Source organism: Ranitomeya variabilis, chromosome 2 (assembly GCF_051348905.1).
Source record: "Ranitomeya variabilis isolate aRanVar5 chromosome 2, aRanVar5.hap1, whole genome shotgun sequence".
Classification (NCBI taxonomy): Eukaryota; Metazoa; Chordata; class Amphibia; order Anura; family Dendrobatidae; genus Ranitomeya; species Ranitomeya variabilis.
Genome location: NC_135233.1, coordinates 459,147,465 through 460,232,464, shown reverse-complemented (window position 1 = coordinate 460,232,464; position 1,085,000 = coordinate 459,147,465). Strand labels below are relative to the sequence as shown.

General features: G+C 45.8%; 15 protein-coding genes, 3 long non-coding RNA genes, 14 other non-coding genes and 1 pseudogene across 58 annotated transcripts in view; 15 read left to right on the top strand and 18 right to left on the bottom strand.

Annotated features, from left to right (window-relative positions):
• The window catches only part of LOC143809591 (uncharacterized), a 28,003-nt gene extending 24,898 nt beyond the window's left edge, over positions 1–3,105 (top strand). Inside the window, exon 3 of the long non-coding RNA XR_013222350.1 lies at positions 3,036–3,105. This is a non-coding gene — a long non-coding RNA (uncharacterized LOC143809591). The remainder of the gene's footprint in view (positions 1–3,035) is intronic.
• Positions 3,106–62,869: 59,764 nt separating this feature from the next.
• Positions 62,870–79,835, bottom strand: LOC143806664 (uncharacterized). 2 transcript variants are annotated; one of them, XM_077287459.1, is made up of 12 exons: positions 79,722–79,835; positions 75,783–75,957; positions 73,948–74,103; positions 73,726–73,862; positions 69,848–69,987; positions 66,551–66,739; positions 66,374–66,463; positions 65,952–66,041; positions 65,700–65,822; positions 64,816–64,947; positions 63,198–63,314; positions 62,870–63,096 (listed from the first exon to the last, which is right to left on the bottom strand). In XM_077287459.1, the coding sequence occupies exons 2-12, from the start codon at positions 75,941–75,943 to the stop codon at positions 62,971–62,973; spliced, it is 1,461 nt and encodes a 486-aa protein (XP_077143574.1). In that variant the 5' UTR covers positions 75,944–75,957; positions 79,722–79,835; the 3' UTR covers positions 62,870–62,970. The 2 variants fall into 2 exon arrangements, with proteins under 2 accessions (XP_077143574.1, XP_077143573.1); XM_077287458.1 differs by having other exon boundaries at positions 79,391–79,761.
• A 17,898-nt stretch (positions 79,836–97,733) lies between these two features.
• Positions 97,734–118,089, bottom strand: RIN1 (Ras and Rab interactor 1). 3 transcript variants are annotated; one of them, XM_077287456.1, is made up of 11 exons: positions 118,019–118,089; positions 117,678–117,755; positions 114,028–114,205; positions 110,549–110,663; positions 105,260–105,332; positions 104,658–104,749; positions 103,548–104,561; positions 101,527–101,832; positions 100,709–100,840; positions 100,248–100,384; positions 97,734–99,101 (listed from the first exon to the last, which is right to left on the bottom strand). In XM_077287456.1, exons 2-11 carry the CDS (start codon positions 117,707–117,709, stop codon positions 98,751–98,753), a joined length of 2,430 nt encoding a protein of 809 aa, XP_077143571.1. In that variant the 5' UTR covers positions 117,710–117,755; positions 118,019–118,089; the 3' UTR covers positions 97,734–98,750. The 3 variants fall into 3 exon arrangements, with proteins under 3 accessions (XP_077143571.1, XP_077143572.1, XP_077143570.1); XM_077287455.1 differs by lacking the exon at positions 118,019–118,089 and having other exon boundaries at positions 97,736–99,101; positions 117,678–118,010; XM_077287457.1 differs by lacking the exons at positions 105,260–105,332; positions 114,028–114,205; positions 117,678–117,755; positions 118,019–118,089 and having other exon boundaries at positions 97,735–99,101; positions 110,549–110,664.
• Positions 118,090–124,713: 6,624 nt separating this feature from the next.
• Positions 124,714–188,189, top strand: LOC143806661 (uncharacterized). The gene is made up of 3 exons (XR_013221528.1): positions 124,714–124,869; positions 125,053–125,153; positions 187,399–188,189. It is a non-coding gene; the product is annotated as an uncharacterized LOC143806661 (long non-coding RNA).
• Positions 133,112–187,473, bottom strand: BRMS1 (BRMS1 transcriptional repressor and anoikis regulator). Of its 6 annotated transcripts, none has more exons than XM_077287453.1 (11): positions 187,335–187,464; positions 184,025–184,154; positions 179,159–179,249; positions 178,650–178,777; positions 178,470–178,549; positions 165,883–165,979; positions 164,237–164,329; positions 163,902–163,966; positions 140,822–140,861; positions 138,541–138,664; positions 133,112–133,589 (listed from the first exon to the last, which is right to left on the bottom strand). In XM_077287453.1, the coding sequence occupies exons 2-11, from the start codon at positions 184,128–184,130 to the stop codon at positions 133,466–133,468; spliced, it is 948 nt and encodes a 315-aa protein (XP_077143568.1). In that variant the 5' UTR covers positions 184,131–184,154; positions 187,335–187,464; the 3' UTR covers positions 133,112–133,465. The 6 variants fall into 6 exon arrangements, with proteins under 6 accessions (XP_077143568.1, XP_077143569.1, XP_077143564.1 ...); XM_077287454.1 differs by having other exon boundaries at positions 184,025–184,153; positions 187,328–187,441; XM_077287449.1 differs by lacking the exons at positions 133,112–133,589; positions 138,541–138,664; positions 140,822–140,861 and adding an exon at positions 147,508–148,110 and having other exon boundaries at positions 187,335–187,473.
• Positions 188,190–190,113: 1,924 nt separating the features above from the next.
• Positions 190,114–195,053, bottom strand: B4GAT1 (beta-1,4-glucuronyltransferase 1). Of its 2 annotated transcripts, none has more exons than XM_077287448.1 (2): positions 193,655–195,044; positions 190,114–191,823 (listed from the first exon to the last, which is right to left on the bottom strand). In XM_077287448.1, the coding sequence occupies exons 1-2, from the start codon at positions 194,729–194,731 to the stop codon at positions 191,632–191,634; spliced, it is 1,269 nt and encodes a 422-aa protein (XP_077143563.1). In that variant the 5' UTR covers positions 194,732–195,044; the 3' UTR covers positions 190,114–191,631. The 2 variants fall into 2 exon arrangements, 1 of the variants encoding a protein (XP_077143563.1); XR_013221527.1 differs by lacking the exon at positions 190,114–191,823 and adding an exon at positions 191,839–193,009 and having other exon boundaries at positions 193,260–195,053.
• Positions 195,054–195,316: 263 nt separating this feature from the next.
• On the top strand, positions 195,317–195,398 carry TRNAS-GCU (transfer RNA serine (anticodon GCU)). The gene has a single exon. It is a non-coding gene; the product is annotated as a tRNA-Ser (tRNA).
• A 6,192-nt stretch (positions 195,399–201,590) lies between these two features.
• On the bottom strand, positions 201,591–511,132 carry SLC29A2 (solute carrier family 29 member 2). 5 transcript variants are annotated; one of them, XM_077287442.1, is made up of 13 exons: positions 511,018–511,132; positions 239,142–239,228; positions 238,480–238,561; positions 236,943–237,130; positions 234,268–234,407; positions 231,825–231,959; positions 220,802–220,899; positions 220,027–220,114; positions 219,832–219,950; positions 214,528–214,633; positions 214,339–214,424; positions 206,392–206,591; positions 201,591–204,371 (listed from the first exon to the last, which is right to left on the bottom strand). In XM_077287442.1, exons 1-13 carry the CDS (start codon positions 511,068–511,070, stop codon positions 204,260–204,262), a joined length of 1,494 nt encoding a protein of 497 aa, XP_077143557.1. In that variant the 5' UTR covers positions 511,071–511,132; the 3' UTR covers positions 201,591–204,259. The 5 variants fall into 5 exon arrangements, with proteins under 5 accessions (XP_077143557.1, XP_077143558.1, XP_077143559.1 ...); XM_077287443.1 differs by lacking the exon at positions 511,018–511,132 and adding an exon at positions 264,645–264,796; XM_077287444.1 differs by lacking the exon at positions 511,018–511,132 and adding an exon at positions 264,445–264,572.
• Positions 511,133–511,618: 486 nt separating this feature from the next.
• NPAS4 (neuronal PAS domain protein 4) lies at positions 511,619–517,050 on the top strand. 2 transcript variants are annotated; one of them, XM_077287440.1, is made up of 8 exons: positions 511,619–511,947; positions 512,386–512,537; positions 512,630–512,732; positions 512,866–513,115; positions 513,211–513,320; positions 513,608–513,743; positions 513,856–515,075; positions 515,297–517,050. In XM_077287440.1, the coding sequence occupies exons 1-8, from the start codon at positions 511,773–511,775 to the stop codon at positions 515,320–515,322; spliced, it is 2,172 nt and encodes a 723-aa protein (XP_077143555.1). In that variant the 5' UTR covers positions 511,619–511,772; the 3' UTR covers positions 515,323–517,050. The 2 variants fall into 2 exon arrangements, with proteins under 2 accessions (XP_077143555.1, XP_077143554.1); XM_077287439.1 differs by lacking the exon at positions 515,297–517,050 and having other exon boundaries at positions 513,856–515,287.
• Positions 517,051–520,471: 3,421 nt separating this feature from the next.
• MRPL11 (mitochondrial ribosomal protein L11) lies at positions 520,472–540,469 on the bottom strand. Of its 2 annotated transcripts, XR_013221526.1 has the most exons (7): positions 540,339–540,469; positions 539,022–539,146; positions 537,384–537,479; positions 533,957–534,050; positions 522,710–522,869; positions 521,256–521,639; positions 520,472–520,983 (listed from the first exon to the last, which is right to left on the bottom strand). XR_013221526.1 is itself a non-coding variant. In XM_077287441.1 (6 exons), the coding sequence occupies exons 2-6, from the start codon at positions 539,142–539,144 to the stop codon at positions 521,534–521,536; spliced, it is 579 nt and encodes a 192-aa protein (XP_077143556.1). In that variant the 5' UTR covers positions 539,145–539,146; positions 540,339–540,469; the 3' UTR covers positions 520,472–521,533. The 2 variants fall into 2 exon arrangements, 1 of the variants encoding a protein (XP_077143556.1); XM_077287441.1 differs by having other exon boundaries at positions 520,472–521,639.
• Positions 540,470–551,950: 11,481 nt separating this feature from the next.
• Positions 551,951–580,457, top strand: DPP3 (dipeptidyl peptidase 3). Of its 4 annotated transcripts, none has more exons than XM_077287436.1 (18): positions 551,951–552,064; positions 556,117–556,408; positions 557,739–557,828; positions 557,900–558,037; positions 558,750–558,824; positions 558,903–558,996; positions 559,085–559,218; positions 561,538–561,668; positions 561,746–561,804; positions 563,507–563,701; positions 567,120–567,232; positions 568,178–568,270; positions 568,366–568,428; positions 568,916–569,040; positions 569,892–570,012; positions 572,948–573,127; positions 573,294–573,453; positions 580,051–580,457. In XM_077287436.1, exons 2-18 carry the CDS (start codon positions 556,136–556,138, stop codon positions 580,206–580,208), a joined length of 2,202 nt encoding a protein of 733 aa, XP_077143551.1. In that variant the 5' UTR covers positions 551,951–552,064; positions 556,117–556,135; the 3' UTR covers positions 580,209–580,457. The 4 variants fall into 4 exon arrangements, with proteins under 4 accessions (XP_077143551.1, XP_077143549.1, XP_077143552.1 ...); XM_077287434.1 differs by having other exon boundaries at positions 559,064–559,218; XM_077287437.1 differs by having other exon boundaries at positions 552,054–552,190.
• A 1,383-nt stretch (positions 580,458–581,840) lies between these two features.
• TRNAL-CAA (transfer RNA leucine (anticodon CAA)) lies at positions 581,841–581,948 on the top strand. The gene is made up of 2 exons: positions 581,841–581,878; positions 581,903–581,948. It is a non-coding gene; the product is annotated as a tRNA-Leu (tRNA).
• Positions 581,949–584,846: 2,898 nt separating this feature from the next.
• Positions 584,847–630,807, top strand: BBS1 (Bardet-Biedl syndrome 1). The gene is made up of 18 exons (XM_077287433.1): positions 584,847–585,003; positions 586,244–586,314; positions 588,349–588,383; positions 588,465–588,737; positions 590,850–590,896; positions 591,755–591,793; positions 591,888–591,960; positions 606,145–606,276; positions 607,505–607,611; positions 611,256–611,376; positions 611,648–611,806; positions 612,166–612,235; positions 612,601–612,759; positions 612,933–613,066; positions 615,381–615,515; positions 616,915–617,001; positions 629,134–629,439; positions 629,731–630,807. The coding sequence occupies exons 1-17, from the start codon at positions 584,975–584,977 to the stop codon at positions 629,218–629,220; spliced, it is 1,758 nt and encodes a 585-aa protein (XP_077143548.1). The 5' UTR covers positions 584,847–584,974; the 3' UTR covers positions 629,221–629,439; positions 629,731–630,807.
• Positions 603,176–603,247, bottom strand: TRNAQ-CUG (transfer RNA glutamine (anticodon CUG)). Its single transcript has one exon. It is a non-coding gene; the product is annotated as a tRNA-Gln (tRNA).
• On the top strand, positions 604,499–604,570 carry TRNAQ-CUG (transfer RNA glutamine (anticodon CUG)). Its single transcript has one exon. It is a non-coding gene; the product is annotated as a tRNA-Gln (tRNA).
• Positions 630,808–671,673: 40,866 nt separating the features above from the next.
• Positions 671,674–671,781, bottom strand: TRNAL-CAA (transfer RNA leucine (anticodon CAA)). Its single transcript has 2 exons — positions 671,744–671,781; positions 671,674–671,719 (listed from the first exon to the last, which is right to left on the bottom strand). It is a non-coding gene; the product is annotated as a tRNA-Leu (tRNA).
• A 3,327-nt stretch (positions 671,782–675,108) lies between these two features.
• TRNAL-CAA (transfer RNA leucine (anticodon CAA)) lies at positions 675,109–675,216 on the bottom strand. Its single transcript has 2 exons — positions 675,179–675,216; positions 675,109–675,154 (listed from the first exon to the last, which is right to left on the bottom strand). It is a non-coding gene; the product is annotated as a tRNA-Leu (tRNA).
• A 9,659-nt stretch (positions 675,217–684,875) lies between these two features.
• Positions 684,876–684,986, bottom strand: TRNAL-CAA (transfer RNA leucine (anticodon CAA)). Its single transcript has 2 exons — positions 684,949–684,986; positions 684,876–684,921 (listed from the first exon to the last, which is right to left on the bottom strand). It is a non-coding gene; the product is annotated as a tRNA-Leu (tRNA).
• A 36,694-nt stretch (positions 684,987–721,680) lies between these two features.
• LOC143803839 (uncharacterized) lies at positions 721,681–724,881 on the bottom strand. The gene is made up of 4 exons (XM_077281605.1): positions 724,831–724,881; positions 722,757–722,898; positions 722,501–722,651; positions 721,681–722,420 (listed from the first exon to the last, which is right to left on the bottom strand). The coding sequence occupies exons 1-4, from the start codon at positions 724,879–724,881 to the stop codon at positions 721,757–721,759; spliced, it is 1,008 nt and encodes a 335-aa protein (XP_077137720.1). The 3' UTR covers positions 721,681–721,756.
• A 6,432-nt stretch (positions 724,882–731,313) lies between these two features.
• Positions 731,314–749,744, bottom strand: LOC143803838 (CD63 antigen-like; annotated as a pseudogene).
• Positions 732,312–732,383, bottom strand: TRNAQ-CUG (transfer RNA glutamine (anticodon CUG)). Its single transcript has one exon. It is a non-coding gene; the product is annotated as a tRNA-Gln (tRNA).
• Positions 742,172–742,279, bottom strand: TRNAL-CAA (transfer RNA leucine (anticodon CAA)). Its single transcript has 2 exons — positions 742,242–742,279; positions 742,172–742,217 (listed from the first exon to the last, which is right to left on the bottom strand). It is a non-coding gene; the product is annotated as a tRNA-Leu (tRNA).
• A 151,958-nt stretch (positions 749,745–901,702) lies between the features above and the next one.
• On the top strand, positions 901,703–901,784 carry TRNAS-UGA (transfer RNA serine (anticodon UGA)). Its single transcript has one exon. It is a non-coding gene; the product is annotated as a tRNA-Ser (tRNA).
• Positions 901,785–939,210: 37,426 nt separating this feature from the next.
• TRNAQ-UUG (transfer RNA glutamine (anticodon UUG)) lies at positions 939,211–939,282 on the top strand. Its single transcript has one exon. It is a non-coding gene; the product is annotated as a tRNA-Gln (tRNA).
• An 859-nt stretch (positions 939,283–940,141) lies between these two features.
• On the top strand, positions 940,142–940,224 carry TRNAL-CAG (transfer RNA leucine (anticodon CAG)). Its single transcript has one exon. It is a non-coding gene; the product is annotated as a tRNA-Leu (tRNA).
• Positions 940,225–940,831: 607 nt separating this feature from the next.
• On the bottom strand, positions 940,832–940,942 carry TRNAL-CAA (transfer RNA leucine (anticodon CAA)). Its single transcript has 2 exons — positions 940,905–940,942; positions 940,832–940,877 (listed from the first exon to the last, which is right to left on the bottom strand). It is a non-coding gene; the product is annotated as a tRNA-Leu (tRNA).
• A 537-nt stretch (positions 940,943–941,479) lies between these two features.
• On the top strand, positions 941,480–941,562 carry TRNAL-CAG (transfer RNA leucine (anticodon CAG)). The gene has a single exon. It is a non-coding gene; the product is annotated as a tRNA-Leu (tRNA).
• An 88-nt stretch (positions 941,563–941,650) lies between these two features.
• RNASEH2C (ribonuclease H2 subunit C) lies at positions 941,651–950,809 on the top strand. 2 transcript variants are annotated; one of them, XM_077287431.1, is made up of 4 exons: positions 941,651–941,829; positions 948,831–948,943; positions 949,865–949,984; positions 950,615–950,809. In XM_077287431.1, exons 1-4 carry the CDS (start codon positions 941,655–941,657, stop codon positions 950,633–950,635), a joined length of 429 nt encoding a protein of 142 aa, XP_077143546.1. In that variant the 5' UTR covers positions 941,651–941,654; the 3' UTR covers positions 950,636–950,809. The 2 variants fall into 2 exon arrangements, with proteins under 2 accessions (XP_077143546.1, XP_077143547.1); XM_077287432.1 differs by having other exon boundaries at positions 941,718–941,950.
• Positions 950,810–957,288: 6,479 nt separating this feature from the next.
• On the bottom strand, positions 957,289–986,945 carry KAT5 (lysine acetyltransferase 5). Of its 3 annotated transcripts, none has more exons than XM_077287428.1 (15): positions 986,841–986,945; positions 986,163–986,229; positions 985,092–985,160; positions 984,589–984,725; positions 982,974–983,045; positions 982,060–982,131; positions 981,849–981,932; positions 981,382–981,462; positions 981,030–981,278; positions 980,839–980,928; positions 972,771–972,911; positions 961,388–961,481; positions 960,464–960,623; positions 959,130–959,211; positions 957,289–958,180 (listed from the first exon to the last, which is right to left on the bottom strand). In XM_077287428.1, exons 1-15 carry the CDS (start codon positions 986,847–986,849, stop codon positions 958,046–958,048), a joined length of 1,542 nt encoding a protein of 513 aa, XP_077143543.1. In that variant the 5' UTR covers positions 986,850–986,945; the 3' UTR covers positions 957,289–958,045. The 3 variants fall into 3 exon arrangements, with proteins under 3 accessions (XP_077143543.1, XP_077143544.1, XP_077143545.1); XM_077287429.1 differs by having other exon boundaries at positions 981,849–981,929; positions 986,841–986,944; XM_077287430.1 differs by lacking the exon at positions 982,060–982,131 and having other exon boundaries at positions 981,849–981,929.
• Positions 986,946–998,109: 11,164 nt separating this feature from the next.
• Positions 998,110–1,007,356, bottom strand: LOC143806650 (uncharacterized). Its single transcript, XR_013221525.1, has 3 exons — positions 1,007,216–1,007,356; positions 1,005,564–1,005,668; positions 998,110–998,324 (listed from the first exon to the last, which is right to left on the bottom strand). It is a non-coding gene; the product is annotated as an uncharacterized LOC143806650 (long non-coding RNA).
• A 94-nt stretch (positions 1,007,357–1,007,450) lies between these two features.
• Positions 1,007,451–1,024,411, top strand: OVOL1 (ovo like transcriptional repressor 1). Its single transcript, XM_077287426.1, has 4 exons — positions 1,007,451–1,008,043; positions 1,013,172–1,013,344; positions 1,013,777–1,013,954; positions 1,021,132–1,024,411. Exons 1-4 carry the CDS (start codon positions 1,007,944–1,007,946, stop codon positions 1,021,449–1,021,451), a joined length of 771 nt encoding a protein of 256 aa, XP_077143541.1. The 5' UTR covers positions 1,007,451–1,007,943; the 3' UTR covers positions 1,021,452–1,024,411.
• Positions 1,024,412–1,031,728: 7,317 nt separating this feature from the next.
• On the bottom strand, positions 1,031,729–1,042,941 carry CFL1 (cofilin 1). Its single transcript, XM_077287425.1, has 4 exons — positions 1,042,776–1,042,941; positions 1,037,289–1,037,596; positions 1,032,970–1,033,046; positions 1,031,729–1,032,866 (listed from the first exon to the last, which is right to left on the bottom strand). Exons 1-4 carry the CDS (start codon positions 1,042,776–1,042,778, stop codon positions 1,032,754–1,032,756), a joined length of 501 nt encoding a protein of 166 aa, XP_077143540.1. The 5' UTR covers positions 1,042,779–1,042,941; the 3' UTR covers positions 1,031,729–1,032,753.
• Positions 1,042,410–1,085,000, top strand: part of MUS81 (MUS81 structure-specific endonuclease subunit) — a 104,091-nt gene continuing 61,500 nt past the window's right edge. Inside the window, exons 1-3 of one of the 6 annotated variants that reach the window (XM_077287420.1) lie at positions 1,042,410–1,042,518; positions 1,071,059–1,071,145; positions 1,071,263–1,071,321. The gene's annotated coding sequence lies outside the window, so the exon portion shown is untranslated. Of the gene's footprint in view, positions 1,042,519–1,065,920; positions 1,065,945–1,066,453; positions 1,066,740–1,071,058; positions 1,071,146–1,071,262; positions 1,071,322–1,076,107; positions 1,076,275–1,085,000 lie in introns of those variants that run through there. The other 5 variants (XM_077287421.1, XM_077287417.1, XM_077287419.1 and 2 more) reach the window with 5 other exon arrangements.

Below are 1,085,000 nucleotides of genomic sequence, written 5' to 3'. Positions count from 1 at the left end.
TTTCAGGATAAGCTAAGTGCTGATTTTCAGTTGTTTGGTTTTTGGTCCAGCTTGCTTAGAATGTCTCTATGCTAGCTGGTTGCTCTAGTGGACTGAGGTTCTCCCCATGTGCCATGAGTTGGCACATGGGTTCTTGTAATCTCAGGATGGTTTTTTTGATTAGGGTTTTTTGCTGACCGCTCAGTCCCCTTTTGTATCATTCTGCTTTCTAGTTTTCAGCGGGCCTCTATTTGCTAAAGCTATATACATCATCTCTATGTGTGTGCCTTCCTCTCATTTCACCGTCAATACATGTGGGGGGCAACTATACCTTTTGGGGTTAATTCCTCTGGAGGCAAGTGAGGTCTTTGTTTTCTCTGCAGTACTAGTTAGCTCTTAGGCTGGTGCGTGGCGTCTAGAACCAACGTAGGCACGCTCCCTGGCTATCTCTAGTTGCGTTTGTCAGGCGTAGGGCAGCGGTCAGCCCAGGTTCCATCACCCTAGAGCTCGTCCGATATTTGTTATACTTTGCTTGTCCTGTGCTATCCCTAGCCATTGGGGATTCATGACAGTGCCTGTGTGGACTCACCTATGTAACAACCATGGAAGTGAGGGCCCGTATCAGCAAGCATAAGAGCACGGTGAGAACAGGGCTTACAGAGTTACCAGTCCCTAAACACTTTATTGAGAGTAGACACTCAGTAAATCAATTGAGATTTAGGGTTATTGATAGTGTTCCAGCACTTAGGAGGGGTGGTAACAGGGTACAAATTCTTAAAAGGAAGGAATTACGGTGGATCTATACACTAGGGTCTTTGCAACCTAAAGGTTTGAATATTGATTTTAATCTGCATACCTGTGCCGCTTAATTTTGGGTGGGCATCATGGTGGGTATATGTTTCTTTTAATGCTCCCTTCCGCTATGTGAATATATTCATATTACATTCTCTTTCTCTTCCCTTTGTCTCCCCTCTTCCCTCTTGTTATATTTTAGGACAATATTGCTACAGTCGATTGTCAAAAGGATTGGGGTATATTGGAATCAACGGACAGGTCGTGACAGTCTGGATGTCTTTTTATATCAGCTCCCCTCCTTGTGCTTCTCGACTGTCGCTCGTATATGATGTGATGTGGGCATGCTATCACTTACTTGGCAATCATTGATAATATGGTGGTATATGTTTTAACATTATGTATGTTTTGTTTTTCCTTCTGGATTAGTGGTGCCATTGATCCTTGTGCGTCTTGGTCGCCTAGGTGACGCTCCTGGCTGACTGGACGCAGTGTTGTGGATGGACGGGTGGGCGTGCACGGCCGATGATAGGTCCGCCTCGCGGTCATGTGGTGCGGATACTTCCGGTTGGCGGTGCGCTTATGTGTCCCGTCCACCGCTGCACTGTGGTCCAGGTGGTGAGCCGTACCTCTGGTGATGACGTCGGGCTATGACATCCTGAGCTCTGGGGTATGTTACGGGTCGTGTGATAGGCTGAACGGTATGAAGTTTCCTGGCGCCGTTTGAAGATGGAATCTTATTGGCTCCGCTCTGTTTACAATTCCCACATGGCTTCGTAAGGATTGGTGGAGGTTTCCGTGACGACCCCAATGCTGGAGACTGATTGCTTGAGATACCAACAGTAGATTATGTCATATATTAGATGATAAGGGGATTATGTGGGTGACTCATGGGGGAGGTGTGGGCGGTTGGTGAAGCGCATTTTAAACATGTCAGATGTCTGTTTTTTGTACTGTATTGTATTTTTTATTGGGTGGTGTGCGGCTGAATGGTGATTGGTGCCCTGTGTGGCACACACACTATTTAAAGCTGGTCATGAGCACTCTATGTTATGCTTGACAAAGGCCCTTTTGGGCCGAAACGTTGCTGTTATATGGCAGAATAAACTTCTACTTTTATACTACACACCTGGATGGAGCGCTGTTCCTTTATCGCTTGAATCTTCTATGGTCCTGGATAGTTCCCTGGACTTGGACGGGCGCCCCAGTTAGTGAGTGCTGTCAGCCTTCTGTTTGCTTCTTGAACTCTAGCTCCATGTCCTCTGGTACTTGTAGTTCTGTCTGTACTGGGAGATCAGGAGTTAACTGCTGCTCTCTAACTTCCTCCAAATAAATATGATTCGCCCAAAGGCGGGGAGACTGCAGTGAATGCTGATTGACAGCAGGGGTTGCGTAACACAATGTCACAGGATCACTGGGAGAGGCAGTGTCGACACTGTATAGTATAAGTGCTATTATTTGACAAGTGGGATTGAGAAAAGGTTGTCCGAGTAGTGGAAAACTCCTTTAACCATATTTGAGAAGCTGTATTAGACTTACTTCACATCATGTTTGTGGTGTAGTGCAAATGTACAGTATATGTTGGGAATATCTGGTGATGTGCCTTTAATACCATGTGCGGAAGTTACCACTCAGCCATGGCAGTGACAAAAAGAAAAGAAAGTTTGTGACATCAGAGTGCACTTAATTAACCTTTGCTTTCTGGCAGTGTGGTGTAATGTGGTGCACTCCAAATAGTCCAGCAAAAATTGAGACTAGAGGGGCAGTTGATAACATTTATGTGTTGTAAGTAGTGATGAGTGAATATACTCGTTACTCGAGATTTCTCGAGCACACTCGGGTGTCCTCTGAGTATTTTTTAGTGCTCGGAAATTTAGTTTTTCTTGCCGCAGCTGAATGATTTACAGCTACTAGCCAGCATAAGTACATGTGGGGGTTGCCTGGTTGCTAGGGAATCCCCACATGTAATCACGCTGGCTAACAGATGTAAATCATTCAGCTGTGGCAAGAAAAACTAAATCTCCGAGCACTAAAAAATACTCGGAAGACCCCCGAGCATGCTCGAGAAATCTCGAGTAACGAGTATATTTGCTCATCGCTAGTTGTAAGCATTCACAGGTACATCCAGATTAATGATGCTTGAACGCAGACTCAATTCCTATGCAGCTAGGCGCCACATGTGACTGCAATTTTAATGATTCCTTGCTGTGATTACAGCCCCGTCTTTTATTATATTGACTCCCACATTGTATTTTAACCTACAGCTCTCCCTCCTTAAACATGCCCCCTGAGGGAGCAGGGTGACACGTGCATCGGGGTTCCAGACATCACAAGGTATGCCTTTTCCTTGTAGGTGTGCATAGATTACACAGGTCAACAAAAAAAACATTTTTTTCTGGTGTCCAAAATATTTTAATGAATTTAGGGTATTTTTGGGGTGCTGATTCTGAATATGTCATCAGTTTTGCCAGATTGGCTCAAGTTTTTGAGATTTTTGGTATCTTATTTATAGCACTTGTTGGTAAATGCGACGCATCATCTCATTAATTTCTTTGGATTAGTACTTGAACTGAGCAGTTCTCAATATAGTTTTGTGTTAATTAGTGTTCTAAAAGATTGTTCATAGCTTGATTTTTGCACTAACTTTATGTTGTTGTCTGTTTTCCAGTGAAAAGCATGAACTCATCAAGAAGAAGTTGTCTTAACGATCCAGACTCATTCTGTTACATTTGTGGTGAATACACACTGCTAAAACATAGAAGAAACATAACAGACTTTGTAAAAAAAAGTGTATTTTGCCTATTTTGGGGTTATGCTTGGGGACCAAGACAAGTTTTGGGCACCACACATAGTGTGCAAAGCATGTATCGAATTATTACGAAAATGGAGCAAAGGACAAAGAAAAAGCTTCAAATTTGGTGTTCCAATGGTGTGGAGAGAGCCAAAAAATCATCATGATGACTGTTATTTATGGTAAACACAGGTACAGGCACATCTTCACAATGAGGGACAGGCCTTCTTGCAGATTCCATGTTACTCCCATTTTCGTTTCTTATGCTTATTGAATCCTTGCACTTGCACTGCACAGAAATAACAGTCATCATGATGATTTTTTGGCTCTCTCCACACCATTGGAACACCAAATTTGAAGCTTTTTCTTTGTCCTTTGCTCCATTTTCGTAATAATTCGATACATGCTTTGCACACTATGTGTGGTGCCCAAAACTTGTCTTGGTCCCCAAGCATAACCCCAAAATAGGCAAAATACACTTTTTTTACGAAGTCTGTTATGTTTCTTCTATGTTTTGGCAGTGTGTATTCACCACAAATGTAACAGAATGAGTCTGGATCGTTAAGACAACGTCTTCTTGATGAGTTCATGCTTTTCACTGGAAAACAGACAACAACATAAAGTTAGTGCAAAAATCAAGCTATGAACAAACTTTCAGAACACTAATTAACACAAAACTATATTGAGAACTGCTCAGTTCAAGTACTAATCCAAAGAAATTAATGAGATGATGCGTCGCATTTACCAACAAGTGCTATAAATAAGATACCAAAAATCTCAAAAACTTGAGCCAATCTGGCAAAACTGATGACATATTCAGAATCAGCACCCCAAAAATACCCTAAATTCGATGAAATATCTTTGGCACCAAAAATGCTGTTGACCAGTGTTATTTATTGTTTCTTCTGCCGCATATACAACTTTGCAGTGGAACTAATGATCTAGGAATCTGTATGGACTATCCAGTGTTCTAGTGACACGTATTTCCAATTGTTTCATTCATGTTATCCATACACCCATTCCCTCCTAACTGCTACCATGACCTAAAAAAAAACCCTTTGGCTATGTAACTATACTTTGCTTTACCTAGACACCGATTTGTACACCGAGGGATCTTATACTTTTGTTTTAGGCTGGTTTGCTTCTATACATGGACATATACTGAGTCTGACTATTTGATTACTGCTTGTTTTATTATATATAGAAGGTATAATGGTATCTACTGTGACTCTAGAACATATTACACGTGGGGACAATGTATTAGCTGTACTCTGAAGTTGTTTTGTATATATTTAGAAATGCAGTAGTAGAAGCAACCTAATTGCTATATATTAGTCAAAGAAATTGCTACCTGCACATTATATAGAAGGACACCTTTAACTTACAGTTTTTTCTACTAAAATGTTGTTCTATTTAATTATTAAAAGGCCTCTATCTACTGTAGTCCTTGAGGCAACTATGGAAAATATGGAACCTTGTCAGTGGTTTTCTTTAGTTAATACAATTGTACTAAGTTTCAGTCTGTGACCTTCATTTCATTAATTTTAAGCCCCCCTGATATTCCATTAGTAACCTAAACCTATTTTCATATTTTTCTCTTGCGGGAGCATCCCTCCCAATAATATAGATTGTAAGTGAGGTCTGCGTGAATCCAGGGTAGTTTTTTCAATAACTCATATATTAGCACTTAATTCTTCTGGATGTGCTTTCCTCCTTTTCTACAGTCTGTTTTCTCTGCCCTCCATGTGACTGTAGATACTTTGCCATATCGCAATGTGCAAATCTGTGTACAAACCACCTTACCTTCTGCTATCTCTAACCCCGTGAGAAGTGGGAGGAAGCAGAGAGCTGTTAGAAACCGAAGCAGGAGCTCTGACGGATTTCTAACATTTATGAAAATCCCTCAGCTAGATAAAGCACTACCAAGCTGCAGAATGGTAGACAACTTTTAATGAAGATTATTTAGAAAGTTGCTTCACTTTGCATTTAGGAAACAAATGAACAATAAAATACAGATGTGTGTGTGTAGCCTTTTATTCCTATCGGTTATCAACAGCTTGTAAGGGAAATTTGCAACACATTTATTTGCTCTTCTGTAATCTCAGGACAATTTTGCTAATGATGATATCTCAGAGAAATAAGTATTGTACTTTCTATGAGAATTTTATGGTTTGATGCTTATCAGCATATTACCGCATGCGTGTGGGATAGACTAGAAAAGCATTTTTGAAATGTTACCGAATAGGTTGAAATGGCATGCACACACAATGTATACGGCTGCTATGAAAGCTGAAGCCTCAGCAGTTCCGAAAAAAATAAAATAAACACGCTCTACCGGGGACGGTCTTGTTATATGATCACAGCCGGCTTATAATCAGGCAGCAGTCAGGAAGTAATTAAACAAGAATGTTTAATGGAAATCTATCATAAAAAAAAAAGAAAGAAATTAGAAACTCGTTATTCCTGATCACGGTAATTAGATGTTTTTGAAGTCATGAAGTATTGAATATAACATACCAGACAGTAACATACAATTAGATGTAAAATGTGAAGAAAGTGGAATATGACAATTTCATAGAGGTGCTGAAAATATGACTGATAAATGATAACAAGAATAAGCACAAAGAATTAGGGACTAGGCATTGAAATCTGAACGTCCCTCCTGCAGACTTCAGCAGCCGACAGTCTGATGTGTATGGGGTCTTCCTGACTGTCCCCTGACAGATGATATTGGGGGAGATAAGGATCAGGCAAGTTGAACTCAAATGCCAAATCATTGGATTTCCAGGATGATAAGTCAGTGACAGAGGAGTCTGGCAGCGGCTTACTTTGCTCTCCTCATGAAGAGCAAATTGACGCTTGGCCAAGCTCAGCATTCAAATATATGGGAAAATTAGGAGAACCCATTCTGTCAAGAGCTTAATCAGAAGTATGGTCACCCAAGGGCATCTGTTCACACGTTGCAGTTTTTTTGCGTTTTTTTTTCTGCACAGGTTTGTCACAAACTTGATGAATTTCCTAGTACCCAAGCTAAGTCAATGAGATTTCTGAAGTCTCATGCACACATTCCTTTTTTTTTTCTTGCAGATTGTCAATTCTTTCAGCATTTTTGCTGCAGATTTTACCCATACTAACGAGTGAGGAAAAATTTGTACCAAAAACGCAAAAAAAATTAGCCTATTTTAAGCAGAGTTTTTTTTCCTACTCATCTTTAGGTCATAAGTGATGTCCAAAGCTTCAAGTCATTGGCATAACTTGAAGCTTGTGGGCCCAAATGCAAAATTTCCAATAGGCCCCCAACTATCACAGGTCTTTAACAGTATTGATCTTTGGGCACCCATAGGTTCCACTGCAAACTCTATCGTTTCACCCCTGCTGCAAGCATACCTCACTGGTTTCCTTGCTCGAACACTACATGTCCTCCTGAGTTATGAATCCACCTAATCGTAGCTTTGTCAATGCCATACTTGGTTATTTTTTAATAAGGATGGAATGACATAGTTTATCAAATGCTTTGCTGAAGTTGAGATATACTATATCTACCGCATTTCCCTGATCCACCCAGTCAGTGATTCCATAATAGAAGGAAATTAGATTAATCTGGCATGACTTGTTTGCTACAAACCCATACTGGCTCTGGTTAAGTTTACTATTCTTATCCAAGTATTTACATACATGTTGTATATAATTTGTTCAAAGCTCTTTCCTGGTATAGAAGTAAGGCTCACTGGCCTGTAATTTCAAGGATCCATCTTCTTTCCTTTTTTGAAGATAGGGACAACATTTTCCCTTCTCCAATCTTTTGAAACTTCTCCTGTTCTCCAGGATTTTTCAAAGATTATGGCTAGTGGTTCTGCAATTTCCTCTGCTAACCCTTTCAGTACCGGAGGATGTAATTCATCTGGACCAGGAGATTTAAATTCATGAATATTCCTTTATACCAATAACATGATATGCAAATAGTGCTGCTGTTATTTTCTACAACAAAGTCAACACATGATCCCCTAAAGAATAGGAGTCCGGGTAGTTACTCTAGCTCTTCATTCTCAATAATCACTGAGACTGAGACACAAAAGATAGAAACAGTGCTTCTGTGTTACTCACCTGTCCTGACTCCAGCGACCGATTTTGTGTCTTCCTCCTGCCTCAGCTGGCTAACATTCCCCTTCTGTGAGTAATGTTATCATGGCAACCTGCCAGGCTCCTGTGAAGCAACGTTCTCAGGTCTTATAAGTCAACTCATATGCCAGGACTCTGTGACAAACCCAGCTCTGCTACGCCACTGACTAATTCTGCCAGGACTCCGCAACAAGTCCAGTAAGCAAATCTAATGCACCATTGATAAAATTTGTGCTTACTCGCTTCGGCCTCCCACAAGGTAAAAAAAAAAGTACAGTTCCAAAGAGTCCGAGCAACCAAACAGTTATTCTTATGTGGAAAACTTAACTTTTATTCAATCTTTTTAAATAGCATAGCAACAGTAAAAGACAAGGCAACGTTTTGGCCATATTTGCCCTTTTCAAGCCAGAATTACTATAACAAAATTAAGCTGGACTCTGTGACAAATCCTACCGTGTTACATCACTGGGCAAATTGGATACACCACTGCCAATTCTACCTGGATTCTGTCACAAACCCAGCTCTTCCATATTGTTGGGTAACCCTGCCTAAGCGCTGTAGGTAGCAGCGCTGCCTTGGGACTTATGACAAAATCAGCTCTGCTACTTCACTGGGCTAGATTTGCCTTAAAACCTCTGGCATCACTCATCTTTGCTTGCTTTTCACAACATTATTAGTGGTTATGCCAGTTGCCATGACTTTTACTCTGCTTCATCTCTTATGGATCCACACCTGCTTCTTCAGTTGCCTTCCTGGTCGTGACAGATCTGCCTCCACTGTTCCAGTTGGATAATCCTGCTGCACCGGCCACATGAGTCCGTGCTGCATTAGAACTGTGAGCCAAAACATTTTGTGCATTCAATTAATTTCAATCTGAGGTCTGTTCGCTAAGGAAACAAGGATACAGAGTCTGTCTAGATCATTTAAAAGGAAAATGTACGTCGCAGACTTGCAATTTCCCATGTTTGTAATTTGCAAATGATAACAGGCTCGATTTCTTTAATTTTATTTTATAGACAGGCTATTCAGTGGATAGAGACAGTTAGTTAATTGGCGCCCAATACATTTGTTATTAGCATCCACTAAGCAGAAAACCGTTGCCTATCCAAAGATTAATTGTAAGAATTAAGTAAAATAAGTTCTAACTTTCATTAAAGTCAGGCAATCTAGTATTAAATAGGACGCTGAGTCAATGATGTCAGTGACACCCTTACTAAACCCACAGAAAAGCAATTACATATTTATCACAAGCAATGATGACAATGTTTAGTAGTAACCGACTTGGAGCCAGTGTTGCTAACTGGAATAAATAGCGTGAAATAGAAAACGGCACGGAAAAGTCACAACCCATGATCTAAAGAGTAAATGTAGCCAGCGGGGTCTGCACTATTCCCTATCGGCACAGACTAGGGGTCTACATCTGACTGCATATTTTACCTTGCACACTGTTATTAGAAGTTGTCACATATTTTTCTCCATCTGTTTTCCTATGATGAACCTCTAATATAGTGATATATTTGCAGGATCGGCATCTCATAACATATTATGTCACTGTGGCTCAAGCTTTTTTTTTCTATCTCACATGTGTTCCTTTATGTTCTGCCCCATCGTGACAACAAATGTTATTTCTCCTCTAAAGTGCTGCTTTCCAGATTATTAGTAACTGATTCAGATGTTATATTATCTCACTATCCAAACATACAGACTGTCCTGCCATCCTTACATGACTTAAGAGACAAAATAATGCTTCGCCATAATATAATATAAGAGCAAATTACATATCTATCGTGTAAATTGCCTGTACATCAAGGATATGATGTGACTGTTCACCTATGTAATCGCGTTCCTTGTTGCCTCTATTGTTATGATCTTTATGTAATTTATTGTATAAACGTTAACAGTGTCTTACACATTCTCGCCTCCAGATGTTTCTTTTGTAGCAGGAATTAGAAGGTTATAAAAAGAGGCTGCTAGCAGGAGGCAGTGCGTGGCCAAAGCCGGCTGGTAGAGAGTAGCCCCCTACAACTTAGGAGGGAAAAAAGAACAAGACTGGGGGTAAGAGGCAGCTCTCAAGGAAAACAGCGAACAAACAGGGAGCCTCAGAGGTGTGCTGTAGAATTCTGGACTTGTGATGGAAGTGGGAAGGATGTCATGGGTATGTCACTGTGGGATCAGGTTGGCTGGCGTTGTAATGATGCTGCCTTGAAGTTGTTGGCTGTGTTCGTGTCATGTATATATATTGTATTGTTCTCTTAAGTATTGTGCTCCTTGTGTATACCCATAGGCCACATTGCTTAGCAGAGCCACCAAGCGCTTTCTGCAGTAGTAGGTCCCAGAATCGCTTAAGGCTTCGGAATGTTAGGCTCACTAGGTGAGGTGGATCTTAAAGTCCAAGGTCTGGGTGGGCACACGAGCCACAGGTGTCGGTTCAGCAGGCAGTTGAGACATGAGGGAAACAAGTAGTAGAGGTCCTGGAGACCGCAGACAGGTAGCAGAGGTCTTGGAGACCACAGACAGGTAGCAGAGATCCTGGAGACCACAGACAGGTAGCAGAGGCATACCTCCCAACCATCCCGGATCCAGCGGGAGTGTCCCGATTTTGACAGTCAGCCCCGCGATCCCGGGTGGGACATTAGTTGTCCCGCACTGGTTGGGAGGTGTGTATATCACCCGGTCAGCTCCCTGAGCCCCTGCACCCGCAGAGCAGCATATTGGCTGCTCTGTGCACACAGGACCTGTGATGAAGTCACAGGATGGGAGGAGTCAGGGGCGCTGGAGGAAGGTAAGCGTATGTGTGAGGTCAGGAGGTGTTTACAGTGTGGATGTAGCATAGCCGTGTGTGTACGAGGTGTATGGATCGGAGCAGCGTGTGAAAGGTGTATGGAGCAGAGTCGTGTGTGTAAGACGTGTACGGAGCAGAGCCACGTGTGTACGAGGTGTACAGAGCAGAGCCACGTGTGTATGAGGGGTGCGGAGCAGAGCCATGTGTGTACAAGGTATACGGAGTGGAGCAGCGTGTGCAATGTGTATGGAGCGGAGCAGTGTGTTTACAAGGTGTATGGAGCGGAGCTGTGTGTGTACGAGATGTATGGAGAGGAGCCGTGTGTGTATGAGGTGTACGGAGCGGAGCCGTGTGTGTATAAGATGTATGGAGCGGAGCCGTGTGTGTACGAGGTGTGCGGAGCAGAGCCATGTGTGTACAAGGTATACGGAGTGGAGCAGCGTGTGCAATGTGTATGGAGCAGAGCAGTGTGTGTACGAGGTGTATGGAGCAGAGCCATGTGTATGAGGTGTATGGAGCGGAGCCGTGTGTGTACGAAGTGTACGGAGTGGAGCCGTGTGTGTACGAGGTGTATTGGGAGGAGCCGTGTGTGTATGAGGTGTACGGAGCGGAGCCGTGTGTGTGCAAGGTATACGGAGCGGAGCAGCATTTGCAATGTGTATGGAGCGGAGCTGTGTGTGTACGAGGTGTACGGAGTGGAGCCATGTGTGTATGAGGTGTATGGAGCGGAGCAGTGTGTGTACGAAGTGTACGAGGTGTACAGAGCAGAGCCACATGTGTACGAGGTGTGCGGAGCAGAGCCATGTGTGTACAAGGTATACGGAGTGGAGCAGCATGTGCAATGTGTATGGAGCGGAGCAGTGTGTGTACGAGGTGTATGGAGCAGAGCCGTGTGTGTATGAGGTGTATGGAGCGGAGCCGTGTGTACGAAGTGTACGGAGTGGAGCCGTGTGTGTACGAGGTGTATGGGGAGGAGCCGTGTGTGTATGAGGTGTACGGAGCGGAGCCGTGTGTGTGTAAGGTATACGGAGCAAAGCAGCATCTGCAATGTGTATGGAGCGGAGCTGTGTGTGTACGAGGTGTACGGAGTGGAGCCGTGTGTGTATGAGGTGTATGGAGCAGAGCCGTGTGTACGAGGTGTACGGAGTGGTGCTGTGTGTGTACGAGATGTATGGAGAGGAGCCGTATGTGTATGAGGTGTACGGAGCGGAGCCGTGTGTGTGCAAGGTATACTGAGCGGAGCAATGTGTATGGAGCGGAGCCGTGAGTGTACGAGGTGTACGAGATGTATGGAGCGGAGCCATGTGTGTATGAGGTGTATGGAGCGAAGCCATGTGTGCAAGGTATACGGAGCGGAGCAGCGTGTGCAATGTGTACGGAGCGGAGCCGTGTGTGTACGAGGTGTACGGAGTGGAGCCGTGTGTGTGAGGTGTATGGAGTGGAGCCATGTGTGTGAGGTGTACGGAGTGGAGCCGTGTGTGTATGAGCTGTACGGAGTGGAGCCGTGTGTGTATGAGGTGTGTGGAGCGGAGCTATGTGTGTACGAGGTGTACTGAGCGGAGCCGCATGTGCAAGGTTGTCATGATCTCTGCAGGCAGAGATCATAGCAAGCCTATAGAGGGACAAGCTCTCGGAAGATGGAACTATACTGACCATGAACTAAGCCTGCCGCGCAACTAGAAATAGCCAGGTAGCATTTCCTATTAATCGCTAGATGCCCAGCTCTGGCTTAAGACCTAAATAGCTAGCAGAGGGAAATATAAGACCTGGCTCACCTCTAGAGAAATATTCCAAAGAAGACAGTAGCCCCCCACATATAATGACGGTGAGTTCAGATGAAACAACAAACGCAGCAGGAAAATAGTCTTAGCAAATTTGAGGTCCGCTTACTAGATAGCAGAAGACAGATAGTATACTTTCATGGTCAGCAGAAAAATACTAACAAAACACCATCCAGAGATTACCTTAAACTCTGGCATTAACTCATAACGCCAGAGTAGCAATCCCTGATCGACGAGAGCTTTCCAGACACAGTAACAAAACTTCAGCTGCGAACTGGAACAAATAGGCAAAACAAAACATGGACAAAAGTCCAACTTATCAGTAGTTGTCTAGAAGCAGGAACAAGCACTGAGAGGCATCAGATAACATTGTTGACCGGCAAGAAACCACCAGAGAAATGAGCTTAAATAGCGACACCCACTACTGATGGAATCAGGTGAAACAGGAAAGAGGATGACAAGTCCAATTCCACAAGCGGCCACCGGGGGAGCCCAGAATCCAAATTCACAACAGTACCCCCCCCTCAAGGAGGGGGCACCGAACCCTCACCAGATCCACCAGGGCGACCAGGATGAGCCCTATGGAAGGCACGAACAAGATCAGAAGCATGAACATCAGATGCATTGACCCAAGAATTATCCTCCTGGCCGTAACCCTTCCAGTTGACCAGATACTGGAGTTTCCGTCTGGAAACACGAGAGTCCAAAATTTTCTCCACAACGTACTCCAACTCACCCTCAACCAACACCGGAGCAGGAGGCTCAACAGAAGGTACAACAGGTACCTCATACCTGCGCAATAACGACCGATGAAAAACGTTATGAATGGAAAAGGACGCAGGGAGGTCCAAACGGAAAGAAACAGGATTAAGAATCTCCAATATTCTATAAGGGCCGATGAACCGAGGTTTAAACTTAGGAGAAGAGACCCTCATAGGGACAAAACGAGAAGACAGCCACACTAAATCTCCAACACAAAGCCGAGAACCAACACGACGATGACGGTTGGCAAAACGCTGAGTCTTCTCCTGTGACAACTTCAAATTGTCCATAACCTGCCCCCAGATGTGATGCAATCTCTCCACCACCGCATCCACTCCAGGACAATCCGAGGATTCCACCTGACCGGAGGAAAATCGAGGGTGAAACCCCGAATTACAGAAAAACGGGGACACCAAGGTGGAAGAACTGGCCCGATTATTGAGGGCGAACTCTGCCAATGGCAAAAAAGCAACCCAATCATCCTGGTCAGCAGAGACAAAACACCTCAGATATGTCTCAAGGGTCTGATTAGTCCGCTCGGTCTGGCCATTAGTCTGAGGGTGAAAAGCAGATGAAAAAGACAAATCTATGCCCATCCTAGCACAGAATGCCCGCCAAAATCTAGACACAAATTGGGTACCTCTGTCAGAAACAATATTCTCAGGAATACCGTGCAATCGGACAACATTCTGAAAAAACAGAGGAACCAACTCAGAAGAAGAAGGCAACTTGGGCAGAGGAACCAAATGGACCATTTTAGAGAAACGGTCACAGACCACCCAGATGACAGACATCTTCTGGGAAACAGGCAGATCTGAAATAAAATCCATCGAGATGTGTGTCCAAGGCCTCTTAGGAACAGGCAAGGGCAACAGCAGTCCGCTAGCCCGAGAACTACAAGACTTGGCCCGAGCACAAACGTCACATGACTGCACAAAGACTCGCACATCTCGTGACAGAGAAGGCCACCAGAAGGATCTTGCCACCAAATCCCTGGTACCAAAAATTCCGGGATGACCTGCCAATGCAGAAGAATGTACCTCAGAGATGACTCTGCTGGTCCAATCATCCGGAACAAACAGTCTATCAGGCGGACAACGATCCGGTCTATCCGCCTGAAACTCTTGCAAGGACCGCCGCAGATCAGGAGAAACGGCCGACAAAATTACTCCCTCCCTAAGGATACCTGTGGGTTCAGAATTACCAGGAGAGTCCGGGTCAAAACTCCTAGAAAGGGCATCTGCCTTAACATTCTTAGAACCCGGTAGGTATGACACCACAAAATTAAAGCGAGAAAAAAATAAAGACCAGCGCGCCTGTCTAGGATTCAGGCGTCTGGCAGTCTCAAGATAAATCAAATTTTTGTGGTCAGTCAATACCACCACCTGATGCCTAGCCCCCTCGAGCCAATGGCGCCACTCCTCAAACGCCCACTTCATGGCCAAAAGCTCCCGATTCCCAACATCATAATTCCGCTCTGCGGGCGAAAATTTGCGAGAAAAGAAGGCACAAGGCCTAATGACGGAGCAGTCGGAACCTTTCTGCGACAACACTGCCCCAGCACCGATCTCCGAAGCGTCAACCTCAACCTGAAAAGGCAGATTCACATCAGGCTGACGCAACACAGGGGCAGAGGCAAAACGGCGCTTAAGCTCCTGAAAGGCCTCTACAGCATGAGGGGACCAATTAGCAACATCAGCGCCTTGTCTGGTCAAATCAGTCAGTGGTTTAACGACATCCGAAAAACCAACAATAAATCGGCGGTAAAAGTTGGCAAAGCCCAAAAATCTCTGAAGACCCTTAAGAGAGGAGGGCTGAGTCCAGTCACAAATAGCTTGCACCTTGACGGGATCCATCTCAATGGAAGAGGGAGAAAAAATATACCCCAAAAAGGAAATTTTCTGGACCCCAAAAACGCACTTAGACCCCTTCACACATAAAGAATTAGACCGCAGAACCTGAAAAACTCTCCTGACCTGCTGGACATGAGAGTCCCAGTCATCAGAAAAAATCAGAATATCATCCAGATATATTATCATAAATTTATCCAGAAAATCGCGGAAAATATCATGCATAAAAGACTGGAAAACTGAAGGGGCATTAGAAAGACCAAAAGGCATGACCAAATACTCAAAGTGGCCCTCGGGCGTATTAAATGCGGTCTTCCACTCATCCCCCTGCCTGATCCGCACCAAATTATACGCCCCACGAAGATCAATTTTAGAGAACCACTTAGCACCCTCTATACGAGCAAACAAATCAGTAAGCAATGGCAATGGGTATTGATACTTAACAGTGATCTTATTCAGAAGCCGATAATCAATACATGGTCTCAAAGAGCCGTCTTTTTTTGAGACAAAGAAAAACCCAGCTCCCAAGGGAGAAGAAGATGGACGAATATGTCCCCTTTCCAAAGACTCCTTTATATATTCCCGCATAGCAGCATGTTCCGGCACAGACAAATTAAACAAACGACCCTTTGGATATTTACAACCCGGTATCAAATCTATGGCACAATCGCACTCACGGTGCGGAGGTAACGACCCAAGCTTGGGTTCGTCAAAGACGTCTTGATAATCAGAGAGGAACTCAGGGACTTCAGAGGGAATGGACGACGAAATAGAAACCAAAGGTACGTCCCCATGAATACCCTTACATCCCCAGCTCAACACAGAAATAGCTCTCCAGTCCAAGACTGGGTTGTGAGACTGCAACCATGGCAATCCCAGTACCAAATCGTCATGTAAATTATACAGCACCAGGAAACGAATAATCTCCTGGTGATCCGGATTGATACGCATGGTTACTTGTGTCCAGTATTGTGGTTTATTATTAGCCAATGGGGTGGAGTCAATCCCCTTCAGAGGAATAAGAGTCTCCAAAGGCTCTAAATCAAAACCACAACGATTGGCAAAGGACCAATCCATAAGACTCAGAGCGGCGCCAGAGTCAACATAGGCGTCCGTGGCAATGGATGACAAAGAGCAAATCAGGGTTACAGACAAAATAAACTTAGACTGAATGGTGCCAATGGAAACAGACTTATCAAGCTTCTTTGTACGCCTAGAGCATGCCGATATAACATGAGTAGAATCCCCACAATAGAAACACAATCCATTCTTCCGTCTAAAATTCTGTCGCTCGCTCCTGGACAGAATTCTATCACACTGCATACTTTCTGGCGTCTTTTCCATAGACACCGCCAGATGGTGCATCGGTTTGCGCTCCCGCAGACGCCTATCAATCTGAATAGCCATTGTCATGGACTCATTCAGACCTGCAGGCAAAGGGAACCCCACCATAACATCCTTAACGGCATCAGAGAGACCTTCTCTGAAAGTTGCCGCCAAGGCGCACTCATTCCACTGAGTAAGCACAGACCATTTACGGAATTTTTGGCAGAAAACTTCAGCTTCGTCTTGCCCCTGAGATAGTGCCATCAAAGTTTTTTCTGCCTGAAGTTCCAAATGAGGTTCCTCATAAAGCAAGCCCAAGGCCAGAAAAAACGCATCCACATCGCGTAACGCAGGATCCCCTGCTGGCAATGAGAAGGCCCAATCTTGAGGGTCACCCCTGAGCAAGGAAATCACAATCCTAACCTGCTGAGCAGGGTCTCCAGCTGAACGAGACTTCAGGGACAAATAAAGCTTACAATTATTTCGGAAATTCTGGAAGCTAGCTCTATTCCCTGTGAAGAACTCCGGCAAAGGAATTCTCGGCTCAGATACCGGAGCATGTACTACAAAATCTTGTAAATTTTGTACTTTCGTGATGAGATTATTCAAACCCGCAGTTACACTCTGGAGATCCATTATTGTCAGGTGCACACAGAGCATACAGAGATTAGGAGGAGAGAGAGAAAAAAGACTGCAGCAAGGCAGACTGGAGGAAAAAAAAAAAAAAAAAAAAAAAAAAAATTCCAGCAGACTTCTTATAACTCTCCTTTCTCAACCTGGGTCTTTAACACTTTATTGGCCGGTCAAACTGTCATGATCTCTGCAGGCAGAGATCATAGCAAGCCTATAGAGGGACAAGCTCTCGGAAGATGGAACTATACTGACCATGAACTAAGCCTGCCGCGCAACTAGAAATAGCCAGGTAGCATTTCCTATTAATCGCTAGATGCCCAGCTCTGGCTTAAGACCTAAATAGCTAGCAGAGGGAAATATAAGACCTGGCTCACCTCTAGAGAAATATTCCAAAGAAGACAGTAGCCCCCCACATATAATGACGGTGAGTTCAGATGAAACAACAAACGCAGCAGGAAAATAGTCTTAGCAAATTTGAGGTCCGCTTACTAGATAGCAGAAGACAGATAGTATACTTTCATGGTCAGCAGAAAAATACTAACAAAACACCATCCAGAGATTACCTTAAACTCTGGCATTAACTCATAACGCCAGAGTAGCAATCCCTGATCGACGAGAGCTTTCCAGACACAGTAACAAAACTTCAGCTGCGAACTGGAACAAATAGGCAAAACAAAACATGGACAAAAGTCCAACTTATCAGTAGTTGTCTAGAAGCAGGAACAAGCACTGAGAGGCATCAGATAACATTGTTGACCGGCAAGAAACCACCAGAGAAATGAGCTTAAATAGCGACACCCACTACTGATGGAATCAGGTGAAACAGGAAAGAGGATGACAAGTCCAATTCCACAAGCGGCCACCGGGGGAGCCCAGAATCCAAATTCACAACACAAGGTGTATGGAGCGCAGTCATGTGTGTACGAGGTGTATGGAGTGGAGCCATGTGTGTATGAGGTGTACGGAGTGGAGCCGTGTGTGTACGAGATGTATGGAGAGGAGCCGTGTATGTAATGAGGTGTATGGAGCGGAGCCATGTGTGTACGAAGTGGAGCCGTGTGTGTATGAGGTGTATGGGGAGGAGCCGTGTGTGTATGAGGTGTACGGAGCAGAGCCGTGTGTGTACGAAGTGTATGGAGTGGAGCCGTGTGTGTAGGAGGTGTATGGGGAGGAGCCGTGTGTGTACGAGGTGTATGGAGCGGAGTCGCATGTGTATGAGGTGTACGGAGCGGACGCTGGCTGTGTCGGATCGGAGCAGATATTGCTCCTCGCTCTGACACTGACTGGCACAGGAGACACAGGAGGTCTTTATCAGTGGCGTATCACAGCTGCAGCAACGTGAGCAGTCAGCGGCGCAGCTGGATGACACCATTCAGCGCCATGGGAGTGGAAGCTGCCGGCTGCTGCGAGGGAGCGCGGTGAAAGGTGTGTTTGTGTAGTGATAGAGAAGGCAATGATGGGGGTGGGGTAACCATGTGTGGCCATTATACTGCACCCAGCATTGTGTGGGGCCATTATACTGTATGGAGCATCGTGAGAGGCCATTATACTGGACCCAGCATTATGTGTGGCCATTATACTGTACCCAGCATCGTGTGGGGCCATTATACTGTACAAAGCATCATGTGGGGCCATTATACAGTATGGAGCATAATGTGGCCATTATACAGTATGGAGCATTATGTGTGACAATTATACAGTATGGGGCACTGTGTGGCCATTATACAGTATGGAGCATCATGTAGAGCCATTATACAGTAAGGAGCATCATGTGTGGCCATTATACAGTATGGAGCATCATGTGTGGCCATTATACAGTACGCAGCATCATGTGTGGCCATTATACAGTATGAAGCATCATGTGGGGCTATTATACAGTATGAAGCATAATGTGGCCAATGGCCATTATACAGTATGGAGCATCATGTGTGGCCATTATACAGTATGGAGCATCATGTGGCCATTATACAGTATGGAGCATCATGTGGCCATTATACAGTATGGGGCATCATGTGTGGCCTTATACCGTATGGAGCATCATGTGTGGCCATTATACAGCATGGAGTATCATGTGTGGCCATTATACAGTATGGAGCATTGTGTGGCCATTATACAGTATGGAGCACTGTTTGGCCAATATACAGTATGGAGCATCATGTGAAGCCATTATACAGTATGGAGCATCATGTGTGGCCATTATACAGTATGGAGCACTGTGTGGCCAATATACAGTGTGGAGCATCATGTGGAGCCATTATACAGTATGGAGCATCATGTGTGGCCATTATACAGTATGGGGCATCATGTGGAGCCATTATACAGTATGGAGCATCATGTGTGGCCATTATACAGTATGGAGCATAATGTGGCCATTATACAGTATGGGGCATCATGTGTAGCCATTATACAGTATGGAGCATCATGTGGCCATTATACAGTATGGAGCATCATGTGTGGCCATTATACAGTATGGAGCATCCTGTGTGGCCATTATACAGTATGGAGCACTGTGTGGCCATTATACAGTATTGAGCATCATGTGGAGCCATTATACAGTATGGAGCATCATGTGTGGCCATTATACAGTATGCAGCATCATGTGAGCCCATTATACTGTATGGAGCATCACATGGGGCCAGTACACTGTACGCAGCATCATTTGGGGCCATTATACAGTATGGAGCGTCATGTGTGGCCATTATACAGTATGGAGCGTCATGTGTGGCCATTATACAGTATGGAGCGTCATGTGTGGCCATATTTTTTTTGTTTATAATTATTGTTTACGAAACATTGTGATCAGAAGTGCTAAATGGGTGTGGTTGGGGCGTGACTAGTTGTGAAATGGGTGTGGTCAGAGGTGTGGCATAAAATTTGCCACGGCGCGCAGCGCGCGCCGCTGACTTTGCCCCTCTTTCCCTTCCTCGAAAGTTGGGAGGTATGGCAGAGGTCCTGGAGACCGCAGACAGGTAGCAGAGGTCCTGGAGACAACAGACAAGTAGCAGAGGTCCTGCAGACCGCAGACAGGTAGCAGAGATCCTGGAGACCATAGACAGGTAGCAGAGATCCTGGAGACCACAGACAGGTAGCAGAAGTCCTGGAGACCACAGACTACATTTCTAATTGGAGGTATTTGCTAATATTATTATTACATCTACTACATATTAGGATAGGATCCTGGAGACGGGAATACCCCTTTAGTATCAGAAAAATTGACCATAGAATGTCTAATAATATTGTAATTTGTATTATAAACAAAAGACATAAACATCGTAATGTTTAGTATTCCTGATGGAACCCAGATATATTATAGAAAATAAAAAGAGACAAATAATAAAACGTGAAAAAAACAATAGATTCATCATATGTGGAATATTAGTCTTATTATTATTATTATTATTATTATTATTATTAATAATAATAATAATAAGGTTTTATTATTAAGGCTATGTTCTCACAGTTTTTTTCCTGTGGATTTTGATGCCCACTTGCTCCAAAATCCACATTAAAAACCATTCCAAATACACTTCTTATTGATTTAAGTTTGAAATCCAAAGTGATGTGTTTTTTTTCTGTTGAGGTCTTGAAAACCTCTTCACCAAAAAAAAAGTTTTATTTAGATTCCTTGTGAAATTTATAATTAACTTGACACTGTTAAGTTAAAAGGTTGTAAAAAAAATGCACGAAAAGAAGTTTCAAAAGCCATGTCCAAACAGATTTAAAAAACGGCATCAGATCTGAAAACCTGGTTAAAAACTATCTGTTCTTATCCTAATGTAGACATTGATCTACTACATGTTTGAGAGGTCACTATGGGTCATAGCACCTTCTAGTGACCTTGGGGATCACTATACTCCCCAAACACTGTCTGGCAATTCCATAAATGTTTGCAAAATGCTTTTTTTGGTCAAAGCAACTGTTTTACTACATCAGCTGAGAAAGAGAAACATAGAAAAACAGTGCACTGAGGATGTGTCAATGCCTCATTTTGACCATGGAGAAGAAATTATTTTAGTGCGTGGAATTCTCATTTCATAAGTCAGCGCTGGCTTTGGTTTTCCTTCAGTAACCGCTGCGTACACTGACACCGTGTGGTCGATGAGAATTAGTTCATATAGGAAACCACGTAGTCTCAGCATTCATATATTAATGGATAAACCTATTTTACCCAATGTTTTAAGTTGAGGAACATTTCACTGGCGATGAAGAAATGGCTTGTACATAGTATGGGTCTTTTCTGCAGTAATGTACGGATGCGAAACCTGGACGGTAAAGAAACAAGACGGAAGAATCGACGCCTTCGAAATGTAGTGCTGGAGAAGGATGTTATCAATACCATGGATGGCAAGAAGAACAAACAAATCAATTTTGGAACAAATCCAGCCAGACACGTCACCGGAAGCAAGGATCGCCAAGTTTCTACTTACCACCTTTGGACACATCATACAAGGGTTTGCTTTTTTTTGTGGGAAGAGTTGCGTTTTTGGATTTCAGAATTTAATGTACCAGATAATGCACTCAAAAATGAAGGAAAAATTCCAAGGGCAGAGAAATTATTTTGAGGGGGTGGGGATGGTTATTTTGACAGACTGTTGTGATACTAAATATGTTTAATATTTTTTTATTTATTTTTTTATTTCTATATTTGTGATTGGGGAAAGGGTGATGATGGTTCATCATTTGAGTTTGTTTGTTTGTACTTTTTTGTAATCTCCCTAGGGCTTTGAACCTGCGATCTCCTATGATGTTCTGACTGGGCTTCATAGATGGTAACCATATGGGCCTTCAGCAGGTTCATGGCCGCCATAGCACACCATCATCATCTGCCAAAACAGTGCGTCGGCCTTATCATGCCACTTAAATTCCCCTGTCAGCTATTAAAGGGGATAAGCAGCAATTGAAGCTAGCTCTGGTTCCTGCTGTTAAAGGCAGATGCCGGCTATGCAACACAGCCGACATCTGCTGCATATGGAGGGGCTCAGCTCCTAAACCTATCCTGTGCCCCCGAACCCATCATACATAACATATGTGTTCTGCAGTCTGGAGACAACATAGAGAATAATAAAGAAGAAAGGAATAACTTTGATGCAAATCTAATTTTGTAGACAAATTCAAAATTTGACTAATTTTCCAGTTTCTCAGTATAAGTGTGCGTAGAAAAACAGCTGTCAATCACTAATTAGGACCGATCACTGGACGCCAAACACCAGAATGGGCAAGTATTTCCATGAATAAAATGAATAAAACACAAGCTACATTGAATGTTTGGCTATACACGTTTATTTCCTTTATGTGTATGGGAAAAACACAACAATAACAGAGAAAAAAAGACAAATTGAACATACCGGTAATTTCACATAAAACCCCAAAAATGGGCAGGACAAAATTGTTGTCACCTTTCCAAAATTGTGGGTAAACTTTGTTTTAAGCATGTGATGCTCGTTCAAACTCACCTGTGGCAAGTAACATATGTGGGCAATATGAAAATCACACCTGAAACCAGATAAATAGGGGCAAAGTTGACTCCGTCATTGCATTGTGTGTCTGTGTGTGTCACACTAAGCATGGAGAACACAAAGAGAAGAGAACTGTCTGAGGACTTGAGTTCTCAAGAGGCCAGCAATGAGTCTGGATCTAAATCCCATTGGACAACTGTGGAGAGATCTTAACATTTCTGATGGGAGAAGGCGCCTTCAAATATGAGACCTGGAGCAGTTTTCAAAAGAAGAGTGGTCCAAAATTCCAGATGAGAGGTGTAAGAAGCTTGTTGATGGTTATAGGAAATGATTGATTGCAGTTATTTATTCCAAGAGGTGTGCAGCCAAATATTAAATTGAGGGTGCCAACAATTTTGCCTGGACCATTTGGGGGGTATTATGTGAAATTATGACCAATTTACATTTTTTTGTGTTGTTCAAATACCCACAAGGGAAATAACAAAACGTGTAATTGTAATAATTTTCTGGGAGCAATACTTTATTTTACGGGACAATTTCAAGGGTGCCAACACTTTTGGCCATGACTGTACTGTATATGTACTATTTACTTACTGCAGAGTATTAGTTTTTTCCGTTTTATCCTAGGATATATCTGTGTCCTTGTTTGTGCTCATATTGTATAATCTATGTGGATGGATGAATACATGTATCAGGGTTTCTTATTTTTTCCATCTGTTTTCAATTGATGTTATTGGACAATATACTTGGGAAACTTCATGTTTTGTGTTATTTCTGGGGGGTTTCTGTGGCATTTCGTTCATCAGTTGTGCAATGTGTTGGACCTGTTAGAACCTTCAACTTCCTGGAATTTTTTTAAACAGTCATTTCTAATACTTTTCAGCGAGGCGGTGCAACAAAGACCTCAGTATTAGCTAATATTACCAACTTTTATTATCCCGCTAGTAAAGCTCATTCAGATACAGGGTTTATAAGCTGTGACTCTACATGTGGTTTATTTATTGGTCTGTAACTATGGAGCGGTACACAACCCATGCACTTCTCTGGGGGGTCTTTACAAGCTCTTTTACCGCAAGGCTTAGAAAGTTAATCCCATGTTTTCCCAACAACAGATACTGTTACCATGTTTAGCGCATCGAGACTGGCACAGGACGGGCAAATTCTCAGTTCTCTATTCATCTCTTTTCAACAGTAAACTTAGATTCTTGTCGTCTTTTCTTCAGTCTTCGTTCTAAAATAACCCTCAGAGCATAGGGTGACTAAGATATAAAAATATGTTTATGAAACAGCAAGAGAATTCTCAGTCACTTACATTACTATTTATATAGGTTTTTTTTGAGTGACTATTTATATAGGGTTTTTTTTGGGTGGGGTTAGTAATTTTCATATCTACAATTAACGACCATGAAAACAAAATAAGTCATTTCCAGACATGGGTTACTATAGGGTCACATACTGAGACTCCCAAAATATAGACAAGCCTTAAATAAACTTTCTGCCAGCAGTTGATATATGAAATGAAATACCCTAGGTTTGTGAGCTGAGTACATTCCTCTTATTAAAATGTCCCAGGGGTCGTCATTGACTTTCAATGATTTTTTTTCCGCATTTACGACAATTATATCCAGTTTGGCAAACTAGTTCCCACTGTAAAAAAAGTCATTTTGGCAAATTTAGAATTTTCCATTACCTTAATTTGTTTTTGTTGTTGTCTCTTCTATAATTTCCAAAAACTGCATGAAATTGTGGGAAAGATCAGCCTGAAGTATTATGGTTGTGTCTTGGGAAACCATTTTTGTTCCTTTAGGCCATGTGCACACGTTCAGTATTTTTCGCGTTTTTTTCGCGTTTTTTCGCTATAAAAACGTGATAAAAACGCGAAAAAAACTCTAACATATGCCTCCCATTATTTTCAGTGTATTCCGCATTTTTTGTGCAAATGTAGCCTTTTTTTCCACGAAAAAATCGCATTGCAGAAAAAAAAGCAACATGTTCATTAAAATGCGGAATTGCAGGGGGTTCAGCACACCTAGGAGTGCATTGATCTGCTTACTTCCCGCACGGGGCTATGCCCACCATGCGGGAAGTAAGCAGATTATGTGCGGTTGGTACCCAGGGTGGAGGAGAGGAGACTCTCCTCCACGGACTGGGCACCATATAATTGGTAAAAAAAAAGAATTAAAATAAAAAATAGTCATATACTCACCTTCGATGGCCTCCGGAGTCTTCCCGCCTCTCGGCTGCATGCTGCCGCTTCGGTTTTTAAAGCTGGTGTGCGGTGAAGGACCTGCGATGATGTCACTGTCTTGTGATTGGTCGAGACCGGTCATGTGACCGCTCACGTGACCGCGACGTCATGGAAGGTCCTGAACCACAACGGCATCTATAGGAACGGACGCCTGCAGGTGAGTATAACCATTTTTTTTATTTTTTTTATTATTTTTAAACATTCTATCTTTTACTATAGATGCTGCATAGGCTGCATCTATAGTAAAAAGATGGTCACACTTGTCAAACACTATGTTTGACAAGTGTGACCAAGCTGTCAGTCAGTTTTCCAAGTGATGCTACAGATCACTTGGAAAACTTTAGCATTCTGCAAGCTAATTACGCTTGCAGAATGCTAAAAAAAGTGAAAAAACGGAAAAAAACGCAAAAACAAAAAATGCGGATTTCTTGCAGAAAATTTCCGGTTTTCTTCAGGAAATTTCTGCAAGAAATTCGGACGTGTGCACATACCCTTAAAGAGGTATTATCAAGTTTGAAAGTTACACCCAATACACAGGATAGGGAATAGCTTTCCAATCGCTAGGGGTCCAACCACTGGGACCCCTAGCAATCTCGAAACTGGGGCCCCAGCTGAATGGATCTGAGATCGATCATGAACACTGCATCTCCATTTTTTATAATTGGGATGCCGAGGATATCCAATTGCTGCGCTTGTCTATCTCCGGCAGTACGCATGATCAACCACCGCTCCATTCACACGGGACTCTTAAAACCCCGGTTTTGGAGTATTGCTAGAGGTGCCAGCATTTGGACCCCCAACGACTGGACAGTTTTGTAAACGTCAAGATTTGAAATACCCCTTTAAGGTAGACATTTTTCTTGAGTGGAAGAGATTAAGTAACTGATGCATATAAATAACAGAACATGTAACCACCAATATGTTCAAAGAATGTAGGCAATTTTTGTTTTTCATTCTTTATTTTTTAACCTTCATCTTGTAAGAACCACAGTTGATTTTATTTTCCCATCAACATAGTGTATGAGGGCTTTCTTTTTTTTGAGGGGGTAGGTAAGTTATCTGTCACGATCCATGTTTGGATCTGTGGCAGATTTGGTTTCCCTCAGATTAAAACCTTTTTTCCTTTCAGGTCATAGGGGGTTAATACAGTTTTTCCCCCAGTGGCCGCTGGTGTAATTGCATTGCTGCTTGTTCTGCTGATGTGGGTGGTGACCACTCGCACCTTCCTTTAAAAGGTCACCTGGTGCATCAGCTGACTGTTGGTTATACAGGTCCTTTGGATACCAACCTTGCTGGAATAGGAGCTTGCTGAGTGCTGAGGTTCTACAGCTGAATACTCATTCCAGGTGCCTTACTCTGTTCTGCTGTGCGGTGCATTGCAGCAGAGAAAGCTAAGTGTGCTGTTATTGTTTCTTTGTCCCTTTGTTGTGTAACTTTCCCGGTGTTGTATTAGTGCAGCAGGGGGACCAGTGCTCTCACCTGCCAGTTCCCTACGTAGGGATTAGAGCAGGGCAAGTGAGGGACTAGGTATCCTGGTCGGCGACGGGTTGAAAGAACCCATATAGGGACGGTAGCAAGATCAGGGCACAGCCTCAGGTGAGTGCAGGAGGTGCCCATACCCCGTTCCCTACTGACAGGGCCCACTGTTGTTAAAGTGTCCCTGGTGTACCCTTGTGTGTTTTGCCGTTTTGTGACCATCCCGCCAGGTCGTGTCACACCAGGACAGTCACAGCGTGACATTATCATTTTGAACGTCACTGTTTACTTCTTCATGTATGAAAATTTATTTAAAGAACTAAAGCTTAGAGTTCATAGAGGGAGCCAATGGGACCTTCAGGATGTCAAGAGTGTTTGTGTGGAAGAATGGGCCAAAATTCCACCTGAGCAATGCCTGTGACTAGTTTCTCCAAACAGTAGGTGTCTTGAAGCTGTCATCATCAAGAAAAGGTTTTGTACAAAGTATTAAATACATTACAGTAAGGGTGTTCAATACTTTTTCCCTGTGTCATTTCCCACTATTACACATAACTTCATTTATGGACACCTATGGTTTGATTTATTTGCCTGTGTGGATTGGATGGGTTCTTACCGACATCTGATGAGAATTTCATGTCAATAGCACCTTTAGAAATATATTTATTTAGAAAATTGGTAACATGTTAAATACTAATTTCACGGGCATTAAATATTAGAAAATGGGGGAAAAAATACCAAGTAATGTAAAATAGTGAAAACATTTCAATTCCATCATTGGATTTCTGGGTTTCGATTTTTCGTAATTTACTTTGCAGTGAAAATGATCTGGCAATATGATTCTCCAGCTCTGTACGATTACAGTTATATCAAGCTGTTAAAGTTTTTTTTTTAATTATTTTAGTGTCCAAAAAAATCTGACATTTTGTAAAAAAAAAAAAAAAATAATAATTGGGTTTGTGTCGCCATATTTCTTCTTCTCCATGTGCCCCAGAGCAGATGTCCGGTATGCTTCTACTTGGTAATCCTGGTGTGCATTGCTAAAATTTCTGGAAACCAGGTTTTCCATGAAGTCTAAAGTTTGCCCTTTTTTTATGATCACTTGGTGGCTTCTTCTTTTTTTTTTCCCCTCCACTGTCTCTTTTTCTGCTTTGCGATCATATTTTGATATCATTGCAATAAAACATAGCCAATAAATAAAGAAAAACACTATTGTGATGTCATCACAAATGAACAAAGCCTAAGAATGAAGATAGATATTACAGTGACGCCATCACAATAGGACACTGTCCATGATGAAAGAAGAATGAAGAACCCCATTGTGACAACATTCTCATGGAGGAAGTCTAGGAATATAGACAATGACTATTGTGATACCCTCAGAATACAGCCAATAATTATTAATAATAATAATAATAATATCTATAATAATAAAATATTATTGTGAAATCATGGCAATGGAGCACAGCCTAGGAATGAAGATAGCATGTTAGCTGTGCAGCATCACAACTGAGCTGTTCCAGCCAAAGCTACTGGAAAATGATTGTCCTTGGTTAGATTTGAATAGAGTTGAGCGACTTTTACTTTTTTCGGATCGAGTAGGGTTTCGCGAAACCCGACTTTGTCAAAAGTCGGGTCGGGTGAAATCGGCCGATTATTGCGAAAAGTCGGGGGCCAACTGAAACACGAAACCCAATGCAAGTCAATGGGGAATCAAAGTCGGCAGTGAGTGGAGGACAGGAAAACACCTACATTGCCCATTTAAATGCCAAAAACATCAATTCTTATTACTGAAACTTGTCAATCTTAATTTACTTTACAATAATAGTTAGGCATTGAAAACTGGGCGTCATTTGGCTAAAGTTGTGGGGGGGTAGGGCTGGCTCAAGATTTTCGTGGGCCCAGGAAACGCGGAATATGTCACAGTGGTGGAGCAAGGAGAGGTAAGTATTTCAACTTTGCAAGTGCTGTGATCCTTTGCAAGCAGGGGGGGCCCACTCGTTGACATTGGCACTGGCACAGGGCCCCTCATAGTACGGCGGTGTGTTTGATGGCGGGTGGCGCCTCCCACCGGCAGAGACACTTTTGCGTACTATGAGGGGCCCTGTGCCAGTGACGTCGCCAACGAGTATGCCCCCCCACTTGATGAAGGAACCTGCACTTTCATCTGCACCTTCCTCTTTGTCCCCGTGTAAGGTGGTATAGAATGCGGGAAGGGGAACCTGACTTTCAGCATGGTCAGATTCTGGCTGTGTAGAGTGCAAGGGGAATGTAGTGGTCTGGGTCAATGTACCAGCAGACTCATCTAGCAGTGGCTGGGCAATGGGCAGGATGAGGAGGAAACAGATATAGGCCCAAAGAATAAAGTAGGCTAAATGCAGTTCAAATGTGGTAACTGGACTAAACAGGCAGCATTGCTTTGTTCAGTGGAGGAAAACTGTAATGAGAGACAGACACAGTTAGTAGGCCCAAATAATAAAGTAGGCTAAATGCAGTTCAAAATTGGTAACAGGACTAAACAGGCGGCATTGCTTTGTTCAGTGGATGACAACTGTAATGAGTGGCAGACACAGTTAGTAGGCCCAAATAATAAAGTAGGCTAAATGCAGTTGCAGCGCCCCAGAGTCCTGGTCGTTGCAGTACTGTGGCTCCGCCACTAAGGGGAGCCATGGTACGTTCGATGGCACCGAAGGAGTTCCTCCAATCAGGTATCACAGACACCAATATGTTTCACAGCTGGGCCTCCGGGGGGAGCTAAGGGTGCTATTCATTAGGCCACTCCCCACCATAGTGGGTAAACTGGGGGTCAGGCAGGAAGTTAGAGAGAACGCTGACGGGATTGAACGGAGCAACACCCTGTGGCAGGGGGTGTTGTGAAGGGAGAGACTGTAGGGTCTCTGCCAGGGGTGGGATCCTGGCAGAGGCTTGGCATTGAAAGAACGTAACGGGTCCGCGCAGGCTCCTGGAAGCGGCGGGACTCAAGAAAGGACTAGAAGCGAGATAGATTGTGCTGAGTGAGAAACAAGATCAAGCAGAGGAGAATACCAGCAGGGGTTTTGTTGAAAGAGGCAGCACCTTGCTGAGGCGCAATACCGGTGGCCGGAACGCCGAGGGAGTGGATTAGAATACAGCTTCAAGCCATACTCCAAACAGCGGCAGGACAGTCGGTCTCAGGCGGGCTGTCTACCACATATCACCTATGAAGTCTTGGGGGGCAATTGCGGGAGAGGGGCGACTCTAGGGTCCCGGAAGAACTCCAGGCCTACCTGACAAACGGGTGCCATTCCAACCTGAATACAGGGAAGGGGTGGATTACAGAAGAACATCAAATCGAGTTGTGAGGGAACTTAAGAAACAGACACAACCGTTGTGGGGTTACTTTCCGTGAGCACAGCAGGGAAGGACTACAACACATAGCGCTAGAAGGAAGGCACAGATTTCCACCTGAGAGGAGAACTCTGGAGGTGCCATTGGACCGGCCGGACTTGCGCAGCCTGGTGAACCGTGTTCTGGACTGAGGACTCAGAGATCTCCAGTAAAGAGGTAAAGAGACTGCAACCTGGTGTCCTCGTTATTTACCGCGACTTACACCCCACAACTGCACCGCTACATCGCTACCATTACTACCACCTATTTCACCGGACGTCCCCCACTGACGGACAGGGCCACGGACCGGGTCTAGCCACCGTGACAACCCCAGGACTGAGACCTAGAGGCCCGGCTCCGGGTACCCCTCGGCCCTGCGGCGGTGTGGGGGCGCTCCAAACTTGGCGTCACGAACAGGATCTACTTAAGCCTGAAGAATCAGGTCATGTGTGCCTAGAGACTGTGATTTACTGTGCTTGGACTGTACTTTATTGTAAGACTGTGCTGCGCCATTAGCCGCCAAAAGTTCCCGCCAAAAGGCGCCGCCATTGCTACACCCAAGGAGAAGGAGGGCGTGTTATGGGCGGAGACTCCCAGTGTGGCGCGAGAAATGGCTACCGCCCCCTGCACTTCTGGCTGCAAAGAAATGACCTGCCCCAAAACAGAAGACAACCTCCTGAGATGCAACGGCGGGAAGCTGGTGACGGAGAAGCCCGACCTCAGAGAAATGGCGGAGTTAGGTGCATGCACTGCCAGCGACTATCAGGCGGCAATGATGAACGGCGAGTGCCTGAGCGAGGAAGAAGCGGTTCAGGCCTGCCCTTCTTCACCGGAGATGGACCGGAAGGCCGCGGACCCGACAGCGGAGCTACGTCCACCAATCTCGACCTCGGAGTTAGAGGAGGAGGAACCACAGCCAGCGGAGCCGAATCCGAGCACCCCATTGGAGGAGCCCCAGTCCGGGCTGCAGCAGACTCCAGCGTCCTCGTTAACGGACCGGAGCGACACCGGTGGAACCACATCAGGCGCAGGTATGGGCGGCGCCCCTACTCCCCTGGACGGTTCTGCTCTCCTGACCGATCCTCCCCACAACAGTAACCCCGCGTTTACAATCGACCGGGCGGTTCTCACCCCCGGCGCGTTGGGGAAGTTGTTACCACCATTGCCAACCAGGTGGGGAGAGCCCATAGAAATGGACCCAGGAGGGGTGATGTTCCGATGGGATGTTCCCTGGGTCGAGCAGGATGGGATTCCAATGGAGGGTCTCACTATTGCGATACTTACCTGGGACCAATACAAACAATGCGTGCTCCAGCATTGGGGGCAGCGCACTGAAGTTGAAAAACGGGAACTGCAGAGCAAAAAAATGATCTACGATGGGACGGATGCTGTCAGGCGAGGGACGGTGGCGGCATTCCACCCAAAGAAGGGGTGGGGTTCCATTTGGGAGTCGGGTCTACCTACTGGCATCTTCGTTGCCGGTTACGACGTGGAGACTCCCTGCTGTGATCGAGAAGGTGAACCACTCCGGGAGGGGGATCAGGTGACGTATACCCGTCACTGGAACACACAAGGATGGCGTGCCCGGAAAGTTCAGCGATACGAGTCTGAGAGAATGGCACCTGTGGCCCCAACTGTGGTCAATCCAGGGCTGCCAGACCTTGTTACTGTTTCTACTGTACGCTTTGTAGCAGCTCCTGAACTTGCCGACAGAGTTAGGCTTCAAATTCAGACAACAGGCGACCAGGTGGTCCCTGCGGAGCTTACCGCTGGTGTCCGCGCTACAGTGGCCGGGGTTCAGGAACCGAAGCCACCGGAAGAAGAATAAACCTCGATACCATGAAAATGTAAATAGTTTTCCTTTAACTGTTTGTTCTTTTGTTCCTGTTGCTGCTAGAACCCGTCCAGGGTTAACGGATCCCTCTGTTGACCCGGGATCCCCTTTGTTTGTTTTCCTTTTCCTGAAGTTTTTGCACAAAGTTATACAAACTGCAGAAATCATGGACTGTGCATGATTCGAACTTTCTTTTGTAAATAGTTTGCACCTTCTTAAAGGTGCTCCCTACTGGTTTTAGCCAAAGACACTTTGCGAAGATATTTGCCCTATTGGTTTGAGCCAAAGACACTTTGTGAAGATACCTTTCCTACCGGTTCTAGTTAAAGACACTTTGCGAAGATACCATACCGGAACCTTTGCGTGGGCTGGTAGGCTGAGAAGACGAGCTACCTCGGAAAGACTTGGTCCCCTCTTAAAGGGGATGTGAGAAACTGAACTTGAAAGAGATACTGTTGCAGAACAGTAATGTGATAATGAAGCTTGAAAAAGAAATGTAACTGTTTTACATGCTAAGTTATATGTGTTGAATTTGTTGAAATGTGAAATCTAAATAATGTTTTGCAGAAAGAAAAGATGCAGAGAGCCCGTAGGGGTAGATGTAGAGATCTGCATAGCTGAAAGTAAGGAAGTAATGATGAAGGTGAGGATAGAAGGTCAACCCTGCGTCCCCATAGAAAGTTACTTTGTTACTAAGGACAGAAAGCGAACCCGTAGGGGTTAGAGAGTGAGTCCTTAAAGGAGCCGAGTAGAGCGGGCTCAGAGTTCTTTAAATGAAAGGAATGTTATGTCTATACTATGTATAGTAGCGAAAGGCAGTAGGCCCTGGCTGAACGGGGCGGTCCTGTAAAAGAAAGGAGAGGCAGTAGGTCTGGTGCCATAGGGACAGGCGGTCCTGCAGGTTCAAAGTAGGAGAATGTGAAGTTACCCTGCCCTGTAATGTGATTATAGGAAGGCCTTTGGTGAACTAAGAGTGTACGTTTCTTAAAGGCAATGTTAACTTATTGTTCCAGAATTTGCACTAAGTAGAATACCCGGTTGGGTAACAGGAGTTATGTATAGCCTGTAATTTATAATGTTGACTATGTTTGTAACGTTAAAAGTGTCCTCACCTCCCATAAAGGGAAGCCTGTTCAAGTATACTTATTGTTTTGCACTCAACAAAAATTGTATGTCTGTTTACTAATCTGTATTGTTGTTTTTCTTCCCAGTCCCGGAGTACTGTGTTTAACCAGGGGGGAGTGCAGCGCCCCAGAGTCCTGGTCGTTGCAGTACTGTGGCTCCGCCACTAAGGGGAGCCATGGTACGTTCGATGGCACCGAAGGAGTTCCTCCAATCAGGTATCACAGACACCAATATGTTTCACAGCTGGGCCTCCGGGGGGAGCTAAGGGTGCTATTCATTAGGCCACTCCCCACCATAGTGGGTAAACTGGGGGTCAGGCAGGAAGTTAGAGAGAACGCTGACGGGATTGAACGGAGCAACACCCTGTGGCAGGGGGTGTTGTGAAGGGAGAGACTGTAGGGTCTCTGCCAGGGGTGGGATCCTGGCAGAGGCTTGGCATTGAAAGAACGTAACGGGTCCGCGCAGGCTCCTGGAAGCGGCGGGACTCAAGAAAGGACTAGAAGCGAGATAGATTGTGCTGAGTGAGAAACGAGATCAAGCAGAGGAGAATACCAGCAGGGGTTTTGTTGAAAGAGGCAGCACCTTGCTGAGGCGCAATACCGGTGGCCGGAACGCCGAGGGAGTGGATTAGAATACAGCTTCAAGCCATACTCCAAACAGCGGCAGGACAGTCGGTCTCAGGCGGGCTGTCTACCACATATCACCTATGAAGTCTTGGGGGGCAATTGCGGGAGAGGGGCGACTCTAGGGTCCCGGAAGAACTCCAGGCCTACCTGACAAACGGGTGCCATTCCAACCTGAATACAGAGAAGGGGTGGATTACAGAAGAACATCAAATCGAGTTGTGAGGGAACTTAAGAAACAGACACAACCGTTGTGGGGTTACTTTCCGTGAGCACAGCAGGGAAGGACTACAACACATAGCGCTAGAAGGAAGGCACAGATTTCCACCTGAGAGGAGAACTCTGGAGGTGCCATTGGACCGGCCGGACTTGCGCAGCCTGGTGAACCGTGTTCTGGACTGAGGACTCAGAGATCTCCAGTAAAGAGGTAAAGAGACTGCAACCTGGTGTCCTCGTTATTTACCGCGACTTACACCCCACAACTGCACCGCTACATCGCTACCATTACTACCACCTATTTCACCGGACGTCCCCCACTGACGGACAGGGCCACGGACCGGGTCTAGCCACCGTGACAACCCCAGGACTGAGACCTAGAGGCCCGGCTCCGGGTACCCCTCGGCCCTGCGGCGGTGTGGGGGCGCTCCACAGTTCAAATGTGGTAACAGGACTAAACAGGCGGCATTGCTTTGTTCAGTGGAGGACAACTGTAATGAGTGGCAGACACAGTTAGTAGGCCCAAATAATAAAGTGGGCTAAATGTCTGCCAAAAAATTGTTCATAAATAAACAGGTGGCATAGCTAGGTACAGGGGTGGGCTCCTCTGCTGAGTAGCAGACAGTAGTAGTAGGCGCAAAGTATTAACTGGTCTAAATGGAGGCCAGGGCCCCTGTATATTTTAACTATCATCTATCATTTCAACAAAGTATTGAACCAGCAGCACTGAAGACTCTTTCTGATAGCACACTAGCAGCAGGGCAAGCGAGCTCCTGTAATGCATATTCTGCCAATTCAGGCCAGGTGTCTATTTTGGATGCCCAGTAATCAAAGGGGAATGACCTGTGAGAGAGAACATTGATAAGGGAGGAAAAGTAGTTCGTAACCATACTGGACAAATGCTGTCTCCTGTCACTTTGAATCGATGCAGCAGTACCTGTCGTGTCAGCGGTCATTGCGAAATCACTCCACAACCTGGTCATAAAACCCCTCTGTCCAACGCCACTTCGGATTTGTGCACCTCTAACACCTCTGCCATGTTGCCCCCTACGGCTCGTGTGAGAACAATCACCGCCGCTGTGTGCTGGGAATGCCTGAACCAAACGGTCTACAAGAGTTTCTTGTTTGGTAGCCAATATTTGCTCAAGGTTCTCATGGGGCATGATATTTTGCAATTTGCCTTTATATCGTGGATCCAGGAGGCAGGCCAACCAGTAATCGTCATCGGTCATCATTTTGATAATGCGGGGGTCCCTTTTTAGGATACGCAAGGCATACTCAGCCATGTGGGCCAATGTTCCAGGTATTAATTCACTGCTTGTGCTGGGTTGAGGAGCACTTTCTTGCAAATCAACATCACTTGTGTCCTGCAAAAACCCTGTACCTGACCGTGCAACGCCACCAGTTTCTATTGCCCCCTGAGAAGCATCCTCCTCCCATAAATATTCATCCCCATCATCCTCCTCCTCCTCTTCATCTGCCACCTCGTCCAGGAGAGTTCCCTGAGCAGACAATGGCTGACTGTCATCAAGGCTTCCCTGCTATGATCCTTAGTGGTTGAGGATCACAAATTACTCCAGCTAAGTAACAAACATAGGACAAGCTCTAGGGAGGTGGCAAACTGGACTGACCGCAAATCTGAACCTATCCAAACACACTAGAAGTAGCCGGTGAACGTGCCTAAAAATCCTAGACGTCCCGAGCCAGCCTGAGGAACTAACTACCCCTAGAGAGAAAGAAAAGACCTCTCTTGCCTCCAGAGAAATAATCCCCAAAGATATAGAAGCCCCCAACAGATAATAACGGTGAGGTAAGAGGAAGGCACATACACAGGGGTGAAAGCAGATTCAGCAAATGAGGCCCACTAATACTAGATAGCAGAAAATAGAAAAGGGAATCTATGCGGTCAGTAAAAAACCCTTACAAAATATCCACTCTGAGATTTCAACAACCCCCACACCAACTAACGGTGTGGGGGGAGAAACTCAGTCCCCTAGAGCAACCAGCAAGCGAGGAAATCACATTTTAGCGAGCTGGACTAAAAACATAATGAACACTGATAATCAAAAAATGATCAAACAAAAACTTAGCTTGTCTTGGAGAGACTGGGAGCAAGGTAGACACAAGGAATCTGAAGAGCACTGAATACATTGATAGCAGGCAAGGAACTGAGTCTCCAGGTGAGCTAAATAGGAAACCAACCAAGGATAACGAACCAGCTGATGCAGCCAACCTGCAGAAAAACAACACTACACAGTACCGCTTGTGACCACTAGAGGGAGCCCAAAAATAGAATTCACAACAGTACCCCCCCCTTGAGGAGAGGTCACCGAACCCTCATCAAGACCCCCAGGGCGATCAGGATGAGCCGCGTGGAAGGCACGAACCAAATCGGCCGCATGAACATCAGAGGCGACAACCCAGGAATTATCCTCCTGACCATAGCCCTTCCACTTAACCAAATACTGAAGCCTCCGTCTAGAGATACGAGAATCCAAAATCTTCTCCACCACGTACTCCAATTCGCCCTCGACCAGCACCGGAGCAGGAGGCTCAACAGAAGGAACCACAGGTACCACATACCTCCGCAACAAAAACCTATGGAACACATTATGAATGGCAAACGATGCTGGGAGATCCAAACGAAAAGACACCGGGTTAAGGATTTCCAAGATCTTATAAGGACCGATGAAGCGAGGCTTGAATTTAGGAGAGGAGACTTTCATAGGAACATACCGAGAAGACAGCCATACCAAATCCCCAACACGAAGTCGGGGACCCACACCGCGGCAGCGGTTGGCAAAGCGCTGAGCCTTCTCCTGTGACAACCTCAAATTGTCCACCACATGGTTCCAAATCTGCTGCAACCTATCCACCACAGAATCCACCCCAGGACAGTCAGAAGGCTCAACCTGACTCGAGGAAAAACGAGGATGGAAACCAGAATTGCAGAAAAAAGGCGAAACCAAAGTAGCAGAACTAGCCCGATTATTAAGGGCAAACTCGGCCAATGGCAAAAAAGTCACCCAATCATCCTGATCAGCAGAAACAAAACATCTCAAATAAGTTTCCAACGTCTGATTAGTTCGCTCGGTTTGGCCATTAGTCTGAGGATGGAAGGCCGACGAAAAAGACAAATCAATGCCCATCTTAGCACAAAAAGTCCGCCAAAACCTGGACACAAACTGGGATCCTCTATCAGACACAATATTCTCAGGAATGCCGTGCAAGCGAACCACATTCTGAAAAAATAGAGGAACCAAATCGGAGGAAGAAGGCAACTTAGGCAAGGGCACCAAATGGACCATCTTGGAAAAACGATCACACACCACCCAGATGACCGACATTCTCTGAGAGACTGGAAGATCCGAAATAAAATCCATGGAAATGTGCGTCCAAGGCCTTTTCGGAACAGGCAAAGGCAAAAGCAAACCGCTGGCACGAGAACAGCAAGGCTTAGCCCGAGCACAAATCCCACAAGACTGCACAAAGGAACGCACATCCCGCGACAAGGAAGGTCACCAGAAGGACCTAGCCACCAAATCTCTGGTACCAAAAATCCCAGGATGACCCGCCAACACCGAAGAATGAACCTTGGAAATAACTCTGCTGGTCCATCTATCCGGGACAAACAGTCTCTCTGGTTGACAACGGTCAGGTCTGTCCGCCTGAAATTTCTGCAGCACTCGTCGCAAATCTGGGGAAATGGCAGACAAAATCACTCCCTCTCTGAGAATACCAGCCGGCTCAGAAACTCCCGGAGAGTCAGGCACAAAGCTCCTAGAAAGTGCATCAGCTTTCACGTTCTTCGAACCAGGCAGGTATGAGACCACGAAGTTGAAACGGGAGAAAAACAACGACCAACGAGCCTGTCTAGGATTCAGGCGCTTGGCAGATTCAAGGTAAATCAGATTTTTGTGATCAGTCAAGACCACCACACGATGTTTAGCTCCTTCGAGCCAATGTCGCCACTCCTCAAATGCCCACTTCATAGCCAACAACTCCCGATTACCAACATCATAATTCCGCTCGGCAGGCGAAAACTTTCTTGAAAAGAAAGCACATGGCTTCATCACAGAGCCATCAGAGCTTCTCTGCGACAAAACAGCCCCTGCTCCAATCTCAGAAGCATCAACCTCGACCTGGAAGGGGAGAGAGACATCTGGCTGACATAAGACTGGAGCTGAAGAAAACCGGTGCTTCAGCTCCCGAAAGGCCTCCACGGCCGCAGGAGACCAATTAGTCACATCAGAACCCTTCTTGGTCAAATCCGTCAAAGGTTTAACCACGCTAGAAAAATTAGCGATGAAACGACGGTAAAAATTAGCAAAACCCAAGAACTTCTGAAGACTCTTAACAGACGTGGGCTGAGTCCAGTCATGAATAGCCTGGACCTTGACTGGGTCCATCTCCACAGTAGAAGGAGAAAAAATAAAACCCAAAAAGGAGACCTTCTGTACTCCGAAGAGGCATTTTGAGCCCTTCACAAATAAAGCATTAGCACGCAGGACCTGAAACACCATCCTGACCTGCTTCACATGGGACTCCCAATCATCAGAAAAGACCAAAATGTCATCCAGATAAACAATCATAAATTTATCCAGATATTCTTGGAAGATGTCATGCATGAAGGACTGAAACACAGAAGGAGCATTAGAGAGTCCAAAAGGCATCACTAAGTACTCAAAATGGCCTTCGGGCGTATTAAATGCTGTTTTCCATTCATCTCCCTGCTTAATGCGCACAAGGTTATACGCACCACGGAGATCTATCTTGGTGAACCAACTGGCACCCTTAATCCGAGCAAACAAATCAGACAATAGTGGCAAAGGATACTGAAATTTGACTGTGATTTTATTCAGAAGGCGATAATCTATACAAGGTCTCAAAGAACCGTCCTTCTTGGCCACAAAAAAAAAACCTGCACCAAGAGGGGAAGAGGATAGGCGAATATGTCCCTTCTCCAGAGACTCCTTTATATAACTCCGCATCGCGACATGCTCTGGTATAGACAAATTAAAAAGTCGTCCCTTAGGGAATTTACTACCAGGAATTACATTTACAGCACAGTCACAATCCCTATGAGGAGGCAGGGCACAGGACCTGGGCTCATCAAATACATCCTGGTAGTCAGACAAAAACTCAGGGACCTCAGAAGGAGTGGAAGAAGCAATAGACACCAACGGAGTATCGCCATGAATTCCCTGACAACCCCAACTTGACACAGACATAGCTTTCCAATCTAAAACTGGATTATGAGCTTGCAGCCATGGCAGACCCAAAACGACAACATCATGCAAATTATGCAGAACAAGAAAGCGAATCACCTCCTGATGTACGGGAGTCATGCACATGGTCATTTGCGTCCAATACTGAGGCTTATTCTCAGCCAATGGAGTAGCATCAATTCCCCTCAGAGGAATAGGAAATTCCAAAGGCTCCAGGACAAAACCACAGCGCCTGGCAAACGACAAATCCATCAGATTCAGGGCAGCACCTGAATCCACAAAAGCCATAACCGGGTAGGACGACAAAGAACAAATCAAAGTAACAGACAAAATAAATTTAGGCTGTATAGTACCAATGGTGACAGGTTTAGATTTCTTTTTTAAGCGTTTAGAGCATGCTGAGATAACATGAGTAGAATCACCACAGTAAAAGCACAACCCATTTTGACGTCTATGACTTTGTCGCTCAATTCTGGTCAGAGTTCGGTCACATTGCATAGACTCAGGTCTCTGTTCGGAAAATACCGCCAAAGGATGAGCAGATTTGCGCTCCCGCAAACGCCGATCAACCTGAATGGCTAAAGCCATAGAATCACTCAGACTTGCAGGGGTGGGAAACCCCACCATAACATTCTTAACGGCCTCAGAAAGACCTTCTCTGAAATTTGCAGCCAGGGCACACTCATTCCATTGAGTAAGCACCGACCATTTCCGAAATTTTTGACAATACACCTCTGCTTCATCCTGACCCTGAGAGATAGCCAGCAACGCTTTTTCTGCCTGATTCTCAAGATTAGGCTCCTCATAAAGCAGTCCAAGAGCCAGAAAAAATGCATCCACATTAAGCAATACAGGATCTCCTGGCGCCAGAGAGAAAGCCCAATCTTTAGGGTCGCCGCGCAACAAGGAGATAACAATTTTAACTTGCTGAGCGGAATCACCAGAGGAATGAGGTCTCAGAGACAGAAATAACTTACAATTATTCTTAAAATTTAGAAACCTAGATCTATCTCCAGAAAACAACTCAGGAATGGGTATCTTTGGTTCTGACATAGGGCTATGAATAACAAAATCCTGAATACTTTGCACCCGTGCAGTAAGATGATCCACACTAGAAGTCAGAGTCTGAACATTCATGTCTGCAGCTGAGCTCAAAACCACCCAGAGTTCAAGGGGATGAAAGAAGCTAAACAGACTGCAGCAAAGGAAAAGCGGGAGGAAAAAAAAAAAATAATGTACTCCGGTCTTCTTTTTATCCCACTTCTGCGATGCATTAAACACTTTTTGGCCTGCTATACTGTTATGATCCTTAGTGGTTGAGGATCACAAATTACTGCAGCTAAGTAACAAACATAGGACAAGCTCTAGGGAGGTGGCAAACTGGACTGACCGCAAATCTGAACCTATCCAAACACACTAGAAGTAGCCGGTGAACGTGCCTAAAAATCCTAGACGTCCCGAGCCAGCCTGAGGAACTAACTACCCCTAGAGAGAAAGAAAAGACCTCTCTTGCCTCCAGAGAAATAATCCCCAAAGATATAGAAGCCCCCAACAGATAATAACGGTGAGGTAAGAGGAAGGCACATACACAGGGGTGAAAGCAGATTCAGCAAATGAGGCCCACTAATACTAGATAGCAGAAAATAGAAAAGGGAATCTATGCGGTCAGTAAAAAACCCTTACAAAATATCCACTCTGAGATTTCAACAACCCCCACACCAACTAACGGTGTGGGGGGAGAAACTCAGTCCCCTAGAGCAACCAGCAAGCGAGGAAATCACATTTTAGCGAGCTGGACTAAAAACATAATGAACGCTGATAATCAAAAAACGATCAAACAAAAACTTAGCTTGTCTTGGAGAGACTGGGAGCAAGGTAGACACAAGGAATCTGAAGAGCACTGAATACATTGATAGCAGGCAAGGAACTGAGTCTCCAGGTGAGCTAAATAGGAAACCAACCAAGGATAACGAACCAGCTGATGCAGCCAACCTGCAGAAAGACAACACTACACAGTACCGCTTGTGACCACTAGAGGGAGCCCAAAAATAGAATTCACAACACTTCCCTCCTCCTTGGCTGCAGACGACTGCTCCTTAATGTGCGTAAAACTTTGCATCAGCAGACGCATTAGTGGGATGCTCATGCTTATGATGGCGTCGTCTGCACTTACGAGCTGTGTGCATTCCTCAAAACACTGAAGGACTTGACAGAGGTCTTGTAGCTTCGACCACTGCACACCAGACAACTCCATGTCTGCCATCCAAGTGCCTGCCCGTGTATGTGTATCCTCCCACAAATTAATTACAGCACGCCTCTGTTCGCACAGCCTCTGAACCATGTGCAGTGTGGAGTTCCACCTTGTTGCAACGTCGATTATTAGGCGGTGCTGGGGAAGATTCAGCGATCGCTGATGGTTCAGCATACGGCTGGAGTGTACGGGCGATGTTGTGAATTCCGTTCTCGGGCTCCCTCCTGTGGTCGTGAATGGTACTTTGGTGAGTTCTGTCCTTGGGCACCCTCTGGTGGCTTTGAGTGGAACTGCTGATCTTTGAGGTTGGCTTTCTCAGCTGCCCTCGTTTATTGCTGCTGCTGGCTTCCCTATTTAACTCTGCCCAGGTCGTTAGTTCATGCCAGCTGTCAATGTCTCAGTACTGGTTCAGATCTCTCTTGGATTTCTCAGATGACCTGTCTACTCCAGCAGAAGCTAAGTCCTTGCTAGTCATTTGCTGTTCATCGGTTTTTGAATATATTTTTCAGTACATGCTATGTTTCAGTCCAGCCTGCTATTATGATATTTCCTTGCTAGCTGGAAGCTCTGGGGGTGCAGAGCTGCACCTCCACACCGTGAGTCGGTGTGGAGGTCTTTTTGCACACTCTGCGTGGTTTTTGTAGTTTTTAATACTGACTGCATAGTTCCCTTTCCTATCCTCTGTCTATCTAGTGAAGATTCGGCCTCCTTTGCTAAAATCTGTTTCATTCCTGTGTTTGTCACTTCCCTCTTAACTCACAGTTAATATTTGTGGGGGGCTACCTTTATTTTGGGGAATTTCTCTGAGGCAAGGTAGGTTGCTATTTCTATCTTTAGGGGTAGTTAGCTCTTAGGCTGTGAAGAGGCGTCTAGGGAGAGTTAGGTACGCTCCACAGCTATTTCTAGTGTGTGTGATAGGATTAGGGATTGCGGACAGTAGAGTTACCACCTCCTCAGAGCTTGTCCCAGGTTTTCTGTTTTAACCATCAGGTCACTTCGGGTGCTCCTAACCACCAGGTCCATAACAGTACAGCTGGCCAGCAAAGTGTTGATGCATCTCAAAAGAGGGATAAGAGAAGTTCTGAGTCAATTTTTTTTTCTTTGCAGCTTGTTTTGTCTTTCTTTTCCCCTTAACCTCTGGGTGGTTCAGGACTCAGGTGTAGATATGGATATTCAAGGTTTGTCCTCTTGTGTGGATCAATTCACTGCTAGGGTACAGAGTATTCAAGATTATGTAGTTCAGAATCCGATGTTAGAGCCTAGAATTCCAATTCCTGATTTGTTTTCTGGGGATAGATCTAAATTTTTGAATTTCAAAAATAATTGCAGACTGTTTCTTGCTCTGAAACCCCGCTCCTCTGGTGATCCCATTCAGCAAGTAAAGATTATTATTTCTTTGTTGCGTGGTGACCCGCAAGACTGGGCATTCTCCCTTGAGCCAGGAAATCCTGCATTGCTTAATGTGGATGCATTTTTTCTAGCGCTTGGATTGCTTTATGACGAACCTAATTCTGTGGATCAGGCAGAAAAGATCTTGCTGACTCTATGTCAGGGTCAGGATGAGGCAGAAGTATATTGCCAGAAGTTTAGAAAGTGGTCTGTGCTTACTCAATGGAATGAGTGTGCCCTGGCAGCAATTTTCAGAAAGGGTCTTTCTGAAGCCCTTAAGGATGTTATGGTGGGGTTCCCCACACCTGCTGGTCTGAATGAGTCAATGTCTTTGGCCATTCAGATTGATCGGCGTTTGCGCGAGCGCAAAGTTGTGCACCATTTGGCGGTGTCCTCTGAGCGGAGGCCTGAGCCTATGCAATGTGATAGGACTTTGACCAGAGCTGAACGGCAAGAACACAGACGTCAGAATGGGCTGTGTTTTTACTGTGGTGACTCCTCTCATGCTATCTCTGATTGTCCTAAGCGCACTAAGAGGTTCGCTAGGTCTGTCACCATTAGTACTTTGCAGCCTAAATTTCTCTTATCTGTTACTCTGATTTGCTCACTGTCGTCCTACTCTGTTATGGCATTTGTGGATTCGGGCGCTGCCCTGAACTTGATGGACTTGGAGTTTGCCAGGCGCTGTGGTTTTTCCTTGGAGCCTTTGCAGAGTCCTATTCCCTTAAGGGGAATTGATGCTACGCCATTGGCCAAGAATAAACCTCAGTACTGGACTCAGCTGACCATGTACATGGCTCCCGCACATCAGGAAAATATTCGCTTTTTGGTGTTGCATAATTTGCATGATGTTGTCGTGTTGGGTTTGCCATAGTTACAGGTTCATAATCCAGTACTGGATTGGAAATCAATGTCAGTGTCTAGTTGGGGTTGTCAAGGGATACATGGTGATGTTCCTTTGATGTCAATTTCTTCTTCCACTCCTTCTGAAGTCCCTGAGTTTTTGTCGGATTACCAGGATGTATTTGATGAGCCCAAGTCCAGTGCCCTACCTCCTCATAGGGACTGTGATTGCGCTATTAATTTGATTCCTGGTAGTAAGTTCCCTAAGGGCCGACTGTTCAATTTATCTGTGCCAGAACATGCCGCTATGCGGAGTTATGTAAAGGAGTCCTTGGAGAAAGGGCATATTCGCCCGTCTTCGTCGCCGTTGGGAGCAGGGTTCTTTTTTGTGGCCAAGAAGGATGGCTCTCTGAGACCCTGTATAGATTATCGCCTTCTCAATAAAATCACGGTCAAATTTCAGTACCCTTTGCCTCTGTTGTCTGATTTGTTTGCTCGGATTAAGGGGGCTAGTTGGTTTACCAAGATTGACCTTCGAGGGGCATATAATCTTGTGCCATTTTGAGTACCTGGTGATGCCATTCGGGCTTTCTAATGCTCCATCTGTGTTTCAGTCCTTTATGCACGACATCTTCCGGAAGTATCTGGATAGGTTCATGATCGTATATTTGGATGATATTTTGGTCTTTTCGGATGATTGGGAGTCTCATGTAAGGCAGGTCAGGATGGTGTTCCAGGTCCTTCGTGCTAATGCATTGTTTGTGAAGGGCTCTAAATGCCTCTTTGGAGTTCAGAAGGTTTCCTTTTTGGGCTTCATTTTTTCCCCTTCTACTATCGAGATGGATCCTGTTAAAGTTCAGGCCATTTATGATTGGACTCAACCTACATCTGTGAAGAGTCTTCAGAAGTTCCTGGGCTTTGCTAATTTTTACCGTCGCTTCATCGCTAATTTTTCTAGTGTGGTTAAGCCTTTGACTGATTTGACGAAGAAAGGCGCTGATGTGGTGAATTGGTCCCCTGCGGCCGTTGAGGCCTTTCAGGAGCTTAAACGTCATTTTACTTCGGCCCCTGTGTTGCGTCAGCCAGATGTTTTGCTCCCTTTTCAGGTCGAGGTTGATGCTTCTGAGATTGGGGCAGGGGCTGTTTTGTCTAAGAGAAGTTCTGATGGCTCCTTGATGAAGCCATGTGCTTTCTTTTCTAGAAAGTTTTCGCCTGCCGAGCGTAATTATGATGTCAGCAATCGGGAGTTGTTGGCTATGAAGTGGGCATTTGAGGAGTGGCGACATTGGCTTGAGGGAGCCAAACATCGCGTGGTGGTCCTGACTGATCATAAGAATCTGACTTACCTCGAGTCCGCCAAGCGGTTGAACCCTAGACAGGCTTGATGGTCACTGTTTTTCTCCCGTTTCAATTTTGTGGTCTCATACCTTCCGGGATCTAAGAATGTGAAGGCTGATGCCCTTTCTAGGAGTTTTTTGCCTGATTCTCCGGGAGTTCCTGAGCCGGCTGGTATTCTTAAAGAGGGGGTGATTCTGTCTGCCATCTCCCCTGATTTGCGGCGGGTGCTGCAGGAGTTTCAGGCTGATAGACCTGACCGCTGCCCAGTGGAGAAACTGTTTGTCCCTGATAGATGGACTAGTATGGTTATTTCTGAGGTTCATTGTTCGGTGTTGGCTGGTCATCCTGGGATTTTTGGTACCAGAGATTTGGTTGCCAGGTCCTTTTGGTGGCCTTCCTTGTCACGGGATGTGCGTTCTTTTGTGCAGTCCTGTGGGACTTGTGCTCGGGCCAAACCTTGCTGTTCTCGTGCCAGTGGGTTGCTTTTGCCTTTGCCTGTCCCGAAGAGGCCCTGGACACATATTTCCATGGATTTTATTTCTGATCTTCCTGTCTCTCAAAGGATGTCTGTTATCTGGGTGGTTTGTGATCGGTTTTCTAAGATGGTCCATTTGGTACCCTTGCCTAAATTGCCTTCCTCCTCTGATTTGGTTCCATTATTTTTTCAGCATGTGGTTCGTTTGCATGGCATTCCGGAGAACATTGTGTCGGACAGAGGTTCTCAGTTTGTTTCTAGGTTTTGGCGGTCCTTTTGTGCTAAGATGGGCATTGATTTGTCTTTTTCTTCAGCGTTCCATCCTCAGACAAATGGCCAAACCGAACGAACCAATCAGACCTTGGAAACCTATCTGAGATGCTTTGTTTCTGCTGATCAGGATGATTGGGTGACCTTCTTGCCATTGGCCGAGTTCGCCCTTAATAATCGGGCTAGTTCTGCTACTTTGGTTTCGCCTTTTTTTTGTAATTCTGGTTTTCATCCTCGTTTTTCTTCAGGGCAGGTTGAGCCTTCTGACTGTCCTGGTGTGGATTCTGTGGTGGACAGGTTGCAACAAATTTGGACTCACGTGGTGGACAATTTGACGTTGTCTCAGGAGAAGGCGCAACTTTTTGCTAACCGCCGTCGCTGTGTTGGTCCCCGACTTCGTGTTGGGGATTTGGTTTGGTTGTCTTCTCGTTATGTTCCTATGAAGGTTTCTTCTCCTAAGTTCAAGCCTCGTTTCATTGGTCCTTATAAGATTTCTGAAATTATCAATCCTGTGTCATTTCGTTTGGCCCTTCCAGCTTCTTTTGCCATCCATAATGTGTTCCATAGGTCGTTGTTGCGGAGATATGTGGCGCCTATGGTTCCTTCCGTTGATCCTCCTGCTCCGGTGTTGGTTGAGGGGGAGTTGGAGTATGTGGTGGAGAAGATTTTAGATTCTCGTATTTCGAGACGGAAGCTTCAGTACCTGGTTAAGTGGAAGAGCTATGGTCAGGAGGATAATTCCTGGGTCGTTGCCTCCGATGTCCATGCTGCCGATTTGGTTTGTGCCTTTCATTTGGCTCGTCCTGATCGGCCTGGGGGCTCTGGTGAGGGTTCGGTGACCCCTCCTCAAGGGGGGGGTACTGTTGTGAATTCCGTTCTCGGGCTCCCTCCTGTGGTCGTGAATGGTACTTTGGTGAGTTCTGTCCTTGGGCACCCTCTGGTGGCTTTGAGTGGAACTGCTGATCTTTGAGGTTGGCTTTCTCAGCTGCCCTCGTTTATTGCTGCTGCTGGCTTCCCTATTTAACTCTGCCCAGGTCGTTAGTTCATGCCAGCTGTCAATGTCTCAGTACTGGTTCAGATCTCTCTTGGATTTCTCAGATGACCTGTCTACTCCAGCAGAAGCTAAGTCCTTGCTAGTCATTTGCTGTTCATCGGTTTTTGAATATATTTTTCAGTACATGCTATGTTTCAGTCCAGCCTGCTATTATGATATTTCCTTGCTAGCTGGAAGCTCTGGGGGTGCAGAGCTGCACCTCCACACCGTGAGTTGGTGTGGAGGTCTTTTTGCACACTCTGCGTGGTTTTTGTAGTTTTTAATACTGACCGCATAGTTCCCTTTCCTATCCTCTGTCTATCTAGTGAAGATTCGGCCTCCTTTGCTAAAATCTGTTTCATTCATGTGTTTGTCACTTCCCTCTTAACTCACAGTTAATATTTGTGGGGGGCTACCTTTATTTTGGGGAATTTCTCTGAGGCAAGGTAGGCTGCTATTTCTTTCTTTAGGGGTAGTTAGCTCTTAGGCTGTGAAGAGGCGTCTAGGGAGAGTTAGGTACGCTCCACGGCTATTTCTAGTGTGTGTGATAGGATTAGGGATTGCGGTCAGTAGAGTTACCACCTCCTCAGAGCTTGTCCAAGGTTTCCTGTTTTAACCATCAGGTCACTTCGGGTGCTCCTAACCACCAGGTCCATAACAGGGCGACCGGCGGATGTGCGAGCAAAGTCTTCGCACCTTCAGGAGCAGGGCTGGTAACCCCGGATAATTTTTCAGGAAGCACTGCACCACCAGGATCAAGGTGTGAGCCAGGCAAGGTATGTGTTTCAGTTCTGAAAGGGCTATGGCAGCCATAAAATTCCTTCCGTTATCACTGACTACCATGCCTGCCTCAAGATGTACACTGCCCAGCCATGACTGAGTTTGTTGCTGCAAGTACTCGGCCAGTACTTCTGCGGTGTATCTGTTGTCGCCCAAACACTTCATTTGTCATGGAATCAATGGTGCTTTATAAATAAATAATAATAATAATAATAATTTGTAACACAGCCTACTGACGCTTACCACTAACTGTTCGATAATGGGACACCTCGTGTGCAACACTGGCAGCTGTGGATGGAGTGGTCGTGCGACTGCGTTCTGTGGACGAGCTTTCGCTTCTGGAGGAGGAGGAGGGGTGGCGAACGCCTACAGCCAACTGTTTCCTAGACTGTGGGCTAGGCAGAACTGTCCCACTGTGGCTGTCCCCTGTGGACCCTGCATCCACCACATTAACCCAGTGCGCCGTGATGGACACATAATGTCCCTGGCCATGCTTACTGGTCCATGCATCTGTTGTGAGGTGCACCTTTCCACTGACTGATTGCTTCAGTGCATGGACAATGCGGTCTTTGACATGCTGGTGGAGGGCTGGGATGGCTTTTCTCGCAAAGAAGTGCCGACTGGGTAGGTCATAGTGTGGTACTGCGTAGGCCATCAGGTCTTTGAAAGCTTCGCTTTCAACCAATCGGTAGGGCATCATCTCTAACGAGATAAGTATAGCAATGTGGGCGTTCAAACCCTGTGTATGCGGACGAGAGGATGAGTACTTTCTTTTCCTAATGAGAGTCTCTTGTAGGGTGAGCTGGACTGGAGAGCTGCATATGGTGGAACTAGCGGTGGTGGTGGTGGACATGGCGGATTGAGAGAGGGTTGGTGATGGTATTCTTGATGTTGGCCTACATACAGTGTTTCCTAACAATAACCTTGTGATTCCCTGACTGCTTTGGCCTTGCGATGATATCTCCACATTTGCTGCTGGTGGTGTCCTAACCGGTGGGCTTACAGTGAGGGAAGCAATGTAGCGTTGCTGACTACGTTCATTCTGAGCAGGTGCACCAATGGTACGGGACGTTTGGTAGTTAGTCCAGACTTGCAAGTGCAAGCTGGTTAAATGTCTAAGCATGCACGTTGTATTTAAATTTTGAAGATTCTTCCCTCTGCTAAAGGTCTTTGAGCATTTCTTACAGATAACTTAGCACTGATCATTCGGATCTTGGTTAAAAAATTGCCACACTACACTCTTCCTACTATGGAATACCTTTTCAGGCATTGCACACTGTGCTATTTTCACCGGATGGTCACGCTGTCCTAAAACTGTTTTTGTTTTTGACAAATGCTTTTGGCCTGATACGGGCCTGCCAGATGACAGCTGTTGCGATGTAGATGGCTGCTGCGGATTATCCTCCTCCGCTTCTGAGCTACTGGCAGCGGCACCCTCTTCCCCCAATGACTGCCAATCTGGGTCAACAATTGGGTCATCTATCACCTCCTCTTCAATGTCAGGTGCACTTTCCTCTATGTCACCGTGTAAGGTGCTATAGCGTTCGGTACAGGGCACCATAGTCTCATCAGAGTCAGATTCTGGCTCAGTACACTGCAAGGGCAATGTAGTGATCTGAGTCAATGGAACAGCATAATAATCTAGCTGTGGCTGTGCATCAGTGCACTCCATGTCCGATTCATCTTGTAATGGGCAGTTAACAATTTCCCTTTCTAACCCAGGCACAGTATGTGTAAAGAGCTCCATGGAGTAACCTGTAGTGTTGCCTGACGCATCCTTCACTTTTGGTTTGGGTGAAGGACACAAGGAAACGTCTTGTTCCTGACCGGGAGCATCCACTGACGACTCGCTGCTTTTATATTTGGAACTTTCTGAAGAGGAGGCGAAAGAGCTAGAGGCTGAGTCAGCAAGGAAAGCCAAAACTTTTTCCTGCTGCTCCGGCTTTATAAGCTGTTTTCCTTCTCCCAGATAAGGGAGCCTTCGAGGCCTTGTGTAGCCAGACGATGACGCTGGCTCAACACCTCCAGCCTTAGGTGCTATTGTGCTTTTCCCACTACCACCAGATGCACCACCACCACCACCATCAGTACCAGCTGGCACTGACCGCCCACGGGCTCTTCCACCAGACTTCCTCATTTTTTGGAAAATCTTACCAAAATAACAACCGTTATATGGTACTGTAAAACAAGGTAGAAGGTGTATATTAACTTGTTGAGAATTTAAATCTCCCTTTTTTGGGGGGAGACTGAACCAAAACTCAGGCCCTGTGCATAAAACAACACAATGTAAGTGGCAGAAAGTGGCTGGCTGATATACGACAAACTATCAGGACTGAAGTATATCCACTTTGTGAGAATTTGAATCTCACTTTTTTGGGGGAGACTGAACCAAAACTCAGGTCCAGTGTATAAAACAACACAATGTAAGTGGCAGAAAGTGGCTGGCTGATATACGACAAACTAACAGGACAGAAGTATATCCACTTTGTGAGAATTTAAATCTCACTTTTTTTTAGGAGACTGAACCAAAACTCAGGCCCAGTGTATAAAACAACACAATGTAAGTGCCAGAAAGTGGCTGGCTGATGTACGACAAACTAAAAGGACAGAAGTATATCCACATTGTGAGAATTTGAATCTCACTTTTTTTTTGGGGGGGAGACTGAACCAAAACTGAGGCCCAGTGTATAAAACAACACAATGTAAGTGGCAGAAAGTGGCTGGCTGATATACGACAAACTAACAGGACAGAAGTATATCCACTTTGTGAGAATTTGAATCTCACTTTTTTTTGGGGAGACTGAACCAAAACTCAGGCCCAGTGTATAAAACAACACAATGTAAGTGGCAGAAAGTGGCTGGCTGCTATATGACAAACTAACAGGACAGAAGTATATCCACTTTGTGAGAATTTGAATCTCACTTTTTTTGGGGGGAGACTGAACCAAAACTCAGGCCCAGTGTATAAAACAACACAATGTAAGTGGCAGAAAGTGGCTGGCTGATATACCACAAACTAACAGGACTGAAGTTTATCCACTTTGTGAGAATGTGAATCTCACTTTTTTTGGGGGGGGAGACTGAACCAAAACTCAGGCCCAGTGTATATAACAATGCAATCTAAGTGGCAGAAAGTGGCTGGCTGACATACAACAAACTAACAGGACTGAAGTATATCCACTTTGTGAGAATTTGAATCTCACTTTTTTGGGGGGGAGACTGAACCAAAACTCAGGCCCAGTGTATAAAACAACACAATGTAAGTGGCAGAAAGTGGCTGGAAGATATATGAAAAAATACAAGGACTGTAGTACAATTTCAATCTCCCTACAATGATCTCAGGACAAGTATGGCAGCAATAAAAAGGACTGCTGCACAAAAAAGTGTGGACAAATAAACAAGATAACTGCAGAAAGGAGCAACAGGATTTTTGCTTTTCAAAAAGCAGTTGGTTTGCACAGCGGCGTGCAAACAGCAATGCAGCTATCAGGGAGCCTTATAAGGCAGCCTAATAAGCTACAGAGCTGATGCACAAAAATCTAGCCTCCACTGTACCTGCAAAAAAAAGGTGGTGTTGGACAGTGGAAATCGCTACAGCACAAGCAGTTTGGGGGTTAATCTTCCCTCAATAACTATATCCCTTCTTCTGATGAAGCTGCAGCAACCTCTCCCTATGCTAAGATTGGCAGCAGTAAGATGGCGGTCGGCATGCACGCCCGTTTATAGCCCCTGTGACGCTGCAAAAAGCAAGCCAATCACTGTCATGCCCTTCTCTAAGATGGTGGGGACCGAGACCTATGTCATCACGCTGCCCACACTCTGCGTCCTCCTTCATTGGCTGAGAAATGGCGCTGAACGCGTCATATGAAACGCGACTTTGGCGCGCAGATCGCCGACCTCATGGCCGATCCCACACTAGGATCGGGTTGGGTTTCAGGAAACCCGACTTTGCCAAAAGTCGGGATTTTTGAATTTGTCCGATCCGTTTCGCTCAACCCTAGATTTGAACCAATAAACCGAGCAATGGAAACCTACAGTGCTAACCTGTCGGAATAATGTTTATTATTGCATATATTACAACTATTGTGTACCACTGTTTATTGGTACATTAGTCTCTGTCTCCAACAATAGTGTTTGTAAGAGTCATGTCGGTCTGGTAGTTGGGGGCAGGTATATCTCGCCTAGATATCTGTCCTATGTGAGTTAGGCTGCTCTGTGTCTTCAGCATACTCATGGGTTAATAAGTGCAGGTTTAAAAGATGACCAGCTGGAGGAATCAGGCGTCAGCCTGGGGCACACAGAATGCCTGTCTGTGTGAGACAAACGTGAGTAAGAGCTATGCTTATGATCTATGTAATGTTAGCTGGGTGGGAGAAGCCCCCCCAGTTGTTAGTTAGGAACGTATCTGTATAGTTAGCGCCGGACAGGCAAGGATTTCTTTTTATGATTTGTTTTCTGTATTTGCTTTCACTTTAATAAACCTGACCTGAGGTCAGTCTACTTGGAAACCTGCTGTCGCCTCAGAGTTTAATGCACAAACCACGTGACCTTTGACCCCAGCAAAGGCGATCCCGGAGTGTTTTGTTACATTGTGGTGGAGAACGCGGGCACTCCGTGGCACAGGCGACAGTATGGAAGACGTGGTGAAAGCATTAGTGCAGTCCACTGCCATACAGAAGCAGGCCACTGCCGCACAGCAGGAAGCTAACCGCTTGATGGCCGCACAGCTGAGGGAGTTACTGGACGTGACGACTGCAGACCGCCAGCTTCTCCAACAGGTGGCGCAGCGCTTGGCGAGCATGCCTGAGGCTAACCCGGAAGCAGAGTCCAGGAGAATCCATGTGAGTCGGTACTGGCAAAAGCTGACCGCAGAAGATGACGTCGAGGCGTACCTGACGACGTTTGAGCGGACAACGTTGAGAGAGAAGTGGCCGAAGGAACGATGGGCCGATCTAATTGCTCCGTTTCTCTCCGGTGAGGCCCAAAAAGCTTACCATGACTTGGACCCGGAAGTCGCTCAGGACTTTGAGAGGCTGAAAGCTGAGGTCCTGGCCCGGCTGGGTGTGACGACGGCTGTCCGTGCACAGAGGGTACATCAGTGGACCTATCAGCCAGATAAACCGCCGCGATCGCAGATGTTCGACCTGATCTACTTAATAAAGAAATGGCTGCAACCCGAGGTACTGACAGCTCCGGAGATAATCCAGCGGATCGTTCTGGACAAGTACCTGAGAGTACTACCACCGGCGCTGAAAAAGTGGGTGAGCCAAGGAAATCCCGCTACAGCGGATCAATTGGTGGACTTGGTGGAGCGTTATTCCGTGGCGGAAGGACTTCCTGATGATACCGCTACTACCCGGTCTGTGCCTCCTCCTCGTGGAACCGGTAAGACTGTTCCAGGAACTGCAGGTGAAGGAAAATTACCTAAAACTGTGGGGGAGGTACCCGGGACTGCTCGCTCTCCGAGACCGAGAGTGTCGGACTATGGTCTCAATAGGGGGCCTGTTAGGTGTTTCCGCTGCCATGAGAAGGGCCATGTTTCTGTGAACTGTCCTGTTACCGCTGAACCCATGCAATGCGATGTTACAGACTCTAAAAAACGCATGTCTTTGGTTACACGGCTAATGAGTGTGAATGCGGGTCAAAATGATGCAGCGAAACATCTGTGTGAATTATCTGTTGATGGGAAAAATGTTGTGGCATTGCTAGACTCTGGAAGTGTGGTGACTCTAGTGAAAGCCAGTCTGGTGGCACTCCCGTCTGGCCCGTCTGACAAGTTTTCTGTAACATGTGTGCATGGTGACACCTGCTCGTATCCTACAGCGGTCATATGTATTTCCACTCCATATGGGTCTGTGCAACACAAAGTGGGACTCATTCCCGCGTTGTTACACGATATAATCCTGGGTAGGGATTTTCCCCATTTCTGGCAGTTATGGGAGAATCAGTTGCTCCTTCACGGTAGCTGTGAACCTTCCCCCATGCCATCTGGAGGTCCCGAGTTCCTAGACGAGACCCCACAGGAAGATGCTGCTGGGGAGGTTATTGAATCTAACCTTCATTTCCCATTCTCAGTTATGGCGGAGGAAACTGAGGAAACTCAGCGAGAGGCGGAGGCAGACAGTCATCCAGCACCCTGCCTACCCGATTTGGGAGTCCAGTTGGATGACTTCCACAGCGAACAAATGAAAGATCCTACCCTGACTCAGGCTAGGAAAAATGTAAAAATGATAGATGGGGTACCCGTAGAACCTGTCACTAGGCTAGCGTACCCGTACATGGTTCTTGAGAATGATTTACTCTACCAGGTAGAGAAAAAAGGGGAAGACACTGTGCAACAGTTAGTGGTACCCAAACCTTATCGGCGGAAGGTACTGGACCTGGCCCACGGACATACAATGGGGGGACATCTGGGGGTACAAAAAACCACAGAAAGGATATTGCATTGTTTTGTGTGGCCTGGAATACACAATGATGTGCGTAACTATTGTGAGTCCTGTCCAGAGTGCCAAATCTCGGCACCTAAACCTCGGTTCTGTAGCCCTTTGGTACCCCTCCCTATTATTGGGGTCCCATTTGAGAGAATTGGGATGGATTTGGTTGGGCCCCTTCCCCGGTCCGCACGTGGGCATCAACATATCCTCGTCATCATGGACTATGCCACTCGTTACCCCGAAGCCATCCCTTTGCGTAACACTGCTACCAAAACGATCGCCAAAGAGTTGGTACAAGTGTTTAGTCGGGTGGGAATTCCTAAACAGATACTCACCGACCAGGGGACTCCCTTTATGTCAAGGGTGATGAAGGAGCTCTGCAGGCTCTTACAAATAGACCAGTTGCGTACGTCTGTCTATCACCCTCAAACAGACGGTCTGGTTGAGCGGTTTAATAAAACCTTAAAACAGATGCTCCGGAAGGCGATAGACAAAGATGGGAAGAACTGGGATTACTTGTTACCCTATTTGCTGTTTGCCATTAGGGAAGTTCCCCAGTCTTCCACAGGATTCTCGCCTTTCGAGCTGTTATATGCCCGTCGTCCCCGTGGACTGTTGGACGTCGCAAAAGAAACCTGGGAAGGTCAAGTCACTCCCTTTAAAACGGTGATAGATCATGTAACGCAAATGCAGGACCGTATTGCTGCTGTCATGCCCCTTGTGAGGGAACATATGTTACAGGCCCAGGGAGCCCAGAGGCAAAGTTATGATAGAGGCGCCAAGGTCCGTACGTTTGCACCCGGGGATAGGGTGTTGATCCTAATCCCTACGGTGGATAGTAAATTTCTGGCAAAATGGCAGGGCCCCTTTGAGGTCATGGAACGAGTTGGAGAGGTGAACTATAAAGTGCACCAGCCTGGTAAGAGAAAACCAGAACAGATTTATCAGGTGAATCTGATAAAACCCTGGAAAGACCGCGCTGCCCTAACAGCGGATCTGCCCCGTCCGGTTTGTTCACCTACCATACCGGAGGTGCAGATTGCCGAGACTCTCTCTGAACGACAAAAATCTGAGGTTAAGCAGTTTTTGGTACAGAACCAACAGTTTTTCTCGGAAAAACCTGGCCAGACTAGACTAGTGAAACATGAGATTGTCACAGAGCCTGGTGTCACAGTTCATGTGAAGCCATACCGGATTCCGGAAGCACGCCGTGAAGCCGTCTCCCGGGAGGTGAAGGCAATGTTGGACTTAGGAGTCATTGAAGAATCGCACAGCGCCTGGTCCAGTCCAATCGTATTGATACCTAAGCCGGATGGCTCTATACGGTTTTGCAATGATTTTAGGAAACTGAATGCGGTTTCTAAATTTGATGCCTACCCTATGCCCCGGGTCGATGAGTTGATCGATCGGCTGGGTAAAGCCCGATATATTACGACGCTGGATCTAACAAAGGGGTACTGGCAGATCCCTCTGGCCGAAGCGGCCAGAGAGAAGACGGCATTTGCTACACCGGAAGGGCTGTTCCAGTATATCTACATGCCGTTTGGACTTCACGGAGCCCCAGCAACGTTCCAGAGACTGATGGATCGAGTCTTGAGGCCCCACAGGCAGTACGCTTCTGCCTACCTCGATGACATCGTAATTTACAGCATGGACTGGGGGACTCACCTCCAGAAAGTACAAGCGGTGATTGATGACCTGAGAGACGCAGGCTTAACGGCGAATCCCAAGAAATGTCACATCGGCCTTGAAGAAGCCCGATACTTGGGCTACGTGATTGGCAGAGGAGTGGTTAAACCCCAGTTCGACAAAATACAGGCAATTCAGCGCTGGCCGCAACCAGTGAACAAGAAACAAGTTCAAGCGTTCCTGGGGATTGCCGGCTATTATCGCCGGTTCATACCCAACTTTGCAGCCATTGCCACCCCCTTGACGGATCTTACCAAAGGGAAGGATTCCGTCATGGTAAAGTGGTCTTCAGCGGCCGAAGAGGCCTTCCACAGCCTAAAACGGGCTTTGTGCTCTCAGCCCGTACTAGTGACTCCCGATTTCAGCAACGAGTTCGTGGTGCAAACTGATGCCTCTGATACTGGTATCGGAGCTGTACTTTCCCAGGTGAAGGACGGAGTGGAACACCCGGTCCTCTACCTCAGTCGGAAATTAAATGTACATGAGCAGAGGTATGCCGTGGTTGAAAAAGAGTGTCTAGCCATTAAATGGGCTCTCGACTCTCTCAAGTATTACCTGGCAGGTAGGAAGTTTAAGATGGTCACGGACCATGCCCCTCTCAAGTGGATGCACCTCCACAAGGACCGTAATAGTAGGGTAACTCGCTGGTTCCTTGCCCTGCAGGCTTACTCTTTCACAGTAGAGCATCGCCCAGGGGCGCAGATGGGAAACGCCGATGCCCTATCCCGAGTGCACTGTTTCGGGGGTGTCCTTGCTCGACCGGAGTGGTCTGAGCAGGAGGGGGGGATATGTAAGAGTCATGTCGGTCTGGTAGTTGGGGGCAGGTATATCTCGCCTAGATATCTGTCCTATGTGAGTTAGGCTGCTCTGTGTCTTCAGCATACTCATGGGTTAATAAGTGCAGGTTTAAAAGATGACCAGCTGGAGGAATCAGGCGTCAGCCTGGGGCACACAGAATGCCTGTCTGTGTGAGACAAACGTGAGTAAGAGCTATGCTCATGATCTATGTAATGTTAGCTGGGTGGGAGAAGCCCCCCCAGTTGTTAGTTAGGAACGTATCTGTATAGTTAGCGCCGGACAGGCAAGGATTTCTTTTTATGATTTGTTTTCTGTATTTGCTTTCACTTTAATAAACCTGACCTGAGGTCAGTCTACTTGGAAACCTGCTGTCGCCTCAGAGTTTAATGCACAAACCACGTGACCTTTGACCCCAGCAAAGGCGATCCCGGAGTGTTTTGTTACATGTTATATTGTCAAAAATACATTGTCTTAAAAAAAATGACTACCAGAACGTTCCCACTCACTGTTCACACTGTGTGTAGCTGGAGCACATTCTGCTTTCACTTTACAAGCTGGCAGACGAGATGCTAAGATCCCGAGCTGTAAGAAATACCAGTTGTAAGCTGAGTTTTCTTTGTTCACGAATAAATATATCTTCACTGTTGAACAGCTGGACTGTACACAGGTTAATCCACTGCCAACATAACCACCCAGCCACTGTGCTGTCCAAGAGCTGCTTACTGGCTAAGTCATGAAAATAACCTCCAACACCTATGAGAAGATTGTGAAAAGAGAAACTAGGTCCCATTGCAGCCACTCACTTCAATTTTTAAATTGTGCCTGAGAGGTGGAATCTCAGCGTGCTCTGTCCGAGTTGAACCCATGACTTCAATGACATTACTAACCACTGAGCCACCATGCTGCCCAGGAGATTATTTATAGGTATGTTATCAATATGACTACCAGCAGCAATGGCAAGATCATGAAAGAGAAAGCTAGATGCCCAAGGCATCAAATCAGTTAATTGATTTTAATTTCTGAACTGTACCTAAGAGGTGAAATCTCATTATTGTTGGTTAGAGTTGAACCAAACACTCCAGTGCTAACCACTGAGCCACTGTACTAGCTGGCAACAGCCACTATATTACCCGGTAATTGCCACTATGCTACACTATAAGCATCACCAAGCCACCACCATGCATCACTTTAGGAATCAATAAGCTCCCACTATGCTTCTCTGTAGACATCCCCAAGTCCCCCACCATGCTTCACTGGAGGCAGGGTGTTCCTTTCAGTGTATGCTTCATTTTCCCCCCTCCAAACAGTACATAATGACACTGATACTTGGGTTACAGCATAATGACACTAACACTTTGGGTACAGGGTAATGACACTGATACCTTGAATAGGGAGTAATGATGCTGACAATTACGGAACAGAATAATTACACACTGATTCTTGGGCTATGTGATAATGACACTGAAACTTGGGGTTCTCCTCTTTCTGGCTGGATGTTCATATAGTTCTCATCATCCATTAGTGACAATAACCCTGAGTGAAGAATGAAGCTACATTGTATCTCGTTGTTTGTACCCCCCCATACTGGTTTAAGCATGGTGAATCTTCTGATTTTTCTTCTATGTAGTTTATGCTCATCCTGGAGCCGGTCATGCAGATGATGTGATCATCTCCTCTTTGCACAATGATAACAATTATCCAAAATCTAAATGTAGACAATTTTTTTTTTTGGTGTGATATTTATATGAGGTCGAGATCTATACTGTCCTGCAGTCCAGAAAATTATCTACTATAACAATATGTGGTATATAACCACATGCAAAACCTGTACTGGAAAATAAAGATATGGGATCGGCCGGACATGCTGGTAAACCGTCCACTGACCCAGTGCGAGGATAAGGCGGTGTCACAATCCATTTTTGTTTCCACTTTGATTTAAATGGAGCTTTTTTCCTTTCAGGACCAACGGGGGTTAATGTCAGTTTCATTTGCTGGAAGCCTACTGCAACTGTAGAGTGGCTAGGTCAGCTGATGTGCGTGGTGACCACTCCCACAATCCTTTAAATAGTCACCTGATACATCAGCTGACTGTCAGTGATAGAGCATTCTATATTGACCAAGCCTGGAGGAAGGAGCTCTCTGGCTGCTGTGGTGTTTCAGCTGGTTTTGTGATCTGGGTGCCTTTCTTCTGCAGTGCGGCTAAGGAGGACCTGACTGTCGTATCTCGGGGCCCGTTTTGTCCCTCTTTCTCTCACATTTACACCAGTTTCTCTTTTCACCTCTGGGCATGATGGAGATGATCTTGCAGAAGCTGCTTCACACCTCTTTCCTATTTATCACATGTGCTGTGTTGTGAACACGCTGCCGCTGGCAATAAGAGATAGTCTGCAATTTTTTCTGTGAATTTCTCTGAAAAATTTATAAGCTCTGGTCCTTTGAGGTTTTGTGTATCGATCATGCTATTTTAAATGTGAAATTGTATATATTGATTGCACTAGGTATGTTACAGGTATTTTGGGAATTGTAAGGGAGTGAGGTGGAGGAGAGAGGAAAACAAAATGGGGGAGGACCCTAGGGTATTTGTTCTGCCTCACTTATCAGTACTAACAGGACCTGTAGAAGCGCAAGAGAGCGCAAAACGGCCATCGTCCGATTTATTTTTTTTTTCTTCCTGTTATACACCCCCCTGCTGAAGATGCTTTAAATCGTCACAATAAAGATTGGATTTTGGAAACTGTGAGTGCCGCCCTTTTTTCTCTTCAGTATAATGATTAAAAGCCTGATGTTACCATTTTACTACAGTAAATTTATCACTTAAACATGAGCCATGTATGAAGGAGTCGGAGTCATGGAAATTGAGGAGTCTGAGTTTTGGCTAACGACTCCACAGCCCTGATTTTGTGTGACTGTGTGGGTTTCCTCCCATGTTCTGAAGACAGGTCTGTAGGAGATATGACCCCTGATGGGTGCAGTGATGTCTGTAAAGTGCTGTACAATCAATATGATCATTTATTCTGCTTCATAAAAACGGTTTCACTTTGCAGACATTATTGCCCCGTCAGGACTTTCATCCTATCAGTAAGTCTTTGGAAGTGGAGCTGCTCATACTCTGCTCCATTCATTGTTTATGGGACTGTCTTGAGAACGCAGAGCTCCGTTATTTCCAGACAGTCCCGTACACATTGAATACAATGGAGGATAAGCCTGCGCACCTCTGCTCCATTCATTGTTTATGGGACCATCTGGGAAAGCAGAGCACAATTATTTCCAGACAGTCCCATAGACAATGAATGCAGTGGAGGATAAGCCTGCACACCTCTGCTCCATTCAAGAATGGGATGGATCTAGGACACTTGTGCACTGAGCTCTGGAGACCGTGTCATGGAGAATATTACGTGATGTTTTCTAGTACATGGACATGTCAGAAATGTCCCACAGTGAACGGCCGCCCTCTCTGGTCTCCTGTCTGAGAACACAGAAATTAAAAGCCTTTTGTTCCCATCTCATAGATTGGTGCACAGCCTGCTGTTGCTGGTGGTTAAGCATCCAAGGGGCAGCATGGTAACACTGTTGCTTTCTTTTTCTTGTTGCTTTGACCAAGAACAATGAGATTTCTCCACTCAGAAAATGAAATCGGTGACCACAAGGGAACCTGCTCTTCCGTTTCATGACCTCGTGGTGGGTTCTGATAGGCATATTGATGACCTAGCCATCAGGTAATTCTCAGGCAGCACGGTGGCTCAGTGGTTAGCTCGATTACCTTTCAATGCTTAGTTCAATTCTGGCTAAGGTCAGAGTTATTCTACCTCTCTGTTGTACTTTAGAAACTGCAAATGGACCTGCTCTAGTTTTTCCTGATCTTCCCATTGGTGCTGCGAGTCATATCAATGACATTGCCAAAGGTTATCTTCCTAGCAGCACGGTGTCTCAGTGGAAAGCACTGGTGCTTTGCTACATGGGAGTCCAGGGTTCAAATCCCACCATGGATGACATCTGCAAGGAGTTTGTATGTTCTCCCTGTGCTCAGGTGGGCTGTCACCCGTGCTCCAAAGACATACAGGTAGGGGCCAGTGATGGAAGTGCTGTGCTAAATGATGGTGTTACCTGTGCAGCATCCAGGAGGGCTGCTTGCCTGTCTGCTTCATCGGGCAAGTATCTTGATTGGATGAATGTTCTGACACAAGTAGCAAGAAATTGAGAGAAACATAATCAGCTCAGTTGCGTCTGAGCTGTGAAAAGTCCTTTTTGGACTTAGCAAAATTTTTCACACGTTTAGACCTCTCAGTTCCCTAAATCCAAATGTTCATCCAACCCTCAGAAACACAGGATGGGAGCTGATTACCTCCTTGATACAGGTGATGTAACACCCCAGGGTCCTGGTTGGAAGCGAGCGAAGATCTTCTTTATCAGGTAAACACAAGAATACAACATGTTCACACTCCAGGCCAGAAGGGGGAGCTCTGATCCAGCTTGTGGGTGGCTTCCCTATATATATATTCTGGTCTGGAGGGAAAGTTAGTTAGTTCCTGTCAGAGAGACAGAGGGGAAGGAAGCAGAGGGGCCGTGTAGCCACGAGATAGTGCTGCAGCTCCTGGACAGAGATAACACAGAAAGAAGAACAGATTGTAGTCAGCATGCAGGAGAGTGAAGGACAGGACAGTGACAACTGGAAAGGACAGCTGCAATTGGGCTACCTCCCTGCAAAGCGCAGACACCGGTAGCTGGAAGACCGAGGTTGTGAGGGACTCCAAGACTTGCAGCAGAAACCAGCAGGACAGCTGGACTTCACATCACCTGTCTGCCCTAATACCCGGAAGACACAGTGGCACATAGAGCCCAGGTCGTGATAGAGACTATGTAAAAAGCCTCGAGCCACCTGTCATACGGGTTAGTATCCTACCTTTAAGGAGGACAGAGATAACAGTGAGGACACTGACAGAAGCCACAGGCAGCAAGGTACTACACCACAGTGCTAGTAGGAAGGCTTTTAACTCCACCTGGTAAGGGGAACTCTGAACTTGCTTCCAAGCCGGCCGGACCCTGCCTGTACCTGTAATCCAGGACCCTGCACTGTGGCTGCCTGAAGTCTTCAGTAAACCAGGTAAAGAGACTGCAAACCTGTGTCCTCCATTTCTTTCTACAACACCCACCATCTCCATCTACACACCGGGAGCTCTGGGGACCCAACTTCACCTGCGGGAAGTTTTACCATCTTAGCTGCCATAACATCACCCCAGAGGACCCCTTTAAGCAGCATCGGTCCCCACTGACCGAACACCACAGGTGGCATCACGAACATAAACTTTATTCACCAAACCCCTTTAAAGACTTTGTCTTTAACATGGGTGGCCAGGGCCACGGACCGGGTCGCCGCCACCGTGACATCCCCCTTAAGTACCGGACCCGGTACCGAGTACCCCACGGCTCTGGTGGGCGTTCCAGTAACATCATCATTTAGCACAGCACTGAATTTCGATAAAGTTTAAAAAAAAGTTATGAATTTCTTATAAAAAAAAAGAAAACTATACAAGTTTGGTATGAAGACCACAAACCAACCCCCCCTCCAAAAACAAAAAACGATGGTGAGTTTCTTTTTATTCCACTACATATTGGATTTTTTTTCCTGTTTTTCAATAAATTAAATGGAGAAAATGATGGTTTCATTCAAAACTATATAAATCCTCCTCTGTCAAAAAAGGCCTTCACATGTATCTACATTTTTTTGACAGAGGAGGATTTATATAGTTTTGAATGAAACCATCATTTTCTCCATATATTTATTGAAAAACAGGAAAACAAAAATCCAAATGTAGCGGAATAAAAATAAATTCACCATCGTTTTTGGGGGGTTTAGTTTATGGTGTTCATACCAAACTTGTATAGTTTTCTTTATTACAAGAAATTCATAGCTTTTTAAAAAAACTTTATTAAGATTCATAACTTTAAAAAAATGTTTGGTTTGTGTCGCCATTTTCTGAAATGTGAAACTTTTTTCTATTGAAGGAGTTGGATGAGGGCTTTTTTTTTTCCATGACAAGCTTCTGATTTTATCTATACTATTTTGATCACTTTTTATTACGTTTTTTGGAGTCGCGTGAAGACCAAAAATGGCAAATTTGAAGTTTAATTTTTTTGTCTTTACAGTGTTTACCATAAGGGTAAATTAATATTTTCAAGGATCAAACTTTTAGGCTAGTTTCACACTAGCGTTAACTGCAATACGTCGCAAATGCGTCGTTTTTGCGAAACGCCGCATCCAGCAAAAGTTTTTGCTGGATACGTTGTTTCGTCATAGAGTAACATTAGCGGCGCATTTGCGACGCATTTGCGACGCATTTCCAAACGGTGAATGCGTTTGGCGGCGTTTGGGCGTATGGTAGCGGTCCGTCGGGAGAAAAAAACGTTACATGTAACGTTTTTTGCTCCCGACGGTCCGCTTTTTCCGACCGCGCATGCGCAGTCGGAACTCCGCCCCCACCTCCCCGCACTTCCCCGCACATCACAATGGGGCAGCGGATGCGTGGGAAATATGCATCCGCTGCCCCCGTTGTGCGGCGGAGACCACACTAGCGTCGGGAACGTCGGCCCGACGCGCAGCGACGGGTTGTTCCCGACGCTAGTGTGAAAGTAGCCTTACAGACTGGATGATAACAAACATGTTTTATTTCTCTTAACTGGGAATATAAATATTGAGATTCTTTTTTCTTTATTTTTACATCCTGTAGATAACTTGAATTTGTGATCCTGTTATTGGTAAAACATTGCAGCATTTTGAAGAAATGATCTCCTATGGAGCCCAGACTGTGTGTGGGGTTCACAGTGGGGTACAGAGATGGTTGCGGTGGGGGTGTAGCGCAGGGGTGTGCTAGAACGGTCACATGAAGCGAGCGATCTAATTAAATGGCGCTGTCAGAGATTGAAAGTGGTATTTAAGTGGTTTAAGCGCAGCGATTGGAGCCAGCTCTGGTCTTTGCTTTTAGAGTCAGGTACCGGCTGTATGACACAGCTGGCACCTGTCGTTAATGAAGCAGGCTCAGCTCCTGAGCCAGCTTCATATACAGGCATGTCACAAGTCAGGAAGTGGTTATGTTTTTTATGTAAGTAATGATTTATCATCCCTTGAACCATAAAGTTTTAAGGTTTGTGCAATTAGCACTACACTCTACCAGACTCTACAGGTGTATGTTCTGTTTTAAAATTTTAGAAATGTAAAGGTCAAAAATAAAATGCAAACATTCTGGTACAAATTTTCAGGGCTCCGGTTGGAGCCGATAGACGGGCAGCAGTTATGATATGAGATCCAGTGGTTTCTCCGCCAGGAACAAGCCCCAGCGCTGATCGCCCAGACTGCAACGATGAAGCTTTTCCTTCCAGCCTTCAATAATGTAGTTGTAATCCTCTTCGGAAAAGCTCTACATGGAGGAGAGGAAGACATAGCGTAAGTGATCGTACATCCCTACAGCTCACGTAAGACTTATATATATATATATATATATATATACAGCTCCATTACCTCCAGGAAGTCCTGCTTTATCTCCTGTGTACGCGCCAGCTCCTTGTTCAGAACTTGTACAAACTGTTCTGTCCGATCCAAAGCCTGAACTTTGACAAAACCGACTTTCTCCAAGAACTACGGAGGGATACGAAGGGTTACAAGGAGACTCCACAGCGGGGCACATTCACTATCGTGAGTGCTACTCGTGTTAGGATACGTGTCCACGATCAGGATGGCCGGCGGTATCGCCGGAGCGGCGAAGCCGCTCGGCGCTAAGCCCCGCCCCCCTTCTGGGACGCGAGGATGCCGGATGTGTTAACTGTACACATCCAGGATCATCGCACCCTCGCATAGCGCCCTGTGATATTACTTGCGGCGACGCAGCGTCGCCGCAGGTAGCACAGACATGCTGCGATCTGAAAAGACGCGTAGCATGTCCGGAGTCGCAGGGAAGTCGGATGCGTGTTTCCACGCATAGTGGACACGGGATTTCATAAAATCCCCTCCACTATGCTGGAACATCTGGACGCTGCGTGTTTGACGCTGCAGCTCTGCGCAGCGTCAAACAAGCAGCGTTTACTGACCGTGGACACATAGCCTAAGAGCGTTTTGCTGCAATTTTTCAGAGTTTTTGACCTAGTATTTATTTAAAGCCCCATTTGCGCCTCACTAGAAAAAAATGGAATTTCCATACAGTGATGGGGTTTGGCTAAGCTGGAATCGGATGTGATTTCATAGGGGAAAGTTACCCGGCTAAATGCGGCAGAATCCTGGAGCAATTTGATGTACTTTAAAAAAAAAACAACAACATGTATCACAAGTAGAGATGAGTTGATCTGTTGAAAGTTAATTGAATTTCCCTTGAAATTTTACAAAAAAAATCAGATTCTTTTGAATCCAGTTTTTTTGCAATTTTCTCTGTGCATTTTCAGAAAAATAGCAGTCAACTGACCATCATTTTGCTGAATTGTAGAGGGCTGGAAATTAAAAAAAAAACTAAATAAATAATACTAACCACACCTCTCATAAATCCTGCTATAGCCTGATGTCTGGTCTTTTGTTTCCGTCGTTCCCCAGTGCATGAATTCCTCATCCAATTCCGTAAAGGCTTTTGATGTCACGTCAAAATTTGTGCACCACCCAAGGTGCTTGACTAGGTGTTGGGCGACACATGTTGTGATAATGTGCGTTGTGACGTCAGAGGCCTATTCGGAATAAGGGGGCATCGGAAAGAAGAGGCCACATGTCGCGGATGGTGATAGGGCAGATGAGTCATGCAGTGAGTATTCATTTTTTTATTTATTTACTTTAAACTCTATGTTTAATAGGCTAAAAGGTCTATAAAGACCCCAAAGAGTAATAAAGAACATTATATTCACATTGCTCGAATTTGGCATATATTCAATCTGGCAAACTGGGAACTTGACAGATTTGCTGATCCCTATTCATAATATTTCCCATTGAATTGAACAGGCGCCATGTTATACCACATCCCACCTGTAGTGGCCGCCTGCTGCTTTCCCCAGTGATGCCTATTGTCCAGATGAGAAAAGTTTTTTTTTTACTTTAAAATACCGGTATTAATATTATAACTACTATATTCTGTAACAGATGTACCCACAACCATCTGACTTACCTGGCCATACTCCTTGGGTGTGTACAGAACATATCCTCTCTGCTTCACATACTCCTCAAACACTGGAGACCAAGGCCGATCACCGCAGCAGTAATCTGTAATTAAGAGCTTCCCTCCGGGTTTCAGCCAAGACTATAAGAAAAACAAACACAATAATGGAAAAGTAAAATCTACAATTCTTATTGAGTATTTTTCATTTATTTTAATACTTTTGTCCATAGTGGAAAGTTATGAAAATTTGGAAATCATTTTATTAGGGGGATTTTTCATCATTCCTGTAAACAAAAATTGCATGTAAGTGGCTCTCACCCCTAACTTTTCCCCAGTCTATTTGCCTTTAAATGCAATGATATTTGGGGTACAGATGATGGCAGTGATTGGTCAGCTCAGCATTTGTGCAGCTGCAGGAGCTGAGCCATCACTGCCAGCATCTGTACTCCAAATGCGTATGCTATAATATCGATGCAGCCGAAGGAAGGCAAATAGACTGGGGAAAATCCGGGTTTGTAGGCCAATAACATGCAATATTTTTTTAGAGGAATGAAGTCAAATCCCCTAACAAAGTGTTTTGGAAAGATTCCTAACTTTCCATACTGGACCAAATTATTAAAAAAATTAAAGTTTAGTTACTTACTCTTTAAGGAATATAGATTGACTTTTGGGGTAAGGGAAAGAAAATTGCACATATAGCAATTCCCCAATTATCATATCTGATAATAATATATAACAGCTGGAAAGGAATGATTGAAGTTTCTGCAGTGAGCTTCCCCTGATACCCCAATAACAGGTTTTAGGACAAACAGGGGGTCTAAAGCTCCAAAGGCGACAAACAGGAGATTGTAAATCTGCATTTCAAAGTCACTCAAGTTTTTATTGGCTCTTACAAAAAATTTCCTGAAAAGTGCTCCCTTGTCGTTGATGTGCAGGATGGTGTCCCGGCTGTACACCACGTCAAATGACGCGTCGGTGAAGATCCTTCTTGTAGCATCTCCTATTTCAAACTGCACCTGTGGGAATGAGAAGAGGCATTTATCCATCTTAATAATAATCAGATTACGGATATCAGGTTGCATCATCTTCCAGGCGCTGATATTATCCAACCTATCCAACCCAACGGAATCAGTCTCATGACTCACCTTTGGAGTCTTCTCCATGATAGCTCTCTCCATGGCAATCTCCACCATGTTAGACGACAGGTCCATCCCGAGGATGTCAACTCCATACGTCTGTCGAGAGTAAAAAAAAATAAATAAATAAAAACCTTCAAAAAACATAAAAGTATCCAAAACGTTGGCTATGTTTAGAAGTTTTACTCCAAAATTAGCACAAATCAAATAAATGTATATAAACAATAAAATGTTTTATTGAGGTACAAAACTAGGCAATAAAACATAAAAAATAATTAAAATCAAGAAACAATGAAAGCAAGAGGAGGCCGATGAGAGACATAAAATAATGAAGATAAGAAGACACACAAAGGGTGGCAAAATACTGCCAAAGAATGATGATGACATGGATGTATAAGGACACATGAATGAATGTAACGATGTGGCTCTACCTTGGCCATATAGAAGTCTCCTCCGCCGATGCCACAGCCTACATCAATGACCCGCTGCCCAGGGACCAGATTAAGCATGGCAATAAACTCCTGCAAGTGAAGAAAACAGATGATTTCCTGCATCTTAGGGACAGTATCACCCAAGCCCCTAATATTCTTCTTCTGCACTGGCCTTACCTTGGTGGTTTCCAGTCCTCCAGTGCTCACAAAGCCGTCCCCGAATATCTTCTCATATCGGAGTATTCCTCTCCGAGAATACTGCTGGTTATCAAGGAACTGCTGAAACGTCGTATAACCCTGGTGCCCATCGGCGTCTCGTGGGACTTTCTGCAGCATCCAGCAGACTTGGTTCTGGTTCTTCTTAATCTGTAGAGCATAGATAATACACAACGTAGAAGAGAATTCGTATGATGGCAGTGATGCAAGATATGAGTATAGTAAGTAAATGCATAAATAAAAGAAAAAAACACATGGAAAAGTGGAATAGATTCACTCCAGACAGAAACAGTTTATTGTGGATCTGGCCTCAAATCTCAAGGTGAATCTGCAGCAACATCTACACTTTACATGTGAATTTTGTGGCAGACGTGCTACAAATTTAATTAAATGTAAATTATGAAATCCGCAAATAAAAAAGAAGCATTGATATAAAATCCACCTCTTAGCAATTTTTTTTGTGTTTTTTTGCAGCTGTCAGCTTCCCTTTAAATACATTAATCACCTAACCACAGCATAAAAGATCAATGTACAATTGCTGGGGTACAATCAATGGACCACCGGCCCATCCGGAGAATGGGGGGGTAACAAAGTTTGTAGCAATGTATGCTTTATAGGAGATAGTTTGTGATCGTATATATTAAGAAATTAAGGATTCTTATCACCAAATTGCAAGACGTTATTAAATAGATCTTACGCCTGATGGGGCTAGTGTACTTGCTTTGAAAACCCAGGGTAGAATTTCTTTATAGTCATTTTTGAAACTTTTCATGACGAAAACTAAAATCAACATTCTACCTAATCACTTCCAACAGGTGGCGCTATAGAGTTAAGTCCTCGTTTTCTCAGAAGAGGCAATTTGCATATTTAATTTCCCAGAGGAGCATTGCACGGCGAATAAGCCTCCTTACCTTGACAAGCCAGAGATGGTATGTCACTCTCCATAAGGATAAACAATACCCCTTAGACCCCAGTCCAGAGCCTCTCACCTAGCCAAATTAGTTCTCATGCTTCGCACTGACGAAGGCCAACAGCCCGAAACACCGTGTCTGCGAATTGAGATACTGATTTGGCTTTTATCCTAAGTCATATTACACGACTCGTTAAAGGGTTGATTGTGACTTGTAGGATCGCTACTTCCAACAGGTGGCGCTATAGAGTTAAGTCCTCTTTTTCTCAGAAGAGGCAATTTGCATACCTAATCACATAAAATGCCCATTCTAAGATCAAAATTATACAACCAATTTGATGTGGAAATTCAAAGTCGGTACACCAGCCTCATCAGGTCTAAAAGATCTTTTTCAGTATATCATGCAGTCTGTATTGTGAAGTCTGGTGACAGATCTCCTTTAAAAGGTTTGTCCCACATTCTCAATCAAAAGCACACTACATCCTGGTCTCCTGCTTTCCGGAGAACAATGCACTCCTGATTGATTGACAGTTTGTGTTGTTGCACCGCTGGTCCGAACTGTGCGCTCCTCCATGCTGCAAACAGAGCCAAATCTGCAGCAATCTGGCCATGATCAGAGCAGCACTTACAAGGTCTATTGGAAAGAGCTGGTTAGCACTGAGCACCTAGGAGACTGGCCACCACTGCAGAGGTGGCTGGTAAAGTAAGCAGAAAGCTGTACATAATAACATTAAAATGTTCTATTTTCTCCGAAAACCAAGAGGATTTTTAATGACAAGTAAATTGCAAAGTTGTTATTTTTACAAGAACTTTTGCAATTTTACACATTTAGGCTAAGTTCACACTAGGTGTCTTTGCAGTGATTTTTATGCTTTTTTGTATGCAAATTTTCAGCTGTGTTTCAAAGTACCAGCAAAGCCTACCAGATTTCAGAAACCTCATGCACACACTGTTTTTTGTCATCCGTATTTTGTGCTTTGCATGTTTTTTTGGACAATGGAGCATGTCACTTCTTTCAGTGTTTTTTTCAGCGTTTTTCACCAACTGAAATGAATGGGTGGTGAAAAACCGGTGAAAAAACACAGGTATCAGGTTTTGCTGCGTTTTTTGTGCCAAAACTCGATTCTATAGAACAGGACTTTTTTTTCAACACTAAACTTTATCGGCATGCACGAGAGACAAATCTAGCATGCCAAAAGCACCGCAAAAAAAACTCAAGAAAAAACAACTTCTTTCCTGCCAGGAGATCAGGTTTTGCTACAGAAAAAAAAACACTTAAACGCCTAGTGTGAACTTACCCTTAGGCCGGTTTCACACGTCAGTGGCTCCAGTACGTGAGGTGTCAGTTTTCTCACGTACCGGAGACACTGACACACGTAGACACATTAAAATCAATGTGTCTCTGCAGATGTCATTGATTTTTTGCGGCCCGTGTGTCCGTGTGCAAAACACGGAGACATGTCAGTGTTCGTGGGAGCGCACGGATCACACGGACCCATTAAAGTCAATGGGTCCGTGTAAAACACGTACCGCACACGGATGCTGTCCGTGTGCCGTGCAGGAGACAGCGCTACAGTAAGCGCTGTCCCCCCAGCTTGTGGTGCTGAAGGCACCATTCATTTCTTCTCTCCAGCAGCGTTCGCTGGAGAGAAGAAATGAAAAATCTTTTTTTTTTTGTTGTTGTTAAAATAATGTTCCCGGTAACCACCTCCCATATGGGGGGGAGTGACATATTCATCTCTGTAATGAGCGGCACCACGTGACCGCTCATACAGGACGAGTTGCGACGCTGAGAGGACGCATCGAGGGAGCTGGGTGAGTATTTTCTTTCCAGCGGGCGGGCGCACAGGGGGTGGGAGGGGGTTGGTTACTGGGAACATTATTTCAACAACAAGAAAAAAAAAAAAAAAAAAGATTTTTAATTTCTTCACTCCAGCGAACGCTGCTGGAGAGAAGAAATGAATGGCGGCTTCAGCACCCAAAGCAGGAGACAGCGCTTAACTCTAGCGCTGTCTCCTGCATGGTCCGTGTGGTACCCAGTCAGCACACGGGCGGCACACGGCTGCCACACGGCTGCCGCACGTGTGCCACACTGATGTGCCACGTGAGCACACGGACACGGATAACTCCGGTACCGATTTTTCCGGTACCGGAATTATCTGGACGTGTGGGACAGGCCTTATGGTGATAAGAATAACTCATTTAAATTCTCACGGCCCATCCATTTTACCCCATGTGCTGTCTATTTGTAAAGCGCTACGACACGTGGCACTTTGTACATGGACAGATACTATTGGCTGTGTGACCCCCACAATAGCAAGAAATATAAGTAGATGCTGCCGTCTCACCTTTATATAGGTCTGCACAGACTTAGACATTACAATCTCAAAACCGTTGTCTCCAGACTTTGAGGTGACAGATGTGAGGAGGTGATTATACTGAGCGGGAGTACGGTACACCGTAGGGTTAAATGTCCGTTCACAGTCCCCTAAAAGCAAAAAATATTATCCATTAATGTCTGCACAAAAAAAAGCATCAAAAAATGCAGCGTGTGCACAGATCCTGATTCTTTTCAAGGGGTATTCCCATCTCCAGGATCCTATCCCAACATGTAGTAGATGTTATAGTAAAAAAATTAGTAAATGTCGTATAGTTTTTCTGATTCGCTCTGTCTCTTTCTTTATGTGCAGGCATTGCAGGACCTTAGGTATCCATGGTTACGACCACTAGACCCAGCTAACTGTCACTATGTCAGTGGTCGTAACCATGGACTTGAAGATGCAATCGTCCAATCGCTGTATAAAGCAGAAATCATGGTCTCCTTTGAAGTCCAGCCACAGGCAAGGTTTTAAAGGAGGTCAATAATGACGGGCACAGAGTTCATCAGCAGACCCCCAGGGGAGCTGTCATGACAAAACCCTCCGGCGAACCGCAATCACATCATGGACACAACAAAGGCGGAGGGAATGACATGCATGCACGTCTGCGCGTGTTAAATGCCGCCATCAGAGATTGACAACGGCATTTAACAGGCTAACATTCGTGGGCTGAGCACCGCTCTACCTGCGATTGTTAGCGGCAGATCCTGGAAGTAATACACTACCATCACCTGCCACATATGGGGTGGGCTCACCGCATGAGCCCGCTCCATACACAGCTTCCTACCTGCGCCGTACATGTGCAACACATATCGTAAAGGAATTATTATCTGATCTATAAAATTATTCAGTCCCTACGATAAATGCCACAAAGACAAAAAACATAATGAAATGCCAAAATTTCAGCTTTGTATTGTATTTGGATTTTTTTTTCCCCATTTTTCAGTACAATGGATGGTAAAAGGAATTGTGTCATTCACAACTACAACTTGTCCCTAAAAAAAAGTCAGTGGAAAAATAAATAAAAAGAAGGTAAATAGTTAATACACTGCCAATTTTGCAAGTTTTCCAACCTACAAAGAATGGAGAGGTCTGTAATTGTTATCATATGTACACTTGAAAAAAATCCAGAAAATCACATTGTATGATTTTTACATAATTAGTTTTCATTTTATTGCATGAACTAAGTATTTGATACAATAGAAAAACAGAACTTAATATTTGGTCCAGAAACATTTGTTTGCAATTACAGAGGTCAGACATTTCCTGTAGTCCTTGACCAAGTTTGCACACACTGCAGCAGGGATTTTGCCCCCCCTCCTCCATATCCAGGTATCGGGGTTGTTGTTGGGCAACATTGAATTTCAGCTCCCTCCAAAAACCTTCTATTGGGTTCAGGGCTGGAGACTGGCTAGGCCACTCCAGGACCTTGAAATGCTTCTTACGGAGCCACTCCTTAGTGGCCCTGGCTGTGTGTTTTGGGTCATTGCCATGCTGGATGACCCACCAACGACCCATCTTCAATGCTCTTACTGAGGGACAGAGGTTGTTGGCCAGAATTTCTCGATGCATGACCCCATCCATGATGTTTCCCCCACCATGTTTCACAGTTGGGACGGTGTCCTTGGGGTTGTACTCATCCTTCTTCCTCCAAACACGGAGAGTGAAGATGATACCAAAAATTTCTATTTTGGTCTCATCTGACCACATCACCTTCTCCCATGCCTCCTCTGGATCTTCCAGATAGTCATTGGTGACCTTTAATTGGGCCTGGACATGTTCTGGCAGGAGAGGTGGAACCTTGTGTGTCCTGCAGGGTTTTAATGCATGATGGCGTAGTGTGTTACTAACAGTAATGTTTGAGACTGTGGTCCTAGCTCTCTTCAGGTCATTGACCAGGTCCTTCCATGTAGTTCTGGGCTGATTTCTGACCTTTCTAGGAATCATCCTATAAAAGGCGAGATCTTGCATGGAGTACCACACTGAGGAACACTTACAGTCATCTTGTGCTTCTTCCATTTTCTAATAATTGTGCCATCAGTTGTTGTCTTCTTACCAAGCTGCTTGCCTATTGTTCTGTAGCTCATCCAGCCGTGTGCAGGTCTACAATTTTGTCCCTGGTGTTCTTAGACAGGTCTTTGGTCCTGGCCATGGTGGAGGGGTTTAAGTGTGATTGAGTGTGTGGAGAGTCCTTTATACAGGTAACAAGTTCAAACAGGTGTAACTAATACAGGTAATGAGAGCAGGAGGGCTTCTTAAAGAAAAACTAACAAGTCTATGAGAGACAGAATTCTTGCTGGTTGGTAGGTGATAAAATACTTATTTTATGAAATAAAATGCAATTGAATTATTTAAAAATCATACAATGTGATTTTCTGTTTGTTTTTTTTTATGTTTAGATTGTGTCTATCACAGGTGAAGTGTACCTACGATAAAAATTACAGACCTCTCCAATCTTTGTAGGTGGGAAAACTTGTAAAATCAGCAGTGTATGAAATACTTATTTTCCCTTTGGAAGATGAGAAAAAAAGCAAAAGAAACTAAAAATCGCCAAATCATGAAGTGGTTAATTATCCATGTTGTGTGACATCACTGTGTATTGCCCTTGTGTTATGATGTTATGGTTCTCGCTGTGACATCATCGTGTTCATCATTGCTATATGTTTACTATGACATCCGTTCCTGCTTTACGACATCACTGTGTGCATTATTGCTCTCTTTGTACAAGTTTTAGATCAGTGGACTAGAAACTTCAAGTTGTGTCATGTGAGAATTCGGATGTGCAATCAAGTCGCCAATGATAAAATCGTCTAATATATGACTGTTAAGGTACCGTCACACTAGGCGATATCGCCAGCAATCCGTGACGTTGCAGCGACCTGGATAGCGATATCGCTGTATTTGACACGCAGCAGCGATCTGGATCCCGCTGTGAAATTGCTGGTCGCTGCTAGAAGGTCTGCACTTTATTTGGTCGCTAGGTCGCCGTGTATCGCTGTGTTTGACAGCAAAAGCAAGGATACCAGCGATATTTTACACTGGTAACCAGGGTAAACATCGGGTTACTAAGCGCAGGGCCGCGCTTAGTAACCCGATGTTTACCCTGGTTACCAGCGTAAAAGTTAAAAAAAACAAACAGCACATACTCACCAGCGCGTCCCCCAGCCTCTGCTTCCTGACACTGACTGAGCCCGGCCCTAAACTGAAAGTGAAAGCACAGCGGTGACGTCACCGCTCTGCTGTTAGGGCCGGAGCTCAGTCAGTGTCAGGAAGCAGAGGCCGGGGGACGCGCAGGTGAGCATGTACTGTTTGTTTTTTTAACTTTTACGCTGGTAACCAGGGTAAACATCGGGTTACTAAGCGCGGCCCTGCGCTTAGCAACCCGATGCTTACCCTGGTTACCCGGGGACCTCGGCATCGTTGGTCGCTGGAGAACGGTCTGTGTGACAGCTCTCCAGCGACCAAACAGCGAGGCTGCAGCGATCGGGATCGCTGTCGCTATCGCTGCAGCGTCGCTTAATGTGACGGTACCTTTAGTCTGTGTGAAATGATGGATAGGACCCGGTCTATCGACCATATCTGTAAGCAGTTGGAGAGGGAAGGCATCCCTGAGAACCGCTTCCTTACTGACGGCATCCATGGCTCTTGTTTTGATTAGCTGGCCTTGCGCGATGTCGCATGTGCGTCATACTGCAATGATGACATCTTCCCAGGCCGGCTAATCAAAGGAAGAGTCACTGATGGAGTCAAGAAGGAGGCGGTTCTCAGATCTCCCATCCGGCGGCCACAGATTACTGATGCAGCCGATGGGCCGGGTCCTCGCTCTGACTCTAATGCTCTGTACTCACCTGACTGAAAAAAGCAGGACTCTCTAAAGAAGAGATAGCCACCCGGTCTGAGCCATCCCAACATCTTCTCAATCAAGACCACCAACTCTTCATCCGTCAGGTACATGAAGAGCCAGTTTGAGAAGACGAAGTCGAAACTGAGGAGAAGAAAGGCGGCATGAAAATCTGCACGTTCCTTGGACGTCCATCATGGTGTCGTATTGATCTGACGTCACAACTCACGTGTTGTTAGGAAAGTCCAGCAGAGTGACATCAGCTTGTAGAAAGGTAATGTTCCCACGGTAACCGTTGTCTTCACGATTCTTGTCGATAAAGTTCTGCATGAAGTCCACCGCGGTCACATTGCTTGCCAACTTGGCCAAGTGTCCTGTATAACGACTGGAGAAAATGTTTGGGGTGAATAAAAAAGCTTAATAAGAGAAAATGTAAGTCCCTTAGGGTATGTTTCCACCTTTAGGAAGGCCGGCGGTTTGGACGGAGTGGCAAACCCCGCCCCCTTCTGTGATGCGATGATGCCGGATGTGTTCATTGCACACATCCGGCATCATCACACCCCACACATAGGGCCCTGTGATATACCTTGCGGCGGCGCAGCGTCGCCGCAAGGTATACGGACATGCTGCAATCTTAAAAGACGCGCAGCATGTCTGGAATCGCAGGGCCGCCGGGTGCGTGTTACCACGCATAGTGGAGACGGGATTTCATAAAATCCCCTCCACTATGCTGTAACATCTGGACGCTGCGTGTTGGACGCTGCGGCTCTGCGCAGCGTCAAACACGCAGCGTTTCCTGCACGTGGAAACATACCCTTAAGAAGAATGTATCTTCACAAAATGACCTAATTATTATTTTCAAAATTGCCAATGTTTTTTCTTTCCTTCATATCATGAACTTTATTTATAAACAAAATTAGCAATCTTCCAATTTTCATATTGACCACTGGGCCTTTTTTAGACTCCTACTTCCTGTTCTTTTAGGAACAGTTTTCAGAAGGCTCCTTATCATCAGAGACAGGTACAATGACAGATAACTTGTCTACGGACAGCAGATAACACAGGATTCGTCAATCACAATGAGAGGCGCTTTCACAACTCCTCTTCCCTTCACAATGACATTGGAACATGCTCATGAGGCGCTTCAATAAGGTCAGAGTCTGTTCATTGCAGCTAATGTACATATGCATTTCCTGAAACAACAGGACGTTATAGAGTCTAAAAAAACCCTAGTTGCCAATGTGAAAATTGCAAGAATTATATTTATTATTTTTTAATACATATTGTGATATACTGTAGAAAAAAAACACTGCCAAAAATGACTAAAAAATAAATTTAACACAAAAAACCTGATTTAAACAATAGGTCATTTTCTAATTAAACATTCCTTCTACAAGGGTTGTTCAGTCTCCAAAAAACCTTACTTCTGCATTGGATTGGTGGTAATTTTTAGACCCAATGCAAGTCAATGGATCTGTGAAAAAAAAACCCGATAGCAACAGTTGTCATTCATGCACGGTTTTATTTTACTGTTTAATGGATAGGAGAAGATGCAATTTTTTATACGTGAAAAACGGATGCAACAAGGATTGTAAAAACTTGACACCCTGACCAAAAACGCATCTGACACACTGAATAAAATTGGATCGTTTTTCATGCATAAGAAAAATAAGAGGATGTGTGAAACTGGCCAAAAGGGAACATGAGACTGGTCTGTCCAGTCAACTCATCCTGCCACGGTCGTGATCCAAGAAAAAAACATGGATATAAGTCCATGGTTCTGACAATCAATGGGGGACTAAGAAGTGGGATTCACACTAATCTAAAAATTATCAACTATCCAATGTAGAGGTTAAAAAAAACAACTTTGTAAACTGGAAACCCTCCTTTAAGGGTTTGTGTTTACTCCTGCAATCTGATCCTGCAAAAGGCAATATTCAGCAGAGGACATCAACAGTAGTCCAACCATTTTTATTCTATACATTACAAATCTAATGATCGGGCAGATTTTGCAAAGGCAGAGATTGACTCGTCGTACACCAAAGAACAGATTGCTCCTCTTACCCTATCCCAGCCCCGAGCTCCAGAACATTCAATCCATCTAAGCACGGCAGCAGCGAGATGATCTCCGGCTTCTCCTCTTGCGATAAGAGTGCAGCACTTGAGTCGAGCATCATCTCTTCTACTGTAGCATCCCGGGAATGCTCTTCCCAAAACTGAGTCATTGTTTGTCTCACTTCTGCAAGGAAAAAATAAAAAATAAATGTAAAATGTTAAAGGGACAGATTTCCTCTTAAAATTTACCTAAATGACCAGAGCCCAATGCCCCATTACCCAAACTTCAGACAATTTTTCATCTTATGTGTATGGGGACCTTTAGACATGAAAGGGTTTCCCTAGGCTTAGGATAATAAAATATGCCATCTATAACCACCAGGATTTGTTGTTATGAGCGCCGATGGCTGCTAAATGGGTATGCTGAACAGATCGGCACTGCACAGCGCCATTCAATGTGGGGTGGCCAATGCTGAAAACTGCACCTCAGCCGAGTCTAGTCAAAAGGGTATCCAGTGTCAGACACTCACCGAACTGATATTGATGACCAGTGATGTCAATAGAGTCCTATAGGCCCCGGTTCAGGATTTGGACCAGGGGGTGCCCCTCATCCTGATATATATTTATGTCGTCTATCCTGGTATATATCTCCTTCTTCCTGATTATATATATATATATATATATATACCATCCATCCTGGTATATGTCCCTACGTAAAGGCCCCATCCTGTTATATATATGTCCTCCATTCTGGTATATATGTTCCCCTTCCTGGCCCCATCCTGGTACATATATCCCCCATCCTGGTTTGCATGTTCCCCATCCTGGTATGTATGTCCCTCATCCTGGTATGTTTAGCCCCCGTCCAGGTATGTATAGCCCCCATCCTGGTATGTATATCTCCCATCCTGGTATGTACACTGCACAAAAAAATAAACACTTAAACAACAAAATATAACTTCAAGTAAATCAAACTTCTGTGAAATCAAACTGTCCACTTAGGAGGCAACACTGATTGACAATCAAATTCACATGCTGTTGTGCCAATGGACTAGACAACAGATAGAAATTATTGGCAATTATCAAGACACCCTCAATAAAGGAGTGGTTCTGCAGGTGGGGACCACAGACCACATCTCAGTACCAATGCTTTCTGGCTAATGTTTTGGTCACTTTTGAATGTTGGTTGTGCTTTCACACTCGTGGTAGCATGAGACGGACTCTATAACCCATACAAGTGGCTCAGGTAGTGCAGCTCATCCAGGATGGCACATCAAGAAAGCTGTGGCAAGAAGGTTTGCTGTGTCTGTCAGCGTAGTGTCCAGAGGCTGGAGGTGCTACCAGGAGACAGGCCAGTACACCAGGAGACATGGAGGGGGCCATAGGAGGGCAACAACCCAGCAGCAGGACCGCTACCTCAGTCTTTGTGCAAGGAGGAACAGGAGGAGCACTGCCAGAGCCCTGCAAAATTACCTCCAGTAGGCCACAAATGTGCATGTGTCTGCACAAACGGTTAGAAACCGACTCCATGAGGATGGTCTGAGTGCCCGACATCCACAGATGGGTGTTCTGCTCACAGCCCAACACCGTGCAGGATGCTTGCCATTTGCCAGAACACCAGGATTGGCAAATTCGCCACTGGCGCCCTGTGCTCTTCACAGATGAAAGCAGGTTCACACTGAGCACATGTGACAGACGTGGCAGAGTCTGGAGACGCCGTGGAGAGCGATCTGCTGCCTGCAACATCCTTCAGGATGACCGTTTTGGCAGTGGGTCAGTAATGGTGTGGGGTGGCATTTCTTTGGAGGGCCGCACAGCCTCCATGTGCTCGCCAGAGGTAGCCTGACTGCCATTAGGTACCGAGATGAGATCCTCAGACCCCTTGTGAGACCATATGCTGGTGCGGTTGGCCCTGGGTTCCTCCTAATGCAGGACAATGCCAGAACTCATGTGGCTGGAGTGTGTCAGCAGTTCCTGCAAGATGAAGGCATTGAAGCTATGGACTGGCCCGCCCGTTCCCCAGACCTGAATCCGATTGAACACATCTGGGACATCATGTCTCGCTCCATCCACCAACGTCACGTTGCACCACAGACTGTCCAGGAGTTGGCGGATGCTTTAGTCCAGGTCTGGGAGGAGATCTCTCAGGAGACCATCCGCCGCCTCATCAGGAGCATGCCCAGGCATTGTAGGGAGATCATACAGGTACGTGGATGCCACACACACTACTGAGCATCATTTCCTTGTCTTGAAGCATTTCCACTGAAGTTGGATCAGCCTGTAACTTCATTTTCCACTTTGATTTTGAGCATCATTCCAACTCCAGACCTCCACGGGATATTAGTTGTGATTTACATTGATCATGTTTAGGTTTTATTGTTCTCAACACATTCCACTATGTAATGAATAAAGATTTACAACTGGAATATTTCATTCAGTGATATCTAGGATGTGGGAATTTAGTGTTCCCTTTATTTTTTTGAGCAGTATATATCTCCCATCCTGGTATATATACCCCCCATCCTGATTGAAGACATTGCTGGCATTGGTGGGCCCCCGCAAGGGCCCGGTTGCGTCCTTTACGACTGTGGTCGTTATGCCCCTGTAGATAACTTATCCTATAATTAGGTCATCAATATCAGATGCCCTGAGACCCCTTTACTTAATAAGGAGTGAAAATGTCAAAATAAATGATACTAGCCAGTGATCTCCTTACAACAATTAAATTCTGGATGAACCTCTGCTCTAAAGTTGTTTACAATATTTTCCTAGATTTTGAGGTCTCAGGACCCCACAGCAGAGGCGGACACGTGTAAAATGTGCCCCTTCATATTAAGCTCAGCACAATATAGACCTGTAGGATGGATCAGTGGTCAGAACAAAGCTGCCGGGAAAGTGAGCCCCAGCTGCTCGGCCTCCTGCCAACATTCCAGGAACTCAGGAGAGCGTAAGATACCAGCCTGAGACAACCAGAGACTGCACACCAAGGACTTCTGTTAGTTTCTCTGCCAAGGCAGAAAATGGGGGCTCTGACCCCCCCCCCCCCCCCCCCCCCCCAGACCTCAGGTGGCGCTGCCAGGACCCAACCTGGCACCAGCTGTAGGGTAACGTGACAAGAACGCTGCGCATTATAAAACCTGTATGCACATCAGATGTTTGCAATCTACTGGACAAATTCCCATATGCCCTTGCAAGGAATGCTGGGACTTGTAGTTCAAAACCATTCAAACTATGTATACACCACATTGAATGGTATATAAAGCTCTAAAACCACAAAAAAAAAAATACTTTAATGAACTCCCTGAACTGGAGAATGGAATGGGCGTCAATCACGGACATTCTCAATATATATATATATATATATACTCTGACTGTTCTACATAAAAGATCAGAAAAATAAAGATCGATTTTTTTCCCCAGAAATAAATGTTCCTTTACTGCTAATGACAACAAAGAAAAAACTTTTCCAGCACAACTTTAACTTGGCAGAAAGTTTTTCCCGGCCATGAGAACAGGGCTCAGATGTAGTAATAAGGTTATAAATCCAATCAGGTGATGAAACGTTACCCCTGATGACATCACCCACCAGTCACCCCGCCCCCAGCCCCGTCACTCACCATTTGCCATGTTTGCTGCTGCAGTATGACGTCACAGGAGCAGAAGGTATAACTATATAATCGTCTACAGTGTTATGCAGCACAATCTATAATATATATATATATGCTCTACCTATAAATCTATATTATATCTAGCACAGTGGATAAGTGAACGCTGAATTAATAGGAGTGCAGCTCCTGACTATCACTGTATGTATGGCTACTCTAGTTCTGCTGAAGCTCCTGCTGTATCTATTATACCTCCTGCCCCGAGGCCTCATTCGCACGACTATTCGTGGAAATGAGGGAAGAAAAGCAATATTCGCTATTTATAAGGAAAAGTCTGCGCCACCTCTAGAATGACAGCGACTTCCGTGACGTCACGGGAGCACACGGGCACCGCACACTGCTGATCGGCCGGCCACGCTCATCTGCGCGCTGATTGGTGGACAGGCGCTCAGGCGGTGAGAAGCCAATGAGATGATCGGTGGGAGGGGCCATTATGGTGTTGAGGCTGCTGCTAAGCAGAGGTCGTTCAGTTCAATGTGGAGGATGCGACCGAGCGGTTGTGTAGTGAGGGGCCGTGTTCTGAGGAGACGGGCGCACTGGTGGAGGGGCCGTGCTCTGACAGGAAGAGTGTTCATGTCTAGGGGCCGTGCTCTGAGGGGACGGGTGTACTGGTGGCTGCAGTGACGGCAGTGTACACCTGTCCTGGACGTGTCATTTACCTCATGCCATGTTCTGGTCCCCCCTCACTGAGGTGTATAAGGGCAATTCCAAGGATTCACAAAGCACTTCGTTTTTTTCCTGTCTTCTAAGAACATTTTTTTTTTCTTTTTTGCTCATGCTGTTTTTGTTTTGCCCTTTTTATTATTACCATTTTGGGGTCTTTTATTTATAATTTTTTTTTACCAAAACCAATTTTACCATTTATATGTTTTGTGTTTTTTTGCCGTTCACCATATGGGATAAATATTTAATTAGTTCAGAGACTTGCGCACGGGGCAATATCAAATATGTCACATTCTGGGAAAAGCAGGTCAATTTAAACTTTTATAATTTTTTTTACCTTTTTTTTATTATTTACTATTGGTGATTTGAATCTGTGATCTAGTGTCGTAACTTAACCCTTTCATAACACCCACCGTACATGTAAGGGGCATGCCGGAAGTGGCTGTATGGAGCGGCCACCCGCAGCAATCTCGCCCCATACCCAGCAGGTGACGACCATCTGCGTGCCCGTGACGTGATCGCGGATGGTTTGTGAGGACAGCTGTCGTTACAGAGTTCCTTTGTGACCCTGCCTTTCACCGGCTTCAAATTGTCACATCGTTGTATACAGCTCAAGGGATTGGACGATCGCATCTTCAATTCCCTTAAGGGGGCTAATAATAACAGTAAAGGAAAAAAAAAAAGTTTTAAGAAGTATGAAACAAAAAAGTTCAAATCAACCCCCTTTATCCCATTGAAAATAATATTAAAAAATACACAATGTGGTATCGCTGCGTTCAGAAACATCTAAAATATAAAAACAACCCGCCAAACAGAAAAAAATTCAAGAACGCCAAAATTATGTTTTTGGTTACCGCAATTCCACAAAAGAGGCTGTAACAAGCAATCAAAAAGTCACCGCTATCCCAAAATGGTGCTGATAAAAATGTCATCTCGTCCTGAAAAAAAATAAGGCTGGGGTCACACTTGGCGTAAGACAATACGCCACGTATTATACGTCCGTACTACGGCCGTAATACGGAAAAATGTTCCCAAAATATTGATCCGTAGGCAGGGTGTGTCAGCGTATTTTGCGCATGGCATCCTCCGTATGTAATCCGTATGGCATCCGTACTGCGAGATTTTCGCGCAGACTTGCAAAACTGACATCTAATGGATTTATGTGCTCAAATGTTCGGGAAAACATATATACAGTATATATATATATATATATATATATATATATATATAAGGTATATATATATATGTAATTGAGACACATATATATATATATTCTGTATTTAGATTTCATTCAGCGCGATATCTGTAAAAAGCCGGTAATTCAATTGCCGGCTTTTCATTTCTCCTGCACAAACCCGACAGGATATGAGACATGGTTTTCATACAGTAAACCATCTCATATCCCCTTTTTTTTTGCATATTCCACACTACTAATGTTAGTAGTGTGTATGTGCAAAATTTCAGCGCTGTAGCTGCTAAAATAAAGGGTTAAATGGCGGAAAAAATTGGCGTGGGCTCCCGCGCAATTTTCTCCGCCAGAATGGTAAAGCCAGTGACTAAGGGCAGATATTAATAGCCAGGAGAGGGTCCATGGTTATTGGCCCCCCTGGCTACAAACATCTGCCCCCAGCCACCCCAGAAAAAGCACATCTGGAAGATGCGCCTATTCTGGCACTTGGCCACTCTCTTCCCACTCCCTGTAGAGGTGGGATATGGGGTAATGAAGGGTTAATGCCACCTTGCTATTGTAAGGTGACATTAAGCCAGATTAATAATGGAGAGGCGTCAATTATGACACCTATCCATTATTAATCCAATTGTTTGAAAGGGTTAAAAAACACACACACACACATGATTTAAAAGTATTTTCATGAAATAAACACAGCGGTTGTTTTAATAATTTATTGCTCTCTCAATCCATTTCCAGGCCCTCGCTTGGCAAAATAATAAACGCACAAGATACATACCTTCTGATGTCCGATCACGTCCAACGAGGTAATCCATCTGAAGGGGTTAACTAATATTACAGGCAGGAGCTGCGATAAACCACTCGCTCGTGCCTGTAATCCCCGGGTGCTGAAAGGAAAGCTGGGTGATCTGTACTTACATTGAGTCGCGGTGATGCGCCCCTGCTGGATGTTCTCAGGAATTGCAGCCTGGGAACTTTTTCCCACGCTCCAGGTCAGATGAGGACATCCACCAGGGGGCGCATCACCGCGACTGAATGAAATGTAGGTCAATGACCTACATTTCATTCATTCGCCGGGGAATTACAAGCAGGAGCACAGCTGCATTAGCAGGGCTCCTGCTTGTAAATTATTTTAACCCCTTCAGATGGATTACTTCGTGGGACGTGACGGTTCAGCTGAGGGTATGTATATTGTGCGTTTATTATTTTGCCAAGCGAGGGCCTGGAAATGGATTGAGAGAGCAATAAATTATTAAAACAACCGCTGTGTTTATTTCATTAAAATACTTTTAAATCATGTGTGTGTGTGTTTTTTAACCCTTTCAAACAATTGGATTAATAATGGATAGGTGTCATAATTGACACCTCTCCATTATTAATCTGGCTTAATGTCACCTTACAATAGCAAGGTGGCATTAACCCTTCATTACCCCATATCCCACCGCTACAGGGAGTGGGAAGAGAGTGGCCAAGTGCCAGAATAGGCGCATCTTCCAGATGTGCCTTTTCTGGGGTGGCTGGGGGCAGATGTTTGTAGCCAGGGGGGCCAATAACCATGGACCCTCTCCTGGCTATTAATATCTGCCCTTAGTCACTGGCTTTACCATTCTGGCGGAGAAAATTGCGCGGGAGCCCACGCCAATTTTTTCCGCCATTTAACCCTTTATTTTAGCAGCTACAGCGCTGAAATTTTGCACATACACACTACTAACATTAGTAGTGTGGAATATGCAAAAAAAAAGGGGATATGAGATGGTTTACTGTATGAAAACCATGTCTCATATCCTGTCGGGTTTGTGCAGGAGAAATGAAAAGCTGGCAATTGAATTACCGACTTTTCACTAACACCGCTGCGTATTTCTCGCAAGTCACACTGCTGGTCCGTGTGGAATCCGTATTTTTCTCGCCCCCATAGACTTTCATTGGCGATTTTTTTGCGCAATACGCTGACAAACGCAGCATGCTGCGATTTTGTACGGCCGTAGAAAGCCGTATATTACGGATCCGTAATATACGGCTGATAGGAGCAGCCCCATTGAGAATAATTGTGCCGTATGTTATGCGAGTTTTACGGACGTAGTTTCTGCGCTCTTACGTCCGTAAAACACGCATGTGTGACCCCGGCCTAAGTCATCACACAGCTCCATTGGCCAAAAAATAAAAATGATTCGGGTATTGGAAAATGACGACAACCCCAATTTTTTTTTTTTTGCAAACTTATAATCATATTGCTGAGGAGAGTCATACCGCAAGATCATTGAATGTACACAGTAAAAACAGTTCCCAAACAACAATGTAAGAATTGAAAAAAAAACACTCCCAATATTTCTGTGTAGAAAGCATAAGGCTATGTTCACACATTGTGTTTTCCTGTGTTTTTTTATGCAAATTAAAAGCTGATTTTTAACAGCACCAGCAAAAGCTATGAGAGTTCAGAAATCTCTTGCACACACATTGTTTTCCTGACTAAGGCTACATTGCGTTTTTTTTTTTTCTGCAGGCAAAACCTGCTCAAAGAAGCTCCTACAAAATGCAGCATGCCAATTATTTCAGCAATGAGTAAGTGTAAAAAAGCAGCAAGAACGCAGCAAAAAATGTTTACATCAGTTTTTCCTGCGTTTTCAGTGAAAAAGCAGATACAACAGGATGTGAAACCCATTTATTACCTGAACAATTCAATGGCCGACCAATGTGTAAAAGTAAACCATGTCTGACCAATGTGTGACATTGAACAATACTTGTCAACTCAATGGCCCGACCAATGTGTGAAAGTAAACAGTGTCTAACAAATGCATTGCCAATGTCTTAGGTAAACTATTCACTTTTTTTGTTCAGAATAGTGACTAATATTGCAGCCGTAAAAATATTTTTGCAATAAATAATTTGATAAATTTTCCCTGTGTTCAAAAAATGTTTTATGGTTTCACATACATCTTGCATCGGTGGCTTGACACCATGCTTGAATGGTGGAAACAAAGCTGAACTTTAGAATCTTTAGAAGCTTTTTTACTGCCAAGAGATCAAGTATTGGCTGCAGCAAAATAGCAACTTGTGAACATAGCCTACGGATCTATACACTTGTAGAGGTGCTGTATTACGACTTAAAACTCTCACCAGTAACAGAACTAGCCATCTGGCAACAAGCACAGAATATATTTTGCTCACATATAATTGTCTCACAAGAAGGAGCATTGTGACAATAAAGCCGTATCTGTCCCTGCATATCGCAGTTGATGTCTGCTAATGGGCCGAGAAGTGTAACATCTGGCTTCCCTCCCGCTTTTCTGCTCTCTTAGGGTATGTCTCCACGGTACGGATGGGCGGCGGTATCGCCGCAGCGGCGAAGCCCCGCCCCCTTAATGGGACGCGATCATGCCGGATGTGTTAACTCTTCACATCCGGGATGATCGCTCTCTCCCATAGGGCCCTGTGATATGCCTTGCGGGGACGCTGCGTCCCCGCAAGGTGTACGGACATGCTGCGATCTGAAAAGACGCGCAGCATGTCCGTAGTCGCAGGGCCGCCGCGTGCGGGTTTCCACGCATAGTGGAGACAGGATTTCATCAAATCCCCTCCACTATGCAGGAACATCTGGACGCTGCTTGTTTGACGCTGCAGCGCTGCGCAGCGTCAAACAAGCAGCGTTTCCTGAACGTGGAAACATACCCTTAATGGAATCGTTCCCAGACAGTGAATCTGATACACTATGGGTATGTGTCCACGTTCAGGTTTGCTTCAGGCTTTGGTCAGGATTTTATGCAAGTAAAATCCTGACCAAAAATGCACCTGAGGTCACTGGCAGGTCACCTGCGGTGTTCCTGCATGTTTTGCTCATTGTAGCAACATGCTGCGTTCTTAAAAAACGCACCGCATGTGAGTTTTCGCGGGAAAAACGCATGCGTTTTTTCCTGCACAGTGGAGACGGGATTTCATTAAATCCCCTCCACTATGCTGTAACATCTGGACGCTGCGTTTTTGACGCTGCGGCTCAGCGCTGCGTCAAAAACGCAGCGTTTCCTGAACGTGGACACATACCCTAAGGCTGCGTGTCCACGTTCAGGATGGCCGGCGGTATCGCCAGAGCGGCGAAGCCCCGCCCCCTTCTGGGACTCGATGATGCCGGATGTGTTAACTGTACACATCCGGGATCATCGCCCCCCTCCCATAGGGCCCTGTGTTATGCCTTGCGGGAACGCTGCGTCCCCGCAAGGTGTACGGACATGCTGCGATCTGAAAAGACGCGCAGCATGTCCGGAGTCGCAGGCCCGCCGCGTGCGGGTTTCCACGCATAGTGGACACGGGATTTCAAAAAATCCCCTCCACTATGCTGGAACATCTGGACGCTGCGTGTTTGACGCTGCAGCTCTGCGCAGCGTCAAACAAGCAGCGTTTACTGACCGTGGACACATACCCTTAGGCCGGTTTCACACGTCAGTGGCTCCGGTACGTGAGGTGACAGTTTCCTCACGTACCGGAGACACTGACACACGTAGACCCATAAAAATCAATGCATCTGTGCAGATGTCATTGATTTTTTGCGGACCGTGTCTTCGTGTGCCAAACACGGAGACATGTCAGTGTTCGTGGGAGCGCACGTATTACACGGACCCATTAAAGTCAATGGGTCCGTGTAAAACACGGACCGCACACGGACGTTGTCCGTCTGCAGTCCGTGTGCGTGCAGGAGACAGCGCTACAGTAAGCGCTGTCCCCCCCACATGGTGCTGAAGCCGCGATTCATATGTTCCCTGCAGCAGCGTTTGCTGCAGAGAAAATATGAATAATAGTGTTTAAAATAAAGATCTATGTGTCCGCCGCCCTCCCACCCCCTGTGCGCCCCCCCGCTGTTCAGAAAATACTCACCCACTCCCACGTTGGCTGTCACTCCTTCCTCTCTGCCCCGTGCCTCCTACTGTATGCGGTCACGTGGGGCCGCTCATTTACAATCATGAATAGTCGGCTCCGCCCCTATGGGAGGTGGAGCCACATATTCATGACTGTAAATGATCGGCCCCACGTGACCGCATACAGGAGAAGATGGGGCCAGACCAGGAAGGAGCGACAGCCAACGAGGGAGTGGGTGAGTATTTTCTGAACAGCGCGGGGGGGGGGGGGGTGCACAGGGGGTGGGGGGGCGGCGGACACATAGATCTTTATTTTAAACACTATTATTCATATTTTCTCTGCAGCAAACGCTGCTGCAGGAAACATATGAATCGCGGCTTCAGCACGATGCAGGGTACCACACACGTGGGTACCACACGCTCCGTGTGGTACCCACTCGCCATACGGGCGGCACACGTGTGCCGCACGTATGGCCTACGTGAGTTCACAGGCACACGGACACGGATAACTCCGGTACCGATTCATTCCGGTACCGGAATTATCTGGACGTGTGGGACAGCTAAAAGTCTTTACTTTCCTGATATACACAGACTCAATAAAACCATTAATTTGAGGATTTCTGTAGGAAAAGATGTCGCTGGGACATGTAGTTCCTCAGCTGGAGCGTCATTGCTTTGCTGCCTTCATTTGACCTGCCTGAAGTATATACATAGACAAGAGCAGACAAAGACGACTTGTGGAAAATCACAGCGACTCCCCCTCCCTCCTAATATTTGTCTTTTGTTAACTTTGCAAACTGCAACGAAGTGGAACGATTACATCAGAAAATGCCAGATCAGAGTGACTCGCTGAACACGAGTGCCGCTCTGCTTCATATTACAAGACACTTGTAGGTAGAACAGTTTTTTTTACTTATAACATTATAATAATGAATATTGTGTTAGATTTTGGCAGGTTTCAGACGGTTGTATTGAAAAACGGGACAGTCATGACGGCCGGGAAATTGAAGATGTTACTGGCCCCGCGTACTCGTCTGCATTGCACACAAGTGCAAGAGCTGCCTTTCATTGCATGCATTATTCTGGTCCATGCTGGGGCTGTGATAGTTTCCCATAGAGACCATATGGAAATTCATGTATGTTCCTAGGCCCATTGGCTATAATGGGTCCCTGTGCTCTCTAGTTATGGTCCATGGCATGCACAAACCAATTTTATGCTCATCTGTTCAAACCCTGGTGACTAGTCCAACATTTCATGGTCTGAATTTGGACTGTGAAGTCTGGACCGGCCGCTGGCGTACTGACCCAAACTCAGGACTGGCTATAGTGGGTCTGTGTGCTTTATTTATGGTCCATGGGAGACATGGGCCAATTATACGCTCATGTGTTCGAACCACTAGTCCAACATTTCATGGTCTGACTTTGGACTGTGAAGTCTGGATTGCCCATGGGTGTCCTGACCAAAACTGAGGTCTAGTTATAATTGGGCCATGTGCTCTGTTTATGGTCCATGGGAGACACAGACCAATTATACGCTCATCTGTTCAAACCCCTAATCCAACATTTCAAGGTTTGACTTTGGACCATGAAGTCTTGACTGCCCGCGTGTCTCCTGACCCGTACTCAACAGTCTCCTATATGCCTACGAGGCTGTTGAGTTTGGATCATGTAACCTGTGGTTGATATGGATATCGCAGTGAATACTGGGACTATGAATGTCGGATTTGTGAAACCGGTCTTAGACTGAATTCACATCTACACTGATATTTCTGTTTTTTTGATCCATCATAGAAACAAAAAGCCCGGCCGGAAATAAAGGAAGCAATGGTCCAGTTGAATAAGTCACACAGATTTCATCATATTACTGAAAAAATAACCCTGCACGCTGCACTATTATTCCGTACCCCTTTTTTTATGCAATTTAGACTTTGCCCAATTTACACAACTTAAGCGTTTTAGTTCTTCTGTTCCCAGTCATGTTTCATACGTGGTTCAGACCTATACCCCTGTGAGGTTAACACTCTCTCCACCTCATCACGGTACTGGGCAAAGTTCATAACTTCCTGGAACTCATAACTGTAATCTGTTAATGGACTAATGAGTGTTCTCATAATGTCACCATAATCTGGTTGTCTAATCCTAAAGATTCCCTTATGTCTGACTTTGACATAATTTCTCATATCTATTTTTCTGTTTCCCAACCACTATAGGGAAGCAAGTAAGAAGACGTGCTGTTACCCGTGTGTTATGTGCACAGGTTTATTTTTAGCAAAGCAGTGTTTGTAAGACCTATCAATCTGGCCTCTACCAATCGGGAGAATGGGACAATAGCAATATGACCGCACGCATCTGGAGCGCCCCACTGCCGCAGGGCCGAGGGGTACCCGGTACCGGGCCTCTGAGTCTCTGTTCTGGGGTTGTCACGGTGGCTAGACCCGGTCCGTGACCCTGCTGAGGGGCGTCCAATGAAAGGTGTGGATGGTGATGATGTTGTGGTGGTGCGGTGCAGGTCGCAGTAAATAACGAGGACACCAGGTTGCAGTCTCTTTACCTCTTTACTGAAGGCTTCAGGATCCTCAGTCCGGAATACGGTTAACCGGGCTGCGCAAGTCCGGCCGGTCCGATGGCACCTCCAGAGTTCCCTTTGCAGGTGGAAATCTGTGCCTACCTTCTAGCGCTTGTGTGTTGTGGTCCTCCCCTGCTGTGCTTACGGGATAGTCCCCACAACTGTTGTGTCTGTTTCTGAAGTTCCCTCACAACTCGATTATGATGTTCTGCTTCGTCCCCCAGATGATATGGCTAGGACGCACCCGTATGACGGGTAGGCTTGGAGGTCTTCCGGGACCCTAGAGTCGCCCCTCTCCAAATGTTGCCCCCTAAGTCTTCTTAGGTGATTTGAGTGAGACAGCCCGCCTATAACTGACTGTCTTGCCGTAGGTTTGAAGTAAGGCCTGGAGCTTAATACTTCCTCGGCGTTCCGGCCACCGGCTGCGCGCCTCAGTAGGATGTTGCCTCGACTTACAGCACGACTCCTACTGGTGTTTCTCCTTGTTGCGTTGATCTCGTTTCTCACTCGGCACAATAAACCTCACTTCTTGTCCTTTCTTGGGGTACCGCCGCGATGAAGTGCAGGCGCGGTCCCGTAACGTTCTTTCTGTTCGCTAGGCCTCTGTCAGGATCCCACCCCTGACAGGGACCCCCCTGAATCTTCCCCTGCAACACCCTCTGCCACAGGATGTTGCCTGGTTCCAACCCAGTCAGCTTCTGACTAACTTCCTATCTAACCCCCAGTTTTACCAGATTGTGAGGAGTGGCCTAATACATAGCACCCTTAGCTCCCACTGGAGGCCAGACTGTGAAGTGTATTGGTGTCTGTGATACCTGGTCAGGTGAACTCCTTCAGTGCCATCAGACGTACCATAGCCCCCCTTAGCGGCAGAGCATCAGTACTGCAACGACCAGGACTCTGGGGCGCTGCACTCCCCCCCCGGTTAAATCCAGTACTCCTGGACTGGGAAGAAAACAACAATACATGTCAGCAAAAAGACATACAATTTTGAAATGCAATAACAATAAGCAAATTTGAACAGAGCTTCCCTTTATGGGAGATGAGGACACTTGAACGTTACAAACATGGTTAAATACTTTAAATAACATACTATAAATAACTTTTCTTACCCAACCGGGTATTCTACTAAGTGCAATTTTTTGAACAATAATTTAACGTTGCCTTTAAGGACGTACACACTGAATCCACTAAAGACCTTCTTATAAAACACTATAAGGCTAATCAACTTTTCTTCATTTTCCATCTTTACATCTGCAGGACCGCCTGTCTATCTGCCCCAGGCCTACTGCCTCTCGTTCTGTTGCAGGACCGCCCCTTTCTGCCCGGGCCTACTGCCTTTCTGCTACTATACACAGTATAGAACTTATCAACCTTCTCTCAGTTCAAGATCACTGAGCCATCTCTGTATGGCTCCTAGGAGGACTCACCGACTAACCCCATACGGGTTCACGTCCTGTCCTCATTTTTCTAGCAACACCATTAAACATTTCTCACAATTAACTAGCTCACTACATATAACTTTTATATGTAAGCATTATTAGTACTTCCTTTTAAAACATCATCATTCTTTAAGTGCTATTGATGAACGTTCCCTTTAAGAGAGAACCAAGTCTCTTGGAGGTTGTGCAGCTTCCCAAGCTGCAAGTTCGTGTAAGGCAGGGACTCCTGTACTGTTTCCAGGAACAGTTTCTTCGCAAAGAGTCCTTTTCCTTTTAAAACCAGTAGGGGGCACCTTTAATAAGGTGCAAACTATTTACAAAACAGTTTGTGAATCATTCATCGTCCATGATTCGGTAGTCTTTGTATCATTGTGGAACAAAAGCAAAAATGAAAATAAAAGCAAAAATAAAAAGCGATAGGGATCCCGGGTAAACGAAGGGATCCCTTTAAGAATAACCCTAGTCGGGTATTAGCAGCAAAACAGCAGGAAACAAACAGTTAACTATTTACAATCTTCGGTTCTCCGAGGTTTAGTTGGACGGCTTCCAGGGCTGCACCTGGCACTTAACCCTTCTTGGCCTGGGAAAAGTGAGGTCCAGGGTTACACCCAGTGCTGGACACATGCCGTTAATCCGTCTTTCATGTACGGTTAAATCATGCGCAGCGATAGCGGCTGCTGCAAGATCAGTCACTGGAATGGGGTCAGCAGCTGTGGCACTAGCAGTCACTGGAGTGGTGTCGGTCGTCAGGGCAGGGTCGTCCTTCATACCTGCTTCAGACGTGGTCCCTCCGGTGCCGGTCTGCTCCGTCTCCGCTGGGGTTTGGAATGCTGGTTGCAGGGCCTTGTGCTGTGACGTCGTCATCTCTGCTTGCAGCATCCCGCTTTCCGGCAGGGCCTTGCTTTCCAGCTTCGGAGCGCTGGACCTTCTTTCCTGCTCCGGACCAAACGAGGCTGCCGACAGGCATCTGGCGAGGCTCCCGATGAAGATCTTCTTCCACCCGGCCTCAGTGCTCAGCTGTGTCCGCAGGAGTTGGTCGCGGAGCTCTTCCACGCCAGCCTGCAGGAAGATCAGCATCAGCAGTGGAGGCCTGGTTGCGGTGCCCCTCCGGGTAGCTGGGGGAGTCCTCTGCTCCTACCCCACGCTCCGGCTCCGGGTGGCTGGCCATGGCGTCCTCCATGTCGCTGACTTCTTCTTCCTGGTCCTTTTCCTGCTCTCTCCTTCGTGGGCGGTTTCGCTTTCTTTGTCTCTGCCCACCATTGAGGATCAGGAGGCGGATCTCGGCTGCTGACGGACACGTCCTCAAAGGGCCGAAATATTTAGACTGGGTGGCCATTGTCTTTCGCGCTCTTCAGCTTGTCTACGCCCACTCCACGCCCTTCTTCTTCTCCTGCGCTCTCCTTAGCGCTGTAATGGCGGCGGTTTTGGCGGGAACTTCTGGCGGCAAGTGGCAATACACAGTCTTTGCAATAAGTCACAGTCCAAGCACAATAAATCACAGTTCCAAGGCACACATGACCTGATTCTTCAGGCTTAAGTAGATCCTGTTCGTGACACCAAGTTGGAGCGCCCCCACTGCCGCAGGGCCGAGGGGTACCCGGTACCGGGCCTCTGAGTCTCTGTTCTGGGGTTGTCACGGTGGCTAGACCCGGTCCGTGACCCTGCTGAGGGGCGTCCAATGAAAGGTGTGGATGGTGATGATGTTGTGGTGGTGCGGTGCAGGTCGCAGTAAATAACGAGGACACCAGGTTGCAGTCTCTTTACCTCTTTACTGAAGGCTTCAGGATCCTCAGTCCGGAATACGGTTAACCGGGCTGCGCAAGTCCGGCTGGTCCGATGGCACCTCCAGAGTTCCCTTTGCAGGTGGAAATCTGTGCCTACCTTCTAGCGCTTGTGTGTTGTGGTCCTCCCCTGCTGTGCTTATGGGATAGTCCCCACAACTGTTGTGTCTGTTTCTGAAGTTCCCTCACAACTCGATTATGATGTTCTGCTTCGTCCCCCAGATGATATGGCTAGGACACGCCCGTATGACGGGTAGGCTCGGAGGTCTTCCGGGACCCTAGAGTCGCCCCTCTCCAATTGTTGCCCCCTATGTCTTCTTAGGTGATTTGAGTGAGACAGCCCGCCTATAACTGACTGTCCTGCCGTAGGTTTGAAGTAAGGCCTGGAGCTTAATACTTCCTCGGCGTTCCGGCCACCGGCTACGCGCCTCAGTAGTATGTTGCCTCGACTTACAGCACGACTCCTACTGGTGTTTCTCCTTGTTGCGTTGATCTCGTTTCTCACTCAGCACAATAAACCTCGCTTCTTGTCCTTTCTTGGGGTACCGCCGCGATGAAGTGCAGGCGCGGTCCCGTAACGTTCTTTCTGTTCGCTAGGCCTCTGTCAGGATCCCACCCCTGACAGGGACCCCCCTGAATCTTCCCCTGCAACACCCTCTGCCACAGGATGTTGCCTGGTTCCAACCCAGTCAGCTTCTGACTAACTTCCTATCTAACCCCCAGTTTTACCAGATTGTGAGGAGTGGCCTAATACATAGCACCCTTAGCTCCCCCTGGAGGCCAGACTGTGAAGTGTATTGGTGTCTGTGATACCTGGTCAGGTGTACTCCTTCAGTGCCATCAGACGTACCATAGCCCCCCTTAGCGGCGGAGCATCAGTACTGCAACGACCAGGACTCTGGGGCGCTGCACTTCGATCAGAGTCCATCAAAATAACAGGGACTTATAGAAGCAATCGGTGGATAGGTGGGAAAGCATGCAAGGCCTCTGTGCTGAAATGAGTGGGAATTACAAAACTTTTCTTATACTCACCTCTTCATTCTCCTGCTGCTACTTTATGTTTTTGTCTGCATAATTTCCAACCTATCATTGCAGCCTGTTGGCTCAGTATACATTTGGCAATTACCTGCCTTATTTTTTTCTCAAATTAAAACAAAACCGTAAAAAAATAAAAAATCAAAGTACGGATCATCCAATAGGTAAAGTCTTAAAGGTTTTTTTTACCAAGAAGACAACTCCTTTATAACTAGAAGTTGGCCCAATGGCCATCATATGTCCATACATTTCACTGATCGGAAAATAGGGCACGTAGACATGGCTTGTGGGAATTTTTTGGGATGTGGAGTATGCCCGGAGCTTTTCTACGTACTGACAGTATCAAGGGGAAGAGCGCCCTGTCAGAAGTAGCCAAGCTAAATGGTGAGCAGTGGGAGAGGTTGCCATATAGCTGCGAAGTCGAGCTCCTGAAGGACACAACTCTGGGAAAAGACTACCAAGATTGCTCTGGCGACGACCCACCTGGACGAGAGAGGACTTGACTCTGCTGAGTCGAGCAGTGCTGACAGTACGTATTGTCAGTTTAATTTCTGCATGAAAATCGGATAATTTTTTATTTGCTTGTCTGAACCTGATCTTAGAATATGAAATATATCTAAGAGTTCATCCTGATAAACCAGACTGTAAGCAAACAGTAAGGTTCTTCACAGGGTATAGACACCACCACTAGCAGCTCATGTACCGAATACTGCGTTACCACACATACTGTACGTACACATTCGGATGTGTAACCAATATGCATGTTTACTTCTGCATTGTGTGCCATCTGTTGAGGACTGTTTTTGTGAACTGCATTTACGCTATACAGACAAGTATTAGGACCCACGTCTAAACTAAATTCAGGTTTTTTATTCAGTTCCATTGCCCCCGGTGTATAACAATCAGCCCCTCGCCATGCTGTCTGCCTAAACTAACATTTATGATAGAATGACTCTTACTAAATTGCTCACTAAATTCCACCATTGTAAAAAGTCAGTTTAATGAAATTCCTTCCTATCTGCACGTGATGTGATTGAAGCATTTAGGAAAAACAAAAACACCGCAAAGTGAAGATCACATACCATTACAGAGTGGGGTCGCCAAGTGCTGAAGAGCAGAGGGTGAAAAAGTCACCAACGCTCTGCTGACTCCATAACTGCAGAGTCCTAACCTCCTCTGGTATTAATATTATCAAAAAGAATAACTCTGCTCCGGAAGCTTTATAGATTGTGTTTCCAGGGATGAGCAGCCTATGCAAGCACTGGGCCGGTTTTAGATAAAGTGGGGCCACAAATGCTCACATATTGCACGATCACACAAACATTTCGGTTGTATTTACATCTGGGGTAGTGGGGGCCCTAGGCAGCTGCTTAGTCTGCCTGCCCCAAAACGCCGACCCTGCCTGTGCCACGCTGTAATAGTAGTTGTGGTCACTAGCAATTTTCTGTATTCAGCACAGATGACTATGACTACTGAACACGAAATAGAAAGATGCTGTCCTGTCATTGCACAAACTGAGAGGGCAGATGGTGAAGATGTGAAATTCTTATACATCTTAATAAAAAGCTGCAAAAAATGGGTTGTCTCAGCTTCTTAAATGGTTAAAATTGCAACGTGCTTGTTAAGACAAGCAAGTTTGCAATTTACCTCTTATTAAAAATCTTCTTGTTTCTCAATAACAGAAGTATCTTTTTATTGTACAGTTTATTACTCAGGTTACTCATCAACGCTGCAGTCTATTAGAAGTATCCAGTTTCTAGGCACGGAGCACGCACTTGCAGGCTCTTTGTTATAGAGCTCGTAAGTGCTGCTCTGAAACTATCCGGATCAAGCTTCATACAGCCAGCTTCAGTCACCTTACGCTTATCCGAAGCTACAGATGCGGAGCTGGCTTTGCTTGCAACATGGAGAAATCACAAGTCAGACCAGCAATGACTGTCAATCTACAGGAGCACAGTGCTACCCAGGCAAGCAGGAAGCAGAGAGGCAGAGGGAGGGGTGCGCTCCAGAAGAAAGTTTAGAACAACTCTTTAGTGACGACACACAAACTGTGGCCACTATTAATACATCTCCATGAACCCAGCTACTACTGCACAGGAAAAAAATCATTTCACATTCTTAAAAGTGTCTATTTATTGTTATATCAAAGAGCAAAAACTTACATAAAATATATTAATTTATCTATACAAAGGTTTAATAGGCTTCCTGTTCTGTAACCTTTATCTATTGTTAAGGAACTGTAGTAATTTTGGGGTAAATTTAGACATCACTGGAATAATTCATTTTGCAAAAAAGTAGCTACCATGCAACTTTGTCATTTTTGCTAGATTTTTAAGATTTTTTTCTAGAACTTCTTATATGGCCAACAGCAATAATGTACATCATATAAACACTGCAAATGGATTCAATGGTAATACTGGGAAATCCTTTCGCCAGTAAAAATGTTCAGTTTTGTGGATAAATGCTGTCTTTACATGGTCACTGCATGTAATTTTATTACACCTTTTGCCATTTATTTAGTGCCAAGAAAGGGATCAGAGTCTGTCAAAGTTTACTGAGACTATTCTTTCAAGGGCAACTATAATACATGGACTCACCAAGTCCAACAGAGTGGGCAATAACTCTTTACAGAAAAAATAATAATTCTGGCTAATAAAAATAATTCTATGCGCCATGCCCCACATGACCGGGCAGGGAGCTGCAGCAACATGATAGGTGATGGGCAAACCTAGGACAAGGAATTATGATCTTTTATTATTTTTAATCCCTTTCTCTGTCATCTAAGAATTTGTTTTATGTTGGGGAGAGAGCAAAAGCATAAAAAATTATTTTTCGGGGAAGATTCAATTCTGACTGAATTTTATTGTAACCTAATAGAATCTAGCAGCCGATTCAATCAAATGTGCCGGAAACAAGTTTTCGGTAGATTCACTCATCTCTAAAAAATCAGAGACCCTTTTCTAAGAGATTCATAAGTTCTGAAAGGACATATTAGTAAAGGTCCAAGTTTATGGGGAACCTGTCATACTGAACATGCAGTCTGATCTACATGATGCATACTATAGAGAAGGCAGCAACCCAAAATAAAGCGGAATACTAAGTTCACAAATGTATAAAAAGGTATAAGTTTAATTAGATACATAAGAAGTACAAAAACATTATATAAAAAAATCAACACAATGTACAACACAATGTACAAAGTAAGTCAAAGCGACACAAATAGCAAAGGATCAGATAGATAATGGCTACTGTGTCCTGGCTGAAATGGACAAGGGCATAATATAAAGTGCTAGTGCCTATAAATCAATCATGGGACCTCACCTTGATAAAGCTAATGCGAAACGCGCGTCGGTGGCGGAGTGGCGCGTTTTCCTGCCTGAACGGTAGCATGGGTAAGCACTTTTGGGAGATGGGATAGTACCTGGGTTTATGGATTACATGTGGACTAAAATCATGATTTGTTTAACATATTTATATCCATTACCTTAACTCCCATGATCGATTTATAGGCACTAGCACTTTATATTACACCCTTGCCCGTTTCAGCCAGGACACAGTAGCCATTATCTACCTGATCCTTTGCTATTTGTGTCTCTTTGACTTATTTTGTATATTGTGTTGATTTTTTGATATAATGTTTTGTACTTATTATGTATCTAATTAAACTTATACCTTTTTATGCATTTGTGGACTTAGTACTCCGCTTTATTTTGGGTTGTTGGCAGTATTGAGGAGCGTCCTAATTTTTGTACTGTTTAGCCGATCCACTTGATGATTGCTCTATCTGGTACCTTTTACAAATGGTTCCTATTATGGTTTATATTTATACTATAGAGAAGGGTAAGATACACAGATAAGGCGACTTTTTAATAAGGAATGTTAGAAAATGACTATGCCTAATTATCGGGCCGTTATTCAGTGAATGATACTAGTGCTTAGTAATTGCAATTTGGTATCAATAAATGGGAATCAATTGTATGTCAACCATAAAGGGAATGTGTCATCAGAATCACTATATTAAAAAGCAGAAATTTTGCAGTTTTAACACTGACACATATTATTCTTACACTTCATGTTCTGTACAGAAGACTTTTCCGTAATCTCATTATCACCACAGACAAGATTACAATGAATAGTAATTCCTCTACAATACATAACACAGGATCCTTCATTCACAATAGGTGATATGACAGCTCACCTCCTCCTCCTCCTGTACAATGACTGATAACACCTCTCTATACAGTAGAGAACACAGAATCCACTATTCACAATAGGTGATGTCACAGCTCACCTCCTCCTCCTCCTGTACAATGACTGATAACACCTCTATATACAGTAGATAACACAAGATCCACCATTTACAATAGGTGATATCACAGCTCACCTCCTCCTCCTGTACAATGACTGATAACACCTCTATACACAGTAGATAACACAAGATCCACCATTCACAATAGGTGACGTCACAGCTCACCTTCTGTACAATGCCTGATAACACCTCTATATACAGGAGATAACACAGGATCCACCATTCACAATAGGTGATGTCACAGCTCACCTCCTCCTCCTGTACAATGACTGATAACACCTCTATACACAGTAGATAACACAAGATCCACCATTCACAATAGGTGACGTCACAGCTCACCTTCTGTACAATGCCTGATAACACCTCTATATACAGGAGATAACACAGGATCCACCATTCACAATAGGTGATGTCACAGCTCACCTCCTCCTGTACAATGACTGATAACACCTCTATATACAGTAGATAACACAGGATCCACCATTCACAATAGATGATGTCACAGCTCACCTCCTCCTCCTGTATAATGACTGATAACACCTCTATATACAGTAGATAACACAGGATCCACCATTCACAATAGGTGATGTCACAGCTCACCTCCTCCTCCTGTACAATGACTGATAACACCTCTATATACAGAAGATAACACAGGATCCACCATTCACAATAGGTGATGTCACAGCTCACCTCCTCCTCCTGTACAATGAATGAGAACACCTCTATATACAGTAGATAACACAGGATTGATAACACCTGTATACATTATATCGGAGATAACACAGGATCCACCATTGACAATGGGTGATGTCACAGCTCACCACCTCCCTTTACAATAGCCCTTGCCCAGAAAAGAGCTTACTCAGATCAGAAGCCCAGAAAGGGTCTATATAACGGACAGGACCTGAGTCAGTCTACTGCTGCTAATGTCCATGTGCCAAACAGGCAGTAGGAATTTTAAATTAGTCACCGTGAACATAGCAAGACTTTTTTGTATGTGAATTGTGATGTAAAACTGTAAATAAAAGCATTTAACATAATTTCTGATTACACATTTCCTTTAATTATACTTTAGGAAACTTATCGTTGACGAGTGGCCATATGTAAAATCAAATATGTGCAAAACTGCATATATTCCATAAGTCCAAAGTGCTGATCATGCGAGATAGCATCCTGCAGAGAAGTTATTTTTTTTCTTTACCAATGCCAGGTTATAAAATGAAATGAGTAACAGTCAGTGTAAAGAAGGCCTAGATTATTGAGACGTTGATTGTGGTGATGTTTCTTATTTTTATATATCCGGTAAGAATCTGTGTGACATAAACAATGATGATATCACCATAATATGCGATAAAATTGGATATAGCCACCAATGGAAACATTCATCGTTATCGTTCCAATCTTGGACTTTCTCACAACATTGTAACCTGAAGGCACATGGTAAATGACCACATCTCTAAGGCACCTTCTTCCCCAGTAAAATTTACATAGGAGTCTTTGATAAATCGGTAGCACTGCAAGGATCGCCCAACAAATCTTGTGCTAGAGAGTTCTTTGCACCGTCCCTTTCGTCCAGCCGCTGATAACAGAAGAAGAAACTGGAGGCCGATTCCTTAAGCTTTGCTTTTATTTCTTGAGGCAATGCGTCCGGTGGAAGCGCTTTTTCTTCATCACCACCGCAATGCAGGAAAATGGAGAACTCTTCTGGGTTAGAAGGCTTAAACTTGAGGGCACAGAGGCGCGTGAGGTCAGCCACAGTCTGTGATGGCTTCAATAAGATAGTCTTTGTAGTGCAGCCATTAACTGGATCTTGGTGAGCAACTCGTAAAAAGTTCTGGAAATATGAAATGAGATTGAGAAGAAGATTACATCATTTTTTGGACCTTTTTTTTGTTTCAATTTGTAAAAATAAAAATCTTAAATTTACACTTTCTTAGACGTCAAATAATATTAAACATGTAAGTATTATACCCTACAAGACAAGAATATGTAGCAAGAAAGGATTGGAGCAGAAGCAAAGTAACAGCCCAGGAGATATCAAGAACACTTCTTACTTTATAGCTCCTTTTGTCTAATTTTTTGCTTATTCTTTCTATTAAAATATATACGGTATACTAACTTGTATCTGAATTATAAGGGCAAACAAAGTTTTTTTCTGAACAGACAAATGTTCTACTAATGACAAGTTACTCCACATTTTTCTTAAATAATGTGCAAATTGTGCTGCGTTTTCTGAAGTGTAAACATATACGCATTAGAAATATGGTCATACATAATGGCCTCCTGCTTCCATGAAAACCAGCTGACTGATAAACTACTTTTATTGGCATACCCTTTAACATTTATCATATAGATAGTACTTAAAGGGGATGTGTTACATGCAATAAATATATATATATATATTTTTACTTGGTGTAAATGCCGCTTTTCTTCTGAATCCAGGATGTTTTGTTTCTTTTTTTCCCTGTACCTCTTCATTCCTGAGATATTGCCCTCTTTTCCCATTATATAAATCAATTTTTTTTCCATTCGGGCATTGCCTTGACTCTTCCTTTATAGGAGTCATCTAGAGGACTACCCACTTAGATAATAAGACTAGATTTACATAAAAGGAAGAGGGGGCATATCTCCAGAACAGTGAGGTGCAGGAACAAAATAAAAACATTGGATTCAGGAGAACAGCAGCATTTACAGCAGCTCAAAACAATTACTTGTTTATGACAAGTGTGTGTTCTTTTTAATATTTTGATGAAATTCCACTGCAACAGTTTTTCATCACTGTGATCAGTTTATTGGTTGTCCTTCTTTGGACACCTATTAGAAGGTAATAACCCCATCATACTGGGCACACCACACAAGAGCTGCTGTATTGGAGATGCCCATCACCAGTCTGGCCATCACAATTTGGCTGTTGTCAAAATTGAGCAAATTGTTATATATATGAGACTATAGTATAGTTCTTGTAGCATAAATAAAATACCTGCAGATCATTGAGAGATGGAAGCCCTTGCCTTCTTCGATGCCACTCACTTAACGATAGTCCAGCATCCTGGGGATGAGTGTGTAGCGAGGACAGGACAGAAAGAGCGGCAGAAACACTGGTAAGGTAGTATCCTCCTATTAAACACAGAAAGATAGTAGAAATTTATAAGCAGTTAATTAAATGGTGAAGTTAGGCTTTTTTAAGACAAGAGTGGGCCCTGTCTTTATATCCCCAAAAAAGTATTGAGGTCCCAAAATCATTACTTTAGCTCTCAGTTTAGAAAATGTATTCACCAATTGTGGACGATGCTTTCCAGACTGATAGGCGGTCTCCTAGCCTGCATATATGAGGCTGTGGAGTTCAGGTTGGTAGATCCAGGGTAAGTTCTGAAATCGTGGTCAGTACTTAGATGTTGATATATGGTATTGCTACTAGATAGTAGTAACAGGGATTCCTACCTTCTCCTATGAGAGCTTCACCAGGCAGAAGTTCTGTGGTGTAGTGTATGTCTACCAGAAGGTAAGGCACGTCACATAGAGCCAAGACATAGCACAAGGCAGGGAGGAACTCATCGGCACCGCACGCATCATCTGCAGAAGACAAGAGTATAAATACATTGCACCACTTTTTCAAGGATTTTCAGCAGTCAATGAAGAATAAACTCATGACGGGTCAACATCTCTTTGTCACGTATCTCTAATGTAACTTTCAGATCAGACATTGGGTGTGGAAAGATCCGTACAATGCTAGCCTCGAGTAGTTTTTTTTACCCCACCCCGACTATATATATATATTGTAAGAGTCATGTCGGTCTGGTAGTCGGGGGCAGGTATATCTCGCCCAGGTATTTGTCCTATGTGAATTAGGCCGCTCAGTATCTTCAGGATACCGAGGGGTTAATAAGTGCAGGAATAAAGGCTGACCAGCTGGAGGTTTCAGGTGTCAGCCTGGGGCACACAGAATGCCTGTCTGTGTGAGACAAACGTGAGTGTGAGCTGTGCTCATGATCTGTGTAATGTTAGCTGGGAGGGAGAAGCCCCCCCCAGTTGTTAGATAGGAACGTATTTGTTTAGTTAGCGCCGGACAGGCTAGGATTTATTTTTATGTTTTGTTTTCTGTATTTGCTTTCACTTTAATAAACCTGAGTTGAGGTCAGTCAACTTGGAAACCTGCTGTCGCCTCAGAGTTCAATGCACAAACCACGTGACCTTTGACCCCAGCAAAGGCGATCCCGGAGTGTTTTGTCACAATATATATATATATATATATATCTTACCTTGCTGTGTGTCCATGCTCCTATAAACGCCCCGACATGCCTGTAGCAACACACAAACTTTATCAACAGGTGAATATTTTTCCTGCATTCTAAGCAATTTTTGACGAATTTTCTCCAGATCTTGAACCACAGGAGCTTTCAGCTTCACTCCGAGCAGAGTTGGCCCATCCCTCTTGACTGCTTGCATATTCCTCCCAAGTTTTTCCAGCTCTTCACTCTCCTCCATTCCTCTCTGAATTTCAGACACTAGAGAAGTCCTCAGAGGCTTTAAGATAAGACGATGCAGTGATTTTTCTAAGACACGTTCTGAAATATAACGTAGAATTGAGATTGTCTTGTAACATTGTGTGACTTACTGTAGATACACAAAATAAAACATTTGAAAGTTAAGTTACACAAAATCCTGGCTCTTTGCTGCGTCCTCTGCATCCTCTACATGTATCGCCATTGTTTCTTTTCTAGGTTGATCATAATCCAAAACGTATTCAAGCCAACTGTCCTGATTATGCCTGGAACAGTCCCCGCAAATTTTGCGGTGTCCTTGGCCAGGAAGGGACAGAGTTTAAACCCAACTCATAAATTGGATGTTTCCAGGCATGATTGGGGCAGTCCATACATTGCCATCTTTCTATAAGAAAGGAACATAATGTGTTATGGTAATGTACAGTCATGTAAAGTGTTAATGTACCATGTGAATAGTATATAATGCAAGGTAAGCATAGGATTAACTTTAGGGTAGCATAAGTACGGTTTATATAGTAAGTGGTTAAGCAATAGCATAGGACATAGGATAAGAACAAAAGATTTAGTCTGTAGAATAGGAAATGGTTAATGACACAACAAGCCCAGTGTGTGGGAATTAGTGTTAATAAAAGGCGGGCACTTCCTGCTAGTGAGTGGTTAGAGAAGTGAAGTGTCAAGATCAAGTTCAGGTGCAGGTGCAAAGGGCTGCTAGGGACAGCATGGGCCAATCGCTCAGGTCAGCAGGAGGCCTTTCTGAGATCCTTGATGCACATTCCTGTAACATCTGGAGCCTAGGGCTTGGGCCAGGTACCATGGAGCAGGCCTGGTCTTCTGACATCTCTTGGTCGATAGACGTGGAATTAGTTGGAGGGCAGTTGGCCAGTCCCGGGTGCACTGCCGAAGAGGACAGGAAATCCCTGAGGCTGATGAGGTCAGTGGGCTTAGGGGTAATCCAGGACGAACAAGTGGCAGAGCTGAAGAGGTACTGTACTAAGGGAGGAACAATCGTAAAATGCTGTGCCCTATCCCACATGTCACCATCTGATGAACTTGAACTGACTAGTAAACATTTGCCTATTGTAAAAAACTTGGTGTCCCCTGAATTGTGTGTGGCGGCTCCTGAGGAAGAAAGCCTGGAGGCAGCGGAGGTCTGCGGCCTACAAGTGGGTGTGATGCACCCCAGACTTGACAGCACATTGGGACTGGGACACCGTTTGTCTGTAAAGTACCAGACCGTGACCGGACAGCAACTCGGTTATAACAACCGCTCTCTCGCACCTTACACAGTCATTACAGTAGTTAGACTTTTACATCGATATGTCAATGGCATTCTTACTTTTGGCTTAGAATCAACTAAATCAAAGAGTTGACGACCCCCGATTCATCAAGCAGTGGTTTCATTTAAAAAAATTGCAACTTTTGATAGCTTTACGTCCACCAACTTTTCGAACAGGAGAGGGCATGGCCGAGCTCTGTCAACAGTCATCATAATTTGCAACAAAAAAGTTGTGTAAAGTAAAAAATTTTACACGACAATGAAACTCTGGATGAGATGTGAAAAGAGCTTAAGAGCGGCAGAAAAATGTGTGGATGAACAGTAGTAACCAAACATGGATTAATGTAAAGTGTTGTGCCTGCAACTAGAAACCACAGCGAGTGCAATCGCAGAATGACAATTAATAAGTATTCCATATGTGGTCACTCACACTTGGTCACAAAAGTGTAATACCATCGTATTAGATAGGTCCAAATCTATAGCTATTTTTCACTGTTCTCACCTTGTTCATCAGATGTTAGTGCTTCCAGGTGGGTTTCTGCACTTTCTCTCAGCATATTCTTCATTTTATCCATGAAAGCTCTGACTTCCCTTAATACGCTCTGGTAATGTTTTCCTTCCTCTTGTTTTTTATCTTTACTGGGATTGATATCCACTTTTTGAAGAAAACCCTGCAGTTCCTTCCCAAATTCAGTGGTAACATCTTTGCCCATTTCTTCGATTAATATAATCATCTTGCGTTCTGGAGATAAAAGGGACAGGAAGGCTCCACTGACTGCTCGAAAGGAGGAACGTCCACTTTTATTTTTTTTCCTTCTTGTAAGTTGAGGAGAAAACTTTCCTCCGTCCTCTGATGTCGCATCTTCTGCGCTGCTAATGGAACCACTATCCTGCTCTTCTACAGAATTCCCTCCATTTATGTGGTTCTCTTTTCCATCCTTGATTTCTTGTGTCCTTGGAGCTGCAGTAGGAACGTTGTAGTCTCCTACGTCTTTGGAACGCATCGGTGACAGTTTAAGTCCAAGGTCACGGCTGCCTTTGCTCAGACTCTTCCTCAGACGATATCTAAGAGATGAGCGAGGTTTTCTATACTCTTGGTCTTCTGATACCTCCTGGGCTTGCACTTCCCCATTGACCTCTGAAACTTTGACTGATGTCTCTTCGTCTTCCTCTTTCACAGACTCTTCACATGGTACCGGTGGAGGTGGATTTAGTGGAGGAGAGAGAGAACCAGAATTTTCAGTAGATACTCTGACTTTAATGCTTTTCTGGAAGTGAGAACGCTTGAGTGCCCCGGAGTCTTTGGATTTGAAGAGGGGGTTTACAAAGAAGAGGGCCCCTTCTTTTCCTTCTACGGAAACTTCTTTGGGGCTACGAGTTTTCAGTGATGGGATAATAGTTGGACTAATTGTGTCTGGCAGGTCTGGTGATAGAAGATTCAGGGACAGTGAAGGAGAGGAAGTAGCTGTTGGGGCCGAAGAGTAATTTCGAGCATTAAGGGAGGAATTCCAAAATTCTGAAAAAGTTGAAAAATACAGAAATATGAACAATGATATCATAATATATTAATAACAATAATGCATGTTTTTCTATAACAAAATAAAATATTTACCATGTCCTAAATGGGAAATGGCCTCTAACTGTTTTCGTGAAGTTACTTTTTCTATAGCTGCGGGAAGTCTAAGCATATAAGGTAGGACATCCCTGAAAAAGACAAGCAATACATATTTCTAAATATAAAAAAACAGTAAAGATGTCAGGCGGTTGTTTTTATGTGTCTTCACTGAATGCAGATTTTACCTGTGAATTGAGAATGAAAGATCAGTCCAGGAGGAGAAAGAAGCATATTTCTCTGATAAGATACCGTATATTACATCGTTGCTTATTATCATGTGTACTATTGATTTATTAGATAAAAATTAAACCAATTCGTTAACATAAAAGAAGACTGCTAGATACAATACAAGCATTTTTTTACCTTTTGTATCATCCCTGCTTCCTCATAGATTGTAAGCTCTTGCAAGGAGGATCCTCTCTCCCCTATTGTTACTCTGTAATGTCTGATATTGTTTATACATGTCCCCAATTAATTGTAAAGTGCTTGCACTACGTAAATAAAAATCAATATTCTTTTTATTTTTAGTCTAAGGGGAAGATATGTTAAGTCAGAGTAAATAATGGTAAGAAAGAAAGACAGTGGACAACGAAAATCACCTTTCAGTACTGTAATACGACACAAGCTTTATAAGATCTGAAAAGGTAAGTGGAGAATTTTCCAGGCAAAGACCTGTTTGGAGACAAAAAGCAAAGTAATTTTTAGGTTCTAAAAAAAAGCGAAAACTTTAGGTTCTGTTCACAATTTTTTTGGTAGATGTGTTCGCGTACTATAATAAGTAACTTATTAAGTCTTTTATGCTCTACTGAAAATCATATTCTGCTATTTTAAATAGCTGGGGTTTTTTTGGAGGGGGGGGTGGGGGGTATTTTTATTACAAATGATTTCATTTTTTTTACACCTCATAGAAGAGTTTTCTAACTAGATCATGCTATGTTTTGAAAAAAAAAAAGACCCCAAAAATACAACGGTAAAAGCACTACAAAAAAAAAAGATCGTACTGCATTTTATATTTCTCCCATGACTAAGAGGCCCTATTCCTTTTTATAAATATGTAAAAAAAAAAATCTTACTTGGTGTAAATTCCGCTCTTCTCCAGAATCCATAGAAAATAATTACCGTACATATTCATGCCCAATGTGATGTCCTTACTAAAGAAAGCGCCACCAGGAATTATGTAACAAAAAATGCAGAGTTTTCTAATATTTTTGGAGGGGCTACCTAACTGTTTTTTTTTGTGCTCATTTTTGATTCTGAACTGAAAAACTAACGCCAGTTTATCAGAATGTAAGGAAATTGAAAGTCTATGTTCTCCACGGCATCCGTACTCCGATCTGTGTGGCGCTCAGGCAGTAGCTGTGAGTTTCTCTCTCCTACGTCTTTGGAACACATCGGTGACATTTTTCGAGTCATATGGGGGTTTCAGTACCCGGACCCCCACTAATTCTGCTTTAAGATAAACTTTCAAACTTTTAGTTACTTTTTTAAATGCATCTGGCTACATATGTGGCAGCACGGAAGAGGTAGTAGAGATGCGGCAGGACGGAAGAGGTAGTAAAGATGTGGCAGGATGGAAGAGGTAGAAGAGATGCGGCAGGACAGAAGAGGTAGAAGAGATGTGGCAGGACGGAAGAGGTAGAAGAGATGTGGCAGGACGGAAGAGGTAGAAGAGATGCGGCAGGACAGAAGAGGTAGAAGAGATGTGGCAGGACGGAAGAGGTAGAAGAGATGCGGCAGGACGGAAGAGGTAGAAGAGATGCGGCAGGACGGAAGAGGTAGAAGAGATATGTGGCAGGATGGAAAAGGTATACTTTATTACTGTAATCATAAAGCACAAATAATTCCAATAATGGTGAGCAGGTAATCCTGACTCTCCCAAAGCACCCCAAGGATGCCCACCTTGGACTACTCCAAAATACAATCAGCACTAAAAAACGGAGCAAGAATGTCCACATCAACATATTTATAAAAATATTCAAATATGTTTATTAAAGTCACCTTATTATATAAATCACAAAAATACAGAAATACAAAGTACAAAAATGTACGTGCTGTCAGCACAGACATAAAGCAGGAGGCACTACAAGGAGGACATGACAGTAGCCAAGTTTAGAGGGGGGAATACAGAGATGTACCCCTCAGGTTGCAGCATTGATCCTTATTTAGTACATGGCCATATCTATACATAACACTAGGTCCAATACTATCCATATAGCGGCCACCACATGAAAAGAGTCACACAATTAGATACAATAGCTGCTTACCCATTGGTAGTCAGGGTTCGTACCCCCACCTCACTTGGCACCCCGGACGCGTGTTTCGCGTGGCTTTTTCAACAGGATACCCTGTTGAAAAAGCCACGCGAAACGCGCGTCCGGGGTGCCAAGTGAGGTGGGGGTACGAACCCTGACTACCAATGGGTAAGCAGCTATTGTATCTACGGTAATTGTGTGACTCTTTTCATGTGGTGGCCGCTATATGGATAGTATTGGACCTAGTGTTATGTATAGATATGGCCATGTACTAAATAAGGATCAATGCTGCAACCTGAGGGGTACATCTCTGTATTCCCCCCTCTAAACTTGGCTACTGTCATGTCCTCCTTGTAGTGCCTCCTGCTTTATGTCTGTGCTGACAGCACGTACATTTTTGTACTTTGTATTTCTGTATTTTTGTGATTTATATAATAAGGTGACTTTAATAAACATATTTGAATATTTTTATAAATATGTTGATGTGGACATTCTTGCTCCGTTTTTTAGTGCTGAGAGGATGGAAAAGGTAGTAGAGATGAGGCAGGACGGAAGAGGTAGTAGAGGTAGAGAGGAGATGTAGAGCCCAACTCTATTGAAAAAACATTGAGTGGACAGTCTTAGGCACATGATTATGTTCCTATCTGATTATTCAAGGATCTAAAAATGTCAAGAGTTGAAGACGACATTGAACTTTAACCACCAGTGTCAGCACAAGCCGCAGATACATATAGGATATAGTTCCTTTTTTAGATAAGTAGTAGGGTTAGTACAATCGCGGAGTGCACTCACTGATAGGGAGGGACATAATGGCACTGAACTCAAATTACCTATTGAATTTTTACCTGTATATTACCCTTTTATTCCCCTACTTTGGCTAATAAATGAGGGGCCAAGGCAGAGGAACCGGTCTATGATGTCCATATGCTTTAAAGGGATTTGTCCGGGACTTACATATTGATCACCTGTCCGTACAATAGGTCACCAATATCAGATCATTGGCGGTCCGATACTTGGCTCCCCTACCAATCAGCAGTTATCTGCTCTGGGGGTGGCCGATATAAGCAATGTATGAGGCAGAACACAGCAGATCCCTACTTTATTTAGTGGCTTCTTCACATTATCTCCTACTCCGGTGAATAGCACATACTGTACGGCATGCACAGTTCACAGCATAAGTAAAGTTGTATGAGGAGCGAGCGCCATGTTTCTGTAGTCAAACATGACTCCACACACGAGGGTGGTCCTTGGTTCAAGTGCGGCGCACTCCCCAAAGGACCACCCAGGTAACCATCCATCCACCTATCATAGGTCTATATGGATGTTATTCTCATGTATATGCACCTATACCACTGCACCATATTGAAAAAAATTGCAAATAAAAACAGAATCATTGACTAACATCATTAGTCAGAGTGCAATGCGATTTTTTTTTATCAGATAGCACTTGCCCATTTTAAATGTAGATGAGTTTGAGCCCTTAAAGGAGGTTCTCTGGAGAAGACATGGATAGATGTTATTATATTGATCGGTGGGGGTCCAACCTCCGAAACCTGCACCAATCAGCAGAACAGGGCTCTTTTATCCTCGAATATTATTTATTATAATTATAATAATTATTATTAATTTTACCATATTTAGCAAAATGCTATTTTTTCAAGCTGTCATTATTGCTGTGACATAAAATAATTGTTTCATGAAAGAAGTAAAAATACCATACAGTGTTTGAGTATATACTGGAAAAATATATATATTTGTACTGTGTTAGCCAGTAGATAGAAAAATATTAAAATGTTAGAGTACTCAGTGGTTGATACCTTTTAATGGCTAACTGAAAAATGGTAACAAATTGCAAGCTGGCCAGGCTACTTGCCTGATGAAGAGACCTGAGTAGTCTCGAAAGCTTGCAATTCGTTACCATCTTTTCAGTTCACCATTAAAAGGCATCAACCACTGAGGACTCTTGAATTTGAGTATATACTGTACTCTTATATACATATATTTAATTTATTTTTTATATTGTGAAAAATGCCGTTTTCTCTGGCAGTGATTATTGCTATGACACATGATAGCTGTGTTACAAAAGAAAGGACTAGGACTGGGAATGTCCAATAGCACCACCTTGTGGCCTGCTAATATATATGTGTAAGTAATAGGTGGCCTGCCAATATGTATTCATAAATAATAGCACCACCTTGTGGCCTGCCAGGGTATATGATTAAATAATAGCACCACCTTGTGGCCTGCCAGGGTATATGAGTAAATAATAGCACCACCTTGTGGCCTGCCAGGGTATATGAGTAAATAATAGCACCACCTTGTGGCCTGCCAATGTATATGAGTAAATAATAGCACCACCTTGTGGCCTGCCAGTGTATATGAGTAAATAATAGCACCACCTTGTGGCCTGCCAATGTGTATGCATAAATAATAGCACCACCTTGTGGCCTGCCAGTGTTTATGAGTAAATAATAGCACCACCTTGTGGCCTGCCAATGTGTATGCATAAATAATAGCACCACCTTGTGGCCTGCCAATGTGTATGCGTAAATAATAGCACCACCTTGTGGCATGCCAATGTGTATGCATAAATAATAGCACCACCTTGTGGCCTGCCAATGTGTATGCGTAAATAATAGCACCACCTTGTGGCCTGCCAATGTGTATGCGTAAATAATAGCACCACCTTGTGGCCTGCCAATGTGTATGCATAAATAATAGCACCACCTTGTGGCCTGCCAATGTGTATGCATAAATAATAGCACCACCTTGTGGCCTGCCAATGTGTATGCGTAAATAATAGCACCACCTTGTGGCCTGCCAATGTGTATGCGTAAATAATAGCACCACCTTGTGGCCTGCCAATGTGTATGCATAAATAATAGCACCACCTTGTGGCCTGCCAAAGTTGGGGTGCATATTTTTTTCATACTGTGGTTTTTAGTGCTCAGTGCCATTGATTAAGATCTGTGTTGTATGCAAAGCTTGCTGTGGGCCGTACTGTCCTCCCAGTTTTTTATACCTCCATAGTTTACCTTATTATGGAAGAATTTTATTCCGAGAGATAAATATGGAGTGGGTTGTGTTTTTTTGAACACACAGGGAGATATACAATAGATGCTTTTGCAAATTGCAACATTTCATTGCATAAATGCCTAAGTCAAATTTATAACTGTTCTATTTCATGTATCACACCAGTTTTTAAGAAGTAAAACTTAGTAATGGTGAGTAAAGGAAGTATGGTTTACATTTTGGTGTCAAGTATGACATGATTACATTTCTGCAAAAAAGTTGCAAAAAAAGTTGCATATTCTAAGAGGTATAGAACAAATACATTAATCTGCTCATTCATCGAGAGATTGGATCTGATTTATGCCAGAACAGAAATCCTTGTTCTCAGCAGCACATCGCCGGTGTAGACGTTAGATGTGCTGCTGATACATGTTATGTATGTGGACAGATTGATCTACTAGTGATCATTCTGTCCCCATCATTGTTCCTTAGCCGGTGTAAAGAGGCCGGGAAACAAGCGTGAAATGTTCATCAGAAATGTTCAGCGTGGCTTTATGGACAGTGCCGCTCGGCTAAGATTTTTGGGCGCACCCCAATATTTTTTAAATCCGTTCATTAGCTTACCCGAGGGTCCTTCATGTATATAGGACTGATGAATGAAACTTGGCACACAATCGTCTGATAACCGCACGCACAGGACCAGCTGCTGACGAGTGTTTGATCTTCTTACAAGAAACGTCTGTAAGTTAAAATTTTCAGTCAGTTCCTTTATACATGAATACTGCAAACAAGGAAACACTTATAATCAGAAATTATGTAAAAAAAACACTTAGGCTCTAGCCTGTTACTTAAAGAGAACAGGTAACCTTGGGAAAATGCTCTTTACTTGCAGATATTGGGTTAATCTGCAGAGCAATAGTGTTACAATGCTGCCTAGCCGACTTTTTAAGAGTGCAGCTACCGGGAGAAAATAAACTTATTTCCTCCCAGGAACTCCTGGCTTTCAGTCAAGGGGATGCACACGGAACGTCTACAGACAGCACCACTCATATTGCAAGCAACGACTGTAAGCCCCCTTGACTGAAAGCTAACGGCTTCCGGGAAGAAATAAGTTAATTTTCTCCCAGTAGCCGCACTTTTCGTGAGGCGGATGGGCACCAATGTAATACTATTGGCATCCTAAGGCTAAGTGCACATGTTGCAGAATTGCCACGGAAATTTCCGCGGCAATTCTGCAACTCCTGCCGCGGGTAAAACGCATGCGGAATTGGCATGCGTTTTCCCGCTAAACACTAGCGTTTTGCAAGAGTAATTAGCTTGCAGAATGCTAGCGTTTTCCAAGAGATCTGTAGCATCGCTTGGAAAACTGATTGGCAAGTTGGTCACACTTGTCAAACATAGTGTTTGACAAGTGTGACCAACTTTTTACTATTGATGCTGCCTATGCAGGATCAATAGTAAAAGATAGTGTTAAAAATAATCAAAACAAAAAAAAATCATGATATTCTCACCTTCCGGCGTCCACCGCAGCTTTCCCGCTCCTTGCGACGCTCCGGTCCCAGTAATGCCTCGCGGCAATGACCCCACGATCTCGCGAGACCGTCACAGGTCATTTTCGCAATGCATTACTTGGACCTGAGCTTCGCAAGGAGCGGGAACGCTGCGGGGGATGCCAGAAGGTGAGAATATTATAATTTTTTACTTTAATTATTTTTTTTTTAACAATTATATGGTTCCCAGGGCCTGGAGGAGAGTCTCCTCTCCTCCACCCTGGGTACCAACCGCACATGATCCGCTTACTTCCCGCATGGTGGGCATAGCCACATGTGGAAAGTAAGTGGATCAATGCATTCCTATGTGTGCGGAATCCCCGCGATTCTGCACAAAGAATGAAGATGCTACATTTTTTTCCGGAATGTGATTCCGCTGCGGAAAAAAAACACAATATGTGCCCAAAAAATGTGGAATGCATTCTAAAAATGGGATGCTTAATGTGAGCGTTTTTTTTCGCGTTTTTAAAGCGAAAAAACGTGAAAAAAACATGAACTTGTGCACATAGCCAAAGAGCATCTGCAGGTAAATGGTGCCTAACATACTCTATTGACTGTATTTGGGTCCATTAGGCTTCTGAATCTACGATTCATATAACTTTAGACTAGTGGTAATTATTCAACCACGGACACCATAAATCCCCCTCTACATGTACGTTGGGGATCATGCACATGGGCCTGGACTTGACTTGGGGGTCATGCACATGGGCTTGGACTTGTCTTGGGGTCATGGACATGGGCTTGGACTTGACTTGGGGGTCATGCACATGCGCTCAGACTCGACTTGGGTCATGCACATGGGCTCAGACTCGACTTGGGGGTCATGCACATGGGCTCGCACTCGACTTGGGGATCATGCACATGGGCTCAGACTTGACTTGGGGGTCATGCACATGGGCTCGGACATGACTTCTATAGTACAGAACAGTACAGTATAGCCTTCGTGCACCAACATAAAACTTCCCCCGACTCCATATCTACAAAAATACTCTCAGTTTTTTATTCTGTCGGATTTATAGGAATCTTTTTGCTTCCGCATGACATTGAGGGGGTGCAAAGGGCACAGTATTGGGCTCCAGTACATCTATGACAGCCCTGTTTTGGCTCCATACAAAACAAAGCTGTAATATATTATGTGCATGAGCCATTAGGCTTACAAGTCATGGATGCTAAGGCCTGGGGACGTTAGAGTGGTTCCTGCTTGCCTGACTCCTCTACCATCACTGATGGAGTGAAATGGTTGAGATATCACAGATGTTGGATTCTTCAGAAATTATGCAAAATTCTAACAGTTGCAGCAACTTTTAGCAATTTTTGGGAGGGACATCTATAGAGAAATGTGCGCCATTTCAGGTTGGTTGGACCTTAGGAGAGGGATAGTATCAAGAAGTAGCTGATCTTTCTTTTGTCATGGACATTATGTCTAGCAATCACAGGAGGCGCTCCAGATGCTGGCCATCGAATGCCGGCCGAGGTCCGGATGCAACAAGTGCCAATTCAGGGTCTATCCAAAACTTTTTGCTCAACTATAGTGCCTGGCTTAGGTATTATCCCTGGTCATGTTCCAAAGGGTCATTGAATTATAGTAGGGGGGCTACCTTCGCTAGGCGGCTCTTGCAAGACAGAATTTGGGATAGAGTTTGTACACTTTTTTCCATGGATATTTGCCAAGAACACTTCATACTGAGCACCTAAGAATTCCTTAGGAAGAGCCATTCCTCCTTCCCTCCTAGTGCATCAGTGTGAATTGAATCGTTTATAAAGAGTAAATCCAAGAGGCAGGTACTGTACTTAGAACCCACAGAGGGGTAAAAATGAAGCACTTACCAGATGGTTAAAGTGCCAAAGGACTTGGGCTGCGGGCGTTGGGTGGAGCGTTGAAGAAGTGGAGACAGTTGCTCCTCCGTATGTCCCAGGTGAGGGGGTCCGGACGGTAGCGTGAGGTGGCAAGCCCGGGGGGAGCGTCCTCCCTATGGGCGCCAAGCTGCCGCACACACGCCGGAAATGTCTCTATTGCCTGTTCGGCATCCGTCTCCTGCTCCATTTTCTTGTAGCCCCGGGTGACGTCACCCAGACCACGCCCCCCCTATTCCCCGCTGCAGAGCAACGCTGTCCCTGGCCAGGACGCCGCCTGCTCACATTTCCGGCGTGTGTGCGGCAGCTTGGCGCCCATAGTGAGGACGCTCCCCCCGGGCTTGCCACCTCACGCTACCGTCCGGACCCCCTCACCTGGGACATACGGAGGAGCAACTGTCTCCACTTCTTCAACGCTCCACCCAACGCCCGCAGCCCAAGTCCTTTGGCACTTTAACCATCTGGTAAGTGCTTCATTTTTACCCCTCTGTGGGTACTTTGCAGTCTTTTACAGATACATATATCACCTAGGAGGTAGGTAGCGCGGTGACCTAATTTCTAGTCTTACTCTTTTCTGCATATACGACAGGCTGGGCGCAGTAGCCGTCTAGGCACCAGCAGCTTCCCCCACTCCTATATCTAACAACATTTGGAGCGCCGGTGTACCTATTATTTTATTTATTCAGGTACTGTACTTACCCCGGGGGGCTCCCTCTGCAGAATGTGCAATGCAGTGGCCGAATTTACACTGAGATGAAGCCAGACGCTCTGCGTGAGAAGAAGCCTCTCGGAGACACTCAGAGATGTCGGGGAGCCTCGGGGAGATGGGGAACGGGAGTTTTTTTGGTGTGGATAATCATATACAGGTTCACATATACTGCAAAGAGAGAGTGGTTCTAAGTCAGCAAATATTACTAAGTATGGTGGCTGTGTGGTCTGCATTTTACCTTGCAGCTCGAGGTTCCTACCATAAATTCTACCGATCTACGACATGTGCATGGACTTTATCTCTTTCTTATATATTAAGCTACTTTCATATGGGACTGAGAACTGGATATCTAGATATTTTCAGCAGGGAACAAGAAACATTTTTCCCAGAACATTTTCCCATAAATAAAAAAACAGTAAATGCGTCCATTATTCTTCATCTGTCAAGTTAGGCTACTTTCACACTAGCGTCGTGCACTGCACGTCGCAATGCGACGTTGCAGCGCACCGACGCAAACTGTGAAAGCGCCGCACAACGGTGGCAGCGGATGCAGTTTTACAACGCATCCGCTGCCCCATTGTGATGTGCGGGGAGGCGGGGGCGGAGTTCCGGCTGCGCATGCGCGGTCGGAAAAGACGGTCACGACGCACAAAAAAAGTTACATGTAACTTTTTTTGTGGCGACGGTCCAACGCAACACGACGCAACTGTCGCACGACGGTTGCGACGTGTGGCAATGCGTCGCACTGCGTCGCTAATGCAAGTCTATGGAGAAAAGACGCATCCTGCAAGCAATTTTGCAGGATGCGTTTTTTCTACAAAATGACGCATAGCGACGTGCAGTGCACGACGCTAGTGTGAAAGTAGCCTTAGTAAAATGTTATTTAACTATTTCTTCATTAGACCTGGTTTGGGAATTTCTAAATATAAAATCATGGCTGAAAGTGTTGGAAGCGATTGATTACAGTTATTTATTACAAAGAGTGTGCAACCAAATATTAAGTTGAGGGCGCCAACAATTTTGTCCTGCCCATTTTGGGGATTTTGTGTGAAATTATGTCCATTTTGCCTTTTTTCCCTGTTTTTTTGTGTTATTCCAATACACACAAAGGAAATAAACATGTGTATAACAAAACGTGTAATTGCAGTAATTTTCTGGGAGAAATACTTCATTTTCTGGAACAATTTCAAGGGTGACAACACTTTTGGCCATGACTGTATGTGACAAGGAGGAAAATTATAAACTAAAAAGTTATTCATATCTGGGGGGGTAAGATCCAAGCTTGTGATTTTCAATCCTTGTAGCATCCTGCCCTGAAGATGAAGAAGAGACTAAACAATTTTTAAAAAGTTGTAATAGTTTTTTTCTATCAATTCATTTTTTAGAACTTTTTATTTTTTATTTTTGAAGGCTTAAACTTTTACAAGTTGAAGATGGTAACCCTATAAAGGAGGTGTTTAATGAGGCCAACACCTGTCCGCATGCCCTAATGGGGCGTATGAATGGCATAGAGGGGGCCCTCACTTAGGTACCCTCTCTATGAGTTTGAGTTCAGGTGTGCTTGAGCGCTTCATTTAGTGCGTAGACTGTGTTAGCGTGAGATTTTTTACTTAATTTCCAACTTTAGTTTTAATTTTGAGAAGCTAAAAATATAATCCGTCCATACGTTGTACCTAAATTATGTGTAGGTGATACAATTTATACAGTCCATTTTGGAAATCAGTGGTTTCTTGGTTTCTCAGAAAACACAGACTTCACCCAATTTATTTTTTTCTTTTTTATGTACAGATGACATCAAATCAGTTTGATTATTCCTTTAACCTCTTAAAGGAGTTTTCCAGTAATAAGGTATACGTTTTTCTTTATCCACATTGACTTCCGCTACAGTAAAGTAATAAATTCAGGTCCAGTGCTGCCTCTCCACCATTGCCCTGGTCAATGTTGACAGACCGCAGCGGTAACATCATGACATCAGCACATGTGACCACCGCAGCTAATCACTGGGCTCATTATTGAGTTCACAATTTTAACCTAGCAGAGGCCAAAAATGTTTTTTTCTGGGATTAATGAACATTTCCAATAAAATAATTAAATAAACATTACTTAATGTATTTCTAGTTAGTTCATCACCGCTGTCTGTGATTACTTCTATACAACTAATCAATGTCCTAATTGGTGATGCCAAAGGAAATGGCACAAGAATACAGAGGCCAGTGATTGGCTGCAGTGGTCACATGTAGACAACACGTGGCTGCTCGGAAGTAAACAGAGACCAATGTGGAGTAGTAGGGCAACGGAACTGGAAAAACATTAGAATAATCAGAAAAGTAATGTTTGTTTGATTTTTTTTTTATGTCATTTATAGTCATTAGGCAAATTTCTGTTGATCCTCTAGAAACCCGTTAAAGATTAGTTTATATTAGGCTATTTTTTGTGTTTTCATTAATGCTTTACAAAACATTGTGTGGACATTGTTAATAAGGACCTGTATTTTGTAGGACCAGTTGTTGCTTTATTAGTGCCATTTTGGGGTACATATAATTTCTTGATTGAATTTGGTTACGTTTTGTGAGTGGATGGAATTAATGCAATTCTGTCACTGTCTATTTGCTTTGTTTTTAATTATTACAGATATATCAACTCCCGCTTTTCTGGGAAGGATTGCGATGAGATTTTGGAGTGAGAATGTAGGGATTTTTATACAGAAGGCCATTTGTGAGGTCAGACCCTGATGTTGGGGTGAGGCCGTGATCACAATTTCGCGTCTAGTTCATACCAAAGGTTTTGGATGGGGTTGAGGTCCAGGCTCTGAGTGGCCAGTCATGTACTTCACCAGACTCCTCCAACCATGGCCTTTATGGACCTTGTGCACTGGGCCCAGCCATGGGGAAAAGAAAAGGGCCTTCCCCAAACTGTTCCCATCATAGTGGAATATTAATTTTCCACAATGTCTTGTGCTGGGGCATTAAGATTTCCCATCACAGGAACTAAGCTGCCAAGGCCCACCCTTAAAAAAGAAGTCCATAGCGTTATCCTCCTCCACCAAACTGTACAGCGGGCACAATGTAGTCAGGCGGGTAATGTTCTCCTGGCATTCATCAAACCCAGATTCGTCCATCAGTTGCTAGAGAGAGAAGTGTGATCAGTCATCGCACAGAACACATTTCCTCCAGAGTCCAGTGGTGGCTTTACAGCCTTACACCACTCCATCTGACTCTTGGCATTGAGCTTGGTGATGTAAGGCTGCATGCAGCTTCTTGGCCATGTGCCACAAACTTTGAGATCTCCAATATACTGCAATTCGGAGAACCACTTTTGCTGACAGTATGAGAGAAAGGAAGCTATACCTGGTGATTGAGTGTTTTCTATATTCTGCATCTCATGTATAAATTATAGATTAACTCTACGAGTTCCTGACAGAAACTCAGGGCAGCTATTTACTGAGCAGAAATATATTAAAGAATTGCTGTGTATAGAATTAGCCTGAAAATAGGCAGTGATCTCCAAAACAAAGTAGATTAATATATTGATAATAAAAATCGTGATAGAATTCTAGTCGTCCCCCCGCTATGCCGCAGCAGTGATGTGAGCGTGGATGATCGTACAACCCAACTACGAACACATTAATATGATACCGTACCTTGTAGCACTGGGTTCGGATGTGCTGTCCATGCCGGTAATTCCAGCCTGACCCCCTCCTATGTACACGATGCTTGTTCTGAATTTAGAGACAGGATTAGAGAGTCACGTTACAATGAAAGCAGAAAGATTAATACTTCCAAGTTGAACTTTGGTAAAACCTCAGGAATATTGTGCGGTGAGTAAACTCCTTATTACTCAGCAGTGGAATATCGGAACTGCGGGATAATCATTACGTCTGTACATTGTTACGAAGTAACGACTCTTCCGTTATCGTCTGGCCACTATAGAGGACAGCACATGTTAGAAGTAACGAACAACAACGGAATATGTCCCACTTACCTTCTGCCTTCCTTCGGGACACAGAGTCCTGAATCTTTCTCGCCCTGTTTTTCCCACCCCTATGGGCGTTCCCAGAGTGACTAACCCTCAGGGTGTTGCAAGGTGTATACGCAGCTCCTCCACTCAATCTTTCCACTTCTCCTCCCCTCCTCGTCTTTCTCAGTATCTCACGCTGCCACTTCTCTCCACATGCCTGCTCTGCAGAGACTTGTGAAACAAGTCAAGCTTTTGGGATTCCAGAAAGAAACGTTCGGTGGTTATGACAGATCCCTTCACATTGGGCTTTGTATCGCAAACCACTAACGGATTATAGATTGTGCATTTATGCAGAATGAGGTTTTCCCTGTAAAAAGCAAAGTAAAGGAGATGGATACATTTCAGCCTATTGTATAGATTGCCTAGTTCAGCGTTAAGTCATTCAAGTCGGATCTTAGCCATGGCAAAACTAGATACTTCTGGGGCCCCAATGCAAATTCTCGAACACCCAACTATCACTGGTCTTAATAGTATTAATCCTCTCGGCCACATAGGACCTTAATGGCCTTCGCTGGTGTGATGAACGTCAAGGATCCACACCTCGCAACCCCACCTGATGTCAATATTACGTCAGAGGGATTATATGGTCAGGCCTCCCGACTTGTACCAACGTGACGTTCCGCACCCCCTGGGGACACGTAAGGTCAGCTTGGCACAGTTTTACACAGACACCCCCCTGTCATCCAACACTGCCTGAAATCTCTGACTAGACGTGGCCAGAATAGACAAGACTACCACATCTTGGATCAGCTCCCCGGGACTTGTCTCCTGGCTTCCATCTGACCCAACAGCCACTTGGTCAGAAGGGGAGAAGCCGTCGGACCCCCGGCGCTACCACTGCGCATGACAGCAGCAACAGTCGCTGCAACCGCGGGTAGTGCCCACTTCTCCTCTGCTTCCGACCAAGTTGCTGGTCCAGACTGACTAACCTGGCCCTCTGACATGCTGGTTGTGGAGGAACCCTGCAATGAGGCCTACCTCTCCTTGGACCGCCCCACCCTCCATTGCATGCTCCCCCTCCGCAGCTGTCTGCCCCGTCTGTCCCCTCTGTCACAACCTCACAGGACAAACTGTTCCAGTCAGCCTCCTGGCCATACTCGGAGGCATTATCACAGCTGGCTTGATTAATCTCATCCCCCAAGGGGAGTGGGACACAGTACATCACCCACCCCCAAATCCCCATCAGTAGGCACATTATTCAAATTGACACCAACAGGGATAGACATTACGTTTTGGTCTGGAGGATCAGGCGTTGGGTTTTCAGTGGCCACATAGTGGGACACTAGCTACCCCAATACAAGTACACCTTGGTGACGGGCAGCGCCGGTTCAATGCCTCCAATCCTGGAAACGACAAGGGTTTTCCTTGGTACCAAATTCTGTAGGGACACCAGCTCAGGCCGCACAAGAGTCATCTCAGGGCCGTTGTCTCACAGTCCCATGGCCATGTCCTGGCCTATTGTGATGGGCTGAAGGTTGTCAAGGGACCTCCCACCACCCCCACCCACACATAAAACAGTGGACAGTTTCTTGGATGGGTCCTTCTGGACCTGGGGACACATGGCTTTGAAGTGTCCTGACTGTCTGCAGAGGTGAAACAGTCGAAGTTCCCCATTGACGTGGAGAGGGAAGCATGGGCAGTTGCCCCCTGGTATCTTGGGAGCAGGGACAGCAGGCACCGCGTTCATCTTACTCTCTCTCCAGCCGGCAAGTTTCTTGGCCTCTGGAGTCCTGTTATTGGAGTACTGGTCGGCAAGTGTCGCTGTTGCAGAGGCCCCCTTTGGCTTCCGGTCACGGAGGTACTGCTGGAGGTCCTCCGGGCAGTTCCACAAAAGCTGCTCAGTTGCCATGAGCTCCTTCAGCTGCTGGACACTGGTGAGCTCCAGTCCTGTGGTCCATTGGTCAGCATTAAGGCTCGCATGTGATCGGCCCAGCTGTCTGCAGGACCCCGCTGCATATACCAAAGCTTCTTCCTGTACGTCTCAGGGGTCAAGTTGTACTGCCGGACCAGAGCCTGCTTGATGCCCTCGCTGGGCAAGGCAAAGATTTCCAGGGCCTTACGCCTGAGGCGAGAGGTTAAGAACCGGACCCACTGGTCCTCAGGCAGATGGTACTGATGGCAAGTTTTCTCAAATGCCAGCAAAAAAGTGTCCAAGTCCCCTCCTTGGTCCAGTAGATGGAAGTACTCCACATGTAGCTTCAGGATCTGGATCTCAGGGGACTCGCGACAGGCTGGAGTCTGCAGCTTGAGTTGGAGCTGAAGCGTTTGTTGCTTGTGCTCGTGCACTCACTGATGTTCTGCATCTTCCACTGCCTCGCGACGTTCTGCCGCTGCTATGAGGGTCTCGTAGGTGGCTTTGTCTCCAGCCCGGAGACTGGCCAGGGCAGCTTGCAGGAGGTCATCTGAGACTGCCTGGCTGGGGGGATGAGCAGATGGAGAGCAGCCCACTAGTGGACTGACGGCGCCTGCGCACTGCAGTACTTTGCTCTACCCTCAACAGGGCAGACAAAGTACGCCTGCGCCGGAGCCGTGGCATGAAGACAAGAGGACGTCATCGAATGACGAAAGGAGGCGCTGGACCCGGATCGCGACGCCCATCGGACCGGACCGCAGAGGGACCGCCCCTGGGTGAGTATAATCTAACCTTTATTTCTCATCTTTCAGGTTACATCAGGGGCTTATCTACAGCATTACAGAATGCTGTAGATAAGCCCCTGATGCCCGTGGGCTTAGCTCAGATACGATTTTTAGGTGACAGAGTCTCTTTAAGAACCCAGTGGCAGAAAGCTACTACTGGTAGTCTTTAGTGTCTTGGGAGTATGGGTCACACACACTATTATCTTGATTCCACCGCTCTGCCACCACTTTTGATGAACATGAAGCATCCACACCTCGCTACCCCACCTGACATCAATATTACATCAGCGGGATCACAGGTAAGGCCTCCCCACTTGTACCAACATGTCGTTCCTCACCCCCTGGGGACACGTAAGGTCAGCTTGGCACAGACACCCCCTGTCCACATGGGCCCAGGGAGGCACGGGGAGTGAGAAAAGGTGGCACACTCACCCACAACCCTGAAAGGCTGAGAGTCCCTTTTCACTAGCACCAGTGAAACAGAACCTTATCAGCCCGGTAGGACTGTCATCAGTTCCTCAATCGATATACGCCAGGTCCGTTAACAGGGTTACATCGGGCCAGAAACCTGCCCCCAGTAGCATGTGAGATTAGACCGAGTATCGGACGTGTGGATTCGTGGATCGAGAAGAGGGACAGCCCAAGATTAAATTATATATATATATATATATATATATATATATATATATATATATATATATATATATATATATATATATATATATATATAAATAAATACGATGGCTACACATATACAATGGTCAGATATGCAAATACAATAGTGGTAGGACAAAAGATGTAAGCAGAACAGATGGTCATTTACCAGTTAGTTGAAAAGCGTGGCTGGCGGGGGAGGGGCTGCCACATGGGAGGCTTGTGGTCCCCTTTGTGTGTGACTTCTCACACAATGTGTCCTCAAGACCTCCCAGAGAAAAAGCAAGAGGATATGCTTCACACAAGCATTTCACCTTCTGGGTCACTCCCCTCCTGCCCTCTGGGCTGAACCTAAACCTAATCTTGATTACAAAATTTCCATCAATTTGCTGCTGCAAGATGTAAGACTTTTATCTAAATTTTTAAAAATGTTACGTATCATTCAGAGCACCTGGTGAGTTGCTCTCCAACCCTTCTCTCAGTGTTAAAGAAAGCAGCAAGAAGGGAGAGGGGTTTTTAGACAGATTTCTACAATATGGACAGGGTAGAAAACTTGTAGTGTCTCATGGAGAGCAGATAAAACTGGCTATAGACAAAAATGAAAGCACATGAAGGAGTAATAAGTGCAGAATAAGAGTTGTGCTGACATATATGAGCTAATGAAGTAGCTGTACTCTGGACACACAGAGTTCACAATCCAGCCGATATTACTGGGAGTCAAAGTGGGCAATACTTTAAAAATATTTGTGTCCTTTTGAAAATGGGGCAAGGAGAGAGGCTCCTATTGCAGGGGGACATGGCTGAGCTGCTAAGACAGAGAGAATTTTTTAGATGTTACTTGTATTAACAATATGAGAGACTATTAGAACATTAAAGGGGTTATCAGGTTTCAATCAAAATGTGGCCAATCTAAACTTGCTTCAATATAACAAAATTAGCAGTAGTTACTAGTGATGAGCGAGTGTAGTCGTTGCTCGGGTGACCTCCGAGTATTTATGACTGCTCGGAGATTTAGTTTTCATCACGGCAGCTGAATGATTTACAGCTACTAGACAGCTTGATTACATGTGGGGATTCCCTAGCAACCAGGCAACCCCCACATGTACTCAGCCTGGCTAATAGCTGTAAATCATTCAGCTGCCACGATGAAAACAATCTCCGAGCTCTAAAAAATACTCGGAGGTCACCCAAGCAACGATTACACTCGCTCATCACTAGTAGTTTAACCTTGCCATTTTAGTGCCACCCCTACACTGCTCCCTATCAGTATTTGTTGACAGGGCCTCAATTTTGATGTCCTGTCTACACACGTGACCACTGCAGCCAATCCCTCAGCTTAGCCGTAATGTGCTAGTTCATCATCTTTGAGCCCAGTGATTGGCTGTCGTAGTTATGTGCTGTAGATAGGAAATCATCGCTGCAACCTTTTAAAAACACCAGTAAGTCTAAGTGAAATTTCCGCGGCAATTCTACAACTCCTGCCGCGGGTATATCACATGCAGAATTGGCATGCGTTTTCCCGCTAAACACTAGCGTTTTACAAGCGTAATTAACTTGCAGAATGCTAGCGTTTTCCAAGCGATCTGTAGCATCGCTTGGAAAACTGATTGACAGGTTGGTCACCTTTGTCTAACATAGGTTTTGACACATGTGACCAACTTTTTACTATTGATGCTGCCTATGCAGCCTCAATAGTAAAAAGATCTAATGTTAAAAATAATACAAAATAGTTATTCTCACCTTCCAAAGTCCCCCGGCAGCCTTCCCGCTCCTCGTGATGCTTCCGTTCCCAGTAATGCCTCGCGGCAATGACCTGTGATGACGTAGCATCACGCGAGACCGCTAGGTCATCACAGGTCATTGCCGCGAGGCATTACTGGGAACGGGGAAGGCTGCAGGGGCCACCGGAAGGTGAGAAAATCACGATTTTTTATTTATTTATTTTTGTCTTTTACAATTATATGGTGCCCAGTCCGTGGAGGAGAGCCTCCTCTCCTCCACCCTGGGTACCAACCGCACATGATCCGCTTACTTCCCGCATGGTGGGCATAGCCACATGCGGGAAGTAAGCGGATCAATGCATTCCTATGTGTGCGGAATCCCCGCGATTCCGCACAAAAATGAACATGCTGTTTTTGTCCGGAATGCGATTCTGCCCTGGAAAAAAATGCAGCATGTGCACAAAAACTGCGGATTGCATTCTAATAATAGGATGCTTAATGGATGCGTTTTTTTTTTTTTCACGGTTTTATAGCGAAAAACCACACAAAAAAATGCAAAAAATCCGGAACGTGTGCACACAGCCTAAATAGTAGCAAAGAGGCAGCACTGGAGAGGCAAGGACAGCAGTAGGTTATGCTCATTTTATTATGTTAAAGCAAAAGCATCTTTGGCCGTAATTTGTTCATGAAACTGGACTATGGGTTTTGTATCCACTTCACAAAATCCAGCAGACGAGTTCATTATGCTGTATTGAGGAGACGCATTATACATTGTACTGGGGATATAGTAGGGGCTTCATACTATGTTGGAGACACGGCATTTTTGGGGGCATCCTACTGTATAAGGGCCATTAAAGTGGTATCGTATAAGTGAAAACAAAGAGGAGCTTCAGTGGGTCACTATTTCTAATGCACATGCCCATCTCACTGTGATTGTACCTATGTCTCGTGACCCTCACCACATTATTTATATATAATTGGTGGGGGTCAAGTTGGACTATAGCTTTGGGGCCCCATTATTCTTATATAGCCACTTAAAGAGCCGAGTCCTTAGGTTCCAGTAAAGTTTATAAATCAGCCTTCTGTTCCTTAAATTCATGAAGCCTCAGGTTGAGCTCTAGTTTGGATCTTCGGTGGAATGTCGTACCCGCTAAACGTTAAACTCTGTGGGAAATCCTGGCAGCGTCCGAGCTTCATTTTGGGAGTATAAAATATCAGTTCTATAAAATCGGTAGATTAGTCTCCCCGCCTGTACTCCTCAGCCTTATAGGATGTCACATTCCTTTCTTATAGCGACTGAATAAACAAACCCATTGACGTTCAACATGTGAGTCACGCACCATCACACGCCCAGACACATCGAATTTAGCCTGAAGGGTAACAAAAAGGATTTTTATTGTGGTCAGCATTTTATGGAAGATTTACAGTACAGATTTGTAATACACAATATGGGGGACTCCGAGTGATGCAATCTACGACTTTCCATTTTTCATTTGTGTAATAAGACTACGTTCCCATGATGAATATTTCATGAGTTTTTGATGTTACAGATTTTATGCACTTATTTCGAAAATTATTTTACTTGCATATTTGACGCTTGTGTTTTTTTGTCTATATTGTTATGTCATGTTTTAAATAAAGCTGCTTTGTTTTTTGTTTTTAATAGTTCCTGGGTTTTGGCTCTGACAAAACTTTATTGACAAAGTCATATTTGGATTACGTGCATTTTTGCCTGCTGATTTTCCGCATCTAATGCAATTCTATAGGGAATATCTGCACATAAAACGCAGATTGACAAGAAAGGTTGGTACATTATTTATCTACCGGTAATTATTTCTGAGGCTTCTAACCCATTACATAAAAGGTCTTTAGGGAGTAGTTATTTAAAAGGGTTATTCAGCCATGAAAATAAAAAAAACACCAAGTTTGAACAAGCATGGCACTGCTGCAGCCAATCACTGCTTGATGCATTGCCTTTGATCACAGCTACAGTTAACGATTGGCTGCAGTGGTCAAGTCCACTGAGATGCTGCAGAAAGGTTGAAGGCATGCCTGGGACCCTATAGCATTGGAGCAGGATCAGTAAGGTGACTTTTATATTCAACAGCATTATAGATTTATTTTTTAAAGTAGATCTCTTATTAATTAGATTCAACAATAGAAACTGCATACATTGGTAAATAAGTCTATTAGACCCAATGAGGCTGGTGTACTTTGAAAATATATGTAAATATTATAATAAATAGCTGTATACTTCTTTGTGACAGTTTCCCTACCTAATATTATAATAAGCATATTATGGGTCCAGCCCTGTCTGCTTATGTGTATTTTAGGATTGCATGACTATATCGGACATGGGTTTTCAAAGAAAGTATCCCAGCATCGTCAGGTTCAACAATGTATGTAGTGGTTATTGTGAAATTTGGTGGCAGATCCACTTTAAATATAATTCAGAGCTACACAATCCCTTCATATGTAAAAGACCTTGGTAGTGTCAAGTATGATTACGTATGGTTGTCTCTGAGCATGTATGTAACAAAATCTCCACTCAAGTACAGCGGGTTTTTCTTTAGTATGCTCTTATCTAGGTTATTGGACACTTCTGCAGTCTAGCAGCGGTAGCCGAACACGTGCAGTGCTTCCAAGCGCTGTTCTAAAGCTGGCCAGTCTCGATGGACCACACAATTCGGCCAGCTTCTGTCCCTCTGCACTCCGCCAATGCAGCCATTGCTTGGAGCATGGAAAAGTGCACAGTCGGAGCCAGCAGTGCTGTTTGAACTGTCAATCTTCAGTGAGATTTAATAGAACAACCCTTGAAGCAAAACAAAGGAGAAAAACACTTTTACTTCATGCCTAGAGCAGACCATAACTCGTTTTATTTTCTTAAATGCTATTCGATTCTCTCCGCCATCCACTGGCCCCTCAGGCTCTACAGCAGGTATTCTTATCAGAAATTTCTGTACAGCTTATACTAAAAGGGTATTCAACGTTCAGCACAAACGTGTGCAATCCTCCTGTAATTGCAGTTTATGAGTTGTGAAAAAAAAATGGTGTTTATTAACACTGTATATAATAGACTAGATGGTGGCCCAATTCTAACGCATCGGGTATTCTAGAATATGTATGTATGTATGTATGTATGTATGTATGTATGTATGTATGTATGTATGTATGTATGTATGTATGTATGTATGTATGTATGTATGTATGTATGTATGTATGTATGTAGCAGCCAGATAGTATATAGCACAGGCCACGTAGTATATAGGAGCCATGTAGTATATAGCAGACAAATACTACGTGGCCTGTGCTATATACTATGTGGCCTGTGCTATATACATACATATTGTAGAATACCCGATGCGTTATATATTGCGTGGCCTGTATTAACAGTGGCCACGTAGTAAATAAAACCACAGCCAAAATAGTATATAACAGCCCACGCAGTATATAGCAGCCACGCAGTATATAACACAGGCCACGTTATAGCACAGGCCACGCGGTACATAGCGCAGCCCACGCGGTACATAGCGCAGCCCACGCGGTACATAGCGCAGCCCACGCGGTACATAGCGCAGCCCACGCGGTACATAGCGCAGCCCACGCGGTACATAGCGCAGCCCACGCGGTACATAGCGCAGCCCACGCGGTACATAACACTGGCCACATAGTATATAGCAGCCACGCGTTATATAACACTGCCCAAGTAGTATATAACACTGCCCACGCGGTATATAACACTGCCCACGCGGTATATAACACTGCCCACGCGGTATATAACACTGCCCACGCGGTATATAACACTGCCCACGCGGTATATAGCAGGCACGCTGTATATAACGCAGCCCACGTGCTATATAACACTGCCCACGTAGTATATAGCAGTGTGTGCACATATCCGTGTTAAAAAAAGATAATTAAAACAAAAAAATAGTTATATACTCACCCCCTGGGATCCAGCGAAGCTGTCCCTATGCGCGCAGCCGCCGCCATCTTCCGTTGCCAGGATGCTTTGCGAAATTACCCAGAAGACTTAGCGGTCTCGCGAGACCGCTAAGTCTTCTGGGTAATTTCGCAAAGCATCTCTGGTAACGGAAGATGGCGGCAGCCGCGAGCGCATCGTCGTATAGCAGGTTTTTTGTTTTTTTATTATTTTTAACATTAGATTTTTTTTTACTATTGACGCTGAATAGGCAGCATCAATAGTAAAAAGTTGGGGACACAGGGTTAATAGCAGCGGCATAGCGCGGTCCGTTACCGCTGGCATTAACCCTGCGTGAGCGGAGGGGATTATGGAGCGGGCGCCGGGCACTGACTGCGGGGAGTATGGAGCGGGCGCCGGGCACTGACTGCGGGGAGTATGGAGCGGGCGCCGAGCACTGACTGTAGGGAGTATGGAGCGGGCGCTGGGCACTGACTTCAGGGGAGTAGGGAGGGACTAATTGGACTATGCCCGTCGCTGATTGGTCGCGGCAGCCATGACAGGCAGCTGGCGAGACCAATCAGTGACGCGGGATTTCCGTGACGGAAGTTGCAGACAGAAAGACGGAAGTACCCCTTAGACCAATATATATATATATATATATATATATATATACACTAGATTGTGGCCCGATTCTAACGCATCGGGTATTCTAGAATATGCATGTCCCCGTAGTATATGGACAATGATGATTCCAGAATTCGCGGCAGACTGTGCCCGTCGCTGATTGGTCAAGGCAACCTTTATGACATCGTCGCCATGGCAACCATTATGACATCTACGTCGATACTGTGCCCGTCGCTGATTGGTCGAGGCGAATTCGCGGCAGACTGTGCCCGTCGCTGATTGGTCGAGGCAACCTTTATGACATCATAGTCGCCATGCTGTGCCAGTCGCTGCTTGGTCGAGGCCGCCAGGCCTCGACCAATCAGAGACGCGGGATTTCCATTATGACATAGTCGCCATGCTGTGCCCGTCGCTGATTGGTCGAGGCCCAGGCGGCCTCGACCAATCAGCGAATGAATAAACGGGACAGACAGACAGACAGACGGAAAAACCCTTAGACAATTATATATATAGATGGGGGCAGCACGGTGGTCTTGCAGCACTTAAATTCAAATCCCACTAAGAACAACATCTGCAAGGAGTTTGGGTTTTCGCAGGGTTCCGATTTCCTCCCTCTCCAAAGATAAAGTGTTAGGGAATATAGATTGTGAGCCCCAATGGGGACAGCAATAAGATTTTTGTGTACTCACCGTAAAATCCTTTTCTCCGAGCCAATCATTGGGGGACACAGGACCATGGGTGTTATGCTGCTGCCACTAGGAGGACACTAAGTAAACACAGAAAGAATAGCTCCTCCCCTGCAGTATACACCCTCCTGCTGGCTCTCAGTGAACCAGTTCGGTAAAAAAGCAGTAGGAGCTTAATATTTAACAAGAATGAACTATGCCAAACCCAAGTTAACTAAAAAAAAACAAAGCCAATAGGCTACCAGGGTGGGTGCTGTGTCCCCCAATGATTGGCTCGGCGAAAAGGATTTTACGGTGAGTACACAAAAATCTCCTTTTCTCCTACGCCTCACTGGGGGACACAGGACCATGGGACGTCCTAAAGCAGTCCCTGGGTGGGAAACAACTGCAATTGCTGCTTGTACCCACAAGTTACAGATGCGGCACAGCCGCCTGCAAAATTCATCTGCCGACGGTCGCATCTGCCGAGGCCTGAGAGTGAATATGGTAATATTTTGTAAAGTTATGCAGGCTGGACCAAGTCACAGCCTTACAAACTTGTGCTGCCGAAGCTTGGTGCCGGATGGCCCAAGACGCACCCACTGACCGAGTGGAGTGAGCCTTAATCCCTGCTGGGACAGGAAGACCTCTGACTCGGTAGGACTCTTGAATAGCCGAACGATCCATTTGGCTATTGTCGCCTTGGAAGCGGGAAACCCTTTCCTCGGTCCTTCCGGGAGCACGAATAGGGCATCTGACCTGCGGAAAGACGCTGTCCGTGAGATGTATCTCCTAAGAGCTCTCACTAAATCCAGTATGTGAAGGGCCTTCTCGATGCGATGGACTGGTGCCGGACTGAGTGACGGTAAGACAATTGAGATGAAAAGAGAATACAACTTTCGGTAGAAAAGACGGGCATGTCCTCAACACCACCTTATCCTGATGAAAATTCAGGAACGGAACTTGAGAGGACAGCCGCCAGCTCGGAGACTCGTCTAATAGAGGTGACCGCAACTAGAAAAGCAGCTTTCGATGAAAGCAGAGACAGGGAAACGTCTTGTAGAGGTTCGAAAGGAGCCTGTTGCAAAACTCCGAGGACCAGATTAAGATCCCATGGTTCCAACGGCATCCTATAGGGGGGCGCCCGATGGGAAACTCCCTGAATAAACCTGTAATCTGTTAGCAATCCTGCGTTGGAAGAGAACAGACAGGGCTGAGATCTGCCCCTTGAGAGAACTAAGGGCGAGACCCAAGTCCAAACCCGTTTGTAAGAACTCGAGAATGGAAGGGATGGAAAAATGTAGAGAACGTCCTCGGTCGCTACACCAAGAAAAGAAAAAGTCTTCCAAGTGCGATGATAGATATGCATAGACATAGGCTTTCTAGCGCTGATCATGGTAGCTATGACTTCTGGAGAGAAACCTGCCTGGGTTAGGACCCAGGACTCAACGGCCATGCCGTCAAACACAGGGCCTCTGAGTTCTGGTGGTAAAAGGGGCCTTGAGATAGCAGATCTGCGCGATTTGGTAATCGCCAGGGAACGTCGCCAACTAGTTGAACTAGTTACGCATACCACGCCCGGCGCGGCCAATCTGGCACAATCAGGATTACCGGTACCCTCTCCGCTCTGATTTTCTTGATGACTCTCGGCAGGAGAGGAAGCGGGGGAAATATGTACGGAAGCCGAAAATGATGCCACGGGAGTACAAAAGCATCTGCCCCGATGGCTGCCGGATCGTGGGACCGTGCCATGAAGTCGAGAACCTTGGAGTTCAGCCGTGAGGCCATCAGATCCACGTCCGGGGTTCCCCAACGACAGATCATCTGGTGGTAGATCTCTGGATGGAGAGACCACTCCCCGGAGTCGAGGCATTGACGACTGAGGAAGTCTGCCTCCCAATTGTCCACTCCTGGGATGTGAACCACAGAGATCATTGAGCGGTTTTCCTTCGGCCCATCGGAGAATGTGGCCTACCTGTCATGGCCGCCCTGCTGCGGGTTTCCCCTTGGCAGTTGATGTATGCCACTGCAGTGGCGTTGTCGGACTGAATCCTGATTGGGCAACCTGCTAGGAAGGGATGGAACTGGAGAAGTGCCAGCCTGATCGCCCGGATTTCCAAGATGTTGAATGGAAGGCGTGATTCCTGGGGGGACCAGCGGCCCTGAGCAGTGTGATGAAGGAACACCGCTCCCCGGCCTAGAAGACTGGCGCCTGTCATCACAACCAGCCAGTGTACTGGAAGAAAAGACTTTCCTTGATTCAGGGAGGATTTCAATGTCCACCACCTGAGAGCGCTTACTAGCAGGGGAAGGGTTAAACTATGCTTCTTTAGCTTACCCAGGTCCTGTGTCTTGAGTCCCCAGGGCAGGTCCGCAGTGTAGGCAGAGAAAAACGCTAGTCCTGAGGGCTGTGATAGGAAACGCTGGAGCAGTGCTGCAGCATCAGGGCTGTGGGTGTCCCAAGATGGCCGCCGAGACCAGGAAGTGGGAGCTCATCACAGGGAACGAGAAGCGCCAGGAAAAGTGGGTGGGGCTAACTGCAGGTGGGCGTGGCCAAAACTCCGGCCTGTATTGAGGGAATTTTTTTTTACTTCTCTGCTGTTGCGGCCTGCAGCACCGTGACCGCTATTAGCGCCATCATTAGCTGCACTCCTTCGTGGGGTTGCCGCACTACAGACCACCCACGGACACAGGCTTAAGGTGCGGACCTCCCATACCCCAGCGACCAGGAACCCCAGCGCCTCGGCCCCCGCAGTGTACTCACGATAGATGCGGTGGGCCGGTGCTCAATCCACTGTCGCCATAGTCAGGGAGGGGGTGGAGAGCTTCTGCCGCCATGCGTCATCCGCTATATCATTGGTGATGCAGAGGGGGGGCTGCATGGACTCCATATATATCATGTCCAGCTATGCACCTGGCTCCAGGAGAGGTAGATGGAGGGCTACTCCATGTGGTCACCAGCTATTGGGGGGGGGGGGGGGGGGGGAGATCGGAACGCGAAGGAACCGTCGCCCGTAAGGTGAGCTCAGGGCTGGCATCCAACGTTGCATGAAAGGATACGGGAGGGACGCTCCACGTACTTGCCTGTTGATGGTTCGGGGGAGATCGGAACCTAGAAAGGATCCGTCGCCCCCATTCGCTCTGTTAAGGAAAAATAGAATAAAAAGTAAAAAGCTAAAATAAAAACGGTGGGGTCTGAAAGCAAACCCAAGTGCTTCCTACAGACACTAAGCAAGAACTGGTTCACTGAGCCAGCAGGAGGGTGTATACTGCAGGGGAGGAGCTATTCTTTCTCTGTTTACTTAGTGTCCTCCTAGTGGCAGCAGCATAACACCCATGGTCCTGTGTCCCCCAATGAGGCGTAGGCGAAAATATATTTGTATATTACTTGGGCCTGTGACTGATCAAACTAATTGCAGCTTAATATAACTACTTCTTAAGGAGAAAAATAACAGTACAGTATCTTCAGGACAGGGAATGTCAGGGGCAGTAACAGTATCTTACCGCCCCTGAGCTTCCCTGGCCAGCAGCTACTGTTACCGCCCCTGAGCTTCCCTGGCCAGCAGCTACTGTTACCGCCCCCGAGCTTCCCTGGCCAGCAGCTACTGTTACCGCCCCCGAGCTTCCCTGGCCAGCAGCTACTGTTACCGCCTCCAAGCTTCCCTGGCCATTGAACATGGGGTATAATGCAGTGTGAGAGGAACTCAATAGGCATGTGAACGGAAGGTGGGATAACCGTGTGATCAGAGTACAGAATGTCACACAAGTTTGAGAGAGACACCAGGGGAGGATCGGATGCGAGCCATGACAAGAGCCACTGAACGGGTGCCTAAACGCAATGTGATAGCACCCTTAGGCTATGTTCCCACAATGAGCATTTGATGTTGGAGAGTTACAGCACCCATTGAGATAGGTTACTTGTATTTTTTTGCAGCTCAGTTCCTGTTCCTATGCGTCGGGTGTATGGCAACACCGGCCTTTAACTGATGCACTTAGAGCTACATAAAGTTGTAAAAACTGGGCTTCAGAAAACGTATGACGTATGGAAGATATAAATGCACTGGGAGATTTTAATTTTCATTACCGACTGGCATATAAGTGGTCAGACAAAATCAATAGGCACCTTCCCCTCCTTGTCATTCCATTAGCTTATCATGGCTGCCCTTATCCCCATCCTCGCCCATCTCTGGCATCAAGCTGCTGTTACCTTGAATGAATATGCTGATTTATTAGGGTGTGTTCAGAGTTTTCTTTCTGCTGAGTTTTTGGAGTAGAAACACTAGAAAACTTTTCAGAAAGAAAAAAAACCCTCAGTGCAAATACCCCCTTAAGGCTATGTGCAAACGATGTGGATTTGCTGCGGATCCGCAGCGGATTTTTCCACGCAGAAGCGCTGCAGATCCGCACTGTGATGTACAGTACAATGTTATTCAATGGGATAAAAAAAAAAAAAACTGTGCAGATGGTGCAGAAAAATCAGTGCGGAATTGCTGCGGATTTCAAAGAAGTGCATGTCACTTCTTTTGTGCGGATCTGCAGCGTTTCTGCACCCCTTCATGATAAAAATCCACAGTGGCAAAAACCGCAGAAAATCCGCATCAATTCCGCATAAAAACCGCACAAAATCCGCATACATAAAAACCGCAGCAAATCCGCAGCTGCAGATTCTGCCAGAAGATGCGAATTTTGTGCAGAAAATTCTGCACCTCTTTTCCTACGTGTGCACATAGCCTAAAACTTTTGTAAAATTAACGAACTTACTGGTTAATATCTTCTTCCCTCAATCTCAGCATGGAGAAAGTAAAGGAAAAGCAAATGCCCAAAACAGGTAATCTCTCAAAACGACTTTATTGTCTACTAAATTAACGGATATAAAAAAATACATTTATTTTGTGCAAAAAAAAAAAAAAAGTAAATATAGGAAAATATTTATATACTATATCTGAAAAACTGTTCTGTTCATTCACCACTGTCCAGCCACACCGAGTGTCCTGGTTAAAGCTCTATAGGTTCCATTAGCACACAATTCACACACCATTCACTCCATACACGCACCTCAAGAACAATGCGAGATCACCCAACATGACATACACAGCGTTCTAATTCTGCACATTACACTCCATGGTGATCGCCACGTTGTAGAGGATCTCCCGTCCACCGAGCCGCAGTCCGGGTGAGGCCGCGCTCACTTCCCTGCTCTTCTCACTGAGTATTTGCCTTTCTGCAGTTGTGAAACATAGATCTTTGTTTTGCTGCTGTCTCCTCGCCTCAGCCAGACTTCTCCTGTGCTGACTGCTGTGATCACCGCCCTGCAGACATGACACATTGGGATCAAAAAGAGAAATGCAAAAAGACCACAACAAACCTGGGGGTGTAGCAACACTTTACCGTGTAAAAAAAAAATAAAATAAAATAATTATATATATTGATATCATGAGACTGCTGAAAAAACATCTGTACAGAACAGGAAGTGTCTAAACTTTTATTTAATTTCTATATTAATCTAGATATTCTTTAAAAATATAATTTTTAAACAGAAAAATCTGTTTAACCCCTTCATGACCCAGCCTATTTTGGCCTTAATGACCTTGCCGTTTTTTGCAATTCTGACCAGTGTCCCTTTATGAGGTAATAACTCAGGAACGGATCCTAGCGATTCTGAGATTGTTTTTTCGTGACATATTGGGCTTCATGTTAGTGGTAAATTTAGGTCGATAATTTCTGAATTTATTTGTGAAAAAAACTGAAATTTGGCGAAAATTTTGAAAATTTCGCAATTTTCACATTTTGAATTTTTATTCTGTTAAACCAGAGAGTTATGTGACACAAAATAGTTAATAAATAACATTTCCCACATGTCTACTTTACATCAGCACAATTTTGGAAACAAATTTTTTTTTTGCTAGGAAGTTATAAGGGTTAAAATTTGACCAGTGATTTCTCATTTTTACAACAAAATTTACAAAACCATTTTTTTTAGGGACCACCTCACATTTGAAGTCAGTTTGAGGGTTCTATATGGCTGAAAATACCCAAAAGTGACACCATTCTAAAAACTGCACCCCTCAAGGTGCTCAAAACCACATTCAAGAAGTTTATTAACCCTTCAGGTGTTTCACAGCAGCAGAAGCAACATGGAAGTAAAAAATGAACATTTAACTTTTTAGTCACAAAAATGATCTTTTAGCAACAATTTTTTTATTTTCCCAAGGGTAAAAGGAGAAACTAGACCACGAACGTTGTTGTCCAATTTGTCCTGAGTACGCTGATACCTCATGTGGGGGTAAACCACTGTTTGGGTGCACGGCAGGGCTCAGAAGGGAAGGAGCGCCATTTGACTTTTTGAATGAAAAATTATCTCCATCGCTAGCGGACACCATGTCACGTTTGGAGAGCCCCTGTGTGCCTAAACATTGGAGCTCCCCCACAAGTGACCCCATTTTGGAAACTAGACCCCCCAAGGAACTTCTCTAGAAGCATAGTGAGCACTTTAAACCCTCAGGTGCTTCACAAATTGATCCGTAAAAATGAAAAAGTACTTTTTTTTCACACAAAATTTCTTTTAGCCTCAATTTTTTCATTTTCACATGGGCAACAGGATAAAATGGATCCTAAAATTTGTTGGGCAATTTCTCCTGAGTACGCCGATACCTCATATGTGGGGGTAAACCACGGTTTGGGTGCACGGCAAGGCTCGGAAGGGGAGGCGTGCCATTTGACTTTTTGAATGGAAAATTAGCTCCAATCGTTAGCGGACACCATGTCGCGTTTGGAGAGCCCCTGTGTGCCTAAACATTGGAGCTCCCCTACAAGTGACCCCATTTTGGAAACTAGACCCCCAAGGGAACTTATCTAGATGTGTGGTGAGCACTTTGAACCCCCAAGTGCTTCACAGAAGTTTATAACGCAGAGCCGTGAAAATAATAAATGTGTTTCCTTTCCTCAAAAATATTTTTTTAGCCCAGAATTTTTTATTTTTGCAAGGGTAACAGGAGAAATTTGACCCCAAAAGTTGTTGTCCAGTTTCTCCTGAGTACGCCGATACCCCATATGTGGGGGTAAACCACTGTTTTGGCACACGTCGGGGTTCGGAAGGGAAGTAGTGACGTTTTGAAATGCAGACTTTGATGGAATGGTCTGCGGGCATCATGTTACGTTTGCAGAGCCCCTGATATGCCTAAACAGTAGAAACCCCCCACAAGTGACCCCATTTTGGAAACTAGACCCCCCAAGGAACTTATCTAGATGTGTGGTGAGCACGTTCAACCCAAGTACATGCTAGGTGCAAAAAGAAAAAAAGAAAAAAAAAGAGCATGAACCGCACATCCCAAAATCATACGTTGATCTAAAGCCGCTAGGCAAAAATTTAATTACTGAACATGAGGTTTTCAGTTTAACATTCTGATCAGACTGTATGAAGCCCACTGCCCCTTCACGGCAAACCTCGTAGTGGGTCCTAACGCCCTAACGGAGCGGAGCCGTGCGGCGACCACCGCCGCAGCGGCCATGCACCAGCAGGGCGGACGGCCTGTTGCCCCACAGCACCCATGCTGCGAGACTGAGTCCCCAAGACTCCAGACCGCGCCGCCCCACCAGCACAAAGCCACAGCAACAATGGCCGCCACACAGCACCAGCACCAAAATGAAGGGAGCATTTAAACTCAACTTCCTCCAGCTCTTCAGTGAGAGCCAAAATGGGCTAGACCCCTTACTTTGCAGTCTCCTGCTAATTAAAATCACCTGAGCCAAATGGGAGGAGTGCTGGTCCAAAAAAAGAGACAAGTACATGCTAGGTGCAAAAAGAAAAAAAAGAGCATGAACCGCACATCCCAAAATCATACGTTGATCTAAAGCCGCTAGGCAAAAATTTAACCCAAGTGCTTCACAGAAGTTTACAACGCAGAGCCGTGAAAATAAAAAATCATTTTTCTTTCCTGAAAAAAAAGATGTTTTAGCAAGCAATTTTTTTTTTTCACAAGGGTAACAGGAGAAATTGGACCCCAATATTTGTTGCCCAGTATGTTGTGAGTACGCCGATACCCCATATGTGGGGGTAAACCACTGTTTGGGCACACGTCAGGGCTCGGAAGGGAAGTAGTGACATTTGAAATGCAGACTTTGATGGAATGGTCTGCGGGCGTCACATTGCATTTGCAGAGCCCCTGATGTGCCTAAACAGTAGAAACACCCCACAAGTGACCCCATTTTGGAAACTAGACCCCCCAAGGAACTTATCTAGATGTGTGGTGAGCACTTTCAACCCCCAAGTGCTTCACAGAAGTTTATAATGCAGAGCCGTGAAAATAAAAAAATAATTCTTTCCTCAAAAATTATGTTTTAGCAAGTAATTTTTTATTTTTGCAAGGGTAACAGGAGAAATTGGACCCCAACAGTTGTTGCCTAGTTTGTCCTGAGTACGCTGGTACCCCATATGTGGGGGTAAACCACTGTTTGGGCGCACTTGGTGGCTTGGATGGGAGGGAGCACCATTTGACTTTTTGAACGCAAGATTGGCTGGAATCAATGGTGGCGCCATGTTGCGTTTGGAGACCCCTGATGTGCCTAAACAGTGGAAACCCCTCAATTCTAACTTCAACACTAACCCCAACACACCCCTAATCCTAATCCCAACTGTAGCCATAACCCTAATCACAACCCTAACCCCAACACGCCCCTAACCACAACCCTAACCCCAACACACCCGTAACCCTAATTCTAACCCTAATCCCAACCCTAACCCCAACTGTAACCCCAACACACCCCTAACTCTATCCGTAACCCTAACCACAAGCCTAATCTTAACCCTATTTCCAACCCTAGCCCTAATTCCAACCCTAACCCTAAGGCTATGTGCCCACGTTGCGGATTCGTGTGAGATTTTTCCGCACGATTTTTTAAAAATCTGCAGGTAAAAGGCACTGCGTTTAACCTGCGGATTTACAGCGGATTTCCAGTGTTTTTTTGTGCGGATTTCACCTGCGGATTCCTATTGAGGAACAGGTGTAAAACGCTGCGGAATCCGCACAAAGAATTGACATGCTGCGGAAAATACAACGCAGCGTTTCTGCACGGAATTTTCCGCACCATGGGCACAGCGGATTTGGTTTTCCATAGGTGTACATGGTACTGTAAACCTGATGGAAAACTGCTACGAATTCGCAGCGGCCAATCCGCTGCGGATCCGCGGCCAATCCGCTGCGGATCCGCGGCCAATCCGCTGCGGATCCGCAGCCAAATCCGCACTGTGTGCACATGCCATAACCCTAACCCTAACCCTATCCCTAACCCTAACCCTACCCCTAGTTCTAACCCTAGTGGAAAAAGAAAAAAAAATATTTTCTTTATTTTATTATTGTCCCTACCTATGGGGGTGATAAAGGGGGGGGGGTGTTTATTTATTATCTTTTAATTTTGATCGCGGTGATAGAACCTATCACAGCGATCGAAATGTACTTGTAACGAATCTGCCGGCCGATTCGGCGGGTGCACTGCGCATGCGCCCGCCATTTTGGAAGATGGCGGTGCCCATGGAGAAGACGGAAAGACACCGGGAGCCTCGGTAAGTATAAGGGGGTGGAGATCGGGGCACGGGGGGGGGGGGGGGGGGGGGTGTGCTGCGTCGGAGCACGGGGGGTGTGGCACAGGAGCACGGGGGGAGCGGACAGGAGGACGGGGGAGCGGAGCACAAGACGGAGGGGAGCGGAGCACAGATCGATGGCTTGGGGGGGGGGGGGGGGCGATCGGTGGTGGTGGTGGTGGGGGGTCACATAAGTGTTTCTAGCCATGGCCGATGATATTGCAGCATCGGCCATGGCTGGATTGTAATATTTCACCAGTTTTTTAGGTGAAATATTACAAATCGCTCTGATTGGCTGTTTCACTTTCAACAGCCAATCAGAGCGATCGTAGCCACGGGGGGGGGGGTGAAGCCACCCCCCCTGGGCTGAAGTACCACTCCCCCTGTCCCTGCAGATCGGGTGAAATTGGAGTTAACCCTTTCACCCGATCTGCAGGGACGCGATCATTCCATGACGCCACATAGGCGTCACAGGTCGGATTGGCACCGACTTTCATGGCGTCAAAGGTCGGGAAGGGGTTAAAAGAAAATGACCTATTATGGTGGCAGGTTCTTTTAACTGCCCGTTGCTGTCTTGTGCTTTATGGAGCCTTTAATTTCTCACAAACTGTTAAAGACTTTCTATTAGGCGTGAACGTAAAACAAAAACAAAAACCGCCTGCATCAAGAAACCGCTTCCTTACTGTGAAGGTGGTTCATCTTTCATGTCAAGAATAATGGCTTCTCCCTTGGTAAAGCTCTCTCCTTCATAATAGAGGCAGCCGTCTTCACAACGAGCACTAAAATGTTGTTTTTCGACTTTTCCTCCTAAAATGACCAAGAAAAAAAAAAAAAACTTTAATAGAAGCAAAATACATAAAAAGTAACAACTGCTTAAAAGCAGTAAAGAGGGATCACCTTATATTCTAAAATGTTGGGATTCTCTGGCCCCATCACAACAGTGAAGGCGACATTTATACATTGTCCCCACTATGTTTTATTGTGTTGTAGCGAAATCGTCAAGTTCTACTATAGTTCTCAAAGTACAACATTGGCTTTCTGTGCCACAAATACAGGGAATTTACTAAGGCTTCCTCTGCCAGCCAACACAATACATATGGGAAGGGAGTATACACAGGGGGTCAGCGAGGCTCCTGTCCATATCCACCCCACACAGAGACCATCAGTCATTCACAAACTCTTGGTACTCTCAGGGTTAATGAACACGGTGCACATTTGTTGCGGAAAATTCTTGGAATTGTATTTTCATCACAAAACTCCCCATTCAGATAAAAAAAACAAAAAAAAAAACGAACCAGTCGTAGAAATTTCTGCAACACACAAACTTGGGAGATCACCTGTAGGTTTGCACCTTGATTGTCCCTAAATTTTATATTATATCCACTTTTTTCTCAGGTGCCGTTGAAAAAAATAAATAAATTAAAAAAAATCATTACCTCCTTTGCAAAGCAAGATTTAGGCTGCGTTTCCACAATGAGTTTTTGACAACAGGCATTTTTTAAATAATGCAAGTAACCCGTCTGACTTAATGTACGTACATGTACGTACATGTACGTACATGTACGTACATGTACGTACCTGTACGTACATGTACGTACCTGTACGTACATGTACGTACCTGTACGTACATGTACGTACCTGTACGTACATGTACGTACCTGTACGTACATGTACGTACCTGTACGTACATGTACGTACCTGTACGTACCTGTACGTACCTGTACGTACATGTACGTACCTGTACGTACATGTACGTACCTGTACGTACATGTACGTTCCTGTACGTACATGTACGTTCCTGTACGTACATGTACGTTCCTGTACGTACATGTACGTACATGTACCTGTACGTACATGTACCTGTACGTACATGTACCTGTACGTACATGTACCTGTACGTACATGTACCTGTACGTACATGTACCTGTACGTACATGTACCTGTACGTACATGTACCTGTATGTACATGTACCTGTATGTACATGTACCTGTATGTACATGTACCTGTATGTACATATATATAATATATATATATATATATATATATATATATATATATATACTGTATATATAATTTTTTTTTCCAATTGTAAAAGGCAATCAATCACTAAGTTTAAAGGGAATCTGTCAGCCAGTTTTTGCTCTCCCATCTCAGAGCAGCATAATGTAGAGGACCTAATTCCAGTGATGTGCCACTTAGGCTACGTTCACACTAGCGTTGTGCGCCGCTGCGTCGGCGACGCAACGCACAACGCACGCAAAAACGCTGCAAAACGCACGCAAAAACGCTGCGTTTTGCGACGCATGCGTCGGTTTTTGCCGAAAATCGGACGCAAGAAAAATGCAACTTGTTGCGTTTTCTTGGTCCGACGCTTGCGGCAAAAAAGACGCATGTGTGGCACAACGCAACAAAAAAAAACGCATGCGTCCCCCATGTTAAGTATAGGGGGCGCATGACGCATGCGTCGCCGCTGCGTCGCCGACGCAAACCCGACGCACATTAGCTTAACGCTAATGTGAACGTAGCCTTACTGGCCTGCAGTATGGGTAAGAAAAAAAAAAAAAGACGCTTTTTCTCTGTTGTAGATCTAGCAGAGCTCTGAATGCTGAACTCTGTATAACCCCACCCACATCACTGATTGGTAGCTTTCTGTGTACACTGCATAGACAGAAAGCTGCCAATCAATGGTGGGGGTGGGGTTATACACAGCTCACATCCAGTCCTCTAGTGATAATCTCCTGCTGATTAAAACAGTGAATTTATCTAGACTGCAGCAAGCAGCCCAGTAAGTGACACATCGCTGGAATCAGGGTCTCTTGCCCCTACATCATGCTGCTCTCAGATGGGGGAGCAAAAGCCTGTGGACAGATTCCCCTTAACAGATTTGTGACTTTCCAACTACTCAATGTTTAGAAATGAAGACCGAGTTCAGGTCGGTTGTGCCATGTCACACGTTTCCTTACCATCAGATTTTCGCTTTTGTGGAGAAACGGATGCTTTGGCCTGAGCAGAAAGCAAAAAGAACAGACAGAAGGTGAATCCAAACGAACCTGTACATGCATAATAATGGGAAAACACATGAAGAAAAATGGAGGCGTTAATGAAGTCTATGACCCCTCAGCCTGTCATAGCCACGGTGATCAACTTTTACATGTACAAAGAATACGGGGATCTTATTTATATAATGTGGCTTGTTGACCAAAGTAATAGACCGTGTTCAGGTATACCGCTTTAGTGTGCGACAACGATTTTCCTACAAATCATACAGGAGGTCCTTCCTTATATCACCAAGATCACAAATATCAGGACCAACTGTCCGTTAAGTCCATTGCAGCCAATAAGAGTTTAGTTTTTTCACACCGGCTACAAGGATGTGTTTATTTTTATTTTTTTTAAACTTACACTTCCCATCCTTTCAGGAAGAGTTTTTAGCAGGCTCATTATCATCAGCCGCAGGATTACAATGACAGGTAACACCTCTACACAGCACCCCCCGATCACAATAGGTGATGTCACCGCTGACCTCTTCCCCCTTCCTAATGACCTTTGCACACGCTCATTAAATGCTTCAATAAAAAGGATAGGGATGGGGCCCATTGTGGCTATGTACAAGTGTTATTTCCTTATTTCCCGAGAAAATATAATACAAATACTAATATATATCTCTCTCTCTCTATATATATATCTATATCTATCATATAACGGTGGGAGCGTCACTCTGTCCGAAGCCTTATAGACTGCGCAAGCGCGACGCACCGCACCTGCGCAGTCTGGACCAGAGTGACGCAGCCGAACTTATCCCCCCCCGATATACCGGCCATGGGGGCTCCACACACACACACACCTGTATCCCCCCCTAATATACCGGCCATGGGGGCTCCGTGCTCTGCAGCTCCAGTCAGGGTAGCTGTAGAGCCCAGCGGAGATCCAGGACCTTCGATGATGTCACCACCAGCATGTGACGCGAGTGGGCAAAGTCAGCCCTCGCTGTGCTGGCTGCAGGGGTGCTGTATCCATTATAGCCAGTGCCGCACTCAGGCACTCAGCACAGCCGCCCGCACTCAGCACAGCCGCCCGCACTCAGCACAGCCGCCCGCACTCAGCACAGCCGCCCGCACTCAGCACAGCCGCCCGCACTCAGCACAGCCGCCCGCACTCAGCACAGCCGCCCGCACTCAGCACAGCCGCCCGCACTCAGCACAGCCGCCCGCACTCAGCACAGCCGCCCGCACTCAGCACAGCCGCCCGCACTCAGCACAGCCGCCCGCACTCAGCACAGCCGCCCGCACTCAGCACAGCCGCCCGCACTCAGCACAGCCGCACTCGGGCAGTAGAGCAGGAGAGAGAAAGATGGGAGCAACATATGGCAGAATGGAAACAGGAACAGGCAGAATGGGAGCGGCACATGACAGAATGGGGGCGCACACATGACAGGATGGGGGCGCAGGATGGGAGCACATGACAGGATGGGGACGCAGGATGGAGTAGCACATGACAGAATGGGGGTGCAGGATGGGAGCAGCACATGACAGGATGGGGGCGCAGGATGGGGACGCAGGATGGAGCAGCACGATAGGATGGGGGCGCAGGATGGAACAGCACATGACATGATGGGGGCACAGGATGGAGCAGCAACATGACAGGATGGGAGAGCAAGATGGGAGCAGCACATACCAGGATGGAGGCCATATACCAATATAAATGCTCGCCACCCGGGCGTAGAACGGGTTTAATAGCGATAGAGATATATATATCTATATATCTATATATCTATATATCTATATATCTATATATCTATATATATATATATATATCTCTCTCTCTCTCTCTATCTATCTCTATATATATATATATATATATCTCTCTCTCTCTCTCTCTATATATATATCTATATATATATATATATATATATATATATATATATATATATATATATATATATATATATATATATATATCTCTATATATATATCTATCTCTATCTATATATCTCTATATCTCTATATATATATCTCTATATATATATCTATCTATCTATCTATCTATATATACACATATATATACACACACACACACATACATACACCCAAATAAGCTAGTGTGAAAAGAGTGCTAAATTTCTATATACATTCCACACAAAAACCTAAATTTTAAACAATAGATCATTTTCTGATCCATTTAAGGCAGGGATGGGCAATTCATTTTTCATTTTCCCAAGGGGCCACATGAGAGACCGTGACTGTTGTGGAGGGCCGAACCAATATGCCAAAATTAATTCTGCTCAATATTTATATCGATATATTATAATCATATTATTGAAAATGTTAATATTAATTGTATCACTTAATATTGAATATTGAGCAGAATTAAATATGCTGACATCCCCCTATATATTGTATAAGCCCCCCAACAGCCCTTTATATGTGCAGCATGTGGCCCCCATATGCAGCAACATGTCACCTTCCCCCCCCCTCCATATGTGAACACGTCTCCACGTGCTGATTCATGGATCTGCTCCATTTAACTTCTGGGTCTCCAAATTTGACACATGGCCTGAGCTTGCCCTTTCTGCCTTGAAGGTTCTGGCCTGCCCTGCGGCAAGTGTACTGTCAGCACGAGTGTTTAGCACGGCACAGGGTGTGATCACAGACGGGCACATCCACCTGTCCACTGCCAACGTGGGCAAGCACACATTCATTAAAGGGAATCTGTTGCCCCATTTTTCGCCTATAAGCTGCAGCCAACGGCATCAGGGGCTTATCTACAGCATTCTGTAATGCTGTAGATAAGCCCCCCGATGTATCCTGAAAGATGAGAAAAACGAGTTAGATTATACTCACCTGGGCGGTACTGGTACGATGGGCGTCGCAGTCCGGGTCCGGCGCCTCCCATCTTCTTACGATGACGTCCTCTCTGCTTTCTGTCGTGGCTCCTGCGCAGGCGTAATGCTCTGCCCTTTTGAGAGCAACGTAAAGTACTGCAGTGCGCAGGCACCGGGAAAGGTCAGAGAGGCCCAGCACCTGCACACTGCAGTACTTTGCTCTGCCCTCAACAGGGCAGAGAATTACGCCTGCGCCGGAGCCGCAACAGGAAGCAAAGAGGACGTCATTGCATGAAGATGGGAGGCGCCAGACCCAGACCGCAGTGGGACCGCCCCTGGGTGAGTACAATCTAACCTCTTTTTCTCATCTTTCAGGATGCATCGGGGGCTTATCTACAGCATTACAGAATGCTGTAGATAAGCCCCTGATGCCGGTGGCCGCAGCTTTTAGGTGAAAAATGGGGCCACAGATTCCCTTTATAATGAACCAGGATTCCACAGGACTTGTCTGTACCTTTGGCTGAATACAGAGTTATGTGTTAGAACAAACTGCAGTGGAATGCATTTGCCATTCCCAATGTTTTGGGGCCTCTCCAAGTTTAAAAAAAGAAAAAAAAAAAAAATATTGATTAACCCCTTTACCCCCAAGGGTGGTTTGCACGTTAATGACCGGGCCAATTTTTACAATTCTGATCACTGTCCCTTTATGAGTTTATAACTCTGGAACGCTTCAACGGATCTTGGCGATTCTGACATTGTTTTCTCGTGACATATTGTACTTCATGATAGTGGTAAAATTTCTTCGATATAACTTGCGTTTATTTGTGAAAAAAACGGAAATGTGGCGAAAATTTTGCAATTTTCCAACTTTGAATTTTTATGCCCTTAAATCACAGAGATATGTCACACAAAATACTTAATAGGTAACATTTGCCACATGTCTACTTTACATCAGCACAATTTAGGAACCAACATTTTTTTTGTTAGGGAGTTATAAGGGTTAAAAGTTGACCAGCAATTTCTCATTTTTACAACACCATTTTTTTTTTTAGGGACCACATCTCATTTGAAGTCATTTTGAGGGGTCTAGATGATAGAAAATACCCAAGTGTGACACCATTCTAAAAACTGCACCCCTCAAGGTACTCAAAACCACATTCAAGAAATTTATTAACCCTTCAGGTGTTTCACAGGAATTTTTGGAATGTTTAAATAAAAATTAACAGTTAAAGGTTTTTTTTTTTTTTTTTTTTGCACAAAATTTATTTTAGCTCCAATTTGTTTTATTTTACCAAGGGTAACAGGAGAAAATGGACCCCAAAAGTTGTTGTACAATTTGTCCTGAGTACGCCGATACCCCATATGTGGGGGTAAACCCACTGTTTGGGCGCACCGCAGAGCTCGGAAGGGAAGGAGCGCCATTTGACTTTTCAATGCAAAATTGACTGGAATTGAGATGGGACGCCATGTTGCGTTTGGAGAGCCCCTGATGTGCCTAAACATTGAAACCCCCCACAAGTGACACCATTTTGGAAAGTAGACCCCTTAAGGAACTTATCTAGATGTGTGGTGAGCACTTTGACCCAACAAGTGCTTCACAGAAGTTTATAATGCAGAGCCGTAAAAATAAAAAATCATATTTTTTCACAAAAATGATCTTTTCGCCCCCAATTTTTTATTTTCCCAAGGGCAAGAGAAGAAATTAGACCACAAAAGTTGTTGTGCAATTTGTCCTGAGTATGCCGATACCCCATATGTGGGGGTAAACGACTGTTTGGGCGCATGGCAGAGCTCGGAAGGGAAGGAGCGCCATTTGACTTTTCAATGCAAAATTGACTGGAATTAAGATGGGACGCCATGTCGCGTTTGGAGAGCCCCTGATGTGCCTAAACATTAAACCCCCAAACAAGTGACACCATTTTGGAAAGTAGACCCCCTAAGGAACTTATCTAGATGTGTTTTGAGAGCTTTGATCCCTCAAGTGTTTCACTACAGGTTATAACGCAGAGCCGTGAAAATAAAAATACTTTTTTATTTTTTCCACAAAAATGATTTTTTAGCCCCCAGTTTTGTATTTTCACAAGGGTAACAGGATAAATTGGACCCCAAAAGTTGTTGTCCAATTTGTCCTGAGTACGCAGATACCCCATATGTGGGGGGGAACCACTGTTTGGGCGCATGGCAGAGCTCGGGAGGGAAGGAGTGCCATTTGGAATGCAGACTTAGATGGATTGGTTTGCAGGCGTCACGTTGCATTTGCAGAGCCCCTGATGTACCCAAACAGTAGAAACCCCCCACAAGTGGAAACTAGACCTCCCAAGGAACTGATCTAGATGTGTTGTGAGAACTTTGAACCCCCAGGTGTTTCACTACAGTTTACAACGCAGAGCCGTGAAAATAAACAAACAATCTTTTTCCCCACAAAAATGATTTTTAGCCCCCCAAATTTTTATTTTCCCAAGGGTAACAAGAGAACTTGGACCACAAAAGTTGTTGTCCAATTTGTCCCGAGTACGCTGATGCCCCATATGTTGGGGTAAACCCCTGTTTGGGCGCATGGTAAAGCTCGGAAGGGAAGAAGCACTGTTTTACTTTTTCAATGCAGAATTGGCTGGAATTGAGATCGGACGCCATGTCGCGTTTGGAGAGCCCCTGATGTGCCTAAACAGTGGAAACTCCCCAATTCTAACTGAAACCCTAATCCAAACACACCCCTAACCACACCCCTAACCCTGACACACCCCTAACTCTAATCCCAACTGTAAATGTAATCCAAACCCTAACCCTAACTTTAGCCCCAACCCTAACCCTAACTTTAGCTCCAACCCTAGCCCCAACCCTAACCCCAGCCCTAACCCTAGCCCTAACCCTAATGGGAAAATGGAAATACATTTTTTTAATTTTATTATTTTTCCCTAACTAAGGGGGTGATGAAGGGGGGTTTGATTTACTTTTATAGCATTTTTTATAGCGGATTTTTATGATTGGCAGCCGTTGCACACTAAAAGATGCTTTTTATAGCAAAAAAGTTTTTGCGTCTCCACATTTTGAGACCTATAATTTTTCCATATTTTAGTCCACAGAGTCATGTGAGGTCTTGTTTTTTGCGGGACGAGTTGATGTTTTTATTGGTAACATTTTCGGACACGTGACAGTTTTTGATCGCTTTTTATTCCGATTTTTGTGAGGCAGAATGACCAAAAACCAGCTATTCATGAATTCCTTTTGGGGGAGGCGTTTATACCGTTCCACGTTTGGTAAAATTGATAAAGCAGTTTTATTCTTCGGGTCAGTACGATTACAGTGATACCTCATTTATATCATTTTTTTTAGGTTTTGGCGCTTTTATACGATAAAAACTTTTATAGAATAAATAATTATTTTAGCATTGCTTTAATCTGAGGACTATAACTTTATTTTTTCTTTGATGACGCTGTGTGGCGGCTCGTTTTTTGCGGGACAAGATGACGTTTTCAGCGGTACCATGGTTATTTATATCCGTCTTTTTGATCGCGTGTTATTCCACTTTTTGTTCGGCGGTATGATAATAAAGCGTTTTTTGCCTCTTTCCTACGGTGTTCACTGCAGGGGTTAACTAGTTATGTAGTTTTATAGGTGGGGTCGTTACGGACGCGGCGATACTAAATGTGTACTTTTATTGTTTTATTTTTTTAATTAAATAAAGAAGTGTATTTATGGGAATAGTATTTTTTTTTTTTCTTTATTTAGGAATTTTTTTTTTTTTTTTACTTATGTAGAAATTTTATTTTAACTTTTTTACTTTGTCCCAGGGGGGGACATCACAGATCGGCGATCTGACAGTTTGCACAGCACTCTGTCAGATCACCGATCTGACTTACAGCGCTCCTGGCTTACCAGCGCCTGCACTGAGCAGGCACTCTGTAAGCCACCTCCCTCCCTGCAGGACCCGGATGCCGCGGCCATCTTGGATCCGGGCACCTGCAGCGAGGAGGAGGTAAGAGACCCTCGCAGCAACGCGATCACATCGCGTTGCTCCGGGGGTCTCAGGGAAGCACGCAGGGAGCCCCCTCCCTGCGCGATGCTTCCCTGTACCGCCGGCACACCGCGATCATGTTTGATCGCGGTGTGCCAGGGGTTAATGTGCCGGGGGCGGTCCGTGACTGCTCCTGGCACATAGTGCCGGATGTCAGCTGTGATAATCAGCTGACACCCGGCCGCGCTCCCCCCGTGAGCGCCGCCGATCGCGCTGGACGTACTATCCCGTCGGTGGTCATACGGGCCCACCCCACCTCGACGGGATAGTATGTCCAATGTCAGAAAGGGGTTAAAATTAACTTTGTACATGGGAAAAGGAGATTTTTGTGTACTCACCGTAAAATCTTTTTCTCCGAGCCAATCATTGGGGGACACAGGACCATGGGTGTTATGCTGCTTGCCACTAGGAGGACACTAAGTAAAACACAAAGAATTAACTCCTCCTCTGCAGTATACACCCCTTGACTGGCCAGTAACGACCCAGTTCGGTAGTAAAGCAGTAGGAGTATAAGAAAAACCAGATAAGTAAACTGTCAAAAACTGAGGAACAAACCACAATAACAACCAGCCAATAGGCTAACAGGGTGGGTGCTGTGTCCCCCAATGATTGGCTCGGAGAAAAAGATTTTACGGTGAGCACACAAAAATCTCCTTTTCTCCTACGCCTCATTGGGGGACACAGGACCATGAGACGTCCTAAAGCAGTCCCTGGGTGGGGAGCAATTGCACTGCTAAACCCCATGTACCACTGGCTTACTGAGGTACCGCTGTCTGCAGAATGCGCCTGCCAAGGGCAGCGTCTGCCGAAGCCTGGGTATGAACGTGATGGTCCAGTCTGCATACTTTCACGAAGCACTAAGTCGCAGCTTTACAAAGCTGTTGTGCTGAAGCCTGGTGCCGAATGGCCCAAGAAGCACCGACCGAGTCAAATGCGCCTTAATTGCTGCTGGGACAGAGGTGTTCCTGACGCGGTAGGATTCCTGAATAGTGGAGCGAATCCACTTTGCTAGAGTGGCCTTTGAGGCGGGTAGACCTTTCCTATGTCCCTCCAGAAGCACGAACAGGACATCCGACTTACGGAAGGAAGCCGTGCGAGATATGTACCGCCTAAGAGCTGTAACCACATCGAGAGTATGGAGAGCCTTCTCGATACGATGGGTTGGCGCTGGACAGAATGACGGCAAGACAATGTCCTCATTTAGATGAAAGGGAGGAGACGACTTTCGGTAGGAAAGAGGGAGAGGTTCTCAAAACTACCTTGTCTGGGTGAAAAATCAGAAAAGGGGGTCGGCACGAGAGGGCCACCAACTCAAACTCTCCTGATTGACGTAATCGCCACGAGAAAGACCACCTTCCATGAAAGGAGGGTGAGAGATGTCCTGCAATCGTTCGAAAGGGGCCTCCTGAAGAACTCCGAGAACCAAGTTAAGATCCCATGACGCCAAAGGCATTCTATAGGGAGGGACCACCCGGGAGACTCCTTGGATGAACGTCTTAACCGGCTTTCTGGAAGCGATCTTTCGTTGAAATAGAACAGACAATGCGGACACTTGTCCCTTGAGCGAGCTTAGGGCAAGGCCTGACTCTAAAACTGATTGGAGAAACTCCAGAATGGACGGAATGGAAAACACCAGAGGAGAACGTCCATGGGCTTTGCACCATGAAAAGAAGATGCGCCAGGTGCGATGATAAATGCGCATGGATACGGGTTTCCTAGCGCGAATCATGGTAGAAGAAACCCCTGGAGAGAATCCGGCTTGGGCTAAAATCCAGGATTCAACGGCCACACCGTCAAAGACAGGGCCCCGGAGTTCTGGTGGAAAATCGGGCCCTGTGAAAGGAGATCCCTGCGATCTGGAAGCCGTCAGGGAACATCGGCGACCATTTGGACAAGTTCCGCGTACCATGCTCGGCGCGGCCAGTCCGGCGCGACAAGGATTACCAGTCTCCCCTCTGCCCTGATCTTCTTGATGACTCTCGGGAGCTGAGGAAGAGGCGGAAATATGTATGGCAGCTGGAACCGATGCAACGACAGGACCAGAGCATCTGCCCCGATGGCGCAAGGATCGAGCAATGAACTGGGGAACATGGTTGTTGAGCCTCGAGGATCCACATCAGGCGTCCCCCAGCGAAGACAAATGTGCTGGAAGACTTCCGGATGGAGGGACCACTCGCCCGAGGCAAGACCTTGGCGACTGAGGAAGTCCGCTTCCCAATTCTCCACACCCGGTATGTGGATCACCGAGATGAGCGAGTGATTGGTCTCGGTCCAGCGCAGGATGTGTGAGACTTCGAGCATGGCTGCCCTGCTGCGGGTTCCCCCTTGCCGGTTGATATACGTCACGGATGTGGTGTTGTCTGATTGAATTCTGATGGGATGGCCTGTGAGAAGATGGTGAAAGTTGCGTAAGGCAAGTGTGATCGCTCGAATCTCCAAGATATTGATTGGAAGACACGACTCTCTCGTGGACCAACTACCTTGTGCCGTGTGGCGATTTGGGCTGGGGCGCAGTTTTCAAAGGCTGGCATCGGTGGGGTCACCACTAACCAGCGCACTGGGAGAAAGGACTTCCCTTGGTTCAGGGAAGACTGAAGCGTCTACCACCTGAGGGTCTGCCTGACCAGTGGGGACAGACGAAAACGTTGGTCGAGGGAAAACGGACTCCTGTCCCAGGCTAACAGCAGCGCCTGTTGCAGGGGACGGAGATGGAACTGCGCAAACGGAACGGCTTCCATCGCCGTAACCATTTTCCCGAGGATGCGTATCGCAAAGCGAATGGAGTGAAGGACTGGGTGAGAGCCTGCGCGCTCCCTGTTGTAAGGACAAGACCTTTTCTGGAAGGAGAATGACTAACCCACGGGAAGAGTCCAAAATCATGCCCAGGAAGCAGATTTGCTGAGTAGGCACTGGAGATGATCTCTCGAAGTTGATTTTCCAACCCAGGCGAGAAAGAATCCACGGTGATACTGAGACTCCTCGCAGGCAGAATGGGACGGACCCTTGATTAAAAAGGTCGTCCAGATACGGAAGGACTACCACTCCCCGAGCGTGAAGAATGGCCATGACAGCAGCCATGACCTTCGTGAAGACTCTGGGCACAGTGGCGAGTCCGAAGGGCAAAGCCACAAATTGGAAGTGTTCTTCTTGGACTGCGAAGCGCAGGAACTGCTGATGAGAGGGAAAAATTGGAATATGTAGATAAGCATCCCTGATGTCTATGGATGCGAGGAACTCTCCTTTTTCCAGGGACGCGACAACGGAATAGAGCGAGTCCATCCTGAAGTGTCGGACCCGTACGAACTTGTTGTTTAGCAATTTGAGGTCCAGTATGGGCCGTAGGGTCCCGTCCTTCTTTGGGACCACGAATAGGTTGGAGTAAAACCCCTTGAACCTTTGGTCTCGAAGGACCGGAACGATGACGCCGTCCCTTTGAAGCGTCTGTATGGCCTGAAGAAGATGTGACGTCGTTGCTTTGGGGGGAGAAGACTGGAAGAAGCGCGGGGGGGGGGGGGAGAATGGAAGAAAACTCGATTTTGTATCCGGAAGACATGAGCTCTCTGACCCACTCGTCGTGAACGACCGAGAGACAATTTTGACGGAACGAAAGAAGGCGTCCGCCTACTTTGTCGGTGTCCGCGGGACACGTCAACGAGTCATTGTGTAAAAGGTTTATGGGATGCGGATGCCTTAGGGCCAGAAGGTCTCGGTTTCCAGGAACGGTTTGGTCTGCATAAGACCTGGGGATTTCGGTTTTCCCACCGTCCCGAACCAGGGGAGGAGGACCAACTGGAGGAGTTGTTCCGAAAGGACCGGAATCTAAACTGCTGTTGATTCCGAAAAGGCCGGGCTAGTTTTTGCTGGGGAAGAAATTTACTCTTCCCTCTGGTAGGGTCAAATTATTGGGTCTAGTTTCTCCCCAAATAAACGACCCGCTTGGTAAGGTAAAGAAGTCAGCGACTTTTTAGAAGCAGAATCTGCTCCCAATCACGGAGCCATAAGGCCCTCCTGATGGAGATTGCATTTGCAGCCGCTTGCGCAGCGCAATTAGCCGCATCTATGGAAGTGTTAACTACGAAATCTCCAGCCTGAGCTATCTGGTTAGCTAGTCTGGCCGCCTCTGGGGGAAGATTACTGTCGTGGACGGTAGAGGTTAACACCTCTGCCCACGCAACCATTGCCTTAGCCACCCAGGTAGTGGCAAAGGATGGAAGGAGAGCTGCTCCTGAGGCCTCAAAGACTGAGCGAGCTAGGTAGTCAATTTGACGGTCAGAAGGATTTTTGACTGATGAGCCGTCCGACAGAGATAAGACTGTTTTGGATGCGAGTCGCAATACGGCAGGATCCACAGAAGGAGAGAGAAGCAACTCCTTCATCAGATCCTTGGAGAAAAGATATTTAGCTTCCGTGGCTTTTTGGGCCATAAATCGCTTCTCCGGGTGTTCCCTGTGCTTTTGGACAATGTCCTGAAACTCAGGGTGATTAGCAAATATCTTTTGAACGCGTTTAGTCTTTTTAAAAGACAATGTGTTCTTGAGTGGATACCGATTCCTCATCCACCATTAGTGTTTTATTGACTACCTCAATAAGGGAGTCAAGTGTCTCCTGACCGATAGAGGAGTCTTGGGTTAAAGATTCCTCCAACTCGTATTCTGAGTCATGTACGCTGCGATCCTCGGGGAGCGAGAAGATGAGCTCACAGATACTGAAGCTCGAGCATGGACGGGAGATGAGTGAAGGGTTCTTTTCCTGGCACCCCGAGATTCCCGTAGTATGGTACGCCCCCTGTGGTCAGACGGCCCTGCACCGGCGCCAGATTCCGTCGCAACCGACGGAGGCGAGTTCTGGCTTAAGGAGGACCCTCCTTGACCAAGGAATCCATAGAGCGTGACAAGGACGCGGCTCACTCAGGAGGGTTAGGCTCGACGGGGGTCGGTGGAGACACTGGAGGTGGAGGCAGAAGGCGGCTGCGCACAGGCTGGGTCACAGTTCTGGCACAGAAGGGTATTGTGGGCACGTGGCAACGCAGAATTGCAAGTGGCACATGAAGTAAAAAACAGTGTGCTTTTTATTGCCCCTTTTTGCCTCCTTAGATAGAGACATAGGGTATGTCTATTCTCCAGTAAGCTGCTAATAGCAGGGCTATGGGTGCACAGAAGGGGTTAAGCTTTTCCCTATGGAGTGGAGCAGCTTACCCACGGTCCTGTGCTGGTGTCCCCAGGGAGGAAGAGAGGGAAGTAGCGTTTTCGCTGTATTTCCCTGCAGCAGTGGAGTCCCAAGATGGCGCCCGAGATTTGTAGAGCTCTTCTCGTTCAGAGTGAGAAGCGCCTGAGCAGTGGGCGGGGCTCCGGTGGTGGGCGGGATTTTTGAATTGCGGCCAGGTCCGGCTGAAGAAGCCAGGGACTAAATTAGTGAAGCCGGCCGGCGGAGCGCGCCGGCGGCCGCCGCTGACATCTAGCCAGCGGTACCTCTCCCCAGGGACCCGGACCGCATCTTCCCATGTCGGCAGCATGAGGAAGAGTAGTACTCACCGAGGAGGGAGCCACCTCCAGCTCAATTGTTCCTCCCTATGCCGGGGGATGGAGAGCGTCTCGATATGTGCTTGCCCCAGGTGACTTACAGCTGTGCCTGCCACAGGGAGGGCTTGAGTGCGGTGGAGCCCGGGAGATGCACATAAGGAGTTATACTCTATGTGCTCGCCATCTTACAGGGAGGAGATCGGGACCGTATAGGAACCGTCGCCCTAGCATAGATTAGGCGTGCCCCAGTCGTCGCAGGAAAGGTACGGGTAGGTATACTCGCCGTGCTCGCCTGTTGATGGTTCGGGGGGAGAGCGGACCCTGAAAGGAATCCGTCGCCCCCTTCACTCCGTTAATTAAAAAATAAAAGTTTACAGAAAAAAGATTTTTGTGTACTCACCGTAAAATCTTTCTCTTAGCCTCTAATTGGGGGACACAGGACCATGGGTGTTATGCTGCTGTCCACTAGGAGGCGACACTATGCATAATCTGAAAAAGATTACCGTGGCTCCTCCTCTGCAGTATACACCCCTGGACGGCGTCAGCCTTCTCCAGTTTTGTGCAAAAGCAGTAGGAGGAATGTAACATGAATAACAGACATGCCTATAAGAAGGCCACTATGTACGAGCTCAAAGAACAATATGAGATCTCAACAGTAACAACGGCCCAAAAAGGGCAACAGGGTGGGAGCTGTGTCCCCCAATTAGAGGCTAAGAGAAAGATTTTACGGTGAGTACACAAAAATCTCCTTTACTCTGTCGCCTCATTGGGGGACACAGGACCATGGGACGTCCCAAAGCAGTCCCTGGGTGGGAAGCAATGGACGAATATTGTGCAGACAGGCCCCTATACTTGGGGCACCGCCGCCTGCAGAACACATCTACCCAGGCTCGCTTCCGCTGAGGACTGGGTATGAACCCTGTAGTGTTTAGTAAACTAGTGTGGGCTAGTCCAAGTGGCTGCCTTACACACTTGTTGTGCCGAAGCCTGGAGCCGAATGGCCCAGGAGGCCCCTACCGCCCGTGTAGAGTGTGCCGTAATACCGGCTGGAAGAGGAGAATTCTTAAGGCGGTAGGCCTCTTGTATGGTGGATATGAGCTTCCTGGCAAGGGTAGCTTTGGAAGCTGGCAGACCCTTGCGGCCGCCTTCCGGAAGAAGGAAAGGGAATCAGACCTCCGGAAGGACGCAGTCCTAGACACATACAGTGGGGCAAAAAAGTATTTAGTCAGTCAGCAATAGTGCAAGTTCCACCACTTAAAAAGATGAGAGGCGTCTGTAATTTACATCATAGGTAGACCTCAACTAAGGGAGACAAACTGAGACAAAAAAAAAATACAGAAAATCACATTGTCTGTTTTTTTTTCATTTTATTTGCATATTCTGGTGGAAAATAAGTATTTGGTCAGAAACAAAATTTCATCTCAATACTTTGTAATACATCCTTTGCTGGCAATGACAGAGGTCAAACGTTTTCTGTAAGTCTTCACAAGGTTGCCACACACTGTTGTTGGTATGTTGGCCCATTCCTCCATGCAGATCTCCTCTAGAGCAGTGATGTTTTGGGCTTTTCGCTTGGCAACACGGACTTTCAACTCCCTCCAAAGGTTTTCTATAGGGTTGAGATCTGGAGACTGGCTAGGCCACTCCAGGACCTTGAAATGCTTCTTACGAAGCCACTCCTTCGTTGCCCTGGCGGTGTGCTTTGGATCATTGTCATGTTGAAAGACCCAGCCACGTTTCATCTTCAATGCCCTTGCTGATGGAAGGAGGTTTGCACTCAAAATCTCACGATACATGGCCCCATTCATTCTTTCATGTACCCGGATCAGTCGTCCTGGCCCCTTTGCAGAGAAACAGCCCCAAAGCATGATGTTTCCACCACCATGCTTTACAGTAGGTATGGTGTTTGATGGATGCAACTCAGTATTCTTTTTCCTCCAAACACGACAAGTTGTGTTTCTACCAAACAGTTCCAGTTTGGTTTCATCAGACCATAGGACATTCTCCCAAAACTCCTCTGGATCATCCAAATGCTCTCTAGCAAACTTCAGACGGGCCCGGACATCTACTGGCTTAAGCAGTGGGACACGTCTGGCACTGCAGGATCTGAGTCCATGGTGGCGTAGTGTGTTACTTATGGTAGGCCTTGTTACATTGGTCCCAGCTCTCTGCAGTTCATTCACTAGGTCCCCCCGCGTGGTTCTGGGATTTTTGCTCACCGTTCTTGTGATCATTCTGACCCCACGGGGTGGGATTTTGCGTGGAGCCCCAGATCGAGGGAGATTATCAGTGGTCTTGAATGTCTTCCATTTTCTAATTATTGCTCCCACTGTTGATTTCTTCACTCCAAGCTGGTTGGCTATTGCAGATTCAGTCTTCCCAGCCTGGTGCAGGGCTACAATTTTGTTTCTGGTGTCCTTTGACAGCTCTTTGGTCTTCACCATAGTGGAGTTTGGAGTCAGACTGTTTGAGGGTGTGCACAGGTGTCTTTTTATACTGATAACAAGTTTAAACAGGTGCCATTACTACACGTAATGAGTGGAGGAAAGAGGAGACTCTTAAAGAAGAAGTTACAGGTCTGTGAGAGCCAGAAATCTTGATTGATTGTTTCTGACCAAATACTTATTTTCCACCAGAATATGCAAATAAAATGATAAAAAAAACAGACAATGTGATTTTCTGTATTTTTTTTTTCTCAGTTTGTCTCCCATAGTTGAGGTCTACCTATGATGTAAATTACAGACGCCTCATCTTTTTAAGTGGTGGAACTTGCACTATTGCTGACTGACTAAATACTTTTTTGCCCCACTGTATATACGCAATGCCCTGACAAGGTCAAGCGCATGCCGAGCCTTCTCCACTCTATGAACCGGGACCGAACAAAGGGAAGGCCGAGAAATTTCCTCATTGAGGTGGAACTTGGACACAACCTTCTGAAGGAGGTACAGAGAACTACCTTGTCCTGGTGAAAAACCAGGAAGGGCTGTCTGCAGGAGAGTGCTGTCAGTTCAGACACCCTGCGTATCGAGGTGATTGCCACCAGGAAAAAAAACACCTTCTGGGAGAGAAGGCGGAGCGGGACCTCCTTAAGGGGTTCGAAGGATGGTTCCTGCAATGCTGTCAGGACCAGGTTGAGGTCCCACGTTTCTAGTGGTCGTCTGTAGGGGGGAACCAATCGGGAAACCCCCTGAAGAAAAGTCCTTACTCGCAGCTTGGTAGCAATGCCCCTTTGAAAAAAAAGCACTGAGAGGGCTGACACCTGGCTCTTAGGCGAGCCCAGGGACAGCCTGGCCTCCAGACCCGATTAGAGAAAAGGAGATTTTTGTTTACTTACCGTAAAATCTTTTTCTCCGAGCCATTCATTGGGGGACACAGACCATGGGTGTTATGCTGCTTGCCACTAGGAGGACACTAAGTGATACAAAGAAAGTTAGCTCCTCCCCTGCAGTATACACCCTCCTGCTGGCCCTCAGCTAACCAGTTCGGTGCAAAAAGCAGTAGGAGATCAGTAACAACATATTAGCTCACAGCATGTCATATTATATATGAGAGTATAGCATATCGGACTATAAAAACAAGCGTAAGCCAATACTAGGGTGGGAGCTGTGTCCCCCAATGAATGGCTCGGAGAAAAAGATTTTACGGTAAGTAAACAAAAATCTCCTTTTCTCCTACGCCTCATTGGGGGACACAGACCGTGGGACGTACCAAAGCAGTCCCTGGGTGGGGACAACGTCCAATCAGGCTCTGTGTAACTGCTACTTACAAGTGCGCCACCGTGGCCTGCAGAGTCCGCCTGCCCAGAGTCACATCTGTGGAAGTCTGGGAATTATAATGCTTCAAGAATGCATGCGGACTCGACGAATCCGCAAGCTTGCAGGCGTGTCTTGTTGACGCCTGGTGCCTGGAACCCACGATAGACGGGAAGATAGGCTGTCATCTAACACGGAAGGACTCCTGGATGGTGAAATATTACACCAGGCTAAATGGCCGATGGAGACGGTCAAACCCTTCCTGTAAAAGTCAGGAAGCCTTCCTCTTACCGGTAGGAAACCCAAGATACAGTGTCCAACCTTCGGAAGGACGCTGTCCTCAAGACATACCTACTCAGAGCACTTGCTCTGTCCGGAATATGGGAACCTCATTCCATTTTGTGGAGTGGTGCCAAAAGAGATGAGGGAAGAACTATGCCCTCATGACAGTAGTAATACAATACCACCTTGCTAACTAGGGACAGGGAAGGCTTGAGGACAACCTTGCCTTGAAGGAATAAGAGAAAAAAAAAAAAAAAAAAGTCTGAAAAGACCCGTTAACACCGAAGACTCGTCAGGATGAGGATATCGCCGAGAGAAAAGGGGGCAACCTTCCCTAACAGAATAGATCCCAATGATCTAACGGTACGCAATAGGGAAGAAGTACATGTGAAAAACATCCTGCGAGGTGGTCCCCACTTGCAGTTTTGTTGCAGAAAGACAGAAAGCTACCAGCTCCGCAAGCGAACTGACGTGGTCAGTGCGGATTTCCGAGGATCACCGGGGCCCTTTCTGCTTCTGAAAAGCTTTCGGAAGTGGAAACTGGTACCACGGAATAACCGGAGCATGCAGTGCGAAGGCCCCTGGATCTCGAGAGCGAACAACAAACTCCAGTACACAGGCGATCAGTCAGGACGTCATCCGAGCTACAACTGTAGAGCTCCAGTGAAGGCGGGTCTGATGGAATACTTCCGGTGAAGTTCCCACTCACTTGAGGTGAAACCCTGACGGCTAAATATGTTCTCAGCCCAGAGTTCTACTCCTGGGATATGTATTGCCAAGATCACCGAGTGATAGATCTCGGCCCATGTGAGGTACTTTGGCCATGGTGCTTGAACGTGGTACTCGCTAGATGATTGACGTATGACACAGCCGTAGCGTTGTCCAATTGAATTCGGATGGGTTGACCCGCCATAAGGAGTGGACCTACTATAGGACTACCCTTGAGATCTCCAGAGCAATGATCGGGAGAAGAGGACTGGCATTGGAAGTTACTAGTAACCATGGAACCGGGAGAAAAAAACTCCGGATGAAGAAGGAGCTCAGAGACTATCGTCTGAAAAGCTGCTTGACTTGCTGAAAACTAACGGAGCAAAGGAAACTGCTTCCATTGTCGTCTCCGCTTTTTTTTTTTTTTTTTGGAACCCTCCCAGCAAATCGAATGAAATGAGGGGATGAGTGAGCAAGAGCGCGAGCTCCCTGTTGAAAAACCATGACCTTGTCTGGAGGGAGATTTACCACCCTTCTGGAAGAATACTGGATCATCCTCAAAAAGGATATCTGCTGGGCTGGAAATGAGGAGTTGTCTAAGTCAGCCACCAGCCCAGGTGAGATGGTATCGCAAGTGATATAGACGACTTAGCGTAGTCCTGCAAGGGTGGGTAAACAGTTGGTCAAGTAGGACGACCACGCCTCTAGGTGCAAGACGACAGCCGCCATGACCCTTGCGAACACCCTGGGTGCGGTAGCAAGGCCGAAGGACAAGGTCGTGACTTAAATGCTGTTCACGAATGGAAAAGCAAAGGAATTTTTGAAGAGGTTAGGCATCCCGAATGTCGATGGATGCCAGAAACTGCACCTTTCTTGTCGAAGTAATGGCTGAGCGGATGAGACTTCATTAGAAGAAGAAGAAGAACCTTGTGAAAAGATTATTAGAAGTTTGAGGTCCGGGATCGGTCCTACTTCTCGTTCCCCTTTTAGGAACGAAGATCCCTTAGATCTAGACCGTCCTGGACAACCCTTTCACTGTTGGTCGGGGCTGCGGGAACGTACGATTCTTCGTAGTCTCCCGCTCAAAAATATGATTGACCAGCTGAACTGGGAAAGGGATACTGGTGTGAATCAAAGTAGTTAAGGACTCCAAGCAGGAGACCGTTGCTCTAGCAATCCATGCGGCGGATAGGGAGGTTAAAGGGCTGGACCCGTAGCTGCCAAACGGAACAAACCAGATTTGCTATTTGACAGATCGTGGCATTTTTAATTGAGGACATATCGGGCAGGGATACTGGTAGGTAAACCACAGGAGATTGTACCCGGTTAATCTGCCGAGTGGCAGAATGCACTGCTGCTTCCAGCAGGTCATTGCAGAGTTAAAAATTAGGAGCCTCGATCCACCATCCTCTTAACAAAGAAGTGGAGAGGGAAATTCGCCTACTTGCATCTTCTGTTAAATAGTAGGTGATGCAGAGGGGGTGCTCAGACGCCCGAAAAAAAGATGCCTCTGTACATCCACAGAGTGCAGGTCTCCGGGTGGACAGGACAGGTTGTCTGGCGTTAGGCCTGGACCTTCGAGTGCCCGTGTGTTGATGATGTGGGGAGACCGGCGCCCTTTAAAGTGCCTGTCGCCCTTAAAAATCAGACCAGGCATAGCGTCCCACGTAGAGGCTTCTGTCCAGTGAATCGCATATCCGGACTGGATGGCAAAAGCTCTACGAGGGAGTTTAGGCTGAGGGAACTAGTGACACTGGGATAAACTGGGATCAGCGGCAGAGGGCTCCTTATTTATGACCAGTTTCGGATTGGTCATGGTGCCCTCAAGACCAGGGAATACTGGTCGTGTGCCTTTAAGACCAGGGAAAACTGGTCGTGTGCCTTTAAGACCAGGGGAATACTGGTCGTGTGCCTTTAAGACCAGGGAATACTGGTCGTGTGCCTTTAAGACCAGGGAATACTGGTCGTGTGCCTTTAAGACCAGGGAATACTGGTCGTGCGCCTTTAAGACCAGGGAATACTGGTCGTGCGCCTTTAAGCCCAGGGAATACTGGACGTGTGCCTTTAAGACCAGGGAATGCTGGACGTGTGCGTTTAAGACCCGGGGATACTTACTGGTCCCGTGTCTTTAATACCCGGGAATTCTGGTCACGCGCCCTTAAGACCAGGGAATACTGGTCACGCGCCCTTAAGACCAGGGAATACTGGTCACGTGCCTTTAAGACCAGGGGATACTGGTCACGTGCCTTTAAGACCAGGAAATACTGGTCACGTGCCTTTAAGACCAGGGAATACTGGTCACGTGCCTTTAAGACCAGGGAATACTGGTCACGTGCCTTTAAGACCAGAGAATACTGGTCGTGTGACTTTAAGACCAGGAATACTGGTCATGCGGGTTTAGGTAAAATCTCGCAGCGAGCGAGAAGCGCCAATTCAGGGGACGGAGCTACAGGCACGACGTGGGCGGAGCCTCGAAACTTCCATGAATAGGCCCCAGCTGGGGCGTAAATTTCTGCAGCCGGCGTCAGCGTAGAAGTAAGGGGTGGTCACCCGTTGCTCGAGAAAATTGAGCGCTTCCGCGTCAGGCGCTACGCGCCAGGAAAAAAGGCTAAGCCGCCTTGAGGCGACACAGTGCGCTTCTGGGACTACACATCGGCCGAAGCCGGGAGCTAAATTTGTTAGCCGGCTGGAGCGTTACCTCAGTGAGGTGGCCACAGGGAAGTCTGAGACTGCCTGTTAATATCCCGCTGCAGAAGCCCATTGCTGGCAGGATCCACTTACCAACGGTGCGCGTCCCGGCATGGAGCCGCCGCGGATGTCGGGTATTGCAGCCTGGACGGTGCAGGGATAGAGAGATAAACCTCAATCCATCATCCCTTTGTTAGGGAGGTGGAGAGGAACCGTCCGCCTCCTTGTGCCATCCGCTTTCACAGTGGTGGGATAGTGGGGGCTGCCCGGACCATGGAGGGGGGCTTCTGAACATCCATGAAGTTCAGCCCATCGGGACCATGAAGGCACCTTCGCCCCTGAAGGTGGATTTCAACTGCGGCCTAGTCCGGCTGAAAAAACCGGGAACTAAAGTTATGGAGCCTGCCGGTGGAGCGCGTCGGCGCGCCGCGCGCCGAATGATTGCCGCTGGCGTACCGGCCCGTGGCACCCCCAGGACCGCATCTTCCACGCAGTCAGCGTGAGGAAGAATGGCCCCCGAGATCTGCAGGGCGCCTCTCGTCTCCGACGAGAAGCGCCGATATAGGGGGCGGGGTTACGGCCGTGGGAGGGATCTGCCCACTGCGGCCTACTCCAGCTGAAGCCGGGGACTAAATTTTCGGCCTGCCTGGCGATGCGCGGCGGCCACAACGGAGCGACGCTAACCACCGCAGTTTCCCGACCGCCGGCATCTCTCTCCAGGGGCTCTGCCGCAAGTATCGCCGGCGCCTGCCCCTAGAGGCCACTGCGGCCTACTCCGGCTGAAAAGCCGGGGACTAAATTTCCGGCCTGCCCGGCGGTGTGCGGCGGCGCGGCCGCAAAGCGATCTGGAGCGCAGGAGGGGAACTCCTGATATACTCACGGTCCTGTAATGCAGGTCCCCCTGTACCTGCGCGCTCCTTTTGGGCTCTGCCGCAAGTATGCAACGCCATGTAATGTGGGCCTTGTATGTCGGGCCCCCGGAGAGGGACATGAGAGCCAGGCTCTATGTGCTCGCCGTCTTGCAGGGGGAAGGGAAATCGGGACCAAAGATGGAAACCCGTTGCCCCAGTAAAAATTGGCGTGCTCCAACGTCGCAGGAGAGGGACGGGGAGGTATACTCGCCGTGCTCGCCTGTTGCTGGTTCGGGGGAGAGCGGGTCCCATAAAAAAGGATCCGTCGCCCCCTTCACTCCGTTGAATAAAAAATAAAAATGTACAGAAAAATAAAAATTAAAATTAAAATAAGAAAGTTGGGGTCTGAAAACAGACCCAAGTGCCTCCTACAGACACTAAGCAAGAACTGGTTAGCTGAGGGCCAGCAGGAGGGTGTATACTGCAGGGGAGGAGCTAACTTTCTTTGTATCACTTAGTGTCCTCCTAGTGGCAAGCAGCATAACACCCACGGTCTGTGTCCCCCAATGAGGCGTAGGAGAAAAACCAGGTAGTTTAGGGAGGGAAGAAGTGAATGGGGTCTGGCCGCGATATTCGCACTAGGTAAAGAGAACTTTCCAGGTACGGTCATACATCTTGGCAGAGGCTGGCTTCCGTGCCCTGATCATGGTCCTAATGACGTCCATCGAGAGCCCTGCCTGGGTTAGAACCCAGGTCTCAAGGGCCACGCCGTCAAATTGAGAGCCCCTGAGTTCTGGTGGTAGAACGGGCCTTGTGATAGAAGATCAGGGAGGGAGGCGCCAGGGGGCGTCTGCTGAAAGTTGTACGACGTCGGCGTACCACGTACGTCTGGGCCAGACCGGTGCGATTAAGATGGTTGGAACTCCATCTTGCTTGATCTTCCTCACCACTCTGGATAACAGGGGGAGAGGTGGAAAAATGTACAGAAGCTGGAACTGGGTCCAGTCCTGAACCAGAGCGTCCGCGGATCGTGTGCTCTGGCCATGAAGTTGGAGACCTTGGCATTGAAGTGGGATGCCATTAGGTCCACATCTGGGGTCCCCCAGCAATGGCAGATCTGGCGAAAAATTTCGGGATGGAGAGACCACTCTCCCGAATCTATTCCTTGCCGTCTGAGGAAGTCTGCTTCCCAGTTGTCCACACCCGGAATGTGGACCGCCGAGAGAACCGAGCCTGTGTCCTCCACCCAGAGGAGGATGTGTGACACTTCTCGCATCGCCTGGGTACTGCAGGTCTCCCCTTGGTGATTCACATATGCCACAGTTGTGGCATTGTCCGATTGTATTCTGATGTGAGAGGCTGCCAGCTAAGTGATGGAAGGCCCTCAATGCCAGGAGGATGGCACGAATTTCCAGGATGTTGATGGGCATGGTCGCTTCCACTGGGGACCACTTGCCCTGTGGTGTTGGTGCACTGCACCCCAACCCGTCAGGCTCGCATTGGTGGTCAGAACCTTCCATTGACCTGTGAGAAAGGATTTCCCCTTTGCTAGCGAGGTTGGCTTGAGCAACCAGTGCAGGGACCTCCTGGTTGATGCCATTAGCTGGAATTCCCTGTCGAGAGGAAAAATGATTCCTGTCCCAGGACTTTGAAATGGCTAGTTGGAGAGGCCTGAGGTGAAACTGGGCCAAATGGGACCGCTTCTATTGCTGCCCCCATCCTGCCGAGGACTCTCATGGCAAACCGGAGAGATCGAGGGGGTTTGCAGAGGAGGTTAATCTTTTTCAGATTATGCATAGTGTCGCCTCCTAGTGGACAGCAGCATAACACCCATGGTCCTGTGTCCCCCAATGAGGCGACAGAGTAATAAAAATAAAATAAAAAACGTTGGGGTCTGAGAACAGACCCAAGTGCCTCCTACAGACACTAAGCAAGAACTGGGTCGTTACTGGCCAGTCAAGGGGTGTATACTGCAGAGGAGGAGTTAACTCTTTGTGTTTACTTAGTGTCCTCCTAGTGGCAAGCAGCATAATACCCATGGTCCTGTGTCCCCCAATGAGGCGTAGGAGAAAACCCCCTTTTAAGGTAATTTCCCTATCCACATCTGTTTGCAGGGCAATTGTCCTGCTATTACCCCCATTTTGCAGCCCCCTAGCTCTAACTATAACCATTTGACCGCCATTTTAAAAGCACCAAAGTTTGGGTTCAGATCCGGGGTCAAGTTCTGGTACCCAAAACAAACTTTGTACTCAAGTTTGGCCTAACCTGACCTTCCATGGATCCACTTAGTTCCCAGCAAAATATATGAGCAGTTCTATAATACAAAGGGTTCTCGCATTTGCACAGATGAGTGTTCTGTGCAGCGATATTCCCTGCACCTATACAGATTACAGAACAGAGCAGTTACCTTCTTGATCGCCGTCCAGTCCTCCAGGATATCCAAATCCCGCAGCATGTATACAATATAAGGACCTAGTGTAGTAGTCAAGGAGAACTTCATCTTTACATTGAGATCAGAAATAACAGTGACGATAGCAGAGCTTTTATACAAGTCCTAATAAATGGAAATAGAAATATCTGTAACTTTAACAGCTGCAGCCAATCACTGGAACCAGGAGTCTTCTACCAACTATACCGGCTTCACTGCTGAAAGCAGTGATCAGGCACAGAAGGAATGATCTGTCGATATGGATATATGTCCTTCTTCAACTTCCAACATACAGAATATTAAATAAAGGATACCAGAAACCAATGGGACCTTCCTCTTCTTCTCCGACCGAAACGGATCCCATTTTCTGCGGCTTCGTTTTGACCTCAACTCTTCATCCCACCACTCTAATAAACGAAAAACATGCTAGGCAGGCTGCTGTTTATTCAGGGTAAAGGCTATGGGACCCGTGTGCCACCCCGTAGTGTGGGAACCCCTTTAGCTCATTTCCTGATACAATTTTCTCCCAGTTTTTCTTACTGTTCAACTATTGAAACGCTAAGGCCATGTGCACACGTTCAGTATTTTTCGCGTTTTTTCGCTATAAAAACGTGATAAATACGCGAAAAAACACGCTTACATATGCCTCCCATTATGTTCAGTGTATTCCGCATTTCTTGTGCAAATGTTGCATTTTTTTCCGCGAAAAAAATCGCATCGCGGAAAAAAAAGCAACATGTTCATTAAATTCGCGGAATTGCGGGGATTCCGCACAACTAGGAATGCATTGATCTGCTTACTTTCTGCATGTGGCTATGCCCACCATGCGGGAAGTAAGCAGATCATGTGCGGTTGGTACCCAGGGTGGAGGAGAGGAGACTCTCCTCCACGGACTGGGCACCATATAATTGGTATAAAAAAAAAAAAAAGAATTAAAATAAAAAATAGTCATACTCACCTTCGATGGCCCCCGGAGTCTTCCCGCCTCTCAGCGGTGCATGCTGCCGCTTCCGTTCCTGTAGATGGTGTGTGTGAAGGACCTGCGATGACGTCGCGGTCACGTGACCGCGACGTCATCGAAGGTCCTGCACACACACACCATCTATAGGAACGGAAGCCGCTGAGGAGATCGGCTGTCTGCAGGTGAGTATAACCATTTTTTTAATTTTTTTAAAATATTTTTAAACATTCTTTTACTATTGATGCTACATAGGCTGCATCTATAGTAAAAAGTTGGTCACACTTGTCAAACACTGTTTGACAAGTGTGACCAACCTGTCAATCAGTTTTCCAAGCGATGCTACAGATCGCTTGGAAAACTTTAGCATTCTGCAAGCTAATTACGCTTGCAAAATGCTAAAAAAAACCCGAGAAAAAACGGGGAAAAAAACGCAAAAAATAAATAAATGCGGATTTCTTGCAGAAAATTTCCGGTTTTCTTCAGGAAATTTCTGCAAGAAATCCTGACGAGTGCACATACCCTAACAGTCAGCATATATCAATGGAAAAATCTTCTGGCACAAGCAGGCATTCTCCATGCAAAAGAGCATTATATCTAGAGATTGCCGAATGTCTGTGAGTAGGTGTTATCTGAGCATGCTCGGGTGCTAACCCAGTGTTTTCGGCGTGCTCGAATAATACGTTTGAGTCCCTGCAGCTGCGTGTCTCGGCTGTTCGAGAGCCGCAACACATGCAGGGATTACCTAATAAACAGGTATGTGTTGCCTGTCGAACAGCCAGGAGACGTGCAAATATTTTTCGAGAACACTGATGACACTTAGCACCCAAGCATGCTCAGATAACACCTTATCCCAGCACGTTCGCGCGCATCACTAATTATAATACATTCCCTTCCCGATTCCTCCAGAGTGGGAACTGTATAAGTAAGCACTAGTGTATCTAAAAATCAGTGTAGAATATAAGGCAGCATTCAACAATATACTCCGATGCGATTTCATACCGGATGAAATGTCGATGCTCTGCCGATCTTCCTCCAGCCTCTGGATCCGCTCAAGAAGCTCGCACTGCATGTTATCGAACAGGAGAATCTTCTCACTCTGCAAACACAATATAATACACGTGTAAATGAACGATCTAACAAGAGCGAATATGATATTCTAGTAATAAAAGGTTTTAATATCTAATTAATTGCAATATTCTAGCAGGTCCTAGAAGGGTTTCCCAAGTCATCTACTGGCCTAACCCATCAGCGTCAGTGATCTTCTGCATTTATAGCTTAGCAGGTGCTTTCTTTACAAGGAATGCGGTTAGCCGATTCATACCGCCCAACCACTGGCTTCAAAACTCAAGACTGGCTCTGTTACTGCAGCCACATCGAGAGAAAATATACATTTGTAAACGGAGGTGTGGATGATGTGATTAGGATTACTTGTCCAAGAGGAAGATCCCCAACTGCTTCTCACCCCATGAGACTCGCCCCATGTACAGGCTTCTCAGTAAATTAGAATATCATCAAAAAGTTAATTTATTTTAGTTCTTCAATATAAAATGGGAAACTCATTATATAGAGTTATTACAAACAGAGTAATCTATTTCCAGTGTTTATTTCTGTAAATGTTGATGATTATGGCTTACAGGCTTGAAAACCCAAAAGTCATTATCTCAGTAAATTAGAATAATTGACAAAAAACACCTGCAAAGGCTTCCTAAGTGTTTACAAAGGTCCCTTAGGCTATGTCTCCACGTTCAGGATGGCCGGCGGTATCGCCGCAGCGGCGAAGCCGCTCGGCGCTAAGCCCCGCCCCCTTTCTGGGACGCGATCATGCCGGATGTGTTAACTCTTCACATCCGGGATGATCGCTCGCTCCCATAGCGCCCTGTGATATGCCTTGCGGGGACGCTGCGTCCCCGCAAGGTGTATGGACATGCTGCGATCTGAAAAGACGCGCAGCATGTCCGTAGTCGCAGGGCCGCCGCGTGCAGGTTTCCACGCATAGTGGAGACGGGATTTCATAAAATCCCCTCCACTATGCTGGAACATCTGGACGCTGCTTGTTTGACGCTGCAGCTCTGCGCAGCGTCAAACAAGCAGCGTTTCCTGACCGTGGAAACATACCCTTAGTCTGTTTCAGTAGCTCCACAATCATGGGGAAGAATTCTGACTTGACAGATGTCTATAATCATCAACATTAACAGAAATAAAACCCGTGAAATAGATCACTGTTTGTAATGAGGCTATATAATATACGAGTTTCACTTTTTATATTGAAGAACTGAAATAAATTAACTTTTTGATTATATTCTAATTTTGTGAGAAGCACCTGTTTGTCTAAAGCAGGGGTGGGGATTCTTTTTTCTGCCAAGGGCCATTTGGATATTTATACCATCCTTAGGGGGCCGAACAAACTCGGCCCACAAAGTACATCCTGACTGGCACTGGTTTTAGGACGTAATCCTTCATTGCATGCCCTTCAGTGTTCAGTAGTGAACACAGCATCTGTGTGTGCTAACAGAGCAAGAAGAAATTAATGAACTGGTTGTAATCAAAATACACCTCTCTGCCCAAGAATGCGGTCCCTGAGAATGTGCTTGGGGGGCCTGATAAGAGGTCAACGAGGGCCATAAATGGCCCTGAGGTCCCCCACCCCTGGTCTAAAGAAACACACCAATTTAGGGGACAAGGGTGGAGAGAAGTCACATTTTTCTTGTCTGCAAGTATGCAATAACAGAGGAGTTCGGGCAGCAAGAATCATCGGTCAGGTTCCCTTTAAAGTGAATCTGTCAGTAGGATCAACCCTCCTAAGCCATCTACTTGGGCATGTAGGTCATAGGAAGATGAATAATACCTTAATATCTGAGATCCAATGTCTTATTCTAGAGAAATCCACGTTTTTCCGTTATGTAAATGAACTGTTAAGATCTCTGGGCTGGACATAGATCTCCCGGAGAATCTGCCTCCAGAGATTATTATAAATAAAGAGTTGCCACTGCGAAAAAGTAAGACAAACAGAACAGGAGAACTGAACTCCATCTCATAACAAACACGTTAGCAGTCACAGCTCTGCTGTATTGTAACCCTGTCTGCCTGTGAGCTGGAAGCACCGAGAGGAACCTGCAGATGTGTAAGTTATATCACACACAGCTCTGCAGTGAGATCAGGAGAGCAGAGAACGGCCATTACATGTCTCACACTGCCTCTTATTTACAATAAGCTCTGGAGGCAGATTCTCAGGGAGACCTATGTCCAGCCCATAGATCTTGACCGCTCATTTACATAATAAAAACATGAATTTCTCTAGAAGACGACATCAGATTGCATATCTCAATGTATCATTGAATTCAGCTGCCTATGACCAAGTGCCCATATAGAGGGCTTAGTAGGGTTGAACCTACTGACAGATTCCCTTCAACTCAAATTGAACAAAACAATAGAGGAAGAAAATTAATTAGATCCTGAGGATATGTGCTAGTGATGAGCGGACTTGCTAGGATAAAGTGTTATCTGAGCATGCTCTGTTGCTAACCAAGTGACTTCGGTGTGCTTGAAAATAACATTCGTCGCCGCGGCTGCATGTCTTGGGGCTGTTCAAAAGCCGCAACAGATGCAGCGATTTCCTGTTAGACAATCCACACATGTTAAACTGTTGAACAGCCGTGAGACATGCAGCCTTGGGGACTCGAACATATTTGAGAACAACAAAGTCACTGTTAGCACCCGAGCATGCTCAGATAACACTTTATCCCAGCACACTCGCTCATCACTAGCATATGCACAAAACTCTCTACAGAGAAGGAACCTAATGCACAGTAAAGTCAGAGTTACTTGTACCTATTGTTCAGTCTTTGGTCACCTCAAACTCTTCAAGATGCGAAAGCCATGAAGTGGCTGAACGTGACCTGACCGTTCTTCCGTTTGTCAGCCGGAAGATATTAACCCCTTCATGACCCAGCCTATTTTGACCTTAATGACCTGGCCGTTTTTTGCAATTCTGACCAGTGTCCCTTTATGAGGTAATAACTCAGGAACGCTTCAACGGATCCTAGCGGTTCTGAGATTGTTTTTTCGTGACATATTGGGCTTCATGTTAGTGGTAAATTTAGGTCGATAAAGCAAAAATTATTTGTGAAAAAAAATGGAAATTTGGCTAAAATTTAGAAAATTTTCGCAATTTTCATATTTTGAATTTTTATTCTGTTAAACGAGAGCGTTATGTGACACAAACAAAATAGTTAACATAACATTACCCACATGTCTACTTTAGATCAGCACAATTTTTGAAGCAAAATTTTTTTTTTGCTAGGAAGTTATAAGGGTTAAAATTTGACCAGCAATTTCTCATTTTTACAACGAAATTTACAAAACCATTTTTTTTTAGGGACCACCTCACATTTGAAGTCAGTTTGAGGGGTCTGTATGGCTGAAAATACCCAAAATGACACCATTCTAAAAACTGCACCCCTCAAGGTGCTCAAAACCACATTCAAGAAGTTTATTAACCCTTCAGGTGCTTCACAGCAGCAGAAGCAACATGGAAGGAAAAAAATGAACATTTAACTTTTTAGTCACAAAAATGATCTTTTAGCAACATTTTTTTATTTTCCCAAGGGTAAAAAGAGAAACTGGACCCCAAAAGTTATTGTACAATTTGTCCTGAGTACGCCGATACCCCATATGTGGAGGTTGGACCACTGTTTGGGCGCACAACAGGGCTCAGAAGGGAAGGAGCGCCATTTGACTATTTCAATGAAAAATTGGTTCCAATCTTTAGCGGACACCATGTCGCGTTTGGAGAGCTCCTGTGTGCCTAAACATTGGAGCTCCCCCACAAGTGACCCCATTTTGGAAACTAGACCCCCCAAGGAACTTATCTAGATGCATAGTGAGCACTTTGAACCCCCAGGTGCTTCACAAATTGATCCGTAAAAATGAAAAAGTACTTTTTTTTTTTTTCTTCACAAAAAATTTCTTTTAGCCTCGATTTGTTCATTTCCACATGGGCAACAGGATAAATTGGATCCTAAAACTTATTTGGCAATTTCTCCTGAGTACACCGATATCTCACATGTGGGGGTAAACCACTGTTTGGGCACACGGCAGGGCTCGGAAGGGAAGGAGCGCCATTTGACTTTTTGAATTAAAAATTAGCTCCAATCGTTAGCGGACACCATGTCGCGTTTGGAGAGCCCTTGTGTGCCTAAACATTGGAGCTCCCTGACATGTGACCCCCATTTTGGAAACTAGACCTCCCATGGAACTAATCTAGATGTGCGGTGACCACTTTGAACCCCCAAGTGCTTCACAGAAGTTTATAACGCAGAGCCGTGAAAATAAAAAATAATTTTTCTTTCCTCAAAAATTATTTTTTAGCCCGCAATTTTTTATTTTCACAAGAGTAACAGGAGAAATTGGACCCGAAAAGTTGACGTCCAGTTTCTCCTGAGTACGCTGATACCCCATATGTGGGGGGGGAACCACTGTTTGGGCACACGTCGGGGCTCGGAAGGGAAGTAGTGACGTTTTGGAATGCAGAATTTGATGGAATGGTCTGCGGGCGTCACGTTGCATTTGCAGAGCCCCTGATGTGCCTAAACAGTAGAAACCCCCCACAAGTGACCACATTTTGGAAACTAGACTCCCCCAAGGAAATTATCTAGATGTGTGGTGAGCACTTTGAACCCCCAAGTGCTTCACAGAAGTTTAGAACGCAGAGCCGTGAAAATAAAAAATAATTTTTCATTCCTCTAAAATTATGTTTTAGCAAGCAATTTTTTATTTTCGCAAGGGTAACATGAGAAATTGGACCCCAACAGTTGTTGCCCAGTTTGTCCTGAGTACGCTGGTACCCCATATGTGGGGGTAAACCACTGTTTGGACGCACGTCCGGGCTCGGAAGGGAGGGAGCACCATTTGACTTTTTGAACGCAAGATTGGCTGGAATCAATGGTGGCGCCATGTTGAGTTTGGAGACCCCTGATGTGCCTAAACAGTGGAAACCCCTCAATTCTAACTCCAACACTAACCCCAACACACCCCAAACCCCAATCCCAACTCTAGATATAACCCTAACCCCAACACACCCCTAACCACAACCCTAACCCCAACACACCCCTAACCCTAATCCCAACCCTAACCCCAACCATAACCTTAACCACAAGCCTAATCTTAACCCTATTTCCAACCCTAGCCCTAATTCCAACCCTAACCCTAAGGCTATGTGCCCACATTGCGGATTCGTGTGAGATTTTTCCGCACCATTTTTGAAAAATCCGCAGGTAAAAGGCACTGCGTTTTACCTGCGGATTTACCGCAGATTTCCAGTGTTTTTTTGTGCGGATTTCACCTGCGGATTCCTATTGAGGAACAGGTGTAAAACGGAATCCGCACAAAATTGACATGCTGCGGAAAATACAGCACAGCGTTTCCGCGCGGTATTTTCCACACCATGGGCACAGCGGATTTGGTTTTCCATAGGTTTACATGGTACTGTAAACCTGATGGAAAACTGCTACGAATCCGCAGCGGCCAATCGGCTGCAGATCCGCAGCCAAATCCGCACCATGTGTGCACATAGCCTAATCTAACCCTACCCCTAACCCTAGTGGGGGAAGAAAAAAAAATATATATTTTCTTTATTTTATTATTGTCCCTACCTATGGGGGTGATAAAGGGGGGGGGGGGGGTTCATTTACTATTTTTTTTATTTTGATCAATGTGATACATTTTGATCACTGTGATAAAACCTACCTGGAACGAATCTACCGGCCGATTCGGCGGGCACACTGCGCATGCGCCCGCCATTTTGGAAGATGGCGGCGCCCATGAAGAAGACGGACGGACACCGCGAGGCTCGGTAAGTATGAGGGGGGGAGAGATCGGAGCACGGGGGGGGGGGGGGGGGGGGGGGGGAGGGGGTAAATTAGAGCACTGGGGGAGCGGACAGGAGGACAGGGGAGCGGACCACAGTACGGGGCAGAAAGGAGGACTGGGGAGCAGATCGGTGGCGGTGGGGGGGCAGATCAGGGTTTCCAGCCATGGCCGATATTGCAGCATGGCTGGATTGTAATATTTCACCATTTTCATAGGTGAAATATTACAAATCGCTCTGATTGGCTGTTGAAAGTGAAACAGCCAATCAGAGCGACGATCGTAGCCACGGGGGGAGATGAAGCCACCCCCCCTGGGCTGAAGTACCACTCCCCCTGTCCCTGCAGATCGGGTGAAATTGGAGTTAACCCTTTCACCCGATATGGAGGGACGCGATCCCTCCATGACGCCACATAGGCGTCACAGGTCGGATTGGCACCGACTTTCATGACGCCTACGTGGCGTCAAAGGTCGGGAAGGGGTTAAGAAAAAAAAAACAAAACACACAACGCACACTTCAGGAAAAAAAAAAAAAAGACCACTTGTGATTTCCTGGAGAGTCTTCACTTTGAGAAACACAGTGGATCCGCCAGCATTTTAAAGACTTTGTTTGAACCACACCCATTCTTGCTACACTGCTCGTAAAAAAAAAAGAAAAAGGAGATTTTTGTGTACTCACCGTAAAATCTTTTTCTCCGAGTCATCATTGGGGGACACAGGACGAATGGGTGTTATGCTGCTGCCACCAGGAGGACACTAAGTTAAACACACACAAAAGATTAACTCCTCCCCTGCAGTATACACCCACAGGCTGGACAATCCAGAGCCAGTTCGGTAACAAAGCAGTAGAAGCCAGTTAACAAACAGAAAACATGTCATAGTCAAAACACAGACTGAAAAGAACAATTGAGCCAACTAGGCTAACAGGGAGGGTGCTGTGTCCCCCAATGATGACTCGGAGAAAAAGATTTTACGGTGAGTACACAAAAATCTCCTTTTCTCCTACGTATCATTGGGGGACACAGGACGAATGGGACGTCCCAAAGCAGTCCCTGGGTGGGTCACCAGAAGTTATAAATGCTGAGCGAGCCTACAAACTACAGATGAGACACAGCCGCTTGTAGGATTCGCCTACCGACGGAAGCGTCTGCCGAAGCCTGAAAGTGCACCTGGTAGTGCTTCGTGAACGTATGTAGACTGGACCATGTAGCAGCCTTGCAGACCTGTGCTGCCGATGCCTGGTGCCGGATGGCCCAGGACGCGCCGACTGACCGGGTAGAATGAGCCTTGATCCCCGGAGGTGCGGCGTGACCCTTGACACGGTAGGACTCTTGGATGGCGGAACGAATCCACTTGGCAATGGAGGCCTTGGAAGCGGGTAGTCCCTTCCGTGGCCCCTTCGGAAGAACGAACAAGGCGTCTGACCTACGGAGAGACGCAGTCCTGGAGACGTAACGTCTGAGACCCCTCACTAAGTCCAGAGTGTGGAGCGCCCTTTCCGTGCGGTGGGAAGGAGCAGGGCACAGTGAGGGAAGGACAATCTCCTCATTAAGATGGAAGGAGGAAACGACCTTCGGAAGAAAAGTCGGACATGTCCGCAGAACCACCTTGTCCTGGTGGAACACGAGGAAAGGAGGTCGGCACGACAGAGCTGCCAGCTCAGAGACACGTCTAATAGACGTGACAGCCACGAGGAAGGCAATCTTCCAAGACAAGAACAGCAAAGACACTTCATGCAAGGGCTCAAAGGGGGGCTCTTGAAGAGCACAGAGAACTAGGTTCAGGTCCCATGGTTCCAAGGGCATCTTGTAAGGCGGAGCCATATGAGAAACACCCTGGATGAAGGTCCTGACCTGCAATCTGTTTGCAATCTTTCTCTGAAAAAGAACCGAGCGAGCAGAAATTTGGCCCTTAAGAGAGCTGAGAGCAAGACCCAAGTCTACGCCTGATTGGAGGAATTCCAAAATGTGAGGGATAGAAAAACGGAGGGGGAAACGTCCCCGCTTCCTGCACCAGGCGAAGTATGCCTTCCAGGCGCGGTGGTAGATGCGCATAGAAGAAGGCTTGCGTGCGCGGAGCATGGTAGATATCACCGTCTGGGGCAACCCCTTCTGCCTCAGTACCCAGGACTCAACGGCCACACCGTTAAACACAGGGCCTCTGAGTTCGGGTGGTAAATGGGCCCTTGAGACAGGAGGTCTGCGCGACTCGGCAGCCTCCAAGGTACGTCTGAGACCAGTTGAACCATCTCGGCATACCATGTCCTGCGCGGCCAGTCCGGAGCGATGAGAAGTACTGGGATCCGTTCTGCCTTGATCTTCCTGATCACCTTTGTCAGAAGAGGAATTGGGGGAAAGATGTATGGGAGTCTGAAACCCTGCCATGAGAGGACGAGAGCGTCGGCTCCGAAGGCTGAGGGGTCGTGAGACCTGGCCATGAAGACGGGAACCTGGCAATTGAGGCGAGATGCCATTAGGTCCACGTCCGGGGTCCCCCATCGAGAGCATATCTGGTGAAAGATTGCGGGATGGAGAGACCACTCTCCGGGATCGAGGCTGTGGCGACTGAGAAAGTCCGCTTCCCAGTTTTCCACGCCTGGGATAAAAACTGCTGAGAGTATGGAATGATGTGTCTCGGCCCAGCGGAGAATTAGCGTCACCTCGACCATGGCCGCCTTGCTGCGAGTGCCCCCTTGGCGGTTGATGTAGGCTACCGCAGTGGCGTTGTCGGACTGGACTCTGACCGCACGGCCGGAGAGGAACGGCTGAAAATGATGGAGAGCCAGTCTGATTGCCCGAATCTCTAGGATATTGATGGGCAGCTGGGACTCCTGCGGAGACCAGCGACCCTGAGTCGAGTGGCGCTGGAACACTGCACCCCAGCCGAAGAGACTGGCGTCCGTTGTGACAACCAGCCAGTGCACCGGAAGGAAAGACTTCCCCCGAGTCAGGGAGGACCTCTTGGTCCACCACCTGAGGGACTGTCTGATTGGGCGAGAGAGAAGGAGACGGCGGTCGAGCGAGGCGGAATTCCTGTCCCATACTGCCAGAATGGCGTGTTGTAAGGGACGGAGGTGAAAAACCGCAAAGGGCACTGCCTCCATTGCCGCCACCATCCTGCCGAGTACCCTCATGGAGAAGCGTAGGGAGTGAGAGCGAGGTTGAGTAAGCTTCCGGACTTCTCTCTGAAGAGTGGATACCTTTTCCGGAGGCAAAAGTACTAGACCCTGAGAGGAGTCTAAGATCATTCCCAGGTAGGATATGGTTTGGGCCGGGACTGGGGAAGATTTTTTGAAATTGATTTTCCAGCCCAGGCGCAAAAAGGTATTTATAGTGACGTCTACCGCTTCTGAACAGGACCGGAAAGAGGGGCCTTTTATGAGGATGTCGTCCAAGTAGGGCAACACCACTATGCCTCGAGCATGTAGAATGGCCACGGCAGCTGCCATGACCTTGGTGAACACCCGAGGAGCAGTGGCCAGCCCGAAAGGTAGGGCGACAAACTGAAAATGGTGCCCCTGGACCGCGAAGCGGAGGAAGCGCTGATGAGACGGTAGGATGGGAATGTGCAAGTAAGCGTCTTGAACATCTAGAGATGCAAGGAACTCGCCCTCTTCCAGAGAGGCAATTACCGAGCGGAGGGACTCCATACGGAATTGACGTACACGGACGTACTTGTTGAGGAGCTTGAGGTCCAATATTGGACGTACTGAGCCGTCCTTCTTTGGTACAATGAAAAGATTGGAATAGAAACCTTGGTACCTCTCGTTCTGAGGTACCGGGATGATGACCCCGTCTTCCCATAGCGATCTTATGGCCTGAAAATACTGACGGACCCTTGCTCTGGGAGGAGGGGACTGGAAGAAACGAGATGGGGGGGGGGAAGAGAGACAAACTCTATCTTGTAACCGAAGGATACCAGTTCGCGGACCCATCGGTCGGGAACTACCGAGAGCCACGCGTCCCGAAAGAAGAGTAGGCGGCCGCCAACTCTGTCGGTGTCCTTTGGCGTCTGCCAAGAGTCATTGAGGTGGAGACCTGTTAGGTCTGGGCCCCCTGGACCCCTGTTGTCTGGGTCTGCCTCTCCAAGAGGGAGAAGGTTTGTAAGATGGCTGGGAGGTTCTGTCCTTGCGCTGACCTCTCCCGGCGCCGGGTGGCGCGGAGGGAGGATTGGACCAATTGGAGCCGAAACGGAAATATCGGCCTCGGCCCTGTTGGTTGCGAAAGGTCCGTTGCTGGGGAAGGAATTTGCTCTTTCCCCCTGTGGAGTCTGCGATTATTTTATCTAGTTTGTCCCCAAAAAGGCGTTCGCCCTGGTATGGAAGGGACGTGAGAGATTTTTTGGATCCTGAGTCCGCTTTCCAGTCCCTGAGCCAAAGGGATCTGCGGATCGTGACAGCATTGGCCGCTGCCTGTGAGGCACAGTTGGCCGCGTCTAAGGATGCGGAAACTACAAAGTCCCCCGCTCTGGCAATCTGAGTGGCCAGGTGTGAAACCTCGGGGGGTAAGTCGGCGTGTAGTGCTGTAGAGGCTAAAGACTCGGCCCAATGGGTCATGGTTTTTGCAACCCATGTGGCGGCAAAAGAAGGGAAGAGAGAAGCCGAGGAAGCTTCAAAAGCCGAGCGAGCCATCTGGTCAATTTGTCCATCAGTGGGATGCTTGATGGACGCGCCCTCGGAGGAGGATAGAACCGCCTTGGTGGCTAGCCGCGACACTGGCGGGTCCACGGAGGGTGACTGAGACCACTCCTTAGCAAGGTCCTGAGCAAACGGATACTTCAATTGCATAGCCTTCTGACCTGAGAAGCGTTTATCCGGACGGACTCTGTGGAGATCGACAATGTCCTTGAATTGAGGATGCGTAGGAAAAAAATCTATGAGCCTTTGTGGTTCGCCCGAATGACACGGGATGAACCGCCTTGGACGGGGTTTCCTCCTCTAACTGTAGCGTCTGACTTACCGAGTCTATGAGAGAATCTAGGGTCTCTTGGTCGTGACGATACTCTGGGGAACAGGACACGCTGGATGCGTCGTCCAGAAAGGATTCCCTGCTATGAGCTGGGGATGAGTGACGAGAGACTTCGCTCTCTGAGCCGGAGGGCTGATCACGGACCGGAGATATTACCCTGGACTTCTTTCTAGATGAGAGAGGGCTTCTGGAAACGGTACGACCTCTAGGCCGAGAGGGGTTTTTAGGCCGCGTTACATCATCCGTGGAAGCGCCCTGGGTAAGGGACGGGTCACGGAGGGACTGTATCGTCCTTTCCAAGGATGCCACAGATCGAGCAAGGGAGGACGCCCATGCGGGGGTACTAGGCTCACTACATTCCGGGTCAGAGGCCGGAGTATCCTGTGCCGCAGACATTTCGCAGGCGGAGCACAGCGGGGTAGTGTGACCTCGGGGCAGAGATACCTTGCAGGAGGTGCACACGGCAAAAATAACAGAGTGGGTCTTTCCAGTCCGTTTTTGCTTAGACTGTGACATCTTTGCCATAAAGTGAGCGTACTGGCAGGGGAAGAGACAATCCTACTGAGTGCGTCTCACCAAGTTCTGCGGTGCTTGGCAGGGAGATCCTGAAGTCCTGTGCGCTGTGGTGCTGCAGAGCCGCCAGCGCACTTCCTGGTCCAAGATGGCCGCCGAGATGTGAGAAGGGCGCTTCTCGGGAACGAGAAGCGCCCAGAGAGAGAGAGAGAGAGGGAGGGGGGCGTGTCGTGGGCGGGCGGTGGATTCCCTGCTATGCGCGTCGGAACGCTGCCATTGCCACCGCCATCCTGCTGTATGAGGGAGGGAGTCTGATTGTCCGTGTTGGAGTCCGGCCCAGGGCCGGTAAACTGTGCCACCGCCCTAACAGAGCGCCGGATTGCCCGCCATGCCTCCATTATAAAGCTGCCCCGCGGCTGCAGCGCCGCATTAGAAAGAGGATAAGGGATCCCTGAACGGGCGGTCCCCTGTCAGCTGGTCGGCCCCCGCACTTACCTTGTGCGATGGGGCCGATGCTCCATCCACCTTCACCTTAGTAGGGAGAGGGTGGAGAGCTTCTGCCGCCGTGCAACATCCGCTATGTTCAGTGGTGATGCAGTGGGCGGCTGCACGGACGCCATGGCATTCTGTCCGGCTGTGCCCTGGCTCCAGGAAACTTAGGTGGATGATTAGTCCCCGTGGTCGCCTGACAGGGAGGGAGGGAGATCGGAACGCTAAGGAACCGTCGCCACACTGGAAAGTGAGCCAGGGCTGGCATCCATCGTCGCGGGAAAGGATACAGGAGGAACGCTCCATGTACTTGCCCGTTGTTGGTGCGGGAGAGATCAGAGCTGAAAATTTGCCTGTCGCTCCCTTCCGTTAAAAACAAAAATTGGTGGGGTCCTGAGGACCCAAGTGCCTCCTGAGACACTAAGTAAGAACTGGCTCTGGATTGTCCAGCCTGTGGGTGTATACTGCAGGGGAGGAGTTAATCTTTTGTGTGTGTTTAACTTAGTGTCCTCCTGGTGGCAGCAGCATAACACCCATTCGTCCTGTGTCCCCCAATGATACGTAGGAGAAAGTTGCAATTTTTTTTGCGCAGCACGAAGTTTTGAAAACAAATGCAACTTCTGGCACTTTCAAGCCATTGTCCCCTTCTCCAAGCTCGGTCACAGGACGCAGAGTTGGGGCGACCCTGCACGCAGGGTATTGGCAAAGATTCCTGTTGAAGTGGCGGAAAGGATGGCAGAAGAATGCTTTTACCTCTAAATGTTGCTTTGCACCCTGCAATTCACATTCATATCGATTTTTGATGACATCCAGACAGAATCCTTTATAGATGCCTAAAATGAGAGACAGACAGATGTGACTCTTGGGAGATGTGTCCTGTGGTGGCAGTTACCGCACCAGATCAGCTCCCCAGTATCGGGAATAAGATGCTACCTGCCACTTCTATGCGGATTTTCATGTTATTCTGCAAGTCTGCCAGAGGACTGATGTACTCCAAGGCTTTACCGCACGTCACCTCTTCCAGTTTAGCTTTGAGCTGGCTTAATCGTTCCTTAAATAACCTGCAGACAATATTTCAGTACATTTTATATTTCAGGATAATACATCCATCCATATCACAGCCATGGCAAAACTATGCAAATCCAAGAGGGTTAATAAATTATCAACACTGATCCTGATCTGTCAGTAGGATGCTGTATAGATACTTTATGGACAAAGTATCTACGATCAGCTTTAGGCCATGTTCACACGTTCAGTATTTGGTCAGTATTTTACATCAGTATTTGTAAGCCAGAATCAGGAGAGGAACAATAATAGAAACCAGTCACCACTATCACCCACTCCTGGGTTTGGCTTACAAACACGGATGTAAAATACTGACCAAATACTGACCGTGGGCTTAGGCAGGAGCCTGCCATACAGCAGAGGTGAGGGTTACTCACTTTTCCTTCAATTCTGAGAACTGCTTTTCCAGATGGCACATCTCATCAAGACACTCATTTCGGCGACGTTCACAATCCAAGTCATCCATATCTGTCAAGAAGAAAGATTGTAACCACCGACCTCATACAATACACCAGATTTCATTTAAGTGTTCACATTTTGTAACCGTTATAATAAGTTTAGGTAATTTGTTTTTGCAATTTACAAAACATTTCTGGTCCACATACAGTGGGGAAAATAAGTATTTGATACGCTGCCGATTTTGCAAGTTTTCCCACCTACAAAGAATGGAAAGTCATTTTTTTTTTTTTCTTATCATAGGTACACTTCACCTGAGAGACAATCTAAAAGTTAAAAAATAAATAATCACATTATATGATTTTTACATAATTAATTTGCATTTTATTGCATGAAATAAGTATTTGGTATAATAGAAAAACAAAACTTAATATTTGGTCCAGAAACCTTTGTCTGCAATTACAGAGGTCAGAAGTTTCCTGTAGTTCTTGACCAAGTTTGCACACACTGCAGCAGGGATTTTGTCCCCCTCCTCCAAACAGATCCTCAAGATCTTTCAGGTTTCTTGCTTTGCGCTGGGAAACATTGAGTTTCAGCTTCTTCCAAAGACTTTCTATTGGGTTCAGGTCTGGAGACTGGCTAGGCCACCCCAGGACCTTGAAATGCTTCTTACGGACCCATCTTCAACCCTCTGAGTAAAGGAGGTCGTTGGCTAAATTCTTGTAATACATGACCCCATCCATCCTCCCTTCAATATGGTGCAGTTGTCCTGTCCTCTTTGCAGAAAAGCACCCCCAAAGTATGATGTTTCCCCCACCATGCTTCACAGTTGGGAGTTTTCTTGGGGGTTTTACTCATCCTTCTTCCAAACACGGCAGATGGAGTCGATACCAAAAAGTTCTATTTTGATCTCATCTGACCACATGACCTTCTCCTATGCCTCCTTTGGATCATCCAGATGGTCATTGGCGAACTTCAAATAGGCCTGAACATGTGCTGGGGTGAGCAGGGGGACCTTGTGTGCCTTGCAGGATTGTAACCCATGACGGCATAGTGTATCACTAACTAATGTTTGAGACTGTGGTGCCAGCTCTCTTCAAGTCATTATCCAGGTCCTCCCGTGTAGATGTGGGTTGATTCCTAACCTTTCTCTGAATCATCCTTACCCCAGGAGGCAAGATCATGCATAGAGCCCCAGACCGAGGAAGATTGACAGTCATGTTGTGCTTCTTCCATTTTTCAATAATTGTGCGAACATTTGTTGCCTTTTCACCAAGCTGCTTGCTTATTGTCCTGTAACCCATCCCAGCCTTGTGCAGGTCTACAATTTTGTCCCTGGTGTTCTTATACAACTCTTTAGTCTTGGCCATGGTGGAGAGGTTGGAGTGTGATTGAGCGTGTTGGACAGATGTCTTTTATACAAGTAATGAGTGCAGAGTTGGAGGCTTCTTAAAGAAAAACTAACAGGTCTATGACAGGCAGAATTCTTGCTGGTTGGTTGGTGATCAACTACTTAATTCATGCAATAAAATGCAATTTAAATTATGTAAAAAAGTCATACAATGATTTTCTGGTTTTTATTTTTAGATTCTGTCTCTCACAGGCGAAGTGTACCTACGATAAAAGTTACAGACCTCTCCATTCTCTGTAGGTGGGAAAACTTGCAAAATCGGCAGTGTCAAATACTTATTTTCCACACGGTATCTGAAAAGGGATTCTCCATCCCTGGAAACAACTTTACTTTTCTTACTTAAATGCAAGTTATTGGGGGATAAAATTATTTATTTTTTTCAACTAAGTTTATTACACACTTATTACACAGAAGGCAAAATGTGCAAAAAGTCTGAAACCCAATAGTAAAAAATATTTTTTTTAGCCAAATATTCAAATTCATGTCACAAAAATAGGGCTCTCACATTGTCCAGGGTATGGGGAAACCATTCCGTTTTGTGGACTGGAGCCGAAAGAGAAGAGGGAAGAACGATACCCTCGTAACAGTGGAAGTACGATACCACCTTGGTAACAAGAGATGGGGACGGCTTGAGGACAACCTTGCCTAGATGGTAATGAAGGAAAAAAGATCTGAAGGAACAGAGCGGCCAGCTCCGAAGACTCGTCTAAATAGACTTCGACAGTGTAGATTTCCTAGGACCACTGGGGCCTTCCTGCTTCCTAAAGACCCTCGGAGCTAGTGATAGAGGCGAGACGGAGCTGGTATCCCAGAAGAAACAGAGTATGCACTGTGATGGCTTTTGGGTCTCAAGTCCGGACCATGAACTCGATTGCATTTGCGTTCAGCCTGGACGCCATCCGATCTACATCTGGAGTGCTCCAGTGAAGGCAGATATGTTGGAAGACTTCCGGATGAAGTTCTCACTCCCTTGAGGCGAGACCCTGGCGGCTGAGGAAGAAAACTGCCGCACAGAGTTCTACTCTTGGGATGAGTACTGCCGAGACCACCGAGTGATAGATCTCGGCCCATATTCTGACCGGCTTCGGCTGGTTATGAGCGTTTCAGACCATGCTGGTGATGTGCATTTAAGACCAGGGAAAGCTGGTCCTGTGCCTTAAGACCAGTGAATGCTGGTCATGTACCCTTAAGACCAGGGGATGCTGGTCGTGTAACCTTAAGACCAGGGATGCTGGTCATAGAGAAAAACCTCAATCCATCGTCCCTTTAGCAGGGAGGAGAGGAACCGTCCGCCTCCTTGTACCATCCGCTCTTAATAGTGGTGGTGCAGTGGGGGCTGCTCGGACGCCACGCTGGAATGTGCCTCTGAACAGCCGAGGGTAAAACCTGGTGGGCAGGGCTGAATGTCCGGCAATAGGCCTGGCTGCAGAAGAGGATACTGGCGGTGACACTCCAGTGCTCGTCTGATAAGGGAGGGGGGAGATCGGTGCCCTTGAAGGGGCCCGTCGCCCCTAGAATCAGCTCAGGCAGTGGCTTCCCACGTCGCAGGAGAGGATACGGAGAGGTGAAACTCCCGTGCTCGCCTGTTGTTAGTTCGGGGAGATCGGAACATGAAAGAATCCGTCACCCCATTCGTCCGTTGTAAAAGGTAAAAAGGTAAAAGTAAAAAGAGTTCTTTGGGTCTGAATAGCAGACCCGTCCGTGTGCCTCCTACGGACACTAAGCAAGAACTGGTTAGCTGTGAGTCAGCAGAGGGGTGTATACTGCAGGGGAGGAGATCACTTTCTTTGTATCACTTAGTGTCAGCCTCCTGGTGGCAGCAGCATACACCCACGGTCTGTGTCCCCCAATGAGGCGAAGGAGAAAAAAGCCTAATGTCAAGATGTCTAATAAGGGTAAGTGCACACTGTCTTTCAGCAGAGATTTTGGCACAAAACCTCCATGTTTTTTAAGGTTGGATTTGGAAAGATTCTGCTCCAAAACCGCAAGTGATAGAACCAAAGGGCAAGTCAGTAACACGTCCTTGACGCAGACTAAGTTTTGATGCATTTTCCTCCAGTGTAATTTTTATTTTAGCTACACATTAGTCCAGGGCAGAAATTACAATTTTAACAGTTATACGTACCTTTGACATGGAAAAATATTTGATACATATGTTATTGGAGATTAATAAAGAAGTTAAAGTCTCTATTTTTAAATTTTTTTTCTGACCATCGCCGATAAGAAGTCTGCATAACGATCCAAATTTCATATTTTTCTCTAGGGTGAGTGTGTTTCCAAGTGGCTGCTGTCTTCAAAAGCTCATATTAGCACAGCTTCTATCCTGCACTTATTTCCTCCTATCCATAGCCTTTTTCCTCTTCCCTCCCTGAGACTCTAGATACATAGTCCCCTCTCTACTATGTGGAAATGTGTTCAACTCCCTCCCTGCTGCCATTTGTTGCATTAAGAGAAGTAAACAGGAGAGCAGTCACAACCAGAAGCCCTGATGGATTTGGAGAATCTTTTTTTGCAGAGCATTCAACTAGATAAAGGACTTTGATACTAAGATTGAAAGTGGTTCCACTTTGTATTTAGGAAGCATTTTTTTTTTTTATAAGATACTGTGCATGGGTGGATATAGCCTTAAGGTACCGTCACACTAGGCGATATCGCCAGCAATCCGTGACGTTGCAGCGACCTGGATGGCGATATCGCTGTATTTGACACGCAGCAGCGATCTGGATCCCGCTGTGAAATTGCTGGTCGCTGCTAGAAGGTCTGCACATTATTTGGTCGCTAGGTCGCCGTGTATCGCCGTGTTTGACAGCAAAAGCGACGATACCAGCGATATTTTACACTGGTAACCAGGGTAAACATCGGGTTACTAAGCGCAGGGCCGCGCTTAGTAACCCGATGTTTACCCTGGTTACCAGCGTAAAAGTTAAAAAAACAAACAGTACATACTCACCTGCGCGTCCCCCAGCCTCTGCTTCCTGACACTAAAGCGCCGGCCCTAAACTGAAAGTGAAAGCAACAGCGGTGACGTCACCGCTGTGCTGTTAGGGCCGGAGCTCAGTCAGCGTCAGGATGCAGAGGCTGGGGGACGCGCAGGTGAGCATGTACTGTTTGTTTTTTTAACTTTTACGCTGGTAACCAGGGTAAACATCGGGTTACTAAGCGCGGCCCTGCGCTTAGCAACCCGATGTTTACCCTGGTTACCCGGGGACCTCGGCATCGCTGGTCGCTGGAGAGCGGTCTGTGTGACAGCTCTCCAGCGACCACACAGCGACGCTGCAGCGATCGGCATTGCTGTCGCTATCGCTGCAGCGTCGCTTAATGTGACGGTACCCTTAGAGTAAGTGTGACAGTTTTTGCACAGCATACTGGTGGAAGCAGAAGGTTCCAGATGGGTATACAGAAGTACAATGTAAAGAAGAATACGGCAAACACACACCCGAGCTCTCCTCCTCGGAGTCCGACTGACTGACACTGTCCTCCCGCTCGCTGTCCACTTCTTCTTGCCCATTCATTTCTGTAGCTGAATCTGCTTCAGGTTCCATTGTGGGAAGATAAATGCTGTTCTCTGCAGAGGAGGAGAGTAAGAAAAAAGGCTCATTACAAACATTTCTCATTTTTATGTGACCTTTAACACGGGACTGATATTTTCAACACTTGCCTTTAGATCAGATACAGAGTTTACTAATATTTGTTAAATCACTAAGGTGCCCTAATCTACAGCTACCGGCCTCGGGCACAGCAGCATCACCTCCATATTGTGCTACACGTAGGAACGTTTTGAGAAAAGTCGTGTGAAGCAGCCTGGACAACCTTCCCCCCTTCCTTTTAATAACCAAGCCAGCCCCCCTCTTTGCTGTGCATTGGTTGTGAAGGAAGGGGGCTGGTTTCATTAGTGAAATGAGCTAGTCAGCCAGCCCCCTTAAAGCACAGCACTGATGCAATAATGACACAGGAGACTCCAGTGTTGAACATCCCAGAAATGGAGCAGCGTCCGAGCACCCGCCAATCAGGGCACCCCCACAGTATTTGGGATGAGCGTCACTTCCCCAGATGTCACTGCCATCCCTATACTAATGTCCTTATGCTCCCCATGGGGAGAACCACCAGTCTGTGGTGCTCCAGGTGGTGTCCAAGGGACCACATGAATCCCCCTCCTCCAGTGTGTAATCAGATGAGGGAGCAGTAGATGGGACATATTGGATGCTTTTTTAGGGTGGTTGCTACTCTACCGAGCGGTACAAATCAATACAGCCCCGTTGGAATCAGGGTGTTTAAAGAGAATCTGTCACCAGGTTTTTTTTTTTGCTCCCCATCTGATAGCAGCATAATGTAGGGGACAGAGACCCTGATTCCAGTGATGTGTGGTTTACGAAGCTGCTTGCTGTAGTTCTGCGAAAGTCTGTTTTATATCCCCACCCACGCTCCCGATTGGCAAATTTCTGTGTACGCTGTGCATAGGCAGAAAGCTGTCAATCGGCGGTGAGGGCAGGGATATACATAGCTCATGAATTTGGAGGGCTACATGGCAGCAGGATTACTTGTCCTCTACTGAATCTCCTGCTGATAAAAACTGATTTTATGAAAAACTGAAACAAGCAGTCCAGTCCCTACATCATGCTGCTCTCAGATGTGGTAACAAACACCTAGTGACAGATTCCTCTTACATCATTGATCTTTGGGCCTGGGTGTGACCTCGATGTTCCTAACTGGTAACACATGGGAGGGCGCAGACATTATTTTAGGCCACACACCGACCCGTGACTGCCGCTCGCCCCCCACACACTGACCCCTGCCTGCTCCTGTACCCCCCCCCGCCGACCCGTGCCTGCCCCCGACCCGTGCCTGCTCCTCTACCCCCACACACCGACCCATGCCTGCTCCTGTACCCACCGACCCGTGACTGCCCCTCGCCCCCACACACCGACCCGTGCCTCCCGCCCGCGCCCACACCGACCCGTGCCTGCCCCTCCCCACACCGAGTTGACCCGTGCCTGCCCCTCCCCCACACCGACCTGACCCGTGCCTGCCCCTCCCCCACACCGACCCGTGCCTGCCCCTCGCCCTCCCACACACCGACCCGTGCCTGCCTCTCGCCCTCCCACACACCGACCCGTGCCTGCCTCTCGCCCTCCCACACACCGACCTGTGCCTGCCTCTCGCCCTCCCACACACCGACCCGTGCCTGCCTCTCGCCCTCCCACACACCGACCCGTGCCTGCCCCTCGCCCCCCCCTCGCCCCCCACACACACCGACCCGTGCCTGCCCCTCGCCCCCCACACACACCGACCCGTGACTGCCCCTCGCCCCCCACACACACCGACCCGTGCCTGCCCCTCCCCCACACCGACCCGTGCCTGCCCCTCGCCCTGCCCCTCTCCACACCGAGTTGACCCGTGCCTGCCCCTCCCCCACACCGACCCGTGCCTGCCCCTCGCCCTCCCACACACCGACCCGTGCCTGCCCCTCGCCCCCCACACACACCGACCCGTGACTGCCCCTCCCCCACACCGACCCGTGCCTGCCCCTCGCCCTGCCCCTCTCCACACCGAGTTGACCCGTGCCTGCCCCTCCCCCACACCGACCCGTGCCTGCCCCTCGCCCTCCCACACACCGACCCGTGCCTGCCCCTCGCCCCCCACACACACCGACCCGTGACTGCCCCTCGCCCCCCACACACACCGACCCGTGCCTGCCCCTCCCCCACACCGACCCGTGCCTGCCCCTCGCCCTGCCCCTCTCCACACCGAGTTGACCCGTGCCTGCCCCTCGCCCTCCCACACCGACCCGTGCCTGCCCCTCGCCCTCCCACACCGACCCGTGCCTGCCCCTCGCCCTCCCACACACCGACCCGTGCCTGCCCCTCGCCCTCCCACACACCGACCCGTGCCTGCCCCTCCCCCACACCGACCCGTGCCTGCCCCTCGCCCTGCCCCTCTCCACACAGAGTTGACCCGTGCCTGCCCCTCCCCCACACCGACCCGTGCCTGCCCCTCGCCCTGCCCCTCTCCACACCGAGTTGACCCGTGCCTGCCCCTCCCCCACACCGACCCGTGCCTGCCCCTCGCCCTGCCCCTCTCCACACCGAGTTGACCCGTGCCTGCCCCTCCCCCACACCGACCCGTGCCTGCCCCTCGCCCTGCCCCTCTCCACACCGAGTTGACCCGTGCCTGCCCCTCGCCCTGCCCCTCTCCACACCGAGTTGACCCGTGCCTGCCCCTCCCCCACACCGACCCGTGCCTGCCCCTCGCCCTGCCCCTCTCCACACCGAGTTGACCCGTGCCTGCCCCTCCCCCACACCGACCCGTGCCTGCCCCTCGCCCTGCCCCTCTCCACACCGAGTTGACCCGTGCCTGCCCCTCCCCCACACCGACCCGTGCCTGCCCCTCGCCCTGCCCCTCTCCACACCGAGTTGACCCGTGCCTGCCCCTCCCCCACCGAGTTGACCCGTGCCTGCCCCTCCCCCACACCGACCCGTGCCTGCCCCTCGCCCTCCCACACACCGACCCGTGCCTGCCCCTCGCCCCCCACACACACCGACCCGTGCCTGCCCCTCGCCCCCCACACACACCGACCCGTGCCTGCCCCTCGCCCCCCACACACACCGACCCGTGCCTGCCCCTCGCCCCCCACACACACCGACCCGTGCCTGCCCCTCGCCCCCCACACACACCGACCCGTGCCTGCCCCTCGCCCCCCACACACACCGACCCGTGACTGCCCCTCGCCCCCCACACACACCCCGATCCGTGACTGCCGCTCGCCGCCTCCTTCTCCCGTTTCATTCACTTTTCTCGCTTCCTTTCCTTTAGTTTGGCCGTGACGTCATCACACTGCTGCCTTCCTCCACATCGCTTAACTCTGTGACCGACGTGAGAGTGACCCAATCAGAGAGAAGCACTCAGAGCAAGTAGCCAATCACGTGCGAAGGGGACGGGATAACTTCAACACCCCGCCTCTATCGTAAAATAAACACTACGTCCAATTGGAAAAAAGGAAATCATAGAGTTCTGCAGGCGGCTAGAACGACCACAGAGCGATGCATTGTGGGATACGGAATCAAGCTGGAAGTCTTTCCGCGCTGGACGTCCAAGCCCTTTCCATGTCCCCGACTGTGCAGGTCGCAGTGACATTGAGCACAGGTTACAGCCGAGCTCACAGCTGCTTCCTATCATTATGGCCAAACTTCAGTTTGTTCTTTACATCAGAGCAAGTGTGAACAGAGCCTGACAAAGAAGAGGTCACGTCCTTCTGCCATTCAGTAATACCCTCTCCATCCTCCACATAAATCCAATTTTTCTGTGCCGAGAATGGAAACTGCAAAACGCAGGTGTGCACAGAGTCTTACAGAAATAAAGCATTGAATTATCAGTATTGCTTTACAAAAAGGAAAAACCGGACTGTTTACTTCTTGCACCGCTCCAGCAGGGTTTTGTTATGAATCTGTTGGCGATTAGTGACGTACGTACATTGTTAGCAATCGCCGTCTCCAGCGCTGCGCCAATCCTCTCCTGCATCATGTGACCGCAGCCGTGACCTCCCGACTGGCACAGGGTCTTCTCGCTGGCTCTCATCAGCTTACACTGCAGTGTTCCACAACTCCGGTCCTAGAGCCACCAACAGGTCATGTTTTCAGGATTTCCCTAGTATTGCACAGGTGATAACTCCATCACCTGGACAGGCAAGCATTCAATGACCTGTGCAATACTAAGGAAATCCTGAAAACATGACCTGTTGGTTGCTCTTGAGGACTGGAGTTGGGGAACACTGGCTTACAGTAACAAAGGAACAGTCTGAGGCGAGAGCCAAAAAAGAAAGATCCGCAGCCATATGATGCAGGGGGGCACCGCATAAGATGGCAGCTGCTATTTCAACACACATCACTGATATATATATTTTTTTAACAATTATTATCTCTTCTGTAAACTAAGCACTTGGGTAATACTTTAAAGAGAACCCGTCAGCAGGATTAAGAAACTACAGGCATTGTCATGTTGCCGCTGCTACACTGATTAAAATGATACTTGGGGTGAATAAATCTGTCTTGTGGTTCTTGTGTAATCAGTGCTCTAAGCCAGAGAAACCAAGGAAAGACCGGACCACAGGCCGCCCTGAAGCACAAACAGTCTGTCTCTATGATGAGGAACATGTTTGTGCATCAGGGCGGCCCGTGGTCCGGTCTTTCCTTGGTTTCTCTGGCTTAGAGCAGGAAGATAACACTCTGCCTACAGTCTCACCCAGAGCACTGGCATATCATTAACTGAAAAGGTCTAACACTGATTACACAAGAACCACAAGACAGATTTATTCACCCCAAGTATCATTTTAATCAGTGTAACAGTGGCAACATGACAATGCCTATAATTTACTTAGAAAAATCCTGCTGACAGGTTCTCTTTAAAGGGATCATCCAAGATTACTATTTTTAATAAGAAAAAAAATACCTAAAGGCAGATGTTGTCAGTTGGTTGTATTGGATAATGGGAGGGAGGGTTGGTTATGGGGTAAGGGTCCCGTTTTCGTAAAATGAAAATGTATTAATAGGTTTTGTTTTCGTTGTACCTGTCTGGAAAATGCGTCGGACTGTGTTACTGCGTGTCATATGCTTTAATAAAAATTATTTGATTTAAAAAAAAAAGTAAAGGCAGAAAAAAGTTTTTACTGTCAGATGTGTAATAAATTATGATGAGCGACGGTGTTTGGATAAGGTGTTATCTGAGCATGCTCGGGTGCTCACCGAGTGTCTTCGGCGTGCTCGAATATGTTTGAGTCCCCGCGGCTGCATGTCTCCTGGCTGTTAGACAATCGCTGCATGTGTTGCGGGCTGTCAAATAAAGAGGAAATCTCTGCATGTGTTGCAGCTGTCAAACAGCCAGGAGACATGCAGCCGCGGGGATTCAAACCCGAGCATGCTCAGATAACACCTTAGCCCAGCACGTCCACTCATCACTAGTAATAAATATATATGATCCAGAGTACACACATAGCACACAGAATGCTTTTCATTACTAAACACGCAGGCGTAAATGCCACCACTATATCCACGGAGAAGAAATGCTGTGAATGCCCCCCATGCAGGCACTGCACATTAGGGGGACAAGACTGGCGCAGTAATAAGATGCCTCCATGTGAGCTCTGCCTGTTGAATAAGCATTTCTGTGTACTATTATTACAAAAAAAATTGTTCCCTACAAGAAATTCAAGAAATTTGGGGGGAGGAAATTCACAAATTATCCATGAGAATCAGACAAGAAAAATAAAATAGAAAACTGTACAGTAGCAGCTGTAGCTTATGGTTGTGTACACCTCAGAGGATACATGGGGCAGGAACACACATGTGTAAATGGCCTTTTAGATAAAAAACAAAACCATCTATTAGCAGTAGACAGCAGCGATCCCTTCCATACAATTGTGTAACGTGCTGGGGTCGTCAATAAGCTGCAAACCCAACTGGATCACATTTTACAAACGAGAAGATAATTTAAAAAAAATAAATGAAGCAAAAAAAAAATAAAAAAATCCACACACTAGGTTGAGCTTTTTTTATTAAAGCTCCAAGTACTGCAAGTAGATCAACAAGGTGGAGAAATGACAGGTGGAAAAAAAAAGGAGAAAGAATAAAAATACAGAAGGACAATAGACTTTCAGCTGCGGTAAAGGAGGTAATGAGAGGTTTCAGGCGAGTGTACAATACAGAAAAGAGCAAAGGGCACTACTTATATTAAAGGGACCGTCAGCACAGAATGACTGTTCAAAACAAGCACAAGCAATTGGTGATTCATAGAGGGGCTAATAAATAATAATAATTTTATTTATATAGCGCCAACATATTCCGCAGCGCTTTACAAATTGTAGAGGGGATTTGTACAGACAATAGAAATTACAGCATAACAGAAATCACAGTTCAAAATAGATACCAGTAGGAATGAGGGCCCTGCTCGCAAGCTTACAACCTATAGGGGCTAATCATTTATAAAAAGACCTTCCTTCTTATCTGGCGCTATGAAACCAGAGCTGTCAATCAAAGAAGAGGAGGTGGAAATTGAGAGAAATCAAGCAGGTGGGGAGGAGTATATAAAGGACTTGCTGCACCGTGAAGCACCGAGGAGCAGGACTTAGTTTGAACAGTCATCATGTACGGACAGAGACCCTTTACATAATAAGAATAAAAAGTTTATTCCCACCTTATGTGTTGTGTGAGGCAGTTCTCCTTCCTTCACTATTGAGTTCTCTGTGTGCATTCAGAAGAGGGTTATTAGTCATTTATCAGGCTAGGCCTGCTTCCCATGGCAGGGACAGAGCGCCGGCGACCCTCCCGCGCCCAAGGCAAGGACAGAGCGCCGGCGGCCCTCCCGGGCCAAAGGCAAGGACAGAGCGCGCTGGCGGCCCTCCCGGGCCCAAGGCAAGGACAGAGCACCAACAGCCCTCCCGCGCCCAAGGCAGGGACAGAGCGCCGGCGGCCTTCCCGCGCCCAAGGCAGGGACAGAGCGCCGGCGGCCCTCCCGGGCCCAAGGCAAGGACAGAGCGCCAACAGCCCTCCCGCGCCCAAGGCAGGGACAGAGCGCCGGCGGCCTTCCCGCGCCCAAGGCAGGGACAGAGCGCCGGCGGCCCTCCCGCACCCAAGGCAGGGACAGAGCGCCAGCGGCCCTCCCGCACCCAAGGCAGCGACAGAGCGCCGGCGGGCTCTACCGGAGTGTTCAGTTCAGTAAATATTTGAGTTGTATGAAACCAGTCTTATACAGAAAACTTTAAAAAAAAACAAAAAAAAAAAACAACTTTTGATACACAGAAGAGGAATGGGTTCGATCCATTCTAAGAAATTACCATATGTTAGGAATAATAGAGGAATTTGATCTGACCAATACGATAGATGCAGTCTCATATTTTGAGTAGTCGCACACATCAATAAATAAAAAGGTACATTGCATCACATTGGAGGGAGGTCGTTAGATTCGCTAGATGTAGACCCATCCCGCAATTCTAAAAAATACAGTGTCCATGACCTACATCTTCCACTCATCACACAGTTCAGGTCATCAATACTATTAACAGCGTCTGCTGGAATGGGGGTACTTCATCTTCAGCTCCTCCTTGAAGCCCCTGTATAGTAAGCGGTTTCTTTTGTTCTCCTCCTCTTTCTGACTGTGGAAGTCCCCCGGAAGCTTATGGCCTTTATGAAGCAAAAATGCAGAGTCCAGGACCGCAAAGGAGAAGCCGGCCATATTCAGCTCACAAGCCTGCAGGGAAAATACAAAGATACTGTCAGATCGCACGACAACAGGGCGGCTCTACAGGGACACACTTACATCTGCTTCTCTACTGGTGCCACAATCTATAAACTCTCTAGGTATGTGACAAACTTCATCCATAGAATTTTTTTCCCCCCTATATTTAACCCCTTTTAACCACGGCCATTTTTTTATTTTTCCTTGACAAGAGACATAAATATTACGTCTCTATCACAGGCATGATATTTCTTTATTTATTTACAGGACAACATGTAGTTTTGAACAACATCATATCATGTACTGAAAAATGGGGAAAAAAATCCAAGTTGTGGGGAAATAGTAAAAAAAAAAAAAAAAAAAAAAAAAATTGCAATTCTGCCATTATTTTATGGATTTTGTTTTTACAGCGTTTGTTCTGCGGGTGAATGTATCCAGCAATGTGATACTCTGGGTCAGTATGGTTACAGTGAAGCCATACTTCTATTTTTTTTGCTGTGGACGATAGTGATCGATTTTTAATCCATTTTTTAAATGATGAGATGAGAAAAAAAAGAAACACCAATTTAGACATTTTCAATTTTCTATGCAGTGTAGAAATTTACTAATTTCACAGATTGGACAACTACAATGTTTATTTTTTTTTAATTCTTCATTTTTAAATTGGAGAAACTGGGAGTGATTTAAACTTTTATATTTCTTGTCAACTTTTTTTTTTTTTTTTATAAAGTCTCCCTAGAGAACATGACCATGTGGTGTATTGCAGTATATAGAACAGGGTGGGCTTCATGGGACTGCAAAGATAATGTCATATGGAGCCTTCAGTAGACCCCTGGCTGATGTTAACCCATCGCCCGTCCTCCCAACAGCGCAGGCCAATCACAACTAATTCAATGTTGATGTGAGGAAATGACAGCAGCAGCAAAATGGTTAAATGACAGGAGTCAATGTCACCTCTGGGCACGGTTATTAGAAGCAGGTGCTGGCTGTATAACACAGAAGGCACCTGGCTTGTATGACATCCTCTTCATACTCCTTCACCTAATCTACTATGTGCTCCAACATTCTAGATTGGGGAAGTCCACTACCGCTGGGAAGTCCACTACCGCTGGGAAGTCCACTACCGCTGGGAAGTCCACTACCGCTGGGAAGTCCACTACCGCTGGGAAGTCCACTACCGCTGGGAAGTCCACTACCGCTGGGAAGTCCACTACCGCTGGGAAGTCCACTACCGCTGGGAAGTCCACTACCGCTGGGAAGTCCACTACCGCTGGGAAGTCCACTACCGCTGGGAAGTCCACTACCGCTGGGAAGTCCACTACCGCTGGGAAGTCCACTACCGCTGGGAAGTCCACTACCGCTGGGAAGTCCACTACCGCTGGGAAGTCCACTACCGCTGGGAAGTCCACTACCGCTGGGAAGTCCACTACCGCTGGGAAGTCCACTACCGCTGGGAAGTCCACACGATAGGTCATAAATGTCAGAAAGGCAACACCCTCACGATACGCTTTCTCCAGCGATGGCTGTATGTAAACAGTGTACTTAGCGAAACAGCACAGCTCCGTTGACTGTATAGTTGTCAGTCTGGGTACTGCAGCTCAGATCGCATCCAGGTGAATAGGAGCTGACCTGCAGTACCTGGCAGCAGCCACTACAGTGTACAGCACTGTTTTGCTCCACTCTGTATACGCTTCACCTCTGGCAGATGCAGGATATAATCAGCTGCCAGACCCCATTAAACTGATATTGGTGACCTACCCTAAGCACATCACAGTAGTGGATACTCCATTTAACTTGCCTCCAAACAGAAGCTACAGTGGTATAAAATCTATCTGAACATTACCTGACTGATCCTGTTGAATCCGTACTGCTTGAACCTCTCGTCGTAGGCTGGCACGTCCTTACTCCCGATATAGAACGGTTCCCACGGATCTCTCCACTCCACCACGTAGGCGACTGCCAGTCTCCCAGAAGGGTCCTTCTCCGGTAGGTTTAGCCACACTGAATAGTTAGTAGGTGCTTGGCATCGCGGGCATAACTCCTCATAAAACGCTCGCACTTCTCCCACCTGGTACAGTCGCAGCAATTCCTCCTTGGTGCCAGGCAGCCGCCTAGTATGTCTAATTTCAAAGGCAGGCACCACAAATACCAGGTGTGGATCAACCCCCTTATCAGCCAGGTCTAAAAAACCTGATCTCAGCCCCTGACTGGGCACCATATCAATATCGAGCACCAGTACAAAGGCTGCACTCCCAGTTCCGCCCCTGGCGACGTTTCGGAGCAGGTTGTTGGGGTAAGACGTGTTCCCTGCGTAGTTTATTATATTTGTGCCCAGATTTGCCGCCTTGGCGAAGACGGCCTGACACGTTTGAAGATGGGCAAACTCGGCTGCGTCATCTTGTTCTGGGAAGACGGCTGTATCCCCGGACTGGCACACCAGATGGATGGATACCCTCTGCCTCACTGACGGGCACAGCTGGGCGAGGGTATAGGTCAGCACCGCGGCTAGTTTCGCCTGGGCTCCGCTAGATGCAAACAGCGCTAACGAGATCCTACCATCCCACCGCTGCACCAGCTCCTGCAGATGCCACAGGTTACTCAGGCTGGCATGAGATGCCAACGCCACATCCTTAGACTGCCCCGCGTCACGGGCCAAGAGATGGCGGTAAATGCGGTACTGTCCGCCAGCATCTAGGATGCCACCGGACGCCAGCACGGACTTCAGGTGGTCCTTCTGCTCCCGCTGCCATCTTGGCTCTGCCCGGGGGGTGCCCGCCAGCACTGGATGGGCAGAGCGCTGCTGCTGCTGCTGTCCATGGAGGTTAGAGAGAAGCGAGAGGTAGAGAAGCTGGAGGAGCGCGACAAGGAGGAGGGCGACGAGGACCACGCGGAAAAAGGAGCAGCGCACCGCAGTTGGCATCGCCTTTTTCTTTTTGAGGGGGGTCCAATTCCCACTTGTGGTGTAAAATCAACCCCTACCCTTGTAGAAGAAGCCTGACAGCTGGTAAGGTGCACCCATCACACTGCTCTATGCCCTGCACCCAACACACGGGGTCCTCAGTGCCAGGACCACCGCCCCCTGCGCCCACCACTACTCAGGAGCGGCCGCACTCACACTTCTCCCTGCAGCCCCCTCTCATCACACCTCACCGTGACGCCTCCAGCCGCAGTCATTCGCATCTGAGAACTACACGCTGACGTGCCAACGTAACGTGCGTGCCTACACAAGATGCCCCGCCCACTGCGCCGCTCGCATCCCTTACCCATCATGCCTCAAGCAGGAAGAGAACATGTTATCGTTAAATTCACAGCGCCCTCTGCTGCAGCGGAAAGGAAAGCGCAAGATAAATGGTGCAGGCGCTCAGAAGCTACCTACAGCCGGATGGCGCTTAGGAAACGATAGAAGAAACGAGCAAGAAGCAACAGATTATAGCGCAGCCTAATGGTAGGTGCGTCACTACATACCAGACATGTGAGAGAAGGAGAAGCACTGCTGAACTCATCAGACGAGGTGGCCGAGTGGTTAAGGCGATGGACTGCTAATCCATTGTGCTCTGCACGCGTGGGTTCGAATCCCATCCTCGTCGGATTCTTTTAGATTTTTCATTATTTTTTATTTTATACTTACGGATAAAAACTATTAATGACAATATCACCGGCGCTTATTCCACTCATAGGACTGGAGATACACGGTGACTCGCTGTGTAAGGTTGTAAAAAAAAAAAAGTTAAAAACCCCCAAGCTTTAATATAGTTGTTGTTTTTGTGCAATACCACTAACTGGTATTTTGCAATGCTAGTCTATTCACTGACATTGCACAATTTTGTTCTGCAGCCTTATCGAGCCGTCACTGCCCCCCCACATCCCGTCCGTGGGCCCAGAATTACATGCAGTAGTCCGGTACATATATAGAAAGATATTAGATAGAATGTATATCCTGCACATATATAATGTCCCAAGCCCTCTACATATGATATCCTTGCACCCTTTAGTGCCTTTCAAGGTCTCTGCTGCACCAGTGTGCATTGTGCTGTCATGTGCTAGCACATTCCTGTGTTGTTCTTCTTTTAAATGGCTCATTAAAAGCTATATTTTACTACAAGGTCGTCGTTTTCTCGCTGGATCCATCCTGCCTTTTTGCTGTTCCTACACCGACTGCTCAGCCTTCATCCGTGCGAGTCCTGGACCTTAGGAAGCCATGCATTAGCCAGGTAAACAGACTCATTCTACTTTTTTCTGCATAAAACGTGTTTAGCCTTATTTAAACCCCTATTTTGATAACCAGCAAAGGTAAAACAGACAGTTGCGGGCTGTTATCAGGCTGGGAAGGTCCATGGTCATTGTGCCCTTCCCTAGCCTAAAAATACAAGCCGGCAGCCGTCCCAGAAGTGGCGAATAGATGCACCAATTCTGGCATTTTGTCGTGTCTCTTCCCAATTGCCCTGGTGCGTTTACAATCAGGGTAATGGTAGTTGGGGTTGATGTCAGCGTTGTTTTTGGACAATTCACAGCGATGCCAAACGTGTATAGTTTATCTTTCAATTTTAGTGAAGAAAAAAAAATCAGAACTTTGAACAAAGAGAAATAGTTTTCTGTTGACTTTTTGTGTACAGTGTGATGTCGGTTTCACACGTCCTGATATTTTCAGTCCTGGAATATCCGTGTCCATGTATGTAATACTTGTGGCATATGTGTGCCGCATCAGTACCAGAATGATGAGCGTTATATTCAAGAGGTAACAGTAAGAGCAGGCAGCTGCTACACATGATGACGCTAATAACAGTGAGCGCAGGCTGATGGGAGTATTCATCAGCCGCCGCATGCGATATAAGTACATAAAAAGGCATGGGTTCCCACGTATTTTTGATAACCGGCCAGGCAAAACTGACAGCTGGGGGCTGCAACCCTCAGCTGTCAGCAAGGCTGTTTATCAAGAATAGAGGGATTCCCACACAGTATTTTTATATTATTTAGATAATAAAAAACGGAGTGGGGTCCCTCCAATTTTGAAAACCAGCCTAGCTAAAGCTGACAGCTGGTGTCAAGCTCATGCCCTGACAGGTGGGCGTGAGCCAGGGAGTTGTGGCCCCACTGTGCCACAAACCTGACTACCCTGGAAGGGGCGTGACTAGGACAGCTGCCTTGGTGTTCGCTGGAGCCTCTGATGGTGAGATCAGGCTTGTGCGGCAGGCAGCTGCCAGTGCTACTCCAGGGTGGTGTCTGACTGTGGCTGCTGATCCCACTTGGAGAACAGGAACACTAGAACAGGCACGGCAGAGAAACAGGGCTGGCAGGCACGGCAGAGTCACAGGGCTGGCAGGCACGGCAGAGTCACAGGGCTGGCAGGCACGGCAGAGTCACAGGGCTGGCAGGCACGGCAGTCACAGGGCTGGCAGGCACGGCAGAGTCACTGGGCTGGCAGGCACGGTGTATGAAGGAACAGGTAGAGACCTGTTGACACAGCAGATGCTAGTACTGGAACTGACAGGAAAGAGTGGAGTATGACGAAACAGGTTTGGACCTATTCACACAGGAGGTGCAGGTATGGATGCAAGCAGGAAGGAACAGGTTGGGACCTGTTCACACAGGGAGTGAACCGCAAGGTATGCGGAGAGGAGCTGCAGCAAGAGATTCTGCAACAGCAAGAGCAAAGCAGAGTGAAAACCGCAAGGTATGCGGAGAGGAGCTGCAGCAAGAGATTCTGCAGCAGCAAGAGCAGAGCGAAACCGCAAGGTATGCGGAGAGGAGCTGCAGCAAGAGATTCTGCAGCAGCAAGAGCAGAGCGAAACCGCAAGGTATGCGGAGAGGAGATGCAGCAAGAGATCCTGCAGCAAGAGCAGAGCTAAACCACAAGGTATGCGGAGAGGAGCTGCAGCAAGAGATTCTGCAGCAGCAAGAGCAGAGCGAAACCGGAAGGGACCATTGATATTGACCCCAGCCTAAATGTAGCAGCTCACAGCCACATAGAATAGGCGCCCGACTAATCCACCTGTCTCCCCGCTATTCCCCGGCCTCTCCCCTGTCAATCCCTTCACTGGCTCCCCATTGCCCAGAGACTCCAGTACAAAAGCCTAACCATGACATACAAAGCCATCCACAACCTGTCTCCTCCATACATCTGTGACCTCGTCTCCCGGTTCTTACCTCCACGCAACCTCCGATACTCACAAGATCTCCTTCTCTACTCCCCTCTTATCTCCTCTTCCCACAATCGCATACAAGATTTCTCCCGCACATCCCTCATACTCTGGAACTCTCTACCCAAACATATCAGACTCTCACCTACCATTGAAAACTTCAAAAAGAACCTTAAGACCCACCTCTTCCGACGAGCCTACAACCTGCAGTAACCACCGATCCACCAAACCACTGCACGACCAGCTCTACCCTCACCTCCTGTATCCTCACCAATCCCTTGTAGATTCTGAGCCCTCGCGGGCAGGGTCCTCTCTCCTGCTGTACCAGTCGTGACTTGCATTGATTAAGATTATTGTACTTGTTTTTATTATGTATACCCCCCTCACATGTAAAGCGCCATGGAATAAATGGCACTATAATAATAAATAATGCGCCAATTCTGATGCTTTGCCTGTCTCCTCCCACTTGCCCTGTAGCAGTGGCAAGTGGGGTTCATATTTGCGGGGTTATTGTCACCTTTGTATTTGGTGACATCAAGACCATAGCTTGGTAATACAGAGGCGTCTATAAATCTTTTATTTGAAATAAAACAAAACACGCTTTTCCTTTTTTATTTAAAAATAAAAAGTTATACTCACCTAACGCCTAATACCACTGAATCCCTCGTCTCCTGTAATAAAACAAACAAACAAAAAAAAGCCAATATCCCTCATCTGTCCATCGTTTTGACCCATGCCGTAATCCATGTCTGGTGGATGAATAGTTTTCAACCTGGACTGTGCCAAGATGCGACCGTCCAGGTTGAGAACCACTGGTGACTGAACTGCTGAGGCGAGCGAAGCATTAGTGATATCATCAAGGTTACTGTGGGTCACTGAGGCTGGGTTCCCAGCCAGGCTGACCTGCGGTGACCTCAGCACTGTGGGAAAAAGTCAGAGTTCCTCGCAGATCACCGTGATAATGGTGAGGGTTGACATTATGGAGAGGGGAAGTGTGGGGGTATATTATGGAGGGGCTGTGAGGGTGGACATTATGAAGAGGGGAAGTATGGGGGGCATATTATAGAGAAGGGCAGTGTGGGGTGTAAGATGGCCACTGGATGGGTCCTTGAGGGGAGATGTGTGTCATCGCAGTTATTAGCTGCAGTGATGTGAGCTCGTAAGCATGCTCCAGCACATATAGTGCTGAGAGAGTTCTTATGCCATTCCAGGGCCGGGTTTTACGAGCATAAGAGAGTCATACGAGATGGGTGGGAATGACTGCTCACATATCCCTACCGCAGGGGCTTGGTTTAACAAATAAAATGGAGACAGAGTGTCTCATTCATTGTCTGGGTCTGGAGATGTGTGGATCTTCTGTGTGTTGGTCTGTGCTAAGGCCTAAAGAACCAGACATTATCCTGAGCGAGCGGACCCGCTGTATGTTGTATGGCCTTTTTACCTTATGTTTTCACTTTGCGCCGGAAAAGGCTGTTCTATTGTTTTGCTATCCCGAGCGGTTTATGCAGTTTAAATAAACGTGCCTGGATATTTCAGCAATATTGCTTCCTGTGCCTACCTTAACTGCAGCTGAGAGTACAAACCTCTACAGGGGGTATACAATAGAGAGGGGCAGTATGCGGGTATTTTATGGAGGGGCTGTGAGGGTGGACATTATGGAGAGGGGCAGTATTGGGGGCATATTATAGAGAAGGGCAGTGAGGGGGTATACTATAGAGGACAGTATGCGGGGTATACTATAGAGGACAGTATGGGGGACATATTATAGAGAAGGGCAGCGAGGGGGTATACTATAGAGGACAGTATGGGGGGCATATTATAGAGAAGGGCAGCGAGGGGGTATGCTATAGAGAGGGACAGTATGGGGGGCATATTATAGAGAAGGGCAGCGAGGGGGTACACTATAGAGGACAGTATGAGGGGCATATTATAGAGAAGGGCAGCATGAGGGGCATATTATAGAGAAGGGCAGCGAGGGGGTATACTTTAGAGGACAGTATTGGGGGCATATTATAGAGAACGGCAGTGAGGGGGTACACTATAGAGGACAGTATGAGGGGCATATTATAGAGAAGGGCAGTATTAAGGTCATATTATAGAGAAGGCAGCATGAGGGGCATATTATAGAGAAGGGCAGCGAGGGGGTATACTATAGAGGACAGTATGGGGGGCATATTATAGAGAAGGGCAGCGAGGGGGTATGCTATAGAGAGGGACAGTATGGGGGGCATATTATAGAGAAGGGCAGCGAGGGGGTACACTATAGAGGACAGTATGAGGGGCATATTATAGAGAAGGGCAGCATGAGGGGCATATTATAGAGAAGGGCAGCGAGGGGGTATACTTTAGAGGACAGTATGGGGGGCATATTATAGAGAACGGCAGTGAGGGGGTACACTATAGAGGACAGTATGAGGGGCATATTATAGAGAAGGGCAGTATTAAGGTCATATTATAGAGAAGGCAGCATGAGGGGCATATTATAGAGAAGGGCAGCGAGGGGGTATACTATAGAGGACAGTATGGGGGGGCATTTATAGAGAAGGGCGAGGGGGTATACTATAGAGGACAGTGTGAGAGTATACTATAGAGAGAAGCAGTATGGGGGTATTTCATGGAGAGGTGGGCATCATGGAGGGGCAATGTGGGGGATATTATAGAGAGGGGCTGTGTGGGGGGAATATTTTATGCAGAAAGCACTATGACGGGCAATTATTTATTCCGGACTACAGCATAGAAAATATTTATATATCTGAGTACGGTCCAGTTTTCACAGACTGTCAGAAAGCAGAAGGTGGAGAAACTTTTTTTTTTTTTAATTTCTCCACTTACGAGAAGAACAGACCACACTCTGATCAATGTTATTAAAATAGTCGGTCTGTTATTCTCGCACGTGGAAAAATGACATCTGAATGAGGCCTCATGAGCACATTACCACCGATGATAATGAGCATGTAATTTCAATGACTTGTGTGCAGCAGTCGGGCCTGAATTCACAATCCATGTAGCAGAAGGCAGCCCTGAACGTCACAGCTGTTACTCCTATATCAGTGTGCAGATCACCATACCAGGTCTGGCCCAGCAGCTGGATGTGTGGATAAGACCATATCCAATGCAAGTCACTGAACGCTTACGTATAACTCATTTTACTGATAATGCGATTTCTTGGCTGCACACTTGTTTTTATGTAACTTGGTAGGAAAGGATGAGACTGTAGAATAAGGTGCTTCATACTACAATTTATCCCTGATATATAGAGAAAAGCAGCCTCATTTTGCACCGCTGACTGCATGTCTAGTGCGACTACAACACTAACCGCCCCAAATGAACAGAAGCACGTGCTTGCACCCCTCAGCAATTCCTCTCTTAATCTCTCCGGGGCAGAAACGTCTGGGAGACGCTGATCTCCTCCTCCAAACGTGCAAAGTGCAGCTTGTCCAATATTAGAATTTCATAAAATACGCAGCGACACGTTCTAAAGGACGCTCCCTGCACAGAATACGATGCCGCCGAGATGATTATTTCAACTTTTTTGATCTTACTGCCAGGATACAACCTGTGCGGCTAGTCGAACTAGACGTCACAGGATGGCATTACTCAGTAGTGGTTTTAAAATCATACAATAAAACAGAGGTTTATCACAAAAAATGTTTTATTCATACAAAAATAAACTGATAAAATGTTTGGTTTTTTTTTGTTTTGCCCCAATGTTGAGCATTTAACATAAAATAATAAATGCAAAAATGAAGTTGTTGATCTGCTTTGTAACAGCAACATCCTATGATACAGAGTGGTACCTCACACACTGGTGACTGCCGCGCCACTACATTGTATTATATACCCAGGTCGATGATACTGTAAAATGTCACATTCTGGAAATATCTCCTCTACTTCGGACATCCATCCACTCCACTGACACACATCTATAAGGTTCACACTCATGAATCCTACATGTAACAGGGACATGACATACATACTCGTGTTGATTTGGGTGAGATCAGAGCCGTCTATTACAATAGGATAAAATAAAAAATATAATAAGCGTTTTACACACAATATATGAACGTTTCATCAATAATATAGCAGCACACAGCCAAAGAGTATATGGAAACGCGCTTATAATACAAGCGTTGGAAAGTACTTATATACTCATTAACAACTACCCTTCACTATTCGGAGTGTTCCCTTTCCAACCAGACAACTAAAAAAAAAAAAGTCCTAAAAATAAACTTGGATTTGCTCCCTTTAAAATCCTATAAATAATATTAGCTAAAGTAATATAAAAATGTACATTTTACAAGTTTATTGCTAAAATCTTTTTAAATAGAGCTGCAAGTGTGCAGGGAGCGTAATCTCCTGTATCAGAGGTAACAGGATGAAGATATATCCTTGTGTACGGACATAGTAATGTTTGTTGTTTCTGTCGAAAAAACGGACAGCGACTTCGCCGTCGTTTGCTAGAATGGAAGCCTATGGCACCAGATCCGTCAAATTACAGAATCCGGCGACGGATTCCGTTTTTTTTTTAACTGAGCATGCTCATATTTGTTTAGGATCCAATTAGCTGCATCAGCCTGTGGGATCCGGCCAAAAAAATGGGTCCGTCGCATAGGTTTTTCACAATCTGCGACGGATCCGTTCTTTTTTCACAATTTGACGGATTCTGACTGATGGCAAAAAAACTGATGTGTGAAAGGAGCCTTAGGCTTGATTCGCACTCATCACAGGCAGCGATTTCTGGACCGACACCGACTCACAAACTGAACGAACAGTCTCATAGTTATCTATAAGGCTCGTTAGTTCAGGTCTGGTGATAAGTAGTCAGAGCGGAAACTGCCATCTGTACACGGACATGTGGATCCGGCCTTAAAGAAGCAGTGTATCCACAACCTGAAAGAAGTACATGCTCCATTATCTCATAACATCTCATGTATAACCCTGATACTGTAAAACGCAGACGATTTTCCAGTTCCTATGAGGAGGGCGCATCCACACGGGATGAAAACTGAGCAGAAAAAAAGAATACGCAAAAAATCTACCGTGACTCCACGTGAAAAACTTGCGTGCAGATTTTTCTGAACATTTTTTCATGTCAATTTCTGCGCTAATTTTATTCCCAACGTGTAGATGAAATTTGCCACAAACTCATCTTAATTTTGTTGCTGTTGTATTCATTACAACAGGTTCATTACTCGCCTGGAAAATTCAGACTTTAAAATCAGCAGATTATATATACCATGTGATATATACCATGTGATATATACCATGTGAACATAACCTGGCACAAATCTCCCGTGGTTGGTTTCTCACACTTTTTTTCCATAGAACTAATCTCTATTGACAAAAAAAAAAAAAAAAAAAAGACTCATGTGGACCATTTAGAAGAGATGAAACATAACAGAACCAACTCTGCAAGACCTTCTGACCAACCATGGTCATTTTGGTTCCGGACACAGACATTGTGACATATGGTCAATCAGCTACATATTAACAGACAGGATAAAATACTGCTCGTAAAAGTTCTAGAGCAATTCTTGGGAAGGAAATGGTTTTTGATCATCTGATGCTTTTTTTTCAAGAATGTTTTGTGATAAATGTGGATAACTTCTATAGAGGATATACAATTTGGCAGACATTAGTTTCCGAGAAGCTACAGGCTATTCCTATTTTCAATATTACACCTAAAAATAACTCAAAAAACAGCTTCAGTTCTGAATAGTTTAAAGGGGTATTCCCATCTAAAAAGATCCCATCCCAAAATGTCACAGGTGTAGTCATAATAATAATAGCAAATACCTCCAATTAGAAATATAGTATAGTTCTTGTGGCTAGCTATGTCCTTACTTCATATGCAGAGCATTGCAGTTGCCTAGTATCCATGGTTACGACCAATAACAGCTCACTGTCACTATGAGTGGTCGTAACTATGGATGCCTAAGCAACTGCAATGCCCTGCAAATGGGGTATGCGACATAGCTTATCACAAGGACTATACTACATTTCTAATTGGAGGTATTTGCTAATATTATTAGTAAACCTACTAGGATCTTGGAGATGAGAATACCCCTTTTAAGAATAGTTTTCTTATGTATAAAAATGCAGCAGCAATGATCATTAAAGATGGGAGACAACTGTTGGCCTAAAATAGACAATAAACTATATAGAAGGAAAATAAGTAAAAAACAATCAAACAAATATTATAAGAAAACAGTAAACGGCCGAGATCAGTGCAGATTTCTCCCTTGCAGGACACAACTGAGGGTCAGGATAGGAGGACTATTGTAACATAGATGGAGATTCAAGTCTTCTACTTATAAAAGTACTTTGAAGCCGAAGGATAATCCCGCGCCGACTGACAGTCCCAAGGCCAAGAAGAAGGTCATGAGGGCCCCTGTAGTTTCACTCTCATGTTTTAATACTTTCCTGGAAAAGAAACAAAGGTTGTATATAATGTCATATTTAAAGACTCCTCATCCCAGCAAGTTATTCAGATATTTTCAATGTCCTTTGCACAGCAATTCCTCACAGGAGACTGATGGCAGGAAATAGCCATCTTACCTGTCCTAATAACATTTCCTTTATTTTTACCTAAGGTTATGGATAGGATTATTTTGATTCACGTTTGTCATTGACATTTGTCCACCTGATGAAGACGGTACTTCCGTTGAAACGCGTTGTGGCTTAAACCCCATTCTGGTGTTAGAGTTTCCTTTCGGCGCTCCTTTGACCAAGTTTCACCCTTTTCCTTTTTTTTCATTAGACTCATTTATTAAATGTCATGAACAATTTTTAAGTTGTATAAATATGATGGCAATCACCGCACAAATAAGCAAAGCGCTCATTCATGCCAGCAATAAAAATCAACATGGTCCTTTGTAAACAGGACACGTGCTGCCGGTATACAATTGTTCTGTGCACATAGGATTCGGGTCGACCTGTCTGAACAGGGCATTAAACAACTCTTCCCCCAATAACCTAGCACTGAGGCGTTCATCAGTACTCATGATGCAATAATGGTATCACGGCTTCGGTCAAGAAGCGCTGATGCCAGTAGTAAAGCCCATGACTGCAGTGGCCACAGACTGGCTGACGTGGTCACATGCTGATCTCTTTGCTAAGACAGGAAGGTCGGCCGAGTACTAATGCTGGATTGCTGGGGAAAAGAAGAAGTGAGTGTATGTAATTGTTATTTTACACTACTAGTAGTTTTTGGAAAGACATTTGACAACTGTACAACAACTGCGGTGTTATCAGTCACAACTGTCTTTCACAGTGAGCTGTATCTGGCACATAATAGACAGGAATGGTGCCAGACTAATCCCGCTGACCATAATAGGGTTTATCATTTAACTAGAGAACAAAAAGCTACATGCATAGAGATCTTAAAATTACAGGAAAAAAAAACACGTTAAAGATGATACAAAATATAAAATTCTCCCAAAAAACAAAAAAATTAATTCGGTTTTATTTTTTAAAACATTGTTGATTAGGTTTTTTTCATACAGTTGTCTAAATTAAAAATACAAAATCAAGAATCCTTGCAATGTTCATGATGGCCACTAGGCCTAATATTGGACTCATACTGTTTGTTATTTTCAGTAGGCATATGGATAGCAATTCATTGGTTCTGACTCATTAAAGGGGTAGTTCACTACTAGGACAACCCCTTCTAGACATGAATGTTTGGCACTTACAAAATAAAAACACTTAGGCTACTTTCACACTAGCGTCGGGAACAACCCGTCGCTGTGCGTCGGGCCGACGTTCCCGACGCTAGCGTGGTCTCCGCCGCACAACGGGGGCAGCGGATGCATTTTTCCCACGCATCCGCTGCCCCATTGTGAGGTGCGGGGAAGTGCGGGGAGGTGGGGGCGGAGTTCCGGCCGCGCATGCGCGGTCGGAAAAAGCGGACCGTCGGGAGCAAAAAACGTTACATGTAACGTTTTTTTCTCCCGACGGTCCGCTACCACACGCCCAAGCGTCGCAAAACGGACGCAACGTTTGGCAATGCGTCGCAAATGCGTCGCTAATGTTAGTCTATGACGAAAAAACGTATCCAGCAAGAACTTTTGCTGGATGCGTATTTTCGGCAAAACGACGCATTTGCGACGTATTGCAGTTAACGCTAGTGTGAAAGTAGCCTTATGCGCTGATTAGGTGCAGGGCTCAAGAATAAGGCCTAGTGGCCAGTGTAAAAAATGTGAGAGATTTTTTAATAATTATAAATAAATTACATAATGATATGGAGAAAAAAAATCACCAAAAACTTAAAAAAAAAAAAAATGACTTAAGATTTAAACAATTGGTCATTTTCTGATGACAAATTCCCTTTAAACGATCTCTGCGTTACTAAAGTCAACTGATCCTACAGAACACCTTTCTCAAGACAAGTCTTCACAGAATCCTGTAAAACAAAGCTTAGTTTGCTAATTTTGCTACTCACGTGGGTGCCAAACACATGGGGAGAGATACAAAGTAGCCATTGCTGACAGAGAAGAAGATCATGAAGATGATAAACCAGGCATCATTGAAGAAGAAGCTGTAGAGGTACGTGCGGTCGGGAATGTTACAAAACATAAAGAGAGGTACAAATATGGAGCGGCTTGCTGCGAGTAAAGGAAGGTATTTACAATCAGGACCCGGCTGAGAAAAAAAGAGAAGAGACAATCAAACAAGATCCATAGTCATAGATTTTAAATCAGCAACTATAAGGTACACTACTATTCATTTATAAGATCTGCGTATTTGACATTGGCATGGATACAGTAAAACATTCTTTTTATGTAACTGGCAATCTATCATGACTCTGATCTCATAACATTTCCGTCCCTTGAGAGTTTCCAGCCATGCGAAAGGGTGTCCTCCCTTGTTCCTAAAGTAGATAAAAGATTCCTCGCCGTACAATGCTCCACTCTTAAAGGGAAGGTGCCATAAAAAAAAAAAAATTTCCAGCGATTGAAAAAAATGTTAAGAATTAATGTTTACATTTTCTTAAAAAATATTATCATTTGTTTATAATTTAGTAAAATATGAAAAATAATTTTAAAAGGTTTGGCATTTCCACTTTTAAACACTAGGGGGAGCAGCTAATGAAATTTGACAAAAACCTAGTGTACAACTAGCTCACATTACTGCACTGCAGTAATTATGGGCGGAGTCTGCTGACCTGTGTGATGTCTCCTCTCCTCCCCTTCTGGGTGTTTGCTAAGGGATAAGAGAGGATGAGATTCAGGCCGGGGTCACACATGCGTGTTTTACGGACGTAAGAGCGCAGAAACTACGTCCGTAAAACTCGCATTAAATACGGCACAATTATTCTCAATGGGGCTGCTCCTATTAGCCGTATATTACGGTTCAGTATTATACGGCTTTCTACGGCCGTACAAAATCACAGCATGCTGCGTTTGTCAGCGTATTGCGCAAAAAAATCGCCAATGAAAGTCTATGGGGGCGAGAAAAATACGGATTCCACACGGACCAGCAGTGTGACTTGCGAGAAATACGCAGCGGTGTTAGTGAAAAGTCGGTAATTCAATTGCCGGCTTTTCATTTCTCCTGCACAAACCCGACAGGATATGAGACATGATTACATACAGTAAACCATCTCATATCCCCTTTTTTTTTTGCATATTCCACACTACTAATGTTAGTAGTGTGTATGTGCAAAATTTCAGCGCTGTAGCTGCTAAAATAAAGGGTTAAATGGCGGAAAAAATTGGCGTGGGCTCCCGCGCAATTTTCTCCGCCAGAATGGTAAAGCCAGTGACTGAGGGCAGATATTAATAGCCAGGAGAGGGTCCATGGTTATTGGCCCCCCCCCCCCGTGGCTAAAAACATCTGCCCCCAGCCACCCCAGAAAAGGCACATCTGGAAGATGCGCCTATTCTGGCACTTGGCCACTCTCTTCCCACTCCCTGTAGCGGTGGGATATGGGGTAATGAAGGGTTAATGCCACCTTGCTATTGTAAGGTGACATTAAGCCAGATTAATAATGGAGAGGCGTCAATTATGACACCTATCCATTATTAATCCAATTGTTTGAAAGGGTTAAAAAAACACACACACACATGATTTAAAAGTATTTTAATGAAATAAACACAGCGGTTGTTGTAATAATTTATTGCTCTCTCAATCCATTTCCAGGCCCTCGCTTGGCAAAATAATAAACGCACAAGATACATACCTTCTGGTGAACCGTCTCGTCCCACGAGGTAATCCATCTGAAGGGGTTAACTAATATTACAGGCAGGAGCCCTGCTAATGCAGCGGTGTGCTCCTGCTTGTAATTCCCCGGCGAATGAATGAAATGTAGGTCATTGACCTACATGTCCTTCAGTCGCGGTGATGCGCCCCCTGGTGGATGTCCTCATATGACCTGGAGCGTGGGAAAAAGTTCCCAGGCTGCAGTTCATGAGAACATCCACCAGAGGGCGCCTCACCGCGACTCAATGTAAGTACAGATCCAGCTTTCCTTTCAGCACCCGGGGGATTACAGGCACGAGCGAGTGGTTTATCGCAGCTCGTGCCTGTAATATTAGTTAACCCCTTCAGATGGATTACTTCGTGGGACGAGACGGTTATATTATATATCACAGGGCGCTATGCGAGGGTGCGATGATCCCGGATGTGTACAGTTAACACATCCGGCATCATCGCGTCCCAGAAAGGGGGCAGGGCTTAGCGCCGAGCGGCTTCGCCGCTCCGGCGATACCGCCGGCCATCCTGAACGTGGACACGTACCCTAACAGTATTTGGTCAGTATTTTACCTCAGTATTTGTAAGCCAAAACCAGGAGTGGAACAAATAGAGGAAAAGTATAATAGAAACATATGCACCACTTCTGTATTTATCACCCACTCCTGGTTTTGGCTACAAATACTGAGGTAAAATACTGACCAAATACTGCTAGTGTGACGGCAGCCTTATACTGACAAGTAGACAGTCACCGAGGATGGCAGGCAGCAAGGATTCTGGGAGATATGTGGTGGAAGGAGCAGGGTGACAGCAGCACAGAGTATTTCAGGAGAGCAGTGTGCTGGTCTATGGGGGGCACCCTGTTTGCTACGCAGAGCAGCCAGGGATTGTACATAGAGCGCTGTCTTCTATACACATGGATGGACCGTCTGCTCCACAGAAATCCAGGAAACATTTCTGTGGATTGATGACCTGTTCTGATCCAGACTTTGCATGCAGACCCCATTCCCCTCCTCAGATCCTGTCTTCTCCATCCTGTCCTGGCGATGTGTGAAAGCGAGACGACAGGCGCAGTACAGGGTGACGCTGGGAAAGAAATGTAGCCATATAGTAACAATAAACATGAGACCCCTCTCTTCAGCTACCTCACCAGCCTTCCCCTGACTGCACCTAACTGGAGGTCATGCTGCCCCCTCTATTACCCCAGACCCGTGTGCAGCTGCTAAGCCAGAACCACCATAGAATGGGTCCGCTTTCTGAAGATAATACTGCCATAGTGTTCTCACATAATACCGCCATATATATCACACATAATACTGTCCTATAGTTCTCACATAATACCATCATATAGATTGCAAATAACGACGCCAGTGTTCTTACATAATACCGACATATAGATCTCACATAATACCGCCATATAGATCTCACATAATACCGCCATATAGATCACACATAACGGAGGAGAGGATTAGATACACAGCTCAGCACAGTATCACACAGGATAGGATTAGATACACAGCTCAGTCAGTATCATACAGGATAGGATTAGATGCATGGCTCAGCAGACAGTATCACACAGGATAGGATTAGATACACGGCTCAGCAAAGTATCACACAGGATAGGATTAGATACACAGCTCAGTCAGTATCATACAGGAGAGGATTAGATGCATGGCTCAGCAGACAGTATCACACAGGAGAGGATTAGATACACAGCTCAGCAAAGTATCACACAGGAGAGGATTAGATACACTGCTCAGCACAGTAACACACATGGGAGGAGATAACTGCTCAGAGTCAGCACCACAAAGGATAGGATTAGATTGCCTCTCCCCCTCCCCACTGATACTTATTTCACGGCTCCCTGCTGAGTCCTTTCTCCCTCCCGTCCTTGGTCTTCTCCTTCTCCTCCTATAACCGCAGGGCTCCTGCGTTTATACTGTGAAACTGGAGCTCACAGCACACTGTGAGCTCCAGGAAGATGGCGCTGATCTCCTGCCTCTGCTGTGGTGTGGACGGCTCAGGGAGCGTGGCCAGACCAGAGCAGAACAATGTAAACTATACGGTCGGATGCCGACTGCAGATCTCTATGCCCAGGGCTGCCGTATTTGCAGAGTGTAAGTGTCGTGCAGCTACACTTACACTCCCGCAAAGCAAAATGGCGGCGCCCAGTGGCTGAAAAAAAATTAATAATAAAAAAAAATGTTAAAGTAAAAAAATGTAAATTTGTATTAAAAATAATTGTTTATATAAACAATCATTTTTAATACAAAAAATAAAATGTGGCACCTTCCCTTTAAGGCTCCATGTTTTGTTTCTTTAACGGCCTTTGGCTCAATCTCGAACCATGGCGACTTGATGGAGGAACGCTCTGTAGGAAGATGGATCTTGTGCAAGCCTAGATAGGTCCACCAGGGTCTTCTCCAACGTTATCTTGATTGTAGCAAGCCATCGGATTAGAGATCTTCCTCTTTGCCTTGTTCCTTCTATTCTTCCCACCATGATGTCCTTCTTCAGTGATTGCGCTCTTCGTATGATGTGTCCAAAGTAGGCAAGTCGTAGCTTGGTGATCCTTGCTTCGAGTGACCAAAATTGGTTTGTTGTCCTTGCCATCCATGCTACTGGTAGTATCCTTCTCCAGCACTACATTTTGATTCTTCATCTGTCCTGTTTCTTTATCGCCCAGGTTTTGCATCCACATGTTATTACAGGAAAAAACAGACTATGTACAGTACAAGCCATGTTTTCATCGTCAGTGAAATGTTCCTTGTCCAGTGACTTCATTGATTTGCCCATAGCTAAACTCTTATTGACTTCCAATGTCATCACTGCATCTTGAGTGCTCATTGATCCGAGCAGGTTGAAGTCCTACCAGTTCATCGCCGTCCATCTCAACTGTGTCCTGGTCATACCTGGCAGCAGTCAATATCTTTGTCTTCTTTGTATTAAGTAGCAGTCCCATGTTTTAGCTTTCCATCTTGACACTCTGTAATAAATCTCAGGCCCCATATAATTTAGAGCAGGGGTCTCAAACACGCGGCACACATGCGGCTCCTCCGGCTGCTTCATGCGGCCCGCCGTCACATAGACTCCGTAACGATCGCGCTCACTCCAGCAGCCGCCAACATCTGCGCTGTAGTGCAGTGTATTGCTGCGCAGAGACCGGCTCTCTGCACAAAAATACTAGTGACAGCCACCGGCCTATCAGGGACCAGCAGTTGACATCTGCACATGGCAGTGACATCATACGTCGCTGCGCCGGGACGCAGATGTCAGCTGCTGGCCCCTGATAGGCCGCCGGCTGACACTAGTATTACTGTGCAGAGAGCTGTCTCTGCGCGGCAATACACTGCACTACAGCGCTGATGTCGGCGGCTCCTAGACCGGCCTGCGATCATCAAGGAGTCTATGTGCCGGCGGGCCACAGGAGCAGAAAGGACGCCGAGGGAACGGAGGACAGGTGAGAAGAATCTTTTTTTTTTTTCTTCTCTGTTTTGTCTATGTGAAAATGGGGGGACCTGTCTGCAATATATGGTGGGACCTGGATGGGTGACCTGTCAAATATATGGGGGGGGACCTGGATGGGGCACATGTCTGCAATATATGGGGGAACCTGGATGGGGCACATGTCTGCAATATATGGGGGAATCTGGATGGGGCACATAACGACAAGAATGGGACCAGGATGGGGGCACATTACTACAAGATAGGGACCAGCCTGGGGCATTACTACAAGATAGGGACCAGCATGGGGCATATTACTGCAAGATAGAGACCAGCATGGGGCACTACTACAAGATAGAGACCAGCATGGGGCACTACTACAAGATAGGGACCAGCATGGGGCATTACTACAAGATAGGGACCAGCATGGGGCATTACTACAAGATAGGGACCAGCATGGGGCATTACTACAAGATAGGGACCAGCATGGGGCATTACAAGATAGGGACCAGTTCAAAAGGTGTATAGAGAAAAAATGGTATCACTAAAAATGTCATTATGTCATGCAAATAATGCGGCCCCCGAAATTAAATGTTTTTCTGTGTGCGGCCCATATACCCAGCCGAGTTTGAGACCCATGATTTAGAGTAATGTAGACTGAACCTGACAATATCAACAAGGTTAGGCCAATGGTCTAATGTGTATGGGGGCGCCGGCCAACTGATGGTCGAGAGAGATGTCGGTCGCTCATGTCCAATTTCAGAATGCTGATCACAATGCTCTCCCAGACATAAGCCTTCAGCCGACGTGTCAGTCTGAGGCTTTCTCAGAGAACACAGAAGCCCTTGGCCAAGCAAAAAAGTCAAATGAGATGACCATCAGCCGAGCGATCAGGATAAATAAACTGATATGTATCGCTTTATCAATACAGGAATGGCATACATGTATGTCCTAGAAAACTATATACTGAAGCACCTGACAAAGAGATGGATAAAAGTCAGCCAATCAAAATGAGATATGTGTATGAGGCTGACTGAAAAAAATAAAAAAGGATTCCCACGGACATAAGCTGCAGCCAAAAGGTGTCTATTGGCACTTTATATTAATATGGAGAGAGGACTGAACAGGGACAAAGCTAACCATGTTTATGTCAGTCAGGAGAATTATCCGTCGGTTGAATGGGTGGTCACCCGAAAGTCATCTGGCCAGGTTACATTGGTGTTTCTGACAAACAATAGCTCCTTTGTTTCTATATTCACCCAATGGTATATGCACACCGCATCCTTTTCAGACAAAATCCGTATGAGAAAACACTTAGAAGATGCCAAAAAGAATAAAATGCATAGCAATTAGTGATGAGTCAACGTGCTTGGGTAAGGCTTTATCCAAGCATGCTCGTGTGCTAACCGAGTGTCTTCAGTGTGCTCGAAAAATATGTTAAGAGTCCCCGCTAGGGTTGAGCGAAACGGGTCGGCCATTTTCAGAAGTCGCCGACTTTTGGCAAAGTCGGGTTTCATGAAACCCGACCCGACCCCTGTGTGGGGTCGGCCATGAGGTCGGCGATCTTCTGAATCTGGTATCGGAATTCCGATACCGAGTTCCGATATGTTTGCGATATCGGAAATCGGTATCGGAATCCACATTTAAGTGTAAAATAAAGAATTAAAATAAAAAATATTGATATACTCACCTCTCCGGAGGCCCCTGGACATCGCCGCTGGTAACCGGCAGCGTTCTTTGCTTAAAATGAGCGCGTTCAGGGCCTTCCATGACGTCACGGCTTCTGATTGGTCGCGTGGCTGCCCATGTGACCGCCACGCGACCAATCACAAGCCGTGACGTAATTCTCAGGTCCTAGGAATTTAGGACCTGAGAATTACGTCACGGCTTGTGAAGGTCCAGGCTGCGTCGGAGAGGTGAGTATATCAATATTTTTTATTTTAATTCTTTATTTTACACATTAATATGGATCCCAGGGCCTGAAGGAGAGTTTCCTCTCCTTCAGACCCTGGGAACCATAGTATCCCATTGCACTGCATTGGGTTTCGTGTTTCGGCCGACCCCGACTTTTTTATAGGATCGGCCGATTTCACTCGACCCGACGTTTGAGAAAGTCGGGTTTCGTGAAACCCGATCCGATCCTATAAAAATAAAAGTCGCTCAACCCTAGTCCCCGCACCTGCATGTTCGACAGCCACAACACATACAGGGACTGCCTAACAAACAGGCAATCCGTGCATGTGTTGTGGCTGTCTAACAACCTTGAAACATAAAGGCGCGGGGACTCGAACATATTTTTTGAGATTGCAAAGACACTCTGATAACATCTGAGCATGCTAAGATAACACCTTATCCAAGCATGTTCGCTCATCACTAACAGCAATGTAACAACGTCTTGTTCATATGTTCAGTTTTTTCTAGTTTCTTTGAACTGCCCAGGCTTCCAAAGCCAAAAAAAAAAGAAGTGACCTGACCATTCTTCTGGCTGCTTCTCCTTGGAAGCTACTCACTATTAATACATCCAATTGTAAAAAAGAAAAGACGTCAAAATAAGGCAACGTATTCCTGAAGCAACTTTTGTAGGAAAAACTCAGCAGGTACGTCGGAGTCTAAAAGACGCTGTGTGCACATAGCCTAAGGAATCTTTGTAGGTGGAGCAACTACTGAGAATTTAACAGGGGTAAGGATTGAAGGTGAGGGCACTTTTCCTGTGATATTACAAATAGGATCTAATTTATGGATCATCACTTACCCACAAGGTTTTTGTAGTAATACTGCGTCCAATCCAGTCCATGGTATTAAAAATCAAAAAGCAGCAAACAGGATTGAAGAACTTTTCTAAAATATATAATGGAAAATAAACACAAGATGAAAATATCAAATCATAATATAAAAGCTTAAATGGATAAAAGGGATTATGATCAGAACAAATGACACTCACTCCAGTCTTCATTTTCACTATGGCTGATGACTTTTGCTGTGATTGCAGGGAATACGGAAAGTGTTACCCCAAACGTGATCACAATAGTTAGAGCCATCACCCAGATCTGCAGGAAAAAGAAAAATAAACATTAAAAGTAAATCTTTTTCTTTTTGTAGCAGAAAATTACGCATTTTAGAGGCAGCATTTGCAAAACCGAGTTGTTGAAAACTGCAGCTCATCACTGCATGATAGAAACGAGTTCATGGTTTTGTGATTTGCAATACAGAGGTTTCCAATACTAGAATCAATGCTTTTTCTTAATAGGTTTACACCAGAACTTTCTCTGTACAAAATAATGTAGGCTACTATTCAAGTATGATATGGTGAAGACACATTGACGGCAGCTGTGTATAACTGTAATACAGGCCATACGGCAGAATCGCCATTTTCCTTGCCTCTATCATAAACACGATTTATGGGGTAAGGAGAATAAGCAGACACCAGACATATGTGGATTTACAACCATGGTAAAAAGCCTTGGGTCAGGAAACACACAGACATGTTCCTTTAAAGCCAAAACCAGTAGTGGTTTGAGCAGGAAGGAGAGACATAAGCGCTTCTTTTATATTTCTCATTCCTTTTGAATCCATTCCTGGCTCCGGCTTATAAAAATGCCTTGGCTTTCTTCCAGATAGGGCCACTGCAGCTTTTGATAAGGTTTTTTTAAATAGCGGGAAATCCGCAAAATTAATGAACATGCTGCGTATTTTTCCGCAATGCGTTTTTATTGCGGAAAAATACGCAGCATGTGCACAAAAATTGCGGAATGCATTTAAAATGACGGGATGCTTATTGTATGCGTTTTTTAAGCGTTTTTGCCACGGAAAACCGCCGAAAAACACGAAAAATCCAGAACGTGTGCACATACCCTAAAAGTGAATCGGTCATGTCCCCAAACGCTATCAACCTGCAGATATGGGATTACACTACAGGTTAATAGCGTTCTAAAGCCGTGTCGCTGACGTTCTGAAACCCTGGCTACCAGGAGGAAATGAACTTTATTTCACTCCACTCCCTTTTAATGACTAAGGGCTCATTTCCACATGCGAGGCACACGTTCGTATCTCGCATGTGGAAACCAAGCTCTGGCGCCGGCACTTTGGAGCGGAGCTGTGCAGGTCCATGTGTTCCTATGCGGCCGCACGCTCCGCTCTGGAGTGCCGGCTCCACAGCTTGGTTTCCACATGCGAGATACGGACGTGTGCCTCGCATGTGGAAATGAGCCCTAAGGCCGGGGACACACTTAACGTATAAAAAAACGGTCCGTTTTTCACGGCCGAGAATCGCACAAATGTTTCAAAAACAGTGATCCGTGTGCAGTGCGAGGATGCGATTTCCTCGCATCAAATGATCCGTGTGACATCCGTGTGTCATCCATATGGCATCCGTATGCCGAGATTTTCTCGCAAGCTTGCAAAACCGACATCTAATGGATTTATGTGCTCAAATGTTCGGGAAAACATATATACAGTATACTATGTTAGTAGTGTGTATGTGCAAAATTTGGCCGCTGTAGCTGCTCAAATAAAGGGTTAAATGGCGGAAAAAATTGGTGTGGGCTCCCGCGCAATTTTCTCCGCCAGAGTGGTAAAGCCAGTGACTGAGGGCAGATATTAATAGCCTAGAGAGGGTCCATGGTTATTGGCCCCCCGTGGCTAAAAACATCTGCCCCCAGCCACCCCAGAAAAGGCACATCTGGAAGATGCGCCTATTCTGGCACTTGGCCACTCTCTTCCCACTCCCTGTAGCGGTGGGATATGGGGTAATGAAGGGTTAATGCCACCTTGCTATTGGAAGGTGACATTAAGCCAGATTAATAATGGAGAGGCGTCAATTATGACACCTATCCATTATTAATCCAATTGTTTGAAAGGGTTAAAAAACCACACACACACATGATTTAAAAGTATTTTAATGAAATAAACACAGCGGTTGTTGTAATAATTTATTGCTCTCTCAATCCATTTTCAGACCCTCGCTTGGCAAAACAATAAACACACAATATACATACCCTCTCTGATGTCCTATCACGTCCCACGAGGTAATCCATCTGGAGGGGTTAACTAATATTACAGGCACGAGCTGCGATAAACCCCTCGCTCGTGCCTGTAATCCCCGGGTGCTGAAAGGAAAGCAGTGATCTATACTTACATTCAGTCGCGGTGATGCGCCCCTGCTGGATGTTCTCATGAACTGCAGCCTGGGAACTTTTTCCCACGCTCCAGGTCATATGAGGACATCCACCAGGGGGCGCATCACCGCGACTGAAGGAAATGTAGGTCAATGACCTATAGTTACCTTCAGTCGCGGTGATGCGCCCCCTGGTGGATGTCCTCATATGACCTGGAGCGTGGGAAAAAGTTCCCAGGCTGCAGTTCATGAAAACATCCAGCAGGGGCGCATCACCGCGACTGAATGTAAGTATAGATCACTGCTTTCCTTTCAGCACCCGGGGATTACAGGCACGAGCGAGGGGTTTATCGCAGCTCGTGCCTGTAATATTAGTTAACCCCTCCAGATGGATTACCTCGTGGGACGTGATAGGACATCAGAGAGGGTATGTATATTGTGTGTTTATTGTTTTGCCAAGCGAGGGTCTGAAAATGGATTGAGAGATCAATAAATTATTAAAACAACCGCTGTGTTTATTGCATTAAAATACTTTGTAATCATGTGTGTGTGTGTGTGTTTTTTAACCCTTTCATACAATTGGATTAATAATGGATAGGTGTCATAATTGACGCCTCTCCATTATTAATCTGGCTTAATGTCACCTTCCAATAGCAAGGTGGCATTAACCCTTCATTACCCCATATCCCACCGCTACAGGGAGTGGGAAGAGAGTGGCCAAGTGCCAGAATAGGCGCATCTTCCAGATGTGCCTTTTCTGGGGTGGCTGGGGGAAGATGTTTTTAGCCAGGGGGGGCCAATAACCATGGACCCTCTCTAGGCTATTAATATCTGCCCTCAGTCACTGGCTTTACCATTCTGGCGTAGAAAATTGCGCGGGAGCCCACGCCAATTTTTTCCACCATTTAACCCTTTATTTGAGCAGCTACAGCGGCCAAATTTTGCACATACACACTACTAACATTAGTAGTGTGGAATATGCAAAAAAAAGGGGGATATGAGATGGTTTACTGTATGTAAACCATGTCTCATATCCTGTCGGGTTTGTGAAGGAGAAATGCAAAGCCGGCAATTGAATTACCGGCTTTTCTATAGAACACCGCTGCGTATTTCTCGCAATGCACACGCATGGTCCGTGTGTAATCCGATTTTTTCTCGCACCCATAGACTTGCATTGGCGAGTCTCGGCCGAGATACGCTGACAATCGCAGCCTGCTGCGAGTTCCCTCGGATCCGAAATACGGTGGAGAAAATATCGGATGATGGGAGCTGGACCATAGATTAACATTGGGCCGAGTGCTATGCGATTTTTTATCGCATAGCACTCGTCCGTATTACGGTCTAGTGTGACCCCGGCCTAAGCCTCATTCTTCACGTCTGCCACATGTCACTTTTTATGGCAATAATTATGGAATGCTTCAACATTTCCCAATGAGGTGTTTTTTGGTTTTTTTGCAATCTCTGTTTTCATTTGCAGTAACACTGGAAATAAAAGCAAACAGGAATCTGGAGAAAGGCATTTGAAATAACACCATACACTTGTAATATTATAAGAATTTTAGTATTTGGGGGGGGGGTGCAGTAACTTGTATTACACAGCAGAAAACAGATGGAGACTAACGGCTTTATTACTTGTAGAATCTAGAATTAAGCATACATTTCACAATCATTTGTCCTACCGTGTCATCTTAAGGCTAAAAAAAACAAAAAAAAAAATTGCTGAAATTTCCTTTTTCACTTAGATACACTAGCGTGCTGCCAACTTAAAAAAAAATCACTTAAAGAAGCACTCCTATGAAATGTTTTATGCCCTAAAGCTGTGTAAATGTATATGTAGTGTAGTGTTCAGTGTGGTAAGATACTTGCAGATTGACATCTTTCCTGGTTTTAGCGCCGCTGTAATCTTTTTCTCATTTGAGTCACTACAATTCTAACTTTCCAAATGACAACGACATCTGTGTGTGAGTCGGAAGTTTCTTTCACAATGTAAGGCTTCTTTCACACTAGCGTCGGGCTCGGCCCGTCGCAGTGCGTCGGGCCGAGGTTACCGACGCTAGCGTTGTATACGCCGCACAACGGGGGCAGCGGATGCATTTTTCCAGCGCATCCGCCGCCCCATTGTGAGGTGCTGGGAGGTGGGGGCGGAGTTCCGGCCGTGCATGCGCGGTCGGAAATGGCGGTCCGTCGGCAGCAAAAAACGTTACATGTAACGTTTTTTGCATCCGACGGTCCGCCACAACACGGCGCAACCGTCACGCGACGGTTGCGACGTGTGGCAATGCGTCGCTAATGTTAGTCAATGGTGAAAAAAGGCATCCTGCAAGCACTTTTGCAGGATGCGTTTTTTCGCCAAAACGACGCATTGCGACATATTGCAAAAAACGCTAGTGTGAAAGTAGCCTAAGCCTATGATGGAGTCTTGTTCTGACGCTCCATAGACTTGCACTGTCAGGCTAGGTTTACACAACTGTATTTTCTCTCATCCGAGAGAATCAGTTGATTAAGCTAACCATACTATCAGAGATTGATCATAGTGCGATCTGATTCTCTCAGATCAGGTGACTGCTCCAAAAAAAAAAATGTCTCCATTCCGTTAGAATGTGAAAATTGGGCTGCACTCAGATGTCATCTGAGTGCAGTCCAATGTTTTCCACGTACTCATTGACTTGCATGGTTGAGAGCGATCCAAATAGCAGGTCAAACTCGGACATGATGAATTTTTTTTTAATAACAACGATTTGGTAAAAAAAAAAAAAAAGTCCAACATGTGCACGGCCCCATGGATTAACATTGGTCCGAGGGCGATCCGATGTTTTGTAGTGTACGAGCCTCAAGAGCAACTTCCGACTCACACACAGACCCCAGTGTGATCTGACAAGTTGGATTAGCAGTCACATGACTCAGAAGATGACCGTGCAGGACTGGAAAACGGGGAAGACTGCGTTTGACAAGTATATTACGGTACTCACACTACATCACATATATATTTACACAGGTTTAGGCATAAAACATTTCATAGTGCTTCTTTAAGTAAAATGGTAATGTCGAAAAAGAGATACCAAAAACTCAAACTATGATAATAATGCAAGAAGCGGACTCATCTGAATATCTTCAAGAACAAAATGTTCTTACCTTCTTGAAAACAATCCAGACAGATACGCTTTGCTTCTCCTCGCCAACAACTCCAGACTCTGCATCCTTTAATAGAAGAACAGCTTTCTTCTGTCCTGCAGCATCTCCGTTTTCCTCTCCTTATAAGACAGATAATATTTTAGCATTCATAGACTACGCCAGCAATGTGTCTGTACTGATAGAATAGGACTGTACCTTGGTGCAACAGCTCAGTTTTTGTCTCAAGCTCATAGGACTTTGAATTGTTAGTGTTGGACTTGGAGAGATAACATTTTGCAAATTCCTGAATTAAAATTAAAAAAAAATATTAAAATGATTTGTTAATACACAGACGCAAGGTTAGAGACAACATGAAGTCCAGGTTAAATTGAAAAGCACTTGTATTATTATCACAAAATGACTCAAAATTTGATTTGGGTTCAAAATAGAATTATTTTTCTTAGCGATTTAAAGGGTTTCTCCAGGCTCCACATATATGCATACTGTTAGGATGCCGTCACACTAGCAGTATTTGGTCAGTATTTTACATCAGTATTTGTAAGCCAAAACCAGGAGAGGAACAATCAGAGGAAAAGTATAATAGAAACACGTCACCACTTCTGTATTTATCACCCACTCCTGGTTTTGGCTTACGAATACTGATGTAAAATACTGACTAAATACTGATAGTGTGACGGCAGTTCCCCTTTATCACCAGGTCCAACGATCGCCACATGACCACAAGCACACGATTTGCCTACTGGGGGAAGGGGGGTCTTGTGACGACTACGTTCACCTGCTTCTGTCAACACACCATGGAGAGAAGCAGGAAAAGTCGATAGTCGGCACATGATCGCCCTTGTGTGGCATGTGACGACAACTCGAGATGACAATAGTACTGCATAACTCATGGTCAGGATTGGGTGCAAACATTTAGGCTCAGCCTGAAAAACACCTTTTTAAATGATCTACAATACAAGCTAATACTTGCCATACGATAAAGCAGGAAGTAACAGGTGATGGAGATGAAAGTCCCAACACAAGGAGTGACAAAATACCCGAGGGCTGTGGTGCGGTGATCTGCCCCACCTATTAGGATGAAAGGAAGAACGTGGTAAAGAATAAGGGAACCTTCAATAAATAATTTACACATTAGGGGGCTGAGAGTAAAAACCCATCTGCTCAAGACAGATGGTTAAACATAACATATAGGCAAACATGACAAACCTATGTCATCCAAGTTAGTCAAATTAATTGAGAAACTTTGCTATTCTAATCATGAAGTATCCACAAAGTCCCCAAAAAAACTTACCAAAAGTAGCCATGGCACCTAACGACTAATTTTAGCAAAATGCCGCTGCGACCATTCAAGAGGTGCCGGATACCACTGCAAGAGGCCATTGTGACCATTCAACAGGCACTAGACTCCGCTGTGAATATTCAAGATGCCGTTGTGACCATTTTAACAGGCACTAGACTCCGCTGTGACCACTCAAGGTGCCGCTGTGATTGCTCAAGAGGCGCAAAATGCCGCTGCGGCCATTCAAGGGGCACTAGACTCCACTGTGACCACTCAAGGCAGTGCTATGACTGCTCATGAGGGGCAAAACGCAGCTGCGACTGCTCAAGATGCCGCTGCGACCATTTAAGAGACACTAGACTCCACTGTGACCACTCAAGGTGCCGCTATGATTGCTCAAGAAGAGCAAGATGCCGCTGCGGCCATTCAAGAGGCACTAGACTCCATTGTGACCACTCAAGGCGCTGCTATAACTGCTCAAGAGGGGCAAGACGCCGCTGCGACTGCTCAAGATGCAGCTGCGACCACTCAAGAGGACGTAGACTCCGCTTTGAACACTCAAGACGCCACTGCGGCATGTCAAGACACAGCTCAAGACACAACTGCAACCACTCTAGATGCCGTTGCGACTGCTCAAGAGGCACTAGACTCCACTGCAACCACTCAAGATGCGACTGTGACTGCTCAAAAAGCACAAGACGCCGCTGTGACAGCTCAAGACACCGCGTGATCCCTAGAGGTAAGCACTGCTTTGACTATTGCTATACAGCGAGCTCTTTTATACCTATTGTATTCGGGGGGCATGCAAAACTATAGCTGATATGTGAAGCCAGGCAAACACATTCTTGTTGCAGAGTTATTACTAGTTTATTTCCTTAAAATAGAATGAAAATACATGATGGTCCACAACACAAGATATGAAGATTTCTTTGATAACCTATTATCCATTTTGAATTACATCTAAAGCATTAAATGTGCCACACATTATGTGAACCCTCGGGGTGACAATACTAAATCTAGCGCTTCTAGACGTCAGTAAAGCCTAAGTCACACTAAACGACTTACCAACGATCACGACCAGCGATACGACCTGGCCGTGATCGTTGGTAAGTCGTTGTGTGGTCGCTGGGGAGCTGTCACACAGACAGCTCTCCAGCGACCAACGATCAGGGGAACAACTTTGGCATCGTTGAAAATGTCTTCAACGATGCCGAAGTCCCCCTGCAGCACCCGGGTAACCAGGGTAAACATCGGGTTACTAAGTGCAGGGCCGCGCTTAGTAACCCGATATTTACCCTGGTTACCATTGTAAAAGTAAAAAAAAAAACAGTACATACTCACATTCTGATGTCTGTCACGTCCCCCGGCGTCCACAGGGTTAAAACTGCTTTCGGCAGGAGCGCTGCTAATGCACGCGCTGCTGCCAAGAGCTTCCCTGCACTGAATGTGTCAGCGCCGGCAGTAACAGCGGTGACGTCACCGCTGTGCTCCGCTTTACGGCCGGCGCTGACACAGTCAGTGCAGGGAAGCTCTCGGCAGCAGCGCGTGCATTAGCAGCGCTCCTGCCGAAAGCAGTTTTAACCCTGTGGACGCCGGGGGACGTGACAGACATCAGAATGTGAGTATGTACTGTTTTTTTTTTTACTTTTACAATGGTAACCAGGGTAAATATCGGGTTACTAAGCGCGGCCCTGCGCTTAGTAACCCGATATTTACCCTGGTTACAAGTGAACACATCGCTGGATCGGCGTCACACACACCGATCCAGCGATGACAGCGGGTGATCAGTGACCAAAAAATGGTCCTGATGATTCCCATCGACCAACGATCTCCCAGCAGGGGCCTGTTCGTTGGTCGCTGTCACACATAACGAGATCGTTAGCGGGATCGTTGCTACGTCACCAAAAGCGTGACGTTGCAACGATATCGTTAACGATATCGTTATGTGTGACTCAGCCTTAAAACTTTGTCCATAAACTCAATCAGTCTTAAGACATACAAGAATGTAAAAAAAGGAGATTTTTGTGTACTCACCGTAAAATCTTTCTCTTAGCCTCTAATTGGGGGACACAGGACCATGGGTGTTATGCTGCTGTCCACTAGGAGGCGACACTATGCATAATCTGAAAAAGATTAACTATGGCTCCTCCTGTGCAGTATACACCCCTGGACGGCAACAGCCTTCTCCAGTTTTGTGCCAAAGCAGTAGGAGGAACGTAACATGAATAACATAATTATGCCTGTAAGAAGGCAACTATGTACGAGCTCAAGAAACAATATGAGAACTCAACAGTTACAACAGCCCGGAAAGGGCAACAGGGTGGGAGCTGTGTCCCCCAATTAGAGGCTAAGAGAAAGAGATTTTACGGTGAGTACACAAAAATCTCCTTTACTCTGTCGCCTCATTGGGGGACACAGGACCATGGGACGTCCTAAAGCAGTCCCTGGGTGGGAAGCAATGGACGAATATTGTGCAGACAGGCCCGTACACTTAGGGCACCGCCGCCTGCAGGACACGTCTACCCAGGCTCGCGTCCGCTGAGGACTGGGTATGAACACTGTAGTGTTTAGTAAATGTGTGTAAGCTAGTCCAAGTGGCCGCGCCTTACACACTTGTTGTGCCGAAGCCTGGTGCCGAATGGCCCAGGAGACCCCTACCGCCTGTGTAGAGTGTGCCGTAATACCGGCTGGAAGAGGAGAATTCTTAAGGCGGTACGCCTCTTGTATGGTGGATTTGATCCACCTGGCAAGAGTAGCTTTGGAAGCTGGCATACCCTTGTGACCACCTTCCGGAAGGAGGAAAAGAGAATCAGACCTCCGGAAGGACGCAGTCCTAGACACGTATATACGCAAAGCCCTGACAAGGTCAAGCGTATGCAGAGCCTTCTCCACTCTATGAACCGGAACCGGACAAAGGGATGGTAGTGAAATTTCCTCATTGAGGTGGAAGTCGGACACAACCTTCGGAAGGAAGGATGGGACCGTACGAAGAACTACCTTGTCCTGGTGAAATGCCAGGAAAGGCCGTCTGCAGGAGAGTGCTGTCAGTTCAGACACCCTGCGTAGCGAGGTGATTGCCACCAGGAAAACCACCTTCTGGGAAAGAAGGCGGAGCGGGACCTCCTTAAGAGGCTCGAAGGGTGGTTCCTGCAATGCTGTCAGGACCAGGTTGAGATCCCACGTTTCTAGTGGTCGTCTGTAGGGGGGAACCAATCGGGAAACCCCCTGAAGGAAAGTCCTTACTTGCGGCTTGGTAGCAATGCGCTTTTGGAAAAGCACTGAGAGGGCTGACACCTGGCTCTTAAGCGAGCCCAATGACAGCCTGGTCTCCAGACCCGCTTGGAGAAAACCAAGAACTTTGGGTAGGGAATAAGGGAGTGGAATCTGGCCACGAGATTCGCACTAGGTAAAGAAAGCTTTCCAGGTACGGTAATAAATCTTGGCAGAGGCTGGTTTCCGTGCTCTGATCATGGTTCCAATGACATCTGTCGAGAGCCCTGCCTGGGTTAAAACTCAGGTCTCAAGGGCCACGCCGTCAAATTGAGAGCCCCTGAGTTCTGGTGGTAGAACGGCCCTTGTGATAGAACATCGTGACGGTCGGAGAGACGCCAGGGGGCGTCTGCTGTGAGTTGTACGATGTCGGCGTACCATGTGCGTCTGGGCCAGTCCGGTGCAATGAGGATGGTTGGAACTCCCTCTTGTTTGATCTTCCTCACCACTCTGGATATCAGAGGGATAGGTGGAAAAATGTACAGAAGCTGGAACTGGGTCCAGTCCTGAACCAGAGCGTCTGCTCCGAGCGACTGCGGATCGTGTGTTCTGGCAATGAAGTTGGAGACCTTGGCATTGAAATGGGATGCCATTAGGTCCACATCCGGGGTCCCCCAGCGGAGACAGATCTGTTGAAAAATTTCGGGATGGAGAGACCACTCTCCCGAGTCTATTCCTTGTCGGCTGAGGAAGTCTGCTTCCCAGTTGTCCACACCCGGAATGTGGACCGCCGAAAGAACCGACCCTGTGTCCTCCGCCCAGCGGAGGATATGTGACACTTCCCGCATCGCCTGGGTACTGCGGGTCCCCCCTTGATGATTCACATATGCCACAGCCGTGGCATTGTCCGACTGTCTCCTGATGTGAGAGGCTGCCAATAAGTGATGGAAGGCCCTCAATGCCAGAAGGATGGCACGAATTTCCAGGATGTTGATGGGCATGGTCACTTCCGCTGGGGACCACTTGCCCTGTGCCCTGTGGTGTAGGTGCACCGCACCCCAACCCGTCAGACTCGCGTCGGTGGTCAGAACCTTCCATTGACCTGAGAGAAAGGATTTCCCCTTTGCTAGCGAGGTTGGCTTGAGCCACCAGTGCAGGGACCTCCTGGTTGACGACGTTAGCTGGAACTCCCTGTCGAGAGAGAAGGGATTCCTGTCCCAGGACTTGAGAATGGCTAGTTGGAGAGGTCTGAGGTGAAACTGGGCAAATAGGACGGCTTCTATTGCTGCTGCCATCTTGCCGAGGACTCTCATGGCAAACCGGAGAGATAGATGGGGTTTGCGGAGGAGGGTGCGAACAGCTAGTCGGAGGGCCAGTGCCTTGTCCTTGGGAAGGAGCACTAGACCCCTGGAAGTGTTGAATAACATTCCCAGGAAGGTCAGGGACTGACTCGGGGTTGGTGATGACTTTTGTAGGTTGATTAACCAGCCCATGCGACTGAGAGTATCGGATGTGATTGAGACGTTGAGCTCGCAGTCCTTGAAGGTGGGAGCCTTGATGAGTAGATCGTCCAGGTATGGAACGACTACTATGCCTCTGGAATGCAGGACGTCCATGGTTGCTGCCATGACCTTGGTGAACACTCTGGGAGCCGTGGCAAGTCCAAAGGGGAGAGCCACGAATTGGTAGTGGTCCTGGCCTATTGCGAACCTGAGAAACCTCTGATGGGCAGGTGCAATGGGTATATGCAGGTATGCGTCTTGTAGGTCTATGGAGGCGAGATATTCTCCCTTCTCCATGGACGCAATGTTGGACCGAAGGGACTCCATGCGGAAGTGACGGACCCGTACATATTTGTTGAGCTGTTTTAGGTCTAGTATGGGCCGTACGCTGCCTCCTTTCTTGGGAACTACGAACAGATTGGAGTAGAACCCTCGGAAGCGGTCGGTCTTGGGTACCGGTACTATGACTCCTGATTGACAAAGCGAGGATACCGCTTGGTGGTAGGCTCGAGCCTTGGCTGGCGGTTTTGGGGGGACAGAGAGGAAGAACCGGTCCGGTGGGTTGGAGGTGAAGTCTATTTTGTATCCGGAAGACACTAGTTCCGTGACCCACCTGTCTTCTGTAATAGGCAGCCAGACTTGATGAAAGAGCAAAAGTCGGCCGCCTACTGGTGTGGTGTCTTCCGGAGTCCGTGAGTCATGAGGAGGAGAAAGTCTGAGATTTTCCTCCTCTGGGCTTAGACTGGCCTGCTTTTGACTGCCAGGTCTTGTCCGACCTTTGCGTCGATCGTGAGTTGTCCCTGCGTGGGGAACGGTTACGATTTTGTACTGGACGTGAGACGGACCAGCCGGAGGAATTCCGAAAGGATCGGAATCGAGTTTGGTTACGCTTCTTGTAAGTGCGTTTAGGTTTCAGTTGGGGAAGAGAAGTACTCTTACCCCCTGTGGCGTTGGATATCATGGTATCCAACTGTTCACCGAAAAGTCTCCCACTGAGGTAGGGGAGGTGCGTGAGGGACTCCTTTGAGGCTGCGTCCGCTTTCCATTCCCGCAGCCAGAGGATACGCCGAATCGTGATGGCATTTGATGCTATCCCCGCGACTCCCCTTGCTGAATCCAGAGCTGCCTGGAGCATGTAATCTGCTACAACTGCAATTTGAACCGCTTGGTCCGACAGTTCAGAAGCGGATGCTTGGAAGGCTTGTAAATTCTTTGCCCAGGCCAGGATGGCCTTGGCAGCCCAAACTGAGGCGAACACAGGAGCCAGGGATGCCCCCCCTGCTGCCTCGAAAATTGAACGAGCCATGCGTTCTACCTGCCGGTCTGCTGCATCCTTGAGGGTTGAGCTATCTGGCAGTGAAAGGAGGGTCTGTGCTGCTAGCCTGGAGACTGGGGGATCCACTTCAGGTGGATCTGTCCATTCCTTGGTGTCCTTCTGTGGGAAGGGGTACCTCGCCTCCAGATATTTGCGATTAGCGAATTTTTTCTCAGGCTGTGAGAACTGTTTTTTAAGGATCGCCTTAAACTCTGGGTGGTTAGAGAAAACCTTAGGCGGCTTCAGAGGTCCTTCAAAGGAAATCTTATGTTCTGGGGCCTCTGGTGGCGGATCAGAAATGTCCAGCACCCGATGGATGGACGATATTATGTCCTCAACTAGCGCTATATTGCTAGGAGGGATTGGGATCAGGGACCCCTCCGTTACCCTGTCTAAGTCGAAGTCGCAGATGCCTTCCGAATCCTGTGTATCACTGAGGCGTCCCCTGCTGGGTGGGCTGGGGAGGAGGCCCTCTCTATTTGGGGATTGCGGAGATCTGCATTGTCTGTCCCTGGAATGGGACGGTCTAGATGACCTGGAGCTACGGTGTCTCTCTCTAGAAGGGGATGACCGTGTGCTATGGGATGACGCAGATGGACTTGATCTACGGATCCGCTTGCGGCTAGACGTGGATGTGCCAGGGTCATCTTGTCCCTGAGGCAAGTTCTCCCTTTGCTGGGTAACGGTCATAGCCGGGGCATGACCCTGCAGAGCCTGAAGCAATGTGGAAGTTAGGTTATCTATAGACTGCGTCATAGATTGCGACATCTGAGTAGCCCATTCCGGCGTGGCATTAGACACCGAGGCATTGGCAGGGGCTTCTTGAGGCTGTGACACATTAGTTTGTATACAGTTCTGACAATGCGGGTACGTGCTACTACTGGGGAGAGCGGTCCCGCAGGCTGTGCAGAATGCATAATAGCAGTTCTGCCTGGTTCTCTTGGACCGTGAGCCCTGCATAGTGCACAAAGTGCAGAGGTGCTGCCAGCAGATGGACCTTACAGGGGTAGAGAACCAACAGGGGAGCCTTATAGGTAATATGGATTCACAGCTGAGTAAAAAGAACCCAGCTGTGATCTTACCCCACCAGTGTGCCCCGAGGTCCAGCGCCGAAGATCCACAGTCCTGTGCCCCCCGGAGACTGGCTGCCTGGTCCTGCAGACCGGGATATGCAGGGTTAATCTGCAGCCGAAAATGGCTGCAGAGACAGAGAAGAGAGGAGGAGAAGGGGGCGGAGAGCTGGAAAAAGGCGGCAAGGCTGTGTAAAAACATGCCTTTTCTGTCTCGATCCGCCCCCTGTATGACACTGTAGAGTGTCATATTTGTCATCCGGGGGGCGGGCCGGAGGCTGCTGCTTCAGCTAGGCCGAAGCCGGGGCCTAAATTAGATGCCTGAGGCCCAGAAGGGCTCCAGGCCGGCGCGAAAATCCGGGAGGGGGTCGGATCTGAACCGGACCCCTCCGGATTTAAAGGCAGGATAGCGGTGGGGCTGTAAGCGAGAGGGGGGCCCTGTGAGGGGTCCCCCTGAGGCAGTATAGAGCTGGTGCTGCCGCAGAGACAGGGAAGCAAGGAGCCCTGTGTCTGTATGTGCCATGCCTGCCTGCACTCCCCCCGGCCCCAACAGGAGCCCGCAGCTGGGCTGGGGTCCCTGGATGCAGGCGCAGTGTGCTGGCCCATTGCTGGGAGCTGTAGAATGCTGCCTGTACAGGCCCTACCTGAGGTGTCTCAACCTAATACCCCCAGAGGGGGATAGGGAGGGTGCTTTGTCACACCTTCAGGGGCCTTTATCCTCGCCTCAACCTCAACCCAGAAACCAAAAGGAATTGGGGAAGGAGGGGGGGTCTCGACTTCGAACCAGCACCCGAGGGGCTGGGGAAGGAGCAGCATGGGGAATAGCCATCTCAACTTCAACTGGGCACCCCATAATAGGGGGCCGAGGAAGGAGCCATGCCGGGAGTCTCACAGGAGACCCTCTTTTCTTCATCTGTAATCCCGTCGGAAAACGGAGTAAAAATCTTTAGGTGTGCCTCCTTTGCGACACTAAGCAAAAACTGGAGAAGGCTGTTGCCGTCCAGGGGTGTATACTGCACAGGAGGAGCCATAGTTAATCTTTTTCAGATTATGCATAGTGTCGCCTCCTAGTGGACAGCAGCATAACACCCATGGTCCTGTGTCCCCCAATGAGGCGACAGAGTAACCTGTTTTACCACATGTTCCAAGTAATAGGCAAGTGCTATTCACATGTGGCCTTGACTCATTAACAGAACATTCAGATTTACAATGGACAAATAAAGAACAAAGTCACTGCTTCTTTCTCACAAAGGAGGCACAACTGTTAAAATGTTTATAATGCAATTTGCAATGCAATCGGTGATGTCTGCGGGATTACTCTAAAGGTACCTTCACACTAAACGATATCGCTAGCGATCCGTGACGTTGCAGCGTCCTGGCTAGTGATATCGTTGAGTTTGACAGGCAGCAGCGATCAGGATCCTGCTGTGATATCGCTGGTCGTTGGTTAAAGTTCAGAACTTTATTTGGTCGTCAGATCGCCGTGTATCGTTGTGTTTGACAGCAAAAGCAACGATACCAGCGATGTTTTACAATGGTAACCAGGGTAAATATCGGGTTACTAAGCGCAGGGCCGCGCTTAGTAACCCGATGTTTACCCTGGTTACCAGTGTAAAATGTAAAAAAACAAACAGTACATACTCACCTTCGCGTCCCCAGGCGTCCGCTTCCTGCACTGACTGAGCGCCGGCCGTAAAGTGAAAGCACAGCACAGCGGTGACGTCACCGCTCTGCTGTTAGGGCCGGCACTCACAGTCAGTGCAGGAAGCGGACGCCGGGGGACGCGAATGTAAGTATGTACTGTTTGTTTTTTTACATTTTACACTGGTAACCAGGGTAAACATCGGGTTACTAAGCGCGGCCCTGCACTTAGCAACCCGATGTTTACCCTGGTTACCCGGGGACCTCGGCATCGTTGGTCGCTGGAGAGCCGTCTGTGTGACAGCTCTCCAGCTACCACACAGCGACGCTGCAGCGATCGGGATCATTGTCTGTATCGCTGCAGCGTCGCTTAGTGTGAAGGTACCTTAACAGCAGGACAAACTAATTTCTGTATGTAAATGAGACCACAGGAGTACCCAGATGGTCCCAGGGGGCCAGAAAATCAACCCACAGCCTCCCCACTTATGGCTCCAGGATTGGGCAACATCACTGAACTCTCCAATGCTGTGAACAGGCCAAAAGCATCCGACAAACTTCCTTTTAACTCCATACTACTATAAAAACAGAAACACCCATTACCAAACAGCTTATAACTATTTTCCTATTAAAACTTTTACTTTCATCAAATGTAAAAATGGATAAACCCTTCTTTCAGATGTGCATTAATTAATGGTGTGACATCCTGAACATACATCCTGGAACCTGACTTTACAATGACTACAATGACACCATGTCAAAAGCCTCACCCTTTTGTTTAACATGGAATATAAAAGAGGTAAAGAAAAAAACGACAACTACAAAGTAAGAAATTGTGAACTCCAGTAACCCCAGACTGACATTACACATATACCCAGGTAACTTTATATTACAGTGTAGTAGCCCACCTAATGGGGCATTGAAAAAACACACCTGACCACAAACACAGAACAGTTTTTATTCAGTGTTTTTAACTTTTGAGCTACTTATTGAATTAAAACCAGATTAACCGAAATATCCGCTTGGAGAACACTAGTCAATGTGTTTGTCCCGCGTAACAAAAAGAAAGAACAAAACAAACACGAAAAGAATAAAGGAACAAGAAAAGGGAATGATAATGTTGCACAACTTTCCCAGACAAGCAGAAAAAAATGCTAAAAATATCAATACGGGCAGCAGATACATATGCAGAAAATGAAACTGCAAGACTGCAAAAGCTGACTATAGATATAAAATAAAGAGGATTGTGTATAATGGCAGACAGTATTTTATTATAAGCTTATTTTTACTGAGTGAGATCCGACAAAACATCGGATCGGACTAAGGTTCTTCTATGCGGTCGTGCACGTCAGATTTTTTCCTTGGATGTGTCTGTACGATTTGCATCTGATATTCGGATCGCACTCGGCCAGGCAAATCAATGAGTCAGAGGTTAAAAAAAAAAAAAAAAAAAACAGCCTGCACTTGTGGTCCGATTTTTACAGGCAAACAGAATGAAGAAGACAAAAGAAAATTTCTTTCCATCATTTCCTCATCATAGAAAATGGGACCACACACTGATCAGTCTCTGATCAGAGTGAGATCAGCACATGAGAGAAAATGTATGACCCGAGCCTAATAATAATTTTATTTATACAGCGCCAACATAATCCGCAGCGCTTTACATTATAGAGGGGACGGACAATAGACATTACAGCATACCAATAAACACAGTTCAAAACAGATACCAAGAGGAGTGAGGGCCCTGCTCGCAAGCTTACAAACTATGAGGAAAAAGGGAGACAGGAGAGGTGGATGGTAACAATTGCGATAGTGAGCCCATAACTGTAACCTACACACTAAGGACCATTAACCCAAAAAGTGCAAATGTAAAAATGTAAGTAGTGATAGCAGCTGGAACGTCAGACCTGAGGACTTTAATGACAGGAATGAAGTACTAATACTAAATGTTTCCAGATTAAAGTTTCAAAGACACTTACTGGACATAGAGAGGATCATAGCCACTGCTGCAAAGGTGCCGGCCATTCCCTGCCCGCTGAGGAACATGCTGCTGTAATGCTGAGGGAAGAGGGTCAACAAGCCAAAAAGACTGCCTTGTAGAATGGCACAGAAGGCTGGACAAAAAAACAAAACGGAAACGTCAGGACAGAGTAATGAATGAGGAACACATATAAAACTATACGGACTTCCAGATATTGTATTTTTGTGCCAAAGTGTTGGATGGTGGAGACAGCTATAACAACATATGTATACTTAATGGAGTCATAGATATATGTCTGCAGCATTCATAAGTAGTGATGAGCGAGTATGCTCGGTGCTCGGGTGGCCTCCGAGGATTTGTTAGTGCTCGGAGATTTAGTTTTTGTCGACATGCCGCTGCATGATTTACGGCTGCTAGCCAGCCTGTGTACATGTGGGGGTTGCCTGGTTGCTAGGGAATCCCCACATGTATTCAAGCTGTCTAGCAGCCGCAAATGATGCAGCTGCGTCAACAAAAACGAAATCTCCAAGCAGTCACAAATACTCGGAGACCACCCAAGCAACGAGTATACTCGCTCATCACTATTCATAAGTAGAGCGCTCCCCTCCCCCTTCTCAGAGTAGACAGGCTGCATGTAGTCATACAGACATCCAGCAAAATGTCAATCCCTTGCAAGCGAATCGAGGAACGCTGTCATTAGGAATACAGTGGATGTATAACCATGAACCGACAGTATTTCCGGATACTAATAGCCAAACAATGCAGTATCCGCATGACAGTGGAGATTTCCCCATACTGTGTTTATACAGGGCATCACACTCTTAGGGCTGTCCCACACGTCCAGATAATTCCGGTACCGGAATAAATCGGTACCGGAGTTATCCGTGTCTGTGTGCCTGGGAACTCACGGAGGCCATACGTGCGGCACACGTGTGCCGCCCGTATGGCGAGTGGGTACCACACGGAGCGTGTGGTACCCACTCTGCATGGTGCTGAAGCTGCGATTCATATCTTCCCTGCAGCAACGTTTGCTGTAGAGAAAATATGAAGAATAGTGTTAAAAATAAAGATTTAGGTGTCCGCCGCCCCCCACCCCCTGTGCGCCCCCCCGCTGGTCAGAAAATACTTACCCGCTCCCTCGCTGCTTCCTGGTCTGGCCGCAGCTTCTCCTGCATGCAGTCACGTGGGGCCGATCATTTACAGTCATGAATATGTGGCTCCACCTCCCATAGGGGCGGAGCCGACTATTCATGATTGTAAATGATCGGCCCCACGTGACCGCATACAGTAGGAGGCGCGGCCAGACCAGGAAGGAGCGAGGGAGCGGGTAAGTATTTTCTGACCAGCGGGGGGGCGCACAGGGGGTGGGGGGGCGGCGGACACCTAAATCTTTATTTTTAACACTATTCTTCATATTTTCTCTATAGCAAACGCTGCTACAGGGAAGATATGAATACCGGCTTCAGCACCATGTGGGGGGGACAGCGCTTACTGTAGCGCTGTCTCCTGCACGCACACGGACCCCAGACGGAGAATGTCCGTGTGAGGTCCGTGTTTTACGCGGACCCATTGACTCTATTGGGTCCGTGTAAAACGTGCGCTCCCACGAACACTGACATGTCTCCGTGTTTGGCACACGGAGACACGGTCCGCAAAAAATCAATGACATCTGCACAGATGCATTGATTTTTATGGGTCTACGTGTGTCAGTGTCTCCGGTACGTGAGGAAACTGTCACCTCACGTACCGGAATCACTGACGTGTGAAACCGGCCTTAATAACTGCCTTATTGCAAGAAATATTGAAAATCAATGCACTATACTTCTACATGTTATATTAAAAAATCCATTAGATATTGCCTACATTTACGTTTGCACACTACATGGCATAGAGCTGCACAGCTTGTTGCATTTTACTTTTTCTCATTCCCCAAACTTATTAAAGGGAACACACCATTCAATTCACCAAGGACAGCATGAATCAGAACCTGGATGAAAGATAGCAGCCAGATTTTTTTTTTACTGAAACACAGCAGCATTTCATAGAAGATATAGTTCAAAAAGCCATCGAGAAACTATTGTCAGAGACAAGACTAATCAAGATGATGTCCCCATCCGGAACTCAAGTAGATCAATAGGTCTCTCCCATGTGTGTACATAACTGTTTAATCAACTGGGGCTGGATGGGATCTTCATCGGACTAGTGAGGTCTTGCCTCTCTTTAAAGTCCCCGGCTGCTTCCCCCAAAATGCCACAGCGTTTCAAAGTAAAAGATTGATTCATGCTGCCCGTGATTCGGGCCTCACGAATTTAGTGTCATGCCAAATGTCCTCCCTTCATGCATGCTAATGATGTACAGACCATATGACGAATTGTAGTGTTATATAAAACATCTGTAGCGAATTACAAAATAAAAAAAATAGAAAATTGTCCTATAGTTACCATTTATAAACCAAATGGTGGACATGGTCAGATCGAAGAAACTCTGGGCACCCATCTCAACTTTAACCAAGACTGCTGTGAAAATAAAGAGGGACAAGATAGCAAACATGCTGCCTGCTATCCGCACTCTTTCTGGGATCCTAGGAGAAATTTAGAACAAGTTATGACTTTATATCAGAAATAGACAATCACCTCAGACAAATGAAATGTACTGCCAAACTGTAAGGGTACCGTCACACAGTGCAATTTTGATCGCTACAACGGCACGATTCGTGACGTTCCAGCGATGCATTTACGATATCGCTGTGTCTGACACGCTACTGCGATCCGGATCCCCGCTGAGAATCGTACGTCGTAGCAGATCGTTTGAAACTTTTTTTCGTCGTCTAGTGTCCCGCTGTGGCGGCATGATTGCATTGTGTGACACAGGTTGTATACGATGTGCGCACAGTAACCAACGGCTTCTACATCGCAAATACGTCATGAAATTATCGCTCCAGCGCCGTGTATTGCAACGTGTGACCGCAGTATACGACGCTGGAGCGATACTTATACGACGCTGCAACGTCACGAATCGTGCCGTCGTAGCGATGAAAATGGCACTGTGTGACGGTACCCTAACACTACATTTATAAAGTAGTTACAGAGATAAAACAATATCAAAATGAAAACATAAAATATTCTGTAGAAGTTCCCTTTTATCAGTGCTGGACATGTCCCAGGAAGCAGAACAAACATGGCAAGAAATTTGCTGCTGTCGCCAAATTCCTGGGCTCTAGTTATGTGTGTCTATCTATTCTCAGTCATGCTGCAATATACAATGAGAATGATTTTTGTCTTTTCTTTTCTTTTCCTTTAATTTCAGGTCTCATTTATCAAAAGCATCAGCAAAAATGTGTTTTGTTGCCAAAAGCAACCAGAAAGACATCCATTATTTTTTGCAGCTGTAATGAAAAGAGTGTAAAGGCTGAGTCACACATAACGATATCGTTAACGATATCGTTGCAACTTCACACTTTTGGTGACGTAGCAACGATCCCGCTAACGATCTCGTTATGTGTGACAGCGACCAACGATCAGGCCCCTGCTGGGAGATCGTTGGTCGTTGGGGAATGATCAGGACCATTTTTCGGTCGCTGATCACCCGCTGTCATCGCTGGATCAGCGTCACACACGCCGATCCAGCGATGTGTTCACTTGTAACCAGGGTAAATATCGGGTTACTAAGCGCAGGGCAGCGCTTAGTAACCCGATATTTACCATGGTTACCATTGTAAAAGTTAAAAAAAAAAAAACAGTACATACTCACATTCTGATGTCTGTCACGTCCCCCGGCGTCCACAGGGTTAAAACTGCTTTCGGCAGGAGCGCTGCTAATGCACGCGCTGCTGCCGAGAGCTTCCCTGCACTGACTGTGTCAGCGCCGGCCGTAAAGCAGAGCACAGCGGTGACGTCACCGCTGTTACTGCCGGCGCTGACACATTCAATATCGGGTTACTAAGCGCGGCCCTGCACTTAGTAACCCGATGTTTACCCTGGTTACCCGGGTGCTGCAGGGGGACTTCGGCATCGTTGAAGACAGTTTCAACAATGCCGAAGTCGTTCCCCTGATCGTTGGTCGCTGGAGAGAGCTGTCTGTGTGACAGCTCCCCAGCGACCACACAACGACTTACCAACGATCACGGCCAGGTCGTATCGCTGGTCATGATCTTTGGTAAGTCGTTTAGTGTGACGGTACCCTAAAGGTACCTTCACACTAAACGATTTACCAACGATCACGACCAGCGATACGACCTGGCCGTGATCGTTGGCAAGTCGTTGTGTGGTCGCTGGGGAGCTGTCACACAGACAGCTCTCCAGCGACGCCGAGGTCCCCGGGTAACCAGGGTAAACATCGGGTTACTAAGCGCAGGGCCGCGCTTAGTAACCCGATGTTTACCCTGGTTACCATTGTAAATGTAAAAAAAAAAAAAACAGTACATACTTACATTCCGGTGTCTGTCACACATCCCTCGCCGTCTGCTTCCCGCACTGACTGTGAGTGACGGCCGAAAAGCACAGCACAGCGGTGATGTCACCGCTGTGCTCTGCTTTTACTTTACGGCCGGCCGGCGCTCACAGTCAGTGCGGGAAGCAGACGGCCAGGGACCTGACGGACATCAGAAGGTGAGTATGTACTGTTTGTTTTTTTTACTTTTACAATGGTAACCAGGGTAAATATCGGGTTACTAAGCGCGGCCCTGCGCTTAGTAACCCGATATTTACCCTGGTTACCATTGTAAAACATTGCTGGCATCGTTGCTTTTGCTGTCAAACACAACGATACACGCCGATCTGACGACCAAATAAAGTTCTGAACTTTCAGCAACGACCAGCGATATCACAGCAGGATCCAGATCGCTGCTGCGTGTCAAACACAACGATATCGCTATCCAGGACGCTGCAACGTCACGGATCGCTATCGTTATCGTTGCAAAGTCGTTTAGTGTGAAGGTACCTTAACTGTTTCAGTCACTAATTATGGTACAGTTTATTATGCCCACTAGATAAGGAAGTCGTCTTCCCAAAAAGATTTTGCTTTAAAAAAAAAAAAAAAAGTTTCACTGTAAGTTAAAGTCAACTTAAATAAAAAACAACAAGATTGTCCGTGTGACATCAGTCACCAAAGGTCTCACCATTGATAGATGAAGGAGTTGAGCAGTGTACAAAGTAATAGAGGCAGCTGGGCTAAGAGGGTCATCCAATTGTTGAAGCTAAACTCATCTTTGCATGGAGCCGTCTCATTGTGTGCAAATGAACGATTGTTGTTAGAGGAAATTTCATTCACCTGGGGGGGTTCTGAACACAGACGAGCCTGAAAATACTGAGAAAAAAAGGTCTATGTTAGAAAAATAAACAAACCTAATTAATAACTAACATAGTGTTCTCTACCAATAGTTGTAGCATCTATAAGGAGTGAAATCGCATCAGTCCATGTAGGGAACAGGGTTTACAATATTGAGCCAATATTTTACCCCCTCGTACACATGCTGAGCGTGCATGTGCTTTAATGGGAAGAGGGGAGTAGATGCCTCAGGCAATGTCTGATCTCCACAAAAAAAACCAAGGGATCGAGCATGTTGAAAATCAACCCAACAGATTTTTCCCCTGATGACAGATGACGGATAAAACATGAGATGGTTGTCCGATTCTCCAGAAATCCTAGAGTTCGGCCAACATTAATCTAATGTGTGTGGTCACCTTAAGGCCATGCACAGACTGGTCACGGGTCTCCAGACTCAGTCTCATATACACCCTAGAGCAGTGTTCCCCAAGTCCGGTCCTCAAGAGCCACCAACAGGTCATGTTTCCAGGATTTCCTTAGTATTGCACAGGTGATAATTGCATCACCTGTGCAATACTAAGGAAATCCTGAAAACATGACCTGTTGGTGGCTCTTAAGGACCGGAGTTGGGGAACACTGCCCTAGAGGTTGTTGAGTGGGTTGAGTCTGGGTCAGGAGACACACGGCCAGGTCTGTACATCACAGTCCATACTCTCACTGCGATTCAAGGATATGAGAAACCAGACTTAGTTCCTCATCTCAACTCAATAGATGCATTGCTTCTTTAGTCAATCGTCATAGTCATTTTTTAAGAAGCAGGAGAACACAGTAAATTTATGACTAATACTCCAAGCAGGAAGACTATAGTTGGACTGGTACACATGGTGTCATTTCTCAGTACCAAACTGAGCTACCATAGCAGCTAACGCATTTTTATAAAAATCACCCATGTGCCCGTCCGGCGTCTTATATAGTGTTGCTATGTTTGTACAAGATATTAGCAGGCCAGATAAGCTTTCCTGCTCTAAAATGTATTTTGTGCATTTAGCATAAAATTAATTCTTGTATTTTTGCGAACATAAATCTCACATTGGCATAAATCATTTCTAATATAAATACATCCAATATGTGTTAATTAAAAAAGATTCTCTTTAGTTTGGGGATTTTGTTGTCCTTTATTTGATATTGAAGACTTGAGTTCACACCGGCATTTAAAGCGGGTCTGCAGTTCCATCAGAATTGACATCAAGTGCTGATCTCTATGATGAATCTGGATGGGGCTTTTGTTATGAATGCAGATGTGAAAAAATGTATGCCATTTGTTCAATGACCAACCGAAGAATTTAAGAAGAATTTTACATACATAGGGGCATATATGTTTTACTTACAGGGATTGCAGTGATGAAGAAATTCCAGGGCAGTAATGTCCCAAGGCCTAAGATAAGGAATATAATTGTGACAAAGTGGAATCTGTAAAGGAAAGAGGAAATGTTATTGATAGGATTGCTTCGGTATAGCCCATCAAGCTAAGAGGACGTCTTTCTCAGTAAAATCCTATACATAAAGATGTATGAAAGGAATCTTCATGTATTTTACAGCAAACAGAGACTTATCCAAGGCAAGTCCTGAATGCTGCCAAGTCTAAACCTGAATATATAATGTATTCCCTGGCTGACTTTCCGCAATAACACAGGGGACCATACGACACATTGTACAGATGAACCATAAATGAAATATATAGCATTTCCAAAGAAGGCTGACAAGTAGGAGCAAATGTCGGGCATATTATCTTTACAATGCAGAGACAGAAAAAACTGGTAAAACCAGAAGCTGATAAACACACTCCATAACAGATAGGGTGGCAGGACGGAGAGGAATACGGTATTATGGGTGTGAGGATTGTGGACTGAGACACCAGGATTAAAAAAAGAGACGGAATGGGTTAACCTGCACAGCATGGCGAACAGTGAGACGGCTTTATAAAAAGGAGAGAAGGAAAAATAAGGAAAAAAAAAAAAGACAAAATGGCCCAAAACGGCTGCTTACTCACTTGTCTTGAGGTTCATCCTTGCGAGACATCCTGCGTTCTGTGTTCTTCCAATGCCCTCCTTGACTCTTTTCTAGTAAACTGTGCAGACTGTCGGGAGAGGAGGAGAAATAGTCACGTGGATATTTCCTAAAGCCTGAGAGTGAGAAGAGGCTGAGCTGTGACCAATCCCTCCCCATGGTTTTCCCTTATATATAATCCTGCTCTCTTGCTGCTAGAGCTTCTTTTCTTGTTTTATTTGCCGTCTTTCATTCTATCTTGATCTATTCCCTTTAAATATCATCGGCAGACTGTCAGAGCTCCTAATTCTGCCCTCTAAACCCCCCTAGGATCCAGTAAAACCATTGATTCTGTTCTTAAAGTCATGTCCTACACCACCCCCATCTGCAGTGTCCACATGTCTCACACCCATACCTAGTGCATGTCCAGTCATCTCCCTCCCAAACTATTGATCACTGGAAACCAATCAAAGGCAGCGTTATGTAATCTACACAACAAAGGAGATGAGTAATACACAGTGGATGTGTATAGTACAGGGCAGGAAGTCTGCCAGGACCCAGTGTATGTATACTGTACACACACAAATAAGAAAACCTAATGGCATAGGAAAAGGCAGGACACCAATTTAAAACATAATGTGACATTTAATGTATGAAATAATGAGCAAATAGCACATTACAATCCATAACAGCAAATGTAATACTATTACACACTTTCCTAATTAAAAGCCCACAAACCTCAACGTTTTACCCCCTTATTCCCATCTTCATAAATGGGAAGTGCTTGTAAATGCAAGAAATTTGGCAATTTAGGCTTATTAAAATGTTCAGCCATTCTTGAGATAGTAACATTTTTCTTTCGTTTACAGCTTGTTGCCTTGGAGACAGACCACAGCTTCTAGACAGCAGAACATGCACAGTAGTTACAAGCTCTTTTCTACTGAACCAATTTTAAGATGGCCATGATCGCTGGAGCACGCTGTTACCTCCTAATCCCGGCCAACTTCAGCTCAGTGCTTACATGCTAGACAGCTGCAGTGGTCGGACTCCTAGGCAACGAGCTGTAAACAGAAAAAAAATTGTTAATATCTTAAGAACGGCTACAATTTTTATAGCAATAAATCACATAAGTGCTTGGTTTTACAACAATATCCATCTATGAAGATGTGAGTAACCCTTTAACAGGCCAAAAACATGAAAAAGTGAACCTTACGCCCTCTTAAACTCAAGAAATAGCTGAGTGATCGTTTGGCCAACAGCCATATCTATTGACTCCTCCATATACAGGATTCTTGGTTTGGTGGAGCATTCCTGTGATCTCTGAGAGCTGCTGTCAGCTGAAAGATTATATCGCCCCCAAAAAGGGTCAGCAGTTGGAGATCGAACAGGCCACATATGACTGTCCTCTGGTATCATCAGTGAAGTCATGAAACCCCCCAATACTCATTAGACACATTAGACTATCATAGTCAGCTGTTAGTGTTCAGGCGCCCATACACCTTATAAAGCCATCTGCCGAACTGACTCAGGTACGATTACGTAAGGAAGCACAGAAGATTCCTCTTGTAGCAGCTTAACTACTGGAAGAACAAAAAGGTAGGACCTTAGAATTCATCATACCCGATCCTTCTCTTCTTACCCGATATAATCTGTTGGGTAAGCAGCTACCTGACTCTCCCCTATTGAATAAGCCAGTTTCATTCAAATGGACAAGTTTAGCCAACTTTAAAGGGATTTTAACCCCTAGGTGGGTCCTAGGTCGGTAATACCCTTCCACACTCACTTCTGTGTTACCCGCCAATCTTGGACAATCAACATACACCCTGGGGGGAGTACATCACGTGACCACTGCAGCCGTCTCTTACACACCTGTTGCTCGGTGCAGCTCAGTGACATCATCTCTCTAGGCCTTTTAGGGTTCATTAGGACACACACCTGTGTCTTAGGACTGAGATTTAATACTTTTGTTTAGAATACATATCCATCTGTGAAGATCGGACATTAGTTTTCTTCTATCCCTGCTGACTTTTACTTCATCCGTCCTACTGCTCATTCCTGAGTGTGCCACGTCCTTCACATGCCATCCTGCCAGTTGCACCAATGACCAGTGTCTGTGTACCTACCTGGATCTGGGGCTTAGCGGTCCATTTCACAAGGTGAGGCCTACAGCGTTACATAATGTCCAAGTAAAGGAAGCCAGCTCAGATAAAATGTGAAGGTTGCAGAGGTCACCTCCAGATGTTGATCCCCCGAGACTGGTGGGGAACACAGCATCACGTGTGCATGAGCAGTGCCGATCTTGATTAATAGGGGTCCGAATTTCACTACCTATTCCAGTATTTGTAGACTGAATTTTTTTAAACCTGACCACCACTTTTAAAAGTAGAGTATAACGTGTAATTTTGTCATTATGCACACTTCCAGTACACCTGTCCATATGTGTAGGAGGGGTGAAACCTTAGACTAATGCTTTAGCTTTATCTATGGGGCCAGCAACAGAATGTCATAGGGTCATGCAGACAGTTCCAGCAGAAAGGATAAATCCAGAGTATAACAGTAGCAGCAATGGCTCAATTATAGACAGTAATTATTCACATAGAAGGGTACATAATGATCCAAAACAAGTCACACAAATTCCAGAATGCTTTTCGGTAACACAGGTTACCAGTAATCTCCATGTGCAGGAAATAGTGCCAGGCACAAGGATCAATGATCCTTTGACAGCTGCATTTTCAGGAGGCCAATACTAGTTTACCCATGGTGAATGCACTCATGAGATTACGCTGCCCGAGAGGCCCCTACGGGGGTTGTTGGTCAATGGAGCATAAGAGGCTGATTGCTAATTGGGGGAGTGCGCACTAAAGATACAGAACATGAAATGAACACAAGCTGTTGTAGAAATTCAGCATGAGTCATATATGATATGATATTACCACACTTAAGCACACTGTTTTCATTATTTTAATATGAATATATAAAGGCCACAAAAGGTGCTTTATACAAGTGTTCTTAGTGGGAGTTTTAAAAATATAAATATTACCAGAATGAAAACATAGAGTTTGAAAAAATAATCGTCAGTCTGCAGCTCCCTAAATCGATAACTTCAGTTGGCCTAAATTTAAAGTGAACCTGTCAGCAAGATTGAGCTCAGTAACCTACAGACACTGTCAGGTTGGCGCCATTTATTATTATTTATTATTATAGCGCCATTTATTTCATGGCGCTTTACATGTGAGGAGGGGTGTACATAAAAAACAAGTACAATAATCTTTATCAATACAAGTCACAACTGGTACAGGAGGAGAGAGGACCCTGCCCGCGAGGGCTCACAATCTACAAGGGATGGGTGAGGATACAGTAGGTGAGGGTAGAGCTGGTCGTGCAGCGGTTTGGTGGATCGGTGGTCACTGCAGGTCGTAGGCTTGTCGGAAGAGGTAGGTCTTCAGGTTCTTTTTGAAAGTTTCGATGGTAGGCGAGAGTCTGATATGTTGTGGTAGAGGGTTCCAGAGTAGGGGTGATGTGCGGGAGAAATCTTGTATGCGATTATGGGAAGAGGAGATAAGAGGGGAGTAGAGAAGGAGATCTTGTGAGGATCGGAGGTTGCGTGCAGGAAAGTACCGGGAGACAAGGTCACAGATGTATGGAGGAGACAGGTTGTGGATGGCTTTGTATGTCATGGTTAGGCTTTTGTACTGGAGTCTCTGGGTAATGGGGAGCCAGTGAAGGGATTGGCAGGGAGGAAAAGCCGGGGAATAGCAGGGGAACAAGTGGATTAGTCAGGCAGCAGAGTTTAGGATAGATTGGAGGGGCGCAACAGTGTTCGAGGGGAGGCCACAGAGCAGGAGGTTGAAGTAGTCAAGGAGGGAGATGATGAGGGCATGCACTAGAGTTTTTGCAGATTCTTGGTTGAGGAATGTTCGGAACTGGGGGATGTTTTTGAGTTGAAGGCGGCAGGAAGAGGAAAGGGCTTGGATATGTAGTTTGAAGTAGAGATCAGAGTCGAGGATTACCCTGAGGCAGCGAGCTTGTGGGACTGGGGAGAGTGAGCAGCCATTTACTGTAATGGATAGGTTTGTTGGGATAGTCGAGTGAGATGGGGGAAAGATGATGAATTCTGTTTTGTCCATGTTAAGTTTTAGAAATAGAGCGGAGAAGAAAGATGAAATAGCAGACAGACATTGTGGGATTATGGTTAGTAGAGAGGTGATATCTGGTATCTGATCCAGAGAGGTAGATCTGTGTCATCAGCATAGAAGTGATACTGCAAGCCATGAGATTCTATGAGCTGTCCCAGTCCAAAGGCGTAGATGGAGAAGAGCAGGGGCCCTAGGACTGAACCTTGCAGGACCCCGACAGATGGGGGGGGGGGGGGGGCGATGTGAGGAGGTGGTGTTTGAGTGGGAGACACTGAATGTCTGATCTTTTAGGTATGATGCGATCCAATATTTTTCCCGACACAATATTCTATCCAATTTGTAAAATAGGGGGCAGGTCAGTGAGGGATCAGAGACCTGTCGTAAGCCATGCAGATGCAATAGATGCATATCTAAGCAGTGCGCCACATGAAGCCCTGCCCAGAGGCCGCCCCGCAGCACAAGAATCTCATTAACTCAAAACTACAAACAAAAATTAAACAACAACCACAAGATGGATTTAATCAAGCAAGGTATCATTTGAATCAGTATAACAGCGCCAAACTGACATTGTCTGTAGTTTACTGAGCAAAATCCTACTGACAGGTTCCCTTTAATATACAAATACGCCTGAATGACCAGACTGGTTAAAATAAAAGAGACATCAAAGACATGACTATTTAATCCTGTGTAAAATAAATTGTCAGAGAATAAGAGAATACAATAAAAAAATCTTACTTACCGGTAACGGGATTTTACAGAGCCCATGACAGCAACACCTGTATCCACCCAGCAGGACAGGAAACCTACTGAATACAAAGGCGGTACCTCTCCTCCGTATCACTTTGGTTTCAGAGCACGAGAGGAACTCCAGACAGTAACACAACCGTCAACAAATACATTCTTCTTAACACTCTTAAAAGTGCACACCACAAGTGACAAAGCGGGGGAGGGAATATAAGGGTGCTGTCATAGGCTCTGTAAAATCCCATTACCAGTAAGTACGGTAACTAAGATTTTTTCCCTTCTCCCATGACAGCACCATCTGAGATTTAAATAGATCAAAGCACCCTAGGGACGGATCACCGCTTGCAATACCTTCCTCCCAAAGGACAGGTCAACAGAGGAGGACAGTTTGAGGCGATAGTGTCTATAGAAGGTGGAAGGGGAAGACCATGTGGCCGCCTTACACATCCTGTCGATGGACACCTCCGCTCTTTCAGCTCAGGAGGTTGCCATATGTTGTGGATTCTGTTTGTGGGCTCCCTCTGGTGGTTACTGCTGGTACTGGGTGACTTTGGTGGGTTGCGGCCTTTGGTTTCCACCTGTCCATCAGTGGCTGGGTGTTTCCTATTTTACCTGGCCTTTCTGTCATTCCCTTGCCGGCTATCAATGTATTCAGATGTGCTCTGTTTGGTTCCTGCCTACCTGCTCCCAGATCTTTCAGGATAAGCTAAGTGCTGATTTTCAGTTGTTTGGTTTTTTGTCCAGCTTGCTTATTATGTCTCTATGCTAGCTGGTAGCTCTAGTGGACTGAGGTTCTCCCCATGTGCCATGAGTTGGCACATGGGTTCTTGTAATCTCAGGATGGTTTTTTTGATTAGGGTTTTTTGCTGACCGCTCAGTCCCCTTCTGTATCGTTCTGCTTTCTAGTTTACAGCGGGCCTCAATTTGCTAAAACTATATATATCATCTCTATGTGTGTGCCTTCCTCTCATTTCACCGTCAATACATGTGGGGGGCAACTATATCTTTTGGGGTTCATTCCTCTGGAGGCAAGTGAGGTCTTTATTTTCTCTGCAGTTCTAGTTAGCTCTTAGGCTGGTGCGTGGCGTCTAGAACCAACGTAGGCACGCTCCCTGGCTATCTCTAGTTGCGTTTGTCAGGCGTAGGGCAGCGGTCAGCCCAGGTTCCATCACCCTAGAGCTCGTCCGTAATATATTTGTACTTTGCTTGTCCTGTGCTATCCCTAGCCATTGGGATTCATGACAGTATAGCCGGCCCACAAAGTGTTAATTGTTTGGGCTGAAGCAGGAGAAAGAGAAGTGTTTTAGGCTACGTTCACATTTGCGTTGTGCGCCGCAGCGTCGGCGCCGCAGCGCACAACGCAAACAAAAACGCGGCAAAACGCACGCTAAAACGCTGCGTTTTGCGCCGCATGCGTCCTTTTTGGCCGAAAGTTGGACGCAAAAAAAATGCAACTTGAAGCGTTTCTTGCGTCCAACGCTTGCGGCCATGCGGCGCAAAACGCAGCACAACGCATGTCCATGCGCCCCCATGTTAAATATAGGGGCGCATGACGCATGCGGCGCCGCTGCGGCGCCCGACGCTGCGGCGCTGACCGCAAATGTGAACGTAGCCTAAGGGAAATTTTTTTTTTTTTTTTTTTTTCCCTTCAGAGTTTTGCTGCCTAGCCCTTAATTGCTGTCTAGCTGCTTCTTACCTCCTCTTAACCCTTGAATGGCTCTGATCTTAGCTGTTTAACATGGATGTCCAGAGTTTGGCTTCCAGCCTGAGTAATCTCGCGGCAAAAGTTCAAAACATACAGGATTTTGTTGTTCACACTCCCATGTCTGAACCTAGAATTCCTATTCCAGAGTTCTTTTCTGGAGATAGATCTACCTTCCTGAATTTCAGGAACAATTGTAAATTGTTTCTTTCTTTAAAATCTCGCTCCTCTGGAGACCCTGCTCAACAGGTCAAGATTGTAATATCTTTCCTGCGGGGCGACCCTCAGAATTGGGCATTTGCATTGGCACCAGGGGATCCTGCATTGCTCAGTGTGGATGCGTTTTTTCTGGCATTGGGATTGCTCTATGAGGAGCCTAACCTGGAGATTCAGGCTGAAAAGGCTTTATTAGCCCTCTCTCAGGGGCATGATGAAGCGGAAATATATTGTCAGAAGTTTCGGAAATGGTCGGTGCTTACTCAGTGGAATGAGTGCGCCCTGGCTGCAAACTTCAGAAATGGTCTTTCTGAGGCCATTAAGGATATTATGGTGGGGTTCCCTACGCCTACAGGTCTGAATGAGTCTATGGCTATGGCCATTCAGATTGATCGGCGTTTACGGGAGCGCAAACCCGTGCACCAGTTGGCGGTGTCTTCTGAACAGGCACCTGAGACTATGCAATGTGATAGAATTCAGTCCAGAGGTGAACGGCAAAATTATAGGCGGAAAAATGGATTGTGTTTCTATTGTGGTGATTCAGCTCATGTTATATCAGCATGCTCTAAACGCACAAAAAGGGTTGATAAATCTTTTGCCATTAGTACTCTGCAGCCTAAGTTCATTTTGTCTGTGACTCTGATTTTTTCACTGTCTTCCATTTCCGTCGATGCCTATGTGGATTCGGGCGCTGCCCTGAGTCTTATGGATTGGTCATTTGCTAAACGCTGCGGTTTTAGTCTGGAACCTCTGGAAGTTCCTATTCCTCTGAAGGGAATTGACTCTACACCATTGGCTATGAATAAACCGCAGTATTGGACACAAGTGACCATGCGCATGACTCCCGTTCATCAGGAGGTGATTCGCTTCCTTGTACTTTATAATTTACATGATGTACTAGTGCTTGGTCTGCCATGGTTACAAACTCATAATCCTGTCCTGGACTGGAAAACAATGTCTGTGTTAAGCTGGGGATGTCAGGGGGTTCATGAGGATGCACCTCCGATTTCAATCGCTTCATCTACTCCTTCTGAGATCCCTGCGTTTTTGTCTGACTATAGGGATGTTTTTGAGGAGCCTAAGCTCAATTCGCTCCCTCCGCATAGAGATTGTGACTGTGCTATAGAATTGATTCCTGGCAGTAAGTTCCCTAAGGGTCGTTTATTTAATCTGTCACTGCCAGAGCATACTGCTATGCGGAATTATATTAAGGAGTCCTTGGAAAAGGGACATATTCGTCCATCTTCGTCCCCTCTGGGAGCAGGTTTTTTTTTTGTGGCAAAAAAAGATGGTTCCCTGAGGCCTTGTATAGATTATCGCCTTCTGAATAAGATTACAGTCAAGTATCAGTATCCATTGCCATTATTGACTGATTTGTTTGCTCGCATTAAGGGGGCTAGGTGGTTCACTAAGATAGATCTTCGCGGTGCGTATAATCTGGTGCGGATAAAACAGGGTGATGAGTGGAAAACCGCATTTAATACGCCTGAGGGCCATTTTGAGTATTTGGTAATGCCTTTTGGACTCTCCAATGCTCCGTCAGTCTTTCAGTCCTTTATGCACAATATTTTCCGTGAATATCTGGATAAGTTTATGATTGTGTATTTGGATGATATTTTGGTGTTTTCTGATGACTGGGAGTCTCATGTTCTACAGGTCAGGAAGGTGTTTCAGGTTCTGCGGGCCAATTCTCTGTTTGTGAAGGGCTCAAAGTGTCTCTTCGGAGTCCAGAAGATTTCTTTTTTGGGGTACATTTTTTCTCCTTCTACTATTGAGATGGATCCCGTCAAGGTTCAGGCGATTTGTGACTGGACACAACCTACATCTGTTAAGAGCCTTCAGAAGTTCTTGGGGTTTGCTAATTTTTATCGTCGATTCATTGCTAATTTTTCCAGTATTGTTAAACCTTTGACTGATTTGACTAAAAAGGGTGCTGATGTTGCTGATTGGTCTCCTGCGGCCGTGGAGGCCTTTCGGGAACTTAAGCGCCGGTTTTCTTCTGCTCCTGTGTTGTGTCAACCAGATGTTTCACTTCCTTTTCAGGTTGAGGTTGATGCTTCCGAGATTGGAGCGGGGGCGGTTTTGTCACAGAGAAGTTCTAATGGCTCGGTGATGAAGCCATGTGCATTCTTCTCTAGAAAATTCTCGCCCGCCGAGCGCAATTATGATGTGGGTAATCGGGAGCTTTTGGCCATGAAGTGGGCATTTGAGGAGTGGCGTCATTGGCTTGAGGGTGCTAAACATCGTGTGGTGGTCTTGACTGATCACAAGAATCTCATTTACCTTGAGTCTGCCAGGCGTTTGAATCCTAGACAGGCTCGTTGGTCGTTGTTTTTTTCTCGTTTCAATTTCGTGGTTTCATACCTGCCAGGTTCAAAGAATGTGAAGGCAGATGCTCTTTCCAGGAGTTTTGTGCCTGATTCTCCTGGAGACTCTGGGCCTACTGGTATCCTTAGGGATGGGGTAATATTGTCCGCCGTATCCCCAGACTTGCGACGTGCATTGCAGGAGTTTCAGGTGGATAAACCGGATCGTTGTCCACCAGAAAGACTGTTTGTTCCGGATGATTGGACCAGTAGAGTCATCTCCGAGGTCCATTCTTCTGTGTTGGCTGGTCATCCTGGAATATTTGGTACTAGAGACTTGGTGGCCAGGTCTTTTTGGTGGCCTTCCTTGTCTAGGGATGTGCGTACCTTTGTGCAGTCTTGTGAAGTGTGTGCTCGAGCTAAGCTTTGCTGTTCTCGGGCCAGTGGGTTGTTGTTATCCTTGCCCATCCCGAAGAGGCCTTGGACGCACATTTCCATGGATTTTATTTCTGATCTCCCGGTTTCACAGAAAATGTCCGTTATCTGGGTTGTGTGTGACCGCTTTTCTAAGATGGTTCATTTGGTGCCCTTGCCTAAGTTGCCTTCCTCCTCTGAGTTGGTCCCTTTATTTTTTCAGAACGTGGTTCGTTTGCATGGGATTCCGGAGAATATCGTTTCTGACAGGGGATCCCAGTTTGTGTCTAGATTTTGGCGGACGTTTTGTGCCAAGATGGGCATTGATTTGTCTTTCTCGTCTGCATTCCATCCTCAGACGAATGGCCAGACGGAGCGAACTAATCAGACCTTGGAAACTTATTTGAGGTGTTTTGTTTCTGCTGATCAAGATGACTGGGTTGCTTTTTTGCCACTGGCCGAATTTGCTCTTAATAATCGGGCTAGTTCTGCCACGTTGGTCTCTCCTTTTTTTTGTAATTCGGGGTTTCATCCTCGTTTTTCCTCTGGTCAGGTGGAGCCTTCGGATTGTCCTGGAGTGGACGTGGTGGTGGACAGGCTACATCAGATTTGGAATCAGGTGGTGGACAATTTGAAGTTATCTCAGGAGAAGACTCAGCAGTTTGCTAATCGCCGTCGCCGCGTGGGTCCCCGACTTCTTGTTGGGGATTTGGTGTGGTTGTCTTCTCGCTTTGTCCCTATGAAGGTCTCTTCTCCTAAGTTCAAGCCTCGGTTCATCGGTCCTTATAGGATCTCGGAGATTCTTAACCCTGTATCTTTTCGTTTGGATCTCCCAGCATCGTTTGCTATTCATAATGTGTTCCATCGGTCGTTGTTGCGGAGGTATGAGGTGCCCGTTGTTCCTTCGGTTGAGCCTCCTGCTCCGGTGCTGGTGGAGGGAGAATTGGAGTATGTTGTTGAGAAGATCTTGGATTCTCGTGTTTCCAGACGCAAACTCCAGTATTTGGTTAAGTGGAAGGGTTATGGTCAGGAGGATAATTCCTGGGTGGTCGCCTCCGATGTTCATGCGACTGATTTGGTCCGCGCCTTCCATAGAGCTCACCCTGATCGCCCTGGGGGTTCTCGTGAGGGTTCGGTGACCCCTCCTCAAGGGGGGGGTACTGTTGTGGATTCTGTTTGTGGGCTCCCTCTGGTGGTTACTGCTGGTACTGGGTGACTTTGGTGGGTTGCGGCCTTTGGTTTCCACCTGTCCATCAGTGGCTGGGTGTTTCCTATTTTACCTGGCCTTTCTGTCATTCCCTTGCCGGCTATCAATGTATTCAGATGTGCTCTGTTTGGTTCCTGCCTACCTGCTCCCAGATCTTTCAGGATAAGCTAAGTGCTGATTTTCAGTTGTTTGGTTTTTTGTCCAGCTTGCTTATTATGTCTCTATGCTAGCTGGTAGCTCTAGTGGACTGAGGTTCTCCCCATGTGCCATAAGTTGGCACATGGGTTCTTGTAATCTCAGGATGGTTTTTTTGATTAGGGTTTTTTGCTGACCGCTCAGTCCCCTTTTGTATCGTTCTGCTTTCTAGTTTACAGCGGGCCTCAATTTGCTAAAACTATATATATCATCTCTATGTGTGTGCCTTCCTCTCATTTCACCGTCAATACATGTGGGGGGCAACTATATCTTTTGGGGTTCATTCCTCTGGAGGCAAGTGAGGTGTTTATTTTCTCTGCAGTTCTAGTTAGCTCTTAGGCTGGTGCGTGGCGTCTAGAACTAACGTAGGCACGCTCCCTGGCTATCTCTAGTTGCGTTTGTCAGGCGTAGGGCAGCGGTCAGCCCAGGTTCCATCACCCTAGAGCTCGTCCGTAATATATTTGTACTTTGCTTGTCCTGTGCTATCCCTAGCCATTGGGATTCATGACAGCCATAGCCCTGTTGGAATGGGCTTTCAGAATTCCTGGAACTGGCCTATTACTAGAGGTGTAAGCTAAGCTAATGGCATCCCTTATCCATCTAGCTATGTTCCCCCTTGTAACGCCACACCCCTTCCTGATTCCCTGGAATGACACAAATAAGGCCTCATCCTTCCTCCATTGCCTAGTTCTGTCTATGTACTGCATCAGGGTCCTCCTGACATCTAATGTGCTAAGTTTGCGTTCCTCTGCAGTTTGTCTATACAAGGAGGGAAGAACTACCTCTTGACTCCTATGAAACTTCAAGGCCACTTTGGGGAAATACGCTGGATCTGGCCTCAATACCATTCTATCATCTAATACCTACATAAAAGGATGATTAATAGATAGGGCCTGAAAAATCACTAACCCTACGTGCAGACGTCAGGGCCACTAGAATCACCGTCTTCAAAGCTAGTATCTTATCTGGCACCTCATGTATGGGCACATAGGGCGATTGTTAAGTATTCCAGGACTAAATTTACATCCCACGGAGGCATTTTTGGAGCCGGCATAGGCCTAGACCTCTGGCATGCTTTAATGAACCTGACCTCCCACCTATCCGCCGCCAGGTTATAGTTGTATAGGGCCCCTAAGGCGGATACCTGCACCTCAAGGGTGCTGGTGGCCAGGCCCATCTCCATACCCATCTGAAGGAACTCTAAAATATCTCTGACACCCAACAGATTGCCTTGAAAAAGCAAAAAAACTTAGTCCATATCCTGCCATAAATCCAATTGTTATAGGCTTCCTACTCTGCATCAGAGTAGCTACCAAGGCCGGAGAGAACCCTCTCTGTGTTAGCAGCGCCCTCTCAAAATCCAGGCTGTCAAATGTAGACCTGAGGTCTGAGGAAGTGACACTGGACCCTGCCTGAGGAGACCTGGAACGTCTGGGATAATCCAGGGATCTGCCAAGGAGATCCTTCTCATCTAAGAGAACCATGGTCCTCTTGGGCCAAAATGGAGCAATGAGGATGACATCTGCGCCTTCCTCTCGAATCTTCCTCAGAACTGCCGGGATCAACATTAATGGGGGAAATGCATAAACCAGTCGGAAATTCCATGGAATCTGCAGTGCATCTACTGCATATGGTCCTTCTCTTGGGTTCAAGGACCAGAAGATCTTTGTCTTCCTGTTCTTTCTGTTGGAAAAGAAGTCTATCTCTGGCTACCCCCAAAGATTCACAATCTGTTTAAAGATAGATGGATCCAGTTCCCACTCCCTCCGTTTTAAGGTTGTCCAGCTGAGGAAATCTGCTTCTTCGTTCTCCTTCCCCCTTATGTGTAGGGCCAATATTTGCAGCTAATGTTCCTCCATACACTGGAGAATTTCCCGAGCTAACCGCATTAGGGGCCGGGATCTTCTGCCCAACCACCCAACCCCACCCCCCCGGTGATTGACATAGGCTACAGAAGTTTGATTGTCCGACATTATTCGAACATGGCTCCTTTCTAAATGGGGAGGGAACTCTGTCACTGTGTTCTTTATTGCTAGCAGTTCCCTGTAGTTTGAGGAACCACCTGCTTCTTCCTCTGACCAGATTCCCTGAATTATATGGTCCCTGAGATGCACGCTCCATCCTTCCGCGCTTGCGTCTGTCACTATCACATCTGATATTTGAAGGGACCATGGAACGCCCCACAATAGATTCCCTGGATCCAACCACCAGGCCATGGAGTCTACTGTTTCCTCTGAGATCATAATCTTTCCCCCCAGGGCATCCTGCTGAAAGGCCCTGGAAAGGCACTGGGCCCACTCAACTGCTGGAATGCATGATGTCATTGATCCTAGAAGGAACATGGCTTTGCTCAGGTTGGCCAATACTGCTAACACTAGGGCTATAATCCTGTCTTTCTTTCCTCTGGTAGGCGACAGACCTGCTTCTCTGAGTCCAAAATAAGCCCTAAGAAGGATTGAATCTTCACAAGATGCAGCCTCAACTTTTCAATATTTATCATCCAACCGAGTTTGGAGATAGAGGCTCAGATGTGATTTAGTTGAGAACTGCATTCGTGTTCTGTTCTGCCGATCACTAAAAAAATGTCCAGATATGGCACTACTAACACGTTCTTTTCCCATAAATGTCTCGTCACCTTCTGAACAATTTTGGTGAAGATTCTCGGGCCATGGACAGACCAAAAGGGCAGAGCCCTGTACTGGAAATGCCTGAGTTGTCTGTTTATATATTGTGATGCAGTGACCCCTGTGGCAGCTAGGGGGCGCTGTGTGTGCTCCTTGGGATATGCATGGAGGCGTATTTGTTGTTATAATGGTGGTGAAACAGTGATTGGCAGAATTGTGAGTGGCCGATATGTGTCGCAGAGGGAGTCTGCGTGGTAAGTCTGATGCAATGTTGTTCTGGGACCTGTAGTCCCTCAAGAGTGTGTATATGTATGTTGTATTTGTAAGGGAGACTTACTAGGCTAGTTATGTGAGATGGGCGGGACAAACTAGCCACACATCCACATTCCCACCCAGGGGAGTGGTTAAGGGTATATAATGTGACCAGGGTGTGGGTCACATGTTCCTGTGTGGTTCCAGTGTTTGGACCTGAGTGGTGAAGGTCCTGGAAGTATGTGTTGGATTTCCTGGGAGTAGGAGTCCTGAAGAGCACATGGTGGGGCTTCAGACCTGGTGGCCTAGGGTGTTGGACTGACGTCCTGAATAGCACCTGGACAGGTCACATGCCTGGGGTGTTGGACGAAGTCCTGAATAGCACCGGAACAGGTCACATGACTGAGTGTTGGACCGAGGTCCTGAATAGCACCTGGACAGGTCATATGCCTGGGGTGTTGGACTAGGTCCTGAATAGCACCCGGACAGGTCACATGTGTGGTCCCATGTGGGATGGACGTCCTGAATAGCACACCGGGCAACCTGTGTTGGAAGACCTGGGAGTAGGCTTCCTGAAGAGCACAACCTGTGTTGGATTTCCTGGGAGTAGGAATCCTGAAGAGCACATGCCAGTGTGTTGGACGGTCCCATGTGGGATGGACATCCTGTTAATAGCACACAGTAAGACTATGATTCTGGATGGTCTGTGTTGGGGAAGCTATCGTCCTTCGGTGGCTCTGGACTGACTGTTGTGTGCCGGCCAGGCAAGTTGGTGAACCCCGTAAAGGCAGTTTCCCCAGGAGAGAGGACTGACGAGGAGTCAGCAGGTGGAGCAGGAGCTCCCTTAAGGTACCATTGACTGTTGGTGCTTGTGAGAGTCTATGAACCGTGTGGTCTCCCACGGCAACTGAACGAAGTGAGGTTCTGCGTCTTTAGAGACCACGACCCAGTGTCATATGCGCTGTATGTGACTTGGGACATTGGTGAACTGTACGGCGTACGGACACCCATGGTAACTGGGCGAAGTGAGAGGTCCAGCATGTTTAGTGTCCGTGAGTCAAAGCCATAAATGAAGTGTTTAAGATAAAGCTGCAACTTAATATCACCAGTTGGTGCCTGTTGTGTTTCATGAAATGTATATAATGAACTGTGCATAACCCGGTTTATGACACTTTAATAAACCGCATGGACTGTTTTGTGTTCAAAAATCGTGCCTGACTACGTTAATCCCGTGCCAAGCGAGTGTCCCCCAATACACTCAGTGAGAGCAATCTTACAATATATACCGCTACCCTTAGGAATAGCTGGTCTTTCTGATGAATAGGGACATGGTAATATGCGTCCTTTAAATCTAAGACATTCATGTAACAACCCGGGAACAAGATCTTTATTGCTGTCTTTATTGACTCCATTTTGAATGGTATGTAGACCAGAAACCTGTTGAGGCCTTTCAGATTGATAATAGTCCTGAACGATTGGTCGGGCTTCCTTATTAGAAACAGGGGAGAGTAAAATCCCCTGCCCTGCTTCTGAACGGGCACCTCCACCAGCACCCTCTTTTGAAGTAGGAGCAACACCTCTGCTTCCAGGGCCTGTTTTTCCTTCCTGGACCTGGGGGATGAGATCCTGAAGCTGTGCCTGGGGGTGGATGTGAACTGTAGTCTCACCCCCGATCTTATAATACTGAGCACCAGGCATTGGCCGAGATTTCCTCCTAGGCAGTTTGGAAGTGGGACAGCCTTCCTCCTACCTGGGACTGCACATCACTTGGAGGATTTTCAGCTCCTCGTCGAGGAACCCCCAAACATGAAACCCTTCTTTTCGGTTTCTTATCCTTCCAGTTGCCCTGTTCCCTGGAGGGTCTATTCCTGCTATACCGTCTCCTACGAAAGGAACTTTTAAACTGAGGACAGGACACACTAGGGAATCCTTTCTAGAGAATATCGTCCAGAGCTTGACCAAAAAGACATTTCCCTTCACACGGGATAGAGCATAGCCTAGTTTTGGACTGAGCATCTCAATGGCAGTATTAGAAAGGTATGCTGATCTTGCCGCTAACCTAACAGTCGGCTGAGGCATCAGCCAAAAAGGAAGCTGCTCCCTGTAACAGCGGAAGATCTGCAAGGATCTTCTCTCTTGGGGTGTTGCCTCTAAGACAGTCACCAAGCTGCTGTAGCCACACCATCATTGATCTTGCCATGCAGGTTGCTGCTATCACCGGCTTTAACCAGCCTGCCGATGACTCCCAGGCTTGTTTTAGGAAGACCTCTGCCTTCTTGTCCAAGGGATCCGTAGAGTGCCTAGGTCTTCAAAGGGCAATGTAGATTTTTTAACTGACTTAGCAACCGCGACGTCAATTTTTGGGGTCTTTTCCCATATGCAAGCATCTTCCTCATCAAACGGGTAGCTCAGTTTTGAAGATGATGGTAGTGGCCCTTTCCTTTCTGGCCTTTTCCATTCCTTATTAATGAGCATCTTGATGTTCTCATTAACGCCTCTTTCTTTGATCCAAGCCCCCAAACATAATGTCCTGAACTGTCTTGGTTGGCTTGGGATCAGATATGCCCATGGTGAACCTTATTGCCCTATCAGTATCTTCAGCTGAGAAGCAGGGCCTACACCCCCGTGTCCTCATCGGAGAATGACTCCGTCGGGTCCGAACTCTACCCCCTGAACTCTACTGATCCTACAGACTCTGACGATAGTAGTTCTGGCTTCTCCTCTTCTCTTTGCCCATCAGGTGTTATAAGTACTCCTGGACCTCTGATCTACTTATGGCTTTTAGGTCCATAGCAAATCCGAGGGTTTCTTCTGAGACCGTCTGCAGTATACACCAAGGGCAGAGTCTCTTATTATAAGCACTGGGTAGATCCTCTTTGCACAGGGTGCACTCCCTATTGTTATGCTTGGAACTGCGTTTCAGGGGCCTTCCCTAGTAATTGAATATACAGAGAAAAGGGGGGGGGGGCTGCTTTAATACAGTGCACTTTCACATAGATCACTCACCATCAGCAGATCAATCTACGGTACTGGAGACGGAGGCTGAGCTTGTTCCGAAGAACGTCTCCCCCTGGCGGTGGACTCGTGACCTGCCTTGCTCTTCAGGCTGGTCCTGCTACTTGTACAACTGCCATTGCGCCCTTGCCAATGCTCCTGGCAGCGCTGAAAAGGCTCCTGTGTCGACTGCAGCGAAGAAGATGGTGGTAGTGGTGGTGGCGTCGGGCGACACTGCTGCTGTAGCTCATACATGACTCGGATGCAGCAGGAAATGCCACCATCTTCATGGGCACTTCCCTTTAAATATCGGATGGCCCCGTGCTCTGAGTGCAGGGATTCCTTTAGCCCTGGGCATGCGCAGACCCGGAGGCCGTTGAAGTCCCCGACGCGCTACGTCACCGGGACGCGCTGGATCTCCTCCTGCGCGTGCACAGACCCGGAGGGCCTCCCTTTCCGACGCACTTGGCTCCAGGCCACGTTGGCTTCCCCCAGCATTCCCGGCCGTGCGCAGACCCGGAAGCACATCCCAGCGAACATCGCTGGGGCGCTCCTGCAAACCCCAGCACACGCAGCCCCAGGACCTGTGTCGGCTCTGAGACATTTGCCAAAAAGGTCTCAGACTGTACAGTGCTGCACTAATCTGGTCGGCATCACCTCACCAGCGGATGGCATCCTACGTTCTCGGGTAAGTGTATCACTTCATCTGTAGGTTCCCACGAGGACAGGGAGTTCCTGTCCTTGTGGGCGGATATAACCTCTCTCAGGTGGTGCTGTCATGAGAGAAGGGAAAAATTAATTAAGGATCAACCAACAAATGTGATATCATTTGGGAGTGTTTTTATAAGCGTGCTACCATAATTGCAAATACATATGATTCTTGCCATGGCTATGTTGCAGCTTTCTTACATAAACTATTTCAAGAATAGCTTTAATTTTAGAGGGGTATTACTACTCTGCTCACTTCCGAGCGCATCGAGAGATAATGTCACGTCTACGTTACCTATCGGGTCACAGGTCCCTGCATGAGCAATGTGTCAAGCCATTCAGGAGTAGAGTCAAAGATAGCCATGCCCAAAACCCACCCAAGATGTCCCTGAGGACAATGTAATTCATCTCAAGCCCCTCCAAAATCTGGCATATACACCTTTAAGCCTGAAGAAGGATGAAGTTTACAGAGAGCTGGATTGATTTGCACAAAAATAAACTTACAGTTTCCATTTAAATAGTAATTTATTTTATTTATTTTTTTAAAAGAGCAGTAATATCAGTAAGTGAATCATAATCTCAGACTAGTGGCTGTGTACACACAGGATGATATTACTTAAGCACAGCAAGTAAACAGCAAGTATGACTATTCCTTCTGTGGAAATCTCCATTCGTTTCTATGTAATATTAGTATAATAAAAAAAGTCAGAAAACTTCCACGTGTATCAAAGAAAAAAAAAGGTCAGCTGCTCAGCTACCATCGTTCTCACCCATAAGGTGACGTGAAGTGTCTCACCCTCAGAAAACTGCCTCTCTGTACAATACTGCATTCATAAAAAAGCCCAAGCATACAGAGCCTCATTTATACAGAACGATCCCAGAAATGTCCCTTGTAGACATCCAAGACTCATAGTTCAATTTTTTTTACATTTTTGTTTCTTCAGGGCATCATGCACACAGAATATGCCAATAAAATCAGGTCAGATTTTTTTTTTTTTTTTTTAACTGTCGTTTCTTACAAAAGAAACGACAGTCTCTGCGCTTTTCCTTACAATGGAGTAAATGTATAACCTAGGTCACCGTTTGCCCGTGGTACATGTCGTAGATTTCATTGGAGATTTCTGTCGGGGAATACTCTGAATCTTTATTAGGGCTTGTGCACATGGCCGTATTTTCGATTAGAGTGCGATCCGACAAAACATCGCACACTAGGACCAATGTTATTCTAAGCAGTTGTGCACGTCTGATAGTTTCATCGGATTGACTTGGTCCAAGGAAAAAAAAATTGCAGCATGCCAAGTTGGATCCGATTATTGGATGACACTCGACCATGCAAGTCAATGAGTCTGTAGAAAACATTGGATTGCACTCGGTTGACATCTGTGTGCAGTCTGATTTTCATGAACTGACAGAATGGAAAAGATGGAGACATTTTTTTTTCCATATCTGAAAAATTCAGATTACACTCTTGTAAGAGTATGATCAGCATAATCAGATAGATTCTCTCAGATAACAAAAAAATATGTCGGTGTGACACTTGCCCTATTGTTACTATCATCTGAGGCAGGGCAGGGCAAATATCACGATCTAGGTGGCCAATGTGCTCAGAAATTTGCAGCTAGTCTAAAATAAAAATTTCCATGCACTGTTTGTACCAGCAATAATAAATCTAGTACAGTAGCTTTACGAACATCAGGCTGGAAATGTTGTGGGGGGGGGGGGGTGTAAGTGCACTTGGGCAGCTTTTTCCAAGTTCTTTGACACGCCCCTAGTGCACTTCCAACCTGATTTGCATATGGCTTCTGAACTAGATTTATCATGACTGGAACATCAGATCTCTAAGGAAAAATTATCTTTTTTTATATCAGAAGACGATCATACCACATCCTTCTTACGGTATTTTCTCACTCCATCATAGGAGGTGGAGGGGTAAATCGGACCGCTGGGCCCCCAATTGTTCATCCACCATGTGCATCCAGTGTGTTCCATTCACACACAGGTGATAAGTAGGGGACCCAGAAATCATACATTTGTCACCTACCTATCCTGAGCGTTACTGATAAATGTATCTGGAGGGAAATCAGCTTTAAACACCACAAAAGTATCAGAAAAATTGCTACATGCAAAGGAACATAAAAAAAGAAGCTGAAACCGAGAGGATGCAGTAAATAGAGCTGAGAACGCAGGAGGAATATAGATGATGTGCACGGGGAGGAAAGCGAACAATTTATGGCTCTGGTGAATGGAGAAAGAAATTGCAGCAGGATCTATAAATAGAGGAGGGAAAAAGACTGCCACATCCCAATGTGAAGAGAAAATATAGGGAAAGAAGAATTTGCTCCTTCAACAAGTCGGCCATGATCTATTTTTGGTTTGCAGCAACCAGAATAAAGAAATCTGATACGTTACTCAGTAATCGTTATATCCTGATAATTTCGCTGATGCGGAAAGTGGCGGATCCAGCCGGAGCGAATCCGTCATACTGTGCATCCATTAAAAAGAAAAGCGTGAAATAGGAGTATTTGTACATAGTAATTAACGCCTTGTAATGTAGAACAGAGCACTCTTGAGAAATCCAAAGGCAAAGTTAGTATATAGCCATCTTAAAGGGGTGGTCTTTTTTGGGCAACCTCTTGTTACACAAACCTCATGATAATTGGATCACAGAATGACCATATGTTATCTGTCCGGTAGGGGAAGCACCAAAGAAAAGCAATAACATTATCTAAGCAATATAGTGACATATACCAGAAAATTCATCATGACATGGTATTGTCATGTTTATGTTGGTCAGTAGAGTGGAGCGAATTTGTTCAGGTTCCCTCTTATTCGGAAAGCTACAGCGCTTACTGAATAAGCTGCAGGGGGAACCTGGATACATGGAGCGCGCCGGCCGATCAGCTGATCGCAGCGGCCTGTGTCGCAGTACATGCATGGAGAGTCTGTGTGTTGGGCCTGTGTATTTGGCTCTCCATGCATGTGCTGTGACTGTGACACAGCCGCGACACATGCTGTTGCGGCGCCGATCAGCCGGCGCACTCCATGTATTCAGGTTCCCTCTGCAGCTTATTCAGTAAGCACTATAGCTTGCCAAATATGAGGGGACCTGAACAAATTCGCTCAACTCTAGTCATCAGCAGCGATACCTTTTTCCGCGAAATATTATAACCAGCGACTTTAGTCAATGGAACAAGAGAAATGGTAAAAAAAAAGTTCTATCATCCTGGACTAATTTGTTTAAAAAGGAAAAGGGGTGAAACTCGGTCAAAGGAGCGCCGAAAGGAAACTCTGACACCAAAATGGGGTTAAGCCACAACTACTAACATTAGTAGTGTGGAATATGCAAAAAAAAAAGGGATATGAGATGGTTTACTGTATGTAAACCATGTCTCATATCATGTCGGGTTTGTGAAGGAGAAATGAAAAGCCGGCAATTGAATTACCGGCTTTTCACATATATCGCGCTGAATTAAATATAAATACAGAATATATATATATATATATGTGTCTCAATGACATATATATATACACTCACCGGCCACTTTATTAGGTACACCATGCTAGTAACGGGTTGGACCCCCTTTTGCCTTCAGAACTGCCTCAATTCTTCGTGGCATAGATTCAACAAGGTGCTGGAAGCATTCCTCAGAGATTTTGGTCCATATTGACATGATGGCATCACACAGTTGCCGCAGATTTGTCGGCTGCACATCCCAAAGATGCTCCATACAAGGCAGGATGGATCCATGCTTTCATGTTGTTTACGCCAAATTCTGACCCTACCATCCGAATGTCGCAGCAGAAATCGAGACTCATCAGACCAAGCAACGTTTTTCCAATCTTCTACTGTCCAATTTCGATGAGCTTGTACAAATTGTAGCCTCAGTTTCCTGTTCTTAGCTGAAAGGAGTGGTACCCGGTGTGGTCTTCTGCTGCTGTAGCCCATCTGCCTCAAAGTTCGACGCACTGTGCGTTCAGAGATGCTCTTAGGCCTACCTTGGTTGTAACGGGTGGCGATTTGAGTCACTGTTGCCTTTCTATCAGCTCGAACCAGTCTGCCCATTCTCCTCTGACCTCTGGCATCAACAAGGCATTTCCGCCCACAGAACTGCCGCTCACTGGATTTTTTTTCTTTTTCGGACCATTCTCTGTAAACCCTAGAGATGGTTGTGCGTGAAAATCCCAGTAGATCAGCAGTTTCTGAAATACTCAGACCAGCCCTTCTGGCACCAACAACCATGCCACGTTCAAAGGCACTCAAATCACCTTTCTTCCCCATACTGATGCTCGGTTTGAACTGCAGGAGATTGTCTTGACCATGTCTACATGCCTAAATGCACTGAGTTGCCGCCATGTGATTGGCTGATTAGAAATTAAGTGTTAACAAGAAGTTGGACAGGTGTACCTAATAAAGTGGCCGGTGAGTGTATATACCAGATAAAAAAATGAAGGCAGCACTCCAATTCTTTTAAAAGTGAAGAAAACTTGTGAAGTTGTGAGAAAGGCTCAGTGTGAGCCGAAACGTCGTATAGAGATGTGGGGCTGAAATAAACTTCACAAGTTTTCTTCACTTTTAAAAGAATTGGAGTGCTGCCTTCATTTTTTATCTGGCATATTATTTGGGTGGATGAGTGGACCGTCTTGCCCAGGAGGCCTGGCACCCATTGGTGAGCATTGTGCTGTTTCCAATTTTTATATATATATATATATATATATATATATATATATATATATATATATATATATATATATATATATATATATATATACTGTATATATGTTTTAACGAACATTTGAGCACATAAATCCATTAGATGTCGGTTTTGCAAGCCTGCGAGAAAATATCGCAGTACGGATGCCATACGGATGCCATACGGAGGATGCCATGCGCAAAATACGCTGACACACCCTGCCTACGGATGACATACGGATCACTATTTTGGGAACATTTCTGCATATTACGGCCTTAAAAAACGGACCGTATTTACATACGCTGAGTGTGAAGCCGGCCTAAGAGAAACACGTTACCACTTCTGTATTTTTTCCCGTGCAAATCATGCGGTCAAATAATTGCATGTGCACGACTTGCACCCTCGCCAACTAGTCCCACCCGGCTTCTCTTAATAGAGAAGAATAGGGAGAACTGCAGGAGTCTCGTCAGCTCATGACTGTAGGTGTGCAAATGACATACATGTGGTCTGGTGACCGCCCCCTGCATGGGAAATACCGGGGAAATCCCAGTGAGCAAATAGTGACACCATTTTTCAGACAAGTGCAAACTTTTCTTCCGAGAATGAAAAATCTTCTTTAACATAGGTTCATATCAAATTTTTTTAAGTGGGCGTCCGTCCTTCTGATATAACCGCACTCTATGGTGACTACAGACTTCTGGATCCCGACAGCGAGCCCACCACATGCTGTCAGGAGTCTCCGGTATTGCCGGCAAAAGCACGAACACCACATGCTCAAAGGATTCTGGAATCAGCAGTCTGTCATAAACTGAATGCAGGGAGAAATGGTCACAATCGTAGACATATAGGAAGTGTCCCCTATAGGAAGGGGACACTTCCTATATGTCTACGATTGTGACCATTTATTTTTGTATGGTATCCCACCATTTTTGAAGTAAAATATAAATAATAAAAACATAACAATTGTTGGAAGCATTTTTGGTGTGCCGGAGTGATCTATAGTAGATTGGATTTTATTTTCTCCTGAGCACCCTTACTAAGGACAGTGAGCACCCTTATTACCTTTTTGCATAAACTGAATGCAGACTTTTATCAGAAGGACGAACAATTCCTTTAATTACTGAGCTATAAATGACAAAACGGGATGTACTAAAAAGAATGAAGAAAAGGAACAAATAAAAAGAATGACCATAATAACTTATAGGTCCAAAAATATTGTGAGGGATTATAGATTTTTATGCATCTTGGATATAGAATAAACATGGACTATATGTAGATAATAGAGGAATGAACACATATCCCATATAAACAGGTGTATATTATATTCCCTGTGCTTTACAGGTGGTCAATAAAGATGAAATATATGTAGAGTTTAGGACGATTTTATATACGTCCCCAATCATCCTGTATCCTCATAGGTCAGCCGTCCTCGCTGCGGGAACTGAGACCCTCCATCCCCTCTAGGGAAGGGCTGTCCCACACATCCAGATAATTCCGGTACCGGAAAAAATCGGTACAGGAGTTATCCGTGTCCGTGTGCCCGTGAGCTCACGTAGGCCATACGTGCGGCACACGTATGCCGTCCGTGTGGCGAGTGGGTACCACACGGAGCGTGCAGGAGACAGCGCTAAAGTTTAGCGCTGTCCCCTGCATCGTGCTGAAGCCGCGATTCATATCTTCTGTGCAGCAGCGTTTGCTGCATAGAAGATATGAATAATAGTGTTTAAATGAAAGATCTATGTGTCCGCCGCCCCCCCACCCCCTGTGCGCCCCCCCCGCTGTTCAGAAAATACTCACCCGCATCCCTCGTTGGCTGTTGCTCCTTCCTGGTCTGGCCGCGGCTTCCACTGTATGCGGTCACATGGGGCCGCTCATTTACAGTCATGAATAGGCGGCTCCACCTCCCATAGGGGCGGAGCCGACTATTCATGATTGTAAATGAGTAGAAGCCGCGGCCAGACCAGGAAGCAGCGACAGCCAACGTGGGAGCGGGTGAGTATTTTCTGAACAGCGGGGGGGCGCACAGGGGGTGGGGGGGCGACGGACAGATAGATCTTTCATTTAAACACTATTATTCATATCTTCTATGCAGCAAACGCTGCTGCAGGGAAGATATGAATGGCGGCTTCAGCACCATGTGGGGGGGACAGCGCTTACTGTAGCGCTGTCTCCTGCACGCCACAGGGACTGCACACGGAGACCGTCCGTGTGTGGTCCGTGTTTTACACGGACCCATTGACTTTAATGGGTCCGTGTAATACGTGCGCTCCCACGAACACTGACATGTCTCCGTGTTTGGCACACGGAGACACGGTCCGCAAAAAATCAATGACATCTGCACAGATGCATTGATTTTTATGGGTCTACGTGTGTCAGTGGCTCCGGTACGTGAGGAAACTGTCACCTCACGTACCGGAGCCACTGACGTGTGAAACCGGCCGAAGTGACTGATCGGTGTCCCATAGAGACACAGGCGGACCCCTGGGGTTATGATTAATATAGGATAAAACATTGAGACAGAGGAAAAAAAAGAGGGAAATAGAGAGAAAGAAAAAAACAGAGAGAGAGAGTACAAGAGATAGAAAGAGAGAATGAAAAAAAGAGGGAAAAGAGAAAAACAGACAGAAAAAGAGAGAACAAGATAGATAATTAAAAAAGAGGGAAAAGAAAGAGAAAACCAGAGAAAGAGAGGGAGAAAAAGAAAGAGAGAACAAGAGATAGAGAGAATGAAAAAAAGAGGGAAAAGAAAGAAAACCAGAGAGAGAAAAAAAAGAGAGAATGAGATAGAAAGAATGAAAAAAGGGAAAAGAGAAAACCAGAGAGAGAGAGAGAAAGAGAACGAGATAGAGAGAATGAAAGAAAGAAAACCAGAGAGAGAAAAGGAGAGAACGAGATAGAGAGAATGAAAAAAAGAGAGAAACGAAAGAGAAAACCAGAGAGAGAGGGAGAAAAAGAAAGAGAAAACAAGAGAATGAAAAAAAGAGGCAGGGCCCCAGCCCCCCAGCCCTATTCTCACACTTCCATAGTGGATGGCGCATGGTCCTGTACCGGTGACCATGGAGGATTATCGGTGACAGCCCGCAATGACCGGCCCCCTGCTCCCGGCCCCAGCACTGACCTGCCACCTGCTCACACGCTCCTCTCAGCACCATGTGCTTCTGCAGCGCCTCTTCCCACACACACAGTCATCCTCCCTCCCCGTCCATACGTGACAGTGCAGTCAGCAGTCACCATGGAGAATCGTCGTAACCTGAGCCCGCAGCAGTCTCCGCTGACAGCAATGGCAGCGGCCGCCGGCGTATACACTTCCATTATTACCTCAGAGGTGACCGGAGAGGACACAGGAGGTGCGGAGTCCGCGACGTCTCTTCTTGTTCTCGGGGACAAAACAAATTTGCGGGAAAAATGTTTTTTTTAAAAGGGCGCGATAAATTATTCCCGCGCGATAGCGTGAGCTACAGGCGGGTCACAGCAGCTGAGAGCACATCTGTGGAGAAGAGTGGCCACGGAGGGGTTTTCCCCATTAATTTTATTTTTAGTTACTTCTACCTGAGCAGGTGGGTTTTTTTTTCTTCTAGGTTTTGCTCTTTTATCTTTTCCTCTTTTAAGGCCTTTTTTTGTTGTTTTTCTGTCGATATCGTGTGTATATTGGTGGTTTTTTCTAGCTGCAGTTACGAATTACGCCTTTCATTATACTGTACGATGTTCTAAAAAAATGGGGAAAAAATTCCGAGTGAGGTAAAACGGTGAAATAAACCCCTTTTTGGATCATTGTTTAGTGTGTTAGGCCGGCGTCACACTCAGCGTATGAAAATACGGTCCGTAGTTTACGGCCGTAATACGCAGAAATGTTCCAAAAATAGTGATCCGTATGTCATCCGTAGGCAGGGTGTGTCAGCGTATTTTGCGCATGGCATCCTCCGTATATAGTCCGTATGGCATCCGTACTGCGATATTTTCTCGCAGGCTTGCAAAACTGACATCTAATGGATTTATGGGCTCAAATGTTCGTTAAAACATATATACAGTATGTATATATATATATATATATATATATATATGTCATTGAGACACACACACATATATATATACACTCACCGGCCACTTTATTAGGTACACCTGTCCAACTTCTTGTTAACACTTAATTTCTAATCAGCCAATCACATGGCGGCAACTCAGTGCATTTAGGCATGTAGACATGGTCAAGACAATCTCCTGCAGTTCAAACCGAGCATCAGTATGGGGAAGAAAGGTGATTTGAGTGCCTTTGAACGTGGCATGGTTGTTGGTGCCAGAAGGGCTGGTCTGAGTATTTCAGAAACTGCTGATCTACTGGGATTTTCACGCACAACCATCTCTAGGGTTTACAGAGAATGGTCCGAAAAAGAAAAAAAATCCAGTGAGCGGCAGTTCTGTGGGCGGAAATGCCTTGTTGATGCCAGAGGTCAGAGGAGAATGGGCAGACTGGTTCGAGCTGATAGAAAGGCAACAGTGACTCAAATCGCCACCCGTTACAACCAAGGTAGGCCTAAGAGCATCTCTGAACGCACAGTGCGTCGAACTTTGAGGCAGATGGGCTACAGCAGCAGAAGACCACACCGGGTACCACTCCTTTCAGCTAAGAACAGGAAACTGAGGCTACAATTTGTACAAGCTCATCGAAATTGGACAGTAGAAGATTGGAAAAACGTTGCTTGGTCTGATGAGTCTCGATTTCTGCTGCGACATTCGGATGGTAGGGTCAGAATTTGGCGTAAACAACATGAAAGCATGGATCCATCCTGCCTTGTATGGAGCATCTTTGGGATGTGCAGCCGACAAATCTGCGGCAACTGTGTGATGCCATCATGTCAATATGGACCAAAATCTCTGAGGAATGCTTCCAGCACCTTGTTGAATCTATGCCACGAAGAATTGAGGCAGTTCTGAAGGCAAAAGGGGGTCCAACCCGTTACTAGCATGGTGTACCTAATAAAGTGGCCGGTGAGTGTATATATATACTATATTTATATTTAATTGCAGAAAAGCCGGTAATTCAATTGCCGGCTTTTCATTTCTCCTTCCCAAACCCGACATGATATGAGACATGGTTTACATACAGTAAACCATCTCATATCCCTTTTTTTTTTTTGCATATTCCACACTACTAATGTTAGTAGTGTGTATGTGCAAAATTTGGGCGCTGTAGCTTGTAAAATAAAGGGTTACATGGCGGAAAAAATTGGCGTGGGCTCCCGCTCAATCTTCTCCGCCAGAGTGGTAAAGCCAGTGACTGAGGGCAGATATTAATAGCTTAGAGAGGGTCCATGGTTATTGGCCCCCCGTGGCTAAAAACATCTGCCCCCAGCCACCCCAGAAAAGGCACATCTGGAAGATGCGCCTATTCTGGCACTTGGCCACTCTCTTCCCACTCCCGTGTAGCAGTGGGATATGGGGTAATGAAGGGTTAATGTCACCTTGCTATTGTAAGGTGACATTAAGCCAGATTAATAATGGAGAGGCGTCAATTATGACACCTATCCATTATTAATCCAATAGTACGAAATGGTTAATAAAACACATTATTTAAAAGTATTTTAATGAAATAAAGACACAGGTTGTTGTAATATTTTATTATACTGGTAATCCACCTGAAGACCCTCGTTCTGTAACAAAGGAAAAATAAAAAAACAACAATATCTCATACCTTCCGTCGCTCAGGTCAAGTCCCACGAAGTAAATCCATCTGAAGGGGTTAAATCATTTTACAGCCAGGAGCTCTGCTAAAGCAGTGCTCGTGGCTGTAAAACCCCCAGGAATGAATGGAAAGCTGGGTGATCTGTAGTTACCTTGAGTTGCGGTGATGCGCCCTCTGCTGGATGTCCTCATATGAACTCGAGCGTGGGAACTTTTCCAAGGCTCCAGTTCATGAGGACATCCAGCAGAGGGCGCCTCACCGCAACTCAAGGTAACTACAGGTCATTCCCCTGCAATCCATTCATTCCTGGGGGTTTTACAGCCACGAGCACTGCTTTAGCAGAGCTCCTGGCTGTAAAATGATTTTTCCACTCAGAATCAGAAAAATCCACAGGTAAAACGCAGGGCTATTTACCGTGGTTTTTGTGCGGATTTCACCTGCATTTTTACACCTGCGGATTCCTATTAAGGAACAGGTGTAAAACGCTGCGGAATCCGCACAAAGATTTGACATGCTGCAGAAAATAAACCACAGCAATTCTGCGTAGAATTTTCCGCAGCATGTGCACAGCGGATTTGGTTTTCCGTAGCTTTACATGCTACTGTAAAATGCATGGAGAACAGCTGCAGATCCGCAGCCAAAGTCGCAACGTGTGCACAGACCCTGACACAGCGGAGAGTCGACTGACGGCAAACATGAAGTCACCAGAAGCAGGAGAATCGCTGACGGGATGGATGGCTGCAGGACACCTGCCGAAAAAAGTACTCGGCCCTATAGAAAAAAAAAATGTTCCGAATAACCCCTTTAAATGCCGCTGTTGTTGTACAGGAGAAGATGGAGAAAAAAAAGTTCTGTCAGTCCATGGAAACTAGACTGCACTCAGATGTCATCCGAGTGCAGTCCGATGATTTCTACATACTAAGATGCAAGAATATCGGATTCAACTGGGGCATGCTGCATTTTTTTCCTCCGATCGGTCTATGGAAAGAATCTGACATGTGCGCTGGCCCATAGACTAACATTGGTCAGATCGTAATCCGATATTTTGACGAATCAAACATGGACCAAAAATACAGCCGCGTGCAAGAACCCTTATTCATAGGATTTGCTTTTATCCCCCTCTACATCCCAGAGTGCGCTGAGGAGCTGAGCTCGTTCCGTACATTGCGAATGTCGACTGTGTCAGGGTATGTGCACACGTAGATGGAACCTCTGCGGATTTTTCCACACTTTTTTTGAGAAATCCGCAGGTAAAAAGCACTGCGTTTTACCTGCGGATTTTATGCGGTTTTTGTGCGGATTCCACTTGCGGTTTTACACCTGTGGATTCCTATAATGGAGCAGGTGTAAACCGCTGCGGAATCTGCACAAGGAATGAACATGCTGCGGAATAAACAACGCAGTGTTTCCGCGCGTTTTTTTCCGCAGCATGTGCACTGCGGATTTTGTTTTCCATAGGTTTATATGGTACTGTAAACCATGTACAGCGTCAAAACCGCTGCGGATCCACAGCAAAATTCGCAACGTGTGCACATACCCTTAGGCTGTGTGCACATGATGCGGGTTTATTGCGGATCCTCAGCGGATTTTTCCATGCAGAAACGCTGCAGATCCGCACTGTGATTTACAGTACAATGTAAATCAATGTGAAAAAAAAAAGCTGTGCAGATGGTGCGGAAAAATCCATGTGGAAACGCTGCGAATTTCAAAGAAGTGCATGTCACTTCTTTTGTGCAGATCTGCAGCGTTTCTGCACACTTCCATTATAGAAATCCGCAGTGGTAAAAACCGCATCAATTCCACGTAAAAAACGCATAAAATTTGCGGCAAATCTGCACCTGCGGTTTCTGCCAGGATATGCGGATTTTGTGCAGAAAATTCTGCACCCCATTCCACATCGTGTGCACATAGCCTTATACATCCATCACTCCTTAGATGGAGCTGTCAATCATGAGGTCATATGTACACCTAAATGGTACCAATAAAAATTACCATACTGTTCGTCCTGAAAAAATATATATTTTTTTTAAGTAGTGAAAAAATATATAAATACATATACTCATTTGGTATTACCATGTTTGTACAGACCCGTAGAAGAAAGTGAATGTGTCATTTTTTTTCTATCCCAAAATGAACATCGTGAAAGCAATAGAAACAAAACAGTCATAATTTTTTGCCAGTTTTTCAATACATTGGTACCATTCAAAACTACGCACAGAAGAGCTGCGGAAGCACAAATAGTTTTAAAAAACATATACCGTATATGGTACTTATCTACCAATCCCCCATCATGCCTTCATAAGGCCCCCAGTAGAGGAAACAAGAAGACAGGCAGGGAAACTGGGCAGCAGTATGGCGCAGTGGCGGGCATCATCAGTAAGTGTGTTTTTATTTTATTTTTTTCTTTAGGCCTTGTGCAGGCCTGGCTCTTGGCAGTGATACCCTACTTTTGCAAGGCGTTCCTCATCAAACCTGTGTTTGTCCAGTGATGAAGATATCACTAGGGAAGTCTCAATAGCAACAATTTATATTGAACTTCTCCCCTGGTCAGTTAGGGCCATGTTCAAATGCTGAATTTTTTTATTGCATTTTTCTCTGTTCTCTATTTGATTTGTTTTCGGAACAGATTTGAAGGAGTTTTTTTATACTATGTGTTTTTACTATGTCCTTTTAGTAACGAAAAGATTTGATTCTGTGCTTAACATTTTTTACTTGCGTTTTGTAAGTGTGTTTTCTCTGTCGCCCATGACGGCACCACGGAGAGAGGGGATCCGCCCACCAAGGACAGGAAACCTACAGATAAAAAGGCGGTACCACTCTCCCGCATCAGTTGGTTTCCTGTCCTTGATGGGAGACCTACAGACTTACCAGAAGAAGATCATCGTGGGATTCCGGGGCCAATCAGTCCGACTCAGGCAGCTGGGGTCCCTCTGCCTCGGCTGGTGTGGTGACCCGAGGCGCCACCGCTGGGGCTAGTGGGCCTCTAGGGTGTGCGGGGGAGGTGACATGGAATTCGCGGTCACCTCCCTAGGTAAGATGCAGCAGCGGCAACATCCAGGGGGGTCCCTCTGTGGTTGTGGGAGAAAGCAGCGCGGCTCTCCCCTTCAAGCGTCAGTCTGCACACTGCATTGCCAGGGGCCGCGCATTAAGGCTTCAGGCAAACCGGGAGCTCCGGTGAAGCAGCATCTCATGTGCGCCATGTGCGGCGCCATCTTGGGCCACCCGCGCGTGCGCGAGAGGGAGGCGCTCCTGCGTGTGAAGGGAAGCCGGATGGATGCTTCTGTGCAGGCGCCGGCAGGAGACGCTTCTGGGCAGGCGCCGGCAGGAGACGCTTCTGCGCAGGCGCCGGCAGGAGACACTTCTGCGCAGGCGCCAGGTGGGCGCTTCTGCGCAGGCGCCAGAAACAGGAGAGGCGCTCTACAGGAGCCGCATCTATTGCGCAAGCGCGCTTTTTAAATCAGACGGCGGGAATCTCGGCCGCATAAAAAGAGGTAACCCCAGTTACCAGGAGGCGTAAGACCGCAGCATAAGCAGCGGCACAAGCCTCAACACCAGAGCGCAGCAGCAGCGCAGAGCGCATCGGCAGCCGCAGCATCAGCCAATTGACGGCGGCATACGTGTAGCCATAGCTACAATCAGAATGAGTGACATGGCATCACCCTTACCTGAGTCACCACCATTGGCATCGCCGCAGCAGCAGCAAAAACGGCGACAGCAAAAAGGACACCAGGATACCACCGGTAAAGAACGCCAAAGGTCCCAGCATAGTACGGCGTCGGGGAAAAAGACTGACGTAGAGCATCCTCAACCGGGGAAGAAGAGCTTAGGGAAAACCAAGCATAGGATTTGTGCCCTGTGTAGAGAAGATCTTCCAATTACCTGGGAGAAGAGACTCTGTAGTATATGTATACAGCAAACAGTATCCGAGGGGCTTCCCGCGTTTGCAGCCGACCTCAAAACCCTGATTAAGAATCAGACACCTTTAAGTCTCTTAAGAGGGAAAAAACAGAGGAAGACTAGACACAGGTCCCCGTGTCCAGTGTCTAATACAGACAATGACGATGCGGACTCAGATTCATCTGATTCCTCCTCCTCTTCTTCATCATCGTCTTCTTCCTCTGGGGGTCACAGCTGTTTCCCCTTAGAAGACACCGATGGCCTCATTAAAGCAGTGAGGAGTACTATGAGGTTAGTAGACTCACACCCCAAAAGGTCGGTTCAGGACATCATGTTCGGGGTTCTGGAGCAAAAGAAAAAGAGGGCTTTTCCACTCAATGAGACTATTTCCGCGCTAATCAAAAAGGAGTGGAAGAAACCCCTAAGAAAGGCGTTATTGACGCCAAAGAGGAAGTACCCCTTTGAAGACGAATCATGCTCCTTCTGGGAAAAAGCCCCCAAACTAGATGTAGCCATTGCTAAGGCATCTAAAAAATTCGCCCTCCCTTTTGAGGACATGGGGGTCTTGAAAGACCCTATGGACAAAAAAGTAGATGCCTTTCTCAAACGCGCCTGGGAAGCATCTGGAGGAGGTCTAAAGCCGGCAGTCGCCGCCGCATGCACGTCCCGTTCATTAATGATTTGGTTAGACCAACTGGAGGGCCAGCTAAAGGGGAAAGCATCCCGTGACTCCATACTCAGCACCTTGCCGGTACTAAGAGGGGCGGCCGCGTTTTTAGCAGATGCTTCTGCTGATTCTATTAGATTGGCCGCCAGGTCAGCGGTCTTCTCTAACGCGGCAAGGCACGCCCTCTGGCTTAAGTGCTGGCCAGGGGACTTACAGACAAAGTCTAAATTATGTACCATTCTTTGTGAAGGGGAGTTTCTGTTTGGCCCCACCCTGGATGACATCCTGGAGAAGGCAGGAGATAAAAAGAAGTCTTTTCCTTCCCTGGGCTTTCCCGCTTATAAACGGCCCTTTCGGAGCAAGAGGTTTTTCCGTAAAAAGCAAGGGAGAAACCAGGGAAAATGGGAGGATTAGAAAAACAGAAATAAAGGATACCTGTTTAATAAAAACCCCAGCGACAACAAGAAACCCTCTCAATGAAGGTTGGCCCCAGGTGGGGGGGAGATTGTCACTCTTTCTCCCGGCCTGGGAAAAGATTACTTGCAGCCAATGGATCCTGGGCATAATAAAATCAGGTCTGAAACTAACATTTCTGAGAACTCCTCGTCCCTTCTTTTCAATAACCTCTCCAAGGTCTTCAGTGGAAGAACAATGGGCATTAGAAAACGAGGTCATAGGACTAGTGGACAAGGGAGTTCTTCTAGAAGTCCCCCCGCAAGAAAGAGGGCAAGGTTATTATTCCCCTCTAATCCTGAGAAAAAAAACAGATGGGTCTTACAGGACTATCATAAACCTAAAGAGCCTAAACAAATACCTAGAGATTCAACCATTCAAAATGGAGACGATAAAGTCCTCTATAAAAATGCTATTTCCTCGGTGTTTTATGGTAGTCCTGGACCTGAAGGATGCCTACTATCACGTCCCTATCCACATAGATCACCAGAGGTTCCTCAGGATAGCGGTTCACATCAAAGGGACATTACGCCATTTTCAATTTTCAGCCCTACCTTTCGGACTGACAATAGCCCCGAGAATATTCACAAAACTAATTTCGGAGGTAATGGCTCATCTCAGAGAGCAAGACACCTTGATTGTACCATACCTGGACGATTTTTTTGTGATAGGCTCCTCCCCCCAACACTGCAGCAATCAGCTGGAATCAGTGACAAGGTCTCTAGAGGATCTGGGCTGGCTGATAAACTTAAAAAAGTCCAGATTGGTACCTTCCCAGGTCCAGGAATACCTGGGTCTCACACTGGACTCTATAAAGGAAGAATGCCGTCTTCCAGGGGAAAAAATACAAAGGATGATAGGACTAGTGGCCAAAATACAAGCTCTGCCTTCTATAACCCTACGTCAGGCTATGTCCCTCTTGGGGTCCATGACTTCTTGCATACCGGCGGTCCAATGGGTGCAGCTCCATTCGAGACACCTTCAATGGCAGATTTTATCAGAAGAGATCTCTCTGGGAGGGCGTTTAGAAAGTCGGTTGAGATTATCTCTGAACACAACTCAGTCACTAACCTGGTGGGCATCGCAAAGGAATCTTTCCCAGGGAGTCCCGTGGGTAATCCCAATCTCAAAGATACTGACAACAGATGCAAGCCCGAGGGGCTGGGGGGCTCATTTGGGTGACCTAGTGGCTCAAGGTACCTGGCCAACATCCCTGCGGGAGGAATCCTCCAATATGAAAGAGCTCCTAGCGGTCAAGTTCTCCCTCCAGGAATTCTTGGGGGCCCTTCGCTCCCACCACGTCAGAGTCATGTCAGACAACAGGGTGGTAGTAGCATACCTGAATCACCAGGGGGGGACTCGTTCCAAAAATCTGATGGAAGTAACCAAAGAAATCTTTCAGATAGCCGAGAACAATCTTTTATCCCTGACAAGTCTGCACATAAGGGGGGTGGACAACTACAAAGCGGACTTTCTAAGCCGCTCCAGTTTAAAGCAAGGGGAGTGGGAACTAAATCAGACGGTATTTACCCAGATTACAGAAAAATGGGGGGTTCCCAACATAGATCTCTTTGCCAACAACACAAACAAAAAAGTAACCTCCTTTTGCTCCATAACTCCTCGGGGGAACCCAGTGGCTCTCGATGCATTTCTGATTCCATGGCGGCATCATCTGGCCTACGCATTTCCCCCTTTTGCCCTGATTCCGGCAGTGCTGAGGAAGATTCGGGAGGACGGGGCTCATGTAATCTTAATAGCCCCGTTCTGGCCGAAGAGACCTTGGTTCTCTTGGATGAGGAGAATGTCGATATCCGACCCGTGGGTACTCCCGGACCTCCCAGGCTTACTCTCCCAAGGCCCGGTCAACCATCCACAAGTTACGAACTTACACTTGACAGCCTGGCATTTGAGAGGAAGCTACTAGAGGATAGAGGATTTTCACCAGGGTTAGTATCCACTCTTTTACAAAGTAGGAAACCGGTTACAACAAAACAATACGGGAATATATGGAAGAAATTCCTATCATCATCGGGCTCCAAAATAGGGGAAAAGGTTCCCCTTAAAACTATATTAGAATTTTTACAAAATGGGTTGGAAATCGGTTTAGCCACGAGTACCCTGAAAGTCCATGTGGCAGCATTGGGAGCTCTGTTTAATTACGATTTGGCAGGGAATCGGTGAGTTTCAAGGTTCATCAGGGCAGCAAGTAGATCGAGGCCAATTCCAATTAAAACCACCCCTCAATGGGATTTAAATTTGGTCCTTAAAGCCCTGACCAGGCCTCCCTTCGAACCCTTGGAGAGTGTCCCGTTAAAACTCCTATCCCTCAAAACATCCCTGCTGGTTGCCCTCACATCCGCTCGTAGAATTAGCGACATACAGGCGTTATCTGCTAACCCTCCATACACTCAGGTTTTAGAAGATAGAGTTATTCTCAAGATAGACCCTGCATACCTTCCGAAAGTGGCTTCCCGGTTCCATAGAACTCAAGAGATCTCTCTTCCCTCCTTCTGTCCTAACCCTAAAAATAAGGAGGAGGAAGCTTTACATACGCTAGACGTAATGAGATGTCTCATGCAATACCTAGAAGCCACTAGAGAGAGTAGGGAGGATGCCTCTCTTTTTGTGTGCTTTCAGGGTCCCCGGAAGGGGAAAAAAGCTTCCAAAGCCACTCTGGCGAGATGGATCACGGACACTATCAGCTTGTCATATTCGTCAAGTGGAATGTCCGTTCCAGGGGAAGTCAAGGCTCACTCAACAAGGGCAGTGGCGGCTTCTTGGACGGAGAAGGCCAGAGCTTCTATCGATCAGATATGTAGAGCCCCTACTTGGTCATCACCTTCCACATTCTATAGGCACTATAGATTGGACCTTATCTCCTCTTCGGACCTTACCTTCGGTAAAAGGGTTCTGGAAGCGGTGGTCCCTCCCTAAATGTACAATCTATGAAATCTCTCCGTGGTGCCGTCATGGGCGACAGAGAAAAATATAGTTTTTACCGATAACGGTATTTCTCTGAGCCCATGACGGCACCCGTACATTCCCTCCCTTCACTTATGGGTGTGCACGTTAATATAGTGCCATAGTTTATTTTATGATAGGTCACGCGGTATCTCAATTAAAGTTAATCTAAAGTAATGTTGAAACTAATAAGCTGTTCCATAGTCTCCCATCGTTCTCTAGTAAACAACTGATGCGGGAGAGTGGTACCGCCTTTTTATCTGTAGGTTTCCTGTCCTTGGTGGGCGGATCCCCTCTCTCCGTGGTGCCGTCATGGGCTTAGAGAAATACCGTTATCGGTAAGAACTATATTTTTTTTCTTTCAAGCTCTTATAGATGCACAGTGGGCATGAGATTTCTTGAAATCACATCCACTTTGATTGGACAGATAAACGCAGCAGATTTTCTGCACAAAAAAAAGCAGCGGAAAAAATTCTGCATTTAGACTAGGTGAAAACATGATCCAGGGATGATGGACAATGATTCTGACGTTGTAACCTCACAGACTGATTATTACACCACTAGATGGTGGCCCGATTCTAACGCATCGGGTATTCTAGAGTATGCATGTCCACGTAGTATATTGCCCATTTACGTAGTATATTGCCCAGTCACGTAGTATATTGCCCAGCGACGTAGTATATTGCCCAGCTACATAGTATACAGCACAGCGACGTAGGATATTGCGCAGCTACGTAGTATATTGCACAGAGCCACATAGTATATTGCACAGCTTTGTAGTATATTGCCCAGCCACGTATTATATTGCCCAGCCACGTAGTATATTGCCCAGCCTTGTAGTATACAGCAGAGCCACGTAGGATATTGCCCAGTGACGTAGTATATTACCGAGGCACGTATAGGGCCAAAAAATTAAAAATAAACATACTCACCTAACGATCCGAGGGCCCCTTGTAGTGTATCATACTCACCATTCTTGTCGCTGCTCCTCTGCGTCCTGCCTCTTCTCTTCCTGGGATCCTGTGCAGATGGTAGTGGTCGGCTTCAGGAAAATGGCCGCTGGATGCTGCGCGTGCGCAGATCGAGATCGCGGCGGCCATTTTCCTGAAGCCGAGTTCCATTGCAAGTGCCAGGGCTGGTGGGAGCAGGACCTATGAAGACGTCGCGGTCACATGACCGTGACGTCACGGCAGGTCCTTGCCGCACACCAGCCCTGGGACGGGACCGCACCGCAAGCTGACGCTTGTAATGGAGCGGTCCGGGGAGCGTGGCGAGCAGCGAGAAAGGCGGCGGAGGGTGAGTATAGCAGGTTTTTTTTTTTTTATTTATTATTTTTAACATTACATATTGTACTATTGATGCCGCATAGGCAGCGTCAATAGTACAAAGTTGGGGACACACAGGGTTAATAGCAGCGGTAACGGAGTGCGTTACCCGCGGCATAACGCGGTCCGTTACCGCCGGCATTACCCCTGTGTGAGCGGTGTATGCGGGCGCCGGCAGTGAGTGCGGGGAGTAAGCGGCCATTTTTTTCTGGACTGTGCGCATCGCTGATTGGTCGCGGCAGCCATGACAGGCAGCTGCCGAGACCAATCAGCGAACGAATAACGGTGACAGACAGAAGGACAGACGGAAGTACCCTTAGACAATTATATAGTAGATTTACACCATAAGAAATGATAAATATGTATCTCCCCTTCATATACAGGCAGCTGTTTTGTCAATTCAGTGGCGGATGAATAAGCCACGATCACTGGATTTACTGGGTTTAGTAAGGCTACTTTCACATTAGCGTCGTGCACTGCACGTCGCAATGCGGCGCACCGACGCATAATGTGGAAGCGCCGCACAACGGGGGCAGCGGATGCCCCATTGTGATGTGCGGGGGGGCGGAGTTCCGGCCGCGCATGCGCGGTCGGAAATGCTGCAGACGACGCACCAAAAAATGTTACATGCAACGTTTTTTGGTGGCGACAGTCCGACGCAACCATCGCACGACGGTTGCAAAGTGTGGCAATGCGTCGCACTGCGTCGCTAATAAAAGTCTATGGAGAAAAAACGCATCCTGCAAGCAATTTTGCAGGATGTGTTTTTTCTGCAAAACGACGCATAGCGACGTGCAGTGCACGACGCTAGTGTGAAAGAGGCCTAAGTCTGGTGTTTTGTGCTGACTGGTGCCAAGGTGCACAAGTGTAAGGAATTTGATTGCTCAGTAGTTGTTCTCCCCTATTGTTCGGATGACTTCCACTTACAAAGGGAGAGATTGACTATACAAACAATTTCCTAATATTCAATGAAGAAGAGTGTGAGCATATTACTTAATTATGTGCACAGCTTTGATCACCATACAGCCATGTGTAATACTGGCTCTGCTCATAAATAAAACCAGGAATGTGTCCATTAACCCCTTTTCCTGCCCTAGAACACTGGTGATGCCATCAGAGGCGAAACTGGCATCATATTACTAATGCTGTTACAGGACAGGACTTGTGACTGTTTGAAACTTTTTGTGTTGTGTCCGCCTTTTATTGGTTCACTAAGGCCGGGGACACACTACCGTAGAATATGGACGAGTGAATTGCGAGAAAACATCACATAGCACTTGGACCAGTGTTAATCTATGGAGCAACTCACATCACATTTTTCCTCGCCAATGCAAGCCTATGGGTGCGAGAAAAACTCAGACACCACACGGACCATCCGCGTGACTTGCGAGAAATACGCACACCTTTTCCTCATTTCAGCCCATTGAGCCATTAAATTCATTGGGGAAAAGAAGTGAGAAATGTAAAGCCATACGCATGCCATACAGATGCCATACGGATACATAGGTGTGAGAAAATTACATCATCGCATTGCAAACACATTACACGAATCACCATGCAGAGAACACTTGTGTGACTCCAGGCAGGTAGACTCGGACTGATTTTCCATACGTATAGTGTGACGCCGGCCTAAATGGTATTCTAGACTGTTTGGGTATTGCATGATCAAACAAATGGAGATTGACTGTTATTCCTGCAGCCTGAGGAACGAAGTAGCCGCTTTACCTATTGCTTATCCTAGATCATGCTAGAGCGTAGTTTCCCTATAGTAAAAGAATGAAATATTTTGCAAATACACTTGATTTTGACCTGATTGAGCATGTTTACACAAAATGGAAAGATCCACAAACAGCAACTGAAGACAGCTGCAGTTAAGGTAATTTATAATAGCCTGTGATTATGTAGGGACTTAAAAAAATGAACAGGGCTCTTTAACACGTCCTGATAATTCTGGTACTGGAAAAGATAGTACCGGAGATATAAGTGTCCGTGTGTGTAATACTTGTGGCATACATGTGCTGCCCGTGTGCCGCATCAGTATGACACGTACCAGCACCTGGGAAGCAATGGTACAGTTCACTTAGTTCTCCAGTGCTGAAGACAGCTCTCATCATTCTCCCCTGCTCATGCTGTGATCAGCGCTAGCAGGGGACAATATTGAGAGTTGTATTCAGCTGATAACAGTGAGAGCAGGCAGTGGTTGATGGGAGTATTCATCAGCCGCCTCCTGCCCAGTAAATAAATAAAAAAAATGTCTTGGGTTCCCCTGTATTTTTGATAACCAGACAGGCAAAGCTGACAGCTGCAGGCTTAAACCCTCAGCCGTCAGCTTTAGCAAGGCTGGTTATCAAGAATAGAGGGGTAACCACGCTGTTTTTTAAAATTATTTAAATAAATAATTAAGAAAAAACAGCATGGGGTTCCCCCATTTTTGATAACCAGCCAAGCTAAATCAGACAGCTGGGTGATGGTATTCTCAGGCTGGTAAGGGGCCATGGATCTGTTAGATGCACAAATTCTGGTGCTATATCAGCTCTTCCCACTTGCCCTTTGGCGGTGGCAAGTGGGGTTCATATTTGTGAGGTTGAAGTCAACGTTGTATGGTCTGGTGAAATCAAACACACATTTTAGTAATGGATCAATTACTAATCCAATAGTTGTATTATAAATAAACACACAGTCAGAATAAAGTCCTTTATTTGAAATAAAAGCAAAATACACATTTCCATTTTTATTTAAAAATAACAAAGATGGTTATACTCACCTAACGCCCATTCCATTGAAGCCCTCGTCTCCTGTAATAAAAATAGAAAACAACCATATCCCTCACCTGTCCGTCGTTATGTACCACGCCATAATCCATGTCTGGGGATAAATACTTTTCAATCTGGACGGTGCCAAGGCTGAGAACCAGTAGAGAATGAGCTGCTGTGAGTGCAGTATCAGTGGCCAGCGGTGACATTGTCATTGTTGCCGCTGGTCACTGAGGCTGCTTTCCCAGCCGAGCTGAACTGTGGTGACCTTAGCACCTTGAGAAAAGTCTCCGCAGTTCAGCTCAACAGTTGCCGGTCGGAAACAAGATGGCCGATTTTTGTTTCGGTCGGCAACAACAGAGTCAAACCTTGTTGCAGAGGGCAACAAAGGCCGATATTTTCTAAGTTTTTCACCGTAGGTCAACCTCCGCAAGTATTTATGGCAGACATTACCAATAACAGCTGACCGGGGGGGGTGCCGAGTGCTGGACCCTGGCCGATGAGACGTTGATAAGCTATCCTAAGAATAGGGCATCAATGTAAAAGTAGTGGACAACCTCTTTAATTATGGCAATCGGTCAGGAAAAACTAGATGCAATACGAATGACCCATATGGGATCCGATCTTTTTTTGTACACCCATAGACTTAAGTACGTTTTTTTCATTTTTTCTGCATTTTTTTTCTGCACAGATTTGTCACAAAACCTGAAGGGTTTCCTGATGCATGCTAAGTGAAAGAGATCCATGAAGTCTCATGCACATGTTTCTTATTTTTGACTTGCAAACTTGGTGCAGGTTTAAATCTGTAGCATGTCAATTCTTGCAGCGTTTTTGCTACAGAATTTACCCAAAATGTGGGGGAAAATCAGCATTAAAAACACACCTATTTTTCACATAGTTTTTCCTGTCAAGAAATGCAGAAATGGCAAAATTTCGGCACCAAATCCTCAGAGTGCACATACCCATACTATATTTCCAAGTGTAGCCTCTGTATATTGACCCCATGTGTTTGAAACAAAGTACCGTAATCAAGATCCAAATTTAAGGGAACAGAAAAGCAAACACGGCTGTGAATACTGTGAATAACAATATCCTCACTACTCACCTCTAGTGATGAGCGAGTATACTCGTTGCTCGGGTTTTCCCGAGCACACTTGGGTGATCTCCGAGTATTTGTTATTGCTCGAAGATTTAGCTTTCATGGCCTCAGCTGCATGATTTACTGCTGCTGGACAGGCTGAATACATGTGGGAATTCCCTAACAAACAGGCAACCCCCACATGTATTCAGCCTGGCTAGCAGCCGTAAATCATGCAGCTGAGGCGATGAAAACTAAATCTCCGAGGACTAACAAATACTCGGAGATCACCCGAGCGTGCTCGGGAAAACCAGAGCAACGAGTACACTCGCTCATCACTACTCACCTCCTCTCGATCTCCGTTGATCCAGCTCTGAGCTTCTGGAAGTACTGCTGGTATTTATTTAAAAGCAGGTGGAACTAACATTAGTGGCATTACTGCTCAGCGATGGGAGCCATGATGCTTGTAGTGCAGTTATTTATTACTCGCCCTGTGGATGTCTATTGAAATGGTTAAACAAAATGATTGCATTAAGGTCTCTTTCAGGCATAGGTGTGTCCCTTACGTGTGGTGACAGATTTCACACGTACTGGAGACACACACTTACGCCACATTCACACATTCAGTATTTTACCTCAGTATTTGTAAGCCAAAACCAGGAGTGGAATAATCAGAGGTAAAGTATAATAAATACAGAAGTGGTGACGTGTTTCTATCACCCACTCCTGGTTTTGGTTCACAAATACTGATGTAAAATACTGACCAAATATTGAACGTGTGAATGTGGCCTTAGACCCATTGAAGTGAATGGGTCTGTTCACATGTCAGTGTGTTTCCAAAGCACGCTGACATGAAACCTTCCGGTCTCACATGTACACCACCCCCTGACGAAGGAGTTATCCGAAACGCGCGTCGGGGTGTGCTGCACTTGGAGGGACGGACACTGAAGGTATACATTATGGCTCTTATAGTTTTGCTCTTGGTGCACTTTACATGTAGGATATTGGCATACCTAATCTTATTATCTTACCCTCGATTGGCCCTAACAGTATAAGATACATCACTGGTCCTTTATATATCTTGCTCTTGGTGCATATTATATGTGGTATGTAGGTATATACTCACATCCTTTCACCCTAATTGGACAGTCTTTTGCCTGATCAATTGCTTTTTCCTTGCATTTATTCACTTTTATTTATTGCATTGCATTTGCACATTTCTTGAATTAATTTATATATTTTTGTTGCATGTTTACACTCTTTCACATATTGCACATTGCTTTTTTGCACATGGCTGTATACTTATACATTTAGCTATACCGTTTGAGGGATCAGAGGGAATATTATGTATATTATGGTCCATGAATTTTGAATTTTTATCTTTGTCTGTCCAGTTACTATTTTATTGTTAAAATATATATTTTTGATAATTTCTCCAAGTACAGGCACATTATGTAGTGCCATTTGCCCAAAAATAAATAAAGGCATTCTTTCATATATATCTATATGTTCTGGCCTTATTTTTATATGGTATATTTTATTTTATTTATTCTCTTGACTTCCAATCCTGGTGTTTTGTTCTGTTAGCACTCCCAATGGCCTGCCATTCACTCTTTTGTGTAGCGGTTACCTTTTCCTTTATTAATTCTATTCACAATATCTATTAAGTATATATATATGTATACCTTTTTGGTTGGAAAATAGGTTTTGCTGCATATATCTCGTTTAGCGACCACTACAAAAGTAAACTTCCAAGCTCCGCAAGTAAGTACTTCCGGCAAGTACCGGACCCCTGCAGATCAGACATTGATGCCCTATCCTATTGATATATAAATACAGATGACTCATGAACATCAAATACGGACACAAGGAGGAAAATTGTCCTCATTTTTGGATGGAAATCGGACAATTTTTCATATGCTCGTGAAGAAAAACAAGGTCAGACATACATTCTTGAAATCGAGCAAGTCATGTCCGCAATTTGCCACATGTGCCACTCGGTGCGCTTGTCCATCCGCATGGTGGATTGGTACATGACCTGTCTCCTTTAACATGCAATAATTTGGTTCACAAAATAGACCAGAATGGTGCATGCTGGAAATTCATTCATGTGCATTGGGCGTAAACTATTGTTAGGGTATGTGTCCACGGTCAGTAAACGCTGCGTGTCTGACGCTGCAGCGTCAAACACGCAGCGTCCAGATGTTCCAGCCTAGTGGAGGGGATTTTTTGAAATCCCGTGTCCACTATGCATGGAAACACGCACGCGGCGGGCCTGCGACTCCGGTCTTTTCAGATCGCAGCATGTCCGTACACCTTGCGGGGACGCAGCGTCCCCGCAAGGCATAACACAGGGCGCTATGGGAGGGGGGCGATGATCCCGGATGTGTACAGTTAACACATCCGGCATCATCGCGTCCAAAAAGGGGGCGGGGCTTAGCGCCGAGCGGCTTTGCCGCTCCGGCGATACCGCCAGCCATCCTGAACGTGGACACGCAGCCTTAGGGTCATTGCTGATCATTGCACCCATGGACAATACACTGACCAAAAAATGGCCGAATGACCAAAGTCCTACTCTTTGGAGATACTTTGTGCCTTAGAAACCCTTCTCAAGTGTAACTGGTTTGGCTAATATTCCTGGTTTATTGTAAGACTCATTAGATGGTCTGATATTCACTAACCGATTATCTACTTTGAATGGGTGCACTGTCAAGGGAGCTAATTTGTGTATTTTCTTCCCATGATTAAGCATTGCTTGTAAGACTTCCGATGCAAATGGTCTCCTTAATGAGAACCAGTAGCCTCCAAAGCTCGACAAATTTGAATTCCTTAGTGACATCTGACTTAGGCTGCCGTCACACTAGCAGTATTTGGTCAGTATTTTACAACAGTAGAAGACATGAGAAATATGAAGATTGTTCCAGCTCCTTTCCGATTAAAAGTGCTTTATTGATCCATATCCTTAAAAATCATCCCTGCACAGAGGGGAATGTGAACAGCGACAAAAACCTGCTAATAGCTACGCGTTTCGATCTAAAAGATCTTCATCATGGCTGATATTTTAGAGCGAAACGCGTAGCTATTAGCAGGTTTTTGTCGCTGTTCATATTCCCCTCTGTGCAGGGATGATTTTTAAGGATATGGATCAATAAAGGACTTTTAATCGGAAAGGAGCTGGAACAATCTTCATATTTCTCATGTCTTCAGCTGTTGCTACGTCTGGGTCAGGACGGGTTCACGTGCTCCTGTGGTCTGTTGGTGAGCTGACTGGGCCTTTGGCCCCCGTATTTTTCTATTGATATTTTACAACAGTATTTGTAAGCCAAAACCAGGAGTGGGTGATAAATGCAGAAGTGGTGCATATGTTTCTATTATATTTTTCCTCTAATTGTTCCACTCCTGGTTTTGGCTTACAAATACTGATGTAAAATACTGACCAAATACTGATAGTGTGATGGCAGCCTTATTTGTGCAATGGATGTGGGAAGAAGATGTATGGAGTGAGCTCAAAAGCAGATGCCAGCTGATTTACTGTATAACTGGAGCTAGGTTATGCATCTAAATAGTTAAATTCAGGGCTCATTCCCACTTGAAATGCCATTGGATGAGTGCAATCTGATAAAAAATCGGATTGCACTGGCCTAATGTTTCTCTATGGTGCAGCTCACATCTGTGATTATTTTTTCATGCCGATTCGGCATTCGAAAACAATTGCAGCAAGTTGCGATTGCACTGGAGAATCGAGTCGCACTCACTCATATAAGTCTATGAGTGTGTGTGAAACATTGCACTGCACTCAGATATCAGTGCAATTCCCTCCGACGCTGGCAACAAAAGAGATGGAGAAATTAATTTATCTAACTCCTTCACAGTTGTGTTCCGATTTTCTCATGCAAGAGGATCAGAGCACTGACACTCGCATCATAGAAGGAGCTGAGTGTCATTAGCATATCGCATCTGATGCTCTTGTTTTGGATTTGATTCACTAGTGGGACCCTGGCCTTATAGGGGTTTTCCCACGAATAAAAGGTCATTTTAATCAATAGATCTTGGAATAGTAATAACTTCCACAATTGGGTGTCTTAACCGCTTAGCGACCACGGATACGCCTTTTAACGACAGTTAAGGGTACTTATTCCTCAGCTTTTTAACGGCGCTAAGAAATAAGGGTATAGCGCCCCCAGCGTCAAAAATTGGGGGGTAGCCGAGACTCTGGAGAACATGATCACTGCTGGTTTTTATGGTCCCGTTACATGATCGCCATTATTCACTGAATGACGTTGATCATAAAAAAAGTCAGATTTAAAATTAATTTCTCTTTCCTCTGATATGATCTAGTATATCAGACAAAAGAGAAATGGGGTCCCCGATACATTCGCAACCCACCGACACTCCCGCTCAATCCCTCGGCCCTCCGTGTCATCTTCCTGGAAAAAAAATGGCTGGCACATGGGCAGTGCACCCACTGAGATCTTCCGGCCGGCAACCATGGGGAATTTTCCCTATTGGTTCCTTTTGATCACTGTGATAGGGTCTATCACAATGATCAAAATAAAAAAAAAATAGTAATTAAATACCCCTTGTTATTCCCTTATGTAGAGATACAGTGTTAGTGGGTGCTCTCTTCCGCTGGCCTGGCTGTCTTTAGAAAGACTGCATGGACCAGGACTCATACTACCACTACTCTCTCTCCCCGTGGGCAGAACACTACTCAGACAACACAGGGTGTGGGTAAAACAGCGTGGCAATAATTTATTGAACCACCACCACACAAGAGCATATAGAACGGTCACAGCAAATACCCAAGATGGTGCAAATTACAGAGTCTCACCCTTCCGTTGACTCGCCGGGATTAGAGCTGCTTCCAGTACCAAATACCCCCACCAGTGGTTCCTCCCTTTTGGCGGGCCCCATAGTGAGGATGTAATGACAAGATTAAGAAGCTGACAGTCCATTTATGTACGAGGCCAGGTGACTTGATTGTCCAAACCTGGATTCTCTAAACATCTTAGAGGGTTCAGTGATGATCAAGAGGCAGCTCAGTTAGAGCCATGATGCCATGGCTTCTGTAATGTAGAGTCTCTCCAGATGTCTGGCTGTCTTGGGTGAATGTCTGTCTCTCTGAACACAGGCAGATCCTCCTTTTATATGTCACAACTTCTCATTCAGTCATTCCACCACAGGCTTGGGGAAAGGTGGAAGTCATTCCCTCACTGCTGGAGTATTCAAACAAAATGAATAGAATGTCCTTCATATTTGCAGAGCAGGAATGGGTCATCATCTTATTAACAAACATTCAAACATTGTGCCTTTGTTTCACAAATATAGTAGAACAATACTAGGACTGCAATACATGGACAGATAGAATAGCTCATCAGCAGCCAGTCAACAAATGGTAGTCATTGAACAATAATTCGATTATAATAAGGGTCAGCAGTCATTCTCACATGAACTCCAACTCATATCCCTGGGCCTACTGAAATTATATGTCTGGATAATTCAGATTAAATACAGTGTCACCACATACCTTCCCCATCTTAACTCCTTAAGCCCCGAGGGTGGTTTGCTCGTTAATGACCGGGCCAATTTTTACAATTCTGACCACTGTCTCTTTATGAGGTTGTAACTCTGGAACGCTACAACGGATCTTGGCAATTCTGACATTGTTTTCTCGTGACATATTGTACTTCATGATAGTGGTAAAATTTATTCGATATAACTTGCGTTTATTTGTAAAAAAAATGGAAATTTGGCGAAAATTTTGAAAATTACGCAATTTTCCAAATTTGAATTTTTATGCCCTTAAATCACAGAGATATGTCATGCAAAATACTTAATAAGTAACATTTCCCACATGTCTACTTTACATCAGCACAATTTTGGAACCAACATTTTTTTTGTTAGGGAGTTATAAGGGTTAAAAGTTGACCAGCAATTTCTCATTTTTACAACACCATTTTTTTTTAGGGACCACATCTCATTTGAAGTCATTTTGAGGGGTCTATATGATAGAAAATACCCAAGTGTGACACCATTCTAAAAACTGCACCCCTCAAGGTGCTCAAAACCACATTCAAGAAGTTTATTAACCCTTCAGGTGTTTCACAGGAATTTTTGGAATGTTTAAATAAAAATGAAATATATTTAGAATTGAGAGTCCTCAGTGGTTGATACCTTTTAATGGCTAACTGAAAAGATGGTAACAAATTGCAAGCTTTCGAGACTACATACGTCTCTTCAATGATTCAAAGTGAAGGACAGCATCCAATCCAGGTGAAGACAGAAAACGCTTTATTGTGCCATAAGTGTGACGTTTCAACCTCACAGGGTCTTTATCAAGCATACATAACAATCCACATGACGGCCTTAAATAGGAAGTGGGTAATCACCCCCCATTAGGTCCGCCCATATAATTTGCATATATGATATTTGGTAATAATAATAACAATAAAAAGTATATAAACAGTGAAACATATACATTTAAAACTTCATCATAGTGTCACTGGAAGTCCCGGTTATGAACAATACTGCACACGATCATAGTAGCAAGCACATGTACAAAGTTGAAACATAAATAAACAAAACTATCTGTCACATCTCAGCCTATCAAAACATTCTGGGGGGTCATTATATACACGAGCTACCTATACCTGGGCTCGTAGCACATCTACCAATCAGTACCTGTAGTGGTAATCCAATCCGGAGCAGTGATGCATGGCCACCAACTTTCAATGAAGCCAATCCAGGCTCCATACCTGCTTCCAACGAACCGCCTTCCAAGCTGAACATCCATCGCATCGGAGGCAAGATCCCGAGCCTATTGCGCATGCCCGTCGGCTCCACAGCGACGCACTACATGTGAGACATGCAGCGCCGCTGTCAACAGCCGAAGGACACGCCCACCTACATCGCTACTAGCCCCATGTAAGAGAGCCAATCCAGGCTCCTTCTACATCCATTGGAGACGCCCCTCATATTGATCACATGATCGGCCCTCTGTGACATCAGCGAGAGAATCACCAACCCAGTGCGCATGCTCCCCGGCTCCCCAGCAGCGCACAACCGCATGATATAGCGCCATCACGGACAGCCGAAGGTCACACCCACCGGCCAGCAGATCCTCCCTACATATAGGCTACCCAGAACCCACATACACCGCCAACATATCGCTCACATCCAAATTGTGCATATCATGTGACAAAAACTTATGGCATGGTATATAGAAGATATAACATATAAAAAGATCGAATAAATATATGGATAATAATCCCTCAATCCCACACATTAGGGTAAACCCCCATATATGAAAAGCCAATTCCAATCCTTGTACTGTCATATCCATGGCTATAAAGCCACTAACATTAGTGGAAATGCTCTTTAATTAATAAGGAAAGGAAAAGAGAGGGCAAACCATACAATATGAATCAATCAATTGTATACAAAATCACAATTACCATAAGTCATAACGGGACAACAGTAGACATACCCAATCACCAATAAAAACATATCCCTACGAACGTGGGCCGCACGAACCACCTAAAGATTGTTCAAGATACACATAACAGCAGATTATAATCAACATTTAACCCTCCGGGCTGACGAGAACCCAACCTCGAGATCCATCTCAATTCCTTCTTTTTTAATAATTTAACTCTATCGCCTCCCCTACGAAGAGGAGGCACGCTATCTATCACCCTAAACCGCAATTGACTGACCGAGTGTCCACTGTCAATGAAATGTTTAGGTATCGGTAAATCCACCTTTTTTGTTCTAATTGTACTTTTATGTTTGCCAATGCGTGCCTTTATTTCCATAGTGGTTTCTCCCACATATGTGAATCCACAAGGACAAACGATAAGGTAAATGACAAAACTTGAGGTACATGTGTATCTCTCTCTGATTGAAAATCTCTGGCCTGTGCGGGGATGATTAAAAAAATCCCCCTTAATCATATTGCTACAGCACGCACATCCTAAGCAAGGAAAATTCCCAAATTTTGGGGGGCCCAAGGTCCTCTGTATACTAACTACTGTAGGACCAACATCAGATTTCACTAATTTGTCCTTTAAATTGCGTCCTCTTTTATAGGACAAAATCGGTGGTAGAGTAAATTCTTTAATTTCAGGTAAACCTTGATGCAAAATGTGCCAATGTTTCAAAATGATATTCTTCACATGCCCACTGGCTGTACTGTAAGTGGACACAAATGGGATTCGCTTGTCTCTAACCCTAACCTTTTCCCTTACAGCAGCCCTTGAAGTTGCCTTAGCCTTGTACATATGTTTTCTAACTCCATTCTCTGGATAACCCCTATTTAGAAATTTATTGCACATATCCTCCAGCCTAGAATCGAGACGTAAGTCCTCCGAGACTATTTTCCTTACTCTAAGCATTTGGCTCCAAGGGAGCGACTCCACCATATTTCTCGGATGATGGCTGTTAAACTGTAATAAGCTGTTCCTGTCCGTGCTTTTAATATATAAATCAGTTTTCAATGTGGACCCAACCTTATACACCAGTGTGTCTAGGAATTGTACCTGTTCCTGGGAATGTGTTATTGTAAAGCTGAGTTCTGGGAAAATGTTGTTTAACTCATGATGAAAGTCCAGAAGCTCACTAAGTTGTCGCTCCCAAACTACAAACACATCATCAATGTAGCACCACCAGGCCCGGACATGGGGCCAGAACCGGGAGACATACACGTACTGGTCCTCAAGTACCCTCAGCTGCAGGTAGTAATCATCCCCAAACAGGAAATAGTTCCTTCTGAGGATGAACTCCAGCAGCTGAAGGACCAGACGTGCACAGCCCGGCCCCATGTCCGAGCCCGATAGAGCCACATCGACTGCTGCCAAACCTCTGTCGTGTTCTATGGAGGTATACAACGAAACCACGTCGAAAGATACTAACAACGTTTCAGTTGTAACACTTAAATTTTCAATTTTATTCAAAACATCGTCTGTATCACGAATATATGACCTCGCTGTTGAGGCAAACCCAGACAACACCTTATCCAGGAAAACCGACACTTTATTGAAAATGGAGCCACACCCCGAAACTATCGGGCGACCCGGAGGGTTAAAATAATCCTTGTGGATTTTGGGCAAAACATATATCAATGGTCTTACAGGACAATCAGTAATCAAATACTCAGACAGCTTAGAGTCAATCAGGCCATCGGTCAAGGCCTCATTGACTATAAGCTGTAATTCTCCTTGGAAACGCATCGTAGGATCCCCTGTCAATTTACAGTAGACATTACCCTAATGTGTGGGATTGAGGGATTATTATCCATATATTTATTCGATCTTTTTATATGTTATATCTTCTATATACCATGCCATAAGTTTTTGTCACATGATATGCACAATTTGGATGTGAGAGATATGTTGGCGGTGTATGTGGGTTCTGGGTAGCCTATATGTAGGGAGGATCTGCTGGCCGGTGGGCGTGACCTTCGGCTGTCCGTGATGGCGCTATATCATGCGGTTGTGCGCTGCTGGGGAGCATGCGCACTGGGTTGGTGATTCTCTCGCTGATGTCACAGAGGGCCGATCATGTGATCAATATGAGGGGCGTCTCCAATGGATGTAGAAGGAGCCTGGATTGGCTCTCTTACATGGGGCTAGTAGCGATGTAGGTGGGCGTGTCCTTCGGCTGTTGACAGCGGCGCTGCAAGTCTCACATGTAGTGCGTCGCTGTGGAGCCGACGGGCATGCGCAATATGCTCGGGATCTTGCCTCCGATGCGATGGATGTTCAGCTTGGGAGGCGGTTCGTTGGAAGCAGGTATGGAGCCTGGATTGGCTTCTTCATTGAAAGTTGGTGGCCATGCATCACTGCTCCGGATTGGATTACCGCTACAGGTACTGATTGGTAGATGTGGTACGAGCCCAGGTATAGGTAGCTCGTGTATATAATGACCCCCCAGAATGTTTTGATAGGCTGAGATGTGACAGATAGTTTTGTTTATTTATGTTTCAACTTTGTACATGTGCTTGCTACTATGATCGTGTGCAGTATTGTTCATAACCGGGACTTCCAGTGACACTATGATGAAGTTTTAAATGTATATGTTTCACTGTTTATATACTTTTTATTGTTATTATTATTACCAAATATCATATATGTAAATTATATGGGCGGACCTAATGGGGGGTGATTACCCACTTCCTACTTAAGGCCGTCATGTGGATTGTTATGTATGCTTGATAAAGACCCTGTGAGGTTGAAACGTCGCACTTATGGCACAATAAAGCGTTTTCTGTCTTCACCTGGATTGGATGCTGTCCTTCACTTTGAATCATTGGTATGTACTTCTCCACTTGGGTCCTGTGGAACTAGGACGAGCACCACTTTATGCAGCAGTGCTGTCAGCCTTTTTTGTATTACTTGTACATACGTCAATCGCAAAAAGACAGGAGAGTCTGGGAATATAAACTGATGACGACCTTTGACACTCTAAATGCAGGAATGAATGTGTCACACGGATTTATGTCTTTTTACATCAACTAACTACAACTAAGGAACTTGCCCATCAGACCATGTGGGGTCATCAAACAGAGACCCTAATCACAGGACAATAAAACAATCCTTATCTAAGAATTGGCCCAATATTTATGGACGTAACTGTTTATCACCCATGGTAATTTTGCTTCATGTCACCTGGCTTATCCATGGTTTTTTTCCCCTCTTCCTTTTTTTTTCCATACTATGTTGTGCATAAATATGTGATTCTTCAGAATTTGTTTTAGTCTTTGCCTGATGAAGAGACGTATGTAGTCTCGAAAGCTTGCAATTTGTTACCATCTTTTCAGTTAGCCATTAAAAGGTATCAACCACTGAGGACTCTCAATTCTAAATATTTTTCTATCTACTGGCTAACACGGTACCAAAATATATGTCTTTCCTGTAAATAAAAATGAACATTTAACTTTTTTTCACACAAAATTTATTTCAGCTCCAATTTGTTTTATTTTACCAAGGGTAACAGAAGAAAATGGACCCCAAAAGTTGTTGTACAATTTGTCCTGAGTACGCTGATACCCCATATGTGGGGGTAAACCACTGTTTGGACGCATGGCAGAGCTCGGAAGGAAAGGAGCGCCATTTTACTTTTCAATGCAAAATTGACTGGAATTGAGATGGGATGCCATGTTGCGTTTGGAGAGCCCCTGATGTGCGTAAACATTGAAACCCCCCACAAGTGACACCATTTTGGAAAGTAGACCCCCTAAGGAACGTATCTAGATGTGTGGTGAGCACTTTGACCCACCAAGTGCTTCACAGAAGTTTATAATGCAGAGCCGTAAAAATAAAAAATCATATTTTTTCACAAAAATGATCTTTTCGCCCCCAATTTTTTATTTCCCAAGGGTAAGAGAAGAAATTAGACCACAAAAGTTGTTGTGCAATTTGTCCTGAGTACGACGATACCCTATATGTGGGGGTAAACCACTGTTTGGGCGCATAGCAGAGCTCGGAAGGGAAGGAGCGCCATTTTAATTTTCAATGCAAAATTGACTGGAATTAAGATGGGACGCCATGTTGCGTTTGGAGAGCCCCTGATGTGCCTAAACATTGAAACCCCCCCCAAGTGACACCATTTTGGAAAGTAGACCCCTTAAGGAACTTATCTAGATGTGTGGTGAGCACTTTGACCCAACAAGTGCTTCACAGAAGTTTATAATGCAGAGCCGTAAAAATAAAAAAATCATATTTTTTCACAAAAATTATCTTTTCGCCCCCAATTTTTTATTTTCCCAAGGGTAAGAGAAGAAATTGGACTCCAAAAGTTGTGCAATTTGTCCTGAGTACGCTGATACCCCATATGTGGGGGTAAACGACTGTTTGGGCGCATGGCACAGCTCGGAAGGGAAGGAGCGCCGTTTGACTTTTCAATGCAAAATTTACTGGAATTGAGATGGGACACCATGTCGAGTTTGGAGAGCCCCTGATGTGCCTAAACATTAAAACCCCCCACAAGTGACACCATTTTGGAAAGTAGACCCCCTAAGGAACTTATCTAGATGTGTTTTGAGAGCTTTGAACCCCCAAGTGTTTCATTGCAGTTTATAACGCAGAGCCGTGAAAATAAAACATTTTTTTCACAAAAATGATTTATTAGCCCCCAGTTTTGTATTTTCCCAAGGGAAACAGGATAAATTGGACCCCAAAAGTTGTTGTCAATTTGTCCTGAGTACGCTGATACCCCATATGTGTGGGGAACCACTGTTTGGGCGCATGGCAGAGCTCGAAAGGGAAGGAGCGCCATTTGGAATGCAGACTTAGATGGATTGGTCTGCAGGCATCATGTTGCATTTGTAGAGCCCCTGATGTACCCAAACAGTAGAAACCCCCCACAAGTGACCCCATATTGGAAACTAGACCTCCCAAGGAACTTATCTAGATGTGTTGTGAGAACTTTGAACCCCCAAGTGTTTCACTACAGTTTACAACGCAGAGCCGTGAAAAAAAAAATCTTTTTTTCCCACAAAAATGATTTTTAGCCCCCCCAAATTTTTATTTTCCCAAGGATAACAAGAGAACTTGGACCCCAAAAGTTGTTGTCAATTTGTCCCGAGTACGCTGATACCCCATATGTTGGGGTAGACCCCTGTTTGGGCACACGGGAGAGCTCGGAAGGGAAGGAGCACTGTTTTACTTTTTCAATGCAGAATTGGCTGGAATTGAGATCGGACGCCATGTCGCGTTTGGAGAGACCCTGATGTGCCTGAACAGTGGAAACTCCCCAATTCTACCTGAAACCCTAATCCAAACACACCCCGAACCCTAATCCCAACAGTAACCCTTACCACACCCCTAACCCTGACACACCCCTAACCCTAATCCCAACCGTAAATGTAATCCAAACCCTAATTTTAGCCCCAACCCTAACTTTAACTTTAGCGCCAACCCTAACCCTAACTTTAGCTCCAACCCTAACCCTAACTTTAGCTCCAACCCTAGCCCCAACCCTAGCCCTAACCCTAGCCCTAATCCTAATGGGAAAATGGAAATAAATACATTTTTTTAATTTTATTATTTTTCCCTAACTAAGGGGGTGATGAAGGGGGGTTTGATTTACTTTTATAGCGTTTTTTATATCGGATTTTTATGATTGGCAGCTGTCACACACTAAAAGACGCTTTTTATAGCAAAAAAGTTTTTGCGTCTCCACATTTTGAGACCTATAATTTTTCCATATTTTGGTCCACAGAGTCATGTGAGGTCTTGTTTTTTGCGGGACGAGTTGACGTTTTTATTGGTAACATTTTTGGGCACATGACATTTTTTGATCGCTTTTTATTATTGGTTCATGCAGCTTTACATGAACACCCGAGCCTTACACTATGGCTGGTCCAAATAACTAAAGCAATTGTTACCATCCACCTCTTGTGTCTCCCCTTTTCCTCATAGATTGTAAGCTTGCGAGCAGCAGGGCCCTCATTCCTCCTGGTATCTGTTTTGAACTGTGATTTCTGTTATGCTGTAATGTCTGTTGTCTGTATAAGTCCCCTCTATAAGTTGTAAAGCGCTGCGGAATATGTTGGCGCTATATAAATAAAATTATTATTATTATTATTATTATTCCGATTTTTGTGAGGCAGAATGACCAAAAAACAGCTATTCATTAATTTCTTTTGGGGGAGGTGTTTATACCGTTCCACGTTTGGTAAAATTGATAAAGCAGTTTTATTCGTCGGGTCAGTACGATTACAGCGATATCTCATTTATATCATTTTTTTATGTTTTGGCGCTTTTATACGATAAAAGCTATTTTATAGAAAAAATAATTATTTTGGCATCGCTTTATTCTGAGGACTATAACTTTTTTATTTTTTTGCTTATGATGCTGTATGGTGGCTTGTTTTTTGCGGGACAAGATGACATTTTCAGCGGTACCATGGTTATTTATATCCATCTTTTTGATCGCGTGTTATTCCACTTTTTTTCAGCGGTATGATATTAAACCGTTGTTTTTTGGCTCGTTTTTTTTTTTTTTTCCTTACGGTGTTCACTGAAGGGGTTAACTAGTGGGACAGTTTTATAGGTTGGGTCGTTACAGACGCGGCGATACTAAATATGTGTACTTTTATTGTTTTTTTTTAATTTAGATAAATGTATTTATGGCAATAATATATATATATATTTTTTTTTTACACATGTGGAATTTTTTTTTTTTACCTTTTTACTTTGTCCCAGGGGGGTACATCACAGATCGCTGATCTGACAATTTGCACAGCACTCTGTCAGATCAGCGATCTGACTGACAGCGCTGCAGGCTTACCAGCGCCTGCACTGGACCCGGAAGGTAGGAGGTAAGAGATGCTCGGAGCAACTCGATCACATCGCGTTGCTCCGGGGGTCTCAGGGAAGCCCGCAGGGATCCTCCTACCTGCGCGATGCTTCCCTATACTGCCGGAACACTGCGATCATGTTTGATCGCAGTGTGCCGGGGGTTAATGTGCCGGGGGCGGTCTGTGACCGCTCCTGGCACATAGTGCCGGATGTCAGCTGCGATAGTCAGCTGACACCCGGCCGCGATCAGCCGCGCTCCCCCCGTGAGCGCGGCCGATTGCATATGATGTACTATCCCGTTGGTGGGAATTAAAGCCCACCCCACCTCGACGGGATAGTACGTCAAATGGGATTAAGGGGTTAATGAGCCAGACGTGATAGGCTTCCAGTCATCGTCTCCACTTATCGGGGACAAACCGTTAGCATGTCTTTAAGCACACACACAAATGTAAGAGGTTTCACCTTCATGAGAATGAAACTTTGTATCATTCAGTTTCCTCAAATCATATGTCACAGGGTTACAACAACGAAGAGGAGCCAGAAGACTGGACCATCTGATTGCTCCTACTCCTGCGCTGAAAAGAAGCTCTTCACCATTTTAAATGGTGTTTATTTCTTTTGGCAGAACAGGGGTTAATCGGCCATGTTGGGAGCTCTGGGAGTTCGAGGTCTCAGCTGAGTAGTTTAGTTAGCCACTCCTATCCCCTATATAATCTGGACCCTGATTGAAACAGTTCGACAGAGCTAGCTTATGCTGCATGGCTTGGAGGAGAGGTGTTTTTGGTGCATATATGAGAAGGCGTTTGGAGGTGTAATCTGTGACAGCTGTTTGGTTTGTAAGTGTGATAATTCCCTTCCCTTTTAATTTGTTTTTTTCCCCATCCTCCACTCGCCCATGCATTCCTCTGTTATATGTGAGTAAATATTTGTATGCCTGGTATTTTCAGTTGCCCTTGTTTGTGTTGCCTTGTTCGTCAGGTTGGTGTACTGCTGTGTACGGGCAGCTCCCCTCTTCCCTGGGTGGGGGAAGGGAAGAGACGTGAGGGCTGATTCAGGAGGAAAGGCAAGCTTGGAGGCCCCAGCATCTTCACCTTCAGAAGTGTCCTGGGTAAAAGGGTGAGCTAGGGCGGCCTTTAGAGATTAGGGACAGGGAAGGAGCACTTGGTCTAGGGTCACCTGACAGCTGAGTCGCGACAGCATATTACATGTCTTCCTTGCGAATAAACTCCACAATCCCCATGCCATCCTTGTGCACATCAACATAGCCGACATCTCCATCTTCTCATATGATCTTTTAGATCCTGCCAACTTCCTGTGGGGAGAAGCTCCGAAACGAGGACTTTATTCTGTTTGTCAGGAAGGTAATCCGTTTCTCCAGCGGAATCTTCCATAACCTCCCCCTGGTTTCCAGCTTGATCTGGGAATCTCCACATATAATTGTTGAGGACCGAACTAATATCTATTGCTTCAACTCACGGTGTTCTCCGCATCCCGCAGATCCTGGAAGCTGATGAAGGCGAATGGTGTGGCACCACCTCCCCCATGATTCTTCAGCTCGATGGTACGGATCCTCCCATACTGATGGAACAACTCCTTCAGCTACTTTTCCTGTACATTGTCCGGTAAATTGCCCACGTAAATGCGTCCATTCCCCAAGCGCTGACCCCCAACCCTGGAGAAGGCCACTGGGCGGCCTGGTAAATGGTGTTCTGGTGGGACAATATCTGTGCTGGCTAGGGTGATGGAAGACCCAGTGTTCCGAGGTCTCCGGGCCTTGATATAACTGACCTTGACCAGCTAGAGGTGGCTATGGAGGTTGGCTGGTATAGGGTGGTCAATCTATCATATAGTGTGAACAGGGTTTATCACTTCGTCCTTTGCTGTATCTTAGGGGTAGTGTCCCTCAAACCCTGATGACTCATCTTGGCAGACATTAACTGGATGGGCCGACAGACGGGCTCCAGGCCTGACCCTGTAGAAAATCTTTGGCCATGTGTCCAAGGTTCCCGCACGTGTAAAAATGCAGTGGGTTGGCCAAATCGTGAGTCCTGTTTGTAAACCTGTGTCCTGGTGGGAATTCTTCTGGGTAGCAGTATAGTCCTGCTCGAATGGCTGTTGACCGCCCGAATCCTTGGTTGAGGGGTCTCCTGGGATTGATGGGCATACCGGGCATCCAGTGGGGTCAATTGGTTATAAATTCAGCAGCCAATCGGGCTGCTTGTTCTGGGGTTTTGGGCTTCTGGTCAGTTACCCACTTTTGTATTTCTGGGGCCATTTTCTCCATAAGTTGTTTGATCATAATAACATCCCTAAGGGTGAGCAGCCTGACCATCGTGCTAGCAGTTGCAGTGTCGTCGTAGTTGACTGCCAAATTCTACATGGAAGACCCCCTGGAGAGACAATGTCTGGAACTTGGTGCGATATCTTTTGGAGGTGATGGTAAAAAGAGACAACAGGGTGTCCTTAATAGTTCAATAGTCCAGACAGTCACAAGGCACAACTCCAACTCATGTCCCTGGGCCTACTGAAATTACTGGATAATTCAGGAAGTGAAGGGTTAAACTTCTTGAATGCGGTTTTGAGCACCTTGAGGGGTGCAGATTTTAGAATGGTGTCACTTTTGGGTACTTGCTGTCACATAGGCCCCTCAAAGTCACTTCAAATGTAATGTGGTACCTAAAAAAATGTTTTTTTAAATTTTTAACCCTTCTAACTTCCTAACTTAAAATGTCTTTCCAAAATTGTGCTGATGTAAAGTAGACATGTCGGAAATATTATTTAATAACTATTTTGTGTGATGTAACTTTTTGATTTAGGGGCACAAAAATTAAAAGTGTGAACATTTTTGCCAAATTAATTTTTTTTCATTGGTTTCATTATGTATCAGGTGTCTGAACAGGCCTGAGAACAGCACGTACTGTGCCAGCTTTTCTCAGGTGCTGGCACGGTTGATATTGATGCGGCACATGGGTGCTACATGTATGAAAAACACATATACACACGGACACAGTTTTTCCAATACTGGAAATATCAGGACGTGTGAAAGAGCCCTAAAACAAAGTGGGAGAAGTGCCCAGCTTGAGCATTATACCTCTTCTTTTGATATCTGCTGCATATGGTTTCTGTTAGCATTTTTGCAGCATTTTACACAAAATCAAATAAATGGAGAAAAATATGCAAATAACACACTTCAAAATTGCATTAAAAAATCATATATTTTATGAATTTTTCCAGCAAAAAAAATCTGCTAATATTCAATGTGTGCGCATACCCTAAGTGTACGTGCCCACGATCAGGAACTGCTGCGGGTTTGCGTATTTATGCAGTGTCAAACCCGCTGCAGCCTCATGTTACAGCATAGTCGCCTGCGGCTCACCCTCGGACACTGACATGTGCCCCGTCTTCCCAGACTGCAGCATGTCAATTTGTCCACAAGAGAAATTACATCAGTAGAAATGTTTGAAAGCAGTAAATCCACATAGTTCAGTGAACTCATGCGAATTTACCGGTGTTCAATAGAAGGCAGCACTTTGGACGCAGCAAACAAACAAAGTTAGAGGTAGGTGGAAGGTCCTTAAAGATGATTTCAGGGAATTAGGCTGCAAGCTGAAAGCAAGGACCTCCAACGTGGTATTTTCTGAAATACTGCCTGCACCACGTGCCACCCCAGAGAGGCAACGGGAGATTAGGGAGGTTAATAAGTGGCTCAAGAATGGGTGTAGGAAGGAGGGGTTTGGGTTCCTGCAGAACTGGGCCGACTTCTCAGTTGGTTACAGGCTCTACGCTAGGGATGGGCTGCACCTCAATGGGGAAGGTGCAGCTGTGCTGGGGGAGAAAATGGCTAGAAGGTTGGAGGAGTGTTTAAACTAGGGATTGGGGGGAGGGTATTCAATTTATAGGAGGGGAAGATAGTGCAGATAGACACCTTGGCACAAATAAGGAAGTGGGGGGTGGGGTTAGAACAGTTAATAATTTATGAAAGAATAGAGGTACAGAGAGGAACATTAATTGCATGTATACTAATGCCAGAAGCCTCGCCAACAAAATGGACGAATTAGAACTAATGTTGTTGGAGCATAATTATGACAAGGTGGGGATATCTGAAACATGGCTGGATGAGAGCCATGACTAAGCTGTTAACTTGCAGGGCTATAGCTTGTTCAGAAATGACCGTACAGATAAGCGAGGGGGTGGGGTGTGTCTATATGTGAAATCGTCCTTAAAACCCATCCGGCGTGATAATATAGGTGAATTTAATGAAAATGTAGAGTCCCTGTGGGTGGAGATAAGGGGAGGGGGAAAAAATAATAAATTACTGATAGGGGTTTGTTATAAATCTCCAAAAATAATGGAAGCAATGGAGAATATCCTCGTAAAGCAAATAGATGAAGCTGCGACTCAAGAAGAAGTCATTATTATGGGGGACTTCAACTACCCTGAAATAGATTGGGGAACAGAAACCTGCAGTTCCAGCAAAGGTAATCGGTTTTTGACAACTATGAGAGACAATTACCTTTAACAACTGGTTCTGGACCCAACAAGGAGGGGGGCACTGCTAGACCTAATATTAACCAACAGGCCAGACCGCATATCAAATATAAGGGTTGGGGGTCACTTGGGGAATAGTGATCACAAAATAATACGTTTTCATGTATCCTTTAATAAGATGTGTAGTAGAGGGGTGACAAGGACACTAAACTTCAGGAGGGCAAATTTCCAACGGATGAGAGAGGATCTTGGAGCAATTAACTGGGACGATATCCTGAGACACAAAAATACACAAAGAAAATGGGAGACGTTTATTAGCATCCTGGATAGGACCTGTGCACAGTATATACCGTATGGGAATAAACATACTAGAAATAGGAGGAAACCAATATGGCTAAATAGAACTGTAAGGGGCGCAATAAGTGACAAAAAGAAAGCATTTAGAGAATTAAAGGAAGTAGGTAGTGATGAGGCATTAAATAAATACAAAAAATTAAATAAATTCTGTAAAAAGCAAATCAAGGCAGCAAAGATTGAAACAGAGAGACTCATTGCCAGAGAGAGTAAAAATAATCCCAAAATATTCTTTAACTACATAAATAGTAAGAAACTAAAAAATTATAGTGTTGGCCCCCTTAAAAATAGTCTGGGTGAAATGGTGGATGAGGATGAGGAAAAAGCCAATATGCTAAATGACTTTTTTTCATCAGTATTTACAAAAGAAAATCCCATGGCAGACAAAATGACTAGTGATAAAAATTCCCAATTAAATGTCACCTGCTTAACCCAGCAGGAAGTACGGCGGCGTCTAAAAATCACTAAAATTGACAAATCTCCGGGCCCGGATGGGATACACCCCCGAGTACTGCAGGAATTAAGTACAGTCATTGATAGACCATTATTTTTAATCTTTAAAGACTCCATAATAACAGGGTCTGTACCACAGGACTGGCGTATAGCAAATGTGGTGCCAATATTCAAAAAGGGGACAAAAACTGAACTCGGTAATTATAGGCCTGTAAGCTTAACCTCTACTGTGGGTAAAATCCTGGAGGGTTTTCTAAGAGATGCTATACTGGAGTATCTGAGGAGGAATAACCTCATGACCCAGTATCAGCACGGGTTTACTAGGGACCGTTCATGTCAGACTAATTTGATCAGCTTGTATGAAGAGGTAAGTTCCGGACTGGACCAAGGGAACCCAGTGGATGTAGTGTATATGGACTTTTCAAAAGCTTTTAATACGGTGCCACACAAAAGGTGGATACATAAAATGAGAATAATGGGGATAGGGGAAAATATGTGTAAGTGGATTGAGAGCTGGCTCAGGGATAGGAAACAAAGGGTGGTTATTAATGGAGCACACTCGGACTGGGTCGCGGTTAGCAGTGGGGTACCACAGGGGTCAGTATTGGGCCCTCTTCTTTTTAACATATTTATTAATGACCTTGTAGGGGGCATTCAGAGTAGAATTTCAATATTTGCAGATGACACTAAACTTTGCAGGGTAATCAATACAGAGGAGGACAATTTTATATTACAGGATGATTTATGCAAACTAGAAGCTTGGGCTGATAAATGGCAAATGAGCTTTAATGGGGATAAATGTAAGGTCATGCACTTGGGTAGAAGTAATAAGATGTATAACTATGTGCTTAATTCTAAAACTCTGGGCAAAACCGTCAATGAAAAAGACCTGGGTGTATGGGTGGATGACAAACTCATATTCAGTGGCCAGTGTCAGGCAGCTGCTACAAAGGCAAATAAAATAATGGGATGCATTAAAAGAGGCATAGATGCTCATGAGGAGAACATAATTTTACCTCTATACAAGTCACTAGTTCGACCACACTAAGGCTATGTGCACACGTTGCGGTTTTTACCGCGGAACCGCAGCGTTTCTGCAGCTGCGGGTCCGCAGCGGTTTCTATTGTGTTTACAGTTACATGTAAACCTATGGAAACCGCAATCCGCTGTGCACATGCTGCGGGAAAAACCGCGCAGAAACGCAGCGGTTTACATTCCGCAGCATGTCCCTTCTTTTGTGCAGAATCGCGGCGATTCTGCACCCATAGGAATGCATTGATCCGCTTACTTCCCGCATGGGGCTATGCCCACGATGCGGGAAGTAAGCGGATTATGTGCAGATGGTACCCGGGGTGGAGGAGAGGAGACTCTCCTCCAGGCCCTGGGAACCATATTTGTGTAAAAAAAAAAAAGAATTAAAATAAAAAATAATGATATGCTCACCTCTCAGCGCTGCACGCGGCTGTCCGGTCTCAGGGTTGCTGTGCGAGCAGGGCCTGCGATGACGTCGCGGTCACATGACCATGACGTCACGAAGGTCCTTCTCGCACAGCATCTTTGGAACCGGACCGCCGCGTGCAGTGCCGAGGAGATCGGGACTCCAGAGGGTGAGTATAACCATTTTTTTAAATTATTTTTAACATTACTATTGATGCTGCATATGCAGCATCAATAGTATAGGAGTAAACCCGCAGCGGAAACTGCAAAACAAACCGCGATAAATCTGCAGGGATAACCGCAGCGGTTTTGCCCTGCAGATTTATCAAATCCGCTGCGGGAGAAACCGCAGAGGACCCTCCCTACGTGTGCACATAGCCTTAGAATACTGTGCACAGTTCTGGTCTCCGGTGTATAAGAAAGACGTAGCTGAACTAGAGCGGGTGCAGAGAAGAGCGACCAAGGTTATTAGAGGACTGGGGGGTCTGCAATACCAAGATAGGTTATTACACTTGGGGCTATTTAGTTTGGAAAAACGAAGACTAAGGGGTGATCTTATGTTAATGTATAAATATATGAGGGGACAGTACAATGAGCTTTCAGATGATCTTTTTAATCATAGACCGGTGACAGGGACAAGGGGGCATCCTCTACGTCTGGAGGAAAGAAGGTTTAAGCATAATAACAGACGCGGATTCTTTACTGTAAGAGCAGTGAGACTATGGAACTCTCTGCCGTATGATGTTGTAATGAGTGATTCATTACTTAAATTTAAGAGGGGACTGGATACCTTTCTGGAAAAGTATAATGTTACAGGGTATATACACTAGATTCCTTGATAGGGCGTTGATCCAGGGAACTAGTCTGATTGCCGTATGTGGAGTCGGGAAGGAATTTGCCACATGGTTTTTTTTGCCTTCCTCTGGATCAACATGTTAGGGCATGTTAGGTTAGGCTATGGGTTGAACTAGATGGACTTAAAGTCTTCCTTCAACCATAATAACTATATGTAACTATGTAACATGCGCTGTGTCCAAAGAGCTGCTAGTTCCGGATCGTGGGCACCCGGCCTATCATGTTTATGTTTGATCGGATATATACCGTACATTTTCAATGTAACAAGGTAGTCCAGGATTTAAAAAAAACAATTCTAACTGCATGGAATACTGTAAAAAAATAAAAATCAATACTCAAGCTGGATCATTTCAGGGAAAAATGTACCTGGCTGCAATCCTGCACCCATGCTCTGATTCGTGCTGCCGGCTGCCTGTTGTTTAGTTAGATTTCCTTTAAATATGTTGGAATAGACTTGCAATTCTTACCGTGAATGCTCAGCAGTTTGTGTTACATTTAATGACACCGTTTGCAAACAGCATTTATAAGACCTAATTATAGGTCATCTTTCAGGGTATTGCAATATCAGAGAGTCATTGGAAGCGAAGCTCTTAATAATTAATTCTCTTCAATTTATATGATGACATAGTTATTTAAAAGGGTTATTTACATGCAAATGTTCAGTCGACATCTAATATTTCCACAAGGAGCCAGATTGTACAGGACTGAACTTGGAACGTTGAGTTTGTGGTGGTTATGATGCATTTTGTATGAATTCCTTAAGGGGTTGACATTCCAAGTTTTATTTAGCAACTGCCGTTCACATCACTGAGAAGCGGATGAAAAATAAGTATTGCTCCTCTTCTAAAGGTTCATTCTCAATGAACGATTATTGTGAGCAAGCGTTCCGAGGAAATGCTCATTTCAAAACAATCATACAGGCTGCAAATCACCTGAGAAATGAGAGAAATGATTGCTTGTCAGGTAAAAGGAACTTTTGTGGCACAGAAACGATCATCATTCTCGGTCACGCACTGTGCTGTGCAAACAAGACTTAGTGCTGTCGAGAAAAAAGTGCACATAGGCTGCCAGAGTGGTTAGTCTGTTACTAATTGCTCAGTGCACATCAAAAGAAGGGTCGGCCCCTGTAAATAGGCTATTAAAGGGGGCTATTAAAAAAAGTGATGATTATGTTGTGAGTCTTTACACACCGTGCATCGCTCTGTGTGAACAAACCCTTATAGTGTGAATCATTAGTGTCTTAAATTTGGACCACGCACTATTATCAAACTACTAGATGGTGACCCGATTCTAATGCATCGGGTATTCTAGAATATGTATGTATGTATGTATGTATGTATATAGCAGCCACATAGTATATAAACAAAAACAAAAAATGAGGCTAATGAAAGCCGTAGCCAGCTCACCGATCATTGCAGGTGCACGGAGCTCATCTTGGATCCAGACGGAGGAATCATAGCAGAAAAAAAGGGGAAGGCGCTCCAGCGCCATAAAAATGCGAATCTTTATTAGTTCATTTAAAATGCAATAGCAGTGAAAATCTTTGCCTATGAACAAAAGCCTAGGTGCGGAGCACATGCGACGCGTTTCGATCGCTCTCGATCTTAATCAATGCATGAACCTTCCAGTGATGCGGTAATTCCTATATAGAACCATTTGACCAATCCCATGAATGACTAACATCACATGACTATTACCACAGGTCCTACAAAAGGAAAAAATCCATTCCAACTATACATATAAAATCAGTATTAACACCACAAAATAAAATAAAATACAAATCATATGCATCCTAGGAAAATATACAAATAGTACAAAGAAAGAGCTATGAATAATGGTACATAATTTCATTTTTACGATTCAAACCACCTGGATATCTTGTTTGCAAATTATATACCCAAAAGGCTTCCCTTGTGAGAAGTCGTCTTCTGACATCTCCTCCCCGCTTTGGTGGAATAACCCTTTCTATGCCCTGAATAGTCATCATGGATACATCTCCAGCATGACATGTAAGAAAATGTTTGGCAACCGCAGACATATTCCTATTTGTGACATTTCTATTATTTAGATCTCTCAGATGTTCTGCTACTCTTGTTTTTAACTTCCTCGTAGTGCACCCTATATATGACATATTACACATGGTACAGTCAATTTTATAAACCACATTATTTGTGTGGCAATTGATAAAATCTTTAATGTAGTATGTTTTAGTTTTTTCTTTATTCTGAAAATTGTTTTTAATTAGTGCACTACGGCAAGTACTGCAAGCGGTAACACCACACCTGAAAAAACCTTTACATTCTAGCCACGTTTTGGAAACTGACTGAGATGGAAATAGACTAGGAGATAGCGAGCTGCCAATAGTTGGCGCTCTTCTCGCCACCACATTGAGCCCATCTTTAAGAATTTCTGAGAGCATGTCATCCTCTAATAGGATAGGTAACCTGCTTTGTATGATTTTTTTAATTTCACTAAACTGGGTACTAAATTGAAAGCAGATGTATGGCTTATTTCTTTTAGCCTCTTTTTTTCTTTTATTTACTGGATCTGCTACCAAAAGACTATCCCTTGATTTGTTCTCAACAATTTTTTGTGCTCTCTCTAATGTCCAATTGGGGTATTCTCTTTCTTTTAATTTAGTTTTTAAACAGTTAAATTCATTAGCTCTAGTTTGTTTCTCACTACAGTTTCTTTTAAGTCTAATGAATTCCCCCACTGGGATGGACTTGGTAGTATGTCTCGGATGACTGCTTTTTGCGTGCAGAACGGTGTTCCCACTTAGGGGCTTAATGTGTGTTTTACTTTTAATTACTTTATTCTCAGACCCCATTAAGACCAGATCCAAAAAAGATATCTCACTGCGATCCCATTTGTGGGTAAATTTAATCCCATACTCATTACTCTTGATATATTCCACAAAGTCTGGTACGGCAGATACCTCACCCCCCCAAATAATTAGGGTGTCATCTATGTATCTGCCGTACCAGACCAAGGACTCGCAAAATGGATTATCAGTGCAGTAAATATATTTCTGCTCCCAATAGGCCATCGTTAAGTTCGCCAAAGAAGGGGAATACTTCATACAAAGCAGGTTACCTATCCTATTAGAGGATGACATGCTCTCAGAAATTCTTAAAGATGGGCTCAATGTGGTGGCGAGAAGAGCGCCAACTATTGGCAGCTCGCTATCTCCTAGTCTATTTCCATCTCACTCAGTTTCCAAAACGTGGCTAGAATGTAAAGGTTTTTTTCAGGTGTGGTGTTACCGCTTGCAGTACTTGCCGTAGTGCACTAATTAAAAACAATTTTCAGAATAAAGAAAAAACTAAAACATACTACATTAAAGATTTTATCAATTGCCACACAAATAATGTGGTTTATAAAATTGACTGTACCATGTGTAATATGTCATATATAGGGTGCACTACGAGGAAGTTAAAAACAAGAGTAGCAGAACATCTGAGAGATCTAAATAATAGAAATGTCACAAATAGGAATATGTCTGCGGTTGCCAAACATTTTCTTACATGTCATGCTGGAGATGTATCCATGATGACTATCCAGGGCATAGAAAGGGTTATTCCACCAAAGCGGGGAGGAGATGCCAGAAGACGACTTCTCACAAGGGAAGCCTTTTGGGTATATAATTTGCAAACAAGATATCCAGGTGGTTTGAATCGTAAAAATGAAATTATGTACCATTATTCATAGCTCTTTCTTTGTACTATTTGTATATTTTCCTAGGATGCATATGATTTGTATTTTATTTTATTTTGTGGTGTTTATACTGATTTTATATGTATAGTTGGAATGGATTTTTTCCTTTTGTAGGACCTGTGGTAATAGTCATGTGATGTTAGTCATTCATGGGATTGGTCAAATGGTTCTATATAGGAATTACCGCATCACTGGAAGGTTCATGCATTGATTAAGATCGAGAGCGATCGAAACGCGTCGCATGTGCTCCGCACCTAGGCTTTTGTTCATAGGCAAGGATTTTCACTGCTATTGCATTTTAAATGAACTAATAAAGATTCGCATTTTTATGGAGCTGGAGCGCCTTCCCCTTTTTTTTCCACATAGTATATAGCACAGGCCACGTAGTATATAGGAGCCATGTAGTATATAGCAGACAAAAACTACCTGGCCTGTGCTATATACTATGTGGCTGCTATATACATACTTACATATTGTAGAATACCCGATGCGTTAATACAGGCCACGCAATATATAACAGTGTCCACGCAGTATATAACACAGCCCAAATAGTATATAACACAGCCCACGCAGTATATAGCAGCCACGCAGTATATAACACAGGCGACGTAGTATATAACACAGGCCATGCAGTATATAACAGTGGCCACATAATATATAGCACAGGCCACGCAGTACATAACACAGCCCACATAGTATCTAACACTGGCCACATAGTATATAGTAGCCACGCGGTGTATAACGCAGCCCACACGGTATATAACACTGCCCACACGGTATATAACACTGCCCACGCGGTATATAGCAGCCCACGCGGTATATAGCAGCCCACGCGGTATATAACGCAGCCCACGCGGTATATAACGCAGCCCACGCGCTATATAACGCAGCCCACGCGCTATATAACACTGCCTACGTAGTATATTAAAAAAAGATAATTAAAACAAAAAATAGTTATATACTCACCCCCTGGGATCCAGCGAAGCTGTCTCTATGCGCGCGGCTGCCGCCATCTTCCGTTCCCAGGATGCATTGTGAAATTACCCAGATGACTTAGTGGTCTCGCGAGACCGCTAAGTCTTCTGGGTCATTCCGCAAAGCATCTTGGTAACGGAAGATGGCGGCCGGCGCGAGCGCATCGTCGGACTACGGAGTGTGAGTATAGCATGTTTTTTGTTTTTTTATTATTTTTAACATTAGATCTTTTTACTATTGACGCTGCATAGGCAGCATCAATAGTAAAAGGTTGGGGACACACAGGGTTAATAGCAGCGGTAACGTTACCCGCGGCATAGCGTGGTACGTTACCGCTGGCATTAACCCTGTGTGAGCGGTGAGTGGAGGGGAATATGCGGGCGCCGGGCACTGACTGCGGGGAGTATGGAGCGGGCGCCGGGCACTGACTGCGGGGAGTATGGAGCGGGCGCCGGGCACTGACTCCGGGGGAGTATGGGAGGGACTAATCGGACTGTGCCCATCGCTGATTGGTCGCGGCAGTCATGACAGGCAGCTGGCGAGACCAATCAGCGACGTGGGATTTCCATGACGGAAGTTGCAGACAGAAAGACGGAAGTACCCCTTATACAATTATATATATAGATTGCCTAATTTATTACATTTTCCATCCAGCCCCAGACTCTTTAGTCCATGATCATAGAAACATTAGCAAATTAGGGAGGGGAGAAGAGCAAGTGGGAAGCTGGTTGCTCGTGTCCTGTGATATAAACATGTGATGATATGAATCAGTAAGGGTATGTGTCCACGTGCAGGAAACGCTGCGTGTTTGACGCTGCGCAGAGCTGCAGCGTCAAACACGCAGCGTCCAGATGTTCCAGCATAGTGGAGGGGATTTTATCAAATCCCGTCTCCACTATGTGTGGTAACACGCATCCGTTGGCCCTGCGACTCCGGACATGCTGTGCGTCTTTTAAGATCGCAGCATGTCCGTGTTCCTTGCGGCGACGCTGCGCCTCCGCAAGGTATAACACAGGGCCCTATGCGTGGGGTGCGATGATCCCGGATGTGTGCAATGAACACATCCGGCATCACGTCACAGAAGGGGGCGGGGCTTAGCGCCGAGCGGGTTTGCCGCTCCGACCAAACCGCCGGCCATCCTGAAGGTGGACACATACCCTAAGAATCATTGTCTTCTAAATCTTATCTCAGAAAATGACACATATATGCCTTGTATGCTAAGAGAACGTGGAAAGACCAGGTAACATTAGGAGTAATGAGTCTATGTTCGCTTTACTACATATTTATAAGTCTAAGTTCACACGCAAAGTTTTTTTTTCTGCTGCCAAAATCTGCTATATTGGCAGCAAAAATGCTGAATTCAGAACGCTCATTATGCAACTTTTTTCTCTGTGTTTTTGTCATTTTATTGCAGCGTTTTTTGGGTATGGATTACGTTGTACTTGTCTACAGTACACAGGGCCGGACTGGCCATTTGGCAATTCTGGCAAATGCCAGAAGGGCCGGTCTGACTGTGGGCTGCCTTGTGTGCTACGTTATTAACAGAATCAATGTTCTCAAGACACCCATACTGTTACCAGTTGTGACGGAGCATAAAGCCGGTCATTCCGTCACTTACCTCAGCATGCCGTGGGTATAATTAGAAATACTGGTCTTGTAGTAAATCTTCCTTTCCTCCAACAAGGGTAATATTAGTAATGGTAGTTAGTAATCTGGTTATTGGGGACGGGGACACCATGGGCCTGTGTGATTTCAGGGCAAGGGCTGAATTTCATCCCCAGTCCGTACCTGACAGTACATGTATAATAAAGTTAGTTTTATTCCCTAAAAATACTTTACTATAGATGAAAAAACTGCAAAAAACACTTGAAGGATTTACATGCTGAAGATTTTAAAAACTCTGTAGTTCTCAAATTCAGACAGAAAAAAAACTGTGTGGTGTGCACAAGATTTCTGAAATCTCATACCTTTTTCTGGCACTCTAAAAAGCAGCTTTTAATTTGCTTAAAAACAAAAACAGCAAAATAAAAGTTGAATGTGAACATAGCACGTCTTTAACCCCTTAGTGACAGAGCCAATTTGGTACTTAATGACCGAGCCAATTTTTACAATTCTGACCAGTGTCACTTTATGAGGTTATAACTCTGGAACGCTTTATCGGATCCCGCTGATTCTGAGATTGTTTTTTCGTGACATGTTGTACTTCAAGTTAGTGGTAACATTTCTTCGATATTACTTGCGATTATTTATGAAAAAAATGGAAATATGGCGAAAATTTTTAAAATTTTGCAATTTTCAAACTTTGTATTTTTATGCCCTTAAATCAGAGAGATATGTCACAAAAAAATAGTTAATAAATAACATTTCTCACATGTCTACTTTACATCAGCACAATTTTGGAAACAATTTTTTTTTTTGTTAGGGAGTTATAAGGGTTAAAAGTTGACCAGCAATTTCTCATTTTTACAACACCATGTTTTTTTTAGGGACCACATCACCTTTGAAGTGATTTTGAGGGGTCTATATGATAGAAAATAACCAAGTGTGACACCATTCTAAAAACTGCACCCCTCAAGCTGCTCAAAACCACATTCAAGAAGTTTATTAACCCTTTACGTACTTCACAGGAACTAAAACAATGTGGAAGAAAAAAATGAACATTTTACTTTTTTTTGCAAACATTTTACTTCAGAACCATTTTTTTTAATTTTCACAAGTGTAAAAACAGAAATTTAACCACAAATTTTGTTGTGCAATTTTTCCTGAGTACACCGATACCCCATATGTGGAGGTAAACCACTGTTTGGGCGCACCGCAGAGCTTGGAAGTGAAGGAGCACCGTTTGACTGTTTCAATGCAGAATTGGCTGGAATTGAGATCGGACGCCATGTCGCGTTTGGAGAGCCCCTAATGTGCCTAAACAGTGGAAACCCCCCACAAGTGACACCATTTTGGAAACTAGACCCCCCAAGGAACTTATCTAGATGTGTGGTGAGCACTTTGAACCCCCAAGTGCTTCACAGAAGTTTATAACGTAGAGCCGTGAAAATAAAAAATCGCATTTGTTTTCACAAAAATGATTTTTTCGCCCACAAATTCTTATTTTCACAAGGGTAACAGGAGAAATTAGACCACAAAAGTTGTTGTGCAATTTCTCCTGAGTACGTCGATACCCCATATGTGGAGGTAAACCACTGTTTGGGCGCACCGCAGAGCTTGGAATTGAAGGAGCACCGTTTGACTTTTTCAATGCAGAATTGGCTGGAATTGAGATCGGATGCCATGTCGCGTTTGGAGAGTCCCTGATGTGCCTAAACAGTGGAAACCCCCCACAAGTGATACCATTTTGGAAACTAGACCCCTTAAGGAACTTATCTAGATGTGTGGTGAGCACTTTGAACCCCCAAGTGCTTCACAGAAGTTTATAACGTAGAGCCGTGAAAATAAAAAATCTCATTTTTTCTACAAAAATGATCTTTTTGCCCCCAAATTTTTATTTTCACAAGGGTAACAGGAGAAATTAGACCACAAAAGTTGTGCAATTTCTCCTGAGTACGTCGATACCCCATATATGGGGGTAAACCACTGTTTGGGCGCACCGCAGAGCTTGGAAGAGAAGGAGTGTCGTTTTACTTTTTCAATGTAGAATTGGCTGGAATTGAGATCGGACGCCATGTCACGTTTGGAGAGCCGCTGATGTGCCTAAACAGTAGAGACCCCCCACATATGACACCATTTTGGAAACTAGACCCCTTAAGGAACTTATCTAGATGTGTGGTGAGCACTTTGAACCCCCAAGTGCTTCACAGAAGTTTATAACGTAGAGCCGTGAAAATAAAAAAATCGCATTTTTTCTACAAAAATGATCTTTTTGCCTCCAAATTTTTATTTTACCAAGGGTAACAGGAGAAAATGGACCCCAGAAGCTGTTGTACAATTTGTCTTGAGTACGCCGACACCCTATATGTGGGGGTAAACCACTGTTTGGGCGCATGGCTGAGCTCGGAAGCAAAGGAGCGCCATTTGACTTTTCAATGCAAAATTGACTGGAATTGAGATCGGACGCCATGTCGCGTTTGGAGAGCCCCTGATGTGCCTAAACAGCAGAAACCCCCCAAAAGTGACCCCATTTTGGAAACTAGACCCCCCATGGAACTTATCTAGATGTGTAGTGAGAACTTTGAATGCCCAAGTGCATCACAGAAGTTTATAATGCAGAGTCGTGAAAATAAAAAATATATATTTTTTAACAATAAAGATTTTTTAGCCCCCAAGTTTTTATTTTCACAAGGGTAACAAGAGAAATTGGACCCCAAAAGTTGTTGTCCAATTTGTCCTGAGTATGCTGGTACCCCATATGTGGGGGTAAACCACTGTTTGGGCGCACGGCAGAGCTCGGAAGGGAAGGAGTGCCATTTTGGAATGCAGACTTTGATAGAATTGTCTGCGGGCGTTATGTTGCGTTTGCAGACCCCTAATGTACCTAAACAGTAGAAACCCCCAACAAGTGACCCCATTTTGGAAAATAGACCCCCCAAGGAACTTATCTAGATATGTGGTGAGAACTTTGAATGCCCAAGTGCTTCACAGAAGTTTATAATGCAGAGTAGTGAAAATAAAAAATATATTTTTTTCCAACAAAAAAGATTTTTAGCCCCCAAGTTTTTATTTTCACAAGGGTAACAGGAGAAATTAGACCCCAAAAGTTGTTGTCCAATTTATCCCGAGTACGCTGATGCCCCATATGTGGGGGTAAACCACTGTTTGGGCGCACGGCAGAGCTCAGAAGGGAGGGAGTACCATTTGACTTTTTTAGCGCAAAATTGGCTGTCGTGTTTGGAGACCCCCTGATGTACCTAAACAGTGGAAACCCCCCAATTCTAACTCCAACCCTAACCCCAACACAGCCCTAACCCTAATCTCAACCCGATCCATAATCCTAATCACAACCCTAACGATAATCACAACCCTAACCCCAAAACAGCCCTAATCTCAACCCTAACCATAACCCTAATCAAAACCCTAAATCCAACACACCCCTAACCCTAATCCCAACCCTAACCCTAATCCCAACCCTAATCCCAAACGTAACACTAATCCCAACCCTAATCCAAACGCTAACCCTAATCCCAACTCTAACCCTAACTTTAGCCCCAACCCTAACTTTAGCCCCAACCCTAACCATAACTTTAGCCCCCGTCGTCACAAAAAAAGTTCAATGTGACCTTTTTTTTGTACGTCGCGTCCGCCATTTCCGCGAATGCGTGGCCGTAACTCTGCCCCCTCCTCCCCAGGACATAGACTGGGCAGCGGATGCGTTGAAAAACTGCATCCGCTGCCCACGTTGTGCACAATTTTCACAACGTGCGTCGGTACATCGGGCCGACGCATTGCGACCGCCCCGTACCGACGCAAGTGTGAAAGAAGCCTAAGGCTACTTTCACACTAGCGTCGTACTCGGCCCATCGCAGTGTGTCGGGCCGACGTACCGACGCTAGCGTTGTAAGCGCCGCACAACGGGTGCAGCGGATGCTGTTTTTTCAACGCATCCGCTGCCCCATTGTGAGGTGCGGGGAGGCGGGGGCGGAGTTCCGGCCACGCATGCGCGGTCGGAAATGGCGGACACGTCGCACAAAAAAGTTACATGCAGTTTTTTTTGTGTCGACGGTCCGCCGAAGCACGACGCATCCGTCGCACGACGGATGCGACATGTGGCAATCCGTCGCAATGCGTCGCTAATGCAAGCCAATGGAGAAAAAACGCATCCTGCAAGCACTTTTGCAGGATGCGTTTTTTCTCCAACGACGCATTGCGACGGAAGCCAAAAAACGCTAGTGTGAAAGAAGCCTAACTCTAACCCTAGCCCTAACCCTAACCCTAAATTTAGCCCCAACCCTAACCCTAACCCTAACCCTAACCCTAACCCTAACTCTAACCCTAACCCTAACCCTAACTCTAACCCTAACCCTAACCCTAACCCTAATTTTAGCCCCAACTTGTCTTCTCCTGCCGGCCGGCAGATGGCAGCAGATGGCGGGCGCACTGCGCATGCGCCCGCCATGATGAAAAAGCCGGCTGGCAGGAGAAGACAGAAGAGGACCCAGGGACCCCGGGTGAGTATGATAGGGTCCCCGAATCCCCCTATTTCTCTGTCCTCTGATGTGCGATCACATCAGAGGACAGAGAAATAACTGATCGCTTTTTTTTTTTTTGCGGTCGCCGGTAAACTGTTAATTACCGGCGATCGCAAAGCAGGGGTCGGTGCAAACCGACCCCGATCATGTTCTTTGGTGTCTCGGCTACCCCCGGCAGCCGAGACCCCAAAGAACATCCGGGTGCCGGGCGGCGGGCGCACTGCGCGTGCGCCCGCCATTTTTTCCCGGAAAAAAGATGGCGGCGCCCATGGGGAGACACGAGGAGCACCGGGGGAGGTAGGTAAGTATTGGGGGGCTATTGGGGGCCATCGGGGACCACATTTCTCTGTCCTCCGATGTGCGATCACATCGGAGGACAGAGAAATTAAACGGCAAATCGCGTTTTTTTTTTTTTTGTTGCGACCGCCGGTAAACGGTTAATTACCGGCGATCGCAACTCGGGGGTCGGTAAAAACCCCCCGAATCATGTTCTCTGGGGTCTCGGCTACCCTCGGCAACCGAGACCCCAGAAAAAATCCGACTCTGGGGGGCGCTATTCACTTTTTCCACAGCGCTGTTAATTAACGGCGCTGTGGATTAAGTTCCCTTAGCGGCCGCCGTTAAAAGGCGTATCGGCGGTCGTTAAGGGGTTAAATATTTGGCTATCAGTTCTGAGAAAAAACAAAAACAAAAGAAGTTGATGATATATACTTCTCAAATACATGTCAAAAGCAAACAAGTTGAATAACAAACATTAGTCATCTTATAAATATGGCCTTGGATCAAATTTTATCATCTCCATTATTCCCAGATTTACAGGCAGACAGCTGCATTTCTAAAAATATTAAGAAACAAGTCCTTGTATGTAACTCCATATAACAATTGTTTGCAGATGTCCGGAGGTCATCACTCACCACTAGTGTTGAGCGATACCGTCCGATACTTGAAAGTATCGGTATCGGAAAGTATCGGCCGATACCGGCAAAGTATCGGATCCAATCCGATACCGATACCCGATACCAATACAAGTCAATGGGACTCAAGTATCGGACGGTATCCCTGATGGTTCCCAGGGTCTGAAGGAGAGGAAACTCTCCTTCAGGCCCTGGGATCCATATAAATGTGTAAAAGAAAGAATTAAAATAAAAAATATCGCTATACTCACCTCTCCGACGCAGCCTGGACCTCAGCGAGGGAACCGGCAGCGTTGTTTGTTTAAAATTCGCGCTTTTACTTGGTTACGTGAAGTCCCGGCTTGTGATTGGTCAGGGCGGCCATGTTGCCGGGACGCGGACCAATCACAGCAAGCCGTGACGAAATTACGTCACGGCTTGCTGTGATTGGTCCGCGTCCCGGCAACATGGCCGCCATTAACCAATCACAAGCCGGGACGTCACGGGAGGCTGGACACGCGCCCATTTTAAAAAGCGCGCGTGTCCAGCCTCCAGTGACGTCCCGGCTTATGATTGGTCACGGCGCCATGTTGCCGGGACGCGGACCAATCACAGCAAGCCGTGACGAAATTACGTCACGGCTTGCTGTGATTGGTCCGCGTCCCGGCAACATGGCCGCCATTAACCAATCACAAGCCGTGACGTCACGGGAGGCTGGACACGCGCGCTTTTTAAAATGGGCGCGTGTCCAGCCTCCCGTGACGTCCCGGCTTGTGATTGGTTGCGCCGCGGTCAACCAATCACAAGCCGGGAGGCTGGACACGCGCGCATTTTAAAATTTTAAAATGGGCGCGTGTCCAGCCTCCCGGCTTGTGATTGGTTGATCGCGGCGCAACCAATCACAAGCCGGGACGTCACGGGAGGCTGGACACGCGCCCATTTTAAAATGTGCGCGTGTCCAGCCTCCCGTGACGTCACGGCTTGTGATTGGTTGCGTCTCCCATGTGACTGCGACGCAACCAATCACAAAGCCGGGACGTAATTTTAAAATCCTTAAGGACCTGAAATTACGTCACGGCTTGCTGTGATTGGTTGCGTCGCCCATGTGACTGCGACGCAACCAATCACAACGCCGGAACGTAATTTTAAAATCCTGAAGGACCTGAAATTACGTCACGGTTTGCTGTGATTGGTTGCGTCCCGGTCACATGGGCGGCACGCAACCAATCACAAGCCGGGACTCACGTAAAGGAAAGAAAAGCGCGAATTTTAAACAAAGAACGCTGCCGCTTCCCTCGGTAAGGTGCAGGCTGCGTCGGAGAGGTGAGTATAGCAATATTTTTTATTTTAATTCTCTCTTTTACACATTTTTACATTAATGTTGTTTCGATACCGATACCCGATATCACAAAAATATCGGATCTCGGTATCGGAATTCCGATACAGCAAGTATCGGCCGATACCCGATACTTGCAGTATCGGAATGCTCAACACTACTCACCACCCTCTAAACGAACAGGCAGTAACATGTGGTGAATATAGTTTTAATGGCTGATATTCTTCACTATTGGGAATGGGGATGGAGAGTCAGATGCAAAGTGTTTCTTACCTCATTCATTCACTTTTTCAATATACAGTCTGCATATGATGAGCCAGAAAAAAAAGTGCAAGGATTCTCTGCTGAATTTACTAAAGTTTGTAGTTTCAGTTTTATACAATATGATAAAGGACGTTGAAACTGAAAAATCCATGCAAGCCGACCAAGAGATTTCTCAAGACAGCGGGTGAAATAAGTATTGAACACGTCAACAGTTTTGTAAATATATTTGTAAAGGTGCTATTGACATGAAATTCTCACCAGATGTCGGTAATAACCCACCCAAACCACACGGGCAAAGAAATAATTTATGGACATCCATCGTTTGAAGTTATGTGGAATAATGAGGAATTACACAGGGAAAAGGTATTGAACACTTGAAGAAAGAGAGGTACAAAAAGCCATGGAAAGAAATGACACCAATTAGAATCAATCCTACTACCGTACTTAGTGAAAAATAATATCAGCTGGTTCAACTAGTGTCTCATTATCGAGGTGCCACGCAAGAAACATCTAATGATGGGTAAAACCAGTGAGCTGTCTCAAGACCTTTGCAACCTTATTGTTGGAAAACATATTGATGGTGTGTAGTTACCTAACCATTTTTAAACTACTCAAGGTTTCAGAGAAATAAAGTAAAGCTGCTAGAAAGGCAGAGCCAATCACCTGACCTGAATCCAATAGAAATTTATCAACGGAGCTAAAGTTCATAGAAGGAGCTTACGGGACCTTCAGGGTTTGAGTATTGTTTGTGTGAAAGAATGGGCCAAAATGACACCTGAGCAATGCATGCAACTAGTTTCTTCATACAGGAGGCATCTTGAAGCTGTCATCACCAACAAAGGCTTTTGTACGAAGTATTAATTATATTTCTGTAACCATGTTCAATACTTTTTCCCTGTGTTATTTATCATTATTTACACATAACTTAATTTATGGACATCTGTGATTTGATTTCTTTGCCTGTGTGGCTTGGATGGGTTGTTACCAACATCTGATGATAATTTCATGTCATAAACATCTTTAGAAATATATTTACTTAGAAAATTGGTGACATGTTTAATACTTATTTCACCCACTGTATAACTGCAAGTTCATTTAAGGGGTGGTGAGAGTGATGAACCCTGGACATTGCATACAATTGCTACATATAGCTGCAATGCACAAAGGCTGCTTTTGTTTCTTTATTACTGTTGACTAAGGCTATGTTTACATGTCCAGTTATCGTCCATTAGAACAGATCCAGCAGGAATCCGTTGGCAAAAAAGTTGTATGGACACAACTATTTTTGTCCGTTTTTAAAAAACTGATTTCAGCTGGATCAGTTTTTTCACAAAGTTTGTTGCATCAGTGTTTTTAGATCTTTTAGTCAGATGTTTTTCTGGTTACTGAAGTACGATTATCAGCATTTCCTAAGATTTTACACTTTTATTGTCAAATACATCAAGTTTATGCAAAGACTTAATATTTACAGTGTCGACCCTAATTTCTCTAGACTTCTGCCCTTTGCCCTGGCAGGTGGATATCAGGTTCTGGGCCAAATCATGACTGATGGCAACCCATTCTTGTCTAATCAGTGCTCAAAGTTTATCACAATTTCTGTGTCCTTTGTTTTTCAACCTGCTTTTTAAATATTGACTACAGGTTCTCAATGAGATTGAGACCTCCAGAGTTTCCTGGCCATCAACCCAAAATTTCAATGTTTTGTTCACCAAGCCACTTGGTTATCACTTTTTTCTTGTGACAAAGTGTCCTTCATGCTGGAAAAATATTTGTTCTTCACATTGCATCTGTATTCTTGGGAGAAGTTTCTCTTGGAAGATGTTTAGATCCAATTCTTTATTCATGGTAACTTTCATAGGAAAAATTGTGAGTGAGCCCCCTCCATGGATGAAAAGTCCCCCACACATGAATGATCTCAGGATTTTTCAAGTTTTTTCGGCGGTTTTCCGCTATAAAAACGCGATAAAACTGCTAAAAAAGTTTACATTAAGCATCCTATTATTAGACTGCATTCCACATTTTTCTCTAGTCACCTTCCACGACGGCATACGGAGGTTGCCTCTTTGCCCTAATGGGGAACAGGAAATGGAGAGGTTAAAAGGCCCTCCCACCTCCCTCTCACCAGTGTCTTTCCTGTTCCCCATGGGACAGGAGAGGTTTACTTTCGTATGCAGTGGTGGCCGGTGACTGCTGCATCTAACAAGCGTCGGCTTGTGTGTAACCGGGCAGCATGGGGTCGTATCTTACCTCCCCTCCTATGCCGCTTCTGTCGCGCCGCGCTGCGGTGTCCTCGGGACCTGTGCCTAGCCTTCCCGCGCCCCCGTGAGGGCAAAGCAGGCTAGTGTTCCTGACCGGAGTCCTCCTGGAGCTCTCCGGTCTCCTTCCCCTCCAACATGCTGCTGGCAACCCGGAAGTGATCGCGCGCGTCACTTCCGGTCCTTTCTGCGCTCCCTGGAGGCACTTCCGCCGGCGGTGTCTCGTGCAGGACGGCGTCCTCCACGCTGGACCATGGAGGGGAAGAGGTGTATCCACATCGCTGGGGGCAGGTGCATACCGCTGCGTATAAAACCTGCCAGAAAACGTCACAGGTAAGACCGTTCCTATCATGGAGAGCAGTACCTGCCCTGCGCTTGCAGAGCCCAGCGCTGCCCCTGCCACAGTAAGTGCCGCAGGGACAGGGGTCCTTAGATAGTAACTTTGGGGTATCCTTGGTCACTCTCTCTCTCCCCTCTCATTGCAGGGAGAAAGGTCTACCCCCAAAACTACTGTTAAAAAGAAGTGTGCCATCTGTAATATTAAGCTGCCACCTTCATGGGAGAAAAAACTCTGTAGGACCTGTACTGACAAAGTTGTCAGGGCAGAGCAACCTTCTTTACTAGAGGAAATCCGGTCCCTGGTCAAGCAAGAGGTGCAATCCTCCCTAGCAGCCTTTACCCCTCCACCCCCTCCGCCACCCCCTTTGCCACCCTCTCCAGCCAAAAAAAGGAAGATCCAGGAAGAGGATTCTGAATCTGAGTCAGACCTCTCTTATGCCTCATCCTCAGGTCGTCAGGAGGAATCTGCATCCTCTATTACATCTGAGGCCAGAAAATATCTCTTTTCTTCAGACTGGATTGAGGACTTAGTAGCCGCAGTACGCAGTACTATGGGGCTGGAGGAGGAGCCAGAACCCCAGTCCATACAGGACCAGATGTTTGGTGGCATAACTAAGGGTAAATGGGTGGGGTTTCCAATCCACCAGAATATTTCTGATATGATTGACCAAGAGTGGGAATTACCTGAAAAACGCCTCAGTACTCCATCCGAGATGAAGCGTAGATTCCCCTTAGAAGGCGAAATGACCAAATGGGATGTCCCTAAAGTTGACTCTCAGGTGGCAAGAGTGGCTAAAAGAACGGCTCTTCCATTCGAAGACTCGTCACAATTAAAGGATCCGATGGACAGGAAGATAGAGAGTCTATTAAAGAAATCATGGGAGACCTCCTCGGTAGCCCTCAAAGCTAATATCGCATCAACATGCGTGGCTAGAGCTCTATTCCGCTGGATAGGTGAACTGGAGTCTCACATATCCCAGGGCACTTCAAGAGCTGAATTATTAGACTCCCTTCCTAGTCTCCTTAGAGCCACGGGTTTCCTAGCAGATTCTTCGATGGAAACTATCAGAATTGCTGCAAGGTCGTTAGTACAGACTAACTCGGCCAGAAGGCCGCTGTGGTTAAAAATGTGGTCTGGTGATATCACCTCCAAAGCCAAGTTATGCGCCATACCATTTAAAGGTAACTACGTCTTCGGGCCTTCTCTTGATGACATCTTGGAGAAAGCAACCGATAAAAAGAAAGCCCTCCCAGAACAAAAAACTCCCAAAAAGAAGTTTTTTCGTCCCTTTCAGGCCCAAACCTCTCAGAGAGGGAAAGGCAAGTCCGGGAGGTGGAGTTACCCGAAGGGAGGGGGGAGAAACATCCTCATCCCTCAACAACAGCAGCAGCAGTCTCAACAGGAGAAACGGTGACTTCGATCCAGTGGGGGGGAGACTTTCAAATTTTTACTCCCAGTGGCAAAACATCACCTCTTGCCCCTGGATCCTCAATGTCATCAAAGAGGGTCTCCTAATAGAATTCATTTCCTCCCCCCCACGGGGTCTAAAAGTCACCTCCCTACCTTCCCTGAAAGATCAGTCAAAATTGGCGTCCGGTCTCAGGGCCCTAAAGATGTCAGGTGCGATATCCCAGATACCGGAATCGGAGAGGGATCGAGGCCACTACTCTCGCTTATTCCTGGTTCCCAAGCCATCGGGCGAGTCCCGTGTCATTATAAATCTAAAGAATCTCAATCGGCATATAAAGTACCGAAGATTCAAGATGGAATCAGTGAAGAATGCCATTCCCTTGATAGGTCCACACTCCTTCATGGCCACTCTCGATCTGAAAGATGCCTACTTTCACATCCCCATTCACCAAAGACATCGCCAATATCTCAAATTCGCTGTACAGAGAGGGCGTCTGATAGAGCACTATCAATTCAACGTCCTTCCATTTGGAATTTCCTCGGCTCCAAGGGTATTTTCCAAAATAATGGGGGAGGTAGTCTCCTTTATCCGGAAGCAAGGCGTCTGTATAGTGCCGTACCTAGACGACCTTCTGTTAATAGCTCCTTCCAAACAGGCCCTGGAGTCTCATGTATCCAAGACTCTCGAAATCCTGACATCTCTTGGATGGGTGCCGAATCTGGAAAAATCTCACCTACGACCCTCCAAATGCAGGAAATTCCTGGGAGTTCTCCTGGACTCTGCAAGACAAATGTCCTTCCTCCCAGTGGAACACCGTCAAACCCTTTTATCAAAGGTCAAAACGTTCAGGGACACCAGATCCCCTACAATCAGAGAAGGCATGTCTCTTGTAGGCTCGATGACAGCCTGCATTCAATCGGTACCATGGGCCCAGGCCCATTCCAGAATTCTTCAGGCACATATCCTGCAGAATTGGGATGGCCATCCCAGTTCTTTGAACAAAAGACTGTACACGCCAGGCCGTGTCAAAACCTCCCTGGCATGGTGGATGTCCCCAAAAAATTTACAAAAAGGGGTCAGCTGGACGCAAGTCCCACTGATCACAGTAACAACAGACGCCAGCCAGAGAGGCTGGGGGGCCATGATAAATCACACCCCTTTCCAAGGTCTCTGGGACCAGTCAACAAGCAAGAAATCTTCCAACTACAGAGAGCTAAAAGCTGTAGAAGAAGCCCTACTAGTAGGAGGTCATCTGATCAAGGGTCATCACGTTCGGATATATTCGGACAATGTGACCACGGTGGCCCACATTAGACATCAGGGCAGTTCAAAAAACAATTGCCTGAAGAATATATCTGCCCGGATATGCTCCTGGGCAGAAAGACATCTCTTATCTCTGACAGCGGTTCACCTGAAAGGCTCGTCCAACATTCAGGCAGACTATCTAAGTCGCCAAGACATACATCCGGGGGAATGGTGCCTGAGCAACCGAAGCTTCGAGATGCTGGTGAACAAATGGGGTCTCCCAGAAATCGACCTCTTTGCATCCAGCCGAAATGCGAAAGTCGAAGCATTCTTCTCTCTGAACCCCAGGGACGGCTCCAAAGGAGTGGATGCACTGGTCCAGAAGTGGAATTTCCGGCTGGCTTATGCGTTTCCACCAATCCCAATACTGGCGAAAGTCTTACAGAAAGTGCGAGAAGAACAAACGCCTACCATATTGGTAGCTCCGCTGTGGCCCAAGAGGAGTTGGTACAACCTGATAGTGGACCTTCAGGTGGATGGGCCGCTCCACTTTCCGATAGAAGAAGACCTTCTTTCTCAAGGACCAATCCATCTCCTAGATGCCCACAAGTGGAATCTGGCGGCATGGCTACTGAAGCCCAAATATTAAGAGCCAGAGGACTATCAGAAGCAGTGGTTTCCACACTTCAAAAATCTAGGAAACCGGTAACCATTGCAATATATAATAAAATCTGGAAGAAATTCTCATCCTTTTGTCTCCCTGAGGTGCCGGATCCCTTCAACCCGAATATTTCAAAAATTCTAGACTTTTTGCAAAAGGGCTTAGAAATAGGCCTCAGGCCTAGCATTTTAAAAGTCCAGGTGTCCGCCCTCAGTTCAATATTTGATCAGGATCTGGCAAATCATCGCTGGATCAAGAGATTCATGATATCGGCTTCTAGAATGAACCCTAAGAAGCAAATAACAGTACCACTGTGGGATCTCAACCTAGTATTACAGGGGCTCACAGGTCCCCCCTTCGAGCCATTATCCTCCTGCTCCCAGAAAAACCTAATCTACAAAACAATTTTTCTAGTAGCTATTACATCAGCAAGGAGGGTGGGAGAATTACAAGCTCTCTCAATAAGAGAACCATACCTATCCATTCGAGATGACTCTATAGTACTGCGCCTAGACCCTTCCTTTCTTCCAAAGGTCGTATCGGACTTCCACCGCTCCCAGGAAATTATTCTACCTTCTTTTTGCCAAAATCCTGCAAATTCCAAAGAAGAGAGATTCCATATGCTGGATGTCAGGCGCACTGTATTGTTTTACTTAGAACAAACCAGTTCTTACAGAATTGACCACAATCTATTTATCCATCCATCAGGACAAAATAAGGGAAAAAAAGTAGCCAAAAGTACTATTGCCAACTGGATAAAGAAAGCAATAGCAGAAGCATACCTTGCTCAAGACAAAACTCCTCCAGTGGGAATCAAGGCTCATTCGACTAGATCAACCTCAGTCTCCTGGGCAGAAAGAGCAGGTGCATCAGCAGAGCAAATCTGCAGGGCAGCCACATGGTCTTCATTGCATACTTTCTCCAGGCATTACAGATTGGATGTAATGCCCAACAAGGATTTAGCCTTCGGCCGGAAAGTACTCCAGGCCGTTGTCCCTCCCTAGCGCCAATCAGTTGGTATTCCTCCGTATGCCGTCGTGGAAGGTGACTAGAGAAAATAGAATTATTCTTACCGTTAATTCGGTTTCTAGGAACCTTCCACGACGGCGCTAGTTCCCTCCCTATACTCCTGGATTTAAATCTGGGATTCAAGGTAAACCGGTGCTATGGTTTTCAGTTATAAGTCACTGGTGAGAGGGAGGTGGGAGGGCCTTTTAACCTCTCCATTTCCTGTTCCCCATTAGGGCAAAGAGGCAACCTCCGTATGCCGTCGTGGAAGGTTCCTAGAAACCGAATTAACGGTAAGAATAATTCTATTTTTGTGCAGATGCTGCGTTTTTTTCCGTGGCGGAATCGCATTCCGGAAAAAAACACAGCATATTCATTCTTTGTGCGGAATCACAGCAATTCCGCACACATAGGAATGCATTGATCCTCTTACTTTCCGCTTGTGACTATGCCCACCGTGTGGGAAGTAAGCGGATCATGTGCGGTTGGTACCCAGGGTGGAGGAGAGGAGACTCTCCTCGAGGCCCTGGGCACCATATACCTGTAAAAAAAAAACTAAAATAAAAAATTGTGATATTCTCACCTTCCGGCATCCCCCGCAGCGTTCCTGCTCCTCGCAATGCTCCCGTTCCCAGTAATACCTTGCGGCAATGACCTGTGATGTTGTAGCGGTATCATGTGATGCTACGTCAACTAGGGTCATTGCCGCGAGGCATTACTGGGAACGGGAGCACTGCGAGGAGCGGGAAGGCTGCCAGGGCCGCCGAAAGATGAGTGTAATAATTATAGGAGATAACTCAGGAGACTCTTTGCATGGAACAAGACAACTACAGGACACAGTTTTATAAGAGGTAAAGTCTATATTATCACACGGTGATTCAAACAGGTGCAGAGAGAAACTCAAGTCCACAACACTTGTTGTAAATATTAAACGCAGCTTAGCAGTCTATAGGGGACTTCAGAGGAAAATGCAATCACGCAGAAAGTCTATGAAGCACAGTTATTCTTGAGGATACTTGACACGAATCAGTCCTTGTTTTAGTCCAAACACAGACAGATACAGTATGTAAAAACACTTGAATCAGCGCTGGAGGAGTAATGGAGCGAATGACACAATTAGACGACACTGGAGCCCCCACACATGGAGAGAGTATGCTAGATCCCCCAGGGGGTGTTGTGTGCCGTGCTCACCAAACCACCGTAAATACACTGCGACTAGTACCACGTTACTAGTACCACGTTACAATAAGTCCTTAACCAATAACTGCAATGATGTTGCCAATGACAAGCAGGAACTCACCAGTGGAGAGTTGCGGCAACACGTGTCGTGATGGATGCAGTCCTAAGCGGAGAAAGGTGGTCCGGCGTGTGGAGGTATTACCAGAGCGGCGGGCGGGCAGAGGGGATCAACCGCAGCGAGGCGATACGGAAGCTGCGTAGAGCCAGGGAAAGCCCCGGCCGGTAGCGTCCCTGGATACGAGCAGGGAAGGGGGAGTGGCTGGCCCAAGGCTCAGTGTGTGACGTCACAACAATAGTACGGGGCAACACAGGGACCAAAAACCGACGCGTTTCGAAGGATAAGCGTCCTTCATCAGAGTTACCAGTCACTGGATGCACCCAGACATATGTACCCCAACCGTTGTCAATCAAAAATATCCGCCCGCCCGTTTAACCCATTAGACGGACTGCCAGGACGCAATGTGAACCCAGCCTTACCCGCGGCAGGGGGTTGCGGAATTGTCGCGGAAATTTCCGCGTCAATTCCGGACGTGTGCACATACCCTCATTCTTGCAGATGTCCCAAACAGTCGAGAGGGGGCTTCATCCCATATTATTATGGGTATAATCTTTCAAGTCAGGTTTTTATAGCAATTTTTTGTTTTTTCCATATCACGATCTATATTAAAAAGAGAACAGAAATCTTACAATTTTCACACTGGCTTGTAGGACTTCCTTTTCTTTCAGGAAAGCACTACTGACTCAGCCTCTGCTTAGTTGTAATAAAGTATGCAATGAAGCAGGGCAAAGCACATTGTAAAGTGCAGAGGAGAAGGGGAAACTGTGACATCAGTTTGGCTGCAGTCACACTAGCAGTATTTGGTCAGTATTTTACATCAGTATGTGTAAGCCAAAACCAGGAGTGGAACAATTAGAGGAAAAGTATAATAGAAACATATGCACCACCATCTGCATTTATCACCCACTCCTGGTTTTGGCTACAAATACTGATGTAAAATACTGACCAAATACTGCTAGTGTGACGACAGCCTTTTTGTAAATGGTGAAACCTGAGTTACCTGCTGGAGCTAGAGGTGTTAAATTGAATTTCAATCCTGCCTGTGATGATAATTCAGCTGCTGAAAAGTCATAATTGTTGTGGCATTTTTAATTAATACTATTTACAATGGTTATCTTTTCTTGTTTTGGTGTACAAATACCCTAAGTATAAAGATCACTCGTCTCTGGAATTTATGTACATTTTTACTAGTTGGTTTCAAGACAACAATTTCATCTTTGGAGGAAGATTATAGATTTTCATGTCAAGACTTGCTGATATAATGTGTGCTGGGCAGATAGGGGTTCATCTTTGGCCTATGCCCAGACAACCAGCATTAAAGTCAGGCTTCCTTTTGGTGTCAGGTTCACAATTATGAGATTACAGAATTCACAAAGATCTTCATGGTTGGATGCATTTGTCAAGCACATGTGATTACTGGTTGGAATTTTAAGTAATGTTTCCAAAATGCATATTTATAGCTAGAACCACAAACCATAGAAGCTCGTATACAACATTGTCATTGGACCAACTTCTCTGGTAAAATAAAAAGTTCCTCTGTAATTAGTTTTCTGTCTGGAACATCGATTAGCGTTTTTTAAGTATTTTAGCAAACACTGAAAAATCCAGCATCTGTGGTCTATAAATGATCTTAATTACCGTTCTTGCCTCAAGAAAAGCCAGAGAATTACCATGTTGAAATGCTTTATTGGCGTGGAAAACATATGAATGGTTGACTCAAGTAAGACCTCTAAAGGATATTTTCACAAAGATTACAGTGTTATAACATCTAATATAACAGAACAAGATTTTTTTAAAGATTGGATTTCTAAATTTAAGTTCGGACTAGTGGGTTTTGGCACAATTTTTATCTGTTACATAAATTGCTCCTTCTGGAGATCTGTGGAAAGTTTATAGTGTAAACATGTAAAATTAATTTACTACAGTCAGTCCTCCCTTAATCAAATATGTGGCTTTACCATACACCATTTAATTAGAGCAATTTCCATGGTACAGCTGTAAAAATAACATAGTTTGCAAAGTACAATTTTTTTTGGCACTTCACCACATTCCCACTTTTTGGGTCCTTGACCATAAGTAGCTATAAAGTATGAAGATAGGGTTAGGCTAAATTCAATTATGGGCAGCATGGTGGCTAGCCTTGCAGCTCTGGGGTCCTTGATTGCAGTCCCACCAAGGACAACATCTGCAAAAAGTTTGCATGTTCTCCCTATGATTGTATTGGTTTCTTCCAGTTTCCTCCCACAGTCCAAAGATTTACTGATAGGGAATTTAGATTGTGAGCCCCAATGGGGACAGTGATGATGATTTCTGTAAAGCACTGTGGAATTAATGGCGCTATATACCATATTTTTTGGACTATAAGAGGCACCAGACCATAAGACGCACGGCAAATTTTCAGAAGGAAAATAGGGGAAAAAAATTAATGTGTCAAATGGGGGTCCATCCATTGCTGCGATGCGGTGGCCTCTGGGAAAATGGCTGCCGGGGGCGGCGCGTGCACAGATTGAGATCTCGGCACTGACATCTCGACTCCCGATATCTCGGGCCGAGATCTCAATCTGAACATGCTCCGCCCCTGGCGGCCATTTTCCCGGAGGCCACCACATCGCAGCAATGGATGTGCGTGCGGGGGCCTACGGACTATAATATGTGAATGACTCAATGTGTTCTGATAAATGTATTACACATAGGGAAAGGATAAGATTAGTGATTTTTTTTAAGAATATGCAAATTTGGTGCATGGACATGTTTTAAAACATTCACAGTGCTATAATTCACTGGTTCTTTTTAAAGACATCAGGCACTGAGAGAAGTAAATGCATGTTGAGTGGTGCAGTATCATGAAAAGTTGTAATAATTAGGACTCATCAAGAATACTTCCTGGCCGTCAGATGGCTGTCTTGTCAACTGTAACCTTAGTGATGTTCACATCTCCCCGCTTCTGCACAAGTCACAGATCATGCCTAGACCATTCTCCCAGAGATGTCATCTCCAGCAACATTCATATGGTGCATATGAAGGGGAAGCCATGGCGTGTTTTCTGTGGGCTGGAACTGAGCTCTGGTTGCCCTGCAGCTACTTTTCTAAACTGATGTCTGGCTGGACTGTGTGATGTAGTGGAGTACGTTCTTTACTCACTTTTGCTTCAGGAGCCCTTGTTACCTCCCCATCCATGGGACCGTATCGGGCTACAAACAAGACAGAAGACCTTGGGTCCAGGTTAACAGGATTTTACTGTGCAATTCATTTACACACGGCTGCTGCATTCAGATTAAGACAAAGTCTCTTTTTAGTGATGTTCCCTTGGTTTTGTGTCCCATCACTCCTGTCCTGAGATCCACCATCTTCACCCCACTCTGCCACCTGGCTGACATCTTCATCAGGGAGACAGAGGCATGACTCTCGATACCTCTTCTGGACCTTAGGGCCAAAACTGTCCCGACGTCTAGACATGGCTGCAGATGTGCCCTCATTCTTCTAGGAAACTTGCTCTAACTGAACCCATTCTTCTCTGCTGCACCTTTAGGCTATGTGCACACGTAAGAAAAGAGGTGCAGAATTTTCTGCACAAAATCCGCAGCTCCTGGCAGAATCCGCAGCCGCGGTTTTTATGCAGATTTTGTGCGGTTTTTATGCGGAATTGCTGCGGATTTTCTGCAGATTTTGCCACTGCAGACTTTTTAACATGGGGGGGGGGGGGGGGGTGCAGAAATGCTGCAGATCCGCACAAAATAAGTGACATGCACTTCTTTGAAATCCACAGCAATTCCGCACGGATTTTTCTGCACCATCTGCACAGCTTTTTTTTTTTTACATTTATTTTACATTGTACTGTAAATCACAGTGCGGATCTGCAGCGTTTCTGCACGGAAAAAAACGCTGCAGATCCGCACTAAATCCGCATCGTGTGCACATAGCCTAACTGCACTGAACCCTGCAAACTCTGCTATTTTTAGCCTTGCTCTCTACTCCACCCAGAACTTGAACTGAGTCCTGGACTCTGACTAGCTCTCTCTGAATGACCTGTAACCCGGAAAATATTTTGTATAAAACCTAATCTAACCCCTCCCAGACTGTGGGCTAATCCCAACTCTATGAACTATCTAATCCCTAGTGTAGTACAAACTGTAACCCTATCTACTGTAGGGTTCCCCTAGTGGACAGACGGCCTGCATTCCCAGGGACAGTCTTAGCCATAGCCTGTAGGGAACCGAACACACAACACAGGCTAAGTTATATTTTATCCATAGGAATAAAATAAAACTTAACTTTTTTTTTTTATATATACACTCTTTATTTAGAAAATTTCAATAATATAACAGGAAAGGAAAAAAAAAAGGCTAAATATTTTCAGAAATAGTAAAAGTATATAAAAACAAAAACATAAAAACAATCGTAATAAACCACAACGATAACGCTACAAGGCTGCGGATTTGCAAACCAAAATGGTTGTAAGAAGAATTTCTAAAAAAAAAAAAAAAACAAGGGGCAGGTGTGGGGAGGGACATGGGAAGAGAAGGGTAGGGAGTCAGAAAGTCCTGCTTAAAATAAAGAGATATAGAGATTAACTAAGCGATTTGGGAGATCAAACTCAAATCGAGGCATCAACATTAAAGAACAGACTATTATCACGCTACTCGGGGTAAGCTAGAGAGAGACGAAGTGAACCCGAAAGTGGACCATCTGGGTCACGGTCCCAGAGCCCCCTAGGGCGAGCAAACCTGATGGGTGCACCCCCTATACAGGGAGTGTTAGGAGCAGGCCCAAGGAGGATGGAACCGCAACTGCCGGAGCCAAAGGGACGACTGGGTGGAGCAGAAGAACAGGTGCGCTGAAGATGATGAGAGAAACCAATGCGGAGTACTGGAAGGGAAAGAAATACCAATATTAATAAGACAGCCGGAGCAGGAGGAATAAGGGAACTGAGGACGTGGGAGACGCCGAACAAACAGAGGCCGAGGCGGGGACGGAAACACAGAGGCTATGCCTAGAATTGGCCAGAGTATAACGCTGAACTAACGGGGCAGAAACAACGTAGATACACAGGCGCTTACCTGAGGAAGCGCCGAGCTGAAATACCCGATGGGCGCCGCCATATTGGAGGCGGGGCCATCGGGTCACGACCTCCCAGAAGGCCGAGCGGCGGAGGAGACCCTACGGCGCATGCGCTGACTGCCGACGCGCAGAGAGGCCGAGAAACTGGAAGAAGGAGAAGAGGGAGGGACCCTGGGAGCGCGCCGGCCGAACAGGCAAGTATCAGGAACCGTGACAGTACCCCCTTTCTTACTCCCCCTCCTCCTGGAACTGGAAAGAAACCTCTTCAAAATATGGGGTGCATTGATGTTCTCTCGAGGTTCCCAAGATCTCTCCTCAGGACCAAAACCCTTCCAATCAATCAGAAACCAAGTTCAACCCTTAACCGTTCTCTGGGCTAAAATGTCTCTCACCTCGAATTGTTCATCGGAGGAAGAGAAGGATGGGACTACAGGAGTAGAGGAGTGAAAACGATTAAACACAGCAGGTTTAAGAAGCGAGACATGAAAGGCATTAGGAACATGCAAAGATGCGGGTAATTTTAACTTGTAAGCCACATCATTAATTCGGTTGGAAATTTCAAAGGGACCAATGTAGCGAGGACCAAGTTTATGAGAAGGAATTTTCAACCTGATATACCGAGATGAGAGCCACACCTTATCCCCCGGTTGATAAGGAGGTGCATCAAGCCGCTTCTTATGCGCAAACCTTTTCATACGATCACTGGCCTTAAGAAGTGACTCCTTAGTCTCTTGCCAAATTTTGGAGAACTCCCGGGACAAGGAATCAGCTGCCGGTACGCCTGAAGTGCAGGAAACGGGAAAAGGAATGCCAGGGTGCTGCCCGAAAACCACCAAGAATGGAGATTTAGAAGAAGATTCAGAGGGGTGATTGTTATAGGCAAATTCAGCCCATGGAAGCAAAGAGACTCAATCATCCTGGTGGGCATTGGAAAAATGACGTATATAGGACGTGAGAACCTGATTGATACGCTCCACTTGGCCATTGGACTGAGGATGGTAGGCGGAAGAGAAATCCAAAGTCACCTTCATTAAGCTACACAAAGCTCTCCAGAAACGAGCGGTGAACTGAACTCCACGATCAGAAACGATATGACGTGGAAAGCCGTGTAGTCGGAAGATGTGAAGGATGAAGATCTTCGCCAATTCGGGAGCAGATGGCAATCCAGACAAGGGTATGAAGTGAGCCATTTTCGAAAATCGATCCACTACCACCAGGATAACAGAGCAATTGGAGGAGCGAGGGAGATCCGTAATAAAGTCCATGGCAATATCACTCCAAGGACAAGAAGGTACAGGAAGCGGATGTAAGAGTCCGGTAGGTAATTGCCGAGGAACCTTATTTTTTGCACAAGAAGGACACGAGGCAATGAAATCCACGACGTCTTGACGAAAGGATGGCCACCAGTAGTGACGAGCTATGAGAGAAAGTGTCTTCCTGACTCCAGCGTGCCCGGCAAATTTGGAGGAGTGGCCCCAGAGCAGAACTCGTTTTCTGTCTTTGCTTGCCACGAAGGTCTTCCCAGGAGGAGAGGAAACCACTTCCAGAGGAGCAACGGAAATAATCCTAGTTGGATCAATAATATGTGCAGGATTCTCCACCTCATCCAAAGGTTGAGAGGACCGTGAGAGAGCATCAGCTCTGACATTTTTGTCTCCAGGACGGAAATGGAGTTCAAAATCAAAACGTCCAAAAAACAGGGACCATCTGGCCTGTCGAGGGTTAAGTCTTTGTGCCGTCTGTACATAGGCTAGATTCTTATGGTCCGTAAAAATGGTGAAGGGATGAACGGCCCCTTCGAGGAGATATCGCCACTCTTCTAAGGCCAACTTAATGGCTAACAGTTCCTTATCTCCGATAGAGTAATTGCGTTCTGAAGAAGAAAATGATTTGGAAAAGAAACCACACGTGACGACACGTCCAGAAACCGACTTCTGTAAGAGGACTGCTCCGACTCCCACGGAAGATGCATCCACTTCAAGGACGAAGGGTCTGTTGGCATCAGGACGATGAAGCACTGGAGCTGCAGCAAATCTTTGTTTCAAAGTAAGGAATGCATTTTGGGCCTCCGAGGACCAGTTGTTGGAAGCAAGTCCTTTGCGAGTGAGAGCCGAGAGGGGTTTGGTTAATGAAGAAAAATGTGGAATGAATTGCCTATAGTAGTTGGCGAAGCCGAGGAAGCGTTGAATGGCTTTAACTCCAACAGGCTGTGGCCAATCCAGAACTGCGGACACCTTGGCTGGATCCATCTTCAGACCGGCATCGGAAACAATATATCTCAGGAAGGGTACACTTGATTGTTCGAAAACACATTTTTCGATCTTGGCAAAAAGATGGTTCTCACGGAGGCGTTGTAAAACAAGACGAACATCTCGTCGATGGGCGGAGAGATTCGGAGAGAAGATTAGTATGTCGTCAAGATAGACTACGACACAGATATAAAGGCAATCTCTGAAGATGTCATTAACGAATTCTTGGAACACAGCGGGAGCGTTACAGAGACCAAAAGGCATCACTAAGTACTCATAGTGGCCGTCACAGGTATTAAATGCGGTCTTCCATTCATCGCCTGCACGGATTCGAACAAGGTTGTAAGCCCCTCGAAGATCTAACTTAGTGAAGACTCGTGCTCCTCTTAAGCGGTCAAAGAGTTCAGAGATTAAAGGTAATGGATATTTATTCTTCACCGTAATGTTGTTCAAACCTCTATAGTCTATGCAGGGACGAAGCGAGCCGTCTTTCTTCTTGACAAAAAAGAAACCGGCTCCAGCAGGAGAGGTGGACTTCCGAATGAAACCTCTAGCAAGGTTCTCCCGAACGTACTCCGACATAGCTTGAGTCTCCGCAGGTGAGAGAGGGTAGATTCTTCCTCGCGGAGGCATGGCACCAGGAACCAGATCTATAGGACAGTCGTAGGACCGATGTGGTGGAAGATTCTCTGCTTCCCTCTTATTGAAAACATCAGAAAAGGAAGAATAAGCAGAAGGCAGACCAGGAAGGGCAAGGGAAGAACAAGAGACACCCACAGGACGTACCGACAACAGACACCGAGCCCGGCAGGAATCCCCCCATGAGAGAATATTGCCATTGTGCCAATCTAACACGGGTTCATGGGTTCGTAACCAAGGTAAGCCCAAAAGCACCGGATGGGAAATATTGGCTAAAACGTAAAACGCAATTTTTTCCTTGTGTAAAACCCCTACTTGAAGTTCTACTATTTGGGTGACCTGGGTTATAGTCTCTTGCAAGGGCTTGCCGTCCACTGAAGCAAGAAAAAGAGGGCTTTCTAAGGTCTTAACGGGAACAGAAAATTTTACTACCTCCTCTAACCTGATAAAATTCCCTGCTGCACCCGAGTCAATGTAAGCTGGCAGGGAATAGCGTTTACCAGAGATAAGAAGTAGAACAGAGAGCGTAAGAGGTAGAGAGGTATCACATGTACCTAGGGAGGCCTCTCTTACCTGACCTAGGCGGAGGAGTTTTCCGGACGATCAGGACAAGCACGCAGAAGATGGGAAGAACTGCCACAGTAGAAACACAGACCCTAAGTGCGTCTTTCCTGGCGCCGTTGCTCAGACATCTTGAGCCGGTCTACTTGCATAGGTTCCGGCGCCGGTTCAGAGGAAGACACTCTGGGTCTAGGACTGGGAGAGGTTCGAAGAGGCAGAGAAAGACATGGAGTCCTTCTCTCTCGTGCTCGTTCCTGAAATCGGAGATCAATACGAGTGGCCAAGGAAATCAGATCCTCCAAATTGGTAGGAGTATCCCGACCCGCCAATTCATCTTTTATGCGACCGGATAGTCCACGCCAGAATGCCCCTACCAGGGCCTCATTGTTCCACCCAAGGTCAGAGGAGAAAGTACGGAACTGAATGGCGTACTGACCTACGGACAGGGTTCCCTGTTGTAAACTAAACAGGGACTCAGTAGTTGAGGCCAGGCGACCTGGTTCGTCGAACACTCGACGGAACGTCTCAAGGAAATTATCTAGGTGAGACATTAGGGAATCATCACGTTCCCAGAGAGGATTTACCCACGCTAATGCATTCCCCTCGAGATGAGAAATAATGAAGGCTATTTTAGCTCGATCGGTGGGGTATTGCAAGGGCAAGAGTTCAAAATGGAGGCGACACTGATTTAGAAATCCCCGACAAACTTTGGGGTCTCCATTATAGCGTGGGGGTTTGGCTAAACGAGGAGGTGCGTGAGAGGCGTGAACAGGCGCGACAATAGGAGAAGGAGTCTGTAGAGAAAGAAGGCGAGAATCTATAGCGGCCAGATAAGTCAGAATTTGCGTTTGAGTGTCGCGCTGCTGCGCCAGCTCCTGTTGCAGATTTAGCAACAAAGAGGCATTTCCAGGATCGGAAGATTGAAGTGAGGACAAACGAGAGTCCATCGACTTCATAAAGGCCATCATACGGGACTGATTTTCGCGGAGGAAGAGCAGCTCCTTTTGAGCGGCAGCGGCTCCAGCGGGATCCATGGCCTGTGTATACTATCACGCTATTCGGGGTAAGCTAGAGAGAGACGAAGTGAACCCCAAAGTGGACCCTCTGGGTCACGGTCCCAGAGCCCCCTAGGGCGAGCAAACCTGATGGGTGCACCCCCTATACAGGGAGTGTTAGGAGCAGGCCCAAGGAGGATGGAACCACAACTGCCGGAGCCAAAGGGACGACTGGGTGGAGCAGAAGAACAGGTGCGCTGAAGATGATGAGAGAAACCAATGCGGAGTACTGGAAGGGAAAGAAATACCAATATTAATAAGACAGCCGGAGCAGGAGGAATAAGGGAACTGAGGACGTGGGAGACGCCGAACAAACAGAGGCCGAGGCGGGGACGGAAACACAGAGGCTATGCCTAGAATGGGCCAGAGTATAACGCTGAACTAACGGGGCAGAAACAACGTAGATACACAGGCGCTTACCTGAGGAAGCGCCGAGCTGAAATACCCGATGGGCGCCGCCATATTGGAGGCGGGGCCATCGGGTCACGACCTCCCAGAAGGCCGAGCGGCGGAGGAGACCCTACGGCGCATGCGCTGACCGCCGACGCGCAGAGAGGCCGAGAAACTGGAAGAAGGAGAAGAGGGAGGGACCCTGGGAGCGCGCCGGCCGAACAGGCAAGTATCAGGAACCGTGACAACTATATGTGAAGGAAAAAGGGAATAACAAAAGAAATTTGTAGGGAGACAGAAATCAAGGATTACCGGTTGTGCTTATTTGGTGATCCTCTGAGGCGTTCAACCAGGCTATCCATGCGTTTAGAGTCTTTAGGTTTTTAGATCCTGAAAGTCTAATTTTCTCATATACTGTATACAGATTTGGTTGGAACAATTTTTTCAAAAACTCAAAAATATAATTTCAAAATTTATATGGGCAGATAAAAACCATAGGATAAGCCATAAAACCTTGACAAAATCAAGATGTAGAGGAGGTTTGGGTCTCCCTGATTTTGAAAGATATAGATTATCAACCCACATAACAAGAGTGATTGAGATGCAATCCCCTTGTCCCACAAAACTTTGGGTTCCACTTGAGCTGAATGATCTTTATGATGGTTTCTCACATTACCTATGGCCCACCCCATTTAATAGATTTAAATACAATAATATCACGAACCCGTACACTATGACTGCCCTGATCCCTAATAATTATAGATCTCTTAAGAGGAAAATCAGGCTCTCGATTCCCTTCAGAAACTTGCCGAATTACTCCTTGGTGTACAAAAACAGATGTATGAGCAAGAACAAGATTAGCTCACTCACTAAAAACCTTCACTTGAAAGATGAGGAAATTCAAACTCTACAAGAAGTAACAAAACTTTATCTCCCAGACATTTCTACCTCAGCACCTGATCCGCCAATCCTTAAACTATTTATGAACACAAAAGGAAAGGAAAAAATGATAGCCAAAATAAATAACCTAAACCAAACACAGGAGTTCCCAGATTTCATAAAAAAATGGGAATTAGAATTAAATACAACATTTCTCCCAGAAGAAATTCATACAATCTTCAAAAACATCCACTTCTTAACATCTTCAGTGAGATTCCAAGAGCTTAACTATAAAATCATATCAAGATGGTATAAAACACCTGACATATTGAATAAAATGGACAGCTCAATCTCCCCTCTTTGTTGGAGATGCAACAAAGAGAAGGGTTCTCCATCTCATATTTGGTTGGAATGCACAAAAATTACAAGTTTCTTGGAGAGAGTTAAAGAGCATATAAAGAAAACCTTAAACATAAACATCCCATTAACGTCAAGTTTCATTATAGTCAATCTGGAACCTTCAAATTTACACTTTGATAAAGGCTCAATGATACCTCATCTGCTCAACGCAGCTAAAATAATTATCGCAAGACATTGGAAAGATGTAGAAACCCCTACTTGCAAAGAATGGATAAAAGAAACTTAACTTTTTATCACACAAATATCATAAATATATAAACCTTCACACAACATCCCAACCCCTTTGTTGCCACAATGTCTTCTTCGTCCCAGCCTTCCCATACATATATGTCCCTCCTGTAAAGCAAGATAAATAACCATGTTAAAAAAAATCTATAGATACAAATATAAATGATATATATCAATATCTTAATTTGATTCTTAAAAAAATCTATGTGGCACAATCCCTTTTGTATGGACATACGCACTGGCCACTGAGCATATATTTACGGTATATGGATTGTACAATTTCACACAACAGTAAATAAATGCACCTTTTTGATTCATCAATCTGTTGATGATTACTGCAAAATTTATTTTCTGTTCCCAGCACTTGGCAAAAGTCTTTACCCGTCTGCCTGCAATGTGCCATTTAAACATGTGCATTTAGATGCTATTGTTCTTTCCATTGAAAGCCTGAACACTATTGCTATTTATGTTGATTGTCTAAATAGAAATAGAAAATAATCAGAATGTGATATTCTCAGCACAATCTCACAGCTCACCCCAGCTCCAAAGCTTTGGATAAGTTTAACCATCACAAAAGTTGAGTGAACTTCATTTTATATAGAGGGACTATGGTCAATAGAACCATCATACTGTATATGGTACTATAGTATTGTAGAGCTGTGATTTTTGCTGTAAAAGGGTTTTTCATTCAGTCCTATTGTCACAGGAGTATAAAAGATATCACATATGTGTCAATGTGAATGTAAATGTTATGTCTTCTGCCTGTGACTGCGTCTGATCAGTATATCCTATTCTCTATTTTGTAGTCTGCAGGGTGATAATACCCCGTCAATCTTGTATGGGACCACAATATAGTGTGGAGATTTCAGCTCTCTGGTAGCTGCTTGGATATGCACATGCAGCGCCCCAGAGTCCTGGTCGTGCAGTATTGTCGCTCCGCCGTTAAGGGGAGTGATGGTACGTCTGATTGTACTAAAAGAGTTCACCTGACCAGGTATCACAGTCACACATTACACTTCACACTCCGGCCACCAGGGGGAGCAAAAGGTGCTATGTATTAGGCCACTCCTCACACTCTGGTAAAACTGGGGGTTGGATAGGAAGTTAGGAAGAAGCTGACTGGGTCTTGCCCAGGTAGCATCTAGTGAGAGGAGAGCGTTGCTTGGGAAGACTCGGGGGTCCCTGTCAGGGGTGGGATCCTGACAGTGGCCTAGCAAGAGACAGATCGTTACGGAGCCGCGCCTGCACTTCATTTCGGCGGCATCCTAAGGAAGGACAAGAAGCGAAGGATATTGTGGAGAAGTGAGAAACGAGATCACAGCACTAAGGAGATAATACCGGGAGGAGTCGTGCCCTAAGATCGAGGCAACATCCTACTGAGGCGCGTAGCCGGTGGCCGGAACACCGAGGGAGTACTGGCTCTACGCACTACTCCGAATCACGGCAGGGCAGTTGACTTTAGGTTGGCTGTCTCACCTTTTCACCTAAGCAGACAACGGAGGCAATTGTGGGAGAGGGGCGTCTCTAGGGTCCCTATAAAATAACTCCAGGCCTACCCCGTCATACGGGTGCATCCTAGCCATACCAACTGGGGGACGGAGAGAGATCAGAAACAGATACAAGAGTTGTGAGGACTATCCCGTGGTGCTCAGCAGGGAGGTACTACAATACACAGGCGCAAGTAGGAAGGCTACTGATTTCCACCTGAGAAGCAAACTCTGGATGTGCCTTCGGACCGGCTGGTCTCAGCCAGCCCTGTTAGCAGTGCTCTGGATTGTGGTTGCTGAAGTCTACAGTAAAAGGTAAGGAGACTGCAACCCTGTGTCTTCGTTATTCATCGCGCCTTGCACCGCTCACCATCACCTTTAATTGGACGCCTCTGAGGCTACGTTCACATTAGCGTTGCGTCAGGCGCAGCCGCGGCGACGCATGCGTCATGCGCCCCTATATTTAACATGGGGGGCGCATTGACATGCGTTGCACTTGCGTTTTGTGACGCATGCGTCACTGTGGTGCATGCGTCGGCGCAGAGGACGCTGCATGATGCAGTTTTTTCTGCGCCAAAAACCATGCAAAAGTGGACGCATGCGTCACAAAAACACTGCGTTGTGCATGCGTTTACATTTGCGTTGTGCGTTGCGTCGCCGACGCTGCATCGCACAACGCAAATGTGAACGTAGCCTGAGCAGGGCCACGGACCGGGTCTAGCCACCGTGACATCCCCAGGACCAAGACAGAGAGACCCGGTACCGGGTACCCCATCGTCCTGCGTCTGGGGGCGCTCCAAACTTGGCGTCACTAATAGGATCTACTTAAGCCTGAGAATCAGGTCATGTGTGCCTTGGAACTGTGTCTGAATTGTGCTTGAACTGTGACTTATTGCAAAGACTGTATTGCTATTGCCGCCAAAAGTTCCCGCCAAAACCGCCGCCATTACAGCACCACGAGGAGCGCAGGAGAAGGGCGTGGATCTATGGGCATGAACGAACTGAAGTGCGCGAAGAACAATGGCCGCCCAGTCTAAATATTTCTGTACCTTGAGGACGTGTCCGTCAGCAGCTGAGATCCGCCTCCTAATCCTCAATGGAGGGCGGAGACAAAGAAAGCGAAACCGCCCACGAAGGAGAGAGTGGGAAAAAGACCAGGAAGCGAGCCACGTGGAGGATGTCATGGCCAGTCGCTCAGACCCAGAATGCGGGGTTGAAGCAGAGGACTCTCCCAGCTACCCGGAAGAGCACAGCAGCCAGATCTGCACGATTGGAACCGGCCTCCTGCAGATCGAGATGGGGGAATTGATTGAGCAGCTCCTCCAACTACAGGTGGAAACCAAGGCCTCGTACCAGGAGATGCTAGCGACGGGTTCTCCGACATCGGTTCCTGTACCGCTGCCAGAGCTGCTGACGATGTCTCCACCGACGTCACCGCCATCGGAGCCAGCCGCGATGGAGGACGCCGCGCCAGCCGGTAAGCACGCTGACCCTGCCCCGCCCGCCGATGACCTGCTGATAGGCCCCGTCGCAGCACCACCTTCCCCTGGGACCCATAAACTCCAGCGCCTTGCACCCTGGGATCAGGCCACGGGTATGGAGCAGTTCCTAAAGGCCCCGATTTCGCCAACCACCGTGCCGGGTGAGGTCTGTTGTGAATTCCGTTCTCGGGCTCCCTCCTGTGGTCGTGAATGGTACTTTGGTGAGTTCTGTCCTTGGACACCCTCTGGTGGCTTTGAGTGGAACTGCTGGTCTTTGAGGTTGGCTTTCTCAGCTGCCCTCGTTTATTGCTTCTGCTCGCTTCCCTATTTAACTCTGCCCAGGTCGTTAGTTCATGCCAGCTGTCAATGTCTCAGTACTGGTTCAGATCTCTCTTGGAATTTTCAGATGACCTGACTACTCCAGCAGAAGCTAAGTCCTTGCTAGTCATTTGCTGTTCATTGGTTTTTGAATATATTTTTCAGTACAAGCTATGTTTCAGTCCAGCCTGCTATTATGATATTTCCTTGCTAGCTGGAAGCTCTGGGGGTGCAGAGCTGCACCTCCACACCGTGAGACGGTGTGGAGGTCTTTTTGCACACTCTGCGTGGTTTTTGTAGTTTTTTTTACTGACCGCATAGTTCCCTTTCCTATCCTCTGTCTTTCTAGAGAAGATTCGGCCTCCTTTGCTAAAATCTGTTTCATTCCTGTGTTTGTCACTTCCCTCTTAACTCACAGTTAATATTTGTGGGGGGCTACCTTTACTTTGGGGAATTTCTCTGAGGCAAGGTAGGCTACTATTTCTATCTTTAGGGGTAGTTAGCTCTTAGGCTGTGAAGAGGCGTCTAGGGAGAGTTAGGTACGCTCCACGGCTATTTCTAGTGTGTGTGATAGGATTAGGGATTGCGGTCAGTAGAGTTACCACTTCCTCAGAGCTTGTCCCAGGTTTTCTGTTTTAACCATCAGGTCACTTCGGGTGCTCCTAACCACCAGGTCATAACAGAGGTCTACGCGGAGCGGACTGTATGCCGCTGGGTGAACCCAGGGTCAGACTTCATGGGTTTCCCCGGGGTGAAGACGTATGACGGGGAGATGGTGGAGGCCACCTCCTGATTTACAAGAATAAACCTCAGAACCGGAACCACTGTAAATAGTTAACTATTTGTTTGTCTGCTGTTTTGCTGCTTAAACCCGACCGGGGTTACTTCTTAAAGGGATCCCTTTGTTGACCCGGGATCCCTATTGTTTTATGTTTTGTTTTTGCACAAGTTCATCAGTGTTCTAAAGGACTGCAGAATCATGGACGGTGAATGATTCACAAACTGCTGCTTGTACATAGTTTGCACCTTCTTAAAGGTGCCCCCTACTGGTTTTACAAAACGAGCTTTTTGAAGATACTGTTCCTGGATACAGCGCAGAAGTTCTTGTTTACCGCAGACTTGCAGATTGATAGTTTGCACTACCTCAAAGAGACTTGAGATGTCCCTCTTAAAGGGAATGTTTATTGTTGCACTTAGCTAAAGTATAATGTTGCCTTAAGAAAGTTAAATGGTAATAATGTTTACATAGGAATAGTATGTAGTTAGTAATAGGAAAATGTTTAATGACGTACTTTAGAGATTGAGGACAAAGGAAAGTTGAAAACTGAGTTTCAATAAAGTGAACCCGTAGGCGTTAGTGAGTCCTCCGGAAAGCCATAAGAAGATGGTTGGTGAATCTGTACTTAGGAAGATAAAGGAAAGTTAATTTGTATTATAACGTTTTATAGTATGCCTTTAGTGGGTACCTGCCCTTACGCCTTAAAGGAAAAGTTAAATTATTGTTCCAGAAAGGTTTGCACTTAGTAGATAGTAGGTAGAATGCCCGGCTGGGTAATGATAGCTATTAATAATTAGTTATTTAATCAGAGTTATTTAAGATCTTAAGCACAATGTAAATATGTTTCTGTTTGTAACGTTCAAGTGTCCTCACCTCCCATAAAGGGAAGCACTGTTAAATTTACTTGCTAACAGCATTTCAAAACTTTGTATGTCTTTTGCTAACATGTATTGTTGTTCTTCTTTTCCCAGTCCGGGAGTACTGGATTTAACCGGGGGGGAGTGCAGCGCCCCAGATTCCTGGTCGTGCAGTATTGTCGCTCCGCCGCTAAGGGGAGTGATGGTACGTCTGATTGTACTAAAAGAGTTCACCTGACCAGGTATCACAGTCACACATTACACTTCACACTCCGGCCACCAGGGGGAGCAAAAGGTGCTATGTATTAGGCCACTCCTCACACTCTGGTAAAACTGGGGGTTGGATAGGAAGTTAGGAAGAAGCTGACTGGGTCTTGCCCAGGTAGCATCTAGTGAGAGGAGAGCGTTGCTTGGGAAGACTCAGGGGGGTCCCTGTCAGGGGTGGGATCCTGACAGTGGCCTAGCAAGAGACAGATCGTTAAGGAGCCGCGCCTGCACTTCATTTCGGCGGCATCCTAAGGAAGGACAAGAAGCGAAGGATATTGTGGAGAAGTGAGAAACGAGATCACAGCACTAAGGAGATAATACCGGGAGGAGTCGTGCCCTAAGATCGAGGCAACATCCTTCTGAGGCGCGTAGCCGGGACACCGAGGGAGTACTGGCTCTACGCACTACTCCGAATCACGGCAGGGCAGTTGACTTTAGGTTGGCTGTCTCACCTTTTCACCTAAGCAGACAACGGAGGCAATTGTGGGAGAGGGGCGTCTCTAGGGTCCCTATAAAATAACTCCAGGCCTACCCCGTCATACGGGTGCATCCTAGCCATACCAACTGGGGGACGGAGAGAGATCAGAAACAGATACAAGAGTTGTGAGGACTATCCCGTGGTGCTCAGCAGGAAGGTACTACAACACACAGGCGCAAGTAGGAAGGCTACTGATTTCCACCTGAGAAGGGAACTCTGGATGTGCCTTCGGACCAGCCGGTCTCAGCCAGCCCTGTTAGCAGTGCTCTGGATTGTGGATGCTGAAGTCTACAGTAAAAGGTAAAGAGACTGCAACCCTGTGTCTTCGTTATTCATCGAGCCTTGCACCGCTCACCATCACCTTTAATTGGACGCCCCTTAGCAGGGCCACAGACTGGGTCTAGCCACCGTGACATCCTCAGGACCGAGACAGAGAGACCGGGTACCCCATTGCCCTGCGTTTGGGGGCGCTCCACACAAGAACAGGGTTTTTATATCAAAACAGAGTAAAGTTTATTGTCCTTCATAAACTTTGCAGTTGCAAAATAAAACAGCCTTCAGCACAAATGAATAAACAGTCCTTTGACACAAATAAAGAACAAAATAGTTGTCTCACCGACTAAGGCAAAGTAAATCAAATTGTCTCACCAATTTGGTATTACAGGAGCCTCTAAGGCCTCTTTCACATTTCCGTTGGTACGGGCCCATCGCCATGCGTCGGGCTGACGTACCGACGGACGTTGTGAATTCTCTGTCCATCCGCTGCCCATTCTGCAGTCCGGAGAGGAGGGGGCGGAGTTTCGGCCGCGCATGTGCGGTCGAAAATGGCGGACCCGTCGCACAAAAAAAGTTACATTGAACTTTTTTTGTGACGACGGTCCGCCAATTACCGATGCATCCAGTGCATGACGTATGTAATGTGTGTCCATACATTGCGATGCGTCGGTAATACAAGTCTATGTGCAAAAAACGCATCCTGCGGGCTACTTTGCAGGATGCGTTTTTTGCACAGAACAACGCATTGCGACATTCACATTCCGACAGAAGTGTGAAAGAGGCCTTAGGCAGCAGTCAGTATAGAGTACCCATAGCTCTGTCTTTCTCTAACCTCAGCACATTACCTGAGCTAGACCAGGTACATTTTATTAGACCAGTAAGACCCGAACTGGAGTATGGGAACGACCTTTCCCACTCAGGCTCTTTTGACCGTTCCTAAATCCCGGACCCAAAATCCAGTCAAAATATAAACCATCTCCTGTAACATACCTGCCATGCAGTACCTTATCTCCTCCCTTCTTACAATAGTTATTGTATGGCAATAATATTGGTTATATTGTTCTTACATAGAGGGTCCTTGAGCAGCATCGTAAATGGTACAGTACTTGTGATCTACGAAAAATCTGTCCTCCAACTCCCGCATGAAAATGCTTGGATCAGGAAAACAGAGCTACTGAGCCACCACTATAACAGTTCAGCAACATATATCTGTGTCATAGCGGTATCACATCCGTTTCCAATTCTGTAATTAGTTTTGAAGTACGGTTGTGGAGTATGCCATGCCTCAGTTTACTTGCTGTGTTTCTTGCAATGTAGTCATATTTCTTGCAAGACAATACAAGGTCATGGTGACAGCTTAGTGCATAAAATCTACCAATGCTCTTGCTGACTTCATAACTGCAGGGTCCAAACCTGTTGCATTAACGTTAGGACAATAATTGTGCAGTGAAAGCTTTATTGCTTTGGCTTCCATGGCTGAGCAGCTACATGCAAAAAATGCTACAGAGAAACATGGTCTGTGCCTTAGATTAAGTCTATCTACACGTGGTGAGCTGGTGTACTTTTTTGCTTTTTGGACCACCTAAATTCAAGCCTTACATAAGCCGGTTCCTTTACCAATGCACTTGGATCGCCCCCATGGGGCACTGGGGTACTCGGTACCGGGTCCTTCGGTTCACAGGGGGATGTCACGGTGGCTGACCCGGGCCATGGCCCTGGGACATCCGTGTAAGATGGAAAGGTCTTTAAAGGGATAAAGTTTATGTTCGTGGTGCCATCTGTGGTATTCGGTCAGGGTGACCGACGCTGCTTTAAGGGGTCCGCTGGGGTGATGTTATGGCAGCTAGATGGTATACCTTCCCACAGGTGAAGTATATCCCCAGGGCTTCCTGGTGTGGATGGTGAGGGGCAAAGAGAAGAACGAGGACACAAGGTTGCAGTCTCTTTACCTTTACTGAAGGCTTCAGCATCCACAGTCCAGGGCACCAGATCACATGGCAGGCAGAGTCCGGCCGGTTTGGAGGCAAGTCCAGAGTCCCTTTGTCCAGGTGGAAATCAGTAGCCTTCCCTTGCGCTGCAGTGGTGTAGTCCCTCACTGCCTATGGCTTCACATAAGGGTCTCATAGATGTGGTGTTTCTCTCTCTCTGTCCCCCATAGTCAGATAGGACAAAACCCGTGACTGGTGGCTTGAGGCTGTTTATAGGGACTCTAGCAGGCCCCGGCCTCTGAGGGGTGTCTCCTGGGTGTAGGTGCGGACAGGTAACTTGCAATTAGCTGTCCTGCTCTGGAGTAAAGCATAAAGGTCCTTACTTTCTCAGTGTTCCGGCTACCGGGATTCTGCGCCTCAGAAGGAGGCAGCCTGTGCAGGGCTGGTCCCCCTCTGGTATACTCCTTTGCTTCGACTTCCCTTGCACGCTCGCTGCAATACAGTTCTGCCTTTCAATGTCTCTTTCTGGGAGCTGTAGCACTTCAGGCTACACGGCTCCTCTGCTTCCTTTCCCTCTCTCCCTCTGACAGGAACTGAACCCTTTCCCTCCAGATCAGGATGTTCTTATAGGGGAGTTCACCTAAAACAGGCATAGAGCTCCCCCTTCAGGTCTGGAGTGTGAACATGTTTCATGTTTGTGATACCTGGATGCAGTTATCCTTCTTTGCCTCCAAACGTAGCATCACTCTCCCCAAGAGGAAAGCAATACCACTGCGACGACCAGGACCCAAGGGTGCCGCACACTTACTGGCATTATTGACTTAACGACCGACACGTGGACAAGCGCTTGTGGCCAGAGAAGCTACATTTCCCTGACCGCACACTAGGTGAGCATTGTGGAGGCTGGGGCCGAGTCACATCCTGGCATGGCACATGTGCTCCCAACGCCGAGGAATGCTGGCCCTACTTCTATCAGGGTTTTCTCCACCTCCTACAGCAGTTAGTGCACTTCCTCATCCTCCATCTCCGATGTGATATCACAGAGCACATCGTCCACATAAGCAGGAAGCTCTGCAGTGCTGCCTCAGCGATGCGGCAACAAGCTTTGCTGAAGCTAGTTTGTATAGGAGACAAATCGTGCACTTTGGCAGAGTTAATTAAAGGAATAACAGTGGGAGATAGCCGTAGGCACTACTATTGATAGTGGTGCACAAGTAGGTGCCCAAACCGTATAGTATTTCAGATAGACTTGGCACACACGTGATGGAATGCTTGTGAAAGTTTTAATTTTAAGGAGAGTACATACACTAGACGTTTCGGTCATAGACCTTCATCAATGTACCTCACTTAGAGATTTGCTTCTTAATAGATTTTAGGAGATTTTAACCCCTATTAAATGTCAGGATCAGCTCTGCATGTGAGCCATATATGGCGCGAGAGAGGTGTAGTCCAGACGCGGCATCCACCGCTTGTCCTGAATGTGACATTCCGGCCGTCGGCTTTCCCCCTCTGGCGCAGAAAATTGCGCGGGAGCCTACGTCATTTTTTTTCCAAAAATTAAACATTCATTAATAAACATCGGCCTTGGTATTATATATCTATGGATATATCTATAGAGATATATCTCTATCTATAGATCTATCTATCCATATATCTATACATCTATCCATAGATCTATCTATCCATCATGTATCTATCTCATTCTATCTGTCTATCTATCTGTGTGTACACTGTGTTCCAAATTTTTATGCACAAAGTTTAGGAGTGATAAGGTTAGAATTTTTTTGTTTGTCATTTAAACTCATTGATGGTGATGTGTGTCAGGGCTCTTTATATCACTGAAAGCAATTGCAGATACCTGTGCAAATTAGTTTGGCAGGTGTGTCCAAATAAAGGCAAGACTACTTAAGAAGGCTGTTCCACATTATTAAGCAGCCTACATTTTTTGCCAAAATGGGAAATAAAAGGCAACAAATTGTGGAGTATTTAGGTCAAGGCATGACTACAATCAACATTGCCAAGACACTTCATCGTGATCATCGCACAATCAAGAAGTATGTAGCTGAATCCCAGCACACACGTGTGCGTGCTGATAAGGAAAAATTGAGGACTCTTTCCAACAGGCAATTGCGTAAGGTTAAAAGAGCAGCTGCAAAAATGCCTTGTCATAGCAGCAGACAAGTTTTTGAAGCTGCTGGTGCCTCCAACGTCCCCAGAACAACAAGATGCAGGGTCCTTCAGAGGTTTGCAGCTGTGTGTAAGCCATCCTGTCGACCACCTCTATTCACTGCACACAAGCAGAAACGGCTCCAGTGGGCCAAACGATACATGAAGACTGACTTCCCAACTGTGTTGTTCACCGATGAGTGCCGTGCAACACTCGATGGTCCAGATGGATTGAGTGGAGAATGGCTGGTTGATGGACACCCCATGAAAACATGGCTAAGGTGCCAACAAGGAGGAGGTGGAGTAATGTTTTGGGCTGGAATCATGGGGAGAGGGATTGTCAGCCCCTTTATGATCCCTGAAGGGGTAAAGATGAACTCCATAATCTATGTGGAGTTTCTAAAACAACACTTCCTGCCATGGTTCAAGAGGAAGAACCGTGCTTTTCGCAGCAAGATCATTTTCATGCATGATAATGAACCGTCTCATGCTGCAAAAAACACATCTGCATCTCTGGCTGCTATGGGCATAAAAGAGGACAAACTTATGGTGTGGCCACCATCTTCCCCTGACCTCAACCCCATTGAGAACCTCTGGAGCATCATCAAAAGGAGTGTCTATGATGGCGGAAGGCAGTTCACATCTAAGCAACAGCTCTGGGAGGGTATTCTGTCCACATGCAAAACAATTGAAGCAGAAACCATCCAAAAACTGACAAATTCAATGGACGAGAGAGTTCAGAAGCTTCTTTCAAACAAGGGGTCCTATGTTCAAATGTAACATCACCTAGAATAAAGTTTTCACTTCAAAACTGTTTGATTTCATTTTGTAATAAGCTGATAATGCTTATAACTTCACAATTGACCATTTTTTTGTTCAAAATAATTAAAAAAAGGTTGAAAACTCTTTGAGTGTTTTTTTTTTTTTTTTTTAAAGATACTGTTTTCATAGGCAGTTTGTTCCAAAACATTGCAATTATACTAGAATAGTAGATTACTGGAAAATAACAATGACTGCAATTCAGATAGGTAATTTAGAGGAAATATGAGGAAATATTATTTGCATAATAATTTGGAACACAGTGTAATGGAGTGTGGGTTGGACAAATGTAAAAGAGGAGGTTGGACAAGAAATGACATCACAAATCTTTTAAAGAGCTCTTTATTAAGCTTTCAAAAATGCATATAAATCCGCGTAAAAAAAACGCATCAAAAATGCATAAAAAAACGTGCCTGCGTTTTCTGCCAAGAGGTGCCAAGAGGTGCGGATTTAGTGCGGAAAAATCCGCAGGCAAATCTTCAACGTGTGCACATAGCCTTAGAGCTCCAACCTGTGTGTTGGAACTAGGGGGAGTAAGGCAGCACAATAACATCACATCATTGTACCTCCTGCTCCTGGTTAGTGACCGCTGGGAGAAGAAAGAGAATGTTGCTGCTAGTCACGAGGACAGTGTGATTTTTTTTTTTTTTTCATTGGAGCATTGGAGGGCAAAAATGGAGACATATTTTGGGACATCATACTGTGTGGGGGAATGTGCAGTGCAAGCATTATTGTGTGTGTGAGGAAACGTATTTCAAGGCTGTCATACTGTTGAGTGTAGAGGGCTGTGGTGGGGTCATACTGGGTGTAGGGGGCTGTGGTCGTGTCATACTTTGTTTGGTGGGGAGGTTGTGGCCACATCACACTGTGTGTAGAGGGCTCTGGGGGCAATATACTATGTGGAATGAATGCACTGTGGAACATCCTACTGTGTGTGGCAATATGCTGTGGTAGTTCATACTGTGGGAGGATGGGCTGTCAGGACATTATGCTGTGTGGGAGAGAAGGTACCAAACGTCATAGGGGACTGCGGGCCATCATACATTGTGTTGGGAAAAGTACTGTAGGTGTTTCATGCTGTGGGTGGGGGAATGTACTGGGGTAGCATCATAATATACTGTGGGCAATCTGTGGGTATCAAAATGTGTGGTGGGCACTGCAGAGGCAATGAAAGGGGTTGTGAAGGACACCCGGTTCCTCCCACGTCACCAATCCGTGACGTCACTAAACAGGCACAGCTCTCCGGCGCCCCCTTTGTCTCAGGTCAATAAGGGAACTGCACCTAGAGCAAATGGCCGCCGGGAAGACTGCCCTGTTATCCGTCTGGGGGTATTCTAAGATTCGCAATCAGAATAAAAGGATCAGCCCAAAATTAATTTATGATTTAATTGCCTTAAGGGCGCACTAGGTAATTACAAGAAATATACAGTAAAAATATATATCCAGAGTTACCGTCAGAGTAAAATATAACAATCATAATACAAGGCTTAGAGGTATAAAGCTTGAGGTCAATTTACCAGGTTGAAGGTTGCTTGTGGAAGCCGGGAGCTCTGCGTTCCACAGATATAAGACTTAGTTGCCGGGCAGCCCCCAGAAAGCGTGTGCTTGCTCCCTTCTGGCTGGCATATGCCCTCTTGCTTAGTTCATCGTCATCTTCTTCTGTTCAGTGTGTGAGTGTCTGCCACTCTCCAGGTGTCCTGAGCTCTTAAACCTTCTGTGTCCCTCCCCCCTGTAACTGGGTGGGCTAGCAATCTCCACCCCTCAGCTTCCCTGCAAGATCTGTATCCAATATCTAATAAATGGGATAACTGCTCTCAGGGTGATCGGATCAGTACACGGGCGGTACCAGCGCATGAGGTTTGTTCTGCCAGTCATATAGGAATCAAACTTTGACCCATTCGGTCGCTATGGGAGGCTGATCTCTATATCTCAGGTTCCAGAACTCCCACGGACCCGGGAGTTGCACTGTCAGATGCACAATTTCTTCAGGGCTATGAGGATATTTTTTATGAGCCTGGACCTCAGACGATGAGTCCATAATTCATAATTTGATGGTGGAGATGGTCCGGCTGGGCAGATAATAGACTTTGGCTCCTGTAGCCACCTGACATGTATGCTTTAAATGAGCCCACAGGCACCTCCATGCCCCCTGCTGGTGTGGCTTCCTCACTCAAGCTCACTCGAGCTTTCCGGCTCAGGTACAAAACGGGGTGTTCATGTCCCGTAGTGTCGACCTGGCTGAGCACAGCACCGAAGCCAAAGTCGCTGGCGTTGGTCTGTACTACGAACGGCCGCGTGAAGTCGGCTGCCTGTAGTACGGGAGAGCTAGAAAGGGCGGTTTTGAGCTCCTGGAAGGCTGTCTCGCAGGCGGCCATTTTCCTGAAGCAGAGTTCGCATCTCGGCTTCAGGAAAATGGCCGCCGCGATCTCCATCTGCGCACGCGCGGCATCCCGCGGCCATTTTCCTGAAGCCCCGGGCAGCAGAGCGCTCCATCTGCGCACGCGCGGCCACAGGAAGATGGCCGCCCCCACCGATCACCAGGGGAATAGCGCAGATCGCGCTCTTTTTCCTCACCTATGCAGTGGATTCGGCACTTGGGCATGCGCAAACCACTACGCCACCAACGGAAAAATAAGCAAGATCTGGGGGAAGAAACAGCGATGTCACCACGCCCATCCGACCAGACCAGCGTGAGTGACAGCCCAAAACGGCTACTTTGGTAACGTATTTCGGCAGCATAGGTGGGGAATCAGGGTCCACAAAATACACTATTGTAATGCACAGCTCAGGCCCTATTTAACGGTATTTTTTATCTCATACGGAAAAAACGGGGTGACAGGTTCCCTTTAAGGTGCCATTAAACCGCTCACACAGGCTATTGGTCTGTGGGTGATACTGGTTGGCTACCAGATGTTTCACCTGTATCTGCTTACAGAGAGACTCCATCAGCTGTGACATGAACTGGGTCCCTCGGTCGGTGAGCATTTCCTGGGGAAACCCCACTCTGAAGAAGATCTCCAGTAAGGCAGTGGCCACTTTGTCAGCCCGAATGGATGACAAAGCTACCGCCCCCGGGTACTGGGTGGCATAGTCCACTACCGTTAATATGAAGCATTTTCCGGAGCGGCTGGGAGTGGACAGAGGTCCAATGAGATCCACAGCCACCCTCGAGAAAGGCTCTTCAATGATGGGCAGAGTTATCAGTGGGGCTTTGGGGTGCCGCCCCACCTCCCCCACCCTCTGACAGGTGTCAAACGAACGGCAGTAGGCAATTACCTTGGTCCTCATTCCAGGCCAGTAGAAATGCTGCGCTAGCCTTGCCCTGGTTTTAGCGATCCCTAGATGTCCAGCCATGGGAATCTCATGTGCTATCCGCAACAATTCCGCTCTGAATGGATAGGGGTACCACTAACTGTCGGTCCCTGGGCCACGCCTCTGGTGAAACCTGCTGGACCGTTACCCAGTACAGCCGTCCCTGGTCCCAGACCACCCGCTCGCGGTCTGCCTCCCCCGCAGGCTGTGCCGCCTGTTCCTTGAGAGCGTCAGCTTCCAACACTGCCCGAAATCCCTGACTTGATGTGGCGAGAATGGACGACACTGCCACATCTGCTGTCAGCTCCCCGGGATCTGTCTTCTGGCCGCTGTCTGACTCAGCAGCCACTTGGTCAGAGAGGGGGAAGCCATCGGACCTCTGCGAGGATCCTTGGGCTCCGGTGCTCCCACTCCTGGTGACAGCAGCCACTACCGCTGTGCCCATGGATAGCGCCTGCTTCCCCCCAGCTCCTGACCAAGTCGCCGGATCAGGCAGACTTCTGTTATGATCCTTAGTGGTTGAGGATCACAAATTTCTCCAGCTAAGTAACAAACATAGGACAAGCTCTAGGGAGGTGGCAAACTGGACTGACCACAATTCTGAACCTATCCAAACACACTAGAAGTAGCCAGTGAACGTGCCTAAAAATCCTAGACGTCTCGAGCCAGCCTGAGGAACTAACTACCCCTAGAGAGAAAGAAAGACCTCTCTTGCCTCCAGAGAAATAATCCCCAAAGATATAGAAGCCCACAACAAATAATAACGGTGAGGTAAGAGGAAGGCACATACACAGGGGTGAAAGCAGATTCAGCAAATGAGGCCCACTAATACTAGATAGCAGAAAATAGAAAAGGGAATCTATGCGGTCAGTAAAAAACCCTTACAAAATATCCACACTGAGATTTCAAGAACCCCCACACCAACTAACGGTGTGGGGGGAGAAACTCAGTCCCCTAGAGCAACCAGCAAGCGAGGAAATCACATTTTAGCGAGCTGGACTAAAAACATAATGAACGCTGATAATCAAAAAATGATCAAACAAAAACTTAGCTTGTCTTGGAGAGACTGGGAGCAAGGTAGCCACAAGGAATCTGAAGAGCACTGAATACATTGATAGCAGGCAAGGAACTGAGTATCCAGGTGAGCTAAATAGGAAACCAACCAAGGATAACGAACCAGCTGATGCTGCAACCTGCAGAAAGACAACACTACACAGTACCGCTTGTGACCACTAGAGGGAGCCCAAAAATAGAGTTCACAACAGTACCCCCCCCTTGAGGAGGGGTCACCGAACCCTCATCAAGACCCCCAGGGCGATCAGGATGAGCCGCGTGGAAGGCACGAACCAAATCGGCCGCATGAACATCAGAGGCGACAACCCAGGAATTATCCTCCTGACCATAGCCCTTCCACTTAACCAAATACTGAAGCCGCCGTCTAGAGATACGAGAATCCAAAATCTTCTCCACCACGTACTCCAATTCGCCCTCGACCAGCACCGGAGCAGGAGGCTCAACAGAAGGAACCACAGGTACCACATACCTCCGCAACAAAGACCTATGGAACACATTATAAATGGCAAACGATGCTGGGAGATCCAAACGAAAAGACACCGGGTTAAGGATTTCCAAGATCTTATAAGGACCGATGAAGCGAGGCTTGAATTTAGGAGAGGAGACCTTCATAGGAACATACCGAGAAGACAGCCACACCAAATCCCCAACACGAAGTCGGGGACCCACACCGCGGCGGCGGTTGGCAAAGCGCTGAGCCTTCTGTGACAACCTCAAATTGTCCACCACATGGTTCCAAATCTGCTGCAACCTATCCACCACAGAATCCACCCCAGGACAGTCAGAAGACTCAACCTGACCCGAGGAAAAACGAGGATGGAAACCAGAATTGCAGAAAAAAGGTGAAACCAAAGTAGCAGAACTAGCCCGATTATTAAGGGCAAACTCGGCCAAAGGCAAAAAAGTAACCCAATCATCCTGATCAGCAGAAACAAAACATCTCAAATAAGTTTCCAACGTCTGATTAGTTCGCTCAGTTTCGCCATTAGTCTGAGGATGGAAGGCCGACGAAAAAGACAAATCAATGCCCATCTTAGCACAAAAAGTCCGCCAAAACCTGGACACAAACTGGGATCCTCTATCAGACACAATATTTTCAGGAATGCCGTGCAAGCGAACCACATTCTGAAAAAATAGAGGAACCAAATCGGAGGAAGAGGGCAACTTAGGCAAGGGCACCAAATGGACCATCTTGGAAAAACGATCACACACCACCCAGATGACAGACATTTTCTGAGATACTGGAAGATCCGAAATAAAATCCATGGAAATGTGCGTCCAAGGCCTTTTCGGAACAGGCAAAGGCAAAATCAAACCGCTGGCACGAGAACAGCAAGGCTTAGCCCGAGCACAAATCCCACAAGACTGCACAAAGGAACGCACATCCCGCGACAAGGAAGGCCACCAGAAGGACCTAGCCACCAAATCTCTGGTACCAAAAATCCCAGGATGACCCGCCAACACCGAAGAATGAACCTCGGAAATAACTCTGCTGGTCCATCTATCCGGGACAAACAGTCTCTCTGGTGGACAACGGTCAGGTCTATCCGCCTGAAATTTCTGCAGCACTCGTCGCAAATCTGGGGAAATGGCAGACAAAATCACTCCCTCTCTGAGAATACCAGCCGGCTCAGAAACTCCCGGAGAGTCAGGCACAAAACTCCTAGAAAGTGCATCAGCTTTCACGTTCTTCGGACCAGGCAGGTATGAGACCACGAAGTTGAAACGGAAGAAAAACAACAACCAACGAGCCTGTCTAGGATTCAGGCGCTTGGCAGATTCAAGGTAAATCAGATTTTTGTGATCAGTCAAGACCACCACACGATGTTTAACTCCTTCGAGCCAATGTCACCACTCCTCAAATGCCCACTTCATAGCCAACAACTCCCGATTACCAACATCATAATTCCGCTCGGCAGGTGAAAACTTTCTTGAAAAGAAAGCACATGGCTTCATCACAGAGCCATCAGAGCTTCTCTGCGACAAGACAGCCCCTGCTCCAATCTCAGAAGCATCAACCTCGACCTGGAAGGGAAGAGAGACATCTGGTTGACATAAGACTGGAGCTGAAGAAAACCGGTGCTTCAGTTCCCGAAAGGCCTCCACGGCCGCAGGAGACCAATTAGTCACATCAGAACCCTTCTTGGTCAAATCCGTCAAAGGTTTAACCACGCTAGAAAAATTAGCGATGAAACGACGGTAAAAATTAGCAAAACCCAAGAACTTCTGAAGACTCTTAACAGACGTGGGCTGAGTCCAGTCATGAATAGCCTGGACCTTGACTGGGTCATCTCCACAGTAGAAGGAGAAAAAATAAAACCCAAAAAGGAGACCTTCTGTACTCCGAAGAGGCATTTTGAGCCCTTCACAAATAAAGCATTAGCACGCAGGACCTGAAACACCATCCTGACCTGCTTCACATGGGACTCCCAATCATCAGAAAAGACCAAAATGTCATCCAAATAAACAATCATAAATTTATCCAGATATTCTCGGAAGATGTCATGCATGAAGGACTGAAACACAGAAGGAGCATTAGAGAGTCCAAAAGGCATCACTAAGTACTCAAAATGGCCTTCGGGCGTATTAAATGCTGTTTTCCATTCATCTCCCTGCTTAATGCGCACAAGGTCATACGCACCACGGAGATCTATCTTGGTGAACCAACTGGCACCCTTAATCCGAGCAAACAAATCAGACAATAGTGGCAAAGGATACTGAAATTTGACTAATTTTATTCAGAAGACGATAATCTATACAAGGTCTCAAAGAACCGTCCTTCTTGGCCACAAAAAAAAATCCTGCACCAAGAGGGGAAGAGGATGGGCGAATATGTCCCTTCTCCAAAGACTCCTTTATATAACTCCGCATCGCGGCATGCTCTGGTATAGACAAATTAAAAAGTCGTCCCTTAGGGAATTTACTACCAGGAATTAAATTTATAGCACAGTCACAATCCCTACGAGGGGGCAGGGCACTGGACCTGGGCTCATCAAATACATCCTGGTAGTCAGACAAAAACTCAGGGACTTCAGAAGGAGTGGAAGAAGCAATAGACACGAACGGAGTATCGCCATGAATTCCCTGACAACCCCAACTTGACACAGACATAGCTTTCCAATTTAAAACTGGATTATGAGCTTGCAGCCAAGGCAGACCCAAAACGACAACATCATGCAAATTATGCAGAACGAGAAAGCGAATCACCTCCTGATGTACGGGAGTCATGCACATGGTCATTTGCGTCCAATACTGAGGCTTATTCTCAGCCAATGGCGTAGCATCAATTCCCCTCAGAGGAATAGGAAATTCCAAAGGCTCCAGGACAAAACCACAGCGCCTGGCAAACGACAAATCCATCAGATTCAGGGCAGCACCCGAATCCACAAAAGCCATAACCGGGTAGGACGACAAAGAACAAATCAAAGTAACAGACAAAATAAATTTAGGCTGTATAGTACCAATGGTGACAGGTTTAGCGATTTTTTTTTTTAAGCGTTTAGAGCATGCTGAGATAACATGAGTAGAATCACCACAGTAAAAGCACAACCCATTTTGACGTCTATGACTTTGTCGCTCAATTCTGGTCAGAGTTCGGTCACATTGCATAGACTCAGGTCTCTGTCCAGAAAATACCGCCAAAGGATGAGCAGATTTGCGCTCTCGCAAACGCCGATCAACCTGAATGGCTAAAGCCATAGAATCACTCAGACTTGCAGGGGTGGGAAACCCCACCATAACATTCTTAACGGCCTCAGAAAGACCTTCTCTGAAATTTGCAGCCAGGGCACACTCATTCCATTGAGTAAGCACCGACCATTTCCGAAATTTTTGACAATACACCTCTGCTTCATCCTGACCTTGAGAGATAGCCAGCAACGCTTTTTCTGCCTGATTCTCAAGATTAGGCTCCTCATAAAGCAGTCCAAGAGCCAGAAAAAATGCATCTACATTAAGCAATGCAGGATCTCCTGGTGCCAGAGAGAAAGCCCAATCTTGAGGGTCGCCACGCAACAAGGAGATAACAATTTTAACTTGCTGAGCGGAATCACCAGAGGAACGAGGTCTCAGAGATAGAAATAACTTACAATTATTCTTAAAATTTTGAAACCTAGATCTATCTCCAGAAAACAACTCAGGAATGGGTATCTTTGGTTCTGACATAGGGCTACGAATAACAAAATCCTGAATATTTTGCACCCGTCCAGTAAGATGATCCACACTAGAAGTCAGAGTCTGAACATTCATGTCTGCAGCTGAGCTCAAAACCACCCAGAGTTCAAGGGGATGAAAGAAGCTAAACAGACTGCAGCAAAGGAAAAGCGGGAGGAAAAAAAAAAATGTACTCAGGTCTTCTTTTTATCCCACTTCTGCGATGCATTAAACACTTTTTGGCCTGCTATACTGTTATGATCCTTAGTGGTTGAGGATCACAAATTTCTCCAGCTAAGTAACAAACATAGGACAAGCTCTAGGGAGGTGGCAAACTGGACTGACCGCAAATCTGAACCTATCCAAACACACTAGAAGTAGCCAGTGAACGTGCCTAAAAATCCTAGACGTCTCGAGCCAGCCTGAGGAACTAACTACCCCTAGAGAGAAAGAAAGACCTCTCTTGCCTCCAGAGAAATAATCCCCAAAGATATAGAAGCCCACAACAAATAATAACGGTGAGGTAAGAGGAAGGCACATACACAGGGGTGAAAGCAGATTCAGCAAATGAGGCCCACTAATACTAGATAGCAGAAAATAGAAAAGGGAATCTATGCGGTCAGTAAAAAACCCTTACAAAATATCCACACTGAGATTTCAAGAACCCCCACACCAACTAACGGTGTGGGGGGAGAAACTCAGTCCCCTAGAGCAACCAGCAAGCGAGGAAATCACATTTTAGCGAGCTGGACTAAAAACATAATGAACGCTGATAATCAAAAAATGATCAAACAAAAACTTAGCTTGTCTTGGAGAGACTGGGAGCAAGGTAGCCACAAGGAATCTGAAGAGCACTGAATACATTGATAGCAGGCAAGGAACTGAGTATCCAGGTGAGCTAAATAGGAAACCAACCAAGGATAACGAACCAGCTGATGCTGCAACCTGCAGAAAGACAACACTACACAGTACCGCTTGTGACCACTAGAGGGAGCCCAAAAATAGAGTTCACAACAGACTTCCCTGCACTCCTGACATCCCCAGTGTGGGGAACTCCTGCCATGGGGGTCTTACCTGGTGGCTCCTCTCCCGGCATGCCCCCTCCCCCCATGGCCTGTTCCGCCTCCCTCCACCTCTGAGCTCTCCCCTACAGTCTCCTCACCTGTCCTCACTGTGAGCCCTGTGTGTGGGGTGTCAGTGCATTGATTACCATCAGGTTTCACTCCCTCCCCCACTGTTGGAGGCACATTCAACACATCAACATTCACAGTAGAGTCATGACATTCTTGGGGAGCCGAACTTGGGGGTTCAGTGCCACAGACTGAGACACTAGTCGCCCCAAATCGGTCCCAAGTAATACATTGGCAGGAATATTTGGCGTTACTCCCACCTCCTGCATTCCCCTCCCGACGCCCCAGTCCAAAAACACCTTTGCGACAGGCAGTGCCGGTTCCACGCCTCCAATTCCGGAGACGGAAAGGGTTTTCCCCAGCACCAAGTCTTGAGGGGACACCACCTCAGTACGTACCAGGGTTCGTTCAGCGCCTGTGTCCCGCAGTCCTATTACTGCTGAGCGGCCGATGGTGACGGGTTGGTAATTGTCCAGGGACCTCCCACCATCCCCTCCCACACATAAAACAGTGGACGGTTTCTGGGGCAGGGATGGGGCCTTATGACGCTGAGGACATACAGCCTTGAAGTGTCCCAGCTGGTTGCAGTGATGACAACGTCTGGGTTCTGCGCCTGGCCTGGGGAGGGCAGCAGGGGGGTACACCCCTTGCACTCTGGGGGCTGGGGAAACAGGAGCAGGATTGGGCTTAACCCCCTCTCCAGGTGCTGCTGGCAGGCTTCTTCGGCTCAGGCGCCCTGTTATTGGCATACTCGTCTCCCAGGGCGGCTGTAGCAGAATGTTGTGAATTCTGCTCTTGGGCTCCCTCCGGTGGTTGTTGGTGGTAGTGCAGTTGTCTTGGGGTTGTAATCCGGGCAGGTGTTTCTGCTGATTGCAGCTCTATTAGGTATTTAGGTGTGCAGGATCCATGAGTCCATGCCAGTTGTCCATTGTACTTGGAGGGATTGCTTCTCTCTCTGGCTCCTCATGTCCTGCTGCCAATTCAACTAAGATAAGTGTCTGGTTTTTTGTCTCTGTGCACACATTCAGTGTGCTTTGCAATTCAGTGCAATTCATTGTGTTTTTGTCCAGCTTAGACTTTGTTTGGATTTTTCAGTCATGCTGGATTCTCAGGAGATGCAGATATACTTTCTATGTCTTTAGTTAGATGTAGTATATTTGTATTATCTGCTGTGGATATTTTTAGGATTTTAATACTGACTGCTTAGAATTCTGTCCTATCCTTTTCTATTTAGCTAGAAGTGCCTCTTTTGCTAAATCCTGTTTTTCTGCCTGCGTGTGTTTTTCCTCTTATACTCACAGTCAATATTTGTGGGGGGCTGCCTTTCTTTTGGGGTTCTGCTCTGAGGCAAGATAGAATTCCCATTTCCATCTATAGGGGTATTTAGTCCTCCGGCTGTGTCGAGGTGTCTAGGACGTGTTAGAAACATCCCACGGCTACTTCTAGTTGCGGTGTTAGTTTAGGGTTTGCGGTCAGTACAGGTACCACCTACTCCTGAGAAAGTCTTTCATGCGGCTCCAAGGTCACCGGATCATAACAGCAGAAGCCCCCTTCTGTTTCCGGTCACGGATGAATTGCTGGAGGTTCTCTGGGCAGTTCCACAAGAACTGCTCCGTGACGAACAGTTCATGGACCTCCTGGCGGGTGGTGAGCGCTAGACCCGAGGTCCAGTGCTCTGCAGCTCTCATCAACGCCCGCATGTGGTCAGCCCAGGTGTCCTTTGGGCCCTGCTGCAGGATCCAGAACTTCTTGCGGTAGGCCTCCAGGTGAGGTTGTAGTGCTGGATCAGGGCCCGCTTGATGCCGCTGTAGTCCTGCTCCGCCCCGGCAGGTAAGTCCCCCAAAACTTCCAGGGACTTACCCCTCAAACGGGGGGTCAGGTATCTTGCCCACTGAACCGGGGCCAGATGGTGTTGGAGGCAGGTCCTTTCAAAGGCCAGCAGGAAGGAATCCAGGTCTCCATCCTTCTCAAGCAGAGGGAAGTCCTCTGCCCGGACTTTGGAAGCCCTGGACTCTGGTGGTGCTGGGGCGTCCAGCGGGAGCCCGTGTTGAGCCATCTCCAGTCTGTGCTGGCGCTCTGCTGCCCTCTCTGCCGCTGCTTGCTCCGCTGCTTCACGGCGTTCTGCACGCTCGGCCTCCACTGCCTTCTCCACAGCTGCCATGAGCTTCACATAGGTGTCTTTATTACCCGCCTCGAGACGTGCCACTGCCGCTGCAACAAGGGTCGCTGATGTGGACAGGCTGGGGTGGGTAGATGGTAGGTAGTCCCTTGCAGGACTAAGCACGGGTGGCTGGCTCCTTGGGGAGTCCTGGCTGAGCTCCCCCTCGCCTTGAACGGTACCGTCCACCACCACCTCCTCATAGACCATAGCACTGGCCTGCGCCCTCACTGCACTCCTGGTGCCATCCACCATCTTTGGAACCTCTGGTTACTGACACAGCTGTATCTCTGTCCTTGCACACAACTTATTATATATACACTCTGACCAGCTAGTGCTGGACTGACCTTAAGACCCCAGCAGTGAAAGTTACCGCTGGTAGTCTTTAGTGTCTGGGAGTAGGGGTCCCACGCACACTATTACTCTGATCCCACACGCTGCCACCAATGTGAAGGACACCCGGTTCCTCCCACATCACCAATCCGTGACGTCACTACACAGGCACAGCTCTCCGGCGCCCCCATTGTCTCTCAGGTCAATAAGGGAACTGCACCTAGAGCAAATGGACGCCGGGGAGACTGCCCTGTTTCCCGTCATGGGGTATTCTAAGATTCGCAATCAGAATAAAAGGATCAGCTCAAAATTAATTTATGATTTAATTAACTTAAGGGCGCACTAGGTAATTACAAGAAATATACAGTAAAAATATATCCAGAGTTACTGTCAGAGTAAAATATAACAATCATAATACAAGGCTTAGAGGTATAAAGCTTGAGGTCAATTTACCAGGTTGAAGGTCGCTTGTGGAAGCCGGGGAGCTCTGCGTTCCACAGGTATAAGTTGCCGGGCAGCCCCCAGAAAGCGTGTGCTTGCTCCCCTCTGGCTGGCATATGCCCTCTTGCTTAGTTCATCGTCATCTTCTTCTGTTCAGTGTGAGTGTCTGCCACTCTCCAAGTGTCCTGAGCTCTTAAACCTTCTGTGTCCCTCCCCCCTGTAACTGGGTGGGCTAGCAATCTCCACCCCTCAGCTTCCCTGCAAGATCTGTATCCAATATCTAATAAATGGGATAACTGCTCTCAGGGTGATCGGATCAGTACACGGGCGGTACCAGCGCATGAGGTTTGTTCTGCCAGTCATATAGGGATCAAACCTGGACCCATTCGATCGCTGTGGGAGGCTGATCTCTATATCTTAGGTTCCAGAACTCCCACGGACCCGGGAGTTGCACTGTCAGATGCGCAATTTCTTCAGGGCTATGAGGATATTTTTTATGAGCCTGGACCTCGGACGATGTGTCCATAATTCATAATTTCATGGTGGAGATGGTCCGGCTGGGCAGATAATAGACTTTGGCTCCTGTAGCCACCTGACATGTATGCTTTAAATGAGCCCCCAGGCACCTCCATGCTCCCTGCTGGTGTGGCTTCCTCACTCAAGCTCTGAAGTGCCATCTGCCTGCTACACTGCGCTCAGTTCATTACCATACTAAAAGGAACTTTATTCAGCTAGGGGAAAAGGGTGGGGGCCACGAGCACTCATCCCTGCAGATGTGTGACCAGGTGAATTCAGATAGGAGACGAAATGGAGCCACGCCAATCGCTTTTAGTATGCCCCGTATCCAAGATGGCGGCTGCTCCCTCATCACAGGGGTATCATACTGTGTGTGGAAGAATGTTCTGCAGGGGCATCATACTGTATGCCGAGCACTATTGGGGCCATGAAAGCTGAACCATATTATATGGAAATAATAATGGGCCTCACCAGTAGCAATAATTTTGTGTAGAAACATATAAAGGAATGGGCCAGGTTAGGGTACTGCTCAACGTAATATAAAAACTGCCGAGGTATGGAGGAATGCCACATGAGCTACATGGTGTGTTCCTCTTTCTTATCTTTCAAAGTTGGGAGGTATGCCCACAGGATATGCCATAAATGTGTATAACAGATATGGTCTGCCACATCCCTTGCTACAACTGGTTCCCCAACTGCAGTTACAGAAGACGTGGCCGCATATGCACGCACTAATACATACAGTAAGAGATTATTTTCTCTTTTTTTGGACATAATAAAGCATCTTTGATGGGGAAACATCTTTCTTTACTTTTATTTCACCATTTTACTTTTTTTTTGTAAACCAACTAGGACACCTGACCATGCTAAAGCACTTTACTGGTGTTACTGTGGTGACAGTTAACCCCTTAACCCCAGGAGCTTTTTTCGGTTTTGCGTTTTCTGTTTTCGCTCCCCTCCTTCCCAGAGCTGTAACTTTTTTATTTTTAAGTCAATATGGCCATGTGAGGGCTTATTTTTTGCGAGACGAGTTGTACTTTTGAACTACACCATTGGTTTTGCCATGTCATGTACTAGAAAGTGGGGGAAAAAAATTCCAAACACGATGAAATTACAAAAAAAAGTGCAGTCCCACACTTGCTTTTTGTTTGGCTTTTTTGCTAGGTTCACTAAATGCTAAATCTGACCTGCCATTATGATTCTCCATGTCATTACGAGTTCATAGACACCAAACATGTCTAGGTGCTTTTTTATCTAAGTGGTGAAAATAAATTCCAAACTTTGCAAAAAAAAAAAATAAATTGCGCCATTTTCCAATACCTGTAGCGTCTCCATTTTTCGTGATCTGGGGTCGGTGAGGGCCTATTTTTTGCGTGCCGAGCTGATGTTTTTAATGATTCCCTTTTGGAGCAGATACGTTCTTTTGATCGCCCGTTATTGCATTTTAATACCAAAAAAATGTAATTCTTGCATTTTTAATTTTTTTCTCACTCCACCGTTTAGCGATCAGGTTAATTCTTTCTTTATTGATAGATTGGGCAATTCTGAACGCGGCGATACCAAATATGTGTAGGTTTGATTTTTTTTATTGTTTTATTTTGAATGGGGCAAAAGGGGAGTGATTTGAACTTTTATATATTTTTTTATATTTTTTAAAACTTTTTTTTAACTTTTGCCATGCTTCAATAGCCTCCATGGGAGGCTGGAAGCTGGCATAGCCTGATCGGCTCTGCTACATAGGAGCGATGCTCAGATAGCCCCTATGTAGCTGAATTACAGCATTGTTATGACCGCCAACCACAGGGTGGCACTCACAGCAATCTGGCATCAACAACCATAGTGGTCTCCATCAACAACCATAGAGGTTGTCATACCGACGCACCGCTGACCCCGATCACGTGACGGGGTCACCGGTGCGCGCATTTCCTGCCCGATGGCTGGAAGCGCACGTTAAATGCCGCTATCAGAGTTTGACAGCGGCATTTAACTAGTTAATAGGCACGGGCGGATGGCGATTCCACCGCGCCTATTGCAGGCACATGTCAGCTGTTCAAAACAGCTTACATGTCCCGGCTTTGATGCGGGCTCACCGCAGTAGCCCTCATCAAAGCAGGGATTCTGCCATCGGACGTACTATTCCGTTCGACGGCAGAAAGGGGTTAAAAAACAAAGTCACATTGCAAAGAATAATGTATTGCAAAGTCTCTTTTTTATGTCTCAATTGAATTAGTAAAAGTTTTTCTTTTCTTTTTTTAAGTAAAAGTGGAAATAACAACCACTAGGTGGCAACGTAAAACCACAGTAAAGTCAGTTTACACCCATAATTTGGGATTCAAACTTGCATGACTAAACTCCAGGATTTAAAGTAGAGTTCCAAACCAAATGAAGCAAAATAGAAAATCCAGCAATGAAAGCCAGGTCAAGGGCTCCGGTATTTTTTTTGATACCTTATTTTAACCATAACAGAATAAAGTTTAATTTTATGGGATTATTTCTGTATTGCTGAACTTTTACTATGTTTGAGGCAGAGTAAAAATAAAGATGGTGTGACCATGAAGTTATATTATTTTTATTTTTGAGACTATTGTCATAATAGTTATTGTTTTTTTGTTCGTCATAATTTTACAAAGTATCTATTGCCTTACTGATATCTACACATATTTTATAATAATAATTTTTATTTCTATAACGCCAAAATATTCCACAGCATTTTACATTTTAGAGGGGACTTGTACAAAGAATAAATACATGAAAGAATAACGCAAAACTAAACCGATATCAAAAGGTGTGAAGGCTCTACTGTTCGCATGCTTACAATCTATGAGAAAAAAGGGGAGACAAGAAAGGTAAATGATAAAAAAAGCTTGTTATGTATGGTCCATTGTTATGATCCTTAGTGGCTGAGGATCACGAATAGACCAGCAAGTGAATAAACTAAGGACAAGCTCTAGGGAGATGGTAACTGGACTGATCGCAAATCTGAACCTATGCAACACAACTAGAGGTAGCCGGTGAACGTGCCTAAAAATTTCCTAGACGTCTCGAGCCAGCCTGAGGAACTAGCTACCCCTAAAGAGAAAGAGAGACCTCGCTTGCCTCCAGAGAAATAATCCCCAAAGATATAGAAGCCCCCAACAAATATTAACGGTGAAGTAAGAAGAAGGCACATACGTAGGGTTGAAATCAGATTCAGCAAAAGAGGCCCACTAGTACTAGAAAGCAGAAAATAGAGCAGGGGTCTATGCGATCAATAAAAAACCCTTACAAAATATCCATCCTGAGATTTCAAGAACCCACGCACCAACTAATGGTGTGTGGGGAGAAACTCAGTCCACTAGAGCATCCAGCAAGCGAGGGAATCACATTTTAGCAAGCTGGACAAGACAACATGATAAACACTGCTGATCAAAAAATGAGCAAACAAAACTTAGCTTGTCCTGGATGGACTGGGAGCAAGGTAGTCAGAAGGAATCTGAGTAGCACTGATTACATCGACAGCCGGCAACAAGTGGAAGTAAAACAGAGCTAAATAGGAACCTCCCAGAGGATAACGAACCAGCTGATAGCCAGAGACCAGCAGGATAACAAACAAAGCCACCAGGGGGAGCCCAAAGCAAAAGTCACACCATACCACCAGTGACCACAAGAGGGAGCCTGAAAACAGAGTTCACAACAGTACCCCCCCCCCCTTAAGGAGGGGTCACCGAACCCTCATGAAAACCCCCAGGGCGATCAGAATGAGCCACATGGAAGGCACGAACCAAATCGGCCGCATGAACATCAGAGGCGACAACCCAAGAATTATCCTCCTGACCATAGCCCTTCCACTTGACCAAATACTGGAGCCTCCGTCTAGAAACACGAGAATCCAAGATCTTCTCCACCACGTATTCCAATTCTCCCTCAACCAGCACCGGGGCAGGAGGCTCAACCAGAGGAACCACAGGTACCACATACCTCCGCAACAACGAGTGATGGAACACATTATGAATAGCAAATGATGCCGGGAGGTCCAGACGGAATGACACAGGGCCAAGGACTTCCAGAATCTTATAAGGACCGATAAACCGAGGCTTGAACTTAGGAGAGGAGACCTTCATAGGAACGAAGCGAGAAGACAACCACACCAAGTCCCCAACGCGAAGTCGGGGACCCACACAGCGACGGCGGTTGGCAAAGAGCTGAGCCTTCTCTTGTGACAACTTCAAATTGTCCACCACATGATTCCAAATCTGATGCAACCTATCCACCACAACATCCACTCCAGGACAGTCAGAAGGCTCCACCTGATCCGAGGAAAAATGAGGATGAAACCCCGAATTACAAAAAAAAGGAGAAACCAAAGTAGCAGAACTAGCCCGATTATTAAGGGCAAACTCGGCCAACGGCAAAAAAGTAACCCAGTCGTCCTGGTCAGCAGAAACAAAACATCTTAAATAAGTCTCCAAGGTCTGATTAGTTCGCTCGGTTTGGCCATTCGTCTGAGGATGGAAGGCCGACGAAAAAGACAATTCAATGCCCAACTTAGCACAAAAGGTCCACCAAAATCTAGACACAAACTGGGATCCTCTGTCAGAAACAATGTTCTCAGGAATCCCGTGCAAACGAACCACATTTTGAAAAAACAGTGGAACCAACTCGGAGGAGGAAGGCAACTTAGGCAAGGGCACCAAATGGACCATCTTAGAAAAACGATCACACACCACCCAGATGACAGACATTCTCTGAGAGACAGGTAGATCTGAAATAAAATCCATGGAAATGTGCGTCCAAGGCCTCTTCGGGACAGGCAAAGGTAACAGCAAACCACTGGCACAAGAACAGCAAGGCTTCGCCCGAGCACAAATTCCACAAGACTGCACAAAGGAACGCACATCCCGCGACAAGGAAGGCCACCAAAAAGACCTGGCCACCAAGTCTCTGGTACCAAATATTCCAGGATGGCCCGCCAACACCGAAGAATGAACCTCGGAGATGACTCTGTTGGTCCATCTATCCGGGACAAACAGTCTCTCCGGTGGACAGCGGTCAGGTCTATCCGCCTGAAACTCTTGCAGCACACGTCGCAAATCTAGGGAGATGGCAGACAAAATCACCCCTTCTCTAAGGATACCAGCCGGCTCTGAATCTCCAGGAGAGTCAGGCACAAAACTCCTAGAAAGAGCATCAGCCTTCACATTCTTCGAACCCGGCAGGTACGAGACTATGAAATCAAAACGAGAGAAAAACAACGACCAACGAGCCTGTCTGGGATTCAGCCGCTTGGCCGACTCGAGATAAATCAAATTCTTGTGATCAGTCAAGACCACCACACGATGTTTAGCTCCCTCGAGCCAATGTCACCACTCCTCAAATGCCCACTTCATAGCCAACAGCTCCCGATTACCGACATCATAATTCCGCTCGGCAGGCGAAAACTTTCTTGAAAAGAAAGCACATGGCTTCATCACAGAGCCATCGGGGCTTCTCTGCGACAAAACAGCCCCCGCTCCAATCTCGGAAGCATCAACCTCCACCTGGAAGGGAAGTGAGACATCTGGCTGACATAAGACCGGAGCCGAAGAAAACCGACGCTTCAGCTCCCGAAAAGCCTCCACAGCCGCAGAAGACCAATTAGTCACATCAGAACCCTTCTTGGTCAAATCCGTCAAAGGCTTAACAACTAGTGTTGAGCGATACCGTCCGATACTTGAAAGTATCGGCCGATACCGGCAAAGTATCGGATCTAATCCGATACCGATACCCGATACCAATACAAGTCAATGGGACTCAAGTATCGGACGGTATCCCTGATGGTTCCCAGGGTCTGAAGGAGAGGAAACTCTCCTTCAGGCCCTGGGATCCATATTAATGTGTAAAATAAAGAATTAAAATAAAAAATATTGCTATACTCACCTCTCCGACGCAGCCTGGACCTCACCGAGGGAACCGGCAGCGTTCTTTGCTTAAAATGCGCGCTTTTCCTTCCTTCCGTGACATCACGGCTTCTGATTGGTCGCGTGCCGCCCATGTGGCCACGACGCGACCAATCACAGCAAGCCGTGACGTAATTTTCAGGTCCTTCTAGGCATTCAGTATTTTAAAATTACGTTCCGGCTTTGTGATTGGTCGCGTCGCGGTCACATGGGCGACGCGACCAATCACAAGCCGTGACGTCACGGGAGGCAGGAGACGCGCGCATTTTTAAAATTACGTCGCGGCTTGTGATTGGTTGCGTGCCGCCCATGTGACCGCGACGCGACCAATCACAGCAAGCCGTGACGTAATTTCAGGTCCTCAATGCAGAAATAGGCATCAGGACCTGAACTTACGTCACGGCTTGCTGTGATTGGTCGCGTCGCGGTCACATGGGCGGCACGCAACCAATCACAAGCCGCGACGTAATTTTAAAAATGCGCGCGTCTCCTGCCTCCCGTGACGTCACGGCTTATGATTGGTCGCGTCGCCCATGTGACCGCGACGCGACCAATCACAAAGCCGGAACGTAATTTTAAAATACTGAATGCCTAGAAGGACCTGAAAATTACGTCACGGCTTGCTGTGATTGGTTGCGTCGCGGCCACATGGGCGGCACGCGACCAATCAGAAGCCGTGACGTCACGGAAGGAAGGAAAAGCGCGCATTTTAAGCAAAGAACGCTGCCGGTTCCCTCGGTGAGGTCCAGGCTGCGTCGGAGAGGTGAGTATAGCAATATTTTTTATTTTAATTCTTTATTTTACACATTAATGTTGTATTTTACACATTAATGTTGTTTCGATACCGATACCCGATACCACAAAAGTATCGGATCTCGGTATCGGAATTCCGATACAGCAAATATCGGCCGATACCCGATACTTGCGGTATCGGAATGCTCAACACTATTAACAACGCCAGAAAAATTAGCTATGAAGCGACGGTAAAAATTAGCAAAACCCAAGAACTTCTGAAGACTCTTAACAGATGTAGGCTGCGTCCAGTCATGAATAGCCTGAACCTTGACTGGGTCCATCCCAATAGTAGAAGGAGAAAAAATGAAACCCCAAAATAAAATCTTCTGGACTACAAAAAGACATTTTGAGCCCTTCACAAATAAAGCATTGTCACGCAGGACCTGAAAGACCATCCTGACCTGCTTAACATGAGACTCCCAATCATCCGAAAAAAACAGAATATCATCCAGATACACAATCATAAACTTATCCAGATATTCACGGAAGATGTCATGCATAAAGGACTGAAAGACTGAAGGAGCATTAGAAAGTCCAAAAGGCATCACCAAGTACTCAAAATGGCCTTCAGGCGTATTAAATGCAGTTTTCCATTCATCACCCTGTTTTATACGCACAAGGTTATACGCACCACGAAGATCTATCTCGGTGAACCAACTAGACCCCCTAATGCGAGCAAACAAATCAGTTAACAATGGCAAAGGATACTGAAATTTGACTGTGATTTTATTCAAAAGGCGATAATCAATACAGGGTCTCAGGGAACCATCCTTTTTAGCCACAAAAAAGAATCCTGCACCAAGAGGGGATGAGGACGGGCGAATATGTCCCTTCTCTAAAGACTCCTTTATATAACTCCGCATGGCAGCATGCTCCGGCACAGATAAATTGAAAAGTCGTCCCTTAGGAAACTTACTACCAGGAATCAAATTTATAGCACAATCACAGTCCCTATGAGGAGGTAGAGAATTGAGTTTAGGCTCCTCAAATACATCCTGGTAGTCTGACAAAAACGTAGGGACTTCAGAAGGAGTGGACGAAGCAATTGACACCACAGGAGCGTCACCATGAATTCCCTGACAACCCCAACTTGACACCGACATAGCTTTCCAATCCAGGACTGGATTATGAGTCTGCAACCATGGTAGACCCAACACGACGACATCATGCAAATTATGCAGTACAAGAAAGCGAATCACCTCCTGATGAACAGGAGTCATGCACATGGTCACTTGTGTCCAGTACTGAGGTCTATTCGTAGCCAATGGTGTAGAATCAATTCCCCTTAGTGTAATAGGGAATTTTAAAGGCTCCAAATCAAAACCACAGCGCCTGGCAAATGACCAATCCATCAGACTCAGGGCGGCACCTGAATCTACAAAAGCATTAACCGGGTAAGATTACAGGGAACAAATCAGGGTAACAGGCAAAATGAACTTAGGCTGTAAAGTACCAATGGTGACAGATTTATCAACCTTTTTTTGCGCTTAGAGCATGCTGAGATAACATGAGCTGAGTCACCACAGTAAAAGCACAACCCATTTTGCCGTCTATAATTTTGCCGTTCACTTCTGGTCAGAATTCTGTCACATTGCATAGATTCAGGTGTCTGTTCAGAAGACACCGCCAAATGGTGCACAGGTTTGCGCTCCCGCAAACGCCGATCAATCTGAATGGCCAGAGTCATTGACTCATTCAGACCTGCAGGCGTAGGGAACCCCACCATGACATTCTTAATGGCTTCAGAAAGACCTTCTCTGAAATTTGCAGCCAGGGCACACTCATTCCACTGAGTAAGCACCGACCATTTCCGAAATTTCTGGCAGTACACCTCTGCTTCATCTTGCCCCTGCGAGAGGGCCAATAACGTTTTTTCAGCCTGGTTCTCAAGATTAGGTTCCTCATAGAGCAATCCAAGGGCTAGAAAAAACGCATCTACACTAAGCAATGCAGGATCCCCTGGCGCCAATGCGAAGGCCCAATCTTGAGGGTCGCCGCGCAAGAAAGAAATAATAATCTTAACTTGCTGAACGGAATCACCAGAGGAACGAGGTTTCAAAGAAAGAAACAATTTACAATTGTTCTTAAAATTCAGGAACCTAGATCTATCTCCAGAAAACAACTCCGGAATAGGTATTCTAGGCTCTGACATAGGACTGTGAACAACAAAATCCTGAATACTTTGAACCCTAGCAGCAAGATGATCCAGACTGGAAGCCAAGCTCTGGACATCCATGTCAGCAGCTGAACTCAGAGCCACACCAAGATTAAGAGGAGGAGAGAAGCTAGCCACAGCAGCTAGACACACGGCAAAAAAAAAAAAAAAATTCTCAAGGCTTCTTTTCTCCTGCTTCTGCCATGCAATTAACACTTTACTGGCCGGCTGTACTGTTATGATCCTTAGTGGCTGAGGATCACGAATAGACCAGCAAGTGAATAAACTAAGGACAAGCTCTAGGGAGATGGTAACTGGACTGATCGCAAATCTGAACCTATGCAACACAACTAGAGGTAGCCGGTGAACGTGCCTAAAAATTTCCTAGAGTTCTCGAGCCAGCCTGAGGAACTAGCTACCCCTAAAGAGAAAGAGAGACCTCGCTTGCCTCCAGAGAAATAATCCCCAAAGATATAGAAGCCCCCAACAAATATTAACGGTGAAGTAAGAAGAAGGCACATACGTAGGGATGAAATCAGATTCAGCAAAAGAGGCCCACTAGTACTAGAGAGCAGAAAATAGAGCAGGGGTCTATGCGATCAATAAAAAACCCTTACAAAATATCCATCCTGAGATTTCAAGAACCCACGCACCAACTAATGGTGTGTGGGGAGAAACTCAGTCCACTAGAGCATCCAGCAAGCAAGGGAATCACATTTTAGCAAGCTGGACAAGACAACATGATAAACACTGCTGATCAAAAAATGAGCAAACAAAACTTAGCTTGTCCTGGATGGACTGGGAGCAAGGTAGTCAGAAGGAATCTGAGTAGCACTGATTACATCGACAGCCGGCAACAAGTGGAAGTAAAACAGAGCTAAATAGGAACCTCCCAGAGGATAACGAACCAGCTGATAGCCAGAGACCAGCAGGATAACAAACAAAGCCACCAGGGGGAGCCCAAAGCAAAAATCACACCATACCACCAGTGACCACAAGAGGGAGCCTGAAAACAGAGTTCACAACAGTCCATCCATCAGTATAATAAATAGGGTCTGCACATAACGCTGCATGAACCGGTCACCAGCCAGTATGTGTAAAAGTACAGGTACCGAGTGCTACTGAGTGCATGGAGGTTGTATAAACAGATGCTGCCAGAGTCCTGGTTTTTAAGAAAATGTATGGGCAAAATGAGGATAGTTACATAAGTTTGGTGAAGCGATAGGCCAGTCTAAAGAAATGCCTTTTTAGTTCTCGCTTAAAACTGTAGATATTGGGAATTAATCGAATTTTCCTGGGTAGTGCATTCGAAAGAAATAGCACAGCACGTGAGAAGTCTTGGAGATGGGAGTGGGAGGTCCGGATTATTGAGGGTGTTACGGTTAGAATGGTAGAATGAGAAGAGATAGGAGACTTACAGTGGTGCTGAACCATGGACCCTTTGCGGGTGAAAGCGATAAGTTTATATTGAACTCTGTAACAGATGGGCAACCAGTGCAATGACTGGCACAGGGTAGAGGCATTGGTGTAGTGGTTGGAGAGGAATATGATCATGACTGCTGCATTCAGGATGAATTGGAAAGGGGTATGTTTAGTAAATGGGAGAACGATTACTAGACAGTTGCAATAGTCCAGACAAAAATGAATACAAGGAATAGTTTTGCAGTGTCAAAGGGAAGAAAAGGTTGTATTCTAGAGATGTCTTTGAGGTGCGGGTGATGTGAGCGAGTGATTGATCAGATGTGAGGAGGGAAGGAAAGATCTGAGTCAAATATGACCCCAAGACTGCGAGCATGTTGCTGGGGAGTAATTAGGGAACCACACACAGAAATGGCAATATCGGCCATAGGTAGGTTAGTGGAGGGAGGAAACACAAGTTCAGCTTTTGACAGATTCAGTATTAGATAGAGGGAAGACATAATGTAGACAGCAGAAAGACAGCAGAAAGACAGATACTGATATTTTGTAGTAATGCAGGGGTAATGTCAGTAGACGATGTGTATAATTGGGTCTCATCTGCATAGAGATGGTACTGAAGTCCAAATCTACTAATTGTTTAGGGCAGTGTGTAAGGAGAATAGGAGGGGACCTAGGATGGAACCTTGAGGAAACCCGTCAATAAGGAGAAGGGGAGAGGAAGAGTTGCCAGCAAAAGAAACAGCGAAGTAGCGGTCAGAGAGCTAGATGGAGAACCAGGAGAGAACAGTGTCCTTGAGGCCTGTAGAGTAGAGCATAGTGAGGAGAAGCTGGTGATCCACAGTGTCGAATGCTGCAGAGAGATACAGGGGAATCAGCAGGCAATAGTGACCATTAGATTAAGTTGTTAGTAGATCATTAGAGACTTTAGTGAGGGAAGTTTCAGTAGAGTGTAAAGAGGGGAACCCAGATTGTAAAGGGTCAAGAAGAGTAATCTGAGAGACAGTGGATTAGACTGGAGTGGACCAAGTGTATAAGGAAGGAAAGATACCAGATGAGAGAGAGGTTAAATATTATAGTCTGGTGAGTGATGACAGCCAGGGAAAGGGACTGGAGGAGATGTGAGGGAATAGGGTCACTGGTGCAGGTAGTAGGGTGTGAAGATGTAAGGAACCTGGTCACTGCTTCTTCACCTGTTCAAAGGGTGAGCTAGATGCAATCCTGGAAGGAAGAGAATCCATGATGTTGGGTTATTTGGAGAAAATGTCCTATCAGATATGATCACTTTTTTTCTTTGAAATAGGTGTCCAGATTGTCAGCGCTGAGGTCAGTGGTGGGGGTCTGCACTCTTGGATTAAAAAAAGAATGAAAAGTGTCAAAGAGTTGTTTAGGAATGTTAGATTGTACGGTGATAACTTATAATGGATTCAATCTTCGGCCAGATTGGATTTTCTCTATTGACGTTCGACGCACCTGGAGAACCGCTGGAGAAAACATATTTAGGCCATGTTCACACTTCGCGGTTTTTACCGCGGATCCGCGGCGATTTTGATGCTGCGGGTCCGTAGCAGTTTCCATAGCGTTTCCATTAACATGTAAACCCTATGGAAACCGCAAACCGCTGTGCACATGCTGCGGGAAAAACCGCGCAGAAACGCAGCGGTTTAAAACCCGCAGCATGTCACTTCTTTGTGCAGAATCGCTGCGATTCTGCACCCATAGAAATGCATTGAACCGCTTACTTCCCGCATGGGGCTGTGCCCACTTTGCGGGAAGTAAGCGGATAATGCACGGTTGCTACTCGGGGTGGAGGAGAGGAGACTCTCCTCCAGGCCCTGGGAAGCATGAATAGTGTAAAAAAAAAAGAATTAAAATAAAAAATGATGCTATACTCACCTCTCAGCGCTGCCTGCGGCCGTCCGGTCTTCGGTTTGCTGTGCGAGCAGGACCTGCGGTGAGGTCGCGGTCACATGACCGTGATGACGCCGCGGTCACATGACCGTGACGTCACGAAGGTCCTTCTCGGCACAGCAGCTTTGGAATCAGACCGCCGAGTGCAGCACAGAGGAGATCCGGACATCAGAGGGTGAGTATAACCAATTTTTATTATTTTTATCATTACTATTGATGCTGCATATTGCTGCATATGCAGCATCAATAGTACAGGAGTAATCCCGCAGCGGAAATCGCAAAACAAACCGCGATAAATCTGCAGGGATAACCGCAGCGGTTTTGCCCTGCAGATTTATCAATTCCGCTGCGGGATAAACCCGCAGAGCACACCGCAAAGTGTGCACATGGCCTTACAGTGTGTGTCATGGTTGTCGCTATCTGTGCAGAGTTTTTCTAAATGTAGGAGGTGCTGCTTTATCAAGGGCACTTTACAATGTTTCATCGTGTTTCAGAGCAGAGTCTGGACATGAGAGGGAAGAGACTGAATCTTTAAAAAAAATCCAGAAAATCACATTGTATGATTTATAAATAATTAAATTGGATTTTATTGCATGAAATTAGTATTTGATACAATAGAAAAACAAAGCTTAATATTGGTACAGAAACCTTTGATTGCAATTACAGAGGGTATAAGGTTCTTGTAATCCTTGACCAAGTTTGCACACACTGCAGCAAAGATTTTGGCCCACTCCTCCATGCAGATATTCTCCCCATCTTTCAGGTTTCAGGGTTGTCGCTGTGAAACATTGAGTTTCAGCTCCCTCCATAGATTTTCTATTGGGTTCAGGTCTGGAGACAGGCTAGGCCACTCCAGGAGCTTGAAATTCTTCTTATGGAGCCACTCCTTAGTTGCCCTGGCTGTATGTTTCGGGTCATTGTCATGCTGGAAGACCCAGTCATGACCAATCTTCAATGCTCTTACTGAGGCAAGGAGATTGTTGGACAAAATCTCTCGAAAAATGACCCCATCCATCCTCCCTTCAATAAGGTGCAGTTGCCCTGTCCCCCTTGGCAGAAAAGCACCCCCAAAGTATGATGCTTCTCCCACCATGCTTCACGGTTGGGACAATGTTCTTGGGATTGTAATAATTTTTCTTCTTCCTCCAAACACACATGTCTCCTTAAGATGAGTTTCTGGATTGGCTTTTATCCTGTGTCATCTTGCAGAGCTCATTAAAAGGGTCAGATATTAAAGGGAACCTGTCACCCCCAAAATCGAAGGTGAGCTAAGCCCACCGGCATCAGGGGCTTATCTACAACATTCTGTAATGCTGTAGATAAGCCCCCCAATGTATCCTGAAAGATGAGAAAAAGAGGTTAGATTATACTCACCTGGGGGTGCGGTCTGATCCGATGGACGTCACGGTCCGGTCCGGGGCCTCCCATCTTCTTACGATGACGTCCTCTTCTGTTGTCTTCAACAGGGCAGACAAAGTGCACCTGCGCCGGAGCCGCAGGGTGAAGAAAAGAAGAGGACGTCACTGTAAGAAGATGGGAGGCCCAGGACTAGACCGCGACGCCCATCGGACCGGACCACAGCGGGACCGCCCCTGGGTGAGTATAATCTAACTTTTTCTCATCTTTCAGGATACATCGGGGGCTTATCTACAGCATTACAGAATGCTGTAGATAAGCCCCTGATGCCGGTGGGCTTAGCTCACCTTCGATTTTGGGGGTGACAGGTTCCCTTTAATTGATAAGGCAACTTCATCTCCTACAGTATGTGTGTAGGAGTGGTGGAGCTGATGTTCTGCTCCCTGACACTCAAAAGGCTAAAATGTATTTGATGTTTATATATGTTATAAAAGAGTAAGACTCACTGGCGCTGCAGTTAGCTTAGTCAGGGTTAACTGTGACAGCGTAGTTTTGGAGGGGGAACTGAGAGTTAGTGTCAAGGACAGGTAGTGACAGAGTCAATGAATGTTGAGCAGTAACAAGTGACAAGCCCAGGACAGGGGCTGCTAGGGACAGCGTGAGCTCATAACCTCGGGGCAGTGGATTGCCAACGATACCCTTCACATGAGTCCCCTTTGTTGGCCTGGGTACCTCGAGATAGATGTCGTGTCCCGGGGGCAAACTCCTTTTACAAAGCTGCAGGGGAAACATGACTCAAACCTCTAGAGGCGTAGTGAGATGGAATCCAAATATACTGATAGTAAAGGAGACAATCCCCTAGAACTAGAAGAGATAGTAAAAGGGATGTTCTACCTATACTGAGAACCAGGGCTGAAGTTGTGTCTGGAACCTGTGGGAATGATGACAACCCGTTGGGCCTTATCCTCTATACCTGCCTGTAAATGCTGCCATTCACCAAGTTTGGTTGTTTTTATGAACCTCAGGTCTCCTGGATTGATTGCTGCCCTGATTCGAGAAGGATACCTGGAATCAGAGGAAGAAGAGGCAAGCAGCCCTGGAGTAAGTGAGATGTGGAGCGCCCCCAGACGCAGGGCCGCGGGGTACTCGGTACCGGGCCTCTCTGTCTCAGTTCTGGGGTTGTCACGGTGGCTAGACCCGGTCCGTGACCCTGCTAAGGGGCGTCCAATGAAAGGTGTGGTGATGGTGCGTGGTGCAGGTCGTGATGAATAACGAGGACACAGGGTTGCAGTCTCTTTACCTCTTTACTGAAGGCTTCAGGATCCTCAATCCAGAGTACTGCTAACAGGGCTGGCTGAGACCGGCCGGTCCGAAGGCACATCCAGAGTTCAATTTGCAGGTGGAAATCAGTGCCTACCTTCTAGCGCCTGTGTATTGTAGTACCTCCCTGCTGAGCACCACGGGATAGTCCTCACAACTGTTGTGTCTGTTTCTGATGTTCTTCTCTCACAACAAGTATCTATTCTGATGTTCTTCTCCGTCCCCCAGATGATATCGATAGGACGCACCCGTATGACGGGTAGGCCTGGAGTTCTTCCGGGACCCTAGCGTCGCCCCTCTCCCACAATTGCCCCCTATGTCTGCTTAGGTGATTTAGGTGAGACAGCCAACCTAAAATTAACTGTCCTGACGCTGTTTGAAGTACTGCTTGGAGCCTAATACTTCCTCGGCGTTCCGGCCACCGGCTACGCGCCTCAGTAGGATGTTGCCTCGATCTTACGGCACGACTCCTACTGGCTTTATCTCCTTTTTGCTGCGATCTCGTTTCTCACTTCTCCACAATAAACCTTGCTTTGTTTCCTTTCTTAGGATGCCTGTTATGATCCGGTGACCTTGGAGCCGCATGAGACTTTCTCAGGAGAAGGTGGAACCTGTACTGACCGCAAACCCTAAACTGACACCGCAACTAGAAGTAGCCGTGGGGTGTACCTAACACATCCTAGACACCTCGACACAGCCGGAGGACTAAATACCCCTATAGATGGAAATGGGAATTCTATCTTGCCTCAGAGCAGAACCCCAAAGGATAGACAGCCCCCCACAAATATTGACTGTGAGTATAAGAGGAAAGACAAACGCAGGCAGAAATCAGGATTTAGCAAAAGAGGCCATGCTAGCTAAATAGGAAAGGATAGGATAGAATACTAAGCGGTCAGTATTAAAACCCTAAAAATATCCACAGCAGATAATACAAAATTCCACCAACTAACTAAAGTCATGGAATGTATCTCTGCATCTCCTGAGAATCCAACTGGACTGAAAATATCCAAACACAGTCTAAGCTGAACAAGAAAAAACAATGAATAGCACTGAATTGTAAAGCACACCGCATGTGTACAGCAGAAACAAAACCAGACACTTATCTTGGCTGATTTGGCAGCAGGGCAGGAGGAACCAGACAGAGATGAATAACCTCCAAGAACAATGGACAACTGGCAAGGGCTAATGAATCCTGCACACCTAAATACCCCAGTCAGAGCTGCAATCAGCAGGAACACCTGCCCAGGATTGCAACCCAGGGACAACTGCATTACCACCAGCAACCACCGGGGGGAACCCAAGAGCAGAATTCACAACAGTACCCCCCCCTTGAGGAGGGGTCACCGAACCCTCACCGGAGCCCCCAGGCCGATCAGGACGAGCCAGATGAAAGGCACGGACCAAATCAGCAGCATGGACATCAGAGGCAAAAACCCAAGAATTATCCTCCTGGCCATAACCCTTCCATTTGACAAGGTACTGAAGCCTCCGCCTCGAAAAGCGAGAATCCAAAATTTTCTCAACCACATACTCCACCTCCCCATCAACCAACACATGGGCCGGAGGATCAACAGAGGGAACAACGGGCACCACATATTTCCGCAATAAAGATCTATGGAAGACATTATGGATAGCAAAAGAGGCCGGAAGGGCCAATCGAAAAGACACCGGATTAATAATCTCAGAAATCCTATAAGGACCAATAAACTGAGGCTTAAACTTAGGGGAAGAAACCTTCATAGGAACATGACGGGAAGACAACCAAACCAGATCCCCCACCCGAAGCCGGGAACCAACACACCGACGACGGTTAGCAAAACGTTGAGCCTCCTCCTGGGACAACACCAAATTGTCCACCACATGAGCCCAAATCTGCTGCAACCTGTCAACCACAGAATCCACACCAGGACAGTCCGAAGGCTCAACCTGCCCCGAAGAAAAACGAGGATGAAAACCAAAATTACAAAAAAAGGGCGAAACCAAGGTAGCCGAACTAGCCCGATTATTAACCCCTTCCCGACATTTGACGTACTATCCCGTCGAGGTGGGGTGGGCCCCCATGACCACGGACGGGATAGTACGTCATACGCGATCGGCCGCGCTCACGGGGGGAGCGCGGCCGATCGCGGCCGGGTGTCAGCTGCATATCGCAGCTGACATCCGGCACTATGTGCCAGGAGCGGTCACGGACCGCCCCCGGCACATTAACCCCCGGCACACCGCGATCAAACATGATCGCGATGTGCCGGCGGTGCAGGGAAGCATCGCGCAGGGAGGGGGCTCCCTGCGGGCTTCCCTGAGACCCCCGCAGCAACGCGATGTGATCGCGTTGCTGCGAGGGTCTTACCTCCCTCCCTGCCTGCTCCAGACCCGGATCCAAGATGGCCGCGGATCCGGGTCCTGCAGGGAGGGAGGTGGCTTCACAGAAGCCTGCTCAGAGCAGGCACTGTGAAGCAGCCTGCACTTCTCGCAGATCGGTGATCTGTCAGAGTGCTATGCAAACTGGCAGATCACCGATCTGTATTGTCCCCCCCTGGGGCAAAGTAAAAAAGTAAAAAAAAAAATTTCCAAATGTGTAAAAAAAAATTAAAAAAAATATTCCAAAATAATGAAAAAAAAAAAAATATATTATTCCCATAAATACATTTCTTTATCTAAATATTAAAAAAAACAATAAAAGTACACATATTTAGTATCGCCGCGTCCGTAACGACCCGACCTATAAAACTGGCCCACTAGTTAACCCCTTCAGTAAACACCGTAAGAAAAAAAAAAAAAACGAGGCAAAAAACAACGCTTTATTATCATACCGCCGAACAAAAAGTGGAATAACACGCGATCAAAAAGACAGATATAAATAAACATGGTACCGCTGAAAGCGTCATCTTGTCCCGCAAATAACGAGCCGCCATACAGCATCATCAGCAAAAAAATAAAAAAGTTATAGTCCTGAGAATAAAGCGATGCAAAAATAATTATTTTTTTAATAAAATAGTTTTTATCGTATAAAAGCACCAAAACATAAAAAAATGAGATAAATGAGGTATCGCTGTAATCGTACTGACCCGAAGAATAAAACTGCTTTATCAATTTTACCAAGCGCGGAACGGTATAAACGCCTCCCCCAAAAGAAATTCATGAATAGCTGGTTTTTGGTCATTCTGCCTCACAAAAATCGGAATAAAAAGCGATCAAAAAATGTGACGTGCCCAAAAATGTTACCAATTAAAACGTCAACTCGTCCCGCAAAAAACAAGACCTCACATGACTGTGGACCAAAATATGGAAAATTTATAGCTCTCAAAATGTGGCAACGCAAAAAATATTTTTTGCAATAAAAAGCGTCTTTCAGTGTGTGACGGCTGCCAATCATAAAAATCCGCTAAAAAACCCGCTATAAAAGTAAATCAAACACCCCTTCATCACCCCCTTAGTTAGGGAAAAATAAAAAAAAATATTTATTTCCATTTTCCCATTAGGGCTAGGGTTGGGGCTAGGGTTAAGGCTACAGTTAGGGTTGGGGCTAAAGTTAGGGTTAGGGTTTGGATTACATTTACGGTTGGGAATAGGGTTGGGATTAGGGTTAGGGGTGTGTCAGGGTTAGAGGTGTGGTTAGGGTTACTGTTGGGATTAGGGTTAGGGGTGTGTTTGGATTAGGGTTTCAGTTATAATTGGGGGGTTTCCACTGTTTCGGCACATCAGGGGCTCTCCAAATGCGACATGGCGTCCGATCTCAATTCCAGCCAATTCTGCGTTGAAAAAGTAAAACAGTGCTCCTTCCCTTCCGAGCTCTCCCGTGTGCCCAAACAGGGGTTTACCCCAACATATGGGGTATCAGCGTACTCAGGACAAATTGGACAGCAACCTTTGGGGTCCAATTTCTCCTGTTACCCCTGGGAAAATACAAAACTGGGGGCTAAAAATAATTTTTGTGGGAAAAACAAAGATTTTTTATTTTCACGGCTCTGCGTTATAAACTGTAGTGAAACACTTGGGGGTTCAAAGTTCTTACAACACATCTAGATAAGTTCCTTAGGCGGTCTACTTTCCAACATGGTGTCACTTGTGGGGGGTTTCTACTGTTTAGATACATTAGGGGCTCTGGAAACGCAATGTGACGCCTGCAGACCATTCCATCTAAGTCTGCATTCCAAATGGCGCTCCTTCACTTCCGAGCCCTTTCATGCGTCCAAACGGTGGTTCCCCCCCACATATGGGGTATCAGCGCACTCAGGACAAATTGGACAACAACATTTGGGGTCCAATTTCTCCTGTTACCCTCGGGAAAATACAAAACTGGGGGCTAAAAAATAATTTTTGTGGGAAAAAATTTTATTTTTATTTTTATGGCTCTGCATTATAAACTTCTGTGAAGCCCTTGGTGGGTCAAAGTGCTCACCACACATCTAGATAAGTTCCTTAGGGGGTCTACTTTCCAACATGGTGTCACTTGTGGGGGGTTTCTACTGTTTAGGTACATTAGGGGCTCTGCAAACGCAATGTGACGCCTGCAGACCATTCCATCTAAGTCTGCATTCCAAATGGCGCTCCTTCCTTTCCGAGCCCTCCCATGCGCCCAAACAGTGGTTCTCCCCACATATGGTGTATCATCGCACTCAGGACAACTTGGACAACAAATTTTGGGGTCCAATTTCTCCTGCTACCCTCGGGAAAATACAAAATTGGGTGCTAAAAAAATAATTTTTGTGGGAAAAAATTTTTGTTTTATTTTTACGGCTCTGCATTATTAACTTCTGTGAAGCCCTTGGTGGGTCAAAGCGCTCAAAACACATCTAGATAAGTTCCTTAGGGGGTCTACTTTCCAAAATGGTGTCACTTGTGGGGGGTTTCAATGTTTAGGCACATCAGTGGCTCTCCAAACGCAACATGGCGTCCCATCTCAATTCCTGTCAATTTTGCATTGAAAAGTCAAACGGTGCTACTTCCTTTCCGAGCTCTCCCATGCGCCCAAACAGTGGTTTACCCCCACATATGGGGTATCAGCGTACTCAGGACAAATTGTACAACAACTTTTGGGGTCCAATTTCTCCTGCTACCCTTGGAAAAATACAAAACTGGGGGCCAAAAAATAAGTTTTGTGGGAAAAAAAGATTTTTTATTTTCACGGCTCTGCGTTGTAAACTGTAGTGAAACACTTGGGGGTTCAAAGTTCTCACAACACATCTAGATAAGTTCCTTGGGGGGTCTAGTTTCCAATATGGGGTCACTTGTGGGGGGTTTGTACTGTTTGGGTACATCAGGGGCTCTGCAAATGCAACGTGACGCCTGCAGACCAATCCATTTAAGTCTGCATTCCAAATGGCGCTCCTTCCCTTCTGAGCTCTGTCATGCGCCCAAACAGTGGTTCCCCCCCACATATGGGGTATCAGCATACTCAGGACAAATTGGACAACAAGTTTTGAGGTCCAATTTATCCTGATACCCTTGTGAAAATACAAAACTGGGGGCTAAAAAATCATTTTTGTGAAAAAAAAAAAGAATTTTTATTTTTACGGCTCTGCATTATAAACTTCTGTGAAGCACTTGTTGGGTCAAAGTGCTCACCACACATCTAGATAAGTTCCTTAGGGGGTCTACTTTCCAAAATGGTGTCACTTGTGGGGGGTTTCAATGTTTAGGCACATCAGGGGCTCTCCAAATGCAACATGGCGTCCCATCTCAATTCCAGTCAATTTTGCATTGAAAAGTCAAATGGCGCTCCTTCCCTTCCGAGCTCTGCCCTGCGCCCAAACAATGGTTTACACCCACATATGGGGTATCAGCGTACTCAGGACAAATTGCACAACAATTTTTGAGGTCCAATTTCTTCTCTTACCCTTGGGAAAATAAAAAATTGGTGGCGAAAAGATCATTTTTGTGAAAAAATATGATTTTTTATTTTTACCGCTCTGCATTATAAACTTCTGTGAAGCACTTGTTGGGTCAAAGTGCTCACCACACATCTAGATAAGTTCCTTAGGGGGTCTACTTTCCAAAATGGTGTCACTTGTGGGGGGTTTCAATGTTTAGGCACATCAGGGGCTCTCCAAATGCAACTTGGCGTCCCATCTCAATTCCAGTCAATTTTGCATTGAAAAGTCAAATGGCGCTCCTTTCCTTCCGAGCTCTGCCATGCGCCCAAACAGTGGATTAACCCCACATATGGGGTATCAGCGTACTCAGGACAAATTGTACAACAAATTTTGGGGTCTATTTTCTCCTGTTACCCTTGGTAAAATAAAACAAATTGGATCTGAAATAAATTTTGTGTGAAAAAAAGTTAAATGTTCATTTTTATTTAAACATTCCAAAAATTCCTGTGAAACACCTGAAGGGTTAATAAACTTCTTGAAAGTGGTTTTGAGTACCTTGAGGGGTGCAGTTTTTAGAATGGTGTCACACTTGGGTATTTTCTATCATGTAGACCCCTCAAAATGACTTCAAATGAGATGTGGTCCCTAAAAAAAAAATGGTGTTGTAAAAATGAGAAATTGCTGGTCAACTTTTAACCCTTAGAACTCCGTCACAAAAAAAAATTTTGGTTCCAAAATTGTGCCGATGTAAAGTAGACATGTGGGAAATGTTACTTATTAAGTATTTTGCGTGACATATGTCTGTGATTTAAGGGCATAAAAATTAAAAGTTGGAAAATTGCGAAATTTTCAAAATTTTCGCCAAATATTCTTTTTTTTCACAAATAAACGCAAGTTATATCGAAGAAATTTTACCACTATCATGAAGTACAATATGTCACGAGAAAACAATGTCAGAATCGCCAAGATCCGTTGAAGCGTTCCAGAGTTATAACCTCATAAAGGGACAGTGGTCAGAATTGTAAAAATTGGCCCGGTCATTAACGTGCAAACCACCCTTGGTGGTGAAGGGGTTAAGGGCAAACTCGGCCAATGGCAAGAAAGCCACCCAATCATCCTGATCAGCAGACACAAAGCATCTCAAATAAATTTCCAAAGTCTGATTAGTTCGCTCGGTCTGGCCATTTGTCTGAGGATGAAATGCGGAAGAAAAAGACAAATCAATGCCCAGCCTGGCACAAAAGGCCCGCCAAAACCTAGAAACAAACTGGGAACCTCTGTCAGACACAATATTCTCCGGAATACCATGCAAATGAACCACATGCTGAAAAAACAACGGAACCAAATCAGAAGAGGAAGGCAATTTAGGCAAAGGCACCAAATGAACCATCTTAGAGAACCGGTCACAAACAACCCAGATAACAGACATCCTCTGGGAAACCGGAAGATCAGAAATAAAATCCATAAAAATATGCGTCCAAGGCCTCTCAGGGACCGGCAAAGGCAAAAGCAACCCGCTAGCACGGGAACAACAAGGCTTGGCCCGCGCACAAGTCCCACAGGACTGCACAAAAGAACGCACATCACGTGACAAAGAAGGCCACCAAAAGGACCTACCCACCAAATCTCTGGTACCAAAAATACCAGGATGGCCAACCAACACAGAACAATGAACCTCAGAAATCACTCTACTAGTCCATCTATCAGGAACAAACAATTTCCCCGCTGGACAGCGGTCAGGTTTGTCAGCCTGAAATTCCTGAAGAACCCGTCGTAAATCAGGGGAAATGGCAGAAAGAACCACCCCTTCTTTCAGAATGCCGACCGGTTCAAGGACCTCAGGAGAATCGGGCAAAAAACTCCTAGAGAGGGCATCAGCCTTAATGTTCTTAGAACCCGGAAGATACGAGACCACGAAATCAAAACGGGAAAAAAAGAAAAAACAAGGACCATCGAGCCTGTCAAGGATTCAGCCGTTTGGCAGACTCGAGGTAAATCAGATTTTTATGATCAGTCAAGACCACAATACGGTGCTTAGCTCCCTCAAGCCAATGTCACCACTCCTCAAATGCCCACTTCATAGCCAACAACTCCCGATTGCCGACATCATAATTGCGTTCAGCAGGTGAAAATTTACGGGAAAAGAATGCACACGGTTTCATCAAGGAACCAACAGGATCCCTCTGAGACAAAACGGCCCCTGCCCCAATCTCATAAGCGTCAAAAAAATGCCCGGAGCGCACACACCGAGCCCTGAGACGCCGGTCCACACAGGGACAGGACGAGTCACAGCGCGATGCGCACGGCCACTGATGAGGGAAGATACTAAGATGCACAATACACAATGCACAAACAGACATAGACTTCCAATCCAACACAGGATTATGTACCTGCAACCACGGAAAACCCAGCACGATAGCATCATACAAATTATGCAACACCAGAAATCGACAATCTTCCTGATGGGCTGGCGCCATGCACATGGTCACCTGTGTCCAGAACTGGGGCTTATTTTTAGCCAAAGGTGTAGCATCAATGCCCCTTAAAGGAATAGGGTTCTGCAAAGACTGCAAGGGAAATCCACAACGCCTGGCAAACTCAAAGTCCATTAAGTTCAAAGCGGCGCCTGAATCCACAAACGCCATGACAGAAAATGATGACAATGAGCATATCAAGGACACAGATAACAGAAATTTAGGTTGTACAGTACTGATGGTAAATGAAGTAGCGATCCTCTTTGTACGCTTAGGGCAGACTGAAATGACATGAGAAGCATCGCCACAATAAAAACACAACCTATTCTGACGTCTGAATCCATGTTGTTCCGTTCTAGACAGAATCCTATCACACTGCATTGGCTCAGGCATCTGCTCTGAGGACAACGCCGCAGCGCGCACAGTTCTGCGTTCCCACAAGCGCCGATCAATCTGAATGGCCAGAGACATAGAATCATTCAGACCAAAAGGCGTGGGAAACCCCACCATAACATCTTTGACAGCTTCAGAAAGACCCTTTCTGAAAATTGCCGCCAAAGCATCATCATTCCATTTAGTCAACACAGACCATTTTCTAAATTTCTGACAATACAACTCTGCTGCTTCTTGACCCTGAACCAGGGCCAACAAGATCTTCTCAGCTTGATCAACCGAATTTGGTTCATCGTATAATAATCCTAAAGCCTGAAAAAAGGCGTCTACATTAAGCAAGGCCGGATTCACAGATTCCAGGGAAAATGCCCAATCCTGAGGATCGCCACGCAGCAGGGAGATGACAATTTTAACCTGCTGAATGGAATCACCAGAGGATCGAGGTTTCAGAGCAAAAAACAGTTTACAGTTGTTTTTAAAACTCAAAAACTTGGACCTGTCCCCAAAAAACAAATCAGGAGTAGGAATCCTAGGCTCCAAAACTGGAGTCTGAACAATATAATCAGAAATATCCTGTACCCTAGCAGCAAGCTGGTCCACACGAGAAGCCAATCCCTGAACATCCATGCTAGCACAAGACTCCTCAGCCACCCAGAGAAAAAGAGGGAAGAAGAGACCAAGCAGACTACAGAAAAAAAAAATGGCTCAACACCTTTCTTCCCTTCTTCTGAGATGCATTTAACTGATTGTTGGCCAGTTGTACTGTTATGATCCGGTGATCTTGGAGCCGCATGAGACTTTCTCAGGAGAAGGTGGAACCTGTACTGACCGCAAACCCTAAACTGACACCGCAACTAGAAGTAGCCGTGGGGTGTACCTAACACATCCTAGACACCTCGACACAGCCGTAGGACTAAATACCCCTATAGATGGAAATGGGAATTCTATCTTGCCTCAGAGCAGAACCCCAAAGGATAGACAGCCCCCCACAAATATTGACTGTGAGTATAAGAGGAAAGACAAATGCAGGCAGAAATCAGGTTTAGCAAAAGAGGCCATGCTAGCTAAATAGGAAAGGATAGGACAGAATACTAAGCGGTCAGTATTAAAACCCTAAAAATATCCACAGCAGATAATACAAAATTCCACCAACTAACTAAAGTCATGGAATGTATCTCTGCATCTCCTGAGAATCCAACTGGACTGAAAATATCCAAACACAGTCTAAGCTGGACAAGAAAAAACAATGAATAGCACTGAATTGTAAAGCACACCGCATGTGTGCAGCAGAAACAAAACCAGACACTTATCTTGGCTGATTTGGCAGCAGGGCAGGAGGAACCAGACAGAGATGAATAACCTCCAAGAACAATGGACAACTGGCAAGGGTTAATGAATCCTGCACACCTAAATACCCCAGTCAGAGCTGCAATCAGCAGGAACACCTGCCCAGGATTGCAACCCAGGGACAACTGCATTACCACCAGCAACCACCAGGGGGAACCCAAGAGCAGAATTCACAACAGATGCCACCGCAACGGGTGCAGGCGCAGCTCAGTAACGTTCTGTTCTGTTCGCTAGGCCACTGTCAGGATCCCACCCCTGACAGAGACCCCCCTGAATCCTCCCCTGCAACACCCTCTGCCACAGGATGTTGCCTGGATCCAACCCAGTCAGCTTCTGACTAACTTCCTATCCAGCCCCCAGTTTTACCAGATTGTGAGGAGTGGCCTAATACATAGAACCCTTTGCTCCCCCTGGTGGCCAGAATGTGAAGTGTAAAGTGTGACTGTGATACCTGGTCAGGTGAACTCCTTTAGTGCAATCAGACGTACCATCACTCCCCTTAGTGGCAGAGCGACATTACTGCAACGACCAGGACTCTGGGGCACTGCAAGATGCTCCACACACACAGCAGCACACTGGGATTGGGACACGAGTTGTCAGAGACCCCCCTGAATCCTCCCCTGCAACACCCTCTGCCACAGGATGTTGCCTGGATCCAACCCAGTCAGCTTCTGACTAACTTCCTATCCAGCCCCCAGTTTTACCAGATTGTGAGGAGTGGCCTAATACATAGAACCCTTTGCTCCCCCTGGTGGCCAGAATGTGAAGTGTAAAGTGTGACTGTGATACCTGGTCAGGTGAACTCCTTTAGTGCAATCAGACGTACCATCACTCCCCTTAGTGGCAGAGCGACATTACTGCAACGACCAGGACTCTGGGGCACTGCAAGATGCTCCACACACACAGCAGCACACTGGGATTGGGACACGAGTTGTCTGTAGGATGCCAAATCGAGTGGAGACTGAAGCTCGCCCATGACTACCTCGCTTGGGCATCTTTCATGTGGGACTTGTGAGATAGTTAATTTTGTTCTACGAAAGTGGTAGTTTGCATAAAAATTCATCCCTTCCAGCCTAGGTGTTCCAGAAAATCTGAGCAGTTAGCAAATATGCAGCCAGTACTCACATGAACAGTGCCACTTAACTTTCAAATAGATGCGGCTATACTGTGCCCCAAAATTACTGCTATGTGGTACTCAACTAGTGATATGCATTATCTAAGAAAGCGTAATTCTAGATCATACTACAGCTAAAAAATAAAACATTGATAGTTGAAGATTGTATGCCGCCTCTACTAGTTGTTAGAATATGATGTGAGTTGTAGTTTCCCAAGGAAGTGCAAGAAAGTATATAAACAATGAGTGTAGTAATACCGTGGAGAACAGGCCAGGACGCGGGGTACTCAATGATTATACCGCTATACGTGATTCTTCTGCATCGAGATTTCTCTTTATTGACCTAAATGGCTCAATGGATAGAAAGTATCTTACCAAGATGTAAACATGAATGTAGTTGTCATTAATGTAACTGCCATTACATAATCTCAGAAATCTATATTTCTGCAAAGAATTACAAGTAATGAGTGTATAGATTATTATAGTTATCTGGAGCATAGCAGCTGCCCTTGAGAACAATATGTACTGTATTCAGTATTATTACGTAATTTAGATCTGTTCAAGACTCAAGTAGGGCGACTGATGAGCTGCTGTTCAATGCAGTGAAGTACTTTACCATAAGAAAATATCTAGAAGTGCTCAGAAATCAGATAGTGACATGACGCTGAATTGTATTTACTGGGAAATCATCAATATTATGGACATATGTTAAAGGCTATCTCCAGCTACTTGAGATGTAAGGAGTGAAAGAGGACCATATGCTTCTCCATCATGGCAGCTAAAGTTCTGTGTGATGTTATACCTGCTAACTTTTTTGCAATATATATGTTGTATTGTTTTATTGGTTCAAGGATGGCTCTCACACCTGGTCAGAAAGGCACAGTGGGCATGAAGAATTCTGTCCCGCCACCATGTTCAACCTAAGAGCCATGCCAGTAGCTGCCATATGTCTGGAGCATTTCTGCTAAGGGGAGCTATTTTAGCCCAATGTAGACAGTATATGGAAAGAGTAGATGACTTACCAGTATACAGTTATGCGACTTCTCATAGCATGGTCCTGCATGGGCCACCAAACTGAGGTGGCTAGACTAGAAGTGTATGGGTGGGAGAGGGAGGCTTCCAATCTGCAGGTGTCTGCAATGAAGCAGCATACCATGGTCAACCAGTGGGTTAACTCCCTAAGGCTGCTTTCACACATCAGTTTTTTGCCATTAGGCTCAATCGTGCGAATTTTGAAAAAAAACGGATCGGCAAAAGTTGCCGTCGGATCCGTTTTTTTTGATAGACTAGTATTAGTGATTGATGGCCTCACGTTTCATCCGGTTTTCGACGGATCTGTCGAAAATTATTTATCTGGTGGCCGGAGAATACAGGCATAGTAAAGTTTTTTGTGTCCGTCGAAAAAAACGGACAGCGACGGATCCGTCACCGTCCGTCGTTTCCCCAGTGTTTTACAGCCGGGAGCATCAGCATCAGCACCGCTCCTGGTTGTAAATGAATTTAATCCTTTGCAATGGATTACTGTGTGGGACATGACTGTATGGCGGACAGGTATGGGAAATTGTTTTTTGGGGGAATTTTTTTTAAGGAGAACAAGGGTCTTCAGGTGGATTGAGCGTACAATAAAGATAATGTGTCTTTCTTTCTTTCATTAAAATACTTTATTATTAATGTGTGTGTTTTTTAACCCTTTCTACTATTGGATTAGTAATGGATAGGCGTCTTATTGACTCCTCTCCATTATTAACCAGGCTTAATGGCACCTTACAATAGCAAGGTGACATTAATCCCTTATTACCCCATATCCCACCCCTACAGGGGAGTGGGAAGAGAGTGGCTAAGTGCCAGAATAGGTGCATCTTACAGATGTGCCTTTTCTGGGGTGGCTGGGGGCAGATGTTTTTAGCCAGGGGGGCCAATAACCATGATCCCTCTCTAGGCTATTAATATCTGCCCTCAGTCACTGGCTTTCCCTCTCTGGCGGATAAAATTGTGCGGGAGCCCACGCCAGTTGTTTCCATGATTTAACCCTTTATTTTAACACCCAGAGCTCCCAAATTTTGTACACACACACTACTAACATTATTATTGAGGAATATGTAAAAATATAACGGATATGAAATGGTTTACTGTATGTAAACCATGTCTCATATCTTGTCGGGTTCGGTAAGGACTTAGCAAAAGCCAACAATTGAATTACCGGCTTTTGTGCTATCTAGCACTGTATGAAATATGAATACATGGCAGGGTCCTCACTCCTCCTGTACCAGTTATGACTTGTATTGTTTAAGATTACTGTACTTGTTTTTATTATGTATACCCCTCCTCACATGTAAAGCGCCATGGAATAAATGGCGCTATATCAATAAATAATAATAATAATATATATGTGTATATATATATATATATATATATATATATATATATATATATATATATATATATATATATATATACATACACTCACCGGCCACTTTATTAGGTACACCATGCTAGTAACGGGTTGGACCCCCTTTTGCCTTCAGAACTGCCTCAATTCTTCGTGGCATAGATTCAACAAGGTGCTGGAAGCATTCCTCAGAGATTTTGGTCCATATTGACATGATGGCATCACACAGTTGCCGCAGATTTGTCGGCTGCACATCCCAAAGATGCTCCATACAAGGCAGGATGGATCCATGCTTTCATGTTGTTTACGCCAAATTCTGACCCTACCATCCGAATGTCGCAGCAGAAATCGAGACTCATCAGACCAAGCAACGTTTTTCCAATCTTCTACTGTCCAATTTCGATGAGCTTGTACAAATTGTAGCCTCAGTTACCTGTTCTTAGCTGAAAGGAGTTGTACCCGGTGTGGTCTTCTGCTGCTGTAGCCCATCTGCCTCAAAGTTCGACGCACTGTGCGTTCAGAGATGCTCTTAGGCCTACCTTGGTTGTAACGGGTGGCGATTTGAGTCACTGTTGCCTTTCTATCAGCTCGAACCAGTCTGCCCATTCTCCTCTGACCTCTGGCATCAACAAGGCATTTCCGCCCACAGAACTGCCACTCACTGGATTTTTTTTCTTTTTCGGACCATTCTCTGTAAACCCTAGAGATGGTTGTGCGTGAAAATCCCAGTAGATCAGCAGTTTCTGAAATACTCAGGCCAGCCCTTCTGGCACCAACAACCATGCCACGTTCAAAGGCACTCAAATCACCTTTCTTCCCCATACTGATGCTCGGTTTGAACTGCAGGAGATTGTCTTGACCATGTCTACATGCCTAAATGCACTGAGTTGCCGCCATGTGATTGGCTGATTAGAAATTAAGTGTTAACAAGAAGTTGGACAGGTGTACCTAATAAAGTGGCCGGTGAGTGTATATATATATATATATATATATATATATATATATATATATATATATATATATATATATATATATATATAGACTGTATATATGTTTTCAAGAATATTTGAGCCCATGGATCCATTCTATGTCCATTTTGCAAGCCGGCGAGAAAATCTCGCCTTACGGATGTCATATGGAGGTTTACATGTGCAACATATGCAGCCACACCCCGCCTACGGATGACATATGGATCACTGTTCAGGGAACATTTCTGCGTATTTGGTCCATAAAAAAGGACCGTATTTTTATATATGTTGTGTGTGACTCCAGCCTTAGGCTTTCTTTTTTCTTTATCGTGATTTTCAAGGTTGCTGCCAATTGGTGAACACGGTGATCTTCTCTGCTGGAAGAGGAGACAAGGAGACTGGTGGAAAACACGGTTAGTGGTGTAGAGTAGCAGTAAGGGTAATAGGTGAGTATCTTTTATTTTTTGGATTTTCTATTTCTTTCTTTTTTTTTACTGTAGAGATAAAAAGCAAAATAAAACTTGTAAACCTCACTGTGTCTAAAGATATTATTCATGTGATTGGAGTTGTCTCTGTGAAATAAAACCTGAAGATCATATTTTGTTGCAGATTCTGAGAACATAAAAAAACACTGGAAGCCAAATTATAGTAATATATCACGTGCAGCTATACGTATGATTGTTATTGCCAGGCAAATTTTCTTATGCATAATACATCGATCGTCTCATTATAAAAATAAACTTTCCATAATCCAGCAAAGCTTTGATTTATGGCTTGAGGTCTTTTTTGGACCAGTGACCATGTGCCAAATAATAAGTATAGGTGTCGTATATTATCTAATGAGATTTAGTGTTAAGATTCTTACATCATCTCTAAATGATTCCAGACCCGGCCAGATATCTTCAGAATTTTTTTACATAAACGTTATATTTGCGTCAAGAGATGTAATTTCATTAGTAAATTAGATAAGAAACTTTGTAATATACTGTACTGTATAAAAGAAAAATGCCACTTTACCACATATTTTCTCCTGCGCTGATCATTTACTCCCAAAAACTGCTCAAATCTGTCTACAAATCTGTCTGTAGTGAGGAATCGATCTACACCTGCTGCCTATAAAAGTCCATAGAGAAGGGAGGAAGGAGGAGCAGGAGTGAAACAATAGCAGCATGGAACAAGAAGTAACTGATGAGGCTGCTGGTGCAGAGGAAAAATAGCTGAAAATGGAGGATACAATTCATATAATGAACTGAAATAGTGTATTCTGAAAAAAAAACACCTAAAAGTGCATTTATGCTTTAAAGCTACCAGAACAAAATGCACAATGTGTGTCATGTATAATATTGCACTAAGCAGGGGTTTGCTTTGGACAATGTGTAATGCTTTGGAGTGGCTTACTTTTTGTTATAAGAATTCTTATGAAGACAAGTCAACGAAATAAATGTGATAAATTCACAAGGCAGGGCTCAGGGCAGGCTCGGCTCACCCTGGTATACAAAAGCATATGCACAATCTGAAGGGCCAAAAAGACAAACAAATTATGCTGCAGTCCTTATGGCTGTAATTGAGGTTTTCCATTATACAAGTAAACTCGTAGAATCAGAAGAACATAAGATCTCCTCCCTCCAAGATAAATATTGCTTTTTATATGAACAGAAAGCTTGTGCTGGCCAAACTGAGTGATTCAGTTATTTAGTGTAAATTGCCCATAATTGGTCTACGTTTGGTTCTTATACTAGCTGCAAAAAAATAGATTTCTTGGTAGAAATTATAGATCAGGGCTCTCATGAAATCAAGTCTTGTCCTCTTAATTTGACATTTCTAGTTAAATGAAATAGGTCTAGCATTTTATTTTATTTTTTTCATTTGTCCGGTAGATGTTTTTAGCGTTTTCTACAGTTGCAGTTTTTTATCCCTTGAACCATAAACTGTTCAGAATTCCTCCCTACACTTTTGCAACTATTTTTCATTTTTCTTACAAGACATCTCAAATTAAATTTAATATATACCGTATATACTCGAGTATAAGCCGACCCGAGTATAAGCCGACCCCCCTAATTTTGCCACAAAAAACTGGGAAAACGTATTGACTCGAGTATAAGCCTAGGGTGGAAAATGCAGCAACTACCGGTGAATTTCAAAATTAAAAATAGATGCTCCATACCGTTCATTATGGCCCCATAGATGCTCGACATAAAGCTGTGCCACATATAATGCTCTGTACCGTTCATTATGGCCCCATAGATGCTCGACATAAAGCTGTGCCACATATAATGCTCTGCACCGTTCATTATGGCCCCATAGATGCTCCATAGAAAGCTGTGCCATATACAATGCTCTGCACCTTTGATTATGGCCCCATAGATAGCTGTGCTATATATTACCTCTGCACCTTTGATTATGGCCCCATAGATAGCTGTGCCATATATAATGCTCTGCACCTTTGATTATGGCCCCATAGATAGCTGTGCCATATATAATGCTCTGCACCTTTGACCTTTGATTATGGCCCCATAGATGCTCCACATAAAGCTGTGCCTTATATATAGTGCTCTGCACCGTTGCCCCATAGATACTCCACATAAAGCTGTGCCTTATATATAGTGCTCTGCACCGTTGCCCCATAGATACTCCACATAAAGCTGTGCCTTATATATAGTGCTCTGCACCGTTGCCCCATAGATGCTCCACATAAAGCTGTGCCTTATATATAGTGCTCTGCACCGTTGCCCCATAGATACTCCACATAAATCTGTGCCATTGCTGCTGCTGCTGCAATAAAAAAAACAAAACACATACTCACCTCTCTTGCTTGCAGCTCCTCAGCATCCCGTCCCGGCATCTCTCTGCACTGACTGATCAGGCAGAGGGCGGCGCGCACACTATATGCGTCATTGCGCCCTCTGACATGAACAGTCAGAACAAGAGGACGCGAAGACTGAGCCGCGCCCGGCGTGTGGAACGCGGACAGGTGAATATGTCATACTTACTTGCTCCCGGCGTCCCGCTCCTTCCCCCGGACAGCTGGTCTTCGGTGCTGCAGCCTCTTCCTCTGTCAGCGGTCACCGGCACCGCTGATTAGAGAAATGAATTATGCGTCTCCGCCCCTATGGGAGGTGGAGCAGCCTATTCATTTCTCTAATGAGCGGTCCCATGTGACCGCTGAACAGGGGAAGAGCTGCGGCACCGAAGACCGTGGGACGGGCAGGGGGAGCGCCAGGAGCCCCGGAAGCAGGTAAGTATGCCTCAGCGCCCTCTCCCCCTCACCCGCCAACCGTGACTCGAGTATAAGCCGAGGGGGCACTTTCAGCCCAAAAATTTGGGCAGAAAATCTCGGCTTATACTCGAGTATATACGGTAGATGAAAGTATTGTGTGGGCTGGTAAAAGAGCTGGAGGGACAGAGGCTTCAGATCTACAAGTAGTTTTTTAACCTGGTTTTCATATTAATTCAAAGTCTGATTTCTTAGTAACTGAAGAATAGCCATGTAAAGGTAGTGCTGGACTTGTCTTTGAAAGAGCTGCATGTGCATGTAATAGTTTGGGGGGTTGAAATCCTGCTGAAAGATTCCCTTTAAGCTGTCTTTCCAAGACAGTAACATAATTTAAAAAACACATATTACATAATAACAACATCTACAGTAAGCACAATTTTTTTTAAAAAGCGGGCCTGAGGAACACTATGCAAGTTGATTCTTTAGCCAGGGTTACTTGTTTCATCTATCCTTTCTCTTCATTTTTCTGGAGACCAAAGAGGGGGCAAAAGAAAGAAGCTTTAATAATGCTGAATCAAGCATCAAGGCCTGGTGACTTGTAAATCTCCGTGGGTAAGGGGTGTCTTTCTCTCATGGTAGTGGCACCTCTATGGTTGATGATTTTTTTGTCTAAATAGGGCAGAGCAGGCACATTTCACCTTGGCATGAAAATCAAATTTATTTTTTTTTATGTACATTAGACATGGAAAGTAATGGCATGCTTTTATGGTCCTAAGCCAAAACCCACAATAAGAGTTTTTAAAGATTTTTCTCCTTGTGGGTGCCACCAAAGTAGGAAAGAGGTACGGTATGTTTTGGTTAATATACGACCCATCCTACCGAAGGGGTTTTTTTGGCCAGTGAGGATGGAATTGCTGACAGCTGTTAGGCTGTTCTATGGATGACTGATATTTGATATTGACATGTTTTTCTCACTCAAGTGAGTAGGAGCACTACTGTTCTGTGGTCCAATATCCCGATGTTTTTTCATCTTTTGAGGGAAAAGATTTCACCTGAGTTGATTGGGTCAGTGGACAAGGTGATGCTGGTCCAGATGTGCTAACTTCTTTACTTCATTTCCTCCATCTGTTTGATTGCTGATGCCCGTGAATTAGATCTTCTCCCACTGTTGGCCATGAACAATAATATTCAGTTCTGATTCTTCTTCAGACACCAAATGACTTGTCTCCGGTATACTTGAAGAAGAAGACTTTCTTTTGTGATGATTATTATTCACCATGGCAACAATTGCTCTCTTTCTGGCTGCCGCTAAGATCCACCTTCTTTCTTTCCACCAGGTCTTTTGGCAAGTTCTCTTGCTCATTGTCACTGTCTTTCTGCTGGGACTTTTACTGCCATCTCTAGCGCGCTCACATTGTCTCCGAGCCTCTTAGAAGATTTGCACCTGCCAAAGTTCTCCATTCCTTGCCTATATTTAGTCATTGTAGGACATTTTCCACATTGGATTGTGGCCTAGAGTATGCATGTCGTATACTTGCGGTCACATGATGACTGGTTCCGACGCTGGTGCTGGAGAGTCTTCACAGCGCACACTGCGCGTAATGTGAGGATTCACAAACCTGTACACTTGTAGTTTCACCGGACAACCTGATATTCATGCTGATGACGCACACAATCTACCTACACATTGTTATTAACTTTATCTTGTTGTAGACTCCACGGAGATGTGGACTTTATTTTTAATTAACCAGAAACACTGTGTTTGGAGATAACCTAATCCAGCTGACATCAAAAACAAGAGGGAACAAGCACATTTTTGTTCCCTAGATGGTGGTTTGTAGGAGGAGGTATCCAGCGGGTTTGCCACTGATGTAGGGGACAGTGTCCTGGCAGGGTTCATTTGGTCATGACATTTTTGTGCAGAGGGGAGCTAATTGGAGATCATATTAGGCGGATGTTGGAGGAGGTGAGCATAACTGAGAGAGTACATGTTGAATATCAACTTATATTCCAGTTTATCTCTTTAGGTTTTTGTTTCAGATTTTTGAACTCTTTGAGTTGAACATTACATTTATATTGGAATGGAAATCTGCCAGCTTCAGGAACAAACAAAGGTTCAGCTTTTCTAAATATGAAAAACACAGCTTCAGAACTTTGCACCTCCAGGCCCACCCTGTTATGGCCTGGTGGTTACGGAGCAGTACTGAGATGACCTGGTGGGTAAGACCAATCATGGACAAGCTCAGCGGAGGTGGCAGCTCCACCGACAGTAATCACTGTTATGACCTAGTGATTACGGAGCAGAACTGAAATGACCTGGTGGGTAAAACAAATAAAGTACTAGCTCTGGGGAGGTGGTAGCTTTACTGACCGCAATCCCTACTCCTAACACCAACACTAGATATAGCCATGGAGCGTGCCTATCTCTGCCTAGACGCCTCTTCACAGCCTAAGAACTAGCTACCCCTGAAGATGGAAACGGAAAACTATCTCGCCTCAGAGAAACCCCCAAAGGAAAGATAGCCCCCCACAAATATTGACGGTGAGTGGAGAGGGAAATGACAAACTCAGAAATGAAACTAGATTTAGCAAAGGAGGCCAAAACTATCTAAATAGACAGAGATAGAAAAGGCTACTGTGCGGTCAGTATAAAAACTAAAAGTCCACGCAGAGTTTACAAAAATAACCTCCACACTGACTCACGGTGTGGAGGAGCAAATCTGCGACCCCAGAGCTTCCAACTAGCCGGAATAATTCATACTGACAAGCTGGACAAAAGAGACATAACTTAAACTGAACAGAAGGTCATAAGCAAGGAAACACCCAAAAACTAGCAGAACTTATCTTAAGCTGAAATGGACTGGCCAACAGAGAACTTACAGGAAAGGACTGAATCCACAGGAAGAAACATTGACAGCTGGCATCAACTACAGCCTAAAGCCCAGTTAAATAACAAGGCCAGGCCACCGATTAGTGAAAGCAGCTGCTAAGTTCCACTTGAAACCACCAGAGGGAGCCCAAGAGCAGAACTCCCAAAAATACCATTCATGACCACAGGATGGAGCCCAAGAACGGAATTCACAACACCACCCATTCTGAATGCTCTGGAAGGCTGGGTATTTAGCCTCTGGACTCCTTCCTCACACTCTACAGCTGTTCAATTAACCTAGCACTAAACATGGCTGATTAGCCCCTTTCAGCACTTAGTGTGCTGGAGCAATTTCCTAAGGCTTCTTTCACACTTCAGTTGTTTGGCGTCAGTCAGCTCCGACATCGTGACGGATCGACGGATCCGTCACAATTGTTGAAAAAACGGTTCCAACGGATCCGTTTTTCTGACGGATCAGTTATACTGATCCGTCACAAAAACGGATCCGTTGGAACCGTTGCGACCGTTTTTACATCCGTTGGAACTGTTTTTTGACGGATCCGTTTTTTTAAAAGGGAGGATCTCAATGTGATTGGCTACTGGAAACTACTGGAAAACTATATATACTGTGTATTTACACCACATCTTTGAAAGGTTGTAGAGAAAGTGGCAAAGATGGAAGGAGTACATGCGAACATTGTAAAGATCTGTGCGGATTTTACTTTTGAGGCAAATCGGTTGGCAGTCATCGTTCGAGACAAGGAGGAAGAAAGAATGCGCATCCTGCGGCAGCGGCGGAAGAGACGGCTGTGAATCCATCCCATCACAGCCCAATGCATGACCCGTGGTGTTTATTCCACACTTTACATTGAACTGAGGGAAAACCCTCAGAAATTCTTCAACTATGTGAGAATGAAAGCAGAAAATTTCAAAATTTTATTGGGCCATGTGGAAGACTCTATACGGAGACGAGACACCCAGATGCGCTTCTCCATATCACCAGCGGAGCGTCTCATGGTGACTATTCGGTAAGTTATTTTTTTTTTTTAAATGATTCTCATCCATCAGACTTATAACTGTAATGTTGTTTTTTTAAGTTTTTATTAATTATTGTCTTTTCCTTTTGTTAACAGATTCCTTCCAACTGGAGAGTCGTTCTCATCCCTACATTTTCAGTTTAGGCTTGGGATATCCACCATCTCCGGGATCATCAGAGAGACCTGCCGGGCATTGTGGGAGTGCTTACAAGCAGAATATATTCCAGAGCCATCACAGGAGAGGTGGCTGGAGATTGCACAAAATTTTCAACAAATATGCCAGTTCCCAAATTGTGTCGGAGCAGTTGATGGGAAGCACATAAGGATCGTCAAACCTTCTGGCTCTGGATCACAATTTTACAACTATAAGGCTAGAGTCACTCTTGGCGTAAGACAATACGCCACGTATTATACGTCCGTACTACGGCCGTAATACGGAGAAATGTTCCCAAAATATTGATCCGTAGTCAGGGTGTGTCAGCGTATTTTGCGCATGGTATCCTCCGTATGTAATCCGTATGGCATCCGTACTGCGAGATTTTCGCGCAGGCTTGCAAAACCGACATCTAATGGATTTATGTGCTCAAATGTTCATTAAAACATATATACAGTATATATATATATATATATATATGTCATTGAGACACATATATATATTCTGTATTTAGATTTCATTCAGCGCGATATCTGTGAACAGCCGGTAATTCAATTGCCGGCTTTTCATTTCTCCTGCACAAACCCGACAGGATATGAGACATGGTTTACATACTGTAAACCATCTCATATCCCCCTTTTTTTGCATATTCCACACTACTAATGTTAGTAGTGTGTATGTGCAAAATTTCAGCGCTGTAGCTGCTGAAATAAAGGGTTAAATGGCGGAAAAAATTGGCGTGGGCTCCCGCGCAATTTTCTCCGCCAGAATGGTAAAGCCAGTGACTGACGGCAGATATTAATAGCCTAGAGAGGGTCCATGGTTATTGGCCCCCCGTGGCTAAAAACATCTGCCCCCAGCCACCCCAGAAAAGGCACATCTGGAAGATGCGCCTATTCTGGCACTTGGCCACTCTCTTCCCACTCCCTGTAGCGGTGGGATATGGGGTAATGAAGGGTTAATGCCACCTTGCTATTGGAAGGTGACATTAAGCCAGATTAATAATGGAGAGGCGTCAATGATGACACTTATCCATTATTAATTCAATTGTTTGAAAGGGTTAAAAAACACACACAAACACACACATGATTTAAATTATTTTAATGAAATAAACACACCGGTTGTTGTAATAATTTATTGTTCTCTCAATCCATTTGCAGGCCCTCGCTTGGAAAAATAATAAATGCACAAGATACATACCTTCTGATGTCAGATCACGTCCAACGAGGTAATCCATCTGAAGGGGTTAACTAATATTACAGGCACGAGCTGCGATAAACCACTCGCTCGTGCCTGTAATCCCCGGGTGCTGAAAGGAAAGCAGTGATCTATACTTACATTGAGTCGCGGTGATGCGCCCCTGGTGGATGTTCTCATGAACTGCAGCCTGGGAACTTTTTCCCACGCTCCAGGTCATATGAGGACATCCACCAGGGGGCGCATCACCGTGACTGAAGGAAATGTAGGTCAATGACCTACATTTCATTCATTCGCCGGGGATTACAGGCACGAGCACAGCTGCATTATAGCAGGGCTCGTGCCTGTAAAATTATTAACCCCTTCAGATGGATTACATCGTGGGACGTGATCTGACATCAGAAGGTATGTATCTTGTGCGTTTATTATTTTGCCATGCGAGGGTCTGCAAATGGATTGAGAGAACAATAAATTATTACAACAACCGCTGTGTTTATTTCATTAAAATACTTTTAAATCATGTGTGTGTGTGTTTTTTAACCCTTTCAAACAATTGGATTAATAATGGATAGGTGTCATAATTGACGCCTCTCCATTATTAATCTGGCTTAATGTCACCTTACAATAGCAAGGTGGCATTAACCCTTCATTACCCCATATCCCACCACTACAGGGAGTGGGAAGAGAGTGGCCAAGTGCCAGAATAGGCGCATCTTCCAGATGTGCCTTTTCTGGGGTGGCTGGGGGCAGATGTTTTTAGCCACGGGGGGCCAATAACCATGGACCCTCTCTAGGCTATTAATATCTGCCCTCAGTCACTGGCTTTACCATTCTGGCGGAGAAAATTGCGCGGGAGCCCACGCCAATTTTTTCCGCCATTTAACCCTTTATTTTACAAGCTACAGCGCTGAAATTTTGCACATACACACTACTAACATTAGTAGTATGGAATATGCAAAAAAAAAGGGGATATGAGATGGTTTACTGTATGTAAAAGATGTCTCATATCCTGTCGGGTTTGTGCAGGAGAAATGAAAAGCCGGCAATTGAATTACCGACTTTTCAATAACACCGCTGCGTATTTCTCGCAAGTCACACTGCTGGTCCGTGTGGAATCCGTATTTTTCTCGCCCCCATAGACTTTCATTGGCGATTTTTTTGCGCAATACGCTGACAAACGCAGCATGCTGCGATTTTGTACGGCCATAGAAAGCCGTATAATACTGAACCGTAATATACGGCTAATAGGAGCAGCCCCATTGAGAATAATTGTGCCGTATGTTATGCGAGTTTTACGGACGTAGTTTCTGCGCTCTTACGTCCGTAAAACACGCATGTGTGACCCCGGCCTAAGAAGTACTTCTCTATTGTATTGATGGCCATAGCCGACGCACAGTGCAAGTTTATCGCTGTGGATATCGGTGCGTATGGACGCGCAAATGAGTCACAGATTTTTAAAAGTTCACCAATGGGGCGTCGTTTGTATGGAGAGACATTTGACTTTCCGCCCCCTAGACCTCTCCCTGGAACCACCGGTCCACCGTTACCATTTGTTTGCGTTGGAGATGATGCCTTCCAGCTTTCCCCACATTTGCTTAAACCCTTTGGAAGTAGTGGACTGACCCAGAGGAACAAAATTTTTAATTATCGCTTAACCAGAGCACGAAGAGTAGTGGAATGTGCTTTTGGCATCCTAACTGCTAAATGGAGAATCCTACTAACTGCAATTAAACTGCAGACTGAAACTGTCGATGATGTGGTGAAGGCTTGCGTGGTACTTCACAATTTTTTTTTATCAAAAGAACATGTTTCCCTGGAGGATAATGTGTCAGAAAGCACCTTGCGGGATTACCACAACACAACTTTTTGCAGTCCAGTAGCAGTCTCCAGAATGCGGGACAAGTTTGCAGACTACTTCATGTCTCCTCCAGGATCAGTTGACTGGCAGTATGAAATGGTGTAAAAGAAATTTTTTTTAAAACTTGTAAATATACCATGTTTTTGTTTGGTTACAAAACCTTTGTACTTTAACCTCGCAGTATTGTATGTTTTGAACCGGTACCCACAATTTCTACTGTTACTATTACCATAACCTTGGTGGTTTTAATACAGTTCTTAAAAAAAAAAAGAGAAAGACAATAAAATTGTTTTTCAACCAAAAAAAGTTTTATTTATTTACAAGTTTAAACAGGTTCTCATAATTTGGGGTGGAGATAGTAGCGGAGGGGCTGACAGGGCGGGCCACGTCGATAGGGGGGGACACGACATCACGGGGAGGAACAGAAGTGGAATGGGTGGTGAAAACATGAGGTTGGGCAGGGAGTTGAGGTGCAGATGTGGTCTGTGGGAGGTATGGTGAAGGTGTTGGTGGGATTGGGAACGGTGAAGTTAAAGGGGAAGAATGGAAAGGGGAAGGTAGGTACTGGGAAATACTGAGGGGGGAAGGAAGGAATGGCGAAGGAGTAGAAGGAGGATGGACGGGAGGAGGATGTACAGGAGGAGGATGGACAGGAGGAGGATGGACAGGAGGAGGATGGACGGGAGGACGATGGACGGAAGGATAGACGGCGGCTTGAGAGGGGAAAGGTGTTGAAACATGAAGGGTAGGTTGAGGGGCTTGGGAAATTGCCTGCGCTAGAGCAGTGTGGCAGCCTTGCATCACATGCATCTGCAGGTCAGGACTTAGATTTTCCATGTGCCTGAGGACCGACTGAAAAAAACAGTGTCTTGGTGACTGTTTTGCATCTAAATGCATCCTATCCAGACGACTGCTGAGTTCAAGTATGCTTCTGTTAACCATATTGTACCCAGCAGATGTTTGCTCACCCAAAAGCTTGATGGCATTCTGGAAGGCTGCATTTAGATGCAAAAACTCAGGCGCATAGCTCGTTTCCTGACCTCTCTGGCGCTGCCGTCCTGACCCCAAAGGTGGTCTAGATGTTGCGGCAGTGTCAGAGGGGTGGGGTAAAGGGAACTCTAACTCATCACCTGCAGCTTCAAGTGACGAAGTGCGCCCTGCTGCTCCAGCGCTGGAGGATGGGGCCGAGGGATCAAACAAAAGGGAAGGTGCAGATACAGAGGGGTCGACGTGTTCCCCGGTGGCGCACTCCTGGGAGATCGCTCCAGAGGGGTGCAACTCTGATGCAGGCTCCCGAGTGCTGCAAACAGTGCTGTTAAAGAAGAAAAAAAAAATAGTATATTGAGATAACAATTGCCCTTGCTGCCAAGAAAAATTGAAGGTTACACATTTTAACAGTTTGACTGAAAACATGTGGTGTTGAATATTTACCTTCTGCTCAGCAGCGTCGACCGGAGGAACGTCAGGGCTCTGGCATATTTGTATCTGCTCCTGCGTCCTCTAGATCCACTCGGGGCCTGCATCTCCTTGTTAAATTCCCTCTTGAAGCGATCCCTGAGTGACCGCCACCGCACGATAACCCTGTTACCTGGAAAGATAAAGCAAAAATTGGTTACTATACAACACATTAAATCATGCTAACATAAGGTAATGAAGTGTTAATACTTACGCGCTAGATCCTGGGCCCCAGCATCGAGTTCCTCCCAGTTATCCAGAACAGCACTGCACACTTCCTCCCATAGCCGTCGGGTGACTAACTGGTCAGCATGGCGGCGGTCCGACATGTTCCATAGCGGCTCCCGACTTTGGACCGCTTGGATGAGGGTGTCCACATCAATGCCCTCCTCTTCCTCATCCTGTTCGGGAGCACGCTGTGAAGCAACAAAAAAATAAGAACAACATGGGAAAGATTATACCACATGAATTTTACAGTTTACTAAACACCAAACCAAAAAAGGTTGGGAGGAACTGGGCATCGAGTTCCTCCCAGTTATCCAGAACAGCACTGCACACTTCCTCCCATAGCCGTCGGGTGACTAACTGGTCAGCATGGCGGCGGTCCGACATGTTCCATAGCGGCTCCCGACTTTGGACCGCTTGGATGAGGGTGTCCACATCAATGCCCTCCTCCTCCTCATCCTGTTCGGGAGCACGCTGTGAAGCAACAAAAAAATAAGAACAACATGGGAAAGATTATACCACATGAATTTTACAGTTTACTAAACACCAAACCAAAAAAGGAACTTACTCTTCGGTGACCGCCACGATTAGCATTCCGACGACTATGGGAGGTGCTTTGAGGAACTCTACGTCGAGCCCCGGATTGTGAAGACTAATAAAAAAAAAATAAATAAATAATGTGCTTGTGATGGAGGCATATGTACTGTGTGTGTGCTGTGCTGAATGTTTGTGTTGGGTGTAGTGTGTTTTATGTGAGGATCTGTCTCTGCAAAACTTACACTATGTGCTCCCGCTCCTCTCATTTCTCCACCCTGTCCGTCTCCTTCTGGAAGCCCCTCTGCTTCATCTTCCTGTGAAAACAGAATAAAAACATATAGGGTTCAAAAACATGTTACCAGAGATGTACCCAAAAATTTTTTTGAAGAAATAAAAAAATCACCTCAGGTGGCTGACGATGTGAGGGGGGTCTCTCAGAAGACGACATTATGGTCCCTGACTTGGGGGCCTGCCTGCGTCTGTCTTGGGTGCCTCTTGGTCCCTAGAATCTGCAAGTATAAAGAGAGTTCTAAGCTACTATACAAAAGGATAGCCGCAGCTTTCGGGACTTTATATTTACATCTGTTTTCAAAACTTGGGGGGCCTGCCTGCGTCTGTCTTGGGTCCCTCTTGGTCCCTAGAATCTGCAAGTATAAAGAGAGTTCTAAGCCACTATACAAAAGGATAGACTCAGTTTTAATTAGCATGATTATGTATTGGTATGCCAACTTTTTGATTCCCCCCTACAAAAAATTATTACCACACCAAAAAAAAAAAAAAAAAAAGAGTGTTAACTTGATATGCTTGATGCGCAAGCTGCCAAACCCTCCACCTCCTGTTTACCCCACAAAAAAAAAAAATTCCTTGAAAGCAACACCAAAACTACTTCAATCTTGATATGCGCCATGCGCATGTTGGTAAATCTACCCCACCCCCTCCTCCATATGCAGCGCCCCAGAGTCCTGGTCGTTGCAGTACTGATGCTCCTCCGCTAAGGGGGGCTATGGTACGTCTGATGGCACTGAAGGCGTTCACCTGACCAGGTATCACAGACACCAATACACTTCACAGTCTGGCCTCCAGGGGGAGCTAAGGGTGCTATGTATTAGGCCACTCCTCACAATCTGGTAAAACTGGGGGTTGGATAGGAAGTTAGACAGAAGCTGACGGGGTTGGAACCAGGCAACATCCTGTGGCAGAGGGTGTTGCAGGGGAAGATTCAGGGGGGTCCCTGTCAGGGGTGGGATCCTGACAGAGGCCTAGCGAACAGAGAGAACGTTACGGGACCGCGCCTGCACCTGATCGCGGCGGTGCCCTAAGAAAGGACAAGAAGCGAGGTTTATTGTGCTGAGTGAGAAACGAGATCAACGCAACAAGGAGAAACACCAGTAGGAGTCGTGCTGTAAGACGAGGCAACATCCTACTGAGGCGCGCAGCCGGTGGCCGGAACGCCGAGGAAGTATAGAGCTCCAGGCCTAACTTCAAACCTACGGCAGGACAGTCAGTTATAGGCGGGCTGTCTCACCCAAATCACCTAAGAAGACATAGGGGGCAACAATAGGAGAGGGGCGACACTAGGGTCCCGGAAGAGCTCCAAGCCTACCCGCCATATGGGTGCGTCCTAGCCATATCATCTGGGGGACGAAGAAGAACATCAGAATCGAGTTGTGAGGGAACACGAGAAACAGACACAACAGTTGTGGGGACTATCCCGTAAGCACAGCAGGGGAGGACCACAACACACAAGCGCTAGAAGGTAGGCACAGATTTCCACCTGCAAAGGGAACCCTGGAGGTGCCATCGGACCGGCCGGACTTGCGCAGCCTGGTTAACCGTATTCCGGACTGAGGACCCTGAAGCCTTCAGTAAAGAGGTAAAGAGACTGCAACCTGGTGTCCTCGTTATTTACTGTGACCTGCACCGCACCATAACATCATCACTATCCACACCTTTCATTGGGCGCCCCTCAGCAGGGTCACGGGCCGGGCCTAGCCACCGTGACAACCCCAGAGCAGAGACTCAGAGGCCCGGTACCGGGTACCCCTCGGCCCTGCGGCAGTGGGGGCGCTACACATACACAGTTTCAACCTTAGAAAAAATTTCCCTCATTCAAAGTTAAAATACCAATACCCAAAAATGATAATTATGGTAACCCTACAGTTACTATTTTCTAAAACCAGATAACGTTTTCTATACCAAAGGTTTGCATCCCGCATTTGTATATAGAATCTCAAACACCTTTATTTATTTACCATTTTTAAATTTATATTGAAATCATACTACGGACAGTTTTGTGTAATTTTTATTACAATTTTTTTTTTTTTTTTTTTGGAAAGTAGGAGCTACACTGCTCTTTATTTTAAATACCAGTACAGTATGTTAATGTATGAAAAATAACAAAAATGCAGGACACACATCACATGTCATTTATACACACCACACACATGTCACAGCACAGCCATTCAAAATACCAGCACAGTATGAAAAATAAAAACATGCAAGGCTGGCGGTCGGGCACACACCTCACACGGCATTTACACACACACATGTCACAGCACAGCCATTCAAAATATCAGCACAGTATGACAAATAAAAACATGCAAGGCGGGCACACACACACACATGCTGGATGGCAGTACTTACATAGCAGTCTCTGGCAGGATCTCTCTTGCTGGCAGGGTCTCTCTCTTGCTGGCAGGGTCTCTCTCTTGCTGGCAGGGTCTCTCTCTTGCTGGCAGGATCTCTCTTGCTGGCAGGATCTCTCTTGCTGGCAGGGTCTCTCTTGCTGGCAGGGTCTGTCTCTCTTGATGGCACATTGAGGAATGAGGCCCACCTGTCCTGTTTATATAGTTTTGGGGTTGCCTGGGCAAAGTATCTACTTTTTGGAGCATGCTCAGTTGAAAAAGACGGATTGGGGCGACGGATCCGCCAAATGACGGTTCGCGACGGATCCGTCGCCCATAGGCGCCCATTCTAGGAAATGGCGGACGTGACGGATCCGTCGCGGACCGCCAATTAGGCGTAGACAAAAAACGTTACAATGTCCGTCAATGTCTAGACAACGTCCGCCAAATTTCGACGGATCCGTCGCATGGCGGATGGAACGGACGACCATCCGCCACAATCCATCGCTAATGCAAGTCTATGGGAAAATAGCGGATCCGCCAAAAAAAAATGACGGAAGTGTGAAAGAGGCCTAAGTTGCCATCACTGAAGCAAACACCCTTAGTGAAACATGGCTCCCCTCCAGTACTTTGCCAGTGACATTGTCACAGTCATATCCCCCCTCCTCTTCCCAAAACCAGGGGTTTTGACACCTTTTGTCAACAAACAGGAAAGTCTAGTCAGGGTATCTGCAGCACCGTGCAGCTTGCCAGGCCTGTGTTCCACATGAAAGTTGAAGTCCTGTAGACCTGAAACGCCATCTCTGCTTTAAGAGTACATTTGTCCTTCCACTTCTTCATGCACTTAAGAAGGTTGGTCAGGAATGCAGCTATCATGGCAAAATATGGGATAAACCGCCAATAGCATCCCACCATTCCCAGAAATGCCTGAACCTGTTTCTTGGAGACCAGTTGCTGCCAATTTTGGATTGCCTCCAGCTTATTCACTTGCGGCTTTACTTCGCCTCTTCCGTTGATGTAGCCCAAGTATTTTTCATCCTTTTTCCTCATGGCACACTTCTTTGCGTTTATGGTTAACCCCCCACTTCAGTGCATCCAGAATGGCCTGGACCTTCTGCAAATGACTTCCCCAATCTGGACTGAATATCACAATATTGTCGAGGTATGCTGAGGTGTACTTTTGGTGAAGGCCTAAGATCTGGTCCATGTCCCTCTGGTAGGTAGCTGGGGCTCCTTGAAGCCCTAACTGCCTTCTCTTATACTAGAAGCAACCGTCACGTGCAGAAGAGGCTGTCTTCTCCTTTGCATTTTGAAATTGGAGGATTTTCCAGTAACCTTTCGTTAGGTCCAGGGTGTTGATATATCCGGCTGACCATACCTTCTCTAAGTTCATCGACATGGGGCATCGGATACACGTCAAAGTTAGCCACCTCCTTCAAAATCACCTCACGGCGGGCTTGATGGTTTCTCTACGGCTTTTGGCTTATCTGCACATGTGGTTCCTTCAGAATTTCATGTTCAACCTCAGTATGTCTTGGCAACTCTGAAAACAGGTCCCAGTTCCTCTGAAGCAGTTCTCTGCACTGTTATTTCTGGGTCGGTTACAGTGTCTCTGCCACTGTGACATCTTCAGTGGCCTCTTCTGGCCTGTTTAGCCAACATGGAGTTTCAACTGGGTCCCTCTGTTTCCCTGCCTTGATTTGTAGCGACACAAGAGGATTTTGGAAGGGATAGATGGTAGCAGTTATCTGGCAGGTGGGAAAGGACTTGCAATACTTTAGGATTTCCCAGTGACATCTGGGCCAATAGAACCTCCGCATGACCCCTTCTTGAGTTCATCCAAGACATGTGAATGGGCAATGTCCAACACCCTTTGTCTATAGGCTCCTGGTACCAACAATTGCTCCACAATCTCCTCCCTCGCCTTAGTAACCCGGTACAATAAGTGCCCACTCATCGTGAAATAGGGAAGCCTGTTGTCAGTCCCCAACTCCCGTGTTATGCCGTTTATAACTGTTACCTTACTGAATGCTTCTTTTACAGTTTGGTCCCTATGTTGGGTGAATCCAAAATTTTCTCTGGTCTCCCTAATCTTAGAAATGTCTGCCTCAGGGCATACAGCCTTCTCCTCTTTTCCCAATACACAGAAGGGAAACTCCGGGATTGATGAGACTTTATAGGGCCGATTCATTTCTTACCTGAGCAATCGAGGTCTCTGCCCCTCCCCCACAAGTCCTAAAACGACACAAAGTCCTGGCCTATGATAATTGGGTGCAATAAATCCTGAAACACACGGACCTCATGGGACTAAGTTCCTCGGGCTGCCTCAGTAACTACTCTGGCCACTGGATAGTCTTCAGCATCCCCGAGAATGCAGCAGACACCCACCTTCTTCCCAGGGATCAATTGGAGAGAGAGTGTGGCCCTCTCAAGGGTCACCAAACTCTAAGTCTAATAGTCCAGTCATTTGCAGACCATTCAGTTTTACATGACAAGTTTGGGGCCAGTTGACAGTCCACACTGCAAGCTCGATATGCATAGAATGAACACCGGCCTCCCATGCTACAGCCCATTTGCTCGGTGGTCAGGGGACAATGGACAGCTATATGACCTGGGCCGTGACATCTCCATTAAATTACTTTCCTCGATTGGTCCCTCGGCATGACCTCCGCCGCCCCCTTGGACTTTTGACGCTCCACCCCCTTTTTTACCTCCGCTCCCCCAGTATGGAGTGGGTTGCCTATCAAAGGATCCATTGACCCCCTGATACCTTTCAACCAGCTCGATCAAGTCATCGGCGTCCTGGGGATTTCCCTGGGCCCATGTATCCCATGTTATTTTCTTACACTATTGCTATTTATTTACTGCAGGGTATTTGCTAATTTTGTTTGTGTCTTAGGTTTATTAACTGCAGCTGAGGGAGGATTTGTGAAAGAAACTGTCCTAGTCTGGCCAAGAGATCCCATTCAGGCACTGAGTAATCACCCATTAAGTGTCAGGTGCAACCCAGCACGGCGGGGCAGGCTGTGTAGCAGGGTGTCATGTCGGACGCTGTTCAGACCAGGTCGTCCGACAGACAGCGGTAATTCCACTTTTGACCACTATTTACTCATTGGCGTCTGCTAGATTTTGTCTAGCTGTTCCGGGGTTAATTTACCTGATCCTAGGATTGGAAGCTGGGCCATTTCCATGGCCTTTAAATAGTTCTCCTGATCATTGGGCGTTGCCGATTATAGCTTCTTTCTTGCGTTGTTATCTCGGTCTAGGTTTCAGCCTAAGGCTGAGGTCAGGAGTTAAGGTGAGGTTCGAGGCCTGAACATGCACACCATCAGTGTAAACTTCAGGTAGAGGGTCAGTCAGGATTTCCCTAGTCTTAGGGAAATTGCAGGAGCCCGGGTTATTAGCTCTCGCTCACCAAGTCTCTCCCTGACATTATAATCGGCCCAACAACAACAAAGGAAAAAAAAAAAAGGGGGTTTCGTTTTGTTTTTGTTTTTGTCATGGATCCCATGACTTCCATAACCCGCCAGTTGGAGGCGCTGTCCCTACAGGTCACTGAGTTGAGGGGGGCAGTGCAGCAACAGGGACTAGCAGTGTCCAATGTGCAAGCTGGAGCGACAGGAAGAGTTACTGAGCCTAAATTTCCATTGCCTGAAAAATTTGCTGGGGAACGCAGTAAATTTGTTTCTTTTCGTGAAGCTTGCAAACTATATTTCTGTATGCGCCCGATATCTTCGGGTAATGAGGCTCAGCGTGTGGTCCTGGTGTTGTCATTGTTGTCAAGTGGGGATCCCCAAGCATGGGCGTTTTCTTTGCCATCTGATTCTGCGGCATTTGTCTCTGTGGAGAGTTTTTTTTCTTCTCTTGGGAAAATCTACGATGAACCTGACAGAATGGCTCTGGCAGAATCTAAGATACGCTCTATTCACCAGGGGGAGCGAGTTGCAGAGGATTACTGTTCTGAATTTCGTCGCTGGGCGATCGATACCCAATGGAATGATGCAGCATTGCGGAGTCAGTTTATACATGGGATTTCTGGAAGGGTTAAAAAAGCCCTTCTGATGTACGAGACTCCTACTTCTCTAGATTCCGCTATGAGTCTGGTTGTCCGCATTGATCGCCGTTTGCGTCAGGGGGAGCATGAGACACCGCCTATGGGAGAGGGTTTAGGTTCACGTGAGGTTGCTGCAGGTGAGCCCACGGAGCCTATGCAAATCGCAGGGGTGTCACATGTCAAGCATCGAGCCCCTGAGCTCAGGAAGCAGGGAGCCTGTTTTTACTGTGGTAAAACTGGTCATTTTATTAACATCTGTCCTCTGCTGCCTAAGAAAAATGCAACGGCGGAAAACTTCTGAGCTCAGAGGGTGTGGAGGAGACCAGTCTGAGCTTATGACAAATCAAATGGTTACCTTTGACAAATAAGACGCATCTATATTGAATCTACTAGCCATCAGTGGCAGATATATAGGGCGTCCACAATAGCGGAAAATATATACATGTTCAACGCTATATACTTGAAATCATATAAAGAAAAAATGCGTATAATGAACAGTTCATGAAATAATCTTTATTATAAACAAAACACAAGGGATATGATCCCCATCACATACATAATAAAAGAAAAGAAAACACACACCTGGTAGCCACATGTGTGTTGCATTGGTGAGCCAACAAAAATTGGTGGCACCACTCTGAGTGTGTATCAATATCAAAGAGAAAAAGAAACGGAACTGGACTACCACATATTGTATATAGGTGATAATAGCAAAACAAAAAATGAAATGCAGGTAATAGATAGAGTCAAACCATCATTACGTCCACCGTAATGGTAGAGCCACTGTGGCATAAATCGCTAAATACCAACAAGCAAGTTGGCGGCAGTATAACAAACAAGTAGGCCAGACAATAGTGAGAATACCTTACCCAAACACTCAGAGGATGGTGCCACGACCCCTACGCGCGTTTCGGCAGCGTGCCTTCGTCAGGGGGAGTGGCATCATGTTTCAAAATCCCACCTTAAATGCTGGGGAGAACCAATCATATGGCGATTAAGCACCCGACGGTCTGTCACATGGTGTCGGCACAAAAGAGTGCTGGGAGTTGTAGTCCGGACTGACCGGGAGTGGCCTGGGTCAAGTCGCCTGCGACGCTGCAGGGGCAGGCAAGACAGACGTGCACGTCTCCAGCGATCGGCGGCGCGCCGGACGCGGGAGACCAACCACGCGGCCGTTCGTGGAAGGAAACCCCGCCCAGGGGTTAATGGGTCCCTCTACCTACAGCTCCAGGGAACAGCGATGGGGGCTTCTTGCGCACCATCCTATGCCAACCTGTTCCTGGGGCTGTGGGAGAGGGACCTATTCTCCGCGGATCAGAGTTCGTCGATGGACCGGGTCATTTTATGGACCCGGTACATCGACGACATTTTTCTGATCTGGCGGGGGTCAGTCAGTTCCTTGGAGGCATTTTTTTATGACCTTAATATTAATGATTGTAACATCAAATTGACGTTTAAATACCATACCACCCGGATTGAATTTTTGGATGACATGGTCAAGAAAGATGTCTCTGGTTTTTTGCAGACAGATGTTTTTCGTAAAGAAACAGCCGTTAATGCTGTCCTCCATGCGACTTCTTCTCATCCTTCACATGTTGTCAAGTCTATTCCTACAAGCCAGTTCTTAAGAATACGTAGAATATGCTCCACTAATAGTGACTTTGAAGAACAAGCCAATGAGATGAAGAAGAGGTTCTATGAGAGAGGATACAGCAAACGATCTGTAAAACATGCTTACAATCGGGCCAGGAATATTGACTGTCAGGAATTGATGTATTCCAAACAGCCGCGGCAGGGACTACAGTCTCCAAGGATGGTAACCCAATACCACTCCCAATGGCAGAGAATGTACGATATAATGAAGCAACATTGGCCTATTCTACTGGCGGACAAAACTCTGAGACAGTACTTACCTGCAACACCCACACTTACTGCAAGACGCTGTGATAGTCTGAGAGACCATTTGGTGAGAAGCTATTACAAACCCACCAATCAACCATCTATCTTTCCAGGTATGAGAACCAAAAAACCTATGTGGGGATGTAGACCATGTGGGAAATGTATAGCGTGCCCAAACATAGAGGAGGCTAATGACTTTACATCATCTGATGGCAGGAAATTCACAATTACCTACAATATTAACTGTCTGACTCAGGCAGTTGTTTATTATGCTAGGTGCCCTTGCAAACTAGTATATGTAGGACTTACAACACGGGCTCTTAAGGTCAGAGTAAGAGAACATGTTCGCGACATTCTTGCAGCAGTCAAAGAAGATGACCCGGAACAACTTAAGACCATCCCGAGGCATAAAAAGTACCATTCTTGCGATCCATCCGGGCTGAGAGTGAGAGGCATTGACCACATTAGATCCAGCCCTCGGGGGGGCAAAGTCAGTCGTAGTCTGGCACAAACAGAGGCGAAGTGGATCTGGACACTACGCACACTTCAACCAGATGGACTTAATGAGACATTGAGCTTTGTGCCATTTATTTAATATTTTTACCCCGTGCAACATGTTATTTTTAGCTGTGGTTTCTTGTTTTAATATGTTTCTTGTATATAAAAAATATTTTATATGTTTTTATTTGGTTTTATTCTGGTATTAATATCTGCCACTTTCATGTCCTTTAGAATGTTGTGGGAGAATGCATGGGATATTTACCTTCCTCTGGTGTCCGCTCGGTGGTCCTCGTGATGTCTGTCGTGTCCGTGGCTGGTTTGGAGTGCGGGAAAACCTGAAGTGGTCCCAAATAATAATAAAAAAAACACCTAATGAAGAAATTATGATGATGGGAAATAAATGATATCCGGCCTTCCCACTGGATTTATTCTATGGATATGGCCTGAGACGACCTGAAGGACTTTTGTATGGACATTATGAAAAGACTTTATACTTACCATTTTCGTTCTCTGTGTCCTTTTGGGTGCCGTCCGGTTCTTTTTCTGGGGGACTGCTGTAAGGGCCTGTGTGTATAGAGAGGGACTATATTATTAGTTAGGATTATGGTACTGTATTCATGCAGTTAGATGGATATTCAACTATATGTGTTGTATCTATCATTTCTGGTTTCTGTTTGTCAAGTGATCTTCATTTTTTTTATGTTTTAGCATATTGCACTTTCACTATTTGCACTTTATTATGGTCAGGACACTCACGACCGTTTAGTATGCCCTTCTGGTGATTAAACCTTTTTTCATTCACTTTCAATTGTCTGGTATTATTCTTTTCACGTATATGACCAGTTTAGGTCTGGTCATCGAGGTATGCACTATTCTGTTTGGAATAATTTCTTGCACGTTGTCACTATATTATTGCAACTTTTTAATCATACCTTAACTCTTAAATATCTGATATATTTACTTATTCTGGTGGCCAGGTCTGATCTGGGTTTATAGATTTGCACTGTGTCACTTTATTTTGGCCAGTTTGGATCATACTATAATCTGCTTCAGTAGAGCTGGCCTGTATATGCACTATTGATCTATATCTACGGAATGCGTTTTACATACGGCACTAGGCACTCTGCATATATGCACTATTGATGTATATCTACTGTATGTGTTTTATATATGGCACTAGGCACTTTGCGTACTTGTCACTTTTCTGTCTCTTCCACGCTGTTATGAGTACTGTTTGAGACATGGTGTTTTAGCTCTGTTTTATATTTATTCTAGACTATTTATTCCTATTGTATATTTTTCCGGTGTGTAGCTTAGTGCTATACGCTACCTCGTTCTTAGTTTATATTATCCCGCTCTAGACATCCCTCATATACGATCCTGCGTTTAGTCGTTCTGGTTGACACGCAGGCGCGCTGAGTCTCTGGGGGCACGGCTGTGGATGGTGCTGTCTGCCGGCGGTGGGCGGTTAGCTGGGCGGGGTTTCCTTCCACGAACGGCCGCGTGGTTGGTCTCCCGCGTCCGGCGCGCCGCCGATCGCTGGAGACGTGCACATCTGTCTTGCCTGCCCCTGCAGCATCAGCGTCGCAGGCGACTTGACCCAGGCCACTCCCGGTCAGTCCGGACTACAACTCCCGGCACTCTTTTGTGCCGACATCATGTGACAGACCGTCGGGTGCTTAATCGCCATATGATTGGTTCTCCCCAGCATTTAAGGTGGGATTTTGAAACATGATGCCACTCCCCCTGACGAAGGCACGCTGCCGAAACGCGCGTAGGGGTCGTGGCACCATCCTCTGAGTGTTTGGGTAAGGTATTCTCACTATTGTCTGGCCTACTTGTTTGTTATACTGCCGCCAACTTGCTTGTTGGTATTTAGCGATTTATGCCACAGTGGCTCTACCATTACGGTGGACGTAATGATGGTTTGACTCTATCTATTACCTGCATTTCATTTTTTGTTTTGCTATTATCACCTATATACAATATGTGGTAGTCCAGTTCCGTTTCTTTTTCTCTTTGATATTGATACACACTCAGAGTGGTGCCACCAATTTTTGTTGGCTCACCAATGCAACACACATGTGGCTACCAGGTGTGTGTTTTCTTTTCTTTTATTATGTATGTGATGGGGATCATATCCCTTGTGTTTTGTTTATAATAAAGATTATTTCATGAACTGTTCATTATACGCATTTTTTCTTTATATGATTTCGGTCTGAGCTTATGTATATCCTCCTGTTATGACCCCAGTGGACAGGGTCTCAGAGGAACGTGTAAGTCTGCAAGATACAAAAATCCAGCTCATAGGGCTGTGGTAACTGGGTTGACCAAATAGCTACTCCTAACGCCAACACTAGAAGTAGCCGGGGATCATACCTACGGTGATCACTAGATGACTCACGCCAGCCGGAGAATCTAACTACCCCTAGGAGAAGAAAACAAAGACCTCTCTTGCCTCCAGAGAAAGGGACCCCAAAGCAAGATACAAGCCCCCCACAAATAATAACGGTGAGGTAAGAGGAAATGACAAACACAGAAATGAACCAGGTTCAGCAAAGAGAGGCCAGCTTACTAATAGCAGAATATAGCAAGATAACTTATCTGGTCAACAAAAACCCTATAAAAATCCACGCTGGAGATTCAAGAACCCCCGAACCGTCTAACGGTCCGGGGGGAGAACACCAGCCCCCTAGAGCTTCCAGCAAAGGTCAGGATACAGATAGGAACAAGCTGGACAAAAATACCAAACAAAACAAAAGCAAAAAGCAAGGAAGCAGACTTAGCTTGAAAAACAGGAACCAGGATCAGAGGACAAGAGCACAACAGATTAGCTCTGATTTCAACGATGCCAGGCATTGAACTGAAGGTCCAGGGAGCTTATATAGCAACGCCCCTGAACTAACGGCCCAGGTGAGGATATAGGAAAAGACAGACGCTCCAGAGTCAAATCACTAATGACCACTAGAGGGAGCAAACAGCAAAATCACAACAGTACCCCCCCCTTAGTGAGGGGTCACCGAACCCTCACCACGACCACCAGGGCGATCAGGATGAGCGGCGTGAAAGGCACGAACTAAATCGGCCGCATGAACATCAGAGGCGACCACCCAGGAATTATCTTCCTGACCATAGCCCTTCCACTTGACCAGGTACTGAAGCCTCCGCCTGGAGAGACGAGAATCCAAGATCTTCTCCACCACGTACTCCAACTCGCCCTCAACCAACACCGGAGCGGGAGGCTCAGCAGAAGGAACCACAGGCACAACGTACCGCCGCAACAAGGACCTATGAAACACGTTGTGGATAGCAAACGACACAGGAAGATCCAGGCGAAAGGATACAGGATTAAGAATTTCCAATATCTTGTAAGGACCAATAAAACGAGGTTTAAATTTGGGAGAGGAAACCTTCATAGGAACAAAGCGGGAAGAAAGCCACACCAAATCCCCAACACGTAGTCGGGGACCCACACCGCGGCGGCGGTTGGCAAAGCGCTGAGCCCTCTCCTGTGACAACTTCAAGTTGTCCACCACAAGATTCCAGATCCGCTGCAACCTATCCACCACAGAATCCACCCCAGGGCAGTCAGAAGGTTCCACATGACCCGAAGAAAAACGAGGGTGGAAACCAGAGTTGCAGAAAAACGGCGAAACCAAGGTGGCGGAACTAGCCCGATTATTAAGGGCAAACTCAGCTAACGGCAAGAAGGTCACCCAATCGTCCTGATCAGCAGAGACAAAACACCTCAAATAAGCCTCCAAAGTCTGATTAGTTCGCTCCGTCTGTCCATTAGTCTGAGGATGGAAAGCAGACGAAAACGACAAGTCAATGCCCATCCTATTACAAAAGGATCGTCAGAATCTGGAAACGAACTGGGATCCTCTGTCTGACACAATATTCTCAGGGATGCCGTGCAAACGAACCACGTTCTGGAAAAACACAGGAACCAGATCGGAAGAGGAAGGCAGTTTAGGCAAAGGAACCAAATGGACCATCTTGGAGAAGCGATCACATATCACCCAGATAACAGACATGCCCTGAGACACCGGAAGATCAGAAATGAAATCCATGGAGATATGTGTCCAAGGTCTCTTAGGGACAGGCAAGGGCAAGAGCAACCCGCTGGCACGAGAACAGCAAGGCTTAGCTCGAGCACAAGTCCCACAGGACTGTACAAATGACCGCACATCCCTAGACAAGGAAGGCCACCAAAAGGATCTGGCCACCAGATCTCTGGTGCCAAAAATTCCTGGGTGACCTGCCAACACCGAGGAATGAACCTCGGAAATGACTCTGCTGGTCCACTTATCAGGCACAAACAGTCTGTCAGGTGGACAAGAATCAGGCCTATCAGCCTGAAATCTCTGCAACACACGTCGCAGATCTGGAGAAATAGCTGACAAGATAATACCATCCTTAAGAATACCAACAGGTTCAGCGACTCCAGGAGCATCAGGCACAAAGCTCCTGGAAAGAGCATCGGCCTTCACATTCTTTGAACCTGGTAAATACGAGACAACAAAGTCAAAACGGGAGAAAAACAATGACCAGCGGGCCTGTCTAGGATTCAGGCGTTTAGCAGACTCGAGATACATCAGATTTTTGTGATCAGTCAAGACCACCACACGATGCTTAGCACCCTCGAGCCAATGACGCCACTCCTCAAATGCCCATTTCATGGCCAACAACTCCCGATTGCCCACATCATAATTTCGCTCCGCAGGCGAAAACTTCCTAGAGAAAAAGGCGCAAGGTCTCATAACAGAGCAACCAGGGCCTCTCTGCGACAAAACGGCCCCTGCTCCAATCTCTGAAGCATCCACCTCAACTTGAAAGGGAAGCGAGACCTCAGGCTGGCACAAAACAGGCGCCGAAGTAAACCGACGTTTCAACTCCTGGAAAGCCTCCACGGCAGCAGGAGCCCAATTAACCACATCGGAGCCCTTCTTGGTCATATCCGTCAAAGGTTTCACAATGCTAGAAAAGTTAGCGATAAAACGACGGTAGAAGTTAGCGAAACCCAAGAACTTCTGAAGACTCTTAACTGACGAGGGTTGAGTCCAATCATGAATAGCTCGGACCTTGACTGGGTCCATCTCCACAGCAGAAGGGGAAAAAATGAACCCCAAAAAGGGAACCTTCTGTACACCAAAAAGACACTTTGAGCCCTTGACAAACAAAGAATTTTCACGCAAAATTTTAAAGACCATCCTGACCTGCTCCACATGCGAGTCCCAATTATCAGAAAAAAAACAGAATATCATCCAGATAAACGATCAGAAATTTATCCAGATAGTTCCGGAAAATGTCATGCATAAAGGACTGAAAAACTGAAGGGGCATTAGAGAGCCCAAAAGGCATCACCAAGTACTCAAAATGACCTTCGGGCGTATTGAATGCGGTTTTCCATTCATCCCCTTGCTTAATGCGCACAAGGTTGTACGCACCACGAAGGTCTATCTTGGTAAACCACTTGGCACCTTTAATCCGGGCAAACAAGTCAGACAACAGCGGCAAAGGATACTGAAATTTGACAGTGATCTTATTTAAAAGCCGATAGTCAATACAAGGCCTCAAAGATCCGTCCTTTTTAGCCACAAAAAAGAATCCCGCACCAAGAGGGGAAGAAGACGGACGGATGTGTCCTTTCTCCAGAGACTCCTTGATATATGAACGCATAGCGGTATGTTCAGGTATCGACAGATTAAACAGTCTTCCCTTAGGAAATTTACTGCCTGGAATCAAATCTATTGCACAGTCACATTCCCTATGAGGAGGCAATGCACTGGACCTGGACTCGCTAAAGACATCCTGATAATCAGACAAGTACTCCGGAACTTCCGAAGGTGTAGAAGAAGCAATAGACACAGGCAGGGAATCCTCATGAATACCACGACAGCCCCAACTAGACACTGACATAGCCTTCCAGTCAAGGACTGGATTATGAGTCTGTAACCATGGCAGCCCCAAAACAACCAAATCATGCATTTTATGTAGAACGAGAAAACGTATCACCTCGCGGTGTTCAGGAGTCATGCACATGGTAACCTGTGTCCAATACTGCGGCTTATTTTCTGCCAATGGCGTAGCATCAATACCCCTAAGAGGGATAGGATTTTCTAATGGTTCAAGAATAAAACCACAGCGCTTAGCAAATGAGAGATCCATAAGACTCAGGGCAGCACCTGAATCTACAAACGCCATGACAGGATAAGACGACAGTGAGCAAATCAAAGTTACAGACAGAATAAACTTAGGATGCAAATTACCAACGGTGACAGGACTAACAATCTTAGATATACGTTTAGAGCATGCTGAGATAACATGTGTAGAATCTCCACAGTAGTAGCACAAGCCATTCCGGCGTCTATGAATTTTCCTCTCATTTCTAGTCAGGATTCTATCACATTGCATCAAATCAGGTGTCCGTTCAGACAACACCATGAGGGAATTTGCGGTTTTTCTATCACACTGCATCACATCAGGTGTCTGTTCAGACAACAACATGAGGGAATTTGCGGTTTTGCGCTCCCGCAACCGCCGGTCAATTTGAATAGCCAGGGACATGGTATCATTCAGACCTGTGGGAATGGGAAAACCCACCATAACATTCTTAATGGCCTCAGAAAGGCCATTTCTAAAATTAGCGGCCAGTGCACACTCGTTCCAATGTGTCAGCACGGACCATTTCCGAACTTTTTGGCAATACACCTCAGCCTCGTCCTGGCCCTGAGACATAGCCAGCAAGGCTTTCTCTGCCTGAATCTCAAGATTGGGTTCCTCATAAAGTAAACCGAGCGCCAGAAAAAACGCATCAATATCAGCCAATGCCGGATCTCCTGGCGCCAACGAAAAAGCCCAATCCTGAGGGTCACCCCGTAAGAATGAAATAACAATTTTTACTTGTTGAGCAGAGTCTCCAGACGAACAAGGTTTCAGGGACAAAAATAATTTACAATTATTCCTGAAATTCCTAAACTTAAATCGGTCTCCTGAAAACAGTTCAGGAATCGGAATCTTGGGTTCAGACCTAGGATTTCTGGTAACATAATCTTGTATACCCTGCACACGAGCGGCAAGCTGGTCCACACTTGTAATCAAGGTCTGGACATTCATGTCTGCAGCAAGCTTAAGCCACTCTGAGGTAAAGGGGAAAAGAAAAAAAAAAAAAAATGAGAGAGGGAAAAAAAAACCTCAAAATTTTCTTTCTTATAATCCCACTTCTGCAATGCATTAAACATTTAATACTGGCCTGGCATACTGTTATGACCCCAGTGGACAGGGTCTCAGAGGAACGTGTAAGTCTGCAAGATACAAAAATCCAGCTCATAGGGCTGTGGTAACTGGGTTGACCAAATAGCTACTCCTAACGCCAACACTAGAAGTAGCCGGGGATCATACCTACGGTGATCGCTAGATGACTCGCGCCAGCCGGAGAATCTAACTACCCCTAGGAGAAGAAAACAAAGACCTCTCTTGCCTCCAGAGAAAGGGACCCCAAAGCAAGATACAAGCCCCCCACAAATAATAACGGTGAGGTAAGAGGAAATGACAAACACAGAAATGAACCAGGTTCAGCAAAGAGAGGCCAGCTTACTAATAGCAGAATATAGCAAGATAACTTATCTGGTCAACAAAAACCCTATAAAAATCCACGCTGGAGATTCAAGAACCCCCGAACCGTCTAACGGTCCGGGGGGAGAACACCAGCCCCCTAGAGCTTCCAGCAAAGGTCAGGATACAGATAGGAACAAGCTGGACAAAAATACCAAACAAAACAAAAGCAAAAAGCAAGGAAGCAGACTTAGCTTGAAAAACAGGAACCAGGATCAGAGGACAAGAGCACAACAGATTAGCTCTGATTTCAACGATGCCAGGCATTGAACTGAAGGTCCAGGGAGCTTATATAGCAACGCCCCTGAACTAACGGCCCAGGTGAGGATATAGGAAAAGACAGACGCTCCAGAGTCAAATCACTAATGACCACTAGAGGGAGCAAAAAGCAAAATCACAACATCCTCCATGGTGGTTTCTCAGTGCATGCTCCCTGCTAAGGTTTTTGTTGCTGGCAGTGAGCTGCCAATTACTGTTTTTGTGGATAGTGGTTCAGCCACAAATCTCATTGATGAGGGGTTTGCGCGCACAGCAGGTTTTAGGATTGAAAAACTGTCTCATCCTATCAGCGTGGTCACCATCAATGCTGCTCCTCTCTCTCAGGGGGAGATTACTGAATTTGTGGCTGAGGTGAAACTCCACATTGGAGTTCTACATTCTGAGCGGGTTACATGTAAGGTGCTCAGGAATCTTCCTGCTCAGGTGGTTTTGGGTTTTCCTTGGTTGTCTATGCACAACCCGGTAATTGACTGGAAAACTCAGGACATAATTCGGTGGAGCGAGTTCTGCCAGGAGAATTGCCTGGCCACATGTGTGGCTGCGGTGACTTCAAGCGTTCCGGAGTTACTTCAGGATTTTGTGGATGTGTTCTCTGAGAAGGGTTGTTCAGAGTTGCCGCCACATCGTTCTTATGACTGTTCTATCAGGTTTAAACCAGGGGCCAAATTACCTAAAGCAAGGATGTTTAACATCTCCTGTCCGGAGAGACAAGCTTTAAAAGATTACATTGCGGAAAGCTTGAGCAAAGGGCACATCAGGCCGTCATCCTCGCCGGTGGCAGCAGGGTTCTTCTTTGTGAAGAAGAAAGATGGCGGATTACGCCCGTGTTTGGATTTCAGGGAGTTGAACCAGATTACGGTTCGTGGTCCATACCCTATGCCTCTGATACCAGATTTGTTCAACCAGGTGGCAGGTGCTAAGTGGTTCACCAAGCTTGACCTCAGGGGGGCGTACAACCTCATAAGAGTCCGTCAAGGTGATGAGTGGAAGACAGCTTTTAATACCCCTGAGGGTCATTTTGAAAATTTGGTGATGCCGTTTGGGTTGACTAACACACCTGCAGTGTTCCAACATTTTATCAATGATGTGTTCTCGCATGTTTTGGGGAAATTCGTTATCGTGTACCTAGATGACATTCTCATATATTCTTGCGACCGTGAGGCTCATTTAGATCATGTCAGGCAGGTGTTACAGCTTCTCAGAGAGAATAAGCTGTATGCTAAACTTGAGAAATGTGTATTTTCTGTTCAAGAGTTGCCTTTCTTGGGTTATATTGTGTCTGCTTCTGGTTTTAAAATGGACGCCGCTAAGGTGCAGGCGGTGCTGCATTGGGAACGTCCTGATAACCTGAAAGCACTTCAGCGGTTCCTTGGGTTTTCTAACTACTATAGGAAATTTATCAAGGATTTTTCCATCATTGCTAAACCGCTAACTGACATGACTAAAAAGGGTACCAATTTCTCTGTTTGGCCTGAGGCTGCTGTGCGCGCATTTGAATTTCTTAAGAACAGTTTTGTTTCAGCCCCCATTCTTGTGCAGCCAGACGTATCTAAACCATTTGTTGTGGAAGTTGATGCGTCTGAGGTTGGTGTGGGGGCGGTACTATCTCAAGGCTCATCTTTGAGTGGTTTACGTCCGTGCGCCTATTTCTCCAAGAAACTGTCGTCCGCCGAATGTTACTACGATATCGGCAACAGGGAGTTGTTGGCAATTAAGTTGGCCTTTGAGGAATGGCGACACTTCTTGGAGGGGTCGGTCCATCAGGTAACTGTTATTACCGATCATAAGAATCTGCTGTATTTGGAGTCAGCCAAGCGCCTGTCCCCCAGGCAGGCTCGCTGGGCATTGTTTTTCACGCGGTTCAATTTTGTGGTCACTTATAGACCGGGGTCTAAAAACACTAAGGCGGATGCTCTGTCCAGGTGTTTTCCGGGGGGAGAACCTCGGGAGGATCCAGTACCTATCCTCCAAAAGGGTGTTGTGGTTTCGGCTCTCACTACCGAGGTTGAGGCTGAGATTGCCGAGGCTCAGGAGGAGGTACCATCTGAGCTTCCCGTCAACAAATCTTTTGTTCCGCTTCATCTCCGCCTAAAGGTTTTGGCGGAGCATCATGATGCCGTCCTGGCTGGTCACCCAGGGGTTAGAGGTACCTTGGAGTTGGTGTCACGTCGGTTTTGGTGGCCCAAGATCCGACAGGACGTGGTCTCATACGTGTCAGCTTGTACCACGTGCGCTAGGGCTAAGACGCCCCGCTCCCGTCCTGTTGGCACACTACTTCCTCTTGAGGTACCTAGTAGGCCATGTACGGAAATCTCCATGGATTTCATCACTGATTTGCCCTCATCAGCTGGAAATACGGTCATCTTGGTGATTGTTGATCGTTTTTCTAAAATGTCGCACTTTGTGTCTTTGCCTGCGTTGCCTAACGCTAAGACTCTGGCTCAGGTATTTGTGCAGGAGGTGGTCAGACTTCATGGGGTTCCGTCTGACATCGTGTCTGATAGGGGGTCTCAGTTTGTGGCAAAATTTTGGAGAGCGTTTTGCTCACGGCTGGGAATCAAGTTATCTCATTCTTCGGCGTTTCATCCTCAGTCAAATGGTCAGACTGAGCGTATGAACCAAAATTTGGAACAGTACTTACGCTGCTTTGTCTCGGATAACCAGGAGGAGTGGTCTACCTTTCTTCCTTTGGCTGAGTTTGCCATCAATAATCACCGCCAGGAGTCATCTGGGGAGTCTCCGTTTTTTTGTGTTTACGGGCTACATCCTCAATTTTGTACCTTGAGTCAGAGGGGCTCTTCCGGCGTTCCGGAGGAGGACCAGTTAGGAACACAATTGTCATCAGTCTGGAGGAGAGTTAAACAGCGCCTGTTGAGTGTGGGTGCTAGGTACAAACGTGTGGCTGACAGTAGGGGTGTGCCAGGTCCGGACCTGAGTGTGGATGACTGGGTGTGGTTATCCACAAAAAACATAAGACTCAAGATACCGTCCCTTAAATTGGGTCCACGGTTTATTGGTCCATTTAGGGTCACCGCCGTCATTAACCCAGTTGCGTACCGATTGGAGCTCCCTACAGTGTATAAGATACACAACGTGTTCCACAGGTCTCTTCTAAAAAAGGTGGTGGGTTCTGTGGACACGGCGCCTATGCCACCTCCAGTCTTGGTGGATGGTAATTTGGAGTTTGAAGTCTCCAAGGTGGTTGACTCTCGTGTAGTGCGTCACACTTTACAGTACTTGGTACACTGGCGTGGTTATGGGCCTGAGGAGAGGTCCTGGGTACCAGCCTCGGACGTTCATGCTGACCGGCTGGTCAGGTTGTTTCACCACCGTCATCCGGACAAGCCGGGTCCTATAAGCCGTGAGGGCCCTGGGGTCCCTCGTAGAAGGCGGGGTACTGTCATGTCGGACGCTGTTCAGACCAGGTCGTCCGACAGACAGCGGTAATTCCGCTTTTGACCACTATTTACTCATTGGCGTCTGCTAGATTTTGTCTAGCTGTTCCGGGGTTAATTTACCTGATCCTCGGATTGGAAGCTGGGCCATTTCCATGGCCTTTAAATAGTTCTCCTGATCATTGGGCTTTGCCGATTATAGCTTCTTTCTTGCGTTGGTATCTCGGTCTGGAGTGGAGAGCTGGTGGTTGGAGATTCATTGCTGGTGGTGTATATTCCTTCGTCTTATTTACTCCTTCCTATATTTATGTTTATTTTGCCCTGCACATTTATAGTGTATTCCTGAGTGTCTGCGGCGTGGTGTATATTTTCCTTTATCCTTGTCTGTGCTAACTGTGGGTATTTAAGTATTACCTCTTCACTGGGTGGTGGTTGGAGGTTTCAGCCTAGCGCTGAGCTCAGGAGTTAGGGTGAGGTTCGAGGCCTGAACATGCACACCATCAGTGTAAACTTCAGGTAGAGGGTCAGTCAGGATTTCCCTAGTCTTAGGGAAATTGCAGGAGCCCGGGTTATTAGCTCTCGCTCACCAAGTCTCTCCATGACACAGGGTAGCCCCTCAGAGACCTATAAAGGCACAGAAGAGCAGGCTGTGAGTGAATCACTTAGGTGCAGTCCAACTTGGTGGGATCTCCCCCTGGAGATCGAGATCCCAGGCCTAGATTTAAGGACTGAAAGGTTGTGCCGCTGTATGAGAAACTTGTTCAAATGCAGCACATCAGGGGGCGTGGCCTAGCAGGAGATGTAAGAGGACATGTGTCGGACCTCTCCCTACTGCCCGAACGGTGATCCGGACATTTTAGAGGCGCCGCCGAACGCCAAATAACGGAGCCCCTGAGTATCCGGGGAGCGGAGAGCACTGGCCGCACTGTGCAGAAGTCACGGAATGACGCGTAGGAGGCAGAAAGAAGTCGGGATGGCGGGCAGCACGCGCTCCCAAGATGGCGCCGGCAGCGCCGTGGAAGAGGCGGCAAGAGCAGATGCTGCATACCAGAGGCGGCTGGAAGTGATCGCCAGGCTGGAGCAGTTTGGCAGAACAGAGGACTCAGGACAGCTGATGCAGGGAGCCGGTGGAGAGGTAACAGGAGAAGCGGAGGACTCGGGGGAGCGGATGGAGGTGAGGTCTGGGGCACAGGCAGAGGGGATGGTGAGCGGAGTCCCCATAACCCCTATTACAGTACCAGCTATGAGGAATGCTCCAATGAATGCGGTAGCTGAATTGACCCAGGAATATGCGGCACAAATGGGGTCTGTGAGCAATGATGGGGATGGGGAGCCAACCCTGAAAGATATATTTTCTGCAGTATTATTCTGTAAGACTGCATTGACAACACTAACTGTCCAGGTGGACGACCTTAAAGGGGAGGTTGCCTCTTTTCGCTCGGCTATGCACAAGATGGAGGGGAGAGTTGAAATGCTGGAGGAACGTGTGGGAGGTGCAGATCACATTGCTGAACTGGTAAAAAGAGAGAAAAAATATGTTCAGCGCATTGTGGAGTTGGAACTTAAAACTGATGATTTGGAGAATCGTTCGCGCAGGAACAATCTGAGAATTGTTGGTGTGCCTGAAAAGGCAGAAGGAAACAACCCCACTGACTTTATCGAGACATGGCTGAAAACTAAGGTTGGAGGGGACAGTCTCACTAAATTATTTGCGGTAGAAAGAGCTCACCGGGTACCGACCAGACCTCTGCCCCCTGGCTCCGCCCCACGGACCTTTCTAGCCAAAATCCTAAACTATAGAGACCGGGATATTTTGCTAAGAAGAGCCAGGAATATGGAGGAATTAGCTATTGATGGCAATCGAATATCTTTATACCCTGATTATTCCACAGTTGTACAGAAGCTCAGGATGAAGTTCGGAGAGGCTAAAAGACGCTTTACGTGAACTGGGTCTGGCTTATTCTATGCTATATCTGGCTAAACTATGTGTGGTGGCCATGGAAAAGGTCCACTTTTTTCAAAATCCTGAGGAGGTGTCTCATTGGCTGGATTTGAATGCAAAACGTATTGGAGCAGAAAAGACCCGCTGAGGAAGATTGTTGAGGAGAGCCATAAGATCAAATACTTAATTAACCTCAACACATAAGGTAATTGAGGGAAGCAACCTATAACATGTATTGTTTAACCTTACATAAGTTTTCCTCAGACAAAGTAAGACACTTAAGATGGCTGCCATCTCCTGTACCAGAGCCATGTGCTCTGGTATCCAAGATGAACAATGAAGACACTGAAGATGGCTGCCATTTCCTGTTTTAGCATGCCGCATGGTCTGGTATCCAAGATGACGCCCATCCTGATGACCTCATGGATCCACCCACAGCGACGCCCACCCTGATGACCTCACGGACCAACCCACCTTGATGACCTCATGGATCCGCCCATGGACTTGCTCATGCCCAACCCACTAACCAATGGAATACATCCGATCACTCCCATTTTAGAGCTAACCGAGCCCCCTTACAGGAGATATATAACATTGTGTTTGACTAATAAATTTCTTCTTGAAGCTGAGCCACACATTGATCAAGGAGAGTTACAGCTGACTGTGTCTGGTGTATTTCTTTAGTGCACATGATCAATATATCCATTAGGCCAGGAGTAGGCAACTAGAGAATTGAACATTTATATTAATTGTTCAACCCTAATAAGATCAGTCGTGAACTGCAGGCTAATGTGATGGTTGTGGGAAGGGAAGAAAATTGAGTTGTTGGTTAATTCTGGGTTATTACTAGAGGAATCTGATATGTGGTTCCTGTGTGTTGACGTTGTGTTCGGCGGCGCAACTGTTTCTATTTTCTGTTTCTAAAGGGCGGAGGGAGGAACGACCGAAGGAGAGTGTTAAACCTATTAGGGGTTGGTGTCGGCTTTTGAGCCACTGCTGGGATTGTGACAGCGCGTTCCCTTTTCTCATACAGAGAGGGAGTAGGAGATTTTTTCTTAATTGGTATAAAGTTCTGGGGGAGGAAGTTATTGAGGGAAGGGTAGAGGGAAGGGTAAGGAAAGGGTTTTGTTTGTAATAATGAAGGCTTGGGGGGGAGTTTTAGGTAGGGGAGCTCTGGTTAGGGGGGGAAGGGAGACCAACGGAAGGAAGTTGGGTAGTTTCATCATTATGCAAAATGATGGGAGATAATGTTAAAATTTTGAGCTGGAACATTAGGGGTCTATCGAATGATACCAAACGTAAGGCTATCTTGCAATATATTTTGAAGCAGAGACCCTCGCTGATATGCCTTCAAGAGACTCATTTAGTAAAAGAAAAAACGGGTTTATTGCAGAAAAGATGGGTGAGAAAGGCATATCATGCGACATTCTCGGCCTATGCTAGAGGAGTGTCAATACTTGTGCATACAAGTGTACCGTTCGAGGAAGTAGAGGTGGTAATAGATAGTGATGGACAGTATGTATTCCTTGTGTGTAAGATATATGCTAGATTGGTATGTGTCGTGTCGGTGTATATTCCTCCACCGTACTCAGGGAAAAAACTACAGGAAATCCTAAATATATCTGGTAGGTGGGGAGGAGTTCCATTGCTCATAATTGGGAATATGAATAATATTATTGATGATCACTGGGATAGGGGGCAGCATGCTATGTTGAGGAAGGAGGGGAACTTAACTGCGTTTGGTAGATATTTGAAGGAGGTGGCATGGAAGGACTTATGGAGAGTGCGTAATACTGATACATACTGTTTCTCATGTTATTCGGCGACATATGGCTCTCTATCCCGTATTGATATGGCTCTGGGTAATGAAGGAATGGATAGGTTGGTACAGGTGGTAGACTATATGCCTAGAGTAGTGTCGGATCACAGTCCATTGGTAGTAACAGTGCAACTTGAAGGCCCTGGGGAGAAGGTTAAATTGGGTTGGAATATTAACCCCTTCTGGTTACAAATTCTTGACATGGGAAAGATCGGGGAAGAGATAGGAGAATTTTTTAAATTTAATGATGGTAGTGCAGCGAAACATGTGGTTTGGGATACCATGAAAGCTTATTTGAGGGGAATATTATCTAAAGAGATATCTAGGCATAAAACACAAACAAGGGAGTCTGACAAAGGCATATTGGAGGAATTGAAGGCAGCGGAGGCTGCATTGAGTAATTCACGTTCTCAGGTCACCATGAACCGTATGAAGATGGCTCAGGAGGAGGTTAACAAACTACACTTACGCAGAGCAGAGAGGGCGAGAGCTTTTCAAAGAGAGGCCTTTTACGCGGAAGGGGAGAGGGTGGGTCACCTGCTATCAGTGGTGACGTCTGCTCAGAGGGACTCGACACATGTACATGCTCTGGAACTAGAAGATGGTAGCATTGTAACACAGGGAGCCCAAATCTTGGAAGGTTTTAAGGGATTTTATAGTAAACTGTATGCATCACACACCGGGCAGAGGGAAGGTGAAATTGATAGATTTTTAGAGGAGGCAAAATTACCTAAGCTGGAAGCTGAGGATAGAGATTCGTTAGATAGGCCGCTTACGGTGGAAGAATTGGAGGGTGCCTTGAGGTCCATGGTGGGGGGGAAGGCTCCGGGGGCTGACGGCGTCCCTGTTGAGATCTATGATGTCCTTTCTGAAGAGTTGTTGACCAGATTGTTGGGGGTATTTGAGGAGTCACTGGAGAGGGGAATATTGCCTGCTTCCATGAGAGAGGCCACTATTGTGGTTATTCCTAAACCAGATAAAAACCCACGGTTGCCAGAGTCATACAGACCGATATCACTCCTGACAACAGATGTTAAGATTTTGGCTAAGGCCTTGGCGAACAGACTGACCCGGGTGATAGAAAAGGTGGTTCATTCGGACCAATCCGGCTTTATGCCTAATAAATCCACTGCCATCAACTTGAGAAGGTTATTCCTCAATATGCAGATCCCGGAGGAGAATGCTGGTAGGAGGGTGGTGGTTTCCCTCGATGCACATAAAGCCTTCGATAGTATAGAATGGCAATACCTGTGGTCGGTTCTGGGTCGCCTTGGGTTTGGGCCAGTTTTTGTGTCATGGGTGAGACTTCTGTACTCCTCTCCAGTGGCTAAACTTAGGGTGAACAACGCACTGTTGGAAAGCTTTCAACTGTTTTGAGGTACGCGGCAGGGGTGCCCGTTGTCACCGTTGCTGTTTGCTCTGGCGGTGGAACCTCTGGCGGCGGCTATCAGAAGGTCTCAGTTAGTAAAGGGGTTTGTATATGGGAAAATGGAGGAGAAAATTGCTCTGTATGCCGATGATATTTTGCTTTTTCTTGAGGGTCCTGGGGAGCCTTTAAGAAATGTGATTTCATTAATTGAAGGATTTGGGCAAATTTCTGGATTGATTATCAACTGGGATAAATCAAGCGTTATGCAGGTGGATAGGGAAGTGGATTGTACGGGGGAGGTGGAGCAGAACACGAAATTAAGGGTGGTGTCGCAATTTAAATATCTAGGGATTCAGATTTCTCTTCCCCTAATTAGATTCGAGGAGCTTAATCTTGAGCCATTAATAAACAAATTACGCGCCAAAATTTCAGCTTGGAATAAGTTACATTTGTCGGTGGTGGGTAGAGTAAATCTCCTTAAGATGGTTGTGATGCCACAGGTCTTGTATATTTTGCATAACTCTCCGATATGGATCCCTCTGACCAGGTTTTGTAAACTAAGATCGTTATTTGGGGAATTGGTGTGGGGTGGGAAGAACCCTAGAATTAGGCAGGAGACCCTGCAGAGACCTAAAGATGAAGGGGGACTTGCCCTGCCTAATCCCTGGTTATATTTTTTATCTGCGCAGAGCCAGCATCTTAGGGGATGGGGGGAAGGACTTGAGAAAGGTCAGGGGCATAGTAGCCTGGTACATATTATTGGCATGTGGCCCTTGGGTCAGGGACTAGAAGCAGGACTATTTAAGAAACTGGGATCTTGTTTTCACACCATAAATTTAATTCATAAGGTATGGAGTTTTCGCCTATTTGGGATAACCCCTCTTTTCAAGAATTTAATCATATGGAAGGAATGGGAGAGTGGAGGGAAAAAGGCATTGGGTTGATAGGTCAGTTGATTTATAACGGAAATATTAAATCTTTCGATATGTTGCAGCAGGAATTTCAGTTCCAGGGGTTAAAGCCGTATCAATATAGACGGGTTCAGCACGCGTTTCAGGCACAAAAAAAGGAGAGGGCCTATAGTGCTTCAGAAGGATCTAATGTTGGACTTTATACTAAATAACAACGGAACAAAAGGGGCAATATCCGAAGTATATGGCGATTTACTACATACCTTTCTAATGGATTACCCTATCAAGGCCAGAGGGAGGTGGGAGGATGAACTTGGGCAAATAGACGACGATAGGTGGGAGTCTATATTGGAATACATACCCAGGCTGTCGATGAGTGAACCTGGGAGGCTGTCGCAACTATATGTGATAAATAGGGCCTACAGGACACCTGACATGTTGTTTAAAGCCGGGCTGAGAGACGATTCTGAGTGCCCCAGGTGTTCCCAGTCTCAGGCTGGTATACTGCACATGTTGTGGCTGTGTCCCAGATTGTTTGCATACTGGGTTGTTGTGCTGAACCAGATAGGGGTGATTTATGGGTGTTCGATTCCCAGGGATCCGGTGGTTTGTGTACTTGGGTACGTGGAGGAAATCCTGACCGACGAGACTGCCAAAATGGCAATTGCTAGATTATTGTTCATTGCGAGAAAGGTGATTGCAAGGTATTGGATCAGGGAGGAACCTCCTACTAGACGAGAATTTATTGCACAGGCGAATCATATTGTCCATCTCGAAAAAAGCATATATAATAAGAGGAATAGGATGGGATTTTTTCAAAAGCTGTGGCAGCCATGGCTGGATGGAAATAACTGAGGGGTGGTAGTAAAATGAGGCTAATAATATTTATGTATGTAATACATTTTTCTCCTCTGTCTAAGAGTATTATATGGTTGGAGTTGGTCTTTAAGGGGGGAGGGGGGGGTCTGTTTCTTTAAAATCAAAAACACTAATGTACCTTGTTATTTAAATGATTCTTATTGTATCTCCTTTGCACAATAAAAATATTTGGTTAAAAAAAAAAAAAAAAAACGCAGCACATCAGGTTTTAATACTAGATGATAGGACCGTCCTGATTGGGGTACACCTTGTCGCTATGGGATGACTTTTATGCTTTTTTTTTAATAGAAAACAGTGTTTACTAAGTACCCTGTGTTATTTATATGTACTATTACTATTTACTTACAGCAGAGTATATGTTCATTATGTTTCTATCTTAGGTTTTGTTTGTTAAATGGCCAGTGTGAACATGCTCTTAAACGTTGCATGTATACAAACTTATGCTCCTGCTCGTTTCTTTGGTTATACCTGTATACATATCTACATATGTACATGTCTAGATGCATAAAACAGCTTCAAGAAAGGGAAAATAGTAACAGACATTCACTAGAGAATTACAATCTCCCAATATAATAAAGTAGCACCATTAATTCATTCATTATTTTATCGCTACATGATGTTTACATGTTTTTGGCCACTAGGTAGCAGCATATTGTCATTATTTTCTGACAATGTGTTGTTATGCCTTCACTTTAGCTTATAGGAGAAGTGACTTCTGTGATTTAGTCTCATTATAGTTTATCTCCATTTTCTCATAAAGATAGAAAACATTAACATTTAGAATTAATTTTGATTCCACGGTTCCAAAATGTTGTAACATGTCCATTGTTAGATCCAACATTCTTGTGTTTTGAGAGCTGTGTAACATTGCTTCTTTCTGCAGCCACAACTTGCAGGAGCTCAGGAACGTTCTGGTAACTTGGTAAACATTTTGTAATGCTTGAAATAGTAAATATTTAGATGTTACTCGATCATGTGGTCCTTGATGTGATACATTATAATTGTTCTTTTTTAATGTGTGTATTTTTAAGCTATATTGTATTCTAGATTCTGTCACTCCTAACATTAATTGCGCTGTAAAGTCTGCCGCTTGGGCTAAAAGCTGTAATTTCTATCCACAATTGCAGACAATTATTTATTGAAAATTATCTACATAAAGGGGGAAATCACAAAAAAAAACATTTATCACCTAGCCACAAGATATCTTATAAATGTATGACTGCTGGAGACCCCAGTGTCGTGATGCAGACCAACCATAAAAGTAGGGGTCCCAATCCCCTGGGAGGTTCCAACGATCAGGATTGAATGGAATGGCATAGTCGAGCATGATTGCTGCTTCTCCATTCACGTGTAAGGGACTGACAGAGAGAGTGGAGGACTTGTACATTCTTACCTCTGTCAGTCCCTTAGGTAATGGATGGAGCAGCAGTGGTCATGTACAGCCTTCTGCTCCTCCACTGCCAACTTCACTGAAGAGGGTTGAGGAATCGAGACCTCATTTTTGTGGGCATATCCCAATGGTGGAGTCGTCAGTGGTCTGGTATTTCTCCTATCTTGTGGATAGGCAATACATTTTTTTCATGGCATACAAGTCACAATCAACCCTTTAACGAGTAGTGCAATATGACTTAGGATAAAAGCCAAATCAGTATCTCAATTCGCAGACACGGTGTTTCGGGCTGTTTGCCCTCGTCAGTGCGAAGCATGAGAACTGATTTGGCTAGGTGAGAGGCCCTGGACTAAGGTCTAAGGCTATGTGCACACGCTGCGGAATGGTGTGCAGATTTTTCCGCACTGATTTTGATAAATCCGCAGGGCAAAAACACTGCGTTTTTCCTGCAGATTTATCGCGGATTTACCGCGGTTTTTGTGCGGATTCTACTGCGGTTTTACACCTGCGGTTTTCTATTATGGAGCAGGTGTAAAACCGCTGCGGAATCAGCACAAAGAATTGACATGCTGCGGAAAATAAACCACTGCGTTTCCACGCGTTTTTTTCTGCAGCATGTGCACAACGGTTTTTATTTTCCATAGGTTTACATGGTACTGTACAACGCATGGAAAACTGCTGCGGATCCGCAGCATCAAAAACACTGTGGATCTGCAGTAAAAACCGCAACGTGTGAACATGGCCTAAGAGGTAACTGTTTTTTTTGAGAGTTTCATGTAAAGAACATACCTACAACTGTGAACATTTGTTTTTCTTCTTATTGTGAAGCAAACAACTTCAGTGTGCATAACTATTCCCCCCCATCTCAAAGTCATTACTTTAGAGCCTCCTTTTCCGGTAATTACAGAGGTAAGTCGCTGTGGATACGTCTCTGAGCTTTCCTCATGGTAAAACTGTTCCAGCTCCTTCAAGTTAGATGATTTCCTCTGGTCGCCAGCAATCTTCAAGTCTGTCCACAGATTCTCAATTAGATTAAGGTATGAGCCTTGACTAGGCCACTACAAAACATTTACGTATCCCCATAACCCCTTAACGACTGCTGATACGCCTTTTAATGACGGCCGTTAAGGGTACTTATTCCTCAGTGCCGCTTTTTAATGGCATTGAGAAATAAGGCTGTAGCGCCCCCCCCCCCCCCTGCCTGTCAAGTGATCACCATTATTCACCGAATAATGGTGATCGCAAAGAAAATTTCAGATTTAAAATTCATTTCTCTCTTCTCTGGTATGATCTAACATATCAGAGAAGAAATAAATGGGGTCCTCTGAGCCCCCCTGATACATCCGCCATCCCCGGGCCCTACTGCTCCTTCCCCGGCCCTTCGCATCATTTTCCTGAAAACAAAAATGGCGGGTACATGCGCAGTGTACCCACCGAGATCTGCCTGTCGGTGCCCCGCAACAATAGGAGATTTTTCCTATTGGTTCCTTTTGATCACTATGAAAGACCTAATGTCAGGACTGGCGGAATGCACCAAATAATAATTAGAGATGATATAAGGTGCTTTCGCAGTCTGGGGTCCACCGTGCAGCTAAGACACCTGCTGCTTGGTAATGGCGGTCTATATGGCGGTATAATGTGAGTACACACACGGGTTTGCTTCACCCGGTATGAAGGAAGCGAACCCTGTTGCGTCACAGGGCCGCGATACCGCACAGAGAGCGCAAGCAAGGCGGCACAAAACTCTGCCCCAAGACTCAGGGTAAGAGTCCCTCTAGATCTCTTGCACTCGACACCGCTACTGTGGTGCCAGGGAAACAACTAAAGTAAATATTTAGTGCACATGAGTGCCTGCAACGCCTCTCTGACAGACGCCACTAACCACCCTTGCTAGGGCCAGGAAAGTGCACTATCTGCGCACGGCGCCGCTCTGTCGGTCGCTGCTAACTGGATTCAGCAACTTGTGCAATTGTGCAGGATAGCACTGTCGGGCGCTAGGTAGCTCTGCCATTTGCGAGCAGGCAACAACACTAGGGATGGGAATGATTTGGAGCTTTCATCCATCGACAAGCATTCATCCACACACACACAAGTTAATAAGATTACACTAGCGCATGGCCGAGCGGCCATGCAAACCTTTTATAGCAGTAGCGCTCTGGGACCTTCCTGATGGTCCAATAGGAGCCGCAACAGGACCTAAGCATGTGATCCCCGACCTCTAATGGGAGGTCGTCCCGGGGGCATTCTCAGAGTGGGAAAAGCAGGACTTAGTCCCTGAAACGCCTGCTCGCTGCTGAACAGTGCTGGCTACAAAGGCAGAGCCTGGAAAGGTAGCAGTACCCAAGCGCACAGTATCAGCTTGAGCCAGACGCTGGGAACGACGTCTCTGCTGAGCAGGTTCCACTGTGGCTGGAGGAGAATGGGAGACCACAGTGGACATGGTTCGAGATTCCCCCTGTGCAGCTGCGGGATCTCGACACCCAACACCCTATCACAGTGATACAAATAAAAACAAATAGTAAATCAAATCCCCATTTTTGCCACCCCCTTAGTTAGAAAAAAATATATAAAATTTAAAAAAATGTAATTTTTTCCATTCTTTGCTCTTGGGGTTGGGATTGTGTTAGGGTTAGGGGTATGTTGGGGTTAGGGTTGTGTTAGGGTTAGGATTGTGGTTAAGGTTATGTTAGGGTTGAGGTTGGAGTTAGGGTTAGCATTGGGGTTAGCATTGGGGTTAGGGTTGTGTTAGAGTTAGAATTGGGGGGGGGTTTCAAAAGTAAAAAAAAAATGACGATATGACGGAAAGTGCTCGCTACTCGAGTTTGCATCGGGTGCTCGGGTATGCACAGAGTATCGCAGATCCCGGCCTGTTTTTTCTTGGGTGTCTAACAGCCATGAAACGTGTGGGGCGGGGACTCTAGCATGGCATTCGAGCACCCACGATACTCGGTGCATACCCGAGCATACGATGCAAACTGAAGTAACGAGCACTCACTCAACACTAATGACGATTGATGACATATTCAATATGACAGCCTAATGTTATCAAATTCTGTGTCATCCTTGTGAGTTCAAAATGCCCACTATATCCCTGGATAAAATCCTTGAGGGGTGTGGTTTCCAAAATTGGGTCACTTGTGGGGGGTTTCCACTGTTTAGGCACATCAGAGGCTCTCCAAACGCATCATGGCGTCCGCTCTCAATTCCAGACAGTTTTGCATTCAAAAAGTCAGACCATGCTCCTTCCCTTCCGAGTCCTGCTGTGCACCCAAACAGTGGATTTACCCCACATATGAAGTATCGGTATACTCAGGAGAAATTGTACAACAAATTTTTGGGTCCAATTTTTCTTGTTACCCTTGTGAAAATAAAAATGTTTGGGTCTAAAGTAATTTTTTTGTGAAAAAAGTTAAATGTTCAATTTTTTCCTTCAACATTGCTTCAGTTCTCGTGAAACACTTCAAGGGTTAATAAACTTCTTGAATGTTGTTTTGAACACATTAAAGGGTGTAGTTTTTAAGATGGTGTCACTTTTGGGTATTTTCTGTCATATATACCCCTCAAAGTCACTTCAAATGTGATGTGGTCTCTAAAAAAAATGGTTTTGTAAATTTTGTTGGAAAAACAAGAAATCGCTGGTCAACTTTTAACCCTTATAACTTCCTAACAAAAAAATGATGTTTCTAAAATTGTGCTGAGGCGAAGTAGACATGAGGGGAGGAGGTTATTTATTAACTATTTTGTGTGACATAACTCTTAAGGACACAAAAATGTAAAGATAGAAAATTGCAACATTTTCCAAATTTGACAAATTTCAGTTTTTTACATAAATAAATGCAAGTCAGATCAAAGATTTACCACTGTCATGAAGTACAATATGTCACAAATAAATTACCTCAGAAACAGTGGGATCTGTTGAAGCGTTCCAGAGTTATTACCACATAAAGTGACACTGGTCAGAATTGTAAAACTTGGCTTGGTCATTAAGGGGTTAAACCACTCGAGTGTTGCTTTAGAAGTATGCTTTGGGTCATTGTTTTGTTGGAAGGTGAACCTCCATCACAGTCTCAAATCACTGACAGACTGAAACAGGTTTTGCTCAAGAATATCCCTATATTTTGCACCATCCTTCTTCCCCATCGACTCAGACCATTTTCCCTGGCCCTGCTGCCAAAAAAAATCCCCACAGCATGATGCTGCCACCACCATCTTTCACTGTGGGGATGGTGTTCTTGGGGTGGTGAGTGGTGTTGGTTTGGCGCCAGACAGTGTTTACTTTGGTGGCCAAAAAAGTTCAATTTTGCTCTCATCTGACCACAGCGCCTTCCTCCATACATTGGGGAGTCTCCCACATGTCTTTTAGCAAACTCAGTCGAGCCTTTCAATTTGTGTGTAAGTAAAGGCTTTTTTTCCGCCCACTCTTCCATAAAGGCCACCTCTATGGAGTGTACGGCTAAGGCTGGGGTCACACTGGCGTTTTAAACGGCCGAGTGCAATGCGATAAAAAAAATAAATAAATCGCATTGCACTCGGACCAATGTTCAGCTATGGGGCAGCTCCCACCAGCCGACTTTTTGTCGGCCGTTTTCCTCGGTCCGAGACAGCATGCTGCGATTGTCTCGGACCGAGGAAAACTCTCGGCTCACTCGCACCCATATAAGCCTATGGGTGTGAGTGAGACAGCGCACACCACTCGGATATCATCCGAGTGCTGTGCGTTATAAGCGGACCCCAGCAATGGAGGAGATGGAGAAATTAATTTCTCCGCCTCCTCCGCAGCTGTGCTCCGATCCTCCCTGTGCGAGAGAATCGGAGCACAGACGCCTGACACTCGGCTCCTGCTCTGCTGCGAGCAGGAGCCGAGTGTCATTAGCATATCGCATCCGATGATCTCGCATCGGATGCAATACGCCAGTGTGACGCCGGCCTAATTGTGGTCGCATGGACAGATCCTCCAGTCTTTGCTTGGGAACTCTGCAGCTACTTCAGGGTTACCTTTGGTCTCTGTGCTGCCTCTCTGATTAATGCCCTCTTTGCCTGTGCTGAGAGTTTTGGTCAGAGGCCCTCTCTCGGCAGGTTTGTTGTGGTACCATGTTCTTTCCATTTGATGATATTGGATTTGATGGTGCTCTGGGGGGAGGGGGCATCAAATATTGGGATTTATTTTATTTTTTTATAACCCAAACCTGACTTGTACTTGTCATCAACGTTGTCCCTGACTTGTTTGGAGATTTCTTGGGTTTTGATGGTGTTGTTTGGCTAGTGGTGCCTCTGTGGCCTTTCAGGAATGGTAAAGTGTATATACTGACAGTCATGTGACACTTAGATTGCACACGGGGGGACAGCCTGTCACTAAGCATGTGACTTATGAAGGTAATTGCTTGCAACAGACATTATTAAGGGCTTCATAGCAAAAAGGGTGAAAACATATGCACATGATAATTTATAGTTATTTGACACCATACATTTAATGTATGCCAATATTTTTTTCTCACTTCACCAACTTAGACTATTTAGTGCTGATGCATCACACACAAATCGGATTACAAAAAATATTTAAATGCAGGTAGTATTGTAACAAAATAGGTAAAAAGCCAAGGGGATGAATACTTTTGCAAGCCACTCTAGATCTCGCCGAGAATCTGCCTCCTGAGCTTATGTGAAATGAATGGGGCGTTACCAGTGTGAGAAGTGTGGTGTCAGCGTCTCTGCCTGCAGTCCCTCTCCCCCTGCAGAGATGCCTGCGTACTCACCGCCGCGGCACCTATCCTGCTTCTTCTGGGTCTGCTGTTACCCGGGGTGCGTGCATCGCACACAGGTCTCCACGCACTGGTTAGGATGCGCGCATGCACAATTCCGCTTTCTTAAGGGGGCCACGCACGTTTCTCAAAAGTGTTTCCAGCCAACATCTGGAGGACACTTACTTTTTAAAGCACCTCCTCCAACATAGAGGAGCCTGTGCAATGTTGTGAAAATGTTTTCAAACTGCCTGAAAAATGTAATCGGAACCAGGGAAGGTGGTATCCCCCAACCCCTGTGAGGCCGTCATCTAAAGGATTATTTTGGCCGCGGGAGATGCCCAATGTTGTGGAGAAAGGATGAGAGATGACACTATGGCTCGGGAGTGGCTCGCAAGCCAGAAGCGCAATTGTTTGAAGCACAATTCAGGCCAGGTGGTAGACTTTAATTATATTAAAGGTTTCATGCCCATTTAGGAACAGGGAACTGGCTTCGAGGTCTATGTGAACTGAGCGATGGTTAAGAAACATTTTACCATATCACCTACACAGCCTGTATGCAGGAGAGAAAATCTTGTTTTGTGAGGTATGGTGCTGGAAGGGCTTGCTTGTGGTGGGGGCATCCACCCCACGTCCAGTGGAGAAATGGGAAGAGGATGCGGTGTTCAAGAGGCATCACCATTGGCGCAACACGCCATCTGAGCCCATGTTCAGGGAACAGAAAAAGACCACAAGACAATAACACTGTACGGAGAATGCCGGTGCCCAGACCCCCGTTCAGGTCGAGGAGGAGAAAGTTCCTGACGCCAAAGTACCCCAAGTTCACCGTCCTGGTACTAGTATCTGCCTAATGGAAAACACCTTAGCCCAGGTGTTTGTGTCATGGACTGGACTGTTGTAGGATGATCAGAGGAGACAGTGGTATCTTAAACAGCCATGGAGGTGGGACCGACTTCCATCCCCTGACTCCTGGGCAGCTTGGAAGAAGAAGGCCGTGTGAAGTAGGAGGACATTTCCAGGTTGTCCCAGGTTGTTGTTTCTTTCCTGAAAACGCCGTGTTCTGAAAACCTTATGCTGAATCCAGGGTCAGTGGGATCCAGGAAGATTCTGTTACAGGAGTTCCCCCAAAGTTGTTCTACTTTAGCAGCCATTGCTGCATTGGGACAGTTACCCTATCTGGAGAAACTTGAACACTCTTACCAGTGTCTCAACCCAGTGGGACCATGGTCTGAATGACCCGCAGATACCACTAGATAAAGACGTCGGACACAGGAGAAGGATTGAAGACCAAACACTGAAAAGATGGATTAAAACTATGTTGCCTTTAGGAGACAACTGAAGAGATGCAAAGTCCAATTTGTAGGTCCTTTATTTGTCAACTTGTTTCAAAGTTATACAAACTTCTTCATCATGGATAAAACAGCAGAAAAAAAGACAGATGCTAAGGCTACTTTCACACTAGCAGTATCCAATAGAAGAAAAAATTGGCACCGCTGAAACCCAGGGTCAGTACCTCCACCGCTTAATGTCGCTGCTGTTGCCACAAATGCCTAAACAATCAAGACCCTCGGGTGCAATGATCCAGAGATAATGTGAAATCCAATGAAAGAAAAAAATAGGAATGCACTCACTGGTCTGTTGAAGCAAAAAAAAATTCCTTTTATTGGGACATGTGCAGGAGACGACAGGGAGAACGTGGACAAGACGAAACGACCGCATTCCTATTTTTTTCTTTCATTACTTTCACAACACTAGCATCAGGCACTGCACGTCGCAATACGTCGTTGTGGATAAAAAACGCATCCTGCAAAGTTGCCCGCAGGATGCGTTTTTTCTCCATAGACTTTTATTAGCGACGCAGTGCCACACGTCGCAACCGTCGTGCGACGGTTGCGTCGTGTTTTGGCGGACTGCGCCACAAAAAAAGTTACATGTAACCTTTTTTTGTGGGTCGAGTCCGCTCCATCCTCCCCGGACCTTACAATGGGGCAGCGGAAGTGTCGTAAGACTGCTTCCGCTGCCCACGTCGGGCATTTTTTTCACGGCCCCATACCGACGCTAGTGTGAAAGCAGCCTTACCTGCCCAGGCCTCCAAACAAATGCGCTATCAAGATGCAGTGGACCCATGTAGTTAACATGGCGGCAACACAGGTGCAAAAATACCGATGAGACAACCACTTTCGGCCTACCAATCCACGGAGGGGTGGTTGCTTGGTATGTTAATGCACAATAGATGTATAAACCACTATCGTGGCACTAAGTGCCACTGAATTCACATCAATGTCAGTTTTGCCCAGTTTGCTCTAAACGGTGTGATGGCAGGAATCTGCCCTAGACACACAGACAAACACCTTGTTTTATACATGCTGCATGCCTAGTCCTACTAACAGATGACCGAAGGATTGGGGAACCCATCCCGATCTTCGCCAATCCAATTCCCAGACCTTTCCCCTGCTTTTACAAGAGCCAACATTGGTACGTCTGAGCTACAAACCGACATTCTCTGCAGCCTACAGTACATATAATATGGTTCCGTTGTTTTTGTGGCCCCATTGTTTTTCAATGGGATCCGTGTCCGTAAACAGTTCATGATACAAACACCAACAATTTATGGAGGTACCTTACGGGAGCTCCTGCTCCATCTGCTGTCTCCTTGTCAGTCCACTGGGAAAGCTGCCTCACCGGGATCACCAACTTGCCTGGGCGGCATATCTAGTTAGTCCAGATCCACCCGGAGGACAATAGCTTCCCCAAGTTTCCCTGTGCGCTGCTCAGGGATCCGGTCCTCCTCCCAGGACCTCCCACGCCAGCATGTGCTTTCCAGGAAGCCTCCTCCCAGGTCTTCCAACACAGGAACATACACAGGACCCTGTGACCCACACCCTGGTCACATTATGTACCTGTAACCACTCCCACAGGTGAGGTATGGATCACATGGGCTGGTCACGTGATCATGACATCACTGCAGGTCCTCATACTCCTGCAGGGAAAAAGGTACAGTGAGTGCCCTCACCCAGTGGTGAGGTATGTGGGTAGCCAGACCCTCCCATCTCTCATAGCTACCCGCAACCCGGACCCAGGTGCACTAAATGACATCTTCAGTGCTTACATGCTCTAAAGACAAGATACTCCAGGTTGCATCGCAGGGAGCATCCATCCCTGTGACACATACCTCCCATTAACCACAATGCCAGACACTGTCTCACTATCACATCCATGCATACAACTGCCATCGATTCTCGCGGCCTCAATACGCCTCCGTGCGCATACTGAGGAGACCATGCAGCGCCCCCTACCTGTTACAGGGGTCACTGCATCACATATCCCCCCCTCTGTTCAAACTTGTGGGGTTGAACATCTGTCAGATACCTGGGGACTCGAGACCGGGTACCCAAGTCACCTTGCCCTACTAGTCGAGAGAGCCCTCTCAGTCGGGTTTGGGCATCATGGTCAATCTGGCGTCGCAATCCCCTTGCACCCATATGACCTGTCTGGACTGACTGTTTGTCAACACGTCCTCTACCGGGTCTCCCACCTAAGTCACTCAGCCCTGAGCTAACTGAGACGACACTTCTTTTATCTCTTTCATCAGGCCTCCTTCTAAAACCTCTCTGTTGGCCATTTCTTCCATGGTCTTTATGTCCTCTGTTAGCTTCATCTTGAGGACCTTCAGCCCTTAGCGAACCTCTTCGCCTCTCTATCCCGCAAGATGAAGCTGGCGGCCATCTGTTTCCCATTTTCTGCAGCTCTTTATTGATCTGCTTCCTCTCACGTCTTAGCTGCTCGATTTCTTTTAGGTACGCCATGCGATACCCCAGGAGCATCCGTATATTCTCAAGACTCTCCATGGACCCGACAATAAGGAATGGAACCATCCCATCTTCACCCACCTGGGCCTCGTCATCAGCCGGAATCCTCAGTCTTTTCACACCGGATATATTAACCATCTCCTGCATCACTTTCCCAAATCTCCCAATGACTTCCGCCACCAGAGCTTTGGGCACTTGGACTGTGTCTTCCACCAAGCCCAGATGACTTTGAGCTTTCCTGGCTTGCTCCAAACGTCGAGTGGCCTCATTATTTCTCAACAGGATCATCTGTTTCGTGCGGAGGCACTGTAGGTGCATATCCCTCTGGACAGCCACCCGCTTCACTGTGACCTCCTTAGTCGACAGTATCACCAACTGTTTCGTCTCTAGTGCCCAGTGAACACTACACGCTTCTACTGACTTTTTAAAGGCCTCATGCACACCCTCTCTGGTGCATACATCTTGCGCCTCTTTGGGTTACGTCTATCACGCACTTGAAAAGCGGGGTCTCATCTTCTTCAAGGACATCTGCCATGACCGGGTGACTGTCTTGTTCCGCTTTTAGCACAAACTCTTCCTCAGCTTTACCCTCTTCCAGACCCCTGGTCAAGATGGGCATTAGCAGCTTCACCTCATTACCACTCTGGTGTCGACACGGTAAGTCTGCAACCACCACCTCTTCCTCCTGTAGACGGCCTTTTAGTGCTTCTCTGAGCACTTCCATGTCTTCCTTTAGGACCTTGGTCATAATTTGCCACTTTGACAGGTGACCTCTGAGCTCTGCCACCTCTTTCTCCAAGGCACCCACACGGCACTCAGCAGCCTGTCTCCGAAGCTCCTCTTGCTTCAACCGGGTGTCAACTTCAGGCCTCCCCCCTTCGGTGGCCACCTCTCCTTCACAAGGTGCAACTGGTACCACCTCTTTGCACCCTTTACGTCTCCGGCGACCAAAGGACTTGCCCTTCTTGTGGGGCTCTTCTTTACTGTACCCCTTTATCTCCTCAGAGTCACAGTCACCCTCGTATTCTGTGTCATACCCCATAGTATGGTGAACCCCCAAGTCACACTCTAACCGGGTGTCAGCTTCACAGGATTTATTAACCATGTCACTTAAAGTCATCTTGGGGTACACACCAGGTGACATGTCTGTAAGTTGGGCAGATGCTCCCTCCCCACTGGTCAACCCGACGTCTGACCCATCAGTCTTGGAAGGTGTTTCTGCCAACGTTGTGTCACTAAGTTGGGCCCATTCACCAGTTTCCTTGGTCATGCCCACCTCAGGACTGTCACCTCTAGGGGGCACATTCTCAACATTACTACCTCCCATACACATAATTTCCACAAACACTTCACCCTTTTTCCACCAGTCCCACAGTGCTTCCAAATCCTGTCCTATTACCATAGGACACGGCAAGTTCGGGACTACAGCCACCTCATGGTATGTGGAAACATCAGCTGCAACAATGTAGAGAGTGGCTACCTGAAGACGTTTAGTGTTCCCAGGTGACACAGAACTTCCTGGAAAGGTTATCAGCAAAGACACTTCTCTCCCCGGGTCTATCAAGCCCCGCACACACTCTCCATCCAGCCAAAAAGGACACAGTCGTGACTCCTCACTGATTGCCGCCCCTTTTTTGGCTCCGCCCCCTTTCGGGCAAGTGCTCCGCTTTTTTGACACCACCCCTGTTCGGGATACAGCCCCCTTTAGGGATTCCACCCCTTTTTGGGCTACTACCCCTGTTCGGGTTACCGCCCCTTTTTGGGACTCTGCCCCCTTTTGGGCAGCCATCCCCGTTTGGGGTCACCGCTCACTATTAGGGATACTCCCTTCCTTGGGTTACACCCTGTGGACTTCCCCACGGCACTCAGGCCCCAGTGCGCACAGTACACCCCTATGTCTCTGGGCTTGTACTGGCCCTTTGAGAGTCAGCACAATCTGAGGAAGAGGAAAAAAAAAATTATTTATTTATTTTTTTTTTCTATATGTCACTTCACCAGCTCCTGCTGGTACCGCCACAGCTCCCGCTGCAGCCACATACAACCGGCACCTCCGGCTGCAACCCACAAGCCACTGCTGCTGCCACTGCAGCTCTGGCTGCTGCGGAACCTCTCGCTGCAACCGTGGCCACACTCCACAAGGCTCTACCGCAGACTTCGTGGACCCGCCGATCCACAGCAAGCCGCTTGTCCCCTTCGTGGACCCGCCGATCCACACTAAGACGCTTGTCAGCTTCGTAACCCCGCCGAGTTACAGCCAGACGCGATCTTCGTGGCCCCGCCAAGCCACAGCAATTAGCTCCATGTGTGCCTGGACCGTTGCCCGCTTCGAGCACCATATGTAAGATTGCTCTTACTGAGTGTATTGGGGGACACTCGCTTGGCCGCAATATTTAGGACACGGGCACGGTTTTCACTTTAACAAAGCAGTCCATATGGTTTATTAAGCCTCATAAACCATATCATGAGCAGTCCATTTACATACTGAACCAGGACATCACATCAAGTTTCAGATCCTTGGCCTGTGGTAACTAAACATGCTGGACCTCACAGACCAGTTGCTGTGGGTTACCACACAGTTCATGATACAAGCACCAACAGTTTATGGAGGTACCTTACGGGAGCTCCTGCTCCATCTGCTGTCTCGTCAGTCCACTGGGAAAGCTGCCTCACGGGGATCACCAACTTGCCTGGGCGGCATATCTAGTTAGTCCAGATCCACCCGGAGGACAATAGCTTCCCCAAGTTTCCCTGTGCGCTGCTCAGGGATCCGGTCCTCCTCCCAGGACCTCCCACGCCAGCATGTGCTTTCCAGGAAGCCTCCTCCCAGGTCTTCCAACACAGGAACATACACAGGACCCTATGACCCACACCCTGGTCACATTATGTACCTGTAACCACTCCCACAGGTGAGGTATGGATCACGTGGGCTGGTCACGTGATCATGACATCACTGCAGGTCCTCATACTCCTGCAGGGAAAAAGGTACAGTGAGTGCCCTCAGCCAGTGGTGAGGTATTTGGGTAGCCAGACCCTCCCATCTCTCATAGCTACCCGCAACCCGGACCCAGGTGCACTAAATGACATCTTCAGTGCTTACGTGCTCTAAAGACAAGATACTCCGGGTTGCATCGCAGGGAGCATCCATCCCTGTGACACATACCTCCCATTAACCACAATGCCGGACACTGTCTCACTATCACATCCATGCATACAACTGCCATGGATTCTCGCTGCCTCAATACGCTTCCGTGCGCATACTGAGGAGACCATGCAGCGCCCCCTACCTGTTACAGGGGTCACTGCATCACAGCAGGTATATCTGCTCATGCAACAATCTGCATGGTTTATTGCACTTTTGCTGTTTTTTTTCCATTTTTCATGTGTTTTTAATGCAGATTTGACCCAAGGTTTTTAACGCAATTGTGTTATTATACATGGGTGATTACAGGTTTCACAGAGAAGCCCATGGGAAAAAAAACGCGCCAAAAAACACACAGATCTTTGGCGACTTTAAACACACATTGGGTAGGAGATTTCCTGAAATCACATCTACTTTGAACTATTAAATGCAGCAGATTTGCTGCGAAAAAACATAATAGGTAGCAGAGAAAAAATTAATGTTTACGCTAAGTGTAAACCTGGCCTAAAAGTGAACTCATTTACATGTATTCATAAACTGTATATTATTTGTGAAGCATTACAAAAGACCAGGAAACATTTATTATAAGCAGAGGAAGTCTAATCTACTATATAATTGTCTAAGGATCACTTCCGTCTTTCTGTCTGTCCTTCTGTCTGTCTGTCACGGATATTCATTGGTCGCGGCCTCTGTCTGTCATGGAAATCCAAGTCGCTGATTGGTCGTGGCAAAACGCCCATGACCATTGCCACGACCAATCAGCGACGGCCATAGTCTGGCAGCGAAATGGCCGCTGCTTTACTGCCCTGCAGTCAGCGCTGAGCGCTCACACAGAGTTAATGCCAGCGTTAACGGACCGCGGTGTAACGCACTCTGTTAACGCAGCTATTAACCCTGTGTGACCAACTTTTTACTATTGATGCTGCGTATATCTATTAAGTGCTTTTTTCATCCATTATGGGAATATTTTTTTTTTTTTTTTTTTTTTTTTTTTTTTTTTTTTGACCAAGGACATCCCCTCCTCCATCAACTTAGCGTCTCCCAGCAGCTGGCTCAGAGTCACCATATTAATACTGAGGACAGTATTAATATGGTGATATTTATATAATTAATTAATACTGTGGCGCACACCTGTAATCCTAGCTACTATAGGAGGCTTGGGCTGTGGGATCACTGGAGCTTGTCAGTTCTGGTCCATTCTGTGCTATGTGGGTCAGGGGTCTTCTCTGTCCTCAGTATTAATATGGTGACTCTGAGCCAGCTGCTGGGAGACGCTAAGTTGATGGAGGAGGGGATGTCCTTGGTCAAAAAAAAAAATATTCCCATGATGCTGCGTATGCAGCATCAATAGTAAAAAGATCTAATGTTACAAATAATAATAATAAAAAAAAAGATTATTCTCACCCTCCGACATCGCGCGCTGTTCTCTACAGTGCAAGCGGCAGATTCCGGTGCCAAGGATGCTATGCGAGAAGGACCTGCCATGACATCACGGTCTTGTGACCGCAACGTCATCACAGGTCCTGCGCTCATACCAACCCTGGGACCGGAAGCTGCCGCGTGCACCGCACACAGGCTCTAGGACTTCAAGGGGCCTTCGGAAAGTGAGTATATGTTTATTTTTTATTTTAAGTTTTTTTTAACCACGCATATAGTGCCCACATTGCTATATACTACGTGGGCTGTGTTACATACTGTGTGGGCTCTGTTATATACTACATCTCTGTGCTATATACCATGTAGCTGGGCAATATACAATGGGACAGCAATATACAACGTGACTGTCCAATATACTACGTGGGCTGTGCAATATACTACATGGGCTGTGCAATATACTACGTGGGCTGTGCAATATACTACATGGGCTGTGCAATATACTACGTGGGCTGTGCAATATACTACGTGGGCTGTACGATATACTACGTGGGCTGTGCGATATACTGCGTGGGCTGTGCGATATACTACGTGGGCTGTGCGATATACTGCGTGGGCTGTGCTATATACTGTGTGGGCTGTGCTATATACTGCGTGGGCTGTGCAATATACTGCGTGGGCTGTGCTATATACTGTGTGGGCTGTGCAATATACTATGTGGGCTGTGCTATATACTACGTGGGCTGTGCAATGTACTACGTGGGCTGTGCAATATACTGCATGGGCTGTACAATATACTACGTGGCCTGTGCAATATACTACGTGGGCTGTGCAATATACTACATGGCTGTGCTATATACTACGTGGGCTGTGTTATACACTACGTGGGCTGTGTTATACACTACGTGGGCTGTGTTATACACTACGTGGCCTGTGTTATACACTACGTGGCCTGTGTTATATACTGCGTGCGTGGGCTGTTATATACTACGTGGCTGTGTTATATGCTATGTAGGCTGTTATACACTCCGTGGGCTGTGCTATATACTACGTGGCTGTGCTATATACTCCGTGGGCTGTTATATACTACGTGGCTGTGCTATATACTACATGGCTGTGCTATATACTATGTGGGCTGTGTTATACACTACGTGGGCTGTGTTATACACTACGTGGGCTGTGTTATACACTACGTGGCCTGTGTTATACACTACGTGGGCTGTGTTATACACTACGTGGCCTGTGTTATACACTACGTGGCCTGTGTTATATACTGCGTGCGTGGGCTGTTATATACTACGTGGCTGTGTTATATGCTATGTAGGCTGTTTTACACTCCGTGGGCTGTGCTATATACTACGTGGCTGTGCTATATACTCCGTGGGCTGTTATATACTACGTGGCTGTGCTATATACTCCGTGGGCTGTGCTATATACTATGTGGCTGTGCTATATACTACGTGGCTGTGCAATATACTACGTAGCTGTGCTATATACTACGCGTCCGGCCGCGAACAATCAGCGACAGGTGCAGTCCGGCCGCGAATTGGTGCCGGATTTGCACCACTCTTCGCTAATTGGTCGCGGCCGGCCGAATCCTGTGTATTCAATGTATTATTCTAAAATCTTCATAAATAAACTATATACATATTCTAGAATACCTGATGCGTTAGAATCGGGCTACCATCTAGTTTAGATATAAATATATAGGCAAAGGTTCTTTACAGTTAGAGCAGTTGGAATGCCCAACCCCATGATGCAGTAATGACAGCTAATGTTTCAGCATTAAAGTGTAACTGTAATTAACCTCACTTGCATCATTAACATTTCGGATTCCCGACAGCCTGAGCAGGCATGAAGATAAACGCAACTGATGAAAAAGTCAGCACTCCGTCCTACAGGAGGATGTCTTATTCTCTTATTCTTTTACAATTTATAGGTTATCTCCTTGTGGAGAATTCACACCCACTAATTAAGTGTGACCTGATTTGAAGAAGGCTAAAGGGAAGGGTTGTGATATAACCTTTTTAATGATGATGAAACGTATAGAAAATCTATGATTAATTTTCATTCCGAAACATGTAAGATGTTCTGATCCTTACTTTTAATGTTGTCCATATACTTGATTTTTGAATAAAGTACAAGAGTTCGTACAGGAGGATGGAATTCCGACTTTTTCACCAGCTGCAGTTAACTAGAATTCAAGTGAATTTTCAGAATAAGCAGTCCTGGCTGTTTCCTGCATTTTTTTTAGCAGTGTTTGTCTCTGCAGGCTAGACACTAGAAGCTGCAGCAGTTATATTTCTGTGCTCTGCCTCTTTCTTCCCCCAGCTCCTCCTTCTTTCCTCTCTGTAGACTTTTATAAGTCATCAGGTGTAATTTGATCCCTCACTGAAGACAGACCTGAAGACAGTTTTGAGCATTTTTTTAGAATAAATGATCAGAGGATAAGAGAAGTGATTAAATACAATACAAAGTATAATGAATTGTTTCTTATCTTTTTTGTTCTTTTGATTTCTGAAGAAAAAATAAAATGTAGCTAAGTCACATTTAATTAAAAAAAAATGAAGGCAGCACACCATTTTATGTAAAAAGTAGAAAATGTGATTTAATAGCCCTTTGGGGCTCAGCAACGTTTCTGTTCAATTTAGAACCTTTTTCAAGCAGTGTACATGTAAACAGATTGGCTTCATATAGGTACAATCTTTACAAATTAGTAATGACAATAAAGTGCTGTGCATAATCACAAAAAAATGTGTAAAAAAAGTACATATTTTCAGTTTTCAAATTGTTTCACAATAAAGTGCATAATAGTGTATTTCATATAATCAGAGTACATTAAAATGCAGATGAATATTAATTGATAATCCAGTGTCAGCTGTACATAATTTGTAGCCAGACTCAGATGCTTTCAATATACAGTAAGTGCCAGGGCCGGCTCCAGGTTTTCATGGGCCCTGGGCGAAAGAGTCCCGGTGGGCCCCTTTAACACATACCACAATTCATAATGCACGGATACGGCACAGAAATATAGGTATAGTACAATGCCAAAGATTTCACTTCTTACATTACATGAGTGATATCTATTGTGCATTCTACGTTAGCTCAGAAACCGGACAGTACAGTCCTCTATACAGAATAATGAGCTCCATATATTGCTCCAAACAGAATAATGAGCCCCATATATTGCCCCATACAGTATAATGGCCCCATGTAGTGCTCCATACAGTATAATTGGCACCACATAGTCCTCTATACAGAATAATGAGCCCCATATATTGCTCCAAACAGAATAATGAGCCCAATATTATGCTCCATACAGAAAAATGAGCCTCATATAATGCTCCATACAGTATAATGGGCATCACAGAGTGCTCCATACAGAATGAGCCACATATATTGCTCAATACGGAATTGACCCCATATAATGCTCCATACAGTATAGTGAGCCACATATAATTCTCCATACAGTATATGATGGGCCCCATCTATTGCTCTATATACAATGGGCCTCGTATAATGCTCCATACAGTATATGATCGGCCCCATACAATGGGCCTCGTATAATGCTCCATACAGTATATGATCGGCCCCATACAGTATACTGAGTCCCATATATTGCTCCATACAGAATGGGCCCCATATGATGCTCCTTACAGTATTGGTCCCATATAATGCTCCAAAAATAATTGGCTCCATATATAATTGGCCATATAAAATGCTCCATATATAATTAGTCCCATAAGATGCTTCATATATTATTGGCCCCATATACTGCTCCATATTGAATTGGCCCCTATAAGATGCTCCATATTAAATTGGCCCCATAAGATGCTCCATATTAAATTGGCCCCACACAATGCTCCCTAAGGCCACGTTCACACATTCAGTATTTGGTGAGTTTTTTACCTCAGTATTTATAGGCCAAAACCAGGAGTGGAACAATCAGAGGAAAAGTATAATTGAAACATATGCACCACTTCCGTATTTATCACCCACTCCTGGTTTTGGCTTACACATACTGAGGTAAAAAACTCACCAAATATTGAACATGTGAACGTGGCCTAAAGAATTGGCTTCATAAGATGCTCCCTATATTATTGGCCCCATAAGATACTCCATATAGAATTAGCCCCATATATTGCTCCAAATATAAAAAAAAAATGAAATACTCACCTCTCGTTGCTTGACGCTGCTCTGCTCTGGACTCCTCAGCATCAGCGTCTTCCTGCTCTCTGTGCTGTGATTGCTCAGGCAGAGGGCGCACACTGGTGACGTCATCGCGCCCTCTGACCTGAACGTCACAGTCAGAGGATGGAAGACGCTGCAGCGCTGGAACTGTCGGGGCTCGGAGCAGGCGGAGGGTCCACTCGCGGGGGTCGGCCAGTGTCCCCGATGGCGAGTGGGCCCCCTGCCTGCTCAGGGCCCCGGCACTTGCCCAGGTGCGCCGGGTGCTGACGCCGGCCCTGGTAAGTGCCAAATCCAGCGTCTAGTAAATTCAACTGCACGTCATTAAAACAAAACAACGGAAATACCTACATCATTCAAGTGCTCTAAGTGACACAATGTCACCAGCGCCATGTTTGATTTGATCAATACCACAACTCTCAATGCGCATGCTCCTGTATACGAAGGCACATTTAGACAGTCCAATAAATTGAATGAAGGTTCCTTGGAACACTTGTTTCACTCTAGTGCTTCTTTTAGTATTACCTAGTATATCTCTTCAGTCCTCCTCCTGGTATTACCTAATATATCCCTCCAGTCCTCCTAGTATTACCTAATATATCCCTCCAGTGCTCCTCCTGGTATAGCCTAGTATATCCCGCCAGTGCTCCTAGTATTACCTAGTACTGTATATCCTTCCAGTGCTCCTCCTAGTATTACCTAGTATAAGCCTCCTTCATTCATTCCCTATTGTTGTGAGTCCAGCTATAGAATAAAATAACTAAAGTGTATTTAGTCTCCACCCACTCAGACTGACTGACACCTGCAGCTTTCAGCAGTGTGAGGTCTCAGCAGCAGGAAGGAGGGACAATGAGGAGCTGTGAATCAAGCCAGGTGGGTAGAGATTCAGCAGCAGAGAGGAGGAACCCTAAGGAGCTGTGAACCCAGCTAGGTGGGTGGAAATTCAGCATTAGGGAGTGTGACGACACAACATTTCATCTTAATTATCCATACATCAATTTTCAGTTGGTTAAGAGCCATAGACTGTTGTCATATGAGTCTTAAAAGTTGATTATTGATATTTTTGAATGGCTACTGTTTGCCTCTTATATCAGCTCCTGCAGCTTATTGTCTGCTATCTTTGCAAGAAAGGGATGCAGGGTAATTGAACAAATGATGTTTGATAATATGTTGATTGACCATTATGTGGGACCCTGTGACTTGTTGATTTGCAAAACAGAGGAGGAAAAACTATGCAAATTGAATAAATACTCAAACAATGAGAGTTAAACTAATCGCAACTCCCGCTGACCTGTGGATTATGACCTGAAACACAGATGTGGGTATAAAAAAAGGATTTCTATCGTTCTGCAAGAAGGACCAGAAACTGTTTACAAAACCACAGCCAGGAACACTCTACAGGAAAGCAGCCGGAACATCATGGCTCTATCACAAGGGACATTGATTTGACATTCTACAGGATATCAGCATAGTGGACAACGGCATCGACTGAAAGAATACAGCTCTGGTCCATTGACCATCACTGAACCCATAGATACGTTATGCCCATGGTAAAAGGAGAGCAGGCATTCAGTGGGATATGCACTGGTCCATGCGGTCTCGGGCCACTTGACTAGAGCACCCACTGCCTGCCCCCCCTTCATGTTTACACTTGGTAGCAGTAGTGGGACACTACTCAGCCCAGCGGCTTTGGGTGAGCTGTAGGAGACTGGTGTTCGTAGACACTGTTCAGGGCTCCACAACCAGGGAAGCATATAGACAGTTCCAGCAGACCATAGGTGAGGCATACACAGCAGATTTCGTTCGCCGCTATGTTCAACCCCACCAGCTCTGCCTTGGGAAGAGGACCAGAGTGGATGTATAACTGCAACAAGAAATGGCAACTACAGGAACTGTACCAGCTTTGACGGATTGAATACCAGGTCACCAACACTCGGATCTGATTTAATCCAGGAACGGGGTACGGAGGACGCCATGTGTGGTGGATGCAATGGATATGAGTCGATTCTCGTCAATTACGTGTGGAGTTTATTCGGAAGGAAGACATGGAATATGCTCTGAGGAACCTGGATGATTAAAAATATTGTTCTCATGAAGGTGAGACTTACATTTGTGTCTGTGCTTAAAGACTTGCTGATGGACTGTCCCCGATAACTGGAGAAGGATGATTGAAAGCTTAGCATGTCTGGCTAATTAAGATAGGGGAGCAATGTGACAACAGAGCATTTAATCTTAATTATCCAAATGTCTATTTTGAGTAGATCAAGAACTATTGTCTTTTGTCGTATGAGTCTTAAAAGTTGATTATAGATATTTTTGAATGGCTACTGTTGGCCTCTTATATCAGCTCCTACAACTTATTGTCTGCTGTATTTGCAAGACAGGGATGCAGGGTAATTGAACAATTGATGTTTGATAATATGCTGATTGACCATAGTGTGGGACCCTGTGGCATGTTCACTTGCAAAACAGAGGAGGAAAAACTATGAAAATTGATTGAATACTCAAACAATGAGAGTTAAACTAATCCCACTTCTCCCTGACATATGGATGATGGCCTAAAACACAGATGTGGTATGCAAAAAAGGATTTCTATCATTCTGCAAGAAGGACCAGAGACTCTTCACAAAACTACAGCCAGGTACACTCTACAGGAAATCATGGCTCCATCACAAGGGACACAGTTTGACATTCTACAGGATGCTAACATAGGGGACCATGGCACCAGCTGAAAGAATACAGATTTGCTCCATTGACAATCACTGAATCCATGGATACATTTGGAAAAGCCAGGATTGGGACCCACCAGTCACCTGGCTCTATGGAGACCTTCGGAGAAGACAGGTTGTAACCCTCCAGTCACCTGCTCATGTACCTCAATGGACTGTCAGCTTCCTAAGCTTGTCGTTGCCTCCTCTCTGTGCGTGTCACAGGTGTGGGTAGTAGTCCCTGGAAGCTCCGAAGTCGCAGCTGCTTTAATCCCAGCGAGTCAGCGGAAGGGTGAGACTGTAATTTTTCACCATCTTGGGTATTTTGCTGGGACGACTGTTCTATATGTTACTGTCTGTTTGGTGGTTCAATAAAATACTGCCTTGCTGTTTTACCCTCACCCTGTGTTGTCTAAGTAGTATTATGCCCAATGTAAAAGGAGAGTGAGCGTTCAGTGGGATGAGCTCTTGTCCATGCGGTCACGGGTCAGCAGACTAGAGCACCCGCTGACCTCCTTGTATCCACAGGGAGGAAGGACACTGAGGAGCTGTGAATCAGGCTGATGGTGGAGATTCAGCAGCAGGGAGGATGGACACTGAGGAGCTATCAATCAGGCTAAGTGGACAGAAATTGTGTTTAACTTTCATAAAGGACTATATAATCACTCTGACATGGATTTTCAAAGTAAACCCAGCATTGTTATAAGACCTATGAATGGAGTTTGTATTGTGAAATCTGGTTACCACTTACCATATTTTGAAGTTCAATTTGGCAGGAGGCTATATTACTATTGTACATCAAAAACATGCTTTTTTTTTTAACAATGGCTTTTAAAAGGAACCTGTCACCCCCAAAATCGAAGGTGAGCTAAGCCCACCAGCATCAGGGGCTTATCTACAGCATACTGGAATGTTGTAGATAAGCCCCCGATGTATCCTAAAATATGAGAAAAAGAGGTTAGATTATACTCACCCAGGGGAGGTCCCGGTCCGGTCCGATGGGTGTCCCGGTCCGGGGCCTCCCATCTTCTAACGATGACGTCCTCTTCTTGTCTTCACACTGCAGCTCCTGCGCAGGCGTACTTTGTCTGCCCTGTTGAGGGCAGAGCAAAGTACTGCAGTGCGCAGGCGCCGGGAAAGGTCAGAGTGGCCCAGCACCTGCGCACAGCAGTACTTTGCTCTGCCCTCAACAGGGCAAAGTATGCCTGCGCCGGAGTCGCAGCGTGAAGACAAGAAGAGAACGTCATCGTAAGAAGATGGGACCTCCCGGGGCCTCCCATCTTCTTACGATGACGTCCTCTTCTTGTCTTCACGCTGCTGCTCCGGCGCAGGCGTACTTTGCCCTGTTGAGGGCAGAGCAAAGTACTGCAGTGCGCAGGCGCCGGGCCTCTCTGACCTTTCCCGACGCCTGCGCACTGCAGTACTTTGTAGTACGCCTGCGCCGGAGCCGCAGCATGAAGACAAGTAGAGGACGTCATCGTAAGAAGATGGTAGGCCCCGGACCCATCGGACCAGACCGGGACCGCCCCTGGGTGAGTATAATCTAACCTCTTTTTCTCATCTTTCAGGATACATCGGGGGGCTTATCTACAACATTGCAGAATGCTGTAGATAAGCCCCTGATGCCGGTGGGCTTAGCTCACCTTCAATTTTGGGGGGTGACAGGTTCCCTTAAAGGGGAATGTTTTAAGAACCACCACCATAGAGAGCACATCACAGGACCTAAAGCCAGTAACACAATTTTTGCATGCAATTTTACGGTCCTTTTTTTGGTTTATTTATTGGTAACAGTTGAAAAAAAATAAATATGAAATTCATAGACAGTATATAGGGGATATACCGTCACATGTCATTGAATTACATTTAACACCTGGTTGCTGCAGATATTATCTTAAAATCTGTCTGAAAATACAAGAGAACATCATGGCTATTTTTCTTATTACTATTCCTTTTGACCTTTTTTCCATCTATTATTCCCTTCTCTTTATGCATACGCCTGCTCCGCTCTCCTATAAAAATAGCTGCAATCACTTCAACTTCTCTCCTTGACCTTCTCTATTTATATATTGTTTTTACCTTTTATTTTAACCATTCATCTGCTGCGCACGGACTACAAGCTTACATCTAAAACAGAATTCCTTCGCTTTATTAACCCCTTCGTTCCCATAACATGACATGTCATCCCCCTAATAACTATATAGAGCCGTGCAGCGAATAATAATGGAAACTGGTTCAGTCATTAACCAATGTTATATTAATGCAGAGTAAAAGACATGCAAACGCACGTAGCCAGCCTGCACACAGCAGTGTAAGCTTTCCTTAGCCACAGGATGAATTTATGAATAGTTCTCCATCTAGAATACAATATTACCTTTATTCCCCTTGGAAAAAAAAAACATTGGTGCATGTATAATAATTTTCCTGCATGTCTAGATAGATCCATTAGGAATCCCAAATTCTGGCACAGAACAGAAATCCCCCCTCATTGTCCCTGCTTCTGGCCAGCACTAAAAAGTTTAAAGGGATTTCCCTATTCTGAAACTTTCCTTCCCTAGTGAGGTGAAGGAGAGAAAAAAAAAAACCTGATTGTATTATTTTCGGAGCGAGAAAAAGTCCTTATATGGCTGTCGTCTGGCGCATCTCTCTCCTCCCTCCCTTCTCCCTCCATCCCTCACACCCTCCCTACGCTCCTTTCACGTAAGATGCTGTTGCTGGGAGACAGGTTCCTGTTGCTAGGGCTGCGTGGGAGGAAAAACCGTGTTAAAAGAGTTTAGGAAAGAAAGAAAAAAAGAAAGAAAGAAGAGTGTAGAAAAATGCATACAGTAAAATTTGAATGAATGTAACAATGTAATATAAGAATGTAAAGGAGACTATAAAAAAAGCTAAGAATAAATCCTAGAAAAATACAAAAAAAAACCTAAAATGTTATGTGGCGCTTGTTACCTACTTAAAGATGACTTGTCACTTGCCCAAAATATAGATTTTTTTTTGCATGTTGTAAATGCCGCTGTTCTCCCGAATCCGGCGTTGTTTTTCTTTTATTCCTGAGCCTCTCCGTTCCTTAGATATAGCCCCTTCTTCCCTGTATTTAAATTTGGCCTTTTTACCAAGTGGGCGTGATCATTAACTCTTGACTGAAGAGGTCTTCTTGAAGATCACACCCAGTTGGCTATCAAGACTAGATTTATATACTGGGAAAAGGAGGCCATATCTCAGGAATGGAGCGGCACAGGAGCTAAAGAAAAATAACGCCGGATTCAGAAGAACAGCAGGATTTACACCAGGTTATAAAAATTACAGATTTATGGTAAGTGACAGGTACTTTTTAATGGGCACCTTATTTAGGAGATCAACCACCTCTTTCTAGGAATTTTTTTTCCATCAGGAAGTATGTATGAGTCGGACTGACCAACCAAATTCCGACCTAAAGGATGGCAATAGTTCACCTTCGTCCAGCAGAAGACAAGCCCATTTGGAGCTGATGTGGGAGTACATTCCCATTGTAGCCTATTTCTTCTACGTTGACTCACAAATAACCTGAATAACCTTCTTGCTAATATGTTCTAAAAATGCAATGATAACAGCAAAACTGATGATGAAACTAGAAGTGGACATGCAATCATCATCCAAATAATTACCTTTTGAGGAGCCCAAGAACTCAATGTGCTCAGAAGTGAACTATGGTAAAATGAACCTGTCAAAAGCTTTAATAAACCCAAGGAAAATGAGACCTGGGACATTTGTAAAAAACAATTGAGGTTGTAGGCTGAGCAGGACACATAATATAGTGGAACCTATTTATACATACTCGATGGTTTACATGGAAAACCGGTCGCTACTTTCCAAGCTGATCCTTGAAAAGGCTGATAGCTCCACCATTGTGCAATGTAGTCTGCGCAGGTTGCGAAAGGGTTGGTATCGCTGGCGTAGTTTATGGGTAAATGCTGGTGTTTATGCTGTCAGAAGAACAATGTGTGCATGGGAAGCGGAAGAAAATATATCCTACATGAAACGGAAATGGCTTATTGTCAAAATTATGCAGCAAGTGCGAAGGCGGTAAAGAGGAAAGGTAGCTGGTAGAGTGGAAAGGAAGATAAAAATGGTAACATAATACCAGGCAAATAGAATGTTAACCTCCATCAAAATGTTATAAATAAGTATGAATTACATACTAACTTTACCACTGTTCATCCGTCCCTAATTGTAGAGGCCCCAAACCTGTTCTGCCACTGATTTTCCAAGAAATGAAGCTTTTGAGCACCATCAAATATTTAAAAAAAAAAATCTATAAAATGGACGGAAACTCCACAAGATTTCAATTGCACAGGGCTAATTGTGTTGCCTGATACCCATTATTGGGCACTATAATAAACTGACCAGTCACTGCACCTGCACTAGTGCCAATGCATTCCTGGAGACATTTTAGGGGCAGTGACTCCTCTTCTTCTAGTCAGCGTTCACACCATTCAGCTAATCTTTGGGCAGTGAGTGTACATACCCAGACTGTAATATTAAGTGCGCAGACACTTTCTCCAACATGCTCACAACCCGGGTGGGGGAGCCTTCAAGGGAGAAGTTATCTAAAAGGTACACATAGGACACTCCCACAATCTAAATCCATAGATAAAACACCGGAGTACATGTCCATAATTAAACAAGTTACAAGTTTATTATGTCACAATTCACAAAACATAAATATATACAAATTAGTTCATACAAAAAATAGAAATTATTTCAGTCAGGGAAAAACCAAGTAGCACAGACCAAAAAACTCAGTGTGAGTCACACCTGATGCCGTAAACAAATAAAGTGCATAGTGCAAATATGGGCAGGCAGAAAACCGGGGGTATATTTAGTCCGTATAAAAAAGTCACTTGGCCCTAAGTAAAGGCTCCAAAAGTCTAAAGAGAACCAATCATTCCCACCTCGGGTTCTTACCCATGTACAGGCATCAAGGAGGATCCACACCGTAGCCCCAACGTGCGTTTCGCGTCGGCTTCGTCAGGGGGCCCTTACAGAGTGCTGTTGTGTTTTCTTTTTATATATCATGCAGTTATTACAGCATGCACCTGTTCACACTAAGTAGGTGCTGGTCAGGGTTTTTAGTATAGTCTATCTATCTACTTAGTTACATAGGTTGAAAAAAGTCCTAGGTCCATCAAGTTCAACCTTTCTTCGCCAATTGTTTTTTTTTGTCACTAAACTAACTATAACCAGCGATGTTTTGTGTATTGAGGAAATCATTCAGGCCTTTTTAAAAGCTGTTATACTGTCTGCCATTACTATCTCTTGTGGTCGGCATTCCACATTCTGACTGCTCTAACTGTAAAGAACCCTTTCCTATTTAGCTGTCGGAATTGCCTTTCTTCCACCCGTAATGTATGCCCCCTAGTCATTAGTATGGTCCTTGGAAGGAATAAGTCATGTGCCAGTGTTTTGTACTGGCCACACATATATTTATACATAGAAATGATATCCCCTCTGATGCATCTTTTTTCTAAGCTAAACAAGCCCAACTTTTTCAACCTCTCATCATATGAGAGTCCTTCCACCCGTTGTAATAATCTCTTTGCCCACCTTTAAACTCACCATGATTTCTGAATGTCCTTTTTTAAATGTGGGGCCCAAAACTGGATCCCATATTCTAGATGTGGCCTCACAAGCAATTTATAAAGGGATAACAATACGTTGGGATCGCAGGATTTTATCTTTCTTTTTATACACCCTAACATTTTGTTTACTTTTGTAGCTGCTGCTTGACATTGAGTACTGCTGCTCAGCTTACTTGAATACCCAAGTCCTTCTCCTGTTCTCCCAAGTTTGGTCCCATTTAATGTATATTCAGCAGTAGGATTACTCTGTCCCAGGTGCATTACTCTACATTTATCTACATTAAACCTCATTTGCCTAGTGTTTGCCCATTCAGACATCTTATCCAGATCGTTTTGCAAAATTGTAATGCCAAGATCAGATTCTAATATCCTACATAATTTGGTGTCGTCAGCAAAGACAGACACCCCATTCTCAATCCCATCCAAAAGGTCATTAATAAAGAGGTAAAAAGAATTGGTCCTTGCACAGATCCCTGCGGCACCCCACTGCTGACTATATCCCATTTAGAGAATGTATCATTTATGACGACTCTTTGTTTCCTGTCATTTAGCCAACTCCTTACCCGTCTGCATATATTTTCCCCCAGTCCCCGCGTATGGAGCTTCAGTATAAGGCTATCTATCTATTATCTATCTATCTCTCTATCATCTATATATCTATTATCTATCTATCTATTTATCATCTATCTATATACATAATCTATCTATCTATTATCTATCTATTTACTGATCTCTGCATCTATCTATTATCTATCTATCTATCTATCTATCTATCTATCTATCTATCTATCATCTATATATATATATATAATCTATCTATCTATTATCTATCTATTTACTGATCTCTGCATCTATCTATTATCTATGTACAGATGTATCTACTATCTATTTATTTCTCTATATCTATCTATCTATCTATCTATCTATCTATCTATCTATCTATCTATTATCTATCTATCATCTATATATCTATCATCTGCTGATCTCTGCATCTGTCTATCTATTATCTATCTATAGATGTATCTATTATCTATCTATGTATCTATCTATCTATCTATCTATCTATCTATATCTATCGATCTTTGTGTCTATCTCTCTACTGATCTCTGCATCTATCTATTATCTATCTATCTTTCTATCTGTTTATCTATCTATCGATCTTTGTGTTTATCTACTGATCTCTGTATCTATCTATCTATCTGCTGATCTGTGCATCTATCTTTCTATCTATATCTATCTATCTTTCTATCCATCCATGTTCATCAACCTCTCTCAAATGAGTCTGTATCTGTCTTTCCCTTTTATGCCTAGCTCCTGTCCTTGCTCTCCCTCCTTCCCTTTCGCCCACGCATTCTCTCCCACGCTCTCTCTCTCTCTCTTTTTTTCTCTCTCTCTATACACCCCTCCTTATAATGAATTCCTTATTTTAGCTCTTCTATTTATATCCCAGTGCTAGCAATGCATAACTGGCAATGGCAACGCTTCCCCTTCCAAATACTGCTACTCCCAAAAGTTTATACTTTTCCACAAATATCTGTACTGGCAGTCAGTCTATGACAGATTGGTTGCATGCACGGTGCTGGATTGGGGGCATTCAGAGCACAGTGCTGGACCAAGCAGAGTTATTATATTCATAGTTTCAGATCTCGCTTATCCTCGGTGCTGCTAATATGCATTGCACAGCGCGGAACATGATCTGTTGCATTATACAGCTGTGAATAATATTGTGCATTACCATAATTAATGCTGCATTCTCCCTGCACTTCAATGCCGTCTCCTTCCCATTGTCAATACACAGATTACCTCTTAGGCACCTTGTATAGCAGCAGGACCCATTGTGATACTTTGTACGGAGATTTGGTCACCCCAAATATCACACTCATAGAGTATGTGACCTCCTAAGGGGCACGTAACTCTGTCACCTCTACAAAAGGAGTAAGATCTAGTGTTATTGTGAGAGCACTTACCCAAAATCCAAAATGTATTTTTTCTGCATGCTGGGAAATGTCCTTGTACATTATAGTATTCACATCAATACCAATGGTACCAACTAATACATGATGTGATAACTGGATATTTCTAAGGTCACCAGAAGATGAGCTACAAATGATTGCACGTGAAACACTGTATCACAACAATACTAAAGGAAAATATAGCCTTGTGTTAAATAATTTGAAGAAATTCTTCATGATACACCTGAAATACTTGGCTTAACAAATGCTGAATGTAAAAAATGCATTAACAGATCATGACAATTAGCTCTGTGATTAAGAAGGGCAAAAAACTTCATGAGTAGAGTAAAAAAACCCTACATGTAACCAAAAGTGGTGCTATAGCTTATTCTACAGATACAGTATGTGTATGCACAACTATATATGTTACACATACATATGTATTGTGCATGCATATCCATAAATAGCACTATCTATATACAGTATATATAGATATAGGAATATCTATATATACAATCTATATACATGTATATACGTAGCTATTTTTGTCTTCTCTATACATTTGTCCTGTAAGTTAAAAATAGCATCAGGACTAAATTTAGAGATTTACTGATTATTAATGCTCCTCCATCTCCCTCCCTCCCCTCATTCATCCTCCCTCCCTTCTGTTACATTCTGTTTCTCTGTGATCCAGTGTACAGCTCATTGCAGCAGAATCATTTCTCTCCTGTGCTCTGCAATGTCTAGCCTTTTCTGTTACACCTTTGTCTCTGTATCTAATTGTATTATTATAAATCTCTTCATTTTTTTCTCGCCATCATTTTCTTATACAGTATAGTACTGAGTCTACTGATTGTCCTGATTGGAGTTGAGCACATATGTTCAAAGTCGGTTGACGAATTTATGTTTGATGATTGGTTCCAAATGTATTAGTTAATTTCTACTCCCATTGACTCCAGTGACGTTTGGCTGTATTTGGCAAATAATGCAAAAATAATATTCGCCGCCAATCATTATCGGAACCAAATTTTTAAAAATTCACTCAACTCTAGTCCTGATTATTCACAATCCCCTCTTCATGGTTCTTATTCCTTACACTCCCTCCTCCATGGTTCTGATTCCTTACACACCCCTCTACATGGTGCTGATTCTTCGCACTCCTCTCTTCATGTCCTGAATCCTCACACTGTCCTTACTATGGTTCTGATTTCTTAAAGTCACCTCTCCATACTCCTGATTCCTCACACTATCCTCTACATGGTCCTGATCCCTCTCAACCCCCTCTCGATGGTTCTGAGTCCTTAAACTTTCCTCTCCATAGTCCTCTTGATTCCTCACACTTTGCTCTCCATCATGCTGATTCCTCATAGTTCCCTCTCCATGGTGGTGATACCTCACTTTCTTTTCCATGATCCTGATTTTTCATGCTCCCCTCTCCATGGTGCTGATTCCTCACACTCTCCTCTACATGGCTCATATTCCACACACTCCCCTCTCCATATTCCTGATTTTTCACACTCCCCCTTAATAGAGTTGATTCCTCCTACTCTCTTCTCCAAGTCCTTATTCCACTCACTCCCCTCTACATGGTGCTTATTCTGCAAACTCTCCTTTCTATGATTCTCCTGGTTCCTCACACTCTCTTCTCTGTGGTCCTGATTCTTTAAACTCTCTTCCATGGTTCCTTACACTCCCATCTCCATGAGGTTTATTCCTCGCGCTCACCTCTCCATGGTCTTGATGCCTTACACTCCCCTTTCCAAGGTCTTGGTTCCTCACACTCCTTTCTTCATGGTGCTAATTCCTCACACTCCTTGCTCCATGGTAATGATTTATTGCTCACCCTTCTCCATGGACCTAATTCTTCACACTCCCCTCTCCATGGTCCTGATTTTTCACACTCCTCTCTACATGGTTCTGATTCCTCAAACTCCTATCTTCATGATCCAGATTCCTCACACTCCCCTCTCCATGGTACTGATTTCTCACATTCCTCTCTCCATGGTACAGGTTCCTCGCACTCCCCTCTCAATGGTGCTGATTCCTCACACTTCCCTCTTTATGGACCGCACACGTTCTTATATGTGGTCCTGACTCCTCACAATCTCTTTTCCATGGTGCTGATTCCTCAAACTCTCTTCTCCATGGTCCTGATTTCTCACACTCCCCTCTCCATGATGTTGATTCCTCACACTTCCCTCTCCAGAGTCCTGAGTCCACACACTCCTTTCTTCATGATGCTGATTACTGACACTTTGCTCTCCATGGTGCTGATTCCTCACACTTACCTCTCAATGGTTCTGATTCCTCACATTCCCTTCTCCATGGTGCTGATTCCCCACACATCCCTCTCCATGGTGCTGATTCCTCACATTCCCCTCTCTATGATGTTGATTCCTCGCATTCCCCTCCACATGGAGCTGATTATTCACGCTCCCCTCACCATGGTGGTGATTCCTTACACTCTCCTCTCCAAGGCCCTGATTCCATACACTCTCCTCTCCATAGTTCTGATTTTTCACACGCCCCCTCCATAGAGCTGATTCATCACACTATCCTCTATAAGGTCCTGATCATACTCCCTCTACATGGTGCTTATTCCTCAAACTCCCCTCTGCATGGTGCTGATTCCTCATACTCCCCTCTCTATGGTCCTCCTGATTCCTCACACTGTCTTCTCCATGATTCTGCTTCCTCACACTCCTTTCTACATGGTCCTGATTCCTCACACTCCTATCTTCATGGTACTGATTCTTCACACTCCCCCTCCATGGTGCTGATTCCTCACACTCCCCTCTCTATGGTGCTGATTCTTCACACTTCCTTCTTTGTAGTGCCGATTCCTCACATTCCCCTCTTAATGGTGCTGATTCCTCACATTCCCCTTCCATGGTTCTGATTCCTCACACTCCCCTCTCCATGGTGCTGATTCTTCACACTCCCCTCTCTATGGTTCTGATTCATCACACTTCTCTCTTTGTAGTGCTGATTCCTCACATTCCCCTCTTAACCCTAGAATGCATACCTGGGGCCTCGCAGGCCTGCCAGGTTACTTGTTTTCTATTTTCTGTAAAAGTACTTTAGTTAGAATTTTGAAACTCTAGGTATTCCTCAGGTATATAGTTGTTAGTAATTTACAGTTATTCATATATTTTTATGTTACAGACATTTCGGTATAACAACCTTTTTTTGGGACTACCCCATATTCACGCACCTGGGGCCTTTTAGGCCTGTACTACGTTTACATGTGATACTCAGTCTTTTTGTCTATATTGTTGCTGGGGAAGAACTTTTATGACTCTGCTATTGCTGGGAAGAGTGTGGATTCTGCATGACAACATAAAAATAAGAAAAATAAGAAAAAAAAAAAGAATAAAAATATTACAATGGATAATTACTTTACCAATTTTGAAATGGCCAACTTTTTGCTTCAAAAGCAACTTACACTTGTTGGTACTATGAGGCCAAGCCGCAAAATTCCTCCAATCATGAAGCACAATGCACAGCGAACAGTCTACGAGAGTATATTCGGTTTCTGCAATCAAGCAACAATGGTGTCTTATAAAGCCAAGAAAGAAAAATCCGTGATATTACTGAGTACAATGCATCATGATGGAAGTATTGACACCAATGACAGGAAAAAAAAACCCTGAAATCATACTGCATTATAATAAGACAAAAGGAGGTGTCGACAAGATGGACGAAATGATTGGAGAGTATTCGTGCAAAAGGCAGACTAAACGTTGGCCTGTTGCCCTTTTTTCCAATATCCTTGATGTGTCAGCCCTCAATAGCTACATTGTTTATTGTCAAACTAATCCAGAATTCCATGCCAACAGGAAAGACAAGAGACGTCAATTTTTGACAGAACTTTGTTATGAACTTTTGATGCCTACTATGATGGAGAGAAGCAGCATGATATGCTTATCAAGGCAAATTACGGAGGCAATGATCCGATGTGGAATACGCGTTCTGGAACATCCAGAGCAAAGAGAAAAAAAAAGAAAGCGCTGCTATATTTGTCCAGCAAAGAAGGAAAGAAAATCGGAGCGTTTCTGTTCTACTTGCGGACAAAATGTATGCAAGGAACATTCAGCCGAAAAAATAATATGCGAGAATTGTCGGGGGAATATGTAAAGTTACAAATAAATATTCCTGCACCAAGTTTGCTACAACCAAAAAATGTTTTCATAAAAAAATTGCATATAGAATGCCTATATTTGGTGTGCCCGTTTACTTACTTTTTTGTTGTTTTATGCACATAATTATGTTTTGAAATATACACTTAGGCTGTGTTCCCAGTAGCGCTGGGGTTCGCCAGAAGGGGATCCATAATGGATCTGACCTCCTGGTAACTCCAGGATTCCGCCAGCCTTAGCTGGGGTCACCAGGAGGTCAGATCCATTACGGATCCCCTCCTGGCGGACCCCAGTGCTAGTTGGAATGCATCCTTACCTTGCAATTGTAAAATAAATTTTGAAAAGTATTTTTATTTGAGTTATTTTGTGTTATTTGCACACAGGCCTAAAAGGCCCCAGGTGCGTGAATATGGGGTAGTCCCAAAAAAAGGTTGTTATACCGAAATGCCTATAACATAAAAATATATGAACAACTGGAAATTACTAACAACTATATACCTGAGGAATACCTAGAGTTTCAAAATTCTAACTAAAGTAATTTTACAGAAAATAGAAAACAAGTAACCTGGCAGGCCTGCGAGGCCCCAGGTATGTGTCCGCCAGCCTTAGCTGGGGTCACCAGGAGGTCAGATCCATTACGGAATCCCGTCCTGGCGGACCCCTGTGCTGGTGGGAATGCATCCTTACTTTGCAATAAACATTGAAAAGTATTTTTATTTGAGTTATTCCATGATAATTGTAAACAGTAAAATGTGTAGATTTCTATGGGTATGCGTTCTAGGGTTAATGGTGCTGCTTCCTCACACTCCCTTCTACATGGTCCTGATCCCTCACACTCCTATCTTCATGGTACTGATTCTTCACACTCCCCTCTCCATGGTGCTGATTCCTCACACTCCCCTCTCTATGGTGCTGATTCTTCACACTTCCTTCTTTGTAGTGCCGATTCCTCACATTCCCCTCTTAATGGTGCTGATTCCTCACATTCCCCTTCCATGGTGCTGATTCCTCACACTCCCCTCTCCATGGTGCTGATTCTTCACACTCCCCGCTCTATGGTTCTGATTCCTCACACTTCCCTCTTTGTAGTGCTGATTCCTCACACTCCCCTCTTCATGGTTCTGATTTTTCACACTCCCCTCTCCATGGTGCTGATTCCCCACATTCCCCTTTCCATGGTGCTGATTCCTCACACTTCCCTCTTTGTAGTGCTGATTCCTCACATTCCCCTCTTAGGCCATGTGCACACGTTCAGTATTTTTCGCGGGTTTTTTTTGCGTTTTTTCGCTATAAAAAGGTGAAAAAAACGCAAAAAAACGCTTACATATGCCTCCCATTATTTTCAGTGTTTTCCGCATTTCTTGGGCAAATGTTGCATTTTTTTTCGCAAAAAAATCGCATCGCGGAAAAAAAAGCAACATGTTCATTAAATTTGCGGAATTGCGGGGATTCTGCACACCTGGGAATGCATTGATCTGCTTACTTTCTGCATGGGGCTGTGCCCACCATGCGAGAAGTAAGCAGATCATGTACGGTTGGTACCCAGGGTGGAGGAGAGGAGACTCTCCTCCACGGACTGGGCACCATATAATTGGTAAAAAATTACTCACCTTCGATGGCCCCCGGAGTCTTACCGCCTCTCATCGGTGCATGCTGCCGCTTCCGTTCCTATAGATGGTGTGTGTGAAGGACCTGCGATGACGTCGCGGTCACATGACCGCGATGACGTCACGGTCACGTGACCGCGACGTCATCGAAGGTCCTGCACACACACACCATCTATAGGAACGGAAGCCGCTGAGGAGATCGGCTGTCTGCAGGTGAGTATAACCATCTTTTACTATTGATGCTGCATAGGCTGCATCTATAGTAAAAAGTTGGTCACACTTGTCAAACACGATGTTTGACAAGTGTGACCAACCTGTCAATCAGTTTTCCAAGCGATGCTACAGATCGCTTGGAAAACTTTAGCATTCTGCAAGCTAATTACGCTTGCAAAATGCTAAAAAAAAAAACGTGAAAAAAACGCGAAAAAAAAATGCGGATTTCTTGCAGAAAATTTCCAGTTTTCTTCAGGAAATTTCTGCAAGAAATCCTGACGTGTGCACATACCCTTAATGGTGCTGATTCCTCACATTCCCCTTTCCATGGTGCTGATTCCTCACTCTCCCCTCTCCATGGTTCTGATTTTTCACACTCCCCTCTCTAAGGTGCTGATTCCTCACACTTCTCTCTTTGTAGTGCTGATTAGAGTTGAGCGACTTTTACTTTTTTCAGATCGAGTCGGGTTTTGCGAAACCTGACTTTGTCAAAAGTCGGGTCGGGTGAAATCGGCCGAATATTGCGAAAAGTCGGGGGCCGACTGAAACTTGAAACCCAATGCAAGTCAATGGGGAATCAAAGTTGGCAGTGAGTGGAGGACAGGAAAACACCTACAGTGCCCATTTTAATGCCAAAAATATCAATTCTTATTACTTAAGCTTGTCAATCTTAATTTACTTTATAATAATAGTTAGGCATTGAAAACTGGGGGTCATTTGGCTAAAGTTGTGGGGGGGTAGGGCTGGCTCAAGATTTTCGTGGGCCCAGGAAATGCGGAATACATAGTTACATAGTTATTAAGGTTGAAGGAAGACTTTAAGTCCATCTAGTTCAACCCATAGCCTAGCATGCCCTAACATGTTGATCCAGGGGAAGGCAAAAAAACCCATGTGGTAAGAGTAAGCTCCATCATGGGGAAAAAAATTCCTTCCCGACCCCACATACGGCAATCAGACTAGTTCCCTGGATCAACGCCTTATCAAGGAATCTAATATACAGTATATACCCTGTAATATTATACTTTTCCAGAAAGGTATCCAGTCCCCTCTTAAATTGAAGCAATGAGTCACTCATTACAACATCATACGGCAGAGAGTTCCATAGTCTCACTGCTCTTACAGTAAAGAATCCGCGTCTGTTATTATGCTTAAACCTTTTTTCCTCCAGACGTAGAGGATGCCCCCTTGTCCCTGTCACCGGTCTATGATTAAAAAGATCAGCAGAAAGGTCTTTGTACTGTCCCCTCATATATTTATACATTAACATAAGATCACCCCTTAGTCTTCGTTTTTCCAAACTAAATAGCCCCAAGTGTAATAACCTATCTTGGTATTGCAGACCCCCCAGTCCTCTAATAACCTTGGTCGCTCTTCTCTGCACCCGCTCCAGTTCAGCTATGTCTTTCTTATACACCGGAGACCAGAACTGTGCACAGTATTCTAAGTGTGGTCGAACTAGTGACTTGTATAGAGGTAAAATTATATTCTCCTCATGAGCATCTATGCCTCTTTTAATGCATCCCATTATTTTATTTGCCTTTGTAGCAGCTGCCTGACACTGGCCACTGAATATGAGTTTGTCATCCACCCATACACCCAGGTCTTTTTCATTGATGGTTTTGCCCAGAGTTTTAGAATTAAGCACATAGTTATACATCTTATTACTTCTACCCAAGTGCATGACCCTACATTTATCCCCATTAAAGCTCATTTGCCATTTATCAGCCCAAGCTTCTAGTTTACATAAATCATCCTGTAATATAAAATTATCCTCCCCTGTATTGATTACCCTGCAGAGTTTAGTGTCATCTGCAAATATTGAAATTGTACTCTGAATGCCCCCTACAAGGTCATTAATAAATATGTTAAAAAGAAGAGGGCCCAATACTGACCCCTGTGGTACCCCACTACTAACCGTGACCCAGTCCGAGTGTGCTCCATTAATAACCACCCTTTGTTTCCTATCCCTGAGCCAACTCTCAACCCACTTGCACATATTTACCCCTATCCCCATTATTCTCATTTTATACGTCACGGCGGTGGAGCAGGGAGAGGTAAGTATTTGAACTTTGCAAGTGCTGTGATCCTGAGCAAACAGGGGGGGCCCACTCATTGGCACTGGCACAGGGCCCCTCACAGTACGGCGGTGTGTTTGATGGTGGGTGGCGCCTCCCACTGGCAGGGACACTTTTGTGTACTATGAGGGGTCCTGTGCCAGTGACGTCGCCAACGAGTATGCCCCCCACCTGATGAAGGAACCTGCACTTTCATCTGCACCTTCCTCTTTATCCCCGTGTCAGGTGGTATAGTATGCGGGAAGGGGAACCTGACTTTCAGCAGGGTCAGATTCTGGCTGTGTAGAGTGCAAGGGGAATGTAGTGGTCAGGGTCAATGTACCAGCAGAGTCATCTAGCAGTGGCTGGGCAATGGGCAGGATGAGGAGGAAACACAGATATAGGCCCAAATAATAAAGTAGGCTAAATGCAGTTCAAAATTGGTAACAGGACTAAACAGGCAGCATTGCTTTGTTCAGTGGAGGAAAACTGTAATGAGTGGCAGACACAGGTAGTAGGCCCAAATAATAAAGTAGGCTAAATGCAGTTCAAATGTGGTAACAGGACCAAACAGGCGGCATTGCTTTGTTCAGTGGAGGAAAACTGTAATGAGTGGCAGACACAGTTAGTAGGCCCAAATAATAAAGTGGGCTAAATGTCTGCCAAAAAATTGTTCATAAATAAACAGGTGGCATAGCTAGGTACAGGGGTGGGCTCCTCTGCTGAGTAGCAGACAGTGGTAGTAGGCGCAAAGTATTAACTGGTCTAAATGGAGGCCAGGGCCCCTGTATATTTTAACTGTCATCTATCATTTCAACAAATTTGTATTGGCAGTGCCATTGAAGGATTTAACAGCACAGACTACACAGTGGTGGAGCAGGGAGAGGTAAGTATTGCAAGTGGTAGCTCACTGTTCGAACTGGGGGGGAACACTCTCTCGTGGGTGGCGGTACTGGCACAGGGCCCCTCATATTACGATGGTGTGTCTGACGTTGGTTGTGCACCACCACCGTCAGAGACACTTCACTGTACTATGAGGGACCCTGTGCAGGTGCCGTCGCCCAAGAGTGGGCCCACCCACCTGTCCAGGCAAACGGCACTCGCACGGGTTCTTGCGCCAGGTGATGACCACCGCCCTGTGGGGGGAGTCAGCCCATTTAGGGAGGTATAAAAATGGCCTATGGTGGACATTCAGCATCTGCAAATGGAGAAATTGGAGAAGTCAGTAAGAGGAGGCCAAAAGCAAGAAATTTTTCAGGCAAGCTACGTGTCAGCAGGGGAAGGTGGGGCAAAATAATTTGAAATCCATGATTGGTTCATGGTTGGCTTTAAAAGCTGTTTTCCTACTCCCAGATAAGGGAGCCATCGAGGTCTTGTGTAGCCAGACGATGACGCTGGCTCAACACCTCCAGCCTTAGGTGCTATTGTGCTTTTGCCACTACCACCAGATGCACCACCACCATCAGTACCAGCTGGCAACCACTGCCCACGGGCTCTTCCACCAAACTTCCTCATTTTCTGGAAAATCTAACCAAAATAACAACCATTATATGGTACTGTAAAACAAGGTAGAAGGTGTATATAAACTTGTTGAGAATTTAAATCTCCCTTTTTTTTGGGGGGGAGACTGAACCAAAACTCAGGCCCTGTGCATAAAACAACACAATGTAAGTGGCAGAAAGTGGCTGATATACGACAAACTAACAGGACTGAAGTATATCCACTTTGTGAGAATTTGAATCTCACTTTTTTTTGGGAGACTGAACCAAAACTCAGGCCCAGTGTATATAACAACGCAATCTAAGTGGCAGAAAGTGGCTGGCTGATATACGACAAACTAACAGGACTGAAGTATATCCACTTTGTGAGAATTTGAATCTCACTTTTTTTTTTGGAGACTGAACCAAAACTCAGGCCCAGTGTATAAAACAACACAATGTAAGTGGCTGGAAAATATATGAAAAAATACAAGGACTGTAGTACAATTTCAATCTCCCTACAATGATCTCAGGACAAGTATGGCAGCAATAAAAAGGACTGCTGCACACAAAAGTGTGGACAAATAAACAAGATAACTGTGCAGAAAGGAGCAACAGGATTTTTGCTTTTAAAAAAGCAGTTGGTTTGCACAGCAGCATGCAAACAGCAATGCAGCTATCAGAGAGCCTTATAAGGCAGCCTAATAAGCTACAGAGATGATGCACAAAAATATAGCCTCCACTGTCCCTGCAAAAAAAAGGTGGTGTTGGACAGTGGAAATCGCTACAGCACAAGCAGTTTGGGGGTTAATCTTCCCTCCCTAACTATATCCCTTCTTCTGATGAAGCTGCAGCAACCTCTCCCTATGCTATGATCGGCAGAAGTAAGATGGCGGTCGGCGTGCACGCCCCTTTATAGCCCCTGTGACGCCGCAGAATGCAAGCCAATCACTGTCATGCCCTTCTCTAAGATGGTGGGGACCGAGACCTATGTCATCACGGTGCCCACACTCTGCGTCCTCCTTCATTGGCTGAAAAATGGCGCTGAAAGCGTCATATGAAACGCGACTTTGGCGCGCAGATCGGCGACCTCATGGCCAATCCCACACTAGGATTCGGTCGGGTTTCATGAAACCCGACTTTGCCGAAAGTCGGCGATTTTTTAATTTGTCCGATCCGTTTCGCTCAACCCTAGTGCTGATTCCTCACATTCCCCTCTTAATGGTGCTGGTTCCTCACATTCCCCTTTCCATGGTGCTGATTCCCCACACATCCTTCTGCATGGTGCTGATTCCTCACACTCCCTTCTCTGTGGTCATGATTCCTTAAACTCTCTTCTTCAATGTTCCTGCTTCCTTACACTCCCCTCTACATGATGCTGATTCCTCACACTAACCTCTTCGTGGTCTTGATTCCTTACATTTCCTTCTCCAAAGTCCTGATCCCACACATTCTAGTCTCCATGGTGCTGATTCCTCGCAGTCCGCTCTCCATGCTGATGATTTTTCACAATCCCCTCTCCATGGTCCTGATTCCTCACACTTCCCTCTTTGTAGTGATGATTCCTCACATTCCCCTTTCCATGGTGCTGATTCCCCACACATCCCTCTCCATCATGCTGAATCCCCAAACTTCCTCATGCATGGTGCTGATTCCTCACATTCCCCTCTACATGATGCGGATTCCTCACGTTCTCCTCTCCAAGGCCCTGATTCCATACATTCCCCTCTCCATAGTTCTGATTTTTCGCACTCGCTCACCATAGAGCTGATTCCTCACAAAACCCTCTCTAAGGTCCTGAATATACTCACTCCCCTCTACATGGTGCTTATTCCTCAAACTCCCCTCTCCATGGTGCTGATTCCTCATACTCCCCTCTCTATGGTCCTCCTGATTCCTCACACTCTTCTCCATGGTGCTGCTTCCTCACACTCTCTTCACCATGCTGCTGATCCTTCACACTGCCCTCTCTATGGTCCTCCTGACTTCTCACACTCCCCTCGCTATGATTTTCGTGATTACTCAAACTCTCTTCTCCGTGGTCTTGACTCCTCATACTCTCTTCTCCATGGTGCTGACTCCTCGCACCCTTTTCTCCATGGTGTTGATTCTTCACACTCCCCTTTCCCTGGTCCTCCTGATTCCTCACATTCTTTTTTCCGTGGTCCTGACTCCTCACACTCTCCTTTCCATGGGGCTGCTTCCTCACACTCTCTTTTCCATAGTGCTGATTCTTCACACTCCCCTCTCTAAGGTCCTCCTGATTTCTCACACTTTCTTCTCTGTGGTCCTGATTCCTTAAACTCTCTTCTTCCACGGTTCCTTACACTCCCCTCTCCTTGAGGCTGATTCCTTGCTGTCCCATCTCCATGGTCTTGATTCCTTACACGTCAATCTCTAAGGTCCTGGTTCCACACACTCCTTTCTCCATGGTGCTAATTCCTTACACTTCTCACTCCATGGTAATAATTTTTTGTTTGCCCTTCTCCATGAACTTGATACCTCACATTCCCCTCTCGATGGTGCAGATTCTTCACATTCTCTTCTCCTTGGTGCTGATTCCTCACATTCTCCTCTGCATGGTGCTGGTTATTCACATTTTCCTCTCTATGGTCTTGATTCCTCACACTCCCTTCTCCGTAGTACCGGTCCATCAGTGTATTGTGTGTGTGTTCACTGTCAAAGAGACACAAAGTGACTAGCTAAGGTGCACTTAGTACAAGATATTCTATCATGCTGGGATTGTCCAGCATTGTATGAAATGTTACTGTAGAACATTGCTACAGTATAGGATTTCATCTACATTTTTATTTTATTGCCATTACTTTTACATATCATAAAGATCTATTGCTACCTTTTACTAAGAAAAGAGAACATGATGGTGAGTATCAATGTATTAAAGTAGAAAACCATAAGTGCATTCTTGCTAACTGATATTAGTTATATCTGGATAGTACTGATTATTTTTAACACAATAAATATTCAGTGCATTTATTATAAAAAGGGCCAAGTACATTTGACCAAGGCACATCTTGGGGCTTTACATGGTTCTTCATTAATGACTTCCATAGGTATAAAAAGGAATGAAATAATACATAGGTAAAGGTGTAATCTCTCCAAGCGTTGAAACAGAAGCAGTATTGAGAAATGGAAATAATTAGATAATTATGTTTAATACATACTGTAGGTTACAATAAAGACCAGGGGCGTAGCTATAATGGGTGCAGGGGTTGCAGTTGTACCTCGATCCGAGAGCCTTGGTCGGGGGGAGGCAAAAGATCCATTGGTCCATACTATTAAAGACCCTTGATAGTTGGGGTCTCTGTTGGAAATTTTGCATTGGGACCAATAAGCTTCAAGTTACACCACTGGTAAAATCTACATGTGTACCAATAGAAGTCATTTTTACCATTCAGGGTATGCTAAGTTGCTAAATGTCTTGGAGAAGTCTCCAAAATGCTCCCACCTTCTTTTGCATGAAGTTTACCATAACTTGTCATGATACAGATATCCATCCAGGTTGATAATCGGGAGAGGAGAATACTGAGCACTTCTGATGACCAGGATTATATATATAAATATAGAATCCACAAATTCCAAAATATCGGTATTTTACCGCCTAATGATACAAAGTGATTCCAGCAGCAATATAAAATTCATGGTTTATTGATATATAATAATTAAAAACACAACAGAGAAAAGAATACAGAATGAAAAAAAAAACAAGCAGGGTGGGAACAAACCTCCAAAGAGGGGCGTGCACAAGCAAAATCGGGCTGGGCCAACCTTATAATCTTATGGGATGTAATATAAAACACAGTTAATTATCAGGTATGCTAATGCATTTAGTTCCAACTCATTAGTGATAATAAAAATATATAAAAGGTTAAAAAAAATATAAAGTGTTTAGTGCAGGGAAATAACCTAATTTATAAACACTAATGGATAGGCTGTAGTGTCGGCATACATGATAGTATATATTTGCAGGAATCAACTATGGTTTTGTGCATATGTTTAATCGAGGAATGCCATAAAAAAGATAGATAGGTAAATGCAAAGAATTACATCACCTTAGAGGACTAAAGATGCCAGAATTTAGAGGCAGACCAGGACAGCCACACATCCTTTACCCCTACGCCGTTTTGCAAACGCTTCTTCCGGGGGGGGGGGTGATATTTAATATATACAATTAAATTAACTAGCAATGCATAAGGTAAAAGCCTGAGCCTACGATTCTGTGATGTCCCTTTCCATTACCAGTTCTTTTTTTTTCCCCTGTTTATCAAACTTCTTGTCCTTTTTTTACCCATCTCCATTTTTTTGAATAGCACAAAGTGTGCTTTTTCTCAGTTCTCTGGCAGTCTTTATCTGTGTCTCTGCTGCCCACCCTCTCCTTCACTCTCTCTTCTCCACATGTCGGTGAGTCACTGCCTGCCAGTCTGAGTCACCTACAGTATTTTTAGCAACAGATTTAGGCAGCATTGTAGTCCACTGCTGGGTACAAGGGGACAGTGGAAGAAGTGAGGGGAGAGAATAAAAGAGAGTGAGGGGGATGCTTGCACATTATAGCAATTTTATATTCACTTGCTAAAAAAATCGCACATTGGGAGAAAAAAAACCTTGAGAAGCACATTGACATTTATAGAATGGGCAATCATATAAAACTACAAAAATTCCTACAATAGAGATGAAAAGAGCCCCCCTACCAAAAAAGGAGTGATGCCCAAAGGCACTTAAAATAAACCTAATCCCAATTTAACCTTGACTAAGGCCCATTTATACGGGCTGATAATGGGGAATGAGTGCTTCTAGGAACGCTCATTTTGTGATTATCAGCCAGTATAAACAAGGCGGTATTCACCCAACAAAAGAGCAAAATGTTTGTTCGCCATATGAGATGGTTTTTAAGCTGGCTTAAAAATTGTCATTCTCCGCAACACATTGTTCTGTAGAAGCAGAAAATGTGCTACCGATAATGTGATGCTCTATGCATGCAGAACAATCATATTAATGACCGATCTGTGCTTGTAGAAACATGGTCTACCTGAGTAAGAAAGTCATTAAACGACTACCAGTCTGCTTCTGTAAGTCATCTAACAGCTGCAGTCAACCCTCTAACTGGACTCTCTCTCTCTCTCTCTCTCTCTCTCTCTCTCTCTCTCTCTCTCTCTCTCTCTCTCTCTATATATATATATAACAGATATCATGGTTTATTAAATTCTACCTACACGTGCATAAACAATGCATACACAAAATTATAATAAACATGTAACACAAGGGGGTTATTCCTTTGGGTGATTTCTTTTTTACTTAAAAGCATATACAGCTCTGGCAAAAATTAAGAGACCATTGCACAGTTTTCTAAAAATCACCATCTCTACATGTCTGACAGCCATTCCATTCCAGTGTCAGTTGAATTCCATCCAGAGTACACCTCATTCTACTTAATGTGCTTCTGCTTAGGTGATCACCTGAACCAAATCTTATTTACCGAAGGAAAGTATAAAGAAAACTGCTGTGGTGTTCACAATCCTCTCGCAATAGAACAAGCTGGATGGCAAAACAAGTGCTAGTGATATCCCAAAAGTAATAGGAATGAAAAAATAACTTTTAACCATGCCAATGGAGTTGAAATGAAAAGTCTTGAGTGAGGAAAAGAAGGGCTCAATTCTGGCATCACTAGCAGAGGGACACAGTGAGTGTCATGTTGCCTCCATCCTTAAAATTTCTAAGACGGCAATCAATTACAACAAGGTCAAGCAGCAGACATTGGGGACAACAAAGCTACAGACTGGCAGAGGGCGAAAACGACTCTCCACTGATCGGGATGACCGTCATCTCATTCGAATGTCACTCAGCAACCGCAGGATGACATCAAATGACCTACAAAAGGAATGGCAAATGGAAGCTGGGGTGAAGTGCACGGCAAGAACAGTTTGTAACAGGCTCCTAGAGGCAGGACTCAAGTCATGTAAAGCTAGAAAAAAGCCTTTCATCAATGAGAAGCAAAGGAGAGCCAGGCTGAAGTTTGCCAAAGACCATAAGGATTGGACCATAGAGGACTGGAGTAAGGCAATCTTCTCTGATGAGTCTAATTTTCAGCTTTGCACAACATCTGGTCGTCTAATGGTTAGTTGGAGACCTGGAGAGGCGTACAAGCCACAGTGTCTTGCACCCACTGTGAAATTTTGTGGAGGATCGGTGATGATCTGGGGATGCTTCAGCAGAAGGAATCAACTGTTTTTCCAGGATAACCTTGTATGCGGCTTGATTCATACTGTATGTCCTTCGCAAAGAACACCCTGCCTAATTCCAGCCTTGCTGAAGTATCCCAAGATCATCACTGATCCGCCACCCACTGTGGCTTGTACACCTCTCCAGGTCTCCGTCTAACCAATAGACAACCAGGTGTTGATCTGGGGATGCTTCAGCAAGGATGGAATTGGGCAGGTTAATCTTTGTGAAGTACACATGAATCAAGCCGCATACAAGGTTATCCTGGTTATCCTGATTCCTTCTGCTCAGGCAATGTTCCCCAACTCTGAGGACTGTTTTTTCCAGCAGAACAATGCGCCATGCCACACAGCTAGGTCAATCAATGGGTGGATGAAGGACCACCACATCAAATCCCTGTCATGGGGAGCCCAATCTCCAGACCTGAACCCCATTGAAAACCTCTGGAATGTAATCAAGAGGAAGATGGATAGTCACGAGCCATCAAACAAAGAAGAACTGCTTACATTTTTGTACCAGGAGTGGCATAAGGTCACCCAAAAACAGTGTGAAAGACTTGTGGAAAGCATGCCAAGACGCATGAAAGCTGTGATTAAAAATCATGGTTATTCCACAAAATATTGATTTCTGAACTCTTCCTGAGTTAAAACATTAGTATTGTTGTTTCTAAATGATTATGAACTTGATTTTTGCATTATTTGAGGTCTGCAAGCAATGCATTTTTTTTTTATTTTGACCATTTCTCATTTTCAGAAAATAAATACAAAATGTATTGCTTGGAACTTCAGATACATGTTGTCAATAGTTTGTAGAATAAAAGAACAATTTACAAAGTTAAATGTGCACAGAAACAAAGAGAATGTTGTAGCCAAACATTTTAATGAAACCCAATTACAAAGATACATTTTTTAGCCCCAAATATATGCATTCACCCCATAGGTGGACAACCCTTTTAGTGGATGAGTCACTTTGATACAACCTTATTAAGTGCCGCACTTATCAGCTGGAATACATTTTACAGCCGTTTTTGTAAAAAAAATAACATTTTCTGAAACTAACGATTTACCGGAAAAGGGAGGTAAATACAGTTTCTTATACTTTACTTTTCTGAAAAGAAGCATGTTATGATTGCAGAAATTTTGATATTCCCAAAATTGTACTATGTACGTCCACCCATTAGACCCATGTGCAGAATGATGTATAGCTATTATCATTTATATACAAAACACTAATTAATCATCACTTACTAGATCCACTTCATTAAATGTGTAAATACAAAAAACACCTACTAATTAAAAGCAAATAAGACACATGCACAATCAGTGTGCACTCACATGTAGAACAATCATCATTTCTTATAACATTTGGCTCTTAAGTCATGAAATATGGAAATATGTACACTCATTCATCTGACATTAGCACACATTTATAGAAGATGAATACTTCCCAATCATCAATCTGACATTTATTCCTGCCAGTACAATAGGTTCCCCTTGCTGTGGGATTGACTCTCGTATGATGCATGTAGATGTCTGTTTCTAGTTTGTCGTGTGTCTCATTTTTGTATTAATATAAATTTCACTCTTTTTTTTATAGAAGGCCATTCAATTTGGGGCAGAATATAAAAAATTTGCATTGTAGAGATACTTGGGATACACTGGCCACTATACGAAGATTACGTTAAATGGCCACATTGTCACGACAACACTGAAATGATGAAGTATGGATCTAATTATCAAAAATCCTACAATGAGGTGGAAAGAATATGTTTTATTGGATGAGGATGTACCGTATATACTCGACTGTAAGCTGACCCGAGTATAAGCCGAGGCACCTATTTTTGCCATGGAAAACTGGGTAAGGTTATTGACTCGAGTATTGTCCCTTCATCCCTGTCCTGCTCTGTGTGGCTCCCCCCGTCCTGTCCTGCTCTGTGCGGCTCCCCTGGTCCCCTCTTGTATGTGTGACTCCCCTGGTCCCCTCATTGTATGCGTGGCTCCCCCTTCCTCCCCCATCATATGCGTGGCCCCCTGTCCTCCCCCGTCATATAGGTTCTCCTGTCCTCCGTCATATGCATGGCTCCCCCATCCTCCCCATCATATGTGTGGCTCCCCTATCCTCCTGTAATATGCATGGCTCTCCCATCATATCCGTGGTTCCCCGGTCCTCCCCCATCGTATGTGTGGCTTCCTCATCCTCTCCCCATCATACTAAACCTCCTTGGTCCGTTGTTGCGTGTCCCTGCATCTCTGTTATCCCGGCACGGCACTGGCAGCTCTCCTGTGCTGAGTGGTCATGTGGTAACTCTCATTAAGGTAATGAATATGTGCTCCACGCCTATGGGAGTGGAGACACGTCCATATTCATTACCTTAATGAGCGGTACCACGTGACTGCTCAACACAGGAAGAGCTGCTGCGCCAAGACAACAGAGATGCATGGACGTTCAGGGACAGACCAAGGAGGGTGAGTATGATGTCACAGCCGCCGGCTCCTGCCACTGCTCCGCCGCTCCCCTCCCCGTCCCCTGCTGACTTTCTGGGACAATGACTCGTGTATAAGCCAAGTGGAACATTTTCAGCACAAAACAATGTGCTGAAAATCTCAACTTATACATGAGTATATACGGTATTAATCTCCTGTTTGCACACATGTCCGGGGTCTGGGCTCTGTTCCATTCACCCCAGTCTGCTAAACTTTTTTGTGCTCCACGTTGGGCTTTGCAAGTAGCCCGACATGCTTCTATGTGATCAGACCCACCCATATAAGACCTACCAAGGCACACACCTGTGTCTTGGTATTAAGTTATACAGTTCAACTACCTTTTCCCGTAGATCCATTGACAATTCTTTTGCTTTCCCCATGACTCACAATCCAGAAACATCAGTGGCTGGATGAAAGATGCAAGAGTCTGTCTGAATCCCAGAGACTCACTCAGCTTTCATACACACACAGATTACAAGCAAACAGGTCACAGGTGAGGATGTTACCTTTAGTAAACCCATTTGTGTCAACTTCTGTGTATGTTATCAGGCCAGAATCACCAGGGTATGTAAACTTTTGATCAGGATCATTTGAATGTTTTGGGTTGTCATTATGATTTAAAAAGAGAAAACACAGTAGTTTGACAATAAATGGCTTCACCAACCACTGACCATGAGCGGAGAAAAAGTTTTGGTGTTATCATTCATATTCTCTGAAAAAAGGCCACGAAAGCAAAAATTCTGCCGGGGTATGTAAGCTTTCGACCACAACTGTATGTGTAATGCGTATAAATGTAATACATAGTGTTTGTGATGGAGGTCTGCCCAGCTACATACTATAGGTACAGACATAGATAAAGTTTAGGACTGGCCCATAGTGGGAGGGGAAAGCCTTAGTAAAAGAGGGCTTTTTCCTGAGAGATAGGGAAGTACAGTAACCAAAATCACGTTCAAGTTGCAGTGGGTGAGGAGCTATCTTTCAATGCAATGGGAAGGCTTACTGGAATCCTGCAATCTAAAAATCAGGTTTAGATTTATCAGAAGTCAAGAGACGCCCTTCTTGGTATATGATCGCTTAAAAATTATCTGCCATACTTATGGATAAAGTCCGTAAATTTTAGAAAATTTGCCTTCCCTGGGCGGAATACACCAACCACACTCCCTTAGCCACACCTTCAGTTTGTTTACATGTTCCTGACTCTCCAGATTCATCCTAATTCTTTGTATTGAATTTAGACTCGACTAACCCCCCTCCCCCCTCCTCGACTAAACCCCCCCAGGCTCCTTTTCCCCTTACTTTACCCTCTACTCTTTCCCGTCAGTTACTTTAGCCCCTCCCCTTGTACGCGACCCACCTAAATGTTAATTTTCTTTTTGATCACTGCAATGTACCTGTTTGTTATTTGAATAATTCTTTAATAAAAATCCATTGTTGAAAATGCTACAATGGCTATTTTAATATGATAGCCGTGATATATTGGATATCATGACTTTATTCCATTCTAATTGCTGCTATGGTAACAATATTATTAGAATGATTGTCATGGCAATTATGACATCACTAGATGGTGGCCCGATTCTAACGCATCGGGTATTCTAAAATATGCATGTCCATGTAGTATATTGCCCAGTGACGTAGTGTATTGCACAGTGACGTAGTATATTGCCCAGTGACGTAGTATATTGCACAGCCACGTAGTATATTGCCCAGTTACGTAGTATATTGCACAGCCACATAGTATATTGCCCAGTTACGTAGTATATTGCCCAGTGACGTAGTATATTGCCCAGTTACGTAGTATACAGCACAGAGCCACGTAGTATATTGCCCAGTTACGTAGTATACAGCACAGAGCCACATAGTATATTGCACAGCGATGTAGTATACAGCACAGAACCACGTAGTATATTGCCCAGTTGCATAGTATACAGCACAGAGCCACGTAGTATATTGCGCAGCGACGTAGTATACAGCAGAGCCACGTAGTATATTGCACAGCGACGTAGTATACAGCACAGAGCCACGTAGTATATTGCCCAGTTACGTAGTATACAGCACAGAGCCACGTAGTATATTGCACAGCGACGTAGTATACAGCACAGAGCCACGTAGTATGTTGCCCAGTTACGTAGTATATTGCCCAGTTACGTAGTATATTGCCCAGTGACGTAGTATATTGCCCAGTGACGTAGTATATTGCCCAGCCACGTAGCATATTGCCCAGTTACGTAGTATGTTGCCCAGTGACATAGTATATTGCCCAGTGACGTAGTATACAGCAGAGCCACGTAGTATACTGCACAGTGACGTATACAGCACAGAGCCACGTAGTATATTGCCTAGCCACGTAGTATATTGCCCAGTGACGTAGTATATTGCCCAGCCACGTAGTATATTGCCCAGTTACATAGTATGTTGCCCAGTGACATAGTATATTGCCCAGTGACGTAGTATACAGCACAGAGCCACGTAGTATACTGCACAGTGACGTATACAGCACAGAGCCACGTAGTATATTGCCCAGCCACGTAGTATATTGCCCAGTCACGTATGTCACAGGTTAAAAAATAAACATTTACTCACCTTCCGAGGGGTCCCTTGTAGTTCTGTCGCCTGTGTTCGGTTCAGGCGGCAGCTTCCGGTCCGAGGGTGTGATGACGTCGCATAGGCAGCCTCAATAGTAAAAACTTGGTCACACAGGGTTAATAGCAGCGGTAACGGAGTGAGTTACCCGCGGCATAACGCGGTCCGTTACCGCTGGAATTAACGCTGTGTGAGCCGTAACTGCGGGGAGTATGGAGCAGGCGCCGAGCAGTGACTGCAGGGGAGTAGGGAGGGACTAATCGGACTGTGCCCGTTCCTGATTGGTCATGACAGGCAGCTGGCGAGACCAATCATCGAATGAATATCCGTGACAGAAGTTGCCGACAGAAAGACAGAAGTACCTCTTAGACAATTATATATATAGATAAGGGCTGTCGTGAAAAAATAACAACAGTGTTAACAAAATGTTTATTTATTTCCCTGACATTGGTGATATAATGGATGTCATGATAACTATAAATATAGTATAGACTATTAAAAAAAAGTCTGGGCTGAGAATCTGAGAATATCGGCGTGTTTGTCCTTGACTTTTATAGAAGTAATAACTGATTAATGGATGGGTATTCAAAGGTTTATCATTAGTTAAAATCTGGTATATAAGCGGTGTGAAGTCTGGTAGAAACCATCAACCCAAAAAGGCTACTTCAGACAGACTTGGCACTAGCCACTTTGTCCAGCAGGTTTTAGGGAAACCCCAGCCTTCACATTTTAAAACCTATATATATCAGGACTTACAACAGGGTCCCCTGAGTTGCATCCACGGAGTAGCATCTGGCCAGAGGAGTGAGCCTGAGGGAAGAATGGTCAAACCAACCTCAGTGTCACAAAGGACAAATCCAGTAACAGAATTATAAGACAAAACTGTGATTTATGGATAAGGTGAGGTCAGAAAGCAGGAAGACAGACAAAAACAAGGCCAGACAGTTTGGGGTCAAAGTCAGGAGGAATAATAAATCAGACAAGGTCAGGATGAAACCAGATCTTCACAGGATATCAAATAAGCAAAATACTAGAGATGTCATAGATAAAGAAAGCACAATATCTGGCAACTTCTGACAAACTGCTGGGAGTTTATAAGTGTAACAACTCTGCTGGCATCACTGCATGGCCTCCCATCCCCCACCTGCATTACACTCAAACTCACTTACTTCTCTGGGCCATGTTGTGACTTCTCTCTGCTGCCAGCTCCATGCTGTTTGCCTCATGTCTGCTGTTTGCTCTGTGCATGCTCTGTCTGTGTGCATAGGGGGGCGGCGCAGGCAACTCCTGTTTCTTATAGAGACTGTGTGCACCTTGCTAAGGTGTCCCTGGCCAATCGCCATGAGGCTTCCTGTATTTAAGACATCCCCACCCATTGGTGGGGGCCTGTGCAACTTACTCCCTCAGTCAGTTCTTAGCTGCTGAGGTGCCAGGCCCTGTTTTGCTTACTTCTATGTCCGCCACCCAGAGGGGCGTCGTACCCTGGCTTGTGTCCATGTCTCTGTGCCTTGTCTCGTTCCTGACTCTGTCTTAGTCTAGTCCTGTTCCTGTGTCTATTTACATCCCTGCCTTGGTTTCCTTTCTCTGCTGTGCGTGCTCTGTCTTGCTTTGCCCTGTTCTGCCCTCTGTGTCTTGCTTTACTCTGCTTTCGGCTCTGCTCTCTGCGACCTTGCTTTGCTCCTTGCTCTGCATTGTGAACTTGCTCTGCACTCTGACTTTGCTCTGCGCTCAGTTCTGCACTCTGTGGCTTTGCTGTCATCTCTGCTCTCTGTAGCTTTGCTCTGCACTTTGCTCTGTACTCTGACTTTGCTCTGCACTCTGTGGCCCTGCTCTGCGGCTCCGCTCAGCTCTCGCTCTGCGGCTCCGCTTCTTGTGGTTCTACCTTGCTCCGCTCCTTGCGGTTCTACCTGGCTCCGCTCCTTGCGGTTCTACTTCTCCCGCTCTTGACTCCGCCTCCTGCGTTTCTGCACTTGGCTCCGCCTCCTGCTCTTGGCTCCGCCTCCTGCATTTCTGTGCTTGGCTCCGCCTCCTGCATTTCTGTTCTTGGCTCTAGCTCCTGTGCTTTCGCTCTGCATTCGCTCTTGTGGTCTTTCTCTACCTATCCTTAAGTCCTCCTGTCTGAACAGGTTCTTACCTGTTTTACATGCCAGCCTGCAGACTGGTCCCTACCGGTTCTTCCAGTGTTCCAGTCTTGTCCGCCTGTCCTGCCAGAGAGCCAGCTGTACCTGCCTGCCTACCAGAGAGCCAGCCGTGCCCGCCTGCCTGCCAGTGTCTCTGTTGTACCCGTCTGCCTGCCTGTGTCCCAGCCGTGCCTGCCTGTCTGCCTGAGTGCCAGCCGTGCCCGCTTGCCTGTCTATGTTCCGTTCCTCGGTGGGATCAGCAGCCACAGCCAGACACCACCCTGGAGAGGTACCTGGTAGCTTCCTATTGCACAAGTCTGACCTCACCATCAGAGGCTCCAGCGAACACCTAGGAAGCTACTTAGTTACGCCCCTTCCAGGGAAGTTTGGTCTGTGGTCCAGTGGGGCCACACCCCCGCACGCCCGCGACAACCAGTCTGGGCGCGAGCGTGACAATAAGTAGTGTGTGGCTCTGCACCATTATCCATGGCAGTGAGATGATTACACCTGCTGAGATACTGGACACCTCACGCCCATTCTGCATGATTTGGTGGCACCACGATTCCCAATCACACTAGTATCTCTGGCTGGATATCACCTGTCAGGTTCCCTTTAAATACCTGAAAACAACCATTTTGACTCAGGAAAAATTATCTTTGTCCAGTGTTAGCCAGTAGATAGAAGAATATTAAAATTTAAGCTATACAGTTAAGCAAGGTGGTAGCTCAATGATGCCTGTAGTGAAGCAAGGTGGAGCCTGATGATGCCAACAGTGAAACATGGCAGTGGCTTAGTAATGACTATTGTAAAGCATGGCAGTGGCTCAATGATAGCAAAAAAAGGGGAAAGAAAACAAAGACATCAGCTCACCAGGTATAGGAAAATACCTTAAATGGCGTGCAGTGCAAGGAGGCAACAGACCTGCTTCTGGACAGCGAGAACAGCTTGAAGTTGAAAGTGGTTCAAGCATCTTCAAAAATAGTAAATAGATTAGAGCATCAGGTTTATTGGTAAATCTATTACATCCAAATTTTAATATTACATTAGCCATCTGGTCCAATCAAATTGCTTTGCCAACTTTGCTGATTTCACTGCTGTTCCAAATAGCTTTCCCTCAACTCCTCCTTTGATTTGGACCAGGTCCTGTTTTCTTACTTTTAAAGACTGTCATACACAGAACGTCATTGTATTTCACTCTCCTCTGCTATGTTGTCAGTATCCAAATTGGATTCAGCACCTTAATCCTCACACACTGATCAAACCCAACATATCCTACACATCTAGTGGCATAATAAGTAGACCATGGGCTGGTCTCTAACCTTGGGCACCCCCTTTACCATCACAACCTTTGGTGGCATGATGAAGAGATGCAAACAGGTGGTATTTTGTATGACATGACATCCTAGCGATTCCTTTAGAAAGCAATGTACATCACCAGACAATCTACTAATTCGCTTTGAGCCAGACTACAGAAGCAGTAGAGGAACTGTATTGAGTCCATGGCAGGTGAAGAGCGGAGTCTCTCTACATTAGTAGTCCATGGCAGGTGAAGAGCGGAGTCTCTCTACATTAGTAGTCCATGGCAGGGGGTAAGCAAAGTCTCCCTGCATTAATAGTCCATGGCAGATGGTGAGCAGAGTCTTCCTGCATTAATAGTCCATGGCAGGTGGTGAGCAGAGTCTCCCTGCATTAGTAGTCCTTGGCAGATGGAAAGCAGAGTCTCCCTGCATTAATAGTCCATGGCATGGGGATAGCATAGTCTCCCTGCATTAATGGTCTATGGCAGATGGTGGACAAAGTCTCTCTGTGTTATTAGCCCGTTGAAAGTGGTGTCTCCCTGCATTATTAGTCCATGGCAGGTGGATAACTGAGTCTCCCTGACTTAGTAATCAATGACAGATTGAGAGCAGAATCTCGGTGCATTATTTGTTTATGGCAGGTGAAGAGCAGAATCTCCCAGTCCATAGCAGGTGGAGAGCAGAGTCTCTGTGCATAAGTTGTCCATGGCATGTGGAGAGCAGAGTCTAAACAAAGTAGATGCACAACCCAGCCCCTGCACTATCCAGTGATATTTTGACCGTAGCGTCTGCACCATCACCAGAATCGCTCTTAGAGTGAATATGGCGGCGCATAAGGATACATGTAGACGTCACTGGAGTAGGTACAGGTAGGGATGTAGCAATTGTCCAGGCCAGGGTATTAAGATACAAGAATTTAAAAGAACAGAAATACTATCACAACAAATATGTAACAAATTATGATTTGATAGTTATTGATATGTTACTATTTGTAAATAACTAATTATAATGGATGTGAGTAACATTGAAAATGGGCAGCATGGTGGATCAGTGGTTAGCACTGCACGGTGGCTCAGTGGTTAGCACTAAAGCTTTGCAGTGCTGTTGTCCTGGGTTCGAATCCCACCAAGGACAACATCTGCAAGGAGTTTGTATGTTCTCCCTGTGTTTGCGTGGGGGTTCTCCAGAGGGAATTTAGATTGTGAGCCCCGATGGGGACAGCGATGATGATGTCTGTAAAGCGCTGCGGAATATGAAAGAGCTGTATAAGAAAAGCATAATAAAAAATGGGACGGCTTTCATATCTAATATCCATATACTCAAGGGAGAAAATCTTAACAGAGCAGTTACTTTTCTTGCACAACAAAAAAAAACCAGGTGAACATAATTTCCCAGAGGGACAACAATGAATGTGAACAGTTTATGGAACATTTCTCAGCTTGTGGCAAGCAGTGACATAATACGAAGTCTATTGTGCTGTAATACATTTTCTTTTCACTGGATCAACATGCGTTCTTTTTTTATACAATCCTGCACGTACGCATGAGTCACTAGACATCAGTTCCCTAAGTCGGTTAGAAGACCCACCCATGGTGCGAAATTGGACAGAGCCAAAAAAAAGTACTTGGGGATATTTTTGGATACTACCAAAGCTCTCCCCACCCCAACCTAAAATGGACAAATAACAAAAATAAATGTATTGCAAATTCCGAATCCCCCTTTTGGCAGCAATAGGGGGTAACTGTAACGGCCATAGCTCACCTAAATAACCAGACCACCAGCCAGATGGGAGTAACAGTAGATACTGAGCTAAGAAACAAATAAGAAAGACACAGACGAGTTTGCAAAATCAAAGTTCTTATATGTTCTATAGACACTTTTGAAGTGAAAAACATTTTTTACATGTGCTTTTGTTAGTTTTGGTTACTAAAATTCCACTAAGTTTCACTCTGCAATCTTTGTTCTTCATTCATTTTCAGATCCCGCTATACAGTTTACAATTTGATCAAAGTTTTAGATTTTTCTCTTGTTGGAGTGTCTCTCTCAGTAATATAGACTGGAAGTGAAGTCTGTGTGTATCCTGGGTGCTTATGTTTTCATTAATAGAGTTGGTGCAAATCCTTTCATAGAACTCAATCTATCAACCATAGCAGCAATCTGTGTCCGCTGAACAGGAGCTCTGTGAATTGCCTCCTACCTCCTGGCATCCATGGCTCTTTTTTATATTAGCCGTACTGGCGCAATATCATCATTGCGGTGTAACGTACACGTGACATTGTGCCAGGCCAGATGATCAAAAGAAGAGCCGAAGATGCAGGCCGGTGTCCAACTGCCACCAATAACTGATGTGGTCAATGCATTGGGTCCTGTGAATCAATTTGGCACCAACTTTGTTCATTACCTCCAGTATCATCATGGCTTATGTCCTGCAGTTATTTCCTCTTCTTATGCCTTTCTCTTTTGTCTTTTTCCTCGGTCCTCTCTGATGTACTTTCTTCCATTTTTATGCTGTGGAATTCTGAGTACAACTCCCTGCCTGATGCTATCTCTAACACTGAGAGAAGGGAGCAGCGTGAGCTGTCAGAATGGAGGAAGCGCTCTAAAAAGCAAAAAGCTACGGTACAGACCAAAAGTTTGGACACACCTTCTCATTTAAAGATTTTTCTGTATTTTCATGACTATGAAATTGTACATTCACACTGAAGGCATGAAAACTATGAATTAACACTTGTGGAATTATATACTTAACAAAAAAGTGTGAAACAACTGAAATTATGTCTTATATTCTAGGTTCTTCAAAGTAGCCACCTTTTGCTTTGATGACTGCTTTGCACACTCTTGGCATTCTCTTGATGAGCTTCAAGAGGTAGTCACCGGAAATGGTTTTCACTTCACAGCTGTGCCCTGTCAGGTTTAATAAGTGGGATTTCTTGCCTTATAAATGGTGTTGGGACCATCAGTAGTGTTGTGCAGAAGTCTGGTGGACACACAGCTAATAGTCCTACTGAATAGACTGTTAGAATTTGTATTATGGCAAGAAAAAAGCTGCTAAGTAAAGAAAAACGAGTGGCCATCATTACTTTAAGAAATTAAAGTGAATCAGTCTGAAAAATTGGGAAAACTTTGAAAGTGTCCCCAAGTGCAGTGGCAAAAACCATCAAGCGCTACAAAGAAACTGGCTCACATGAGGACTGCCCCAGGAAAGGAAGACCAAGAGTAACCTCTGCGTCTGAGGATAAGTTTATCCGAGTCACCAGCCTCAGAAATCGCAGGTTAACAGCAGCTCAGATTAGAGACCAGGTCAATGCCACACAGAGTTCTAGCAGCAGACTCATCTCTACAACAACTGTTAAGAGGAGACTTTGTGCAGCAGGCCTTCATGGTAAAATAGCTGCTAGGAAACCACTGCTAAGGACAGGCAACAAGCAGAAGAGACTTGTTTGGGCTAAAGAACACAAGAAATGGACAATAGACCAGTGGAAATCTGTGCTTTGGTCTCATGAGTCCAAATTTGAGATCTTTGGTTCCAACCACCGTGTCTTTGTGTGACGCAGAAAAGGTGAACGGATGGACTCTACATGCCTGGTTCCCACCGTGAAGCATGGAGGAGGAGGTGTGATGGTGTGGGGGTGCTTTGCTGGTGACACTGTTGGGGATTTATTCAAAATTGAAAGCATACTGAACCAGCATGGCTACCACAGCATCTTGCAGCGGCATGCTATTCCATCCGGTTTGTGTTGAGTTGGAGCATCATTTATTTTTCAACAGGACAATGACCCAAACACACCTCCAGGCTGTGTAAGGGCTATTTGACCAAGAAGGAGAGTGATGGGGTGCTATGCCAGATGACCTGGCCCCCACAGTCACCAGACCTGAACCCAATCGAGATGGTTTGGGGTGAGCTGGACCGCAGAGTCAAGGCAAAAGGGCCAACAAGTGCTAAGCATCTCTGGGCACTCCTTCAAGATTGTTGGAAGACCATTCCCGGTGACTACCTCTTGAAGCTTATCAAGAGAATGCCAAGAGTGTGCAAAGCAGTCATCAAAGCAAAAGGTGGCTACTTTGAAGAACCTAGAATATAAGACATAATTTCAGTTGTTTCACACTTTTTTGTTAAGTATATAATTCCACATGTGTTAATTCATAGTTTTGATGCCTTCAGTGCGAATGTACAATTTTCATAGTCATGAAAATACAGAAAAATCTTTAAATGAGAAGGTGTGTCCAAACTTTTGGTCTCTACAGTAAATAAAGGACTTATGGAGAGTCTGCAGCTACAAAATGGTAGACAAATTTTAATGTAGATGACTTTGAAACTTACTTAACTTCGCATTTATAGAAGAACATGAACAATAAAACTGATTCTGGGGCAAGTTGTACACACCTTTTAAATCCAAATTAGGATAAAACTTCAGGTTTAAACTACAATATTCAGGGTACTGGTGCAGTCTCTGGACAGAGCAGACAAAAAATTAGGAAGCACAACACAGGAACATAGCAGAGGTGACTGCACAGTTCAGGAATAGCACTTAAGTTTCAGGGATCTGGATTTTGAAGACACAAGATGAAACCCAATAAAAAAAGGAAAATGAGCACATAACTTGTAGTAAGCAAATACCGTAAGTAAATAGTAATAGCACATCTAAATGCCATAGGGTACATAGTTAACACTATTTTGATTAAAAAAAAAGCATACAAGACATCCCACCTTGATAAGGTGTACCCAATTGGGATGATCCTATCCCTAGTATTAAAACCTCACCTTGTGTCAGATGATCTGAATTGTTATGACCCCAGTGGACAGGGTCTCAGAGGAACGTGTAAGTCTGCAAGATACAAAAATCCAGCTCATAGGGCTGTGGTAACTGGGTTGACCAAATAGCTACTCCTAACGCCAACACTAGAAGTAACCGGGGATCATGCCTACGGTGATCGCTAGATGACTCGCGCCAGCCGGAGAATCTAACTACCCCTAGGAGAAGAAAACAAGACCTCTCTTGCCTCCAGAGAAAGGGACCCCAAAGCAAGATACAAGCCCCCCACAAATAATAACGGTGAGGTAAGAGGAAATGACAAACACAGAAATGAACCAGGTTCAGCAAAGAGAGGCCAGCTTACTAATAGCAGAATAAAGCAAGATAACTTATCTGGTCAACAAAAACCCTATAAAAATCCACGCTGGAGATTCAAGAACCCCCGAACCGTCTAACGGTCCGGGGGGAGAACACCAGCCCCCTAGAGCTTACAGCAAAGGTCAGGATACAGATAGGAACAAGCTGGACAAAAATACCAAACAAAACAAAAGCAAAAAGCAAGAAGCAGACTTAGCTTGAAAAACAGGAACCAGGATCAGAGGACAAGAGCACAACAGATTAGCTCTGATTTCAACGATGCCAGGCATTGAACTGAAGGTCCAGGGAGCTTATATAGCAACGCCCCTGAACTAACGGCCCAGGTGAGGATATAGGAAAAGACAGACGCTCCAGAGTCAAATCACTAATGACCACTAGAGGGAGCAAAAAGCAAAATCACAACAGTACCCCCCCCTTAGTGAGGGGTCACCGAACCCTCACCACGACCACCAGGGCGATCAGGATGAGCGGCGTGAAAGGCACGAACTAAATCGGCCGCATGAACATCAGAGGCGACCACCCAGGAATTATCTTCCTGACCATAGCCCTTCCACTTGACCAGGTACTGAAGCCTCCGCCTGGAGAGACGAGAATCCAAGATCTTCTCCACCACGTACTCCAACTCGCCCTCAACCAACACCGGAGCAGGAGGCTCAGCAGAAGGAACCACAGGCACAACGTACTGCCGCAACAAGGACCTATGAAACACGTTGTGGATAGCAAACGACACAGGAAGATCCAGGCGAAAGGACACAGGATTAAGAATTTCCAATATCTTGTAAGGACCAATAAAACGAGGTTTAAATTTGGGAGAGGAAACCTTCATAGGAACAAAGCGGGAAGAAAGCCACACCAAATCCCCAACACGTAGTCGGGGACCCACACCGCGGCGGCGGTTGGCAAAGCGCTGAGCCCTCTCCTGTGACAACTTCAAGTTGTCCACCACAAGATTCCATATCCGCTGCAACCTATCCACCACAGAATCCACCCCAGGGCAGTCAGAAGGTTCCACATGACCCGAAGAAAAACGAGGGTGGAAACCAGAGTTGCAGAAAAACGGCGAAACCAAGGTGGCGGAACTAGCCCGATTATTAAGGGCAAACTCAGCTAACGGCAAGAAGGTCACCCAATCGTCCTGATCAGCAGAGACAAAACACCTCAAATAAGCCTCCAAAGTCTGATTAGTTCGCTCCGTCTGTCCATTAGTCTGAGGATGGAAAGCAGACGAAAACGACAAGTCAATGCCCATCCTACTACAAAAGGATCGCCAGAATCTGGAAACGAACTGGGATCCTCTGTCTGACACAATATTCTCAGGGATGCCGTGCAACCGAACCACGTTCTGGAAAAACACAGGAACCAGATCGGAAGAGGAAGGCAGTTTAGGCAAAGGAACCAAATGGACCATCTTGGAGAAGCGATCACATATCACCCAGATAACAGACATGCCCTGAGACACCGGAAGATCAGAAATGAAATCCATGGAGATATGTGTCCAAGGTCTCTTAGGGACAGGCAAGGGCAAGAGCAACCCACTGGCACGAGAACAGCAAGGCTTAGCTCGAGCACAAGTCCCACAGGACTGTACAAATGACCGCACATCCCTAGACAAGGAAGGCCACCAAAAGGATCTGGCCACCAGATCTCTGGTGCCAAAAATTCCTGGGTGACCTGCCAACACCGAGGAATGAACCTCGGAAATGACTCTGCTGGTCCACTTATCAGGCACAAACAGTCTGTCAGGTGGACAAGAATCAGGCCTATCAGCCTGAAATCTCTGCAACACACGTCGCAGATCTGGAGAAATAGCTGACAAGATAATACCATCCTTAAGAATACCAACAGGTTCAGTGACTCCAGGAGCATCAGGCACAAAGCTCCTGGAAAGAGCATCGGCCTTCACATTCTTTGAACCTGGTAAATACGAGACAACAAAGTCAAAACGGGAGAAAAACAATGACCAGCGGGCCTGTCTAGGATTCAGGCGTTTAGCAGACTCGAGATACATCAGATTTTTGTGATCAGTCAAGACCACCACACGATGCTTAGCACCCTCGAGCCAATGACGCCACTCCTCAAATGCCCATTTCATGGCCAACAACTCCCGATTGCCCACATCATAATTTCGCTCCGCAGGCGAAAACTTCCTAGAGAAAAAGGCGCAAGGTCTCATAACAGAGCAACCAGGGCCTCTCTGCGACAAAACGGCCCCTGCTCCAATCTCTGAAGCATCCACCTCAACTTGAAAGGGAAGCGAGACATCAGGCTGGCACAAAACAGGCGCCGAAGTAAACCGACGTTTCAACTCCTGGAAAGCCTCCACGGCAGCAGGAGCCCAATTAACCACATCGGAGCCCTTCTTGGTCATATCCGTCAAAGGTTTCACAATGCTAGAAAAGTTAGCGATAAAACGACGGTAGAAGTTAGCGAAACCCAAGAACTTCTGAAGACTCTTAACTGACGAGGGCTGAGTCCAATCAAGAATAGCTCGGACCTTGACTGGGTCCATCTCCACAGCAGAAGGGGAAAAAATGAACCCCAAAAAGGGAACCTTCTGTACACCCAAAAGACACTTTGAGCCCTTGACAAACAAAGAATTTTCACGCAAAATTTTAAAGACCATCCTGACCTGCTCCACATGCGAGTCCCAATTATCAGAAAAAAACAGAATATCATCCAGATAAACGATCAGAAATTTATCCAGATAGTTCCGGAAAATGTCATGCATAAAGGACTGAAAAACTGAAGGGGCATTAGAGAGCCCAAAAGGCATCACCAAGTACTCAAAATGACCTTCGGGCGTATTGAATGCGGTTTTCCATTCATCCCCTTGCTTAATGCGCACAAGGTTGTACGCACCACGAAGGTCTATCTTGGTAAACCACTTGGCACCTTTAATCCGGGCAAACAAGTCAGACAACAGCGGCAAAGGATACTGAAATTTGACAGTGATCTTATTTAAAAGCCGATAGTCAATACAAGGCCTCAAAGATCCGTCCTTTTTAGCCACAAAAAAGAATCCCGCACCAAGAGGGGAAGAAGACGGACGGATGTGTCCTTTCTCCAGAGACTCCTTGATATATGAACGCATAGCGGTATGTTCAGGTATCGACAGATTAAACAGTCTTCCCTTAGGAAACTTACTGCCTGGAATCAAATCTATTGCACAGTCACATTCCCTATGAGGAGGCAATGCACTGGACCTGGACTCGCTAAAGACATCCTGATAATCAGACAAGTACTCCGGAACTTCCGAAGGCGTAGAAGAAGCAATAGACACAGGCAGGGAATCCTCATGAATACCACGACAGCCCCAACTAGACACTGACATAGCCTTCCAGTCCAGGACTGGATTATGGGTCTGTAACCATGGCAGCCCCAAAACAACCAAATCATGCATTTTATGTAGAACGAGAAAACGTATCACCTCGCGGTGTTCAGGAGTCATGCACATGGTAACCTGTGTCCAATACTGCGGCTTATTTTCTGCCAATGGCGTAGCATCAATACCCCTAAGAGGGATAGGATTTTCTAATGGTTCAAGAATAAAACCACAGCGCTTAGCAAATGAGAGATCCATAAGACTCAGGGCAGCACCTGAATCTACAAACGCCATGACAGGATAAGATGACAGTGAGCAAATCAAAGTTACAGACAGAATAAACTTAGGATGCAAATTACCAACGGTGACAGGACTAACAACCTTAGATATACGTTTAGAGCATGCTGAGATAACATGTGTAGAATCACCACAGTAGTAGCACAAGCCATTCCGGCGTCTATGAATTTTCCTCTCATTTCTAGTCAGGATTCTATCACATTGCATCAAATCAGGTGTCCGTTCAGACAACACCATGAGGGAATTTGCGGTTTTTCTATCACATTGCATCACATCAGGTGTCTGTTCAGACAACAACATGAGGGAATTTGCGGTTTTGCGCTCCCGCAACCGCCAGTCAATTTGAATAGCCAGGGACATGGTATCATTCAGACCTGTGGGAATGGGAAAACCCACCATAACATTCTTAATGGCCTCAGAAAGGCCATTTCTAAAATTAGCGGCCAGTGCACACTCGTTCCAATGTGTCAGCACGGACCATTTCCGAAATTTTTGGCAATACACCTCTGCCTCGTCCTGGCCCTGAGACATAGCCAGCAAGGCTTTCTCTGCCTGAATCTCAAGATTGGGTTCCTCATAAAGTAAACCGAGCGCCAGAAAAAACGCATCAATATCAGCCAATGCCGGATCTCCTGGCGCCAACGAAAAAGCCCAATCCTGAGGGTCACCCCGTAAGAATGAAATAACAATTTTTACTTGTTGAGCAGAGTCTCCAGACGAACAAGGTTTCAGGGACAAAAATAATTTACAATTATTCCTGAAATTCCTAAACTTAAATCGGTCTCCTGAAAACAGTTCAGGAATCGGAATCTTGGGTTCAGACCTAGGATTTCTGGTAACATAATCTTGTATACCCTGCACACGAGCGGCAAGCTGGTCCACACCTGTAATCAAGGTCTGGACATTCATGTCTGCAGCAAGCTTAAGCCACTCTGAGGTAAAGGGGAAAAGAAAAAAAAAAAAATGAGAGAGGGAAAAAAAAAAAACTCAAAATTTTCTTTCTTATAATCCCACTTCTGCAATGCATTAAACATTTAATACTGGCCTGGCATACTGTTATGACCCCAGTGGACAGGGTCTCAGAGGAACGTGTAAGTCTGCAAGATACAAAAATCCAGCTCATAGGGCTGTGGTAACTGGGTTGACCAAATAGCTACTCCTAACGCCAACACTAGAAGTAGCCGGGGATCATGCCTACGGTGATCGCTAGATGACTCGCGCCAGCCGGAGAATCTAACTACCCCTAGGAGAAGAAAACAAGACCTCTCTTGCCTCCAGAGAAAGGGACCCCAAAGCAAGATACAAGCCCCCCACAAATAATAACGGTGAGGTAAGAGGAAATGACAAACACAGAAATGAACCAGGTTCAGCAAAGAGAGGCCAGCTTACTAATAGCAGAATAAAGCAAGATAACTTATCTGGTCAACAAAAACCCTATAAAAATCCACGCTGGAGATTCAAGAACCCCCGAACCGTCTAACGGTCCGGGGGGAGAACACCAGCCCCCTAGAGCTTCCAGCAAAGGTCAGGATACAGATAGGAACAAGCTGGACAAAAATACCAAACAAAACAAAAGCAAAAAGCAAGAAGCAGACTTAGCTTGAAAAACAGGAACCAGGATCAGAGGACAAGAGCACAACAGATTAGCTCTGATTTCAACGATGCCAGGCATTGAACTGAAGGTCCAGGGAGCTTATATAGCAACGCCCCTGAACTAACGGCCCAGGTGAGGATATAGGAAAAGACAGACGCTCCAGAGTCAAATCACTAATGACCACTAGAGGGAGCAAAAAGCAAAATCACAACACTCAATATACATAAGGGTAGAGCAGGACCCAGGCCTGACTGTTCTGAACAGAGATAGGACCATCCCAATTGGGTACACCTTGTCGTGGTGGGATGGTTTTCTGCATTTTTGTTATTAAAACCATGTTAACTAGTACCATATGTTATTTACAAGTACTATTACTATTTACTTAATACAGTGTATTTGCTCTTTTCGTTTTTTTTTTTCTTGGGTTTTGTCTGCGAAATGGCCACAGCGTGACCTTGTTCCTACACATTGCACATACATATACCAAGTTATGGTCTGGCTCATTTCTTTGGTTTTGATGGACACAAGAAGAATCAGAGGCTTAGGAAAAGTTGCCAGGTCGATGACCAGGCAATCGGTGTTCTGCATAGGAATCTCAGTGAGTTGGAACTCAAGGTAACAGGTATGCAGGTACAGGAACAGATTTAGGGTTCAAGATGCAGGTACATTCACCAGTTTACACCGTAAGACCCTCTTCGCTGCAAAAGCAAGCTCCTAGCGTTTCACGTTTCAATATACAAGTTGTGAGATTCAGTATACAAGTTTTGAGGCTTCAGGATTCATGATGGAGGTTCACAAGTTTATACCCCAAGTACCTCTTCCACCTCAAGGAATCACAAAGGGTTGATAGGTTTTGAGTACAAAGTTGGGGGTTGGGGATACATACTAAATTCAGTAATACAGAAACAACGTGTGAGACCACACGTTGCTGCCAAAACACCACCCATCACAATGGCCAATTGTTAAACAAAATCAGGCTACCAACAACATTGTGTCCCTTACACCCTGTGGTGTCCTGAGCTGCCTAGGAGTATGTGAATTTTAAATAACTTTTGCATGTAATTTAGATTATTTTATAGCTGGTGCACTTTTGCATGTAATTTAGATTATTTTATAGCTGGTGCCAGTTGATTTGGACCTTTTGCATTAATTTATTGACCTGAATGTTTTAATTCTAAATTCACTCTATGGCTGCCGACAGTCGTGAGAAGCTTCATCTATTCTTGCTCGTCAACAACTCCATGAAATAATGATATTTATCTGCTCATTTTCCTTTTAGTGTTTTTTGTCCCTGACACTACTGACTCATGCCCTTCACGATATTGACCCCTCATTCCTGTCCTGCTGCATCTGTCATTCGACCATTTAATAATCCACATTTTCAGTCTTTGTTATTCACGGATCTCCTTATGTCTAATTAATTTCTGTACATTAGGGCTAGAATCTCTTGTAAACAGTTTCTAGAAAGCAATGTACATGTTCTGAAATCAGCCACAAGTCTGGTTGTCCTTTCTGCTGTTGTTCAGATGGGAATTACTCAACTTCTTGATGTGTCATCCCACTAATTAAAATGCCTCCTCGTTCCAGACCAGTACATTATTCCCTGCAAAAAGGAACACGATGTATATATATATATATATATATATATATATATATATATATATATATATATATATATATATTTATAAGACACTTGAGGTCCGTGGGAGTTCAGACTCATAGCTGGGAATGAACCCAGAACATTCCAGTTTCTGAGAAAAGTACATTAGGACAACAGTTGACTAAGACTCCCCTCTACTCATCTAAGAGCAGATGGAGTTTTCCAGCTTCTGCCATTATCCACTTTTCTTGGCTTATGCAAATCAAAGTAATTAATTTTCAAAGTTCACTTGGTAACGTTACTTCCAAAGTTTCCTTCGGTAAAATGTAAGGTTCAACTTGTTGGGTTTTTCCAATTTTATGATCCTCTCGTATCAATTCATCCATGCGGAGAATCCTAATGATTACTAGTCTCTATACTAAAACTGAAATGTTGGCCACAGATATTCACATAACAGATTCAGCCAAAGATTTAACTATTCCTGATCATTTGCATGACCTTGTGTGATGACACAGCATTTTATCTTAATTATCCAAACGTCTATTTTCAGCAATTCAGGAGGAATAGACTGTTATCTATATGTAGACTTTTGAATTTATGTGTTTCTTTCTGTTGGTCAAGAACACACAGACTTTTGTTAGTATAAGCCTGTAATATTGAATTGTAAGTTGACGTTCCTTGTAACATATTGTGCTGTTATCCTGGATGATGGAGACGCATGATAATTGAACAATGATGTTTGCTGATATGTTGATAACACATTGTCCAGGCCAGCTAGATTGTTGACTTGCAAAACAGAGAAGTAAAAACTATGCAAATAGAGAACATAATCAAACAGTACGAAATGATCTTGTCACCTTTCTTCCCCTTCACCTGTGAATGCTGGCTTGAAGGACAGTTCTTAACTATAAAAAGAAGATATATGCCTCTGTAACATTATACAGATATACATCCAGAAAGCCGAGATCCAGAGATCCAAAGAACCAGAGACTCTTTACAAGACAGCAGCCAAGACATCGTGGCTCCATCACGAGGGACACAGATTTGACATTCTACAGCTTAGGAATCACAGTCCCGGCTGAAATAATACAGATCTGCTCCATTAAATATCACTGAACCATGGATACATTTGGGGTAGTCAGTATTTGGACTCATCGGTCACCTGGCTCCATGGAGATGTTCGGAGAAGCCAGGTTGTGACCCTCCGGTCAACTGGCCTTGTACCTCAACAGACTGAGATGTTCCTAAGCTTGTCGTTAAATCCTCTCTGTGCTCGAAAGTAACAGCTGCTCTCATCTCAGCAAGTCAGCGGAAGGGTGAGACTAATTTGCACCATCTTGGGTATTTTGCTGGGACTGTTCTGTGTGCTATTTGCCTGTTTGTGGTTCAATAAAGTATTGCGACCCTGTTTTACCATGTGTTGTCTGAGTAGTATTATGCCCATGGGGAAAGGAGAGCGGGCGTTTGGTGGGCTGATCTCTGGTCCATGTGGTCTCGGCTAGCGGACAAGGGCATCCGCTGACCCCTGTGTCTCCATACCTTGCATTCCATGTCAAGAATTTTAAGGGGTTGTTAACTAACTTTTTAATTAAAAATTGGGCCCAGAGGCATATTAAAACAAATAAAGAGCATTTAGTCACCCACCGGACCCATGATATTTTGGTCGCACCACTGCATGTTCTCCTGCACTGGTCTTCTGACTTCCTCTTTCAATGAATTAAGTCATGTGACTGCTGCTGCCACCCAGCAGACACTGATTATCTGCAGTCTTCACATTCCATCCAAGTTGGAAGGCTTGGATGGAAAGTAAAGAATGCAACTAATCAGTTGTTACGGATTATCTGCAGCTGTTTCAGGACATCCACCACTGCATGTGTCCCATGCCGGTCTCTCAATTTCCTCTTTTGGTGGGGGATGCCACATGACCACTGCTACCATCCAGCAGTCACTGATCAGCTGATACCTTCATATTCCATCCAAGATTAAAAAGAGATTATTTCTTCTTGGCTTGGATGGAATGTGAAGAATGCAATTGATCAGTGGCTGCTGATTGTCTGCAGCAATTTTGTCACCTCCCTCAACAGAATAGAAAGCCAGTTTTGTTTTGTTTTAATTCCCATACCCCATGGGTCTCTTTTCCATGTAAGAAACTATAGAAGACATCCAAACCTTTAAATTGACTTGGTAATTTAAACTCTCAAAATTCTGCCAAGGCTTTCAAAAAACATGGTCAGAATTTAAGAAAATGCTTTCTTTTGCATCAGGAGTAGTGAGAGGTTGCATGGAGTAGTAGTTCTAGCAGGGTATAGCCAGTCATAAGGATGGGTTGGCCTGCTGTAACCTTCTACTCTTGATGATCTACAGACATACTGTAGACAGGGTCGGACTGGCCCACCAGGACACCGGTGAAATGCCCAGTGGGCCCCAGAGAGAGGAGGAAGAAAGAAAAAAATAGGGACGCGGGCCCTTTAACAGCGCAGGAGACCACCTGGTGAACCAAGGTAAATGCTTGGGCCCAGGGCAAATGGGGAGGCCGTGAGTCAGGGGAGCCCCGTGCTAGTGATAGCAGCGCCCCCCTGTCAAATACTCACCTCTCCTTGGTCCCGGCAGCTGCAGTGTCTTCAGCACCCTCTGACTCTGCGACTAACGTCTCAGGGCAGAGGGCGCAATGACGTCATCACAGCGCTTGATGACGTCATCACAGCACGCTCAGCCTCTCTGTTCTGTGCACTGCAGTCATAAGGGAGGCTGAGTATACCGGACCTGTGGCAGGAATGGGAGAGGTGATCATTTTATTTTTATTTTTTTTGTTTTATATGTATGCAGCATTACATTGGTCCCATTATGTACTGCATGGAGGAGCATTCTGAAGGGCCCATGATATACTGTATGGAGGAGCATGGTATGTGGAGGAGGAGGAGCATGGTATGTGGTATTATTTGGTCACTATGTGGTGGTAATATGTGATCTGGGGGTGGTGTGACTGTATTTGTCTTTTGTATGTGGTATTATTCGGTCACTATGTGGTGGTAATATGTGATCTGGTGATGGTGTGACTGTATCTGTCCCTTGTACGTGGTATTATTCTGTCACTATGTGGTGGTAATATGTGACCTAGTCCTTGTATGAGGTATTATTGGTCTTGGTATAGAGGATCGTGTTGTGTTTGGAGGTCACTTGGTCTCTCTGATATCAATAAGGGGAAGATTCTTGATTTCCAACAGAGATTAAATGCTTGGACATTTAACCCTTCCCTCTCCTATGACTATTACACAGTAACAACTATGCACTTACAGGGATTCTATGGTGAAAACAAGTAATCACCTATCCTAAGGCCATGTTCACACAATCAGTATTTGGTCAGTATTTTACATCAGTATTTGTAAGCCAAAACCAGGAGTGGGTGAAAAATGCAGAAGTGGTGACATGTTTCTATTATACTTTTCCTCTAATTGTTCCACTCCTGGTTTTGGCTTACAAATACTGATGTAAAATACTGACCAAATACTGAACGTGTGAACATGGCCAAAGGATAAGTGATAATAAGTTATTGATTGGTGAGGGTCCGACTGCTGGGACCTGCATGGATCTGCAGAATGTGCAACTTTTATCCCCCTTAGTATTGAGCAGCATGTACGACTCGACCAGGGGCTGACTGGCCCAGGTGGCAAAGAGGCAAATGCCCCCCGGGCCGCTCCCCCAGCAGTTGTTCAGGGCCGGCTGCCTGGTGGTGGCTACAGCCACACAGCAAATTGTGCGCAGCCATGTCTGCTGTACTGTGACGCGGCTGGCAGCAGACACAGCCGCATCACAGTTAGCGCACACGTCTGCGCTGGGGCCAGGAGCTATGCTTGGCTGTCACCTTGACGGCTGCGCAGCTACTGCTCCCTTCATGTTCTCTATACTTCCAGGTTAGGTGTTGGGCATGCGCGATGGCGTCCTCACGCACACGCCGACATGACCCGGATGCTAGAAGCAGAAAGGCACTGCAGGGGAGCGACTGGTGAGGTAAGTATGAAGAACTTTTTTGTTTTCTTTATAAAATAAATTTAATGGTGTGTAACTGCAAGTTATGAAGTGGGGGGTGTAAGGAGGCTGCACATGATGGAATTTGGGGGTTAAAGGAGACTGCACATGATGGAGTGAGGAGGTAAGTGGGGCTGCACATGATGAAGGTTGAGTGGGGCTGTACATGATGGAGTGGGACTGCACATGATGAAGGGGGGGTGGGGCTGCACATGATAGTTTAGTGGATAAAGGAGACTGCACATGATGAAGTGGGGAGAGTGGGGCTGTACATGATGGAATGGGGCAGCACATGATGATGTGGGGTAAGGGGGATTGCGCATGATGAAGGGGGAGTGTGGCTGCACATGAAGTGGGGGTAAGGGGGACTGCACATGATGAAGTGGGGGTTCAGGGGGACTGCACATGATGAATTGGGGGTTAAAGGGGACTGCACATGATGAAGTGGGGGGTAAGGTGATCTGCACATGAAGTGGGGAGTAATGGGGACTGCACATGATAAAGTGGAGTGTAAGATGGACTGCACATGAAGTGGGGGGTAAGGGTGACTGAACATGATGAAGTGGGGGGTAAGGGGACAGCACATGATGAAGTGGGGGGTAAGGGGACTGCACATGATGAAGTGGGAGAAGGGGACTGCGGGACTGCACATGATGAAGTGTGTCTGATGGGGGACTGCTCATGATGAAATGGAAGGGGGATAGGGGGCTGCAAATGATGAAGGGGCACTGCAGATGAAGTGAGGGGGTGATAGGGGACTGCAATGAATGAAGTAAGGGGACTTCAAATTAAAGTGGGGGAACTGCAAAATGATAAATTCAGTGTGAGGGACAGGGGACAGCAATTTAATTGAAGGCGGGGGTGGGGAGAGCAAATGATCAATTGAAGAGGGGGTGGGGAGAGCAAATGATGATCTAGGGGAAGAACAAATAATGAATTTTAAGGGTGGGGGAGTAAATGATGTATTGAATGTGAGGTAGAGCAGTTGATAATGAATAGAGGGTGAGAGAGAAAGACATGACAATGAATTGGGGCGGGAGGGGCATGTAACTATAATGAATCGGGGTTAGGGTTAGAGTGGTAGGTACATAGTGGGGGGCATTGAGGATGAAGTGACTGGTAATGAATTGGGGGAAAGAGTACAGGTGCTAATTAATTTATATATTAAATGGGGAAAGTGGCTATTTATAGTTAGTGGGTGCACAGTGGTGGATTATAATTTATATTTGGAATGGTCGGTTAATAATAATAATAATAATAATTATGATAATTTTATTTCTATAGTGCCAACACTTTACATTTTAGAGGGGACTTGTACAATGGACATTAAGCATAACAATAAACACATAGATCAACAGATACCAAAAGGAATGAGGGCCCTGCTCGCAAGCTTACAATCTATGAGGTTGCATAATAACCAATTATATATTGTTTGTGGGTGCACCTCTGTATTCAGATGTCTAGTGTACACCATGTTCCAAATTATTATGCAAATTGGATTTAAGTGTCATAAAGATTTAATTGTTTTGTTTTTCAAATAAACTCGTGGATGGTATTGTGTCTCAGGGCTCAATGGATCACTGAAATCAATCTTAAACACATGTGATCGTTAGTTTTCCAGGTGATTCTAATTAAAGAAAAACTACTTAAAAATGATGTTCCACATTATAAAGCAGACCACAGGTTTCAAGCAATATGGGAAATAAAAAGGATCTCTCTGCGGCTGAAAAGCATTAAATAGTGCAATGCCTTGGTCAAAAGCATGAAAACATTAGATATTTCACAAAAACTTAAGAGTGATCATCATACTGTGAAGAGATTTGCGACTGAAACAGAGCACAGACAGAGTTCATGCAGATAAAGGCATAATGAGGAAGATTTCTGCCAGACAAATTCATTGGATAAAGAGAGCAGCTGACAAAATACCATTACAAAGCAGCAAACAGTTATTTGAAGCTGCTGGTGCCTCTGGAGTCCCTCGAACCTCAAGGTGTAGGATCCTTCAAAGGCTTGCTGTGGTGCATAAACCTACTATTCGGCCACCCCTAAAGAGTGTTCACAAGCAGAAACGGTTGCAGTGGGCCCAGACATGCATGAAGACTGATTTCCAAACAGTCTTGTTTACTGATGAGTGTCGAGCAACCCTGGGTGGTCCAGATGGATGGAGTAGTGGATGGTTGGTGGATGGCCACCATGTCCCAACAAGGCTGCAACGTCAACAAGGAGATGGAGGAGTAATGTTTTGGGCTGGAATCATGGGGAAACAGCTGGAAGGGCCCTTTAAGGTACCTGAAGGTGTGAAAATGACCTCGGCAAAGTATATAGAGATTCTGACTCACAACTTTCTTCCATGGTATAAAAATCAGAATTGTACCTTCAGGAGCAAAATCATCTTCATGCATGTCAATGCACCATCTCATGCTGCAAAGAATATCTCTGAGTCATTGGCTGCTATGGGCATAAAAGGAGATAAACTCATGGTATTGCCACCATCTTCCCCTGACCTCAACCCTATAGAGAACCTTTGGAGTATCATCAAGCAAAAGATCTATGAGGGTGGGAGGCAGTTCACATCAAAACAGCAGCTCTGGGAGGCTATTCTGACTTCATGCAAAGAAATACAAGCAGAAACTCTCCAAAAACTCACAAGTTCAATGGAGGCGAGAATTGTGAAGGTGATAACAAAGAAGGGTTCCTATGGTAACATGTGACTTGGCCTGTTAGGATGTTTTGGAGTTAAATACCTTTTTTGTTCAGTGAATGTGACCTCCTAATGCTGCAAATTCCACAAATGAGCATTTTCAGTTCTTTAAAACAGATCAAATGTTTAGAAATTCTACTGTGCCTAATAATTTGGAACAGTGCATTTTGAGTTTTTATTCATTTTGTAGATTATACTGTTATCATTGGGAGGTTTCTCCAATAAAATTCGATGTATACTCCAACGGGTGATGACTTTTATTAGACTGACTGTCATTTGCACCGACCATTTAGGAAAATCCGAGAAAAATATAATTTGCATAATAATTTGGAACATGGTGTAGAAGAAAGGGAAAAAGTGGGGAATGTGGTCTGGAAGCCGTGCTCTAGGCGACTGTGTTATTTTATGCAGAGACGAGTGCTAACTGGAAGAAGTGCAGTCTGTGCTGGATGAAAATGAAAAGCAAATATGAAGGACTTCAGCTAGAGACATCACTAGTGAGTCAGTGTATTACCTGTACACTGACACTATACACTGTATACTATATACAAAGCTCCTGTGTATAATGTCACTGGCAGTGGTGATCACTGTATTACCTGTACACTGACACCTTATACAGATGTCCTGTGTATAATGTCACCAGTGATCACTGTAGTATCTTTACACTGACCGTAAATACAGAGTTCCTGTATACAATGGCACTTAGTGTTGTGCTTTTTTTTAAATTAATGATCAGTATTGTAGTATACTAGTAGTAAAAGTTGTACACTCCCTGACAGAAGTAATGTCGCTTATCCATGTTATGTAAATAACAGCTTATAACCTGATGTTAAATTCATCCATTGGTTGTATAAATTATTATTTTGAAAGCTGAAACCTTCCAAAATGTGGTTTAGGTTAAGAAAATAAATTGACATCAATGCAGAAATATTGATCAGTTAATGGACACAGAATGGTCAGATTTTAGCAAGACAAAAGTTTTGTCGCCTGGTCATATAATGCACCCAATCCTAGTTTACATCCTTACCTGTGCTCAGTAAATGATCGGTTATTTAGTGTGTGTGTATAAAAAGAAACCTAGCACCCCAGACCTTCACTTGAACTGCAACTTGAGCTCTTGACAACATGCCAAAAATTTACCCTGCGACCAAAGCCTGGATTGTCAAGAGGCTGAAGACCAGATCCACTGCAGAGGTGGCGGGCACCTTTAATGTGTCTCAGCATCAAGTACAAAGAATTAAAAAAAAGATTTTAAGAGACTGGAGATGTGTTTGACAAGCCCAGGTCCGGCAGACCCCGCAACACAACTGCTCAGGAGGAATGTTTGTTGGTTAGAAAATCCAAAGCAAGCCCCTCTTCCACAGCAGCAGAGATCCAACAGGTCTGGTCACCTCAAATCGCTGTCAACTAGTAAAAGCTAAATTCACCGCACGTGACACGCCGATCGTTAGCAAGGCGCGGGAGCGCCGCTTGTCATAACAGACACTGCAGGTCCACACTACTGGACAGGATCTTCCATAGGCAGACATTTAGATTACAATAGAGCTTATATTGCACCGCTGGGACTTTCCGCCTTCTCTGTATATCACTATCTTAGCTGGAACAAGCGATTACGTGACAAAGGCTCTGGTTGAGCCGAAACGTTGTATATAAAAAATCACAGATGCTGTAATATTCTGTTACGCTCCCAGTTTATGTATAATAAATTTATACCAGACTTTGCATAAGAAACCTAGAGAGAGTGCAGTGAACTTAACTTTTACTGTTATTCTGGGCCATTGGTCCGTTACACCAGCACCTCGCCATATTAAGGCTGAGTGCACACCTAAACCTTTACCTGTGTCAACTAGAACAGTTTGCAGGATTCTGTCTCAAAATGGCCTCCATGGTCGAATCAGTGCCCAGAAGCCAGCACTAAACAAAAGGCAAATAAAAAACCATGTGGCATTTGCAAACTCCCACAGCCTGCTAAATAGATGGACACTGGAAAAGTGGCAGAAGATGGATTTCTCTTCAGTAGAATTACACCACAGCTGCCACAAACACTGCAGGAGACTTACTGGAGCCAGTATGGATCCAAAATACACCCAGAAGACAGTTACATTTGGTGGTTGAAAGATCATGGTCTGGGGTTACATTCAGTATGGGGGTGTGCGAAACATTTGCAAGGTGGAAGGCAATATCAATAGCCTAAAATATCAAGAAGTATTAGCTACCGCTTATATTCCAAATCATAAAAGGGGTCAAATTCTGTCAGGGAGTGTATGGTGGCATCATTGGTCTTTGTATAGAATGTAGTTTCATGTAGAGGTAATGGTGATATTATAATATTATGTATTCTCTGTGTAGTGGAGATAGTACTAGGCACTGTATAGCTGTATTGTTGTGTGTATGTTTGTAAGTAAGCTCCGTTATGGCACCATATCTAAGCAGTAAGCTTGGTTCTGGTACTCTATCAATGTAGTAATCTAGATTATGGTACTGTATGTATGTCGTAATCTCAGTTCTGCTCCAGTTTCTATGTAGCAGACTTGGTTCCATATAGTAGACTTATTAAGCTCGGTTCTGCTCCCTTATCTCTGTAGTAAGCTCGGTTCTGCTCCCTTATCTCTGTAGTAAGCTCGGTTCTGCTCCCATATCTCTGCAGTAAGCTCGGTTCTGCTCCCATATCTCTGTAGTAAGCTCGGTTCTGCTCCCTTATCTCTCTAGTAAGCTCAGTTCTGCTCCCTTATCTCTGTAGTATGCTAGGTTCTGCTCCCATATCTCTGTAGTAAGCTTGGTTCTGCTCCCATATCTCTGTAGTAAGGTCGATTCTGTTCCCACATCTCTGCAGTAAGCTCGGTTCTGCTCCCATTTCTCAGCACTAAGCTTGGTTCTGCTCCCATATCTCTGTAGTAAGCTCGGTTCTGTTCCCATATCTCTGTAGTAAGCTCGTTTTTGCTTCCTTATCTCTGTAGTAAGCTCGTTTCTGCTCCCATATCTCTGTAGTAAGCTCGGTTCTGTTCCCCTATCTCTGTAGTATGCTTGGTTCTGCTCCCTTATCTCTGTAGTAAGCTCGTTTCTGCTGACATATCTCTGTAGTAAGCCCCGTTCTGCTCCCATATCTCTGCAGTAAGCTTGGTTCTGCTCCCATATCCTTGCTGTTAGCTCGGTTCTGCTCCCATATCTCTGTAGTAAGCTTGGTTCTGCTCCCATATCTTTGCAGTAAGCTCGGTTCGGCTCCCATATCTCTGAATCTAGTAAGTTTGGTTCTGCTCCCATATCTCTATAATAAGCTCTTTTCTGCTCCCATATTTCAGTAGTAAGCTCTGTTCTGCTCACATATCTCTGTAGTAAGCTCTGTTCTGTTCCCATATCTCTGGAGTAAGGCTACTTTCACACTTGCGTTTGGTGCCGCTGCGGAGGGCTGTGGACTTCCTCCGTGAAGCCCCACCCCCCGCCGCTAGCTCCGCCTATTTCTGCATGCGGCCGGCATGCGGCCGGCATGCGGCCTGTGTACCTATATTTAACATTAGGTACGCAGGTCGTGCGGCTGTATGCAGATGCTGCCGCATGCGTACCTAATGTTAAATATAAGTACACAGGCCGCATGCCGGCCGCATGCAGAAATAGGCGGAGCTAGCGGTGGGGGGCGGGGCTTCATGGAGGAAGTCCACAGCCCTCCGCAGCAGCTCCAAACGCAAGTGTGAAAGTAGCCTAAGCTCGATTCTGCTCCCATATCTATGCAGCAAGCTCCGTTCAGTTCCCATATCTGTGTACCAGCCTGTTTTTAAAGCCTGTTTTCTCTGCTACTTTAATGCAGTGGCCAGATATAAGCAGGGAAAAGGAGGGCCACCGCAACTCGAGGGCCACTGCCTTGTGATTGCCCCCCAGGCTGAAAATTGCCAGCCAGCCCCTGGACTCGACCACTGATGTTTATGACTTTTTCCGGCACCATCTGTAGAAAACAGGAATGTTCAGTAAGTGCTGGCATCCCTAGTTGGTATGGCTTATCAGCCATTGGTTTGCACTGTTACTTTAATCAAACAGCTTTCTATCATACCAGACTGAGAGAAGTACATGTGATGTATACAGTATGATAATATTAATTTTTGCCTGGATGTGTTTAGTCCTTTTTTCTGCTGTTCTCTGTCATGTCATTGTTATTTCTGATTGTGAGGCATTTTTTAATTGTGTGTGTTTTATTTGTTAATAAAGATATGTTTTAAAATTTAATGCTTCATGACTAGGTGGAGTTTAATAACTCTATTGTCAGTATGTTCTTGTTATCAAAAATAGACAACTCTTGTAAAGTGAAAGTGTGATCAGAAGATGAACTTTGTGTAAATCATTTTTTGTGTTAAATACAATTTTGGGGGGCAATTTTCTTTTTCATATCACAGTCTGTAATAAAATACCTATACATAAAGAGAACCGGCACAGCCCGATAGGATATCGGGATCAACTCAATTGCAAACACTTAAAAAGTAAACACTCAAAAAGAAAATAAAGTGTATACACTAAGAGAGTGCCGAAAATACTATTTATTGGCCAACAGCCATCTTGGCCGTCTCTCTTATACACAGGAACCATCGCTCTCTATGAGAAAGCTGCCGATAGACATCTCTGCTGGTGAATCATCCCTGGGAGAATGAAGCAATTGGCAGTCCAAAATCGGACATACTCGATAGACATCTACACCCACGATCAGTTGACCGATGCCCCCATAGATATAAGAGTGTTGGCTATTCAATCGATGTCAGCTCGACCGACATTAGTCTGATGTGTACGGTCACATTAAAGTAGGCCAACTATCATATCTCTCTTATAATCAAGAGGAATAAATGAAAATATAAATAATATAAATTGCAACGGTCAAGCGATAGGTAACGAGATCTTCAAATATTGGCATAATCACAACAGAACAAATTTAGATTGATGTTGAAATCCATGCTGACACATAAGTACAAAACAGACATATCAAGCCATTTTAGGTAACACATAAGCCAGTTATAGACATATCAATTCATATTAGATGACCCCCAAACAATAAATCACCAAAATAACCAATGGTATATTATAGTTCCTGATAGTCCCTGTATCCTTGATTCCTCGGATTTCATTACAGACTTGCCTGAATCATCTAACTGTTCTGTCATCTGTGTGTTGGTGGGCAGATTTTCCAAGATGACACATTAAATACCACTCAGAGGTCTACCTTCTGATGTCAAATTGACCTTACATTTCATACAGTTTTTTTTATTAAGATGGACCTAATGTTTCTGAAGAGGTGTACTAATTATGTTTCTGGCATGATCTTTGTAGTTGAAGCTTTTTAGAATTCTCCTGTGTGTAGTACCTGCGAATGACTGAACATACTCTCTATGGAAAAAAGTATTGGGACATACATCTTAATCATTGAATTTAGTTTTGACATTCAGTCCTATGCCAGAGGTGTAAAATATTCATTGCCGACCCCTCGCCATGCCCGAAACATTCCTGATAAAATGGCTCGTTCTAAAGAACTCACTGATACCAAGACGGTCTTGTAATAGGAGCCACCGGTGTAACACGTCAGTATTCCTTGTACTAAATACTTATTACGGTATCAATTGTGATTTGTATTATGGAAAATTAAAAGGAAATGTAGCAGCTCAGCCACAAAGTGAAGACAATGTAATGCTGTAGAGCAATGTCCAAGGGCCGAGGAACAAAGGGAATAAAAGTTGTTAAGGCTCTGCTTACTCATCATCAATTGCCAGACCACCTCTGCTAATAGCAATAGCACAAAAACTGTGCACTGGGAGCTTCATGGTATGGGTTTCCATGGTCTAGCAGCTGCATTCATCCGTACATCACCAAGCACAATGTCAAGTGTGGGAAAAAGTGATGTAATGCCACTCGACCCTGGAATAGTGCAAATATGTTCTGTGGAGTAACAGATCACACTTCTCTGGCATCTGATGAAAGAGTTTGGGTTTGGAAAATGTGAGAAGAATACTACCTTCCTTACTGCATTGTCCCAGCTGTAATACTTGGTGGAGGAATGATAATATGGTATGGTAATTTAAAGTTATCTTAGGCCCCTTAGTTTTATTGAAAAAATGTTTTTGAATGCTTAAGCATACTACGACATTTTGGACAAATTATGTTTCCAACTTTGCGAGAACAACTTAGGGAAGGCCTTATTTTGTTCTCCATGACTGTGTCCTGTGCACAAAGCAAGGTCCATAAAGGCATGGTTGAGTGAGTAAACTGGCCACACTGAGCCCTGACCTCAACCACAAAGAACAATCTTGGGATGAAGAAAGCCGGAGATTGTGAGCCATGGCCGCCTGTCCGCCCATCCACCATCACCGTATGACCTCGCAAATGTTCTTTTGGATGAACAAGTAAAAATTCCCACAGACACCTCTAAAATGTTGTAAAAATCATTCCCAGAAGAGGGAAGCTGTTACAGCTGCAATGTGGGGACCAGCTCCATATATATTCCCAGCATCAGAGTGACGCATGGAAGGATCGGAGAATCTTCCGGTGACCCCAGGAAGCCCACGCTGCTGCCATACTGCTGCAGCCAGGGACGGCTGCCTGCAAGAGGTCTATGCCGCTCAAGAAAGTGACGCCATGGGGAACATCTGGAGAAGTAAGTTGGCGATTCCTTTTTGAACATAAAGGAAGTGATTATAACACGGGTGGGGTGGGAGAGAATACATGAAATAGTAATAAAGTAGAGAGAACAGGACATGTGATTGTAATGAATTGGGGGAAGGTGGGCATTTAATTGTAATGAAATGGACGGACGTGATTGTAGTTAGGAAAAAAGAGAGTGACTGGTAATGAATTGGCAGGAGGAGTACAGTAGCTAATTATTTCATATTTTTATTGGATGGGGAAAAGAGGCTAATTATAGTTAGTGGGGGGAACAGTGCTGACTTACAAATGTACATTTTGAATGGTGGGTTGCACAGTGGTTAATAGTTTATTGAATGGTGTGGTACATAATCGCTTTCTGTAACCATTAACCAGCTTCTTACACGTCTCAACTGGAATTTTGAACTTCTTTTGCAAACTACTCCAAGACTGTCATATTTGAAGGCGCCTTCTGCCAACAGCAATTTTAAGATGTTTCCACTGGTGTTCAATGGGATTTAGATCTGGACTCATTGCTGGCCATTTCATAATTCTCCAGAACTTTGTTTCAGTCCATTTCTGGGTTCTTCTTGAAGTCTGTTCGGAGTCATTGTCCTGCTAGAAGATCTATGACCTAGGATACAAACCCAGCTTTCTGACACTGGGCACTACATTGCGACACAAAATTCTTTGGTAATCTTCAGATTTCATGATGCCTTGCACACAGTAAGATACCCAGTGCCAGAGGCAGCAAAACAACCCCAAAATATCTTTGAACCTCCACCATATTTGACTGTACGTACTGTGTTCTTTTCTTTGTAGGCCTCATTCTATTTTCAGAATACAGTAGAATGATGTGCTTTACCAAAAAGCTCTATCTTGGTCTCATTTGTCCACAAGATGCTTTCCCAGAAGGATTTTGGCTTACTCACATACATTTTGGCAAACTGCAGTCTAGCTTGTTTATGTCTTTGTGTCAGTAGTGGGGCCCTCCTGAGTCTGCTGCCATAGCATTTAATTTAATTCAAATGTTGGTGGATAGTTCACGTTGACACTGATGCTCCCTGAACTTGCAGGACAGCTTAAATTTCTTTGGAACTTGATTGGGACTGCTTATCCGCCAACCAGACTATCCTGCACTGCAACCTTTCATCAATTTTTCTCTGCCATCCACGTCCAGGGAGAATAGCTATAGTGCCATGGGTTGTAAATTTCCTGATTATGTTATGCACCGTGGACAAAGGAACATCAAGATTTTTTGTCGATGGACTTGTAACCTTGAGATTGTTGATATTTTTCAACAATTTTGGTTCTCAAGTCCTCAGACAGTTCTCCTCTTTCTGTTCTCCGTGCTTAGTGTGGCATACACCAGACACACAGTGCAAAGATTGAGTCAACTTCTCCCTTTTTTATCTGGTTTCAGATGTGATTTTCATATTGCCCACACCGTTACTTGCCACAGGTGAGTCTTAACAAGCATCACATGCTTGGTACAAAGTAGTTTACCCACAATTTTGAAAAAGTGTCAACACATTTGTCCTTCCCATTTTTGGAGTATTGTGTGAAATTATGTCCAATTTGCCTTTTTTTTCTCTCTGTTTCTTTTTTGTGTTGTTCCGATACACACAAAGGAAGTAAACGTGCGTACAACAAAATATGTGCAATTGCAATAATTATCTGGGAAAAAATACTTTGTTTTCTGGAATAATTTCAAGGGTGCCAACACTTTAGGCCATAACTGTACATATAGTATATATGTGAACATGTTATTTTCAGTGATCTCTGCAGCAAACTCTGTAGAGAGACAAGTCACGGCCTGAAGATGTCAACAAGAAGAACTGACCAGATGGAAAAGAAACAAGTTTAAAATTACTCCCCTGGTATGTTTTAAAGGAACTTTAGTAGAGGAGGACGATATTACATTGAACGGGCTGCGCTGCACTAAATGTGAAGCCTTTGTGTTCCAAAATGTTTATTTATTTACCAGCGCATTTCAGTGTTGTACCGGCACCTTTCTCAAACTACAAAAACAAATATGTTTTAAGGAACTTGTGCCCTACCAACAGGATATCTGGGCTGAATTTTCATACAATATTTTGGGAAATTACCTTTCTATTTTATGCAAATAACGGATTCAGATGTCACATTACCCCTTTTTCCTTTGCTAATGTACCTATGGCCAACATTTTATAGTGATCAGCTGTTAACGGCACCTTCCGGAAGTTCTCAGTTCTCGGATGCTGCCGGAACACAGCATCTCCATCAAAACTATAGTGGCTGGGTACTACAGACCCACCCCTATTCATTGGAGTATTGGGTTCACCTGCAGTACCAAGTCGCGGTCACTATAGAAATGGCGGAACTCCTCTGTTCCGGCAGCATCCCGGCTGCCACTGCTGGTAACAGTTGATCGGTGGGGGTGTTGAGCGTTGCACCCCCACCAATCAGATAAATCAGATAGGCCATTAAAACAAAAAGTAGTGGGCAATCCCTTTAAGTGTATCCTGTTGCACAGACTAAATGCTAATATGATGATTTAGAAAAACCCTTATATGGCAATGTCCGGCGCTATGATCATTTTTTTTTGTGAAAGTGGAATATATTGTGAACTCCAAGTTTAGATAGTTGATGAAGAAGGAAAAAAGGCAAAAATATTATAATAGAGGAGCCGTAAAATTATCTTCTTTTCAACCTATTTTTAAAAAGCCCCCGCTAGGAATAATGGGCTTAAACAGCACAATGGCTATGGCCCATATCAAGAGTCTCTTATCTTGAGCTCGAAAACCTTAAAGCTGTGAGCAGTTTATCAACAAGATACTTGCCAAAGCCACGGTGTATAAAAATAGCTCCGCTTTGAAGCATTTCAGAACGCGGTTCCCTGCGAGCCGGGCCAGTATACGGTTAATTCTGCTGTATACTAAGCTCTTACCAAATATGGATAAAACACAGCGAGTATGCAAAGAAGAAGCCGTCATTCACAAAACACAGTGTCGTCACTCCAACCTACATCTAATTATCCTTTCAACAATAAAAGGGGAGAGAGAGAGAAAGAGAGAGGGAGATAGAGACATAAATATATAGAAAGGCAGGAAAATCAGGATCAGATACCTATTTACAGCTGCTAAAGAGGAAATGCAGGGGTGGAAAAACGCAGCTAAATTAATCATATCCTACTAAAATATGCTTTTTTTCCCTCTATAACCAAATGTGGAACGCGTGGGTTGAAAGATAAAAGGAAACACAAAGAGAGAAAGAGAGATTTAAATAAGAATTAATCATTCTTGCCAAGAAGAAAGAATATTCTGCAGTTCTATCAATAGACACACAACACCTTCTTCTTATTCCGAGCCCACGGTCAATCGTCATTAGGTTTAGATTTATTTTAGGCTTGATATGGATGAAATACCTTGCAGCTCCCATAAATAGGAAAGGTCTGTCCACGTAAGATTCAGTGCTCATCCTCGCCGCCACATTCACAATTAGTGGTACAGATGTAGTCTTTTTTTTTTTTTTGTCCGTAAATCCTTATATTGTTCAATGCAATGGAGCATCCTAGTAAAGGCAATGGCTGTATGTATTATGGAGAGTCCGTATATGGAAAAGACATGAGATTACCGAGATTCTAAAAGCCTCTGGTTATAGATATGTGTTTTGATATAGGATGGAAATGTAGCATTTTCAACATTGTCGTCAGTTTCTGTCCAAATTGGGTACAGAATGTGATATTTGGCTCTTTGCAGAATTCGCTCTCTCCAGCCTCCCCCCCTCCAACCACCACCGCCACCTCTCTCCTTTTTCTCAACCCCCTCCTTTTTCTTCTCTCCCGTTGTTCAGCGTCATCTGTATGAGTTGATGACGCTCGCCTGTAATAGCAGAGAAAGGCAGCTCCCTAACCATGCAACCCATTGATGATAAACTCCACTCTTCTCCCCCCACCTCCCATTGCGTCTCACCTGCCCACACACTCCTCAGTTACTATATAAAGAGAACATGAGCTACAGTTCTTTAAACCAGAACCCAGAGACAAGCATCAGGAAATCTGATCAGGAATACCACTATATTCGGGAAGAGAAGACAAACAGAAGAACGAAAAACGAAGACAAGAAGAAAGGGGGCTCTCTGGACTGACTCTTACCCAGCAACCCAGAGACCCCATCCAAAATGTATAGATCTACGAAAGGTGCATCAAAAGCCAGAAGGGATCAAATTAATGCGGAGATTCGAAACTTGAAGGATCTTCTTCCTATCTCGGAAGGAGACAAAGTACGGCTATCCTACCTGCACATCATGTCACTTGCTTGTATCTACACAAGGAAGTCTGTTTTCTTCTCAAGAGGTAAGACGCTACTTGGAAACTATTTGGGGATCTTTTGCAAATTTATATTATATAGATATATATTGTTATCTTATCACTAGTTTAAGATCAGTGTTTAATGCATAAACTTTGTGGCATTGACAGTCCTTAAAGAATCAGACTTTTTGTAGCCTCTACTTTTCTCGGACCCTATTTATACCTGTTGCATTTGCTCGTGAAACCTATTACTCGTGTGATCAAATCATTGCAATAAGAACTGGTCAATGCCCAATCCTACTAAAATGGTCAAGAACTAGGGCATTCGTAATCATGCTGCAGCTGTCCTTGGTGCTGAATTATAGAAGTCTTCACTTGTCACTCTCCGAGGTCCTGAATGTTGAAGCCATTGCGCATGTGTAACAATGAATGTATGGAAATTGTGTATTTTAAGATGTTCTATATTTCTGTTTTTCCCAACAGGTCAACAGATGAATGAATTGGAAAGTCTACTGTCGAGTCAAGATTTACAAGATTTCATACACAACCTTCCTGGCTTCCTGTTAACTTTCACAAGTGAAGGGAAACTGATATACGTGTCTGAAAATGTGACCGATCATCTCGGACATTCTATGGTAAGAATCCAATCTCAGATATTATTCATTGTTGAAATTACATTGAAGCAATGGATCTGTGTCTCATCATGTCATTGCATTTACTCTAACAGGTGGATTTGGTGGCTCAAGGAGACAGTGTTTATGACATCATTGACCCCACTGATCACTTTGTTATGAGGAACCAGTTGTCTCTCCCATCATCACTTGATAGTGGTAAGTATCTAAAGCACTTTATGTATTTTTGTACCCTTTTTTTTGAAAAAATTGAATAGTTTATAGGTCTGATATAATGACTAATCTATTCCCCAACTAATCATACCACACAACTTTTATTTTGTTGTTTTAGAGAGAATGTTCAGATGCAGGTTCAATACATCAAAGACCGCGCGAAGGCAGAGCGCAGGCAACAAGTTGGTCCTTATAAGGGGAAGGTTTCAGCAGGCTCCATCTGGAACCTATTGGTCATCCAATCCAGTCTTCACCGCTTTCTGCATTCCTCTTGACCCCAAACCCAAAGTCACTCATAACCATTTCTTGATGGACTTCTTTGAGAGCCACCATGCCAAGGATCTTTCTGTTCTGGATGTTTCAGAAAGGTAAATAATAATTTTGCACAACTACCTATTTTTTTATAGCCTTCTTCTTAGTTAAATATAGTTAATTTACTTTTTTTTTTTTCACTTTTCCGCAGCTCCTTCTTGCACTTGGGTTTTGAGAAAAATTACTTAGCCTGCAAGTCGTGGTACAATCTGATCCACCCTGATGATGTGACACAAATGTCTACCCAGCATTATAGACTACGTAAGTTTATATAATTAGGCAATAAACATGGGGTACTACATGTAGGGCATCATCACATTATATTAGTAGTATAATATTTATTTAAATGAAGATTAGACAAAGTGAGGATGAAGTAGACATTATAATTACACTATAAAGACTGAGAAGGGCAAAGGTATATTGGGTGGGAGGGACATAGCAAATGAGAAGCCTAAGTGTAAGATATATAATCAGAAGGAATACAGGGGACTTAGAAGTAAATTATTTTCCAACCTGTATCAATCTAACGTCTTGCTTTTTTTCTGCAGTAAGTGAATCTGGTGAATGCAGAGCAGAAGTGGTTTTACGTCTGCAGACAAGAGATCAGCAGTGGATATGGGTGTATTCTCTGATGTTACTGGAAAACGCTGATGCTCCGATCATATCTTACAACTATATAATAAGGTAAGTTCACATAAATATTTCTCCTTTTCATTAACACATATAATGATATACTTATATATGTTAATTATACTTATTGCATTTTCTAAAACAACATTTTTTTAATTATTCTCAGTGATTCGGAAGCCTGGTGCCTGAGGCAACAGCTGACTTCAGAAGAGTCTCCACTTCCTTTCCCAGTTGGAGCTCCTTCCTACCAGGAGACCCTTCTCTCCCCAGCAGATGTTTCCAGCCCAGATCAAGTGTTCACTCCTCTTGCAAACACACCTACAAGCATCAGCCAGTCCTTTGAGTTTTCAGAGCCTGTGGCCGTCAGTCCAGAAGATCCCATCCTGTGTCAGAATACTACACCAATTATGGACGATGTTGTTGTCACTGAAGGACAATTAGAAAATCAATCTATATTTTCCCTTTACCAACCAACATCATATGATCAGAGCTTCAGGATAGATCAAGCCGGGACTGCACCACCCAAAGATTTTACTTGCACTCCTCCATACACTCCACATCAAAGCTGTACTTTCCTCTTTGGGGCTTCAGAAAGTGTCCCACAGACATCTGCTGATCAGGACAGTACTACCCTAAATCCAGAACTTTATTACTCCTACTGCAGTTCCCTCTATGAGAAGCTGCCACCAACCCCTGATAGTCCTGGAGATGGAGGAGACTGCACAATCATGACAGTTCCAGAAATACCAAGTCCTCTCTTTGTGGATCTACCAATGCTTCCTGAGGGGTTAGTGACCCCAGAAACATCACCCATCAACCAAGTAATCTTCAGGTATTCAGAGCAAGAGAAGAATGAAATTGATCTCTTAGTGAAACAGATTGGCTCTTTGGCCAACGTCTTCAATAATGTGGCTACTAAAGATATTCCATGCTCTGAGAGTGTGGTTATGAGTGGCCATGGACTGGCATGTCGAAGTGTTTCCCTCCCTGCCAGTCTTCCAGATGCAGATATCAATCCTAACTTTTCTCGATCCTGGAAGAGCATTGACTTTTCTGTTTTCTTGACTTGTCAAGAACAATCTCTCCCCACCGGTAGCCATCCGGTTTGCAGCCTTTTCAAGGACTTCCCTGATTCTCCACCCTTTGCAGCCATGGGGTCTCCTTGCAGTCCCCTGGAGGAGGATGAAGTAGGAGGGGACCTCTCCACATCTCCATCCAGGACTTCGAATGTGACGACTGATCTGTCGCCAGAAGAATGTAACTTCTTAGAGGAACTGATGTCCTACAAAACAGACCTTGAGGCAGGTGCCTCAGAGATTCAATGTGACCGGTTTAACGATGAGTTGTATCAACTCCAGATTGAGCTACAAGACGGCTTCCAGCATGGTACGTTATTAGTTCAAGCCTTCAAAGTTATATTTATTAAAAAAAAGTATATGACTGCATATTGCAAAGCTATAATGAATAGAACAGAATTACATATTTTGTGACTTATTAGTTTAAGCATTAGTCACCAATACAGAATACTGAAAAATGAGCCATTTTACTATCCAAAATCATTGGTGAAAAATATGTACTAATTCCCTCTCTATCTTTTTGTTTTACAGATGGAAGTGGAAAACCTTCGTTTTGAAATAAGTCTGTGACTTACTTCGCTATGTATGGCATATTGTCATATTCTGAGCAGATTTTTCCTGCCTAATTAAGAACAAATCAAGACGCACAACGTGGGAGAGAAAGAACGACTTTCTGCGTCGTACGACTCTCCCTTTCATCGCAAAACTGTTTTGTTCCCTTTTTCTTTCATTCCTCTAGTCTCTTTCTCTGAATTTTGTGCACGTTTACAAGAGATCTCTTTTGTTTTCGATTGAAAATAATGGTAAAAAAAACAACAAAACAATGGCCCATCATTACCAGCTTACGTTCTGATTGCAGAATGTACGACATCATCTATAAATACATTACACATTCTACCTGTAAAATATTATATATAAATTTCCCGCATGGGAAACAAATGTTCAAACCTTATAAACTTTGACGGGCCATTGTTTTAAAACATTTTATACAACACGTCAATTTATAAAACAAAGGGTTTGTAAAGAATTGGTAGGAAAGAGAACAAAAAGGTGTATATTGCGAAGGAAGTTGTAAGTAGTCTTACATAACTAAAAAGACGTATTCACTCGTAGTGAAACCAAAAAAAAGAGATATATGGTATACTTGCCGATATTATAACAATTTATTATTTTTATTTTACCCTATTCCTACGACTGTTCAATTTTGATTTTATCAACTCTTTCGGAGAACATTCTATCCCATAGTAATGTTGGCAGAAGGTCTAAAGATTTCTAAAAACAATCATATACCAGCTTTGTGAGATCACTGGTATGATTTAATCCATGTAAGGTTATTGAGATTCAATGAGTGGGTGAAAAATAAAAATTGAATATGGGGAGTTAATTGGATGAAATTTTGTAAAATTTAACTGTAGAGCCTCCAAATGAGGGAAAAAAAATTAAAGGCACCACTTGGTTGGTGGCTTGTTTTGTTTCCTACCCAACAAATCTTAGACCTTCTGATCCCACTTTAGGTACATCATTTGCACCGATTTCTTCTGTTGTTATCGTTTTAGGCTTTAAAGTATTTACATTTTAAAAGTAAAAAAAAAGTTTCACAAAATGTAGTAAGGACTGGGGTTACATTAATCCTAGACAGGTATTTCCAGAAAATATTCTCTTCCTTACATTTAAAGTACAATGTTGGCGACAACCTCCCCCTCCTCCCCAAATACGCAATTCATAGCAGTATATTTCAGAGAGGTATAGAACAATATGGATTTCCAGTGTTTCAATTTCTTTATCCAATATATTTGGCCTTAACAAATCGGCCAAGTTATAAAGTTGAATTTCTTGTATTGGGCTCATTGACCTGAAGTGTTAAAATTCTGGTACACAACTACTTGTGCCTTTTTCATGAAATATTTATATTTTGGATAATTGCACCTTGAGATGAGGAAGTGTTTGATGTAAAACGGACCTCTGTGTTAAAGAAAAAAAAAAAGTGATAATGCTTACTGAGAAGCATCGATAAAAAAAAAATACATGTATCAAAATTATGGTGCGGCGGCGTGCCATAAAAGATGACGTAGGATTTTGCTACGATTTAAGTATAAGGATATTTTTTCCTGAACTGCTGTTTTTTTCAAGTTTGAGAGTAACGGTGATGACAATATAAACTATGACTTGTACAGTTATACATATTTATTAGTATAATTTTTCTAATGTGTATGGCAAATTGCATTGTGTTGGGCTGGTGATGTTAAGTCCTGGTCTTGTACAAAGTGCTTTTTTATCGATATGATAAAGAAAGAAATGAAAAGATAAAACGTGTACGTCTTGTTACTAAAGCATCTTCATTACACACACATCACACAGATTTTATGTTCTTGCCGTCAGTACGTTACACATCTTGTAATATCACGACTTTCAGACATCATCAAAGCAGAACTGCTCTAGAATCAAAACAGTACACCCCAAAAGCTGCTTCAATGGGAATCACATTCAGGTAGCCAAACACTACACTACACTGATGAGGGACAAAAAGACTGAACGAAACAGATATCTGTAGTTGAGGTTCTGGCTTGGATGATAGCCCTAGTTATGTTGCAAGGCTTGAATATTAACCTATAGGGTTAGAACAGGATTAAAAAATTTACCATGAGGTCTCCAAAAATCTAATTTTTCTGCTCATGGCATTTTGGGGTACACGGATACTCAAATCAGTTCTTGGGATAAACAACAGCAGAAAGAGTGACCAAAGTTCGCAAATCCAACATGGCAGGATCTTGCTGTCCAAAGCAGCTTCAGAGAACTTTACAGACCTGGAGAGCATAAAAGTTGGGCTGCATAGCTGAGAAAGCCCTCATTGCTCCAGTACAATGCATTGTGTCCAAGAATAATAATAATCTTTATTTTTATATAGCGCTAACATATTTAGCAGCGCTTTACAGGTTGCACACATTATCGTCGCTGTCCCCGTTGGGGCTCACAATCTAAATTCCCTATCAGTATGTCTTTGGAATGTGGGAGGAAACTGGAGTACCCGGAGGAAACCCACGCAAACACGGAGAGAACATACAAGAACGGGAGCTCTTTGACCTTGCCGTGGTTGACCTCACCAGCCACACAACAGACTCATTCACTAGTCTCAAAAACACCATGCAAGGCCCCAGTAATGTAGGGCAGAGTGGTTAACCAGTATGGAATTTAGTGCTGTATCATGTGTAAGTATAATAGAAAGACATTAATCAACTTCTTACTGGAAGATTTACCTCTGGGGTCTGTTATAGCAATAGACGAGGTCATGTACCCCACCTTAGATTGAAGAGGAGAGTTGGGTGTCTTGTGTTAAGTACTGGCAGTTACCTCGCCGTGCAAAAAAATTTGGCCTTTGAGGGGGAAAAAAAAACCAAAGTGCAGCAGGACATTACGAAGAGTGAGAAGAACAAGGTAGAGAAGTAAAAAAGGAAAGGCCGGAGCAGGCAGAGACATAGAAAAGCCAGAGTTATACAACAGCAAGGAAAAGGAAGGGCTCTTTTGAGGGTGCAATGGAGAAAGTGTAGGCTGGGAAATGAAGGACCATTGGGCTCTGGTGCTTGGGACCCACTTGTCTTTGATTAGGGTCTTAACAGGGCAGTAAAGTTGACTATGTTGTCCTAATGGTGTCAGAGTAGCAGAAAACCAGCATTGTCCCCAAGTGGGCAATGGAAGAAAACGAACTGAAGAAACAATAAAAATAAATAATAGCAGAACCTACAATTTTAGCTCAGTGCCAGAAGAGGATCTAAAACTTGTGTGCCTTGTGTCAACCTTCTAGAGGCAGGATCCTATTCCCAAGGTGGATGTCCACTATTGATAGGAGAAATAAATTATAACTCATTTCTTCAGGTTGTTATTGGAAACACTTAACAGATGACATTGGATAATGCAGCGCCATTCACAGATCTGATCCGCACTAAAGGCAAATTTGTAGGAAAACAAAATCATCATTACGTTATTAGCAGTGGGAAAAAAAATTCACAAGCGAGAAAGGGAGAACATAAATCTTAAAATTTAGCTGGGGCTCCAGATCAGATATAAATGATCCCAGTGATGTAAGACGATGGTACTAACCACCTAGCCAGTCTCACCTACATCAGGAAGAACTGTATGGCGTAAGGAAGACAACCAAATCACCATAGCAAACTCCGAACAGACATTGAGCCAGCAAAAAATGGAATACGGGCCAGATTCAGGCAAGGAGAAAAATGAAGGTCAAGGTACAAAAGATGCACCAAGATTGGGGTGCAAGTAATAGGATGTGTCAGCTGCTTATCTTCGGAGTTGAGTTAATGTCTGGCTAAAGAGGTGAACAACACACTCATGACTAAGTGGGCACAGCCCAATTTTATTTTATAAGAGCCTATAAATGGATCGTATATTAATGATTAATATTTTTCTATGTATTTAGAGTCAGCTTATAATCTATCAAAACCTAGTTGCACCCAGAACTTCAATTTCCGCCATCCCCCCCCCCCACCCTCCATGAACTACCAGCCAAGAAACAATGCAATAATTTTCCCTTTTTGAATAGGGACACCTTTTCTTGACCATACCTACAAACAGGATAGCTCTGCTACTTATCACCTCTTCATTGTGGTCTAAGGAGTAACATCCCTCCTAGTGGAGAGTGACATGGCCGAGATGCCAATGTAATGAGACTTATAGGCCGTGCAATGCTCTATTGTGGTAATTAAATATGCAAATTGTCATCTATTTGTAGTAGCAATCTCAAAACTCAATATCAACCCTTTATCGAGCCTTGCCACATGACTTGGAATAAAAGCCAAGCCCAGGCACGTGTTTCACAGTGTTGACACCTCCTCAGTGCAAAGCAGGAAATCTGATTTGGTTCTATGAGAGGCTTCTGACCACGGTACAAGGGTCTTGATTTGCACTGAGGAGGGGCAACACCTCAAAACGTGTCTGCAAATAACGATTCTGGTTTGGCTTTTATCCTAAGTTATGTAGTAAGGCTCAATATTGATTTTTAGGATTGCTACTTCCATTAGGTAGCACTAGAGTTCAAGTCTTCTTCCTCTCTGAAGAGGTAATTTGCATGTGACCTCTTCACACATTTTAGGCCTGGTTTAAGTCTCCTAGAGGCAGGTGCATGTATAGGCCCGGCCCTCCCATCCCCCAATATTCAACAATTTTTATTTGTAAACATTTTATTATTAGGCTACAGTCACACTTTTCATTTTAAGAAACAAAACAGATGGAATGAATGTGCTAACCTTATCCATTGCAAACTGTAGTAGTGCTATGAATCCTGAACTCTGTATAACCCCACCCACACCAATTGGCAGCTTTCTGTGCACACTGTTCATCAGTGGTGGTGGCGGGGATACACACAAAAGCTGGACTGACTTGCACAGGACAGTCTTCAGTGATCATCTTCTGATGATAAAACACTGTTTGTGTTGACCTAGAGCAAGCTGCTGAGCAAGTGACATATCCCTTTTTTCAGGCTCTCTGCCCCAACTTTATGCTGCTCTCAGATTGAATAGCATAAACTGGCTGACAGATTCTCTAAGTTCTCTTTTAATATCAAAGGAAAAAAAGAAAAGTTCTACTTGTTCCATTTTTTTTTTCTGTACTTAAAAAGAGACATAACAGAACGGACCCAATAATACCCAACGGCCTCCCAGAATCAGTTTGCATCAGTTATGCAACAGATCAGAACACAGGTGTGAAAGTCGCTTTATTTTCAGGGAGTTTGGGGGAGGCAAGGAAAAAAAAAAAATCACCAGGATGGGCAGAATCGTTAGTGAGGGTGTGGTAGATTATCTGTTTATGGGAAAGTAACCAGAAATCCTAATATTTTTGTAAAAATATGAAAAAGATTCTTGGGGTAATTGTAGATAAGTTGCTTTGTGTAGTGACATTACAATAAAAACCAAAAAAAATAAAAGTCAGTTCCCTATGGTAACTGTACACCATATGACAAGCACCCCTGACATCTTTAACCAGGTCATTAATTTGGTACATAAAACATTTTCTTGAATGGCTATTAAAGGGAACCTGTCACCCCGAAAATCGAAGGTGAGCTAAGCCCACCGGCATCAGGGGCTTATGTACAGCATTCTGTAATGCTGTAGATAAGCCCCCGATGTATGCTGAAAGATGAGAAAAAGAGGTTAGATTATACTCACCTGGGCAGGCGGTCCCGGTCCGATGGTGTCGCGGTCCGGGGCCTCCCATCCTCTTACGATGACGTCCTGTTCTTGTAGTCACGCTGCGGCTCCAGCACAGGTGTACTTTGTCCTGTTGAGGGCAGAGCAAAGTACTGCAGTGCGCAGGCGCCGGGAAAGGTCAGAGAGGCCCGGCGCCTGCGCACTGCAGTACTTTGCTCTGCCCTCAACAGGACAGGCAAAGTACGCCGGAGCCGCAGCGTGAAGACAAGAAGAGGACGTCATTGGAAGAAGATGGGAGGCCCCGGACCGCGACGCCCATCGGATCGGACCGCAGCGGGACCACCCCTGGGTGAGTGAGTATAATCTAACCTATTTTTCTCATCCTTCAGGATGCTGTAGATAAGCTCAGGATGCTGTAGATAAGCCCCCGATGCTGGTGGGCTGAGCTTACCTTCGATTTTGGGGGTGACAGGTTCCCCTTAAAGAAGAAAAAAAAAGTGGCCAGTGATGCACAAAAAGCTGAATTTTTTTTTCCCCCCCGGATCTTAAATTCTTCAAAATGTATCTAAAGTTCCTAAAATGTTCATAATCTCCCCTCTTTCTAGGGACATCATTTCTTCTTAGCGGCAGCTTCTTCTGCTAATCGAGCTTCTGCGGCAGCCTGAAGGAAAGCCTTTCGCTCTTCTAGGAACTTTCCATAGTCCTCTGCAGACAGACTGTAAGGACAAAAGCATAAACCAGTCAACTGCGAGAGGTAAATATACCGCCACACACACACACAATTATTTTACTTGAATACAGAAAAATAAAGCTAAATTGCTACACAATGACAAGCTACACTAACCTCTTCCCACCACTTTTCATTACTTGTTCCTTTCTTGCACGAGTCATAACTCAATTATGGAATTTGCTTCTCAGACCTTGTGGGAGCATCACAACACAGAACCAGACCCCAGTCAGAGGACAATAAAACTTTCACACTCCTCATCTATGAACTGTTCCAATATTTATGGACATAACTGTTTATCACCCACAATGGTAATTCTATTTCACGTCACCTGTCTTATCTATGGCATTATTTCTGTCCTGTGTTGTGCATAAATGTGATTCTTCAGAATTTGTATTAGTCTATGCCTGATGAAGAGACCTGAGTAGTCTCGAAAGCTTGCAATGTGTTACCATCTTTTCAGTTAGCCATTACAAGGTATCAACCACTGAGGACTCAATTCTAAATATTTGACATCGAGAAGATTTTTATTTCTTTAGTTTGTAGGACAAAACATGTAGTGTTAAACAAGACCTTTAATTGAGCATGTGCTTAAAAAAAAAAAAATAAAAGATTCTGTACCATACAGAATTTACCATTCTTTGAAAGATAACATTTTTAATGACGAGGCAATACCAAATATGCTTTATTTATAGAACGGGAAAGGAGAGTAAATTATATATTAGCAATCACTTAAAGTAATGTATATTCGTGTTTAGGAAAATAGACACAAATGATGATGTGACACTTTAGATGCAGCGATCAGTTTTGATTGCAGAATCTCTGGAGTTTAAACAGAGACTGTAGCAGGCTAAAAACGTGTGGTTAACCAGCCGTACTGGGCTAAAAACGATGTTTCTGCAGTGAAGCCAAAACCTCACAGGTATTGGATGCCATGACATGTTGAAAGCTGGAGAGCTGCAGGTTGCACAGCAACACCGCACAGTACATTGTCATGGTTAGCACTCTAGCTCATCCTTCATCACAGTCGTAACAGCTGAGGGACAGAAAATGTCTTACTCTTTAACAACTTTGATCCCCAGTGAGCGAGCGCTGCCAATAATTGATTTCACCACTTCAATCAGTGGCATATCCCGAAGAATGAACGCTTCATCTTGAGACTTCACAACAGCAATCTCATACACTTGCTTCAGTGTCACCATTCCTGCCACCTCCTGACCTGCAAGAGAAAATAAATAAAAAAGGAGTACAATCTTGGGGTATTCGCATTTCAGCCTTTAGGATGCAGGTAATAAATCTAAGATCAGTGGGGGTCCAACGATTTGCCAAAACAATTGGCACAAACTACAAATGTGTTGATGCAATCCGAGATACAATATGAATTATAATGTTGCTAGGGAGCACCAGTTACCATGGAGAAAACGAATGCATATAAGTTTGTTCCCATGGATACGGATTTTTACTAAAGAAGGTCAGCGATTAACATGATAATAAATATCAATGAAAAATAACCGTTCAGCTCATCTGACATCAGAGGATGCAAACTATATAGCAAAATAAGAAAGGATTCATTTCAATAGAGCTGAGAATAATCAGGAGACTTGTCATTCCACAGCGAGATGAAAATAACAAAAAAAAAAAGAAAAAAAAAAAGAAAAAAAAAAAAGAAAGAAGACCTGTCACCAGGTATAAAGTGGCCAGTTTTTGTCATTTTACTCCAGCTGCTTCCCGGAGTATGCAATTTTATATTTTATTTTTTTAAATCTGTCATACGGTTGAAGAGATATGAGCCTTTTTATTTAGTGCTACTTAGTCTCTAACAAGTGGGCGGAGCTTGGAGGATTTTATGGGGGCGTGTCTTTTGGATGAGCTGCATAATTAACCTGTGAGCACCACCCTCCCTTTAACGACCATGGCCTTATCCATACATCCAGGTCAGCTGGTACTTAACCTTGGACGTACGGATACGCCATGGTGATCACCCGCATAGACGAGATCGCCACTGGGCCTCAGCAGATTCTGGCACTCAGTGCCAGGGGCGGTGCAGCACCATTCCAGGCACTTAACCCCCTAAATTCTGCAATCTAAATAGATCACAGCATTTAGAGAGCAGGCAGAGAGAGGAAGCCCCCTTTGCCTTTGGATCACATCATCACGGGGCCCGATTGGTGCTATAGTGACCCGATGTAGTCATAACGACATCCAGGTCACCAGAGCCAGCAAACCTGCTAGACCATGCTCAGTGCATGATCTAACAAGTTTGTCAGTGCAGTGCTGACAGTTTGTACAGCATAGGAAAGCTCCTATTTTCCTAGGCTTTGTAAGCGCATCAGCCTGCAAAGAGTGAAAGTCAAATAGTGGGAAAAAGTATAAAAAAAATAAAATAAATAATTTGGTATTGCCGCTTCTGGAACAATCCAACCTATAAAATTGTCCCACTAGTTACCCCATTTACTGACCACCGTATAAAAAACAAAACAAAAAAAAAACCAACACACTCACACCACGCTTTACCTTCATACTGCTGAAGAAAAAGGCAAAAGTAAATGAAAATCGTACTGCTGGGAAAAAAACAAAAACAAAACAACTCCTTTACTCAGAGGAAAAATTATACATTAAATAAAAAAAAAAAAAAAAAAAGTATAGCTCTCTAACGCAATATAAATTAGGTATTGCTGTGATCGCACTGACACAAAGAATAAAGCGGCCTTATCAATTTTACCACACGTGGAATCGGAAAAAAATAAATCCTGAATTGGAGTTTTTGTTCATTCTGCGTCCCAAAGCTTGCAGTGAGGCTTGGCTCGGCTCACATTTATTCTGTGCTCTACTCCGAGCTCTTACACTGGGGGGGGAATTCCGTGTAAATCTCTAAAATATGTAATTCACACAGAACCCCCAGCGGAAGATTCCCTTTAATGAGGCAGATGGAGGCACTGTGGAAGCCGTCTGACATGTGATTTGGCAGTACCCGTTTTTTTAGGTATACATGAAAGTGTGGTCAGACAGTTTTGTGCACTTCTGAAAAGGACAACGCTGAACAGAGGCCAAACGGAGTCCAGAGTATCTCTGCTGCCACATTATAGTAAATGGATCCCTCAGGGGGTTTCATCTGAATCACGTCACTTGAAGATTTAGATGGAAACCCCAAAGTGCTCAGCGTAGAGCGTAGGATAAATGTGATCCCATACGTTATGAAAAAATGTTCGCAATAGAAGCAAGTCCCCACTCAGGTCCATCCTCTGTCAATGGAAATATAGAGGCTTCCATGTTACATGAAGCACAAAGGATCTGGTAAAGAGTTATGGCTCCACGGCCCCCAAAGAAATCCAGTTACTTCTGAACTTCCAGCTAATTCCCTCCTGACCCCACAGTGTGCCTACACCGCAGTTAGCATCCACTTGTTTGGGGATGAATGGCCACCTAATTTACAGGTGCGTGTCCCCAGAAGCATGAGCTGGGTACTATAAGTTACTGGGCACTACACTGTACTGGTCACTAATGGCAGTTTGCAGTTTTTTCACTCAGCAACATCCACTGCTGCTTGTTTCTGGAAAACACCCATTGAGTCAAAATCACCACTACACCTGTAGATAAATGACCAAAAGGGGTATAATTTTCAAAATGGGGTCAATTAACAGAGGGAGAATTCTGCTTTTTTTGCACTTGGTGGCGCTGTATATGGAGTCCGAAAACTATTCTAGGAAAATCTGCACTCCAGGTCAATAGTGCCCTGTCCTTCTTGAGTCTGTGTGGCTAAGCAGTACTGTACAGCCACTGGGGTATTTCCACATTCAGCAGAAATTGTGGAACAAATTTTGTTGCCATTTTTACCCATTTGAGTGTGAAAATGTAAAATCTGTGGCCAAAACAAATTTTTTTTGGTAAAAATTATTAGTTTTCTTCACTGCCCAATGGTATAAAATGTTGTCACTCACCCATGGTGTCAATATGATCACTGCACCCCTAGATTAATTCATTGAGAGGTGTTAGTCTGTAAAATGTTGTTTCTTATGGGTAGGTTCTGCTGTTCTGACCTCAGGGGCTCTGCCAATGTGATATGGCCCACTCAAAACCAGTCCAGCAAAATGCTAACTCCAATATGGTGTTTCTTCCCGAGATTGTCACTGAGCCTCAAAAGTAGTTTTCAACCACATATGGGGGTATCAGCATACTCAGGGGAAATTGCACAACAAATTTTGGGGTCCATTTTCTCCTGTTACCCTTGTGAAAATAAAAAAAATTGGGCTAAAAACTATTTGAGAAATTTGTGGGTTTTTTTAAGATTTTCATGGCTCTACGTTAGAAACTTCTGTGATGCACCTGTTAGGTGGAGTTTAAGGTGCTCCCAAACATCTAGATGCATTCCTTGAGGGGTCTATTTTCCAAAATGGGGTCACTTGTGATCCTTTTCTCCGAGCCACTCATTGGGGGACACAGGACCATGGGTGTTATGCTGCTGTCACTAGGAGGCTGACACTAAGTTGAGACAAAAAAAAGAGTTAGCTCCTCCCCTGCAGTATACACCCTCATGCTGGCTTCCAGAGACCCAGTTCAGTGCAAAAGCAGTAGGAGATTAATAACAGTACAATACCTAATATTAGAGTACAACAAGTCAAAGAAAGTCAGGAATCAAAAAGGTAACAAGCCATAAGGCTAACAGGGTGGGTGCTGTGTCCCCCAATGAGTAGCTCGGAGAAAAGGATTTTACGGTGAGTACACAAAAATCCCTATTTCTCCTTCGCCACATTGGGGGACACAGGACCATGGGACGTCCCAAAGCAGTCCCTGGGTGGGAAACAATACAACCAAATAACTCAGTGTACCATCTGACTATAAATGCGCGATGGCCGCTTGCAGAATACGTCTGCCAAGGGCCGCATCTGCAGAAGAATGAATGTGGACATTGTAGTGCTTTGTGAACGTATGCAGGCTGGACCACGTTGCGGCCTTGCAAACCTGCTCCGCTGTTGCCTGGTGCCGGATGGCCCAGGAAGCACCCATCGACCGAGTGGAGTGTGCTCTAATCCCTGCCGGGATAGGTTTGCCCCTGACCAGATAGGATTCTTGGATAGCAGACCGAATCCATCTGGCTATCGTGGCCTTAGACGCAGCCAAACCTTTTGTGACCCTCCGGGAGAACAAAGAGGGAGTCCGATTTGCGGAAATGAGCAGTTCTGGAAATGTACCTCCTAAGGGCCCGTACCACATCCAGGGTATGAAGGGCCTTTTCGACCCTGTGTTTTGGCTGTGGGCAGAAGGAGGGAAGAATGAGGTCCTCATTAAGGTGAAAAGATGAGACCACCTTAGGGAGAAAAGCCGGAGATGGGCGTAGGACTACCTTGTCCTGGTGGAAGGCAAGGAAAGGCGCCCGGCAGGATAAAGTGGCCAATTCTGAGACCCGTCTGATAGATGTCCTTACTACAAGGAAGGCAACCTTCCAGGAGAGGACAGGTAGCGAGACGTCTTGCAGAGGTTCAAACGGAGGTTCCTGAAGAACACTCAGAACCAAATTGAGATCCCAGGTCTCTAACGGCATTCTGTAGGGGGGTACCACGTGGGAGACCCCCTGAATGAAGGTCTTGACTTGAAAGTGGGCAGCAATCTTACGTTGGAACAACACAGATAAAGCTGAGATCTGACCCTTGAGGGAACTCAGCGCCAGGCCGGAATCCAAGCCGGACTGTAGGAAATCCAAAATGGAAGAGATTGAGAAAACGAGCGGAGGGCGACCTCGGAGCCTGCACCACGAGAAAACGACTTTCCAGGTGCGGTGATAGATGCAAGCGGAAGATGCTTTGCGAGCGTTTATCATGGTGGGAATGACCTGCTGAGAGAAACCGGCTTGAGTTAGAGTCCAGGTTTCAACAGCCACGCCGTTAAACGTAGGGCCCCTGAGCTCTGGTGGAAGATCGGCCCTTGGCGAAGCAGATCCGGGCGGTCTGGTAACCGCCAGGGAACGTCAGATACGAGCTGAACGAGCTCCGCGTACCATGCGCGACGTGGCCAATCCGGGGCGACAAGGATGACCGGAACCCCCTCAGTCTTGATTTTTCGGATCACCTTCGGTAGTAAGGGAAGCGGAGGAAACACATACGGGAGTTGGAACCGATGCCACGGGGATATCAGTGCGTCCACCCCGATGGCCTGAGGATCCCGAGAACGTGCTATGAAGTTGTGAACTTTGGCGTTCAGTCTGGACGCCATCAGGTCCACGTCCGGGGTTCCCCAGCGAAGGCAGATTTGCCGGAAAACCTCTGGATGAAGTTCCCACTCCCCGAGGCAAGACCCTGAAGGCTGAGAAAGTCCGCCACCCAGTTCTCGACGCCCGGAATGTGCACCGCGGAAATGGTAGAGTGGTTGGTCTCGGCCCAACGAAGAATGCGGGAGACTTCCTGCATCGCTGCCCTGCTGCGGGTACCCCCTGATGGTTTATATACGCCACCGCTGTGACGTTGTCCGATTGAACTCGAATTGGGTGGCCCGCGAGCAGGGGGTGAAAGCGTCTCAGGGCGAGTCTGATCGCTCGAATCTCCAGAATGCTTATAGGGAGCCTCGACTCCCGAATTGTCCAATGCCCCTGGGCAGAGTGGTGTAGAAACACAGCTCCCAAACCGAGGAGTCTGGCGTCGGTAGTTACCACCATCCAGCGGATCGGGAGAAAAAAAAAAAAAAAAAAGACTTCCCCTGGAGGAGAGATGGTCCCAAAGTCCACCATGTGAGGGTTTTCCTGATCCGTGGGGACAGAGGGCATGGCCAATCGAGTGATAAGGGACTCCTGTCTCAGTTGTCCAGCAGAGCCTGTTGTAAGGGGCCCGCTTCTATTGTGGCCACCATCTTTCCCAGGATCTTCATGGCAAACCGGATGGACCGGGGACGAGGGTGACAGAGCGTCCGAGCTCCCTGCTGAAGCTCTTGGGCCTTGGACCGAGGAAGCAAGACCAGTCGCATTGATGTGTCCAGGATCTTGCCTAGGAAGGAGATCCGTCGGGCAGGAATGGGAGAGGACTTGTCCAAGTTGATTAACCAGCCCAGGCGCGAAAGAGAATACAAGGTAATGCGGACGCTTGCTTCACAGGCCTGATAAGACGGACCTTTTATGAGGAGGTCGTCCAAGTATGGCAACACAACCACTCCTCGAGAATGAAGAATGGCCATGACAGCCGCCATGACTTTTGTGAACACCCTGGGCGCAGTGGCAAGACCGAAGGGTAGGGCCGTGAATTGAAAATGGTCCTCTAGTATGGCAAAACGGAGGAACCTTTGATGTGGCGGAAAGATTGGGATATGAAGGTAAGCATCTTTGATGTCGATCGATGCTAGGAACTCCCCTCTCTCCATCGAGGAGATGACTGACCGGAGAGATTCAATCCTGAAGTGCCGTACTTTTACGTACTTGTTTAGGAGCTTCAGGTCCAAGATGGGGCGAAACGTCCCGTCCTTTTTTGGGGCGACGAAGAGGTTTGAGTAGAAACCTCTGAATCTCTCGTGTTCCGGAACGATGACCCCGCTTTGGCAGAGGGATTCGATGGCGCACAGAAGGGCGCGAGACTGAGCTCCCGAACTCAGGAGATGAGAAAGAAAAAACCGTGTTGGAGGGGAGGTGGAGAATTCTATTTTGTAGCCAGAAGACACCAGATCCCTGACCCATTCGTCGTGGACGACGGAGAGCCAGACTTGTTGAAAAAGAAGCAGACGTCCGCCTACTTTGGAGGTGTCGACTGGAATAGTCCCCGAGTCATTGCGAAGGGAATCTGGCAGGCCTGGACCCTCTGGTTCTGGGTTGCCTAGGCTTTCCTCGCCAGGACTGATTCGGCCTGAAAGAAAGTCGAGAGTCTCTGTCTGAGCGAGCGGATCGTTCTGATCTGGATGAGGGGGCAGAATTGGACCAGAATGGGCTACTGCGAAAGGGCCGAAAGCGAAAATATTGTTGTCGTTGAAAAGCAGCTTTGGGCCTGTGTTGAGGGAGGAACTTGCTCTTTCTTCCTGTAGCGTCGGAAATAAGCTGGTCTAGCTTTTCTCCAAAAAGACGCCCGCTCTGAAAAGGAAGGGAAATCAGAGACTTTTTTGAGGAGGAATCTGCACGCCACTCTCTGAGCCAGATAGCTCTCCTAATGGTGATGGCGTTCGAAGTCGCAGTTGCTGCACAGTCCGCTGCGTCGAGGGACGCATACATCACATAATCTCCAGCCATGGCAATTTGTTTGGCCAGGTCCGCCACCTCAGACGGAAGTTCCTGTTCCTGAATGGATTTCGCGAGGGCATCTGCTCAGTAAACCATTGCCTTGGCAACCCAAGCCGCAGCGAAGGAGGGAGATGGAGAGGAACCTGAGGCTTCGTACACTGAGCAAGCTAGGGAATCTAGCTGGTGTTCGTGGGATTCTTAATTGAAGCACCATCAGGAACGGATAAGAGAGTTTTGGTTGCCAAGCGCGAAACCGGAGGATCTACTAGTGGAGATTCCGTCCAATCTTTAACAAGATCTGCGGAAAAGGGATACTTCGATTCCAGGGCCTTTTTGCCTGTAAAACGCTTATCCGGACGCTCCGTGTCGCCTGACTATCTCCAGGAAATCTGGGTGAGAGGCGAATGTCTTATGGGAGCGCTTGTTTCTCGTAAAGGAAACGGAACGGTCCGGAGCAGAATTAGAGTCATCGTCCACTTTTAGTGCATGATTGACTGCCTTGATGAAAGAGTCGACAGTAGACCTAAACTCCGGAGCATCCGGGTCTAAGGATGCATCACTCATATTCAGAGTCGTGATCGCTACAGGCCCCTAGAGAGGGCAAGCGAGAAGTGGAGCTACCAGAGGCTGACTGGTGTGGTGAGTGCTCAGGGGAGGTAGTGCGGATCCGTTTTCTGGATGACCGTGCCTCCTTCCGGTGAGAGCGGCCTCTGCTGGCCGACGATTCCCCTGTTACGGAGCGATCTCTTAACCCAGGAAAAAGAGAACCCCACTCCCCAGAGGGGTCCTGAAGGGATTTAATCGCTTGGGCTAGCGAATCCACGGACTGTGACAGTGACGCAATCCACTCAGGGGGGCTAGATACACTGGAGTCGGTGGCGGCGGAGGGCTCCTGGGCACCTGGGGCATCGCAGGCTCAGCAGAGAGGGGGGGGAACTCTGAGGCCGAGGAAGTGGAGCCTGGCAGGTGGTACACGCAGTAAAAAAGGTAGAATGCACCTTGGTGGTCTTTTTGGTCCTTGACTGGGACATGGTGTACCCTAATGTAAGAGATAGTGCTCAGGGTCTGTAAGCTGTGGAAGCGAGGACGACGCTGCAAGGGAGAACCTAACGTGGTCTCCTTACCCGTTGTCCTGTGTCCCGCAGAGAGAGGGAGAAGAAGCAGCGGCGGTGCAGGAGGAGCGACAGCCGGCATTCAGAGCGCTGCACGTGGAAGAGCTGGAGCTGCGGCGTGCAGAGAGGAGAAAGATGGCCGCCGGGGGTTGGGAGGGTAATCTCGCAGAGAGCGAGAAGCGCCAGGACCGGGGGGCGGAGCCGCAGAATGACGTGAAAAAGGGGGCGGAGCCTATCAGAATCCAGCCTGTGCTAGGCCGAAGCCGGGGACTAAATTTGCGGCTTCGGCCCGGCGCGTGGCCGCGGAGCGCCGGACCCTAGGGGAGACCCTGAAAAAAAAAAAAAAAAAAAAAAAAAAAAAGGTGAAGGAGCCCTCCGGAACGACCGACCCCCCCCACATGTTATGGCACTTACCCCGAATAGAGGGGGAACGCAGAGAAGCTTGCTGCAGGTGAGCTGTGCCCGGGGTGATTAGGACGGTGCAGGGTTGGGGGAAGCCTATATCCACCATCCCCATAAAAAGGAGGTGGAGAGGAACCGTCCCGCCTCCTTCCATCATCCGCTTTCTCAGTGGTGATGCAGTGGGGCTGCACGGACGCCACAATGCCAGGTGCCTCTGAACAGCCTGGTGGGCAGGGCAGAACGTCTGGCAATAGGCCTGGCTGCAGAAGAGGATACTGGAGGTGACACTCCAGTGCTCGTCTGATAAGGGAGGGGGGAGATCGGTGCCCTTAAAATCAGCTCAGGCAGTGGCTTCCCACGTCGCAGGAGAGGATATGGAGAGGTAAAACTCCCGTGCTCGCCTGTTCCGTCGCCCCCTTCGTCCGGGATAAAAAGGTTTAAATCCAGAGTGCCTCCTACGGACACTAAGCTTGAACTGGGTCTCTGGAAGCCAGCATGAGGGTGTATACTGCAGGGGAGGAGCTAACCTTTTTTGTCTCAACTTAGTGTCAGCCTCCTAGTGACAGCAGCATAACACCCATGGTCCTGTGTCCCCCAATGTGGCAAAGGAGAAATACCCTTGTTGCAAGTATCCCATGCTGAAGCTTTGGCCTTTATGACTTACCATTTTCTACTGTCAGATTCCAGGACCCATAACTTTTAAAAAACATTTGGGACAGAATATAAAATATTAATTCTGCCAGGTCTTTGTCAACTGATCAGGGTCTCCCTAGTGTGTTTCTTTTCTCGCCATCCTTTAAGGCTGGAAAACAATAAGACAGGATATGGTTACCCCACTTTAGATAGAGGGAACAATGCTGAAATAGTTTCCCCAGTTCTGCTTAAGACCATATCAACTGCATTGCCGGCTTCACATCTCCTAAGACGGTCGGTCCCCGTCTCTGTTCGCCTGCCTCCCAGAACATGGCACGTAGTGGTGAGTAAAAACAAAGATGCAGTCAGCATTCGGAGCTTCAGGACAGGTATGTCTCCCTGTTCTTCTGCTTTCTCCTCTGTGCCCTGGCTCAGCCTACACTTCTCAGTCCACCAACGCAGAGCAGGCTCCTTTCTCTTCCGTTACACTCTTGTGGGGGCGCTACTGGTATCTTCTCTAATTTAGCCCATGAATTCCATTTTGCTCTTTTCTGGTCCCACAGACTTCGATAGGTCTATCATGTAAGAGTGGGTCCTTGTTCTGTTTTCTCTATCGTTAGCTCTCCTCATGTTCCCCGCCCCTGCCTCCAGGCGCCAACATCTCTTTGCACTGCAGGGGAAAACAGCCCAGGTTCTCTTAGCACTGTAGAGGAATACAGCACATGTTCTCTCTATGGCACAAAAGGAACACAGCACACTTTCGTCTCCCCCTGGTATCTTTGCAGGACAGCCAACATAAACAGCCTGCTCACTGAACACTCAGCTCTCCAAGGGGGAGCCCAAGTTATCTGGACTTGGTAAGCCATGTCTAAATCAGGATAAGACAGCAGTTCTTTGGCTTGAAACATTAGTTTTTCTCCCCTCCTTGCTGGCAACCCCCACCTGGAATCTCCTTTCAAGCGAGTGATCACATTTTCTGGGACGTTTGGCTTTTCACAGACACAGATACCTGGAATAGGATGATCATCTCATTAGGATACAAGACTGTTCACCACCTACCTCTGCGATAGTTTTGTCACAGCCCATCCTACCCACTGGATTCCAATTTCTTTCAGGCTATCTTCCCACTTCTTCAATTGGGAGGCATAGTGTTCGTCCATTCTCAGGAAAGATTTGCAAGGTTTTATTGAAACCACTTTGATTCACATGAAAGATTGGTCCAGCAGAGCCATCTTGCATCTGAACTTTCTCAAACGGGTGCTACTTAGCACTTCAAGATCTATGGAACACAGCAAGTTCCTCTCCTCTGAGGATATCCATGACCTGTGTCCCTGCATCCCCATGTTTACCCCCTGACCAGAGGCTTCTCTGGTTTGTGGTCTACAATGCCCATTTTCAATTTGTTACTTTTCTCTTCTGGCTAGCCACAGCACCCAATCTATTCATCAAGGTCGTAGCTGCAATCCTGGGCCATCTGTATGTCAAGGGAATTGTGCTCATTCCCTACCCGGACAATATACTGAAAGGCTCCCTCTCTGGCTGAGAACCTGAAATGGTTAAGGGTCCCCCAAAGATACCATCTTGTTTTGGTTGGATAAAATAACAGACACAAACTCCCTGATCCTGTCTCAGCATCTTTTCTTACTAGGGATATTACATACTGACATGCTGAAAATATTCCTTCAAAAGCACTAGGAAAGGACAGTCCAGACAGTTGTTCTGATCCAGAGGATCAGCCAACAAGCCAATTTTAGGGGCACAGACAACCAGATGATGTTGGGGAGAGAAGGTTGGGCAGGCTACATTTCATGCATTTATGTGGAGGAGCTAACAGTCAGCTGGACAAGTGTTCAGCCCACAGCGATCTCATGTGTATGGGGGCCTATAGTCGGTCCTCCAGAAGGTCACAGACAGCGGCCTCATCCACTCAATCCTCATTACAGTATTCCACACGTATTTATTATTACTACAAACCTGTCTTTGATGCCCCTTTTTCAATTCCTGCAGCAGCTTTTAAGTAGTAAGACACAGGCGGTTGTCCGATCTTCATTTCATATGTTCTGTCAGGCTAAACACAAAAAAAATAAATAAAATAGATAAATAAAGCTAATTTGTCATTAGTTCATTCAAGGCACAACATTAATTGTCAATTACAAACTGAATGGTGAGATGTTTCCAATGTCCTTTAAAAGGGAATCTGTCAGTAGATTCATATTGCCCAAACCAGACAGCGTGAAACAAAGCCTGGCTGCACAATTGAAACAGGTATGTTTATCTCCGGCATTTCAGGGAAAATATAGTGTAACTAGATGGTGGCCCGATTCTAACGTATCGGGTATTCTAGAGTATGTAGGTAGTATATAGCACAGGCTACATACTATATCTCACAGTGACGTAGTATATAACAGAGCTACGTAGTATATAACAGAGCTACGTAGTATATAACAGAGCTACGTAGTATATAACAGAGCTACGTAGTATATAACAGAGCTACGTAGTATATAACAGAGCTACGTAGTATATAACAGAACCGACACAGCCACATAGTATATTGGACAGTCACGTTGTATATTGCCCAGCTACATAGTATATAGCACAGAGATGTAGTATATAACACAGCCCACGTAGTATATAGCAATGTGGGCACTATATGCGTGGTTAAAAAAAGACTTAAAATAAAAAATTAACATATACTCACCTTCCGAAGGCCCCTTGAAGTCCTGGCGCCTGTGTGCGGTGCACGCGGCAGCTTCTGGTCCCAGGGTTGGTATGAGCACAGGACCTGTGATGACGTCGCGGTCACATGTCGTGACGTCATGGCAGGTCCTTCTCGCATAGCATCCTTGGCACCGGAACCTGCCACTTGCACTGCCGAGGACAGCGCGCAACGTCGGAAGGTGAGAATAACTTTTTTTTTTTTTAATTATTATTTGCAACATTAGATCTTTTTACTATTGATGCTGCATACGCAGCATCAATAGTAAAAAGTTGGGGACACAGGGTTAATAGCAGCGTTAACGGAGTGCGTTACCTGCGGCATAACGCGGTCCGTTACCGCTGGCATTAACCCTGTGTGAGTGGTGACTGGAGGGTAGTATGCAGGCGTCAGGCACTGACTGCAGTGGAGTAGGGAGGGACTAATCGGACTGTGCCAGTCGCTGATTAGTCGTGGCAGCCATGACAGGCAGCTGGCGAGACCAATCAGCAACGGGGGATTTGAGTGACATTAGTTGCAGACAGAAAGACGGAAGTACCCCTTAGAGAGATATAGATTATATTTATATATATATATATATATATATATATATATATATATATATATATATATATATATATATATATATATATATATATATATATATATATATATATATATATATATATATATACACACACACACACACACACACACACCAAACTAGTCTCATCTCTGGCTATGGTCCATGGCCGGAGCTTCTAACTACATGGCCAGCATTTCAGAGAAAAATACACTTGGCTTCCATCGTGCAGCCAGGCTAGGAATCATGCTGTGCATGGTCTGGTCAGGGCTGGTTTTAGACAAACCTTGGCCTTGGGAAAAAAGGTTAAAATGGAGCATCAATTCTAACATACTGCACCATCAGACAAACATTTTGGTTGCATTCACATGTGCCGAGTTCAGGCCATTAAACGAGTGTGATCGACAATATTGAAGTAGTTTGATGCTTGTTTCCAGCCTCTTTACACCAACTGAGAAAGAATGATGGAGACAGAACAATCACTAATAGATCAATCTGTCCCCATACAGTATCACGTTATCAGCAGCATATCTACAGCTTACACCGGCAATGTGCTGCTGAGAACAAGGATTTCTGTTCCCACATAAACAATCCAATCACTCGATGAATAGGCAGCATTTTGCTCGTTTAGTATAATACACCCCATAGTCCCCCACACAGTAATACACACCCCATATAGTACATACAGTATAATACACAGCCTATAGTCCTTTTTTACAAGGCAGCCCCATAGTCCTCCAGTATTAGGGCCACCACAATGTACTCATTTAAAATAAATAAAAAAAATAAATAAATACAATTCTCACCTCTCCCGGTCTCTGCAATGCGTCTCCTCAGCAGCGTGGCATGTGATGCTGTGACGTCATTGCACCCACTGTGTCAGAATAGACACAGGGAGAATGATGGGAGAGGGAGCGTCACATGACTTTCTCCTCCATCATTGCTTTCAACTGTATTGGTATCTATGATGCTGATACAGTTGAATGTGCAATGCGGGGGAGGGGTGTAGCCAGTGCTGGCATCGGCCTCCCTGACTCACAGGCTCCATAGTGGCCACTGGCTGGGGGCCCCCCTGGAGGAGCGGGAGCACTAGGCAAATGCCTAGTCCCAACGCCAGACCCTTGGCAGCAGGAATAAGCACACAGGTTCCCTTTACTATTTTAACATTGCAACAGAATTAACCCTTGAAAACTGCAGCAAATTTTCATTTTTCTGCTCTCCACTTTTCCTAAGCTACTTCATACATCACCCTTCATGGTACTTGGAAAAAATTACAGCATATTTTCACAAATATAAGAGGTAGAGATCCAATGTGTGTAACTATACAGGTATGTCATAAAGCTGGCTACAATGCCTATTGATTGATATGAAAAGAAATAAAAATTAAAAAAAAAAAAAAAATAAAACACATGCATTTTTATTTATTTATTTTTTGCAAAATCTCTGCATTTTGCAGGAAAACCTGCAAGCCAATTGCAGGGAATGTGAATTTCTTTGACATTCCAATGGTCATTACTTAAAGGGTCCATTGCTTAAAAAAAATAAAATAAAATAAAAAAAGACTAAAGATTTATTTAAAATATTCACTGATATTGCATATCCGTCGAATATTAACTCACTTTAGGAAATTATACTAAGGGTCACCAAAGCAGCCTATACTGTAAATTGATAAATATAAAAGCATCTAAGTACACACCTTTAGGTCAGCGAGTCCATTACAAGAAATTTAGGCCAACACATGCAGCCGTGAGGACTCGAACACATTTTTTGAGTACGCCAAAGACACTCGGTTAGCACCCGAGCATGCTCAGATAACACCTTACCCAGCACGTTCACTCATCGCTAATAATTTCAACTGCCTGATCCTTCTTTCCACCCCCACCCCACCAACATCATCTGTTGAAAGAGAGTTGTTAGACACCCCCCATACAGGTCAGATGATCTATTGATCTGCAGGTTCAGCCAACTTTGTTTCCAAAGGGTCCTATACACATTCGATGAAAGTTAGCTGAACCCAGCATAGCAACAAAATGTGACAGAATCAGATTTGGACTCAAAAGCAAGAATAATATAGCTAGAAGAAGAATGGGAAATAGAAGGCAACGTTTGTTATAGACACTCACATTAACATGAATCTTCACTCTCAAGGGTACTCCATCAATGATGTCTTTGGTCCTCTCATTGAACTCCTTACAAAACTGACCGATCGGGATACCTCTCTGTATCAAAGAAACTTTTTTTAAATTGTCTGAAAATTTTCCAATTAACACAATGCATTTATATGAACAAAAAAAAATCCACACAAGAAATGGCACAGGACCACTACAGCTGGCCCATTAGACCACCCGATGAAGGCCAAATACTCGTTGAGCCAAAGCCTCCAAATCTGTAAATTTTCCTTCAAAGAGAGAGAAGGATCTGATGTACTGTATATGGGTGCAGCCTATCACATCATTCATCAATCCTTCCTAAATGCTGTAATTTCCTTGGCGAAACTGCTAAAATCACCAAAGTTTCCCCCCTTTCAATGGAGGTGTTAAGGGGTCAAAAGGTTTTGCTATGTAATCTAAGATCAGCATGATGTAGGGGCAGACACCTCGATGCCAGCGAACCATCACTTTGTTTCCTGGGTGCAGCTGTTGTAATACAATTACAGTTTTCTCTGCTGCGGATCTAGCAGAGCCCAGAATGCTGAGCCCTGTATAACCCCACCCACACTACTGATTGGCTGCTTTCTGTTAATATACAATGCACACAGAAAGCAGCCAATCAGTGGTGGGGTTGTACCAGGAGGTGTGAGAGACCTAGTCCTGTAGTGATAATCTCCTGGTGATAAAACACTGATGTAATTAAAAAAAGGAAACAAAACAGGGCAGTAAGTGACATCACTGGAATCAGGGTCTCAATCCATACATCATTCTACTTTCAGATTACATAGCAAAAACCTGGTGACAGATTCCCTTTAAGTCTGTGTTAAGCAAAAATTTACGGGTGGATTTAGAGTGGATTTTTCTGTCGAGTGTGGGACAAGTCTTCAGATTATTTACACTTCTGCCTTTCACTGCCAAGATGGGAATAACTGATCCTAGGTCCCGGCCACACAGAAAACTTTGTGACTACAACCGAGGACAGCTGTGCTACTCTGTAGGTGCAACTCCCATAGACGGGAACCTGTCATGCTGCCCAAACCATAGCCAGAGACTAGTCCGGCTCCAAAACCAGACGGCTCCTCCCAGGTGATTGAAAAGATATCTCCCTATGGAAGAGACCTGTCAAAGGCAGAGAGAACCCGTTAAGTGGCATCGGGCACCCTCTACGCCACTTAGTAATCTGATCTAAAAAACACTGATGAAAATCAGTCTGTATGAGAAAAATCACTGATGGCTGAAAGAGGCCGTATACTGGAAGTGAGACCCCCTCCCCCACTTCTATGATGTCCAAGACTGGGAGAAGTCTTTTACAGAGGTATTCTCGTCATATAATACAGATTGTGAGATCAGCGTGGGTTCCACTACAGGGACCAGCACAGATCAGTAGAACGGGAGACTTATGTCTATGCAAGAGTTGACGATACCAAAGAGCAGGTGGAGAAGCACAAAGCTTCTCTGAACATTTAATGTTCTCGAGTAGCCATCATGGAAATGCAGAGGCCAACGTGTGGCAAATGATAGAGCCCGGCCCATCTACTGAATTCACAATTACATTCAGAACATATTAACTAAACAATGGCCACACAAGGTGTATACATGAGACCTGCAGACCTGTCCCAAGGTGGGTCCCAAAGGAGGTCCTGGAACCGCCTGCCCGGCTCCCACCAGTGCTCGAATCACACCAGCCACATCAGTTTTCTTCACAGCTTTCACTGCGCGGGAAGCCTTAGACATATCTGAAAGACAGAAGATTGCACACAAATTCAGTTGTATTGAGATCCCGACTAGAAAGTTGGAAGAAATCTGACGCGCATGGACTTTTTTTTTGACTTGCTTGTTATGGACACGCTGTGACCCCCATTCACTTGTATGCACCTAGCGAATTGTGGCAGCGCGGCATGCGTCACAGCCAAAGTCGTGTGTAGCATCAGCCTTACTATGAAATTAGAAGAGAGGAACTGAACACCCAGAAAACTTTTGGACATTTCATGAGTCTTGATAGTTGGGCGATAAGGCCCCCACTAGGCCAGGAGCGCTCAGCTGAGTTCTGTGTCCCTCTGGCTTGGTTCAGAGGAGGTCACATAAGTGGGGCTAGCTGTAGAAGGACTATGAGGCTTCTATGATGCCAGGTAGATGAGATTACATGTAAGACCCTAAAGACAGTAAATACCCTTTTAAAGTGTTTTTTTCCAAAATCGTATGTATCCCCCCCCCCCCCCCCCATTCTGGGCAGTGCAAAATGATTTGCATTACAATATCCATTGGCCACAACAGTGACCTGTGGCCGCTCCATGGAGGCCGTAATAATAGTCTCCTGCTGAAGCCATCAGCAGCTTTACTTCTGATTGCAGCATGATGCACATGTGAACTGACACCACGCCGGCTAATCAAGAGCGCCGAGGATGCCGTCAGGAAGGATGCGGCTCTCATTCGGCGGTCACAGATCACGGTCGTGACCAATTACTGGGTCTGTGAAACGATTTGCAGCAATTGTACCCCTATCCAAAGGATTGGAGTGGGGGAGGGTCCGCCCCTGGCTCCTCCAGTGATGTCATTATCGGGGCTCTGCATCCTGAGAGCTGCACTCTGCAGAGCCTGTGTGGAGTCACAGTAAGGTGCACACGTACTGTCTATGGGACTGCTGCAGAGTGCAGGGCTCCGCTATATTAGACAGTCCCATAGACAATGAGCGGAGCGGAGGTCACACATGCGCACCTCACCAAGGCCCCAATCTCAGGATCAGTGCGGGTCCCTCGGATAGGGGATAACTTGTAACCTGCAGACATTAATGCATGGGGTGAAGTCACCCTGCACGCCTCTCCATGCCCCCTAGCTGCGCAGTAATGTCGGCCATGTAACACCGCTGCTCCTACCACTGTCCCCAGCACCACTCAAGTACCAGCTTGCAATAAGTTCCCTCAGGCCTACCTGATTACCAGAAGCCGGGGCCTCAATTACCACGTCTGCGCCGCCTCTGTATTGCAGCCCGCACTTACACCTTCCGACCTTCAAACACATGTGACACAGACGGCTCTTATAATGACAGACAAACATTGGCTGCATAAAAAAGTGGGCGGAACCGCAATAATCACCGTGCGCCTATCAAATCGAGCGACGAGGACCAGACTGTAGAATACTCGCTTCTCATTGGACAATCGTGTCTAACCAAATCCCGCCTCCACTTCCTATTGGTCAGAATAGTGATTCGTGAGATTGGAAAGTAGAGTGAGCCCTGTGGAACTAACGTTGGTTAGAAGTGTCCCCGGGAAGGAGACATTTTGTTGTAGTCCATCTGTGGTCACCGGGATGAAACATAGAGGCGACTGTATAAGGAAGAGCATGGGGCCTTCTCCCAGGGTTGTAGAATAGATACTTAACCACTAAATGATTGGTTTGTTTTTTTTTACCCCTCCCCCTCTTGAAAAAAGTTAGGTCTCTTGGAAGAAGACTTCTTCTAAGGTCCATCATTTTTTTTTCCATTTTTCTCTTGACATAGCTGTACCAGGGCTTGGTTTTTTTTTTGTAGGACAGTTTGAAGTTTTGAATGACACTAATGACTTTACCATTAAATTTTCTTTGCAAAAGTTTCTAAGTGATGTAAAATGGTTTAAAATAAAAATGCAATTCTGCATATTTTTTTTTTTTTTTTTGCGGGGGGGGGGGGGGGGTGTGTGTTAATTTTTACAGTATTCATTTTGTAGTAAAAGTTACCCAGTAATGTGAATCTTTAAGACAGTACAATTATGTTTACCAGAAAATGGCCAAAATTAAAAATTATATAGCTCTATCACATCATATACAATATATTTCCCCAAAGAAAAAAAGTGAATCACAGAGCGAAATCAAAATGGATTATTTTATTAAGAATAAACGCCAATAGTAATTATTAAAATTCATAACAAAAACAAATTAAATAAAGAATAAATGATAACAGGGATAGTGACACCCATGAACAATGCTCAGCAAAATGTATTATATACAGTACCAGGTATAACCAAAATATATTCAAACAAATAAGCCCATGAGGCTAGGGGAAATAAAGTTTGGCATATGCAAAGAGTAAAGTGGTGGCCTATATTAGATATATGTGCAAGTGCACAACTGCTACAAGTAGCTAGTATATAGCATCAATCAGTATACCCATAATAAATAGAGCCAACACACAATGCAAAGAAATGATCTATAGTAAGCAAAGAAGAGACCCCCCCAATATCCACAATGGGTATATCTGCGAGTATTACATAGTGCTGGAGAGTAATGGAGGTAATACCAACCTAAGTGCTGAGCATAGGAGAGGCCCCGACGCGCGTTTCGCTGTCAATGCTTCCTCGGGGGCGTGGTGAGAAGGAAGTGTTGCAGGTTTTTATAGGGCTAACCAAGGAGGGAGCCCCAATAGCGCGGTCTAAAGCGGCGCTTCCTGCAGCACGGCAGCCGACCGGAAACCACGGTGCCGGCGTCTGATGTCACACCCACCGCCGATGTGTCAGCGCAGATGGGCGGGGAGCCACAACGACATGGAGATACCAAACTTATACATATATATCATTATTTATGCCACACATTGAATATTGTAAACATAAATTTAAAAAAATTGTGAAATTGCGCAGTGCTGGGAAGGGGTCACGTTTTCACCTCACTTAAAATATATATATATTTTTTTTTAGTGCATTGAATGGTGTCATTCAGAACTGAAACTTGAACTAGAAGGACAAAAGTATATAATAAGAAATGAAAAAGTGAGAGAAAAACCCCACAAAAGTGCAAAAAGTAAAACTAGTCCAGATGGGAAGGGGTTAATAAGGAACAGGTTTTATGGGGCAAAAGTTGAAAAAAAAAATCAATATACTACATATGGAAATATAGGAATTGTATGGACCCACACTGAACAAAAAAATGAATTAGTAAAAGCTTGGCTTCTTCACTTTTTAATGCTGTTTCCATAACTCCCAAACACTTGTAACTAAAGGGGTTTGTCCGATGAAAACACATATGGCCTATTTGCAGGATAGGTGATAAGTTACTGATCAGTGGGGGTCCGACCGATGGGAGCTGCAGAACCGGCCATTTTTAGCCTTTTTGGAATGGCGCGGCAGTGCGTATGCTCGAGCGCTCCTCTTTTCATTCCCTTTGGGGCTGTTGGAAAAAGCCGAGCATTGTGCTCTGCAGCCCCATTGGGATTAAATGAACGGAGCGGAGGTCTATCGTGCGCACTGCCGCTCCGTGGTAACCATGACAAAAGTGCCGATTGCTTCAGGTCCCAGCGGTCGGACTGACATCGATCGGTGAGTTATCACCTATCCTGTGGATTAGTTATAACTTGTTTTTACTACAACCCCCATTAAAAAAAGGGTTGGTTCTCTGCTTAACGTGTCCAAGTGGTCACAGTTTGTTTTGTGCGATGGTTTTGCAGCACTTGTATTTGTCCAACACCTTTCCATGAGATGGTTATGTGTGTACTCAGGCTTGGACTGGCCCACAGGAGAGCAGGACAATCCTCTGGTGGGCCCCCACCCTCTTATATGACCAGTACTTGGCACAATATACTTAATTCACCATATACAGACAAAGGCGGCATCTTATTAATTTAACGATCAGCCCAGTTTATTCCTATAGAAATTTGTGAATGAGGATCAGGTCATATTTGCGTGTAGCTGAAAAGTGGGGCCCTGGAGTTGATGTTACTGGTGGGCCCCTGGCACCTCAGTCGGACACTACAGTGTGCTGTATGTGCTGTATAGGTAGTTTGCACCTGATGTGAATTTTACTGACTGTAGCTTCTGTACACTTCAGGACATTTATAAGGCCGCGTCTGCATGGAATTTTATGAAAAAAGGAAAAATTCAACAAGTTACCAAGGGAAAACAACTTCATAGAAAGGCTCTTTTATTAAGGCATTTGCAGCGCCCCAGAGTCCTGGTCGTTGCAGTACTGTGGCTCCGCCACTAAGGGGAGCTATGGTGCGTCTGATGGCACTGAAGGAGTTCATCTGATCAGGTATCACAGACACCAATACATTTCACAGTCGGGCCTCCGGGGGGAGCTAAGGGTTCTATTCACTAGGCCACTCCCCACCATAGTGGGTAAACTGGGGGTCAGGCAGGAAGTTAGATCAGAAAGCTGACTGGGTTGGAACCAGGCAACACCTTGTGGCAGAGGGTGTTGTGGGGGAAGATACAGTAGGGTCTCTGTCAGGGGTGGGATCCTGACAGAGGCTTGGCAACTAGAGCGAACGTAACGGGACCGTGCCTGCTCAGGATAGCGGCGGTGCCCAAGGAAGGATCAGAAGCGAGATAGATTGTGCTGAGTGAGAAACGAGATCAAGGCAATAAGGTGAACACCAGTAGGAGTCGTGCTGTAAGACCGAGGCAACATCCTACTGAGGCGCACAACCGGTGGCCGGAACGCCGAGGGAGTATTACAACATTCAGCTTCAAGCAATACTCTAAACAGCGGCAGGACAGTCAGTCTAAGGCGGGCTGTCTCACTTAAATCACCTATGTAGTCTTGGGGGGCAACTTGTGGAGAGGGGCGACTCTAGGGTCCCGGAAGAGCTCCGAGCCTACCCGTCAAACGGGTGCCGTCCTAACCGTAACATCAGGGAGGGACGGAGGATTAGCAGAACATCATCTAATCGAGTTGTGAGGGAACTTAAGAAACAGACACAACAGTTGTGGGGACTTTCCGTAAGCACAGCAGGGAAGGACCGCAACACATAGCGCTAGAGGGAAGGCACAGATTTCCACCTGCTAAGAGAACTCTGGAGGTGCCATTGGACCGGCCGGACTTGCGCAGCCTGGTGAACCGTATTCCGGACTGAGGACCCAGAGATCTTCAGTAAAGAGGTAAAGAGACTGCAACCTGGTGTCCTCGTTATTTACTGCACCGCACCACTACAGCCTCACCACCACCATCTACATCCGTCACATCATTCACTGTGCGCCCCTCGGCAGGGTCACGGATCGGGCCTAGCCGCCGTGACAACCCCAGAGCAGAGACTCAGAGGCCCAGTACCGGGTACCCCTCGGCCCTGCGGCAGTGGGGGCGCTACAAACTTGGCGTCACGAACAGGATCTACTTAAGCCTGAAGAATCAGGTCATGTGTGCCTTGGAACTGTGATTTACTGTGCTTGGACTGTGCCTTATTACAAAGACTGTGCCGCGCCACTTGCCGCCAGAAGTTCCCGCCAAAACCGCCGCCATTACAGCGCTAAGGAGAGCGCAGGAGAAGAAGAGGGGCGTGGAGTGGGCGTAGACAAGCTGGAGAGCGCGAAAGACAATGGCCGCCCAGTCTAAATATTTCTGCACTGTAAAGACGTGTCCGTCAGCAGCCGAGATCCGCCTCCTAATCCTCAATGGAGGGCGGAGACAACGAAAACGAAACCGCCCACGAAGGAGAGAGCGGGAAAAAGACCAGGAAGTGACCCACGTGGAGGACGCCATGACCAGCAGCTCCGAACCCGACAGTGGGGTTGAAGTGGAAGTCTCCCCCAACTACCCGGATGAGCACAGCAGCCCGTTCTCCGTGGACAGCACCGAACTTCTGCGGGTCGAGATGGAGAGCCTGATCGACCAGCTCCTCCAGCTGAACATGAAGGCCCAGGCTCCGCACCAGGCAGCGCCGGAAGAAGGTCCTCAGGCGTCGGATTCTGCACCGTTACCGGAGCAACCGCTGAGATCCTCGCCGACGCCGCCGGAGGAACCCGCCGCGGAGGAGGCACCTGCATCGGCTGGTGAGTCCGCCGACCCCGTCCCACCGGCCGAGGGTTTGCTAGTGGGTCCCGTAGCAGCGCCCCCTCTCCCGGGGACCCATAAACTCCAACGCCTGCTACCATGGGAGGAAGCCACGGGCATGGAGCACCGTATGCGAGCCCCAATCGCCCCCACTCCCCTGCTGTGTGAGGTTCATGCGGAGCGCACAGTGTGCCGCTGGGTGAACCCCGGATCCAATCTTATGGGGTTCCCCGGGGTGAAGACCCAGGAGGGAGAGATGGTGCAGGCCCTGAGCTGGGAAGAATATCAGGTCCAGCTACAGCAGCAGTGGAAGAGAAGGAAAAGGAGTACCAGGCCGGGCTAGAGGCCTACCATTGGAAAGACTTGGCGGTCAAGGACCGGGCCCGCAAAGACCCCACCGCTCACCAGGCCCTGCGCAGGCAGGGCATCATCACCACCTTCAAGCTCCGTGGAGGCTGGGGCTTCATCAAGGAGCCGGGTCTGTATGCGGAGGTGTTTGTGAATTGGAGGGATGTTGAGTCGCACCTCAGGGAGGGCCACCCAGGCCGGGATCTCTATCCGGGGGATGAAGTCTCATACACCAGGCACTTTGGGGAAAAGGGGTGGTTTGCCCTGAACGTCCGCAAGGGGCCAAATCCTGTGATGCCCCCGAGTAGGGTGCCAGTGAAGCTAACCCCTGTAGCAAAGGTGTCCCCTTGCGGTCAGCCCGTGGTCGTTGCCAGGACCACCGAAGACACCCCCACGTGCACTATGGTCAAGACCACGACATGCAGCATTGTCACCTCCACCACCCTCGTGGCCAAGGAGGCGCCTCTCCCGGTGGGTGGTGCCCGTGCTGCTGCAGAGCTGAAGACTGTGGGTACACAGACCCCCAGATGGGACGACAGACCCCCTTATGCAGTACCGGGCGGTTCGCAATACCCAAAGGGGTTGCCTCCGCCGGTGCTGCCTCCTGGTTGGTTCGAATAAATGTCACAGTATTCTGAAAATGTAAATAGTTAACTGTTTCTCTGCTATTTTGCTGCTAATACCCGTCCAGGGTTAACTTTTAAAGGGGATCCCTTTGTTGACCCGGGATCCCTATTGTTTTTGCTTCGTTTTGGTTTGTTTTCTAAGTTTTTGCACAAGTTTTCAGAACTGCCGCAATCATGAACAGTGCATGATACAAACTTTTTGTAAATAGTTTGCACCTTATTAAAGGTGCTCCCTACTGGTTTTACTTCAAAAAGAACTCTTTGTGAAGATACCACACTGGAACCTTTGCTGAATACAGACTGGTAGCTTGAGAAGATATGCTACCTCATAGAGACTTGGTCCCCTCTTAAAGGGGATGTTTATTTGTTGCACTTAAATGGTGATATTGCTTTAAGACAGGTAGCAATAATGTTTTGACGAAAAGAAAGTGATGATAATGTTTGTATGAGAAAGTTATATGTATCCAACTAGTTAATTGTAAAGAAATGCTGATAATGTTCCCTGAAAGAAGGTGAAAGCTAGAAGAAGGATGCAGTGGGCCCGTAGGGGTAGACGTAGTGTCCTGCATACGTGTCAATAAGAAAGTAATGAGAAGGTTTAATGTTATATAGAAAATGTTTGATAATGTTGATAGACAACGAGGACAGAAGGTGAACCCTGAGTCCTCCTAGGAGCCATATAGAGATGGCTCAGTGTTCTTAAACTGAAAGTAGTGTTATGTTCTATACTGTGTATAGTAGTTGAAAAGACAGAAGGCTCGGGCTGAAAGGAGCGGTCCTGTAAGAAAGGAGAGGCAGTAGGTCTGGTGCCGTTAGGACAGGCGGTCCTGCAGATTTAAAGAAGGAGAATGTAGAAGTTAAATTGCCTTATAATGTGATTATAAGAAGGTCTTTAGCGGATTCAGAGTGTACATCCTTAAGGACAACGTTAACTTATTATTCAAAAGTTTGCACTAAGTAGAGTACCCGGTTGGGTAACAGGAGTTATTTATAGCCTGTAATTTATAATGTTAACCATGTTTGTAACGTTCAAGTGTCCTCACCTCCCATAAAGGAAAGCTTTGTTCAAATATACTTATTGCTATTGCACTCAACCAAACTGTATGTCTTTTTGCTAACTTGTATTGTTGTTTTCTTCCCAGTCCCGGAGTACTGTGTTTAACCAGGGGGGAGTGCAGCGCCCCAGAGTCCTGGTCGTTGCAGTACTGTGGCTCCGCCACTAAGGGGAGCTGTGGTACGTCTGATGGCACTGAAGGAGTTCATCTGATCAGGTATCACAGACACCAATACATTTCACAGTCGGGCCTCCGGGGGGAGCTAAGGGTTCTATTCACTAGGCCACTCCCCACCATAGTGGGTAAACTGGGGGTCAGGCAGGAAGTTAGATCAGAAAGCTGACTGGGTTGGAACCAGGCAACACCTTGTGGCAGAGGGTGTTGTGGGGGAAGATACAGTAGGGTCTCTGTCAGGGGTGGGATCCTGACAGAGGCTTGGCAACTAGAGCGAACGTAACGGGACCGTGCCTGCTCAGGATAGCGGCGGTGCCCAAGGAAGGATCAGAAGCGAGATAGATTGTGCTGAGTGAGAAACGAGATCAAGGCAATAAGGAGAATACCAGTAGGAGTCGTGCTGTAAGACCGAGGCAACATCCTACTGAGGCGCACAACCGGTGGCCGGAACGCCGAGGGAGTATTACAACATTCAGCTTCAAGCAATACTCTAAACAGCGGCAGGACAGTCAGTCTAAGGCGGGCTGTCTCACTTAAATCACCTATGTAGTCTTGGGGGGCAACTTGTGGAGAGGGGCGACTCTAGGGTCCCGGAAGAGCTCCGAGCCTACCCGTCAAACGGGTGCCGTCCCAACCATAACACCAGGGAGGGACGGAGGATTAGCAGAACATCATCTAATCGAGTTGTGAGGGAACTTAAGAAACAGACACAACAGTTGTGGGGACTTTCCGTAAGCACAGCAGGGAAGGACCGCAACACATAGCGCTAGAGGGAAGGCACAGATTTCCACCTGCTAAGAGAACTGTGGAGGTGCCATTGGACCGGCCGGACTTGCGCAGCCTGGTGAACCGTATTCCGGACTGAGGACCCAGAGATCTTCAGTAAAGAGGTAAAGAGACTGCAACCTGGTGTCCTCGTTATTTACTGCACCGCACCACTACAGCCTCACCACCACCATCTACATCTGTCACATCATTCACTGTGCGCCCCTCGGCAGGGTCACGCCTCCCACCACCATCATTGCCCACCTCCATCATTGCCTCCCCACCATCATTGCCTCCCCTCACCCTCATTGCCCATCACCTCCATCATTCCCTCCCTCACCATGATTGCCCATCACCTCCATCATTGTCTCCCATACCATCATTGCCCATCGCTTCCATCATTGCCTCCCCTCACCTCCATCATTGCCTCCCCACCACCTCCATCATTGCCCATCACCTCCATCATTGTCTTCCCCCCAGCATCATTGCCCATCACCTCCATCATTGTCTCCCCGACCACCATCATTTCCCATCACCTCCATCATTGTCTCCCCCCACCAATATCATTGTCCTTCACCACACACACACACACACACAGCTCACCGCAGCAGCAGCTCATCACACACACACACACACACACACACACACACACACACAGAGCACAGCTCACCTCCCCACAGCGGTAGCTAATCCCAGCAGCCTCTAGCACGCTGGATGATTACGTCATCTAGCTGGGCTGTCTCAGACAGGAAGCAGGACGCCGGGAGGTGAGCTGCTCTGTGTGAGTCTGTGTGCCTGCGTGTGTGTATATGTGCGGTGCTGTGCTGTGTGTGTGTGGGTGTGCGGTACTTTGTGAGTGTGTATGTGTGATGCGGCTTTACATGCGGGCAATGTTAGCTGCACCCTGCAGCTAACGCTGCCCACTATTAAAGATAAATGGTATTCCGCATCTCCACGCCCATAGGGGCATGGGGAAGCGTGAATATTCATTTGGCTTTAGCAGCGGGGACAGGATCCTGTCTCCAGCTGCTGCTACTGGCACAGGGTGGGCCCCCTTGACTCAGGGGCCCTATAGCCACTGGAAGGGGCCCCTGGAGCAGTGGGGGCCCTAGGCAGCTGCTGGCCAGTATGCCAGCAGGTGTCAGTGCCTGGGCCCACCGGAGAATCCTCCGGTTCTCCGGTGGGCCAGTCCGAGCCTGCAAGTAGATGAAGCTTAGTGGAAGGGTGTGGGACCACGTGTGGCCTGGCTAATGTAATGTGGCTTACACCAAGAGATGTGCCTAATTTATTAAGAGACTTATAGCTCTTAAGTGGGAATAAAGTAAAAAACAATGAATTCTGAATGAAAATAGAGGAGCAAGGGAAGCCGACTACACATTAAAATGTGTCTATACAAATGCACAGAGCATGGGAACAAACAAGGAGAAGTAGAGCTGTTAACATAGGAAAAGAGATATTATGTCATAGGCATCACTGAAACTTGGTGGGATGATACACATGATTGGAATGCAAACCTTGAAGGCTACAATTTATTAGAAACAGGATTAACAAAATGGGAGGATGTGTTACATTGTATCAATATCAAGAAAAAAGAAAAAAATGGTGCTGCACAGCCTAGCTTCCCTGGAGTGAACCGTGGTTCACATGTAATGTGAACGGAAAGTCCGACGTCAGAACTGGAGGTGCTCGCATGGAAACAGTGGAACAATGAATGAAACCAAGAAAAAAATGCGGCAGCACTCACCAGGAAGTGTGGTCCAATCTTTTATTGAAGCATATTCATAGCCGCGTCTTCACGGCTCGGGGGAGTGCAGGAGAGAGGAGGTGAGCAGGAGTGACGACGATCGTTTATCGCTGAAGCAGCGCTTCAACAGGTCCTGTTGAAGCGCTGCTTCAGCGCGAAACGATCGTCGTCACTCCTGCTCACCTCCTCTCTCCTGCACTCCCCCGAGCCGTGAAGACGCGGCTATGAATATGCTTCAATAAAAGATTGGACCACACTTCCTGGTGAGTGCTGCCGCATTTTTTTCTTGGTTTCATTCTGTGTTACATTGTATGTTAGGAAAACGTACATCTCCACAGAGATCCAAGCTTCAGAGAATGGTAGCTCTGCCAAAACTGTTTCGGTAATAATGTAAGGAGAGAAGAACAGAAACAACACTATTGTATATATTTACTATAGGCCAACTGGACAGAATGAAGATATGGATGAACTCTTTTTACATCAGATGTCTCTGTTCTCAAAAGACTACTACTGTACATAATGATCATGGGTAATTTTAACTATCCAGATATTTGTTGGGAATCTCTCTGAGGCAAAAGCAATGGGTCCAGAAAATTCTTATCTTCTCTTGCTGACAACTTTCTCTTTCAAAAGGTAGAAGACAGAACAAGAGGACCTGCAATCTTGGACCTAATTCTTACCAACAGGGAGGAAATGGTTGAGGAAGTAAAGGTGGCCGGGAATTTAGGAGGCCTAGGTCATGCTATCCTCGAATTTTGGATTACAAGAGGAGGAAGACCAGTGAGGGTGAACAATGAGTGGAACAGGCGGCCATGAGAGGTGGTGAGTTCTCCTTCAATGGAAGTCTTCAGAGAGGCTGGACAGACATCTGTGAGATGGTTTAGTGAATCCTGCATGGAGCAGGGGGTTGGACACGATGACCCTGGAAGCCCCTTCCCACTATAACATTCTAGGATTCTATGAGTTCTTAATTAAGGAGAATTTTACTCCAGCACGCTTTTTACTAGGACCGGCTTAAAGTGTGTACGGTAAGTCATAAATGGTTTTGGACCATTCGACGAACTTAAACCTACAAGCGGTCCAACCCACGACTTAAGTCTATGTGCAAAGGCCTGAAAATAACATATAAAATGCTTTCAACACTCTTCCTATTAATTTCTACTGTTCATATGTTCAATCATTAAGGTTTGAACACTTCTGGTAGGATGAAAGAGCGTTCATGTCACTTCAATGAAGCGGCTGCTGATGGAAAACGCTCCAATCTAGGCATCATAATATTAGAAGACTGCAAAAAAAAAACCTTAGAAAAATACACTTCACAAAACAAAAAAACTGTGAAAACTCCCCAAAGTATCCTCTACAAAACTAATAGTTTCTGACCGCCTTGAAAAAACACTGTGCTCCCAAACCATAAACGCCAACGTTTTACTTTTTTTAGTGGTCGTAGGTTGCGACCTCAATGACAATCATCTGCCACGTCACCCTGCAATCTTGAAGTCACGGTTTTGCCTTTGCCTACATGTTTTAAATTTAAAGGGGTGTTCTGTATACAAAAAATAAGCCATGAATGGCTATATACAGTATAAAGCTCGCTCCTCTAGGACTTCCGACAATGCGGCATATTTTTCCTCAGCTCCCATAGAAGTGAATGGAACAGGTACAGGCATCTCTCCAGTCACAATGCCACGAGACAGGGCCCCGTTCTCAAGATAGGAATACCCCTTTAAAATCAGTTTTAAGAAGTAAAAAGGGTTTATAGCTGGTAATAGCCTATAAGAGCTGCAGGAAAGGGGAAAAACAAGCAGAACATGCTGATTACTGGAATTCTCATAGCTTTTAATGGAGTCCTGGACGTGTTTTTAATAAACAATGGCGGCAGCCATTATTACATACACCTATGGCCAGTAATAGCATCCACCACAAACCCATTTATTGTCTAAAGAGTTATGATTGGTTAATGGAGACTGGCGTCAATCCTTTCTTATCTCTCATAGATCGAAGAAGCTGTCAATCTTTTAAAAGTGTAGCCCTCATTGGTTGAAACGCAGAACATCGTCTCAGCTTTATGCCATTTAGTCACGCCCTCTTCTGCTGTATATGCGCTGTTGATTGGTTCGAGAGCTTTGTGGGCGGGGTATTACGTTGACGCGTGCTGTATCCCGGAAGTGGCTTTTCTTGCCCCTCTCTTCTTCGTTGGAGCCGCAGCAGCAGGTGAGCGGAGCGTGTGACTCCACAATGGAAGTGTGTCCGTGGCGTGACGTCATCATGAGCTCAGCCATAAGACGGTGTCTGAGGAGCGTATGAATGAGAATGACGTAATGTGTGGACCGGGCTGAGGTGTGTGAAGTCTGCCGTGCTCAAAGGTCTCCTATTGTGTACACAATGGTGCCTCACCAGTCTGGCATTCACATGAGCCTCACGCCAACAACCCCTTTAAGGGACACTTCTACCAAAAACTTAAACACGCCCCTGTATAATTAACTAATTAATAGTTCTACGAGATGCAGGGGTTCCAGCCAATAAGCACAATCCACCTATTTGTCCTGCAGTGATTTGTGGCACAATCTGACAGCAAGTGTTTAGTTTCCCTGCAGCGCCCCCACAGGGGACATAAGGCATTACACTGCTTTCCATGCAGCCGAAGAGATGAGAGATTGTCAGACCTGAGCTCCGTAAAGGGGTTTTCTAGTTTTGGAAAAGTCCTGTTCCAGGCTGCAGTTTGTTTAAAAAAAACACAAAAAAACCCACCTCACCCTCCCCTGGTCCATTGCTGTTCCCGGTGTAAGTTATTGTCTGCAGTATTGACGTCACTCCAACAGCGCTGCAGCCAGTCAGAGCTATCAAATCGGGTAAAGCTCAGTGATTGGCTGCAGTGCTGTCAACGTGACGTCCTCATTGCAGACAACATCAGAGGCTTGGAGCAGCATTCTGCACTGGACCTGGAGAGGGTGAGTAGAGGATTTTTAAAACCAACTGCAGCCAGGGAGCAGGAGTTTTCTGAAGCTGGAAAGCCACTTTGAAGCAGCATGAGACCCTATATATAACATACAGGGAGAGACTCGTCAGTCTAGGGGATCGGAGCCAGGAGAAGCTGCCAGGGGGTCTACCTCTTGGCAGGGACGTAGCAATCGCAGAGGGTGCGATTAGTCCCGTGCGAGAGGGGGCCTGCTGACGCCATTGACTATTTCAACTGGATGTGTGTCCGAGGATGTACATTCAGCTGAAATGTATTACAGCACATAGACCCACTGGGTTCATGCACTGCAATACGCGCTGCTGGCCAATCAGAGGCCGGCAGCTGACGTCGGTTAGCCATTCACAGGCGGCGCATACCAATGACGTAATTTGATGCTCTTAGTAGGCACGCCGTAGTCAGCTGCCGACCTCTGTGCTGGCTATAGAAGAGGATGCCACACCTCGTGGGAAGAGGAGAATGCGAGAATAGGGTTTTTATCTTTAGTTTTTTTATGAAAATTTGTTAGAGAAAAGTAGCACAATGGGGAGCATTATTACAGGATGGGCCCAGGAAAAGCCCAGGATGGGGGACATTATAACAGGAAGGGGTCCAGGATGAGGGACATTATACCAGGAAGGGGCCTAGGATGGGGGATATTATACCAGGGAGGGGTCCAGGATGGGGGACATTATACCAGGGAGGGGTCCAGGATGAGAGACATTATACCAGGAAGGAGCCCAGGATGAGGGATATTATACCAGGAAGGGGTCCAGGATGGGGGACATTATACCAGGAAGGGGCCTAGGATGAGGGACATTATACCAGGATGGGGGATATTATACCAGGAAGGGGTCCAGGATGAGGGACATTATACCAGGAAGGGGCCTAGGATGGCGGATATTATACCAGGGAGGGGCCTAGGATGGGGGACATTATACCAGGGAGGGGTCCAGGATGGGGGACATTATACCAGGGAGGGGTCCAGGATGAGAGACATTATACCAGGAAGGAGCCCAGGATGAGGGATATTATACCAGGAAGGGGTCCAGGATGGGGGACATTATACCAGGAAGGGGCCTAGGATGAGGGACATTATACCAGGATGGGGGATATTATACCAGGAAGGGGTCCAGGATGGGGGATATTATACCAGGAAGGGGTCCAGGATGGCGGATATTATACCAGGAAGGGGTCCTGGAGGAGGGACATTATACCAGGAAGGAGCCCAGGATGGGGGATATTATACCTGGAAGGGGTCCAGGATGGGGGACATTATACCAGGAAGGGGTCCAGGATGAGGGATATTTTGCCAGGAAGGAGCCCAGGATGGGGGATTGTTGTGAATTTGGTTTCTGGGCTCCCCCGGTGGTTTCTGGTGGTACTGCACTTGTGTGCTTCATCTCTGTTCACCTGTTTTCCATCAGTATGTGGGAGTTTTCTATTTAGCCTTGCTCCTCAGTCATTTCTATGCCGGCCAACAATGTTACCAGAAGCCTTTCTGTTGCATGTTCCTGCTCCTAGACTACTATCAGCTAAGTTGGACTTGTTGTCCTAAGTTTGTTTTGCATTTTTTGTTCCAGTTCTCTGTGATTGAATATTTCTGAGGCTGGAAGCTCTTGTGAGCTGAAATTGCCACTCTGGTGTCATGAGTTGATGTTAGAGTCTTAAAGTAATTTCAGGATGGTATTTTGAAAGGGTTTTCAGCTGACCGTGAAGTTCCCTTTTCTGTCTTCCTACTATCTAGTAAGCGGACCTCAATTTGCTAAACCTATCTTCATACTTCGTATGTCATTTTCCTCTAAAATCACCGCCAATATATGTGGGGGCTACTGTCTGCCTTTTGGGGAAAATTTCTCTAGAGGTAAGCCAGGTCTGTATTTTCCTCTGCTAGGGTCAGTCAGTTCTCCGGCTGGCGCTGGGCGTCTAGGGATAAAACGTAGGCACGCTACCCGGCCACTGTTAGTTGTGCGGTAGGTTTAGCTCATGGTCAGCTCGAGTTCCCATCTTCCAAGAGCTAGTCCTTTTGTATGCTTAATTACGTTCTCTTGCCATTGAGAACCATGACAGGGGATGATATACCAGGAAGGAGCCCAGGATGGGGGATATTATACCAGGAAGGGGTCCAGGATGGGGGATATTATACCAGGAAAGGGGTCCTGGATGAGGGACATTATACCAGGAAGGAGCCCAGGATGGGGGATATTATACATGGAAGGGGTCCAGGATGGGGGACATTATACCAGGAAGGGGTCCAGGATGAGGGACTTTATACCAGGGAGGGGCCCAGGATGAGGGATATTATGCCAGGAAGGGGCCAAGGATGGGAGATATTATGCCAGGAAGGGGCCTAGGATGAGGGATATTATGCCAGGAAGGAGCCTATGATGAGGGATATTATACCAGGAAGGGGCTCTGGATGGAGAACTTTATACCAGGGAGTGACCCAGAATGGGGGATATTATACAGGAAGGGTTGCAGGATGGGGACATAATATTAGGAAGGTTGCCAAGTTTGGGGGACATTATACCAGGAGGGGACCCAGGATTGGAAGCATTCTTACCGAAAGGGGCACGGGACGTTAGGCATTATTACCGTAAAGAGCCCAGGATGGGTAGCATTAGTACAGGATGGAGGGCATTATTACACTTGTAGAGTAAAACATACAATTTCCGTTTATAGCGCCACCATATTCCTCAGTGCTTTGCAGCCGTGATCATTGCACATGGCAGTAATAGTGGAGCCTGTCACTAATTCTTCCTGTCTGAGGTTCGAGGAGCATTAATCCGTCACGTTCTGTTGACACTTGATGACGTCAATTTACTTCTGTGACATAAAGTTCTCAGAAGGGCCAGGCGTCGTAGCAGACCACGGAGACGCTGGAGACCCCACTTAGTCTGGATAATGGCATTTTCCTGGTCACGATCAACTAAAGCAGTATATAGGAAATGTGAGGCACCGGTATATAGGTCCTGCTGTATACAGGGCGGCGTTGTGGGACTGCCCTAGTGTGATGTCCCTTATGTTTATTACTCATGAGTCATCCAGTCTTGGTCAATCCTACGCAACAGATATTTATCACAGGAGATTTCCTAAATGCGCATGGGTCATAAATATCTTATGCCCTGGAAACCCCCTTTAATAGAATCAATATTAATGCAGAATATTGGATCCCTTTTCTAGTCTCTCTAGCAGAGAAAATGGCCTAAAGGACAATGGCTACCTGTCATCGCTCCGCTGTCTTCTCGCCTTTTATGGCGTATACCGGCTGTGGTTGGAATAAGACAAATCTCCTCTTTGTATCTTTCAGGGACACCGTTGTTGGAATCATGGCCGCCACGTCTCAGTACGTCCTCCCCAATGACCTTCCCGTTGCTTTACTTGATTGTGAAGAGGCCTTTTCCCTTCTATCGGCGGAGGAGAAGCTTTACACCCATTATTTGTCTCGAGCGTCATTTTACGGAGGACTGATTGTTCTCTTCCAGACCTCGCCTGAATCTCCAGCCATATACATTCTGCTTAACAGGCTCTTCCGGGCGCAGGAGCCCTCTGTGCTGCATGGAGTGGCCCAGGCCCAGGGGATGACTGATGAGGACTATCAGGTACATATGTGTGTTTGTATGTATTAAAGGGGGATTCCGGCTCCACTCCCTTCTGTATCGGGAGGCGAGTGGGGCAGGTCTTGTCACTTATACAGGTATCTGAATGGTCACGAGCGGCTGTTCCCATGCACCTGTCCTTACAAGTACTAACTGATGAGATTGATATGTGCTTATCGAACTCATGGCCCAACTGATATCTGCAGATGTGGCGTTACTTACTCCATTTACCTCCATGGAAGTGAGCAGAGCCAGAATAGTCGATGGATTCTCTACCTTGGGGATACGGTGTAAATAAAAGCACAGTTTAAGCACCTATATCCTGTTAGAAGGGGTTGTCCCACAAACAATTATCTAACCACAGGATCGGTGAGGGTCTGACTACTGGGATCCATGTGAATCCAGCGGTACTGTGCATGTGTGAGCAGAGGTCCCATAGACTAGATGTGCGGACCACTTCTCCACATGTGATCTTGGGACCACCATTCTTGTCCCAGCAGTGGAACTCACACTAATCATACATTTTATACCTAACCTGTGGATAGGGGATACAATTTGTCGAGGACAATTTTAATTTTTACTATGGACTTAAAAATTAACAGGTATGTAGCTGCTAAAAGTGGCAACTACCAGCCGGTACAGAGAGGTCACTGGCAATTCAGCTGCTCCACATCAACAGACCAGCTGTTCTTCCGGTCTGCTCTATTGACTGGGCGTGACTGCCATCGTCATGCTGATTGACAGCCGGCTCCCCGCAGTTAGGCCGTGGGGATCTGGCTGTCAATCAGCATGACGTCAGCAGTCACACCCCGTCAACAGTGCAGAGCGGAAAAGAAGCCGCTGCTCTGTCAAAGTTTCGTCAACAAAATCCGCCGAATCACCGGCAGGAGCGGTTTGTGACCGTTCTGAGTTGGTAGAGATTGGTGTTGGGCACAACAGGCAGGCAGATTGGTAGCAACTACCTGCATGTTAGTTCTTAGGCCCTTGGTTAAAAAATTAAACAGTCCCGGATAACGCCTTTAATGGCAAAAGAAGAGGGAGTTCCATAAATTTGAGTTGTAGACGTTTCTTCCCTTTGCTGGAGGTTGTAATGGTGAAGATGACATCTACGACTGTGAATTAATCATTCATGTTTTCGCAACCTGAGCAAATAATTGCCGGAGTCTCATGACAGAATATATTATATTGTGCAGTCTCTCTATCCAGTGCAGATCTGCACACTATGTACAATTGATGTATAGCACCGTGCCCTGTAGTGACGCGAGCTGTGGGGTCTACGGTGCGGTGATGGTAAGGACGCATGGACATCCTGTATCCCCTCTTATTCTTGCAGGCCCTTCTAGTTTACACTGCTGGATTTTTTGCCAATATGGGAAACTACAAATCCTTTGGGGATACAAAGTTTGTTCCTACTGTTCCTAAGGTAAGTGCTTTCCAGTGGTGAAGAGAAAGTTTCTGTATAGATATTGTCATTGCTGACTGTTGTCTGTGCAGGAGAAGCTGGAGAAGCTGCTGCGCGCAAGTGAGGCCTTCACTAAAGATCCCGAAGGGATGGAAGCCCTGTGGAAGATGGTAGAAGGCGGCATGTACTCACTGGAACCGCAGGAGAGACAGCTGGGCCTAGGGGACCATGTAAGTGGCCAGAACTGAGACATGAGTAAGGCTAACATTTCCAGGAGGAGTCATTTACGAACGGCGCAACAGAGTTGTAACAAAACATTGTGTACGTATGAAAAGGAGCATAGAATGACTGTTCAAACCAAGCACTAGCACTCAGTGTACCCATTGTATGGCTATACATTTACATACACCTTCCCACCGACTTGATTTCCATTTCTTTCCGTACTCTTTATCTGTAAAACCAGAGCTGTCATTCAAAGAAGGGAGGGTGGAGATAAATGGAAAATAAGCAGATGGGAAGGTGTACTTTAATGCCTGGCCATTCCAAGGGTGCACATAGCACCTGAGCTTGGTTTGAACAGTCATTCTGTACTGACAGTCTCACTTTCCTCATGTGCAGGCATTGCAGGACCTTATGTATCCATGGTTACGACCACTTGGTCGTAACCCTTTATACTTAAGGTCCTGCAATGCCTGCACATGAGGAAAGAGATAAAAAAAAAAATACTATACTACATTTCTAATTGGAGGTACTTATTGGGATAGGATCTTGGAGATGGGAATACCCCTTTAAGCTTCGGTCGTCCCCTTTTAAGCGCACTCTTTTTTTGGATTATAAATCTGAAAATACTCTACTAATTCTATGACTGTTTCTGATTGTTGGCGCTTCTTTGCTAAAACATTACTATTTATATGATCCTTTTATACTTATGTTTTCTCGTAGGGGATTAGCACTTATTTTTCTGCAAATTGCACATTGGAAGATGCTGAACTGATTCAGAAGTTCCTGGACTCAAAGGTAAATGCATCACGTTCTGCTCACTCATCTCCTGGGATTCCATGCCTGTCAGGTCCTCTGATTCTCCTCTTCTCGTAGAACCTTAGTGCCTACAACACGCGACTATTCAAAACTGAGGATGACGGTGGCAGAACCAAGTATGAAGTTCGTCTGGCTTCGGTCCGCAAAGAAGGTGAGCAATTAAAAGGGGTGGTGAGCAGGAAAGTGACGTTAACACCTGACATTGCCTTTATTTATAGGCCTTCCTTTCATCTCCGTAGGATCCGAGGATGTATTGTCTGATCTGTCAAAGCTCTTGGGACAATTTGAGTTTGAAGGCCACGAGATCCGAGTCACAAGGGGGGATTACTCCCCTTTACTTCTCAGGGTGAGGGAAAACCTGGAGAAAGCCAAGGTATGTCCTTCTCTCCAGAAAGCTGCTTCGGACTCCAGGGTCTATGTACCTTATAGCCTGCACTTAAAGGAAAATATATAATGTGTATTTTATCACAAGCTTCAGAAGAGTTAAAGTGGGTATTTGCATCTCAGTAAGTGATAGTATGTGGCCAGAATGACCTCGGTAAATGATTACTGGGGTCCAACCTTTAGGACCCCTCCATGAGCCTTTAAAATTAGGATGTGTCACAATTGTCACGGATCCCTTCTCTGCGGTGTCACTTATTCGTCACGTGCCTGCTCTCACACGTGACTTGGGGTTGTGCCTGCAAGGGTTAATCTATCTCCCCTCTCTCAGTCCAGCATTCAACCTCTGTCCTATGCTGTAATGGGAGCATAAATCACACACCGACCCAGGCCACACACCCGCTCATACACGCTGCCACCATTCATCGAATACACGGGCGATGAGTCCCGGAACTAATAATACTAATAATGTCTCACTCATAAGGCTCACACACCTTAGGCTATGGATTCTTTTAGAACATTCAAGGTTCAACTTGTTAAAGTTTTATATTTTAATAACAAAAGGTTCAATGCTTACAATAAGAAAAAGGTATAAAAATATGATAATAAAAAGACATACAAACTTATGCAAAACAGTATAAAGTAAATAGGAGAAACTTACAGAAATCATCTAACTGGTAGTTGCTTCAGCTCCCTGAGGGTAGGACGAATGTAGATTGGATCACACCAGCTTCTCAGGCTGCCCCATCACGTGAACACAATTCTCTGTACACAGGCAGGACTTATAGCTTTGGTCTGGAGCTCAGGTTTCTAGACCGGCCCCTCAGGTTAATATCATAACTGCTGCCTGTTTGATTGGGTCACGGCCGCGCCCCCAATGAATATATTATTTTCTCTTAAGATCTTTTAAGATCTTTTGTGTAACAGCTCTCCCAGAAATAGATAACCTCAGGCCGCAATTCGCATCTCCCCTCCAAAAGCTAGGAGGTGTCAAGTGTTACCGTACCTTTCTTTTTGGCCCTAGCTAGACCTCCTGGTGAGACATGGAGACACAATTTCTACTAGTCCCAAGGAAGTACCTATTAACACCTAGGTGCGACTTGCCTTCAGGACAGATGTTACATTATCACTAGTCACACATATAACCCTAGACATATGTCACTACTCACATATAGATATGAAAAAAGAAACCTCCGCACCGCTGTATCTTAGCTAGACTCTGTTTTTTGAAATCACCCTTTACTAGAAAGCCGGTGTTGAATCCTTTTTATACAACGAGGTGCATCTTGCAAAGTAATACATGACAGTCCATAAAAAGTGAAAAAAAGTGCACTTACCCGTGTATGCAGAAAGTCACAATTTTATTCTGACATAATTACAACAAAAGCAAGGGAGAGTGTAGAAAAATGCTGTCCGCATTTTTCTACACTCTCCCTTGCTTTTGTTGTAATTATGTCCGAATAAAATTGTGACTTTCTGCATACATGGGTAAGTGCACTTTTTTTCACTTTTTCTGGACTGTCACATATAGATATATATACACACATATTTCACCACAGGATGCACGATCTTCAGCTTTTCCTCTTCAGAAGGACATTTTTCCAGCCCATGTAATGCAGTGCTGTCCATTGCAGTATCCTGATAGCCAGGAGTGCCTTAGTGCAGGGGAAAATGGGGCAGGTGTTTCAGGGCAGTGACCTCTTGGTTCTCAGGATCGGTGATCTCAGAAACTGGCCCCCCCCAGCAGTCATTAAAGGAATTTTCTGCAATTATAAGGGTTGTCTAATGAAAACAAGTTATCACCTATCTACAGGAGAGATGACAACTTACTGATTGGTGGGATCCGACCTCTGGAATCTCTACAGATCGGCAGAACAGGGAGCTATTGTCTTGGTGAGAATGGAGAGGCAGTGCACATGCTCAACTGCTGTTCCATTCCCTAAGGAGATGCTGGAAAGAGCTAAGTAGACCCAGAGGGAATGCACCCCCCACCAGAGGGAATGCACGGAGTGCCCCCCCCCCCCCAGAGGGAATGCACGGAGTGCCCCCACCCCCCAGAGGGAATGCACGGAGTGCCCGTGCCAAAGGTCTGCCTCAACCAATCAATAAATTATCACTTATCCTGTATGTAGGTGATCACTTTTTCACCAGAGAACTCTTTTAAAGGGGTGTTTGTGAAAGAACCAAGTGAAAATTACCTCTGAATGGCTCTCTACACAAGTGCTCCTTTAGTGGTCACCACACTGCTGCTCATGGCTTCTGAAATAAATCTCCTTTGTGACCATACTTTTATTTTCCTCCATTATTATAGGTCTACGCTTCCAATGAAAACCAAAGGAAAATGCTGGAGGAGTATGGACGCAGCTTTCAGGAAGGGTCCATCCAATCTCATAAAGAGGGCTCCAAATACTGGGTGCAGGACAAAGGACCAATAGTGGAGAGGTCAGAAAAGACGAGGGAGGTGGGGAGAGTAAGAATATACAAGGAGCACTTGTTTAACAGTCGACCTTTCATTACAGCTACATTGGATTCATTGAAAGTTATAGAGACCCATTTGGTTCCCGTGGAGAATTTGAAGGTGAGATCCAGAGAATTATAAAATTGGAACCACTTTTTAGGAATTTATATAATTTTGTTTTCACTTTTAAAGGAATATTTTGGTTTAAACAAATTTTCTCCTTCGCCTCATTGGGGGACACAGACCGTGGGTGTTATGCTGCTGCCCCTAGGAGGCTGACACTAAGTGATGCAAAGAAAGTTCGCTCCTCCTCTGCAGTATACACCCTCCTGCTGGCCCTCAGCTAACCAGTTCTTGCTTAGTGTCTGTAGGAGGCACTTGGGTCTGTTTTCAGACCCCAACTTTCTTATTTTAATTTTTATTTTTCTGTAAATTTTTATTTTTTATTCAACGGAGTGAAGGGGGCGACGGATCCCTTTTATAGGGCCCGCACAAATTATCTCCTATCTAGTAAATAGGGGGTAACAGACTAGTATAGGGGACATTACAATTGCATGTGCTCTGCTGCTCCATTCAAAGTCTTTGGCACTTGCAGAAATTAGTGAGCGTCACCATTGTTGCCAGAAGTAGCTGAATGGAGCAACGTGCATGGGGCGATGTATTCTAAGAAGGTGTCACACTGAGACGGTCTTCGGTAAGGGAGAAGGGCCTCCAACTGTCCATGGAAATGGGACCCTAACTATCCACGTCCCAGGGTACTCTTGATGGTAGCGAGGCCCCGACCTTACTATGCTCCTGTTAAACCCTAAGGCTACTTTCACACTAGCGTTTTTTTGCATACGTCGCAATGCGTCGTTTTGGCGAAAAAACGCATCCTGCAAAGTCATCTGCAGGATGCGTTTTTTCCCCATAGACTAACATTAGCGACGCATTGCGACATATTGACACCCGTCGCAACCGTCGTGCGACGGTTGTGGCGGACCGCCGGCAGCAAAAAACGTTACATGTAACGTTTTTTTGTGCCGACGGTCCGCCATTTCCAACCGCGCATGCGCGGCCGGAACTCTGCCCGCACCTCACAATGGGGCAGCGGATGTGTGGAAAAACAGCATCCGCTGCCCCCGTTGTGCGGCGCTTGCACAGTATGCGTCGGTACGTCGGGCCGACTCAGCGCGACGGCCCCGTACTGACGCTAGTGTGAAAGTAGCCTTATCCGTCCCTTCCATCACACCATGAGGCATGGGACAGAAAAGTAAGGTAAACGAGACACAAAGACAAAACGGGGATAACAGAAAACCTCTATCATGCAAAAGCACTAACCGTCAATAGGGAGGAGAATAGGGACAGGGAGGAATAGACTAAAAGGGAATAGGAGATAAACACACATGAACTACATATCACTACTACTGCAACTCCACTCCAACCAGTTAGCATTAACCCTCGGCACAGAAAGACAAATCTTTCACCAGCAGGGACTAACTGTCCAGAGCCAGTATATATAGATGGAGTAAATGATAAGCAGTTGCAGCTAACAACAACAGGGCTGTATGGTGTCAGCTAGCATGGAAAGAGTCCTTAACCCTCTCAGCACCAAAGGAAACCAAATCCATTTAAAATAGGACATGAATCACACCATCTCTAAAGACCTGTGATTCATTGCCCGACTTGACTGTCTAACTCCAGGTCTTCTAGGGGTTTGTGACAACCTTGTGACAGGAGAGCAGAAGAGAATAATGGCATTTTCGTGGTTTGTTGAAACTTTATTCATTACAACCATCTTGCTTTATTGTCTTGTAACTAGCTTTTTTCTTTTTTTTTTCAGGCTTTGTGGCTGTGGTTAACAAGCTAGTGAGTGCTCGCTTTGCTCAGCTAGTCTCTGCAGCAGAACGGCTTGTTGCATCGCTTCCATGGCCATCTACGTATGAGAAGGACACTTTCCTCCGGCCTGACTTCACCTCATTGGATGTAGTTACATTTAGTGGCAGTGGCATCCCTGCTGGCATCAACATCCCAAACTGTAAGGTTACACAGGGTTACTTGCCTATTAGTATGTGATTTTGGGTTATTGATACCTGCTGAATAAGACCCGTTCTGGTTTTATTTAATCTTTCATTGCGGGTCTCTTGATCCTGACTGTTACACTCACATATGGCTCTAAGGCTGTTAGTTCAGGCCACAAGACCAGATTTGGGCCCATAATATGCTTCAATCTGATTCAGAACTACATGCAGTTGGTGCATAGTTGTGTAAAATCATAAGATCGTAGAACCTGAGAATAAAACCGGCCAGGTGTTGAACCGTTACGGTGCAGCCCTGTCCTGCCCTGTGTGCAGAAGCATACTTGTGGCTACATGCCAATTAGACATGCTTGTCCTCTCTCCCTATAGAGTTGCACTGAGAGAAAACGCCCACGTCCTAGTCTGAACGTAACTGGAAATCTACAAATTGCATACCTGTGCTCATCAGCAATATCGAAGAATCCTCATAGCTTGTGCCGCATACTGCCATGATTCAGACTTTCATCCCAAGCCTGGACAACCCCTTTAATATTTAAACAAGCCATACACTGTTTATGCAGGAATCTGCTGAATTGTATACTTATTGGCTTCACCTGACCGATATTCTTAAAGGGTACAGTTGTGGCCAAAAGTATTGACACCCCTGCAATTCTGTCAGATAATACTCAGTTTCTTCCTGAAAATGATTGCAAACACAAATTCTTCGGTATTATTATCTTCATTTAATTTGTCTTAAATGAAAAAACACAAAAAGAATTGTTGTAAAGCCAAATTGGATATAATTCCACACCAAACATAAAAAAGGGGGTGGACAAAAGTATTGGGACTGTTCGAAAAATCATGTGATGCTTCTCTAATTTGTGTAATTAACAGCACCTGTAACTTACCTGTGCCACCTAACAGGTGTTGGCAATAACTAAATCACACTTGCAGCCAGTTGACATGGATTAAAGTTGACTGTGTCCTTGTGTGTACCACATTGAGCATGGAGAAAAGAAAGGAAACCAAAGAACTGTCTGAGGACTTGAGAAACCAAATTGTGAGGAAGCATGAGCAATCTCAAGGCTACAAGTCCATCTCCAAAGACCTGAATGTTCCTGTGTCTACCGTGCACAGTGTCATCAAGACGTTTAAAGCCCATGGCACTGTGGCTAACCTCCCTAGATGTGGACGGAAAAGAAAAATTGACAAGAGATTTCAACACAAGATTGTGCGGATGTTGGATAAAGAACCTCGACTAACATCCAAACAAGTTCAAGCTGCACTGCAGTCCGAGGGTACAACAGTGTCAACCCTTACTATCCGTCGGCATCTGAATGAAAAGGGACTGTATGGTAGGAGACCCAGGAAGACCCCACTTCTTACCCCGAGACATAAAAAAACCAGGCTGGAGTTTGCCAAAACTTACCTGAAAAAGCCTAAAACGTTTTGGAAGAATGTTCTCTGGTCACATGAGAAAAAAGTAGAGCTTTTTGGGCAAAGGCATAGAGTTTACAGGAGAAAAAAAGAGGCATTCAAAGAAAAGAACACGGTCCCTACAGTTAAACATGGCGGAGGTTCCCTGATGTTTTGGGGTTGCTTTGCTGCCTCTGGCACTGGACTGCTTGACCGTGTGCATGGCATTATGAAGTCTGAAGACTACCAACAAATTTTGCAGCATAATGTAGGGCCCAGTGTGAGAAAGCTGGGTCTCCCTCAGAGGTCATGGGTTTTCCAGCAGGACAATGACCCAAAACACACTTCAAAAAGCATTAGAAAATGGTTTGAGAGAAAGCACTGGAGACTTCTAAGGTGGCCAGCAATGAGTCCAGACCTGAATCCCATAGAACACCTGTGGAGAGATCTAAAAATGGCAGTTTGGAGAAGGCACCCTTCAAATATCAGGGACCTGGAGCAGTTTGCCAAAGAGGAATGGTCTAAAATTCCAGCAGAGCATTGTAAAAAACCCATTGATGGTTACCGGAAGCGGTTGGTCGCAGTTATTTTGGCTAAAGGTTGTGCAACCAAGTATTAGGCTGAGGGTGCCAATACTTTTGTCTGGCCCATTTTTGGAGTTTTGTGTGAAATGATCAATGTTTTGCTTTTTGCTTCATTCTCTTTTGTGTGTTTTTTCATTTAAGACAAATTAAATGAAGATAATAATAACAAAGAATTTGATTGCAATCATTTTCAGGTAGAAACTGAGTATTATCTGACAGAATTGCAGGGGTGTCAATACTTTTGGCCACAACTGTATATCCGAGACTTTACAAAAAAACAAAATGTATTAAACATTAACAGGCAGGTAATTGCAACTTGCCTTCCTGTTGTGCACGGCGCCGCTCCGCCCCGACACAGAGCGGTAACACATCACTCCTGTCAGGGATTCTGCTGCCTCTGGCGTCGTGACAGGGCGACACTTCTGAGTCATTTTGATTGACAGTCGGCTCCCCCAGTTAGCAGCGGGAATAAAGCTGTCAATCAGAATGAGCTCAGAAATCCCACCCCGTCGACAGAGTGGACTGGAAAAGAAGCCTGCGCTCTGTAGACATTACGTCAGTAGAAGCAGCTGAATCCACGGCAGGAGCGGTCTGTGACTGCTCTGTAGCGGAGAAGAATGGCACCGTGCACAACAGGCAGGTAAGCTGCAATTACCTGCCTATTAGTGCTTAGATAAATGTTTTGTTTTTTGTAAAGTCCCGGATATCCCCTTTAATGAATGGGATTTAGTGGAGTTTGTCACATTTTCTATAAAAATAGTACATATCTTGCAAAGTGAGAATGTACGAGCGCAAGTGTACATGAAAATTTCTCACACGACCATGAAACTTGGACTATGCTTGGATCATAATACCTATTCCAACTGGACGTATGAGACAGTTAGCTCAGGTCAGTAGTGGGGGGACAAGTATTACAATCCAAGCGCAATGAACATATGAAACCAGCTTGAGGTCCGTTTACATGGGCCGATGATCATGGAAAGTGCTTTCTAAGGAATTCTTGTTTCCAAATATCTGCTGCGATGCTTACTAAACCAGCTTAATGATCATCATCGACAGCACATCCTCCTGTGTAAACAGAACACGTGCTGCCGAGAATGCTTTGTTCACCGAGCCGTCTTATTAATGATCGTTCTGTTTGCAAAGAATTTATGGACATCTATGGTTCGATTTCTTTGACTGTGTGGATTGGATGGGTTGTTACTTCATCTGGTGAAAATTTCAACTCAGTAGCACCTTTTAGAAATATATTGGTTGATGTGTTCAATACTTATTTCGCCTGCTGTATGTCCGACTTCACTGGAGGAATGGACCTAAACTGATCTACTTGTGTATCACTTTTTTGGAAAAAATACTTCAGTGATATAATAGGGTTAATAGTACATTGACGTTTAATTCTAGGGGATATAAAATGCTCTCCGTGTCTGTATTTCTGCAGATGATGACATCAGACAGAGCGTTGGATTTAAGAATGTTTCATTGGGGAATGTTTTATCGGTCGGTTATGCGACGGAGCGCGATAAGCTCACCTTCTTATCCGAAGAAGACAAGGTACAGTATATACCGTATACAGGGACTTATGACTGCAGTAATGAATACCTGAGAAGTGCCGCAGACTGTGCTGATGCTGTATAAGCAGCGGTCATGTGTTCGGTATATTGTACGTGTTCGTTCACAGTCGCATCCTAGCTTTTCGAGAACAGAGGCCTCATTGTCCAGCAAGGTAACAAATGAATAAGATGTTATTACACCAAGACGTTGTACATGGGCTGGTAAAGGTAATTTTAAGTCCACAGGATGATGAAACTTTGGGGTGAGGAAATTCAGTTTCAGCTCCTTAGATACAATTCCAATGTTTTATTTAAACAATTATAAAAAAATAAATCTATGGCTCTCAAAGGCCAAAAAAAATCAACAAAGAGGGTGTTAATTAGAGCCGATTAAGATTGCCATCTGCTATCGAAACTTGTTGCTTTTCTCTCCTCTGTGTTGATTTTTCTTTTTCCTTCAGGTGCCCTGAAACTTTTTAGAATTGTCTAAATAAATCATTGGAATTTTATATATGCGGTTGGAACTAAACACTTTTTGTTTTTACTTGGATTTGTGACCCGTGATAAGAATCCACTTGACTCCAGATCTCTGACCTTTCCATCTGAAACAAGAACCTGAGCTGTGATACTTCGGTTTATCTTAATGATCTAGTTCCCGTATCTTAGTGGAGCACCTTACATGTCGCACTCTTCTCTTGGACATATATTTGGTAGCTTGCTTGATGAAGCGGCCTGTGCGCTCTGATACCAAATTTTATTTTATTTTTTTCCTAGTTCAATTAAGGAATCACTTCTGTAATAGTTTTATATATATTTTCAACATAAATATTATAATAAAAAATAAATAAAAATCATTGCGCCAAAACCTAAAATGAATTTGAACATTATACGACGCCTTTGTGCATCCATGAACACGACCTTTATTGCAGCTGTTCCCATCCTTTAGGACGTATTTATAAAGTGTCGGGGCCCATCTTTTGAAGTTCAGGTCGGCCTACACGAGTTATTAGGACACGGCAGTGGAAAGCTTTTTGTCCAGGTAACTTATATTTCCTCATGTGCAATGCTGTCCAGTTACAACATATGAACAACGTGTTACTTTCTATTGCACTGGTCTTTCTTCATGTTTTCCAGGATGAGAAAGGAACATTCAATTTTGACAAAGAAAATATTATCAACCCAGAGACTGGGGAGCAAGTAAGTAACGCATTAGTTAGCCGTGTGCCCCAAAAGGTAGGGTGAAGTAAGCCGCTGCCAAGCCTTTGATGGCGGCCTATCTCCAGGTGGAACGAAACTATTGGGTGTTGACTTTCAATAAGTAGGATCCTGTCCTTTTAACGTTATTTTTGAAGGGAGTGTAATCTGGGAACTTTTTAAAGGAAAGGGCCCATCACATCACGGGCAGAAACTGTGCCAGGCCAGACAGACTCTAACTGTAAAGGAGTCCGTCGCTTTCACAGAAAAAATAGTATACCATGTATACCATTTGGTGAAAAATGAAGAAAGTTGCAACAGAGCATCCAACACAAGCGTGAACCCAGCCCCCGAAACCTGCAGGTTCAGCTGACCTTATGCTAATGTGTATGGGTGATCTAATGGTTTTCATTGGTTATCGGGGCGGCCTATAGTTGTTGTGTTTGTACTTTTGTTCACAAGTTCACTTGGTGTGTATTCTTACTGTCAGGTGAGAAGTTGGTATAAGCCTGGAGAAACTTGGGACAGTAAATTCTCCACCATCGCCTCTTCCTACGAGGAGTGCCGAGCGGAGTGTGTCGGGCTCTATCTATGCGTCAGTGAGGAGGTGTTACGGTAAGAAGCATCATCGAGAGATTCTAAATGTTGTGATATCAGACAAGTGTGGGTTTTTATCCCCCACCTTCATGGGGAAGGGGCTAGAGACTGATTCAGATTGGCTGTGACTTTTTTCAAATTTTTGCTTTTTTGTTATCATCATACATTCATTTTTTTTTTCTTTCCCTTTCACCTTTCTTCCCTTTCTCTGCTATTCTATTTCTTTCTCCTTTATCTTTCCTTTCCCTTTGTGTTTACTTTTTTCTTTGCTTTTCTTTCCCTTTTTGCTTTTCTTTCTCTTTTTTCCTCTCCATTTGCCTTTCTTTCCCTTAGTTTTGCTTTGCTTTCCTTTACTTTCATTTTCACTTTGCTTTCCTATATGCTTTCCCTTTTTCTTTGCTTTCACTTTGTTTCTTTTCCTTTCCCTTTTGCTTTGCTTCCCTTTCTCTTTTGCTTTGCTTTCCTTTCCCTTTTGCTTTCCTTTCCCCTTTGTTTTTATTTTCTTTTTATCTTTGCTTTTCTTTCCCTTTTTGCTTTGCTTTCCTTTCCATTTTTGCTTTGGCATTCTTTCCATATTGTGTCCCCCCCCACCACCACCACCCCTTTCAGGGTCTGTAAAGGACTTATGAGGGGCATTTCAACATTTTTCTTATTGCTGATTTCTCCTTTTACTGCATCTGATATGTTACCCCAAGTTACAGGGCAAATTCATCCTCCTGCCTACATAGCTGATCTGGGTGTAGCTCCTGCTGCTTCCCAGCAATCACATAATTGCTGCATTCTGCTCTATCTGCAGAGATCAGAAAGGCAGACACCGGCATCTGCCTAATCTGACCATTTTTCAATTTCGGTACTTTTTCTTACCACAGGATTTTTGGCCATGAATCTCAGGAAGCACAAGATGTTTTGTATGTGAATTGGCTGAACATGGTCCGGGCTGGATTGTTGGGACTGGAGTACTATACACCAGAGACTGGCAAATGGAGACAGGTGTGTTTTTTACTTTTATGGCTGTTTTAAAGGGGTTTTCCTCCTTTACTTACTTAAATGCATACATTTGGGGCTAAAATCATTTGTACCATTGTATTATAGAAGAAGTTTTACACTACTTGGTTTTTACAGACTCTTTGTTTCTCTACTGTTTACGTTTGATGTGGTCTATGGTCATAAGTCATCTGAGAGGAGTTATAGATACAGAGTATAGATATAGAGTTACAGATCCTCAGTTAACTCATTTTGCAGCCAGCAACACAAAGGATACAAAAGACAATAAAACAATAAAAGTACACATATTTAGTATCGCCGCGTCCGTAACGACCCAACCTATAAAACTGTCCCACTAGTTAACCCCTTCAGTGAACACCGTAAAAAAATAAGAACAAAAAGGCAAAAAACAATGCTTTATTATCATACTGCCAAACAAAAAGTGGAATAACACGCGATCAAAAAGACAGAAATAAATAACCATGGTACCGCTGAAAATGTCATCTTGTCCCGCAAAAAAACGAGCCGCCATACAGCATAATCAGCGAAAAAAATAAATAAATTATAATCCTCAGAATAAAGCGATGCAAAAATAATAATTTTTTTATATAAAATACAGTAGTTTTTATCGTATAAAAGCGCCAAAACATAAATGATATGTGAGCTATCGCTGTAATCGTACTGACCCGAAGAATAAAACTGCTTTATCAGTTTTACAAAACGTGGAACAGTATAAACGCCCCCCCCCCAAGAAATGAATGAATAGCTGGTTTTTGGTAATTCTGCCTCACAAAAATCGGAATAAAAAGCGATCAAAAAATGTCACGTGCCACCAATAAAAACGTCAACTTGTCTTGCAAAAAACAAGACCTCACATGACTCTGTGGACCAAATATGGAAAATTTATAGCTCTCAAAATGTGGAGACGCAAAAACTATATTTTGCAATAAAAAGCGTTTTTTAGCGTGACAGCTGCCAATTATGAAAATCCGCTAAAAAACCCTGCTACAAAAGTAAATCAAAGCCCCTTCATCACCCCATTAGTTAGGGAAAAATAATAAAATTTAAAAAATTTATTTATTTCCATTTTCCCGTTAGGGTTAGGGCTACAGTTAGCGTTGGGGCTAAAGTTAGGGTTGGGGCTAAATTTAGGGTTAGGGCTACGGTTAGGGTTGGGGCTAAAGTTTGGGTTAGGGTTGGGGCTAAAGTTTGGGTTAGGGTTGGGGCTAAAGTTAGGGTTAGGGCTACAGTTAGGTTTGGGGCTAAAGTTAGGGTTGGGGCTAAAGTTAGGGTTTGGATTACATTTACAGTTGGGGTTAGGGGTGTGGTTAGGGTTATGGTTGGGATTAGGGTTAAAGGTGTGTTGGCGTTAGGGGTGTGGTTAGGGTTGGGATTCGGGTTAGGGTTGTGTAGAGGTTAGGGGTTTGGTTGGGATTAGGGTTAGGGGCATGTTCGGGTTAGGGGTGTGGTTAGGGTTGGGATTAGGGTTAGGGGTGTGTTTGGGTTAGGGTTTCAGTTAGAATTGGGGGGTTTCCACTGTTTAGGCACATCAGGGGCTCTCCAAATGCGACATGGCGTCCAATCTCAATTCCAGCCAATTCTGTGTTGAAAAAGTAAAATAGTGCTCCTTCCCTTCCGAGCTCTCCCGTGCGCCCAAACAGGGGATTACCCCAACATATGGGGTATTAGCGTACTCAGGACAAATTGGACAACAACTTTTAGGGTCCAATTTCTCCTGTTACCCTTGGGGAAAATACAAAACTGGGGGCTAAAAAATAATTTTTGTGGGGGAAAAAAAAAGAATTTTTATTTTCATGGCTCTGCGTTATAAACTGTAGTGAAACACTTGGAGGTTCAAAGTGCTCACCACACATCTAGAGAAGTTCTTGAGGGGGTCTACTTTCCAAAATGGTGTCATTTGTCGGGGGTTTTAATGTTTAGGCACATCAGGGGCTCTCCAAACGTGACATGGCGTCCCATCTCAATTCCAGTCAATTTTGCATTGAAAAGTCAAATGGCGCTCCTTCCCTTCTGAGCTCTGCCATGTGCCCAAACAGTGGTTTACCCCCACATATGGGGTATCAGGGTACTCAGGATAAATTGTACAACATGTTTTGGTGTCCAATTTCTCCTGTTACCCTTGGTAAAATAAAACAAATTGGAGCTGAAGTAAACTTTTTGTGCAAAAAAGTTAAATGTTCAATTTTATTTTTTTTTTTAAACATTCCAAAAATTCCTGTGACACATCTGAAGGGTTAACAAACTTCTTGAATATGGTTCTGAGCACCTTGAGGAGTGCAGTTTTTAGAATGGTGTCAAACTTGGGTATTTTCTATCATATAGACCCCTCAAAGTGACATCAAATGTGATGTGGTCCCTAAAGAAAAAAATGGTGTTGTAAAAATGAGAAATTGCTGGTCAACTTTTAACCCTTATAACTCCCTAACAAAAAAAATGTTTGGTTCAAAAGTTGTGCTGATGTAAAGTAGACATGTGGGAAGTATTTTGTGTGACATATCTCTGTGATTTTAAGGGCATAAAAATTCAAAGTTGAAAAATTTTGAAATTTTCTCCAAATTTCCGTTTTTTTTCACAAATAAACGCAGGTAATATCAAAGAAATTTTACCACGCTCATGCAGTACAATATGTCACGAGAAAACAGTGTCAGAATCATCAGGATCCGTTGAAGCGCTCCAGAGTTATAACCTCATAAAGGGACAGTGGTCAGAATTGTGACAATTGGCTCGGTCATTAACGTGCAAACCACCCTTGGGGGTAAAGGGGTTAAGGCTTAATGTACAACATCGTTTTGGTTCTGACATACGGCAAAGTCCACGGGTGTTTGACAGGCCTCATTGCCTTGCGTGGTCCACATGCTTTCATCGTGATACAGCACTATTTTTTATTTCTTTTGATTGAATCTCTGGTTTTCATCCACAGGCTCATATGCAAGCTCGCTTTGTCATTCTCCGTGTGCTCCTGGAAGCCGGGGAGAATTTTGTCACCGTCGCACAGAAAACTGGAGCTGACGGCCGTCCTGATGCACAAGTATCACTAGACAGGAACAAGATCATGAGCGTGGGCCGACCGGCCATCCAGCGATTCCTGCAGAAATTGCAGGTCTGTATCCTGAGAAGTAAATGGGTTGCAGTGGATCTGGGTCGCTTTTTGCCCATACTGTCTGGTCATGACGTGACTGCTTCTCTATTTCTTTATTCCTTTGGTTTTTTTTTTTCTCCTTTGTTGCTTATTCCTGTTCCTTTTTTTTTTTTTTTTTTTTTTTCAGGTATATAAATCTACAGCAGATGTAGACCGGGCTCGGGACATGTATGATGCATACTCTAAAGTTACAGAAGAAAAACACAAGTTTCTCACCCTGCGAGACATCGTAATACTGAGAAAGGAGGAGCGCAAATTGTTTGTACAGATCAACACACGGATTACAGGTGAGCACAGCGACACATTTAGATCTAGCAAAGTCTGTTCACCTTTATGTGGATATCTCATACCCTCTATAAAAGTCAAAAGAGAAAAGATGCAGTTATATATTGTCGACTCTATAGCGTAGGTGTCTACCAGAATTGGAAAACAAGTTACCGTAAGTACATGTGTCATGGCCAAAAGTTTTGCAGTTGACACAAACTTTGCTGCTTTAGTGTTTTTAGAACATTTCAAAAAACTACTTGCTTTTTATCTTGTTACTCCTCCTGATTTCGGGGGACATATCCCCCAACCCCGGTCCCCCATCCCCCAACCTCAACCGCTACCCTACCTCATATCAAAACCATACTAACCTTATTAATATTACTTGCACTCCCTCACCTCTCCCTTTCAATTGTGCCCTTTGGAATCCACGGTCTGTATGTAACAAGCTCCCTTTCCTGCACAACTACTTTCTGAACAACTCTCTCAATCTGTTGGCCCTCACTGAAACCTGGATCCAAGACTCTGACACTGTCTCCCCTGCTGCCATTTCCCATGGTGGCTTACAATTCTCCCATTCCCCAAGACCCACTAACAGACCTGGTGGTGGAGTCGGCATACTCTTGTCCCCCCAATGCACGTTCCAGGTTATACCCCCAGTTTCTTCACTTTCATTCCCTTCTTTTGAGGTCCACACCATCAGGCTCTTCCGTCCCCTCTCCCTCAGAGTAGCGGTCATATACCGGCCCCCAGGCTCACCTACCCACTTCCTGGACGACTTCTCAGCCTGGCTGCCGCACTTCATGTCCTCAGAACTACCAACCCTTATCCTGGGAGACTTCAACATTCCCATTAACAGCCCCACTTCCACATCTGCATTCCAGCTTCTATCACTAACCTCCTCTCTAGGCCTCTCACAGCTCTCAACCTCTGAAACGCACAAAGATGGTAACACCCTGGACCTGGTCTTTGTCCGGCTCTGTTCAATCTCTTACCTAGATAACTCACCACTTCCCCTCTCTGACCACAACATTCTCTCCTTCACACTCACAACTCCTCGCCCACCCCAGCACTCTCCTACCTACCACACATTCAGAAATCTACATGCTATTAATCCTCACACACTTTCAGACTCCTTACACTCATCACTGTCCCCAATCTCCTCTTGTTCCTGTCCTGATCTGGCTGTACATCACTACAATGACACTTTTAGAAGCACCCTAGACCAAGTAGCTCCCCTCACCCTCAGAACCTCCAAACACAGAGTGAAACAGCCCTGGCTCACATCGCAAACCCGATTTCTCCAGCGATGCTCCAGGTGTGCTGAACGCTTATGGAGGAAAACTCGCACCCCAGAAGACTTCATACACTTCAAATTTATGTTAAGGACCTATAACTCTGCCCTTCACCTTGCCAAACAGACCTACTTCACCACTCTGATCTCATCACTATCCAACAACCCCAAGAAACTTTTTGACACCTTTCACTCCCTCCTCAGGCCAAAAGCACAAGACTCTATCACAGACATTTGTGCTGATGACCTGGCCTCCCACTTTATAGAGAAAATAGACAATATCCGTCAGGAAATCCGCTCCCAGACACCAAGTGCAATGACTCCCATTCCTCCCTGCATCTCCCCTGGCTCACTCTCCACATTCGATCCCATCACAGAAGAAGAAGTCTCCAAGCTCCTCTCCTCTTCTCGTCCGACTACATGCGCCACCGACCCCATTCCCTCACACCTCCTCCAGTCTCTCTCTCCAGTCGTCACAACTCGCCTAACTACAATCTTTAATCTCTCCCTCTCCTCTGGCATTTTCCCCTCCTCCTTCAAACACTCTATCATTACTCCATTACTAAAAAAAAAACACCCTTGACCCATCATGCGCAAACAACTACAGACCGGTCTCCAATCTCCCCTTCATCTCAAAACTCCTGGAGCGCCTAGTCTACTCCCGTCTTACCCGTTACCTCTCTACTCATTCCCTCCTAGACCCTTCACAGTCCGGGTTCCGCCCCCTACATTCAAAAGAAAATGCACTCATCAAGGTGACCATTGACCTTCTGACAGCAAAATGTAACGGTGACCACTCTCTGCTCATTCTCCTCGATCTTTCTGCAGCTTTCGACACTGTTGACCACCCTCTCCTACTCTCTAGGCTCCAGTCACTAGGCATTAAGGACACTGCTCTCTCCTGGTTCTCTTCCTATCTTTGACCGCTCCTTCAGTGTTCTGTTCTCCGGCTCCACTTCATCTCCTCTTCCTCTCACTGTCGGGGTACCTCAGGGCTCAGTCCTTGGCCCCCTTCTCTTCTCCCTCTACACGGCCCCAATTGGACAGACCATCAGCAGATTTGGCTTTCAGTACCATCTTTATGCTGATGACACACAACTATACACGTCATCCCCTGACCTTACCCCCGCTGTACTACAGAACACCACTGACTGTCTGTCCGCAGTCTCTGACATAATGTCCGCTCTCTATCTGAAGCTCAGCCTCTCCAAAACTGAACTTCTTCTGCTCCCGCCTTCTACTAACCTCCCTAAATCTGACATTTCCCTCTCCGTGGGTGGCACCATAATAACACCTAGGCAGCAGGCACGCTGTCTGGGTGTCATGTTTGACTCCGATCTCTCCTTCACCTCCCACATACAATCTCTTGCCCGCTCGTGCCGCTTACACCTAAAGAACATCTCTAGAATCCGCCCTTTTCTCACCATGGAGACAACAAAAACCCTCACTGTCGCCCTAATCCACTCCCGCCTGGACTACTGCAACTCTCTTTTAATTGGCCCCCCCCTCACGCGACTTTCCACTCACCAGTCTATCCTTAATGCAGCAGCTAGGGTCGTCCATCTGGCTAATCGTTACTCGGACGTGTCCGCTCTTCGCCAGTCATTACACTGGCTGCCCATTCATTACAGGATACAATTCAAAGTACTTGTTCTCACCCACAAAGCTCTCCACAGTGCGGCACCCCCTTACATCTCCTCCCTCATTTCTGTCTATCGGCCTAGCCGACCGCTGCGCTCTGCAAACGACTTTCGACTAACCTCTGCACTAACCCGTACCTCCCACTCCCGACTCCAAGACTTCTCCCGTGCTGCGCCAATCCTCTGGAATGCTCTACCCCAAGATATTAGGACCATCCACAACTTGCATAGCTTTAGGCGCTCACTCAAAACTCATTTGTTCAGAGCGGCCTATTCCCTAATCAGTCATTTTATGTTTGTGTGTGTGTGTAGCCCAGTCACTATCTCCATCTACCCCCCACCCCCTGAAGATGGCTGGAGCATCACTGTAAATACACCATTGTAAATCCACACCTGTACTTTGTATCTCCCCACCTCATTGTAGATTGTAAGATCTCACGAGCAGGGTTGTCTTATTTTGCTTTATTACTGTATTGTTAACATTGTTACCTATGACTGTTGTGTTTGAAACTGTTAAACTGTAAAGCGCTGCGGAATATGTTCGCGCTATATAAATAAAGATTATTATTATTTTTAGATCTTTTATGTCAGATCTTTCATAAGTTTTTAAACTTTTTTTTATTGACAAATACATAAAGCTTATGTAACGTTTCAATATTTACATCACTGACCCTAATTTCTCAAGATTTGTTTTATTTACCCTGGCAGCTGGATATCTGCTTCTGGGCCAAATCCTGACTGATGACCCATGCTTGTCCAATCACTGCTTGGAGTTTATCACATCCTATCATATAGTTTATATCCGTACACATATAATGAATTCTCTTATATACACAAAAATAAATTTACTAATATATATATTTAATGTGTGTGTATATATATATATATATACATACACGCACGCACGCACGCGCGATTGTGGCCCGATTCTAACGCATCGGGTATTCTAGAATATGCATGTCCACGTAGTGTATGGACAATGATGATTCCAGAATTCGCGGCAGACTGTGCCTGTCGCTGATTGGTCGAGGCAACCTTTATGACATCATCGTCGCCATGGCAACCAATATGACATCTGCGTCGATACTGTGCCTGTCGCTGATTGGACGCGGGATTTCCAGGACAGACAGACAGAAAAACCCTTAGACAATTATATATATAAATATATAGCGCCGCACGACAACTGCGGTAATATGTGATGCTGTTCCAATTTTGACATTATATATATATATATATATATATATATATATATATATATATATATATATATATATATTCATTATTTATATATATTCATTATTTATATATATCATCATTATTTATTTATATATAGCACCATTGATTCCATGGTGCAGTACATGAGAAGGGGTTGCGTACAAGTTACAGATATCACTTACAGTAAACAAACTAACAATTATAGACCGATACAGAGGGGCGAGGACCCTGCCCTTGCAGGCTTACATTCTACAGGATTATGGGGATGGCGGCAATAGGTTGAGGGTTGCAGGAGCTCCGGTGTTGGTGAGGCAGTAGCTTCGGTAGTGATGAGTAGGCAGCGGGGTCAGTGCAGGCTGTAGGCTTTCCTGAAGAGGTGGGTTTTCAGGTTCCGTCTGCAGGATCCGAATGTGGTTGATAGTTGGACGTATTGGGGCAGAGAGTTCCAGAGGATGGGGGGATATTCGGGAGAAGTCTTGGAGGCGATTGGATGAGGAGCGAATAAGTGTGGAGGAGAGAAGAAGGTCTTGGGAGGACCGGAGATTACGTGAGGGAAGATATTGGGAGATTAGTTCAGAGATATATGGAGGAGACAGGTTATGGATGGCTTTGTAGGTCAGTATTAGTAATTTGAACTGGATACGCTGAGGGAATGGGAGCCAGTGAAGAGATTTTCAGAGGGGGGAAGCAGAGGAGTAACGAGGAGAGAGATGGATTAGTCTGGCAGCAGAGTTAAGGATGGACTGGAGAGGTGCAAGGGTGTTAGCAGGGAGGCCGCAGAAAAGGATGTTACAGTAGTCAAGGCGGGAGATGATGAGGGCATGCACAAGCATTTGAGTAGATTGAAGGTTGAGGAAAGGACGGATTCTGGAGATGTTTTTGAGCTGGAGGCGACAGGAGGTGGAAAGAGCTTGAATGTGCTGTTTGGAGGACAGGGCAGTCTCGAATGTTACCCCGAGGCAGCGGACTTCCGGTACGGGGGAAAACATGATGTCATTGATTGCGATAGATAGGTCAGGTAAGGAAGATCTGTGGGATGGTGGAAAGATAATGAGTTCAGATTTGTCCACATTGAGTTTGAGGAAGCGAGACGAGAAGGAGGATATGGCTGATAGGCACTCTGGGATTCTGGACAGCAGAGCGGTGATGTCTGGGCCAGAGAGGTAGATCTGAGTGTCATCAGCATAGAGGTGGTACAGGAATCCATGGGACTTTGAGTTGTCCCAGGCCAAGTGTATAGCTTGAGAAGAGTAGGGGTCCTAGAACAGAGCCTTGGGGGACTCCAACAGAGAGAGGGTGGGATGAGGAGGTAGTGTGGGAGTGGGAGATGCTGAATGTGCGGTTGGAAATGTACGAGGCGATCCAGGATAGGGCGAGGTCTTTGATGCCAAAGGAGGCGAGGATCTGTAGTAGGAGGCAGTGGTCTACTGTGTCGAAAGCAGAGGACAGGTCTAGAAGGAGGAGTATAGAGTATTGTCCAGTAGCTTTGGTGTTAAGTAGGTCGTTAGTGATTTTGGTCAGGGCAGTCTCAGTTGAGTGATGGGGGTGGAAACCAGATTGTAGATTGTCGAACGACAAGTTAGATGAGAGGTGGGAGGAAAGTTCAGCGTGGACGTGCTGCTCCAGGAGTTTGGAAGCGAATGGGAGCATCGATATTGGGCGATTAGCTGGACATAGCAGTTGGATCGAGGGTTGGCTTTTTAAGGATAGGTGTGATTGTGGCATGTTTGAACGCAGAAGGGAAGGTGCCAGAAGTTAGTGATGGGTTGAAAAGGTGGGTTAGGGATGGGATAAGTGTGGTGGTGAGGTTGGGGAGGAGGTGGGATGGGATGGGGTCGAGTGCACAGGTGGTGAGTGTATGTATGTATGTATGTATAACATATTTTTTTATTTTTATTTTATTTTTTTCTGCCATTTCACAATCATTCTTAAAAATTACAAACATTGCTATTTTCAGACTGGCCATTAGGGCATTTTTTTGACTCTTAATTTCCTGTTTCAGGAAATAATACATGTACATAGCCACAAAGGATTTGCACTGAAGCATCTAAGGCCATTGTGAAGTAAGGGGGGAACAGGTCACCTGTGACATCGCCTATTGTGATTGGTACATCCCATTTTATCAGTTGTGTATCGAGTGATTACCTGGCATTGTAATCCTGCCTCTGCTGGTAAGGAGCCTGCTGAAAACACTTCCTGAAAGGACAAGATGTATGAGTGCAAAATAGCCTTAGTGGTCAGAGTGAAAATCGCAGGATCGTGATATAATATATATTATTTTTTCTAAAGATTTTGATATGAAAAAATATTGCCAAAATAATAAATAATACATGCAACACAAAAAAATGATTTAAACAATGTCCTTTTTTTTTTACACATTTGCTTCTAATGTCAAAAGTTAAGTTTCCAGCCTCTGTAATAAAGTTGTGCTAGATTCTCTAAGAATGTGTTTGTTTCCCCTCTTCTTGCAGGGGATGAAGTGGAGGTTTTGCGCTATGACAGCAGTCCTTCCGGGCTGATACTGTCCGTCCTGCAGAGATTCTACAATGATGAAGAGGAACTAGAGAAGGACATGCTGGAGCTGAGCTGTGCAGACGCCTCCTTCTGGAATAAACAGTGCAGCAGATGAACTGTGAGAAAAGCAGGCGACGTCCTGCAGGACTGTGCTGTGAAAGGGTCTGCGGAGCTCGGCACATTCACAGTATGGACGGGGGCAGTGTGCAGCCTGGATGGGCCGGCGCCATGACAAGGATTATTATCTACAGTACATCCTAGGCAGCACAGAGCCCAGGGCCACTAATATATCAATGGAGCCGCCCTCAAAGGTCAGGAGTGAACCCGGAGAAGAAAAAAATAAATTAAACGTGATTTTATAAAATTCGATGTGTGTCATGTGTATTATATTATACAGTGATCGGCCATATAATTAAAAACCTTCTGCCTGATATTATGTAGGCTCCCATCGAGGCCTGGACTCAACAAGAGTTGTGGATCCTTTAGCCCTTTTCCGTCACAACAAATTCTTTTTATGCATTTTTTTTCCCTTTTCCCAAGAGCCAAAACTTTTTTCTTTTTCTCTCCCTCTCTCTTTTTCTTTTTCCTTTTTCTTCCTTCCTTTTTCTCTTTCTTTTCTTTCTTTTTCACTCTCTATTTCTTTTTCTCACTTTTTCACTCTTTCTATTTCTTTTTCCTTTTCTCTCTTTTTTTCACTTTTTCAATCTTTTTCTCTCTTTCTATCTAAGGGTATGTGCACACGTTGCTGATTTTGCTGCGGATTTTTCCGCAGCGGATTTGGAAAATCCGCAGTGCAAAACCACTGCGGTTTTCAAGGCGGATTTTCACGCGCTTCTGCGGATTCCTCTGCGGGTTTTCAACTGCACTTTCCTATTGGTGCAGGTTGAAAGCTGCTGTGGAATCCGCAGAAAGAAGTGACATGCTACTTCTTTTTTTCCGCAGCGTTTCCGCGCTGAATTTTCCGCAGCATGTGCACTGCGGATTTTGTTTTCCATAGGTTAACATTGTACTGTACCCCGCTTGGAAAACTGCTGCGGATCCGCAGCGTCAAAACCGCTGCGAATCCGCAGCAAAATCCGCAACGTGTGCACATAGCCTTAGAATTGACTTTTACAGATGTATTGATGCTTACTATTATTGTTCTGTTTTATTTTTGGAAAAGGAATGATTTGACCTCTTAAGTTTTTTTTTTTTTCCTTTTTTTTTCTCACTTATGATTGGTTACTTTAGCTTTTTTTTTTTTTGTTGCTGTATCTTTACAGGGGTTGTCCAGTGAAAACAGGTTATCACAGATCTATTTACTTAAAAATCATGGGGACCTGTATTGCGAGAACAGTAGTGATCAGCCCAAGTGCTCGTTACTAAAGTTTGCCTAGGGTGTTCTGGTATCGCGGGTGCTTGAGTGACTTGTCACACGAGCACCTGCGATACTCGATTGCCAGGTCTCTTCCTAGGTGTGAGACCTGTAACTGTAGGGGAGCGGTGCAAAGAAAAACCACCGGGGATCTTCTTTGGACTATTCAGCAGAGAAACTCTTTTCTTGGACCGATTTTCAAAGTATATTTTCTGTAAAATGCTGCATAGTGTCAGAGTAATCCATACGCGGCTGCAATTGCGAAATCTGTGCCAGATTCCTGTGGTTTCCTGTTCAGTTCAGTTTCCCTTTAACCACGATTGTAAATCTTTCTCCAGCTGACGACCGTCTTCCATGGCATGTAACGAGAAGATCCCACCTGTAGGATCAGGTGTCAGGATGGCCGAGCGGTCTAAGGCGCCAGACTCAAGATCGTATCTTCCCCTGTGAGGGTGTTCTGGTCTCCAAATGGAGGCGTGGGTTCAAATCCCACTTCTGACACATCATTTTTTTTTTTTTTCCTTTAAATTATTTAAAATAAATATACGTATAATGGCAACATGAACGTTTACCTCCTTTTTAATATTTTTATTCTCTTGGTATAACTATAAGCCATGTAATAGTTTGGCATAACATAGTGTAGTTCTGGTGATGGTTTGGTTTTCATTTGCTGTTAAAGGGATTGGCCAGAATCTTAAAAAGATTACCCTGGAAATATAAAATGGTATTTAACAAATATTTTTCACCCGCTCCACCAGCCTATGCTGCAGTGGTCCCTGGCGGCCTTGGACGAGGATCGCAACGCAATGCTCAGACTGGCCGTTAGCTCCCCCGAACAGAGCGTGACACCTGCACTGAAATTCACGATGCCTCACTGGGGTCAGGAAAGCAGCCGGACAGTCCAAGCATTACGTTGCGATCCTTATCTGAATAGTTGATTTCTGGTTTCTGCAGTAGAATAGTTCAACGGTAAAAAAAAAAAAAAAGTACATGTAACACAAAAACCGAAAAAAAATATTTTCAGGATCTATGGACTCTCTGACCAGACTCGGCCTGTAGACCCAAAGTGACCTCTGCAGCCAATGAATGACTGCAGCGGTCTCGGGCTCAATGGACGACGGCCGTTTCGTGCAAATGCGCTTCTATTGGTCCCAACGGAATCTCGCGCCTTCACTGGAGCATTGCCAGCTCGCGCAGGCACAGTTTTGTCTGCCCTACTGCGGGCATGCGCTATTATGTTATATTTTCTGCCCCCATTAAGGCAGATAAAAAACGTGCCTGCGCGAGCTGGCGATGCTCCAGTCAAGGCGCGAGATTCCGTTGGGCTATCTGGATGATGCAGGGCGCGGCAGCCACATCAATCAAAGCCGGAGGATGGTGAGAAAGCAGAGAGGAGGGACTGACGCCGCGGAAATGACGCCCACCGGACCGTCCAGATTTACATCGCAGCACGGGAACAACTTACAAGGTATTTTGGGGGGTATACAGGGGGAGTCAGGCAAAAATATACAAGTGTGGGGAAGCCAGCACAGGAGCTGATGAAGGTGGTGGTGGTAATTGTTCAGACACTGAACAACTGGTGACCGGTTCTGTTTAATGTGCAAAAAAAATGGCAAAGTGCTTGTAAAAATGAGCAATTTTCTCTAGAACGGAGGGATCGTTAATGCTATAGTTTATAGGGGTATATAGCAAAATGACAGTATTCAGGAGCGGGAAGGGATTGTCAGAGAACAGCAGCAGCGCCATGGAAGGTATAGTCTGAATTTACACCTGTCGTAGCGGTGCGCACGAGTACGTACACACACACACACACACACACACACACACACACACACACACACACACACACACACACACACACACACACACACACACACACACACACACGGACACTTCTACGCCAGATTATGGCACAAGGGTTTTTTATTTTTTTTTTAAAAAATGATTTTGTGTTTTTTTTTTAGGCAGACTACAAGCAGCAGCGCAGCCTCGCCAGTGGCCCCGGGGAAGGTGAATATGTCACGGTTTCTTTCATTATAGTAACCTGCAGCCGGTGACATCCGGTCAAAAGGAACAACCCCTTTAAGGGATTCTCCATCCAGCTGCGGCAGCTGATTTTGTTATTTTTACACATTGGGATAAATAAAAATGGAAAATTCCTCTAAATGGTTTGTACCCAGTTAGCAAATGATCACCTCTCCACAGGTCAGGTAACATGGGACTGCCCAGTGACCCTCAGGGGCCGCGACTCTGTGGCAGAGCTCGGCTGCTCGTTTTGGATGGGCACAGAAGACTTGCCTGGCACACAATCTATATATATAATTGTCTAAGGGATTGTCTGTCTGTCTGTCCTGGAAATCCCACGTCTCTGACCAATCGGCGATGGGCACAGCATGGCGACGATGATGTCATAAAGGTTGCCTCGACCAGCGACGGGCACAGTCTGCCGCAAATTCGCCTCGACCAATCAGCGACGGGCACAGTATCGACGTAGATGTCATAATGGTTGCCATGGCGACGATGATGTCATAAAGGTTGCCTCGACCAATCAGCGACGGGCACAGTATCGACGTAGATGTCATAATGGTTGCCATGGCGACGATGATGTCATAAAGGTTGCCTTGACCAATCAGCGACGGGCACAGTCTGCCGTGAATTCTGGAATCATCATTGTCCATATACTACGGGGACATGCATATTCTAGAATACCCGATGCGTTAGAATCGGGCCACAGTCTAGTAAATGAAATACTCACGCATTTTGATCCATAGGTGAGGTTTTGTTTGTAAAAACTTCTGTAGCAATAAAGTTTCAAGAATGAAAAAAATGTAAAAAAAAAAAAAAGTCTTGATGATCGTACAAGCAAAGCATGCAGTGGGCGGGGACATAGACTTAAGGCTTTACATGCCAGTTACCGTGGCAACAGTAAAGCGGCCTGAAGTGTGAGCGGAGCGCTGTGAGGAGGGAGCGCGGGCGCCATGTCATCCTCCTCAGACAGCGGCCGTGAGGGGTGAGACATCTCCGCGCGTCATGGCGGCACCCGACACTGTCACGTAGGAAGGGGAACCGTCCGCGGGAGGAGGAGGCCTGCGGCTCTGCCCGCCCCCCACTTATCTGGCAGAGCGTCCGGTTTTCTGCCCTGAACACCGGGAAGCGCAGCATTAACCCCCTCCTCTACCCTTACTATTAACACCTTCACTACTGAACACCTCCTGGAATAGTGCTAGCCTTTAACCACTTCATGTTTGGACGATTTTTTTTTGCCCTTTCATTTTTTCCCTCCCCTTCTAAAGTCATAACGTTATTTTGTTTTTTTGTTGTTTTTTTTCGTCACCATATCCATAGGAGGGTTGGCTTCATGCAGGAAATGTTGTAGTTTATAATGACTCCACATAGTTTGCCATAAAATGGGGGGAAAAAAATCCAAACTGGGTAAAATGGTGTAGCCCCCCCACCAACACCACCTCCATTCTGTTTTTTATCAGTTTTTTTTTTTCTGTTTCTACTGTGTTCATTGTATTGTAGAAATGAGGCGGTCATGTGATTCTCCAGATCGGTACGATTACAGCGATACCAAACATGGATAGTTTTCTTTATAAGTAGTGAAAAACAAAAATTCTGAAGTTGTTTTTTTTTTTTTTAAATTTGGTTTGTGTTACAATTTTCATAATTTCATAGGTTTTTAGTTTTCCAGCAGTGTTGCTGGATGAAGGTTTTTTCTTTTCTTTGCACCAAGCTGGTGGCCTTCATGATGGGACCAACATGGCAGTGATGGGGACCTTCTGCCAATTGGCACCCTGCAGTCATGTTACATGGGGGGAGGGCATGTTGGGCTTCTGGGCGCGCTGACGTTGGGCTCCTGGGCACGCTCGCGTTGGGCTCCTGGGCATGCTCGCGTTGGGCTCCTGGGCATGCTCGCGTTGGGCTCCTGGGCACGCTGACGTTGGCTCCTGTGCATTCACACTGGCAGCCAACCATTTAAATGCCACTAGTTGCATCTAAATGGTTACACAACTTGCTCCAATTGCTGTTGAAGAAAGGTGCTGATGGCATGACACAGCCGGCATCAGCTTCTGAGCTCCAGATATTGTAAGGTTGAGATGATCACTAGAAGCAGAAATCATTATGGTTGTTTTTCCAGATTTTTGCTTCCCCCATCTGAGAACAGCATCAGCATGATATAGGGGCAGAGACCTTAATTCCAGTGATGTCACTTATTGATCTGCTTGCTACGGTTTTGATAACAATCACTGTTTTATCTGCAGATCTACCACTTCTCTGAGTACTGAGCTCCATATAACCCCGCCAACACCAGTGATTGGCAGCTGTCTTTGTGCACTGTAAATAGGCAGAACGCTGCCAATCAGTGATGGGGCGGAGTCCTATCGAGCTCATGAATATGGAGGACTCCATGGCGTCAGGTTTATTAGTGATAATCTACTTCTGATAAAACTGATTTAATCAAAATTACAGCAGGTAGCCCAGTAAGTGCCACATCACTGGAATCATCTCTGTCTCTACAGTACGCTGGTCTCAGATTAGGTGGCAAAAACTTGGTGTCAAAGTCTGTTCCTGCATTGATAGCAGAGATTGACAGTCCATTATAAAAAGGGACTGGCAGTGTGACTAGGGCACGATGCCACAGCCCCTCTATTTTTCCTATCCACAGAATATAGCTACAAGCTAGGGCCGCCACCTCGGTTGCTTCCGCTATAGTATTAGCATGATTATTTCTGTTATACGCAGTTCTTTATCTTCCCATAGTTTTAATTATGATTTTTAATCTGTATATTTAGGGAGTCCTCAAAATGGCTGGACGCTCATTACGATCCGGTTGCGGGTCTGAATACCTTCTCCTCCTGTATCGGTAAGTGAGGTTCCTTTAAGAGGAGCAGTAATGATGACACAACATATGGGCTACTGTGGCCAGAAGTATGCCAATCGGATGTTTGTGGTCACGTGACCGCTTGCTGCCGGCACTGGACAATCCTCACGGCTCGCAGTACGTGTGATGTGAGAATTCACAAGTCTGCATAGTCCCTGTCACATTTCGACTAGACTTTATCCGGCTTCGCTCAATATACTTGCAATGAGCGAGGCCATATACAGTCTACTCGGCACGTGCCCGCATGTATGCAAATCACATACTTGTTATCACGCCCCATCATCTCCTGGCGTGCGCTAGGAGGATTCTCAAGTCTGCAGTCACAAATGGAACTCCTCCAAAACTCGGTGTGCATTAACTCTTAAGGTGACTTTGCCCCATTTGCAGAGACCACTTGTACATATTACGAGTGACTGTTTGATGCCCTATTAAAAGTTATTGCCTCGAGTCCCAGGAGCTTTAAAGGTTTGTCCTGTTTTGAGTTAATGTTTTTCCTATGTGTAGTTTGGTATACAGAATCAGCTGTATTCGCCTTTTCAAGTCCACTGGCGAGTCTTCTCCGCTGCGCCCTTTGTATGGTATTGGCTGTGCCGCTGACTTCATGTCATGACTTCATCCCTTGATAGGGTGTTGATCCAGGGGACTAGTCTGATTGCCGTATGCGGAGTCGGGAAGGAATTTTTTTCCCCATGGTGGAGTTACTCTTTGCCACATGGGTTTTTTTTGCCTTCCTCTGGATCAACATGTTAGGACATGTTAGGTTAGGCTATGGGTTGAACTAGATGGACTTAAAGTCTTCCTTCAACCTTAATAACTATGTTACTATGTCGACATCGTGGTAGCCAGTCAGTGAGCTCTGCCACCATAGATGAATGCCCCATTCAGAGCTCACTGATTGGCTGCAGCAGCAAAGACTCAGTGGTTAGTACCTGTAGAAAGTGGGCCAAGAAAGGACAACTGGCAACAAGCGTCCAAGTCTCATTGATGCATATGGCGTAACCTGTAACCCATTTTGTCAGACCCCAAAAAAGAAATGTAGCAAAAATTGCTGGAAAAATTAAATCTGGCTCTCATAGAAAGATGTCAAGACACCCAATGTACCACAGTTTGGGGTAACCTCGCCAAAGACTGGTCAGAGCTCCCATGATCACTCCACCAAATATACCCACAGTGACCTGGATGGATGAATTACATTGTCTCTTACATAATTTGGACGTCTTGGTGCAGTGTGTTAGAGATGGTACAAAGATATGATATGGAAGAACGTAAGCCATCAGAGGTAGTGTGATGCTCTAGGAGAACTTTGGTCATGGAATAGATGTTACTTAGACACGTATCTCCTACCTAAACATAGTTGTAGGCTAAGTAATCCCCTGTACTGCAGTGTTCTTTGTCTGCCGGATCATGTCCCTGCCACGCTGCAAAAAAGATTCATGAATGGTCTGAAGAACATGACAATTATTTCATGATGAAGACTTGTCCTCCTGAGTCCCCAGATCCCAATCCAATCGATCATTTGTGGGATGTGCAGGCCAGACAAATCCGATGCATAATGGCCGCACCATGCAAGATTATCAGTATCTGCTGCTTCCAAAATCTCAGTGCCAGATACCCCAGGACACCTTCAGGGATCTTGTGGAGTCCACACCTCAACATAATATGGCATAACATATTATCAGGTGGTCATGAGTACATTGTAAAGGGTTGAAATCTTCTTTTCTCACTCCACGTGGATTAGGTAGATTACTAGAGATTAGAAGCAGATTAGGGAAGCTGCTTAATATTACAGAAGAGGCATAAATCTTTAACAGCACACAAATAATATTTTCTCATTTACTTTGCAGTGCTATAGTAAGATCAAGCCTTGTTTTGTGTGAATATGATATGGACATACACATGTACGGGCTCAGGATTTGGGCTCTGTGTAGCCACGTTGATCCTGGGAGCACTAACATGAACCAACCCTTCTTGATATAAAAGTCCAATAAGTTAATTAATTTTTCTTTCCCCCTTCAGCTCTCGCCGATTTAAATGGAGACGGTGATTTTAAGGTAAATTATGAGATGATCTACATGACATGTGACATCACTTTGGCGACTATATTTGAACAGATTCCATGTCACTTCATACAGATGGTGGCAGGTGATATCGGCAATGGACCGTATAACATGAAGCTAAAAGTCTATAAGGGCACAAGTCTGATGTCTGAGAACGCGTTGCTCGACATGCCAACTGGCGTTGCAACCTTCCTAATGGATCAGAATGAGCCACGGACGCCGGCTGTGGCCGTGGCCTCCGGACCATTCATATATGTGTACAAGAACTTGAGACCTTACTTCAAATTCACTTTGCCAGCACTTGAGGTCAACCCTCTAGAGAAAGAAGTGTGGGACCAAGCTAAAGAGGTATGAAATGTGGGAAAACCTAAATACTAATTGTTGCCCCTTCACTCGAGATAGATGTAACCCAGCAAACATTTGGTACAGCCAGCCATGCGAATCAATAGCGGCATTGGGTTGAGGGACTCATTTGTTTTGCAAGGTAACAATGGATTTGACAGATTAAAGCAGGTGAAAGATGACTGTAAAAATTTCCTGTTTACTCCATCTAGATCAGTAAAATCCATTTCTAAATATCCAGCGGGAATGACCAGAGGGGAGATTGGCCCAAAATCAACACTTATCACGTACCGACAGGATGCAATGGATAGGTGTTAAATGTCCAACTTTGGCCAACTAACTTCAGAGAGAAATGTGTTACCGTACATGGATGTGTTAGCAGTGAAGACCCCTGTACTCATTATATTTAAGTCAACCAAACTACCATCCCAAAGAATAGAGGATAATTTTCTGATCTTTGGGTGTCCCCCAGCGATTCCGAGTGTTGAGCTCTGGTTCCTGGTGAACAAGATTCTGCAGAGCTCCCTGGTTCCAGAGCTTCATTCTTGAATCATTGGGAGTCTGGCCACTGGGATAGGGGTTACCATAAACATTGTGGAATAACTTATTACTGCCTACTTAAGAGGGTTGTCTCCTCGCAGGTATTAATGACATTACTCACATTCTCCATTCTTAGAGCCCACGGCACTATTCGGAATGGGATCTGAAGATTCTCCTTGCCATTATGAATATTCCCGCAATGATGGGACAACTCCTTTAACCCTACAACTCCAAGTCTGCATCCCTTTATGTTAGCATTGGAACTGATAAAGCAGCTATAGCGATATTAATATTTATTAAAGAAGTGCTAGTCAAGCACGGCACTAGGTATATTCTGTGAAATGTATATGCAGCGTGTATCAGAGGGAAGATTTTCTGACATATAATTTTGATGTACTTCACCGTATAGTTACAGTATATAGTGGGATACTTTGGTCACAGGCTCCAATGCTAAAGAAGTCCAAGTTCTGAGCACCCTTCCTTTTGTACAGCAGAGATACCTGGGAGGCACTGGAGAGACTTCTAATATTTGTGCTGAAAGGGCAACAACGAGCCCGAACCAGTAATGTGTCTGGGGACCTATGTGAAACTTTAAGAATAGTAGAGAGGGCTTTAACATAGTTTAGAAGCTGAGAAACCATATTTAAATGTGTGGAAAATCGCAAGATACACAATTTACTTCTCTGCTTTAGTTAATGGTAGTGCCCTGATCTACCGATATCTGCACTAGACACATATCTGCTCAGTTTCCAGCTCGTGTTTGACTGAGGCGTGCATTTCCTGTGTGGAAACATGACCATTGCTATGTTTGTGAAGGGGGCTGTCAGAAGTTGAGCCAGCCCCCTTGCCTGTCACTTCCTTGGTGTTCTATGTTTGTAAAGGAAAAGGTAACCACCTTTTAAAAGGGTATTCTCAAGTTTGGAAGTTATCCATGGGATGGGGATAACTTTCCGATTGCAGGGGGGAAGGGGTGCGACCACTGGAACCCCCACTGATCCTGAGAACTGGGGCTCTGAAGAGCCCACTTGTGAATGGTGCGGAGGTTGATCATTCGCACTGCCGTACTGAAGGACATAGCAGAGCGCAGCTGGTCTTTGCGAATCCCATAAGAATGAAGGGAGCAGCCATGCTCTTGATCAACCACCGCTCCAATCATACAGGGCTCTTCCGGATCGGTGAGGTCCCAAGTGATGGGGATCACTATGCGAAGGATAGGAATAAATTCCAAACTTGAAAATACCATTTTAAGGCTTCATGTCACAGAACTTGAACCGAAGCACTCGTATTATTACTGAAATGCTATCCCCCTAGAAGAAGTGTTTCTTGGGTCTGAATAGTTGTGTGCTACAGTGTCTGACGGAACATGGCAACGGTTTTTGGTTTGCTTTCATACTGCAAAATGCTTATATGAACTTAGTAGGACAACATATAAGTCTGAGGGCGCAGTAATACAACCTGAGACAGTAGTCCGTAGTAGACAAGGTTACATTCAAGGAAAGAGATGAAACAGAAATGCCATTTGCAAACCTTTTGTGAAATAATTGTCGCTTAAAAATATATTTTTACCATGTATCACAGGACAAAATTGACCCCATGACGTTAAAAGAGATGTTGGATGGAATAAGGTAGGTAAAATGTCTTTCTATGTGATTCAGGTAGCGCTGGTCTAACGAGAACTGTGCACTGTACGTCGAAACTGTTTATTTGATCAAATGTTTCTAAATTGTCATATAAACTGCAGCATAGATTGCAGTAATAGAAGTAGCAACATGTTTTATATTTATTGGTCTTTGTCGTTTCTACCTACTGAGCATAAATCAGTGGTTTCATGAATTGCACTTCTCTATCTGGCGTCTAGTGGACGAGTCTGGGTTTAGTAAATGCCAGGAGAACATTACCGCCTGACTGCATTGTGGAGAAGTGATGGTGTTATGGGGGCTTGTTTTTTAGGGATCAGACTTGACCTTTTAGTTCTGATGACGCAAAAAGACATTTTGGACAGTTGTCGCTTCCAAACAAGGTCTATAAAGACATGGTTGGGAATGTTTGGTGTGAAAGAGCATGACTCGCCACACAGAGCTCGGACCTCAACCTCATGCAAAACCCGAGACCATAGATTGGAGAAGCCCGGTCATCTTCCCGACATCACAAATGTTCTTCTGGATGAAGGAGCAAAGATTCCCAGAGACGTCTGCAAAATCTTGTAGAAAACCTTCCCAGAATATTGAAGGATTTTTTACCTGCAAAGGGGCTGATTTGATAAATGTATGGATGTAGAAAGCTCCTGTAGGCGTCTCTATACTTTTGTACACACAGTGTATGTCACTAATGCCTGGACATGTACAACTTTGGTCACAAAGATGGCATATTACGTCCTATAAACGTAGAAAGGGAGATTGCTTATTCTCATGTTGTATGACAATGTTGGCAGTTGTAAGGATTTAAAACATACTTAGTTTTTCCAATATTATTTTCCTCCTTAGAGATAAAGCCGAGGTTCCTCTGTCAGTCAGATCACTTCGGTATGTAATATCTTGTATGTACTGGTCAACTTTATCCCTATTGGCTTTTCATAACTTTCCACTACTGAATACTTCTGTCTCACTGCCCTCACAGGTTCCTTATGCTGGATCCACAGGAGATGGAGGCTTTCGTGAACGCATATAAACTGATGCCTCTGAAACGACAGGTAACAATTAGGCCGGTGTCACACTAGCGAGTTTTACGGACGTATGAGAAGTGCAGAAAATACGGATTGCATACAGTACAATGATTCTCTGTGGCCCAGCTCCTATCTGCCGTATTTTACTGATCCGTATTATACGGTCTTGTACGGCCATAGAAAATCACAGCATGCTGCGTTTGTCACCGTATTGCGCAAAAAAATCGCCATTGAAAGTCTATGGGGGCGAGAAAAATACGGATTACACACGGACCATGCGTGTGACTTGCGAGAAATACGCACCGGTGTTCTCTAGAAAAGCCGGCAATTCAGTGCGGTGTACAGTAAAACCACACTGACAGAATAGAATAGGTAGAATAAATGTCCACAAATAGAATAGGTATAGGTATATATATATATATATATATATATATATATATATATATATATATATATATATATATATATATATATATGTGTGTGTGTGTATGTGTCACGTACTGTATATATGTTTTAACGAACATTTGAGCACATAAATCCATTAGATGTCGGTTTATTCAGTTGCCATGACAGCACAACGAGAGAGGGGATCCGCCCTTCAGGGACAGGAAACCTACAGACATAAAAGGGCGGTACCTCTCCCTCGCATCAGTTGGTTTCCTGTCCCTGCCAGCGGAACCTCTTCAGGCAGGCCTTATGAAGAAGGTCGAAGATTAGAAGGAATCCCACTCCTGACAGGCCGATACTGGTGGCGGGAGTCCCCCACCTCGGCTTAGCCAGGAGGCTGGAAGCACCACACGGCAGGGGAACTGTTTGTGTCGGTGGCGGCAGGAGGAAGCAGCCTACATGAAGGGGCTAGCCTCTATGGTGGTCTACAGAGCCGGCTACCTGGTGAGTATGGGGGCTCCTCCTGGGTAACTGCGCCTGCCGGGACTCTGCCGTCTGTCCGCGTCTCCGGGAGGCATGTGCATCGGTCGGGGATGCCGCTCGCGTCCTCGATCGCGTCTCGCTGTGCCGGCTGCAGCCGCGACCGGAAGTGACGCGGCTGGGCGGCGCGGTGTGATGACGCGTCGGGGCATGCGCAGTTGCGTCCTTGCGGCCGATGGCGATGCTCCGGCGTTTTGGCCGGTTAGATCCCGGGGAAGCGGCGATTGCGGCGGTCGGCAGCGGGGGCGGGGCCCAGGGGTAGAGCGGACCCTGCTGGTGGTGCCGGACTCGCCACTTCCTCTCCCTGCCGACCCCCATCCGGGGGTGGTACCTTTCCGGGGGCATTATTTAAGCCCTGCATGTAAGCCACAAGGTGTTCCTGGCCATTTTCCCTGCATAATGGAATCGCCAGACGGAACTTCACAGCAGCAGCAGCATCAGCAGCAGCACAATGTGGAATCGGAAGAGCCTGCGGTGATCTCCCAGCGCCGATCCAGTGGCAGCAGTCGCACTGGTACAGCTAGTAAGGCTCAAAAGTCAAATAAGTCCTCAGGCCGTAAAGAAAACCCGGCTAGAAAGGACCCCCCGTCTACGGTACCATTCACTGCAGGGCTGGGTAAGTGATCTACGTGAAAGTTCGCTTACTGATCATTGTCCTCCCTTGTATTCCCTCTCTCCTTACTAGGGGAGGAAATGCTTAACTAAATCCAGGCATAGACAGTGTGCCGAGTGTACTGAACCACTCCCTGATGGCCATAAAAAGACACTGTGTAAATCCTGTATACAGCGCCTGGTTGAGGAGGAGGCCCCTAACCTCACTTCTACACTAAGACAATTGGTTAGGCAAGAAGTGAGAGGCTCCATGAGGTCGCAAAAGGAGGCCAAAAAGAAAAAAGAGGAGTTATCCCCAGTCTCGGTGTCAGATTCAGACTCGAATGGACGGAGTTCTGACTCTCTCCCATCGTCGGTCTCATCAGAAGACATAGAGTCCATTCGAGCCTGTCTATCGCTCGACAGAATAAATAACTTAGTAAAAGCTGTCAACAACACGATGGGGATTGAGGAACCTCAGTCAGAATGTTCCATTCAGGATATCATGTTCAGGGGTCTGGATCGGAAATCACGGAGGTCCTTTCCTGTAGTGGAAAAAATCAAATCATTGATTTCAAGGGAATGGAAGAAGCCCGAAAGGAAAGGGTCACTTCCTCCAGCCTTCAAAAGGAGGTATCCCTTTGAGGAGGAAGCTTCATCCTCATGGGACAAAGTTCCGAAGCTGGATGCGGCAGTTGCCAGAGCGTACAAGAAAACGTCTCTTCCGTTTGAGGACCTGGGGAGTCTGAAGGACCCTTTAGATAGGAAAGCTGACGTGTTCCTTAAGGGAACCTGGGAAACATCAGCAGGTTCCCTGAGACCAGCAGTCGCAGCCACTTGCACAGCTCGGTCGCTGATGGTGTGGCTCGGACACTTGGAAGACCAACTCAAGAACAGGGTCCCTAGGAACGAGATCTTAGCCTCTATGCCCATTATACAGGACGCTGCTGCTTTCCTTTCTGATGCGTCGGCGGATTCAGTTAAACTTGCATAGTAATTGGGCCCAGGGACTATGGTCCCAATCAGAACAAGACTCGTCCTCCAACCTAAAAGAACTCTTAGCGGTGGAACGCGCTTTAAACAGTTTTCTTATACCCCTACAGGGTCGTCACGTCAGGCTGTTCTCGGACAACCAGGTAACCGTGACCTACATTAATCACCAAGGGGGTACACGGTCCAGTTCACTAATGGAGGTCGCGGATCGTATATTTCAGGTGGCCGAGAATCACCTACCATCCCTCACGCCACTTCATATAAAAGGAAAGCTCAACACCATGGCCGACTATCTAAGCCGCAACAAGCTCAGACAGGGGGATTGGTCTTTAAACCCAACCATCTTCAATCAGATCATTCACTTATGGGGATATCCAGAAATAGACCTTTTTGCCAGCCAAGAAAACAAAAAACTACACCGATTCTGCTCCTTAAATCCAAGAGACAACCCGTATGCAGTGGACGCTCTCATACCATGGCGCTTCAGTCTCGCATATGCTTTTCCCCGTCTAAACCTGATACCGATAGTTCTGAGGAAGATTCGGGAAGACGGGGCCCGCGTAATCTTGATAGCCCCGTTCTGGCCCAGGAGGTCATGGTTTCCTTGGCTGAGGAAGATGTCAGTCACTCAGCCATGGATCCTCCCAGAATTACCAAATCTCCTCTCTCAGGGTCCAATACTCCATCCACGAGTAGCCAACTTACACCTAGCAGCGTGGAATTGGAGAGGTCGCTGCTAAGGGGGAAGGGGTTCTCTAGGCATTTGGTTAATACACTTCTTAAAAGTAGGAAAGCCTCTACTACTACCATCTATGTCAGAATTTGGAAAAAGTTCTTGTCAGTTTCAGGGGCACAAATTGACCAAGAACCTTGTATTAATCAAATTCTAGAATTTCTACAAAAAGGTTTGGAATTAGGCTTAGCCACTAGCACTCTTAGAGTCCAAGTGTCTGCTCTAGGAGCACTGTACAATTCTAACCTAGCCAGCAATTACTGGATTTCTAGATTCTTCAAGGCGGTTACTAGATCTAGGCCTGTTATTAAGCAAAACATAGTTCCATGGGATCTAAATCTGGTTCTTTCAGCTCTAACACAAACTCCTTTTGAGCCTATTGATACTATTTCAGTAAAAATACTGTCGAATAAAACAGCCCTCTTAGTTGCTCTCACGTCTGCAAGAAGGGTTAGTGATCTACAGGCCTTATCTAGACAACCGCCATACATGCAGTTTAGAGAGGATAGAGTTATTATGAAACCTGATCCCCTCTATCTTCCTAAAGTAGCTACAAAATTTCATAGGTTACAGGAAGTGGTTTTGCCATCATTTTGTTCCAATCCCACTAATGATAAAGAACGTAATTTTCATTCCCTAGATGTGAGAAGATGCCTCCTTAAGTACATTGCAGTTACAGATCCCTGGAAGAAAGATAATTCCCTTTTATATCTTATCAAGGTGTTAGGGTTGTAGAGTATCCAAAAACACTTTAGACAGATGGATCAGGGAGGCGATATCTCTCGCTTATACTGCAGGTGGCGTTGAAATCCCAGAAGGTATTAAAGCTCACTCCACTCGGGCTGTAGCAACGTCCTGGGCAGAGAGGTCCGAGGTGTCGATTGAAGACATATGTAAGGCGGCCACATGGTCTTCTCCTTCTACCTTTCTGAAACACTATAGACTAGACCTGGGTAGCTCCTCTGACCTCACGTTTGGGAGAAGGGTGCTTGAGGCTATTATCCCTCCCTAATGTTTCTTATTTCTCTGAAAGTCTCTCGTTGTGCTGTCATGGCGACTGAATAAATACGTACGCTACTTACCTGGTAGCAGTGTTTTTTCAGGAGCCATGACAGCACCTTTATATTCCCTACCCTATTCTTTCTCGGATGGCTCAACACTTTCGCTATTTTCCTCTTTTGAAAAGATATGTTCGCTTAATTGTATCAAAGTTTATGCTGTTTATGTGTTACTAACCAAGGGGGTCCTCTCATGCTCTGAAACTAACTGATGCGAGCCCTTTTATGTCTGTAGGTTTCCTGTCCCTGAAGGGCTCTCTCTCGTTGTGCTGTCATGGCTCCTGAAAAAACACTGCTACCCGGTAAGTAGCGTACGTATTTTGCAAGCCTGCGAGAAAATATCGCAGTATGGATGCCATACGGATTACATACGGAGGATGCCATGCGCAAAATACGCTGCCACACCCTGCCTACGGATGACATACGGATCACTATTTTGGGAACGCTAATGCTGTGGTCCAACAGGTGTTCCTCCGGATAAGCCCCCAATAAACATACTCTCAAGCAGACATGTATTCTCAAAAGGGAGACCAGAATAAGCCCCTGCTAGAGCAAGATTGGGCATGTTTACGGCCAATACTTAATTCCCCAAATATCGTTGGGAGATAGTTGGCACAGCTTCGAGCTGCCAATCCTACCAAAATCAAAAGGGTTCTACCAATATTGGCTTTGTGTATAGGCTCCTTATTCTGGCTTCACTTACTACCGCATCAGGAGGTTCTAATACATAGAAAAGGTGGAAAATACCTTATAATTGGGCAAACGGCCTCACAGGTATCAGTAAATTTGAAGTCCGCGGCTCTGCTCGGCTCCCTATGCGAAGTGAGTTCACTCAAAAACTTGTACGTTAGGTTCTCCAAAATAATAGCGAAACGATGATTGGGGCTCAGATTTGGCAGCCATAGGCTACCGATGTGGCCTCTGAACTGGAGTCCTGCGAGTCTTTTTGCGCAACTCCATTTAGACCCGATAGGGCTGGTGTACTTAGTTTGTAATCCTTGTCACGGATGACAGTATCCCTCCGCTGATGAGTATTGTATGAGTCTTGTTATAGCCTTGAGCTTTTAGTTTTTTTTACAATTGTATTTATTTTTTCTGTGTGACATGGTACATATATTTTACTCCCTCCTATATGCTGTAGGTAAAATACTATTACTCTGTCGCCTCATTGGGGGACACAGGACCATGGGTGTTATGCTGCTGTCCACTAGGAGGCGACACTATGCATAATCTGAAAAAGATTAACCTTGGCTCCTCCTCTGCAGTATACACCCCTGGACGGCGTCAGCCTTCTCCAGTTTTTGCTTAGTGTCGCATAGGAGGCACAACCGGCCCCCCTTCCGCTTATAGCCCCACCTCTTTCCTGCCTTTAAATCCGGGGAGGTCCGGTTCAGATCCGACCCCCTCCCGTACTTCCGCACCAGCCTGGAGCCTTTCTGGGCATCAGGCATCTAATTAGGCCCCAGCTTCGGCCTAGCTGTAGCTGCTGCCTCCTCTCCGCCCCCTGGCCCGCCCCCCGGATGACAAATATGACACTCTACAGTGTCAATAAAGGGGGTGGATCGAGACAGAAAGGGCACGTTTTTACACAGCTTTGCCGCCTTTTTCTCAGCTCTCCGCCCCCTTTTCCCCCTGCTTCTTCTCCTCGGTGGCCATTTCTACTGCAGCAAGGATTAACCCTGCATCTCCCGGTCAGCAGGACCAGGCCAGCCAGTCTCCGGAGGGCACAAGACTGTGGATCTTCGGCGCTGGACCTAGGGGCATACTGGTGGGGTAAGATCACAGCTGGGTTGTTTTACTCAGGCTGTGAATCCATATTACCTATAAGGCTCCCCTATAGGTTTCTCTACCCCTGTAAGGTCCTCTGCAGCCAGCCCTTCTGCACTCCGTGCACTATTCCGGGCTCAAGGTCCAAGAGAACCAGGCAGGACTGCTATTATGCATTCTGTACAGCCTGCAGGACCGCTCTCCTCAGTGGCAGCACGTAACGCGCTGCCAGGACTGCATCCAGACTACTGCGTCAGAACCCCAAGAAGCCCCTGCCAATGCCTCGGTGTCTAATGCCACACCGGAATGGGTCACTCAGTGGTCGCAATCTATGACACAATCTATAGATAACCAAACCTCCACATTGCTTCGGGCTCTGCAGAGTCATGCCTCAGCTATGACCGCTACCCAGCAAAGGGAGAGCTTGACTCAGGAACAGAACGACCTGGCACATCCACATCTAGGTTAGGACGCAAGAGGACCCATAGGTCAAGTCCATCTGCGTCATCCCATAGCACACAGTCATCCCCTTCTAGGGAGAGACACCGTAGTTCCAAGTCATCTAGACCGTCCCCTTCCAGGGGCAGACAATGCAGATCTCCGCAGTCCCCGACCAGAGAAGGCCTCCTCCCCAGCTCACCCAGCAGGAGACGCCTCAGTGATATACTGGATTCGGAAGGCATCTGCGACTCTGACTCAGACAGGGAAACGGAGGGGTCCCTGATCCCAATCCCCCCTAGCAATACAACGCTAGTCGAGGACATAATCTCTTCCATCCATCGGGTGCTGGACATTTCTAATCTGCCACCAGAGGATTTCCTTTGAAGGACCTCTGAAGCCGCCTAAGGTTTTTCTCTAACCACCCAGAGTTTAAAGCGATCCTTATAGAGCAGCTCTCACAGCCTGAGAAAAAATTTGCTAATCGCAAATATCTGGAGGCAAGGTACCCTTTCCCACAGAAGGACACCAAGGAATGGACAGATCCACCCAAAGTGGACCCCCCAGTCTCTAGACTAGCAGCACAGACTCTCCTTTCACTGCCAGATAGCTCAACCCTCAGGGACGCAGCAGACTGGCAGTTAGAATGCATGGCTCGTTCAATTTTCGAGGCGGCAGGGGCCTCCCTGGCTCCCGTGTTCGCTTCAGTTTGGGCTGCCAAGGCCATACTGGCTTGGGCCAAAAATTTACAAGCTGGCCTCCAAGCATCTGCTCCTGAGCTGTCGGACCAAGCGGTTCAAATAGCAGTTGTAGCAGATTACATGCTTCATGCAGCTCTGGATTCAGCAAGGGGCGTAGCGGGGATAGCATCAAACGCCACCACGATTCGACGTATCCTCTGGCTGCGAAATGGAAAGCGGACACAGCCTCAAAGAAGTTCCTCACGCACCTTCCATTATCTCAGTAGGTGACTTTTCGGTGAAAAGTTGGACACGATGATATCAAACGCCACCGGGGGGGAATAGTACCTCTCTTCCTCAACTGAAACCTATACGCACTTACAAGAAGTGTAACAAAACCGATTCCGATCCTTTCGGAATTCCTCGGGCTGGTCCGTCTCGCATCCAGCACAAAATCGTAACCGTTCCCCACACAGGGACAACTCATGGTCGACGCAAAAGTCGGACAAGACCTGGCAGTTAAAAGCAGGCCAGTCAAAGCCCAAAGGAGGTAAACCTCAGATTTTTTTTTTCCTCCTCATGACTCACGGACCCCGGAAGAGATCCCACCTGTAGGCAGCCGACTTTGCTCTTCCAGCAAGTCTGGGTGCCTACTACAGAAGACAGGTGGGTCAGGGAACTAGTGTCTTCTGGATACAAGACAGAGTTCAGCCTCCAACCCAACGAACCGAGTCTTCCTCTCTGTTCCCCCCCCAAACCGCCAGCCAAGGCTCGTGCCTTCCACCAAGCGGTTCCCTCGCTTCTTCAAGCAGGAGTCATAGTACCGGTTCCCACGGCCGGGCGCTTCCGAGGGTTCTACTCCAATCTATTCGTAGTCCCCAAGAAAGCAGGCAGCGTACGGCCCATACTGGACCTAAAACAACCCAACAAATATGTACGGGTTTGTCACTTCCGCTGGAGTCCCCTTTGGTCCATCATTGCGTCCATGGAGAATGGAGAGTATCTCGCCTTCATAGAAATACAAGACGCATACCTGCATATACCGATTGCACCTGCTCGTCAGAGTTTTCTCAGGTTCGCAATCGACCAGGACCACTACCAGTTCGTGGCTCTTCCGTTCGGACTCGCCACAGCTCCCAGAGTGTTTACCAAGGTCATGGCAGCCACCATGGACGTCCTGCACTCCAGAGGCACAGTAGTCGTTCCATACCTGGACGATCTACTCATCAAGGCTCCTACCTTCAAGGACTGCGAGCTCAGCGTCTCAATCACAATCGACACTCTGAGTCGCATGGGCAGATTAGTCAACCTACAAAGGTCATCACCAACCTCTCTGACCTTCCTGGGAATGCTATACAACACCTCCAGGGGTCTAGTGCTCTTTCCCACGGACAAGGCACTGGCTCTCCATCTAGGCGTTCGCATCCTCCTCTACAAACCCCCTCGATCTCTCCGGTTTGCCATGAGTCCTCGGCAGGATGGGGACAGTAATAGAAGCGGTCCCAATTTGGCCCAGTTTCACTTCAGGCCTCTCCTAGGCTTTTACTAAGGAGAAGTAAATAAAATATGTCATGCTAACTATAAGAGTAGCCGGGTAGGGAAAAAGGGAAGGGGAGTCCAAGGGGAGGAAGGGACCAGGCGGTGATTTGCAAGTAGTGCACAATACAGGCGACTCTGTAGAGAAGGATAAACACATTAGTATCATAATAAGGGTCGGGTATAGCAAGAATAAGTATATAGGTTTATCGGACTAGAAGGAGTATCCCCATATATAGCACAGTGTCACAATATGTCATACAAAATGAGTATGCAGCCAACAAACCATATCACCTTAGAAATGGACCACAAATATATCTATGATAAATATGAAAAAATACATGAAAAAATGAAATACAATGAGTTACTCTCCCCCACCTTTTTGAGCGTACCCCCACATATCATTTTGATGTACAGCCATACCTACTTGGCATATTACAAGAGCAGTTGGGTATGTAATTAATTTTCTCTCTCCCTACCTCTTTTTCCCTACCTTCACTTCCACCACCATGCACCCATCGGAATGAGATTTACTTGATGTTGTAATTTTCTCTGTATACACTGTTATATTTTCTGATTATTGTTCCTCTTTGTATAATATTCAATGGAGTTTACTGAAGAAGGTCTAGTGCTGACCGAAACGTTTATTTTGGACTGCAACAAGAAATCTTTCTTTTGCATCTGACGCTAATAAGTTGAGTGCCAAATCATTATATTGTATGTCATTAGGACCATGATCAGGGCACGGAAGCCAGCCTCTGCCAAGATCTATGACCCTACCTGGAAAGTTCTCTTTACCTGGTGCGAATCTCGCGGCCAGACCCCATTCCCTTCTTCCCTCCCCGAACTACCTGTTTTTTTTCTCCAATCGGGTCTGGAGGCCAGGCTGTCCCTGGGCTCGCCTAAGAGCCAGGTGTCCGCCCTCTCAGTGCTTTTTTTCAAAGGCGCATTGCTACCAATTTGCGAGTAAGGACTTTTCTTCAGGGGGTTTCCCGATTGGTTCCCCCCTACAGACGACCACTAGAGACGTGGGACCTCAACCTGGTCCTGACAGCATTGCAGGGACCACCCTTCGAACACCTTAAGGAGGTCCCGCTCTGCCTTCTCTTCCAGAAGGTTTTTTTTTTTCCTGGTGGCAATCACCTCGCTACGCAGGGTGTCTGAACTGACAGCACTCTCCTGCAGACGGCCTTTCCTGTTTTTTTCACCAGGACAAGGTAGTTCTCTGTACGGTCCCATCCTTCCTTCAGAAGGTTGTGTCCAACTTCCACCTCAATGAGGAAATTTCTCTGCCTTCCCTTTGTCCGGTCCCGGTTCATAGAGTGGAAAAGGCTCTGCATGCGCTTGACCTTGTCAGGGCATTGCGTATATATGTGTCTAGGACTGCGTACTTCCGGAGGTCTGATCCCTTTTCCTTCTTTCGGAAGGCGGCCGCAAGGGTCTGCCAGCTTCCAAAGCTACCCTTGCCAGGTAGATCACATCCACCATACAAGAGGCCTACCGCATTAAGAATTCTCCTCTTCCAGTCGGTATTACGGCACACTCTACACGGGCGGTAGGGGCCTCCTGGGCCATTCGGCTCCAGGCTTCCTCACAACAAGTGTGTAAGGCGGCAACTTGGACTAGCCCACACTGGTTTACTAAACACTACAGGGTTCATACCCAGTCCTCAGCGGAAGCGAGCCTGGGTAGATGTGTTCTGCAGGCGGCGGTGCCCCAAGTATAAGGGCCTGTCTGCACAATATTCGTCCATTGCTTCCCACCCAGGGACTGCTTTGGGACGTCCCATGGTCCTGTGTCCCCCAATGAGGCGACAGAGTAAAGGAGATTTTTTGTGTACTCACCGTAAAATCTTTCTCTTAGCCTTTAATTGGGGGACACAGCTCCCACCCTGTTGCCCTTTTCGGGCCGTTGTTACTGTTGAGTTCTCATATTGTTCTTTGAGCTCGTACATAGTGGCCTTCCTATAAGCATGTCTATGTCATTCATGTTGCGTCCTCCTACTGCTTTTGCACAAAAGTGGAGAAGGCTGTTGCCGTCCAGGGGTGTATACTGCAGAGGAGGAGCCACGGTTAATCTTTTTCAGATTATGCATAGCGTCGCCTCCTAGTGAACAGCAGCATAACACCCATGGTCCTGTGTTCCCCAATTAGAGGCTAAGAGAAAGAGATTTTACGGTGAGTACACAAAAATCTCCTTTTTGTTTTAAAAAAAGTCCTATCAGATAGACACCTTACCCGTTCAAAATAGATGTAAGGTCTGAGAAGTTTTCAGATTTTAATGTATACTAAAGGAATTTTTATATACGGTGTGTCTCCCAGCAGAATTTATTTTGGTAATTGCACATTTATGTTGTCTACTTGTATAATTGAAAGACTAGTTTGAAACAGTTTGTGCTTTCAAAATCATCGTTTTGCTGGACAAAATTGATTAGTCAACATAAAGATATAGAAATTACATAGTAATCTATGTGTTCAAATTTGCATTTAGAAATTAAAAGTTAAGAAAAAAAAAACCTCAGGTCCCACCGAGATTTGAACTCGGATCGCTGGATTCAGAGTCCAGAGTGCTAACCATTACACCATGGAACCTCCTATCGTTGATATATCTGGTGCTTCCACTTTGGGGGAAAAAAAGGACACACTAATGTGTGTTAATCTTTGTGCTATAGTTTTTCTAGTCACCACACCCTGTCCTCTTCCAACGTATTTTTACATTTTGGAAATTTTATATAAAGTCCATTCATACTGGACGAACAGGACGCCGATCACCAGACCAACAATCAAAACATTTATTCTTTAAAGTGAACTGATCATTTGAGTTGCCTGAAAGATCATCTATCAGCAGGTAGAAAAAGTCCGCCTTATTTATTGGAGAGAAGCCAATCTGCTAGAAACTTGGCCTGCTGAGAAGTGTCATGAAATACTATACACGGGCAGGGGAGGGGAACAAAACATTAGCCTCCCTCTTCAGACGTGGAGAGGAAAAAAAACCAAACCTTTCTCCATTCTGACAATCGGACCCCACTCAAATGTTGTGCAAAAACAGTCTGATTATAATTATTTTTTTCACGTCATCATAGACTTGCATTGCGGATTTTGATCTGACACTTGCATCAAAATCAGACGTCTCCGTTTTTGTTTTGTTTTTTTCATTATTATTTTTACCTCTATATCCTGGGCCATACTCTGATATATATATTTAAATCCAGTTTTTGTGTAAAAGCTGGGTTCACCCATTCACCCTTTATCTATATCTCTCATCATGCATATTTCATGAGTAGAGATGGGCGACACCTGAAGGTTTGGGTTCGGCCAGTTACAAAAAGTACCTGAACAGTATCTGAACCTGGATCCTATTCACTTGAATGGAGGGGCCCGAACAGCTAGTGTTTGCTACGATACGATGTCATATGCATGACATCGTAGCAAACACTGCTTCTGATTGGCGGTGAAATCATCCCCGCCGGTCAGAGAGCCTCAGTCCCACTCTGTTAAAGAAAACACTGTGAGCGTTCAGCTATGATTGGAAGTGTAGCGTTCATCTTCGGTCACTGGTGTCAGCTGATGGAAGCTAGAAAACCAGTAAGTCAATCCTCGTTAGTATAGTGGTAAGTATCCCCGCCTGTCACGCGGGAGACCGGGGTTCGATTCCCCGACGGGGAGGCATATAACTTTTTTTTCAGTGTGTCTTCTGAGACAATTTCCATTTTCCACACTTACTGCACTTATCATTACTTTGGTTGCTTCAAGGAACTTAACAAAATAAATATGGTTCTAGCAGATGTCATTTTGCTTCACAAGGGTCACAGGAAAAAGTATGGACACTCACCAAGCATGTGAGGTTCCATGGTGTAATGGTTAGCACTCTGGACTCTGAATCCAGCGATCCGAGTTCAAATCTCGGTGGGACCTTAACTTTTTTTTTCTCTATTTCTTTTCTCTTTTTCTACAAACACACCAAATACAATATTAAATGGGTTGCAAACTGGTGGATTAAAATGAACCTGTTGAGATTGATGCTGTCCTCGCCACAGGCAAGAAAATACCAACAGGACGTTGCAATATTAACCCCTTACCGACATCGGACGTACTATACCGTCCGATGTCGGCTCCCCTGCTTTGATGCAGGGCTCCGCGGTGAGCCCGCATCAAAGCCGGGACATGTCAGCTGTTTTGAACAGCTGACATGTGCCCGCAATAGGCGCGGGCAGAATCGCGATCTGCCCGCGCCTATTAACTAGTTAAATGCCGCTGTCAAACGCAGACAGCGGCATTTAACTACCGCATCCGGCCGGGCGGCCGGAAATGACGTCATCGCCGACCCCCGTCACATGATCGGGGGTCGGCGATGCATCAGGAAGGTAACCATAGAGGTCCTTGAGACCTCTATGGTTATTGATCCTCGGTAGCTGTGAGCGCCACCCTGTGGTCGGCGCTCACAGCACACCTGTATTTCTGCTGCATAGCAGCGATCTGATGATCGCTGTTATGTAGCAGAGCCGATCGGGTTGTGCCTGCTTCTAGCCTCCTATGGAGGCTATAGAAGCATGGCAAAAGTAAAAAAAAAAAAAGTAAAAAAAAATGTGAAAAAAATAAAAAAAACATAAAAGTTTAAATCACCCCCCTTTCGCCCCAATCAAAATAAATCAATTAAAAAAAAATCAAACCTACACATATTTGGTATCGCCGCGTTCAGAATCGCCCGATCTATCAATAAAAAAAAAGTATTAACCTGATCGCTAAACAGCGTAACGAGAAATAAAATCGAAACGCCAGAATTACGTTTTTTTGGTCGCCGCCATATTGCATTAAAATGCAATAACGGGCGATCAAAAGAACGTATCTGCACCAAAATGCTATCATTAAAAACGCCAGCTCGGCACGCAAAAAATAAGCCCTCAACCGACCCCACATCACGAAAAATGGAGACGCTACGAGTATCGGAAAATGGCGCAATTTTATTATTTTTTTTTTTTGCAAAGTTTGGAATTTTTTTTCACCACTTAGGTGAAAAATAACCTAGTCATGTTAGGTGTCTATGAACTCGTACTGACCTGGAGAATCATAATGGCAGGTCAGTTTTAGCATTTGGTGAACCTAGCAAAAAAGCCAAACAAAAAACAAGTGTGGGACTGCACTTTTTTTTGCAATTTCACTGCACTTGGAATTTTTTTGCCATTTTCTAGTACACGACATGGTAAAACCAATGATGTCGTTCAAAAGTACAACTCGTCCCGCAAAAAATAAGCCCTCACATGGCCAAATTGACGGAAAAATAAAAAAGTTATGGCTCTGGGAAGGAGGGGAGCGAAAAACGAACATGGAAAAACGAAAAATCCCACGGTCATGAAGGGGTTAATAGACCTGTAAGATACTGTATTATTCACAATTTTCTTTATCTGTTTGTACCTAACATAATTATTTACAAGGTCATGTAACCTTATAAATGGAGGCAAGTAACAAACTTTTTTCTAACCTGTGTTTAGACTGTGATCACCTGTATGGGGACCCTGAAGAAGAACATGGCAGATGAAGATGCTGTGTGCTGCCTCGTGATAGGTACAGAGAGCGGAGAAATATTTATACTGGATCCAGAGGCATTTACTATATTGACCCGGGTGAGCTGCTTGTATGTGATTTTATCTAGATTGATTTTACAAAATACGCAATTGTATAGATGTCGGTGAGAAATCGATGTGTGTATCAATTCGTCACACTCTGATCTCTAGGAAGGATGATTAAAGGGAACCTGTTAATTAATTCATGTTGCCCAAACCACTGGCAGCATGAAACAGAACCTGGTTGCACCAATTTAGTTAATTGACAGGTCTCTACCGACTGCTGCTCAGTCATAAACCACACACTCATCGGGATGTCTTCAGAGTTACAAGATCAATATTATAATAACCTATAAAAATTCTTCACAAATAATAAATAATCTTTTATTTTTAATAAATAATATTTTATTTTTAAATTAAATATAATAATAGCTCCAAGAAAACAAATAATAAAATCAACTAAAAAGATAACATATCCAATGAGAATAATAGCACTCTAACATGATGATAAAATGAAGTCAATGAGAGGCATAAACGTGATAAGCAATTATAAATATTAAAGTTTATTATATAATTATCAAAATGCAATGAACATATACATGGCAATAAAGTCTGCAAAAACAGCAAACCTTTCAGGAATTATGTATATAATAGATCGCACAAAATCAATATATTCCTGAAGCCTTGAGTTACGAAACGCGCGTCGAGGTGCTTGTGTGCCCTCCCCATTAGGTTTCTTACCCCGGAGTTATTAACATCAATAATATAGTTGAAGAATATCTCTGACCAGACAGAGCTCCTGTTACGAGATGAATGAAGAAATGGTTCTCCTGCACCCACCCCGTCTGATTGCTCTTGGTCAAATATATGCGCCCATGTCATGAGGCCCTTTTGCTGACCAATTTTGAGACACTTTGGGAGGCGCTGGAGCATACATATGCTTTCTGTTGCCTTTATTCAAAATATTTTTTGGATGCTTTAGGTCATTTGCACAATAAAGAGAATCTATCACCAGGTTTATGTTGCCCCTATTAAGGGTATCATGAAGTGGTGACTGAGAGCTTGAACGCCTTGGAGGGGTTTTCTGAAGTTGAATCTTCAGAAGCGCACTGCTCCCATCATAGCCTTCTGACAAATGAAAACAGGGATCTGCCCAACATCTACCTACTATGGAAGGCTTATACATGATCAGAGACTTCCTCTAGGTTTTTTAGCTTATGCATAATGCAAATAAAAGCTGTGCGCCAGTGAATCTTTACCTTTAAAAAAATAATCCTCATTATTACAGGTCGGTCTTCCCAGCGTCCCAGCTCTTCTGGATGTAAATGGACAGTATGATATTGAATACCGCATTACTGTGGCGTGTCGCAATGGGAATGTATACATCCTCCGCAGGTATGGTGCTGTATTCAACTTTGTTTGTGGTTGGAGATCAAAATACTAGCACATGGAAGGATAAAGGCTTCATCAAACAGTTTTTGCCTCAGTTTTGGCATAAAAATGTTTGAAAATGGCAGTCTTGCAAAAAACTTTTGTCATTTTGTACGTATGGCAATCCCAGCTAGCTCAACAACTCTTTTGTAGAATGGACGGACCTTAGTTGGAGGGGGCATGGTTGAGCGCGACCAACAAATTCATAAAACGTTTCGCCACAAAAGTAGAAAATGTAGTACAGTCCACCAAATGGAGTACATTTCTAGCAGTGGCACACGGCAGCTAAAAGATGCACCAAATTAAGAGGTGCATGACTCTTAATGAGTCTCGTCCATTTTACTCCAGTGCGATCTTCATCAAGATTTGGCGATAAATGCGACAGGTTTTTTTGAATATATGGGTCAAAACGTTTTAAGAGGTTTTATGAAATGGCAGCAGGATGATCCTTCAAAATATCCTGGAGAGACATAGGGCAAAAATACCTCCAAGCCAATCCTCGTTAGTATAGTGGTAAGTATCCCCGCCTGTCACGCGGGAGACCGGGGTTCGATTCCCCGACGGGGAGGCATTACATTTTGTTTTGTTTCATCTTTGTGTCGTCGAATAACCATAAACATCTTCTCCATAACAATAAAATAAAATAGTTGCTATTGCCGCATCTAAATGTCCGGTCTATGAAGGTATAAAATTAACCCCTGCAGTAAATTGATTAATTGTAAATAAGCCAGAATTGGGGTTTTTCGGTCCTTTAAGAAAAGTGCAATAAAAACGGATGCGAGCAAACCCCGCCTACATTTTCTGCAGTCGTAATGCGAAATAGCAATACAATTGGGTTTCTTATAAAATGTCAGCAGCTGCTCCCCCTAGTGGTTAAAGTTAAAAAATATCAAAACATTTTTTAAAAACTTTTAAAGGGAACCTGACAGCTGACACATGCTCACTGTTCCACAGGCATCATGTATCAGATTTGCTGTATGATGTAATTTATGTATGTTAGAGTCAGAAACACTGTGGCCTTACAGAGAAAATTTGTCTTTAAGAGCTACCCGGGACTGGGCCGCACGGGATGTCAATTGGACTGGCGGCGTCTCCCTGCCCCTTGCCAGTCAGTGTTTCCCAAAACTGTAGACCTCACAGGCTTTATGAATCATGATTCATGATCAAAATGTTTTTTTTTTTTTTAAGATGTATAATGAAGCAGCGAAATGTTCCTTCACCGTATTCTGGAGGGATTTGTGCCAGTTGTGCTGGACATCCAGTCCTCGTTAGTATAGTGGTCAGTATCCCCGCCTGTCACGCGGGAGACCGGGGTTCAATTCCCCGACGGGGAGGTGTTATTTTTTATTTATTTATTTTTTTGACCACCTCACGTCCCCAAAAAAGTTCAGTACAAACAGATAAAAAAAAAATCTGATGTACCCCAAAATGGTATCGGAAAAAGATCAACTCACCACTCAAAAACAAGCTCTAACACGTCTCCATCAATTGAAAAGAAAAATATATAAAGATTAATATTTATTATTTTTAAATTGCTTTACATTTTATTTTTGATGTTTGATTTATTTTAAAGCCGTTGCCACAACAAGGAACTTATATGATCAATTTTTATTACTTTTTTTTTTATGTAGGCACGATGACAAAAAAATCTATTCTGGTGTTTTTCATTTATTACTTTACGGATCGCTTTAATTAATTTTACATATTTGTTTTGATAGCTCGAAATTATTGCGGAATTGGGGATACCAAATATGTTTTATTTGGGGTTCAAATTTTATTTCTTTTTTTTAAATTATTTTTACCTCTCCTTAGGAGTCTTAGTACCTGTGATTGTCCGATCTATAGAGCGGGGCTCAGAAACCAAAGCCCTTTCTGTACACCAGCACCCGACATGGGAAGTACTAGCACTGGATCCAGCACATAAATAAACCTTCACATTTATTAGGAACTTCATTAAAAACAGAAACAACCAAAACAATAGTGCATATTAGTCCAGTAGAATAACGAGCCCCAGAAATGGCACGCCTGGTTGACGCGTTTCAGACCTGAACTAGTCCTTTCTTATAACCTGAGCTACACGCAAAACAAGTGAAATTTCAAAGTCCCTTCCTGATAAAACCTAAATAATAAATACACAAATATACTATTCCCAGGAAACATATCAATAACGGAAAATTAAATTAAATCGGTACAGAGATTCATTCCCTGTGGGTAGGAAGAATCCAACATAAGGATCCAAAATGAGCATGTTTTCGGTCGCTTGTCCTCTGCGATGGGTCAACCCTGTCAATTCCAAAATATTTAAAACCCACCTAAATTCCCTTTGTTTTTGTTTTTTAAAAAATTGGTTGTGTTAAGAGTTGGAGTCGACCTGTCATTTCAGGTGAACTGGCAGCAGCAAGTTTGTGTCTGTCTGTAGCTCCTTCCCCTCTCCTCTCCATAGATGCTTATGGGCAGCAACTGTCATCTCATCTCAGCTGTGTCTTCCCTATAATGCAAGTTTGACACCCACTGACCAGGGCTGTGGAGTCGGTAGGTTAAGGCTATGTGCACACGCTCAGGATTTTTTGCGTTTTTTTTTTTCCGCGTTTTTTCGGCCATTTTCCACGGAAAAAACGCATACGTAAGCATCCTATCATTTTTAATGCATTCCACAATTTTTGTGCACATGCTGCGTTTTTTTCCGCGAAAAAAAACACATCGCGGTAAAAAATGCAGCATGTTCATTAATTTTGCGGATTTTTTTTTGCGTTTTTGCCGCTATATTATTGCATTGGGAAGCTCTGGAAAAAAACGCAAAAAATCGGCAAAAAAAACGCTATAAAAACGCATGCGGATTTCCTGCAGAAAGTCCGATTTTCTTCAGGAAAATTCTGCAGACATTCCTGAACGTGTGCACATAGCCTTAATCTCCGACTCCAACTCTGACTCCGACTCCATAGCCCTGCCACTGACCTCATCAGTGAGTCACAAGGTTAGTGGGTGTCCTACTAGCGTAATAGGGAAGACACGGCTGAATGTTTTTGCAAAAACTCAGTTTAACGATCCACAGTCCCTTCCTTTCCAGTGTCGCTCGGGTCTCCCTACAGTCTCCGCATGGACTTGTGACTGTTTCAGTCAATCTCTGAACACAATAATCAAATGTCCCCTGCCGGTCTCTGTACTTCTTACTCCACCTGGACTGAGACGTGACCGCTGCCAGGGATGGTTTGCAGCAGTCGCGTGTCCATCCAGACAAAGCAGCAATTACAGAGACTGACAGGGGACATGGGGCTACTAAGAAAAAGTGATTGGCTGCAGCAGTCACGTTTCCTTCCAGGTGGATCAGGAAGTGCTAAACTGTCAGGGAGTGACAGCCTGGAAGTAAAAAGCTGGAAACATTGATTGAGACCTATACAATGCCTCATTGTCATTGAGGTGGGATGCACGTATTACCTTATTCAGAAGCCGGATATTCTGCCATTATTAGACATCACTGGAGGCCAAAACCGTCCAGCAAATTCTGCGCTAAATTGTCAGGACTTAATTCTGGGTGCATCATACTATAGAACAATGTAGAAAGCATTAGTGAGTTCATATCTGATTATGACTTTATTTTGTTTTTCCAGAGATTCTAAGCGGCCTAAATATTGCATTGAGCTGAGCACTCAGGTGGTGGGAATGGTCCGTGTCCAGAAGAATATCATAATTGGGACCTCCCAGGAGACGCTGCTTGGATACTCCCAAAAGGTGTGAGCACCAAAAACTACCCCTGCGACTGGTTTATACATGAGTGAGGGCTGCAAAAATGAAGGAACTGGCCACGGGTCTTCTGACATGAGCAACATCTTCATGTATGCCAAACAGGCTGTTGATTGAGTCAGGAGACGAGACTTTACATCGCAGACAGTATTTGTGAAACCAGCCGAAGTCTGTAAAGCCCAGACATATTTATATGGTTTGTGCAATACAACATTGTGGTAGACTCATAGATAACCCTGGATAATCTCGCTTGTGATAGGGAAAGCGGCTTTGGAAGGTTATATTGCCGGCCTCCATTATGACGATGGCGTTACTGGAGCAGAAGTCGCGTAGCATTCAAGCAGTTCTGGTGGGATTAAAGAACCTGGAAGTGCACCTGTATCGAGATAAGAATCTGCTGAGTATCATATCAACCCCAGTAAGTTGGTGTCTGAGTTCATATTTTGCTGTAGCTAGAGACTTGAGAACCAGGGCTGTGGAGTCGGTAAGCCAAACCTCCGACGCTTCAATTTCCATGACTCCAACTCCACCAAAATGGGCTCCGACTCCGACTCCACAGCCCTGTTGAGAAGTATATGTTTTAGATATTCTCCTACAATAAAAGTCACTACAGGTATCGGGTAGGTGTGTCTGCACTTGTCTTTATGTGATTTATCCAATATTAGTGGTTTAGTAATGTGGAATGTCCCTTTTAAATGAGAAGTTCTCATTTCTTTACCATAAACATCAGTGATACATATAACAGGAGTAGATGATAAAGTTCTCTTTGTCTCACAGGACATAGTGACCAGTCTTTGCTTTGGAAGATACGGAAGAGAGGATGATACTCTGATTATGACCACCAGAGGTAGTGCCTTTCACATTTGCAATAACAATTATTAGAGTTGGTGCAAGTCGATTGTCCCAGTCCATCGGCCGCGGCACTAAGCTGCTGGATGGGAGCTGAAGAACCTCCTCTTGTCTTATGGCATCCACACCTCTTCTTTTGATTAGCCAGCCTGGTGCAATGTTGTATAACGACTCTGTACCTCCAGGCCGGCTAATCAAAAGAAGAGCTGCAGTTACCATCAGACAAGAGGCGGTTCTCCCATCCAACGGTGAGAGATCATAGCCATGGCCGATAGATGTGCTAATCCATTGGAACCAATTCTACTTATTCTTTTTACTGAGCTAAATCTTGTCAGATCTCTATTTTTTCCCCGATACCCTTAGGAGGAGGTCTTATTATTAAGATTTTGAAGAGGACGGCTCACTTTGAAGATAAGGATACAACACCTGGCCCCCCTACTGGACAAAGCATCAAGCTCAACGTCCCTAAGAAAACCAAACTTTATGTAGACCAGACCCTGCGTGAGAGAGAGAACGCTGTGGGTAAGCTGAATGATGACCTGCGCTATATACTGTAGGTAGAGTATACATTTATTATCTTCTCGGATGTGTGCATCATTTCGGTCATAATGAACTGAGACTGTATTACCCCTGCAATGCCAGAAAATAGCAATCCGGCAATCGTGGACTGTCATGATTGTACCTTTTCTCCCCAGCAATGCACCGTGTTTTCCAAATGGATCTGTACCGCCTCCGACTTAGTGCTGCCCGAGCTTACGTGAAGGCCCTGGATGCCAGTCTTACTCCAGTGTCCTCCACAATGCAAGAACCGCTTACTCTAAATGCTGCTGTGAGTACATGAAGCCTTCAGGTCGGTGTTAGATTTTTCTATATGAAACATGGATCGTGGTGACATCGCAGTGTCCATCCTTATATACAGTACACCTACAAAGTGCTGCAATACAAGCAGTTGTCTGTGTTTCACATACATGATGTTTACACTGTATATTAACAGAGGGATGCCAGTCAGTGCTGAGGGTGTGGTTGGACTAGGAGGCACGAGACACCTAGTCCTGTAGTGATAATATCCTGCTGATAAAACACTGATTATATTGAAACAGCAAAACACAGCCTAGTAGGTGACACATCACTGCAATCAGGGTCTCTGCCCCTACATCATGCTGCTGTCAGATTACATAGCTAAACCTTTTTTACAGATTCCCTTTAACTAAAATTAGATGATGGATCTTTATATTTTTTTATTGTAGGGGTTCTTTTTTCATTCTATTTTTTGTACATAATTATCGGGACCACCATCTTGGCGAAGTTGCTGTTAAAGGGGTTATCCAATATTTTTTTTTTCACTTGCTAGAAAGTAGTGTATGGATTAAAATGACAAATAAAACACCTTCTACTCCCCTTTTAAATTGTCCAAAACTTTTTTAGTCTCTCTTGATGTTCTCTAATGATGGCATACTAACAACCCGCAGGTGACTGCTGCAGCCAATCACTGGCACCAATTTCATTATCGCCACTGAGGCCAGTGCTTGGCTACAACCATCACGTAATTGCTGAACTGCTGTGCTAGACCAGTTGGACCACCGGAGGAGGGGAATATTTAGCACTTAAAAAGTCATGGACATCCCCCAAGAGATATGCCTTAGGGTGTGTGTCCACGTTCAGGATTGCATCAGGATTTGGTCAGGATTTTTCATCAGTATTTGTAAGCCAAAACCAGGAGTGGGTGATAAATGCAGAAGTGGAGCATATGTTTGTTATACTTTTCCTCTAATTGTTCCACTCCTGGTTTTGGCTTACAAATACTGATGAAAAATCCTGACCAAATCCTGATGCAATCCTGAACGTGGACACATACCCTTACAGCAGCCACATGGATTTTCTGAACTTGTAGCTTAAGGCTATGTGCACACGTTGTGGATTTTGCTGCAGATCTGCAGCTGCGGGTCCACAGCAGCTTTCCATGCGTTTACAGTACAATGTAAACCTATGGAAAACGCAATCCGCAGTGCCCATGCTGCGGAAAAAAACGGCAGGAAACACTGCGGGTTACACGGAGGCACAAGGTCCAATTCATCATAGAACTAATATATAACTTAAATAACTAAAATAAAAGACACAGACAAATTCATTGGATAAAATAGGCCGCGATATTTATTAAGGGTTACCAATAACAACTACTTTAATAACCAATTAAAATCAAATGCTTAAATCCATTAAGAATTCATAAATAAATAAATAATAATCAAATAATTTATATGACCTTCAAAAAGAACCAAGTCCACCCAGCATTAGCTGGGCGACTATACCTTCTAACAAATATCGCGACGGGAATTTTTTTTTTTTTTTTTTACATTTATTAGGGAGGGAGGGGCACTTTTCTTGCTTGCTGCGCACGAACTGACTGGATTGCGCAGAAGAAGGGCCTTATATACCTCTGATTTTCCCGCTCTTTTCAGTCCTGAGCCAATCAAATCAGCGTTTTTTCCCGCTCAAACCAACGGCCCCTTCTTCTCGCATTTTCTCCTGGCAGTTGCTGGTGACCTGTAAAGGACTTCAAAGCTAGGTAACTACCATTTAAATCACAGCACTAATAGAGAAGGGGGGAGAGTGGGAGAGACCAATATAGAGGAACAAAAGGGGGGGGGAAGGAGTACGAGAAATAGCCATTAATGAATGGGCCTGTGTCCCCCTAGCTAAGCGCTTTGGGGGGCCTTTCATTCCGCAGCATGTCAATTTGTTGTGCGGATTCCGCAGCGGTTTACACCTGCTCCATAATAGAAAACCGCAGGTGGAATCCGCACCAAAAAGGCATTAAATCCGCAGGTAAAATGCAGTGCCTTTTACTTGCGGATTTCTCAAATCCGCTGCAGAAAAATCCGCAGAGCTCAAAACTACATGTGCACCTAAAGGTTTTCATTGACCTCTATTGGAGAGTTTTCCTGGTGTGCTCAGTAATTTCTACAGGGGTCATTTTGGGGGGGAGCTGTAAGTGACAAAACCCATTACTCACATCAGTTTTTCTCCTACGAGAGCTTTATCACAAATGGCACTTGTACTCACATGTCGGTGATTTTTCGTTCCTCGCAAAATCTTGGAGACATGTCCAGTCTTTATGTGACTGTTACTAATGGTTTCTTTCCCAGGTACAAGGAATTGGTCCCCGCTTCAAAATAATCCTGAATTTACAGAACACATCAGTGAGTCGGCCTTCCATGCAGCTTCTGATTAGCTTCCTATATGACAAACAGCTTTACCAGCTCAGACCGGCGTTCTTTAAGGTATCTCAACACCTTGTGCTATTGTGCATGATGGGATGGGTCTCTAGTGTGTAGGTTATCCCTTTACTTACAGATTTATGACTTTTAGGCAACCAACTTATTTTAGTGCGTCTTCTTTTGACATTGGTACAGGAAGATTCTGGGCCGACTATTAATCTGCAATGGTGATGGTCATCAGTTCCTACCTGGTGCCCAGCAGACATGGCAGCAATATCTGATCTATCAATTATTAACCTTTAGCTTTGTGCATATAATAGCTAGACATAGCAGCCACCTGAATGGTCAGGCGAACCATCGTTTAGCCGACGGGTATATAAAATGAATGGGCATCTTCAGATGTGATGGCTGGAGAAATGACCAATGCCTCATCATTAGTCCAGTGGCCACATAGGAACTCTGACAGCCAGACCACAGTCCTGTGCACTACCCACTACCTTCCACCATCGTGGACAATTCGTCTGGTTAGTAGGTTCGAACAACATAGGTGTAGGACCTACAAATCAGAAAAGGTTCCCAGGCTGCAGGAAGGTAGTAGGAAGTGCACTGGACTCTGGTCCCACTGCCGCGGAGTTCCGACCTGGCCACTGGACCAGGGTACTGCAAATTGTTTTGCTTTGCTCTGTTAGTACCATATCTGATTATTCAAAGTGTATAATCTCATAATGACACAGGAAAGATCTATATCTTTGTACCGTGTTAGCCAGTAGATAGATCTCATAGGTCTCTAGTAGATTAATCTCATAATGAATAGTTTAAAACTGGCCTCCAGAAAAAAGCCGAAAACTCAAAAAGAAAAGAGAGGTGAAAAAGAAGGTACTGAAGGGAAAAAAGGACGGTGTTAGAGATATAGGGCCTCTAATTGGGCAGAGTAGGGGATCGAATACTGAAGGCTTTTTTTGAATGATCTACAGGTACCATATTTCTAGGAAAGCATCATTATCATCATGTTCCTCAACAAGCAGCTCCTCAATATGCATAATATCATGTCAGTGAACAGGGCATAGGGAGAGGATACTGCAGGGTTAATAATATCCTAACTGCAGTCAATCAAGGAGCCTTTCCCAAACCAGCAATGAGCCAGCCAAAGAGACCAGATGGAAAAGCTGGGTTGTGGGAGATCGGGGGTGTAGGGTCAGGTCTAGAAGAGATATGGTGGTCCGGCAGCAATGAAGACGCAAACCTCCATAGTAGCCCTACCCTGCTGACTAATCCAGGGAACCATCACAAGATCATTGACTTCATAGTATATAACTTATGTGATTAGTGTGTATGTTCACTGACTAGTGCTTCCTGTATAGTATATGTCACCTAGCTCGTCTGGCTTAAAATCCCTTTTAGCACCCTTTAATTAATGATGATGTCTCCATTTATCTTGGCTCATGGATTTTTATTTTTTTAGGTTCCCCTTCTGGTTCCTGGGTTGAATTATCCTATTGAGACATTTGTGGATTGTTGTACCGACAAAGGGATTTCCGATGTAATTAAGGTAGAAATCCTCTGTATTCGGCTCGGTGGGGAGGCTGCAGGATGAGAAGTATTGCTGAAATCTCTATATATTGGCGTTTTCCGCTCTCTAAATACAGCTGGCAAAGTAAATAATGCCTGTATACACTTGAGTTTCCCTTGCTGCCAAACCAACACCAACCATTATCGGCCATCGCCAAGAGGCCATTTGTCACTTGCCTCCGTCATTCTTTTTTTTAAACAATACCTTTTTATTGAAGGTTTTAAGTAGATTACAAATATAGTACAAAACAAAATATAGCTATACAGACAACTAAAATGAGCTGTAGAGGGGACAAACGCATGGTAAGGTGAGGGGTGGGGAATTGGGTAAGGCCCGAGGAGGAAACCAAATGATCCTTCCAGTTGAAGGTCGTTCATGAAGAATCACGATTTGTAGAAACCTTTAAGCATAGTGGGACTATGGCAGAGGGGGTATGGTTGGATCGCTCAGAGTAGCCACATTTTCTCAAGTCTATGTACGTTGGCTGGGAGTATAGCTGATAGCTTTTCGTTAATCATATACCAAGAAAGACGTTTTTCTCCTTCGCCTCATTGGGGGACACTGTGGGTGTATGCTTCTGCCGCCAGGAGGCTGACACTAAGTAAACATAAAAAAAAAGTTAGCTCCTGCTCCATCGTATACACCCTGACACTGGCTACCCGACAATCCAGTTCATGCTTAGTGTCTGAAGGAGGCACACGTCTGGGTCCAGATCCTATGGACCCTTGTTTTAACAGCTTACGGATTTTGAGGGGCGATGGTCCCTTCTGAGGGTCCGATCTCCCCAAATCAGCAACGGGTAAGCACGTGCGACCTTGTCTCCACGTATCCTTTCCCGCTACGTGGGATTGCATGCCAGACTCAGCCCTGACCACCCTAGGGTATGATAGACCTTAGGCTGTACAGGTGCCCGCAGTTGTCTGTGCATACCCTCCTCCCGGGCTTCCTACACCTAGGTTTTTACCACGGTGATAGAGGGGTGGCAGATGGTCCCTCTCCTAATCTGTACATGGAGTAAGGGTTCCTGCTCCGTTAATTATTCGGCCCCCTGATATTCTTAGGCTGCACGCTGCTCTTTCATAAGAGTACAGCCTGCAAACAGAGGGGGCAGAAGAAGAGGGGGCTCCTGGTCAACGCGCGTTACCTTAGGGTCTTTTATTTCGACGGCGCCGTACTGGGCCGGCTGCCGCCAGGAACGGCGTCACGTCCCCCATGACACTCAGAGCTCCGGCGGCTCCCGGCACTTGTCGGCGCTGCAGCGCCTATGTGGTCGATGCCGCAGTCAGGCCCCGGCTTCTCCAGAAGCCCAAGTTCCGGCCTGGTGTCCCGGGTGCATTTCCGGGTTAGTCAGGCCTGCTTCCATTCAGGGCAGGCCGCGCCGTTAGGCCCCGCCCCGCCGTATTATTCACTTCCGGTTTCGTCGCCGGTGGGTTGGAGAGTCTGGGGAAAAAATCCAGACACCGGCTCCGGTCTGCAGCAGGCCATATGGCGCCACAATCCCGGCGGTTCCGCCCCCGGAGGGTAGCTGGGATAAAAGGACACTGTTTCTTTCTCCATGTGGTGTCAGTTCCTACATTGTACGGGTGGGGACACAGGACTGGGGTAAGTGCTTCTACCCTCCAGCCTGACAACAGAAGCGTCGTTTTTTCTCCCAGTATTTTTCTGGGTTAAGCATATCAGTCACTATGTCTAGAAAAGTTAAGACTCACAAGGTTCTATATACCAATGTATAAAGTGGTACACTGGCGCTACACTATTAAGAAGACACTAAAGCAATCGCTGCTGCTGGTGATCAGGCAGGGTCTGTGTAAACCCCTGCTAAGTAGAGAAGTATAAAACTAAATGAAAGTTATCACCTGCGCTAAAAGGATGCGTTGGGAAATAGAATCAATATATGGACACAAGGGAAAAAAGTTGTGCAGATACAATAATTTAGAAAGTCATGCCGTTAGCCATAATAATCACTGCATTAGCACTTACTAAAATAGGGCTGTAGCCGCGCCGCAGCGTAGCTGTAACTTTACCGGTGAAGTGTCCAGTGATTGGTCCCGGAATCAGGTCCGCTGGATGGGTATACGCTGGTCACAGGGAATTCGAACAAGCCGCCAGCCTCTAGCGTGCCCCGGCCGGAAGCAACGCCGAAGCAGTGGCGGAGCGTGGAAAGGGCGTAGCTAAGGTGTGACGTCACACAAGGAGTAAGGACGGGGAGCGTGCAGGGACATAAACCAACGCGTTTCGAAGGATGAATACCTTCTTCGTCAGGCGTGAATTCCCTGTGACCAGCGTATACCCATCCAGCGGACCTGATTCCGGGACCAATCACTGGACACTTCACCGGTAAAGTTACAGCTACGCTGCGGCGCGGCTACAGCCCTATTTTAGTAAGTGCTAATGCAGTGATTATTATGGCTAACGGCATGACTTTCTAAATTATTGTATCTGCACAACTTTTTTCCCTTGTGTCCATATATTGATTCTATTTCCCAACGCATCCTTTTAGCGCAGGTGATAACTTTCATTTAGGTTCTATATACCGCTTGTGCAGCCTGTCATTCTGCCTTCCCGCATGCCCAGGTTATTCGCCTCTGCGAGGCCTGTGACTCCGAACGCGCCCAGGAGCCCCCCCCCCCCCTCCCCCCTGCGAAATCCCCAGCTATCCCTCCGGCAATTATCCCTTCCCCTCAGGCGGAGACTGGGGTAGTTCCACCAGAATGGGTTACGTCATTGTCCCAATCTATGGCCTCGCTAACTGAAGCAATCAAGTCCCTTCAGGCCCCCACGGTCAGAAACAGCAGTCCATCCGTCTTGGAAAGAGCTTCGGGCTCCCTGGAGCCTTCAGGCTGCAGGGGCCGCGCTCACACGAGGCAGTCACGGGGAAAGCGAGTTCACACACCGTCGTCCGGGCCATCAGGTGCTTCTGCATCCTGGAGCTCCGTATCACGCTCTCCCTCCCCTGCCGAGAGCGGGGAACTTGAGACAGACTATGATTCAGAAGGGTCCCTTAATTTGGAAACCCCGGGGTTTCAGGAGTCTATTGATAGTCTGATTGAGGCTGTCCACCAGTCCCTGGGGATAGAAGACGAGCCCGCTTCTTCTGCGGATCACAAAGTTTCATTTAAACGGGCCAAACGGGCTCATAAGGTTTTTTCCTCTCACCCTGAGTTTGAGGACTTGATTCGGCGAAATCGGGAGCACCCGGACAAACGTTTTTCAGGGCAAAGAGCCTTGAAGTCTAGGTACCCCTTTTCTCCTGAGCATTGCAGCAAATGGGCAGAGTCTCCTTCAGTAGATCCCCCGGTATCTCGTTTAGCGTCTAATACTCTATTACCCCTCCCTAATGGCTCGTCTATTAAGGACCCTACGGATCGTCTTATTGAAAGTTTGACCCGTTCCGTGTTTGAGGCTTCAAGTTCAGCCCTTTTTCCCTCGTTTGCAGCAACTTGGGTTGCTAAAGCAATGATGTCTTGGTCAGAGTCCCTAACAAAGGCTCTTCAAGAAAGGGATTTGCCAGCAGAGTTGGCAGAAATGTCAACTCAGATAGCGCTTGCTGGAAGCTATCTGATTAATGCTGCCTTAGATGCGGCGGACTGTGCCTCATCGGCAGCGGCAAATGCAATTGCCATTAGAAGGGCGCTCTGGTTAAGAACATGGCGGGCAGACTCTACCTCTAAGAAGTCTCTTACAACCCTACCATATCAGGGAGGTCGCTTATTCGGAGAGAAGCTGGATCAGCTTATTTCTGATTCTACAGGAGGGAAAAGCAAGTTCCTTCCACAGCAAAGGATGAGACAGCCTTTTCGTCGCCAATTCCAGGCCCCTTTCAGACCCTTTCGCATTTCTAGGTGGACCCTGGCTCCAGGCGCCGCTGCGCAGGGCCGGCCCAATCAGGATCGAGACAATCGGACCTCCTATTCAGCCAACCAGGAGGGAAGGATGCGTGCCCAGTCAACTAGGTCCAGAGGGTCTAGGACTCAAAGGTTTTCGGCCAAATGACTGGAGGCCTTCTCGGTGTGCCACCAGCAGAGTAGGCGGACGTCTACTTTTGTTTCACCAGGTCTGGCTCCATTTTATCCAAGACCGGTGGGTAGGAGAGCTCGTTTCTTCAGGATACAAGATCGAGCTGGTTGGTCACCCTCCTCGCCGGTTCTTCCCGTCGCGTCTTCCCAGGTCCGAGTCCCACCGTCAAGACCTGTTCAAATCTATAGAGTCTCTTCGTTGCAGCGGGGTAATCACTCCTGTTCCAAGGGAAGAAAGGTTTCAGGGGTTTTATTCCAACCTGTTTATAGTGCCCAAAAAAGACGGAACAGTAAGGCCCATTCTGGATCTGAAACGCCTAAACAAGTTTGTCAACATCCGTCACTTTCGGATGGAATCTCTCCGATCCGTTATTGCCTCAATGGAAAAGGGAGAGTTCTTGGCTTCAATAGACATTCAGGATGCCTATCTGCATATTCCATTTTTCCTTCCCATCAAAGATTTCTCCGGTTCGCTCTAAACAACTCGCACTATCAGTTCACGGCTTTACCCTTCGGGCTGGCCTCCGCCCCCAGGGTGTTTACAAAGGTTATGTCAACAGTGGTGTCCATTCTGCACTCCCGAGGCATAGTAGTCATGCTTTACTTAGACGATCTTCTTATCAAAGGGCCGACCTTTCAGGCTTGCAAAGAAAATGTCAGCATTACTCTAGACACCCTGTCTCGTCTGGGTTGGTTAGTGAATTTAAGAAAGTGATCCCTAGTACCATCTCGGAGAATTTCATTTCTAGGAATGATTTTTGATACCTCCCGAGCCCTGTCAATTCTTCCACAGGACAAGGTCCTAGACCTTCGACGGGAAGTGAGAAATCTTCAACAACCATGCCTTCATACGATCCGGTCCTGCATGAGGGTCTTAGGAAAGATGGTGGCAACTATAGAAGTAGTGCCGTTTGCTCAGCTTCACCTCCGACCTCTTCAACATGCAGTCTTAGCAGTGTGGGACGGGAGCCCATTCTCCCTCGTCCACAGATTTCGGCTGTCTCCCCAGGTCAGGCAGGCCCTTACATGGTGGTTAAACAGCTCGTCCCTACTGAAGAGGAAACCCTTTCCTCCAACCAACTGGCTAGTGGTTACAACAGATGCCAGTCGCCTAGGTTGGGGAGCGGTGTTTTTTCACCACACTGCTCAGGGGCGCTGGTCTCCTCGGGAAGCAGATCTTCATATCAATCTCTTGGAGATTCGGGCTATTCGGCTAGCTTTACAGTATTTCCATCATCTCCTGGCGGGTCGCCCTGTCCGGATTCAATCGGACAATGCCACAGCCGTGGCCTACATAAATCACCAGGGGGGCACCCGCAGCAAAGCAGCCTTAAAGGAAGTGAAACAATTTCTGCTTTGGGCCGAGAAGAATCACTCGGTGATTTCAGCAGCCCACATTCCGGGCGAGGAGAACTGAGCGGCAGATTTCCTCAGTCGACAGGGTCTAGCATCCGGCGAATGGTCTCTCCATTCCGAAGTATTTCAGCAAATATGTCGCTTATGGGGGACTCCGGACGTGGATCTCATGGCGTCCAGGGGGAATGCCAAGGTTCCCAGCTTTGTAGCCCGGTATCGAGATCCACAGGCAATCGCCGTGGATGCGCTAGTTCTGACTTGGAGCCAGTTTCGTCCCTCTTATCTGTTTCCTCCTCTGGCATTACTCCCGAGGGTAATCCGGAAAATCAAGTCAGAGAGAGTTCCGGCTATTCTGATCGCCCGGATTGGCCACGACGGACCTGGTACGCAGACCTAGTTCAGCTTCTCGCCGGAGATCCATGGCGTCTTCCCGATCGTCCGGACCTTCTATCTCAAGGGCCGATTTACCACCAGAACTCAGGGGTCCTACGTTTGACGGCTTGGCCGTTGAATCTTGGGTTTTAGCTCAAGCTGGGTTCTCCCAAGAGGTGGCAGGTACCATGATCAGGGCACGTAAAACTGTTTCTGCGCGGATTTACTATCGCACTTGGAAGGTTTTTCTTTCTTGGTGCAGAGGGCGCGGGCTGCCTCCTCTGCGTTTTTCCGTCCCAAGTATTCTTGCTTTTCTCCAGGTAGGCCTGGACTCAGGACTGGCTCCAAGTACTCTTAAAAGGCAAATTTCAGCCTTGTCGGTTTTTTTTCAGCGCAAGATTGCTACTAATCGACAGGTAAGGACCTTTTTTCAAGGAGTCGCTCATAAGGTTCCTCCTTATAAGTCTCCTTTGGAGGCTTGGGACCTTAATTTGTTCTTAAGAGCTTTACAGGAGGTTCCTTTTGAGCCTCTTCAAGACATTTCTTTGACTTTGCTCTCCTGGAAAGCCGTATTCCTGGTGGCCATAACTTCCATCAGGCGGGTATCAGAGCTGGCAGCCCTTTCCTGTCGTGCCCCTTTTTTTACGGTTTCACCAGGATAAGGTTGTGCTCAGACCAGCTCCTTCCTTTTTACCTAAGGTTGTTTCCTCGTTCCACATTAATGAGGATATAGTTCTACCATCTTTTTGCCCGGCGCCTACGCACCGTGTGGAAAAAGCTCTCCATACGTTGGACCTAGTGAGAGCGCTGAGGAGATACATATCTCGAACAGCTCCTTTTCGTCAAACTGGTGCTCTGTTTGTCCTCCCGGAAGGTCGCAGGAAGGGATTCGCGGCTTCGAAATCTACCCTGGCCAGGTGGATACGTGCAGCCATTCAGGAGGCCTGTCGTGCCAAGGGCATAGTGGTTCCGGCCAGAATCAAAGCCCACTCCACTAGAGCTGTGGGGGCTTCCTGGGCGATTCGGCATCAGGCCTCAGCAGAGCAGGTTTGCAAAGTTGCAACTGGTCTAATTTGCATACTTTTGCCAAACATTACAATGTCCACTCCCAGATCTCTGCAGATGCAAGTCTGGGTAGAAGGATTCTTCAGGCAGCAGTAACGCATTTGTAAACGACAGCTGCTTGGATAATTTAATGGTAAGTTATTTCCCCACCCAGGGACTGCTTTAGGACATCCCACAGTCCTGTGTCCCCCAATGAGGCGAAGGAGAAATAGGGATTTTTGTGTTACTCACCGTAAAATCCTTTTCTCCGAGACGCTCATTGGGGGACACCGCTCCCACCCTGATAGTCTGATGGCTACTGTTTTCTTGTATCTGATATTATCAGTTAGTGAGGTCTTTTTTCTAGACATTAGTTTTCTGTATTTATGCTGATAATATTTTTTTCTGGTTCTCCTACTGCTTTTTGCACCGAACTGGATTCTCTGGTAGCCAGTGTCAGAATGTATACGATGGAGGAGGAGCTAAACTTTTTTTAATGTTTACTTAGTGTCAGCCTCCTGGCGACAGAAGCATACACCCACAGTCCTGTGTCCCCCAATGAGCGTCTCGGAGAAAAGGATTTTACGGTGAGTAACACAAAAATCCCTATTTTGACATCGTCGAGGTCTAGACCTGTTTTTTCCCATGCTGAGCCTATAGTTTGTTTGGTCACTAAGAAAATAAATGAAACAATAGCATGCAAGTGTTTAGGGATATTAAGAATTTGACTTTCCAGCGTTTTTTTTAAGGTTATGATCAGTAACTATAAGGATAAGGACTGTACGCAAGGCAAATTTTATTTTTGTAACTCGGGAAGCCGCCCTTCCAGGTATTGATTAGATGTTGGGTTATTTTAAAGTGATTGGTTGGGAGTGAGACTGGGAGGACTCGGAATAAATAGAATAGTTTGGGGAGCAACGTCAATTTAGGAGAACGTTTACAGCGTAGCCAGGAGAGCTGCAATTGTGCGGAGCGAACATAATATTTGGGAGTAATTAGCGGAAAAGACAGAATTCCTAGGTAGTCTAACTGATTGCCGACAATTTTTTTTAACTCAAGTAGATTTTTATTAAGAAAATCAGTACAATTTACATATTATATTCTTGTTTTCAATACAACTTTCCCCCCTAACCAAACCCCAGTATTCCCAATTTATCCCGCCCAAGAAGACAGCCCACCTCTTCCAATATCACAGCTATCAATAATACTGAATGGATATCGTCCCATGTAGGACCGCAGACTTCCTATTTTGTTCTTACCAAGACAGGCCCTTGAATCTCCCATCTCCCATCTGATTGCCGACAATTGAAAGGATACGTCTCGCTTAATCTATGAGACTGTGGTGGTGACTGGAAGATATACTCATACCCTGGGATTTTAATTTGTTAATCTCTAGGCCTGAAATTTGATCCAAGCTTTGTAGGGATTGGAGCAGAGCGGGCAGTGATGTATGACGGGCGGTAAGGAGAAGCAAAATATCGTCCGCAAACAAAAAGCCCATGGGAGATTGATGCAATTTCTGTGCCTTGGATGTGCGGATTGTGGTGAAGGCTAATTGCTAGGGCTTCTATTGCGAGTAGAAAAAGTAACGGGTGCCTCTTTTGATGGAGAAGGAGGCAGAGGAGAAGCCGTTGTAGGGGACTTGTGCTGAGGAGTAGCTATACAGGGCATAAATCCATGAAAGAAACTGGTCAGGAAAGTTCTATCTCTGTAACACTGCGAAGAAGAAGGTCTGTGAGACCAAGTCAAAAGCATTTGTTATAAAGTGATAAAAACCTACCTGCCAGGTTGCGTTGTTTACAGTGATGTAGGACATATGAGGGATGTAGGATGTATGAGGGATCTCAATCCTGAATTCAAGCGCTGTGCTAGAAATTGTGCTAAGAGTTTGAGGTCTATTAATTAGAGATATGGATCTATAACTTGACCGCAGTGTATGGTCTGAGTTCGGTTTGGGTATCGTAGACATGGCTGCTTTAAGGCTGCTGCTCCTGGTTTTTGTGAGTTAAAGTAACTGGTAAGATGGGGATAAGAGGGTAGATGTGATGCCAGTCTCGATGCGCAACTGTAACGTGAACGCGGGGATTGGAGACATTTTGGATGTTGGAGCGAGATTGAAGTTGCTTTTATTATGTAGGTCGCTGAACTATTCTTAGGACCAATGAAGAGTTTGGTCTGCGTTCTCAGAGAGGTAAAGGTCTAAATCGGTGCGTGTGTGAGGTCACAACATGTCCATGGGGAAGGAGCGTTCTTTATCTGGGACTCTAAGGCTGACCCCTGCCTTCCATGTCGGACATTCTAGCGAGTCTTTCTTTTTTCTTGCAAGCAGCTTGTTGAATGCAGAAGCCCCTGAGGACTGCGCTGTTGGCTTCCCAAAGAGAGATTGGTGAAGTGGCTGACTGTTGATTCAAGGAGAAGTAATCATCAAGATAGCTACATACTGTAGTCTTTGAGAGATTTCTGGGTAGGAAATCAGGGAGTCACTCAGAGCGCTTTTCGTGGGCGTGGATGCAGGGAGGAACAGGTCAAGAGAACTGGAGCGTGGTCGGACCTGGGAGTTGTGAGGAGACAAACGTTTCTCATATTGGGTATTAAGGCTGGATGAGCCAAAATGTGGTCTATTCAGGTGAAAGCTGAATTACGTGGAGAAAAATAGGTGTAATCTTTGACGGTTGGGTGTAATTCTCTCATTAAGTCTACCCAGTGATGGAGAGAAAGGTGTTTGTGGAAGGAGACCGTGTGTACTGGAAGCAGAGATGATGGGGAACTGGACAGTTTCTGGTTGGTAGACTTGTCTGGCTTGGGATTAAGTATGCAATGAGTCACCACAGAGCAGCGCGGTGCCTTGGGCATGTTCTCACACTAGGTCGAGTAGGTGGGATAGAAAGGTGGACTGGTGAGTGCTCGGGGCGTAGTAAGAAACGAAAGTCACCAATTCAGCTGAAATGGTTCCTGTTATCGGTAGGTAGCGGCCATCGATGTCTGCGACTTGGGATTTGAAGACAAAATAGACCGATTTCTTGAAGCAAATGGCTGCGTCTTTAGTTTTATTTGAAGCATTGGCGGTATGAAAAAGAGGGTAGGAAGGGGAGAAGGATTTTGGGTATGATGTTTTAGAGAAGTGTGTCTCTTGGTTTGTGAAAACAGCTCAATAAGAAAGGTAGCTTTCATAAGAAGAGTTCATGGGGAGGTGAAGAAGGGCTGGGTTGGCTTATCAAGTTATTGTCTTTCTGAAGCCTTAAGACAAACCTGGTGAAATTTGTGGACCGTGTATAACGGTATAAAGGATTGATTGAGCGGTGGTGCAAGCACCATCGCTAGAACTTTAGGATGTTATTGTGGAGCTACGTGGACGTGAGCTCGTCCAGGGTAGAGGATGATGTCGCAGTTGGACCTTCCTGTTTGCGTTTGCCTAGAGATCTGTTGCTGCGGTCCATCTCCGGACGCTTAGTAGGAACTAATTCTTGAAGAATATATAAAGAAGGAATAAGGAACTGGAGAAGTCAGCTCAGCATTTGCAGTCTCTTTCCAAGAAAGAGTTCACGCACGGAGCCACCTGGGCTTGGTCATGCAAGTTCCAAAGAATGAAGGAAAAAAAGGTACTCCAGCGTAGAAAAATATAAAACTTTGTCTTTTAATGGAAAAAAATCATAAAAACAGACATCATGCGGACAACATATAGATCCCAGAGAGCTACCCACCGACGCGTTTCGACACTCCGGTCTTAGTCATGGTGTTCTTGAAGAAGGGCTGTTGCAGTGGGCTGTAGGTCTGTTATTGTTTTGGGCAGACCTCTGATGTAGATATTGCTTCTGCGAGAGCGGTTTTCAAAGTCTTCCGGTTGTCGTTCAGGGAATAGATTTCTTCATGGACCATCTCTATTTCCTAATGTTGTGGGTGATGAGGGCTCAGGTGGTGGAGACAATTTTGTTCTGTAGGTCGGAAGGGCGGGATCACAATTCTCTTTTCTTTTAGATAGTTGTTGGTCAACTTGTCCGACATTTTGGACAGTTCAGGATGTAGAATGAACTGGAATTACGATAATAATAAGACCGTGTGGTCCATGGCTGGGTTGCAGGGGGTTCTGATGGTAGTCGCTGGAATCACTTCCGGATCTGGAGAATAGTCAGTAGATTCGACTGGAGAGTGCGGTCCAGAGGGCATCCTGTTCCTGAGGTCTGTGAGGTTTGGTTCATACGATTGAGGTTCATCAAAGCTTTTCTGCGAGACTTCGCATGAAGGCAGTTATGAGTTTATCTGTTAGTCCAGAGAATTAACCCAGCATCGAAAAAATGAATCCTTTTATGCGCCATGTTCATCAGGGTAAAAAGGAGGATGAGTTAAGTCCTAGTAAGAGTCCCGGGTTTTCATTCATGGAAGTTGGTGATGTATGGCTCGGCTGTAGGGTAGGTTAGAGGGTCCGTACTGGTATCGTGTCGGGTGGTACAGGGAAGCAGTGAGTGCAATTAATGGTTTTCGCGGCAGAATATGCAGTTGTAGCATATGGCCACTAGGTGACAGCAAAGTGCAGCAGGGGACTGATCAAGTAGAAAAATTAACACTTACAGTGCCAGTTGGTCCCAGGTCAAAATTATGTTAATGAGGAGTAGCAAGAAGAGACTATAGAGCCCCTATGTTCTGCAGATCAGAGGGGGGTCTTGCTGGACGGCTGCAGGGTCCCTGAGCTTCACCACTGCTGAGCCTCCTGATGCTGAGAGGCTGGAGGTGGGAGACTGTGGTAGAAATTCGGCTAGGGATCTAGTATGGAAACACATTGTCGAGGCCGAAAGCAAGTAGGAGACGTCCCTCCTGCAGTACTGAGCCCTTTATAGGTAAAATAAAGGCACCGGCTCCTCTATAGAAGAAACACGTCCTCTTCACTTAGTGGTGGAGACTTGTACCTGTTGATGGCGCACAATAGGTTCCTGTGTTTGTCAGATTGATATTATGGGGTAAACCTGATTCTGTTTTTGTAACTTTACGTATAATGTATTTGTCACCAGATTTCATAGTACAATCTGCATATATTACTAAAAAGATGTTGGACCTGGCAAGGCTGCTGTACTTACTTTGAAAATGAATGTCAGTATAATCCTTTTTCTTGCCTCATAATAAAATTAACATCTTATGAATCCAGCTCTAGCGCATTAGCGTTTCAGGAATGTACAGATATTTTGACAAGGATTTATAAAGGAAGTACACCAGCCCCATCCAGTCTAAGCAATATATTTAACAATGTTTTCAGTTTGCATTGTCAAATCGGATGACAGAATTGCTTTAAATGACTTGCATATTAATCATTCCATATTTCCTCTTTCCCTAGGTTTTTGTCCTCAAAGAAGGAAGAAGTACACCATTGCTTACAGCGCACATCAACATGCCGGTCAGCGAAGGGCTTATCGCTGGCTGATGGGAAGACCTCTACAGATCTATAGCCATCAATCACAGGACTTGAATTAAAAAATGAACCTTCAAGGACAATCTCTCTTTCTTTGAACTCTTAAAGGGCCCATTATTAAATACTGCATCCATTGTATGGATCATAAACAAATTGCAATGTATATGCTGTTAAAGAAAATGATTCAGTGAAAACGTTCTGGAATTAAAGGGAACCTGTCACCTGAATTTGGCGGGACCAGTTTTGGGTCATATGGGCGGGGTTTTCGGGTGTTTGATTCACCCTTTCCTTACCCGCTGGCTGCATGCTTTCCGCAATATTGGATTGAAGTTCATTCTCTGTCCTCCGGAGTACACGCCTGCGCAAGGCAATATTGCCTTGCGCTGGCGTGTACTCCGGAGGACAGAGAATGAACTTCAATCCAATATTGCGGCCAGCATGCAGCCAGCGGGTAAGGAAAGGGTGAATCAAACACCCGAAAACCCCGCCCATATGACCCAAAACTGGTCCCGCCAAATTCAGGTGACCGGTTGCCTTTTAACTTATAGTATGGCGCCACCTGGTGCTCAAAAGCAATATAGCAATTGGCAGGTTTGTTTTGAAGTATAAAGTTTAAGTGACAAATAATAAGACACTTTTGTTAAGAAAAAAAAGTGGGGGACTTAGCAGCAGAAATCTGTCTGGAGCAAACATGAATTTCAGATTCGGATGTATGGTCAGCCAGAAGATATATCACGTTTATCAAGAGACATGTGTCTCACAGGCTGTGTTCACATGCAGCTTTAAACCACAGTAGCTCTGTACCGCTGCAGTCTTTTCACCGTTTCTCTGCACAAATGGAGGAGATTAATTGAAAGCAGTACAAAAGAAAAAAATAAAGGCGTTACCCATAACCACCAGTCACAATCGTTTCTTCCTTTATTATGAGAGCTGTAAGGTACGTCCACATTTAGGGCCCGCTTCACCAAGACCGGTGTTATTCATGCCAGTCTTAACGAGGGGATGTACTGAAGTCAGATGCTCCTGATTTATGTGGAGATGCACGGCTTTCCATGAATCTAGAGAGTCTGACGAGTGGCATGCGCCTCCATATGCCACAGCAGAAATCTTACTCCAGTTAGGGACTAGAGTAAGACTTCTGGCGAAGTGAGCGCCACAGCTGGTAATGAATTAAATCGAGACGTGGTGACCCGATCCTGCTCCAGTTCTGCCCATTTTGGCGCAGCTGGTAAAAACTTGAGTGAAAACTCCAAAGAACTGAAGTTTGCAACTTTTCAAAGCTTTTATGTCAGAGTTCTGGAGTTTAAAGCTTGAGTCTTTTTTGCAGATTTTTTTTTTTTTTTTTAGCAGAAACTCCCAAGTTTTTAAGGAGGATTTGGAGATTTTTTGCAGAGTTTCTGCTCCCACAAACTCCATCTTTACATAGCCGTGGTTTGGTCACTATGGGGAACTATTCTACTCCATGTGTTAATTCTCCCCCAAGGTCTATTCCCAAAATACAGAATATTCTGTATATATATTTGTGTAGGATATTTACAATATGATTATTATGTTTGGAAATCTATTCTAATATGTAATAAAGAACATGTCAACTTTAAACTCCACTGATTCTTTCCTATCGTCCCGCACACAATGCCTCGTCTGAGGATTTCGGTGGTCCTGGCTGCAATGTCATGATCAATTTATAGTCCATTTCACTTGCCTCCAGCCCGACTCCATGAGATAGGATGTTATTATAAAGACTCCTGCACCATTAGGTCAAGAACAATTAAATAAAGACGATAAGACAAGCTTAAGGGCACAAAAAAAGTGTGTGCACCCTTCCTGATTTCCTATTCTTTTGCTTGTCTGTCACACTTAAATGTTTCAGATCACCAAATTTAAATATTTTTTCATTTTTAGTCTTTTTTTTTATTTCCTCAAGCGGTTTGTGAAGATTTTGGAAGAGCTTTTTTGTCCTGATTTGTTTATGATTCTGACTATGCCTAGTTTGGAGTGGATTCCATCAGTAGCCCCTTCAAATAAATGACTTGCACTTTTTTTACCCCCCAAACAAATGACTTTTTTAAAACCTTATCTAATCGTCTATTATCATTGTCCAGAACTATTTTTTTATTTTTTATTGTGGGCCCTAAAAACTAACAGGTAATTGCAAACAGAGGTAACTGCCTGCCTGTTCTTCCCGGCGCCGGTTCAGGGTAATCACTGACCGCTCTTGCCAGCAACTCTGCTGCTCTACATCAATAGAGCAGCTCCTCTTCTTCCGGGCTGCTCTGTCAACAGGAATGACTGCTGATGTCCTGCTCAGTGACAGCCCGCTCCCTGCGGTTAGGCAGCGGGGAGCCGACTGTCAATCAGCAGAATGTCTGCAGTCACACCCTGTCAACAGTACAGAGTTTAAGAGAATGTTCTGCTCTGTCGACGTGACGTCATTGGAATCTGCTGAATCGCCGACAGGAGCGCTCTGTGCCAGCGGAGATCGGCACATCCTGGAAACCCCCATAATACAGGAGGATTTCCCTCTATGACGCCCTAATGGCCTCCACCAGCAGCTCCAGCTCTGGAGTGACCTGAGCTCTTTGTTCTACACGGACTGCGATTCATTTGAATAGCGGCCTTGTAACACTTCATCTTCACTGCAGCAACCATTGCAGAAGACCATATGTTTGCTGCGAGTAAAAGGAGCAGGATTTGCTGCCATCCGCTGTATTCTGGAAGGGTTTGTCGCTGATGACATTTTTTAGGCTCTGTTCACGCCTGCATTTCTGAATTCTGCTTCATTCTAATGACAGGAAAGCGCCAAACACGGAAGTTTGGATCAGTGACATATCGGATATCTTAAGGGTCCGACTGGTTTCCGCTATGGCATTATGCAGCCCACAATGTTTAAATATACACCCTTCTCTTAAAGAGGGCTCTAAAGCGTCCAGTTTTTGCTCTTATTTTACTCCTGCTGTTCCCTAAAGTATTCTGGGTTTCTTTTTATTTGTTTTTTAAATCTGCCATATGGTTAGAGATACGAGCCTTTTTATGTAATGCAAATTTGATATGTTCTGGGGGCGTGGCTTATATTAAGCAGCCTAAAGACACGCCCCGGAGGATCAACCCCACCTTTCTATAGGCCTATATCTCTTCAACTGTATAGCGGATTTAAGAAGTTAAAAAAAAAATATTTAGAGGGGCAGCAGGAATAAAATAAGCGCAAAAACTGCACACTGGTGACAGGTCATTTATACAGAGAGGGCTATCATGTATGAAATTAGGATAGAACTGCAGTATTATGCATATTCTCCTAGAGCTGAGAGGGAGATTTTTTTTTTTCATTAAGTAAATAATTTATTCAATTTTTTTTAAAAATACTACCATTATGTTTACTTTATACTAAAGTAACAATAAATGCAGTGTGTAAAAAAGAAATAATCTCAGAAGACACTTCAGCAAAAAAAAAAAAGTAAAGGAGAAAAAAAATAGATTTTGAAAAATAGATTGCCTCCCCGTCGGGGAATCGAACCCCGGTCTCCCGCGTGACAGGCGGGGATACTTACCACTATACTAACGAGGATTGGCTGTGCTTTAATTTGGGAGAATCTGTGCTGTGCTGAACCAAGCACCATTGAGCTCTAACCATTCTGTTACATGACAACCTGTATGTACTGCACATTGGCAAACTTCCACAGGCGTAAACAATAGTTTTCTTTTCACCATGTAAATAGTTAGATTACTAGATTTTGCAGAAAGGTGTAGCAACCCCTGATGGGGGACTGTAGGTGATGCATGAATCTTATTGTTTCTGTGCAGTCTACTCAAGCATATTCTTCAGCCAATCCTCGTTAGTATAGTGGTAAGTATCCCCGCCTGTCACGCGGGAGACCGGGGTTCGATTCCCCGACGGGGAGGCAATCTATTTTTTTTTCTCCTTTACTTGGGATAGTCACTATTATTAATTCTAAATAGGATGACAAGCGATGATAGGGTTTTAGAAAAATTATTTAGGGTTGGATAATTAATCCAGCTCTAATTTCATGAAGAAAGTCCCAGCTTCTTCTTGTAGCTTGGTCTAATGATGTTGCTTTACCATAAGGGTATGTGTCCACGTTCAGGATTGCATCAGGATTTGGTCAGGATTTTCCATCAGTATTTGTAAGCCAAAACCAGGAGTGGGTGATAAATGCAGAAGTGGTGCATATGCTTCTATTATACTTTTCCTCTAATTGTTCCAGTCCTGGTTTTGGCTTACAAATACTGATGGAAAACCCTCACCAAATCCTGATGCAATCCTGAACGTGGAGACATACCCTTAGGGCAGGGGTCAGGAACCTTTTTGGCTAAGAGAGCCGTAAACGCCACATATTTTGAAATATAATTCCGCGAGAGCCGTACGTGCTTGCAGACGGCGCGGCTATGCAGGGAGTTATGGGAAATGTAGTCCATGCTCCCTGCCGCTCACCACTGCCGCCAATGCTTATCAGGCCATCAAAGAACTACCAATATCAGCGTGCACCGCGGCCTGATGGAGCGCGGTGCATGCATCCTTCCCAGGGGCGTAGCTAGAGCTTTTGCCGCCCAGGGCTGTTCCCGAGTTTGGCGCCCCCCCCCCAGAACGTATGCGATTTTCACACTTAGGCCGGGATCACACATATGCGAGATACGGCCGAGTCTCGCAGGTGAAATCCCTCCTCTGGCGCCGGCACTCCGGAGCGGAGCGTGCAGCTCCATGTGTTGCTGTGCGGCTACACGCTCTGCTCCGGAGTGCCGGCGCCAGAGGAGGGATTTCACCTGCGAGACTCGGCCGTATCTCGCATATGTGTGATCCCGGCCTTAGTCATGTACCGACGAGCTCCTCTCCCTTAAGCTCCCAATGTTCAGTGAAAAACTGAGAGAAGCAGAAGAGAAGCTCGTTGTCACAGGACCATGAGTATGAAAATCGCATATGAGTGAAGTTTCCATGTGTCGACGACTGGAACCTGCGGAGCTGAATCCTGACATCGCACGCTTCTGAATTCTCACAACGCATGCACTGCACACTTTTAGGATTCTCCCTGGCCGGTGGACAGTCATGTCAGCACAAGCATGTGATTTGTATACTTCTGACCACATTCCGACTAGACGTGCCCGGCCTCACTCAGTTCATTTTCATAGAGTGAGGCCACACATGTCTAGTCAGCACGTGACCGCATGTATGTAAATCGCCAGCACCAGAGAATCCTGACAGTGTGCAGGGCGCACTGTGAGAAGTCAGAAGTCTGCAGTCACAAAGAATGACTGCAGACTCATCACAAACCTGGACATCCCCTTTAATGCTCCTAACATAAATAAAAACATGAGAGTTAGTATCACAAATAACATTTACATCCAGGTACCTGATAGATGACGTCTCCTCTGGAGCTGTTCTCCCCATGTTGAGTTTTCTCATCCACAGCCGTCTCTGCAGACTTCCATCTTCTCCGCTCTTTTGCAGAAAATCTCCACATGACGCCCTTAAAGATACAAGTGTCATTATAATGCTCCTGAATAAAAAATTTCCCCTCACTATATTGTCTGCATAAAATATGACCCCCACACTGTCTGTCTTATGGTACATGCTCTTCACACTGACCTCCCCTTTCTATACCGGACCCCTCTTCACACTGACCTCTCACACTGTGTCCCCCCTATAGGGCCCAGTATTTATACTGTACTCTCTCATCACACTCCCCCTCCTTTGTATACTGTCCCCTCCTGGCTGTGCCCTTACACTGTCCCCCCATGCTACGCATGCACACATCCCAACACCCTCACTCCCCGTACTCTGTCCACATACGTTTTTCACATCGCTACTCATACTGTGTCCGCATACATTCCCCCGTTTGACCCCAAGCTGTCTGCACCCATCCCCCATACTGTTTCCTCATATATGCCCCCCCATCTCCCCCTTTGCTCTTCATTTTGTGTCCTCAGATCTCCCCCACACATTAAATCCCCCCATCCCCATGACAAATCTCCCCCCACACACAATAAATACCCCATCTCCACTCACATTAAATTTCCCCCCACAATAAATCCCCCCATCTCCACTCATATTAAATATCCCCAATCCAATAATATATCCCACTATCCCCACTCACATGAAATCCCCCCCACAATATATGCCCCCATCCCCCCCCACAATATATGCCCCCATCCCCACTCACAGTAAATCCCCCCACAATATTATATGCCCCCCATCCCCACTCACAGTAAATCCCCCCCACAATATGATATGCCCCCCATCCCCACTCACAGTAAATCCCCCCCCTGCACCTTCGGTGTCTTCAGCTCCACTGGAGCACTTTCCACCGCTCTGTGTCTCCTGGTCGATCTGCAGCTCCTGCTCTGCCGCGCAGGTGAGTGACGTCAGCAGCATGATCACATGACCTGATCATGCTGCTGGCGTCGCTCTGACCCGGCAGTCAGAGCTTCAATTGTACTCGCATCACAGATACGAGTACAATTGAACACTGGGAGCCGGCGCGCCGCAGCTTCTCTGTGCCGGCTGTCAGCTTGACAGTCGGCACAGAGAACAGCTGACTCCCAGTGCGGGGGGCGGCAGAATGCAGCCGCCGGGGGAGACACTGCGGACCGCCGCTTTAGGCGGCCCGACTGCGCCCCCCTGCCGGCTGCGCCCCCCTAGATACGCCACTGACTCACCGCCGCATTGTGCCGCCCGGGGCGGACCGCCCCCCCCGCACCCCCCTTCCTACGCCACTGATCCTTCCCATAGACAGGTAGGAGCCCTGTCTGCGAGCCAGATACGGCCATCAAAAGAGCCATATCTGGCTCGCGAGCCATAGGTTCCCGACCCCTGCCTTAGGGTATGTTTCCACGGTACGGCTTGCCGGCGGGATCGCCGCAGCGGCGAAGCCGCTCGGCGCTAAGCCCCGCCCCCTTTCTGGGACGCGATGGTGCCGGATGTGTACAGTACACATCCGGGATCATCGCACCCCTCGCCATAGGGCCCTGTGATATGCCTTGCGGGGACGCTGCGTCCCCGCAAGGTGTACGGACATGCTGCGTTCTGAAAAGACGCGCAGCATGTCCGGAGTCGCAGGGCCGCCGCGTGCGGGTTTCCACGCATAGTGGAGACGGGATTTCATAAAATCCCCTCCACTATGCAGGAGCATCTGGACGCTGCTTGTTTGACGCTGCAGCGTCAAACAAGCAGCGTTTACGTACCGTGGAAACATACCCTAAGGGTGTATTTTCACGGTCAGGAAACGCTGCGTGTTTGACGCAGCGTCCAGATGTTACAGCATAGTGGAGGGGATTTCCAGAAATCCCGTCTCCACTATGCGTTAAAACACGCATGCGTCAGACTCACGTAAACGGACATGCGGCGCGTCTTTTCAGAACACAGCATGTCTGTTTACAATGCGACGACGCTCCATTGCCGCGCCGTAAATTTCCCATAGACAATCATTAGATGCGGTAAAACCGTATCAAATGATTAGTCACATGCGTAGTAACTGCGTTAATGCTGCTTACTACGCATGTCGGCTAATTAACATATGTTGAGTTCCTATGTCACATACTGAAGTACGTGACACAAGAACTTCCGGAGAGAGAGAGGTTAGTGCAGCCGTCTCGTCCTGTTGTCCTTTTTTTAAATTAATAGCCCTCTGCGCGTCGTGCGCGATGCCCAGCTGCTTACCAGAAGGTGGTCACGTGGAATGGATTTCTCGTGGCCAGCTGATAGTACAGGTGACCGGCCATTACCCTCTCCCTGGCGGTAACGTGTAGTGTGTTTTTCACGGCCAGCTTATCGCGATAAGTTCCGTGCACTTGACTGCCGGGGACGGGGTAATCTCCGGTCACCTGTACTCTCGCGATCAGCTGGCCATGAGAAATACATTCGATGTGACCACCGGGGAATCTCCTCCCGTAAGCAGCTCTGCTGTGTCTGGATGTCAGGCTTAGCCTGGCATCGAGATGTAGCAGAGCTGAACTCGTCGTGGGACTTTTGTTATTTTGGACAACAGCGGAACAGGGAGAATACTGTTGGTTTGTTATTTTGGTTTCTTTACAGGAGATCGAGGGCTTCGTAGGAATGAGAGTACAATAAAAAGATGTTAAAACTGTGTTGTGTTGTATTTCATTAAAATTTTTTATTCTGGCTGTGTATTTTTTTAACAATTTACAAACTTTGGATTAATAATGGATAAGTGTCCTATTGCCACCTCTCCGTTATTAACCAGGCTTAATGTCACCTTACAAGAGAAAGGTGACATTAACCCCTTATTACCCCATATGCCACCGCTACAGGGCAGTGGGAAGAGCAGGGTAAAGTTCCACAATTGGTGCATCTTTGGATGTGCCAATTGTGGGGCTGCTGCTGGCTGGTATTTTCAGGCTGGTGAGGGCCAAAATGCATGGGCCTTGCCAGTCTTTTAATACCAGGCCGCAGCAGTCTGCTTCATCTGGCTGGTTACCCCACGCCATTTTTTTTTTTCAAGGGGATCCCCCTATTTTTGATAACCAGCCAAGATAAGCAGACTGCTGAGCCCTGGTATTATCAGACTTCGTAAAGATAATCACAAATAAAGGAGTGAATAACTAAATATATTGGACAAATTATGTATTAAATCAGTGAATTTATGTCATAATTAAATGAATAGGACAAAGTACACATAACATTTTACGTATTATAATACACGCTTCTTCTTGAAAAAATGGTGGTAAAATGGGGGTGCGTCTTATAATGCGTATACAGTATACCTTACCGTTACCATTGCTGCTGGGTGGGAGTAGTGGTTGCCCGCCGCCTCTGCTGCTGGCACTGCAGTTATCGTTGCTGGCCGAGGTGGCCGCTGCTGATGGGGTACTCTGCTGACATTTCTTGAAAGTCAAGAGCCAGCCGTATTTCCGTGGTTTCCTCCTGTGCGGTGGACTCCGTAGAAATGCTTGCTGTGGGGCGGCGCATGCGCAGATGGAGATCTTGTTGGCAAGATCTCAGGAGATGACTGACACCCATCACTGGACACCCAGTAGCAGTGGTGGGAAACCACATCACCGCTTGACACCCCCTGATCCCAGCCTGTGTCCTGCATCAATGGTACAATTACGTTATATACACATTATTAAAGGCCCCTCCCATTTGACACCTATTTCTTGAGGGAAATAAAGTGCTTGTTAGAATCCGAAAAATAAGGAAACCTTTTTTTGTTTTACATTTGTGTACCCCCAAAAAACTTTTTAAAAAATAAAAATATAAAGGCACATTGATGCTGAAATGTTTTGTTGGTATTGAAAATCTGAAACTATACATGTCAATTACCTGCCCCCAAAAAACATCATCTGATATTTAAAAGTTGTTTTTTTTGGCCGTGTAGTGTAATCTTCAACATTTGTGTAAAAAAAGGCTCTTTTTGGTAGTGAAAGTGATGTGAAAATTGTTTGTCCTATTGTCTGTTGAATGTCACCATACTGATGTTTCAACATTTGTATTTGTACAGGACTGAAGGAAACATTGCAGCACCACGGTGTGAAGAAGACACCCAAGAACAGAGCTCAGCGACAGAAGATGCGCAACATCATTCAGCAGATCCTTCTGCAAGTATCACGCAACCTGCAATAGGGAGCTCAGCAACTGTCATGTCACAAACCGGAGAAAGACCGGACATAAATGTGAGGCCTATAAATCGGAGGCAACTAGTTCGTCGCCGTCAAGCACGTAATGAAAATGTGAGTAAAAATCAGGAAGCCTGTGCGGTTACACAACAAGCAATGCGCTTTCTAAATAGCATGGAATCCCCCGATAATTGGGACCACTTCGCTTCAGGGATTAGAAAAGTACCATCAGTAAACCAATGGTCTTGTGCCTCGGTTGTGTGTAATGTGGTCTCTATGTTTCATAAGAGCACCAATGAAATCAATGGTAGTGACATTTGTAGCGCAATAGAAGCTATAACACTAAGACAACGTAACTGACATGACCACAAGGAAATATCCTCAAAACGCTTATCCACCTCAACAGTCTTCCTCTTTCCTATCTCAGCATTCTTCCTATTTTCCACCTTCACATTCTTCATCTTTCCGTGCGCCTCACGATTCCGGTAATCCTAGTTCTTTGATCCAAACTTCACAATTATTAACTTCTATTAACCCCTTCATGACCCAGCCTATTTTGACCTTAATGACCTGGCCGTTTTTTGCAATTGTGACCAGTGTCCCTTTATGAGGTAATAACTCAGGAACGCTTCAACGGATCCTAGCGATTTTGAGCTTGTTTTTTCGTGACATATTGGGCTTCACGTTAGTGGTAAATTTAGGTCGATAATTTTTGCGTTTGTGAAAAAAATGGAAATTTGGCGAAAATTTTGAAAATTTCGCAATTTTCAAATTTTGAATTTTTATTCTGTTAAACGAGAGAGTTATGTGACACAAAACAGTTAATAAATAACATTACCCACATGTCTACTTTACATCAGCACAATTTTGGAAACAAATTTTTTCTTTGCTAGGAAGTTATAAGGGTTAAAATTTGACCAGCGATTTCTCATTTTTACAACAAAATTTACAAAACCATTTTTTTTAGGGACCACCTCACATTTGAAGTCAGTTTGAGGGGTCTATATGGCTGAAAATACCCAAAAGTGACACCATTCTAAAAACTGCACCCCTCAAGGTACTCAAAACCACATTCAAGAAGTTTATTAACCCTTCAGGTGCTTCACAGCAGCAGAAGCAACATGGAAGGAAAAAATGAACATTTAACTTTTTAGTTACAAAAATGATCTTTTAGCAACAATTTTTTTATTTTCCCAAGGGTAAAAAGAGAAACTGGACCCCAAAAGTTATTGTACAATTTGTCCTGAGTACACTGATACCCCATATGTGGGGGGAATCACTGTTTGGGCACACGACAGGGTTCGGAAGGGAAAGAGCGCCATTTGACTTTTTCAATGAAAAATTGGCTCCAATCTTTAGCGGACACCATGTCGCGTTTGGAGAGCTCCTGTGTGCCTAAATATTTGAGCTCCCCCACAAGTGACCCCATTTTGGAAACTAGACCCCCCAAGGAACTTATCTAGATGCATAGTGAGCACTTTGAACCCCCAAGTGATTCACAAATTGATCCGTAAAAATGAAAAAGTACTTTTTTTTCACAAAAATTTTTTTTAGCCTCAATTTGTTCATTTCCACATGGGCAACAGGATGAAATGGATCCTAAAATGTGTTGGGCAATTTCTCCTGAGTACACCGATACCTCATATGTGGTTACAAACCACTGTTTGGGCACACGGCAGGGCTCGGAAGGGAAGGAGCTCCATTTGACTTTTGAATGAAAAATTAGCTCCAATCGTTAGCGGACACCATGTCACGTTTGGAGAGCCCCTGTGTGCCTAAACATTGGAGCTCCCCCACAAGTGACCCCATTTTGGAAACTAGACCCCCCAAGGAACTTATCTAGAAGCATAGTGAGCACGTTGAACCCCCAGGTGCTTCACAAATTGATCCATAAAAAATCAAAAAGTACTTTTTTTTCACAAAAAATTTATTTTAGCCTCAATTTGTTCATTTCCACATGGGCAACAGGATAAAATGGATCCTAAAATTTATTGGGCAATTTCTCCTGAGTACACTGATACCTCACATGTGGGGGTAAACCACTGTTTGGGCACACGGCAGGGCTCGGAAGGGAAAGAGCGCCATTTAACTTTTTGAATGAAAAATTTGCTCCAATCTTTAGCGGACACCATGTCGCGTTTGGAGAGCCCCTGTGTGCCTAAACATTGGAGCTCCCCCACATGTGACCCCATTTTGGAAACTAGATCTCCCATGGAACAAATCTTGATGTGCGGTGACCACTTTAAACCCCCAAGTGCTTCACATAAGTTTATAACGCAGAGCCGTAAAAATAAAAAATCTTTTTTCTTTCCTCAAAAATTGTTTTTTAGCCCGCAATTTTTTATTTTCACAAGAGTAACAGGAGAAATTGGACCCCAAAAGTTGTTGTCCAGTTTGTCCTGAGTACGCTGATACCCCATATGTGGGGGGGAACCACTGTTTTGGCACACGTCGGGGCTCGGAAGGGAAGTAGTGACGTTTTGGAATGCAGACTTTGATGGAATGGTCTGCAGGCGTCACGTTGCATTTTCAGAGCCACTGAGGTGCCTAAACAGTAGAAACCCCCCACAAGTGACCCTATTTTGGAAACTAGACCCCCAAAGGAACTTATCTAGATATGTGGTGAGCACTTTGAACCCCCAAGTGCTTCACAGAAGTTTACAACGCAGAGCTGTGAAAATAAAATCATTTTTCTTTCCTCAAAAATGATGTTTTAGCAAGCAATTTTTTTATTTTCACAAGGGTAACAGGAGAAATTGGACCCCAATAATTGTTGCCCACTTTGTCCCGAGTATGCTGGCACCCCATATGTGGGGGTAAACCACTGTTTGGGCGCACGTCGGGGCTCGGAAAGGAGGGAGCACCATTTGACTTTTTGAGCGCAAGATTGGCTGGAATCAATGGTGGCGCCATGTTGCGTTTGGAGACCCCTGATGTGCCTAAACAGTGGAAACTGTTGTGAATTTGGATTCTGGGCTCCCCCGGTGGCTACTGGTGGAATTGAACTTGTGACATCATCTTCCCTGTTCACCTGTTCTGATTAGATCTGGGTGTCGCTATATAACCTGGCTTCTCTGTTAGATGCTTGCCGGTCAACAATGTTATCAGAAGCCTCTCTGTGCTTGTTCCTGCTCCCAGACATCTACTAGATAAGTTGGACATTCGTCCATGTTTTGTTTTTGTATTTTGGTTCCAGTTCACAGCTGCAGTTTCGTTACTGTGTCTGGAAAGCTCTTGTTGATCAGGAATTGCCACTCTGGTATTATGAGTTAATGCCAGAGTCCTAAAGTAATTTCTGGATGTGTTTTGTTAGGGTTTTCTACTGACCATGAAAGTATGCTTTCTGTCTTCTGCTATCTAGAAAGCGGACCTCAAATTTGCTAAAACTATTTTCCTGCTGCGTTTGTTGTTTCATCTCATATCACCGCCAATATATGTGGGGGGCTTCTGTCTCCTTTTGGGCATTTCTCTAGAGGTGAGTCAGGTCTTATATTTCCCTCTGCTAGCATTATTTAGTTCTCCGGCCGGCGCTGGGCATATAGGGATAAAAAGTAGGACATGCTACCTGGCTACTTCTAGATGATGCGGTAGGTTTAGTTCATGGTCAGTACAGTTACATCTTCCAAGAGCTTGTTCCTATAGAGGCTTATGCTAGTTCTCTGGCCATGGAGATCATGACAGTAATGCTAGCAGAGGGAAATATAAGACCTGACTCACCTCTAGAGAAATGCCCAAAAGGAGACAGAAGCCCCCCACATATATTGGCGGTGATATGAGATGAAACAACAAACGCAGCAGGAAAATAGTTTTAGCAAATTTGAGGTCCGCTTTCTAGATAGCAGAAGACAGAAAGCATACTTTCATGGTCAGTAGAAAACCCTAACAAAACACATCCAGAAATTACTTTAGGACTCTGGCATTAACTCATAATACCAGAGTGGCAATTCCTGATCAACAAGAGCTTTCCAGACACAGTAACGAAACTGCAGCTGTGAACTGGAACCAAAATACAAAAACAAAACATGGACGAATGTCCAACTTATCTAGTAGATGTCTGGGAGCAGGAACAAGCACAGAGAGGCTTCTGATAACATTGTTGACCGGCAAGCATCTAACAGAGAAGCCAGGTTATATAGCGACACCCAGATCTAATCAGAACAGGTGAACAGGGAAGATGATGTCACAAGTTCAATTCCACCAGTAGCCACCGGGGGAGCCCAGAATCCAAATTCACAACAGGAAACCCCTCAATTCTAACTCCAACACTAACCCCAACACACCCCTAACCCTAATCCCAACTCTAGCCATAACCCTAACCACAACCCTAACCCCAACACACCCCTAACCACAACCCTAACCCCAACACACCCCTAACCCTAATCCCTAATCCTAACCCTAACCACAACCCTAACCCCAACACACCCATAACCATAACCCTAACCACAATCCTAATCTTAACCCTATTTCCAACCCTAGCCCTAATTCCAACCCTAACTCTAATTCCAACCCTAACCCTAAGGCTATGTGCCCATGTTGCGGATTCGTGTGAGATTTTTCCGCACCATTTTTGAAAAATCCGCAGGTAAAAGGCAATGCGTTTTACCTGCGGATTTACTGCGGATTTCCAGTGTTTTTTGTGCGGATTTCACCTGCGGATTCCTATTGAGGAACAGGTGTAAAACGCTGCGTAATCCGCACAAAGAATTGACATGCTGCGGAAAATACAACGCAGCGTTCCCGCGCTGTATTTTCCGCACCATGGGCACAGCGGATTTGGTTTTCCATAGGTTTACATGGAACTGTAAACCTGATGGAACACTGCTACGAATCCACAGCGGCCAATCCACTACGGATACGCAGCCAAATCCGCACCGTGTGCACATAGCCTAATTCTAAGGCTATGTGCACATGCTGCGGAAAACGCTGCGGGTCTGCAGTGTTTCTGCAGCTGCGGGTGCGCTGCAGTTTCCCATGAGTTTATAGTTCAATGTAAACCTATGGGAAACAAAAAACGCTGTGCCCATGCTGCGGGAAAAAATGCGCGGAAACGCAGCGGTTTACATTCTGGAGCATGTCACTTCTTTCTGCGGATTCCGCACCGGTTTTACACCTGCTCCAATAGAAAACCGCAGTTGTAAAACCGCAGTGAAATCCGCAGAAAAACCACGGTGAATCCGCGATAAATCCGCAGTGGTTTTGCACTGCGGATTTAACAAATCTGCTGCGGAAAAATCCGCAGAGGACCAGAATACGTGTGCACATACCCTAACCCTAGTTCTAACCCTAACCCTAACCCTAGTTCTAACCCTAACCCTAGTTCTAACCCTAACCCTAGTTCTAACCCTAACCCTAGTTCTAACCCTAACCCTAACCCTAGTTCTAACTTTAGTGGGGGAAGAAATAAAAAAAAAATATTTTCTTTATTTTATTGTTGTCCCTACCTATGGGGGTGATAAAGGGGGGGGGGTTAATTTACTATTTTTTTATTTTGATCACTGTGATAGGTTTTATCACAGTGCTCAAAATGTACATCGAACGAATCTGCCGGCCGGCAGATTCGGCGGGCGCACTGCGCATGCGCCCGCCATTTTGGAAGATGGCGGCGCCCAGGGAGAAGACGGATGGACACCGGGAAGCTCGGTAAGTATGAAGGGGGGAGATCGGGGCACGGGGGGTGGATCGGAGGACGGGGGGGTGGATCGCAGAACGGGGGGAGCAGACAGGAGGACGGGGGAGCGGACAGGAGGACGGAGGGGACCGGACCACCGAACGGAGGACTGGGGAGTAGATCGGGGGCGGTGGGGGGGCAGACCAGAATTTCCAGCCATGGCCGATGATATTGCAGCATCGGCCATGGCTGGATTGCAATATTTCACCAGTTTTTTAGGTGAAATATTACAAATTGCTCTGATTGGCTGTTGCACTTTCAACAGCCAATCAGAGCGATCGTAGCCACGGGGGGGGGGGGGTGAAGCCACCCCCCCTGGGCTGAAGTACCACTCCCCCTGTCCCTGCAGGTCGGGTGAATTTGGAGTTAACCCTTTCACACGATCTGCAGGGTCGCGATCATTCTGTGACACAGCATATGCGTCACAGGTCGGATTGGCACCGACTTTCATGACGCATACGCTGTGTCACAGGTCGGGAAGGGGTTAACTACCCCTCGTCCAGTGCCTCCATTTCACTACCCGAGATTATGGCCAACCTTTCTACTACTTCTGATTACCCGTCTTACATTACCCCTACTCTTTGTGAAGCTTCACCTCCTACTTACCATAACTTAAACTAAAGTTTACTAAAAATTTCCAAAATTTGATTGTATTAAAGGGAATCTGTCACCCAATTTTTTGCCTATAAGCTGCAGCCACCCACATCGGGGGCTTATCTACAGCATTCTGTAATGCTGTAGATAAGCCCCCCATGTAACCTGAAAGATAAGAAAAACAAGTTAGATTATACTCAACCAGGGGCGGTCTGGGTCCGATGGGCGTCGCAGGTCCGGGGCCTCCCATCTTCATACGATGACGTCCTCTTCCTTGCTTACTGTAGCGGCTCCTTCGCAGGCGTATTTTATCTGTCCTGTTGAGGGCAGAGCAAAGTACTGCAGTGCGCAGGTGCTGGGCCTCTCTGACCTTTCCCGGCCCCTGCGCGCTGCAGTACTTTGCTCTGCCCTCAACAGAACAGATAAAGTACGCCGGAGCCGCAGTGTGAAGACAAGAAAAGGACGTCATCTCCGGTCCTTTGCGCAATGCATCCTTGGGAACGGAGGCCGCCGCTTGCACCGCTGAGAGCCGGGGGCCATCGGACGGTAAGTATATTTTTATTTATTTTTTTTTATTCTTTTTTTTTTTTACATGAATATGGATCCCAGGGCCTGAAGGAGTCTCCTCTCCTTCAGACCCTGGGAACCATCCGGACCACACACCCGTATAACACAACCCCCGGCGTATAAGATGACCCCCGTCTTATATTGCGAGTATATTCCAAACTCCATATTTTATATGGAAAAGTTGGGGGTCGTCTTATACGCCCAGTAGTCTTATACACCAGAAAATACGGTAACTTGTTTTTCTTATCTTTCAGGTTACATTGGGGCCTTATCTACAGCATTACAAGAATGCTGTAGATAAGCCCCTGATGGCGGTGGCCTTAGCTTACAGGCAAAAAATGGGGTGACAGATTCCCTTTAATAGCAATATTGATTATGTTTTATGTCATGTACAAAATGGTGGTTAAAAAGTGCAATAAAAAAAAAACCTCATCATTCTTGTTTGAATAGAAATTGTAGCTAACAATCAAAAGTATACCAAAAAGATACTACAACACGTAGAATGCTATGAATGTTCTTCTATTACTTACACCTGTGTTTGTAACTTTATTTCTATGTTAAAATTAATAAAAAGAGGTTTTAAAATAAAAAATAAAATAAAAAGATACAACACACGTATATGGGTGACTGTATGAAACGTGTGTTATATGTATACCATAAGCTGTTAAAAAAAATTTTGACGGGAAACAGTATATGGAAAAGGAATGGTGATACTCCCGTTAACATTCTTAATAGCATAAGCATTTAATGGGTGAGGGCGGTATCACACTGGCGAGTGGGATACGAGAATCTCTCACGAGTCTCCCGCATCAACACACGGGACCAGAGCGTGCGGCTGCTTATATTTCTATGCAGCCGCACAGTCCGGGCCCGAGTGCCGGCGGTAGCGCTGGGTGTTGAAGCGGGAGACTTGTGAGAGATTCTCGTATCCCACACGCCAGTGTGAAACCGCCCTCACCCATTAAATGCTTATGCTATTAAGAATGTTAACGGGAGTATCACCATTCCTTTTCCATATAAAAAAAAAATGTTAACCCCTTTACCCCCAAGGGTTGTTTGCACGTTAATGACCGGGCCAATTTTTACAATTCTGACCACTGTCCCTTTATGAGGTTATAACTCTGGAACGCTTCAACGGATCCCGGTGATTCTGACACTGTTTTCTCGTGACATATTGTACTTCATGTTAGTGGTAACATTTCTTTGATATTACCTGTGTTTATTTGTGAAAAAAAACGGAAATTTGGCAAAAATTTTGAAAATTTCGCAATTTTCCAACTTTGAATTTTTATATAATTAAATCACAGAGATATGTGGAGCGCCCCCAGACGCAGGGCCGCGGGGTACTCAGTACCGGGCCTCTCATTCTCAGTCCTGGGGTTGTCACGGTGGCTAGACTTGGTCCGCGACCCTGCTAAGGGGCGTCCAATGAAAGGTGAGATGATGGTGCGTGGTGCAGGTCGCAATGAATAACGAGGACACAGGGTTGCAGTCTCTTTACCTCTTTACTGAAGGCTTCAGGGTCCGCAATCCAGAGTACTGCTAACAGGGCTGGCTGAGACCGGCCGGTCCGAAGGCACATCCAGAGTTTCCTTTGCAGGTGGAAATCGGTGCCTACCTTCTAGCGCCTGTGTATTGTAGTACCTCCCTGCTGAGCACCACGGGATAGTCCTCACAACTGTCATGAATGTTTATGATGTTCTTTCTCACAACTCGTATCTGTTCTGATGTTCTTTCTCCGTCCCCCAGATGATATGGCTAGGACGCACCCGTATGACGTGTAGGCCTGGAGTTCTTTCGGGACCCTAGCGTCGCCCCTCTCCCACAATTGCCCCCTATGTCTGCTTAGGTGATTTAGGTGAGACAGCCAACCTATAATCAACTGTCCTGCCGCTGTTTGAAGTAATGCTTGGAGCCCAATACTTCCTCGGCGTTCTGGCCACCGGCTACGCGCCTCAGTAGGATGTTGCCTCGGTCTTAAGGCACGACTCCTACTGGTTTATCTCCTTTTTGCTGCGATCTCGTTTCTCACTTCTCTACAATAAACTTCGCTTCGTTTCCTTTCTTAGGATGCCACCGCATTCGAGTGCAGGCGCGGCTCCGTAACAATCTGTCCTGTTCGCTAGGTCACTGTCAGGATCCCACCCCTGACAGAGACCCCCCTGAATCTTCCCCCGCAACACCCGCTGCCACAGGATGTTGCCTGGATCCAACCCAGTCAGCTTCTGCCTAACTTCCTATCCAGCCCCAGTTTTACCCAAGTGTGAAGAGTGGCCTAATACATAGAACCCTTTGCTCCCCCAGGTGGCCAGAGTGTGAAGTGTAATGTGTAACTGAGATACCTGGTCAGGTGAACTCCTTAAGTGCCATCAGACGTACCATCACTCCCCTTAGTGGCGGAGCATCAGTACTGCAACGACCAGGACTCTGGGGCGCTGCATATGTCACACAAAATACTTAGTAAGTAACATTTCCCACATGTCTACTTTACATCAGCACAATTTTGGAACCAAAATTTTTTTTGTTTGTTAGGGAGTTATAAGGGTTAAAAGTTGACCAGCAATTTCTCATTTTTACAACACCATTTTTCTTTAGGGACCACATCTCATTTGAAGTCATTTTGACGGGTCTATATGATGGAAAATACCCAAGTGTGACACCATTCTAAAAACTGCACCCCTCAAGGTGCTCAAAACCACATTCAAGAAGTTTATTAACCCTTCAGGTGTTTCACAGGAATTTTTGGAATGTTTAAATAAAAATGAACATTTAACTTTTTTTACACAAAAAATTTACTTCAGCTCCAATTTGTTCTATTTTACAAAGGGTAACAGGAGAAAATGGACCCCACAAGTTGTTGTACAATTTGTCCTGAGTACGCCAATACCCGATATGTGGGGGTAAACCACTGTTTGGGCGCATGGCAGAGCTCGGAAGCAAAGGAGCGCCATTTTACTTTTCAATGCAAAATTGACTGAAATTCAGATGGGACGCCATGTTGCGTTTGGAGAGCCCCTGATGTGACTAAACATTGAAACCCCCCACAAGTGACACCATTTTGGAAAGTAGACCCCCTAAGAAACTTATCTAGATGTGTGGTGAGCACTTTGACCCACCAAGTGCTTCACAGAAGTTTATAATGCAGAGCCGTAAAAATAAAAAATCATATTTTTTCACAAAAATGATTTTTTCGCCCCCAATTTTTTTTTTCCCAAGGGTAAGAGAAGAAATTGGACCGCAAAAGTTGTTGTCCAATTTGTCCTGAGTACGCTGATACCTCATATGTGGGGGTAAACCACTGTTTGGGCGCATGGCAGAGCTCGGAAGGGAAGGAGCGCCATTTGACTTTTCAATGCAAAATTGACTGGAATTGAGATGGGACGCCATGTTGCGTTTGGAGATCCACTGATGTGCCTAAACATTAAACCCCCCACAAGTGACACCATTTTGGAAAGTAGACCCCCTAAGGAACTCATCTAGATGTGTTGTGAGAGCTTTGAACCCCCAAGTGTTTCACTACAGTTTATAACGCAGAGCCGTGATAATAAAAATTATTTTTTTTCCCCACAAAAATTATATTTTAGCCCCCAGTTTTGTATTTTCCCAAGAGTAACAGGGGAAATTGGACCCCAAAAGTTGTTGTCCAATTTGTCCTGAGTACGCTGATACCCCATATGTGGTGGGGAACCACCGTTTGGGCGCATGGGAGAGCTCTGAAGGGAAGGAGCGCCATTTGGAATGCAGACTTAGATGGAATGGTCTGCAGGCGTCACGTTGCATTTGCAGAGCCCCTAATGTACCTAAACCGTAGAAACCCCCCACAAGTGACCCCATATTGGAAACTAGACCCCCCAAGGAACTTATCTAGATGTGTTGTGAGAACTTTGATCCCCCAAGTGTTTCACTACAGTTTATAATGCAGAGCAGTGAATTTTTTTTTATTTTTTTTTTTATTTTTTTATTTATTTTTTTTTTACACAAAAATTATTTTTTAGCCCCGTTTTTGTATTTTCCCAAGAGTAACAGGAGAAATTGGACCCCAAAAGTTGTTGTCCAATGTGTCCTGAGTACGCCGATACCCCATATGTTGGGGTACACCCCCTGTCCTGTGTGCGGACGGGAGAGATAGGAAGGGAAGGAGCACTGTTTTACTTTTTTAATGCAGAATTGGCTGGAATTGAGATCGGACGCAATGTCGCATTTGGAGAGCCCCTGATGTGCCTGAACAGTGGAAACCCCCCCAATTATAACTGAAACCCTAATCCAAACACACCCCTAAAACTAATCTCAACTGTAACCCTAACCACACCCCTAACCCTAATCCCAACCCTATTCCCAACTGTAAATGTAATCCTAACCCTAACTTTAGCCCCAACCCTAACTTTAGCCCCAACCCTAACTGTAGCCCTAACCCTAGCCCCAACCCTAACCCTAACCCTAACGGGAAAATAAAAATAAATACATTTTTTTTATTTTTTGTAACTAAGGGGGTGATGAAGGGGGGGTTTGATTTACTATTTATAGCGGGTTTTCTAGCGGATTTTTATGATTGGCAGCCGTCACACACTAAAAGACGCTTTTTATTGCAAAAAATATTTCTTGCATTACCACATTTTGAGTGCTATAATTTTTCCATATTTTGGTCCACAGAGTCATGTGAGGTCTTGTTTTTTGCGGGACGAGTTGACGTTTTTATTGGTAACATTTTAGGGCACGTGACATTTTTTGATTGCTTTTTATTCCGATTTTTGTGAGGCAGAATGACCAAAAACCAGCTATTCATGAATTTCTTTTGGTGGGGGGGAGGCGCTTATACCGTTCTGCGTTTGGTAAAATGGATAAAGCAGTTTTATTCTTCGGGTCAGTACGATTATAGCGATACCTCATTTATAACTTTTTTTATGTTTTGGCGCTTTTATACGATAAAAACTATTTTATAGAAAAAATAATTATTTTTGCATTGCTTTATTCTGAGGACTATAACTTTTTTATTTTTTTGCTGATGATGCTGTATGGCAGCTCGATTTTTGCGGGACAAGATGACGTTTTCAGCGGTACCATGGTTATTTATTTCCGTCTTTTTGATCGCATGTTATTATACTTTTTGTTTGGCGGTATGATAATAAAGCGTTGTTTTTTGCCTTTTTTTTTTTACGGTGTTCACTGACGGGGTTAACTAGTGGGACAGTTTTATAGGTCGGGTCGTTATGGACGCGGCGATACTAAATATGTGTACTTTTATTGTTTTTTTATTTAGCTAAAGGAACGTATTTATTGGAACAATATTTTATTATTATTATTATTTATTTAGGAATTTTTTCATTTATATATTTATTTTTTTACATTTTTACTTTGCCCCGGGGAGGGGGGGGGGGGGGCGACATCACAGTAAAGTGACAGATCGCCGATCTGACACTTTGCTGTGCACTGTGTCAGATCGGTGATCACACAGCACAGCAGGGAGGCTTCCCGGCGCCTGCTCTGAGCAGGCGCTGTGAAGCCACCTCCCTGCAGGACCCGGATGCAGCCCCGCGGCCATTTTGGATCCGGGGACTGCAGGGAGGAGACGCTCGGTACAAGGTGAGCACATCGCCTTGTACCGATCGTCTCAGAGAAGCCCGCAAGGAGCCCCCTCCCTGCGCGATACTTCCCTATACCGCCGGCACACTGCGATCATGTTTGATCGCAGTGTGCCGGGGGTTAATGTGCCGGGGGCGGTCCGTGACCGCTCCTGGCACATAGTGCCGGATGTCAGCTGCGATAGTCAGCTGACACCCGGCCGCGCTCGGCCGCGCCCCCCCATGAGCGCGGCCGATCGCGCTGGACGTACTATTCTGTCCTTGGGAAGTAGGGCCCACCCCACATGGACGGAATAGTACGTCCGATGACAGAAAGGGGGTTAAACAGCTTATGGTATACATATAACACACATTTCATACAGTCACCCATATGCATGTGTTGTAATATATGTTTTGCAAAGCTGTAAAATTTAACCTATTTTGTAAAAATAATTTTTTGTTTTATTTATGTTACAAGAGGAAAGTCTGTCAAGCGTTCCATGGTCCAGGGTGACTATACTGATAATCTCGGCTCTTTGGCAGTACCTACTAATGAGCTATCGCCAACTGTTTGCTCCTTAAGCCTTCATGTGTCTGGGCTCACCATGCATTTTATACCCGATTCTATGCAACCTTTTTGACATTTCTAGTGACACATGTCTTTTGCCTTGGGTGACTTTTGACATTCTGTATTGTCTTGCTGTTATTGCACCTTATTTTTGTATGTGCGATTTTCTAAAGTTTATACCTGATTTTCTATTTTCACCCATTTTCTCCTTTGCTTTATATGACTTTTCGGAGTGGGTGTTGGCTTTTGGGTGGGTCATAATTAATGTTGCCACCCAGGCATTTAGTATGCAGCTCCGACTTCTGATATTACAAAGTTATTTTATTGGTTGACAAATACATATAGTGTTCTTAATAAAATTATTGTTAATTGATTTGTTTCATTGTATTTTTTAAATGCGTGTTGATGCGAGAGACTCCATACTGGCCTAACTAATGCTGGGAGATTGCTATTACTGTCTGTAAAATTGTCAAAAAATGTTGTTATTTTAAAAAAAAGTTAAAAGAAAATTACAACCACAACAACATGTAGTTTAGAAAGCAAAAATGTATTACGTTACCAAAAATGAATATGATTGAGAAAGGTTCAAAGGTGACAAACTTGTTCAATGCTTTAGCACTATTTGCTCAATCGGCTGCTCAATACATTTTTTTTATGGTATACCTATAGGTACCGTTATCGTTCATGGTGCCTAATTAATTTATTGTAAAAAGGGGAAACTATTTATTAGATATCTGACTCCTAACACCAACCCTCCTGAAAAAAGGAGAGAGAGAGAGATCAATTTTTTGGAACGTTTCAAATGATAACAAAAACACATACTGTTTCAAAGATTTATTTTTACATAACATGAGAAGTATACTGTACAAACATAAACAAAAACTAGGACCGTTCTGCCGTAGGCACCAACATCGAGGACCATGTAATGTGCGTCAGCCGCCGCCGTCAGGATCACAGATAAATATTTTTTATAATTGCAGAAGACAGATCCGGATGGCGGTGGCTGAATCACTCTTACATGCTTTCCATCAACTGCACCTATGCAGTTCGGGAAGTTGAGCTGTGACCTGACGCCAAGTGGTTGACTTTCCAACTGTTCTGCCTTCCTCCACGTAGGATGCTGTGTGGATTCCAACATACGGCTAAACCTTCATCCACATCCCAGTAAACAGACTGTGTTGATGCTTAAGTCTTATTTATTAGGGTGATGATAACAAACTATAACGTTGAACAACAATGGTGGATAGTATTCATAGTAGATGATCGAATAGTGAATGATGTTGATGTACAAAGTGGATGTTCAGTGAATAATCATAGTGGATGACTGGTGAAAAACTGTAAAGAATAACAGCATATCAGTATATGCACATACAGGGTGCAATCACATAAATAACTGGGACATTACAGCAAGAATTATACAGAGTGCATTACACAGTAATTCTAACAGCACTGCCCTATTCTATACAAAGATGCATCTATCTACATGCAGAGTAAACATTAACCTAACTGCAAGCTGCCGAGCACAATCTGCCTAACTATATCAGACTATAGGAGCTGCATAAGGCTCAAGTACCAACACAAACATAAGATGCATTTAACCCTTTATAAACGTACCGAGATCCGTTAGGACAGGGGTAGGAAAGTAAGTGAGACAGGAGCACGTGTGCCTCTCTTCAGACCTGAGGAAAAATGGCTACTGAAGCTTGTCTTCCACAAGAAGAATGAGGGCGGAACTCACCCAGAAGACATTGCTCTTCTGAGGGAAAAGTTGGTAAACAACATGAAAAGTAGGCAACTGATGACCTCCAGTGGCCACAACTTGAATAACATGATAATTAACTTTCTGCACATTAAGATGGGCAGAACACTCCCCGCTTGGCGTCAACAGATGCCACAATTAGGTTCTTTTGGGGAAAATAATAATACAAGCTCGGTAACGGGCCTGAGGAACAGTTTGTTCTCCCCAAGCTTGCACACTCTGACTTCTACTTTCCCCACCTTCCCATCTTTGCTGGGAAGGGTCTTGATGACTAGGCTGAGTGGCCACTCGTTCCGATGTGACTGACTGTCTTTGACGAGTACAACATCGCCAGATTGAATATTTGGGCGGTCTTTCTGCCACTTTGTCCTAGTTTGCAGAGTGGAGAGATACTGTTTCCTCCATCTATCCCAGAAGACGTTGGACACGCTTTGTACTTGCCTCTATTGTCGTCTGTAGAGGTCTTTGTCATTGAATACTCCGAGTGGAGCTTTCGGGACACAGGTTTTCTGTGTGAGTAACATTGCAGGAGTAAGGATGGATGGATCTCCAGAATCACTAGAAAGTGCTGTCAGTGGCCTGCCATTCATGATGGCCGAGACCTCTGCCAAGAACGTGGATAAACTCTCTTGTGTAAGTCTGGTGTTAGCTTGCAAGAAGATAGAGTCTAGTATTTTGCGTGCTATCCCTATCATCCTTTCCAACGCACCTCCCATGTGCGAAGAGTATGGTAGGTTGAAAGTCCAGGTACATCCTTGCTCGCCTAGATACCTTTCCACATTAGCGATGTCCAGATTGGAAGGGATTTGGAGTTCTCTTGCCGCTCCGACGAAATTCGTACCTCGGTCAGAACGAATATGCTTCACAGGGCCTCTGATTGTGATGAAGCGTCGAAGTGCGTTTATAAAACTTGATGTGTCCATCGATTCGATTACTTCGATATGAACGGCTCTGATGGACAGACACGTGAATAGAACTGCCCAACACTTTGCTTCTGTAAGTATTTTTCTAGTCCGTCGTGTAGCCACAGACCAAGGACCGAATACATCTAGTCCAACGTTGGTGAAGGGGGGTTCTGTTGTGAAATTGGATTTTGGGCTCCCCCTGTGGCCACTGGTGGAATTGAACTGGTGTGCATCATCCTCTCTGTTCACCTGTTTCCATCAGGATGTGGGAGTCGCTATTTAGCCTTGCTCCTCTGTCACTTCCATGCCGGTCAACATTGTAATCAGAAGCCTTTCTGTGCATGTTCCTGCTGCTAGACAACTCCCAGCTAAGTTGGACTTTAGTCCTTGTTTGTTTTTGCATTTTGTTCCAGTTCACAGCTGTAGTTTCGTTTCTGTGTCTGGAAAGCTCTTGTGATCTGAAATTGCCACTCTGATGTTATGAGTTAATACTAGAGTCTTAAAGTAATTTCAGGATGGTATTTTGATAGGGTTTTCAGCTGACCATGAAAGTGCCCTTTCTGTCTTCCTGCTATCTAGTAAGCGGACCTCAATTTTGCTAAACCTATTTTCATACTACGTTTGTCATTTCATCTAAAATCACCGCCAATATTTGTGGGGGCCTCTGTCTGCCTTTCGGGGAAATTTCTCTAGAGGTGAGCCAGGACTATATTTTCCTCTGCCAGGATTAGTTAGTCCTCCGGCCGGCGCTGGGCGTCTAGGGATAAAACGCAGGCAACGCTACCCGGCTACTGTTAGTTGTGCGGCAGGTTTAGTTCATGGTCAGTTTAAGTTTCCATCCTTCCAAGAGCTAGTTCTTATGTTTGCTGGGCTATGTTCTCTTGCCATTGAGAACCATAACAGTTTGACCGGCCCAAAAAGGGTTAAATTAATTGACAGAGAAAGGAGAGAAAGGAGAAGTCTGCTGAAGATTTTTTTTTTTTTTCTCAGTTCTGAGTGTGCTTGTAATTGAATCTCTTGCAAGTCTGCCTATATTGCAGCCTTTCTCTCTCTCTCTCCTTCTAATCCTGGAATGGCTCTGTGTTCACCTGTTTAAAATGGATATTCAGAGTTTAGCTGCAGGTTTGAATAATCTCACCACGAAAGTTCAAAATTTACAAGATTTTGTTGTTCATGTCCCTATATCTGAACCTAGAATTCCTTTGCCTGAATTTTTCTCGGGGAATAGATCTTGCTTTCAAAATTTCAAAAATAATTGCAAGTTGTTTTTGTCCCTGAAATCTCGCTCTGCTGGAGATCCTGCTCAGCAGGTCAGGATTGTGATTTCCTTGCTCCGGGGCGACCCTCAGGATTGGGCTTTTGCATTGGCTCCAGGGGATCCTGCGTTGCTCAATGTGGATGCGTTTTTTCTGGCCTTGGGGTTGCTTTATGAGGAACCTCAGTTAGAACTTCAGGCGGAAAAGGCCTTGATGTCCCTATCTCAGGGGCAAGACGAAGCTGAAATATACTGCCAGAAATTCCGTAAATGGGCTGTGCTTACTCAGTGGAATGAGTGCGCCCTGGCGGCAAATTTCAGAGAGGGTCTCTCTGATGCCATTAAGGATGTTATGGTGGGGTTCCCTGTGCCTGCGGGTCTGAATGAGTCCATGACAATGGCTATCCAGATCGATAGGCGTCTGCGGGAGCGCAAACCTGTGCACCATTTGGCGGTGTCTACTGAGAAGACGCCAGAGAATATGCAATGTGATAGAATTCTGTCCAGAAGTGAACGGCAGAATTTTAGACGAAAAAATGGGTTGTGCTTCTATTGCGGTGATTCAACTCATGTTATATCAGCATGCTCTAAGCGTACTAAGAAGCTTGATAAGTCTGTTTCAATTGGCACTTTACAGTCTAAGTTTATTCTTTCTGTGACCCTGATTTGTTCTTTATCATCTATTACCGCGGATGCCTATGTCGACTCTGGCGCCGCTTTGAGTCTTATGGATTGGTCCTTTGCCAAACGCTGTGGGTATGATTTGGAGCCTCTTGAAACTCCTATACCCCTGAAGGGGATTGACTCCACCCCATTGGCTAGCAATAAACCACAATACTGGACACAAGTAACTATGCGGATTAATCCGGATCACCAGGAGATTATTCGCTTTCTTGTGCTGTATAACCTACATGATGTGTTGGTGCTTGGATTGCCATGGCTGCAATCTCATAACCCAGTCCTTGACTGGAAAGCTATGTCTGTGTTAAGCTGGGGATGTAAGGGGACGCATGGGGACGTACCTGTGGTTTCCATTTCATCATCTATTCCCTCTGAGATTCCTGAATTCTTGACTGAATATCGTGACGTTTTTGAAGAACCTAAGCTTGGTTCATTACCTCCGCACCGGGAGTGCGATTGTGCCATAGATTTGATTCCGGGTAGTAAATACCCTAAGGGTCGTTTATTTAATCTGTCTGTGCCTGAGCATGCTGCTATGCGAGAATATATAAAGGAGTCCTTGGAAAAGGGACATATTCGTCCTTCGTCATCTCCCTTAGGAGCCGTTTTTTTCTTTGTGGCTAAGAAAGATGGCTCTTTGAGGCCGTGCATTGATTATCGGCTTTTGAATAAAATCACGGTTAAATATCAATATCCGTTGCCACTATTGACTGATTTGTTTGCTCGCATAGAGGGGGCCAAGTGGTTCTCTAAGATAGATCTCCGTGGGGCGTATAATTTGGTGCGAATTAAGCAGGGGGATGAGTGGAAAACCGCATTTAATACGCCCGAGGGCCACTTTGAGTATTTGGTGATGCCTTTTGGTCTTTCAAATGCCCCTTCAGTCTTTCAGTCCTTTATGCATGACATTTTCCGTGATTATTTGGATAAATTTATGATTGTGTATCTGGATGATATTTTGATTTTTTCGGATGACTGGGACTCTCATGTCCAGCAGGTCAGGAGGGTTTTTCAGGTTTTGCGGTCTAATTCCTTGTGTGTGAAGGGTTCTAAGTGCGTTTTTGGGGTTCAAAAGATTTCCTTTTTGGGATATATTTTTTCCCCCTCTTCCATCGAGATGGATCCTGTCAAGGTTCAGGCTATTTGTGATTGGACGCAACCCTCTTCTCTTAAGAGTCTTCAGAAATTTTTGGGCTTTGCTAACTTTTATCGTCGATTTATTGCTGGTTTTTCTGATGTTGTTAAGCCATTGACTGATTTGACTAAGAAGGGTGCTGATGTTGCTGATTGGTCCCCTGCTGCTGTGGAGGCCTTTCGGGAGCTTAAGCGCCGCTTTTCTTCCGCCCCTGTGTTGCGTCAGCCTGATGTTGCTCTTCCTTTTCAGGTTGAGGTCGACGCTTCTGAAATCGGAGCTGGGGCGGTTTTGTCGCAGAGAAGTTCCGATTGCTCCGTGATGAGACCTTGTGCTTTTTTCTCGCGTAAATTTTCGCCCGCCGAGCGGAATTATGATGTTGGGAATCGGGAGCTTTTGGCCATGAAGTGGGCTTTTGAGGAGTGGCGTCCTTGGCTTGAGGGGGCTAGACATCAGGTGGTGGTATTGACTGACCACAAAAATCTAATTTATCTTGAGTCCGCCAGACGCCTGAATCCTAGACAGGCGCGCTGGTCGTTGTTTTTCTCTCGGTTTAATTTTGTGGTGTCCTACCTGCCGGGTTCTAAGAATGTTAAGGCGGATGCCCTTTCTAGGAGTTTTGAGCCTGACTCCCCTGGTAATTCTGAACCTACAGGTATCCTTAAGGATGGAGTGATATTGTCTGCCGTTTCTCCAGACCTGCGGCGGGCCTTGCAGGAGTTTCAGGTGGATAGACCTGATCGTTGCCCACCTGGTAGACTGTTTGTTCCTGATGATTGGACCAGTAAAGTCATTTCTGAGGTTCATTCTTCTGCGTTGGCAGGTCATCCTGGAATCTTTGGTACCAGGGATTTGGTGGCAAGGTCCTTCTGGTGGCCTTCCCTGTCTCGAGATGTGCGAGGCTTCGTGCAGTCTTGTGACGTTTGCGCTCGGGCCAAGCCTTGTTGTTCTCGGGCTAGTGGATTGTTGTTGCCCTTGCCTATCCCGAAGAGGCCCTGGACGCACATCTCGATGGATTTTATTTCGGATCTTCCTGTTTCTCAGAAGATGTCTGTCATCTGGGTGGTGTGTGATCGTTTCTCTAAGATGGTCCATTTGGTTCCCCTGCCTAAGTTGCCTTCTTCTTCCGAGTTGGTTCCTCTGTTTTTTCAAAATGTGGTCCGTTTGCATGGTATTCCGGAGAATATCGTTTCTGACAGAGGTACCCAATTCGTGTCTAGATTTTGGCGAGCATTCTGTGCTAGGATGGGCATAGATTTGTCTTTCTCGTCTGCTTTCCATCCTCAGACTAATGGCCAGACCGAGCGGACGAATCAGACCTTGGAGACATATTTGAGGTGTTTTGTGTCTGCAGATCAGGATGATTGGGTTGCTTTTTTGCCTTTAGCGGAGTTTGCCCTCAATAATCGGGCCAGCTCTGCCACCTTGGTGTCTCCCTTTTTCTGTAATTCGGGGTTTCATCCTCGATTTTCTTCTGGTCAGGTGGAATCTTCGGATTGTCCTGGAGTGGATGCTGTGGTGGAGAGGTTGCATCAGATTTGGGGGCAGGTAGTGGACAATTTGAAGTTGTCCCAGGAGAAGACTCAGCTTTTTGCCAACCGCCGGCGTCGGGTTGGTCCTCGGCTTTGTGTTGGGGACTTGGTGTGGTTGTCTTCTCGTTTTGTCCCTATGAGGGTTTCTTCTCCCAAGTTTAAGCCTCGGTTCATCGGCCCGTACAAGATATTGGAGATTCTTAACCCTGTGTCCTTCCGTTTGGACCTCCCTGCATCTTTTTCTATTCATAATGTTTTTCATCGGTCATTATTGCGCAGGTATGAGGTACCGGTTGTGCCTTCCGTTGAGCCTCCTGCTCCGGTGTTGGTTGAGGGCGAGTTGGAGTACGTTGTGGAAAAAATCTTGGACTCCCGTGTTTCCAGACGGAAACTCCAGTATCTGGTCAAATGGAAGGGATACGGTCAGGAGGATAATTCTTGGGTGACTGCCTCTGATGTTCATGCCTCCGATTTGGTCTGTGCCTTTCATAGGGCTCATCCTGATCGCCCTGGTGGTTTGGAATGTGCCCCGGAGTTTGCGACACGTAACACAGTCAAAGATGAGTTTGCTCACTCTTCTCTTTGCTCCAACTATCCATAGTCCAGCCGCCCGTAGGTTTCCTTCAGTGAACAAACGGCCTTGGTGTCTCACTAAGACATGATGATGTTGAATCAGCAGGGTTGTTACGTGATGACATCCAGGAATTATCACCGGGTGCTTCTCTGAAAGTTCTACCTCAGCTTCTTGAAGACGGCCACCGACTCTCAGCAGCCCATCTTGGTCGACAATCGGATCGAGTTTCCTCAGCCCACTGACTTCAGGAATGGGTTGTCCCTTGTTGAGGTTGTCTACTTCTCTGCCATAGGTTTCTCTTTGTACGACACGAAGTATTATAACCTTGGCTCTTTCCAGGTCGGGAGCAGTAAGGCCATGTTCACACTTTGCGGTTTTTACCGCGGAACCGCGGCGATTTTGATGCTGCGGGTCCGCAGCAGTTTCCATAGCGTTTCCATTTACATGTAAACCCTATGGAAACCGCAAACCGCTGTGCACATGCTGCGGGAAAAACCGCGCAGAAACGCAGCAGTTTAAAACCCGCAGCATGTCACTTCTTTGTGCAGAATTGCTGCGATTCTGCACCCATAGGAATGCATTGAACCACTTACTTCCCGCATGGGGCTGTGCCCACGTTGCGGGAAGTAAGCGGTTAATGTGCGGGTGGTACCCGGGGTGGAGAGGAGACTCTCCTCCAGGCCCTGGGAACCATATTTGGGGTAAAAAAAAAAAGAATAAAAAAAAAAAATCATGTTATACTCACCTCTCAGCGCTGCACGCGGCCGGCCGGTCAGAGTTGCTGTGCGAACAGGACCTGCGGTGACGTCGCGGTCACATGACCGTGATGACGCCCGGGTCACATGACCATGACGAAGGTCCTTCTCGGCACAGCATCTTTGGAACCGGAGCGCCGCGTGCAGCGCCGAGGAGATCCGGACATCGGAGGGTGAGTATAACCAATTTTTATTATTTTTAACATTACTATTGATGCTGCATATTGCTGCATATGCAGCATCAATTCTATAGGAGTAATCCCGCAGCGGAAACCGCGGAACAAACCGCGATAAATCTGCAGGGATAACCGCAGGGGTTTTGCCCTGCAGATTTATCAATTCCGCTGCGGGAGAACCCACAGAGGGACGCCGCAAAGTGTGAACATGGCCTAAACGCAAGCCTGCAGTGATGCCAACCTTTACAAGGTCTCTGGCTATCAGGTAGTGCTGACTTGTAGGACTGGGTTACATGAAATAGACAAGCTATAGCTCAAACAAGTGACTTCCAGGTGGAGAACCTGCTGAACCGGTGAGATTCGAGGTGGCAGCTTGAAATCTCTGTATGTAGAGCAGACACTTGAGGTCGGATCTCATCATCTGTGTCCGGACCCACTAGTTCAGAAGTTTCAGGCCTGCTGATGTGGGGCATCGAACGGTACAAAGAGGTAGGACCTGTGAACCATGTAGTATCCTTCAGATAACTGGGTGCAACAGATCTACTCGTGTGGTCCGCAGGATTGTGGTGAATAGGTACGTAGTGCCACTGATTAGGGCCGGTGAATCTTCTTATCCGAAGTACCCGGTTGCTGACGTAGACGTAGAAGCGTCGTGTCTCATTACAGATGTACCCCAGTACCACCTTGCTATCGGTGTAGAACTCTGCATCCTTGATCTTCAAACTCATCGCATCCGAGATCAGTTCGGCCAACTCAACTGCAAGGACAGCAGCACAGAGTTCCAGTCTGGGTATCGTGTGTTCACGAAGTGGCGCCAATTTCGTCCGGCTCATAACGAACCCGATATGGCATTGTCCGCTTATGTCTATGGTTTTGAGGTACGCTACTGCTGCAATCGCTTTGACTGACGCATCACAGAAAATACAAAGTCTTTGCGTTTTGACCTCTGTGGATGGCACAGGAGCATACGGTCGTTTCACACGAAGGTTGGTCAGGGCTTCAAGAGACTTCCTCCACTCTGCCCACAGGTCAGCCTTTTCTGCTGGAAGTGGATCATCCCAATCAGTAGTGTCTTGGGTGAAGTCCCTGAGCATCAGCTTTCCTTGGATGGTTACTGGAGCTACAAACCCTAAGGGGTCGTATAAACTATTCACGGAGGAAAGAACTCCTCTGCGCGTGAAGGGTTTCTCATCCTTGCTGATCTGAAAGGTGAAGGTATCTATCTTCAGGTCCCACAACAATCCAAGGCTCCGCTGAATGGGAAGGGGGTCGATGCTGAGGTCTAAATCCTTTAGATCGCTGGAATAGTCTTCAGAGGGAAAGGCTTCCATCAACTCTCGGCTGTTGGAGGAAATCTTGTGTAACCTTAGGTTAGACTGAGCGAGTATGTCACGAGTCCTCTTTAGTAGACTGATTGCAGCCTCACTTGTCGGTGTGGACTTCTGAAGCTTGTGTCTTAGGGAGATGAATCTGCTGAAGACCAATTCCCTGTTGTTGGGTAGGCGTCTCCTCTGAGGTTGAAATGGTAGAGGTGCGACCCAACTATTCGACGTATCCTTGACTATTTGTTCATCCATGATGTCCAAGAACATCCTGTCTTCTATAGACATCGCTACCTTGTTGTCTTCCTTCGTCCTGTGGAAGACTGTACATCCTATGTGGTCTTGTTCACCTTCACAGGCGTGGCCTTCGTTGATAGGAACTGAGAAAGGGCAAGGTAGGGGAGTGCTGCTCGGTAGTTCCTTTACCAGCAGACTATTGTGACACGGCTGGAAGAGAGATGGACGTCCATTTTCTAGTGTGCTGGCAAGCATACTGTTGACTAAGACCGGCTTGTGTGCTCCTCCTAGACAGACATCTCCTACAATGACCCATCCAAGGTCTTGCCTCTGAGCGTATGGAGCATTCCGGGAGCCGTTGATATATTCTCTAGTCTTGTGGACTCGTAGTATATCTCTTCCCAGAAGTAAAGCTATTGGGGCTTCTGGTTCCAACTCAGGTATCAGGTGGGCTATACGCTTCAGGTGGGGGAGATACGTTGCCACCTCTGGTGAAGGTATCTCAGACCTGTTGTCCGGAATCTGGTTGCACTCCAGGATGGTCGGTAGTGTCAGGCAGGTCTGGCCATCTATGGACTCCACTTTGAATCCGGTTGCTTTCCTCCCCGCCGTCTCGACAGTACCTGAAAATGTCCTAAGGGAGTAGGGAAAACCGGGGCCTACAATGTGGAAGTTGTCAAAGAAGATGGACCTGGCTAAAGACCTATTACTTTGGTCATCCAGGATTGCATATATCTTGAGCGCTTTGTCACTGTGGCCTGCTGGATAGACTCGGACAAGGCAGATTTTTGAACAGGATCTTCCTCCTGTGAGTCCCTTACAGATCTCAGTACATTGAGAGATGACCGCAGGGTTGTCTTCGTCGGTGTTCTTCTGCTTCTCATCGTGCTCCTCTGCCTGTGACAACACTCCTGGAGGTGGTCCAGGGTGCCAGGCTGTATTGTGATCCGTGCTGCTGCATTCTGCACATTTCACGCTAGCTCCACAGTTCTTGGCAAAGTGAGAGGTTGTAGCACAGCATTTGAAGCAGATGTTGTTTTCCTTGAGGAAACCTTTGGGATCCTCTAAAGTCTTCTCCCTGAAGGCTCTGCACTTTAGTAGACGATGTGGTTTCCTGTGTAGAGGACACTGCTTACTGACATCCTGAGGTTTGCTCTCTTCCGTAGGGGGCTTAGTTGTCTTGTGAGGAGGACCTGTGGAATCAATATTAGTTTTATGGACTGCCACGGGTGTCTTACTGGGTTTGACACCAGGGGTAGTGGAACATGACAGAGTGAAATCAAAACTAGGGTCATTTCTGATCTTGGCTTGCTGGGTGACAAACTCAACAAATACAGCAAAAGGAGGGAATGGTACATTATGAATTTGTTTATACCGTGAACCATGTATAAGAAAAAAAAGGGGGAGAAGCCAGCACTGCTTATGGTCCGAACGCAATACAAATGATGCACATGCACCTACTGAATTCTAACTGTAGTTCAAATATGAGACATTTAGCAAATAATTGATCAATTTTTTGAGCTACCCCGCCACTTCACGGCAATCTCATAATGGGGCAGTCCTACGCTACGTATGTTATTAACATTGTGCCATTACGGCCTTCTAGATGTATAAAAAAAAGCATAAAAGAAAGACACCATTACTTTACTATGACATGCAAGCTGTACCTGGAGCATTTTCAGAATCACGCCCTTGGTGCCAGGAAGGAAAAGCGTAGGTGAAGGCCGATCAGGTCCTGTACGGACATATCAGATCTGGCTTCCACACCTCCAAACCAGCACCAAGGTTAAAGAGTGAGACAGGCTCAGACACAGCTGCAAAATTAACTAGAGCCTGAGGCAGGGCAGGGCTGCTGTGTGTGTGAACAGCAGCCTATCAATCACAGAGAACACAGAAAGGATGGCGCACGTAACCCAGCGTGGCTGACCACCACTGTTGCCGCGCACGCTGGGTTACGTACGCCATTCTTTCTGTGTCTGGTCGGGGAGACCAAAACATCCAAGACCGCGGAGACACCATCACGTGTTTCTCAACGCAGTGATCCAGAACACTGCCCCCATCCCTTATGGGAAATATGCAAATGCATGTAGGATAGCTGCGGAGACACCATCAAGTGCCCCCTGACGAAGGTTGTTTACCGAAAAGCGCGTTGGGGCGGAGGCGTGTGCCAGGAGAGTCTCCCCTGATTGCGGTGGGTAATTATTTGTTATGTGCTCTGTTTAATTTACCAACTGTGTGGCGCTGTTGCATTCTGGAATTGAGCATTAGCTGTTATATGATTGTGTATGGCCGCAGCACTCAGTATGCTTACTGAGCATGTTGGAATATCAGTGTGTGCCCGGCACTAAGCGTGTTTAATGTTGAGGGGCACACATCCTGTCTAGCCCATCACTGTATTGAGTATTTGACCTCCTGTCACATGCCTCCTGCCATTGCCTGTGCAGCATTGTTTTAGACTTGTTTCTGTATTGTCACCTCTTCATGCCTGGTGTAATGTTTTAAATAATAAAGTATTTGATGTTTTCTACCATTAGACTCAATATCATCCTTTTTTGATATATCACGAGTATATAAGGTAAATTAAAAAATTATAATTGTGAAAACAAACAACCACAAATTTTTTTTATAAAAACAGGCCTGTACAAATCACGGTACAGATTGATAAAGTGACCCTTTTCTGGACGCTCCTCAAGGAGGGGGTGAACCCAGAAGCGGTGCCTTCGTCATGCTCATTGCTGCTTAATCCCTTTCTGCCATATGATGTACTATCCCGTCGAGGTGACCTGGCACTTACCGTAATTCCCAGGGACCGGATAGTAAGTCATAGGCGATCAGCTGCGCTCACAGGGGGAGCGCGGCCTATCGCCGCCGAGTGTCAGCTGATTATTACAGCTGACATCCGGCACTATGGGCCAGGACCGGTCACGGACCGCTCCCAGCACATTAACCCCCGGAACACTGCGATCAAAGATGATCGCAGTGTTCCGGCGGCATAGGGAGGCATCGCGCAGGGAGGGGGCTCCCTGTGTGCTTCCCTGAGACCCTCGGAGCAACGCAATGTGATCGCGTTGTTCCGAGCGTCTCCTCCCTGCAGGCCCCGGATCCAAGATGGCCGCGTGGGTCCTTCCAGGTCCTGCAGAGAGGTGGCTTGCAAGCGCCCGCTGAGAGCAGGCGCCGGCAAGCCTTCTGCACTGCCTGTCGGATCACTGAGGGTGGGACAAAATGAAAAAAAAAAAAATTATATATATATATATATATATATATATATATATATATATATATATATATATATACACACACACACACACACACGTGTAAAAAAAAGAAAAATTCCTAAATAAAGAAAAAAAAAAATTGTTCCAATAAATACAGTTCTTGATCTAAATAAAAACAAACAAACAATAAAAGTACACATATTTAGTATCGCCGCGTCCGTAACGACGTATAAAACTGTCCCACTAGATAACCCCTTCAGTGAATACCGTAAAAAAAAACCCAACGCTTTATTATCATACTGCCGAACAAAAAGTGGAATAACACGCGATCAAAAAGACGGATATAAATAACCATGGTACCGCTGTGCAAAAAACGACCCGCCATACAGCGCCATCAGCTAAAAAAATAAAAAAGTTATAGTCCTCAGAATAAAGCGATGCAAAAATAATTATTTTTTATATAAAATAGTTATCATCGTATAAAAGCGCCAAAACAAAAAGAATGATATAAATGAGGTATCGCTGTAATCGTACTGACCCAAAGAATAAAACTGCTTTATCAATTTTACCAAACGTGGAACAGTATAAACGCCGCCCCCCCCCCCCCCCCCCCCACCCCCTGTAAAAAAAATTTTGGGGTCATTCTGCCTCACAAAAATCGGAATAAAAAGCGATCAAAAAATGTCACGTGCCCGAAAATGGTACCAATAAAAACATCAACTCGTCCAGCAAAAGAAAAGACCTCACATAACTCTGGACCAAAATAAGGAATAATTAGCTTTCAAAATGTGGAGACGCAAAAACTATTTTTTGCAATAAAAAGCGTCTTTTAGTGTGTGACGGCTGCCAATCATAAAAATACGCAAAAAAAACCGCTATAAAAGTAAATCAAACCCCCCTTCATCACCCCCTTAGTTAGGGAAAAATAATAAAATAAATGTATTTATTAGCATTTTCCCGTTAGGATTAGGGTTGGGGCTAAAGTTAGGGTTACATTTACGGTTGGGATTAGGGTTAGCGGTGTGTCAGGTTTACGGGTGTGGTAAGGGCTATGGTTAGGGGTGTGTCAGGGTTAGGGGTGTGGTTAGGGTTACCGTTGGGATTAGGGTTAGGGGTGTGTTTGGATTAGGGTTTCAGTTAGAATTGGGGAGTTTTCACTGTTCAGGCACATCAGGGGCTCTCCAAACGCAACATGGTGTCCGATCTCAATTCCAGCCAATTCTGCGTTGAAAAAGTAAAACAGTGCCCCTTCCCTTCCGAGCTCTCCCGTGCGCCCAAACAGGGGTTTACCCCAACATATGGGGTATCAGTGTACTCAGGACAAATTGGACAACAACTTTTGGGGTCCAATTTCTCGTTACCCTTAAGAAAATAAAAATTTGGGGGCTAAAAAAATCATTTTTGTGGGAAAACAAATGATTTTTTATTTTCACGGCTCTGCGTTATAAACTGTAGTGAAACAGTTGGGGGTTCAAAGTTCTCACAAAACATCTAGATAAGTTCCTTAGGGGGTCTTCTTTCCAAAATGGTGTCACTTGTGGGGGGTTTCAATGTTTAGGCACATCAGGGGCTCTCCAAACGCAACATGGCGTCCCATCTCAATTCCAGTCAATTTTGCATTGAAAAGTCAAATGGCGCTCCTTCCCTTCCCAGCTCTGCCATGCGCCCAAACAGTGGTTTACCCCCACATATGGGGTATCAGCGTACTCAGGACAAATTGCACAACAACTTTTGGGGTCCAATTTCTCCTGTTACCCTTGGTAAAATAAAACAAATTGAGCACCTTGAGGGGTGCAGTTTTTAGAATGGTGTCACACTTGGGTATTTTCTATCATATAGACCCCTCAAACTGACTTCAAATGTGATGTGGTTCCTTAAACAAAAAAAAAATGTTGTAGTTAAAATGAGAAATTGCTGGTCAACTTTTAACCCTTATAACTCCCTAACAAAAAAAAAAGTTGGTTCCAAAATTGTGCTGATGTAAAGTAGACATGTGGGAAATGTTACTTATTAAGTATTTTGTGTGACAAATCTCTGTGATTTAACCCCTTCACCCCTGGAGCTTTTTCCGTTTTTTCGTTTTTCGCTCCCCTCCTTCCCAGAGCCATAACTTTTTTATTTTTCCGTCAATATGGCCATGTGAGGGCTTATTTTTTGCGGGACGAGATGTACTTTTGAACCACACCATTGGTTTTACCATGCCGTGTAACAGAAAACGGGAAAAAAATTCCAAGTGTGATGAAATTGCAAAAAAAGTGCAATCTCACACTTGTTTTTTGTTTGGCTTTTTTGCTAGGTTCACCAAATGCTAAAACTAACCTGCCATTATGATTGTCCAGGTCATTACGAGTTCATAGACACCTAACATTTCTAGGTTATTTTTTATCTAAGTGGTGAAAAAAAATTCCAAAATTCGCTAAAGAAAAAAAAAAAATGTGCGCGATTTTCCGATACCCGTAGCGTCTCCAATTTTCGTGATCTGGGGTCAGGTGAGGGCTTATTTTTTGCGTGCCGAGCTGGTGTTTTTAATAATACCATTTTGGTGTAGATACATTCTTTTGATCACCCGTTATTGCATTTTAATGCAATGTCGCGGCGACCCAAAAAACGTAATTTTGGCGTTTTGATTTTTTCTCTCGCTACGCCATTTAGCGGTCAGGTTAATCCTTTGTTTTTATTGATAGATCGGGCGATTCTGAACGCGGTGATACCAAATATGTGTATGTTAAAAAATGTTTAATTGTTTTATTTTGATTGGGGCGAAAGGGGGGTGATTTGAACTTTTATATATTTTTTTTTTTTTTTATATATTTTTAAACACTTTTTTTAAACAAATTTTGGCATGCTTCAATAGCCTCCATAGGAGGTTAGAAGCATGCACAACTCGATCGGCCCTGCTACATCTGCTACATAGAGGTGAAGTACAGATCACCTCTATGTAGCAGAAATCCAGGTGTACTTTGAGCGCCGACCACAGGGTGGCGCTCAAACCAATCGGCCATCAACAACCATAGAGGTCTCAAGGAGACCTCTGGTTGTTATGGCAATGCACCGCTGACCCCCGATCATGTGACGGGGGTCAGCAGTGTGAGCGCTAGTTAAATGCCGCTGTCAGCGCTTGACGGCGGCATTTAACTAGTTAATGGGCGCGGGCGGATTGCGATTCCGCTCGCGCTCATTGCGCGCACATGTCAGCTGTACAAAACAGCTGACATGTCGCGGCTTTAAGGTGGGCTCACCGCCGGAGCCCACCTTAAAGCGGGGGATCTGCCAGCTGACGTACTATTCCGTCAGCTGGCAGAAAGGGGTTAAGGGCATAAAAATGAAGTTGAAAAATTGTGAAATTTTCAAAACTTTTTGCCAGATTTCAGTTTTTTTTTTTCACAAATAAACGCAGGTAATATCAAAGAAATTTTACCACTATTATGAAGTACAATATGTCTCGAGAAAACAATGTCAGAATCATCAGGATCCATTGAATAGTTCCAGAGTTATAACCTCATATAGGGACAGTGGTCAGAGTTGTAAAAATTGGCCCGGTCATTAATGGGAACCTGTCACCCCCCCCCCCCAGGCGTTTTTAACTAAAAGAGCCACTTGTGTAGCACTAATGCTGCATTCTGTCAAGGTGGCTCTTTTAGTTCGGGTCCCTGCCAATGCTGAAATAATTCTTTTTAGAATTTGCCCCTCATACCTGCAGTTTGTCAGGGGGGTATGTCTTTCCCCCCGACACAAATGCCTCCTAGCCGTCACTCAGGGCCTCCGTGCACCGGCTCCATTTCCTTCCTGAACGTCCCCGGCGCCTGCAGTGCTCAAGCGTTGGGCCTCTCTGACCTTTCCCGGCGCGTGCGCACTGCAGTACTTTGCTCTGCCCTCAACAGGACAGATAAAGTGCGCCTGCGCCGGAGCGTGAAGACCAGAAGAGGACGTCATCGTAAGAAGATGGGAGGCCCCGGACCGGACCGCGACGCCCACCGGACAGCACCGGGACCGCCCCTGGGTGAGTATAATCTAACCTCTTTTTCTCATCTTTCAGGATACATCGGGGAGGGGGCTTATCTACAGCATTACAGAATGCTGTAGATAAGCCTCTGATGCCGGTGGGCTTAGCTCATATACGATTTTGGGGGTGACAGGTTCCCTTTAATATCTGCCCTCAGTCACTGGGTTTCCCACTCTGGCGGAGAAAATTGCGCGGGAGCCTACGGCAGTTTTTTTCGGGAATTAAACCTTTAACATGTAGAGCTCCAAAATTTTGCACACAGACACTACTAACATTACTAATGAGGAATATGTAAAAACATAACGGATATGAAATGGTATACTGCATGCAAGCCACGTCTCATATCCTGTTGGGTTCGGTAAGGAGATAGCAAAAGCCGGCAATTGAATTACCGGCCTTTATGCTATCTAGCTCTGTATGAAATATAAATATATATGTGTCTCACTGACATATATAAAGACTGTACATATGTTTTCATGAATATTTGAGCCTATGGATCCATTATATGTCCATTTTGCAAGCCGTGGAGAAAATCTCGCCGTACGGACGCTGTACGGAGGTTTACATGCGTAAAATATGCAGCCACACCCTGCCTACGGATGACATACGGATCACTGTTCAGGGAACATTTCAGCATGTTTGGTCCGTAAAATACGGACCGTATTTTTCTACGTTGCGTGGGACCCCAGCCTTAATCAAAGTGCAGGGGCGTGATTATAGCCTCCTCTGTATAATGAATGACCTGTGACTATCACCGCCCTGATGACTGGAAACAAGCGGCTGCAGGGAGGATATAACTTCATTTTCTCCCTGCAGCCGCTGCGTTATTGTAGCTAAACATGATTTAAACCCTCTTTATCTGCAGGCAAATAGCGTTTCTGGATGTGACAGGATCCTGGGGGCCCTACAGAAAACCAACTTTACTACTTCTGTGTAATTATTAATAAATATATATCATTTTTAGTTGCTGCTACTGTATTACATCTTTGTGTCAGTGGGATGGAGAAAGGTGGTAGTAAAATCGCTCTATTACCAAGGACAAAGCAGGAGTATAATATTGATCTATGCTATCTACGTTACAGTTACCTTAAAGGGAACCCCGCGGACCCAATTGCAGTCACTTGGTTCTGTCGGATGCCAATGGTGTCTGTAGCGCCCCCACTGCCGCAGGGCCGAGGGGTACCCGGTACCGGGCCTCTGAGTCTCTGCTCTGGGGTTGTCACGGTGGCTAGGCCCGGTCCGTGACCCTGCTGAGGGGCGTACAGTGATAGATGTGTATAGATGATGGTGGTGGTGATGCTGTAGTGGTGCGGTGCAGTAAATAACGAGGACACCAGGTTGCAGTCTCTTTACCTCTTTACTGAAGATCTCTGGGTCCTCAGTCCGGAATCCGGATAACCAGGCTGCGCAAGTCCGGCCGGTCCAATGGCACCTCCAGAGTTCTCTTAGCAGGTGGAAATCTGTGCCTTCCTGCTAGCGCTATGTGTTGTGGTCCTTCCCTGCTGTGCTTACGGAAAGTCCCCACAACTGTTGTGTCCGTTTCTTAAGTTCCCTCACAACTCGATTAGATGATGTTCTGCTAATCCTCCGTCCCTCCCTGATGTTACGGTTAAGACGGCACCCGTATGACGGGTAGGCTCGGAGCTCTTCCGGGACCCTAGAGTCGCCCCTCTCCACAAGTTGCCCCCCAAGACTGCATAGGTGATTTAGGTGAGACAGCCCGCCTTAGACTGACTGTCCTGCCGCTGGTTTAGAGTATTGCCTGAAGCTGAATATTGTAATACTCCCTCGGCGTTCCGGCCACCGGTAGTGCGCCTCAGTAGGATGTTGCCTCGGTCTTACAGCACGACTCCTACTGGTATTCTCCTTGTTGCTTTGATCTCGTTTCTCACTGAGCACAATCTATCTCGCTTCCAGTCCCTCCTTGGGTACCGCCGCTATACTGAGCAGGCACGGTCCCGTTACGTTCGCTCAAGTTGCCAAGCCTCTGTCAGGATCCCACCCCTGACAGGGACCCTACCGAATCTTCTCCCGCAATACCCTCTGCCACAAGGTGTTGCCTGGTTCCAACCCAGTCAGCTTTCTGATCTAACTTCCTGCCTGACCCCCAGTTTACCCACAATGGTGGGGAGTGGCCTAGTGAATAGAACCCTTAGCTCCCCCTGGTGGCCCGGCTGTGAAATGTATTGGTGTCTGTGATACCTGTCCAGATGAACTCCTTCAGTGCCATCGGACGTACCATAGCTCCCCTTAGTGGCGGAGCCACAGTACTGCAACGACCAGGACTCTGGGGCGCTGCATGTCCATCGTGAGGATTCTGTCTTCTGCACAAGAACTCCATTCCACAAAACTTGTTAGGGCCCAGCCTTAAAAAAAAAGATGTGTCAGAAGTGGGATTTGAACCCACGCCTCCATTCGGAGACCAGAACACCCTCACAGGGGAAGATACGATCTTGAGTCTGGCGCCTTAGACCGCTCGGCCATCCTGACACCTGATCCTACAGGTGGAACTGTCACTTTACATACTATGACAGAGCCTCCCCCTTACCTGACAATAACAGTAATGCTCCAACTAATACTACAGGATACATCTCATACTCTTAGAACGGGACCGCTGCAGGCAATCACTGTCTAGCTGCAGTGGTCACTTTTCTTCTGCATGGCTGCATGTGATGCCTCTGTCGCCAGAAGAGTCTGATGGCGGTTCTCTTGCAGAGGTCACAGGAACATCTGTCGCAGTCCAGTGAAGTCACTGCTGCAGCCAATCACTGAGCTCAATAGCTTGTACAATCTATTTCAGCAGAGCTCCTGAACTTAGTGATTGGCTGCAGAGGTGAAATGCGCTGTCACCATGACGTCATCGCTGCAGCTAATCACTGAGCTCAATAGCTCATGCCGTCTATTTCAGCAGAACCGCTGAAGACAATAAATTAGCTCAAGTGGCTCTGCTGAAATAAACGGCACAAACTACTGAGCTTGGTGACTTAGTGCAGAGGTAATTGGAGCTGTCTACGTTATGTCACTGCTGCAGCCAATCACCGAGTTCAATAGCTTGTGCCATCTATTTCAGCTGAGCTTTGTGATTTGCTGCAGTGATGTGAATTATCAATGTGATGTCACCGCTGCAGCCAATCATGGGGCTCAATAGCTTGTGCCATCTATTTAAGCAGAGCCGCTGCAGCCAATAACTTAAATCAAGCAGCTCTGCTGAAATAGACGGCACGAGCTATCAAGCTCAGTGACTGGCTGCAACAGTGGTGTGATGTCACCGCTGCAGCCAGTCGCTGAGCTTCTGCCATCTATGTCAGCTGAACTCAGAAGTGACATCACAATGACAGCTCACATCATTGCTGCAACCAATCACTGAGCGCAAAAGCTTGCACCGTCTATTTCAGAAGAGCCGCTGAGCTCAGTGATTAGTTGCAGCGGTGATGTGAGTTGCAATTCTGATGTCACAATTGCAGCACAAACACTGAGACCCAAGCAGCGGTGGATCCAGAGAGGCTGAGTACCTGCTGGTTGTTCTTATAGGTATTTTTAAGTGTTTGGGATCCACTTTCCTTTAAGTGGAAAACCCCTTTTAGGCGATATCTGGTCTACTATGCTATTATCCCTTGCTAAAAATTAGTGTTTTGGGGTAATCACACAGAAACCCCCTGACTCAGTCATAAATGAGACCTTATTATTACCATGGATTTGGAGGTAAAGAAAATGACTGCAGTTCAGCCAATGCCCATCAGGCGGCGGCACAGAGCAGCTATTTTATCAGAATTTACTATTCCTTTCTGTAATTTTGAAATCCCCACTAACGATCAGACAGGTGTAACAGGTCGCCCCTTCCAATTACCCCAAAAATATGCGCAGTGACGTCCTCACCTACTTTATCATACCCCCCTCCCAAAATAAAAAAAAAGTTGTGTCTCGCCCTGCGCTCATCATATATCATAGGAGGCTGCGGACTGTAAATGTTAACTTGTATAAATGAAGAAAAATAAAATTGTCAGTGGCTTAAAAAATGCAAAATAAAGCAAAACAATATTTCTTGAATATATCACAAATAATAATAATGAACCACAGTCCCAGAGACTAAAGAGTTAAATATTTTAGTACAGATTGCTTTAAAAAAAAAAAATATATATATTTTATTCTAAAGCAAAAATAAAATTATTTTATGAAATTAGAAAAGGAAGGGAAAAAAAATGTGTCAGAAGTGGGATTTGAACCCACGCCTTCATTTGGAGACCAGAGCACCCACAGTTAGATAAAGAGCTGCCTCTTGAGCCTGGCGCCTTAGGGTGCGTGTCCACGGTCCGTAATGACGGTGCTTTGGACGGAGTGGAAAACCCGCTCCGCCCCCTTCTGTACGAGCGGTGATTACGGGTGTGTTCACTGCACACATCCGGAGTCTCCGCACCCCACACATAGGGCCCTGTGATTTACCTTGCCGAGACGGAGCGTCGCCACAAGGTAAACAGACATGCTGCTTTCTAAAAAGACGCACCGCATGTCCGGAAACGTTGGGTCGCCGGATGCATGTTCGCACGGATAGTGGAGACGGGATTTCATAAAATCCCCTCCACTATGCGGTAACATCTGGATGCTGCGGGTTGAACGCTGCGGTGGTATGCAGCATCCAATCCGCATGTAATCCTGAATGTGGAAGCAAACCCTTAGACCACTCGGCCATCCTGACACCGCGAGGAGATGCGGACACTGAGAAAACAGGAGGCTGCACGAGCCCCGGCGCAGTGTGACGTCACAAGCAATTGGCGGGAACGTACCGTCCTCACAGCGGTGGTTATTACCTCATGAAGCGGCGTTCAACCACTGGACACGTAGTGGTCCTGCAGGATCTTCACAAGGAAACAGGAGAAGAGAATCCCGAGGATCTGCGTGAAGCCCAGGACGATGCCCACCGCAGCAACCACGGCAAAGTGTTCGGCTGTCCACATCTTCATCACACAGCCCTCTTGGTACAGGATCTCGCTGCGCCCCAGGGAGTCCTCTCCGCACTTCTTATGGGGGAGCCTGCAGCAGCTGCTGGAAACCGAGTTTTTATAGATCCCAGAAGAGACGTTAAACCAGTCAGTAAAGTTCTCTGCGCCACAACACTGGAACCTTGTCCATCACCTTCATAAATCTGCTCAGCAGGTCGCGGTGAAGCTCGTACACCCGCACACCCACACAGCCCCGCACACCCACACCCACACAGCCCCGCACACCCACAGCTCCGCACACACACAGACACACATTTTCTCAGCTCACCCACAGTGAGGGCCCAGCCTTAAAGGGAACCTGTCACCTGAATTTGGCGGGACCAGTTTAGGGTCATATGGGCGGGGTTTTCAGGTGTTTGATTCACCCTTTCCTTACCCGCTGGCTGCATGCTGGCCGCAATATTGGATTGAAGTTCATTCTCTGTCCTCCGGAGTACACGCCTGTGCAAGGCAATCTGCAGGCAAATAGCGTTTCTGGTTGTGACAGGATCCTGGGGGCCCTACAGAAAACCAACTTTACTACTTCTGTGTAATTATTAATAAATATATATAATTTTTAGTTGCTGCTACTGTATTACATCTTTGTATCAGTGGGATGGAGAAAGGTGGTAGTAAAATCGCTCTATTACCAAGGACAAAGCAGGAGTATAATATTGATCTATGCTAAGTTACAGTTACCTTAAAGGGAACCCCGCGGACCCAATTGCAGTCACTTGGTTCTGTCGGATGCTAATGATGTCCATAGTGAGGATTCTGTCTTCTGCACAAGAACTCCATTCCACAAAACTTGTTAGGGCCCAGCCTTAAAAAAATAAAGATGTGTCAGAAGTGGGATTTGAACCCACGCCTCCATTCGGAGACCAGAACACCCTCACAGAGGAAGATACGATCTTGAGTCTGGCGCCTTAGACCGCTCGGCCATCCTGACACCTGATTCTACAGGTGGAACTGTCACTTTACATAGTATGACAGCCAGTGATCTACAATTACAGTAAGGGTACGTGCACACGTTGCAGATTTGCCTGCAGATTTTTCTGCATTAAATACACAGCTCTTGCCAGAAAATGTAGGTGCGTTTTTCATGAGTTTTTGATGCGGATTTGTATGTGTTTTTGAAGGCCTAATAAAGATCTCTTAGGCCGGCGTCACACTAGAGAGGAATACGGACGTATGAGAGGCACAAAAACTACGCATTGCACACGGACCAATGATTCTCTATGGGGCAGCTCCTATCTGCCGTATATTTCTCAGCTGTATTTTACGGGCGTAGAAAAGCGCAGCATGCTGTATTTGTCAGCGTATTGCGCAAAAAATCCGCCAATGAAAGTCTATGGGGCAAGAAAAATACGGATTACACATGGACCATCAGTGTCACTTGCGAGAAATACGCAGCGGTGTTCTATAGAAAAGCCGGCAATTCAGTGCGGTGTACAGTAAAATCACACTGACAGGTTAGAATAGAATAGCTATAATAAATGTCTACACATAGAATAGATATATATATATATATATATATATATATATATATATATATATATATATATATATATATATATACTAGATGATGGCCCGATTCTAACGCATCGGGTATTCTAGAATATGCTATTGCCCAGCCACGTAGTATATTGCCCAGTGATGTAGTATATTGCCCAGCCACATAGTATATTGCCCAGCCACATAGTATATTGCCCAGCCACATAGTATATTGCCCAGCCACGTAGTATATTGCCCAGTCACATAGTATATTGCCCAGTCACATAGTATACAGCACAGAGCCACATAGTATACAGCACAGACACGTAGTATACTGCCCAGTCACGTAGTATATTGGCCAGTCATGTAGTATATTGGCCAGTCGCGTAGTATGCACCATATCCCTGTTAAAAAAAAAAGAATTAAAATAAAAAATAGTTACATACTCACCTTCCGTTGGCCCCCGGATCGAAGCGGCCGGTTACCGATGCTCCTCGCGCTCCGGTCCAAAGAGTGCATTGCGGTCTCGGAAGATGATGACGTAGCGGTCTCGCGAGACCGCTACGTCATCATCTCGCGAGATCGCAGCATGGACCGGTTACGGAGCATCACGAGCGGGAAAGGCCTGTTGTGGATCCGAGGGGCTGACGGACGGTGAGTATATAATGATTTTTTATTTTTTAAATTATTTTTAACATTAGATATTTTTACTATTGATGCCGCATAGGCCGCATCAATAGTAAAACGTTGGTCAAGATGATGACGCAGTGATCTCGCGAGACCGCAAGATCATCAGTTATTGCCGCAATGCATTCTTGGGACTGGAGCGTCACGAGGAGCATCGGTAAACGCCTGGACTGGATCCGGGGGCCGACTGAAGGTGAGTATATAACTATTTTTTATTTTAAGTCTTTTTTAACAGGGATATGGTGCCCACATTGCTATATACTGTATGGGCTGTGTTATATACTGCGTGGGCTGTGTTATATACTGCGTGGGCTGTGTTATATACTGCATGGGCTTTGTTATATACTGCGTGGGCTGTGTTATATACTACGTTGGCAGTGTTATATACTGCGTGGGCTGTGTTATATACTGCGTGGGCTGTGTTATATACTATGTCTCTGTGCTATATACTATGAGGGCTGTGCTATATACTACGTGGGCTGTGTCATATACTACGTGGGCTGTGTTATATACTTCGTCTCTGTGCTATATACTACGTGGGCTGCGCTATATACTACGTGGCTGTGCCATATACTGCGTGTCTGGGCAATATACTACGTGACTGTGTTATATACTGTGTGGGCTGTGTTATATACTGCGTGGGCTGTGTTATATACTACATCGCTGTGCTATATACTACGTGGGGTGTGTTATATACTACGTGGGCTGTGCTATATACTACATGGGCTGTGTTATATACTACGTGGGCTGTGTTATATACTACGTGGGCTGTGTTATATACTACGTGGCTTGTGCTATATACTACTAAACATATTCTAGAATACCGGATGCGTTAGAATCGGGCCACCATCTAGTATATATATATATATATATGTCATTGACACACACACACACACAGATATATATATATAGTATATATATATATATATATAATATTTATATTTCATACAGAGCTAGATAGCAGAAGACCGCTAAGTCTTCTGGGTAATTTTGCAATGCCTCTCTGGGAACGGAAGCTGGCGGCAGCCGCGCGCGCATCAGGACAGCTTCGCTGGACACCGGCAGGTGAGTATATAACTATTTTTTATTTTAATTATTTTTTTAACAGGGATATGGTTTTTTGCTTTTTTTATTATTTTTAACATTAGATCTTTTTACTATTGATGCTGCATAGGCAGCATCAATAGTAAAAAGTTGATCACACAGGGTTAATAGCAGCGTTAACACTCGTTACCCGCGGCATAGCACAGTCCGTTAACGCTGCCATTAACTCTGTGTGAGCACTGACTGGAGGGGAGTATAGAGCGGGCACCAGGCACTGACTGGACGGAAGTAGGGAGGGACTAATTCTCGGCCGGATTGTGCCCGTCGCTGATTGGTCAGTCAGCAACGCGGAATTTCCGTGACAGACAGACAGACAGACGTAAGCACCCCTTAGACAATTATGTACAGTATATAGATAGTCCTCACTAATAATGTTAGTAGAGTCTGTGTGCAAAATTTTGGAGCTCTAGATGTTAAAATAAAGGGTTAAATCACGGAAAAAAATGGCGTGGGCTCCCGCGCAATATTCTCTGCCAGAGTGGGAAAACAAGTGACTGAGGGCAGATATTAATATCCTAGAGAGGGTATATAGTATGTGCTTTATGTTATATGTACTGTATGTTGTATGTAGTATGTACTGTATGTTGTATGTAGTATGTTGTATGTATGTACTGTATGTTGTATGTATGCACTGTATGTTGTATTTACTGTATGTACAGTATGTTGTATGTACTGTATGTACAGTATGTTCTGTATGTTGTATGTACTGTATGTTGTATGTAGTATGTACTATATGTTGTATGTAGTATGTACTGTATGTTGTATGTATGTATGTATGTACTGTATGTTGTATGTATGTATGTACTGTATGTATGTACTGTATGTTGTATGTAGTATGTATTGTCTGTACTGTATATGTGTGTATGTGTTTTTGGTTTTACATTCAACACATTAGCCGGATGATAGGACTACTACTGTCCCATCATTGGCTAATGTGTCAATCACTGTCACTGTAGCAGGCACAGCCGAATGGGATTTGTAGTCCCATCGGACGATGCCTGCACACACACACACACACACAAAGACCCCAGCACAGCCCCGCAGATCCCCAACAGCCCTGCACAGACCCGGCAGAGCCCCGATAGCCCCACACAGACCCCCAGACAGACCCGCACAGACCCGGAAGACCCCCGACAGCCCTGCACAGCCCCTGACAGCCCAACACAGCCCCGGCAGACCCCCGACAGCCCCGCCGACCCCACACACACACGCACAGTCACCGCCCACACTCTTCCCCTCTCCCGATCTGCAGCGATTCATCCGCAGCTAAACCGCAAATCTTTTTTACATCTGCGGTTTTGCTGCGGAAGTGCCCAACTCAATGCAAGTCAATGGGTACAGTAACGCTGCAGATCCACACAAAGAATTGACATGCTGCGGAAAAAACACCTCTGCGTTTCCGCATGTTTTTTTCTGCAGCATGGGCACTGCAGATTCGGTTTTTCATAGGTTTACATGGTACTGTACACCGCATGGAAAACTGCTGCAGATCCGCAGCATCAAAAACGCTGCGGATCCGCGGGAAAATCCGCAACGTTTGCGCATAGCCTAATGTTCCAACTAATACTACAGGATACATCTCATAGTCTTAGAACGGGACCGCTGCAGGCAATCACTGTCTAGCTGCAGTGGTCACTTTTCTTCTGCATGGCTGCATGTGATGCCTCCGTCGCCAGAAGAGGAACATCTGTCCCAGTCCAGTGAAGTCACTGCTGCAGTCAATCACTGAGCTCAATAGCTTGTACAATCTATTTCAGCAGAGCTCCTGAGCTTAGTGATTGGCTGCAGAGGTGAAATGCGCTGTCACCATTACTGTTGTGAATTAGACTTTTTGGCTCCCTCTTGTGGTCACTAGTGGTATGACTCTGGGATTGTCTTTTTTCTGTTTGGCACTCACCTGGGTCGTTAGTCCAGGGGTGTCGCTATATTAACTTCCTGGATCCTTAGTCCAGTGCCTGGCATCGTTGTAATCAGATCCTTTCTGTTTGCTCCTGTCTGCTGATCCTGGTTTGTGTAAAATTAAGCTAAGTCCTGCTTCTTTGTTTTTTTGGTTATTTGCTTGCTTTCATTTTTGTCCAGCTTGTACTAAATGTGATTCCTGACCTTGCTGGAAGCTCTAGGGGGCTGGTGTTCTCCCCCCGGGCCGTTAGACGGTTCGGGGGTTCTTGAATATCCAGCGTGGATATTTTGATAGGGTTTTTGCTGACCATATAAGTCATCTTACTATATTCTGCTATTAGCTAGTGGGCCTCTCTTTGCTAAATACCTAGCTCATTCTTACGTTTGTCTTTTCCTCTTACCTCACCGTTATTATTTGTTGGTGGCTTGTATCCAACTTTTGGGGTCTTTTCTCTGGAGGCAAGAAAGGTCTTTCTTTTCCCTTCTAGGGTTAGTTAGTTCTCCGGCTGGCGCGAGACGTCTAGAACCAACGTAGGCACGTTCCCCGGCTACTTCTATTTGTGGTGCTAGGATTAGATATATGGTCAGCCCAGTTACCACTGCCCTATGAGCTGTTTTTTTGTGTTTGCAGACTTGGTATTGATTCCTGAGACCCTCTGCCATTGGGGTCACAACAGTATGCCAGGCCTACATTGAATGTTTAATGCATTGCAGAAGTGGGATATAAGAAAGGAAATTCTGAATTTTTTATTTTTTCCCTCTCTTCCTCCCCTTTACCTCTGAGTGGCTTGAGCTTGCTGCAGACATGAATGTCCAGACCTTGATTACAAGTGTGGACCAGCTTGCTGCTCGTGTGCAAAGCATACAAGATTTTGTTACCAGTAGTCCTATGTCTGAACCTAAAATACCTATTCCTGAACTGTTTTCTGGAGACCGATTTAAGTTTAGGAATTTCAGGGATAATTGTAAATTGTTTCTATCTCTGAGACCCCGTTCATCTGGAGACTCAGTTCAGCAAGTTAAAATTGTTATCTCTTTTTTACGGGGCGACCCTCAGGATTGGGCTTTCTCGCTAGCGCCAGGAGATCCGGCATTGGCAAATATTGATGCGTTTTTTCTGGCGCTCGGATTGCTTTACGAGGAACCCAATCTTGAGGTTCAGGCAGAAAAAGCCTTGCTGGCTATTTCTCAGGGCCAGGATGAAGCTGAAGTGTATTGCCAAAAATTTCGGAAAAGGTCCGTGCTATTCATGATTGGACTCAACCCACGTCAGTTAAGAGTCTTCAGAAGTTCTTGGGTTTTGCTAACTTCTACCGTCGTTTTATTGCTAATTTTTCTAGCATTGCTAAACCTTTGACGGATATGACCAAGAAAGGTTCTGATGTTGCTAACTGGGCTCCTGCAGCCGTGGAGGCTTTCCAGGAGTTGAAGCGCCGGTTTACTTTGGCGCCTGTTTTGTGCCAGCCTGATGTCTCACTTCCCTTTCAGGTTGAAGTGGATGCTTCTGAGATTGGGGCAGGGGCCGTTTTGTCGCAGAGAGGCCCTGGTTGCTCTGTGATGAGACCTTGTGCCTTTTTCTCGAGGAAGTTTTCGCCTGCTGAGCGGAATTATGATGTTGGCAATCGGGAGTTGTTGGCCATGAAGTGGGCATTTGAGGAGTGGCGTCATTGGCTCGAGGGTGCTAAGCATTGTGTGGTGGTCTTGACTGATCACAAAAACTTGATGTATCTCGAGTCTGCTAAACGCCTGAATCCTAGACAGGCCCGCTGGTCATTGTTTTTCTCCCGTTTTGACTTTGTGGTCTCGTATTTACCAGGTTCAAAGAATGTGAAGGCTGATGCTCTCTCAAGGAGCTTTGTGCCTGACTCTCCGGGAGTCGCAGAACCAGTTGGTATTCTTAAAGAGGGAGTTATCTTGTCAGCCATTTCTCCGGATTTGCGACGTGTGTTGCAGAGATTTCAGGCTGGTAGACCTGACTCTTGTCCACCTGACAGACTGTTTGTTCCTGATAAGTGGACCAGCAGAGTCATTTCCGAGGTTCATTCCTCGGTGTTGGCAGGGCATCCGGGAATTTTTGGCACCAGAGATCTGGTGGCTAGGTCCTTTTGGTGGCCTTCCTTGTAACGGGATGTGCGGTCGTTTGTGCAGTCCTGTGGGACTTGTGCTTGAGCTAAGCCTTGCTGTTCGCGTGCCAGCGGGTTGCTCTTGCCCTTGCCTGTCCCGAAGAGGCCTTGGACACACATTTCCATGGATTTCATTTCAGATCTCCCGGTGTCTCAGGGCATGTCTGTCATCTGGGTGGTATGTGATCGCTTTTCTAAGATGGTCCATTTGGTACCTTTGCCTAACCTGCCTTCCTCTTCCGATCTGGTTCCTGTGTTCTTTCAGAATGTGGTTCGTTTACACGGCATTCCTGAGAATATTGTGTCTGACAGAGGATCCCAGTTTGTTTCCAGGTTCTGGCGATCCTTTTGTGCTAGGATGGGCATTGAGTTGTCGTTTTCGTCTGCCTTTCATCCTCAGACTAATGGACAAACGGAGCGAACTAATCAGACTCTGGAGGCTTATTTGAGGTGTTTTGTTTCTGCGGATCAGGATGATTGGGTGACCTTCTTGCCGTTGGCTGAGTTTGCCCTTAATAATCGGGCTAGTTCCGCTACATTGGTTTCGCCATTTTTCTGCAACTCTGGTTTCCATCCTCGTTTTTCCTCGGGACATGTGGAGCCTTCTGACTGTCCTGGGGTAGATTCTGTGGTGGATAGGTTGCAGCAGATCTGGAATCATGTGGTGGACAACTTAAAGTTGTCACAAGAGAAGGCTCAGCGTTTTGCCAACCGCCGCCGCGGTGTGGGTCCCCGACTTCGTGTTGGGGATTTGGTATGGCTGTCTTCTCGATTTGTTCCTATGAAGGTCTCCTCTCCTAAATTTAAGCCTCGCTTCATTGGTCCTTACAAGATATTGGAAATCCTTAATCCTGTGTCCTTTCGCTTGGATCTTCCTGTGTCGTTTGCCATTCACAACGTGTTCCATAGGTCTTTGTTGCGGCGGTACGTTGTACCTGTGGTTCCTTCTGTTGAGCCTCCTGCTCCGGTGTTGGTTGAGGGCGAGTTGGAGTACGTGGTGGAGAAGATCTTGGATTCTCGTCTCTCCAGGCGGAGGCTTCAGTATCTGGTCAAGTGGAAGGGCTATGGTCAGGAGGATAATTCCTGGGTGGTTGCCTCTGATGTGCATGCGGCCGATTTAGTTCGTGCCTTTCACGCTGCTCATCCTGATCGCCCTGGTGGTCTTGGTGAGTGTTCGGTGACCCCTCCTTAAGGGGGGGGTACTGTTGTGAATTAGACTTTTTGGCTCCCTCTTGTGGTCACTAGTGGTATGACTCTGGGATTGTCTTTTTTCTGTTTGGCACTCACCTGGGTCGTTAGTCCAGGGGTGTCGCTATATTAACTTCCTGGATCCTTAGTCCAGTGCCTGGCATCGTTGTAATCAGATCCTTTCTGTTTGCTCCTGTCTGCTGATCCTGGTTCGTGTAAAATTAAGCTAAGTCCTGCTTCTTTGTTTTTTTGGTTATTTGCTTGCTTTCATTTTTGTCCAGCTTGTACTTAATGTGATTCCTGACCTTGCTGGAAGCTCTAGGGGGCTGGTGTTCTCCCCCCGGGCCGTTAGACGGTTCGGGGGTTCTTGAATATCCAGCGTGGATATTTTGATAGGGTTTTTGCTGACCATATAAGTCATCTTACTATATTCTGCTATTAGCTAGTGGGCCTCTCTTTGCTAAATACCTAGCTCATTCTTACGTTTGTCTTTTCCTCTTACCTCACCGTTATTATTTGTTGGGGGCTTGTATCCAACTTTTGGGGTCTTTTCTCTGGAGGCAAGAAAGGTCTTTCTTTTCCCTTCTAGGGTTAGTTAGTTCTCCGGCTGGCGCGAGACGTCTAGAACCAACGTAGGCACGTTCCCCGGCTACTTCTATTTGTGGTGCTAGGATTAGATATATGGTCAGCCCAGTTACCACTGCCCTATGAGCTGGTTTTTTGTGTTTGCAGACTTGGTATTGATTCCTGAGACCCTCTGCCATTGGGGTCACAACACATTACGTCACCGCTGCAGCTAATCAATGAGCTCAATAGCTCATGCCGTATATTTCAGAACCACTGCAGACAATTACTTAGCTCAAGTGGCTCTGCTGAAATAAAAGGCACAAACTACTGAGCTCGGTGACTTAGTGCAGGGGTAATTAGAGCTGTCAACGTTATGTCACCGCTGCGGCCAATCACCGAGTTCAATAGCTTGCACCATCTATTTCAACTGAGCTTTGTGATTTGCTGCAGTGATGTGACTTATCAATGTGATGTCACTGCTGCAGCCAATCATGGGGCTCAATAGCTCAAGCCATCTATTTAAGCCAATAACTTAAATCAAGCAGCTCTGCTGAAATAGACGGCACGAGCTATCAAGCTCAGTGACTGGTTGCAACAGTGGTGTGATGTCACCACTGCAGCCAGTCGCTGAGCTTCTGCCATCTATTTCAGCTGAACTCAGAAGTGACATCACAATGACAGCTCACATCATTGCTGCAACCAATCACTGAGCGCAAAAGCTTGCACCATCTATTTCAGAAGAGCCGCTGAGCTCAGTGATTAGTTGCAGCGGTGATGTGAGTTGCAATTCTGATGTCACAATTGCAGCACAAACACTGAGATCCAAGCAGCGGTGGATCCAGAGAGGCTGAGTACCTGCTGGTTGTTCTTATAGGTATTTTTAAGTGTTTGGGATCCACTTTCCTTTAAGTGGAAAACCCCTTTTAGGCGATATCTGGTCTACTATGCTATTATCCCTTGCTAAAAAATAGTGTTTTGGGGTAATCACACAGAAACCCCCTGACTCAGTCATAAATGAGACCTTATTATTACCATGGATTTGGAGGTAAAGAAAATGACTGCAGTTCAGCCAATGCCCATCAGGCGGCGGCACAGAGCAGCTATTTTATCAGAATTTACTATTCTTTTTTGTAATTTTGAAATCCCCACTAACGATCAGACAGGTGTAACAGGTCGCCCCTTCCAATTACCCCAAAAATATGCGCAGTGACGTCCTCACCTACTTTATCATACCCCCTGCCAAAATAAAAAAAAAGTTGTGTCTCGCCCTGCGCTCATCATATATCATAGGAGGCTGCGGACTGTAAATGTTAACTTGTATAAATGAAGAAAAATAAAATTGTCAGTGGCTTAAAAAATGCAAAAATAAAGCAAAACAATATTTCTTGAATATATCACAAATAATAATAATAAACCACAGTCCCAGAGACTAAATATTTTAGTACAGATTGCTTTAAAAAAAAAAAAAAAAGATTTAAATTATTTTATTCCAAAGCAAAAATAAAATTGTTGTATGAAGTTAGAAAAGGCAGGGAAAAAAAAAATGTGTCAGAAGTGGGATTTGAACCCACGCCTCCATTCGGAGACCAGAACACCCACAGTTAGGGGAAGAGCTGCCTCTTGAGTCTGGCGCCTTAGACCACTCGGCCATCCTGACACCACGAGGAGATGAGGACACTGAAAATACAGGAGGCTGCACGAGCCCCGGAGTAGTGTAATGTCACAATCAAGTGGCGGGAACGTACCGTCCTCACAGCGGCAGCTATTACCTCATGATTTATATTACCACCTGCTTTTGCGCCCATGAATTACTAGGAAAAGCGGCGTTCAACCACTGGAGAGTATTTACATGTGTATATCAGCTGTGATTAAGCTTCCCAGTCTTTTTTGTTTACAAGAAATGGTTAATTATTAGTGATGAGCGAACGTGCTCGCCACTACTCGTTACTCGCCCGCTACTCGTTACTCGCCCGAGTATCACTATGCTCTGTGTACTCGGCGAGCACCGAGCATTTCTGGGATTACTTGGCGGGAAGTGAGGTCTCCACCCAGCAGTTTTGGCGGATTTTAGAGACCCAATCCATACCTCCCAACTTTCGAGGAAGGGAAAGAGGGACAAAGTCAGCGGCGCGCGGGCCGCGGCAAATTTTAGGCCACACCTCTGACCACACCCATTTCATAACTAGTCACGCCCCAACCACACCCATTTAGCACTTCTGATCACAATGTTTCGTAAACAATAATTATAAACAAAAAAAAATATGGCCACACATGACGCTCCATACTGTATAATGGCCACACATGATGCTCCATACTGAATAATGGCCACACATGATGCTCCATACTGTATAATGGCCCCAAATGATGCTGCGTACAGTGTACTGGCCCCACATGATGCTCCATACAGTATAATGGGCCCACATGATGCTGTATACTGTATAATGGCCACACATGATGCTCCATACTGTATAATGGCCACATTATGCTCCATACTGTATAATGGCCACACATGATGCTCCATACTGTATATTGGCCACACAGTGCCCCATACTGTATAATGGCCACACATGATGCTCCTGTTGTGAATTCTGTTGTGGGTTCTGCTCTTGGGCTCCCTCTGGTGGTTATAAGTGGTAGTGCTGCTGTTTGTCCTTCACAGCAGTCATCAGGTGCGTCCACTTCAGACGGGGCTATTTAGTCTGACTTCACCCTTTAGTGAGTGCCAGTTGTTCATTGTTTCTGGAGGATTCACATCCCTTCCTGGTCGCTCCTGCTTGCAGTTCATTTCTACAAGATAAGTTCTGCTTGTTTTTCTGCCCACATGTTGTGGGCCTCATTGTTCAGTGCTTTGCATGTTTTTTCTTGTCCAGCTTTATCTGTGTAAGGATTTATGCAGCCAAGCTGGAATCTCTGGAGAGGCAGATTTACCCTCCATGTCTTTAGTTAGATGTGGAGTTTTTTGTATTATCTGTGGTGGACATTTCATAGTATTTTAATACTGACCGCATAGTTCTCTGTCCTATCTTTTCTATCTAGCTAGATTGGCCTCCTTTGCTAAATTCTGTTTTCAGCCTGTGTAGGTTTCTTCCTCTCCTCTCACAGTCAATATTTGTGGGGGGCTGCCTATCCTTTGGGAATTTTCTCTGAGGCAAGATAGTTTTCCCTTTTCTATCTATAGAGTTAATTAGTCCTCCGGCTGTGTCGAGGTGTCTAGGATTGGTAGGTACATCCCACGGCTACTTCTAGTTGCGGTGTTAAGTCCAGGGTCTGCGGTCAGTACAGTTACCACATTCTCCAGAGTACGTCTCATGCCGCTCCTAGGCCACCAGATTATAACAGTACAACTGGCCAACAATGAGTTAACCGCATCTCAAAAGAAGGGAAAGAAAGTGCTGAGCCATTTTTTTTTCTGTACTCTGTTGCGTTTTTTTCCCCTCTTTACCTCTGGGTGGCTCAGGAGTTAGGCGCTGACATGGATGTTCAGGGACTTGCTTCTCGTGTGGATCAACTTGCTGCTAGAGTACAGGGTATTTCTGATTATATCGTGCAGACTCCTGTTTTAGAGCCTAGAATTCCTAACCCCGATCTGTTTTTGGGGACAGGTCCAAATTTTTGAGCTTTAAAAATAACTGTAAACTGTTTTTTGCTCTGAAGCCCCGTTCCTCTGGTGATCCCATCCAGCAGGTAAAAATTGTCATATCTCTGTTGCGTGGCGACCCTCAGGATTGGGCATTTTCCCTGGAATCTGGGAATCCGGCCTTGCTTAATGTAGACACCTTTTTTCAGGCGCTTGGGTTATTGCGATCCAAAGAGAAAGTGGTTACTCCAGCTCCAGTAAAACCAGTGAAAACTTTATTAGTCCAAAATATTAAAAATAGTCCTTACATGCGGTGGACCATATAAGTGTCTGTACATATGTAACGGCAACGCGTTTCAACCTATACAGGTCTTACTCATGCCACATACAATTTAAAATGAAAGTCATACATATAGTACTCACGGACCCAAGCCACTTCCTTTTTTTTTTTTTTTTCGTCACATGACTCCAGGAAAGGTCCTGTGAGTATATAGTGCACAAACATGTAAAATACACATAAAAACAATGCCAATTTTTAGCAATAATGATACATCATTTCATTTCTTTTATTTAGCCCTAGTGGGGAACGAGTGTTGAGGTTAAAAATCCAGAAAGCCTCTCTTGTAAGTAAACATCTCCTAATATCTCCACCTCGACCAGACATGTGAATTTTCTCTATACCATGGACCCTAAGATCTGCAGTGTTCCCATTATGATGCAGACAAAAATGTCTCGCTGCCATCGATACATTTCTATTTAAGTTGTTACAATTTTTTACATCACGAAGATGTTCTGTTATGCGTGTTTTTAACTTGCGCGATGTGCAGCCTATATACGAGACTTGACATGATGTGCAATCTATCTTATATATTACATTTTTTGTATGGCAATTAATAAAACTATTTATATTGTAACTTTTAGTTTTGTCCGAATTTGTGAATACATTGCCTATCAGTGCATGTGCACATGTGCTGCAGCCTACAGTACCGCATTTATGAAAACCTTTGCAGTCCAACCATGTCCTTGAGCCAGATTTAGGTAAAGCTCTATTTGGAGAAATGACGTCACCGATTGTTTGTGCCCTTCTCGCTATCACATTAATACCATCCCTCAAAATTCCCCTTAGGGATTCGTCCTCATATAAAATTGGAAGCCTGTCATAAATAATTTTCTTTATTTGCTTAAATTGGGGAGAAAATTGTAAAGATAAATACATTTTATTTGTGACATTATTCTTTAAGTTTTTTCTAATGTCCAAGACCAACAAATCCTCTCTACTTTTTTTATCCACTATATTGACCGCTCTATCCAAAGTCCAATTAGGGTAATTACGGAACTTTAACTTGTTTCTTAATTTGTGAAATTCCTTGAGTTTATCCTCCTCCTTGCTGCAATTACGCTTAAGCCTCGTCATCTCCCCCACCGGTATCGATTTTATTGTCTGGGCCGGGTGACTGCTGTCTGCGTGCAGGATTGTGTTTCCACTCAAAGGTTTGGTGTGGGTTCGACTAATAATAGTTTCCCCAACAACACCACACAAATCTAAGTCCAGAAATGATATTCTTTGTTGGTCACACACAAAAGTAAATTTAATACCAAAATCATTGGAGTTGATGTAATTAACAAATCCCGGTATGGCAGACACATCGCCACCCCATATAATGAGGGTGTCGTCAATGTATCTGCCATACCAGGAGATGCACCCCATATATGGGTTATCCACAGAGTAAATGAATGACTGCTCCCAAAATGCCATTGTGAGATTGGCCAGGGACGGAGAGTACTTGGCCCCCATCGGAACTCCCGACAGTTGTTTGTAAATTTTTCCATCAAAAGTAAAGATGTTGTGTTTAATAAGAAAGAAGGTAACTCTTAATACAAAATCAATCAGATCTTGTGAATACTGGCCAAAATCAATCAGATGGTACTGCAAGGCTTTCATAGCCACCTCATGGGGTATGCTCGTGTATAGGGAAATAATATCACAGCTGAGCCATGTGTCATTTTGTTCCCATTTGCGGTTCCTAAATATCTTTAAAATCTCTTTAGAGTCTTTAACATAACCTGGTATTTTCATTACTATCGGTTGCAAAAGGGAGTCCACCCTGTTGTGAATTTGGATTCTGGGCTCCCCCGGTGGCTACTGGTGGAATTGAACTGGTGTCTTCATCTTCTCTGTTCACCTGTTCCCATCAAGATGTGGGAGTCGCTATATAACCTTGCTGCTCTGTTAGTTGCTTGCCGGTCAACAATGTTATCAGAAGCCTCTCTGTGCTTGTTCCTGCTCCTAGACAACTACTAGATAAGTTGGACTCTTGTCCATGTTTGTTTTTGCATTTTGTTCCAGTTCACAGCTGTAGTTTCGTTACTGTGTCTGGAAAGCTCTTGTGAACGGGAATTGCCACTCTGGTGTTATGAGTTAATGCCAGAGTTTTAAAGTAATTTCTGGATGGTGTTTTTGATAGGGTTTTCAGCTGACCATGAAAGTGTCCTTTCTGTCTTCTGCTATGTAGTAAGTGGACCTCAAATTTGCTAAACCTATTTTCATACTACGTTTGTTATTTCATCTCAACTCACCGCCAATACATGTGGGGGGCCTCTGTCTCCTTTCGGGGTATTTCTCTAGAGGTGAGCTAGGACTAATATTTTCCTCTGCTAGCTTTATTTAGTCCTCCGGCTGGGCTGGGCATCTAGAATCAACGTAGGCATGCTACCCGGCCACTGCTAGTTGTGCGTTAGGTTTAGTTCATGGTCAGCTCAGTTCCCATCTTCCAAGAGCTAGTTCCTATATATGCTTATGCTATGTTCTCTTGCCATTGAGATCATGACAGTTTGACCGGCCCGCAAAGTGTTAATTGTTTGGGCTGAAGCAGGAGAAAAAGAAGTGTTGAAGGGAAATTTTTTTTTTTTCCCCTCAGAGTTTTGCTGCCTAGCCCTTAATTGCTGTCTAGCTGCTTCTTACCTCCTCTTAACCCTTGAATGGCTCTGTGTCCACCTGTTTGTAATGGATCTTCAGAGTGTAACTGCAGGTTTGAATAATCTCGCCACGAAGGTACAAAATTTGCAAGATTTTGTTTGTCATGCACCTGTATCTGAGCCGAGAATTCCTTTGCCGGAATTTTTCTCGGGGAATAGATCCGGGTTTCAGAATTTTCGAAATAATTGCAAATTATTTTTGTCTCTGAAATCTCGCTCTGCCGGAGACCCTGCACAGCAGGTCAGGATTGTGATTTCCTTGCTCCGGGGCGACCCTCAAGACTGGGCTTTTTCATTGACACCAGGGGATCCTGCGTTGCTCAATGTGGATGCGTTTTTTCTGGCCTTGGGGTTGCTTTATGACGAACCTCATTTGGAGCTTCAGGCAGAAAAAACTTTGATGTCCCTATCTCAGGGGCAAGATGAAGCGGAAATTTACTGCCAAAGATTCCGTAAATGGTCTGTGCTTACTCAGTGGAATGAGTGCGCCCTGGCGGCGACTTTCAGAGAGGGTCTCTCTGATGCCATTAAGGATGTTATGGTGGGGTTCCCTGTGCCTGCGGGTCTGAATGAGTCCATGACAATGGCTATTCAGATCGATAGGCGTTTGCGGGAGCGCAAACCAGTGCACCATCTGGCGGTGTCCACTGAGAAGTCGCCAGAGAGTATGCAGTGTGATAGAATTCTGTCCCGAAGCGAGCGGCAGAATTTTAGACGGAAAAATGGGTTGTGTTTCTATTGTGGTGATTCTACTCATGTTATATCAGCATGCTCTAAGCGCACTAAAAAGCTTGGTAAATCTGTTTCCATTTGCACCTTACCGTCTAAATTTATTCTATCTGTGACCCTGATTTGCTCTTTGTCATCTATTACCACGGACGCCTATGTCGACTCTGGCGCCGCTTTGAGTCTTATGGATTGGTCCTTTGCCAAACGCTGTGGGTATGATTTAGAGCCTTTGGAGACTCCTATTCCTCTGAAGGGGATTGACTCCACCCCATTGGCTAATAATAAACCACAATACTGGACACAAGTAACTATGCGTATTAATCCGGATCACCAGGAGATTATTCGCTTTCTGGTGCTGTATAATCTACATGATGATTTGGTGCTAGGATTGCCTTGGCTGCAATCTCACAACCCAGTCCTCGACTGGAGAGCTATGTCTGTGTTGAGCTGGGGATGTAAGGGGGCTCATGGGGATGTACCTGTGGTTTCCATTTCATCATCCATTCCCTCTGAAATTCCTGAGTTCCTGTCTGACTATCGTGACGTCTTTGAAGAATCCAAGCTTGGTTCGTTACCTCCGCACCGAGAGTGCGATTGTGCCATAGATTTAATCCCGGGTAGTAAATACCCAAAGGGTCGTTTATTTAATCTGTCTGTGCCTGAACATGCTGCTATGCGAGAATATATAAAGGAGTCCTTGGAAAAGGGACATATTCGTCCATCGTCATCTCCCTTAGGAGCCGGTTTTTTCTTTGTGTCAAAAAAAGACGGCTCTTTGAGACCATGTATTGATTATCGGCTTTTGAATAAAATCACTGTTAAATATCAATACCCATTGCCGTTGTTGACTGATTTGTTTGCTCGCATAAAGGGGGCCAAGTGGTTCTCTAAGATTGACCTTCGTGGGGCGTATAATTTGGTGCGAATCAGGCAGGGGGATGAGTGGAAAACCGCATTTAATACGCCCGAGGGCCACTTTGAGTATTTAGTGATGCCTTTTGGTCTTTCTAATGCTCCGTCAGTTTTCCAGTCCTTTATGCATGATATTTTTCGCGATTATTTGGATAAATTTATGATTGTGTATCTGGATGATATTCTGATTTTTTCGGATGACTGGGACTCTCATGTCCAGCAAGTCAGGAGGGTTTTTCAGGTTTTGCGGTCTAATTCTTTGTGTGTGAAGGGTTCTAAGTGTGTTTTTGGGGTACAGAGGATTTCCTTTTTGGGATATATTTTTCCCCCCTCTTCCATTGAAATGGATCCTGTCAAGGTTCAAGCTATTTGTGATTGGACGCAGCCCTCTTCTCTTAAGAGTCTTCAGAAATTTTTGGGCTTTGCTAACTTTTATCGTCGATTTATTGCTGGTTTTTCGGATATTGCTAAGCCATTGACCGATTTGACTAAGAAGGGTGCTGATGTTGCTGATTGGTCCCCTGATGCTGTGGAGGCCTTTCGGGAGCTTAAGCGCCGTTTTTCCTCTGCCCCTGTGTTGCGTCAGCCTGATGTTGCTCTACCTTTTCAGGTTGAGGTCGACGCTTCTGAGATCGGAGCTGGGGCAGTGTTGTCGCAGAAAAGTTCTGACTGCTCCGTGATGAGGCCTTGTGCCTTCTTTTCCCGTAAATTTTCGCCCGCTGAGCGGAATTATGATGTTGGGAATCGGGAGCTTTTGGCCATGAAGTGGGCTTTTGAGGAGTGGCGCCATTGGCTTGAGGGGGCCAGACATCAGGTGGTGGTATTGACTGACCACAAAAATTTGATTTATCTTGAGACCGCCAGGCGCCTGAATCCTAGACAGGCGCGCTGGTCATTATTTTTCTCTCGGTTTAATTTTGTGGTGTCATACCTACCGGGTTCTAAGAATGTTAAGGCGGATGCCCTTTCTAGGAGTTTTGAGCCTGACTCGCCTGGTAACTCTGAGCCCACAGGTATCCTTAAGGATGGAGTGGTATTGTCAGCCGTTTCTCCAGACCTGCGGCGGGCCTTGCAGGAGTTTCAGGCGGAGAGACCTGATCGTTGCCCACCTGATAAACTGTTTGTTCCTGATGATTGGACCAGTAGAGTCATCTCTGAGGTTCATTCTTCTGCGTTGGCAGGTCATCCTGGCATTTTTGGTACCAGGGATTTGGTGGCAAGGTCCTTCTGGTGGCCTTCCCTGTCACGAGATGTGCGAGGCTTTGTGCAGTCTTGTGTCGTTTGTGCTCGGGCCAAGCCTTGTTGTTCTCGGGCTAGTGGATTATTGTTGCCCTTGCCTATTCCTAAGAGGCCTTGGACGCACATCTCGATGGATTTTATTTCAGATCTGCCTGTTTCTCAGAAGATGTCTGTCATCTGGGTGGTGTGTGACCGTTTTTCTAAGATGGTCCATTTGGTTCCTCTGCCCAAGTTACCTTCTTCTTCCGAGTTGGTTCCTCTGTTTTTTCAAAATGTTGTTCGTTTGCATGGTATTCCTGAGAATATCGTTTCTGACAGAGGGACCCAATTCGTGTCTAGATTTTGGCGGGCATTCTGTGCTAGGATGGGCATAGATTTATCTTTTTCGTCCGCTTTCCATCCTCAGACGAATGGCCAGACCGAGCGGATTAATCAGACCCTGGAGACATATCTGAGGTGTTTTGTGTCTGCTGACCAGGATGATTGGGTTGCTTTTTTGCCATTGGCGGAGTTCGCTCTCAATAATCGGGCCAGCTCTGCCACTTTGGTGTCCCCGTTTTTCTGTAATTCGGGGTTTCATCCTCGATTTTCCTCTGGTCAGGTGGAATCTTCGGATTGTCCTGGAGTGGATGCTGTGGTGGAGAGATTGCATCAGATCTGGGGGCAGGTGGTGGACAATTTGAGGTTGTCCCAGGAGAAGACTCAGCTTTTTGCCAACCGCCACCGTCGTGTTGGTCCTCGGCTTTCTGTTGGGGATTTGGTGTGGTTGTCTTCTCGTTTTGTCCCTATGAGGGTCTCTTCTCCTAAGTTTAAGCCTCGGTTTATCGGCCCGTATAAGATATTGGAGATTCTTAACCCTGTTTCCTTCCGTTTGGACCTCCCTGCATCCTTTTCTATTCATAACGTTTTTCATCGGTCATTATTGCGCAGGTATGAGGTACCGGTTGTGCCTTCCGTTGAGCCTCCTGCTCCGGTGTTGGTTGAGGGTGAGTTGGAGTACGTTGTGGAGAAAATCTTGGACTCTCGTGTTTCCAGACGGAGACTCCAGTATCTGGTCAAGTGGAAGGGATACGGCCAGGAGGATAATTCTTGGGTGAATGCATCTGATGTTCATGCCTCCGATCTGGTTCGTGCCTTTCATAGGGCCCATCCTGATCGCCCTGGTGGTTCTGGTGAGGGTTCGGTGCCCCCTCCTTGAGGGGGGGGTACTGTTGTGAATTTGGATTCTGGGCTCCCCCGGTGGCTACTGGTGGAATTGAACTGGTGTCTTCATCTTCTCTGTTCACCTGTTCCCATCAAGATGTGGGAGTCGCTATATAACCTTGCTGCTCTGTTAGTTGCTTGCCGGTCAACAATGTTATCAGAAGCCTCTCTGTGCTTGTTCCTGCTCCTAGACAACTACTAGATAAGTTGGACTCTTGTCCATGTTTGTTTTTGCATTTTGTTCCAGTTCACAGCTGTAGTTTCGTTACTGTGTCTGGAAAGCTCTTGTGAACGGGAATTGCCACTCTGGTGTTATGAGTTAATGCCAGAGTTTTAAAGTAATTTCTGGATGGTGTTTTTGATAGGGTTTTCAGCTGACCATGAAAGTGTCCTTTCTGTCTTCTGCTATGTAGTAAGTGGACCTCAAATTTGCTAAACCTATTTTCATACTACGTTTGTTATTTCATCTCAACTCACCGCCAATACATGTGGGGGGCCTCTGTCTCCTTTCGGGGTATTTCTCTAGAGGTGAGCTAGGACTAATATTTTCCTCTGCTAGCTTTATTTAGTCCTCCGGCTGGGCTGGGCATCTAGAATCAACGTAGGCATGCTACCCGGCCACTGCTAGTTGTGCGTTAGGTTTAGTTCATGGTCAGCTCAGTTCCCATCTTCCAAGAGCTAGTTCCTATATATGCTTATGCTATGTTCTCTTGCCATTGAGATCATGACACCACCCACTCACATAAATGCTCCGACATGGACCCAATGCCCGATACTATAGGGCGCATAGGTGGTAGGGCGCATAGGTGGTAAGCTATTATGTTTGTGTACCTTTGGGAGGCCATACATTATGGGTAATTTAGGGGATTCTACAAAAATGTAATCAGCTTGTTTTTTATTAAAAATTAATAGATTTGTCCCTTCTCTAATTATACCCGCAATTTCCTCATTGAGTTCCTTAGTTGGATTTGCATGTAATAATTTATAGGTGGACTGATCAGACAATAACTCATACATTTTATCTTTATAGTCATTATCATTCATAATGACTATCAAACCTCCCTTGTCGCTTTTCCTAATGGTGATGTTCCTCAGTAATTTTAGATCTTTCAAAGCCCTTCTCTGTTTGTAAGAGAGATTGCTTGGGTTATTGTATGATGAACCTAATTCTGTGGATCATGCTGAGAAAACCTTGTTGGCCCTGTGTCAGGGTCAAGAAGCGGCAGAATCATATTGCCAGAAATTTAGAAAATGGTCTGTGCTTACTAAGTGGAATGAGGATGCTTTGGCGGCAATTTTCAGAAAGGGTCTTTCTGAATCTGTTAAAGATGTTATGGTGGGGTTCCCCACGCCTGCAGGTCTGAGTGATTCTATGTCTCTGGCCATTCAAATTGATCGGCGCTTGCGTGAGCGCAGAGTTGTGCACACTATGGCGTTATCTTCCGAGCGGAGTCCTGAGCCTATGCAGTGTGATAGGATTGTGTCTAGAGCTGAACGCCAAGGATTCAGATGTCAGAATAGGTTGTGCTTTTACTGCGGCGATTCTGCTCATGTTATTTCTGATTGCCCTAAGCGTGCCAAGAGAATCGCTAATTCCGTTACCATCAGTACTGTACAACCTAAATTTCTGTTATCTGTGACCCTGATCTGCTCATTATCGTCATTTTCTGTCATGGCATTTGTGGATTCAGGCGCCGCTTTAAATTTAATGGACTTAGAATTTGCCAGACGTTGTGGTTTTCCCTTTCAGCCTTTGCGGAGTCCTATCCCCTTGAGGGGCATTGATGCTACACCATTGGCTAAAAATAAACCTCAGTTTTGGACACAGTTAACCATGTGCATGGCGCCAGCCCATCAGGAAGATTGTCATTTCCTGGTGTTGCATAATTTGCATGATGCTATTGTGCTGGGGTTTCCATGGTTACAGGTACATAATCCGGTGTTGGATTGGAAATCTATGTCTGTGACTAGTTGGGGTTGTCAGGGGGTTCATGATGACGTTCCTCTGATGTCAATTTCCTCCTCCCCCTCTTCTGAAATTCCTGAGTTTCTGTCAGATTTCCAGGATATTTTCGATGAGCCCAAGTCCAGTTCCCTTCCACTGCATAGGGACTGTGATTGTGCTATTGACTTGATTCCAGGCTGTAAGTTCCCTAAGGGCCGACTTTTCAACCTGTCTGTGCCTGAACATGCCGCCATGCGGAGTTATGTTAAGGAGTCTTTGGAGAAGGGGCATATTCATCCATCTTCTTCTCCATTGGGAGCAGGGTTTTTTTTCGTTGCCAAGAAGGATGGCTCCTTGAGACCCTGTATTGATTATCGCCTCTTGAATAAGATCACGGTCAAATTCCAATACCCTTTGCCTTTGCTTTCTGATTTGTTTGCCAGGATTAAGGGGGCTAGTTGGTTTACTAAGATTGACCTTCGAGGGGCATATAATCTTGTTCGTATTAAGCAGGGTGACGAATGGAAAACTGCGTTTAATACGCCCGAGGGCCATTTTGAATATCTTGTGATGCCATTCGGACTCTCTAATGCCCCATCTGTGTTTCAGTCCTTCATGCATGATATTTTTCGGAATTATCTTGATAAATTCATGATTGTATATTTGGATGATATTTTGATTTTTTCAGATGATTGGGAGTCTCATGTGAAACAAGTCAGGATGGTATTTCAGGTCCTTCGTGATAATGCCTTGTTTGTGAAGGGGTCTAAGTGCCTCTTTGGAGTACAGAAGGTTTCTTTTTTGGGCTTCATTTTTTCTCCATCATCTATAGAAATGGATCCGGTTAAGGTTCAGGCCATTCATGATTGGATCCAGCCCACATCCGTGAAGAGCCTTCAGAAATTTTTGGGCTTTGCTAATTTTTATCGCCGTTTCATTGCCAACTTCTCCAGTGTGGTGAAACCCCTGACCGATTTGACGAAGAAGGGCGCTGATGTAACGAATTGGTCCTCTGAGGCTGTTTCTGCCTTTCAGGAGCTTAAGCGCCCTGTGTTGCGTCAGCCAGATGTTTCTCTTCCTTTTCAGGTTGAGGTTGACGCTTCTGAGATTGGGGCAGGGGCCGTTTTGTCACAGAGGAATTCTGATGGTTCCTTGATGAAACCATGTGCCTTCTTTTCCCGAAAGTTTTCGCCTGCGGAACGCAATTATGATGTCGGCAATCGGGAGTTGTTGGCTATGAAGTGGGCATTTGAGGAGTGGCGACATTGGCTTGAGGGAGCCAGGCACCGCGTTGTGGTCTTGACTGATCATAAGAATCTGATTTACCTTGAGTCGGCCAAGCGGCTGAACCCTAGACAGGCTCGATGGTCCCTGTTTTTCTCCCGTTTCGCTTTTGTGGTCTCATATCTTCCGGGATCTAAGAATGTTAAAGCGGATGCCCTCTCTAGGAGTTTTTTGCCTGATTCTCCTGGAGTTCTTGAGCCGGTTGGCATTCTTAGGGAAGGGGTGGTTCTTTCTGCCATCTCCCCTGATTTACGGCGGGTGCTTCAGGAATTTCAGGCTGATAAACCTGACCGCTGTCCTATGGGGAAGCTGTTTGTTCCTGATAGATAGACAAGTAAGGTAATTTCTGAGGTCCATTGTTCGGTGTTGGCCGGTCATCCTGGGATTTTTGGTACCAGAGATTTGGTTGCTAGGTCCTTTTGGTGGCCTTCCTTGTCGCGGGATGTGCGTTCTTTTGTGCAGTCCTGTGGGACTTGTGCCCAGGCTAAGCCTTGCTGTTCCCACGCTAGTGGGTTGCTTTTGCCTTTGCCTGTCCCTGAGAGGCCCTGGACGCATATTTCCATGGATTTTATTTCGGATCTTCCTGTGTCCCAGAGGATGTCTGTTATCTGGGTGGTTTGTGACCGGTTCTCTAAAATGGTCCATTTGGTACCTTTGCCTAAATTGCCTTCCTCCTCTGATTTGGTTCCATTGTTTTTTCAGCATGTGGTTCGTTTGCATGGCATTCCGGAAAATATTGTGTCTGACAGAGGTTCCCAGTTTGTTTCCAGGTTTTGGCGGGCCTTTTGTGCTAGGATGGGCATTAATTTGTCTTTTTCTTCGGCATTCAATCCTCAGACAAATGGCCAAACTGAGCGAACTAATCAAACCTTGGAAACCTATTTGAGATGCTTTGTGTCTGCTGATCAGGATGATTGGGTGGCTTTCTTGCCGTTGGCCGAGTTTGCCCTTAAGAATCAGGCCAGTTCGGCTACTTTGGTTTCGCCTTTTTTTTGTTATTTTGGTTTCCATCCTCGTTTTTCTTCAGGGCAGGTTGAGCCTTCTGATTGTCCTGGTGTAGATTCTGTGATGGACAGGTTACAGCAGATTTGGACTCATGTGGTAGACAATTTGACGTTGTCTCAGGAAAAGGCTCAGCGTTTTGCTAACCGCCGTCGGTGTGTTGGTCCTCGGCTTCGGGTGGGGGATTTAGTCTGGTTATCTTCTCGTCATGTTCCTATGAAGGTTTCTTCCCCTAAGTTCAAGCCTCGGTTTATTGGTCCTTATAAGATTTCTGAGATTATCAATCCTGTGTCTTTTCGTTTGGCCCTTCCAGCCTCTTTTGCCATCCACAATGTTTTCCATAGATCTTTGTTGCGGAGATATGTGGTACCCGTTGTTCCCTCTGTTGATCCTCCTGCCCCGGTGTTGTTTGAGGGGGAGTTGGAATATGTGGTTGAGAAAATATTGGATTCTCGTTTTTCGAGGCGGAGGCTTCAGTATCTTGTCAAATGGAAGGGTTATGGCCAGGAGGATAATTCTTGGGTGGTTGCCTCCGATGTTCATGCCGCCGATTTGGTTCGTGCTTTTCACTTGGCTCGTCCTGATCGGCCTGGGGGCTCTGGTGAGGGTTCGGTTACCCCTCCTCAAGGGGGGGTACTGTTGTGAATTCCGCTCTTGGGCTCCCTCCGGTGGTTGTAAGTAGCACTTTTGTGAGTTCTGCTCTTGGGCTCCCTCCGGTGGTTTTGAGTGGTATGGCTGCTTCTTGGATTTAGCATCAGCAGCTGCTTCCACTGATCGTCTTTCTGGCTCGCCTATTTTAGTCTGGCCTTATCCCTCAATCAATGCCAGTTGTCAATTGTTCCTGCTTGGAGTCACGGCTCTTTTGGATTTCCCTGACACTCTGACCTGTTCAGCAAAGATAAGTCCTTGCTTGTCCTTTTGCAGTCCTCTTGTTGTGGACTTTATTGTTCAGCACATTCTATGTTTTGCTCATTTGTCCAGCTTATCAGTATGGATCTATTCAGCTAAGCTGGAAGCTCTGGGCAGCAGATTTTGCCCTCCACACCTTTAGTCAGGTGTGGAGATTTTTGCATTTCTCCGCGGTGGACTTTTTCTAGTTTTTATTACGGACCGCACAGTGTTCTATCCTGTACTATCTATCTAGCTAGAAGTGGCCTCCTTTGCTAAATCTTGTTTCATTCTATGTATGTCATTTCCTTCTCCACTCACAGTCATTATTTGTGGGGGGCTGTCTATCCTTTGAGAATTTTCTCTGAGGCAAGATAGCTTTCCTGTTTCTACCTTTAGGGGTAGCTAGTTCTCCGGCTGTGACGAGGTGTCCAGGGAGTGACAGGAACATCCCATGGCTACTGCTAGTGTTGTGTTAAGATCAGGAACTGCGGTCTGTATAGTTACCACCTGCTCAGAGCTAGTCGCATGTCGCTCCTAAATCACCAGTCCATAACAGTTGCCCCCACAGTCAACAGCTCCTGCACCTCCTCCTCCTCTTCATCCTCCATCTCTGAAATCAACACATCAGTCAGAAGCTGGAAGCACTGCAGCACTGCCTCAGCCAAGCGGCAACAGGCTGTGCTGAAGCTAATCTGCATAGGTGACAAACCACACAATGCAGAAGAGTTGTGGACAGCGCTGAAAGAGCAGTCAGATATTTGGATGACACCGCTGAACCTACAGCCAGGCATGGTAATGTGTGACAATGACCGAAACCTGGTGGTGGCTCTGAGGCAAGGTGAGCTCACACACGTACCTTGCTTGCCCCATGTGCTTAACCTCATGGTTCAACGTTTTCTGAAAAGCTACCCGGACCTGCCGGATCTGCTAGTGAAAGTACACCGTCTGTCTACCCATTTTTGAAAATCAGCTACAACTTCAGCCGCCCTTGCCGTGCTTCAGTAGTGTTTGCAGCTTCCAGCTCACTGACTGGTGTGTGATGTCCCCACACGCTGGAACTCTACGCTGCATATGTTGGAAAGGATTTGTGAGCAGAAGAGGGCAATTGATGACTACCAACATCAACAAGGCCATCGATATTCAGTTCAGACTCTACACATAAGACCTCAGGAGTGGACATGGATGTCAGACATATGTACCATCCTCCAAAACTTTGAGAACTGCATCAAGATGGTGAGCGGCGATGACGCCATAATTAGCATCACCATCCCGCTTCTCAGCATTCTGAAAACCTCTCTGCTCACAATTAAAGAGGATGCATTGCAGGCAGAGCACGAGAAAATGGAGCAAGGAACCATACAGGGGGATTACACTCAACCCAGCCTCATTTCTTCTCAACGTGGATTGGTAGTGAATGAGGAGGAGGAGGAAGAACAGGAGCTACTTTCATGCGCTATAGATGGTACTACAAACACAGCTGTCATACCGTCTGTTCAGCGGGGATCGCCTGAGGACAGGGAGGAGGAGGATGTGGAGGAGGAGGACAGCATGGGCAGTCGTCCTGTCGGTGAGGACACAGACGTCTTGCCTGTTAGCAGTCTGGCACGCATGGCTGACTTTATGTTGCGCTAGGTTTCCCATGACCCTCGCATTATTAAAATTTTAGGTGACGCTCATTACTGGTTGGTGACACTTCTAGACCCACGCTACAAGGAGAACTTTCAATCTCTTCTGCCAGAGGCAGAGAGGTGTACTAACATGTTGCAGTACCAGAGGGCCCTTGTAGCGGAATTACTTAGAAAATTCCCATGTGAGAATGCTGGCAGCAGACGTAAGAGTTTGTTGCACAACCAAGAAGTCCAAGCGAGAGAGACAGACGTACAATCCAGCTCAGGCAGGGGAACAATGGCAAAGTTTTGGGACAGTTTTCTCAGACCCTCCCATCGTCTCCCTGGACAGAGGCAAGGGGTGCTGTCACAAGAAGTGCAATGTTTGGGAAGATGCTGAGGGAGTACCTTGAAGATCGTACAAAGATCTTCCGGGATTCCTCTGTGCCTTTTAATTATTGGGTATCCAAGCTGGACACGTGGCATGAACTGGCTCTCTACGCCTTGGAGGGCCTGGCCTGCCCTACTGCTAGCGTTCTGTCAGAGCGGGTTTTTAGTGCCGCTGGTGGAATTATAACAGATAAGCGCATCCACCTGTCAACTGAAAATGCTGACAGGCTGACTCTTATAAAAATTAACAAGGGCTGGATTGGGAAAGACTTCTGTACACCACCAAGTGAAAACAGCGTGACATAATCTCAAATACATTCTCTGTTTTGGGGAGGTGTATTCTCATGCACCTCTTCAAAACCACACATGGGTATACGCTTCCAGATTTGGTCTGTTTGTTGTTATCCTCCTCCTTATCCTCATCCTCATCAGCCACAACCAGTAGAGCACCAGAGTGAACGGATTCCGTGATGCCAAAGTCACAATTTGTTTTTGGCAAGGGTGTAACTATTATGCCTGTAACTAATTGGAAACCAAAACAAATGCTACTCACACAGAGGGAAATATCATAAAAAAGAGATGTAAGTATATTATTCCCATTTATTCTTATATTTTCCATTTTCCCAATCTCTGGACAGTTCTCTAATGAGGTAATGTATACCTCTACAATAGAAAATTATTCCAAGACTTTTATATTATATTTTTATTTTTAGCCCTGTCTCTGAGCAGTTGCTAGGGACAAACATCTCGTTGGACACATTCAGGCTTCAAATCTATGAACCTGTGTTCTCCCCTCCCTTTTGTTTGATCGCCCCCAGGCGAAGGGCAGTGGGGTGCTCGGTACCGGTGTTGTCGCAGGTCTCGACCTACTCTCTGATGAGTCCACTGTAGAGATGAAGTCACGGCACCGGAGAGATAAGACACAGTACGCCAGGGCTGTATTTGAAATATCTCTAGTGTTTAATGAGCTTACACACACTTTTATGCATTCTTGTGTTGGAGGCGGATTCCCCATGTATTGGCTAAGCGTCGGAGTGTTTTACTCCCTAATCTCCCTACAGTTTTGCAAACATATCTTACACAGTACATCATTCTTTATCTTACCAAGGACATTCACTCCTTCAATTAGTTCTTAGGAATTCACGATAACAGCACAATGAAGAATAGTGAATTATATCTTACTTTTCTGACCTCTAATAACACTTATACAAAATGGAGGCAAGCAAGATAAAATGGATTCTGCTCTAACATTCCCCCATTTTATTCACTATTCTGAATAAACTGTACCCCCCCTTTTTTTTATGGCTGTAGGATTTGTTAGTATATATCATCATCTTCAGCTGTGTGAGTGCAGAATTTCCCAGTACATACAGAGATACACTTAAAAACTATTTTAAACACTATATATGCAATAAGGACAATCGCTACTATATGCAACAGGCTTTGCAAAACCCCAGCTACCCAGCCCCCGATCCCCTTAAACCAATTGGCTGGGTTTAGGAAAGAGAAAGTGTCTGACCACCAGCTGTCCTTAGTGCGATCATTATCTTTGTCATATCGGTTTCTGAGTCTTTGAACATCTTCTAACTTTAGCTTCATCTTTAGAGTACTATTTGGATCTATATAATGGCAGCAAGCAGGTCCAATAACCTGACACATACCACCCTGTGCTGCTGTTAGATAGTCCAGTACTATAGTATGCTGGTTGGTTACTATAATGAGTTGATTTTGGACAGCAATGGTGGTATTTAGTATATCCAATATATCCCAAATTTGATCATCTAGATAGTCTGTGGCCCTAACCAATTTATCCCACATTTGTGTAATCATAGGGTAAATAAAAATAGAACTGACAATTTTATTGGCTATACCCATTTGCACTATGTGTGGTCTCCCTGAAGGGCGGGGCGTATTATCCGCAGCTCTTTTATATAACGTATGTTTAGGTATTGCCTGTGTATCTAATTGCTTGTTTGGAATTACAAAGGTGGCCGGAGTCAAACGACACAGAGTGCAGGTGCCCGTTACCCCTACTGGTAGCCATTTATATGCATTGTTTCCACATACCCAGAACATACCATCAGGCAAATCCCATAGGGCTGAATGTTGCAGTACTAATTTATGAACTAAGTCTATAAATGCAGACACATTCTGAAACATGCACCAAGGTGGAGACTGTCCTAGAGGACTACAATAACCCACATCAGGATTCCCACAAGTGGGGGTTCCTGGAACATATTCAGAGGACTCATTACAAGGTATATTACCTGAAACACTAGCGCAAATATCTTTAGAACCTTGTAAAAACAGACTAGAAAATTTCCATGATGTGTTATGTATCATTCTTTCTAATAGTATTGGTTTGAAAGCATCAGTAGAGTATGAAGTCACATCAAAACTAATTTGCAAATCATAAGTTGGAACTCGCCCTAAATCTGTTAGTCCAGTCTTATTCCTAGGTACCCAGGCCCCACCCTCATAGGCCAAATATTGTAGATGTGTACTACTTCCTGAGAGATTACCTTGCCACCATGGGTATCCCACCCATCCTACAATTGGTATACCGACTGTAGTATTCCATAACTTAACATTATTTGTGGCATTGTTGGCGAGTGTGTCAGAACAATCAGTCCAGGCAAACAGTTCCTCAGGTGACACAGGGATAGCTGGGAAGGGGATACTTGTGGCTGACGTGGGTGAGTGCGTACAGATCCAACAGTCTGATAAGGGCTGGGAATTTTTCAACAAGTCATCTATCAGTTTTCGGTGATGTTGCACAAACTTATTATTCAAGGATGTTGGAGAATTCAGACTGTCCCATGTGATTACGCATAATATCATGGAAATCGAAACCAGCCAAAACATTATGTTTCCTTTATCGGCTGTCCAGTTCTTTAACTCGCTTGCAGTGTGATGCGTGGATCCAACTAGGTTTTCCTTCGAGCTTGACAGCTGTGGCTGTGGTCAGGAGCACTTGGTATGGTCCGTCAAATCTTGGATCCAGGCTCTTCCGGACGTGTCGCTTTATCACTACCCAGTCTCCTGGCTCCAAGGGATGGTGTCCAGGAACCTTGTCTGGGTCTGGAAGAGAACTGAAGACAGTTAAATGCACTTTGGCAAGGTGTCCATGTAAGGCCTGCACATAGCTAGTCAAGTCCTGGTACTTGAGCTGCAACTGTTGTGGAAAGAAACATTCAAGATTGGGGCCCCTGCCAAACAGAATCTCATACGGTGACAGTCCTGTCTTCCTGTTTGGGGTATATCTTACTGAAAACAAAGCTAGAGGAAGGCATTCTGTCCATGGTTTACCAGTCTCTGCCATTTCCTTCTGGATTTTAAGCTTAAGAGTTCCATTTAGTCTCTCCACTTTTCCACTGCTCTGTGGATGGAGTATGCAATGCTTGACTTACCCCCAGTGCTGCCATTACCTCTGACATGATCTCTCCAGTAAAATGGGAACCCTGATCGCTTTCAATGACTTCAGGAATTCCATACCTGCATATGATCTCAGCCATCAGTTTCTTCGCTGTTGTCTTAGCCGTAGCTTTGGCAACTGGGTAGGCTTCTGGCCAACCTGAAAATAAATCAATGCAGACCAACAAATACTCATACGTCCCTACCCTAGGCAACTGAATATAATCAATCTGCAGTCTCTGGAATGGGTAAAGGGGCCGGGGAGTGTGTTTGGATGGGGTTTTCACTGTCCTACCCTGATTATGTGTGGCACATATCATGCAGCTCTGTACCTGCCTTTCTGCGCAGGTGGAAAACCCGGGAGCAATCCATTGTTTCTGTAGGGTGTCACACATGGCCGTCTTCGAGTGGTGCACATTCCCGTGCAGAACCTGTGCCATCATTGGGTACAGTACCTGTGGTAGGCAGACCTTTTCACCCCTCCCCCATAGTCCAGTGACGGTATCAGAGCAAGCCCCTATCTTTTGCCACCTATCTTTTTCCTCCTTACTTGCCTGTTCTTGTAACCGGGCTAAGATGTCTTTCAACACAAGTGGAGATGGTGGGGTGTCTAGGTGATGTACTTTAGAGGCTACAGGAGTGCTTGCTGCTTTCTTGGCAGCCTGGTCTGCCAGTGCGTTACCCTTTGCCTGTCCATCAGTGCCTTTGGTATGTGCCTTTACCTTTATGATGCCTGCTTGGGTGGGAAGCTGTAGTGCATTCATAAGTTGCTGGACTGCCTCAGCATGTTTAATGGGGTGGCCATTTGCTGTCAGGAAAGCCCTGGCTCTCCAGATAGGCCCATAATCGTGTGCAATGCCAAAGGCATACCTGGAATCAGTGTAGATATTTACAGTCTTACCTTCTGCTAGTTTGCACGCTTCTGTAAGCGCCTTGAGTTCTGCTTCTTGTGCAGACATATGAGCTGGCATTGACTCTGCCTTGATTACCTCATGTTCTGAGAGCACAGCATATCTGGTACAGTAGCGTCCTTGGTCATCTTGGTGACGGGATCCATCTACAAAAAGCTCAAAATCAGCATTAGAATAGGCACACTAGAGACCAGCCGTTTCCTGAGACATCAATTCTAGACAATCATGTGGTTTGGAAACCTAATCTTGTTCCTCTGGATCCATTCTGGAAAGAAAAAGAGTGTCCTTTTCCATGTCACCTACCCCTCCCCCATTTGGATCCATAGGAACTGGAAGAAGAGTAGTGGGGTTCAGGACAGTGCACCTTTTCAAAGTCACATTAGTAGGCATGAGAATAGCACACTGAAGTCGCAGCTGTCTGGCCATAGACAGGTGGCCAGGTTGTACTTGGTTAAGGATACTATGTACATCATGCGGGGTATGGACCGTCAGTGGGTGATCCAAAACAATCTCTGAAGACTTGTGTAGCAACAGCTGGACAGACAACACAGCCCGAACACAGGAGGGACTTCCTCTTGCCACCGTATCCAGGTGGCCGCTGTAAGAAGCAACAGGTCTCTGTTTGTCTCCATGAAGCTGAGTCAGCACACCCGTAGCATGTCCTGCATTCTCATGAAGAAAAAGGTTAAAAGGAAGGGCATAATTGGGGATGCCCAAAGCTGGAGAAGAAACAATGCACAATTTCAGAGAGTAAAAACAGTCAAGTGCCTCTGGTGTAAGACAGAAGGGGACAGGTTGCATACGGTCATATAAAGGTTGCATTAAGATGGAGGCAGACCGAATCCATGGACGACAGTAGGAAGTTAGTCCTAGAAACACACGGAGGCCCTGCACATTCCGTGGGGGCTGCATGTCCATGATAGCCTGTTTTCGCTCAGGGGTGAGGTGCTTTTTCCCTGGAGAGAGACAATGTCCTAGAAACACAACAGTACTTAAGCAAAACTGTAATTTTTGTTTGGATACCTTGCACCCCTGTTCATGGAGGAAAAAGAGTAAAGAGATTGTGGCCATTTTACACAGAGAACGAGAAGGAGCACACAGCAATAGGTCATCAACATACTGAATGAGAGCTACTCCTTTAACATGCCAGCCTTGTGATACTGACAAACTAGGTGCAATGGAACACTGAAAAAGGCATTTGCTAAGTCAATCACTGAAAAACAAATACTGTTAACAGGTATATGTGCCAACAAGGTGTGTGGGTTAGGAACCAAGGGAGCAAGCAGTTCTGTTGCGGCATTTACTGCTCTGAGGTCATGGACCATTCTATAATTCACCGGCTCCCCAGGCCTAACCTTCTTCTTTACTGGATATAGGGGAGTGTTGCAAACGGACTGTGTAGGCACAACAACCCCTGATTCCAGCAATTTTTGTAACTGTGCGTCTATTGCAGCCTCCTGAGCAGCACTCAGAGGGTACTGACGCAATAGGGGTGGTTCTACCCCTGGTTTCAATTTGACTATTATGGGAGGAACTTTTAGTTTTCCCACATCAGTTTTGCCTTTTGCCCACAGATCAGTGGGGAGTTGATCCAAGGCAGGTGCAGTGAATGGATCACTTTCTACAGTACTTGCAGCTGCATCCAGGGCCATAATCCTGCAGAGGGTACTGGGTTTAAGTTGAGGGGTCATAGTCACTGTTCCGTCATCATGGTAAGTAATAACCGCCTGTAGTTTCCGTAAAACATCAGCACCTAGCAAATTGCATTGTCCCCTGGGGGCTACCATTAACTGTGTCAGAATGGTCTTCCCACAAATGGAGAGTGGAATGGGTTCTGTCAGTCCCAAGGTCTGGGTCGGCGCATTGAAAGGTGTGGCCATGACAAAGTCGGTGGTGTCACGGAAGGGTAATGGACAGTCTGAAAGCGTGATAACTGAGTTGTCAGCTCCTGTGTCAACCTGAAAGTCTGCTGTAGTTCCTCCTGGCAGGCTCACCTGTACTGTACAGTCGGGGGTGGGAGGTAGAGTGACTAGAGGACACAGTTGCAGGCTGCCAGTTACCTATTCGTCGGTCTGGGGGGCAGTAGGGGTGGGAACCTTATCTGGGTATGGGTTTGTGCGACAATCTTTCCTAAAATGTCCTGGTTTCTTACATCCGTAACACAATCTAGGACCCGTAGTGGGTCCTCCACCTCTCTGTGAGGGTCCACTCCTCTGAAAGTGAACCTTAGTTTTCTGCTTCTGCGAGTCCAAACTGACTCCATGTGCAATCTTAGCAAGATCGCCTGGGGGGCAGGATCTCCAATCTGGTCTACTTGCCATCACCTTCTCTCTCACATACTTATCAATCCCTTGCATATATGCATGACTTAACAAACGTGTCGCAGCTCTATCATCTTCACCATAACCCATATCAGACCATCGTTGTTGCAACCTGTAGAAATAATCAATGGGGAGCTCCTTCGGGTCCTGGACACAGTCTTCTAAATGCACTGATACTTCCTCCTGTCTAATCTTACAGGCTTTTTCCAGTGCCTCAACAAAGTCAGACCCTGACCTGGCATTGTTAGGTTCTCCGTCTTGGGGACCATTTCCCCCTGGGTACATTTTAAATGTCTCAGCTGTCAGTCGGGTGGAAGGTGCTTCCCCCAGGGCAGAACGCACTAACTGTTACACGTCCTGTCAGGTTGCCTAGTAAGTGTGCTGTATCACCCCACACTGTCTGGCAAAAGTCATAGGTCCTTGGTTAATGTCTGGTAGCTGGCCAGTCAAAGACATCTGTTCTGTGGGAGACCATGGCTGATACCTACTAGCAACATGGTAAGTCGGAGGTCCACTGTCAGGTGCACCGTGTGGGTTTTCATGAAGTCATGCCATTTACCTGAATCTAATTCCCCTGAGGGGTGGAAGCCTCCTGCCTTCAAGAGCACACTAACCTGCTTCTGGGATTCTTTCCCTTCTGGACTATTCTCTGGACTAATTCTCTAGCACTATGGAACCCTGTACTTAGTTCCCAATTCTATTGCTAGTATACGTGCAGGCTGAAAACTATCAGACAGACCTTTCCTCCTCACCGAGAGAAGGCTATGTCATCCTGCGTTAGCCCTAAACATGCAGGCTGAAAACTTATCAGACGGACTTTTCCTCCTCACCTAGAGAAGGCTATGTCCTCCTGCCTTAGTCCTAAACCTAAACTATAGGTTTACTGTGCTTACAGGTTATTGTATTAGCTTGCTTCCAAGATTGATAACACAGGTATATGAACAGACAAACAACAAACACTCCACAAGCACACCTGTTGTGTATCCGCTTTTTGGGCTCCCCTGGTGGTTGCTGGTGGTACTGGTGACTTGTTTGCACTTTGCTGCTTCTGTTCACCTGCTTCCATCAGTGCTTGGGAGTTTCCTATTTAGCCTTGCTCTCCAGTCTTTTCCTTGCCGGTCATCATTGTAACCAGAGCCTTCGGTTGCATGTTCCTGCTACTAGTCTGCTGATCAGCTAAGTGGACTTTGTCCTTTTGTTTTGTACCTTTTGTCCAGTTTGCAGTTTTGTTATTCTCTGTAGCTGGAAGCTCTTGCGGGCTGAAATTGCCACTCCTGTGTCATGAGTTGACACAGGAGTCTTAAAGTAATTTCAGGATGGTTTTTTGAAAGGGTTTTCAGTTGACCGTGAAGTCCTCTTTTGTATCCTTCTGCTATCTAGTAAGTGGACCTCTCTTTGCTAAATCTACTTTCATACTGTGTATGTCTTTTCCTCTTAATTCACGGTTATCACATGTGGGGGGCTGCTATCATCTTTTGGGGTATTTCCCTAGAGGTAAGCCAGGTCTGTTTCTTCCTCTACCAGGCGTAGTTAGTCCTCTGGCTGGCGCGTGGCATATAGGAAGCCGTAGGTATGCTCCCTGGCTACTGTTAGTTGTGTGGTAGATTTAGCTCACGGTCAACTCGAGTTTCCATCACCCGAGAGCTCGTTCGTTATGTTTCTTACGTTCCCTTGCCATTGGGAACCATGACAGTATGACCGGCCTGTGTTAAACTTATTGGCAGAAGAAAGGAGAGAAAAAAGAAGTCTGTAGATTTTTTAATTTTTTTTTCCTATGTTTGCTCCATAGTTGGATCAGTTGTATTTCAGCTCTAATTACAGCCTTTGCCTTTCTCTCCTTCTAATCCTTGAATGGCTCTGAGCTCACCTGTTTAAAGATGGATCCTCAGAGTTTGGCTGCAGGTTTAAATAATCTTGCTACGAAGGTTCAAAATTTACAAGATTTTGTTATGCATACTCCTATTTCTGAACCTAAAATTCCTACACCAGAGGTGTTTTCCGGAGATAGATCTCGGTTTTTGAATTTCAAATATAATTGTAAATTATTCCTTTCTCTCAGACCTCACTCCTCAGGAGATCCTGTCCAGCAGGTTAAGATTGTAATCTCTTTGCTGCGAGGTGACCCTCAAAATTGGGCATTTTCATTGGCACCAGGGGATCCTGCGTTGCTCAATGTGGATGCGTTTTTCCTGGCTTTAGGGTTGCTTTATGAGGAACCTAATTTGGAGATTCAAGCTGAAAAAGATTTGATAGCCCTATCTCAAGGGCAAGATGAAGCGGAGATATACTGCCAAAAATTTCGTAGGTGGTCTGTGCTTACTCAGTGGAATGAGTGCGCCTTAGCGGCAAATTTCAGAGAGGGCCTTTCTGATGCCGTTAAAGATGTTATGGTCGGGTTCCCTGCGCCTACAGGTCTGAATGAGTCCATGACAATGGCAATTCAGATTGATCGGCGTTTGCGGGAGCGCAAACCCGTGCACCATTTGGCGGTATCTTCTGAAGAGACGCCAGAGAAAATGCAATGTGACAGAGTTATGTCCAGAAGCGAGCGGCAGAATTATAGGCGTAAAAATGGGTTATGCTTCTATTGTGGTGATTCTGCTCATGTTATATCAGCATGCTCTAAGCGTACTAGGAAGGTTGACAAGTCCATTTCAATTGGCACTTTACAGTCCAAATTTATTTTGTCTGTAACCTTGATTTGTTCATTATCAGTTATTACCGTGGATGCCTATGTGGACTCTGGCGCCGCTCTGAGTCTTATGGACTGGTCCTTTGCCAGGCGCTGTGGGTTTGATTTAGAGCCTCTGGAAGTCCCTATACCTCTGAAGGGTATTGATTCTACACCTTTGGCTTGTAATAAACCACAGTTCTGGACGCAAGTGACTATGCGTATGACTCCAGACCATCAGGAGGTGATTCGCTTCCTTGTGTTGTACAATTTACATGATGTTTTGGTGCTTGGATTACCATGGTTACAGTCTCATAACCCAGTCCTTGACTGGAAGGCTATGTCTGTGTTAAGCTGGGGATGTCGGGGGGCTCATGGGGACACTCCTATGGTGTCCATTTCGTCATCTATTCCATCTGAGATTCCGGCATTTTTGTCTGATTATCGTGATATTTTTGAAGAGCCTAAGATTGGTTCACTCCCTCCTCACAGGGATTGTGATTGCGCCATAGATCTGATTCCTGGCAGTAAATTTCCAAAGGGTCGTTTGTTTAACCTATCTGTACCTGAACATGCTGCTATGCGCGAGTATATTAAGGAGTCCCTGGAAAAGGGACACATTCGTCCTTCTTCATCTCCTTTAGGAGCTGGTTTTTTCTTTGTCTCTTAAAAGGATGGCTCTCTGAGGCCTTGTATTGATTATCGTCTCCTGAATAAAATTACAGTCAAATATCAGTATCCGTTGCCTTTGCTGACTGATTTGTTTGCTCGCATAAGGGGGGCTAAGTGGTTCTCTAAGATTGATCTTCGTGGGGCGTATAATTTGGTGCGAATTAAGAAGGGGGATGAGTGGAAGACCGCATTTAATACGCCTGAGGGCCATTTTGAGTATTTGGTAATGCCTTTCGGCCTTTCTAATGCACCTTCTGTCTTTTAGTCCTTAATGCATGATATTTTCCGTGAATATTTGGATAAATTTATGATTGTGTACTTGGATGATATTTTGATTTTTTCTGATGACTGGGAGTCTCATGTTCAGCAGGTCAGGAGGGTTTTTCAGGTTTTGCGGGAGAATTCTTTGTGTGTAAAGGGTTCAAAGTGTGTTTTTGGGGTTCAAAAAATTTCATTTTTGGGGTATATTTTTTCCCCTTCTTCTATTGAGATGGACCCTGTCAAGGTTCGGGCTATTTACGACTGGACGCAGCCTACTTCTCTGAAGAGTCTCCAGAAATTCTTGGGCTTTGCTAATTTTTATCGTCGATTTATAGCTGGTTTTTCTGGCGTTGCTAAACCTCTGACGGATTTGACTAAAAAGGGTGCTGATGTTGCCAATTGGTCCCCTGCTGCCGTGGAGGCCTTTCGGGAGCTTAAGCGCCGCTTTTTGTCTGCCCCTGTGTTGCGCCAGCCTGATGTTTCTCTTCCCTTTCAGGTTGAGGTCGATGCTTCCGAGATCGGAGCGGGGGCGGTTTTGTCGCAGAAAAGTTCCGACTGCTCAGTGATGAGACCTTGTGTGTTCTTTTCGCGAAAATTTTCGGCCACCGAGCGAAACTATGATGTTGGTAATCGGGAGCTTTTGGCCATGAAGTGGGCATTTGAGGAGTGGCGTCATTGGCTTGAGGGTGCCAGACATCAGGTGGTGGTTTTGACTGATCACAAGAATTTAATTTATTTGGAGTCTGCCAGGCGCCTGAATCCTAGACAGGCACGTTGGTCGTTGTTCTTTTCCCGGTTTAATTTTGTGGTCTCGTACTTACCGGGTTCTAGGAATGTGAAAGCAGATGCTCTTTCTAGGAGTTTTGAGCCTGACTCTCCTGGGAATTCTGAACCTGCTGGTGTCCTTAGGGATGGAGTGGTTTTGTCTGCTGTCTCTCCAGATTTGCGACGTGCTTTGCAAGAATTTCAGGCGGATAGACCTGATCGTTGTCCGTCTGGTAGACTGTTTGTTCCTGACGAGTGGACCACTAGAGTCATCTCGGAAGTTCATTCTTCTACTCTGGCAGGTCATCCGGGAATTTTTGGCACCAGAGATTTGGTGGCTAGATCCTTCTGGTGGCCTTCCCTGTCTCGAGATGTGCGTGTTTTTGTGCAGTCTTGCGATGTGTGTGCTCGGGCCAAGCCTTGTTGTTCTAGGGCTAGTGGGTTGTTGTTGCCCTTGCCTATTCCGAAGAGGCCTTGGACGCACATCTCTATGGACTTTATCTCGGATCTCCCTGTTTCTCAGAAGATGTCTGTCATCTGGGTGGTGTGTGACCGTTTTTCTAAAATGGTTCATTTGGTGCCATTGCCTAAGTTGCCTTCCTCATCTGAGTTGGTCCCTCTGTTTTTTCAAAATGTGGTTCGCTTGCATGGTATTCCGGAAAACATCGTTTCTGACAGGGGTACCCAGTTCGTGTCTAGATTTTGGCGGGCAGTCTGTGCCGGGTTGGGCATTGATTTGTCCTTTTCGTCTGCATTCCATCCTCAGACCAATGGCCAGACGGAGCGAACTAATCAAACTTTGGAGACTTATTTGAGGTGTTTTGTGTCTGCGGATCAGGATGATTGGGTTGCCTTTCTGCCGTTGGCGGAGTTTGCTCTTAATAATCGGGCTAGTTCTGCCACTTTGGTTTCTCCTTTCTTTTGCAATTCAGGGTTTCATCCGCGTTTTTCATCTGGTCAGGTTGAATCTTCGGATTGTCCTGGAGTGGATGCGGTGGTGGATCGGTTGCATCGGATTTGGGGACAAGTGGTGGATAATTTGGAATTGTCCCAGGAGAGGACTCAGCAGTTTGCTAACCGTCGTCGTCGTGTTGGTCCCCACCTTCGCGTTGGGGACTTGGTGTGGTTGTCTTCCCGTTTTGTCCCTATGAGGGTTTCTTCTCCCAAATTTAAGCCTCGGTTCATCGGTCCTTATAGGATTTTGGAGATTCTTAACCCTGTTTCCTTTCGTTTGGACCTCCCGGCATCTTTCGCTATCCATAATGTGTTCCATCGGTCGTTGTTGCGGAGATATGAGGTACCGGTGGTTCCTTCTACTGAACCTCCTGCTCCTGTGCTGGTGGAGGGTGAATTGGAGTACGTCGTAGAGAAGATCTTGGACTCCCGTATTTCCAGACGGAGACTTCAATATCTGGTTAAATGGAAAGGCTATGGTCAGGAAGATAATTCTTGGGTAACTGCCTCTGATGTTCATGCCTCGGATTTGGTTCGTGCCTTTCATAGGGCTCATCCAGATCGCCCTGGCGGTTCTTGTGAGGGTTCGGTGCCCCCTCCTTAAGGGGAGGGTACTGTTGTGTATCCGCTTTTTGGGCTCCCCTGGTGGTTGCTGGTGGTACTGGTGACTTGTTTGCACTTTGCTGCTTCTGTTCACCTGCTTCCATCAGTGTTTGGGAGTTTCCTATTTAGCCTTGCTCTCCAGTCTTTTCCTTGCCGGTCATCATTGTAACCAGAGCATTCGGTTGCATGTTCCTGCTACTAGTCTGCTGATCAGCTAAGTGGACTTTGTCCTTTTGTTTTGTACCTTTTGTCCAGTTTGCAGTTTTGTTATTCTCTGTAGCTGGAAGCTCTTGCGGGCTGAAATTGCCACTCCTGTGTCATGAGTTGACACAGGAGTCTTAAAGTAATTTCAGGATGGTTTTTTGAAAGGGTTTTCAGTTGACCGTGAAGTCCTCTTTTGTATCCTTCTGCTATCTAGTAAGTGGACCTCTCTTTGCTAAATCTACTTTCATACTGTGTATGTCTTTTCCTCTTAATTCACGGTTATCACATGTGGGGGGCTGCTATCATCTTTTGGGGTATTTCCCTAGAGGTAAGCCAGGTCTGTTTCTTCCTCTACCTGGCGTAGTTAGTCCTCCGGCTGGCGCGTGGCATATAGGAAGCCGTAGGTATGCTCCCTGGCTACTGTTAGTTGTGTGGTAGATTTAGCTCACGGTCAACTCGAGTTTCCATCACCCGAGAGCTCGTTTGTTATGTTTCTTACGTTCCCTTGCCATTGGGAACCATGACACACACCATACAAAGATCATGGGGTCAATCATTTTAATCTAACAGTGGAGTCATCAGTAACCACACATTGAGGGTTAACATCTGGGTTCAAGGGTACCTGAGCCGGGCAAAACCCGTGATCTTACCTGGTCCTGGTCGACTAGAAGAAGGGGAAAACCCGTCCACAAGTGGAATGACGTAGGCAGAATATAATCAGTATTCTCACCCCAGCGCTGTGTGATGCCACTAGTCCCGGGAAGTCCCCTGGTCCATTACTGGAGTCGGCCGGGTCCCAGATGAAGCACTCAGGTCCCTGTTCGGGCGCCAGAATTGTTGTCGCAGGTCTCGACCTACTCTCTGATGAGTCCACTGTAGAGATGAAGTCACGGCACCGGAGAGATAAGACACAGTACGCCAGGGCTGTATTTGAAATATCTCTAGTTTTTAATGAGCTTACACACACTTTTATGCATTCTTGTGTTGGAGGCGGATTCCCCATGTATTGGCTAAGCGTCGGAGTGTTTTACTCCCTAATCTCCCTACAGTTTTGCAAACATATCTTACACAGTACATCATTCTTTATCTTACCAAGGACATTCACTCCTTCAATTAGCTCTTAGGAATTCACGATAACAGCACAATGAAGAATAGTGAATTATATCTTACTTTTCTGACCTCTAATAACACTTATACAAAATGGAGGCAAGCAAGATAAAATGGATTCTGCTCTAACACCGGGTCTGTCTCTCTCGGTTCTGGGGATGTCACGGTGGCCCGACCTGGTCCGTGGCCCTTCTAAGGGGTGACCAATTAAAGGTGTAGTTGTCTGTACGGTGTTCGTGATGCCACCTGTGGTATTCGGTCAGGGTGACCGACGCTGCTAGGGGTCTGCTGGGGTGATGGAATGGCAGCTAGATGGTATACCATCCCACATGTGAAGTATGTCCCCAGGGCTTCCCAGATGTGTAGGTGGCGATGGTGGACGTCGTAAGGCGCAATGAATAACGAGGACACAAAGATTGCAGTCTCTTTACCTTTTACTGAAGACTTCAGCGTCCACAGTCCAGAGTACCGTTCACAGGGCTGGCTGAATCTGTCCGGTCCGAAGGCATATCCAGAGATCCCTTTGCAGGTGGAAATCAGTAGCCTTCCTACTAGCGCCTGTGCGTTGTAGTACCTCCCTGCTGAGCACCACGGGATAGTCCTCACAACTTTCATGGATGTTTCTGATGTTCTCTCTCTCTCTGTCCCCCAGATGATATGGATAGGACAACCCGTATGACGGGGTAGGCCTGGAGCTATAGTATAGTTGTATAGTTGACCGATGCACAGTGACACCATCTGCAGCAAGTTGATGCTGCAGCTCTCTGGAGGTGGTCTGAGGATTGTCCTTGACTGATCTCACCATTCTTCTTCTCTGCCTTTCTGATGTTTTTCTTGGCCTGCCACTTCTGGCCTTAACAAGAACTGTACCTGTGTTCTTCCATTTCGTTACTATGTTCCTTACAGTGGAAATTGACAGGTTAAATCTCTGAGACAGCTTTTTGTATCCTTCCCCTGAACAACTATGTTGAATAATCTTTGTTTTCAGATCATTTGACAGTTGTTTTGAGGAGCCCATGATGCCACTCTTCAGAGGAGATTCAAACAGGAGAACAACTTGCAAGTGGCCACTTTAAGTAGCTTTTCTCATGATTGCATACACCTAGCTATGAAGTTCAAAGCTTAATGAGGTTACAAAACCCAAAAAAAGTGCTTTAGTAAGTCAGTAAAAAGTAGGTAGGAGTATTTAAAACAAGAAAATGATTAGGGTGCCCATACTTATGCACCTGTCAAATTTTGTTTGAATGCAGATTGCACATTTTCTGTTAGTACAATAAACCTCATTTCAAGGCAGAAACATTACTGTGTCCAACAGTTATTAGATATATGAAACTGAAATAGCTGTAGCAAAAAAAAAAATTTTTATAAAACATTAAGCTTAAGATTAATAGGGGTGCCCAAACTTTTTCATATGACTGTATTACCTGAGTTTTAGGGCTTGTTTCCACATGCGAGAATCACGTCCGTGTCTCGCATGTAGAAACCAAGCTCTGGCGCCGGCACTCAGGAGCAAAGCTGTGCGGCTCCATGTGTTCCTATGCGGCCGCACGCTCTGCTCCGGAGTGCAGACACCAGAGCTTGGTTTCTACATGCGAGACACGGACGTGATTCTCGCATGTGGAAACAAGCCCTTAGAGGTAGAAAGTTGTGCAGCATATGGAGGACAAAAAATGTCACATCCTGTGCCCGATGAACGCCGTTTCGCTTTACAGCTTCTTCAACAAAAGGGGCGTGTTGGAGACTAGGTATTGATGTGGGTTTATATGTCCTGAAGCCGGGTGTGACGCAGATGGAAGGAGGTCCCATTTTTTCCATCTTCCTGTCTTTTAAATGTTGTTGTTTTTTTAAAAAATTGTTTCAATAAAGAAAATTTTTTTATTTACTTCCTTATGCGTCACTTCATACCTTATTAGGTAACTCATGTAAGCAATGTCTCTTCTTTACCTGACAGTAGATGACCAGGGTGAACATGCTCTGTACTGTTATAGGCCGGTGAATTTTGGGCAAGGGGGCTGTGATGGTAATAGTATATTTTTAAAAAAGGTACCCCGCATTGTTGAAACCGCATCCTTGTTGGTAAAGACTTCATAACATTTGTGTACCTTAAAGAGCTCACTTAAAAAGCTCCTTTTTGTGTTGCCTGGTTACTCACATTGGACACAATACACTTCCTATAAATTTGATAAAGCATTGCTGTTAGTTTGGCTCAGTAGTTCATTACAAATATTTTTTTGTCCACTATATTACTTTCTCTCCTTGAGAGCAAGAACTTTGGCTGCATCAAATGTACAAATGGCGAATTTTCAAATGGCAATTTGGAATCCATATTAAAATACTGTATACTGAATGCATTCAGACAATTACATAGCTGCATTTCCAGTAAAACATTTACAGATGTGACAGACAATGCTCATAGTTACACAATCTTGAGAAATGTTTGTTTATTCACTTCACAAACAGGTCTAAGACTCTATATGTTTGCTGTTTGTCATTGTAAAACATTAAGGTTTACTGAAACTCTGCCTGTGGTGGTTTGATCTAAATCCTTGTGGCTTTTATATTCTAGGGGTTTATGGCCCCTCGTCTGATGACTCCATGATGTCTCAGTTTCATCCAACCTTGAAAGGTGGCCAATTGAAGGGCTGGGTGAAACTAGAGTTACTACATAGTGCAAATCACTACATAAGACCAGAGAAACATGACTAAGACAGATGCAAAAATGGGGGTACCTGTATATGTACAGTGTGCTCATATCTGCATAAATGGGGATGCACATGCAGTATAGGGAATCTCCCAGGGGTTCTCTTTTGGTGTTGCTTCTCTGATATTCCAGACGGATGATGTTTAAATGCCTCTTGGTGATGATATAAGTATATTGCATGCAGTTAATATTTATATATATACTTAATCATTATATGTATTTAATCCTTAGATGTACTTAACCTTTGTATGTTAACATATACAAAAGTGTATGCACTCACAGTATTCAATCATACTATTCCTTTAATTTTGTACTTTGCAATAAAATTGCGCTGTATTGCAAGTATTAGCCTTCTTTAAAGCCATATCTGAAACTTACTGTTAAAAACATGGCAAATTAAATTGCCAAATTCTCCTGTAAATAATTCTGCAAGGAGGGAACCATCATACCATAAAAAAATACAATTGGATTTTCCCAGGTTCATCCAGTCTGTGGGTTCACAAAGGAGTATGGGAGTACAAAATGCATATTGTGAAATGGATTTTCATGGGCCCATCCAGCATGTGGGTTCAAAGGCTTATTGGGGTGCATATGAATTGGTAGCAGGGCAGGCCTTGCATTCAATGCAACTTTTTTCAGGAGTCCCCCCTGGACATCTTATGAAAGGGGTATTGTGGTGCATATTAATTCTAGGCATCCCACATCCACTCACAGCATAGGCTACAACAGTCTAGGAGACCCACTGTTTAATAATGGCCCTCTAAGAAGATTAATGCCTCCTGATGCACCAGTAAAAATAGGCTCTGTTACTTTAAGAGTCACTCCTGCATAAATGAAACAAGATGGGTCTGCTCATGTGACACACACCACATGGCCAGCTAGGGTTGTTAAATGTTACAATGACATTTCCCAGTAAATCCATTTGTAGCGGTTGAAAGCAATGTTAGGGTATGTTCACACGTTCAGGATTTCCATCCTTTTTTTTTCCTGACTGAAACTGCAGGTCTCTGCAGAAAACGCAGGTGCGTTTTTTGGTGCGTTTTTGGTGCGTTTTTTGGTGCGTTTTTTAGTGCGTTTTTTAGTGCGTTTTTTGATGCAGTTTTGTCTGCAGATTGTCTGTGTTTAACAGAAATAAAGTTTACTGCAGTGGGGAGGAAAAAAAAAAAAAAATGATGTCATTTCCTTGTCCAACCCTTTTCTTCTTCCATCCTCCATTTTGGAACTTAACACACCAAAATGAGTGGACGTGTTTGTAATGACAGCGCTCTGCAGAGTGCTGAGAGTAGGCCAGATGACAGCCCGCGGATCCAGCTCCGCACACCACACCGGATTGCGATCCTGGGGTTGATTCTTCTAATCTTGAATCGTCATAAACGTCAGGTAAGCAGATGTCTATTTGTTTTATATATTGGGTTATGGGTACATGTCCACGTTCTGGAAACGCTGTGTGTTTGGCGCTGCGTGGGGCCGCAGCGCCAAACATGCAGCGTCCAGATGTAACAGCATAGTGGAGGGGATTTCATGAAATCACGTGTCCACTGTGTGTCATGCGTCAGCCCTGCGACTCTGGACATGCTGCGCGTCTTTTATGATCACAGCATGTCCGTGTTCCTTGCTGAGAAGCTGCGGCTCCGCAAGGAATAAAACAGGGCCCTATGCGTGGGGTGCGATGATGCCGGATTTGTACAATGAACACATCTGGCATCATTGCGTCCCAGAAGGGGGTGGGCCTTCCTGAATGTGGACACGTACCCTTACATAATCCACATTGTTTTCCAGGCATGTTGGATATATTTTTCATTGTTGTGTTTACAAAATATATATTTTTTTTTTTATTTTAGAGGCTGCGGCAGAGAAGACGTGCGCAGAAAAGGATGTGGGTGCACCCGCTTGTAGCAGACCGAACGGAGAAGGGGCACTTTCATGTGCTGTACAATGATTTGAGGAGGTAAGTAGAAATATATTGAAGACTAATTTACATTTTTTTGCTAGCAATACTTGTGAAGTAACCCTTTTTTGTGTTTCTTTTTAATTTTTCAGATATCCTGAAAAATTTATCTCTTTTTGTCGGCTAACAATTACGGCCTTCGACAGACTTCTTACCATCCTGGCACCCCATTTAAAACGGCAAGACACGGTGATGAGGAAGTCCATCTCTGCTGAGGAAAGGCTGCTCATCACCTTGCGGTAAGTAACAATTTTTCAGGGGGGAATGTAGTTAGGTCTCTATTCTACACGTCTCTGTGTCCAGTATGTGTGATTAAACCCACCCAGTCCTCCTGTTGGACAGGGTGCACACATACACACACACACGTGAGATACGGCCGAGTGTTGCATGGTAATCCCCGGCCCTGCCGCCTGCACTCTGGAGCGGAGTGTGCACCCACATACCAATACATGGAGCCGCACGCTCCACAACGGAGTGCATGCAGCAGGTCCGGGGATTACCATGCAACACTCGGTCATATCTCGCATGCGTGTGTGCACAAGTCCCATCAGGCTTTCTATTTAAATTTTTTACACCCTTTGTGTTGTGCTGGGTGTTAATGCCATCATTATTGAATGGTGCTGGACGCATATTATAGCGGCTTTACTTGTGACATGTTGTAATTACCTTTTTGTGTGACATTTCTAATTTTCTTTTTTGTTTCTTTGCAGATTTTTGGCCACAGGAGAGAGCTATACATCACTGCACCTCCAATTTAGAGTTGGTAAATCTACCATCTCTAACATTGTGAGGTGCACATGTACCGTCATCTGGCAGAAGTTGCAGCCCATGGTGATGCCTTCCCCAACCGAGGAGACTTGGCTGCAGGTTGCAGCAGGCTTTCAGTCTGTGGCCAATTTCCCAAACTGCATAGGTGCAGTCGATGGTAAACATGTTCGGGTTCAGCAGCCACCACGATCAGGATCACGCTTCTTTAATTATAAGAAGTATTTTTCAGTGGTCCTGATGGCGGTGGCTGATGCCCATTACAAATTTGTTGCCATTGATGTTGGTGCCTATGGTAGTACTGGGGATTCTCGGGTGTTGCGAACGTCACAGATTGGGATGCAAATTCTTCGAGATGGCGGCACGCTCCCAGCCCCAAGACCTTTGCCGGGTTCCACACATCCAGTGCCCTTTGTGATGGTATCGGATGAGGCGTTTCCCTTAACGACAACCCTGCTGCGCCCATACCCACGAAGGGGACTGGATGCCCGACGGAGGATTTTTAATTATCGGCTGAGTCGTGCACGCAGATATGTGGAATGCACCTTTGGGATCATGACTAGTCAGTGGAGGATCTTTCACACTGCCATTCAGTTGGACACAGACACCGTTGATGCTGTGATAAAGGCTTGCTGTGTACTCCACAACTATGCTCGTGAGTACAACACTGACGTAGATGTGGAGTACCAGCAGGCAGTATTTAATCCAGTGGTCAACGGGGGTCTGGGCAGGCCGTCCAACTCGGGTGTGCGTGTGAGAGAATCCTTCACTGACTACTTCATGAGTCCAGAAGGTGCCGTGCACTGGCAATACTCCTGTGCTGGTGTTGAGCAGCCTGACCAGCAGAGAAGGATGCATCTACACTGACCCCCCCAGAAATGTTGCCGACATCGCTGATAACAGTTTTGCCAACATCCCGAAGAATGAGAAACGCCAGCAACCAACACAAAAGTTTGAAAAAAATTTTTTTTGTTTCATGTTACCAAAAAAAGTTTTAAATAATTGGTTGTAATATCAATAAAAAATCTATTTGGGTGTAATTTGTTTTTTTTTTGTTTTTTTTGGCTACAAAAATTTTGGTGTTTTATGAAAATAATAGCAGTATGACGTATACAATTGTTAACACATCAACACATAAACCACTAATTGATAGCCCATAAACCCAGGATAGCGGCCTTGACCGCATTGTAATAAAGACGAGAATATTATGTGTGAAATATAATATATTTAAAAGAACACAAATTCTTTGCAATATTTCCAAAAGATTTTTCAATTAGAAAAAAATCAAAAAAAGCCCCTTTCAAAGGCAACCGGCAACTGGAGCTAAAAAGCAAACAAAAAAAAACTCGGTGCCACTGAAAACTTTTGCCCACGTTCAATTCAGAAAAGTATATTCTGGAGTGTAGAGGATATTTGATCCCTCTGATTGATATGGTGCTCCCCCCATATGCTGCGAACTTCCTCTATCTCCCGAAGTAACTTGGCTGTGGGCCAAATACTGGGGTCTGGAAGCTGGGGTTTCCGGTGTTCGGTGTCGGGGCCTGAAAAGTCCCAACACCCCCATCAGAACTTCATTGTATGGAGATATCGGAGCAGGGTCCTCCAGAGCAGTGAGGGACATCTGGACCATGGACATGAAAAGAGATTGTCTATCCGGTGGCAGGGAGCGTGTTTTTCTAGCCACAGTTATTGCGAAGGAGTCGCAGTGGTCATCAGAACTTGATTTTTTTAATAGATCTAACGTGTCGCAAGCTATTTGGACAGTTTGGTCATCTTGGTTTTTCTTTGTTTTTTTTTTTTTTTTCTCTGCTGCCACCGGATAGACAGCTCTCTTCTCCACTCTCACAGCTTCTGCGGAATCAGATGCTTCAGCAGCTGCTGAACTAGATGTTGATGCAGCAGCTGCTGAAGTGGATGCTGATTCAGCAGAAGCTGTGGGAGTGGAGGTAGAGATGGTCCCTCCCACTCCAGAGGAACTGCCTGCTCCATCCTCTTTGTCGCTGTCCTCCAGATCAGCCACCGACATGTTTCCTTCCGTCCTGTTGGAGAAAAAAAAAACATCAATTTTTCGCACAACATATTATATTTAAATAATCATGTGGAGTGGATTTTAACTTACTTTCTCAATGTCCTACTGGACACAAGAAACTGCAGCTCTTCGCTAAAGGGAAATTTTCTTCTGCTTGGCGAAGAGCCACTCTTAGAACATTCGTTCAGGAACTTCGTGAAACGGTCTCTGATTGAGCGCCAACGTTTCCTCACGTCGTTATCTACCAAAAAAAGGTTAAAAAATACAACAACATTTTTTGTGAGATCTAAACAAATTATATTTTTAATATACTCAAGGTTTACTAAATAAATTTAAATAAAATTACCAATTTGCTGCTGTGTACTCCCTGGATACTTGTCCCAATCTGGGATAAGGTCTCGTACTATTTTAGTCCAGGCTAGGTCCCGGAAATATTTATCCTTGTAGGATTCATCAGCTGGGTCCCACAAGGCCGGATAATCCCGAACCTACAATAAATACAATAGTGTCATCTCATAATCTATAGCGCGACCAAGTAATGTTAAACAATTGCTGGAAATATTTCAAAGTAACCCCTAATAACTGAACACAAGCCACGTATTTAAGTGCCACGTATAAGTGCCACGTAAAAAAGTGCCACGTGCCACGTATTTAAGTGCCATGTGCCACGTATTTAAGTGCCACGTATAAGTGCCACGTATTTAAGTGCCACGTGCCACGTATTTAAGTGCCACGTATAAGTGCCACGTGCCACGTATTTAAGTGCCACGTATAAGTGCCACGTGCCACGTATTTAAGTGCCACGTGCCACGTATTTAAGTGCCACGTATAAGTGCCATGTGCCACGTATCACGTATAAGTGACACGTATCACGTATAAGTGACACGTGCCACGTATTTAAGTGCCACGTATTTAAGTGCCACGTAAAAAAGTGCCACGTGCCACGTATTTAAGTGCCACGTATAAGTGCCACGTGCCACGTATTTAAGTGCCACGTATTTAAGTGCCACGTGCCACGTATTTAAGTGCCACGTATAAGTGCCATGTGCCACGTATCACGTATAAGTGACATGTATCACGTATAAGTGACACGTATCACGTATTTAAGTGCCACGTATCACGTACAAGTGCCACGTATTTAAGTGCCACGTACCCCGTATTTAAGTGCCACGTCTTTCATTTGCACGTATTTTTCCTATTGTAAGGTGGCATTAATCCCGGTTAATAATGGAGAGGCGTTAATAAGACGCCTATCCATTATTAATCCTATTAAAGGGTTAAATGGCGGAAAAAATTGGCGTGGGCTCCCGCGCAATTTTCTCCGCCAGAATGGTAAAGCCAGTGACTGAGGGCAGATATTAATAGCCAGAAGAGGGTCCATGGTTATTGGCCCCCCCTGGCTACAAACATCTGCCCCCAGCCACCCCAGAAAAGGCACATCTGGAAGATGCGCCTATTCTGGCACTTGGCCACTCTCTTCCCACTCCCGTGTAGCGGTGGGATATGGGGTAATGAGGGGTTAATGCCACCTTGCTATTGTAAGGTGGCATTAAGCCCGGTTAATAATGGAGAGGCGTCAATAAGACGCCTATCCATTATTAATCCAATGAAAGGGTTAAAAAAAAAAACACAAACACTAGAAAAAAAATATTTTAATGAAATAAAGACACACACTTTTTGACCATATTTTATTGTACGCTCAATCCGTCCTGAAGACCCTCGACCTGAAAAAGACGCAAAATAAAAAAACAAATTCATACTCCCTGGCCCTGTCCGCAGAAATCCATCGAGGGTCCCACGAAGATCTTCCATGGAGAACAGACACATCCAGAGATATGTCTGCTCTCCACGGCTGCAGCAACACACTGACAGGAGCCATAGTTCCTGTCGGTGTGTCACTGCGCATGCGCGAGCGAGTTTACCGGCGGTCATTGACCCCGGCTCTCTCGCTTAACGGCAGTGCTGCGTGGGAAAGTTCAACGCAGCTGTACTGCCGTTAACCGAGACGCCGGAGCCATTGAGCTCCGGGACAGTACGCGATACACTGCTAGGAGCTTCGCTCCTGGCAGTGTATCGCCGGAGAGCAGCCGATCGGCGTGGGACACTCGTTTTATGGATTCTGCGGACAGGGAGTATGGATTTGATTTTTTATTTTGTGATTTTTTCCTGGAGGATCGAGGGCTTCGCCTACAAGTGTGGTGTATGGTGAGTATATACTCTGTGTTATATGTTGTATGTACTGTACTGTGTGTCATGTATGTGTATTGTGTGTTTGTGTTTGGTGTGAACTTTAGTATTGTGCTAAGTCGCCGGACACAGGGACAACTCTCCCATCCTAATACCGGATGGGAGTAGTAGTCCGATACGGCGACTTAGCACAATAGAGGCATATCGTCGCATGGGGACACACACAGACTTACCAAATCAATCAGACGCCCGACATCGATCCCCATGCGACGGTATTCCTCCATGATGACAGTCTCTTCGTGACACAGTCGGGACCACACACGCCGCCCACGGACTTCCGCCCACGCACTTCCGCCCGCTCCCCCACACTTCCTGCAGCAGCGGTTCTGCACATCAAACCGCAGTAAAACACGCAGATATATTTTTGATCTGCGTGTTTTACTGCGATTTTGACCTCACAATGGAGGTCTATGGGTGCAGAACCGCTGCGGTTCAGGACGAAGAATTGACATGCTCCTTCTTTTTTCCGGGAGCTATTCCGCACGGCTTTTTTTTTTAAATTTCCGGACCATGTGCACAGTGTGTCCTGTTTTCCATAGGGTACAGTGTACTGTACCCTGCATGGAAAACAGCTGCGGAACCGCAGCGGCAAAACCGCCGCGTTTCCGCGGTAAAAAACGCACTGTGTGAACATGGCCTTTAAGTTGAAAAATGCTTCATAAACGCTGTGTCTGAACTAAGCACAAGTGGTGGAGGAAATTTTCTGTCTGGGGTTAATTATTTGGTCTAACAGGCAAGTCATTAACCTGCAAATGATGTTCCTCAACATATTTCCAAGCAAAATCCGTTTTGGTTTCGTTTTAGTGTGTGTTTTGTGGCACCAGGAGAAATGGCATGAATCTTGCAACGAGCACCCGAGCATTTTAATGCTCGCTCATCATTTTATTATGTAAACAGTAGATACCAATCACCAATATTTACAGGTGATATTGGGGCGCTCCATCCTCGGCTCACATGGACACGTAGTGGTCCCGCAGGATCTGCAGGACCTTCACAAGTAAAGTGCTAGTGACCGCGCGAGTGACCGGCTCCTCCACCCCATGCTTGTCCGCGCCTTAGACCACTCGCCATCCTGACACCGGGAGGAGATGCGGACACTGAGAATACAGGAGGCTGAATGAGCCACGGCGTAGTGTGACGTCACAAGCAATTGGCGGGAATGTACCGTCCTCACAGCGGTGGTTATTACCTCATGATATATATTACCACCTGCTTTTGCGCCCATGAATCACTAGGAAAAGCGGCGTTCAACCACTGGAGAGTATTTACACGTGTATATCAGCTAGTGGTCCTGCAGGATCATCACGAGGAAACAGGAGAAGAGAATCCCGAGGATCTGCGTGAAGCCCAGGACGGTGCCCACCGCGGCAATCACGGCAAAGTGTTCAGCTGTCCACATCTTCATCGCACAGCCCTCTTGGTACAGGGTCTCGCTGCGCCCTAGGGCGTCCTCTCCGCACTTCTCATGGGGGAGCCTGCAGCAGCTGCTGGGAACCGAGTTTTTATAGATCCCTGAAGAGACGTTAAACCAGTCAGTAAAGTTCTCTGCGCCACAACACTGGAACCTCTGCTGCACCCCGTCCACCGCGCGAGTGACCAGCTCCTCCACCCCGTGCTTGTCCGTGCCTTAGACCACTTGGCCATCCTGACACCGCGAGGAGATGCGGACACTGAGAATACAGGAGGCTGCACGAGCCCTGGCGCAGTGTGACTTCTCAAGCAATTGGTGGGAAGTTGACATTCCAAAGAGCTGTTCACTTTTCCATTTATAGATTTGGGCCTCTCGCCCTGTCCATTTGAAGCCGGGCAAGATGAGATCACAAGTAGCGATGCCCAAGTATTTGAGCAGCCACGGTCACATGAAGGCGATGGTGGGAACGTGTTACAAGAGGTGGACGATGATGAGACACAATTGCCTGAAAGTCAGGAGAAGGACCAGTGAGTGGAAGTGGAAGACGAGGTGGTGGATGATATAGTAACTGACCCAACCTGACAGGAGGACATGCAGAGCGAGGACAGCAGCACATAGGGGGGGGAGAGGCATAGCACCCAAACAGACAGGAAGAGCAGTATGGTGGCCACAGACAGAAGGCGGGCAACTGTTCCTTGTAACACCAACACGACAGAAGTTGGCAAAACAACTGTTAGGTCTTCCCGAGTCTGGTTGTTTTTTAAAGACTCTGCCGATAACCCCAAGCAGGCCATCTGCACCACCTGACATGCCCACATTGCCCGATCTATCAATATATAAAAAGAATTAATCTGATCGGTAAAAGTCGTAGCAAGAAAAAAGTCAAAGTGCCAGAATTTAGATTTATTGGTTGCCGCAACATTGGATTAAAATGCAATAACGGGCAATCAGAAGATTGTATCTATACCAAAATGGTATCAATAAAGACATCTGCTCGGCACGCAAAAAATAAGCCCTCACCCAACCAGAGATCACGAAAAAAGGAGATGCTACATGTCTCGGTAAATGGTGACTTTTTTTTAATGAAACTTTGGATTTTTTTTTAACTGTCTAAATAAAAAAGAACCTAGACATGTTTGATATTTACGAACTCGTAATGACCTGGAGAATCATAATAGCAGGTCAGTTTTAGCATTTAGTGAACATGTTAAAATTGTGAAACAAAAAACAATTGTGGAATTGCACTTTTTTTGCAATTTCACCGCAGTTTGAATATATTTTCTTGGTTTCCGGCACATAACATGGCAAAACTGATGGTGTTGTTCAAAACTACAACTGGTCCGGCAAAAAACAAACCCTCAAATGGCCAAATGGACAGAAAAACACAAACATTATGGCTCTGGGAAAAGGGAAGCAAAAAACAGTAACTCAAAATCGGAAAAACCCAAGGTGGTGAAGGGGTTAAAGAAAAAACAAACAAAAAACAAATGATTATAGCTGTGGTTTTTATTTTTTAACTTCCAGCTTTCACCAGGTGGATAAATAATAAAGTTATGGTTCAGGTTGCTTGGGATGCCGTGATATTAATGATGGATATTTTGTTAATGATTTATTACTTTTGCACATTAAAATCCCATATTTAAATTTTTCTTATAAAAATATATATTTTTTATTGCTATGTAGAGCCAGAACTTTTCATTTCTTTTGTCAATGGGAATGTATGGGAGATTGTTAATAATTAAAATATTGTGCATTATTCATATCCTATTTTGACATTTTGAAATAAACTTGTAAAAGTTATTTATGTGAGTTTCTCCATATGATTTGCACAGGCCCGTTACGTAAAAGTGTAGATTTGTGACGTCAAGCATTCTAGGGTTAATGCAGGAGAAGATGTATTTCTGATTAATAATATTTGAAGTACAGGTGACTTTTTATCACTTTTTATTAATTTTTTGAGATGCAATGAGATTATTAACAAGAATTCTGCCTTTGTTTGTTTTTGTTCTCATGTTCACTGAGCAGGATAAAGAGCATACTGAATTTTTCTTTTGGGTTGTTATGAGCGCAGCACTACCAAATACTGTAGCTGAAGCGCCCTGGCAGGGCTGTGGGGTAATCGGTACCGGGTCTGGTCTTAAAGGGGATGTCACGGTGGCTGCGACCCAGTCCGTGGTCCTGGGCGTCCAATTAAAGGGAAAGGTCTTTAAGGGGATTTGTAATGTCTATGTTCGTGACGCCACCTGTGGTGTTCGGTCAGTAGGGACCGACGCTGCTTAAAGGGGTCCTCTGGGGTGATGTTGTTGCAGCAAGATGGTAATGCTTCCCACAGGTGAAGCGGGGTCCCCAGGGCTTCCCAGGTGTATGACAAGATGGTGTAAGCCGATAAATGCACAAAGAACGAGGACACAGGTTTACAAGTCTTTACCTGGTTTACTGATGGTAGTAGTAGTCCTCAGTCCAGGGTACCAAGTACAGGTTAGCTGTGGTCCGGCCGGCTTGGAGGCAATAAGAGATCCCTCTCCCAGGTAAGGTCCGTAAGCCTTTCCTGCTAGCGCCGTTTAGTTAATTAGGTCCCTGCTGCTTGAAGCTCAGTGCAAGTCCCCTCTCTCCTGTCCTAAGACAGATGTCTGTACGATAGGCAGTTTGAGCCTGTTTATAGGATCTCTTAGATGACCCGGCTCTCATGGTCACTGCTTCATCTCAGACTTGTTACGGGCAATTGACATATAGTGCTTTGCCCTCCGGTTCTGTTGCGTGTCCTAGAGAACAACACGACCTCGGACTCCCGATACCCGGCTTCTGCCTCTGACTCTAAGGGTGTCCTTCCGCTGTTCCCCTCCTGAGCCCTTTCCTCCTCTATGCTTCTTTCCTCTAAGCTCCTCCACAATTCAACTCTCCTTCTGCTTCTCTTTCCAGGAGTAGCAGCTCCCTCGTGGCTGCTCGGCCCCCACGTCTGCTCCAGACGTCCTTCAGCTACTGGAGACCCACTGTCTCCCTCCACTGTCTCTCTCAGACTCTCTGAGACTGACTGGTTCCTCCTCCAGACCAGGATACATAAAGTGTAATGGAGCTCCCCTGAATCCGGGTCCTGAGCTCCCCCTCCTGGCCTAGATTCAGATTGTGTTGAATGCGAGTGCCTTACCTGATAGGATCCCCTTTGCCTCCAAGCGTGATATCACCCTCCCAGAAAGGAAGGTAACATCACTGCAGCAGCCGGTTACCTGGGGGTGCTGCATATCTATAGTTTATTTATATCTTATTACTTTTCTACAATAAAAACTTTTTTATGCGGCACAATTAGAGATGAGTGAACTTGTTTGGAAAACGTTCGCCAATCTCAAATTTGCCATGAACGTAGCACATCGGATTCGTGTTCGGTTTCCAGAACATTTTCCTGAAAGTCGTCAAAATTCAGTCACAGATCGGTAAATGATCGCATTTCCACTAATGCTTTTGTCTTGATTTTGTCTAGGATAGTGGTGCTGTATGATGAGCGGGGGATGTGTTTTATGAGAGGAGGGAGAGGGTTTAGGTCAGAGAAGCGGCGCATTGTTTTGTTTTTTTTCATTTTTTTTCTGTAATAACTTAATGTGTGTAGATTCCAGCTGCCAATCAGGACGCAGAAGGCATCCACGTCGTCATGACACAAGGTCTTCTGTGATTGGCTGCCGATGTCACATGTCCCTGTTCAAATAAAAAACGGACATCTTGTTTTCCTGGCTCCATGTCCTCAGTGTAACAGCGCAGAGGCCGCTCCTGTTGCTGAAAGTGAACTTGTCAGTTAGGGAGATATGATCCTGTCCTGTGTGCAGCCTGAACTAGAAAACAATTATGGCCCACAGCAGGGAGATTCCCCTCAGCTCCATTTTCTATCTGAGCAGACAAACAGGACTGAAGTATATCCACTTTGTGAGAATTTGAATCTCCCTTTTTTTGGAGGGAGACTGAACCAAAACTCAGGCCCAGTGTATAAAACAACACAATGTAAGTGGCAGAAAGTGGCTGGAAGATATATGAAAAAATACAAGGACTGTAGTACAATTTCAATCTCCCTACAATGATCTCAGGAAAAGTATGGCAGCAATAAAAAGGACTGCTGCACACAAAAGTGTGGACAAATAAACAAGATAACTGTGCAGAAAGGAGCAACAGGATTTTTGCTTTTAAAAAAGCAGTTGGTTTGCACAGCAGCGTGCAAACAGCAATGCAGCTATCAGGGAGCCTTATAAGGCAGCCTAATAAGGCTACTTTCACATTAGCGTCGTGCACTGCACGTCGCAATGCGACGTGCCGACGCAACGACGCTAGAGTTGAAAGCGCAGTTTTTCAATGCATCCGCTGCCCCTTTGTAAGGTCCGGGGAGGAGGGGGCAGAGTTCTGGCCATGCATGCGCGGTTGGAAATGGCGGACACGTCGCACAAAAAAACGTTATATGTAGCGTTTTTTTGTGCCGACGGTCCGCCAAAGCACGACGCATCCGTCGCATGACGGATGCGATGTGTGGCAATCCGATGCAATGCGTCGCTAATGCAAGTCAATGGAGAAAAAACGCATCCTGCAAAAACTTTTGCAGGATGCGTTTTTTTCTCCAAAACGACGCTAGTGTGAAAGTAGCCTAAGCTACAAAGCTGATGCACAAAAATCTAGCCTCCACTGTCCCTGCAAAAAAAAAGGTGGTGTTGGACAGTGGAAATCGCCCACAGCACAAGCGGTTTGAGGGTTAATCTTCCCCCCCTAACTATATCCCTTCTTCTGATGAAGCTGCAGCAACCTCTCCCTATGCTAAGATCAGCAGAAGTAAGATGGCGGTCGGCGTGCATGCCCCTTTATAGCCCCTGTGACGCCACAGAAAGCAAGCCAATCACTGTCATGCCCTTCTCTAAGATGGTGGGGACCAGGACCTATGTCATCACGCTGCCCACACTCTGCGTCCTCCTTCATTGGCTGAGAAATGGCGCTGAAAGCATCATATGAAACGCGACTTTGGCGCGATGATCGCTGACCTCATGGCCGATCCCACACTAGGATCGGGTCGGGTTTCATGAAGCCCGACTTTGCCGAAAGTCGGCGATTTTTGAATTTGTCTGATCTGTTTCGCTCAACCCTAATCCTGACACCGCGAGGAGATGCGGACACTGAGAAAACAGGAGGCTGCACGAGCCCCGGCGCAGTGTGACGTCACAAGCAATTGGCGGGAACGTACCGTCCTCACAGCGGCGGTTATTACCTCATGAAGCGGCGTTCAACCACTGGACACGAAGTGGTCCTGCAGGATCTTCACAAGGAAACAGGAGAAGAGAATCCCGAGGATCTGCGTGAAGCCCAGGACGATGCCCACCGCGGCAATCACGGCAAAGTGTTCGGCTGTCCACATCTTCATCACACAGCCCTCTTGGTACAGGGTCTCGCTGCGCCCCAGGGCGTCCTCTCCCCTTCTCATGGGGGAGCCTGCAGCAGCTGCTGGGAACCGAGTTTTCATAGATCCCAGAAGAGACGTTAAACCAGTCAGTAAAGTTCTCTGCGCCACAACACTGGAACCTCTGCTGCACCCCATCCACCGCGCTAGTGACCGGCTCCTCCACCCCGTGCTTGTCCATCACCTTCATAAATCTGCTCAGCAGGTCGCGGTGAAGCTCGTCTCTGTAGGAATAGGCTGACGTCCTGACTACAATCTCTGCGGCGAAGACCAGAAGCAGAATCCCTGTGAGGATTTTTATCAGGATGATATTTTCTTTGATTGCAGCCACAGCCCCAAAACCGAACAGGAAGAAGATAAACCCGCACACATACAGCCCCGCACACACACAGCCCTGCAGACCCACACACACACACAGCCCCGCGCACACACAGCCCCGCACACACAGACACACATTTTCTCTGCTCACCCACAGTCTCCGCCCACACACAGTCTCCGCCCACATACTCTTCCCCCTCCCGATCTGCATCGTTTCTCGCAGGCACTTAGTCAATGGGTGCAGAAACGCTGCAGATCCGCAAAAAGAATTGACATGCTGCGGAAATTTAAACTCTGCGAATCCATGCGTTTTTGTCGGCAGCATGTACACACCAAATGTCAATTTCACATTGACTAACATTGCTTGTGCACTACACTGCAGATTTGATGCAATTCCGCGCATACAAAAACGCTGTGGATCCGCATCAAAATCCGCAACGTGTGCACATAGCCTAAATGCAGAGGAAAAGCAAAGCAAAAAAAAATACAAATATGTAAAAACTTGAAGGTCCCACCGAGATTTGAACTCGGATCGCTGGATTCAGAGTCCAGAGTGCTAACCATTACACCATGGAACCTCACATGCTGAATACTGCCGTCTGTCACAATTTTCTATGATGCAGGCACCACACTGCCCTCTTGTGGTTCAGATGTTGAGTGCATGTGGGAAGTGGATTTTGGCTTCTCCACTATAGAAATAAACTAAAAAAAAATTTAGAGAAAAAAAGTCTCATGATGAGAAAGTTCCTCGATTGGGCTACATTAAATTTCTCTTAGGCTGCAGAGGGTTTCGATCATGTTATAAAGTGTAGCATCCTGCACCCTCTCTTCTGGAGAAGAATCCTGTATAGACCAGTCAAAAACATAACAAGTTTTTTTTTTTTGTTTTTTTTTTATAGTTTGACCATGTTGCCGAAAATGACTCCTGTAAACTTATGTTTAACCCCTTTAAGTAGAAAGTCAGACAACTCAAAGACTTAAAGGGGTTATCCGGAACAACACGTCATAATAGGGAGAAATTTTGAAGGTCAGACTATATGAATCAGGAGATCGGACAACTCCCTGTGCTTAAAAGGAACCCGTCATATCCAGGAAACGGCATTTTGCAGCAGATATAGGGATAATTAGCAGCGGAATTACGTTGCTTACTGGAGCGGCGGCTACAGGGAGAAAATTAAGTTTTATCCTCCCTGCAAACACTGGCTTCCAGTTATCAGGGCGGTGCAGTGAGCGGTTGCAGTCACCACTCGCTACAGTCACAGCGATGTAATCACTGCCCTGCGCTGAGAGTCTGATCTGCACAAACAATGACAGAAAGCTGTTAATCAAAGTGCAGGGGCGTGATTATAGCCTCCTCTGTATAATGAATGACCTGTGACTATCACCGCCCTGATGACTGGAAACAAGACGATGCTGAAGTTGGTTTCTTATTCAGCAGTTTCTTATTCGGCTATTTTTTATTTTCTGTTTTTTTCAGGTTTTTGTATAAAAATAAACCATTCTGAGTATATAATAATATGCGGTCATGTGTCCTTTTGTGAATACACTTAAAAACAGATACAAAATTTAGAAGGCTGGCACAAAAATGGGCATCAAAGTGGGCACTGAGGTATGGTATTAAAGGTGTTAAATGGCTTTGTGCCACTGATCTGACACCTGACTTGCATACCTTGTGATGCCACACATCAAGTTCCTGTCAATCCAGCCTGGCACAAATGGGTTCTGGGCATCAGAACTGGCATCAAAGTGGGCAGAGAACCAATTTTCACACATGCGAATAAGTAACAGCTATTTTTAAGGGGTTAAATGCCTTTGTGCCACTTACTAAACACCTGATTTACATACCTACTGATGCCCCACATGAAATCCATGTCACTCCAGCCTGGCACAAATGTGTTCTGGGCATCAAAACTGGCATCAAATGGGGCAAATCGCCCATGTTCACTGATTTGAATAAGTAACAGCTATTTTTAAGGGGTTAAATAGCTTTGTGCCACTGATCTAACACCTGATTTACATACCTACTGATGCCCCACATGAAATCCAAGTCAATCCAGCCTGGCACAAATGGGTTCTGGGCATCAAAACTGGCATCAAAGGGGGCAAATAGCACATTTTCACAGATTTGAATAAGTAACAGCAATTTTTAAGGGGTTAAATGCCTTTGTGCCACTAATCTAACACCTGATTTACATACCTAGTGATGCCCCACATCAAAGTCAAATCACTTCAGCCTGGCACAAATGGGTTCTGGGCATCAAAACTGGCATCAAAGGGGGCAAATCGCCCATTTTCACAGATTTGAATAAGTAACAGCTATTTTTAAGGGGTTAAATAGCTTTGTGCCACTGATCTAACACCTGATTTACATAACTACTGATGCCCCACATGAAATCCAAGTCACTGCAGCCTGGCACAAATCGGTTCGGGGCATCAAAACTGGCATCAAAGTGGGCAAATCACCCATTTTCACAGATTTGAATAAGTAACAGCTATTTTTAAGGGGTTAAATGCCTTTGTGCCACTGATCTAACACCTGATTAACATACCTAATGATGCCCTACATGAAATACATGTCAATACAGCCTGGCACAAATGGGTTCTGCGCATCAGAACTGGCATCAAAGTGGGCAAATTGCCCATTTTCACAGATTTGAATAAGTAACAGCTATTTTTAAGGGGTTAAATGCCTTTGTGCCACTAATCTAACACCTGATTTACATACCTACTGATGCCCCACATGAAATCCATGTCACTCCAGCCTGGCACAAATGGGTTCTGGGCATCAAAACTGGCATCAAAGTGGGCAAATCAACCATTTTCACAGATTTGAATAAGTAACAGCTATTTTTAAGGGGTTAAATGCCTTTGTGCCACTGATCTAACACCTGATTAACATACCTAATGATGCCCTACATGAAATGCATGTAAATACAGCCTGGCACAAATGGGTTCTGGGCATCAAAACTGGCATCAAAGTGGACAAATCACCCATTTTCACAGATTTGAATAAGTAACAGCTATTTTTAAGGGGTTAAATGCCTTTGTGCCACTAATCTACCACCTGATTTACATACCTACTGATGCCCCACATGAAATCCATGTCACTCCAGCCTGGCACAAATGGGTTCTGGGCACCAGAACTGGCATCAAAGTGGACAAACAGCCCATTTTCACAGATTTGAATAAGTAACTGATGTTTTTAAGGGCTAAATGACTTTGGGCCACTGATGTCACTCCACCCTTACATCCCAATGGCTTTGTGGTCCATCGCCATTGGCATTATGCCACTTTTATTAGTGTTAAAATGTAGCAGCAATTTTTCATAAATAAGGAAATTTGCAAAACCTACTTTTTACAGACATACCCTTTTTAACGGTCTTTGAAGGGTTGAGATATTTGGAAAGCGGTAGAATTATACCTTTTTAACTGCACCACCTGTCAGGAAATAGGAAGAAGTTCTGATTACTTCAATTACCTATACAGAGCTCTCAGCTGCAGTTTCCTCTGCCTGCCAGCACAAGGATGGAATTCAAAGCCTCTCTTCCTCCCTCCCCCCTGCTATATGGCTGTAATGTAAGACCAGCATGCAAGCTCCACTGAGAAATTTTTATGGCTTTGTGCTGTGAAAGCCAGTCCTCTCCCTAAACCCCTCATCCCGCCTCCCGCCTGATACTATCTATAACTGGTACAGTTACTTTCAAACCGCATGGGACTCTTTTGTTCTTGAAAATTTTTGTACAAGGACACAGATCAGGGATAGGGATATAAGGGTTACATATTTCGAATGTCCACCCGAGAAATTTATAACTCACTGAAATCGCTATTATCTACACCCAAAAAAATGCAAGGCACTGATTTGTCATTAAGCGGGTCAAATATCTATGCCGTGTTTATACTTAAAAGAACCCCTATGACATGGTGAGCATCATGATCATTGTCGTTCGTCTCCAAGGTTCAGACAGCGAGTTATGTATAGAAATGGCTTGTCATAACTCGAAGAAAGGGGAGTATTCAGCCTCTGAGTGAGGTCACCACAGAGGGAGTGCCTTGGTTTTGGGCGCGGAGATAAGTGAGTTAGACATCAGTCTTCACTAGTCCTTTGTCTACGGTCCAACTGCGAGACCCATCTGTAATGCATCTTGATGTATGCCCATCCCCCACAGCACATGGTCTGCCATGAGATGAAATGACATAATGAACTGTAAGTTTTTTTTCAACTTTAATCCCATTTTAGATGTAATTATACTGTACATACGATACTTGTCTACTTTTATAATATCTTTTTATAATTCTGTTAACACTGCCTACCTTTTTGGAGTTAAATATATAAAATGACTACCTTTGTTCCTCCTTGCTCTACAACGTACTGTCCTGTCCTCTGAAGTGAATTACTTTACTAATTTGGGTTGCCTCCTGACACATTATGAGTTAAAAAATCGGAGCTGGTGGCAGCGGATATGTCCTGTGTGTTTAGGAGACTTTGTGTCAGGACTCTGAACATTTTTTACCTTTGTGTACTACTGCCCTTTTCCAAGATGGCGTCTTTGGTCTCATGTGCACTGTGTCTTCCTGCTATAAAACTTCACCCCAGCCTTCAGTCTGTGCTAGAGTTTTGCTTTGCATCCAGCTCCTGATTACTCCCTGGCCTTGCACCTGCACCTGCTCCTGTGAATCTGAGTTGGAGATCCTGCCACTCTGCAGTTCCTGCTGCATACACCAGTGTTCAGTAATCCTCCTTCATCTGCTGCTCGTGTTACTTCCATCTGCATTTGCTGGACATGTAAGCTGTTTGCTGCTCTGCAAAACCTGAGACTATTAACCAGGCCTCCCTGGTTGAGCTAAGATATGATTTGAACTGCCTAATAGCATATCTATCTGTGTCTGGACTAAGTCAAGGATCTATTCGTGTAAAGTTTCCTCAAGAATAACTGTGCTTCATAGACTTTCTGTTTGTTTGCATCTACCTCTGAGGTTTCCTATTGACTGCTAAGCTGCGTTTATTATTTGCACCAAGTGTTGTGGACTTGAGATTCTCTCTGCACCTGCTTGAATCACCGTGTGATAATATAGACTTTATCACTTATAAAACTGTGTCCTGTTGTCTTGTTCCACGCAAAGAGTCTCCTGAGTTATCCCCTATAATTATTACAGCCAGACCTCATGTAGCTGGAGTGTGTCAGCAGTTCCTGAAAGATGAAGGCATTGAAGCTATGAACTGGCCCACCCTTTTCCCGAGACCTGAATCCGATTGATCACATCTGGGACATCATGTCTCTCACCATCCGCCAATGTCACGTTGCACCAGACTGTCCAGGAGTTGGCGGATGCTTTAGTCCAGGTCTGGGAGGAGATCCCTCAGGAGACCATCCACCACCTCATCAGGAGCATGCCCAGGTGTTGTAGGGAGTTCATACAGGCACATGGAGGCCACACACACTACTGAGCATCATTTCCTTGTCATGAGGCATTTCCACAGAAGTTGGTTCAGCCTTTAATTTGATTTTCGAGTTTGATTTAGAGCATCATTCCAAATCCAGACCTCCGTGGGACATTAGTTGTGATTTACGTAGATCATTTTTAGGTTTTATTGTTCTGAACACATTCCACTATGAAATGAATAAAGATTTACAACTGGAATATTTCATTCAGTGATATCTTGGATGTGGGATTTTAGTGATCCCTTTATTCTCTATTCTATCTATTGTAATCTAATCTGTCACTCTGTGATTAAAATGTACGCGGCTGATCATTTGCCGGCTTTTACTCTATCTCTCTATCTAGAATACATATATGTTTTAAAGAATATTTTGTTTTAAAACTTTGTATAAATGATATAGAACATTTCTCTATGTAAAATCTCTTGTTAAAATCGAATTGCAGTCTGAAGCCAATCGCAAAGCATTTGGATGTAAATCGGATGATAGGTGTGAAAACTGGGATTGTACTCACACAAAAAATGCATGACACTCACAAGACAGTGGTATTACACTCGGCCGAGTCTCGAAAATCAAAATGAGACCGATTTTTAATTCACTAGTGTGTGTATAGCCTTACTGTTTATGTAAAAGTGGTGTGAGATCAGTGGGCCAGGGTCATTTAACCCCTTAAAAACATCAGTTACTTATTCAAATCTGTGAAAATGGGCTGTTTGCCCACTTTGATGCCAGTTCTGGTGCCCAGAACCCATTTGGGCCAGGCTGAAAGGACCTGGTTTTGATGCAGGGCATCACTGTCTGTGTATTTTAAGTGTCAGATCAGTGGCCCAAAGGCATTTAACCCCTTAAAAACATCAGTTACTTATTCAAATCTGCGAAAATGGGTTGTTTGCCCACTTTGATGCCAGTTCTGGTGCCCAGAACCCATTTGGGCCAGGCAGAAGGGACCTGGGTTTGATGCAGGGCATCACTTTCTGTGTATTTTAAGTGTCAGATCAGTGGCCCAAGCTCATTTAACCCCTTAAAAACATCAGTTACTTATTCAAATCTGTGAAAATGGGCTGTTTGCCCACTTTGATGCCAGTTCTGGTGCCCAGAACCCATTTGGGCCAGGCTGAAAGGACCTGGTTTTGATGCAGGGCATCACTGTCTGTGTATTTTAAGTGTCAGATCAGTGGCCCAAAGGCATTTAACCCCTTAAAAACATCAGTTACTTATTCAAATCTGTGAAAATGAGCTGTTTGCCCACTTTGATGCCAGTTCTGGTGCCCATAACCCATTTGGGCCAGGCTGGCGGGACCTGGGTTTGATGCAGGGCATCACTTTCTGTGTATTTTAAGTGTCAGATCAGTGGCCCAAAGGCATTTAACCCCTTAAAAACATCAGTTACTTATTCAAATCTGTGAAAATGGGCTGTTTGCCCACTTTGATGCCAGTTCTGGTGCCCAGAACCCATTTGGGCCAGGCTGAAGGGACCTGGCTTTGATGCAGGGCATCACTTTCTGTGTATTTTAAGTGTCAGATCAGTGGCCCAAAGGCATTTAACCCCTTAAAAACATCAGTTACTTATTCAAATCTGCGAAAATGGGCTGTTTGCCCACTTTGATGCCAGTTCTGGTGCCCAGAACCCATTTGGGCCAGGCAGAAGGGACCTGGGTTTGATGCAGGGCATCACTTTCTGTATATTTTAAGTGTCAGATCAGTGGCCCAAAGGCATTTAACCCCTTAAAAACATCAGTTACTTATTCAAATCTGTGAAAATGGGCAATTTGCCCCCTATGATGCCAGTTCTGATGCCCAGAACCCATTTGTGCCAGGCTGGATTGACATGCATTTAATGAGGGGCATCAGTAGGTATGTAAATCAGGTGTTAAATCAGTGGCACAAAGGCATTTAACCCCTTAAAAATAGCTGTTACTTATTCAAATCTGTGAATGAAAATGGGCAATTTGCCCCCTATGATGCCAGTTCTGATGCCCAGAACCCATTTGTGCCAGGCTGGATTGACATGCATTTAATGAGGGGCATCAGTAGGTATGTAAATCAGGTGTTAAATCAGTGGCACAAAGGCATTTAACCCCTTAAAAATAGCTGTTACTTATTCAAATCTGTGAATGAAAATGGGCAATTTGCCCCCTATGATGCCAGTTCTGATGCCCAGAACCCATTTGTGCCAGGCTGGTGTGACATGGATTTCATGTGGGGCATCATTAGGTATGTTAATCAGGTGTTAGATCAGTGGCCCAAAGGCATTTAACCCCTTAAAAACATCAGTTACTTATTCAAATCTGTGAAAATGAGCTGTTTGCCCACTTTGATGCCAGTTCTGGTGCCCATAACCCATTTGGGCCAGGCTGTATTGACATGCATTTCATGTGGGGAATCATTAGGTATGTAAATAAGGTGTTATATCAGTGGCACAAAGGCATTTAACCCCTTAAAAATAGCTGTTACTTATTCAAATCTGTGAAAATGTGCAATTTGCCCACTTTGATGCCAGTTCTGATGCCCAGAACCCATTTGTGCCAGGCTGGAGTGACATGGATTTCATGTGGGGCATCAGTAGGTATGTAAATCAGGTGTTAGATTAGTGGCACAAAGGCATTTAACCCCTTAAAAATAGCTGTTACTTATTCAAATCTGTGAAAATGGGTGATTTGCCCACTTTGATGCCAGTTTTGATGCCCAGAATCCATTTGTGCCAGGCTGTATTGACATGCATTTCATGTAGGGCATCATTAGGTATGTTAATCAGGTGTTAGATCAGTGGCACAAAGGCATTTAACCCCTTAAAAATAGCTGTTACTTATTCAAATCTGTGAAAATGGTTGATTTGCCCACTTTGATGCCAGTTTTGATGCCCAGAACCCATTTGTGCCAGGCTGGAGTGACATGGATTTCATGTGGGGCATCAGTAGGTATGTAAATCAGGTGTTAGATTAGTGGCACAAAGGCATTTAACCCCTTAAAAATAGCTGTTACTTATTCAAATCTGTGAAAATGGGCGATTTGCCCACTTTGATGCCAGTTTTGATGCCCAGAACCCATTTGTGCCAGGCTGTATTGACATGCATTTCATGTAGGGCATCATTAGGTATGTTAATCAGGTGTTAGATCAGTGGCACAAAGGCATTTAACCCCTTAAAAATAGCTGTTACTTATTCAAATCTGTGAAAATGGGTGATTTGCCCACTTTGATGCCAGTTTTGATGCCCCGAACCGATTTGTGCCAGGCTGCAGTGACTTGGATTTCATGTGGGGCATCAGTAGTTATGTAAATCAGGTGTTAGATCAGTGGCACAAAGCTATTTAACCCCTTAAAAATAGCTGTTACTTATTCAAATCTGTGAAAATGGGCGATTTGCCCCCTTTGATGCCAGTTTTGATGCCCAGAACCCATTTGTGCCAGGCTGAAGTGATTTGACTTTGATGTGGGGCACCACTAGGTATGTAAATCAGGTGTTAGATTAGTGGCACAAAGGCATTTAACCCCTTAAAAATTGCTGTTACTTATTCAAATCTGTGAAAATGGGCGATTTGCCCCATTTGATGCCAGTTTTGATGCCCAGAACACATTTGTGCCAGGCTGGAGTGACATGGATTTCATGTGGGGCATCAGTAGGTATGTAAATCAGGTGTTTAATAAGTGGCACAAAGGCATTTAACCCCTTAAAAATAGCTGTTACTTATTCGCATGTGTGAAAATTTGTTCTCTGCCCACTTTGATGCCAGTTCTGATGCCCAGAACCCATTTGTGCCAGGCTGGATTGACTTGGATTTCATGTGGGGCATCAGTAGGTATGTAAATCAGGTGTTAGATCAGTGGCACAAAGCTATTTAACCCCTTAAAAATAGCTGTTACTTATTCAAATCAGTGAAAATGGGCGATTTGCCCCATTTGATGCCAGTTTTGATGCCCAGAACACATTTGTGCCAGGCTGGAGTGACATGGATTTCATGTGGGGCATCAGTAGGTATGTAAATCAGGTGTTTAGTAAGTGGCACAAAGGCATTTAACCCCTTAAAAATAGCTGTTACTTATTCGCATGTGTGAAAATTGGTTCTCTGCCCACTTTGATGCCAGTTCTGATGCCCAGAACCCATTTGTGCCAGGCTGGATTGACAGGAACTTGATGTGTGGCATCACAAGGTATGCAAGTCAGGTGTCAGATCAGTGGCACAAAGCCATTTAACACCTTTAATACCATACCTCAGTGTCCACTTTGATGCCCATTTTTGTGCCAGCCTTCTAAATTTTGTATCTGTTTTTAAGTGTATTCACAAAAGGACACATGACCGCATATTATTATATACTCAGAATGGTTTATTTTTATACAAAAACCTGAAAAAAACAGAAAATAAAAAATAGCCGAATAAGAAACTGCTGAATAAGAAACCAACTTCAGCCCGAATAAGAAACTGAACGAATAAGAAACCAACTTCAGCATCGTGGAAACAAGCGGCTGCAGGGAGGATATAACTTCATTTTCTCCCTGCAGCCGCTGCGTCAGTGTTGTAGCTAAACATGATTTAAACCCTCTCTATCTGCAGGCAAATAGCGTTTCTGGATGTGACAGGATCCTGGGGGCCCTACAGAAAACCAACTTTACTACTTCTGTGTAATTATTAATAAATATATATCATTTTTAGTTGCTGCTACTGCATTACATCTTTGTATCAGTGGGATGGAGAAAGGTGGTAGTAAAATCGCTCTATTACCAAGGACAAAGCAGGAGTATAATATTGATCTATGCTATCTACGTTACAGTTACCTTAAAGGGAACCCCGCGGACCCAATTGCAGTCACTTGGTTCTGTCGGATGCCAATGGTGTCCATCGTGAGGATTCTGTCTTCTGAACAAGAACTAAATTACACAAAACTTGTTAGGGCCCAGCCTTATAAAAAATAAAAATAAAAAAAAATGATGTGTCAGAAGTGGGATTTGAACCCACGCCTCCATTCGGAGACCAGAACACCCTCACAGGGGAAGATACGATCTTGAGTCTGGCGCCTTAGACCGCTCGGCCATCCTGACACCTGATCCTACAGGTGGAACTGTCATTGTACATACTGTGACAGAGCCTCCCCCTTACAGTAAGGGTATGTGCACACGTTGCAGATTTGCCTGTGGATTTTTCTGCATTAAATACACAGCTCTTGCCAGAAAATGTAGGTGCGTTTTTCATGAGTTTTTGATGCGGATTTGTATGTGTTTTTGAAGGCCTAATAAAGATCTCTTAGGCCGGCGTCACACTAGAGAGGAATACGGACGTATGAGAGGCACAAAAACTACGCATTGCACACGGACCAATGATTCTCTATGGGGCAGCTCCTATCTGCCGTATATTTCTCAGCTGTATTTTACGGGCGTAGAAAAGCGCAGCATGCTGCATTTGTCAGCGTATTGCGCAAAAAATCCGCCAATGAAAGTCTATGGGGGCGAGAAAAATACGGATTACACACGGACCATCAGTGCCACTTGCGAGAAATACGCACCAGTGCTCTATAGAAAAGCCGGTAATTCAGTGCGGTGCACAGTAAAATCACACTGACAGGTTAGAATAGAATAGATAAAATAAATGTCTACACATAGAATAGGTAGATATATATCTATATATATAATCGTCTAAGGGGTACTTCCGTCTGTCTGTCGCGGAAATCCCGGGTCGCTGATTGGTCGCGGCCGGCTGGCCGCGACCAATCAGCGACAGGCACAGTCCGACCGCGAATTGTTCCCTCCATACTCCCCTCCAGTCAGCGGCCACATAGCGTTTTAGCAGTCCGTTACACAGAGTGCGTTACAGCGCAGCATAACACGGTGTAACGCACTCTGTTAACGCTGCCATTAACCCTGTGTGACCAACTTTTTACTATTGACGCTGCCTATGCAGCATCAATAGTAAAAAGATCTGTTAAAAAAAAAAAAAAAAAAATCATTACATTCTCACCTTCCGGCGCCTTTCCCGCTCCTCGCGACGCTCCGGACCCAAGAAGGCATTGCGGCAATGCATTGCAGTTTCGCGAAATGATGACGTAGCGGTCTCGCGACACCGCTACATGATCACGTGTTATTGCCGCAATGCATTCTTGGGACCGGAGCGTCACGAGGAGCATCGGTAAACGCTTGGCCTGGATCCGGGGGCCGACTGAAGGTGAGTATATAACTATTTTTTATTTTAACTCTTTTTTTAACAGGGATATGGTGCCCACATTGCTATATACTGTATGGGCTGTGTTATATACTGCGTGGGCTGTGTTATATACTACGTTAGCAGTGTTATATGCTGCGTGGGCTGTGTTGTATACTGCATGGGCTGTGTTATATACTACATCTCTGTGCTATATACTACGTGGGCTGTGCTATATACTGCGTGGGCTGTGTTATATACTATGTGGGCTGTGTTATATACTTCGTCTCTGTGCTATATACTACGTGGCTCTGCAATATACTGCGTGTCTGCGCTATATACTACATGGGTATATACTACGTGGGCTGTGTTATATACTACGTGGGCCGTGTTATATACTACGTGGCCTGTGCTATATACTACTAAACATATCCTAGAATACCCAATGCGTTAGAACCGGGCCACCATCTAATATATATATATACTGTATATATATATATTTATATATATATATATGTCATTGACACACACGCATATATATATACAGTATATATATACAGTATATATAATATTTATATTTCATACAGAGCTAGATAGCAGAAAAGCCGGTAATTCAATTTTCAATTGCCGGCTTTTGCTATCTCCTTATCAAACCCGACAGGATATGAGGCATGGATTACATAGAGTAAACCATTTCATATCCCTTATATTTTTACACTTGATGGTGGCCCGATTCTAATGCATCGGTTATTCTAGAATATGTATGTATGTATGTATATAGCAGCCACATAGTATATAGCACAGGCCACGTAGTATATAGGAACCATGTAGTATATAGCAGACACGCAGTATATAACACAGCCACATAGTATATAACACAGCCCACGTAATATATAGCACAGCCCACGCAGTATATAACACAGCCCATGCAGTATATAACACAGCCCACACAGTATATAACACACTCCACGCAGTATATCACATAGGCCACGCAGTATATAATACAGGCCACACAGTATATAACAGTGGCCACGCAGTATATAACACTGCCCAGGTAGTATATACAGTAACACTGCCCACGTATTACATAACACTGCCCACGCAGTATATACACTGCCCACGTAGTAAATAGCAGCCACGCAGTATATAACACAGCCCACGTAATATATAGCACAGCCCACGTAGTATATAACACAGCCCACATAGTATATAACAGCCCACGCAGTATATAACACAGTCCACGCAGTATATAACACAGCCCACGTAGTATATAACACAGCCCACACAGTATATAACACAGCCCACATAGTATATAACACAGCCCACGCAGTATATAACACAGCCCACACAGTATGTAACACAGCCCACGTAGTATATAACACAGCACACCTAGTATATAACACAGCCCATGCAGTATATAACACAGCCCACGCAGTATATAACACTGGCCACGTAGTATATAGCAGCCACGCAGTATATAACACAGCCCACGTAGTATATAGCAGTGTGGGCACCATATCCCTGTTGAAAAATAATTAAAATAAAAAATAGTTATATACTCACCCGCCGGTGTCCAGCGAAGCTGTCCCGATGCGCGCGCTGCTGCCGCCAGCTCCGTTCCCAGCGATGCATTGCGAAATTACCCAGATTTCTTAGCGGTCTCGCAAGATTACTAAGTCTTCTGGGTAATTTCGCAATGCCTCTCTGGGAACGGAAGCTGGTGGAAGCCGCGCGCGCATCGGCGGACGACGGAAGTTGAGAATAGCAGGTTTTTTGCTTTTTTATTATTTTTAACATTAGATCTTTTTACTATTGATGCTGCATAGGCAGCATCAATAGTAAAAAGTTGGTCACACAGGGTTAATAGCAGCGTTAATGGAGTGCGTTACCCGCGGCATAACACGGTCAGTTAACGCTGCCATTAACCCTGTGTGAGCGCTGACTGGAGGGGAGTATGGAGCGGGCGCCAGGCACTGAAAGGACGGAAGTAGAGAGGGACTAATTCTCGGCCGGACTGTGCCCGTCGCTGATTGGTCAGTCAGCGATGCGGGATTTCCATTACAGACAGACAGACAGACGGAAGTACCCGTTAGACAATTATATATATAGATAGTCCTCACTAATAATGTTAGTAGAGTCTGTGTGCAAAATTTTGTAGCTCTAGGTGTTAAAATAAAGGTTTAAATCACGGAAAAAAATGGCGTGGGCTCACACGCAATTTTCTCCGCCAGAGTGGGAAAGCCAGTGACTGAGGGCAGATATTAATATCCTAGAGAGGGTCTGTAGTATGTGCTGTATGTTGTATGTACTGTATCTACTGTATGTTGTATGTACTGTATGTTGTATGTACTGTATGTTGTATGTAGTATGTTGTATGTATGTACTGTATGTTGTATGTACTGTATGTTGTATGTAGTATGTTCTGTATGTTGTATGTAGTATGTGCTGTATGTTGTATGTACTGTATCTACTGTATGTTGTATGTACTGTATGTGGTATGTTCTGTATGTTGTATGTACTGTATGTTGTATGTAGTATGTATGTACTGTATGTTGTATGTATGTACTGTATGTTGTATGTAGTATGTACTGTATGTTGTATGTATGTATGTACTGTATGTATGTACTGTATGTTGTATGTAGTATGTACTGTCTGTACTGTATATTTGTGTATGTGTTTTTGTTTTTACATTCAACACATTAGCAGATGATGGGACTACTACTGTCCCATCATTGGCTAATGTGTCAATCACTGTCACTGTAGCAGGCATAGCCGGATGGGACTTGTAGTCCCATCGGACGATGCCTGCACACACACACACACACACAAACACCCCCGCACAGCCTCGCAGATCCCCAACAGCCCTGCACAGACCCGGCAGAGCCCCGACAGCCCCACACAGACCCCCAGATAGACCCGCACAGACCCGGAAGACCCCCGACAGCCCTGCACAGCCCAACACAGCCCCGGCAGACCCCCGACAGCCCAGACAGCCCTGCCCACCCCACACACACACGCACAGTCACCGCCCACACACTTCCCTTCTCCCGATCTGCAGCGTTTCATCCGCAGCTAAACCGCAAATCTTTTTTACATCTGCGGTTTTGCTGCGGAAGTGCCCAACTCAATGCAAGTCAATGCAGAAACGCTGCAGATCCACACAAAGAATTGACATGCTGCGGAAAAAAACACCTCTGTGTTTCCGCACGTTTTTTTCTGCAGCATGGGCACTGCGGATTCGGTTTTTCATATGTTTACATGGTACTGTACACCGCATGGAAAACTGCTGCAGATCCGCAGCATCAAAAACGCTGCGGATCCGCGGGAAAATCCGCAACGTGTGTGGAGCGCCCCCAGACGCAGGGCCGCGGGGTACTCGGTACCGGGCCTCTCTGTCTCGGTCCTGGGGTTGTCACGGTGGCTAGGCTCGGTCCGTGACCCTGCAAAGGGGCGTCCAATGAAAGATGTGATGGTGGTGCGTGGTGCAAGTCGCGATGAATAACGAGGACACAGGGTTGCAGTCTCTTTACCTCTTTACTGAAGGCTTCAGAATCCCCAATCCAGAGCACTGCTAACAGGGCTGGCTGAGACCGGCCGGTCCGATGGCACCTCCAGAGTTCCCTTTGCAGGTGGAAATCAGTGCCTACCTTCTAGCGCCTGTGTGTTGTAGTACCTCCCTGCTGAGCACCACGGGATAGTCCTCACAACTGTTGTGTCTAGTCTGATGTTATTTCTCACAACTCGTATCTGTTCTGATGTTCTTCTCTGTCCCCCAGATGATATGGCTAGGATGCACCCATATGACGGGTAGGCCTGGAGTTCTTCCGGGACCCTAGAGTCGCCCCTCTCCCACAATTGCCCCCTATGTCTGTGCAGCGCCCCAGAGTCCTGGTCGTTGCAGTACTGTTGCTCCGCCGCTAAGGGGGGCTATGGTACGTCTGATGGCACTGAAGGAGTTCATCTGACCAGGTATCACAGACACCAATTCACTTCACAGTCTGGCCTCCAGGGGGAGCTAAGGGTTCTATGTATTAGGCCACTCCTCACAATCTGGTAAAACTGGGGGTTAGGCAGGAAGTTAGAAAGTTTATAATTTGAAATGATTTTCTACCAATCCAAAAATTAGCTGCCAGCAAGGTAGTAGTGGTAATAAATTGGGCTAAAAAGTAACTTTTAATTATATTATTAAAACCAATTAGGACAAGAACAACAAACCAACAAACATAAAAATAGAAAACACCCACTATGCCCAATCATTAATGGTAGGTGTGGGCACTAATATTGCTTAATTGAGTACTTTTTATCTCTCAGAAGATAACCTCATATGTAATATATCAAAGCAATATGAAGACAGATGCTCTTTTTCACCATGCTGAAGGAAGTTAGAAAGAAAGCTGACTAGGTTGGAACCAGGCAACACCTTGTGGCAGAGGGTGTTGTAGAGGAAGATTCAGAGGGGTCCCTGTCAGGGGTGGGATCCTGACAGAGGCCTAGCAACCAGAGAGAACGTTACGGGACCGTGCCTGCACGATATAGCGGCGGTACCCCAAGAAAGGACAAGAAGCGAGATTGATTGTGCTGAGTGAGAAACGAGATCAACGCAACAAGGAGAAATACCAGTAGGAGTCGTGCTGTAAGACGAGGCAACATCCTACTGAGGCGCGTAGCCGGTGGCCGGAACGTAGAGGAAGTATAGAGCTCCAAGCCAAACTTCAAACCTACGGCAGGACAGTCAGTTACAGGCGGGCTGTCTCACCCAGACCCAGGAAGACACAGGGGGGTAACAACAGGAGTGGGGCGACGCTAGAGTCCCGGAAGAGCTCCGAGCCTCCCCGTCATACGGGTGCGTCCTAACCGTAAGATCAGGGGGACGTAGAGGGAGAACATCAGAATCGAGTTGTGAGGGAACACGAGAAACAGACACAACAGTTGTGGGGTACTATCCTGTAAGCACAGCAGGGGAGGACCACAACCATACCTCCCAACTTTAGGGGAAGGGAAAGAGGGACAAAGTCAGCGGCGCGCGTAGCGCGCCGCGGCAAATTTTAGGCCACACCCATTTCACAACTAGCCACGCCCCAACCACACCCATTTAGCACTTCTGATCACAATGTTTCGTTAACAATAATTATGAACAAAAAAATATGGCCACACACGACGCTCCATAGTGTACAATGCAGCACAGCCCCATAGAATATAATGCCGCACAGCCCCATAGAATATAATGCCGCACAGCCCCATAGAATATAATGCAGCACAGCCCCATAGAATATAATGCAGCACAGCCCCATAGAATATAATGCAGCACAGCCCCATAGAATATAATGCAGCACAGCCCCATAGAATATAATGCAGCACAGCCCCATAGAATATAATGCAGCACAGCCCCATAGAATATAATGCAGCACAGCCCCATAGAATATAATGCAGTACAGCCCCATAGAATATAATGCAGCACAGCCCCATAGAAAATCTCGCAGTACGGATGCCATACGGATTACATACGGAGGATGCCATGCGCAAAATACGCTGACACACCCTGACTACGGATCAATATTTTGGGGACATTTCTCCGTATTACGCCCGTAGTACGGCCGTATAATACGTGGCGTATTGTCTTACGCCGAGTGTGACGCCGGCCTTAGGCTGGTATAATTATTATAGGGGCCAAGTCCCTTTTGTATATATATGCAGCACTCATGTTACTTCGACAGCGCTGCAGCCAATCAGCGACTCATGCCGTCAACTCTGGGTGAGAAACTGAGTTAAGTGATTGGCTGCAGACAATAACAGACACTAGGAGCAGCGGCGGCAACTCAGAGGTGGACCTGGGGAGAGGGAGTAACACACACAGTGAGGCCGGGGGACGGGCGAGGGCCCCTTTTATCATAGTGGAGCGACAGCTCGTACACGGTCGGCTGCAGGTCTTTTCTACCGTCCAGACCTCCACTTGCTGTCAGTGAAGACTGATTTCCCTTTTAATCATCCAGAAGCTGAAAACAGCAGCGGTTCCGTTACAACTGCATCCAGTGCGATCATTTCCCCTGCACTGACACATTGTAGCAAACAGTCAGCCTGCTACAGCTGGAGGAGATTCAGGTCTCCAGTCACTGACAGCAAGCAGAGTGGTGAACAACACGTGCAGACATGATGCGGCAGCATCCCAGATCTCCGGGCCTGCTGGCACCTGTAGTCCCACCAGAGCCACGCATGCCCAGCCCTGAGCCTCACCTCCCGGCCGTTCTCCTGCCCCACCAGCCCGGCCGCCGCCTGCTTGGCCATCCCGCTCTCATCCAGGCCGAGGCCCTTGACATGGCTGTGGGTGGCGATGCGCTGAGTCTTCGTGGTGCTCTTCACCTCCTCGATCTTCATGGTGCCGGGAGCGGACGGCGGAGCTGGGGTCAGTGCGTGCGGCTCCTCACAGCGTGCGCGGGAATGTGCGCCCGTACAGCGGGTTACCATGATGCGGTTACCAAGGCCGCAGCAAGAAACGCCCACCGAACCGACATGCTGCGTTCTGATTGGTTGCTATGGCTTGGATTCCGCACACTGAGATTGGACAATTAAAATGCCAATCTGTAATTTCAGTCAGCAACTTCCGCTTCCCGAGTGGGCGGGGCTGCTTCACCGGCGGCCGCAAATTCGGGATTTTAAATGCCCGAAGCGGGACAGCGGGACCCCGGTGCCAAAGCGGGACTGTCCCGCTGAAATCGGGACGGTTGGGAGGTATGCACAACACATAGCGCTGGCAGGAAGGTAGGCACAGATTTCCACCTGCAAAGGGAACTCTGGAGGTGCCATCGGACCGGCCGGACTTGCGCAGCCTGGTTAACCGTATTCCGGACTGAGGACCCTGAAGCCTTCAGTAAAGAGGTAAAGAGACTGCAACCTGGTGTCCTCGTTATTTACCGCGACCGGCACTTCACCGCACCATAACATCATCATCTCACCATCCACACCTATTATTGGGCGCCCCTCAGCAGGGTCACGGACCGGGTCTAGCCACCGTGACAACCCCAGAACAGAGACTCTGAGGCCCGGTACCGGGTACCCCTCGGCCCTGCGGCAGTGGGGGCGCTGCATCTGCTTAGGTGATTTAGGTGAGACAGCCAACCTATAATTAACTGTCCTGCCGTTGGTTTGAAGTAATGCTTGGAGCCTATTACTTCCTCGGCGTTCCGGCCACCGGCTACATGCCTCAGTAGGATGTTGCTGATCTTGTGGCACGACTCCTACTGGCTTTATCTCCTTTTTGCTGCGATCTCGTTTTTCACTTCTCCACAATAAACCTCGCTTCTTGTCCTTTCTTAAGATACCGCCTCAATGAAGTGCAGGCGCGGTTCCGTAACGTTCTGTCCTGTTCGCTAGGCCTCTGTCAGGATCCCACCCCTGACAGGGACCCCCTGAATCTTCCCCCGCAACACTCTCTGCCACAGGATGTTGCCTGGTTCCAACCCAGTCAGCTTCTCTCTAACTTTCTATCTAACCCCCAGTTTTACCAGATTGTGAGGAGTGGCCTAAAACATAGCACCCTTAGCTCCCCCTGGTGGCCAGAGTGTGACGTGTAATGTGTGACTGTGATACCTGGTCAGGTGAACTCCTTAGGTGCCATCAGACGTACCATCACTCCCCTTAGCGGCGGAGCGTCAGTACTGCAACGACCAGGACTCTGGGGCGCTGCATGTGCACATAGCCTAATGCTCCAACTAATACTACAGGATACATTGCATAGTCTTAGAACAGGACTGCTGCAGGCAATCACTGTCTAGCTGCAGTGGTCACTTTTCTTCTGCATGGCTGCATGTGATGCCTCTGTTGCCAGAAGAGTCTGATGGCGGTTCTCTTGCAGAGGTCACAGGAACATCTGTCGCACTCCAGTGAAGTCACTGCTGCAGCCAATCACTGAGCTCAATAGCTTGTACAATCTATTTCAGCAGAGCTCCTGAGCTTAGTGATTGGCTGCAGAGGTGAAATGCGCTGTCACCATGACGTCACCGCTGCAGCTAATCAATGAGCTCAATAGATCATGCTGTATATTTCAGCAGAACCGCTGCAGCCAATTACTTAGCTCAAGTGGCTCTGCTGAAATAAAAGGCACAAGCTACTGAGCTTGGTGACTTAGTGCAGAGGTAATTGGAGCTGTCAACGTTATGTCACCGCTGCGGCCAGTCACCGAGTTCAATAGCTTGTGCCATCTATTTCAACTGAGCTTTGTGATTTGCTGCAGTGATGTGAATTATCAATGTGATGTCACCGCTGCAGCCAATCATGGGGCTCAATAGCTTGTGCCATCTATTTAAGCAGAGCCGCTGCAGCCAATAACTTAAATCAAGCAGCTCTGCTGAAATAGACGGCACAAGCTATCAAGCTCAGTGACTGGCTGCAACAGTGATGTGATGTCACCGCTGCAGCCAGTCGCCGAGCTTCTGCCATCTATTTCAGCTGAACTCAGAAGTGACATCACAATGACAGCTCACATCATTGCTGCAACCAATCACTGAGCGCAAAAGCTTGCACCGTCTATTTCAGAAGAGCCGCTGAGCTCAGTGATTAGTTGCAGCGGTGATGTGAGTTGCAATTCTGATGTCACAATTGCAGTACAAACACTGAGACCCAAGCAGCGGTGGATCCAGAGAGGCTGAGTACCTGCTGGTTGTTCTTATAGGTATTTTTAAGTGTTTGGGATCCACTTTTCTTTAAGTGGAAAACCCCTTTTAGGCGATATCTGGTCTACTATGCTATTATCCCTTGCTAAAAATTAGTGTTTTGGGGTAATCACACAGAAACCCCCTGACTCAGTCATAACTGAGACCTTATTATTACCATGGATTTGGAGGTAAAGAAAATGACTGCAGTTCAGCCAATGCCCATCAGGCGGCGGCACAGAGCAGCTATTTTATCAGAATTTACTATTCCTTTCTGTAATTTTGAAATCCCCACTAACGATCAGACAGGTGTAACAGGTCGCCCCTTCCAATTACCCCAAAAATATGCAAAGTGAAGTCTTCACCCACTTTATCATACCCCCCTCCCAAAATAAAAAAAAAGTTGTGTCTTCCTGCGCTCATCATATATCGAAGGAGGCTGCGGACTGTAAATGTTAACTTGTATAAATGAAGAAAAATAAAATTGTCAGTGGCTTAAAAAATGCAAAAATAAAGCAAAACAATATTTCTTGAATATATCACAAATAATAATAATGAACCACAGTCCCAGAGTCTAAAGAGTTAAATATTTTAGTACAGATTGCTTTAAAAAAAAAAAAAAAAAAAAAAAAAGAGATTTAAATTATTTTATTCCAAAGCAAAAATAAAATTGTTTTATGAAGTTAGAAAAGGCAGGGAAAAAAAATGTGTCAGAAGTGGGATTTGATCCCACGCCTGCATTCCCCTAACCAGTGCACACCCATAGTTAGGGGAAGAGCTGCCTCTTGAGTCTGGCGCCTTAGACCACTCGGCCATCCTGACACCAGGAGCAGGTTTGGACACTGACAATACAGGAGGTTGCACGAGCCCCGCAGCAGTGTGACATCACAATCAATTGGCGGGAACGTACCGTCCTCACAGCGGCAGCTATTACCTCATGATTTATAGTACCACCTGTTTTTGCGCCCATGAATCACTAGGAAAAGTGGCGTTCAACCGCTGAAGAGTATTTACACGTGTGTATCAGCTGTGATTAAGCTTCCCAGTCTTTTTTGTTTACAAGAAATGGTTAATTATTAGTGATGAGCGAACGTGCTCGCCACTCGTTACTCGCCCGAGTATCATACCTCCCAACTTTTGAAGATGGGAAAGAGGGACAAAGTTTGCAGCGCACAGTTCTCCATACTGTATAATGGCCACACATTATGCTTAATACTGTATAATGACCCCCCTCCTGTATACATGACACATATTCCCCCCTGTATGCAATGCTCATATTCCCCCCCCCTCCTGTATGTATGGCTCATTTCCCCTCCCCCCCCTGTAAGCATGGCTCATATTCCCCCTCCTATATGCATGGCTCATATTCCCCCCCATGCATGGCTCATATTCCCCCCCCCCCTCCTGTATGTATGGCTCATATTTCCCCCCCTCCTGTATGCATGGCTCATCTTTCCACCCCCCCACCCCCCACTCTCCCATCTTGAATGGCGCGGCTTACCGTCCTCCTTCATCCCCCCTACCCTGTCCCCCGTCCAGGGGCTGACTGGCAAATTTTGGCCTGGGGGGCAAGCACACAGCAGTGGCCCATGAGTAGCGGCTCATCCTTAAAGGGGTTGTCGGATCTTATGCTACATGTCTACAGTCACTATGTGTGAATCCTCATATCGTGCGCACTGTGCGCTGTGAAGATTCTCTGGTGCCGGCAACAGGTGGTCTTGTGACCACAAGCATGCAATATATATATTCCCAGCTACATTTCGACTAGATTGTCTTGGGCCTTGCTCAATACAGTTGCATTCGCCATGCAAGTCTAGTCGGCATGTGACTGCATGTATGCAAATCACAAACTTGCAGCCAGACACCCGCCAAATAACCACAGCCCTGCGAGCAATGTGAGATGCACAAGTCTGCAGTCACATAGAATAACACAGAGTGAATGCACCAATGACACACACACATGCACAGCCCCACTGTATAATGACAGACACACGCACAGCCCCACTGCATAATTACACACACGCACAGCCCCACTGTATAATGACAGGCACACACGCACAGCCCCACTGTATAATGACAGGCACACACGCACAGCCCCACTGTATAATGACAGGCTCCTGTTACCGCTCCTGTCACTGTGTGCCGCCGCTCCTCCTTCAGGTTCCAGGGCGCCAGCTTCTCTTCCGATGCAATATCCCATCCTCCTGCCGCTGCGCGTCCCCGCCGCTCCTCTTCCAGGTCACAGTGCGCTCGTCCTCAGATCGTCTCTTCACTTCCGGTATCTTGCTCTGTTAGGAGCATCCGGTGTTTGCGCAGGCGCTCTGGAATCATCAAAGGACGCATGCGTTCCTCTGCTATTCCTTCTTCCCCGGAGCTCTCCAGTGACAGCCAATCCGGGTAAGACTTCTCCTATAAGAGGCTGACCTTCCTGCTTTGCGATGCCTGATTGTCATATAGCCTCCGCTTGTGCATCTGGCCAGTTCGCTCTACCTGTGCGCTCTGTCTTTTGTGTACTGCGTAGTCTGAGCCTATTGTCCTTGTCCTGCCTGCTTCGTCCCTGTGTTTGTTGCTTTTTTTCAGTTACCCCGCCGTACTTATTTTGTTCTTCTTTATTTCTTTTTCCCTGCAGCCTTCACCTGTCTCGGCTCCCCAGCCTCTCCGGTCTGACGTCCGTCTTCCTGGTCCTGAGGTTCGGTCCTGCCTTCCCGATTTTCCTTTACTGTAGCGCGAACGTGTAGGGAAGAGAGTGGACCCTCTGGACCACGGAAAAGACCTACCCCTGGGCAAGCTGACCTTATGGACCCGACCCCTATGAAGGGCAGTCAGGGGCAAGCCCAGAGGAGCCAAAACCGCAGTAGCCGTACCAAGAGGGGCGGCTCTAGAGAGAGCGGAAACAAGAACAGAGGGGAAAAGGCCGAAGGAGGGTGGAGAACAAAAAAGGAAAACCGGGAAGGCAGGACCGAACCTCAGGACCAGGAAGACGGACGTCAGGTAGAGCGGACTGGCCAGATGCACAAGCGGAGGCTATATGACAATCAGGCGAAGAGTGAAGAGACGATCTGAGGACGAGCGCACTGTGACCTGGAAGAGGAGCGGTGGGGACGCGCAGCGGCAGGAGGATGGGACATTGCACCGGAAGAGAAGCTGGTGCGCTGGAACCTGAAGGGGGAGAGGCGGCGGCACGCAGTGATAGGAGCGGTAACAGCCCCACTGTATAATGACACATACGCACAGCCCCGCTGTATAATGACACACACGCACAGCCCCACTGTATAATGACACATACGCACAGCCCCGCTGTATAATGACACACACGCACAGCCCCACTGTATAATGACACACACACACAGCCCCACTGTATGACACACACGCACAGCCCCACTGTATAATGACACACACGCACAGTCCCGCTGTATAATGACACATACGCACAGCCCCGCTGTATAATGACACATACGCACAGCCCCGCTGTATAATGACACACATGCACAGCCTTGCTGCATAATGACACACACGCACAGCCCCGCTGCATAATGACACACACGCACAGCCCCGCTGTATAATGACATTCACACACGCACAGCCCCACTGTATAATACACACACAGCCACACTGTATAGTGACAGGCACACGCTCAGCCCCACTGTATAATGACACATACGCACAGCCCTACTGTATGACACACACACGCACAGCGCCACTGTAAAATGACACACGCGTACAGCCCCACTGTATAATGACACACACACACACACAACCCCACTGTATAATGACATACAGGCACGCAGCTCACACACAGGCACGCAGCTCACACACAGCTCACACACACGCACACAGCTCACACACACAGCTCACACACACGCAGCACACACACAGCTCTCACACACATGCAGCTCACACACACACGCAGCATCACACACACGCGCAGCATCACACATACACAAGCAGCATCACAAACGCAGCTCACAAACACATGCAGCTTTGACACAAATGCATCACACACACAGCATCACACAAACACGCAGCATCACACAAACACGCAGCATCACACACATGCGCAGCATCACACATACACACGCAGCATCACAAACGCAGCTCAAAAACACATGCAGCTTTGACAAAAATGCATCACACACACGCAGCCATCACACACACACGCAGCTCTGACACAAATGCATCACACACGCAGCCATCACACACACGCAGGCATCACAGACACGCACGCAGCCATCACAGACACGCACGCAGCCATCACAGACACACACGCAGCCATCACACACACAGCCATCACACACACACGCAGCCATCACACACAAAAGCAGCCATCACACACACACAGCCATCACACACACGCAGCCATCAAACACACACACGCAGCCATCACACACACACATGCAGCCATCACACACACACGCAGCCATCACACACATGCAGCCATCACACACACACAGCCATCACACACACACGCAGCCATCACACACGCAGCCATCACACACACGCAGCCATCACACACACGCAGCCATCACACACGCAGCCATCACACATGCGCAGCCATCACACACAAAAGCAGCCATCACACACACACGCAGCCATCAAACACACACACGCAGCCATCACACACACACGCAGCCATCACACACATGCAGCCATCACACACATGCAGCCATCACACACACACGCAGCCATCACACGCATGCAGCTATCACACACACAGCCATCAAACACACACACGCAGCCATCACACACACGCAGCCATCACACACACGCAGCCATCACACACACGCAGCCATCACACACACGCAGCCATCACACACAAAAGCAGCCATCACACACACACGCAGCCATCACACACACGCAGTCATCACACACACGCAGCCATCACACACACGCAGCCATCACATACACACCAGATACCTCATACACACACACATGCAGCATCACACACACATACACACATCACACACTCTCCTCTGTGGTGCAGGGGTGGCTGATGTCCATGTGCAGCTCTTAAGTTTCTCCTGCTCACAGCTCTGCACTGTCCCGGCACCTCCCCCGTCTCTCCTTCTCTGCCGGGATAGCAGATAAGAGCAGGAGAAGCCGGAGCTCCGTGCACACACAGGCCGGTATGCTGAGTCGGTGACCTTTCATCTTGATTGCTGCTGGCTCTCTCCCTCAGAGTGGCAGCGCCGCACAGGGGGCGGGGGGGCGTGGTCGGTCGGGAGGTGACCCAGCTTTTATTAAAAAAAAAAAAAAAAAAACAGCCACAAACCTTGCTCAGGTGCCGCCCCCTGCATTGTCCCCGCCCTAGGCACGTAGTGCGGGACAACTAATGTCGCGCCCGGGATCGCAGGGCTGACTGTCAAAATCAGGACAGTCCCACGGGATCCGGGACGGTTGGGAGGTATGCGAGTATCACTATGCTCGGTGTACTCAGCGAGCAGCGAGCATTTCCGGGATTACTCGGTGGGAAGTGAGGTCTCCACCCAGCGTTTTTGGCGGACTTTGGAGACCCAATCACAAACCTCCCAACTTTTGAAGATGGGAAAGAGGGACAAAGTTTGCGGCGCGCAAATTTTAGGCCACGCCTCTGACCACACCCATTCATAATTAGTCACACCCATATCCACGTCCCAACCACACCCATTTAGCACTGCTGATCACTGTTTTATATACAATAATTATAAACAAAAAAAAATATGGCCACACAGTGCTCCATACGGTATAATGACCCCACATGATGCTCCATACTGTAAAATGGCCACACACAGTGCTCCATACTGTATAATGGCCACACAAAGTGCTCCATACTGTATAACGGCCACACATGATGCTCCATACTGTATAATGGCCACACATGATGCTCCATACTGTATAACGGCCACACATGATGCTCAATACAGTATAATGGCCACACAGTTCTCCATACTGTATAATGATCACACATGATCTCCCTCACTCCTGTATGCATGGCATGGAGACCAGGCATCGCTGGAGCAAGGTGAGGTGAGTATCGTCTTCAAGCAGGGAGGGCGGGATCAGAGCATCCCGTGCTGGACAGCAGGGCGAAGCAACAAAACCGGGACAGTCCCGCACAATGAGGGACGGTTGGGAGCTATGCAATCACGCTGCAGGGATTGTCTGCCAGGCTGTAGCGCCCCCACTGCCGCAGGGCTGAGGGGTACCCGGTACCGGGCCTCTGAGTCTCTGCTCTGGGGTTGTCACGGTGGCTAGGCCCGGTCCGTGACCCTGCCGAGGGGCGTACAGTGATAGATATGATGGATGATGGTAGTGGTGGTGGTGGTGCGGTGCAGTAAATAACGAGGACACCAGGTTGCAGTCTCTTTACCTCTTTACTGAAGATCTCTGGGTCCTCAGTCCGGAATACGGTTCACCAGGCTGCGCAAGTTCGGCCGGTCCAATGGCACCTCCAGAGTTCTCTTTGCAGGTGGAAATCTGTGCCTTCCTGCTAGCGCTATGTGTTGTGGTCCTCCCCTGCTGTGCTTACGGGATAGTACCCCACAACTGTTGTGTCTGTTTCTGATGTTCCCTCACAACTCGTTCGGATGATGTTCCTCCGTCCCTCCCTGATGTTCTGGTTAGGACGGCACCCGTATGAGGAGTAGGCTCGGAGCTCTTCCAGGACCCTAGAGTCGCCCCTCTCCTAGTGCGCCCCCCATGTCTTCATAGGTGATGTATGTGAGACAGCCCGCCTGAGACTGACTGTCCTGCCGTTGGTTTGAAGTATTGCTTGGAGCTAGATATATATACTTCGTCGGCGTTCCGGCCGCCGGTTGTGCGCCTCAGTAGGATGTTGCCTCGGTCTTACAGCACGACTCCTACTGGTATTTCTCCTCTTGCTTTGATCTCGTTTCTCACTCAGCACAATATATCTCGCTTCTAATCCTTTCTTAGGGCACCGCCGCTATGCTGAGCAGGCACGGTCCCGTGACGTTCTTTCTTGTAGCCAGGCCTCTGTCAGGGTCCCAAACCTGACAGGGACCCTACCGAATCTTCCCCCACAACACCCTCTGCCACAAGGTGTTGCCTGGTTCCAACCCAGTCAGCTTTCTGTCTAACTTCCTGCCTGACCCCCAGTTTTACCCACAGTGGTGAGGAGTGGCCTAATAAATAGCACCCTTAGCTCCCCCTGGAGGCCCGACTGTGAAATGTATTGGTGTATGTGATACCTGGTCAGATGAACTCCTTCAGTGCCATCAGACGTACCATAGCCCCCCTTAGCGGCGGAGCCACAGTACTGCAACGACCAGGACTCTGGGGCGCTGCACTCCCCCCCCCGGTTAAATCCAGTACTCCGGGACTAGGAAGAAAACAACAATACAGGTTAGCAAAAAGACATACAATTTTTGTGAGTGCAAGAACAGTAAGCATATTTAAACAGGCTTCCCTTTATGGGAGGTGAGGGCACTTGAACGTTACAAAACATGGTTAAATATTATAGCAACATGCTATAACTAACTTTCTTTTACCCAACCAGGTATTCCACTAAGTGCAAAATTGTTGAACAATAATTTAACATTGCCTTTAAGGATGTACACTCTAAATCCACTAAAGACCTTCTTATAACACATTATAAGGCAATTAACTTCATACTCCTTCTTTAAATCTGCAGGACCGCCTGTCCTAGATGCTCCAGACCTACTGCCTCTCCTTTCTTTACAGGACCGCCCCTTTCAGCCCCGGCCTACTGCCTTTTCAACTACTATACACAGTATAGAACATAACATTTACTTTCAGTTTGAAATCACTGAGCCATCCTTACATAGCTCCCAAGAGGACTCACTGACTAACCCCATACGGGTTCACTTTTCTGTCCTCATTCTTCCATCAACATTATCAAACATTTCTTACAATCAACTAGTTGAATACATATAACTTTTACATGTAAGCATCATCATCACTTTCCTTTTTGTCAAAACATTATTGCTATCTATCAGTCTTAAAGCAATACCATTCTTTAAGTGCAACAAGTGAACATCCCCTTTAAGAGGGGACCAAGTCTTTATGAGGTAGCACATCTTCTCAAGCTACCAGTCCATACTCAGCAAAGGCTCCGGTGCGGTATCTTCACAAAGAGTCCTTCTTTAAGTAAAACCAGTAGGGAGCACCTTTAAGAAGGTGCAACTATTTACAAGCAGTTTGTATCATGCACTGTTCATGATCCCAGCAGTTCTTGATAATGGAACGAAAAGGTAGAAAAACAAAACCAAACAACAGAAACAATAGGGATCCCGGGTCAACAAAGGGATCCCTTTAAGAGTTAACCCTGGACGGGTTTTAGCAGCAAAACAGCAGGAAACAGTTAACTATTTACAGTTTCAGGTTTCCGAGGTTTAGTTGGACGGCTTCCAGGGCTGCACCTGGCACTTAACCCCTCTTGGCCCGGGAAGGGTGAAGTCCAGGGTTGCACCCAGTGCTGGAGAAACGCCGTTAATCCGTCTTTCATGTACGGTTAGGTCATGCACAGTGATGGAGGTCTGCGCAGCTTGAGTAGGGGCATTTGCTGCAGCAGAGGTAGCGGCTGCTGCAAGATCAGTCACTGGAACGGAGTCAGCAGCTGTGGCTCTAGCAGTCGCGGGAGTGGTGTCAGTCATCAGGGCAGGGTCGTCCTTCATACCTGCTTCAGATGCGGTCCCTCCGGTGCCAGTCTGCTCTGCCTCCGCTGGGGTCTGGAATGCTGGCTGCAGGGCCTCGTGCTGCGACGTTGTCATCTCTGCTCGCAGCATCTCGCTTTCCGGCAGGGCCTTGCTTTCTGGCTTCGGAGCACTGGAACTTCTTTCTTGCTCCGGACCAGACGAGACTGCCGACAGATGTCTGGTGAGGCTCCCGATGATGGTCTTCTTCCACCCGGCCTCAGTGCTCAGCTGCGTCTGTGGGAGTTGGTGGATCAGCTCGTCCGCTCCGGTCTGCAGGAGGTCAGCGTCAACTATGGAGGTCTGGCTGCGGTGCCTCTCCGGGTAGCTGGGGGAGTCCTCGGCTCCGACCCCACGCTCCGGCTCCGGGCGGCTGGCCATGGCGTCCTCCATGTCACTGAATTCTTCTTCCTGGTCCTTTTCCCGCTCTCTCCTTCGTGGGCGGTTTCGCTTTCTTTGTCTCCGCCCCCCATTGAGGATCAGTAGGCGGATCTCGGCTGCTGACGGACACGTCCTCAAGGGGCAGAAATATTTAGACTGGGCGGCCATTGTCTTTCGCGATCTCCAGCTTGTTCACGCCCACTTCCACGCCCTTCGTCTTCTCCTGCGCTCTCCTTAGCGCTGTAATGGCGGCGGTTTTGGCGGGAACTTTTGGCGACAAGTGGCAATCCACAGTCTTTGCAATAAGTCACAGTCCAAGCACAATAAATCACAGTTCCAAGGCACACATGACCCGATTCCTCAGGCTTAAGTAGATCCTGTTCGTGACGCCAAGTTGTAGCGCCCCCACTGCCGCAGGGCCGAGGGGTACCCGGTACCGGGCCTCTGAGTCTCTGCTCTGGGGTTGTCACGGTGGCTAGGCCTGGTCCGTGACCCTGCCGAGGGGCGTACAGTGATAGATATGATGGATGATGGTAGTGGTGGTGGTGGTGCGGTGCAGTAAATAACGAGGACACCAGGTTGCAGTCTTTTTACCTCTTTACTGAAGATCTCTGGGTCCTCAGTCTGGAATACGGTTCACCAGGCTGCGCAAGTCCGGCCGGTCCAATGGCACCTCCAGAGTTCTCTTTGCAGGTGGAAATCTGTGCCTTCCTGCTAGCGCTATGTGTTGTGTTCCTCCCCTGCTGTGCTTACGGGATAGTACCCCACAACTGTTGTGTCTGTTTCTGATGTTCCCTCACAACTCGTTCGGATGATGTTCTTCTCCTCCGTCCCTCCCTGATGTTCTGGTTAGGACGGCACCCGTATGACGAGTAGGCTCGGAGCTCTTCCGGGACCCTAGAGTCGCCCCTCTCCTAGTGCGCCCCCATGTCTTCATAGGTGATGTATGTGAGACAGCCCGCCTGAGACTGACTGTCCTGCCGTTGGTTTGAAGTATTGCTTGGAGCTAGATATATATACTTCCTCGGCGTTCCGGCCGCCGGTTGTGCGCCTCAGTAGGATGTTGCCTCGGTCTTACAGCACGACTCCTACTGGTATTTCTCCTTTTGCTTTGATCTCGTTTCTCACTCAGCACAATATATCTCGCTTCTAATCCTTTCTTAGGGCACCGCCGCTATGCTGAGCAGGCACGGTCCCGTGACGTTCTTTCTTGTAGCCAGGCCTCTGTCAGGGTCCCAAACCTGACAGGGACCCTACCGAATCTTCCCCCACAACACCCTCTGCCACAAGGTGTTGCCTGGTTCCAACCCAGTCAGCTTTCTGTCTAACTTCCTGCCTGACCCCCAGTTTTACCCACAGTGGTGAGGAGTGGCCTAATAAATAGCACCCTTAGCTCCCCCTGGAGGCCCGACTGTGAAATGTATTGGTGTATGTGATACCTGGTCAGATGAACTCCTTCAGTGCCATCAGACGTACCATAGCCCCCCTTAGCGGCGGAGCCACAGTACTGCAACGACCAGGACTCTGGGGCGCTGCAAGGCCATGAAACGCCGCAGCCATCTTTGTTGTGGTCGTGCAGTGATTGGCTTGGCCGCACAGCGTCATCCCGAGTATAAGAGACCTGGCGCCGCCCTGCTCGCCGCATTCAGCTCCGGATTCAGCGAGAGTAGGGAGAGCTGCTACAGAGATAGGGTCAGAATCGTGGTTTTTATAGTTAGTGTAGGTCTGCAACTCTTACATCCACAACTCCTGAGAAACCAACAGTCCTTTTTAGGGCTAATTCGTGGGTCCCGATATTGCAGCGCTAGGTAGGCAGGGCACAGCATATCCACATCAGTGCAAGGCCTGCAGGCACTGTATGTGCGTCCATTGCTCCCACTGCATCCTTCCCAAAGCTCCACAACTGTCTACTGCTCCAGCTTCTTTACTATATACCTACTTGCATTTTTTTTTCCAAAAATTCACCACCCCCCAAAAAAAAAAAAATACAGTCTGTTCTGTCAGACCGAGACCTGTTTAAAAATCATAGTTTGTCAGGCATACGTAGCATAGTTGTGTGTGCTAGCATTGTGCCACTGTTTTTTGGGTTTTAAAATCACCAAAACAGGCCTCATATATCTGCGTGCTCCAAGTTTGAGCATTTAAAGGGCACCTGTCACCCCGTTTTTTCCGTATGAGATAAAAATACTGTTAAATAGGGCCTGAGCTGTGCATTACAACAGTGTATTTTGTGGACCCTGATTCCCCACCTGTGCTGCCAAAATACGTTACCAAAGTAGCCGTTTTCGCCTGTCAATCAGGCTGGTCTGGTCAGATGGGCGTGGTGTCTTCCCACAGATCTTGCTTAGTTTTCCGTTGGTGGCGTAGTGGTGTGCGCATGTCCAAGGTCCCGAATCCATTGCACAGGGGAGTGAAAAGAGCGCGATGTGTGCTATTTCATTGGTGATCGGTGGGGGCGGCCATCTTCCTTTGGCCGCGCGTGCGCAGAAGCGGCGCTCTGCTGGCCGCGGCTTCAGGAAAATGGCCGCAGGATGCCGCGCGTGCGCAGATGGAGATCGCAGCGGCCATTTTCCTGAAGCCGAGATGCGAATTCTGCTTCAGGAAAATGGCCGCCGCGATCTCCATCTGCGCACGCGCGGCATCCCGCGGCCATTTTCCTGAAGCCGCGGCCAGCAGAGCGCCGCTTCTGCGCACGCGCGGCCAAAGGAAGATGGCCGCCCCCACCGATCACCAATGAAATAGCACACATCGCGCTCTTTTCACTCCCCTGTGCAGTGGATTCGGGACCTTGGACATGCGCACACCACTACGCCACCAACGGAAAACTAAGCAAGATCTGGGGGAAGACACCACGCCCTTTTGACCATACCAGCCTGATTGACAGGCGAAAACTGCTACTTTGGTAACGTATTTTGGCAGCATAGGTGGGGAATCGGGGTCCACAAAATACACTGTTGTAATGCACAGCTCAGGCCCTATTTAACAGTATTTTTATCTCATACGGAAAAAACGGGGTGACAGGTGCCCTTTAAGGCCGTTTTTCAACTGTTTTTGCTGTCTGTTACTCTACTTATATACAGCACTATTTTGCCTGAAAGAAAATACAGGCCGCATATTTGGCAGTGTGGTATTTCTGTGACAGGCCTCATCTTTCTGTGTGCTCCAAGTTTGGGCATTGAAGGCCAGTTTCCAACTTTCCAGCACTTCTTTGCATTAAAATAAAAATACAGGTCACATATTTGCCAGTGTGGTATTTCCGTGACAGGCCTCATATATCTGCGTGCTCCAAGTTTGGGCATTTCAGGCCGTTTTTGAACTGTTGTTGCTGTCTGTTAGTCAACTAATATACAGCACTCTTTTGCATTAAAATAAAAATATGTGGCGCCCAGGGTCCTGGTCGTCGCAGTGGTATTGCTTTCCTCCAGGGGAGAGTGATGCTTCGTTTGGAGGCAAAGAAGGATAACTGCATCCAGGTATCACAAACATGCAACACATTCACACTCCAGGCCACCAGGGGGAGCTTTTGCCCCTATTTATTAGGCCACTCCCCATATAGATATATAACTGGTAGTCTGTAGGGAAAGTCAGTCAGTTCCAGACAGGAGTTAGTTGCTGGCTGAGCTCAGCTCAGTCAGTTCCAGTTTCAGTTGAAAGGCAGAATTGTATTGCAGCGAGCGTGAAGGAAGTCGAAGCAAAGGAGAGGATACCAGAAGGGGACCAGCGCCGAACAGGCTGCCTCCTTCTGAGGCGCAGAATCCCGTTAGCCGGAATACCGAGGGAGTAAGGACCTCTACGCCATATTCCAGAGACCGGCAGGACAGCTAATTGCAGGTTACCTGTCCGCACCTACACCTAAGAGGCATGGTGACACCCACAGAGCCGGGTTATCTAAGAGACCCTATAAACACGCTCAAGTCACCAGTCATACAGGTTTAGTCCTATCCTATACGGGGGACAGAAAGAGCAAAACATCGCATCTGTGAGACCCTTATGTGAAGCCATAGGCAGTAAGGGACTACACCAATGCAGCGCAAGGGAAGGCTATTGATTTCCACCTGGACAAGGGAACTCTGGACTTGCCTCCAAACCGGCCGGACTCTGCCTACCCTGTAGTCTGGTGCTCTGGACTGTGGATGCTGAAGTCTTCAGTAAAGGTTAAGAGACTGCAACCTTGTGTCCTTCACTGCGCCATTCACCATTCGCCATCTACATACTGGGAAGCCCTGGGGATATACTTCACCTGTGGGAAGGTATACCATCTAGCTGCCATAACATCACCCCAGCGGACCCCTTAAAGCAGCGTCGGTCACCCTGACCGAATACCACAGGTGGCGTCACGAACATAAACTTTATTCCCTTAAAAGACGTTTCCCTTTTATATGGACGTCCCAGGGCCACGGACCAGGTCAGCCACCGTGACATCCCCCAGTGAACACCGGACCCGGTACCGAGTATCCCCCTTGCCCTGACGGGGCGCTCTAAATACAGGCCACATATTTGACAGTGTGGTATTTCCGTGACAGGCCTCATCTTTCTGTGTGCTCCAAGTTTGCGCATTGTAGCCGGTTTCCAACTTTTTTTCCTGTCTATTATTCAACTAATATACGGCACTCTTTTGCATTAAAATAAAAATACAGGCCACATATTTGGCAGTGTGGTATTTCCATGACAGGCCTCATATATCTGCTTGCTCCAAGTTTGGGCATTGTAGGCCGGTTTCCAACTTTTTTTTTTTCTGTCTGTTACTCAACTAATATACAGCACTCTTTTGCATTATAATAAAAATACAGGCCACATATTTGGCAGTGTGGTATTTCCGTGACAGGCCTCATATATCTGCGTTCTCTAAGTTTGGGCATTTTAGGATGTTTTTCAACTGTTTTGCTGTCTGTTACTCTAATTATATACAGCAGGATTTTGCATAAATTAAATTCACAAAAGCAAAAAAGCCCCAAAAAATTGATTACAGTCTGTTATGTCAGGCTGAGGCCTGGTGTTTGTGTTTGAAAAATCGTAGATTTGCAGGCATACTGATCAGATATTATTTTGCTCCAAATAAATACATTTGTGTTGAGCTTTTGAAATAGTGCAGTAGTCCATTTAAAATGGGAAAGGCAAGGGGCAAGGGACGGGGAAGTGGACGTGATGCTGATGGTGCATGCAGAGGACGAGGCCATGGCCAAGGTCAAAGTGGGCCACAACAAAGACCCACATCTTCTTGCTCGACCTTCCTGTCCCAGTTTCTAGGGGACCACAGCACACCACTATTGAAGCCAGAGCAGTGTGAAACAGTTGTTGGTTGGATAGTGGATAATGCTTCCAGTCACTTAGCCACCACCACCACCACCATGTCTTCCACATGGTCAAGTCTGAGTAGCCGTGAGTGTGGCACGGATATTCCTCAGCCTGATCCTCCTTCCTCCCACCATGCCGAGTGCCCCGAGACAACTCATCCCACACTTGGACACTCTGAAGCGCTGTTCAGTTTTCCATTTCAAGACGCTCGGCCGGTCAACTTGAAGTGGGGACAGATGAGAGCGCATGTAGAGATGCCCAAAGCTTTGACCAGCCCCGGTCACATGAAGGCGATGGTGGGAAAGTGTCAGAAGAGGTGGACGATGATGAAATAAAATTGCCAGAAAGTAAGGAGGAGGAGCAGGTTGCGGATGTGGAAGACGAGGTGGTGGATGACTATGTGACTGACCCAACCTGGCAGGATGACATGCAGAGCGAGGGCAGCAGCACACATGGGGAAGGAGGCATATCACCCCAACAGGCAGGAAGAAGCAGTGTGATGGCCACAGACAGAAGGCATGCATCCGTTCCCCGTAACACCAACATGAGTGAAGTTGCCATTCCAACTGTTAGATCTTTCCAAGTCTGGTTATTTTTTAAAGCCTCTGCCGATAACCCCAAACAGGCCTTTTGCAGCATCTGCCATGCCCGCATCAGCAGGGATAGCAAAACAACCAGCCTGACCACCACCAGCATGATCAGGCACATGGCAGTAAAGCACCCGACTTTGTGGGCCGAACCCCAGGCTCCAGGACCACTGTCTGCAGGTGACATCACTGCTTCTTCCACTGTTTTGCGTAGAAGCCAATCCCCAGTACACCGTGTATGTGAAGATGCTTCTAGCCCTGCACCTGTTGTTGCCCACAGTCAAGCAGCACCATCATCAAGCCCCTCCACGTCCTGGTCCCAGCACAGCCTTCAGTTGTCTACACCCCAGTCCTTGGAACGCAAGCGGAAATACCCAGCCAACGCCCCACAGGCCACAGTCCTAAATTCTAATATTTCTCTTCTGCTTGCGCTAGAAATGTTGCCTTTTAGGCTCATTGAGACGGAAGCTTTCCGCAACCTGATGGCGGTGGCCGTCTCAATGTACTCGGTCCCCAGTCGCCACTATTTCTCCCAGTGTGCCGTACCAGCATTCCACCAGCATGTGTCCCACAACATTACCCGTGCCCCCAACAATGCTGTTACAGGGAAAGTCCACCTAACCAGGGACACGTGGACAAGTGCTTGTGGGCAGTGACGGTACATCTCACTGACGGCACAGTGGGTTAACATAGTGGAAGCAGGGACCTAGTCGGACCTTAGGATGGAACACATCCTCCCCACGCCTAGGATTGCTGGCCCTATGTCAATCCGGGTTGCCCCTACAGTCAACAGCTCCTGCACCTCCTCCTCTTCATCCTCCATCTCTGAAATCAACACATCAGTCAGAAGCTGGAAGCACTGCAGCACTGCCTCAGCCAAGCGGCAACAGGCTGTGCTGAAGCTAATCTGCATAGGTGACAAACCACACAATGCAGAAGAGTTGTGGACAGCGCTGAAAGAGCAGTCAGATATTTGGATGACACCGCTGAACCTACAGCCAGGCATGGTCATGTGTGATAATGGCCGTAACCTGGTGGTGGCTCTGAGGCAAGGTGAGCTCACACACGTACCTTGCTTGCCCCATGTGCTTAACCTCGTGATTCAATGTTTTCTGAAAAGCTACCCAGACCTGCCGGATCTGCTAGTGAAAGTACGCTGTCTGTCTACCCATTTTTGAAAATCAGCTACAGCTTCAGCCGCCCTTGCCGTACTTCAGTAGTGTTTGCAGCTTCCAGCTCACTGACTGGTGTGTGATGTCCCCACGCGCTGGAACTCTACGCTGCATATGTTGGAAAGGATTTGTGAGCAGAAGAGGGCAATTGTTGACTACCAACATCAACAAGGCCATCGATATTCAGTTCAGACTCCACAAATAAGACCTCAGGAGTGGACATGGATGTCAGACATATGTACTATCCTCCAAAACTTTGAGGACTGCATCAAGATGGTGAGCGGTGATGACGCCATAATTAGCATCACCATCCCGCTTCTCAGCATTCTGAAAACCTCTCTGCTCACAATGAAAGAGGATGCATTGCAGGCAGAGCACGAGGAAATGGAGCAAGGAACCATACAGGGGGATTACACTCAACCCAGCCTCATGTCTTCTCAACGTGGATTGGTAGTGAATGAGGAGGAAGAACAGGAGCTACTTTCATGCGCTATAGACGGTACTACAAACACAGCTGTCATACCGTCTTTTCAGCGGGGATGGCCTGAGGACAGGAGGGGGGGGGATGAGGATGTGGAGGAGGAGGACAGCATGGGCAGTCATCCTGTCGGTAAGGACACAGAAGTCTTGCCTGTTAGCAGTCTGGCATGCATGACTGACTTTATGTTGTGCTGCATATCACATGACCCTCGCATTATTAAAATTTTGGGTGACACTCATTACTGGTTGGTGACACTTCTAGACCCACGCTACAAGGAGAACTTTCAATCTCTTCTGCCAGGGGCAGATAGGTGTACTAACATGTTGCAGTACCAGAGGGCCTTTGTAGCGGAATTACTTAGAAAATTCCCATGTGAGAACGCTGGCAGCAGACGTCAGAGTTTGTTGTACAACCAAGAAGTCCAAGCGAGAGAGACAGAAGTACAATCCAGCTCAGGCAGGGGAACAATGGCAAAGTTCTGGGACAGTTTTCTCAGAGCCTCCCATCATCCCTGGACAGAGGCAAGGGGTGCTGTCACAAGAAGTGCAATGTTTGGGAAGATGCTGAGGGAGTACCTTAAAGATCGTACAAACGTCAATCGGGATTCCTCTTTGCCTTTTAATTATTGAGTATCCAAGCTGGACACGTGGCATGAACTGGCTCTCTACGCGTTGGAGGTCCTGGCCTGCCCTGCTGCTAGCGTTCTGTCAGAGCGGGTTTTTAGTGCCGCTGGTGGAATTATAACAGATAAGCGCATCCACCTGTCAACTGAAAATGCTGACTCTTATAAAAATTAACAAGGGCTGGACTGGGAAAGACTTCTGTACACCACCAAGTGAAAACAGCGTAACATAACCTCAAATACATTCTCTGTTTTGGGGAGGTGTATTCTCATGCACCTCTTCAAAACGACACATGGGTATACGCTTCCAGATTTGGTCTGTTTGTTGTTATCTTCCTCCTTATCCTCATCCTCATCAGCCACAACCAGTAGAGAACCAGAGTGAACGGATTCCGTGATGCCAAAGTCACAATTTGTTTTTGGCAAGGGTGTAACTATTATGCCTGTAACTAATTGGAAACCAAAACAAATGCTACTCACACAGAGGGAAATGTCATAAAAAAAGAGATGTAAGTATATTATTCCCATTTATTCTTATATTTTCCATTTTCCCAATCTCTGGACAGTCCTCTAATGAGGTAGTGTATACCTCTACAATAGAAAATTATTCCAAGACTTTTATATTATATTTTTATTTTGAGCCCTGTCTCTGAGCAGTTGCTAGGGACAAACATCTCGTTGGACACATTCAGGCTTCAAATCTATGAACCTGTGTTCTCCCCTCCCTTTTGTTATTTACGTTCATCGGTGGATTCACATTTTTTATTTATTTGTTTTATTTCATTATGATTTAGCTTTATGTCTCCTCATTCTCCACCACTAGATTGAAGCGATGGCCGGGGGACCACCACTGTGCAGGAAGACTACTGTACACAAGATGAGGTGCAAACAACAAAGGGTAGATTTATTGGGAGGCAAGGAATGAAGGGAATGAGGAAGATGCAAACAGGGGTTAACAATAGCAAAAGACAATATAAATGAGTAATCCTGTCCGGAAAATAGCACAGTGCTCCAACAATTACAGACTCAGAATTTGTCTCACAAGCAACTTTAAACAATAAAACCAATAACGATGCTACTCTATGTATAACCTCCCTGGCCTTTACTAAGCAGGCCACACGGCTCCCGTGTTCTAACTACTGAAGCCTGCACTAGGCCCTAACAGGTGCACCATACAGGAACAGACTCACAGTGATGTTGGGGACTCGGGTCCAGTCCCAGGGGGGCCCCCAGCAGTCTATACGGTGGTGCGCACGGCTTTCTGTCAGCTCTGTGAAGCGTGGTCTTCTCCTTGCTTCCGGATCCTAGGAATGCTCCTGGAAACTGCAAGTCCCTTTCTCAGTATCTTCGTGGCTTCACAAACTAGCACAGAACAGCCACCTTTCCTGTAACCCGGAAAAGTCTTGCAAATTTCAGAAGTACACTCTGTCCCAGCCTGGGATCTTTCTTGTAGCAAACAGCACGCAGTTCTCTCTCTCTAGAAGCTTCTGCTCACACACGCAGTCCAGGCTCAACTCCTCCCCTCAAGCTAGGGCAGTTAATCTTCACAGCCTTAAGCAGGGGAAAAGCAGAACATTCCATCTCACACCAGACAAGGGGGTGCAGTCTCTTAAAGTGACAGCGTGTTCCTTACTGTCCATAACAGCACCACTCTCTTACATGTCTCCCTTCTGAATGATGGTCGTCCTCGGCCATCACAGCATCAGGGTCAAAGTGTAATGGAGGAACGTGCAATGTGGAAACAGCACCTATAGGGGAGGCAACAAATGTGTAAAAACAGACAGAGCACACTGTTCTACATATCGGACTGGTGGAACCCCTGCATTAGACCTCTGGGATCTCCGAAGCTCTTGGCTGTCAGGCAAGGCTAGACTATCTTCCAGAGGAACACTTGTTGCAGGGGACATTGTGAGCTCTTGTCTGATCTCATCCTCGCATGGCGGTACTGGTACATCCATGGGATTACCGTCTCTGGGCGGCTGAGGACCCCCTACTGTGTCAGGGACGGTCCACCACTCCTCATCGATTTGGCCATCAGGCATGACAGATTCAGGAAGTGGAGTGGCGCCTTTAGGCGACAATGGCGTAGAACAGACCTCAGACCGGCAAGGCCGCAGCATATTTCTGTGAAGTACTCTAGGGGCGGATGCCCCATTCTCAATTTGTACCTTGTAGACAGGGCCGTTAGCATACACTCGCTCGATAACCTTGTACGGCTGTACTTCCCATCTCTCACTTAGTTTTCCCTTAGGGCGTTTCTCTCTGACCAATACGGTCTCCAGGTTGGAGCGGTAACTCTTGAGTCGGTTTGCGGGCCGTATGTTCTTTGTCTTGCAGTTTCTGACCCGCCAACCGCCGTATCGTTTGCAATCGTTGCCGATGCTCTTTCACCCATGAGGTGACAGTTCGCTCCATCAACTCCTCTGGCTGTTCCAAATTCAGCTCAATGATCTCTCGTCCAGCTCTTCCAAACAACAGTAGATAGGGGTATAACCCGTGGTGGAGTGGACCCGATTGTTGTAGGTCCAGACCAATTCTGGCAGATAGTCTTGCCAATACGCCTTCTTATCCTCCTCCAACGTTCTCAGCATCCGAAGCAAGGTTCTGTTGAAGCGTTCACAAGCTCCATTGCCTTGAGGGTGGTAAGGGGTGGTCCGGGACCGCTCGATGCCATACATGCGCTCCGGGCACCCATACACCCGGATGAAGTCTTGACAGATGGCTCACGCTGCTGATTCCGCAGACTGGTCTCTAGTCGGAGTGACTACTGCGAACTTAGAGAAATGATCGGTCATCACCAAACAGTATTGCAGCCCCCGGGCCGAGTGTCCCATGAGGAGATAGTCGATCATCAAGACTTCTAGCGGTTCCTTAGTTTGTATGGTCTGGATGGGTGCCCTCTGTTCAGTACTCTTAATGAGGTCACATACTCGACATTGCCGGCAAACCTCTTCCACCACAAGCTCCAACCGGGGGCAATACACATACCGCTGCAACCATTGGTAGGTCTTTGCGGGGCCGAAGTGCGCTCTGAATTCGTGGGCTTCTTTAGCTATTTCTTAAGCCATTCTTCCTGGGATGACCACTTGCCACCTTACTTCCATATCTTTTGGCTGTTGCCTCTTACGATATAGTACTGACTCTCGCACTTCCAGTCTATCCCACTGGTGCAACACACTCCTCATTTCAGAGTCCAGACCATCTCTCTCTTGTTTGCCAGGCTTCCGCTTTTGCGTTATCCACCATTTCATCTGTCTCAGTCCTTCGTCGTCGTCCTGAATGTGTCCCCATTCCTCATTGGTTCTCCCCAGGGACTGGGGTAATGCGCAGGCCTCCCTTCTTGACTGGGCCACAACCATTGGGGGCTTAAACTTATTAAAGTCTGGGGTTTCCTCCTCTTCGAGTTGCTCATCAAGATCCCCCACTGGGGTCTCCACAGGCACTCTTGACAGCCCATCCGCATTTGCGTTTTCGGTAGCAGAGCGATAACGGATGGTAAAGTCGAACTTGGCTAGGCGAGCCATCCACCGTTGTTCTAAGGCCCCCAATTTAGCATTCTCAAGGTGGGCCAGGGGATTATTGTCTGTTCGAACTTGAATCTTGGTACCTGTCAGGAAGCCTGCAAACTTTTCTGTCATGTCCCACACCAGGGCCAGGAGCTCTAACCGGAAGGAGCTGTAATTGTGAGGGTTTCTTTCGCTGTCTCGCAGGGACCTGCTAGCATACCCGATGACTCTCTCATGTCCATCCTGTATCTGAGAAAGTACTGCACCGAGTCCATGAAGGCTACCATCAGTGTACAACAGGAACGGTTGATCGAAGTCTACGTAGGCCAAAATCGGGGCCGAAGTAAGGGCACTCTTTATAGCCTGGAAAGCCTCGTGTTGTCCCTGTGCCCAGGGGATGCGCTGAGTCTTCGGCACTTCAGCGGTCCCCCTCAGCAACTCATTGAGAGGACCTGCCACCTTCGCAAAGTCTTTAACAAACCAGCGGTAGTACCCAGCGAGTCCCAGGAAGGCCTGGAGTTCTCTCACTGTTTGAGGGACTGGCCACTTCTGGATAGCAGCCACTTTTGCTGGCGAGGGTAGAACTCCATCTTGTGACACTATGTGGCCTAGGTACTCGACCTCTCTCTTGAAGAGGTGGCACTTCTTTGGCTTCACCTTCAGGTTATGGGCCCGCAGTCTTCCGAGTACCTGTCCAAGCCGGGCAAGGTGTTCTTCGAATGAGGCTGAAAACACAATGATGTCATCCAGATAGATCAGAGTAGCCTCAAAATTTAAATCTCCCAAACTCTTTTCCATCAGCCGTTGAAAGGTGCCTGGAGCATTGGAGAGCCCGATGGGCATCCGGTTAAACTCGAACAGCCCCATAAGGAGGATGAAGGCGGTTTTCTCTCTGTCTTTCTCTGCCACGGCTACTTGCCAGTATCCGCTTGCTAGGTCCAGGGTGGAGAAGTTCTTGGCTTTCCCCAACGCTGTCAAGGATTCCTCGATGCGGGGCAACGGATACGAGTCTCGAACAGTGCAGGCATTGAGTTTCCTGAAATCTACACAGAACCAGATGGTCCCATCCTTTTTCTTGACGAGCACCACCGGGGCTGCCCAAGGGCTCTGACTACTCTGCACCACTCCTGAATCCAGCATCTGCCTCAGTAATGTCTTCACCTCTTGATACATCTTGGGCGGGATCTGCCGGTATCGTTCTCGAATTGGACGAGCTTCCCCAGTCGGTATCTCATGCGTGATGGCTTCAGTACAGCCGAAATCCTCGGCGTGACGGGCAAATGCGGCCTGATTTTCCCACAGCATAGCTTCTATTGCTTGTACACGCTCAGGGCCCATAGCCTTCACATCCACTTCCATTTGATCAAGGATGACCCGTCCTCTCCACTCTGGGGATGGTGTCTCTTCGTCTCCCGCAGCAACTGCTAGGGTCCATCCCACGCCTTCTTTCGGTGATAAAGACATCTCCTTCTGACTCACCACTTCACCCTTATGTAGGTACACCAGGGCCAGATCTGTCCTTCGTGGCAAGATGACCTCCCTGGGGCTCACATTCAAAGCTCTTATGGGGACGTGTCCTCGCTGGACCACAGCTATCGTACGAGCTATCATGACTTCTTGGTCCACTACTCCGCCTACCACAGGCTGGACAACCACTTCCAACCCATTAAGGTTGCGGTGAGTCCCCACTGGAAGGTATACTATAGTTTCTCGCTCGGGAGGTAGGATTACAGGTTCTTTACCAGGAGCCCTGATGACCCCTACCATCTGATAAGATGGCACACTCTTCTGCGTCCCACAGACGCAGATCAGTCGTTGAAGGGCTTCCTGAGTAGGCTTATGTGGAGTAGCCTTCTTCCAATATCCAGGTCCCCGTTTGGTAAACATAATCTGATCGAGTTCACGTAGGATATTCATTCACAGTACTACAGGCACATCTTCCTTGATAGGCTCAGGGACTAGCAGGATCCCTTTTCTCCCAACTTCTTGCCCACAGATTTGAATATTCATCCACATGACCCCTGTGACCGGGATCGGTTGTTGGTTGGCAGCAAACAACCGGATCAATGTCTCTTTTTCTGGCTTGGCCAGATCCTGGAAATGCTGCTTGAAGTACGCTTCTCACATCGTTGTCACTTGTGACCCGGTATCTACCAGGCAATCCACTAGAACTCCCTCAAATTCAGCACGTAGAATGGGACTCCCAGCAATCAAGTGTTCGTTATGATATGGGGCGGCCTCTCTCCTCGCCTTCCCCGCAGAGTGCGGGAGTTGGTAGTTTAACGGCGGCTTCCGCTGGCCTTGAGTATAGTTCTGACAGTCTCTAGCAAGGTGCCCCCGTCCTCCACATTCCCAGCATTGGATGCCTCCTCCTCGCCGGGGGGCACCTCAAGCCTGTCCTCGTGCCTCCAATGCCTGACGGGAGGGGGCTTGTTCCCACTGACCCTTGTCGATCGGGTTGAAGAATGGTTGCATGAGTATGGTGGGTCAGGCTCTCGTAGTTCCCCCACTCTTCGCTCCATCTGGGTCAGTTTCTCTTGCACGTTAACCAGGGACCGCTGCAAGTCTTGCACTACCTGGACCAGCACCTCTTGATGGTTTGGGTCCCCTCTGGAATTGGCGCCCTGGACACGCATCACCCCAGACGCATAGCTCTCTTCATTACTGCGGGCCACTGTTTCCGCCAGGATTTGACGAAACGTAAAGGCCGGATCTGCCCGGATCCGTTCTGACAGTGCTCGCCTCAAGGATGTGCTGTGTAGTCCCAGAATGAATTGCTCCCGGAGTATCTGGTCTTTAGAGCCCAGGCCTGTTATGATCTGGTGACCTTGGGGCCGCATTAAACTTTCTCTGGAGTCGGTGGAACCTGTACTGACCGCAAATCCTGAACTAACACCGCAACTAGAAGTAGCCGTGGGGTGTGCCTAACATACCCTAGACACCTCGACACAGCCGGAGGACTAAATACCCCTATAGATGGAAATAGGAATGCTACCTTGCCTCAGAGCAGACCCCCAAAGGATAGGCAGCCCCCCACGAATAATGACTGTGAGTAGGAGAAGAATAGACACACGCAGGTAGAAAACAGGATTTAGCAAAAGAGGCCACTCTAGCTAAATAGGAAAGGATAGGACAGATTACTAGGCGGTCAGTATTAAAACCCTTCCAAAAATATCCACAGCAGATAATACAAAAAGTTCCACAATCTAACTAAAGACATGGAATGTATATCTGCCACTCCAGAGAATCCAACAAGACTGAGAAAATACTGACACAATCTAAGCTGGACAAGAAATCACAAAGAATAGCACTGAATTGTGAAGCACACAGCATGTGTGCCACAGGAAAAAAAAACCAGACACTTATCTTTGCTGATTTGGCAGAAAGGCAGGAGGAACCAGGCAGCGGTCCTACACCTCCCAACAACAATTGACAACTGGCAAGGACTAATGAATCCTGCACGCCTAAATACCCCAGTCAGAACTGCAATCAGCAGATACACCTGACCAGGACTGCAACTCAGGGGCAACTGCATTACCACCTACAACCATCGGAGGGAGCCCAAAAGCAGAATTCACAACAGTACCCCCCCCTTGAGGAGGGGTCACCGAACCCTCACCAGAGCCCCCAGGCCGATCAGGACGAGCCAGATGAAAAGCATGAACCAAATCAGCAGCATGGACATCAGAAGCAAAAAACCAAGAATTATCCTCCTGGCCATAACCCTTCCATTTGACAAGGTACTGAAGCCTCCGCCTCGAAAAACGAGAATCCAAAATCTTCTCAACCACATACTCCAACTCCCCATCAACCAAAACAGGGGCCGGAGGATCAACAGAGGGAACAACGGGCACCACATATTTCCGAAATAAAGATCTATGGAAGACATTATGGATAGCAAAAGAGGCCGGAAGCGCCAATCGAAAAGACACCGGATTAATAATCTCAGAAATCCAATAAGGACCAATAAACCGAGGCTTAAACTTAGGGGAAGAGACCTTCATAGGAACATGACGGGAAGACAACCAAACCAAATCCCCAACCCGAAGCCGGGAACCAACACACCGACGACGGTTAGCAAAACGTTGAGCCTCCTCCTGAGACAACACCAAATTGTCCACCACATGAGCCGAAATCTGCTGCAACCTGTCAACCACAGAATCCACACCAGGACAGTCAGAAGGCTCAACCTGCCCAGAAGAAAAATGAGGATGAAAACCAAAATTACAAAAAAAAAGGCGAAACCAAAGTAGCCGAACTAGCCCGATTATTAAGGGCAAACTCGGCCAATGGCAAAAAGGCCACCCAATCATCCTGATCGGCAGACACAAAGCATCTCAAATAAGTCTCCAAAGTCTGATTAGTTCGCTCGGTCTGGCCATTTGTCTGAGGATGAAATGCAGAAGAAAAAGACAAATCAATGCCCAGCCTAGCACAAAAGGCCCCCCAAAACCTAGAAACAAACTGGGAACCTCTGTCGGACACAATATTCTCCGGAATACCATGCAAACGAACCACATGCTGAAAAAACAACGGAACCAACTCTGAGGAGGAAGGCAATTTAGGCAAAGGCACCAAATGAACCATCTTAGAAAACCGGTCACAAACAACCCAGATAACCGACATCCTCTGGGAAACCGTAAGATCAGAAATAAAATTAATAGAAATATGCGTCCAGGGCCTCTCAGGGATCGGCAATGGCAAAAGTAACCCACTAGCACGGGAACAACAAGGCTTGGCCCGCGCACAAGTCCCACAGGACTGCACAAAAGAACGCACATCACGTGACAACAAAGGCCACCAAAAGGACCTACCAACCAAATCTCTGGTACCAAAAATACCAGGATGACCAGCCAACACAGAACAGTGAACCTCAGAAATCACTCTACTAGTCCATCTGTCAGGAACAAACAATTTCCCCACAGGACAGCGGTCTGGTCTATCAGCCTGAAATTCCTGAAGAACCCGCCGTAAATCAGGGGAAATGGCAGAAAGGATCACCCCTTCTTTCAGAATGCCGACCGGTTCAAGGACCTCAGGAGAATCAGGCAAAAAAATCCTAGAAAGGGCATCAGCCTTAATATTCTTAGAACCCGGAAGATACGAAACCACGAAATCAAAACGGGAAAAAAACAAGGACCATCGAGCCTGTCTAGGACTCAGCCGTTTGGCAGACTCGAGGTAAATCAAATTCTTATGATCGGTCAGGACCACAATACGGTGCTTAGCTCCCTCAAGCCAATGTCGCCACTCCTCAAACGCCCACTTCATAGCCAACAACTCCCGATTGGCGACATCATAATTGCGTTCAGCAGGCGAAAACTTGCGGGAGAAGAAGGCACACGGTTTCATCAAAGAACCAACAGAATCCCTCTGAGACAAAACGGCCCCTGCCCCAATCTCAGAAGCATCAATCTCAACCTGAAACGGAAGAGAAACATCTGGTTGGAGCAACACCGGAGCAGAAGTAAATCGGCGTTTACGCTCCTGAAAGGCAGAGACAGCCGCAGAGGACCAATTCGCCACATCAGCGCCTTTTTTCGTCAAATCAGTCAAGGGTTTAACCACGCTGGAGAAGTTAGCAATGAAACGGCGATAAAAATTAGCAAAACCCCAAAATTTCTGAAGGCTCTTCACGGATGTGGATTGAATCCAATCATGAATGGCCTGAATCTTAATCGGATCCATCTCCATAGATGAGGGAGAAAAAATAAAGCCCAAAAAAGAAACCTTCTGCACCCCAAAGAAACATTTAGACCCCTTCACAAACAAAGCATTGTCACGAAGGATCTGAAATACCATCCTGACCTGTTCCACATGAGACTTCCAATCATCGGAAAAAATCAAAATATCGTCCAAATATACAATCAAGAATTTATCAATATAAGTCCGGAAGATATCATGCATGAAGGATTGAAAAACAGATGGAGCGTTAGTGAGCCCGAATGGCATCACAAGGTATTCAAAATGGCCTTCGGGCGTATTGAACACAGTTTTCCATTCATCACCCTGCTTAATACGAACAAGATTATATGCCCCCCGAAGGTCAATCTTCGTAAACCAACTAGCCCCCTTAATCCTAGCAAACAAATCGGAAAGCAAAGGTAAAGGGTATTGAAACTTGACCGTGATCTTATTCAAGAGGCGATAATCAATACAAGGTCTCAAGGAGCCATCCTTCTTAGCAACAAAAAAAAACCTGCTCCCAACGGTGAAGAAGATGGCCGAATGTGCCCTTTCTCCAAAGACTCCTTAACATAACTCCGCATGGTGGTATGTTCAGGCACAGACAGGTTGAAAAGACGGCCCTTAGGAAACTTACTGCCTGGAATCAAGTCAATCGCACAATCACAGTCCCTGTGCGGTGGAAGGGAACTGGACTTGGGCTCATCGAATACATCCTGAAAATCAGACAAAAACTCTGGAATTTCAGAAGAGGAAGAAGAGGAGATTGACATCAAAGGAACATCATTATGAACCCCCTGACAACCCCAACTAGTCACAGACATAGATTTCCAATCCAACACAGGATTATGTACCTGCAACCACGGGAAACCCAGCACGATAACATCATGCAAATTATGCAACACCAAAAATCGACAATCTTCCTGATGGGCTGGCGCCATGTGCATGGTCACCTGTGTCCAAAACTGGGGCTTATTTTTAGCCAAAGGTGTAGCATCAATCCCCCTTAAAGGAATAGGGTTCTGCAAAGGCTGCAAGGGAAAACCACAACGCCTGGCAAACTCAAAATCCATTAAGTTCAAGGCGGCGCCTGAATCCACAAACGCCATGACAGAAAATGATGACAATGAGCAGATCAAGGACACCGATAACAGAAATTTAGGTTGTACAGTACTGATAGTAAATGAACTAGCGATCCTTTTTGTCCGCTTAGGGCAGACTGAAATGACATGAGAAGCGTCGCCACAATGACTTTGCTCTAATGTCGACGCCAAAGCTCCCGCAAGCGCCGATCAATCTGAATGGCCAGAGACATAGAATCACTCAGACCGGAAGGCGTGGGAAACCCCACCATAACATCTTTAACGGATTCAGAAAGACCCTTTCTGAAAATTGCCGCCAAAGCATCATCATTCCATTTAGTCAACACAGACCATTTTCTAAATTTCTGACAATACAATTCTGCCTCTTGACCCTGAGACAGGGCCAACAAGGTTTTCTCCGCTTGATCAACAGAATTCGGTTCATCATATAATAATCCTAAAGCCTGAAAAAAGGAATCTACACTAAGCAAGGCCGGATTCCCAGATTCCAGGGAAAATGCCCAATCCTGAGGATCGCCTCGCAGCAGGGAGATGACAATTTTAACCTGCTGAATGGAATCACCGGAGGATTGCGGTCTCAGAGCAAAAAACAGTTTACAATTGTTTTTAAAATCCCAAAATTTGGATCTATCACCAAAAAACAAATCATGAGTAGGAATCTTCGGCTGTAAAGCAGGAGTCTGAACAATATAATCAGAAATACCCTGTACCCTAGCAGCAAGCTGGTCTACACGAGAAGCTAATTCCTGGACATCCATGCTGGCACAAGACTCCTCAGCCACCCATAAATAAAGAGAGAAGAACAGACTGCAGAAAAAAAATGGCTCAACACCTTTCTTCCCTTCTTCTGAGATGCATTTAACTCATTATTGGCCAGTTGTACTGTTATGATCTGGTGACCTTGGAGCCGCATGAAACTTTCTCTGGAGTCGGTGGAACCTGTACTGACCGCAAATCCTGAACTAACACCGCAACTAGAAGTAGCCGTGGGGTGTGCCTAACATACCCTAGACACCTCGACACAGCCGGAGGACTAAATACCCCTATAGATGGAAATAGGAATGCTACCTTGCCTCAGAGCAGACCCCAAAAGGATAGGCAGCCCCCCATGAATAATGACTGTGAGTAGGAGAAGAATAGACACACGCAGGTAGAAAACAGGATTTAGCAAAAGAGGCCACTCTAGTTAAATAGGAAAGGATAGGACAGATTACTAGGCGGTCAGTATTAAAACCCTTCCAAAAATATCCACAGCAGATAATACAAAAAGTTCCACAATCTAACTAAAGACATGGAATGTATATCTGTTGTGTATCCGCTTTTTGGGCTCCCCTGGTGGTTGCTGGTGGTACTGGTGACTTGTTTGCACTTTGCTTCTTCTGTTCACCTGCTTCCATCAGTGTTTGGGAGTTTCCTATTTAGCCTTGCTCTCCAGTCATTTCCTTGCCGGTCATCATTGTAACCAGAGCCTTCGGTTGCATGTTCCTGCTACTAGTCTGCTGATCAGCTAAGTGGACTTTGTCCTTTTGTTTTGTACCTTTTGTCCAGTTTGCAGTTTTTGTAATTCTCTGTAGCTGGAAGCTCTTGCGGGCTGAAATTGCCACTCCTGTGTCATGAGTTGACACAGGAGTCTTAAAGTAATTTCAGGATGGTTTTTGAAAGGGTTTTCAGTTGACCGTGAAGTCCTCTTTTGTATCCTTCTGCTATCTAGTAAGTGGACCTCTCTTTGCTAAATCTACTTTCATACTGTGTATGTATTTTCCTCTTAATTCACCGTTATTACATGTGGGGGGCTGCTATCATCTTTTGGGGTATTTCCCTAGAGGTAAGCCAGGTCTGTTTCTTCCTCTACCAGGCGTAGTTAGTCCTCCGGCTGGCGCGTGGCATATAGGAAGCCGTAGGTATGCTCCCTGGCTACTGTTAGTTGTGTGGTAGATTTAGCTCACGGTCAACTCGAGTTTCCATCACCCGAGAGCTCGTTCGTTATGTTTCTTACGTTCCCTTGCCATTGGGAACCATGACAGTATGACCGGCCTGTGTTAAACTTATTGGCAGAAGAAAGAAGAGAAAAAAGAAGTCTGTAGATTTTTTTTTTTTTTTTCCCTTTTTCCTCTATGCTTGCTCCATAGTTCTGTTGTATTTCAGCTTTAATTACAGCCTTTGCCTTTCTCTCCTTATAATCCTTGAATGGCTCTGAGCTCACCTGTTTAAAGATGGATCCTCAGAGTTTGGCTGCAGGTTTAAATAATCTTGCTACGAAGGTTCAAAATTTACAAGATTTTGTTATACATGCTCCTATTTCTGAACCTAAAATCCCTACACCAGAGGTGTTTTCCGGAGATAGATCTCGGTTTTTGAATTTCAAATATAATTGTAAATTATTCCTTTCTCTCAGACCTCACTCCTCAGGAGATCCTGTCCAGCAGGTTAAGATTGTAATCTCTTTGCTGCGAGGTGACCCTCAAAATTGGGCATTTTCATTGGCACCAGGGGATCCTGCGTTGCTCAATGTGGATGCGTTTTTCCTGGCTTTAGGGTTGCTTTATGAGGAACCTAATTTGGAGATTCAAGCTGAAAAACCTTTGATAGCCCTATCTCAAGGGCAAGATGAAGCGGAGATATACTGCCAAAAAATTTCGTAGGTGGTCTGTGCTTACTCAGTGGAATGAGTGCGCCTTAGCGGCAAATTTCAGAGAGGGCCTTTCTGATGCCGTTAAAGATGTTATGGTCGGGTTCCCTGCGCCTACAGGTCTGAATGAGTCCATGACAATGGGAATTCAGATTGATCGGCGTTTGCGGGAGCGCAAACCCGTGCACCATTTGGCGGTATCTTCTGAAGAGACGCCAGAGAAAATGCAATGTGACAGAGTTATGTCCAGAAGCGAGCGGCAGAATTATAGGCGTAAAAATGGGTTATGCTTCTATTGTGGTGATTCTGCTCATGTTATATCGGCATGCTCTAAGCGTACTAGGAAGGTTGACAAGTCCATTTCAATTGGCACTTTACAGTCCAAATTTATTTTGTCTGTAACCTTGATTTGTTCATTATCAGTTATTACCGTGGATGCCTATGTGGACTCTGGCACCGCTCTGACTCTTATGGACTGGTCCTTTGCCAGGCGCTGTGGGTTTGATTTAGAGCCTCTGGAAGTCCCTATACCTCTGAAGGGTATTGATTCTACACCTTTGGCTTGTAATAAACCACAGTTCTGGACGCAAGTGACTATGCGTATGACTCCAGACCATCAGGAGGTGATTCGCTTCCTTGTGTTGTACAATTTACATGATGTTTTGGTGCTTGGATTACCATGGTTACAGTCTCATAACCCAGTCCTTGACTGGAAGGCTATGTCTGTGTTAAGCTGGGGATGTCGGGGGGCTCATGGGGACACTCCTATGGTGTCCATTTCGTCATCTATTCCATCTGAGATTCCGGCATTTTTGTCTGATTATCGTGATATTTTTGAAGAGCCTAAGATTGGTTCACTCCCTCCTCACAGGGATTGTGATTGCGCCATAGATCTGATTCCTGGCAGTAAATTTCCAAAGGGTCGTTTGTTTAACCTATCTGTACCTGAACATGCTGCTATGCGCGAGTATATTAAGGAGTCCCTGGAAAAGGGACATATTCGTCCTTCTTCATCACCTTTAGGAGCCGGTTTTTTCTTTGTCTCTAAAAAGGATGGCTCTCTGAGGCCTTGTATTGATTATCGTCTCCTGAATAAAATTACAGTCAAATATCAGTATCCGTTGCCTTTGCTGACTGATTTGTTTGCTCGCATAAGGGGGGCTAAGTGGTTCTCTAAGATTGATGTTCGTGGGGCGTATAATTTGGTGCGAATTAAGCAGGGGGATGAGTGGAAGACCGCATTTAATACGCCTGAGGGCCATTTTGAGTATTTGGTAATGCCTTTCGGCCTTTCTAATGCACCTTCTGTCTTTCAGTCCTTAATGCATGATATTTTCCATGAATATTTGGATAAATTTATGATTGTGTACTTGGATGATATTTTGATTTTTTCTGATGACTGGGAGTCTCATGTTCAGCAGGTCAGGAGGGTTTTTCAGGTTTTGCGGGAGAATTCTTTGTGTGTAAAGGGTTCAAAGCGTGTTTTTGGGGTTCAAAAAATTTCATTTTTGGGGTATATTTTTTCCCCTTCTTCTATTGAGATGGACCCTGTCAAGGTTCGGGCTATTTACGACTGGACGCAGCCTACTTCTCTGAAGAGTCTCCAGAAATTCTTGGGCTTTGCTAATTTTTATCGTCGATTTATAGCTGGTTTTTCTGGCGTTGCTAAACCTCTGACGGATTTGACTAAAAAGGGTGCTGATGTTGCCAATTGGTCCCCTGCTGCCGTGGAGGCCTTTCGGGAGCTTAAGCGCCGCTTTTTGTCTGCCCCTGTGTTGCGCCAGCCTGATGTTTCTCTTCCCTTTCAGGTTGAGGTCGATGCTTCCGAGATCGGAGCGGGGGCGGTTTTGTCGCAGAAAAGTTCCGACTGCTCAGTGATGAGACCTTGTGCGTTCTTTTCACGTAAATTTTCGGCCGCCGAGCGAAACTATGATGTTGGTAATCGGGAGCTTTTGGCCATGAAGTGGGCATTTGAGGAGTGGCGTCATTGGCTTGAGGGTGCCAGACATCAGGTGGTAGTTTTGACTGATCACAAGAATTTAATTTATTTGGAGTCTGCCAGGCGCCTGAATCCTAGACAGGCACGTTGGTCGTTGTTCTTTTCCCGGTTTAATTTTGTGGTCTCGTACTTACCGGGTTCTAGGAATGTGAAAGCAGATGCTCTTTCTAGGAGTTTTGAGCCTGACTCTCCTGGAAATTCTGAACCTGCTGGTGTCCTTAAGGATGGAGTGGTTTTGTCTGCTGTCTCTCCAGATTTGCGACGTGCTTTGCAAGAATTTCAGGCGGATAGACCTGATCGTTGTCCGTCTGGTAGACTGTTTGTTCCTGACGAGTGGACCACTAGAGTCATCTCGGAAGTTCATTCTTCTACTCTGGCAGGTCATCCGGGAATTTTTGGCACCAGAGATTTGGTGGCTAGATCCTTCTGGTGGCCTTCCCTGTCTCGAGATGTGCGTGTTTTTGTGCAGTCTTGCGATGTGTGTGCTCGGGCCAAGCCTTGTTGTTCTAGGGCTAGTGGGTTGTTGTTGCCCTTGCCTATTCCGAAGAGGCCTTGGACGCACATCTCTATGGACTTTATCTCGGATCTCCCTGTTTCTCAGAAGATGTCTGTCATCTGGGTGGTGTGTGACCGTTTTTCTAAAATGGTTCATTTGGTGCCATTGCCTAAGTTGCCTTCCTCATCTGAGTTGGTCCCTCTGTTTTTTCAAAATGTGGTTCGCTTGCATGGTATTCCGGAAAACATCGTTTCTGACAGGGGTACCCAGTTCGTGTCTAGATTTTGGCGGGCAGTCTGTGCCAGGTTGGGCATTGATTTGTCCTTTTCGTCTGCATTCCATCCTCAGACCAATGGCCAGACGGAGCGAACTAATCAAACTTTGGAGACTTATTTGAGGTGTTTTGTGTCTGCGGATCAGGATGATTGGGTTGCCTTTCTGCCGTTGGCGGAGTTTGCTCTTAATAATCGGGCTAGTTCTGCCACTTTGGTTTCTCCTTTCTTTTGCAATTCAGGGTTTCATCCGCGTTTTTCATCTGGTCAGGTTGAATCTTCGGATTGTCCTGGAGTGGATGGGGTGGTGGATCGGTTGCATCGGATTTGGGGAAAAGTGGTGGATAATTTGGAATTGTCCCAGGAGAGGACTGACTCAGCAGTTTGCTAACCGTCGTCGTCGTGTTGGTCCCCACCTTCGCGTTGGGGACTTGGTGTGGTTGTCTTCTCGTTTTGTCCCTATGAGGGTTTCTTCTCCCAAATTTAAGCCTCGGTTCATCGGTCCTTATAGGATTTTGGAGATTCTTAACCCTGTTTCCTTTCGTTTGGACCTCCCGGCATCTTTCGCTATCCATAATGTGTTCCATCGGTCGTTGTTGCGGAGATATGAGGTACCGGTGGTTCCTTCTACTGAACCTCCTGCTCCTGTGCTGGTTGAGGGTGAATTGGAGTACGTCGTAGAGAAGATCTTGGACTCCCGTATTTCCAGACGGAGACTTCAATATCTGGTTAAATGGAAAGGCTATGGTCAGGAAGATAATTCTTGGGTAACTGCCTCTGATGTTCATGCCTCGGATTTGGTCCGTGCCTTTCATAGGGCTCATCCAGATCGCCCTGGCGGTTCTTGTGAGGGTTCGGTGCCCCCTCCTTAAGGGGAGGGTACTGTTGTGTATCCGCTTTTTGGGCTCCCCTGGTGGTTGCTGGTGGTACTGGTGACTTGTTTGCACTTTGCTTCTTCTGTTCACCTGCTTCCATCAGTGTTTGGGAGTTTCCTATTTAGCCTTGCTCTCCAGTCATTTCCTTGCCGGTCATCATTGTAACCAGAGCCTTCGGTTGCATGTTCCTGCTACTAGTCTGCTGATCAGCTAAGTGGACTTTGTCCTTTTGTTTTGTACCTTTTGTCCAGTTTGCAGTTTTTGTAATTCTCTGTAGCTGGAAGCTCTTGCGGGCTGAAATTGCCACTCCTGTGTCATGAGTTGACACAGGAGTCTTAAAGTAATTTCAGGATGGTTTTTGAAAGGGTTTTCAGTTGACCGTGAAGTCCTCTTTTGTATCCTTCTGCTATCTAGTAAGTGGACCTCTCTTTGCTAAATCTACTTTCATACTGTGTATGTCTTTTCCTCTTAATTTACCGTTATTACATGTGGGGGGCTGCTATCATCTTTTGGGGTATTTCCCTAGAGGTAAGCCAGGTCTGTTTCTTCCTCTACCAGGCGTAGTTAGTCCTCCGGCTGGCGCGTGGCATATAGGAAGCCGTAGGTATGCTCCCTGGCTACTGTTAGTTGTGTGGTAGATTTAGCTCACGGTCAACTCGAGTTTCCATCACCCGAGAGCTCGTTCGTTACTTATATGTTTCTTACGTTCCCTTGCCATTGGGAACCATGACATATATCTGCCACTCCAGAGAATCCAACAAGACTGAGAAAATACTGACACAATCTAAGCTGGACAAGAAAACACAAAGAATAGCACTGAATTGTGAAGCACACAGCATGTGTGCCACAGAAGAAAAAAAAACAGACACTTATCTTTGCTGATTTGGCAGAAAGGCAGGAGGAACCAGGCAGAGGTCCTACACCTCCCAACAACAATTGACAACTGGCAAAGACTAATGAATCCTGCACGCCTAAATACCCCAGTCAGAACTGCAATCAGCAGATACACCTGACCAGGACTGCAACTCAGGGGCAACTGCATTACCACCTACAACCATCGGAGGGAGCCCAAAAGCAGAATTCACAACACAGGCCGCCAAATCCGTCTGCCTCCTTTCTCTGCACCTCTGCGAACACTTCTTGCAGTGCTGTTTCATACTGAGAAATTCCTTCTTCTTCCCGCTGCAGCCTAGAGAAAAATTTTGCGCGAAGGTGTCCCGCACTAGCAGTCTCGCCGTAGATCTCCTCCAGGAACTTCACTAGCTCCTTCAGGGTACTGCGGGCGAGTTCTAGTTGTAGGCAGACGTTTCTACGGGCTTCTCCCTCTAGGGCAGTTAAAGCGATGTCCGCTTCAAGGTCTGGGCTGATGTTATAAATCTTCAGGGTGCTTTGCAGCCGGGACACCCAGTCGGACAGTGGCATAGTCTTGCCGTCAAATTTTGGTAGCACACTAAATATGGTGCCCATAGGGAGTGTCCTTGCAGGGGTTCCACCAATGCCCACAGCATCTCCATTAACATTAGCATTCCTGCCATTTCTGTCTGCTGCCTCCATCTTGGTGACAGTACCCTGCTCGCAGTGCCACTTGAAGCGATGGCCGGGGGACCACCACTGTGCAGGAAGACTACTGTACACAAGATGAGGTGCAAACAACAAAGGGTAGATTTATTGGGAGGCAAGGAATGAAGGGAATGAGGAAGATGCAAACAGGGGTTAACAATAGCAAAAGACAATATAAATGAGTAATTCTGTCCGGAAAATAGCACAGTGCTCCAACAATTACAGACTCAGAATTTGTCTCACAAGCAACTTTAAACAATAAAACCAATAACGATGCTACTCTATGTATAACCTCCCTGGCCTTTACTAAGCAGGCCACACGGCTCCCGTGTTCTAACTACTGAAGCCTGCACTAGGCCCTAACAGGTGCACCATACAGGAACAGACTCACGGTGATGTTGGGGACTCAGGTCCAGTCCCAGGGGGTCCCCCCCAGCAGTCTATACGGTGGTGTGCACGGCTTTCTGTCAGCTCTGTGAAGCGTGGTCTTCTCCTTGCGTCCGGATCCTAGGAATGCTCCTGGAAACTGCAAGTCCCTTTCTCAGTATCTTCGTGGCTTCACAAACTAGCACAGAACAGCCACCTTTGCTGTAACCCGGAAAAGTCTTGCAAATTTCAGAAGTACACTCTGTCCCAGCCTGGGATCTTTCTTGTAGCAAACAGCACGCAGTTCTCTCTCTCTAGAAGCTTCAGCTCACACACGCAGTCCAGGCTCAACTCCTCCCCTCAAGCTAGGGCAGTTCATCTTCACAGCCTTAAACATGGGAAAAGCAGAACATCCCATCTCACACCAGACAAGGGGGTGCAGTCTCTTAAAGTGACAGCGTGTTCCTTACTGTCCATAACAGCACCACTCTCTTAGGCTACGTTCACATTTGCGTTGTGCGCCGCAGCGTCGGCGCCGCAGCGCACAACGCAAACAAAAACGCAGCAAAACGCATGCACAACGCTGCGTTTTGCGCCGCATGCGTCGTTTTTTTCATTGAATTTGGACGCAGCAAAAATGCAACTTGCTGCGTCCTCTGCGCCCCGACGCGGGCGCCGCAGCGACGCATGCGGCGCAAAACGCAAGTGCGCCGCATGTCCATGCGCCCCCATGTTAAATATAGGGGCGCATGACGCATGCGGCACCGCTGCGGCGCCCAACGCTGCGGCGCTGGCCGCAAATGTGAACGTAGCATTACAAGATCACCAGGCTTATCGGCTTGTGTGCCGCTACAGGCAGTCAATTTTTATCCCACTAGGGGAAATGTTTGTCAGCCCATAGGCACTTAGTGTATGGGCATTACAAATGTCGGAGAAACGCTCCTTTCAATTGGGCCTAGGTTTTAATGAGGCCTTCCTCCACTTCCCATAATTTTCCACCACTAGATCACCAGGGTTCATGTGTTCCGTGCAGCTACAGACAGTCAATTTTTGGGCAAGGGTGTCTCGGATGCCCATAGTATGGTTTTAACCAATGTATCCCCCTTGGGGAAATGTTTGTCAACCCATAGGCACTTAGTATATGAGCATTACAAATGTAGGAGAAATGCTCCTTTCAATTGGGCCTAGGTTTTAATGAGGCCTTCCTCCACCTCTCATAATTTTCCACCACTAAATCACCAGGGTTCATGTGTTCCGTGCTGCTACAGACAGTCAATTTTTTGCCACGGGTATCTATTATCCCCATTAAATATTTTTGAAAAATGTACCCCCCATGAGCAAATGCTTGTCAGGCCATGCACTCCATTAGAAGTCTCAGAGACCCACACCCCTACTTCTTAAAGGGAACCTGTCACCCCCAAAATCGATGGTGAGGTAAGCTCACCGTCATCAGGGGCTTATCTACAGCATTCTGTAATGCTGTAGATAAGCCCCCGATGTAACCTGAAAGAGGAGAAAAAGACGTTAGATTATACTCACCCAGGGGCGGTCCCGCTGCGGTCTGGTCAAATGGGTGTCTCAGGTCCGCTCCGGTGCCTCCCATCTTCATTCCATGACGTCCTCTTCCGGTCTTCATGCCGCGGCTCCAGCGCAGGCATACTTTGTCTGCTCTGTTGAGGGCAGAGCAAAGTACTGCAGTGCGCATGCGCCGGGCCTCTCTGACCTTTCCGGCGCCTGCGCACTGCAGTACTTTGCTCTGCCCTCAACAGGGCAGACAAAGTACGCCTGCGCCGGAGCCGCGGCATAAAGACCCGAAGAGGATGTCATGGAATGAAGATGGGAGGCGCCGGAGCGGACCTGAGACACCCATTTGACCAGACCGCAGCGGGACCGCCCCTGGGTAAGTATAATCTAACGTCTTTTTCTCCTCTTTCAGGTTACATCGGGGGCTTAGCTACAGCATTACAGAATGCTGTAGATAAGCCCCTGATGACGGTGAGCTTACCTCATCATCGATTTTGGGGGTGACAGGTTTCCTTTAATTCTGTCTCCTGCAATGTCTCTTCTTTAATCCCACAATCCAAAGTTTAATTGGCAATTAAATAGCACTTCAGTCATAGATGCTTACATGAGTTACCTAATAAGGTATGAACTGATGCATAAGGAAGTAAATACATTTTTTTTCTTTATTGAAACAATTTAAAAAAAAAAACAACAACATTTAAAAGACAGGAAGATGGAAAAAATGGGACCTCCAAAAAAATCAGGGTGTGACACAAAAGATGATAGAATTTCTTTAGATATTTTTTCTTATAAAAATATGTCTGCACATGGAAAGTATTCCCATAGGAGGGTTATGTGGGCTTGCTAAAACGGGTGGACATAAAAATGTCTTGTTAATACCCTTTGCAGTGCTATATCCTAGAGAGATAAACTTAACCAAAAAATGTAATAATCCCCTCACATCAGGAAATATATATTTTTGAAAGCAGCTTATGTCATAATCATAATCGAATCAACAGTGACTTAGTATAAGAAATGGTACATGTTCACGCAATCCCAGTAAAGAAAATAAATGCTATGTAATTTTAAAAGCAGTCACTAGGTGGCAATAGACATGGGAAAATAGTGAATGCGGTGAAATCCAAATAAATGTGAATGTAATAAGGCCGATCACTAAGCTGTTAAATATTACCTGAGTTTTAGAGGTAGAAAGTTGTGCAGCATATGGAGGAAAAAATGTCACATCCTGTGCCCGACGAGCGCCGTTTCGCTTTACAGCTTCTTCAACAAAAGGGTTTAATTGTTAATTTGTTGGAGACTAGGTATTGATGTGGGTTTATATGTCCTGAAGCCGGGTGTGACGCAGATGGAAGGAGGTCCCATTTTTTCCATCTTCCTGTCTTTTAAATGTTGTTTTAAATTGTTTCAATAAAGAAAACATTTTTATTTACTTCCTTATGCGTCACTTCATACCTTATTAGGTAACTCATGTAAGCAATGTCTCTTCTTTACCTGACAGTAGATGACCAGGGTGAACATGCTCTGTACTGTTATAGGCCGGTGAATTTTGGGCAAGGGGGCTGTGATGGCAATAGTATATTTTTTAAAAAAGGTACCCCACATTGTTGAAACCGCATCATTGTTGGCAAAGACTTCATAACATTTGTGTACCTTAAAGAGCTCACTTAAAAAGCTCCTTTTTGTGTTGCCTGGTTACTCACATTTGTCACAATACACTTCATATTAATTTGATAAAGCAATGCTGTTAGTTTGGCTCAGAAGTTTATTACAAATATTTCTTTGTCCACTATATTACTTTCTCTCCTTGAGAGCAAGAACTTTGGCTGCATCAAATGTACAAATGGTGAATTTTTAAATGGCAATTTGGAATCCAGATTAAAATACTGTATACCGAATGCATTCAGACAATTACAGAGCTGAATTTCCAGTAAAACATTTACAGATGTGACAATGCTCATATTTACACAATCTTGAGAAATGTTTGTCTATTCACTTCACAAAGAGTTCTAAGACTCTATATGTTTGCTGTTTGTCATTGTAAAACATTAAGGTTTATTGAAACTCTGCCTGTGGTGGTTTGATCTAAATCCTTGTGGCTTTTATATTCTAGGGGTTTATGGCCCCTTGTCTGATGACTCCATGAGATCTCAGTTTCATCGAACCTTGAAAGGTGGCCAATTGAAGGGCTGGGTGAATCTAGAGTTACTACATAGTGTAAATCACTACATAAGACCAGAGAAACATGACTAAGACAGATGCAAAAACTGGGGTACCTGTACATGTACAGTGTGCTCATACTTGCATAAATTGGGATGCCCATGCAGTGTAGGTAATCTCCCAGGACATCTTAGGAAAGGGGTATTGTGGTGCATATTAATTCTTGGCATCCCCTCCACTCACAGCATAGGCTACAACAGTCTAGGAGACCCACTGTTTAATAATGGCCCTCTAAGAAGATTAATTCCTCCTGATGCACCAGTAAAAATAGGCTCTGTTACTTTAAGAGTCGCTCTTTCATAAATGAAACAAGATGGGTCTGCTTATGTGTCACACACCACATGGCCAGCTAGCGTTGTTAAATGTTACAATGATATTTCCCAGTGAATGCATTTGTAGCGGTTGAAAGCAATGTTAAAGTTGAAAAACACTTCATAAACGCTGTGTCTGAACTAAGCACAAGTGGTGGAGGAAATTTTCTGTCTGGGGTTAATTATTTGGCCTTACAGTCAAGTCATTAAGCTGCAAAGGATGTTCCTTAACATATTTCCAGCAAAATCCGTTTTCGTTTAGTTTTAGTGTGTTTTTTGTGGCACCAGGAGAAATGGCATGAATCTTGCAAAAAATGGTTTAAAGCTGTAAACTAGGAGCCAGGAATGCTTCCAGGGATGATCCCCATGATGACCTTGTGTCATTTGAGCAGTGTTTCCATCATTTTCAGATGTTTTTAGACCTTAAAAGGACCCCATGGGGGGATCACGGTAAAAATACTCGGGTCTCCCATAGACTTACATTGGGCTCGTTGCTCGGGTCGAGTACCCGAGTATACCAATCTGCTCGACCCGAGAAACGAGCACCCGAGCGTTTTAATGCTCGCTCATCACTATTTATTATGTAAGCAGTAGATACCAATCACCAATATTTACAGGTGATATTGGAGCGCTCCATCCTCGGCTCACATGGACTCGTAGTGGTCCCGCAGGATCTGCAGGACCTTCACAAGTAAAGTGCGAGTGACTGCACGAGTGACCGGCTCCTCCACCCCGTGCTTGTCCGCGCCTTAGACCACTCGGCCATCCTGACACCGGGAGGAGATGCGGACACTGAGAATACAGGAGGCTGACCAAGCCCGGCATAGTGTGACGTCACAAACAATTGGTGGGAACGTACCGTCCTCACAGCGGCGGTTATTACCTCATGAAGCGGCGTTCAACCACTGGACACGTAGTGGTCCTGCAGGATCATCACGAGGAAACAGGAGAAGAGAATCCCGAGGATCTGCGTGAAGCCCAGGACGATGCCCACTGCGGCAATCACGGCAAAGTGTTCGGCTGTCCACATCTTCATCACACAGCCCTCTTGGTACAGGGTCTCGCTGCGCCCCAGGGAGTCCTCTGAGCACTTCTTATGGAGGAACCTGCAGCAGCTGCTGGGAACCGAGTTTTCATAGATCCCAGAAGAGACGTTAAATTAGTCAGTAAAGTTCTCTGCGCCACAACACTGGAACCTCTGCTGCACCCCGTCCACCGCGCGAGTGACCAGCTCCTCCACCCCGTGCTTGTCTGTGCCTTAGACCACTCAGCCATCCTGACACCGCGAGGAGATGCGGACACTGAGAATACAGGAGGCTGCACGAGCCCCGTCGCAGTGTGTCGTCACAAGCAATTGGCGGGAACATACCGTCCTCACAGCGGAGGCTATTACCTCATGATTTATATTACCACCTGCTTTTGCGCTCATGAATCACTAGGAAAAGCGGCGTTCAACCACTGGAGAGCATTTACACGTGTATATCAGCTGTGATTACGCTTCCCAGTCTTTTTTGTTTACAAGAAATGGTTTATTATGTAAACAGAAGATACCAATCACCAATATTTACAGGTGATATTGGGGCGCTCCATCCTCAGCTCACATGGACACGTAGTGGTCCTGCAGGATCTGCAGGACCTTCACAAGCAAACAGAAGAGAATCCCGAGGATCTGCGTGAAGTCCGGGACGATGCCCACTGCGGCAATCACGGCAAAGTGTTCGGCTGTCCACATCTTCATCACACAGCCCTCTTGGTACAGGGTCTCGCTGCGCCCTAGGGCGTCCTCTCCGCACTTCTCATGGGGGAGCCTGCAGCAGCTGCTGGGAACTGAGTTTTCATAGATCCCAAAAGAGGCGTTAAACCAGTCAGTAAAGTTCTCTGTGCCACAACACTGGAACCTCTGCTGCACTCCGTCCACCGCGCCAGTGACCGGCTCCTCCACCCCATGCTTGTCTGCGCCTTAGACAACTCGGCCATCCTGACACCGCGATGAGATGCGAACACTGAGAATACAGGAGGCTGCACGAGCCCCGGGGCAGTGTGACGTCTCAAGCAATTGGTGGGAAGTTGACACTCTGAAGAGCTGTTCACTTTTCCATTTATAGATTTGGGCCTCTCGCCCTGTCCATTTGAAGCCGGGCAAGATGAGATCGCAAGTAGCGATGCCCAAGTATTTGTGCAGCCACGGTCACATGAAGGCGATGGTGGGAACGTGTTACAAGAGGTGGACGATGATGAGACACAATTGCCAGAAAGTCAGGAGAAGGACCAGTGAGTGGAAGTGGAAGACGAGGTGGTGGATGATATAGTAACTGACCCAACCTGGCAGGAGGACATGCAGAGCGAGGACAGCAGCACACAGGGAGAGAGAGGCATAGCACCCCAACAGACAGGAAGAAGCAGTATGGTGGCCACAGACAGAAGGCGGGCAACTGTTCCTTGTAACACCAACACGACAGAAGTTGGCAATACAACTGTTAGGTCTTCCCGAGTCTGGTTGTTTTTTAAAGACTCTGCCGATAACCCCAAGCAGGCCTTCTGCACCACCTGCCATGCCCACATTGCCCGATCTATCAATATATAAAAAGAATTAATCTGATCTGTAAAAGGCGTAGCAAGAAAAAAGTCAAAGTGCAAGAATTTAGATTTATTGGTTGCCGCAACATTGGATTAAAATGCAATAACGGGCAATCAAAAGATTGTATCTATACCAAAATGGAATCAATAAAAACATCTGCTCGGCGCGCAAAAAATAAGCCCTCACCCAACCAGAGATCAAGAAAAAAGGAGACGCTACATGTCTCGGTAAATGGTGACTTTTTTTTATGAAACTTTGGATTTTTTTTAACTGTCTAAATAAAAAAGGAACCTAGACATGTTTGATATTTACGAGCTCGTTATGACCTGGAGAATCATAATAGCAGGTCAGTTTTAGCATTTAGTGAACATGTTAAAATAGCAAAACAAAAAACAATTGTGGAATTGCACTTTTTTTGCAATTTCACCGCAGTTTGAATATATTTTCTTGGTTTCCGGCACATAACATGGCAAAACTAATGGTGTTGTTCAAAAGTACAACTGGTCCCGCAAGAAACGAACCCTCACATGGCCAAATTGACAGAAAAACCAAAAAAAGTATGGCTCTGGGAAAAGGGAAGCAAAAAACAGTAACTCAAAATCGGAAAAACCCAAGGCGGTGAAGGGGTTAAAGAAAAAAACAAACAAAAACAAATGATTATAGCAGTGGTTTTTATTTTTTAACTTCCAGCTTTCACCAGATGGGATAAATAACATAATAAAGTTATGGTTCAGGTTGTTACGGACGCCGTGATATTAATGATGGATATTTTTTATGGTTTATGCTTTTGCACATTAAAATCCCATATTTAAATTTTTCTTATAAAAATATATTTTTTTATTGCTATATAGAGCCAGAACTTTTTAATTTTTTTAATGGGAATGTATGGGAGATTGTTAATAATTAAAATGTTGTGCAATATTCATATCCTATTTTGAAATTTTGAAATAAACTTGTAAAAGTTATTTATGTGAGTTTCTCCATATGATTTGCCTACAAGGCCCCCGTTATGTAAAAGTGTAGATTTGTGATGTATTTCTGATTAATAATATTTGAAGTACAGGTGACTTTTTATCACTTTTTATTAATTTTTTGAGATGCAATGAGATTATTAACAAGAATTCTGCCTTTGTTTTTGTTCTCGTGTTCACTGAGCAGGATAAAGAGCATACTGAATTTTTCTTTTGAGTTGTTATGAGCGCAGCACTACCAAATACTGTAGCTGAAGCGCCCTGGCAGGGCTGTGGGGTAATCGGTACCGGGTCTGGTCTTAAAGGGGATGTCACGGTGGCTGCGATCCAGTCCGTGGCCCTGGGCGTCCAATTAAAGGGAAAGGTCTTTAAGGGGATTTGTAATGTCTATATTCATGACGCCACCTGTGGTGTTCGGTCAGTAGGGACCGACGCTGCTTAAAGGGGTCCTCTGGGGTGATGTTGTTGCAGCAAGATGGTAACGCTTCCCACAGGTGAAGGGGGGTCCCCAGGGCTTCCCAGGTGTATGGCAAGATGGTGTAAGCCGATAAATGCACAAAGAACGAGGACACAGGTTTGCAAGTCTTTACCTGGTTTACTGATGGTAGTAGTAGTCCTCAGTCCAGGGTACCAAGTACAGGTTAGCTGTGGTCCGGCCGGCTTGGAGGCAATAAGAGATCCCTCTCCCAGGTGAGGTCCGTAAGCCTTTCCTGCTAGCGCCGTTTAGTTAATTAGGTCCCTGCTGCTTGAAGCTCAGTGCAAGTCCCTTCTCTCCTGTCCTAAGACAGATGTCTGTACGATAGGCAGTTTGAGCCTGTTTATAGGATCTCTTAGATGACCCGGCTCTCACGGTCACTGCTTCACCTCACACTTGTTACGGGCAATTGACATATAGTGCTTTGCCCTCCGGTTCTGTTGCGTGTCCTAGAGAACAACACGACCTCGGGCTCCCGATACCCGGCTTCTGCCTCTGACTCTGAGGGTGTCCTTCCGCTGTTCCCCTCCTGAGCCCTTTCCTCCTCTATGCTTCTTTCCTCTAAGCTCCTCCACAATTCAACTCTCCTTCTGCTTCTCTTTCCAGGAGTAGCAGCTCCCTCGTGTCTGCTCGGCCCCCACATCTGCTCCAGACGTCCTTCAGCTACTGGAGACCCACTGTCTCCCTCCACTGTCTCTCTCAGACTCTCTGAGACTGACTGGTTCCTCCTCCAGACCAGGATACATAAAGTGTAATGGAGCTCCCCTGAATCCGGGTCCTGAGCTCCCCCTCCTGGCCTAGATTCAGATTGTGTTGAATGCGAGTGCCTTACCTGATAGGATCCCCTTTGCCTCCAAGCGTGATATCACCCTCCCAGAAAGGAAGGTAACATCACTGCAGCAGCCGGTTACCTGGGGGTGCTGCATATCTATAGTTTATTTATATTTTATTACTTTTCTACAATGAAAACTTTTTTTTATGCAGCACAATTAGAGATGAGTGAACTTGTTTGGAAAACGTTCACAAATCTCAAATTCGGCATGAACGTAGCACATCGGATTCGTGTTCGGTTTCCCGAGCGTTTTCCTGAAAGTCGTCAAAATTCGGTCACAGATCGGTAAATGATCGCGTTTCCACTAATGCTTTTGTCTTGATTTTGTCTAGGATAGTGGTGCTGTATGATGAGCGGGGGATGTGTTTTATGAGAGGAGGGAGAGGGTTTAGGTCAGAGGAGCGGCGCAGTGTTTTTTTTTTTCTTTTTTTTTCTATAATAACTTAATGTGTGTAGATTCCAGCAGCCAATCAGGACACAGAAGCCATCCACGTCGTCATGACACAAGGTCTTCTGTGATTGGCTGCCGATGTCACATGTCCCTGTTCATCTTGTTTTCCTGGCTCCATGTCCTCAGTGTAACAGCGCAGAGAGGCCGCTCCTGTTGCTGAAAGGGAACTTGTCAGTTAGGGAGATAGGATCCTGTCCTGTGTGCAATCTCTCAGCCTGAACTAGAAAACAATTATGGCCCACAGCAGGGAGATTCCCCTCAGCTCCATTTTCTATCTGAGCAGACTCCCCTCTGTCACAGGCTGAGGCCTGCAGTGCCTGTGTAGATATCACTCCTGACAGCTCCCCGTTCTACCTGACTCACCTCACCTGAGACCCCTCACCTGACACAGCCCCCTCCAGCTCATCCCACAGTCTGCTGAACTCCTGGCTGCATTTTCTGCATCTTTCTGCCGAGTTCGCAGATTTAGATCTTGGCTTCAGGAAAATGGCCGCCGCGATCTCCATCTGCGCACGCGCGGCCTCCCGCAGCCATTTTCCTGAAGCCCCGGGAAGCAGAGCACTCCGTCTGCGCACGCGCGGCCTCAGGAAGATGGCCGCCACCACCGATAACAACATGATTCACCCGGCTCTGCTGCTTACCAGGCTGCTGCATCACCTCACCTGTGAAAGGGACCCCGCTCACGCCATACCGCTCACTGCGCCTCCTCATCCCCGCACATCTGCCGCCGCCACCACACCACTGCGGGTAAGCCTGCATTACGACTATTAGACGCACCCCCTATTTCCCCCCCTTTTTTTGGTGGGGAAAAGTGCGTCTTGTAGTCCGAAAAATACGGTACACATTTTTAGGTAAAAAAAATGAAATAAGCAAAAAAAGTTTACGTTTGGTATCACCGCTCCTGGAAGAACGCGATCTATAAATGTGTCACACTAGTTAACCCCTTCAGTGAACACTAAAAAACCCCCACAAAAATTAGAAAAGTATGCTTTATCCTCATACCGCTTAGAAAAAGTGGAATAAAACTCAATGAAAAAAAAAAAAAAAAAAAAATCTAAATAAAAATGGTTCCGATGAAAAAGTGATCATGTGCCGCAAAAAACAAGCTGTCATACAGCTACATCAGCAGAAAAATAAAAAAGTTATAGCTCTCAGAATAAAAAATAATATTTTTTTCTACAAAAGTTTTTATTGTGTAAAATAGCCAAAACATAAAAAAATTATATAAATGGGATATCATTGTAATCATACTAACCAGAAGAATGAAGCTGTCTTATCAATTTTACCACACCCAGCATGTGTTGGGGGGAGAACAATTCCTGAATTGCTGGTTTTTGTTCATTCTGCCTCTATGAAAATCGGAATAGAAAGCAATCAAAAAAGTCATGTGACCAAAAATGGTATCAATAAAAATATCAGCTAGTCTGTGAAAAAAAACAAGCTGTCACATGACTCTGTGGGCCGAAATATGGATAAACTATAGTTCTCAAAATATGGGGATTATCACCATATAAACTGTTGCATTAAACCTTTCTCTCGTCCTCATCACTTTTTGCATTTTTGGTAACTATAATAATTTAAAGGCGGCCATCGTATGAACGCTACCAAAGTAAAGCCTTATAATATCACGAGATTCCAGCCTGGAATAATTGTCGTTCTTACAAGTTACCTAGAGAATAGGATTAGTGATGAGCTCGGCGAGTGCCAAGCATTTCCGGGTTTGCTCGGCTGGAGTTCTGGTCCACGTCTTTCATGTTCGGTTCTCTTAAGGCCGGCCTCACACTGGGCGTAAGACAATATGCCACGTATTATACGTCCGTACTACGGCCGTAATACGGAGAAATGTCCCCAAAATATTGATCCGTAGGCAGGGTGTGTCAGCGTATTTTGCGCATGGCATCCTCCGTATGTAATCCGTATGGCATCCGTACTGCGAGATTTTCGCGCAGGCTTGCAAAACCGACATCTAATGGATTTATGTGCTCAAATGTTTGGGAAAACATATATACAGTATATATATATATATATATATATATATATATCATTGAGACACATATATATATATTCTGTATTTAGATTTCATTCAGCGCGATATGTGTTAAAAGCCGGTAATTCAATTGCCGGCTTCTCATTTCTCCTGCACAAACCCGACAGGATATGAGACATGATTACATACAGTAAACCATCTCATATCCCCTTTTTTTTTGCATATTCCACACTACTAATGTTAGTAGTGTGTATGTGCAAAATTTCAGCGCTGTAGCTGCTGAAATAAAGGGTTAAATGGCGGAAAAAATTGGCGTGGGCTCCCGCGCAATTTTCTCCGCCAGAATGGTAAAGCCAGTGACTGAGGGCAGATATTAATAGCCAGGAGAGGGTCCACGGTTATTGGCCCCCCCGTGGCTACAAACATCTGCCCCCAGCCACCCCAGAAAAGGCACATCTGGAAGATGCGCCTATTCTGGCACTTGGCCACTCTCTTCCCATTCCCGTGTAGCGGTGGGATATGGGGTAATGAAGGGTTAATGTCACCTTGCTTTTGGAAGGTGACATTAAGCCAGATTAATAATGGAGAGGCGTCAATTATGACACCTATCCATTATTAATCCAGTTGTTGGAAAGGGTTAAAAAACACACACACACATGATTTAAAAGTAGTTTAATGAAATAAACACAGCGGTTGTTGTAATAATTTATTGTTCTCTCAATCCATCAGGAACACCCTCGCTTGGAAAAATAATAAACGCACAAGATACATACCTTCTGGTGAACCGTCTCGTCCCACGAGGTAATCCATCTGAAGGGGTTAACTAATATTACAGGCAGGAGCCCTGCTAAATGCAGCGGTGCTCGTGCTTGTAATTCCCCAGCGAATGAATGAAATGTAGGTCATTGACCTACATTCCTTCAGTCACGGTGATGCGCCCCCTGGTGGATGTCCTCATATGACCTGGAGCGTGGGAAAAAGTTCCCAGGCTGCAGTTCATGAGAACATCCACCAGAGGGCACCTCACCGCGACTCAATGTAAGTACAGATCCTGCTTTCCTTTCAGCACCCGGGGATTACAGGCACCAGCGAGTGGTTTATCGCAGCTCGTGCCTGTAATATTAGTTAACCCCTTCAGATGGATTACTTCGTGGGACGAGACGGTTCACCAGAAGGTATGTATTTTGTGCGTTTATTATTTTTCCAAGCGAGGGTGTTCCTGATGGATTGAGAGAACAATAAATTATTACAACAACCGCTGTGTTTATTTCATTAAAATACTTTTAAATCATGTGTGTGTGTTTTTTAACCCTTTCCAACAATTGGATTAATAATGGATAGGTGTCATAATTGACGCCTCTCCATTATTAATCTGGCTTAATGTCACCTTCCAATAGCAAGGTGGCATTAACCCTTCATTACCCCATATCCCACCGCTACAGGGAGTGGGAAGAGAGTGGCCAAGTGCCAGAATAGGCGCATCTTTCAGATGTGCCTTTTCTGGGGTGGCTGGGGGCAGATGTTTTTAGCCACGGGGGGGCCAATAACCATGGACCCTCTCCTGGCTATTAATATCTGCCCTCAGTCACTGGCTTTACCGCTCTGGCGGAGAAAATTGCGCGGGAGCCCACGCCAATTTTTTCCGCCATTTAACCCTTTATTTCAGCAGCTACAGCGCTGAAATTTTGCACATACACACTACTAACATTAGTAGTGTGGAATATGCAAAAAAAAGGGGATATGAGATGGTTTACTGTATGTAAACCATGTCTCATATCATGTCGGGTTTGTGCAGGAGAAATGAAAAGCCGGCAATTGAATTACCGACTTTTCACTAACACCGCTGCGTATTTCTCGCAAGTCACACTGCTGGTCAGTGTGGAATCCGTATTTTTCTCGCCCCCATAGACTTTCATTGGCGATTTTTTTGCGTAATACGCTGACAAACACAGCATGCTGCGATTTTGTACGGCCGTAGAAAGCCGTATAATACTGAACCGTAATATACGGCTAATAGGAGCAGCCCCATTGAGAATAATTGTGCAGTTTATTTTGCGAGTTTTACGGACGTAGTTTATGCACTCATACGTCCGTAAAACTCGCTAGTGTGAGGCCGGCCTTAGAGCGTCAGATGCCTCATCTATCTGTGAGCTACAAATTGTGGCATTTGAGGCCTCCATTCAACTGTTTTTTGCTGTGTGTTAGCCTAGTTCTTGACATTATTTTCCTGTAAAAAAATAAAAATACAGGCCACATATTTTACAGTGTGGTATCTCCATCACACGCCTCATCTATCTGTGGGCTACAAATTGTGGCATTTGCGGCCTCCATTCAACTGTATTTCCTGTGTCTTAGCCTAGATATTGACACCAGTTTGCCGAAAAAAGAAATTGTTACCTACAGGCCAAATATTTTAAACGGTGGTTTTCCCGCATACGGATCACATATAAGTTCACTCCAAATTCAGCCATTTGTAGTGAATGTGGAAAATATTGTAGTCGATTTAAAATGGGCAAGGCGCGTGGCAAGGGACAAGGAAGTGGACGTGATGGTGCATGCAGAGGCCGAGGCCATGGGCAAGCTGAAATTGGGCCACAACAAACACCCACATCTTCTAAGGTACTAAAGGACCGCAGCAGCACACCACTATTGAACCCAGAGCAGTGTCAAAAGGTTGTTGGTTGGATAGCAGATAATGCTTCCAGTCACTTTCCCACCACCACCACCACCCTGTCTTCCACACGGTCAAGTCTGATTAGCCATGAGCCTGGACCGCATATTCCTCACCATGATCCTCCATCCTTCCACCATGCCTAGTGCACGGAGACAGCTGATCCTACACTTAGACACAGGTACGGACTGAGGCTGAAATTCAGCCCTGGCATTTGAAATCACACAGGCCCATATTGTCCCCGGCCCCAAGCACCAGATGAAATATAATATTAATATTACTCTGGATGGAGGAAAGGAAGATATTCTACAACACCAATATTTGATACCTGTAGCCTGCTGGGGTAAGTGACGTAGTCAGCGACTTTGTGCTCCATTACAACTCTTAACAGTATGGGTGTCTTGAGAACAATAATACTGTTAATAATGTAGCAGACAAGGCAGCCCATGACCACAAAGGCACTTCTGGCGTGTGCCAGAATTGCCAGATGGCCAGTCCGGCCCTGGCGGGAACGTTCTGTCCTGACAGCGGTGGCTATTACCTCAAAATTTATATTACCACCTGGTTTTGCGCCCATGAATCACTAGGAAAAGCGGCGTTCAACCACTGGAGAGCATTTACACGTGCATATCAGCTGTGATTAGGCTTCCCAGTCTTTTTTGTTTACAAGAAATGGTTAATTATGTAAACAGCAGATACCAATCACCAATATTTACAGGTGATATTGGGGCGCTCCATCCTCGGCTCACATGTACACGTAGTGGTCCCACAGGATCTGCAGGACCTTCAGAAGTAAACAAGAGAAGGGAATCCCGAGGATCTACGTGAAGCCCAGGACGATGCCCACCGCAGCAATCACGGCAAAGTGTTCGGCTGTCCACATCTTCATCACACAGCCCTCTTGGTACAGGGTCTTGCTGCATGCCAAGGCGTCCTCTCCGCACTTCTCATGGGGGAGCCTGCAGCAGCTGCTGGGAACCGAGTTTTCATAGATCCCAGAAGAGACATTAAACCAGTCAGTAAAGTTCTCTGCGCAACAACACTGGAACCTCTGCTGCACCCTGTCCATCGAGCTAGTGACCGGCTCCTCCACCCCGTGCTTGTTCGCGCTGTGATATATGTGATGCAGTAACCCCTGTAACAGGTAGGGGGCGCTGCATGGTCTCCCCGGGATGTGCACGGAGTTGTATTGAGGCCGTGAGAATTGACCTGCAGTGATGTCAGGATCACGTGACCAGCCCATGTGATCCATTACTGTGGGTGTGGTTACAGGTACATAACGTGACCAGAGTGTGGGTCACATGTTCCTGTGTGGTTCCAGTGTTTGGACCTGAAGGGTCAAAGTGCAAAATCCCTGAGGGAGTTCCTGAGGGCTCGGTGTGTTCCTGTGTTGGAAGCCTGGGAGGAGGCTTCCTGGAAAGCACCTGCTGGCGTGGGAGGTCCTAGGAGGAGGACCGGATCCCGGAGCAGTGCACAGTGGAACTGGGGAAGCTACAATCCTTCAGTGGCTCTGGACTGACTAGTGTGTGCCGGCCAGGCAAGTTGGTGATCCCTGTAAGGCAGCTTACCCGGAGGTGTGGACTGGCGAGGAGTCAGCAGGTGGAGCCGGAGCTCCCGTCAGGTATCGGACAGGCCGGTAGTGCTTGTGAAGTTCTATGAACTGTGTGGTCTCCCTTGGGAACTGGTTAAGGGAGGACCAGCGTGTATTAGAGACGACAACCCGGAGTCACATGTGCTGTCTGTGACTTGGGACGTTGGTGAAGTGTACGGCGTACGGACACCCTGGTAACTGGGCGAAGTGAGAGGCCCAGCACGTTAGTGTCCGTGAGGCAAAGCCGTACACTGAAGTGTTAGAAGCTGCAAGTAGATATCACCAGTTGGTGCCTGTTGTGTTTCATGTTTTGAACTGTGCGTAACCCGGTTTATGAGGCTTAATAAACCGCATGGACTGCTTTGTTTTATAAACCCGTGCCCGTGTGCTTGAATATCGCGGCCAAGTGAGTGTTCCCCAATAGGGTTGAGCGACTTTCATTTTTTTAAGATCGAGTAGGGTTTTGGGAAACCCGATTTTGTCCAGAGTCGAGTCGAGTGCAGTCGGCCGATTATCGCTAAAAGTCGGGGATCGACCGAAACACGAAACCCAATGCAAGTCAATGGGGAAGCATAGTCGGCAGTGAGTGGAGGCCAGGAAAACACCTACAGTGCCCATTTTAATGCCAAAAACATCCATTCTTGTTTCTGAAGCTTGCCAATCTTAATTAACTGTATAATAATAGTTGGGCATAGGGAATTGGGGGAAAGTTGTGGGGGGAGTAGGGCTGGCTCAAGTTTTTCGTGGGCCCAGGAAATGCGGACTACGTCACGGCGGTGTTGCAGGGAAAGGTAAGTATTTAAAAGTTGCAAGTGCTGTGATCCTGAGCAAGCAGGGGGGGGCCCACTCGTTCGCATTGCCACTGGCACAGGGCCCCTCAAAGTACGGCGGTGTGTTTGCATGGCGGGGGCGCCTCCCACCAGCAGCGACACTTTTGCGTACTCTGAGGGGCCCTGTGCCAGTGACGTCGCCAACGAGTATGCCCCCCCACCTGATGAAGGAACCTGCACTTTCATCTGCACCTTCCTCTTTGTCCCTGTGTAAGGTGGTATAACATGCGGGAAGGGGAACCTTACTTTCAGCAGGGACAGATTCTGGCTGTGTAGAGTACAAGGGGAATGTAGTGGTCTAGGTCAATGTACCAGCAGACTCATTTAGCAGTGGCTGGGCAATGGGCAGGATGAGGAGGAAACAGATATAGGGCCAAAGAATAAAGTAGGCTACATGCAGTTCAAAATTGGTAACAGGACTAAACAGGCGGCATTGCTTTGTTCAGTGGAGTAGCAAACCCAAGAGCAGCAGACACTGTTTCAAGGGCCTAACCACACTAGTAGGCCAAATGCAGTTTAATATCTGATAGTATAGGGCGAAAGCCAGAATGTGGAAGCTCAGCTTTGTTCAGTTGAGGACAACACCAGGGAGGGGCAGACACCTTTAGTAGGCCGGAAAAGCCTATTGCATTTTTGAAAATGGTAATTTGGAGCAGAAGGTTGAAGCTCAGCTTTATTTAGTTGAGGGCAACACCAGGGAGGGGCAGAAGCCGTTAGTAGGCCCTAACCACCATTTTTTTTTTTTTTAAAACCACTTAATGAGAGCCGGAAGGTTGAAGCTCAGCTTTATTTAGTTGAGGACAACACCAGGGAGGGGCAGAAGCCGTTAGTAGGCCCTAACCACCATTTTTTTTTAAAAACCACTTAATGAGAGCCGGAAGGTTGAAGCTCAGCTTTATTTAGTTGAGGACAACACCAGGGAGGGGCAGAAGCCGTTAGTAGGCCCTAACCACCATTTTTTTTTTTTTTAAAACCACATAATGAGAGCCGGAAGGTTGAAGCTCAGCTTTATTTAGTTGAGGACAACACCAGGGAGGGGCAGAAGCCGTTAGTAGGCCCTAACCACCATTTTTTTTTAAAAACCACTTAATGAGAGCCGGAAGGTTGAAGCTCAGCTTTATTTAGTTGAGGACAACACCAGGGAGGGGCAGAAGCCGTTAGTAGGCCCTAACCACCAATTTTTTTTTTTTTAAAACCACTTAATGAGAGCCGGAAGGTTGAAGCTCAGCTTTATTTAGTTGAGGACAACACCAGGGAGGGGCAGAAGCCGTTAGTAGGCCCTAACCACCAATTTTTTTTTTTTTAAAACCACTTAATGAGAGCCGGAAGGTTGAAGCTCAGCTTTATTTAGTTGAGGACAACACCAGGGAGGGGCAGAAGCCGTTAGTAGGCCCTAACCACCATTTTTTTTTAAAAACCACTTAATGAGAGCCGGAAGGTTGAAGCTCAGCTTTATTTAGTTGAGGACAACACCAGGGAGGGGCAGAAGCCGTTAGTAGGCCCTAACCACCATTTTTTTTTAAAAACCACTTAATGAGAGCCGGAAGGTTGAAGCTCAGCTTTATTTAGTTGAGGACAACACCAGGGAGGGGCAGAAGCCGTTAGTAGGCCCTAACCACCAATTTTTTTTTTTTTAAAACCACTTAATGAGAGCCGGAAGGTTGAAGCTCAGCTTTATTTAGTTGAGGACAACACCAGGGAGGGGCAGAAGCCGTTAGTAGGCCCTAACCACCATTTTTTTTTAAAAACCACTTAATGAGAGCCGGAAGGTTGAAGCTCAGCTTTATTTAGTTGAGGACAACACCAGGGAGGGGCAGAAGCCGTTAGTAGGCCCTAACCACCATTTTTTTTTAAAAACCACTTAATGAGAGCCGGAAGGTTGAAGCTCAGCTTTATTTAGTTGAGGACAACACCAGGGAGGGGCAGAAGCCGTTAGTAGGCCCTAACCACCATTTTTTTTTTTTTTAAAACCACATAATGAGAGCCGGAAGGTTGAAGCTCAGCTTTATTTAGTTGAGGACAACACCAGGGAGGGGCAGAAGCCGTTAGTAGGCCCTAACCACCATTTTTTTTTTTAAAACCACATAATGAGAGCCGGAAGGTTGAAGCTCAGCTTTATTTAGTTGAGGGCAACACCAGGGAGGGGCAGAAGCCGTTAGTAGGCCCTAACCAAAGTTGAAGGCCAAATGCAGTTTAATTTCTGATACTATAGGCCGAAAGCCAGAAGGTGGAAGTTCCGATTTAGACAGTGGAGCACAATTTGAATTAGGGACTGCAGACAGACTTAGTAGGCTGTCCCCTGTGGACCATGCATCCACCACAGTAACCCATTGCGCCGTAATGGACACGTAATCTTCCGTGGCCATGCCTACAGGTCCATGCGTCTGTTGTCAGGTGCACCTTTGTACTCACAGATTGCCAGAGTGCATGGACAATGCGGTCTTCTACATGCTGGTGGAGGGTTGGGATGGCTTTTCTCGCAAAAGAAGTGTCGACTGGTTAGCTTGTAGCGTGGTACAGCGTAGTCCATCATGGCCTTATTAATAGTAAATAAAATATATAACTAGGCTCTATGAACTTTTAAATAGGTTCCAGGGGTACACGGGCAGCATTGGTGTGGTCAGTGGAGGAGTATTGCAAGTAGGGGCTGCAGACAGGCTATCAAAGGCCTAAAATAACAAACAGTAGGCAGTCATGGCAGTTTTACATCGGTTACATGGATACACAGGCAGGCACTCCAGGCAGCATTGTGCTCAGTGGAGGAGTATTGCAAGTAGGGGCCGCAGACAGGCTATCAAAGGCCTAAAATAACAAACAGTAGGCAGTCATGGCAGTTTTACATCGGTTACATGGATACACAGGCAGGCACTCCAGGCAGCATTGTGGTCAGTGGAGGAGTATTGCAAGTAGGGGCCGCAGACAGGCTATCAAAGGCCTAAAATAACAAACAGTAGGCAGTCATGGCAGTTTTACATCGGTTACATGGATACACAGGCAGCTAGGTGGTGAGTGGAGGAGTATTTAAAGTAAGGACCGCAGACAGGCTATCAAAGGCCTAACATAACAAACAATAGGCTCATGGCAGTTTTACAGCGGTTACATGGATACACGGGCAGGCAGCTTGGTGGTGAGTGGAGGAGTATTTAAAGTATGGACCGCAGACAGGCTTCGAAGGCCTAACACAATAAAATGGGCTGGCTGTAGGCACTTTAAAATTGGTTCCAGGGGTACACGGGCAGCAGTGGTCTGGTCAGTGGAGGCCTAGTGGAAGTATGGACCGCAGACAGGCTTCGAAGGCCTAACACAATAAAATGGGCTGGCTGTAGGCACTTTAAAATTGGTTCCAGGGGTACACGGGCAGCAGTGGTCTGGTCAGTGGAGGCCTAGTGGAAGTATGGACCGCAGACAGGCTTCGAAGGCCTAACACAATAAAATGGGCTGGCTGTAGGCACTTTAAAATTGGTTCCAGGGGTACACGGGCAGCAGTGGTCTGGTCAGTGGAGGCCTAGTGGAAGTATGGACCGCAGACAGGCTTCGAAGGCCTAACACAATAAAATGGGCTGGCTGTAGGCACTTTAAAATTGGTTCCAGGGGTACACGGGCAGCAGTGGTCTGGTCAGTGGAGGCCTAGTGGAAGTATGGACCGCAGACAGGCTTCGAAGGCCTAACACAATAAAATGGGCTGGCTGTAGGCACTTTAAAATTGGTTCCAGGGGTACACGGGCAGCAGTGGTCTGGTCAGTGGAGGACTAGTGGAAGGAGGGAGCGCAGAAAGGCTTCAAAGGCCTAAAATAACAAACAATAGGCTCATGGCAGTTTTACAGCGGTTACATGGATACACGGGCAGGCAGCTTGGTGGTCAGTGGAGGAGTAGGGACCGCAGACAGGCTATCAAAGGCCTAAAATAACAAACAATAGGCTCATGGCAGTTTTACAGCGGTTACATGGATACACGGGCAGGCAGCTTGGTGCTGAGTGGAGGAGTAGTGCAAGGAGTGTCTGTCCCAGTACTCCCAAAATATAAATAGATGTTAATGTCTCGCAAAACAACCAAAACAAAAAAAAAGATGGCATACTTAGGTACAGGGGTGGGCTCATCTGCTGTGTTTCTGACATAGTAATTTGGCAGTAACTATTTAATGGTGCCAATATAGGACACAGACACAGACTACTTTAAGTTGCATCATAGATGTCTACAAATTTGTATTGTCAGTGCCAGACATTGAATGATGTCAGCGAATAGACTAAAGATTGGTGGAGCTGTGCGACATAATTTTGCACGTAGTAGAGCCCAGTTTGAGCTGGGGTAGGGGGGAACTCTCTTGAGGCCGGCGGGACCGCCCCAGGGCCACTCATGTTACAACGGTGTGTCTGACGTTGGGTGCGCACCACCACCGCCAGAGACACTACATTGTACTATGAGGGACCCAGTAGCAATGCCGTCAACCAAAAGCGAGCACACCCACCTCTTCAGACAAACAGCAGTCTCACGGGTGCTTGCGCCAAGTCGCGATACCACGGCCCCGTGTGGGGAGTTTGGCCATTTAGGGAGGTGTAAACATGTCGTATGCTGTACAATCTGCAGCAGCAAATTAGACATTAGAAAAGTAATTCACAGGCAAGAGCTTTTCATAGGAAAGCTAGGTGTCGGCCGGGCAAGGTGGGGCAAAAGATTTTGAAATCCAGTTGTGGTTCATTTTAATGAATGTTAGATCGTCAACATTTTGGGTAGCCAGACGAGTCCTTTTTTCGGTTAATATTGACCCTGCAGCACTGAATACTCTTTCTGATAGGACACTTGCTGCCGGGCAAGCAAGCTCCTGCAATGCATATTCTGCCAATTCTGGCCAGGTGTCTAATTTGGAGGCCCAGTAATCAAATGGGAATGACGGTTGAGGGAGAACATCGATAAGGGATGAAAAATAGTTAGTAACCATACTGGACAAATGTTGTCTCCTGTCACTTTCAATTGATGCAGCAGTACCTGTCCTGTCTGCGGTCATAGCAAAATCACTCCACAACCTGGTCAGAAAACCCCTCTGTCCAACGCCACTTCTGATGTGTGCACCCCTAACACTCCTAGTCTGCTGCCCCCTGGAGCTCGTGTGAGAACGATCACGTGCGCTGTGTGCTGGGAATGCCTGAAGCAAACGGTCAACAAGAGTTGATTGTTTGGTTGCTAATATTAGTTCCAAGTTCTCATGTGGCATAATATTTTGCAATTTGCCTTTATAGCGTGGATCAAGGAGGCAGGCCAACCAGTAATCGTCATCGTTCATCATTTTCGTAATGCGTGTGTCCCTTTGTAGGATACGTAAGGCATAATCCGCCATGTGGGCCAAAGTTCCACTTGTCAAATCTCCGGTTGTGATTGGTTGAGGGGCAGTTGCAGGCAAATCTACGTCACTTGTGTCCCTCAAAAAACCAGAACCCGGCCGTGACACGCAACCAATTTCCTGTGCCCCCGTGAAAGTTTCCGCATTAAAAATATACTCATCCCCATCATCCTCCTCGTCCTCCACCTCCTCTTCGCCCGCTACCTCGTCCTGTACACTGCCCTGACCAGACAATGGCTGACTGTCATCAAGGCTTCCCTCTTCCTCTGGTGCAGACGCCTGCTCCTTTATGTGCGTCAAACTTTGCATCAGCAGACGCATTAGGGGGATGCTCATGCTTATTACGGCGTTGTCTGCACTAACCAGCCGTGTGCATTCCTCAAAACACTGAAGGACTTGACACATGTCTTGTATCTTCGACCACTGCACACCTGACAACTCCATGTCTGCCATCCTACTGCCTGCCCGTGTATCCTCCCACAAATAAATAACAGCACGCCTCTGTTCGCACAGTCTCTGAAGCATGTGCAGTGTTGAGTTCCACCTTGTTGCAACGTCTATGATTAGGCGATGCTGGGGAAGGTTCAAAGACCGCTGATAGGTCTGCATACGGCTGGCGTGTACAGGCGAACGTCGGATATGTGAGCAAAGTGCACGCACTTTGAGGAGCAGGTCGGAGAACCCAGGATAAGTTTTCAATAAGCACTGCACCACCAGGTTTAAGGTGTGAGCCAGGCAAGGAATGTGTTTCAGTTGGGAAAGGGAGATGGCAGCCATGAAATTCCTTCCGTTATCACTCACTACCTTGCCTGCCTCAAGATCTACTGTGCCCAGCCACGACTGCGTTTCTTGTTGCAAGAACTCGGACAGAACTTCCGCGGTGTGTCTGTTGTCGCCCAAACACTTCATAGCCAATACAGCCTGCTGACGCTTGGCAGTAGCTGGCCCATAATGGGACAACTGGTGTGCAACAGTGTCATCTGCCGATGGAGTGGTTGGCCGACTGCGTTCTGTGGAAGAGCTGTAGCTTCTGCAGGAGGACGAGGAGGAGGAGGAGGGGGTGCGAACGCCTACAGCCAACTGTTTCCTAGACCGTGGGCTAGGCACAACTGTCCCTAAATTGATGTCGCCTGTGGACCCTGCATCCACCACATTCACCCAGTGTGCCGTGATGGACACATAACGTCCCTGGCCATGCCTACTGGTCCATGCATCTGTAGTCAGGTGCACCTTTGTACTCACAGATTGCCTGAGTGCATGGACGATGCGCTGTTTAACATGCTGGTGCAGGGCTGGGATGGCTTTTCTGGAAAAAAAGTGTCGACTGGGTAGCTCGTATCGTGGTTCAGCGTACTCCATCAGGGCTTTGAAAGCTTCGCTTTCAACTAACCGGTAGGGCATCATCTCTAACGAGATTAGTCTAGCTATGTGGGCGTTAAAACCCTGTGTACGCGGATGCGAGGATAAGTACTTCCTTTTTCTAACCAGAGTCTCATGTAGGGTGAGCTGGACTGGAGAGCTGTAGATCGTGTAACTTTCGGGTGTGCCGGTGGACATGGCAGACTGAGAGACGGTTGGAGACGGTATTGTTTCCGCCGGTGCCCTACATGCAATATTTCCTCCTACAAAACTGGTGATTCCCTGACCCTGACTGCTTTTGGCTGGCAAAGAAACCTGCACAGATACTGCCGGTGGTGCGGAAAATGGTGGCCTTACAGTGACGGAAGGGATGTTGCGTTGCTGACTAGCTTCATTGGCCGAGGGTGCTACAACCTTGAGGGACGTTTGGTAGTTAGTCCAGGCTTGAGAATGCATGGTGGTTAAGTGTCTATGCATGCAACTAGTATTTAGACTTTTCAGATTCTGACCTCTGCTTAAGCTAGTTGAACATTTTTGACAGATGACTTTGCGCTGATCAGTTGGATGTTGTTTAAAAAAATGCCAGACTGCACTCTTCCTAGACTCTGATCCCTTTTCAGGGATTGCAGACTGAGCTTTAACCGGATGGCAACGCTGTGCTCCAACAGGTTTTGGCTTTGACACGCGTTTTGGTCCAGATACGGGCCCGGCAGATGGAACCTGTTGCGATGTTGATGCCTGCTGCGGCCCCTCCTCCACCTCCGCTTCTGAACTACTGCCGCCTGCACCCTGTTCCCCCAATGGCTGCCAATCGGGGTCAATAACTGGGTCATCTATTACCTCCTCTTCGAGCTCGTGTGCAACTTCGTCTGTGTCACTGTGTCGGTCGGTGGTATAGCGTTCGTGGCGGGGCAACATAGTCTCATCAGGGTCTGATTGTGGATCTGTACCCTGAGAGGGCAATGTGGTGGTCTGAGTCAAAGGAGCAGCATAGTACTCTGGCTGTGGCTGTGCATCAGTGCACTCCATGTCAGAATATACTTGTAATGGGCATGGCCTGTTAAATGTTTCACTTTCTAAGCCAGGGACGGTATGTGTAAAGAGCTCCATGGAGTGACCCGTTGTGTCGCCTGCTGCATCCTTCTCTCTTGTTGTAGTTTTTGCTGAGGAGGACAAGGAAGCGACTTGTCCCTGACCGTGAACATCCACAAGCGACGCGCTGCTTTTACATTTACCAGTTTCGGAAGAGGAGGCAAAAGAGCTAGAGGCTGAGTCTGCAATGTAAGCCAAAACTTGCTGTTGCTGCTCCGCCTTTAAAAGCGGTTTTCCTACTCCCAGAAAAGAGAGCGTTCGAGGCCTTGTGTAGCCTGACGACGAAACTGGCTCCACAGCTCCAGACTTAGGTGGAATATTTTTATCCCCACGACCACCTGATGCTCCACTACCACTACCATCATTACCAGCTGACAATGAACGCCCACGACGACCTCTTGCACCAGACTTCCTCATTGTTTTAAAATCTTAACCAAAGTAACTTTATTTGTTGCTATCAAACAACTTACACGGTGAGCTATAACTTCAGTATGATTTCAATATCCCTTAACAGGTTGGTGAGACCACAAGGAAAATCAGGCACAATGTTACACACTCTGTTTTCTGTGGCACAAAATCACAGAGATGACACACACGCAGGACTGTCACTCAAGCACTAATGTCAATATTAATCTCCCACCTAATTTATTTATTTTTTTTTCTCAGGGAGACTTTAGAAACCAAATAATATTAAAAAAAAAAAAAAAAAAGGCTTTCTATGGCCCACAATTAGAGAGAGAGAGGTGGCACAACCAGGAGTCAAGACTGGCGCACAAGCTGAAAGGGCAATATTACTCTCCCACTGTTTTTTATGTTTTTTTTGTTTTTTTCAGGGAGACTTTAGAAACCAAATAATATTAAAAAAACCAAAAAAAAAAAAGGCTTTCTATGGCCCACTGAATGAGAGGGAGAGAGGTGGCACACCCAGGAGTCAAGACTGGCACACAAGCTGAAAGGGCAATATTACTCTCCCACTGTTTTTTTAGGTTTTTTTTTTTTTTCAGGGAGACTTTTGAAACCAAATAATATTAAAAAAAAAAAAAAAAAAAAAAATATAGGCTTGCTATAGCCCACTGAATGAGAGATAGCGCACACACAGCAGTGGCACACAAGCCCTGACTGAGGCCAATATTTTTCTCCCACTGATTGATGTAGTGTTTCTGTGTTGAGGTAGATTTTAGAACACAAATCACGGAAAAAATAAATAGGCTTTCTATGGCCCACTCAGTGAGAGATGGCACACACAGGGATGGCACTGTAGCAGAAATGCCAATCTTAATCTCCCCCAAAAAAAAATCAAAAAAAAAAAAAAAACTGTCCTACAATTACTATCTCCCTGCAGTAATGTAAGCCAGGTATGGCAGGCAGCAATAGGAGTGGACTGATGCACAAATTAAATAAAAAGTGTGGACAAACAAAAAAGATAGCTGTGCAGAAAGGAAGGAACAAGAGGATATGTGCTTTGAAAAAAGCAGTTGGTTTCCACAGTGGCGTACACACAGCAATACAGCTATCACGGAGCCTTCTAGGGCAGCCCAATGAGCTACAGCGCTGAGGGGAAAAAAAAAAAAAAAATAGCTTCCACTGTTCCTGCACACCGAAGGTGGTGTTGGACAGTGGAAATCGCTGCAGCACAAGCGGTTTGGTGGTTAGTGGACCCTGCCTAACGCTCTCCCTGCTTCTGATGAAGCGGCAGCAACCTGTCCCTAAGCTCAGATCAGCAGCAGTAAGATGGCGGTCGGCGGGAACGCCCCTTTATAGCCCCTGTGACGCCGCAGACAGCAAGCCAATCACTGCAATGCCCTTCTCTAAGATGGTGGGGACCAGGATCTATGTCATCACGCTGCCCACACTCTGCGTTCACCTTCATTGGCTGAGAAATGGCGCTTTTCGCGTCATTGAAACGCGACTTTGGCGCGAAAGTCGCGTACCGCATGGCCGACAAGCACAGGGGTCGGATCGGGTTTCATGAGACGCCGACTTAGCCAAAAGTCGGCGACTTTTGAAAATGATCGACCCGTTTCGCTCAACCCTATTCCCCAACACTCTCAGTAAGAGAAACCTTACAGCGCCTTAGACCACTCGGCCATCCTGACACCACGATGAGATACGGACACTGAGAATACAGGAGGCTGCACGAGCCACGGCGCAGTGTGACGTCACAAGCAATTGGCGGGAACGTACCGTCCCCACATCGGTGGCTATTACCTCATGATTTATATTACCACCTGGTTTTGCGCCCATGAATCACTAGGAAAAGCAGCGTTCAACCACTGGAGAGCATTTACACGTGTATATCAGCTGTGATTAAGCTTCCCGGTCTTTTTTGTTTACAAGAAATGGTTTATTATGTAAACAGCAGATACCAGTCACCAATATTTACAGGTGATATTGGGGCGCTCCATCCTCGGCTCACTTGGACACGTAATGGTCCCGCAGGATCTGCAGGACCTTCTGAAGTAAACAGGAGAAGAGAATCCCGAGGGTCTGCGTGAAGCCCAGGACAATGCCCACTGCGGCAATCAAGGCAAAGTGTTCGGCTGTCCACATCTTCATCACACAGCCCTCTTGGTACAGGGTCTCGCTGCGCCCCAGGGCGTCCTCTCTGCACTTCTCATGGGGGAGCCTGCAGCAGCTGCTGGGAACCGACTTTTCATAGATCCCAGAAGAGACGTTAAGCCAGTCAGTAAAGTTCTCTGCACCACAACACTGGAGCCTCTGCTGCACCCCGTCCACCGTGCGAGTGACCGGCTCCTCCACCCGTTCTTGTTCGCGCCTTAGACCACTCGGCCATCCTGACACCGCGAGGAGATGCAGACACTGAGAATACAGGAGGCTGAACGATCCCCGACACAGTGTGACATCACAAGCAATTGGCGGGAACGTACCGTCCCCACATCGGTGGCTATTACCTCATGATTTATATTACCACCTGGTTTTGCGCGCATGAATCACTAGGAAAAGCGGCGTTCAACCACTGGAGAGCATTTACACGTGTATATCAGCTGTGATTAAGCTTCCCGGTCTTTTTTGTTTATAAGAAATGGTTAATTATGTAAACAGCAGATACCAATCACCAATATTTACAGGTGATATTGGGGCGCTCCATCCTCGGCTCACATGTACACGTAGTGGCCCCGCAGGATCTGCAGGACTTTCAGAAGTAAACAGGAGAAGAGAATCCCGAGGATCTGCGTGAAGCCCAGGACGATGCCCACTGCAGCAATCACGGCAAAGTGTTCGGCTGTCCACATCTTCATCACACAGCCCTCTTGGTACAGGGTCTTGCTGCACGCCAAGGCGTCATCTCCGCACTTCTCATGGGGGAGCCTGCAGCAGCTGCTGGGAACCGAGTTTTCATATATCCCAGAAGAGACGTTACACCAGTCAGTAAAGTTCTCTGCGCCACAACACTGGAACCTCTGCTGCACCCTGTCCATCGAGCTAGTGACCGGCTCCTCCACCCCGTGCTTGTTCGCGCCTTAGACCACTCGGCCATCCTGACACCACGATGAGATGCGGACACTGAGAATACAGGAGGCTGCACGAGCCATGGCGCAGTGTGACGTCACAAGCAATTGGCGGGAACGTACCGTCCCCACATCGGTGGCTATTACCTCATGATTTACACTATGTTCCAAATTATTAGGCAAATGAAATTTTTCTCTGATTTTCCTAAATGGTCGGTGCAAATGACAGTCAGTCTAATAAAAGTCATCACCCATTAGATTATACATTGAATTTTATTGAAGAAACCTCCCATTGATAACAGTATAATCTCCAAAATGAATAAAAACTCAAAATGCATTTGTTACATCTTCGCTTCCACCGCGGTTCCCTGCTCCCTCTTGCACTCACCTGTCTTCGGCGCCTCAGCGCGCCTCCTTTGCCGCGGGCTCCCGTCCGGCATCCTCTCATCTGCGTGCGCGCCCGGACTCTGCTTCTCGCCGGCTGCGCGCGCACGCTCGGTTCAGCGCTGTGCGCGTACGTCTCTGAGAGTCTCTCTGTCGCTCTATCTTTTCCTCTCTTTTCCCTGGAGGACTCCAACCCAGAAGTGCTCACAGCACTGGCCTTATTAGTCCGCCTCTTCCTCCAAACCTCGCCTTGTGATCATTTGTACTTGCAACTGACCTTGGCCGCACTATTGTCCTGCGTCTCATTTGCCTGACCTTGTGCTTGGAGCGGCCCCCAGACGCAGGACAGCGGGGTACTCGGTACCGGGTCTCTCGGTTCTGAGGATGTCACGGTGGCCCGACCCGGTCCGTGGTCCTGCTAAGGGGCGCCCACTAAAAGGTGTAGGTGGTGGTGTAGATCGCAGTAAATAACGAGGACACAGGGTTGCAGTCTCATTACCTCTTTACTGAAGGCTTCAGCATCCGCAATCCAGAGCACTGCTAACAGGGCTGGCTGAGACCGGCCGGTCCGAAGGCACATCCAGAGTTCCCTTTACAGGTGGAAATCAGTGCCTACCTACTAGCGCCTGGGTGTTGTAGTACTTCCCTGCTGAGCACCACGGGATAGTCCTCACAACTGTCGTGTATGTTTCTGATGTTCTTTCTCTCCGTCCCCCAGATGATATGGATAGGACGCACCCGTATGACGGGGTAGGCCTGGAGTTATTCTGGGACCCTAGAGATGCCCCTCTCCCACAACTGCCTCCGTTGTCTTCATTAGGTGATTTAGGTGAGACAGCCAACCTAAAATTAACTGCCCTGCCGTTGGTTTGAAGTAATGCGTAGAGCCCAATACTTCCTCGGCGTTCCGGCCACCGGCTACTCGCCTCAGTAGAATGTTGCCGATCTCGGGGCACGACTCCTACTGGTTCTATCGTCTCTGTGCTGTGATCTCGTTTCTCACTTCTCCACAATATACTTCGCTTTGTGTCCTTTCTTAAGATGCCGCCGCAATGAAGTGCAGGAGCGGCTCCGTAACGATCTGTCCTGTTCGCTAGGCCACTGTCAGGATCCCACCCCTGACAGGGACCCCCCTGGATCCACCCAAGCAACGCTCTTCTCTCACTAGATGTTACCTGGGCAAAACCCCGTCAGCTTCTCCCTAAAGGTACCTTCACACTAAGCGATGCTGCAGCGATATCGACAACGATGCCGATCGCTGCAGCGTCGCTGTGTGGTCGCTGGAGAGCTGTCACACAGACCGCTCTCCAGCGACCAACTATGCCGAAGTCCCCGGGTAACCAGGGTAAACATCGGGTTACTAAGCGCAGGTCTGCGCTTAGTAACCCGATGTTTACCCTGGTTACCAGTGTAAATGTAAAAAACAAACAAACAGTACATACTTACATTCCGGTGTCCGTAACGTCCCCCGGCGTCTGCTTCCTGCACTGACTGTGACTGCCGGCCGTAAGGCACAGCACAGCGGTGACGTCGCCGCTGTGCTCTGCTTTTACTTTACGGCCGGCACTCACAGTCAGCGCGGGAAGCGGACGGCGAGGGACGTGTGACAGACAGCAGAAGGTGAGTATGTACTGTTTGTTTTTTTTACTTTTACAATGGTAACCAGGGTAAATATCGGGTTACTAAGCGCGGCCCTGCGCTTAGTAACCCGATATTTACCCTGGTTACCATTGTAAAACATTGCTGACATCGTTGCTTTTGGTGTCAAACACGACGATACACGCCGATCTGATGACCAAATAAAGTTCTGAACTTTCAGCAACGACCAGCGATATCACAGCAGGATCCTGATCGCTGCTGCGTGTCAAACACAACGATATCGCTATCCAGGACGCTGCAACGTCACGGATCGCTATCGTTATCGTTGCAAAGTCGTGTAGTGTGAAGGTACCTTTACTTCCTATCCAACCCCCAGTTTTACCAGAGTGTGAGGAGTGGCCTAATACATAGAACCCTTTGCTCCCCCTGGCGGCCAGAGTGTGAAGTGTAGTGTGTGACTGTGATACCTGGTCAGGTGAACTCCTTTAATGCAATCAGACATACCATCACTCCCTTAATGACTCTGGGGCGCTGCATGCTTCTTTCTCTATTTTCCTAGGTCCTGTCCTATTTCCTCATCCAGTCTATCTCCACGTAGTCCTGCTTGCTTGTCCGCTTCCACAGCACCGTCCCTGCTTCACTCTCCAGCCTGTCCTCAGTTATCTTAGGGATTTGTGCTTCTTTCTTGTACCACTATATCACCCTGTCTTCCAGCTGCCGTGGCGATAGTCTCTCACGGGTCTGCCCCTAACGCTCCCTGTATAGGGGGCTGTTCCATCTGGTCAGCTCGCCCGTGGGAGGATCGTTGTCACGGTCCAGTGGGTCCACCCCTTTGTTCCTTTACATCTCCGTCATTGTCACACTAGTCACAGCAGTAGTAGTTACAGGCCTGCACTCGGACAACATCGGAGTGCAGCCTGATTCTCACAGTATCTCAAGGCCATGGACCCCGCTGGTGTTTCCGCTACCCAAAAGGAGCTACTTTTCTTACGAGATAATCAGACCAGGATTATGTCCTTTCTTAAGAATATGGAGTCCCGTCTCTCGTCCTTACAGACCATCGATCCTGGTAACGCTGCCCAGTTGGCTGCTCTCCAGCAAGAGCTTGCCCAGCAAAGAGACACTCAGTCTCATATTTTGAATTTCATGGCCTCGGTGGATAACCGGCTTCTCTCTCTCCAGACCTCCGCCTCCAATCCCGTCCAAGCCCCTCCTTCGCATTCCTTGCCCCGTTTGGCCAGACCTCCGCGCTATAGTGGGGATCCTAAGTTGTGCCGTGGGTTTCTCAACCAGTGCCAACTACATTTTGAACTGTCACCACTACTATACCCTACTGACCGTGCTAAGGTGGCTTTTGTGGTCTCCCATTTGGAAGGTGAGGCGTTGGCTTGGGTTAATCCCCTCTGGGAACGTGACGACCCTCTAGTCTCTCAACTCATCCCATTCCTGGATACCTTTCGTAAGGTATTTGATGAACCCGGGCGTCTAGTTTCTACGACTGAATCCCTCTTCAACCTTCACCAGGGTACTAGTACTGTAGGTCAATATGCCATTCGGTTCCGCACGCTCTCCTCAGATTTGGGTTGGAACAATGAAGCTTTGGTGGGGGCTTTTTGGCGAGGACTGTCTCCTCGTATAAAAGATGAGTTGGCAGGACGAGATACTCCCACCTTATTAGAAGACCTGATTTCCTTGGCTACTCGCATAGATTTACGCTTCCAAGAGCGTTCCCGCGAGGTCACCAGAGAGAGAAGATCTCCTCGATTGTCCTCAGCTGTTCGAGGTTCTTCTTACTCCCAACCCGCTTCTGTACCTTCTTCTTCCTCTCCTGAGCCTATGCAGGTAGATCGTCTTAAGCCCGCAGAACTTCGCCGCAAGGAGAGACTCGCACAGGGCCTTCGCTTCTATTGCGGCAGCGCCTCTCATCTCCTGCGTTCTTGTCCTCAGAGGCCGGGAAACGCCTCTGCCTAGGACAGGTAAGAGAGGTCTTCCTAGGTAACCATGAATCCTCTCCCCCTTTGACTCTTTCTGTTTTATTGCATTTGGGTTCCAGTCGTTTTTCTCTGGAGGCGTACATTGATTCGGGAGCGGCAGGGAATTTTGTACAACTTGAGGCTGTAGAGAAACTTGGGATACCTGTCAGACCCTTGGAGACTCCTTGGCAAGTAGCTTCAGTGGATGGTCAGCCGTTGCGGGAGACCATCAACCTCGTTACCGAAGAACTGGAACTTCAAATTGGAGCTTTACACCGAGAGAGATTGGCTTTCTACGTTTTGCCTTCGTTGTCTCACACTTTCCTTTTGTGACTTCCTTGGTTAAGACGTCACGAACCCACCTTGGACTGGCGCACCGGTGACGTTCTACGTTGGGGACATTCTTGTCAGAATAAGTGTCTGCTTCCCATTCTGCCCGCTAGGTCCTCGTGGTCTGCTCCTGAATCTGCAAATCTACCTTCGGCTTATTGCTCTTTTTCGGATGTCTTCGACAAGAAAGAGGCAGAGACTTTACCACCGCATCGACCATGTGATTGTTCAATCGATCTCATTCCAGGTTCTTCTCCTCCCAGAGGTCGCATCTATCCTCTATCTTTGTCTGAGACTCAAGCCATGTCTGAGTACGTACAAGAGAACCTGGCCAGGGGCTTTATTCGGAAATCCTCTTCACCAGCAGGAGCAGGTTTCTTCTTAGTAAAGAAGAAGGATGGTTCCCTTCGTCTCTGCATTGATTACCGGGGTCTCAATAAAATCACAATCAAGAACAAGTACCCACTTCCCCTCATACCTGAACTCTTTGATCGTCTGCGTGGTGCTCGAATATTCTCTAAACTGGATCTCCGAGGAGCATACAACTTAATCCGTATCCGCTCAGGAGACGAATGGAAAACTGCCTTCAACACCAGAGACGGTCACTACGAGTACTTGGCTATGCCATTTGGTTTGTGCAATGCGCCCGCTGTCTTCCTGGAGTTTGTGAATGACATCTTTCGGGATCTTCTGTATACCTGCGTTGTGGTTTACCTTGACGATATTCTTGTGTACTCTCCCGATCTGTCTTCACATAGAAACCATGTTTGTCTTGTACTACAGCGTCTTAGGGAGAATCATCTGTACGCCAAACTTGAAAAGTGCGCTTTTGAGCAGTCATCTCTTCCGTTCCTGGGTTTCATCGTCTCCGATTCAGATTTGCGCATGGATCCGGGAAAAGTTTCTGCCGTGCTCAATTGGCCGCGTCCGCTCGGAGTCAAGGCAATTCAGCGATTTCTGGGATTTGCGAATTATTACCGGCAGTTTATTCCTCACTTTTCCACTTTGTCCACTTCCATCTCTGCTCTAATAAGAAAAGGGGCTAATCCACACCACTGGTCAACTGACGCCGAGAAGGCTTTCTTATCTCTCAAGCAAGCTTTTGCCTCAGCTCCTATTCTTCAACGTCCAGAAGTTAATAAACCTTTTATTCTCGAAGTCGATGCCTCCGCCACAGGGGCCGGAGCAGTTCTTTCTCAGAAGTCTTCTACCGTTCGCCTTGCTCCTTGTGGGTTTTTTTCCAAGACCTTCTCCTCAGCCGAAAGGAACTACTCCATCGGAGACAGAGTACTTTTGGCCATCAAATTGGCACTGGAGGAGTGGAGGTATCTTTTGGAAGGAGCCGTGCATCCCTTTGTGATCTATACGGATCATAAGAACTTGGCGTACATTCGTTCTGCGCACAGACTAAATCCTAGACAGGCCAGGTGGGCTCTGTTTTTTGCCCGTTTTGACTTTGAGCTTCGTTTTCAGCCCGGTAAAAAAAATCTCAAGGCTGACGCATTGTCTAGGTCCTTCTTGTCGGAAGATATTGAGGAGGAGGCCACGCATATCATCAATCCCTCTAAGGTCATCACTGTCCCTCCAGTTGGTCTTACCTCGCTGCCTCCGGGTGAGACTTTTGCATCTATGAAGAACAGGCGACGAGTCTTACTATGGGGCCATACCTCCAAGTTGGAAGGTCACGGTGTCCTGCTATTACTGGTGGCCGTCTCTTCCTCAGGATGTCCAAGACTTCGTAGCCTCGTGTCCCTCTTGTGCCAAGAATAAAGTTCCTAGGCAATTACCTACTGGTCGTCTTCGTCCTCTTCCGATTCCTTCCAATCCGTGACAACACATTGCAATGGATTTTGTTACTGACTTACCCAGTTCTTCTGCTTGCACCGTTATTCTTGTGGTTGTGGATTGTTTCTCTAAGATGGCTCACTTCATCGCTCTTCCAGGCCTACCTTCGGCTCCTGAGTTGGCAAAGATTTTTGTTCACCATATTTTTCGTATTCATGGATTACCACAACATATTGTTTCTGACAGGGGAGTCCAATTCACCGCTCGCTTCTGGAGAGCTCTCTGTAACTCTATGAACATCTCACTTGATTTTTCTTCAGCCTACCATCCGCGGACTAATGGTCAAGTGGAGCGCACGAATCAGATTTTGGTGACTTATCTTCGTCATTTCTCCAATGCTCATCAGAGCAACTGGTCAGATCTACTACCGTGGGCAGAATTTGCTTATAACAATCATACCAGCGAAGCTTCTTCCAAGTCACCATTTTTTATCGTCTATGGTCAGCATCCAGGTCTTCCTCTACCGGTTCCTTCTGTCTCTACTGTACCGGCGGCTGATCTTCTGTCTAGAGAGTTCTCTGGGGTCTGGCAGGAGACCAAGTCCGCTCTTGAATTAGCACAGGATAGAATGAAGAGACACGCAGATAAGAGGCGTCTGGATCCTCCTCTATATCAACCGGGTGATAAGGTCTGGTTATCTTCTAAATTTATCCATCTTAAAGTTCCTTCTCGTAAGCTGGGTCCCCGTTATATTGGCCCTTTTGAGGTTTTGACTCGCATTAATGAAGTCTCTTACAAGCTTTGGTTACCCTCCTCTCTTCGAATTCCCAATTCATTTCATGTGTCTCTTCTAAAACCAGTGGTGTTTAATCGGTACCATGCTTCAGCTCCTTATTCTCCTTCGCCTGCCCCTGCTGATGATGTCTTTGAGGTAAAAGATATTCTCGCTATGAAAAAACTTAGAGGTACAACTATGTTTTTGGTGGATTGGAAGGGTTTCGGCCCTGAGGAGAGGTCCTGGGAGCCTCAGGAGAACATCCAGGCTCCTCGAATTTTGGCTAGGTTTCTTTCTAACTTAAAACAAGGGGGGCCTAAAGAAGGGGGTACTGTTACATCTTCGCTTCCACCGCGGTTCCCTGCTCCCTCTTGCACTCACCTGTCTTCGGCGCCTCAGCACGCCTCCTTTGTAGCAGGTTCCTGTCCGGCGTCCTCTCATCTGCGTGCGCGCCCGGACTCTGCTTCTCGCCGGCTGTGCGTGCACGCTCGGTTCAGCGCTGTGCGCGTACGTCTCTGAGAGTCTCTCTGCCGCTCTATCTTTTCCTCTCTTTTCCCTGGAGGACTCCAACCCGGAAGTGCTCACAGCACTGGCCTTATTAGTCTGCCTCTTCCTCCAAACCTCGCCTTGTGATCATTTGTACTTGCAACTGACCTTGGCCGCACTATTGTCCTGCGTCTCATTTGCCTGACCTTGTGCTTCTTTCTCTATTTTCCTAGGTCCTGTCCTATTTCCTCATCCAGTCTATCTCCACGTAGTCCTGCTTGCTTGTCCGCTTCCACAGCATCGTCCCTGCTTCACTCTCCAGCCTGTCCTCAGTTATCTTCCGGATTTGTGCTTCTTTCTTGTACCACTGTCTTCACCCTGTCTTCCAGCTGCCGTGGCGATAGTCTCTCACGGGTCTGCCCCTAACGCTCCCTGTATAGGGGGCGGTTCCATCTGGTCAGCTCGCCCGTGGGAGGATCGTTGTCACGGTCCAGTGGGTCCACCCCTTCGTTCCTTTACGTCTCTGTCATTGTCACACTAGTCACAACAGTAGTAGTTACAGGACTGCACTCAGACGACATCTGAGTGCAGCCTGATTCTCACAGCATTGTTCCAAATTATTAGGCACAGTAGAATTTCTCAACATTTGATATATTTTAAAGAACTGAAAATGCTCATTTGTGGAATTTGCAGCATTAGGAGGTCACATTCACAAAAAAGCTATTTAACTTCAAAACATCCTAACAGGCCAAGTTACATGTTCACATAGGAACCCTTCTTTGATATCACCTTCACAATTCTTGCATCCATTGAACTTGTGAGTTTTTTTGGAGAGTTTCTGCTTGTATTTCTTTGCATGAAGTCAGAATAGCCTACCAGAGCTGCTGTTTTGATGTGGACTGTCTCCCACCCTCGTATATCTTTTGTTTGATGATACTCCAAAGGGTCTCTATAGGGTTGAGGTCAGGGGAAGATGGTGGCCACACCCTGAGTTTATCTCCTTTTATGCCTATGGTAGCCAATGACTCAGAGGTATTCCTTGCAGCATGAGATGGTGCATTGTCATGCATGAAGACAATTTTGCTCCTGAAGGCACGTTTCTGCTTTTTATACCATGGAAGAAAGTTGTCAGTCAGAAACTCTATATACTTTGCAGAGGTCATTTTCACCCCTTCAGAAACTTAAAGGGCCCTATCAGCTGTTTCCCCATTATTCCGGCCCAAAACATGACTCCTCCACCTCCTTGCTGACGTCGCAGCCTTGTTGGGACATGGTGGTCATCCACCAACCATCCACTACTCCATCTATCTGGACCATCCAGGGTTGCTTGACACTCATCAGTAAACAAGACTATTTAAAAATTAGTCTTCATGTATGTCTGGGCCCACTGCAACCATTTCTGCTTGTGAACACTTTAGGGGTGGCCGAATAGTAGGTGTATGCACCACAGCAAGCCTTTGAAGGATCCTACACCGTGAGGTTCGAGGGACTCCAGAGGCACCAGTAGCTTCAAATAACTGTTTGCTGCTTTGTAATTGTATTTTGGCAGCTGCTCTCTTAATCCAATGAATTTGTCTGGCAGAAACCTTCCTCATTATGCCTTTATCTGCATGAACTCTGTCTGTGCTCTGTTTCAGTCACAAATCTCTTTACAGTATGATGATCACTCTTAAGTTTTCGTGAAATAGCTAGTTTTCATCCCTTTTCCAAGGCATTGCACTATTAAACGCTTTTCAGCAGCAGAGAGATCCTTTTTATTTCCCATATTGCTTGAAACCTGTGGCCTGCTTAATAATGTGGAACATCATTTTAAAGTAGTTTTCCTTTAATTAGAATCACCTGGAAAACTAATTATCACATGTGTTTAAGATTGATTTCAGTGATCCATTGAGCCCTGAGACACAATACCATCCATGACTTTATTTGAAAAACAAAACAATTAAATATTTTTGACACTTAAATCCAATTTGCATAATAATTTGGAACACAGTGTATATTACCACCTGCTTTTGCGCCCATGAATCACTAGGAAAAGCGGCGTTCAACCACTGGAGAGCATTTACACGTGTATATCAGCTGTGATTAAGCTTCCCAGTCTTTTTTGTTTACAAGAAATGGTTTATTATGTAAACAGCAGATGCCAGTCACCAATATTTACAGGTGATATTGGGGCGCTCCATCCTCGGCTCACATGTACACGTAGTGGTCCCGCAGGATCTGCAGGACCTTCTGAAGTAAACAGGAGAAGAGAATCCCGAGGATCTGCGTGAAGCCCAGGACGATGCCCACCGCAGCAATCACGGCAAAGTGTTCGGCTGTCCACATCTTCATCACACAGCCGTCTTGGTACAGGGTCTCGCTGCGCCCCAAGGCGTCCTCTCCGCACTTCTCATGGAGGGAGCCTCTAGCATCTGCTGGGAACCGAGTTTTCATAGATCCCAGAAGAGACGTTAAACAAGTCAGTAAAGTTCTCTGTGCCACAACACTGGAGCCTCTGCTGCACCCCGTTCACCGCGCGAGTGACCAGCTCCTCCACCCCGTGCTTGTCCGCACCTTAGACCACTCGGCCATCCTGACACCACGATAAGATACGGACACTGAGAATACAGGAGGCTGCACGAGCCCCGGCGCAGTGTGACGTCACAAGCAATCGGCGGGAACGTTCCGTCCTGACAGCGGTGGCTATTACCTCATGATTTATATTACCATTTGCTTTTGCGCCCATGAATCAGTAGAAAAAGCAGCGTTCAACCACTGGAGAGCATTTACACGTGTATATCAGCTGTGATTAAGCTTCCCAGTCTTTTTTGTTTACAAGAAATGGTTTATTATTATGTAAACAGCAGATACCAGTCACCAATATTTACAGGTGATATTGGGGCGCTCCATCCTCGGCTCACTTGGACACGTAATGGTCCCGCAGGATCTGCAGGACCTTCTGAAGTAAACAGGAGAAGAGGATCCCGAGGATCTGCATGAAGCCCAGGACGATGCCCACCGCAGCAATCACGGCAAAGTGTTCGGCTGTCCACATCTTCATCACACAGCCCTCCTTGTACAGGGTCTCTCTGCGCCCAAAGGCGTCCTCTCCACACTTCTCATGGGGGAGCCTGCAGCAGCTGCTGGGAACCTAATTTTCATAGATCCCAGAAGAGACGGTAAACCAGTCAGTAAAGTTCTCTGCGCCACAACACTGGAACCTCTGCTGCACCCCGTCCACTGCGCGAGTGACCGGCTCCTCCTCCCAGTGCTTGTCCATCACCTTCATAAATCTGCTCAGCAGGTCGCGGTGAAGCTCATCTCTGTAGGAATAGGCCGACGTCCTGACTACGATCTCTGCGGCGAAGACCAGAAGCAGAATCCCTGTGAAGATTTTAATCAGGATGATGTTTTCTTTGATTGCAGCCACAACCCTGAAACTGAACAGGAAGAAGATGACCACCCCCATGATAGTCAGGACCATGAGGGCGCCGGACGAGGCCTCCACCACGACTACAGACACATCCAGGGCCGGACTGGGACTAAAATTCAGCCCTGGCATTTGAAGTTACACAGGCCCACTTGTAACATGGTGACTGTATAATATCTTTGTACAGTGGGGCCCTACGCCTAGGCAAAGTTTAAAATGGGGCCCAAATGCTAATATATTGAACATCACACAAAAGCATTTCGGTTGTATTTACAAGCGCTGAGTTCAGGCCGCTAAATGAGTTTGATCGACAATACTGAAGTTGTTCAACACTTGTTTCCCTGCCTCTTCCCACCAGCTGAGGAATAATGATGGGACAGAACGATCACTAATAGATCACTAACAGATCACTGTACAGTATCATTTTATCAGCAGCACATCTACAGTTTACACCGGCGATGTGCTGCTGAGAACAAGAATTCTTGTTCCAGCAAAAACAATCTGAATATGCGGCATTTTACTTGTTTAGTAAAATACACCCCATAGTCCTCCATATATTATAACTAGATGGTGGCCCGATTCTAACGCATAGGCAGCCTCAATAGTAAAATAGTTGGTCACCCAGGGTTAATAGCAGCGTTAATGGAGTGCGTTACACCGCAGCATAACGCGGTCCATTAGCGCTGCCATTAACCCTGTGTGATCGCTGACTGGAGGGGAGTACGGAGCGGGCACTGACTGCGGAGAGGAAGGAGTGGCCATGTTGCCGCCGGACTGCGCCTGTCGCTGAATGGTCGTGGGCGTTTTGCCAAGACCAATCAGCGACTTGGATTCCATGACAGACAGGCCGCGACCAATGAATATCCGTGACAGACAGAAGGACAGACAGAAAGACGGAAGTGACCCTTAGACAATTATATAGTAGATGTGCACCACAGTCCTCCATATATTAATATATAATAATATACTCCCTATAGTCCTCCATATATTAAAATACACTGCTCAGTCCTCCATATAGCATAATACACTCCTCATAGTACTCCATATAGTATAATGCACCGCCATAGTCATCCATGTAGTGCAATTCACTTCCGATAGTATAATGCACCCCATAGTTCTTCATATAGTATAACGTATTCCCCATAATCCTCGATACAGTATAATGCAGCCCACATATAAGTATAATGCAGTCACTGCCCTACAGAATATAATGCAGCCACCCCAGAGTATAATGTAGCCACCCCATAGAATATAATACAGCCCACCTCCCCATAATATATAATGTAGCCCCCATAGAATATAATGCAGCCCCCCATAGTATAACACAGCCTCCCCCATAGAATATAATATACCCCCACAATAGTATATAACAGCCACATAGTATATAACACGGCCTCCCCCATAGAATATAATATACCCCCCATAGTATATAGCACAACCCGCATAGCAGATAACACAGTCCACGTAGCAGTATACAGCACAGCCCATGTAGCAGTATACAGCACAGCCCACATAGTAGCATACAGCACTGCCCACATAGTAGTATACAGCACTGCCCACATAGTAGTATACAGCAGAGCCCACACAGTAGTATACAGCACTGCCCACATAGTAGTATATAGCGCAGCCCACATAGTAGTATACAGCAGAGCCCACACAGTAGTATATAGCACAGCCCACATAGTAGTATACAGCGCAGCCCACACAGTAGTATACAGCACTGCCCACATAGTAGTATACAGCAGAGCCCACATAGTAGTGTATAGCACAGCCCACATAGTAGTATACAGCAGAGCCCACATAGTAGTGTATAGCACAACCCACATAGTAGTATATAGCAGAGCCCACATAGTAGTATATAGCAGAGCCCACACAGTAGTATATGCAGCGCCCCAGAGTCCTGGTCGTTGCAGTACATAGTTACATAGTTACATAGTTACATAGTTATTAAGGTTGAAAGAAGACTGTAAGTCCATCTAGTTCAACCCATAGCCTAACCTAACATGCCCTAACGTGTTGATCCAGGGGAAGGCAAAAAAACCCCATGTGGCAAAGAGTAACTCCACCATGGGGAAAAAAATTCCTTCCCGACTCCACATACGGCAATCAGACTAGTTCCCTGGATCAACGCCTTATCAAGGAATCTAGTGTATATACCCTGTAACATTATACTTTTCCAGAAAGGTATCCAGTCCCCTCTTAAATTTAATTAATGAATCACTCATTACAACATCATACGGCAGAGAGTTCCATAGTCTCACTGCTCTTACAGTAAAGAATCCACGTCTGTTATTATGCTTAAACCTTCTTTCCTCCAGACGTAGAGGATGCCCCCTTGTCCCTGTCTCAGGTCTATGATTAAAAAGATCATCAGAAAGGTCTTTGTACTGTCCCCTCATACAGGGCCGGACTGGCCATAGGGCACTTCTGGCAAATGCCAGAAGGGCCGGTGCCAGTGGTGGGCCGCCCAATCCACCGCCCCCGCATTCAACTATACCGGCGTATAGACGCCGGTACAGTTGAATGCAATGATGGAGGAAAGAGCGTCTACAGACGCTCCTCTCCCATCATTCCCCGCTCTGCCTCTGACACTGCGGGTGCGCGATGATGTCATATCATCGCGCACCTGCTGTGTCCCGGGCAGACTGCAGCTGCTGAGACAGGAGCAGGAACCAGGAAGCAACGCTGGGCACGAGGAGAGGTGAGGAGAGTTTTTTTTTTTTCTGGACTGTGGGGCCATTCTCGGAGGAGGTGAGGGGAGGAAGAGAAGAGATGTGGGCTGTATATAGTTCTCTGTGGGCTGTGCTCTGTGCTGTATACTGCTGTGGGCTGTATATAGTTCTCTGTGGGCTGTGCTCTGTGCTGTATACTGCTGTGGGCTGTATATAGTTCTCTGTGGGCTGTGCTCTGTGCTGTATACTGCTGTGGGCTGTATATAGTTCTCTGTGGGCTGTGCTCTGTGCTGTATACTGCTGTGGGCTGTATATAGTTCTCTGTGGGCTGTGCTCTGTGCTGTATACTACTGTGGGCTGTATATAGCTCTCTGTGGGCTGTGCTCTGTGCTGTATACTACTGTGGGCTGTATATAGTTCTCTGTGGGCTGTGCTCTGTGCTGTATACTACTGTGGGCTGTATATAGTTCTCTGTGGGCTGTTCTCTGTGCTGTATACTGCTGTGGGCTGTATATAGCTCTCTGTGGGCTGTGCTCTGTGCTGTATACTACTGTGGGCTGTATATAGTTCTCTGTGGGCTGTGCTCTGTGCTGTATACTGCTGTGGGCTGTATATAGTTCTCTGTGGGCTGTGCTCTGTGCTGTATACTGCTGTGGGCTGTATATAGTTATCTGTGGGCTGTGCTCTGTGCTGTATACTGCTGTGGGCTGTATATAGCTCTCTGTGGGCTGTTCTCTGTGCTGTATACTACTGTGGGCTGTATATAGTACTCTGTGGGCTGTGCTCTGTGCTGTATACTGCTGTGGGCTGTATATAGCTCTCTGTGGGCTGTTCTCTGTGCTGTATACTACTGTGGGCTGTATATAGTACTCTGTGGGCTGTGCTCTGTGCTGTATACTGCTGTGGGCTGTATATAGCTCTCTGTGGGCTGTTCTCTGTGCTGTATACTGCTGTGGGCTGTATATAGTACTCTGTGGGCTGTGCTCTGTGCTGTATACTACTGTGGGCTGTATATAGTACTCTGTGGGCTGTGCTCTGTGCTGTATACTGCTGTGGGCTGTATATAGCTCTCTGTGGGCTGTGCTCTGTGCTGTATACTACTGTGGGCTGTATATAGTTCTCTGTGGGCTGTGCTCTGTGCTGTATACTGCTGTGGGCTGTATATAGTTCTCTGTGGGCTGTGCTCTGTGCTGTATACTGCTGTGGGCTGTATATAGCTCTCTGTGGGCTGTTCTCTGTGCTGTATACTACTGTGGGCTGTATATAGTACTCTGTGGGCTGTGCTCTGTGCTGTATACTGCTGTGGGCTGTATATAGCTCTCTGTGGGCTGTTCTCTGTGCTGTATACTACTGTGGGCTGTATATAGTACTCTGTGGGCTGTGCTCTGTGCTGTATACTGCTGTGGGCTGTATATAGCTCTCTGTGGGCTGTTCTCTGTGCTGTATACTGCTGTGGGCTGTATATAGTACTCTGTGGGCTGTGCTCTGTGCTGTATACTACTGTGGGCTGTATATAGTACTCTGTGGGCTGTGCTCTGTGCTGTATACTGCTGTGGGCTGTATATAGCTCTCTGTGGGCTGTTCTCTGTGCTGTATACTACTGTAGGCTGTATATAGTACTCTGTGGGCTGTGCTCTGTGCTGTATACTACTGTGGGCTGTATATAGTACTCTGTGGGCTGTGCTCTGTGCTGTATACTGCTGTGGGCTGTATATAGCTCTCTGTGGGCTGTGCTCTGTGCTGTATGCTACTGTGGGCTGTATATAGTTCTCTGTGGGCTGTTCTCTGTGCTGTATATAGTTCTCTGTGGGCTGTGCTCTGTGCTGTATATAGTTCTCTGTGGGCTGTGCTCTGTGCTGTATACTACTGTGGGCTGTATATAGTTCTCTGTGGGCTGTGCTGTATATAGTACTCTGTGGGCTGTGCTGTATATAGTTCTCTGTGGGCTGTGCTTTATATAGTTCTCTGTGGGCTGTGCTGTATATAGTTCTCTGTGGGCTGTGCTGTATATAGTACTCTCTGGGCTGTGCTGTATATAGTACTCTGGGCTGTGCTGTATATAGTACTCTGGGCTGTGCTTTATATAGTTCTCTGTGGGCTGTGCTTTATATAGTTCTCTGTGGGCTGTGCTGTATATAGTTCTCTGTGGGCTGTGCTGTATATAGTTCTCTGTGGGCTGTGCTGTATATATTACTTTGTGGGCTGTGCTGTATATATTACTTTGTTAGGCTGTGCTGTATATATTACTCTGTGGGCTGTGCTGTATACTACTGTGTGGACTGTGCTGTATACTTCTGCGTGGGCTGTGCTGTATACTACTGTGTGGTCTGTGCTGTATACTACTGTGTGGTCTGTGCTGAATACTACTGTGTGGTCTGTGCTGAATACTGCTGTGTGGGCTGTGTTATCTACTACGCGAGCTGTGCTATAGTATGCAGGCTGTGCTGTATACTATGCGGTTTGTGCTATATAATATGCGGGCTTTGCTATATACTATGGGGAGTATATTATATTCTATGGGGGAGGCCATGTTATGTACTATGTGGCTGTGTTATATACTATTGTGGGGGTATATTATATTCTATGGGGGAGGCTGCGTTATATACTATGGGGGGCTGCATTATATTCTATGGGGGGCTACATTATATATTATGGGGAGGTGGGCTGTATTATATTCTATCGGGGTTACATACTCTGGGGTGGCTGCATTATACTCTGTGGGGTGGCTGCATTATACTCTGTGGGGTGGCTGCATTATACTCTGTGGGGTGGCTGCATTATACTCTATGTGGGCTGCATTATACTGTATCGAGGACTATGGGGAATACGTTATACTATATGAAGAACTATGGGGTGCTGTCATGATCTCAATGGCAAGAGAACATAGCATAAGCATATATAGGAACTAGCTCTTGGAAGATGGGAACTGAGCTGACCATGAACTAAACCTAACGCACAACTAGCAGTGGCCGGGTAGCATGCCTACGTTGATTCTAGATGCCCAGCACCAGCCGGAGGACTAAATAATGCTAGCAGAGGAAAATATCAGTCCTAGCTCACCTCTAGAGAAATACCCCGAAAGGAGACAGAGGCCCCCCACATGTATTGGCGGTGAATAAAGATGAAATAACAAACGTAGTATGAAAATAGGTTTAGCAAATTTGAGGTCCACTTACTACATAGCAGAAGACAGAAAGGACACTTTCATGGTCAGCTGAAAACCCTATCAAAACACCATCCAGAAATTACTTTAAAACTCTGGCATTAACTCATAACACCAGAGTGGCAATTCCTGTTCACAAGAGCTTTCCAGACACAGTAACGAAACTACAGCTGTGAACTGGAACAAAAATGCAAAAACAAACATGGACAAGAGTCCAACTTATCTAGTAGTTGTCTAGGAGCAGGAACAAGCACAGAGAGGCTTCTGATAACATTGTTGACCGGCAAGCAACTAACAGAGCAGCAAGGTTATATAGCGACTCCCACATCTTGATGGGAACAGGTGAACAGAGAAGATGAAGACACCAGTTCAATTCCACCAGTAGCCACCGGGGGAGCCCAGAATCCAAATTCACAACAGTACCCCCCCCTCAAGGAGGGGGCACCGAACCCTCACCAGAACCACCAGGGCGATCAGGATGGGCCCTATGAAAGGCACGAACCAGATCAGAGGCATGAACATCAGATGCATTCACCCAAGAATTATCCTCCTGGCCGTATCCCTTCCACTTGACCAGATACTGGAGTCTCCGTCTGGAAACACGAGAGTCCAAGATTTTCTCCACAACGTACTCCAACTCACCCTCAACCAACACCGGAGCAGGAGGCTCAACGGAAGGCACAACCGGTACCTCATACCTGCGCAATAATGACCGATGAAAAACGTTATGAATAGAAAAGGATGCAGGGAGGTCCAAACGGAAGGAAACAGGGTTAAGAATCTCCAATATCTTATACGGGCCGATGAACCGAGGCTTAAACTTAGGAGAAGAGACCCTCATAGGGACAAAACGAGAAGACAACCACACCAAATCCCCAACAAAAAGCCGAGGACCAACACGACGGTGGCGGTTGGCAAAAAGCTGAGTCTTCTCCTGGGACAACCTCAAATTGTCCACCACCTGCCCCCAGATCTGATGCAATCTCTCCACCACAGCATCCACTCCAGGACAATCCGAAGATTCCACCTGACCAGAGGAAAATCGAGGATGAAACCCCGAATTACAGAAAAACGGGGACACCAAAGTGGCAGAGCTGGCCCGATTATTGAGAGCGAACTCCGCCAATGGCAAAAAAGCAACCCAATCATCCTGGTCAGCAGACACAAAACACCTCAGATATGTCTCCAGGGTCTGATTAATCCGCTCGGTCTGGCCATTCGTCTGAGGATGGAAAGCGGACGAAAAAGATAAATCTATGCCCATCCTAGCACAGAATGCCCGCCAAAATCTAGACACGAATTGGGTCCCTCTGTCAGAAACGATATTCTCAGGAATACCACGAACAACATTTTGAAAAAACAGAGGAACCAACTCGGAAGAAGAAGGCAACTTGGGCAGAGGAACCAAATGGACCATCTTAGAGAAACGGTCACACACCACCCAGATGACAGACATCTTCTGAGAAACAGGCAGATCTGAAATAAAATCCATCGAGATGTGCGTCCAAGGCCTCTTAGGAATAGGCAAGGGCAACAATAATCCACTAGCCCGAGAACAACAAGGCTTGGCCCGAGCACAAACGTCACAAGACTGCACAAAGCCTCGCACATCTCGTGACAGGGAAGGCCACCAGAAGGACCTTGCCACCAAATCCCTGGTACCAAAAATGCCAGGATGACCTGCCAACGCAGAAGAATGAACCTCAGAGATGACTCTACTGGTCCAATCATCAGGAACAAACAGTTTATCAGGTGGGCAACGATCAGGTCTATCCGCCTGAAACTCCTGCAAGGCCCGCCGCAGGTCTGGAGAAACGGCTGACAATACCACTCCATCCTTAAGGATACCTGTGGGCTCAGAGTTACCAGGCGAGTCAGGCTCAAAACTCCTAGAAAGGGCATCCGCCTTAACATTCTTAGAACCCGGTAGGTATGACACCACAAAATTAAACCGAGAGAAAAATAATGACCAGCGCGCCTGTCTAGGATTCAGGCGCCTGGCGGTCTCAAGATAAATCAAATTTTTGTGGTCAGTCAATACCACCACCTGATGTCTGGGCCCCTCAAGCCAATGGCGCCACTCCTCAAAAGCCCACTTCATGGCCAAAAGCTCCCGATTCCCAACATCATAATTCCGCTCAGCGGGCGAAAATTTACGGGAAAAGAAGGCACAAGGCCTCATCACGGAGCAGTCAGAACTTTTCTGCGACAACACTGCCCCAGCTCCGATCTCAGAAGCGTCGACCTCAACCTGAAAAGGTAGAGCAACATCAGGCTGACGCAACACAGGGGCAGAGGAAAAACGGCGCTTAAGCTCCCGAAAGGCCTCCACAGCATCAGGGGACCAATCAGCAACATCAGCACCCTTCTTAGTCAAATCGGTCAATGGCTTAGCAATATCCGAAAAACCAGCAATAAATCGACGATAAAAGTTAGCAAAGCCCAAAAATTTCTGAAGACTCTTAAGAGAAGAGGGCTGCGTCCAATCACAAATAGCTTGAACCTTGACAGGATCCATTTCAATGGAAGAGGGGGAAAAAATATATCCCAAAAAGGAAATCCTCTGTACCCCAAAAACACACTTAGAACCCTTCACACACAAAGAATTAGACCGCAAAACCTGAAAAACCCTCCTGACTTGCTGGACATGAGAGTCCCAGTCATCCGAAAAAATCAGAATATCATCCAGATACACAATCATAAATTTATCCAAATAATCACGAAAAATATCATGCATAAAGGACTGGAAAACTGACGGAGCATTTGAAAGACCAAAAGGCATCACTAAATACTCAAAGTGGCCCTCGGGCGTATTAAATGCGGTTTTCCACTCATCCCCCTGCCTGATTCGCACCAAATTATACGCCCCACGAAGGTCAATCTTAGAGAACCACTTGGCCCCCTTTATACGAGCAAACAAATCAGTCAGCAACGGCAATGGGTATTGATATTTAACAGTGATTTTATTCAAAAGCCGATAATCAATACATGGTCTCAAAGAGCCGTCTTTTTTTGACACAAAGAAAAAACCGGCTCCTAAGGGAGATGACGATGGACGAATATGTCCCTTTTCCAAGGACTCCTTTATATATTCTCGCATAGCAGCATGTTCAGGCACAGACAGATTAAATAAACGACCCTTTGGGTATTTACTACCCGGGATCAAATCTATGGCACAATCGCACTCTCGGTGCGGAGGTAACGAACCAAGCCTGGATTCTTCAAAGACGTCACGATAGTCAGACAGGAACTCAGGAATTTCAGAGGGAATAGATGATGAAATGGAAACCACAGGTACATCCCCATGAGCCCCCTTACATCCCCAGCTCAACACAGACATAGCTCTCCAGTCGAGGACTGGGTTGTGAGATTGCAGCCAAGGCAATCCTAGCACCAAATCATCATGTAGATTATACAGCACCAGAAAGCGAATAATCTCCTGGTGATCCGGATTAATACGCATAGTTACTTGTGTCCAGTATTGTGGTTTTTTATTAGCCAATGGGGTGGAGTCAATCCCCTTCAGAGGAATAGGAGTCTCCAAAGGCTCTAAATCATACCCACAGCGTTTGGCAAAGGACCAATCCATAAGACTCAAAGCGGCGCCAGAGTCGACATAGGCGTCCGTGGTAATAGATGACAAAAAGCAAATCAGGGTCACAGATAGAATAAACTTAGACGGTAAGGTGCAAATGGAAACAGATTTACCAAGCTTTTTAGTGCGCTTAGAGCATGCTGATATAACATGAGTAGAATCACCACAATAGAAACACAACCCATTTTTCCGTCTAAAATTCTGCCGCTCGCTTCGGGACAGAATTCTATCACACTGCATACTCTCTGGCGACTTCTCAGTGGACACCGCCAGATGGTGCACTGGTTTGCGCTCCCGCAAACGCCTATCGATCTGAATAGCCATTGTCATGGACTCATTCAGACCCGCAGGCACAGGGAACCCCACCATAACATCCTTAATGGCATCAGAGAGACCCTCTCTGAAAGTCGCCGCCAGGGCGCACTCATTCCACTGAGTAAGCACAGACCATTTACGGAATCTTTGGCAGTAAATTTCCGCTTCATCTTGCCCCTGAGATAGGGACATCAAAGTTTTTTCTGCCTGAAGCTCCAAATGAGGTTCGTCATAAAGCAACCCCAAGGCCAGAAAAAACGCATCCACATTGAGCAACGCAGGATCCCCTGGTGTCAATGAAAAAGCCCAGTCTTGAGGGTCGCCCCGGAGCAAGGAAATCACAATCCTGACCTGCTGTGCAGGGTCTCCGGCAGAGCGAGATTTCAGGTACAAAAATAATTTGCAATTATTTCGAAAATTCTGAAACCCAGATCTATTCCCCGAGAAAAATTCCGGCAAAGGAATTCTCGGCTCAGATACAGGTGCATGACAAACAAAATCTTGCAAATTTTGTACCTTCGTGGCGAGATTATTCAAACCTGCAGTTACACTCTGAAGATCCATTACAAACAGGTGGACACAGAGCCATTCAAAGATTAGAAGGAGAGAGAAAAAAAAAAAAAAAAATTTCAGCAGACTACTTATTTCTCTCCTTTCTCAGCCAAGGATTTTAACCCTTTAGTGGGCCGGTCAAACTGTCATGATCTCAATGGCAAGAGAACATAGCATAAGCATATATAGGAACTAGCTCTTGGAAGATGGGAACTGAGCTGACCATGAACTAAACCTAACGCACAACTAGCAGTGGCCGGGTAGCATGCCTACGTTGATTCTAGATGCCCAGCACCAGCCGGAGGACTAAATAATGCTAGCAGAGGAAAATATCAGTCCTAGCTCACCTCTAGAGAAATACCCCGAAAGGAGACAGAGGCCCCCCACATGTATTGGCGGTGAATAAAGATGAAATAACAAACGTAGTATGAAAATAGGTTTAGCAAATTTGAGGTCCACTTACTACATAGCAGAAGACAGAAAGGACACTTTCATGGTCAGCTGAAAACCCTATCAAAACACCATCCAGAAATTACTTTAAAACTCTGGCATTAACTCATAACACCAGAGTGGCAATTCCTGTTCACAAGAGCTTTCCAGACACAGTAACGAAACTACAGCTGTGAACTGGAACAAAAATGCAAAAACAAACATGGACAAGAGTCCAACTTATCTAGTAGTTGTCTAGGAGCAGGAACAAGCACAGAGAGGCTTCTGATAACATTGTTGACCGGCAAGCAACTAACAGAGCAGCAAGGTTATATAGCGACTCCCACATCTTGATGGGAACAGGTGAACAGAGAAGATGAAGACACCAGTTCAATTCCACCAGTAGCCACCGGGGGAGCCCAGAATCCAAATTCACAACAGGGTGCATTATACTATGGGAAGTGAATTGTACTACATGGATGACTGTGGCGGTGCATTATACTATATGGAGCACTATGAGGATTGTATTATGCTATATGGAGCACTATGAGGATTGTATTATGCTATATGGAGGACTATGAGGATTGTATTATGCTATATGGAGGACTATGAGGAGTGTATTATACTATGTGGAGGACTGAGCAATGTATTTTAATATATGGAGGACTAAAGGGAGTGTATTATACTATATGGAGGACTATGGAGCACATTATAATATATGGAGGACTATGGGGTGTATTTTACTAAACAAGTAAAATGCTGCATATTCGGATTGTTTTTGCTGGAACAAAAAGCCTTGTTGTCAGCAGCACATTGCCAGTGTAAACTGTAGATGTGCTGCTGAAAACATGATACTGTATGGTGATCTGTTAGTGATCTATTAGTGATCGTTCTGTCTCATCATTATTCCTCAGCTGGTGGAAAGAGGCCGGGAAACAAGCGGTGAACAACTTCAGTATTGTCGATCAAACTCATTTAGCGGCCTGAGATCAGCGCATGTAAGTAAATACAACCAAAATGTGTGATGTGCAATATGTTAGCATTTGGGGACCCATTTTAAACTTTGCCTAGGGCCCCACTTTGCCTAAAACCGGCCCTGCCTACAAGTGTACAAAGATATTATACAGTCACCATGTGACAAGTGGGCCTGTGTAACTTCAAATGCCAGGGCTGAATTTTAGTCCCAGTCCGGCCCTGCCCTCATATATTTATACATTAACATAAGATCACCCCTCAGTCCTCTAATAACCTTGGTCGCTCTTCTCTGCACCCGCTCTAGTTCAGCTATGTCTTTCTTATACACCGGAGACCAGAACTGTGCACAGTATTCTAAGTGTGGTCGAACTAGTGACTTGTATAGAGGTAAAATTATGTTCTCCTCATGAGCATCTATGCCTCTTTTAATACATCCCATTATTTTATTTGCCTTTGTAGCAGCTGCCTGACACTGGCCACTGAATATGAGTTTGTCATCCACCCATACACCCAGGTCTTTTTCATTGACGGTTTTGCCCAGAGTTTTAGAATTAAGCACATAGTTATACATCTTATTACTTCTACCCAAGTGCATGACCTTACATTTATCCCCATTAAAGCTCATTTGCCATTTATCAGCCCAAGCTTCTAGTTTACATAAATCATCCTGTAATATAAAATTGTCCTCCCCTGTATTGATTACCCTGCAGAGTTTAGTGTCATCTGCAAATATTGAAATTCTACTCTGAATGCCCCCTACAAGGTCATTAATAAATATGTTAAAAAGAAGAGGGCCCAATACTGACCCCTGTGGTACCCCACTGCTAACCGCGACCCAGTCTGAGTGTGCTCCATTAATAACCACCCTTTGTTTCCTATCCCTGAGCCAGCTCTCAACCCACTTACACATATTTTCCCCTATCCCCATTACTCTCATTTTATGTAACAACCTTTTGTGTGGCACCGTATCAAAAGCTTTGGAAAAGTCCATATATACTACGTCCACTGGGTTCCCTTGGTCCAGTCCTGAACTTACCTCTTCATAGAAGCTGATCAAATTAGTCTGACATGAACGGTCCCTAGTAAACCCGTGCTGATACTGGGTCATGAGGTTATTCCTCTTCAGATACTCCAGCATAGCATCCCTTAGAATGCCCTCCAGGATTTTACCCACAGTAGAGGTTAAACTTACTGGCCTATAATTACCGAGTTCAGTTTTTGCCCCTTTTTTGAATATTGGCACCACATTTGCTATACGCCAGTCCTGTGGTACAGACCCTGTTATTATGGAGTCTTTAAAGATTAAAAATAATGGTCTATCAATGACTGTACTTAGTTCCTGCAGTACTCGGGGGTGTATCCCATCCGGGCCCGGAGATTTGTCAATTTTAGTTATTTTTAGACGCCGCTGTACTTCCTGCTGGGTTAAGCAGGTGACATTTAATGGGGAATTTTTATCACTAGTCATTTTGTCTGCCATGGGATTTTCTTTTGTAAATACTGATGAAAAAAAGTCATTTAGCATATTGGCTTTTTCCTCATCCTCATCCACCATTTCACCCAGACTATTTTTAAGGGGGCCAACACTGTCATTTTTTAGTTTCTTACTATTTATATAGTTAAAGAATATTTTGGGATTATTTTTACTCTCTCTGGCAATGAGTCTCTCTGTCTCAATCTTTGCTGCCTTGATTTGCTTTTTACAGAATGTATTTAATTTTCTGTATTTATTTAATGCCTCCTCACTACCTACTTCCTTTAATTCTCTAAATGCTTTCTTTTTGTCCCTTATTGCGCCCCTTACAGCTCTATTTAGCCATATTGGTTTCCTCCTATTTCTAGTATGTTTATTCCCATACGGTATATACTGTGCACAGGTCCTATCCAGGATGCTAATAAATGTCTCCCATTTTCTTTGTGTATTTTTGTGTCTCAGGATATCGTCCCAGTTAATTGCACCAAGATCCTCTCTCATCCGTTGGAAATTTGCCCTCCTGAAGTTTAGTGTCCTTGTCACCCCCCTACTACCCATCTTATTAAAGGTTACATGAAAACTTATTATTTTGTGATCACTATTCCCCAAGTGACCCCCAACACTTATATTTGATATGCGGTCTGGCCTGTTGGTTAATATTAGGTCTAGCAGTGCCCCCCTCCTTGTTGGGTCCTGAACCAGTTGTGAAAGGTAATTGTCTCTCATAGTTGTCAAAAACCGATTACCTTTGCTGGAACTGCAGGTTTCTGTTCCCCAATCTATTTCAGGGTAGTTGAAGTCCCCCATAATAATGACTTCTCCTTGAGTCGCAGCTTCATCTATTTGCTTTACGAGGATATTCTCCATTGCTTCCATTAGTTTTGGAGATTTATAACAAACCCCTATCAGTAATTTATTATTTTTTCCCCCTCCCCTTATCTCCACCCACAGAGACTCTACATTTTAATTAGATTCACCTATATTATCACGCAGGATGGGTTTTAAGGTCGATTTTACATACAGACACACCCCACCCCCTCGCTTATCTGTACGGTCATTTCTGAAAAGGCTATAGCCCTGCAAGTTAACAGCCCAGTCATGGCTCTCATCCAGCCACGTCTCAGATATCCCCACCATGTCATAATTATGCTCCAACAACATTAGTTCTAATTCATCCATTTTGTTGGCGAGGCTTCTGGCATTAGTATACATGCACTTGATGTTACTCTCTGTACCTCTATTCTTTCTTAAATTACTAACTGTTCTAACCCCACCCCCCATGCCACCGCCACCCCCAACTTCCTTATTTGTGCCCAGGTCTCTATCTGCACTATCTTCCCCTCCTATAAAATGAATACCCTCCCCCCCAATCCCTAGTTTAAACACTCCTCCAACCTTCTAACCATTTTCTCCCCCAGCACAGCTGCACCTTCCCCATTGAGGTGCAGCCCGTCCCTAGCGTAGAGCCTGTAGCCAACTGAGAAGTCGGCCCAGTTCTGCAGGAACCCAAACCCCTCCTTCCTACACCAATTCTTGAGCCACTTATTAACCTCCCTAATCTCCCGTTGTCTCTCTGGCGTGGAACGTAGTACAGGCAGTATTTCGGAAAATACCACGTTGGAGGTCCTTGCTTTCAGCTTGCAGCCTAATTCCCTGAAATCATCTTTAAGGACCTTCCACCTACCTCTAACTTTGTCATTTGTGCCAATGTGCACCATGACCGCTGGGTCCTCACCAGCCCCTCCCAGTAATCTGTCCACCCGATCAGCGATGTGTCGGACTCGAGCGCCAGGTAGGCAGCACACCGTCCGACGATCCCTGTCTTTGTGACAGATTGCCCTATCTGTTCCCCTAATAATTGAGTCCCCCACTACCAGCACCTGTCTGGCCTGCCCTGCTCTCCTTTTTCCCTCCTTACTGGAGCAGTCACTCCTCCGGCTTTCAGAGGACATGCCTGGCTGCAGCAGTGCTACCCCTGTACTGTGGCTCCGCCGCTATGGAGAGCTATGGTGCGTCTGATGGCACCGAAGGAGTTAATCGGATCAGGTATCACAGAAACCAATACATTTCACAGCCGGGCCTCCGGGGGGAGCTAAGGGTGCTATTCATTAGGCCACTCCCCACCATAGTGGGTAAACTGGGGGTCAGGCAGGAAGTTAGATCAGAAAGCTGACTGGGTTGGAACCAGGCAACACCTTGTGGCAGAGGGTGTTGTAGGGGAAGATACAGTAGGGTCTCTGTCAGGGGTGGGATCCTGACAGAGGCTTGGCAACAAGAACGAACGTAACGGGACCGTGCCTGCTCCGGGTAGCGGCGGTGCCCAAGAAAGGATTAGAAAAGAGAGAGATTGTGCTGAGTGAGAAACGAGATCACGCAAAAGGAGAAATACCAGTAGGAGTCGTGCTGTAAGACCGAAGCAACATCCTACTGAGGCGCACTACCGGTGGCCGGAACGCCGAGGGAGTATCATAACATTCAGCTTCAAGCAATACTCCAAACAGCGGCAGGACAGTCAGTCTAAGGCGGGCTGTCTAACCTTAAATCACCTATGCAGTCTTGGGGGGCAACTTGTGGAGAGGGGCGACTCTAGGGTCCCGGAAGAGCTCCGAGCCTACCCGTCAAACGGGTGCCGTCCCAACCAGAACATCAGGGAGGGACAGAGGATTAGCAGAACATCATCTAATCGAGTTGTGAGGGAACTTAAGAAACAGACACAACAGTTGTGGGGGACTTTCCGTAAGCACAGCAGGGAAGGACCACAACACATAGCGCTAGTAGGAAGGCACCGATTTCCACCTGTGAAGAGAACTCTGGAGGTGCCATTGGACCGGCCGGACTTGCGCAGCCTGGTGAACCGTATTCCGGACTGAGGACCCAGAGATCTTCAGTAAAGAGGTAAAGAGACTGCAACCTGGTGTCCTCGTTATTTACTGCACTGCACCACCGCACCACCACCACTACGGCCTCATCCTCATCATCTGTTGTACCTATTTCACTGTGCGCCCCACGGCAGGGTCACGGACCGGCGCCTAGCCGCCGTGACAACCCCAGAGCAGAGACTCAGAGGCCCGGTACCGGGTACCCCTCGGCCCTGCGGCAGTGGGGGCGCTACAACTTGGCGTCACGAACAGGATCTACTTAAGCCTGAAGAACCAGGTCATGTGTGCCTTGGAACTGTGATTTACTGTACTTTATTACAAAGACTGTGGATTGTCACTTGCCGCCAAAAGTTCGCGCCAAAACCGCCGCCATTGCAGCGTCACAGGGAGCGCAGAGGGAGAGGAAGGGCGTGCCATGGGAGGAGACTACCAAAGCGGCGCCAGAAGTAGCGACCGCCCCCTCCAACTCCTGCTGCGAGAGGATGACCTGCCCAGCAGCGGAGGAGAACTGCCCCGTGATCTGCAACGGCGGGAACGAGGTGAAGGAGGAGCCCGGCCTCGGAGAAATGGCAGAGCCAGGTGCATACGTTGCCGCCGAATGCCAGACAGCGACGATGAGCAGCAAGTGCCCGAGCAACGGCGAGGAGATCCCGGCTTGCCATCACCAATCGGAGGCGGACCCACGTCCACCGCCGGTGGAGGAGCCGAGCCTGCCTATCCCAGCCACAGAACCATGGAGGGCGGAGCTACCTCAAGAGGCGACTCCAGAGGAGCCGTGGTCCGGGCTGCAGCCGATTCCAGTGCCCTTGTCAACGGACCGGAGCGACATCGGTGGAATCACATCAGGCGCAGGTATGGACGGCGTCCCTACTCCCCTGGCCGATTCTGCTCTCCTGACCGATCCCGCTCCTGTGACCGCTCCTCACCCCAGCAATGATCGTTCCTTCTTGGTGGAGCGGGTGATCCTCACCTCTAACGCGATGGGGAGGCTAGTGCCTCCGCTACCAACCAAGATGGGAGAACCCATAGATGTGGGCCTAGACGGAGTGATCCTTCGGTGGGACACCCCCTGGACCGGGCCGGATGGGACCCGAGAGGAGGGCCTCACCCTTGCGGTACTTACTTGGGAACAGTATAAGCAATGTCTGATCCAACATTGGAAAGATCGAGACGAGACCGAACCACCTGACACACAACGTAAGAAGTCTACTCCCGGCAAGAAAGACGTGGTAAAGCGGGGAACCGTGCTGGCCTATCACCCGAAGAGGGGATGGGGCTCCATACAGGAACCGGGGCTACCAACTGATGTCTTTGTTACTAACTATAACGTGAAGACTCCCTGCTGCAGCCGAAATGGAGATCCGTTACAAAGGGGGGATCAGGTGACCTACACCCGCCATCGGAGTGCACAAGGATGGTGTGCCCGGAACGTTCGACGGTGTGAGCCGGAGAGAGCACCCCCTGTTGCCCCGATCATGACTGATCCCGATTTGCCGGACCTTGTTCCTATCACCACGGTACGCCTTGTAGCGGCTACCGAACTCGCAAGCAGGATTAGCCTTCAAATCCAATTTGTTTTCTAAAGTTTTTGCACAAGTTTCTAGTTGAAAAGAACTGCTGAAATCATGAACAGTGCATGATCCGAACTTCTTGTAAATAGTTTGCACCTTATTAAAGGCGCTTCCTACTGGTTTTACTTAAAGAAGGACTCTTTGCGAAGATACCACACTGGAACCTTTGCTGAGCATGGACTGGTAGCTTGAGAAGGCGTGCTACCTCATAGAGACTTGGTCCCCTCTTAAAGGGGATGTTCATTTGTTGCGCTTAAACCGTGATATTGCTTTAAGACTGGAAGCAATAATGTCTTGACCAAAGAACGTGATGATAATGTTTACATGAGAAAGTTATATGTATTTGACTAGTTAAACTGTGAAGAAATACTGATGATGTTCTCTAAGAAGAAAAAGTGAAAGATAGAAGGAGGATGCAGTGGGCCCGTAGGGATAGACGTGGTGTCCAGCATGCATGATAGAAAGATAATGAGAAGGCTTAATGTTCAATAGAAAATGTTTTTGATAATGTTGATAGATAGTTAGGATAGAAGGTAAACCCTGAGTCCTCATAGGAGTCATGTAGAGATGGCTCAGTGCTCTTAAACAGAAAGTAATGTTATGTTCTATACTGTGTATAGTAGTTGAAAAGGCAGTAGGCCCTGGCTGAACGGGGCGGTCCTGTAACCGAAAGGAGAGGCAGAAGGTCTGGTGCCAATAGGACAGGTGGTCCTGCAGATCTAAAGAAGGAGAATGAAAAAGTTAAATTACCTTATAATGTGATTATAGGAAGGTCTTTAGTGGATTCAGAGTGTATGTCCTTAAAGGCAATGTTAAATTATTGTTCAACAATTTTGCACTTAGTAGAATACCCGGTTGGGTAAGAAGAGTTATTTATAGCATGTTGCTATGATATTTAACCATGTTTGTAACGTTCAAGTGTCCTTACCTCCCATAAAGGGAAGCCTGTTCAAGTATACTTATTGTTATTGCACTCAACAAAACTGTATGTCTTTTTGCTAACTTGTATTGTTGTTTTCTTCCCAGTCCCGGAGTACTGTGTTTAACCAGGGGGGAGTGCAGCACCCCAGAGTCCTGGTCGTTGCAGTACTGTGGCTCCGCCGCTATGGGGAGCTATGGTGCGTCTGATGGCACCGAAGGAGTTCATCGGATCAGGTATCACAGACACCAATACATTTCACAGCCGGGCCTCCGGGGGGAGCTATGTTATGACCCCAATGGCGAGGGTCTCAGAGGAACGTGGAAGTCTGCAGAATACAAAAATCCAGCTCATAGGGCAGTGGTAACTGGGTTGACCATATATCTACTCCTAACGCCAACACTAGAAGTAGCCGGGGATCATTCCTACGTTGATTCTAGATGACACGCGCCAGCCGGAGAATCTAGCTACCCCTAGTAGAGGAAAACAAAGACCTTTCTTGCCTCCAGAGAAGGGGACCCCAAAGCTGGATAGAAGCCCCCCACAAATAATGACGGTGAGGTAAGAGGAAATGACAAACACAGAAATGAACCAGGTTTAGCACAGAGAGGCCCGCTTACTGATAGCAGAATAAAGAAAGGTAACTTATATGGTCAACAAAAAACCCTATCAAAATCCACACTGGAAATTCAAGAACCCCCGAACCGTCTAACGGTCCGGGGGGAGAACACCAGCCCCCTAGAGCTTTCAGCAAAGGTCAGGATATAGATTTGGAACAAGCTGGACAAAAATACAAAAACAAAACAAATAGCAAAAAGCAAAAGGCAGACTTAGCTGATATAACTGGAACCAGGATCAGTAGACAAGAGCACAGCAGACTAGCTCTGATAACTACGTTGCCAGGCATTGAACTGAAGGTCCAGGGAGCTTATATAGCAACACCCCTAACTAACGACCCAGGTGCGGATAAAAGGAATGACAGAAAAACCAGAGTCAAAAAACTAGTAACCACTAGAGGGAGCAAAAAGCAAATTCACAACAGTACCCCCCCCTTAGTGAGGGGTCACCGAACCCTCACCACGACCACCAGGGCGATCAGGATGAGCGGCATGAAAGGCACGAACTAAATCGGCCGCATGAACATCAGAGGCGACCACCCAGGAATTATCCTCCTGACCATAGCCCTTCCACTTGACCAGGTACTGAAGCCTCCGCCTGGAGAGGCGAGAATCCAAGATCTTCTCCACCACGTACTCCAACTCGCCCTCAACCAACACCGGGGCAGGAGGCTCAGCAGAAGGAACTACAGGCACAATGTACCGCCGCAACAAGGACCTATGAAATACATTGTGAATAGCAAACGACACAGGAAGATCCAGACGAAAAGATACAGGATTAAGGATTTCCAATATCTTGTAAGGCCCAATAAAACGAGGTTTAAATTTGGGAGAGGAGACCTTCATAGGAACAAAGCGGGAAGAAAGCCATACCAAATCCCCAACGCGTAGTCGGGGACCCACACCGCGGCGGCGGTTGGCAAAGCGCTGAGCCTTCTCCTGTGACAACTTCAAGTTGTCCACCACATGATTCCAGATCTGCTGCAACCTATCCACCACAGAATCCACCCCAGGACAGTCAGAAGGCTCCACATGACCCGAAGAAAAGCGAGGATGGAAACCAGAGTTGCAGAAAAAAGGCGAAACCAAGGTGGCGGAACTAGCCCGATTATTAAGGGCAAACTCAGCCAACGGCAAGAATGTCACCCAATCGTCCTGATCAGCAGAGACAAAACACCTCAAATAAGCCTCCAAAGTCTGATTGGTTCGCTCCGTCTGTCCATTAGTCTGAGGATGGAAAGCAGACGAAAACGACAAATCAATGCCCATCCTACTACAAAAGGATCGCCAGAACCTGGAAACGAACTGGGATCCTCTGTCTGACACAATATTCTCAGGGATGCCGTGCAAACGAACCACGTTCTGGAAAAACACAGGAACCAGATCGGAAGAGGAAGGCAGCTTAGGCAAAGGAACCAAATGGACCATCTTGGAGAAGCGATCACATATCACCCAGATAACGGACATGCCCTGAGATAGCGGAAGATCAGAAATGAAATCCATGGAGATATGTGTCCAAGGTCTCTTCGGGACAGGCAAGGGCAAGAGCAAACCGCTGGCACGAGAACAGCAAGGCTTAGCTCGAGCACAAGTCCCACAGGACTGCACAAATGACCGCACATCCCTTGACAAGGAAGGCCACCAAAAGGACCTGGCCACCAGATCTCTGGTGCCAAAAATTCCCGGGTGACCTGCCAACACCGAGGAATGAACCTCGGAAATGACTCTGCTGGTCCACTTATCCGGGACAAACAGTCTGTCAGGTGGACAAGACTCAGGCCTATCAGCCTGAAATCTCTGCAACACACGTCGCAGATCCGGAGAAATAGCTGACAAGATAACTCCATCTTTAAGAATACCAACAGGATCAGCGACTCCAGGAGCATCAGGCACAAAGCTCCTAGAAAGAGCATCGGCCTTCACATTCTTTGAACCTGGTAAATACGAGACAACAAAATCAAAGCGGGAGAAAAACAATGACCAGCGGGCCTGTCTCGGATTAAGGCGTTTAGCAGACTCGAGATACATCAGATTTTTGTGATCAGTCAAGACCACCACACGATGCTTAGCACCCTCGAGCCAATGACGCCACTCCTCAAATGCCCATTTCATGGCCAACAACTCCCGATTGCCCACATCATAATTTCGCTCGGCAGGCGAAAACTTCCTAGAGAAAAAGGCACAAGGTTTCATAACAGAGCAACCAGGGCCTCTCTGCGACAAAACGGCCCCTGCCCCAATCTCCGAAGCATCCACCTCAACCTGAAAGGGAAGTGAGACGTCAGGCTGGCACAAAACAGGCGCCGAAGTAAACCGGCGTTTCAACTCCTGGAAAGCCTCCACGGCAGCAGGAGCCCAGTTAGCTACATCGGAGCCCTTCTTGGTCATATCCGTCAAAGGTTTCACAATGCTAGAAAAATTAGCGATAAAACGACGGTAGAAGTTAGCGAAGCCCAAGAACTTCTGAAGACTCTTAACTGACGAGGGCTGAGTCCAATCAAGAATAGCTCGGACCTTGACTGGGTCCATCTCCACAGCAGAAGGGGAAAAAATGAACCCCAAAAAGGGAACCTTCTGTACACCAAAGAGACACTTTGAGCCCTTGACAAACAAAGAATTTTCACGCAAAATTTTAAAGACCAACCTGACCTGCTCCACATGCGAATCCCAATTATCAGAAAAAACCAAAATATCATCCAGATAAACAATCAAAAATTTATCCAGATACTTCCGGAAAATGTCATGCATAAAGGACTGAAAAACTGAAGGCGCATTGGAGAGCCCAAAAGGCATCACCAAGTACTCAAAATGACCTTCGGGCGTATTGAATGCGGTTTTCCATTCATCACCTTGCTTAATGCGCACAAGGTTGTACGCACCACGAAGGTCTATCTTGGTGAACCACTTGGCACCCTTAATCCGGGCAAACAAGTCAGACAACAGCGGTAAAGGATACTGAAATTTGACAGTGATCTTATTTAAAAGCCGATAATCAATACAAGGTCTCAAAGATCCGTCCTTTTTTGCCACAAAAAAGAATCCCGCACCAAGAGGGGAAGAAGACGGACGAATATGTCCTTTTTCCAGAGACTCCTTGATATATGAACGCATAGCGGTATGTTCAGGTACCGACAGATTAAACAGTCTTCCCTTAGGAAATTTACTGCCTGGGATCAAATCTATAGCACAGTCACAGTCCCTATGAGGAGGCAGTGCACTGGACTCAGACTCACTGAAGACATCCTGATAATCAGACAAATACTCCGGAACTTCCGAAGGCGTAGAAGAAGCAATAGACACAGGCAGGGAATCCTCATGAATACCACGACAGCCCCAACTTGAGACTGACATAGCCTTCCAGTCCAGGACTGGATTATGGGTCTGTAACCATGGCAGCCCTAAAACGACCAAATCATGCATTTTATGTAAAACCAGGAAACGTATCACCTCGCGGTGTTCAGGAGTCATGCACATGGTAACCTGAGTCCAATACTGCGGTTTATTTGCTGCCAATGGTGTAGCATCAATACCCCTAAGAGGAATAGGATTTTCTAATGGTTCAAGAGTAAATCCACAGCGCTTAGCAAATGAGAGATCCATGAGACTCAGGGCAGCACCTGAATCTACAAACGCCATGACAGGATAAGATGACAGTGAGCAAATCAAAGTTACAGACAGAATAAATTTAGGTTGCAAATTACCAACGGTGACAGGACTAACAACCTTAGCTATACGTTTAGAGCATGCTGAGATAACATGTGTAGAATCACCACAGTAGTAGCACAAGCCATTCCGGCGTCTATGAATTTTCCGCTCATTTCTAGTCAGGATTCTATCACATTGCATTAAATCAGGTGTCTGTTCAGACAACACCATGAGGGAATTTGCGGTTTTTCTATCACATTGCACCGAATTAGGTGTCTGTTCAGACAACACCATGAGGGAATTTGCGGTTTTGCGCTCCCGCAACCGCCGGTCAATTTGAATAGCCAGTGCCATAGTATCATTCAGACCTGTGGGAATGGGAAAACCCACCATAACATTCTTAATGGCTTCAGAAAGGCCATTTCTAAAATTAGCGGCCAGTGCACACTCGTTCCAATGTGTCAGCACGGACCATTTCCGAAATTTTTGGCAATACACTTCAGCCTCGTCCTGCCCCTGAGACATAGACAGCAAGGCCTTTTCTGCCTGAATCTCAAGATTGGGTTCCTCATAAAGTAAACCGAGCGCCAGAAAAAACGCATCAAGATCAGCCAATGCCGGATCTCCTGGCGCCAGCGAAAAAGCCCAATCCTGAGGGTCGCCCCGTAAGAACGAAATAACAATTTTTACTTGCTGAGCAGAATCTCCTGATGAACAGGGTCTCAGGGACAAAAACAATTTACAATTATTCACGAAATTCCTAAACTTAAACCTGTCTCCGGAAAACAGTTCAGGAATCGGTATTTTAGGTTCTGACCTAGGATTTCTGATAACATAGTCTTGTATGCCCTGCACACGAGTAGCCAGCTGGTCCACACTTGTAATCAAGGTCTGGACATTCATGTCTGCAGCAAGCATAGCCACTCTGAGGTAAAGGGGAAGAAGAAAAAAAAAAAAAACTCAGAATCTTCTTTCTTATAATCCCTCTTCTGCAATGCATTAAACATTTAATACTGGCCTGGCAAACTGTTATGACCCCAATGGCGAGGGTCTCAGAGGAACGTGGAAGTCTGCAGAATACAAAAATCCAGCTCATAGGGCAGTGGTAACTGGGTTGACCATATATCTACTCCTAACGCCAACACTAGAAGTAGCCGGGGATCATTCCTACGTTGATTCTAGATGACACGCGCCAGCCGGAGAATCTAGCTACCCCTAGTAGAGAAAAACAAAGACCTTTCTTGCCTCCAGAGAAGGGGACCCCAAAGCTGGATAGAAGCCCCCCACAAATAATGACGGTGAGGTAAGAGGAAATGACAAACACAGAAATGAACCAGGTTTAGCACAGAGAGGCCCGCTTACTAATAGCAGAATAAAGAAAGGTAACTTATATGGTCAACAAAAACCCTATCAAAATCCACACTGGAAATTCAAGAACCCCCGAACCGTCTAACGGTCCGGGGGGAGAACACCAGCTCCCTAGAGCTTCCAGCAAAGGTCAGGATATAGATTTGCAACAAGCTGGACAAAAATACAAAACCAAAACAAATAGCAAAAAGCAAAGGGCAGACTTAGCTGATATAACTGGAACCAGGATCAGTAGACAAGAGCACAGCAGACTAGCTCTGATAACTACGTTGCCAGGCATTGAACTGAAGGTCCAGGGAGCTTATATAGCAACACCCCTAACTAACGACCCAGGTGCGGATAAAAGGAATGACAGAAAAACCAGAGTCAAAAAACTAGTAACCACTAGAGGGAGCAAAAAGCAAATTCACAACACCGCACCACTACAGAAATTAAATTGACGTTTTATGGGTGCAAGCAGAGGCCACAGGATAGCTTACGGGACGATGCCCTTAATCTCCAGGAGGCATTGCGGGCCATCAAGCAGAATGACCCAAACAGCATGCAAGATGAGGATAAACTCCTGAAGGAGCGGTTCATCGAGGGGCTCCTGTGCAGTCACCAGAGGGCCCAACTGCACTTCCTGGCCATGCAGAATCCAGACCTGACTTTTGCGCAATTCAAAGATAAAGCCATCCAGGCGCTACAGGAGCGACAGCCCAGCCGTGCAGTACTTCCCAGGCGTCAAGCTCCCACGTACCACCAGGAGGTGGCGCCAGATGCTCCAGTTTCCGCTGAGGCCGATGCCGATGCCCAAATCCTGGAAGACGATTCCCCTGCAGGACTACGCCTCCAGATGCAGGAGCTGACCAAGAGCGTTGCTGCCCTAGCCCGGACCGTACAGTCCCTACAGGAGGCCCCCAAGGAGAAGATCCAGCTGGCTTCCAGACCGGAGGATGCCCCCTGGCAGCGACAGAGGAGGATTCCGCCGACCAGAGGCAGGGACGACGATCGCTTCCAACGGGACGGACGACATAACGCCGCCGCTGCCACCAGGTGGGCCACCTTGCAAGGTACTGTCATTTAAACGAGCAACCCCTGGGGCAGAGGGCCAACCCCCAGGAGTAGGACGATCAGGCCCGCAAAATTGGAGAACCAAATACATTGGAGGACGACCAGTTCTTCCCATCGTGATCGACGGTATCCCCATGAACGCTTTGCTAGACACCGGTTCTCAGGTGACGACCATGCCTTACATCCTTTATAAACGTTATTGGGAGAACACCGACATTACTCTTGGCCCCGATGATGATTTCACCATAATAGCCAGTAATGGCCAGCCATTGCCACAAGTGAGGTATAAAGAGGTCACCATTAAAGTGGGGCGGGTGGAATTGGAGGCCCAAGGGATTGTAATTGTTGATATTGACCGACGTGAATGTAATCCCATGATGACCATTGGTACTAATGTCATAGAAAATTGTCTTGCAGAGGTTATTGTCTTGTTACAGCAGGTAGCAGAAACAGCTGGTTACAGTGAACAACGTGCCCTGCAGAAAGAAATCAGAGCTCTGATGCAGAGACAGCAGGTGGAGCTGACTGGTGGTGAAATTGGCCGTGTCACAGTGAGTGATTCAAACCCCATTGTGATACCCCCCAGGAGTGAAATGTTAATATGGTGTTGGGCAGCCGTAGGCCTCAGGGGTAAAGACTATCAGGCTCTGGTAGAACCTGTATATTCAGATAATAGGTCTACCCTCCTGACAGCCAGAGGGGTGGTTGACGTCCGCAAGGGGAGGGTGCCAGTACGTGTTCTTAACTGTGGGGAGGAAGAAGTCCACCTAACCAAATATGCCACACTTGCCAAACTGTTTACTGTTAATAATAGTGTGATACGGGCACCCGGACCCTTGGCCCCGTCCAATCCGGCGGAGAACAACGGTTCTGCAGGGCAACTGCTTAACCCAGCAGGAAGTACGGCGGCGTCTAAAAATCACTAAAATTGACAAACCTCCAGGCCCGGATGGGATACACCCTCGAGTACTGCAGGAATTAAGTACAGTCATTGATAGACCATTATTTTTAATCTTTAAAGACTCCATAATAACAGGGTCTGTACCACAGGACTGGCGTATAGCAAATGTGGTGCCAATATTCAAAAAGGGGACAAAAACTGAACTCGGTAATTATAGGCCAGTAAGCTTAACCTCTACTGTGGGTAAAATCCTGGAGGGCATTCTAAGAGATGCTATACTGGAGTATCTGAAGAGGAATAACCTCATGACCCAGCATCAGCACGGGTTTACTAGGGACCGTTCATGTCAGACTAATTTGATCAGCTTCTATGAAGAGGTAAGTTCCGGACTGGACCAAGGGAACCCAGTGGATGTAGTGTATATGGACTTTTCAAAAGCTTTTGATACGGTGCCACACGAAAGGTTATTACATAAAATGAGAATAATGGGGATAGGGGAAAATATGTGTAAGTGGATTGAGAGCTGGCTCAGGGATAGGAAACAAAGGGTGGTTATTAATGGAGCACACTCGGACTGGGTCACGGTTAGCAGTGGGGTACCACAGGGGTCAGTATTGGGCCCCCTTCTTTTTAACATATTTTTTAATGACCTTGTAGGGGGCATTCAGAGTAGAATTTCAATATTTGCAGATGACACTAAACTCTGCAGGGTAATCAATACAGGGGAGGACAATTTTATATTACAGGATGATTTATGTAAACTAGAAGCTTGGGCTGATAAATGGCAAATGAGCTTTAATGGGGATAAATGTAAGGTCATGCACTTGGGTGGAAGTAATAAGATGTATAACTATGTGCTTAATTCTAAAACTCTGGGTAAAACCGTCAATGAAAAAGACCTTGGAGTATGGGTGAATGACAAACTCATATTCAGTGGCCAGTGTCAGGCAGCTGCTACAAAGGCAAATAAAATAATGGGATGCATTAAAAGAGGCATAGATGCTCATGAGGAGAACATAATTTTACCTCTATACAAGTCACTAGTTCGACCACACTTAGAATACTGTGTACAGTTCTGGTCTCCGGTGTATAAGAAAGACGTAGCTGAACTAGAGCGGGTGCAGAGAAGAGCGACCAAGGTTATTAGAGGACTGGGGGGTCTGCAATACCAAGATAGGTTATTACACTTGGGGCTATTTAGTTTAGAAAAACAAAGACTAAGGGGTGATCTTATTTTAATGTATAAATATATGAGAGGACAGTACAAAGACCTTTCTGATGATCTTTTTAATCATAGACCGGTGACAGGGACAAGGGGGCATCCTCTACGTCTGGAGGAAAAAAGGTTTAAGCATAATAGCAGACGCGGATTCTTTACTGTAAGAGCAGTGATACTATGGAACTCTCTGCCGTATGATGTTGTTATGAGTGATTCATTACTTAAATTTAAGAGGGGACTGGATACCTTTCTGGAAAAGTATAATGTTACAGGGTATATACACTAGATTCCTTGATAGGGCGTTGATCCAGGGAACTAGTCTGATTGCCGTATGTGGAGTCGAGAAGGAATTTTTTTCCCCAAGGTGGAGCTTACTCTTTGCCATATGGGGTTTTTTTTTGCCTTCCTCTGGATCAACATGTTAGGGCATGTTAGGTTAGGCTATGGGTTGAACTAGATGGACTTAAAGTCTTCCTTCAACCTTAATAACTATGTAACTATGTAACTGAAAGATTGGTTTCGGGAATTGCACGTGGGCACTGACTCTACCCCACCGCAGCAGAAACGGGGCCTACAGGGTGGTTCATGAGTATGAGCGGGTATTCAGCAAGCACCCCCTAGATTTCAGGCAGGTAAAAGGGATTCAACATCATATCCCCACAGGAGATCATCCATCCGTAAAAGAGAGATACCGTCCTGTACCCCCAGCTCATTATCAGTGTGCCAAAGACATGTTGCGAGAGATGAAGGAGGCTGGGGTAGTGAGAGACAGTTGTAGCCCCTGGGCAGCTCCGTTAGTCCTTGTTAGGAAGAAAGATGGCACAATGAGGATGTGTGTTGATTATAGGCAGCTAAATCGCATTACACATAAGGATGCATACCCACTGCCCAGGATAGAGGAGTCCTTGGCTGCTTTAAAATCTGCTAACTACTTCTCTACCTTGGATCTCACCAGTGGGTACTGGCAGGTTCCCGTGGCAGGGGCGGACAAGGAAAAGACGGCCTTCACGACGCCGATGGGTCTCTGCGAGTTCAACTACATGCCCTTCGGGCTGTGCAACGCCCCGGGAACGTTCCAGAGAGGATGATGGAGTGCTGTCTGGAACACAAGAACTTTGAAACCGTGCTGCTATATCTGGACGATGTCATTGCCTTCTCCAAGACCTATGAAGACCATCTGAAGCACCTGGCCGAGGTGTTTGAAGCCCTGTCCAACTTTGGCTTATAGGTGAAACCGTCCAAATGCCATCTGCTAAAACCCAAAGTGAAGTACCTGGGCCATGTGGTGAGTGCTGAAGGAGTGGCCCCAGACCCCGACAAGGTTACTGTGATCAAGGACTGGCCGAAGCCCAGCAACCTCCATGAAGTCCGGCAGTTCCTCGGATTGGTAGGCTACTACAGGAGATTTATCAAGGACTTCACCAAGAAAGCTGCGCCATTGCAAGACCTGTTGGTGGCCCAGTCCAAGAAGACCAAGTGTAGGAATACCCCATTTGACTGGAACGATGGACTGGAGGGATCCTTCACTTGTTTAAAGTCGGCGCTAACGGGAGAAGAGGTACTGGCCTACCCTGAGTATGACCAACCATTTGTGCTGTACACGGACGCCAGCAACGTGGGGTTGGGAGCCGTGTTGTCCCAGGTCCAGAAAGGCAAGGAGAGGGTAATTGCTTACGCCAGCAGGAAGCTTCGTCCCACTGAAAGGAACCCTGACAACTATAGTTCCTTTAAGCTGGAGTTCCTCGCCATCGTCTGGGCAGTGACGGAGAGGTTCAAGCACTACCTGGCCTCAGCGAAATTCACCGTCTTCACGGATAATAATCCACTAAAGCATTTGAACACAGCAAAACTCGGTGCCTTGGAACAGCGGTGGATGGCCCGGCTGTCCAATTACGACTTCACCATCAAGTACCGATGCATTGTCCCGGATGCCCAACTTGCCAGAAACGGGGGAAGACCCGGAGGCACTTGAAGAGGTAGAGCTGCCCGCTTTCCATCGTCCCAAGGCCACCCAGTGTTCCCATCATGTGGAGAACAGGCGCAAGAACAAGCAGGATGCCACGCCGAATCCCCTGCCCCACCACAGATGGGCAGAGACCCAGGATGGTGACCCCGCGGTCCGTCGGGTGAAAGAGCTCCTGACGGACGCAGGCAGGTTTGCATCCCGGCCCGGATGATCTACAAGAAGACACAACAGCTGTGGAAGGGGAGAAGCAAACTGTTTATTCACGATGGTAAGCTGTGCCGGAGAAGCATCGACCCACACACCCATGAATTGGTATGGCAGATAGTGGTCCCAAGGCAAGATGCGCCAATGGTTCTGGGAGCGTACCACGATGGGGCAGGACACTTCGGATGGAGGAAGTTGGAGAGGCTACTCCGTGGGAGGTTCTACTGGATTGGCATGAAAGCCATCGAGAAGTGGTGTCGAGAGTGTGGCCCATGTAGCCTACGCAGGAAGGACCGTGACAGCCAACGGGCTCCCTTGCAGTCTATAATCACCAAACGGCCGCTCGAACTGGTCACGCTAGATCATGTGAAGCTAACACCTAGGCGGTCAGGCTATGTCTACGCTCTTACCATCGTGGATCACTACTCTAGATTCCTGGTAGTTGTGCCTGTCAAAGATCTAACGGCCAGGACGGCCGCCAAAACTTTCCAGCAGTACTTCTGTAGACCACATGGGTACCCGGAGAAGGTACTGACTGATCAGGGGCCAGCATTTGAAGCGGAGGTGTTCCAGGAGTTCTGCAATCTGTACGGGTGTAAAAAGATCAGAACCACACCGTACCATCCACAAACCAAATGAACCAGGTGGTAATCGACTTACTGAAGACCTTGCCTGTGGAGGCACGGAACTTGTGGCCAACAAAGTTGCCTGACTTGGTAGACATGTACAACCACATCCCAGTGAATTCCACCAACTGCACTCCAGCGTACCTGATGCGAGGAAGATCTAGCAAGTTACCTGTTGATCTAGACATGGGGGTCCTAACCCCCGAAGATACCTCGGACCGGCAAGTCCTCCCTCTGCTGTCGGTGAATCTGCCATGCCCACAATTAGTAGCAGCAGCCCTGAGAGCTCCAGCATACCAGTGCTACCCAGACTCACTAGAAGTGTAGCTAGAAGACAGTGCACTACACCAGCGATAGCCAGCGCAGCGGGCCCTGTTAGGTCAATAGCAACCCCTGCACTGCGGAGGTCTACACGTAGCACCAAGAATCAAACCCCACTTCGCTACAAAACTTGGAAATATTAACGATGGCTGCTATTTGGTTGAAAATGTTTGTGTAAATATCTTTGTTACAGATTTAAAAATGGACAATGGAGTAATGGACAGTGAATTGCTCCAAAACTTTCAAAAGGGATCCCTTTGTTTACCCGGGATCCCTGCTGTTTCAAGTTTGCACCCACAGAACTGGGAGTCATGAACTGTGCATGACCAAAACTTTCGCAATGTTCAAGTGTCCTCACCTCCCATAAAGGGAAGCACTGTTATATTTGCTTGTTCATAGCATTTACTTGTTCATAGTATTTCAAAAATTTTGTATGTCTTTTACTAACATGTATTGTTGTTCTTCTTTACCCAGTCCGGGAGTACTGGATTTAACGGGGGGGGAGTGCAGCGCCCCAGAGTCTGGTCATTGCAGTAACGTCGCTCTTCCACCAGGGGGAGTGATGGTACGTCTGATTGCACTAAAAGAGTTCACCTTGCCAGGTATCACAGTCACACACTACACTTCACACTCTGGCCACCAGGGGGAGCGGTTCTATGTACTAGGCCACTCCTCACAGATGGGTAAAACTGGGGGTTGGATAGGAAGTGAGGGAGAAAGCAGCCCGGGAGAGTTCGGGAGAGGACCTGTCAGGGGTGGGATCCTGACAGCGGCCTAGCACAGACAGATCGTTACGGAGCCGTGCCTGTACCATATAGCGGCAGTCTCCTAAGAAAGGACACGAAGCAAAGTATATTGTGGAGAAGTGAGAAACGAGATCACAGCACAAAGGCGATAGAACCAGAAGGAGTCGTGCCCCAAGATCGGCAACATTCTTCTGAGGCGCGTAGCCGGTGGCCAGAGCACCGAGGAAGTAATAGGCTTTACGCATTACTTTGAACTACGGCAGGGCAGTTAACTTTAGGTTGGCTGTCTCACCTTTTACACCTAATGAAGACAACGGAGGCAATTGTGGGAGAGGGGTGTCTCTAGGGTCCCTATAAAATAACTCCAGGCCTACCCCGTCATACGGGTGCGTCCTATCCATATCATCTGGGGGACGGAGAGAAAGAACAGAAACATACACGACAGTTGTGAGAACTATCCCGTGTTGCTCAGCAGGGAGGTACTACAATACACAGGCGCTGGTAGGAAGGCTACTGATTTCCACCTGCAGAGGGAACTCTGGATGTGCCTTCGGACTGGCCGGTCTCAGCCAGCCCTGTTAACAGTGCTCTGGATTGCGGATGCCGAAGCCTTCAGTAAAGAGGTAAAGAGACTGCAACCCTGTGTCCTCGTTATTTACTGTGATCTACACCGTCACCTACATCTTTAATTGGGCGCCCCTTAGCAGGGCCACGGACCGGGTCAGGCCACCGTGACATCCCCAGAACCGAGAGACCCGGTACCGAGTACCCCGCTGCCCTGCGTTTGGGGGCCGCTCCACATATTTCTCGCAATTCACACTCATGGTCCGTGTGTAATCCGTATTTTTCTCGCCCCCATAGACTTTCATTGGCGGATTTTTTGCGCAATACGCTGACAAACGCAGCATGTTGCGATTTTCTACGCCTGTAAAAAACGGCCGAGAAACATTCGGCTGATGGGAGCTGCCCCATAGAGAAACATTGGTCAGTGTGCAATGCTTTGTTTTTGCGTCCGTATTTCTCTCTAGTGTGACCCCGGCCTAAAATGTGCCTAATTTATTAAAGGGAATATCCAAGACTTTGTGAAAAACAAAAAATGTGCCTAAGCACTAATAGGCTGGTAGCTGCTACCTGCCTGTTCAGAGGCAGGCTGGGCCAGGTGGCAGAGAGTCAAATGCCCCCCCGGGCCGCTCTGCCAGCAGCTGTACAGGGCTGGCCGCACAGCAAATTGTGCGCGGCCGTGTCCGCTGTACAGTTTGTGACGCGGCTGGCAGCAGACACAGCCGGTAGCAGACATAGCCGCCTGCATCACAGTCCTAACATGCCGGGGCCAGGAGCTTGCCTGGCCATCTAACATCCCGCTTCCTCCATGTACAAAGAGTCCTTCCGGGTCAGGTGTCAGGCGCGCGCAATGATGTCATCACGCACGTGCTGACATGCACCGGACGCTGGAAGCAGAGAGGCACTGCTGGGGAGCGACTGTGAGGTAAGTATGGAAAACTTTTTTGTTTTCTTTATGAAATGAATTCAATGTGTGAGAGTAACTGCAAGTAATGAAGTGGGGGGGGGGGGGTGTATCGGGGACTGCATATGATGGAGTTTGGTTTGGGGGATAAATGAGACTGCACATGATGGGGTGGTGGGGTAAGTGGGGCTGCACATGAAGTGGGGGAGTGGGGCTGCACATGATGAAATGCGGGGAGTGGGGCTGCACATAATGAAATGGGGGGAGTGTGCAGCTGTACGTGATGGAGTGAGGCTACAAATGATGAAGTGGCGGTAGTGGGGCTACACATGATGGAGTGGGGGGAGTGGGGCTGCGCATGATGGAGTGGGACTGCACATGATGAAGTGTAGGGAGTTGGGCTGTACATGATGAAGAGGGAGTGGGGCTGCACATGAAGTGGGGGGTAAGGGGGACTGCACATGATGAGGTGGGGGGAGTAAGGGGGATTGCACATGATGAAGTGGGGGATTGGGGCTGCACAAGATGAAGTGGGGGGTAAGGGGAACTGCACATGAAGTGGGGGTAAGGAGGACTGCGCATGAAATGGGGTAAGGAGGACTGCACATGATGTGGGGGTAAGGGGCACTGCACATGATGACTGGGGGTAAGGGGGGCTGCACATAATGATGGAGTGGGGCTGCACAAGAAAGTGGGGGGTAAGGGGGACTGCACATGTTGAAGTGGGGGTAAGGTGGACTGCACATGATAAAGTGGGTTAGTAAAGGGGACTGCACATGATAAAGGGGGAGGGGACTGCACATGATAAAGTACTAAAAAAGGAAGTAGAAAGCACTGGCGCTCCTGATAGTTCCTAGTGGGGGAACAAAATTGCTGAATGTAGAGTGCTGCTGGTGATTGTGACAGGTTCTGTGTAGACCTGTAAAGTATATCAAATGAAAAAAAGTGGTATTCACCTGCGCTGTCTACAAAAACGAACAATAAAATGAAAAATAGATGAATAAATTAATAAGAGAGCACTTACTTAATGAGTAATCACTGTTTATGCAGTGGATGCTGTATTAGGTCCTTAAAGTACTACCAGAATCTTAGGTTATGTGTCCACGTTCAGGATTGCATCAGGATTTGGTCAGGATTTTGCATCAGTATTTGTTAGCCAAAACCAGGAGTGGGTGATAAATGCAGAAGTGGTGCATATGTTTCTATTATACTTTTCCTCTAATTGTTCCACTCCTGGTTTTGGCTTACAAATACTGATGAAAAATCCTGACCAAATCCTGATGCAATCCTGAACGTGGACACATACCCTAAGGGGAATGAGAAGAAAAAAAAAAGTGTAAATGTTTGTATTGGTGAATATAGTGAGACTAAATAGATTTATAATATATACTCACTCAGATATTAAATGGAAATGTGCAATGAAGAGACGTGATCCCTGTGTATTCTGCAATTGATGCGGGTATTGTGATGACCACGGTTGCTTAATCTTCAGAGGTTTATAGCAGATGCCCCTGCTTAAACAAATGTAAAACCTTTATAGGTATGGTTTTAAATAAATGCGGTCTAGTTTTCCCAGTACATAATAAACTTACTGCTGGTGGGAGTAGCGCAGGATTCCGTTAGGTTAAGGTACTAAGATGACCGTCAGGTGCTGGCTGAGAAGGATTAATGTGATTAGAATTGATTGCCCATATATTGAGATGAGGAGAAATGCTCCCCTAGTATGTTGGAGCACTAATATGCCACAATTGCTATGTGCACTGTAGCGTGGCTAAAGGTTGGATAGTCGACGGGAGGTATGTATCACAGAGAAGGCTTGTCGCTGTGATGTAACCCGGAGTGTTTTCTTTAATGCACATAAAGTAATAAGGCATTGTTTGGCATATTTGGGTTCGGGTTACGGGTAGCTATGAGAGATGGGAGGGTCTGGCTACCCATATACCTCACCCCTGGGTAAGGGGCATAACCATGCCTATCTATGTTTGTTTCAGGACCTGTGGTGATGTCAGAACCACATGTCTAATCATGTGACAGGTACCTGGGTGTGGTTTCAGGCTACATAATGGAGGTGTGTTTGGCACATGCTGGTGAGTGGGAATCCGTCAGTGTGGACAGAGATCCCTGTGTCCAGGCAGGACACTACAGACAGGAGTCTGTGTGTGGAGGAGAAAGCCTCCACAGTGTGTTAAGGCTCCAGGACTGGGCCTGCGTGCCTACAGACCTGAGAGAGTGGAGCTCTTCTATGGACTTTTATGCTATATCGGCCAGATATACAGACTGTTTTCCTTTTTGTTGCTGCCTTGCTGGTTTATGGAGCAAATAAACCCACATGGACATTAAAGACAATGTGCCTCCTGTTTCCTCGAACGCACCTGAGTGAGTGAACCCCTTACAGCACGTAAAATATGCTGTACTCACTGTGGTGCTGAGTGCGGAGGGAAGCGGTTCCGGAAAGTCTGAGCCACCGCTAGGTGTACCGCTATGGCAGAGCGGTGGGTTAAGGAGACAGTGGCGACAGAAGCCGCGCGACCGCGAGACCTCGCGTGCCCCGGCCGAATGCAGCGCTGAGGTAGCGGTCGGAGAGGGTGGGCGGAGCTATTGGTGACGTCACCACACTACGGGGCTAAAGAGGACAGGTGTGCTAGTATAGCTAGTCAGCCAACCAATGCATTTCAAGGGCTCCGACCCTCTTCATCAGGGTTAACCCCGCAGTGTGAATAAATCAGAAGACACTGCGGGGCTGGGACTCACAGGCAGGGCGGCCGCACAGGCGGAGTCAGCTAGACTGCATATGAGGACAGACGGGCAGCGCTCACTGCGCCTGCCAAAGGCATGACAAAGAGCACAGGCGCCGGCTGTTCTCAAAACAGCGATGAGGAGGCGGCGCCCGGCACCAAGGAGACTTGAGTGACGGCTGTGTGGCATCTGCAGCAGGAGGGAAAGGCCTGCCTCCAGGACTGAAGAAAGGTATTTAGGACAAATTACAAAACGGATTATTTCTGCAGTTACAGCACCAATAACTAAAAGAGCCACCTTGTCAGAATGCAGCATTGCTGCTGCACAAGGTGGCTCTTTTAGTTTCAAACGCCTGGGGGGGGGGGGTGACAGGTTCCCTTTAAAGTGTGGGAACTGCAAATGATGAAGTGGGGGAGAAGACGGGGGACTGCAAATGATGAATTCAGTGTGAGCAATGGGGCACAGCAATTTAATTGAAGGTGGGGGTAGGGAGAGCAAATGATCTAGGGGGAGAACAAATAGCGAATCTTGAGGGTGGGGGAGTAAATGATGTATTGAATGTGGGGTAGAGCAGTTGATAATGAATAAAGGGTGGGAGAGAAAGACATGACAATGAATTGGGGTGGGAGGGGCATGTAATTATAATGAATCGGAGTTAGGGTTAGAGCGGGAGGTACATAGTGGCGGGTGTTGAGGATGAAATGACTGGTAATGAATTGAGGGAAAGAGTACAGGTGCGAATTAATTTATGTATTAAATGGGGAAAGTGGCTATTTATAGTTAGTGGGTGCACAGTGGTGAATTATAATTTATATTTGGAATGGTGGGTTGCATAATAACCAATTATATATTGATTGTGGGTGCACCTCTGTATTCAGATGTGTAGTGCAGAAGAAAGGGAAAAAGTGGGGAATGTGCTCTGGAAGTGGTGCTCTAGGTAACTGTGTTATTTTATGCAGAGGCGAATCCTGGCTGGAAGAAGTGACGGGGGTCTGTGCTGGATGAAAAAGGGAAGCAAAGATGAAGGACTTCAGCTAGAGACGTCACTGGTGAGTCAGTGTGTTACCTGTACACTGAAACTATACACTGTATACTATATACAGACCTCCTGTGTATATTGTCACAGGCAGTGGTGATCACTGTATTACCTGTACACTGACACTATATACAGAGCTCCTGTGTATAATATCACCGGTGATCACTGTATTACCTGTACACTGTCACTATATACAGAGCTCCTGTGTATAATGTCACCGGTGATCACTGTATTACCTGTACACAGACAGTAAATACAGATTTCCTGTATACAATGGCACTTAGTATTGTGGGTTTTTTTAAATTAATGATCAGTATTGTAGTATTCAGTCACTATGTGGTGGTAATATGTTGTCTGGTCATGGTGTGGCGCTATTTGTTCCTTGTATGTGGTATTATTCAGTCACTATTTGGTGGTAATATGTGGTCTGGCTATAGTGCGGCAGTAATTGTTCCTTGTATGTGGTATTATTCGGTCACTATATGGTTGTAATATGTGGACTGGTCATGGTGTGACGATATTTGTTCCTTCTATGTGGTATTAAGGGTTGTTTAAAAAAGAATGTAAATGTATGTGACTCATTCCCTTAAAGAAAAATACATAAATATATATTTATTTTTAATAGTTTAGAGTAGAGTAGGGTCCGGCCAAAAGAGTCTACCGTGTCATGGTATCAGCTTAAAAATTATTTTGGCCTGAACAAAAGCTGCTGGTTATGAATGTGATCTGGTGTTTGATGGGAACTGTTAATATCTGATCGGTGAGGATGTGGTGGTGAAGTTGAGTTTTTCCAAGAGTGGGTGGTGGGACGGTGGAGGCGGAGCTGGTGTGGAACCTGGGCAGATTCTCAAGGGAACCTGAAAATTTTGCCAGTATGGGCCACCGAAATTCCTAGTGGAAGCCCTGGTCTATCTCATAAGCTGCAGACCGCAGCTTCTTGAGACTTCAGTGTGCTCACGCAGGCGGCGTGATAACATTATTGTCTCATGCTGCTCTGCGGATCGGAAGAGAAAATGGAGGCTGCAGTGCCGGGAATCAGGATGAGATGAGCAGGTCTGCCACTAAGAATTTCGGGGCCCCATACTGGCAAAATTTTCGGGGCCCCCTTGAGACTCCGCCCAGGCTTCACCCCAGCCCCGCCTCCACCCCTCGAACTGTCCACAGTCAAAAGATTTTAAAGCCGCCACCACGACAAGGTCGGGCCCTACCCTACTCTAACCTATTAACCCCTTCATTACCTTGGGATTTTCCATTTTTCCGTGTTCGTTTTTCGCTCTTCTCCTTCCCAGAGCCATAACTTTTTTATTTTTCTGTTAATTTGGCCATGTGAGGACTTATTTTTTGCGGGACGAGTTGTACTTTTGAATGACATCATTGGTTTTACCATGTCGTGTACTAGAAAACGGGAAAAAAATTCCAAGTGCGGTGAAATTGCAAAAAAAGTGCAGTCCCACACTTGTTTTTTGTTTGGCTTTTTTGCTAGGTTCACTAAATGCTAAAACTGACCTGCCATTATGATTCTTCAGGTCAGTACGAGTTCATAGACACCTAACATGACTAGGTTATTTTTTATCTAAGTGGTGAAAAAAAAAACCCAAACTTTGCTTAAAAAAAAATAAAATAAAAATTGTGCCATTTTCCGATACTCGTAGCGTCTCCATTTTTCATGATCTGAGGTCGGTTGAGGGCTTATTTTTTGCGTGCCGAGCTGGCATTTTTAATTATACCATTTTGGTGCAGATACGTTCTTTTGATCGCCCGTTATTGCATTTTAATGCAATGTTGTGGCAACCAAAAAAACGTAATTCTGGCGTTTCAAATTTTTTTCTCGTTACGCCGTTTAGCGATCAGGTTATTCCTTTTTTTTATTGATAGATCGGGCGATTATGAACACGGCGATACCAAATATGTGTAGGTTTGATTATTTTTTTATTGATTTATTTTGAATGGGGCGAAAGGGGGGTGATTTAAACTTTTATATTTTTTTATTTTTTTCACATTTTTTTTTAACTTTTTTTTTTATTTTTGCTATGCTTCAATAGCCTCCATGGGAGGCTAGGAGCTGGCACAACACGATCGGCTCTGCTACATAGCAGCGATCTGATGTTCGCTGCTATGTAGCAGAAATGCAGGTGTGCTGTGAGCGCCGACCAAAGGGTGGCGCTCACAGCTGCCGGAGATCAGTAACCATAGAGGTCTCAAGGACCTCTATGGTTACTATTCAGAAGCATCGCCGACCTCCGATCATGTGACGGGGGTCGACGATGCGCTCATTTCCGGCCGCCCGGCCGGAAGCGCCGGTTAAATGCCGCTGTCTGCGTTTGACAGCGGCATTTAACTAGTTAATAGCGGCGGGTGAATCGCGATTTCACCCGCCGCTATTGCGGGCACATGTCAGCTGTCAGTTTTGATGCGGGCTCACCGCGGAGCCCTGCATCAAAGCAGGGGATCTGACCTCGGACGTACTATCCCGTCTGAGGTCAGAAAGGGGACATTTGTTAAAATATCCAATACAATTTAGGTATATTTTTATTTATTTTTCAATTTTTAAAATGACCAATACCACATAAAGGGGACAAATACCACCGCACCATGACCAGACACCATATTACTACCACATAGTGACCAAATAATAGCACATACAAGAAACAAATACTGCCACACCATGGCCGGACAACATATTACCACCACATAGTGACTGAATACTACAATACTGATCAGTAATAAAAAAAAACACAATACTAATATCACCATAAGTGCCAGTATTCACAGGAGATCTGTACTTAGTATGCAGTGTCTGTGTACAGGTAATACAGTGATCACCGGTGACCAGAGGCGTAGCTATGGTTTCAACTTAGGGGGGGCGAAACATCTGAGTGGGCCCCTAACCTGCTAACCCTGATTACAGCTACGGTTGCGCACTTATTGTGAATATAGGGGAACCTCAGAATATGACCCTACTGTTATTGAAAATAAACCTATATACAAAAAACGAACATTGACTTTACTGCCATATTGGACCATATGCACAATAATAATGTCCCCTAAGTTCCCCCATGTACTGCTCCATTATACACAGTATCGTGAACTTAAAGCTTCCCTATACACAGTCTAAGGCCCCCACAGCTCCCCTATACACAGTATGATGATTCTATAACTCCCCTATACACAGTATGATGTTCCGACTGCTCCCCTCTACACAGTATGATATCACTGCTCCCCTATAGATAGTATGAGCCCAATGCTCTCCTATACACAGTATGATTCTATAACTCCCCTGTACACCGCATAATGTTCCCACTGCTCCCCTTTGCACAGTATAATGCTGACAGAACTCCACTATAGAAAGTGTAATGCTCCCCAGAGCTCCCCTATATACAGTGTAATGGGCCAACAGCTCCCATATGCACAATATGCATTCACAGTTCCCTATACACAGTATGATGGGCCTGCAGCTCCAGTCAAACAGTATGATGTCGCTCACAGTTCCCCTGTACACAGTATGATGGGCCCACAGCTTCCTTATACACAGTATGATGGGCCTGCAGCTCCTTTATACACAGTATGAGGGGCCCGCAGCTCCCTTATACACAGTATGATGGGCCTGCAGCTCCCTTATATACAGTATGATGGGCCCCCAGCTCCCTTATACACAGTATGATTGGCTCGCAGCTCCCTTACACACAGTATGATGGGCCCACAGCTCTCTTATACACAGTATGATGTGTGCACAGCTTCCTTATACACAGCATGATGGGCTCGCAGCTCCCTTATACACAGTGTGCTGGGCCCGCAGCTCTCTTATACACTGTCTGATGGGCCTGCAGCTCCCTTATACACAGTATGATGTGTGCACAGCCCCCTTACACACAGTATGATGGCCTCCCAGCTCCCTTATACACAGTATGATGGGCCCGCAACTCCCTTACACACAGTATGATGGGCCCACAGCTCTCTTATACACAGTATGATGTGTGCACAGCTTCCTTATACACAGCATGATGGGCTCGCAGCTCCCTTATACACAGTGTGCTGGGCCCGCAGCTCTCTTATACACTGTCTGATGGGCCTGCAGCTCCCTTATACACAGTATGATGTGTGCACAGCCCCCTTACACACAGTATGATGGCCTCCCAGCTCCCTTATACACAGTATGATGGGCCCGCAACTCCCTTATACACAGTATGATGGGCCCGCAGCTCCCATATACACAGTATGATGTGTGCACAGCTTTCTTATACGCAGTATGATGTGTGCACAGCCCCCTTACACACAGTATGATGGCCTCCCAGCTCCCTTATACACAGTATGATGGGCCCGCAGATCCCTTATACACAGTGTGATGGGCCCGCAGATCCCTTATACACAGTGTGATGGGCCCGCAGATCCCTTATACACTGTCTGATGGGCCTCCTGCTCCTGTACAAACAGTATGATTGGCCCGCAGCTCCCTTATACACAGTATGATTGGCCCGCAGCTTCCTTATACACAGTATGATGGGCCCGCAGCTCCCATATACACAGTATGATGTGTGCACAGCTTCCTTATACGCAGTATGATGGGCCCGCAGATCCCTTATACACAGTATGATGGGCCCGCAGCTCCCTTATACACAGTGTGATGGGCCCGCAGATCCCTTATACACTGTCTGATGGGCCTGCAGCTATTGTACAAACAGTATGATTGGCCCGCAGCTCCCTTATACACAGTATGATTGGCCCGCAGCTTCCTTATACACAGTATGATTGGCCTGCAGCTTCCTTATACACAGTATGATTGAACCGCAGCTCCTTTATACATAGTATGATTGGCCTGCAGCTCCCGTATACACAGTATGATGGGCCCGCAGCTCCCTTATACACAGTATGATTGGCCCGCAGCTCCCATATACACAGTATGATGGACCCGCTGCTCCCTTATACAGTATGATTGGCTTGCAGCTCCCTTATACACAGTATGATTGGCCCACAGCTTGCTTATACATAGTATGATTGGCCTGCAGCTCCCTTATACACAGTATGATGGACCTGCAGTTCCCGTATACACAGTATGATGGACCTGCAGCTCCCTTATACACAGTATGATGGACCCGCAGCTCCCTTATACACAGTATGATTGGCCCACAGCTTCATTATACATAGTATGATTGGCCTGCACCTCCCTTATACACAGTATGATGGACCCGCAGCTCCCGTATACACAGTATGATGGACCCGCAGCTCCCTTATACATAGTATGATGGGCCCGCAGCTCCCTTATACATAGTATGATTGTCCTGCAGCTCCCTTATATATAGTGTGATGGACCCGCAGCTCCCTTATACATAGTATGATGGGCCCGCAGCTCCCTTATACATAGTATGATTGGCCCACAGCTTCCTTATACATAGTATGATGGGCCCGCAGCTCCCATATACACAGTATGATGGGCCTGCAGCTCCCGTATACACAGTATGATGGGGCCGCAGCTCCCTTATACACAGTATGATGGACTCACAGCTCCCTTATACACAGTATGATGGGCCCGCAGCTCCCTCTATACACAGTATGATGGGCCCACAGCTCCCTTATACACAGTATGATGGGCCCACAGCTCCCTTATACACAGTATGATGGGCCCGCAGCTCCCATATACACAGTATGATGTGTACACAGCTTCCTTATACATAGTATGTTGGACTCACAGCTCCCTTATACACAGTATGATTGGCATGCAGCTCCCGTATACACTGTATGATGGGCCCGCAGCACCCTTATACACAGTATGATGAGCCCGCAGCACCCTTATACACAGTATGATGAGCCCGCAGCTCCCTTATACACAGTATGATGGGCTCGCAGCTCCCTTATACACAGTATGATGTGTGCATAGCTCCCATATACACAGTATGATGGACTCACAGCTCCCTTATACACAGTATGATGGGCCCGCAGATCCCTTATACATAGTATGATTGGCCCGCAGCTCCCTTATACACAGTATGATGGACGCGCAGCTCCCTTATACACAGTATGATGTGTGCACAGCTCCCATATACACAGTATGATGGACTCACAGCTCCCTTATACACAGTATGATGGACCCACAGCTCCCTTATACACAGTATGATGGGCCCGCAGCTCCCTTATACACAGTATGATGGGCCCGCAGCTCCCTTATACACAGTATGATGGGCCCACAGCTCCCTTATACACAGTATGATGGGCCCGCAGATCCCTTATACATAGTATGATTGGCCCGCAGCTCCCATATACACAGTATGATGTGTCAGACAGATACCAAACCACCATGGATAGAAAATCACCAGATAGTCTATGAGCCCGGGAATGTTTAAAAAATAAGCCTTTATTTATAAAGTTGGCAACAATTACATACAGAAATAATAATAAAAAAAATAATTTTATACCAATAAAAATATATATATATATATATATATATATATATATATATATATATATATATATATATATCTTACTCACGAGGTCAGGAAATGAGCATACTCAGTAAAAAGACCCCCAATAGAATATCTCCTTTTTAGTTGTGCATATCGTAAGGTGCAAAGGTTACCATAAAAAGTGCTAAAATATCAGAGAAACCGTGTAAAATTATAAAATATGTGCAAATCACAAGAAGACTTTATAGCGCTGTGCAAGTAGTGCAAAAAAGTGCATAATAACAATAAGGGATCATATAATCCAGTTACACGAAATACCCACGTGTACAGGCCCATTACAGGCCAAGCAATAGGTAACCATATGCCTATATAAGATAGCACAGCAACATATATAAAAGAATTTGTATATACCTGGGGGGTAGCTGAGACCTGAACCTGCGTGCGCCCGACGCACGTTTCGGATATATCTCCTTCGTCAGGGGGTGATCAGTAGTAGTCTAAGGGGGTTTATATAGTGTGGCTTTTACTAAACGCTGTGGCCCGGGTGTATTCGGCGCATGCGCAGTCAGGAGGTCTGAGAGTTCCGGTCCCTGCGTCACATGACCGGCCGCACAGGAACGGAGTACCCGGCGTAACCTAGGTAACATGGACGCAGAGCGCCGGGACTCACAGACGCAGGCTGGGCATGCGCACAACCAGGGGCACAGTGTGGAGGAGCGTAAGTGCATATTATAAAAAGATCTTATACTATTGACATAATTCTGCTCATATGTCACATATTAGGCCATTAAGGACCAGAGACACACATAAATAGAGCAAATTAACCGGAGTTTGCCCATATAAATCATACTGCACTAGATTATTTCTAAGAGAAAGAGAAAAAGTATTTTTACTTATTATTTATCTATATACTCCTAAATATGGCTGCCAATCCAAACAATTATGGAGACAAGTATATAGAAAAATAATAATAATGAAAAAATATAATAATAATTATACGCTAACCAAGAAAAATTGTGTACATTACAAATAAGGCATATATATGCAATCTATTACTACACTTGAAGACAATATAATATAAATACAAGCAGTGACTACAAAGAAATAAGAAATATATGAACAACAGAAAAGTGATTATAATAAATCAAAACTATAAATAATTCCCTCTTTGATCTCCTTCTTCTTAATCTTCTTTTCTTATAGATTCCCGAAATATACACCAGGCTCCACAGTCCAACCACCCAATATGACTGGTAATGTCCACAGCCCATAATCCATACAAGGTAAGTATAAAACAAAAGCTAAAACCAATTTAAAAAAAATAAAAGGTTAAAATACAAATAAAATCAAGATTAAGATTACTAAAACGGTTTACAAAAAGGGTACAAAGCTCAAATTCTCATTTAATCCTTTAGGTGACACAGTGTCAAGCGTCCAGATCCATTTTGTCTCTTTTCTCGCCAAAGCCATACTTATTTCACCACCTCTCTCATTGCTTTTAATGATGTCTATACCGGTCACTTTTAACAATGATACATCACAGTCATGATGCAATTTGAAGTGTTTTGGAATTGTTTTTAATAAAGATATCTCTTCCACTTCTTTCGCAGCTGTAATTCCCCGAATATGTTCCCTGGTGCGTACCTTAAGTTGTCTAGTTGTCATTCCCACATACACCAGGGAACAAGGGCATATAGCATGATAAATTACAGCTTTGGAGGTACAAGTTATGGCTTGTTTAATTTTATATGTAGTGGTACCATTATGGTTGCAAAATGAGTCAGTTCTTTGAATGTTGGAGCATGCGACACAATGGCCGCATGGTTTGCAACCAGGTACTGCTTTCGTATCTGTGAGAAAAGATGGAATTTCTGAGTTATAAGAGTAATGGCTCCTAACTAATTGGTCCTTCAGATTTCTAGATCTACGATAAGTAATATTGGATGTCTCACCAATATACTGCGATAGGACTGGATCAGCCTTCAAGATTGCCCAAGATTTATTTATATAAGCTCTCATTAGTTCATTTTGGCCATGGTATTGTGTGATATACCTTACTACTCTATCGTGTTTGGGTGGTTTATTTCCATATAAAGCCTGATGTCTTGTTATATGCTTAGCACGATTATATCCCTTCTTTACTGAACATTTGCTATACCCTCTTTCTAAAAATCTTTCCTTAAGATCCAAAGCTTGCCTCTCAAAATCTGCCTCATACATATCCTCCGTAAGCGCAAAAATTGGCCTATAGGAATTGATTTAATCATTGTTGGAGGATGTGACGATGAGGCATGTAGCAGAGAATTTACCGCCGTCGACTTTCGAAAAATGTCACTATACAGGCAGCCATTATCATCCCTATGTACACCCACATCCAGAAATTCTATACATTTTTTATCACACTTATATGTCAAATGAATGTTCAAAGAGTTTTGATTTAATTGTTCCATAAAGGCATGGAGTAATTCCATGGATCCCTGCCAGATAAAGAATATATCATCAATGAACCGCACCCAAATAAGGATGCGGTCCATTGATGACACTGGCTCAGTGTGAAAAAGGTCCCTCTCCCACAGCCCCAGGGATAAATTAGCATATGAGGGCGCAAATGATGCGCCCATAGCTGTGCCCTGGAGCTGAAGGTAGAGGGACCCCTTAAAAAGAAAAAAAAAAAATTCTAATGAAAATTTAAGCATTTTCACTGTGAATTGTCTCATGGATGTGGGTATAGATGAGGAGTCTAAAAAATGTTCTGCTGCCTGTACACCATCACTGTGCCGGATGTTGGTGTACAGACTCTCAACGTCACATGACACCAAGAGTGTGTCATCACCGACATAAAGACCATCTATCTTTTTCAAAAATTCGTTAGTGTCCTTTATGAATGAAGACAAATTCTCAACCAGAGGTTGTAATTTGGAGTCGATAAATTTATTTATTTTCTCTAAATAGTTACCGCATCCAGATATTACGGGTCTACCTGGTGGAGTTTTTTGACCTTTATGAACTTTCGGTAATAAATATAATGTCGATATGGTTGGCTCTGGTACTTGGAGGGCTGCATACAGATCCTTGCTAAAAACACCTGTATCGAGGGCTGTTGTGAATTCTGTGTTCAGGCTCCCTCTTGTGGTCACTGGTGGTATGGTGTGACTTTTGCTTTGGGCTCCCCCTGGTGGCTTTGCCTGTTATCCTGCTGGTCTCTGGCTATCAGCTGGTTCGTTATCCTCTGGGAGGTTCCTATATAGCTCTGTTTTACTTCCACTTGTTGCCGGCTGTCGATGTAATCAGTGCTACTCAGATTCCTTCTGACTACCTTGCTCCCAGTCCATCCAGGATAAGCTAAGTTTTGTTTGCTCATTTTTTGATCAGCAGTGTTTATCATGTTTTCTGTTCCAGCTTGCTAAAATGTAATTCCCTCGCTTGCTGGTTGCTCTAGTGGGCTGAGTTTCTCCCCACACACCGTTAGTTGGTGTGTGGGTTCTTGAAATCTCAGGATGGATATTTTGTAAGGGTTTTTTATTGATCGCATAGACCCCTGCTCTATTTTCTGCTTTCTAGTACTAGTGGGCCTCTTTTGCTGAATCTGATTTCATCCCTATGTATGTGCCTTCTTCTTACTTCACCGTTAATATTTGTTGGGGGCTTCTATATCTTTGGGGATTATTTCTCTGGAGGTAAGCGAGGTCTTTCTTTCTCTTTAGGGGTAGCTAGTTCCTCAGGCTGGCTCGAGACGTCTAGGAATTTTTTAGGTACGTTCACCGGCTACCTCTAGTTGTTTTGGATAGGTTCAGATTTGCGATCAGTCCAGTTACCATCTCCCTAGAGCTCGTCCTTAGTTTAATCACTTGCTGATCTATTTGTGATCCTCAGCCACTAGGGATCATACCAGAGGGCATCTTTTAAAATAACCGAGAGTTCAGCTTTAAATTTCCCCAATGGATTAAAAGTCAATTTTTTATAATATACAGTGTTTCTTAGCTGTCGAAATGCTTCAGATTCATACATCTGTTTAGGCCAGATCACGATGTTGCCCCCCTTGTCAGCTGGTTTGATCACCACATCAGTTAATTTCTCCAAATTTTTAAGGGCCATTTTTTCGGTCCTATCAAGATTTTCAATAGAAGGAAAACGTGGAATTTTATTAAATTCCTTACTTACAGTTTTGACAAATGTGTCAATAACGGGACAGGCTGACAAGGGGGGAAATCTACGAGATCTTGGCCTAATAGATGACGGGATCTTACCTCCCATTGTGTCATTATGCTCCTGTGCTAGTTCCTCCAAAGTCTCTAGTGCCTCCTGCTCCGCCTCTGTTGGAAATAATTGCGACAATTCTTCATTATGAAAATATTTTTTGAACATTAATTTCCTGGCGAATAAATGTAAGTCTTTTATAGCTGTAAACTTATCAAACTGTGCCGTAGGGCAAAACGTGAGACCTTTTTTCAAAACATTTATTTTATTTTCAGATAAAACATAATTACTCAAATTAATCACCTTTAGACTGTTTTCCGGAGTTTGTCTATAGTTCCGTTTAGCCGGTGCATATCTTGGCTCACGCTTACGTTTAGGAGTAGAGACAATAGAAGCCAGGGTAGAAACGGAGGCGGATGAGGAGACACTAGAAACGTCTACTGAGGCTTGATTAGAAGAAGCTGAGTGAATTCGATTACGTACATTATCATCCTGGTGGTTCTTACGCCACCTATAAACTTTACCACTGGAGAAGTCCTTTTGATCTCATGTGGTTACATGTATCCGTAATCCCCTAGGGATCAATTGATGTTGAATATAATTTTCTAAAAACGCCTTACTCCACCAAGCCCGGGTTCTCTTATAGGTTAAATTTTTAATTGTTTTAAAAAGTTCATCAAATTGTAAACCGTCAGTAACAACCGTATTCGTGTTGCCATTAGAAAATACCGCATTAATCTGTCCCTGCCATGATAACTCTCTGGTTTTGAAATCCATGTCCGGATGGTAGGGAAAAAGAACCTGTGCAGAACACAGTAATGTATAATTGTTAAACACAGTATACCCGAAATTATCCACAAAATTATATTATTACTCCAAAGGATATCACTAATGAGCCAGAATACACCCGTGGTTAGGGTATGCTGTGAAATATCACCAGTGGAAACCACTGTAATAGAAAGACAGATACCAAACCACCATGGATAGGAAATCACCAGATAGTCTATGAGCCCGGGAATGTTTAAAAAATAAGCCTTTATTTATAAAGTTGGCAACAATTACATACAGAAATAATAAAAAAAAAATTAATTTTATACCAATAAAAATTATATATATATATATATATATATATATATATATATATATATATATATATATATATATATCTTACTCACAAGGTCAGGAAATGAGCGTACTCAGTAAAAAGGCCCCCAATAGAATATCTCCTTTTTAGTTGTGCATATCGTAAGGTGCAAAGGTTACCATAAAAAGTGCTAAAATATCTGAGAAACCGTGTAAAATTATAAAATATGTGCAAATCACAAGAAGACTTTATAGCGCTGTGCAAGTAGTGCAAAAAAAGTGCATAACAATAAGGGATCATATAACCCAGTTACACAAAATACCCACGTGTACAGGCCCATATACAGGCCAAGCAATAGGTAACCATATGCCTATATAAGATAGCACAGCATTATATATATATCATAACAAAACATTATAATATTCAGCCCCCAGTGACCTGTCCCCCCTCCCCCACTTCAGCCCCAATACCCCCATCATCTCACATCCACCCCCTCAGTGCCCTGTCCCACCTCACCCACTTTCTGCCCCCATAACACCCCCAAATGGTCTCACATTCACCCCCCAGTGTCCTGTCTCCCTTCCCCCACACTACCCCCATGGTCTCACATTCACCCCCCAGTGCCCTGTCCCCCCTCACTCACTTTCAGCCCCCACAATACCCCAACGGTCTCACAGTGACGTACCTGAATTTAATAAACCTAATAAGTTCCATCCCCACTTACTGATAAAGTTTGCACTGCAGGCAGGACCAGGAAGTGTAAGTGAAATGCAAGATGTGGGCACTAGGACCCAGCGTGCCTGAGCCAATCCCAGCGTGCACAGAGTGAAGAATGCTGCAGCCAGGAAAAGCTTCATGATCAGGTCGGACGCATTCACTGCAGGAGGGAGACTGCAGCCGCCACTGTGCTAGTAGCCAGCTTGCAGAGCCTCCGTCAGACAGGAACAGACATTATACTGCTCTGCTCTTATGCTGTGTTCTGCCTCCTCACAGAAGTGGCCCTGCCCTGGCTCCCAGTGGGCCCCTTCATGTGACCGGGCCCGGGGCGATGGCCCCCTCTGCCCCCCCAGTAGCTACGCTACTGCCGGTGACATTATACACAGGAGCTCTGTATATAGTGTATAATGTAAAGGTAATACAGTGATCACTGGTGACATTGTACACAGGACCACCGTATATAGTATACAGTGTATAGCATCAGTGTACAGGTAACACACTGACTCACCAGTGACGTCTCTAGCTGAAGTTCTTCATCTTTGCTTTTAATCTTCATCCAGCACAGTCCGCTGTCACTTCATCCAGCCAGGACTCGTTTCTGCAGGAAATAACAGTTATCTAAAGCACCGCTTGCAGAACACATTACTTATTTTTTTCCCAAATTCTAAACTACAACAGATGAAGAAAAAAAGCGACAGTGTCGCTCTGCACAGTAAGGCTACGTTCACATTTGCGGTCAGCGCCGCAGCGTCGGGCGCCGCAGCGGCGCCGCATGCGTCATGCGCCCCTATATTTAACATGGGGGCGCATGGACATGCGTTGTGCTGCGTTTTGCGCCGCATGGCCGCAAGCGGACGCAAGAAACGCATCAAGTTGCATTTTTTTTGCGTCCAACTTTCGGCCAAAAACGACGCATGCGGCGCAAAACGCAGCGTTTTAGCGTGCGTTTTGCCGCGTTTTTGTTTGCGTTGTGCGCTGCGGCGCCGACGCTGCGGCGCACAACGCAAATGTGAACGTAGCCTAACAGGACCGCCCCCCCATTTAAAACAGTATCCTCAAAAAATAAAATAAATACATCACTTAATTAGCCCCTATGGTAATATCCCCCATCCTGGCCCCCGTGTGTCTCATTCCTGGCTCCAGCCATTTGTTCTCCTATTCTGTCCCCATGTGATGTCCCATCCTGCCCCATATGATCTCCCCATCCTGCCCCATGATCCTGCCCCATCGGTCCCTTGATCCTGCCCCATCTGTCCCATGATCCTGCCTCATATGTCTCCATCCTACCCCATGTCTCTATCCTGCACCCCGTGTCTCCCATCTGCCCCTGTGTCTCCATTCTGCCCCTTGTCTCCATTCTGCCCCCGTGTCTCCATTCTGCCCCCGTGTCTCCATTCTGCCCCCGTGTCTCCATTCTGCCCCTTGTCTCCATTCTGCCCCTTGTCTCCATTCTGCCCCCTTGTCTCCATTATGCCCCCTTGTCTCCATTATGCCCCGTGTCTCCTTTCTGCCCCGTGTCTCCTTTCTGCCCCGTGTCTCCATTCTGCCCCGTGTCTCCATTCTGCCCCGTGTCTCCATTCTGCCCCTTGTCTCCAATCCTGCACCCTGTGTCTCCATTATGCCCCGTGTCTCCATTATGCCCCTTGCCTCCATTCTGCCCCATGTCTCCATTCTGCCCCATGTTTCCAATCTGCCTCTTGTCTCCAATCTGCCCCTTGTCTCCAATCTGCCCCTTGTCTCCAATCTGCCCCTTGTCTCCATTCTGCCCCTTGTGTCCATTCTGCCCAGTGTCTCCATTCTGCTCCTGTGCCTCCATTCTGCCCCATGTCTCCATTCTGCCCCTTGCCTCCATTCTGCCCCGTGTCTCCATTCTGCTTCTTGTCTCCATTCCGAACCTGTGTCTCCATTCTGCCCTGTGTGTCCATTCTGCCCCGTCTCCATTCTGTCCCCTTGTCTCCATTCTGTCCCCGTGTCTCCATTCTGCCCCGTGTCTCCATTCTGCCCCTTGTCTCTTGTCTCCATTCTGCCCCTGTTTCTACAGTCTGCACCCGTGTCTCCATTCTGCCGCTTGTCTCAATTCTGCCCCTTGTATCCATTCTGCTCCCGTTCCTCCATTCTGCCCCGTGTCTCCATTCAGCCCGTGTCTCCAGTCTGCACCTGTCTCCGATCTGCCCCGTGTCTCCATTCTGCCCCTGTTTCTACAGTCTGCACCCGTGTCTCCATTCTGCCCTTTGTCTCCATTCTGCCCCTTGTCTCCATTCTGCCCCCGTTCCTCCATTCTGCCCCCATGTCTCCATTCTGCCCCTTGTCTCAATTCTGCCCCTTGTATCCATTCTGCCCCCGTTTTTCCATTCTGCCCTGTGTCTCCGATCTGCCCCGTGTCTCCATTCAGCCCCTGTGTCTCCAGTCTGCACCTGTCTCCATTCTGCCCCCTTGTCTCCATTCTGTCCCTTGTCTCCATTCTGCCCCCTTGTCTCCATTCTGCCCCCGTGTCTCCATTCTGCCCCGTGTCTCCATTCTGCCCCCGTGTCTCCATTCTGCCCCCTGTCTCCATTCTGCCCCTTGTCTCCATTCTGCCCCCGTGTCTCCATTCTGCCCCCATGTCTCCATTCTGCCCCCATGTCTCCATTATTGCCCCTTGTCTCCAATCTGCCCCCTTGTCTCCAATCTGCCCCCATGTCTCCATTATTGCCCCATGTCTCCAATGTGCCCCCTTGTCTCCATTCTGCCCATATGTCTCCATTCTGCCCCCGTGTCTCCATTCTGCCCCCATGTCTCCATTCTGCCCCCATGTCTTCATTATTGCCCCTTGTCTCCAATCTGCCCCCGTGTCTCCAATCTGCCCCTTGTCTCCATTCTGCCCCCTGTCTCCATTCTGCTGGAGAAATATTGCGGCTTGCCGCTTTCCATAAAAATTAAAAAAAAAACTTTCTTCTTACCTGGCCGCGCTCCTGCAGCGGAGATCCCTCCCGGCGTTTCAGCACGTACTCACCGGCAAATGACAATGACGTCATATGCCTGCGATGCGCGCTGTCGTTAGCTGCCAGCCTCCGATAGGCTGGCGGCTTTAACCATTGCCGGGCGGTCCCGCATGGGCCCGCAAGGCTGCAATAGAGTAACTGAACCTGCGTCTCGGACGCAGGTTTAGTTACCGATAGAAGCCTGCCGCTGGGGCCTGGGCCTGATGAGCAGAAGATACGGGGCCCGATGCGGGCCCCATACGCCAGTCAGAGCAGTAATGCCCTGATGGCGGCCCTGGAAGTGAGTATAAACTTCATTATTTTTAATATGGAGAACTGGGGCCATCCTACTATATATATGGGAGAACTGGGGCTATTATACTATATATGGATCGCCCCCAAGGGCTAGGGGTACTCGGTACCGGGTCCTTCGGTTCTCAAGGGGGATGTCACGCTGGCTGACCCGGTCCGTGCCCTCGGGAGGTCCATTATAAAAGGGAGAGGTCTTTTAAGGGGAAATGTTCGTGACGCCACCTGTGATATTCGGTCGGGGTGACCGACGCTGCTTAGGGGTCTGCTGGGGTGATGTTATGGCAGCTAGATAGAGCAGGCCGGAGCGAGCCGTCCCCTCCCCCACAGACGGCGTACGTGCAGGCCTACATGACAGGGGTTTGGAATAGTATTATTAAGGCAAGCATATTCAATGTATGTAATAATTATACATCTACCATAACAGAGATGAAAAATCATGAATATGCATCCAGGACGGATAGGGGCCAGCTGCCGGCCAAAGGTAAACCACAAAACCAAGAAAAGGCAACCATGAAGTCCCACAAAACTATAGATCTTCATTAGAAAACATAAAACCAACAGATAAGGTAAATAGATACAGGACGGGGGGGAAAGACATGCATTCCAAATGGTTATGCTGCATAGACCAGAACACCCACACATACCATGCCCAAATACAGCCGAATGCCCATATGTGGGAAGGCTCATAGCTGCTATCCTGTATAATCATGGAACAGTGCCATCACATAAGGAAGAATGGATAGCAGCTCCATAGGAGCACATACCTAATAGATGTACGGCAGGCAGAATGAGTGGGTGGCTGGACACGTAGGGGTTTGGAGCAGAAGGGTAGGGGGTGGGGTTATTCAAGGGGTGGGGGGTGACAGAAAGGGGGTTTTAAGGCAAGGAGGGGGTGGGGCTAGCCAGTTCCCGCTCTGAAGCCACGAGGAGATCCACGAGGAGATGCCTGCAGGATGGCGTCCGTTGACCAGGTGCTGCAGCAGTTGCGGGCGGCGGCAGAAAATCAGCCTCCCGGCTGGCTGGAGTCCCAGGTGGCCGGAATTCTTGGCAGGGGCAGCGGGGATGTGCAGGCGGCGCCAGGCAGTGAACGGCACTCCTGACGGGTACGGCCTCCAGAGCGGTTGTCCCCAGACTTGCCTCAGCCCCAGCGCAGGCGCAGAAGCCCCTCCAGGGACCCCCTGGACCATGTGCCCGCTCGCAAGCGTCCTAGCAGGGCCCGGTCCGGGAGGAATCCGCCTGCCGCGCTGGGGCCTGCGGCGGTGGATAGGCCTTCTCCTCCCTCGCTCCGGGGGGCGGGGCCTCCACGCATCGGATCTTTGGGCACCTCTTTTGATGTTACGGCTGGTCGCCACGGTGCGGCTCCCGCCGGGTGACCTGCTTCCTCTACGCCACAGAGACAGCGGGGGAGAGCCTCTGCTGCAGCGGCCGGCAGCGCCGCCGGATTCCCAGGGCTGCCGGGCCCGTCCGGCCCAGGACTGTTGCCAGGGTCGTCAACAGGATCTGGAAGGAGCCGCGGTCGTGGGCCTGGGGGGTCTTCAACTTGTGGTGGGCCTGTGCCGGGTGTCCCTTCCCACCAGGCCGCATCAGGATCACCAGCAGCGGGTCTGGACGGGGCCAGATCTTCATGTTCCTCATCGCGCGGTGATTAGCAGCTTCCCGGGGTTCCACTGAGCGGATCGGGAGCAGGTGACGGCTGGACAAGCGGGACGTCAGCGGCTGGGGGGACCCCAGCTCCCCTGCAGCCTGGTGAGCAAGATTCTATGTCCGTTTTGTTACCGGCGCTATCGTTTTCCCCGGCAGTGGGGGTTAGTCAGGCGAGTGGGGCAGTGATTTCGGGGGAGCAGGCGAGGGTTCGGTCGGAGTCATGGAATGAAGGGGTGGGCGAGTTGTTGTCTAGCGTTCGTGAGTTGCTCACACATTTGGGAGGCGTTAGGTCCGTGCCATCACCGTTGGCCGTGTGGGTCGGTCCTACGGAGTTAGGTTTGGGGGTGTTGGGTGGGGGTGCTTTGGCGCCGGATAGTTCATCTGAGCCCGTGTCGGTGTCTGTGCAGACTGAAAAGGAGAAGGAAGGCGGGATTCATTTGGACAATAAAGCGCGGGGCGAAGTTTACGTTTGTTTTGTGGGGCCGCTTGCTGCTCATTTAAAAAAGGAGGTGAGGGAGAAGATTTGGAAAGATGAGTACGTGGAGATTTTTTCGCTTCTTCCTTTGGAAAAATTTAATTTAGATAAGAGCAAGAAGGAGGACAGTAAGAAGGAAGATGAGGAGAAACGGAGATGGCGCCTTATTCCGCAGACTTTTGTGATCTGGTTGCAAGCCTTCGGCCATTCTGGCAAGCGTAGTTGGGGAAAAGGTGCCTGAGAATTGTTCGGCATTATTCTGCTATATGGATTCGATAGGTGAGGCACACAGGGCTTACGGGGGTCAGGCCTGGCTCTGGTACGACGAACAGTTTAGGCAGCGGAAGGCGGTTCATCCGGTGATCAGATGGGATCAGAAGGACATTGGTTTGTGGTTGCGGGTAATGTTGCCGACGAAGTTTGGTCATTCCTTTCAAGGCGGGGCCGGATCTGCCGGCCAGTTCGCTTCGCAAGGAAGTTCTTCGGGATCAGGGAGTCAGTCCGGACAATCGGGAGGCCAGAAGCACGGTTTATGCTGGCAGTTTAATGACGGCCAGTGCAAATTCGGAGCTACTTGTAAGTTTAAGCACGCGTGCTCGCACTGCAGTGGATCCTCCCATGGAGCCGCTAAGTGCTTCAAGAAAAAAGGGAAGCCAGAAGGCAATTCAAAAGGGTGTGACGCCGGTGAGGCTGGACGCGATGGTCCCCTATCTAAATAGGTTTCCGGATAGGGAGAAAGCAGAGTTGTTGTTACTGGGTTTTCGTGAGGGTTTTCGGATACCCCCCCTTTTTGGTATCCCGCAAGTTTTGAAGAATTTAAGATCAGCCGTGTTGCACGCTGCAGTGGTTTCTGAAAAGTTGAATAAGGAGGTTGCGTTGGGGAGGATGTCCGGTCCTTTTCCTGTTTCGCCCCTAGAGGATTTGGTGGTGTCCCCGTTGGGCGTGGTTCCGAAGAAGGAGCCTAACAAGTTTCGGTTAATTCAGCATTTGTCATACCCTCGAGGGAGGTCTGTGAATGACGGGATTGATCTGGAGCTTTGTTCTGTGGTTTATACGTCTTTTGACGAGGCGGCACGCTGGGTGCGTTGTTGTGGCAGGGGCGCGCTGTTGGCCAAGACCGATATTGAGTCGGCTTTTCGGTTACTTCCTGTTTATCCGGATAGCGTGAGGCTGTTGGGTTGTTATTGGAACGGAGGGTTCTATGTTGATAGATGTTTGCCGATGGGTTGCTCGTTGTCTTGCGCGTACTTTGAGGCTTTTAGTTCCTTTCTTGAGTGGGTCGTTCGGGATGTTTCGGGTTTGGATTCGGTGATGCATTATTTGGATGACTTTTTGTGCATCGGGCCTGGTCAGTCCGGCTGTTGTGACATGGCATTGAAGACAGTGATTTGGGTGGCAGAACGCTTTGGTGTTCCATTGGTGCCAGGAAAAACTGAAGGGCCTAGCACGTGTATTTCGTTCTTGGGCATTGTTATTGAATCGGTTGCCTGGGAGTTTCGTTTACCGGAGGAGAAAGTGGTTGGCTTAAGAAGTGAGGTGGCTCGTGCGCATCGTTTAAAAAAGTTGCCATTGCATGAGGTTCAGTCCCTTCTTGAATTTTGCTTGCAGAATCATCCCGATGGGGAGGGTGTTTTCTCGTAGGTTTGCTGGTGCCACGGCGGGGGTTAAGGCCCCGCATCATTTTGTTCGCTTGTCTAGCAAACACAAAGCCGATTTGGAGGTGTGGGACTTTTTCTTGGCACAGTACAATGGCCGTTCGTTGCTGATGGAGGAAGTGGTGGGCAATGCTGACTTGGATTTATTTACCGACGCCTCGGGCGGTGTTGGTTTTGGCACCTTTTTTGGTGGCCGGTGGTGTACCTCTCGGTGGCCCGACGAATGGTTCAGTTCCGGGTTGGTAAAAAACGTGACTTTGTTGGAAACTTTCCTATTTTGGTTGCCGTTTATTTGTGGAGGGAGGATTTGCGCAATCGCAGGGTTCGCTTTAATTCTGATAATATGGCCGTTGTTTGTGTCATCAACAGTTTGACGGCATCTTCTCCCCCGGTTATCAGGGTTCTGCCTCAGTTGGTGTTGTTTTGCATGTCTATTAATGCGTACGTTACGGCGTCTCATGTGCCTGGAGTTGAGAACTCCATTGCTGACTCTTTGTCTCGATTTCAATGGGAGCGGTTTCATTCGTTGGCCCCGGATGCGGAGGAGGCGGGGCTGGACTGCCTGTCGGAGCTTTGGAGCGTGGTATCCGGGCTGCGGGACCTTTGATTCACGCATCGTTGGCACCTAGCACGTGGGCGATGTACCGGTCGGTATGGTGTGATTGGAAGTCTTGGTTGGTGTCATGCGGGGCTGGTGACACAGGTGACGACCAAGTGGGTGCCTTGTTGTTGTGGTGGGTGGTGGTCAGCCACGAGGGTGGATAGAGTTAGGTCGGCTTTGGCCTTTGGTTTTCAGCTCAGAGGATTACGGGATTTGACGAAATTGTTCTTGGTGAGGCAGGTGGTGAAGGGTTTTATAAGAGGAGCAGGACGGGGGGAATCGCCGGCACCTGGTCTCGTTTGCCTTGTTGGAAAAAGTTGACGCGCGTTTAGATTTGTATATCCGACTTTGAGGTGTCTCTTTTCCATTTAGCATTTTCCCTGGCATTTTTTGAAGCTTTGCGGGTGGGGGAGATCGTGTCTCCCACTACGTTCAGACAAGGGGGGCTTTTGGCTAGGGATGTGGTACTTATCGAAGGTGGTTTACAATTTTGGTTACGTAGGTCAAAGACGGACCAGGAGGGAAAAGGTAAATGGGTAGTTTTGGGCTCCATTCTAGGGTCGCTCATGTGTCCCATCCGTTGTTGGCAAGTTTTTAATAGTTTTCAGCCGTCTAAGGCCGGACCTTTGTATTGTCATCAGGATGGGTCTTTTTTGTCTAAATTTCAGTTTATTACGTTTTTTAGGCGAGCGTTATCGGGGATGGGTTTAGATGCTTCTCATTTTGCGTCTCACTCTTTCCGTATTGGGGCCGCGACTGAGGCGGTTTTGGGAGGTTTGGCGCCTGAGGCGGTTCAGAGGATCGGGAGATGGGAGCCCGGGTGTTACAGGAGCTGTGTTAGACTCTAAAAGCTTGGGGGGGGGGGGTCGTCATGCCATTCTGTACTGGTAGTTAATTTTGTGGACTCTACGTCGTTTGTGTTTTCTAGGTCGCCATCATCTGTTGGTTTGGATCGTCGGCCACTCGTACGTGTATTGGGGCACGAGGCGTGCAGATGTTCGGCGGGAAGGACGTCAAATCGGTCTTTCCAAAGATGTGGATGTGGTCAGGTGGTTGGGTTTTCGGGGGTTGTGTTGGAGCGGGGTTATGCAGGAGGTGCATAATGGTGTTCGTTTGGATAGACCGCCTGACATTTTGGTTTTACATGTCGGAGGTAACGATTTGGGGATTTGCCCATGTCGTGAGTTGATTCGGGATATTAAGCATGACCTTCTCAGGTTATGGGTGTCTTTTCTAGACTTGCTCGTGGTTTGGTCGGATATCGTCCCGAGGAGATGCTGGCGGCACGCCAGATCCGTGGATAGGATTAATAAGGCGAGAATTAAGGTTAATCGGGCGGTATCTAATTTTGTTGTCAGGAACGGAGGCTTGTTCATCCGTCATTTTGAATTGGAGAAGGGTGGGGAAGAATTTCTCCTTGGTGATGGTGTTCATTTGAATGCGGTGGGCATCGACTTGTAGGCCTTGGGATTACAAAACGGTATTGAAAGAGCCATAGCGGTCAAGTTTGAGGGGGTCTCGGGTATTTGAGGTGTTCAATTACCCTCGTTGTGGCGGTGGGAGGGGTCCTTGGAGTTGGTGCTAAATTGGCCTAGGGGATCCGTCGGGATACGGATTCTTCAGTTGGTGTAAACTTTGGTTTCGGGTCTGGTGGTTCAGGAGGGGGGGGGGGATCTTGGCAACGGTGGTCCGGATTCCCAAGTTTTAAGTGGACATGGTTAACCCTTCGGGGTACTTTGGTGCTCCCGAGCCAGTGTGGTAACGGCTGGGAGTAAAATTATGGTTTGCTTTCTGTCCACTCTCTATTATGGTTGACCACCAGTTTGGAGCTTCAAGGACCCCTCCCCACGGTTGTTTACTGTTATGTTTGTATGTTTATAATAAAGGCCGCTGTGGCCAATTATTATCCAAGTTTAGAATCCTGTCGTTATTTGGGTTGGGTGTTATTCGGCGATAAATATGGGGTTGTTAGGGACAAAAGGAGGGAAATTCCTTCTGAGCTATCGACCAATACCAATGTCAAGAGCAGGCCGGAGCGAGCCATCCCCTCCCCCACAGATGGCGTACGTGCAGGCCTACATGACAGGGGTTTGGAGCAGAAGGGTAGGGTGTGGGGTTATTCAAGGGGTGGGGGGTGACAGAAAGGGGGTTTTAAGGCAAGGAGGGGGTGGGGCTAGCGAGTTCCCGCTCTGAAGACACGAGGAGATCCCGCCCTCCCGCCCTGTTTTTTGTTTTTCTCGCTGAAGAGTTTTAGGGTTTAATTGTTTCTGGGTCATGGTGGCTTGAGGCGGTGGGAGGGGTCCTTGGAGTTGGTGCTAAATTGGCCTGGGGGATCCGTCTGGATAAGAATTCTTAAGTTGGTGCAAACTTTGGTTTCGGGTCTGGTGGTTCGGGGGGGGGGGGATCTTGGCAACGGTGGGCTGGATTCCTAAGTTTTAAGTGGACATGGTTAACCCTTCGGGGTACTTTGGTGCTCCCGAGCCAGTGTGGTAACGGCTGGGAGTAAAATTTTGGTTTGCTTTCTGTCCACTCTCTATTATGGTTGACCACCAGTTTGGAGCTTCAAGGACCCCTCCCCACGGTTGTTTACTGTTATGTTTGTATGTTTATAATAAAGGCCGCTGTGGCCAATTATTATCCAAGTTTAGAATCCTGTCGTTATTTTGGTTGGGTGTTATTCGGCGATAAATATGGGGTTGTTAGGGACAAAAGGAGGGAAATTCCTTCTGGGCTATCGACCAATACCAATGTCAGGTATACCTTCCCACAGGTGAAGTGTGTCCCCAGGGCTTCCCAGAGTGTAGATGGTGAATGGTGAGAGGCGCAGTGAAGAACGAGGACACAAGGTTGCAGTCTCTTTACCTTTTTACTGAAGACTTCAGCATCCACAGTCCAGAGCACAGATCACAGGGCAGGCAGAGTCCGGACAGTCTGAAGGCAAATCCAGAGTCCCCTTATCCAGGTGGAAATCAGTAGCCTTCCTCTAGCGCCTGGGTGTTGTAGTACCTTCCTGCTGAGCTTCTCGGTAAGGTCCTCACAACTGATGTTGGTGTTCTAGATGTTATGTCTTTCTCTCTGTCCCGCAGATGGATAGGAACAAACCCGTATGACTGGTGGCCTGAGGCTTTTTACAGGGACTCTAGCACGCCCCAGCCCCCACAAGTTGCCACCGTGCCTCCTGGGTATAGGTCGGGCAGGTAACGTGGAATTAGCTGTCCTGCCGGTCTCTGGAGCAAGGCATGGAGACTTTTGCTCCCTCGGTGTTCCAGCTACCGGATCCTGCACCTCAGAAGGAGGCAGCCTGTATAGGGCAGAACTCCTTCTGGTTTCCTCTCCTTTTGCTATGACTGTTTCTCACCCTCTACAATACAATTTGCTGTTTGTGTCCTTTCTTAGGATGCTGCCGCATCGGTAGGCAGGCGCAGCTCCGTGTCCTTCCATCTAGGCCTCTGACAAGATCCCACCCCTGTCAGGGACCACTCTGTCGGCAACTGCTAGATGTTCCTATCTGTCTGCCTGACAGGAACTGACTGAGTGAAGCCCAGTCAGCTTCTGACTAACTTCCTATCCAGACCACCAGTTTTACCTAATTGTGAAGAGTGCCCTAATAAATAGGAGCATGGCTCCCCCTGGTGGGCTGGAGTGTGAAGTGTGTTGTGTGGTTTGTGATACCTGGTAAAGTGATCTCCTTTATTGCCTTCAGACGTAACATCACTCCCCCTGGTGGAAGAATGACATTACTGCAACGACCAGGACCCTGGGGCGCTGCATGTACTGTATATATGGGGATAACTGGGGCCATCATACTATATATATATGGTCAGCTGGGGCCATCGCACTATATTTATGTTGGGAACTGGGGCCATCGCAATATATATATACTGTATATATATCTCATATCTCTATAGTAAGCTCAGTTCTGCTCCCATATCTCTGAGGTAAGCTCTGTTCTGCTCCCATATTTCTGGTGTAAGCTCAGTTCTGCTCCCTTATCTCTGTAGTAAGCTCTGTTCTCCCAAATCTTTGGAGTAAGCTCTGTTCTGCTCCCATTTCTCTGGAGTAAGCTCTGTTCTGCTCCCATATTTCTATGGTAAGCTCTGTTCTGCTCCCATATCTCTGGAGTGAGCTCAGTGCTGCTCCCATATCTCTGGAGTAAGCGCTGTTCTGCTCCCATATCTCTGGAGTAAGCTCCTTTCAGTTCCCTAATCTACATAATAATCTTGGTTCCATTCTCGTGTCTATGTAGTCAGCTTGCTTCTGTTACAGTATCTATGTAGGCAGTAAGCTTGGTTCTGCTCCCATATCTATGCAGCAAGCTCCTTACTGTTCCCATATCTATGTACCAGCCTACGTTTAAAGCCTGTTATCTCTGCTACTTTAATGCAATGACCAGAGATAAGCAGGGAAAAGGAGGACCATCGCAACTCAAGGGCCACTGCCTTGTGATTGCCCCCAGGCTGAGAAGTGCTAGCCAGCCCCATGCCTGCCTGTTGTGCCCTGCACAGAGCGGTCAAACACCACTCCTGATGGTGATTCAGCTGCTTCTGATGTCATGGCTTCTTTTCCACCCTGTTCTGTTAATGGGGCGTGGCATATGATGTCATCCTGATTGACAGTCTGCTCTCCCAGTTAGGCAGCAAGGATCCGGCTGTCAATAAGTATGACGTCGGAAGTCCTGCCCCATCTACAGAGCAGGACAGGAAAAGAAACCACTGCTCTGTGGATGGACATGACGTCAGCAGAGGCAGTTGAATCATCGGCAGGAGCGGTCTGTGCTCGCTCCTGTTCCGTAAAACGGCACTGGGCACAACAGGCAGGTAAGTAGGAACTACCTGCCTGTTAGTGCTTAAGCAGATTTTTTTTAACCCCTTTCTGACCTCGGATGGGATAGTACGTCCGAGGTCAGAAGCCCCACTATGATGCGGGCTCCGGCGGTGAGCCCGCATCAAAGCCAGGATATGTTAGCTGTTTTGAACAGCTGACATGTGCCTGCAATAGCGGCGGGTGAAATCACGATTCACCCGCCGCTATTAACTAGTTAAATGCCGCTGTCAAACGCAGACAGCGGCATTTAACTACCGCTTCCGGCCGCGCGGCCAGAAATGCGCAGATCGCCGACCCCCGTCACATGATCGGGGGTCAGCGATGCTTCTGTATTGTAACCATAGAGGTCCTTGAGACCTCTATGGTTACTGATCCCTGCTAGCTGTGAGCGCCACCCTGTGGTCGGCGCTCATAGCACACCTGCATTTCTGCTGCATAGCAGCGATCTGATGATCGTTGCTATGTAGCAGAGCCGATCGAGTTGTGCCAGCTTCTAGCCTCCCATGGAGGCTATTGAAGCATGGCAAAAGTTTTAAAAAAAGTTTAAAAAAATGTGAAAAAAATAAAAAATATATAAAAGTTTAAATCACCTCCCTTTCGCCCCATTCAAAATAAAACAATAAAAAAAAAAAAAATCAAACCTACACATATTTGGTATCACCGCGTTCAGAATCACCTGATCTATCAATAAAAAAAGCATTAACCTGATCGCAGAACGGCGTAGCGAGAAAAAAATTCAAAATGCCAGAATTACGTTTTTTTTGGTCACCGCGACATTGCATTAAAATGCAATAACGGGCGATCAAAAGAACGTATCTGCCCAAAAGTGGTAGCAATAAAAACATCATCTTGGAATGCAAAAAATAAGCCCTCAACCAACCCCAGATCACAAAAAATGGAGACGCTGCGGGTATCGGAAATGGCGCAATTTTTTTACATTTTTTTTTAGCAAAGTTTGGAATTTTTTTCACCACTTAGATAAAACGTAACCTAGTCATGTTTAGTGTCTACGAACTCGTAATGACCTGGAGAATCATAAGGTCAGGCCAGTTTTAGCATTTAGTGAACCTAGCAAAAAAGCCAAACAAAAAACAAGTGTGGGATTGCACTTTTTTGCAATTTCACCGCACTTGGAATTTTTTTTCCCATTTTCTAGTACAAGACATGCTAAAACCAATGATGTTGTTCAAAAGTACAACTTGTCCCGCAAAAATTAAGCCCTCACATGGCCATATTGATGGAAAAATAAAAAAGTTATGGCTCTGGGAAGGAGGGGAGCGAAAAACGAACACGGAAAAACGGAAAATCCCAAGGTCATGAAGGGGTTAACAAAGTCCTGGACATCCCCTTTTAAAGATGCCTAATTAAGATACCTCTTAATGAATTGGGTGCATGCACCTCCTCCTGAAATAGTACTTCAGTCTGGGATTGGCACCACTGAGTTGGAGTAAATTTTGATATATTTGCTGGGGGGACTATGTTACTGTCTGTCCACCCAAATTTCGCCTGTTTTGATGGAGCTGGTCCAGGACTGACACGAAAACACGGAAGTTGCGCAAATTGACTAAAACCCCTTAATGAATCGAGCCCTTAGGTTAGGTGTTAGGACTAAGGCTGGGGTCACGCAGCCGTCGATTCTCTCATGCGAGAGAATCGGGTCGATTATGCTAATGTCACTGGGATCAAACTCTGAGAGCTTGATCTAAGTGTCACTTTATTGTGTTCCGATTCTCTTGTTTGAGGGAATTGCAGCACAGGTGTGGAGAAGACTGAGAACTTAATCTCTCCATTCTCTGTGTCTGCGGTAATCTGACTGCACTTGGATGACATCCGAGTGCAGACCGATGTTTCAAATGCACCAATAGATTTGTATGGGTGCACGTGATCCCATTATTGGATGCACGCGCAGCCTGCTGCAATTGTTTTGTTATGCCAAATCGGTAATATTGCAGATGTGCACTGCCCCGTAGAATAACATTGGGTGGGAACTTTTCCCAGGCTCAAGTTCATATGAGGACATCCAGCAGAGGGTGCATCACCGCAACTCAAGGTAACTACAGTACATTCCCCTGCATTCCATTCATTCACAAATTTTTACAGCCATGAGCACAGCTGCATTAGCAGAGCTCCTGGGTGTAAAATGATTTAACCCCTTCAGATGGATTTACATCGTGGGACGTGACGGAACGACGGAAGGTATGGGATATTATTGATTTTTTATTTTTCCTTTTTTACAGAATGAGGGTCTTCAGGTGGATTAAGAGTCTAATAAAATATTAAAACACCCTGTGTCTTTATTTCATTAAAATACTTTGTAATAATTGTGTGTGTTTTATTAACCATTTTGTACTATTGGATTAATAATGGATAGGTGTCATAATTGACGCCTCTCCATTATTAATCTGGCTTAATGTCACCTTACAATAGCAAGGTGACATTAACCCTTCATTACCCCATATCCCACAGCTACACGGGAGTGGGAAGAGAGTGGCCAAGTGCCAGAATAGGCGCATCTTCCAGATGTGTCTTTTCTGGGGTGGCTGGGGGCAGATGTTTTTAGCCGGGGGGGCAATAACCATGGACCCTCTCTAGGCTATTAATATCTGCCCTCAGTCACTGGCTTTACCACTCTGGCGTAGAAAATTGTGCGGGAGCCCACGCCAATTTTTTTCCGCGATTTAACCCTTTAATTTAATAGCTAGAGCGCCCAAATTTTGCACATACACACTACTAACATTAGTAGTGTGGAATATGCAAAAAAAATGGATATGAGATGGTTTACTGTATGTAAACCATGCCTCATATCCTGTCGGGTTTGTGAAGGAGATAGGAAAAGCCGGCAATTGAGTTACCGGCTTTTCTATAGAACACCGCTGCGTATTTCTCGCAAGTCACACTGCTGGTCCATGTGTAATCCGTATTTTTCTTGCCCCCATAGACTTTCATTGGCGATTTTTTTTGCGCAATACGGTGACAAACGCAGCATGCTGCGATTTTCTACGGCCGTAGAAGACCGTATAATACGGATCAGTAAAATACAGCAGATAGGAGCTGGGCCATAGAGAATCATTGTACCGTATGCAATCCGTATGGAGCACTATGAGGAGTGTATTATACTATGTGGAGGACTGAGCAGTGTATTTTAATATGGAGGACTATAGGAAGTGTATTATACTATATGGAGGACTGTGGAGCACATTATAATATATGGAGGACTATGGGGTGTATTTTACTAAACAAGTAAATTGCTGCATATTCAGATTGTTTTTGCTGGAACAAAAGTCATTGTTCTCAGCAGCACATCGCCGGTGTAAACTGTAGATGTGCTGCTGATAACATGATACTCTATGGTGATCTGTTAGTGATCTATTAGTGATCGTTCTGTCCCATCATTATTCCTCAGTTGGTGGAAAGAGGCCGGGAAACAAGCGTTGAACAACTTCCGTATTGTCGATCAAACTCATTTAGCGGCCTGAACTCAGCGCACGTAAATACAACAGAAATGCTTTTGTGTGATGTGCAATATGTTAGCATTTGGGGCCCCATTTTAAACTTTACCTAGGGCCCCACTTTGCTTAAAACTGGCCCTGTCTACAAGTGTACAAAGACATTATACAGTCACCATGTGACAAGTGGGCCTGTGTAACTTCAAATGCCAGGGCTGAATTTTAGTCCCAGTCCGGCCCTGCCTGAGGGTATGTGCACACGTTGCGGATTCTGCGGCGGATTTTTCCGCAGCGGATTTGGAAAATCCGCAGTGCAAAACCACTGCGGTTTTCAATGCGGAATTTATCGCGGTTTCTTCTGCGGATTCCTCTGCGGGTTTTCAACTGCACTTTCCTATTGGTGCAGGTTGAAAACCGCTGCGGAATCCGCAGAAAGAATTGAAATGCTGCAGAAAATAATCCGCTGCGTTTCCGCGTGGATTTTACCGCAGCATGTGCACAGCGTTTTTTTTTCCCATAAGTTTACATGGTACTGTAAACTTTGGGAAAACTGGTGCGGATCCGCAGCGTCAAATCCGCTGCGGATCTGCAGCAAAATCCGCAGCGTGTGCACATACCCTAAGGGTATGTGTCCACGTTCAGGATTGCATCAGGATTTGGTCAGGATTTTTCATCAGTATTTGTAAGCCAAAACCAGGAGTGGAACAATTAGAGGAAAAGTATAATAGAAACATATGCACCACTTCTGTATTTATCACCCACTCCTGGTTTTGGCTTACAAATACTGATGAAAAATCCTGACCAAATCCTGATGCAATCCTGAACGTGGACATATACCCTTAGGGTATGTGTCCACGTTCAGGATGGCCGGCGGTATCGCCGGAGCGGCAAAGCCGCTCGGCGCTAAGCCCCGCCCCCTTTCTGGGACACGATGATGCCGGATGTGTTAACTGTACACATCCGGGATCATCGCACCCTCGCATAGCGCCCTGTGATATTACTTGCGGCGACGCAGCGTCGCCGCAGGTAGCACGGACATGCTGCGATCTGAAAAGACGCGCAGCATGTCCGGAGTCGCAGGGAAGTCGGATGCGTGTTTCCACGCATAGTGGACACGGGATTTCATAAAATCCCCTCCACTATGCTGGAACATCTGGACGCTGCATGTTTGACGCTGCAGCTCTGCGCAGCGTCAAACAAGCAGCGTTTACTGACCGTGGACACGTACCCTAAGGCTATGTTCACACTTTGCGGTTTTTGCTGTGGATCCGCAGCGGATTTGCCGCTGCGGATCCGCAGCAGTTTTCCATGCAGGGTACAGTACAATGTTACCCTATGGAAAACAAAACCGCTGTGCCCACATTGCGGAAAATCCCTTTAAAAACCGCGCGGAATTGCTGCGGAAAAAAAGAAGGAGCATGTCACTTCTTTCTGCGGATTCCGCAGCGGTTTTCAACATGCACCAATAGGAAAGTGCTGTTGAAAACCCGCAGAGGAATCCGCAGATGAAAACGCAGGAAAATCCGCAGTGAAAACCGCAGCGGTTTTTGCACTGCGGTTTTTCCAAATCCGCTGCGGAAAAATCCGCAGCAAAATCTGCAAAGTGTGAACAAGCCCTAATAGTACTGGGAAGTCAATTCCACAGACCTGGCACAGCATCAGAGAAGTCCTGCAGACAAAAGTACAGGTAGATAATAAAGGCCCCGTCTCACATAGCGATTTACCAACGATCACGACCAGCGATACGACCTGGCCGTGATCGTTGGTAAGTCGTTGTGTGGTCGCTGGGGAGCTGTCACACAGACCGCTCTCTCCAGCGACCAACGATCAGGGGAACGACTTCGGCATTGTTGAAACTGTCTTCAACGATGCCGAAGTCCCCCTGCAGCACCCGGGTAACCAGGGTAAACATCGGGTTACTAAGCGCAGGGCCGCGCTTAGTAACCCGATGTTTACCCTGGTTACCAGCGTAAATGTAAAAAAAAACAAAACAGTACATACTCACCATCTGATGTCCGTCAGGTCCCTTGCCGTCTGCTTCCTGCTCTGACTGAGTGCCGCCGTACAGTGAGAGCAGAGCGCAGCGGTGACGTCACTGCTGTGCTGTGCTCTCACTGTACGGCGGCAGTCAGTCAGAGCAGGAAGCAGACGGCAAGGGACCTGACGGACATCAGATGGTGAGTATGTACTGTTTTTTTTTTTTACATTTACGCTAGTAACCAGGGTAAACATCGGGTTACTAAGCGCGCGGCCCTGCGCTTAGTAACCCGATGTTTACCCTGGTTACCAGTGAAGACATCGCTGGATCGGTGTCACACACACCGATTCAGCGATGTCAGCGGGACCTCAACGACCAAAAAAAGGTCCAGGCCATTCCGACACGACCAGCGATCTCACAGCAGGGGCCTGATCGCTGGTACGTGTCACATAGCGAGATCGCTACTGAGGTCGCTGTTGCGTCACAAAACTTGTGACTCAGCAGCGATCTCGCTAGCGATCTCGCTATGTGAGACGGGGCCTTAAGAGTCATCAGTAGTGTTGAGCGATACTGTCCGATACTTGAAAGTATCGGTATCGGAAAGTATCGGCCGATACCGGCAAAGTATCGGATCTAATCCGATACCGATACCCGATACCAATACAAGTCAATGGGACTCAAGTATCGGACGGTATCCCTGATGGTTCCCAGGGTCTGACGGAGAGGAAACTCTGCTTCAGGCCCTGGGATCCATATTAATGTGTAAAATAAAGAATTAAAATAAAAAATATTGCTATACTCACCTCTCCGACGCAGCCTGGACCTCACCGAGGGAACCGGCAGCGTTCTTTGCTTAAAATGCGCGCGTTTACTTCCTTCCGTGACGTCACGGCTTGTGATTGGTCGCGTGCCGCCCATGTGGCCGCGACGCGACCAATCACAGCAAGCCGTGACGTAATTTTCAGGTCCTGAATGCAGAATTAGGCATTCAGGACCTGAAATTACGTCACGGCTTGCTGTGATTGGTCGCGTCGCGGTCACATGGGCTGCACGCAACCAATCACAAGCGTGACGTAATTTTAAAATGCGCGCGTTTCCTGCCTCCCGTGACGTCACGGCTTGTGATTGGTCGCGTCGCCCATGTGACCGCGACGCGACCAATCACAAGCCGGAACGTAATTTTAAAATCCTGAATGCCTAGAATTAGGCATTGAGGACCTGAAAATTACGTCACGGCTTGCTGTGATTGGTCGCGTCGCAGCCACATGGGCGGCACGCGACCAATCACAAGCCGTGACGTCGCGGAAGGAAGTAAACGCGCGCATTTTAAGCAAAGAATGCTGCCGGTTCCCTCGGTGAGGTCCAGGCTGCGTCGGAGAGGTGAGTATAGCAATATTTTTTATTTTAATTCTTTATTTTACACATTAATGTTGTTTCGATACCGATACCCGATACCACAAAAGTATCGGATCTCGGTATCGGAATTCCGATACCCGCAAGTATCGGCCGATACCCGATACTTGCGGTATCGGAATGCTCAACACTAGTCATCAGTCTTTGGCTGAGCAAATACTTTGTGTAGACTGGTAGATAACAATAAGAGCTGAAAGTTTGTAATTAGTTGCAGATATGTTTAGATTTGATTGATGAAGTCATCTCTACGCTGTTTCACTATTTTGCCAGCTGTATGAGATTTCTTGCTACCTTAACATGCAGCTGATTCCTTCCTTTTCTGACCCTTTACAAGCAGCTATTACCTCTTTTTGTAGATTAGTCCCTTACATGCAGCTATGTCTGTTATGATCCTTAGTGGTGGAGGATCACAAATTACTCCAGCTAAGTAACAAACATAGGACAAGCTCTAGGGAGGTGGCAAACTGGACTGACCGCAAATCTGAACCTATCCAAACACACTAGAAGTAGCCGGTGAACGTGCCTAAAAATCCTAGACATCTCGAGCCAGCCTGAGGAACTAACTACCCCTAGAGAGAAAGAAATACCTCTCTTGCCTCCAGAGAAATAATCCCCAAAGATATAGAAGCCCCCAACAAATAATAACGGTGAGGTAAGAGGAAGGCACATACACAGGGGTGAAAGCAGATTCAGCAAATGAGGCCCACTAATACTAGATAGCAGAAAATAGAAAAGGGAATCTATGCGGTCAGTAAAAAACCCTTACAAAAAATCTACTCTGAGATTTCAAGAACCCCCACACCAACTAACGGTGTGGGGGGAGAAACTCAGTCCCCTAGAGCAACCAGCAAGCGAGGAAATCACATTTTAGCGAGCTGGACTAAAAACATAATGAACGCTGATAATCAAAAAATGATCAAACAAAAACTTAGCTTGTCTTGGAGAGACTGGGAGCAAGGTAGACACAAGGAATCTGAAGAGCACTGAATACATTGATAGCAGGCAAGGAACTGAGTATCCAGGTGGGCTAAATAGGAAACCAACCAAGGATAACGAACCAGCTGATGCTGCAACCTGCAGAAAGACAACACTACACAGTACCACTTGTGACCACTAGAGGGAGCCCAAAAATAGAGTTCACAACACTTCCCCCCCCCTTGAGGAGGGGTCACCGAACCCTCATCAAGACCCCCAGGGCGATCAGGATGAGCCGCGTGGAAGGCACGAACCAAATCGGCCGCATGAACATCAGAGGCGACAACCCAGGAATTATCCTCCTGACCATAGCCCTTCCACTTAACCAAATATTGAAGCCTCCGTCTAGAGATACGAGAATCCAAAATCTTCTCCACCATGTACTCCAATTCGCCCTCGACCAGCACCGGAGCAGGAGGCTCAACAGAAGGAACCACAGGTACCACATACCTCCGCAACAAAGACCTATGGAACACATTATGAATGGCAAACGATGCTGGGAGATCCAAACGAAAAGACACCGGGTTAAGGATTTCCAAGATCTTATAAGGACCGATGAAGCGAGGCTTGAATTTAGGAGAGGAGACCTTCATAGGAACATACCGAGAAGACAGCCACACCAAATCCCCAACACGAAGTCGGGGACCCACACCGCGGCGGCGGTTGGCAAAGCGCTGAGCCTTCTCCTGTGACAACCTCAAATTGTCCACCACATGGTTCCAAATCTGCTGCAACCTATCCACCACAGAATAAACCCCAGGACAGTCAGAAGGCTCAACCTGACCCGAGGAAAAACGAGGATGGAAACCAGAATTGCAGAAAAAAGGCGAAACCAAAGTAGCAGAACTAGCCCGATTATTAAGGGCAAACTCGGCCAAAGGCAAAAAAGTCACCCAATCATCCTGATCAGCAGAAACAAAACATCTCAAATAAGTTTCCAACGTCTGATTAGTTCGCTCGGTTTGGCCATTAGTCTGAGGATGGAAGGCCGACGAAAAAGACAAATCAATGCCCATCTTAGCACTAAAAGTCCGCCAAAACCTGGACACAAACTGGGATCCTCTATCAGACACAATATTTTCAGGAATGCCGTGCAAGCGAACCACATTCTGAAAAAATAGAGGAACCAAATCGGAGGAAGAAGGCAACTTAGGCAAGGGCACCAAATGGACCATCTTGGAAAAACGATCACACACCACCCAGATGACAGACATTTTCTGAGATACTGAAAGATCCGAAATAAAATCCATGGAAATGTGCATCCAAGGCCTTTTCGGAACAGGCAAAGGCAAAAGCAAACCGCTGGCACGAGAACAGCAAGGCTTAGCCCGAGCACAAATCCCACAAGACTGCACAAAGGAACGCACATCCCGCGACAAGGAAGGCCACCAGAAGGACCTAGCCACCAAATCTCTGGTACCAAAAATCCCAGGATGACCCGCCAACACCGAAGAATGAACCTCGGAAATAACTCTGCTGGTCCATCTATCCGGGACAAACAGTCTCTCTGGTGGACAACGGTCAGGTCTATCCACCTGAAATTTCTGCAGCACTCGTCGCAAATCTGGGGAAATGGCAGACAAAATAACTCCCTCTCCGAGAATACCAGCCGGCTCAGAAACTCCCGGAGAGTCAGGCACAAAACTCCTAGAAAGTGCATCAGCTTTCACGTTCTTCGAACCAGGCAGGTATGAGACCACGAAGTTGAAACGGGAGAAAAACAACGACCAATGAGCCTGTCTAGGATTCAGGCGCTTGGCAGATTCAAGGTAAATCAGATTTTTGTGATCCGTCAAGACCACCACACGATGTTTAGCTCCTTCGAGCCAATGTCGCCACTCCTCAAATGCCCACTTCATAGCCAACAACTCCCGATTACCAACATCATAATTCCGCTCGGCAGGCGAAAACTTTCTTGAAAAGAAAGCACATGGCTTCATCACAGAGCCATCAGAGCTTCTCTGCGACAAAACAGCCCCTGCTCCAATCTCAGAAGCATCAACCTCGACCTGGAAGGGGAGAGAGACATCTGGCTGACATAAGACTGGAGCTGAAGAAAACCGGTGCTTCAGCTCCCGAAAGGCCTCCACGGCCGCAGGAGACCAATTAGTCACATCAGAACCCTTCTTGGTCAAATCCGTCAAAGGTTTAACCACGCTAGAAAAATTAGCGATGAAACGACGGTAAAAATTAGCAAAACCCAAGAACTTCTGAAGACTCTTAACAGACGTGGGCTGAGTCCAGTCATGAATAGCCTGGACCTTGACTGGGTCCATCTCCACAGTAGAAGGAGAAAAAATAAAACCCAAAAAGGAGACCTTCTGTACTCCGAAGAGGCATTTTGAGCCCTTCACAAATAAAGCATTAGCACGCAGGACCTGAAACACCATCCTGACCTGCTTCACATGGGACTCCCAATCATCAGAAAAGACCAAAATGTCATCCAGATAAACAATCATAAATTTATCCAGATATTCTTGGAAGATGTCATGCATGAAGGACTGAAACACAGAAGGAGCATTAGAGAGTCCAAAAGGCATCACTAAGTACTCAAAATGGCCTTCGGGCGTATTAAATGCTGTTTTCCATTCATCTCCCTGCTTAATGCGCACAAGGTTATACGCACCACGGAGATCTATCTTGGTGAACCAACTGGCACCCTTAATCCGAGCAAACAAATCAGACAATAGTGGCAAAGGATACTGAAATTTGACTGTAATTTTATTCAGAAGACGATAATCTATACAAGGTCTCAAAGAACCGTCCTTCTTGGCCACAAAAAAAAATCCTGCACCAAGAGGGGAAGAGGATGGGCGAATATGTCCCTTCTCCAAAGACTCCTTTATATAACTCCGCATCGCGGCATGCTCTGGTATAGACAAATTAAAAAGTCGTCCCTTAGGGAATTTACTACCAGGAATTAATTTATAGCACAGTCACAATCCCTATGAGGGGGCAGGGCACTGGACCTGGGCTCATCAAATACATCCTGGTAGTCAGACAAAAACTTAGGGACCTCAGAAGGAGTGGAAGAAGCAATAGACACCAACGGAGTATCGCCATGAATTCCCTGACAACCCCAACTTGACACAGACATTGCTTTCCTGCTTTCCAATCTAAAACTGGATTATGAGCTTGCAGCCATGGCAGACCCAAAACGACAACATCATGCAAATTATGCAGAACGAGAAAGCGAATCACCTCCTGATGTACGGGAGTCATGCACATGGTCATTTGCGTCCAATACTGAGGCTTATTCTCAGCCAATGGCGTAGCATCAATTCCCCTCAGAGGAATAGGAAATTCCAAAGGCTCCAGGACAAAACCACAGCGCCTGGCAAACGACAAATCCATCAGATTCAGGGCAGCACCCAAATCCACAAAAGCCATAACCGGGTAGGACGACAAAGAACAAATCAAAGTAACAGACAAAATAAATTTAGGCTGTATAGTACCAATGGTGACAGGTTTAGCGATTTTTTTTAAGCGTTTAGAGCATGCTGAGATAACATGAGTAGAATCACCACAGTAAAAACACAACCCATTTTGACGTCTATGACTTTGTCGCTCAATTCTGGTCAGAGTTCGGTCACATTGCATAGACTCAGGTCTCTGTCCAGAAAATACCGCCAAAGGATGAGCAGATTTGCACTCCCGCAAACGCCGATCAACCTGAATGGCTAAAGCCATAGAATCACTCAGACTTGTAGGGGTGGGAAACCCCACCATAACATTCTTAACGGCCTCAGAAATACCTTCTCTGAAATTTGCAGCCAGGGCACACTCATTCCATTGAGTAAGCACCGACCATTTCCGAAATTTTTGACAATACACCTCTGCTTCATCCTGACTTTGAGAGATAGCCAGCAACGCTTTTTCTGCCTGATTCTCAAGATTAGGCTCCTCATAAAGCAGTCCAAGAGCCAGAAAAAATGCATCTACATTAAGCAAAGCAGGATCTCCTGGCGCCAGAGAAAAGGCCCAATCTTGAGGGTCGCCACGCAACAAGGAGATAACAATTTTAACTTGCTGAGCGGAATCACCAGAGGAACGAGGTCTCAGAGATAGAAATAACTTACAATTATTCTTAAAATTTAGAAACCTAGATCTATCTCCAGAAAACAACTCAGGAATGGGTATCTTTGGTTCTGACATAGGGCTATGAATAACAAAATCCTGAATACTTTGCACCCGTGCAGTAAGATGATCCACACTAGAAGTCAGAGTCTGAACATTCATGTCTGCAGCTGAGCTCAAAACCACCCAAAGTTCAAGGGGATGAAAGAAGCTAAACAGACTGCAGCAAAGGAAAAGCGGGAGGAAAAAAAAAAAATGTACTCAGGTCTTCTTTTTATCCCACTTCTGCGATGCATTAAACACTTTTTGGCCTGCTATACTGTTATGATCCCTAGTGGTTGAGGATCACAAATTACTCCAGCTAAGTAACAAACATAGGACAAGCTCTAGGGAGGTGGCAAACTGGACTGACCGCAAATCTGAACCTATCCAAACACACTAGAAGTAGCCGGTGAACGTACCTAAAAATCCTAGACGTCTCGAGCCAGCCTGAGGAACTAACTACCCCTAGAGAGAAAGAAAGACCTCTCTTGCCTCCAGAGAAATAATCCCCAAAGATATAGAAGCCCCCAACAAATAATAACGGTGAGGTAAGAGGAAGGCACATACACAGGGGTGAAAGCAGATTCAGCAAATGAGGCCCACTAATACTAGATAGCAGAAAATAGAAAAGGGAATCTATGCGGTCAGTAAAAAACCCTTACAAAAAATCCACTCTGAGATTTCAATAACCCCCACACCAACTAACGGTGTGGGGGGAGAAACTCAGTCCCCTAGAGCAACCAGCAAGCGAGGAAATCACATTTTAGCGAGCTGGACTAAAAACATAATGAACGCTGATAATCAAAAAATGATCAAACAAAAACTTAGCTTGTCTTGGAGAGACTGGGAGCAAGGTAGACACAAGGAATCTGAAGAGTACTGAATACATTGATAGCAGGCAAGGAACTGAGTATCCAGGTGGGCTAAATAGGAAACCAACCAAGGATAACGAACCAGCTGATGCTGCAACCTGCAGAAAGACAACACTACACAGTACCGCTTGTGACCACTAGAGGGAGCCCAAAAATAGAGTTCACAACATATGTCCTTTTCTAGTATATTTTAAAATTGTGTATTGGTATAATTTGAGAACAGTTACGTGGTAGTATTTTTCAGTTACTGTTAAATAAAAAATTTAATGTGTCCTGAATGATATACATGTACATTTTGTCGATAATACAATTGCTATATGACAGCACTATTTTTGGTAGAATTTATAGCAGCATATGCTGGAAATATTTATGTGAATGTTGTAGCGCAGTATTATTTATTTGAAAAGTTTATGGTGATTTTTTTTATATATATATTCTGAAGAGGTGAGGTTTTTTTTGCACAGTATAAAACAGCATTATCTATTGGAATGTTCTATTTAAAGGGAACCTGTCACCCCGTTTTTTCCGTATGAGATAAAAATACTGTTAAATAGGGTCTGAGCTGTGCATTACAATAGTGTATTTTGTGGACGCCGATTCCCCACCTATGCTGCCGAAATACGTTACCAAAGTATCCGTTTTCGCCTGTCAATCAGGCTGGTCTGGTCAGATGGGCGTGGTGTCTTCCCCCAGATCTTGCTTAGTTTTCTGTTGGTGGCGTAGTGGTGTGCGCATGCCCAAGTCCAGAATCCACTGCACAGGGGAGGGAAAAGAGCGCGATCTGCGCTATTCCCCTGGTGATCGGTGGGGGCGGCCATCTTCCTGTGGCCGCGCGTGCGCAGATGGAGCGCTCTGCTGCCCGGGGCTTCAGGAAAATGGCCGCGGGATGCCGCGCGTGCGCAGATGGAGATCGCGGCGGCCATTTTCCTGAAGCAGAGTTCGCATCTCCTTCCCAGTTCGTGGGGAATTGGAGTCCACAAAATACACTATTGTAATGCACAGCTCAGGCCCTATTTAACAGTATTTTTATCTTATACGGAAAAAACGGGGTGACAGGTTCCCTTTAAAGTGAATCTGTCAGCACGTTTTTGTTATGTAATCAGACAGCAGCACAATGTAGGGACAGAGACCCTGATTCCAGAGAGGTATCATTTAGTTTACTGGGTGTAGCAGTTTTGATACAATCCCTGTTTTCTCAGCTGCAGATCTAGCAGAGCTCTGAATGCTGAGCTGTGTATATCCCCTCCCACACCACTGATTGATGCGATTTGTTAGATGGTATTTCGAGAGCTAGAATGCTTTGTGTTTATGTTCAAGTTACTTTAATTTCTTGTGTTACATGGTGAAAAGAAAGTGGAAGAAAACATTCTTTCTGAGACATTTGCTGTGCAATGTTAGGCATGTCACCTGGAGAGGTAAAGGAAATTTTGTAGCAGTCAGTGACCACCATGTGGAGTAGTCGTGGCCGAGTGGTTAAGGCGATGGACTTGAAATCCATTGGGGTTTCCCCGCGCAGGTTCGAATCCTGCCGACTACGGCTAATTTTTACTAAACACTTTTTTAGCTCAAACTTATCCAAAACCTAAGTTTTTTTGTTGTTTTTTTTTAAGCAAGTTGCAACTTGTTGCTAAGGTGTATCAAGTTAAATGTACTGAATCTTGTCAGCGTATTTCATTAGACAAAATACAGGTTCTAAATCTAATTTGCTCGTACACACCTCCCCATTAGGATTTTTTTTTCTATTTATACCAGAAGGTGTCACTATTTGTTCTGGCAATCTTGTACAACTCTTAAAGGGGTTTTCGGCTGCTAGGACAACCCCTTCTTGAACTAAATGTTTGGCCCTGATAAAATTTAAAAAAAGCCCATACTCGCCTCCCATGCTGGTGCTGTTCCAGCGGTGACTGCACTCACAGTTTCGGAGCTCTTGTGCAATGTTGTGCCTCGTGGTGCCCGGCCCCCAATCAGTGCTGGTGTCACTGTCCCCGCCTTCGTACGGATTGAACATAAGAAGAAGTCAGAGATCAGCCGCAGTCCTGGCTTCCTTTTCATGTTCTATCCATATGAAGGCGGAGACAGTGACGCCAGCGCTGATTTGGCGCCAGACACCATATGTCACAACCCCACATGACAGTTCTGGGACCGAGAGTGCCGACACTGCTAGAACAGCGCCAGTACGGGAGGTAAGTATAGGCTTTTTTTTTTTTTTTTTATCGGGGCCAAACATTTTGTTCAAGAAGAGGTTGTCTGTTGTGAATTAGACTTTTTGGCTCCCTCTTGTGGTCACTAGTGATATGACTCTGGGATTGTCTTTCTTCAGTTTGGCACTCACCTGGGTCGTTAGTCCAGGGGTGTCGCTATATAAACTTCCTGGATCCTTAGTCCAGTGCCTGGCATCGTTGTAATCAGATCCTTCTGTTGCTCCTGTCTGCTGGTCCTGGTTATTGCAAAATTAAGCTAAGTCTTGCTTCTTTGTTTTTTGGGTTATTTGCTTTGCTTCTATTTTTGTCCAGCTTGTACTAAATGTGAGTTCTGACCTTGCTGGAAGCTCTAGGGGGCTGGTGTTCTCCCCCCGGCCGTTAGTCGGTTCGGGGGTTCTTGAATATCCAGCGTGGATATTTTAATAGGGTTTTTGCTGACCATATAAGTCATCTTACTATATTCTGCTATTAGCTAGTGGGCCTCTCTTTGCTAAATACCTAGCTCATTCTTATGTTTGTCTTTTCCTCTTACCTCACCGTTATTATTTGTTGGGGGCTTGTATCCAACTTTTGGGGTCTTTTCTCTGGAGGCAAGAAAGGTCTTTCTTTTCCCTTCTAGGGTTAGTTAGTTCTCCGGCTGGTGCGAGACGTCTAGAACCAACGTAGGCACGTTCCCCGGCTACTGCTATTTGTGGTGCTAGGATTAGATATATGGTCAGCCCAGTTACCACTGCCCTATGAGCTGGTTTTTTGTGTTTGCAGACTTGGTACCGTATATACTCGAGTATAAGCCGAGATTTTCAGCCCAAATTTTTGGGCTGAAAGTGCCCCTCTCGGCTTATACTCGAGTCATGATCGGTGGTGGGGTCGGCGGGTGAGCACTGTCATATACTTACCTGCTTCCGGGGCTCCTGGCGCTCCCCCTGCCCCTCCCACGGTCTCCGGGTGCCGCAGCCTCTTCCCCTGAGCGGTCACGTGGGACCGCTCATTAGAGAAATGAATAGGCTGCTCCACCTCCCATAGGGGCGGAGCCGCCTATGCATTTCTCTAATCAGCGGTGCCGGTGACCGCTGATAGAGAAAGAGGCTGCGGCACCTGTCATGGTTCTCAATGGCAAGAGAACGTAATTAAGCATACAAAAGGACTAGCTCTTGGAAGATGGGAACTCGAGCTGACCATGAGCTAAACCTAACGCACAACTAACAGTGGCCGGGTAGCGTGCCTACGTTTTATCCCTAGACGCCCAGCGCCAGCCGGAGAACTGACTGACCCTAGCAGAGGAAAATACAGACCTGGCTTACCTCTAGAGAAATTTTCCCCAAAAGGCAGACAGTAGCCCCCACATATATTGGCGGTGATTTTAGAGGAAAATGACATACGAAGTATGAAGATAGGTTTAGCAAATTGAGGTCCGCTTACTAGATAGTAGGAAGACAGAAAAGGGAACTTCACGGTCAGCTGAAAACCCTTTCAAAATACCATCCTGAAATTACTTTAAGACTCTAACATCAACTCATGACACCAGAGTGGCAATTTCAGCTCACAAGAGCTTCCAGCCTCAGAAATATTCAATCACAGAGAACTGGAACAAAAATGCAAAACAAACAGGACAACAAGTCCAACTTAGCTGATAGTAGTCTAGGAGCAGGAACATGCAACAGAAAGGCTTCTGGTAACATTGTTGGCCGGCATAGAAATGACTGAGGAGCAAGGCTAAATAGAAAACTCCCACATACTGATGGAAAACAGGTGAACAGAGGAGATGAAGCACACAAGTGCAGTACCACCAGAAACCACCGGGGGAGCCCAGAAACCAAATTCACAACAGTACCCCCCCCTCAAGGAGGGGGCACTGAACCCTCACCAGAACCACCAGGGCGATCAGGATGAGCCCTATGAAAGGCACGGACCAAATCGGAGGCATGAACATCAGAGGCTGTCACCCAAGAGTTATCCTCCTGACCGTAGCCCTTCCACTTGACCAAATACTGAAGTCTCCGTCTGGAAACACGGGAGTCCAAGATCTTCTCGACAACGTACTCCAACTCACCCTCAACCAACACCGGAGCAGGAGGCTCAACGGAAGGCACAACCGGTACCTCATACCTGCGCAACAATGACCGATGGAAGACATTATGAATAGAAAAAGATGCAGGGAGGTCCAAACGAAAGGACACAGGGTTAAGAATCTCCAATATCTTGTACGGGCCGATGAACCGAGGCTTAAACTTAGGAGAAGAAACCTTCATAGGGACAAAACGAGAAGATAACCACACCAAGTCCCCAACACAAAGACGAGGACCAACACGACGACGGCGGTTGGCAAAATGCTGAGTCTTCTCCTGGGACAACTTCAAATTGTCCACCACATGCCCCCAAATCTGATGCAACCTCTCCACCACAGCATCCACTCCAGGACAATCCGAAGACTCCACCTGACTGGAAGAGAAACGAGGATGAAACCCCGAATTACAGAAGAAAGGAGAAACCAAGGTGGCAGAACTAGCCCGATTATTGAGGGCAAACTCCGCCAAGGGCAAAAAGGCAACCCAATCATCCTGATCCGCAGACACAAAACACCTCAAATAAGTCTCCAAGGTCTGATTAGTTCGCTCGGTCTGGCCATTAGTCTGAGGATGGAAAGCAGACGAAAAAGACAAATCAATGCCCATCCTAGCACAGAACGCTCGCCAAAATCTAGACACGAATTGGGTTCCCCTGTCAGAAACGATATTCTCCGGAATACCATGCAAACGCACCACATTTTGAAAAAACAGAGGAACCAGCTCGGATGAGGAAGGCAATTTGGGCAAGGGAACCAAATGGGCCATCTTAGAGAAACGGTCACACACCACCCAGATGACAGACATCTTCTGAGAAACAGGGAGATCAGAAATAAAATCCATGGAGATGTGAGTCCAAGGCCTCTTCGGAATAGGCAAAGATAACAACAATCCACTAGCCCGAGAACAACAAGGCTTGGCCCGAGCACAAACATCACAAGACTGCACAAAACCTCGCACATCTCGCGACAGGGAAGGCCACCAGAAGGACCTAGCCACCAAATCCCTGGTACCAAAGATTCCAGGATGACCTGCTAACGCAGAAGAATGGACCTCCGAGATGACTCTACTGGTCCAATCATCAGGAACAAACATTCTACCAGGCGGGCAACGATCAGGTCTATTCGCCTGAAACTCCTGCAAGACCCGTCGCAAGTCTGGGGAAACAGCAGATAATATCACTCCATCCTTAAGGATACCTGTAGGTTCAGAATTACCAGGGGAATCAGGCTCAAAACTCCTAGAAAGGGCATCCGCCTTCACATTTTTAGAACCTGGTAGGTAAGAAACCACAAAATTAAACCGAGAGAAAAATAACGACCAGCGCGCCTGTCTAGGATTCAGGCGCCTGGCAGACTCAAGATAAATCAAATTCTTGTGGTCGGTCAATACCACCACCTGATGTCTAGCCCCCTCAAGCCAATGACGCCACTCCTCAAAAGCCCACTTCATAGCCAAGAGCTCCCGATTACCAATATCATAATTTCGCTCAGCGGGCGAAAATTTACGAGAAAAGAACGCACAAGGTCTCATCACGGAGCAGTCGGAAATTTTCTGCGACAAAACCGCCCCAGCTCCGATTTCTGAAGCGTCAACCTCAACCTGAAAAGGAAGAGTAACATCAGGCTGACGCAATACAGGGGCGGAAGAAAAGCGGCGCTTAAGCTCCCGAAAGGCCTCCACAGCAGCAGGGGACCAATCAGCAACATCAGCACCCTTCTTAGTCAAATCAGTCAACGGTTTAGCAACATCAGAAAAACCAGTTATAAATCGACGATAAAAATTAGCAAAGCCCAAAAACTTCTGAAGGCTCTTAAGAGAAGAGGGTTGCGTCCAATCACAAATAGCCTGAACCTTGACAGGGTCCATCTCAATGGAAGAGGGGGAAAAAATGTACCCCAAAAACGAAATCTTTTGAACCCCAAAAACGCACTTAGAACCCTTTACACACAAGGAATTAGAGCGCAAAACCTGAAAAACCCTCCTGACCTGTTGGACATGAGAGTCCCAGTCATCCGAAAAAATCAAAATATCATCAAGATACACAATCAAAAATTTATCCAAATAATCACGGAAAATGTCATGCATAAAGGACTGAAAGACTGAAGGGGCATTTGAAAGACCAAAAGGCATTACTAAATACTCAAAATGGCCCTCAGGCGTATTAAATGCGGTTTTCCACTCATCCCCCTGCTTAATTCGCACCAAATTATACGCCCCACGAAGATCAATCTTAGAGAACCACTTGGCCCCCTTTATTCGAGCAAACAAATCAGTAAGCAGTGGCAAAGGATACTGATATTTAACCGTGATTTTATTCAAAAGCCGATAATCAATACACGGCCTCAAAGAGCCATCTTTTTTAGATACAAAGAAAAAAACGGCTCCTAAGGGAGATGACGAAGGACGAATATGTCCCTTTTCCAAGGACTCCTTAATATATTCCCGCATAGCAGCATGTTCAGGCACAGATAGATTAAATAAACGACCCTTTGGAAACTTACTGCCCGGAATCACATCTATAGTACAATCGCAATCTCTGTGCGGAGGTAGTGAACCAAGTTTAGGCTCCTCAAAAACGTCACGATAATCAGATAAAAATTCCGGAATCTCAGAGGGAATAGATGACGAAATGGAAACCAAAGGTACGTCCCCATGAGTCCCCTGACATCCCCAGCTTAACACAGACATTGCTTTCCAGTTGAGGACTGGGTTATGAGATTGCAGCCATGGCAATCCAAGCACCAACACATCATGTAGATTATACAACACAAGGAAGCGAATAATCTCCTGGTGATCTGGATTAATACGCATAGTTACTTGTGTCCAGTATTGTGGTTTGTTACTAGCCAATGGCGTGAAGTCAATACCCTTCAGAGGTATAGGAACTTCCAGAGGCTCTAAATCAAACCCACAGCGTTTGGCAAAGGACCAATCCATAAGACTCAAAGCGGCGCCAGAGTCGACATAGGCGTCCGCGGTAATAGACGATAAAGAGCAAATCAGGGTCACAGATAGAATAAACTTAGACTGTAAAGTGCCAATTGAAACAGACTTATCAACTTTCTTAGTACGTTTAGAGCATGCTGATATAACATGAGTTGAATCACCACAATAGAAGCATAACCCATTTTTTCGCCTAAAATTCTGTCGTTCGCTTCTGGACAGAATTCTATCACATTGCATAATCTCTGGCGCCTTCTCAGTAGACACCGCCAATGGTGTCAACCGCTCCCGCAAACGCCGATCAATCTGAATAGCCATTGTCATGGACTCATTCAGACCTGTAGGCACAGGGAACCCCACCATAACATCTTTAATGGCATCAGAGAGACCCTCTCTGAATTTCGCCGCCAGGGCGCACTCATTCCACTGAGTAAGCACAGACCACTTACGAAATTTTTGGCAGTATATTTCAGCCTCATCTTGCCCTTGAGACAGGGCCATTAAGGCTTTTTCAGCCTGAATCTCTAAATGAGGTTCCTCATAAAGCAACCCCAAAGCCAGGAAAAACGCATCCACATTGAGCAACGCAGGATCCCCTGGTGCCAAAGCAAATGCCCAATCCTGAGGGTCGCCCCGGAGCAAGGAAATTACAATCCTGACCTGCTGTGCAGGATCTCCAGCGGAGCGAGATCTCAGAGACAAAAATAATTTACAATTATGTTTGAAATTCTGGAAGCGAGATCTATCCCCAGAGAAAAATTCAGGTAAAGGAATTCTAGGTTCAGATGTAGGAGCATGAATAACGAAATCCTGTAAGCTTTGAACCTTCATAGCGAGATTATTCAAACCTGTAGCTAAACTCTGTGGATCCATATTAATCAGGTGAAATCAGAACCATTCAGGGATTAGAAGGAGAGAGAGACGAAGGCTGCAGTAAGCAGAGATGCTAGTGAATCAACTAATGAGCAAACTCAGGAAAGAAAAAAAAAAAAAATAAATTCTCTGCAGACTTCTTTTCTCACCTTTCTTCTGCCAATTATTTTAACCCTTGGCCGGCCAAACTGTCAAGGTTCTCAATGGCAAGAGAACGTAATTAAGCATACAAAAGGACTAGCTCTTGGAAGATGGGAACTCGAGCTGACCATGAGCTAAACCTAACGCACAACTAACAGTGGCCGGGTAGCGTGCCTAAGTTTTATCCCTAGACGCCCAGCGCCAGCCGGAGAACTGACTGACCCTAGCAGAGGAAAATACAGACCTGGCTTACCTCTAGAGAAATTTTCCCCAAAAGGCAGACAGTAGCCCCCACATATATTGGCGGTGATTTTAGAGGAAAATGACATACGAAGTATGAAGATAGGTTTAGCAAATTGAGGTCCGCTTACTAGATAGTAGGAAGACAGAAAAGGGAACTTCACGGTCAGCTGAAAACCCTTTCAAAATACCATCCTGAAATTACTTTAAGACTCTAACATCAACTCATGACACCAGAGTGGCAATTTCAGCTCACAAGAGCTTCCAGCCTCAGAAATATTCAATCACAGAGAACTGGAACAAAAATGCAAAACAAACTTAGGACAACAAGTCCAACTTAGCTGATAGTAGTCTAGGAGCAGGAACATGCAACAGAAAGGCTTCTGGTAACATTGTTGGCCGGCATAGAAATGACTGAGGAGCAAGGCTAAATAGAAAACTCCCACATACTGATGGAAAACAGGTGAACAGAGGAGATGAAGCACACAAGTGCAGTACCACCAGAAACCACCGGGGGAGCCCAGAAACCAAATTCACAACAGGCACCGAAGACAGGCAGGGGGAAGGAGCGGGACGCCGGGAGCAGGTAAGTATCGCATATTCACCTGTCCTCGTTCCACACGCCGGGCGTCGCGCCATCTTCCCGGCGTCTCTCTCTGCACTGACTGTGCAGGTCAGAGGGCGCGATGACGCATATAGTGTGCGCGCCGCCCTCTGCCTGATCAGTCAGTGCGGAGAGACGCCGGGAAGATGGCGCCGAGGAGCTGCAAGCAAGACAGGTGAGTATGTGTTTTGGGTTTTTTTATTCCAGCAGCAGCAGCACAGATTTATGTGGAGCATCTATGGGGCAATGGTGCAGAGCACTATATATGGCATAGCTATGGGGCAACGGTGCAGAGTACTATATGGCACAGCTATGGGGCAATGGTGCAGAGCACTATATGGCAGAGCTATGGGGCAACGGTGCAGAGCACTATATGGCACAGCTATGGGGCAATGGTGCAGAGCACTATATGGCACAGCTATGGGGCAACGGTGCAGAGCACTATATGGCACAGCTATGGGGCAACGGTGCAGAGCACTATATGGCACAGCTATGGGGCAATGGTGCAGAGCACTATATGGCACAGCTATGGGGCAACGGTGCAGAGCACTATATGGCACATCTATGGGGCAACGTTGCAGAGCACTATATGGCACAGTTATGGGGCAACGGTGCAGAGCATTATATATATGGCACAGCTATGGGGCAACGGTGCAGAGCATTATATATATGGCACAGCTATGGGGCAACGGTGCAGAGCATTATATATGGCACAGCTTTATGTGGAGCATCTATGGGGCCATAATGAATGGTATGGAGTATCTATTTCTAATTTTGAAATTCACCGGTACCTGCTGCATTTTCCACCCTAGGCTTATACTCGAGTCAATAAGTTTTCCCAGTTTTTTGTGGCAAAATTAGGGGGGTCGGCTTATACTCGGGTCGGCTTATACTCGAGTATATATGGTATTTATTCCTGAGACCCTCTGCCATTGGGGTCATAACAGTTGTCCTAATAGTGAATAGTAAATTCTTAGAAAATTGTCATGATTCTCAATGGCGAGAGAACATAGCCCAGCATACATGAGAACTAGCTCTTGGAAGATGGAAACTATACTGACCATGAACTAAACCTGCCGCACAACTAGAAGTGGCCGGGTAGCATGCCTACGTTTTTTTATCCCTAGATGCCCAGCGCCAGCCGGAGAACTACCTAATCCTAGCAGAGGAAAAGACAGTCCTGGCTCACCTCTAGAGAAATTTTCCCAAAAGGCAGACAGAGGCCCCCACATATATTGGCGGTGATTTTAGATGAAATGACAAACGTAGTATGAAAATAGGTTTAGCAAAATCGAGGTCCGCTTACTAGATAGCATGAAGACAGAAAGGGCACTTTCATGGTCAGCAGAAAACCCTATCAAAACACCATCCAGAAATTACTTTAAGACTCTAGCATTAACTCATAACACCAGAGTGGCAATTTCCGCTCACAAGAGCTTTCCAGACACAGTAACGAAACAGCAGCTGTGAACAGGAACAAAATGCAAAAACACACAAGGACAAAAGTCCAACTTAGCTGGGAGTTGTCTAGTAGCAGGAACATGCACAGAAAGGCTTCTGATTACATTGTTGACCGGCATGAAACTGACAGAGGAGCAAGGTTATATAGCGACTCCCACATCCTGATAGGAGCAGGTGAACAGAGGGGATGATGCACACAAGTTAAATTCCACAAGTGGCCACCGGGGGAGCCCAGAATCCAATTTCACAACAGTACCCCCCCCTCAAGGAGGGGGCACCGAACCCTCACCAGAACCACCAGGGCGATCAGGATGAGCCCTATGAAAGGCACGGACAAGATCGGAGGCATGAACATCAGAGGCAGTGACCCAAGAATTATCCTCCTGACCGTATCCCTTCCATTTGACCAGATACTGGAGTTTCCGTCTGGAAACACGAGAGTCCAAGATCTTTTCCACAACGTACTCCAACTCACCCTCAACCAACACCGGAGCAGGAGGCTCAACGGAAGGCACAGCTGGTACCTCATACCTGCGCAACAATGACCGATGAAAAACATTATGAATCGAAAAGGATGCAGGGAGGTCCAAACGGAAGGACACAGGGTTAAGAATCTCCAATATCTTGTACGGGCCGATGAACCGAGGCTTAAACTTAGGAGAAGAAACCCTCATAGGGACAAAACGAGAAGACAACCACACCAAGTCCCCAACACAAAGCCGAGGACCAACACGACGACGGCGGTTGGCAAAAAGCTGAGTCTTCTCCTGGGACAACTTCAAATTGTCCACCACCTGCCCCCAAATCTGATGCAACCTCTCCACCACAGCATCCACTCCAGGACAATCCGAAGATTCCACTTGACCGGAGGAAAATCGAGGATGAAACCCCGAATTACAGAAAAACGGGGACACCAAGGTGGCAGAGCTGGCCCGATTATTGAGGGCGAACTCCGCCAAAGGCAAAAAAGCAACCCAATCATCCTGATCCGCAGACACAAAACACCTCAAATATGTCTCCAAGGTCTGATTAGTCCGCTCGGTCTGGCCATTAGTCTGAGGATGGAAAGCAGACGAAAAAGACAAATCTATGCCCATCCTAGCACAGAATGCCCGCCAAAATCTAGACACGAATTGGGTCCCTCTGTCAGAAACGATATTCTCCGGAATACCATGCAAACGAACAACATTTTGAAAAAACAGAGGAACCAACTCGGAAGAAGAAGGCAACTTAGGCAAGGGAACCAGATGGACCATCTTAGAGAAACGGTCACACACCACCCAGATGACAGACATCTTCTGAGAAACAGGCAGATCCGAAATAAAATCCATCGAGATGTGCGTCCAAGGCCTCTTCGGGATAGGCAAGGGTAACAACAATCCACTAGCCCGAGAACAACAAGGCTTGGCCCGAGCACAAACGTCACAAGACTGCACAAAGCCTCGCACATCTCGTGACAGGGAAGGCCACCAGAAGGACCTAGCCACCAAATCCCTGGTACCAAAGATTCCAGGATGACCTGCCAACGCAGAAGAATGAACCTCAGAGATGACTCTACTGGTCCAATCATCAGGAACAAACAGTCTACCAGGTGGGCAACGATCAGGTCTATCCGCCTGAAACTCCTGCAAGGCCCGCCGCAGGTCTGGAGAAACGGCAGACAATATCACTCCATCTTTAAGGATACCTGTGGGCTCAGAATTACCAGGGGAGTCAGGCTCAAAACTCCTAGAAAGGGCATCCGCCTTAACATTCTTAGAACCCGGTAGGTAAGACACCACAAAATTAAACCGAGAGAAAAACAACGACCAGCGCGCTTGTCTAGGATTCAGGCGCCTGGCAGACTCAAGGTAAATTAAATTTTTGTGGTCAGTCAATACCACCACCTGATGTCTGGCCCCCTCAAGCCAGTGACGCCACTCCTCAAAAGCCCACTTCATGGCCAAAAGCTCCCGATTCCCAATATCATAATTCCGCTCGGCGGGCGAAAATTTACGGGAAAAAAAAGCACAAGGTCTCATCACGGAGCAGTCGGAACTTCTCTGCGACAACACCGCCCCAGCTCCGATTTCAGAAGCGTCGACCTCAACCTGAAAAGGAAGAGCAACATCAGGCTGACGCAACACTGGGGCGGAAGAAAAGCGGCGCTTGAGCTCCCGAAAGGCCTCCACAGCATCAGGGGACCAATCAGCAACATCAGCACCCTTCTTAGTCAAATCAGTCAATGGTTTTACAACATCAGAAAAACCAGCAATAAATCGACGATAAAAGTTAGCAAAGCCCAAAAATTTCTGAAGACTCTTAAGAGAAGAGGGTTGCGTCCAATCACCAATAGCCTGAACCTTGACAGGATCCATCTCGATGGAAGAGGGGGAAAAAATGTATCCCAAGAAGGAAATCTTCTGAACCCCAAAAACACACTTAGACCCCTTCACACACAAGAAATTAGACCGCAAAACCTGAAAAACCCTCCTGACCTGCTGGACATGAGAGTCCCAGTCATCCGAAAAAATCAGAATATCATCCCAGATACACAATCATAAATTTATCCAAATAATCGCGGAAAATGTCATGCATAAAGGACTGGAAGACTGAGGGGCATTTGAAAGACCAAAAGGCATCACCAAATACTCAAAATGGCCCTCGGGCGTATTAAATGCGGTTTTCCACTCATCCCCCTGCTTGATTCGCACCAAATTATACGCCCCACGGAGATCAATCTTAGAGAACCACTTGGCCCCCTTTATACGAGCAAACAAATCAGTAAGCAGTGGTAACGGATATTGATATTTAACCGTGATTTTATTCAAAAGTCGATAATCAATACACGGCCTCAAAGAGCCGTCTTTCTTAGACACAAAGAAAAAACCGGCTCCTAAGGGAGATGACGAAGGACGAATATGTCCCTTTTCCAAGGACTCCTTTATATATTCTCGCATAGCAGCGTGTTCAGGCACAGACAGATTAAATAAACGACCCTTAGGGTATTTACTACCCGGGATCAAGTCTATGGCACAATCGCACTCCCGGTGCGGAGGTAGTGAACCAACCTTGGGTTCTTCAAAAACGTCACGAAAGTCAGACAAGAATTCAGGAATCTCAGAGGGAATAGATGATGAAATGGAAACCAAAGGTACGTCCCCATGAGTTCCTTTACATCCCCAGCTTAACACAGACATAGCTCTCCAGTCGAGGACTGGGTTATGAGATTGCAGCCATGGCAATCCCAGCACCAAAACATCATGTAGATTATACAGCACCAGAAAGCGAATAACCTCCTGGTGATCCGGATTAACACGCATAGTCACTTGTGTCCAGTATTGTGGTTTATTACTAGCCAATGGGGTGGAGTCAATCCCTTTCAGAGGTATCGGAGCCTCCAATGGCTCCAAATCATACCCACAGCGTTTGGCAAAGGACCAATCCATAAGACTCAAAGCAGCGCCAGAGTCGACATAGGCGTCCGCGGTAATAGATGACAAAGAACAAATCAGGGTCACAGATAGAATAAACTTAGACTGCAAAGTGCTAATAGAAACAGACTTGTCAGGCTTCTTAGTACGCTTAAAGCATGCTGATATAACATGAGTTGAATCACCACAATAGAAGCACAACCCATTTTTTCGTCTAAAATTCTGCCGCTCGCTTCTGGACAGAATTCTATCACATTGCATATTTTCTGGCGTTTTCTCAGTAGACACCGCCAAATGGTGCACAGGTTTGCGCTCCCGCAGACGCCTATCGATCTGAATAGCCATCGTCATGGACTCATTCAGACTCGCAGGCACAGGGAACCCCACCATAACATCCTTAATGGCATCAGAGAGACCTTCTCTGAAAATCGCCGCCAGGGCGCACTCATTCCACTGAGTAAGCACAGACCATTTGCGGAATTTTTGGCAGTATATTTCAGCTTCATCTTGCCCCTGAGACAAGGACATCAAGGCCTTTTCCGCCTGAAGCTCAAAATGAGGTTCCTCATAAAGCAACCCCAAGGCCAGAAAAAACGCATCCACATTGAGCAACGCAGGATCCCCTGGTGCCAATGCAAAAGCCCAGTCTTGAGGGTCGCCCCGGAGCAAGGAAATTACAATCCTGACCTGCTGTGCAGGGTCTCCGGCAGAGCGAGACTTCAGGGACAAAAACAATTTGCAATTATTTTTAAAATTTTGAAAGTGAGATCTATTCCCCGAGAAGAATTCAGGCAAAGGAATTCTAGGCTCAGACATAGGTGCATGAACAACAAAATCTTGCAAATTTTGTACCTTTGTGGCGAGATTATTCAAACCTGTAGCTACACTCTGAAGATCCATTTGAAACAGGTGAACACAGAGCCATTCAAGGATTAGAAGGAGAGGAAGAGAGGAAGGCTGCAGCATAGGCAGACTAGCAAGTGATTCAATTAAGAGCACACTCAGAACTAGAGGGAAAAAAAAAAAAAAAAAAATTGTAGCAGACTTCTTTTTTCTCTCCTTTCTCAGCCAGTAATTTAACCCTTTTTTTGGGCCGGTCAAACTGTCATGATTCTCAATGGCGAGAGAACATAGCCCAGCATACATGAGAACTAGCTCTTGGAAGATGGAAACTATACTGACCATGAACTAAACCTGCCGCACAACTAGAAGTGGCCGGGTAGCATGCCTACGTTTTTTTATCCCTAGATGCCCAGCGCCAGCCGGAGAACTACCTAATCCTAGCAGAGGAAAAGACAGTCCTGGCTCACCTCTAGAGAAATTTTCCCAAAAGGCAGACAGAGGCCCCCACATATATTGGCGGTGATTTTAGATGAAATGACAAACGTAGTATGAAAATAGGTTTAGCAAAATCGAGGTCCGCTTACTAGATAGCATGAAGACAGAAAGGGCACTTTCATGGTCAGCAGAAAACCCTATCAAAACACCATCCAGAAATTACTTTAAGACTCTAGCATTAACTCATAACACCAGAGTGGCAATTTCCGCTCACAAGAGCTTTCCAGACACAGTAACGAAAGGAACAGGAACAAAATGCAAAAACACACAAGGACAAAAGTCCAACTTAGCTGGGAGTTGTCTAGTAGCAGGAACATGCACAGAAAGGCTTCTGATTACATTGTTGACCGGCATGAAACTGACAGAGGAGCAAGGTTATATAGCGACTCCCACATCCTGATAGGAGCAGGTGAACAGAGGGGATGATGCACACAAGTTAAATTCCACAAGTGGCCACCGGGGGAGCCCAGAATCCAATTTCACAACAGAAAATACACTAATACTCTAGAAATTGTGCCTTTAATGCAAAGTCATCTGGAAGCCCAGTGGTGTAACTTGAAGCTTGTGGGCACCAATGCAAAATCTCCAATTGGACCCCCCAACTAACACAAGTCTTTAACCCCTTCACCCCCAAGGGTGGTTTGCACGTTATGGACCGGGCCAATTTTTAAAATTCTGACCACTGTCCCTTTATGAGGTTATAACTCTGGAACGCTTCAACGGATCCCGGTGATTCTGACATTGTTTTTTCGTGACATATTGTACTTCATGATAGTGGTAAAATTTCTTTGATATTACCTGCGTTTATTTGTGAAAAAAACGGAAATTTGGCGAAAATTTTGAAAATTTTGCAATTTTCCAACTTTGAATTTTTATGCAATTAAATCAGTGATATGTCACACAAAATACTTAATAAGTAACATTTCCCACATGTCTACTTTACATCAGCACAGTTTTGGAACCAAAATTTTTTTTTGTTAGGGAGTTATAAGGGTTAAAATTTGACCAGCAATTTCTCATTTTCACAACACCATTTTTTTTTAGGGACCACATCTCATTTGAAGTCATTTTGAGGGGTCTATATGATAGAAAATACCCAAGTGTGACACCATTCTAAAAACTACACCCCTCACGGTGCTCAAAACCACATTCAAGAAGTTTATTAACCCTTAAGGTGTTTCACAGGAATTTTTGGAATGTTTAAATAAAAATGAGCATTTAACTTTTTTTTCACACAAAATTTACTTCAGCTCCAATTTGTTTTATTTTACCAAGGGTAACAGGAGAAAATGGACCCCAAAAGATGTTGTACAATTTGTCCTGAGTATGCCGATACCCCATATGTGGGGGTAAACCATTGTTTGGGCGCATGACAGAGCTCGGAAGGGAAGGAGCGCCGTTTGACTTTTCAATGCAAAATTGACAGGAATTGAGGTGGGATGCCATGTTGCGTTTGGAGAGCCACTAATGTGTCTAAACATTGAAACCCCCCATAAGTGACACCATTTTGGAAAGTAGACCCCTAAGGAACTTATCTAGAGGTGTGGTGAGCAATTTGACCCACCAAGTGCTTCACAGAAGTTTATAATGCAGAACCGTAAAAATAAAAAAATCATATTTTTTCACAAAAATTATCTTTTCACCCCCAATTTTTTATTTTCCCAAGGGTAAGAGAAGAAATTGGACCCCAAAAGTTGTTGTACAATTTGTCCTGAGTACGCTGATACCCCATATGTGGGGGTAAACCACTGTTTGGGCGCATGGGAGGGCTCGGAAGGGATGGAGCGCCATTTTGAATGCAGACTTAGATGGAATGGTCTGCAGGCGTCACATTGCGTTTGCAGAGCCCTAATGTACCTAAACAGTAAAAAAAAAACACAAGTGACACCATTTTGGAAAGTAGACCCCCTAAGCAACTCATATAGATGTGTTGTGAGAGTTTTGAACCCTCAAGTGTTTCACTACAGTTTATAACGCATAGCCGTGAAAATTAAAAAAAAACAATTTTCCCCCCAAAATTATTTTTTAGCCCCCTGTTTTGTATTTTCCCAAGGGTAACAAGAGAAATTGGACCCCAAAAGTTGTTGTCCAATTTGTCTTGAGTACGCTGATACCCCATATGTGGAGGGGAACCACCGTTTGGGCGCATGGGAGGGCTCGAAAGGGAAGGAGCGCCATTTTGAATGCAGACTTAGATGGAATGGTCTGCAGGCATCACATTGCGTTTGCAGAGCCCTAATGTACCTAAACAGTAAAAAAAAAACACAAGTGACACCATTTTGGAAAGTAGACCCCCTAAGCAACTCATCTAGATGTGTTGTGAGAGTTTTGAACCCTCAAGTGTTTCACTACAGTTTATAACGCATAGCCGTGAAAATAAAAAATATTTTTTTTCCACAAAAATTATTTTTTAGCCCCCAGTTTTGTATTTTCCCAAGGGTAACAGGAGAAATTGGACCCCAAAAGTTGTTCTCCAATATGTTCCGAGTACGCTGATACCCCATATGTTGGGGTAAACCCCTGTTTGGGCGCACGGGAGAGCTCGGAAGGGAAGGAGCACTGTTTTACTTTTTCAACGCAGAATTGGCTGAAATTGAGATCGGACGCCATGTCGCGTTTGGAGAGCCCCTGATGTGCCTAAACAGTGGAAACCCCCCAATTATAACTGAAACCCTAATCCAAACACACCCCTAACCCTAATCCCAGCGGTAACCCTAACCACACCTCTAACCCAGACACACCCCTAACCCTAATCCCAACCCTATTCCCAACCGTAGATGTAATCCAAACCCTAACCCTAACTTTAGCCCCAACCCTAACCCTAACTTTAGCCCCAACCCTAACTGTAGCCTTAACCCTAACCCTAACCCTAGCCCCAACCCTAACCCTAGCCCCAACCCTAGCCCCAACCCTAACCCTAGCCCCAACCCTAGCCCCAACCCTAGCCCCAACCATATTTTCCATATTTGAGTCCACAGAGTCATGTGAGGTCTTGTTTTTTGCGGAACGAGTTGACGTTTTTATTGGTAACATGCTCGGGCACGGGAGATTTTTTGATCGCTTTTTATTCTGATTTTTGTGAGGCAGAATGACCAAAAACCAGCTATTCATGAATTTATTTTGGGGGAGGCGTTTATACCGTTCCGCGTTTGGTAAAATTGATAAAGCAGTTTTATTCTTCGGGTCAGTACAATTACAGCGATACCTCATTTCTATCATTTTTTTTATGTTTTAGCGCTTTTATACGATAAAAACTATTTTATAGAAAAAATAATTATTTTGGCGTCGCTTTATTCTGAGGACTATAACTTTTTTATTTTTTCGCTGATGATGCTTTTTGGTGGCTCGTTTTTTGCTGGACAAGATGACGTTTGCAGCCGTACCATGGTTATTTATATCCATCTTTTTGATCGCGTGTTATTCTACTTTTTGTTTGGCGGTATGAGAATAAAGCGTTGTTTTTTTGCCACGTTTTTTTTGTTTTTTTACGGTGTTCACTGAAGGGGTTAACTAGTGATATAGTTTTATAGGTGGGGTCGTTACGGACGCGGCGATACTAAATATGTGTACTTTTATTGTTAGATTTTTTTTATTTAGATAAAGGAATGTATTTATGGGAATAATATTTTTTTTTCTTTATTTTTTTTTACACATGTGGGAATTTTTTTTTTACTTTTTTACTTTGTCCCAGGGGGGGACATTACAGATCGGTGATCTGACAGTGTGCACAGCACTCTGTCAGATCACCGATCTCACTTACAGCCGTGCAGGCTTACAAGCACCTGCACGGCACCCAGAAGTAATCCCTGCAGGACCCGGATGCAGCCCCGCGGCCATTTTGGATCCGGGGCCTGCAGGGATAGGAGGTAGGAGACCCTCGCAGCAACGCGATCACATCGCGTTGCTCCGGGGGTCTCAGGGAAGCCCGCAGGGAGCCCCCTCCCTGCGCGATGCTTCCCTGTACCGCCGGCACACCGCGATCATGTTTGATCGCGGTGTGCCGGGGGTTAATGTGCCGGGGGCGGTCCGTGACCGCTCCTGGCACATAGTGCCGGATGTCAGCTGCGATAGGCAGCTGACACCCGGCCGCGATCGGCCGTGCTCCCCCCGTGAGCGCGACCGATCGTGCTGGACGTACTATTCCGTCCTTGGGAATTAGGGCCCACCCCACATGGACGGAATAGTACGTCCAATGGCAGAAAGGGGTTAATAGTAATAGTCTTTTCTAGTGATGAGGGAATATACTCGTTACTCGAGAATTCTCGAGCACGCTCGGCGGTCCTCCGAGTATTCTTTAGTGCTCGGAGATTGTTTTTCTTGCCGCAGCTGAATGATTTACATCTGTTAGCCAGCATACGTACATGTGGGGATTCCCTAGCAACCAGGCAACCCCCCCATGTACTTATGCTGGTCTCTAGTTATCTCTAGTCATAACCCCCTAATGGACAGTCCTAGGGAAGCGTTTTTGGCGACATCGTATCTGGCCGGGCCCTTGCTACGAGTTGAGACCAAGCATGGTTTGGCTACCTGGCTTCCACTAGCCATTCTAAGTTTCTCATCACCCTAAGATGCTAGAATGGAACGAGGCCCTGGAAGGCGGCAGTCAGTTTCAGAGATCTCGAAAATGTAACTGGTGTACAGCTAGGACATACATATTCTCCTTAAGAAATCCTAGCTGACTGCACAAAGAAGTTATACCACATGGAGGTCATCCTATAGGAGCTTGGATACTAGCTAGTGTGGCTGGACGACCTGCTGAGCCAAGCTAGGTGTCCTGTTACAGCTGCTCATGCTTTCAGGAGAATTGTAATCTGCCATTAAATGTCAATCCGTCATAGTTTGGCCCATCTTATAGTACGGTAATTTTGGTCACTGTTAAACCTCCCAACTTTACAACCTCATCTTCACCACTGCAGGAACTCGCCAAAAGGCCAGAAATTTTAACTTTATCCAAAATGTAACAGGATGCTTTCATCCACTAGTTTAGCAGAATGTACTTATTGTCCTTGTGAACCTTGTGAACCAGCTTAAGCCTTGATGCAATCTTTATCTTCTGTAGGCAGGTGTCCCTAAGGGCCCTCTCTATCATCTCTAGGTTATGAAACCATTCTGGTAACTTCTCAGGTTTTTCTGATCTTCACTGGATGAATATGGTTTCTCCACTGTAATGAGGTTGTCTACTGCCCTCAAATGTGCTGAATCAGATAAGAAAAAAAGCATACTTATTCCCCAGATCGGCAGCGCTTCTCTGCTTTGAGCTCTGTATTCCCTGGATATTTCATTACATTGTTTATGTCAGGTGAGTACTGCAGCCAAAGAGCGGAGAAGAAGCACCAGTCCAGGACCTGTACATGTTAACCCCTTTACCCCCAAGGGTGGTTTGCACGTTAATGACTGGGCCAATTTTTACAATTCTGACCACTGTCCCTTTATGAGGTTATAACTCTGGAACGCTTCAACGGATCCTGATGATTCTGACATATTGTACTTCATGATAGTGGTAAAATTTCTTTGATATTACCTGCGTTTATTTGTGAAAAAAACGGAAATTTGGTGAAAATTTAGAAAATTTCGCAATTTTCCAAATTTGAATTTTTATGCCCTTAAATCACAGAGATATATCACACAAAATACTTAATAGGTACCGTATTTTCTGGTGTATAAGACGACTGGGCGTATAAGACGACCCCCAACTTTTCTATATAAAATATGGAATTTGGGATATGCCTGCTGTATAAGACGGGGGTCATCTTATACACCCAGTCATCTTATACGGCGTGTGGTTCCCAGGGTCTGGAGGAGAGGAGACTCTCCTTCAGGCCCTGGGATCCATATTCATGTTAAAAATAAAGAATAAAAATAAAAAATATGTATATACTCACCCCTCCGAGAAGCCTGGCTGTCACTGCTGCAAGCGTCTGCCTCCGTTCCTAAGAATTGCAGAGCATGAAGGACCCTCGATGACGTCGCGGTCCTGTGATTGGTCCGTGACCGCTCATGTGACTGGTCACCTGACCGTGACGTCATCGAAGGTCCTTCACGCTCTGCAATTCTTAGGAACGGAGACAGACGCTTGCAGCGGTGACAGCCAGGCTTCTCGGAGGGGTGAGTGTAGCGCCCCCACTGCCGCAGGGCCGAGGGGTACCCGGTACCGGGCCTCTGAGTCTGTGCTCTGGGGTTGTCACGGTGGCTAGGCCCCGGTCCGTGACCCTGCCGAGGGGCGCACAGTAAATGATGTGGATAGATAAGTATGACGGATGATGGTGGTGAAGCGGTAGTGGTGCGGTGCAGTAAATAACGAGGACACCAGGTTGCAGTCTCTTTACCTCTTTACTGAAGATCTCTGGGTCCTCAGTCCAGAATCTGGATAACCAGGCTGCGCAAGTCCGGACGGTCCAATGACACCTCCAGAGTTCTCTTAGCAGGTGGAAATCTGTGCCTTCCTTCTAGCGCTATGTGTTGCGGTCCTTCCCTGCTGTGCTTACGGAAAGTCCCCACAACTGTTGTGTCTGTTTCTTAAGTTCCCTCACAACTCGATTAGATGATGTTCTGCTAATCCTCCGTCCCTCCCTGATGTTCTGGTTGGGACGGCACCCGTTTGACGGGTAGGCTCGGAGCTCTTCCGGGACCCTAGAGTCGCCCCTCTCCACAAGTTGCCCCCCAAGACTGCATAGGTGATTAAAGTTAGACAGCCCGCCTTAGACTGACTGTCCTGCCGCTGTTTAGAGTATCGCTTGAAGCTGGATGTTGTAATACTCCCTCGGCGTTCCGGCCACCGGTAGTGCGCCTCAGTAGGGTGTTGCTTCGGTCTTACAGCACGACCCCTACTGGTATTCTCCTATTGCTTGATCTCGTTTCTCACTCAGCACAATCTATCTCGCTTCTGGTCCTTCCTTGGGCACCGCCGCTATCCTGAGCAGGCACGGTCCCGTTACGTTCGTTCAAGTTGCCAAGCCTCTGTCAGGATCCCACCCCTGACAGAGACCCTACTGTATCTTCCCCCACAACACCCTCTGCCACAAGGTGTTGCCTGGTTCCAACCCAGTCAGCTTTCTGATCTAACTTCCTGCCTGACCCCCAGTTTACCCACTATGGTGGGGAGTGGCCTAGTGAATAGAACCCTTAGCTCCCCCCGGAGGCCCGGCTGTGAAATGTATTGGTGTCTGTGATACCTGATCAGATGAACTCCTTCAGTGCCATCAGACGCACCATAGCTCCCCATAGTGGCGGAGCCACAGTACTGCAACTACCAGGACTCTGGGGCGCTGCACTCCCCCCTGGTTAAACACAGTACTCCGGGACTGAGAAGAAAACAACAATACAAGTTAGCAAAAAGACATACAGTTTTGTTGAGTGCAATAACAATAAGTATACTTAAACAGAGCTTCCCTTTATGGGAGGTGAGGACACTTGAACGTTACAAACATGGTTAGATATCATAGCAACATGCTATAAATAACTTTTCTTACCCAACCGGGTATTCTACTTAGTACAAATGCTCGAACAATAATTTAACATTGCCTTTAAGGACGTACACTCTGAATCCACTAAAGACCTTCTTATAATCACATTATAAGGCAATTTAACTTTTTCCATTCTCCTACTTTAAATCTGCAGGACCGCCTGTCCTAACGGCACCAGACCTTCTGCCTCTCCTTTCTGTTACAGGACCGCCCCGTTCAGCCCGGGCCTACTGCCTTTTCAACTACTATACACAGTATAGAACATAACATTACTTTCAGTTTTGGATCAATGAGCCATCTCTATACGGCTCCTAAGAGGACTCACTAACTAACCCCGTACGGGTTCACTGCCTGTCCCCATGTTTCTATCAACATTATTAAACATTTCTTACAATCAACTGGTTGGATACACATAACTTTTTCAAGTAAGCATCATCATCACTTTCTATTTGTCAAGACATTATTGCTATTTATCAGTCCTAAAGCAATACCATTCTTTAAGTGTAACAAGTGAACATCCCCTTTAAGAGGGGATCAAGTCTTTATGAGGTAGCACATCTTCTCAAGCTACCAGTCCATACTCAGCAGAGGCTCTGGTGCGGTATCTTCACAAAGAGTCCTTCTTTAAGTAAAACCAGTAGGTCTGGCTGCGGTGCCTCTCCGGGTAGCTGGGGGAGTCCTCGGCTCCGACCCCACGCTCCGGCTCCGGGCGGCTGGCCATGGCGTCCTCCATGTCGCTGAATTCTTCTTCCTGGTCCTTTTCCCGCTCTCTCCTTCGTGGGCGGTTTCATTTTCTCTGTCTCTGCCCACCATTGAGGATCAGGAGGCGGATCTCGGCTGCTGATGGACACGTCCTCAAGGGGCCGGAATGTTTAGACTGGGCGGCCATTGTCTTTCGCGCTCTTCAGCTTGTTCACGCCCACTTCCACGCCCTTCTTCTTCTCCTGCGCTCTCCTTAGCGCTGTAATAGCGGCGGTTTTGGCGGGAACTTTTGGCGGCAAGTGGCAATCCACAGTCTTTGCAATAAAGTACAGTCCAAGCACAGTAAATCACAGTTCCAAGGCACACATGACCTGATTCTTCAGGCTTAAGTAGATCCTGTTCGTGACGCCAAGTTGTAGCGCCCCCACTGCCGCAGGGCCGAGGGGTACCCGGTACCGGGCCTCTGAGTCTCTGCTCTGGGGTTGTCACGGTGGCTAGGCCCCGGTCCGTGACCCTGCCGAGGGGCGCACAGTAAATGATGTGGATAGATAAGTATGACGGATGATGGTGGTGAAGTGGTAGTGGTGCGGTGCAGTAAATAACGAGGACACCAGGTTGCAGTCTCTTTACCTCTTTACTGAAGATCTCTGGGTCCTCAGTCCAGAATCTGGATAACCAGGCTGCGCAAGTCCGGCTGGTCCAATGACACCTCCAGAGTTCTCTTAGCAGGTGGAAATCTGTGCCTTCCTTCTAGCGCTATGTGTTGCGGTCCTTCCCTGCTGTGCTTACAGAAAGTCCCCACAACTGTTGTGTCTGTTTCTTAAGTTCCCTCACAACTCGATTAGATGATGTTCTGCTAATCCTCCGTCCCTCCCTGATGTTCTGGTTGGGACGGCACCCATTTGACGGGTAGGCTCGGAGCTCTTCCGGGACCCTAGAGTCGCCCGTCTCCACAAGTTGCCCCCCAAGACTGCATAGGTGATTAAAGTTAGACAGCCCGCCTTAGACTGACTGTCCTGCCGCTGTTTAGAGTATCGCTTGAAGCTGGATGTTGTAATACTCCCTCGGCGTTCCGGCCACCGGTAGTGCGCCTCAGTAGGGTGTTGCTTCGGTCTTACAGCACGACCCCTACTGGTATTCGCCTATTGCTTGATCTCGTTTCTCACTCAGCACAATCTATCTCGCTTCTGGTCCTTCCTTGGGCACCGCCGCTATCCTGAGCAGGCACGGTCCCGTTACGTTCGTTCAAGTTGCCAAGCCTCTGTCAGGATCCCACCCCTGACAGAGACCCTACTGTATCTTCCCCCACAACACCCTCTGCCACAAGGTGTTGTCTGGTTCCAACCCAGTCAGCTTTCTGATCTAACTTCCTGCCTGACCCCCAGTTTACCCACTATGGTGGGGAGTGGCCTAGTGAATAGAACCCTTAGCTCCCCCCGGAGGCCCGGCTGTGAAATGTATTGGTGTCTGTGATACCTGATCAGATGAACTCCTTCAGTGCCATCAGACGCACCATAGCTCCCCATAGTGGCGGAGCCACAGTACTGCAACGACCAGGACTCTGGGGCGCTGCACTCCCCCCTGGTTAAACACAGTACTCCGGGACTGAGAAGAAAACAACAATACAAGTTAGCAAAAAGACATACAGTTTTGTTGAGTGCAATAACAATAAGTATACTTAAACAGAGCTTCCCTTTATGGGAGGTGAGGACACTTGAACGTTACAAACATGGTTAGATATCATAGCAACATGCTATAAATAACTTTTCTTACCCAACCGGGTATTCTACTTAGTACAAATGCTCGAACAATAATTTAACATTGCCTTTAAGGACGTACACTCTGAATCCACTAAAGACCTTCTTATAATCACATTATAAGGCAATTTAACTTTTTCCATTCTCCTACTTTAAATCTGCAGGACGGCCTGTCCTAACGGCACCAGACCTTCTGCCTCTCCTTTCTGTTACAGGACCGCCCCGTTCAGCCCGGGCCTACTGCCTTTTCAACTACTATACACAGTATAGAACATAACATTACTTTCAGTTTTGGATCAATGAGCCATCTCTATACGGCTCCTAAGAGGACTCACTAACTAACCCCGTACGGGTTCACTGCCTGTCCCCATGTTTCTATCAACATTATTAAACATTTCTTACAATCAACTGGTTGGATACACATAACTTTTTCATGTAAGCATCATCATCACTTTCTTTTTGTCAAGACATTATTGCTATTTATCAGTCCTAAAGCAATACCATTCTTTAAGTGTAACAAGTGAACATCCCCTTTAAGAGGGGATCAAGTCTTTATGAGGTAGCACATCTTCTCAAGCTACCAGTCCATACTCAGCAGAGGCTCTGGTGCGGTATCTTCACAAAGAGTCCTTCTTTAAGTAAAACCAGTAGGTCTGGCTGCGGTGCCTCTCCGGGTAGCTGGGGGAGTCCTCGGCTCCGACCCCACCCTCCGGCTCCGGGCGGCTGGCCATGGCGTCCTCCATGTCGCTGAATTCTTCTTCCTGGTCCTTTTCCCGCTCTCTCCTTCGTGGGCGGTTTCGTTTTCTCTGTCTCTGCCCACCATTGAGGATCAGGAGGCGGATCTCGGCTGCTGATGGACACGTCCTCAAGGGGCCGGAATGTTTAGACTGGGCGGCCATTGTCTTTCGCGCTCTTCAGCTTGTTCACGCCCACTTCCACGCCCTTCTTCTTCTCCTGCGCTCTCCTTAGCGCTGTAATGGCGGCGGTTTTGGCGGGAACTTTTGGCGGCAAGTGGCAATCCACAGTCTTTGCAATAAAGTACAGTCCAAGCACAGTAAATCACAGTTCCAAGGCACACATGACCTGATTCTTCAGGCTTAAGTAGATCCTGTTCGTGACGCCAAGTTGTAGCGCCCCCACTGCCGCAGGGCCGAGGGGTACCCGGTACCGGGCCTCTGAGTCTCTGCTCTGGGGTTGTCACGGTGGCTAGGCCCCGGTCCGTGACCCTGCCGAGGGGCGCACAGTAAATGATGTGGATAGATAAGTATGACGGATGATGGTGGTGAAGCGGTAGTGGTGCGGTGCAGTAAATAACGAGGACACCAGGTTGCAGTCTCTTTACCTCTTTACTGAAGATCTCTGGGTCCTCAGTCCAGAATCTGGATAACCAGGCTGCGCAAGTCCGGCTGGTCCAATGACACCTCCAGAGTTCTCTTAGCAGGTGGAAATCTGTGCCTTCCTTCTAGCGCTATGTGTTGCGGTCCTTCCCTGCTCTGCTTACGGAAAGTCCCCACAACTGTTGTGTCTGTTTCTTAAGTTCCCTCACAACTCGATTAGATGATGTTCTGCTAATCCTCCGTCCCTCCCTGATGTTCTGGTTGGGACGGCACCCGTTTGACGGGTAGGCTCGGAGCTCTTCCGGGACCCTAGAGTCGCCCGTCTCCACAAGTTGCCCCCCAAGACTGCATAGGTGATTAAAGTTAGACAGCCCGCCTTAGACTGACTGTCCTGCCGCTGTTTAGAGTATCGCTTGAAGCTGGATGTTGTAATACTCCCTCGGCGTTCCGGCCACCGGTAGTGCGCCTCAGTAGGGTGTTGCTTCGGTCTTACAGCACGACCCCTACTGGTATTCTCCTATTGCTTGATCTCGTTTCTCACTCAGCACAATCTATCTCGCTTCTGGTCCTTCCTTGGGCACCACCGCTATCCTGAGCAGGCACGGTCCCGTTACGTTCGTTCAAGTTGCCAAGCCTCTGTCAGGATCCCACCCCTGACAGAGACCCTACTGTATCTTCCCCCACAACACCCTCTGCCACAAGGTGTTGCCTGGTTCCAACCCAGTCAGCTTTCTGATCTAACTTCCTGCCTGACCCCCAGTTTACCCACTATGGTGGGGAGTGGCCTATTGAATAGAACCCTTAGCTCCCCCCGGAGGCCCGGCTGTGAAATGTATTGGTGTCTGTGATACCTGATCAGATGAACTCCTTCAGTGCCATCAGACGCACCATAGCTCCCCATAGTGGCGGAGCCACAGTACTGCAACGACCAGGACTCTGGGGCGCTGCACTCCCCCCTGGTTAAACACAGTACTCCGGGACTGAGAAGAAAACAACAATACAAGTTAGCAAAAAGACATACAGTTTTGTTGAGTGCAATAACAATAAGTATACTTAAACAGAGCTTCCCTTTATGGGAGGTGAGGACACTTGAACGTTACAAACATGGTTAGATATCATAGCAACATGCTATAAATAACTTTTCTTACCCAACCGGGTATTCTACTTAGTACAAATGCTCGAACAATAATTTAACATTGCCTTTAAGGACGTACACTCTGAATCCACTAAAGACCTTCTTATAATCACATTATAAGGCAATTTAACTTTTTCCATTCTCCTACTTTAAATCTGCAGGACCGCCTGTCCTAACGGCACCAGACCTTCTGCCTCTCCTTTCTGTTACAGGACCGCCCCGTTCAGCCCGGGCCTACTGCCTTTTCAACTACTATACACAGTATAGAACATAACATTACTTTCAGTTTTGGATCAATGAGCCATCTCTATACGGCTCCTAAGAGGACTCACTAACTAACCCCGTACGGGTTCACTGCCTGTCCCCATGTTTCTATCAACATTATTAAACATTTCTTACAATCAACTGGTTGGATACACATAACTTTTTCATGTAAGTGGAGCGCCCCCACACCGCCGCAGGGCCGAGGGGTACCCGATACCGGGCCTACGAGTCTCTGCTTCTGGGGGTTGTCACGGCGGCTAGGCCCCGGTCCGTGACCCTGCCGTGGGGCGCACAGTAAATAATAGGTGTGGATGTTGGTGGTGCAGTTGTGGGGTGCAGGTCGCGGTAAATAACGAGGACACCAGGTTGCAGTCTCTTTACCTCTTTACTGGAGATCTCTGAGTCCTCAGTCCAGAATATGGTTCACCAGGCTGCGCAAGTCCGGCTGGTCCAATGGCACCTTCAGAGTTCACTTCACAGGTGGAAATCGGTGCCTTCCTTCTTAGCGCTATGTGTTGTAGTCCTTCCCTGCTATGCTTACGGAAAGTACCCCACAACCGTTGTGTCTGTTTCTTAAGTTCCCTCACAACTCGATTAAATGATGTTCTTCTAATCTTCCGTCCCTTCCTGATGTTACAGTTAGAACGGCACCCGTTTGTCGGATAGGCCTGGAGTTCTTCCGGGACCCTAGAGACGCCCCTCTCCCGCAATTGCCTCCCAAGACTTCATAGGTGATATGTGTTAGACAGCCCGCCTTAGACTGACTGTCCTGCCGCTGTTTAGAGTATTGCTTGAAGCTGAATGTTATAATACTCCCTCGGCGTTCCGGCCACCGGTAGTGCGCCTCAGTAGGGTGTTGCTCCGGTCTTACAGCACGACCCCTACTGGTATTCTCCTATTGCTTGATCTCGTTTCTCACTCAGCACAATCTATCTCGCTTCTAGTCCTTTCTTGGGTCCCGCCGCTTCCCGGAGCTGGCGCGGACCCGTTACGTTCTTTTCAATGCCAAGCCTCTGTCAGGATCCCACCCCTGACAGAGACCCTACTGTCTCTTCCTCCACAACACCCTCTGCCACTAGGTGTTGCTTCGTCCAATCCAGTCAGCTTTCTGATCTAACTTCCTGCCTGACCCCCAGTTTACCCACTATGGTGGGGAGTGGCCTAATGAATAGAACCCTTAGCTCCCCCCGGAGGCCCGGCTGTGAAATGTATTGGTGTCTGTGATACCTGATCAGATGAACTCCTTCAGTGCCATCGGACGCACCATGGCTCCCCATAGTGGCGGAGCCACAGTACTGCAATGACCAGGACTCTGGGGCGCTGCACTCCCCCCTGGTTAAACACAGTACTCCGGGACTGGGAAGAAAACAACAATACAAGTTAGCAAAAAGACATACAATTTTGTTGAGTGCAATAATAATAAGTATACTTGAACAGGCTTCCCTTTATGGGAGGTAAGGACACTTGAACGTTACAAACATGGCAAAAATATCATAGCAACATGCTATAATTAACTTTTCTTACCCAACCGGGTATTCTACTAAGTGCAAACATTATTAACCAATAATTTAACTTTGTCTTTAAGGATATACACTCTTAATCCGCTAAAGACCTTCCTATAATCACATTACAAGGTATTTTAACTTTTTCATTCTCCTACTTTGGATCTGCAGGACCGCCTGTCCTATCGGCACCAGACCTACTGCCTCTCCTTTCTGTTACAGGACCGCCCCGTTCAGCCAGGGCCTACTGCCTTTTCAACTACTATACACAGTATAGAACATAACATTACTTTCAGTTTTAGAGCACTGAGCCATCTCTTCTTGACTCCTATGAGAACTCAGGGTTTACCTTCTATCCCCATTAACTATCCATCAGCATTATCAAAAAACATTTTCTATCGAACATTAGCCTTCTCATTATCTTTCTGTCTACTATGCATGCTGGACACCACGTCTATCTCTACGGGTCCACTGCATCCTTCTTCTATCTTTCACCTTTTTCTTCTCAGAGCACATTATCAATATTTCTTCACATTTAACCAGTTAAACACATATAACTTTTCTCATATAAACATTATCATCATTTCCTTTGGTCAAGACATTATTGCTACTCATCTTAAGCAATATTACTATCGAAGCGTGACAAATGAACATCCCCTTTAAGAGAGGACCAAGTCTCTGTGAGGTAGCGTATCTTCGCAAAGAGTCCTCCTTTAAGTAAAACCAGTAGGGAGCCCCTTTAAGAAGGTGCAAACTATTTACAAGCAGTTTGTATCATGCACTGTTCATGATTCAGCAGTTCTTTCAGGGATGAATAAACAGGAAACAAAACAAAAAGCAGAAGAAGGGATCCCGGGTAAACAAAGGGATCCCTTTAAGAATAACCCAGGTTGGGTTTAAAGTAGCAAAAAGCAGGGAAACAAACAGTTAACTATGTACAGTTTCAGGTTTCCGAGGTTTAGTGGGACGGCTTCCAGGGCTGCACCTGGCACTTAACCCTTCTTAGCCTGGGAAAAGTGAGGTCCAGGGTTGCACCCAGTGCTGGACAAACGCCGTTAATCCGTCTTTCATGTACAGTCAAAACATGCGCAGCGATGGAGGTCTGCGCAGCTTGAGTATGGGCATTTGCTGCAGCAGAGATAGCGGCTGCTGCAAGATCAGTCACTGGAATGGAGTCAGCAGTTGTGGCACTAGCAGCCACTGGAGTGGTGTCGGTCGTCAGGGCAGGGTCATCCTTCATACCTGCTTCAGATGCGGTCCCTTCGGTGCCGATCTGCTCCGTCTCCGCTGGGGTCTGGAACGCTGGTTGCGGGGCCTTGCGCTGCGGCGTTGTCATCTCTGCTCGCAGCATCTCGCTTTCCGGCAGGGCCTTGCTTTCCAGCTTTGGAGCGCTGGGACTTCTTTCCTGCTCCGGACCAGATGAGGCTGCCGACAGATGTCTGGTGAGGCTCCTGATGATGGCCTTCTTCCACCCGGCCTCAGTGCTCAGCTGCGTCCGCCGGGGTCGGTCGCTGAGCTCGTCCACTCCGGCCTGTAGGAATTCAGCATCAGCGGTGGAGGCCTGGTTGCGGTGCCCCTCTGGGTGGCTGGGGGAGCCCTCTGCTCCGACCCCACGCTCCGGCTCCGGGCGGCTCGCCATGGCGTCCTCCATGTCGCTCACTCCTTCTTCCTGGTCCTTTTCCCGCTCTCTCCTTCGTGGGCGGTTTCGTTTTCTCTGCCTCTGCCCACCATTGAGGATCAGGAGGCGGATCTCGGCTGCTGACGGACACGTCCTCAAGGGGCCGAGATATTTAGACTGGGCGGCCATTGTCTTTCGCGCTCTTCAGCTTGTTCACGCCCACTTCCACGCCCTTCTTCTTCTCCTGCGCTCTCCTTAGCGCTGTAATGGCGGCGGTTTTGGCGCGAACCTTTGGCGGCAAGTGACAATCCACAGTCTTTGCAATAAAGTACAGTCCAAGCACAGTAAATCACAGTTCCAAGGCACACATGACCTGATTCTTCAGGCTTTAGTAGATCCTGTTCGTGACGCCAAGTTGGAGCGCCCCCACACCGCCGCAGGGCCGAGGGGTACCCGATACCGGGCCTACGAGTCTCTGCTTCTGGGGGTTGTCACGGCGGCTAGGCCCCGGTCCGTGACCCTGCCGTGGGGCGCACAGTAAATAATAGGTGTGGATGTTGGTGGTGCAGTTGTGGGGTGCAGGTCGCGGTAAATAACGAGGACACCAGGTTGCAGTCTCTTTACCTCTTTACTGGAGATCTCTGAGTCCTCAGTCCAGAATATGGTTCACCAGGCTGCGCAAGTCCGGCTGGTCCAATGGCACCTTCAGAGTTCACTTCACAGGTGGAAATCGGTGCCTTCCTTCTTAGCGCTATGTGTTGTAGTCCTTCCCTGCTATGCTTACGGAAAGTACCCCACAACCGTTGTGTCTGTTTCTTAAGTTTCCTCACAACTCGATTAAATGATGTTCTTCTAATCTTCCGTCCCTTCCTGATGTTACAGTTAGAACGGCACCCGTTTGTCGGATAGGCCTGGAGTTCTTCCGGGACCCTAGAGACGCCCCTCTCCCGCAATTGCCTCCCAAGACTTCATAGGTGATATGTGTTAGACAGCCCGCCTTAAACTGACTGTCCTGCCGCTGTTTAGAGTATTGCTTGAAGCTGGTTATTGTAATACTCCCTCGGCGTTCCGGCCACCGGTAGTGCGCCTCAGTAGGATGTTGCTCCGGTCTTACAGCACGACCCCTACTGGTATTCTCCTATTGCTTGATCTCGTTTCTCACTCAGCACAATCTATCTCGCTTCTAGTCCTTTCTTGGGTCCCGCCGCTTCCCGGAGCTGGCGCGGACCCGTTACGTTCTTTTCAATGCCAAGCCTCTGTCAGGATCCCACCCCTGACAGAGACCCTACTGTCTCTTCCTCCACAACACCCTCTGCCACTAGGTGTTGCTTCGTCCAATCCAGTCAGCTTTCTGATCTAACTTCCTGCCTGACCCCCAGTTTACCCACTATGGTGGGGAGTGGCCTAATGAATAGAACCCTTAGCTCCCCCCGGAGGCCCGGCTGTGAAATGTATTGGTGTCTGTGATACCTGATCAGATGAACTCCTTCAGTGCCATCGGACGCACCATGGCTCCCCATAGTGGCGGAGCCACAGTACTGCAACGACCAGGACTCTGGGGCGCTGCATAAGCATCATCATCACTTTCTTTTTGTCAAGACATTATTGCTATTTATCAGTCCTAAAGCAATACCATTCTTTAAGTGTAACAAGTGAACATCCCCTTTAAGAGGGGATCAAGTCTTTATGAGGTAGCACATCTTCTCAAGCTATCAGTCCATACTCAGCAGAGGCTCTGGTGCGGTATCTTCACAAAGAGTCCTTCTTTAAGTAAAACCAGTAGGTCTGGCTGCGGTGCCTCTCCGGGTAGCTGGGGGAGTCCTCGGCTCCGACCCCACGCTCCGGCTCCGGGCGGCTGGCCATGGCGTCCTCCATGTCGCTGAATTCTTCTTCCTGGTCCTTTTCCCGCTCTCTCCTTCGTGGGCGGTTTCGTTTTCTCTGTCTCTGCCCACCATTGAGGATCAGGAGGCGGATCTCGGCTGCTGATGGACACGTCCTCAAGGGGCCGGAATGTTTAGACTGGGCGGCCATTGTCTTTCGCGCTCTTCAGCTTGTTCACGCCCACTTCCACGCCCTTCTTCTTCTCCTGCGCTCTCCTTAGCGCTGTAATGGCGGCGGTTTTGGCGGGAACTTTTGGCGGTAAGTGGCAATCCACAGTCTTTGCAATAAAGTACAGTCCAAGCACAGTAAATCACAGTTCCAAGGCACACATGACCTGATTCTTCAGGCTTAAGTAGATCCTGTTCGTGACGCCAAGTTGTCGCGCCCCCACTGCCGCAGGGCCGAGGGGTACCCGGTACCAGGCCTCTGAGTCTGTGCTCTGGGGTTGTCACGGTGGCTAGGCCCCGGTCCGTGACCCTGCCGAGGGGCGCACAGTAAATGATGTGGATAGATAAGTATGACGGATGATGGTGGTGAAGCGGTAGTGGTGCGGTGCAGTAAATAACGAGGACACCAGGTTGCAGTCTCTTTACCTCTTTACTGAAGATCTCTGGGTCCTCAGTCCAGAATCTGGATAACCAGGCTGCGCAAGTCCGGCCGGTCCAATGACACCTCCAGAGTTCTCTTAGCAGGTGGAAATCTGTGCCTTCCTTCTAGCGCTATGTGTTGCGGTCCTTCCCTGCTGTGCTTACGGAAAGTCCCCACAACTGTTGTGTCTGTTTCTTAAGTTCCCTCACAACTCGATTAGATGATGTTCTGCTAATCCTCCGTCCCTCCCTGATGTTCTGGTTGGGACGGCACCCGTTTGACGGGTAGGCTCGGAGCTCTTCCGGGACCCTAGAGTCGCCCCTCTCCACAAGTTGCCCCCCAAGACTGCATAGGTGATTAAAGTTAGACAGCCCGCCTTAGACTGACTGTCCTGCCGCTGTTTAGAGTATCGCTTGAAGCTGGATGTTGTAATACTCCCTCGGCGTTCCGGCCACCGGTAGTGCGCCTCAGTAGGGTGTTGCTTCGGTCTTACAGCACGACCCCTACTGGTATTCTCCTATTGCTTGATCTCGTTTCTCACTCAGCACAATCTATCTCGCTTCTGGTCCTTCCTTGGGCACCGCCGCTATCCTGAGCAGGCACGGTCCCGTTACGTTCGTTCAAGTTGCCAAGCCTCTGTCAGGATCCCACCCCTGACAGAGACCCTACTGTATCTTCCCCCACAACACCCTCTGCCACAAGGTGTTGCCTGGTTCCAACCCAGTCAGCTTTCTGATCTAACTTCCTGCCTGACCCCCAGTTTACCCACTATGGTGGGGAGTGGCCTAGTGAATAGAACCCTTAGCTCCCCCCGGAGGCCCGGCTGTGAAATGTATTGGTGTCTGTGATACCTGATCAGATGAACTCCTTCAGTGCCATCAGACGCACCATAGCTCCCCATAGTGGCGGAGCCACAGTACTTCAACGACCAGGACTCTGGGGCGCTGCATGAGTATATACATATTTTTTATTTTTATTCTTTATTTTTTACATGAATATGGATCCCAGGGCCTGAAGGAGAGTTTCCTCTCCTTCAGACCCTGGGAACATCCAGGATCGCTCCCTGCACATGCCGTACCTGGCGTATAAGACGACCCCAAACTTTTGGGACAATTTTTAGGGGTTAAAAAGTCATCTTATACGCCGGAAAATACGGTAACATTTCCCACATGTCTACATCAGCACAATTTTGGAACCAAATTTTTTTTTTGTTAGGGAGTTATAAGGGTTAGAAGTTGACCAGCAATTTCTCATTTTTACACCATTTTTTTAGGGACCACATCACATTTGAAGTCACTTTGAGGGGTCTATATGATAGAAAATACCCAAGTGTGACACCATTCTAAAAACTGCACTCCTCAAGGTGCTCAAAACCACATTCAAGAAGACTATTAACCCTTCAGGTGTTTCACAGGAATTTTTGGAATGTTAAAAAAAAATGAACATTTAATTTTTTTTCACAAAAAATGTACTTTAGCTCCAATTTGTTTTATTTTACCAAGGGTAACAGGAGAAATTGGCCCCAAAAGTTGTTGTACAATTTGTACAGAGTACGCCGATACCCCATATGTGGGGGTAAACCACTGTTTGGGCGCATAGCAGAGCTCGAAAGGGAAGGAGCGCCATTTAACTTTTCAATGCAAAATTGACTGGAATTGAGATAGGACGCCATGTCGCGTTTGGAGAGCCCTTGATGTGCCTAAACATTGAAACCCCCCAAAAGTGACACCACTTTGGAAAGTAGACCCCCTAAGGAACTTATCTAGATGTGTGGTGCGCACTTTGACCCACCAAGTGCTTCACAGAAGTTTATAATGCAGAGCCGTAAAAATAAGAAATCATATTATTTCACAAAAATGATAATTTCGCCCACAATTTTTTATTTTCCCATGGGTAGCAGAAGAAATTGGACCCCAAAAGTTGTTGTGAAATTTGTCTTGAGTACGCTGATACCCCATATGTGGGGGTAAACCACTGTTTGGGCGCATGGGAGAGCTCGGAAGGGAAGGAGCGCCATTTGACTTTTCAATGCAAAATTGACTGGAATAGAGATGGGACGCCATGTTGCGTTTGGAGAGCCCCTGATGTGCCTAAACATTGAAACCCCCCCCCCACAAGTGACACCATTTTGGAAAGTAGACTCCCTAAGGAACTTATCTAGATGTGTGGTAAGCACTTTGACCCACCAAGTGCTTCACAGAAGTTTATAACGCAGAGCCGTGAAAATAAAAATTCTTATTTTTTTCACAAAAATTAATTTTTAGCCCCCACTTTTGTATTTTCCCAAGGGTAACAGGAGAAATTGGACCCCAAAAGTTGTTGTCCAATGTGTCCTGAGTACGCTGATAACCCATATGTTGGGGTAAACCACTGTTTGGGCACAATTATAACTGAAACCCTAATCCAAACACACCCCTAACCCTAATCCCAACGGTAACCCTAACCACACCCCTAACCCTGACACACCCCTAACCATAATCCCAACCCTAATCCCAACCGTAAATGTAATCCCAACCCTAACTTTAGCCCCAACCATATCCCTAACTTTAGCCCCAACCCTAACCCTAGCCCCAACCCTAACTTTAGCCCCAACCCTAACCCTAGCCCTAACCCTAGCCCTAACCCTAGCCCTAATGGGAAAATGGAAATAAATACATTTTTTAAAGTTTATTATTTTTCCCTAACTAAGGGAATGATGTGATGAAAATTCCCATGCAGCTTTGCTATAAAGTGAGAGCCTGAACTCAGGTAACCTCTTCAGTGATGCATTGCAGGAGCCATTGTCTCCTGTCAGTGTGTCTCTGGAGTCCCTATAGAGCGGTGACATCACCCGATGTCACTGTTCTAAAGGGAAGATCAACGTGGGACACTCGTTATTAATTGGACTATGGCGGACAGAGAGTATATGGTTGATTTATTAGTTTTAATTTTTTGCAGGCGATCGAGGGCGTCGCAGGAATTAGGCGTGCTTGTAAGGCTAGGTCCACATTGCGTTAAGTACATACCGTTAAACGGATCCGTTAAACGCATGTACAGAAAAGAGCCAAATTTCTTGAAAATTTGGCTTCACGTTGACGCTTGCGTTAACGCCCGTGACAGCGTTTATGTCATTCTGATGTCCGTTCGTGAAGCATCCGTTTGCGTTTGGCACTGTCAATAAAGTTGTTCTTTTTTTTTTCCTTTTGTCAGTGTCGGGTGTGGGTGAAATCATATTTCCTGTCACATGACCACATGGACCACCCTCATTAAGGCAATTCAAACGTATGGTTTTATTTGGAAATTTTGCATGATGTGCGTCTGGCTGCGTTTGCAATAGCCTTCAATGGCAGAATAGACGCTTTCCGTTAGTCTTGCGTTAGCTTGACCGAACCCGAAAACGCTGCAAGCCGCGTTCCAAGGTCCGTCATAAAAAAACGAAATGTGTGTGTGTGTAATGTGTGTGTGTGTCACGATGCGTCAGACAATGCAAGTCTATGGGTGCGTTACAATGTCCGTTACATTGCGTTTTCACTACTTAAAAACGTGTCCGTTAGACGGACTCCCCTAGCGCAATGTGAACCTAGCCTTAGTATGGTGAAATTAAGAATATTAAAATACCTTTTTTCTGGCTGTGTTTTTATTTTTTTTTAACTCTTTCACTACTATAGGATTAGTAATGGATAGGTGTCTTATTGACGCCTCTCCATCATTAACTGGGCTTAATGTCACCTTACAAGATGACATTAACCCCTTATTACCCCATATCCCACCGCTATATGGGAGTGGGAAGAGAGGGGCTAAGTGCCAGAATTGGCGCATCTTACAGATGCACCATTTCAGGGGGGCTGCGGACTGGTATTCATAGCCTGGGAAGTGGCCATGGGTATTACCCCATTCCCAGGCTACAAATATTGGCCCCTGGCCGTCGGCTTTCCCTCTCTGGGCAGAAAATTGTGTCGGGGCCCACGCCATTTTTTTTTACAGTTTTTTTTTTAATTAAACATGTTCAATTGTTCATTAATAAACATCAGCCTTGCTATTATATATCTATGGATATATCTATCTATAGATATATTCATAGATAGATAGATATATCTATAGATACATAAATATATCTATCCATAAATCTATCTTACTATCTATATATCTATCTTCATCTATCCATAGATATATATCTATCCATACATATATCTATAGATACTGTATATGAATAGATAGAACTACCATATATACTCGAGTATAAGCCGAGATTTTCAGCCCAAATTTTTGGGCTGAAAGTGCCCCTCTCGGCTTATACTCGAGTCATGATCGGCGGTGCGGTCGGCGGGTGAGGGGGAGAGAGGACTTTCGCATACTCACCTAGTCCCGGCGCTCCTCCTGCCCGTCCCACGGTCTTCGGTGCCGCAGCTCTGCCCCTGTTCAGCGGTCACATGGTACCGCTCATTAAAGTTATGAATATGGACTCCACTCCCATAGGGGCGGAGCCGCATATTCATTCCTCTAATCAGCGGTAACGGTGACCGCTGACAGAGGAAGAGGCTGCGGCACCCGAAGACCATCTGTCCGGGATAAGGAGCCAGGGACGCTGGGAGCAGGTAAGTATGTCATAGTTACCTGTCCGCGTTCCACACGCCGGGCGCCGCTCCGTCTTCCCGTCCTCTTGCTATGACTGTTCAGGTCAGAGGGCGCGATGACGTACTAATCTGTGCGCCACCCTCTGCCTGAACAGTCAGTGCGGAGAGATGCCGAGACAGGACTCTGAGGAGCTGCGGGCAGCAAGAGAGGTGAGTATGTCATTTTTTGTTTTATTGCAGCAGCAGCATTATATATTGCACAGCTTTTATATATAATAATAATAATAATAATTTAATTTATATAGCGCCAACATATTCTGCAGCGCTTTACAAATTATAGAGGGGACTTGACATATCTATCTATCTATCTATCTCTCAATCTATCTATGTGTAATGGAGTGTGGGTTGGACAAATGTAAAAGAGGAGGTTGGACAATAAATAAATCACAAATCTTTTTTTTGGGTTCAATAATACATCTTTATTTAGCTTTCAAAACCGCATACAAAAATGCATCAAAAAACACATTACAAATGCGCAAAAAAAGCATTAAAAACCCACCTGCGTTTTCTGGCAAGAGATGCGGATTCAGTGCAGAAAAATCCGCAGGCAAATCTGCAACGTGTGCACATACCCTAAAAGAATCCACAGCATAATAGCAGCATTGTTAATATTTTACTACTGGCCTGACAAAATGGTAATTGTGCTCGTCTTTACACATGCAGCGCTGTTATTTCAAATGATGTAAACCATATTGTGCTCACTATGACAATAAGTTGAAGCTGCATCTTAAGAATAAACAAAGCTGTGGCGGTGTGGTGCTCCACTGTGCAGCAGGAGCTGCGGAGCTGTATTAGTACTTCTGTAGATCTCTGTCATCACGGAGGTTCCATGGTGTAATGGTTAGCACTCTGGACTTTGAATCCAGCGATCCGAGTTCAAATCTCGGTGGGACCTTGATATTTTGGCTTTGTACTTTTCTCATCTCCAGCAAAGCAGTATAGATTTCATAAACATACCTTTATACCTTTATATGAACTAATGCATTTGTACTAATGTGAAACTATGTGCTTAATGTTGAAATTTATACAGTTAATTAGAAAAAATCTATATAATTGTCCAAGGGTTTTTCCGTCTGTCTGTCTGTCTGTCTTTCTGTCTGTCTGTCTGTCCTGGAAATCCCGCGTCTCTGATTGGCGGGCACAGCATGGCGACGATGATGTCATAATGGAAATCCCGCGTCTCTGATTGGTCGAGGCCGCCAAGCCTCGACCAATCAGCACGGGCACAGTATCGACGTAGATGTCATAATGGTTGCCATGGCGATGATGATGTCATAAAGGTTGCCTCGACCAATCAGCGACGGGCACAGTCTGCCGCTTATTCTGGAATCATCATTGTCCATATACTACGGGGACATGCATATTCTAGAATACCCGATGCGTTAGAATCGGGCCACAGTCTAGTATGTATATATTCATATAATCTGATTTTATTAGCAGTCATTTTAATTCCATAGAAATTTAGAGATATTTCGATGCAACATTTGTGAGGGGAATATAAAAAAATAAAAAAATTTCCTTTTTTTTTCCCACAAAAAATCAGTTTTTAAAAACAAGAAAATATTTATCGCCTCCCCGTCGGGGAATCGAACCCCGGTCTCCCGCGTGACAGGCGGGGATACTTACCACTATACTAACGAGGATTGGCGTATTCTAGTAGTGTAATTGTTGGATGAAATAGATTGGACAGAAGTCGGCCATGTCTGGTGCGTCATGTCCTGTTTCTAGATAAATGAGTTTCATGGAGCCAACTTGTCAGGATGGCCGAGCGGTCTAAGGCGCTGCGTTCAGGTCGCAGTCTCCTCTGGAGGCGTGGGTTCGAATCCCACTTCTGACATATATACTTTTTAGGCTTTTTTTAATGACGCATAATGTGGAAGCGCCGCACAACGGAGGCAGCGGATGCAGTTTTCCAACGCATCCGCTGCCCCATTGTGAGGTGCGGGGAGGCGGGGGCGGAGTTCCGGCGGCGCATGCGCGGTCGGAAATGGCGGACATGACGCACCAAAAAACGTTACATGCAACGTTTTTGGGTGGCGACGGTCCGACGCAACACGACGCAACCATCGCACAATGGTTGCGACGTGTGGCAATGCGTCGCACTGCGTCGCTAATGCAAGTCAATGGAGAAAAAACGCATCCTGCAAGCACTTTTGCAGGATGCGTTTTTTCTACAAAACGACGCATAGCGACTGCAGTGTGAAAGTAGCCTAAGTTGTTGCTTGTGAATGTTTTTTTCTTTCTGCTAAGAAAATATAACTAGCCCTATTCAGCTGTAACCCAAAATAATTCACCTGCATGTTATGAGAAATTGAGGTCTCAAGTGTTTTTTCTTTTTAACACATCCTGGAAATTACATTACTTTGAAAGTAATACTTGGACGGTGCTTAAAAGATTAGCAATAATAATAATAATAAAAAAAAAAAATTAAATTAAAAATGATGTGTCAGAAGTGGGATTTGAACCCACGCCTCCATTCGGAGACCAGAACACCCACAGTTAGGGGAAGAGATTCCTCTTGAGTCTGGCGCCTTAGACCGCTCGGCCATCCTGACACCTGATGTCACTAGAGAGCAGAAGTAGTAATGAGCCATACAGAGCAGGAGCAGCAGCGCTACACACGTGATGTGATTCTGGGTAGAGCTGTAGTAGTGTGAATGTAGTGTAGCGTTACATAGCATTGCGATGATAGTTCTACATTTTTCAGTTTTTAGAATGGGAAAAAAGCGCACCATGCACAACAAAAAGTACACTACAGGAACTTGGCAGATCTCGTTATAGGTCAGTGAGGTTTATTGGAGCCAATCGTTCTCCATCCTGAAAATTTGTGAACCATTGGTAATAAAATCGATCTGCTTTGCTTCAGCAAATGAGCAGCAATCATGCACATTCTAGGGTTATCCTCTTGTTCAGTACTGACAACTACCATAGAGAATGTGGGAAGTACAGGAGGAAAGCAGCAATGACTGGGAGGTGCAAACAAAGAGAAAATAGACAAAAGCTCTTAATATAAAACAGAACTACACTTCTATGGACCTTTTCCTGCAGTGGTCACACAGACACATAGACTCTGCCACATCCCATAACTATGAGTCAGGATGGCCGAGCGGTCTAAGGCGCTGCGTTCAGGTCGCAGTCTCCCCTGGAGGCGTGGGTTCGAATCCCACTTCTGACAGTAGTTTTGTTTTGTTGTTGATTTCTCAAGTTTACATGTGATTAATATAATGTCGCAACGGATTATCATTTACGTCCTACTTCAACGCTCCGATGTCCAGCTGCACTGTACGCTTTTTTTGTACAGCGCTGTGTGACGTCATTTCATTTGTGACATCATTTCCTGTGTACCCGGTGTTGGCGGGAGTGTGTACTGGTTGGGTTGTGGCTGTCCACGTGGTCTGCAGACATGACAGATGGGCCCTCGGCACCTTTGGCCCGGCTGGAGGTGGGTGCACTGCCCTCTGCCCCCCGGGAGCCCCTGCACCTCTTACCGTGTCAGATACAGCGGCGGGGGGCTGCTAATGTCAGCGAGTTCTTCACCCCGGCAGTGAGAGAGGCACCTGGAGGTGAGGACAGAACTGTGCAGACACCAGAGAGCAGCAGCGGAAGATCCATAGCAATACAGTCCTCTTTTCTGTGAGACGTGTTTCTTTGTTTTCTGCTTCCGTTTTCTACTGCAGCCATTGTCACAGTGCGGGAGTCCCGTGTGTGTGTGTGTGTGTGTGTGTGTGTGTGTGTGTGTGTGTGTGTGTCGTCTCCGGTGAGGGGCTCCTGTGTGTGTGTCTCGTCTCTGGTGCGGGGCTACTGTGTGTGTCGTCTCCGGTGCGGGGCTTGTGTGTGTGTCGTCTCCGGTGCGGGGCTCGTGTGTGTGTCGTCTCCGGTGAGGGGCTCATGTGTGTGTGTGTGTCGTCTCCGGTGCGGGGCTTGTGTGTGTGTCGTCTCCGGTGCGGGGCTTGTGTGTGTGTCGTCTCCGGTGAGGGGCTCATGTGTGTGTGTGTCTCGTCTCCGGTGAGGGGCTCGTGTGTGTGTGTCTCGTCTCTGGTGCGGGGCTACTGTGTGTGTCGTCTCCGGTGCGGGGCTTGTGTGTGTGTGTGTGTCGTCTCCGGTGAGGGGCTCATATGTGTGTGTGTGTGTGTCGTCTCCGGTGAGGGGCTCCTGTCTGTGTGTCTCGTCTCTGGTGCGGGGCTACTGTGTGTGTCGTCTCCGGTGCGGGGCTTGTGTGTGTGTGTGTGTGTGTCGTCTCCGGTGAGGGGCTCGTGTGTGTGTGTGTGTGTGTGTCGTCTCCGGTGAGGGGCTCGTGTGTGTGTGTGTGTGTGTGTGTGTGTGTGTGTGTGTGTCGTCTCCGGTGAGGGGCTCGTGTGTGTGTGTGTGTGTGTGTGTGTGTGTCGTCTCCGGTGAGGGGCTCGTGTGTGTGTGTGTGTGTCTCGTCTCCGGTGAGGGGCTCGTGTGTGTGTGTGTGTGTGTGTGTGTGTGTGTGTCGTCTCCGGTGAGGGGCTTCTGTGTGTGTGTCTCGTCTCCGGTGAGGGGCTTCTGTGTGTGTCGTCACCAGTGCGAGGCTCCACTAGTGTATAACTCCTCTTCTTCATTGACTTCAGTAATAAGAATATTCTGTTTTGTGAACTTGCTATCCCCAGAGGACGCCTTTGTCGCCGATCTACAGGGACAGTGACCGCTTACCGATTGGTGGGGACTGACCTCTTTTGCATCTGTTTTAGGCCTTATTTACACATCAGTATTTGTAAGACAAAGCGCAGAACTGGTGTGACCCTAACAGTCATGGTGGAGGGGATGGGGTTAATCCTGCGATGACTATTCAGAGGATGGATGGAGCCAATGGAGCTTGTCCACACATTTCGAAGTATATTCACCTTCTTCCTCAGGAAATCCACAAGGTTGTATATATTTCCAAACATATTGACCCCATCTCCTCCCACCACATTGCTAATGCTTCCATGTGGGTCTGCAGTAGCTTCCTGTGGTTGTGGTCACACAATCCGAGCCAAGTGAGCAATTTCCTCACCCACCCATCGTATCTTTTAGACCCTATTGTGCTACTGTTTTCTTGACTTAAAAATACTGCTACAAAATACTGATGTGTGACTATGGCTTCATGGATGCATCGGCCAGATGTGGGCTCATTCACACACTTTCTAGTATAAGTTATATCTAAAGTGATGGTCTATGGGGGGGGGGGGGGTTGGCAATTAATATTCCAGAGGGACCACGAGAGATTGTGACTGTTGTGGAGGGCCGAACCCATAGGTTGACATTTAACTCTGCCTAATGTTAACATAGAATATAAAATAATTACGGTATGTTCTTTTAATATTTAGTAGACTTAAGCATGCTGACACCAATCAATATACTGTATGAGACCACACACAGCCCCCAATATACATTATCAATCCACAGTCACTCATTATACAGTATGAGCCTCCACGTTACCCCTATATACAGTATAAATCCAGTCATGCTTTATACAGTATGAGCCCCCATATAGCTTGTCTATATACACAGTATGAGCCCAAACACTGCCCCTTTATACAGTATGAGCCCCCATATAGCTTGTCTATATCCACAGTATGAGCCCCCATATAGCTTGTCTATATACAGTATGAGCCCACACATTGCCCCTATATACAGTATGAGCCCCCATATAGCTTATCTATATCCACAGTATGAGCCCCCACATTGCCCCTATATACAGTATGAGCCCCCATATAGCTTATCTATATCCACAGTATGAGCCCCCATATAGTTTATCTATATCCACAGTATGAGCCCCCATATAGCTTGTCTATATACAGTATGAGCCCACACATTGCCCCCCTATATACAGTATGAGCCCCCATATATCTTATCTATATCCACAGTATGAGCCCCCACATTGCCCCTATATACAGTATGAGCCCCCATATAGCTTATCTATATCCACAGTATGAGCCCCCATATAGCTTATCTATATCCACAGTATGAGCCCCCATATAGCTTATCTATATCCACAGTATGAGCCCCCATATAGCTTATCTATATCCACAGTATGAGCCCCCATATAGCTTATCTATATCCACAGTATGAGCACACACACTGCCCCTATATACAGTATGAGCCCCCATATAGCTTATCTATATCCACAGTATGAGCCCCCATATAGCTTATCTATATCCACAGTATGAGCCCCCATATAGCTTATCTATATCCACAGTATGAGCACACACACTGCCCCTATATACAGTATGAGCCCCCATATAGCTTATCTATATCCACAGTATGAGCCCCCATATAGCTTATCTATATCCACAGTATGAGCCCCCATATAGCTTGTCTATATACAGTATGAGCCCCCATATAGCTTGTCTATATACAGTATGAGCCCACACATTGCCCCTATATACAGTATGAGCCCCCATATAGCTTATCTATATCCACAGTATGAGCCCCCATATAGCTTATCTATATCCACAGTATGAGCCCACACATTGCCCCTATATACAGAATGAGCCCCTATATACAGTATGAGCCCCCATATAGCTTATCTATATCCACAGTATGAGCCCCCATATAGCTTATCTATATCCACAGTATGAACCCCCATATAGCTTATCTATATCCACAGTATGAGCCCCCATATAGCTTATCTATATCCACAGTATGAGCCCCCATATAGCTTGTCTATATACAGTATGAGCCCACACATTGCCCCTATATACAGTATGAGCCCCCCTATTTCGCTTATCTATATCCACAGTATGAGCCCCCATATAGCTTATCTATATCCACAGTATGAGCCCCCATATAGCTTATCTATATCCACAGTATGAGCCCCCATATAGCTTATCTATATCCACAGTATGAGCCCCCATATAGCTTGTCTATATACAGTATGAGCCCACACATTGCCCCTATATACAGTATGAGCCCCCATATAGCTTATCTATATCCACAGTATGAGCCCCCATATAGCTTATCAATATCCACAGTATGAGCCCACACATTGCCCCTATATACAGTATGAGCCCCCATATAGCTTATCTATATCCACAGTATGAGCCCCCATATAGCTTATCTATATCCACAGTATGAGCCCCCATATAGCTTATCTATATCCACAGTATGAGCCCCCATATAGCTTGTCTATATCCACAGTATGAGCACACACACTGCCCCTATATACAGTATGAGCCCCCATATAGCTTATCTATATCCACAGTATGAGCCCCCATATAGCTTCTCTATATATACAGCATGAGCCCAAATACTGCCCCTATATACAGTATGAGCCCCCATATAGCTTCTCTATATATACAGTATGAGCCCAAACACTGCCCCTATATACAATATGAGCCCCCATATAGCTTCTCTATATATACAGCATGAGCCCAAACACTGCCCCTATATACAATATGAGCATCTCACAGCCCCCCTATATACAGTATGAGCCACATGTCAGGGTTTGTTTTTCTTTTTTCCTTGGCCCGAGTGGTCTTCACAAAAGTACGGACACTTGCTCGATATTAATCCAAGTGTCAGATCAAATTGGCCAATTTAAGTCTATGGATCCGTGAAAAAAGTCAGTGCGGATGCCATTCATGAAATTTAATTTGTGAAATCTCCATTTTATTTATCTTATTTTTTTTCATCCCAGACTTTTGATGGTAAAAACTGGCACTGTCCAAACTCTGATAACACTTTGATCACAAACGCTGATGAAACGCCGGCTGATTTTTGCGTACAAGAAAAATAACTGATATATGAATGAGCTCCAAGGCTGGATTGACACTAGCATATTCGATGGTGCACATGTGGACCACAATGCCCAGACTGACTGCTGGTCTCCTGACCTGTATTTACAGCTTCATATGTGTCTCCATTGTGGTCTGTATTTCAGGTGCCTTAAATGTTGTCCTTTGTGTTTTTCATATAGCACAAAGCTATAGGAATGTTGGTTCACACTGGCATCATACCATGGCTTCGGGTGTTACAGGGCCTCTACACATGGGAATGGTGCAGCAGAATACAAAGAAATGGCATAAAGCAATGAAAACCTGCCTATGTGAATAGCACCTTGAGGAAAAAACACTATATACACTGCTCAAAAAAATAAAGGGAACACTAAAATCCCACATCCTAGATATCACTGAATGAAATATTCCAGTTGTACTGTAAATCTTTATTCATTACATAATGGAATGTGTTGAGAACAGTAAAACCTAAAAATGATCAATGTAAATCACAACTAATATCCCACGGAGGTGTGGAGTTGGAATGATACTCAAAATCAAAGTGGAAAATCAAATTGCAGGCTGATCCAACTTCAGTGGAAATGCATCAAGATAAGGTAATGATGCTCAGTAGTGTGTGTGGCCTTCACGTGCCTGTATGATCTCCCTACAGTGCCTGGGCATGCTCCTGATGAGGCGCCAGATGGTCTCCTGAGGGATCTCCTCCCAGACCTGAACTAAAGCATCTGCCATCTCCTGGACAGTCTGTGGTGCAATGTGACGTTGGTGGATAGTGCGAGACATGATGTCCCAGATGTGTTCAATCAGATTCAGGTCTGGGGAACGGGCGGGCCAGTCCATAGCTTCAATGCCTTCATCTTGCAGGAACTGCTGACACACTCCAGCCACATGAGGTCTGGCATTGTCCTGCATTAGGAGGACCCCAGGGCCAACCGCACCAGCATATGGTCTCACAAGGGGTCTGAGGATCTCATCTCGGTACCTAATGGCAGTCAGGCTACCTCTGGCGAGCACATGGAGGGCTTTGCAGCCCTCTAAAGAAATGCCACCCCACACCATTACTGACCCACTGCCAAACCCCGGTCATGCTGAAGGATGTTGCAGGCAGCAGATCGCTCTCCACGGCATCTCCAGACTCTGCCACGTCTCACATTTGCTCAGTGTGAGCCTGCTTTCATCTGTGAAGGGCACAGGGCGCCATTGGCGAATTTGCCAATCCTGGTGTTCTGTAGTAAATGCCAAGCGTCCTGCACGGTGTTGGGCTGTGAGCACAACCCCCATCTGTGGACGTCGGGTACTCAGACCATCCTCATGGAGTCGGTTTCTAACCGTTTGTGCAGACACATGCACATTTGTGGCCTGCTGGAGGTCATTTTGCAGGGCTCTGGCAGTGTTCCTCCTTGCACAAAGGCTGAGGTAGCGGTCCTGCTGCTGGGTTGTTGCCCTCTACGGCCCCCTCCATGTCTTCTGGTGTACTGGCCTGTCTCCTAGTAGCGCCTCCAGCCTCTGGACACTACACTGACAGACACAGCAAACCTTGCCACAGCTCGCATTGATGTGCCATCCTGGATGAGCTGCACTACCTGACCCACTTGTGTAGATTGTAAAGTCCATCTCATGCTACCATAAGTGTGAAAGCAGAACCAACATTCAAAAGTGACCAAAACATTAGCCAGAAAGCATTGGTACTGAGATGTGGTCTGTGGTCCTCACCTGCAGAACCACTCCTTTATTGAGTGTGTCTTGATAATTGCCAATAATTTCCACCTGTTGTCTATTCCATTTGCACAACAGCATGTGAAATTGATTGTCAATCAGTGTTGCTTCCTAAGTGGACAGTTTGATTTCACAGAAGTTTGATTTACTTGGAGTTATATTCTGTTGTTTAAGGCCATGTTCACATTTTGCGCAGAATCGCTGCGATTCTGCACACATAGGAATGCATTGATCCGCTAACTTCCCGCATGGGGCTGTGCCCACGATGCGGGAAGTAAGGGCATAATGTGCAGATGGTACCCGGGGTGGAGGGGAGGAGACTCTCCTCCATGCCCTGGGAACCATATTTGTGTAAAAAAAAAAAAGAATTAAATTAAAAAATGATATACTCAGCGCTGCACGCGGCCGTCCGGTCTCAGGGTTGCTGTGCGAGCAGGGCCTGAGATGACGTCGCGATCACATGACCATGACGTCACGAAGGTCCTTCTCGCACAGCATCTTTGGAACCGGACCGCCGCGTGCAGCGCCGAGGAGATTGGAACGTCAGAGGGTGAGTATATAACCATTTTTTATTATTTTTAACATTACTATTGATGCTGCATCAATAGTATAGGAGTAAACCCGCAGCGGAAACCGCAAAACAAACCGCGATAAATCTGCAGGGATAACCGCAGCAGTTTTGCCCTGCAGATTTATCAAATCCTCTGCGGGAGAACCCACAGAGACCCCGCAAAGTGTGCACATAGCCTTAGTGTTCCCTTTATTTTTTTGAGCAGTGTAGTATGTTCAAAGACAACACCGACAGGGAATTTAGATTGTGAGCCCCAATGGGGACAGTGATGATGATGTCTGTAAAACTCTGGTGAATTAATGGTGTCGTGTATGTAAAATACATAGTATGTACTGCACAATGCCACAAGTAAAAAGTACATGAGATGATGATGGGCAGACAGCTCACGTTTCCAGACTTGAACTCTGTATCTAACAGGAAAAGAAGTGTCCTTCCGAGGAAGGATGCTCCGAGGGCAAGAAGTCAGCGTACCAGCTGGATACATGGGCATTGTCCTGAAGGAAGATCATAAACCGTGCTCCGAGGAAGAGGTAGGATTCAGTTGATCCATTTTTACAAGAGTAAAAATTCAAAGATTTGGATATTCCAGGGTTTGGCAAGGACGATTTCATTTTTTTACGATGATCCTAAGAACTAACAGGCAGATCTCTACTGCCACAGTGATCACAGGTCGCTCCTGCCGGCAATTCAGCGTCTGACGTCACATCGCCAAAAGTAGCGGCTTCTCTTTTTCTCTACTCTGTTCATAGGGCGTGATTGCCGGTGAACTACTAATGGACATCCAGTTCCCCACTGCTAATCAGCATGACGCCACCAATTATGCCTCGTAGCCAGAGCAGCTCCAAAGAGGAACTTTGGTGGTGTGGAACAGCTGAATTGACGGCAGGAGCGGTCAGTAATCCCCCTGAGCCAGCTTCGGGTAGAACAGGCAGGTAGTTGCCTTTACTAGCAAATGCTTGCTAGTTTTTGCGCCCATAGTAAAAAAAAAAAAAAAAAAAAATTGTCCAGGACTGTTTTCAATAGTTTTTTTTTATTTTATTTTTTTTAAAGATGTGACAATATTTTTCCCCAGAAAGGACTGGATGTCGTCTGAGTAAACTGTACGCATTCAATATGGGTCTGAGATTCATCCATGTGGTTAATCTGACCGTAAACGACATACACATCCAATGATGTGGGCTCACTGTTATTCCTCCCTTCTCCACCATTACGCTTTATCGTCTGGAAGCAGAAGGCAAAAATCCAGTATACTCCATGGCTCAGCATTGAGGAAGAGTCCAGAATCCCCCATATCTATACAATCACTGCGTCTTTAATCTAGATGTCTCCCAACTACTGTATCGTCTATTCGCCATTCTTATGCCACTTTATGTTAATTTTGGTATTTATATTGTGACCTGATATGAGGTTTATGATTCTGGAATTCACCATATTTTATGTTTCATTTCCAGGATCGTTGTTTAAATGTCAGATCCACCTTTCAATCATTCACACAATGGAACTTGGAGACCCCACCATCTGCAGACGATGTGTTAGTAATGTCACTGGCGTGGCCGGAAATAGCTTCTGCGGTAAGAACTCCCCAAACTTGTCCAAATAACCACATGCTACTATCCGATGTGACAATGCCCCCCACCTGTACAATCCACAGTGGAACTGCAGATTGTTTTTGACATCACATTCAGCCCACAGAAACACCATTTTGTGCGCATCGAAGGAAAAGAATTAACCCCGTTTCCATACTCCTTTGTAGCAGGAAGCTCATAAATATGGATTTATTTTTTTACTTGTAGGAAAAAAAATTACCCTCTTCTATGAGTAGATAATCAGCAAATGTGCCCTTCCAATTATCCACCCTTGTAAACATGCTGGCAGTCATTTGACAAACAAGCAAGACACTCCTTCGTCATGTGATTGGTTTTTGCCTGCAAAAAAAAGATAATTATCGGTTGCACGTCACCCATGTAAATGGGATGTACAGCTAGAAACCTGATGGTGTATGGAAACAGAATGATCATTCTGCCCGCCTGTAAATGAGTAGAGCTCGTGGAAATCCAGGCGCGTCCTCCTCATTACCATGTATGAAATGGATTCTCAGTGGCAGAAATGATGCGAATAACTCTGTTGCTTGTGAATATACAGTTTAGTTTGTGTATCTTTGCCGGCAGCTGTAAAATAATCTGATGCATTATGTTTTTCAGATTCATGCCCCAGTTGAATAGAAACTGAATGTTGTCTTTGGTAGAAGAAAACCATTATACTAGATTGTTAAAACTCTGCAGTGTTTCTTTTCCATATTTTTGCATCGCAGCCTCTGTATATAACTCTGTTACTTGTGATGGATATACTTGTCATGTTCCTGTCTGCAACAGATTTAATGAAAAAATCAAATTGGATATTTTTTTTCTGAACCGTATATGTGGGAAGTGCAGCTCTTATACAACAACGTGGAGGTAGTACATGGTGCCAGTGTACAGTTCACAAATATGTGGCTGGATTATAAATGATAATACTCGGCTAGGGGTGGGCTGGGGCTGGGCTAGGGGTGGTGTGGGTTTATTGGGGCTAGGCTAGGGATGGGCTACAGCTGTGGGCGGGATAGGGGTGGTGTGGGTTTATTGGGGCTAGGCTAAGGGTGGGCTACGGCTGGGGCTAGGCTATAGCTGTGGATGAGCTTGGGGTGGGCTACGGCTGGGACTAGGGGTGGTATGGATTTATTGGGGCTAGGGGTAGGCTGGGGCTAGGCTACAGCTGTGGGCGGGCTTGAATTAGGCGTGGGCTATGGCTATGCTACAGCTAGGGGTGGGCTACGGTTAGGGCTAGAGGTGGGGTGGATTTATAGGGGCTGGGCTATGGCTGGGGGCGGGGTAGGCAGGTTCTGGGCTACGGATGAGCTGGGGCTAAGGGTGAGCTACGGCTAGGGTTGGAGTTAGAATTCATGGGTTTCCATTGTTTAGGTACATAAGGGGGGTCTCCAAACACATGGAACCACCAATTGATACCAGCCAATTTTACGTAAAAAAAAAAAAAAATCTATTGGTGCTCCCTCCCTTCTGAGCCCTGACATGCACCCCAATATCGGCCCCGCCCCCCCCCCCCCCCCCCCCCATACGGGGTATCGGCGTACTCAGGAGACATTGCACAACAAATTTTGTGGTCCATTTTCTCCTGATTTTCTCCTGATAGCCTTGTGAAGAAAAAAAAAATTGGTTCCAAAGTAAATTTTGTGAAAAAAAAAGTAATATGTTAATTTTTTTCCTTCCACGTTGCTGTAGTTCTGGTGAAGAACCTGAGGGGTTAATAAACTTCTTGAATGTGGTTTTGCGCACCTTGAGGAGGTGCAGTTTAGAATGCTGTCACTTTTGGGTATTTTCTATTATATTGACCCCCAAAGTCACTTCAAATGTGAGGTGGCCCCTAAACAAATAGTTTTGTAAATTTTGTTGGAAAAAATTAGAAAATCACTGGTTAACTTTTAACCCTTAGCTTCCTAACAATTGTTTCCAAAATTGTGCCGATGTAAAGTAGACATGTGGGAAATGTTATTTATTAACTTTTGTGAAATATGACTGATTTTAGGGCATAAAAAAAGTCAAAGTTTGAGAGTTGCTAAATTTTCAAAATTTATCGTTTTTGTTTTCATAAACACAAGTCATATCAAAGAAAATTTTCCACTAACATGAAGTACAATGACAGGAAAAAAAACCAATCAGAATCAGCGGGATCCGTAAAAGCGTTCCAGAGTTATAACCTCATAAAGGGACAGTGGTCAGAATTGTACAAATTTGCCCGATTACTAAGGGGTTAAAAGTTGCAGATGTTACTGTATTCCATGGCAAAAACAATCCACAGCAGAAATGGAAACTGGATTTCACCTATTGCAATACATAACACATGCAGATTTAGGCTATGTGCACACACTGCAGATTACTCTGCGGATTTTTCCGGACTGATTTTGGTAAATGCATTGCGGAATTACCACGATTTTTGTGCAGATTCCTATTATGGAGCAGGTGTAAACTGCTGCGGAATAAACACTACGTTTCCGCGCGTTTTTTCTTTCTCGCTTCATTGGGGGACACAGGTTACCATGGGTATATGCTGCTGTCGCTAGGAGGCTGACACTATGCAAATAAAGAAAAATAACTTCTCCCCGGCAGTATACACCCTCCGACAGGCACCAGGCAACTCAGTTTTTGCTTAGTGTCTGTAGGAGGCGGACCTGGATCTAACACCAGATCCGCATTTCATTTTCTTTCAGGGATTTTGTGTGTTTATTAATCTTTTTCCCTTCCATTTCAGATACACTTCTGGGGTTACAGGGTGCAGTTCTTCTCACCCTGATTCCCCGCATTAAGCGACCGAGAGAGCAGTGTGGTATCACCCACATCGCACCCTCACAGATCCGCTGGGCAGGACTGTTTTCATGTCACCCTGGGGTGTTCATGTTTACTTTCGGTGGCCAGTCCTTGCCTTTTTCCCCACCCCCATCCCTCTCCTCGGAATGGCCTGCGGTGACCTCCCCCCTTTTAAGGGGTTGATGCCGTCTTCTGCGCCGGTTGATATAGCGCGGGAAGGAGGACCACATCTCCCACGACCCTTTTTGCCATCAAGGGATCCTGATGCGTTCCTCATCTTCAGGTAGGAAAATCTTCAAGCAACAGCAGCATCCACTTCTCCGGATCCAACTGCGTCCGCCGGAATACCACTCTCTACCCGTTCTCCCTCCTCGCAGGTGGACGTCGGGTCAGATGTATCCTCTCAGTCGGATTCTGACTCAGATGCAGATCAGACTTCCGCAACGCATTATATGGTTGACAGCCTTATCGCAGCCATTATTCAAACACTTGAGCTTAAGGAGGAAGAGGCAGCTTCTCGGGACATCTCTGTTACTTTCAAACGGATGATGCGTCCTTCTAGAGTTTTTCCCAATCATAAGGAACACCCCGGTAAAAGTTTTCCAGGGAGGAAACGTTTAGACATTTTATACGCGTTTGCTGCAGACCTTGTTAGCAAATGGTCTGAATCTCCTAAGGTAGATCCACCTGTATCTAGATTATCCTCCCAGACAGTGCTGTCCATTCCTGACTCTGCATCTCTAAAGGACCCCACGGACAGACAAATTGAGTCTCTAACCAAATCAGCTTTTGAAGCTTCTGGTACCTCTCTCTGCCCCAATTTCGCCTCTACCTGGGTGGCGAAAGCGGTGTCGGCCTGGGCCAAAACCCTACACAGAGGCATTGTAGCTTCGGCTCCCGCACATGAGCTAGCGGATTTAGCAGATCAGATTTCACTGGCTGGAAAGTACCTTCTGAATGCTTCTCTGGATGCAAGGGCAAACAGCAATATCGTCACCATTCGCCGGGTCCTCTGGCTGAAGGCGTGGAACGCAGATCCCGCTTCCAAAAAATCCCTCACAGGTTTGCCCTTCCAGGGATCCAGGCTCTTTGGAGCAGAGCTAGACCAAATGATCTCCGACGCCACGGACGGTAAGAGCACTTCTCTTCCGCAATCTAAGCCTAGGCGTCCTTCAATAGTAAGGGATCCCATGCCTCCTCAGGTGGTGCCTCTCAGCATGACCGGTCTTCCACTCAAAGGGACCGAAGGAAGCCTTGTTTCAGGCCTACCCCTCACTGGAGAGCTAAAGGCCGCTCCTCCAAATCTTCCAGTTCGCGCGACCACAGATTTTCTTCCAAATGATGGGTCACCCCTCACCTGGAAATCTTTCCAGGGTGAGAGGCAGGCTTCTTCTGTTCACTGAGCCTTGGTTATCGGTGGTCGACGACGCCTGGGTCAGGGAGATTGTCACATCAGGTTACAAAATAGAATTTTCGTCGCCCCCAGGAAGACGTTTTTTCCTCTCCCGCCCTCCCATGTCCCAGGGCTTTTTCAGGCAGTCGATTCCCTTCTCGCCTCAGGGGTAATTGTCCCAGTACCTTCCAACCAGCGGTTTTCCGTTTTTTACTCAACTCTATTTGTAGTTCCGAAAAGACTGCTCTCTTCGCCCGATTTTAGACCTCAAACGGTTGAACCGCCACCTCCGGACTCGGCACTTCAAGATAGAATCTCTGCGCTCGGTGATTGCCTCCATGGAACCAGGAGAATTTCTGTGCTCTGTGAACATTCGGGATGCGTATCTGCACATTCCAATTTGTGTTCAGCATCAGAGGTTCCTTTGTTTTGCGATCCAGGACCAACATTTCCAATTCACGGGTCTTCCTTTCGGCTTGGCGTCCGCCCCCAGAGTCTTTACGAAGGTAATGGCGGCGGTCATGGCCATCCTTTGGTCGAAGGGGATTTTCGTAATCCCCTATCTCGACGATCTCGTAAAGGGTCTGTCTTGCCGCGACTCCAGATCACCATGGACATGTTAACCCGCCTCTGTTGGATAATCAACAAACAAAAGTCCACCTTGATTCTGACCCAGGGTCTAGAATTCCTGGCATGGAATTAGACACCATTCAGGCTCAGGTCTTCCTCCCAAGGGAGAAACTCCTCTCTCTTCGGAGGGGCATCAAAGTCCTAAAGCGTCCTACCCTTCTACCGTTCGGCATGAGGGTTCTGGGCAAGATGGTCGCTGCCATGGAAGCGGTCCCTTATGCTCAGTTCCACTCTCGCCCTCTCCAGCTGGCCCTTTTTTCAGTTTGGGACATGAATCCACTCTCCTTAGACCGCCCAGTTCCCTCCATATCAGCTGTCCACATCCCAGGGGTGGACAATTGGGAAGCCGACTTTCTCAGCCGTCAGGGGCTCATGTCAGGCAAGTGGGCTCTTCTCCCCGCTGTCTTCGACCAGATTTGCCAAAGGTGGGGCGTGCCGGACGTCGACCTAATGGCCTCCCGAGCAAACCACAAGGTTTCCCAGTACGTGTCCAGGTCCCGGGATCCGAGGGCTGTCGGCTGCAACACTCTCGTGGGCCCATTTTCAGATGCCTTACCTGTCCCCGCCTCTTCCCTTGCTTCCAAGAGTCGTAAAGGAGATAAAGTCAGAGGGGGTTCCCGTTCTATTAGTAGCTCCAGATTGGTCCCGCAGGGCCTGGTATGCGGAGCTAGTGAACATGTTATCGGACGTACCTTGGAGGCTCCCAGACGTCCGGATCTTCTATTGCAGGGTCCCCTCTTCCTCGAGTTCTCGGTCTCTGAATTTAATGGTATGGCCGTTGAGGCCGCGATCCCGAAGGACGCATGTTTTTCTCAACGTGTCATACAAACCATGATAAGAGCTAGGAAACCGGCATCTTCCATAGATGTTGGAAGGCCTTTTTCCGATGGTGTGACGGCAATGGTCTATCCCCGATGTTTTTTTCCCTTCTCTGATTTCTTCAGTCAGGTCTAGATTCGAACCTCTCCCTGAGCACGTTAAAGGGTCAGGTTTCTGCCTTGTCAATTCTCTGTAAAAGAGACCTTGCTTCTCTTCCCCAGGTGAGAACCTTCCTTCAGGGGGTTGCTCATGTTGCACCTCCTTACCATCCTCCTGTCGCTCCTTGGGACCTCAACCTTGTGCTCGGCACCCTCCAGTGTACGCCTTTTGAACCGATTCGGGACATCTCTTTATCGCTTCTTTCCTGGAAAGTAGCTTTTTTGGTCTCCATCACTTTGATCAGGAGAGTTTCCGAGTTGTCCTGTCGTTCTCCCTTTCTGGTCCTTCATCAGGACAAAGTTGTCCTTCGGCCTGTTCCTCCTTTTCTGCCAAAGGTGGTTTCGGCTTTTCACATCAATGAGTACATCGTCCTTCCTTCTTTGTGCCCTTCCCCAGTTCATCCTTTGGAGAAATCTCTCCACAATTTGGATGTGGTCAGGGCTATCAGAGTCTACCTTGCTGGAACTGCTCCTTTTCGTCAGTTCGACCCTCTGTTTGTTGTCTTGGAAGGTCGTCAGAAGGGGCTCCCCGCCTCAAAGTCCACAATTGCTCGGTGTATCCGTTCGGCGATCCTGGAGGCATACCGTGTTCAAGACAAACAGCCTCCCCCGGGGGTGAGGGCTCACTCTACCCAGGCTGTGGGAGCTTCTTGGGCAGTTCGTCACCAAGCTGCGGCCTCGCAGGTTTGCAAGGCCGCAACTTGGTTGTCCATCCACACCTTTGTGAAATTCTACAAGGTGCACATTCATGCTTCTGCAGATGCAGGCCTGGGGAGGAAGATACTGCAGGCGGTGGTTTCGCATCGGCCGATCTAGTTCTCTATTCTTATCCCACCCTGGGGACTGCTTTTGGACATCCCATGGGTTACCTGTGTCCCTCAATGAAGCGAGAGAGGGATTTTTGGTTTTTGCCATAAAATATTTCTTGGCGCCTTCATTGGGGGACACAACACCCTCCCTTTATGTTGTACCGTATTGACCAACGTGCCATTGTTGTGGGTTGGTACATAGGTTGACTTGTTTATACTTGTTCCTACTACTGCTTTTGCACCAACTGAGTTGCCTGTCGGAGGGTGTATACTGCCGGGGAGGAGTTAATTTCTTTATTTGCATAGTGTCAGCCTCCTAGCGACAGCAACATACACCCATGGTTACCTGTGTCCCCCAATGAAGGCTCCAAGAAAGATTTTACGGTAAGAACCAAAAATCCCTCTTTTGCTGCGGATTTTGTTTTCCATAGGTTTACATGGTACTGTAAACTCAGGGAAAACTGCTGCGGATCCGCAGTGTGTGCACATACCCTTATAGTGGAAAGTTTGTGTAACACATCTAGTGTTATAGCGGAGAACACCTGGGGGTGTAGTACTGTTCACACTCCATTAATGCAGCAACTCTTATATGGTGCATGCACCTTCCTATACTCAGTACAACAAGTGGAGAAAGACACTGGCAGAGGACCACTGTGCTGGCAAATGCTTACCTCCTGGATAAAACAAAATCAGGTTTATGAAACCTCATAAAATACAAATGTGTTGCCATTTTATTAAGAACCAGTAGTGCACTACACGGGAGGGAAAAAACTGCAATGCCATTGGTGAATAAATCAGAGAGAGCCTAGAAAATAAATAGTTGGAAATAGACTCCTATCATCTTATGAAAACACTTTATACATCTGCGAAACACATGTCTATATACATTTTATACGGATTTCTTGCGTTTAGTCTGCTGCAAAACATTTCCCTGAACATTGGCAGAAATAGTTGCTGACGGGAACAGACTTTTTTTTGGCAATTATACTCTGAAATGTTCACCCACGGGCGGTCCCATTTTCCACTTCAGCATCTTACAAGCCAAGTCGTAACCCAATTCTTGCATATAACTTGTCAATTCCTTACAGCTAGGTTCTTGTATATTATCTAGGGGAGCCAGAAGACACATTATGCAGTTAACAGTTTGTAAGACACTAGCTCTGCTCACAATGTGGTCAAATGACCCATCAGCATCTGTCGGTTTAGTTTATAATTGTGCTTCAACCATCAGATTTCCTCTGTCCGCTGCTCCTGCTGATCACACAATTTACCAGCACTGGTCCTTTTCTGTACTGAGCCACTACTTTATATTAAAAGCTGCAGCTTTCAGGAAATACAAATATGTTCAAACGTGAAACCCGGACATTCAGGAATGAAACAGTCATCTCTTGAACACACTTGTGCAAATCGTCCAAGAGCAGCAGAGTCCATCCGGCTCAAACAACCGAGCCTTGACAGTCTTCCGTCACCATTTCCCTCGTTTGCTCCAGTCCTTTGGTGTGAAGTGCAGGCATTTGGAATCTATCCTCAAAATCCTCTTCAGCATGGCTCTTTCATGACCTTCAACAATGTCTTCAGAGAGTGTCAGGATATACTGGCCCTGAAAAAAAAAAAAAACATGACCAATATCATGTGAGTAAATCAGATGGACTGTTTTAACTTAATAAAAAAAGTTTTTTCCCCCTCTAATCAAGTGAATTTTAAAGGTGCAGAGTGGCCAAGTCTCATGGAGAAAATATAGGATTCCCACAAAACCACCTAGTAAAGTACAGCATAGGCCTATTAAAAAAAGCAATGCATGAATGTGAAAATATTTCCCATTTTGTCTTGAACAAGAACACCTATTTACCTCCACGTGTCCTAAGGCTACGTTCACATTAGCGTCGGGCGCCGCCGCATGCGTCATGCACCCCTATATTTAACATGGGGGCGCATGGACATGCGTCGCACTTGCGTTTTGTGACGCATGCGTCCCTGCGGCGCACGCGTCTGGGCGCACAGGACGCAGCAAGTTGCATTTTTGGTGCGTCCAAAATCAAGCAAAAAAAGGACGCATGCGTCACAAAACGCTGCGTTGTGCATGCGTTCACATTTGCGTTGTGCGTTGCGGCGCACAACGCAAATGTGAACGTAGCCTAATACACATAGAAAACAGTTTTCCCAAGATGGACAGTTGATTAAAGGGTTGTCCAGGCATGACACAAAAGTCTGTAGACACTTAGAGTCAGCAGACAATGGTGTGCACACTGGTAGGATTTGCCAGTTTTGCCAATGCAAGTCGGCGGTCATGGGACCGTATGTATGCGATTTGCATACTTTAGGCACATGCCGACTAGACGTGCTCAGCCTAATACAAGTGCATTGAGATAAACCAGATTAGGTTTAGTCTGCCTGTGACTGTGCAAACAAGCATACTTGCTGGCACATGACCACCCTCTTGCAGCGGCAATACCAGGGAGTCCTGACAGTGTGCACACCGCATGCCATCCCGATTCAGGAGTCTGTTGATTGACAGTACAATCCCTTTACAACCGCTGTGTGATAGTTACCTTGTAGTAGTTGATGAGGTTCAGATACTGCAGTGTGGAGATGACATCTTCCTTTTTAATACTGGTGATCTCACTGATTTCACTGCACAGATAAAACATTGTATAAGTACATTTGTAACCTAAAGTAATGGCACTACATTGTAAGACTTAAAGGGAACCTGTCACCCCCCCAGTCGTTTCAAACTAAAAGAGCCACCTTGTGCAGCAGTAATGCTGCATTCTGACAAGGTGGCTCTTTTAGTTCTGGGTTCTGTAACTGCCAAAATAATCAGTTTTATAATTTGTCAGAAATACCTTTCTTCAGTCCTGGAGGCAGGCCTTTCCCCCTCTGCTTCAGACGCCGCACAGCCATCACTCAAATCTTCTGGGCGCCGGGTGCTGCCTCCTCACCACTGCTTTGAAATCTGCCGGCCCCTGCGCTCTTTTCTCCTGCCTTGAGCAGGCGCAGTGAGCGCTGCCCGTCTGTCCTCATATGCAGTCTAGCGCCTGCGCGGCCGCCCTGCCTGTGAATCCCAGCCCCGCAATGTGAAAAAATCATAAGTCACTGCGGGGCTGGGATTCACAGGCAGGGCGGCCGCACAGGCGCAGTCAGCTGGACTGCATATGAGAACAGAGGACGGGCAGCGCTCACTGCACCTGCACCAGGCCGGGGAAAAGAGTGCAGGTGAAGGCTATTTTCAAAACAGCGGTGAGGAGGAGGCGGCGCCAAGAAGATGTGAGTGACGGCTGTGTGGCCTCCTTGACTGAAGAAAAGGTATTTCTGACAAATTATAAAACTGATTATTTCTCTAGTTACAGCACCCAGAACTAAAAGAGCCACCTTGTCAGAATGCAGCATTACTGCTGCACAAGGTGGCTCTTTTAGTTTGAAACGACTGGGGGGAGGGGGGGTGACAGTTCCCTTTAATATTACCGTTATCCATTACAAATACACAACAATGACAAGTTAAGGCTGTTAACACTTTCATTCATACATCACTGTGAAAATAAAAGGGATCCTTTACGTAACTGATGCAAATGAAAGCAGAGGTCCCACTGACTATTGTGGTGTCATTCCGGATTAACTTATCTGCCCATTTTTAGAGCAAGAAAAAAAATAAATAAAAAAATAAATATATATGCAAACTTTTCATTTTCAATTAAAAAAAAAAACAAACCTAACACATCGGACCCCATAATAATCAGTTGTGAATTGGATCCGTTTTGGGCATTAATGTCATTTTTCTGTTCCTAAATAAGGAACTGTAATGTCCAAATTAAAAAGTATGAATGTAGCTTAACATCTTAAATCGTCGTATTTAATACCTTTCCTACCAAAGTGTACTATATCTTACTTAATCGTTATCTGCGGCCTCTCCCCGGTTTCAGTCTTCAGCTCCATTAGAATCTCTAAAATGGTTTGTGACCAATAACTGCGGTAGGAGAGGAGGCCCAAGTCAGACAGCGGCTTTTCAGGAGTCCCGGTCTTCCCCTCCACTTTAGATAATTCATAACCTAAATGAGTGATAACAGAAGTAAGGAATAGTGATGAGTGAGCGTGCTCTGATAAGGTGTTATCTGAGCATGCTTGGGTGCTAACAGAGTGTCTTCGGCGTGCTAGAATACCATGTTCGAGTCCCCACGGCTGCATGTCCCATGGCTGTTCGACAGCCACAACACATGCAGGGATTTCCTAACTATAAGGGTATGTGTCCACCTTCAGGATGGCCAGCGGTTTGGACGGAACGGAAAACCCGCTCCGCCCCCTTCTGTGACGCGATGATGCCGGATGTGTTCATTGCACACATCCGGCATCATCGCACCCCACACATAGGGCCCTGTGATATACCTTGCAGCGTCGCAAGGTAAACGGACAAGGTGCGATCTTAAAAGACGCGCAGCATGTCCGGAATCGCAGGGCCGCCGGGTGCGTGTTACCACGCATAGTGGAGACGGGATTTCATAAAATCCCCTCCACTATGCTGTAACATCTGGACGCTGTGTGTTTGAAGCTGCGGCTCTGCACAGCGTCAAACACGCAGCGTTTCCTGAACGTGGAAACATACCCTAACAGGTAATCCCTGCATGTGATGAATGTCAAAAAGCCACAAAACATGCAGCCGCGGGGACGCAAACATTTTTTGAGCACGCAAAAGACAATCAGCACCCCAGCATGCTCAGATAACACCTTATCCCAGCACATCCGCTCATCACTAGTAAGGAACATAAAGGAATTGGAAAGAAGTTGAATGTTGGAAAAATCTTAAATTCTGACTTACTGAACTCAATCAGAAGTTTTCCATATCCTCTTCTCTGATAAGGTGGTAGTGTCAGGATACAAGCGACATTGTAGTCCTCCGTTGACTCCTTCTCCTGCACACAGAGAACAAATGTGTAATTATTCAATTTTTTTTTTTAATAGAAGAGCTGGAGAGTAGAAAATCAAATTACATGTCCATTAAGTAAATTTAACACACAACAGTCCGATCAGGAGCGCCTCTTGGACAGCCGGTCCAAGGAGCCCAGGATGCTGGCATTCAAGTGCCAGACAGGGAAGTTTGCATGACCTTCGTCTGGCCGCGATGACGTGCCGACGTGAATTCTGGACCAGGGCCCTACAAATATTTTGGCTAAATTTCTATAACCAACCACAACTACCTTTGCATTTTTAAGGAAAAAGGTTCCCACTTAGAGCGATGGTCTCATTATACACTGCTAGGATATGTCACCTAACTCTCACTGACCTGGCAGTGCCACCATGAAAGTGATTGGCTAAAACTGGCAAGTGAAGAAATCTTAGGCTGTGATAAGTATTTTTTATCAGGCTAGGATCAGATAGTTGTATTAAAAATCTAAGACTGATATTGGTCAGCAACCATCGCCAAAAGTACAATGAACAAAGTTACAGCTGTCTGAAGTTACAAGGCCATAAACCTCTGTTATGGTTCCCGCTTAACCCCTTCATGGCTGGAGCTTTTTTCAGTTTTGCGTTTTCCGCTCTCCTCCTTCCCAGACCCATAACTTTAGATTTTTCCGTCAATATGGCCATGTGAGAGCTTATTTCTTGTGGGACGAGTTGTAATTTTGAACGACAACATTGGTTTTACCATGTCGTGTACTAGAAAATGGGGAAAAAAAAAAATTCCAAGTGCGGTGAAATTGCAAAAAAAAAAAAAAAAGTGCAATCCCACACTTGTTTTTTGATTGGCTTTTTTGCTAGGTTCACTAAATGCTAAAACTAACCTGCCATTATGATTCTCCAGGTCATTACGAGTTTATAGACACCAAACATGTCTAGGTTATGTTTTATCAAAGTGGTGTAAAAAAAATTCCAACCGTTGCTAAAAAAAAAAAGAAAAAAAAAAGAAATTGCGCAATTTTCCGTTGCTCGTAGCGTCTCCATTTTTCGTGACCTGGGGTTGGGTGAAGGCTTACAGATACGATCTTTTGATTGCCCGTTATTGCATTTTAATGCAATGTCACGGCGACAAAAAAAATAAAATTCTGGAGTTTTGACTTTCTCGCTACGCCGTTTAGCAATCAGATTTTCTCCTACGCCTCATTGGGGGACACAGGACCATGGGTGTTATGCTGCTTGCCACTAGGAGGACACTAAGTAAACACAAAGAGTTAACTCCTCCTCTGCAGTATACACCCCCTGACTGGCCAGTAATGACTCAGTTCTTGCTTAGTGTCTGTAGGAGGCACTTGGTCTGTTCTCAGACCCCAACGTTTTTTATTCCATTTTTAATTTTCTGTACATTTTTATTTTTTAATTAACGGAGTGAAGGGGGCGACGGATCCTTTCAGGGTCCGCTCTCCCCCAAAGCATCAACAGGCGAGCACGGCGAGTATACTCCCCGTACCTCTCCTGCGACGTTTGGGGCACGCCTAATCTACGCTAGGGCGACGGTTCCTATACGGTCCCGATCTCCCCCCTGTAAGATGGCGAGCACAGAGTATACCTCTCATGTGCATCTCCCGGGCTCCACCGCACTCAAGCCCCACCTTGGCGTCTCGTAGTCCCCACAGTAGCCGTAAATCCCATGTGGCAGGCGCATCCATAAGTCCCCTGCGGCAGGCACAGCTGTAAGTCCCCTAAGAAGGCAAGCACACTTCAGGATGCTCTCTGCCCCCCGACACAGGGAGGATCGATTGAGCTGGAGGTGGTTCCTCCTCGGTGAGTACTATTCTTCCTCACTCTGCCAGCGTGGGAAGATGCGGTCCGGGTCCCTGGGGAGAGGCGATCATTAGGCGCGGCGTCGCGGCCGCCGGAGCGCTCCGCCGGCCAGCTCCACTAATTTAATCCCCGGCTTCTCCAGCCGGACTAGGTCGCAGTTCAAAAATCCCGCCCACTGCTCAGGCGCGTCTCGCTTTGAACGAGAAGAGCGCTGCAAATCTCGGGACTCCACTGCTGCAGGGAAATACAGCCGAAAACGCTGCCTCCCTCTCTTCCTCCCTGGGGACACCAGTTCAGGACCGTGGGTAAGCTGCTCCACCGCATAGGGAAAAGCTTAACCCCTTCTCTGCACACATAGCTCTGCTATTGCAGTTTATCGGAGATAGACAGTTACTATGTCTCAATCTAAGGAGGCAAAAAGAGGCAACAAAAAGCTGTCTTTTTTACCATATGTGCTACTTGCAATTCTTCTTTGCCACGTGCTAACAGTACCCCCTTGTGCCAGAACTGTGACCCGGCCTGTGCGCAGCCGCCTTCTGCCGCCACCTCCAATGTCGCCAGCGATCCCGCCGAGCGGGCCGCGTCCCTGTCACGTTCAATGGAATCCTTAGTCAAGGCATTGGACTCTTTCCGAGGGTCCTCCTTAAGCCAGAACTCACCTCCGTCAGCTGCGACGGAATTTGGGGACGGTGCGTGGCCGTCCGACCACAGGGGGCGTACTGTTCTACGGGACTCCCGGGGTTCCAGAAAAAGGACCCTTCCCTCATCTCCCGTACACGCTCGAGCTTCAGCTTCTGCGAGCTCATCTTCTCGCTCCCCCTCCCCTGAGGGTCACAGCGTACAGGACTCAGTATATGAGTCGGAGGAATCTTTAACCCAAGACTCCTCTATTGGTCAGGAGACACTTGACTCCCTTATTGAGGCAGTCAACAAAACATTAATGGTGGACGACGAATCTGCTTCCTCTCAGGAGCACGTCGTATCTTTTAAAAAGACTAAACGCGTCCAAAAGATATTTGCTAATCACCCTGAGTTTCAGGACCTTATCCGAAAACACAGGGAGCACCCTGAGAAGCGTTTCACGGCTCAAAAACCCACGGAAGCTAAATATCCTTTCTCAAAGGATCTGGTGAAGGGGTTGCTTCTCTCTCCTTCTGTGGATCTGGCTGTATCACGACTCGCATCCAAAACGGTCTTATCCCTGTCAGACGGTTCATCAGTCAAAAATCCTTCTGACTGTCAAATTGATTATTTCGCTGGCTCAGTCTTTGAAGTCTCAGGAGCAGCTCTTCTTCCATCCTTTGCAGCTACCTGGGTAGCTAAGGCTATGGTGGCCTGGGCAGAGGTGTTAACCTCTACTGTCCACGGCAGTAATCTTCCCCCAGAGGCGGCCAGACTAGCTAACCAGATAGCTCAGGCGGGAGATTTCGTTGTTAACGCTTCCATAGATGCGGCTAATTGCGCAGCGCAAGCGGCTGCAAACGCAATTTCCATCAGGAGGGCCTTATGGCTCCGCGATTGGCGAGCAGATTCTGCTTCTAAAAAGTCGCTGACTTCTCTACCTTACCAAGCGGGTCGTTTATTCGGGGAGAAACTAGACCAAATCATTTCTGACGCTACTGGAGGGCAGAGTAAATTTCTTCCCCAGCAAAAACCGGCCCGGCCTTTTCGGAATCAACAGCAGTTTCGATTCCGGTCCTTTCGTAACAACTCCGGTTGGTCCTCCTCTTCCCCTGGTTCGGGACGGGACAACAGAACTTCCCAGGTCTCATACAGACCAAACCGTTCCTGGAAACCCAGACCGAGACAGTCTGCCCCTAAGCCGTCCGCATCCCTTAAACCTTCTACACAATGACTGGTTGGCGTGTCCGGCGGACACCGACAGAGTAGGCGGACGCCTTCTTTCGTTCCGTCAAAATTGGCTCTCGGTCGTTCACGACGAGTGGGTCAGAGAGCTCGTGTCTTCCGGATACAAAATAGAGTTTTCCTCCATCCCTCCTCCGCGTTTCTTCCAGTCTTCTCCCCCCAAATCAAGGGCGTCATGTCTCCTTCAGGCCATACAGGCGCTTCAAAGGGACGGTGTCATCGCTCCGGTCCCTCGAGACCAAAGGTTCAAAGGGTTTTACTCCAACCTTTTCGTGGTCCCAAAGAAGGATGGGTCTCTACGGCCTATACTGGACCTCAAACTGCTGAACAAGTTCGTACGGGTCCGACACTTCAGGATTGACTCGCTCCGTTCTGTTGTCGCGTCCCTGGAAAAAGGAGAGTTCCTTGCATCAATAGACATCAAGGATGCTTATCTACATATTCCAATTTTTCCCTCTCATCAGCAGTTCCTGCGCTTCGCAGTCCAAGAAGAACACTTCCAGTTTGTGGCCTTGCCCTTCGGACTTGCCACTGCCCCCAGAGTCTTCACAAAGGTCATGGCGGCTGTCATGGCCATTCTTCACGCTCGGGGAGTGGTAGTCCTGCTCTATCTAGACGACCTATTAATCAAAGGTCCGTCCCAGACTGCCTGCGAGAAGTCTGTCAGCATCAACGTGGATTCTCTTTCTCGCCTGTGTTGGAAGACCAACTTCGAGAAATCATCTCCAGTGCCGGCTCAGCAAATCTACTTCCTGGGCATGATTTTGGACTCTTCCCGTGGGTTGGTCATTCTCCCTCCACAGAAGGTTTTATCCTTACAACAGGGAGCGCGCAAGCTCTCCTGTCCAGTTCCTCACTCCATTCGCTTCGCGATGCGCATCCTCGGAAAAATGGTTGCGGCGATGGAAGCCGTTCCATTTGCGCAATTCCATCTCCGTCCTTTGCAACAGGCGCTCCTGTTAGCCTGGGACAGGAGCCCGACTTCCCTCAACCGTCGTTTTCACCTGCCCCCACAGGTCAGGCAGACCCTCAGGTGGTGGACGCTACAGTCCTCCTTGAACGAAGGGAAGTCCTTTCTTCGTGTGCGTTGGTTAGTGGTGACCTCCGATGCCAGCCTTTTGGGCTGGGGCGCAGTTTTCAATCACCACACGGCACAGGGTCGTTGGCCCACAAGACAGTCGCGTCTCCCAATCAATATCTTGGAAATTCGAGTGATCACTCTTGCCTTACGCAACTTTCACCACCTTCTCGCAGGCCATCCCATCAGAATCCAATCCGACAACGCCACAGCCGTGGCGTACATCAACCGGCAAGGGGGAACCCGCAGCAGAGCAGCCATGCTCGAAGTCTCCCACATCCTGCGCTGGGCCGAGACCAATCACTTGCTTATCTCGGCTGTTGTGAATTCCATTTCTCGGACTCCCTCCTGTGGTCATGAATGGTACTTTGGTTAGTTCTGCTCTTGGACTCCCTCTGGTGGCTTTGAGGGGAACTGCTGGTCTCTGAGGTTGCTTCTCAGCTGCCCTCGTTTATTGTTATGCTTGCTTCCCTATTTAACTCTACTCAGATCGTTACTTCATGCCAGCTGTCAATGTTTCAGTATTGGTTCAGATCTCTCTTGTACTTCTCTGAGGACCTGTCTACTCCAGCAGAAGCTAAGTCACTGCTAGTTCATTTGTTGTTACTGCTGCCTGAATATATTTCTTAGTACTGCTAAATTCTAGTCCAGCTTGCTATCATGATATTTCCTTGCTAGCTGGAAGCTCTGGGGTGCAGTGTTGCACCTCCACACCGTGAGTCGGTGTGGGGGTCTTTTTGCATACTCTGCGTGGTTTTTTGTAGTTTTTTGTGCTGACCGCATAGTTTCCTTTTCTTCCCTCTGACTATTTAGTTAAGTCTGGCCTCCTTTGCTAAAACCTTTCATTCCTGTGTTTGTGACTTTCCTCTTAACTCAGTCAATATATGTGGGGGGCTGCCTTTACCTTTGGGGAATTTCTCTGAGACAAGGTTAGGCTTCTATTTCTATCTTTAGGGGTAGTTAGCTCTTAGGCTGTGAAGAGGCGTCTAGGGAGAGTTAGGTACGCTCCATGGCCGTTGAATCCTGGATTTTAGCCCAAGCCGGATTCTCTCCAGGGGTTTCTTCTACCATGATTCGCGCTAGGAAACCCGTATCCATGCGCATTTATCATCGCACCTGGCGCATCTTCTTTTCATGGTGCAATACCCATGGACGTTCTCCCTTGCTTTTTTCCATTCCATCCATTCTGGAGTTTCTCCAAGCAGGTCTAGAGTCAGGCCTTGCCCTAAGCTCGCTCAAGGGACAAGTGTCCGCATTGTCTGTTCTTTTCCAACGAAAGATCGCTTCCAAACTGCCGGTTAAGACGTTCATCCAAGGAGTCTCCCGGGCGGTCCCTCCCTATAGAATGCCTTTGGCGTCATGGGATCTTAACTTGGTTCTCGGAGTTCTTCAGGAGGCCCCTTTCGAACCATTGCAGGACATCTCTCACCCTCCTTTCATGGAAGGTGGTCTTTCTCGTGACGATTACGTCAATCAGGAGAGTTTCTGAGTTGGCGGCTCTCTTGCCGACCCCCCTTCCTGATTTTCCACTCAGATAAGGTAGTTTTGAGGACCTCTCCCTCTTTCCTACCGAAGGTCGTCTCCTCCTTTCATCTAAATGAGGACATTGTCTTCCCGTCATTCTGTCCGGCACCAACCCATCGTATCGAGAAGGCTCTCCATACTCTGGATGTGGTTAGAGCCCTTTGGCGGTACATATCTCGCACGGCTCCCTTCGGTACAGGACGTCCTGTTCGTGCTTCCAGAAGGACATAGGAAAGGTCTACCTGCCTCAAAGGCCACTCTAGCCAAGTGGATTCGTTCCACCATTCAGGAATCCTATCGCGTCAGGAACACTCCTGTCTCAGCAGGGATTACGGCGCATTCGACTCGGTCGGTCGGTGCTTCTTGGGCCATTTGGCACCAGGCGTCCGCACAACAGCTTTGTAAAGCTGCGACTTGGTCCAGTCTGCATACCTTCACAAAGCACTATCACATCCATACCCAGGCTTCGGCAGACGCTGCCCTCGGCAGGCGCATTCTGCAGACAGCGGTACCTCAGTAAGCCAGTGGTACATGGGGTTTTAGCAGTGTAATTGCTCCCCACCCAGGGACTGCTTTAGGACGTCTCATGGTCCTGTGTCCCCCAATGAGGCGTAGGAGAAAAGGAGATATTTGTGTACTCACCGTAAAATCTTTTTCTCCGAGCCAATCATTGGGGGACACAGCACCCACCCTGTTAGCCTATTGGCTGGTTGTTGGTATGTTGGTATTTTGTTTAGTTTTGGACATAGTTTACTTTTCTTGGTTTTACTCCTACTGCTTTACTACCGAACTGAGTCGTTACTGGCCAGTCAGGGGGTGTATACTGCAGAGGAGGAGTTAACTCTTTGTGTTTACTTAGTGTCCTCCTAGTGGCAAGCAGCATAACACCCATGGTCCTGTGTCCCCCAATGATTGGCTCGGAGAAAGATTTTACTATGAGTACACAAAAATCTCCTTATTTATTTATATAGCACCATTGATTCCAGGGTGCTGTACATGAGAAGGGGTTACATACAAATTACAGATATCACTTACAGTAAGTAAACTAACAATTACAGACTGATACAGAGGGGAGAGGGACCCTGCCCTTGCGGGCTTACATTCTACAGGTTAATCTTTCTTGATAGATCGGGAGATTCTGAACACGGCGACACAAAATATGTGTAAGTTTGATTTTTTTATTTTATTTTGAATGGGGCGAAAGGGGGGGGGGGGGGCGATTTAAACCTTTATGGGTTTTTTTTTTCATATTTTAAAAAACTTTTTTTTTTTTTTACTTTTGCCATGCTTCAATAGCCTCCATGGGAGACTAGAAGCTGCTATAACTCGATCACCTCTGCTACATAGAGGCGATGCTCAGATTGCTCCTATGTAGTAAAATTACTGCATTGCTATGAGCGTCAACTACAGGGTGGTGCTCACAGCAATCCGGCATCAACAACCATAGAGGTCTCAAGGAGACCTCTGGTTGTCATGATGACCCCCGATCATGTGATGGGGTCACCGATGAGCGCATTTCCAACCGGATGAGCTTGTTAAATGCCGCTGTCAGAGTTTGACAGCGGCATTTCACTAGTTAATAGGAGTGGGCGGATCGCAATTCTGTCCGCACCTATTGCAGGCACATGCCGGAGCCCACATCAAAGCTGGAGTTCTGCCATCAGACGTACTATTCCGTCCGATGGCAGAAAGGGGTTAAAAAAAAAAAAAAAATCAGGATGATCATACCAGTTATTTTTATATAGTAAAGTCCAGAAATATGTGCACAGAGACCAAATCTTCGTTATTTGGGCTCTACAGGCCACTATTTTTGGTGACGTCTGGACTTTCAAAAATGGTGAACCCTCTGTATTTGCTCTTATGAAGTTTTCTCTTTATAGTAGACTTAGATACTGAAGTGTTTAGGTTTTTTTTTTTCACCATGGAAAGGCTTCAGCCATCATCCACCACTGTTGCATACCATGGACGTCCAAGCCTTTTTCAGTTTTCAAGCTCCCCAGTGCGTTTTTTTTTTTTTGGCAAAACATATCCAAACTGTTGATTTGGGCAATCCTAACATTTCTGTTATCTCTATGCTGGATTTCTTCTTTTTTTTTAGCCTAACAGTGATCTGTTTCTCATCCATTGAAAGATCCTCTGGCAGCATGTTGTAGGTTCACAGCAACAGCTTCCAAATGCCACACCAGGAATCAGGTCCATACCTTTTTACCTGCTTAATTAATGGATGAACAAGGAAAAATCCCATGGAGCCCATTAAAGATCTTTTGAGATAACTGTCTAAATTAACTTTGGTCCCATTAAAAAGGCAGCCACATATTAAAGAGCTGTAGTTCTAAAAACCCTGACTATACATTTGCATGTGAATACCCTCAAATTAAAGCTGAGAGACTGGACTTTAAGCCCATATTGATTACACAGGTCAACAAAAAAAAAATTTTTTTCTGGTGTCCAAAATATTTTAATGAATTTGGGGTATTTTTGGGGTGCTGATTCTGAATATGCTATCAGTTTTGCCAGATTGGCTCAAGTTTTTGAGATTTTTGGTATCTTATTTATAGCACTTGTTGGTAAATGCGACGCATCATCTCATTAATTTCTTTGGATTAGTACTTGAACTGAGCAGTTCTCAATATAGTTTTGTGTTAATTAGTGTTCTAAAAGTTTGTTCATAGCTTGATTTTTGCACTAACTTTATGTTGTTGTCTGTTTTCCAGTGAAAAGCATGAACTCATCAAGAAGAAGTTGTCTTAACGATCCAGACTCATTCTGTTACATTTGTGGTGAATACACACTGCCAAAACATAGAAGAAACATAACAGACTTCGTAAAAAAAGTGTATTTTGCCTATTTTGGGGTTATGCTTGGGGACCAAGACAAGTTTTGGGCACCACACATAGTGTGCAAAGCATGTATCGAATTATTACGAAAATGGAGCAAAGGACAAACAAAAAGCTTCAAATTTGGTGTTCCAATGGTGTGGAGAGAGCCAAAAAATCATCATGATGACTGTTATTTCTGTGCAGTGCAAGTGCAAGGATTCAATAAGCATAAGAAACGAAAATGGGAGTATCCTAACATGGAATCTGCAAGAAGGCCTGTCCCTCATTGTGAAGATGTGCCTGTACCTGTGTTTACCATGTTACCTGACCTTCCCCCACCTGATGATGATGAAATGCAGGGTATGGAGCTAAACATCAGTTCTGGAAGTGAACTAGAATATGAAGGAAGTTTCAGAACACCTACGCAATTTACCCAAAGTGAGCTCAACGATCTAATAAGAGACCTCAACCTCTCAAAAAGTGCATCCGAACTTTTAGCTTCAAGGCTAAGTGAAAAAAATTGTCTGACGCCTGGAACTAAAATTACATCTTACAGGACCAGAGAAGAAGCACTTCTTCAATTTTTCTGTGAAGATAACCTACTTGTATATTGTAAGGATATTCCTGGCCTGATGCTGCAAATGGGTTTACAAGTATATCGTCCTGAAGACTGGAGGCTTTTCATAGATAGTTCTAAAAGGAGTTTGAAATGTGTTTTGTTGAACAATGGCAATCAGTGTGCATCTCTTCCAGTAGCTCACTCAACTAAACTTGCAGAACAATACAAAAATGTCAAAATGGTCTTGGAGAAACTGTGCTACCATGAACATTCGTGGCTGATATGTGTTGATTTAAAAATGGTCAACTTTTTACTTGGACAGCAAAGTGGATACACAAAGTATCCTTGCTTCATCTGCATGTGGGATAGTAGAGCAAAACATCAGCACTGGGAGAAACTGAATTGGCCTCCAAGGGACACCTTGACAGTAGGAGCATCAAACATAGTGAACGAACCTTTGGTGGACAGGGAAAAAATCATTCTACCACCACTTCACATAAAGTTAGGATTAATGAAGCAGTTCGTCAAGGCATTAGACAAAGATGGTAATTACTTCATGTACATCTGCAGATCTTTCCCTGGTCTTAGTAGCGAAAAACTGAAGGCAGGAATCTTTGATGGTCCTCAAATTCGGAAACTCATTAAAGATTCAAATTTTCCTAAGGAAATGAATGACATTGAAGCTGCTGCATGGTGTAGTTTTGTCTTGGTAGTGAAGAACTTCTTGGGAAATCAAAAGGCAGACAATTATGAAGAACTGGTACAAAACATGCTATTGAGATTTAGAAATCTGGGTGTACACATGAGCATTAAATTGCATTATCTTCACAGTCACTTGGACAGATTTCCAGAAAACCTTGGAGATTTTAGCGAAGAACAAGGGGAGAGATTTCATCAGGATATTATGGTGATGGAGGAAAGGTACCAAGGCAGATGGGACAGACATATGATGGCTGATTACTGCTGGAATCTACAGCGTGACTGCCCGAATAGCTCACATAGAAGAAAATCATATAAAAAGCGCTTTTCCAGCGATTAAATGTCTCCTATCTTTCATGTCTTGTTCATTTTTGAAGATTACTTTCTAAAACTAGTTAAAATAAACTAAAATCAACATTTACTTTGTTAAATTTATTGTATTCATGACAATATCAATAAAGTTAATGCGCGTGTAGCAAATTACGTCTTTTTTTTACACATTTTACGAAAAATCTCAAAAACTTGAGCCAATCTGGCAAAACTGATGACATTCAGAATCAGCACCCCAAAGTTACCCTAAATTCGATGAAATATCTTTGGCACCAAAAATGCTGTTGACCAGTGTTATTTAACTGTATCTTGAATAGGTTTTGGTAAATAGCTAAAATGCCAAAACTTGTGTCACTGTCCACATATTAACCTATTACAATAGATCCAACTGGGCTACAATGGGTTTGCCAGGTCACGGCCTTTCTTTCTCCCCCATTTACTAGAAGAAATTGTAAACTACACCACTCTATATGTCAAAAGGCAATGGAAACCTAAGGTAAAAGAAATAATGCAAGTAGACACAGAAGCTTCATCAACTAAAAATCGAGACTTAAAGTCAGTTTGGCTTGTCCATTTATACTTGCACATGGATACCAAAGAAACCCACCTTTGAAAAGTAGCCGACAATGTGAAAGCCCTTTGAGTCATACTCGGTCATAATGTAAAAGAGAAAGGGATCTGTGTCATAGTATAGTGTCTTGTGGTCCAAAAAGCATTTTGCCAAAAGGCAGAGATTCTGAGAGTAACTCTGGGGGGAAAAAAAAAATACATGTGAGACAAGTCAATGATAAAAGGAGGGAAAAAAAACAAATATCAATACAGGAGCTTAGCCCATGGTAAGTAGACAATGGGTCAAAGAAAAAAGAGCAAGATGTCGCTCTTTCACTGACAGCAGCCACGGAAAAAATGAGGGAACCAGCTCCACATGCTGTAATCCCACAACCTGGATGTTTGGGCCCAACTTTGGTAGAGGTATACGAGGGTTCTTAAAACTAGATCACTTTAAATACAGAATACCGTATTTTTCGGACTATAAGACGCACCTAGGTTTTAGGAGGAAATTATGGAAAAAAAATTGAAGCAAAAAAATGTGGTCAATTCTGTATTTAATATCCCCTATCCTGGTATATATGGTCCCCTCATCCCCATCACTGCCCTCTGCACGCCTACAGTCCCGCGGTGCAGAGCATCGAGTATTCCGGCAGCTGGGTCCTGCTTGCAAACAGCACATGACATCCCTGCCATGCGCTGCTTACAAGCATTAGGCAGCTGCTGGCATCGGAGCAGGACGCTACGAGGGAGCGCCGGGAAGGTAAGTGTAATGTTTTCTGTTTTTTTTTTTAAATGTTTTCTGATGGGACCAATCATACCAGGATGCCATTAAAGTGAAATGAATATTCATTACCCTCCACACCCATGGGCGTGGAATGCAGTGAATATTCATTTCTCTTTAGCAGCAGGCACAGGAGTTCGCGCAGTAGCCGGCTCCTGCCTCTGTGACCCGCTGGTCTGCCAAAACCACTCCCCCACCATAGCCAGAGCCGGCATATCCAGACTATAAGATACCACCACCATTTTCCTCCACATTTTTGGAGGGAAAAAAAGTGCATCTTATAGTCACGCTGTCTGATCATTTTGCACATCTTTTCACTGTCCAGGCTAAGTTTACACCACCTCTTTAGTTGACTTTTTTTTTTTTTTTTAGCAAAAACTTAGCAGTACTGTGTCGCATCTACTTTTCTGCCTAGAAAGAGGTGATATATAGGTGCGCTGCTCTCCACTGCCAATGCAGGTGAACCATTAAAGGACTTGATAGAGTCAAACGAAAAGAAAGGTATAAATCCGGACGTTCGAATTTCATGGTATAGCTATGGTAGCACATTCCTATCCAGCTGTCATAGAAATCTAAGTGTAATAGATGTTCTGGGATTGGACCAAATATATATTATTGCCTATTCACGGCACCATTGTTCCATTCAAAAGGGGCACTTCAGAGTTCCTCCATTCGGATTGGTGGGGGGGCTCATAGATAATCACTACCAGTTATCAGCTATCCTATGGATATGTGAAAATGTATTATTAAAGGGAACCTGTCACCCCCAAAATCAAAAGGTGAGCTAAGCCCACCGGCATCAGGGGCTTATCTATAGCATTCTGTAATGCTGTAGATAAGCTCCCGATGTAACCTGAAAGATGAGAAAAGAGGGATTTTTGTGTACCCACCGTAAAATCCTTTTCTCCGAGCCAATCATTGGGGGACACAGACCGTGGGTGTTATGCTGCTCGCCACTAGGAGGAGACTAAGTGATACAAAGAAAGTTAGCTCCTCCCCTGCAGTATACACCCTCCTGCTGGCTCTCAGCTAACCAGTTAGGTGCAAAAAGCAGTAGGAGATCAGTAATAACATATTAGCTTACAGCATGTCATATTATATATGAGAGTATAGCATATCAGATTATAAAAACAAGCATAAGCTAATACCAGGGTGGGAGCTGTGTCCCCCAATGATTGGCTCGGAGAAAAGGATTTTACGGTGAGTACACAAAAATCCCTCTTCGCCTCATTGGGGGACACAGACCGTGGGACGTACCAAAGCAGTCCCTGGGTGGGGACAACATCAGATCAGGCCCTGTGTAACCGCTACTTACAAGTGTGCCACCGCGGCCTGCAGAGTCCACCTGCCCAAACTCACATCTGTGGAAGTCTGGGAATTATAATGCTTCAAGAATGCATGCGGACTGGACAAATCCGCAAGCTTGCAGGCGTGTCTTGTCAACGCCTGGTGCCTAGAACCCACGATAGACAGGGAGATAGGATGACATCTAACACGGAAGGACTCCTGGATGGTGAAAAAAATACGCCAGGCTAAATGGCCGATGAAGACGGCTAAACCCTTCCTGTAAACGTCAGGAGGCCTTCCTCTTACCGTCAGGAAGCCCAAGATACAGTGTCCAACCTTCGGAAGGACACTGTCCTCGAGACGAACCTACTCAGAGCACTCGTACTCATTCCATTTTGTGGACTGGTACCGAAAGAGATGAGGGAAGAACTATGCCCTCGTAACAGTGGTAATACAATACCACCTTGGTAACAAGGGACGGGGATGGCCTGAGGACAACCTTGCCTTGAAGGAAATAAGGGAAAAAAAGTCTGAAAGGACCCGTTAGCACCGAAGACTCGTCAGGATGAGGATATCACAGAGAAAAAAGGGGCGACCTTCCCTAATAGTAAGGTCTGTCCGGATCGAAAAAGGAGTCTACTGTAATACTCCTAGGACCATTAAGGTCCCAATGATCTAACGGTATGCGATAGGGAAGAACTACATGTGAAAACTTCCTGCGAGAAAGTCCCTACTTGCAGTTTTGTGGCAGAAAGGCGGAAAGCTACCAGCTTCGCAAGCAAAAAAACTGATGTGGTCAATGCGGATTTCCAAGGATCACTGGGGCCCTTTCTGCTTCTGATAAACTTTCGGAAGTTGTGGAAGGGGAGCTATGGAAACTGGTACCACGGAAGAACCAGAGCATGCAGTGCGATGGCTCTTGGATATCGAGGCCGAACCACGAACTCGAGTACACAGGCGATCAGTCTGGACGCCATCCGAACTACAACTGGAGAGCTCCAGTGAAGGCAGGTCTGATGGAAGACTTCTGGGTGAAGTTCCCACTCATTTGAGGCGAAACCCTGACGGCTGAATATGTTCGCCGCCCAGAGTTATACTCCTGGGATATGTACTGCCGAGATCACCGAGTGATAGATCTCGGCCCATCAGAGAATGTGAGGTACCTCGGCCATGGCGCCTGAACGTGGGTACCTGCTAGATGACTGACGTATGGCACAGCCGTGGCATTGTCCAATTGAATTCAGATGGGTTGACCCGCCAGAAGGCAGTGGACCTGCTGTACGACTACTGTTCGGGTCTCCAGAGCAATGATCGGGAGAAGAGGACTGGCATTGGTACTTACTAGTAACTACTAAACCGGGAGAAAAGCCCTGGATGAAGAAGGAGCTCAGAGACTATCGTCTGAAAGTGTTTGACTTGCTGAAAACGAGCGGAGCGAAGGAAATTGCTTCCATTGTCGTCTCCATTTTCCTCAGAACCCTCCCAGCAAATCGAATGAAATGAGGGGATGAGTGATCAAGTGCGTGAGCTCCCTGTTGAAGGACCATGACCTTGCCTGGAGGGAGAATTACCACCCTTCTGGAAGAGTACCGGATCATCCTCAAAAAGGATATCTGCTGGGCTGGAAATGAGAAGTTGTCCAAGTCTAGCCACCAGCCCAGGTGAGAGGGTATCGCAAGTGATATACACGACTTAGCGTAGTCCTGGAAGGGCAGGTAGACAGTCGGCCAAACAGGGCGGGACGACCACGCCTCTAGGGTGCAAGAGGAACATGACAGCCGCCATGACCCTTGCGAACACTCTGGGTGCGGTAGCAAGGCCGAAGGACAAGGTCTTGACTTAAATGCTGTTCACGAATAGAAAAGCAAAGGAATTTTTGAAGAGGGTAAGCATCCCGAATGTCGATGGATGCCAGAAACTGCACCTTTTACTGTTGAAGTAATGGCTGAGCGGAGGAACTCCATTCGAAGAAGAAGAACAATGTGAAAGGTTGTTAGAAGTTTGAGGTCCGGGATCGGTCCTACTTCTCGTTCCCCTTTTTGGAACCAAGATCCCTTAGATCTAGACTGTCCTGGACAACCCTTTCACTGCTGGTCGGGGCTGTAGGAACGTACGATCCTTTGTTAGTCTCCCGCTCAAAAGATTTGATTGACCAGCTGTACTGTCTTCAGGAAAGGGTTACTGGTGTGAATCAAAGTAGTTAAGGTCTCCAGCCAGGAGACCGTTGCTCTAGCAATCCATGTGGCGGCTAGGGAGGGTAGAGGGCTGGACCCGAAGCCGCAAAACGGAACAAACCAGATTTGCTATTTGACAGACTGTGGCATTTTTAATTGATGACACATCGGGCAGGGATACTGGTAGGTTAACCACAGGAGATTGTACCCGGTTAATCTGCCAAGTGGCAGAATGCGCGGCTGCATCCAGCAGGTCATTGCAGAGTTAAAAATTAGGAACCCTCGATCCACCATCCTCTTAACAGGGAAGTGGAGAGGGATCATCCGCCTTCTTGCATCTTCTGTTAAATAGTGGTGATGCAGAGGGGGGTGCTCAGACGCCCGAAAAAGGGTGCCTCTGTACATCCGCAGAGTTCAGGTCTCCGGGTGGACAGGACAGGTTGTCTGGCGTTAGGCCTGGATGCAGAAGAGGATACCTGGAGGCGACACTCCGTGTGCCCATCTGTTGATGGTGTGGGGAGATCGGTGCCCTTTAAAGGGCCTGTCGCCCTTAAAAATCAGACCAGGCATGGCGTCCCACGTAGAGGCTTCTGTCCAGTGAATCGCATATCCGGACTGGATGGCAAATGCTCTACGAGGGAGTTTAGTCTCCTTATGAGGGACACTGTGTAGTCTAGAGCAGGACCGGAGTCCTCGTCAATGTACAGAGATTGGATGATGATATAAATAGGCGAGTCATCCTTTACTGAAGCTCTGGCAAGTCCAGGTCCAAGGCAATATCCGATCCATGTTCAGAGTCTTGTTGTCAGCAAATCCTTGGAGAGAAATCATGAAATGAAAAACTTCCGTTTTGTAAGATGCCTGTAAGTTTCTAGAATACTCGCAGCCCCTGCTAGCCGACGGATCCCATGTAGGAGAGGGACCATGTATATCGGTCCTGCGAGCACTCCGAGCCACGGAGGGATCACGGAGGGCTTCAATTTCTTGGTCAGAAAAACCGTGGGTTGCGGCAGTGACGAAGTTCACTGAGGGAACTAGTTACACTCGGATAAACTGGGATCAGCGGCGGAGGGCTCCTCATTTATGACCGGCTTCGGATTGGTCATGTGCCTTTAAGACCAGGGAATACTGTTCGTGTGCCTTTAAGACCAGGGAATACTGGTCCTTTTAGATAAAAACTCGCAGGGAGCGAGAAGCGCCAATTCGGGGGCGGAGCCACAGGCACGACGTGGGCGGAGCCTCGAGACTTCCATGAATAGGCCCAAGCCGGGGCCTAAATTTCAGCAGCCGGCGCCAGCGTAGAAGTGAGGGGCGTTGCAGTGGCCGAGAAAATTGAGCGCTTCCGTGCCAGGCGAAAAGCGCAAGGAAAATGGGCAGAGCCGCCTTAGGGCGCCACAGTGAGCTTCCGGGTTGCGGCCTACACATCGGCCGAAGCCGGGGGCTAAATTTTGTAGCCGGCTGGAGCGTTACCTCAGGGAGGTGGGCCACAGGGAAGCCTGAGACTGTGTGAATATCCCAGCGTGGACGGTGCAGGGATAGAGGGCTAAACCTCAATCCATCATCCCTTTGTTAGGGAGGTGGAGAGGAACCGTCCACCTCCTTGTGCCATCCGCTTTCACAGTGGTGGGACAGTGGGGGCTGCTCGGACGCCATAGAGAGGAGCCTCTGTACATCCACGGAGTTCAGTCAGGGTGGACAGGGCCAGTTGTCCGGCAATAGGCCTGGCTCCAGGAGAGGATACATGGAGGAGACACTCCATGTGGTCGCCTGCTGCTGGTGTGGGGAGATCAGGACCGTGAAGGCACCGTCGCCCCTGAAGTGAGCAGGGCGGGGCTCCGGCGGTTGGCGGGGATTTCATCTGCGCCCTAGTCTGGCTGAAAAAGCCGGGGACTAAATTTATGGAGCCTGCCGGTGGAGCGCGTCGGCGGGCCACGACCGCCGAATGATTGCCGCTGGCGTACCGGCCAGCAGCACCTCTCCCCAGGGACCAGGACCGCACCTTCCACGCAGGCAGCGTGAGGAAAGAAACTACTCACCACCACCGAGCAGAGATGCATCCTCCATTGCGAGGGAATAAGCTCAATCGATCCTCCCTTGGCCGGGGGATGTAGAGCCTCTGTCCATCTTCATATCTGCCTGCCGCAGGGGACTTACGGCTGTGCCTGCCGCAGGGGGCTTGCGGCTACTGTGGGGACTACATGATGCCAACAGGTGAGGGCTTAATTGCGGAGGAGCCCGGGAGATGCACATAAGAGGTATACTCTATGTGCTCGCCATCTTACAGGGGGGAGATCGGGACCGTATAGGAACCGTCGCCCTAGCGTAGATTAGGCATGCCCCAGTCGTCGCAGGAAAGGTACGGGGAGGTATACTCGCCGTGCTTGCCTGTTGATGGTTCGGGGGAGAGAGGACTCTAGAGAGGAATCCGTCGCCCCCTTCACTCCGTTAATTAAAAAATAAAAATTTACAGAAAATAAAAATAAAAAATGTTGGGGTCTGAAAACAGACCCAAGTGCCTCCCACAGACACTAAGCAAGAACTGGTTAGCTGAGAGCCAGCAGGAGGGTGTATACTGCAGGGGAGGAGCGAACTTTTTTTGTATCACTTAGTGTCAGCCTCCTAGTGGCAAGCAGCATAACACCCACAGTCTGTGTCCCCCAATGAGGCGAAGGAGAAAAGAGGTTAGATTATACTCACCCAGGGGCGGTCCGATCTGATGGGCATCGCGGTCCGGCCCGGGACCTCCCATCTTCTTGCGATGACGTTCTCTTCTTGTCTTCACGGCCTCTCTGAACTTTCCCTGCGCACTGCAGTACTTTGCTCTGCCCTCAACAGGGTAGACAAAGGGCGCCGGAGCCGCAGCGTGAAGACAAGAAGAGGACGTCATCGTAAGAAGATGGGAGGCCCCGGACCGCAACACCCATCGGACCAAAACAGAACCGGGACCGCCCCTGGGTGAATATAATCTAACCTCTTTTTCTCATCTTTCAGGATACATCGGGGGCTTATCTACAGCATTCCAGAATGCTGTAGATAAGCCCCTGATGCCAGTGGGCTTAGCTCACCTTCGGTTTTGGGGGTGACAGGTTCCCTTTAAAAAGGAACCAGTTACCACTACAAATGTCATTTAGTTGCTGATCCAGTAATAATCTGCAGGTAAACAGGGTCTCTGGCTACATTATGGAACAGTGGCTACAGGGGGAAAAAAAAAAAAAGTAGGTATCCTCTCCTTACAGCCACTTGCTTCCCAGTCATCTGGGCGGTGCAAGGAGTGGTCACTATACTGTGAGCTTGCTGTAAGCACTTCTCTGCACACTGACTAACAGAGTTGGTTGTTACACCAGGTGTCGGGGGAGTGATTACAGCCACGCTCACCGTGTACTTAGTGGTGACTGTATCCGACTCCCTGCACCAGCCAAATGACTGGAAACAAGTGGCTGCAGGGAGAAAATGATGTCATTTTCTGCCTATAGCTGCTCCTCCATAAACTTGCCAGAAATTATTTAATCATTACCTGCACTTTTTTTTTTTAAGCCCTTTAAGTTAGACAGTATAGGGGATAAGTTATTGATCGCTGGAGGTCCCACAGCTGGAACCCCCACCGTTCCAGAGAATGTGGCAAACCACATAGCTCAGCAATTACCGACAGCACCATACAGAATGAATGGAGCCCAGGTGCTGATGCTCAAAATACTCTATTCAGACGGGGCTCTGTAGATCCCATACTTGTGGGGATCCCAATGCTTAGATCCCCAGCCACCAGTAAATTATCCCCTATCCTATAGCTACTTATACTTGGTAAAATCAATAAATGCCAATAATCATGCAGACGTGATAATGTCAATGGCAGTTCTCCATCTTTAACATAACAGCTTTTGTACCTTATTTTTGCGTCCATCTATTTCAAAGAAAGATATTGTCCCCTTTCTGTAGATTTCATTTCCGGGGGGATGTCGCAAGTTACATTTAGTCTGCGAACAATAAAGAAATAAAAACAGAAACCATATTATTCAGGTAGCCTTCACCAGAAGAACATCACGTATTTCAAGACTTTCTGTGGCGTCTTACATACCAGGTGTCTTTGTAGACACTTTAGACTCTTTAGATACTTGAGGCAGAATTCACATAAATAAAGTACGGGTAACACAGTCAACTCCTGTGGGTATGGTGAAAAGTACCAAGGCTTAAGCCGGTGACGTCCCAGTTCAATGCACTCTATGTTCTTCATGCGAGTAATGATGTCATCGTGGCTCCGGTCAGACACCAAGCTACCGGTCATCCGAGGTGCAGAAGGAATTCCATCAGAGCTATCCTGGGAATCCTGAACACAGCGAAGACTAAAGTTAAGGATTGCACCTTTCAGATAAGCCCCCTTATAACAACCGGCTTATATGACAGCGCTTTTATCCACACATAGCCCTCACCTCATCTGCACTCAGGCAGTTAGATTTCCGCTTGCGACCTGGAGGTACAGCGGGTGCACTTGGCCGGCGCGCCGCTCCATTCTAGAAGGAAACAATAAGGCTTTGTTAAAGTTATTCTCAAGTTTGAAAGTTATCCCATGGACCGGAGATAAGATTTCTGAGGGTCCGATAAGCACAGGCTGAATGGAGTGGTGGTTGATCATTACAAATGCCACTCCATTCATTCTTAAAGGGATCGCCGGAGATCATCTGCTCTTCAGCTGTCCCATAAAAATGAATGACCTCAGCTCTATTCAGCCATGGCTGTTCAGAGATCCGATTCTTGGGTTCAGTGGACGGACCCCCAGCATTCAGGGAGTTACCCCTACCCCATGGAGAGGTGGAAAACTTTCAAACTTGAGAATACCCCCTAAAAAAAAAAAAAGCAAAGAGAAACCTCAATGCTACCTGTCTCCTAAGTGCATTACCTGTGGGAAGACAGAGGCTTGTGTGGTTTCAGGTGCTGGTGGAACTGGTGTTGCTGGTGACACGACTTCTACTTTCCGCTTCTGCTAGAAAAGGTAATGCGACATGCAAAGATGTAATGAAAAAATATATATATGGCAAAATATGCTGCATGGAGAATACTGAAGTCAGGGGCGACAGACATGAATGGAAGTATGGGAGACAAAGTCTTACTGGAACAGGGAGAGATTTTCCTCCTCCCGCAGGGGCTGCAGCTGGAGGTAGAATGAGTTCAGGAATCTTCCTCTGTGGAAAAGGAATGACACAGGCTTATAACCCCCTACCCACGGGTGTGGGAGGGCCAGATGTATGGCTTGCACCTTACCATTACTACGTGGCATGGGAGAGACACGTACAGCATTTCTTTGTGCCAGGGACAGAAAAAGTTAGAATCTGCCTGTGTCATTGGGTTTTGCAACCCATCTGTGTTATAGGCAAGACTGACCCGTCAGCCAGGAGTCAACCAGACACGTTGGGGGGAAAAAAAAAGATGCTAAATGCTACAGAAACATTAAAGGAACCTGCTGCGTCAATCCATCTGCCCACATGCAGGCAACATGATATCGACTCCGATATCATACTCCGTGATCATGTTGTGCTCCTTGGTTGGGTTTACAGATACAGCCCAGCGACACGAGGGAGTGGGGTAACTGTTGAATGCGGCATATAAGGGGATTAAACGGACCACTAACATCGATAAGCTGGTGATTGTCGGATTGAATGAAAATAAAGCTTAAAGAGGTTGTCCAGTGATAACTTATTGATTGGCGGGGGTCTAACTGCTGGAACCAGCACTGATCGGAACAACGGGGCACTTTTATAACATTTACAAAATGAAGTGGAAGTGAGCAGCCATACAGGGGTTAAACAGAGAAGCGGTCAAGCATGAGTACTACCTCTTCATACTAAAGGAAATAAAAGTGCCCCATTGTGCCCATCGATGCCAATCCCAGTGGTAGGACTTATCTGATCAAGTCATCACTTATCCTGTGCATAGCTGATAACTTATTTTCACCAGACAGCCCCTTTAATCGCTGTATAATGAAATGATGTGCAGCTTTCTGATACACTGAGCTTCAGGTCCTCACCGTTTCAAGATCTCTGCTGGCTGTCAGTGACAGAAGAACTTCTTGTTTACATCCAGAGGCTGAAAACCCGTCCTGATCAGGTCATGTGAAATAAAAAAAAAAAAAAAAGTACATGAATAAGTTCCATAACAATGATAAAGCTTTTATAAAACTCCATCCATTCATATAAACGTAATTATTTTTATGGTACTAGGTGCTGGAAAGCCACTAGTTGGAGACCACTCTCCCCATCAATAAAGGGAAGATGGTAAAATATATCCTGCTGTACTTTTCCAACCTCAGAGAAGTTGTATGAAAAAAAAACCAAAAACAAAACACATGGCTGCTGTCATCCTTAAAACGCAGCCTCTACTTGTCCATGGCCTGTATGATATAGTGCTCAGCTTCAATACCAAACATACCTCATGGACATATATGACATATATGCCACCATTCTTGAAAAAAAAAAATTGTAAAAAGTAGTTGAGTTTTATCAAATGGGTTGTCCACAACTTTAAAAGTTTATTTTAATGGGTGCAGGGTGATTTAGTGTAAGAAATTAAAACAAAAAACTTACACTCACCTACTGGACTCACGCCACTCCTCCCATCAGTGTTTTGGAATCAACATCAGGTGGGGACATTACGTGCAGGTAATCAGTGGCCGCTGATCAGCAACAGCCTTCACGTTCCATCCGAAAAGGAAGAAACATTTTCCAGTTCGGACAGAATGAAGGCTGCACCTGATCAGCGACCACTGATTGTCTGCAGCGGTCACATATTGGAAGACACAGTACCAAGTGTGGATGAGTGGCACTGGTCCAGGGTTTCAATATTTCTTTCACCACACTGGACTCATTAACTTCTTAACGCTCCATGACACAGTATTAGGCGTCACAAAAAATCCTCTCAACAGGTCACGGCACATAACTAACTAAGTTAGAGATCACACACGAGAAAAATACAGTATACTGTGCTATATTTAAAAGAAGGGACGAAACGCGCGTTGGGGCGCTTTGGAAAACCACGCTTGGCAGATCACCTCCTCATGTAAGTGTTTGATTACGGTATATCTTTACGTGATCCCACAGTGGTATAAGTGTCTATTCTGTCAGGACACTACCTGGGGCTAAGATTTAGGATCGCACTGTGCACTTTACATATGGATAGTAGATCAGATGGGTGTTGATGCATTTTCCTACATAAATCAAGTAGTGACCTAAATGACTATACCTGTTGGTGTTAAACACAAGTGTGATTTTGCTACACTAACTTCATATGTTATTGTAGTCATGTTTAATAAAGGTATTTCTTTTAAATATAGCACAGTATACTGTATTTTTCTCGTGTGTGAACAGTATTAGGCGTGTGTGAGGGTGTTCGGAGCGGACTCAAGAGCTGAGCAAGTTCTACACAGGACAGATGCCGGCTGTATAACACTCCTGGCATCTGCCTTTAACAGCAGCAATCGGCACTACTGTAGACCTCTTAAATGCCGCTGTCAATCATTGATAACAGCATTTAAGTGCCGAGATCTGGCCCAAGAATGCAATTGCGCGCCCATCGCTCATACCATCCCACAGTGAAGCAATGACCTGCCAGAAACGGCTGTCCTTCCAACCCTGGTGGTTACTTACCACTTCCCTCTCTGGGGAGCTGGGCCTTGATCCAGACAGACCATTCTTTGTTGGAGTCTTGGCTTCTTTTTTTGGAAATTGAATCTTCTTCAAGTCTAAGCGATCATAGGTGACCCACTCATCCAGTCGCTTATTGACTACAGGAAGAATGAAAGATGTAAGAGTCTTAAGGCGGCCAAATTCCTTAATGGCAACCAGTTGCTTGATTGGCTGAAGGCACCCACATTTTCCCCATACATATGACGAGCAAGGGAAGAAGTAAAGAAGGCACTGCCAGATACCTTGGAGCGGCCTATCTGAGCAAACTAAAATCCAACACTCTGAATCCTTCCACCCTCCCAACATCTGCCACTGGGGCGCATCAGGCATCCCCATACACAACAGATGGTCAGAGTTCGGTGTATGACCATGCTTCCAAGCTTATTAACAGCAGGATGGATAGTGATCAGCTTTGCCTCTTTTTTTTTTTTTTTATTCACATCAACTATGCAATGTCTACTCACAGTCGATATAATGGACATAGAACAGCTTCTTTGCAGTCAGGTCTTTGACGCTCAGGATTTCTGCCAGTGCTGAAAATGAAAAATAATTAAATTAATCCTGTGCTCCCAATCAGTTGAACAGCCCTTCCTTTCTACTTGTGTTTATTGATCACAACATCCAAGATGCCTCTACAGCACCATTCATAGGGTCTGACTGCACCTGCTGACTGATGCTGTAGGTGTTAAAGGGGTTTTCTTATCTTCTATTTTGCTGAACACATGCCTCCTGCTTGCCTGGTATAGGCAGCAGAGGTGAACGGACAGGATTTTTACAAGCACGTTAAAATTCTACAATGACGAGACCACCCCTTTAAAACAGATCTTAAGGTTGTGATGATATAGATATTTTAAAATGAATTTTCACAAGTGTCAAACTGGATATTAAAATAAGCCAAACTTCAAAAAAAGTTATATCACTGCCTTCATGCACCAGTTAATAACGGGAAAATCATGACAGCGTCAGCACCGTGCACTGTCAAGAGTTAGCAGTCATAAACTGACTGCAGGCTTTTCTCCCAAGCCTGGGCAACCCCTTTAAGGATAAATTCACAAGTGGCGGATTTTTCATAGACAAGTGAAAAGTCGCTTTCATTCATTGAAAGAGGAATGTTTTAGCGGTAAGCGCATGGCAATAAATCTGCCATGTGTGAACTCCCCCTAAAAAAAAAAAAAAGTAAAAACCTAAGGCCATGTAAGATTGTGGTAAAACACTATACAACATGTATTACACGGCAGCCCTGATGAAAAGCACTATGGAGGAAGATGGGCAAAATTCACTAGGAGGCGCGCAGCTCTCACTGAATTTGGACCATCGATTAGTCACCGTGCACCGCCACAAGAAATGTGCTCTAGTCAGGGGCTATCGCATTCACGCCAAGTGCTTTCTGTGCGCTCGCTCCTCAAAAAGTAGCTGGAGTTGGCCAGGACTCTCATTAAAAAAAATAATAATAATTGCACAAGAACGACTTATCCTTTGATAAACCAAAGCCTAAAAGTCCCTTGCCCTAATCATAACCCTCCTGGAACACTTACGCCACTCCACTTCATTGTCCTGGTTCTTGCGGAGGACGGGAAGTCGGCACCCTTCTACAATCTCCGCCTGAAATAAGCAAAATAACTGGAATTACTTTACAATCTATAAGTTCTGTGAGCACTTTGGACATCACATTTTTCTGCAATAAAAGAAAAAAAAAAAAAGTTGCAGTCTTTATAAAGAAAAAAAAAAAACCAAAACCCCCCTACGTATTGTGTCAACAGCATCTAGGCAGATCTATATGTCTCCATGGTAACGGATCCTGTACGGGCTAAGCCTATGATCGCATTCTATTATGTGTCCCCTACTTGCTCATTTACAGTTAGCAGCAGGACCACAAGAACGGGGCTTGTTTATTGACGGTTACCATGGAGACACATAAGTCTGCAGAGGAGCTGCACATTCAAAATTCTAAGCTGTACTTATGACACACACACATACATACATATACAGATATATATATATATATATACATACACACACATACACGCATACATAAACAGACAGTATCTATTTCAGTATATAGTGTATATACATGACTATATACCGATGAGCCAGCACTGTACCCCTGATATATAACACACACACAGCTCTCATATTTGTGCTGTCCTCAACCGGAAACCTGCTATTAGTAAAAAAAACAACTACGCTGCACAACACACAGCTGCAGCCCTCACCTCCGCCATGTTGGATGTTCCACCTCCTCTTCCGCCATCCGTGTGTACTCAGCCCTAACTCCTCCCCTTCCGTTTTCGTTCCGCGCTGGCCCCGCCTCTTTCTACATCCCAAGGGCTGTCCTCAGCGCGCCTGAAATGAACTAAACACACATTCATTTTCAGAGACATACCAAGCAGCTTAAAATGGCCTAAGAAAACGTTTTCGGTTGTTTTTTTCTCTCCATACCAGCTATCTTTTTTAGGCAGTAAGCTAACTTTTTTTTTTAATCACCGGTCAGGCATTTATGGTAGATAGTCCAAGCGAACAAAAGTGGAGGGCGAGACGGCTTTCAACGTCAATTTAGAATTACGTGAAGAGTATAGTACTGCGCGTGCGTGGTATAAAACAATTAACCTATAATCAAATTCATGACAGATTGCCATATTTCGTTTTGTTTAGTTCACAGTTTATAGTAAGCCTTGCTTTTAAAGTAGTAATAATATATTATTTAAAAAAATACATATTTATGTGAACTCGTGAGCGTCACCTGGTGGTGAGAGTGGGGTTAGCACGTTTCTGTAGAAGATGAAGAATGACGGGCGCTGCTGACGCCATAAATCTAAAGGAATAGTTTGCTCTGTGCTAGTGATGAGTGAATAGCCTCGTTACTCGAGATTTCTCGAGCACGCTCGGGTGTCCTCCGAGTATTTATTTTTTAGTGCTCGGAGATTTGGTTTTTCTTGCCGCAGCTGAATGATTTACATCTGTTAGCCAGAATAAGTACATGTGGGGGTTGCCTGGTTGCTAGGGAATCCCCCACATGTACTTATGCTGGCTAACAGATGTAAATCATTCAGTTGAGATGAGGAAAAACTAAATCTCCGAGCACTAAAAAATACTCGGAGGACCCCAGAGCATGGTCGGGAAATCTCGAGTAACGAGTATATTCGCTCATCACTCTGCTAAAGAAAAGGACAGCAGCTTAGCCCATAAAGGACACGTCCATTGTTAACTTTTGCACTTATGTTTTACTCTCCCCTCCTCTGCCTTCTTCCAAGAGCCGTCACTGTTCTTTGTATATTTTCCATCCCCACAGCTGTGCGAGGGCTTTTTTTTTAATGCGGGACGAGTTGTAGTTCTGAATGACGCTGTTCATTTTACCACATATGAACTAAAAGAGGGGGAAAAAAACAAGGGAGCGTAATTCTGACAATGTTTTTGGTTTTTACAACGTTCATTTTGCGGTAGTAATGACCTGACAACGCCATTAACCAGGCCGGTCCAATTACGGCGATACCAAACTAGTGTGTATATATACAGTATATATTTAATAATTAATAGTTTAAAAGAGTTTGAATCTTGTAAAAAGGAAAAACCCGATGGATCAGTATGACGGCTCGTTTCTTGTCTGCCAAATTTTAGTTTAGACACAACTTTCTGCTGGTTTTTTCTTTTTGAAATTTTTTATTTGTCACTTTTTTGCTTTTTTTTTTAAAGGTGATATGAATGTCCTCCACCTTCCTTCGGCTAGCCCAGAGATGACAGACTGTGCTCTTCACAGTACTGTACCCCTCTTTGGGTGCTTACTTTACGCCAGAAGTGTACCCAGGTTTTCTGGCACACCGGGCAAGAATTCAGTTTGGTGCCCCCCACTCCGCACCCCACACCCCAAGCACATATGCACTTAGCCATGATGTGCCGAAGAGCTGCTCTCCCTAATTCTCTCAGAGTTCAGTGAAAAACTAAGAGAAGAAGGAAGAAAAGCTTGTTATGTGACTATCAATCGCATATGATTGAAGTGGTCATGTGATGACTGCTGAAATCTGCAAGCAGAGCTGAATCCTGACAGTGAGGATATTACACGCTGTTAGGATTGGCTGCAGAGCTTCTTTTTATAATTAAAGGGCTCGTCCAGATTGGAGATGAAAGTCTGCAGTGACTATAAGTGGCGGAAGGCTTCTGAATTCTCACAGAGCGTGCACTGCACACTTTTAGGATTCTCCCTTGCCGGTGCCAAGAGTGGACGGTCATGTAAGTACAAGTATGTGATTTGTATACTTCTGGCCACATTCCAACTTCGGTGTCTTCAGCTCCACCGGAGCACTTACCACTGATGCTCCTCTCTCTTCTGCACCCCGATGAGTGACGTCGGCAGCGAGATCACATGACCCCATGATGCTGCAGACGTCGCTCTGACCCAGTGGTCAGAGCTTTAATTGTATTCACAACTTAAAGAAGCAAGTACAGTTGTTCACTGGACTCTGGGAGCCGGCGTCCTGCAACGTTCTGTGAGTCGACTGTCAGCTTGACAGCCTGCTCATAGAACCGCTGAATCCCATTATGGGGGGCAGCATAATGCAGTCGCTAGAGGAGACACTTCGGACCGCCGCATTAGGCAGCCCAACAACTGTAATTTTATGGATTTTTTTTAGATTCTGTCTCACAAGTCAAGTGCACCTACGATAAAAATTACAGACCTCTCCATTCTTTGTAGGTGGGAAAACTTGCAAATTCGGCAGCGTATCAAATACTTACTTTCCCCGCTGTATGTTGTACCTTCTCCCAAAAGATATTATTTTTCCCATGTTTTTTCCCAAAGATGGTCTCATTCTCATCCTTTCCTTCCCCCTTTCTATCATCCAAGGGTACTTTTTGTCTACGTGTCAGAAGCCTTCCGGTAATCCTTATCTCCTCATGACATCTGACGGGCTTTGCAGAGGTCTCACAGCCTTCACGTCTTCCTATTTTAGTGGTTTTGGGCTCCGCGTGTTGCATCGCAAAATTAGAGATCCTTGTTTCAATTTCCACAGATTTTTCTGGGCAGTAGGACATCAGTTTTTCTTTCCCCAAGTCTACAAAGTTTCTGCTTAGACCTCCATCCTCGTCACCAGAGCTTTGTCATAACCAGCTTGAGTTGTAGGTGCTGTGGACCGTTGTGCGCCAACTACACCACATTGTCAATTTGTTATATTGCCCACCCTCGGGGACTACTCTAGGATGTCCCACAGTCCTGTGTCCCCAATATTGAGGAGAATATTGGATTTTACCTCTTTCTCATTGAATACATTGGTGGAGTCCCAGATCCCACCCTGTTATTTAACCTTCCTGAGGTCTGTTCCTGTCATCTCTAGACCTTGGTCTCGGCCCCTGGTACCGATCTTGTTGGTTCCTGGTTGTTTTTGTTAGTCTATGTGCACATGTCATCTTTTAGACCCCGGCACAGCTGCCGAGTTTTCCCCGGCCATGAAAGCACTTGATTCCTTGACACGACTTTGTCATTCTTGCTCCGCTACTGGCGTCGTTAATTATGCGGAAACCGCCTGAACAATGAATACCTCCCTTTTTTTTTTTTTTAACTGTACTCAGTTGACACATGGATGGTTTTTATTTTTTTCCAATACTGGCACATATAAGCCAGCTGAATTTGGGTCAGGAGCTCTCGGGAGGTCCATGCACCATGGTCTGTATTTGGACTGTGATACACAGGTGTGTGAATTCGGCTGAAAGTACGCCAACAGATACATTCATGTAGATCATGTATGGTAACCGGAAGCCATAGAACCTGTGGTCGGCAGATATCTGATGTCTATGGCCAGAGCAAACTGTGATAAATGCACCCTAAAGGCTCGTTTACGCTGGCCGACCCACGCCCATAACCAAAATCTGATCTATTGCATAGAAGGTGGACGTTTAATGTTTTAGACAGGCCTACTGCGCTTCCGTTGCGTACAGAATGATCTCATAGGTTGTCATTATCGGCAGCACATGTGCTGCCGAGAATGATGATTTTTATGCAAGCTTAAAAATTATCTTAACCGATGGGTGATCATTTTGTAGATTTGTTGGATAGTATGAAGCCTAGTGAGCGTTCCTTCGTTCACCATAATCGTCCAGCATAAATGCATCCTTACCGTACTTTTACCATGTGAGTCATTAACCAGACCGCTGACATCAGATGGAAGAAACATCCTGAGCCCCTGCCTATTCTTCCATTGTTTTCCCTTTAATGCATATCTTCCTCCCTAATACTCGAGCCTGGTATTACCGGCTCCATCCTCCGCAAGTTACCACACCTATCCCTCCTTGGGCTACCGCTCCCACCTTTACCAACCCCACCTTCTTGTTATCCTGAAATCTCACAGCTTTTCTGTCCTATATGTACCTGCCTCCTCCCTCATTCCCATTGTATAAGATATATGCAGAAGTAACTGGCTCGCTGCCTCGTCCTTCTTTCCCAGCCGTCTCTTCTCTTCATGTCGTGCCTGATCTCTGTGAGAATAGGAGTAACCCGTTCTCACCCGCACATCGCCTCGAGATGTTTTTTAGCTTTTATGACTTAGTAATCTTTCCCATTCTGTGTTAAGTTGTTTTTTGAAGGTATTGGTACACCTAAAAGAAGGAGAACTTTTCCAATCAGGCTAGGTTCAAGCGTCCGACATTCATGGTCCAAATACAGACCGCGATGTCCGGAGCGGCAACGGGTGTCCTAACCCGAAACCATCAGCGTCATATATTCCTATGAGGATGTTGAGTTTGAGTCAGGCGACCTTTGGCCAATCCAGAAATCATGGTCGGTCCTCAGACCACGAATATCAGACGTGTGAAACCGGCCTCACACTTTACATTTATTCCAAATTACTTTTAGTTGTGTTCAAATATTGTTATGGGATTATCACAATCGCCATACTACGTTTTATTGGCTTTGGTAGAAAAATTCTAATTAAATAATGGAATTAATGGTGGACCCGAATGAGATACTGTCGATGTTTAAGACTATGGGAAAAAAATACTGATGGGGCATTTTGAAATAAACATAACTAAACCTTTATTATGCCTATAAATAAACAACTACCCCTCCAAAAAAAAAAATCTAAAGTGATGACCAATCTTAATGATCCCAAAGACTTTGGGAGAATACTCTGTAGACTGACGTGACATGAGTTGAAATTTTTGGAAGGTGTATGTCCCATTACATCTAGCATATAAATAATGCAGCATTTCAGAAAATGAACATCATACCAACAGTAAAATATGGTGGTGGTAATGTGATGGTCTGGGCCAGTTTTACCACTTCTTTGGTTTAAGAAAAACAAAACTAAGACTTTGGAGTGGCCTAGTCAAAGCCCTGACCTTAATCCGATTGATATGCTGTGGCATGACCTTAAAAAGGCGGTTCACTCTCCGACGTGGCTGAATTACAACAATTCTGCAAAGATGAGTGGGCCAAAATTCCCCCTGGAATTCCCCCAGGTAAAGGATTAATTGCCAGATATCTATCCTCGCCTACTGTATCTATCCTCGCCTACTGTATTCTCACCCATCCCTTGTAGATTGTGAGCCTTCGCGGGCAGGGTCCTCTCTCCTCCTGTACCAGTTATGACTTGTATTGTTTAAGATTATTGTACTTTTTTATGTATACCCCTCCTCACATGTAAAGCGCCATGGAATAAATGGCGCTATAACAATAAATAATAATAATAATAATATTGCAAATGCTTGATTGCAGTTGTTGCTGCTAAGGGCGGCCCAACCATTTATTAGGTTTAGGGGCAATCACTTTTTCACACAGGGCCCTGTAGGTTTGGATTTCTTTTCCCTTAATAATAAAAGACCTTCATTTAAAAACTGCATTTTGTGATTACTTGTGTTATCTTTGTCTAATGTTTATATTGCTTGGGTGATTGGAAACATTTAAGTGTGACAGACATGTAAAAGAATAGGAAATCAGGAAGGGGACAAACACTTTTATACCCAACTGTATTATCCATATTGGATTTTCGATCCTCGGTGTATGGTAAAATCTACTTTCAGTCACGTCAATCATAAATGTGACTGAGGGATGCGGAAGAGAATCCATTATGCTAATACCTGCTAACTGTGGGCATCATATGATGGAGCGAAAGGAGCTGAGCAGATTGTTATATAGGCTTATATATCATTACATATGGATCCCTTTAATAAAGATGAATATGAAAAATGGCTTTATGCTTTACCATGCAAACAAGCTTCTTTAATGTCGAGACCTGAGAACTTTTGGCAGTCCTGTCTGTCTCACTAAATCCTTCTTAGTAGGGTGTGAGTAGCGCTAGAAGTAACTGACTCATCCCGTCTTCTTCATTCCTGTGTCTGGCGGTGTTTAATGTCAGGAATGGTATCTGTCTCCATTTTTCATCTATTTTGTTATTATATCAGTGTTTCAGAATACAGGGGTAGGCCTCATTAAGATGTCCCTTTTTTTTTTTCTTGTACGTGAAAAAAAAAACGACTGATTTTCATCACTGATTTTCTCCTATGCAAAAAAATTTTGTTTTACAAAACTTTTCCTGACCATTTAATGCAAAAAAGTAGGCAGGACGCGGATTACATACATCCAAATAATGACACCTATTATATGGATGTATAGACTGGCTGTCCCTGCAGGATGGCCCACTCCTGGCTCAGGGGTTCACCGGTGGGGTCCTATGGTTCCCCATTGTGTCAGTCCGAGACTGTGTATGTCCACATGAGACTGATCCACAGCAACAAAATCTGCCGAAACAAAATCCGTACCAGTTTGTGTGGGTTTTGCTGAAGATTTAATTGTGGAAAAATACTGCAGAGAGCGGAATCCACTGCAAAAATTGTCACGCTGCGGATTGAAATTCCACAGCATGTGTCCATTTCCGCTGCGGATTTTCTCTGTAACATGGATGAAATTTTGTAAAATCTCAAAATATAGGACTTAGTCCTGGAAAATCCAGGAAAATGACCATGAAGCTGAAACAGGCAGAGCAAAGCTGCACTTGACATGTCAGAGTAACTAGTACTCGGAAAGGGTGGAGCGCAGGTAACTGATACTAGTTATCCGCAAACAATAACAGGAGCTAATAACTGTTCCCAGTTTCATGTTCATACAGGAGCAGTCAAATGAAACCAGTTATTCTATTAATTATCACCACCCTGTAATTATTACAGCTCAACTCAATATGTTTTGAAATACACCCTGCACACTTCAGTTTACTTCACGTAATGTGCTATGCAACTTAAAGGCTGTGGATGGACACTTATTTCACTGAAAAAAAAAAGATTGTTACATATGTTAGTGCAATTTTATTAACTTAAGGTAACTGTTACGCTTCAGTCTGCAACATTCAGTCCTTATTTCATTTTCATGCAGTTTGCAGCTTGATCCCAGTTTCAGATCTTCCTCTTGTGGGATTGTCTCTCCCAGTAATAAAGGCTGGATATGATAACTGTATCTTCCAGTAATCAAGGTTGGATATGATAACTCTGTCTCTCACAGTAATTAAGGCTGGATATGATAACTCTGTCTCTCCTAGTAATAAAGGCTGGATATGATAACTCTGTCTCTCCCAGTAATAAATACTGGATATAACTCTGTCTCTCCCAGTCACTTTTTTTTAGATGTTTTTATATTTGTTGTATCAATAAAAGTTTGCCTTTTTACATATTTATACTGAATAGTGGTGTGCATTGCTTTGGAGTGGTTCCTTTTTCTCTCTTGGATATGATAACTCTGTATCTCCCAGTAATAAAGGCTGGATATGATAACTCTGTCTCTCCCAGAACTAAAGGCTGTATATGTTAACTTTGTCTCTCCCAGTTATAAAGGCTGGATATGATAACTCTGTCTCTCCCAGTAATAAAGGCTGGATATGATAACTCTGTCTCTCCCAGTAATAAAGGCTGGATATAACTGTCTCTTCCAGTAATAAAGGCTGGATATGATAACTCTGTCTCTCCCAGTAATATAGACTGGATATAACTGTCTCTTCCAGTAATAAAGGCTGGATATGATAACTCTGTCTCTCCTAGTAATAAAGACTGGATATGATAACTCTGTCTCTCCTAGTAATAAAGGCTGGATATGATAACTGTATCTTCCAGTAATCAAGGCTGGATATGGCAACTCTGTCTCTCCCAGTAATAAAGGCTGGATATAATAAGTTTGTCTCTCCTAGTAATAAAGGCTGGATATGACAACTCTGTCTCTCCCAGTAATAAAGGCTGGATATGATCCCTGTGTCTCTCCCAGTAAAAAAAGACTGGATATGATAACTCTGTCTCTCCTAGTAATAAAGGCTGGATATGATAAGTTTGTCTCTCCTAGTAATAAAGGCTGGATATGATAACTCTGTCTCTCCTAGTAATAAAGACTGGATATGACAACTCTGCCTCTCCCAGTAATAAAGGCTGGATATGATCCCTGTGTCTCTCCTAGTAAAAAAAGACTGGATATGATAACTCTGTCTCCCCAAGTAAAAAAAAGACTGGATATGATAACTCTGTCTCTCCTAGTAATAAAGGCTGGATATGATCCCTGTGTCTCTCCCAGTAAAAAAAGACTGGATATGATAACTCTGTCTCTCCCAGTAATAAAGGCTGGATATGATAATTCTGATTCTCCCAGTGATAAAGGCTTGATATGATAATTCTGTCTCACCCAGTAATATAAGGTGTATGTGACGTCTGTCTGTATTCAGGGTATTGCTGTCTTCTTTAATTCCTATCTAAACAAGGCTCCATTATTTTATTTATTTCCACTTCATGTGCTTCCCCCCTCTTCAACAGTCTGTTTTCACTGCCCTCCATGAAATCTTAAATACTTTCTCCCCTCTCCAAGCTCCCTGCTGTTATTTCTAACACTGAGAGAAGAGAGATTAGCCAAGAGCCATCAGAATTAAGCAGGAGCTCAGACAGATTTGTAACGTTTTTGCAAAGCGTTCAGCTATGTAAAGGAATTACAGAAACTCTGGGGCAGCAAGATGTTAGAACATTTTTAATTAAGACTATTTAGAATGTTGCTTAACTTTGCACATAGGCGCAAAATGACCATTAAATAGTATCAGTGTAGACAGCCTTTAAAGGAACAGAAATGTAAATCCAGATGTTAATGTTGTCTGTGTGTTACATCCATGTGCTTACTTTCTCTGCTTTTTGTCATTGGCCGGACCCTTAACTGCTGCTTAGGACATGCCTGATGGGACTAGGCTAACCAGCTCTTAGCAGGGGTGTGATCCTGATATTTAAAGGGGTTGTACGGCCTTAGCATACAAGTCTGCAATCGCTTTATGTGATTGCAGAGTTGTTTAAAGGTATGTGTCCACGTTCAGGAAACGCTGCATTTTTGACGCAGCGCTGAGCCGCAGCGTCAAAAACGCAGCGTCCAGATGTTACAGCATAGTGGAGGGGATTTCATGAAATCCCGTCTCCACTGTGCATTAAAAAACGCATGCGGAATTCCCACAAAAACGCACATGCGGTGCGTTTTTTAAGAATGCAGCATGTTGCTATAATGAGCAAAACACGCAGGAACACCGCAGGTGACCTGCCAGTGACCTCAGGTGCAGTTTTGGTCAGGATTTTACCTGCATAAAATCCTGACCAAAGCCTGAAGCAAACCTGAACGTGGACACATACCCTAGGGGTACGTGTCCACGATCAGGATGGCCGGCGGTATCGTCGGAGTGGCAAACCCGCTCGGCGCTAAGCCCTGCCCCCTTCTGGGACGCAATGATGCCGGATGTGTTCATTGCACACATCCGGGATCATTGCACCCCTCCCATAAGGCCCTGTGTTATTCCTTGCGGCGGCGCAGCGGCGCCGCAAGGAACACGGACATGCTGCGATCTTAAAAGACGCGCAGCATGTCCGGAGTCGCAGGGCTGCCAGGTGCGTGTTTCCACGCATAGTGGACACGGGATTTCATAAAATCCCCTCCACTATGCTGGAACATCTGGACGCTGCGTGTTTGACGCTGCAGCCCCATGCAGCGTCAAACACGCAGCGTTTCCTGAACGTGGACACATACCCTAAAGCGGTTTTGTCACCAAATTTTGCAATTCAAACTTCATACAATAGTAAATAGCTTTCTTAGGCCGGTTTCACACGTCAGTGGCTCCGGTACGTGAGGTGACAGTTTCCTCATGTACCGGAGACACTGACACACGTAGAACCATAAAAATCAATGCATCTGTTCAGATGTCATTGATTTTTTGCGGACCGTGTCTCCGTGTGCCAAACACGGAGACATGTCAGTGTTCGTGGGAGCGCACGTTTTACACGGACCCAATAGAGTCAATGGGTCCGCGTAAAACACGGACCTCACACGGACATTCTCCGTCTGGGGTCCGTGTGCGTGCAGGAGACAGCGCTACAGTAAGCGCTGTCCCCCCCACATGGTGCTGAAGCCGGTATTCATATCTTCCCTGTAGCAGCGTTTGCTATAGAGAAAATATGAAGAATAGTGTTAAAAATAAAGATCCATGTGTCCGCCGCCCCCCCACCCCCTGTGCGCCCCCCCGCTGGTCAGAAAATACTTACCCGCTCCCTCGCTCCTTCCTGGTCTGGCCGCGCCTCCTACTGTATGCGGTCACGTGGGGCCGATCATTTACAGTCATGAATAGTCGGCTCCGCCCCTATGGGAGGTGGAGCCACATATTCATGACTGTAAATGATCGGCCCCACGTGACCGCATACACTAGAAGCCGCGGCCAGACCAGGAAGGAGCGACAGCCGACGGGGGACCCGGGTAAGTATTTTCTGACCAGCGGGGGGGCGCACAGGGGGTGGGGGGGCGGCGGACACATAGATCTTTATTTTAAACACTATTATTCATATTTTCTCTGCAGCAAACGCTACTGCAGAGAGGATATGAATCGCGGCTTCAGCATGATGCAGAGTGGGTACCACACGCTCCGTGTGGTACCCACTCGCCATACGGGCGGCACACGTGTGCCGCCCGTATGGCCTCCGTGAGTTCCCAGGCACACGGACACGGATAACTCCGGTACCGATTTATTCCGGTACCGGAATTATCTGGACGTGTGGGACAGCCCTTAGATCTGATGAGACTGGTGTACAAACATTGAAAAACAAAAATACCTTGAACATATAGCTAAACAATTCAGATGTGAAGAAGATTTATTTTAGAGAACTGAAGAAAATGCTCATTTGAATAAAAGACAAAACTTAAAAAAAAAGGATTACACAGCCATTGTGATATGGATTTTTAGTGTAAGTACACCGGCCTCTTGAGGTCAAAAGGATTTAATTAATACTGTATGCAGCTTGTGTTGTGAAATTTGGCGACAGATCTGCTTTAATACAAATACTTTTTGCTGCTTTAATAGCTTTTATGATAACATCATTGTTTTATATTCCTCAACATTGAAATTGCAACACCAAGAAGGAAAAGTCGTGCAATGATGGAACTTGCAGAATTAATTGACATGTTAATAATATGCAAATGATGAAAAAATGGGAATAAAATGTTTAAAACATCTCAATTTATTCAGTACAGTGAATGTGTGACACTTTCAGAAATCCCCGCACTTAAAGCCTCAGCTGCAATCACTGAGGTTATTAATGGTTGGCGCTGAATGCACTTGGGCAAATCATCAAGATCCACTGCTGGCAGCTCCTGTGTGATCACCGACCATGGAAGCCCCTGATGTGCTGGATGGGAGTCAAGACGGTAGCTGTGTTGGACAGCTGGCATAAAACTGTAACAACAGCGATGATGATGGCATTATAATATTAAATTTTTTTCACATATACCTTCGTAGCCTCAATCCTTAGTGACGGAGTCATCATTTTTGTATTTTTGCTTCTTTAAGTCACTTTTTTTTTGTCTTGTGATATTTGTTATTTTTTTCCTGTCAAATTCTTCTAAACGACTTACGAGGTTCTTGAGTCTTGCGCAAAATAAATATGCTCCTTAATTTTGTCTTTACCATTTTGCAAAATTGCATGAAAATTACAGCGAAATAACTGGTTTACGTAAAATCGCTCTAATGTGCCAACTGCAGGACATCTGCACCAAATTTTGTGACTTTTTTAAAGGCTGCAATAGATTAATCAGAAAAAAACATTTGGAAACCCCAAAGCAGATCTGCAATGGCGAACATAAATACAAAAAAAAGACAAACATAGATATAACAGACTTTAATAAAGATGCCAATTAAAATAAGAATTTTGGTACAGGCACGCTTAAGTATTTGCCGAGGACATTTCTGCACCAAAAAAGGTGTCTTGTGGCAGGAAAAACGCAGTGTAAAATATGTGGGTTTTTACTTGCATTTTTTATGCACTTTTTTACTTGCGTTTTATGGGTGAAAAAAAGTGCCGCAGCTTATCAATTCTTTCCGGTTTTCTTGCAGCATTTTTGGTGAATAAAAACCTAACTTTATTAAACGCACTGTAGACAAATCCCACAAGTAATCTGAATTAAAATAAAAAAAAACGCTGCAAAATTTATTTTTTTCAACAGTGTTGGTGGCTGAAAAAAAACCCTGCAAAAATATTCCATTTTAATATCGCTTTAGGCGAAAATTGAAAAACACCAAAAACTAAACAAGAAAAATACACAAATTATGAATCGGGTTTTATATATGATTCTGGTCTTATCCTTCATTTCTACAAAATTGATCTCTAGCGCTTACAGATTTTCAGCGCCGTTCACTTTCTTTTATTGCTGCTTTATTATATAATTTTTTTGTTGTTTTCCCTTATGTGGCAATGTGCTAATCAGGCAGTGAAGTTGAGCATTGCCTATAATGCCAGGTGCCGGCTTTGATTCAGTTGTGCCTATTAGTATACGGTGTAGGTGTCCCGGTGTTTATTCTGGCAGGAGGTGACAGATAACTGCTTTGATCTGATGTATTATTATAGGTGAGTTATGGTTTTATTTCAGTGACTCATTATATTCCCAGGTTTGTACTTGTTCCTGAAGATTCTATTTTTCATCGAATTATAAATGTCCTGCCTCGCATTTAGAGATGACAAGATGGAGAATAATGTACAGCTATAAAATAAAATGTAATATAAAACATTACCAGTCAGGCTAAGTTCTCACCAGTGTATAAAAAAATGGTCTGATTTTCATTCAGAAAAAAAAAAAGATGATTTTTCACCTGTTTTTATACATCAGTAGTTAATAACATTTCCAAAATGAAGGGTAAAAAGCATAATGTATCCATAAAAATGAGATAATATGTGATCAATCCGTTTTTTTTTGTGTGCATTCATTGACTTCAATGGGGAGACTCAACCGAAATAAGGAAGAAACTAGCACATGCTGCAATTTTTTTTTCACGTATTTTTTATGGATATCACTCAGGACGAAAATACGATCATGTGAACATAGTCTTAGGTAACACAACCTGAGGCCTGTTTCACATGTCAGTGGCTCCGGTACGTGTGGTGACAGTTTTCTCACGTACCGGAGACACTGACACACGTAGACACATTAAAATAAATGTGTCTCTGCACATGTCAGCGTGTTTTCATGGACCGTGTGTCCGTTTGAAAAACACAGAGACATGTCAGTGTTCGTGGGAGCGCACGGATCACACGGACCCATTAAAGTCAATGGGTCCGTGTAAACACGTACCGCACACGGATGCTGTCCGTGTGCCGCCCGTGTGCCGACTGAGTACCACACGGACAGTGCAGGAGACAGCGCTAGAGTTAAGCGCTGTCCCCCCTGCGCGTGGTGCTGAAGCCGCCATTCATTCCTTCTCTCCAGCAGCGTTCGCTGGAGAGAAGGAATGAAAAATCATTTTTTTTTTTTTTTTTTTTTTTTAAATAAAGTTCCCGGCCACCGCCCGCCTCCCATCCCCTGTGCACCCGCCCACTTGCATTAAAATACTCACCCAGCTCCCGCGATGCTTCCTCTCAGCGCGGCAGCTTGTCCTGTATGAGCGGTCACGTGGTGATGAATATGCGGCTCCACCTCCCGCTTAATGCAAGCGGGCAGGCGCACAGGGGGTGGGAGGCGGGCGGTGATCGGGAACTTTATTTTAAAAACAAAAAAAAATAAAAAAACATTGATTTTTCATTCCTTCTCTCCAGCGAACGCTGCTGGAGAGAAGGAATGAATGGCAGCTTCAGTACCACACACAGGGGGGACAGCGCTTACTGTAGCGCTGTCTCCTGCATGGTCCGTGTGGTACTCAGTCGGCACACGGGCGGCACACGGCTGCCGCACGTGTGCCACACTGATGTGCCACGTGAGCTCACGGACACGGATAACTCCGGTACCGATTTTTCCGGTACCGGAATTATCTGGACGTGTGAGACTGGCCTAAAAGGAACCTGATGTTGAGTGGAGAGGTGCAGTCCTAGGGTCACTGCCACTTTGTTAGCTATCCACTGGAATCACAGTATTTTTATCTGCACTGATCAGATCTTGATCTCAGATATATGTCCCATCCATGTCATTAGTGAAATGTCAAAGTATTGAACACATGAAGAAAAAGTGGTGCAAAAAAACAAGGAAAGTCATGACAGCAGCTAAAATCTAAGCAATCCTTCCACTTAGTGACAAATTATATCAGACGGTTCAACTGATGGCCTATAAAAAGGTATTTCATTACTTATGTACCACACAAGAAACATCTGATCATGAGTAAAATCAGTGAGCCATCTCAAAACCTTAGCAACCTTATTGTTGCAAAACATACTGATGGCATTGGTTACATAAGAATTTCTAAACTGCTGAAGGTTCCAGAGAGCACTGTGGGGCCATAATCAAGGAGTGGAATGAACATCATTTCACCATAAACCGGCCACATCCTGGTGCACCCTACAAGATTTCAGACAAAGGAGTAAAAAGAAATATCAGAAGAAGTTGTCCAAGAGCCGAGAACCACCTGTGGAGTGCTACGGAAAGACCTGGGATTAGCAGGTACAATTGTTTCAAATAAAACAATAGGTAATGCACTCTACTTCTATGGTCTTTATGCACGTTCACCACACAAGACTACATTTGTTGAACAAAAAGCATGTTATGTTCAAGTGCTTTTAATGTTTGCTCAACAACATTTAGACAAGCCTGTGAAATACTGGGAGAATATAGTCTGGTCAGATGAGACCAAAATTGAACTCTTTTGATGCCATAATATACACCATGTTTGGAGACCAAAAGGCACTGCATATCATCCCAAAAACACCATACCAACAGTAAAGCTTGGAGGTGGGAACATCATGGTGTGAAGCTGATTTTCAGCATACGGCACTGGCAAACTTCATGTGGTTGAAGGAAGGATGAAAACACAAATATACCAAGACATTCTTGATAAAAATCTGCTGCCATTTACCAGGATAAAGAAGATGAATCAAGGGTGAACATTTCAGCAAGATACTGATCTCAAACAGACAGCCAAGGAAATTCTCAATTAATTTCATAAGAAGAAAATAAAGCTGCTAGAATGGCCGAGCGAATCACCGGACCTGAATCCAATAGAAAATGTATGGAAGGAACTAAAGCTCAAAGTTCATAGAAGGAGCCCACGGGACCTTCAGGATTTGAAGTTTGTGTGGAAGAATGGGCCAAAATCGCACCTGAGCAATTCCTGCGACTAGTTTCTCCACACAGGAGGAGTCTTGAAGCTGTCATCACCAACAACGGTTTTTGTATGAAGTATTAAATACATTTCAGCAAGAGTGTTCAATACTTTTTCCGTGTCATTTCTCATTATTACACATAGAGTTGTGCTCAAAAGTTACATATCCCGGCAGAATTTTTGCTTTCTTGGCCTTTTTTCAGAGAGTATGAATGATAACACCAAAACGTTTTCTCCACACATGGTCAGTGGTTGGTGAAGCCATTTATTGTCAAACTACTGTGTTTTCTCTTTTTAAATCATAAAGACAACCCAAAATATCCAAATGACCCTGATCAAAAGTTCACATACCCTGGTGATTGTGGCCTGATAATATGCACAGAAGTTGACAAAAATAGGTTTGAATGGCTGCTAAAGGGAACATCCTCACCTGTGACCTGTTTTTCTAAATTAGAATATCATCAAAAAGTTAATTTATTTCAGTTCTTCAATACAAAAAAGGAAATATATATTCTATAGAGTCGTTACAAATAGATTAATCTATTTTAAGTGTTTCTGTTAGGCCGGCCTCACACTCAGCGTATGTAAATACGGTCCGTTTTTTACGGCCGTAATGCGCAGAAAAGTCCCCAAAATAGTGATCCGTATGTCATCCGTAGGCAGGGTGTGTCAGCGTATTTTGCGCATGGCATCCTCCGTATGTAATCCGTATGGCATCCGTACTGCGATATTTTCTCGCAGGCTTGCAAAACCGACATCTAATGGATTTATGTGCTCAAATGTTCGTTAAAACATATATACAGTATATATATGTCATTGAGACACATATATATATATTCTGTATTTATATTTAATTCTGCGCGATATATGTGAAAAGCCGGTAATTCAATTGCCGGCTTTTCATTTCTCCTTCCCAAACCCGACAGGATATGAGACATGGTTTACATACAGTAAACCATCTCATATCCCCTTTTTTTTGCATATTCCACACTACTAATGTTAGTAGTGTGTATGTGCAAAATTTGGGCGCTGTAGCTTGTAAAATAAAGGGTTAAATCGCGGAAAAAATTGGCGTGGGCTCCCGCACAATTTTCTCCGCCAGAGCGGTAAAGCCAGTGACTGAGGGCAGATATTAATAGCCTAGAGAGGGTCCATGGTTATTGGCCCCCCCGGCTACAAACATCTGCCCCCAGCCACCCCAGAAAAGGCACATCTGGAAGATGCGCCTATTCTGGCACTTGGCCACTCTCTTCCCACTCCCGTGTAGCGGTGGGATATGGGGTAATGAAGGGTTAATGTCACCTTGCTATTGTAAGGTGACATTAAGCCAGATTAATAATGGAGAGGCGTCAATTATGACACCTATCCATTATTAATCCAATAGTACGAAATGGTTAATAAAACACGCACACATGATTACAAAGTATTTTAATGAAATAAAGACACATGTTGTTGTAATATTTTATTAGACTCTTAATCCACCTGAAGACCCTCGTCCTGAAACAAAGTTAAAAAAACAAACAATATTCCATACCTTCCGTCGTTATGTCCCACGAAGTAAATCCATCTGAAGGGTTTAAATCATTTTACAGCCAGAAGCTGTGCTAATGCACTCGCTCGTGCCTGTAAACCCTGGGTACTGAAAGGAAAGCTGGGTGATCTGTAGTTACCTTGAGTTGCGGTGATGCGCCCTCTGCTGGATGTCCTCATATGAACTCGAGCGTGGGAACTTTTCCAAGGCTCCAGTTCATGAGGACATCTAGCAGAGGGCGACTCACCGCAACTCAAGGTAACTACAGATCACCCAGCTTTCCTTTCAGTACCCGGGGTTTACAGGCACGAGCGAGTGCATTAGCACAGCTCCTGGCTGTAAAATGATTTAACCCCTTCAGATGGATTTACCTCGTGGGACGTTACAGATCATCGGAGGGTATGTATATTGTTGGTTTATTATTTATCAGAGCGAGGATCTTCAGGTGGATTGAGAGAGCAATAAAATATTAAAACAACCTGTGTGTTTATTTCATTAAAATACTTTTTAATAATGTGTGTGTGTTTTTTTAACCCTTTCATACAATTGGATTAATAATGGATAGGTGTCATAATTGACGCCTCTCCATTATTAATCTGGCTTAATGTCACCTTACAATAGCAAGGTGACATTAACCCTTCATTACCCCATATCCCACCGCTACACGGGAGTGGGAAGAGAGTGGCCAAGTGCCAGAATAGGCGCATCTTCCAGATGTGCCTTTTCTGGGGTGGCTGGGGGCAGATGTTTGTAGCCAGGGGGGCCAATAACCATGGACCCTCTCCTGGCTATTAATATCTGCCCTCAGTCACTGGCTTTACCACTCTGGTGGAGAAAATTGTGCGGGAGCCCACGCCATTTTTTTCCGCAATTTAACCCTTTATTTTACAAGCTACAGCGCCCAAATTTTGCACATACACACTACTAACATTAGTAGTGTGGAATATGCAACAAAAAAAAAGGGACATGAGATGGTTTACTGTATGTAAACCATGTCTCATATCATGTCGGGTTTGTGAAGGAGAAATGAAAAGCCGGCAATTGAATTACCGGCTTTTCACTAACACCGCTGCGTATTTCTCGCAAGTCACACTGCTGGTCCATGTGGAATCCGTATTTTTCTCGCCCCCATAGACTTTCATTGGCGATTTTTTTTTGCGCAATACGGTGATAAACGCAGCATGCTGCGATTTTCTACGGCCGTACAAGACCGTATATTACGGATGTGTAATATACGGCAGATAGGAGCTGGGCCATAGAGATTCATTGAGCCATGTGTAATGCGTATTTTACGGACGTAGTTTATGCGCTCATACGTCCGTAAAACTCGCTAGTGTGAGGCCGGCCTTAATGTTGATGATTATGGCTTACAGCCAATGAAAACCCAAAAGTCATCTCAGTAAATTAGAAAAATAAAAAAAAAACACCTGCAAAGGCTTCCTAAGCGTGTAAAAAGGTCCCTTAGTCATTTTCAGTAGGCTCCACAATCATAGGGAAGACTGCTGACTTGACAGATGACCAGAAGACAGTCATTGACACACTCCACAAGGAGGGGAAGCCACAAAAGGTCATTGCTAAAGAAGCTGGCTGTTCACAGAGTGCTGTATCCAAGCATATTAATGGAAAGTTGAGTGGAAGGAAAAAGTGTGGTAGAAAAAGGTGCACAAGCAACCGGGATAACCACAGCCTTGAAATGATTGTTAAGAAAAGGCCATTCCAAAATTTGGGGGAGATTCACAAGGAGTGGACTGCTGCTGGAGTCATTGAGCTACCACACACAGACGTATCCAGGACATGGGCTACAAGTGTCGCATTCCTTGTGTCAAGCCACTCATGACCAATAGACAACGCCAGAAGCGTCTTACCTGGGCCAAGGAGAAAAAGAACTGGACTGTTGCTCAGTGGTCCAAGGTGCAGTTTTCAGATGAAAGTAAATTTTGCAATTCATTTGGAAATCAAGGTCCCAGAGTCTGCAGGAAGATTGAAGAGGCTCACAATCCAAGCTGCTTGAGGTATAGTGTGAAGTATCAACAATCAGTGATGGTTTGGGGAGCCATGTCATCTGCTGGTGTAGGTCCACTGTGTTTTATTAAGGCCAAAGTCAGCGCAGCCGTCTACCAGGAAATTTTAGAGCACTTCATGCTTCCCTCTGCAGACAAGCTTGCTGGAGATGGGAATTTCATTCTCTAGCAGGACTTGGCACCTGTCCACACTGCCAAAAGTACCAATACCTGGTTTATAAACAACAGTATCACTGTGCCTGATTGGCAGCAAACTCGCCTGACCGTAACCCTATAGAGAATCTATGGGGTATAGTCAAGAGGAAGATGAGAGACACCAGACCCAACAATGCAGACGAGCTGAAGGCTGCTATCAAAGCCACCTGGGCTTCCATAACATCTCAGCAGTGCCACAGGCTGATCGCATCCATGCCACGCTGCATTGGTGCAGTAATTGATGCAAAAGGAGCCCCGACCAAGTATTGAGTGCATTTACTGAATATACATTTCAGTAGACCAACATTTTGGATTCTAAAATCATTTTTTCAAGCTGGTGTTATAAAGTATTCTAATTTACTGAGATAATGACTTTTAGCTTTTCATTGGCTGCAAGCCATAATCATCAACATTAGCAGAAATAATGAGAATTCTAATTTAGTGAGAAGCACCTGCATATAGTAAGAGAGAGTTTGATGTATTATTGAGGTTCCAAGGTATGTGGGGTCCATGGTAAAAATCTTGGGGATGGTTTTGTGAGGAGCAGAGGAAGTTATCTTGTGAGGATCGGGGATTATTTGTGTGGAGGAAGCTGAAGAATAGGTGAAGGTAGAGTTAAAAGATTTGCAGAACCCTAGTCCAGCGTCCTCATTAAAAGTCTACGTTAGACAAGGGCAGTGCAGCTGGCACTCGAATACTTTCATTCTAGGTGGTTCTTTTGATTACTGGGTCTCATGACGTGTGTCAAGCCTCGATGTCATGATGTTGTGTTGAGTAATCACAAGAGGCGCATAGGACGCTGGCATTCGTGTGCCCGTTGATGAAGTTTACACTACTGTGGTCCAGCTGCCACGGAGTACCACTATGAACTCCAGACCAGGGTCTTGCAAATCTTTTTGCTCAACTGTAATGGAAGGGATAGGTTATGGACAGCCTTGTAAGTCATTGTTAATATTTTGTGCTAAAGTTTTTGTACAATCCGTGCCAAGAAAGGATTGGGAGAGGCAGAGAAGTAACGAGGGGATAGGTAATTTTTTTCGGGTGGAAGAGTTGAAGGTGTATTGGTGGTCTCCAGATCTCTACATGGAGGAGGAATGACACACCTTTGTACTACTGTAATACATGGGACACCAATGCTAGAATGAGCTGCAGGCTCATGTCAGACAACTGTAGAGCGTTAAGAGATGACAGTTACGTGTCCTACTTGCAAACACTACGCAACTCTGTGTCACTGTTTTCACACCGCAAAAATACACACACCCTTCTAACAGGCTCATGCACATACTCCTAACAAGAGCTACCTGATTTTCATGTAGCAATGTATGTGCAGGTCAGGGTGTGGGTCCTTTCTTTCTCCCACCCAGAAGCCATGTCCCCACCTTACCAATCTTCATCTCCTCCCTGAAGCGTTTCCACCTCACTCCAAGCGGTTCTAAAACCGGTTCAGCAGGTTGAAAGAAGATGATGAAAAAAAATAATAATACAGAGGATCCTCCCCCCACCGTTATTTCACAACTGGTTCTTTTGCAGAAGACACTCATGCTTCATCCATGTATATTCCAGCTTTGGAAGAGCAATCATTCTGAAGACTCCCAGAGGTTTTTGATGCACACCTAAGTAGACTTTCTAGAGATCAAATAGGACAAATCTGGTATTTCACGACTCACTCAAAAACCCACGGTCTTATCTTCAGTTTATACAGAAAGACGTCAAATGTGTCATCCATGGACTTGTCATCTTCTTGAGATGGTTCTTCATGTTTGGGCATAGACACGGTGAAGGTCCATCATCAATCAAGAAACACTGGATACTCAACAACAGGACAAAGTGGATCTCTCATTTTCAATTTGCTCCATCTTGAAAGAGGTCCCTGGACAACTCTAATAATATCTTTTGATATTGCGTTCCAATTTTAACATTTTATGTCCATCAATTGTATTTTGCTTTTGGAGAACATTCCACTTGATGGTATTTCAAGAAAATTAGGATTCATCCTCTCTGTACACTTTGGAAATACAAACTAGACAAGATGCCCAGGGCATTTCTGGTGAAGAAGTCCAGTTTGGGAAGTTGGAAGAGAAAGTGGGGTGAAGTACCCGATGAGGACAGAGGGGAGATGTACATTCCAGGTGAATCATCTTTTATTGTCATAATAATAATAATAATAATAATTTTATTTATATAGCGCCAACATATTCCGCAGCACTTTACAAATTATAGAGGGGACTTGTACAGACAATAGACGTTACAGCATAACAGAAATCACAGTTCAAAATAGATACCAAGAGGAGTGAGGGCCCTGCTCACAAGCTTACAATCTATGAGGAAAAGGGGGAGACATGAGAGGTGGATGGTAACAATTGCTTTAGTTATTCGGACCAGCCATAGTGTAAGGATCGGGTGTTCATGTAAAGCTGCATGAACCAGTTAACTGCTTAAGTATGTAGCAGTACAGACACAGAGGCTATTAACTGTATAAAGTGTATGAGAACATGATGCGAGGAACCTGATTATGGTTTAAGTTTTTTTATTTTTTGAATGGGCCACACAGGGACAGTTAGGTTAATGCGTTGAGGCAGTAGGCCAATCTGAACAAATTAGTTTTTAGGGCACCCTTAAAACTGTGGGGATTGGGGATTAATCGTATTAACCTAGGTAATGCATTCCAAAGAATCGGCGCAGCACGTGTAAAGTCTTTGAGACGGGAGTGGGAGGTTCTGATTATTGAGGATGCTAACCTGAGGTCATCAGCGGAGCGGAGGGCACGGGTAGGGTGGTAGACTGAGACCAGAGAGGAGATGTAGGGTGGTGCTGAGCCATGGAGTGCTTTGTGGATGAGGGTAATAGTTTTGTGCTGGATTCTGGAATGGATGGGTAGCCAGTATAATGACTGGCACAAGGTAGAGGCATCGGTGTAACGGTTGGTGAGGAATATGATCCTGGCAGCAGCATTCAGGACAGATTGGAGCAGGGAAAGTTTGGTAAGAGGGAGGCCGATTAGTAGAGAGTTACAATAGTCCTGACAAGAATGAATAAGTGAAACAGTATGAGTTTTTGCAGAGTCGAAAGTAAGAAAAGGGTGAATTCTAGAAATGTTTTTGAGATGCAGATAAGAGCGAGCCAGTGATCGGATGTGGGGGGTGAATGAAAGCTCGGAATCAAGTATGACCCCCAAGGCAGCGGGCATGTTGCTTTGGAGTAATGGTGGAACCGCACACGGAGATGGCAATGTCAGGCAAAGGTAGGTTAGTAGAGGGAGAGAACAAGAGGAGTTCAGTTTTTGACAGGTTCAGTTTCAGATAGAGGGAGGACATGATGTTACAGACAGCGGTAAGACAATCACTGGTGTTTTCTAAGAAGGTCAGAGTGAAAGCAGGAGAAGAGGTGTATAATTGGGTGTCGTCAGCATAGAGATGGTACTGGAAACCAAATCTACTGATTGTTTGTCCAATAGGGGCAGTATACAAAGAGAAGAGGAGGGGGCCTAGGACTGATCCTTGAGGAACCCCAAGAGTAAGGGCAAGGTGAGAGGAGGAACCAGCAAAAGATACAGTGAAGGAGCGGCCAGAGAGATAGGAGAACCAGGAGAGAACGGTGTCCTTGAGGCCGATGGAGTGGAGCATAGTGAGGAGGAGCTTATGATCCACAGTGTCGAATGCTGCGGAGAGACCCATCATATTTTATTATAACCTCTTTAGGCTTTCTTTCCAGTGGATTAAAGGGTTATTCCTAATAATAATAAAGTTATCCCCAATCTGCAGGATAGGGGATCTCGTTACTGATCACAAGGGTTCTGACCACTGGGACTCCAGTGATCCCAAGTTTGGGGCTCTAAAATCTCAAGAATGGGGCTCTACATCCTTGTCCTAAATGGAGAAAAGGTGAACACATGCATGACCTCTACTCTATTCCTGGTCTATAGTGTTGCTGAACTCTATGCACACCTATTTTCATTGGTCCCATAGACAATAAATGGAACATATCCATTCAGTACTGGACTCTAGAGCCCCATTCTTGGGATCACTGATGGTCCCAGTGGTCAGACCCCAAATGATCTGCAAGTTAGTTCCTAACCTACAGATAGGGAATAACTGCATTTTGGGGGGAATAAGCCTTTACATTTCCTGATGGATTTTATTGACTTATAATGGGGTCCAACAAACTTCAGATATTGACAGCAAGAATGCTGCAGATTATATTATTCCCCCCATTTAAAATACCATTACATAACTGGAGAAGAACCAAGCAGCTATCACAGTGCTTCTATGGCCCCTCCTGACAGCTATTTTACTACTTTTGTAAGAAAAAAAATATCAAGGTTGGTGACTTGTGTAGGAAGAACTAGAACAATGTTTGATGTCGATGTAAAGTTTTCCTGCCTGATCCTACATTTAGTTAATATTACCTAGTAAAATGACAAACGCTCATACGAAAACCATCAGGGAATCCATGAGAGTCAATAAGGTCATTCTGGTGCCATGTGCAGATTTTAGGTACCGTAGGCACAAAATCCATCCTATGTTCTTAGAACGGCATTACAAAACACAGATCGAAAAATGTTGAACTTAATAGACCTGTGTCTTTTTTTTTTTTCCAACCTACGTATTTGTTTAGAAATCCCCAAAAATTGGGGTAGCACTCCAAAGTTACATGGTGAGAAACCGGATTTTAATCAGCTCATGCGACGTTTCAGCTCAAAGTTGCTCAAAAGAGTCTTTATCAACTATGAAAAGTGCCACTTTTATTTTTCTTTACTTTTCTGTCTCTATGTATTTGTTTCTCAATATTCCCTCTTTCTAATTTGGGACTTTTTAGTTATGTAGGTAAAATTTATGTATCTCTGTAAGATGTGGACGCAGTAATTCCTCTTTAGACTGCCAGCTGCACTGTTACATCAGGCCCGATACCTAAAGGTGCCTTTAATAACCACACACGTAGGCACTGAAAACACCAAAATTTCCATCGAGGAGCCCAAACAGCAGGGCTGTGAGATGTCACATAGTTTACCTTTGCATATGTCCACTTCGTTAGCATAATAACACGATAAAAGACAAACATACTCCCGGATGTTCCCTCTCCCCATCACATGAGAACCAAAATCAAGAAAACTGCAACACCTCCATACAAAGTTGAATGTTATACAAATAATACAAATTAATAGTTAAAATCAATTATACCTACAGAAGAACTGAGAAGACCCAAATTACACCTGGTGGGATGTACAACTTGAGCAAATGTTAGGGTGGGCTTACGAGTGGCTAAAACTGCAACAACACAATTCGGCACAGCTTTCCACATGATTAGAGCTAAAAACTGTTTGACTGTTAAAAGGGGTTGTCACACCAGTAACATTAACCGGATAGGAAATAAACGTATTATAGTGGCGGTCTAAATGTTGGGTCGGACCCCAACCCTTTTTGTTCACAAGAACCGAGAGATTTTGTTCAATCTCCATTGTTCACAGGAACAGAGAGGCAGAGGTATGATCTCCAGAGACATAGAAAAGACATGGTTGTTACCGCTCAATTCGTAAGAAGACATAAGACTCATGATTGGGGGGACCTCCACCAGTTATAAATTACGGTAATCACCTGTGGTCAACAGGACAGGACTATCAAGGGCTGACATAGGCACCATGTAGAAATTACTTCTTTACAAATTTTTTTCGAATATCTAAGTCACAATACCTTGGGATCTGAGTGTCCACCAGAGCTCTTTGTTAGGGGCTTCATAGATTAGGTTTCACGTACAAGACTGAGGTTTCAAGCAGTGGTGTAACTTCAAGCTTGTGGCCCCAATTCAAAATCTCCAATAGGGTCCCCAACTATCACGGGTCTTCGCATGTGGGCCAAAAGGACCTTTCGTAAGCTTTAGGTTCCTCTGTCCAGGTTGAACGCAACCCCTCTGCCATATGTTCCTGGTTAGAAGTGTTGGCTAGAGGGATGGACAACACATCACCATTGGCTCAAGCTTTGTGATGGACTCATGTGCTTTAGGTGGGCTTCTGGAGAAGTGTACCTGGTCACCCCAATTGGAAAGTTTGTTGGAGGACGTACAATATCTGATGGAATTTCTTAAAAATAAAAAATAGTTTGATGTGGAAGAACCTGATGAACGAGCATAGGGGGCATGACCTTTTGGTTGTGCTGGAATGACAACCGCGAGCCGGGTCTTATTGCCATCAACGCCTCAACTCGCTAACGCTGCAATGGTTGAATGATTGAGGCCAGATCCGTAATAATGTGTAATAATTATAGGGGATAACTCAGGAGACTCTTTGCGTGGAACAAGACAACTACAGGACACAGTTTTATAAGTGGTAAAGTCTATATTATCACACGGTGATTCAAACAGGTGCAGAGAGAAACTCAAGTCCACAACACTTGGTGCAAATAATAAACGCAGCTTAGCAGTCTATAGGAAACTTCAGAGGAGAATGCAATGAAGCAGAAAGTCTATGAAGCACAGTTATTCTTGAGGATACTTGACACGAATAAATCCTTGTCTTAGTCCAGGCACAGATAGATATGCTTATTAGGCAGTTCAAATCATATCTTAGCTCAACCAGGGAGGCCTGGTTAATAGTCTCAGGTTATTGCAAAGCAGCAACAGCTTACATGACCAGCAAATGCAGATGGATGTAAACACGAACAGCAGATGAAGGAGGATTACTGGAAACTTGTGTATGCAGCAGGAACTCAGAGCAGAGTAGCAGGATCACCACACAGGTTCACAGGAGCAGGTATATAGCCAGGGAGTAATCAGAGGACAGGAGCTGGATGCAAGGCAGAATACTCTAGCACAGACTGAAGGCTGGGGTGGAGTTTTATAGCAGGAGACACAGTGCACATGAGACCAAAGACGCCATCTTGAAAAAGGGCAGTAATGCACAAAAGGTAAAAAATGTTCAGAGTCCTGACATAATGGTTCTGTAATGAGATAATTAATAACGTGCAACTCTTTTTAAACACAAATTGATGCAGTAATCAGCTGATCGCTGCAGGTGACGGCTTCTATAACCAAAGAAAAGTAGTATTACATGGCGGCAATTCAAATGAATACTTTACCACCTGTAACATATGGGTGTATCGGGTCCACTGGAGCAAGAGGTGTTTTTCTTGAGTGGCTCATTGCATGGGGCATCTCTATAATTTCTTAAGTGTGCAAATTAAAAGGGGTTGTCTTGGTAAGAGCACCCCTTTAAGTACCTCTCTGTAATTATAATATTCCTGATTGTGTCTGTATATCCCAATACAGTGACTTTGGAATATGTGCCCCAGAAAGATGCAGGACCCCAGTACGATAATGAGGTGGCTCTGGATCTGTCTCTCCCTCACCTGCGCTGTGTGGCGAAACATTTACCCTATGAAGAGGAACAGAGGAACTCCGGTCAATCGTCTCCAACTTCAGAGATGAGACTTTCACCCCAGGTATCTTGTTACTAAATGCATTGCTTATTTCAAAGTGATCCTGACTTACAGTGTCTATAATAGTCCAGAGCTGCATTCACAATTTTGTGGGCTTTAGAGCTGTAATCACCCTTCTTTCCTTGTTATCTTAATGTCTAATATCTGGTAATTAGCAATCTGGAAAGTGTAATATATCAGTTATCTGGTGTTACTTTTTATATGTATGGTAAATATAAGCTGGTAGAGCTGTCCGTCAGCCGGCATGTTGACTGTTTCCAATATAAGCAAGCAGAATTGTGATTTCAGCTCTCATTACTTTACATTTATCTTTTACAATATTTTATTGAATATCCTAATTTTTGCCATACATACTGTAGACATCTTGGTGTGGTTTTTGAGACGTCGCCTTTCGATAACGCGTTCTCCATGCTCATTACACCTTCAATATCACAGCAGGATGAACAGAAGGTGCTGTTTCACTGCACGCTGTGCGACAAGAGCTTCTCGTATCAAAGGATGCTGAACCGTCATATGAAGTGTCACAGCGAGGTGAAGAGACACCGGTGTGAGCACTGCGGGAAAGGATTCAATGACACTTTTGACCTAAAGAGACATGTGCGCACCCATACAGGTGAGGAGGGCAAAGGCGGAGATCCATAAGGTGGCAGTGGCACCGAATTTGGATGTTAGACTGCTGGACCAGTTGTTTGGGAGCGCAAATATTTCATCTGCACGTGGTTGAGGGTTCCTAAATAAAGAAAATATTGCAGACTGTATTGGTTAAAATAGGATTTTAACTTTGTTCCTTCACCCAAAACACTTGATGGTTGCAATTTTTCATGCAAGGCATAGGCGCTTAATGGTTGCAGTCTACTTTATGTAACTACGCGGACATGAACATCTATATATATAATTGTCTAAGGGGTACTTCCGTCTTTCGGTCGGCAACTTCCGTCACGGAAATGGCTGCCGTGACCAATCAGCGACGGGCACAGTCCGATTAGTCCCTCCCTACTCCCCTGCAACCAGTGCCCGGCGCCCGCATACTCCCCTCCAGTCACCGCTCACACAGGGTTAATGCCAGCGGTAACGGACCGCGTTATGTCGCGGGTAACGCACTCCGTAACCGCTGCTATTAACCCTGTGTGACCAAGTTTTTACTATTGATGCTGCCTATGCAGCATCAATAGTAAAAAGATCTAATGTTAAAAATAATAAAAAAAATAAAAAATCATTATATACTCACCTTCCGCCGCCTTTCCCGCTCCTCGCGACGCTCCGGTGACCGCTCCATGCAAGCGGCAGGTTCCGGTGGCAAGGATGGTATGCGAAAAGGACCTGCCATGACGTCACGGTCATGTGACCGCGACGTCATCACAGGTCCTGCACGAGAAGGACCTGCCATGACGTCACGGTCATGTGACCGCGACGTCATCACAGGTCCTGCGCGCCTGCGCGAGAAGGACCTGCCATGACATCACGGTTATGTGACCACGACGTCATCACAGGTCCTGCGCTCATACCAACCCTGGGACCGGAAGCTGCCGCGTGCACTGCACACAGGCGACAGGACTACAAGTGGCCCTCGGAAGGTGAGTATATGTTTATTTTTTTAACCTGTGACATACGTGGCTGGGCAATATACTACGTGGCTGGGCAATATACTACATCACTGGGCAATATACTACATGGCTGGGCAATATACTACGTAGCTGGGCAATATACTACGTGGCTGGGCAATATACTACGTGGCTCTGTGCTGTATACTACGTCACTGGGCAATATACTACGTAGCTGGGCAATATACTATGTGGCTGGGCAATATACTACGTCACTGGGCAATATACTACGTGGCTGGGCAATATACTACGTGACTGGGCAATATACTACGTGGCTGGGCAATATACTACGTAACTGGGCAATAAACTACGTGGCTGGGCAATATACTACGTGGCTGGGCAATATACTACATCACTGGGCAATATACTACATGGCTGGGCAATATACTACGTGGTTGGGCAATATACTACGTGGTTGGGCAATATACTACGTGGCTGGGCAATATACTATGTGGACATGCATATTCTAGAATACTCGATGCGTTAGAATCGGGCCACCATCTAGTTCAGAACATAAACAGTAACAGAACAACTCAGCACCTATGTCACTGTTAGCTTCACAGGGACCTCAGGTACAGTGTTAACTTCACGGGGACCTCGGGCACAGTGTTATCTTCATGGGGACCTCGGGCACAGTGTTAACTTCACGGGGACCTCGGGCACAGTGTTATCTTCACGGGAACCTCGGGCACAGTGTTATCTTCACGGAAACCTCGGGTACAGTGTTATCTTCACGGAAACCTCGGGTACAGTGTTATCTTCACGGGAACCTCGGGTACAGTGTTAACTTCACGGGACCTCAGGTACAATGTTAACTTCACGGGGACCTCGGGCACAGTGTTAACTTCACGGGGACCTCGGGCACAGTGTTAACTTCACGGGAACCTCGGGTACAGTTTTAACTTCACGGGGACCTCGGGCACAGTGTTACCTTCACGGGAACCTCGGGTACAGTGTTAACTTCACGGGAATCTCGGGTACAGTGTCAACTTCACAGGAACCTCGGGTACAGTGTCAATTTCACGGGTACCTCGGGTAGGGTTAACGTTCCACAGACCTCAGGTACAGTGTTAACTTCACACAGACCTCGGGTACAGTGTTATCTTCACGGGGACCTAGGGTACAGTGTTAACTTCACACACCTCGGGTACAATGTTAACTTCACATACACATCGGGTACAGTGTTAATGTCACACAGACATCGGGTACAGTGTTAATGTCACACAGAGCTTGGGTACAGTGTTAACTTCCCACAAACCTCGGACACCGTATTAACTTCACACACCTCGGGTACAGTTTTAACTTCACACAGACATCGGGTAGTGTTAAAGGGAACCTGTCACCCCCCAAATCGAAGGTGAGCTAAGCCCACTGGCATCAGGTGCTTATCTACAGCATTCTGTAATACTGTAGATTATCCCCCGATGTATCCTGAGAAAAAGAGGTTAGAATATACTCACCCAGGGGCGGTCCCGCTGCTGGTCTGGTCCGATGGGCGTCGCGGTCCGGCGCCTCCCATCTTCATCAGATGACGTCCTCTTCTGGTCTTCACGCTGCGGCTCCGGCACAGGCGTACTTTGTCTGCCCTGTTGAGGGCAGAGCAAAGTACTGCAGTGCGCAGGTGCCGGGAAAGGTCAGAGAGGCCTGGCGCCTGCGCACTGCAGTACTTTGCTCTGCCCTCAACAGGGAAGACAAAATACGCCTGTGCCGGAGCCGCAGCGTGAAGACCAGAAGAGGACATCATCTGATGAAGATGGGAGGCGCCGGACCGGACCGCGATGCCCATCGGACCCGGACCGCAGTGGGACCGCCCCTGGGTGAGTACAATCTAACCTCTTTTTCTCATCTTTTAGGATACATCGGGGGCTTATCTACAGCATTACAGAATGCTGTAGATAAGCCCCTGATGCCGGTGGGCTTACCTCACCCTCGATTTTGGGGGTGACAGGTTCCCTTTAACTTCACACAGACATCGAGTACAGTATTAACTTCATACAGACATCAGGTACAGTGTTAATGTCACACAGACCTCGGGTACAGTGTCATCTTCATGGGGACCTAGGGTACAGTGTTAACCTCACACACCTCGGATACAATGTTAACTTCACACAGACCTCGGGTACAGTGTTAATGTCACACAGACAATGGGTACAGTGTTAATGTCACAGACATCGGGTACAGTGTTAATGTCACACAGACAATGGGTACAGTGTTAATGTCACAGACATCGGGTACAGTGTTAACCTCACACACCTCAGGTATAGTGTTAACATCACACTGACCTTGGGTAACGTATAAATAGTACAGGTGACTGCATTCATCATAGAGTGGTTCTGGGGGTCAGACCAGTAACTTATCAATATTTTGATTTTCCCAAAAATTCCTTTAAGTTAGGTTGTCAGAAAGTGATCTTAACAGTCCTTTTGTCAGCATGTTCAATCACTAGTCAAGCGTTAGGTTTAACATAATTTCCTGAGAAGCATAGACAACGCAATCAATGTGGTTACGTGTCCTGATGTCACTTATGACTCCAGAAACAAAGCAGAAATAAAACAATAGTTACCAAACTTCGGTCACTGTTCTTGCGGCAATCGCAGGATATGATCCTATTGAATACAATACTACAGCCACTAGAGGGCGAATTTACTTGTTTTTGTTCTTTTGGAAAAAAATTGTGGAGAAGTGGAGCCATCTAGGGGTTGATGATTTGGTTTAATTTTTATTTATGGTGGCCACAAAAAAAGCAAGAAAAGGATATTACCCGTGCACTAGCACCACCTAGTGATCGTGGTTACAAAATTGATGGCTTGCAATAAACCTAATACAAATAGAGAAAAAGACAAGCACATCCAAGCAAGTGTGAACAGGCGCCAACCAAAAAAAGCATACAAGTTGAAAAACAGTAAAGGTTGCACCATGATTAACCAAGAATGATTACTCTAGAAAAATGTTCCCCAATAGGTCATGTTTTCAGGATTTCCTTAGTATTGCACGGGTGATGCAATTATCACCTGTGCAATACTAAGTAAATACTGAAAATCTATATATATAATTGTCTAAGGGGTACTTCCGTCTTTCTGTCGGCAACTTCCGTCACGGAAATCCCGCGTCGCTGATTGGTCTCGCCAGCTGCCTGTCATGGCTTCCGCGACCAATCAGCGACGGGCACAGTCTGATTAGTCCCTCCCTACTCCCCTGCAATCAGTGCCCGGCGCCCGCATACTCCCCTCCAGTCACCGCTCACACAGGGTTAATGCCAGCGGTAACGGACCGCGTTATGCCGCGGGTAACGCACTTCGTAACCGCTGCTATTAACCCTGTGTGACCAAGTTTTTACTATTGATGCTGCCTATGCAGCATCAATAGTAAAAAGATCTAATGTTAAAAATAATAAAAAAAAATAAAAAATCATTATATACTCGCCTTCCGCCGCCTTTCCCGCTCCTCGTGACCGCTTCATGCAAGCGGTAGGTTCCAGTGGCAAGGATGGTATGTGAAAAGGACCTGCCATGACGTCACGGTCATGTGACCGCGACGTCATCACAGGTCCTCCGCGCGAAGGACCTGCCATTACATCACGGTCATGTGACCGTGACGTCATCACAGGTCCTGCGCTCATACCAACCCTGGGACCGGAAGCTGCCGCGTGCACCGCACACAGGCGACAGGACTACAAGGGGCCCTCAGAAGGTGAGTATATGTTTATTTTTAACCTGTGACATACGTGGCTGGGCAATATACTACGTGGCTCTGTGCTGTATACTACGTCACTGGGCAATATACTACGTCACTGGGCAATATACTACGTCGCTGGGCAATATACTACGTCACTGGGCAATATACTACGTCACTGGGCAATATACTACGTCACTGGGCAATATACTACATGGCTGGGCAATATACTACATGGCTGGGCAATATACTACGTGGCTGGGCAATATACTACGTGGCTGGGCAATATACTACGTCGCTGTGCAATATACTACGTGGCTCTGTGCTGTATACTACGTCGCTGTGCAATATACTACGTGGCTCTGTGCTGTATACTACGTCACTGGGCAATAAACTACGTAACTGGGCAATATACTACGTGGCTGGGCAATATACTACGTGGCTGGGCAATATACTACGTCACTGGGCAATATACTACGTGGCTGGGCAATATACTACGTGGCTGGGCAATATACTACGTGGCTCTGTGCTGTATACGTCGCTGTGCAATATACTACGTGGCTCTGTGCTGTATACTACGACACTGGGCAATATACTACGTAACTGGGCAATATACTACGTGGCTGGGCAATATACTACGTCACTGGGCAATATACTACGTGGCTGGGCAATATACTACGTGGCTGGGCAATATACTACGTAACTGGGCAATATACTACGTGGCTGGGCAATATACTACGTGGCTGGGCAATATACCACGTGGCTGGGCAATATACCACGTGGCTGGGCAGTATACCACGTGGTTGGGCAATATACTACGTCGCTGGGCAATATACTACGTGGACATGCATATTCTAGAATACCCGATGCGTTAGAATCGGGCCACCATCTAGTATTTAATATGAGTTTAACTTTTTATATTGAGGAACTGAAATAAAATAACTTTTTGATGATATTCTAATTTTGTGAGAAGCACCTGTACATAACATTTTAATATCTATAAGTTTCATATATACATATTTTTATTATACTTTGGTATTTTTTTATACTTGTTAAAACATTTTTTACATTGTTTTTTTTCCAGTTTCACTACTTTTCATTTTATATTTTTTTCACAGATCAATAGCATAAGTGAAAATAAGAAACTTTTGAATATATATAATTATAAAAATCTGCTTCTTACTCCTTGTGGACTGATTATTTACTTTCAATATTCTCAATTGAAGGGTAAAATCTGTATTCAGTGAAGACAGGCTTACCCATTACTGAGATAGGAGATGACAGTTGGTGCCCATAAGGTTCTATGTAGAACTGTAAGTGTTGCAGAATGTCTGTGTCGGTTTCTAGCTCCTCCTTTCCCTCATCATAAATTTTTTCCTCCTTTCCCTCATCATAGATTTTTAAAAGCACCAAATGTCATCTCCTATCCCAGTAATAGGAAAATCTGTATTCACGAGACAAATTTTACCTATGAATTGAGAAAGAGTAATCAATCCAGGAGATGAAACAAGAAAATTTTTCTGATAAGATATATTACAAAGATGCTTATTTTCACATGTATTATCAATTTATTAAATGAAAATTAAAACAACGGTTACTGTTTAAAAGTAATTCATTAGCGCTACTTAAATCCTCATATAATAAGACTATGGCTGCCTGTGATCCAGCTGCATGTAAACAGGCTGGTGACTAAGTCTTCGCGATGAGGGGCTGCATCCTGTATGAACTCCACAAGAACATATTCAATGGCAAAATTATTGAACTTTCAGGAAACCTATAAAAGTTTCTTGTTTGCCTATCTTAAAGGAAAGCTATTATCAGAAAATTACTTATTCTTTAAATCAGTTTTTTTTTGTATTAAATGTATATATTTTGTCAATGTTTTTTTCCACATCACAATCTGTACGAAAAATTAAAAAAATAACAGAAAATAGAAATCTTGCCATTTTCACACCAGTCGCTGGTGTTTTTTTTTTTAACACTTTAATTTCCTGTTCTTTCAGGAAATGCACATGTACATTAACCACAGTGGTCAGATCTCCACCCTATATTTTGCACTGAAGCATCTAATGAGCGTGTGCAAAGGTCATTGTGAAAGGAGGGGGAGCAGGTGAGCTGTGAAATTACCTATTGTGAGAGGTGTTACCTGTTAAAATTATAACACTCCCTCTGATGATAATGAGCCTGATGAAAACTGTTCCTGAAAGGATAAGAAGTGAGAGACCAAAAAATGTGGCCACTTTGAAATTTGCAAGATAACTAATTTTATTTTTGATTTATAAAGATCATAATATATTAAAAAAAAAATGCAAAAAATTTGAAAAAACAAAACAAAACAAAACTGATTTAAACAATAGAACATTTTCTGATTAAGCTGAAAACTCAGCCCAAGAACTAATCCAGATCCTGACCAGGGGAATGTAGATATAACATAAATGAAATTGATACAATTGTGACTTGACTCGAAAAAAATACATCCAAAATGTCAAAGACAACTTTCCGTTTCCTTCTTCATAGGAGTACGCCCTTACAAGTGCCACCTTTGTGACAAGGCCTTCACCCAGCGCTGCTCTTTGGAGTCTCATCTGAAGAAGATCCATGGAGTACAACAAAATTATGCCTATAAGGAGAGGAGGACCAAGCTGTATGTGTGTGAAGACTGTGGATACACAGCAGACAGCCAGGAGAGCCACCTACATCACCTGCAACACCAGCATCCCGACAGCGCCTTAATCCAACGTGCCACCAAGAAATTGGCGGTGGCATTACACGGCGGGGTCAACCCCCTGCTGCACGGCAGTCACCTCCTCTGTAGTAGTCCCAGCCACTCCTTATAAGACAGTATTATTAATGGGGCATCATTTCAAAGAACTGCTTCTACCAGCACCTACTGCCAAGCACGCAAATTAATGAATCCGTGCTACATCAAAGAGCCCACTAACCTTCCAGGATACATAGACCTGTATGCACTGAACTGTTGGCCAATATCTACTACTAAGGCCGGGGTCACACTCAGCGTAGGGAAATACGGTCCGTATTTTACATGCGTAATACGCAGAAATGTTCCCAAAATAGTGATCCGTATGTCATCCGTAGGCAGGGTGTGGCATATTTTGCGCATGGCATCCTCCGTATGTAATCCATATGGCATCCGTACAGCGAGATTTTCTCGCAACCTTGCAAAACGGACATACAATGGATCCATGGGCTCATATACTCATGAAAACATATATATAGTCTATATGTCAGTGAGACACATATATATATCTATATGTATATTTCATAAAGCGCTAGATAGCAGAAAAGCCGGGAATTCAATTGCCGGCTTTTGCTATCTCCTTCTCAAACCCGACAGGATATGAGACATGGTTTACATACAGTAAACCACTTCATATCCCTTATTTTTTTTACATATTCCTCATTAGTAATGTTCCAAGTGTCTGTGTGCAAAATTTGGGGGCTCTAGCTGTTAACATAAAGGGTTAAATCATGGAAAAAATTGGCGTGGGCTCCCGCGCAATTTTCTCCGCCAGAGTGGGAAAGCCAGTGACTGAGGGCAGATATTAATAGCCTAGGGAGGCACCATGGTTATAGGACCCCCCCCTGGCTAAAAACATCTGCCCCCAGCCACCCCAGAAAAGGCACATCTGTAAGATGCGCCTATTCTGGCACTTAGCCTCTCTCTTCCCACTCCCCTGTAGCGGTGGGATATGGGGTAATGAAGGGTTAATGTCACCTTGCTATTGTAAGGTGACATTAAGCCAGGTTAATAATGGAGAGGTGTCAATAAAACACCTATCCATTATTAATACAATAGTAGTAAATAGTTAATAAAGCACACACACATTAGGAAAAAAGTATTTTATTGAAATAAAGACACAGGGTGTTGTAATAGTTTATTATACTCTCAATCCAATTGAAGACCCATGTCACCTGAAACAAAGTTAAAATAAAAAATCAACAATATCCCATACTTTCCGTCGTTCAGTCTTGTCCTACGCTGTAAATCCATCTGAAGGGGTTAAATAATTTTACAAGCAGGAGCCTGCTAATGCAGCCACCCCTGCCTGTAAAAACTGGGGAATGAATGGAAAGCAGGGGAACGTAGCTACCTAGACTTGCGGTGCTGTGCCCCCTGCTGGCATAACCTCAGATGAACTCGAGCGTGAGAAAATATTCAGAAAAATTCCCACTCTCGAGGCTTTTCTGCTATCTAGCGCTGTATGAAATATAAATATATATATATGTGTCTCACTGACATATATATACCCCTATACTATGTGTAGACATTTATTTTAGCTATTCTATTCTAACCTGTCAGTGTGATTTTACTGTACACCGCGCTGAATTGCCGTCTTTTCTATAGAACACTGCTGCGTATTTCTCGCAAGTCACACTGCTGGTCCGTGTGTAATCTGTATTTTTCTTGCCCCCATTGACTTTCATTGGCGGATTTTTTGCGCAATACGCTGACAAACGCCGCATGCTGCGATTGTCTACGGCCGTACAAGACCGTAAAATACGGATGCGTAAAATACGCCAAATAGGAGCTGGGCCATGGAGAATCATTGTACCGTGTGCAATGCGTATTTTCTGCGCCTCTCATACGTCCGTAAAACTCGCTAGTGTGACGCCAGCCTAAAGTTCTTCTTGAACGAAAAATAATCGATAGTTCTATAGTAATGACCACAAGGAAAAGGTTCACTCTCTAGATGATCCATCAGTTGATATTCCCTGTAACCTCTAGTCCACCAGGGAGCATGCCCAGCCAGGAAAGAACCACAAGCACTGAAGAATGGCTTGAATAAATATTAGAAATAGTGTGAAACATTTATCATTGACCTGACAATTTTTTTTTTTTTTTGCTTTAAAGAAGTCACAATTTATGTCTTTGACACTTTGAGACATGTTAAATTTTTTTCCCGCCGGTCTAGGTTAGCACCCGAGCATGTTCACTCTACATTATCTACGAGAGTAGAGTGAACATGCTCGGGTGCTAACCTAGATAACCTTATAAATTTAAAGGACCAATATACTCCTCAAAGCAAGACATCATAGTGTACAGTATTGCAAACCACATTAATAAAAAAATGGTGTAATTTGTGGCAAATCTTTAGCGCACCCTCTTTATCTCTGACACTGTATATTTTTTAAATGTCGAAATGTTGCACCTTAACCATATATTTGGCGCAATTGACTCCAGCACTTTTTCAGCTTAGCACACTGCCCAGTGTTTAATAAGAGCCTGAGACAAATAAACTAACTGTTGCAAAACTTTTCAAACATGGGGTAAAAAAAAAAAGTTTACACCATAAATGTAAATATTTGCTCAGCGCCTTTCTTTTCTCCTGAGGCACCCATGTCCTTTTTTTAAAAAATAAATAAATAAATAAATGATGCTTTTTTATGACTTTTGTGTACAAAAGTAATCATAAATATGTTGCATTTCTCACCAAAAGTGTTTAGTGTAAGTACTCTAACATAGCGTAATAAATGGCGTAAATCGTTGGTCAATTTGGCTTAGGCATTTACGACAATTAAATGTTGCAATTTGTACAAAAATTTGGAGTAAAAGTGATGATAAATGGTCCCTCTAGTACATTTAATATCTACATACAGTTGTTAAAAGTTGAAGAGTAATGTCAGCTCATTCTCATTAAGAACACTATCGGCGCATAACGGACTCCGCTGACTACAAAGGGGTCCTTTGGGTTTCCGTCATTTTAGCAGGACATGCTGCGCTAGTTCTCTGCGGCAGAATGTTACTACTGAGTTTGCTTAAAAAAAAATAAAAACATGGGGATGTGTCCGGATGCTGGCCTGAGCAGACGCGCGGCTGCAGAGCTTCCGCCAGGCATTCTATTATACCGGCTTTTGGTACCTGCACCGGCGCCTTTCCTGCCTCACCGATGGCTCCAAGGAGTGCGAGGACGCCTGTACATCCCGTAGCGGGGGCGGCCAGCTGTGACCGCTCTGGATGCTTTCCTCCTGGCGTGTCGGTCCCGGTGCCACCTTGACGGGAGGGGGATAACACCAGACGGGCAATAGATGTTTCTAATAGAAATAATATACACTACCTCATATTTAGTCTAGATGCGGAAAAGGCATTTGGAATGGTAAGCGTCATCAGATCTCCAAGCGTGTCCCTGTCTCTCATAAATGACAGGGGGTCTTTCAGCCCCCGACATTACTAAATATTACTGGGCTTCTCACTTATGTAGGATTCCTTTGTGGGCTTCACTATGGGCATACAACAAATGGACAGAAATAGAGAAACTATGGCCGGCACCAATCCATTCAAATTCAGTATTATGGTCAAGTAGGCCCACTAGAATTTCAGTATCCATGTTGGGCCCTATGTTGTTTACGAGGGAGATGACTTTCATGCATGAAGAAGTTCAGTCTGGTCTCCTCTAACTCGCCAATGATTTCCTACATATATCAGCCTGTGTTACCAAATAGTATGGACCCTACAATGGTCCACCCTTGATCTCTTCGAGATTATTTAGGTTTGGCACACCGAAGGTCTCCTTGTCGACTGACTTTGATAGGATTTGCAAAAGGGGTCCGTCGACCAAAGGATTAATCTAAGAAAATTTATAGGATTCTAAGTTTTCCTCAAGAAGGCCAACAACTAAATCATTCCTACATGAGCAGATGGGAATCTGCCCTTGGGAGGGGGTTATCACTCAAGTGTTGGCAGATCACTTGGGGAAAAAGCAGCCAAGTCCTCCGTTTGCACTTTATGTAAGAAAAATCAGTACAAAATACTGATGTTCTGGCACCACACACCTGACCTCCTCCACAGATTGAACCCTCAAAAGCCTGTGTTGGCACTGCGGTTCCGACATGGGCACTCAATACCATATTTTTTTGGTCTTGTCCTGAGATCATCGGGTTTTGGGATGAAGTGAGAGTTCTAATTAGCAGGGTTCTCTATGTTGAGGTGGGGCTTGATCCGGTTATATATTTCTTAAATGTCTCCCCTAAGGAGATGGGGAAAAATTCAGCCAAGTGGTTACATATCGTTTCAGCAGCAAGGCGTTTGATAGCCATGCACTGGAAGCAGACCTCTACTCCTTCCCATCAGCACCTATTGAATAGAATAGCCGACATTCGTAGGATGGAATATATGACGGCTCTTATGAGGGCGAGAGTGGATGGCTTTGACTGTTTGGGCCCCTTGGGACTATTATTGGGCTCAGAGAAACGGGTAGGCTTTTCCCACTCCATTCTTCCTCTTTTGGAACCTGTATCTTTCCCCTTCCCTACCCTCTATGTGTGAGATGTATCCTTTTTACTAGAGGTACATTTATATTTTATCTAATATAATTTGCTGACTACTGATTGCTGGAATTAGCTAACTGAGGTGCTGTAATTGTTCATATGTATATTTGAAAACTAGTAGTCAATGCTTCATTTTACAATTGGGTGTCCACCACTAGAGGCAGCACTTCCCTATATTTCACCTCTTTACTTTGCCCTTGCAACCTCTCTAAGGCTACTTTCACATTGCAAGTCAATGGAGAAAAAACGCATCCTGCAAGCACTTTTGCAGGATGCGTTTTTTCTCCAAAACGACGCATAGCGATGTGCCGTGCACGACGCTAGTGTGAAAGTAGCCTAATCCTTTATTACTTTCTGGATGTCGTTATTGAATGTTGTTGTTTGGTCGGACCATTTGTTAAATTACAAAATCTTAATAAAAAAATTAGTTAATAAAAAACATGATAACATTATTAAAATGACAAGGGAATTTCTCTCTTTTAACACCATGCAACATTTAGCTCATAATTTTGGTCTTGGTTAATATTTTTATTGCTATCGGAGATTCAAATTCTTTGCATAGACACAGATTTAGTGCCTGCTGCCGCTAATTGACGGTGTGCATGATTTATACAGCTCTTCTGAGCAGGAGATGCATACGCAGATACAAGCGGCAGAATGCCTTGCATATGCACATGCGCAAATGATTTAATCGACCATCAGTCGACATCTTGAGCACTATGGATAAGACAGCTGGGTTGTCTACTGTTGGCACATCAGATCCGTCCCCTTTAAGAGGTTGCAACGTACTGTTATCATCGAGTTCAATGTATACCAGTAGGAAATTAGCTCCTACTAGTGGTAGCTTTAGGTAGCCCACTTACTGTTTTAGTGAATCTGATGTTTTTGCTATGTTCCTACACCTCTCCCATTTCTGAGATATGCCCTCCCCATACGTATTTTTTCTTTTTTAGCCAAAGGGGAGTAATCCATAAAGACACACACATTTTTCTATGACAACAATACTTAAATTAAGAGGACATATCATGAACAGAGAAAAGCAGAAACAAAAATAAAACACCAGATTCAGGATAGCGGAATTTACATTATTAAAACTAACAAAAAAAGTAGGAATTAGTCCTACCGGTAATGTTGTTTCCAGGAGTCCATCATGACGGCACCACCAGGACGTTGTCCTTCTTATCCTTGATAGGGACAAAGAAGGTTAAGTAGCTCCTCATCACCACCACCCTTCAGTGATTTTCCCAAGTACACCAGGATGGATGCAACAACTATTTTATTGAACCTCCTCTCTACACATGTTCATATCACATATCAGACAGGAAATTCAAGGGAGGGTATATAAGGGGTGCGGTCTTGATGGTCTTCTGGAAACACCATTACCGGTAGGACCAATTCCTACTTTCCAGTATGTCCCCCCTGAGAGCACCACCAGGAGAAATACCAAGTAACTCCTGCTACGGCGGGATTAAGGCTTGGAGGACTTTCCTCCCAAAGACCATCTATTGGTTTGACAGAACGTCCAACTTATGTCTGCAAAAGGTGACCAAGTCGCGGCCCTGCAGATCTGTTCCATGAATGCCCCAGCACTCTCTGCCCACAAAGCCGAGATTGCTCTCTGAGAGTGAGCCCTGAGGTTTTCCGGCGGAGTCTTTCCCACCAAGACATATGCTGCACTAATTGTCGACTTTATCCATCTGGCTAGAGTAGCTTCTGAAGCCTTCTTCCCTTTGTTCTTTCTGGCCATCTCGACGAAGAGGGTAGAGTCCACTCTCCAGCTCTCTGTGAGCTTTAAGTATTGTAGCAATTTACCCAGTTGGATTTTTTCCTGGATGTAATGATAATTCTTTTGTTTTTGTATTTATTCTTGAGGCAAATAAGTCTTATCTCTGATGTACCCCAGTGCTGGGTCAGCTGAGCAAAGACCTCTTCGTTTAGAGACCATTCTGTGATCTGAACCTTCTCCCCGCTTAAGAAGTCTGCTGATTTTTTGAGCCTCTCAGGTGTACTGCCGTGATTGATTTTACTGTGAGTTCTGCCCAGGAGAATACGGTCTGACAGTTTCTGTAAGTGACGGTGCCTTGGACTTTCCCAATGTAGGAGGAAAGATACTCTGGTCAAGAAGATGCTGATATGTTGATTCTGTAGCTCTTCTTGGCATCTCCTCAGTGCTTCCCAGACTGCTCTGAAATCCCTGTAGTTTGAGGAACTGTTGCACACTGATGTAGACCATGTTCCTTGGACATAACGACCTTCCATGTGGGCTCCCCAAAATCCGAGACAGCATCTGTAGTGATGTTTAAGCATGGTAACATTCTCCAGGGTTTCTGAGGGGTGGTGGGGAGGGGAGCTGTCCCTATCAAGGATATGAAGGACTACCTCCTAGTGGTGCTCTCCAGAGGGACACCCGAAAAATACACATTTATGGCAACAGCACATCTTTACACCTGGAGCTGTTTTTATTCCCCTTCTTCCCAGAGACATAACTATTTTTCTGTCAATATGGCCATGTGAGTGTTTGTTTTTTTTTTTTTGCAGGATGAGTTGTACTTTTGAGGCTATGTGCACATGTTGCAGATTTGCCTCTGGAATTTTTTTTGTTCGGCTTCTGCATCTCTTGGCAGAAAACGCAGGTGTGGATTTGATACTTTATGTGGGTTTGCTGTGGATTTACCACTGCAGATTTTTATAATCCCAAGAGGAAGCTGTTGCGAAACGCACGTCGGGGTTTGGCAGGGACTGGCGTGCCACGTGGGGCTGGAAGCATCGTATTCTCAGGTAATATGTATAGTTGGAGTTTTCTTTGCCCCATATTTTTTTTGACATTGTTACATGCATTATGCAAATAGTCTTCGTGATAGTGAGGTCTATCTTATACTAGCAAGTGGGCGCATGGAACACATTAGCGTTTGTTTACCCTCAGCTGCACATTTATAGTTGCGGTTCTCAGTATTATCTTTACTGGGCAATTATAGCAAATAACTTAGTGGCGGACTGCACTGCCTAGTTATGTTGGGGCATTTACTTCAAGATAATTGCATATATTTTACTGGGCATTTGTTCCATTTAGATATTCTGTCTAGCGCTTGTGTATGTGGGCGTTACACAGTGGTGTTTGCCTACCTTAGTTGAACAACTGGATTTACGCATTGTTGCTTTATTAGTCATTATCTGCCCATACTAAGCTATGGCTCAGTTTAGCATGAATTAAAAGGTGTGATTTCTCTATCTACTCGCTCCATTAAGACTAGGATATTGGGTCCATCGCATGCAGTAAATGTGACTGCAGTTTGCTAGTTAATATCGGTCGGTTGTTTTTTTTTGTTTTAGGGGCTGTGCACAGGGTTCCCTGAATTTATATAAATATTGTAAGCCTTCTAGCCTCTGTTGCTTACTGCATCTCACTATCTGACATTCAGGTTTTTTAGCATATTTACTATAAATATTAACAATTAAAGGATATTAACAATTTTTCAACTCAAAAATATGTGCTAAATTTAATTTTGTCAAGAGATATTTTCTCAGCATGCTTTTTTGTCAGGTTTAATATATGAAAGAATGTATGTATTACCTTATGCTTTCCAGCTACCATTAAGATTTTTTTCTACTCCTTCCTGCCATTATATAATTCATTTTCAAGGTGATGAGGCATTGTTTTATCTTTTGTATTGTGTGTGTCAATAAAGTTATAATCTAAAAAAAAAAAATTATAACACTTCTTGATTCAGCGTGTAGTTTAATAATTGCCTAGCGGATCAGTATGTTTAGATATTTCAATAATGAAATGGTACAAAAACGCTGCAGATCTGCACAAAAGTAGTGACATGCTACTTTTAATCCGCAGCGGTTCTGCATGGAATTTTCTGCACCATTAGCACAGCATTTTTTCCCATTGATTTACATTGTACTGTAAGTAACTTGCAGATCTGCAGTGTTTCTGCATGGGAAAAAATCCTGCTGAGCCACAGTAAATCCACAACGTTCATAGCCTGAACAACAGCATTGGTTTACCATGTTGTGTACTAGTAAAACAAAAAAAAAAAAAAATTCCAAGTGGTGAAATTGCAAGAAAAGTGCAATCCCACACTTTGGCTTTTTACTAGGTTCACAAAAATGCTAAAACTGACCTGCCCTTCTGATTCTCCAGGTCTCTATAAGTTCACAGATTAAAAAACTAGACATGTTTGGTGTCTAAGTGGTGAGGGGAAAAAAAAAAAAAAAAAAAAAGTAATTCTGGTGTTTTGACTTTCTTGCTACGCCATTTAGCAATCAGGTTAATCCTTTTTTTTTTATTGACTGAGCGATTTCAAATGTGGATTTTTTTTTTTTTTTTTTTGAATGGTGCAATTTGTATTTTTATATTTTCAGGCTTTTTTACTTTTGGCATGCTTCTATAGTCTCCACAGGAGACTAGAAGCTGCCACAACCCAATTGTCTCTGCTACATGAATATCACCTCTATAGCAGATTTACTCACTTGCTGTGAGCACCAACCACTGGGTTGTGATCACAGCAAGCTGGCACTGACAACCAGAGGTCTCCAGGAGACCCTAGGTTGTCATGCCAACACACCAGTGACCCACAATCACATGATGGGGTAACTGGTGTGCGCATTTCCGGTACAATTTAAAATGCCACTGTTAAGAGTTTGACAGCAACATTTAACTTGTTATTAGCCACAGATGGATCGCGATTCCACCTTTGGCTATTGCAGATACAGGTCTGCTGTTCAAAACAATCAACATGTCCTCAGAAAGATGTGGGTTCACTGCCGGAGCCCACATCAAAGGGAGGGAGTCTGACATTGGTGAACTATTACACCTGATGTTGGAAAAGGATTAAAGGAGGTTTTCCAGAAGAGTTCTCCTCCATAAGGAAAGAGTTGGAAGTGACTGCAGAACTAGTTAGGGTTAGTTCACACTAGTCTTATGCAAATTTTTAGTACCAGCAAAGTCTGAGATTTCAGAAACCTCATGCACACCGATTCTATAAAACTGATTCTATAGAATAGGACTGTGTCGCACTAAACTTTTAGCATGCACAAGAGACAAGTGCAGCATGCCAAAGCCACAGTAAAACTCTGCAGCTTCTTTCCTACTAAGAGATCAAATTTTGCTGCAGAAAACAAAAAACAAACCACACAACAGTGAGAACTGACCCTTACAGCCATTTCCCCCTCATCTGTACAGCCTTCACCTCCCCTACAAAAAAGCAGTATTCAGGAAATCCAGCAACTTTAATGAAGCCATTACTTTCCTGAAAATGATCTGAGCACAAACTAATAAAGCAGACCAAGTCAGTCCACATCCTTGTTGGTGATATGCCCGCATCCAGTTCTTCAGACTGAAGTCCTGATGTGTGGCCATAACATTATGTGAACCTGGTCCAAGCTAGGTGTAAACCAGCTTTGGCTGTACTGACTTTTGAGAAGGGACGAGAGTTGATGAAGAGGTGGACATTTCCAATTTTTGGCAAATCTTGGGCCAGCAAGCCTTTTAACACTGGCCTGCAAGACACCAGTCTAAAATCAGGACCACTGAGCACAGATGCAAACCTGCTTTAAGACAAACAAACTGCCCCAGACCCTCAAAGGCTCTATACATTGCAACTGCATCTGGGGAGACAGCTTCAATTCCTCTTCACGGCATCTGTAGACTGACTGGACCAGTAGATGTAGATTCTCCTCTGTGGATCGGTCAGCCTCAGAAAGTGCAAGTTCAAGTGCCCCCCCCCCTCCTTACCACCACACATTTAACACCCGTCCTGTCATTTTGGGGGAAAAACCCCTTTAAGGAAATGTCACCACAATAACAAAATACCACATGAAACCGATTCCTTTATTGGTTTATTAATGTCAGATCTGCCATTATGACTTCCATATTAGTAACGCAAGACAAAAGGAATTAAAGACCGCAATGAACAAGTGACTGAGGGGCAGGGGTTTGGGGAAAAGGGAGTTGTAGGTGGTGAAAGGTTTCAGTCGTCTATTTCTTTACCCTCCCAATAGACCCACCTCTAAACACACAAGTGTCCAAATAAGGGTCATCAAATTGAGGAAATTGGCAAAAAAAAAAAAAAAAAACACTTAATGTGCGGCCATCTATTTCAAAAAACGAAATATGGAATGCTGGACTGGAGCAAAGAGCCGTGTCCTATACTCTGCTTAAGTTAAAGGAATTCTGTGCTACTGGAGGTTTACAATTAAAGGTGCCATTACAAGCTTCTTAAAAAGGTTTCCTAACGTAACTACAAGTACTTAATACCCTGCAAAATGCCAGGGGGGGGGGTAACCAAAAAAAAAAAAGAAGGAATGTTGCACAAAAGAAGAATTTGGAGGTGCGATCATCTGACAAAATGAAAAGCTGGTTCTGGGAATGTTAGAGGCCAACCCACAAGCAGCACATTATGGGTCGCAGTTTGATCCACAATTTGCATCATGTTTAAGTTCTAGATTACGGTATCCAGATCTACAGAGCCCAGTTTTGTAACCATTGAGCAGTGAGGGGGGGGGGGGGGGGGGGGGGGGGGAAGTAAGATGCCAGGTTGCATTTGGCAAAATAACTCAGCTTAGGAGGCAAGTGACAAGTGAAGGGGCATGAGGACCAGTTCATAACTAGAATGGAAAGCTGCCTCTGTTGGAAGGAAAAAAGAAAAACCAAAATGTACTACAGGGACATTAATGCCTGCTGGGGCAGGGGGATGGCTTGAAGGAGAAGCCTGCTTGTAGAATGAATGATTCCCTCATCAAGAGAGTGTAGGGTTCAAGGGTAACAGGAGACCCTGTTGGGGGATCATAACATGGAAGCCCCTTTAAGAAGTGGCACAGACACTGGGAGTGGAGGCATTGAGGTCTTCACAGAGGTATTCCTTCCACAGAGGTGACAGTGTTGCCACCAAGTTTCTCAGCCAGGGTACAACGGTCTCTTATATCAGCTCTGTTGTTTACCTGCACCTCGTGCTTACAACCTGAAAAAGGGAGGGGGGGAAAAAAAAAAAAAAAAAAGTATAAGTGAGAATGTCACCTATTTTCACAAATGTGAATATAATTAGATTAGTTTCAGGTACTCACCTGCAAATTTCTTCTTGATTGCATCTTTAGAACTGGCATATATCATTTTGCTTTTCAGTGGAGCTTCTTCAGGAGCCCTGAAAGAACAAACAAAAAAAAAAAAACACCACAAGTATTTAGTACTGGGGCATTCAAACCAAATCCTCAGCGGTCTAAGATCTTTATTTTATGGATGCCAGATTGGTAGCCATTAGGAGTAATCACAATCCTCCAAGTCTGAAAGCAATAAAAGCTGCTAAATCAATGGACCAGGTTGCATCAATGGAAAACAGCTCTGGTGCATGCACATTGAACTGGTTCCAGTTTAGGCTGTGGCAGAGCTAACTTATGCTGGGGTAGTCGGGGTGTTTAGGATTTGGACAAAACTACAGTCACCAGGTACTATGAAAGTGTCATACTAATCTATTAAATCTACACTTTTGACTATTGACAGTTTAAGGCAAAGCGTCTTGGAAGGGTTCTTGCCTTTAACAGCTCACAAAATTGGGATACTCAGTCTACTGAACTAGACACTAAAGTAGTCCATTGCTGTCCTTAACTAATGGCATCATTACAATGAATGCACTGGTTCACTTGACAATTAGTAGCTTACAGATCTGTTAAACTACCACAAGTTAGGTCAGCTGTAAAAGCTACACTATTGTAACCCTGAATGATTTACATGATCTGTGGAGGGAGATCATTGCACAGGTATGAAGAAAAGTAGTCCCAAGCAGTCTCTTGCTGTACGTGTTAGTTCACATTTGTGTTCATAAGCAGCAGAATGAAGTATAAGGGTATGTGTCCACGTGGGATTTTATCAAGTCCTGTTTCCACTATGCATGGTAACACGCACCCGGCGGCCCTGCGATTCCAGACATGCTGCGCGTCTTTAAGATCGCAGCATGTCCGTGTACCTTGCGGCGACGCTGCAAGGTATATCACAGGGCCCTATGTGTGGGGTGCGATGATGCCGGATGTGTGCAATGAACACATCCGGCATCATTGCGTCACAGAAGGGGGCGGGGCTTAGGGCAGATCAGGTTTGCCACTCCGTCCAAACCGCTGGCCATCCTTAAGGTGGAAACATACCCTATGATGATCAAAAAGACTGCTTAGATCCACCAGATTTCCAAACATGCCCTAACAAGAGCCTAGATACTTGACTGTTTTAGGCTATGTTCACACGCTGCGGGTTTTGCTGCGGACCCGCAGCTGTTTTGCAGCTGCGGGTCCGCATCCTTTTTCCATGTAGGTTACAGTACAATGTAACCTAATGGAAAACAAAACCCGCTGTGCCGACGATCCTTTTTTTCTGTGGAAAATCCGCGCGGATTTTCTGCAGAAAAAAAAGAAGGACCATGTCACTTCTTGGTGCAGAATCGCAGCGATTCTGCACCCATAGAAATGCATTGAACCGCTAACTTCCCGCATGGGGCTGTGCCCACGTTGCGGGAAGTTAAGCGGATAATGTGCGGGTGGTACCCAGGGTGGAGGAGAGGAGACTCTCCTCCAGGCCCTGGGAACCATATTTGGGTGTAAAAAAAAAAGAATTAAAATAAAAAAATCATATTATGCTCACCTCTCTGCGCTGCCCGCGGCGTCCGGTCTCAGTTGCTGTGCCGAACAGGACCTGTGGTGATGTCGCGGTCACATGACCGCGATGACGCCGCGGTCACATGACCGTGACGTCACGAAGGTCCTTGTCGGCACAGCCGCTTGCAGCGCCGGGGAGATTGTGACGTCAGGGTGAGTATAACCGATTTTTATTATTTTTTACATTACTATTGATGCTGCATATTGCTGCATATGCAGCATCAATAGTACAGCAGTAATCCCGCAGCGGAAACCGCGGAACAAACCGCGATAAATCTGCAGGGATAACCGCAGTGGTTTTGCCCTGCAGATTTTCAATTCCGCTGCGGGATTAACCCGCAGAGGAACCCGCAGCGTGTGAACGTGGCCTAAGATGGCCAAGGTTGGCAAGTAGAGTTAGAATTTTATTGGAAATGAAATAATTGATTATGTGCCTTGCGTATGCCATGTATAAACTGCTGCATTTCACATCAGTCGCCATCCCCACTCCAAGGTGGATTGGGATTTCCCATCAGTAACTTTCTGGACTCAGGTGCTGCCGAACAAGACAAGCGTGACCAAGTCAGATGTGCCAAAATATGGTGCCCTGTTAGGTTCACACAAGATAAAAAAATAAAAAAAAAATCAGTGGATTTTGCCACAAGTGTTAGATGAGGATTTTAACTAAAGTGTTACAAGTCTGAGGCTTTACTTTTTTGTTGCAGAATCTACCATATACAAATACTGCCTTTGATTTAAAAAACCAAGACACTGGATTAGTGACACTTGACCTAGATATTACAAACTCTTAACAAGGTGGCAATAAGTGTCGCCAGTAATCATGTTACTAACTGGAAGATCAGAAAAAAAAAAAAAAAAAAAAAAAGGATCTGGCCATATACCAGCACTTCCTTGGACAGATCAGCAGCTTTCTAGAACCTAGCACTGCCTCAACCACATTCATCTGAATTAGGGGAGATAGTGGGACTAGACACATGTAATCCTGTATACTGAACAGTCTGGGAAGTAAATAACTTACTGGGAACATTAAATGGCACTGACCACCTCTACACAGATACATTCTGTGTCCATGGAGTTTAAGGGGTAGGATTTAAAAAAAAAAAAAACCATGGCAGCCATCTTAAAAAAAACACACCTGTCTGCAGGTCATTCCAAAACCAAGTGCAACCCATGCACAAATTCAGTCTAAATTACAGGAGGACCCTCTTCATTAAGGAGGGCATCATGATTTAAAAAAAAAAACCAAAAAAAAAAAAAAACACACCTTTCTACAGGAGGCAAGATCATATTGTATCCAACCAAGAGAAGAACAATGAGTACGTGCATGAAACTACAAGTGGTAAACTCAGGATCTGGAAGATATGAGCAGAAGCTTCATGGTTTCCAACATTAAGTTGTCTGCTCTAATAAGTCTGTAGTTACTCTGCAGACTTCCGAATCCTGAAAGCACATGGTGAACATACTGCAGGGCTTCACTGCTGGTGAGAGTGGGTAGCCACATGCCTACTAGACATGCTCTGCTTCTCCCAATTCAGTTGTATTGATTCAGACTAGATGTGCTTGGGCTTGTATGTGGCTGGAAGTTTGCAAATTAGTCAATACCAGTGAATCCTGACAGCATGCATATTGCATCAGGGTGGATAAAAATCAATGTTTTTTAAAAAAAAATAAAAAAAAAATCGGATTTTTTTGATTTAAATCGGATTTTTTTCAATAAACTGCTTTTTGAGGAAAATATTTTACCATCCAAAGGTTCTTCCATCATGAGATAAAGCTGAGTTGTTTAACTCAGTAGAATAAAGGCTTTATATGTGTAACATTCACAATGCCATGCTCTTCCAGAGGTTTCTGTAGGATGCTGACTATCCAACAAGTTTGGGCATGTCAACTGAATGGAAAAAGAAACTAAACCAAAAGTGAAACCAAGCTAGAAGTGTGGAATTAAAGGGGCAGTATGAACAAAATGTGGAGGCTATTAATAGTTTATACAATTAAGACATGCTGCTTTTAAACACCTACCTATTGCCATATAGTAAAACAAAAAAGATTTTTACTTACTTTGGGGTCCCCCCCTCACCCTGGCGTTAGATCGTTGCCCCTAGTTTCGTCCGTGTAACTATGGGCGCACATGCGCACTGCTCTCACTTCTCATTTTAATCGTGATTTATATTAAAAAAAACCTTTTGATTTAAATCAGTGATTTAAATCATGATTAAAATCATGATTTAAATCGATCCGATTTAAATAGAAAAAAATCTTTTGATTTAAATCGTGATTTAAATCATGATTTAAATCGGCGTGATTTAAATCAATCCACCCTGTATTGCATGTGACCAGATTCAGAAGTTTGCAGTCAATGACATGACCAGACAACCCCTTTAATGAATCTCTACAGATGGCCATCACAGGGTGGAACCGTTTCCATATTATTGCACCCAGCTACACACCAACCCTTTAGATTAGCATAGTCAACCTACAAATTCTTGTATTGAGAATGTGACATCCAAAGATCTTATACTAAAATAAAAATCTATTTCATGTGATATTTCCTAGGAAATCTCCTCACCGCCATCTGTAGCATGCTAACAGAAGTTAAGTATCTAAACAGCTAAGGTCCCAGGCAGACATTTAATGTCTACCTATTGATACATCAGAATTATTGCTCAACTTGATTAGCAAGTAACATTTCCTCTTGAAGGATTACTTTCTAATTTCCTAGTGCAATTTCTGTCTCAGCATCTCACCAGAAGAAAAAGACAAGGTCCTCCTTCCTAGTCTCCTTTGTTTCATAGCAGCAGTCATATAGCGCATAGCGGCAGTCATCACAGGGTAGCATTTCCACAAAGTACTTGTAGGGATCGCCGATTTTTTCACCACAATCTCCTACTAAGATCTGTTTGCCTTCTTCTGGAATAATTGTTTTCTTGTCAGGACTCAGGCAGAATATGACAGCCTTCAGGCGCTTCTTTGCCTCCTCAGAAGTACAGGACTTGCGAACCTTCATTGCATTGAAGATTTCAACGACAACATCGGAAACCATCACTCCAGAGGCCTAGAAGAGAACAGTAAAAGAAATAAAGTGAAGGGGGAGATCAAAGAGGGGTTTCTCAGGCCAAAAGGAGAGAAAAAAAAAAAAAGTAGCAGTCTAAGCCATTATGTCATGTAGCCCACCATTGCAGCATATACAAAGGGACCATTGTATTGGTAGCAGCAGTCATCTCCACACCCACATGAGATCACACCCCATTAGTCATACCCAGTCATCTAACGGTACTCTGGAGGTAGGCACCCAGGATTGTCCTTGGGATTATTAGGAAGAGCTGCACAGAATGCAGCAGAATCAGTTTATAATGACTGGTAATTACACAAGTGGTGGATGTGCAGCATTATATGTGTCATGTTACTTTGCTTTTAAGACAGGTCAGCCCTGCTCTTCCCTAATTTGCCCCAGGAATAGGAAATTTGATTGTTAATGCATTTTAATTAAAAGTGAAAAAAGTGCATCTCAAGATACCCCACCAATACACATGCCAGCTGAGCCATCTAATGTGTATGGGGGCTGAGAGCAGCTCCTTTGTGAAAGATGTCAAGGGGTGGAGAAGAATCAAGCATATTGCATTAGAATGCCCAATTTTCTACCCCTTGGAAGATCAGCAACTAGAGATGTATGGCAGCAGATTGCTTTATCCTGCCCACTTGAAACAAGCATGCCCTGCCAAGTTGAGCATTCATGTATGGGGGAATCAAAGAAAGCCTTCTGGAATATATAGAAGAGGCCATACACCTTAGGTGGCTGTTAGCCAGAAGCTACAAGTCTGGTCAATTCTGGACTTACAAGAGGAAAACCCAACAAAAGCACCTGGGACCTGACTTGTTCTTGCAGACAACTATAGCTAGCATCATAAGATTAAGGGCTTGATTCAGCAAGACAGGCACTTTAGGGTATGTGCACACGCTGCGGTCTGCTGTGCGGATTTTTCCGCACTGATTTTGCTAAATCCGCAGGGCAAACACTGCGTTTTTGCCATGGATTTATCACGGTTTGTGTGGATTCTGCTACTTTTTTTTTTTAATATGGAGCAGGTGTCAAACTGCTGCAGGTTCCGCACAAAGAATTGACATGCTGTGGAAAAAAAAATGCAGCATTTCTGCACGTTTTTTGCACAGCGGTTTTGGTTTTCTGCAGGTTAACATTGTACTGTACACCACATGGAAAACTGCTGCAGATCCGCAGCATCAAAAACGCTGCGGATCCGCAGCAAAAACTGCAACGTGTGCACATACCCTTACACCGTGGTCTTGAGGAGATGGACTACCTCCATAGCTAGCTATGAATTTGACGAGTAGGGGTTGCCATGCTTCTGCCCACTGTCAGCTGGGTGAAAATGGCATGAGAGCACCAAAACTCTGTTAGTGCAGCCTTGTGCCAATTCTGGCATTAACGCTCAATAAGCGACACCTCCCAGTATAGCCCAACATGCATGGTCACACCACAAATGTAGACTGACCCTGCAGTCTCTTCCAGCAAACAGAATTGGTTTAGAAGTAGAAAACACTTCCACTTTATGGCATAAAGGGTTGCAGCAGCATTACAGGGGTTGAGGGCAGGCGTGGCAGCAGCTCACACCGATTGACTTCAATGGGTACAGGCTGCTATAATAGGAGGGCTGGAGTCTGTAGCCAAACCAACTCAGACATTTCCATGACTCACTCCCCAACCCAGGTCACTACTGAGCATGTACATAAAGTGCAGCACAGATTCATCTCAACTATAAGCTTAGATCCGGACAGACATTTATAGGATGTTTTAGAATGCTCCCAAATTCTTATAAACACATTTACAGTACTAGTGTACCCATTTTAGGAGTCAGTCCATATTTTACAGTCTCCACAGCCCTGTATACTACACAGCCAAGGGCATATGGGATGGCACTATATCCATGACAGGTTTCAGTGATCTTACATGCAATCACCAGAGTGCTTCCCTATAGCAGCCATATTACTATATGGCACCATCTCTGCGGGGCATGTATACTAACCAGTGAAGATTTTTCTTCCTTTTACAGAGCACTGATTTTATATTTTCTCATTAGATGTTTTTTTCACAAGTTTAGCCTTAGCCTAATTTGATAGGTGCACACGTTGCGGATTGGGGTCCAGAATTTTCTGCACAAAACCCGCATCTCCTGGCAGAAAACGCAGGTGCAGATTTGACGCGTTTTTTATGTGGATTGTGCGTTTGTTGCGGATGTCATGTGTTTTTTACCTCTGCAGATTTCTATAATGGAAGGGTGCAGAAATGCTGCAGATCCACCCAAAAGCAGCGACGTGCTACTTTCGATCCGCAGCGTTTTTCATGCAGAATTTTCCGCACCATTAGCACAGCATTTTTTTCCTATTGATTTACATTGTACTGTAAATCACTTTGCAGATCTGCAGTGTTTGTGCGGAAAAAACGCTGCAGATCCACACTAAATCAGCATTGTATGCACATAACCTAAAGCTGCCTGGAGTGAGGTTGTTCTCAATACTTTCCCTTTAAGCACAGACATTCATCTACTGACCCATCCAAAAAGCTTTTGCGACAGGTAGAAATTAAGGCCTCAATTAAAGAAGTTGTCCACTACCTGGACAACTTTTTATCATACCCTACTGGCCCAAATAAAATAAAGCCTACACTCCCCTCCTGTGCCAACACCATTCCCACAGTGTCAGCATGTCCTCTCCCTGGGACTCCCATGCTGTTGTGACATGACCCTAGCACCCAATCACCGCTGGTGTCACTGTCCCCACCTTCCGTCAAATTAAACATGAAGAGGAAGCGAGATCAGCAGCAGTCCAGACTTCCTCTTCATGACCGATTTGCCCAAAGGTGAAGACAGCAATGCCAGCACTGATTGGGCACCAGGGTCACATGTAACAACAACCACTGGATAGTGTAGGGACCGCAGGCGCCAATACTGCTGGAATGGCACCGGCATGGGAGGAGAGTATAGGTTTTTTACTTTATCAGGGCCAAACATTTATATCAAGAAGGGGTTATCCAAGTATTGGACAAGCCCTTTAAGACTGGCATTTTCCACATGGTCTTTATGAGGCCATTAAGGTGTGCCTCCATCTAACATTACTCTAGTCAGGGACTGAGTGCAATTCTGGTGTACATTACACCACTAAAGTGGTATTCATTTTAATAAACTTGTCAGGCAGCAAGGACTGGCATAAAAACTCTAAGTCAGAATCTGTGCACAACTGAATTTAGCACAAATTGTGACATTTAAAGTGTTTTAAGTTACAAATCTGTCCAATACCCTGAGCAATCAGGCCCATAGTTGTGTGGAAGAAACATGAGGAAAGTTGATTTCTAGGTATGAGGAAGATGCACTTCATAACTGCAATTTTTTTTACTTATTACAGTTTATGTAGCAATTACACTAGATTTTGTGTTTGCATGTGTATTGGTCTCCACAGAGTGCTGCTGTGTTCCTCGTTCTTGCACGTTATGTATTCATTGCAGTAGGTGCCTGTGCATACTATATGGAGGTGCAGGTCAGGTTTTTGTTCTATACAATTCCACGGTTTGATGCAAAAACTGAAATAAATGTCACTATTTAGGAGGAGATAGCCTGGAAGCACTACAGTGTCAGCTAAACCCCATGGCCATAAGTATGCACTGATTAGTTGGCAGTTCAGAAGGCGCAGATTAAGGGGAACACTGACTACCAATGTGGTTGCTGGTTCAGGGCCCTTAAAATCAATTCACTCATCTCTAGTTCTAGATTGCACATTACAGATCAGACAGGGGTACAGTCCCTTGAAGGTTTTTTTTAGTTTTATCTGATAGGTCAGCAAAATGAAAGATGGGGAGGGGGTCTAATACCCACCTCAAATTAGCTTAAATCTGCAGTCCTGTACATTACTCTGTGCCAGCACCTCAGCTCCAAGTCGTTTTAATGGGAGACAAGCACAGTAATCAGCAGCTGCGCTCTGCGTCATTGCAAGCATATAACTGCTGCTGGAGTAGATATCAGCTGATCAGTGGAGGTCCCACATCTGGTACCCCCCACTGATCTAGCACTAGCTCACTTGCCAAGTCCTGACAACTGCCCTAAGGAGTTGATGCCCCACTGACCACTCAAGTCTTGTATTACACCCACCCCTAATGCAGGATACTGTACATCCCATGACCACTGCAGGTGTATGGAGAAAGGAGGTGCCTGTACAACTCAACCCCAAAACTGCTAGCCATTTTACACCCCCTCATCCCAAAATGCAATAAAGAGCAATCACAAGTAAACTAAACATGGTATCAAGAGCTACAGACGGCCACAAAAAGGAAAAACAAAAAGCAAGTCATGCAAAGCTATGGGTCTTAAAAAGGGCCATGTGACTTTCCTCCTAAAAAAAAATAAGTGTGACTAAGTGGCCTGGAAGGGGTTAACCGCCCCCTCTCCCCGGGTGCTGCCATTACACCTGGGTGGCTGGCACGGGGTCACCTGCTAAGTTCCGGATGACAGCACAGGCTCCACCTCCGTCAGCGGCCACACATCACGCGGTCAGTCCGGTCGGAAACCGCAGGAATGGCGTCGGTGACTAATGCGCCCCCAATAGAATGACGGTAGAGCCGCCGTGGCCGGCTCCCTAGAGATAGGAGGGTCGCCGCCACTGACACAAGGCAGAGCACGCGGGCCTGTCACCCGGAGGAGGCGCCGCGCACTGTGCGCAGTGTCAGGCCAGGGCCGCGCCTTGTGAGGTGGATGGAGCAGACTACGAGGCAGCTGCGCGTCCCAGCCAATCCCCTCCTCCTTACACACATGGGCGGGGCCAGCGCTCTAATTCGTCAGGCCACACCCAGCGGCCGGCGCGCGCCGTTCCCGCCCTTTCATCTCTTCCACAGTAGCGCGCGCGCCCCCCCCCCCAGCACTCACCGGGCGCGCCCCCACCCGCCGGCCTCGGTTACTACACCAGACGTCACCGGTAAGAGCCGGCCGCAGCAGCATAGTCTGCACCCACACACGCCGGGTCACCCTCCTCACAGCAGCCGTTCCTCTGACAAGCCGCGCTATAGCGAATCCTCCCTATATAACGGCTGAGGAAAAGTGGCACCTAACGACAAGCTGCCTGACTGACGGGGTGGCAGAAAATGGCGGCATGAGGGAGCGGCCCCCGCCGGCTGCACTGGGGCGTAGACCCGTCCGCAGTGTGCGGCGCCCGCCCCTGAGCGCTCTACTCACCATGGTGTATTCTCGGGTTAGTGGGGTTAGATGAGGCGAAGAGGGAGCCGGAGGCAGGAAGGGGAAGGCAGCCGGAGCGTCAGATGACAGAAAGAGACCGTGCAGCCGCCTGACAGACTCGCACCGAAATGAAGCCTCTCCGTCTCCTCCTTCCGCTTTCTTTAAGCGCTGCACAATGAAGAGGGAGGGGCAGGCTTCCTGTCTGTGCGCGCAGGGCATGCCGGGGATTGTAGGCAGAGGACGGAGGGGGAGGAGCTTCTACTTACTGCAACCAGTGCCTGACACGGGGGCGGGGCCAGCGCTGTCACCACCAGCGTCAGATAGGGCTTGTGTATGTATGATATATAGGGCTTGTGTATGATATGGGAGCTGTGTGATCCATAGGGCTTGTGTATGATATAGAGGGGGAGCTGTGTGATCCATAGGGCTTGTGTATGATATAGAGGGGGAGCTGTGTGATCCATAGGGCTTGTGTATGATATAGAGGGGGAGCTGTGTGATCTATAGGGCTTGTGTATGATATATAGGGCTTGTGTATGATATAGAGGGGGGCTGTGTGATCTATGGCTTGTGTATGATATATAGGGCTTGTGTATGATATAGAGGGGGGCTGTGTGATCTATGGCTTGTGTATGATATAGAGGGGGGCTGTGTGATCCATAAGGCTTGTGTATGATATAGAGGGGGGGGGGGCTGTGTGATCTATAGGGCTTGTGTATGATATAGAGGGGGCTCTGTGATCTATAGGGCTTGTGTATGATATAGAGGGGGGGGCTGTGTGATCTATAGGGCTTGTGTATGATATAGAGGGGGCTGTGTGATCTATAGGGCTTGAGTATGATATAAAGGGCTTGTGTATGATATAGAGGGGGGGGGGCTGTGTGATCCATAGGGCTTGTGTATGATATATAGGGGGAGCTGTGTGATATATAGGGCTTGTGTATGATATAGAGGGGGAGCTGTGTGATATATAGGGCTTGTGTATGACATATAGGGATTCTGTGTGATATATAGGGAGCTGTGTGATATATAGGGCATGTGTATGATATATAGGGAGCTGTGTGATATATAGGGCATGTGTATGATATAGAGGGGGGAGCTGCGTGATATATAGGGCTTGTGTATGATATATAGGGATTCTGTGTGATATAGGGAGCTGTGTGATATATAAGGAGCTGTGTGATATATAAGGCATGTGTATGATATAGAGGGGGAGCTGTGTGATATATAGTGCTTGTGTATGAAATAGAGGGGGAGCTGTGTGATCCATAGGGCTTGTGTATGATATATAAGGGGAGCTGTGTGATCGATAGGGCTTGTGTATGATATATAAGGGGAGCTGTGTGATCCATAGGGCTTGTGTATGATATATAAGGGGAGCTATGTGAGCTATAGGGCTTGTGTATGATATATAAGGGGAGCTGTGTGATCTATAGGGCTTGTGTATGATCTATAGGGGGAGCTGTGATATATAAGGAGCTATGTGATATATAGGGCATGTGTATGATATATAGGGAGCTGTGTGATATATAGGGCATGTGTATGATATATAGGGAGCTGTGTGATATATAGGGCATGTTTTTGATATATAGGGAGCTGTGTGATATATAGGGCATGTGTATGATATATAGGGAGCTGTGGGATCTATAGGGCTTGTGTATGATATATAGGGGTTGTGAATAATATATAGGGGAGCTGTGTGATATATAGGGCTTGTTTATGATATATAAGGGGAGCTGTGTGATCTATAGGGCTTGTGTATGATATATAGGGGGATCTGTGTGATATATAGGGCTTGTGTATGATATATAGGGGTTGTGTATAATATATAGGGGAGTTGTGTGATATATAGGGCTTGTGTATGATATATAGGGGGAGCTGTGTGATATATAGGGCTTGTGTATGATATATAGGGATTCTGTGTGATATATAGGGAGCTGTGTGATATATAGGGCATGTGTATGATATATAGGGAGCTGTGTGATATATAGGGGTTGTGTATAATATATAGGGGAGCTGTGTGATCTATAGGGCTTGTGTGTGATATATAGGGAGCTGTGTGATATATAGGGCATGTGTATGATATATACGGTAGGTGGAGCTGTGATCTATAGGGAGCTGTATGATATATAGGGCATGTGTGATATATAGGGGAGCTGTATGATATATAGGGCGTGTGTATGATACAGTCATGGCCAAAAGTATTCACACCCCTGCAATTATGCCAGATAATACTCAGTTTCTTCCTGAAAATGATTGCAAACACAAATTATTTGGTATTATTAACTTCATTTAATTTGTCTTAAATGAAAAAACACAAAAGAGAATGAAGCAAAAAGCAAAACATTGATCATTTCACACAAAACTCCAAAAAATGGGCCAGACAAAAGTATTGGCACCCTCAGCCTAATACTTTGTTGCACAACCTTTAGCCAAAATAACTGAAACCAACCGCTTCCGGTAACCATCAATGAGTTTCTTACAATGCTCTGCTGGAATTTTAGACCATTCTTCTTTGGCAAACTGCTCCAGGTCCCTGATATTTAAAGGGTGCCTTCTCCAAACTGCCATTTTTAGATCTCTCCACAGGTGTTCTATGGGATTCAGGTCTGGACTCATTGCTGGCCACCTTAGAAGTCTCCAGTGCTTTCTCTCAAACCATTTTCTAGTGCTTTTTGAAGTGTGTTTTGGGTCATTGTCCTGCTGGAACACCCATGACCTCTGAGGGAGACCCAGCTTTCTCACACTGGGCCCTAAATTATGTTGCAAAATTTGTTGGTAGTTTTCAGACTTCATAATGCCATGCACACGGTCAAGCAGTCCAGTGCCAGAGGCAGCAAAGCAACCCCAAAACATCAGGGAACCTCCGCCATGTTTGATTGTAGGGACCGTGTTCTTTTCTTTGAATGCCTCTTTTTTTCTCCTGTAAACTCTATGTTGATGCCTTTGCCCAAAAAGCTCTACTTTTGTCTCATCTGACCAGAAAACATTCTTCCAAAACGTTTTAGGCTTTTTCAGGTAGGTTTTGGCAAACTCCAGCCTGGCTTTTTTATGTCTCAGGGTAAGAAGTGCGGTCTTCCTGGGTCTCCTACCATACAGTCCCTTTTCATTCAGATGCCGACGGATAGTACGGGTTGACACTGTTGTACCCTCGGACTGCAGGGCAGCTTGAACTTGTTTGGATGTTAGTCGAGGTTATTTATCCAACATCCGCACAATCTTGTGTTGAAATCTCTTGTCAGTTTTTCTTTTCCGTCCACATCTAGGGAGGTTAGCCACAGTGCCATGGGCTTTACACTTCTTGATGACACTGCGCACGGTAGACACAGGAACATTCAGGTCTTTGGAGATGGACTTGTAGCCTTGAGATTGCACATGCTTCCTCACAATTTGGTTTCTCAAGTCCTCAGACAGTTCTTTGGTCTTCTTTCTTTTCTCCATGCTCAATGTGGTACACACAAGGACACAGGACAGAGGTTGAGTCAACTTTAATCCATGTCAACTGGCTGCAAGTGTGATTTAGTTATTGCCAACACCTGTTAGGTGCCACAGGTAAGTTACAGGTGCTGTTAATTACACAAATTAGAGAAGCATCACATGATTTTTCGAACAGTGCCAATACTTTTGTCCACCCCCTTTTTTATGTTTGGTGTGGAATTACCGTATATACTCGAGTATAAGCCGAGATTTTCAGCCCATTTTTTTGGGCTGAAAGTCCCCCTCTCGGCTTATACTCGAGTCATACCCGGGGGTCGGCAGGGGAGGGGGAGCGGGGGCTGTCTATTTATACTCACCTACTCCTGGCGCGGTCCCTGCAGTTCCTGCTTCTTCCAGCGCTGCATCTTCTTCCTGTACTGAGCGGTCACATGGTCCTGCTCATTACAGTCATGAGGTGGAGCCGCATATTCATGACTGCAATGAGCGGTAACGGTGACCGCTCAATACAGGAAGAAGATGCAGCGGTGGAAGAAGCAGGGACCGCGCCAGGAGCAGGTAAGTATACGGGGAGGGGAGCGCTGCACGATATTTACCGCTCCTCGTTCCGGTGCGGCTCAGTCATCAGCGTCCTCTGGCTGTGACGCTCAGGTCAGAGCGCGCGGTGACGGTGCGTGCCCTCTGCTGAGCGTCAGTGCTGGAGACGGAGCCGCACGAGGAGCAGATAAAAATTGAAAGCGCCGGCGTCCTGAGCGAATAGAGGTGAGTATGTGATTTTTTTTTTTATTGCAGCAGCAGCATTATATATTGCACAGCTTTATATGGAGTATCTATGGGGCAATAATCAACGGTGCAGGGCAATAATCAACGGTGCAGAGCATTATATATGGCACAGCTTTCTTTGGGGCCATAATGAATGATGCAGAGCATTATATATGGCACAGCTTTCTATGGGGCCATAATGAATGGTGCAGAGCATTATATATGGCACAGCTTTCTATGGAGCATCTATGGGGCCATAATGAACGGTGCAGAGCTTTATATATGGCACAGCTTTCTATGGAGCATCTATGGGGCCATAATGAACGGTGCAGAGCATTATATATGGCACAGCTTTCTATGGAGCATCTATGGGGCCATAATGAACGGTGCAGAGCATTATATATGGCACAGTTTTATATGGAGCATCTATGGGGCAATAATCAACGGTATGGAGCATTATATGTGGCACAGCTTTATATGGAGCAGCTATGGGGCCATAATGAACGGTATGGAGCATCTATTTTTATTTTTGAAATTCACCGGTAGCTGCTGCATTTCCTACCCTAGGCTTATACTCGAGTCAATAAGTTTTCCCAGTTTTTTGTGGCAAAATTAGGGGGTCGGCTTATACTCGGGTCGGCTTATACTCGAGTATATACGGTATATCCAATTTGGCTTTAGGACAATTCTTTTTGTGTTTTTTCATTTAAGACAAATTAAATGAAGATAATAATACCAAAGAATTTGTGTTTGCAATCATTTTCAGGAAGAAACTGAGAATTATCTGACAGAATTGCAGGGGTGTGAATACTTTTGGCCATGACTGTATATAGGGGAGCTGTGTGATATATAGGGCTTGTGTATGGTATATAGGGCTTGTGTATGATATATGGAGCTGTGTGATATATAGAGCTTGTGTATGATATAGGGTTTGTGTATGATATATAGGGGTTGTGTATAATATATAGGGGAGCTGTGTGATCTATAGGGCTTGTGTATGATATATAGGGGAGCTGTGATATATAGGAATTGTGTATGATATATAGGGCTTTTGTATGATATATAGGGGGAGCTCTGATCTATAGGGAGCTGTGTGATATATAGGGCATGTGTATGATATATAGGTGGCTGTGTGATATATAGAGCAAGTGTATGATATATAGGGGAGCTGTGATATATAGGGCTTGTGTATGATATATATGGAGCTGTGTGATATATAGGGCTTGTGTATGATATAGGGGTTGTGTATGATATATAGGGGTTGTGTATAATATATAGGGGAGCTGTGTGATCTGTAGGGCTTGTGTATGATATGTATGATATATAGGGGAGCTGTGATATATAGGAATTGTGTATGATATATAGGGCTTGTGTATGATATATAGGGGGAGCTCTGTGATCTATAGGAGGAGCTGTGTGATCTATAGGGAGCTGTGTGATATATAGGGGATGTGTATGATATATAGGTGGCTGTGTGATATATAGAGCAAGTGTATGATATATAGGGGAGCTGTGTGATATATAGGGCTTGTGTATTATATATAGGGGTTGTGTGATATAAGGGGTTTGTGTATGATATATAGGGCCTGTGTGTTCTATAGGGGCTCTGTATTATATAACGGGGCTGTAATATATATAGGATCTGTGCATTATATAGGAGCTGTGTATTATATAGGGATCTGTATATTATATAGGGGATGTGTATTATATACAGTGATCTGTGTATTATGTATAGGCTTTGTGCATTATATAGTAGCTGTGTAGCTGCGGCTCTGAGAGGAAGCATCGAGGGAGCTGGGTGAGTATTTTATTTCCAACGGGTGGGTGCACGGGAGGGGGGAGGTTACCGGGAACTTTATTTTAACCACAAAAAAAACAATGACTTTTCATTCCTTCTCTCCAGCGAACGCTGCTGGAGAGAAGAAATAAATGGCGGCTTCAGCACTTACTGTAGCGCTGTCTCCTGCACAGTCCGTGTGGTACTGAGTCGGCACACGGCTGCCGCACGTGTGCCAAACTGATGTGCCACGTGAGCACACGGACACACGGATAACTCCGGTACTGATTTTTCCGGTGCCGGAATTATCTGGACGTGTGAGACTGGCCTTATACGCTGGAAAATACAGTAATTTAGACCAGGGGGTGCCCAACTTTTAGATGCCACTGTGTATAGGGGGTGTATTATATATAGGAGCTGTGCGTGATGTATAGGGGCTGTGTATTATATGTAGGAATTTGTGTAATATATATAGGGGATGTGTATTATATAGGGATCTGTGAATAATATACAAGGACTGTGTATTATATATGGGCTATGTATTATATAGGAGCTGTGTAGTATATAGGAGCTGTGTATGATATATAGGGGATGTATATGATATATAGAGACTGTGTATTATATCCAGGTATCTGTATATTATTTGTGAGGGCTATGTATTATATAAAGGAGCTGTGTATTATATAGGAGTTGGGTATTATATACAGGGGCTGTGTATTACATAGGGGCTGTGTATTTTATATGGGAGATGTGTATTATTTGTGAGGGCTATGTATTATATAAAGGGGCTGTGTATTTTATATGGGATATGTGTGTTATATGTAGGCCTGTACTATATACAGGGGTTGTGTATTATATATAGGGATCTGTGTATTATATATAGGGCTGCCTATTATATAGGGTGATGTGTGTTATATAGGGATCTGTGTGTTGTATACAAGGGCTGCTTATTGTATATAGGGATCTGCATGTTACATAGGGCTGTGCATTATATATAGGGATAGGTGTATAAGATGTAGGAACTGTGTATAATATATAGGGGGTTGTGCATTATATATGTGGATGTGTATTATATAGAGGCTGTATTATATACAGGGATCTGTATTACATATGGGAGCTGTGTATTATATTAGGGACTGTGCATTATATATAGAAGCTGTGTATCTATATATATAATTGTCTAAGGGTACTTCCGTCTGTCCTTCTGTCACCGTTATTCGTTCGCTGATTGGTCTCGGCAGCTGCCTGTCATGGCTGCCGCGACCAATCAGCGACGCGCACAGTCCAGAAAAAAATGGCCGCTTACTCCCCGCACTCACTGCCGGCGCCCGCATACACCGCTCACACAGGATTAATGCCGGCGGTAACGGACCGCGTTATGCTGCGGGTAACGCACTCCGTTACCGCTGTTATTAACCCTGTGTGTCCCCAACTTTGTACTATTGACGCTGCCTATGCGGCATCAATAGTACAAAATGTAATGTTAAAAATAATAAATAAAAAAAAAACCTGCTATACTCACCCTCCGCCGCCTTTCTCGCTCCTCGCCACGCTCCCCGGACCGCTCCATTACAAGCGTCAGCTTGCGGTCCGGTCCCGTCCCAGGGCTGGTGTGCGGCAAGGACCTGCCGCGACGTCACGGTCATGTGACCGCGACGTCTTTATAGGTCCTGCTCCCACCAGCCCTGGCACTTGCAATGGAACTCGGCTTCAGGAAAATGGCCGCCGCGATCTCGATCTGCGCACGCGCAGCATCCAGCGGCCATTTTCCTGAAGCCGACCACTACCATCTGCACAGGATCCCAGGAAGAGAAGAGGCAGGACGCAGAGGAGCAGCGACAAGAATGGTGAGTATGATACACTACAAGGGGCCCTCGGATCGTTAGATGAGTATGTTTATTTTTTATTTTTTGGCCCTATACGTGCCTCGGTAATATACTACGTCACTGGGCAATATCCTACGTGGCTCTGCTGTATACTACAAGGCTGGGCAATATACTACGTGGCTGGGCAATATACTACGTGGCTGGGCAATATACTACGTGGCTGGGCAATATACTACAAGGCTGGGCAATATACTACAAAGCTGTGCAATATACTATGTGGCTCTGTGCAATATACTACGTAGCTGCGCAATATCCTACGTCGCTGTGCTGTATACTATGTAGCTGGGCAATATACTACGTCGCTGGGCAATATACTACGTCACTGGGCAATATACTACGTAAATGGGCAATATACTACATGGACATGCATACTCTAGAATACCCGATGCGTTAGAATCGGGCCACCATCTAGTTATATATAGTTTGCTGAGTAATATATGCACGAGACTGCATATTTTATATAGTGATCCATGTATTTTATATAGGGTCTGTGCATTATATTTAGGGAGCTGTATATTATATAGGGGCTGTGCATTATACAGGGATCTGTGTATTATATATATGGGCTGTATTACCGTATATAGGGATCTGTGTATTATATAAGCGGTTATATAAGCGGTTGTGTATTATATAGGGCTGTATTAAATATAGGGATCTGTGTATTATATATAGGGACTGTGTATTGTATATAGGGATCCGTGTATTACATATAGAGGCTGTGCATTATAATGGCGATCAGAGTATTATATATAGGAGCTGTGTATTAATTTTAGGGGGCTGCATATTATATTTTGGAACTGTGTATTATAGGAATCCGTGTTCTATATATAGGGGCTGCATATTACATAGGGATCTGTGTATTATATATTGGGGCGGTGCATTATATATAGGGATCTGTGTATTAGATGTAGGAGCTGTGTATAATATATAGGGTCTGTGCATTGTATATATGTGGATGTGTATTATATATATATATATATATATATATATATATATATATATACTAGCTGTTTCCAGCCAGCTAACGCTCGGCATGCTCATTGCTATCTAATTAACGCTGCTAGTGATAAAACTAAAGTAAATATTGACAACATTCAATAGCGCTTACGCAGGTGGTAAATTAACTTAAAATGAAGTTAATAACAATAATAATAATAAAAAATCTGAATAACACTAATACATTTTATTCACAGTGTAAAATCAAAAGCAAACTGCATTCGTGTGGTAATGTGTGGGGACAGAGCCTCGTGTGGTAATGTGTGAGGACGGAGCCTCGTGTGGTAATGTGTGGGGATGCAGCCTCGTGTGGTAATGTGTGGGGGCGGAGCCTCGTGTGGTAATGTGTGGGGACGGAGCCTCGTGTGGTAATGTGTGGGGACGGAGCCTCGTGTGGTAATGTGTGGGGGCGGAGCCTCGTGTGGTAATGTGGGGGGACGGAGCCTCGTGTGGTAATGTGTGGGGGCGGAGCCTCGTGTTGTAATGTGTGGGGACAGAGCCTCGTGTGGTAATGTGTGAGGACGGAGCCTCGTGTGGTAATGTGTGGGGACAGAGCCTCGTGTGGTAATGTGTGAGGACGGAGCCTCGTGTGGTAATGTGTGGGGATGCAGCCTCGTGTGGTAATGTGTGGGGGCGGAGCCTCGTGTGGTAATGTGTGGGGACGGAGCCTCGTGTGGTAATGTGTGGGGACGGAGCCTCGTGTGGTAATGTGTGGGGGCGGAGCCTCGTGTGGTAATGTGGGGGGACGGAGCCTCGTGTGGTAATGTGTGGGGGCGGAGCCTCGTGTTGTAATGTGTGGGGACAGCCTTGTGTGGTAATGTGGGGGGCGGGATTATGTGTGGTAATGTGGTGGGGGGGCGGTATTGTGTGTGCTAATGTGGTGGGGGAGCGGGATTGTGTGTGGTAATGTGGTGGGGGGAGCGGGATTATGTGTGGTAATGTGGTGGGGGGCGAGATTATGTGTGGTAATGTGGTGGGGGTGGGATTATGTGTGGTAATGTGGTGGGGGGTGGGATTGTGTGTGGTAATGTGGGCGGCGGGGTTGTGTGTGGTAATGTGGTGGGGGGCGGGATTGTGTGTGGTAATGTGGTGGGGGGGTGGGATTGTGTGGTAATGTGGTGGGGGGCGGGATTATGTGTGGTAATGTGTTGGGGGGCGGGATTGTGTGTGGTAATGTGGTGGGGGGCGGGAATTTGTGTGGTAATGTGGTGGGGGCGGGATTATGTGTGGTAATGTGGTGGGGGGCGAGATTATGTGTGGTAATTTGGTGGGGGGGCGGGATTATGTGTGGTAATGTGGTGGGCGGCGGGATTATGTGTGGTAATGTGGTGGGGGGCGGGATTGTGTGGTAATGTGGTGGGGGGGCGGTATTATGTGTGGTAATGTGGGGGGTGGGATTATGTGTGGTAATGTGGTGGGGGCAGGATTATGTGTGGTAATGTGGTGGGGGCAGGATTGTGTGTGGTAATGTGGTGGGGGGCGGGATTGTGTGTGGTAATGTAGTGGGGCGGCGGGATTGTGTGTGGTAATTTGGTGGGGGGGGCGGGATTGTGTGTGGTAATGTGGTGGGGGGCGGGATTATGTGTGGTAATGTGGTGGGGGGCGGGATTGTGTGTGGTAATGTGGTGGGGGTGGGATTATGTGTGGTAATGTGGTGGGGGGCGGGATTGTGTGTGGTAATGTGGTGGGGGGGCGAGATTGTGTGTGGTAATGTGGGGGGGCCTGGATTGTGTGTGGTAATGTGGTGGGGGGCGGGATTGTGTGTGGTAATGTGGTGGGGGGCGGGATTATGTGTGGTAATGTGGTGGGGGCGGGATTATGTGTGGTAATGTGGTGGGGGGCGGGATTGTGTGGTAATGTGGTGGGGGGCGGGATTATGTGTGGTAATGTGGTGGGGGGCGGGATTGTGTGTGGTAATGTGGGGGGGCGGGATTATGTGTGGTAATGTGGTGGGGGGCGGGATTGTGTGGTAATGTGGTGGGGGGCGGGATTATGTGTGGTAATGTGGTGGGGGGCGGGATTGTGTGTGGTAATGTGGTGGGGGAGCGGGATTGTGTGTGGTAATGTGGTGGGGGGGCGGGATTGTGTGTGGTAATGTGGTGGGGGGGCGGGATTGTGTGTGGTAATGTGGGGGGGCGGGATTGTGTGTGGTAATGTGGGGGGGCGGAGCTACTGTGCAGGGGGTGGGATTAGCGAGTAATCACGATGCCTCTTATATATATATATATATATATATATGTATATATATATATATATATAGGGATCAGTGTACTAAATATAGGGGCTGTGTATTATATATAAGGGCTGTGCATTATAATAGGGATCTGTGTATTATATATAGGAGCTGTGTATTAATTTTAGGGGGCTGCGTAATACATATTGGGGGCTGTGTATTATAAGGTTCTGTGTTCTATATATAGGGGTTGCATATTACATAGGGATCTGTGTATTATATATTGGGGCGGTGCATTATGTATATGGATTTGTGTATTATATGTAGGAGCTGTGTAGTATACAAGGGCTGTATTATATATGGGGGCTTCATATTATATAGGGATTTGTATATTATATACAGTTAGGTCCATATATATTTGGACAGAGACAACATTTTTCTAATTTTGGTTATAGACATTACCACAATGAATTTTAAACAAAACAATTCAGATGCAGTTGAAGTTCAGACTTTCAGCTTTCATTTGAGGGTATCCACAATAAAATTGGATGAAGGGTTTAGGAGTTTCAGCTCCTTAACATGTGCGACCCTGTTTTTAAAGGGACCAAAAGTAATTGGACAATTGACTCCAAGGCTATTTCATGGACAGTTGTGGGCAATCCCTTCATTATGTCATTCTCAATTAAGCAGATAAAAGGCCTGGAGTTGATTTGAGGTGTGGTGCTTGCATTTGGAAGGTTTTGCTGTGAAGTAAACATGCGGTCAAAGGAGCTCTCCATGCAAGTGAAACAAGCCATCCTTAAGCTGCGAAAACAGAAAAAAACTTCAGAGAAATTGCTACAATATTAGGAGTGGCAAAATCTACAGTTTGGTACATCCTGAGAAAGAAAGAAAGCACTGGTGAACTCATCAATGCAAAAAGACCTGGGCGCCCACGGAAGACAACAGTGGTGGATGATCGCAGAATAATCTCCATGGTGAAGAGAAACCCCTTCACAACAGCCAACCAAGTGAACAACACTCTCCAGGAGGTCGGCGTATCAATATCCAAATCTACCATAAAGAGAAGACTGCATGAAAGTAAATACAGAGGGTTCACTGCACGGTGCAAGCCACTCATAAGCATCAAGAAGAAAAAGGCTAGACTGGACTTTGCTAAAAAAACATCTAAAAAAGCCAGCACAGTTCTGGAAGAACATTCTTTGGACAGATGAAACCAAGATCAACCTCTACCAGAATGATGGAAAGAGAAAAGTATGGCGAAGGCGTGGTACAGCTCATGATCCAAAGCATACCACATCATCTGTAAAACACGGCGGAGGCAGTGTGATGGCTTGGGCATGCATGGCTGCCAGTGGCACTGGGTCACTAGTGTTTATTGATGATGTGACACAGGACAGAAGCAGCTGAATGAATTCTGAGGTATTCAGAGCCATACTGTGCTCAGATCCAGCCAAATGCAGCCAAACTGATTGGTCGTCGTTTCATCCTACAGATAGACAATGACCCAAAACATGAAGCCAAAGCAACCCAGGAGTTAATTAAATCAAAGAAGTGGAATATTCTTGAATGGCCAAGTCAGTCACCTGATCTCAACCAAATTGAGCAGCATTTCACTTGTTAAAGACTAAACTTCAGACAGAAAGGCCCACAAACAAACAGCAACTGAAAACCACCGCAGTGAAGGCCTGGCAGAGCATCAAAAAGGAGGAAACACAGCGTCTGGTGATGTCCATGAGTTCAAGACTTCAGGCAGTCATTGCCAGCCAAGGGTTTTCAACCAAGTACTAAAAATGAACATTTTATTTAAAATTATTGAATCTGTCCAATTACTTTTGGTCCTTTTAAAAACAGGGTGGCACATGTTAAGGAGCTGAAACTCTTAAACCCTTCATCCGATTTTAATGTGGATACCCTCAAATGAAAGCTGAAAGTCTGAACTTCAACTGCATCTGAATTGTTTTGTTTAAAATTCATTGTGGTATTGTCTATAACCAAAACTAGAAAAATGTTGTCTCTGTCCAAATATATATGGACCTAACTGTATAGGGACTGTGTATTATATATAGGTATCTGTGTACTATATATGGGCCGTACATTATATATAGGGATATTAATAATAGGGACTGTGCATTAAATATAGGAGCTGTGTATTATATATAGGGAACTATGCATTATATATAGAAAAAAAAATATATATATACATACACACACTACCGTTCAAACGTTTAGGGTCACTTAGAAATTTCCTTATTTTTGATAGAAAAGCACAGTTTTTTCCAATGAAGCTAGCATTAAATGATTCAAAAATACACTCTACTGTATACATTGGTAATGTGGTAAATGACTATTCTAGCTGCAAACATCTGGTTTGTAATGCAATATCTTCATAGGTGTATAGAGGCCCATTTCCAACAACCATCACTCCAGTGTTCTTATGGTACTTTGCTAACTGTGTAAGAAGGCTAATGGATGGTTAGAATACCCTTGAAAACCCTTGTGCAAGTATGTTAGCACAGCTGAAAACAGTTTGGCTGATTAGAGAACCTATAAACCTGACCTTCCTTTGAGCTAGATGAGAATCTGGAGCATTACATTTGTTGGTTCCATTAAACTCTCAAAATGGGCAGAAAAAAAAGAACTTTCAAGTGAAACTCGACAGACTATTCTTGTTCTTATAAATGAAGGCTATTCTATGCTAGAAGTTGCCAATAATCTGAAGATTTTCTACAACAGTGTGTGCTACTCCCTTCAGAAGAGAGCACAGCCAGGCTGTAACCAGAGTAGAAAGAGAAGTGGGAAGCCCCGCTGCACAGCTGAGCAACAAGACAAGTACGTTAGAGTCTGTAGTTTGAGATATCGACGCCTCACAGGTCCTCAACTGGCAGCTTCATTAAATAGTACACGCAAAACGCCAGTGTCAACATCTACAGTGAAGAGGCGACTCCGGGATGCTGGCCTTCAGGGCAGAGTGGCAAAGAAAAAGTCATCTGAGACTGGCTAATAAAAGGAAAAGATTAATATGGGCAAAAGAGTACAGACATTGGACAGAGGAAGATTGGAAAAAAGTGTTATGGACAGACGAATCCAAGTTTGAGGTGTTTGGATCACACAGAAAACATCTGTAAGACGCAGAACAACTGAAAAGATGCTGGAAGAGTGTCTGACGCCATCTGTCAAGCATGGTGGAGGTAATGTGATGGTCTGGGGTTGCTTTGGTGCTGGTAAAGTGGGAGATTTGTACAAGGTAAAAGGGATTTTGAATAAGGAAGGCTATCACTCCATTTTGCGACGCCATGCCATACCCTGTGGACAGCACGGTATTGGAGACACTCTTGAAATTATTACAGAAAAATATTGCAATTACACATGTTTTGTTATACACATGTTTATTTCCTTTGTGCGTATTGGAACATAAAAAAAAGAAACAAATTTAAAATTGGACATCATTTAACACAAAACCCCTAAAATAGGCCGGACAAAATTATTTGTTATCCTCAACCTAACATTTGGTTGCACATCCTTTGGAATGAATAACTGCAATGAATCGCTTCCTATAACCATCAACAAGCTCTTCTTGTACGGTATAACCGCATCCCTCACTACTGTCCTCTTGTACGGTATAACCGCATCCCTCACTGCTGTCCTCTTGTACGGTATAACCGCATCCCTCACTACTGTCCTCTTGTACGCTATAACCGCATCCCTCACTGCTGTCCTCTTGTACGGTATAACCGCATCCCTCACTGCTGTCCTCTTGTATGGTATAAATGCATCCCTCACTACTGTCCTCTTGTATGGTATAAATGCATCCCTCACTACTGTCCTCTTGTACGGTATAACCGCATCCCTCACTACTGTCCTCTTGTACGCTATAACCGCATCCCTCACTACAGTCCTCTTGTACGGTATAACCGCATCCCTCACTACTGTCCTCTTGTACGCTATAACCGCATCCCTCACTACTGTCCTCTTGTACGGTATAACCACATCCCTCACTACTGTCCTCTTGTACGGTATAACCGCATCCCTCACTGCTGTCCTCTTGTACGGTATAACCGCATCCCTCACTGCTGTCCTCTTGTACGGTATAACCGCATCCCTCACTACTGTCCTCTTGTACGCTATAACCGCATCCCTCACTACTGTCCTCTTGTACGCTATAACCGCATCCCTCACTACTGTCCTCTTGTACGGTATAACCGCATCCCTCACTGCTGTCCTCTTGTACGGTATAACCGCATCCCTCACTGCTGTCCTCTTGTACGGTATAACCGCATCCCTCACTGCTGTCCTCTTGTACGGTATAACCGCATCCCTCACTGCTGTCCTCTTGTACGGTATAACCACATCCCTCACTGCTGTCCTCTTGTACTGTATAACCACATCCCTCACTACTGTCCTCTTGTACGGTATAACCGCATCCCTCACTACTGTCCTCTTGTACGGTATAACCGCATCCCTCACTACTGTCCTCTTGTACGCTATAACCGCATCCCTCACTACTGTCCTCTTGTACGGTATAACCACATCCCTCACTACTGTCCTCTTGTACGCTATAACCGCATCCCTCACTGCTGTCCTCTTGTACGGTATAACCGCATCCCTCACTGCTGTCCTCTTGTACTGTATAACCACATCCCTCACTACTGTCCTCTTGTACGGTATAACCACATCCCTCACTACTGTCCTCTTGTACGCTATAACCGCATCCCTCACTGCTGTCCTCTTGTACGGTATAACCGCATCCCTCACTGCTGTCCTCTTGTACGGTATAACCACATCCCTCACTACTGTCCTCTTGTACGCTATAACCGCATCCCTCACTGCTGTCCTCTTGTACGGTATAACCGCATCCCTCACTACTGTCCTCTTGTACGGTATAACCGCATCCCTCACTGCTGTCTTCTTGTACGGTATAACCGCATCCCTCACTACTGTCCTCTTGTACGCTATAACCGCATCCCTCACTGCTGTCCTCTTGTACGGTATAACCACATCCCTCACTATTGTCCTCTTGTACGCTATAACCGCATCCCTCACTGCTGTCCTCTTGTACGGTATAACCGCATCCCTCACTGCTGTCCTCTTGTACGGTATAACCACATCCCTCACTGCTGTCCTCTTGTACTGTATAACCACATCCCTCACTACTGTCCTCTTGTACGGTATAACCACATCCCTCACTACTGTCCTCTTGTACGCTATAACCGCATCCCTCACTGCTGTCCTCTTGTACGGTATAACCGCATCCCTCACTGCTGTCCTCTTGTACTGTATAACCACATCCCTCACTACTGTCCTCTTGTACGGTATAACCACATCCCTCACTACTGTCCTCTTGTACGCTATAACCGCATCCCTCACTGCTGTCCTCTTGTACGGTATAACCGCATCCCTCACTGCTGTCCTCTTGTACGGTATAACCACATCCCTCACTGCTGTCCTCTTGTACTGTATAACCACATCCCTCACTACTGTCCTCTTGTACGGTATAACCACATCCCTCACTACTGTCCTCTTGTACGCTATAACCGCATCCCTCACTGCTGTCCTCTTGTACGGTATAACCGCATCCCTCACTGCTGTCCTCTTGTACTGTATAACCACATCCCTCACTACTGTCCTCTTGTACGGTATAACCACATCCCTCACTACTGTCCTCTTGTACGCTATAACCGCATCCCTCACTGCTGTCCTCTTGTACGGTATAACCGCATCCCTCACTGCTGTCCTCTTGTACGGTATAACCACATCCCTCACTACTGTCCTCTTGTACGCTATAACCGCATCCCTCACTGCTGTCCTCTTGTACGGTATAACCGCATCCCTCACTACTGTCCTCTTGTACGGTATAACCGCATCCCTCACTGCTGTCTTCTTGTACGGTATAACCGCATCCCTCACTACTGTCCTCTTGTACGCTATAACCGCATCCCTCACTGCTGTCCTCTTGTACGGTATAACCACATCCCTCACTATTGTCCTCTTGTACGCTATAACCGCATCCCTCACTGCTGTCCTCTTGTACGGTATAACCGCATCCCTCACTGCTGTCCTCTTGTACGGTATAACCACATCCCTCACTGCTGTCCTCTTGTACTGTATAACCACATCCCTCACTACTGTCCTCTTGTACGGTATAACCACATCCCTCACTACTGTCCTCTTGTACGCTATAACCGCATCCCTCACTGCTGTCCTCTTGTACGGTATAACCGCATCCCTCACTACTGTCCTCTTGTACGGTATAACCACATCCCTCACTACTGTCCTCTTGTACGCTATAACCGCATCCCTCACTGCTGTCCTCTTGTACGGTATAACCGCATCCCTCACTACTGTCCTCTTGTACGGTATAACCGCATCCCTCACTGCTGTCCTCTTGTACGGTATAACCGCATCCCTCACTACTGTCCTCTTGTACGGTATAACCGCATCCCTCACTGCTGTCCTCTTGTACGGTATAACCGCATCCCTCACTGCTGTCCTCTTGTACGGTATAACCGCATCCCTCACTACTGTCCTCTTGTACGGTATAACCACATCCCTCACTACTGTCCTCTTGTACGGTATAACCGCATCCCTCACTGCTGTCCTCTTGTACGGTATAACCGCATCCCTCACTACTGTCCTCTTGTACGCTATAACTGCATCCCTCACTGCTGTCCTCTTGTACGGTATAACCGCATCCCTCACTGCTGTCCTCTTGTACGGTATAACCGCATCCCTCACTACTGTCCTCTTGTACGGTATAACCGCATCCCTCACTGCTGTCCTCTTGTACGGTATAACCGCATCCCTCACTGCTGTCCTCTTGTACGGTATAACCGCATCCCTCACTGCTGTCCTCTTGTACGGTATAACCGCATCCCTCACTGCTGTCCTCTTGTACGGTATAACCGCATCCCTCACTGCTGTCCTCTTGTACGGTATAACCGCATCCCTCACTGCTGTCCTCTTGTACGGTATAACCGCATCCCTCACTGCTGTCCTCTTGTACGGTATAACCGCATCCCTCACTGCTGTCCTCTTGTACGGTATAACCGCATCCCTCACTGCTGTCCTCTTGTACGGTATAACCGCATCCCTCACTACTGTCCTCTTGTACGGTATAACCGCATCCCTCACTACTGTCCTCTTGTACGGTATAACCGCATCCCTCACTGCTGTCCTCTTGTACGGTATAACCGCATCCCTCACTGCTGTCCTCTTGTACGGTATAACCGCATCCCTCACTACTGTCCTCTTGTACGGTATAACCGCATCCCTCACTGCTGTCCTCTTGTACGGTATAACCGCATCTCTGTAATTATGATAAAATCATGTGACTATAGTTTTGTGCATACTGTATGTACTTGCAATTGTTTTATTGATGGTGTGAACTGGATGTAATAACCGTAAGATCAGCATGAATTAACACAGTAGCATAAACATAATAAGCCTTCCTTGTCAATCATTTTAAAGTGCACGTCATGCTAGAGAGAGGCGCTGCTAAGACACAACATGGGGGGAATAAACTCTGTGGTAAGGATTCTGCGACAATGTTTTTGAGGACTTTTTTTGTTATCTCAATCAAAGGTTAGAAATAAAAGTATGTATCTTTTATTTACAGTTTAACTCCTTTGGGATATATTATGGTGTTGTTTTGTTTAATGTTATTATGACCAGTGAATAAACCAATAGATCGGTTTCACGCATTTGACATTCATAGTCCAAGTACGGGTGACAATGTCTGGACCAGATTTGAGTCTCCCATCCTAAACTCAACAACCTTAGGGCAGGTGCAGACGACCGTATTATCGACAAAAGATTGGATCGCTCTTGGACCAATGTGGGGAGCCATGCACTTGTCAGATTTTTTCTTTGGACAAACCTGGTCTGGGGATAAAAATTGCAGTGTGTCTGAGTATCAACCGATATCGCATTCAGCCATACAAGTCAATGAGTCCATGGAAAATATCAGACTGCACTCTGATGACACCTGAGTGCAGTGCGATTTTCACAGACCGACAGAATGGAGAAGATGGAGAAATTTTCTTTGCATTTTCTTCGCATCCGAGAGACTCGCTCACATCTAATCAAACTCTGATGACCGTGTGATTTACATAATAGACCCGATTCTCTCTGATGAAAGAAAATACACTCATCCACACCTGCCCTGATAAGCATATATCAATCAGAGTGTTGAGTTTGTGTTAGGAGACTCAGATTGTGAAACCGGTCCTAAGATGCACTCTGGCTTTCTCTAAAAAAAATAAATGCATAAATAATATATATATGAGATATTTTTATATGATAGGTGGGTATTCCATCTCTAGGATCTTCAACTGTTGGAGAAATGGTTGTTCCCGTGACCCCTGTTTTGCATATAGAGACCGAATGGCTGTAGTAGAAGAAGTAGGGGGAAAGTGAAAATTTACTGATGTGAATAAGACGTTAGAGGAGCTTTCTCATTATCTATCTAACAGGAGAACAGCGCCATTCAGCCTCCTGGATTCCTACTCCTGAAGACTGACAGTTCGGACTGACACTTGGTTAAAGGGGTATTGCCAGCTCCAAGATCCAATCCCAATATGTAGTTGGTGTAATAATAATAACATTAGTGCATACCTCCAATTAGAAAATTAGTATAGTTCTTCTGATAAGCTATGTTGCTTACCCCATGCGCAGGGCATTGTAGTAGCTATTATATCCATGGTTACAATCACTATCAACTGTCACAATACGAGTGGTCGCAACAATGGATGCATAAGCTACAGCAATGCTATGAACACGGGGTAAGCGAATAGCGATTCAGAAGAACTATACTACATTTCTTATTGGAGGTATTTACTAGTATTATTATTATTACACCTACTACATATTGGGATGGGATCCTGGAGATGGGAATGCCCCTTTAAGGCCGGCCTCACACTCAGCGTATAAAAATACGGTCCGTTTTTTACGGCTGTAATACGCAGAAAAGTCCCCAAAATAGTGGTCCGTATGTCATCCGTAGGCAGGGTGTGTCAGCGTATTTTGCGCATGGCATCCTCCGTATGTAATCCGTATGGCGTCCGTACTGCGATATTTTCTCGCAGGCTTGCAAAACCGACATCTAATGGATTTATGTGCTCAAATGTTCGTTAAAAAATATATACAGTATATATATATATATATATATATATATATTATATATACATATATATATGTCATTGAGACACATATATATATTCTGTATTTATATTTCATTCAGCGCGATATATGTGAACAGCCGGTAATTCAATTGCCGGCTTTTCATTTCTCCTTCACAAACCCGACAGGATATGAGACATGGTTTACATACAGTAAACCATCTCATATCCCCCTTTTTTTTGCATATTCCACACTACTAATGTTAGTAGTGTGTATGTGCAAAATTTGGGCGCTGTAGCTGCTAAAATAAAGGGTTAAATGGCGGAAAAATTTGGCGTGGGCTCCCGCGCAATTTTCTCCGCCAGAGTGGTAAAGCCAGTGACTGAGGGCAGATATTAATAGCCAGGAGAGGGTCCATGGTTATTGGCCCCCCCTGGCTACAAACATCTGCCCCCAGCCACCCCAGAAAAGGCACATCTGGAAGATGCGCCTATTCTGGCACTTGGCCACTCTCTTCCCACTCCCGTGTAGCGGTGGGATATGGGGTAATGAAGGGTTAATGTCACCTTGCTATTGTAAGGTGACATTAAGCCAGATTAATAATGGAGAGGCGTCAATTATGTCAGCAATTTGAACCATTTATGATGTTGAGACAACGTCTTTACTTGTTTTAATGAAAGCCAGATCATTTGTGCGCTTCCGACGACCATGTTTGGTGTTTTATAGCGCCTCCAATCGGATGCAAATGTAAAATCCCATTTACCGCAGTGTAAATTGTGCACCTTGTAAATCTGACGCTGTCCTCGCAGGGACTGTACCCATACACATGCAGCATCGGATAGCTGTATCGTTAGGGCACGTGTGAGTAAGGCTACGTTCACACTAGCGTTGTGCGCCGCTGCGTCGGCGACGCAACGCACAACGCATGCAAAAACGCGTCAAAACGCACGCAAAAACGCTGCGTTTTGCGACGCATGCGTCGGTTTTTGCCGAAAATCGGACGCAAGAAAAATGCAACTTGTTGCGTTTTCTTGGTCCGACGCTTGCGGCAAAAAAGACGCATGTGTCGCACAACGCAACACAAAAAAACGCATGCGTCCCCCATGTTAAGTATAGGGGCGCATGACGCATGCGTCGCCGCTGCGTCGCCGACGCAAACCCGACGCACATTAGCTTAACGCTAATGTGAACGTAGCCTTATATAACCCTGGCATTGAATACGGCACATGTGCACATAATTGGGGGCAAGGATAAAGAATTTATTGGCCTGCATTCCCCTCTGCAGGCTGTGTCAGTGCTTCCAGTGCTGCGTCATCTATGGCATCCAGTTCCCAGTCAGTGCAAAATGCAGTCAGTGACATTCACAATGCCGGAATGGGCATGGGATGCAATTAGGATGGGATTTCTGCAGTTGAGGGGAACTGTCAGGTGGGGGATAGCGGATTGCTAGTGTGTGTGACCAGTGACGCATCCCCTGCACCGTGCTGCAGAGCTCACAGCTCTCAGTTGCAGCTTTCTAAGATCCCCTTATATGGCCCGATCTGTGCACTTCCCTCACATTTTTGTGTTGTAAGCCTTCACAATATAGGAAGTGAAGCCCAAGGCCCTGTGCACACAGATCACTGACACCCTGCCCTCTGTAGGAATCTGGGCACATTGCTGGGTCTTCTCTACTGATGGTCCAGATCCTGGGGCCACAGCAATGTCTACACTGCAGTCTATTAGGGTATAAATAAATAATCTTTTATTTTTACATAGCGCTAACATATTCCGCAGCGCTTTACAGTTTGCACACATTATCATCACTGTCCCCATTGGGGCTCACAGTCTAGAATCCCTATCAGTATGTCTTTGGAATGTGGGAGGAAACCAGAGTACCCGGAGGAAACCCACGCAAACACAGGGAGAACATACAAACTCCTTGCAGATGTTGTCCAAGGTGGGATTAGAACCCAGGACTCCAGCACTGCAAGGCTGCAGTGCTATCTGAGCCACCGTGCTGCGAGTTTACGCTGCAGATTTTTCCAGACTGATTTTGGTAAATCCGCATGTAAACCGCACTGCGGATTTCCTGCGGAATTACCACGAATTTATCGTGATTTTTTTGCAGATTCCACCTGCGGTTTTACACCTGCGTTTTAGCAATCGATCTGTTCCCAGATCAGCCAGCGCTGATTAGCTTGTGTAAACCTGATTGGCGCTCGTACGGGTGCAGTCAGACGGCCGTATAAATCAGACCGAGATCAGAGCACAATTCACAAACTGGCCGCAGCTTTACCTGCTGAGCGTGACAGCTGCATAGAAATACATGGAACGGTCACACATGGTTGGGGAGAGCTGCCGGCCAGTCCATAAACTGCTGTCAGACTGCGCCCTTACCTGGACAACAACGTCCTTGTAAATCGATCATTAGGGTATGTGCACACATTGCGGATTCCATTGTGGATTTTTCCGCATGGATTCTGCAGAATCCGCAGGTAACATGCACTGCGTTTTACCTGCAGATTCCCCGCGGATTTACTGTGGATTTCACCCGCGTTTTACCACCTACGGATTCCTATTATGGAACAGGTGTAAAACGCTGCGGAATCCGCACAAAGAATTGACATGCTGCGGAATATAAACCTCTGCGTTTCTGTGCGGAATTTTCCGCAGCATGTGCACTGCAGATTTTGTTTTCCATAGGTTTACATGGTACTGTACAAGGCATGGAACACTGCTATGGATCCACAGCCAAATCCGTAGCGTGTGCACATAGCCTTAGTCTGGGCGGGAGGTGCGGATGTGATCCGTTTATACCGGGAACCCCTGACACTCGTGAGGACTACTTCATCTGGATGGGCAGGGGATTGGCCTCCTAGGGGAAGTGTGCTCCGTGGAAGGCGATGGCGTACATCAGTGGACAAAGTGGCAATTCATCCCATGCCACCGCCAGAGGAAAATGACTAACAGCGCTGTCTGGCAGGAAGCCGGGGAAAGTGAGCAATGGCCATGAGTCCAACCCTCCTTTCTACTGCACAGAGGTGAATGGCGGCCCCTGTTCTCCCACTGACACTGCTGTAACCTAGGGATGGCTCCCCCTCCATATAACGGAGAGGTGACATACTGATGGGGACAGTGATGGCTCTAAAGCTGTGGGATTAATGGCACCATGGAAGGCAGGGAAATAAATCTATGCAGTCCCACTCTGTCCATACAGATCTGTCATGGAGCAGTGAGCACTCTGGATGCCCAGCTGGCGCTTGTATATGCCACCACAGGGCTGGGGCCATGTACTCCCCCTGTGCTGTGCAGCTTGTGCCGCTCCATGGCGATATGACCAGCCTGATGGACGGAGCAGGTGCTGGAGCAGTGACAGGCCGCCGGCCAGGCCCAGCGGCCCCCGTGCTGCTGCTGCCGCTGCTGGAAGGCGCAGGGTTGCCCTATATGTCCTAATATGGGCATGCAGGCTTCAGGGGCGGAGCCGGCGCGTCACCGGGCCGAGGGGAGGGGAGCGAGCAGACACCTGGGACTTTCCTTTTTTGGAAGCGTTGAAGCTTGGGTCGGAGTCTGCGCAGTACGCTCCTGTGCGCGGGTGGGGGCGGGAGCTGTGCGCGCGGTGCGGTTGGAGTCACCGGCACCGGGCTGTGTACGAGCGTCCGTGGGGTTCAGCACACGGGGCCGGCCACATCAGCAATTTCAGTTTTTACCAGATTCACCCATTTCTTTAATGTGACGTTGCAGATGATGATGATGATGATGATGATGAATCATTGTATAGTGTGACTCGCACCTTGTGAGGTCGTCCCTGAGCCAAGAATATCCATACTCAAAGCTAGGTACATGCTAAAGAAATGAAATCCCTTAGACCTGATGAGGCAGGTGTACTTATCTTGAAAATCCATGTTACATAGGATGTCTAGGCCCAATTTAAAGGGCCACAGTGCCTCAGATGTGGGATCATAATGTAAATAAAAGCAGCCCGTGATTGGCTGCAGCGAGATCACCCAAGGACATGCAAAGCCGGGTGCAAGCATCGTTGGAACGGTCCCTGTGCCAAAAAAACAAGTAATTTATTTTTATTTTACATTGGGGAATACATAAATTTTTAAGAATTTGGACATGGGGTTTCAAAGTAAATACACTAGCATCATCAGGTCTAAGATCTATTTAAAGGGGTTCTCCTGTCTTCTGATTTTAATGACCTATTTGCGGGGTCAGATCAGCATTTATTAGTTCCGACCTCTGCGGGATGTAAACAGTGTACAGAGCTGCACTTATCACCATTTTCTTCTTTCGTCCAGGGGTCATAGCTTCTAATTCTTCATCCACATCGCCGTACGAGATCTTGTTTTTTACAAGATGACGAGTTGTAGTTTTTAATGGCCTCGTTCATTTTGCTTCATAACTTACTGAAAGACCTGGAAACAAATTCCAATTTGGGTGAAATAATGAAAGCAAATACACTTCTTCCATTTTTCTTTTGTTTTGTGCTTTTTACAGTGTTCATTATACAGTAATAATCACCTGGTAAGTTTCTTCGTCAGGTTCAATACGATTATGGCGATTCCAAACTGATATCATTATTTTGATATTTCACTGCTTTTAAAATTTTTGCCATTTTCAGAGACTTTTTATTCCATTTATTTATGTTAGATAAGATCACCGAAAAGATCACAATTCTGGCACTTTGATTTTTTTTTTTTCGGTACAATGTTTTCCATATAGGTTAAACAAAATCTGGCTTTTACGGACACGGCGATACTAAATATGCTTTACTTGTTAACTGTTTTTTGCGGAATGGGAAAAAAAGGTTTTGGTTTTTTTTCTGCTTAGAAATTTTTTTTTTTTAGTTTATTTGTATTATTTTTCTTATTTATTAAATATATTTGTAGTTTGTGTATAAATTAATATAATAATACAAAAACAAATAAAACTATTTTTTTCTGAAAAGAGGGAAAATCTAAACCTTTTTTGCATTGTGCAAAAACGTTTTTTTAAATTGTATTATATTTTAATATACGGTATATATATATATGTGTGTATATATATATATATATATATATATAGTTTTTTTAAATCATTGTTATAGCCCCTTAGAGGCCTTGAACCTGCAATAGTTTGATCACTCGTACAATGGGCCGCAGTACTTTATCATTGCAGTTTATTGTCAGTTTACGGATCTTCACCGCTGCATCGATGTGGTGGCGATAGGGGTCTTCAGCACACCATGGTAACCTGCAGTTGCATCATGCAGGGGAAATTATCGGAGAAAATATAGTATCTGCTTTACTCATCGCACCCTATGTCTGTTGTACACATGTTGCAGGGTGGATGATGGGGATTAAACATTGTGTAACCTGAAAAAAAAGTTTTAAACCTCCTCTACTCTCTCCGGAGGATACCAGCCTGTCTATGACCCAGACTGGCTCTTAAACTTGACAGTTCCCAGAGTGAAGAAATAAGTGTAACTTACCGCACCAGTCCAGAGAACCATCTGTGGTGGTCTCTATTGGACCCAGAAGTGATAATGTCCCATCCATCAGTTATCTAATGTCTAAGATCGCAGGTCATTTTCCATTGCTGGAGCAGGCGAGGGGCTGGAGTAGTAATTAACACTTATATTGGTATGTCTTCACGGTGTCAACTTTTGGAAAGATATAGAAAAACCCTTTAACACTGAAATGTAAATTTGCAAAGGCCTGGATGTTGGAAATGGTGTCTGATTTGCGGGCAGGATGATTGATAGACATTTTTGTGGGAAAAGAATCAGTAAAACTTGTATTTCATTCATTGAAATCCCTGTTATTTGTATGCAAAAGAGTCTAGGTGCGGTTCTGCTTAGTGACTGACAGTCTTCCCTGTGCTATGCATGCAGAGATAGCTGTCAATCACTGAGTAGGACCTCCCACTGGACGCCTATGTGTACAAACACCAGGAATTTCAATGAATAAAACGCAAGTTATACTGAATCTTTTCTGTTATCACTCTGCTCAGTTTCACCTCTATATCGGACGGCATGTACAATGTGACAGGTTCTCTTTAAAGGGGTTATCGGGCTTTGCCAGTTATTGCATTTCTTCGCTGTATACCTCTCTGTACAGGATGTTATATATGATCCTGTCACAGGCTAACAGTGTTTAGGTTCCTTTTCCTGCACTTTGAACCGGTTGTGTCTTCTTTTCTTGCAGCCGTGTCAGAGGTCATTGGAATCCTTTCCTCTTTGACCCGATGACGGAGGTCAAACTGTCCGCAAATCCTCCTGCAGAATCGAATATGTTTATATGGGAAGTTTAGCACATCATAGACTCTGTAAGCTCTAGTAGCCTGTTGGGCGAAATAAAAAAAAAGACGCTACACAGGGACCCATAGCATATTTCTAGGGACGTTGGCACTTGGATGTCATCCAGTTAGTTCCAGTGATTCTTTGTAAAGCTTGGCTCCTGAGTCAGTGGGTGATGTCATTGTGTTGTGGTACCCAGGCCTTGTAAGGTCCGTGAGATGAAGCCAAAGGTATTGGTCATGAATGATTTCATTTGCATAAGAAAGTAAGCTAATAACATTTCACCAGGCACCTGATCTCCACGTTCAGAACATTACACCCTAGTGCACTCAAAGAGCTAAGTGGAGACACATTATATGATTCACCATCAACAGCTACTCTGCTTACAAACAGCAGCAGGAGAGAATTTCATATGTTGCACAAAAAAAAACCTAAAATGAAATAAAGCAACAAAAACATAGTTGTGTCTTATAATGACCCTAGATTTTACGCTGGGTAACTTTATTGTTAATGATAATTGGGATTTTTGAGCTTTAACCTTGATCAGTGATCAGTGTGTAATAGTTGGACTTTCGACCCAGAGACCACTACCAATCAAGAGAACGAAAATTTCCAGCAAATGACACAGCCTCTTCACTACAGTACCCAACAGAGGGTCCGCTTTTAAGTCGCTGTGTAGGGTATAGCTAATTTAGTCACAATCCCACTGGCATAGATTGCTTATTGTATGTGTACATGGGATTTTAAGGGAAGATTTGGTCTTCTAATAAAAGTCTGCATTCACTCTATGTAAACCTTTAGGGTATGTGTCCACGTTCAGGATTGCATCAGGATTTGGTCAGGATTTTTCATCAGTATTTGTAAGCCAAAACCAGGAGTGGGTGATAAATGCAAAAGTGGAGCATATGTTTGTTATACTTTTCCTCTTAGGGTATGGCTCCACGGTCCGGAGGGGCGGCGGTATCGCCGCAGCGGCGAAGCCGCTCGGCGCTAAGCCCCGCCCCCTTAATGGGACGCGATGGTGCCGGATGTGTACAGTACACATCCGGGATCATCGCACCCCTCGCCATAGGGCCCTGTGATATGCCTTGCGGGGACGCTGTGTCCCCGCAAGGTGTACGGACATGCTGCGATCTGAAAAGACGCGCAGCATGTCCGGAGTCGCAGGGCCGCCGCGTGCAGGTTTCCACGCATAGTGGAGACGGGATTTCATAAAATCCCCTCCACTATGCTGGAACATCTGGACGCTGCTTGTTTGACGCTGCAGCGTCAAACAAGCAGCGTTTACTTACCGTGGAAACATACCCTAATTGTTCCACTCCTTGTTTTGGCTTACAAATACTGATGAAAAATCCTGACCAAATCCTGATGCAATCCTGAACGTGGACACATACCCTTACAGTGTGCGCACCACATGCTGTCAGGATTCTCCAATATTGCCAGTGAAAGCAGGTGATCACTTGGCTGCAAGTATGCGATTTGCATACTTCCAGCTACATGCTGACTAAACGTGCTTGTCCTCGCTCAGTTCACTTGTAGCGAGCGAGGCCGTGCATATCTAGTCAGCAAGTGACTGCATGTACTCAAATCGCCGGCAGTACAGAAGAATCCTGACAGTGTGCGGTGTGCATGATGTAAGGATTCAGACGTCTGCAGCCGCATAGAATTACTGTTCTCATGATTGATGTTCAGGAGCGCACCACTCCTCGGCCTCCCTGCTTGCCAGGGGCGGTGGGCTTCTGATGATTGACCAGTAGGATGGCTGACCACTTGCCCATAATGCGCTCTTTAACGCACACTTTGCCTGTGCAGCATTGCAGGAGCACAGTTACACCGAAGACGGATCAAAATCCCATTTTCTGTTTGTTTCCACAGCCGCTAGAGATATCATCAGAACCCGGGACCCTCTACAGAGACCATCAACAGGGAATGGGGAGAAAGGCAACTTAAAGGGGTATTCCGGTAGGTAAAGCATACTGTCTATCCACTAGATTAGTGGCGTTTCTTTCTACGACGGTAATAGTTTGCAGTGATTGGCGGTGTACCCTGTGTCGCAGTAACTTTTGCATTGCTCTACAGACTGCTGCCCTTTGGCCTCTCTGCCTTGCACGTACCTGCACAGTGACGTAGAGCCCCAGGTAGGGTGTGTGCAGCCAGTCATTACAAGGGGGGAGATAGCATTGGGTGTGTTTGGAATGTAACATTAGCTGCTCATGCCGAGGGCGTGAAGATCCCAGCGCTCTCCCAGCAGTCAGCGCCACCTTTCTTATATTTCTTGTGTGCTAAATCTTCACCTGCGCGGGTGAAAGTGCTTACACCTGAGCTCAGCGCTGTATTTGCACAAGTTGTTTTCCTGTTGCTGAGCATTATAAGATGGCTACTATACACAAGATGTGGGGGGTGAAAACCACAGAACTCTAGGAAATGCATAAAAGATATCGCAGTACTTCTGACCTTAAACTTCTTATCTCCTTCGACCTTTTTTTGCCTAACATTACAATTAAAACCAATACAAATTTGAGGAAAGGTGTCATCTAAGCGCAATGCTCCCTCCTCTTCCTCCTGTGAATGGCTGTACTGCAGCAGGAGCTTCTCCCCTCTGCTCTATCCCGAGTTAATCCATATCCCTCTACTACACCCCATCTGTTCCTTAGCCAAATGTGGGACCGATCAGCAAGGGATTAAACACTGGAGTATGTGTCCAAAACTGATTCAAGAAGGTGTTTTTGCTGGTTGATAAATGGATAGTATATCAGAACCATAGAATATAAATTAGAGCGGGCACCATCCCAAAATAATCCACCGGGATCACCTACTGCATACTATAATAGAATCCAACCAGAAAAGAAAAGAGTATGCACAAAAATGGGATCACCAGTACAATAATAAAGTACAAAAAATAATCAATTTTTATTAGACACAACACACAAAAACATTAAAAGCACTTAAAGGGCCACTGTCACCCCCTCCAGCCGTTATAAACTAAAAGAGCCACCTTGTGCAGCAGTAATGCTGCAGTCTAACAAGGTGGCTCTTTTAGTTTTTGATTCAGTTATTCCCTCAATAAAGCGTTTTAAAATTTGTACAAAATAACCTGTCCTTAGACCTGGAGGCGGTCCGAAGCTTCCTCTGTGAATCTCCCAACTGCCGTCACTCTTCTCTTCTGGGGATGTGGTCGCCGCCCCCTGCGCCCTGTTTCTTCTTAAATCCGGCGCCTGCACTGTGTGTGCCTGCCTGGGGCAGGCGCAGTCTTCATTGTCAGTCACAGCTCAGACGCAGGGTGCCTGACTGCGCCTGTGCGGGCAGTGTGGCCACCCTGTGGCTGAATCCCCGCCCCGCACTGTGTTATTCATTATGCACAGTGCGGGGCTGGGGTTCCTGGGCATGCGCACTGCGCTGTTCAGACGCTCCCCCGCCTTCCAGCGTTGCGGTAATATACAGGTTTCCTTGCCAGCGTTTGGAATGAAGCAGCCGCAAATAACAACGCTGGAAGGCGGGGGAGCTGGGGGAGCGTCTGAGCTGGGGGAGCGTCTGAGCTGGGGGAGCGTCTGAACAGCGCAGTGTGCATGCCCAGGAACCCCAGCCCCGCACTGTGCATAATGAATAACACAGTGCGGGGCGGGGATTCAGCAACAGGGTTGCCGCACTGCCCGCACAGGCGCAGTCAGGCACCCTGGATCTGAGCTATGAAGGACAATGAAGACTGCGCCTGTCACAGGCAGGCCCGCACAGCGCAGGCGCCGGATTTAAGAAGAAACAGCGCGCAGGGGGCGGCAACCACATCCCCAGAAGAGAAGAGTAACGGCCGTTGGGAGATTCACCGAGGAAGCTTCGGACCGCCTCCAGGTCTAAGGACAGGTTATTTTGTACAAATTTTAAAACGCTTTATTGAGGGAATAACTGAATCAAAAACTAAAAGAGCCACCTTGTTAGACTGCAGCATTACTGCTGCACAAGGTGGCTCTTTTAGTTTATAACGGCTGGAGGGGGTGACAGTGGCCCTTTAAAAGGCCTCCACCACATGAGTAGAGGTGACGGGTCAACAATGATTATTACAAGAATAATATATCATACAAAAATGCACTGACAAGCCAACTTGAATATACAATATTATCAGATGATGGTTACAACCATTTATCGATCATATATAAGCTAATAGCAAAAAATGAAGACAAAATAAATACCACACAGTATATATGCTTATCACAATAACCCAAAAATAATAAATAAATAAATATGGCCGAACAGACCACTATGACCCAAAGTCTTCAGCACATCAGAAAGGGTACATACGGCAGGCTAGGTTGATGCTTCAGACCGATAATTCAGGTACACTCATCAGAGCCACGCACAGCCGCCCACACTCATCAGAGCCACGCACAGCCGCCCGTACTCACCACCGCCACGCACAGCCGCCCGCACTCACCACCGCCACGCACAGCCCCCCCGCACTCACCACTGCTACGCACAGCCGCCCGCACTCACCACCGCCACGCACAGCCGCCCGCACTCACCACCGCCACACACAGCCTCCCGCACTCACCACAGCCGCCCGCACTCGCCACCGCCACGCACAGCCGCCCGCACTCGCCACCGCCACGCACAGCCGCCCGCACTCGCCACCGCCACGCACAGCCGCCCGCACTCACCACAGCCACGCTCAGCCGCCCGCACTCACCACAGCCAACTCAGCCGCCCGCACTCAGCACCGCCACGCGCAGCCGCCCGCACTCACCACCGCCACACACAGTCGCCCGCACTCACCACAGCCGCCCGCACTCACCACCGCCACGCGCAGCTGCCCGCACTCACCACCGCCACGCGCAGCCGCCCGCACTCACCTCCGCCACGCGCAGCCGCCCGCACTCAGCACAGCCGCCCGCACTCAGCACAGCCGCCCGCTCTCAGCACAGCCGCCCGCACTCAGCACAGCCGCCCGCACTCAGCACCGCCACGTGCAGCCGCCCGCACTCAGCACAGCCACGCGCAGCCGCCCGCACTCTGCTTTGCCGCCCGCACTCTGCACAGCCGCCCGCACTCTGCGCGCAGGATGGGAGCAGCACATGATAGGATGGGGGCGACGGATGGAACAGCACATGACAGGATGGGGACACAGGATGGAGCACCACATGACAGGATGGGGGCGCAGGATTGGAGCACATGACAGGATGGGGATGCAGGATGGGAGCACATGACAGGATGGGGATGCAGGATGGAGCAGCACATGACAGGATGGGGGCGCAGGATGTAGCAGCACATGACAGGATGGGAGAGCAAGATGGGAGCAGCACATACCAGGATGGAGACCATATACCAATATAAATGCTCGCCACCCGGGCGTAGAACGGGTTCAATAGCTAGTATTGTATATTCAAGTTGGCTTGTCAGTGCATTTTTGTATGATATATTATTCTTGTAATAATCATTGTTGACCCGTCACCTCTACTCATGTGGTGGAGGCCTTTTAAGTGCTTTTAATGTTTTTGTGTGTTGTGTCTAATAAAAATTGATTATTTTTTGTACTTTATTATTGTACTGGTGATCCCATTTTTGTGCATACTCTTTTCTTTTCTGGTTGGATAGTATATCAGTTTGCAATTTTGTATTGTTAAAGGGGTATTCTTACCATTGTAATAACGTCTTATACGATAAAAAGCTCCCTGATCCTAAGATTGTTTGTCCATTGCTGCCATTATACCCCCTGTAGGCAGCAGGAGCATGTACGCTTGTAAGAGCAAAAATGTATATAATAGATGTCTAAATTTAAAGAGGTTGTCTTCTGGCAAACATCCATCTCCGGAATGGGGACCCACAAATTTCCCATTCAGACGCAAGTAATAGGATAAATGGCAGGATGATCTCTCTCCATTCACTGCTATGGGAGTATTGAGTACAGTGGAGCAAATGCACAACTCACAGTAGTGTGGACCCTGTGGATATGCCAGAAATGTCTGTCATGAGACAACCCCTTTACAGCAAGCGTAGGGTATCTTCACACAAAGGTGGAAAAATCTGATATGGTTTTCAAAGAGAAATCCTCATCAAAAGTCCATATATTTTTTGTATGTTACTCTCAGTTCTGATATATTATAACCTTGCCTGTAAAGATAATGAGTCTGCTGAAAATTCTAAGATTTTTTTTTATAGACAGTGACAATAAAAATAAATAAAAAATTAAAAAACACCAAAAATTCTTTTAAAAAAAGTTTAATATGAAAACTTAATCCAAATAATAGATCATTTTCTGATGACACATTCTCTTTAAATGCTAATGTACTTAAAGAAATATACAAGCAGCCCTTTCTCTAGCTGGATCTGCACACGGGCAGCGTAGATTCCAGATGTGTCAACCACTGCCAGCAGTGTCTGTTGCTGGGCAACAACCCAAACATTCTATGTCCATCGCCTAGCAACCACACCTACAAAATATACTCTGATTTTTTTTATTTTTTTTGTTGCATTTTAATTGGAAAAATACAGCATTTTTTTCCTGGAGGATTTAGCAGCATATTCCTAAATCTTGTAATGTGATTTTGACTGCATTTTATGTTGCATAGAACATAAGCTAAGTATATAATAGGCAGAGGTTTAACATAGGATGCCACTAGACAATTCACATAGGTTGACGTGTCACTTAATGTATGTAGAGCAGAGTGAATATTCTTGGTGAGTGCTTTGACAGGATGTGAGTATCGTGGCGAGGAAATTGCTTGTTGCATTTCTTCTTGAGTCATGCTTCCTGTCAAGAGTAAAGAAAATAGGTGAAGTTGTCCGAGCTCTCGCCTTCTCATTGTCCTCTATTCTGGGAGCAGGGACGGCACACGGCGCTAATACACAACTGTGAGAAAAGCGGAGGCATTATGTGTCCTCTACGGATCTGCCAAAGCTGCAAAGAATCTATATCTATGCCTCAGGCATCATGCACACAGTCACATTCAGATCTGTAAAGATGATTTCACGCGTGGTATAAAAATTTGCAAAGTAATCCGCTCTGACAATTCATCAGGGTAATTTGCCTCTGAAAGTTTCATGGGTTTGGACTGCATTGGAGTCTGAATCCAAAATCCGCAACACATAGAGAGTATGCAGCGGTAAGTACACCCATAGTGGAGAAATATAGTTCTTTTATGCAACGCCTGAATTTTCCCCAATATGGCATCCATTGAAATCTATACGCCCATACACTACTTCCACATGCCATCAGTTTAATATATAGACCCTTTTTCTCAAAAACATATCATATTATTGGGGACAATTTAGTGGCACAGGGAAGTACCACACTGTGATACAATGAGTGCCTATGTGCGGGTAAAGATATACCACGTATGATTTATCCAAATAATAGGTGATAAATGTATGATCATTGGGGGTCTGACAACTGGCATTCCTTCTTTTAACAAAAATGAGGGTCCTAAAGTCCTCTGTATGAATGAAGCAATTGCGCGCCTGAGTGATCAGTGCTCCATAGGCAGCAATTGGAGCAGTGGTCACATATGTGCAATATTGCTCAAGTCATTCTGGGGGCTTTCGGACATTCCTTCTTTGGATTGGTTGGGGGGGGGGGGGTCCCAGGGATCATACATTTTAAGAAGACCTGTCATGTCCCGTAGCACAATTTACCTATAGACATAGTGTTAATCTGCTGGTAAATGTAAATATCGTTAAAATCATCCCTCTCTGCCTAATTTATTGGAGCGGCAGCCACAGGGAAAAAAATAACATATCCTCCCTGAAGCCGCTCGCTTCTAGTCATCAGGGCGGTGCATAGACAAATTATACTGTAGTGACACGTCACTATAATCACTTCCTGTCACTTTGATCGACAGCCTACACACATGCTGAAGTGAAGGGGCGTGGATATAGTGCGGTGAATATATAGCGAGTGGCTACAAGGAGGATATTAGTTAATTTTCTCCCTGTAGCTGCTGCTGGAGTAAGGCAGACAGGCATAATTTTAATGTTGCAAATACTGAATCTGTGTTTTTACTTACTCTTCGATCTGGACAGACATGTGACCACTGGCTGCAGCAGTGACATATGTTGATTGGCTACAGTGGTCACATGCCTGCTCAGAATAAGTCAGAAGTACAGAGACTGACAGGAGACACAAGTATATTGGAACTGGAGGGTGCAGCAAGGGATCGGAAAGGTGAGTACCGTATATACTCGAGTATAAGCCGACCCCCCCTAATTTTGCCACAAAAAACTGGGAAAACTTATTGACTCGAGTATAAGCCTAGGGTGGAAAATGCAGCAGCTACCAGTAAATATATCAACACATCTCAATTGTATATTAATCAAACAAGAAAAAGAGCTTTTTTTCTTTTTAAAAACATGAATACTTTATTAATCATACACAAAAATGCACATATATAGGAGTGAAGTACCACAAACCAAAATCAGGTACAAAGGGAGTTATAACCAGGTATAGTAGTAGATAGTAATCAATATTACAAATATTTCAAATCTATTGTTTCAGAACCATGAATATTTAAATCATATACTAGTAGAAAAATCGGGCTAGAGAAAAGTTGAAGGTTACCTATAGATATAGGGTTAAATCCTAGTGTTAATTTTAACACTTAGAAACTCAGGCAAGGAGCTGACAGTGCAGCACATAGGATCTGACTTAAAGCACTAACAATAGAAAAATGCCAAAGATACAGTATTATCCACTAGTTAGGTTAAAATCAGAGCCCTAAATTAAAGCAAATATAAATGGCCCTTTGAGTACAAAAAGTAAGTAAGCGGGTAACTATCTATGTGAAAATAGAGTAAATCACAAAGCACTATTTATAGCGCTTTGAGAAGCCTACAGATGTGTTGTGAAAATCACATATAATTGCAACTAAGGCTATTGGTGATCTAAAGTACTAATAGTATACATAATATCAATAGTATCAATAGTGTCCGCTGTACTTACTTACAATTTAAAGACCTGGACCCTGAACCTGGCGCCCCGACGCACGTTTCGCCTTTCTTCTTCAGGAGGCGTGAAGCTACCAGTAAATGTCAAAAATAAAAATAGATACCAATAAAAGTAAAATTAATTGAGACATCAGAAGGTTAAGTGTTTTTGAATATCCATATTGAATCAGGAGCCCCATATAATGCTGCACAAAGGTTAATAATGGCCCCATAAGATGCTCCATAGAAACATTTGCCCCATACAATGCTGCATAAAGGTTGATGGCCCAATAAGATGCTCCATACATTATGGCCCCATAGGATGCTCCATACATTATAGCCCCATAAGATGCTCCACACATTATGGCCCCATGAGATGCTCCATACATTGTGGCCCCATACATTGTGGACCCATACATTGTGGCCCCATACATTGTGGCCCCATACATTGTGGCCCCATACATTGTGGCTCCATACATTGTGGCTCCATACATTGTGGCCCCATACATTGTGGCCCCATACATTGTGGCCCCATACATTGTGGCCCCATACATTGTGACTCCATTCATTGTGGCCCCATACATTGTGGCTCCATACATTGTGGCCCCATACATTGTGGCTCCATACATTGTGGCCCCATACATTGTGGCTCCATTCATTGTGGCCCCATTCATTGTGGCCCCATTCATTGTGGCCCCATACATTGTGGCCCCATACATTGTGGCCCCATACATTGTGGCCCATACATTGTGGCCCCATACATTGTGGCTCCATTCATTGTGGCCCCATACATTGTGGCTCCATTCATTGTGGCCCCATACATTGTGGCTCCATACATTGTGGCCCCATACATTGTGGCCCCATACATTATGGCTCCATAAGATGCTCCACACATTTGCCCCATTTGCTGTTGCTGCGATAAAAATAAAAAAAATCACATACTCACCTCCCTTCGCTCAGGCCCCCGGCACTTGCGATAGTCACCTTCCACGTTCCATCGCGCGCTGCTCTGTCTTCCATCCTCTGCACTGACTGTTCAGGCAGAGGGCGGCGCACACTAATCGCATCATTGCGCCCTCTGACCTGAACAGTCACAGCCAGAGGACGGAAGACAGAGCGGCCCGGAGCGGTGGAACAAGGAAGGTGACTATCGCGCAATGCTCACCTCCCCCGATATACTCACCTGCTCCCGGCGCGGTCCCTGACAGCGTCTCACTGTCAGATGGTCTCCGGGAGCCGGTGGCATCTTCGTGTGTTCAGCAGTCACGTACCGCTCATTACAGGAATGAATATGCGTGCATATTCATTACTTTAATGAGCGGTACCACGTGACTGCTGAACCCAGGAAGAGCTGCCCGGAGACCATCGGACATGCAGGGACCACACCAGGAGCAGGTGAGTATGTGACAGCCGCCGCTCCCCGTCACCCGCCGACCCCACGCCGACACTGACTCGAGTATAAGCCGAGAGGGTCACTTTCAGCCCAAAAAAGTGGGCTGAAAATCTCGGCTTATACTCGAGTATATACGGTAATTGTTGTACAGTAGTCTGAGATTATATGTGTAATATATATATGTATGTATATATATATATATATATATATATATATATATATATATATATATATATATATATATATATACAGTATATATACATACATACACACACACACGCCGGTATACAATTTCTTTTATTATTATTTTTTTTTATATATATCCTGGATAACCCCTTTAAGGCAAGGGTTTTACCATGTTTTGGTGCTAGGTTTGGAGGAGGGCATATTTATGGTCCTTACTCTACATATCAGGCATTTTTGTGTATTTTGTGTAAAAACAATATATATATATTGTTTTTACAAAGGATCATGATCAGGCGTATTGCTGCAATGTAATGTTTAAATGAGGGAACCTGTCATGTCCCCAAACGCTATTAATCTGCAGGTATGGGGTTAACCTGGAGGTAAATAGCGTTACCAAGCTGTGCAGTCATCTTAGGCCGGGGTCACACTAGCGTGTAATACGGACGAGTGTTAATCTATGGGGCAGCTCACATCATCGTTTTTTTCCTGGGCGTATTCTACGTGCGAGTGAAATCGCAGCAGGCTGCGATTGTACACGTACAGTATATTGTCCAAGTCTTGCCAATGCAAGTCTATGGGTGCGAGAAAAAAATCAGACACCACCCAGACCATCAGTGTGACTTGCGAGAAATACGCATACATTTTTCTAATTTCAGCCCATTGAACCATTAAATTCATTGGGGAAAAGCAGTGAGAAATGTAAAGCCATACGGATGTCACACGGATACTTAGATGCGAGGAAATCACATCATCGCATTGAAAACGGGTTACATAGGGATCACTGTTCAGGGAACATTTGTGCGATTCTCGGCCGTCAAAATCGGACTGATTTTTTATACGTTGAGTGTGACCAGGGGCGGACTGGGCCGGGTAGCAGGAATGCATATGCCCCCCGGGCCGGTGCCTGAGCAGCTGCACAGGGCCGCTGGAGGACCGGCAGCGATTTTAATACATAGCACGCCGCATCCCTCCAGCCGGCCCTTTAAAACTAAGCCAGGTCCTGTGTGCGCGTTGCCCGCGCTGATAAGTGCCGCGGCGGCCCACGCTAGTGCACGAGCACGGCCGCGGTCGTAGTTCCTGCGCGTGCTCGTCTGCTGCCCGTGTCAGCGCGGGCAAGCAGGAGACCATGCGCGCACATGTTATTTGAAAAGGCCGGCGCGCGCATAGGACACCTCCACCTGACTGTGTCTGACGCTGGCCGGCCTGTACCAGCGTCAGAGAAGACTGCTGACCAATGCCTGGGATCCTCTTCACCGCCGACGCTGGAGAAGACCCGACCCACCTCAGCCCTTCATCCTCCCGACCTCCCCCCCAATCTCAGGGACCTGGGTGAGTCCCAAGATGATTTTTTAATGTATATACAGCAGTTGCACCTATATAATGTGTATAGACTGCTATATATACGTTATATAGGTGATACTGCTGTATATAATCACTATACCACTAAAATGTATGTATAGCAGTCTATATCTTATATAGGTGACACAGCTACTGATGCGTATATACCTTATATAGGTGAAACTGCAGTGTGTATACATACTGTATATACAGTACTGTACACACACATGTATGTATACACATATATGTACATGTATACACAGCAGTATCACCTATATAATGTATATACACATCAGTAGCAGTGTTACCTATATAAGTTGTAGACTGCTATACATACATTATATAGGTAGTATAGTGATTATATACATCAGTATCACCTATATAATGTATATTTAGTAGTCTATACACATTATATAGGCAATACCGCTACTGATGTGTATATGGGTGATACTGCTGTGTATATATGTCGTTATATAGGCGATACTGGTGTGTGTGTGTGTATACACACACACACGTACATATATACACAACAGTATCACCTATATATAACATATATACACATCAGTAGCAGTATTGTCTATATAATGTATATTGACTGCTGTATACATGATCTATAGGTGATACTATCATTATATACAGCAGTAGCAGTATCGCCTATATATCGTGTATCCAACATTTGCAGGATCACCTGTATAATGTATAGACTACTGCATATACAGTACGTTGTATAGGTGATACTGCTGTGTATAGCAGCACTATCTATCTGTGTCTAATATATATATATATATTATATATATATATATATACATACATATAATTTTATTTTTTCAGTTTCATCTATATAATGTGTGTACACCAGTCACAGTATCACATACAATATATAGGTGATACTACAACTATACACATCAGTCGCAGTGTCAACTATATATTGTATATACAGTAGCTTCAATGTGATATATATTCAGCAGTCGCGGTGTCTCCTATGTACATCAGCCTCGGTGTCTCCTACGTGATGTATCCATCATAACATAGTATAATGCTGTCCTAATTACCGTATATTGTAGAGATGTGTGTGTGTATATATTTTTTGAATATATATATATATATATAGAGAGAGAGAGAGAGTGTAGAGATGTTTGTATAGTGTAGAGATGTTTATATAGTATGGCGCTATGTATATAGTGTGGAATTCACACTATATATACACTGCTGCCACATCTCTACACTATCTACTATATAATTGTCTAAGGGTCACTTCTGTCTGTCTGTCCTTCTGTCTGTCTGTCACGGATATTCATTGGTCGCGGCCTCTGTCTGTCATGGAATCCAAGTCGCTGATTGGTCTCGCCAGCTACCTGTCATGGCTGCCACGACCAATCAGCGACGACCACAGTCCGATTAGTCCCTCCGTACTCCTCTGCAGTCAGTGCCCGGCGCCCGCTCCATTTTCCCCGCAGTCACTGCACACAGGGTTAATGCCAGCGGTAACAGACCGCGTTATGCCGCGGGTAACTCACTCCGCTACCGCCGCTATTAACCCTGTGGGACCAAGTTTTTACTATTGACGCTGCCTATGCAGCCTCAATAGTAAAAACATCTAATGTTAAAAATAATTTAAAAAAAATAAAAAATCATTATATACTCACCTTCCGCCACCTTTCCCACTCCTCGCGACGCTCCGGTGACCGGTCCATGCAAGCGGCAGGTTCCGTTGGCAAGGATGGTCTGCGAGAAGGACCTGCCGTGACGTCACGGTCAAGTGACTGCGACGCCATCACACCCTGGGACCGGAAGCTGCCGCCTGCACGGCACACAGGCGACAGAACTACAAGGGACCCCTCGGAAGGTGAGTATATGTTTATGTTTTATTTTTTAACCTGTGACATACGTGGCTGGGCAATATACTACGTAGCTAGGCAATATACTATGTGGCTCTGTGCTGTATACTACGTCGCTGTGCAATATACTACGTGGCTCCGTGCTGTATACTACGTCACCGGGCAATATACTACGTCACTGGGCAATATACTATGTGACTGGCCAATATACTACGTGGCTGGGCAATATACTACGTGGCTGGGCAATATACTACGTGGCTGGGCAATATACTACGTGGCTGGGCAATATACTACGTGGCTGGGCAATATACTATGTCACTGGGCAATATACTACGTCACTGGGCAATATACTACGTGGCTGGGCAATATACTACGTGGCTCTTTGCTGTATACTACATCGCTGTGCAATATACTACGTGGCTCTGCGCTGTATACTACGTCACTGGGCAATATACTACGTCACTGGGCAATATACTACGTGGCTGGGCAATATACTACGTGGCTGGGCAATATACTACATGGCTCTGCTGTATACTACGTGGCTGGGCAATATACTATGTGGCTGGGCAATATACTACGTCACTGGGCAATATACTACGTAGCTGGGCAATATACTACGTGACTGGCCAATGTACTACGTGGCTGGGCAATATACTGCGTGGCTCTGTGCTGTATACTACATCGCTGTGCAATATGCTACGTGGCTCTGTGCTGTATACTACGTTGCTGTGCAATATACTACGTGGCTCTGTGCTGTATACTACGTAACTGGGCAATATACTACGTGGCTGGGCAATATACTATGTCTCTGGGCAATATACTACGTCACTGGGCAATATACTACGTGGCTGGACAATATACTACGTGGACATGCATATTCTACAATACCCGATGCGTTAGAATCGGGCCACCATCTAGTATAATATATACACCGCTCTATATTCCTTAACACGGTATATAATATGCCTCAGTGTATATAATAGATCTTAGTATACCGTATAAACTCGTGTATAAGCCGAGTTTTTCAGCATATTTTTTTTTGTCCTGAAAACACCCCCCTCGGCTTATACACGAGTCATTGTCCCAGAAAAACGGAGGGGGAGCAGCGAGTCACAGAATATTCCAGTGCCGTGAATATTAATTTCTCTTATAGCGTTCACAGCCACAGCCGCCGACTTCCAGCACACATCCTACTTACCTTCCCTGCGCTCCCTCGCTGCATCTTGTTCCGGCGCCAGCAGGTCTTCAGGTCGAGCGATCATGTGTCTTCCTCTCATTAAGGTAATGAGTATTCACCCCTCTCCACTCTCATAGGCGTGGGTAAATATTCATTACCTTAATGAGTGGGGGACACGTGATCACCCGGCCACAGGAGCTGCTGGCACCAAAACGAGATGCTGCGAGGGCATGCAGGGAAGGTAAGTAGGATGTGTTTTTTTTTTTTTATCGGAACCATGCATACATGAACAAGGAAGGAGCCATGCATACAAGGACGGAGATAAGGAGCCATGCATACAAGGACGAGGATAAGGAGCCATGCATACAAAAATGGGAATGAGAAGTCCATGCATACAAGGACGGGGATAAGGAGTCATGCATACAAGGATAGGGATAAGGAGCCCATGCAGACAAGGATGGGGATAAGGAGCCATGCATACAAAGACGGGGATGAGGAGCCATGCATACAAGGACGGGGATAAGGAGCCATGCATACAAGGACTGGGATGAGGAGCCATGCGGACGGGGACGGGGGAGCCATGCAGACAAGGATGGGGATGAGGAGCTATGCATACAAGGACTGGGATAAGGAGCAATGCATACAAGGACAGGGATGGGGGAGCCATGCAGACAAGGATGGGGATAAGGAGCCATGCATACAAGGACTGGGATAAGGAGCAATACATACAAGGACAGGGATGGGGGGACCATGCATACAAGGACAGGGATGAGGAGCTATGCATACAAGGACGGGGATAAAGAGCCATGCATACAGGGACAGGGGAGCCATGCATACAAGGACGGGGATGTGGGGACAATGCATACCTGGCTTATACTCAACTCAATAAGCTTTCCCAGTTTTTTTCTGGCAAAATTAGGTGCCTCGGCATATACTTGGGTCGACTTATACTCAAGTATATACCGTATATTGTGGAGC

What these genes read in the sequence shown, in the direction of transcription:
- LOC143806664 (XM_077287458.1), bottom strand. An exon ending in CTGGACTTTCCTAACAACAC is followed by an intron (nt 73,863 to 73,947) that starts GTGAGTTGTGAC and finishes TCTTCTCCTCAG; the next exon opens with TTTCGACTTCGTCTTCTCAA. An exon ending in GAGGACTGGAAACCACCAAG is followed by an intron (nt 66,464 to 66,550) that starts GTAAGGCCAGTG and finishes CTTCACTTGCAG; the next exon opens with GAGTTTATTGCCATGCTTAA.
- RIN1 (XM_077287456.1), bottom strand. Translation starts at nt 117,709, where the DNA reads ATGGACAGCACATCCGAACCCAGTGCTACAAG. An exon ending in TGCAGAGGGAGCCCCCCGGG is followed by an intron (nt 110,664 to 114,027) that starts GTAAGTACAGTA and finishes TTTAACTTACAG; the next exon opens with ACGTTTCTTGTAAGAAGATC. An exon ending in ACTAACATCTGATGAACAAG is followed by an intron (nt 101,833 to 103,547) that starts GTGAGAACAGTG and finishes GTTATATTTCAG; the next exon opens with AACGTGTCTTAGAAAAATCA.
- BRMS1 (XM_077287449.1), bottom strand. Translation starts at nt 184,130, where the DNA reads ATGGAACCTGAAGCAGATTCAGCTACAGAAATGAATGGGCAAGAAGAA. An exon ending in CTCCGAGGAGGAGAGCTCGG is followed by an intron (nt 179,250 to 184,024) that starts GTGTGTGTTTGC and finishes TCTTCTTGACAG; the next exon opens with ATATGGATGACTTGGATTGT. An exon ending in ACTGGACGGCGATCAAGAAG is followed by an intron (nt 148,111 to 163,901) that starts GTAACTGCTCTG and finishes TGTTTTACTTAG; the next exon opens with TGTCCTCCTAGTGGCAAGCA.
- B4GAT1 (XM_077287448.1), bottom strand. Translation starts at nt 194,731, where the DNA reads ATGCCAACTGCGGTGCGCTGCTCCTTTTTCCGCGTGGTCCTCGTCGCC. An exon ending in GATTCAACAGGATCAGTCAG is followed by an intron (nt 191,824 to 193,654) that starts GTAATGTTCAGA and finishes TTTTCCCTGCAG; the next exon opens with GCTTGTGAGCTGAATATGGC.
- SLC29A2 (XM_077287442.1), bottom strand. Translation starts at nt 511,070, where the DNA reads ATGAGCACTGAATCTTACGTGGACAGACCTTTCCTATTTATGGGAGCT. An exon ending in AACTCCTTCATCTATCAATG is followed by an intron (nt 234,408 to 236,942) that starts GTGAGACCTTTG and finishes AATTTCTCCTAG; the next exon opens with GATCCCAGAAAGAGTGCGGA. An exon ending in TTACTACAAAAACCTTGTGG is followed by an intron (nt 206,592 to 214,338) that starts GTAAGTGATGAT and finishes TTTTTTTCTCAG; the next exon opens with CCGGGTCCTGATTGTAAATA.
- NPAS4 (XM_077287439.1), top strand. Translation starts at nt 511,773, where the DNA reads ATGTATAGATCTACGAAAGGTGCATCAAAAGCCAGAAGGGATCAAATT. An exon ending in CCCATCATCACTTGATAGTG is followed by an intron (nt 512,733 to 512,865) that starts GTAAGTATCTAA and finishes TTGTTGTTTTAG; the next exon opens with AGAGAATGTTCAGATGCAGG. An exon ending in GTTCTGGATGTTTCAGAAAG is followed by an intron (nt 513,116 to 513,210) that starts GTAAATAATAAT and finishes ACTTTTCCGCAG; the next exon opens with CTCCTTCTTGCACTTGGGTT.
- MRPL11 (XM_077287441.1), bottom strand. Translation starts at nt 539,144, where the DNA reads ATGTCTAAGGCTTCCCGCGCAGTGAAAGCTGTGAAGAAAACTGATGTG. An exon ending in TGGGACCCACCTTGGGACAG is followed by an intron (nt 537,480 to 539,021) that starts GTCTGCAGGTCT and finishes TCTTTGATACAG; the next exon opens with AGAGGTATCCCGATCGGTCA. An exon ending in GGGATCAAAGTTGTTAAAGA is followed by an intron (nt 521,640 to 522,709) that starts GTAAGACATTTT and finishes TTGTCCTTACAG; the next exon opens with TCTGTCTGCAGAGGACTATG.
- DPP3 (XM_077287434.1), top strand. Translation starts at nt 556,136, where the DNA reads ATGGCCGCCACGTCTCAGTACGTCCTCCCCAATGACCTTCCCGTTGCT. An exon ending in AGAAGTTCCTGGACTCAAAG is followed by an intron (nt 558,825 to 558,902) that starts GTAAATGCATCA and finishes CTCTTCTCGTAG; the next exon opens with AACCTTAGTGCCTACAACAC. An exon ending in TTCCCGTGGAGAATTTGAAG is followed by an intron (nt 561,805 to 563,506) that starts GTGAGATCCAGA and finishes TTTTTTTTTCAG; the next exon opens with GCTTTGTGGCTGTGGTTAAC.
- BBS1 (XM_077287433.1), top strand. Translation starts at nt 584,975, where the DNA reads ATGAGGCGGTCATGTGATTCTCCAGATCG. An exon ending in CTGTCAGTCAGATCACTTCG is followed by an intron (nt 591,794 to 591,887) that starts GTATGTAATATC and finishes CTGCCCTCACAG; the next exon opens with GTTCCTTATGCTGGATCCAC. An exon ending in CGCTTACTCTAAATGCTGCT is followed by an intron (nt 613,067 to 615,380) that starts GTGAGTACATGA and finishes TTTCTTTCCCAG; the next exon opens with GTACAAGGAATTGGTCCCCG.
- LOC143803839 (XM_077281605.1), bottom strand. Translation starts at nt 724,881, where the DNA reads ATGGAGGAATACCGTCGCATGGGGATCGATGTCGGGCGTCTGATTGAT. An exon ending in TCGGGCGTCTGATTGATTTG is followed by an intron (nt 722,899 to 724,830) that starts GTAAGTCTGTGT and finishes TATTTATTGTAG; the next exon opens with GTTCGGGATTATCCGGCCTT. An exon ending in TCCAGTAGGACATTGAGAAA is followed by an intron (nt 722,421 to 722,500) that starts GTAAGTTAAAAT and finishes TTTCTCCAACAG; the next exon opens with GACGGAAGGAAACATGTCGG.
- RNASEH2C (XM_077287431.1), top strand. Translation starts at nt 941,655, where the DNA reads ATGTCCAGCTGCACTGTACGCTTTTTTTGTACAGCGCTGTGTGACGTC. An exon ending in CACCTTTGGCCCGGCTGGAG is followed by an intron (nt 941,830 to 948,830) that starts GTGGGTGCACTG and finishes TGTATCTAACAG; the next exon opens with GAAAAGAAGTGTCCTTCCGA. An exon ending in GGCCGGAAATAGCTTCTGCG is followed by an intron (nt 949,985 to 950,614) that starts GTAAGAACTCCC and finishes TATGTTTTTCAG; the next exon opens with ATTCATGCCCCAGTTGAATA.
- KAT5 (XM_077287428.1), bottom strand. An exon ending in AGGCCGCAGATAACGATTAA is followed by an intron (nt 959,212 to 960,463) that starts GTAAGATATAGT and finishes TTATCTGTGCAG; the next exon opens with TGAAATCAGTGAGATCACCA. An exon ending in ACCTCATCAACTACTACAAG is followed by an intron (nt 958,181 to 959,129) that starts GTAACTATCACA and finishes TTTTTTTTTCAG; the next exon opens with GGCCAGTATATCCTGACACT.
- OVOL1 (XM_077287426.1), top strand. Translation starts at nt 1,007,944, where the DNA reads ATGCCCAGGGCATTTCTGGTGAAGAAGTCCAGTTTGGGAAGTTGGAAG. An exon ending in AGGGGAGATGTACATTCCAG is followed by an intron (nt 1,008,044 to 1,013,171) that starts GTGAATCATCTT and finishes ATCCCAATACAG; the next exon opens with TGACTTTGGAATATGTGCCC. An exon ending in AGATGAGACTTTCACCCCAG is followed by an intron (nt 1,013,345 to 1,013,776) that starts GTATCTTGTTAC and finishes TCAATATCACAG; the next exon opens with CAGGATGAACAGAAGGTGCT.
- CFL1 (XM_077287425.1), bottom strand. An exon ending in GACCTTGTCTTTTTCTTCTG is followed by an intron (nt 1,033,047 to 1,037,288) that starts GTGAGATGCTGA and finishes TTGTTCTTTCAG; the next exon opens with GGCTCCTGAAGAAGCTCCAC. An exon ending in AATCAAGAAGAAATTTGCAG is followed by an intron (nt 1,032,867 to 1,032,969) that starts GTGAGTACCTGA and finishes TCCCTTTTTCAG; the next exon opens with GTTGTAAGCACGAGGTGCAG.